At 38.2% G+C, this 1075035-nt stretch overlaps 4 protein-coding genes, 7 long non-coding RNA genes, 1 other non-coding gene and 1 pseudogene across 30 annotated transcripts; 5 read left to right on the forward strand and 8 right to left on the reverse strand.

Annotated features, from left to right (window-relative positions):
• Positions 1 to 942: 942 nt before the first annotated feature.
• LOC100682955 lies at positions 943 to 2395 on the reverse strand (annotated as a pseudogene).
• A 5868-nt stretch (positions 2396 to 8263) lies between these two features.
• Positions 8264 to 53383, forward strand: GTF2A1L (general transcription factor IIA subunit 1 like). Its single transcript, NM_001204843.1, is given in 9 exon segments — positions 8264 to 8299; positions 10510 to 10611; positions 11134 to 11257; positions 19154 to 19209; positions 21451 to 21535; positions 22790 to 23376; positions 44214 to 44471; positions 45373 to 45462; positions 53127 to 53383. Coding segments are annotated over 9 exon segments (1431 nt in total). The 5' UTR covers positions 8264 to 8278; the 3' UTR covers positions 53235 to 53383.
• A 7202-nt stretch (positions 53384 to 60585) lies between these two features.
• On the reverse strand, positions 60586 to 122930 carry LHCGR (luteinizing hormone/choriogonadotropin receptor). Its single transcript, XM_038551583.1, has 13 exons — positions 122925 to 122930; positions 122236 to 122243; positions 118109 to 118249; positions 97853 to 97924; positions 95410 to 95484; positions 92372 to 92446; positions 90270 to 90344; positions 90104 to 90181; positions 80228 to 80296; positions 75204 to 75278; positions 70874 to 71059; positions 67534 to 67614; positions 60586 to 63000 (listed from the first exon to the last, which is right to left on the reverse strand). Exons 1-13 carry the CDS (start codon positions 122928 to 122930, stop codon positions 61848 to 61850), a joined length of 2094 nt encoding a protein of 697 aa, XP_038407511.1. The 3' UTR covers positions 60586 to 61847.
• Positions 122931 to 134208: 11278 nt separating this feature from the next.
• Positions 134209 to 134964, forward strand: LOC119876703 (proteasome subunit alpha type-1-like). Its single transcript, XM_038549541.1, has one exon. It carries the CDS (start codon positions 134228 to 134230, stop codon positions 134753 to 134755), a length of 528 nt encoding a protein of 175 aa, XP_038405469.1. The 5' UTR covers positions 134209 to 134227; the 3' UTR covers positions 134756 to 134964.
• An 81600-nt stretch (positions 134965 to 216564) lies between these two features.
• On the forward strand, positions 216565 to 318468 carry LOC111097748. Of its 4 annotated transcripts, none has more exons than XR_005365971.1 (4): positions 216605 to 216681; positions 223113 to 223310; positions 228391 to 228440; positions 318150 to 318468. It is a non-coding gene; the product is annotated as an uncharacterized LOC111097748 (long non-coding RNA). The 4 variants fall into 4 exon arrangements; XR_005365968.1 differs by lacking the exon at positions 318150 to 318468 and adding an exon at positions 238705 to 238748; XR_005365969.1 differs by lacking the exon at positions 223113 to 223310 and having other exon boundaries at positions 216565 to 216681.
• On the reverse strand, positions 229759 to 266598 carry LOC111097746. Of its 2 annotated transcripts, none has more exons than XR_005365964.1 (3): positions 266076 to 266598; positions 262831 to 262997; positions 229759 to 233392 (listed from the first exon to the last, which is right to left on the reverse strand). It is a non-coding gene; the product is annotated as an uncharacterized LOC111097746 (long non-coding RNA). The 2 variants fall into 2 exon arrangements; XR_005365963.1 differs by having other exon boundaries at positions 266527 to 266577.
• Positions 278745 to 451693, reverse strand: FSHR (follicle stimulating hormone receptor). 7 transcript variants are annotated; one of them, XM_038551244.1, is made up of 11 exons: positions 451362 to 451693; positions 393775 to 393810; positions 375235 to 375306; positions 333888 to 333962; positions 331524 to 331595; positions 308300 to 308371; positions 307037 to 307114; positions 301969 to 302037; positions 301783 to 301857; positions 289747 to 289932; positions 278745 to 285370 (listed from the first exon to the last, which is right to left on the reverse strand). In XM_038551244.1, exons 1-11 carry the CDS (start codon positions 451511 to 451513, stop codon positions 284146 to 284148), a joined length of 2112 nt encoding a protein of 703 aa, XP_038407172.1. In that variant the 5' UTR covers positions 451514 to 451693; the 3' UTR covers positions 278745 to 284145. The 7 variants fall into 7 exon arrangements, with proteins under 7 accessions (XP_038407172.1, XP_038407171.1, XP_038407178.1 ...); XM_038551243.1 differs by having other exon boundaries at positions 331524 to 331598; positions 451362 to 451692; XM_038551250.1 differs by lacking the exon at positions 393775 to 393810 and adding an exon at positions 404492 to 404689 and having other exon boundaries at positions 375219 to 375306; positions 451362 to 451464.
• Positions 448263 to 681090, forward strand: LOC111097745. 6 transcript variants are annotated; one of them, XR_005365961.1, is made up of 7 exons: positions 459881 to 460010; positions 475050 to 475129; positions 498297 to 498407; positions 514773 to 514861; positions 534779 to 534875; positions 676001 to 676096; positions 679672 to 681090. It is a non-coding gene; the product is annotated as an uncharacterized LOC111097745 (long non-coding RNA). The 6 variants fall into 6 exon arrangements; XR_005365957.1 differs by lacking the exon at positions 514773 to 514861 and having other exon boundaries at positions 679672 to 681083; XR_005365962.1 differs by lacking the exon at positions 475050 to 475129 and having other exon boundaries at positions 459923 to 460010; positions 679672 to 681089.
• Positions 511090 to 522629, reverse strand: LOC119873672. Its single transcript, XR_005365972.1, has 4 exons — positions 522298 to 522629; positions 514630 to 514699; positions 512271 to 512458; positions 511090 to 511252 (listed from the first exon to the last, which is right to left on the reverse strand). It is a non-coding gene; the product is annotated as an uncharacterized LOC119873672 (long non-coding RNA).
• Positions 536646 to 544377, reverse strand: LOC102156507. 2 transcript variants are annotated; one of them, XR_005365956.1, is made up of 3 exons: positions 544259 to 544377; positions 543874 to 544031; positions 536646 to 537181 (listed from the first exon to the last, which is right to left on the reverse strand). It is a non-coding gene; the product is annotated as an uncharacterized LOC102156507 (long non-coding RNA). The 2 variants fall into 2 exon arrangements; XR_005365955.1 differs by having other exon boundaries at positions 543275 to 544031.
• LOC111097747 lies at positions 674570 to 817965 on the reverse strand. 3 transcript variants are annotated; one of them, XR_005365965.1, is made up of 4 exons: positions 817762 to 817965; positions 686024 to 686103; positions 675950 to 676050; positions 674570 to 674781 (listed from the first exon to the last, which is right to left on the reverse strand). It is a non-coding gene; the product is annotated as an uncharacterized LOC111097747 (long non-coding RNA). The 3 variants fall into 3 exon arrangements; XR_005365967.1 differs by lacking the exon at positions 817762 to 817965 and adding an exon at positions 749835 to 749958; XR_005365966.1 differs by lacking the exon at positions 817762 to 817965 and adding an exon at positions 703690 to 703746.
• Positions 774913 to 775019, forward strand: LOC119873819. The gene has a single exon (XR_005366320.1). It is a non-coding gene; the product is annotated as a U6 spliceosomal RNA (small nuclear RNA).
• Positions 817966 to 941970: 124005 nt separating the features above from the next.
• LOC119873776 lies at positions 941971 to 975361 on the reverse strand. Its single transcript, XR_005365228.1, has 3 exons — positions 975058 to 975361; positions 954954 to 955024; positions 941971 to 944490 (listed from the first exon to the last, which is right to left on the reverse strand). It is a non-coding gene; the product is annotated as an uncharacterized LOC119873776 (long non-coding RNA).
• Between the last annotated feature and the right edge of the window lie 99674 nt (positions 975362 to 1075035).

The raw sequence follows: 1075035 nt of genomic DNA on the forward strand, positions 1-1075035 counted from the left end.
GGGCTATTGTTCTATTTTCAAGTTCACTGATTCTTTCCTTTGTCCTCTCCATTCTGTTGCTGAGCCTTGTATTAGTTTCCTAGGGCTGCCATAACAGACTACTATGAACTGAGAAACTTAAAATAACAGAAATGTATTGTCTTGATTTGAAGTTTGGCCAGAAGTTTGAAATTAGGATGTTGACACAGCCATACTCCCTCTGAAACCCGCAAGGGAGAATTTCTTCCTTGCTTTTTCTAGCTTCTGGTGTTTGTTGGCAATTTTTGGTGCTCCAATCTCTGCTTCTGTTGTCACACAGCCACCTTCTTTCTGTGTGTCTTTGTCCTTCCCTTAAAAGGATATCTTCTAAAAGGATCTTAACTAATTCCATCTTCAATGACTCTATTTCCAAATAAGGTCACATTCTGAGGTACTTGGGTTTGGACTTCAACATACCTTTTTGAAAGATACAATTCAACCCATTATAAGCCCATCTGTAGAATTTTTAAATTTTAGTTATTCTATTTTTTTATATGTTAATTGTCACTTTATTGTAGAGGAAAAACTATCCTGTAATATTTGTTAAATAACAATACTTCCTGATAAAAAATCATTCTTCAGGGTTTTCAAGCCTTACCATCTCATCAGACATAGTGAGCTATCCCTCACCCTTGTAATAAGCTTCATTAATATTGGCATAAACCACAGGAAAACCCAAAGATTTCCTAAACGGCTTCCCAATTTCTACATAGATGTCCTTAATAATTCCAAAGGTAAACAATAAGCAGATTGGTGGAGAAATTAGAAGGATAGTTTAGAGGGGAAAAAATATTAACACAACTGGTGAATCGAGAACAAAGGTCATAGATAAGTGTTCATTATACCATTCTTTCAACTTAATTTTTTCATTGCAGATAGACTGAAGAGTTGCTTAGCATGATCATGCCATTTTCCACACTTGCCTAAAAAGTAGAGCCAACTATTTCCTTTTAAACCAGAAACAGAAAAATTAGTTCTCCCCCAGATGATACCCACTTTCAATTCTGTCTAAAAGGCTAACAGAGTTTTCTGGAAAGTTTAAATTAAGAGGCTACAGTACATTGGTATGGTTTTATAGTTCTTGGGAGGTGTTTGAGTCAAATTTTCATCAAAGGTCTCTGATGGTCACTGCTCTGTCCACAACAGTCATGTGGCTGCAGCTACAGAAGAGAGGTGGGTCCTTGCTGTGTGGATGAAATGCTTTCTGGCGACAGGAAGAAATCTCTTCAGTCCATGGTCAGTTAATTTAAAGAATCCAGTTTCCTGGAACTTGTGGGGGGCGGGGCGGGGGGGGCAAACAATGGCTATTGATTCCAGCCACATCATCTGGTAGGAGCACTGAGTGTGTAGGTCAACACTGGAAAGGAAGGCAGTCTGTGTGGGATGAGTATGGATCCAGTCCAGTGTGATGAGACCCTGCTGATCCTGTAGAGGAAGCTCTTCTTCATTCTCAGTGTGGCAATAATCAGACCTGGCACTTTGCTTGGGGATGAGAACATGGGTAATGGTCAATTCATTCCTCATCAGTTTTCCACGGAGAATTCCACATGTCTCTACTCCTCGGGCTGTGTTGGCACTGGCTAGCTGGAGAAACTGTGGACAGAGCCTCTCAGGTACCACCACATGGCGCAGTCCATCGATGGCAGGAGTACTTTCTGAGTTGCTCAATGCTCCAGGTTTCAAGGACCTGGCTACCACAGGTGGCTTGGCAGGCCTTACAGCGGTATTACAGTCTGCAGGCTGTGCAGATGCGACAGGTGCTGGGGGGAATATGTCCGGGGAGGGCTTCCAAGTCCGGCACCAGAGGCCCACCTAGGCCAGGGTCCACCTTCCCAAACTGCTGCACGATTTTCGGCCGCTCCTTTTCCAGTTCCTGGTTCTGGATCATCTCCTCAAAGGCATGGAACTGCTCCTGTTCCAGCTGCTGCTGCTTCTGCTGCCACCCTCTGCCGTTCCCTCTCCAGCTGCTGCTGGATGGCCACATTCCGGGCAAGTTCGTCCGCTTCCCTCTTCTTTTCTTCATTATGTTCTTTGGTATATCGTTTTAATAGCTCTTCCTTCAGCTCTGCTGCTTTGGGAAATGCAATTTCCCTTAACTTCCTTACTGTGTCTTTCTTCTCAAGAATGATAGCCGATTTGCAATCTCGATGCTTTGGGAGCTTCTCAATAAAGAGCGTGATATACTTGTTATAGAGGATGAAGGCATGTTCAATGTGGCCTTCCTCACAGTAAATGGATGCCATTCGGGTAATCTCAACTCCAGAGTGGAAGTACCATCGGGGTGGAATGTCTTCATTTATCTCCACTGTGCTACCCATCTGGGACGGGCTCTCACCCGGTCTTCGGGCGGAAGGCTCACATCTCCATGGTCAGACATCAGGACCATGAAGTTCTGTCCCCATGGACGACACTCCGAGCTTCTGGAAACGTCACTAGTTATTCTATTATTTGGTCATAAAATTTCCGTTTGGTTCTTCTTTATGTCATCTAATTCTTTGTGGAGACTTATTCTAGGTTTTCACTTGTGAATTTGAATTTCATTTCATTAAAGTGCTATTAAATTGCTTGCTTAATTGTTCATCAAAGCGGTGTTAGGAAGACTGCTTTAAAATCCTTGTCAGAGAATTCCAACACCGTACTCATCTCTATGTTAGTGTCTACTGTCTTTTTTTTTTTTTTTAAGTTTTTGTTTGTTTGTTTGAAAGCGAGAATGAGAAAGAGAGAGAGAGAGAGAGAGAGAGAGAGAGAGAGACTGCGCACATGTGTACAAGTCCGGGGAGGGGGAGAGGGAGAGGGAGAGGGAGAGGCAGACTCCCCACTGACGAGGGAACCCTACCATGGGGCTCAATCTCAGGACCCTGGAATCATGACCTGAGCCTAAGGCAGACACTTAACTCGGGGGTCCCCTCTCACTCAAGTTGAGACTTTTCTGGTTCTTGGTATGACAGATGATTTTCAATTGCTTGCAGGACATTTTGGTTATTATGAGACTGGATCTTACTTAAACCTGTTTTGCCAGGTCTCCTGTGACACTGAGTCAGTGGGGGAGGTTGAGAGTGGCATGTTGCTATTGCTGAGTGGAGGGGGAAGGCATATTCTTCACTCAGCCTCTGTTGACAACCCAGGGAGGGAGGAGCTCTCATTACTCTTGGGTGGGGAGAAGTTCAGGCTCCCCACTAGGCTTCCACTGATGTCACCCAGGCTGAGACAGGGAGTGGTGCCTTGTTGCTCCCTCTCACACTGCCTCTGCTGGTACTGCAAGGGCAGGTCTCACTATTGCCAGCAGGAATCAAAGTTTTGGCCTTCTCTGACACAACCCTGCTGAGTGGAAGGGATGTCTCCATAAAGCTGAGTGGAGTGCAAGTCCAAGTGTCCCATGTGGTCTCCAGTGACATCGTGGGCATGGCTGTACTTCATGACATGTAGGCAAGACTGGAAGCCTAAACTCCCAAATATGCCTTTTCTGACAGGTGGGGGTTGGAGCCTATCTTTTCAATGTGTTTGGCTGCAGTAGAGTAGTTGTTGTTTAAGAATTTTCTGTCTTGGTACCCCTTTCCTGGTCCTTTGGCTAGAAAGAGAAGGCTTTCATTCATTTTTGTCTGTGACAGGTGGTGTTTCTGGGTTGCAAACTTCACCAGCACCCAGTTTGGGATACATGAGGCAAAAAGAAAACCAGGGAGTTCACTTTCACTGCTGTGCCATTCTTTGGGTCCCTAACTGAGCAATTCTCTCCACCCTTCAGGGTCTTCTTATGTTTGCTTTATATATAATATTTAGATTTTTTTTGGCTATATTTAGATGAAAGAATAGGAAGAAGTGTGTCTACTCCATGTTTTCCCTGCCTCTCCTGATATTTGAAGCACCTAAGAAAACAATCTAGAATATTCAAGATGCTGCCATTTACCTCTTATAAAATGAGACAAATTAGGTAAGAAGAAAAGTATAGTTATTCTGGAAACAAAGCTAGTTTGTTCTCTCCAAATCATTGCTTTAAGTTTAGTTTTATTGGTCTTTACTTCTATCTTCTCTAAGTAGAGATTTAGGTTGGAAAATTAACTGGAGCCAATGGACATTATCCTTGCTAATATTTCATGTTCATGTATGATTATACACATTGTGATTTAAAGAATTAAAATGGAATCATTTGTTAGCTAGGAAATTACTGAATCCTTATCAGACCCTGATGAGAATGTTGAGAAAGTAGCCATGGGGAAAATTGTCTTTGAAGTCATCCTCCACACTTTCAGTGAGTTAATTACAATCACTAATTTTCATACATACACAGTGTATACATCTCTTTAATATTAAAACATTTTGAAAGAGGCAGTAATGTGATCATTAAGAGTGTTCCACTGTGTGATACAATCACCAGTTGGCCATAGCATTGTGGCACAGTCATTTTTTTTTATAAATTTTTTTTTTTTTAAATTTATGATAGTCACACACAGAGAGAGAGAGAGAGGCAGAGACACAGGCAGAGGGAGAAGCAGGCTCCATGCACCGGTAGCCCGACGTGGGATTCGATCCCGGGTCTCCAGGATCACGCCTTGGGCCAAAGGCAGGCGCCAAACCGCTGCGCCACCCAGGGATCCTGTGGCACAGTCATTTTAACTGAAATCCTGTTGGGGTGGGGAGGGGGAATTCATCATGGTGAAGCAATATCTGATGTTCAAATAATGTAAATTGATTTTGGATTACAAAATAGAAAATGTTACAAAAGTACAGAATGTAAATAAATCAGAACTATCAACATTGTAACCATTTCAAAGTTACAAGGTGAGGCAGAGATTATCTGGATTTTCATTTCCTGGAAGATGTGAAGGGTGAAACAGGCAGAGAAATGCAATACTGCTGAGCTTAGTGCACTGGTTGCAAAATGTTCAGAAACTAATTATGAATATTTGCTGCCTTAAGCCATCTGTTCATAGACTAACTTGTATTTTTCCTTACTGATTAAATATATTATTTAGAGTCTATACAGTTATTGAAATGTCCTGTATTTGACTGTAAAATTTAATATGTAAAAGATAATGGTCTGTCTCTAAAACACCTTTTTTAAAAAAAAAAAAAAATTCTCATTCAGAGAAAGGACTTCATAGATCTGGGCTTTTCTCACAATAAGCAAAGTGAAATTGTTTTGTTAGCCTTGTAATAGTATCACTGAGACCTCCAGGCAAAAATAATGAGAATATACAGAATACAAAGAAATTAATCCAATTATTAGATTTGTTAAATGTTGCAAAACTGGTGTTAGTTATAAATGACATATATATTATAGTCTGTAAACAAAGCAGAGGAAAATGAAAATCTGATGCTCTGAATTGTGATGGGCAGCTAGGGAAGAGCTTTGTGTTTTGCCTCAGGTGTAATTTCAAAGAACTGAGTGTTCAAAGAAGGACTAAAGCTCAGCATATCTTTTTTATTTTCTATTTACTAACATAAAAAATAGTCACTGAAAATTGCCTCACTGAAGCTTTGGGATCTTAAAATTTCAATTTGGGCATCAAAAGTGTTTTGTGTATGCAACACACTTCCTGATGGGTTTGAAAATTGACAAAAGAATCACGACCATCACATAACTATAAGAGTTTGCTTGTTTGATGATAACCTGGGGTCAATGCCATCAAATATCAGTCTATAAAGATTCTTTTACATACTTTCCAAATGCTCTTGTGATTGATGAGGGTTTTCAAAAAACTTTAAATGCTGAGATTACAATGAGGGAAAACTAAACCTTCACTAGTCACAATCCAATCAGACAATGGGCCTTGTGTTAGTTATCTCATGCTGTGTAACAAATTATCCCCAAATTTAACTGCTTAAAATGGCATGTATTTATTATCTTACACAATTTCTCAGGGTTGAAAATCATGAGATGCCTAGAAGATGATTGTAGTTCAAAGTCTCTTAAAGGGATGCAGCTGAACTGTCAGTCAGGGCTGCATAATCTGACCACTCAAATGGGGAAAGATCAATTTCCAAGTTTACTCATGTGATTTGTCTACAGGCTTCTGATCTTTGCTAGCTATGGGCCAGTCTCAGTTCCTTGTCACACAGGCCCCTCCACAGGCTACCTGTGTGTCCTCACAACATGACATCTATTTTCTTCCAAAGAGAGTGATCTGAAGGAATCTCAGGGATGGAAGCCACAGTCATTTTTAACCTCATCTCAGAAATGACACAACATCACTTCTTTTTTATTTTATTGGCCACCCAGACAAACCATGGCACAACGTGGGAGGAGACAACACGAAATTGTGAATGCCGGGAGGTAAGGTTCATGGTTTATTGATTGTTTATTATTGGGAAATTTTTTATTATTGGGAAAAAATTACATTGGAGTCTACTAGTGACCATCCAGATGGACCACAGGGGCAAATGGAAAATTGCTGACATTTCTTCTCCAAAGTTACATAACCTTTCTGTGATCTGAGTCTACTAAGTATACTAAGTATTAATAATTCAACTCTTAGTCATAGTTTTTTATGGGGACTAAAGGGCAAATTTAATTTCAAAAATGTATGATCTACAGTATAGCCTTGAGAAGGGTAAAATATAGGAGGAAGTAATATAAAACAATATGCTGTTCGGTGACTACCTACCAATCATATGCATGTAAAAATAAGGTCTTAAAACTTGACTATGAAAAGTTGGAAAACAAGAGACCTTTCAGCTTTCTTATTTCTCAGCTTGAGTATTTAATTGGATTTATAATATCAGTAGGAATCAATGACTGCTTTTAGCTTTTCTATTTTGGGTGACAGATAAGTCACTTTGAATATTTCTGGTAGTCAATTGCCAGGTAGAGATACAATCATTAAAAATTACTATATAAAATTCTTGACTTTTTGTAAAGGAGATTTCAGATAGTTTTTAATTTCAGAAAGTCTTCTAAAAAGCTTCATATAAATCAGGTGCTTGAAACTCACAAATTCTAAGTTACCTGACCCAGGCAAAGCAAATACAGAGTGGTAGGGCATAAATAGCTGTACTGAATTTATACATACAAATAAATAAACAGCCAATTTAAAATCTAATATGCTTTTTAAATCATTAAATAACCTAGCCATCTGGTTAAGTCAGGACCTACCTGCAGAATAGAAAGGCTATAGATAAGATAGAGTTGTGGCAATAGATAACTTTTTCTTAAGACTCCACATTATCTATGCTTAGATTTACCTTCAGCCCTAGTCAAGGTGTGCTCCTAGATGCTCACGCTTTCCGGGGGGAGGAAGGGAATTATTGTAGGTCGAGAGATGGTGATTTTCTCCCTGGAGGGGAAAAGGAGCCTGGGCAGTATTGGGGTGCTGACTTTACTTAACAGCCGTTCTCCACCTAAGCTGCCTAATAGAATCAGAGTCTCTGGAGTGAGACTCAGGTGCCAAATGTTGATTACACTCTCCAGGTGACTTCACGGTGCAGCCAAAGCTGAGAATCTTTGTCTTGGGACGGTGACCCTCAGAATCATCTGGAAGGGCATGTTAAAATTCCAGAACCCTGGGCCCCATCGTAGGAGGGTAGGGTAGGTCTGGGGTGGGGCCCAATAGTTTGCATTCCTAACGGGTTCCCAGATGATGCGGATGTTGCCGTCCTACACTTTGAGAATCAATCTTAGAAGAGTTGGGCTCTTGAATCTGTACCGGAGTCCGGCTGTGCGTGGGGCGCAGGCCGAGGGGTGAACATCGGTGCAAGGAGAGGGCGGAGGCCCCTGGTCTCCCCACTTCCCTGGCCCGACCCCCTTCCGAGCCGCAGGTGAACAGGGGGCCACCACTGCATCGCGTCTCCCCTGTTAGTCTTTATTTTACAGACTGAGAAACAAAGGATTTTTCAGGGGTCAGTGGACCGGCCCAAAACCGTTTAGATCGCACTTGACTGCAGTGTAGCCAGCTTTTTTTTTAAACAACAACAACAACAAACTATTTATTTATTTCCGAGAGCCACAGGCGGAGGGAGAAGCAGGCTCCCCGCAGGGTACTGGATTCCAGCGCCCCGGGATCCCCGCCTGAGCTCAGCGGACGCCCAGCCCCGAACCACAGGTGCCCCCGGCGGGCTTCTGCGCTCCCGCAGACCTACCCGCCCACTAGCCCCTCCCTCCTCCCCGGCCCCGCCCCCAGCGTCCTGCGTAAGCACGCAGGCAACGTGCACGGCCGTCTTCAAAGCGGACGGCGAGGGCGGCGAGGGCGGCGAGGGCGGCGAGGGCGCCTCGGGGCGGCCCCGCGTGCTGCGCAGGCGCGAGGGGGCAGGCGGCAGAGCGGCCATCATGGCCTTCGTCAACCCTGTGGTAAGGAGGGCCAAGCTGGACTCTAGGCCTGGGCTCTGTGTAGAGGGAGAGCGGGCCCGGGGGCACGGCAGCCCCGCGCTGTACGCGCTGTACCCCTCGGGGCCCCTCACGGACGTTCAGGGAGCCCTCTCCCCGAGCGGCCCCGCTGTCGCCATCCGCCGTGGAGGAAGCGGAAGGGGACCAGTAGCTCCGCCGGAAGTGGGGCCTGGGCGCCCTGGGGGCACGGAGCCGCCGCGGCCCCCGGCCTCCCCGCGCAGGCGCCTGCGGGGTTAGAGCTGGGCCCACGCCCACTCCCCGCCTTCCTGTGCGTTCAGGAAATCCCCGAGTTCACTTGTAGCCTAATTTGTAATCCCTAATGTTGGTATATGGCCATTGTTGAGTTGGGTTGAAATAACCAGTAATCTGGTATTTCGTGTTACCCCACGCATATTTTTCCCCCCTGTTTCCCCATCCTGACGCCTTAGGTGAGCGATGGGAATGAAAGGCAAACCTCGTACTTACCTCCTTACCCCTAAGGGGCCCCGCTACCTCCCGCTGAGGACTGACGGGCCGAGTGGCACCTGGGAAATGCCCTATCAATGTTCAGAAGCCGAATTCAAGAGAAACAACCAGGATCCGCATTTGTTTTCAGCTCACCTGAGCGAACTTCACATTTGGTGAAAGGCAGCGAGGTTGGACCGGAGCTGTCAGGTTACGGGCTCCGTGTGCACGTAGACAGCAGCATAAAAGGGTCCAGTTTTCAGAGACGTGTTACTATTTCCGTGTGTATCCGTCGTTTTTTTTTTTTTTTTTTTTTTTTTTTTTTTTAACGTTAATGTGTTTTAAGATCTGTAAAATACTCGGGCTTGACCATAAGCTTACCGTGTGTTCACCACCGTTTTATGTGATGGTGAGCTCTGAGCAGGGTGTGTGTGTGTTTTCTTTTAAATAGAGAAGAGATTAAGATGGATCTCCTGGACTGCACGTAGTTTTGGTTAACAGTAAAGGCAGAGAACATAAAGCCTTTGACTTTAGTTCCAGAAGAGAAAGTATGTTCAGTACCTGTTTTGCTTTTTTTTGAAAAGGTGTGTTGTGATGGGTTATTTTTTTGACAGCTGTTCTTATACTCTTGAGGGTGGAGCTTTTTCCCCCTTTTTAAAGATTTTATTTATTTATTCATGATGGACAGACAGAGAGAGGCAGAGGGAGAAGCAGGCTCCATGCACGGGGCGGAGCCCGACGTGGGGCTCGATCCCGGGTCTCCAGGATCACGGCCTGGGCTGAAGGTGGTGCTAAACCGCTGAGCCACCCGGGGACTTCCCTTGGGTGTGGATCTTAAGGAAGTTTTTAGCCTTAGTAGTAATTTCCTCTCGTTGTAAATGGGATCAAACTGGGAGGAACACTGAAGTATCAATTCCGTATGCCTTGATTAGGGTAAACAGTTCTCAAACTAATCGAGGGCACTTAATGGAAATGCCTGTGAATAACCTGTGACTGATTGGCCTATTCATAAGCTTAGAGGGATTAGTTTTAAACCTGACTACTCTTGTTGTGAGCAGGAGTATTCAGAGTATTTACTGGTCCTAGTGGCCTGGCTAGTTTCTACTAGGAATCCGTTTTGGTGCAAGATGCGCTTTTGTTTGACAGTGGTTCAGGATTTTTTTTTTTTTTTTTGGACTACGTGTATTTTGACAGTGGGATAGGCTTTGGTTACTCTATTGTAAGTACTTTCCCAGTCTTAATTGGCTTGCAATTTATTTGCATATGTGGAAGTAGTATAGTCAACTCTAAAAAAAAAAAAAAAAAAAAAAACAAAAAAACCCAAAAACAAAACACCTAAAAAACTCCTTTGGCCTCTTTGAGGAAAAAAATAAATCGAAGACAAAGTTCATTTCCACCTGCCTTAAATGAATTTCCAATTTTAAAAGGAGGGAGAAGGTTAAATTCTGGCAGAAAAATCAAGTTACATAATTGTAACCTAACATCTTGATGAATTATCTCACATTTATTTGATTGTAGTAAGTCAGCCTTATAGATAGCCTGAGACTGTAGGTCAGAAGCTAACATACAATTTATGGACAGTTAAGACTATACTGGGAGTAGAATGCACTTAGTAAAAATCCTCATGGTGATTTTTCTTTAAACCATATGAAAGTGTACACTGCATGTCTTTTAAGGCTGAATGCACTGAACTTGAGAGTTTAAAATGTTAACAATTGCTTTTTTTGTAGCCTAAACTCTACAGATCTGTAATTGAAGATGTAATTGAAGGAGTGCGGGATCTATTTGCTGAAGAAGGTATAGAAGAACAAGTTTTAAAAGACTTGAAGCAGGTTTGTAGCCATGACAAGTTGCCCTTTTTGTTTTTTCTTCTTTAAAAACTGATAAATTCAGGGATCCCTGGGTGGCGCAGCGGTTTGGCGCCTGCCTTTGGCCCAGGGCGCGATCCTGGAGACCCGGGATCGAATCCCACGTCGGGCTCCCGGTGCACGGAGCCTGCTTCTCCCTCTGCCTGTGTCTCTGAGCCTCTCTCTCTCTCTCTCTGTGACTATCATGAATAAATAAATAAAATCTTTAAAAAAAAAAAAATAAAAAATAAAAACTGATAAATTCAAAAGTCCAGGGCCAGATGGCTTCCCTGGGGAATTTATTCAAACGTTTAAAGAAGAAACAAAAACAAACAAACAAAAAAAAACCTGATAAATTATAGTTTTAGCTTCTTAATTATAGTTTAGTGCTTACCCATTAGTTGTGCCATCAGCAGACATTTTTAAAAAGTTAAAAAAAGACATAAGTATCCTATTCTTTTTTTTTTTTTTTTTTTTTTTTTACAGTGAGTATTTTTTTCTCCACAGCTCTGGGAAACAAAGGTTTTGCAGTCTAAAGCAACAGAAGACTTCTTCAGAAATAGCGTCCATTCACCTGTGTTCACCCTTCAGTTGCCAAACAGCTTGCACCAAACATTGCAGTCATCAACAGGTTGGATACAGCTAGTAAATTAGTACTATTTGGATCTTCAGAACAAATTCTCATTTGGTGGTGGTTTTTGTATTAGGGTAATGTTCTTAAGGTGAGAGGGCTTGGACCTTAAAACCATTACTATTAAATGAACACCAAGTAAACCATCATCCTGTAATTATTGGCAACAAAATAAATTAATTCAAGCTAGCTTTTTAAAATACTGAAGTCCTTAGAGGTGACTAAGTGTTATTTTAGAGGAACAAGTTACATAGCTTGTGGGCTCTTGGGAGTACCCGCTGATTATTTCAGAGAATTTGGGTTGAGTCCAGGGAAAAAGCTAAGAAAAGATAAATGATACTGTGATATCTTTCTAGCCATTATTTCTTCTTTTCTGATTCTTTTTATCTTTTTTTTTTTAATTTTTACTTATTTATGATAGTCACAGAGAGAGAGAGAGAGAGCCAGCGACATAGGTAGAGGGAGAAGCAGGCTCCATGCACCAGGAGCCCGATGTGGGATTCAATCCTGTGTCTCCAGGATCGCGCCCTGGGCCAAAGGCAGGCGCCAAACCGCTGTGCCACCCAGGGATCCCTTCTTTTCTGATTCTTAAAAATTTTTATGCTCTTCTTATGTGTGTGTGTGTGTGTATACACACACACACACACACACACACACGTAGGTTTTATTTGGTTTAGCTGAATTAGATTAATGTCTGCCAGAAGTGAGGGTAGATTTTGGATTAGATTGTCAGTAATAACTAGGTTGTTCGTTGTACACTTGGGAAAATTCACCTTGGTGCATGTCCTTTTCCTTTGAAGAGAAAATAGTAAGAAGACTAGCTTCTTATTTATTACAAAATAAGAGAATTTAAGTGTGGCAGCAGTTAAACTTATAAAATAAGTTAACAACGAATATTGAATTATCAGACATAACTTTCATCTAATGCAATGCTTATAAAGTGTAACTTTGCTTTATTAGAATTAGCCATAGAAATTTTAATTACTAAGTTGACACGTTGAAACATTTTACATTAGTTTCTAGGATTTTGGCTTTGCATTCATTTTTAACTGTTAAGTATTTTATTAGGTCGTCTTGTTTATTTCTCATTTTGAATAACATTCTTTTTTTCTTTATTGAAGAACTTTTAAAGATTTTTTTTTTTTTTAAACCTAGGAATGATTTGGAGGGTAGCCAACATAGATGAATAAAAGACTAGACTGTCTTTTATCAAAAGCTTCTTCTCAGGTTCTTTGTCATTCAAAATTGCAATACTTGATTTTGCCGCAAGATGGTAATATTACCAGTGATTTAAATCACAAAATAGTCTTGCAACTAATGTCTAGCTGGCTTTCACTCTACACCGTTTTCTTTCTTTTCTTTTCTTTTCTTTCTTTTCTTTTTTTTTTTCCACACCGTATTCTTATTCTCTTTCTTGGAAGTTAGAATAATAGAAATAATTACATTTAAACAAGACAATTTTTATTCTCTTCTACATCGTTTATAATGAAAAGGTTTAGGAGGAAGTATATGTATCCTTTAAAAATGCAATACAGGTCTTGTTTTTATCCCTTTTCATTTCTAGATTCCCTACAATAAGATTCTTGAAGTAAATAGCCTCATAAAATTGAAGTACTTCTTAATTATAGCTTCTCATTGTAGGCTTTTAAAAGCCTGATTAAAATAACCTAAACTAACTTACTTCTACAACCTTTTTATCTCTTGATAACAAGTTCAAATTAAATCTACAATGGAGTAAGTCATTTGCCTTTGTTCCATCTTTAAAGCTTTTCGCCCTATCATATATTCTTTGACTGTATTATCCATTTGCTTAACAATTTCCTGTATCTTCAGTTGTCAACTTTTTTTCGGTCTCAGGACCCCTTTACACTCTTAAAAATTGAGGACCTAGAAGAGCTTTCTTTTATGTGCTTTGCAAGTATCTGTTTACAATGTTAGAAATTCAAGCTGAGAAATTTAAAAAATGTTGGTTTATAAATTTAAAAAATTGATTATATGTTAACATAGTAACAAATTTGTTAAAAATAACTTTTCTAGAACAAAAAAATACTTGAGTGGCATTTACTTTACTTTTCTGCAAATCTCTTAATGTCTGGCTTAATACAAGGCAGCTGGATTCTCATCTTTTTAAATTCAATCTGCTGTAACATGGTTTTGGCAAAAGTATATAAAGAAAATCTAGCCTCCCACAGATGTTTAATTGGAAAAGAGTATTTTAATAGCAATTTCAGATAACTTGATACTACACTAAAACTCAACAAGTGGTAGTTTCTGAGACCTTAGCTACAAGGTGGAATCTGAAACTATATCAGTGGACTTTGTGTAATGTTAAAGTTCACTATTGTGTCTTGCATTTTGACTACTTAATCTGTGTGTAAGTTTGTAACATGTTACTGGAAAAATATTGTTTCACTGAGTTACACATTTGACATATTATTCATTATACAAGATTAAAAAATCCTATTAATACCACCACACATTTCATAGAATGGTATTGGAAAGCTATCAAGCTCATGTGGTGGACATAAAATTTAGAAACTAAGATTTTTAGCTGAAAGCTTGAATTTTATCATTGCCAAACAAATACTGTCAGTTTGTTTTCCTCAAAGTGATGGGGACACTTGGTTCATTTTCAAAAAAATGACTGCAGGCAGGGTGCCTGGGTGGCTCAGTGGATGAAGCATCTGCCTTTGGCTCAGGTCACAATCTCAGGTTCCTAGGGTTGAGCCCTCAGTTGTGGGGAGTGTGCTGCTGCTGCTTTTCCCTTTTCCTCTGCCCCCCTGCTCAGTGGGGAGTCTGCAGCTGCTTCTCCCTTTCCCTCTGCCCTCCTCCCCACACTTGTGAGTACTCTCTCACAAATAAAATCTTAAGACAGAATGACTGCCAAATATCCATGTCTGAATAACCATAGTTTGTGTCACTTACTCTTTCAAGTAAAAATAGTGTTGCTTAGAAAAGGCTAGATCAGCTCTCAACTTAAAAAAGAACATCAGTGCTTTCCGTGTACTTCCTGGTAAATCTGTATGCTACAGAAATGCTTTGTGTTCTGCCCATTTCATCCCACAGAATATTAAAGTATTCTTGAAGGTTGAAATTTCATAAAAATAATTCTTTATGGTTACATCCAGGAACAACTTTAGTGAGACAGTTTTATTGTTGCTGTTGTTTTTTCTTTTTTATTGTAAGTGGCAGTGGAGAAACAAATACAGTGGCTACTAGTCAGGTTTGGTACTACTGCCTTAATTCATGCTAAAATGGCTTCACTTTTTAAAAAAAATTTTTCTTTTATGTGAGTTCCACACCTAACATGGAGCCCAATGTAAGGCTTGAACTCATTACCCAGAGATCAGAACCTGAGCTGAGATCAAGAGACAGGTGCTTGGGATGCCTGGGTAGCTCGGTTGGTTGAGCCTCTGACTGCCCCTCCCCCCTGCTTATGCATGCATGTACTCTAAAATTAAATAAATAAATAAAATCTTAAAAAAAAAAAAAGTTGGACACTTAACTGACTGAGCCATCCAGGTTAGCAATGCTTTGTGCTATGGGCGCAAATGTCAAAAAAAGAACCAAAAAATTTAGTGAAAAATGAAAAAAAAAATTATTGTCTTGGTATTATAAAAATAGTTTGACCTTGTAGATACTACAAGGTCTCGTGGACCCTTCTGGGTTTGCACAGTACAATTTGAGAACTGCTGTTCCATTCTTAGGGTGATTATGTACATTTTATAATCCACTTTAAAAAAAATAATTGTTTTTGAACTTCAGATTCACAACAAATTTAAGAGAAAGGACAGATTTTTCCTATACCTCTTGCCTCCATTTATGCATAGTCTCTTCAGTTACCAACATCCCCCATCAGAGGGGTACGTTTGTTGTGATTAATGAACCTACATTGACACATCATAAACACCCAAAGTCCATAGTGTTTACATTATCACTCTTGGTGTTATTTTAAGTGTTTATGCAAATTTATAATGTTATGTATCTATCATTATAGTTTCATATAGAGTATTTTCATTGTCTTAGGAGTGTTCTGTGTTCCTCCTATTCATCCTTTCCTTCCACACCAACTCAGGGCAACCATTGATACTTTTATTGTCTCCATAGTTTTGCCTTTTCAAGAATGTCATGTAGTTGGAATCATGTAGTATATAGCCTTTTAAAAGTGGTTTATTTCACCTAGTAACATGATGTTAGAATTCCTTCCTATCTTTTCGTGGGGTGATAGCTCATTTCTTAGTTCATAATATTCCATTGTCTGGATGTGCCCCAGTTTATTTAATTGTTCACCCACAGAAACACATCTTGGATGATGCCAAGTTTTGGCAATTAGGAATAAAGCGACTCTGTTGAAGTATATGTATGGATATACGTTTTCAACTCCTTTGGGTAAATACTAAGGAGAGTGACTGCTGCATTGTGTGCTTAGTTTTGTAAGGAACCACCAAATTGTCTTTCAAAGTGATTATACCATTTTACATTCCCATCAGCAATGAGCAAGAGTTCCTGTTGTTCCACATTCTTGCCAACATTTCGTGTTCTCAGTGTTCTGGATTTTGTCTATTCTAATAGGGATGTAATGGTATCCCATTGTTTTAATTTGCATTTCCTTGATGACTTATGATATGAAGCAGCATCTATACTTATTTGCCATCTATCTTCTTTGATGAAGTGTCTTTTTAGGTCTTTGGGCTGTTATGATTGAGTTTTAAGAGTTCTTTATGTATTTTGGATAACAGCCCATTATCAGATATGTCTTTTGCAAACATTTTTTTTTCCAACCTGTGGCTTTTCATATTATCCTATGTCTTTTTCAGAAGTTTTAAATTTTAATAAAGCCCAGCTTATCAGTTATTTCTTTTATGGATTGTGCCTTTGGTGTCATATTTAAAAAGCCATTGTATACTCATGGTCATCTAGATTTTCTATCTTCTAGGAATTCTGTAGTTTTGCATTTTACATTTAGGTCTGATCTATTTTCAGTCCTTTTTTTGGTGAAGGATGTAAAGTCTATGTCTAGTTTCACTTTTTTTTTTTTTTTTTTTTTTGGCATTGCATAGCCAGTTGTTAAAGCGCTATTTGCTGAAGAGATTATCTTTGTGCCATTGTATTGTGTTGGCTTCTTTGTTAAAGATCAGTTGACTATATTATGTGGGTCAGTTTCTTGGCTTTCTCTTCTGTTCCATTGATACATTTGTCTGTTCTTTCACCAGCTAACACTATATTGGTTACTGGAGCTTTCTAGTAAGTCTTGGAGTGGGGTAGTGGCAGTCCTCCAACTTTGTTTTCCTCCTTGAATATCATATTGGCTGTTCTGGGTCTTTTGCCTGTAATCTACTTTTGAGAGAGAAATGGGATTCCATTAATAATAACCTTGGGATAATAGGTGTAAACTAGGACTATCCTGAGGTAAACTGGAACATGGAGTTACTTTGTCTATGATTGTCCTATTCTAGCAGTTAAAATCAGTTTGTGCTATTTGGTTTTCATGTCATACGTTTTTTTTTGTTTTTTTTTTTTTTGACAAAACTATTATCAATCATTGTGGGAGGAAGAAAGGAAAGAATAGGAATTTTGAGAGGTTTGTGATAGCTTTCATCTTTGTGTGTTCAAACTCCTTCAGGTACAAACTATATGTCCAATTGCTCTTGAATTACTTGGTGAAAATTTCAGCAATGCTGTTCTTTTTTTTTTTTTTTTTTTTAAAGATTTAATTTATTTATTCATGAGAGGCACACAGAGAGAGAGAGAGAGAGAGAGAGAGAGAGGCAGAGACACAGGCAGAGGGAGAAGCAGGCTCCATGCAGGGAGCCCGACGTGGAACTCGATCCCGGGACTCCAGGATCAGGCCCTGGGCTGAAGGCGGCGCTAAACCACTGAGCCACCCGGGCTGCCCAGTGCTGTTGGTTCTTGATGTGACTTGAGGTAGAATATTCAGTTTGGTTGTTAGAGATATGCATATGCTCGTGAGTAGTCACAAAGAAGAATATTGACCAGTCTTTGCACCTCTTGAGTCATGTGACTTAGGTATTAAGATTTGGAATGGTTTAAAGCAGGACCAAGAATTGTGAAGTTATTAATTATCTTGATGTATCAAATACTTCTTGGGGGTATAGGAAAAAAATAGATTTGTAAATGTTATTATGTAATATTACCATTTTCTTAATTTATATTTATTAAATTACATTTGTGAGAGTGATTTCTTTCTATATTGTAAAGCCTATTTGTAAAATTTAATATTTCTTGAATATATACATGAGGACAAAAATTCTAACACTTTCAGTTTAAAGACACACATTGAGTTAAAACTTAATTGGTTATTGAAACCATCTTAATATTTTAAAAAGCATGTTTCAGGCACATATAATGGCATATGTAATTTGTGAAAGTATGTAAATGGTGCAGTTAGTATCAATTAACTAGGAGCTACATGAAACTTCACTATAAAACTCTTCAGTGCTTTTATTGTGATGACTATAAAGAAACTCTTAAACTTTCTTATAGCTCTGTTTGATTTATATAAGATTAGAGAATTATCCTTTAGGATTTATTGCAAGGTATTTAAAAGAGGGGGATTGTTGCTATTTTTCCTCAAGAAATTCATTTAATTGCTTCAGACAGTGTGTTAACAGATTTTTGTTTCCTCTCAGGCTATGGCTTCAGCTCTACCAGCTTAAGCCTCGCTCACTTCAGCTAATTAAGACTAATACCATTGTGTTCCTGCCACACCAATTCTTTCTAATTTAGCCTTTCTAAAAGAATGCCTGTTAATAAGCAAAGCCATAGATGAACAGAGGATAAAAATAATTTTCTGCTTCATTAATCATCAATCTAGCTTTGCTTCTGTTGTTTTAATGTGGGAAGAATGGTTAGTTAAAAAAATATATATTTGTTCTTCTGAGTGACTTGTTGTTTATGATGGAGCCATTCTATTGTCAGTAGCAGATCTTTGGGACAATTTACTTTAATGTGGTATGTGAAAAAAGACCATAATAACCATTACATTTAATACATATGTGCTGCATAAACATGCTAAGACATTCTCATTTTTATAGAAGAAAAGGCAAAATGATACTGTAACAGTCAAATTCAGCTATTTAAAATGACCCATGAGGTAAAGTTTAAGTTACGTTGATCAACTGAGGTCTTTCTACTAGAGTTACTATTTGTTCCTTATTCTCACTTTACAATCATTATTAGGTCAACATTTTATCTGTAGCATAGGTAGTATAGAAAATTGGTAGATAATAAAAATTATGTGAGATTGCAACTTTAATGGAAGTTGGGGTGATCTTAAGATGTTGTTCTCTTATATATTTCTTAGTAGTCATAGTTGTTTCATACAAAGACTTGTGGAGAGATGTTCTTCCTCATTTATTCCTAAAATTATGTAGCTGTGGAGGCTTAGTTGGCTAAAGTATTATGAATAATTTTTCATGCAATGAATAAATTGGAAATTCTTTCAGACCTCTAAAATTTAGAACGGTTTATCTTGGGTTACATATTTTTGCTCAATAATAGAGTCTTTTGGAAATGTGCTACTTGAGTAAATACTGCTTTTTTTCTTCTATGAAAAGTTGCAGTGAAGATTTAGTGCAACATTGACTTAATAATAAAAACCTCTCTGGTGTACTTACTTACAATGAAATACTTTATTTTGGTACTTAAAATAGGTTAGTTGTAAAGTCTCTAAAGTTTTTGGGAAAAAATAAAATTAAATTCACTTAGCTTGCTTGCAATTAGGAAGTTTACAATTCACCATGGTCAGACATGTAATGAAAAATGCTTTTTTTAAAAAATAAGCTATTCTTAGCAGTTTTGTTAAACTGGTAAATTGTAATGAATGTATAATGTTTATTTTCTGTATTATTTTCTATTTCTATGTTTTCTGTACAGCATCATTAGTTATTCCTGCTGGTAGACCTCTTCCCAGTTTTACTACAGCAGAACTGGTATGTAGCCTATTTAGGATGTATTTTAAAATAGATGCCTCCCTTTCAGTGATTGGTAGCAGAAGGCCAAGCTTAGATGTAATTCATAATCCCCCAGTTGAGTGAGAAAAGATGTAGAAAGGGCTGGGGAGACAGGAATAACGTCTATAACATACGTGTTGCAAAAATTGAGGAGTTTTGGAATTGACCTTTTCTTTACCAGCTTCCTGCTTCCAGAACAGTTGTTAGCATCTGCCAGTAGTTACACAAGGCTAGGAAGTTTCTGAAGTTAAATACTATGGAGTTTTAACACATGGTATGTTGTATATCAGATAGATCCTAAATGGATGATGTTGATATTTTCTGATTTTTTCCCCCCACCTTGAGACACATAATAGTTCTTCTTTTTATTTAAGTTTGCTCATTTTTAAAATCTTTGTAGAGATTTAGAGTATATGTTTCTCCCAGAAGATTTGGGGCAGAAAATAAAATTATAACTTGTATATAGAAAATTGAGTAGTTTTTAGGCAGGTTAAAATAGCACTTTTTCTCTTTTACTTTTCTTTCTTTTTTTTTTTTTTTTTTTTTAAAGATTTATTTATTTATTCATTCAGAGAGAGGCAGAGACACAGGCAGAGGGAGAAGTAGGCTCCATGCAGGAAGCCTGACGTGGGACTCGATCCTGGATCTCCAGGATGACACCCCGGGCTGCAGGCGGCGCTAAACCACTGCACCACTGGGGCTGCCCCTCTTTTACTTTTCTTTAATGGCATATGGTCCACTGTTTTTCATCTTCTTTAAGACCACTTTCTGGGGCAAAAGGTTTGGTAGGCTATTAATTCCCGTTTCATTAAAAACAAAACCACACCCTTTACCAGGATTTTTGGAAAGAATCTGATAGGAGATTTTGCTGCTTTTGATAGGAGACCACTGAAAAATATCTCTGCCTTTGAAATTCGTGGAACTGCTTTTTCTCCTGATTAAGGAAATAATATACTTCTAATTAGTAAAGACAAATTTATAAAGTAAAAAGTGAAGGAGCCCTGTAGTATTGTACCCCAAAGATAACTGTTATAACTGTTCGATGTGTATCTATCTAGCATTCTTTCATGAAAGTTACATTAATTTTTTGGGTAAAAGTAGGCTCATTCTCTGTACTGGTTCTATAATACTTTTTTAACTTAGTAATATAGATAAATCCTTTTCACTGCCAGTTAAATATTGATTAACCTTAGTGGCTGTATCACAGTTTCATTAACTGATCTTTTATTAATGGACATTTAAATTATTTTTAATTTTTCTTCTGATATAACACTCCTTTGATTATACTTGTAGATATATTTTTCTGTATTTGTATGATACTCAGGTAATGAGGATAAATTTCTAGAAGTTGAATTTCTGGGTCTAAGATTATGCATGTTTTCTTTTCTCTCTCTGTTTTTTTTTAAAGATTTCATTTATTTATTCATGAGAGACATAGAGAGGCAGAGACACAGGCAGAGGGAGACACAGGCTCCATGCAGGGAGCCCGATGCAGGACTCGATCCCAGGTCTCTAGGATCACGCCCTGGGCCGAAGACGGTGCTAAACTGCTGAGCCACTGAGGCTGCCCAATGCATGTTTTCAATTATGTTATATACTGCAAAATTGCCCTCCAAAAGTATGGTAACATACATACTTATATGTATGTGGTTGTGGTTTGAGAAAACTGATTTTTATCGTGTTCTTACCAACACTAGGTATTGCTAATCAATTTTATGAATTTTTGCAGGTCTGGTAGGCAGAAGCTTTTTTGTCTTTTGATTTAGCATTTTAAAAAAATGGAAAACTCTGAGGTTTAATTATTCTGAAATAAAAATTGCACACTATTGTATTATCTAATTCAAAGTACCATTAGTGATCAGCCTCCAGACTAGCGGACCTCTATAAGCAGCTTTTCTTGTATCTGACATTTTTGAGAATCGTGGACTCAGACAAAGCTATGTAGTGGGCAAGTTATATGAGTCAGTGCTCATACCCTTTACTAAGACTTTACTGGTTTCATTGCTAACAGCTGTAGAACAGAATTCTTTTTATCTTTAATGAGATGATGATCTAAATTAAATATGGAAAAGCTGTGTTACTCAAAGAACTTAGCTCCAGTGTTAAATATTGTCCAACCATTTTCCTGTGGTCTGAATCAGATTTTTTTTTTTCTCATGAGAGGAGGAAAAAATAAGGAAAGCCCTTTTCTAACTTTCTGATTAAATTTCTCATATCTAGGGTACCTCAAGCTCTAGTGCAAGCTTCACTCTTTCTGGATATCCTATTCATGTGCCAGCAGGTGTGACACTGCAGACTGCATCTGGTAAGAGTATAGGCCCCAAATAATTTTTTTTTTTTTTAACATTGGTACTGACTGCTGGGTGTTAATTCTCATGATTTTTAATAAACTTTTATATCAGAAGTTATTGAAGTTACAGGAACTTTTAATAGAACTTATTTTACAAACAATAATGTATGGTGGTTATTATTGTTGTGGAGGCAACCTACCATAGAAGATAACATACTAGGTCTGTCCTGTAACTTACTCCCATTTCTCTTTCCCAAATTGTATAAGTTGCTCTATGTATGTTAATTCAAATCAGTGATCTAAATTTTGACAAACACAAAATAACATATCTGTGTCCCTGCTAGTTCTGAACAAGAAAAACTAAAGACTATGTTGATCAACCTTTTTCTCCTTTCTTAATAGAGATTGCATAATAGAAAGAATATCCAAAAAGTTTGGAGATGAACCAATTCTGCTTTTCAGAGTACTATTTGAAAGAGATCATAACTATTTTTTAGGTTTTTGCAAAGTATAAAGCACCTAACTCAGTGCTTTAAAAAATAATTTTTTTCCTCCTTTATTTTAGTGTTATTTTAAAGGAGAAAAGGGGGAGATTTGATAACTTTTGAAATTACTAAACTCTTTTTGGATAGCATTATCTTATAGTAGTTACATGGTATCTTAGATTTTCTTTCTAAAGATTTTATTTATTTATTCATGAGAGACACAGAGAGGCAGAGACATTGGTAGAGGGAGAGACAGGCTCCCCACTGGGAGCCCGATATAAGACTCTGTCCCAGGACCCTAGGATCATTCCTTGAGCCAAAGGTAGACACTCAGCCCCTGAGCCACCCAGGCATCCCAGTATCTTAGATCTTAAATATCTGAAATACATTTTCCATTATTATGTTTGTTAAAATCCCAATTTGGGTTGGTAACATAGTAATTTATCAAACAATGGGATAGGTCCATGGAGTAAATATTGGTGGCCTGTATATATCTCAAAATTGCCATATAAGCAATAGTGAGAAATGGCTAGAGTTCAAGTGAGACTGCTTTGATTGTTAAAAATAGAGTAATACATATTTATTATAGAGAACACAGAAAATATGAAGAATAAAATAAGAACTCATAGAGATATCATTATTAACATATGGATGTATTTGTGGACAGCCTGTTGTGCCTGAAGGTTGGTTTCGTTTCTTTTCTTTTCTTTTCTTTCTTTTCTTCTTTCTTTTAAAGGAAATTAGGTTTCTATCTTACTTACGGTTTTATTTTCTCTTTATTGAGGTCACCTTTATAAAGTCAATGTACCAATTATGGTGACACAGACTTCTGGAAGAGCAAGTATTCTACATCCAATTCAGCAAGTATTTCAGCAGCTGGGGCAGCCTCCAATAATCCAGACCAGTGTTCCACAATTGAACCCATGTTCTCTCCACGCCACAACTGAAAAATCACAGAGAATAGAAACTGTGCTCCAGCAACCCACAATTCTTCATTCTGGGACAGTGGATAGGAAACATTTAGAAAATGCCACCAGTGATATACTTGCACCTCCTGCAAATGAGCGTGAAATCATGTCTGAAGCCTTGTTGAGTCAGCCGGAAAGCTCGCAGTATATCAGTCTTCCAGGTGTTGTGTTTCCTCCACAGGTCTCTCAGACAGATTCCCAAGTGGAGCCCGTGCTCAGTGTTTCAGGCAGCATGACTCAAAATCTGAATGGTAGGCCCTTCTCCACCAGCCAACAGGGGGCCCAGCACCGGCACATGTCTGATACTCAGCTTCATGTTCTTAAAAATAGGATGTTTGGATGTGATTCTATAAAGCAACAAAGAAATACAGAGGAGCCCAGCAACCTACCTGTCTCAGAGAAGGTAGCTCTCTGTTCAAGTTGATGGTATTAGGGGACAGACAGTGACTGGTGATTTGACATCCTGAGGTTTTTGTTTTTTTTTTTTTTTTTTTCTTTTTTTTTAAGCTGTAAGATACTCAGAAGTATAAATATTTTGTTTTTTCCTTTAGAAGATTATTTATTATTATTTTTAATATAACTATAAGTTCTCATAAATGCCCAGCATTTCTAACTTTTAATTTCAGTTAATGAGTTAGAATAGTCTTCAGAGAAAATGGGTTTGTTTTAAAGAATTCCATTTTACCTCTCCCTTACATTGTGAGAATATTTGTTTATATCTAAGTTTAAAAGACTCAGAAATCAATCCTAGTAATTAAGTGAAAATATCAAATTTTCCTAAGCTCCCATAAGAAATTTTCCCTTTTCTTGCCTAGTACTTAATTTCTCCCTGCTTGCTGAAATATGAGTTACTGTCTTTTGGAATTCAAACCACTAAAACATATCTTCCAATTAACTTTGCATATTGAAAATAGGTTCAAATTATTAATTGCCAAGAAATTCATAGTGTAGGCAGACAGTTTCATGGCGAATTTCGGTTGGTAAAATAAAATCTTGTGTTCTTTTTCCTAATGTAAAATACATCGCACAGCTAACTCCATGTATACAGTTTAGTCACATATGACAACTAACAAAAGGTCTGTGTGTCTAGCTAATGGTTAAATGAAGGGTAATGAGTGAAGGAAATGTCAGAAGCTGTTGGACCTGTTTGAGAAAATTTCTGATGTTTGATGAAGCCTTTTCAAAATCTTTTAGCAAGTCTTTTTTAGCAAGTTGAGTTTTGATATGGAGTATAGAGATTAAGAATTTTTTTGAAAAAAAAAGAATTTTTTTGAGTATTTTTCACTCTATTTTCCACATAATATAAAAAATTTAAGAAATGTAGACTAGACTCATAATTGTGAAACATTTGTTTTTAAGGTAAAAAAAAATAACTGAATTTAAAATAAGCATGTGTTTTCATCACTTAAAACTTTTGGAGGTAATTTTTCTCCTGAACTCTGTATGAACTTTGTAGATACTTGGTATCAAGGACTTACTCTGCTGTTACTTATTAGATATTACCTTGTACTTTGTTCTGAAATGGGAAAATAGATTAGTTAAGGAAGATTAATCAAGAATTGTTTAGGGGATAGTGGTCGAGAGCTTAGTTTGGAAGCCACAATAGATTCAAATTCCAGATTCACCATTTACAAACAAGCTATGTAATGTTACTTTCTGAAATCCAGTTATAGTCTGTAAACTGGGCCTGAAACCAGCCTCAATTATCAGAGATGATTTGTATAGAGTTTTTAATAGCTTCTGGGATCAAAATAAGCTTTAGATTAATGCTATTATGCTTTGTAAGCATGTGATAAATCAGGTGACTTTTCATATAATTCTTCTGTTGGTTTTAAAATAGAGCTGTATTTAAAACACCCAAATCCAAGTAGAGTATCTACTTTATAAGGTGTTTTTTTTTTTTTTTTTTTTTTATCAATATACAGAAGAGACCTTTAAAATAGTAGTAATCTGGTAAAGTTTATGCTGATAAAATTTTGAAAAGAATTATAAATAGGTTTTCCATTTTAAAAGATCGCTTCTCAGAAATTCTTATTGCTTAAAGCAAGTTACAATTAAGTATACATGTTTACTTGTCCTATGTAGACTACCAGAGATTTATGTAGCTTTTCTATGCTTCTATGTAGGTTTCTATGTAGGTTTAACATTTTTACTGTTGCATACAATATATTCCTGACAATTTTTGATGTGCTCCTATTTTAAAGTACGTGTTACTGTGTTAGGTTATTCTTAAGTGTGGGAATTTTGTTTTATAATCTTAGAAGGCTACAGAGAACTAGAAACTCAGGTCTTCATTGGAACTTCAAAAAGTAGGAGTAGAAGGAGAGAAATGGTTCAGTAAAGTGTCTTCTTTAACTACTTTTTATCTCTTTTCTGCCTTCACCATCATCATCATAAGCCCTGCCTCTAAATATTGTCATTTCTACTGCCTCATCTTTTAATTCTTTACCTATCTTACTACATCTTCTTACCTTCTTTCTGAGCTCCTCTTTGTTTCCTTCCTGTTTCCAAAGGTTGTGTCCTCAGACCGTTTGTCTTCTTACTTGAAGTTTTCCTTTGGGCAATCTCATGGATTATTATGGTTTTACCTACCACCTATTTGTTGATGACTATGTTTCTTTTTTTCTTTTTAAGATTTTATTTATTCATGAGAGACACAGAGAGAGAGGCAGAGACGTAGGCAGAGGGAGAAGCAGGCTCTATGTAGGGAGCCTGAAGTGGGGCTTGATCCCGGGTCTCCAGGATCCCGCCCTGGGCCAAAGGCGGCACTAAACTGCTGAGCCACCCCGGCTGTCCGATGACTATGTTTCTAACTGTATTACTCCCTTGAGCTTCATTCTCATATCTGTTTGCCTTCTAGACAATGCTACCTGAACATCACAGTAATTTACTGGTCCTCCAGAGACACTGCATGGTGCCACTGCCCAGCTGGTCTCTCATGCTAAGGACTTAAAATTAATTTTTGGTTCTTTTTTCCCCCTTATTCTCCTTATATCTTTTGCTTTTAAAAAATTATATTTTACATTGCTGTAGAATGTATACAACATACAGTTACCATTTTAACCATTTTTAGGTGTACAGTTTATTGACATTGAGTACATTCATCGTTGTGTAACCATCACTACATCCATCTCTAGAACTTTTTCATTGTCCCAAACCAAATCTCTGTACCTATTATATAATAACTTGCAATGGCAAGTTACCCCCTCCATTCAGCCCCTGGTAACTTGTGCTTTCTCTATGAATTTGATACCTCCTAACTGGAATCATAAAATATTTATCCTTCTGTGACTGGCTTATTTCACTTAGCAAAAGATTTTCAAGGTTCATGCATGTCATAGCATGTGTCAGAATTTCATTTCTTTTGAAGACTGAATCATATCATTTGATAACTTTATTTATAACTTCAGTACTAAATATTTTGAGAATTTGTTCCCTTTTCTTCATCTCTCCTGCTATTGTCCTTATTGTCTCTCATTTGAGGTAATAAAATAGTTTCCTAACTGATCTACTATCCTATCAGTCTGATTTTTTTTTTCCACTCCACACTGGCCAGTCCATCCATTTTAGAGGTGAAAGGCTTAGGCTTTAGGGGTCAGAGTTATTGATCCCTTCTGTATCCCTTAAAAACTACGTGACTTGGGCAAGTTAATTTTTTCCTCACTTGTAATAAAGGTAATGGTATCTGCGATGGAGTCAGCGTGGGAGGATTGCAGGAGATGATCAGAGAGAAGTGCTCAGCAGCACACTGCCAGGCACATGGTAGTGTTCAGAGTGTGTTAGCTGTTATCTCATGGTTTCTCATGGCGACCGGAGACTTAACCCAGAATGCAGCCTGCTCAACATGTCACTGACAGTTATTTACCTGCAGGGTAAAGTTCAAGCTCTTTAATGTGGACCATGTTCTTTCTCTGCCAGATTTTCTTATTTATTTTTCCTTCATTTCATGCCTACTACTTTGGTGGGAACACCAAACTGCGAGTGATTCTCTGTTAACCTTGGTGTATCCACCTCTCTATTGTTTTTGTTATTCCCTCTGCTTGGTGCCTGAATCTTCTTGCCCATCTTTCTCTCTGGCTAATGGCTTCTTTTTTTAAAAAAAATATTTTATTTATTCATGAGAGACACAGAGACACAGGCAGAGGGAGAAGCAGACTCCATGCAGGGAGCCTGATGTGCGACTCGATCCCAGGACCCCAGGACCACGCCCTGAGTTGAAGGCAGCCGCTCAATTGCTGAGCCACCCAGGTGTCCCTGGCTAATGGCTTCTTATCCACTAAATACTTCCTCCAGAAATTTTACTTCAATGCCTCTCTACCAGCCTACCCCCCCTTCTTCATTTTTGGACTGGCTGTGGCTGTCTGTCTTCTGTGTTACTGCACCTTAAATATGTGTGTATCATAATGTAGTTAAAAGATAAAGTGTCCTGTTTGCATTGAGGGGTACATTTTATTAATCTTTGTATACATAGCACCTAAGAATATATACACATTCATGTATACTTGAATATACTGTGCCCAACGTGGGTCTTGAACTCAAGACTCAGAGATCAAGAGTCCCATATTCTATACCAGCTGAGCCAGCCAGGCACCCCTAGAATGTAAGCTTTTAAAGAACAAGGTTTATGATTAGTTATTTGGCTTAGTCGTTCTCAACTCTGGCTAGGTATTAGAATCATTGGGGCATTATGGGCACCTGGGTGGCTCAGTTGGTTGGGTGTGTGCCTTTGGCTCAGTTTGTGATCCCATGGTCCCACATTGTGCTCCCTGCTCAGTGGGGAGTCTCCTTCTTCCTCTCCCTCTGCCTCTCCCCCCACATGCACATGCTCGCTCTCTCTCTCTCACAAATAAATAAAATCTTAAAAATCATTAGGGTATTAAAAAATAATGTTTAGATCTACCTCAAGGGATTTGGATCTAATTAGTCTGGAGTAGGTTCCACTCATTAGTGTTTAAGAACCTTCTATGGCTTGTAATAATGGTAGTTAAGATTAAGAACCACTGACAGCTCAAAGTCAGTGTATAAATGAAAAATGGATGGAGTGAGGGGGTAAGAGAATTTATAACTTCAGGAGCTTTAATTTTTCTTTCAAATCCATTCTGATATTTTACCAAAAGATAAAAAGTCATATGAATAGTTTTTTGAATATAGAATTCAGTTAACTGAGCAAATATGTAAATTTTAAAGATTTTATTTATTTATGAGAGAGACAGAGAAAGGCAGAGACATAGGCAGAGGGAGAAGCAGGCTCCCTGTGGGGAAGCCCGATGGTGGGACTTGATCCCAGGACCCTGGGATCATGCCCTGAGCCGAAGGCAGACATTGAACCACTGAGCCACCTAGGCATCCCTGAGCAATTTTTAAAAAAGATTTTATTTATTGATTCATGAGAGACGCACAGAGAGAGAGAGAGAGGCAGAGACATAGGCAGAGAGAGAAGCAGGCTCCATGCAGGGAGCCCAATGTGGGACTTGATCTTGGAACTCTAGGATCATGCCCTGGGCCGAAGGCAGTTGCTTAACGGCTGAGCCACCCAGGCATCCCCTGAACAAATATTTTTTGAGTCACTATGTGTTACTCCTAAATTAATATCTCCAAATCAAAGATTTTTAAACCAGATAGGTGATATTTTTCTTTATAGGAAAAAAGCCAATTTTAACAAAATGCTTTTTTTGTATTTGTCAAAATAAGGTATATTTCATGCCACATTGGAATGCATTGACATAGGATGCTAGTGTATGTGGGCAGATAATTATTATTATTGCCACTCATTACGTTATGGTAAATATCTGGAGTGAATTTCTGTTAAGAATTAAAGATGTACTTTGCCATTATGATTATAGGCAATTCATTTTCACATAGTTAAATTTGAAAATGTGAAAAGAAAGTGTATCAGAGCTTAAGTTTCTTTTATTTTACATTTATCCCCACATATAGATGTGGAATTGTCAGTCCTTACTAGCCATTGGAAAAAATACTGTTCGTTCTTTTTTTTTTTTTTTTTTAAGAGTTTGTTTATTTTTAAAATATTTTATTTGAGAGTGAGTGAGCAAGAGAAGAGAGCATGGGTGGGGTCAGGGGCAGAGAGAGAAGCCGACTCCCAGCTGAGCAGGGGCACTAATGTGGGGGCTCCATCCTGGGACTTGTGGCCTGAGCTGAAGGCAGATGCTTAACTGACTGAGGCACCCTGAAAAATACTGTTCTTTGATTAGAAGAAAGCTTAAATTGACAGGATTGGAATCTGGATGTGGCAAACAAAGCTTTATCTTTGCATCCTACGCATTTACTTATTGTACTACCCAGCCACAGAAGCAATATACAATTGAAGTGACCTTGTAAGAAGTTACTGTGGCTGAGTTCAAAAAGGGTGTTGCCTGTGTTCTCCTCTAGGATTTTGATGGAATCTTGTCTCACATTTAGATCTTTCATCCATTTTGAGTTTATCTTTGTGTATGGTGAAAGAGAGTGGTCTAGTTTCATTCTTCTGCATGTGGATGTCCAACTTTCCCAGCACCATTTATTTAAGAGACTGTCTTTCTTCCAACGGATAGTCTTTCCTCCTTTATCGAATGTTAGTTGACCATAAAGTTCAGGGTACTTCTGGGTTCTCTATTCTGTTCCATTGATCTATGTGTCTGTTTCTGTGCCAGGACCACACTGTCTTGATGACCACAGCTTTGTAGTACAACCTGAAATCTGGCATTGTGATGCCCCCAGCTATGGTGTTCTTTTTTAAAATTCCCCTGGCTATTTGGAGTTTTTTCTGATTCCACACAAATCTTAAAATAATTTGTTCTCTCTGAAGAAAGTCCATGGTATTTTGATAGGGATTGCATGAAACTTGTAAATTGCCCTGGGTAACATTGACATTTTCACAATATTAATTCTGCCAATCCATGAGCATGGAATATTTTTCCATCTCTTTGTGTCTTCCTCAATTTCTTTCAGAAGTGTTCTATAGTTTTTAGGGTATAGATCCTTTACCTCTTTGGTTAGGTTTATTCCTAGGTATCTTATGCTTTTGGGTGCAATTGTAAATGGTATTGACTCCTTTAATTTCTCTTTCTTCAGTCTCATTGTTAGTGTATAGAAATGCCACTGATTTCTGGGCCTTGATTTTGTATCCTGCCATGCTACCAAATTGCTGTATGAGTTCTAGCAATCTTGGGGTGGAAGGCTTTTGGGTTTTCTATGTAGAGTATCATGTCATTGGCGAAGAGGGAGAGTTTGACTTCTTCTTTGCCAATTTGAGTGCCTTTAATGTCTTTTTGTTGTCTGATTGCTGAGGCTAGGACTTCCAGTACTATGTTGAATAGCAGTGGTGAGAGTGGACATCCCTGTCTTGTTCCTGATCTTAGGGGAAAGGCTCCCAGTGCTTCCCCATTGAGAATTATATTTGCTGTGGGCTTTTCATAGATACATCCATGAAGGCAAAAGAAACAAAAGCAAAAATGAACTATTGGGACTTCATCAAGATAAGAAGCTTTTGCACAGCAAAGGATACAGTCAACAAAACTAAAAGACAACCTACAGAATGGGAGAAGATATTTGCAAATGATGTTATCAGATAAAGGGCTAGTTTCCAAGATCTATAAAGAACTTATTAAACTCAACACCAAAGAAACAAACAATCCAATCATGAAATGGGCAAAAGACATGAAGAGAAATCTCACAGAGGAAGACCTAGGCATGGCCAACATGCACATGAGAAAATGCTCCGCATCACTTGCCATCAGGGAAATACAAATCAAAACCACAATGAGATACCACCTCATATCAGTGAGAATGGGGAAAATTAACAAGGCAGGAAACAACAAATGTTGGAGAGGATGTGGAGAAAAGTGAACCCTCTTACACTGTTGGTGGGAATGTGAACTGGTGCAGCCACTCTGGAAAACTGTGGAGGTTCCTCAAAGAGTTAAAAATAGACCTGCCCTACGACCCAGCAATTGCACTGTTGGGGATTTACCCCAAAGATACAGATGCAGTGAAACGCCGGGACACCTGCACCCCGATATTGATAGCAGCAATGTCCACAAGCGCCAAACTGTGGAAGGAGCCTTGGTGTCCATCGAAAGATGAATGGATAAAGAAGATGTGGTTTATGTATACAATGGAATATTACTCAGCCATTAGAAATGACAAATACCCACCATTTGCTTCAACGTGGATGGAACTGGAGGGTATTATGCTGAGTGAAGTAAGTCAATCGGAGGACAAACATTGTATGTTCTCATTCATTTGGGGAATATAAATAATAGTGAAAGGGAATATAAGGGAAGGGAGAAGAAATGTGTGGGAAATATCAGAAAGGGAGACAGAACATAAAGACTCCTAACTCTGGGAAACGAACTAGGGGTGGTGGAAGGGGGAAGAGGGCGGGGGGTGGGGGTGAATGGGTGATGGGCACTGAGGGGGGCACTTGACGGGATGAGCACTGGGTGTTATTCTGTATGTTGGCAAATTGAACACCAATAAAAAATAAATTTATTATAAAAAACAATTGAAGTGACCTTGGCAAAGCTGAGAATCTTGGAAATTATTAAGCTGCCTTGTTTTTTTTTAATTTTTAAATATTTATTTAATCATGAGAGAGAGAGAGAGAGAGAGAGGCAGAGACACAGGCATAGGGAGAAGCAGGCTCCAGGTAGGGAGCCCGACGCAGGACTTGATCCCAGGACTCCAGGATCACACCTTGGGCTGAAGGTGGCGCTAAACTGCTGAGCCACCCGGGCCGCCCAAAGCTGCCTTCTTTTTGAGCAGAGAAAGAAAATTGAAGCAGTGCCTCTGTCAGATGATATCTGTACAAGAGTTGTTGACATTTTTTCACGTTCAGCTGGAATTCATAGAAGAATCAGCAGCAACTTTAACATTCAATAGGATAAAAATATGAATGCTTCTCAGCGTGGCCAGCATTTGATTTTAATCATCATTTGTACATTGGCACTGTCAAAAAAGTTGCTATGTTGTGAAACTTTTTATTAATATTTTTTGTAGCAAAATTTGGTACTGTCTATACTGAGGGTGCTTCTGAGATGGTTGGCAACAAATGGTTTTGCTACTTCAGTAAAGAGAGCATTGCTATCTGTTTCAGCACATGGCATACATTAATGCTAAGACATAGCCAATAATTCTAAAAGAAGTTTCATTGGCTGCCATGAAACTCAGAGCAGAAGTATTGAATTATTGCCTTTTTCAAGACATTTGTCAAAAAATGTGGGCAAAATGTTAAGTTCTTCATGTAGAATTTTTCTGGCTTTTCAAAGGACAGTGCTTGAAGTTCTTAATTGATCCTTGGGGAGACTGATTATTTTTGAGAGAGAATGAAAACTCCTGTTTTACAATTTGACAGGGAGAAGTCCATTGATGATGTATGTGTTGAATGTTTGGCCATAAGAAAGACTTAAGTTTTTCTATTAATGATCCTGCAGTATCAGTTTTGGATGTTGCTGTAAAATTGCTAACTGCTATTTTGGTCAAATTCCTGCTTTCGGAGGTTGGAGTCCGATAAGCAAATGAACTTTCCAGCACTTGGTGGAAGTGCTTCTGAAGAAGTTGAGAATGACAAAAATCTGCAGTTACTGATACTTAATTTGTATTTGTAATCCTACTCCTCTTGAAAAGTAAATAAGACCTTCCTGATTTAAGTAAAAAGTGATGCTACATGAATTTAATCAGAAGAATCCTGGAATCTTCAGTATTCCTTAATAAGCTTAAACTTTTCTTGCAGAGTACTATGGGAGCTCTGATTAATTTTGCAACAAAAGGTCTTGTGGTTTGAGGTTTTCAGTACTTGTCACTATTAAAACCAAGAGCCAATTCCAACATGTGGTTTAGGCCTAAGACCAACCTAATCAATAATTTACTTAGATTTATTGAGGTAGAATTTACATACTCTTATAGGTACACAGTTTATAGGTTTATAATAGGAACTTTGACAAACACTTGGAGTTACATAACCAGTACCAACCCAAGATACAGAACGTTTCTGTCACCCCGAAGAAGTTCCACATCCCCCTTTGTAGTTAATATCCTCTCACTGCCTCTGGTCCCTCTCAGCCACTCACTGATCTGTTTTCTTTTGTCATAGGCTTGCCTTTTCCAGAATATCAAACAACTGGAATCCTACATGTAACTTCAGCATAATGCATTTGTGATTCACCCATATTGTTGCATATAAGTATTCTATTGTATCATAGTTTGTTTATTCACCATTTGGACATGGGGATTCTTTACAGTTTTTGGCATTTGTGAATAAAGCTTCTAAAAATATTCATGTGCAGTTTTTTTGTTGTTTTTGGTGTGGATGCATATTTTCTTTTCTTTTGAGTAAATACCCAGATTTGGGATTTGTAGGCCATATGATACATGTAACCTTGTAAGAAATCAACACATTTGTTTCCAAAGTGATCATATTTCCACCAGCAACGTATGGTAGAATTTTCGCATTTCTCCTAGCAATAAATAAGATTTGTAGCTGCTTCACATCCTTGCTACTTTAATACTGTTTTCTGGAGAAGAGATGTTTGTGGTTTTGATGAAATCTACTTATTTTTTCCTTTTGATTTCTGTTTATATATCTTGACTAACCAAAGGTTGTAAAGATCTTATACGTCTAAAAAAATTTTTTTATAGGTTTTCCCATTTGGGACTGTGATCAATGTTGGGTTAATTTTTGTATATAGTACAAGGTTTGGTTCTTTGTTCTTTGCGTGTGAATGTTCATTTTGTTTAGCATAACTTGTGGAAAAGACTAGCCTATCTCCATTGAGTTGTCTGAAGTTCATTGAGTTTCTAAAGCACTTCATCATCATGAAAATCAGTTACTATATGTATGTTGGTTTACTTCTGGACTTTCACTGATGAATTCATGTCTATCTTTTCAGATATACCACACTGTCCTAATTATGGTAGCTTTATAGTGTTTCTGGATATCAGAGAGTTTATGTCTCTCAACTTTGTTCTTTCTCAAAGTTGTTTTGGTTATTCTTTTACTTTTCCATATAAAAGTGAGAATGAGTTTATCAATTAAAAAAAACTGCTAGGACTTTGATTTGAGTTGTGTTGTGTCTGTAGATAAGGGGAGAATTGACTTTATCACAATAATGAGTTTTCCAATTCATAGATATGACACATTTTCTATTTAAGTCTTTGACTTTTCTCATTGTCTTGTAGTTCTCAACATACACAGATTACACGTATTATGTTTTATCTAAGTATTTTTTTATTTTGAGTGCAATTAAAAATAGTACTAAAAGACATAAAGAACAACTTTATATTATATGCTTTATTTGAATTACTTGTAAAAATATTTTCAAAGGTAGCTATTGAGAAAAAAACTGAAAATTTCCATAGTTCTTTATGTATATTAATTTCTTTATGCCACAATAATTTCAAAAGAGGTTGTGCCAGTTTTCCTGCTACCAGCAGTCTGTATCACTGTATTTTATTACATGCTTGACAGTTCAGTATCACCATTGATTTGTTCTGTTTTTTTCCTATTGTGAAAATTTACCTTTTTAACCATTTTTAACTGCACAGTTCAGTGGCAGTAAGTGCATTCACATTGCTGTGCAACTATCACCATCATCCATCTTCAGAACATTTTTGCTTTCCCATATTGAAATAACTCCCTGTCTATGCCTCACCCCAACCTAGCAGCCACCATTCTATTTTCTATCTCTATGAATTGGACTATTTCAGATAACTCATAAAAATAGAATTAGATGATATTTGTCCTTTTATATTCCTTGTCACCTGGAATAACGTCTTCAGTGTTTATCCATGTTGAGGCATGTGTTAGAACTTCCTTTTTAAGGTTAAGTAATACCCTGCATGTATGTGTGTGTGTGTGTGTGTGTGTGTGTATATATATATAGTATATAAATCTGTCCATGGGCACTTGGGTTGCTTATACCCTTTGGCAATTTTGACTAATGTTACTGTAAATTTGGGAGTACAAATATTTCAACTCTCTGCTTTCAGTTATTTGGGATACATAGCCAAATGTGGAATTGCTGGATCATATGGCAATTCTATTTAAAATTTTTTAAGGAATTACCATACTATTTTCCATAGCAGCTGTACTATTTTACATTCCCACCAATGCACAGGGGTTCTAATTTCTCTACATCCTCACTAGCGCTTATTTTCTGTGCTTTTTCCTTTGATAATTGCCATCCTAATAGGTGTGAGCTGCTATCTTATTGTGATTTTGATTTGTATTTCCCTAATTATTAATGATACTGAACATCTGTTAATGTGCTTATTGGCTATTTTGTATATCTTCTTTGGATATATGCTTATTCAAGTCCTTTGTACATTTTTAGATCAAGTTTTTTTGTTGTTGTAGGGTTTATTATGTATTTTGGATATTAACTCCTAATATGTACTGCTTGCGAACATTTTCTTCCAGGTTATGAGTTACCTTTTCACTCTGTTGGCAATGTCCTTTGACATACAAAACTTTAAAAATTTTGATAAAGGTTATTTTATCTATTCTCCACCTTTTTTGCCTCTGTTTTTGGTATCATATTTAAGGAATCATTCCCAAATCCAGTGTCATGAAGATTTTACCCTATGATTTTTTTCTAAGAGTTTTATAATTTTGGTTCTTAGGTTTAAATTTTTAGAGTTGATTTTTGTATATGGTGTAAGTTAAGGATCCAACTTCATTCTTTGCATGTGGATACCCAGTGTTCCCAGTACCATTTGTTGAAAAGACTGCCCTTTCCTCATTTGTCATCTTGTCAAAAACCATTTATGTGAAGATTTGTTTCTGGGATCTCTGTGCTATTCCATTGGTTTGTTGTCTGTCTGTATGTCAACACCACATTGTTTTGACTTAGTAGTTTTGTAGTAAGTTTTAAAATCAGGGTGTGTTATAGCTCCAACTTACATCTTTTTCAAGATTGTTTTGGTTATTCAGGGTCCCTTGAAATTCCATATGAATTTTAAGATGGATATTCTATTTCTACAAAGATATTATATGGATTTTTAAAAAAGATTTTATTTATTTATTCATGAGAGACACAGAGAGAGAGAGAGAGAAAAAAGAGAGAGAGAGAGAGAGAGAGGCAGAGGGAGAAGCAGGCTCCATGCAGGGAGCCTGACATGGAACTCAATCCCGGGTCTCCAGGATCACGCCCCGGGCTGAAGGCAGCACTAAACCGCTGAGCCACCCGGGCTCCCCTATATGGATTTTGATAGGGATTGCAATGAATGTCTAGATGGCTTTGGGTGGTATTAGCAATATTAAGTCTTTTAAATTCACAAACAGTGTCATCCCATTTATTTCTGGCTTCTTTAATTTCTTTCAGGAAAGTTTTATAGTTTTTAGTGAGCAAGTCTTTGGGACTCTGTGGTTAGGCTTACTCCTAAGTATTTTATTCTACTTAATGGTATTTTAAATGGAGTTGTTTTCTGCATTTCTTTTTCAGGTTGTTAATTGTTAGTGGATAGAAATGCAACTGATATTTGTGTGCTAATTTTTGTCTTATGTAATTTTGCTGAATTTGTTCAGTAATTCTAATTTTTTTTAAAAGATTTTATTTATTCATGAGAGACATACAGAGGGGGTGGGGTGGGCAGAGACACAGGCAGAGGGAGAAGCAGGCTCCATGCAGGGAGCCTGATGCGGGACTCGATCCTGGGTCTCCAGGATCAGGCCCTGGGCTGAAGGCGGCACTAAACCGCTGAGCTACCCGGGCTGCCCTAATTCTAATATTTTTATGTGTGAGAAATCTTCCAGGTTTTGTACATGTATGAGAGTACTATCTGCAAATAGGTAATATGACTTTTTCCTTTTCAGTTTGGATGCTAGCTATTTATTTATTTAGCCTAAATGCCCTAGTTAGGACTTGGAGTACATTATTGAATAGAAGTGACAAGAGTGGGCATCCTTACCATGTTCCTGATCTTAGAGGAAAAGCTTTGAGGTTTTCACCATTGAGTATGCTGTTAGCTGAGGGCTTCTCATAGATAGCCTTTATTATATTGAGGCAATTTCCTTTTATTCCTAGTGTTGTTTTAAAATCATGAAATGGTGTTGAATTTTGTCAAATGCTTTTTCTGCATCAGTTGAGGTGATTGTGTGTATCCACCTTCATTATGTTAATATGTTGTATTACACTGGTTTTTCATATGTTGAATCATCTTTGCATCCCAGGAATAAATCCCACTTGGTCATGATGTGTGATCTTTTTAATGTGCTTTTGAATTCTGTTTGTGTTAGTATTTTGTTTAGGATTTTTGAGTATTGGTGTTAATTCTTTCAGTGTTCAGTAGAATTCTCCAGTGGGGCCATCTGGTTCAGGACATTTCTCTGTTGAGAGATTTTTGATGACTGATTATATCTTCTTGTAGATCTATTCAGATTTTCTATTCATGATTCATTCTTGGTAAATTGTGTATTTTTAGAAATTTGTTTCATCTAGATTATCCAGTTTGTTGATATATATTTCATAGGATTCTCATAATTATTTTTATTTATGTAGAATCAGTAGTAAAATTTCATTTTGACTTAGTTGAGTCGTTTTTTCTTCATCAATGTAGCCAAAAGCTTATCAATTTTGTTGTTGTTTTTGGAGAACCAACTCTTAGTTTTGTTGATATTTCTCTATTTTTTTCCTATTCTTTACTTTGTTTATCTCTGCTCTAATTTTTATTTCTTTCCTTATACTAGCTTTGGGCTTTATTCTTTTTCTAGTTCCTTACTGTGTAAATTTAGGCTGTCCATATAAGATCTTTTATTCCTTTTTTTTTCTTTTATTCCTTTTTAATGTGAACATTTATAGCTATAAATCTCATTCTTAGATTTTGCTGCATAAGTGTTGGTATGTTGTATTTTCATTTTTATTAGTCTTAAGATATCTTTTCATAAAAGATTTTTTTGGTTTTTGTTTTTTCTTTTTCAAGTCAATTTAAATTCCAGTTAACATAATGTAATGTAATGTAATACTAGTTTTAGGTGTAGAATTTAAATAATTCATTGCTTACATACAACATCCAGTGTTCATCACAGCAAGTGCTCCCCATCAGCCATTTAATCCATACCCCACCCACCTCCCCTCCAGCAATCCTCAGTGTTTTCCCTATGATTAAGATCTGTTTTCTGGTTTGCCTCTCTTTTTTCCTCCCCCCTTGTTTATCTGTTTTGTTTCTTAAATTCCACATATGAGTGAAATCATATGGCATTTGTCTTTCTCTGACTTATTTTGTATAATACTAATTCCATTCACACCATTGTGCATGTGGCAAGATTTCGTTCTTTTTCTTTTTCTTTCTTTTTTTTTTTTTTTTTATTTCGTTCTTTTTGACCAGAGATCTTCTGGATGGTAGGGTAGTCCTATTTTTAACTTTTTAAGGAATCTCCATACTGTTTTCCAGTGGCTGCACCAGTTTGCATTCTCACCAGCAGTGTTAGACGGTTCCCCTTTCTCTGCATCCTCAACAACACCTGTTGTTTCCTGTATTGTTAATTTTTTAGCCATTTTGACAGGTGTAAGGTAACATCTCATTGTAGTTTTGATTTGCATTTTCTTGATGATGAGTAGTGTTGAGTATCTTTTCATGCATCTGTTAGCCATCTGTATGTCTTCTCTGTTAAAATGTCTATTCATTTTTGCCCATTGTTATTTTAAAATTTTAAATTTTTTTTATTTTTAAAAGATTTATTTATTCATGAGAAACAGAGAGAGAGAGAGAGAGAGAGAGAGAGAGAGAGAGACACAGAGGGAGAAGCAGGCTCCATGCAGGGAGCCCAAAGTGGAATTCGATCCCGGGTCTCCAGGATCATGCCCTGGGCCAAAGGCAGCGCTAAACCACTAAGCCACCCAGGCTCCCCATTTTTGCCCATTTTTAAGCTGGATTGTTTTTTGGGTGTTGAGTTTTATAAGTCCTTTAAAGATTTTTGGATACTGACTTGTTATCAGATATGTCACTTGCAAATATCTTCTTGTATTCCATAGATTGCCTCTTAATTTTGTTGATTGTTTCCTTTACTGGGCATCTAGAAGCTTTTTATTTTGATGAAGTCCCAGTAATTTATTTTTATTTTTGTTTTTGTTTCCCTTGCCTCAGGAGACGTATCAAATAAGAAGTTGCTATGGATGATGTCAGAGAGGTTACTGCCTGTATTCTCCTCTACAATTCTAATGATTTCCTGTTTCACATTTAGGTCTTTCATCTATTTTGAATTTATTTCTGTGTATGGTGTAAGGAAGTGGTCCAGTTTCACTCTTTTGCACATTACTGTGCAGTTTTCCCAATACCATTTGTTGAGGAGACTGTCTTTTTTCCATTGGATATTCTTTCCTGCTTTGTTGAAAATTAGTTGACCACTACATTAATGAAAGGAAGGATAAGAACCATATGATCCTTTTAATATATGTGGGAAAAGCTTTTGACAAAGTACATCCATTCATGATAAAAACCCTCAGCAAAGTAGGGATAGAGGTAACATGCTTCTATATAATAAAAGGCATATATGAAAGATCCACAGCTAATATCATCCTCATTGGGTAAAAATCTATGGTAAGGAATAAGATAGGGAAGTCTCCTCTTACTGCTGTTATTTAACATAGTACTGGAAGGTTTTTTTTGACCTCAGCAATGAAAAAGAATCCAAATCAGCAAGGAAGAAGTCAAACATTTACTGTTTGTGGATGATTTGATACTCTGTAGAAAACCCAGAAGACTCTGCCAAGTTGAGAAGACTCAATTGCTAGAACTGACACATACATGAATTTAGCAAAGTTGCAGGATACAAAATCAACATACAGAAATCTGTTACATTTCTATACACCAATAATTATTGAAGCAACAGAAAGAGAAATCAAGGAATCGATTCCATTTACAATTGCACCAAAACCCATAAGATACCTAGGAATAGACCTAAAACAAAGAGGTAAAAGATCTGTACTCTGAAGACTATAAAACAGTTATGAAAGAAATTGAAGGTGACACAAAGAAATGGAAAAACATTTCATGCTCATGGATTGGAAGAACAAATACTGGGGGCTCAGGCGGTTAAGCATCTGCCTTTGGCTGGGGTTGTGATCCTGGAGTCCTGGGATCCAGCCACATGTTGGGCTCCCTTCTTGTTGGGGAGCCTGCTAGTGCATGCATGCTCTCTCTCTGTCAAAAAATAAATAAATCTTAAAAAAGAACAAATATTGTTAAAATCTCTATACTACCCACAACAATCTACATACTTAATGCAATCCCTGTCAAAATGCCACCAGCAGGGGATCCCTGGGTGGCTCAGTGGTTTAACGCCTGCCTTTGGCCCGGAGCGCGATTCTGGAGTTCCGGGACGAGTCCCACGTCGGGCTCCCGGCATGGAGCCTGCTTCTCCCTCCTCCTGTGTCTCTGCTCTCTCTCTCTCTCTCTCTCTCTCTCTCTCTCTGTCTATCATGAATGAATAAATAAATAAATATTTTTTTTCAAAAAAGGAATCAAAATACCACCAGCATTTTTCGGAGCTAGAACAAACAATTCTAAAATTTGCTTGGAACCTCGAGACACTGAAAATAGCCAAAGAAGAAAAGTGAAGCTGGCGGCATCACAATTCTGGACTTTTTCAAATTTTATTACAGAGCTGTAGTGGTCAAGACAGTATGGTACTGGGACAAACACAGGCACCTAGATCAATGGAACAGAATAGAAAACCTAGAAATTAACCTACAACTAGATGATCAAGGTTGATTTTTGGATTTCTTTTTTATTTCTCTTTGACCCATTGATTTTTTGAGTAGTTGTTTAATTTCTATGTCTCATGTGTTTTCCTTCCATTATGATCAGAAAAGATACTTTGTGTGATTTCAGTCTTTTTAAATATTGTTTTGTGGCCTAACATACGGTCTTTCCTAGAGAATGTTCTGTGCACACTTGAGAATAATGTGTATCCTGCTATTGTTGGGTGGTATGTTTTGCATATGTCTGTTATGTCCAACTGGTCTATAATGTTCAAGTTCTTTATTTCTTTATTGATATTCTGTCTTGTTCTATTCATTAGTGAAAGTGGGGTATTGAAATTTCATACTATTATCATAGGGCTATCTATTTCTTCCTTAAATTCTGTTAGTGTTTGTTACATATTTTTAGGACCTGTAATGTTTGGTGCTGATATGTTAATAATTGTTAAATCTTCTTGGTGCATTAGTCCTTTTTTTTATTGTATGATATTTTTTTCTTTGTTTTTTCTAATAGTGTTTGACTTAAAGTTTATTTTGTCCAATAGTAGCATAGCTATCCCAATTCTTTCGGTTACTGTTTTTTTTTTTTTTTTTTTTTCGGTTACTGTTTATGAAATATCTTTTTCCATCCTCTACTTTCAACTGTGTGTGTCCTTAGATTTAAAGTACGTCTCTTGTAGACAACATTTAGTTAGATCCTGTTTTTGATCCATTCTGCATATTTGTGTTTTTTGATTGGGGAGTTTAATCCATTTACATTAAAAGTAATTACTAATATGGCAGGACTTTTGACATTTTGTTGTTTTCTGTGTGTCTTTTAGCTTTTTTGCCCTAAATTTCCTCCCTTACTGCCTTCTTTTGTGTTCAGTTGATTTTCTTATAGTGACACATTTCGGTTTCCTTTTCATATCCTTTTGTGTGTATTCTAAAGATGATTTATTTTTGGTTACTGTGGGAATTACTTATGCCACCTCAAAGTTGCTACATTCTTGAAGTGATACCAACTCAACTTCAATCTCATAAAAAATTTTGCTCCTCTTCAGCTCTGCCCTCCCTTTGTTTATGATAATCCCAAATTACATCTTTATTTTTTTTTCCAAATTACATCTTTATATATTGTTTTCCTTAATATAGATTTATAATTAATTAATTAATTAATTTATTTATTTTTGCTTTTTGTCTTTTAAATCTTGTTCAGGAATAAGAAGTAGAATACAAAATTAGATGCTGTTTTTTATATTTGTCTATGTATCTTTTACCAGAAAACTTTATATTTTTCTATGGCTTCAAGTTATTGTCTAGTTTCTTTTTTTTTTTTTTTTATTGTCTAGTTTCATTTCAATTTAAAGGACTCCCTTTAGGGAGTCTTGTAGGGGCAGGCCCAGTGGTAATAAACTCCTCAGCCTTTATCTTAGAGTCCCTTAATTTTTCACTCATTTTTACAGGACAGTTTTGCCAGATATAGAATTTCCAGTTGACAATATTTTCTTTCAGTATATTAAATATATATCATCTCACTGCCTTCTGGCCCTCAAAGTTTGTGTTGAGAAATCTGCTTGTTATACCTTAATTGAGGATTTCTTTATGTGAGGAGTTTCTTTTCTGTTGCTGTTTTACTTAGTGTTGTTTTTAAATTTCAGTTTCTAATCATTTGTTGCTACTACACAGATATACAGTTTTTTAAACTGACATATCAGTCTGAGTGTTCGTGTCCCCCTCCCGCCAATTCATATGTTGAAATTCCAACCCCCAATGATGATGGTAGTTAGGAGGTTGGGTCTTTCAGAGATGATTAGGTCAGAGTGGAGCCTTTATGAAAGGGACGACTTGCCTTATAAGAGACTCTATGGAACTCTCAAGCCTCTCTGCCATGGGAAGACACAGTGAGAAGGAACTGCCTGTGAACCAGAAGGTGGGCTCTCACTAGATACTGAGTCTGCTGGTGCCTTCATCTTGGACTTCCCAGCTTCTAGAGCAGAGAGAAATGAATTTCTATAACCTACCTAGTCTATGATATTTTGTGATAGCAGCTCAAATGGCTGAAGACAGTTTCCTTATCCTTTTAATGTTTTCAGAATCTGTGGCAACACCCTTTCTTTAAATCCCGGATAGTGTTTCTCCCCTCCTCTTGTCAGTCTGGCCAGAGGCTTATCAATTTTATTGATCTTTTTAAAGAATGAACTTTTGGTCTAACTGACTTCCTCAACTTTTTCCTGTTCTCGATTTCATTTATATCTTTTTAATTTATTTTTATTATTTCCTCTTTTGCCAGGAGCTTCATTCAGTCTTCTTCTTCTTTTTTTTAAAGTTTCTTATGGTAGAATTTTAGGCCATTGATTTGAAACTTGATTCTTTTTTGAATATAATCGTGTAATGCTGTAAATTTCCTTCTAGGCACTGCTTTAGCTAGATTTCACAAGTTGTGAAATGTTATATTTTTGTTTGCATTCAATTAAAATTATGTTCTGTTTTCCCTCATGACTTCTTTGATCCATGGGTGTTTAGAAATGTGTTAATTTTTAAATATTAGAGGATTTTCTAGACCTTTCTGTTACTGATTGCTGATTTAATTCCTTTGTGCTTGGACAACATACTCTGTGTGTGTTAAATTTATCAGGATTTGTTTTAGAGCCCAGAATATGGTCCATCTTGGTGAATATTCTGTGTGCTCTTTAAAAGAGTATGGCTTTTGCTATTTTGGGGTGGAGTATTCTATAAATGTCAATTAGGTTAAATTGATTGTGTTTTTCAGGTCTTTTACATCCTTACTCAATCTCGGTCTACTTTATCTGTTGTTCACTGGAAGAGGAATGTTAAATTCTCCAAAAATAATTATAGATTATTAAATTAAATAAAAGATTAAATTAAAGATTTGTCTGTTTCTCTTTTCATTTCTATCAGTTTTAATTCCTTTTTTTGGTTCTTGTGTACTTGGCTTATTTCAGCTAGTACAACCCTTTATGTTTTTTTTTAAATTTTATTTATTTATTCATGAAAGACACACAGAGAGAAAGGCAGAGACATAGGCAGAGGGAGAAGCAGGCCTGACGTTGGACTTGATCCTGAGACGGCAAATCACACCCTGAGCCAGGGGCAGGTGCTCAACCGCTGAGCCACCCAGGCATCCCCCTTTATGTTTTTTATTTATCCATTGAGCATGATATCACTGGTACTTTCTACTTCATTGAATTATTGTTTAAAATGAAATGAAATGGTTAAAACCTAACAAATACTGTATAAATTTAAAGTATATATATAAAAGCTAGCAGTTACTACCTGAAACTAGTGAACTCATTTGTTGTCTATGTATAAGTGTAAGTGGGTTTACTTTATTTATGATTTAAAACTTATTCCCATGTTTCATAGAAATGCTGAGAGTGTTCTAAAATGAAAAATTAGGGAACATATATAGGAAAGGAAAGAAATGTAGAAAAATATATTTTAAGATCGCTTGTGAAATGTTTAGTTTTATATTTTGTGTGATTCAGTGCTTTACACACCTTTTTGACTTGAAAAACTTTATTGCCTTTCTTTCTCTTTCTAGGATTCTAATTCTCAGATGGATTTAAGCATTCAGGTAACTGATGATATTAATGAAATAATTCAAATAGATGGAACCGGTGATGCATCTTCCAATGATGAAATAGGAAGTACAAGAGATGTAGATGAGAACGAATTTCTAGGGATTATTGATGCAGGAGACCTAAAGGTACTTGAAGAAGAAGCTGACAGTATATCAAATGAAGATTCAACTGCCAACAGTAGTGATAATGAAGATCCTCAAATAGACATTGTAGAAGAGGTGAGGATCACTTTTGAGTTGAAACTTTTTTTAAAATTAAATTTATAGCATTTGTACTTTAATATACTTTGTATTACTTTGTAATATGCTTTGTATTAATAATACTCTATTCATGAAGAATAACAATATTAACTCCGTCTTTAGTCTTTTAAAATGAGACTTATTTATACCCTAATATTGAAACTTAAAGATTTATTTATTTATTTTTGAGAGAGAGAGAGAGATAGTAACAGAGATAGTGAGAAAGAGCATGAGGTAGGAGGAGAGGGAGAAGCAGCTGGGCAAGGACCCTCCCCATCCCTATTCAGGGCTCAATCCCAGGACCCTAGGATCATGACCTGAGCTGAAGGCAGACCCTTAACTGACTGAGCCACCCAAGTGCCCCTAAACTTTTAATCTTAAACTGTAATTCAAACTATATTAAGTATTTGGGAATCAGCTACTGTATTTATTGGTCTTAACTAGAGATAATGGGAGGTTTAGAGGATGGGAGTGAAGGTACAGAAGGCAGCCAGGTTAGATGTATACAGTATCTGCTCTGATTCTAATGAATGCACTAAATCTTTGTGGAATGTGGTGAGTAGTACTATCATTAATGGTGGCCTTATAGATGTACCAGTACCACACTAAGTCTTACCTGTTTTATGTTATTTAACATTCCTACCACCCTGTGGGTCCCATTTCTGTCCTCATTTAACAGATGAGAAAACCCGGAGATGCAATTTTAGTAAATCAACGGTCAGTTACTAAATTTCCAAGCTGGAATTCAATCTCAGGATATTTGACTTTTTAAGTACAATACTATTCTCTTTCTAAATTCCTTTATTTCTATATGTATCTCTGTCTTTAAAAAATTCAGAGCATCATGAAATTCCTTAATGTGACTATCTTTCATCTTTAGGACCCTTTAAATTCTGGAGATGATGTTAGTGAGCAGGATGTGCCAGACCTGTTTGACACAGATAATGTAATCGTCTGCCAGTATGACAAGGTACTGTATTTACCTTTAAACTTTGAGTTTATTAATTGCATTTATGGTAGAAAGGTGTGCAGAATGATGGAAAATATGATGATAAGTTACAGTTCACAGTTAATCTTGGAAAAGCTAATTAATTGTATATATTTTGTGTCTAACACTGTGCTGTGTGGTCTCAGTGATATAAAAAAATGTTAGTTTTTAAGGAGGTGACAATCTTATTGAAACAAGATGTTTCTGTATGTAATAAAAGAATGGCATACAATAAGATGGTAGGTAAATCAGAAGCTAAAATATGTGACAGATAAATCGAATGCTAAAATACATGGCGTATAAATCAAATGCTAAGATGAGTGGCATGTAAATCAAATGCTTAGATATGTGGCACAGATAGTAAGTCCAAAAAGTAGCTAGGAAGTACAAGAAATCATTTGTAGTTGGAGTTCTCCACAAATCCTTCATGGGTGATGTGGAACTTTGAAATAGGTCTTAAATGATTTGTAAAGCTATAGATAAGTGTGGAGAGTAGACGTTCTTAGTAGAACAGCTTAATAAAAGGCAGGAAATGAATGCATGTAGAATGTACAAGGGTAAGTGAAGAGACAGCCCTGTCTTAAATAAAATGTTCTTCTTTTGGATTTATTAGGAAATGAGGCAGGGTTGGGGACAGATTGGCAGCAGATTGGAAAATTCAGAATCCTGGTAGGAGAAATTCAAACATGATTTGATGGATGTTAGCATTCTGAGAATATTATTGATAACATCATAATTGGGTTTAAAACTGTATTTTAAATTGGCTGTATTTGCTAATTAGGCAGAGGCAAATGGTAAGAACAGGAATAGTGCAGACATGAAGTAACCAGAACCCAGAATAAGGATGGCAATGTGGAACATGAAAGAGTCAGAGATGATGGTGGAAGAATCAACGAGATGTAGTGATTAGTTGGACATTAGAGAATGATCAACAAAGAGAGTTAAGGGGCACCTGGGTGACTCAGTCGGTTAAGCATCCAACTCTTGATCTCAGTTAAGGTCTTGATCTCAGGGGTCATGAGTTCAAGCTTTGCATTCGGCTGCATATGTAGCATGGAGCCCATTTAAACAGAGGAACAAACACTGTCAAAAGTGCATCCTTTTTTAAACCTAGAAATTAAGTTAGAAGCAATTTAACTTTAGCAACTAAAATAGAATACTGCTTTCTTTTCTTTTTTAAATACTGTATCTGTGATTATGTAGTAGAATGGTCAGCTTTTGTCTTTAATTCATGCATATTTACATCTTTGTTTTTAGCAGCCTTGAGATAGAATTCACATACTATAAAACTCATGTTTAAAGCATAGAATTCAGTGGTTTTGTATATTCATAGATATGTGCAGCCTATTAACATACCCTGTTTTAGAGAATTTAGTCACCTCAAAAAGAAACTCAATTCTCTTTAGTTCTCACTCCTATATCTCTGTTTCCTCCCATCCCTACCCCAGACCTAAGAAATCATCAACTACTTTCTGTTTCTTTAGATTTTCCTTTTCTGGAGTTTCAAATGAAAAGAATTATATAATATGTGTTTTTTTTTTTTTTTTTTTTTTTTTTGTGACTGGCTATTTTAACTTCACACAGTGTTTTAAGATCCATCCATGTCATAGCACGAATAGTTATTCATTCTTTTTTATTGCTGAATACTAGTCCATTGAATAGATATACCACATTTGTTTGTCCATTCAACTGTTGGTGGACTTTTGGGTTGTTTCCATTTTTTAGGTATTACAAAGAATGCTGCTTTAAACATTCATGTACAAGTTTCTGTGTGAACATATATTTTCATTTCTCTTGGTATATGCCAGGGAAAATAATTCCTGGGTTATATGGTAATAGTTTGAAGAACTACCAGACTGTTTACCAAAGTGGATCTATCCTTTTCCATTCCTACCAGCAATGTATGAGGGTTTATATTGCTCCATATTCTCCCTAACATTTGTTATCTGATTTGTTGATTCTAGCCATCCTACTTGGTATGAAGTGGTATCCCACTGTGATTTTGATTTGCATTTCCCCAATGACTAATGCATATTTACATCTTTGCCTTTTTTTCAGTAACAATTCCAATATATTCAGGAGAAACAGAGGATGGTGTTTTGAATTGCTATAAATATAAATCCTTTTCTCTAAAAATAAGATCGTTTTCTCTTCTATAACATTTTATATAGATAGAAAATGGCAATTTAGATGCTGGTAAACATAAGCATAAGAAGGAATAGGTAATAGAAAAGAGACCATTCTTAGTTTGAAACTTATTTTAGTTTCTTATAAACAGTGTATTGCCTTCTATGAAGAAAACAATCTAAGGCACTAAGTTATGTGTGCATTCAATAGAGTCACAGAGAATTTTCTAGACCATTACGGGTATAGTATACATTTTGTACTGCATTGTGAGAAATAGCTTGTCATTAATTACATAGTACTTTGTATTTTTCTTTTTTTTTTTTTTTAAAGATTTATTTATTTATTTATGATAGACATAGAGAGAGAGAGAGAAAGAGGCAGAGGCACAGGAGGAGGGAGAAACAGGCTCCATGCACGGGGAGCCTGACGTGGGACTCGATCCCGGGACTCCAGGATCGGCGCCCTGGGCCAAAGGCAGGCGCTAAACCGCTGCGCCACCCAGGGATCCCTACTTTGTATTTTTCAAAGTATTTTCTCATGCATTGTCTTTGCTTCTTACAGGACAGGTAGAAGAAATGATATTGGATGTATAGGGTTAACAAATCTAGTTGTCTGAGAGTCCTCTCTAATTGATGGATATTTTAAAAATAGTCCTAAGCATTTTATTTTATTTTATTTATTTATATATTTTTAAATATTTTATTTATTTATTCATGAGGGACACAGAGAGAGAGAGGCAGAGACACAGGCAGAGGGAGAAGCAAGCTCCATGCAGGGAGCCTGATGTGGGACTGGATCCCGGGTCCCCAGGATCACACCCTGGGCTGAAGGCAGTGCTAAACCGCTGAGTCTCCAGGGCTGCCCAGTCCTAAGCATTTTAAACCAAGACATTGGGGAGTCATTGAATCATTGTTAAAAGGAGTTAATGAAGTTAGAATATAGCTGGCAAAGAAAATGTATCTATAAGGTCAAAGTGGAATGAAAGGGACTACTGCTAACAGTGGATTTTTATGAAAGAATAACTTTGATCTGGGCATTGGTTGGCTTATTTCAAGTAGTACTTAATATAACCAAACTCAAGTAAATTGAAAGAGTTTTCAGCCTTTTCTGAAGTCTTTTAGGTCTTTTAAGAGCTTTATTAGTACATTTTGAAGGCCAGTAGCATTAGTTTGCCTGGGAGTATGTTATAAATACAGACCTTTGAGTCTTACCCCAGAGTATGGGATTAGAATGGACATTTTAATAAGACCGTGGAATGATTTGCCTGCTTATTAAACTTTGAGAAGTACTGTTTTTGTTTTTTGGTGTTTTTTTTAATGTATATTTTATCTGGCTTTGATGACCATGTGGAATTTACCTTTAAAATTTGTAAGTTAACAGTTGGGGAAAACCTTGAAAATATTAAGATGTGCCATGAAAAAGAGTTAAATGAAGGTCATTGGTCACCATTCAGAGTGAGAATTAAAGGATATAATCATGTTATTTCAGAGGCTTAGAGAATGTCTAAGATTAATGTAAAGGTTAGAGTAATAATGATATTATAGGGAAGATTAATGATGAAATGCAACCTTTTTTCTATAAGTGGGAGTGTTCTATGCCATAATTGGACACTATGGTGGAATGTAAATGTTGCATCTTCATGTAACAGTTTAGCGAACCTTAGCTTATTTATAGCTGGCTCTGTTAGATCCTGGTACGGTAATTGCTAAGTGTGTAACAGTATCTTTCTCTTTATATATATATGCTTTGCTTTCTAAATAGACAATGCATACATGCCTGGCAAAAAATCAAACACTATAAAAGCATAGCAAGGAAAGTCTGATTCTTACTCCTTCACATTTTGTGTTACCTTCCAGTAGCTTCCTGTTTCTTCCTTAAGTGTAAAAAATGTAGCCAAGTATATTAATTTCTTAATATAGTTACAGGGTCTTTTTATTCAAGTAGAAGCCTAAAAGATAGCATAGACAATACTGTATCCTGCACCTTATCTTTTAAGACATTAACAATATATCTTAGAGATCTTTGTCCTAATATTTTTATAGTTGTATGATTTTCCATTGTAGAATTATTAAAGTTTATTTCACTGATCCCCAACTGATGAATATTTGATCCCCAACTGAGAAATATTTGAGTTTTCAGTCATTTGCTATTGAATGACCACATCTATGACGTTTCATACATGTGTAGTTATATCGATTTAAAAAACCCCCAGCAGGACTTCTGGCTGGCTCAGTCATTGAAGCATCCAACTCTTGATCTCAGGGTATTGTAAATTCAAGCTTCACATTGGATGTAGAGATTACTCAAAATCTTAAAAAAAAAAAAAAAATCCCTAGAAATGAGATTTCTGGGCCAAAGGGCAAATGTATTTGGTCAGATATTGCTACATTGCTCTCCTAAACTCTATTTTAGGATATACTCCCATTACAATATTTAAGAGTGCTGCTTTTCTTACAGCCTTGCCAATGGAGTATAATAAAATATTTGGATGTTTGCCATTATAAAAAGTAGAAAATTTGTCTTGGTGAAATTTTTAACTTTTCATGTGTTTAAGGACTATTTCTATTTTTGCATGAACTGCTTGTTCATAACACTTGTCTATTTTTTTAAAAAGATTGGGTTACTGGTGTAGTTACTGATTTCACATAGCTCTATATTGTTTGGGGGGAGATTAGCCCTTATACGCAGAAATACTTTTCCTTAGTTATTTGCCTTCAGTGCTTTTTCTTTCTTTCATGCAGATGTTGTATTTGTCTACCTTAATTTTTTTGGCTTCTAATTTTGAGTCTTGAATAGAAAGCTCTTTCTTACCTCAGATTTTGAAGGGATTCACTCATATTTTCTTCTAGTATTTCTTTGGTTTCTTTCATTTTTTTTTTTCCAGGTGGCTATCCAATTTTCCCAACATCACTTATTGAAAAGTCTATTTTATCCACACTGATACAAGAATGATTCCTTTATCACTCATTAAATTTCCCTCTATACTTGGGTCTACTTCTTGACTTTCTCATTTGTCCCATTGGTTTGTCCAATGGCCTATGCTACATTGATTTAATTATTAAGGTTTTTAATATCTGGTAGAGTTAGTACTTTTTCATGAGGCCAAGTGAGGAAAATATTTCAAAAGGGAGAGAGTGTTGAAGGGTGCCAGTAGATGGAGTATTTTAAAAATTTATTGCTAGCTATTTTATCTCTTTCAATGCTATAGTAAAAGGGCTCTTTCACTGTATCTTCTAACCAGAGCTTATATACCTGAAGGGTATGAATTTGTGCATATTAATTTGGTATCAATACTGAATTCTTACTTAGTAATTTTTTAAAAAGATTTATTAGAGAGCATGCAAGAGTGAGTGTGGGAAGGGGCAGAGGGAATCTCAAGCAGACTCCATGCTGAGCTTGGAGCCCGAGGTGGGGTTGGATCCCACAACCCATGATATCACAACCTGAGCCCAAACCAGTTGGATGTTCAACTGACTGAACCACTCAGGCACCCCCCATTATTTAGTAATTTTAAAATTGATTATCTTAGAGTTTTCAGACATGCAATCATTGCATCTGCACATCTTTTTTTATCCTTTCCTTTAAACCTCTACTACTTTCTTCTTGTTTACTTGCATTGGCTAGAGCTGATTGTACTTTCCTCTTACTTAATTGTATTGGCTAGGATCTCTAGAATAAAAACTTGGATAATCCTTGACTATGTCTTGATTTTAGTGGGAATACTTTTAGGGTTCTCCACTAACCACTAAGATAGTTTTTAGGCTGAGGTAGGGCTTGTGTGTGTGATGCGATTTTTGATTCTCATTGAGTTAAAAAAATCTAAAATTCATTAATTTATTTAATGCTTTGGTGACATCACTAGAGATTATTATATGATTTATCTCCATAGGTCTAGTGATACAGTTTTTTATATTAATAAGTTCCTAATATTGAACCATTGTTGCATTTCTAGAATAAAAGTACTGTTTATGCACTATTTCTAGAATTAAGTTACTAGATTGAGTTGCTGCTGCTACTGTTGTTCTCTGCCTAGTTCTGGTTAGATTTTATCACCTGTGCTGAGTTCAGGATTCTGTGTCACTGTTGTGTTCTCAGGAACTTTTTAAGATATGTCCAAGTATAAATTTGGGAGTCAAACTCAGAGAAGAAATTTTGCATTTTTAGGACATCTTTCCCCCCAAACAAATAGGGGCTTTTCATTTGTATTTTCTTATGCTTCATACCATGCATCTGAATATTGGTCCCAGGCTTTTCTTCTTTGATTTGACTATTGACAATAAATATTTGGGCTTAATTTTTATACTTGATTTCAGTTCATACATTACGAAGGTTTTTTATTTATTTATTTATTTATTTATTTATTTATTTATTTATTTATTTATTTATTTTTAAAAGATTTGTTTATTTATTCATTAGAGACACACAGAGAGAGGCAGAGACACAGGCAGAGGGAGAAGCAGGCTCCACGCAGGGAGTCCAATGCGGGACTCGATCCCGGGACTTCAGGATCACACCCTGGGCTGAAGGCGGCGCTAAACCGCTGAGCCACCGGGGCTGCCCTACGAAGGTTTTTAAATAGTCATTTGTGGTTTACCCAGAGGTAATGATGATTTTATGATTTCTTACCTCTTGAAGTAGTAGGATTTTCTGGTTTTTATATTGTCTGTATTTAGACTGATTTATTAAAGTGAAAGACCTGCCAGTAGAATCTAATAGAGCATAACCTGTATCTTCTGACCTTGCTCAGTGCTTTACTGTAACTTTCTCCTTCAAAATGAAATTCCACTTTTTTTCATTGAGGATAGTATTGACTACATCCTCTCTCTTTATTCCTTTATAGACGTTCTGAACTCTTTGCTGTTCTTGAACAATCCAGATATCCCCCTCCTTTGGGGCCTTTGTACTTTTGTTCCCTTTGTCTGGGATGCTCTATCTGGTTAATATCTTCCTGGCTTTATCCTTTACCTTCTTTAAGTCTTTGCTCAAACGCTAAGTCAGGCCCACCCCGACTTTCTTACTTAAAATTATAACCCACTTATGTATTTGTGATTTTCTTTTTCCTGCTCTAGTTTTCATAGCACTTAGCACCTTTTAATACTCTTCATAATTTAGGTATTTATTAGATTTCTGTTCCCTTGTACTTATTAAAATGTAAAATGTAAACTATTCAAGGTCAGGAATTTTTCCAGTTTTTAAAAAGTGATATATAAAATATATTTTATATAAAAGTAATAAATAAAATAAATAAAAAGTAATATATAAAATATATAATATATAAAAATTTTTCCAGTTTTTAAAAGTAATATATAAAAATTATATATATATTAAACTGATATATCTACAGTGCCTAAAACAATACCTGACACACACAGGAACTCGAATATTTGTTGGGTGGATGAGATCTTATTTTTAAAGAACTCCCATTTAGGATCAGAAAAATCCCATGTGATGTGCAAAGAATTGTAACTGATCCTTTAACTTACAGAATTAATTAATTTAGACTATTTTTCTCCCTCCAGATTCATCGAAGCAAGAACAAATGGAAATTCTATTTGAAAGACGGTGTTATGTGTTTTGGAGGGAGAGACTATGTATTTGCAAAAGCCATTGGTGATGCAGAGTGGTAAAACTTAAGAGCTCAATACACCATAAACATCAATGGGACTATATTACATACTGTGAAATTTATTTTTATTTTAAATATAGTCCAATATAGAGCTCCTCAAATTTTTAGTTCATTGTATGGAATTTAATAAAATTATAATTCTGATGCAGATACAAATATACAATTTTATATTTCTTTCATTTGTTGTTTTAATGGGGTTATTTATTTATTAATTTAATTTAAATTCAATTTGCCAACATATAATACCCAGTGTTCATCACATCATGTGCTCTCCCTAATAATCCCTGTCACCCGGTTACTCCATCCCCTGGGGTTTCTTTTTTTTAAAGCCCTCATTGTGTATACCATTATGGAGCATAAATGAATCAGATGTGATGGAGCATGAAAAAATGTCACATTTCTTTAATCTTGAAGTAAAATTTAAATCAGACTCGAATTCCCCTTCATGGTAAAGTAGGTATAAGTTATTAGGTTGGGGCTGGTGTCCTCCCCATCTCTCCTCAAACCATGTTACTAACAGATCCTAGTGAGTTTTATAATTAGAAGGTTATTCAAGAAGACTTCTCTAGTCTTCAGCCTATACTCATCACTAGTGGTATGCTGATTGTGGAGGCCTAAGTGGTCTGTTGGAAGCAGATGTTTCTGTTGAAACTATACTATACTTGAACATGGAAATCTGTGTTGAACCCAGGATCCCTGGAGCTAAGGATGACCCTCTCTAGGCCTCTTATGTGGCTGGGCCATTCTTCTTCATATTCTACGTTCTCCCTGAGAATTGTGAGGAAGTGTTTAGGTTCCCATTCTATTTCTTGAAACTTCAGCCTTCTGTCTTCTTAGTCATGGTGGGTTTTTCCTTTATCTGTGGTTTTTTTTTTTCTGTTTTTCTTAACAGTGGAAGATCCCTTTGCAGACTCCTCCCTGAAAGACACCATCTCTTTCTTTCCTTCCCCTCACAGAGAATTCCCTCATTAAGTTTAGGTTTTCTAAAGCAAAGGTCAAGAAGAGATGTTCTTTTCAGGAACCTTCTGTTTTAGCCAGGCAATCTCATTTTGACACAGGAAGACCTAGATAACTGTCTTAAAACAGGGAGAAAAAACAAAGTACAAAATACAAATAGCCCTCATTTTCCTGCAGCAATAAAAACAAAGCAAATTAATACTGCAGAAGGCTGTTCTGTATTATTCTTTTCCTTAGTAGATTCAAATTCATCAAGGGAACATTTTCCCCATCAGTCTGCTTCTCTTAACAGGTAGAGTGTACATGGTCTTTAAGATCCTACTTTCAGCCCTGAATGGTGTTTTCTGGGATGGTAACTCTCATACAAAAACCAGTGCTGAGATGAGTGGATTATGGTCTCTGAAAGCTCCCTAAAGATTGGATACCTCAGTTTGGCTGGTCACAGGGTGAATTCCTCATTTCTTTTCTTTTCTTTTTTATTTAATAGAGTTTTTTTGTTTGTTTTTTTTTTGTTGTTTTTTTTTTTGGTTTTTTTTTGTTGTTGTTTTTTTTTTGTTTTGTTTTTGTTTTTGTTTTTGTTTTGTTAAAGTAGGTTCCATGCCTGATGTGGGGCTTGAAACTGATGATCCTGAGATCAGGAGTCACATGCTCTACTGACTCATCTAGCCAGGTGCCCTGAATTACTTCTTTTTCAGAGGCAACCCCATTTGGGGAATTTATTTTTTTCCATTACTGTCCTGTCCTACCCAAGAGACTCAGCACCTGGTAGATCTTTTCAAAATCTGGATTAATGTCTTCTGGGCATTGAACAGCATTTCTGGGATACGGTCTTTGGCCTAAAGTTGTCAGTTGCAAGAGGATACAGTTAGTACTAGTGAATGTGCTATTCTCCTAACCAGATTCTCCAGCTATTCCCTCTTCATCCTCAGAGTAATTATTTTTTCTCTATGACCACTGCTGTCCCAGATCCTTGTCTGGTTTTTGAGAACTTCTGCGAGCTATGGGTTCTCTTCATGAATGTTGTCCTTCACGAAATGTCCATCTTTCCTATATGGAAGGCAAAAAGAGGGCACTTACTTGTGTTTATTCCTGAAATGTATCCCATCAAGGACTAAAGAGTATACTTTCTAGTGTTATTCTTGCTTTCTTCCTCCCAGCGTCGTCCAATCATTCTGTATTTATCCCAAGCAAATCTTATTGCAAATTAAGTGCTGAATTTATTGGCAAGGTGCATTCACTTGGGAATTGGGGTTTAATGTATTGATTCAAGTGTTTGAGAGAGACAATAACAGTTGTTTCTAAAATTCCTTTCCTCTTTTCCACTGTGGATTTTAAAATCTCACTTTGCTTCAATGATTTATTTTTTATTTTTATTTTTATTTTTTGCTTCAGTGATTTTTTTTAAATGGCATATCACAAATACTATTATGTTGGTTCTCTTTGTTTTTTATCATTAGAGGAAAAAGTCACACTTGTCCCATTTGTTTCTCTGCATAGCCTCATGACTGATCCTTTTAAATTGATTTTTTTGCAATTTTAAACTAAACTTACCTCAATATAAAACAAAGCCAACAATAATCTTGGCATGCTAATATAAATGATAGTATTGGTGGTGGCTGCAGAGAGAATTAAGAAATTCTCCAAATTATTTTGGACTGGGTGCTCTTTTACTATTAGAATAATGCTAGAAAAAAAAACCTATTTCATGAAAAGTTGTCAAAACCAGTGGTTTTTGGGTGCCTGGGTGGCTCAGTCGGTTAAGCATCTGCCTTCGGTCATGATTCCACTAGAATTGTACCCCACATTCCCCCACATCCCTCACATTGCATCAGGCTTCCTGCTCAGCGAAGAGTCTGCCTCTCCCTCTGCCCCTACCCCCTGCTCATACTCTCTCTCTCTCTAATAAATAAATATTTTTAAAAATTTTGAAAAAAATAGTGCTTTTCAAAAGTTTTTGGCTACGATCTACACTAAGAAATTAACAACTGGTATATGTTTGCATGTACACACACATAATGCAAGTTAAATAGAAGATTCAGAAAATCATGCTTACATTTAGCACATGATGGCCTCCTATATTTTCTATTTGATTCTATTCGGTTGCCTTAAAATTGATGGTCTTGACCCACTAAATTGATATCACTACCTACTGATGGGTCATGACTCGGTAAAGTATTTTATTTATTTATTTATTTATTTATTTATTTATTTATTTATTTATTTATTTATTTTAAAAAATTTTATTTATTTATTTACGATAGTCACAGAGAGAGAGAGAGAGAGAGAGAGAGAGGCAGAGACACAGGCAGAGGGAGAAGCAGGCTCCATGCACCGGGAGCCCGACGTCTCCCGTGGATCCGGGTCTCCAGGATCACGCCCTGGGCCAAAGGCAGGCGCCAAACCGCTACGCCACCCAGGGATCCCCGGTAAAGTATTTTAAATTCATGCTAAAGAAAGCAAGACAAATCTTAGTGCATTTTAAAAGAAAAAAATTGTAATCCCTATAACATGGTGTTTGAGACTTGGCTTTGATATAGTATTACTTTTACTTTCAGAAACCCTTCATCATGTCCAAGCTGAGAATTTCTTGTATATTAGAACAAAATTCCATAGGTAGGTTGAGTTCTTGTAAATATGGTACCTTGGCAAATGTCATCTTGCACCCTTTTGTAGGTAGAGAAAGTATCTGTATTATAAAGGTTACAATTTGCTGTGCTAAATGAAATTTGTGAAAGTATCATGTATCCTAATTCCTATTTCAAATTTTTTTTTTCACACTGGCATCCTACAGTGCTTTCTTATATACTTTCCACCTCTCTCTACAGTCTAAGATGATCTTGCAGAATTTGTACATTTAGTCTCTTAGGAACTGACTGAACTTGCCTGAAATACCTTCTTTACTTATTTTATTTCATGTGCTATAATATGTGTAAATAATCATCTGTACAGCTCAGACTCCACAGGGCAATGAGGTTCCAATTCTGGTTGAGGCACTCAGTTTCAGTAATTTTAGTTGTGTAGGAAAATGAATATTTTTAGAATGAATAGCAACAGTTAATAGGGGTGGTAAGCAAGGGAATTTAGTGGGGATTTTCTTTTGACTCCTGTTATTAGGTTAATATTATGTTGTTTTCATGTAAATATACTCTAATATGCCATGTGGGAACTTGGTGATTTATAACTAGAAAGCTAAATTATAAATAGGAAGGCTATGGTAATAACTCTTAGGAAGAAATTCAATATTAATAAAGAATATTGCACATTTCAAAGAAGAGATTATTTCTAATTAGGAACACATTTATTGAAATCTTTGTGACATAAAGATTCTTAATTTACATGTGGACTTAATACATTTTTGAGGAAATTAAAACCAGGCCCTTTATAGCACATGTTAGGAATGGAGGACAAAGTAACTTTTAAAAATATTTTGTATGTTTAGAGGAGTTATTCTGGACTAATTAACCCTTCTTTGTCATTTTGCAAACTGCCAGTGATAATACCAAACATGATAAAAACCCATAAAAAACTTACACAAACCTACAAGGTAGAATTAAAATATCCTGAGCATTTGATGTTTTTATCATTTATGTATAAAGGATTACACAGATTAAGAATACACATGAGACCATCTCACAAGGGGAAATAACTTCTTCATAAGGATTTGTCTTATATTTTAGATATAAAAGTGAATCAACTGAAAAAATTATTAATCATCTACCATATATAAGACTCTAGGATAGATAGAGTAGGAGGAACAAGCAAAAGAGATGAGTTTATCACTAAAAAATTTATAAAATAGATGAAATAAGAGGTATATGGGTAAGGATAATAACACTCAGCATGTAGAATAAAAGATGAATGATAGGGATGACAGGTCCAAAAGAAATCCAAAGAGAAATTGTTGTAGTCACATATTTATTATTTATGCCTTACTTTATTTCAGGTAAAGGAAGTATCTTAAATTGGATTAGGGAGGAGGTGGATTAGGAGAGCTTGGTAACAAAGATAAACCTGTGGCTGGGGTCATAAGGGGGGGTGCAGAAGGAGGATAGGTAAGAAGAATGTATTCTGATGGTAACAATGATGGACATATTGTGGGACATGCTAGGGAAAAGCAAGTGGAACAGTTTATTTCATGCAGAAGAACAGCAGGAGACCAAGTGAACAAATTTGAGAATGGAATATTAGTCTTTGAATATTAGTCTAGGAGCTAAAACTTTATAGGTACTGATGAGCTACTCAGGATTTTGGCAAATATGTAATAGAACGAAATAGGATTTTAGGAAGATTAATCAGAGGTGGGTATGAGAATGTGGACATGGCAAAGATTGGATATGATAAAAATGAGGAAGATACGATAGCACTTCTGAGGTAAATGGGAATGGCCCATTTACTTGTGGGGCAGCAAGAATGCAAAATACAGACTTGATGTAGAAGATATTCAATGACATTCAACAACTGGTAGGTCTTAGTGAATGATAGGATATGAGCATGAGGGAGAGAGTAAACTAACTCTATGTTGAAACTTAAATTATCATATAGAGAATAAAAATCAGTATTTGTGGAAAAGGCAACAAAAGTTATTTTCAGAGGATATATACAAGTACTTAGGCTCAAACAATATTTAAGAAGACATAATTTAAACAGTTTCTCCACAAGGATGTATTTTATTTTATATTTATTTGACTTTCTGCTTTTTTGCTTACTTAGTTGTTTTGCTTCTCCCTCTGCCTATGTTTCTGCCTCTCTCTGTCTCTCATGAAATAAATAAATGAAATCTTAAAAAAAATATGAAAAACATAGAAGAGACACTTTGTAAAGCTTATGATCTTCTATAGGCTATTTTGAATCACTTTACATAGTGGCATAAAGGTTGAACGCAGATGAAATACATAGTCTAGTTATGACTATACATTTATTTAATAAAATGTGAAAGGAGAGCTTAAAAACTGGAAATAGCCCAGATATCCATCATCAGTAGAATGGGAAACAATGTTAGAGTCTTAAAACTCAGCAATGAAATGGAATGAACTACTAATTCAAGTGACAGCTTGGATGTATAGCAAAAACATTGAGTTGAATCACAGCAGGCTTACAGAACAGTGTATACTGTATGATTCCATTTATACGAAGTTCTAGAATAGGCAAAACTAATCTATGGGGAAAAAATCAGAACCATTGTTACCTTTGTGGAATGGGAGTGAGGGATTAACTAGGAAGGATGATGAGGGAACTTCCTGAGGGTGCTAGTGTTCTGTTTTCACAGAGGTTTGGGGTTATAGGGACTTAGGCATTTCTCAAACCTCATTAAATGGTATGCTTAGCATTTTTCCATTTTACCATAAAATGCCTAAAACGTAAAATACTGAGCCTTGGTTAGTGATAAGCACACTGAAGTGTCTAGGGCTGATGAATACTGATGTCTGCAACTTGCCTTATTTTTTTATTTCTAATTTTTTGCTTTCAAATTTTTAATTTTAACAGACTTTGACAGAGTATTTTACAGTAAGATTGAGTGGAATGTAGAGAGATTTCCCATATACCCACTCCCCCACCACACAACACACAGCCTTCCTCATTATCAATATCCCGTACGAGGGTGGCACATACGCTATGATGGATGAACCTATATTGACTCATCAGAATCCATAGTTTATGTAAGAGCTCTTTGTGTATATTCTATGGATAGGATAAATATATAATGGCCTGTATCTACCATTATAGTATCACATAGATTATTTTTAAATTTTTTAAAATTTTTAATTGAAGTATAGTTGACCCTATAACATTATATTAGTTTCAAGTGTAAAACAGTGATTTGACAGTTATATATATTGCAAAATGCTTACCACAATGAATGTAGTTACCATCTGTCACCATACAGAGTTATTATTACAATGTTATTGACTATATTCTCTATGCTACACTTTTCATCCCTGTGACGTATTTATTTTATAACTGGAAATTTATACCTTTTAATCCTCTTTACCTATATTGCCTATCTTCCCACCTTTCTCCCCTCTGTCAACAACCAATTTGTTCTTTGTACTTATGAAGACATTTCTTTTTTAAGTTATTTCACTAACACCCTCTAGGTCCATCCATTCATGAGTGGCAAGATACCACTCTTTTTTTTTTTTTTTTTTATGGCTGAGTAGTATTGCATTGTGTGTGTATGTGTATCTGTGTATGTATGTCTATATTTTCCAAACCTCCTTCATTTTAATCTGTCTGTGAACCCTTGGGATGCTTCCATATCTTGGTTCTTGTTAAATAATGCTGCAATAAACATAGGGTTCATATATCTTTTCAAATTAGTATTTCTTTTGTTTTTGATAAATGCCCAGAAGTGGAATTACTGGGTTGTATATTTCTATTTTGATTTTTTTTTGAGGAACCTCCATACTGTTTTCCCCAGTGGCTGCACTAATTTACATTGTCACCAACTGTGCATAAGTGTTCCCTTTTCTCCACATCCTTACCACCACCACTTGTTATTTCTTGTCTTTTTGAGTCTAGCCATTTTCACAGGTGTAAAGTGGTATCCCATTGTGGTTTTCATTAGCATTTTTCTGATGATTAGTAATGTTGAACATCTTTTCATGTGTCTGTTGGTTCTGTAGGTCGTCTTTGAAAAAATGTCTATTCAGGTCTTCTCCCCATTTTAAAATCAGATTATTTGATTTTTTTTTTGGTGTTGAGTTATATGAGTTCTTTATATTTGGATATTAACACCTTATCAGATATGTCATTTGCATATACTCCTATTCACCAGGTTGGTTGCATTTTTGTTTTGTTGATAGTTTCCTTAGCTGTGCAAAAGCTTTTTATTTTGATATAGTCCCAATATTTATTTTTGCTTTTGCATTCTTTGCCTGAGGAGACTATCTAGGAAAATGTTGCTAAGGCTGATGTCAAATTACAGCCTATATTTTCTTCTTGTAGTTTTATGAGAGAAACTACATTTTAATTTTAATTTTAATTTAGCTGCCTATGGCTAGTGGCTACCACAGTGTATAGTGCATCCCTGGAGAGTGTTTTTCCAAACTATCTGAGGAAAAGGACAAGTTATTTTAAATTTAAAATCTGTTATATACTAATATTTTAATAAAATGCAATATAAAAACACTACAAAGATGAAATGTGAAAAAAAAAAGCAAACCCAAAGATAGGTAAAATACCATCTCATTTAAAAATTTTTAGATTCAACATAAATTACTGTCAAAATTGCTAGAAATTTTTTTTTTTAAGATTATTTATTTCTTCATGAGAGACACAGAGAGAGAGGCAGAGACATAGGCAGAAGGAGAAGCAGGCTCCATGCAGGGAGCCTGACATGGGACTCGATCCTGGGTCTCCAGGATTAGGCCCTGGGCTTAAGGCAGTGCCAAACCGCTGAGCCACCTGGACTCCCCATTAGAAATGTTTTTAACACTCTCAGCTTCTGTGTTTTATGTCATCCTGTACCAATGGCAATTTTTAGACTGGCAATGGTCATGGATGACACTTTAAGTTAGGTAGATGGCTCTTTTTTGCCTAGTGTGTGCCTAAGAATAAATAATTTCCTAAAACCAACTCCTTATGTTAAAATTACTAGTACAGATCATTTTTTTACATTTTTAAGCACAATTCAGTAATGTGGTTACTGATAAAATAGTTAACACTCTGTACAGCAAGTCTTGTCTGGGACAGTCGTATATTGACACTGCAATGGAGACAACTTCAGGGCGGACTGAGAAGGCTTATTTGATCCAGTGAAGCCATTTTTGCAGTTGGAGGTATACGCCACAAAATCCTTCCTTCTATAAAGTTCAGCCCGACGTTTACAGCAGCCAAATTTGCTCAGCAACAGAAAGAAATCCCTTTGGAATGCCTTTGTGAAAATTGCATACAGAAATGGATTGGCACAAGAATTGACAGGATAAAAAAGAACCAGTAAAACTTTAGAGTTGGTTACTGTGATGAGGGGCATTTTGAAGGCAGCTGAGATGGCAAAAAAAGAGATTGGTGCCATGCAGGTGAAATCAGTGAAGATAAGGACCGCCATTTTCTTAGCAATCTTTGTATCTTTGTTGGTAGCCATCAGCTCTGGATTTTGAACTGCAAAATAAATTTTAATGTAGCAAGCACAAATGATGATGAAGGCCACCACATTGAGTATCAGGATGGTTAATATGTATACTTGTGAGAGAGTGGTTTCTACATCCATGGGGAGGCAAATGCTGACTTTCATGTAATTGCTGACACCCACAAGGGGCAACATGGCGATAAGAGTGGAAAAGAGCCATCCCCCAAGCATAATTGGAATGGCATGTCTTAAACGCAGCTTTTGGTCCAGCTGAAGAGCATAGGTGATGGTGTGCCATCTTTCTAGTGTGATGACTGTGAGGGTGTAGACAGAAAGCTCACTTGAAAATACAGTGAAAAAGCCAGCTGCACTACACCCACTCCCTGTCTGCCAGTCTATGGCATGGTTATAATACTGGCCTTTGGTTTGGGAATCAACTGAGGCAATGAGCAGCAGATAGAGCCCCATGCAAAAGTCTGCAAAAGAGAGATTGCACATGAGAAAACGGGGCACTGTCAGTTTATAACGACTAGTCAGGAGAACAAAGAGAACAGTCACATTTCCCACGATGGCTAGGATATTAATCAGCCAAATCAGTACCCTAAGGAAGTTATAGCCCATAATATCTTCACAGGGATTAAAAGCATCTGGTTCAGGAGCACATCGGAGTATCTTGGGTGAGCAGAAACCATAGTCATAATCCCAGTCACTCAGTTCACTCTCAGCAAAGACGGCAGAATAACTGTAAGAAGAATGTTTTGTCTCAATGTAAACTCAAGGGATTTTCTATGATTCTATGTATCAAAAAATTGAAGAGTCATCCTTAGTATTTTTTCTTTTTAAATCCCAGGAAACAAAGCTACAACAGCCTTAGTCTTAGGTTTATTTGTTACATTATCTGAGAACTCTGAATTGATAAGGAATTCCTTAGGGGAATGAAGAGCAATTTATATTTATCTCATATTGATGCAAAGACTTAATGAAGCTGTTTACAGGGGATGATTTTCCTTTGAAAAAAAAATTTAGAGACACAGTATGTGCTTGCTATGTCTAAAAGAATCCTTTCTTGGCATTTTCTTAGGTATTTATCTCATTTAGTTGCCCGCCAAACTGCTCTCAAGCTGCGTGTCTGTAGCAGAACACAAATGGGTAGGGAAGGCTCACACTGCTGAGGGGTGTTAGCTACGGGTAGACTGGCTTGCACATTGGTCCCTGGCTAATCAAATAGTGCAGGTGAGAAGTGGAAAGCAAGGATGGACTACTAGAAACCTAGCAGGAGATGATAGACATGAACAATAGGGAGAAATGTTCCCCTTGGAGAAATAGGGACAATAGATACTCTTTAAGGGGTATGAATCAAATTCAGAGAGTGAATTGGAGAGGGACTCCATCTCTACTGATGGAACAGCCCCACCTCTCCACCCGCTTCCTCCCATGCCTACTGCAACTAACGGAGTTCAGGTTTTCATCCTTTCTTACAGGATAGTTACATTAGTTCCACCCCACCCCCCCAGCATCCATCCCCAATTTTAGCCCTGTCCTAGTCCACTTGTACCTTCCTCCTGGAATAGTCTTTCTTAAGTACAAATGTGTTCAAATTTTTACTAGGTTCTCACTGACTATGGGATAAAATCCAGACTCCTTGTGATGACCTCCAAGTCCTAAATGATCCGGGTTCTGCCTCCCCCTCCAGTCTCACTTCCAGGAAGCAGTAGTGCTGCACAATTCAGAACATGGGCTCTGGAGCAAGACTGACTGGGTCCCGGTCTTTACAGGCTATGTAAACCTGGGTGGGAGAGTTACCGTCTCTGCCTCAAGCTCTTCATTTGCCAAATAGGTATACAAGTCATACTTCCCACATTAGGGTTGTGCTAAGGATTAACTGCATTAACACCTATAGAATGTTTAGAATCATGCATGACACATATTAAGTGCTCACTGAATGTTAGGAATTCTTATAATTATCTTTTGCAGATACCTCAAGCAGCCTTCCCTTCAGTTAGATGAAATGACTTGTGGCTCTCAGAATCTACTCTTTCATCCCTCTTTGTATGTGCTGTTTCTTCTTCCCTTCCTTTTTCCTCATCTCTGGCAAATTCCTCATCCTTAAAGGTAAGCTTCTTTATGAAGCCTTTCTTGATTCTACACCTCCAAGGAGTTTATCACCTCATCTCTCTGCCATGGCTGCATTTAAGGACTGTTGTAATTATCAAACTATACTGCCATTGTGTGATGATGTGTGTCTTCTTTAATAGTCTGTGAAGCTATTCTTTAATAGCTTTGAAGGCAGGGGACTAGGTCTTATTTATTTCTGAACTCCCAGTGCCTCACACAGTTTTGGCACAGACTATCCATTCAATAAATGCTTGTGGAATGAGTAAACCAGGGTGATCCTGGCTCTGAGAGGAATTGAAAGGATACAGGGACAACGAATGTGTACAGTATGATGCATGTAGTCTCAACAAATTTTCTCTTTGCTCATAGTCTGCTAATATAATCTTGGGAGCTAGAGAAATGGGCATAATTTTTCTGTCAGGGCTATTACAAATATGTATTTTACCTTAGGGTTTTTCACACATTAAAAAGAGTATTTTTCTCTACTCTAAAAATTTAGCTTCTCATGTTCTGAACAAGGAAGTGTGAACCTAATTCAGGGAGTGGATGAAATATTCGAGCAATACAATTACTGAAGGGAAATAACACAGATTTAAAAAAGAATTAAAAAATCTATGATCTGCAACTCCAAAATGGTGCTAGAAATTCTTAGAAACCATTTTGGAACTAGTCAAGGATTGCTGCTATGCGTAGGATATTGCACAGGAACCTCACCTGCTTTATTACTAAATATAGGTGTATTTGTCCTCATCTCATGCCTTTTAAGAGAATTACCTATTTTTTTTAATCTTTAAAGGGATGTGGTGGTTATAAAGAATGATGAAAGAAAATAGGTTATTTATTTGCATTAGAAAGGTTCCTAAAGACCATCTAAAGACCATCTCACTGAACCTCGCATTTTATTGGTGAGGAATCCAAGGTTAAAGGAGGTGAGTGATTAGCCTAAGATCCCTAAGGTGTAGTAGCAGCAGCGGTAGGTAGGTGTTCATATCCATAGAGTAAGGGCCTTTCCTCTACATCACTGTCTCTCAGTCAGTGCTTTTCAGTGTGGTCCTTGCACTATTTCCATCAGAATCACCAGAGTGTTTGTTAAAATGCAGATTCCTGGCTTTACCTCAAACCCAGAGTCAAATTCTCTAGGGACAGAGCCCAGGAATCTGTTTTTTAAGCAAGTTCCCTGGATGATTCCTACAAATAATAGCCTTTACTAAACCAGGTGAAACCTTTCCAACTATTGCTACCTTAATTTCCCTTGCTCCTTTCCCCTTATCAAAACGACTGTAGCAGCTATTAATTAAATTGCATCAGAAGCACTAATTCAAAGCTTCTAAAAATTCTGCCATGATTTCTGAAGACATTTATATCAATAGGAGGTCAAACATGTTCCCTCTCTCGTTCCTCTGGTCCTTTGCTCTTTCTTTCTCTGCCCTACTGAGCATGTGTCTAGGAGTTTTTCTCCTTGGTGATTTGTCTTCAGACCAAATACCTACCTCCTGCCACTTACCTTTGTGTCCTGGGACAGCTCCTAAGGGCAGCAGCATGCTTATTGACAAAACCCAGCAGGGAGCAGTCTTTAGTACAGAATGGTATGAATGGACCCCATAGGCCTACAACACTGAGTCAGAGGAAGGAGAGGCCACTCCCATCACAGTGAACAAAGACAGGAGGAAAGATGGAGACTGTAGGAGAACAATGGGGCCAGCCCTAACAGCAAGGACACTGAGATCCTGGGGAGAGTAGGTAAAACTTAGTGCCTGGCTCTAGAATTTCTGAACTCCAGGGACTTAGGAATAGCTAGGTAATGGGAAGGAGGGTGGGGGAGTATATTCTTTCTACCTAGATTATTACTAATTTCTCATAGTTTTGGGGATGCTGGAGCTTGGGGGATTTGTTTTAAAGCAGTGTTAGTGTAGCAAACTCAAGATTGTAGCCTTATTTGGGAAGGCTTGGGGTGGGACTGACAAGGATTATTGAGAGTGGGCTAAAGTCTCCTGTCCAGGAGTGTTTCCTATTGATGAGGAAAAAAGCCATAGGTTACAAAAGAGTTACAAGGAATATGAGTGACAGACAAAATATCAAGACAAGAACAGAAATGATAAGGAAAAGGAACACTGGAATATACTTGGTGTCGGACCTAAATGAAAGAGAAAAGAAGGATTACAGAGTATGCTATTTCTAACGTACCCCAGATGCTGTCACATTCTTTAAAGACTCCCTTCATTCTCATGGTCTGAAAGCCAAATGATATTCCTGCTGCCCCTCAAAGATGAGGAAAAATGTCTCCAAAAAAAGGTAAGTATTGCCCAGGGATTCCCAGTGTTACAGGAACATCACTGCCAAGAATTCATATCCAAAGCCGAGGGTCTTTCCATCATACCACCCTGCTACCTCTATATAACTTGCAGATTGATGGGGGAAAAAGCAAGAGAAAAGAAAAGAAGATGAAGAGAGAATGGAGAATGACAAGGTGTCTTAGAAGGGCATCTGGTTTTGTAGCCTGAAAGACACATGGGGGGAATAATAAAACTTATAAATCATAGTAAATGTGGCACAGGGACACTGGGATTATCTTTTGAAGCATACTCTTTTACATTTGAAGATATGTGAAATGCCAAGGCAGCCAGGAAAAATGTTTAAAAAAAATCAGTCAGTAGAATAGAAACAGAGCTCCCATCCAGTGTATGTTAGCGATAGCATTGAGGTTGAATAATTTTAAGCTCCAGAGCATAGTGGTCAAGGTGGCCTGAGTCTTTTTAAGGCAAGTGGCTACTTCTAGAAGCTATGTTTGCAATCAGTTACTTTATGGAATGCTGACCACTGACTAGTGAAAATTTCTACAAATTAAACTATCATTTAAGCAAGCCTTTAATGACCTCAGAATACCTACAAATAAAATTTTAATTTCTGAGAAGAATTTAATTGTAGAATGAACATGAAGATACATTTTTAGAAGAGTTTTTTTTTTAACAGTTAAAAGAGATGTCTGATCAACTGGATGCCGCTTACAAAGAAAAAAATCCCATTTTTAATCTATTAAAAAGTGCTTTGCAAACATCCCTCCAATGAAGACTTTTATCAGAAGAAAATCATTGGCACTGATAATAAGGTGCACAGAGAACGAGACATGGCTTCCTGAGTTTCTTTGCATGCAAATACTTACAGCATTTCATTATCTGGTCTCCTTGCTGTGCTTTCACATTGTTTGGAAAAGTTTTCAAAAATGGAAAATGAAAAATTCTGCCTGAAAGAAAAAAGGTTTTTAAAAAAAAAACAGTTGAGCTTTTGGTCTTTAAACATGATCATGTCTATTTATGCTTTGTTCATCCAAATTCTTTACCTATTATACCAGTGATGTTCTGTACTATTGTCCTACCTGAAACATTTCCTGGGGAGAGAGTAAAGGCTTCAGAACTGTTATTAGAGTGCTTCCAGCTTAGATAAAATGCTCCGGAATGCTAAATGTTTTGTGTGGGCTCAAGAGATGAATAAACCTAAATCGGTCATGTTGAATCATGGGTTTTTCAATGCTTATTAAAAACTACTTTTATGGTATATCAGGGTTTGCTCCTTACCATTCTCTTTACCACATTGCTCTTGATGAAGAAATAACCATTCAGAATTCATGGCTTTGAATCGTAACTGGGAAATCTGTTTTATAAGGATTTGAAGATACTATACTTGATATTATGGTGTGAATTTTCTGCCTTTTTTTCAGAAATCTACGTGGGTGCTCCCTACTCCTCCATCGTCCCAAGAAGTTTAACCTAATGGAAAGGGGGGGGGGGAGTATCAAGATATTAAAAGAGACCTGTACTTCTATTCCTAAGATGAAACCAAAAGGAGGTTCCAAGGAAAACTGGATGAAGATACAGAGGGAAAGAGAGAAAGTGATGAGAAGCTCAACCTTTCTCCAGGAGGAAACAGAAATGAGGCAATTGAAACTAGAGATTTCTATATATTATTCTTCTCCAATATTAACCAGACAATTCCTTGTACAGATAACTTTGTATACAAGGCAGGAAAGTGGATAATATAGCAGAACTATTTGACCTACTGGACCTGCTTTCAAAAATTAATCAGCTTGTTATTTTGGGTCAGGCTTATAAATCCTCAAATTTGGATCAAAGTATGCGTGTGTGTGTGTGTGTGTGTGTGTGTGTGTGTGTGATGCTGGCTCTGTATCTGACACTTAAAGTGAACCAATCTTATGTGTGAACCAATCTATAGTTAACAGGAAATGTGGTTGTTCTTAGCCTTCAGTTGATAGCACTGGGTTCCATCTACTCTTTTTTGAAATTTTAATCATAGATACCAGGGAGGTCTTTGGGGCCATCTGCCTAGGCAGCTGTGTGTGTTATCCAGGCCCAGCAGCTGCAGGGCAGAGGGTGGCTCAGAGTTTGCATAAACATTCCACTGGCTCAGCTTCAGGCTCTCTGGCCTCACTAGCATCCAAAGTTTCAAGCTTTAAGGATACAGAGGGAGTCCATTAAAGCTTGTAATCCCAATCAAGACAACTTCTATGTGACTATATTCCCATCTCACTTTGATACTGGCCTACAATTGCATACTCCTGTCCTCCCCTTTTTTTACCCAGAGGTAGTCTCTTTCATCTATTGGAATAAATATCCCCTGAACTAATGTTTTCACATGCCAGTAATTTCAGAAGGGATGTGACCTCTTTGCCACAAAAGTTCAGGTGTCCAGAATCAGCTTTACCATAAACCAGTGTCTGTATTGTTCTTCAAATTGGTCTCTCACCAGCTTTGCTACCTCCAAGCCATCCTTCAGAGCTGCTGGAGTGTTATTTTACAAAAGCAAATCTGGGCAGTTTCGCTTTGAGTTCTTCAGTGGTTCCCATCCTCTGAACAACCTGGCCCAGGCACTCAGAGCCCATCACAGCCCTTTTCTCTCTGTTTTCTCTGTGTACCCATAAGTCACCTTGCTCCAGTTTTTCCAAAGGACTTCCATCCTCGGTCTCTTGCCTTTGTGCCTTCACATGAACTACTTTGTCTTCTTGGCATGGCTTTACCCACACCTGCCTAGCCAACTCCTACTCCTTTCTCCAAAGCTCAGCAGAAGTCACTTCTGCAGGAAGCCTTCCAGAAGTCCTGTTGCTGTTTAGAAACTCTTCCTCTATGCTCCCAGAGTATTCTGTTCTGTTCTTAGCACTACTATTACATCTGCTGAATTGTACTTAAACATTGGTTTCTTGTGTGTTGCCCCCACACAGCTGTTTGTGACTCTGGGAGGGTGGGATGAGCTCTTAGTTATCTTTGTATCTTCAGATTTTTGCACAGTTTGGAACTAAGTGCTCAATTAGTATTCTTTGAAGCTCAGTTAATGGTGCATGGCTCTCCGAGTGCTTTGTCTTCTTGGTTACCTCAAAACTTCAGATAGGGCTTCATGCACCTCTGCAAGGCACAAAGTAGATGCACAATAATACATGTTGGTTGATTTATTATAAATAGATTGATTCCAAACAAAGACAGCAGCATCTTAGTGTCACTCTTCTAGCACGTCATCTAATTAATTGAGAATATCTTCTTAGCCTGAATAATAGCCCTGTAGGGCAAATGTTTTCCCAACTATGAATTGTAACCCATTAGTGGGTCGTGGAAACGATAGAGTGCATTGGGACTAGTATTAAAAACACAAACACATGAAATAAAATAGAGTAAAATAGACAAGAAAAATACGTGTTTATCACACACGTAAAAAAGTACTGTGTGTGTGTTTTTTTTTTAACCTATGTGACATGTATACTGGCTTGTGATGTAAAAAAAGGTATTAGTATGTATCTCAGTCGAAAAAAAAGTCTAGAAAACAATCTTTAAGGAAAGAATGAAATCCTGCACACTCTGTCATGCCGTTCTGGATTGTAGAGTATCAGTGAAATCAGTAAGATGTCCCCACTGGACACAAATCAGCCAGGAGCTCATGCCCTTTTTGTTCTGACACTAAGCTAATCCTTAGGGAGCTAGGATTCTGTTCTAAAATGAAAGATGGTCTTCTTGCTGGGAGAGAAATAGCTTAAAAAAAGAAAAAGGCTTCTTTTGTGAGAAGAGTTTTGTGTCCTTTTTTTTTTTTTTTTACTAAAGATTCAGATTTTACTAAGATTAGGTAAAATTTACTCTCTTGCGCCTATTTCCCTCCTTCTTTAAAAATGATTCTCTCTGATAAAGATTAGAGCTAATCTTTAAAAGGCCAGTTCTGTACTCCATTTTGCAATAGCAATTATGGCCTGATTTAAGGTTATAATTCAGTTAGCCCAGAATAGGCTACAAAGGTCTTGCGGCTGTAGGGTGAATCAACTGTTCAGAATCAGTTTTCACAAGGAAACAGGATGGCTCATTTTCTTCTGGTCTCTCTGAGAGTAACCTCATGGCTATGGAGCTGATCTAGAGCAGGGAGTGAAGGGGCAGGAAGCTGCCCAAAGTTGACTGTTTTGAAATCTGTTTTTACCACAGCTTGGTAGGCTCTACCTTTTGTTTTTTACTTACTCTCTTTTTGGCAAGTTTCTAAAAGCACAGCAGTGGCTGGGGTAAGTCAGTGTGGCATCCAGGAGGCTGGTAAATTTTTCCCTCGATGGCAGTTTTTTTAGAGCGTAGGATGATGTGGCAATGAGTGTCTGAATGGACCCCAATCCATAGCTAGGCAGGGTTTGCAATTTGGTGGAAGAAATATCCCTGAAAAAGGGAGAAAGCCTTTTTGCTTATTTTATACATTTGATTCACAGAATGAAACCTCCTCTCAATAATAGCATTGTTCTAGGTTCTGAGGAATCTTTTCTCTATCTTGCCTTTCCCCTAAGGTTCTCCATTCAGTTACTCTCATTAAGATCTAAATTCAAAAAAAATTATGCTGTGCTTTTTTCCCTCATATGCACCCCATTATTCCTTTCAAGGTTGAGTGTAACTCCTTTTTTTTATTGTAACTCCTTATATCTGCCATATATTTATTAACATTTCTCTCCCCTTCCCCCCATTCTTTTTTCCCCTCCTTCCCTCCCTCTCCCTCTTTCCACTTAGCAGACATGAAATAACTTTTGCTTTATGAGACAGCAGGCACATGCAGTGACATCAGCTTTTGTGCTGTCTCCCAGGGGGAGATATTCAGGGCTTCAGATGCCTCCATCTTTGACTGATCAAGCCCTGCAGGGTAGGTTTTCACTAAGCACAGGCCAGTTATACTATTAAGAGCTGCTATATGGCCTTAGCTGTCATCTACCTGGGAAGCAGACTTTACATTCTCTAAAAGGCAAGCTGGATTCATCAGTCGAAAGCAAGCAAGTACTTGGCCATGCAAACAGAACTGTGTGGACAGCATAGGTTTTGTAAACAAGGTCCCAAACTCGTTGGTTTTTCTAGACAATGTCCAAGAAAAGTCTAAACAGGTTAAATGTGAGGAGGAAGATAAGTTAGTGGAAATTTTAAAATCCTGCCCACCTCCTCAGTGGTCACTGCTAATGTCCCATGAAACTTTTCCAGAAGCACAGTCACCTTCAGCAAGTTGTCCCAATGCTTAGTGGCCAGCACATGGAAAGGGATCAGTAGGTGACTGATAGACTTGACAACATGGAGTGAGGGCTAGTATAGGTCACTGGTGAATAGTCAAGACAGGAGAATTTATCTCAGGGACTTCAGACTTCTGCTGCTTTTGTGTCCCTGTTGACTGAGGAAACCAGTGTTCTTATCCTGCTTTATAGTGTTATCTTGGATATGTTAGGGATAGAGCACATAGCTCTTTGCAGGCAGGTGTTTTGTGTGTGTGTGTATGTGTGTGTGTGTTGCTCAGGGGATATATTTTAAATTAGGATCCTAGAAAAGGCAAGGTCTCATTATAAAGGAGTAAATCTCTGATAATATATTTTCAGTCTCATGGAAGACCATGAGTGGAGAAAATATTTTTGGGTTGTGGGTGGAAGGAATGCCTCTAGCCACCACATACACCCTAAGGGTATAATGAGAACAGCTGCTTGTGAAATTAGACTAGGTCTGCTCCGATTGTTCTGGACAACACAGTGTAAGTGTCTCTATTCTAAGTAAGTGGACCAAGCAGCTCTTCAGGCAGGATGTCTTGTGACCACATTAACTTCATCATATACTTTGATCCAGAGGCAACTCTCTTTGGCTGTCCAGTGGCTGGGTCGTTAGCCAGCTTGCTGTAAGAGCTCTGCCTACAGGGTGTGCTAGACTGCAGAGTTGCAACCAACCTGCATGATTGTGAGTCTGCTGTACTTTGAATATGAGACATATAGACAAGGACCTATGGGATAGGGGGGCAGAAGCTGAGACACAGCAGAGAAAGCAATGGGCCTGAGTCATGAGGTAGTGGGAGCAAAGGTCATGAGGTTGAGTGGAGAGTAGAGAGAGAGTCAGAACTGAGAGGGACAGAAGTTAAGAAGTTGAGAAGATTAGGAGTTGTAGTGGTAGGAATTAGGAAGTAAACAGAGTCAAGGGTTGATGATTGCAGGAATTAAGAAGTGGAGTCAGAATAGATACTGGCAGGAGCTGGGGAGTAGAAGTCAGAAGTTGACAGTGTGGGGGCTAGGAAATGGACATACTAGGGGTTGACAGTAATGGGGGCTACGAACTGGACACAGTGGGGGTTGACAGTAATAGGGGCTACGAACTGGACACAGTGGGGGTTGATAGAAGTAGGGGCTGGGAACTAGATACAGTCAGAAGTTGACAGTGGCAGGGCTGGCAGTGGAGTAGAGTTGACAGCAGATGGAGTCAAGAAATAGATAGTCAGGAGTCGATATTGGCAAGAACTAAGATGTTGAGTTGGGATTTATAATGGTGGGAGATAGAAAGTAGACAGAATTATGAGCTGATACTGGTAGGAGCTGGAATGTAAAGAATTACTGGATTGGTTCATTCCTTCCCCTGACCCAAACCCTGAACCCTCATCTCATCTCATCTCATCTCATCTCATCTCATCTCATCTCATCTCATCTCATCTCATCTCATCTCACGGGTAAAATCCTTATAATGGCCACAAGGTCCTCTGACCTAGCTGTCTGCCACTTCTCTGTCCTTGTGTTCTAGAACTCTCCTCTTTGCTCACTCTGCTACACTGGCCCCTTTTCTGTTCTTCTAATACACAAGGCAAGTTCCTGCCTCTCGGCCTTTGCTCTGCCCTTCCCTCTACTAGAATGCCCCTCCTGCTGATATCCACATCACTTGCTCCCTCACTTATTTCAGATGTTTGCTTAAATGACACTTCTCAGGATCATCTCCCTTGACCATCCTCTTTAAAAGTAACTTCCTCTCCCTAGAATTCCTTCTCACCGCCCTCCCAACTGAATTTTTCTGCCTCACAACCAACACCATCTGCATACTATATATTTTATTTCCTTATTTGATCCTTGTCTGTCTTTCCCCATTGTATGAAGGGAGGGAATAAGAAATATTTATCTTATTCTCTACGGTTTCTCTGATGCCTAATCTAGTGCCTCCATACAGTATGGACTTATAAAATAGGTACTGGATAAACAAATGGATGAATGAATAAACAAACAAATGAGTTAGATTACACTGCTCACTATCCTTTTAGCGCTTTCCTTACTTGAAAATCACATGCTTGTCTGCTTTGCCTATTTATTGCTGTCTCCCCTAGGTGACTATAATCTCTTTAGAGGCAGGAACCAGAGCTGTTTGGCTCACCAGTCTCTCCAGCATGCTGCCTGATAAATGGGACATGTTCAATCACGGCTTGTTGAATCAATGAGTAACAGAATACTAGAGTAGGGAGTAATGGACTTGGCATCTCTGTGGAGGAAAGAGGTCACCCCATATTAGAGCTGCAGAGTGTCTGGAGCTCTGTTGCATTTCTCCTCAAAGTTGACTACAACTGCAGTTGTTTCCTGTGCGATATTCAGGCTTTCTAAGGCCTTGTCAGGAGACTAGTGATTCAATTTCCTGTTCCTTTATAATTTCCCCCATGTCCCCACACTAAACTCCCAATAGCTGAGAAACCTCAGTTCTGCTAGTTGTACCCTCAGGGAGCCTGACATAGAAGCTCAGCTCTGTCCAGACAAGGGCCAGGGGCAAGTCAGATCTCTGGCCTTCGGATGTCTGTGAGTGGATGCCAGGTGGGCAACCACCCCTCCTCTGCCAGCATGTGACATGGCCCTCCATCCTTGGTATTATAGACTGAATTGTGCTCCTCCAAATTCATATGTGGAAGTCCTAACCCCCTAGTACCTCAGAATGTGACCTTATTTGGACACAAGGTCTTCACAGAGGCAATCATGTTAAAATGAGGTCACTTGGATGGACCCTGATCCAGTATGATTGGGGTTTTTATAAAAAGAGCGAGTGGCACCTGGGTGGCTCAGTTGGTTAAGCATCTGCCTTCAGCTCAGGTCTTGATCCCAGGGTTTTGGGATTGAGCCCCATGTCGGGCTCCCTGCTTAGTGGGGAGTCTGCTTCTCCTCTCCCTCTGCCCTTCCCCCTGCTTATTGTGCGAGTGTGCTTTCTCTCTGTCAAATAAAGAAATAAAATCTTTAAAAAAAAAAAAAAGAGGGAAATTCAGAGATAGGCAGTTACACACAGAGATTGCCATGTAAAGGCTAGAGTTATCCTCTCACAACCAGAAGGCACAAGCAGTAGCAAGGAGAGAGGCCTGGAACAGATCCCGTCTTCACAGCCCTCCTAGAATGGAAACATTTTCCGTCATGTAAGCTCTCCAAGTTTGTGCTATTGGTTAATGGCAGTCCTTTCACAGTCCTTTCACATGATTCTCCATGGACAAGCCTGCGGACAGTGTGGCTGGACACCCTAAGAAGGCCTGGGTGGGAAAGGAAGGTAGCACCTCTGTACTCACAAGATGCTGGGTCCTGTGGCCCCCCAGAAGGCTCCATTGTGCATCTTCTCTAGGTGTGCATTTTCCTTGAGCTCCCTGTGGGGAAGGACAGGGTTCTTAGTGGAGTTTGCCCTTTATGTACTGCCAGTCACCGCTGCACATACACATGTGTGGAGCAGCCTGCCTGCTTGGTGCTCAGCGTTAGAGGGAAAGGGAACTAGAGCGAAAGCAGAGAAGGGCATGCCAGTGCTGGGCAAATGGTACAACTGCTGGAGTGTGTGTTTGGCACCCCGCCCCCCACAAGGTCCCCCCTCACTTGGTAGGATGCTTTGTCCAACAGCTTAAAGTGCTCACCCCGTCCTGTCCTGGAGTGAAGAAAACTTGCCGCCACACATCTGGGCAAGGATGAAAATGCTGTTCCAGTGTTCAAGGCTGAAGGGTGGAGGTGCAGCCTCCTCTGTATCTGGCACTCAGCTGCTTTGACCTTGGAGGTCTGAGTTGGCTAATATACTGAAGTTTGCAAAGACCTTACTTGAAAAAGTAGAGTCTGTTCAAAGTTATCCCTTTCATTATGTTAATTGTACTCTTTTCTTTCAGGTGTGCATTCTCAGTGGGTAGGAAAGGGGAGGAAGAACAGCCAATGTAGAAAATTGCCACACATCCTGCAGGCCCCACACGGGGTTCTGTGCTGAGTGTATGATTGGTGCCAGGTATGTGTGTTGTGGAAACAAAAGGGTTGAGGGCCACTGCTGTTAAGGCTATGGCACAACCAAATACTGCTACACAGTAGCTACCTGGGCCTTCTGTTCCCTTGAGTTCCAAACAGAGTGAACTGTTCAGGAATAGCTCAGCCTGGCTCTACTCCTGTCTGGGCCCTGAGGCTGGTGTCTCCCTCTCTGGGTGGATGAGGGAGCTGAGAGTGAGGTAGGTCCCTAGGCTCAGCTTTTAAGTACTTTCTTCTTTTAAGTACTTTCTACAAGAGAAGAACGGTGACTCAAAGAACATTCTGGAACATGCATCCATTGTTGGTGTGATGATTTCAAGCACGGGAGCATGATTCTTCTGCATCACTGTTACAGTGTTACACGGCAAAACAAATAGACCAATACCCACTCCCCTCCCCTCCCCTGCAGGATCCTTAGGCATCTTAGCTCGTTTGATAGCTGTACATCCTTTTCATTGTCTTTCTGCATGTCTCCACGTCACGCCTGCCATTTAAAAACTGCAAAAGCCCCTGGATCTTGCTCCCTGGGTGGCTGTTTTCCACAAGCTTCTACTAAATGTTTTCCTTGGAAATCCTCAGCCCTTCCATCAGAATGCACCCGTCAGTCTCACACATTTCCATGCCCTGGGTGTATTTCCACTTTCAAAGAGATGAGGTTGTCAGAGTCAATTGCTGTTTAAAATCTAAATCAAAAGAAAATTTCCTTTCCAAACCTCCATGGCTCTTCTTCCTGATTTGGTTTGTTTTAATTATGTCCTGCTATGGTCATAAATCATTGAAATGGGGCTCTGTGAGCAAATAATCCTCATGTCAGCCAGGTCAAATTAATTGTTCAAATTTCATGACAGCATTTCACGTGTTTTATTAAAACTCTGATCTTTCTGTGTACTGATAACTCTGCATTATGTAACTCAGTTAAAAATAAATTTGTCTACCACATTTTTCTGGGGTCCTTCTCATGTTCCCAAGTGACACAGCCATCCAGGTATGAGAAGCACAGGCAGGATAACCTCTTGAAGCACAGTAGGAGATCCCTCAAACTCCACCCAAAAATTTTTAAGTGGGGTGCTCTGGGAATGGTAGGGATTGCCCCTCAGAACCCTGGAGGTGTCTGAAGGCAACAACCTTCTGTTCTGCTTCTCTCCATCCTATCTTGCCTTGGTAAATAGGAAGTTTGAGAACTTTCTAGGGCTTTGGTGTCATCATTCTGAACAACTTTGGACAGGCCCATTTATGAGGAAGGTGCCAGAAATGGGTTGAATGGATAGTTTGAAAATTTTGCTTGATGGTTTTGAAACCTACTTCCACTTCTCTGCCTTCAGTCTTGCAGTGGGCCTCCTTGTTCTTAGAAAGACTCTTTTCCATTTTGCCTCTGAGTTCTGCATGATTTGTTCTGCTCCATCTCCAGGTTTGTCTCATACTTATTTCCCCTTGTTGACTCTCCAGCCACACTGGCCTCCTCTCAGTTCCAAGAGCTTACAACTTCTTTTCTTTGCCACTTCAGGACCTTTGCCTGTCTTGCTTCCTCTTTCTGTGATGTACTTCCCCTCCTTACTGCCACAGTGGGCTCTTTGTCATCTTCTAGGCTCAGCCTAAATTTCATGTCCATATGGGAGGCTATCCCTGGGCCCCTAACCTAATCCCTTGTACTGTTGCAAATCTCAGCAATGGGTTATTTCCTTCACAGTGTATATCTCTATCTGCAATAACTTCACTTCTTTGTCCTTTTGTCTGTGTCTTCTGTTAGAACAGAAGCTTCATGAGGGCAAGGATTCTTTCCACTCTGCTATTGCAGACCCAGGTCCTAACATGGTGCCTAATATACTGGTGATACTTAATAAATGTCTACTGAATGAATAAGTGAATGAAATTGATTTGTGTTCTTGGCAAACTGATTTGTGTTCTTGGTTTCCTCTTTCTTGCAACAGTGAGATGTGGAAGATACAGAATCTTGACTAGTTGGACTTTAGGAAGTTCATACCCATTTTGGCATCACCAAGGCAACTGGAACACTGCTGACCAAGGCTCTCCCTCCTGAAGTCCTGTTGTCCCTGACCTCCCAAAGATGCACCCTGCTGGTGTCCCTCCCTCTCCATTTGCTTTTGCTCTGGCTTTTCTTCCTCCTTTCTTGTTGTCCCCCCATTTTATATTCAGTTTTCTTATTTCCTTTATCATCCAGGTGACCTGAGACAAAAGGTCTTCAGTTGTCCCCTCTATTCCGATAGCTGTTGTCTGTCCCTCCCTGGTCCTGCACCTCACACCCCAACCCCTGTCCTCCCTGCTAACAGATGAACCTTCATTACCCCTCTCACTTCACGTCCCAGAACTTTCAACAGCTTCTCATTTTCTACAGAAGAGAGTCCAAATTCTTTACTGTGGCATCTGAAGCCCTTCCTGCTTTGTCCCTAGAACTTTCTAAAAGGTATTGTTTGCTGTTCTGTTGTCACATGCTTCCTCCTCTGGGCCATTCTCTTTGTTGTCTTCTGCTTGGAATGCATTTTCCTTCTCTCTTTGCCTGTCCAGCTCAAAGTCTACATCTCTCGTGAGGCTTTCTGGAATTTTCTTCTTTTCTGCCTTTGAATCTTGGAGGACTTTACTTCTCTCAGGGGAAGCAGCATATTTTGCCTTCTGTTTTAGTTACTACTTAGTGTATGGTTTATATACTATTTGGCAATGCTTCTTCCTCGGCCGTAAGCTCTTGTGGGGCAAATGCCAGGGCTTATTCATCTTCATTTCTACCCCAAATATAGCATTTTCCTTCAAACACAGCTGATGCTTGGCAAACACTTGTTGAGTGAATGAGGCATCTGAAAGTACTGTGCCAGGAGAGGATAGGATTTAAATTTGGCACAAACAGATTCAATTGGCTACAGCGAACTCTTCGTTGAATTCAAGTCAGCAAGAAAATGAAGGAAAATTTACTCCATGATAGGAAGCTACCATTTCTCGAGCACTTGGTATGTGTCAGACTCAGGCTAAGATCACAAAAATACAATCTTATTTATCATTCATTTGTTCATTTGTAGTTCATTAACTGTGCAAAGTAATAAATAATAAATGAGCACATATTCTGTGCTAGGCACTGTGTTAAGTACTGAGGATAGAAAACAGACCTTTCATTTTGGTGGGGTATCCTCAAAACAAGCCTATTAGTGGCTCTATTTTACATATGAGAACTCTGTGTCTGGGATAGATTAAGTAACTTGCTTAAGGTCAAGATGATGAATGTTGGCATTGGAATTTGAAGCCCAGTCAGTGACTCAGATCTGTTCTTAGCCACCAAGCTCTGTAGCATGGCATCAATATAATAGAGTCTTTGGTTAATATGTATAATTAAAATAAATATTATATCGTATAGACTTATGCTACTCAGCTTGAGATTGGCATCATCAGCATCTCCTGGGAGCTTGTCATAATTACAAATTCTCAAGCCCTACCCTAGACCCACTGAAGCAAAGTCTCTGGGGGTGGGGCCTGGGAATCTGTGTTTTAACAGTCTCCACATTATTCCATGTGTGTTAAAGTCTGAGAAGCACTGGTATAGACTGTGGTTTATACAACCTATTATAAAAGCCTTTTCATTTTTTCCCCTTAATTTTGGCTTCAGTTGAACTTTTCACATGCTCTTAGTTTTTATTATACCTGACTGCTGGGTGAATGTCACCTCACTCTTGTTATGGTTCAAATGGCCCCAGCCCAGCAGGTTTTGTGAATGAGCCACTCTTTTTGAAAAGGAGCCACAGAAGGAAACAGAGGTGTGGAACAATGAAGGAAGCAGTTGATAGGGATGTACTCCTTGAGTTAAAGGCTGTTAATGCTGGGGCCTAGGGTGGGATATGATGAAAGTACAAGGCCCCCTCACCCTGTGAAAAATGTGCTCCACCACCCCCCTGCAGTAGGGGCATGGGGCTGCAAGTGGGCCTGTTGTGGCTGATTAGCCTGGTAACTAGGGTCACCTGATTTCTCTGTAAGTGAGGCTGGGGGAAGAATTTCTTCCCTGAAATCAGGCTGCTTCTAAGGCACCATCAACCTGAGTGAGGGGGCTGGAGAGGGAGGCTGAGAGATGAGACTAAAGTAGGGTGTTGAATATTTTAGCAAACTGTCAACTTTAATGTCTCCAGGCTGCATCTATCTTTGAAATCAGGGTGCTCTGGGGTTTCTAGCCAGCCAGTTGCCTAGTAACATGAGTGAAACACTGAGGACTAGCCACTTGAAAGTTTATTTTTGTCCTGAGTTAGTTGCTGAAGATTGAATGTGATCTGGTAGCTTGGAGTAATATTTCATTTTTATTCATGAGCTGGGGAAATAAGCACATACTTACAGGGAAATCAGCGTCGTCCCGTTGAAGGCATGACTTTGTATTTCTTCAAACCCATTTCTATATAGTTTGCTGAAGTGAGAGGAGAGAGAATTTAGCAGTGAAAGAAGCACATTTTGAAACCACACACTCTTCCTTCTGTGACACTCATTACTAAGATAATTACCGGCATTCACAATATCTAGCTCTGTTTCTCCAACATTTTGGATTCTAAGGAGCTGGTGAGATGTAACTGGTGGGTTTTTTTTGTTTTGTTTTGTTTTTAATTTTTTTTCTTCCTGCTCTAGTTTGGCTTAACCTCCATCAGCAGCAGCATCACCAATTTGTTTGTTTATTAAGTATTATTAGGTGCCAGATACTTGATCAGTCATTCTACATACATTTTATGACTTAATCCTCACTGTCATTTCCATGATACCAATGAGAAATCTAAGTTTCAATGTTGTTGTGTAGTTGGCTCAAAGTTAAAGAAAGTAGGGGTAGAAGTAGAATTAGTGGCCAGAGCTATCTGCCTAGCATTCAAGTCTTGCCTCTGTTTCTACAGGCCTGTGCGGGTGTGTGGGCTTTCCAGCCGACTGAATGCAGGGAGCAGAGGGAGACTCCAGTACTGAGTTAGCTTTTCTTTTTCTTGCATGGGTATGTGTTTTTGCTGATGTCATATTTGGCTCCATAACCAAGAAGATTTCAATTCCTGTTAAAGGTTCTTTAACCAGTTGTGGATAGTGAAATCAATTTAGTTGGGTGCAGTCAGCATTTAGCAAAATGAAATAGAACAGAATAGGACAAAATGGAAAATATTGGAGTGTGTTGCATGTAATTAGGGTAGTACTATTTTTGGAATTTTGTTCCACCATTTTTCTATGTTATATATATATATAAATATACATACATGTATATAGATCTGTACATGTCTGCCTAGAATAAGATGAAAGAGGTTTCTCAAGACAGATGTTGGGTAATGTTGGATCCAGGAACAAGCTTAGAGAGGATCAAGTGGGTACACCTTCATTTGCAAAGAACGGAGGAGGCTCAGAAAGGAAAGTGACTTGTCTAAAGCCCACCACAGGCAGAAATGGGACTGGAATGCACTTTGTCTGGGGCTAGCTAACTTCCAGCCTATCAGTTTCATTGGGTGTTTTCACTTTTATTCTTGAGATACCCACTTGGCCCCTCTTCCTCCTCCTGCAGGGCTGTGCTTGATGTCATGTTTTTGTTTTGTTTTGTTTTTTTAAGATTTATTTATTTATTCATGAAAGACACAGGCTGAGAGAGAGAGGCAGACACACAGGAAGAGGGTGAAGCAGGCCCCTCACAGGGAGCCCAATGCGGGACTCAATCCCAGATCCTGGAATCATGACCTAAGCCGAAGGCAGATGCCCAAGCACTGAGCCACCCAGGCGTCCCTGTCATGTTCTTTTTGTGGCCTTCTCTGGCTGCCCACTTAAACTACACCCTCCCTTCCCCCTGCATTCCCACATTCCTATCCCCCCACCCCCTCATGGATTTGCTTTTCCTCTGTGACTTTATCAGCATCTGACTTGTGATTATACCATACTCTTTATCATCTGTCTTCCCCAGCAGAATGTAAGCTTCATGAGAGCAAGGATTTCACACTGTTCTGTTTCTTGCAGGATCTCCTGCATCTAAAATAGTGCCGGGTACTTGGGACAATTACAATAAATATATGTTAAATGCATTGGATGAACAGATGGGTATATGCAAGATGAATTTCTTACTGTAAATCATAGCCAACCAAGTAAGTTTGAAAGTCACATTCTTAGAAATATTTGTGCGAGTTCTTCATGAACAATGATGTAATGCTCCAGTGAGAGAGGGCTATGCTGTGGAATAGCATAAAATTAAGCTCCAGTATCTGGCAAGACCCTAGCTTCCCTTCTAGGGTTGCTGGTAGTTGCATGGTCATGTCAGGGATGGCCTAGTGGGTTTGACTTAAGAAACAGTTTGGGGATGCCTGGGTGACTCAGCGGTTGAGTGTCTGCTTTTGGCTTAGGTAGTGATCCCCGGGTCCTGGGATCGGATCCCACATCAGGCTCCCTGCGAGGGGACTGCTTCTCCCTCTGCCTATGTCTCTGTATCTTTTTCTGTGTCTCTCATGAATAAATAAATAAAATCTTTAAAAAAAAAAGAAACAGTTTAGACACAGTCCCCAGCTGTCTGTGTTCCACGTGGCTGTTGTCTGCAAGGTTTCTCTGGCCTTTGTTAAATAAAACAAGTATAGAATTTCATCTTGTGGTGTATATGGATGTGTGTAGTGTGTATGTGTGTGGGGAGGGTCTCTTTCTACTAATACATAGTAGACCTGAGATAAACCAGCATATAAATAAATCTAAGTAGGACTCTTGAAGCATGACATTTGCACTGGAATTCAGAAAATACGGAGATTACAAAATAATTCATAAAGCCTCCTTATTAATTTGAGTTCAGAGCAAACTCATTTTGTAAAACCCCCGGGTCTCTTGTCATGCTTGCTACATAGCAGGAGCTCAGTCAACAGGCTGCATGGGGCAGTAGCTTTGCCCTTCCACCTGAGGAACAGGCTTCTCTGGCTTCTTTTCTTGCTCTTCTGTGCTTTCTTCTGGAATTTTGAATTTACAACCTCATTTATGAGCTCTTAACTGTGTTCTGTAATGGATTATTGGTGCCATTTTTCAGTTGTTTTCTAGAATTTGAGGGGATAGGTACTTGGTTTATCTCCATTGTTTTGTGTAATTACATACAACCTTGCCTCCTTAGCAGCTCAAAAAAAAGAATTCTTTTTAAAAATTTATACTCAGAATGTTATTCTTTGGCAGTCCCTTATCATTTGGGGGTTTGAATTCCTTTATAGCAACTTCTTGCAGATGAAGGAATCATGTTAGACTTTTCTCTGAACTTCTTTGAAATAGAATTTCTTAGCATCTCTGCCAGTGTTTGTCAAAACATTCCCATTCATCTACTGACTCAGAATCAACTGGAGCTGCTTGCCAAAAATGCAGACTCAGACCTATTGACCAGGTGCACTGCAGAGATCTGGAATCAAAATCTTGTAATGATATTCAGGAATATGTACTTTTATAACAAGTTCTCCCAGTGAGCCTTGAGCATGTCACTTTGGGGCTCCTTGCTCTGGGGTACAGCATAGGATGATGATAAAACTCTCAGCATTTTCATATGCTAGAGAACTGAGTCCAGAGTCTGGTCCCCTTATTGCTCTCTCTACCTTCTAAGTGATGGAGCTACATGTAGAGTGAATTAAGAAAAAGTAGCTCCTACTTTATTTTGAGCAAAGCAAAGCTGCCAGCAGTTGTCTGGATGCCCCTTCCCCATATTGTTATGTGCTGTCCTGATCCTAGTTTTGATACATATTAGGATTTTGTAATTACTTTTTTCATGGGGTTTACAATGACATTGCTCTAAGTGCAGCTTTCTGGTTAAATTTGTTCAACTCAACTGCCTGGGCTTGAACCCCAGCTGACTACTCATTAGCTGAGTTCCTTTAAGCCGTTATTTAACCTCTTTAACCTCTTTGTGTCTTAATTTCCTAATCTGAAAATAGGGATGATAATCACAGTATTGACTTCAAAAGGCTGTTGGGTGGATTAAAAGGCTAAACATGTGTTAAGCACTTAGAAATAAGTCCTGGAACACAGTAAAGGCTTAATGTGTTGTTGTTGTTGTTGTTGTTATTATCATTATATTGTGGTTGTTCCATCTCTCTGACCAGAATAGAGGGTAAGGGTCTTCCTTGCCATGCTCTGGAGAGGACTTCCATGAAATGCAGTAGTTAGTCTAATTGAACTGTCATCCAGTGGGGCAGGGGCCTTCCTTTTCTCCATGGAGCAGGTCAGTTTAGTGGCCCAGACTGCCTCACAGGGACTCACTCTCCAGAGGCCCTCAAACATCTTTGGTCTATGTTGGTATCATTGACATTTTTGTATTAGGAAATTTTTCATGTCGTGTTTTTGTTTTTTGTTTTTTAATAGCCTGGGTCCTTATTGTCCCGACTTTCCAAAGAATGAGGCTATTTCCTTTTCAGCTGCTGCTCCTCTGCTTTGTTCTTACCAGTTGTGCACAAGAGAAGGTGTTGCTTTGTTTTGATTACAACAGTGGCTTCCTTACTTTGGAGAAGTTATAAATATGAGTGGGAGGCCTCCTGCTGTCAGGCCTGCAGAATGCTTTAAAATGCCCCTTAAAACATCTGGAGAGTCACTTCAGATAACTTTTTTCCCCAAACATCATGGTGTCAGAATTAAATGAGAACGGCTCCCTTTGCCTTGAGGATGCTGTCACAAGCACAGAAGTGATTTCCCCCCCCTCTCCTGTATTACAATAGCTGCACCTTACTTTAAAGCATTGTCTATGTTCTCTATTCAAATGTCAGCAATTGTGATTCAAAAAGAGAGAATGTCACCTTTTTATTCAAAATAGGGTTCAGGCTTTAGAACTTAATCACAGATGATACTCTAATTCTGAATGCTGCCCTGAAACAAACTCCAAATATTCCTGGGGCTCTAAAAGCATTTCTGGGGTTATATTAACAGTATTAGATGGTCTACTGTAGTTTGCTTTTGGATCATGTGACCACCTAGCTTTTGGATGATTTTAAAGCAGAAAGCTTAATTTGTGTTTGCAGATCTGCAGGGTCTCAAAAAGTGGCCTCAGGGTTTCTATTTTAGAAAATATGCCCATGGTGATATATCTATAAGCAAATTTTTATCAAATGACTATATAGATACCTACTAAAGAACAAGGATCCTAAATTCATCACTTTCTCCTCCCTGTGGTGTTTTGCTGGACTTCTTTTATACCTGAATAATTCCTCTGTGTAGAGTGTATGAAGACGCTTCTTTAGTGGATACCCTGGCAGTGGTTGTATGGATAACTTGTCACCAGTCACTGTCACCAAGCTGATCACTGTACACTGCCATGACCCTAGTTCTGAATGATCATCAGAATGCCCCCATTTCTGTGGGGCTCACAGTCTCAATGGCAAGGGAACCCTCTCTCTGATGTGGGCATACCTCCTGCCTTTCAGCAGTGCTGAGTTGTTTTGTTTCCCTTCATTTCCCTCAACCAGGTTCATAGCATCTTATAGGACTTTAACATATGTAATAACAAAAAGATAACAAGCATCCAAAAGAATGATGACAGCAATGGATTATAATATATTGAATAAAATTTTTGAAAAATCTACTTCCACAGTGATATTTTAAAAAGAGATTGAGAGGAGAGGATTCTTCTTCTTTTTTTACAGAAGTGTACTGATAACAAATGTAGAAGAATGATCAAATTTAAAATTTCCATTTTGTAACTCACTGCATAATAACCGAATAATCACTTGATGCTGAAACCATTAGATGAAGCAATGTTGGCCAATGGGCTATTTGCACCCACTCAAAGTTCCCACTATGGTTTATTATTAATGACAAAGGGAAAAATGTGCCCTTACAATGAAGATGTCTGGCAGTCACATTTAACCAAATGGCCAAGGAATGTGGGATGATGTACCTTCTGGTTTGATGCACTGGGAGAGATACAGCATGTCTTTTGCAATGTTTTTGGAGAAATGTTGACCTGAATCTAATCCTGACAATACAGTCAGATGAATCCAGACAACTGGCCTGGGCTCCTTCAAGGAATTCGTGTCATTCAGAACAAAGGAAAGTGAGGGAGCACATCTTAGTGGGTGGATAGGAGGTGAGGTTGAGGGACCAAGGGACATAATAGTGAAAATGCAATCTATAAAATTTTGATTGGATTCTGAGTTTTAAAAAAATCTATAAAAGACATTTTCATTGGAATGTGGACTGTAGGTTGGACAATGTCATTAAATTCATGGTTTTGTTTGTTTATTGTTTGTTCAGGTGTAATGGTGTAGTTATGTAGAATATCCCTGTTTAGGGGAGATACATGCTGAAGTATTTAAGGTATGAATTGTCATAATATCTATAAACTTCTTTTGGATGGTTTGGTCCAAAGGAAATGCACTGTATGTAATTACATACATAGAGATGGAGTGGGTGTAGCAGGCTCCTAATAGTTGATAAATCTAGGTAAGATGTATAGGGGTGATGTTGGAAAGACAAATGGAAATTGACTCCACTTGTCCACTGAAAATTTTAAAATAAAAAATATTTAAAAAGAGACAATGAGACATGATGTTTTCAGGATTGTCTAAAACATCTGGCTTTCTGAATATTATTAGCTTTTAATTATGGCGGTGTTATGTAGTTGACACGATGTAATTGAATTTGCATGAGGAGGTATTAATAATCCCTTTGGATACACAGAGACAAGGCCATGCCTGGGTGGTGTAACTTGACTAAGATTCATTAAACACAGAGCCAGGACTAGAACCCAGGCTTTCTGTTTCAACCTTCAGCAATCTCTTTAGTGTGGCTTATCAGAGGTGCAGCCTGGAATCCTGCCATCCTTTTTGCCAGGCATTCTTTCTTTGAGAATTAGTTGCCATGACCTTTCCTTCTCTTTGTAGAGTTCAGGCATGAATCAAAGTTGCCTCTTTTTTGAGACTTGTATGACCAGTCATCTAGAATATTTTAAAGGTGGTGCAGCCAAATCCTGCTCGCTCAGGGGGTACATTTCAAGGTGGCCTCTTGAGGAGATTTAATGAAAAGCCAAAGTGGCTATAAAGGGACATAAGAGTATAATGCATAGTTTTAGCATTAGCCCCACTGAGCTTCTCCAGCATCAAGTGAAGTGTTTTGTTTTCATTAAATGAGCTCACAGTTGGTAAAAATTGGGGGGGGGGGGAGGGCAGGAAAGTTTCCACAAAAAGCAAAATCTCAAATACTAATAATGAAGAGAGAAGGCCTACTTTCATTATTTTCTAATTAGGGAGTTGAACTTTATAGCCGAGAAAATAGGGCTTTCCTCTTTAAGTGTAATACCCTTTTTCCAGCAGGGTGCTCCACAGGATCCTTCACTGACAGAAGGGCCCATTCAGTTGAGAACAAGTGCCAAGCAAATGACTAATCACTCTGCTTCCAGATGAAGGGCTGAGAGTGAGAAGGGGGGATGGAAGCACAATGCCCCCTGGGCCTGCTAGGAGAGATAGATCTGCAATCCTCATTAACTTCAGAGGTGGGGCAATTTTGCCCTGTTGGTAGGCACTGTTCTTTTTAAAATCATAACTAATATAAGTTAATGACTCCACAATAAAAATACTGTGCAGCTCTCATGTGCCCATGCTGAAATGTAACATGTGAAAGGAACCTTTGGTTGTTCCTTGAGTTCGATGGGGTGGTCCAGTCTTTGGATCTCACAGAACCCTGTGGATCATCCCAACATTTGTATTCTTGTGATTGTTCTCGGCATCTTCTGTCCTTTCCTTCATTCCATTTCCACTTCATTTCTATGGCTGTACAGTTACCTGGGAGGAGTACCATTTGGGTCCTGGTTATTTTTAGATTTAGGTCAAAATCAAAGGAAGTCTAGGATATTTGTGATCTTTCAATAAAGGCTACTCTATTGGGTGGTTTCTTCTTATTACTTTTGTCAGAGTTACTTCTAAGGTTTTAATTCTTTATCCTAGCATTCAAGACTCAGCAATCCAGTTTCCCTTCCACCCCTGCCATTTATCTAAACCTATTTCCTGTTTCTTAAGCTGGGTATGTACTACCCAATAAGTAAGACATATCCTCTTGTCCTTGTTCTCATAGCCATGCCTTTGCTCATGATGTTCCTTCGCTTAGACTATTCGCTCGCCCTTTTTTGGTATGTGGTACCACATAATGGTTAAGACTGATTCTGGAGCCACATGGGTTCTAAATCATGACCCTGGGAAAATTAGCCTTGTAGTGCCTTGGTTTCCTCATTTAAAAATGAGGCTGTTAGTTCCTACCTCATAGGGTTGCTGTGAGATGTAAATGAATTTTTAAAAAAGTACTTAAAAACAGTGCAGCGTTTACTTAAGTGCTGTATAAATATTAGCTGCTATTATCACATTTATCCATACAAATGTTGCTGATACTACAAGGTCTAACTGAAGTCTCAGCTCCACTGTGCAGCCTCTTCTGACTTCTCAAGCCCAAGAGGACTTCTTCGAGACTTCTAATTTCTGCATAACAAACTCTCACAGCGAATATCTACTGGTTTGTATTATCCTTTCATTATTTCATGTTTGGCCCCGTAATTTCTCCATTTTCCCTGTAAGTGAGATTCTGAGTTCCTCGGGGACATGGATTGTATGTCTTTTGTGTTCTCAGTAGAGACATAGGAAGACCCCCCCCCCCTCCATCCCAAGGTATGCAGTCACACCCCATGCAATCTTTGTTCTGACAGGAGATGTGATAAATGAGTAGTTCTGGATACATGCAGCAGTGAGTTAGGAATACTTTATAAAGAGCTGGAAGGGCTATAGTGTGTGAGGGAAGTAGAAGAGCAGAAAGACTGTAGAGAAGATTTTCTAGGCTATCCTGTCTCCTTCCTGGTATTTAAGAGCTGCAAGTAGGGGCACCTGGGCGACTCAGTGGTTGAGCGGCTGCCTTTGGCTCAGGTTGCGATCCTGGGTCCTAGGATTGAGTCCTGCAACGGTCTCCCCACAGGGAGCCTGCTTCTCCCTCTGCCCATGTCTCTGCCTCTCTTTCTGTGTCTCTCATGAATAAATAAGTAAAATCTTAAAAAAAAAAAAAAGAGCTGCAGGTAAAAAATTTATCTTGAAATAAATTTTGTTTTTTGGTTTTTTTTGGTTGCTGCTCTATATTCTTTTGATTGCAATACTCTTGTAACATGTAATTATATTGTGGAGTTATACCTACACAAAGTAAAAAGTACTATACAATTGCAATTTATATTGATACCAATATTTAGAATCCATAATATAAAAGTGAATCCTCTGAGATGGTCTCTTCTCTTGCTTCACAACAACCTCCTCATTTTGGGGTCATCCAGTGCATGCTCTCTCTTTAAGGGCAAGCTCATTTATTGACTCATTACAACCCTGTCAAGGGCTGTAACCAAAGCAGAAAGACAAAGAGGGATATGGATGTGGGGAAAAGAATTGAGTATGGGTACTGGACTTTGGATACAAGTGAGACATGGTGCCCAGAATGCTCTGTCTGAATGGTGGGGCAAAGGCAGGTACCCCATGTGCAGATGGCTGGGACCCCAAAGAGAAAGAAGTCAGGCAGATGAACAGTGAAGAGAATAGGTTGGGTTATCTGCAAACTTTATGTGCATGTGAATCACTCGGTACTTGCAGATTCCAAGTCAGTAGTTCTGAGTCACAAGAGTCTGCATGTCTAACCAGCTCTTAGAAGATGCAGTAGATGCTGGTCCATGGACCATACTTTGAATAGCACACCTTAGGAAAGAACATAAAAGGGGTAGGAGCTATGAGCCTCATAACCTGATGAGTGATTGTCAAATAAAAAGACACTATTTTCAAGTTTTAAGTGATAGAAGGAATGAAAGCAAAGTAAAAAATCAGAGAGAGAGAGAGAGAGAGAGAGAGAGTAAACTAGTAAATGCAGGGTCTATCGATCAACTATCCTACCTACTTGGAGAATATTTTTCCAAACTTCTCATTTAAAACTTGAAATTTCTGTGCTCTTTCCCTCCAGGCTCTGTCTTCCCAGCTTCAAAGCATTCCATTGATGCAGTGAACAATTTCATCAGTTGGAAATTTGGTCACTGTCAATCCTCAGGGCCTGTCTGATTAATTTTAAACTGAGTGGTTTGGTTGGTTGTGTGAACACATGGCCCAGCTGCAATCCACACAACTGCTCTCATCCTTAGCATTTTAGGTCATAAAGAACGTTACTGGTGAATGAGGAACGTGGCCAAAGATGAGAAAGAGCTCACCTCAAGCTAGAAGCGAGAATAGCAGGAGCCTGTATGTGAATCTGGGAGTTTACTCACAGTGTTATGGATTCATTATTCATCCCTTGAAAAGCATTTCCTGGTATGGTGGTTATGTGTAAGTTATCACAAATTTCCCTGGAGGAATAAAATGGGAAATATTTACTTTCCAAATTTTAGCTGCAAATAGGAAACTGTTACGCATAGCAATCAGCCTGGTACTTACAGAATGAAATTAAATTCAGAGGAGAAGATCTTCGTAACATCTGGAAGCTTTCGGATGCCTGTGTTACAGATGCTCCTGTGATTTGGGGCAGGGTGGGGATGTGGGCAGAGAGTGAGTAAAAATGATTGTTATTAAGGCATAAAGATAAAAGCAGCAGAAAGGCACTTTGCAAAGACTATTTTCACATTAAAAATATTGAGTTTGGCTTTCTTGGTAGTACTTTTGACTGTTGAAGATTGTCAGAATTTTAAAGCCCCTAACACAATGGAAAAAGTTGCTCTAAAGACTCCCGTTTAAAGATCTGGGAGCCGGGACTGAACTTTCAGGTCTTTTTCATTTATATTTATGTTTCCAGCCTGTCTTTTTCCTATTGCATCAATTGCATTTTTTCTGTTGTATTCTATCTTATTCTTTTATGGCAATTTGCTCTTGATAGTTCTAGAAAACATCCCTCTACTTTGAAATAGTCTCTAACTCAAACACTTTAGGAATATTAATCTCTTATGAGAAATCCATATCCCTTATTAAAAAAAATAGTTCTCTCTTTCGCTACCTTGTGGTTCAGGAAGTTCTTCTTTATAACTTACTGAAATCACTGAACATTCTTTTGGTCATTGGAGCTAGTCAAGGCTCTTCTTCCTCTCACCTTTTATTTAAACTTCAAAGAAGAGAGAAGCAGTGATAGGTTAAATTGAAGGATATCTTATTACACAAGAATGGGACTCCTTTAGAGGAGTCCAGGCATCTGGATTTTCCCTAACCAAGTTTTAAATTCACCTATGAGGGACTGCAGAAACTGATATGAACTTCCTTGCACTCTGGTGACAATGGAAGGAAGCCAGGTTCTCCTTTGGCTCTTTCTGATGCTCCTTCTTTCCTGTAACCACACTGAATCCTTGCCCTCTCTGTGACTGATGATGGCATTGTAACTTAGCAATGTGTACTGGAGTTGGAGGAATATCACTTTTTTGGGGGGTGAAAATGCTTTTTAATAAAGACCATGATTCTTAGATAACAAGGAATATAGAGGTCAAATTTGGTTCTGGGATTTTCTTGTATTTTTCTTTTTTTTTTCCTTCTGTTTTTCTAAAGTGATTGATTTTGCAGATGCCTATGTGTCCTGCACAACCTCAGAGGCCTGGAAAAGTGGAACACCTGGTCTGGGAACCGTCCAGTTTTAGAGCTGGCAAAAGAATTACGCTTGTGCCAGCAGCAGCTCCTCTAGGAGGCCCCAGGGCAAAGCTATACAGGTGACAAGAGAGATGTCCAGACCCAGAGAGATGTCCTCCCCTCTTTTCCAATTTTTTTTTTTTTTTTTTTAGGTGGTAGGTAGAGGCTGTGGGTTTCCACCCCTTGGAGATTTTATGAAATTTAACTTGTCAGGAAGAAGAGAGGACATCTGTGTTAGAAGGATTTAAATTTTTCTGTGTGAATATGTGACTGCTTGACATGTGAGAAGATCCATAGTGATCAGTTTAGAGGCTGTATCAGGTTTCAGGAATTTTGGTTTTGCTGGCAAGGCAATGAATCTGCTGGGTTAGAGTGGTACTCAATGTATAATTCTAACTAGACTTAATAAGATTTAATGGGAAATAGAAAATAATGATTTAGTTTATAACAGTGCCTACCTCAAGGCAGTACTTAAAAGTTCTCACTTCAGAAATGAACAAATGAGATGAAGGAATCAGTAATTCTTAACCAGAGATGGATGTCAAATCAGAATTGCCTGTCCTCCTTTCATTTGTGGTCTGTCTGCATCACCACCTCACCGAAGAGATTCCGATTTACCCTTTTTAAAGTGTCATGGCCTCTCCTCCCCATTCCCACGATCAGTTTTGAAAATCATTGCAAAGGAGATAATATTCTTCTCTTGTGTTTTTTGGAGAGTGAAAATGTTGGGAGCCACTTACATGGATTCTGAAAGCACCCAGCCTGGTGGCTGACAAGAAATGCTGATTAAATTTTAATCAGAAGGCTGAAGACAGACGTGCAAATAATGCTAAGTATATAGTTAAAAAATTCTTCCCAATCTTTTAATTATTTTGATTTTCATCAGATACCCAATGTCCCTCCTCAGTTACTCAAAAAGGAGAAATCCTTACAGGTATTTTAACCGGGGGAGATTTCTAAATGCTCCAGGCTCGATGTACACCAGGTTTTTGGTGTTCTGGATGAGTCTGTAAAGAGAGAAGGAGCAGTTTAAGAAATGTATATTGTTTGGAATGCACCAGACCATGGTCACCAGAGGATGCTGGCTGAAAATGGCATCAACAAAAATCAAGTGACTTTGATGTGCTTGAGAGGATCTCCTGAGAGCCTGGAGATGAAAACTGCAAGGTGAGAGCCAGCTGGCTCTTGCCAGGAAGCTCTGTTCTCAACCTCTTGTTGAGGCAGGTGTAAACATAGCTGGGAGTCTGTTCCACCCCAACTTAGTGAGGTAGCACCAACTTCCAGAATTCCTGGCCAAGAAGATCCTGCCCCACCATGGAGCCTACACACTGGGGGTGATGGGAGATTCCAGTCTCAAGTCAGATGAGCAAATTGGCTACTCTCCTTTATAGGCAAACTGGTCTTCTTCATACTGGGCTGGCAGCCCACTGATCAATTATCCATATGGGCACTCATTCTTTGGATTAGTACAGGGGCTTGGATTTGGGGGAGATTTATGCCCATTGTATAGGTAATTCGTTATGTGATGATGCCCAGCCTCCTAACTTCCATGGGCTAGTGTGCCCTTCTATAAAATTATAGTAATAATATGCACTCTTCCTACCTCATAGGTTGGTATGTAGTGAGTAATAGAATAGGTAGAGATAATGTCAGAGGCAGGGCTTTGTAAAGTATTAAAGTACAGCTATAACTAACTTTACAGTGGTGTGATTGGCCTTATCCTTATTTTTCCAGTGACTCTGACACTTTGAGAAATGGCCACAGTTGTGTGTCTACTTTGGATTCAATAAAAGGCCAGTAAATGCCTTTGACTTTCTTACCCCCTGCCACAACCACCTGAAGAAATGATAATTACTCTTGTTCTACAGAGAAAATATAGTGTATTGGCTAGTTAGAGGGGCTCTGGAGTCAGTTTGGTTTTACATCCTGGTTTTACTAATTGTGTGACCTTGGATACATCACTTAAAGCTCAGTTTCCTCATAGGGTAGTTTTTGAGAAGTCAATCTGTGTTTCTGGTTCACAGTAAAGCTTAAACCAAAGTTAACAATTATAATAGTTGATGAAATCAGGATGTTGAATGATTTATCTCTAGTCACACAGTTGAGAAGTAGCACAACTTGGAAGTAAACTCCATTTTTCTGACCCTGAGTCTGGTGTTCCTTCCCCCTTACTATGGTTACCTAATGTTTGTGCCTATTTCCATCTTTTATGTCCTTTTGATTCTTTAGAGGTGAGTGATTTGTTGTAATTATTTTTATAACAACTTAGTCAAGCAATCATGGACCATATAAGGCATTATATAGGTAGGATGGAAGGAAATTTTATCTCTTAAAGAGCTTTTGGGGTCTCACCTGAAACTACTCATCCATACATTCCCTCACTCAGCAAACATGTAGTAAGCACCTACACTTGTAAGTATTGGGGATACAGCTATTAACAAAGAAAGCCTCATGGGGCTAACATCCTAGTCTCAGGGCCTTCCTTTGGAAAAGTCCATAAACTTTCCCTTAGAGCATTTTGTTTTTCTTTCTGTTGCACCATGAGCAATTTATTTATCTTAAGCTGTTCTGGTGGTTCCCAGTATAAGCTGTGTTTCATTATCACTTGGGCAGATTTCTAGGTCTGGGACAGCACTGTCATCTGTAATAGTGATGACCTCCTCTCCCTACTCCTCTCCCTTCCACTTTCCTTCCCACCCTCCCACCCCCAAAATTCTACTTCACAGCCAAGTCCAGACTATAAATCTGCATTTGAATACCCATTATTTTGGATTTTCCCATAATCAGCTGGTGAAGTAGTCTTATCTTCCTGACTATACTGTCATCTCCTGGGGAGGATTTATATTTTATCTCCTCTGTATTCTAGCAGCACTGGACCCTTGGTTGGACATGTGGCAGGTACCTCTCACATACTTATCAATCAGTTATTCTCTTTAGATAATTGCTAATTGGACCATTCATACGGAGGCCTTGTGGTGTGGTGGGGAATGCCCAAGCGTTGAAGAAAGACAGGCCAGGGTGGAATCACAGCCCTGCCATTCTCTACAGTGCCACACAGGTCAAGTTACTGACTTTTCTAAGCCTCCATTCCTTCCCCAGAACAAAAGGAGTAATTAACACACTTTTCAGGGAAGCTGTGAGGATAAACACAACCTGGAGTGGGAGTGGGGGGAATGCCAAGCACTAGTGCATGGAAAATGTTTGTTGCTAACTTCCTTCCCCTTCCCTTAACTTTCAAAAGGTGAAATTTTTAGAAGCTCAGGGTTGAGCCAAATGAGGCAGCAGTAAGAAGCCTGGTTTGAGAGTCACATGACTCAGTTTCTAGCCCCAATTCCAGCACTGACTTGCTGTGTGACATCAGACAAGTCAGTTAACCTCTTTGGGTCATGGGTTCATCATCTGAAAACTAAATTGAGCCAGTGTTCACCCATCTTTTTTTTTTGTAAATTTGAGGAAAATGATAATTTGGGAAAAACTGTTTTTAAGAATCAATTCTAAAACATCACAATAACAATAACAAACAGCATACACATGTCCAACACAGGGCTTTACATGGTAGGCTTCCAAGAATCATTTACTAAATAAATGAAGATGCCCAAACAGTCCCCAATAAACTAATTCATGATCTTTAAGCTCTTTTTCAAATTTTCTCACTATCCCAGATACCTCATACCCTCCCTTCCATAAGGTAAGAGCTACTTGGCAGGACTCCACAATGTCAATTTTAATTTCCAACTTTGTGTTGTGATGTTTCAGAGTTTATACAGCTCCCAGGGAGAAGCAGTTGTCACCATGGCAACCTTCAGGGCACTGCAGTGAGAGAAATTAGTGCCTGCCCAGACCTAGTAATTGCTATAGTCTTTTCCTCTTGGATTCCTAGCAGTGGATGCTTGAATACAAATACTGAGTGGGCTCCAGCCAGCGAGGGTAATAGTGTACAGCAATAAACTATCTGTTAGCTGATGCTTACATTTCAGACAAATTGAGGAGGTTGTCAAAGGCATTAGCTTCTATCTTTTCCAGTGAATCACTCTGAGAGATTTCACTAGGGGAGAGAGAGAGAGAGAGAGAGAAAAAAAAAAGAAACGTGAAAGAAATGACCATGCATGCATCACAATCAGCTGTGTGTGTGACTCAACAACTGGAGGCTCTAGGGTGTCTTTTTAAAAAAGAACAGGGATGCCTTATGTTGTCCTCACATCATAAAGTGCTACCATCTCCCTTTAGGAGCATTGATGGGCATCTATAACCCAGGTGAAGTTGAAATGCAGGTTTCAGTAACCCCTCTTTGTGTGACAGGTTTTTTTCTTGTTTATCTATGACTTGGAGTCACAGATTGTTACAAGTGGACAGGTCTTTTGAGAAAATCTAGTCAGATTCTCTTGTATTGCAGCTTTGGAAATTGAGATTCTTCAGAAGAGAGGCAAAAGTGTTTATGGGAAGGTTCACGACCAGGATCCAGATGTCTGAATTCTCAACTCCATCATTCCAGTGAGGTTTTAAATTGGGTTGCATTTGTCGTTTCATAACTCTTTCCTTTTCCCAAAATCCGGCTCTGAGGCAATTGCAAGATGGTCAACTTCTGCACCTAGTGCCCTTTCTGGGTTATAACTGTTGATTTCTTTTCTTTTCTTTTTTTTTTAATAAAGATTTTATTTATTTATCCATGAGAGACACAAGGAGAGAGAGGCAGAGACACAGGCAGAGGGAGAAGCAGGCTCCATGCAGGGAGCCTGACATGGGACTCCATCCCGGGTCTCCAGGATCACGCCCTGGGCTGAAGGCGGTGGTACTAAATCACTGAGCCACCTGGGCTGCCCCTAATTGTCTATATCTTTAACTATTTTTCTCTTTTAGCAAATTGAGGGCAAGCAGTATGTCCTGTTCACTTCTGAATCTTTGGTGACTTCATATTGCCTGGTACATAGAGTATGAATGAATGAATGGAGTTTTTAAAAAAGATTTTACATGTTTATTTATTTTATAGAAAGAAAGAGAGTGAACAGGGAGAGGTGCAGAGGGAGAGGCAGAGAATCCCAAGCAGACTACGCTGAGCAAAGAGCCTGACATGGGGCTCCATCTCATGCCCCTGAGATCCCAACCTTGGCTGAAACCAAGAGCTGATGCCCAACCAACTGAGGTCACCGAGGCCACCCCTGCATGGATTTTTTTTTTTTAAGACACAAACGTAAAGGAACCAGCTTTGCCATATATCATCCCAGGCATGCAAATAATGTCAATGTTACCCTAAAATCCCAACATAAGCTAACACTTGCTGCCAGCTAAGAAAAAAGTCTCATATCCACAAATTGTACATTTGAATGTTTCTAAGGTTAACATTTACTGAAGCTTTCAGACTTGAGAGCTTTAGCCCATAGAAAGACTGAGCCTAAGGCAGGTAATGTCTTTTATGAACAATACAGTAATGGATTATTCCTGAACTGATTCATTTTATTTGTATCTAATTGTTTGTTTCTTTAGCTGTGGCTGTTTTTCTCATGAGGAGGTCTAATGCATTAAAAGTTATCAAAACTCAACATTTAAATTTGAAAGCAGAAGAATAGGGTTAGGTTCAAGAAACTGACATTTCTGTAATTCTTGGGGAATTATTTTTAATATCCTCATTGCTTGCTGATACCCTATCTAGCAGTCAGAGATTCCCCAAGGAGCTAGGATTGATGATGCAGCATCTTTAGAGATGGAAATTGGCTTGGAAAGCCCAGTGGATTGTTAAGATCAGAGACGCTCTCTAGGAACTAAATGACCTTTGAGGTCCTTTCATATGGACTAACCTTAAGAAGGATGCTAGAATACTGGACTCCTGAGAAAGTTCTTTCATGTCTGGTGTCTTATGCCCTAGAGGCTGAGACCCAGGGAGAATGGATTAAAGTTACATCTGACACAAATGTGAAATCACCCTGTATTATCAGGTTGCTTTACACTTTTGATAAAGGCCTTTAACCAATACAACTATAAAAACTCTGTTTTTGTCATACACTTATTATATTTTAGATATAAAGATTATCTTCTGATACACAATAAACCTCCAACACATTTTCTTTTATGTAGGTGTTATCTAAAAATGTGACACAAGGGAATAGTGCTCTAGCAGAAGCAGAAGTTTTATGATTGGAATCTATTTTCTTTTCTACTTGAGAAGTTTATTGTCACTTATCAAAATGCATTCAGTTCATTGAAGCAAGGTTAATTATCTGGAATTTAATGACTCTTGAAAATCATACTTTTCTTCAAAAGTCTCTAGATATTATTTGTATTATGAAGATAAAAATACTGAGGTTTCTTTAACAAACTTTCTCTCCTAGAAAAATTATCCCTTTTCAATTATGTTTTCTCTTACAAAAATTTTATTATTCCAATTATGAATGTCTTTTGATATGCAGTATCTTACTTACATTTTTACGACCTCATTAAGTCCTCTGAAAGCTTGAGATGGGACTAGTTTGATAGGGAGATAGGTGAGTGATCTAGAAAAGAAGAAAGGAAAGCCACGAGTTTAATATTTAAGACTGGGCATCTTTTAAGTTCATGAATAAAATGTGTGTGTGTGTGTGTGAATGTGTGTGCATGTGTGTGTGTGTGCGCGCGCATGCATGTGTGACTACAGAGTTCCAACGATTGGATTCAGATGGAGAATTCTAAGTTATATCAATAAAGTGATGTGCCATGACTCACTCTTGGTCTATGTCAAAGAGTATGTTATTTTGTAAGTAAGATCCCGAACTTTGGGATCAGATACACCTAGGTCCAAATCCCCACTCTCTCACTGGCCAGGTGATCCTGAGGATGTTATTTAAGCCCTCTATTTCTGTTTCCAGATCTGTAAAATTGGAATAATAATTTCTGCTTTACAGGTTGTTATGCTAGCTAATCAGGGTAAGTAATGTAAAGAACAGAGCTTGGTACCAAGTAAATAGTTGATAAATAGTTCTAGGTGGCCCCATAGGCCTGGTTGGGAAGATGGAAAAGAAACTGTCTTGGGTAAAGTGGAGAAGTGATTGGTGAAAATACAGTTGGAAACCAGGCTGGTGGGAGAAGGGAAGATTCACTAAGGACATGTTCTTATTTTGATCTATACCATCTTCCCCAGACAGCCAATTTCAGTATGAGCCCAACCAGATCACGTGGCTGCTATGGCTCAATCACATGGGCATCTCATGCCATTTTGGGGGAACATCTACAGAACATTTCCTTCAGGCACTCACCTATATTTAGAGGAACAATCTAAATGTTCTTGAATTGAGATAAAAGTTAGGCATTATGTAAAATTTGAGAAAAGAGCAGTTACTCAGCAATAGCAAAAGCAGAACGGGATGATGTACACGTGCTAAAGGAAACTGGGGTTAAGTTAACTCAGAAGAAAGCATCTGCAAAGCAGGGATGAATGTTCAACCAACATTTATGAAGCATCTACAATGGTTCAGGGTTTTGGACCAAGCACTGGCAGAGAGGAGGAGCATGGACGAGGACACTTCAGGAAGAAAGTGAGTATCAGGAATATGAAAGTAGAGGTGGAAGATGCTGCCTTGCTTTTCGTGTGTCTATAAGCAGACTGTCTTAATTGCCTGGAAAGCACACCTTCTGCATCGGGGTCTATTTGAATCAGAGAGATGTCTTATGGTCTCGGAAGGGACTTGCTACTGGTGTAAGGTGCTATGTGAATTGAGCACACAACCTTATTTTATCCACTCAACAATGGTGTGAGGTGGGTGTTTCCCTTTGATAGCAGAAGAACTAGATCACAGAGAGATTCCGTACGTAGCCTAAACAAAGCAACATGACCAAGCACACTGAGCCCAAATACTCTTTTTACTGTTCTATATTGGACCAAAGTATTTGATTCCTAACCTAGTCTCTTTCTCCCCCACCCCAGATTTTATTGAGGAATAACTAACAATTATAATTGTATGTATTTAAAGTGTACAGTGTGGGGATTTGATATACACACACATTATGGCATCATTACCAAGATTAAGAAAATTAACACATCTGTCATCTCCCTAGTTAATTGCTTTTTTTGGGCCGGGGGTGTGTGTGAGTACATTTAAAATCTGCTTTCATTAGATCATAAGAACATAGTCTTATAACTCAAAATTTGTGCCCTTTGATCTATAGTTCCTCATTTTCTCCTCCCCTCAGCCCCTGGCAACCATGATTCTCTCCTCTGTTTCTAGGAAATTGGGTGTGTTTCATTTATTTATTTATTTATTTAGATTTTAGATTCCACATATAACTGATACTATACAGTATTTGTCTTTCTCTGTCTGGCTCATTTCACTTGGCATGATGCCCTCCAGGTTCATCTATGCTGTCACAGATGGCAGGATTTCCTTCTTTTTTATGGCTGAAAAATATTCGTCTGCGTGTATGTGCATGCATGTGTATGTGGGTGTATTTACTACATTTTAAAAATCCATTAATCAGTTGAAGGACCCTTTAGTTGTTTCTATATTTTGGCCGTTATGAATGCTACTAGAATGAACAGGAGATGCAGATATCTCTTAGAGTGATTTCATTTCCTTCAGGTCTGTTTTTCTATCTATCTATTTATCTATCTATCTATCTATCTATCTATCTATCTATCTATCTATCCATCTATCTCCAGGTAACCTAGTCTTTCTCAGTGAGCAAGGTGGAGGCAGAGGCTTTGTAACCTTGTTTCTCTTGAAAGGAGAAATGCTATACTCTGGCAATTTCTCCTGCAAAGCAGCTTACCAACCGTTCCTCTCTAGGGGCTAATGCAAAGAAATTTCATTTCAGGAAAATGCTTTTACTCAACAGTCTCTTAGAGATGGTACAACCTAGGGGAAGTTATCCAAACTTGGTCCTCTGATCTTATTTCTGCAGATAGTCCCACCAAGCACATTGTTCAATACCTGAACTTATTTAACAGGGCATCCAAGAAGAACAGGGACAGTGGGGGGAGAAATATTCTTACGGTGGCATGTTTGCTTCCTATATTTCTTCTGGAATCATGTCCGCTTGGCTTACTGATTAAAAACACAGTTTTATTGCTCTCTGCACTGCCAAGTCAATAAATTTCCAGAAGAGAAAGCTGTATTCTACTGTACCCCATGCAACATCAATAAAACTGACAGCCAAATTCTGATTCCAGAATCTTTATTGCTGGGGATAATGCAGTGCAGAACATATTTTGGAGAGTGTTTACATAAAAGCTTAAAATGAACTCTTCAGAGCTGTTTATTCATGCAAATGGACCCCAGAAGCTGGAGCCTCTCAGCAAGCAGCCTCCTCCTCCAAAAGGGAGCATAGTGTTGCTCCCAGGAGAGCAGTTTGGTTCAGGTTGGACCAGGGAGGTTGCCTGAGCTTTTTGATTGATGTAGGGATGAGGGATGAGGAGCAAAGGTTGGACAGAAGTGAGAGAGGCTGTAGATCATGCACTGGCTGTCCCCAATGACTACAGAACAGCCCTAGTGCAAGATGAAATTTTGCAGTTGATGTTGATGCTGCAGATCAGAAAAGGCAGCAGTAATGAGAATAAAAATAAAGTTCCTACCATAAAGGAACTTAGCAAACAGCAGGTAGCTTTGTGGATGTGGCTGGGGCAAGAAGAGCCTGTGAGCTGGAGAATGGGGAGACAGGTGGGTGAGGCAGGGGTACCGAGTTTTTGACACTAGATGTATTCTCATGAAGTGGGTGCAGAATGTAGTTTTCTGAATCCAAACCTATTTTACCCGCTGACTTACTTTTTTATTTTAGAGATGTCATGTCTTCATTCCTGATTCATCTTTAATGGGCAGCAGTTTCTAAGCATTCATGTGTCTGTCTCCTGTATTTAAACAATTGTTCATTTAGCCCATGATTTGCCAATAACCATTAGAATATACTCCCTTTGAAGCTTTGAAGGTGCTCCCTGCTCTGGTGTATGCTTTTTTTTTTTTTTGAGGTTTTATTTATTTATTTGGCAAAGAGAGAGAGACCCCAAGCAGGGGGAGCAGCAGGCAGTGAGAAAGGGAGACGCAGACTCCCCAACGAGTAGGGAGTCCAATGCAGGGCTCTATCCGAGGACCCTGGGATCATGACCTGAGCCAAAGGCAGATGCTTAACTGAGTGACCTGGGTGACCTGCTGATGGGTGCTTGTATGAGGCCAAAACTTGTAGCAACATGAACGACTGTCTCCATAATAACCCTGTAATTCTACTCCTGTGTACATCCCAGAGAAATTCTGACATTGATACCTAAGGGAACCTTTATAAGGATTTTCTTCACAGCATTGTGGCATCAGGGGGTTGGATACAAACCAAGTGTCCATTACTGAGTGAGAGAATCATAGTGTGGACAGTATATATCTAACTAATAGGTAAGCAGCTAGAAGCAAGAGTCTAAAGGCACACAGAGCAGCCTATGTGGATCTTAGAATCATGGTGCTCAGAGCAACAAGTAAGAAATTAATAATATAAAATTCTACTTGCAGAATTAAAATTACATGTGCACAAAACATTAGATTTTTTAAAAAGATTTATTTATTCATTAGAGACACAGAGAGAGAGTGTCAGAGACACAGGCAGAGGGAGAAGCAGGCTCCTCGCAGGGAGCCCGATGCGGGACTCCATCCCAGATTCTGGGATCATGACCTGAGCCGAAGGCAGGCACCCAACCACTGAGCCACCCAGGTGTCCCAAAACATTAGATATTTTAAAAGAAAACACCTGAGCACCTATTAGGATGGTTGCCTATGGCAAATTGAAAAGAAGTGAGAGAAGGGGATAAAATAAATAACTAAAAGCAGAGTGACTTTGAATGGACCAGCGATGATGTTGCTTGGATGAAGAAATGTGATCAACTTAGCCCTCTATATCTGAGAGATGAAAAAGAATAAAAGTTTTGTTTTGATGTATAGAGTGCTCCCCTGCTTTCCTTTTCCCTTCCTTCTTTTCTTCTTCTCTTGAAGTTAGGCCTCTGTGTATTCCAAGAATTTTGTGAACTTCAGAAACTTGTGGAAAAGCCTAGGCAATATCATTTGCTATAGAGCAGCAGCCAAAGAGAGCTGAGGACAGAAGACCAAGGGCAAGGACGGTTCAGCGACTCCGCTGTCCAGGGTCAAAAGAGGAAATGAAAGCTATGCATAAAGCAAAGACCAATAAAAGAGGGGCAGAGCCTATTTTGTCTCAGACAAAAAGCATGACAGACCCAAACTATGCAGCTCAGAGAGTGATAAAGAGCCAGGCTACTGGGCAAACTTGAGGTTGAACTCGCAGCGTGGAGAGTTCTCTCTGCCTCCTAAATAGTGAGATGAGTAAGGAAGTCCATGGTAGGGGACACTTCAGCTACTTATTTTTATTATGTTTCATAGCTCTTTCCCTTCCCTTCCCTTCCCTTCCCTTCCCTTCCCTTCCCTTCCCTTCCCTTCCCTTCCCTTCCCTTCCCTTCCCTTCCCTTCCCTCCCCTCCCCTCCCCTCCCCTCCCCTCTCCTCCCCTCCCCTCCCCTTCCCTTCCCTTCCCACTCTTTCTTTACCATTTGACACTTTGGTTTTTAAATGAATGCATGGTACAACACAGGTGACACCTGGATTATGGCCAAATCTCATTGTGCTCAAGTGTCTGTGTCACAGATATTGAAACAAATACTTAGACAGAATGACAGTCTGCCTTAGTTTCATCAAGTATGAAAACTCCATTTATTTGTGAATCCCGTCCCCAAGTCCCCAGCCTTTCTAGGTAGGTGTTAAAGTTGATGTAGCACCATCCTTTGCCCCTTTAGGATTGGAACTAAGCACTCACTCTAGTTCTGGGATCCTGTGATTGGTCATGACTCTGGTGGAGTCCTGTGTCTTTCTGCATTGTCTACATTAAACCTAACAATATTTGGAAGGCAGAAGTACACCTGCAGTGTCTTGAATTATACTTGCTTCCCCCGACGCCATGTTGGTGGTTGTTTCTGCCTTGATTCCTTATCCTGTAGCCTGCCTGGTCTCCTCAGAGTCCATCTAGGAGTGGAGCTTTTTCCCTGGCTCCCATCTCCCTCTGGCCCTGCTCAGCCCATGTGCTTCAGAAAGCGGTCCTGCCCTGGAAACCCTTATGCAATCCAAGCTCTTAAAGACCAAGGAGAGGTGGGGAACCTATAGCTGTAACTGACTTTTTTACTGGCTTCTCAGTCACTAGATCCTGATTCCTGTGTCTCTGCTTCTTAAAAAACACAACTGATCTGAAATAGTGCCTACTTGCTCTCTGGTTAGGTTCAACCTAGTATCTCTCACTGGTGGGTTCTGGCTTTCAAACTGGGCCAGTGGCACAGATGGAGACTCTTCGCTGGAGCTACCCAGTACAACTGGGTTAGTTCCCATAGAGGATGCTGTGATGGGCTACCAAGCTCACCCTTCAGGACTGAGGCACTCGTTCCTCCAAAGGCCAGGAGACAGGTCTGCTGAAGCTCCTAAATAGTTGTTCTCCTGGAATTACCCTCAGCCTAAGATTGTCACCTTACCCAAGATCACATCTTCTGTCCTGGGCAGCATGCATCCAATGACAGGGTGAAGGCCTGGCCCCTTTGCCTCAAGGTGGGACTAGTAAGAAGGGCTATCCCACCTTTAGAGCTCCTTCCCATCCACTCTTTCATCTGGACCCCAGATTTACTCCCCTTCCCAGCCAACTCCAACTGCCAAGACACCAGTGCACTGTGTGTTAGAACTCATTACCAGGAGATAATTTGCAGATAAGCAAATAGCATTTACATACACTCAATCACCTTAAAGAGGATGATGCCATATTATCGGGTCCTCCATAATTGTTCCTACTGTCTCCTGAATACTCAAGAGTGGGCTTGAACCCCTCATATTTTTTTTTCAGAGTTTAATAATACAGATGACTTTAGAAGGGGTCAGTTTCTCCAGCTCACTTGTTAATGAACCTTCAAATAATGTTAGCTGGAGAATTTCAGAGTCAAGAGGGCTGTATCCCCCCTGTGAAATCCAGGATTTAGAAATCCCTGCTTATAAAAACCTAACAATTGAGATACATTTGCATTATCAAAGGTTCTTTGTTCTACAAAAGGATACCATGGAAGTTTCCTTTATTTATTTTTTTTTAATTTTTATTTATTTTTTAGGAAGGTTCCTTTAAATAGCAAACTCCCTAGGTGAATGGAAAATACAGTTCCACTTGACACGCTGTCTTCTTTTAAAGACAGGTATTGCATGAAGTCAGTTACAACTGTAGGTTCCCCACCTCTCCTTGGTCTTTAAGAGCTTGGATTGCATAAGGGTTTCCAGGGCAGGACCACTTTCTGAAGCACATGGGCTGAGCAGGGCCAGAGGAAGATGAGAGCCAGGTAAAAAGTTTTGTACCAATCTAGAGTCCCCAAAGACTGGGTGAAATCCTAGGTATCTTGTCGAGCCTTTACCTGTCCTTCTGCCCAGCACAGCAGAAATGAAATATTTTTATTCACTTCCCTCTAATTATTTAGAAAAGCCATCTATATTATCGATTTAAGAAAGCTGCAAACATCCATCCATCTTTCACAGACAATTAGTTTATTGCTAGACCTATACGCTCTGAATTTTAAAATGCTACAAAATCAGAGGGAGGAAAAAAGACAGAAATCAGAGAGACTCAAAGCCTTTTTGCCTAATGACCTCATTGAAATGGGAGGGGGAAGCATTACTTTATTTAAAAGAACGTTAATATTTTTGTATTTATTGCATAAGACCTTGATCTAAATTCAACAGAGACTGAAGAATTTCTGTGTTCTTTTCAAAGCTGCTCAGTAATTATAATAAACTTGCTTTCATCTTGGAATGAAATAAAAATGGCTTCCCCCTTTCCAGATGGTTTTAAATCAGTGTGTTTTCAAATGTGTTGGTCTACTTAGTAACTTCATTACTGGGTATGTCTTCATTTATTGGCCTCTTGTCTTTGTAGCATTTACCTACAGGGAGCTGAGATGTCAATGTTACCTGAAATATGAAGTCAATGTATATGGACATGCAATTTGTTAAGTTTTACATCAGAAAATTTGGAATGCAGGATGCCTGGGTGGCTCAGCAGTTGAATGTCTGCCTTTGGCTCAGGGCATGATCTTGGGTCTGGGGATAGATTCCCGCATCAGGCTCCCTGAGAGGAGCCTGCTTCTCCCACTACCTATGTCTCTTCCTCTCTGTCTCTCATGAATAAATAAATAACATCTTTTTTTTTTTTTTAAAAAAAGAAAACTTGGAAACCTCCTTAAAAATACATCCAGATTGTTTTGATTGACTACTCTTTTTTTTTTAATTGATACTCTTTTAAATACTTACTGTATTTGACTCAAGGGATCAGAGAAAAGGGCTACTTGCAAGTGATTTGGTCCAACCCCTTACTTTATAGACAAGGAATCTTCAGCTAGGAAAGTGAAATGATTTCCCCGAAACCATGTGGCAATTCAGGGGCAGATCTAGACTAGAACACAGTTCACTTCGTTCCTGGTCCAGTGCTGTGTCCTTCACTAATCAAAGCACATCAGTGCTGTTCCTTTGGGGGTTTTGTTGATACACTCTGCTACACAGTCCTCTGGTTCTCTGGTGAAAACCTAGGCTCTGACAGCTTCAGGAGGGCTTGTGCTCAGTCTTAAACTTCAAAGATGCTGCTCAAATTCCTCTTCCTCCATAAGCCTACCAGAGTGGGTTGTCTTTCTTTCCCCTATCCTCCTCAGCAAGAATAACTACTCATTTTTTCCCCCTGTACTATTATTTGAGAATTTACCAGGTACCCTGTATGAATGTTTCCTCTGTTCCACCATTGAACACCCATTCCCTGGTGACTCGACCTTCACAATGGTCTCTTGCTTCCACCCCTTTTATTATTTTCCCACTGCCAAATTTTTTGGGCGTTCTTTTCTCCACCCTTGACTGGTCTTTGAATTGGTTTCCCCTCATCCCACCCTGGGTTTCCCCTAACAGATCTAGATTAATCTTCCAGATAACTTCCACCTTGTTACTATTATGCTCAATTATCTTCTGTGCCTCCCCTTAGCCTGCCTACTACTGACACATGTCTCAGCCCCGCATTCAGGCCCTCCAAATAAAAGCTCAAACTTTATTTGCTGGTCCTGTCACCCACTATTCCTCTTATATAACCCATACACTACATTTGTGCTGTCCAATCAGGCAGCCGCCAGCCACACATGGCCACTGAGCACTTGAGACACGCCAGTCTGAATCAAGATCCACTGTAAAGTGTATCAAACACACCGGATGTCGATGTCGAGACTCAGCACGAAAAAGGAATATAAAGTATCTTGTGAAAAAGTTTTATACTGGTTACATGTTGAAATGATAATATTTTGTACACTTGGATTAAATGAAATATTTCACTGAAATTGATTTCTCTTTTTTTTGTTTTATTTTGGTTTTTTTTTTTGGTTTCACTTTTTAAAAGCTTTTTAAATATGGCTATTAGAAAGTGAAGATTACACACGTGACTGATACTACATTTTTGCTGGACTGTGCCACCCTGGACAAATCAGGCTATTGTATTTCCTGAACTCACTTCACCCTTTTCTGCCTTCATTCCCACTGTCTCCACTAGCTGGCACATTCACCCTTCTCTGCTGGTTAGCTTCTACTCTTGGTTAGAGGTCTCTCTTAGGTGTTATGTACTCTCAAGACTATGCCTTCATCACCAACTGCACATGCTTTCGCTCTGGAAGCAGCATCATGGGGCAGTGGAGAGTCAGAATGCCTGTGTTCAAATCCCAGCTTCACTGCACATTAATAAAATAATGATTATATGAACTACCACAGAGATTTCTGAGATTAAATAGGAAAGGTTTATATAATACTAATACAGCATCTAACACAAGATAAGAGCACAGTAAATACTCATAATTCATAGCTGTTTACTGTGGAGGATTCACAGATACCCCAGCTACTTCAAGAGACAACTTTAACTTCCTTGTCAAGGGTAGGGGATTAATGGGGGGTGGGGGGCTGGTGAGTTCAGTACCTTGGAATGGACTTTTCTGTTTGTTGTGGGTCATGCTTTAATCTATAAAATATCTGTGACTTGTTCCTGACTCTTAACTCTCTGCTGATTATGCGACAACTGAGGGGGAGGGTAAATACTCCTACTCGGTAGGTACCTTTCTTTTGGGCTCAGTTACCTCTTACAGGTGTCACCTGATAGCCCTTTTTAAAAAATGATAAAGAACAACCTTCCATTAAATGTTGCAACCCTAGAGAGCCACTCTTCAGAGCTCTCATTTACTCACTGGTTTTAAAAAGTTCAGTCAGTTGGAGCCCTCCCATTGGGAAGCGCTATTTGGGTGATTCTCCTCCAAGACAAACTCTATAGAGCACCTAAGAAGCTGTGAGGAGCTTATGAATTAAACTGTGAACCAAAATTTTCAAGAAGATTCCCTGGATAATGGATTTTCCAAGTCATTTGTGCAACAACTAAATTAAAAAATATAAAGCCTCAGAGGAAAATGGTAAACACATTTAAGCCCTTACTCAAAACCCATTTAAAGTTTTCTAAAGACACAAAGCAAAAGAACCCAATCTTTACCCCCTAAACTGAATAGCAATAATATAACATGACAAGAATAACTCTGGTAAATAAAACTACATGTTGAATTCTCCCCAGGGAATGTCTGTATCATCTGTAATCATTTTTCAAAAGTGTTTTTTAGAAGCAGAGAATATTATGTTGTCAGGACAGTGACACTGCAGATATGCTTCAGGAAACTCTTTCATTACAAGCTCCTGTTCCAGGCACTTAAAAACTTTTTTTTTTTTCTTAAGTAAGTCTGTAAAAGCTGGTTGCAACTGATATACCACGTACTTTTAATTAATCCGAGGCTGGATGAAGTGCCTAAAATTACTAGCATGTGTGCCTTCACTTTTCACTAACTCCCTGGCTCTGGTGGACACCAATTTGTGTGGCTGTATGCTTCTTCAGAAGCATCTCATTGCTGGTTGTGTCTGGGTGGAGTATCTCGTTGACTGTGCTCCTCTGCTCTTGCCTAGGGGGTGCGGGCTGAGGCAGTCAGATTCTCTCTTGGAGGAATTTCCAACTTCTAATAGACAGGATCTATGGAGCTGACTCAATTGCAAGGGAGGAATCTAGAGAAATGGTGAGTGACCTCTTGCTGCTAAAATGCCAAATTCTCTCTGGATCTTGCCCACATCCATCTACCTACCTCCTTATTCTTCTATCAAGTTAACCTCTTATGATTAAATTTGCCCGAGTTGATTTCTGGTGCCCACAAATAAGAAAAGCCTTAATCAGAGCCCCCCTGGTCTTTCCTGGGGGAAGTAATCCTTTGCTCCACGGAGGATCCATAATACAAGGTATTTGCTGGTGGTCAGTGAGAGAGCAGAAGGCTCTCAGTAGTAATTCCCCAGTGGCCTTTCTAAGCTGGTGTCAGAGCAGGACTGAACTTTTGGGATAACCACACTGGCTGCCCCAGAGAGACGGAGGCTCAAAGAACTACAGCTCACGTGACGCCTCCACTGAGGTTTCTTCATTATTCAGACCAGAAGGGATGGCCCCTTTTCCTGAACTCCTAAGAGCCTTGGTTTATAACCTTCCGCTGACTTTTATCACCTTCTACATTTCTCTCCAGTCATCTGAGAACTAGACCTTTCTGTCCTATAGCTGAAGACTAGACGCTCTTGGAGCACAGGGGGAGTGGCTACGGGTTCTGTACATTGTCCTGTACGTTTCAGTATGTAGTTCCCAAATGGTCAACAGGACTGCCCTGAAGGTCTTCTATGTGTCAGCCTGAGGTTTGGGATGGGGAATGGAGGATTGAAAGGACCCAGAAGAGGCTCTGATGCTCTAGCTGGATACAGGGACTAATCCAGTGGAACAACAGTAGGCAGTCCAGAATCAGGTGTTAGGTGGCATGTTTGAAAGGCAGCTCAGCCTGGGCTGAAAAGACTAGCATATCAGACTCCGGGCAATAATGAGTGCTGCTATTTTGGGATTCTAACTTATTCACCTTCCAGGTTTGAGAAGACCTAGTGGGTCATTTTCTCTAATTAACACCTCACAGGAACAAAACTATTCCATCAGGCTTGCCCCTGGGATGATAGGTATTTTCTGCTCAACCACATACACCAGCTGTGGGTTTGTACTCTTCTCTGTATCATCAGATTGTTACCATCATGCTTTGTAGTTACGTGGAGCCTTTATTTCCCAGTACTTTTGGCTCTGCTGGCTCGTTTATCTTCACCACAGTCAGCCCCGCTCAGGGGCAGGAACCATCACGCCCCTTTTATAGACAGCACAGAGGTTTTCTCACTAGCCCGAACCCACAGTGCAAATTAGGGCAAGGAGACCTTGTGCTAGAACTCAGGTCTGCCCTGTTTTTGTCCTGTTGATCAATTCAGATAATTGGAGGGCTGTGTTGGACACTACCTTGTCATACCCGAGCAGCCCTACCCCTGCAGGCTCAGAAATGCTGCTGCTGCTGCTCCTGAGGTAGAATTAGGAACCCAGGAGTCACCTCATTTCGTCAGAGTCAAGGACAAATGTCACAGCTGCAGGGGAAAAAAAATCCGAAACCCCTTCATTCTGAAAGTTATTTTGCTTAGAAATTGGACTTTTCTGAATTTGGCTCAGGTGGCATTAAAGAGCTGTGGTTCAGGACCACACAGAGGGCAGCTGTGAATGGTTTGCTGGTTGTGGGGTGGGGGGGGGAGGGTGTCATCTCCCTGTGAGGCAGAAGCTAGGAGGAAATGAGGACCATGAAGAGAAGCTGCTAGAAGCTGCCCACCAAGTCAGGGAGCCCACCTGCTGGGTGGGTGGGATTATTTTAATTTTCCTCTTAAAAAATAGCTGGTGAGAAATTTGCTAAAATCTGCATTAAATATGATTTTTTGCATGCCAAGGGATGGTGCCAGAACAGAATTCATATGTTTCTATGGAGCCAGCCCCCTTGGGCCTGGAAGTGAGCAGCAGGGTCTCCCTCCACCACCATGACTCACCTGACTTTAAAATTCCATGTGTAAGATTATAGTTACACGCAGCCAAGACACCGTCTGGTGCAGCCACTCTGACAGATTACATTTTGGAAGAAAAGCTTTTGCGTCTCATTTCAAGACATGAAGAGAAGCCAAACTGAGAGGCTTGGGAGGAAGATAGAGGGGGCGAAGGAGCAGAACTGGAGCCCTGAATTAATCTGACTTACTGCTTTGGAAATAAAAAAGAATAAGGCAGGAAAACAAACCCAAGGAATTGTTGCTCTGTGAGGTGGGGGGAGCTGGGTCCAATGCCAAAGGAATTGGTGTGTGAACCTTTTTGGTTCTACACTTCCACTGAGATTTTGGGAACTCTGTTGCTTGCTTAAGAGTCCTGCTAGGGGCCATCATTCACTGCCCCCAAAAGGATGATCTTTAAATTAATAAAATCTGGTCCTTGCAAAGCTTCCCCCCGGAGTCTGTTTATAGGTACAGCCAGGTTAAGAATTGCCTTTAAGGGGATCCCTGGGTGGCGCAGCGGTTTGGCGCCTGCCTTTGGCCCAGGGCGCGATCCTGGAGACCCGGGATCGAGTCCCACATCGGGCTCCCGGTGCATGGAGCCTGCTTCTCCCTCTGCCTTTGTTTCTGGCTCTCTCTATCTCTCAGTCTTTCATGAATAAATAAATACAATCTTTAAAAAAAAAAAAAAGAATTGCCTTTAAGGTGCCGCTGAGAGACTTGAGTCAGAATTGAGGTTCAAGATCAACCTCTACCTTCGGCCTTTGCTTTTGTTGGGTGTGTGGGGGCAGTGGTGCTGGGAGGTAGGAAATGAGCTTTATGAATTCTGGGTTTTTGTTTTTTGTTTTGTCAGTCCCATCTGTAGGAAAGCTGAGGGCAGGGCCAACCTGTTGTACTTGCAAGAACTTGGTAGGTTTCTCCATATCCTATAACAGTTACATAACATAACTGGGAACCCGCTGGTCTCAATCCAGGCTCCTCAGTGGTTGTTTTGGTTTGTTTTAATGGATCCTGGGCTGAGGATTGGTTTTTCTCTAATAAGTGAATTAAAATAAATAACAAAAAATAAATCAATTTGGATGGGATATACTATAGGTAAGCTTCCAGTCTTGCTTCTTTGAAGCTGATACTATACCCGTTCAAAGACAGACTGGGTGTCTGCAAGATCTGACATAACAAAGAACTCTCTCCACTACCCATAGCTCCTGGCTTCCCCATCCTGTAGGACAGAGTTTTATTTTTTTATTTCTTTATTTTTTTTTATTGGAGTTCAATTTGCCAACATATAGCATAACACCCAGTGCTCATCCGATTTTTTAAAAAAGATTTTTATTTATTCATCAATGAGAGACAGAGAGAGACACACACAGAGAGAGAGAGAGAGAGAGGCAGAGACACAGGCAGAGGGAGAAGCAGGCTCCATGCAGGTAGCCTGATGCAGGACTTGATCCCAGGACTCGATCCTGGAACTCCAGGATCACGCCCTGGGCCAAAGGCAGGTGCTAAACGGCTGAGCCACCCAGGGATCCCCAGGACAGAGATTTTTAAAATGGCATTTAGATGCAGTACATGTTAACTAATACACATTTTTTTTTTTTTGGCGTTAGTTCATTGTTCCTATTCAGCTATCTATTCCATTTGATAATCATAGTAATTCAATAAATCCTTTAATCACAATACTCATGAAATTCTGGGATTCCTACGTTGAATAGGATCTCTCTTCAAGTGGTTGTGGTTCTTACTTTAGCACAATGATTCAAAACCAAAGGTGGGTGTGGATTTTGCCCCCCATGGAGCATTTGGCAAATGTCTAGAGACATATTTGGTTGTCATAATTTGGGAAGGGAGTGCTACTGGCATCTAGTGGGTGGAGGCTGGAGATGCTGCTAAATATCCTGTAGTGTACAAAATAGCCCTCTATGACAGATGATCATTTGGCCTCAAATGTCGATTGCACGGAGGTTGGGAAACCCTGTTCTAGCAGAAGAGGCTTATTTTGAATAAATGGTTACATTATGGCAGGGTATGTGCAAAAATACAGGTAAGTACAGGGTATCAAAGGATGCATGTCTGGGAGGGAGGAGGCACTGGGGAAAGCTTCATGGGGAAGTGACTCCAAATCATGATTTTTACTTAATGCTTTTGTAATCAGTTGTCCAAGAAGGACTCTGAGAATTTATTAGTAAAGCACTATGTATTGGGATTTTTTTTTCTTTGTGCACAAATCCTCTGGGTAATGTAAGCAGATATTTCTAATGATTTTATATTTTCCTTTAAAAAATTCCCCAAAGAGCCTAGGAGAGGCCTAAAAAGTTCAAACCTATCCAACTTTATTCTCTGCTTCCCAGCAAAGAATCTAAATCTACTTGAACCTGTGGTTCTCCCACCAGGACTCTTCTTCCTTTCTGTCCTTCAAGGTTCAGCCTTATACCCCTTCACCTGTGAAGCCTTCCCTTGGAGTTTCCAGTCCATAGTACTTGCTCTGTTCTCTGAATTCCTAGACCCTTGTTGCCTCTCTCCCTGCCCACAGTGGTCTCTTGCATGTGTTTCTATCTAGACTGTGGGCCCCCTAAGGACTGGGACCATGCCCTCCACCCGTACATCCCTCTATAGCATTGAACACCGTTCTGGACTATGATTTCCACTGAAGGTACAATGAAAAGAAGAAAGACAGTCAGGAAAGATGTCAGGAGAATAACATCTTCCTGTAACATTGGATTGATAGATACAGCACGTTTTATCCTTCCAAAGTCTCTGGATTGTGTCTTATAATAAAGTTTAAAGTTTAAACTGTTCAGTAGGCACGACATGCAAAAAATAAATTGCCATTATTATTATTAGCATTTTCTTACTAACAGATTTTTCAGAAGCTGTTTCCATATCAAGAAGATCAACCTTTCTGTTGTCATAGAGACAAAGATCTTTATATATCCATGGGCAAGGTGAGAATATTTTTTTCTCTCTTCTTCCAGTTGTCTGGAACTAATAAGAAAAGGAGAAGGAAATGTTTTAAATCAGTTTTCTTCTTTTACTTCCCCCTTCCCCAATGAAAATGAATGAACATGCAGGAGGCTACTTTTTATATCACATTTTAGATTTTAAATACCTAAGTTTTTAATAAAACATGGAAGAGGTAGAAAGATATGAATGATTGAATAGTGCCATTTTCAAAAATTGCAAACAGTGGGCTTGTCAATAACAAACAATTATAATCCATGTTCCTTTTTTCCCCCTTTTTAAATCAAATAGTGGACTTGAGATGGAAGTCTTACAGGACAGACTTCCAAGGCCTGGAAGATTAAAATACAAACTAGCATCTACTGAGAGGCTGATGGTGAATTCTCAAATGTTGTGCAATACTTGCCTCCTCTGACCCCCCAAAAATGAGAGTGCTCCACCTCTTTCTGCAGAGTCAGATCCTGTGCATGATGTTTAAGACCACATCTCTCTTCTTCTGGACTGCCTTATTTCCTAATTTCAGCTTTCTTTTTTACAAACTCCTGATAATTTGTTATTCATAACATTTTTTCCCTATCTTGTAATTACTGTTTACCATTTCATTCATTCATCGTCAAGAAAAGAGGATTTCAGTAGGAAGCTGTTCACTTTTCCTGTATTTCATCTCAATGTGAAGTTATACCTTTATCCATCCCCCAGGACTCAGAAGTACCTCTCTTTCTAAGCCTAACTCTCCCCCTATGATCTGAGACTGCCACTTTTCTCCCATCAGCACAGAGATCTTTCTCCATCAAATATCTTCTCCGCCATCCCTCCTATCTTCAGGCTGTCCTCCAGGGATTCCTTCCCTTATTCCTCTTTTTTTTTTTTTTTTTTTTAAGGTTTTATTTATTTATTTGAGAGAATGAGTGAGAGCATGAGCAGGGTGGGGAGGGGCAGAGGGAGAGGGAGAAGCAGACTCACTGCTGAGCAGGGAGTGGGATGTGATGCGGGACTCATCCCAGGACCCCAGGATCATGACCTGAGCCAAAGGTAGACACTTAACCCACTGCGCCATCCAGGCACCCCCCCGCCCCTCCCATCTTGTTCCTCTTTGAAGGCAAAACCGAACAAAACCTTTTCTCAATCCTATATATTTTCAATATGCATCAGAGTTTGGGCCTTTATTTTGATCACAGCTGCCTTTTGCAATAAATAGGTATTTTGTATATGTGTGTGTGTGGAGGGGTGCACGAGGAAGAAAAGTATATGGCATAGGAAGTTGAAAACATACTCTTACTTTCCACAAGACTGTATTCTTTATGGAAAGTATAAGATCTTGGTTCTCAAACTTTAGCATGCATTAGAACCACTTGGGGAGCTTGTTAAAACACCAGCTTTGCACCGCATCCTCAGAGTTTCTGATTCAGTAGATTGGGGGTGGGGCTCGAGTGTGCATTGCTAACTTTTCCCAGGTGATGCTAATGCTGCTGGTCTAGAACCACACTGAGTAAATTTCCTTAAAGTAACTACCCTCCTATCCCTTCTTATATATTTCCCTTGGCATATGGATGGATGTTGAGGTCACCTTATCGTGCCCATAGGGTTCCCACCTAAAGGAGGAGGTCACATCTCAATTATCGGATCCCCAGAAAGCCTGGCCTTGTGTGGGGTAGCATGCTTGCTAACCTAGGGTGTCTGAATGTCTAGAAGATGTGCTTAGTGTGGATACCAAGATAGTGTATGTGAAGGGAGGAAGTTGAGGATTCTCCAGAAACTGACAGGGACGACAAAGGGTGAGCCTGGACAGCTTGCTCCTCTTTGGGAGTGGGATGAGCCAGCTTCAGCATACTAGTGGTGCTCATACTGTGCTTGCCTCTCGCCTCTACCCACAAACCTAGTCAGCCTGTACAATCTTTTTTGAGGGGTTCTAGGCTCCTCTAAACTGTGTTATGGGGCAGTGGGAGAACTGTTTTGTTTTGATCTTTTCACTTCAGCTTTCTCCAGGGAAGAGGTACTCTTCTGAGGCCAACATGGTGTGGTGTGGCAATAGGAATTGTTGAGAGAGCTAGGTGAAAAGCTGAAACTGAAAGGAGCCGGGAATGTGTGTGTGTATTTAGGAAAGGGTAATTTTCTCACAAAGATAAGCAAATATAAAAACACATTTAATGGTCTTTGCTACTCAATAACAAAAGGAGACCTTGGTCAAGTTATTCCATCTCTTTGGGTCTCAGTTTCCGGAAGCCTGTATAAAAGTGCTGGGTGTGAGAAAGGCTGTTAGTGGCACAATCATTCCTAAGAGCAAGAATAGGAGGTTTGTCACAGAAGGACAAGGGCTAGGACTCGAAAGGCAAGTTCCATGAATTTGTTGATTGATTGAAACCAATTCCATCAGCATGGTCCTCAGCTTCAGGGAATTGAGCTGACAAGATAATTAATGGAAACTAATTAATATAAACCCCTCAACCTTTAAACTGTATCTCTCAACTGCAAACACTCCCTGAAGGCCAGTAACTTTATTTATTTTTGGTTTATTTATTTATTTATGAGAGCACTCTGACAGGAGAGGGGATAGGGGCAGAGAGAGAGGGAGAGAGAGACTCTTTAGCAGGCAATACACCCAGTCCTAGAGCCTAGTGCTGGGCTGGATCTCCTGACCCTGAATCATGACTTGGGTGGAAATCAAGAGTGAGATGCTTAACCCACTGAGCCACTCAGGTGCCCAATGAAGGCTACTAACTTTTTCAGAGGAGAGGCTTAGCCCCTCAGGAGGGAGGAGGAGTTCCCTCTAGGAAGTGGGCTCCTGGCAGGCTCCTGGGACCCAAGGAAATGGTGGGGAGTTGCCTCTTTCCTCCCCAAGAATGGAATTCTATTGCTGCCAATGGTTAGAATATAACCCAGAGTTCCACCAGGCTAGTGCCTTTTGGATATTTTTATAGCACTCTTCTTTCCTTTTTTCTTTTAATAACTTTATTGAGCTATAATTCATATACCATATTCACCCATTTAAAGTGTACAGTGTGGGCAGCCCGGGTGGCTCAGCAGTTTAGCACTGCCTTCAGCCCAGGGCGTGATCTTGGGGCCCCGGGATCAAGTCCCACGTCAGGCTCCCTACATGGAGCCTACTTCTCCCTCTGTGTCTCTGCCTCCCTTTCTCTCTCTCTGTGTGTCTCTCGTGAGTAAATAAAATCTTTTTTAAAAAGTGTACAGTGCAATGGTTTCTAGTATGTCTATGGAGTTGTGCAGTCATCACCACAATCTAATTTTAAGTAATTTTTGTTACCCCTAGAAGCCACAGCCATAACAGTCCCTGGGCCTTTACCCCTACCTGGCAGCTACTAATCTCCTTTCAATCTGGACATAAAAATAGAATCATATAACGTGTGGTACCTTTTTCTTTTTTTCTTTTCTTTTCTTTTGTTAAAGATTTTATTTATTCACTTGAGGGAGAGAGAGAAAGAGATCCGAAACAAGCAGAAGGTAAGGGCAGAGCGAGAGGGAGAAACAACACCGCCCCAACAGGGGAGCAGGATGGGGGCTCCATCCCAGGACCCTGAGATCATGACCTGGCAGATGCTCGACTGAGCCACCCAGGGCCCCCATCGTGTGGTACCTTTTTCTAAATCGAAGAAAGGACACCAGGTGACACTCTGATCTGCTAGCACTACAGGCCCCTCTTCTTCTCTTTACCCCATCACTTCAGTAAACAGCTTCTTCCACCTGCTTGCTGATGTATGCAATTCTTCTAATCACTTTTGTAAACGGGAGGCCTGGGTGGTGTGTGGGAGGCGTGACACAAGGCACACCTTGATCAGACAACCAGATTGAAATGCGAGTGCATCCGGGAAGGGGTAGAGAGAGCAGCGGCGCGAATGCACGCGTTGGGCGAGGCTGCCGGGCAGCAATCCCGGCTGATGACTAGGTCACCCCCTTCTTACCACAGGGCCCGCCACCCCACGCCCGGAGGAGCGCAGGGGGCCAGAGGACACAGTAACCTGCACCAGCCTGGCCGGCGCCAGGGCCAAAGACGGCTTCGGGCTGGTCTAGCGGGGACGGCTGCTGATTGGGAGGCATCACACCGGGCCCCTTCCAGAGCGGCAGGGAGCAGGCCTCCCCTGTGGCTTCTTGCGGGAGCCCCAGCCGGGGGTGGGCTGGGAGGGCGAAATCGCGGGCCTGGGGCGGCCGGGGGCTGCAGGGTGCGCCAGCAGGGGAGGCCCCGAGGCCAGGCCAGCAGGTGAGGCAGAGACCTCCGCAAGCCTCGCCTTCTCGGCACTTTAAGAGGTGGCGGAGTTTGCTCGGGCGCAGCCTTTCTCTGCAAGCTTCCCGGCCAAGGGGGCCGAGGAGCGGGAGCCGACGGCGCGGGCAGGAGGTCGGGCGGGTCCGGGCGGGGCGCCGCGTACTCACAGTCGGGCGAGGCCGGCCCGCGGCCCGGGGCAGCGCAGGGCGCCGGCGGGCGGGCAGCGGCAGGGCTCCGGGCAGGGCGGCCCTGGGCGCGCCCGCGGCGGCAGCAGCAGCAGCAGCAGCAGCACCGGCAGCACCGGCAGCAGCACCGGCAGCAGCGCCGGCCCCCGCGGCCCCATGGCTGGCGAGCTGAGCGCGGGCTCTGGCGGCTGCGCGGGGGCCCCGGCCGGCCCCGCGCGCCCGCTCCCCGCCCCTTGGTCCCCCCCACCCCGCCCTGGCGGCGGCGACCCCTTCGTCACCCCCCTCTGGCCTCCCCCTGGCCGGCCTGCCCTCGGCACAAGGTCAGGAGAACGTGGGCACTGAGAGCGCCTCGGACGCGGGCAGGGGGCTCTGACCTCTCACCAGGCTCTGCTGTCACCGAGCGTGAAGCGGAGGGAGATGTGTCACCTCCAGGGATCCTCTGTCCCGCCCAGATGCGCTTCCTCTCCCGGGTTCCCAGCCCCAAACCCTTTCTCCTTCTCCCCCACCAACTCCCTCTGCACAAGTAATCTCTGTCCTCGCAACTTCCCAAGCAGTTTCTCTCTCTCTCTCTCTCTCTCTCTCTCTCTCTGTTCTTTTTTAAATATTTTATTTATTTAGGGCAGCCCGGGTGGCTCAGCGGTTTGTCACCTGCCTTTGGCCCAAGGTGTGATCCTGGAGACCCGAGATCGAGTCCCACGTTGGGCTCCCTGTATGGAGCCTGCTTCTCCCTCTGCCTGTGTCTCTGCCTCTCTTTCTCTTTCTGTGTCTCTCATGAATAAATTAAAAAAACCTTTTTTTTCTTTTAACCAGGCATACCCCTCTCTGTGTTTTTCTTGCTCATCACCACTTTTTTCCTTATAGTATAGCTATTTGAATCTGTTCTATATCTCCACCATAGACTGTGACCATCCTGGAGAACAAAATCCAGTTCAGATATATTTTTCTATTCCTGGCTTCTCCATGTTGAGTCTCTAGTAAAGATTTGTTGAGTGAATGAAAGTGCTATGATAACCTACAGCAACTGCCCCAGGGAGAGGCCCCTTACAGGCTAGGCCCTGTGACAGGTGCCCTCCCTCCGGTTATGTCTAAGCTTCACAACAAACTGGCCGGATGTTTGCAACTAGAAAAATGATGTCCAGAGAGGTTTTGTGACTTCCCCAAAGTCACATAGTTCTTAAGAAGTGGAAACCTATTTGAGCTCACTTCTTTTTTTTTTTTTTTTTTAATGATAGGCACGCAGTGAGAGAGAGAGAGAGAGGCAGAGACACAGGCAGAGGGAGAAGCAGGCTCCATGCACCGGGAGCCCAACGTGGGATTCGATCCCGGGTCTCCAGGATCGCGCCCTGGGCCAAAAGCAGGCGCCAAACCGCTGCACCACCCAGGGATCCCTGAGCTCACTTCTATCACCCACTTTATCTTACCCATGTAAAAAAAAATTCTATATGATCTGCATACGCAGGATGTAGAAGGAGACAATTTTATGGTTACCTATGGGAATGCATAATTTCCCCTATTCAGTTTCATCATCAAAACATTTTTCCTTCCTCCTCTTACAATGACTCTGTTTGGACTCTGGAAATCCTGGAATCTTGCAGGAAGAGGTGGACTTTGAGAGTCTGGAAGGTGTCTAAGACTCTACAGACAAGAAGTGAAGGAACAGATTTCTTTCTTATTTGAAACCAACTCTCAGAGTCAGACTGGCTCAGTCACAAGTATGTAGTCCATTGTGAGTTTTTTGGCCAAGGAGATGTTTAAAAATTATTATTATTTTTTTAAAAAATGGGCTTTCCCCTCATTGTGCTAGCTGGCATGAAAAACAAAGCTTACTAGATTTTCTTACCCTTTCATACCGCTGCATATGCTATTCATTTACCTGGAACGATCTTCTCTTCCTTTCCCATATCCCATTAGTTAAACTCCTGGTTGTCCTTGAAGACTCAGCTCAATGTCATTTTCACTGTAACACCTTCTCTGACACAACCTAGCTGCGTCTGTGCCCATGACACCTGATTCTATAGTCTGTAATGTAACACATTGTAATTTTGGCTTTAGTTTTCCTTCTCCTGCTTATTGATCTTAATATTGCTTGAACATGTCACAGCTTCTAGCTCCTCATAGGTGCTCAGTCTATATCTATTGAATAACAGAATGAATAAGTGAAACCCAAGTGCAGACCTATAGCATATGTTTAGCAAATCATCTGAGAAGAGCTTAATAGCTTTGCTTGATTTATTCTCAACCACAGTGGATCAATCTGGACAGGTATCAGGTAATTAATTACTCATGACTACTTTGGGGTCAGATAGTCTCTCCTATTTTAAAATGGCAGATTTTGGTAGAGAAGTTGGAGTAGCACTGGGGTTTTCACATCTTTTCACCATGTTGCTTGAGTTGTAGGAGAGAAGGAATGAATAACTCAAGATGGCTGAGTGGTATTTATTTCAAATCTTAAATTTCATGTGGCCTTTTCGTTTTACTTCATAGCATATTTGTTATGGAAAAAGAATGGTTGCTTCTACCTGCACCTGAAGAACCATTTGATTCCCTGCTTGGGTATCCTTGGGGGTTGCTTATGCTTCAGTAGGAAAAGGACTAGGCCACCTGGGCATCTGGATTTTTTTTTTTTTTTTTTCTGTTCTGTCAACAGTGTGACTTGGTCTTTGGTTTCTTCATCTAAGAGGAGGGTTGGTGTTCACAATCCCTAAGACTTTGTTGACGACTCTTACTATATTAGTGGTGGAAGGAGTCAGATTGTGGACATTGACTTCTTACTGCTTGTCTTGGATTAAAAATAAAATCCTGTTTATGAAGAGAGTGAGTTCATTTTGAAGAAAACTCAAAACTGTAATGAGTTTTCTTTTTTTTTTTTTTTGTAATGAGTTTTCATAACATTTTTCTGTGATTAATTTCAGTTGGATTTTAATTATCATGTCAGTTCTTGCAATGTACCTATTTTAACAAAATTACATTGAATTGTTTGTTATAACCACAAACATTTGTTACAATGGAAGTTACCTATCCTACTCATTAATATGTGACCTATTTAGAGGAGATATTTTTAAATCTGAAAGAATTCTGTGTACTATAACTATGCTTATAGTTACTTTTGTTACAGAACTTCAAAAGAGCATGACCCATGGGGATTGCTATTATATTTTACTGACAAACTAAAGTTCATGGAATTCACAAGAAGTTTATCCTGCATTAGAGATATAGAAATATCTGACACCACAACTCAGAAATCCTAATAAAACTCTCCAAAATTCTAGAGCAGGGCTTCTTGTATTTTAGGATGCAAAGTATAATTTGGGAAATTTTAAAGACAAAGACTCCTCAAAGACACCCTCCCCAGAAAGATTCTGATTCAGTTCGTATGGAGTGGGGCCCAGGAGTCTGAGTTTTTTAAGAGGGGGGAGGGACAGAGGGAGAGGGAGATAGAACCTGAAGCAGCCTCCAACACGCATCGTGGAGCCCAGTGTGGGGCTCAATCTCACAACCCTGAGATCATGACCTGAGCTGAAATCCAGAGTTGGTCGTTTAACTGACTGAGCCACACAGGCACCCCTGGCAGTCTGCATTTTATTTTATTTTTTAAAGATTTATTTATTTATTTGAGAGAGAGAGAGAGAGAGAGAGAGTGTGTGTGTGTGGGGGGGTTTGCAGTGGTGGAGGGGCGGCAGAGGGAAAGAGAGAAGCAGACTCTGCATAGACTCCCTGCTGAGTGGTGAGCTGGATGATGGACTTGATCCCATGACCCATGAGATCATGACTGGAGCTGAAGTCAAGAGTCAGACTCTTAACCAACTGAGCCATTCAGGTGCCCCTAGGAGTCTGTATTTTAATAAGCTCCCATGTAGTTCTGATTCATGGGTTACCCAGAGCATAACTGGTGAAACACTAAATGGGAAATTTTAGAATTCAATATGCCTTGGGAAGACAAAGCTTGAGAATCCGTATTAAGGACTCTGAATAAAGCCTAAGAATTTTGATGCATTGTTAAAGAAACCTGGCATATGTAAGCACATGCATACAAATAGTAGTGTGTATATGTGTAAAATTGCACAATTGATTGTAATCTTGAGGCATTTTTTAAAAAGTAGCAGTTTATTTTAATTTTTAAATTTAATTTGTTGGGAGGGGGAGTGAACAATTTCACATGATCATGTATCCTATTTTTCTTTTCTTTTCTTTCTTTCTTTCTTTTTTTTAGAAGGGAATCTTATTTTTCTTTATGCCTGACTAGATCAGAACTCCATAGCCTTTGATGTCATGCTAAGACCTTAGAGTTGAATGAAATTAGCAAAATAATAAAAAAAACCTCAAGTAGAATAGGCAAAACTTTCTGATTCTTGAACATATGTCTTGTTAGTACCATAACAGATATTTGTTCCCCTTAAAAGCAATAGTTTTACCTTTCCTTCAGAAGAAAAGGTGAATGTAGGGCAGAGGAAAAAAAATGTGTAAGAAAAGAAAAATACAGTTACACCTATGAGCTTCTCACCTTGCCACCTGGAACAAAACAAAAACAAAACAAAAAAGGTTATCCCTAAAAGTTACAGTGAGAAGTTTTGTGCATCCCCTCTAGTAGCTTGCTTGGAAATTTTATCCTCCATTTCACTGTGTAGATGGTGTGAGATCAGAGATATGATCAGCTGTGTCCACCTCCAGTGCTGCTCTGGGGCTTCTGTGGCCTTAGGAGGAACCAACGAGAAACTGCGCGCTGATGAGTGCCTGGGCCCTGGCCCCAGGGTAGGTCTGGGAGTGGAGAGTGAGAACTTTCTGAGACCTGAGAGACTTTCTCTAAGGCTGACACACAGAGAGAGCTAGAGAAGGGGCTTGGCCTTTCTGGTCATTATGTTGCTGAAGGATGTGAATGCATTGGGGGTTGTTGTCCTTATCTCATGAAAAAAGCCTGTCTGCCCTGATAGTGACTAAAGCTACAAAGAGAAAAACAGAACTGAGAGACGGATGGGGGGCAAACAGTCAGGCCAGCACCTCCCTTGGACTTCCCCAGTGATGAGCCAATACGTTGCCTCTTTTGCTTAATTAAGGTCATTGGAGTTGAATCTCTCTCACTTGACACCAAAATTTCTGATCTCTACTATCTCTACTGTCTGTGATCTTTCTTTTACCTTCTACTTTTTCCACCTACTCTCGGATAAGAAAGATATAGGGCTTTTCTATTCTTACCTCCATCATCACAAACACAGTGAGTTTTTCTCCTTTGCATCGAGAGTATTTATCATTGTGCTTCTAGGAATAAACTGGTGGAGGGGTGAATGAGCAAATGAATGAATGATGAATGAGTGAACAAAGAGGTAGTGGCATAGAGCCACATTATTCTTCTTTTTAGAGAAGCTGCACTTTGCTAAATAATTCACCAAGCATTTTCTTTCCATTTTAGAGAAGGCCTCCTAGTAAACTTGTGACCTTGGTGTAGAAATCAAATTTCAAGCTAAAATATTAGGTAGAGCCAACAGGAGGGAAGAGAGAAAACCCTCTGAAATGATGAAATAAATCAACAAAGAAACAGGATTTGATTTAAAAAAAATGGATGTAGAATTTATTGAAGTGTATACCACAGGATACTGGTTGCCTGCCATGCTAATTGGCAGCATTTAGGGAAAAGGTGTCAAAGCTGAAGAAATTTGGGAAAAATCGGGTTAAAAAATTAAGCACAGTTTTGTACCAGACAGTTTCTTGGGACTTTTAACATGTATTCTGAATCTTTAAGAGGGCTACAGAGTATATGTGGAGGACAGATGTTTCTTCAGGACATACTCTGAGAATACTGATTTGGGAATACACCTTGAGAAAGCGGATTTATTCACAAATTTTCAGGTGTCTGACTTTTATGGCAAAGAACTCTTCACTGAACTGGAAGCCAGAGCTAACCTTTGCATGGATATAATGTGCGGATTAGGTGGTGAGAGGAGAGGCACCCGACCGTCTTTTCCCTCCATTCTTTCATGCGGTGCTCAAGGTCTGTAAATCCCAAAGTTATTAATATACTTCTGTAGGTTGCATATTGCTTTATTTTATTTTATTTTATTTTATTTTATTTTAAAGATTTTATTTATTTATTCATGAGAGACACAGAGAGATCGAGGCAGAGACACAGGCAGAGGGAGAAGCAGGCTCCCTGTGGGGAGCCTGATGTGGGACTCAATCCCTGGACCCTGGGATCATGACTTGAGTGGAAGGCAGATGCTCAACTGCTGAGTCACCCAGGCCGCCCCTGCTCTCTCCATTTAAAAAATGAAAATACAGCACAGGGAGGGAGCACATTGATTTGACGGTAACTTCATCAGAATTATTCACTTTCAGAGTAATTTCTGAAGGCCCACGGTGGTGTGAAGACCCAGAATGTGTAGAGTTTGGGAGGTAGATGCTCTGGCTGATGGGGAGGGAGTTTCCGCAGGAAGCTTCTTCCCATCAGAGCTATTCCAGGATCAGTCCCTAGGCTTTGCCCCCAGATGCATGCAGAACACAGAGATTGGGGCCTGGCGTGTGAAGAAAACCTCCTGGCTTCTTTGAGTGGAGGTGTCAGCCCTCTTCTCGTTCCTTCCTGCATACATCCTGCCCCAGGGGGCTGGCGTCGGGCTCTTGGGTTTGCTGAGACTTGGTAGGGCTCCATTAGAGATGCACGGCTGCCAGCCTGCAGCTGCTAATATCTGGCTGATAATATCTGTCACGTTGAATTAGGCTTTCTGGCCATCAAGTGGCATGCAGACAAACAGAGAGGTCAGTCATTACCCTAGGGCCTGCCAGGCCTGTTTCCAAAAAGGGAATCTCCTTCAAAGACTAGTTTGGAAGTAGTTCTCAGTACTGAATCATGCATGTGGGGCTGACAGCCTGGACGAATGGATTTCAGCAAAAGGGGATCAGCAGGCACGAGGAGTGCCCGCGAAAGGCAGGGAGCTCTGGAAGACGACATGTGGAGTTTGAGGGACATCTGGCTGGAGGGATCCAGGAGACAGCTTAACTGCCCTGGTGCTGAGCAAGGGAAACGGTGATGGTGAAAATGTCTACATCAGTAGTTGTAAACTTTCTCTTTCTTTCTTTCTTTCTTTCTTTCTTTCTTTCTTTCTTTCTTTCTTTCTTTCTTTCTTTCTTCTTTTTTTTTTTTTTTTAGATTTTATTCATTTATTCATGACAGACACAGAGAGAGAGAGGTAGAGACACAGGCAGAGGGAGAAGCAGGCTCCATGCAGGGAGCCCAATGCGGGACTGGATCCCGGGACCCCAGGATCACGCCCAAGCCAAAGGCAGGCACTCAACAGCTGAGCCACCCAGGGATCCCTCTCATTCTTTCTTTATTTCAGGGGGAGAGGGAGAGAGACTCTTAAGCAGACTCCACGCTGAGCTCAGAGCCTGATGTGGGACTTGAACTCAGAACTCTGAGATCACAACCTGAGCAGAAGCCAACATTTGGACACTTAGCTGACTGTGCCATCCAGGTGCTCCAGGGGTTGTCAAACTCTTAGATTGACTTTTGAGAATTTGCTTAAGAAGCTGATTTTGGAGGTACACTGGGAGATTCTGCTCTTGTATATTTGGTGTCACCATAGGAAATTTTCAAAGTGCCTCAAATGATTTTTTATTTTTTTGAGAAAAGACCCCAATCTACCTTCTGAGAAACACTGCTCCAGATGAAATCCAGGGAGAGAATGTTGGAAGAGAAGTAGGACAACTTGGCATATCTACCACAGGGAGGAGGAGGTGGGATCAGAGGAGCCATCAGATAGGTTCTAGGACACCAGGCAGAAGGCAAAATGGAAGGAATAGACAATCCATGCCAGCAACAAGACGAATGATAGGCCAACACAAAGGAAAAGTTTATTTTTCCTTGAAGTTAAAGATATGAAAGTTAAAATCCTACATAGGACTTGACTTCTACTAAATGAGCCAAGAGAAAAGTCACTTAAAGGAAACACCAAATGGTAGAGAAATAATTGTAAAACAAATATGCTCACGCATTTAAAGTGATTTAAGCCTTTTGGGAAGCAATACAGTTTTTCCCATCTAGATCCGGGCATATGTGCATACATACCCCTCAATCCAGTGATTCTAGAACTCAGGATTTTCCAAAGGTAATTGAACGGGATAAAAATGCTGTGAGAATGAAGGAGTATTTCTATGAGACAGCCTGAACGTTCAGTGAAATTACAGTGACATAAAGAAATTCTGATTCACATAATCAATGGAATCCGCTGTAATTTTTAACAACTTGACTAATTTAGAGACATAGTAAAGTTAGATAGGTCAAATAAAAAAGTGAGAATATAAAATAATATTTACATTGTAAGCCCAATAACATAAACATACTCCTGTGAGGAGAGAAAAACGGACTCATTTTCTGTCCCAGTCTCACGTCTCTAAATGAGCGTCGTGCTCCATGTGCCCGGTGGTATCTAAAGCAAGCCTCGGATACCAGTTGGTGTTCTGAGCAGTGATATGGTTCTCAGGTGGCCCAGGTAGCTCTGTAAACCCCCTAAACCTCTCCTCGCTGGTTTGGTTTCCAGATCTTCCAACCCTTGCCTCTTTATGGAGCTTTGGATGCCACCTGTGACCCTCTGCATCTAATATCAGCCTCTGGTCTGTCTCACTCCTGGCTTTCACCTTCTCCTCAGACTCTGCTGTGACTGGCTTTCCCAGTTTCAGACAATCTCAGGTAGTAACATCTACTTCAACAGTCATAAAATGTCTTTTTTTTGCATCAGAAACTGCTAAAACTATCCAAATGTAAAGCTGTATCTAATATTGAAAAATACAATACTTTTCATATTCCTCCCTCATCTAAAATTCTGGCATTTGCTTCATTTCTAAATAATATACTTCTATAGCAATCTCTTTTAATTCTCTATTGCTGTATAATAAATTAAACCACAAACCAAGCAGCCTAAAGCAGCACATATTTGTTATTGCACAGTTTCTGTGGGTCAGGAGTTTGGGTATAGCTTAGCTGGTGGAGGGTGGACAAGGTCAGGGGGAGGATCTGGTGGCCTGATCTCTCTGGATATAGACTTCCCATGAATAAAGCTGTTTTTAGCTCCACAGGGTACCTCCCACCTCCACCCCTCAACATCTGCAGTAAGTTGCGTCTCCAAGTGCTGAGATTTCCTAGATCTGCTAGTGGAATTGGCTTAATGCTTATCAGCATTCCTTTCTGCTTGGCTTTTGGGTCACACTGCTTGCATCAGCTACTGCTGTGGATTTTAGGTGGGTGTCAGAGCCCAGTAGCCCGGCCCTTGGTCAATTACACTCCTATAGATGGAGGTCTGAGCAGTCTCATGGCTGCTGCAAACAATTTCTTCTCTCATTCCCTTTATCTTTTGGATGATTCCTTTTTTAGGGGGCAGGGTGGAGAGTGTATTTTAAAAAAAAAAATCCTTCCTTTATTTTAGTGGCATCTAGGGAAGGAAAGGAAATAGATGGATGTAGTTCTGTGTTCATTTTTTTCAATCATTTAAGATGATTCTCTCCACAACTTACAAAATGTGTTTATACTTTTAAGGAAAGTTTAAAGAAGACGAAAAAGGTGATCTGAAGGGCTATATGCAGAAAGCCGGAAGATGATAGAGTTTGAAAAAGCTGTGGGACTTGCTAACTAGGGAGTCAGTGAATTTATTGTTGATTCCACAGTTTTGGGGGTGACAGCCAGCATGGAAGAGACTGAAGACAAGTAGGTGAAGACAAGTCTGTCAAGAAGTCAGGTGGCAAAAAGAAGAAGAGGAAGAGAGCATTACTCTAGGGGTGAGCTGGGTAAAGGGAAGGGAAACCTTAACAGGTTCTTAGTAAACATAAAAAAGAGCTAGAATGGAAGGAGAGACAGAGGACGCAAATAAGAAAGGACATTATGACCATGGTCTACGAAGAGGCAGTGTAGGGGATGGGATCAAGAATGCACATGGAGGGCTAGTTCCAATAGCAAGAGGGATACCTCTCTCTCAGAGATATGAGCAATGGAAGGAGGGAGGTGCGTACATAAAGAGAGGTTTCAGTGGTCCATCAGTTAGGATTGCTTTTAGCTGCAAGAAGCAGAAACTTCACTACTGTGGCTTAAATAAGTAGGAGTTTAGGTGATAGGCAGCCCAGAACCAGCATGACGGCAATAAGACACTGCCAAGGACTCAAGATCTTTCCATCTTGCTCTATGAATGAATGAATGCATGCATGCATGCATGAATGAATGAATGGGCAAAATATTGGGAGGTAACTATGATATTCTCATTAGGACTTTTCTCTCTCAATGAGAAACAATGTGAATGACCAAACCGTGGTACTTTGTTTAAATAATCTGGTATGTTAAACTGAATATCATGTGGCTTTTTAAAAATATGTAAATGAGGTGGGAATGCAACCAAAACCAAAACCAAAACCAAAACCTAGATTCTGTAGTGTTAACTAAAATAAAACCTTAAAATGAGTACATTCAATGCAGTTCTGAAAAGTTGTATCTTACAATATTAAAGCAAGGAGAGACCATTGTATCTTGACACTAGTTTAGGTTTATGGTGAAAAGGGCTGGGGTTTTCCTTTCTTGATGATTCTTCTTATATTTCACCATAAAGACATTGATATATAATTTAAAAATTAAAAAGCCCATTTAGAACATTCCTTGAGCAGCTCTACAAGAAAGGCACTCCAAAAACGAAGGCATGATCATCAAAATATGATCACATCGTAAACACACACAAGGATGGTCATTAAATTCTGATAACGAGGTTCCAGTTGGAATGTTGGTGTGATGAAGTCTCCGTGAATCTGCTTGCTGTGGTCAGCCAGCACTGAGGACTAACCTAGATTTTGGGAGGCTGCTCGAGGGGTGGAATATGTGGCATCATCTCTGTGGTTCATGAACGCCTCTTCCCCAAATCTCTCTCTACCTCCTGCACAGGTCTGCAGTTCTTCGGGCGGAGCAATGCTTTCTTCCGTTCAAGGAGAGGCACTGTGACCTTCACACTGCGTGTGAATGATGGTGTTTTTCCAAAGGAAAGGTTTTAATATCTGTGAAGGGAAAGAAGTGGGGGAGGACACAGGGACATCTAGCCCCTTCCTGAATGTGCTATTAGGCATGAATCCAAAATCTCACATCAAATGGCCTTCGGTCCCTCACTCCTGAATTATCTCCTCTCGTCTTATTGTGCAAAGATTCACAGGGCTGGAGGGGCTGGGCACCGCCCTCTGATTTATCCTCCTGCCTCTGTCAGGAGCTTCAAGTCATCCCAGTGAAGCTAGTTCCTCCTATTTTTAAGCAGCAGAAGAGGATGTTCTTCAACATCCTTCAGTCATACATTCTTTGTCTGATAAGACTCACCCCAGAAATGCTTCCCTAAGCTAAACTTTCTAAACTACCTCCCTCACCTGCATTTTTTTAAAGATTTTATTTATTTATTCATGAGACACACACACACACACACACACACACACACACACACACACAGAGAGAGAGAGAGAGAGAGAGAGAGAGAGAGAGAGAGGCAGAGGGAAAAGCAGGCTCCATGCAGGAAGCCTGACGTGGGACTCGATCCCAGGTCTCCAAGATCACACCTTGGGCTGAAGGTGGTGCTAAACCGCTGAGCTACCCGGGCTGCCCTCTCACCTGCATTTTACAGCCTGTTACTTGTTGGATTGCCATTAGAGATTGAGAATCCTTAATCATAGTCCTTCAGAATTTTTATCTGGCAGCTCTAACTAGGTGAGGGGTTAGTTACCTAATTGTCCTGTACTGACACTATGCTCAGTGACCTAGGAGCTCAGAGGCTGCTGGACAGTCTTTCTAGGTCTAGAATGTGAGGAGAGCAATATTCACCTCCCTCCTCCTTGCACACACCTTGTAATGACCCATGAGATAATATGCATAAAAGTACTCAGGGAAATATAAACAAGCTCGAGTTTAATATTTACATCCTTCTCACTTTTCCCTTGAGTCTTTGCTATTGTCGGAGCCTTCTCTGTCGTCCAGCACTGACTCGGGCATTTCATGGCATTCCCAGCAGGAGCCTCACAGGCTCCAGCTGCACCTGCTCCTGCCTGCTAGCTTGCAGCTCTGTGCAGTTCACCGTACTGATGGCTCAGTCCGAAAGGATTCCCTGGGGATGGTCTCTTTCCTTACCTCCTTTGCAACTTGCTGAATTCTTGGAGACATGTGTTCTCAACTGGGGGTGTTTCTCCCTTTTCCTCCCTTCCCAGCAGAGGACATTTGGCAATGTCTGGAGTCATTTCTGGTTATCATAGTAGTAGGTAGAAGCCAGGGACGCTGCCAAACAGCAGGCGATGTATGACAGTCCCCTAACCAAGAATTACCTGGCCCAAAATGTCAGTAGTGCAGAGGTTGAGAAATTTTGTTATAGATTAAAGCTCACATATTCTTTTTTTTTTTTTTAAAGAGGCTTAGCACGGTCTAATTGATATATAAATAATTTGATGTGTTTGACATCACCACATGTGAAACTATCACTACGATCAAGAGAATGAACATATCCATTACCACCAAAAGTTTCCCCCATTGTTTTGTAATTTAGACCTCTGCTTTCCCATCCATCCCACCCTCTCATCCCCAGCCAATCACTGATTTGCTTTCTATCACTATAGATTGGTTTTCATATTCTAGAATTTTATATAAATGGAATCAATCATATGGCATATACTCTTTTTTTTTTTTTTTTTTGGTCTGGCTTCTTTCACTCAGCATAATTATTCTGAGATTTATCCATGTCATTGCTGAATGACTTATTCTTTTTTTTTTAATTTAAATTCAATTAGCCAACATTAGTACATCATTAGTTTCAGATATAGTGTCCAGTAATTTATCAGTTGTGTATAACACCCAGTGCTCATCACATCATGTGCCCTCCTTAATGCCTACCACCCAATTACATATCCCCCCACCTCCCTCCCCTCCAGCAACTGTCAGTTTGTTTCCTAGAGTTAAGAGTCTCTCATGGTTTGTCTCCCTCTCTGATGACTTCCCATTCAGTTTTCTTTCTTTTCCCCTCTGATCCTCTGCACTGTTTCTTATATTCCACGTATCAGTGAAACCATATGATAATTGTGAATGATTTATTCTTTTTGTTGTTGTTGTTAAATAATTTATTTATTTATTCACGAGAGAGACACACACACAGAGGCAGAGACACAGGCAGAGGGAGAAGCAAGCTCCATGCAGGGAGCCTGATGTAGGACTTGATCCCAGGACTCCAGGATCATGCCCTGGGCAGAAGGCAGGCACTAAACCACTGAGCCACCCAGGCATCCCATGAAGGACTTATTCTTGAAAAGGAAAAAAAGTTTATGGTTGAGAATAAAGAGATACGACCTCTAGGTCCTGGGCCACTACTTGATGATTTACTTCCCAGATAGGATACCTCACTCAGCTTTTCTTTTTTTTTTTTTTTTTTTTAATTTTTATTTATTTATGATAGTCACAGAGAAAGAGAGAGAGGGGCACAGAGACATAGGCAGAGGGAGAAGCAGGCTCCATGCACCGGGAGCCTGATGTGGGATTCGATCCCGGGTCTCCAGGATCGCGCCCTGGGCCAAAGGCAGGCGCCAAACCGCTGCGCCACCCAGGGATCCCCTCACTCAGCTTTTCTATAGCTTTTGTTTCTGTTTTGCTTTCATGGTCACTTCTTATCATGGTCCTCAGTACCTGGTCAATGAGCTACCTTAGTGGTCTCCTAATAGGAGACTTCTAGTTTCTAGTCTCTGTTTTTTTAATTAAAATCTCATTCTTTCCTTTCTCTCAGGAACATCTGAGAGAGCTGATGTGTCAGATATTAGCCTGAGAAATACTGCCCTGACATAGCATTTTTGTTTTCAAAATTCTACATTTCAGTTTTTATGCACGCACAGTGCATATACAGAGAAATAAATCTTGAGACATCATTTCTAAGTGCCAATACTTACCTGGTTTTGTCCACTTTGGTGTTCAGAATCTTCCCTGGAATGATATCTAGTCATGGTATCAATGTTTAGTAATAACAGGATGGATTCTTTAACTAGGGATTTTGTGAAGACCATAAAGAAATTAGTTGACAATAGTTGAACTCACATGTAATTGAGAATTATATGTCTTTTCCTATATAGGCAGCCTAGACATTATTACACAGCGATGACGTATGTTTTTGGAGTGGTATTCTTGAATAACTCTTAAGTTACTCCTTTCAAGATAACTGACAAAATATTTATTCTTAAGAAAATAGTGCTCTTTTTAGTCTGGTCTATAGTTTTCTTTTCCAGCTGTTTCCAAATAGCCGGATTCAATAGGGTGTGGCCGATAATATTTTCTCTTACCACCTAGTCTGCTCTGGGGTGATTATTTTCTTATATTAATATTTGTACTATTTTTCTCCAGCCTGCTCTTGGTTTTTGCATCTGCAATTGTCCCAAGTTCATTTTAAGTATCAGATGTCATTACTAGGGTGAGGATGTTTTTCTCTCCACATACACATATGCCCTGCCCCTGGTGCCTTGTTACCTGGAAAGGCTCTCTTCTGTCTATGATGGTCACTGTTCATCTTGTCAATTTAGTATTCCCTTCATTTGGTAGCAGCACTCTGCTTTCCTTTTAGGGGAACTCTCTGTCCCCTCTTTAACCTATTGATCTGAGTGCTCCTTGACCTTCAAGTGTCTTATCCAAGAGGTGGCAAGCCCATGACTAGGGTTGGGCCCATCAGAGTCTCGCCTGAGGGTTTCATCTCCAGTGGCGGCTGGAGCTGAGCCATTTTCTTTCATCTGAGAGATACTGACTGAAATTCTTGGAACTCTTCTTTTCTTGTCCTTCTTGAGGACTGCGTGTTCAGATCTTTCTTCAGTTCTAGGACGTTACCCAATGTTTTGTTGTCCCAACAAATTATTATTATTTTGTCTATATATTTTTTTTAGTCAGTTTTAATGCTTACAACCAAAGAACCCAATGGTATACAAAGTCTCTCTTTGCTTTTCTTTCCATATATGGTCTTTTCTGTTCTATGCTCCATTGACCCAAAGTAGAACGGAGTGCTTCCTCCTTTTATTTTTTTTAAAGATTTTATTTATTTATTCATGAGAGACACAAAGAGAGTCAGAGACAGAGGCAGAGGGAGAAGCAGGCTCCCTGCGGGGAACTGAGTCCTGGACTTGGACTCGATCCCAGGACTCCGGGATCACACCCTGAGCTGAAGGCAGACGCTTAAGCACTGAGCTACCCAGGTGCCCCAAGTGCTTCTTCCTTTTAGCAAGCAGATTAGCTTCCTAACTGTGGAATGAGTAGGAGACTGCCCTGATTGGCCTTGGTGGCCGTGGAAGAGCCTGAGGAATGCCTGGAAGAGCAACAAGGGGAGGGGGAGGTGGAGAGTGATTTCCCTGGGATTCCAATAAGACACCAGAACTGAAGGGAGGCAGGGAGAAAGCCCAGTGAGGACTTAGGCTCAGTAATGTGAGAGCCCCTTGCCTAAAGCAGCGGCAAGATTTCAGGGGAGGGCGAATGATGAATCTAGGGAGCCTGACCTTAGGCCCCCATTCTATCAATGGCAAAAATTCCTTTTCTGTATGCTGGTCATGGAAGCAGAGACACACCAGACTTCACAGGTTCACTGTGGGTTGGGACTATGAGGATATCAGCAGTGACCACGATGGACAGGAGGGTGGAGACCCTCACTCTGTTTTTCTGAGCCTCATGGAAGTCTGCTGGATTCTGGAAAGACCCTGAGGAAGAAGGAGATCCCAGTAATGCCTGAGATTGAAGTTCTTGCAAGGAATTGGGATTCTAAGAGGATGAGATGTCAAAATGGAAATTGATTTAATAAAAATAGAGATGTAGATTTTTTGGTATGTCTTAGTTCGTAGACTTGAGATTCATCATGGCTGTAAGCCCTTAAAAAATTCCTTCATCCATTTATTTTATTTTTTTTTTAAATTTTTTTTATTTATTTATGATAGTCACAGAGAGAGAAAGAGAGAGAGGCAGAGACATAGGCAGAGGGAGAAGCAGGCTCCATGCACCGGGAGCCTGATGTGGGATTCGATCCCGGGTCTCCAGGATCGCGCCCTGGGCCAAAGGCAGGCGCCAAACCGCTGCGCCACCCAGGGATCCCTAAATTCCTTCATCCATAGATGAATGAGTGTATTGAGTGCAAATTCTATCCCAAACATTAGCAAGACTGTGGGTAATGCAGACTCTGGCTGAGTCAGCCACGCTCCTGAAGCCGCCACCTCTGCTGGAGGCCGCAGCGGGACCTGCGCCCGAACCGTGTTTCGCATCCAGTAAGACAATGACATCACTGTTTGGAGCCCTCAGGTCAGGACTCATCAAATTGAATATGCAATGGAAGCTGTCAAACAAGGTTCAGCCACAGTTGGTCTGAAATCAAAAACCCATGCAGTGTTGGTTGCATTGAAGAGAGCACAGTCAGAGCTTGCAGCTCATCAGAAGAAAATTCTTCAGGTTGATAACCATATTGGTATCTCAATTGCGGGACTTACTGCTGATGCTAGACTGTTATGTAATTATGCACCAGGAGTGTTTGGATTCCAGATTTGTATTTGACAGACCTCTTCCTGTGTCTCGTCTTGTATCTCTAATTGGAAGCAAGACCCAGATACCAACACAACGGTATAGCCGGAGACCATATGGTGTTGGACTGCTTATTGCTGGTTATGATGATATGGGCCCTCACATTTTCCAAACCTGTCCATCTGCCAACTATTTTGACTGTAGAGCCATGTCCATTGGAGCCCGTTCTCAATCAGCTCGTACTTACCTGGAGAGACATATGTCTGGGTTTATGGAGTGCAATTTGAACGAACTGGTTAAACCTGGTCTACGTGCCTTACGAGAGACACTTCCTGCAGAACAGGACCTAACTACAAAGAATGTTTCCATTGGAATTGTTGGTAAAGACTTGGAGTTTACGATTTATGATGATGATGTATCTCCGTTCCTGGAAGGTGTTGAAGAAAGACCACAGAGAAAGGCACAGCCTGCTCAACCTGCTGATGAACCTGCAGAAAAGGCTGATGAACCAATGGAGCATTAAGTCACAAACCAGTCTATATGTGTATTATCAAATATGTAAGAATGCAGGAGCCCTTACTGATGACACTAATCTATACTTTGAACCAAAAGATGCAGCGTGGTCTTCTGGTATGTTTTAGGAATCGGTCCAGATGTGTTTTTCCCAAGTAACTTGTCTGAACCATATAATGGTGTGCATTTTTCTTTGAGAGGGTCTATATAATTATTTTCTAGAAAGTATTGTTATCTGTACTAATGTTTTTATATGAAGAACATAGTGTCTTTGTGGTTTTAAAGACAACTGTGAAATAAAATTGTTTCACCTGCCTGTGGGGGGAGAAAAAAAACTCTGGCTGAGTCTTCCAACAACATACAGCCTAATGAGAAAGAGAAGACTCAAATATCTTGGAGAAAGTCAGATACCCTTAAGAGAGATAATCTTCAGCATCTGACAACATTTTAAGAGCTGCTACATTGTGCTTAATTGGCAAATGAGTGGTCTGGTCAATAAGCAGTATGAATTCCGTGGCTATAACATTAAAGGAAAGTGGGAGAAAAAAAATAATTAAATGCTTTTTGTTCCAGTAAGGGTGAGTTTGCAGGGTTGCCTGTTCTGAGAAAAGGAATAGTTTGTTGCTGCATCTCAAGACTTCCCAGGGAGGGAGGCCATGCTTTGCCAGCCTGTGGTCTCACAGGTCTCCCTTCCAGAGAAGGGGGTCAGGCCGACTGGAGCAGTTTGTAGAAATCAAGCAGGCTGATAATGCGCTTAAAGATGTTTTCTGCTTGTCCTTTTCCCCTGTCTTCTCAAATATACAGCACTTGTCCAGGGCAGTGTCAGAGGAGCTTATGTTCCTTTTAAGCAATGAGACCCAGCAGGCAGGGGATTGCTTGGGGATTAGGGGAACTCAGAGTGGCTTTGTGTGTCAGGGACGTGGGCCTATTCTTACATGCTAGTATATAGCACAAGGTTGTTGGAAAGCCTTGCTTAAAAAAAAATCTCAAGTTATGGCCAACTTGGAGCTCTGGGCTCTGATGTAGACAAGGTGAAGAGATCAGATGAAGTTCCTTAGAGAGCCAGGCTGCGGGGTTGGGTGGATGACAAAGGGATTTGAGAGTCATGTTAGTGCAGAGTTTCTTCCAGGATATTCTCGGAGTAACTCCTCCATTTTGGAGTTTGGCTTTACTGTCTGTAAAATGACCACAAGGATATATAGATAGAACTTGAATCAAAACCAACCAAACAAACAAAAAAACCAATCAAAATATCCTACATTAACATATTAAGGAGCAGTCAGTTATTCAATTTATAACAAACATTGTCCCCTTTTTTAAATAGATTTTATTCATTTATTCATGAGAGACACAGAGAAAGAGAGAGAGACAGACAGACAGACACAAGCAGAGGGAGAAGTAGGCTCCATGCAGGGAGCCGACTTGGGACTCAATCCCGGGTTTCCAGGATCACGCCCTGGGCTGAAGGTGGCGCGAAACCACTGAGCTACCCGGGCTGCCCACATTGTCCCCTTTTTAAGAATTTATAGTAGAATCCATTTACAGGGCATTTGCTTTTCATTAAAAAAGTGGAACTTGATTTGCAAAATGTCTTTAAGGGAAATCTTGAGGTGAAAAATCCAAATGAACTGGGGTTCCTCCTCCAGTGGGTTCTGGGAATAGGTCTGGATTCTGGTCCACGCTTTGCCTACAAATAGCTGGGTTCCTTTGAGAGGAGTCTTAGAATTGTAGAGCCTTTGTGTTGGGACAGACTTAGAGGTCATCTAGTACAACCTTCTTCTGACAAAGATATTTCACTGATTAATATTTAGTCTCCTTATTTCCTGGGCCTTTGTGGGTCCATCTGGATGATAAGATAAGTTGACCCTCAATTTGAATCAGAGACCAGGGTAGGAAGGGAAGGGTTGAGAAAGTAGAGGCCAGGATTCTCAAAAGACTAAATGGAATGACATCACAATCTAGCAAAGACCAGGCTGTCTAAGTAAGAATGCTTAGGGAGTGAAAGTCTGTGCATTCATTTGTTCTTCACAGGGATACCTTCCCTGGTCAAATGTGAGGAAAAATTCTGAGACCTTGAGACACTTGAAGTTTACCCTGGAACTTCCTGCAGTTCTACCTCAACATTTTTAAATGCTAAATATTATTCCAAGGTTGAGTAGCCTCAGCTGGCTGTTTCTCCCTTGCTTTAGGTCCCCCTGCCTTCATCTCTTTACAACATGTAAACCTCAAGGGCATGTGGTTGGGTCTGGCTGAAATCAGCTGAATGTTTATCCAGGGTTTATCCAAGGAAGAACCCTTGGGTCATTGTCATGGCAATTTTGATAATCCTGACAGGGTGCAGATGTGGCTGTCCAGGGCAATCCGAGAGTGCCTGCCACTCTTCAGCCTCAGACACTGCTTGGGGCAAATGTGGCTTACTAACCCTTTCTCTGCCGTCTTTGTGCAAAAAAACAGTTCTCAAAATTTTAGTTATAAAAACCTTGGACCAAAAAAGAAAAAAAAAATCAAATACCTCATCTGGAGTGAGGGAAAAACAACAACAACAACAACTCTGTAAAGGCTGGATATATCACTGGGAGAACTGGACAAATAGGCCATTTCTGCTTAGCTACATTGCTTCTTTATTGTGTATTCACATGTCTATTCACCCTCTCCAACCAACCACCTTCTTTCCCACTTGACTCAAATCTGCAGAAGGGACTCCACAAGGCCGGGTATCTTTTATAGTTCAACTCCTGATGTCTCCAATGCCTAGCATTGTGTCTAGTCACTTAATAGAAATTCAGTAATGTTTGCTGGAGGAATGAAGAGCTGGATGTAAGATGGCAGAGAGATGTGCTAGGAGACTCCTGATGGGCAGAGAACGGATGAAGGTAGGAGTAAGTGGTGCAAAGAGGCAGGGGATCCTGGTGCAGATGCTGAAACAAAGTATAGAAGGGAGTGAAGCTGGTGGGGCAGGGTGAGGATGCCATACCTTCAGTGGCAAGGCCATAGCCACGGCTTTTAAGCATAGAATCGGGGATCCCTGAGTGGCTCAGCAGTTTGGCACCTGCCTTTGGTCCGGGGCGTGATCCTGGAGTCCCGGGATTGGGACCCTTGTTGGGATCCCGGCATGGAGCCTGCTTCTCCCTCTGCCTGTCTCTGCCTCTCTCTCTCTCTCTCTCTCTCTCTCTCTCTCTCTGTCTATCATGAATAAATAAATAAAATCTTTAAAAAAATGTTAAAAAAGCATGGAATCAATACCATGAAGATCAATGCCAAGAAAAGTGAAACTTGATATCAAAATACGTGGAGACCTAGATAGAGTTGGAAAGAGCTTGGGGCCAGAGAGACCCAGCAAGGAGGGTGAACTTGTCTCTTTGAAAAAGTACAGAGTGAAGAAGACAGTGCTAGGGGACCCTGAGACCTGTTATAGCTCTATTCAGCTGGCCAGGAGCATAGCCAGGAGATAGATTCAAATGCCCAAAGAGTTGGGTACCAACTGGTACATGAATGTTCATAGCAGCATTATTCATACTAGCTGAAAAGTGGAAATAACTCAAATTTCTATGAACTGTTGAATGGATATGCAGAATGTGGTATATCCATATAATGGAATATCATGTAGCAATATAAAGTAACAAAGCATCAAACCATGCTGAGGCACAGATGAGCCTCAGAAATACTATGCAAAGTGAGAGAAATCAGGCACAGAAGGCCCTATGTTGAATTATTCTATTTATATGAAGTGGTTAGAGTAGGCAAATCATAAGGACACAAAGTAGGTTAGTAATTGCTAGGGGCTGAGGGATGAGGAATGGGGAGTGATTGCTAAATGCATATAGGGTTGTTTTTTTTTTTTTTTTTTTTTTTGCAGGGAGTGATGAAAACATTCTAAAATTAGATTGTGGTGATGGTAATATAACTCCATGAATATACGAAACCCCATCAAATTATATACTTTAAAAGGGCAAATTGTATGGTATGTGAATCCTGTCCTAATAAAGCTGTCATTACAAAATAAAAGAGTCCACCACCTTGCATAAGGGCTTAAGAGTCTCTTGGGCTTTGGAGAAGAGGTTGCAGGGGTTCCAGAGAATAAGAATGGCCAATAGATCCTTAAAACAAGTTGTTCATGTTAGTAAATAATGTTTATGTTCAAACCACTTCACAAGTCTGCAAATGATCGTCTTTTTCTTTCTATTTATTACAAATGTGGGCTGGTACAAATGCAGCTTGGATGGGGCCCACTCGTGCTGAGTGCTCCACGAGTCCCCCCAACTCCTGCTAGCTGCATGCCAGTGAAGGAACCCCAGGAATACCTGGGCTCTTGCTCCATGTGTCTCAGGGAGCTTTAGGAAGTGTCTCTTTCAGGTTTCACCTGCTTTTATCATTAACCTCTTTCTCCCAGGACTTAATCTCTGCCGAGGGACAGTTTGAATGATAGACACTGTCTTCAAAATGACCCCTCCCTTAGGCTCTGATCCATGATCTTTAAATCAGGTTGCGAGCTTTGATACCATTAAAATAAGAGGCTTCTCTGGAAGCTGCCAATACTGTGTTGGTAAATCAGCTCTCCAGAAAAGAGATTAAGTAGCAAATGGCAGAGCCAGGACTAGAGTCTCTGCCTTCTGACTCCAAAACAGGTGCTTTTAATCACTGGTCTACCCAACTCACTCCTAAAATACATTAGTTCACAAGATCTCTAACTGTACGGTCTTCAGAGAGGAAATGGCCCAAACCAAGAGGCATTGGACTAAGTTAAGAAGATGGATATTCTAAAACCTCTACTACAACTGATTTCAAACAAACAATGATATATGTGATGTCATTGAACGTAGAGCGGGGAAGGTTAGGAATAAAAACGGCTCTTGAGGGGTGGAATGAGCCTGCTCCGGCACACCATCGCACTTGGGTCTTTAGGCCAAGTACATCCTGGTGGCTCTTTCACCAACTCTGCAGTCCCATTTAGATGGGTTTATCCTAGAGTATTCAGAACACATGAAACATTTCCACTTTTTTCCCCATATCCATTTATTTAACACTTGTGTAGGCACACAGGACTGAGATTAGTTATTAATGAAGAAGTGATACACATAGGTTTTGATGTGAACAAATTCCACAGCAAACTACTGATAGAGATGAGATTAGATCCTAGATTCCTCATGGACCCAAGTTGGTTTGTTATCCTGCTAATTGTGGAAAGCATATGATTATGTAGTGTAGATCATATAAATTTATATAGGGCTTAAATGTAAACTAGTGGAATTCTTTTCGCATATTCTACCTAGATCCTAGTCTCCAATCTGGTAGAGAAACCTAAACTTTAGCATGTCATTAATCATTTTTCTTAGGTGTCCATCCTCACCTTTGCATTTTTTTTAATCAAAAACTTTTAAACAACCATCATCACAATCTAATTTTAAAGCATTATCAACAACCATCAGAAGAAACTCCATACATGTCGACAGTCACTCTTTTTTATTTTTTTAAAGATTTTATTTATTTATTCATGAAAGACACAGAGACAGAGAGGCAGAGACATAGGCAGAGAGAAGCAGGCTCCACACAGGAGCCTGATGGGACTCGATCCTGGGACTCCAGGACCACACCCTGGGCTAAAGGCAGGCGCTAAACCCCTGAGCCACCCAGGGATCCCTGACAGTCACTCTTTATTCTTGCTTCCTTCCACCACTGTCCTAACCTGTATCCAGCCACTAATTTACCTTCTGTTTCTGTGGATTTGTGTATCTGGACATCGCATGTGAATGGAATCATACAATATGTGGTTTTATTGTGTTTGGATTCTCTCATTTAGTATAATGTTTTCAAGGTTTCTCTGTGTCATAGCATGTCTCAGCACTTTATTCTTTTTTAAAAAAGATTTGTTATTATTATTATTATTTTATTTTAGAGAGAGAGAGAGAGAGCATGTGTGGGAGGGGCAGAGGGAGAGGGACTCCTAAGCAGATTCTGTGCTGAGTGTGGAGCCCAGGGCAGGGCTCCTTCTCATGATTCTGAGATCACGATGAGCCAAAACCAAGAGTTGAATGCTTACCTGATTATGCCACTTGGGTGTCCCCACTTTGTTCTTTTTCTATTGCTAAATCATATTACGTTATATGGATATGCCACATTTTGTTTATCATTTGATGGGCATTTGGGTTGTTTCCATTTTTTTGACTATTATGAATAACTAGTATAAATTATGAACAATTGTGTATATGTTTTTTTTTAAATGATTCTCTTTCTTTTTATTTTATTTTATTTTTTATTTTATTTTATTTTATTTTATTTATGATAAGCACACAGTGAGAGAGAGAGAGAGGCAGAGACACAGGCAGAGGGAGAAGCAGGCTCCATGCACTGGGAGCCTGATGTGGGATTCGATCCCGGGTCTCCAGGATCGCGCCCTGGGCCAAAGGCAGGCGCCAAACCGCTGCGCCACCCAGGGATCCCTGTGTATATGTTTTTGTGTGGACATTAGTTTTTATTTCTTTTGGATATATACCTAGGAGTGGACTTGCTAGGTTATGTGGTAATTCTATGCTTGACCTTTTGAGGAATTCCCAAACTATTTTCCAGCATGAGTGTATTATTTCATAGTCCCACCAATAGTATATGAGTTTTGATTTCTCCACATCTTCACTACCACTTGTTATTTTCCCCTCTTTTTGATTATAGCCATCCTAATATTTGTGAGGTGTCATCTCATTGTGGTTTTGATTTGCACTTCATTAATGATTGAGATGTTAAATGTCTTTTTATATGCTTATTGACTATTTGTCTTCTTTGGAGAAGTATCTATTCAAATTCTTTGCTCATATTAAAATTGAGTTGTCTTTTTACTGATGAGTTGTAAGGCTTCTAGATACAAGTATCTGGTCAGATATATTTCTTGCAAATATTATCTCTCATTCTCTGGGTTGTCTTTTCACTTTCTTGGTGGTATCAGATGATTTGATGAACACAGTTTTTAATTTTGATGAAGTCCAATCTACCTATATTTTCTTCTGTTACTTGTATTTTTGATGTGATGTCTAAGAAGTCACATAACTTAAGGTTATGATTGATTCCTATATTCTGTCCTGGGAGTTTTGAAATTTTAACTCTCACATTTAGGTTTGTGATCCATTTTGAGTTAATTTTTGTGGGTAGTGTGAAGTAGTGGCCCAACTTGGATATCCAGTTATCTTCGCACTATTTCTTGTAAAACTGCTTTCTTCAATGAATTGTCTTGACATGCTTATCTAAATCATCTGACCAGGAGTGCCTGGCTGGCTAGCTTGGTAGAGCATGTGATTCTTGATCTTGGGGTTGTGAGTTCAAGTCCCATATTAGGTATAGAGATTACTTCAAAATAAAATCTTAAAAAAAAAAATCACTTGACCATAAAGGTGTTAGTTTATTTCTAGATTCTCACTTCTATTCCATTGTCTGCACATCTACACCTCTGCCAGCACCACTATCTTGATTACTTTGTAATAAGTTTTATCATGAAAAACGTAAAGGATTTTATCAAATACTTCTTCTAATCTATTGAGATGATCATGTAGCTTTTATACTTTATTCTATTAATATGGATGTTAAACTAACTTTGTAAATCCCTTTTGTTTTTAACTAAGACCATGAAAATTTTGGAAAAGCCTGGCTGCTGTTTTCTGTTGCTTTTTAAAGTTTTGCTTTTGAATTAGGATCAGCCTAAAGGTGACTGTATTTAAATATTTTGTGAAGCTTAGCCATGGGATTCACTTCCAGGATAAACTGGGATCTGACAGCCATGTATCCTTTGAAGGTGTTATGAACTGAATATTTGTATCCCCTCTTCCCATTCATGTTGAAATCCTAGCCCCCAATGCAATAGTATTAGGAAGTAAGGCCTCTGGGAGGTGACTAGATCATGAAGGTGGAGCCCTCATGAATGAATAAGGAGTTAGTGCCCTTATAAAAGAGACCCCAGAGACCTCTCTCACCATTTTTTATCATGTGTGAACACAAGGAGAAGATGACCATCTATGAACCTCACCTGAAACTGAATCTGCAGTGCCTTGATCTTAAAATTCCCAGCTTCTAGAACTATGAGAAATAAAGCTTTGTTGTGTAAGCCACCCAGTCTATGGTATTTTCGTGAGAGTAGTACAAAGTGACTAATACAGGGGACAATAAGATGGATGATTGTCTTGTCCAGGGGATCAGGAGTGGAGCTGGTGGGGCTAGATCAGGTACAGTCAAAGGTATTAGGACTGGGAAATCATAAATGGCCTGATGCTCATGAGTGGGGTTCATAGGCGGGCAGACAGAGCTGTGTCTTGGGTAGGAGCCAGAGTGAAAGAAGGAGAAGAGGCAGGCTGAAGTGGCGAGTATTTGACGAGGTAAGGATAGGTAGAAACAATGCTTTTTAGAGCTTATATACCATTTATCTTGGACTGATCACCCTGGCTAGGCTTTCAACATATTGTGATTGCAATCTCTCATCCAGAGAGATACTGAACTTCTCTCAATACCCTGTTCTTAGCCACTAGGGCTTTTCAACTCATGAATATTCCCTGATGCTATCTTTTGGGACTGGGTTGGTTTGTGGCAGTGGTGAAGAACTGGGTGGGTGGAGGCTACCTCTTCTAAGGCTCAGATTGTTGATGGTCAGAGCCCTGTGGGTTCCAGAAGCTGGTCCTTCCCACTTGGTGCCCAACTGACTATGGATGGATTTAGGATGGCATTCACTTTCTTGACTTAATTTAGTCTAAGGTACCTCTTAGCCTGGGACATTTTCTTTCTGAAGGGCTTACAGATATGTGAGTGTTTTAGGAGTGAGTGGGGGCAGTCCAGTGATTAAGAGCATCATCTTTGCTGTCAGAGAGACAAGAGCTTTGCCATTTGCTACTTACTTAACCTCTCTAAGTCTCAATTTCCTTATCTGCCAAATGGAAAGATTTTGAGTACCTACTTCTTAGATTTTATCTGAGATGTACATGGAGTTTGTAAACAGTGCCAGCTCACAAGTGTTCAACAGTAGCTGTTGCTATAATTAATGATGATTATGATGGTGCAAATGCTCCAGCCCTTTACTCTCCCTGATGATTGTCTGACGTAGCATCCAGTGCATTTTGGAGAGCATGGTACGTGGCTTTTGACCCTGGAGATAAAATTGGAAGACCAAGAAAGAATAGAAAAATTTATTGGGAAGTTTGTGTGGACGTGCATGGAAAAATGAGCTCTTGCATTTGCATTTGATTTAGTTTCTCCAGCGGAAAAAAAAATGCTAATGAATATGATTAAATGGCTGTGCTTAATCCTGCAATTTAAGAAGGAAAAGAAGTCATTAGCGAGTTGATTCTTATTATTAATACTCAAGGTAATCAGCCTCACTTGTAGAGACTGATTAAAAGTAAATGTCCAAATGAAAACACTGGGTTTAAATTAATGAAAGTTGGAGCCCCAAATATTTAAGATGGTAATCTGTGGTTCCACAATAAGATCAAAGCGATTAAATTATTGGCCATATTTGAACAGGAACATGTGTATATTTTGTCTTTGTTTCTCTAAATAAGAACAGGGAGTGAAAATTTCTAGTCTGAGGCTTTAATAAAAACTTTTCACTTTTCTTGCTTAGGTATTTGTTGTTTCGTTCAACTTTTGTTCCTTCTCTGATAGTCACATGGCTTTAAAAAATTCTGACAAGTCTTGATAGAAATGCCTCAGTGAAGACTCATTTGAATAGGTTCACCATCAGTCATTATTTATTGGCCTGCACTTTTACATGAGCTAAAACATTCAGTACTAACTTACACATTAGCAAGAAGATAGTGATAGTGGATCCCAGCAGAACAGTAAGGCTTTTGACAGAAGAAGATTGCCTAATTTTGGGCCATGCTGCCCTTCTGTCATCAGCTAAGATACCAAACTGTTTAGTGCTCATATACCTTGGTTTACCAGAAATATATGTTTTAGAGAAAATGAAATATTTGCAAGTTAAATTCTATTTTAAGCGATGTAAGGTAGCTTTCCCCTTAAATTATCTGGCAGATCTTTTGGAAAGAGCTACCAAGTGCCCTCTCTTTCTCGTACCTTCAATTGTTCCCCCTCTGCTGTCCTTTTTTTTTTTTTTTTTTTGCTTTGGAAGGTACTCAGGTGACTCCAGGATCCCTTCCTTGGCCCCTGGCCACGACCAATCTAATCTGTTTTTATGAATTCAGTTTTTCTTAGATTCCATATTTAAGTGAGATCATGCAGTATTTGTCTTCTCCATATGACTTAACCTCACTTAGCATAATGCTTTCAAGGTCCATCCATGCTGTTGCAAATGGTAGGATTTCCTCATTTTTTATCGCTAATATTCCATTGCATATATATAAATCACAATTTTTTTATCCTTTTGTTCATTGATGGACACTTAGGTTGTTTCCATGTCTTGGTTATTATAAATAATGCTGTTATGAACATGGGAGTGTAGGTATCTTTTTGACTTAGTGTTTTTGTTTCTCTTATCTTTAAAAATAGCCATTTTAACAGGTGTGATGTGGTAACTCATTGTAATTTAAATTTGCATTTCCTAATGATTAATGATGTTGAGCATCTTGTCATGTACCTGCTGGCCATTTGATTGTTTTTGGAAAAATGTCTATTCAGTTCCTTGTCCATCTTCAAGTCAGATTATTATCATTTGCTATGAGTCATAGGAATTCCTTATATATTATGAATATTGACCCCTTCTCAGATATATGATTTACAATTGTTTTCTCCCATTCGGTAGTTTGTCTTTTCACTTTGTTGCTTGTTTCTTTTGCTGTACAGAAGCTTTCAGTGTATGTAACCCCACTTATTATTTTTTGCTTTTGTTGCTTGTGCTTTTGGGGTCATATCTGAAAAAATCATTGCTGAGAACCATATCGAGGAGCTTTTTCTTATTTTTTTGGTTTCGGGTTGTATATTTAACTCTTTAATTTACTTGGAGTTATTTTTGTGAGTGGTACAAGATAAGGCCCCAGCCCATCATCCTTTTCAGTGTTTCCTTGTGACTCTTTATTCAGCTTTTCTACTAACTTTGTAGACAAATCATGTAAACTCTCTGTCTCATTCCAAATGTAAAATAGGTATTATATCAATGATCTTCTGGGTAATTGTGAGGATTAAACATATTAATCCTACATAAATATATGTGTAACAAGCCTAGCATAGCACTAAACATACAGTACACACTCCATAATTGTTGTTTATTTTCTTCCCATTTTTTCCTCTTTAAAATTTTGCTTTCACAATAAGGCATTAAAGACTTAACAAGAATGTTTAAGGAGTTATTATTCTTTGTGGTATTTGCATTTTATTCTAGGTAATTAGCTCAATCGATCATATTTTCATTCCATATCAATGAATATATTTTATGGGCCCCTGTATTCCAGAAACTGTGTTAACTTTAGCCGTTAAAAATTAAGCAACAAAATATTAGGTGTCCAATGTTCCTGCAATTTTACTTAGTGGGTTTGAACCTGAACACACAGAGCTGGTAAGATACTTGAATTATCCTAGTAGTATTAGCAGGGTCTCTTCCCTGTCTAAAAATTTCAGTATTGGTGGAATGCTTAAAAATGGTCACCAGAATTGAGAAATTTATTATCTCTGAAGGCAAGGACAGAAAGAAACAGACTCAGGAAAGACAGCACACCAAACATTGAAGGCTTCCCCAATATTGCTGTTTTGTCTTAATAGGCCTATGTTTTTGTCGCAAACCTATCTGATAGAAGTGCGTTTGGCATCATTCTCTAAGGATCCTGAACTTCATGATAAATGATTCAGAATATCTTCTGATGAGAAGCACTTGGAGGGGTCACAGATTTCCTTGGGGCAGCTTAGCCATAACAGAGATAGGACCATATGCAGAACTAGGAGAATTCAGGAGATAACATTTTGAAGGCTGAGTTTGCAGGAAGGGTATGGATGATTGCTGCAGGGACATAATCCTGGATTTCTTAGCATTTTTTAACCCAAAGAGCTAAAGAGCCTCTCACTTGCTTATGAAGAGAAGAATTGGCATAAGTTCTACCCACTTTACAGATGAGAAAGTGAGAAGCACAGATTCAAGGCCTTTTTTTTTTAAAAGATTTTATTTATTTATTCATGAGAGACAGGGGGAGAGAGAGAGAGAGAGACAGAGAGAGACAGAGACAGAGACACAGGCTGAGGGAGAAGCAGGCTCCATGCAGGGAGCCGGACGTGGGACTCGATCCCAGGTCTCCAGGATCACACCCTGGGCTGAAGGTGACGCTAAACAGCTGAGCCACCCGGGCTGCCCTCAAGGCCTTTCTTATGTGGCTCCAGCTTACCTGTTCCTCTTTATCTTCAATATCTAATATCAGCTTCAACAGCAATCACCCCACCCTTTTTAATCATTCCCCAATTAGACTAGGTTTTCTTCCCACCTCTGGTGTAGAAGAGGGAGATAGACTAATCCCAATTTATAGATGAGAAAACCGCAGCTCAGGAAGCTCGAGTGACTTGTTCAAGCTCACCTGCTTAGTCATGGCAAGGCTGGGACAAATTGAGGCTTCCAGACTGCCAATCCATTTCCTGACCTCCCTATCCTTCGAAACTTAGGGAAATGGAGGTCTTGGGAAGCCCCTCAGTGCATGCTGAACCTCCACATCCAGGTCAGCAGACGGTGCAGGTGGAAGAAGAGAGGAAGCACTGCCTATCCATCAGTCTCCATTTACTCCTTACCGGACGATCCTCCTTCTAGCAACTTAACCACTTTCCAGAGTCAGCATTTAGTGATGGTTGTAAAAAACACAAACAATTTAGCACACGACACTCTGAACTGTAAACTCCGGTAAATAGGATCGGGGGAAGATTTAAGTGGAAGGGACAACTGCTATAAAGACTTAGCAGGAATTCATTAGGCTCCACAGATAGAGCAGATAAAAGATCCATAACCACAGGCAGGAAGTGAAAGGAAAATCCTAAATCATCATGATGCAATGAGGTCCTGCCACAACTCATTCATCAGGTCATCCTCAGGGGCCCTGGCTCGAGTAGTCAAAGGGACCAAGAAAAGGAAGGCTCTGGTGCCCACCCTTTCCCATGAGAGCAGGGGCTTGCCGGCATGTGTGGTTGTGTCAGAGATTTGGTGGCATCTGCCCTCTTTTATTCATCGTTTCTTCTCTGATTATTTCTTTCTGTTTCCATGTACTATTATTTGCTTCCTTGCTCTTCCACCCTTTGTTCCTTCTCTTTCTCCTCTTTGCTTTCCCCTTTCCTTCCCTTTACAAAACCCTGATCTCTTTCTTTCTCCACCCACCTCTGCCTTTACCAGCCCTATGCAACCTCCTCTCCTTCCCTTCGTGTTTTCCGCTCTGCTCAGACTCTGCAAGGACTTGCCTTCCTCCTTTGTCTCCCACCACCCTGTTTCCTGTGGGATTTACTGATTTCCCCCCGGCTGTGTGCAGATTAGGGGTAGAGGCCCATGCATACAGGATTGTCTTTTCTTTTCTTTTTTTTTTTTTTTTTTAACATTTCCTTCAGCACTTTTGTTTGACAGGAGCGGAGGGGTAGAGGATAACATGACCAGTTATTTTGGTCCTAAATTGTTTGCTTTTTATCATTAAATCAGATGTCCTTGGACTTCTATATTAAAACCAAACATAAGTAGGCTGAGAAATATCTTATTGTTTCTTTGGAAATTTAAAGGGATACAAGTGAAAAGAATAGTAACTGTTACAACTTGTGAGGTGCCTGTTTCTCGCCTCATGCTGTTTAGCATAGATTTTTCTAAAGAGAGTGCCAGTATGGTTTTCCATTCTCCTATTCTCTGACCTTCCCTCAGAAGGGATGTAACAGATTCTCAAGAATTGAGCAATATTTTATTGCAATTTTTATAGTTTTTGAAATAATTACTTGTAAGTGGAAATGAAAAACTGAAGAACTTTGGAGCAATGCTGCGTCACTTTCAATAAATCAAAAAGGAAGGAGAGTGGGCGTTGTTAAGTGACAGGGGAAACTGCTTAGAGGACAAAATGTGTGTGTGTGTGTGTGTAGTGTGTAGTGTGTGGCATGTGTGTGTACATGTGTATTGTTTCCGTAGGATTTTGAAGATCCATTCCAGTCTCATGAATTTTCTAAAATTGCTGGCGAGATTGTGGTATGATGAATATCTACTCCCTTTTCAGAGTAAGGCTCTGGATGCACCCTTCACACATTCAGCCACAGTAAAAAAGCAATTTTCCATACACCAGGGGGCTGCAATTTGAGCACTGTAATGATTAGTGATTTCATCCAGTTGTGGTTGACCCCCTGCTCATTTTTATATATTAAATGTTAAAAAGGAAAGGGCGAAAACTTGAGAGTGCTGGTTGATTGAAATTCCAAGAGGAACTTCCGTGGAGACAAAACATATTGAGAAAAGCCAGGGTGCTGGGAAATTCCGGGTGAAAAAGAGAGAGAAATAGAGAAAGAAAAAGAAAATAATCACAACAGAAAGGTCCCCTGAAGTCTTTCTGATTGTGAAAGATGTTTGTATAGTTCTTAGGCTGTTCGTTGTGTCAGTTCCTATTTGATGGGTTTTCATGACCTCCCCGGTGCCATATCCCTCCTCTCTTTTCCCTCATTCTCTCCTCCTGCTTCTCCTTCTCCCTTCCTCTCCACTCTCTCTCTTCTTTTCCTCCAGAAGGGAGCTGTAAAATGCTTTCCAAAGAGGCAGGCTCTATTAGGGTGGCTGGTTGCCATGGAAACTCGGATTTCCAAGTCCTGCCAGAGTGATCCGGGGTCAGACCCCACTTGGGTCAGAGCCACTGCTGCCCCTGAGATTTCTGGGGAAGGGGAGGCCAGGAGATAAAAGGTCATTTGAGGTGTAGGTCAGTGTCCATAAGAAAGGCTAGAAAAAATGGCATCTAAATAGTTACTTCACGCTACACAGTTTCATACTATCCACAATTACATTTGCTGTTAGTAATATCGATGAGTGCGGCTGTGAATGTGAGAGGTTGAAAAATAAGAATAATTGCAGTATTTTTCTACTGTTTTCTTAACTATTCTTTATTTACGAAATGGTATGGGTTCATGTCTCTGAGGAAGGGTCACAGTTTGAAGAAATTTTTTTGCCAACTATCTCATATCAAACCTGGCACAAAGAGTTGCTATTTTTGTAGAATAAAAAAGTTTTGTAATGCCTAAGTTGCCTTTGTTTTCCCAAATCGACAGCATCACATTTTACAAAGTACATCAACATTTATTGATATTATTTTATTTGGGCCTAGTATTTCAACCTAGATCACAGAGGCCTCACCTCTGTCCTAGACCACATTTCCAGAAAGCTCAGTTTTCCTCTCTTGAATATGCGGATGGGGGCTTTCTCTCCATTGCACCATACTATGTTGAGGGTCACACTGTCTTGGAGGTTATGTACCACTGTGGATGGGGTCAGAGGTAGTGGGCTGATTAGATGAGGAGGGAGCAAAATTCACTGGCCTTTATGTAGCTTGGGGAAAATCATTTCTCTTTTAATTTTTCTCAGAGATAATCCTCCCTCCTTTTCTTACTCTAACTCCTTGACCCCCAAACCAGTTATTCTGCTGTTCATTCACAATAGACCCCGGAAGCCCAGAGCCCAAATCCTTCAAAACTTGTCTTTTGTTCCTGATGGCAAGAGAGTTTGCTCTTCCAACCATTCCTAGATGATGAGGGAAGTATTTATGTTCCACCCTTTAGAAAAACAACAACAAAAAAATGCAGCCACATTTGCAGTGAAAATATATCCCAATATTGTGACCATAAAGTCTATATGAAAATACTCTTTCCTCTAACTTGTTCACTAAACAGACTGATTGGTAAATGCATATATGGTAGGCAATTGGTGAATGCTCTGGTCAGTTGACACATTTTATTCAGTAGGAATTTTTGAGGCATGTATGATTTTGTAAGGCCCTCGGGGATGGAAGGGAGTCCTCCATTCCAGTTTGTGACATCAGCAAGAACTTACCCAAACTGTCTTTGATACAATCACTGCAGGCAAGCATCGATTGCCCAGCTCATATATCTCCTTCTTTAGCGGACACACCTCTCTACCAGTTGTCCTTCCTTCAGCTTTATCAAACCCCAAATCTACACTGTTTTCATTTATCTCATTTTTTCATTCTTTTCTATTTTTTTAAAAAAGGACAGGAAAAAAGAAAGAAAGAAAGCAATCAAGCATCATGTCTACCTTTAATCTATCATTCCCTCTTTCTTTCCCTTCCTGGCCAATCTTTTTTTTTCAATGGTATTTATTTATTTATTTATTGTGGTGAAATATGCATAACATAAAGTTTACCATTTTAGCCATTTTCAAGCATGTTGTTAGTGGCATTCAATATACTTCCATGGTCGTGCAACAATTACCACCCTCTGTCTCTGGAACTTTTTCATCTTCCCAAATGGAAACTCCGCACTCATTAAACAGTAACTCTCTGTCTTCACCCCTACCCCACCTCCTGGTAACCACTATTCTACTTTTAGGTACCTCATAAGCAGAGTCATATACTATTTGTCCTTTTATATCTGGCTATTTCATTTAGCATAATGTCTTCAAGTTTCATCCATGTGTTATAGCATATGTCAGAATTTCATTCTTTTTAAAGGCTGAATAATATTCCATTGTATGTATATTTCATATTTTTTATTTATCCATTCATCTGCTGGTGGACAGTTGAGTTGTTTCCACCTTTGGCTATTATGAATAATGCTGCTGTGACCGTTGGTGTATCTGTTTGCATTCCTGCTCTTGATTCTTCTTGTGTATATCTAAAAGTGGAATTGCTGGTATCGCCAAACTTTTTACTTTTGTTTTGCTTTTTTAAAGTAATCACATAGACACAGTTTTCAAAGTCAAACAGTATTATATAACTTATAACAAGAACAGCAGTTGCCTGTTCTGCCTTTCTTCCTCTGAAGAAAACCACTTTAAACTCATCAGCCATTTGTTCTAAATTATACACCGATTGGCTGATTTTTCCACATTAGACATTATATTGATTTTCCACTATAGAAGATAAAGACTTAATTCTTACATACCATTGTAGAAGAATGTGTGCACAACAAATTCTCTTGTCCTTCTCTACGCACCCCCTTAGCATTGTACTTTGTATCTCCTTCTATTAAGAGGTAAAATCTCTTTGCCCACCCTTTGAATCTGGGCTGGCCATATGACTTATTTGACCAACAGTCATGTTGGCAGTGATGTTACGGTATTTATAGACCTAGACCTAGACCTCGAGATGCCTTGTGCCTTTGCTTTCAGCCTTTCAGAGCACTGCCCTGGGGTTCTTAGCAAATAAACCTGATCTAACCTACTGGAGTGTGACAGATCACATGAAACACAGAGGAGGTGTCCCAGCTGAGGTCCCTAGGCCCATCAGCAGCAGATAGCCAGCACCCAGTCCCAAGTGTGAGTGTGAGGCTATCCTGGATATTCTTTGCTAGTTGAGTCCACAGATAACAGCAGTTAAATGAGTGAAGAACTGCTCATTTGAGCCAGGTCCAAATTGTTAATCTACAGACTCATAAGCAAATAAAATTGCAGTTGTTTTTACTTGCTAAGTGTTGGGGTGGCTTACTGCACAGGGGTAGATATCTGATATAATCATCCATGACTCATACATATTTCATCTCTCTGTATGTTTCCAATATAATTTTACCATAATTTGATACCATCCATATTCATTATTTTCATATTTGATAACTATGTTAACATTGTTCAGTTTTTGAGCCAAGAACTATGTTATGAATGTTGTTCCTTTCTTGTTCAACTTTTGGTTTTCCTGTAGTTCTTTTTATCTTTTAAAAAAATTTTTACTTAGCTTTCTTCCATCCTTTGCTAAGTCTTCTTATATCCTCCAATAGCTCTGTAAAAGTGACTCTTAATCCAATTTTCCACACCATAAAACTGTCAGAAGATCTAGAAGTTTTATTTTTTTCTGGAAACCTCCCTCTCAGAGCCTTTTATGCCTCTGCTTTAATCTGGATTTGTTGCCCTTTAAAATGGCCACTCAGCTCTTGTCATGGGACTTACCCTCTTGTCATAGTAGGGCTTCTATTTACTTCTCTTGCCCTGGGTCCCCAGTTCTTTGGCTCCATATCTTCTTTCTTGTTTTATAGTAACTTTTCTATTTTTCTGGAACTTATCCTCTAGAAGTTTTTTGAGAAGTGCATAAGAGGTATATTTTTCGAGCCCTTGAATATAAAGAAACATCTCTATCTTTACTCCTTTTTTTTTTTTTTTTTGAAGCAGCTTCTTTTTATTTATTTATTTATGTCACACACACAGAGAGAGGCAGAGACACAGGCAGAGGGAGAAGCAGGCTCCATGCACCGGGAGCCCGACGTGGGATTCGATCCCGGGTCTCCAGGATCGCGCCCTGGGCCAAAGGCAGGCGCCAAACCACTGCGCCACCCAGGATCCCCTATCTTTACTCTTGATTCATAGTTTGGTTGGGTATAGAATTAGAAATTGGGCATGATTTTCTTCGAGTATTTTGAGTTATGTTTTCAAACTAGCTTACAGATTGCTCTTGAGAAATCTGATGCCACTCTTATTCTCAGTTCTTCATATGTTGTTTGCTCTTCTTCCTGGGATCTTTTCTTTATCACCTGGATTCTAAAGTTTCACAATTATGTCCTTGATGTGAATCCTTTTCTTCAATATATTGGACCTTTGCACCTTTTAATGTGGAAACTAATTTTTTTCTATAGTGCATATTATATATTCTTGTATTATATTTTTTGAAAATTTCCCCCCTCCCCCAGTATTTTCTCTGTTACTCTTCACAATTCCTAGTTTGGGATGTTAGACTTCTTAGATCTCTTAGTTTTCATTGATTTGTCTTTTTCATTTGTGTTTTATGAAATACGCTATGGACTGAATGTTCATATCTTTCCCAAATCATAGGTTGAAATCCTAATACCCAAAGTGATGGAATTTGGAAGGGGGTATCTTTGGGAGGTAATTTGGGTTAGATTAGGTCAGGGAAAAAAAAAAAAAGATTAGGTCAGGGAGCAGGCCCTCACGATGGAATTAATGCCCCCATAAAAAGAGGAAGATAGATGAGAACTCTCTCTGTCCACATATGCATACCAAGGAAAGGCCATGTGAGGACATAATTAGAATATGTCTGTCTGTAAACCAATAAGCAGGCTTTCATCAGACACAGAATCTGCTGGCACCTTGATCTTAGAAATCCAGAACTGTGAGAAATAAGTATTTATTGTTTAAATCACACAGTTTATGATAGTAGCCCAAACAGACTAGGACAAGATATTCTTAACTTTCCTTTTTAGCTCCTTTCTTTTCTTCTTCTTCTTCTTCTTCTTCTTCTTCTTCTTCTTCTTCTTCTTTTTTTTTTTGCTGTTCACTAACTTTATTTATCAATGTCATGCACCTTATGAAGATTCTCAGAATAATCATAAGTCATTTTCTAAGCATATAATAGACGAACAGTGTTACTTAAAATTTTCATTCAGAAAGGAGATTTATCAGTCAGATAAATGGATATAATCCTCCAATATGAGTCACCAGCAAAGAAGATTCATTTCACAAATTCGTTTTGCCAGTCACTTGACATGTTTTGCATTATGACATAATTTAACCATTATAAATGATAATATTTTCCCACTTTTTTGAGATAAAAGGAAAAAATTTAATAGAGGAAACACAGTGTACATTCCCAGACCTCAGATTTACTCAGAGGCACAAGGGTTTTGTTGAAAGGCTATATAATTTATGTCCCTTTTTGGAAATGTCAATACAGTCTAGCCTAGATCACTAGGAGCACAGCAGGAGCACACCTTGAATAAGTTGCAGTAAAGGTGAACACATACCTTGGGGAAACCACTGGATGGCCTTGTAAGAGAGCATTAGAAAGAATATATTATAGGATATGCACTTAAGCTGGGTGATTTGAGGGATGGTCGAAGGAAGTGGAGTTTGCTCCACTTCCTTCCAGATGGATGGTATCAGGAAGTGATGGAAATTGTATGATAGAGTATCTCAATAAATTGCATTTATAGGGATGACTGATTGGAGAGATAATAAATCTGTCACTCTTTTAGCTAAGAGAGAGGAATGTGCAGTATTCTAGCTCCTTTCTTGATTTGAAGTGTAGACCACATGTTCGGCTACCTCTTGACATCTGCATGTGGTTGTGTTTTATATCTACTCTCAAATTCAACCAGTTCAGGACTGACTTCATTTTCAGTAAAACTGCTTGTTGTCTGTTTTCTGTCTTGGGGAAAGGTATTACCAACTCCCAAGGAAACCAGCTGTCTGTGACACTCTTCTTCATTATCTAGCAATCAAAGTCCTATTTATTCTACTTCCTTAATGACTCTTAAATCTACTCACTGTTTTTTATCCCTATGACTTCTTCCCTATCTCTGATCATTGCCATATCTTTCCTGCATTGCCCTCTCTACCTGTAGTTCTGATTTTGGGTGAACACATTCTAATTGATTTTCCATTCTGGAGCCAACCCTTGAGATTAAACTCAGGTGTTGCTCCTGCTACCTTTCATTCCCCAGGCTTCTTCTCTACATTTTTCTTATCTCTATTATACAAATTTTTCACCCTGAATATTATAGTTGCCTATTTCCTTGCTTGGCTTCCACTCTAGACCTTGAATTATATAAAGGCAGGACAATGGTTATTACATAACAGGTTCACCATAAATGTATTGCGAAAATCTCTGCAATACTCTCCTGTGGTAGAATATTTTATTTTTTGATAAGTCTGTCAAAAATTTTTCCTTTGGGGGTGCATGGGTGCCTCAGTTGGTTAAGCATCTGACTCTTGATTCCAGCTCAGGTTGTGATCTCAGGGTTGTGAGACTGAGATCCATATCAAGCTTCATACTGGGCTTGAAGGCTGCTTAAGATTCTCTCTTTCCATCTCCCTCTGCCCCCCCCTACCCCCCGCCAAAAGGCAAATAAATAAATAATTTTTTTCCCTTCATACTGAGCTGAAATTGACCATCCTAGAATTTATACTCATTAATTGTAATTATATTCTGCAGCTATAAGCCGGGGTTTTTCTAGATTATAATTTCCAATTTCAAATATGTACTGCCTTTATACAACATCATAAGGTCTCAGAAATTTTCAACTTCCAGTATTCAAACCACATGCTCTAGAATGCCTCTCACACTTGGAAGTGGCACAAAGACTCTTCATCGTGTAATGTGTTCTTATTTTTGGTTTAGAAAGTTTAGGAACTGCACAGTATGAAACCAGTCTAATGCCTCGATTTGATGCAGCCCTTCAGTTACTTGAAGTCAACAATTATGTCTCACTTTTCCCTAGGCTGATATCTTTCAGGTTGGCTCTCACAGATGGTTCTTGTACTCACTTCTGGATTTCTGTACCCCCATTTAAAGTGTGTGGTGACACTAGGTAATGCTACCTGTGTGAAATGGATCAGACAATCCCCTACCTGCTGTAGACCCTGACTGGCTATTACCACAGCCTAAGTTTGCTTTTGCTTTCTTTGGGTTTGGGGGTAGCCACATTACATTTGTGACTCCTAATTTCTACTGTTATTTATCAAGCCATATCCTCTACATCTTACACTTGAAAGTTGGGTTTATTTCTGTTGAAATGTATATGGTTATGTTGGGGCTGTGGTGCGATCTTATGATCATATCATACAATCTTATATTTTACTTTGAATTCCAGTTCTGCCACCCCATGTATTCTCTGGCCATCCCTGACTTGTGACATCAAAATAATGTTAGTTTGAGTTGTTGACCTGTACTCAATGTGACAGCAGCTTTGAAGGACATTTGTTGCATTAAAATTCTCCTTGTAAGTTGTTTTTCCTGTAATTCAATTTGCCTTGTGAATACTTGGTTTTGTGTTTGAATTTCACCCAGACTTGTATTTCACAGCAGGAACTTGCGGCAGAGAAGTATATTCTGAGCTAACACGTAATTAAGGAATATAATTTCTCTAAGAAATAATTTTCCTCTATAATAGACTGTCAAGATATAGTCCTATTCAAATACCTATTCAAATATTTGCTCATTGTTTTTCTACCACATAAACATTTGCAGGTGCGTTTTAGTAATAAGACAACTAGTTAAAAATCCTTTTTCTCTATCTCTAATCTGAATATTAAAAAAATCTATGGACTTCAATGTCCTTGGAGACAGGGACAATCCTTTATACTTTTCTATCAGCCTATAACTCCAAAAACCTTCCCAGATAACCAGATTTTCTCTTTCCTGTGTCTACACTCCCCTTGTACTAGCTCATCTTTCTAGAATACCTACCCCTCCCCCACACCCCATGTACTAAGAGTCCTATCATTTCTCAAAGCTTAATTTGTTTTTTAAGATTTTACTTATTTATTCATGAGAGACACAGAGAGAGAGACAGAGACATAGGCAGGGGGAGGAGAAGCAGCCTCCATGCAGTAACCTGATGCAGGACTTGATCCTGGAACTCCGGGACCATGTCCTGAGTGGAAGGCAGACGCTCAACTGCTGAGCCACCCAGGCATCCCTCTCAAAGCTTAATTTAAATTTCACATCCTTTGAGAAGTCTTTCTCAAGAAACAGTTGAACATCAATTTTTCTGCACCTTGAATACCTAAGGTACTACTCATTATGTTATCTATTCTTTTTGATATGGGATTTATATATATTGGTATTATTTGTTGAGCTGAATTAGAAACTCCCTGAGGGCAGAGACCAGGTCTTCTTTCCTAGGTGATTCCCAACTATTCTTTTCAGAGTGCTAGGAGCATCATATAAATTTTTTTAAATTGAGATTTTGGAGCACTCAAAGGAAAATGTGCCTAGGAAAGCAGGGCTAGGGGATCACTACTTTTCTTTAACAACAAATAAGAAAGAAAATGCTCTTGAAATCACTGAAGTGGTACTCCTCGGTGCTGCTGCTCCATTGTTTTTAATAGTCTACTTTTAATAGTCTAATTTTTAATAGTCTAATTTTGTCATGACAAAAATTTTCACATCCTTCTGTAGGATGATCAGACAGGGAAAGGACTGGGGAGGAGAGGCTGTGATGGGTGGTCCAGGCACAGGGCAAAACTAGACACCTGCAGTTTCCAAGACCAGGCTGTGCACATTTGGAATCTCTCCTGATCTTCAGCACAAGGAGCACATAATTTGATTTTTCATATTTCACTTTTTTTTTTGCCAGAAAAAAAGAGAAAATCCTTGAATATTTTAGGAGACATTTATCAGTTTTAGTTAAGACCATCCATTTGGTTTCAAGGCAACAACGCATGTTTTTTTCACTGCCCTCATCCTTCGTAGCTAATCTGAGAGGTTAGTGCTGAAGAATTAGGCTTGACTTTCTTTTTAAAAAGCCCAATATGCAGTCAGTCAATGCAGGTCATTTTCCCTTCCCAGAACTCTACATAGGCAATAGAGCCATCTACCTTTTCAATGGTTGTTGGACATTTATCAGAATCCTAAACTGTGTTATGCAATTGAGCTTTCCATCTGCTATCAGTGACTTGTACCTTTTTAACACATTCCAGACCTGTTTTCAGGGGGCATTATTACATAGCAAAGAATTAAATTTACCCAAAGAGAGATCTGATCTTTGTTCCTGCTCCTGGGAGATGACCTCTAAATCCTTGGAATTTCCAGAATGATAGGAGAGTCTGCTATTCATGTTGGGCCCCTAATAATTCCTGCTGACAAGATGATTCAGGGAAGAGACCTTTGGCTACACCAGAAAGAGCAAACATGGTATTAAGGTTTGGGATTTGAGGCAGGTAACTTCAGTTTGACCTCCAGGGAGGAGAGTGGAGCTAGAAATGAGTTCAACCAAGAGGATAATGATCTAATCAATCATGCCTATATAATGAAACCTCAATAAAAAACTCTGGACACTGAAGCTTCAGTGAACTTCCCTAGTTGGGAATACTCTATGTGAATTGCCACACATTAGTACCAGCCCTGAGGATGACAGACTTCCTCCCAGATCTCATTCTCTGCTTTTCTTCCTTTAGTGGGTTCTAACTTATATTCTTCTGCTGTAATAAAACTGCAACCATAATATGTACAGCATTTTTATGAGTTCTGTGAGTCATTCTAGCAAATTATCAAACCTGAGAGTGGTTGTGGCAATCCCTTGAATTTGTAGTCAACTGGTGTGAAGCGAAGGTGGCCTTGGGGACCTCCAAACTGGTGCCTGGAGTCTGAAGTGAGGACAGTCTTGTGAGGACTATATCCTCAGACTGTGTGGTTTGTTTCACTCATTATAGTAGTCTATCAAGAAACAGAAAATAAAATAAAAGGGTAACAGGAAGAAGAATAGAAAACAAAGATATTTATGTCAGTGAACCCAGGTGATGGCCACCAAAGAATGAAAAGTTTACATGGGCTCAAGATACTTTGGAAGCCCAAATATGCTATTGTGTCCTGGGCATTTTATTTGCAGATAATTTGGGGATAAAAGGAAAGGAGCTATCCAGGAATATCAGATATGATGCCTTTTGATGATGAGGGCCATGGAAGAAGCAGAAAATGAGAGTGCAAGCAATTGGTGAGGGGAAAAAAAAAACCACCCTGAGCCAGTCCTCATTTTTCCTCCTCATTCTGTTGTTGCTACACAGATGACTTCACCTGTTATGAGTGAGGTGAGAAGAATGGGACATTATTCCTTTATTATTTTTAAGAGTGCTTATTATAACAGCACTTTCTAGCCAGTAAGTCCATGTCCAGGTGGGTACTCTAAAAATCTATGAACAAAATGATCTTTATCTATCTTCAAAGTTCTCTTTTCTCCTCTTGTGACTTCTCTCATGAATGGTGAGTGCTCCCCTGGAAGCAAATAACACCTTCCAATTAATAGCAAGCACACAAACTCCAGATCTTTTGAAGTTGGCCTCAGGTGGAAGAAAATCTACTAAGGGAGGGAGAAAGGAAGGAGCCAGGAGGGTTGGCCTGTTCTTAGATTCATCTTCCTTTAGAGATTTCTTGAACAAGACCAACATGGCTGGCCTCAAGGGTGCTGCTTCCTCTCAGCACTCTGACTCAAACAAATTACAAGTGTCCCTTCCCTGGCTTCTCAGTAGTGGAGCCAAGACAAGACAACATATTCAGGCAGATCTTATCATGAGCAGAACTGGAGTACAGCTAACTCTGTGTGCACAATAGTAACACAGTACTTCTTTAATCTGATATCTTTTTCAAGTGTTGTGTTTGGGAAGGAGAAAGACTTGTGATAGTAGAGTGTAGCCTTTCTTTGATCCCTGAGGAATTTAGCCACTAACTCAGGTTTTTCAATGATTCAAAGGATCAAAAGTTTGATAATTAATTGGTTTCACCATCCTTGGAAGATCTGACCCTCAACGATCTCTCCCCATCCTTCTAGCCCAAGCCATTTATCAATCATTCTCTATCCTTGAAAGGAACTTCAGAAAATACAATCTCCTCTTTGCTGCATTTCCAGTGGTGTTTTAGCTCCTTCTAGAGGGGCACTCCAGGCAATGGCCCAACTGACTTGATCTCTACCATACACTGAGGGTCAGTAACTACCATAGTGAGAGTCGTGTGAAACTAGGTAATACATCTCTTGGAACTGAGGCTGTTCCTATCTCATTCCTCCATGTTGAGGGACCCTTGAGAAAAGATCCAGTCCAGCATCTTTCATTCTCAGCTCCTGGTGTCCCTTTTAGTATATGTGCTGCTGAAGCGAGCACCCTGGTGTCCCTTGATAGGGAGGAAACCATCTTTATACACACTACCCAGTGATGCCCTTCCAGGCATCCAGACCTTATGTCTAACCCTTTCAGCTTTTTTTTTTCTTTTTTGAGGACTAGCCTGTACCCCTAGTACTGGACACCATTAATGACCCTTCATGAGACCATGAAGTTCCAGGGGTGGCCTTCATCCTTGCTGCTCTTTATAGAATAACCATAAGAGAACATATTATTATAACCCCAGTAGTCATATCACATTAACAGTAAAAGGAAGCTTTTTTCTATTCATCTTTCTCCCTTGGCTGCCTTGAGTTTTACATTCAAGATGCCTGCACTGCTGCTGTTAAAAATCTCTTTCTTCCTCTTCTCCACTCAGATGTGAACCCAAACACTTTTTTCAATAAGCTGCCTATTATAAAAGAACTGATAAGCTAAATTGTCAGAAGGTGCTCCTGGCTGAAAACAGCTCAATGGGTAATTCAACTTTGGAGTAACAGTGCTTTCAACTCAAATGAGCCAAGCTCTAAAGGTGGACTTCTGTCATTGTTGCAGAGCACTGAGAAGATATTTTGGGTCAAGAAAGACCTCCTTGTTCTACTTTAATCACATACAGAAGTAGCAGCTTATTTCAGTTATGCCTTCCTGATGCCTGTCTCATGGCTGGTTGCTTGGGCTGTTCTGTAACAGAGTGAGAGGAGAGTTAGAAGAAGAAGGTTCCTACTTTGAAGCCTCATGTTCCCCCATTATTGAGCTTCTTATAGTTTGTGACAGGGGGAACAGTAGGTGGTGAGTGTGCTGTGGTTCGCCAGGAGATATTCAGAGCCCTAGGGTAAGCATGACAGTTCTTCTGGGGCATAAATTTGTTCTTGAATATTTGGGGGAAAATAATTGTAGTGGAATTACTTATTGAAACATTAATTCGCATTTTGTTTTTGAGGCAGTTGAAACATCAGAAGGAATGAGAACTATCTGTATATTTTTCTGAATTTGCAGAAGGACATTGTATTATTCCCGTGTTACAGTAGCAGCTTGAAGATAATTTATTTTCTAAGGTTTTAAGAAACCCCCTAACCTCTGGAATTATGCTAACAGTATATGTGTGTATACGTGGGGATGGAGGGCTATGGAGAAGAGAGTGGAAATGGTAAGAGATGGGAGATTTTCAGAAGCCTGGAAAGGGATGGAGGTCTGAGAGGGGCCTGGTTGGGAGCTGATAGGACTGCAGAAGTGCAACTGGGGTGTTAGGTGCTGGGTACTGGCTCCAGCCTCAGCAGATATCCCAGTGGCCAAGCCGAGGCTTAGCAGAAAAGCAGAAAAGAGCTTCCTTACCCTCTAACTCTAAGGGCCATGGACAGTTGAGCAATGAGCTCATTGGCGGTGACCACTACATGCCATGAACAAGAGGCCCTTCCCCAAATATTCTGTCCTGCATACCCTGTGCTTTTGCCAAGACCTTGAGGAGTAGAAGTGGGTATAGAGTTATAGGACTGAAAAAGATAATTTCCTGATCATCTGGCAGGGGAAGGAGGAGGTCTATATTAGATTTAATGTCTTTTATAGAGAAAAATTCTGATATTTGTTGAAAAATTGGTATATTAGGTATCTATTGCTGTGTAACAAATTACTCGAAGCTTTAGCATCTTAGAACAACAAACCCGATGCTTGGCTGGGTGCTTCTGGCTCAGAGTCTTTCTCAAGGCTTCAGTCAAGGTGTCAGCTGGGGTTAGAGTTATCTCAGGGCTTGACAGGGACAGGGTCTACTTGTAAGTGCATTCACATGGCTGTCAGCAGGCCTCGGGTCTTCTCTGGATTTTGGCTGGAGATGTCATTTCCTTTCCTGTGGAGCCTTCCAGAGGGCTGCTACTCCTAATGTGACAACTGATTGCGTCAGAGCAAAGGGAAAGAAAGAAAATGAGTAAGTGAGAGAGAGAAAGAAGGAAAAATAAAAGGTAAGACAAGTTGGGGGGAGAGAAAGAAAGTAAGCCTCAGAGAGAAATAGTCTTCTCTCAATCTAATTTCAGAAGTGATATTCCATGGCTTTGTTAAGTTCTGTTAATTAGAGGTGAATTCCTACACAAGGGGAAGGAATTATGCAGAGACATGGATACGAAGTGGGATCACTGGGAGCGATTTTTGAGGCTGTCTACCACACCTTATTTTGAGACTGCAATTTTATTCTGTCTACACTTAACCAAATATAATTATGCTATGGCACAAAGGTGCAGTTCTGAGATTGTTCATTCATGGTCCTTTAGTGCAAAATATTCGAGAAGCTTTGTATTCATATGGCTCCTAAGTTTAAGGAATTATCCTAAATTGGGCTTCAGCTTGCTGGTCCCTGGGTACCATCTGAGGGACCATGAAAACACTAGGTAGGTGAAAAGGAAAAGAAAATGTGTTTTGCTGAACACTGTGGAAGAGATAGAGGAAGAATAAGGCATGGGTATGACATGATTAAGTTGGAGCAGCACTAGGAGACAGAACAGAAAACAGACTGCAAAGGATGCCTCGGTGGTTCAGTGGGTGAGCATCTTCCTTCGGCCCAGGGTGTAATCCCAGGGTCCTGGGGTCGAGTCCCACATTGGGCTCCCTGCAGGGAGCCTGCTTCTCCCTCTGCTTTGTCTCTCTCTCTTTCTCTCTCTCTCTCTCATGAATAAATAAATAAATAAGAATCTTAAAAAACAAACCAAAACAAAACAGATTGCATTTAAGACAATGTTGACAACACATTTTCTTTATACCCAATACTGTTGGTAGACATAGGGTGGGACAAGGCAAAATGTTAATGTGCTTAACTTAGTGTTGGGAAGATATTGAAGAAGAGGAGAAAACTGAGCTGCTTCTGAAACTGTGCGGGTATAGGTGGGCTTTTTCTGTCATTGTCTTGCTCCTCATCTTCAATGCGTCTCTTTGGGGGTGTCTCCTGCCTGCCTAGCTCTGTCATGGGTGGAGAGCACAGCCCTCCTTCAGGGAGCTTCCTATGGGACCTGGGATGCCTGGAAATACCCATTCTGAACAAGGAAGCCCCCCCCTTTTTTTTCCTGAAAGGGATAGTCTTTGGGGGTAAAGGGCTAATTGGCTAGGATAAAACCAAATAGGTTCCCCTAAAAAAAAAAAAAAAAGATGTTTAATCAAGGATTTCAGAAAATAACTAACCAGCTGTTTGGAACTAATTAAATGTAATTGTTTATCTGTTATAAAGAGTTAATGCACCACAAGGAACACAATCATTCCTTGAATTCTAATGAAGCAGAGATTTGTTCGAAGCTCTAGAATGAAGATAGATCCAGGGTTCTGTGAAGTGATAAGTAAAAGTTTTCTGAACTCTGAATTTGTGTAATTTGTAAGGGAAGGGATACTAATTTCATTCATTTTATTCCCAGGAATGGCTTGTCAGAGCTTACAAGTCACAATTTGGGGATTTAATGAGTTGACATTTTCAGGCTAACTTTTAAAGTAGTCTTGGCTCTTACCAGGGCCAGTGTGGGCTCATCGTTCCTTCTTGATCCAGAGCCAGGAGTATGAGGTTTGAGTCCTGACTGTCTAACCTTCCTAGGGTCTGGTACTGGGCTTTAAAATAGATGCCCACAGGCTGGCTCAGGAAAGCAGTGGTTGGGTGATGGTGAGTTTAGCAGAGCCTGGTTGGCCTCATTAAATTTAGAAGTTGTGATCTTGTGTCTTTGCCCAAACAAACCTTGAAGTTACTTTGTTCTTTCCTCCTCTGACAGTAAAAAGCTGATTAAATTAGGGAATTATAAAAAATAAAATGCAAATATACATTAACATCTATTTATCTACCACTTACTTACTTACTCATTTACTTAGGGTAATTATCTTTATTTTAACCCGAACTTTCAGGTAAACACCAGTCTGTTGGTATAGGGCCAAGACTCCTCTTTGAGAATATTGCTGATCAAAATTCTGTGTTGTCTTTCTTATACAAACCATTCCCTGCAATGCATCATCTCTAATATCTAATTTTAGTATTTTTTAAGAAGTGGAGTGAAAGTTGTATTCACTTGCAAAGTAGAATCTTAAAATTTCACATTTTCTCTCTAGTCTTTTGTAATTGTCTCACATCTAACTCAGTAAGTTTTTATTAGCATGCTATGACTGAGATTTTTCAAAGCATTCCATTTTATTTTTTTTATAGAAACTGCTCTTCCTTTTCACACTCATATTTTATCAGCATATACAATATTTTGTTGAATTAGATATTTATGTTAATATATAAATTACATTTAATGTTACATGTTAAATACATTAACACAATAAATGGCAAACCACTTTTGGGAACAGACAATTTACTCTTGGAAAATATAGAACTCAATTGGTGGGAGGAAAAGAGGGTATTACTTATTGCTTATTAGATTTGAGCTCAGAGTGCTGTATGTTTTAGAGAATAGAGGATGTCAGTTAATCTAGAACAGGGGTTAGCATTCTTGGTCTGTAGAGGGCCACAGAGTAAATGTTTTCGGCTTTGCAGACCATTTAGTTTCTTTCGCCAACAACTCAACTCTGCCATTGTAGCACAAAAGCAGCCATAGACAATGTGTAAATGGATAGGTGTGGTAATGTTTCAATAAAACTTTATTTACAAAAACAGGCAGTGGGTGGGATTTAGCCTGAGGGTGGTTGTTTGCCAACCCCCGATCTAGAATACTGCTATATTCACGTAGATTAAGAGAGTTTTTACTTATCATGATTCAATTCACCAAATATTTATTGAGTGCCAACCTTGTCCCCAGCCTTTTAGATCTGTGATAGACAAGGTAACAATGTGGCTTATTTTTCCAAGTTGTAATATGATCCATGCCTTTGTACTCACTCTTCTGTGGCCTAGATTATTTTCCATGCCTCTTTTATAACCTGGCAAATAAATTTCTGCCTGTCTTTCAAACTACATCTCAAAAACCACCTCCTTAGGGAAGCCTTCCCTTGTCTGCCAGCTGACAGAAACAGCCCTGCTTTGGGTTGCTGAGGGATTCCCTAGTGCATTCTCACATTATAGTGTTTATTATGTTGTATAGTAAAAAAAATGGTTTCCATCCCTCTCTCTTTCTAAACTGTGACCTTTTGAAGGCATGGACTGAGACTCAATCATGTCCATGGTCCTTTGTACATAGCAGGTGTTCATCAAATGTTTGTTGAATGAATGACAAAGTCAATCTGGCAAAGCATGAGAGACCATTTGAGTAGGCTTTGCTATTACTTATGTGTATGTATTTTGACCTTATAACTTTTTCTTTCTTTGTATTTCTTCACCACAAAGATGGAGGGAGTTATGGCAGCTGTTATTGACAAATTTTCCTATCATTCATTTTCTCACAGAAATGTAAATTTATTATTTATATACATTAAAAAATTGGATATATATGTATGTTTTAAGGTCAAATTGTACTACAAGATTTATAAGGCAGACTCTGTTGATTGACTAGTCACAGCCTTTCTCAACAACTTTCTCCTTTGTTCACTTCCCACCTCTGAGAATAAAAATCCATACCTTGCCTTTACTAGGTCTCTCTCATCTGCAGGGGCCATGTGACCCAGTTCTAGCCAATGACATGTAAGGAGGACTTTGCTGCAGATCTTTTGGGAAAGATTTTCCCTTTCTAATTGTAGTGGAGATAACCAGGTGTTCATCATTTTGTTCTTCCCTTTTTAGAACTTCCAAATTTTTTTTTTTTTGCCATGCATGTGGCTGTCAGGAATAAATATTATATTCTTCAGCCTCTCTTGTAGCTACTTGTGGCTTTGTGACTAAATTTTGACCAACAGGCTAAAGCAGAAGTGCTCTTGAAAGGCAGCTTTCAAGAAATTTCCCTAAAAGAGAAGTCTTCTGTGATGACCTTGTATTCATATTTCCTTCTTGCTGGCTGTAAGTTGATATGATATGTTGATATGATGACTGGAACTGGAGTAATATCTGGAACCATAAGGTGACATTGGAAATGGAGGCTATGTCTAGTAGAGCAAAAGAGAGAAGGAGCTTGTTCTCTAAGGGGATAATGAGCAGAAACTCCAAAGCAGCCCTGGACCATCCACCTCCAGACTCTTACATGAAACAATGTTCTGCCTTTGTCTAGCCCCTCTTTTTTTGAGTCTCTGTTTCTCATTACCAAGTTAATCCTAACGGATACAGTAATGAGAGAAGAGAGTTACAAGAAGGACAAGTCTCTCAGTCATTGGCTATTCTGTTCTCTATGTCTTGTCTGTGAAAACTAGATGTTTGGAGCTGTAGCAGTCATCTTGTGACCCCGAGTGAACAAAGATAAATGACACACTGAGGAAGGTGGAGGTAGAGGTTGGAAAGAAATGAGCACTCGGTGATATCCCTGAGCTTCCAAATCAATCCGGGGACCACCTATTTGTGCACATTACTTTTAGGTAAACCACAAATGTCCTTTTGTGATAAGCCACTGTTTAGTTCAGTTTTAGTGTCTTTATTAACTTAGCTTAAACTAAAGCAGTAGACCCATGTCTCATGCCTGCTCACCTTTATTCTGCCTCTTAAAGAAAACCACTTTGAACTTGTGATTCTTTTCCTCTGCCATTGAATTAAATATCTAACATTAAAAAAATGAGGATTTTGCTTTCCTAAATCACTCTTTTTACCTACCTCTCTACTGTCTCATCTTCTGTTTCTCAATATAGCTAATCCCACTAGTTTTGCTCATCATGACTTTGTCAGTATCACTCACAGCTGAGTCATGTAGTGTTCTAAAATTTCATTTCCTCTGTTTGCAACATTTTTCTTGGCATAGTTAATTGACTTGCTTTTTCATTTGCTTCATTTCCTATGTATCTATCAATAACTCATTTCCATATATTTCACTAGAGCTGTAAAACTCTTTTTTTTTCCATTTAAACACACAAAGTCACTAGATATTCCTTTTTCTTCTGGGAGCCATTTCCCCTGGAGCCTTCCATCTAACCACCCCATCTGGACTGGTTGCTGTCTCTCTTTGCTGGCCAGCTTGCAATCTCATAGACTATCCTGGGGTTCTTTTGGCCCTGGCTCCTAGATCCCATGTCTCTTTATTTCCTGGTTTTCTCAGTTGTTTGGCAGCAATGCATCTTCCTGAATTTTTCTAAGAAAGAACACATTTTAAAAAAAACTACATGTCTGGAAATGTCTTTATTTGACCTCCCCACTTGATTCATAGTTTGGCTGGTATAGAGTTCTTGGCTATAGATTATTTTCCCTCAGAATTATAAAGACATTGCTTTATTGTCTTCTAGCTTCTGCTCCTTTTGAGGAATCAGATACAATTCTTCTTACCTATTTGTTTGGTTTTTGTTTTCCTATTTGGAAGCTTTTAGAATCATCCTTAATCCCCGGTGTTCTGAAATTTCATGAGGATGGTTTATATTTCTCTTTTTTGTTTATTAGTTGGGATATTTACTAGATTCTTTCAATTTGGAGACTCAGGTATTATGTCTTTCTTTGATTATTATTTTTTTCTTCTGAACTTCCTGTGGTTGATTTCTGGAATTTACATATATCTGATGTTGGATCTTCTGGATTGGTTCACTCTTTTCTCTTTTCTCTCCTATTTTCCATCTCTTTGTCATTTTGTTCTAATAACAAATATTTCCTCAACTTTGTCTTCTACTCTATTGAATTTTTAAAATTGTGTCTTTACTTTCCATGGCATTTCATTCTTTATTCATGGATACCTTATTTGGATTTTTTTTAGCTTTAATTTTTTTATTAAGCTGATGATCACTTAAGTACAAGGTAAAGAATAATCCTATATAAAAACAATATATTACACATAATCTTAACACACATCCATACAAATGTGGAGGAAATGAAAGATAAATATAAATATCTCTACCTTTGATTCCACCTTTCCGCAGTTGTTCTTGTTTTTTTTCTGGGCACTATAAGAACACTTGTATCAGTGTTTTAGAGATAGTGTTTTTGAATGTTTGAAATTTTCTTCTGCTCCCTGCATTGTTTCTTTTCTTTAAGTTCCTTTTCTTTTGTTTGTTTTGATCTCACTTTTATGTTGGAGGTTTCTCTACAATGGCTTCCCATTTTATTTAAGAGAAAAGTGCAGAAGAGATAATTGGAAGGTGTGTATGAGGAAAGGAGAGTTGTACCAAGTGATGGGTAAGCACCTGGGAACTTAGCTATTTCACCGGAGGAACCCCAAGTGTTGCCATCTGTAGTTCTTTGTTCTCGGGCAGGTCAGTTTCTGCAAAGTAATCCTCTATGTTTTCTGGCTGGAGGTATATACTTGGCTGTCAGAGTTCTAGGAACTGGGGGTAGTGTGGTGTCTTAACCATTTAGGATGCCAATTTCCACTTAATCCCCCTTTTGTGGATAGGGTTTTTTTTTTTTGTTTTTTTTCATTTAACAGATTTACTGAGGTGTAGTGGACATAGCCTCTTGCATTTAGTGCAGTCACATCCTCTGCTGTGCAAGCCTCTCTTCTGCCTTGGAAGAGTTTTCAGGGGTCCCTGGTTACTCCAGCTGTTTTTCTGGGGTCTGCAGTACCAACCAACTTGCCTTTTAGTTTAGGTTTCACCTTTTCTGGTCTGCTAAATCACTTACCACTGCCTCTCCTCTCCAGCATCCAGATTTAGGTATTGCCATAATCTAAATGGGATTGAAAAATGAAGAAAAATGCACATGTATAATCTGTCATGTTTAACCAGAAGCCCTATCAGTTGTACTTTACCAGCATTAATATCAATTTTTATAACTCAGATGTGGGACCCTTGAATTGTTTGGGGGCTAAGGGTCAGGAATAAAGGGTATCTATGTATGTGTGCCTGTTTATGTCTGTTTGCGTACGTGCAAGGCTATGTGTGAGATTGTGTGTGTGTGTGTGTGTTTGTGTGTTGGTTAAAATGAGAATAAGTATGTTAGATAAGGAGCTAAATGGGCCTGGAGTGGTGAGTGTGAGAAAGTAGGAAGATGGGGAGAAGAGCAGGAAAGAGGCAGACCTACAAGTTTTGGAGTAATATTCTACCTCAATGGAATATTTCCTTCCTATTCTTAACAGGGCCCTTCAGATCACCCTTTAAACCAGAAACTCTGAGAACAGGGTTGAACACAGGCCAAATGTGAAATTCACTCAATTACTTTGGACTTCCTTAGAGCTCTCTGGTTGCCCAAATTTCTACTTTGTTTTTACCTCCCATGTGGCGCTCTCTGCTTCTGCTCCCTCCTTGCACAGAATCTAAAGATATAAAATATCTTTATATAAAGATATAAAATGTCTTCTTCTTTACATGCATCTGGTATCTCATTTAATTTCTAGACCACTTTAGAAGGTAGGTCTGGTTTTTCCTATGTGATAGATGAAGAAACTAATACTTTGAGAGATGTAGTCTCTTTCTCCAAGTTTAACAGATAGCAAGAAGAACCATGGCTTGAATTTAGGTGCTTGGTTTGAAAGTCATGCTTTAACCAATACACTACACTGCCTCGGTGTATTTGATTGCATGAATATTCATTCTTAATTCTGAATGAAAGTTTTGTATACAATGAGGATGCTTCAAAATTAATTTGAGGGGTGTTGGAGTGGCTCAGTCAGTTAAGTGTCCAGCTCTTGGTTTTGGCTCAGGTCATGATCTCATGGGTGGTATGATCAAGCCCAGTGTCCAGGCTATGGGCTTAGGGGGGAGTCTGCTTGAAGATTTTCTCCCTCTGTTCCTCCCCCCACTCATACATGTACGTGCACTCTCTCTCTCTTAAAAAAAAAAAAAAACCAAACCTAAAATTAATTTGAAAAGCACTATGGCATTTGATTGCATAGATCCTTGCTGAGGCAGGAGTATAGCTCTTAAGAAAAAAGGCATAGTCTGCTTTCAAAGAACTTACCCTTTAAAATAACGCTACTTTTCAATGTCAAAATCCTGGCATCAGGGAAGGCAAGACTTTGACTCCTGGGATAGTGTAGAATCTTGGTTTAAATAATAGCTGGCTTAGCATGAGCCAAACATTTTTTGGCTTCACAGGTGTAAGGATCAAGATGGGTAGTGGAGAAAAAGGGTTTACTACAACCTTCTGACATAAATAATGCAGGTATCACTATCTGTATGTTAAGCACAGGAAAATGAGAACTGTGATGCTAAGAGGCTTGATCCAAGGTCACATAGCTCAATATTCAGTCTTCTGAAGGTCAGCACAAAGGTTTCTCCTTTCTCACTGACATTCTTTTCAGTCCTGTGTGTTTTTCCAAGATGTCACAGCACTCTTACTAGGTAGGTAGGGTAGTTAATATTTCCACTTTATAGGTGGAGAAACTATAATCTGAAGGGCTACATTCAAGGATGCCTTTTAATAAGTGATATTTTGGGATGGGTATGAATGAAGTCCCTAATTTCTGAGCAGTTTGGGCTTTATTAGATGGAAGGAGGGGTGGGTATGAAGATATAAGGAAGAACACCCAACATTAATTGAGCTTCTCCTTTCTGGCCAGAAAGCCAGAGACTGTTCTAGGGATTATATATGATATTGTCTGATCCTCTAGCCAGTATTATAAGGTTGGCTTTTTTTTTTTTTAACAGAATTGTTTTACATAATCCCCCCCCCCCTTTTTAAAGATTTTATTTATTCATGAGAGACACACACACAGAGAGAGAGAGAGAGAGAGGGGCAGAGACACAGGCAGAGGGAGAAGCAGGCTCCATGCAGGGAGCCTGACATGGGACTCGATCCCCAGGGTCTCCAGGATCACACCCTGGGCCAAAGGGTGCCCATAAGGTTGGTATTTTTATCTTCATTGTCCAGATAAAGCTCAGAGAAGCAATGAAACTTTCCTGTTGTCACACAGATCATTCAGCTATGATTAGGTGGAGCTATTTCCTTCAGCACCTGACAAAGTTGATATTCGACCCCAGGACTGTACAATTTTAGAGTCCACATGAGTATATGTTGTTAACCTTTTTCTCAGTGTCTGCAACTAATCATTAAAATTTTTGTAGCTTTTTAGGGCTGAAACCAAAGATAAGCTTCTCTGCAAGCACTTCACAGAGATTCCTCTAATTTATAAAGCATGCTCATGTCTTTTTCTTCCTGTTTCGGGAGAAGGATAAATTACGTGTTTGAGGACATGTTTTTTCAGTGGTTACTTTAATAAAAGCTTTTTCCCCCCTTGCTTCTGAGTCCATAGACAATATTTTTAATTGCCCTGCTTTCTCCCCTGAGTTATAAAAGCCATGCTATGAAAGTTCTAAATGTTAAAAATTTTATTATTTGCTAAAATCTCTGCCTCAGAGTGTATTCTGTTGGTTTGGATTTACACAAAAGTATTATAAATAAAAGATTTAAATAGAAAATGTGCTTGATATGGAAATTCAATAGTTAAGAGGCTCACAAAACTTGCCAGATGTTTGTTTGAGAAGCTAGCAGTTCAGGTGGGTAAGTATTTATTGCTTCCTATAGGGTAATATGAGCTGCTGGGGAGCCATGAAGTAAAAGAAAGAGACCCTTGTCTGTACTGGGGAAAGAGCATAGTGGCACTGACTTCATAATTAGGGAAAAAACTAAATGTGAGGGTACACCAACCTGCAGCTCTCTTGTTTCAAAATATCTTTTTATTCTAAGGATAATGACTTTTTTCTCTTGCTTATGATGCTATCCTTTTTTTCCCAGGAGTTCAAACTTTGTGTTTAGAGGGTGACCTCAAGGGATGTTTACTGGACATGAACTTTGGAGTATGTGAATTCCAAGCCCATTTGTGGAAGCACATATTGGCTGTTATCATAGATGAGGTGAACAAGTTGTTGCCCATATCCAAGCTCAGCCTGAGCCATGCAGCTGCCTCAGGACTAGTAACTCTTTGTGACGTCCAAGTGGAAATTAGTTTTGCTCCCTTCTCATACTTTACAAAGCCATCTGATGCATTCCTCACTTTAGCATATTACAAACACTTTCCAATGGCTCATTTTCTCTTTGGGCTCATTTTTTTCCCCTTCTCTCTCTCCTCCCTCTGTCCCTCTTGCACCCTTCTTTCCTTCCTTCCTTCCTTCCTTCCTTCCTTCCTTCCTTCCTTCCTTCCTTCCTTCCTTCCTTCCTCCCTCCCTCCCTCCCTCCCTCCCTCCCTTTCTTCTTTTCTCTCTTTCTCTAAAAAAAGTATTTTCAAAGTGCCTGTGTGGCACAGCTGGTTAAGTGTCTGACTCCTGGTTTCAGCTCAGGTCATGATCTCAGCACTCAGCTTAGAGTCTGCTTGAGATTCTCTCCCTCTCCCTCTGCCCCTCCTGCACCCTCTCTTGTTCTCAAATAGATAAAGAAATCTTAAAAAAATATATTATCATTGTTCTAAGTTTTTTAACTGGGTTGAAACAATAGCTTGTTCTGGATTTTTCTAAGTGGTTTCGTGTCTTATTTTTTTGGAACACACGAAGCATATTTTAACATATGGGCACTAATTGATGCTGTGCCAGAAATTGGTTTTATGCTGTGAGAAATAGTAAAGAAGTGAAACAATCATCTGTTTTAGAGTGATGAAATGGATATACTTCAACAATCAGAGGGAAAACAAGGAATAAGTACAATGGACACCCATGCCTGCTATTAGCTCAGAAGTGTTTGTTGGTTGACTAATTGAGTGAAGACAATGTTCCAGAGGTCTGAAATAAAAGTTTCAGGGAGGAGGCAGGATATGATAAGTAGCCAAATTTGATGATACGTCTCCAAATAGTCACATGCCTAAATGCATTTAGATAGATAAGAGGGACGTCGTGCCTACCAAGGGGGGACACTGTACAAAATGAAGAGGTGAGCAGTGGCTTGATTTATAAGGGGACAAGTGAGATCTACCTGAATTAGTGAAAGAGTGTCATCTTGAGGAGAGATGAGGAATGATTCTATAAGATCCATACATTCTTCTTTTCTCCCTATAAATCACCCTGCCCCTTATTAGTCATTATTATCTCCTGTCTGTGGTTGCCCCTGGGCTGTGGGAAACTTTTTACTGGGCTTCATCTATCCTGTATGTGGCAGGGTCAGAGACACACTTGTTTAGAAAAGTAATAATATATAAATAGAGGAAGTGTCTTTGGGTCCTATAGAGTGTGTGTGTGTGTGTACTAATGAAGAGAGGATGTTTCGAGTCCTTAAATCCCTGCACCAAACATTGGATAGCTTGTGTCAGCATTTCCTTGGTGTGAATTTCCTCCTTGCAGAGTCTTGCATTGTATTTCAAAATTATGCAAAGAGGTTTTTAGCAGCATAACAGGAATGCTTAGTTATCCCTTTATTGGGGAGTAAATTAGATGGTTATAAAGTTAAATAAAACCTAGAAAGTTCCTACTGCGTTTTCTTAAAATCCTTTGTCAAAACAAATAGCCTTGAAATGAACATAAAAATTTAAATGGCATTGAGTCTAATGAAACAACATGAGCCTAATGAAGTTGGAGTGCTGTGAGAGTACTGGGAAAGCAGGGCTGCTTTTATCTTTTTTGGAATGTTTATGTCCTTGCCTGTCTCCTAATCACACAGTAGTAACGTCATCTGGAGAAAATGCTTTAGGAAAGATTGCAAATAAAAAACAGAAATGATACAGCCTCAGGTTAACAATGTGCAGAGTCCCCCCAAGAAGTCAGACCAAATCAGTTGTCTAGGTTAGAGGGCACTGGGCTGGAAGACACTTCCAATCTTCCTTTTGGGTATGTAAATATGTGGTGCCATTGATAAAGGGTCTCTGCTGTTACTGGGAACACCTCAAACTCCACCTGTTGGAAATCAAAGTCTTTAACATTCTCTTGGAAATCAGCTTTTTTTTTCTTTCTTTTTTTTTTTAACCACAGTTCCTTATTTCAATGAATGAGTCTTTATTCTTCCAGGTATCCAGGCTTGGGGCTTTGAGTCATCCTTGGTTCTTTCCTCTCTCCTCTCATATCCCAAAATTACTAAAGTTTATCAGTTCTTCTCTCAGTGCCTCCAGAATCCTTCTCATCCGTTCCATGGCTATAGTCACCAGTTCAACTCATTTTCTTGATCTTCATCTCTCATCCCTCTGGCTTGAGCCTCACCAACTTCCACCTCATCCTGCCCCAGGTGGTCAATTAATCATCCTAAACCCAGTGTCACTGTGTCATTCACCTGAGCACTACCCATAGCATAATCCTGATAGTCAAGGCCCTTTATCCCCAGTTCTTTTTTTTTTTTTTAAGATTTTATTTATTTATTCATGAGAGACACAGAGGAGAAAGAGGAAGAGACACAGGCAGAGGGATAAGCAGGCTCCATGCAGGGAGCCCGATGTGGGACTTGATCCTGGGACTCCAGGACCATGCCTGGGCTGAAGACAGGCGCTAAACTGCTGAGCCACCCAGGGATCCCCTTTACCCCCTGTTCTAACCTGCTTTCCCAGCTCCACCTCTTGACATTGCCTTGGATGGATATGGGACCAGTACTACCACTTGACTGGCCTTCCTCATATTCTACTTGAATATGGCTTGGTTGTTCCCTCACGATGCCTTTGTTTACCTGTTCCCCTATATAGGATGATGCTTTTCTTCTTCACTACATAAACAATTTCTTTCTTTCTTTCTTTTTTTTTTTTTTAAAGATTTTATTTATCAATGAGAGACACAGAGAGACAGAGAGAGAGAAACAGAGGAAGAAGCAGGCTCCATGCAGGGAACCCGATGTGGGACTTGATCCTGGGACTCCAGAATCACGACCTGGGCCAAAGGCAGGCGCTAAACCGCTGAGCCACCCAGGGATCCCTACATAAACAATTTCTTACAAGGTAATGGTTTGTAACTTTTTCAGTCTCTTTGAGAATCTGATGAAGGCCATCCTTCATCCTAGAAAGTGTATAGCCAAAGAGTTCATTGGCCCCTGAAGCTCCATTCATATACTACTTAAGAGAACATTAATCTTAGATTAAGAATCATTGCTTAAGGTCAAGTTGAAATTCCCAATTCTCTATAAGGCCTTACTAACCACTCTGGGTAATGATGAGATTCCCTCTATCCCTTCTTTTCTCACCTGAATGGCATTGAAATTGGTGTCTCTTCCATTGATTTGGTACTTACTAAAGACCATTGTATATTGTTTGTTTTCTTTCTATGCACATGCTCTAATTACCCACATAAACTAAAACTCCTTGAAGGTAAGGTCCTGCCACATACTTCTCAGAATTGTACTTAATTCAGTATATGTTGCTTTGATTGGTCAAAGAATACATTCAGTTACATACAGGAGTCAAACAGGCAGTTTTTTCTTCCACTCTGGTTGCTATGGAACATGTTCTGGAGAAACTTCTGAGGTCCAGTGGATCAGTTAGAATCCGATGACTCTGGATGGTCCTCTTGATCTGTAGTAAGTTTCTGAGTAGTTACCAGAATGGCCCCTGCCTCTGAAATTGCTGATCTAGAAGAAATGAAGAGAAGTGGCCATGTTTCATTTTAAGCTCATTCTGGGATGGATTAGTACAAGATCTTGACAAATTGTAAAGATGATGAGTGCATCTGGGTGTGCTCTGGTCTACTTTCCAGGCTCCTTCTTCCTTGACATTATGTACCTCAGATATCCCTCTCCTAATCTGAATCTGTACTCAGGAAACTTTACTGTGAATTATTTAGATCTTAGTCTGAATGGCAGTCTCTTTATTCCAGGATTATTTAAAATCTTATTTCTAATTATAGCATGAAAAACTTAGTTTTTTAGTAAAGATAGTCCATGCATCAGATAATATGAAAGGAATTTAGGGGGACAGTGGCTTAAACCTGAAGTAACACTTTGTAATTGAACATCTATACCCTCTTTTTCAACCCCCTAATACACACACACACACACACACACACACACAGACACACATGCATGCATGGCTGGAACTGGCTTCTGTTTAATAGATATATACAGTCTTAGTAGCACTAATCATTAATTGAGAAAACCTTTGTTTTCCAAGCTCCCCAAATAATCTGAGTCACAAGGGCTTTACCAACACTCTTATTAAGTTCTGCAGTAGAGAAGTAATATGGAATGGCTGGGCAGAGGTGACAAGATGCTTGGATGAGCAACATACTATAGGTTCAAGATTAAGAGTTGGTATAGGACTAACAGCTATAAGAGTGTTTGAGTTACAAAGCCCAATAGCAGCAGAGACTATATATTTATTACAGGCAGTGAAGAGCAGTGCCCCCTCAAACTAGTCTAGGTGACAGAGCCCCTGGACAAACTGGTGCTCTTTACTTACATCATCCTCTTTATGGAGCACTATAAAGTGTTGATATATTTCACCCCAGCAAGCAAACCAGGAGCATGTTGCTGGCAGAAACCATGCCTATATTATATGTATGCAATAAAATCTTACTATCAAAAGAGCCCTTCTACCAATACAAAATGAAGCACAGACCTCAGTGGGGAGGAGAGGGAAGAGGATTTCTCTGTCTTGCTGACACACAGAGAGAATGTCTTCAGATTGCATGCATGCCTGCAACCCTCCCAGAGTGGTGACCCTGAGTAGAAAGCCTGATGATAAAGTCAGCAGCAGCCATGACCAATTGAGTTAGCCCTTTCTTGAGTTTTGTAAAACTCTGTAAGCCTCTTGGTTCTGATTCAATAAAAGAAAGAAGGGGGCAGAGGATCTTCTAGAGAACCGCAGTTAGATTTTCTACTCAGCAGGAGGCTGAACAAGATTTAATTTGATATAGGACCATTAAAAAGTAATGTTTCTTGTACCGAATTTGCCACAGAGCAATTCATATCGTTGTAGGATTTTGTTTCTTACTTCACAGTTGGGACTAGTCATTCTCCACAATGCCTTTATGAAGTCTTGAGTTTAAGAATTCCTTCCATCATTGCATTGGAATCTGGCTTAGATGCACACCCTATTGTTAAGCGTCTGGTGATCATGTAAACTGACCTCTGCTTGGGTATGCTAAATAGCACATGGGAACATGGGAATAGGCCCCAGAGGCTAGAAAATGTTGAAGAGACACATATGTCAGTTTTTTTTCAGTGAACTGAGGAAAGGCCATCATAAATCAAGGTCAGATGAGGAATATCTGGATTTAACTTCCGACAATACGGTCAAGACCTATAAAGAGAGCAATGCTTCTCAAACTTTAATGTGCATGTGAGTCACCCTGAAAACTTGTTATAAATTCTGATTCAGTAGGTCTAGGATGGTGCCTGAGAACCTGCATTTCCCAAGTGATGAGGTGCTGTGGGTTCATAGCCCACACTTTGGGTAGAATTTGTCTTAATTTCAGTTCTATCTCTTCCTCAAAGTTCCTCTTTAGAAATTATTTAACCTTTAAAAGTTATTTAACCTCCTAGATCGTAGCTTCCTTAACTGTAAAAGAAGAGAATTGGCTTTAACATTTTTGAGATGGACATTTTTAATGTTTTTCTGCCCAGCATGCATTGCCCCTTCCCAACAGCAGTTTGATTTCCCCCTGGAGAATTTTCGTCCCTTCTTTGTATGCAGTTGTGATAGGTAGGTATGACTTAAGACTTTCTGTCCCGTTATGACAGCCAATGGAGACACTCCAGGCTCAGTTCTCTGATGTTCCTCTAATAGTCTAGGTACTGCAAGAGTCAGGATAGGACTTAAGGTTGATCTACTGGTTTCTCTATCTTCTAGGACTTTGAGTCCTGAATAGAGTGAACCTCAGGCAGAAGAACCATTGAACTTCATCATTCTAGCTGTGGGACCAGCACTCAACTGGCAGCAAAACCTTCTGGAGCCTCCTTAAACCTGTCTGTTCTAAGCTTTATTCTCTTGTCTTCCCTTCAATCTTGTAAGCAGCACTATAGCCTTCCAGAATATTCTCTTTTTACTTAAGTTATACCAGATCCATGTCAGTAGCTTGAAACCAGAAACCAATCTAGTTCTCCAAGCTCCTTCTGACGAGAACTTTGCAGGATTCAAGTCCTTAACTGCTTGTTGATGTGTCTGATCACTGATCACTATAAGTAAAGGGAAAGATACAAGAATATTTTTCTTAGGGAAGGTCAATTCCATTGAAGTCTTGGGCAGGGGGTTGGGTGTAGATTCCTGGTGCTGGTGAGGGGCTTAGACTATTTTTCAGCAAACTGGTAAATGTGATAATGTAATCAGGTTATTTTCCTTGAGAGTCCAGTGGAGACTGAGATGTGGCCTGTGCTTCAGAAGTAAGCCAGCCGCAAGGCTCCTAATGAGGCCTCTTGGACCTATTTATAGTTGGAAATGCCAGGAAGTTTTATACTTTGCTTTCTTTGACCCTATCCATCAGTGCATGGAGTTTTCTGAGGAGCTCTCAAGTTTCCTGTCCAAAGTTGAGAATAGAAGCTAAAAGCAGGCAGAGAAGATTCTGGTGAGTAAAAACATTGCTAACAGTTACAGAGCTTATAGCTCACTCACCTTGAATTGCAGTTTGAAGAATGGGGAATGAAGACACCAGACACCTTGCCCTCATTACCAAGATTGTAATAAGGACAGGAAATGCCATATACATATGTCCCTCCTTCCTAATGTGTGCCAGGGTGGCCAGCAGCTCATTAGCTAATTTAAGCCACTCTCTTCCTGGTCTAGGGCTTCAGCCACTGTAACCATTTTCTGTTGTCTGTCAGAGCCTGCTAGGAATGAACTTGCAGTCTGGCAGTTCATTCTTCACCTTTCTTATCCTCATCCTACATGAGATAATACTCTTCTATTCTCACCCAGTTCTGAGAGGTCATAGATGAAGTTCACATGCCAGCTTTATTGATAAAAACTCGTTGAAGGTATACAGCTTAGACTAGTGGCCAGTAGGCCTTCCAGAGCTTCATTTCTGGTCCCAGCCTGGCTTTAGGTCCCTGCTAACAATGGGCAGCACCTGCTGTGCTTAAGCTTCCTCTTAGAGAAGGTCAGAATGTGTGTATAGTCTACAGAGATAAGGGGGAACACAGTCGATGTGATTCTGGGCTGAATTATGTTAGGGTTTTCTGTTCTACAGTGTTCAGTGACAAATAAATAATTCCTTTCCCCCCTTTCAATCATCTTTTCAATATTAAATTGACCTGTTTACTTCCTAGACAGACTCTTCCTGTTTCCATTAGCCTCAGTCTGTCTTCCTTGCTGTTCCTCCTTGTTTAGGGCCCAAAGGGCACAAAACCAAGTATCCACCCTGACTGAAACATTACTAGAATTCTTGACTACAATGAAACATGGCCCATCTGAAAACTGAGGTCTTATCAGCCTTTTATTTTGTGCAATAGGGCTTTCTGCATATGCTGAGAAAGGACCTTGTTTCTACCCAGCTGGTGCTTCCTTGGCAGGGGAGAAGCAAGGAAGAAGCACCCTCTTTTCAGATACAGTCCTTCTAAGGCTCTTTAGTTTTAATAAGAGAATGAAAAAGACATAGGAAGAGAATGCTCCCCATGGTAGATTGTTAGAGGATATAGAGGATATAGCATAAGCTATAGTTCCAGGTTCCTGCCAGAGACAATAGCTTGAACTCTGTTATTCAGTTCTTATTGAAAGCTCAATTGCAAGAAATAAAAGTCTTAGAGGATTATTAGCAATTCCTCTAGCAGGCCAAAATTTATCCCCAAATCAAGCCAGACCATCAAAGAACCGTGTACTTGGACAACATTTTTTTGGATCTCTTGTAAATTGCTTTCACTGAACCGGACTTTGGGGTGAGTCAATGATGGTATAAGAAGAAGCTGTATGAAAGCTGGCTGTTGTCCTTCTTGAAGGAGCATTGGTGAAGCCGTGGTCAACTATATTATATCATGCCCCTTATTGAGGACCCAGAGGAGAATTTTTTTCAAATCTAAATACTAGGTAAACCTACCTTTCTTTTAAACAAATTGAATTTGAAGAATTTTTTGTTTGGTGTGATTTTTGTAATCAATAATGACCTCCTTTTGGATTTGGCTATTATGACACTTAGAAGTGAACTTGGGATATTTAACCTTTGTATATGACATTGTGACATCTCCTTTTTGGGTATATTTAATTTGCTTATAGTTTCAAGTACTATTCTACCCTTGTTTTCTTCTTTGTTCTGAACTTTATATCTACTTTCTTTCTTTACCAAATTATATTTTGTAAGGTATTTCAAACTCTTAGTAAGGATGAGTTAGAGTATCAGTAAATTAGCTAATTAAAAAAAGTAAGTATGGAGTTATAGAGTGTTCTCACCACTTGTCCACACAGTAATTTCTTGCCTTATTATCTGGGATCCATTCCTGCCCATGACTCTCATGCCTCTGGCTTGGTCTGCTTTCAAGCTTATTTGCCTCACTCAAAGATCAGAACTTCTTCTGATGCTTTTACTACATCCCAGCAGAGTTATCAGTTATTTGGTGGGATGATCCTCTTCTGTTTGTGAACTGTGAGGAATAGTTAGTATGAAGGTAGGGATGGGGAGGCATGTAATGGAGGAAGATCAAGCTAGCCATCAGCATTGCATCAGAGATAATGGGGTGATGGGAAGTCACATGTATATGCAGAGTATCTTTCAATTTAATATGGTTTCAAAACATTTGTGTAATAAATGTTTTACTATGCCTTAGAGAGGCATTGATTATCAAGGTGGGAGAAAGTCATCATTAAGAAAAGTAGGATATATCAAGATTATGTGTTAAGTTACAAATACCATTTTGAACTTATGACCTCACAAAGAAATATCTTTTCTAGCTCTGTCATGTCCAAAAGTGGCCCAGCAGCAGGAGCAGCTCTTTTGGCCACTACTGATTCTCATATACACTACTGGCTTCCCAAGTATTGGCCCCTAGCAGGAGCCAAAGCTTCCTGGAGGGAAAGTGATTACATTTCTCTATATAGGAAAACTTGAGAATATTCTATGGTTGCTGGAAAAAAATGCTTTCGGATATGTCAGATGGCACTGAAATGACAAAGGAACCAGGTTATAGAATCACATTGTAACAATTTGAACATCAGGAAATCAGGGGGACCTTAATGTGTGTGTTTGTTTCTTCTATTAAGGGTATATATATTCTTACAGCATCTTAGAAATGTTTTTAAAAATGCATTCTCAAACAGTCCAGGGAAATACAGTAGAAACTACAAAAAACAGGAATAATTGGTCAGTATCCGCTCTCTCACATGTAAATAACATAGAAAGAGGGTCCAAGATTTAATTGGCACAATGAGAACCTACAGTAACTAAATTGAGAGAGAGGTTAACAGTATGGGGGCAAGATTTTCAATTGTCCTGATGTCCCAAGGAGGAGAGGTAATTGCATAGACTCAATCTGTCATCTCCTAGGAAACAGAACCCTTGGATGGCCTTACTAATCATAATAATATAGTAATTAGGAATATAAGCTTTTCTAATAATGCTAACTAGCCAGGTCTCCATAGTGTAATGATAGGACAAAGGTTCATGCTGACCAAGTGAAATTCAAAGAGCACAATACATTATTTCAAGGGGAGATACTAAAACCTGTCTGAAAAGTGATCTTAGAGTCTTAGTGACAGTAAAAAGGAAGTCGAATTCCTAAAATAGCTTAACCAGATTCCATGTCAGACAGGAAACAGAGAACACAACAAAACACAACTCTCCCCAACACAAAAAAAACCCCAAAAGACCAATTATGCAGAACTTGCAAACTCAGCTGACTAGTATGAGGTTTTTTTTTTTTTTTTTTGAGAGGGAAGGAGAGTGAATTTTGTATCATTTACTCACTGCAAGGCTAGGAAGATATAGAATTTAATGTATTAGCACTAAAAGTAGTTTAAATTTAATAACAAGTTCTATAACACCTGTGCTATTTTGTCAGGGTTTTGCCTATTTCTCATATGTTTAAAACATTTATGAGAATATGACATTTTAGATTTGTGATTGTAATTCAATGTTTAGGAGAGTTTGAGCAAAAAAAAATGTATATTCAATGTTTGAATGCTTAGGAAAATCTAATTCGTTAAATTATAGGCATTTATGTACTATGTACGTATGTATGTAGGCTCCACACCCAACACGGGGCTTGAATTCACAACCCTGAGATCAAGACCTGAGATCAAGAGTTGGATGCTCTGCCGACAGAGCCACCTAGGCACCCCGGGCATTTATTTATTATTTGTGTAACCAATTTGTAAATTTGGAGGACTATTAATTCCTTAATATTTAAAGGAGTGTTATTTTATAGATTTATAAATGATAGTATATATCGTATATGAAACAATAGTTGAAGTGGGTTCATCTCCACTGAACCAAAAGCTTGAAAAGAAATCCCTTTTATGAAGGTATATGACATAGTTACTGCTCTCAGGTTTCTGTCAAATTTATTAGGGGTTGTAAGAATGGTCTGCAAGTTATTATGTTGAATTTAGCTGTGGTGACAAAAGGTGGAATTTGAGGCTCAAGACAGTTGAGATTGACACTAATAGGAGGCAAATTTGTGCTGGCTGCTCTTTTAGGCAACTGGACCTGTGGTTATAGAAACCTGTGTTTGTAGAGATACCTCCAAATGCAACTCCAAGAATTGATTGAGAGGATTACGTGAAGACACTGACATTAGAGAGACTTTGAGATTTGACCAAATCCCCAGCTTGTTGGGCAGAAATGAGACTTGAGTTTAGGCTTTCCTGTCTGAGAGTTCAGGGGTCTGTTCTTTCAGCCAGCTCTGTGTGAATCTGTGCCAGGGGACACGGGCCCATATATGACATATGCATAGTAGGTGGACAGTAAACAATATTAGCAATGATAAAAATAGAAATAATATAGCAGCAATATTATATCTACTCATGAGGGGCACCTGGGTGGTTCAGTGGTTGAGCGTCTGTCTTCGGCTCAGGTTGTGATCCCAGGACCCGGGATCGAGTCCTGCATCAGGCTCCCCACAGGGAGCCTGTTTCTCCCTCTGCCTATGCCTCTGCCTCTCTCTGTGTCTCTCATGGATAAATAAACAAAATCTTTAAAAAAATATATATATATCTACTCATGAGAAGCTTATAGTTATATTGGGCAGATGAATGAAACAGGCCTAATCAAGAAGAAAAAGGTCACTGTGAAAACAAAGTTCTAACGTATATAGGGAAGAAGGTAGCATTAAAGAAAGAGAGCATGTCTGCTCTTTCAAATTGCTCAAAAAAAGACAATCTAACCAAAAAGGGGACAAAGAATAGAAGCAGACAAGTCACAAAATAAGAGAGCCAAATGGACAATAAACATATGAAAAGATATTCAGCCCCACTAGTAATCATGGGAATAAAAATAAAACAAACCATCATGTCCATTTATCAAATTGATAAATATTTAAACGATTGTGTTATTCATTGTGGGCAATGATGGAGGAAAATAAGTCTTGTAATTTGGGTTGGAATAGGCCATGGTAAAGACTTTTGAGGGAGTTGATTTCTTAATATCATTCACAATTTATTATTTTTTAAAAGATTTATTTATTTATTTATTTATTTATTTATTTATTTATTTATTTATGATAGACATAGAGAGAGAGAGAGAGGCAGAGACACAGGAGGAGGGAGAAGCAGGCTCCGTGCCGGGAGCCCGATGCGGGACTTGATGCCGGGACTCCAGGATTGTGCCCTGGGCCAAAGGCAGGCGGCTAAACCGCTGAGCCACCCAGGGATCCCCAATATCATTCACAATTTAAATTGTGTTCATGGTTGACACAGACTTTTAATTCTAGAAGTTCTAAAGAAATTCTTATTCATGACTACAAAGATGTAGATACCAGGGTGTTTAGAGTCATATTATTTTATAGTACTGTAAAATTGACATTACCTGAAGATCGAGATTAAATGAAACATGGTGCATCCACACTATGGGATACCGTGTGGCAATTAAAAATTAAAATTTAAAAATATCTCCAAGGATAAGATATCCAAATGGGCAGATCACTGAGGCATTTTGTTAAGTTGCAAAACTCATGAAAAATATGTGTAATGATCCCACCAGTGCAAAAAACAAATGTGCATATGTTTACATATGATTGTAAATGTGCAGATAAATAACTTGAAAGAAATCCTTGTCATCTCTCTTTACCTGTGGAAAGAAGAATGTGTTTGGAAGTAGGGAAGTAGATAAGGGACAATGTTTCATTTCACACTATGTATCTATATCTGTATTTATAACTGTATCTGTCTATGTCTATGCTTACTGATGTCTATGTTGATATGATATCAGTGTTTGTATTGTTTCAATCTTTGAGTTCATATAGTACTCATCTAATACAAATTATCTTTTTTTTTTTTTTTAATAAACCATTTTTAAGGCCTTGAGATTCTAGCCCGCTCTTGGTTCCACTCTAAGAAAATAATCACTCATGGTAGAATGAAAGGAATGACACTTGAATGAAAGAAACAAATGGCCACTTCTTGGTCCTGGTTCCCTTTCCTCTTTGCCTATCTTTCCAATAGAACATGTGGAGGCAAATTGCATTTTGCTGCACTTATATGTGTTCATTGAACGATTTTCTGACTTCTAGGGTGAAAATACGCTTGAGATTATAACTCTAAAGTAGATGATGCCAATTTGAAATGTTTTTTCCAGTGTCTAGTTTTCCCTGCTTGGCTGACGTTCTTAGCGCTGCCCAGTGTGCTTGCTTGCTCTCTCCGGGTGGAATAGCAGTTTTTCTTAGGCTGTGCTTTGTACTTACTTAGAGGAACCACAAAAGGGACCTGGCCTCATGCTGGGGACAGAACAGCAGACCATTAACTCAAAGCCCGTACTCTGTTTATCAAATGCAATGGTTCTGTCAAAGGAATCTGCTGGGGATGTTGGCCTTATTTCCCAGGAAAAAAGATGAATCATTTGCTTTGAGCCTTTGCAGCAATCTATCTTGGCTCATGGTAATCAGAAGTTGGCGCTGGCATGGCACCTGTATCTCTTGGGATGGGAGTTGCAGCTCCTACACAGGAAGGTTGTCCAGTGGAAGATCCAGAAAGGCGCCAACCACCAGGTGCTTAGGACTGTCCCCTAGCTTTCCCATTGATTATTCATTTATTCAGCAAACATTGGCTTTCTTACTCTGTTCTGCCCATACAATTCATCACCAAGCACACATCAAAGCCTACCATTTCTGTAATTTTCTCACACTGCCCTCTCTCTGGCCTGTTTTGACTTGTTGTCCTGGCTTTCTTTCATTTTTTCCTGGCTCTCTGCTCCCTTGGGCCTGTACCTTTGTTCCTGATAGTGATTGTTCCAGGACCTACTTGCTTTGAGAGACTGCCTAGACATAATTAGCCTGCCCTGACCCACAGCTTTCCCTGGATTGTGATGTGCCTTTGGTTTTCTGGCTTTGTCTTGGCTCATAGAAATGAAATGGGCTTGGCTAACCTTTCAGGATTTTCTAGGCAGTGGAAAACACCAGATAACTTCATGGCCTGGCACACCGTGCAGAGGACTGGGTTGTAGGTGGGAGAGCTAGGGCTATAAAGAGTCACTCATTCATTCATGAGAAAGAAAATTTAAAAATATATGAAATATATGGGCTATCAGAAGCACTTTAAAGAAAAGAAGAATAAAGGGTATTAGGGTAAGAGTAGGGGTTACAATTTAATAGGGAGTTCAGAGAAGGCCTCACTCACCAGTGAGTCAACCCTGTGAATTGCTTGGGAGGGAGATACTCTTAGACAAAGGACAGAGCAAGAACAAAGGCTCTGAGGTAAGAGCCTGTCTGGAATGTTGGAGAGAAGCAAGAAGGGCAGGGAGGGAATTGAAAGGGGAAGAGCGCAGAGGCCCTTAGCTGATTCTAAGCTCAGTGCTGTAACACATATCCAGAGGTATGAAGCACTGTGTGGTCCTTTGTGAGGGCTTTGGCTGTCACTGCCTGTCAGCTACTAGTGGGGAAGTTTCATGAATAGAGGTGGACACTCACTCAGTGCACTACATGTAGACCGTCTCATTTGGAGGTGATGGCAAGGCTGACTGGAAACAGCCAACTCGCCTGAGGGCATTGGGGAAGAGCTGAGTCTGCAAGTTTGAGGGGTTTTCCATGCAGAGGGAGTAGCAGGGGCAATGACGAGAATGTGCGACATTGTGACATCTTCAGGGAAAGGAGAACAATTTGCTTTGGCTGGAGATGGCAGTGCAAGAGTAGACAGGCAGGAGGGAGCTGCGAGGAGACTGGTGAGGCAGGGAATACCAGCCTGGAAAGGCCTTATGTAATGCAATAATGTGGTTTGATTTACTTTGACAATCATGGAAAGCCACAGCAGATTTTCAAAGAGGGACATGGGACATGTGTTGTGAAAATGAAAATAATTTTCACTCTAATGCCTCAGTTCCCATGTCATCTAACAAGGAGAAGGCTCAGGATCTAAAGAAAGTGAAGAGAAATGGGCTTTATTTACCTCATCAGGCTCCTATGAGGAATAAATGAGATAATGTGTATGAAAGAGCATTGCAGTCTGCAGAGTGTCCATTATTGCCATTGACCCAAGAATGGGATGGATGGAGTTGCAAAGGGAGTGGGCAGCATGCTCAAGTAGAAGGATGCATGGGTCTGCAGTTGGATATCAGTTGGAATCTTGGCTCCACCACATACTGGCCATGTAATCTTGGACCAGTTGCTAGACCACTTAGAGCATCAGTTTTCCCAATAGAAAAATGGGTTGATTTTTTACTTCCCAGGATTGATGTGTAGACTGGAAAAACAAGGTATATGAAATGCGTAGCACTGTGAATGGTCCAGAGGGGAAGCTCAATAACTGACAGCTGTTATTTTATGAGAGTGATCATGGTGGACACGTGATCAGATGGATACTTATGACAGCCCTTGTGCCTAATGCTGTTAAGGCAGCACTGCCGATGCTGGGAGGATGTGCCATTTGAATCTGAGCTGCTTCTTTAGTAGGGAGGATGGATTTGTGTTAATCCTTTACCTTTCCTGGATCAGTTCCTGCCCATGGCATGCTATCCATCTGTGGTTGGGGTCATGATCTGGACACAAGAAGGAAGTACGGCTAATGGGCCCCCAGGATCACCAGGCTCATGGCCAACACGATATATAATCTAGGCTCTGTCCAGCTAAGCTAACTGACTGCAGCCTGGCTTAAGGCCATTGATTCAGACAGGCCAAAAGGAAATGGAAGCTCGAACATGGATTCATATAACTAGCTCATAATTTTCTGCTACTGAGGAGGAAAAGGCTTATTTTGTCTGATTTTAGCAGAACAATTGTCCACGTTGATTGAATTCCTCAAATAACTTCTCATCTCTCCACTCTGTTTTGTTCAGAGCACACAGCTTCACATTTAAAAGAGAGAAAAGAAAAAAAAAAATACTGTCCAGCTGCAATTTCTCATTTGGCAGGCGCCCAGCCATTTTCTCAAGATTTGACAGAATGTGATCTCTCATTTAACTTACTTCCTAATATTGCCCCTGAGCAAGACTGAATTGAATGAGACCCTGGCGCAATCATTATCTTGGCTGAAGATTCACACCTACAGTTCTTCCTATAGATTGTTCAGTGCAACCACAGTAGACTCTGAGAAAAACAATCAGAAAACAATACACTTGCTAAGCTGATGCCAGGCTCACTGCTGTTTCCAACTGGGCTGCCTCACTCCTGCCTTTTAATGATTTTTAACAATTCTCCACAGTCATTAGTCATTCATTCATTCAATAAATAATTAAGCACCTAGCATGGTGCAAATGCAAATAGTATAATCTATGATCTCTTCCCTCAGGGAACTTACAATTTAGTGGAGAAGATAAGATGTACATAAATAACTAGCCTCTAATATAGGAGCACATAAGAGGATGACAAATAATAAGGGTAGGATTGAGAGTAGGGGAAGATAATATGTGCCAGGAAGGATTTCATGGAGTGAGTGGAAAGGTTTCGGCTGAGTCAAAAGAGTGGGATTTGCAGAGATGGAGATGAGGAGGGTAGGTGAGTACTCCAAGTTTGAATGGTGGGAGAAATAAGAATGGTGTGTTCTTTAATTACTTTTTGAATTGAATTGAAATAAACATCATTTGGAGTAATGCAATAGCAATCCAACAGCTTGAAATGTTTGAAGAGGCCAGATAGGAAGGCCAGATAGGAAGCTGGTGCAATAATCCGGGTGAGGGAGGAGAGGATAAGGTGGTAGGGAGGAAGGTAGTGAGAAAGGGTGGGGATTCTAGATATATTTTAGACTTTCTGACCTCAGTCTCCATATGTGTTCCTTCCTAGATGATCCCTGTCCTTCAGTTTTGAAAAAAGATGTTACTAAAGGAAGTAGCTCTCAGTGTGTGATCAGAATATCTTTCCTCACCTTGGCCATGACACAGTACCTTTTGAAATATGGCTCTGCTCCATTTGTAGCTGTCATATGCAGGGTCATAGGCCTATAGAACAAGAGAAATGGGGCCTAGGGATCCTCTATCCCAACCCCTCAGTTTACAAATGAGAAAACCAAGGCTCAGGGAGAGGTGAACTGACTTGTCCTAAGGAGGACAAGTCCTAAAGTCCTAAGGAGTAGTCAGTAGCGGGACTAATGTAGGGTGTCCCGACTCTGAGTCCATGGGTCTTCCAAATCACCACTCCTTTCTCCAGATAAAAGCCAAGGTGTACTTTTCCCTTGTGACAGAAACTGGCCTCCTTTCCTTTTGCTTAAGCTAGGCTATGTTTCCCAGTTTCTCTTGCAGTTAGGTGTGACCATGGACTGAGTTCTGGCCAGGGGAGTGTGGGTAGAATTATGTATGCTTACTTTCAGGGCTGGCTCTTTCAAATCCTCCCTACACAAGCCTCAACTTCTTCCCTTATGTGCTAACAACTTTTTGATACCCAGAGCAACTTTGAAAGCAATGTGTTGAAGATGGCAGAGTCTCCATTATCTTGGGATCTTTGATGACTTCATGGAGCAGCTATTCCTCCCACTCTGGTTATACATGTATTGTGGTAAGCCACTGAGATTTAGGGATTTATTTGTTAAGGTAGCTAATATTGTCTTAACTAATCATATCTTGTCACCTTAAGTCTAGAGAGAGGGACTTCAGTAAGACTACTTGAAGAGCTTCATATATGCTCCCTGTAATTCATGGATACCATGGACATGGGTTTGATTCTTGTCCTAGAAATCTAGAGGACAAGACTTTCTGGCAGCAGAACAAGGATGGATGGGTTGAGATTGATCTGCCTCCCAAAATTTGTCACAGTAAAAGCAATGTGGACCAAATGTTGGTCATACAGTAGAGAAAAACTGCCTGGAGTTATTTCAACTGGTTGAAGTACACTACATACATCAATGATGGAGAGAATGTCTGGGTGGTGGGGACAACCAAAAAGCCTGAGATAGAGGGAGAAGAAGCAGCAGGAGAACTGATGACACTGTCCCTATCATTGGTGTTACGAGTTAGAGGATCCCAGCTGGGCAACCTCCAAAGAACCCTGAAATCACTCATATAGAATCAAATTTAAACATTAGTTCAGTAAAAGCAAAACATCAATAAGACTGTAGTAGTTGGGAAGCCCGGGTGGCTCAGCGGTTTAGCACTGCCTTCAGCCCAGGGTGTGATCCTGGAGACCTGTGATCAAGTCCCACATCGGGCTCCCTGCTTCTCCCTCTGCCTATGTCTCTGCCTCTCTCTCTCTCTCTCTGTGTCTCTCATGAATGAATAAATAAAATCTTAAAAAAAAAAAAAGACTGTAGTAGTCAAATAAGAATATTCCAAATCCATTCCCATTCTCTCTCTTTGATGTTCCTACCACAGAGAGGGAAAGGGAGATGAAGCCAACCATATGCCCTTTCACTAAGGCAGGAGCCTTAGATTAGGTTTTTAGCAGGTGAAGAAATTGGAAGGAGTCTTAACTATGAATGAAGATAGACATGGATTAATATGTTGGAGTATAAATTCCACTTTATCAACTGGAGTTGTATTTTATCACTTAAAATGACCAAATTACATCTTATTTTCTGAGAGTAATGAAAAAAATCAGAGATCCCATTGGAGTTTTTATTGTGGAAGGGGCAAAACTTCCTATGATAAACTTCTCAGGAACAGTGGGAAACAAAGAATAAAGATGATTCATTCATCAGGTTGGTGCTTATTCAAGGTGACATGAATGGTTCCGAGCACCATGATATGCTCTTGGATGGAAACAAAGCCTGGGTGCTAAGGAGGTCCATGGGAGGGCCAGCAGACTCAGACCTGCTGGAAATGACACCAGAAGTGGAACCTAAGGGAGAAAAAAGACTATGAGATGGAGAAGTAGTATTTCAGGTAGATAGAACAGTGATCAAGCTGGGGGGGGGGGGGAGCAGAGAAAACATTGAAAACTGAAAAAATGACTGGAACACAAGAAATATGATGGCATAGAAACCAGATGGTAGTAAATGTGTTGAGAAATTTGGATCAACCTGAAGGACTCTGGGAACTCTTGGAAGTTTGTTTGTTTGTTTTTTTTTTTTTTAAACATAGGAGTGACATGATCTGATTTGTGTTTTAGAAAAATCACTCTATGCTTTGTGATCCAGCTATAGGATCTTACCCTGACTTTCTAAGACTTAGTGTATGGACATTCCCCCTCAGTCTCTGAACTTTAGCTACATAGTTCTACTTTTGGTTTGGCAAATGTACCAAGCTCTCTCCAACCTCAAGGCTTTTGCACATGCCCTTCCCTCTGTCTGGCACACCTTTCTCCAACTCATGGCCTTTACTCACTTTGGGGGTCTATTTTAAATGCCATTTCCTTAGAAAGGCTGTTTCTATCTGTTATATCTATATTAATTTTCTGTTGTTGCCATAACCAATCACCACAAATTAGAGGTTTAAATAATGCAGGTTTATTATATTACAGTTCTCAAGATCAGAAGTCTAAAATCAAGGGTTTGGGCAGGGCTGAGTTTCTTCTGGAGAATGCATTTATTTTCCTTCTCTGACTTCTATAGGCCACCTGAATTTCCTTGGTTCATAACCTCTTCTTCCATTTTTAAAACTAGAAATGGTGGATTGTGGATCAGGTCCTTCTCACACTGACATTCTTTGGTTATCCTAATTTCCCCTTCTACCTTTAAAAACTGTTGTACTTATGGTAGGATAATCTCCACATTTTAAGGTCAAACGATTAGCAATATTAGTTCCATCTGTAATCTTAATTCCTTTTAGACCTATAACTTAACATGCTCATAGGTTCCAGAAATTAAGACATAGACATTTTGGCAGAACCGTAATTCTGCCTACCACACTATTTAAAGTAGGTGCTCCTGATTTTCTCTTGCTTAGCTCTTGTTTGCTTTCATGCCACTAATCACAAATTTGAATTTATTTATTTTTTTGCTGCTTTTCTTTTTCCTTCTCTCATTACAATGTATTCTGTATTAGGGCAGGAACAATATGTCTTGTTTGCCTCTGTGTGCCCAACAAATAGTAGTTGCTCAAGAAACATTGATTGAAAGAATTGACATGAAGAATTGACAATGAAGAGTTCTTGTAGGAATGGATGATGAAATTTAAGTTTGAAGAGGATTAAAGTCAAATTTTTAAAGAGGTGATAGACTCCGCCATCAGAGAAGTAGCTAAGGAAAGCAGATGGAAAGATGGGAGGCTATGGACTGAGAGTAAGACACTAGAATGTATGATTCCACATGTGACAAACACTAAGGGCAATTTTAATATCTAGGGAAGTTATTCTTAACTATCTTTGGTGGCATAGAGGGGTGGTGGTTTATGGGGTCCCCTGAAAATAAAAAGTATAGGCTTTCTCTTAAGGAAAATATATAACTAACATATGCACAGTGTTTTGCATCCATTTCAGGAGGCCTGCAATTATCTAAATCTTTTGGATGATCAGGAGCCTATTAGACATAGTAGAGCATGGCAATATCCATCATAGCAGCTATGGAATGCCCTACTAACCGTGGGCCACCTAGCTGGGTCATTACATGAGAACAATATGCTCCTGTCTTGCTTAAGCCATTGATATTTGAGGTTTTGTTACTCTTATCTGCCTAATTTTCATCCTTCATTATTGTTCACCCAGTGAGCGAGGAAAATCTCACGATTTTATTTAGTAACTTGCTTTTGAGTTTTGGTCTCCATTTCTGAGAATCTGGCATCTGCCGTTTACAGGTCTTGGTAACCAAATGTAAGTTTCTTTCATCAGGGGACAGGAATGGGTCCACTGAATTGGGAGTTGAGACTGCCACCAGACCATGTTAGGCCCCTCACACCATTTGGAAACAGGAAAAGGGAGTGATAGGGTTGGCTAGAGTGATTCACTTTGATTATCAAGGAGAAGTCAGATGGCTACTGCATAAAATAGGTCTAATGTAAGGAAGCCTTATTGTGCCATTTTAAGTGGTCAAGGTTAATGTGTGATTGCTGTAGGAAAGACCACTGAAGGCTCAGATCCCTTAGAAGATCTATTCCTTTTGCCATAACAGAACCTCAGCTGGTATTGTCAGAGGTTCTGGTCAAAGGATAGAGGAACAGGAAGCAGATAGGGGAGGCGATGGTGAGCCATAAACACCAGCTGTAGTTTTAAGGCCAGTTGGGGAGATGTCTCTTTGCATCTTCTTGCCTACTGTTTAATCTATTAACAAGCTTTCTTTTACTTTCTCTCTTCCTCTTAGGTTATTTGGGATTGTCTGTCACTTAATATATAAGGATGGACAACAGAGATATGGTCATGATGGAATATCCTAGAGTCCTGGACCTATGTGTGCATGTGTGTCTATTTGTGTCCTGGGCAGCTACCAAGCAGTGGACCAAGGTAGCAGTTTGTTTTTAGCTGCATATTATGCTTTCTTGACCTCCTTGTTATCCCTTCTTATGGTGACAGTTGCTGTATCCTTGACTCTGTTCCAGGCTGGGCCTTAAATGGTGTCTCATACCCTGGCTCCAGGAATAAATTAGGCCAATTGAATTTTGTCTCCTAGAACTTCTCAGTTTGAGCCAAAGTACAGGAGGATGGAAGGCTGTCAGAGTGAATCACTTCATGCATGGTAATGCCCTTGAGTGAAGGTCTGAAAATTCTGTGGTTGGGATTTCCAGCACTTCTTTGGTTTGTCTTTCCTAGTTCACTTCTTTCTGCAATTTTGTAAATGATCCCAGGCTCCTTTCAATTTTTTATTCACATTAGCCAAGTAATTTTGCTTGCAACCAAAGAACATTAACACAGGATCCATAAATTCCAAAGTGATCATGGGCTTCACACTTATCCTGTGAAGTTACACTCACTTTATGAAAAAGAGAAAACATGTGAGTATCTAAGACAGTTCAGAAAACTGGGGGAGACTGCCCTGGAACCAGATCATTTGACTCTTTGTTTAGTACTCCTTGAATCTGATGATATTATGCTCAATCTGTTTCCTCTAATAAACACACAAACGATTTTTCTTTTTCTTCAAAGCAAAGTGAATATAAACACAGTGGTACAGGTTTTGAAACAAGGGAAAATGTGAAGCAATTTTTGCCACATTGGGCTTGAAAGCAAATGAACAAGAAATTTTTCAAAAAGAGAAAGAAAGAAAACAAAACTTTGAAGTGTTGATTAAAGATAGAACAAATCGTCCCCAAAGTTTACAACGTAAAACAAGACAAATCTTGAAAATTAAGTTGACAAGCATTACAGCAGTGTAATTTTTTCTTAATTAAACTGACAAATATCCCCAGTTCCACATAAATCAGGGAAAAACAACAAACCCACAGTACTCAAAGGAAGGACATTGTGGAAAGGAGAATGAAAGGGGAAAAAAAAAAACGTAATGAAATAATCCATGCTTGACTGACTTGCTTTCCTTTGGGGTAGTTGATTGGTTGGAGATAGGGAGGGGAAGCAAGGAGGGAGAAATAGAACAGGTTCTACAAGTTAATTTCTAGGGTTGTCCCTAGTGGAAGTTACATCATGCAGGCATAATGGCTATCCTTCTACCTTTTTTTAAAATATATTTTATTTATTCATGAGAGACACACAGAGAGGCAGAGACACAGGCAGAGGGAGAAGGAGGCTCCATGCAGGGAGCCCGATGCAGGACTTGATCTTAGGACTCCAGGATCACGCCCTGAGCCGAAGGCAGACGCCCAACCAGTGAGCCACCCAGGCATCCCCTTCTTCCACCATTTGAATACAAGAAGCATAAAATTAAATATTAGAAGAAATATTGACTCTTCATTCTTGAGAGTTCCTCCTGATGGGCTCTCTTCATGGCCCTGGGCCATGATATACTATACTAGATAGATGTGCTCCTTTACTTTTGTAAGAGTGAATTTTTACAAATTGGACCAATTTTTTTTTTCATTTTGTTTTCTTATGTATAAGAAATGGCTTAATTTCTAGTAAATGGATACAAAATACACAAACTTCTGTACTCATAGAGGCCATTGGCAAACAATAATGGCACTTTTTCCAATGAACTAGTTATAGCATCCCAATCCCATAGCTTCTAGGTTGCCTTACCAGACAAGAAGAGTGGGCCCTGCAGTAAAATCTGTTTGTCATCTCTGGACTAGTTAAGAGATAGGTTTTGGAGGTAGGTGAATGAGGATTTATAGCATCCTTGCCTGCTGTGTATCCTTGGGCAAATAATTGCTCTGAGCCTCATTAGTAAAAAGCGGGCATATGTTGTCTTATGGTTTGGAAACACATATGTGTAGCTGGATCATATTTTGAGCTCTTTTCCTACCTAGATCTCTCCCTCTACCTTCTTACCACTAACTAATTGAAGCAAAGTACAATGTCTAAGAGGAGCTGGGTGCTGGGAAGGGAAGGAGTAGGAAGGACTCTCCAGGTTTTGAAACAAGCCCATCAGAGAATACAGATGTTCCAGAGAAGGTAGAAGAGAGAGGAGGAATTGTGGAAGAAACAAAATGGTTAAAAAAAAAAAAGCAAGAGGGAGGGAGGCTTTCCTCTGACTAAAAGGAGATTTTCCAAATTTCTTGAGAGGTTCTGTATGTCTCTGGGCAGGAGAGACCCAGGTTCCACTTCCTGGCAAGGCTCTCAAGAATAATGGCTTTAGGTGGGTAAGGCTCTAGTTGGGGTCCTCATTTTGGCAGAGGGCCTAGGCCTACCCAGTGTGCCTCTGAAGATGGAGTGAGCCACTGATGATTCTCTAACGCTACATCAACTGGAACAGTGGACGTTCTTGAGGGATCCCGTGTGTACAGGTGACCCAGGCCAGAGGGCCCTAGTACCTTCGCACCTACCACCATGGCTTCCTGGGTTGGCAAAACCCAAAAGAAGACGGAGTGAAGTTTCCTGCTATCCTGATGGGATAATAGCTCAAAATAAAATTTAATAAATTAAATTAGTTTCTAATTAGAAAATAAAAAACCATAATATTTCCTGCACCCTTGAGCCTGAACTGAGATTCATACCACACCTCTATAAAGCACCTAGCAGTGAACACCTTAAGCCACAGTTATTGTTATTAGGAAAGATGTTTAAAGAAATCCTTTTTGAAAAGTGAAGAATTCCTTTACCGTGTGCATAATCATCCTAGTAAAACTACATTTTTCTTTTCATGTGGATTGTTTTCCACTTCTCCACACCCCCACCCAGACCATTCAGTTCCTTCTCTGCTGTATTCTATACCCCAGGAGGCTGATCTTTATGGGCTGCATTGATCCAGCCCCTTTTCCTGTTTGGCTTGGTTTGGGTCTGACCAGAGGGAGGCACTAGCTGGGAGTGTGGGAGAGGGAGAAGTTGGGCTTTCTTACCAGCTCCCCACTGTGCTAGGTACCAAAGGCCTGGGCATGGTTGTGTCCCTGGTGACCACAGCCCCTCTGGTGGCTATGCTTCACCAGGCTACAATTATACCACTCTATTTTCCCCTTCAGGCCTCAGGGTAGAAATGGCTTCCTCCTTTTATTTGTTCCTGGAAGCCTGACATCCCAGTGGTACTCTCACCCATCGCATTCATCTGAGGGCAGACCTTTCATTAAATTCTCTTCATTTTAAACATCTGGGTAGAATTGTTTTCTCCTAGGACCTTGACTATTAACAGAAGCAAGATTATTTTGGGAGTTGTTTTCCTAATAGTAGGAATGGTTATAGTGATCTGGTCACTTTATCCAACTTGGATTCTATTGGGACCCACCCCGCCTATCAGTCAGCATGAAGGCTAATTGGGTCAGCCAGTGGCTGGCACTGTGGGGCAGTGTTCAATTAAGGATTGGATGTTGGTATCACTCTGACCTTGGTTCAAGTTTTATTTGTACCTATGCTTTACTTGCATTTGGATAATTTAAATGATCTCTCCAGGTATTCATTTCTTTATCTGTAATGTATGCTTGACATGAATATTCACTGATACATATTATTGGAGTGTGTGAATGTGGTCAGAGGTGTTGCTCTTTGCCATGAGCAATTAATTTCTGTAAGATCAAGCCATTGTTTTAGCTGCCTTAGCATTCTGCTTTAAGCTAAAAAGGTTGCAGGCTTTCCCATCCTGGGAACCCCTACTGTAGGGTGAAACTGGCAGTTCAAAGCCCTTGTCTCATCTACCCAGGATAGAAACTTCCAGAAACAGAGAATGGGTTGGATTCTAGGTGGTTACTTCCTGGGTGTGATTTCTGAGGCAAAATAGGAAGCCCTCCAGATATGATGGCCTCATTAATCTTGATATTTTAAAAACCCTTTTATAAATTGCATTGTGAGATCTCAGGCCTAAAATGACCAATGGTTGCAGAAATAACCCAGCTGCTAATTTCCACTATTATGCGAATGACCTACAACCTGGCTTTTCCTGAGATGGGGGTGGGGTAGGGACTATGATGGGTGCCTTGGGGAGAGGGTTAAGTACTAGGGGCTTAGAGGGATGGGGAATCATATAGGTGATGGGGAGCTTCTCTAGAAGTAAAATCTTTGAGGAAAGCTAACTTTAGGCTCACTTAGGATAATAATGTAGCTTTCTGGCAAAGTCTTTACTGTGCAGGAATAAGAATCTAGGCTGTGATTATTAATCTTAGCTGCTCATTGGAATCATCTTGGGAGTTATAAAAAAAAATGCTTATGCCTGGGCTTGCCTCTAAAGATCTGGTTTAATTCATTTGGAGTAGGGAATCCAGTCTGGGGAACTGGCTTTTTCAGGGCTTCCCAAATGACTCCAATTGAAATCAATGATTCCAACCAGAATGAAGAACCACTGGTTGGGATATACAACGTCTTTCTAAGTTTGAGAGAGAAGGTCTTAGGTATAGGCATTTAAGGGCTCAGCAATGGGGAGAGATCAACATTAAATACCTGCAAAGTGTAACATATTTTACATTTTACATCCTTTGTCCTTTAATCCCCTTCACAATCTCATTGCATTGCCATTCCCACAGTGAAGATAAGGAAATAGGCTCAGAGGTCAACATCCACAAGGTCACATTCCTGGTTAATAGCAGAAGTGGGATTAGAACCCATATCTTTCTGACCCCATGGCTATATATTTCCTCCCCTGATCTCTAAAATTCCTTTAGAGTTAATTCATTTTTGTAGGCAAGTTAGGTGTCTCAGAGTTTATAATTTCCTTTTTTTAAAAAAAAAGTTAAAAATTTTTTTTGGTAAATCGGAAGGCCAGAAAAAAAAAATTATATATTCAAGATTCTCCTGTGACAGGCTTATCATTTTAAAATAATTCAACTTCATTTAAAATAAGCCACCATTTTCTTTTCAGCTGGGATTTGATCAAAGGCCTTCCCTTCGATCATATGGCACATACACACTAAATGCTTGAAAATGAAGCCCTGAAAAACATGTGAGACTCCCTCCTCCATTCTGATGTAGTGGGGAGTCCCTAAAGGACTCAGGAAGGTTTTGATTTGAGAAATATTCCCTCCTCACATGCCTGTGTGTGTGTGTGTGTGTGTGCATGCTCATATGCACATACTCCTGTGTATGAACTGAGTCCATTGTGAAGGGGAATGGTGAGGGTGGTGGTGGTGCTTCAGATAATGAGTAGTCATGGGGCAGAAATGGGGCAGCCCCCCAGAACCCATGCATCCCATCGTAGTATCATGAACAACTTGGTTCACTGAAATATTCCATAAATGGACATCTGGCTAATAGTATTTTTTAGGAAACAGAGAGTTGAAGATTGGTACACATGGGTTAGAATTTCTTGCTCTGATAGAACTACACGACCATAAACCCACTTTTTGTTGTCTGAGCCTCAGCTGTCTTACATGTACATCAGTGATTTAAAAACAAAGAACAACGGCAAAACCTGGTCTCACAGAATTGCAGACAAATATAGCTAGCATAATACCTGGCATATAGTAGGAACTCAATATATGCTAAGCAATCTTAAAAATCTTAATTATCAGAAATCTTAAAGCCTTATTTTTGTTGCCTGAGAATGTGTCAAGGGGTTGGGGCCAATAATTCTGAGTGACAATGCTCTGTGGACTGTTTGGGGAAATACTGTCAGGGGAGGAGGAGGAAGAGAATTCAGGGCAAACCTTTTGAATGGTAGCTCACTAGCCACAGGCATATCGTATCCTTTGCCTTCCTGTGCCTCCATTTCTTGCAGTAAAATGGATTAGAGTGAGCTCCCTAGGCAATGCACAGGGCATCCGTGAGGGTGTGATGAGATGTTGCTTATACAGAACGTGGTAAACTGTAAAGTATCATAGAAATGTGAATAGTGGTGCATGTAAGTTGTGCACAGAGATGGGAAAGTGCTCTAGGAAGGGTTGAGATGGCCAGGAACTGATGCAGCATCAAGAGCTCTCCTTCCCAAATTCCTTTAGGCCCCTGGCTGCACTACTTCCTGGCTGGCCAGTGCCGGCTACTTCCTTGCTGGCTTTAAGTGCCACATCCACCCGCCCAATGGACTTTACTCTCCTAGAGGGCAGTGACCACCGTATATTATTAAATCACATTTCCCCTGATTTGAGCCCTGAGATATCTGTTTGCACTTCAAGTTTCTTTTCTGTCTTCTTCCCAGGAGGAAGTAAGTCTTGTTTTAGGGACCTGTTGACTCTAGCCAAGGCCGGATGCTCGGCGAGTACTAAGGGAACATCCCATGCCTTTGCTGGGTCTTGCCTGTAACCCATCAAGCTCTCCTTGGGGCTCTGGGATGTGCAAAGCTAGTCGGGAAGGATGGGGAGGAGAAAGCTCTTTTGTGATCTGCTGATCATTAGTTGCCCCATGATCCTCCCCGGCTTGGTAAAGTTTTCCAAGTATAGAGGCTGGCTGAGCTGGTGGTCTCGGTATTGGTACTCCCACCTCTAGGTTACATCTTGATTTGAACTTTTTATTTTTTATTTTTTTATTTATTCATGTGAGACAGAGAGAGGCAGAGACACAGGCAGAGGGAGAAGCTCCCTGCATGGAGCCTGACATGGGACTCTATCCCACGTCTCCAGGATCAGGTCCTGGGCTGAAGGTGGCACTAAACCGCTGAGCCACCCGGGCTGCCCTGGTTTTTGGTTTTGTATGTGGAATGACATCTCCATCTCCCCACCGCCCTCCCTACCCTCTGCTGCCCTATCCAGCTTCCTCCTTGGATTCATCAGCCCCCAACACAGTCTCTGCTGCTCAATAGCGAATGAGAGAATGAATGAATGAATGAATGAATGAATGAATGAATGCATGCCTGGCCCTCCTTTGCTGGGGGCTTTCAGAGGACTGGGCTTCTGAGAATCACCGCCCTGTAGTATGGGGCTCTTCACCACAAGCATATAGATCCTCAGCAGGAGCTCAGCCCCCTGCCCCCTGCAGGAACTTCCTCTGTTGTAATTCCTTGTTACCTGTTCCTGTCTGCTCCCCTAACAGCCTCTGTCACTGCTGCCACGGTGGCTCCCTGTGACCAGCCTGTCAAGCCCTGCCAGGTCGACATCCTCAGTCTCACTGAGAGATGTTAAACTGACCGTCCAGTGGACCTTTGCTAGGGCAGGGAGAGTGCTTTCATTTAAAATGACAATTTGGGACCAAAATCGGAAGTGGAAGCAAGCCTGGCCATCAAGCTGGGATTTTGAGCAAGATGGGTGGGAAATCTTGGCTCTAGGCAAAACTCTGTCCCTGGCCTTAAGTAGCTTGTGTGACCTTGGGCAAATAAATATCTGATACTCTTTGGGCCTCAGTTTCCTATCTGCAAATTTGGAGGAATGAAATACATGATTTCTATTTATTTATTTATTTATTTATTTATTTATTTATTTATTTATTTATTTATTTATGATAGTCACACACACACAGAGAGAGAGAGAGAGAGAGAGAGAGAGGAGGCAGAGACATAGGCAGAGGGAGAAGCAGGCTCCATGCACCGGGAGCCCGACGTTGGATTCGATCCTGGGTCTCCAGGATCGCGCCCTTGGGCCAAAGGCAGGCGCTAAACCACTGCGCCACCCAGGGATCCCTGAAATACATGATTTCTAAGGTCTCTCCTGGTATTTTTCTCTTCGCTGTTTTGCTGCTATACCTCTCAGGCAGATGTTGTCTTGCTGGCTGCTACCCACCAGCTGCTGCATCTGGGGCCCAGGAGGCTGTGGTGGGAAAAACACCTGCAGCGTCCTGGAGGGAAGCCATTCTCAGCCTGAGTACAATCTCCATCCTCTGATGGAGGCCGAGGAATCTGTATTTGCGTTGCGATTCTTATCTCTCAGCATTGGGCCTTCTCCAATGGCTAAACTGTCTCCAAAGTGGCTGGGGCTTCCCTTGCCTGTGCCGGACCTCAGGACCTCACTTTCTTTGTTCCTTCATGCCTTTCCTACAATGCAGGTGGGCCACTGGAGACCAAAATCCAGGCCTGACACATATATATATATATATATATTTTCCCCCCCTCTCCAGATACTCTGGCAAAAGACCAAGCGACAACCCCAGCAGACTTTTGAATTGAGATAGCATTTGGCACCAGATCTTTGATAAATGATGGCATTGACATTCTATCTCTCTTAGAGTAATTTACTTCCCACAGTAATTTTGACTCAGTTTGTTCTACACAGAGAGTTATTTTCATCATCCTTTCAGTTGTTATTGATGAGGGCTCTTGGAAAAAGATTAGAAGATTAGTTTAAAAATATCCCCAGCAAATTTAAAACAATAACAGGGATGGGAATACAGACTCAAACAAATTAAGGGCTGTCATAGATGTATTAGAAGACTGTTGTTTGATGAATTAGGGACATAATGGTAGCACCAATGGCAAGGCTGGTCTGTCTACACTCTCTTTCACTCCACCTGTCCCAGAGGTTGACCCTCTCTCTTTCCCTGCTTCTGTCCATCGGTGGTACTCATCTCTCCGTTTGTGCCTCTGCTCACGTGCTTCCCTTTTTTCTGCCGTGCTTGGCTCCCTCAGAGCTGTCTGGTCTGAAGAGTCCTTTTCATTCTCACCTTTCCCTAGAAGCTTTCTTTAGAACTGAGGTCTCTCCCTTCAACTGACAGGCTGGCATTACCTGGAGCAGTGCCAATTATTTTAGGAAGACTTGCTATCAGTTTCCCAAGATACTGATAGTTATTTTGAGAAAGGAAGGGGCGTGGGTTATGAACAATATTTTTTTTCTTTTTTTTATGAACAATATTTTTTGTAAATGTTAGTAAAGGGTAAAAATGTCTTGTTTTGTTTTTTGAAGAATTTGTCAGAGCCTTTAATATACTATTGAGCTTTGTGAATCTCTCAATAGGAAGACATAGCGTACAGCTTCTTCCAAAGAGCCTGTCCTAATTACCTCTAGTAATAGGGGTGTTTAATATAGGGATACATAGGAGGAGAATAAGGAAAATATGAATCTAATAATTAGGGCAGTTACCTTGCTGGGCCTTATGGAGACTGAGATGTGTTCAAGAACCGGAAGGTTCCAGTGAGGCTCTAAGTTGCTCACATCCAGAATTCATGGATTCTGGTGTCAGCTTATAAATGGGACCCACATACCTGCTGGAGCATATGTCTGTGCTACTACAATGGCCAGTTTTCTATATATTTCCAAGTCAAATTCAGATGTTTCATCTATGTGAATCAGCTAATAACTGCTCTCCCTGGTTGGGCAGAGTCTTGTGTCAGCCTGTGCTAACGGCCACTACAAAGAATGTGAATGTGCTGCTCTTTGGTCTCCAATTCAATCGGTGGTCGCTTTTGTGCAAAGTCAGCCTCAGCACCACCTCTCTAGAGCAGAGGCTGGGGTCAGGCAGCTTTAGCTGGAGGGGAAGCTAGGAGAGGTGGTCTCATAGGTGATGTATCCAGGACAGCTCGCCTCTTGAGCACCATATATACACCTTTGTTTTCCTCTCTATTCTATTCCAAAGATACTACACCTAATGTGGGCTAACTATCAAGCTTGTAACTGCAAATTACTCTCACAGGCACATGGGAAATAACACAAGTTGTGTTAAATAGCACGTGGAGGGTCTCTGTTGTTATGGAGCCTTGTGATCAAGTCCACAGAATCTTGGTGGCTTGCTGAAGACAAAGGATCTCAACATGGGGAGAGTGTACATTGTGGCCTCAGTGTAGACAGACATGCATCTCTTGTCTCCTACATAGTGAGTGCATTGATTGCTTAGCATATGGATTAGCAGCTATCCAGGTGGTTCCTGCAAATGTGTGGCAAAGTGGTAGAGTCAAACGCACCTTTTCCAGCCAAAGCACAAAATGACTAGTTTTGAAGGGAGGAAAGGTAAATTGTATTGTAGATCCTCTGGTAGAGTAGTGCTTCACTTTGAACATGCTGTTAGGAGTTCAGATAGGTCGAACACATCTTTGCTTCTTTGCTTCCACATGGTCTTGCCTGACTCTCTAGAAAAACATACTGCCAGAGACAACCCAGCCACACACCATTGGTTCCCTTTTTATTTTTTTGGTTCCCTTTTTAAAAACAAAATCTACCAGCCCAGCGTTCAAACTTTGTAATAGCAAATTTCCTGTCAGTCCTGATTTTAGAAAAGTTGGAGAATGTGGTCATACATGTAGGTTTGAATTTATGGAAGAACTTCAGGCTTTATTATGGGCAGAACCATCGTATGTGTCAGAAACTGCCCATTCCTGGCTTCTTAGCATGATGGGATGTTCTGTGGAGGTGGTGGGTGGATTGGTATCAAGTGCCAACAAACACAGGGTGGAACCAGGAAAACTGACCAAGGCAGCAAAAGTCAGCCCTGTAGGCCAGGAGGTCCAAGGCATTCAGACCATCGCCTAAGCAGCCCAGCCGCTATCAGTGTCCAAACAGTCTGATTTACAGGCCCTGGGGTGGCATCAGTACCACTGGAAGCAGTGATACTGGTTCATTTTCTGGGTTAAGTATGTGTCTGGTAGAAGCCGTATAACACAGTTGAAGGTGAGCACATTTGAGAATCAGACCGGCCTGGGATTGAATTTTGATTTTGCCATTTACTACATGTTTGATGTTAGGCTTATTTTGCTTAAATCTCTGTGAGACTCAATATTCTTATCTGTGAATCAATATAATAACACCTACTTCCCGGAGTTTTTTGTGTATATTACAAGAGATGATATATGAAAAGGTTTAGAAAAATACCTGACACCTTATTAGCTCTCAATGTACTTCTGGCTCTGTTTTTTAAATCAGAGTATAAGGGGTTTCGCCTCTTAACAAAACCAGTGGACTTAGCCTGGCATACACATCTCCCCCAACCTGCTGCCTCATTCCTTGTTCTCTTTTATTAAAGCAGAAAAAAAATTTCTTGGGAAACTTGAATCCTGCCTGTTGTGTTTCACCTTTCCTTTTGGGTTCTTATAATTCAGTGATTGCTGGCACCACCCTGCTAGCCTCAGGACTATATCTTCCTCTCCTCCATCCTCTGCCTTTAAATTACCTATCTCAGGAATGGATATACTCATAATTCAACTTTGAAGTTTGACTTATACATGACCTAAGAGGACATTCTACAGGAAGGCATCTTTCCCAAGAGAATAAAAATCCTGTCTCTCGATTTTCTTAGTACAGCAAAGCAGTTGGCATTTTTAAGCACTACTAAATATTTGGGGACAGCAAGTAGGAATGGTTTACGTACTTCAGATTTATGATCCTGCCCTAAGTAGTTTGTACTCAAGGCTTTTGGGCCTGTCTTGCAATGATCCTTCCTGATAATCTTAACGTATGCTTGAGGGGTATGTGGCATAACCTTTCAGGGGTGAGCTCTTCATGCCCAGATCCTTGTTTCTCTTCACTTGGAGATGACAACCCATATCTTCCTTTAAGATCGGTCACAGCCACCTTACCACTTTGCTCTTTTCCTGAGGGTTCAGGTTTTCCAGTTTAAGAGCCAGTTCATCATGTCCTCAACTAATTAAAGCCAGGAGTGACTTCGCCTATAAGGGTGAGTTCCCACTCCTCTCCCATAGGGAAGGGTCTTTCTTTGTAAGATCTGGCCAGATCATGGTCATGGTGCCGACAGCAACTGATGTCTCTTCCATGATCTCCCATCAGCTTACTAAGGGAAGGTTGAGTTGAAGGAGAACCTGGACTGGTGGCTCTCATCCCAATGGAACAGGCTGGAATGTTTGCAGCCTGATGCTCATGGAGATATGTAGGGGCTAAAAATTGACATCCCCACGTTAGAGGCCCAGGGCAGAGGACTCAGACTGGGCCTGGGCCCTACTTGTTGATGGGGACAGGGCTTCTCTGTGGATCAGCAAGTCTGGCTCTCAGGGTCACAGGCCTTGGCAGGGCTGACCTTGAATCTTGACCCTGACCTTTTATGTGTTTTCCCAGCTCTTCCTTAGACCCATAAGAACCCCCTGAGTGCCTATTAAATTTTCAGTTTTCTTGGACTCAACCCCAGTAATTCTGATTCAGTAGGTCTGGGCTGGGACCCAATTATCTGCAATTTGAACAGGCACCTTGGCTAATTCTGAAACAGGGGTCTATGGACCCTACTTGACAAGTATCACCTTTGATTACTACATAAAATCCAGAACTGGGTACTATTTACCTTTATCTGGAATGGTATTAAAGCAATCTCTTCTGAAGAAAGTCCTAAGGTTGAATTTGTTGTCTTTCTGACTAAATCATGGGCATTAGCCAGGAGACAAAACTGTTGTTAAATGGTAATTTTAATTCACCAGATGCATACATGTAGGTGTATAGTTCACAGCTCTGTGCTTATCTGTGCTGCGCTACACAGCACAGAGTTCGTGTATCTTCATTCTAAGGAGCAGGCCGGCCATTCAGGAACGAAAACCCAGTCCTGTCACGTGGTAGTGGCTGCAGCTGCTCTGACTTGTGGACAACTGGAAAGGCTACTGTTCCTTTGTGACAGGACTATCCTGCAATGTGATGTTCCCTGTCCCCCAACCCTAAAAACCTTTGTGATATGATGCTTTTACCTAATGAGGATGTGAGTAGCAAATGTTTCCAAGGTATTGAGATAATGTCTCCACAGGGCCTCAAAGTTTAACCATTTCTTTTCTGTGTGTGGAGCAGAAGAAAAGTTTAAAGGAGGCTCAGCTGGCTCTCTCCCAAGTATGTGGTAGGCAGCATCTGGTTGCCCTCCTTGCTGACACTTGCTGAGGATGGTTCTAGAAGGTCTGGGCTGTTCTGCTAGAAGGGTCTGTTGCTGTGGCAGCCGGAGATGGTGGTGCTGCTGGCTGGTCGTGCTGATCCTAGGTTAGCCTCAGGCTTTAATTCAGGATTATTGTTTTCAGGATCTCTCTGTCATTAGGTTTAGGGAGAATCTGTTACGTGATTGGAGAAGGCCAACGCCACATATTTATTCAATGGGTCCTGATATCTGGGATCTCATTCCTGTCTGTCACTAGCCAGCTGAGGGACCCTGGATGAGACACTGAATCTCTCAGTCCTTGATTTTCTCATCTGTGAACTTACCTTACCTTGAAAGCCTTTGAGAAGGTCAGATCAAACCAGGCAGGGGACTTCTGTGGGAAATATATACTTGATCCAAATACTATTATTTTAGGTCTGGCTTTTAATTTAAAGCTGTGGTTGAAAAGTGTATCACATTCTTTATATTGATGCCCAGCTTCCAGAAACTAAGTTAAAAATCAATACTATTTTTTATAAAGTTTTAAAAATAAATTTGGAATCTCCTCTGTTTTTCTTGACAATGATTTATTTCTAATTTTTCAAAATTATGTGATGACCAGGATCTTTCATCTGAGGAACTCAATGTATGCATGACCCCTTTATATATACTGCTGATAATCGTATCTAAAGCACATTACAGAATCACAACTCTTGTGAGAACGGTGGTTCCAATGGTGACAGCAGAATTTAGGGACTTGCTGTGGAGCTGCCAAAGTTGTCATTGGTCATCTGAGGTGTCCAGTACTGGGGGATATTTATGGGAGAAACCATAAAGCTATGAATCAGCTAGGTGACAGGAGATTCTGCACACACCCCCTGGACAGCTAAGAAAGTGAGCAATTCAGCATATACTAAACATAAATCAGTGACCTGGATGTCAGGACATCTGTCCCAACACTGGGAAATGCCTGTCTCAAGAATAGGTGATTTAATTTATTTGCTGCTCTCTGCATTTTTGAATTGTGTTAATGTTAGGACCATCTACAGCAGAATAACTAAAATGCTGCTAGATTAGGATTGATGGAAACAAAGGTTCTAATGCAGAATTTGCCACCAGCATAGCAAGAGAGTTGTCTTATTTTTCTGTTCTAAAAACAAGGCTCACTTACATTGGTAACAAGCAATCTCAAGAACTGTTAGCATACTGAATATGAAACGGCCTAAGAAAGTTAAAATTTGAGGTAAATATAAGGTATTATTTTGATATTTCTAAGAGTTATAGGCATCTTTGAGTTCATTCATTTTTTTTTTTTTAAAGATTTATTTATTGGGATGCCTGGGTGGCTTAGTGTTTGAGCATCTGCCTTTGGCTCAGGGCGTGATCCCAGGATCTGGGGATTGAGACCCACATCAGACTCCCTGCGAGGAGCCTGCTTCTCCCTCTGCCTATGTTTCTGCCTCTCTCTCTCTCTCTGTGTCTCTCATTAATAAATAAATAAAATCTTAAAAAAATATAAAGATTTATTTATTTGTTTTAGAGAGTGAGAGCGAGTGGAGGGGAGGGGCAGAGGGAGAGAGAGTGTCCCAAGCCTACTCTCTGCTAAGTATGGAGCCCAATGCAGGGCTCAGTCTCATGACCCGGAGATGGCGACCTGAGCTGAAACCTGGAGTCAGTTGCTTAACTGACTAAGCCACCCAGGTGCCCCGAGTTCATTCTTTTTTTCTTTTTTTTAAAGTTGTTTTTTGAGATATGACATGCATCTCATAAGCAGCACACATTTTGTGCATGAACTCATTAGGTTTTAAAATTTTAAATTCTTGGAAAAGTCTTCTGTGCCTCATGTGCTTGACCAAGAAGATGTTGTTGTAGTGGGTTATGTGTTAAGACTGAATTCAAGCAGGAACTAAAACTGATATGAAATATTACTAGAGGGATCCCTGGGTGGCGCAGCGGTTTGGCGCCTGCCTTTGGCCCAGGGCGCGATCCTGGAGACCCGGGATCGAATCCCACATCGGGCTCCCTGTGCATGGAGCCTGCTTCTCCCTCTGCCTGTGTCTCTGCGCCTGTCTCTCTCTCTGTGACTATCATAAATAAATAAAAATTAAAAAAAAAAAAAAAAGAAATATTACTAGAACAGAGACCAGCTCCATGCATACATCTCTCCAATCAGGAGTGTGTAGGTATATTTCAATGCATTTACATGTGTGAGCATACAGATATTAGAAGACCAAAATATAGGAGTTATGTATTAGTGGATTGTGTGTGTGTGTGTGTGTGTGTGTGTGTGTGTGTGTGTGTGAGTAATAAGGCTCCTTTAGCTGCAAGCAGCAGAACCCCAATGAAAGAGTAAAAGGATAGGGCTACACTAGGAATGGAAATCACCCCGTGGTCTAAGGATCAGGTTTCTTCCCTCCACAGGACATCTTTGCCTCCCTGTACATGACTGCTTTGTCTCACCCTTGTCACTAGGTCCTCTATTTGTTACTCATAGCTTTTTCTACCTCATAGCCATGTAGTCTGCACTTGGCCTCGGCATGTCTTGGCCCAATCTCTGCATCTTTGTAGCTTTAATTTCTACTGATGTTGGAGCAGACTTTTCCATGTTTCCTAGTTCAAATTTCAGAGACAGAAAATGTTTTGTGTGGCTGCTGGCCAGCCTCCTATTTGGTTGTCTTTGGTTCAGGAGTTCACCTCTGGTCCCTTACGCAATGGCCAGGGAGTGGGTGGGAAAGGCACATGTGGGATGAAACATGGCACTGTGTCTTTCCCTTCAGCAGAGAAGGGAAAGTCGTATGCAATGCCTAGGACTTGGCAGCTTTATTATCATGGTGGAATGGGAGACTGTGGAGAAGTATCTTAGTGGTTCCCGTGGATATTAGGACTCTGCCAGAAGAAGGAAAGGGTAGAGAAAAGGGAAAGCACTCCTGCGAAGGGGATTAAATTTCTCCCAATCATTCTGTAGACACAGGACTTGTTCAATGATGAAAAATCACAAACCAGGATAACAGCTAAACAGGAGCACATATGGGGGGCATGGCTCGTAGATTTGTCGGAAGGTGCTGGCTACAGCAGACAGGAGCCCATGATGTGAGAGGTGGGTTAGCCTCCAAGGATGTCGCTTCTGAAAGACAGCCCTGACTCGTGGAACAGTGTGCTCCTGCCTGTTTCAGGCATGAGGGAGGGGAGTGGCCTTTCCAGGTTGATGCATCCCAGGAATTCCCACTTGTCTTTGCGGCATAATCTTCCACGTTGGCAATATTTGTGATGCCGCATTTTCTACTCATCGTTTTAGTGGACTTTTGTGGCATGAAGGCTTGCCCAGTATTTTAGCTGTACCCAGGGGAAAAGGAGAAGAGAGCAAGCTGGGGAGAGGGTATTTCTCCTAACACCAGTCCTGGAGACTGACTGCTTGGAAGAATTCACAAAGTTGATGTGGTGGAGGGATGTGCTTTGTTGTTACATTTCCAAGGAAGCAATCCAGACTTGACACTGAGGAAAGGCATAAGACCAGAGAAAGTTAACTGGAGGCTGTAGTGAGTGAGAGATACCTTGATCATCTGCTTTGCCTCAGGCAGAGAAGTGCCTCAGAAGCCTTTGGTCCCTGAAATCCCACTTGTGTGTCAGGAAGAGGGAGCCCCTCCTGTCATGCTATGGTGCTTTGGCCAACAGGGGGCTGAACTGAGTAGTCCTCACTCCAGCTCACAAACCCTCCAGCTCCTTGCTTCCAGCTCTGGGACCCACGTGCCCTCTTGTTCCATCTCAGCTTTCCTCAAAACTGCCCCCACTCTTGCTCAGAAGAAATAGCCAGATTAACACCTTGGTTTCCAAATGTGTCTCTGCTAGAAGCAGCTGTGGATACCACATGGCTGTCTCCCTGGAGGGGTGTGTCAAGAGGATTACTCACTTCAATGTCCTCCAGTTGCCAGAGCCCTGGAAGATTCTATTCCCAGTAGCATCACGGTTATCAGGAGACAGGGAGGAAGGAAATGGTCAGCCTTTACTACCTGCATATGCAAGTGCTTTTAAATATAAAAAGCCATGTGGGGGTGCTGTGGTTACAAGAGATGAATGTTCCTTTACTGAGGCTGTGCGCTGAAAGTCCACAGTGGGACTGGGTGCAAACAGGCCATCAGACAAGCATGTCAATGACGGCTCTTGTAAGCCAGTAGGTGTGGAGAGCAGAGTCAGTCTGGCATTTTGAAGCCACTGGCCATGCCTGTGTTTTTATATGCAAACCTCAGGGAGCTCAGTGGGAAAGCCTTCTTATGCTAGCTCTTCAGCGGGACCTTCGCTGAGGGAGAGTAAAGATGGGCTGCTTGGCAAGCATTTTCCTTTCCTGGTTTTGAGGCTTCATTAAATAGGAGCTGAGGAGGCTGGCTTAGTGAGGAGATCCTGTGATTTTAAATTGTGGGCTGAGGAGAATTTGGATAGAGGGCAAAGAGAATCTGAAATTTAGACTCTGAAGGAGTCAAAGGCTCTTCCAGCCTGAGAATTGCAATGAGCAATGACTAGCAATATTCTTCAATTTTCAGAAAAATTCTGTGCAATCTGTGCCAATATCTTATTTACACCTCTTCTTTTTTCTGCTTCATATGTAAATGTTCAAACCCTCTTTCACAGACCACCCATGCCCACACAACTTTTGCCTAATAGCTGCACTGGTTCAGTGACCAAATTCAACATAAAAGGGTCTTTGCAGAGAGGTCACTTAGCTAACGTGTGTAATCATCTTATTTGTTCACAATCCCTTTTGAAGGAGCTGAATGGTTGGCTCATCCAGGTCACTGCAGAGTCATCTAATTAATGTTTCTAAGATCTTGCTATCCTTATGCCCTCCTTGCTCCAGAACCTACCATGGCCCACTCATGACTATGCATAAACTCCATATTCCTTCACCAGTTTCTTAGTGTCCCCTAAGACTTCCCTATGCCATGCTTCTCCAATCCCTTTCCCCACTTCTCCCTCAAATGGCACAGTCACACCCTCCCCACAGCTGTTCTTTACATGGGGTCATTCATCTGCCTGTATCAGCCTACCTCGTAAAGTCTCATCCAGTCTGCAAAGTCTGCCTCAAATCTTAACTTTTTGGTGAACTTCTTCCCCATCATCTTTTTCCAATACAATTTCTCCTTACCTTGAGTTTTTACAGAGTCAGGTGCTTGAGGAGAGAGTTATTTTTTCTAAATTCCAAAAGTTTTGACTATTAAGGAAAATAGATGAGCAATGTAGAGTTTTGGTTTTTATTTTTTATTTTTGTTTTTATCATAAACCATAGAATAGGAGACAATGCATGATGACAACTGAATAGGTTTTGGAGATAAGAATCTTTTCTGGGGTATTGGTGAGGTGTTTGGAGAGAGGAACAGGAGAGGAGAGCACAGGAATTTAGAACTGGTATTGAACCCTGCTCAAATCCTGGGTTTGGAGGGTGGACATAGAGGCTCTTGATAGGATTGGGGTGTGAAGCCAGAGGGGCCACATACCTCCCTTCCTGAGGGACTTTGGGAGGAAGATACCCAGCAGGGTGCCCTGCTCCAACATGTTGGCTTCTGAAGCATAGAAATGGCCACACAATAATTTTGGCCAGAAAAGGGGCCTCGTCAAACATCCTCCCTCCCTTTCCACACAAGTCTCATTTGATTCCTGTGAGGCATGGATAAGACATAAAGGTTCTTAGGCAATGAGTCATTTAGAGCCTGATGGGTTTCACAGGGATTCACCTTGAGATGGGTCAGGGATCCCAAAGCAGATGCTGTCAGGTAGAGATTTCAAGTTTGAGAATAAATCAAGGGAGGAGTGGCCAGGTCTGAGAAGGTCAGCAGAGCCAGGGAAAGCCAAAGTGTTGGCCAAGATGGGAGGAGGACTCTTTCCTGGAGCCATCCTGGGCATGGCTTGTCCTGAGGGGATATATGGTAGGTTGTTCCTGTGAAAAGTGAATGTGGACCACTCAGTTATCAGTTGTGACAGTAGCCATGAAGGAAGTGAATCAAGTATAGTGAGGGAGGGTTGCAGGTGTGATGGGCTCCATTGGCAGCATTTAAGTTGGAAGCAGAAGCAAAAGGAGACGTAATTCAGGAGGAAGGGTCCTAGGCAGAGGGCACAGTGTTGGAAGGCTCTGGGAATAGAGAGAGCAGGTTGGGTTTAGGGAACTGGGGGAGATCAGAGCACTCAGCTATGGTGGCATGAGACAAGGTCAGGAAGGTGACCTGAGGTGGATCATGCAGGCCTTGTGACCCTAAAACGGAGTTTGGACTTTAACTCTCAGTGCAATGTGAAACCATCGAAGAGGTTTGAACAAAAGAGTGATACCATCCGATTTTTAAAAATATTATTGTGAAAGATTATTTTAAAAGATTATTGTGGCCATTCTGTGGAGCCCAGATCAGAGGTGGGGCTGGGGGGCAGGTTCTGGAATGGCAGCCTGGGGACAAGATCTTCCTACCCATAGAGGAAACCCCAATATATTCAATCTCTTTCTCTTCTGGCTCCTTAGCCCCAAGCATCCTTTTTGACCTAGGGTTTGATGTGGGACTGAGGTGTATCAACTTCCTTTTAGCAGTTCAGTTGAATACACTACATACTTCTTGAACATCTACATGTACTCATCCTTGAGCAAGGCACTGTAAGGGATTCAAGAGACAAAAACCCTATCTCTGTCCCCAAGGAGCTTTAAAATGACCTAAAGAGAAATGGCATTTGTTTATTAATCAAATAAAAAGTCATTTTCTAGCATCTGGACACTGGACTTAAGGGACGACTTAGATATGGTCTCTGCCCTGGAAGTGGTCATGTTCTTGGAAGATATACATTTAAAGAAAAGATTGTATAGTGTTACATAATAGTGGTACATGCTGAGTGTTAAGGAAGGAAGGTGTGTGTCAGGAAGCCTTAGAGGAAGTGAAATTTATGTTGAATCTTAACCAAGGGTTGGAATTGGCTAGAGGCTAAGAATTTCATTTCTATTCAAAGGAGGCTGCTCAATATGAGTCAACAGTGTGAGGTAGCTGCTAAGAAAGGGAGTACCATTTCGGTTGCATTAATGAAAGCACAGTTTTCCTGCTTTCCTGACTACAGAATTGTTATGTATAGATGAGGGTAACCCTCTTGAAGAGGGATGTCCATGTAGAATTGGATGGATACGTCAGTCTGGGACTTCTGAGAAGCAGATCACCAATTGGGATTAAACGTGTAATGATTTTTATTAAGGGAAATGCTTTGGGAGAATAATAGAGAGAGCCAGGGAAGGCTGAGAAAGCCATTGGAATGCAATATGTCTTACCCAATTGCAGGAGAGAGGGAAGAGAGGTTGGGTGGAAGTATTCTAGATTGTCATGCAGGCTGAGGAAAGATTGGGAAGGCCTTTGGGGAGTCCTCTAGCCAAAGTTAGCTATGAGCATCCTGTGTTTTCTGGGATTTAATTTCCATAATGCATTCAGTCATTGGCTGGCAGCCTAGGGGGAGTGTGGCCTTAGTGCAAACATGGTGGTGAATTTCTGGGGCTACAGCTGGGGCCCTTGACTGATAAAACTCCCTGTAGCTGGGGGTCTAGGAGGCTCACATGGCTGCCTGTAGAGAATGGCGGTAAGAAAACTCAGCCAAACGTGGGAAAGATGAGTGCAGTATATTTAGCCTGAAGAAGTCTCAGAGGTAACATTTATCATTCATGATTTTTTAAAAAGATATTTATTTGACATTTATTTATTCAAACGGCTATATGCTGGGGATGCCAACAGAAAAGAAACAGACCTTGCCTTCAAGGAGCTCATAGTCTAGTGGGGGCTGTAGATTGCACTGCGATGACTGGACAAACACAGAGCATTGGGAGCACACAGGGGATGATGTTGGGGGTGCAGGGTCATTGGATTCCTGGAAGGCCATGAGCTGGATTTGAAAGACAAACTGCAAGTTTTTAAGTGGAGGTAGCAAAAGATTCCACTAATATTCAAAGAGGTGTGGTATATGGGAAGACGTTTCATTTCCATGTGAATAATGTAATTGGATTATTTTGGCCCTCAGGTGTGGAAACTATGGGAAACAGATTTGGGATCAATATAAGCAAGAACTTTCTGATGCATGGAGCTTTGCAAAAGTGAGATTGAGTTGCCCTGGTGCATTTCCAGTGTGGCTCAGATGCCGCTGGGAAAGATGTTAGCAGGGATGGAGCCAGGTCAGGGGAGGGGGTGTGTGATTCTCAAGGTGACTGTTAAAGTCCTTCCCATTCTTGGGATTCTGTGATTCAAAGGAGCCTGTTCTGGAAGGCAGCCACTGGGGTGACCTTCTGTACCCTCCCAGTCACAGGTTGCACGCTCTCCTGCCATTTCTTCCTGGTCAGGGATGGAGACAGGAGGCCTGTTTCTTGGAAGGACCAATTTGAGCGTCTAACCTATGACACACGACAAAGGTCAGGAGTCCCAGGCAGTGATTTTCTCTGATCAGTGGAGAAATTTCTATCAGCACTCTTGAGTGTCCTCTCCTAAGAAGGAAGCAGGCCGTAAATATATACACACAATGCAATGTAATTGCATCAATGGCCTCCCAAAGCCTCTTTCCATCCTGGAGAAGCCCTCCCTGGAGGCTTGATAAGTATCTGAGAGGAAATAGACTGCTAATTAGCAAAGTTAGGTTACGTATATTCCTGACAATGTCCATTTTTTTTAAAGATTTTATTTATTTATTCAATGTACAATGATAGTCACACAGAGAGAGACAGAGAGACAGAGACACAGGCAGAGGGAGAAGCAGGCTCCATGCAGGGAGCCTGATGCAGGATTCGATCCCAGGACCCCAAGATCACGACTTGAGCCAAAGGCAGACGTCCAACCACTGAGCCACACAGGTGTCCCCAACCTCTCCTTTTTAAGTGAGGGAAGTGAAGCCCTAACATTGTATCCTTTTTTGAAATACTAAGTCTATCATCTCTGTATCTTTGTTTCCTTTCTGTACATGGAACACTCCCAAGGACAGACTCCTCAAATGTGGCAGAGGCTGCTGGTCTCCTAGCAGTATTCCTACTCTCTTTCTTATGAACAGAACCTTGGTTTGCCCTCCCGTGGCGTGTGCTCAGCCAAGGAACCTCATTGCCCTACCTTGCTTGCAACGAGTACTATCCATGTCACAAGGTTCTAGCTCATGAGAAGTAAGCTGAAGGTTTCTGGGAAAGCTCTCCTTCCTTAATAGAAGCACCCACCACTTCTTGCTTCTTCTTTTGCTTCCCTCCTGTTGCTTGGAATGCAGAATTTGTGAATGGAGATCATACAGCCATTGGGAGAGAATGAGAACGAGATTCTTACCCGAAGAATGGCAGAGAAGAAAGCTAGAAGTGCCTGGCTCCAGATAATCTACGTGGAGCTCTCCTCTACCTTCTCTGAGTTTATGTTATTTGAGGGAAATAAAAATTCCTGCCTAGGTAAGGCACTGCTCTTTGGAATTTGGGTTGTCAAATCCAATGCCAGATGGATAATGCTGAGTCAAAGCGAGAAAGCAAGATAGATCTTGGACTGCGGGAATCCCTGGGTAGCTCAGTGGTTTAGTGCCTGCCTTTGGCCCATGGCGTGATCCTGGAGTCCCGGGATCGAGTCCCGCGTCAGGCTCCTGGCATGGGGCCTGCTTCTCCCTCTGCCTGTGTCTCTGCCCCCCTCTCTCTCTATGTCTATCATGAACAAATAAATAAAAAATCTTAAAAAAAAAAAAAGATCTTGGAGCGCATATGTTCTGATTAGTATCTTCAATTGTCCTGGTCTCAGAGACCCCCAAATTCCGGACCTGAGGCATCTGTGGCTTCCTGCATGAAGACCTGGTAAAGGGAAAGGGCACTGAACTTTGGAGAGACCTAGGTTTCATGTCTATTTCTGCCATTTACTAGTTGTGTAATTTCTGACAAGTTGGATAACCTGTCTGGGGCTCAGTTTCCCTTATTGTAAAGACAGAGAGTCTGAATAGATCTCAAGGTTTCTTCCATTGCTCTAAGTCACTCTTTGTCTTCCCCTGTGACTGAGTCTACATAGAGAGTTCATCTGTGTAGAGGCACACTTCAGAGCAGTAGTTACAGGTTGGGAGGTTGTGGGTGGGACAAGTGTGAGAAATAGCTTTGCTTTTAGAGGCTATTTCTTGCTAAATATAATCCAGTTTGCTAAGGATTTCTTCATGCAAAATTCTTTGTATTTTTTGTGGGCTGATTACTGGCTTCGTTAATATAATTAAGCACAATTACAGAATTAGTACAGATCTATGTAATCAGGTACTAACAATATGTGATTAAGTAACTACATCTTATAATTAGAGACTTAAGCATGCAGTGCTACTTTAGAGTCCTTATTCTACTTTGTACAAAAGTTGTGCCAAATCTACACACAGATCATTTAAGACGTTCACTTTACCGCACAGTTGAATGGGTGCTTTTTATTCCTGTAAATTACTGACAATACATTTTCTCAAACCCTTTTAGATGGTAATAACTTTGCATTTTATTTTCAAATCAAATATATTTTTTTAAAAAAGTAATTTATGACTCAAAAATCAATTAGGAAAAAAAAATCAATTAGGAGGTTTGAGAAATGAAAGGAAAGAAATGCCAGGTTCATTTCAGATCACACAAAATCGAAGTTGTCTTAGAAAGAGTGATTTGAATTCTGGAAGGGGAAATCCAAAAGAGGACCGCTTGAATAACATTAATGTCATGCCATCAGTCTTTGGAATTAGAGTTTGACTAATTTTCCAGGTATCTTGTATGCATTTCATTTGCATCCAAATATTTGATACATTGCATTTTTATCCTTTGACAAAATCAAAATGGGAGTTCCAAGATGATGGAAATGCTCCAAATTTATGAGATCCTTAGTTTTTTCAAATGGGTTTGCAAGAATGGCCTTCCAGAGAAACTCAAAGGGAATCTTTTGCCCCCTTTCCATTCTAAAGAACATCATGTCCTATGACACGGGTGCAGCTGCCATCTTCTTGGTGGAGTAGAACACCAGTTGATATTTACTGAAGCCTTATGGCTTCTAATACTTCCATACAACTTGAGGGCAGCCCCTAACAGGTACATGAAATGTCCTAGGCTGGTAATTAGCATATTAATGTTGGTGCCGGTTCTACCATTGACCAGCGTTGTGATTTTTCTGTTTCCTCACCTGAGATATGTACTTAAAAAGTGGTTCTTTTTGTATATTTAGTAGGGTCAAATGGACAAAGAGTATGGAAAAGGGCAAAGAAAAATAGAAAACATATCTTTGTGTTAAGTTTTATTCTCTATTATTATTTGGGGGTTTGGAAGTTTTGTTTGTTTTTGTTTGTTTGTTTGTTTTTGCTTTCATTTTCTTTATTCAGGTCACTACTCCTCTTACTCATGAGGGTATACCTTTTTAAAGCTGGCCTTTGATGAAACACCCTCATTTTGCGGATAAATCTGAGCCCCAGAGAGGTCAATTGGTTTGCTTAAGGTACAGAATTAGCAAGTAACAGGGCTATTTTTTTTTAAAAGATTTTTATTTATTCATGAAAGACACAGAGAGAGAGGCAGAGACACAGGCAGAGGGAGAAGCAGGCGCCCTGTAGGGAGCCTGATCGGGACTCAGTCCCAGGACCCTAGGATCATGACCTGAGTCAAAGGCAGATGCTCAATCACTGAGCTACCCAGGCACCCAGTGATGAGAATTTTTAAAAGAAAAAGTTAGAAGTGTTAGCATGACATGACACAGTATGAATGAGAATTAAGGTTGATGAGGCTTCAGAGGTGCAGTCCATTTATAAATGGAGTCCAAACTTAAGTAATTGCATGTGAAGACACTGAAAAGTCTCATTAATTGATAATAAAGTGTATTCAATTTTTTGAATTTCTAAGGCAGTTTAGTATGTAATGCAAACTGCAATGAACATAGACAAGAGTAAAACCAAAGTATTGAAAGAAGAGAAGCCTCAATAGAAACTATAAGTTTGGGGTTTTGTTTTGTTTTTTGGGTTTTTTTTTTTTTTTCATTCCTTAGCAAGGAGAGATAAAGTAATAAAGAAATCACACTATATCATGCTTGTAGTTTGGCCTATAAGTTATACTTAAGTTAACTCCTCTGGAAATTATATATCCATTCCACCGAGTGGATTTAGTCATCCAAAATGAATCCTTTTATCATCCTTATCAAATCCTAAGGGAAAAGCACTCTTTCTACCAATTATAAGAAAAAGTTCCTGAAGCAGACTGACAAATCCAACCATTTCAGTTAAAAGTTGGCAAATGGTAACCACTAAAAGCCAAAGACATTTAAAAAAAAAGTATATTCCAACATGTGTTGCAAGCACATGGGATCTAGTGAATGTACAGACCATAGTTCTGGCTCTACCACCCAGCCTGCTCTAACCAAAGCCACTGAACCACCTCCTTTCATAGGGTAACATCTCTCATGTCTCTGTCTCTCATGAATAAATGAATAAAATCTAAAAAAAAAAAAAATTCCTGTCACTTTCCTGGTATTGGAAAAACCTGTTCTGTTTTGCATCTCTACATAGGGCTGAATTGCGCAGGCTTGTGCTGTGGCAATGAGAGGTTTCCTAACCCTGAATTTTGTTGATCAGATGAGAACAATAGCCAGAAAATGTAGCCATTGCCTGTAGAAGAGCGTCAAATTTAAGCCCACTATATATTGTTAAGTCAGAAATTGTGAAAGGTCTGAGATTTTATTCTGCATGCAAGCTAACAAGTTATCCTGCCATGGTGTGTTGTGTGTGTGTGTGTGCGTGCATCTGTGTATGTATCTATACTAACAGGAAACAGAAGGCTTATGGGTCATAGACAAACACAGCTCATTAGATAGAGCAAAGGCTGCACCGGTTCCTCAGGTCCCAGTCTCCCCATGGCGATACGGTGAGGGCTAGGTGGTAACTGCACATGTGGTAGAGGGCATTACAGCAGAGGAACCCCGCATAAGGAGGTTCTGATCTTATAGAGGCCCTTGGCAACCTACCTATCCCTCACTTCCAAAAAAGGAGAGACCTTACTTTTTTTCTGGAGGGTAAGTCAATCTTCTCTAGGCTGAAAAGCAGACATCTTAATTTTTACTGCCCTGAAATGTATCTGGGGAGGGATCTCTAAGCTTTACTATATAGGCCAGGAAACAAATCCTTTCTCTAACCTGAAGGGATACACTATTTCTAGTTTCTAAGGTTGTTTGCTATTCTAACAATCTCTTGAAGAGATAGTTTGAGATCTGCATAAACTCTAGACTGATGGAGAATTATCTTCCAACATATGTATAGGCAGCATCTTTCTCATAAACAAATAAATAATCAAAAAACCCCTCAAAACGTGGATATCTGAGGCCCCTCATGAACTATAGTATAAAATCTAACTCCTTAGCTTGGCATTCAAGGCTCTTCACTATCTGCCCCCTTTCTACAATTCTCCGTCTCTAATCCTCTGCTTGGACATAACTGGTCTTCTCATTGCTGGCTTTTACTTTCTATACAGTCTCTTCTTTATGGCCTTCGTTCATGTCTTCTTCTCTTGGGGTGGCCCCCTCATTTCCTTTCTAACTTTGTGAATTCCTTAGCATACTTCCAGAGCAAGTTCATCAAGGCTACATTATCATTCAGGCACCCATCCCTACAGTAATAGGGTAACTACATCTTCTTATCTGATCTAGTATGAAACATGACATCCATTCTATGCAGAATAAAGAGTGTCACCTGATTCACTGGCAAGGAGACTGCCACCCCCTGAGGACCAGGGCTCACCTATTTTAAGGTCAGATTGCAGTCGGGAATAGAATGGGCCACCCTGGTCTGTGGCTTGTTTAGCCTAGTGCCTCAGTTCCTTAAAGGCTGATTTAAGCAGGTTACTGAGAAAGCTAAGGTTGTAGATTTTATTCTGATCTTCTAAATTCTTCATGAACACCTGTCTGCAGTCTCTTTGACTATGTCCCACTTCCAGTGCCAGTCATCCTTCTCAAGAAGGGCTTGCCCAAGTTTCACACTGCATGAGACACACCTGATAAACCCGATTCAGTAGATTTGGGGAAGGCCCCCAGAATTTGTACTTCTAACAAGCTCCTGAGTTAAACTGAGACTGCTGGCTATTGGTTGACAGTTTAAGTAGCAAGGGTCTGATAATTTTTAGACATGAGGGTAAGTGTTTATGTGTACATGGGAATCTCTGCTGTTTACCTAGAAAAGAAGCCAGAAAAGGAACTGATATTTTCTCAGCATATTACATCATTGGCAGAATTTTTTTCTTTTCCATTTTACAGCTGGGAAAACTGAGATTAGAGAGGACTAAATCCTTCTGATAATAAGCAGAAGACTGGAATTCACAATCAAATCCCCTTATTCAGTATCCTGAGTCTGTCCACCACTCTAAGGTCAAGGTGTTTTTGGTGTGTTGACTAAGAAGTGGAAATAACCCCTTAGGCAAGCCCCAGACTCTGAATAACCACAAGGTGCTGTCAGCCAAGGTGCACGCTGGTGCAGGCAGCCAGGGGCATGTGGTCAGCATGGCTCTAGTTGATGAGAGCCTCCTTGGAACGCAAGACACTTGTAGACGGAAGCATGTTGGCAAGTTCACAAAGTTCTTGGCCTGCACTGTCATTTTCTCTGAATTATTCAAACTGTGTAATTCTCTGTTTAAGAACCTAATAGCTTTAAAAGCCTTTTTCTAATATTTATTCATTGCTGTCTTGATTGGGGTGTTTAGCTTTCAGCCAAATGGCGTACACAGGTGGATGGCGCATCACCAGGAAATAGCCTCATGGGACCAGGGTGTCCATAATGGTCTATAAAGAGAGAAAACAGTTGTCCCATTAGTCAAGGACTTAATCTGTGGCTGCGACCACTATCCTGGGGGCCCAGTTCTGGGTCTGCCCTTGGTTCTTTGACCTGGTGAAGACCTTTCACCTTGGTTGGGTTCTTCTACTGTTACAATATGACTTCAGTCAATTGAAGACATGTTTGATCAGACACTGTTTTGTTCGCAGCATTCAGTTAGGGTCTTTAGAGAGTATGAAGGTAATCAGGTAGGGCCTCTCATTTCAAGAAGATTGCAGTCTAGTAAATAGCTGTGTTCCTGACCACAAGATCAGTGAGGTTCAAAAGTCGTCTGTTCCACATCTTTTCACTTGTCTCTTCTGTGAGCACCTTACTGTGCACCAAGAACTAGCAAAGGCACTGAAGGAAGTTCAAGTCACTTAGAAGTACCCTTCCTAAGCTCATGAGCCTCAAGGTCTATGGAGAAACCTGTGGACTTGGGAGGACAAAATTAGCAATCACCTGCTAAACAATGATATGTCTGCTTCAAGTGAAATAGAAGCCAAAGGAAGAAGAAAACCTTGTGATGAGGGAGGGAAGAGAAGCCTTCTTGAGAGAGTGTGAGACTTCCATCTAGCAAGGAGAGGGGATTTGCCCTGAACAGCCCAGGTCAACAGTAATATGGTCCAAGCCACAAATGTCATTTTAAATTTTCTAGGAGCCACACTTAAAAAGTTATTTATTATTATTTTTTAGAGATTTTGTTTATTTATTCACGAGAGACACAGAGAGAGAGAGGCAGAGACACAGGCAGAGGGAGAAGCAGGCTCCCTGTGGGGAGCCCGATGTGGGACTCGATCCCAGGACCCCGGGATCACGCCCTGAGCCAAAGGCAGATGCTCAACCGCTGAGCCACTCAGGCATCCCCACATTTAAAAAGTTAAAAGAAACAGGTGAAATTAATTTTAATCTGTTTTATTTAACCTAATCCAAAGTATTATTCTTTCAATAGGTAATCAATGCAAAAATTGTCAATGAGATATTTTACTTCTTTTTTTTTCTGAACTAAATCTTTGGTGTACTGATAGGTGTAGTTTACACATCCATCCTGGTTTGGACTAGCCACAGGTCAGGTGCTCAGGAGCCACATGTAATGGTCAGTATAAGAGGGTGGGTGGATGAGCAATTCTGTGTAGTTGTGTTATTCCAAGATATATGATCTGGAGGATGGAACTGTGGGTGGGTGGGCTAGGTGGGTAGAAGGAGGCCCCGGTGCAGCCGCTGTAGGAGGGAAAAGCCCTGGGCCCGAGCAAGCAGACATGCTGTGGGAAAATGAAGACGAAAAACACATGTAAGTTCCAGGAACTTAAAAAACCTGGTGCAGGGAGGTACCCAGTTTTTCTGACACAACAAACAAATTCTAAATGGCTCTGGAAAAGAGGCCCTGAATAGGAACTGCATTTCCAGAGAAATGAGAGTCCTTAAAGCTGTCTGAATAGAAAATAAGGTTATCATTATGCCTTATCATTAGAAGAGAGAAGAATATTAAAAGGACTCAGTTCAGCTTGAATAAAAAAGATAAATTTCAAGTAAACTGGCATACAGTTTATCCATGACTGGATTTGCTGTAATAAAGTCAGCGAGGGAATAAGCTGGGTGATTTACAGGGAGCCTGCTTCTGTAAAATTTACAAACTGCTGTGATAAAATGTCACCTTTTATGATGCATTCCACCCGGGCTGCATATATAAAGGGCATTGCAATGGAAAGAGTTGCAAAAACAAAGCTGTAGTCTGGCTCCCCAGCTGCCTTTGTCTGCTTTTCCAGCAGAATTGGGGATTTATGGAAAGATGACCTAGTCACTCGCCTTTTACGGTTGTAGGATTGCAAACTGCCAGTGAAATGGCATCATTTCCTTTAGTTTTTATTTTGCCACCTCAGGGACTGCTTTCAATAATTTGGGCCAGGGAAGCTTGGGATGGGATGGGGTGGGGGAGGGTAGGACGAGGGAGGAAAAGACCCCAATTCCAGGGGTTCCCAGTGCAGTTGGGAAAGCAAGCATGCCCATGAGCGACTTAACACAAATGTAGCAGCTGTGAATTTTTAATACAATCCATGCCATAAGTCTTTACTTTTCCAGATCAAATTTTTATCTGTCATGAGTCTGCATCTGCCTGTTTGGTGGGAAATTAAATCTCAGCCATTAATGGGTGTACTTTATACATGAGTGAATCCTGGTACCCCAAACCGGGGTTGGAGCCAAGTCCTTGGGCCACGGAGTTTCCATCTTCACATTTGTCTTTTGCCTACACAGTGGCCATCTAGAGAGTGATCCTGTCCCTTTGCCTCCCAGTCCTCACACTCTGGGTGAAGTCATGGAGATACTCTTCCTATACCACTGCCTGCCATCCAGCAGCCCCCAGTCTCCTATCCCCACCCACGCAAGGTGTTGCCTGTCACTGAGGCCACTGGCACCTCTCCTCAGCCTCTGTCTCAGAGGAAACTTGTCTCCTCAAGCCAGTGGTTTCTCCCTCTCCCCTGTCAGCCCTCATATCCACCAGTCCCATGCAGTAACCTCAGCTCAGTCTTCCTCAGTGGGTCTGAAATATAAATTCTGTGTGTGTACACATGCATGTGTGTGTAAAGACCAACTTGGATCTCAGAAAAAAAGGCAATGTTGGCTCCTTTATCCTGAGGTGGATATAGGGAAAGCCATGTCTATACCATTTATTTTCTTTCTTAGTAATTCACCCAGTTATACTAGGTAGACAATGATGAATGCTATAATGGGACTAGAAGCACAGTGCCTGGGAATTATCAAGGGTGAGAGAGATTACTTCCAGCATGGAGGAACCAAGAAAGGCTCCAAGGAAGAGGTGAGATGCAATCAGAGCTGTGAAGGACGCGAGAAGTTTGCTCTGGAGGCAAAGTCAATTCACAGGTGAAAGCTTGAGCCAGGCCTGCAGTGGGGGTTGGGAGTTGGGAATGGAGAAAGGGGGGCATGGGGCCATGGTGAGAACATTTGATTTGTGTGGGCGAGGTGAGAGGCTAGGGAGGAGGAAGTGAGGCTAGGGCTAGGGTTTGGATATGTGGAAGAGGGGGTTGGTGGTGGTTGTATTGGGTGCTAAGTGGTATGAAAAATAACATGGCTATATCAAGTACTTAAGCTCATTCTTGGCAGTTCTCAAGTAAGGGAAATAATTTAGCTTATAAAACTGGATATGTGGGTGGCACTGAAAACAAGAATGCTTTCCTCAGACACTGCCACAAAAAGTGCTTGTCTACCAGATATCAGTAAAAATCCAGGCTGTTGTAGCCAAACAGGATTTGGATAAGTTTATCCAAGGTGTGCTCCTTTATATTAATCAATACACAATTCCCCATTGCACTAAGGGCCTGGGGCAGCATGCATCACTGAGATCCCTCCTAAGACCCCAATCCCTGCCCACTCCCCTTTACCACTTCCTCTGTTGAGCAGACACTAAGGCACCTCCTCCCCACATCAGATCTGGGTAATCCTGGGAACAAGGGAACCAGTCTCTCAGTGGGCAGAGACAACAGAGGCTCCTGGGGTTGCATGGGTCAAGAAGGCAGGCTTGCTGCAAGGAAAACACCAAGATGTGGTAGTGGAAAACCATAATTACTGTCAGTACCAAGTTGTGAACAAACAAAATAGCAAGTAAGTGGGCAGCCCGAGTGGCTCAGCGGTTTGGCGCCGCCTTTAGCCCAGGGTGTGATCCTGGAGACCCAGGATCGTGTCCCATGTTGGGCTCCCTGCATGGAGCCTGCTTCTCCCTCTGCCTGTGTCTCTGCCTCTCTCTTTCCCTCTCTGTGTCTCTCATGAATAAATAAAAAAAATAAATAAAATATTAAAAAAATAGCAAGTAAGCAGTCCACTTAGAGACAAGGTTTAGCCAGCAGGGGCATACTAAATTCCCTTAGTTATGTGCTGCTTGGTATACAGTGCTGAGTGGGCGTGGGGATTTATAGTGACTGTAGGCCTGACTTTCCAATAAGGGAATAGCATTGGCTGGTTTGAACTTCAACTTCCCCTGAGATATGAACCCTCTTAGCTGGAGGAGGGAAATACCAGTTTCCCTGTTATTATGCTATTCCTTGGTCAGAAGGGGCCTGGGGATGGTCCCCTCCGTGTGGTCACAAGTGGTCACATCTAGACAGGCTTTCACATCCCAACTGTTGGGCTCAGTGCTTCTACGCCTTGGTTTCCTTCATTCCCAAATCGTCAGGCTTTGGGAACTGTCCATTAAGGATCTGTCACTTGCAAAGATGTATCTCCCAAATTAAGAGTTTAACTAGATTTCATTCGGGGAATTGAACAAGAATCGGCAATGATTTAGCTTATAAAACTGTTAGTTTAATGGCAGTGTAAGACGATAGGCCTGGAAGAGGCTTTTTACTATCATAAGATGAGAGTTAGTATGGGTTGTTCTGACAGATTTACTGTTGTTTTAACTTAATAAGCTATTTCTGTTTTAGCATTGTTACTGTTTCCGTGGTTATAGGACACTCTGTATTGTTTTATTATATTACCCTCCCCCTCTTTCATGGTGGCATTTTTCTCTTTGCTGAGCTTGTAAATATACACATTTCTTCTGATCCTCCCAATCCTTCCAGGCACACGTAGAAACAGGGCAGTTTCTCAAGATATGGGGTGGGATTTGCCCCTGCGCATCCCTTTCTTTCTTTCAGCTCATAAGGACAGGCTTCTCTTGAAGTCAGGATTCTCCCAACAAATTGTTTTCATGACTTCCCTAAAGCCATTCAAATAAACATTGTATTTATCAGGTTTTATGTTTGTAAAGCATTTTTAGCTTTAAAATCTATTGTCTTGAGTGATCTTTGTGGCCACTCTGTGTGGTGTGCTGCACGGAGGATGAGGATGTATTACTATCTTCATTTCACACACCGGGAAGAGGAGTTCTAAGAGGATAAATAAGTTGCTAAGGATTGTCTACCAAGTCAGGGGCAGAGCTTGGACCAGAATTCAGATTTCCTAGTCAGAGGTCAAGGTAGTTCCCAGGAGAGAAGGCTGGGTTGAGGCAGAAGGCAGTAAGGACGGATCATCAAAGGAGTAGCCAGTTGGCTGTGGAATACTCCATCACTGGTTCCATTACCAACTCAACAGATGATACAGAACCTTAGCCTCCTCTTTTTCTCTCTTTGTCTTCCCCGAGACAGAAATTGCAGCTGGGAAGCAAAAAATTAAATCTATCACCTTCTCTGGCACTGGGCAGTCTCGTCAATATTTAATAGGCAACAAGTTAGTAAAAAAATCATCTAGACTTGAAGGAAACTCTCAAATCAAGTAGAGAAAAGGATGGAAGAGAAGTAATAAGGCACATTGTCAGGTACATTGTCTTAGTTAATGCCTTTAACCATCTGGCAAGGTAAGTGGATCCTAACTTATAAAAAGGAAACCTGGGGTTCAGAGAGAATCAGAGACATCTTTGGGATCCAGCAACCAAACATGTGGCTAGGGTTTCCATCATTCTTGCCAGCCTGTGGTCTTGTCCACCTTTATTTCTGTTTTTTTGTTTTTTTTTTTCCTCCTCAGGTACTCAGGAGCCTCTATCTCTAGTGAGAGTCCCCATCCTCTCCCAGGACCCTTTAAAAATCTACCAGTATCTGATTGGAGTAAAGATATCTTAAATATATAAAGGGTCAAGAAACCCAAACCTTTTGCTAATATTTACCTTTAAGAAAGATTAAGTAAATTATTCTCTTAGATTGATTTCTTTTTGGAAGATAATCCAGAATAGAAAAGACTGGTTCCAGAGCCTCAGGCAGTCAGTCAGGCTGGGGCTCCCATCCTCATATGTCAGCATCCATCAGCTGCTGGTTCCTCGGATATAATGCAAAGATCTTTTCTAGTTCTAACTTTCTATGTTCCTATGACTGAAATCATCCGAGTTTGCCTTGATCTGGGCCTGGTGCCTGTGCTCCATTCAGGAAGGGCATGAGCACACCTGTGCTGCCCGTCTATTTCTTGAAGTTGGCTTCTCCTCCCTCCTGTGGATGGTCTCAGTCACAGCCATTGGAGAATCTCCTGCTCCAAAGTCCCTAACCCAGCTTAAAATCCAGAGTGTAGCGAACAGGGCTTTAGCCTATCACAGTTCATATTTTCTGTTATGTCTCTTTCTGACTTTCCCTTCCTCTGTAATGCTCTCTTGTAAGATTTGTGGGATTTGAGTTTCACAATGGTAGAGAGAGAATGCTTTTTGTAGAGACTGGAAATTCTCTCTGAAAAGATCAGTTTACCTCTCTAGTTTACTGTGTCTTCATACAGTGTCAACTCTCTTTCCCTTCTTCCTTCTTTTCTTTTTCTTCAATTCCTTTTCTTTTCCTTTCCTCCATCCTTTTCCATTCATGCATATGTTTTTTTTATTGAGAACTTTTCTTTGTGGCTCCTATCAGAGGGAATGGTAAGTAGGATGGATCATGGAGGTCATCCTAGGGTCTGTGCCCGGTGTGGTTCAGAAGTGCCAGAACTGCTAACTTGGGGGTTGAGCTTCCTGATTTCTGTTATTTCAGGAGAGCATTTTTACTATTATTATTAGTCTTCTTTTTTTCTGTCCTTTCAGCATCAGCATTCCTGGCTCCAGGAGACTATCTGATTTATCACCAATATTTTAATTTTATCCAATTCTGCTATTTCTTTGAGCCCCAAGTCAGCATCCCAAGTCTCAGCATCATAATTTTGAGAAGAGAAGAGATAGAGCAGGGGCCTAGGCTCCAAAATGGCTGGTTACAACTCACAGTAATTATTCTGTAAGCACTGAATTGAATTTACACTAAAAACCAGCCTCCAAGGCCAAGGACAAGACAGATTTTGGGCAATGATTATGGATCCCAGACAATAAGGAGCTGCCAACATTTTTGAGGAAGGAATGGATATAGTCAATGTATTACTTTATGAAGTATTTACTGAGATTTTGAGATACTTCAGGTCAGTGACTGTGCTTGATTCATCCTTGAATCCTTAATGCAGAGCTCAGCACTGAGCTTATAGATGCACGAATACTTTGAGTAGCATTAATGAATAAATGAATGAAAAAATATGTGCACAGCACTGATTGTAGAGAGGAGAAATCAGAGGCTGAGAGCATTTTCAAAAGGCTTTTGTAATACTGTGATAAAATGACAGGGTGATTGATCACATATGGAGGGAAGGAAATAATAAAAACTGATTTTAAGTTTATTATTAAAACTTTGGAGAATGGAGACACTAAGTCTTTAGAGACATGGGAGTTCGATAAAGGAGTTGGACTGAGGTGGGGAGAGGAGGTGCAGCATTTACACAGGCATGAAACTGAAGTGGTACAGGGCTTGCAAATGAACACATGGTATAGGCAGCTGGAGAAACAATGGAGATCGGGACAGAGGTTAGAGCTGGGGGTGGGGATGTTGGAGTTGTCTTCTAGCAGGTGGTGTTCTCTGTGGGAGGAAATTAGATATCCGATGGAGGGAGTGCAGAGAGGGTAAAAGAATATCTGAAAAATGTGACTTGATGAGAAACTATTGAGTCCTTATATGGGACTGATGGGTTAGTCTAAATATGCTCCGGTGACATAAAAAGCTACATTAGTTTTGGTACCACTTCCAATGCTATCCACCAATTCCTAATGCCCACTATTTCAAAGTAGACCTGTCTGAAAGCAAAGGATGAATCTTTATACATGGTATAGAGATCCCCTCACTCTTCTACCCACTCATCCATCCACTGACCCATCCATATCCATCTACCTCTCCATCCATCCATCCATCCATCCATCCATCCATCCATCCTGTCATCTGCCTGCCCACTCACTCACCCACCCGTAACCTCTGCAATATTTATTGAATAGCTTTTGTAGGATGGGCTAAAGAACAGAGACTTTTTAGCACTGCTGATAAATCTTAACACCCAGTTGATATTAAAGAAAATTTTATTTGGAGCAAAACTGGCAAGCATCATTAAACCCTGAAACTGATGTTTGGACCTTTTCTCCTTACTTTTGCAGCCCCTGGGGAAATAATGCTGAGGAGTCTTCAGGGATCAGATGTCAGCTCTGTAAGTGTTTTATAAGCCATAGCAGTGAGCTTTAGGCATTCCCACCTTTTTTCTGTCCCTTAGCAATTCCATCCTTATGTTTTGTCCCCTGAGTCTACAACATGATCATTTCCTTGACCATGGAAAATACAGTGATTGATATCTTTAATATGGATGGTTGATCTATGAGCAGAGAGAGTCTAGTTTAGGGGATATAGGGAATGAGCTATTTTGTGGATAGTTTTCATTTCACAGGATAATAGGGAGAATGTGCAGGGGTGAAGTCACCTAAAGGAACAGAAGGATAAAATTCTGCTTGGCCTTTTACTTAGGTCTGGGATGGCAGGAGGTCTTTCTCTATCCCTTTCTTCATCTTTCTTCTTCCCTCCTCTATCCTCCCACCTTTTCTTTTCTCCTCTCTGTGGAGTTAAATCACTGGCCTATGGTACCTCAGCCTTCTTAAGAGTTCAAGGTATACTTTGACTCCACTTTGATGAGGATGAGGGCTGGGCCAGCTCAGTCTCCAACTCACTCGTGCCCCAGGTCCCTGTCCTGCTACACCAGAAATGGAAGGTCAGGATGCTTTGTGTCTATAGCAGGGTGGAAAATTCACTTCTTCTCTGCTTAGAAGTCATTTTAGGGAGCTGAGAGCAATTTGTAAGGGCCACACTTGCATTGAGTCTGCCCACATGAATCCCAGTAGCACCAACACCTCCCCATGTCTACCTTCTTTTCCTTCTGGTCCAGATTATATTAAAGTATGACACCCCGCAACCTACGGTGCCCTTGTGTTGATTTTCTTCTATAACCACTCCTTCTTGAGCCTTTCTGCTCCCAACTTGGAGTAGCTCCTGCCCAAGCCTCATCTTCCCAGTTGATATCTTGGTCTGCAGTACAACTCCCCAAGACAAAACAAAACTTAGAAAAAAGTCAATAACCCCAGAATTCCATTCTCTGATGATCCTTTTATAGCTGGTGGGGAAGTAGGGAGCCCTTTCTTTATAGAAGGAACTTAGAGTGAGATGCTTTACCTCCAAGGGTTTACAGGCACTGTGGTTGGCTCATGGGGAGATATTTTGGTAGAGACTCTTCTCAGAGCCCCTCTAGGTACCCTGGCAAGGCTGGTCATTGCACAAGTCATTATGGTTAATAGCATGGACTTTGGAATTGAATAGCCTTGATTTGAATCTGGTTTCACCACTTTCCATCTGTGTGATTATTTATTTATTTATTTATTTATTTATTTATTTATAAAATATTTTATTTATATTCATGAGAGAGACACAGAGAAAGAGAGAGGCAGAGACAGAGAAGCAGGCTCCATGCAGGGAGCCCAGTGTGGGACTTGATCCTGGGGCTCCAGGATCATGCCCTGGGCGGAAGGCAGGCACTAAACCACTGAGCCACCCAGGCATCCCCATTTGTGTGATTTTAGATACCATCTTTTATTTCTCTAAGCCTCTATTTCTGCATTACCTAAATGCTGATGGTACCTGTCTCATAGGGCTGATGGAAGAGTTAAATGAGATAGTAACAATAGCTCTTCACCTATGGATGTTTAGTGTGTGCCAGGAACCAGTCTAAGTGATCTCTATGAGAATTATATAATTTAATCCTTGCAATAACTGTATTATCCCCATTTGATAGCTGAGGAAGTTAAAGCTCAGAGGGGTTAAGTAACTTTCCCAAGGTCACAGAGTTAGCAAGCGGCAGAGTTGAGCATGGCTTTGAAAATATACTTTTATGGCTATGCTCTTGAAAGGTTCATCATACTGTCTCCTAGAGTATGAGGCTTCAGCCCTTGACATGAGGTTAGCAGTCAGTAGCTGTCAACCATTATCATACAGACATCTCCTGAAGTCCTATATTTTTCAGTGCTTTTACTTCTTTATTCACTCATTCAGTTTCTGGGAATATAAGTTCCACATGGGCAGGGATAGAATTTTTGCCTATTTCATTTACTATTGCATTGCCTGTGCCTGGAACAGTGCTTGATATAGAAGAGGCACTCAGCATATTTGTAAACAAATGCATCTGCTCACTCATCCATCTATCTGTCAACAAAGGGATATTGAACACCTACTATGTCCCAGTTTCTGTGCCAGGTGCTGGGATAGGGTATAGTCTCTGACCTTGAGGAATTCATAATCTGGCAAGGGGAACAGATTTGTGAACTGCTAACTCAGTTTCAATATGGTGTATCTAAAAGTGTTACCTGGGGTGAATGGAGAGGAGAGCTTTCTTTTCTTCTGGGATGCTGCCTAATTTTCACTTCATGTTGCCACCTCATCTCTCTCTAGTGAGCAAAGTCCTCTCTATTAGAATAAGCTTGCATCCTGCAGAAAGGAGGAGGAGAATGGATAAGGCTGGAAGTATTTTGCTGTGCAGACTGTGCACTGCACAACTCTAGGGGGGTGCCATTAATGTAGAGTCTGATGGGAATTGTGTCATCATAGTTGTGCTATGTGGCGGCTCTCTAACAACTGTCTTTAAGGTCACCTCTGAGTTTTTTAGCACCAGGAAGACTGGAGGTGATTTACATAAAGTCTATAAGGGCCCCTCCCAATGCATTTTCTGGGTCCCAGTGACTTGGGTGGAGAGGTAGAGCACAGTCCAGTAAACAGTGTGAATAGTAATCTATTGCTAAAGGGAGTGAATTTCATTGGGATCCTGTTGCTGTTTAAGCCTAATGGGGCACAGGCCACGCCAACATCATTGACATTACCAGGGATGTGACTATGACCTCCTAGTTTCTCCTTATGCAACCTTAGACCCCTTTTATTTGCCACATGTCCTCCACTCAGTACCATATTGTGGCCTAATAATATGGGCTGCAAGTCCAAGGCTTGGCAACCTCATGGATTTGAAATGAGCAGGGGTTTTTTTTGTTTGCTTGTTTGTTTGTTGTTTTGTTTGTTTTTGTTTGTTTGTTTGTTTTTGAACATGCTTTCCTAGGCCTCTTCTACTGAGGTTTGGAAGGAAGCTTCTGAAACTCATTTGCTAGGGAACCCTAGGATTTTAGCAGAAGATTTTTGAAAACACAACGCCTGGCCCCAATGGGAGGACAATGCCCCAATTATGGGCTTTAAGACTTGCTGATTAGGCTGCACCCCTTATAATAGAGCTTATAGACTTGCCCTGCTTCTGGGCATGGGGCTCCATATAAGGTTTGTGGTGGTAAGATGGAGCCTCATGTTGAGTGCCATTTCCCAGCAATGGCTGTATCCTAGGGAAGGTGGGGTGGCGGTTATTTGTGTCATGGGCCCGGCAGTTTGAGTTCCCCAACCTGACCCATGGTACCAAAGTGCTCTTGTCAATTCAGAGAGCCTTTCCTGGAGAAAGAGAGGAGTGGGTATTCCTGTTTTGTACCTGGAAGCCATAGTCACCCATGTTCTTGTCTATATGCTAGTATAAGGATGCTTTGTTGTAATAAAGAACGCTGACTTTGCAGGCAGGCAAGCTTGGTTAAAATCTTCACTGCTTGCTAAACTTGTGATTTTAGGCATGTTAATTAACATGGGCAACCTTCATTTTTCCCAAATGTAAAATATATGTAATTATGCCTGTGTTGAAAGCTTTTGTAATAATACAGAAAATGCCCACCTTGCCTTAAATAAGATAATGTCTGTTATGGTGCTGGAAATGAGAGGCATAGGGCAGAGGTGGGATCTAGAAGCTTCTCTCCACTGAAGGGGAGAGAGAGGGGCTCTCTGCAGTGGCTGGGAACTAGGGAGTAAAGAGAGAAGCTGGCTTTCACTGCCAGGCTGAGAAAGTACCTCAGGACCCCCTCCCGCCCCCCAACTTCTATCTGAGAATAGTAATGGGTTTGGCCTCCCCTACTCAGGACCTCCTGGAAAGCTGAGGCTCATGCTTCTTTTCTCAGTGCCAGGGCATCAGGGGATGAGCTGCTGCTACTTTCCTCTGCATTTCCCCAGCACCCTCCCTCCCCATCCCCGCACCTCCTTAGGAAGGAGGAGACCTTAGCGTTGGAGCCCTAAGCAGTTTGTGGGACAGACTCCCATCCAGGCACAGGAATGTGCCAGCAGGGCCGGGCTTATCCAGAGCCTGGTGGAGGCCTCCTGCTGGGGTTGCTGCAGCTGCCGCCTGGGCTGTTTGATAAGGGAAGATGGCAGAGATAGAGGGAAACCTTCCTGTTAGTGCCTGTAAATAGCTGGCTGCAGATAACATGCCTGTCCGTTCCTAGCCCGGAGTGTGACAAGACTGGCTTTGTGTGACTCAAATTAATTCTGTGTGGGTCTGGTTGGTAGGGGTGGGGGACAGTGCCAACAGGAGGAGAGGGGCTTGGGCGGGACTCAAACTGACATAAAGGGTGTCTTGGGGGCTTTCCTCTTGCCTCTCTCCATGACCTAGTACTTTAGGATTTCCCCACAACGCCTTGCCTTGAGGGTTAGCCTGGGTGAAGTGGGACTGGGATTACCGCTGATTTTGGCGGGGGGGGGGGGGGGTGGTGGGTAATTCTCTCCTCGAATCCCAAGGCTTGTAAAGATGAAACAGCTTCTGCTCAGAGGCCACTGCCCACTGTTGGGTCTGCACACCCCAAGCACATGGCAGCAGGACTACACAATATCCTCAGTGCCTCTGGGAAATATCCCAGCTCACCTCAAGGCATATCTTTTGGGGTCCTTAATCCTTCAGCTTTTTTTGCTTCTCCTGGTATGTGAGAGCCTGCTGGTGAAGCTTGTGTAGTCCCTCCTACAAATTGCAGTAAATGATACGAAACACCCAGTGTGTGCAGTGCTGTTCTTGACGCATCTTCTGGTGATGGTTCACTTTTCACAGCAGACGTTCAGGGTAGTTATTTTTATCTCGTTTTTCCAGATGAGAAAGCAGGCCCAGAGAAAGTAGGGATGCGCCTAGGGCTATCTATGCAGCTTGGCAAGAGGTCCTGGACTGTTTGGTTTCAAAGCTCCTTTCACCCTGCTCTAATCTCCAGCTGAACAACGAAATGTTACCTGTAAGGGATGGGATAGGATGGAAGAATCAGAATTTCTGGGGAGTGTATTTCTGTTAAAAAGCATATTCAATATTAAAATTATTTTGGCTGGTTTCAGTCGTGATACTTGTGATAATAAATAGTCATGCATAAAATGTGTGTTTATCAAAAAGGAGTACACATTAACATTTTTTGAAATATAAAACTTAACAGTAAGAGGTGAGTGATGAACATAAAATGTCTGACCTTTCTTAGAATATTTTTTAATGTTAACATGTGGCAATGACAAAGCAATAATGCAATTTCTATAATGGGACAGGCTGATGAAGGAGAGAGATTTTAGGAGCCAGGGGATTCCTGGGAAGTGTCTCCACAGAGCCCAACAAGGACTTTGAAAGCATAATGGGGAAATTAGAGTCTTCAGTGCCCCCGTTGACCTTCCAGGTGGGAACTGTCTCCATGAATGCTCTTCACTAAACTGCTGTCAGGTGGTGTGTTTGTGGTGGGGACTCTAGGGGATGGGGGCGTGGAGGATAATGGACAAAAGACCTTGTTCGGAATGGAGAAAGAACCCATTGGGCCATTTTGTTCTATCTGTCCAGGAGGACCTGATTGTGGGTATATTATTTTGATGTAGAACCAGTATGAGGAAAAAGCAGGGCTTGTGTGGGAAAGAGAACACTACATTTGGTTGGAGGTGGGGGAGTGGAGATCTCTCTCTGCCCCTGAAGGAATACTCTGGCAGGCTCGGTGGCTTTTACACTCATTCTTAGGAAATGCAGTCCAATGGACTCTATCAGTTATGCAACTCAATTCAGGAATTAGAATAATCAGTCAAAAATAAATCTTAAAATTCCAAACTTGACTAACATGAAATATTTCCCTGCCCTTAAGCCCCATGATTGGACCTGCCTCACCCTGGAAGTCTTCAAGTGGGAATGAGGACCTTGCCTTATGCTTCTCCTCTCTCCCTCAACTTCTGATTGCTATTTTGATCCCCTGGGAACTGGTTAGAGAAGAGGGGAAGTAATAGCTGCTTTTCATTGGCTGAGGTTTTTTTCTGGTCTGGAAAGTGGCTAAAGAAGTCTTTGTTGAGGATACTCTTTGTAGGTTCTTTGAGTTTTCCCTGCTGGGCCCCATTTCCTTATCCTGTTAGGCCAGGTGTTCCTTTGGAGTTCCTTCCTTCGCTCCCAGACATTGAGTACACCTCCGTGTCTTTCAGCTGAGGTCTCCCCATCCTTATAAGCATACGTCTCAGTGTCCATGATGAACTCATGTCCATTTTCTTTGTTGGGTAGGACACATGTGGTTCATGGGGAGAGCTGTATTCTTTGGAAGTACAGGCTCATCCCAAGGCAGCAGCCTCTCTCGGCTCTCACCAAGCAGTTGCTCTTTTCTCAACTTCAAAATTTCCTGGGCAGGCATCAGACCGCAGTCTGCAGTCCTCATAATCTTCCTAGAGGTGAATCAGGAGTCTGTCTTTAGCATCCTTTAGTTGGAGAAATAACACTTTAGAGATTCCTCAGTGGTTGCTTAGAGCTTTTTTTCTAGTGAGTTGTTAGAGACAGCACATCCCTATCTCTGAACAGAGAGTGGGGTGGGGAATTGCAGCCCACAACCCCTCTCTAAAGAAATTTCTCAATCAGCTTCTCTTTAAAATTCTTCTCTAACCCAATTTTGTATCCTTGATTTTGTTGAGGGTTCCATGCATCATGGACCAGGTTCTTCCTCATTCCCTTTGTAAATTCTTAAACTATGCATGTCTTCTTGGGAGGTCTGCCATCCACCTCCTTTGATATTCTGATCTCTGTGATGTCTATGGCACCTTCATCAAAACTGCAGCAGAAAGTGCTATTTTAATAGCCTACGCATGAGCCATCTGAATCTGGCTGTTGTTCTTCAAGTAGGCTGCTTTTGCTGAGTGGAGGCCCAGGAGACTTTACAGCAGTTCATATGAGGGTACCTATCACACAAAGCAGTAAGGGGTTGGAGGAGGCACAGTTAAGAAGGGCAAAAATGAGAAGGGCAGGATGGGGTGGAAAATAAGATGGAAAAAAAAAAAAAAAAAAGAAAAGAAGATGGAGGAAAGGGCACCTGCTGTCCCATGTGGTGATAGAATCCTTTGGCCAAGGCTTTGATGTTCCCTAGGAATTGGATATAAACCTTGGATCGACCTTAGCCCAAATCTACAACCCATAGGCACTTGGTAAGGGCAGAGTACTCCCCCAAGAGCAGAATGGGGTTTCCTGGGATGCTGCCCCTTATAGTCACACTTTGGAACCTCCAAGGCACATCCTCCTTCATGGCCCTGACTCAGTTTTTTTCTCAGCCCCTAGTTCGATATATCACTGTGTCCTGTTGAAGTTGAATATAAAGATGAGCTGACAGGGGTGCCTGACTGGCTGGCTCAGTGGACCATGCAACTCTTGATCTTGGGGTTGTGAATTCAAGCCTCATGTTGGGTGTAGAGATTAAAGAACAGTCTTAAAAACAGATGGGCTGAGCCTATGCAGCTCTTGGGGGGCAGGGCCCAAGGACAAGTGCAGGTTGCTGGACTCCTGGGGAAAGCAAATTCCAGGGATGTTCTCATTGCCAAAAACCTTCCCCTGCATTGCAGATACTGTCTAGCAGAGTGCTCCACTCTCTGAGTGAGGGCCTCAATACAGAACTCTGAAGAGGTTTATAAACTCCTTCAGAACCTCTGTGCTTTGGTGTATTGGTTCCTGGTAGTGGAAAGTAGCACCGTACAGGAGTTAGTAACCCTATCCATGGAATGAAGTAACCTAGGCTTGAATCTATACATTTAAATTGCAAGTTGTAAAACTTTGAACAAGTTGTCTCCCCCTACCGCCTGCCACCCAGGGCCTTAGTTATTACATCTAAAATGTGGGAGTAATACCAACATGATTGATATAATTCATGTAAACCATGGGGCAAATAACTACCTTTCTCTGGCCATTACTCTCGTAAAATTACTTTGTGGAAATCTCCAGAAGAATAGTACTTGGTACTCAGAAACACTCAACTCTTGCTTCTGATCTTTCTGTGTTACTGGCCTTGTGTTTTTCTTCCTCTTTTCTTCTTTACATCTCTTTTCACTTCAGCTATAGAACTATTGCCAGGTGAATGATTTGAAATGAGAACCATTAAATTATTTGAACTTTTCAGAAGTGCACGTGCCCTGTGTTTATTCACTAAAATCAACAAAGACAAACTGGCAACACACACACACACACACACACACATACACACATAAATATACACATGTCATTCCATAGGCAACCAGGTAGTGGGAGAATCTGGCTTAGGGACAGATTCAACAACAGAATTGAAAATCAACCATGGAATTAATAATACTCATGGTTCTATGGTTTTAGCACAATGAAATGCTGTCCTCTTCCATCAGAGTGCAGTGTCTTTTTTGGATTTCCCTAAAAGCAGCCTGGATTAGTGAGCAAGGGGCACTGAGAAGGAACCCCACTAAACTGGGCCATTCCTATTTAGGAACTATGTTTGATTCCCAATTTTTCTGCCCCCATGTCTCTAGTCCCATCTACCATCTTGTTAATATTTATAGTTGCAGTTTGCTGCTCCAGTAGAAAAAGCCAGAAGTGCTCATGGATTGCCTCGTAAAAGAAACTCAATTTAGGAAGTCTTATTCACTAAGGATTTATTAGCTCTTCACACTCTGGAAGTCTGGAGTTTTATTTTGATTCAGAGTTAGTTGTGCACCCAAACCAGATGAATAATTCCGCGCTGGAGACAGGACACTCTTTGGAGGCAAGAGCTTTTCAGCCGCCAGCAATTTCCCCTTTGGCTATGGTCCCCAGGTGAGGGATATATGTGTGTGGCAAAAGTTGGGGGAATTCTCTTTGCCCAGAGTGTAACCATCTAGGTGTGTCCCTCTGCACAGACTGATTCAGAAAGTCCTAAGTTTTCATTACTTAAGAATAGATGGTGGGAATTGGAGTGGTACAGACATTTCTACAAATGTATTATTGAAGATTAATAGTAAAATTTGCAGGTGGTATAATCTCTATATGTGGTTGGAGGGGGGAACGACGAAGAAAGGTCCCACTTGAAGAATTACATAGCAGTTGGAGGTAACCTTGCCAAGGTAATGTCAAAGAGCTAGATGAGTAACTGTGAGCTGCATGGCATAAAGAGTGAGAGCTAGGTGTTCAAAGGAAGACCAGTCAGCATGTACTAGACTGGTCAGGGAAGGCTCCATGGCCAGGCAAGATTTTAACTGGGCCTACTGGGTTTTATTTGAAGAAGGAAGGGAAACAACCCTTCAAATGAGGAATTTTGGGAGGGAAAAACCCCCACAACAAATCTCTGCTTTGGATTTCAGCCAGGACTTGTCTGCCATTGAAAGGGAGACTGTTAAAGGTTTCAGAGCTGTACTTCAGTGTCAGCTGCAGATATTCACAACATGTATTTGGGAACATGAGGGAAAAGGGGAATTAGTAGAAAACCGCCTCCTATTTTGTCTCCACTCCCACACCCTAACAGCTTAAGAACTGAGTAATTCAGACTCAGGGGAAAAAGTTATGTAGTATTTAAAGTCCTAGCCAGAGCAATTAGGCAAGAAAAATAAACCAAGACCTCTAAATTGGAAAGGAAGAAGTAAAAGCTGAGTATTTGCAGATGAGGTGATGTAGTATATAGAAACCTCTAAGAAGTCCATCAAAAAGGTATTAGAACTAATCGCCCCAACACAGTAAAGTTGCAGGATACAAAATGAGGACACAAAAATCTGTGGTTGACAATCTGAGAAGTTCCTGAGAAGATGACGATAGAATCAAGAATTGGAGGTCACTCAGTGTAGAAACGGTCTTAGAACTCAATTATGATACCATAGAATAATCAGTGTCAAGATTAGGCTACGATCAAGAAGATCAATATCAAGATTTGGGATATCAAGAAATGTTTAAAAACTATACATTTTTTTTTTCTGTTTAGTAAGTCAGGGAAGACCTTTAGATTTTGCTTAAAATTGGTCAGCAATGTATTGGTATGTAAAGGGGTAAGTGCTGGGTAACCATGTGGGTAAGAGGAGCAAGCTTCTCCTGGGGGCTTAGCGTGTTATGTGTGCTCAGACATCGTATATGTGGATCATCGCAGCTCTGATGAGATACCTATTTTATCTTGGGGTTACTGAGGCTCAGAGAGATGAGGTAACTTGCCTGTAGTCACATGTTAATGAGTAGCTGAGGACCAACTTGAATCTATTCCTTAGGCCATTATAAATCACTATCATTTATGTGGAAACCTTTTCTTTTTTTTTAAAAAAAATTTTTTTTTTAAATTTTTATTTATTTATGATAGTCACAGAGAGAGAGAGAGAGGCGCAGAGACACAGGCAGAGGGAGAAGCAGGCTCCATGCACCGGGAGCCCGACGTGGGATTCGATCCCGGGTCTCCAGGATCGCGCCCTGGGCCAAAGGCAGGCGCCAAACCGCTGCGCCACCCAGGGATCCCGTGGAAACCTTTTCAATATTGTTTGACAGAAGTTTTATTCTACTTTCTGTGGGTCCTCTGCTGGGCTGCCTGAAGTAAAACTATCTGAGGACAGGTGCCGGCTTGGTCTAATGTTTAAAAAAGATCAGCGCTTTGTGCCATCCAATATTTTTAATAAAGCTTTTCTAGTATAAGGATGAGATAATTCATATACACTGTCTTATACATAAGAATTCAATAAATGCGATCTATCATGATAATAATGATGATGGTAATGAAGATGATTAAACAGCTTCTGCCCAAAAGGATTTCCTCTGACAGATTATTGATTTCTGCAAAAGAATCAGCCTAATAGGATAGAGATTTGTCATCTTCACATCATTAATTATGAAGCATTTATCAAACGTAGATGAGGAAATAGGCTCTAGAGTCCAGAGCTTAACCTTGTTCTGCCTCCTAGTGGTGCTTCAAGGTTCTTATCTTATGTAATAGAGGGCAACGAATGTGATTTTATTTGTGTGTGTGTGTGTGTGTGTGTATTTAGTCAATGAGAAACCTAAGCAGTTTCTCTCCCCTCAGAGAGCTGAGATAACTTGCTGATTCATCTTGTAGAGATTTTTCCTGAGGAATATAGCCAGCCTCTTCTGTGGTATGGCAGGTGTTCTCAGCCAGGAATAATCCAGCTCTTCTTTTGCATATCTGGTCCATCTTCCCTTGAACTTCGAGCCCTTCTGTTCCTTTTGTGAAGATAAAAAACTATGCGTGATGGACCTGAGGGTGGAAGAGGGCACATCTTTTGGCCTTGACTTCCATACAAGACCACCAAATGGAGAATTAATTACCAAATAAACTGTACCAAAAAAAAAAAAAAAACCTGGAGAACGTCAACAGAAGGAAAGGATTTATACCTGGGATGGGGTGGTTCGGTAGGCTTCTTGGGGGGTAGTGCTGAGCTGGTGGGACTTGAACTGGTCTTTAAAGCCTGACTGTTAGCTATGAATCTCAGCTCTACTTCTTAATAGGTATGTGACCTTGGTAGATTTTTAGTCTCTCTTTGCCCCAGTTTGCACATCTGTAAAAGCAAAATGATAATAGTACCTACCTCATCAGAATGCTGTGAGGATTTAATGATTTGGTACCTCTCAAGTGCTGAGAACCTAGGATGAGTCTAGCACCTAAGAAGAGTTGAATGATCATAGCTATTTTTACTGAAGACTTGGGATGATTATAGAGTCAGAAGCCAGATCTCAGAGGCAGGAAAGAGAATTCAGGTCAAATATATGGTCCTTCCCAGCCAAGGCAGGATGTCTGACTCATCCCATTTCACTAGTGACACAGCCAGGGGCAAAATGTTTATCCTCTGACTTCCCTGAAATCTTAAGTGGCTTCTTGGTGGCTGCAATCTGGAAAAACCCTTTTCTGAAGAGCTTAATTTGCTCTTTGGGAATATTTGAGCCTGGGGAAATGTTGGTCCTGAGGGGGCACATCCCAGTTTCTTTTAGTAAACATGCCTTGTTGGAAATTCAGAAGACTTGCGGGCTGTTTCACTAAAAGCCTTGTTCAAGGCCAGCTATTGACTTACATGTACATTTCCAAGGAGAAGATCCAAGAATGCTTACATGTACATTCCAAGCCTGAGGTTGTCCCTGTTCCAAGGCAATATCTGGGGTTCTTTCAACACTCAGTAGTCCTCAATTGATCATCTTGCATGGGTCATATTTCTGCCTTTACAGAACTTAAAATTTATCAGTGTAGGGCACCATGGGAACAAGTGGAAGGGGATAACTAATCTAGTCCAGGATAGTGAAAGAAGGGACATGTAAGCCCCAAAGAAGGAGGAGGAATTAGTCTAGAGGTTTAGGATTGGTGTTAAGGGTGGGAGTGGGAGATACTGACCTACTGAGACAGGCTAAGGTTAATATTGTGTATGGGTGATCATGTGTGTGTCTGTCTGTGGATGGAAATGATGGAAGAGGGGCAGTCTGGGATAGTGAAAAGGGACTTTCTCTGAATTAAGGAGAGAATCCAGTTTTTGCAATATCTTACTGGCTGAATTTTGGGCAAAGCACTTCACCTCCGTGAAACTTAATTTCTTCTTAATATAAATTTGGCCTATTTCCCAAGACTATTTTATATAGTAAGAGATATGAAAGGGCTTAAAACATACAGTATTAAGTACTTTTCAGGAATTGTCATTGTAATCATGATTTCATTTTGGAAGGCTGACAGTACTTTTATATATCTATAGTACTGGGGGTATGTGGAAGTCTGTGGTGAGTCACCATCGGGGACAAGGTCTTTAATACTTCCAAGGCCCTTATTAGAAGCAGCGTCTCGGCTTATGATGGTGGAACGTGTTAGCCTATCAGAGTAAATGGTCACCTCTGCTATTGATTCCCCCTATTCCATGGCTACCGCCACTTATATATGCCCAAAAGGTGGTGACTAACAGCATATGCAGAAAAGATGTAAACTGTTTCCCCAAATACCAGTCACAGCACATCAATTCTTGCTATTATATTTTTGCTAGTGGCCTACAGCGATAACTTGGTCAGATGGCTCAGACAGTGGTGGGAATGGCTCAGACAGTAGAACAATATGGTATAACGGAGGGACTTCTCACTAGGCAGAGAGGTGATGGGGAGGACTTGAGAGACCAGTTGCAGGGGTCGGATGTGAAGGTGACAATTTGGTGGTCTGAAAGGGCAAGTAGCCTTCCATCTTGATCCTAGTTCAAGGGTCACTGGGTGACTTTGGTAGGTCACCTGGCTTCTTGAAGACTTTGTTTCTTTTTCCATTAGCTGGGAGATGATAATAGTACCAATTTCATAGAATTCTGAGAATTACTAAAAGGTAAAATTAGGACATAGGAATATAAGATGAATGTGTCAAAGATTTTATGCAACTCATAGCAAGCAGTAAGATGATAGAACTGGTTTAAAGGAGAATTCAAAGAACCACACATATAGGCAATAGAGAGTGCCCGAAAGAATTTAAACATAGGTGCAAACTGAGTTTATCCACAAGGTAATAGTCAGTTGCATCCCACTGGGCACGCTTCATTTGCATTTCAATTGACAAGCTTACTTGCTTTGCTATCAGTTTTCTATACCTTACAGAGTTGTAGAATAGCTCAAAAAAAATTATAACCTAGATAATGCCTAGTTTTCTCTTGGAAAAAAAAATCTGATCTTTTTGGTCCATTTCAAAGTCTTTCTCAAGATTTTCTTGCACTTAATTGAATAGAGACCATGCATATAGAGTGCGTGGCAAAGAGTAAGTGCTCAATAAATGCTAGCTATTATAAAAGTCACTGAAATTAATAGTAATAATAAAAATCCTTTGCATTGCTGGCAGAGTTATCTCCCTGAAGTAAAGCTCTGGTCATGATACTTCCTTCAAAACTTTCAGTGATTTGTCATGTCTGAAATAAATCCTACACTTCTTAGCTGGACACCTAAGGTTCTCTGAGCTGTCCTCCCCCCAAATTACCAGTCCATTTACTACACATGACTCCCTGCAAGGTCTGTCATGGTGCCTGGAAATCACCATTATTGATCAAACTTCTTGTTTACTGAAGACCCATAGGTCTCAAAGTATACTCTTTCAAAATGCAGATGCCACCAAGGGAAGATTTTTGCTGACCGGTGATCTGACAACAACATACTTGTCCAGATTGGCAAGTGTATTATTAGTCTGCTCAGGCTGCAAAAACAAAATACCTCACGCTGGGTAACTTAACAATTAGTTTCTCAGAGTTCTGGAGATCAGAAGTCCATGATCAAAGAACTGGCCAATTTGATTTCTCTGTCTCTCTCAAGATTTATCTATCTATTTATTTGGGTGAGTGAGTGGGTGAACAGTGGAGGAGCGGGGTGAGGGGGATGGGAAAATGCAGGGGGAGGATGGGAACAAGCAGACTCCATGCTGAGTATGAACATGCAGGACTCCATCACAAGACAATGACCTGAGCTGAAACTAAGAATCACAGGCTTAACCAGCTGAGTCACCCAGGTGCCCTCCAGATAAAAATATTCTTGACTGAAGTTTTCTTTTTAAAACAAAAGTAAAAATTTCAAGTATAACAAAGATGTTGAAAAATGCATACATCGAAAGCTTGTACCTTAACTAAGTTCTAATAAAGTGAAACCCTATGCAACTAGTAGCCCAGGGCTGTATCTCCTAACCCCTAATCATTTCCTCACTCCTTGTTCCTCGAAGCAACCACTGTTCTGACTTACAGTACCATAAATTGGTTTTGCTTGTTTATATGCTTCCTATAAATGAAATCCTATCGTATGTGTACTTTTGCGTCTGGCTTCTCTTTGAGATTCAAACAGGAGATTCAGATATTATTGCATGTAGCAGTAATTCACTAATTTTGATTGCTTCATGATCCTTCATTGTGTGAATACATCAAAATGCATCCATCCTTTGTTGATGTACAGTTGGGTAATTTGAATAATGCTGATATGGACATGGTTATACGTTCATTTTCGGGTGTGTGTGTGTGTGTGCATTTCATTTTTTTTTTTTCTATTGGATGCATTATTTTAAAATAGTTTTTCAAAGTGGTCATATGAATTCCCTAAGAACTCATGAAATTAAGTAACTTCTCATATTTATTAGCCATTTTTATTTTTTCTGTTAAGTAACTGTTTGAATACTTTTTAAAATATTGGGTTAAAAAATATTGGGTTGTTTCTTATTGATATGTAGAGGTCTTTTTTTTTTCTTCTCAGAATGTGAATGAACTCTTTGCTAGTCTATTGCCCTCTCTTTTCTAATTTGTTTTATCTTTTTATCTTTATTCACTTTATTTCGTCATTATTCATTCTCCTAGTTCACTTGGTTTTATTAAAGTGGAAGCTGATTTCATTTATTTTTAATATTTCTTTGTCCTTTTCATAAACTAAAAGTATTTAAGACAATGATTATTCTTCTGACTACTGTGTTAACTTTTCTTGTTGGTTCTGATATGCAGTGTGATGTTTTTAAAAAAATCATTTTCTATATGGTCTGAAGTTTAAGTTTGTATTTTCACCTTGAAGCAAGAATTGTTTAAGAAAGATTTTAAAAAACTTCTCTTTTAGTGCATTGGAATCAGAAGATATTGTTTATACTACTTCTACCTTTGGAAATTTATTCACCTCTTTGTAACTTAATGATCAACTTTATGGGTCTTAAGTACTTGACAAAAAGACATTATTTATATTGAGTGAGTAGAAATTCTATGAGTGTTTATATAAAATATCATACAATCCATCAGATTTACTTTATTAGATAAGTTTTCATAACCTTAATTTTCCTTCCTATGTTTGTTATGGACTGAGATGAGAGTCTGGGACTGATGTGCTCTTTCTCCCTCTACTTCTTTTTAAAACTCTCAGAGATTTTGTTTTATGAGGATTACTCTAGAGCTCATATATGTTCACATTATCTTCTTTGAGATTGCACCTTTGGCATAAGAAAAATACTATCTTGCCTCTTTGGATCTTTTTGGCCTGAGTCCAATTTTGTGTAATATTCAGATTATGATTTTTTTGGGGGGGGGTGGTATGAATTTGCCTAATTTGTCATTTTAACCTTTCTGAGAATATATATTCAGCATAGACTACAACTACATGTTGTGATTTGATCTGAATGTTGCTTTCTTACTGTTGGCCTCTGTACTGAGTATAAGTTGTTCTTTGTCACTTAATTTTTTTAAGCTTAAGTGATATCCTTTATCTTCAGCATCATTGTGTCTGCGCAACTTATCTTTCCTCTGTTGATGTTTGTGATCACACATGGTCACAACATATAACATCATGTTCTGTTATCTTATACTCCTTTTTGTTTTCGTCTTACAATCCATTGAAGCAGTGGAGACTATGCCCCACTAGTTGTGTTATGATTTTTACAGTAATTTCTTGTTTGGATGAAGTTAAGCTTCTACTAAATTGCTTAAGAAAAGCTTACACAGGGGAGCCTGGGTGGCTCAGTTGGTTAAGCATCAGACTCTTGTTTTTGGTCAGGTCATGATCTCGGGGTCATGAGATTGAGTGCCACATCTGGCTGCTTGTTCAGTGTGGAGTCTGCTTGAGATTCTCTCTCCCTCTGCCACTCCCTCTCATTCACGTATGTGTCCTTCTGTGCTCTTCCCTACCTCCCCGCCCCTCAATTGAACACTGCTGTGAAGAAGTTTGAGGCCAGGTTGTTTTTAGTTTTGAATTTGTGACTGTCTTTTTATGTAACTACCCCAAAGTTTGCTTTGAAGTCCAGAATTTTTATTAGGATGTATCTTAGTATTGACTGTTAAGAGGCCCTTCTCTTTAGGATACAGTGTATACTTTCGATAGATAGACTCAAATTTTTTAAGTATATCTTATTGTAGAAATAGACCACCCAAATGAGAACAAACAAAGACTATTTACTTGGAGCTTGCTCTACAAGAAAGTTGACAACTTGAGTTTCACAGAGACTCAAAGTTGGACAGAGGAATGGGAAAGCTTTATGGTGCGGGGAGAGAAAGGGAAGCCCTCACATGTGCCCTGATTGGAAGAGGGTTTAGGCAGGAGGAAACTTAGGTGAACTAACAAGAAGCAGGCATCTTATGTGATGGGCTTGGGGAGCATATTTGGCTTTCTTTGATGGTTTCTAAATGAGGCAAAAATTGAAGCTGGAAGTTATTAAGTTCTGGTTATTTTGGGCTAATTGCTAAGAGGGTTGTTACTTGTTTTCTGGGCCGCAGAGAGTGAATCAGTTGTATTTTAATGGATAGCCTGGATATTATCCATTTGTTAATGCACTCAATTTTTATTTTTCATTCTTTTAAACTTCCACTTTCTCTTTCATTTCTCATCTTTATATCTCATAGTGAGTTCACTGGCATCTTTTTTTCCCCCTTTTCATTTTTGCCTTTATTTCTATAATAGCTTTATTTATTTAAAGATTTTATTTATTCATGAGAGTCACAGAGAGAGGCAGAGACATAGGCAGAGGAAGAAGCAGACTCTCTGTGGGGTGCCTGATGCAGGACTTGATCCCAGGACTCCAGGATCATGACCTGAGCCAAAGGCAGATGCTCAATCACTGAGGCACCCAGGTGCCCCTGATGGCTTTATTTTTATTTCTTGTACTTCATTCCTGAATGCTACCAGGCCATATTTAATCTTTTCCTTGTTTCATTTATTCCCCGAGCTCTTGTGTTGGTGCTTTGTGCTCCTGTTTAATAGGAGGAATTGCTTTATTAGGTGTTTTAGATTTCCATCAGTTTTTCTTCATGGCAACACAGTTCTATATTCATTGCCACTTGCTTTTATTGATAATTTCTTATTTTTTTTAACTCTTACATTATCTTAGTGTAGGTCCTATGCTTTTAAAAATACTCCACTTGAAAAGTGGCAAGTTATTCTGGAGCAACTAAATATGTAAGAGAGGAGCTAAAGCTATTTGGTTGACTTTTATTTATTTTATGATCTAGGATTTTGTGTGTGAGCTAATTTAGACTTTACCCAATAAAGACAGTCTGATCTATGACTTTTTATTCTTTATTTACTATTATTTTTAGTGTAGAACTATTTTCTTGTGATGCCATAGACCTAGACTGAAAACATGATGTGATTCTTTACCAAAGCATCCTGTTTCTGGGGTCTCAAAGTTTAAATATCCCTATCCTTCCTATTACTAACACTTACTACACTAGTACTAGTTAGTTACTACAACATTTACATTGTAGTCTGTGTCCCTCACTGTACATTCCTCGCTTGAAGAATTTGTCTCACACCTCCTGGAAGTTGTAGCTGAGTCTTCCTCTTCAGAATCTTTTCTGTTCCTTCCTACATGGCCCCTTCTCAGTCAAAACTATCGTTTGAAGCTCTAGGATATTTTGGGGGAGGGGTGGGAGTGAGAGTGGGGACCTGAGGTTTAAACTGTCTCCTGGTTTTTCTGAAAATGGCCTTTATTTTTTGATTTGTTCTTGCCAGTTCTGGATAGTTTTGTATCATTTCCAGGAAAAGAAGAGAGAAATATTGATTCTTTATCATCATGTTTAGATAATCATTTCAAGATTGCCCCTTAGGAGACACAGGAAAGCTGGCATCTGGAAGTGACTGGGGCTCTCCCTAGGCATGGCTGACTGAAAAGAAGGGAGCCTATCACTCCTGTGGCCAGATCAGTCCCCCTTTAGTCTGACCTGTGCTTCCTACTTGAGCTGGCATTTTTACATCAGAAGTCTTCATTTAAAAAAAAGTCATCTTAACTATAAAGCCTTTAGAGAAAGAAGTCATTATTACTATTATTATTATTATTATTTTACTGTCAATTGGTAGAAGATAGATTGTGAATCAGTGTTAGAGTTAATATTTGGGGGAGAAATTGGGAAGTGAAGTTTAGACTTTGGTCATGCTTAATGGGTAGCATGTGCTAGAGAACATATTTAAAACTTCTTTTTCCCTTAAATCAACTTTTAAAAAATCCATTCCCAATCTGGGCTTATAAGAAAGATTGTATAAGAGATTGTAATCACTGGGATGTGAATTTGTGTGTGTGAGATTTATTATTTTTTAAAAGAGGCCCCGAGAAGCCACTTGGGCCAGAAAAATGTATCCCTTAGGGACTTTGATTTGATTTGATTTTTTTTTATTTTTTAAAGATTTTATTTATTTATTCATGAGAGACACAGAGAGAGAGAGGCAGAGACACAGGCAGAGGGAGAAGCAGGCTCCATGCAGGGAGCCTGACGTGGGACTCAATCCCGGGTCTCCAGGATCACACCCTGGGCTGAAGGTGGCGCTAAACCACTGAGCCACCCGGGCTTCCCAGTCTTCAAGATTTCTGGGAGCGAGGTAGTGCACTAAGGATGAGTTCTAACCAGTTTTGAGGTGCCTATGAGCTATTCTTATTTGACTCACAGTAGTCTTTTAAATACAAAATTTATTAAAAAAATACAAAATTTATGAGAATTTTCTGGCTCTACACACCCCCTCCTCCCCAGTGACAGACCTGTTGATGATTGATAGTAGCTTTGGAGGTCAATACCATCTATTAAGTTAAAGCCTAAGATATGACAATGAGGTTGAGGGATCTTTCTGTCAGTCTTGAACTTTTGAATACAACCTCTTTGCTAAGGTGATTGATCAGAGCTGGGGTCTTTGAGTAAGCCTCAGAGTGGGGGAAAGTGATCAATGTACCCAAAAAGGTAACATACTCAACCTTGATCTTCTCTTTTATGGGCTCAGTTTTTTTCTTTTAATCTCTGTTGACATGTCTGAGCATTTTTCCTTCAATATTTAGAATTGGGAGGAAGGGAGTAAATAGACTACTTGGATCTTGAAACTTTGTGCAGTTTAGCTTTTATTCAGAGCTATGCACTGCAAGGTGTGCTTAGGAATAAAATGGTATTCTGATTTTCATTCTGCATTCATTCCTTGTGAATACCTCCCTAGAACTTTGTTGGGAGAAGATGGGGATAATTAACAGAGCAAGAGTTAAGTCATTGTCTTGTCCCTGACCATTGTAACATCACCATAGCATCTGGCACTCCCATTTTAACCTCTTAAAGTAACCTCACTGGGATGTTATAAAGACCAGGGTCATAGAAGACTGCAGGAATGGGGGGAGGGGGGAATGCCCACTAGCTGGGAAAGAAAATGGTATATGGTATAGTAGAACATGGGGCAATGGACTAGAAGAGCCTATGTGTGAGGATGTGACTAGGGAGGGGCTTGGTGGTCACAGAATATTTTTGAAATTAATGAAAGCTCTCGTGAAAACATTAAATGTGCTAGTTTAACAATATTGTTTCCAGTCCTTTAGTGCCTCCCATTGCTTACTGGGAGGATAAAATGTAATCTCTTTAGCCTTGTCTCCTGTCTTGTCATATCTCCACCCTCTTGTAGGCACAATGATATTTAATTCCTTAAGCTAATCAAATCCTATATGTATTCCAGGCCTTGGTATCACATGAGCTATGCTGTTTTAGAATGTTTGACTCACTTGGCAAATACCTGTTTACCAGATAGTCCCCCTCCCCTTAAATTGTCACTATAGGGAAATGTACTTTTAAACCCACAAAACTCAGGTGTACAACTAATGTTAAGTTTCTTCGTTTCTATACCTCATCGATCTTAACGTCTTGTTTTGCCTAATGGCAGGAAAAGCTACAGTCTTGTTATGTTAGTCCATTAATCTAGTCACTTCTACGATTTTCTCTAATTGAAGAATTAGTCATTTCAGATACTTCCCCACTTTGGGGGCCACATTTAATTAGTAGGGGTGCTTGCAAGTTGTCACAGCATTTGGGAAAGCATCAAGTCCCTGGTATTTAACCATGAGATCCCTGTTTCTGAGATAGCTTTTTGGCTTATCTCTGGTCATGGAATCTATACCTCTGGCTTCTGTCAAGATGTACCATTTTGCTTGGCTGAGGGGCAAGTTCAAGAGAACTCACCATGTTTTCATACCAACCACTGCAGGGCAGTCTATTACCTGCCCTCTGCTTATATGAAGCTTTTTCTGGTCATGTGACATCCACAGGCATGCAGACTTTTTCTTTCACAGCTAAACCCTGGGAGTCAAATATGTAAATTGGTTCTTTAATAATTCTCATTTTGAAGAATTGTCATGGAATAATCTGATATTCTGCCTCCTTTAAGGTTTTGATATTGATACTTAAGTCTGGGGTTTTAGAACTCAAATCCTTTTTTCTGAAGTTCAAACACTTGTCAATGAAAGTTTTGTTTTTTAACCTGGTTTGCTCTGACAGACTTAAAAGTCTATTTTGAAATTTAAAAACTGGGACGCCTGGGTGGCTCAGTGGTTGGGTGCCTGCCTTTGGCTCAGGTCGTGATCCCTGGATCTGGGATCGAGTTCTGCATTGGGCTCCCTGCTTGGAGCCTGCTTCTCCCTCTGCCTGTGTCTCTGCCTCTCTGTCTCTCTAATGAATAAATAAATAAATAAATCTTTAAAAAAATTCAAAAACTGAGAATGGACTACTTTATCTTAGTGTTCTTGCTATAAAAATTCTGTTGCTTTTTAAAGTATTGAATTCTCTGTCCAGGGGAGAGTCACAAATGAGATAGTAGACTATGAAGGGAAGTATTTTTTTGAGGGAATGAATCTACCATGGAAGCCTTCCTCAATGTCAGGACCAGATCAAGCCCCCACTGTTACAGGTTGAAATTACAGGCTGAGGTGATGTGTATCTCTAATCACAGCAAGGTCCATGTGTGCCACCAAACTGAGTTTCATAAGAAATCTGGGACTGTCTGTCTTGTTCACCACTAAAACCTGAGCTCACAGTGTAAGACTTGGCAGAGAGTAAGTGTTGCACAAATTTTCATTAAACTGTTGAATAATCTGGAGTGAAGGAGGAGATAACTCTAACAGCAGGAGGGTTCTGGTATCAAGGGGTGGGGGTAGATAATGAATGGACAAATGTGGGAAATGGCTGCAAGTAGTTCTTCAAATAGTTGATTGGAGCAGTGACACTTGAATATTGTTGTGGAACCCATTGGATCTTTGTGCTTTGACTCAATTTTAAGTAGACATTGAGTTGGGAACCCATTCTGGGATAGTAGTAATACAAACATAATGAACAATGGGGAAAAACACCACCTCTGCATGTGGGTAGCACTATTTGCATCCACCTGGATGCTCTTTACATAATTCTTGCTTATCGCCTCTCCATATTCCCTAGACATGAACTGAATGTAGTTCTGACTCACTACAGAGGGGGGCTCTGTTACCATGGTGAGGACAGGGCATTGTAAAGTTCTGTGCCTATCTGTGCTGCACTGGGTTAGAGGTTCCCTACAGAACCAGCAGGCTTGCTTGAAGAAAACAAATAAGTTAAAAATAACAAGCGGGTAATTCACTTTCTCATTTTATCAGGTTGTCAGGAAATTTGTGTGTGTTGTATGTGTTTTTATAATTTGAAAAGCATTTCTGAATCTTTCTTGTCAGAATTGATTATTTTGGGACTTTAAAAGCAATACACTTAGAACAAAACCAAAAAATCCTGACTTGAAAGCAGATGGTGAGACTTCTTACTTGTTTGATTCTCAGGGAATCCTGGCACATTTTTGGCACTCCAGAAAGAGGGATAATGTCATTAGGGTCACTGTCTCAATTTATCTTCTCCAGAGAAGGACACAAGGAAACTGTAAGCAAGGCTTATCTAAGTCTCTGCATGACCCAAGCACCAGAAGTTGGTAGAAGGCAATTAGCTTTGCAAATTGACATCAAGGGGGGGAAAAAAAAACTTTTGTAAGATAGATTCAGAGGCCAGAAGGGGACCTTTAAGGCCAGTCACCTAGCTTTCTTCTTTTACAGATGAGGAAACAGACCTAGAGTGAGTTGACTTGTTCAAGGTGACACAATTAGCTACTGATAGAGCTGTGATATGATTACTTAAACCTCTGCTCAAACTTGTATTAGCCTACAAACCATATAAGGATCATATTAAAAATGTAGATGCTGATTCAGGAGATCAGAGACTTGCCTGAGAATCTGCATTCTCAGATTGCACTTTTGTGCACTTTGGTGATACGTTGACAGTCTTGTTTCCTGGGCAATACTGACTTCTTAGGTAGCAGGGACCTAATCCTAACCCATTCCGGACTACCTCTTTCAGACAATATGCTGGGTTAAGGCAAGGAAGAAGGTTCGAGATCAGTCATACACAAGCTTTCACTGGATCATGCTGAGACTGCTCACTAAATAGGGGATGTACTATAAGATCAGGTTTATGGGCTCTGACTGTTTAGATCTTGCCTTCACCAGATCCTGTCACTGTTTTCTTCTCCCGTGGAGCGGGGTCCTGGAAAGATGGGATACCTGTTACTTATGTAAAGAAAAATTATGAAAGACTCACAATGGATTGCATGAATCTCTGGAGTCTCCTCTCATTGTATTTGAGCTGCTTTTTTTTTTTTTTTAATCTAAATTGTGGAACTCTTAAGTGTACTACAAATGATTCTTGTCTGCAAAAAATGCAAATGAAAAAAGTGTAAATAATATGTATCCCATGGAATGTGACTATTGCCAGGTGGATATTGACCATATCTATCTGTAAATTCATTTCAGCCTTCCTGATGGTCTATGTGCTTCTTTGAGTTCTCCTTTGAATTGATTGTAACATCGTATTGTGTCACTAATAAGTATTTGACACATGCTTATTTTATCTGTGAACAAGAAGTATAGTTTTTATCCTTTCAAAATTATTCTTAAAAAAATCACTTAATTTAAATATCTTCTCCAAAAGTGGGGAGATTGAATCTGCTCTTTAATGTGGCAACTTGGGATTTTTATTTTCAACGGTTGTATAACATTTAGTGTCTTACCATCTTATGGAGACTCAAGGATTCTAAGTTACTGAGGAGACAACTAAAAGAGAAGTAAATTTATCTAGGGACACACAACGAGGGTGTGGAAGAGCAAGGACTTTTCCATTTCCTTATACTACCTTTTGTTTGTGTGTTCACATGCCCTAGGTCTTCAGTATTGGCCTGATCTATGAAAAGGGGTCAAGGAAAATGAGAAAGGTTTGTGCCTTGTCATGGATCTGTTTGTATCTTCTATTGTCTACCTCAGGCCTGTCACCTGCAAAGATGTAGTGTCAACTAAATGTGTCTCTGAAGCTTAATGTCTCCATACCACTGCCGATGAGCATGGCCGTGGTGACAGTGATAGCGATGATAAAATTTCTTGGAATGAGTACATGCTTTGGAGCCAGATTGACCTGAGTGTCAATTCTTTTCTGTTATTTACGGGTTGTCCTACCCTTGACAGAATTGCTTATCCTTCCTGGAAATTTTTTTTAATCTGTAAAATGTAGCACAATTTCGTAGAATTATTGCAAGAAATTTGAGATAAGATGAAAAGCACAGTGTAGTTTTTAGCCGTTATTTATCAAATGTTCTTTTCCCTTCACTTTTGTCATAAAATATATTCATTTATATTCAACTCTTTACTCAGAAGAGCGTCAACTGCTCAATGACCTTTATTGGACACTTATTATGAATCCAGCCTTGTGGTGAGGACCATGGGACATACAGAAATGTAAACATTCCCATTCCTGCTTTCAATGAATGCACAGCCTAATTAAGGAGAGGGTAGCACCAGACCTCAGACAAATAGACCTCAGTGCGGTAAGGTTTGGAAAAGCAAGGCATCTATGAGGGCTAGGATGGGTGATCGTGGGCACATCATAAACAATGGTGAGGTGGTGGGAAGGGACATGGTAGTGGTGGGAAGGGACATGGTGATGGAAGGGAATTGATAAAACTAGAGAGAGAGGATGGTGCTGGGGGATAGTGGAGCACAGATGGGGGAAGCAGATCTGTGCTGGCCTGGAGAGGACCTTGGGTATTGAGCTAAGCTTGAAGGCTTAATAAACAAGTGACAGCCAGCCCCTGGAGGGTTTGAGCAGAGCAAAGAATGTGCTGTGCAAGTCTAGACTTTGCCTTCTGTAGCTTCTTCCATGGGCTCCCTTTGTTGCTCTTAATCTCCCCACACCACTTCTATAAGACAGATGTCACATGCTACTCTGACACTGATTCAGAGGCTGCCTTTGAGGAATTAGGAGGAGGAGGCTGCTGTGAGAAGAAATGACAATTTAAATGCCCCATGGAGGCAGTTCCCCTAGATTTCAGGCACATTACATTTGCTTCTGAGTGTCTACTCTTCTGATTACTTTGAACAGGAAGATGTTATCTGTAATTCTTCATCATAAATCTATTTAATTTTCTTTTTTTCCTCTGTAGGGACTCAATTTAATGAAAAGGTATAATTTTGACTGCTAAAAAATTGAGCTTCACTGCTCTAGTCAATATTTTTCATTACCATTGTCATTTTTAGACAAGCCTCTTGATAATGAATTGCATATGAGCCCTTTATAAGGATTTTGACAAACTTCCATTGGAAATCAAGGTAATTTTGATGGGTCAGGGACCAGAAGCCATGGGCTTTGGGTAAAAGCCAATGAGGGCAAAGTTTCCTAATATGGACACCTCATGGCTGAGGGCTAGTGTTGGTGTAGGATACGGTATAGTGGGCAGATCATCAGTGCTGTGTACATGCATTCCTCGGCAAATAAAGTGGCAGGCATTGAGCCTGGAGCAACGGTAGATAGGAAACCTATACCCGAACCAGTTGTGAGGGGGAGATGGCAGGTCTTTTACAGAGATGAGATACAGAATGTAATTGATGTGTGATATTGATGTAAACAAAGCCAGGGTGGCTGTTAGCCCCTAGAGTGACCAACATGATAATGAAAAATAAAAATAACATACCTATGAGTATCTTGCATACACTAAATTTTTATTCTTAAAACCATGCTGAAAGGTCAATGTCAATAATCTGATTTATAAGGATAATGACAGATGTGGGATTAAAATCCTAATCTTTCTGAGGCCAAAGGACGAGCTCTCCACAGCATGGCACTGCTCTCAAGGAAGACCCTTCTAAGTGGAAGAGCTCTTAGCTTGAGGTGAAACTATTCTTACCTTGGGATTCAGAGGAGTCCCAAGGAATGGTTTGTATTCTCCAATAATCTGTTTGTATGGGGAGCCAGGGAACTTCTGGAAAAGAATTTCTTGGGAGGAGGATGGGGAGGAATTGAGGGGAGGAAAAGGGAATGAATTAAGTCTTGTAAACCAGGGTTGGAGTCCTTCAGCTGAAATGGAGTGCTAGTTTTGACTATAGTTAGCATGGACGCTCAGCCCATCCTCTCGTCCAGTCCTGAAGATGTCAGAAAGATAGGGCTAAAAGAAAAGACTGGCCGAACTTCTGCCACCAAGGCCACCATATATCATTAGAGGCAAAAGGCTTTCACTTTGGGACTTAGTTAGCAAAGTATATATAAAATTCAGGGAGTAGGATTTTTTCCCTGCTTTTTTTAGGAAGCTAAGTTGGGACCACAGAGTATTTGGAGTGCCGGTACATTCTACCAAGATGAGCAACCATTCTTCTCACATCTGAGCTGTCCATCTTGGCAGCGGAAAAAAGCCTTTGGTAGGTACCAGCAGGGACAGCAGGACCCTTGTCAAGGTAGAAATGCTAGATATTGGCAGAAAAATTTGAGAACAACTTTGAATTGGGGGGAAAAAAAATCTCTTCAGTGGATTTTTAGGTGTTGTATAGTGCCCCCTTCTGGATTGTTTGACTTTCTGAGGTGTGCATCTTTCATTGTCTTTGAACTTGTGTGGTTTGAGCACTCTCCATGACCCATATGTGTCTGCCCTGATTCTCCATTGTGATGGTTGTAACATATTACTGGTTCCCTTATTAACAAAAATAAAAGTTTTCATACAGATATGTCTTCTATGGGGATGTGACTTATGTTTTTAACCTTAAAAAGTTACCCTTTAATAGCTTCAAATGTTTAGCAAACAAATATCACAGGTGATGGGTCAAACTTATTCACATATGAGGGTCCTGGACTGCTAAAGGTGGGGGAAGGAGAGGTTGGACTTCGCTTCTTTGAATTTCTTCTCTGCCTTTTTGGATAATGTTCTCTCCTTGCTGGGTAGATTTGAAAGGCTTTTGTGATACTTATTTTTATTTATTTTTGGGATGGTTGGGTGGAGGATAAAGTGATGCTGGGAAGCAAGAGCCTTGGTGTGGAGCTGAGGGAAGAGTGTGTGTTTTTGAAAGGTTTTGGATTAGAGAGGCACTCTATGAACTGTAGGTATGAGGACAGTGGATGGGAAAGAAAAGGCCCTTCAGGAGATCTATCCCCATCCACAGTATTTAATAAACACAAGTAAAGTTACTTTGAAAACACATTATGGATTACTAGACCATGTCTCTTTAGCTGTGACCCCCTCTCTGAGTATTCCTCTGCATCAGTCATGGTGATATTGGCTATGGTAACACTTGGGATGACATGTCCGTGGTGTGCTTTAGTATAAATAGATTTTTTTAAACTAGGAAAATGAACCTGTTTACCATTCAAAGAGTGATAGTTTGGGGGTCTTGATTAAAACCTAGAAAATGATCCTATTTTCCTTTTAGCATTCCATTCATAATTATCCATTTTCCTCACATTTTAATAGCGCTCCTAGATGATGATGCCATGCAGCAGCAAATTCTGAATATTTGCTATTGCTTTAGGTCATCTAATTACTAATTTTACTGGCCACATCTTACTTGTTATGGATAAGATCTCCAATTTCAATATTGTTCTTTTCTTGGACTAACCAAGAATAAGTGACTAGGACCATTATTTTTTTTCTTGGCAAATCTTCTAAGCTACAGAAAACATAACCTTGGTCTCAAAAGTTTCCAAGAGCGTTAGGAATGAGTGACTCAAAAAAGGAGTCCCTTCTCCATCTGAGCACCTCCCTTCCTGACTGCATACTGGGGACCAATTTTTATACTTTTGACAAATAACTATGGATCAAATTTGAGAAGAGATCCTGCTGGTCATCAGAAGCATCTCAAGGTTGGACCATCTCCACCTATCACATATGGCATTCCTACTGTAGTAAACATCCTTTGGCTATAAGTAATTATGTGAATCTGGGTAATAATCTCCCTAGGTTTCATTTTATTAGTACGTAAAATGAATGGATGATTTCCAAACTATTTTGGAGCTTTTAATGGATTTGCGGCATAAACAATAGTGATGAAGCTCTCCTCATAACTCCCCAGTATACCAGAGCCCACTGCAAATCTGGCCATTGTCTTCAAACTTCTGTTTACTAGAATCAGATTAATTAACTTGATAGACCAGTTCTTCCTACCTGAATACTTTGACTAATTATGGTTTCTCTGTACAAATGTCACCTGGGTCCTTAATGGAAATATGGGTGAACATGAAGGCCAAGACCAGTAGGCCAATGGAATGACCCCAATTATTGGGACCAGCCATTGGTGCCGGGTAGCACTGGTCATTGTCCCAGAAGTGATTCTGGAGGTAGTTTTGAAGTTCCACAGAACCCAAGTAAAAGAACAAGTAGGCATGGGTGCCTGGGATGGGAGAGAAGAGGCCATAGAGGGTTCAGGAAGAACACAAGCAAAGGGGATAGGCAAGATTCCTCCACTCCCTGTCTTGCTTAGGGACAGGATTGGCTGGAATCAATGATCCAGGACAATCCTGGCTTCCTCAGATGTCCTATTGCAGTCTCTTCAGGTCAGCTATACCCACCTGAAACCTGGGGGCAAGTCCAGATCTCAGTCACCTTGAATAGAATCACAACTTCTTTTTCTAAGCCCTCTGATGGTCACTGAACAATGGCACCCAGACATTGAGATGTGTAAATGTTGTTGGAAAACCAACACTTTCTGGTGATAAAAGAATTGTCTTTCATTTATTGTTCCATCATCTCCAACTCCCAAAAGGGCTTAGGCTTCCAAGAGCACTACATAATTGCCTGCCCCAGTAATAAAGAGGTTATATTCTCTTCCGTTGTGATAGCAACAGAACATTTTTGGAACTTCAGCTTCCCTCTGGCTTCGCCACTGCACTGTGTGTTGGGGGAGGAAGTCTGGATCTGACTTTCTTTGCCCATTTCCTAAAATTCCCCTGTACATTTGCTCCAAAAAAACATAGATGAAGGGTCAAAATCCTGTGCTAACTTGTTGACAGTAAAGTTTCTTTCTGGTTTTGCCTGGAAGCACTTGTAAACCACTTTCCGGGAGAATTAGGGTTTAGTTGCTCCAATTGTCTCAGGCTTTTAGAAACACTTGCCTCTCCCTTAAGTCTTACTTTCCCTGTTTGTTTCCTATGTTGGTAGCACCTGCCCTTAATTCAGCTTGCCATTCATCTTTCTGCTGGTCTAACCTTCCAGAACACATTTGTACCATCTCTAGGCCCTTGGGATTCTGCATAAATTTCTTTTGCAATAGAAAATGGGTGGGTAGGAGGTGGGAGGTGGTGGCCACTGTCCTTCTCTCTTCAGGTTTCTTTTTCTTTCAGGTCCCAACAGAGGAAACAGATACCAAATAACTTAGCATCCAAAATGGGGATGCTTGAGTTGTCAACTGATAATTATTGATAATTACATTTGGAAAGCAAGAACAAACCAGAGCCAGCCCAGGTGAACAGAGATGTATAGTCCCACGCCAGTGGACTAGGCACCTGTACTTGGGCCCTTGGGCTTTTTATTTTTTATTAAAAACTTTATTATTCATGAGAGACACACAGAGAGCGAAGCAGAGACATAGGCAGAGGGAGAAGGAGGCTCCCTGCGGGGAGCCCAACATGGGACTCGGTCCCAGGTCCCTGGGATCACAACTTGAGCCAAAGGCAGATGCTGAACCACTGAGCCCCTTTGAGCTTTTTATATGCCATTCTGGCTATATAGAATGTTCTCCCCCTACCGTCCCTGGTTAGCTCCTGTTCACTCATACTTTAAGTTTTAATCTCCAGTAATGACCTTTCTTTTCCCTGACTCCCAGTGCTGAGTTAAATGCCCTGCTTCCGAAACTTCCCCTTTGCTATCTAGGCCATCAATGCCATATTGTAATGTTCTGTTTACAGTGAGCTCTCTCCCTCATGAGTATGTACCCAGGACACAGGGATTGCACCCTATTAACCTTGTTTCTTCAGCATAGCACATAGCTTGGTGGTTGCAGCTAAGTAAATATTCATTGAATATTCAATGAATGCTATGCTGATTTTTTTTTTTTCTCTCCTCTCACCCCTTTCTGGTTCCTTTGGTCTTTCATGTCTCCTATAGTATTTGCCTGTATTTAGTTTTGGCTTCTTTCTTTGGTATTCCCTTCCTTGCCTTTTGTACTTTGGTCAAGCTCATCCTACTCTTTTCTCTTCCCTTTCCTCAGTTCTCACTGTGTCCTGTGTAAGATGGCTCATTTTTTTCTCCTACTTTTTCCTCTCTTAAAACGTGCCAACAGTGAGTAAATGGCTCCTTCTCTGAAAATGCACATCCATGGGGCACCTGGGTGGCTCAGTTGGTTGAATGTCTGACTCTTGATCTCAGCTCAGGTCTTGATCTCAGGGTTGAGCATTCAGGCCCTGCACTGAGTTCCACACTGGGTGTGGAGCCTACCGAAAAAAAGCCAAAACAACAAAAAAACAAAACCCATCCCAAGAATAAGGGTCCCTATGCTCTGTGACTGTGAAATAAAAGGAATGAGAGTCCAGACCTTGTCAACTTGGAAGATCTCTGCTCCTATTTTGAGTTGGGGATAACTTACTGGTATTAGGCATGTCTGTTGATGCATCTTTACCTCTGCTACTGTTCCACTGCAGCCTGGTGTTTTTAATGCCAGTAAGTTTGAAGCAGGATTGCTGCCAGGAATATTTCTGTTTGTAACACTAAATTTCTTTTGAATCTTCAGGCATTCTAGATTTGAGACGTAGGTAACATCGTTCCTGGCCTTCTTGGCCATCAATAGTCCCAGACCAAGGGAAAAGGAACTTGGGTGACACAGTTCTTCCTTTAAAAAAAGATGAGGCTGGGTTGGAAGGAGGCTATTTTGTAGTAATTCAATTATTTTTGCCCTGTGCTTCTTTTTAGTTTCCACTTTCTAACTTAGTCATTCTCCCTGTGATTTGGGCAATTTTGCTCTTAGCACTTAAATGCTTCCTGCCTTAATTCAGAGTCACAAATCCTATATCTCTGTTAACCTCTGACCTACCTGAGCTTCTTTGCTACCTTATATACTTTAGTTCCAAAAACTAAGAGCTCATCCCTGGTGTACTGGGGCTGGCAGGCCCTGGTCCATGTGAACTAATCTCGTGCATCTCTTTCTCAATTCTGCATTTGGTACGTGAAATCTACTCTAAGGGCTGTATTGATACCATGAAAATCCACACCTCGGCAAACTTAGAAGTCAAGGAGTATGTGCATGTGTACGCACATATGCACTTGCCTTGTTATTAAACATTTGCTAGCATTCCACTGACTAAGGCATCAAAATTCTGGCTCTGTGTTGTCCAAAATGGTAGTCACTGGCCATCTGTGGCTATTTTCTATTTAAATTAATTAAAATAAATAAGCTACTTAAAAATAAATGGAGAATTCATTTCTTCCTAGCCACATTTTAACACTCAATAATAACATAGTGTTAGTGATTACTGTATTGGTCAGTGTAGGTATAGAACATTCTTGGATAGCCTTGATTAGCTATTCTGTACCTGTCAGACATATGGGGTCATGGTTCAGCCTGAGGGAATAGGGTTAGAATCAAGTATTAATAGTCCCCACAGTAAATACCAACCCAAGGTACCTTACACTATAATTTGTAGGTTAGGGGTCAGGAAACTTTCTATAAAGGCCATATGGTACATAGTTCACTTTGTAGGCCATAGGGTCCCTATTGTAACTACTCATCTTGGCTGTTGCAGCACAAAATGCATAGAACAGACATGCTCATTTTTTTGGATGTACTACCAAAATTTTGTTTATAAAATAGGCAATAGGACTGCTTTGGCCTACGGGCCATAGTTTGCCAATCTTTGATCTATCTAACCATCTAGTTTCATTTATGGAACTTTAAACATAAATTTGGAAAATCAAATATGGGTATATCTTAGAGTTTGGAAACTCATTCTACTTTTAAAACTTTGCAAAATTTCAAACAGGTGGAACTGAATAGTATAGTGAATCCCCATGTACCCATCCCTCAGTTTCAACAGTTGTCAATACAAAGCACATTCTATCTTGAGTCCCCTTATAGACTCTTCTTTAATGAATGATAACATGCTGTGTTAAAATGGGGACCTATTTATTTATTTATTTAGAAAGGTTTTATTTATTTATTCATGAGAGACAGAGAGAGAGAGAGAGAGAGAGAGAGAGGCAGGCAGAGGCATAGGCAGAGGGAGAAGCAGGCTCCATGCAGGGAGCCCGACAGTGGGACTCAATCCCGGGTCTCCAGGATCAGGCCCTGGGCTGGAGGTGGTGCTAAACCGCTGAGCCACCAGGCTGCTTTTTTTTTTTTTTTTTAAAGGTTTTAATTGGGGACCTATTTAAAAATCATTTACTAAAATCTTTTAATTTATAAAACCCAAACTTTGGATATTTCCAAAAATAATCTTACATTATCAGATTAGATACCTGTTTCCCAGGAGTCCCTGATGATCAGTTGTTCCTTTTGAAAGCCTCTCTGCCTCTGCATTGGGTGACCCGCCCCACCTTGGGAATGTGAGGTAGACAGAATCACAGCATGGATTTGCTTGGAATTAAAAACAAAACAGGCTGCATGGATGCTTCTGCTTCTGGGTATTCTCACAGCCCATGGGCTGTTCTTGAACAAGCCCCCCAATCCTTGTCACCAGGTAGTGACACAGGCAGGTTACAAGGCTCCTGAGAACTCAGCGACCGTTAAAATGCAGAACAGCCCCTCCACCCCTCCCTTTGCCTCCTCCCCCCTTCCCTCTCTACCCCCTCTTGTGCTAGGAGAGTTTCTCAAGGAAGGACTTTCTTTTGGTAAAGAGAATCCTAGCATCAAGATTAGAGTGGGAAAAGACCTTCATGAGCATGTTATTAAAATGCTAAAAACTAGTCAGCAATGATATAGAAAAGGAGTTAGAGAAGTGAAGCTGTTTACTCAAGTCACACAGCAGGGTGACATGACAGCAGGGTCTAGACAGTCTCCTGAATCCTAGTTGTGCACTGGCAAGGAAGAGATGCCAGGGAGGGGAGGTCTGTTCCAAGCTGACCCTGTTTCTTTCCCCTTGTGCACTGGCAAGGAAGAGATGCCAGGGAGGGGAGGTCTGTTCCAAGCTGACCCTTTCTTTCCCCTCAGGATAGGTCCCTGAGTTCTATTCACTTGGGACCTATCTTGCTTTTAACCAGCAACTGGTTGCCAGCTAAGGCATTTAGCTGAAGACTACAGATGGTATTAACAGCTCTGGGGGGGGGGGGGGGGGGGGCGGAAACAGCTTTCGGGAGAAGTGGTTACAATAGCAGAGGTATGGCCATAAAAACAACATGCTGATGCTAAGAAATGAGTGTGGCCTTTCAGTTTGTCCTTCCTTTTTGCTCTATCTTCCCACCTGCTGGCTCAAACCAAGCTTTCTGAATGGAAAACCTCCATCCCTCTTCCCACCACATATACTGAGATGCTGCCACAGTGACAGGTGCTGCCATACAGTTCTGTGCTACTGTGGCATAGGCTTCCTGCCCTCAACCTCTGTAACAGCTGTAGCTTTTAGCTGAAATAACGCTTAAGCTTGAACCCAAGTGCGTCCCTCTTTATCTGGACTTGCATTTGAGCAGAAAATGAGTCCGTGACCGAACTGGCAAACTTGGTGAGGGAGTGATTCCTAGCATCCTATACAGTAAAAATATTCAGCAGATTATGACCTGTCACTGCTCAGAACCCTTCAAAGCCTTCCCATTTTCATTGGAATAGAAGACAGGCTCCTTTACCCGTCCTCAAGGCCCTGCGTGCTGGGCCCTGCCCACTTCTTCATTCTTCCCTCACACACGTTTTTCTTTGAAATGGTGGCTTTTAGTTCCCAGGAGGAATTTTACACCTACTATTCCTCTGTCTAGAATACTATTCCTTTTGCTTTTTAACTGACTAGTGTCTTCTATTTCAGCTCCATGTCACTTCCTCAGGAAAGCTTTTTCTATAGCAGATTCTAAATTAAGCCATTTTTGTTCAGCTATGTAATAGGAGTTCTCTTTTGTGTTTTTGCTGATGTAATAATTTTCTCGACCTAGACTGTCCGCTCCATGATGAGAAGGATCCAATAAATATTAGCTCAGTATGTTTTTTTAAATTGTTTCATATCTATCCATCTCTACATAATTCCCCCCATCCCAGTCAGATTATAAACTCTTGGGGGCCCAAGATTTCTATTTCTCCTGTTTCCACCATAGGGCCTGGTACAGGGCAAGTCTACAATTGGTCACCTGGAACCTGTTTTTAAAGTACAGAGAAGGGACCTTGGGAATCACAGCTCAGGGAGAGGCTGTTTGTCTAATTTTATAGTTTTCCTACACAGAGTATAGTAGTCAAAAAAAAATTGATTTTTTAGAGCATTTTTTTTTTTTTTAAGAGCAGCTACAACACAGCAAAACTTAGAAGTACCGTCTTCCATATGCTCATTTATCTGGCACTTGCACAGCCTCCCATCAACATCCTCCACCAGAGCAGTTCACTGGTTACGATCGATGAACCTAAACGGACACGTCATTATCACCGGAAGCCCATAGTTCCCGTTAGGGTTCATTCTTGGTGTTCTACATTGTGTGAATCTGGACAAATGTATAATCATTATTGTATCATACAGAGTAGTTTCAGTGCCCTAAAAATCCTGCATTCCACCTGTTCATTATCACTTCCCCCCAAAAACCCTTGTGACCACTGATCTTTTAAACTCTATCTGTAGTTTTGCCTTTTCCAGAATGTTACATAGTTGGAATCAAAGAGAATGTAGCCTTCTCATATTGGCTTCTTTCACTTAGTTATCTGTGTAACGTTTTTAATATACATATATATATTTTTAAGAATTTGTTTATTTATTCATTAGAGAGAGAGAGAGAGAGAGAGGTGCATAGGGAAAAGCAGGCTCCATGCAGGAAGCCCGACGTAGGACTTGATCCCAGGACTCCAGGATCACGCCCTGAGCCAAAGGCAGATGCTCAACCGCTGAGCCACCCAGATGTCCCTATTAAGGGATATATTTATATTCCTATATATATATTTAATATATATATTTTAAAGCTGTAGTATCTCACTCAGCATTTTCTCTATGTATGTTTCATGGAAAGTCCCTGAGTCTCTAGGTGAAAAAGTGATCCATGGTCAATTAGGTCAGAAAGCCTGAGTACCCTTTCCTGTTTTGGGAGAGGCAAGTCCACATTGGCATTATTAGCACTGTTTAACCCACTGTATGCCTCAAAGACTTTTGCAGTAAGAGCTATCTATTCCTTGCCATAGGATGCCATAGGGCTCCATGAAGCCCTTTTGAAACCTAGTCCCTTGTTTTACTCCCTCTTCTGTTTGATTCCTCCTCAGGGATGGTGGCTCACTATATTATCTTTACCTCTTCCAGGGGAAATAGTACCAGAAAGCTCTTCATAAAGGAATATCTTAGCAGTACCACATGTTCTATGCCAAATTTAACTGTCCACCTGTTGCTGTGGTAACAACACAAACAGCCAAACACTAGATCACACAAACCAGCAGGCAGAACTAGTTTCTTTTAATAAATTCATGGTTGCCTTGGAAAAACTGGGCACACTGATGCTATGTTAATTTAACATCTTGAAGGAATTGTGAAATGATTAAATGCAGAGTCAGTGGCTAAATGGTTACCAGTGATTTATACTTTTGGGGTAGATTGATGTGTGTGTCTGTCCATATCACATGATTGTTGGTCATTTGAATATATGTCAAATTAAGTGGAAACTGGCTAGTATCTACCAATGATGTGTAAGTATGATGCTGTATTGATGATATTTCTGTTCAGGTTTGATAACTGGCTTATTCCCACTTCTCATCTAAAGTTGGGACTCCTATATTATGTATTGGCAGTTGCCCCAGGGGATGACATCTGTTGTGTTACACCCCTGAGCACATCTTTTTCCTTCTGTCTGTAATATCCTTCTCCAACTTGACTGAAAAATACTCATCTCTCCAGAGCCAACCTATCTCTTTGTGGTGAAGCTTTGCTTGACTCCTAACCATCTTCTTCCTACAGAACTTGATCTGAGTTTGTTTTAACTCTCATCATTACACAAATCCTAGTCCTGTGAGGTTGTCCTTTGAGGATAATTACAGTGTCATGTCTTCCTATCCCAGAAATCAGCTCCATGTCTGGCACATAGTAGGCATTCTGTAGACATTTGAATGAATGAATGAATCAAGTATGTAAGGCCTTAAGAATCAGCAGTTAATACTGAGAACATGAACAAACACAAATCTTGGTCATTATTTCTTAGGCTTAATAAGCATCAATTTGATGGACTACTACCTTCTACTAAGGACAATAAACATAATTTAGACTTTTAGGTTTCTACCTACGTGAACAAAATAGGCCCCCACTACTAATTTGCCTCCTAATAACAAAAGCTAGTTATTTCACAGTTTTTGCTATGGCAAGGTACATGTATGACTGTTGCCTAATTAACTCCATCTACCCTCAGTAGTTCAGAAGTTGTTTATTGATTTACAAAAAGAATTTTAAAGTAAAGCAAGAGTTTTAGGTGTAGGATAACAATGTAAACATTTGCCTTTTCCTTTTCTGCCATCAAAAAATATGTAAAATTTCAAAATATGTAAAATTTCAAGTATTTCTGTTTATTAGAGATTACTTATAATGGGTGGCACAGAATAAAAAAACTAAAGATTTGAGATGACCGTGATTTAGTTTCACTAAGTTAAGGAGACAAGAGTGAAAATGTTGAAGTTTTTCTTTATGCCTTTCTTCTTCATTCCTATTTTTTAATTTTTCCTCTTTTCATACAATAATGTATAAGCCTCATCAGGGCAAGGCTGCTGTCTCATTTGGTCCCTGCTATATTCTCAGTGCCTAGCAAATGACTGGTATATAACAGCTTCTCAACACATTTACATAGAAGGAATAATAGTTGCAAGGTGTCTTCAGAGTAGAAGAGAAGATAGGCCTGAATCAGACTAGTGGCCTTGGTGAGAGGGAGAAAGGGAAAGGGATGATGAGCCATTAACACAGGTACAGAATTGACTGCCCCAGAAAGTAATGAGATGAGAACATATTAGGAGAGGAAGGAGTTAAAGTAGCGACAAAGTATGGAGCCTGATGAAATTAAATGGTGAACAAAGAGAAATGGAGTTTGGAGGGGAAGTTGCTGATCTGTTTTACGCATGTTGAATTTGAAATTCCAGTGGGAGATAATCAGTAGGCAGTTAAAAATGTGAAACTAGAGCTTAGAATAAAAACCAGGGATGGAGATAGAGATGTGATAGTCAAAGCTACAAATGTGATAGACTGTCAAGATAAAGTGAAAAGAATGTAAAGAGTAGGAGCCTCAAACTAAATCTCTTGGGGGACGCAGCCTTTAGGAGGCATGAGGTGAATAACAACTAGAGGTGTGCTCAGGTGGGCATACAACTAAGAGAGTGTATACAGTTCAAGGAATTGAAGGTAAGCAAGTGTTTTAGGAAGAACACTTGCTTAATGGTGCTAAAGGCTGCAGAGAAGGACTGGAAAAAGGTGATAGAATTTGGCATTTAAACTTAATATGAAGATAGCAGATTTTAAGGAACTGTGAGTGGGCATAACATATCTCATATTTTTAAGCCTATAGTAGATATTCAATAAATACTTGTTTCGAAGTAGAATCAGAATTCACCTCCTTTTCAGAAGTAGCTGTTTTTTTGTTTTGTTTTGTTTTTGTTTTTTTGCTTGACGGGCACTTGGTCAATTCTCAGGAAGCTGCTAAGATTGTAGAGCTCCTTTAGTGAAGTAGAGTCTAGCACTCCGGTCTTCTCAAGTTACGGTTATCTACAGTTGTTCACCATGTGAGTCATATGTAGCGTTCTTTTGATGTCTCTTTATATCTCAAGATCTAGGCTGCTAAACTAGTCCGTTGGCAGGCTAGATCACTGCCTAATATAAGTCTGGTATTGCCTTAATAAATGCCTTTATTGGCATTTACTGGAAAATTCCTTATTTCCTTTGTAAATTATTTCTTGAAGTTTGGAAATAACTGCAAGGGTGGAAGGTGGGTGTGGAAATAAGGCAAAAGGGGTGCAGAGAAAAATCAAAGATGGGCTGTGTAGCCTGCAGTTAGAGGATCTTACCACTAGATGGTGACTTTGTATTGGCCTGATAAACTGCCCATTCACAAGGGGAGGCAGAAAGTCAACTAGAGATAGTTGAAAACCCACCACAATGAAATTGAGAAGCTTTTGTGACGTGAAATGACGTGGCCAATGAGCTTTGAAGTAATAAAAGTTGAGGAATTCCAGTGTCCTCCCAGTTCTGCACAGATGGCGATGAATCGATAATACTTAAGCATCTGGTTGACAACGGGCAATGTGGGGGAATGGGGAGAAGTTTTGGGAAGTACACAGCCTGCATTCTAGTTCACCTGTTAGACCCTTGATGGTGGTATTTGACAAGTCACTTCTAGGAGACTCTGTTGCTTCACCTATAAAACGGGAGATGCTAATACCTAAGTTGTCAGAGGTGGATTCAGTTTTCTCCAAGATCTTTCCCTGTTTTATCAGTGAAGAGAAACAGAGGTTGAGGTTTAGTGTCCCTTGGAAAAGAGAAGAAAGAAGGGGCTAACGAATCTTGGTCACTATATATTTTTTTCAATTCCTAACTTAATTTTTGGTCAGGTAGGTGGAGTCTTAGCAGATTTTTTTTCTCATTGTGAAAACCCTGGGTATGATTTTTTTTTTTGCCACGGGACAGAAAAGAGGACAGAGGTAAAGGCTGAGAGGGGACATGTTCTACAATGGCTTTGTGGTATATGCGTGTGACTGCAGGTGGGTCTACTTAGGTCTAGAGCCATAGAGAGGAGGAGAAATAGGAGATGTTCAAAATTTCTGCCTATTATTATTGATTGCTCAGGACAGCCTTAGTTCTTTTGAATCATCACAACAACCTATGGTGGTGGACTTGTGTCCCTGTTTTACATTTGAGGGATTTGTGAGTCTTGTGATGTTTGATATGTTAAAGAGGTATTTTCAATCTCCTCATTATTAAAATGATAGGATTTTTATTTTACCCTTACTCAGAGGGCTTTGTAGGAGAACTACTTTGGCTGTTTATCCAGAAATGATTAGGCTTTTAAGCTGATACTATTTCATTAGGAGAAAATCAAGTCTCTAGTAGGGCAAATTTCCAGAAGGCTCAAGTCGAGGCTGCTTTTCCATTTTCCATAGGATACCTGCAAATGCTAAGTTGCCTTTGGCAGAGAAAAGGAGCTTTATTCTGTCCTCTGTTACCCGGAATTTCTATAATGTCTTCTTCAGTGCAGAGTAATTAGTGTTCACCAAAAAGTCATTGAAGAAACTGGACTGTAGCCTTTCTGATACGAGAACCTATGAAAGACTCTTAATTCCAGCCATTGTCTACATCTTTTTATTGGAACAGAATACATAAAATTAGAGTAGACTAGGGTTTGATGTAAGGGAGAGAAAGTAACTGATAGAGAGCTTAGGAAGATTGAAAAGGTAACTTAAAAGGTGGATCAGATGAAGGAGGGGACTATGTCCTGAGGCATATGCCTCTGCCACTGAGTCCTTTCAGGAGTTACTGCTTTTGTGCAATTCTTGATCTCTAGTGCCCCTGGTGAACTCTGATTAAATTAAATGGGTTCTGAAATTCTCTTTTTTGGTTGGAAGATGTCAAGAAAGCTGTGTAGCCTGAGCTACGAGCTGGCAGGTAATCTGGCTCTGCACGCAGTTATTGATACCTTTGTCTTAGAGTGTATTTAAAATAATTGCTCCTGACAAAGTTCTTATTATATGGCCTTAATATACCTGGAGTCCCATATGGCTCAGTCTTTGTATGATGTTGGCTTTCTTTTCTGAACCCAACTATGGAGATGTCATAGGAAAAAAGATTGGTGGATCTGAACTATTTTCATGAACTGACAGAAAAACTAAGGAATACCCCCCCTCCCCCGCCACACACACACCAGGGAAGATGAATGTGTTTGGCTGCCAACGTAGGGGAAATGACAAACTGAAGAGGAAGCGCAGCGACATGACATTCAAAAGATTGGCCAGCAGTGAGATTTCTAGTGTGTCCTTTTTCTTCCCCATGTTACTCTGGTGATCCATTGCCTGGCTTTGAGGGCAGGGAAGCAACAGTACCAGACATGGCAGGATGGTGTGAAGGCAGCTCCAGAGCCAAAGTGAGAAGCCAGTAGCTACAACATCTATATGCTCCCTGAACATTTCCACATCTTGCTTTCTTCTGTCCAGTGGGCTAAGTACTTATACCAAAAGATATCTGTGCTTAGGAGAACATGCCTGGAGATAAAGTAATGAGATGTTCCCTAGAGGTCAAGGGAATGCCTGGTGGTGGTGAGGATCAGGGAATGGTTGAATTTAGAGGGCAACTTTTGGGACTCTCTACCTTGAAGACCACCGTCCTGTCCTTTCATTTATTTGGAGAATAAGCAAAGCCTAAGTTTTTTTTTAAGATTTTATTAATTTATTCATGAGAGACATAGAGAGAGAGGCAGAGACACAGGCAGAAGGAGAAACAGGCTCCATGCAGGGAGACTGACGTGGGATTCGATCCCGGGTCTCCAGGATCATGCTCTGGGCCAAAGGCAGGCACTAAACCGCTGAGCCACCGGGGCTGCCCAAGCCTAAGTTTTTATAGCTAGATATTCTTTGCAAAAGCAGTTGGTAGTCTTCAGGAAATAAAGGATGAGCTTAAAAGGAAAAATAGTCAGACATATGTGAAAAAGTTCTATGAGAGAAGTTTAATGAAATGAGCTAAACCAGAGGAAATAGAATGAATAATAATAATAAATATAGTAGGATATTGAAAAAATAAAGCAAGGAGAAGCAAATATGAATAGGAACCAATTGGAAATATTGAGTACGTAAATATAATTGCTGAAATAAAGCACTCAGTGGATCGACTGCGTATGATAAATGGATACAGCCAAAGGACCTAGAAACACAGAAGGACTAGAATAAGGAATTTCACCAGAAAGCACAGGAAATGGATGGACAGATGGCAGGTTGAGAGATCTGGAGGATTGATGTAAAAATTCCCCTCAACGGAATCACAGAAGTAGGGAAAAGACGCTTGAATGGGAGGCACATAGAGTGTTGAACAGGAGAGATGACCTCAGACAGAGATTTCACAGTGGCAGTAAAGGATATGAAAAAGAGAAAATTCTAAAAGCCTTCAAAGATAAAAAAGCCTACCACCCGAAAGGTATGAGAAAATCAAATGATAGTCACACTTTATAGGATCATACCTATATATTGTATAGAATCCTATGTGTGTAATCAACAGCTATGCTAGTTAGGGGAAGTAGTAAATTAATATCTTCAAAGTGTCAAAGAAAAGACAGGTAAAACTATATAAAGAGCAAAATTATTTAAATGTGAGATTGACATACAGATACTTGGGGGCATATATGTCTGTCTCCTTGTAATTGCTACCAAGATTTCACTGTGAAAGAACTTCTCAAAGATGTATTCTGGCTAGAAGTGAAATGACTCTGGGAGGAAGTAATTAAACCCAGGAAGAAAGGTAAGTAAGTAATGGGGACAAATACAGCATACACATCATTTTGGGTAAAAAAAATAAAAATAAAAATAAATGACTATGAAATTAGGCCACAATGGATTCACCATTAAATCCCAAAGAATCATGGGAGGCCTGGGTGGCTCAGTGGTTGGGCGTCTGCCTTTGGCTCACATCCGGGGATGGAGTCCCACATCAGGCTCCCTGCATGGAGCCTGCTTCTCCCTCTGCCTGTGTCTCTGCCTCTCTTTCTCTCTCTGTCTCTCATGAATGAATAAATAATATCTTTAAAAAAATCTCAAAGAATCAACCTCATGCAGACCAGTTCTCCAGCCACAAAGAAGATGACTTTTCCTTGGAACAAATTCCTAGAAGTAGAAATTCTGAGTTTTAGAATCTGTGCATCTTCAGTTAATAGAGCCAAATGAGTTCTAAAGTTCCACGAATCCCTACCAGTTATTCAGGTTTGGGAGTTTCATTGGAATTGCATTCAGTTTACATACATTGATTGGAAAGGGGATTGAATGATATCTTTATAAAGTGAAAGGTCTCATCGGAGAACATTTTATCTTGCGTTAGGTCTACTCTAAATAAGTTCTATAATCTTTGTGAAAGCCTTGCTCTTAAGTAGTTTGTAGGTTTGGTTGCTATTGTGAGGGTTTCTTCCCCTCTATTGTATTTTCTCATGGTTGCCAAAGGAACATAATCAGAATTCTTTGGTAGACTGTCAAAAAACTGAGATAATTTAATTTACATGAACTAAAATGCAAATCTTGTATGCTGTTTGGTTGGGTTTGATAATTGCTTATGTTTGTGTAACCACCACACAAAACAAACTATCTGCATCACCGTAGAAAGTTCCCCTTTGCAAACAACACTCTACCCTGAGACCAGCGCTTTGGGACTTCTGCCACCACACAGTAGTTTTGCCTGTTCTTGAACGTTATATAAATAAAATTGTATTTACTCTTTTGTGTCTGGCTTCATTCACCTCACGTAATGTTTTTGAGGTTTTTCAATGTGTGATAGTAGTAGTTTATTTATATTTATGGCTGAGTCATATTCTGTTGTTGAAATGTATACCTTTTGATGGAAATAGGGGTTTGGAAACATTTTTTTGTTTTTTATAAATAGGACTGCTATGTTCATTTCTTTTTCTGATGTATTTTACATTTCTTTTGTGTAAATACCTAGAAATGAAATTTCTGGGACATACGGTAGATGTGTTTGTACTTCCTTTCTTTGTTGGACTGTTTATCTTTTTCTTTTCTAGGAGATCTTTATGTATTTTGGATATGAATCCTCTGTCAGTTGTATGTATTGAGAATATTTTCCCCCAGCCTTTGATTTGCCTTTTAATTTTCTTAAGTATTTGAGCAGAAATATTTCATTTCAATCAAATCCAACCTACCAATTTTTTTTTTAATGATTTGTGCTTTAGGGTCCTGACTACAAAGTCTTAGCTGATTCTAGCATCATAAAGATAATTTTCTATGTTTTATGTAAATAGCTTAATGTCTTAGCTTTTATAAGTTTAAAGTTATATTTCCATTTTTTTGTTGCATTTCAATGATTCTTAACTAATTTTTTTTTCTCCATCTGAAGTTTCTCTTTTATACAAGACACAATGACTTAATACTCTGTGCAGTTTGACTGTCTTGCTATTGATTTTTAAGCAATTAAGAAACAGTTGTTTTTAAAAGAGTTAATAGTTGATTACATTGACTTCTGTTTCTGTGACTACCATCCTTTTTAGTACCCTCCCATTGCCATATGACCTTCTCTTCACAGGTCTGGGATTGTCAACTCTCACAGTCATGGTATTCTGGAAAGTCGACTTTGCCCTCACACTTGAACAATGTTGGCAGAAAATAGAGTTTGCATTTTGACGTTACAGCTGAGTTTTACCAAGTACTGATTTCTGTTAATAATCACACCTTCCTGATTAATTTTCTGTGCCTGACATTCACACCAGGGCCCATACTGGAGCTTGGTTCTGAGTTGTAGCCCTGGCACTAGAGAAATTTGAGTCACGTGACATGGATTGGATTGTTCTGCAACACATCTTTGTTTGTTTCTTTTCCTTAAGGGTGTCTGAATTTGGCTAACTCACTGTCTGCAAAGCTCTAATGTTGCCCACCTAGCTACCTGGGTAAGCTTTTCACATGGACCCGCCCCCTGTCCTCAGCACAGTGACTGTTCTTCCTCTACTGTATAAACCCTTGTGTGCCCATTCTCTAAGAGAAAAACAATAAGGAGTAACAGGAGATCAGCTAATTAAATCATGCTGAGTTAGACCCCTTTCCCAAGTATCTCTGTATATCAATTAAACTAATATTTGTGGTGTTTGAGTAGTTCTTGACATTTTCCCCCCCACACATTCCAACACCTATATCCTTTCCAGAATTAGGACCCTGCCCCTATTTCACAATTGCAGAAATTGAGAATCCTAGACATTAAGTGGTTTTCTGAAGGTCACAGAAAGTAGTGAAAAGTTCAACCCTCGAAATAGGTCTTTGGGCATGTTGTTCCTTGCTCTTTCCATCGTAATACATTTGACGGTAAAGATTTTAGGTATTGCAGGATACTAGTAGGGATGTGATTCTGGATTATATCCAGAAAACTTATTTTTCTTAAAACTAGAAGTTTGTACCTTTTTTGACCAGCTTCACTCTTTTCTTCCAACTCTCACTCCCTGCCTCTGTCAGCCAGCCAATCTATTCTGTTTCTATGGGTTTGGCTCTTCTAGGTCTCTTATATAAGTGAGATCAGACAGTATTTGTCTTTCTGTCTGATTTCACTCAGCATAATACCTTTAAGGTTCATCCATGTTGTCACAAATGACAGGATTGCCTCTTTCTTTCTTTCTTTCTTTCTTTCTTTCTTTCTTTCTTTCTTTCTTTCTTTCCTTTTTTTTTTTTTTGTGGCTGAATAATCTCTGTGGGTATGTATCAAATTTCCTTATCCGTTCATCGGTACACACTGAAGTTGTTTCCAAGTCTTGACTATTATAAATGCTGCAATGAATAACAGGGTGCATATTTCTCTTTTATTTTCTTTGGATATATATCTAGAAGTGGGATTGCTGGATCATATGGCATTCTATTTTTAATTGCTGGATAGAATTCTGTTTTCCATAGTGGCTGTACAATTTAGAGTCCCATCAACAGTGCACAGGGGTTCCCTTTCTTCACATCTTCTCCAGCACTTCTTTCCTTCCTTCCTTCCTCTCTTCCCCTCCATTTCCTCCCCCCTTCCCTTTCCCCCTTCCCTTCCTCCCCTGATTTCCCCCCTTCCCTTCCCCTACTCCCCCTTCCCTTTGCCTCCCCATTCTCTTCACCCTCCCCCCTTACCTTTCCTTCCTCCCTTCCCTCTTCCCTTTCCTTCCTTCCTGCCCCCCCTCCTCTGAGAACAGGCATTCTGATAGGTGTGAAGTAAAATTTCATTGTGGTTTTGATTTACATTTCCCTGATGATAAGTGATGTTGAACACCTTTTCATGTACCTATTAGCCATTTGAATGTCTTCTTTTGGAAAAATGTTCATTTAGCTCTTTTGCCCATTTTTAACTGGATTACTTGTTTTGATGGAGTTGTATGAGTTCTTTATATCGTTTGGATATTAACCGCTTGTTGGATATGTGGTTTGCAAATATTTTCTCTCATTCAGTAGGTTGCCCTTTTATTTTGTTGATCATTATTTTTTTCTGTGGAGAAGGCTTTAGCTCTATAGTTCTTCGTGTTTGTTTTTGCTTTTATTTCTTATGCTTTTGGTGGCATAGCCAAAAATTGCCAAGACCAATATCAAAGATGTCTTTCTCTGTTCTATGAGTTTTATGGTTTTAAGTCTCATATTCAAGTCTGTTTGTTTTAATTTTTGTGAGTGGTATAAAATAGGGGTCTAGTTTCTGTCTTTCATACACAAATATCTAATTTTTCCTGTACCATTTATTTAAGAGACTACTAAACAGAGTTATTCATGATTTCCTGGTAAATATTAGTTGACCATATGTGCATTAGTTTTTTTTTTCTGAGCTCTTTATTCTCCCCCTTTGATTTATGTGTAAGTTTTGTTTTGCCAGTGCCACTGTTTTGATTACTATAGCTTTGTACTACATTTTGAAATCAGAAAGTTTGATGCCTCCAGCTTTGTTCTTTTTCAGGGTTGCTTTGGCTATTCAGGTTTTTTGGTGATTACATACAAATGTTAGGATTATTTTTTTCTATTTCTATTAAAAAATGCCATTGGAATCTTGATAAAGACTGCACTGAATCTATAGATGGCTTTGGGTAGTAAGGACATTTTAAAAACATAAAATTTCTAATCCATGACCGTGGAATATCATTCCACTTGCGTCTTTTTAAATTTTTCATCAGTGTTTTAAAGTTGTCAGTAGATCTTTTACCATCTTGGTTAAATTTGTTCCTGAGTATTTAGTTGTTTTGGACACTATTGTAAATGGGATTGTTTTCTTTCTTTCTTTCTGGGAAAATTTGTTAGTATATAGAAATACAACTGACTTTTGGATGTTGATTTTTCTATTCTGCAGCTTCACTGAATTCATTGATTAAATCTTTTTTGGTGAAGTCTTTAGGATTTTCTGTAAAATCATGTCATATGCAAATAGCCAACTTCTTTTCCAGTTCTGAATCCTTTATTTTTCTTATCTGATTTCTGTGACTAAGGCATCCACTAGTATGCTTAACAGAAGTGGTAAGAGTGGGTGCACTTATCTTTTTCTTGATCTTACAGGAAAAGCTTTCAACTTTTACCTATGGGTATGAGGTTACCTGTGGGGTTCTCCTGCATAGTCTTCATTATGTTGAGGTACATTTCTTCTATATCCAATTTGTTAATGTGTTTTTATCATGAATAAACGTTCAATTTTGACAAATATATATATATATATATATATATATATATATATATATATATATATATTGCATCTGTTGAGATGAATATGAGCTTTAATTTTCAATCTATTAATAGGGTGTATCACATTGTTGATCATGTTGAACCATTCTTGCATCCTGGTGATGAATCTCACTTGATCATGTTGTATAATCCTTTCAATATACAATTGAATGGAGTTTTCTAGAATTTTGCTGATAATTTTTACATCTGTATTTATCAGGAATATTGTATCCTTCACCCTCCGCCTATGTCTCTGCCTCTCTCTCTCTCTCTCTCAATCTGTGTCTCTCATGAATAAATAAAATCTTAAAAAAATAGTTTAATACCTTTGTTTAACTTCTAACCTAATTGTTAAGTGAATTATGAATCACCATTCTATTAGACAACCTGACTCTCTGTATTTGCCATTACCAGTGAGTTTTACACATACAGTCATAGATTTTTACAATGTTAATAAGCATCTTCTTATTACCAGTTGAAGAATGCCCTTTAGCATTTCTTGTAAGGCATGTCTAGTGGTGACAAACTCCTGCATGGATGTAATTGTATGTTCCCTTGTCAGTTTCCTGAACCAGTATCTATAAGAAAAAGATGACTCACCTACATATTTTTGTAATCCTGCTGCTTATCACAATGCCTGCTCCCTAGCAGGTGCTAAGTCAATTTATGTTGAATAAAAGAGCCATGTTTGAACTGCCTTTTTCATAGATGGAGTAGGCACATCAGACAGGCAAATGGTGGGACAGCCTTTAAGGCAGAGAGCATAGCACATGCAAGGCATGACAGACCTGAAAGACAAGGCATATTCCAGAAGGAAAGGTTTGAGAAAGGCTGTAAAATAGGGAGTCAGGGCACAGTTTTCTGAAGGGGAAGACTTCAGAGGGATGGGGGCAGTCTTGGAAATTTTAAGGATTATGGCTGTACGCTGACAAAGTACATGAAAGTGTAAAGCACTGGGAATGAGTAAGTCAAAGCATTGTGAAGCTGCAGTCCAGCTGTGGGGGATCCATGAGGATGCAGAAGTCCCCGGGAAGGTGCAGGATTGAGGAAAGAAATGGAGACAGGTGCCAAGGGTTTATGATAAACATGGTGGAGGTCAGTTGAAGGGCAGATAACAGGGTCAGTGTGAATGTGTCCCAAGAAAAGATGATAATACTTGCCTGCCACCTGTGTAGGACCAGGATGATTTTTAGGTCTTTTCAATCCAACAGTTGCTCCCCACTGTGATAGCCCCCAAGTAAGGCCAAATCTAGTTAGGACGTAACAAGTAGGTAGTAGTGACTAAGAAGAGAGTCAACCATCGTTCTTCAGTGTCCTTCTCGTCACAGCACATCAACACCCTGCAAACAGCAATCTTCAGGCTTTGTTATATGCACACTGGGGGTGAAGTTTACCATGGGAAGGACAAGGCAGATCCTGATTATTTGGGCAGGAGGTTTTATAGCCCCAAGTATCAGCACGTTTAGTGCAGGCTTGGCTGGTCATGTCCCCTGGGCCTATGGACTCTGAGACTCCTTATCAGGGCTCTGCGACATGGCTACCGGAGGGTCAGAATAGGACCTCCCACTGTGGTATCAGGGCAGGGATGTAGCTGCCCAGATCTAGATCTATGGGCACTTCTACCCTAATGTTGCTTCATTTGTGAAATGACTGATTCTAGCAGGGAAAGGGGCCCAGGCCATGCAATGGTTTTACTCTTCAAAAAAGTTGACTCTTCTATGGATAAACAAAAATACACATAAATTAAAGGTTATTTCTTTCTTGAGGAAATACCATTGAGTTTTGAAATGTGTTAACCACCTTGGCTCATGCTCAAATATGGCCCATGAGTTAGGGCTGTTTTGGGTTACAGTATACTTCACGGACTTTATCTTCCCTGGTTTTTGCTGAGCTTAGCTGCATTCCTGTCAGGGTGACCATGTGCTTAGGACCAAGAGGAAAAATGATGTTACGGGGAATTAGTAAAATTCCTACTCACCTGAGTGCTGGGCTTTGCTTTGTGATTCCATTTTTCCCATTTATTTGATTAAATTTATACCATCAAGGCTTCACCATGACCAATGATCACCAGCTTATGAAAATGCACTAGCTGCTCAGCTGCTGGTCCAGTCATACTGTTAGAGGTTTCTGGTAAAGGCTGCTGCCCTTTATTCATGCTAAGACTGGTGTTTGCAATATCTTTCCTTTTATGTAACTCTGGGAAGGGGATGTCTGGGACTTGAATTCTAGTTTCACTCTGCCTCTGTTACCTGGGTGACCCCACATAGACCACTTAACCTCTGAATGGCAATTTCTTTCTTTACAACAAGAGAACCCTTCCTACTTTACAGGAATATTTTGAGGATCCAATGAGCCAATGCAAGTCAAAGTCTTCTAGAACATGTGAAGCCCACTGAACTTTAAGAGATTATTATCACTGTGGTGTGAACCATTTATCATATCCTTCTCAAAGTGACAGCTCTACCGGAGAGCAGCTTTGCTATTGGGAGGGTGGAGAGATGATGGTAGAACAGGTGAAGGGGGGCTGGGGGAGCCAGGAGGATGAGGTGGAGCACATTGTTAGAGGAAATGAAAAGTGCCTGGAATTCAAGATTTTCTAGTATTCAGTACTAGGATAGGCAATTTATTTACATCAGCTCAGTTAATACTACAATCTTTCAGATATTTTTTCCTCTCACTCTGGCTTGACCTTTTCAGAAGTAAAGAAGACAGAATAATCTGGCTCCCTCTACTTCTTGTCTTTGTCCCTTACTACATTCTCCCACCCTCTTTTCTCTGTTGCAGGCACACTGACCTTCTATTTCTGGAACACAGCATGCTCACCCTAACCTTTTGCACTTGCTGCTCCCTCTGGAACACCCTTCCCTTGATACCTGCATATCTCATTTTCTACTTCTTTCCTGTCTTTACTCAAAAGTCACTTTTTCAGGGAGGCCTTTAAATTACCTTCTGACATTTTATACCCTACCCTGCTTCCTTGATTTGTGTTTTGTCATTAGCACTCGTCACTGTCTAGGATTCAATATGTATTATTTAGCTTGTATGTCCTCTTACCTCTGCTAGAATGTAAACTTAACAAGGGCAGAATTTTTTATTATTTACCACTGTGTTTTCAGTGATTGGCATGGTACTTGACTTACAGTAGGCACTTAATAAGTCTTTACTTAATGGATGGATGGATGGAAATAGAACTTGTGGGCATCTTCAAAGTTAGTTTTTTTTTTTTAATTTCCAGAAGTAGCCACAAGTGAAATAATTTATCCTTATACCAAATATTTACATAACTGCAAATGCTAACCATTATAGCTTTTGATTACTCTCTCCCACAAGTAATTTCACTCTTGAATTTTGACCTAACCTGTTTATAGAAATACATAGAAGACTAAAGCTGCCTTATGACCTCCAGATATCCTAGGAATACCTGGGCTTACCACACCAGCCAATGCTCCATCAGCTTAAGGTGGATAGAAGTTTTCCTGGGCCATTTCCTGAGGAAACAATACCTTCCCTTTTGGTATTTGGGAGCTTGGGCTGGAAGCATCCCATACTCTACTTGGAACAAATGGAGAGGAGAATTTTGTTGGGACTTCTGAAGGGATGTGTCTTATAAAAGTACTCCCATCACTTTATAGACAGAGGCAGTATATATATATTTTTAAGATTTCTTTATTAGAGAGCATGAGCACATGTGAGAGCAGGGTGGGTGGTGGTGGGGAGGAGTGGAGGGAGAGGGAGAGAAGCAGATTCCTTTTTTTTTTTTAGCACAGAGCCCAACTCAAGGTGCCATCCCATATGAATCTGAGATCATGACCTGAGCTGAAATCAAGAGTCAGATGCTCAACTGACTAAGCCATCTAGGTGCCTAAGGCAGTGTACTCTTTTTTTTTTTTTTTTTTAAGGCAGTGTACTCTTAAAGGTATTTTTCAAGTTTTCTTCTCCCCCTTTCTCCCCCTCCCTGGAAATCAGGAACATTTAGTCATTTGGGAGATAGATTTTTTTGTTTGTTTGTTTGTGACAGGAACCCTGTGGTATGGCTTCTGTGAATGAAACTGAATGAAACAACTTAAAACCTTGTCTACCCAAACTTTATCTTCAAGTAACTCATTAATATCTGGGAAGTTTAAATGACCCTGGCTAATGACATGTGAGGGGAAAATTGCCTGAAATTTCACTAAAGGCAGAGCCAACATGCTCTTTGTAGCTTATGTAGGATCACTAAAAATAAAATTGCTTTACATTCTTCTTCTTTTGTGTTTGTTTATAAGGAGTGTTTCAAGATTCAAGGGATTCTCTGTTAAGAAAAGGAAGCAAGAGTGTACAAATAGAGTGCTCTTACAATTTTGGGATTTAGTACATTTTTTGAGACTTATGTATGCAAGGAGATCCCAGGGCTGCAGATAATACTATTGGAGAGAATAGAATGTTAGGAAGACTTTGGGTCATGAAAAGGAGTGAGTTTTCCTTACGTTTTCTGATGTCTGAAATGAGGAGCCTTGAAGACCTTCAGAAATATTTTCTTATTGCTCATCCTTTAAACTAGGTCCTGGGGCTCTAGATCATGGTATGCAGAATCCTGGGAAGTCCAGAACATGACATAATGACCAATGGGCCTTTTTACTGGGATCTAAGTCTGAGCACATTGTTTTCAGTTGAACTCTTTGCAGCAAGTTGAGAGGGTTTAAAGACTGAGATGGGAAAGTTCTACCCTAAAAAGATACGACCTGAGCCTGGCCCCCTTCCACATTGCCCTTTTATTTAATTTGTCTTGGCTTTCTCTCTTCTCATGTCATCCCTCTTCCTGTCCTTGTACTTCTTTTTTTCTTCTCTTTGTCCCTTTCATTTAACATATCTTGCCTTGAATGAATATTTCTTAGATAATGTTTGATTCCAGTGGCTTCCTTCAGATCTAAGCAACTTCTAGAGTTTGTTCCAGAGAAGACAGACTAACATGGGTACGAGGAGCTTGACTATGGACTATGGGTAGAGGGAGAGAGGAGTGAGGGATGAGAACATAATATAGGAGATGTGAAGGTGTCCTGTGCTTCCTGACCTTAGCTCCCTGGCTTCATCTCATAGGCAAGGGTTTGGGTTAAATCAGGTGGTGGGATGAGATTGCCTACCCATCATTCTTTCCACTGAAGCTTCCCCTTCCACTTTAGCTGGCAGGGCTGTACTTGCACTACAGAGGCTAAAGGTGGCAGATTTCATTTTGCTATCTCTTTTGCTTCCAGGATGGTAATCTGGAATAACAGGTAGGAAGAGATGTTTGCTAAAGGTCTTTTGGAAGAAATTTTCATCTCTTTGAAAAGAGAGACAAAGAGAGGGAAAGACCTATCTTCATTTCTAGATTTGGTCTAAATGCATATGGCATCTGGAGTTGCTACAGTTTGCATTTGGTCTGCATATGGCATCTGGTGTTACTACAGTTGCTACAGTTTTGCTACCAAGGGAGAATCATGATTGAACACTGCAAGGATGGCAGAGAAAAACATGGAAAGATCCTGGATCCTTGAGACCACCGAGCTGCCCATCCAAGTCTGGAGCATCTTATGTAATTGGCTTTATTGTTTAAGCTATTTTTAGTTGGAATTTCTGCTACCTAAGCTAAAACCATTTAGATGGGAACTAGCAAGCACAACCTCGTGGTTGGGCTTTTATTTTATGCTAACTTTTAGTTTCTTTAATTTCACATATTAAACAGACAAAGCATTCTATTTACGTGGCTTTCTCCAATGCCCTTTACTATCCAGAAGCTGAGAGTTCATTCCTTGATTGTCTTTATAAACTTTTCTAATAAAATACTTAGTGAATCCAAAGCCTATGGCCATCACACTAGAGTAAAAAAATTGGTTTCAGTAATCTTTTTCTGATTTTCTAATGAATGGTATATCATGCTGGATGACTAAAGGCAGAGTGTCCATTCTGATAAGATCTACAGCGTATTGGTGATGCAAGTACAGAAGAGCCTTTCTTCTTGTTTGATTACTCCTTCCATGCATCCCTTCCAGAAAAAAAGGTCTGAAAGGTTCTCCATGTTTAACACACACTGAGCTCTGTAGTAAAATACAATTTTGTGTGCCATGCCCTCCCTCCCCCACCAGTACTGTTTCTGTATATAGCAAGTTAAAAATTGTATTAATCTGTGTGCCTCGTTCATCACTTCATTCTCCTTACTAAAAGCTTCTGGATGTACTCATTCAGCCTCTATACTGATCCCTCTGAGGAGGAGTGTACATTGTCTGACTGCACCTTAGGCAGTGAAAGAGAATCTGGAGTGAAGATGGAGGGGAAGGTAATATGAGGGGTGAGCCAGGATGGGACTGAAGGAATTTGTGGTAGGTAAAAGTTTGAGAGAGCCATGGGAACAGGTTCAGGTTGAGGTCAGAGCGTGGGAGAGAAACTTAGACAGGGCTGCCAGTCACCCAGTTTACACAAGGATGGCCAAATGAGTTATTGGCAGTCAGTGTTCATTCTGAGAGATCAGTACCTGAGCTCTGACAGTTAATAATATTTTGAATATCACCTCTGGAATTATGGGAATTGAAAAATCGTTGGGAGATACAGGTCCTCTGTGGTGTTAGAGGTTTGAAATAAAAGTTTTATAAAAACAACCTGGGATAACATTTTAATTTCTTTTGGGGTGTGTGTGTGTGTGTGTGTGTGTGTATGTGTGTGTTTAAAATCTGAATTAGTACTCTGGGACTGAAGCATTACTCCAGGAAGCACAATCTAGAGGTGTTACCTATATAATCATTTTTTTTTAAATGGGAAAAGAGTGATTGAGACACTGGACTCCACTGGACTCCAACTGTTTTTATTCAAATACAGGAAATATAGGGTTTTTCCCCTTAAGACTTAAGAGTTTAAAGCACTAAATTTAGCACCCTATAAATATGTTTGCTTTTTTGAGAAAAATCTTATTTCTTACCAGGAAGTGTTGTAGTGATAGAGTGATGGAACAAAAGTCTTATGAGCTTCTCTTGTTGTGTATTTTTCTCTAAACATATTCTTGCCTTTCAGAACCACTGTTAAACCAGTGTGTCATCCACAGCTATGTTGTGAAATAATTAATATTGTATCTAAGTTTAAATTTAGCTTCTACTTGCTTATGAATCCAAATTCAGAAACCTATTCCCTTTGGACAAAAACAAGGAAGAAATATAACTGCAGATGGAGCTGGGACAGCCTAATAGTGTGGCAAACTGGTATGCGGACCAGGGAGGAAAATGCTTTCTTTTCATGTAGTACTAGACTAGTGTCCTCTGGCAGAAGTATAACATGAGCCACAAACATGACCCCCGTATGTAATTTCAAATGTTCTAGTAGCCCTATTTAAAAAATGCAAAAAGAAATAGATGAAGTTAGTTTTAAATACATTTATCTCTATGTATCTGAAATACTATTATTCTAATTGGTAGTCAGTATTAAAAATTACTAAGATACATCAGTTATTTTATTTTTTGGTACTATTTGAAATCAAGTTGCCTTTTGTACTTCTAGCATGTCTGAATACGAGCTAGCCATATTTTCAGTGCTCAGTAGCCATGTGTAGTCAGGGGGTACTGTACTGAATACCATAGGTCTAGACTACTTCTAAAAAGATAATCATTCTATTTTTCACCTGATGCTCACAACAGATCAAAATGGTACATAGGCAGAGATGATTACTTTTTCTTCTAGCCCTATAAGGACCTCCTTGTTAATGTATCTGGGACCAACTTATGAAATGTTTGCCATAGGGCAATAAGAGAAAGGATTGGCTTTAACATGGAAAGGGGATACTCAGGAGACTCAAAGCTTTGTGAAGTGGTCATGGCACAGTACTTGAAGATTTTTATGATTAGTATTTATGATCTAGGCTATCCAGATGGTGTCTTTCATGAAAATAGGTATGGAAAGTATAGTTATTTATCAGGAACAATATGGTATAATGGAATGATTTCTAGATCAAGGGTCAGGAGAACTGGACACTAGTCCAGGTACTGGTCTGAAGGGAGAAAAGCCTGTTAGTATCCATTTTCTTACCTAATTCTTACAATAAGCCTAATGGGTGGGAATTACAACCAACTCCAGTTAACAGAGAAAGAAATGGAGCCTGGAGAGGTGGTGTCTTGACTTATCATAGATTTAGGATAAAATCTCAGTTCTGATTTTAAAGCTGCTATGTTCTTAATATTATAGCCTATATGTATGGCATATAGTAGCTTTATCTTTTGTGAATTAGGGTTCACCTAAAGAAACAGAGCAGGCAGGCATGCATGCATGTGTGTGTGTGATAAATATCTGTTACAGGGAATTGGCTAATTCAATTTTGGAGATTAGTTACGCAAATCCCTGTAAGGATGTCATATCTACATTTGATGCTGGAGTCCACAGAAGAGGCAGTGATAAAGGGAAGATGACAAGCATGCTGGAAGCCACAGCATGAGCTGGAACACCATGAGATCAAACCGAGCTCCATTGCCATCTTGTTGCCTCTCCCCCTTGTTCATAAAAGAATTCTGCAGAAACTAGGGTTCTTCATCATGGAATGAAACACATATACTTGGCCCAGGAGTCAGAGAACCTGAAGGGGAGGATCCAGGGGAAGGTGGAGCCTTGCAGGTCCTGTAGCTGTTTCATAGCAGTGAGCTAAGTCAACTGATCAGCAACAAAGTGTAAGAGTGACAAAATGGCTAGAGCTTCCCGTGATCACTTTTCCAAGGAATCTTCCCTGTGGCCCACCTTGATGGGAAACACATAAGGGAATTCTGGGTAATGTAGTTCAGTCTATTCAAGTTGACACATAACAAAGCCACCACATAGGTATTGGGTAAATATTTGTTAAATGAATGAATGAATATTGTGCTGCTTCCCTTGGAAGTTCTTTGGAAACCAGAACATCTAATGCCTCTTATAAGCCAAGCCATTTGGAATCAGTCACTTAATCCTTTGAGTCTGTTTGTCTATAAAACTCCCAAGAACAATCCCTGTTTTCCATATTTAATAGGACTTATATAGAGATCAGTTGAGATGATCTGAACAAAAGCACTGTGAACATTATAAAGCATAAAACACAAGTAATGTAGTATTATTTTAATTATGAATGTTGTTACTACTTGAGCTTCCTAATTGATCACATAGAGTAATAGTTCCTGAGCAATTTGCCTTTTAGGTGTACCAGGGAGGTTAAATTGGATGAAGAATATAGAAGTACTCTGTCAGCTATGCCATAGCATATACTTCAAAGGTGAGACTTCAATTATCATTCAACACTGAGCTACATTTGCACATAATGTTTTAGTTCTGGGCTAAATGGCGTAGAGGGACAAGCGTATAATTGGTAATCCTGGGAGCTGGAGGGCAGTGGCCATTTCTCAAATGGGAGTTGTGGGCAGTGGATAAAGTTTCTGTCCTATAAGTCTGAGCTTGGATTTCATAGCAGCCAAACTTGCTCAGCAAGATGAAGAAATCCCTGCGGAAGTTCTTAGTGAAGATGGCATAGAGGAAGGGGTTGGCACAGGAATTGATGGGATAGAACAGGACCAGGAGGATCTTTGACTTGGACACAGTGATGAGGGGCACCTTGAGGGAGGCAGAGATGGCAAAGAAGGAGATGGGCGCCATGCAGAGGAAGTCTGTGAAGATGAGCATGGCCATGCGCTTGGCAATCTTGGTATCACTAGAGGAGGACACGATGTTGGGGTTTCTCACTGTGAGGTAGATGTGAGCATAGCAGCCACAGATGACCACAAAGGCCAGGACATTGAGCACAAGGAGGGACATAACATACAGCTGTGACACGGGGCTGTCAATATCCATGGGCAGGCAGATGCTCACCTTCATGTAGCTGCTGATGCCAAAGATGGGAAAGAGTGCAACTGCAAAAGCAAAGATCCAGCCAAGCAGCATGACCCCAGCAGCGTGGCGGAGCTGCACTTTGCACTCTAGCTGCATGGCATGGGTGATGGTGTGCCATCTTTCCAGTGTTATGGCTGTCAGAGTATAGACTGAGAGCTCACTGGCAAAGACTGTGAAAAAGCCAGCAGCATCACAGCCTGCTCCAGTTTGCCAGTCAATGGCATAGTTGTGGTACTGGCTTTTGGTGTAGATATCAACTGATGCTATGAGCAGCAGGTAGATTCCAATGCAGAGATCGGCAAAGGCCAGGTTGCACATAAGGAACCGGGGGACTGTGAGTTTGTATTGGCTGGTAATCAGGATCACCAACACAATGATATTCCCTGTGATGGCCAGGATGCTAATAAACCATATCAAGACTCTGAGAATATCATGCCCCATGATATCTTCACATGGATTGAATGCATCTGGCTTAGGGGAGCAAGTCACATCAACCACTTCATTGCATAAGTCATAGTCAAATTCACTGTACATCATGTCAAATCCTTTGGCGTAACTGGATTCCTCGTCTTCTGCCAAAGAGATTCTCTGACCCCTAGCCTGAGTCATATCCTCAATTTCTCGTCTTAAAATAGATTTGTTGCAAATCGGATGAAGCTCAGAGCTAGAAAAATACAAAAAAGGAACAGAATCAGCATCCTGGGTCCGGAATGGCAAATACATCACTGTTTCTGCCCAGGGTAGAAATGATGGGGTTTCTTCCTGAATTTTTTTTTTCTCTTCTCAGTCTGTCTGCCCTTGAGGCTAAGCTCAAGGGTTAATGGTGCTTACTGTAAATGAACAGAATGACATGTGTATATATTCCTAGAGTTGGATGGCCCACTGGGGAAACCATCTGGCCACAACCTGAATGTGGGAGGAAGGCGCCTGGGACTAGCTAAGCTTTGCTGTTAAGTGCAAATAATTTACAGACCTTATATCTACTCCACCCTTTGCCTTTCCCTTTTCTATTCAGCTATCTGTTAATATGCCTGAGTAGGATATAATGCTATTCCTCTACTCTCTACTCCACTTGCTGGAAGATCTGGACTGTTTTCTAACTGAAATGAGAACTTACTTGCTGCTTTTATCTACATGAAGCAGAGAAGCAGAGAAGCAGAGTCTATGGTCAGTTCCCAGCCAGGGCCTCTCTTTAGCTCTCTGGTACTCAGACAGGTGGGAGATCTGCTGATTAGCCCAAAAGGTTCCTCAGGATCCCCTTCTCTATTAGCTTACTTGCCAGGAGCCACACTAGGCCTCAGGTATATGTTGGCCTACAGGGTAAATCTGGATTTTGCATATTAAATAATTACTTAGTGAGTGCTGAGAGAGCAAACATAGGAATGCAAGGGAGAGTCTAATTCATTCTCAGATTATAACTCATTCCCTGGGGGAGCTTGGTCTTCTTGGGGTCACTTTCCTATCTTGGTTTTTCCTTTAAACTCAAATGTACAAGAGGCCTAGTCAACAGAATAGAGGTATTTTTGGAAGGGATTTGAACAAAAGCCAAATGATAAATATTCTACCTATATGGATGGTTAGTGCTTGTAAAGACCGGGGGTAATAGTTCTGTTTTGAAGCAAAGGCTAGAGGAAAAGAGATGTTTTACACTGAGTCTCTTCTGGATGGAAAAAATTTCACATAAACACATAAACTTTCTCCCACTCTCCCTTCCTGAGAACCAAACCCACAGCAATGTTAAGTGACTTTTTATTTCTCTCAAACCCTAACATGATCTCATATAAGTAGGGAAATGAGTGTTAAATCCTTTAAAGAATTCCCCCTCCATAAGGAGAGAGTAGTTGGGGGAGTAGAGGAGGTAAAGTTTGCATTTGATACTGAAGGAGGGGTCCTGGTTAAGTGTTATGACATATACGGACTAAACTTTTCCCCATCAACCTCTATGAGAAAAGGCTATTAGGGAGTATGCTTTCCTTTCTTTATTCCCTTCTGGGAAGTGAATTGAATTGCCAGGAAGTCATTGTCTCTTGGCCAAAGGGTCTCTCTTTCTCTTTTTTAATCCTGGTGATGCCAAAGACAGGAAAGGATTTAATCCTGGATAATGTGTCATCTTTCATTTTAGGGACTGGTTGGGCTTCTCATATCACTCACAGGTTGCATTAAAGGAGCAAAACAATAGTGTATATGTAATTGAAAAAGCCAGAAAAATCTTTTGGTTTTTGTCCGAGATCTTACCAGAAAAGAGATGGGCCCAGGGAGGACAGGACAATCACTGTGGTCCTTCATCTAACTTGTGACTCCTGAACCCTGTCATTGGATTAGTAGCAGCCCAATTGAAAGAATAGAAAGTAAGTAATCTGGTGCCTACAGATGACAATTCCGTTCAGTAAACTAGATCTGACTTAATCATCTAGAGACCGCTTCACTTCCTGGGGCTTAGTTGGCTTCTGTGAAGATTCTTAATGTTGATAATGCTGCTAACATATTTTTTTTTTTTTTTGCTGCTAACATATTTTAAATATTGATGCTTCCCTTTCCTGAAACAGAAATGACCCAACCACATGAATATAGAAGAGGTAAACAATGTGTGTCTCTTAGAAAAGGATAGAAACAAAAATAGAAGTGAGGGACAGTAGTCTTGCTTCTGCAATACTTTAGCAAATAATAAGCATCATAAAGAGTTGGGAATTCTTGAACCCAGATAAACCAATGAACAGATTCTTAGGATGTGTGTAGTAGAATGGCCCAGAGGCTGGGCTTTGAAAATGAAGCAGAAGGTTTGGATCTAAGTTTGGTTGGTGTTGGTCAAGTTATTACTGTCTCTGAGCCTCTCTTTTTGCTTCTGTGAGAAGGGAATAAAAATACTATTGCCTTTGTGAGAATTATATGAGATAAAGTTGGGAAATATCATGGAGCCAGGCAGTGAGAATTCAGTGAATATGAGTAATACCAAGAAGATGACAGTGGTTACTTACTGAGTTTATGTTGGGGTCCAGACCCTGAGTGGGTACTTAGATGTATATGCCACAGTGCACCAATTTAAAATCTAGTTGTGAAGGAAAGGCCTAAATAAAACTAGCATCACAAAATGAGCAAAATAACATTACAAGTTGAGGGTAGAACTCTCACAAAGAGCTATATGGTTCAAGGACAAATAAGGTGTGTTAATAAGGTCATTTGGTGAAAGTCCAGGAGGGCTGTTGACCAAAACCTCACAGTCACAAGGACCTAACATTTACATCTTGGGCATTGTTGCCAAATGAGGATTGGAAGAACAATTGCATCATACAACTTTAAACCTGAATCTCATTACTAAACCACATCTACTAGGGTATATAATGAAATGACATCGTTAAAAAAATCTTGTAGTTATCTCACGAATATCATAACTATTTTGTGTTTGTGAGTTTGTTAAATATAAAAACTCAATGCTCACTGCAATTTTTGTTACTCTGTTTTGGCATCTCTTCCTAGGAAAGGGGTAGACCTCTCCTTTGCTGTACCAGACAGGCCCTGATGGTAAATTACAATAGGGACCTAGCAAGGATGAGAGCCAGGTGGTTTGGGGGCAATCAAGGAAGGCTTTAAGTCATGGGACAATGTTAGACACACCTGGAAATTTCTGGTTAGGAGGAACTCTGATGCTGCCTCTATGTTACCAGGGGGGTGGCAAGACCAGAGGAATCTGAGCAATGCAGGTAGGTAACATATTCCTGTAGTGTGTTAGCACTGGGCCAGGCAGCATATAACATGCAGTTCTTACAATGATCTTGACAACCTCGGAGATTGGTCCTGAAGGGCATTGAGTTCCAGGGTTTTCTTTGGTAAATTGGTATCTTTCTTGCCCTGGCTGGAATAACTTGTCTGGAATATAAAAGAGGCAAACCTTGCTCCCCAGCCTAAGCCCTTCCACCTTGTAATCATCAGGAAGAAATTCCTGGGCCCTTGAGCTAATGTGTGAGAAGTGTCCGATTCTGGATTCTCACTGATACATGGTATTTCTGAAAAGTAGCCCCTTGTCTGCAAATCTTTGGAATGGGTGTGAGTGTGGGCTTCTAGTTACTTTGAAAACATTTTAGGTATATACTGTTCTTTGTTTTGTTTTTATCTTGCTTTTGAGCAGGGGCTAAGTCTACATGGGCGGGTGAATGTGTGTGAAGGTCGTTCAATAGAGGAGACTGTAACATACAGTGAAATGACACAGGGAAGCTCTATTAGTGCTGTGGTGCTATACAAGAGTGTGGCAAGGCATCATCTGAGTGTGAGTGCGTGGTATGGACTGTGTTAGTGAGCTCAGGGGAGGGTGCAGGCTTTGAGAACTCCTCCTACCCGGTGCATTCTACATGCCTTGGATCCTTTAAATGTCTGAAACATTTATATGCAATCTCCAAAAGAGTCCCTCTCCACTTTCTCTCCAGATCCTCTCTGATTACATCATCTTTTTTTTACCAGTTGCCTCCTGGGTTTTGTCTCTGTCTGGATTACCCTCTTTTCTGGGCTTCTTCAAATTTGACCAGCCTTGAAAGCCAAAGTGAACAGATGTCCCAATCTGAGTCCTCCCTGTGAGGTGCTAAGATCCAAAGATGGATTAAGGAGTCTTGGAGGGGTTGGGATGTATTGTGTATGTGCGCATCAGTGTCTGGTAGGGCATTTATGCTTCTCTCCTCCAAAGTTGACTTGTATGGTCCCTGGAACATGTATAGGTGGCAGAGTGTGGGACTTGAAAAATAAATCCATAAGAAAAAAGGGAAAAATACTCATTAAGTATCAGCTATGAGTCAGGCACTATACTTGGTGTTTTTCATGTTGCCTCATTTAATATTTGAAAGATTATCTACCATTGTGGGTAGCCCTCTGCTGTGAGCCCATTTCAGGAAAATTGGAAACCCTTCACAATACTGAAGTTTCGATTTAGAATATGCCTACAGGCTTTTATCAGGGAGGTCTCTGTAAGTGGATTCACTTCATGCCACAGATAAATAGAAGTTGCGCACCAAAATGCCAAAGTGGGGCTCAAGGGATGGACATAGGAAGACTCACATTTGCCGTCTCCAGTTTGCAAAGGCGCAGCAATGGCTAGGGTAGGTGAGGCTGGCCTCCATGAGGGCGACAAACTTCTCCAGACTGGGAAGCTTTTTCAAGTTGTATGTTGACCTGGCCCGGAACTTCTTGAGATTTTCTAAGCCATAGCTAGGCAGGGAATGGATCCTGGTTCTTGAAATGTCTCTAGAAGTATAAAATGTAAATATAACTTGATTATTATGGACCTAAAATTTTCTGCTTGATTAGCAGGCAAAATGGCAGACACAGTAGTGATATTCTTACATGGGTGAGGAGGGAGATACCAGTTGATCCAACATACCTCAGCCAGATCAATATGTAGCTACGAGGACATTTGGTTTCCTGGAGGCCTGGCCTTTGTGTTTGCATAGGAGGATGTAGATAACAGGCCTCTCAAGATACCTGGATATACTCTCATCCTGCCTGACCTGGGGCTTAACTTTAGCCATCTCTCCTTCTATAGTCTGTCTTGAAATAGGTATCCACTAATTTACATAGGCTCAAGAGATTAAAGCCATTTCCTCCCCACCATAAAGTCAGCTATAAAAATATTTGTGATGAGCTGGTGTAGAACCTGTGGCCAAATTTTAGAAAAGTAAGAAGGAAAAGCACCATAAGGGGAAGAAGAATCTGGTAGGCAGTAGAGGCACCCTCGGTACAAAGTCAAAGTGGTGATAGAGAGTGGTGGTAATGACAGCCAGACTAGCCCATGTATGTACCCTGCTCCCCTACCTATTAGATTTGTGACCTTGGTAAAGTACTGTCATTTCTCCGTGTCTATTTCCTCAGCCATAAAATAGGAATGGTAATAATCGTAGCTACCCCAGAGGGCTGTTGGGACAACTAAATGATTTAAAAGTACACAAGAAACTTCCTGGCCAATGGACAGCACTTAATGACTGGCAGCAATTCTCAGTAAACTTCTCTGTCTCTCGTACATAGTTATTCTTGCTTTGTAGGAGTCTCTGACTGAGCAAAGCAGAGGGGATCTACATGAAGGGCCCCCCCAAAATGGACAATTTAATCAGGTCCATATCCGTGGAGGGCTCTGAAGTCCTATTCTTTCTGGCAACTGCACCAGTGACATTGGGTACTTTCTGGCAGCATGATTGGCAGCTGTAACTCCCAAAACAACCAAGACTAGCCAGTGGGAGGAAGGAGCTTTAAATGGTACCAGCTTAGACCTGTTGGGGCCAGCAGGTTAGTGAAGGAGTGCTTCTGATGGGGTGGTGGTAGCAAGTGATGACCAGGTTGGGCTCATCTCAGGACACTTGGATATACATGGCAAAGGAGAATCTTTTAATGTCTGCATTTCCTATAAGTCAAAGCATTGGGTACTTAGAGCAATGAAACTTGGGTGTATGAAAATATTTTTGCTGTGCCATATGTTCTCACAGTCTGGTGAAAATTACATTCTCCAAACCTTGTTGTCATTGCATCATTCATTTGCTTTCTCAAAAATCCTTAATACTTCCTGTTGTCCAATGAAACCCACCCCTATCGCTTCTCGGCCTTTTGGCTAAGATCAAGTGAAACTCACCCCTAACTGCTTCTCTATTTGTCACCTCCATTTCCCAATTAAACATAAGATAATGACACCAGTACCTGCTACTGACAGCTATTTTCTCATAATCCAATCTGATTTCTTCCCAACCCCTAGAGAAATACTCACCAAGGTCCTATCTTCATTCTAAGCTTCTCGATTTCTCAGTTATGTTTACATGTAAAACATTCATTCTTCCTTGAGACTTTTTCATGGCATCACATTCTATTTAATTTTTTCTGACATCTTCTTTGACCTGTATTTTGTTATCCTTTCTCCTCTATCTTTCCTTTAAATATTGGAGTTTCTCCAACCTTAAGTCACTTCTGACTGTATATAACTTTCTCAGGTGATCTTACCCACGTCCTTGGTTTCAGATACCAGAGATAGGCTGATGGTTTCTGAATATATATCCCAGCTCAGATCCTACTTCTGCACCCCAGGCCCAGATAATCAGTTGTCCATCAGACCCCACTATTTTGATGACTGTCAGGTATTAAAACTGAATTTACTACCTTCTATGTAGGTATGTTCCTCCTTTTGTTTTGCCCATGTCAGCAAATGACTCCTCCATTTCCCCCTGTTGTTCAAGATGGAAATTGGAAGAAGTCCTTCATTCCTCCCTCTGCCTCAGTTGGACATTGGGTTTTTTGTCTTCTTAGGCCTGACTTTACATCTGTTTCAAATCAAATTACACTTCCACCGCTTTAGTTTAAGTCACCTAGACAAAGTCAGTATTCTCATAACTATTCTTGTGACCATGGCATTCCTCAGGGTTCTCCAGGGAAATAGAACCAATAGGATATAAAGAGATAGATTTATTATGAGAATTGCCTCATGGGATTATGGAGACTGAGAAATTCTGTGACATGCCATCTGTAAGCTGGAGAATTCAGAAAGCTGTGGTATAATTGAGTCCAAGTCCAAAGGCCTATGAACAGGGAGGCCACTGGTCTAAGTCCCAGTGTGGAAAGCCTCAAGAACCAGGAACTCCAATATCTGATGGCCAGAGAAGATAGATTTTCCAGCTTCAGATGAAAGCAAGTAAATGTGTATTTTCTCTGCCTTTTTGTTTTTGGGCCCTCAACTGATTGAATGATGCCCACCCACATTGGGGAATGAGATCTTCCTTTACTTAGTCTACTGATTCAAATGCTAATCTCTTCTGGGAACAGTCTCATAGGTAGACCCAGAAATGTTTGGGTACCTTGCTGTCTGGGCATCCCACAGCCCAGTCAAGTTGACAAATAAAAATAACCATCACAGCCATCTCTCTCTCTCCTTCTCTCTCCAATGTAATTTTTACACTGCAGATTGGCATTTTTACAAAATTATAACCCAATCAAATTGTGGCTTCCTGCTTAAAACTCTTCAATGATTGCACTGGATGTGCTGTGTGGATCATTTGTCCGGTTTCTCTAACATCCAATCTGTGCCCTTCTCTATGCTCTGCACTGCAGGAGGGGTGGCCTCCACAGTTTCCATTTCCTAGATACCACCTTGTCAGTCAGCTTTCAGTTGGGTTCAGCAAATGAAACTGGTGGGAGACTGGAGGGTAAGAGGAGGAGTAAAAGTTAAGGTATTTCTCATCTGTCCTCCACAGTTTATCTAATGACTCCAACTGTCACTAGATCTGCTGAGGATCCAGCTTCTACTCAATTGGTCCTCAAGTCCTAGATTTAGGACTCGGTTGGTTACCTACCAATGCTAATCCCTGGACTGCTTATCCTCTGCTTGATATTTGCACAAATTTACATTTGAGAGGTAGTGGAGGTGATGGTTACCTTTATGTAATACCTATATATATTTCACTTAATCCTTTCCTTGTTAGTTCCAACAAATTTGGTAAACTTGGCATCTGTCATTCAAATACTTCTGTGTGCTTACTGATTTTTCTTTTTAAGCATTTTATTTATTTATTCATGAGAGACACAGAGAGAGAGGCAGAGACACAGGCAGAGGGAGAAGCAAGCTCCATGCAGGGATCCCGACTCTGGACTCGATCCTGGGTCTCCAGGATCACACCCTGGGCTGAAGGCGGCGCTAAACTGCTGAGCCACCCGGGCTGCCCTGCTTACTTATTTTTTGCTTGCTTATTCTATCACTACTGAGAGAAGTGCATTAAAATCTCCAACTATGTTTTTGGACTTGTATACTACTACTTTTAGTTTTGTCAGTTTTGTTATACATATTCATATATATGAAAAATTCTAGGTACATACAAATTGAGCAGTTTAAAATTTTCCTGGTGACTTGTATTATATCTAGTAATATTTGTCTCCTAACGCTTTGGATGCTGCTTCTTCACAGGTTTCCTCCCTGACCACCAACTGTTGGAGTATCTGTGAGCTCAGGGCCTAGACTTCTTTCCTCTGTTTTCACTTAATCTGTAGGTTTGTTCATCTAGTCTTACAGCTTAAACACCATTTTCTGTTGATGGATCACTTATATTTATCCCTAGACTATCCTTCTCTCCCAAACTGCAGGCTCTTAAATTCAGCTGCCTCCTTAAAATCTCTATTTAGATGTCTAATGGGAAGGCCAAACTTTGGATATTAAAAATCAGACACCTGATTGTCCCCCTAAACCTGCTCCACTTGGCACTTTTCCAGTTGTTAATGTAGAAAACTTGAAAGGCATGTCTGGCCCCTCTCATACTTCGTATGCAAACCCTCAGCAGAATATCTTGTCTTTATTTTCCACATATGTCTGGAACTTAAGTTCTCACAACATTCATTGCTATCACCATGGGGTAAAAGGTCTGGTGTTCCAAGGTGTCTTTTCTAGTTATTTCCTAAGCATTACAATTTTCAGAGCTGGGGTTCCTGGAAATAAGAGTCTGATCCAAGAGCCTTTGTCCCTGTGCTAAGTCTTCATTCTCCACTGCTCAATGATCCAGCTGTCGTGGCCTGTTCTCCACTTACACTTCCCATTGTTCCAGAGCTTCTCAACATTCTTTTCTGCCCTAGAAAATCTCTTCTAATTTCTGTCTTCACACAATTGCTACACTGACCGTTTCTGCTACTGACACTCACTCTGGTCTCTGTGTGCCAATTTCTTGTTTCAACTGGCTTTTCTCCCCCCAACCCCCTCACATGTGAAAGGAAGCAGACTACTCATTTTGTCTAAAACAGTTCAAGGCTCCATCTGAGGAATGAGATGAAGGCATAAAAAAAGTCCTTCAGGAACAATTTAAGCCAGGGCAATCATTACCTGCCATGAACATTTTTCATATTTTTAAAAGCAAGCAATATAAAACAGAGGACTATTTTTTCTAGTTACATTCCCCCCTTGAGTTCAGAATATAAAAAATTCACATTAAATTAAGATTTCTAAAAATAAACAAATTTTTATATCCCATGCTGTGCTCTCTTCTTATCTCAGAGACTGTGGTAGATTAAAGATGACTGCGAATTCTTTACACTCTTCCCATCCAGGGTCTACTTGCCTTCCCTTGAATTCAGGCTGCACTGTGATGTCTTTGGACTATAATAGAGTATGATGAAAGTGTTGCTTTACCAGCTCTGGACCTTGACTTTAAGAGCTCTGACAGCTTCTATATTGGTCTCACAGAGCCCTAAGCTGCCATGAAAGAACTCTGAATGCCCTGAGACAGCCATGCTGGGAAAAGTCTGAGCTGTGTGTAGGGGTCCCAGGGGATGAGACGATCTATGTGTGCGTGTGCATGTGTGTGTGTGTGTGTGTGTGTGTGTGTGTGTGTGTAGGAAGGGAGGGAGAGAGACAGAAATGAGCACAAATACACAGGGCATGTGAGTGAAGGGGACCACTTGGACATAGATCTCCAGTCACCTGAGCTGACATCATATGGATCAGTGACAAGCCACCCACATTTCTGAAACAAGATTATGAACAAAATGGAATGGTTGTTTTGAGCCACTAAGTTTTAGGACAGTTTTTATGCCATAATAGAGATCCCAGACTCCCACTGAAGTCTCTGTGATTCTATCCATCATTTTTTCCTTGACTGCCATTAAGTGTGCAATTGCATAATATATTCTGTATATTTTATGCCTTTCTCACCACTTACTTTGTTTTACATACTAGCTCTTGGTATTTGCATTTTATTTTCTCTTTGATGGAAGAGGGCTCCTTGCATTCTCAGCAGTGCCTTTCAGGTAGTAAGCACCCAGAAAATTGTTGCTTTGTTTGGAGAGACTCTGGGGGGTGATACTAAACAAGGATGAGAAAGGAAAAGCTAGGTCACTCTGGCCAACTGTGATGTCCCCTGACTTCTGGCTGTTTCATAGAATCTCCCACCTTGTGCTATCTCTTCCATTGTTTTGTATTGCTTGACTCTTCATGTATGTTTATTTTGTCTGCTCAGATTTCAGATGCTCTGAGAGCTGGGATTATTTAAGATACTTTTGGTATTACACATTGTATCTAGCACAGAGCTGGGCTCAGGAAATCTATTTTGTAGATAGTGGCCTGTGGAGCAGAGATGCCTCATTACTAGAATCCTAGTAGGAATGAGAGGCTAGAGCAAGTCTTACTGGAGAGCCATGCTAAAGGGAGAAGCATGCAAAGCAGACTGAGAGAGGAACTCTGGTTTTCAAGGTTGTTCAGCAAAACAGTGCTTCTGCAGCAGGCTATTACATGTGACTGAGAGTATCAAAGGCACCAAGGGAGGGAGCAACCTTGTGCTAAGTTTACAAGGAGATGGACACGTATGATAGAAGCAGCGGAGTAATATGTTGGGTGGATTGACCTGAATGCCTGGGGGTTAGATTGGGAAGGCTGCCTGGGAAGCTTTGGTGCCTTTCCTCCTGCTATTGTTGCGGAGCTAGCTTGTAGTGCAGATTCCTCCTTCTACAGCTACAAAATACATGAGCTGTTGTCATTAGCTAGAACTAGGTGGCTTCGCAGCTGTGAGGCTAAGGCATCTTGTCAGAGTCCTGGGATCCAGATCTTCTGTTGGTGGATGTTGAAAGGAGGGAGTGGTTGGTGGGAGAGAAATGTAGAGTCACTCACAGTTCAGTAAAGCCAGTCTTCAGCAAAGTGGTTCCTGGGTGACAGGTAAGCAAAAGTCTTTATTAGAAGGGTTTACTTAGAGCTTGCTGGATACTTGCTGGAGTGAGTAAACCTGGGACCTGTCAACACTTCCAAGTTTGGGACTGTCAGAAAAATGTTTCTTTGGTACCTCAATGGATTAAGAAAAAGCCAGAGAAATTTCTATCAGCAGGGACAAAGATAAGTGGATAGTGTTGAGTGTGGTTTGAGCCTTTACAAATATTCCCACTTTTGCTGTCTGTTCCCCTAAAATTCTCTGTCTCTACCTTTTTTCACTGGCTATGATCTTTCTGCATGGACTGGAAACCTAATGTTTGATTTCAATTTCTTCATAAAAGCACTTTTTCTACTTAGGATGCAAATACATGGGAAGGAGGGATTGAAGTGTGGAGGTAACAAAGTAAGTCTTGAGAACCTTGAGCCTGGCACATAGTAGGTGCCTATAAATCCTTGTTAAGTGCATTGGAAGGAGAAAGGATTGAAAGTAGGAAGGGAATGAAGTGACTATTGCAGGAAGTCAGGCATAAGCACTCTTTTCCCCACATACTGTCACTTCATCTGTTAAAGTCACTGTATCACATGACAAAGATTTATTGGGCATCTACTCTGTTATTATAGCCGCCCCAGGAAAATTTCTGCAGAGCATGTTGTTCTGGGCAGTAACATTTGTCCCTTGACCAGAATGATACTTGAGGGCAGGCACTGTTTACTTTTAAATCTCTCCATCCCTTACACCTAGCATAGTACCAGATACATAGTAGGTGCTCAATCGACATCTACTAAATGTAGGACATGTACGACCCAATATGCTCAGTGGATAGCTGAGAAGGTTTATTATTGATGTGGTTCTGGGGCTGGTGGGCTGGACAAGTGGGGAGGGCTAGTTGTGAGCTGGTGTTTTTAATCCTTCTCTTTCAGGCTGGTCTAATAACTTTCTTTTTTTAAAGATGTCACTTTGGTTAACATTTCAGCACATGCTATATTTGGCAGTAACTGGTTTTGAGAATTTAAGTCCTGAAAATACTAACAGGAGACATACCGGGATGATGGCTGGCACTAAAGAGATTTGGTAATCCTAAATTGTTTCAACATTGTTAGGGTTCCTGGTTTTGAGACACAAAGCAAAAAGGAGACAGCTGTCAGTAATAAGGCACAGAGTCAGGAGAGGCAGGAGTTAAATTGCACTCTGTGCCCCATTTAATAAAGTATGTTATAGCCAGTGCCACAAATTTGATTTGAACAATTTCTATTTTTCCAGCAAAGATGTTATTACAGGTCAATCATTTCCATAAGTGAGAGCACATTTCTGGTGTATAGTACACTGACAGATGGCTAGAAGACCTCTCTTTCATGATCCCAGGCGGAATAAAAAGGCAATTTACTATCTATAGGACTGTGGGTACACTGGTAATGGAAGAGAATCATTCTTATACAAATAACTCCGTGTTTGAATCTGAACTATCAAATGAATCTGAGCTATAGCCAAATCAATTTGATAAACCATCAGAATATGATTGTACTGGCTCCAGCCTGCAAAGGCAATGCATTAAATTTTCCCCACAGGAAACAGTTACCCAAGGAAACAGCAATTGCTTGATTGCTTAAAACACACACACACACACACACACACACACACACACACACGCCACAAAACTTGAGTGAATTCAGAATATAAGGTGAAAACTTAAGATGGCCACTGATGTTCAAGGCCGACTCCTGAGGGGGAAATGGATATGCTAGGCTTCTCCTCTGAAACTTAGTGGAGTGTGTGTATGTGTGTGTGCACGCGTGCACATGCCCCTGGCTTTGTCCACATCTATTTCTCTTTGTAGTGGAACATCTCACTCTTGTACCCTCAGGTGTTCAGTGATTCCCTGTTTTTCACTCAACTAAAAATTTTTGCCTTAAGTAAAGGAGTTATTGGTTTGGGTTCCCTTCCTTTAACTCTCTTGGAATCCTTTGCATGCATCTCCTGGGGACAAAGGACTGAATCTGTTGGGAAAGCAGGTTCACCATAGTCAGCTTGTGAGGAGATATCCTGGAGACAGGGTGAAGCTTCCCGATTCCCAGCACTGGCTTCTGGAGCAGTAACATCAGCTTTACCTGGCAAGTTATTAGAGATGCAGGTTCTCAGGCTCACTCTTGACCTGGTGAATCAAACTCTGGGGGTGGGGATCTGCATTCCAGGGTTTTATAAGCATGCCTAGTGATTATGATGCATGATCAAATTTAGAACCACTCACAGCTGAGCTGCTTATGGCTGAGCTCTACTCTGGAATTGTCTTCACCTGATGTATCCAAGATTTGCCTCCTCCCCAGGGAGGAGCTTGCAGCTCATGATTATTGATGAAGAAGACTGGCCTCTTGCCTTTACTTAATTTGGTAAAACTTTGAAGGGCCATCGTAATTTCACAGCTCCCATGGAATTAGCTGAGGCTTCTGTTACTTTTTTTTTTCTTTTGAGGCTTCTGTTTCAAATCCATTGCAGTTTGACTTCCCTCTTAGTCTGATGGTATTCACAGCAAGTACTTCCCACATACTCCACTAGCACTCCCCAGTAAGCCTCCTGCATGCAAACATCCATATCACAGTCTTATTTGGGGGAATGGAACCCTGACTCAAGGCACCATCAAAGCCCTTGCCTGAGCAGCTAGCTACTGTGCACTAAGTGGTTTGCCCAATTTGTACTCCTCCTACTCATTAACCTGTAGCATCTGGGGTGGGCTAGTTCTCTGCACACACCAAAACCAGCAGCTCTCAGGTCAGTATTTGGCTGGGGTTGGCACCTCAAGTTGTAGAAGTAAGAAATGGAATAGACCATAGAATCCACGTTCAGCAAGCAGAGACTTGTAAAGACATCTGCATACTAACCTGAAAGCCCCAGAAAGGGAGGTTTGTTGTTAAGGTGATCCATCCTCTTGCCCCTAAAGGGAGGGGAAGAAGGCTAGCACATATTTTAAAAGTTATAGGCTAAGCTTTTGGCTAAGATCATGCACATACATGTATCCTCATGCATTGGGCTGAAAAGACGTGGGCAAGTATTATCACTCTCTACCCTTTTAAGTCATGGCAAGTGCTTCATGATTCCTTTAGTTTTTCTGTAAATGTTATTCACTTCATTCTGGCCAGATATGTTGCTGTGGTAAAAGGTTTGAAAAATGCACCTGTTACTTGAGGACTGCTTGAGGAGCTGCTTGTGAAGGTGACATCCGTCTTCCTGCTGGCATTTGTGGCAGGACTGGCTGGGGGATTCATGTCCAAGTTCTCCATTAGACACTCAGATGAGACACATGGTGCAGTGCCGCAGCCTGGGGCCTGCTTTTGCACCTGTAGGAGATCTTCTTCTGTGCTCTGTGTACTTATTTACTGGTGTTCTGGGAGTCTGGTGCTCACAATTATTTTCCCTTTCTGTTTGAGTTCACAGCCAATTGTATAAGTTCTTGACATTTGATTAGACATATTTATGTGCTTTAGACAACATGATGTGGTGGGAATACATGGAACATAAGGCAGAAGACCTAGTTTCTGGTCCGGACTTTGCCACTTACAGTTCCAGTCTGATGTTCAGCAGGTCATTTTAAATTTCTAGCTCTGGTTTCCTGGATAAGGAGCTAGACTCATCAGATGCAGTCTAATTCAAATGTTCCTTGTATCAGGGTGATTAAGGTGCTATGATTTAATAGTACATCTGGCACAGGTAATATATGAAAACACATCCCATCATAGGAACATTCAAAATCCTTAGGACTTTCAGGTAAAGGAAATTGATAAACTGCTATTGTGGTGGTCAAAGACATACATCAACAGCACTGTCTCTGTTTTTTCCCCCAATACTTGAAGATGAGGAAACATTAAGCATTATACATTCTATTATGCCTGAGAACTACTTGGCACTTCATAACACACATCATGACTTACTATTTTAAGGTTTATATTTAATTATTGTCTGACCCTCTTAGGAGAATATAAGCTTCCTGTGAGGAGACCAAGGCTTAGAGAGGCAAAGGAATGGTTTAAAACCAAGATAGTCTGCTCTGGCCTCTCTACTTTGATCACGCTGACATTTCCTTCTCTTGCATGTATTGGCCATCTCAAGGAAGGTATGCTAAAATAACCACTGAACTTTTCAAAGAGGCAAAATCCTACATATGGGTCAAATACATACTCTATCTTCAATAATAACCATTTGTGGAGTTTCTCATCTACTGGACACGGTCTTGTTCTAGAGATACATTAGGTTTCAGCCTGAAGGAGAATACAAACTTTTGGGTGAAAAGGAGAAAGTGATGTTGACAGATGGGAGAGGAGAGAAGTAACCACATTTGGGAGCCTATGTTGACTACCAAATAGGACGTGCAGGCTAGTGGCTCTCAAATGCCTAAACTGACGTTGGGCAGGCCATAGAAAGATCATTTAGTAAAACTTCAGATTTTTTTTCATATGTTTATTTCATTGCTCACTATTTCTTTTTGCATCTGACGTCTTACTTTTTGGTTCCTTCCTTCCTGCAGTACATTCATCAGTAGATGGGGAGTACATCTTGTTGAGAGCCCAGGAAAACACATTTTAAAAGAGTCGGAGATTGGGGTCCCTGCCACCAATCTAAAACCTCATGTGATGTTTGAAGTTTGCGTTACATGCATGTGTTACCTATTCAGAGAAGAAAAAAAATTAATTTAGAAAGGCTGCAGAGTTCAAGGGAAGAAGAATTCACTGTTGGCTGTTGCCACACAGGGAAGAGGTGGCAGCAGGAATGACCCTAGTGGAAGGGCAGGGGCCCATGAAAAGAGAGTCTCTATCTCTTAGAGGGAGAGATAGAGATGAGGAAGCAGCACCAGGAGAAGAGGTGGTGCTGTGGGGCACCGCATGGAGCCCAAAAGATCTGGATTGAGGCAAAAGGGATCCAAAAATAGTTGTGTGTGTATATCTTTCAGAGGAAGAAACTCCTGGACATTGAAGATGAGGAAGGAGAACTATGCTTTCCCTTCCAGGGAAGAAATGTATAGTGGCTAAGAGCTTGTGCTCTGAGTCAGACTAATCTAGTGTTAAGTGTAGGCTTCAAAATTCGCATGACTTTGGGTGAGTTAGTTAACCCCTCCCATGAAAGTCAGTTTTTCCTTCTCTAAAATGGGAACAATAGCTCCTACCACAGAGGTTTTATAAGGATTACATTTGAAAGTGCATCTTAAGCTTTTAAAACACTGTCTGGGGCTTGATAAGTGCTCATCAAACATTAGTTGCTGTTATTATTGCTGTTATATTATTGTAAGTCAGAGTGTAGATGAGCCCAAAATTGTCCCTCTAAGTCTTTGTAGATGACACAAATAAAAATTGACCTTAATTGTCAGCCCTATATGGGAAGCTTCTCTGAATTGGAGAAAGTTGACTTCTAGCTTGTACATGTTAATCTCCAGCACATGGAAACAGGGGAAGCTACTTACAGAATGACTGGTCCAGAGGCTCCGTGGAAAACATCATTAGGCAATTCTTCCAAATTATTGTTATCACTTAGATTCCTGGGGATGGAGTTGAAGAGAGAAGAAGGGAAACACAAAGCCACATAGATGTTACTGTTGTAAGAGCCATTTCCCTCTAAATGGCCTGGAAGAAGAGACAGGGCTACTTACAGCTCATCTAGTTGGGTTCCGTTGAATGCGCAGTTGTGTATTTCTTGAATGCCATTCTTATTCAGCCATCTGAAATAAAAGGCCCATTAAAAAACCAATAATGTCAGATGCAAACAATACAGGGGTTTCATAATTGGAAGCACTGGGGCAAGGTCAGACATTGCAGGTTATTGGCATAAATAAAATGCCACCCGTAAGGCTCAGGGACAGGAGTGGGAGGGAGACTGATTTATCACTGTATAACCTCATGTGATGTTTGAAGTTTGCGTTACATGCATGTGTTACCTATTCAGAGAAGAAAAAAAAATTAATTTAGAAAAGACCTGCTTAGACCTAGCACCTGGCTCCTGTAAGGTCTTCGCACACATCATTAGTGTGCAGAGATGGTGCCATGGGGGGTGGGGGTGGGTTAAGACAAAGATCTTTCCCATCCTGAAAGACTGAAATCATACAATTATTGGACAAGTGTTTATAAGACAAAGGACATTCTGTATCCCCTTTCTGTAAGGCCTTAAGCCTCTCACCCATGCTTACCCATAGCAGCAGGCCTGACTGTCATCAAAAAGTGATCTAATTAAGCTGTCAGACAACCTGAACATCTCCTGTGACCCGCAGGGACCTGGTTATTGGAGGTTTGTGGAGGTGGCTCTGGGTTAAGCCAGAAAGGAAGAGAAATCAATTACAAAGACTCTGGGCTGTGGCAGGGCGCAGTAGTGTGAGTGGGAACAGGAGGGGGCTCTGTGGCTGATGGGGGCTGGATGTGGAACAGTCAGCCTGATTGTGCAAAAGACAGTGAACAGGTTTGCCTGGGTAGGGGAGCCCAAGGACACCTTGGGCCGACAGCTCTGCACTGCTGTGCTCCTGGGTGGATCTGAAAACAAAAATGAAATCCAAGGTCGGGAGAGCTTAGCCTGAAGAGCCTTTGACCACCTGCTCTTGATTTGCTGTCAGGTTCTTTTCCCTGTCAGGCTCAGTGGGTTTACAAATAACAGTGTTTGAAAAGCTGACCCAGAGAGTCTCCTGCACATTCAGGACTCTATTTCCCAGCTTGCAATGGGTAGCTAGAAACACAATCACAGGATGCCAACCGTATGTTTTTTTTCTTCTTCCTGAGAACCTGTTTACATAAAGCAATCCAGACAGGGACAAGGTAAATCTTTTTAAAACATTAGCAACCAGGTGGTGGGTTCTGATGGCCAGGAAGTGGCCACGCACCCCTGCATCGCACCTGCTTTGCAACTACCTGCTTGGAACCCCGCTGTCTAGCCTGCGGACAGCTTTGTCAGCCTTTGCCTGGTAGTAAGTTGCTGCAACAGCTGCTCCTAACCTGTGGGATGTAGATCCCTGGGATTTTCAATCAAACACAGGGATCAGCAAGCTTTTCCTGTAAAGGGCCAGGTAGGACATCTTAGGTTTTGTGGGCCAAGAGGCAAAATGGAGAAAACTACATGGGTATTTTATATAGGTACTTATAAAACAATGTTGACAAATGTTGTGACCAAACTTAAAAAACAATAATAGAGTACAATTTTTCTCTTTTTTTTGGTAATAGAGGCTTACTGAAAAGAATGGATTTTTTTTCTTTTTTTGGGGGGTAGGATGCCATGTTGCTTAATTTAGGTTCATCGTTAGTGTTCCCTGTCATCAAAATGTTCATTTGTAAAAAACAGTATTAGTTCATAGGCTTGATTTAGCTGACCCTTCATCTAACACAATGGGTATGTAAATCCATGTGGGCTCCACCCATGTTTCTGTAGAGGAGGTAGTTTTCTCTGTGCATATATTGCCTACAAATAGAGGTTACTATGATTAAATATTATACAGGTGAATTTAAAAGAATTACTGTTTTTGGAGTAGTCTTTGTCTCTATGGATTTTTCTCAATCAATAGATGCCATCATATGGTGAGGGCATAGAAGTTTTTGAAGTCAACAATGGATCATTACACAAAAAAATGATGTCCAGAACTCTGGCCCTGGGGTTGATATTAAACTGTGGCACTCAAACCACTGACAAAGAGAAGCTGACATTTATTAAGTATACTCTTAGCCTCTTAAGAGACGTAGCGCTGGTTTTAAAACCTGATGATGACGATGACAATCATGATGATGACAACCACCATGATGATAAGGGCAACCTGGGCAAAGCGTCAGCTAAAGGATCATGGTTTTCTTTAATCTTTAAGTGTTTGTGGCCTCAGAGGAGGCTCAGGAGGCTTTGAAGCAGTATCTGCCCTCAGCCTAAAAAGTGAGGGTACTGGGGGAACCACCCTCTTAAAGCTCACTGGGGCAGGCAAGAAAGATGGAAGCCAATTGAGGAAAGGAGGAAATGCTCATGGAGTGAGCCTCTCCTATGGTTGGGATGTAGTGGGAACTGATACACATGGAAATTAATTTTTTTTTTCTGAATTGAGGAAACTCTTTTGGCCATAGCTAGATGTTTTCCCCATTTAGACTCTGTAGTTGAAGGGCAGGGGTAGGAAAGGGCTCAGAGACCTCAACATGGTGTACTTTTTTATTGCTCATTTTCTTTTGAGTTACTATTCAAGTATCTGATAATCCATTGTTATTGGGCTATTTAAAAAATTGTATGTGTGCATGTATATACATGTAAATGTCTGTATATATATGCTAAGTGTATTTTTAAAACGGGGATTCATGATTTTGAAAAATGTCAGTGCATGGAAAACTTCATCAGTCCTCCGTGCCATCTAGCCATGCTTCTTTTTCTGAGCGTTCTTGGATGTCCCTAGTGGGAGAAAGTGCCCCTGTATCCAGATGTTGCACTCAAACTAAGACCAACTGAAGTCTTAAACTGTGTTAAGTATGGATTTTCCATTTCTATTTTCTATGGATTAAAGGCTGTCTGAGGTCAAGAAAAATAGATTTTGTTCTCACAAAAGTGAATTTATCCTTTAGAGATGTGTCTGAGAAGTCCTGCTCTTAGGAAAGCTCTCGTCTCTGGGAGAGTATGTTCTGAATTCTGGAGAGCCACATTCTGAGCAGGAGTCAGGGAAGGGAAGCCATAATCTACATATTTCTTTTGTCGATCTGGCTTTGTGAGACTCTGTCTTAAGTTCTTATTTCCTCAGGTTCTTTGCCTACACTTGGGGAGAGGTAAGACCTTTTTAGGTCAGGATCCTTGCCTTTTGTCTTATGTTCTGGACAAAAAGAATGTCAAAATAGAAAACTGAGAATATTAGCCCACTCCCACTTGATGATATATTTTTATAAAATATTTTGTTGGGGAATCCCTGGGTGGCTCAGCAGTTTAGTGTCTGCCTTTGGCCCAGGGTGTGATCCTGGAGACCTGGGATCAATTCCCACATCAGGCTCCCTGCATGGGGCCTGCTTATCCCTCTGCCTGTGTCTCTGCCTCTCTCTCTCTCTTTCTCTGTCTTTCATGAATAAATAAATAAAATCTTAAAAAAATATTTTGTTAATACATTTGCCACATGATAACATTGAGTAACTTTGAATCACTATTTTAAAAGCTGTTTAGAGCAAGATTTAAAGAAGCACAGATATCCAGGTATAACCGATGACATTTATCACTAGTCTCTTCCGTCACGTAGCCTGGCAATCCGTTCACGATATTTGTGCTCTAACCCCGCCAGGCTGATGTTACTCAGGTACTCCCTATTTCCCCCAGACTCCTTCTATCACTCCTCCTCCTTTCTTTTAATGTTCGGGGCCTTGATTGTTTCCCTTGCTTGCCCTTTTCCTGACTACATCCTACTGACCTATGAAAGCCCCATCTTAGACCTCCATTCTTGGCTACCTTTCCCTCCTTTAACTCTTCCTTCAACACTCACATCACAGGCCAGTCAGAGTAAATTATTTCTCCTTCACTCTTAGGATAATTGCTTTTATTGTGCGCACTTTTCATTCTGTTTATATTTTAACTCATTTCTTTTGCTTTCCCTTTCTCTCACATTTCCCATGCCCCATTGACTCTTTCCAATACACATGCACATAAATTCTGAATATTATGTGTATTAAGTGGAAGGGTTAGGTATTACTCAGTTAAAATTTTTGTGCTAATACTGTGTACTCTGAATACATGCCTTTGATGTTTAAATTTTTTCCTTCATACTTGCAATTCCTCTGCTGGTCTCTTTGAAACCTTTCCTATTGTTCTTTCTAATTAATTTACATCAAATACTGTGCTTAGCTTTAATCTTCAACATGTCCTCATCTCTACTGTTTCTCCCCCCGACTTCTTTTTCGTACTGCTGGGTAGTCTCTAAATGGTGTGACTGCTTTGGAAAGGGAAATTCTTCTTTGGCTGGAACTTACCTTTTGTACATAATGACATGTTATAAACACACACATTGGTACATATTTAAAGAGTGCAGGAGTTTGTTAAGTGGAAGAATAAAATGCTATCCTTACAGATGCACTGGCAGTTACCAGTTTCCCAAATGCTATCCTGTTTATCTAACTTCCATGGACCCCACAGACACCTGGGTACCCCCAAGCCCTCTATTTCCTGGCCATCTTGGGATATGTGTCAACTGCCACGCAGGCCACCAGCACACAGGATTACAAAATAGTCCATTAATAGCACAGAGTGCATTTAAAAACATTCCCAAAACTCAAGCTTATTAAAAAACGTGATTGTTCCAAGAGAAGGAGAAGTCATCTCACACCCAGCAAGGGGCTGAGTAGGAGCTGTTAGGCATGGATATGAGGGGAATATCTTCTGAATTCAGCCTCCTTCTTGGTCTTTTTCTTTGGGCAACAAAAGCCTTGCCAGGCAATAACTAGCTTTATTGATGCGTGAGTTATTCTGTCCTTCAGAACAGATGTTGCATCACAGGAGACCATCATTCAAAGAGCAATTTTAAATACTTGAATCGCACCACAGAATCATAAATTATTAACATGACTCCATGTTGTGATTCTGAAATGTAAAGATGGGAAATGAGAGAAAAAATACTGAAGCGGAGAGAAATTTAAATGGTGAAATGCCAAAGTTACCCAAACACAAAAGGAGCATCCTGTTATGAGAAAGATGATTAAATGAGAAACCAAATGTTACTCCACTGGAGTTTTTTCTTTACTTACAAAATCATACTTTCAAAACTCAGCCCCATGAAAGAATTTCTTTCAACCGTGTGGATGTTTATATTATCTTGAATGTCTCTAGAAGAAAGTACAGACATATTAGGTATTTATGCCAGCTCCACACATGTGACCTTCCCACATTTAGTTTCCTTGGCACGGTGTGGTCTTTAGCTGAGGCAGCGTTTGAACAGTTATTGTTCTGAAAGATGATGAATTCAAAGTTAGGAAAACAAATGACATATAATTTATCTTCAGTATATCAGTTCCTAAAAATGAAATTGCAGACAATTTCTTACATTCTCTTGTCTCTGAACATTTTATCTAATTTCACCATGTTAAGGTTCTGATAGAGAACCTTATTAATCCTTGCCTGCTCAATATGACAAAGCTGCTAAAGTTGACCTTTCACCTCCACACTGGACTTCATTCACCATATTTGGGGCTTCAGCTTCCTCCCATCTCAATCCCCTTCTCACTGCCGATTTACTCCTGTTCCCCAAGAGTCACAAAAAGTTGTATCATGGATTTTTCTCGTCCGGAATGGAGGGATGGAGAAAGTCTCATTTATTTGGTTGTTCCCTCATCCTCCCATCAAGCTTCCCTGCTGGGTCAGACTTAACAAGTACACTGTAGGTAGAAGTAGTAAACTGACTGGAACAACTTGAGAAATGTTGAGAGCTTCTTTTTCTCTCTGTCGCTCTCTCCCTTTTCTTCCCCCATTTCCTTAGCTCATTATACCCCATTCCCTACTATTTCCTCTTGGGTCTGTTCAGATTCTTAGAATTTCACTATTGGAAGTAAACTTGGCACTACCCATTGCCTTTTCCCCTCCTCTTTGAAAATACAGATGTCTCGAAAAAAAGGCAAATAGATTATCTTGCTAATCTTGCTAACAGTGTGAATTTGTCAGCTGGTTTCTTTATGTCTAGGGTAGTATGAGCATTCAGGAGAGAAGAGGTGAGGGGTAAGACTGGATTGAAAGGAGGTAATTGTAGGGGGAAGTTATGTAAAGCACTTAGTGAAGAAAGGAGAGACCTTGATTTGCTTCAAGCTGGCTCTGTTGATGATGGTCTTATTGAGGAGACTGCTGACTGTCTCCAAAATGAGCTTAGCTAGCCTTCAGGTAAAACATGCTTCCTGTTTGCCCTCCTACCTCTGCTCACTCAAAGAGACATATTTGGAGGATCTAGACTAAACAATGGATATTATAGGCCATTGAGCAAGAGATGTACTGAGTAAGTCAACACTCAAGGAAAAACTTACAGTAGAACCTTTTGAAGAGATTGAATCTTGTGAACAGCTGGCAAGTGCTTAATACCTGTGTTGGATATTAACCTAGAGAGGGAGACAAAATGAGAATGAGGGAAAGATGAACCTGGTGATCTTAACAATTGCTATGGTATAAGCTTTCCAAATTCAAAGTAACAATTTTGAGCTATTAGAAAAACCTTCCAGAAAATCCCATAATACACCTGACTCACGCTTACATTTTCTATTTTAAGCTTGTAACCAAGGTCTAGCAAGGTACTGATGCCTTAGAGAAAAGAAACTTAAACTTTAGGTACAATGCACTCTCTATATGTCTATATCTATATGTAAATGTTAAGATATGTTAACATGACCGAAAAGCAACTTGCAATTAGATAATAAAATGTTCCTAAATCATCCCTTGTTTCCCACCTTCTCATACTCTTTGGAGAATTGCCCCTTCCCCAATGCAACTGATTCTGTTGAGATCAGAGCATGAAGTTCCATGCTTTTGAACCCCAGTTTATACATATAAGCTAATCCAGGTCAATCAGATTATCTCTGGGTTAGAACTGAATCCACTGATGCGATCACCCTTAAGAGATACTTTATAAATTTCTATAGCTGAAATCTATATTGGATCCTTCCCAAAGCCTGCTTCTTTTGCCCTGGGTTCCCCAGGAAGCAGAACCTGAGATGAAGCCTGGCTTGTATTTTTGATAATAAGTTTAGAGAGTTTGTGACATCAGTAATGAAACAGGGTAGAAAGATAATCAGTACAGATAAGTTGTTGAATTGGCCACTGCTACTGGTTACTGGTCCTTAATGCCAAAGACTTGATTTAGGAGACCTTTTTTTTTTAAAAAAAATATTTTTTTTTTGTTTGTTTATTCATGAGAGAGAGGCAGAGACACAGGCAGAGGGAGAAGCAGGCCCCATGCAGGGAGCCTGATGTGGGACTCGATCCCGGGACTCTGGGATCACGCCCCAAGCTGAAAGCAGGTGCCAAACCACTGAGTGACCTAGGGATCCCAATTTAAGAGACTTTCAAAATGGATTTCAGAACTGTTGTCCTGAATGGGGAGAAGGGGAAGCATTTCTTTATGGACGTCTATTTCCTACTGGTCAAATGTGCTCCCATGGCGTTAATTCCCTACTTGTGGCTTGCATGCCCAGTGGGTGAGGAGACCCAGGATAGGAAATGAGAGGTCTACAAGGCCAGGCTAGGTGCTATCCAGTTGTACCTCCATTAAGCTGCTTGAAATTTGGGTGGAACTGGCTGCTACAGCAGTGGTGAGGGTTTTCAAGGCACATGAGAGTTGTTGACACTCTGATCCTCAGCATTTCCTTTTGTCTTGTGAGCTACTCAGAATACTTCTAATATCTCCTCATCACCATTTTTTTTTAAGGTTGCCTTTTTAAAAAAATATTTATTTATCCACGAGAGACACAGAGAAAGAGAGGCAGAGACAGAAGAAGAAGCAGGCTCCATGCAGGGAGCCGGACATGGGACTCAATCCTGGGTCCCCAGGATCAGGCCCTGGGCCGAAGGTGGCGCTAAACCACTGAGCCACCCGGGCCACCCCTGCTGAGCCACCCAGGCTGCCCTCATCACCATTCTTTTTTTCTATGTGGCTTACCTAAGCCAGAGTTGGTCTTGGCCACTTGCAATCTAAAGAATCTTCACTGGTACAGTCATCATTGTGCAAAATCATGTATCGTTTTGGGTTTATGATTCTAGAGTAGACTGTGGTATCTTTGCCTCCATATTCAGAGTCCATGAATCCTGCTCATGGCTTCTCTAATGACTCTCAGATGTTTTGTTCCCCTTTGGTTCTCAATGATCCACATAGATTCCATCTTGGTCAATTCTTTTGATTACCCAACAACCCTTGATATGGTCTTCTTCTGTTTTGATCAGTTCCTGTTCTTTTAATTTTACCTTTTCCAAAATATTATATCAATGGAATTATATATTATGCAACTTCCTGAACCTGGCTTCTTTCACAAAGTATAATGTGTTTGAGATTCTTCCATTATATTGTGTATATCAGTAGTTTAATTGCTTTTCTCTTTTATTGCTGAGTAGTATTCCAATGCATTATCCATTCACCAGTTGAAGGACATGTAGGTTTCCAGTTTCCAGTTTTTGTGATAGTTTTAAAAAGCTGCTTTAAACATCTGTGGTGGTTGGTGGTGTGTGTGCACACATGCATGAACATGTGCATGTAAGAGAGGGGGAGAGAGAGGTTTTTCTTTTTCTTGGATAAATACCTATGAGTAGGATTTCTAGGTTGTATGGTAAGTATATGTTTAACTTTACTAGAAACTGCCAAACTGTTTTCCAAAGTGGCTGCACCATTATGCATTGCCATCAGCAATGTATGAGAGTTCTAGTTGTTCCACATCCTTTGGTTATGTTAAAAATACTCTTTGAATATAAAAGCAATACATGTTTATTGTGGGAATTATGGAAAACATGGAAACATTTACAGAAGAAAGTAAAAGTCCCCTCTAGTTTGTCTACCCAGATATAGTGTCTGCTAATACTGGGTGTTTGATGTTTCTACCAAAACAAAGTTACTTTCCATAATCTTTGGGATTCTACTCCAGCTACACAGAAACCTTGCCATAGATAAGTATATACTAGCTTGACACAACCCTATTCCACATTTGTTATTTAATCATACCCATTCTTCTGCTATTTTTAGATCTCATGTGTCTATGTACTATTGCCCTAATGAGATAACAAAGCAAGGACCATATTTAATATTCCCTGACAATCTATACTATGTGCAGATTTAGAATGTAGTATGTGCTCATAAAATAATGAGTTAATTGGTTGATGTTTCTAAAACATTTCTTGAATCTGTCACCAAGAATGTATAAAAATCCTTATTCAGTTAATTTACTTGTCCGATATCACTGCTATCTGGAGTAATTAATCTTAAACAGAGGCAGGGAAGTCTGGAGGCCAGGAATCAGTAGAACCTATGTGCCAACTCTGTCATGAACTAGACACAACACATTTTATCTCTCCAGACTGGAAAGGATGTGGAGTGCATGAATATCAGGGTAGGTATTCTCTCAGACACCTTTGTGCCCTGCTTCACATCTTCTTGGTCCATCTTTTACTTTAGCCGTTACCATAGCAACTAGCTACCTACAGACTTAACTTGGCAGATACTGGTTGCAGCTATACTGATTGTCTCATTTTTCTGCCCTGGGCTTCTCTGCCACCTCTGAGTGCAACACTTAAAGGAATCTGTTCTACCATTCAGAGGCATGTATGAATCAGGAAGTGCAAGGGAGTTAATAACACCCCATAGGGCAACTTTTGACCACTGGTGAACTCCCCTCTTCCATTCTTTGGGTGAAGAATTCTGAATATATTCTAAATGATACTTAAGAGAGACTCTAGCATGACTGAACCCCAATTTCCTGGTGATGATGAACCAATAATAAATTCCTGAATTGGCTTTCCCACTTTGTTTTCTTGTCCTTAGTCATCCAATCTCTTTCCTTGGGTTTGGGCATAAAAACAAAGTACTCATATATAAGTCCTTCCTCAGGCATGTTTTAGAGCACCTAGGCTTAGACAAATACCAGCTTGCACTGAATCTCACATTTACATAGATTCCCTGATGGTTGCTATTACCCTTTGCTCCAAATCTGTCTCCAGTTGCCGCCCAGCTTGCCCTGTTTCTCTTCCTTCCTTTACTGTAAAGTATCTAGAAAGAGTTCTCTGCATCTATTGTCTTTAATTTTCTTGTATCCCATTTCTCTTCAACCACCTCCAAGTTTTTTCATGCCACATCTCTCCACCAAAACGACTTTGTCGTGTGCCAAATGCATCAATCCATAACTGATAAATCTAATGAGCGATTTAAATTCTCATTCTTTAAACATCTTTTAGGAGAATTCAATACTCTTTGCCAATCTCCCTTTCTGTTAGTTTCTAGCATTTCTCACTCTCCCTTGTTCTTCCTCTTACTCCTTTTTATTTTACTTTTTGACTCCTCCTCTTTGATCTTTACTCTGAGCCGTTTGTCTTTTTTCTTTATAATCTTGTTAGAAAATCTTATTTCCCATGGATTTAAGTTCTATCAGTATGGTGACAATTCATAGGTTCATACTTGACTTCTGACAGCTATAGTTTATCTCCAATTAAAGTTTACTTTATATATTCTTCTAAATGTCTCATTTGACATAACAAACTATGTTCCCTCACCCCTTCTGCCAAACTACTCCTCAATTCTTCCTCATAAATAGCCCTACTATCTGTCAATTGTTTATTACAAATGTGACAGTTAAACTTGATTTTCTTCACCATCATTCCCAAATATCAATGCATCTCAAACTCCTCTTTAATTTCATTTCCAAAAGATTTCTTGATTTCATACAGTTTCTTCCATCATTACCAATACCATTCTAGGACAAACCACCACTCTCTTTCCTTTAGATCTCTGTAATAGGCTCCTGCTTCCATACGCATAGTCTTGTCCTTTTCTTTTTCTTTCCTTTAAAGATTTTATTTATTCATGAGAGGCAGAGGCATAGGCAGAGGGAGAAGCAGGCTCCCAGCAGGGGCCCCAATATGGGACTCAATCCCAGGAACCCGGGATCATGACCTGAGTCAAAGACAGACATTCAACCACTGAGTCACCCAGGTGCCCTAGTCCTTTTCTAACCCATCCTTCATACAGCATCCAGAGCATTCTTTTTTTTTTTTTTAAATGAATGTAAATAAGATTGCTTTAGTCTTCTGCTTTTCTTTAGTTCATTTCCATTATAGAATTTATATTTCTTAGTACCTACTCTTGGACCTTACTTATTTCATTCCATCCTCCCAATACACTTTAGCACCAGTGGCTTTCATTCAGTTCCTCAGATATTCTAAATTCTTCCCTGTTTCCAGGAAGACCCTGTTCCCAGGCTCTATATGGAAGGCTCACCACCCACTCCTTACTTGGTCCCCCTCAACTGATACTTCAGGGGTCAGTTGCAAATATCATTTTTTTAGTGAAGAGCTCCCTGACTGCCAATTGAAATTAAGGCCCCTGATTTCTTCCCAGTATATTCATGTTGTCTTTAGCATTTTTTCTTTATAGCAACCATCAAAATTCTAAAATATACATTTTGTGTTTATTATCAGTTTCTTCAACTAGATTATAAATGGCATGAATGCAAAAATCATATTTTTCCTGAAGACTCAATGTTGGCACAGTGGTTGGCACATATAATATGCTTGATGTTTATCAGGCCACGTAATATGCTACGTGCTGTCAAGAGATAAGCACATAAAAGAAATCATTCACTACCCGTGTTCATGACACCTAATGGATTTGACATTATATGGACAGCAACCTGGCTCACTCTCTTAATGAATGAGTATGACTTTTACAATATTGAATGAGGGAAGAATTTGATTGTCAGTGAGAATGGTACATTATTTAATATCAATAGCATGAGCTTCTGAAGCCACAATACTTAAGGGATATCTATAAATGTCTATAGTTGCACATTGAAATCCTTGGTTTTTATAGAAAATACACAGCAAAATGGCTAAAATGATTCCAGTAGTGCTAGGTTTAAGACACTTAAGAAGATCTAGTGACCATCTAGTGAGATGGATTGTTGGTGATAACTCCATAGCTAAGACTCTCCATAACCCCAGAATAACTCAGGAAATGGAGTTCAGATGAACACTTAGTTTTCAATTCATTTTTCCCCTTTGATCAATAAATTCATGTCTGATGGAGGCTGGAAGTGGGTAATTACCTAGGAGCTCTGTGTCTCAATGGGTTTGCTTTGGTCAAATGACTGCTGCAAAATTATTTTGATTCACTCAACTGTGGTTTATCTTGGAAAACAGGTAGGGCCTGAGGGTAAAATGTCAGCAAATTTAAGTTCTGCAAAAGGATCTTCTAAAGAGAAGCTTACAGTTATCCCCTCTCAACAGCAAGTTTCACATTCTGAGCAGGTGTTAACACCTTTTATGCCAAACTGTTGCTAATCTTTAGGTTACAGTAATGAAAATGGGCACTGTTTCTGTCAGGTTAAACTTAGTGAGGTCCCTTCTATTGCTGGGAACAATTCCCACTATGTGCTGTCATGTAACAAAATAATACACTTGCTTTTTAGTAGACATGCTGCCAAACAAGCACTGTAGTTGCCTTTTATGAACAAGTGACCTCACAGCTCTCAGATTCATTGTTGTAAACATCATTAATGCTTCTATTAATCTTTAAGAGTGCTGGTAAGTTGTTTACTCTAACACTGTATATTTTCTTACTTGCATTCTTTTGGACCATATGCCTTCCTTCCATACAACCTCTGTCCCATCAAAGAGAGGACACCGAAGACCATCCCCTGGCTTCAGAGAGCTTGCAGGTGAATTGAGTTCAGGCTAGTACAGATGAAATACTCAGACTGGTCTAGTGCTAAACTGTATGTTATTTATTGTGCATCTTAAAAGTTCAGAGGAGGAGAGAACAATGTGGATTGAACAGTCAGGGAAGACTTCTTGTTGGAAGGAAAGAAAACTAGATTTCTGAGTGAGTATAGACCTTTATTGGCCTGAACAAGAGAAGTGAATGCAAGTAGCTTGACCACAGGAGGAGTATGGGGGGACAGAGGAAGATGAAACTGAAGGTGAAGGAGGAGGCAGTGTCTCAAGGACCTTTCCAACTACGTAGGGGAATGTGGACTTGATGGGTAAGTGACTGGAAGTCAATTTAAGGTGCTGAAAGGGGAAGTAAGACTTGAGGACTCTCTGAGCAGAGGTGGCCAATGTTTTCACTATCCCATAAAAATGGAGCTTAATAGTAGTGGTCAGAACAAACCCTACGCATAACTCACTGAACTGAGAAAAGTCAGGAAGGAAAAACCCTCTCCATCACACATGCTAACCAAGAATGCAGTTCTTTATTCCACCTCAAATCCACTATGGCAGGGAATGATAGCAATTCTAAGGCTGTGCGAATCAGCTCTTTTAATTTGTGAACTGAGGCTGAAACAGAGTTCATGTCAGGGACTGGAGGGCCCATTGAGATGGTTTAGGCAAATTGAATTTAGGAAGGGTATACTGTCAATTTTGTGTTCAGGTTGAGGGTCTTTAATTTTTGCCAAAGCACATTTTCTAGAAGTTAAGGCTGAGTGTTTGAACTTGAACTCTTTTTTCTACCTTCTAATTGGTTTTCCAAGATAGAGAATTTGTTTGCACCTAATTTGAGTCTTACACCCCCTTTTATATTTTTTTAAAGCTTTTTAAAATTTTTATTTATTTATTTATGATAGTCACAGAGAGAGAGAGAGAGAGGCAGAGACATAGGCAGAGGGAGAAGCAGGCTCCATGCACCAGGGGCTGATGTGGGATTCGATCTTGGGTCTCCAGGATCACACCCTGGGCCAAAGGCTGGCGCTAAACCACTGCGCCACCCAGGGATCCCCCCTTTTATATTTTTAATTGCATTCTTTAATCTCCTAGATGAAATGAACTTCTTTCTCCTGACCACTCTGAGGGAAGATAGTTATCCAATGATGGACAAGGAGAGTAGTCTGTGCTTAATATGTGAAAAGACTTCGTACCTTGAGCTCACTGATGCTGACATTTCTACTAAATGCAGACCCTTACCAATTGGGAATTTGTATCTTTACATACGTCAGCACTATATGAGATGCTAGCTAATGTGTACTCTGAATCACTAAATAAAGATTGGTTAAGATGTAGAATCCCACCATCTTGGAGTTAGATGGCAGTGTGTAAGAAGTTGTGGTACAATGAAAAGGGATTTGTACTTAAGATTACATATCCTGGGCTTGCATGCCTTTCCTCTTACCAGCTGGATGATACTGAATAACTCACTTGATTTTTTAGAGCCTCAGTTTCTCTGTACAATGACTTTGTGTAAGGAATTACATGAGACAGAGAAAGCCTAGTTTCCCGCCTCTCTCATCTCATACCTTTGAAACCGGGTCCATTTAACTCATATTCAGCGTAAGCTCACCTCAATGGAAAATAGACTCCTTAGCAATAAGGGGGGAATTTAATGAGCCCAACTGCATGATTTTAAAGAGCTCAGCCCTGTTAATGTGGCTGTATATTCTGTTTTGACCTTAATAATCAGGCTCTGGTCCTATTCTTAGGGCATAGAGCAAAGGTTTTGAAACTAGCATCTCCAATGCTAGAGGATCTGGATTCCAGTCTTGCCTATAACACTTTTTAAGATGTGTGGCCTTAAGAGCATTAGTTGGAGTCTCTAGGACTCTGATCCTTCCTCTTGTACCCAGGGAAATGATAAGATATACCTACAGGAAAGTTTAGCACTGTGTTCAGGGACCATTCTTGGTCTTGCTCCAGCCTTGTATTCCAGTTGAATGGAGACCCTGCATGATTTCCAAGTTCCCCTAGGACCTGGACCATGTCTTGCTTTTTTCTAGTTCTCTTGGGTACTGAAATGCCATTTGCACATCCAGCCAGATCAGTGTTGTCCCTGTGGGACAATGTTGTCCCTATGGGATGTCCATGACACCAGAGCAGGCTCATCTGTTATCTGCTGCCCAAGGCTCCTTGTGCTCTTTTGCAACACCAGAAAGCCACAGCTAATTTCCCAGATTCTTCTTGCCCCCTTTCTCTAAATTCCTTTGGCTACTTATGGTAAATGTGCCTGAGTCAATCTTCTTGCCTTTCTGGTTCAGTTTAGTTTCTGGGTCCTGATTATATTATTATCTAGAGGTTTGTTGGTCATCTCAAGGAAAATTACCGAGAAGAGTTGACAAAATTGAAGGCTTAGACATTTTTAACCAAAATACAAGTGATCCAAATTGGTTGCTATTTTCTGTGATAACAAATGACTTCAGAAATAATGATACAGAGCAGATAATTTTTTAAATTAGAGACATTTGATTTGTCTCTCTAAGGGAAAGGTGATGTATTAATAATGAGGAGGAAAACAATGCATTTGAAAGAAATCTATGATATGTAGAGACCATTTAGAAGAAAAGAATAGAAATAGTTAATTTATTATTGAAAATAATGCCTGTCATCATTCATGAAAACTCTCATATTACACATTTAAAAAAATGGAAATACAACTTTCTAACCTGTTTGAGTTTTTTCATTGGATTTTGAGCACACTCACTGAAAGTATAAAACTGCAATATCTTCCAGGTAGTTCGTAGGAACATCTGATTGACAGTAGGAAAGAAAATTTACTAGCTGAATTTCATAAACACATTAGTGTAAAAGTGTAGGGTTGAACCACTGAGTATGATGACTCAGGGAGTGTAGCTATAGACTTGTCTTCCATGCGATCTACTTTTTTTCATGATATTTGTTATCAGATTTAACAGCCACTGACGCTGTTTTTCCAGTGTTAAACTAAAGATTAAAAAATAACGAAGCACATCCTATGACATTGCTTTCTCTCAAATATTTTTATTATAATTAGAGCAGATAGGCTTTTTGTGCCATATAAAATGTTATGCAATGAGACAAGATGTAAATATAAAAGCATGTCATTTATTCATCTTTGTTTCATGATCTAAAGTATTTTTTGTGTATATTTAGTAATGTACACATTAAGGCAATAAGGATGTGTCCTTGCTTTTTATTTTCTCCCCGATGGGGTGAAGAATCAAGACCATATTGTCCAATGTATAGGATATTTTGCTTGGGAAGAGAAGCCTGTAATTCTGAAGGGCTGTCAGGTGGAAATGGTAATAGATTTGTGTTGTGTTGCTCTACATAGGTATAGGATTAATAATCATAATGGTCAACATTTATTGAACATTTCCTATGCACCAGGCACCACACTAAGCACTTAACATCGATTGTTTTATTTATTCCTCTTTTCTACCTTAGGAGACAGGTATCATTACCATCCTCATATCAGAACGGAGGAGGCTCAGCTGATAGAGCTCCAGTAAGTTTCACAAAGCCGCACATAAGGAAGGCAGAGCGAAAGGTTGAATTCACATCTTTCTGACTCTAAAAGTTTGTGCTGTTAACATTATCAGGCTTAGCATAATGACTGATAGTCATTCATTATGAAAGTTACCCACAGAGGAATGAATGGACTGTATCACTAAACACTTGGTTCTTTACCTCTGTAGAGGTGTCCAACTAAATGCCCGGAAGGGTTTCTTCATGAGTGGTGTGACTGTAATTTATAATAAATATTTCATGCTTGTCCCCCCTCCTTGTGCAGAACTTCTGGGTTGGTGAACATGTGGAGATTTGGGGAGAGTGGTGGGCATATAAGCTTTGAATCTTTTCCTTACCCTTGCCCTATGCATCTCCTGAGTTCTATTTCTTTCTAATAAGCTGGTAATCTAGTAAGAAAAATGTTTCTCTGAGTTTGATAAGCCACTCTAGCAAGTTAGCTGAACCCAACGAGGGATCATTGTGTCTAGTGAAGTTTGGCTCACTTTCTGCTTCCATCTTTAGAGCTCTGAGGGTGCCCTCTTTAGATTATCACCTTGCGAGGTAGGGTAAGAGACTGAATAACTCTTCTGCAATTGTTTAGAATATGTTAGCCCCAGAATAAGATTCTTGCTCTCAGCTCAACAATTGACCTTTACACATAACCATATCTGGATAGAAAGAAATCATGTGGTCTAGTGGCAAACTGAATCAAGGGAACTAAACTGAAGATAAATATTAGACAAAACAGGCCTGCATGTAAAAAATTAAAGTTTATGACAGGCTAATGTGCAGCTAGCTCTCACTGTTGATGTTATTTGTAGTTTTAATTTAGAGCTTTGTATCCGTGGTAAGGGCATATTTCAGTGTAAGAGGATATCCAAGCTGGTTTTGCCTGAGATACCAAGGGATGAGAGATGCTACATTCTGGTTGCTTGGTTCTTAGCTTCTCATGAAAATTGAACAGGAAAATGCTGTAGAGATCTTATGAGAAGGGTTTCTGGGGATGATTGTGAATATACCCTTCCCAGCCCTCTCTATGAGGAACTGTGGACGTTGCCTGCTGCTTCACGTAGGTTGAGAAAATGACTTGAAGACCATGTTGCAGGTTTCTTAGCAGTCTCCTCCTACTTGGAGGACATAGTGACCAGTTTCTGACTTGGGCCAAGTGAGAGGCTGGCTAAAGTAGCAATAGACCAGAGGACTGCTATTTGGGAAGTAACAGAAGTCCTAAGGGCGGGTTATGCAGTCACAGTTCTGACCCAGACTTCTCTCAGAGGACGGACTGGAAAAGATCTTTGCCTTATACTTATGTAGCATATATGATTGACAAAGCTAATGCATGTTATCTCGTTTGACTTGACAGTGAGTTTCTGAGATGAGCATAATTATGATTCTTGTCTTAGAGATAAGGGAGGCAGCGCTCACAGTATAAAAAAGAAACAAGGGCAGCCCTGGTGGCTCAGCAGTTTAGCGCCGCCTTCAGCCCATGGCCTGGTCCTGGAAACCCGAGATCGAGTCCCACATCAGGCTCCCTGCATGGAGCCTGCTTCTCCCTCTGCCCGTGTCTCTGTCTCTCGGTCTGTCTCTCTCTCTCTCTCTCTGTGTCTCATGAATAAATAAACAAAATCTTTAAAAAAAAATTACAAGAAAAAGTCATCACTTAAAAAACAAACAAACAAACAAACAAACAAAAACAATCCTCCTCCGAGAAACCCCCAAAAGACCAAAAACACTCGTATTTCTAGATTCAAACCAGAAAGAATCGTGGTTAAAACTTAGCAACTACCTTAATAAGTGTTAGGCAACGTTGTAAAGGCCTTCCTGTATTGAAGTCCTTTAGTCCTGCCCACACTCTAGAAAAAAAAGGTAGTCTTATTAGCTACATTCTATAGATAACTGAAACTTTCAAAAGTTGTTTCCTCGACTTGTCTGCTAGAAAGCAGAAGAAATGGCAGGTGAACATGGCACTCTGGCTCCTTTGCCTTTACTGTGATGTTCTTTCCACTATAGCACATTGGCTACATGAGGACTTTTAAAATCTAAAGATCTCTCTAGGTTAGATTCACTGCCAACAAAGCATTGCCAAATGAAAAGCTTTTGGGACCTTCTTAGATGCCAATGTAAGAATAATTTTATTCAAACTACCGATTTGTGGCAAGCAGTTACTATTAAAATGCATAGGGGAGTCGCAAAAGAGTTAATATTTTAAACAGTTTGCACCCTTCCTTGCAACTCATTTCTAACATTAATTATTTAGGAAGCTATTTCTTAGGTACACTTCAACTTAGCCTGAGTAGATGATCACAAGTTCCAAATGGCAAACATTAATAAGGTGTCAGTGTTGTGCTCAGAACACTGAGTATGTTCTGTTGGCTTCATCCATGCTCTACACCTTCCCCGCCGTGGTGTGCCAGAAAGTGGGATGAACTGGGCTGGAGTCAGACATTCCTGGCTTCTGTTCTATCAAGTACCTAATCTCTGAGTTTTGAAATCCTCATTTGTAAATTGGGAAAAATCCATGCATACTATTTTTGAGAGGTGGGAAGATGAGATGAATAGGTGTTCAATAAGTATCACTATCCCTATTTCTTGTGTCCCCCTATCATTTTGTAATCCCATTTTGTGAGTTTTGGCAATTCAGTCATCATCTGTGAACCTCAAATTTACGACCCGTAAAATGGAACTATCAAAATATCTCACAGGGCTTTTGTAAGACTGTATTATTTAATACCAAGTGCAAGCGCTTTTTAAGTTAGGATTCCTGTTACCCACCCCCATACCGTCCATAAGGGCCTCTTCAAGTAAGCAAGTCTTGCTCTTGTTGCTGCTTTAAGCTTTAAAAGCAATCCTATACCCTGTTTCATCTTCTCCCTTTCTTTTCCTTCTTCTCAACAGCTTTTAGACAGAGAGAGGAACATTGTTTTGCTCTTCCTTGTGTTTAAGGCTCAGAAGGGTCTGGTTGCTTGCTTACAGGTTCTCACTGGCAGGACCCAGGCTGGAACATGGGTCTGTGGCTCTTCTTGGTGTCTTGGCAAGTGAATCTGTGTTCACTTGGCTCCTGTGGTTTGTTCCTTGTCCAGAGCGACCTTGATGGGTGATCTTTATTAGGAGGCTCACCTGATTTCTTCCCTGCAGTCCACCAAATATCCTGCTCTCTTCCTTGCACCGCTATCTTTAAAACCCAGACTGGTAAAGGAGGAGCTCCCCACTACTTGAATGCAACATTTTTTGCAGGGTGTTTGCAATGGGTAAACGCATGATTAAACCACAGTAGAACATTTTTGTAATGTCTACTGGAGATGAAAATATTCTTCCTTAGAGCATTTGTCACTTCAGGGTTCACACTCTGGAATGTCCTAATACATTCCTCTGAAAACAGCAGCTGCTTCCCTTCCATTATCCATACAGACAGTTTAAAACTCAGACCTGCATTTTCATTAAGGGCCTACTATGTGCAAACCCTGTGTGCCCTGTGGGTGCCCAGAGATTAATTAAACACAGCCCTTACTCTGGATTTTCTGACACCAGAATCAGATGGTGACCTCTCACATCACTTCATTGCTCCCAGCCCTGAGCCACTTGATCTGCTTGCTGGCTGGTGAGTCCTCTGGGCTGCATTGCTTCTGTACTCATGCCTGGGGAGGACATCTTACCAGAGGGACATGTCAAGAGTTTGGGAGCAGGGCCATTCTGCTAGAACATGCCTGTGTTTGCATGTTTTTGTTCTTAGCTGACAACCTATGAACACACATTGTGAAAGAGAAAGATGAGGTAAATGAGAGCAGTAAGGAAAAAATGGGTCCCTCAACAAGGATTAGAGGGAGATAAAAACCAGGTGCATGAGACCTGCACAGCAAGCATCCTCTAAAAGAAAAAAATGCAGAGTTGAGTGCATTTTTTGTGCCCTGATCTGGGGATTTAGCTATGAGGACAACCTGGTCCCCACCTTGAGAGTAGCACAGAATCTCATAACTAGACTTCTCTTGTGTCGTCCTCCCTCCTGTTCTTGTCCTGCCTGCCCTGCCCAGTGTCCTCTGCATTTCCCGGCTTCCAGGGGCTGCTCCCAATCCTTAGGGAGATTCCTGTGTTAGCTCTAATCTCTTAATGTGTGGCTTCCCTTAGGGATAATTGCAAATCTAGAAGAGTCTGCAAAAGATAAAAACACTCTTTAAACCTCCCAACATTGAGACTGCAGTGGTGGAAGATAAGGCAGCAGTTCATTCTTTATGGAGGTGGGGCCTTGCCTGATGCCCTTCAGGTTTGCCATTGGAGTTGTCTCTCCTGCATGTGCCTGAGGGAGCCCTTGCCAGGGATCTGGCCCTCCCAAGCCAGCTCCAGAGACTGCCAGGTGCTGTCTGCTGACCCCCACTTCTGGTGTCTCCTGGCCTTTGCTGAGGCTGGCTGCGCTCATGCGTGAGGGACTGAAGTGGTTTCATCCTATGGGATGCATCCTATGGCCATCCTTTAGTTCCAAGAGTTGAGTTTCTGCTGTTACTAACTTAAGAGTAAATCTATAGCTGGTTTAAGTTCTTAACGTACCAAAAGGATCTCAGCATTTAAAAGGTCTACATGAATTCTGTGTGGAAGAGGAGCCTGATCTGGGAAATACAGTGTTTGGCAGGATGCTGTATTTTCCTTTCTGGTAGAGAGAATTTCTCCTTCCATACAAGGTTCTTCATGCTGAATCTGAATATGCTGAACTACGGATCGGCAGTGACACTGAAAGCCCCAGATTTGTGAATATATAGTTTAGACACTAAGCACTTGAGAGAAGAGACTTAGAGGATGTAGAGTCCATTTTCCTCTTTTCTTTTTAACCTCTTGAAGCATATTATTTTCATTTTGTGGATGAAGAAACTGATCCTAAAAGGATCAGTCCTCATTATCAGGGGGAAATGGGAACCATTGAGGAAGAATAGGGACGGAGCTTCACGCAGCTCATCTGGGACTTGTTTCTCTGTGAACCCTCTCTAGACTTGTCTTTACATCTGACTTCTGGTGATGACATTCAGGCTTTATTTAAAAATTAATGAGGTAAGGACATGCTTATCTCACAAGAAGGTATAGACTATGAAAATATAATTCAGAGACTCTGCAAGTGGATTGAGTATGGTTACCTAAGTGCTTTGGAGTGGATCCCATGGGACTTATCTCTCCCTCTAGAAACCTCCAAACCTGGAGTCTATCATTATCAATTCTTGGGTTTCACACTGCCTTCTCTAGGCCTCTCTTACAAAAATGGAAATTCCTCTAGAAAGAAAAACATCACGACCCAAACATGTTGATGTACACTGATGGATCAAGTAATAGTCTTGCTGATGGAAAAGACAAGCTGCTTGTAGGAGAAAACACAGTCAACAGGTTAGAGGAATGAGGAGAAGAGGTGAGCAGTATAAAAACCTCACCTTCTTGATGATCAGGCCTTCGGTTAAGAGAAGGTTCTTGCCCTCCTTGAGCTGCCATGCTCGGGCAGCAACCTCACCCTAAACATCATTTCAGAAGAAAAATCTGACCCTATTTTCCTAGCATTGACAATGGCAGCAAAGTTGCCTCAGCTAGACACCTAACTGATAAAAGCAACTGTATAATTTCCATTGTGCCCATTTTTGTAGTCACGACGACATCCTTAGATCCTTACAACACTGACAGCCAGGGAGATAGCTAATAATTCCTTTCCAATAATCACCAGCCCCTGTGTAAAAGGACTTCTGGCCCCATATGCAGGATGGTTCTATGTGGGATGTACTTAGGCGAGGCATGGGGGAAGGAAGACTTTGGGGGTTATTAGGGTTGAGGGGCAAAAATCACTGTCCTCACTTGGGTCCATGTCTGACCTAGAAGTAAATCACATAGCAATGATTCTTTTTAGAACTGTGTCCCCTGTTGAACACGTCTCCCCAGTCCTCCAGGTGCCACCATTACTGTACCCTGGAATTATAGCAGCTGCCCCTTAGTAGGTCTCCCTTGAGTGTATAGTCTGTACCTACTGGCCAATCTACAGACCAAATAATTGTCATCTTGTTGCTCTGCTGCTCAAAATCTTAGAGCTTACTCTTTAGTAGTAGGCCTGAACTCCCCTCTTTTAATTTCTTTTTTCGAATCTTACCAAACCCAGTCTATCCTAATGCAGTTCTACTCCTCAGTGTGTAGCTTCTTTTGAGTTGGGACTTAGTTTCTCCCCCTCCTCTGCCTACTTCATGGTCTTTTCACCTTATATGCATTTGCTCATCTCTTCCCACCCCTCCCTGCCACAGGAAGTCCCTCTTTTCTGTCTTTCCAAATTTTATTTATCCCTTAAGTTGCAGCTAAGTGCTCTGATTACTGCAGCCCAAAGTATTGGGTCAGTCCTCTCATTTATGACCAGTACCACACAGCTCTACAGATGTGTTGCTCCCAGCGATTAACGGATGCTAGCTAACCTTTCTCCACCAAAGACTGAGCAGCTTGAGAGCTGTCCATAGATGTCTCCTATATTTCTCACAAGGCCATGCCCTCCATTCTTTTTCAACCACCCCCTTTATAAACTATTACTCTCTACTTGGCCTGCATTATCTTTCTTTATACCACTAACAACACCTAACATTATCCAGCATTGTTTCTTCAACTAGAATATAAGTTTCATAAGGGCAGAGGCTTCATCTATCTTGCCATCCTTTGTATACCCAGTAACTGCTACAAAGCCTAGAATATAGTAGGACTTCAGTAAATGATTGTTGAATGATTGAATGAATGAGTTTTTATTTATTGGCCAATTCATATCCAAAGTGATGGAGGAGAAAAGGGGAACCAATCCTTTCCACTATGTATGTGGCTGCCATACTTCTAAAACTGAACCCTCAGATGGTCCTTTTCCCATCAGAAAAGAGAGCCAAACTTGGCTGTACACCCCTAATATTCCAATTCATAGAGGTATAGAGGTATTGCACATTCCTGTCAGGAGAGCCCTGTAATCAGGGTCTATAGGCAAGGCCAGCTTACTGCTACAAAATGCATGGACTTTTACTACTCGGCCTACTTCATGGATTGCTCTGAGGTTCAAATGCAAGAAAGTATAACAAAAGGTGTTAAATTGTAAATCAACATAAAAATGGGAAGCATTAGTTGACCAGCTGGTGGTGTGAAGAACTGGAATTAATTTTTATGGAGACAGCAAGGGATATTGCGGACAACGAGTATTGAAAATAAACATTAAAAGGCAGAGTTAGGAGCTCTCCAGTAGAACCCTGAAAGATAATGCAGTTTTGCTTGTTTGGAAGACCTTTCTAGATACATCAGAAGTTCAGTAAGAAGGATGCTTTTTTCCTTTGAGAAGCAAGAATTATGTATTCCCACATTTGAATACTGGTCAGTGGATCCTTTCTGAAAGAAAAAGTTAAAAAAGCTTTCAAAAACGTTAGGAATATTGATGGGGGCGGAATATCCCACCATCATCACTATTGTCATCAGCATCTCAAATGAATCCTTGCCAATGATCTCAAAAGGTAAATATTACTTTATTTTCTTTCTTTCTTTGTTTTTTTTTAAATTTAAGCCTAGGGGAGAACTGTGGAACAAAGATAGATGAAGTCACTTACGTGGACTCTCTTAGCTAGTAAATAACAGGGTCAAGAATTTAATAAGAATTGCTAACACTTATTAAGAATTTCCTAAACATCAGTCTTTGTTCTTAATGACTTCTTTAATATAATACAAAGATGCAGGTTAATGTTATTCCTGGCTTATAGAAAGGAAGACTGAGATTGAGAAATAAAACCATTCCTTAAGGTCACACAACTAGGAAGGGCAGGAGCCAAGACCTAAGCCTAGACAGGTGGCTCTGGAGCCCATGTACTTCTATACTACTCTGTGCTGCTGCCTGAGTCCCTAGTATCTGTTCTTTGAGATGTCCAACATATGGTTCAACTTTTATAATCAGAGAAGCTATTTTCATTACTCCTACTAAATAAAATGAGGGAGGAATACAGAACAGAAAGTGGGGGATTTAAGGGAGGGATGGGGAAGAAACAGCCTGAGTTGCTTAGGTGAGTTCTAATGAAGACTCTCCTGGAATTATTCCTGGCTGGAGAAAGCAGATGGTGTGGCTGCTGTTAACAGGGATCCTAAGGAGGGTCTAACAAGCCTGCCTGTGAGTAGAAGATGGTTGTCAGTTGGGGAGGGGCCCTACCCAGCTGTGTGAAGGGTTTGCTAAAATGGAATTAGGGCTTATTGAGAAGTAAAGAGCAACATCCAGCTGCCTGAGAATTACATTGACAGGATGCAAAGGCAAGAGAATATTGTGTAAACCTTATTTACAGATCAATAGATAATCTTTCATACACAAAAGGTCAGCTCCAGGAAGGCAGAGCAGCAAAGAAAGAAATATAGCCTGCAAATACAATATTGACTTAAAAAATGCACCCAGATGAATCCTTTGATGTATATTCTTCTAGTCAAAGTACATTTCTTTATTCATGAGTTTTTTTCTAACCACTTTAGGTTCCTCAGTGAGGTATGAAGGCAGTGATGAAGAATGTTGATTTCTAGTTGTCTTGAATTCTGTGCCATCAAATGATGAGCATGAAATGGAATCAATGCTGAAAATTTCAGAACAACATTTCTGTGTGTGTGTGTGTGTGTGTGTGTGTGTCAATTAGGATGCTCAAGTCAAATGGAAACTTACCCCTAACCCCTTGTAATTTCCTGCTTTGGTGGCTGTGATAATAAACATTTATCCTGGCTTCAGGAAAATAAACAACTATTCAATCCTCCTGGTTCCCTCTGGATTCCTTCATCCATTTTGTGTTTCTCCTTTGCCTTGAAGCAAGTAGTTCATCATCCCAAAGAGTATCTGAAATCGTTGCCATCCACCTCTACCTGGCTGCTGGATTGTAAGGCCATTTATGACTGCTGCTCAGACACAAATAAGCATGGAAGGAAAAGGAAGCTTTACTGGGCTTTGTTTCCATTATAGACTCTTTCAGATTAGAGGTCCAACTAATTTAGATCCCTTATCAGTATGGAAACTTTTTCAAAGGGCCACAGTCTGAGCCCTGAATAGAAGTATTGCTGGTAGAAGTGCCTCTGGAGTGCAGAGTTGATATGGTTCCCAGGGTCACCATATGCCACATCTGAAGGAAGAAAAGCCCACTCTTGAAAAGCCCACTCTTGGCAATAAGTCAAAAGACTTAAGATGGACAACTCTTCCTCTTAACTTCCTGGGGGAGATCAGCAAGGCAGTGGATGTGAAAGAATTTTACACACTGTAGAATTATATAAATATTTTTTTCAGAGTAATAAAGGAGGATACTTTGACAATGACACAGTTCCTCCAAACTGCATACAAATTCTTTTCTCAAATGCGCTGAGAACAGTAACCTCCTCTTATGAAAGGATGTGGCTGGAATGGGTCACCTACAGCTTTGTCTAGACTGGTAGGGGAGCCAGGCGGGACTGGGGACTGACTATTCAACCCTTCAGAGTGAGCAAAGGACACAAAGCAGAGGCTGGATTGATGACTGATGGCATAGATTTTAGCTTCTTCCAGCGTCAAAGTCATAGCCTGGCCCCTCTATTTGGTCAAAGTTTCCATTCCTCCCCCCTAGGGCTATGCCTTCTATGCCCACATCTTCCCAGTTCCTCCCCAGATCTAATCCCCTAGAGGGAAGGCTGAGGGTCCTCATTAATAAGAGTGAATGGTGTTGACCACAAAGTGTGGCCCAATGATGGGTCTAATTATGGATCTCTTGATTTAAAACTTGGCAATGATTCCTCATACCTTATTCACCTACTCCCAGCCCAGCGTTCTGACTACTATTCATGCTGTTATTATCAAGGGCAATGGAATATGTATTGAAGGGATGGTTTTCTTCTTGGCTCTATTCTCTGTAGGAGTACTTTTCACTTCACGTATGAGTGGCCGTCAACCTGCATGCCCTAACGTGATTTTATTCTGTTATTGAAGATTCTGTGGCTCCCATATTCCACTCAGACTATTTTTAAGTGTAAAGGGAGAGAAAGAAGGGAAGATGACAGTTGGGAAAGAAAGCAAAAAGGATTGAAAGAAGCCAACTGGGTAGTAGGCACTAATAATTTTCTTTGTATAATTATTATTTCTTCTTCTTCTTCTTTCTTTTCTTTCTTTCTTTCTTTCTTTCTTTCTTTCTTTCTTTCTTTCTTTCTTAGCACAGGAGCAGGAAGGGGGAGGGGCAGAGGGGGTGAGAAAATCTTAGGCAAGTTCTATGTCCAGTATGGAGCCCAATGCAGGGCTTGATCTCACAACCCTGAGATCACAACTTGAGCCAAAATCAAGAGTCAGACACTTAACTGACTGAGCCACCCAGGCATTCTTGTTTGTATAGTTATTTATAGTTTGTATACTGAAAAACAATTTTCAAAATGTTTTTTACAGACATAATCTTACCCTATTTACAGATAAGGAAACGGAGGCTTAGAAAACTTTGCTATCTACCTAATAAATATCAGTATCCCACCTGGAAATCAGTACCTTCTGCCATCATATATAATTTTTTTTTCTGTACTGCTCCATGAAATGTAAGGGCATTTCCCAAACTTGTCTTCTTAAACTCATGACAAACAGTGTAAGTAAAAGCTGAAGGTCTTAGTGACCACCATAACTCTTATTCAGCCCTTACTGGACTTTTCCTGAGAGTCGACTGGTAAACTCTGGTTGGCCAGAAATAATTATCCTATAAAATGCTCAGTACATTTATTAACGTTTTTGAACACTTCATACTTCGTGTAATATCTTCATATATCTCACTCGAGGGTCCTATACAAGTGTATCTCAGAGATCCAGCAATTGATCTAAGAGTAAATAGTGGGTTGAAGATGAAGTTATAGGCTTTTTAAAAAAATTCTAAGACCGATGCCTTTTTTGTTATGCCATATTTCTTCCACTGTTATGTGTCTAATCCAGGTTTGCCTCTGCAGACAGTATAGCAAAGTCCATTTGGGGAGCCAAGCCTCCCAAGTCTGAAACTAGAAGAGGTCATAACCCTGACTTCTGAGCATGACTGCCTACACTTGTGGGGCATAGTGCAAAATGAAATGCAGGGCTCTTTGTTAAAAACATGTTTAAGCATTTCAAGACAGTAACAGCAGGGAATTAAATGCAGTGGGGGGCCCTCTGGGTATGGGGTGCTTTTGAGCCTCAAGCCCTATGTGACTGCAAGGGCAGTGAAACTAGCCCTGCCTCTGACAGTAACTCAGGAATTGACAACCTTGATTATTTTTCAGACCCTTTCCAGGGCTCCTGTCAGGGAGAGGAAGTTCCATGTCATAGACTCTGTTCTGTTATATCTTTTATTCCCTTAGTCACTCAGAACTGAGTGACTGTATTGTATACAATGGACAAGTGTTGCTCATTGTACCTACTAACTCCAGTTCTTATGGATAAAAATTGAGGATTAGTCAAAGTATCACTAGCAGCTACTAATAATATGAGCATTCACCATGTGACAGGCATAGTGTAAAACTTTTTACATACTTTAAAGTGGTTATAAAGATGTCCTCTATTCTCTATCCTTCCTTGCATTGACATACCTTATTTTGTGACTTTGCAGCTTTTTCCATAAAAAAAAAAAAAAAAGTAAAGTCTATTTCTTTACCTCTTGAATCAAGGCTGGCCCCATGAGTTCCTTTGGCTAATAAAATGCTCCAGAAGAGGGATCCCTGGGTGGCGCAGCGGTTTGGCGCCTGCCTTTGGCCCAGGGCGCGATCCTGGAGACCCAGGATCGAATCCCACGTCAGGCTCCCGGTGCATGGAGCCTGCTTCTCCCTCTGCCTATGTCTCTGCCTCTCTCTCTCTCTCTCTCTCTCTGTGACTATCATAAATAAATAAAAATTAAAAAAAAATGCTCCAGAAGAGACAGTGTACTAGTTCAGGGTGTAGATCTCAAGAGGCTTAAAAGCTTTAGCTCTCTGTTGGGACCCCAAGACTGCCATTAGAACAAGTCTTTGTTAGCCTACTGAAATGAGCATCACTTTGTGGAGACCTGTCACCTCAACTGAGACCATCTGCAGCAGCCAGCCACCAGTTGATCTGCCACCAAACTGTAGTTACTTAAGTGAGCTTAGCTGAGGCCTGGCGAAGAGTCCAGGCCGCAGATCCATTCCACAGATCAACTCAGGTGAGAGGCAATAAATAGCTGTTGCTTTAAACCTTTTTTTTTTTTTTTGGCAGGGGTGGGGTTGATACATTATTATATTATAGGTAACAGATATATATCTATCATTACTATTATTTCCATTCTTGTGACAGGGAAATAAACTTTGAGAGATTAAGTTCTAGCCTATGAAAAGTAGCTAGTGAAGGGGCTTAGTGTGACTTCTAGCCCAACTTCTTTTTTTTTTTTAAGATTTATTTATTTATTCATCACACACACACACACACACACACACACACACACACACACACACAGTGGGGGGGAGGGAGAAGCAGGCTCCATGCAGGGAGCCCGATGTGGGACTTGATCCCGGGTCTCCAGGATCACGCTCTGGGCTAAAGGCGGTGCTAAACCGCTGAGCCACCGGGCTGCCCTACTTCTAGCCCAACTTCTTATGTGGCATTTTATGGGGTCCTATCCTAGTACTCTGGGCTCTGTCAGGCACTCAGCTATTTTGAAAGCCATTTGAATGGAAGAAGCAGGGTTTTTGCTGATGGGGCAGGCTCAAAGGATGGAGCTCAAACACTAGGAATCTCTCTTCTGATACAATACCATGTCTATTATTAACTAAAACTCACAAAATAAATCACTGTAATGTATCAAAGAAAAAATGCATATGTGCAGAACCAAAGAGATGATGTCTTTGAGGTCGAGGTCACAGCTAAATGCTAGCACAAATTCTGGCTGCATCTTATTAACACTAAATTATGACTGAGTTCTGCAAGAGGTCCATGTGACAATTCCATTAATGCAAATGGCATGGCTTATGATGTCTGTTTTTGTAAATGAAAATAAAAATGCAATTATATTAGTGGAACTCACTTATTAAACTAAAATAAAATCCGCCGGGGATTCCCGGGTGGCTTAGCGGTTTAGCACCTGCCTTTGGCCCAGGGCATGATCCTGGAGTCCTAGAATCAAGTCCCACATTGGGCTCCCTGCATGGAGCCTGCTTTTCCCTCTGCCTCTCTCTATCTCTCATGAATAAATAAATAAAATCTTTTAAAAAAAATCCACCAGCAAGTGTTATCCCACATCTTTTATAAAAAACTGTTGTTCCCCGGAGTAGCAAGTGGACATTTTACTAAAACAGGAATACACAATTTGTTTATAGAGGGGGCACCAGAATATCTATAAAAGTTCTTACAAATATCGTAGGTTGGGAAGGCTCTGGAAGGCATCAGGGTCGATGTATAGCAGGTTGTTGGCCTTTTCAATTCTACTGCAAAACAGAAGAACATGCACATGAACTAACATTAAGAAATGCTGTAGTATTTTTCACATTATACAAAGAGTATATCAGTCATTCACCTACTTATCCATCTATCCATCCATCATTTTAACAAAAAGTTGAGACTGCATGCAGTGCTTTTACTACACCAAACTGTACACACTAAGTATTAACCCATTTTTCTCCCATAACTAATGTCCTCTTGCGACCTGTTAATCATAGCCAAACAAAGCACTGGTTGACTGGGTCCTTTTCACTCAGTACACTGCATCTTGAAACCAGTAAGTGTCTGAGGAGGCTAAGAGGGCAGGGATGAGACTTAGGGAAAAAAAAAAAAAGTAAAGAGGCAAAGGAAAACAAAGGTCACATGAAAAGCAGTGGACATCTCTGATTTTAACCAGCACAGTAGCTGGGAATGTGCTGGTGATTTCCTTCCAGCTATAGACAGGTTGCTCTCACAGTTCCTGAAATGTGGTGACTTCTGCCCTTGTTGGCTTTTTCTGTGTCCTGATCAATAGTCTGGAGGTGAGCATGTTCACATTTGGATTCCAACAGAGAGAGGCTGCCCTTTCCTCATCTTGCTGGATCAATGTATATTTGCAGAGATGCTCTGTGTTAATTACTTCCTCCCTGTTTCATTAGCTTTTATGTTGCAGTAACCTGTAGCTACCCAGATCCAAGTGCCAGGTAATTAATTATTTTAAGTACAGTCAGTGCTACATGGGGGTGAGCACCTCTCTATGCGGGGAAGAGATGAAAGAGCCATTCCATTAGCTCCACTGCACAGTGAACCACAGAGAAGGATGCTTGCTTGATTCTGTCCAGAGGGCTGGCTGTCCTTTGGTTCATTTCTTTGACATTCCCTGTGGGTTCTGAGACCCTGGTCAAAACTCTTTTCCCAACTAAGATAAGGAGAGACCAAACAGAAGAAAGGAAGGAAGGAACAGGAAGGCAATGGGGGAGAGCCGGGGAAAGCATCGTTTACAGAGGCTTAATGGTATTGAGCAATAATGCAGGTAGGAGGCAGAATGGGAGAAGGAAGGAAAAGGAAAGGGTAGTCTGCTAGTATGGACAGACCAAGTGCCATTTCTAAACAAATATATGAATTATGTGAATGTGTATATGTATATATATGCTTGGCAAATGCTAAGATATTTTTAAAAAAATAATGTTAGGATTTATTTTCAAGTCCTTATCCTGCTGTGGGTTTGGCTGGGTAACTTTAGATTAGTCTTGCAGCTTCTCTGTGTCTTTCATCCTCATCTGTAACATTAAGAAAGTGGTTTGGTGGCTTTCCTAACTATGTTCTGTGGGAATTTTGTGAGATATTAATATATGCCCCAGAAGAAGAAACCTTTTCAATAATAGTGGTTGAGAAATCCTCAATAAAATATCCTCCTTGGAGATTCTAAGTATGCATTTGCATGTTATAGATTCTGAGTTTTCCTATAGTAAGTGAATCTAATTTTATTTGCCCAGTGTTTCCTAATCTTATTTGACCCTAGAGTTGTTTACCTTTTTTAAAAATAAAACAATAATTTCCTGAGTGTTTAATGATAAACAGAATATACTTTGGAAAAATTGGGACCAGATAGTCCCCAGTCTCTTCTGCCTTGACATTTTATGATTCTGTGAATTAATTTATTGTAATTATAGGCTGGTGTGAAACAGAAATGTACCTGTATGAATACTGACAGGTGTGTTAAATGTGAATGCCAAGAAGAGAAGGCAAATTGGGTTGTAATAAGGAACCAAGGATCGTTATGACATACTGACTCTATGCTAGTTGATGTGTTAGGTCTAATTTATATATACCTCCTTTATTCATCACAGTGATCCTATTATTATTATTCTCATTTTACAGATAAGAAAACTAAGTCTTGGAATGATTTTGTATGTTGGCCAAGATTTTACGGTGATATATGGTATAGGCAATATTCAAGTGAGGATTGCCTATCTTTAACTATATCATGTGGGGTTTGTTTTGGACTTTAACTCTGGAATAATTTTAAATGAGAGGATGAGATGGAGGTATCTTCAGTTGCAGAACAAGGTCCTTGGGTCTACCATTGAAAAAAATCTGGGGCGGAGGGAGCAGGAAAAGACTAGGTTATGGGCTGGTACCAGGATGGCCAGGCAGAGAGACACAACCATGCCTTTTGGGCAAATTTTGACAATTTCTAGAGATTAGAGACTAGAGCAGAGAGCCTTCCAGGGATGTACACAAAATTTAAGGCTATTGCCAACAATCATGAGCAAACCCCACAGGATCTTGCTTACATTTCATGTAATTTGGACAGGTTGGAGAACACGTTTGCCTCTATCACTTCCAAGACTTCATTCTGTGAGATCTCTCTGCAAACAAACAAACAAACAAACAACAAACTGTAATTTAAGTCAGTTCAGCTATACTCCACAGATGGATTTAGGGCTCATCATAGAGCCCCCTGCCTACAATGATTCCTGAGACACACACAACTCTATTCCTTCCCTCAAGGGAGTCAGCTATAATAATGAGACAAAGCTAACATATGAGATGCTAATACTTATAGAACAAGAGAATAAGCCTAAGGTGATGGCTCAGTTAGTTTATAGGTTATTCAGTCTACAGATGTAGCAACTGAGGCCCAGAAAGGGAAAGAGAATTGATTAAAGATATTTACAGAATATACAGGATGAAGATAAACTTTAAGTTCCTTAGATCCTGCAGAGGTCAGCAAACTTTCTGCAGGGCTAGATGGTAATATCTTTTGGCTTTGTGGGTCATTTGATTTCTGTCACAACTGCTCAATTGATAATGCAATGCAAAAATACCTGTAGATAACAACTAAGTGTATGAGTATGATTGTCCAATAAAACTTTATCTATAAAAATAGGTGGCAGGGTGGATTTGTGCCATGGGCTCTAGCTCAATGATGTTGCTCTACATCATGGAGTCAATTTCTTCTCTCTGCTAATCTAGCTATGGGAGATGAGAACCTCAATTCAGTTTTTTTTAAAAGGAGCATGACTTTAAATACCTTCTCCCTCCGTACCATTACCTAAGTAGGGGTTGTTACTGCAGGGCCCTTGGTCTTAATGTCTTGACCTAAAATACCCAGAAAAGATCTTTCAGGTCTCAGTTTTGTTTTTTTTTTCTTGCTGGAGTAATTTGAGGACAGTGGAGAGTGAAGTCCACTATGCCAAAGCCCAGAGCTTGAGAAGATAGAGGGTGGCTTAATCACTTAATGTTTATAAAGTGGCTCACAGATGAAACGTGCTATTATTAGGCCTCCAGAGGAAGGCTCATGCAGTTTTAATGTGGCAGCTGAGAGTGTCTCAGGAAATCTCATAGGCAGCATGCATTCTAATTGGCTGAGGCAGAAGCACAGTCGGCTGGCCTGGGATTTAGCTGAAGAGCTCTAGAAAGTCTCTTGATCAGGGACAAGCCTGGAGGGCAGAGCATGGAGGAAGTTTTAAAGGGGAGATGTGATTATGAGCAGCAGCCATCTCAGTGAGGGGGAGCTGGTGACATCTGGAGCTTGTCAACTCAGTGGTAGTGGGTCACTTCTCACAGGCCCCTAGGAGTGAGAGAAAAGAGTCTTCTTATTCTATGATAGCATTTTTTCATGATTTACCTCGTAAACTCATATATTCACAATTTTTATAGTTGAACCATAGGTAAGGGTGGGGTGTGTGTGTATGTGAGATAGAACACGTTGGCCATTTATTTTTCTCCTCTGTCCTATAAGTGGAAAGAATACTGGGAGCTACAGAAATGGGGAAGAGAAAGGGGTGTTAGACCTAGAAAAAGAAGATGTTAATTTGAACACTTAAAGGAATTGAATGAAAAGGTTGTATAGGGGAAGGGTAAGTCACGGAAGAAGAACTACATGATAGACAGGGCTTAAATCCAAATGGGGCCATATCTTCCAAAAATGATTTCTAGGTTCACTTGCTGCAACCAGTAGGTTTGGTTCAGTACTTATCTCAGCCTAATATTACCTAAAAGGTAGGTATTTCTCCTTTCCTGAATTCATGTGCTAGAGTTTCCTATCTGGATTCCCTCCTCCCCTCCCTCCCTTCTTTCATTTTATCAAGCAGAACTACAAATTATTAGAATGAACAAACCAAAGAACACTTCTAAATTATTTCAGAAGGTAGTTCATATTTTATAGTATCAACTTATAGGACAGGGTATGGGGTTGTGTAGGGGGAGGAGGGGCCTTTGGCTGGATAAGGTTTGAGGGAAAGTGAACAGTAGTGGAAAAGCACATCACCGAGAAGTTCAGAGATCTTGTTTCAGTCCGACCTAGTGCCATCTCTAGTTATTTCTATTATCATTTATTACATATCTATATTTACCAACTACTCCATATACACTGTCTCTAATCCTTTTGACATGCCTGCATTTTGATCTCCATGTTAAAAAAGAGCCACCTCTGACTGATTGCAGGGCTGGAACACTTTCTTTTACACATCCTGCCTCCCAGGCCACCTTGAGCCCAGTGTTTCCACTCCTGTGTATTTACTCAAGATAAATAAAAATGTATGCCTTCCCAAAGTCTTGTAGACAAATGTTCATTGCAGCTTTATTTGTAATAATCCAAAGCTGAGGACAACCCAATGGATAAACTATAGAATATCCATATGATGAAATACTCATCAATAAAATGGAATAAACTGTGGATACAACATGGTTGAATTTTTAAAAAATTATGTCAAGTAAAAGAATGCATACTGTATAATTCCACCTATATGAGGTACTAAAACAGGAAAAACTAATTTATGGTGACAGAAATCAGAGTAATTGTCACCTGGGGCCTGGGATGGATGTTGCTGACAGAGAGAGGTAAGGGGAAACTTTCTGGGGTGATGAAAATGTTCTGTATCAAGACTGGGGAAATAGTAACATGAGTATACATGCTTGTCTAACTTGTTAAACTTAAAATGAGTGCATTCAGGGGCACCTGGGGGGCTCAGTCAGTTAAATATCTGACTTCTGCTCAGGTCATGAACTTGGGGTCCTGGGATTGAGCTCCTTGTCAAGTTCTGTGTTCAGTGGGAGAATCTGCTTGTCCTCCTCCCTCTGTCCCTCCCCCTACAGTGCTCTTTCTCAAATAAAATATTTTTTAAAATGGGTACATTTATTGTGTATAGAACAAAAGTTATTTGAAAGGTGACTTTTATGCAAGGGAAGGAGAAGAAACTCCTTTTTGTTTGTGTTTTGAGAACTCTGAATTAAGAGAATTAAAAGAAGAATCTCGATCATATTGTTTGGCTAGAGGGTGGTGTTCAAATCCTAGTTCTATCCTGGTGATTTTGAATAAGCATCCTTCCCCTCTTGTCCATTGCTGCCCCTCATCTGCAAAGTGAATAGTTGGACTGAGGCATAGTTTCTCAACCCTGACTGTATGTTAGAATCTTCTGGTGGACCTTAAAAAAATCTCCAAAGCCTGGGTCCACACCAATGAGTTGGATTTTAGTCTGGAGTGGGACTCTGGTATTATTATTTTTTCTCCCTTTAATTCTCCAAGCAATGGTGATTCTCATATGCGGGAAAGATTGAGAACTGCTGGGTTAGATGATCATTAAGGTCCCTTTTAGATCAATGGATTTTATCTTAAAGTTTGCTTCAGGAACAAGAAGGGCCAATTTTCCCTTGGTTATTGAGACAATAAATTAGACAAATAAGGTTCTTGGAACACAAGATAATGAGAGATAATGAGGCAAAATAGTAGCAAGATAAACCAGAGATATAACCTGGAATCAGGAGTAAAACAGAGGGGGCACTAGTTAGGTTTAGTTTTTCATAAATAAAAAAATTTAAACAAAAAGTCACAACATTTCAGATGTTAAATGTGTAGCAAGAGCTACTATGGAAAGTATATAAGAATGTTTGTTTAATACTGATAATTGATAGTATTTTTTATTATGCATAGCTTCTCTTAATTTTTAGTGTACTATTTTTAATTAGTGCAGTCAGTCCTATCTCCAGTGAGGTTTAACAAAGGTTACCTGAGTTGACTAAGATAATACACAATTGTGAGGATCATTAAATTGGTCTTTGAAGGGAGGATGTGGAATTTTTACATCCAAAAACCTTATATAATTAAGAAACCATTCTTTGTCTCAATAGCTTCAGTTAAGAATTTTCTTTGCAATTGTGACAAATCATTGCAATTGGCACAATTCCAGCGGTTGATGGCATTTTTGTAGGCAACAGGTAAAGGGTTTGTGAGGAGAGGAGAGCTCTAGGGATGTGATAGATTAGCTGTCTCAAAGTGTGGTCTTGTGGCCAAAAGTATTTTTGTAATAATTCTAAAATATTTTTTCACTCTCCTCTATGAGGATACAGTGGAGTACAAGGATTATTCGATTATTATTATGTAATATGGCAACAGCTATAATGCGGAAGCAGATATGAGATTCCATCTGTCTTCTAGTAAGCCAGATATTGAACATTTTTGCAAAAAGGTAAGTAAGTCCATGGTACTGTACACACTATTTTTTTTGGAAAAGATGGTTATTTTGCACAATTATTTGTGTTAACATGTAGGGATTTATTCTTTTAAAAATGGACTGACAAAATGTTTCCCACTTTTTAACTTTTAGTATGATAAATGTTGGTTGCTATAACCCACATAAACAAAATCTCTTTGGTGTCTTTAATAACTGTTAAGAGTGTAAAGAGATATTAAAAACAGAAAGTTTGGGAACTGTTCACTGTAGACATTGAATGCAGCCTTTCTTAGGTGAAGAGATCTTGACTCTCTGGAAAGCTTATTTCTAGAGATGAGGCCTTACTACTTTTCTAGGATAGTGCTTCTCAATAGTTCATGCACAGATGAAATCACCTGGGAATCTTGTTCAAATGCTTCTCCATGGGAAGATCTTGAGTGAGGCTGGAGGTTCTGCATTTCTAATATCTCAGGTGATGGGGATGGTACTGGTTTTGAGTACAAGGCTCTTTAGAAGTGTGGTAGTAACACCCCACCAGACTTTTCTCTACATCACACACATGGTTACATGTGAGAAGCATGATGGAGGAATTCGATTAAGCCAAGGAGAGTGAGGCACTTGATTTTAAAAACCCTGTATCCCCAGTGGAAAGTCTCCCCTTTCTCTCTTGTTGAAGTTTTCCTAACTTTTAATTCTCACAAGACTTCTTTGATTTGCTTAGTTAAAAGAATTACATTGTTTTGTCTTTGCTCTTTTTTTTTTTTTTTTTTTGGCAGGGCTGTGTGGTCATTGTCTAATTCCCCAACTTGACTTTGAATTTCTGATGGTATCTTATTCATCAATCTTCGTATCTTTAGCATCTAGTGGTAAGTTGGCATATAATAGGTACTTAATAAATATTTAGTGTATAAATGGAGGAAAAGTAGTCTTCAGCTCCAGGAATGGCATCTGCAAAGGGGACGACGCTTGTCTTCAGTCTTTTTCCATCCCTTTTCTGTAGGCAGCATGCCCAAATTTCAGCCGAGGCTAGCTTGTCTGTGAGTTAGGCATTTGTTCCAGGGAGTTTCACATGTAATACACAGCATAGAAGGGGCATATATATGTATTTGGTCTGCCCTTCTAGTAGCTTCTGAATGCCTCAAACTCTACTTCTCTGGGTCAAAGCATTTCCCAGCTCCCTGTGGCTCCCAGATGAAGTCTTTGAATTGACAAAACACCCATGGAGGAGGAAACAGCAGAGATGACTGGTATGATTCTATGATTGGGAGTTAGAGAAGTTGACTTTTAAGGTCTCTTCTGGGCATGCAATTCCATGTTTACTTGAAGAAAGGGGAGATGTGCTTGCACGAGATTCTAGGGGTTTTCAGGGCATTGTTTCTGGAGTGAGTTTCCAAGACACAATTTCTACTCTAGATTTGCATTCTTCTGGTCAGTAGAGTGGTATTTATATACAGGTTCACTTGATGGAAGGGGGTGGGGTGTTCAGTAGGAACTTTAGGGAATGAATGTGCATGTAGAATTCAGTCAAGTCTAGCTTAAAACTTCAGACTATCACAGAGAGGTATTAATTTGTCAACCGTTTTGCCTGATATTTACTTGTCGAATGCTGGGACTGTTTGATTCACAGTAGAATTGCTATGGGTTTACAGGATAAGGAATAACTAAAAAACTGTAACCAGGGGCACCTGAGTGGCTCAGTGGTTGAGTGTCTGCCTTTGGCTCAGGTAGTGATCCTGGGATCCATGGAGTCCTGCACTGGGCTCCCCGCAGGGAGCCTGCTTCTCCTTCTGCCTTTGTCTCTGCCTCTCTCTCTCTTTCATGAATTAATGAATGAATGAATAAATAAACAAATAGAATCTTTAGAAAAACCCATCATCAGAAGTCTCAGTGACATCTATGAATAGGGATGTAATAAGAAATTAAATACCCACAGAGACTTCTTTGTTGTTTTCTTTTCCTCCCCCCAACATAGGAGATATTCTCCAACTGGGTCTGCCTTTTCTTTTCCCTCCTCCCCTGACTTTCCACAGAGCATTTTCCTCTAATACATCCAAAATACCCCTTCCTAACTGGGCACATTAGGGGATTCAATTGCATTAAAGTATTTTTAATATTCGTTAAATCAAATTTCTTTTGTTTTTAATAACCTCAGACTAAATTTAGTTGACTGTCTTCCTTCTCTGAGTCCCTGTGGCCTGGGATCCCCACACATACTCTGCTGTAGCCCTCGCCTACTGTATTGAATTTGCATTCTGGTTTGTCTCCTTCACTAGACAAAGAGGACAGCGACATTGTCTTTTATCTTAGTATTCCTGCTACCAGCCAAATGTTTGCTGAATGAATGAATTATCTTTGAAAGATTATAAAAGATTTTCTACCTTGGCTCTTGCACAAGAAAGCTGTGTTCTTGAAAACTTGCAGTAAACAGAGTATTTACAAATCAAATTGTGTATTAGCACAGGAAGGAAGCTTCTTGTTTAGCAGAACATTGGAGTGAATATTTAAAAGAGTTCAGAATGAATTCAACAAATGTTCAACAGATTTTGATTAAGCAACTTTTGTGTTTCAGGCACTAGGCTGAGTGCTGGGATCTAAAAGATGAAAATTTGTCCTAGGTTTTGGCAATCATCTCTAAGTAAGTCTAGCATTCTAGGCTTTCTTTTAACTGGGTACTATCTTTATTTAATGGGCTAAGTCTGAGTAACTAGAAAAAATAAAAAAGATGGTTGGTATGTTGCATTTGAATATAGCTGCAGGTATATGAATAATATACTTTTACATATAGTACATATACTATAATTACATATGTATTACTCATTAAATGTTTAATATGATTATACATAATCTACACAATACATATATACATATGGATATGTATAAATATATAATATATATGTGCATACATGTATATATGTGTGTGTATATACACACATAGATGTCTGTACACACATACATACATATTATGTGGTTTTCTATATTTCTATCCTATATTTACTCCCCAAATTCTTCTGGAAATGTGAATTATAATTTTAAAAATTATAGGACAGGGAAGGTGAAAATTCCAGTGAAAATGCATTGCAGAAAATTTCATAATGATCTCCAAATACATACTTAATCCTCTCATTTAGAATTTCCTTCAGGTCAGATCCAGAGGCTAAAATAGAGACCTGAGTCTGAATCCTGCCTCCATTTCTTACTAGTTGTGTAACTGTGGGCAAGTTACAGAGTCTCACTGAGCTTCAGTTTCCTTGTATGTAAAGTGGAGTAATGACTGCCTTAGAGGGTTGTCGAAGGGACAAAAATAAGATTGTATGTGTGAAAGCACAATGTTCGTCACATGGTAAATTCCAGGTGTCACCATACCTGCCAGACAGCCTGTCTTCTTGTGGAGTTTAGGACTGAATTCCTCTGCAACTGGGAGATATTGAGCTAGCCAACCAGTGTGCTGGGGAAAATGATGCTAGCTAGCAAAGGTCCTAGGAACAGTTCTCTCAACCCCATCTACAGATTAGATTCTTAAACCAGGTGATATATAGCATTACCCTAATCTCGATTCTGAGTTTATTCCACAGAGACCTACCATCTGGTCTGTTTTTGGCCTTCAAAAAAGAGTGGGCAGTGCATGAAGGTGCCCCAATAAGGATGTCTCTGTCACTGAAGGCATAACCTAAAAAGGATATTGTTCCCTTTGGGACAGGGTCAATATAGAATGCAACTTATTGTCAGTGTGTGGTAAGGACATTGCCAAAGGGCTCCTCTCCCTTCCTCAGTGACAGCAGGTAGATGCCTTCCTTTCCAGATATGTCACATCTGCTTCCTTCCCCTGGGCTAAGTGAGTCTTTCTAAAGATGCTCTAACTATGTCCTCCAGATGAGACAGATTAAAGAACTCTCCATGACTCGATCTGAGACAATTAAATACAGCTCACTCTCAAATACATCAACGGCAAATGATTGTGTCCATTATTAGTTTTGTTTTGATTTAGAATGTTGAGTAATTATATTTTGAAGTAATGTATTTCCCTCACTTCCCACAGCAGATGAGGAAAAGGACTAAAATCACAATCATAATAGCTTACTTTGTTTATTATGTACAAAATAGTTTATTAAGTAGCTAAATAGTTTGTTATGTACTTGTTTGCCAATTTTTCTGTGCTTCAAATCTATTAAATTGCTTAATGATCATAACAACCCTATGAGGTAAGTATCACTCCTAGTCCCTTTACAGAAGAGGAAAAAGAGGCATATAGAGGTTAAACAATTTCTCCAATTACTACAGAGCCAGTAAGTAAAGTTAACCTTGGATATGATCATGGGGCCTCAAAAGGGTGGCAGAAATCAGATAGGCCATATTTACAGTGAGTTGGAAAATTATTTCCACTTAAGAAAATCCTGTTGGAGTAGAAATCCTTTTGGGAGTGATTTGCCTATAAAACAACTGAATACTCCTCCATCCCTCCATGCTGCGTTGTACTAGAGTTCTGGTAAGGCAATATATCAATGTGCAAATTCACCTTTCATAGATAGTCTCAAAGCAATGACTCATATGATAAGTGCTTTTTTAGTATATTCTCTATGCAAGTGTAGAGTATATAAAAAGCAAGAACTGTCTCCCAAGAATAAGCAATTTAATTGGAGGGAAGCAACATGCATGAGACATTGCGAGTGCAAAGTCAACAGAATAGAAGTGGAGGAAAGTGTGAGAAGGATGCCCAACAGAGAGCAATGCAGAACAGAGTGGAGAGGAGGGAATCAATACATTTTATTCCTTTTCCTCATATACCATATTTTCTCTCTCATGCCCTCTGAATGTCAGCGTTTTTGAGACTCTGTCCTTGTATTTCTCAAGCTTTCCCTGTTAGATCCTCTCCATTGATGTTTCACATGGTATTGGGACATATTTCTCTCTTAGACCAGAGTCCATGTATACAACTACCAAATCCATATTCTACTATATGTTCTGTGAACACTGCATGGACAACTAGTCTAGAGCAGGCTTCTCCTTTTCTTCCCCCAACTCTCTTCCCTTTCCCAATTAGTAACTCTAGCCAGTAGCTTTGTCATCCCTACTGGTTCACTAGACCAAACCCATGCTTTAAATGTTGGGGTCACCTCTAACTCCTCTTCAATATTTAATAGATCCTACATCCTCTCAATTTCTTTTTTTCTGTGTTTCTTGCAAATGTTTTCACTCTCCACCATCATTATTGTAATTATGGCCCTTTGCAATTTCAGCTAGACCACTAGTTATTAACAGTCATGTGATGACTCAGGAGTGGTTTGATGTGGGTCATGAGTCCTCTTTTTGCAAACAATTAAGTGGCCCACTGATTTACTTAAAATTTTGGGGTAAATCCAAGGTTATGTATATAATATACAAGAAAATAAAAATGGATTGGCTAATGGAGACAAAGGTGGAGTAAAAAGTGATGCCTTAGGAGTTCATCTCTGCCTGAATACAGGAGGGTAGCTAGTACTTAGGCATGGGAGCCATGAGGATACTTCTTTGTGAAAGCAAATGGAATTAAGAGAGTGATTAAAAAAAAGAGAGAGAAGGGGGGAGAAAGAGAGAGGAAAGGGGAAGAGATTTTCTGGAGGGAGAATGATATTAGAGCTAGAAGTTAAAAAAAAAGATAGATAACTTCTTTTTTATTCTGTATACCTATTGGGAATTGTTTAAACAGGAATTTATTGAGTTCTAAGTGATGGAAGACAAGGGGTTGGGAAGGTATAAGGGAGTGGAGACTGTGTGTAGAGAAGAAAGGAAAGGGGTGTTGATTGGGTCGCTTGGCTTCAGTGTAGTTTGCCAGATTCAGCAGAGGCAAAAGAAAGGGGGGAGGTAGGAAGGTAGGTCGTGCTTCTGACAGATAAGCCATGATAAATTATCTGTAGAATTGGGGCACATGGAAGTTTGAGCTGTGTAACTCAAGGCTGCAACCATAATAATGATAGTGATGGTAATTAACCTTTATTACATACTGTTGTGTAGCAGGCATAGTGTGAAATGCTCTACATGGGTAATCTCACTAATGACCCTTGTTTTATTAAGGCTTTGCTGAATTGTATTTGTCGTAGTTTACATACACATGTGAATGGCAGTGTGGACCTGGAAGACAGACCTGGATTAAAATTCTACCTTTATCATTGCCAGTTGTGTGAGCTTAGACAAGTCAACTAACTCCTATGAGACTTAGTCCAGTGGGCATCATTATAACTACATTTTGGGTTTTAATGAAAACTATGGGTATAGTACATGGCATGAAAGAGCTTTTTAGCTATCTATCAAAATCTATTTTTTTCTCTCTTATTTTTGAGTGTATAGCTAGATTACATTTTCTGGCTAATTTTGCTGCTAGTCATTGTCTTGTGTGGAGAAGTTTCCTCCCATGGAATGTGAGCAGAAGTGTTTTATACAACTGTAGGCCTGGCCCATAGCTCCTCATGTGTGTTCCTCCGTGTTCTGTCTCTTGCCATCCAACTTATCTGGAGATGCCCAGGCCAACTTTGGAAGCCATGATTAAAAATGGTGAAGCTACTGTTGCCCCAGCATCCTTTTTAAAAAAGATTTTATTTATTTATTCATGAGAGGCAGAGACATAGGCAGAGGGAGAAGCAGGCTTCTTGCAGGGAGCCTGGTGTGGGACTCGATCCCAGGACCCTGGGATGATTCCTTGAGCCAAAAGCAGGCACTCAACCGCCGAGGCACCCAGGCGTCCCTGCCCTGGCATCCTAAATAAAGGGCTGAGGAACACTACTCTGGATTAGTAGGTAACAAAGAAAGAAACTTATTCTTAAAGCCCCTGACATTTTGGAATTTGTTTTCCTCTATCCATTCTAATACCAAAGACTCTAGCACCCTACATGGTATCTAGTATTTGCCCAACAAGTGCTCCTCATATCAGGGCATGTATTGGTTTTCCATCTACCATCTGGTGAAAAACTGGGTATATACGCTAAGTGTTTAAATTTTTGTTGGCTGTTTAATTAGAAGTCATGTAGGAGTATTGCTTGGCCATACTGGAGAAGACAAACACCTCAAAAATTCCCCTCAATATTAAGTCTCTATTTGATCTCATTTACCAGAGACCTTTATTAAGCCCAGTGATACAGAATTTACTACCTGTGATGGAGTTTGGATGGCCTGTTACTGTGAGCGCACCAGATGGCTGCTCCTTTTTGAATTATAATCCCTTGGTTTTTTTTTTTCTTTTTCAATTATGTCATGAAAGAAGAAATACCAGCATGACAGAAAGAACAACTTTTTAACAATGGGGACTACTAAATCCATTAGCACACAGACCCTGGGAGGGGTGTTCAGATTAAGAAATTTGAACCTCTAGCTCTCTAAACTCCAACAATGTGGAGCTGCATGAAGCGAGGTCTCTTGAATGGGAAAGAGGAAGTCCTTCATCGCTTTGTCAAATCATTGGAACTCTGAGACCCATCTCCTGTAGTAAGATGTTGATAAGGCCCTCTGTACCTAAGTATATTTCATACTCAATTCTTTGTAGTTGGTCGGGCTATTGAAGATCATATGAATAATGTATGTCATGCAGGAGGAAAAAAACACAGTGTTATGCAAAGGTTATGCTGCTTACCATTATTTTTTATTACTTCACTGGAGTCATGAGACCTAGGTTCTAGTCTTGACTCTGCTGCTAATTAACCACTCTGCTTGAGTCAAATCAGTTACCTTCTCTGGGCCTTTGTTCCTCATCTATAAAACAACACTGTTGATCCAGATGATCTCGTGGGTCCCTTCTACCCTAGAATTCAGTGATTTTAATTATTTCTGTGATTCTGTTATTAAAAGGCAGCCAGCCACATCGTCAGCAGTCCTGCATGACAGCTGGCTTCTGTTTCTAACAAGCTGGGGTGAAGGGCTCCATGGAGCTTCCTTCTTAAGGCACCTTAAGCTCTGTGGGGTAGCCAGCAAGGGCCATTCTCTCTGATCTTGGGACAAGGGGAGAAGGTACCTCTAGTCTGAGCTGTTATTCTCCTGAAGATGGTCCTTGTTTTATTGTCAGCTTAAAGACAGCTCTGTTCATCCCCTGTAAGCCAGTGTTGAATTTCTCCTTTTCATGTATCCTGAATCTTTTACCAAAAGAAACACTAATATGTTGGTGTGTGTGTGTGTGTGTGCACGCATGTGTGAGACAATTATTACAGGCTCTCCTGTACACTTCTGCCACTGTACAGCACCCCAAAAGCTTCCTTGATAATTATCTCTGGGATCTATTATACCCTTTTTTTTTGCTATCCTTCCCATACCTATAACATAATTTGCCCTTCCCCAAATGGCTCTCATCTTCTTTCCAGTCTCTGTTTTCACTCTGTAATTCATAATTACTCTCCCTTTTATGCCTCACCATTTTCCACCTCATTAACTCTTATTCTTGGCATAAAAGTGCCTCCTTTATGGGATACAGTGAAGGAACAAGAAGGAATTCACATTTGGCCACTTCTGAATTTGAGTTGGATTGATTCTTATTTTCGCCTTTGGAATGCACGAATGTAGCACCCTTAAAAGCATCCTGCATGGAAAACTGATACCATCCTGCCCTTTGCTACATTTTCAGAATTTCTTTGAATTCTGAAATTTAGGGTCCCATTTTTACTGACTACATATTTCATTGATTTTATTCAATTTCTGAGCAGATTTCTCCATCTTACATCAAATGGCAGTTGAAAGCACTACTCTAGGGCTACCTTTGCCACATGTTGGTACTGAAAGTATCCCTATTTTTACAGCAAAGGGCTGTATAGTCAGGAAAAAGGAAGTAAGTCTTGAAAAAGAGATTCCTATTTTATAAGACTTTGGAGACTTTGCCACTGCCTGGAGAAAAATGCCATCATTTTAGAAAGTTGAGGAGGAGAATGGACTGTCTTTTGATCTGAGTCTGATTTAGCCTGTTAAGGGCACCCAAGATTTTGAGAATCATCAACCTAGTTCAGTATATATTCAGGCCTTTTCTATGCCTTGGAAACCTTTGTTTAAACAAAAACTTAGCAGCAAAACAAATAATGATGGGATTATTCCTGTTGAGGTCTAGGATGTTGGCTGTGGGGCAGAAGAAAAGAATGCATATTTCCCCTCTCTCTTTAGCAACTTCTGGGGGAATTTTTGTACTCCCATGCATGTCTGTAATTTGTGAAATGCACATTTGTCCTTTACTAATATAACGTCTGGTAACAAGATCTTGTTAGGAAGACGTCTTTTAGAGAATGTTTTTTGTTTTGTAGTATGCCTAAAAGGAGAATTTTACAGTATCAGCAAAGGACGGAAGGCAGGCCCTTGAGTGGTTATCTTTTAGATTTTCATGTCCTACACATGCATCCTTTCTTTTTTTCCCGGAGTAACAAAGGAACAAGAAGCTCTATTTACACAGGTAATTAATAACTGAGCTGGTCTAGGTGAAGATGTTCTTTATGATAAGAGTGCATTTTCGTTCATCTACTTAAGCATTTTTTTTTGCTGAGGCTGTAGACACTGAGTCAAGGCTAACTAGGAAAAGAGATATGTATGTTAGGAACTAGGCAACAGAGCTAGTATTGTAGACCCATACAAGTACTCATAGATTCATCTAGGCTGTGTGAAGCTGGCAAAGTTATTTAAATTCTCTGAGCCTCTGGGGCACCTGGGTGGCTCAGGGGTTGAGTGTCTGCCTTTGGCTCAGGTCATGATCCTGGGGTCCTAGGATTAAGTCCCACATCAGGCTCCCTGTGGAGAGTCTACTCCTCCCTCTGTTCGTCTCTGCCTCTCTCTGCATGTCTTTTGTGAATAAATAAAATCTTAAAAAAAATCTGAGCCTCAGTTTCTTCATACCTGAAGTGAGGACAATAGTATTTACCGACAAAACTTTGTGAGGACTGACTACTAAATAATTACATGTTAAGTATCTAAAGCTTAGTAAGTATTAAAGAGATGTTTATTATTATTTTGTTCTAGAGTTTAGTGACTATAAATCCCTGGAGGTCAAGGACTTTGTTAAATTCATAGCTTGTAACCTCTGCACCCGGCAGGCGCTCCACAAATGTGTGCTGATTGGACAGATGACATCCACAGGATTTGAAATCCTTTGCCTTACATTGATTAAAGTAAACTTTACCCTCACACCTAACTAGCAGAGCAGGAAGGAAACTCACCAATTTTAAAGGCAACCTTTATAGTTTTCTCCAAGGAAGCCTTCTCTAATCCTTGGAATTAAGACATTTGCTTTCCTCTGAGCTTCTCCAGCACATTCCTTGTGTCTTTATCAGAGTATTTTATATTGTTGAACTTGTAGTTACACTGGCTGTGCGTCTGTCTGTAGGCTCCCAAGGGCTGGATCTATGGCCACTGTCACATTCTCAATAGTACTGAACCTATCCCATCATACACAGAGGGATTTCAATTCTTTTGAGCTGGAGGGAACAGACGTTAACAGTGCTTTAGTATTTTTGGCACCAAATCTCAGATTCCTCTGTAGACCTCTTCTTCAGACACACTGAAGAGAATACAATTTCTGCCTTTGAGGAGCTTCTAATCTAATATGAAATTGTAACATTGTCTTCAGTGCAACTGATTCCAGAGCTTCCTGTTGAACAAGTGATTGTTGATTGTCTAAACTGGTGTGAAAGAAGGAAAAGCTGTCATCTCATGAGGAAGGAAGAATAAGTACTGAAAGGTTTGGTGATTTGCCTAAGGCCATATACCAAGTTAGAGAAGTGGAAGCTAGGACTGCCAACTCCCATCTCACAATGCAGCATCTTTGTGTTAATGATCTCAAACCTAATTTTTAGCTATGAATAGTCCCCTCCTTCCTGCCTGTCCGTGATACTTTTTTTCCCTTTTCCCCTAAAAATGTAAGTATTCGGAGGAAAAGAAATACATTCTGACCAAATGTGCTTTTGGTAAAAATTCTAGGACCAATTTATTACATCAAGTCCTGTTTTATATTTCAGAATTCATTTGAATATATTAGTTGCACAATTTGTATATTTTCCTCTGTCACCAACCACAAGCAATTTCCCCCTTTTTAGGATCATTGTATCTTTAAATGTAAGACATAAGACACAAGAATTACCATAGCAACTTGCTTTCCAATTAGACTGCAATTGCTGACAATCAATAGGATCAGACAAGGTCAGTGACGGAATATGCTCTGCAGTATTTAAAGGGAGCGGGGAGGTGCAGGGACAATGAGGAAATGAGAAAATTATTGGAAAATCTTTCCCTAGAGTTGAGAGTGAGTCCTTTATTGCCTGCTGCTTCTGGAACCTAAGGAGATATCGTATAGTAGCAAGAGTTTATAATCTGCCAACAAGAGCAAGGGAACAGAGGCAGAGAGATGCTCACTTTTTTCTTTCTTCTAGTTCCCAAAACTTAACAGGACTGAAAATCACCAACTTGAAAGGGAGGATAAATAATAGGAGAAAGTCGGGTGTTAATGAAGAGGCAAATGCAGGGGAGCTCTTTCAGCTCAGGGAAGGGAGGGTATTTGAGAGTGAATGGGACAGCCCACAGCCAAGTTTGCCTAGTGGCTCATGAGAGCAGAGCTTGGGTCCGGGCATCATACGAAGGTAGTTGGCCTTAAGCCCTGAATCATCTGAGCCTGTTTCAGTGACTTCCTGCCCGCTACCCTTCCCTGTAATAGTCTCTGCTTTAAAGACAAGTCATTCACCTCAAAGTGTCTGTTTCTGAAAACTGATGACAATCTTGATTGAGGAGGAGGGCATCGCACTGACTGGGGATGATGGAACGCATAGCTGAAGTATTCTGGGACACAATGGAACACACAGCTCAGGTAATTTCAGGCAAAACAGAGCACATAGCTGAAGTACTTTTGGAGCCTTTGGGAATTTCTGGAGCTCCTTAAATCACATTTGTGACCTACCGTGATTTCATAGAAGGCTCCAGGACCTTACCCAGTCAAGGAAAAGATGAAATGAGGTCATTGTTCTGGTGGCCAAATTGTAGATGCAGCTCAAACATAAGGTAGCATTGTGGAAAGCAAACATAAAGTCACACTCTCTGGAAGCATTTGTGTCGAGGAGATAAGACCCAGGGTCCAGAGCACTCAAATATTTAATGTCCAGGAAAGCTTGGACTAAGTTTCTGCCTGATGCTCCCTTTCCCTCTCCCTTTCCACTTCCCAGTCATTCTTTGCTTGAGAACTGAGTACGTGGAAGCCAATTCTAAGATGGGAGAGGATGAGAATGGGCTCCTGAGAGCTGGTGAGTTGAGGCCCTGTGTTACCAGAGTATTAGAGCATCACCTGATGCTAGCAAGATCCTGAGTATTTAAGGAGAGCTAACATGCTAAACCTGTGGTTAGCATTCCCAAGTATATCTCCTCCAAAGTCTCTGTGGCCCTTGAAACATCTTTATTAAAAAAAAAAAAAAAGATTTATTCATTTATTTGGGGGGGGTGGGAGTGGGGGGAAGAAGGTGAGAGAGAGAATCTCAGGCAGGTTCTCCACAGAGCCAGGAGCCTGACGTGGGGCTCAATCTCATGACCCTGAGATCATGACCCTAGCTAAAACCAAGAGTTGGATGCTTCACTGATTGAGCCACCCAGGTCTCCCTTGAGACATCTTCAGAACAAAACCATGTCTGTAGGATCAACAGCCTTGGTTTTAGGTTCCCGCTTTGTTACAGTGATATGACATGGGACAGACTCTTTACAAATCTTATGTATGAAGTAAGTAAACAATTCTTGCATCTACTTCATATTATCAAAATCAAAATTAAGTGATATTGGTGAAAGGATGTGTTAAACAGTAAAGCATTGAACATATAACCATGTTTTTGAAGTGATTAGAAGGACTATCACTGCTGTTATTACTATTATTTTTCTTTGAGGATAACCCCACTCCGTGCCTCATTCTGTACTCCTTTTCCTCCTTTCCATTAGGCTTTTTCTCCTTACCATTAGAGATAAAACTCATAACCAATCTAACAAATTGACCGGAAGCTATCACTATACATCTAGTATTTCTATCCTCCAGAGAAATAGTGAAATTTAACATATAACATGATGCTGGGAGGTAGAATTTAGGCAGGAGTGATGAATGTGAGAAGCTGTATTAACTTAAAATTCTATTTTGTGGGGATGACCCCCCTCCAGTGCCCTTCACCTAAAGCTGCAGATGGGGTACTACTTTTACTTATACAGGTAGCTATTCAGTGTGACACTTGACATGTTTTTAGTGTCTTCAAGTATCCATACTGGTCTTTATAGGCTTTATATTTTATACAAAGCATTGCTCTTTTAGAATATGGGGTGGCTATATTAAAGATAAACTGTATTCTGATATGTTGCTGGAAAGACAAATCACAGGATTGTAGGAGGGGGGAGAGGGCAGAAAAAAGTAACAATATCCTAAGGAGGTTCTTATACGCAACTTGGTTCTGTTGGCATGGCTTTCTCAAAGGCTTAATTTGACTTCACACTGCCTTTCATTTTCAAAGGGTTGTTACCAGTGACAGAAGCGACCAAGGAGAAGGAGAACTTTATATACATTAACATCATGCCCGTCCAAGATGCTGAGCCATGGGGTGTAACTCCTTACCAATACCACCAGGAAATCATTTTGGATCACAGAGAACTTCGTAGTGATGCCTATGTTGACTTTAACCACTCCTTTACCCTACTTACCCCAAATGGGATTTCAGGCTGTGCATCTACCCTGAATTCTAGTCCTCTATCAAAATGTGTTAATAATATTAGAAAATTAGAGAACTACAGAATTTGTCAGTGAAAGGACGAAAGCATCTTAGAAATCATTTATTTCAACTTCTTTTGGAATCTAAGACCACAAGAGAGTGACTGTTCTGTAGCTGCTCTAGATTACATGGGTGCTGGTGGTTTGTATTTCTGAGCATCAGCTTTGCTATATATATGTATGTGTATATATATATATATGTATATATATATTTAAAAGATTTTTATTTATTCATGAGAGACACGGGGGAGGGTGGGGGTGGGCAGAGACACAGGCAGAGGGAGAAGCAGGCTCCTTGCAGGGAGCCTGACGTGGGACTCGATCCCGGGTCTCCAGGATCGTGCCCTGGGCCGAAGGCAGCGCTAAACCGCTGAGCCAACTGGGCTGCTCAGCTTTGCATTTTAATAAAGGACTGCAATTTTTAAACCATGAGTAAGATGAGCATTTCAAGCACCCTGGTAGGCAAGTAGGAGAGATCTTAGAGCAAATAGGGCTTTAGATATTTCTTAGTTCACAAAATGTGGAACTTGATGCATCCTGTTTCAGGTGAACATCACCAGCAAGTTCAGGCATGTAGCTTTAATTTTAAAAGTTGAGCAACACTTATTTTCCTCCCATTCTCAATCTCATCCTACCACCTACAGTCAGTGCAGACAGGTAGATAGAGATTATATATGCTAGATTGGAAAGGTAAACATGTTACCATGTATTTAAGAATCTCTGCTGTGGACATTAAAAACCTACTTACCCATTTATATTAAATAGACTTTCAACAAGGTTAATTACTATTCATATTTCCTACCAGAACTATATCTCAAAATTGTCATGAGAGAAACAGTGGCTGATGTTTTGCTGCTCAAGAAAATTATTTCCTTCTTCTTCAGGGGTGTGAAACTTATTATCACCAAAGAAGAATTTACTGTTCTTGCTCTCTATTTTTTCATCTCTACTCATCCTTTCTTTTCATTATTTGTATATTTAGTCTCTACCCTATACTTAAACATGTTGAAACTTTGAATGTCCCCCAAAGATATACTCAAAAATGCTTGTAGACTCTCTTGCTAAGCATTCTTGCTACCTGCCATCAGTTCAACATTATTTTACTTTGATATCTAAGCTTCTCAAAAGCTGGTTAAACACTTAAACTCTATATTCTCTTATGGTCTGGGAGTCTAAAATACGATTCTTGCTAATGTTTGTCCCCCCAAAACAAAGGCCTCATAAATGCAACCCGCTTAGGAGCTAGTGGAAGGGAAAGCTGGAATGGGCTTTGTACTGCTAGAGAATGGGGAAGGATGAAGAAGGATGGAACCAACATGAAAGCCAAACTTAGAAGGGGAGCAACCAGATAGTCCTCTGCCCAATCTTTGAATCACCTTCTCTCAAATAGTACCTTTCTGTAAACTAGTAAAGCCAGTTTAATGCTAGTTTCTAAACAGGGAAAAGGATCAGGAGTCAGAACTATGTTTAAGTTTTCTGTAAAATAGCTGTTGCCCCTTTGGCCACTAACTTAAATGGGGGCTGAGTAGTCTCATGATTCATGTGAAGATGTTAATACCTATTTATTACTTTTCTAGGATGCTGTGAGGATCAACTTAGTAACATGTGTTGAATAGATAAGTGAACAGTAGGTAGAAAAGTGCTTTGAAAAGTTACCAAATTTTTTAAAGGCAAAGTATAAAACTAAAGCAGTCATAATACTACCTGGCTTTGGACTTGCTATGGTGGTATGAATCATCTAGTTTGTGATTGGACTTAATTACTACTATTAGATCCATTATCCCAACCCCACCTTCTCATCCCATAATTTTAAGATACCTGTTTCTGTTTTAAATTCTCAGCTATCCTCACATGTAAACGACAGGATTTAGCTTGTTCAGTTTTTGGTGTTGAATGCATTCTTTCATGTTTAGATATTGTTTATGTGGGATAAGCCCCAGTTTGTCAAGGCAGAAGGTAATCTAAGCTAAATCTTCCATTAAGATGTTGTTACCTCCCTCTAACCTCTTCCTGTTTTCAAAGGAGAGCCAGGAGAGGGTAATAGATTATTACAAAGAATGGAAGAGTAATGTTGGGAGTTCCAGCTATTAAGGAGATCAGAGAGGAGGGCTTCCTTACCTTCAAATACATAGGGATGTTGGATAAACACTTACAAAATAGCTAATTAAGAAACAATGATTGTGACTCCACCTCCCAACCTGGTCAAAATGGTCAATGTACAGAGGAACCAAAGAACCAAGGAAAAATTCTAATTAGCTTAATAACTGGGTCTTGAAGCTTCAAAACCCACTTGGGAAGATGAGCCCAAATTGCACATTTGTTTTTGAGAGGCACTAGAGCTTAATTACCTGCATAAAGTCAAGAGTTAGGAAAAGTGCACATAGAGAAATGGGGACTCTAAGATTGCACTTCGTGACTGAGGAAATCATCAAAGAAGTGGCCTAGGCTCTAGGTAGAAATGGTCACCTGCAAGTATTTAATGCCAGGCCAATGATATATGATTATGTGAATGAGAATTCATATCATCCACTGGGTTCAGTGAACTCAAGCCAAGAAATTAATAGAAAGATCATAACAAAACTGGAGAAAATGAAAATGCTTGATGGCAACAAATGAGAAACTATGTGTTTGGGTGTTTCTATATCTAGAGCATAGGGCTCCAACTGAACACACCTCATCCCTTCTAAGATGGGCTGAGGGTAAATGCTATAAATCATACAAAGAACATACTAGAGAGAATATTTATACCTCAATGACTAAGGATTAAAATAAGACTAAGTGATTTAATAAGCATACTTGAAATGTCTAAAGATAAATGTCTGGAAGTCTTAAGATATAACAGGAGAGTGTGGAAAAGGACAATGTTTTAAAAAAAACTACTGTGCAATGCCTGGGTGGCTCAGTGGTTGAGTGTCTGCCTTCTGTTCAGGGAGTGATCCTGGGATCAAGTCCTGCATGGGGCTCCCCACAGGGAGCCTACTTCTCCCTCTGCCTATGTCTCTGCCTCTGTGTGTGTCTGTCTCATGAATAAATAAAATCTAAAAAAAAATTAAATAAAAAGAACTACTGAAAAATACTGATACAAGAGCATGCAATCAAGATCATTAAAAACTCAATAAATGGATCAAGTAATGGACTAGATTATTGAAAAACAAAGGGAATGAATTGGAAAATAGATGAGGTAATCACTCATAATGTAGCTCCCAGACAAAAAGATGGAAACAGCAATGCTAAGTGAAGAGACATGCAGAATTGTATAAGAAGTTCCAACATAAATCTAATGGTAGATTCAGAAGAATGATGAAGAGGGTAAAGATAACAATGAAAGCTTTTCCAGAGTTGATAAAAGACCACCTTATTTTGAGGAAACCACTAAGCCACAAGCATAAAAAATTTAAAAAAATCCTTACTCAACAGTAAAACTATAGACAAAGAATATCTTAGAAATTATCAGAGAGGAAAGACAGACTAGCAGAAAGTAGGCTGACACAAACTTCACAGAAGCAATAATACATAGTAGAAGATAATAGAGTTCTTTGCTGAGTAGAAATTCTGGTCAACCCAGGTTTATAAATTCACCTAGACTATAAAGAATTCAGGAGGGGGCAGAGAAAACTTTTTCAGACACATAGAGAATGAAGAAAGCTTATAAGTCTTAAATGTGAAGAACAATTGAACAATTTTCATCAATAAGAAAATGAAACCCAGAAGAACCAGAATTTAAGAACAAAATCCTTGGCAAAATGTTAGTAATGCTAAAAAAAAATTAAAAAATTAAATTAAAAATGAGAAGTATTTTTTTTAAAGTGCTAGACAAAAATGACATGGAAAATTGCAAGGAGGAGACCAGAATTAAAGCATTTGGAGGTTCTTGTGGTCAGGTGGAGCAAAACAATGTTATTAATTTGGGAGTTTGATAAATGTCTTAAAAATGGTAAAAATGGTAAAGTAATAATAAAATAACCTGAATAGAACATCCAAATTCCAGAACAGTAGAGAGGAAAAAGAGAGACTAAAGAAATTGTATGGTGACTTTTCAAGCACTAATAGGAAAGGTTTTATTATATGTGCATATATGTGTGTATGTGCTGGATGCTGAATATTTTTCATAGCTTACAAATCTATTTTCATTTAATCCTGTGTGTGTGTGTGTGTGTGTGTGTGTATGGTGTATATGTTGTAAATGAAAGCAAAGTTTCAACACTTAGATAGACCTAGAATGACAAATTTTCTAGGTTATTCCTTTTGTAGCAAGTACAGTTGTATATACTGCTACAGTTATCAGATTATCTCTGAGAAACCAGGCTGCAGGTACAGGCACTTCTAGGGGACCTTTTACATGTTATTTTCTGGGCAGTTTTTGAAGGAGCCCAAGATCTGCCATTTTGTGTGTTGCCAGGCCCTGACATCTTTTATATCAACTTTCCTCTAATGATAGTTAACATCCATTAATAAAGACAGCATATCACAGATCCCCTTTCAAAAAGGACTCTGTCTAGAACGCTTTCCATACTCAGCCTTCATGGAGGCAAGTTCAAAAAGGAAAATGATTCTCTACTCTCTCATCTTCCTTCCAAAATCATTAACAAAATTGTATTTTCCTTGTTTAAGAGCCTGTTCAGTGTTTTCTTGTTGTTTTTTGTTTTTCCTTCTGTATTCTGTAAAGTTTTATGTTCAAACTAGAAGTGAAATATTCTTTGCAAGTTCCTACTTTTCACCCAAACTGATCGTTTTTACATATTGCAGTCATGGATGAGTTCTAGTCTTTCTGAATTCTGGTCTTGCCCTTATCTTTAATACTTTAACAGCCATGTATATCCTCTGAAACATTTTTCAGCATACAGCTATGTAAAAAAAAGTAGGTTACAAAAGAACATGTATAGTATAATCTCATTTTAATTTTTTAATCTCATTTTAATGAAAAAAAGTGTGTCAGCAGAGGAAAAAATTGTAGAAGGCCGTCCACCAAAATGTTAACATTGGGTATATCATTGTTGAATTACATAAACTTATTGTTCTTTTTAACTTTCTCCACTGTTTAATGTTTTTTTTTCCAACAGCAAGCCTGCATTGCTTTTATAGTCAGAAAAGGTTTCTATCCTAATTATTAAAAACAGAAAACTAAACCATTTTCATCACAGACTGCATTCCTGGTTGCACCACTTGGGTGATTCTATAGGTTGCCAAAAGAAGGGAGACAGTATGTAAGTACACAGAGCCTTTGAAACAATATAGGCTGTGGTTTGAGACGCTACTTGAAAAGCAGTTGTTGCCAACTCTGTTTTTCCTATTCAGTTGCAGTTAGGTTTATTTTAGGAATAAGCCCACTACTGTGGTGGTCACTGAGATGTCATAGTATGGTAAAACCAACATGAAAGTTGAGTATCTTATAGAATGCTACACCTTCAGACCAGTGCAGTAAGTCTTAGAATTCTGAAGCACTCCTTATCCCCCTTATCTTGTTATAATTTTTCTCCCCTGCTATCCCTCAGAATTTATCTTACTCTATTAAAAAAACCTTGATTTTTAAAAACTTTTTTATTTAAATTCCAGTTAAGGTACAGTGTGTTATTAGTTTCAGTCTGTAACATAGTGATTCAATAATTCTATTCATCATCTGGTGCTCATCTCAGCAAGTGCACTCCTTTATCTCCATCACCGAGTTACATGATTTTTAAGAAGTTTATTGCTCATTGTCTATCTCCTGTTCCAAGAATCTAAACTCCTCAAAGGCAAGCTCCTACTTCTCTTTGGTCAATGTTGTCTTTCCAGTGTCCGGTGCACTGCGAGTGCTCATTAAATACGTGCTGAAGGTAGGAGTACACACTAAATGGTTACATAAATAGGGAGAGAGCAGTGGTAACACTGAAGGCTGGGCAACAGTAGAAATGGGAAGGTAAGAAAGGGGGATAACATGGATATGGGGACCTGAGGAGCCTAGTCTGGCTGTCACAGAGGATCTTTGGAGGTGAGTAGTATCAAAGCTGGTGGTTGGGCTGGAGAGAAACGCTAAAAGGGATTTGAAAGTAAAAAGGAGCAATTCAAAATAAGGAGTGAGCACACTCAGGGGATGTGCTGAGAACAGTGAAGATTTCCTAACATGGCATTAAGTTAGGGCTCTGCCACTGAAATGGAGGGAATAGTCTCTTTCCTTGATTTACTATAAAGGAAAAGTGGATACTGGTATAAAATTCAGAATAAGAATGGGTGATGGTTTCTTTCATTGTCTGTCTGTGATAATATTACCTGAGTCAAACACTCAGGGTTTAAAGGCTTTGCATTTGAAATCATTTTCAATTCAAACCACTGGCTATGCAAGACGGCTATACTCGTGCAGAAACAGAACATTTAAGGAGATACAGACCTTTTTATTTAGGCTTCTCTGAAACTCTAATTAAATGAAATGGATCTGTGCCTCATGCTTAGCTCTGATTTTTTCATACAATGCATTTGAAAGTCATACCGTGGATATGTATTTGAGCATTTTGGTGATGCTAATTTGTGATGAGTGCGGATAGAAATGAAATTCACTCAGTATAAAATGTTTACATGCTACAGTGAGCACGCCTTTGCTGTTTCTGAAGAGACAGCCTGCCTTTTTGCTTAGTCCACCTTCTGAGGGTGACATGTCAGGGAGTTCCTCCTGCCATGGAGAAATCTTGTTACACTGGAAAATGGAAATTGTAATTAGGATGGGCAGAAGAGATCTGTCTTCTTTCTAGAAATGTGCATGTCTTTTAAAAGATTTCCGAGCTTCATGAAAAAATATTTTAGTCCTCATATTATCTTGGATTAACGGCCCTAGAGGATTTTTTTTTATTTTTAAAATTTTTCAATTACTCAAAGGAACACCCAAGATGGTAGAAACGATTGTAATAAAATAATCTAGAATTGAAAGGGAATCTAGTCTGAGGAGTCCTAGACTGGGGAATGCATTTTTCCTTGAGATTAACCTTTGACATCCTTGCTTGAAGGGAAGGGATAGACTTCCTCAACCTAAAAGGAGGGTCTAATCATGAGACATTTAAGAAGTGAAGAGGAAGAAAACATGCTGGAGAAATAATGCAATGATAGTGGCTTAAAGTACATTAATCACTTTCCCACCATGTCATAGCAATTGATTTTGGAAATATTTCCAAGATGTTGGCAAGGCAAGCATATTTTATATTGTAGACTCTAGAGCTGGTACTTTTGAAACGTTTCCTTCCCAAGCTTTGCCCAGTGGCCTGATTCTAGGACATTTAACTTTTGAATTAAAGATGATCATCTCCTGAGAGTGAGAATCAGGCCAGATTAGATATCAATAGGGACACGAGGAGATTTTGAGTACCAAAGAAGGAATGATAGAACAAGCAAAGTGTTCAAGTAGTTTAGATAATCCTAAAATAGGGTTATCAGAACAGTGTGGTAAGTCTCAAAAAGGGCAGGGGCAATTTGACAAAGAGGGAGTTAAAATTTATCAATGCTTTTTATAAAGACCTGAAAAATTCATTGCCATCAACATGGCCACAAAACCCACCAATGTGTTTGTTACTATATCTTTTGAAGCCTTTCAAAAGACCTAGTTTTGCTTTTAATAATATAGTAGTCAACATTGGAATGACAATTTTCTTTTTTTAATGGCTGTAAATGTGGCATATTAAGCTGGAAAGAACCAAATGGATCTGTAAGTTTGGTTATCCCTGGACTCTGAGAAGCTGAAACAGATTAGGATGAAAAACACAGAGATAATGAGGAAGGGGCATATTTAGTTTAGAGAAATCCTGCCATTTGCATTAAGTATAAGATTACCAAGAAGCAGAGACTGGCTATTGTGTTGTGTCACCCATGGGCTCATTGACCAGCTATAGCCTATTTATTATCCTTGACATGGACAACATTTTATGAAGAAAAGGCAGAATAGATCAGATCTTAGAGCATTTAAAAAGCCATACCAAACTTTCTCATCTCCCTATAATAGAGAAAACTAGACTCAAGAAAGTAAGCATTTGCTTGATTTTTCTCAGAGGAATCGGGAAAACACTATTGTTCTTTGGGTAGGAGCAGAATAGAATATTCTCCTTTCTGACTTCATTCTTGCACAAGTTCAGGAGAGCACTAAAGAACTTTTACTTTGTTCTCTGGAGGGAGAATTACTTGGAGCTAGGACATGTGGTTGTACCAGATTATCCCACTTGTGGTTTGTCATTTCTATCTGCGCTTCTGACTGGGTTGTGGTAGTAGTAGTATATATTTATTATTTACACCATGAATGTAATCTACAAAATTGGAGAAATTGGACAGTGAAGGCCCTGAAGTGATTTTATATGTGCCCTAATCTGACACTGTAATTGGGGTGAGAAAAGACGATATGTATAAATCTCCCATTTCCTTTGATTCTACATAAACCCAGCCTAAGGGACATGTACTCTGTGGAGAGCTGACCTCTTTAACAGTGGCTCCTTTAAAAAAAAAAAAAACCAGTGGCTCCTCCAAATCAGTGACACTAAGCAGTTTTAAATGTAATTTGTGTCTGTCTATTGTACACAGACCATTACACTATCAGGACATTGATGGACAAGCACCTAGCATCTTATGTATAGGATCATGGATGGGACATAAAAGAAGTTAATATCCTAGTGAATTCAGGTGAAGTGCATGGAGCTTCTTTTCTTCTCCATTTGGAACTTTCAGAGCTCAGTGGGAGCCCATTGTACATAATGTGATCAAAGGGCAAAGACTGTGGAAGCCTGCAGAAGCCTGCAGACCTCTTTAGAGAGACGTCAGATCCCCAGTATGACTTTGAATCTAATTCATTCATATCTGCCACTCAGAACATTTCCCCCTCTCCCCTTTGATTATGGAAATCCTACTGTCGCCATAAAAGGTTCCCTGGTTTTTCTGTTCTACACTGGTCTAACTCCCATCAATTTGAACTGCTTTCAGCACCCAAGGTCTGGACAGCAACATTTAGAGGCTACTTCTGGTTTATGTCCTGTTTTATGAATTCCTCTTATGTCTATAATTACATTACAAACTCCTTAAAAGTACTTTTTAAAAAAGATCTTACCTATTTATTTGAGAATGCAAGAGAGCATGAGCAACTGGGAGGGTAGAGGAAGAGGGAGAAAGCAGACTCTCAGCTGAGCAGGGAGTGCCATGAGGGGCTTGATCCCAGGACCCTGACAACATGAACTGAGCTGAAGGCATACGCTTAACCTTTTAGCCATCCAGGTGCCCACATCACAAAGTTCTTGAGGGTTAGAACGAAATCTGATTTTTCTTTCAGGTCCTAATATGGAAGACTGACTGAAAGAAGAATGGATAGATAGTTTGATAAAAGGAGCTTAGGAACTTCTAATAGGAATGAAGCTGAGAGTTTGTGATGTGTTGTTCTTTCTGATTATACAAAGTCATAAGCAGGTGGGGGGAGATTCTCATTTCCAGTTGGTGAGGAGCACCTATTCTGTTTATTACTGTTCCCTCCAGGAAGTCTCTCACCCTCCCACCTTCCCTCATTTCTTTTATACACCACACTTAAAATTAGAGGCATAACCTTGTTCAAGAATGTGCAAAACAGGAACATGGTAATGAACTCTTGTTGCTGCTATAAACTTGATGAATGGCTTGTAGAGGAAGGGCATTAAATGGCAATCTCAGTCCAGTGATTAGCTCTGCAGAATTCCTCCGTTGGAACTAACACAGACCAGCATAGCTTTCATTCTACTCTAGGTTTCCTATGAGCCCCACTGGTTGTGCCACGAATATTTCTGGGTCTTGGCTGGAGAGGGAAAGGAGGAAAGAAGACTTCTTTGTTTCCTTCCAATGTTCTCACTGCTTTCTTCCATCTCACTTCCCTGAACCTTACTCAGAACTCTAGCTGTGTTTCTTCTGTATGAAGCCTTAGGCGTTATCTTGACCTGCACTTTCTCTCTGATCTTTGCCCATTTAATATCGCCAGGACATAAGTATTCATATTTAGCCCCCTACTTTTTTGCCTGAGATGCAAGTTTTCCCATGTGAATCATATAATGGGTTTGCTCATGAAATAGTTGTGTGAGAGTTGTGTTTTTCAGTGTCTAGCTGTGTTTATAGAGCACCAACAAAGGGACTTTCAGAAACTGAGACAATACTTCAATGAGTGACTAGTTATACTAAAAAATGAGTATTATTTTAGCTGTTAAATTTGATCTGACAGTGACAGAGTAAGATAACTTTGTCCCATTATCTATTATTTGATTATAGCAATGGAGCATGTGTTTTTTGTATCTTGTTCCATACTTTTCTCTAATTGTGCCATTTGTGCTTTATTGATAACTACTCTAGAACAGGTACTGCGCAGGATCCATTTCTCTCAGATCCTCCATCATACAGTGCCTTACACAGGACTAGTATTTTTTAGATCTTTTTATTCCATATGGAACATGGATCAGCAGTGTTGGCCTTCTCCAGGAGCTGGTTAGCACTATAGAATCTCAGGTTCTACCCAGACCGCCTTAGTCAGACTCTCCATATTTGATCTTCAAGTAATTCGTGCACATTAAGATCTCAGATGCTATGGTGTAGGAGATACTTAGCAGGGACTCATAAAATGCTCATTGCATTTAATTAAAAGAAACATCCTCTCTTGCAGAGATGAAATCCTATATCTTAGCTAAGAAGTTCTTGTTGAGTCTACGTGTTACTAGGATGTTGATTCCAAGGAGAGCAGAGAAAAGTAGGCAAAAATAGGAAGAAAACGAGTCTATAAATGGAGCTGACTTATTTTTTTTCCTTTAAAAATAATGTTTAAATGATATAACTTTGGACAATTTTTAATAACATACCTGATTGGAACATTGATTCTTTGGCTTGAAAAGACAAGTTTTGCACTTGGATTTTCACTATTTGGATCAGATATCTGTCCACTTCTAGGGCATTTTTCTTTATTGCCAAGCGCTCAGTACTGAGTGGGAAGTAGGAGAACACTGAGCAGAAACACCTGCATATGAAGGTATGTACTTGACAGAAATACAACGGTTACTTTTTTCTTCTGAGCTGGACTCGTTTAATATCCTGGACTGAAGGGACCATAAGACTCTTAAGATGTAATTTCTCTTTAATAAAGGAGAGGCAGCATTACAACCAGGAAAACATTATATGGAAAAAGTGCACAGAATGTGGCATGGGAAGATCTCACCTGCATGACCTGCTAGCTGTTGAACTTAGACCAATTGCCAGACTTCTCTGAACTTCATTTTTTCCCCTGTGGGATGCACACAAATACTTGCCTCCATTGCCACTGAAGAGTGGCATGGGAGATTAAGTGAGATATATGTATATGAGGCATTTTGAAATTATAAAATAGGTAACAAATGTAAAAATATTCAAACTACTACTGCCACAATTAGAATAAATGAGAGCTCTGTGAATTTGTGTAGGTCTACTCTTTTCCATTAGAGAGAAAGAGTATCATTCTCCTGTATCATATGTGATCTGGAGTACCCTTCTTGTACTCATAGATACTATAGAATAATAAATTACTGGGTAAGCATTGGAGTCAGAATGCTTGGGTTCAAATCCCAGCTCTATCACTTATATGTGATGTTGGGCAAATTACATACCCTTCTTGGCTTCAATCTCCTCACTGTAAAACTGGGATGATAATTAAATAAGTGAATGCATGTAAAATGGCCTATCTCAGTTTATGACAAAATAATAATTGAACAAGTGACAGTGATTGTTGCTGTTGATCACTGTGGGAACTCCTTGAAAGCAGGTACTGTGTATCTTTGTCTTGATTGCTCAGAACATCTAATAGTGACTGGCCCATAAGCTTCATCAAATCACTCTCTAATCTAATTAACATGTGTATTGTGGCTCAAGAAGAATTTGAGGAATTATTGACTGATGGATGGATTATACTTCTCTAGGTTTGCTTGGTCTGAGTTTCCCTCAAATAGAATAAACACAACAGCACATATACTAGTCAGAAGGTGTCGCCGGCTTGAGGAAGCTCATTAACTCTACAAGCCTCATCCTCACAAGTGTTCAGGGAGTGATGGAATTCACAATCATTTACTCTGTGAACCCTGATAAATCACTTGATAGATTAGCTAGTGTCATCCATCAGCCTGCACTTGTCTTGAGTACTTGACTAAAGTCTATAAATCTCTTCCCTTTAAAAAGGCCCAACTGCTGATCTCTGATTTGGCTTCATTTCCTTGAAGTTAGTATGGAACTTATTCTCTACTCAGGATTTTTTTCTTATGGAACTTGGTGCTACAGTAAGCCACCATCCTGTTGCCCCCAAAAGCAAATGTCTGCTTTATCAAATGAGGAGTCCTATCTTCAGGGTCTTGCTTGGTTGGACTGAGAAGTTACACGTATGTATGAGAAGTAGGGAAGACAATATAGAGAAAGGTATAATAAAAGGGCACACTTGAAACAGATACATAAAGACTGGCACCTCAATTTTTAACATTCACTAAAGGAAAAAAAAAACACAGCTTGAGTTCTCCTTCTGGTCAGTGAGTGAGTGAGGGAGCCCATCCTCAGCAGATGGAGTCTTGAAAACATTAATGTCAGTCTAATTACAGGAAACTTATCCTTCCTTCAAATTTCAGTTCATGTACACATGGGCCTTGCAGTCTAAACAAGTAAGCCAATCTGGATATGATTTTTTCGTGAATTAAAGCAAATCTCCCAAAGCACATGTGCCACATTGACTAAAATTGCACCATTAGCAGTTTAATCCTCCGAAATAGGTATTAGCTACTTCATGTCTTTTTAAATAGGCAAATTGTCTTGGAAGATCCAATTTATTAACTCCTTGAATTTTAGTGGTAGTACTTTCTTTGGATACCCTTATTTTTACTGGGAAAGAATAATAAAAAGGATTAAAATACTGAGACCCTATTTGGGGAAATGTTCTGAAAGACTGGGAAAGAATCCAAGGGGTAGAGATGGCAAATTCACAAACTTCACCTGCTGTTATCCTTCTATTGTGCCCAGCCCTGTGCTTGGTGCTTTGAAAGAATAGGAGAAGAGAGAAAGGCAAAATCAGTAGTCATTGTGTAGTTGAGCTGAGTACCATGGATGGGAAGCAGAGCAAATGGTCTCTCTTTATTATTCATACCTTGCATTTGTATGCACTTTTAACTTTTCAAAGCACGCTCACATCCAAGTGCAAATTGCATGTTTATAAAACACTTGGCATCAACAACTGCTATCTCCATGCCCAGACTCTCAGGCCCACTGGCGTGGTTAACTTCTACTTTATTCATTTAGGCCCCTTTGTCATTTATCCCTCTTATGCTTTTCCTCTCGGCCTGTTTAACTTCTGGAATGGTCTGAACTATAAAAACACATCTCTGATCATTTGATTTCCATGTAGGCTGGCCAGGGTGGAGCCAAGCACCACAGGAGAGGTTTATGAAGTGTAAGATTCAGGTAGTTTATTTGTCGGGGGATGGGCAGACAAGTGGGTCCATATTCTATTTGAGTCTTTTACTGTTTAAAGCATCTTATTAAGTCATAAACGGTCCAGATGGATGTGGTTGTGATGGGCATGGGCTAAATGAGGAAATAAAAATAAGTAGTTTGTGCATTGATTGGAGCTTGCATTTAGATTGCATCTTTTTATTTTAATACCATTCTATTAAAAAAAAAAAAAAACCTAGCAGGAATCTCCAGGGCAGAGCCAGGAGGCTATTTTTAACTTGAGTATTATGCTGTCTTAATTGTATCTTCTCTAGTAGACACAAACATTGAGTTACTGGCAGAGAGGGAAAAAAAAAAGCCCCGTTCATTTTCTGGTATATCTGTGAGCACTGACAAACATAACACATTTTAAAGTCCCTCCCACAACTTGCCTTGTCAAGAAAGGTCAGAAGGGCAAATATGGCTAAAGCAGAAGTCTTGAAAGATAGAGAAGATGATATTGCTTGGCTCTTGATTAGAAAATAGAAGAAAATTGCATTTGACAGCAAGCCGGAAAAGCCTTGTTTTAGTAACCTCTGTCAAGTCTTGCTACCTGGAATGGGAATCTTAGCTGCTGAATGAGAGATGCCAAGTGGAGGTCACCAGGACCATGAATGCCTTGAAGTGTCCAGTGGGTGGAGGATCTTAGAGATGGAATATATAAATGACAGCATATCCATGCTTTCCCAAGCAAGCGAGTGTCTATAATACACATCTTTATTACTATATGGTAATTCACAATCCTGCAGACTAAATGTCTGTATCTTTTTCTCTATCTCCAACCCAAATTTATATGTTGAAGCCCTAATCCCCAGTGTGGTGGTATTTGGAAGTGGGAATTTGGGGAAGTAATTGCATGAAGTCGTGGGAGTAGAGATCTTAGGATGGTGTTAGTGCCCATAGAATGGGATGAAGAGACCAGCGCTCTCTTGTGGCCATGTGGGGATAAAGTGAGAAGGCAGTTATCTATAAGCCAAAAACTGGATTCTCACCCAAACTGCCCATATTGATACTCTGATCTTGGACTTCTATCCTCCATAACTGTGAGATACAAATCTTATTTAAGCCATCTAGTTGTATTTTATTATATCAGCTCAAGCAGACTAAGACAAAATTTTTTTTCCAGTATTCCCTCCTATATTTTCATCTATATTTTTCCAGTATTCTCTTCCAGCATAGAAACTACACTATCTTCATGAATAAAGTATAAGGGACTGAGATGTGGAGAGTTAAAAATGAATACTGTGTTGGGGGAATCCATAAAATCAGTACATCTCAGTAACTCTGTTTCCCCTATTCCACTTCCTCTCCCCCCAACCTATAAAGAAATCAAAGCAAAACCAAAATAGGCAAAAACCTAAGCATATAAATATGAAGATAATAAATTATTCTCTTTCTGAGCTGGACAGCCATTAGATATTGCAGAGTTTATTTTAAGGACTCACCTAGAAACAGTTGAAATAAGGGGACTTAATAGGATTACTAAAACCACATCAACCCAAAATGTGACAAAACCCCAGCTTCTTGTATTCTTGGTTGAAGCAATAAATACAACAAAAATACTTATTTTTAGAATATTTATGGAGAACAGGAAATGAGACAAGGACTTTAACCTTCTAGACACTAACTCATGTGTGACCTGGGTCAATTATGACAACTTAATTGGCCTAATCTTACAGTTCCCAACTGCTGACTAAGTTAATTTGCAATTTAACAGGGAGCTCAGTTTGTAAACCCTTGGACCTAAGCCAGTCTCATCAAGAGCTTTACCCAGAAATGGGTTGGCACACTGGAAATTGAAGGCAAAAAAAAAAAAAAAAAAAAAAAATGCTGCAAGAAGAGGCTTATTCCCTTCTATGATTGTCCCATTAGAAAATGACTCTGTGTTCTGGTATATGGAAGTTCCAAGCACTTAGGTATAGAAATTCTCTCTTCTACTTATAAATGGCATCAAAGAAGGCTTTCACAGCCATAATATTTCCCTTGGTCACTCTTATATTTTAGTAGAATGATTCTGGAAAATGGTAGATACCAACAAAAAAGAAGCCTTGGGTAGCAGAAAGGACCAGACTACCTTGGGTTCAAATGCTAACTTTACCATGAAAGGACCCTCTGATGCTGTTTAGTTGCTTAACCTTGCTGAATGTTAGTATTCCTGCTTATAAAGTGCAGATGAATGGAGATGTAATATCTAAAACTAGACCCAAATAGGTACTAAATAATTGTTTCTTTAAAAGCAACTTTAGGGACACCTGGGTGGCTCAGTGGTTGAGCATCTGCCTTTGGCTCAGGGTGTGATCCTGGAGTTCCCGGATCAGGTCCCACATTGGGCTCCTTGCAGGGAGCCTGCTTTTCCCTCTGCCTGTGTCTCTGTGTCTCTCATGAATAAATAAATTAAAATCTTTAAAAAAATAAAAAGCAACTTTATTGTAGTGTAGTTTGACAAATAATAATATGCACTCGTTAACTGTTCCAGTTTTTAGAAGTGGATATATTTTGTAACAACCAACACAATCAAGATATAGAACATCTTTAACAGCCTAGAAAGTTCCGTGTTCCCCTACCCAAACAATCTCTACTATCACTGTTGGCCCCATGCAGCTACTGATCTGATTTCTGGCACCACAGTAGATTTTCTTTTTTGGGGATTTCATATAAATAGAATCATATGGTGTATATTCTTTTGCATCTGGCTTTCTGTTTTACTTGGTATATTGCTTTTGAGATTTATCCGTGTTGTTGTATTAGCAGTTGTATTTTGGAGTAGTAGTTTGCCATGTGGGGAGAACACAATTTGTTTACCTCCTGACCTGGTGATGAGTCTGGGGTTCTCCGTTTTGAGCTATATGAATAAATCTGTTAGGAACATTCTTCAACAAGTCTTTGGGGTAGACATATGTTTTCATTTCTCTTGGGGAAATATATTATAAGAAACTGTCAAACTCTTTTCTAAAAAGATTGTACCATTTTGCATTCTCACCAGATGTGTATGAGAATCTCAGTTGCTCCATAGCCGATCAATACCTACTATTATCTACAAATAGAGACGAAAATCCTTAACAAAATATTGACAAAAGTCTGTGTGTGAATGATACTTAAAAAAAATGCAAATTAAATCATTGAATTGGTTGTTGACAATAACCCATTTAATTCCCATGATCAACTATGACACTCAAACTTGTCCCCATACCTCTAAGGTACTCTACGGTCTCACCTCCAGCTGCTGCTTTGACCTCATCTCCTTCCACCCACCTTTTGTTTGTTCTTCAGCCACAATGTGTAGACACACTACATAGGTTTATATTCCTTCTACAAACTGGATTAAGACTTAAATATCATCCACCTCAGGACCTTCTTTTTTTAAAGATTTTATTTATTTATTTATTTATTTATTTATTTATTTATTTATTTATTCATGAGAGACACGGAGAGAAGGCAGAGACATAGAGGGAGAAGCAGACTCCCTGCAAGGGAGCACTATGTGGGACTCAATCCCAGAACTCTGGGATCACGCCCTGAGCCAAGGCAGACCCTCAACCGCTGAGCCACCAGGCGTCTCCACCTCAGGAGTGAATATACCTTAGAATCATCAAGGGAGCATTAAAAAAATGATCAGTTCTTGGCCCCACCCTAGACAAATGAAAAATCCCTGGAAATGATAGGCCTGTAGATTATTTTAAGATCCCATCAGGGGATTCTAAAATGCAATCTGAGATGAGAACCACTGAACCTCATTTATTCTTTTCATGCCCAGGGTTCATACCCTTGTTCCCATTCAGGGGTCTAACTCTTCCAACACTGGCCTCCAGTTGTTAACCTGTTAGCCTAGTGCATCATCAGCCTACACCCCCTTTGCTTTACTCCAGTAGGTGGGACTCAAGTCTCCTTTGCCTATTAACTCAGAAACACAGACATCTAGGGTAGGAACCAACATACTTTATCTAACAAGGAGGTGCCCAGGGAGGCAAAGCAGATTGGAGCCCAGATTTCTAGCAGTATAGTTTTGGGTGCCTGATTTTGTTTCCTATTATGTGTGTTTAAGCGAGCCCAAAGAAATGAGAAATTGAAGGATCCTCAACTTTGTTTTTTTGTTTTTTGTTTTTTTAGCATATTTGCACCAGTTCTCATTTAATAAATTTCTTCTTCTAGAAGTCCCTCTGTTAAGTTAACTTTTCTTTCCCCAGTGATCTGGGGGTGGAGGCTGAAGTGTTAGACTAGTGTTCTCATTTTTATATGTAAATAAATCACTTGATTATATTTTTTGTCCTTATGTTATCATGAATATTTCAAATGAATTTTATATGGTTCATATTTATGGCTTGGGAGCTATTTCACATTTTGGCTCATTGCCGTCTCATCTGCATATACCATATCTCAGCTGATGTTGATTGGTCTCATTTACATATTCATCATGCTCCTATTTTCAAAGATATTTTGTTATAAACTGGCTTTTCTTCCCCCTCCAGTGTTATAATAGCACGTAGATGTGTTTTTAAATTGCACTCATTTCCATACATAATTTTTCTGGTTACCATAAATCACCACCTTGTCACCTACTCCCCCCACCCCATTCAGTGTAATCTTCACACTTTATACCAAGCTGACATATGGCTCTGAAGTAATTAAAGACAATGTAAACAGTTTACAGTGCACTTTTGCAAAGCCACTTCACATTGCAGAGAGTTTAATGGTTGCTTTTCCCCCAGACATTCCCAAAGCAGTGAAGAGTAGGGAGGTTTGAGATAGCGATGCTGACTAAAGCTATGGTGTGAGCAGCGATCATTTCATTTCTAAGAAAGACTTCTTTCTCTTTGGACTCCTTATAGAAGCAGAGGTGCTGGGTTGATGAAAGAGAAATCACAGGCATGGGTTGGGCAAAGTAACAGGATTCTTTAAATCATTCTGAAAGGACGAAGAAGGAAGAATCAAACAAATCCTCAATCAGCCAGGCCACAGAGACTTGTCTCTTGGGGTTGAGAACAGGACTAACTTTCTTTTTCAACATTAGTTGTTTGCCCACCCACTAGCATCTGGTCTCTACTCTTTTTCCAGCAGTGGCCTCAGGGTTTGTTAGTGGTTCTCCCTCTCCCACTCCCAAGTCCATGTGGTTGGGGTGGGTATTTTCAACTCTAAGAATGGAACCCATTAGCCAGGCCACAACCACTTTGAGCAATGGCCTTCCCTTAGTTGTAGTGGTTGGTCCAGGAATGGTTGTGTGATCTGAACGAGTCATTCTAAATCTTAAGACTTTTATGAGCTTGAGCAAAAAAAAAAAAAAAAAAAAAAGATCGAGTCTTTCAAGGAACTCAGGAGATGCACAAGCAGAACTGCTGCAGGTGTCTTGCCACCAGGCTAGGTTGAAAGGCTGAAGCTAACATAGTTTAAGGGAGACCTGAGTGAGATGGAGAGGCTAAGTCCTAAGGGCATGGGACCTGAGTAGAGCTGTTTCTAAAGCCATTCCTCTTCTCTGACCATCATATTAAATGAGCCATTAAATTTTCTGCTTTTCCTTAAGCTATCTGAGGTTTATTTTTCTTTGGTCTCTCAAAATAGAAAGTGTCCTAACAAATACGATGTTTGTATTACTTACTTTGAACATATTATTTTGTGCATTTTTGTCCTGTATTACATTTTAAACTATAACTATGTAAGTGCCTAGATCATAGTAGATTCTCAGCCAGTGTTCTTATGCTTATCAACTCCTACATTATCACTATCATTTATATTATTTAGTATTTTTGTTTCTGAATGTCTTGTCTTCCCAATTAATCATATTTGTTGATGCGTTTTTATTCATACATCTACCAGTTACTTATTGTGCAAGGCACCAAGGATCCAATACTGAGTAAAAGCAAACATGTCCTTGGACAGTACAATAGGGGAGTTTGAAATTAAGTGATCACATAAATAAGTGTAATATTGCTAAAATGAAAGCGCAGAGACTAGTGATAGCAAAGTGTATGTAGTAGGGGGTCTTGCAGTAGTTGGAGAGGTCAGGAAGGGGTTTTCTAGGCTAATGACAGTGGCATGGGAATCTGAAGGATGGGTAGGAGTCAACTAAATTAAAAGCCAGAGTGGAAAAGATTTTCTAGTCAGGAGGAACAGCATGAACCAACTAAGGCTCACAGTAGGCAGATAACACAGTACATTTTGTGAACTGATAAAAGGCTAATCCAGCAAAGGACGGACTATGAGAGGATCTCATTTCTTTTTCTTTCTTTCTTTCTTTCTTTCTTTCTTTCTTTCTTTCTTTCTTTCTTTCTTTCTTTCTTTCTTTCTCTTTCTTTCTTTCTTTCTCTTTCTTTCTTTCTTTCTTTCTTTCTTTCTTTCTTTCTTCTTTCTTTCCTTTTTTTTTTTGGTGTGTGTTAAGAGCAGTGGTAAAGCATGGCATGTGTGTGTATGTAGCAGAACATATGTGGAAGGTAACATGATTAGATAGGAATTTAGAAAATGTCACACTGGTTGCCATGTAGAGAATGCATAGGAGTGAGTGCAGAGCTTGCTGGTAGATAGGGCAGCACAAGTAGATAACCATTGCAATTATCTAGGGAAATACTACTGTATCTGGAGAAGGAGGTAAGTGGACAGATTAGAGGTATAGTAAGGAGATAAAAGCAGTTGGACTTGGTGTTGTACTTTAATAAAAAGTTATATTCTGACCTCACCTTTAAAGAACAGTCAAGGGATCTGGAAAAATTGTAAATTCTAAATATAATCTGATAAATGTCCTATTGATAGTATGGACACAAGATCATGGTTTGGAAGCACTGGGAAAGTCTTGCAAAGGCTTTACAGAGGCATAAACATTTAATCTGGACCCTGGAGGACTAGCAGGATTTCTTTTCCAATTTCAAGTGAAGTTTTAGGCAGAGGGCCAGCATCTACATGAGATGAGTGTGAAAGTATATTTAATAATGAATTAATTAATTCACCTGTAACTATTGTTTGATCCTGCTATGTACCAAGCATTGTCCAAAGAACCAGTCATCACACTTTAAATAAGTATGATGCCTGGTAATGATAATGCTTGAGAAATGGCAAATTTTCTGTCTGATGAGACTGTGGGGAATGCAGTACACATAGTGGAAATATAAAAGGCTTTGTGTTTTGTGCCAGGCACTTAAGACTAAATCCTATGGCAGTGAGACTCCCTTCAGTTTCTTCTGCAAGAGAGTTTGGGCAGTGTGGGTCTGGCAGCAGGGAGCTAGGGAGACTGGAGCTGGGGTAGATGTGACAGCCTCATGTAACAGGCTATCTAGGTGTTGATGAGACTTCAGACCTAAGAGCATGTGATCGCAGCAGGAGCGAGAGAAGGGCTGGATTCCAGGGATGTTTTTAAGAAAGAGTCAATAGGACTGGAAAAGGATTTGGGTATAACAGATAGAAAGTGAAGGGATATTTTGAACTTTCCTGTTTGGGAATCTAGGCAGGTGGTAATGTTGGGCAATATGGAAAGATGAGAAATTTAAGCTTAAAGACAATGAGCTAGTCTGGATATATTAAACTTGAGGCACTAGTAGTTTGATTAGGTAGAGATGTTTAGGAGTTTATTTCAAAACAAGAATTATGGCCTCAAAAGAGAGATGGGAGTGCAGTGAAGGTCCAGGAGCCCTCATAGTAAGACATCTTTTGATAAATAATATAAAAAGGAAAAATATAAAAAGAGAAAAATATAAAAAGGAAAATGGCCAAAATGGAGCCCTGGAATATCTGAATATTTGAGAGGCAGCTGATGAACAAGAAAGTTGGAAAGAACTGTCTATGGAGTAGTCTGGGAGTCTAGCAGAGTGGACAGAAGGGTGTGGTGTCACTGAAGTTAAAAGGGGAATAACTATTAGGAAGAATGGCAGGAATAGTCAATGACATCAAGAGCTGCATATAAGTATGAAGAACATAAAGTAGAAGTCACGAGATCTGGCAGTTCCATCATTGTGTTGGGATCTTTCATAGAATAACTACATGGTGTTAGAGAATTTATGGTCCAATAGCAAGAGGGCTGGCTGAGGAGTGAGGGAAAGGAAAGGACAAGGGGGCAGTTCACAAGAGTAGGAGTGGCAAGAAAGAGGAGAGGTAAAACTGCCACACATGCAGAATGAATGAAAGGGATTTTATGATTCATGGAGAGGGAGATATTGAAGAGGAAGCCAATACTTACTAAGTTCAGGAAACTGACTAAAAACCAGATGAAGAACAGAAATACAGGGGATGAGAACTCATCACTGACCAAGAACAGAAGGTGAGACAATGGATGAAGGGAAGCATAGAGACTGAAGGGTACAGTCTATTTAGAGTTCAGTTCGGTGCCTGGCCTTCTATTACAGAATGTTTTTGAAGCCTTAGGACATAAAAAGTGTTGGGGGAAAAAAAGAGATCGCTTTAATTTTATTTCAGGCACCTCACTGTGTCAGTATGGGCTGATTAATAAAGATGTGAGCTAGAAATGGACAAGCTGTGTTTGAGGAAGTTAAGGTGTTTTTGAACCAGCTGCCCTGTCTCTGGGATTATTGTTGTATCAGCTCAGTTTAACGATTTATGTCACTACTGGAAGGTCCCGTCTGATGCTGAACACCCAATAAGGAGTCAATTACACCTGCTGGATTGAATTTGCTTAAGGTTGGTTATTTGTAGTATCTGGTCTTTCTGTCTTTAGAACAATATCTATGCACTTATAGGGCTGCATGGGACAAGGCATATCTGATAAGTGACATTTTGTTCATGTCACTTCCAGACAGGGCAATGGCTAACCCATCCAGGAATACATCTTGAGCAGAAAGCTCTCCAACCCTATTGGATCTTTGTTTCCTTTGGTGAGCCCTGCTCCAAAGAGTGCCCCATCTCCCAATTCCTGTGAGCACCAACTGTCCTCAAAAAGGTAAACCTGGAAGATGACAGGTTTTAAACTGGGCTCTTATCTAACTGAGGATCCTTACACTTAGGAATTAGAGATCACAGAAGTCATCTCCTTCTTTTAAAACTCCTTCCTTAACCCACAGATGGGAAACCAAGGCCCCGAGAAATACACTGATTTATTCAAGGTCACACAGTAAGTTTATATTAAAGTTAGCTCTCTGAAGTAGGATTCTGAACATCGTCTTCCAAGCAGGTGATGTAATTGCTGGAACAGATTGCCACTCTTTCTGCTTTATGTTTCCTTCATTAATGGATTTCTTTCTTGCTTCCTCAGACTTCAACAAGTATTTTTAAATGAGGGTGAACGAACTGAGAGAAAAAATTGAGTGGCTTTAAGAAAGAGAAATGCATGTGACCTGGGGGGTTGCTTTCTTCTTACAATGAAAAAAAAAATTGTTCCCTTCTGTGTAATCCATCTATCTGTTGCTATATTTATTGGTGTTTAAGTTCTGGCTGCCACTGTGGTGAAGAAAAGATTTTCCTGGCCCTTGAGGCCTGGGAGATGGGATCAAGAGCCTTCAAAGGAAGAGTGGGTTACTTTAAACATGGCAGATTTTATTCTGCTTTTTCCTACTGTGCCTCATTTTGCGAAAAGCCTACTTGGGGAGACCCCTACATTAAACTAGTTCAGTAAGGAGTGAATGTTTGCATTAGCAAAGAAGTCTTCTCTTCAAAGGAAATCTCCTTCAGTGCTCTGAACTTTCCTAATGCTTTTAAATGTTGATAAATCAGTTACCACTTGTCAGCATGGCTTGGAAGAGAGGAGTCTAGAGAATCTCAAACACAAATGTTAGGCCCTGCTGTCAATTAAAAATTAATCAGAAATAATAATATCCCTGAAAAAGAATGAGTATCAGCAGAGAAAATTGGCTTTGGTTTATAAAAGTTACACTCACAGGTACTTCAGAGCAACACTTTAGAGAAGAAAAAGTGAGGATTGCTTAGATTGATCTTATGTTCATTTCAACAGCTGCACTCTGAAAGATTGCCCGTTATTAGGAAAGAAAAATGGGATGGGTGCAGAAGGTTTTCTGGCTTCTGAGCACAGAACACCACACTGGATGTGATGTGAGGCTGCTGCCCACAGCCCGGTTGAGGCACTCACACACACTCACATTGTCAGGTACATACATTTTCTCCAGGTCCCCAAATCCAGAAAATGCTCCTTTTGGGATGACTCGAAGCTTGGTGAGGACAAACCTCCTGAAAAAAGAGTGAACATAAAATATCACAGCCTGTTCTTTCACTGATTGGGAGCCTAATGTATAATATCAGTCAACAGCCAATATACACTAAGTGTAGTCATTTTAGTAGTTGTTGCAATTGCTTTTACATGATCTCTCTTCATCCTCGCCACAAAGCAGTGACCCTCATTTTGCATAAGAAGAAACAGGTTTAGTGAGGTTAACAGATTTGCCCAGGGTCACTTGGCTGATCAATGGCAGAGCTGGAATATGAACCCTCTCATCAGTGCTCCATGTTGCCCCCTGTAGCCTTCTGCGAGGTCCATCTCTTTCTATACACCAACCCCCCAAACCTCTTCTCTTATTATCATTCTTAGTTGACCTTGCTTCCTATTTCAAAGAGAAAATGAACCCAGTACAAGAGAATGGTGTTCATGCCCTCCCGTGACTTGCAGCCATTAAATCATCTGCACCTGTGCTTGTACACCCTTGCCTTCCCTCCCATTACCATGCATGACTGGGACTTTGGACCTGGCTAAGAACAGCCCCTCCAATCCATATCAGACCTCTTCTCTCTTCTAGTAGGAGTCACCACTATAGCAATTTTCCCCCTTCTTGTGTACATTTTATTCGGCTATTTTTGCTTTTCTACTGTATCCTGCCCATCACTGTACAAACATGCCATAATTTATTTCATCAAAAACAAAACAAAACAACCCTCTACCCTTAACCTCAGCCACCTTCAGTTTTTGCGGTTTACTTCTACTTGAGATATTTGTCTAATCCTGCCCCCGAGTTTCTTCCAATGGTTCCTCATCTCAGGAAAACCCCACAGTATATACAGTGATGTGTGGGACCCTCTGGGATCTTCCTACTCACCCTTTCCATGGACCCTTTACCCTCCATTTTGATAGTTTTCCCCTTATCCTGTTCTCATTGCAGTACTCTCTCGCTTGTTCTTGGACTTGCCAGGTTCCTTCCTGCCTGTGTTTCTACCATTTGCAATTCTCTCTGCCTTGAGCGCTCTTCTCTCAGATATCTTCATGGAAGCCTCATGGCTTCCTCCTTAGCCTGCTGTTTGCTCAAATATCACTTGCTTAGTGATACTTTTTCTTACCATCCTATTTAAAATGACAGTCTCCCCGTCTTAGGCCCTGGCCCCCTTTCCTGCTCAGATTTTGTCTTCACAGCACTCTGACATGTTGTATATTATTTTTTTTATGTATTTGTGTATTTATCTCTAGCCTATAACTAGAATACAAACTCTGTGAGGGCAGGAATTTTTGCTACTGTATACCAAATGCCCTAGTACATTGCCTGGTATATGACACGTACTGAAAATTTTTTTCTTAAATGGCTATTAATCAGTCTAAGAGTTCTAATCTTGAGGGTAGAATTATAAGTGATCCTTCTGGAATCTCTACAATAGTGAAACACTGAGGATTTGGGCAGTTGTGCAAACCTTCATTGCTTCAATTTCCTGTTACTGATGTTAGTGAAACTCCTGTTACAGATAAAGTTATTCAGGCAAACAGTTGTTTATTTTAACTGTTTGCCTTTGGCTGTCATGTGCACCAGCTCTATGGGGAGGAAGCATGGGAGAAAATCTTAAGCTCTGGAGGAGCTTATATATGTGGAAAGGTAAGGTCAGAAACTTTGGAATCACCAGAAATGGTTGTGGGATACAGTTGATGTAATAACTATAAATATTATGCAAGTATCAAAGTGAGAAAGACTCCAAAGTACATATATATATTAAAAAAAATTGGAAGAATTGGATGATTTTGAGCCTGGGTCTTAAAACCATCAGGTCATACTAAAGACATAGTCTATAGGAAACCATTTAGATAAAAAGGGATCTCAATTAGGATGGGGGCAATGTGTCTGGAAGAGTGTCAACTTCTAGAACTCCTATCTGAAAAGAATCAAGGTCAAGGTACTTATTTAATCTTAGTTAACACAGATAAGTTCCTTTTGTTCCTATTTATTACAAGACAGAGAATAATGAAAACAAACTAGAAAAAAGCAAATAATAAGTCAACTACATAGTGCTTTTTAATTCAGCCCTAGTAACAGACACATTTTCTAAAATTTCAACACCTATCCCTGTACTAAATGTTTCAAACTTATTAACATAATTAAATCTTATTTTGAAGATTAAAAGTCTTGACTTCCGTTTCTTGAAATGTTATAAACTAGATAACCTGAAGATATTTCCACTAAAAATTACCCAGAAGTCTTCTATAAGTCATAACAAGTGTTTTAATTGGACAGTTGAACTTACAAGGAAGTATGAGAAAATCCCGAGGGGCTCAAAGTTAAACAACTGAATACCAGTTGGAACCCTGAGGGTAAGCTGAAGGCAAAGTATTTAGGGAGGAGGTCAATTTCTGACTGGGTAGCCAAGTGCTTTGTGTTTTGATGCTAAGGTGTTGGGTGAGATGAGATAGAGAAGATGAAATGCAAAGATTTATTTCTGTGTGCTATCTCATGCAGTCTAGCAAAAAAAAAAAAAAAGATGCAGAAAATGGAAGATAGCCAATTCTTAATGAAATAATGTCTGGAATTTTCTGTAATTTATGAAAGACATAAATCCTCAGATTTAGAAATCTCAATTCCTAGGAAGGGAAACAAAAATAAATCTACTGCTAGATACCTGTGAATTGAAACTGTGGAACCAAAGGAGAAACTTTAAAGATATTTTATCTGCAAGGAAAAATAATTAGAAAACTTCGTAAAAATATCTTCAAAATTATTAGAGAATATAACTGCCAGTTTAGAATTTTAAGCATACAAATGTGAGGATAAAATAAAGACCCTTTTAGACAAATTTGATTAGTCACTAATGAAATTTTAGCAAAGGAATTCCTTTAGAGAAACAAGAAAATTTAACCTAGTAGGAAGGCATATACACAAAAAAACAAAGAATAGTGAACAGAGAAATTAGTGTGCCTTATTGAATATAAGTAGATTTTCAAAATGTTTGGGAAACTTACCTATTCAATAGAGAACACTGGAAAACATACTGACCGAGAACTAGGTCACAAAGCAAATTGGGATAGAACAAATAACTTTGTTTGACATGGTGCATTTAAATTAGAAATTTAAATTAAATTAAAAACCAGTTATAAGGGAAAATAATTAACAGCTGCCTTCCCCACCACATGTGTACAAACATCTAGAAAGTCAAAACTGAATCAAACCAAAACAACCCCCCCCCCCCAACTCTTTTAAGTCAACGCAGGTCAAAGAAGAAATTACATAATAATTAGTAATTGTTTGGAATTGAACTGTAATGAAAATACAACATGAAACTTATGGGATGCAGCTAAACCACTACATGCAGAGAAATTAATAGCTTTAAATTTTTATACCCAAAAAGGAAACAAATAAGATGGAAAAGGCACAAGCTACCTTTCCAACACAGGAAACTAGTGAAGGAACAACAGAACAGTGAAACAGAAAACTAGTAAGTCAATATTTATTCAACTTTTGGCTGGAACTTAAGGTACAAACTTAATATGAAAATTGGGGAAATAAGGGACTGTTGATAGAGATGTTTTGAGAAGATGAACACTCAGCTGGACATTACAACTTGATGTATAGATGGAGTTTGTTTATTCTATTCTAGTTTCACTTATTATAAGGTTAAGTTTCTTCATAAGTTTGTTGCTAACGTGGGTAAGGAGCTTTCTTAGAATACTGAAAGGTGGGCAGCCGTGGTGACTCAGTGGTTTAGCACCGCCTGCAGCCTGGGGTGTGATCCTAGAGTCTCGGGATCAGGTCCCACGTCGGGCTCCCTGCGTGGAGCCTGCTTCTCCCTCTGTCTGTGTCTCTGCCTCTCTCTCTGTGTGTGTCTCTCATGAATAAATAAAATCTTAAAAAAAAAAAAACTTAAAAAAAAGAATACTGAAAGGTTTATTAGAATAGTTTCAAGAATTTTGACTTACAATTTTAAAAATGACTGTTAATGGAAAAGTGCATTTATCTGACTATTGGAGGAAACCATTTATCACTTAAAATTGCAAGCTCTACTTATGTGTTTATTTTGACCAACAACTTTCTCATAATTGATTCATTATGATTTTACTGATATAGCTCTAATTAACTAATAAAATTGTGTTCAGATTTTTTTAAAATCAGGAATATTAGTAAAGGCATTATTTTTGATGAATTTTCATTTTAGAAATTTAAAGAAACAAGAATCTAACAGACTAACTTCATTCTATTTTTAAAAAGAATTTTATTTATTTATTCATGAGAGACAGAGAGGCAGAGACATAGGCAGAGGGAGAAGCAGGCTCTATGCAGGGAGCCTGAAGTGGGACTTGATCCCATGATCCTGGGATCACCACCTAAGCCAAAGGCAGATGCTCAACCACTGAGCCACCCAGGTGCCCCTAACAGATTAACTTTAAAACATATTTCAAAATTTAACTGTGCCTTGAGAGAAAAAAAAAAACCAAAGAGAATACAGAAAAAAATAATAAATATAAGAGTAGGAATTAATGATTATAATAAAGAAGATCAATAAAATAAGTTAATTTTTAAGAAAGATCAATAGAATAAATATCTGTTCACTTTCATCAAGAAAAAAACAAAAAAAAGTCATGAAAAATGGTGCTTAAGACATTAGTTGATACAATGTTGCATTTGTTTCAGGTGTACAAGATAGGGATTCAACAACTCTATATGTTTTGCTGCACAAACCATAAATGTAGCTCCCACCTGTCACCATAAAACACTATTACAATACAACTGACTATAGTCTTTATGCTGTACCTTTCATCCCAAAGACTTACATATTTCATAACTGGAAACCTGTATCTCCTACTCTCCTTCACTCATTTTTCCTTTCCCCTTTCCCCTCCCTTCTGACGACCATTTTGATCTGTTTTTACTTTTTTTTGTTCATTTGTTTTTTATATTCTACATATAAGTGAAATTATATGGCATTTATTTTTCTCTGACTTAATTTCATTTAGTATAATATTCTCTAAGTCCATCCATGTTATCACAAATAGCAAAAGTCCTATCATTTTTTTAATGTTTGAGTAATACTCCATAGTGTCTGTGCATGTGTGTAATAAATGTGTGTGTGTGTGTGGGGAAATTCGTGCACACACACATATTTATACACATATGCATCCATTTTTCCCACATATTTTCTACAGTAGCTGTATCAGTTTATATTTTCAGCAACAGTGTGCAAGGGTTCCTTTTTCTCCATATCCTCAAAAGTACTGTTACTGCTTGTGTTTTTGATTCTAGCCATTTTGACAGGTGTGAGGTGATACTTCATTGTGGTTTTGGTTTGCATTTCTCCGATGCTTTAGTGATGTTGAGCATCTTTTCATGTCTTTGGATAAAAGTCTATTTGTGTCTTATGTCCATTTTTTAATTTGATTATTTGATTTTTGGTGTTGTATAGGTTTTTAAATATATTTTGGATATTAACTCCTCTTTGCATATATCATTTGCAAATATCTTCTCCCATTCAGTAGGTTGCCTTTTAATTTTGTTGATGATTTCCTTCAATAAGCAGGCTTTAAATTAGAGAGCCCTAGGAACAATTTTAAAACATTAAATTTGAAGAATCTGACAGTATGGATAATTTTCCTAGAGATATATAGTTACCAAAGTTGATTAATGAAGATTGAGAAAAACTGAATAAATCTAAAACTGTTAATAAATTGGGTTGGTAGTTTAAAGTCTATCCACACAAAAATAAAGTCAGAATCATATGATTTTAGAAGTAAATTATGTCTTTTTAGAATAATAGAAAATCTCAATATTATACAAACTATTCCAGAAACTAGCAAAGAAGGAATTCTCTCCAACCCATTTTCTGTGGCTAGTATAATATCAGAAATAACACCAGACAGGGACAATAAAAGAGCAGAAAGATTAGGCCAATTTCACTTACTAATGTAAAGGGAAAAAATCTGAGATAATATAGTGACAATATGTACTCAATAGAAGCTAAATAATATATTGCTGCCAGTTTATGTCCTGGAATTCAAAGGTTGCTAAATATTATAAAACTCTATTAAGATTTCCACATTGGGAAATGAAAAGAGGCATAGAAAATATATTTTATAAAAGTTTACTCATGATAAAACCTTTTGACAAATAAGGCAAGGGAGGAATATTCCTAATCTGTAAGGGGTAAAAATCTATCAAACACTACAATAATACCACACTCAATGGTGAAATGTTAGATATATTCTATTTAAAATTAGGAATGAGGCAAGGATGCTTGCCAATACTTCTTCCATTCATTATTGTGCTAGATGTACTAGCCTAGACAATAAGGGAAGAAAAAAAAGATATCAGTATTATTGATGAAAAGCTGTCATTATCTATAGGTAACATTATTGTCTATATACACAAAAAAAGAACTCTTCTTCAATCTGAGACATCAGCAGTAGAACTAATAAAAAATCTAATAAGGTAGCTGGCAGTATAATTAGTGCACAAAAATAATTTGCATTCTTATTTCAAAGTATATAAATTATTATGACCATAGCATTTATATAATAGAAAGAATTTTAAAAAGACTTAGGGTCATATGGAGAATAATGGAAATACTTAGCTGAAACACATTTTAAAAAAACAAACCATGAAAAAAAAAAAAAAACAACCAAACCCTGATCAAACAGAAATGCCACATTTATAAATGGGAAGTCTCAATATTGTGAAGTATTGGTTTTAATCCACGTTAATATATGAACTAAATAAATATGACACATCTGAGACGCAATAATTTTTTTGTTTTGGTATGTACGTATGGAAATTGACTAGCTGACTATTACTTATAAGGAAGAGCAAATTTCAAAGAACAGCTAGAACAATTTTGAAGATGTAAAACAAGGTTAGGGGAGTGGGCATGCCAGGCAATGTAATTTTTAGAAAGCTAAAGTGATTAATTAAAATGCTGTGATATTGACAGGGATTAAGAAATAGGCCAGTGGAAGAGAATAAAGAGCACATTTATAAATCATAAACAAAAGGAAATGGCAAATGACAACATAGCACTAAAAATTAGTGAAGGAAAATGTGGATTAATCAACAAGGGGTGCTGGAACTGTTGATTATCCTTGTAGAAAAAGATAACACTTTTGCTTATTATCATATTAAAATCTCAATTCCAGGCTTACTAAAGATCTAAATGGGAAAAGTCAAAAGTTTAGAACTTTTAAATGAAATATAACATTCTATTCAGAATGCTCTTTACTTATTTATTATGAGTATCTTTTTTTTTTTTTTTTTTTTTTTAGTAGGCTCCATATCTAGTATGGAGCCCAGTGTGGGACTCTAACTCACAATCCTGAGATCAAGACCTGAGTCCTGATCAAAAGTCAGATGCTTAACTGACTGAGCCACCCAGGTGCCCCCTGTTCAGAATACTTTTAAAAAGGACACAAAACAATCAAAAAAGTACCTAAAAAATAAGAAGGACACAAAAACTGCGCACCAAAATTGAAAAGTTGAGATATTTGGTTATATTAATGAAATTTAACCTTTCTGCTAAAGATAGAGAAGATAAGCTATAGACTAGGGAAAGATATCTGTAACACATAAAACTAACACAGCGTTTGTATCAGAATATGAAGAACTTTCAAAATAATGCAAATACAACACAGTAGAAACATTGTCAAAAGATATGAATGGCAATTTGTATAAGAGGAAATGCAAACAACAATAAACATATGAAAAGATGCTCAACTTCATTAGTAATCGGGAAAATGCAAATTTAAACAATAATGAGATACCATTACACATCATCATGTTGGCAAGCATTAAAAGGAAAACTTCACAGTAACGCTGCTGGTGAGGCAGTAGAAAAACAGGGCATTTTCTACACTCATGATGGAAGGGTAATTTGCTACAAGTACTTTGAGTAGCCACAGGGCAATATGTGTTAGACAGGAATGCCTTTGAAGTGAGCTATTCCATGTCTCTCTGCCATATGTGTACCTGGAGATAGGTAAAAGATTAATTACCGCAACGTAATTTATGACAGTGAAAAACTGGAAACGAATGTCCATAAACAAAAGAATGAATAAATATTAATAAAGTATTGTATATTGACACAGTGCCAAATTCCAAAGCAGTAAAAAAAAAAAAAAATGAACTGACTAGTGCATGAAACTATCTGGATAAATCCCCAAAGAGAAAAAAGGTGTGTATATACACACACACACACACGCACACACATATATATACAATATGTACAGTATGTGATTTTTTAATAAAGGTTAGCATGTAAATTAATACAATATATTGTTGCATATGAATCCTATCTTTGTTTTCTATATTTTTCATGTTTTGACAACTTGGGGTTTTGCTGCACTCTGGAGCTAATTCCCTAGAGATGGCAAACAGCTGGCCTACGAGTGTGCCTTTCATATGCAAATCAACCAGTCCAGAGTCTTTAGGGCCAACTACCTCCTTTTAGGAGCCCTTCCCCTCTCTCCTCCAGCACCAATTACCCCAGGGCAGTCTTACACCCCAGAGTCCTTGAAAATTATTTAAACCAGAAGATCCTAAACCTGCTTACCCTGTTTCATCCATGGAAGCCACAATAGAAACTCCTGATATGTTTTCCCTTCTGCCTCCTGGTGCTTCCCCACAGAAGTGTGGGCTCTGTGAGTGTAACAGTATCTTTTCAATATTACTCCTCTCCTGATCTGTTGGCCTCACCATTTCTGAATAATAATAAAACATGTATTTTAAAACATGCTTAGAGATACACATATCTTTATCAAAAGGAAAATTCTGAGAACAATCAACACCAAAATAGGCACAGTATTACCTCTGTAACGAGGAAAAGGGAGTGGGGTGCAGCCATATCTAAAATATTTTATATTTTTAAAAAAAGATCTGAATGATTAAGACCAAATGTTTTGATTCAGCAAAGCTGAGTATCTTATTGAGTGTTGATTATATTATTCTCTACACTTCATACTTGAAATATTTCACGATTTTTCAAGATTGAAATTCTCACCAGGCCATATCCAAAGCATCATTTATTTGTTTTTAAACGGAGGGAGCAATTCGAAAGTATCATCATATTGTTCTTGTCAGATGGCACCTTTCCTCTGTAAGGGGGCATAAAGTGTCTGAATGATTTCTGTAAAAAATGCACAATTCATCAAAACGGCTCTGAAAAGAAAATTTTCTTCACTATATTGCAGGTTATTTAATGTCACTTCCATGATAAATGGAGTAGGTGGGATTTACTTTTTTTCTTCCTTGAAATTGGGAAGCTTTAGGATTCCCTTGAACTCTGTCTCTGTTAGAAGCAATTCATATCTCGGGCAGTCCATTCACCCTTGGCCAAATTTAATTTCCCTTTTTGGCTTAAAGGAGAATGGTTTAAAAGATCCTATAAAAAGCTTTCTGGCAGCCTGGAAAACAGCCAATATTCTTTTTGAGAAAGCTGCCTTTTTATGATGGCCCAAGTGTAAATGACACGGGGCTCTGTGTTCTTTGAATTTCACACAAGTTTAAAAATTAAAGTGAGAACAGCTTGGCAAAGGATATACAAAAAGAAATTGATCATCTTCCTGACCTCAAAATGCCAAGAGTTTTTGAGCTTCACACTCTTTAGATCAAACTCTTACCCTAATTAACTTTCTGGGAATGTGTTTGAGAAAACTATCCAAAGAGGTAGATTGAACTAAATGAGCAAATCATCTGGAAAAAATAGATTTTAAGTAACTTGATTTGGCTGTTTACCATGATCCAGCAGACAACTATACCACTGTCCAAATTATGTGTGCCTCTAATTGGTTGCATTTCTCATTTTGTTACACATGGGTCTTGAGGACAGGGGGGCAGGGAATAGCAAGACGGAAGAGTTGAGAAGGTAGGAAGGGGTGGTTTTCATTTCATTTGACTTCAAATTACTTTGTTTTTCTAGAACTTCTTCACATTTTGGCATCAGTCTTACTAACTGCCTAGATGTGAGGTGTTCTGTAAATACAGAGAAGTGGGTTCAGCTGGCATTAGCCCTTCACCCACCTTCAGGCTTTATAAGCGAATGCCAAGGATTCACTGAGGGTTGCAAAGTCTCCCATGAGGTTTTCTTGGGATAGAAGTGTCACTGTTCTTTGTGTCCTTCTCCCATGGTGTAGAGGGTGTGCTTGTCCATCTTAAGCCAAATGTAGGAAGTAATAGAACCAATTAAGGGTGTTGACATGCATTTCCTGCAATTTGGGGAGTTAGACTGGAACATGATTCAGGTCTGACCTCTAAAAGTAGGTATCCAGCTGCTTTTGGAGAGAGATGTAGTTTTATAGACAACAGTATGAGTTTCCCATGAGCCAGACCTAGGGCCAGCCGAAGAGAGCTGGACTGCTCACCCTGAGGAAGATGGGCTTGCCTGAATAGTGAACTGATCCCAAAAGAGAGCCCCAGGTGTAGGCTGCTGGAAGCCAGTGGGAGGAGGAATTGTTCTTCAGAAGATGGAGACCTCCAGCATGAGGGAGGTCTCATCCATGTGAGTTCCAGTGAGAATAAGAATTGGCATTTGAATATCTGCCTCACCCAGAGGGTCCCAAAGCCAGATGGCCACTGTGGTATCAGAGTAGGATCCAGTTCCTTTCCCTCCAGCTTCCCTCCCTCCTAGGCCCAACCCAGGTGAAACTAGGAAAAGTGGCACCTGGACAGGAAGGAGAATAAAGAGGAAAAAGGAAACTCTTCCTTCCTCAGTCGGGGAAGCAGTCCATAGGATTGGACTTTCATTTCATTTATGAGGAACATCTATGATTGCCCACCCCAAATTTCATCTGTGGTGAGGAAAAATGAGTCAGAGAGTGGTTTTGCGTTGGCAGGGGTAGTGAAGAAGAAAGTTACTTTCCAGCTGGACCCTACTGAATCCATCTTGATAGACGGATTTTCCCCAAGTCATCCTGTGTATAATTTATTTGTGAGAGAAAAAGTACTAGGAACTTAAATAGGGCAAGGCATGGAGAGGCATGAACAATATTCTTATTCCTCCTTTCTGTCCTTTGTTAGCTCTTATTACATAGGCTGATGATGGGCAATTTAGGACAGCGTGGATAATTTGGTTCTCCCTTTTGGCACAGTTTGTGATAGCCAAGAAACATTTTCTGCTCAGGGCCCAGCCACAATAATTGTCTACGTAACACCAGAATGGCTGGCTACAGGAGGGGAGATGCAGTTGTCTTCAGTTTCCATAGACCATCTATTCAGTTAAACCTCCAGATAATCTTTCTGATGTAGACCCTGCCACATACCATTGTGTCAAATCATGATGTACAATGTTTTCTTTAGGAGAAAAAGTTTGTTTACAAGATAGAAGCTCATGAGGCAGGCACCACTCCAAATCCAGCTCCAGTGACACCTCCCTGTCCCCTGAGTCTGTTTGATTTCCCCTCAGCAACCTCCCCAGAGTGGTGATTCTTCACTTTTATCATCTTCCACTGAACAGGGCTTTCTAATAGCTATTTTGAATCTGCTCTCCTTTTTTTTTTTTTTTTTTTTCCCCATTTATGTCCCCTTATCTCAACATCTGTGCTGGGCTGATAAAAAGGATGTAGGTGCTACTACTAACTGTATATCACTGCTGACTTTATCTCCTCTGCACAACCTCTACACCAAGGTTGTGAAGACCTTTTTTTTTTCTGGCTCCCTCCTCCCTTGTTTGCATTGAGTGGTTATGGAATTACTTTCTATACCACATTTTATCACCTGTTCACTTTCATTTTATCACCTGTTCACTTGAATCCTCTTACCTGAATCTGATACCTGATTTATAGCCTATTTATATGAAAGCTCAGGATGAGGAAGCAACATGATGAAGAAAAAAGATCATTAGGGTAAAAAATGAGAAATCTGGGCTGTATTCTCGCTCTGTTATAGATATGTAAATGACTGAGAAAAGTCAAATCCCTTCTGTAAAGTGAGGGGGTTGGACCAGGTGATCTCTAAGGCCCTATAAGATAAATTTTACAGGGTGGTTATATAGTAGAATCTTCAAGTGGTCTCCCGTTTCAGTCATATTCTGTCTTAAAGCAAAAGAGATAATTTTACGTTAAGCACTCAATGTGGAATAAAGCCCATCCTAAGGGGTTACTGAATAATTGCTAGCCCTCCTTTTTCTCTAGTCAAGGTCAAAATCACTTGAGCTTACCCTTTCCTTCCCACCCCTCTGCCACCACCCAGGCCAGACCATCCTCCCTTCTACGAACCCTCATGTCTGCAACCTTGGCTGTGACCTAGAACAGGTTGTCCTCCTCTTTTCTCTACTGTCCAATCTGTTTCATCTACCATGATCAAAATACTCCTCCTAAACACTACTTGCCATGATACTCTGCTACTGAAAAGCAAGACAAAAGGAAAAAAAACAAAAATTAAAAACACACAAAGTGCTTGACAATACCTCTAGGAATCCTAACTAGTCATCCATCTGAGGCACTCCACTACCTATCTCCGTTTCCTTTCCAGTGAAATATTCTATTTCCAGCGGTGAGCTCAGATCTAGCCATGCCCTCATCATAAATAAACTGCTCTGTTGTATTTTTACTAAAATCTAAGTCTATATCCTACCTCCCTAAGTATACGGAGTGGTTCTATAGAATAGGAACTATGCCATTTGTCTCTATTCCAAAGAGCCTAGTTGGTACTTTGCATATTTCAGGTATTAATACATATCGTGGATTGAGGAATGATGTTTACACTGCCAATAGCTTTAAGGTTAAGGCATATGAGCATCTCATACTCTGAATAACATAATATTTGTCCTTTGGAGTTATTCCAGCTATATCAATCAGATTTGTTCAAAATAATATCTAGAGCATACATGAGTGATGAGAAGGAATCTAGCTTTCTAGGAATTTATTTAATAGACTTTTGGTGAAGAATATATAAAGGATTTTTCAGGATATTGTAGAACAGTTGGTATAAAGTAAAAACTGCAAATTATTGGCCCATGAACGGAATCTAGCTCAAGACATGTTTTGTTTACCCCACACAATATTTTAAGGAAATTTGACTTGGTTGCCAGCATTTTAAATTATGAAAGTTCATCTAAAATTACAGATTTATGGCTTCTCTTGAAGATTAAGACGATCTAGTAATACTGGCCTACTTTCCCACATAATTACAACTGGCTACAGTTAAGTGATGGCTGATGCCTTAGACATGACATAAGCTACTGGTTGGTTAAACGCCTTCCTGGTCTAGTCTTGTGTCTTGTGCCTCAAGACTTTGAGTTTGGGATTTCTGGTACCTGAAAAAGTAGTCTGAATGGGCTTGAAATCTTTAGAAATGGGTGGTTCTCAACCTTGGAGGCATATTAGAATCACCTACGGGCAGCCTGGGTGGCTCAGTGGTTTAGCACCGCCTTCCGCCCAGGGCATGATCCTGGAGACCTAGGATCGAGTCCCACGTCGGGTCCCTGCATGGAGCCTGCTTCTCCCTTTGCCTGTGTCTCTGCCTCTCTCTCTGTGTCTCTCATGAATAAATAGATAAAATCTTAAAAAAAAAAATCACCTAGGGGAGTTTTAACATACTGTAAATTCCTAAACTTTACCCTGTGGTGACAGGGGGAGGCACAGTCAGGCATTCTTATTTTAAAAGCTCCCCCCCCCCCCCAGGTTATTTCATGCATGGTGAAGATTGAGAACACTTGCTTTAGAGGGAGGCTACAAACCAGCAGCAGCAGCAAGTTGCTCTGATGAATAGTTAGGGAGTTGGCAACTACCTGTGGGCATGATGGGAAAGGTTTTTAGAAAGCTGCTTTTATTCCCAATCCCCCTCCTCTCATCATAAGGTTGAGGCATACTTTAAACAGTTCCTTATAATCTAGGAGTTCTTTATAATCTAAATGGACACATCATCATGATCCATTGGAAAGCAACACAAATAGGATGTGTGCACATTCTTTTGGAGACTTCCTTCTTTAGTCAATGGAACTTAAGTTTTTGGTACTGGGACTGGATCAGGTGGACTCTACCTCAGAAAATGTGTAATGCAGTGAATAAGAGTAATGTTTATCATATGAGACCACTGAACAGGATTGAGACAAGCCCGAGAGGGGAATCCAATGTAAGGGACTAAAGGCAGATCTTGAAATTCAGAAAATATCTATTTGTTCTTTTGACAAATATTTATTGTGTTCAGGCTTATTGTGTTCTGACACTGTTTCAAGCCCTGACGACATTATGGTAAAAAAGACAAAGTGTTTGGCTGAATGAGTTTATGTTCCAGATAGGAAAATAAGGAATGGGAAATGATTGTGAAAAAGGTACAGTTGCTTGAAATGAAAAGAAGGTCAATTATGTATAAATTTACAGGATAAAGGAGAAACATTAATTTGTTTGTTTATTTAAAGATTTTTAAAAATTTATTCCTGAGAGAGACAGAGGCAGAGATACAGAGGGAAAAGCAGGTTCCCTGTGGGGAGCCCACTGGGGGACTCGATCTCAGGACCCCAGGATCACAACCTGAGCTGAAGACGCTCAATCACTGAGCCACCAGGCATCCCAGGAGAAACAATTACTTTAAAATTTCCATGCATACCTATGCATAGATAGATAGGAGGGGAGATAGGGAAGAAAGAGGGAGAGATAGACACAGACCTATGTATGGTTACTTATTTACAAATTATTTATTGATCATCTACATGACACACATTAGGTTTATGAAAAAAACGGTGGTAAGAAAGATGCATTTCATGCTCTATCAATTTTAATTCTATCGACAGAGATATATATATGTAATGTAATAATTACAGTACGGTTTGTGTAGTGATGATAGTGGTCATACTTAGTGTTTGCTGTGTGAGATCCTATGCTAAAGATTTCATTTGCATTATCTAGTATCCTCAGAACCACCTTAAAAAGCAATTATACTTGCATGTACTCACAGGTGAGGGCCTGAGTTAAGAGTGGTTTAGTAACTTGATCAAGCATACAGCTAGTAGGTGGCAAACCAGATTGTTGAATTCAAGTCTGGTCCCCAAAGACCATGCTTACTCGCTCTCTATTGACATACAAAGTTATATTTCAGGTGTATAGCATACCAATTCAATAATTCTATTACTCAGTGGTCACCCCGACAAGCGTAGCCCCCACCCGTCACCAGACAATGTTATTACGATATTATTGACTGTATACTGTATTTCATCTCTGTGACTTATTTGTTTTATGACTGGAAGTTTGTCATACCTTACCTTAACCTATTTTGCCCATCCTCCCAACCCCCCTCTCCTCTGGCAACTATCAGTTCTCTATATTTAGGATTCTGTGTTTGTTTCATTGTTATTATTCCTAGAATCTACACATAAGTAAAATCATATAGTATTTATCTTTCTCTGACTTCTCTCACTTAGCATAATGGCCTCTAGGTCCATTCACATTGTCCCCTGGCAAGATCTCATTCCTTTTTTATGGCTAAGTAATAGTCCTTTGTATATTTATATGACATCTTCTTTTTTTTTTATGACATCTTCTTTATTCATTCATCTATTGATGGACACTTGGGCTGCTTCCAAAATTTGGCAATAACGCTGCAGTGAATGTAAGGGTGCATATATATTTTCAAATTAGTGCCTTTTCTTTGAGTAAATACCTAGTAGTGGAATTACTGGATTGTACATATTTCTGTTCTTTTGAGGAACCTCCATACTGTTTTCCTCACTGGCTGCACAAATTTATATTCCCATTAACAGTACATGAGAGCTCCTTTTCTCTACATTCTTGCCAACACTCGTTCTTTCTTGTCATTTTAATTCTAGCCATTCTCAGAAGTGTAAAATGATATCTCATTGTGGTTTTGCTTTGCATTTCTCTGATGTTTAGTGACACTGAGCATCTTTTCATGTGTCTGCTGGCCATCTGTATGTCTTCTTTGGAAAAACTATTCAGGTTTACTTGTCCATCTTTAAATAGGATTATTTGAGAGGGTGTTGAGTTCTAGGAGTTCTTTATACATTTTTTATGTTAACCCCTTACTGGATATGTCATTTGTAAATATCTTTTCCCATTTCTGGTAGGTTCCTTTTTCATTTTGTTGATGGTTTCCTTTGCTGTGTGAAGCTTTTTATTTTGGTATAGTCACAGTAGTTTATTCTGCTTTTGTTTCCTCTGAGGAGACATATTCATAAATAGATTGCTAAGGCTAATATCTGAAAGATTACTGCTTATGTTTTCCTTTAAGAGTTTTATGGCTTCAGGTCTCACGTTTAAGTCTTTAATTCATTTTGAGTCTATTTTTGTGTATGATATAAGGAAATGGTCCAATTTCTTTCTTTCTTTCTTTTTTTTTTTGCATGCAATTGTCCAGATTTCCTAGCACCATTTATTGAAAAACCATCTTTTCCCCAATGTGTATTCTTGGCTCCTTTGTCAAAGATGACTTGACCACATACACATGAGTTTATTTTTGGGCTTTCTATCCTGTTCTGTTGATCTATGTGTCTTCTGTGCCAGTACCACAGTACCATACTGTTGTGATTACTACAGCTTTGTAGTCTATCTTGAAATATAAGATTGTTCTTCCTTGTTACAATTGCTGTAGTTCCATTACAGTTCCATTAAAATTTGGGGTTTATCTTTTGCAGTTCCATTAAAATTTGGGGATTATTTCTAGTTTGGTGAAAAATGCTGTTGATATTTTGATAGAGATTGTATTTAATCAATAGACTGCTTTGGGAAGTGTGGACATATTAACAATATTCTTTCAATTTATGAGAATGGTATATTTTTCCATTTGCGTTACCTCCAACTTTTCTCATCAATGTCTTACAATTTTTAGAGCACGCGGCTTTCACCACCTCAGTTAAACTCATTCTTATATATTTGATTCTTTTTGTTGCAATTGTAAATGGGATTGTTTTTAACTTCTCTTTCTGTTACTTTGTTATTAGTGTACAAAAGTACAACAGATTTCTATATATTAACTGTGTATCCTGCCACTTTACTGAATTCACTTATTCTAATAGTCTTTTGGTGGTGCCTTTAATGTTTTCTATATATAATATCATGTCATCAGCAAATAGTGACAGTTTTACTTCTTCCTTACCAATTTGGATATTTTTTATTTCTTTTTCTTGTCTGATTGCTGCAGCTAGTACTTCCAGTACTATGTTGAATAAAAGTGGTGAGAATGGTTATCCTTGTCTTATTCCTATCTTCGAAGAAAAGCTTTTAGTTTTTCACCATTGAGTATAATGTCAGGTGTGGGTTTTTTGTATATGGCCTTTATTATATTGAAGGATATTTCCTCTAAACTGGCTTTGTTGAGAATTTTTATCATGAATGGATGTTACATGTTGTCAAATATTTTTCTGCATGCAATACATCTCAATAGATCAGATAGTTTTATGCTGCTTCTTGTTAATATGATATGTTACATCAATTTGCAAGTATTGAACCACCTTTTCATCCTCAGGGCAAATCCCACTTGATTATGATGAATGATTCAGTTGATCATTGAAAGATTGTTGAATGACTATTGAATTCAGTCTGTAAATATTTCATTGAGAATTTTTGCATTTATGTTCATCGAAGACACTGGCCTATAGCTTTCTTTCTTTCTTTTCTTTCTTTCTTTCTTTCTTTCTTTCTTTCTTTCTTTCTTTCTTTCTTTCTTTCTTTCTTTCTTTCTTTCCTTCCTTCCTTCCTTCCTTCCTTCCTTCCTTCCTTCCTTCCTTCCTTCCTTCTTTTTTTGTAGTATCTTTTCTGGTTTTGGTATCAGGGTTTTGTGGGCAGGGCTGGTGAGGTTTTAATGAGGGTATGAGTTTTAAAGTGGGATAAATGAGAGCAAAACAGGTCTGGGGCTTAGATATTGATCTAAAAAGCAGTAAAAGTGGTAAGTAAATCCAAAGTGGGGAAACTGTGCTAGGAGTCAATAGAGAACGCAAACCTCAAAAAAGTGAAAAGAGATTTTACCACAAAATTCTCTGATGCCTGGTCTTACTAAATTAATTCTACATTGGGTTTTTGTTACTTTAGATTCTGGATTTTTGCTCTGGATACAATTCACAGCTGCCTTTACTCTGTCAGAGTGAATAAACAGAATTCCACTTTAATGACTCACTAGGGTCTCAGTATCTGATAACATGGCAAATAGATTTTTGCCTCTGAAGCTGTTCTTTTGGTCCCTTTGGTTAATGTCAGCCTGACTTAACTGTGATTTTTATTGACAACATTTAGCTCAAAATGCAATAATGAAAGGTGACTGTCACATAAAGGTCAGTTTGGGGCTACTTCTGCTCAGATATAGAAGGATTAACTTGGGATAAACTTCCTTCTGAAATCTGTATGCTCTGACTGTGACAATCACTGAGAATGAAATCACAGGAACACTGCAAGAGAAGCTGATCACTGCTCCATGAACCAAAGATAAATTTAAGTCTTTTGTAATGCACTTTAAACCAATTTCCATTTTCTATTTAGAAGTTTCACACATTTAATCAGAAAGCATATGTGTTGAATAATTATCTTTTACTCACTGTGTGCAGAGCAAATGTCGAATGTTCACATGAACTCTGTTAGAGACAAATAGAAACTATTTAAAATAGATTCAGAGAAAAGCAAATAAGACACTGCTCAGAAGATAACCTGTCTCCAATCACTCCTAAGATAATACATATTATTTATTATAGAATTTTGAAGAATGATTTATTTAGTCTTTAAGGTGATAAGCTGATAATAACTAAACCTAATCCTGAAGAGCAACATGAATTTTGACAGAGGGAGAGGTTTTGTGAAAAATTTAATTTCCTCTGTGGGGGCGAGAAGAAAGCATAATTTAGCATTGTTTCTTTTAAATGTGGATCAGAGATTTTACTAGAAATCAAGAAAATCTCTTCTTTGTGTCAGAAGAATATAAAGTAATACTAAGTACAGTTTATGCTCCTCTAAATACCAACTGCTAGCCTGGAGCTGATCCTGGATAAAGAGTTCACATGCTGTAAAAGAAGCAAAATGTAATTTGTCTATAATACTTAATTGGTAGAAATAAATAGTAATGGTCAACAGAAACACAAGGACTTTTTCCTTCTTTAATAAATACTGAAATCTATAAATGATAATTTCTAGAATGACTGTAGCAAAGCAAGAGCTTTGCAACAATGTTATAATAGTATTGATACTTTGTATTTAACAAAAAAGACTCTGTTGCCCATTTCTGGAACACGGGTATATTTCATGTTACTCTAAGATTGAAATTTGTGTCTCCACAATTTGACATTTTCGATTTTGAAAACACCTATTGATCTAAGAAATAAATGTTCCTGTTAAACGGGATCTTTGCACTAATTGAAGACCAAAACTTGCTGGTGGGATGCATACCCACACAGCCTCCACCAGACTTTTCTGGTTCTGAACTGTGCAAAAGACATGATTCCTTGGCTAAGAAAAGCAAGGAGAAGGGACAGTGAACTAACATTTATTGAGGACTCAATAGGTACAGCCATTCATTGCTCAAGGCAGTTAGCCACATGATATTCTTACTTTTAATTCTCCCTGCAGTGTAACAAAATAAGTTTGTTTTTTAAAAAATTAATACATAGTACAAATGAGTGTGTGTGTGTGTGTGTGTGTGTGTAATTCTATGTATAGCTCTATGTAAACCACCCCTAATGGTTCCACCTAGGGGTAACCACTCCTAATGGTTCCTGTGTTTAATGAAACACTGTCATCTTTGGAGGGTTATCTCAGAAGACTATGGCAACTTTGGAGTTGTGTTGTATGGCAGGCTCTTAATACAGGGAGAGCATGAGCAGGATTTTAAGTTCCCTGTTCTAAGTTTGGTATTTGGTCAACCTCTGAATTTTCCAAGCAGAGCACATAAACCAATGGTGGCTAATTTTTTACAGGAAGAATCCAGATTCCTTTGAGGATCTAATGAAAGGTTTTTGGATCATTTGTTTTTATTAAGTTTTGAGAATTCTTAAATGTTTTGGATACAAGTCCTTTATCAGGCATATGATTTGCAAATTTATTGGGATTACCACTATAATTAGGATACAGAACTGTTTCATCACCAAAAATTCCCTCTGCTGCTCCTTTGAAGTCATGTATGATTTCCTGCACCCTGACTTCCAAGCCCAGGCAACTACTGATCTGTGTTCTGCTGTTACGTTTTTGCCTTTCTAAAATGTCATATAAATGGCATCCTACAGTATAGGACCTTTTGAGAGTGGCTTTTTTTTTTTGGTCAAAATAGTTCATTTGATATTCCTTTATTTGTTGTGCAGGTCAGCTATTCCTTTTTTATTGCTGAGTAGTATTTCATTATAGGATTATATTGGCAGTTTACTCATTCACCTATTGAAGGGCATTTGAATTATTTCCATTTTTGGATAATGAATAGAGCTACTATAAACACTAATGTGTGGAGTTTTGTATAAATATGCATTTTCATTTTTCTGCGATAAATACCTAGGAATTAAATTGCTGGATTACATGGCAAATGTAAATTTAACCGTATGAGAAACCCCCAAACCGTTTTCCAGAGCAGCGTTAGCATTTTGTCTTCTCACTCGCGGAATATGAGAGTTCCAAGTACTCTGCAACCTTGTAAGCACTTGGTAGTATTAGTTTTATTTTGTTTTTAGCTGTTCCAGGAAGTATAAAGTTTTATCATACTGAGGTTTAATTATTTCCTTAATGGCTACTGTTGTTGAACATCTCTTCATGTGCTTATTTGTCATTGGTATACCTTCTTTGGTGAAATGTTCAAATTTTTATCCAACTTTTTTTGTTGTTTTCTTTCTGTGGAGCTCTGAGATATTAAAAAGATATTGTGAATTCCTGCTGTTTCTAAGATAGATAGTTTGCAAATATTTTCTCTCAAATCTTTCATTCTCTGGACAGTGTCTTACACAGAGTAAAAGTTCTTAATTTTGATGAAGTCCAATTGATTTTTTTTTAAGGGTAGTGCTTAATGTCATGTCTGAAACCTTTGCTGAGTGTTCTACTATGAATGGGTATTAGATTATTTTCAAATGCTTGTTTATGTATTAATTAAAATAATCTTGTTTTTCTTCTTTAGTCTTTTAATTAGAGCCTGTGGATTGCATTGTTTGATCTTCAAATACTAAAGCAGTCTTGCAGTCTTGGGATAAACCCCACTTGGTCATTGTGTATAATTGTTACTATATATTGCTGGATTTGATTTGCTAGTATGTTGTCAAAGATTTTTCAGAAGTGTTTGAGGGATTTTGGTCTATAGTTTTCTTATATTGTACTTTATTTACTTTTCATATCAGAGTAATGCTAGCTTCATAAAATGAGTTGGAAATGTCAAATTAGATCCAGTTGGCTGATGATATTGTTCCTTCTTCTATATCCTTATTGATGTTCTATCTACTTGTTCTTTTGAATACTTATATAGTTAGATTTGTCCATTTCTAATTTCAGTTGTGTCAGCTTTTGCTTCATGTATTTTTGAAGCAATACTGTTAGGTGTATATACATTTAAAATTAAGTCTTGACCCTTTGTCATTATGTAATGTCTCCTTTTATTTCTGGTAGTTTTCTTTGCTACCAAGTCTGGTATTAATATAGCCACTCCAGATTTCTTTTGATTAGTGTTTGCATAATATATTTTTTGTCATCCTTTTATTCTTGACCTTCCTATAACATTAGAGATGGTCCCTGACTTAGGATGGTTCAACTTAATTATTTTTCAATTTTATAATTGTGCAAAAACAATATGCATTCAATAGAAATTATACTTTGAAGTTTGAATTTTGATCTTTTTCCAGGGTAGCAAAATGTAGTACATGAATGAAAATAATTATAAAGACATGTGATGAATGCAGTGATAGAAAGAAGTATAGAATATTAAGGAAAAAGCAAAGATTGGACACTTGATCCAGTCTTGCAGTGATAGGGTCAGGAGAGATAGAAATGGTTTTCTGGAGGAAGTGATGCTCAAGTGGAGTCCTAAAGGGTGAGTACAATGTAACCAGTTGAAAGGGAGCAAAGGAAAGAGAGAGATTTTAAGCAAAGGGAAACATTTCAGGGAGGTGGGAAGTAGTACACCGTCTTCAGCAAAAACAGGTGCCAGACTTTGGAAGACCTATGTGCCGGTTTATGTAGATTATATTTTTGCATTTGAATGCTGGAGGAGGGCCCAAAATAGAATACAGTAGAAGAAAAGGGATTAAGAAGAGGGAATAATGTGTGAGTGTGTGTGTGTACACACATAGGTATCTCCTCCTTCTCGTCGTCGTCCTCCTCCTCCTCGTCCTCCTCCTACACACACACACCAGCAGGACTTGATGTACCATTTAAATACATGGAGTGTGAGATGGAGAAGAATCATGGATATCCTATATTGTTTAGAAGGTACCTCTGTGAGAGCTGTCTATTGTGGGTTGAATTGTGTCCCCCCAACAAGATAGAAGTTTTAATATTTTGAAAATAGGATTTTTTTTCAGATGTAATCAAGTTAAGATGAGAGGCCTCCATCAAATATGACTGATGTCCTTATAAGAAAGGAAAGTAGAGACAAAGGGGAGAGAATGACATGTGAAGACATAGAGACACTCAGAAGACAGCTGCCTGAAGACAGAAGCAAAGATTGGAGTGATGTATCTATATGCCAAGGATTGCCAAAAAGTGCTTGTCATCACTAGAAGCTAGGAAAGAGCTTCCTGAGAGCCCTTGGAGGAATATATACCGTAGATACCCAAATTTCAGACTTGTAACCTCCAGACCTGTGAGAGAATAATTTTTTTTCTGTTTTACTCTGCCAGTTTGTAGTACATTTTATGGCAGCCTGATTGAAGCTAAGGCAGTGTCTAGTGGGCAGTTAGCTGTCCAAATCCAAAGCTAGGGGAGCGAAAGATGTTGTAGAGATGTGTATTTATAAGCACTAATAATAAAAATGGTAATAGCTACTTCTCTGTGAAAGGCTTTGTTCTAAGTCTTTTACATAAATAAACTCATGTAATCTTCACAACAAACCCATTAGGGATTTGTTACCTATCCCAAATTTTTAAATTAGAAAGCCAAAATACAGAAGGTTCGAGTGACTTGACTAAAGTCACATAGCTAGAAAGTGATAGCTCCAGAACTCAATTGTAGGGACTCCCAGCTCTAGCATCCATGCTCTGGATACTTTGCCTTTCTGTGTGTTGAAGTTAATTGAAATGAAAGAGAAAGTGCAATTATACTCTGTGGCAGACATTGAGTACTAGCTAATCAAAATCCAGAAAATCACAACTTTTTTCTTCCTTGATTTCTTCCATTTCAGAGGCTACAACAAACTAAAACACTCTACTGCTTAGCTATTCTTGCAGCTTAAGGTAGCCATGTAAGACGTTTCTTGTGATAGTGCTTAAGGATTCCCCTTCTGAAAATAAAAATTAACATCCCAAGTGTAGAAAGTAGTGTTTCTCTCATCACCCTGCTCCAGTTTCCCTTCCTGGAAGATAGCAAAAAGTGGCAAGCACATCAGTGAGATGTGGTAAGATAAGAACTCTCAAGTACACTTTGGATTTGATTATTGGGAGGTCATTCATGACCTTCCAAGGAACGATTTCTGTGAACTGTTAGAGAGAAACATTCAGATTGTACTGAATTGAAAAAAGATATGGCAATGATTTTTTTTTTGTTGTTGTTGTTGTTTTTGTTTTGTTTTGTAAGATGTGGCAATGTTAAGGAAGCAAAGACAACAAGCCTAAAATCTTTCAAAAATTTTGGATGAATTGGGAAGAGATGTTGGAGGATAGCTAGAGGAAGAAGGAAAGTCAAAGGAGAGCTCCCCTTCCCTCTTTGTGAGAGACACAAACGTGTTTAGTCAGGGAAGGATCATGTTGGGGTATGTGTGGTATAGTGAGATTCCTTCAAAGTGGGAGTGGATGGGGGTGAAAGATGTTAGAAGAAGGGCTGATCTTGAACATGACTGAAGGACCGTAGTGAAGCAAGACTAGAAAAAATAAAATAGAGAAAGGAGATATTGTAGTTAACTCTCAGGTAAGAGAACGAGTTATTGAGGGGAAAGATAAGGCAGATACACTTAATTTTCTATATACTAAATTATACAGGGGGCAAGGCCACTGACTTCAATGGTTGAGTGGAATTTAAAAAAGGCATGTGAGGAGAGTGAGTAATAAGGATTGGCTTCTGGATTAAGAGAATGGATAAAACAGCTAACCAAGGACAGCTAAGCATGATGTGTAGTTAGAGAGGGGCACATGTAGTCCAGGACTGTATTTTTGTTGTTGTTTTGTTGGCCATTTGCCCATGTGTGTGCATTTCTACTCTTAGTGCATAGTCTCTTGGACACAGAGGTGAAGAGTTTGAGTTGTGGCAGTTAGCTAGAGCCATCCTCTTTCATGGACTCTCTTTCTTTTGGTTCTTTCCTGGGGAGATGTGGGGATAGGATGGGGTGCAAAGAACCAAGAATTCTGATAAGAGAATAAAGTAAAAGTCCAACCAGATCTGGATAGAAAAGGGAGGAAGGCTAAGAGGTAGGTGATATCGTGGAGGAAAGTTAAAGGGTCATGTGGTTGGAGTTCATCCAGGAAGTCAGAATCAAGAAATGTGGTGAGAGCTGGTAAGATAAGACGCTGTTTGTCATATAACAGAGAAGTGGGATTAAATGCCAACTGTGATGGGCCAATTCTGGATAATAAATGAAATGAAGATGTGCCCTGGAAATGACTGTAGAAGTAAAATGAGGGCCTTCAGAGTTATCAAGCAAATAGGAGGTTAATTGTTGAATGAGTCAGCTTCATGGACATGGAAATCTAAGATGATGTATCAAGTAGTATAGCTCAAAATCTTATATCAAGTTTATCTGATGTAACAGAATATTATAGATTTGTCATGTTAATTCCAGCATATAAATATTTCCACAAAAATCCTCATGATTATTAGGCTCTCTGCCTTCTAAATCATTGGTCAGACAGAGAAAGGACAGAAAGGCATGTAGGGATCATATTGTAAAGCTTTTGTTCTAGGTCATTGTTGATCTACTTTGGTTTTCCTCATTGCTTCCCTAAGGAGCCTTTTCAGACAGCATTTTTCCTCCTAATCTTCCTCTCTTGCTCTTCTCATTCTCATGAAATTTTAATACCATAGATATACTATATATCTGTTCATGTACTATATGTGTATCCGTTCTTTATACATAAAAGGAGTAAAAATTGCCTCCCTTCACCCTGCCAAGAACACATTTTTGCCTCCTCAGGAGTATTATCATCCCATTGAGAAGAAATGTTCAAGGTAAAAGAGGAAATAAGGGCCACTGAGGAATTATATGGAAGGATTGATACTGAAATGTTGGCATGGCTCCTCTGTCAGGTCCTTTTCTCTATAGAAATTACAAGATCATACATCGACTCAAGCTCACATAAAATGTAGGACTTGTAATTCTAACAACAGGATTAAATGACAGGATTTAGAGACAAAGATAACACCTGCTTTAGGTAAGACCATATAGGTCCACTTCTGCCCACCATTTGCAAAGTTGCAAAATCAGAAACTGCTTTGTAGAGCCCCTTGTGACAAGAATGGATGTCAGCACTGATCTTGGGGCAGGGGCCAAGTAGTACCTAACAATCTCAGGACAGAGGGCACATTCTGAGATGGCATCCCCACAGTACTGTTGGCCTGCTCCTAACGGCTGGCTTGTCAGTTGAGAGAGGCTCTGCTCCTGTCTTGTTAAATGATAGGTGAAATGGGGATAGCAGGAGTTTCTAACTCAGTGTATCTATTAGTGGAATAATAATCTACATAATGGCCAGGATTTCCCTCTCATGGTGTTCAAGAAAGCCCACACTCACCACTACGGAGGATGCAATTTGGAATTAAGACAGGTCCGTTCCAAGTTAGATGAGCAGGGAACACCAAGAGCTGTCTTTTTCTTTTAGAGTGAACAGAGTACCCACTGGTTTCCCCCCAAGTCCAAATGCCATGGGTTATTTTAAGTAGGGCAAGCTATGCTTTTCTTATCCCTTAAAGATATATTGAAAGAACTTAGCATTATTATGGCAATTGCAGTTTGCAAAAGCTGGGGGGGGGGGGGCATGAGAGTATCGGTGATCACACCAGAGAGGAGAATAATATTAAAATAAAATGCAGACCAGATTTGAAGATCTCTCCAATAGATAAAACTGGGTAAACCACATAAGTGAAACTTAATCTAGCGTATTTTGTGAATGTAAGCGAAAGTTAAAGTAGGTTATTTCTTATAAGTGCTTTTGGTAATCATAAAGGACACTTAAATTATCTTCTTAAAATGATATAAGGTGATCACTTTTAACCAATGCCCTGCCAGTATGGAAATCTCCATTGCAATAACCAATGGTTGTAAAGGCTTAATTATGTCTTCATTTTCATGTTGTAGGCCACCCTGTGATGTCATACCTCTAAGAGTCATACCAGTTTCAGGTATGAAGTATCCCTGTTTGTGAGCACTTTGCTCAATAAAATAGTGATGTTGAGTAAAGCTCTCTGAATTTTCTTTTGACAACAGAAAAGAATAAATCCTCACATGAAGAAAGCAAACCCTCAAATGGAGGAACATTAGAGTAGATGTAATGCCCGATGACCCCTCAAAGAAAAGAGGGGTCCCCTCAGTCCCTGAGGCTGGCAATTTGGATTTCTCCCATGTCCCAGCAGGCCAATAAAATTAACAGGCACACTTGGACTTTCTGGTCAGCCATTGATATTTCGTTCCAGTGCAGACAGAGAATTGCACTCAGTAGATATGGGTGGTGCTAGGGAGAGGCTGCCTGGGTCAGAATTCTTTGTGAAGGATGAAAGGGACAGAAGCTTGGAGGTTCCTTTGTTGGTCAGAGTTCAAAACAAGTCACCATAGAAAGTTGCCCTGAGAGCCATTCTGCTTCCATTCTCTTTTACATCCATCAAGGCTTTTCTTTTACATAGAAAAAGGGGAAACGTTTAAGAAAGAGAAATGTTTCTGTTCAGTCTTTGCCTTCTAGTTAAGCTTTAACCTTGACAGAAGCAAGTCAATTTGCAAAGTTAGTAAGGGGAAAAAGGTTTGCAGAAAGATACTGTGTTCCAAAGGGCACATGGCGTGGTCTGGGATTGGTGAATTCCTTGCATATGAGGAAGACTGGAACAACTTCAGTTTGGTCTTTTTGCTCCTGTCTCCCTCTGACTGTCGTCCTCAAAGAAGTAAAGTATAAAGAGAGGGAGCAGTCACCAGGCAGTCCAGCTGGTCCAGCTCTGCTTGACTCCCAGGTACCTGAAGCTTCTCAGGTCATGGTGCAGGAGATGAAGAGAAGAAAGAATACATCTGTAGTAGAGACCAGCTCTCCAAAAACTACTTGGGGCATGTGGAGGGTGAGAAGGGTTTGGCAGTGGAGATTGCAGAGTTAAAATTTAGTAAATTCAGATAACAGATAGAAATACCCGCTTTGAGTAGGAAAATTCACAGATACAAAGATATTTGGGCGGGGGGGGGTGGGGAGACCATCAATCCTAGATGAGGTTAGGGCAGGAGATTGGGGTTTGGGACCAGTCACAATTTGTGCTTCTCAAAGAATTAAAGAGTAACACAAAGCATAAAGATTGAGTGTATTTTTACCAGTGCAACCTGGTTTATCTGAATACCAAGAATAGCCTTGAAAAGAAAACAAAAACACCCCAACAGAACAAATCAAAATGTCCAAACCAAATCAAACCAAACCAAACAGAAAACAAGAACAGCCAATACTGAAAGAGCAGGTGCAGTTTTCTCCTCTTCACCTTTTTGTGCTGGGGAAGTGCTATTAGTATTTATATGTCTTCTTCATGATTTGTTGGCAAACCCCTCCTTAGCTTCCTCTACCACTTGCTGCACCCCAGCACTGACTTATTCCTGAGACTGGCTGCCCTATTTCCTAATTTCGGTGGAAGGGTTGTGGTCCCAAGAAACCTCATTTTAACTTACTTCATGCATTAGAAGACCAGACACTTTCCCTTTTGTGCTTAAAAAACAAAAGGTGGCCATTAAACGTTAAAAGTCAGGAGGCTGAGAAAAAAAAAATCAATGGAAAAGATTTAAATAAGAAAAACAATGGAAGTTTCTGCTTTCTTAGAGACCGGTGGCTCTGCAAGCTGACTCTCCTCATTGCCTGTTGGTTCCCAGCCCCCACGTGTCCCATCTTAGTCTCAACACTGATACATGCAGTCTTGCAGGACAAAGCACTACTGTCCTTGCGAGCTGTGCTCCCCTAGCAGCCAGCTGGGAGCTGCCAGACTCAAGGCCACCAGGCAGACAAACAAAACCCTGGAGGAGGTGTGTCTGGATGGACTGACCTTGATTCACCATGTGGGGCTGGCTATCTTCCTAGTGAAGGTGGGAGTTGGAGAACACTAACTCAGAAAAGTTACATGGCAAGCTGAGGATACTCCTCCCTACCAGCATTTAGCAGGCTAGACCTTAGTGCTAAAGAGAACTGTGAAGCTTTTAGCAAACCACATAACCCCTCCAGATCTCATTTTTCTCCTCTGTAAAATGGGCATATGATCATTTGCTCTGCCTTCTGACCAGGTCATTAGGAAGACTAAATGAAGCATTATTTAGTCACTACTAAATACCACGCAGGTGTTTATAGAGATGCCTTCCTAGTGTGATTTCAGGAGTTTGTAAAGATAAGGCTCTCCACCTGTCCACTTCTCCTTTCTGAGCCCTAGAGCCTAAAATAGCTTGAAAGGGAAACAAGTCTTCATGTTTAACAAAGAAATGCTATCTGAAGTGCACATACTCCAGGGAGAAGATGTGCAAGGACACATTTACACAGGAATGAATGACTGCATCACAGATGTCTGGAGAGGCAGATTTGATACGGGGAGGGAAAGAGAGTGCTCCTGAAGTTGGCTCAAGGATAAGGATGTGGGTGCATAGGGAAGGATAGAGATGAGGGAAGACAAGATTCTGAGGATAAATGTCACCAATTTTACAATTTGGCTTGAGGCTGATCCTGCCACTCAGGGCTTTTTTTCAGACATACAGATTGAAATTATCAAGAAAGAAGAAAGAAATGGTTTATCCCATCCTGCTCTTTAGGAGCTTTTGTGCTGTGTAAAGAGACATTGTATTAAACTCTACCAAACCTCAGGCCCATTGGCATTGAGCAACATTCTTGACACCAAATCTTTTCACTGGCTGTTACTCACATTTTGCTCATTAGGACTCACCCAGACCAATAACCTCAATATAGTTAATTCTCTGAGACATTTCTTGCTTCATCATCTTACCTCTCCTTGAATCTGGAGCTTCCCAACTCATGTGCCACCTCACACTGGTGGGTACGAGGCTGATATGTGCGTGTAGAATGGTGACTCTTTTGACTCTCTGGGCAGTGTGTGGGGTCCAGGGCAGGTTCTCAGCTAAAGCACTCTTGCCATCGACCACAATGAGCCATTCCTGTGTTATTCTGTGTGTGCCATAACATTCTGTTATGCCATGATGTGGAAAAAAAAAAAAAAGGAAAGCATCACTCTAATCCAATTTTCTAACTGTAGAAAGAAAAATGAGCCAAAGAAAAATTTCTAAATGCAAATCCTACTCTGTCATTGCCATTCAATGACTCCTTATTACCCATAAAATAAAGTTCAGACTCCTCAGAATGACAGTTGTGAATGCGTCCTTTTCGATCTGGCTCTCCTTCATCCCCCAGGCCCCAGTTCTGATCACCTCAAGCTGCTTGCTGTTTCCTGAATGTGTCATGCTACTCTTATCTCTGTTTTTTTTTTTTTTCTCTCAAATATTGTTCCCTCTGCTCCTTTCCTAGTTCTCAAGAGATTTCTTGACTTTAAAAATCCTCTCCAGTATCACTTCGTCAGAGTGTATATCTCTGATCTCTGACCTTCTTAGGCTCCTCTAGGCCTTTTTTCTTCTGGAGTACACATACTGCCATATACATACCCATAGCACAGCCCTTGTCTTACTCCTGTGATCATTTGCTAACCTGGCTGCTTACCCCATTATAATTAACCCCTGGAGGGCAGGCTCTGTATTCATTCATCTTGTATTTTAAAAATAATAGGTGTTTAGTGAGTATTTATTGGAGAATAATCAATCCATCTGGGATGATACAAGAGAAACTATTGAGTTTTCAAATGAAAACTGATCAACAGTGGTTAATCACAAAATTCTTAATAATAATTACTATCTTTTTTTGTTGGGAATCTACTGTGTGGCAAGGACTGTACGGGAGTCTATATGCCTGCTTTCTTGTCCACTTGATAACCCTGCAAAGGAAGAACAACTAACCCCAATTTTATAGGGGAGGAAAATGAGGTTGGGAAGCGGCTAGGTGACGTGTTCAAGTTCACACAATTATTTAGCAGCAGAGTTGAGTTTCAAGCAAGGTACTTTTGACTCCAAAGATGGAGCTCTTTCTTCTCCCTGCCCTAGCAATGCATATTGAGATATATTTTTGAGTACACATTCCTTACCTGGATACATCAATATGTATCAGAATGTGAATGTATTTGCTTTCCAAGTCTCATATGCCTTTTGTCTTTCTCAATCCTTGCTTTGCTCCATTCTGACCACTGAACCCCATCTTAGGACTTTGGTATTTTCCGATCTGGTTGTAAAGCAGGGAGATGGCTGGGGGTGGGGGGATCATTAAATGTTGATAATGTCCTGTTCATAATTCTCCTGCCAAGAACCCATTACATAAAAGCTGAGCATGGAGGTTTTCAGAAATGGGAGCAAAACAAAGTGAGGTGTATCATAGAGGGGCAATAAAGAGACCTGTGCAATTAGTGGCATGTGTGGCATTTGAGAACACTGAGACTGAGTAGGAATAGAATGGCAAGTTGTGGCCTGAAGAAGATAACTGTGTTGGGGAGAATGATGATGAGGGGCATATATGGAGAGTTAAGAGAGTCAAAATGTTAGATACCTAACTGGAGATGGGGCATTGAAAAGTCATGCATGCATTCATTGTGTAAACATTTATAAGCCAGCATGTTCCAGGAAGGGAACAATGGGATAGTTATAAAAGTTGGCAAGGGAAGGGAAAATGAGACAAATCTAGGTTTAGATACATAGACCAGACAGTGAGAGCTGGTCAAATAAAGGGAAAACCACCTGCCATGGAAAGTTTCCTGCACCTGTCACAGTCCTGTACAGCTCAATATCAGTTTTTCCAAGAAGCCCCCCTGATTCCTCAGAAATGCATTGCTATCTCCTTCATTTCTCTCATGTCGGGGAGATGAGAGGCAACTGTGCCACATTAAGAAAATGAAAATGAAAATTCAAATTAGGAAAAGGATAAGGTATTCTTCAGTAAAAAAAATAAATAAAATTTTTCCAGTTCTAGGAGATATGTTTAGGTGGGACCAGAGTTAAGGAGTAAAAAAAAGGATGAAAAGAAAAGGATGTTAGGATGACCACATGGGCCAAACAGGTGACAGATCACCTCAGATTACCTGACAGGTGGGTCATGACAGGTGTAAGAACAGACTAAGAAGAGTGCATTTGGGAGCAGGGTTTGCATGTCGATGGTTTGCAGAGTAAGTCAAGAATTCTCATGTTTATGTGTGCTTCACCTTTACAACTGATTTAATCCTTTTAGTAACCTGTGAAGTAGGAACAATTTCCATCCTTATTTCATAGGTCAAAAAACTGAGGAACAGAACAAATAACTTTTGGGAAGTGGCAGCCCCAATATCTGAAAACAGGTGCTCTGGCCCTAATGCCAACTCGTAACCACTTAATATGCCTTCATATGCTTCTGCTCATTAAATTCCCTACTGTAGCTGTGATGCTTAAATTGTAAGTTATTTATTTTTAGGTGAGTTTATGACATTCATCAGGATCCTATGAGAATAAATTAGCTGGCACAGTTGAAGGAAAATAGAATGGATGGAAGTTCAGCATCCAGTTAGTTGTTAGTTGACTGCATATTTGCCACCCTCTAGATTTTCAGCCTCTTTAGGATCAGGGGTCTTCTTTTTTGTCTTATAGCAGATGATATAGATCTTTGCATAAAGCAGGTGATCATAAATGCCTATCAGCCAGCTCAGTTTTAGCAGTTCTGTACCATTTCTTTTTTTTTTTTTTTTAAGATTTTATTTATTTATTCATGACAGACACAGAGAGAGAGAGAGAGAGGCAGAGACACAGGCGGAGGGAGAAGCAGGCTCCACGCAGGGAGCCCGACGTGGGACTCGATCCTGGGTCTCCAGGATCACGCCCCAGGCTGAAGGTGGCACCAAACTGCTGGGCCACCCGGGCTGCCCAGTTCTGTACCGTTTCCAATCAGACTAGGGTTCCTCAGAGACAAAAGCTCCTCTGCTACCCTCCCATGTGTGGGGTGGTTGCCAGGAGACAGCTGCCCGGCCAGGAGCAACATTTACAGCCCCCAGCATGCTGGTGGGGCTGTTCAGAGTACTGGCAATGGACTTAAGTCGAAGAGTCACCCAGCCAGGGATGATGCAGGAAGGAGAAATAGGTTTTTGTCATGTTAAGGAACTGCCATGTGGCTAGGTTGCCTTTAACAGCAGTCTAGCCTGCCCTTGTGAATACACAGTGATTTCTTTAAATTAAAAAAAAAAAAAAAAATTGGAGTCCTGAGTCTTGTTTCACATATAGCCTTTGGCCATGGAACTTAACCAGAGGCAGAACCAACCCCTGGGGACCTGTCTTGTCCTGATTAGTTAGTTGTCTCCATCTTGTTCTCATGTCTTTAGGACACGTGGGAGCCCATGTTCTGAATGTGTGAGAGAAAGGCAGCCCCGGAACGCCTCTCTGACAAAGGGCCTTTGTATAACCAGCCATTATTTTATTCCTTCCCAGTGCCTGTTCTGCCTCTTGTTCTTTTTTGGCTGGCCCTGTGAGGAAAACAGGTGAGGGGAATTTTTGTTTTAATCCACTGTCCATTCTTCTCCCCAGGTGTTTTTGCCTTTAAAATGCCTTTGGTCTTTGAATTCAGACTGATCATAGTTTTTGCTGAAAGAATAATCATCTACTTGCAGCTCAGCTGGTCACTTTATTTCTCTGGCCAGCCAGGGAAAGTATTATTATTAGACAATTTCTCTTCTCTCTGAGGGGAAAGAGCAATGATCTGTTCCTCTGTTCAGGCCTCAAAAGAAGGTGAAAAATACACTTTTTCTGGTGGCTTTTGTGTCTGAACATCCCACACAGTGGAGGAGGAGGCAGGTTTATTGATTGAGATCATATCTGATGAGGCCTCTCCTGGTACAGCTCTGCAGCTGGTGCTTTCCATGGCTCCTCAGCAAGTGTGCATTATGAGCTTTCGCAGAAGGCTCCAGGAACCATAACGGGAGCATTGGCAGGGAAAATCTCCATATTCTCTATCCACTCCTGCTGAGCTCGGATTCTGCAATGTGTCTTGTTTAGTTTAGTTTTGGCTTTTTTTCCCCTTACTAATTATTACTTACACCTGAACAGTACATTGTCTTTACAGAATGGTTATATGTGGATCATCCCAACGGATTGTCATAACAGCTCTGTAAAACAAGTGGGGGCAGGCACAATTACCCCCAGTTTATGGAAGAGGAAAGTGAGGGAATATCGTTTACTTGGGTAATCTAGCTGTCAAGTGATAGGGTAGCAACGAGAATCTTGTAAACATTCTTTTCACTTCCTTGTGTCACTTGTAGAAAAATGAGATCAATGCCTTGGTTATGTGTGTGCACGCTTCCTTTAATTGAAGACCTCAGGTTCATTAAAGAGAAAATTCCCATTCTAATCATTACATTTTCATCCATAAAACCGCAAGCAGGTACTCCCCAAAGTGCTTCAGGATAAAGTAAGTGCATTTTAAGAAGAAGGTGAAATTGCATAAGGGAAATGTAACTTTTTTCTTGTAAAATATGTACAAAAATATTTATGGATATAAGATAATTATGTCTGGGGTTGTTTTTAAAATAAGATGGTGGAGGAGGTTGCGGAGGAAGGTGGTAGACCTAGATAAAACAGGATTGGCCATTTATTGATAATTGTTGATGCTGAGTCTTAGGGACATTGGGGTTCTTATGTTAGTTTGTGCACATTTTTGAACAGTCAAACATTTTCATGACAAAATGCTAAATATATAAAGATGCACTGTTGGTGGAGGAGCCCTTGCCTTTGGAATCCTCAAGCAGAAATAGAAGATCACTTGGTGAATATGTTAGGCAGAACACTGCATAAGAGATCCCCAACAATCATTAGAACCAAATACTGACTGGCATTGGATTTTTATTTCAGTGAGAGAAACTTCCTAATACTCAACTACATAAAGGGGATGGTAAATCCTTCTTGCCTCTATAAGCTTGTATTACTGTTGTTTTTACTTTTTACTTAATTTTTCAAGTTGCGCCAAGGTATTTTGATGAGACAGTAGTGCTGTGTGTTTGAAAGTTTCATTAATGCAAAATGGGCCATTAGGGATCTAGCCCTGGAAATTTTTATTCCTGAGACAAAATCCAAATGCCCAGTTGGGAGAAAAGCAGTCAGAGGAGAAGAGAAAAGCCTCCAGGAGTGTTAGAGGGAAAGAAAACAGGCTAGTTGGTAGATCCTGTTTGAGCAGCAGGAAGGAGGGGCTGCAGGACAGCACTGTGGGAGCTGTGACCTGAGAGGCGAGGTGAGAGGATACAGTTCAGAAAGGGTGCCCTTCACCGCCAGCCTTAACTACCGGTGACCTTGAGGGGATGCCAACACCTCCAGACGTGTGATGCTGGCAGCTCCCAGAGCCAGTTCTGCCTGACAAGGCTAAGCCTTTTTAACACATTGTTTATTCCGCCGGCAAAATATGGGTTGGAGATCTCTGTGCAGATGGCCTTACGTGGCTCTGCGCAAGTCTGGTAGGCATCAGGGGGTGAGAGGCTGAGCCCTAAGAAAAGTACATTCTGAGCCCCTGTGAGTTCTTGTCTCCTCAGTGCCAAACTGGAAAGAATGATTATTTATGAAAATAGTTCATCCAGCAATATCCCTACCTTATGTTCCAGGGAGCTGTGGATTTGCACAGACAGGGAGAGAACTGATGTTAGCTCAGCAGGTCAGGAGACCAGATTTAAATCGAAAACCATTCAAGTCTTTTTGTTTGTTTTCCTTTTGCCTATATATATTGTGTGTGTATATATATAAATATGTATTTTTTTCTTCTCCCCTTTAACTCCAGGATGACTAAATACGACCTGTGAGAACACAAGTTTATTTCTCCTCCTCGTCCCCCACCTAGTTTTTTTAGATTTTATTTATTTATTCATGAGACACACACAGAGAGAGAGAGAGAGAGACAGAGATACAGGCAGAGCAGGCTCCACCCCACGTGGGACTCGATGCCGGGTCTCCAGGATCAGGCCCTGGGCTGAAGGCGGCGCTAAACCGCTGAGCCACCCGGGCTTCCCCGCCACGTAGTTCTAATTGAATGGAATAGTTCTGTTAGAGATGTGGTGGCTGGTTTTCCTATTTTGACAATGATATTCTGTAGGAGGTGGTTTCTGAAATAAAACTGTGCAGAAAAGGATTCCAGGACACACTGAGGGAAGCCTAGAAGCTCAGGTACACAGGGCTGGACACGTTGGTAGCAAACTGCATTTCCATTGATGACATGTAAAGTGCCTTAAATGTTTCACACTCATCATCTCCCATCATTCTCAAGTCATCTGGGAGCTGTCTCAAGTAAGTCTTTACCCCCATTTAGAAGAAGGGGGTAAGTCTTTACCCCCATTTAGATTAAGGCTTAGAGAGATGGGGAAAAAAAAAAGGCTTAGAGAGATGGCAGACTTAGGTAAGTGCTCATTTTTTACCAGATTCCAGGTCCCATCAGCAAAGCACGCCGTTATTCCAATCGGCAGGATGGTTATACTCTCATGCCTCTCTCACTGCAGGCTTGCTTTCCAGCAAAGCCATCTTTTTACTTCCCTCCTTGGTTACCAGAAGGTGACACAGAGACCACTGTGCCCATAATAACTCTGGAACCCTAGCATCACCACACTGCCAGTACAGCCACCTGCACTTAGGGAAGCTTTGCTGAGTCTCACATCACAGGGCTGAGTGCTATCTAAATGCTAAACGTGATGACTGGGGATAATCAATTCTGTATCCTGGGGAGCCCCTGTGGACTCAAACATCCATTCTAGACCAAGACAGTATTCTCTTAATGCATCGCTTTGACATAACATGTCAGAAGCACCGTGTTATATTTTCCTTTGTTTATGAATCACAGTTGTCTTTGGGGAAGTGCTTCAGAGGAAAAAAAAATCAACGAGAAGGTTTGCACGTTAGCTTGGAGTCCCAAGTTCAAACTTTGGCTCCAGTACTTAACAGCTGTGTGATCTCAGGTAAGTGAGTTACTGTTTCGGAGTCTCAGTTGCCACAAGTATAAAAAACAAACAAACAAACAAACAAAAAAGAATAAAGTAAGAAGCCTCAGAGGGTTACTGTGGTACTAAAAAGGAACTATGCATGTGAAAATATCTTGGAAAGTGAATTAAGGTAATAGTAACAATCACAATACTTTATACTATTGAAGAAGTAAGAATTTGGGATGGTTTCTCTCTCACTTGGCCTTAGGGAGCCTGGGGCATCCTCAATCCTAATAAAAGCAGAGATTTTGGCAGAGGAGGAGCATTAAAAACTTACTAGGCTCAACTGAATACTGTTACAATGATCAAACAAGTCTTTGTCTTAAAAACAATGTGATGGAATGAGGATCTTTTGCAAGTTAAAAAGATGTACAGAAAAAGTATTATTACCTGATGCTAAAACACAAAGGACTAGAATTTGGTTGAAAAGTTGATTTGACCTCTTTTCTGCCTTTAGAGAATGACCCAATGTTAGCCTGATTCTTAGCGGACAGCACGTGCTAGGAAAGCAGTTAGTTTCCTCACACCCCAAACTGATGAAGGGAAAAAACACCTAAACACCTGACTTATATGAAGAAGGGTAGATAAAAAGACTTGGCCACAGCATGACCTTTCACAGGGTCTAACCAGCACATGTGGAGGGTTAAGAGCAGAGAGAGATCATTGCAGCTTTATGCACCTCCCTGATACCTCTAGATATGCTTTCAACACCAACTTTGAACCTAGCACTCTGTACATGTGCCATATGACAGTCACCTGTGATAGTTATTATGATCTCACACAAGGTCAAAGAGGTGCGGTAATCATTCACTCCACATATACTTACTGAGCACTTTCTATGTGCCAGACACTATTCTAGGTTAGTGGAAAGAGGGAAGAGCAGGGCTGGCAATGGTCCCGATTTGTGTGGAGTATGCAATCTGGTGGAGTGGTGATGGTAGCTTGGGTTCAATACTAGGGTGAAAACGAACATAGTGCTGTTACTAAGACAATGAGTGAAATGGCAAGGTGAAGCTTCTCCTAAAGATGGTTTACTTCAGACAATCATTATTAATGGCTAGGATTTGAAGCTAGGGAGCCACATGCCACTAGAGGCAAAATCCCCTTAAATTGTGCTGTATTATATCACTAAAAGGGTAAAGAAACCATGCTCTTAGGATCTGCTGCTCATGTTGTCCCATTAGTAAGAATCTGCTTTTAACTCTTAAGTTTTTTTTTCACTCACTGAGCTGATTAATAGAAGCCCTGGCTTATGCCCAGTTTGAGGGCTAAAATAATTGAATATGGTATAGTTGCGGCCCTCAGGAACCCTTTGTCTGGGGATGAAGAGAAAACTAATTTGGTGTGATAAGTGCAATGAGACGGGTACGGGAGTGGCTCTAGGACCCTAGAAGAAAGGTCAGTTCATGGAACTGTGGGGCCTTCAAGACTCTCCTGGGCAGCCCGGGTGGCTCAGTTTAGTGCTGCCTTCAGCCAAGGGCCGGATCCTGGAGACCCAGGATCGAGTCCCACGTCGGGCTCCCTGCATGGAGCCTGCTTCTCCCTCTGCCTGTGTCTCTGCCCCTCTCTCTCCCTGTGTCTCTCATGAATAAATAAATAAGATCTTAAAAAAAAAAAAAAAGACTCTTCTGAGAGGCAGGACGCCTGGGTGGCTCAGTGGTTGAGTATCTGCCTTTGGCTTTGGTCATGATCCTGGGGTCCTGGAATCCTGTACCACATCAGGCTCCCTGTAGGGAGCCTGCTGCTCCCTCTGCCTATGTCTCTGCTTCTCTCTCTCTCTGTCTCATAAAGAAAAGAAAGAAAGAAAGAAAGAAAGAAAGAAAGAAAGAAAGAAAGAAAGAAAGAAAGAAAGAAAGAAAGAAAGAAAGACTCTTCTGAGAGGCAGTAAATCTGTGTCAAATCCTATAGGTTGCATTTGTGTTACAATAAAAATGGTAATCAAGGCAGAGGAGGGAGGGACAAGACTTGTTGGCAGAGGAATCATCTTATACCAATACCTGCAAATAAGAGGAAACGTGGCATTTGCCAGGAGTGGTAGCAGACTCCTCATGGGCAGAGAAGAGTGAGGAGTTGGCAGGAATAGAGGCTGTGTATGAGCACTGTCCAGTCAGGAGGCCCTTGTTAAGCCGTACTGGAGGCTTTAGGGAGCCCTGGGAAGTTTCAAGTGTGGGAGTAAGATGATCAAAATTGAGTTTCGAAGCTCCCTTCACTGCTTTGTGGAGAGAGAGACAGAAAGATGAGACTGAAGCAGGACAAGATGATGGGTTTGAAGGCTCTGACAAGTGTGTTGCCCAGAAGCAACATGATGAGATCAAGGCCATGCCTTTAGAGTGAGACAGGTCCAGGGTCTCGGTCTCGGCTATGCTACTTACATGCTGTGTATCCTCTGAACTTGAGTTTGTCTGCAAAATGAGGGTAAAATAGTGCTTCTATTGAGGTTGTTAGGAGGATTAAATGAAATAATGTAAATGCGTGTAAAGTTCTTGGCTCAGTACGTGACACACACTTAAGTACTTGATAAGTGATAGCTGAAAAAGTAAGCCAGAATTTTTTCATGACCTCCAGTTACATGAGCAATAGGTTTTTATGCATCCATGTTCTGCTACCATATGTGTTAGAGTAATGCTCTTAGTGCAAGATTGTGGTCTCGTTGAGTGATAATGATTGTGGTCTCGTTGCTTTGCTTCAATTAGAAGCCAAAACAGACAAGAGAACAGTCTCCCTGCCCTGTACTACTTCTGCCCAAGATTGATAAGGGTGGAAGCATTTTCAGTCTGGCTAGTTCCAAGAAGAAGAAAAACACATGAGAAAGTAAAGCTGGAGAGTGGGAAGGTTTGTTTCCCGTTTTCCCAGGCCACCACGTAAAGCATGGCCTGGGCACTTCGTGAGCACCTAGTACTAGCTAGGATTGCTGTCATCAGCTTGGTCAGAGTTTGGAGGCTGCCAGCCCAGAATCGGGCCAAGAAAATTGGTTGATGGGAGAAATTGACTTTAATTGTACGTGAAAGTAATTTTACTACTTACAGAGTGCAAGTATAGGAGTATGTAGCTTCTGTGTTTAATACCCTTCCAGGCTTCTGGGATGATTTTGGCAGATCAAAGCAACTTCCTCTCTCCCTCTCCCTCCCCCCCCCCACACTCACACACACACACACACACACACACACACACACCCCTTTGCATGTCTGATATGCCAATGAGGGAACTTCGCTGAATGGGACATGCCACCTAACACCTTCAATCTGGTAGGACTTGCTCTGGCTCTGAGTATCTGTATAATAGTCTACTAGTGACAAAGTGGAAGCAAAGAAAAATTTGTTTATATGTGAGTGGTCATTTTACCTTCTCTGGAATCCAATCTGATTCATATAAATGAGAGTTGCTTCTGTTTACCTATGCTGAAGGCTGATCAGAGATCTAAAGAGTAGTATTTTATTCTCCATAACTGGGATGTCCTTATTGGAAGAATAGGCTAGTGCAGCTGAGGAAGAGAAAAGGTTCAGTGATACTAAACCTGATACATGTGTAACAATGAATTAGATTGAGTATGGAACCAAGGAAAAGTACTTTAACTTCTTCACTCCCAGCTGTCTTTCTGTGTTTCAAATTTCTTATAGGCACCCATCTCTACCTTCACTGTTTATTTTGCTTAGCTATTCTTTTTTTTTTTTAAGAAGGTTTTATTTATTTATTCATGAGAGACACACACACAGAGGCAGAGACACAGGCAGACGGAGAAGCAGGAGCCTGATGGGGGACTCGATCCCAGAATCCCGGAATCATGACCTGAGCCAAAGGCAGATGGTCAACCACTGAGCCACCTAGGTTCCCTTTGCTTGGCTATTCTTGAGAGTAAATTATTTCATCCCAACTTTCACCTGGTCTCATCCTCACATTTTTATTCACTGCTTTGGACTCTATTTTGCCTCACAGCAATGCTCACCCATTATAGCAAAGAGCTAGAAAACCCAGTGCAAGGGATAGTTAGAGCATTATTTTAGGGAATGATAAAGTGGAACTTAGCAAATAACTTCTGAACACTGGACTAGGAACTAGGGTGATATACGGGTGTGGAGATCTAGATGACTTTAACACTTACAGATTTAGAACTGTTGAGGCCTAGCTGTTGAGTAGGTGTGCAAAATGCCAGCTGTAATGATTGGGGAGTGAGAGACTGGGGCAAGAAGTCCAAGACTTTAGAATTTGCTTTTTACCACAGTATGATTTATTTCTATTATGTTGAAGTTTGAAGAAATTTAAGCTACATATATTAGAAGATGTTCCATAAGCAAATACTACATTGTTTGGCCAGACCAAAAAAAAAAAAAAAAAAAAAAAACAAAAAAAAAAACACAAACAAACCAAAAAACCAAAAAACCAAAAAAACAAAACAAAAAACCACCTTTAAAAATTTTTGTTTTTGCTTATTTTTGTTTTTATTTTTTGGTCCTCTCAATCACCTTCTCTTCTCTACAAAGTTCCATGTTGGAAACTTGAAATATTTCCTTAATTTCCCTTTCAAATCCACTAACTCAAATTATGCATACCTGCACAGTTTAGTTCCTTTTTGTTGCAATGGCAAATGTTTTGATCTGTTTTGTTTGTAAAAAAAATCTGTTAGCATTGAATTATCTTATGGGATTCTTGTGCTAATATTAATCAAACATTTATAATAGACTGTCACTGAAATTCTGGGTGCCATACATTATCGTTGGGCACTCTTTTTGGAGCTGTTAGGATTATAAGAGGTGATTTTCAACCTAAAACAAGTGGACAGAAGTATACGAATGGAGCGAAGAGCCCACACTCGAGGTTTGTGTCTCATTTCTTACTTAGAGCTGTGTGAACCGTCGTGTTGCACACTCTGTGACCCTTGGTTTCCCCATCTGCAGACTGAGACTAACGAGAGTCTCTCCATCATAGGGTCGCTGTGAGGATTAAATGAGAGAGTGATGATGGCACAGTACAGTGGCAGGCACATGGAGAGGCCCAGAAATGGCAGCTCTTTGGAGAAGAAGGAAATAGAATTCCTTATACTAGGTACAGAATTTCATTTTCTAAATCGGGATGGTAGTGGAATTCATTATGAATCAAAATTTGGGGGAAATGTATTGTGGGTCCCTGAGGATGAATACTGATGAATTCTGGTTTCTGTGTTTGGACACAATGGCCTTTTGTGGTTAACTGACTCTTTAACATAACTCAGGGGAGAATCCGGCACTTTGAATTCTATAGATGCAGGGATGTAATACTATGTCTTGAAAGAGCTAGAATTTGTTGGTTTAAGTAACAATAGCATTCTAGCAGTCTGTGGAATCAAGAGGTACTGTGCTATTATTGAAACAGGATGGACTTGGAGCCACACACACATTCTGGGGTCAAACCCTGGCTCAGTAACACACCCGGTTACACCATGGGCAAATTATACAGCATCCCTGAGCCTTATTCACTTCTATACCAAGAGACTGTATTTCCAGCTCTCTTACAGGAGTTATTTTAAAAGCACTTAGGACAGTTGCTGACCTATATAGCAGGTGCTGGACAAATCTTGGATTTTTTCTACTCTGCTTCTACATTTTAAATTCCAAACCAATGGCATATCGGTACAAATTAACCGGGTATTAGAATATGAAAGCAAAATGCATTGCAATGTATCAGGAGGACAGTGGTGAATTGGGGTTTTTCTTCTTGGCTTACTACATAAGCAAGAATGGGAAGTCCTTGTGAGGCTTCCAGACAGGAGTGATAATGAACCGAATCATTCTACTTTTCACGGTCATCCTTTGAAGGAAGAATTGCTGAAGTGTTTGACAAGTTATTCTGGTGAAGTTCTTGTGTGTCGGGGTCTAGGGACTATATGTCCGTAAGTCAGACATGGTGCTCAGCAGTTTACATAACCTACCTTTGGTCTTCACAACAACCTTGGGTTTGGATTCTATTTTCATCATTTATAAAGTGAGCAAATCGTTTAACCTCTCTGACCTCCAGTTTTTTATTAGTTCAGAATGATAACTTCTATCTTACTGCTGTGGTTCAAATGTTTGTGTCCCTTCCAAATTTTCTTGTTGAAATTCTAACACCCATGGTGATGATATTTGGTGGTGAGACCTTTGGGAAGTGATTAGACCATGAGAGGGGTGCTCTCATGGATGGGATTTGTGCCCTTAAAGAGGAGATCCCAGAAAGTTCTTTTGCCACTTCCACCATGGGAGGTTACAGTGAGATTGTGCTGTCATCTTATCTGTGGACCAGCAAGCAGGCTCTCCTCAGACTCTGAATCTGCTGGCACATTGATCTTGGACTTCTCAGCCTTCAGAACTGAGAGATGAATGTTGTTAATAATTCACCCAGTCTCTGGTTTTGGTATTGTTCTAGCAACCCAAATGTCCAAACTAAGACACTTGGACATTGTGAGAACCAGATGGGATAATGCCTGTCACAGTGCTCTGTAAATGTTAACTAGTGTTAAGAAGTAGAAGAATTCTCAGGAACAGAAATCTGGATTGTTCTGAGGTCTCTAAAAGTCCTTAGTGCTGAACATCGCTGTCATTGAGAGCAGCACAGGAAGGGGGCTGTTATTTTGGGGGTACATATTATTCCAGATACTCTGTGAGGGCTTTTGTGTACCTGGCTGAGGTTCTGGGTATCAATGATAATCCCCTAGGTAACTTTGTCTTTCCCTCTAAGTTATTCTGAATGTCTCAGTGCTATGAAAAGAGCAGCTCAGGGACAGAGGTGCATGGATAGCAACCCAAACTCCTCCAACGTGGAAGTTCATCATACGAAGACAGAGGACCACCACATCAAAATTTTCAAGTCTTGCATCTTTAGTAACAAAGATCTTTTTTTCTTAAGAAAAAGATCCATAAAGTGGCATCTCTTCTCTGTCTTATCCTTTCATGATCTGTGTCTTCTGGATGAAAATGAATACCCTTTCTCTTGAACATGATTCCTTTCCAGTTATTCATTTATTTGAGAAAATTTTCATCCAAAGCCCTTCAATCAGATCTCTTTCTGATTTCCCCTCTCCAGTGCCTGCTTAGGCAACATTCATGCCTCTGTAAATGCTCCTAACTAAGGAATCAGAGCCCATGCTGTAGCTTATTTTCTTTTATCCACTTCCTGGTGCTTTAAAAATCCTGGCATTGATGGTATGAGAGGTGAACTCTTTCTTTCTCAGCTTTGGGATAAAATATGCTTTGCCTAAAGCATGCTCTGAGCATTTTCCTTTGTACCTTCAAGATGGAAAGAAAGAGTTGAGAATAGACTGACAGACCCATGTGGGCATGTTCTTGGCTTACACAGGAATGAGCAGGTGCCTTACTGATTATGCTGACAGGACTGTCACCCTCCAACTGCAGGGATGGGGGGTGGCCCTGGCTTCCTCTAGGAATGGATCCACAGGGTTACTATAAGCTTTTGAAACAGTGAGCCAGCTTCCATGGTTATGACGGTTGGAGTCGTCTTTGACTTGTCTCTTGCTTTCAACCCCGTTACTCAGAAGTCTGATTGCTTCTTCCTTGGAAAATTCTGTTGGATTCACCCTTTCTTCTCCATTTCTAGTTTTGTTCTGGTCAAGAGTCTTATTCACCTCGTGACTGAAGAGCCTCTGCTCTGTTTCCTTCTCACCAGTTTGTCTCTTTTCTAATTTGTTTGGACACTTAATTCAAAGAAACACTGAAAACAGGACTTCCTGCTCCTGTGCTAGGACCCGCAATGGCTTCCCATTGCCTGTTATGTTGAATCTACAATCCTTTATGTCTCCTTTAAAGTCCCTCCTGGTGAAGAGGACTCATTTCTGCTAAAGACTAAGATCCAAAATTTGAGGCTCCGTTCTTAGCTTTGCCAAATTCTGGTCCTAGATCTTTGGGAAGGTCCCGTCACCTCTCTGGATCTCAACTTCTACATTTATAAAGTGAAGGATGTAGTAGATATGTTAGAGTCTATCTGCCTCTCCCATTATCAACCTATTCTCTAAGAACTGTACTTCTTTTTCCTCATTTCCATCAATCTCTCCCTCCCTCTCTTTTTCTCTGCCTTCTTCCTTTTTTCACATTTTGATTTGTGGTTAGAAAAAAGCCCAGAGCATGACAAATTTTAGTGACTTATCTACTTGGGTAATGTAGTAATATATAGAGAGACTCTATCTTCCGTATCATGTCTGTAAAACTGAAAGGAGTCATGCCCTCTAAGCAGTCATGCCCTATTGCTGTTTGGGGGAGAGGGTGGAAAAGGAGAGGGGATCTGTAGAGGCACTGGTACTTTGCCAAGGGGAAGGACAAAGCAAAGAGGAAGGATACAGAGCTTTGATGATAAAAGGAACAGACCTAGTAGTTAACTTCAGGGAAGAGAGAGTCTTCCCTGCATCATCACTAGAAAGGAGGGTACATGGTTTATATTAGTAGCTAGAAGGAACTTATTTAGCTATTTGGAGGCATTTTTAAAAGCTAATCTTGAAGTATAATGTAATCATCCAGAGCTCTTCAGTTTTGTTTTTTAAGCATAAGATTTTAGTGTTAACATTCTAAGGGCAAGGGACAGACAGAAGTTTAGCCTGGACAGCATCAGAAAATAAGAACATAATACCCAAATCAAATCTTTAGACTCTGGAATTATTTTTCAGTGGATAAAGATCTGTTTGGCTAGGTCTGTCTCATAGTCTTCACCTCCCCCGCCCCCCCCCCCCCCCACAAGGCTGTTTCTCCTGCATTCTTCCGCATCTGGAGAAGCAACTTCATTTTTCTAGTTGTGCAGGTTCATGACCCTGTAACCATCTTTGACACTGTTTTTCCTTACACCTCATATTCAGTTTGTCAGTGATCTTACTGTCTCTGCCTCAAAATAAGCCCAGAATCTGACCCTTTCTCATTATCTCTACCATTCCCACCTTCAGAGGAGCCATCATTCCCTCTCATATGGATTATTGTAATAGCCTCCTAACTAGTCTTCCTGCTTCTGTCTTGACATCCTTCAGTCTCCTTTATTTTTTTTTTTTTTAGAACAGGTTAAATTTTTTTAAATTTAAATTCAATTTGCCAACATATAGTATAACACCCAATGTGTCACATCATGTGTCCTCCTTAATGCCCATCACCCAGTTAGTTGCCCGCTCCTCCCCGACCTCCTCTCTGGCAACCCTTCATTTGTTTTCCAGCGTCAGGAGTCTCTCGTGATTTGTCTTCGTCTCCAATTTTTTCCCCTCTCTTTCCCCTCCTTCCCTTACGGTCCCTTTCACTATTTCTTCTATTCCACATATGAGTGAAACCCTGATAATTGTCTTTCTCTGACTATTCAGTCTCTTCTCACAAAAGTAATTCTGTGAGAGCTGGAATTGGATCGCATATCTCCCATGGCTTGCCATCCCACCCTGAATAAGAGCCAGTGTCCTTAAAAGGGTCAACATGTCCTTCATTGCAAACTTTGCTGTGACTCTCTGACCTTATTTTACGCTATTATCTTTTCCAGTCACTCTGACTTTTTTTGCCATCCCTTGTACATGCAGGTGTGTCCCTGCCTCAGGGTCCTTGCCCCCACTGGCTCTACTCCTTCAGTCCTCTTCCCTAAGATGTTCATGTATTTCAATCCTTCACCCTCTTTAGGTCTTGACTCAATTGGTTCCTTCCTGAAGGGCTTTCTGGCCAGTGTATTTACCACTTCTGACCTTTCCTACTTCCTTTCCCTGTTTTATTTTTCTTAGAACGCACCACCATCTAGCATAATTTACATCTAACTTATTTTTCGTGTTCATTATCAGTCATCTACTATGAAATATAAGCTCCCTAAGAGCTTTTTATCTCTTTTTTCAGTCTTGTTATCTGCTGTATCTCTAGCATACAGAGCATCGTCTGACACACAGTAGGCAATTGGTAGGTTCCGTTGAATGAACGGGTGAACTGGTGGTCACCAAGCTTTGCTTCCTTCTTTCTTTAGAAAATGATATTCAGTTACTTGAGGAATTTAAAGTCATCTACTGCCTCTAATTTGCCAGACTGTTGGGTTTGAATATTAGGCTTAAAAAAAGAAAGCCAGGAACAATCACACACAGACGTTTGAAGTGGCCCTCAATCTGTCTTTCCACTAGCTATAGTGGTGTGGATGAACTGTTGCTAACAGACTAGGAAACGGCAGATGACTGGTAACTTGTTAACCTCTTTGCCTCTCCTTCTGGGGCAAGGTCTAGAGAGCAAATGGTCTATAAGAGGACCCTGGTCCTTCAGCTTATTCCTGCCACCACTTAATCATGACAAGCCAAAAGAAAGTGGCTATAAAAAAAGAGGTAGGATTTTCACTATGTGTGTGAGATTTCTAGAATCACAGATGACAAAGCTGTAAAGGGTTTCTAGAAGCAGCAGTCTGAGGAGGACAGTGAACAGACATGAAGCTGATTTAAATATTACATGATCGAACAACCTCAATAACAATTCATTCCAGGGCTCCATCCTGTTTTCTTTCTGTTTAGTGGAGATGAACATGACTTTGGCAATCACTGCGTTTAGTTCTGTTACTTTATAGAGAAGTAAACTGAGGCTCAGAAATGTTAGATGATTTTCCTAGGTTATACAATTTCTCCTAGGTTCTATAATAAAGTGCCCTTGGGACTAGAACCAGAACCCAGGCCTCCTGCCTCCAGCCCCTAGGATCATTTTACTACTCTTTGATTTTTCTTGTCCTATGAAATACGGCACAGGAAGTGGAACTTGAGGGTTATAGGGAAGGCCTGCAAGCCTGCCCCACAGGGTGGTATCCATCCTTTATCTCTGCTTTCTGTATTCACCAGAGAGAGAGAAAGTCTACCTCTGTCAAGCTGGGGGAGAAACGGTGAGCAATATAGGATGATCTGGGTAAACTTTAAGGAAAGAAAGGTGGGGAAAGGTGGAAAGTAATGATCTTGGGTGAAAAAGATCATGGAAATATCAGAGTATTTAAAAGAACATAGATAGGACATTGCAAGAAATATGCACCTTGGGGAAAAAAGAAAATAAGAAATGGAATGGAACAAGTATACACATTTAAGTTACCTGTATTAATTAAAAACTGATTTTCAATAATGTTCTCTCTTATTTCTGAAACACTTTGCTTCTCCCTCAACAAAGACCACTACACACACACACACACACACACACACACACACACACACTTCATCTTCCCTTATCTAAATTATTCAAGGTGCAGGTCTGCTGCCGTCTACACCTTCCTTCTCTGATCCATCATGTCATCCACAAATGCTGCCTGTAGTATCTTCTTTCTTTGAATTCCCACAGGACTTTTATCTCTTGTGGCACCTGTGATTTGTACATGGCTTACTCAGATGCTGACTTGTTAACTTCCTAAACTCAGATCTGTGTCTGGTTAGTCTTTTTGTGCTTCACAGTAACTACTTCATTGCATGCTTAAAAGATATTTGTTTATGTTTTTAAAAAGTATTAATTTATTCATGAGAGGCAGAGACATAGGCAGAGGCAGAAGCAGGCTCCCTGTGGGGAGCTGGATGCGGGACTTGATCCCGACCCCGAGATCACGCCTTGAACCAAAGGCAGATGCTCAACCGCTGAGCCACCCAAAAGTATCCCAAAAGATACTTGTTAAATGAATGAATGGAAACATTTTATTAAAGTAATAATAATAAAATTAAAAGTATTTAAAGAGGATATTAAACACACATATGAATAAATGAAACGATGGCTAACATCTTGAAAAACATTGCACTAAAAGCTATACTATGCACAGAAGAAAGGAACCCAAAATCACAAGTAAAGATGAAAGAATGGCAGGAACCTAAATCCTACAGTATGTTCTACCAAGAAGACTTTCCATCTGCATTCAGGACAAGAGCTATGATCAACCTGCTGCTACTGTAACACAGATAACAGGAGAACACAGAAGTAACAGACTCCTATTTGACTGCTACCTTCTTTATAAGGGAGAATAGTCCTGGAAAGTGTTGAATAGTCTTTTGTTGTATCGGAAGTGAAGTTTAGTATATGAGAGGAGGGAAAGGGAAGAGCGAGTTGCTTCAGTTGAGTTTCTACTTCCAGACAGAAAAGAGTAGCGTCTCAAGGCTCTCGAAAGACTTGGGTAAATGAAGAGGAAACTCTTTGATCTTTGAAGAATTATGAACAAGGTGATATCAGAAGACTGGAGAGTAACAAGTAATGATCCATTTTTTTTCCAGGAAGATGGAAAAAGGGTATAGAAACTACAGACCAGAAAACATCAATTCCAGTAATAATTTCTTCTAGTATTGGCAATTTAGAGTTGGGTGAGGTGCTTATAAATAAGCAGATAAACAAAACTAAAAATTATTAGAAAATAGAATCATTAGAAAATGAATCCAAATTCATGAAGAATGTGACATGACAGTCCTAATTTCATGTCCTTATGTAGGTAAAGCACCTGAATCTTCTAGAAAATTCATCTATTTCCTTCTTACTTTGACTCATGTGTTTCAAACTCAGCTCAAATTCATGTCCCAAACTTTACCTTTATCTTTACCCTACCCATCTTCTGCCAGTCTGCTCCTCACATAACCCAGTAAATGACACTACCGTCCACTTAGTTGCAAATCCTACACTTGGGTGTTATTGTGCAACTGGCCTCTGCCTTACACCTCATATCAAATCCATCATTCACATTTGAGGATTCTGAGTCCTCATTTGCCTCTCTGCATCTATAGCCATCCCCGATGGCTTGATTCCTGTCTGACTCCCAGTGAGCAGAGACTGCTAAGTAGCCTACAAAACCATATGTAATGAATTCTGTTTGTTCAGAATCTAACAAGCTCAGATGGTCAGAACTAGAGTAGTGAATAATTAGAACCGCTTGGGTTGTTCTGATTTCAATAGGATGATTAGAATACCTCTATGTGCAGGGCTCAGTGGAGATGTTTGGTTACTCTTCACTGATGGGAACACAAAATTCAGAGGTGAGCAGGACTTTGGTAGGCAGGGCAGGGAAATAATGCCATGTCAGGATTCGTGATCCATCTGGAGGTGAGGGCATAGCATGGTGTCCAGCATTGACTAGGGTCCCTGAATCCTAAGGTATTCATCAAACATTTTCAACATTATGGGGCTATGCTTTGGAATGTAAGGGATAGATAAATATAAATACAAAATTGTGTACTATTTTTAAGAAGGCTTTGCTTTATGGCATTCCCGGAAATTAGAACCTTGAAATATCTACAAGGCTCTGTACAATATGTCTGGCAGATCTACCAACGTCTAACTTCAGGTAACCCAAGAGTTGTGTAATTTGGATGTTTTCAAGTGTTTTAAAAAAAGGAGGTTGGAACAGGTTTATAACTTTAAGTTCTCATTAGAGGAAATCTAATGAGATTAGATCTTATCTTTCTCCATTTTTCTTAAAAAGGTACTCTCCTTTCTTAAAATTCTTATTTAAACTATATTATAAACTCCCTTCCTCTACTCCCCATGATGGCTTAAAATGATTAGGAGTCTTGGGGTCTTAAAAAAAAAAGGAGTCTTGGGGTCTTGCTTCTTGGGTCCAATCCTGGGTATGCTACTTGGGCAAATTACCTAATTGCTTTATGCCTAGTTGCTTTATCTGCAAGTGAGCATATAGCAGGCCCAGCCTTCTTGGTTACTCTGAGGAATAAATGAGATGATATAATGAAATACTTGGAACACATAGTAGGTACTCCGTACGTGTAAACCCAATTATTTATTTATGTTGTTATTATGTCTAGAGCCTCAGCTCTCTCCCACTTTGCTATTGTCTTTGCAAAGTCATTTAACTTCAATCTTCTCAAAAGCCAGGAGGACTCTGGATCATTCCGAGTTCTGGCTTTGATTTGCTGGTGATTAGGACACCTTGACTTTCCTTCTGTTTTCATGATAGCTACTTGGCCAGTCAGTCCCGAGAAGCTCAATTCAGTTCATTCCAACCTGATCAAATCCAATTCAGTTCAACTCATCAATTGAGTTTAGTGCAATTCATTCGTTTCATTTATTCAACAACATCTCCAGAGGTCTAAGTCATGCATAATGCTTGACAGACCTAAATCAGACAGAAATAAGGCATGGGAATCCTTGTTTTTGAGGGTTTTGCAAATGTGAATGCTTTGTAGCTTCACATCTTTCTTAGTGGAGAGAAAATAAGAAAGAGACTATCCCTTTAGGGGCTTAAAGGTCTTTAAACAATCTTGAGGTAAATAACATGTAGCCAATTCCAATTGCTGGGAAATGCAGTTCTGATATCTAAGTGGTTCTAATTATTCCCTACTCAAGGGGTGGAGGCTGGTTCCTAAAGGTTGACAAATCTTCCCTGGAGGCTGCAGCAGACAAGTTACTCAACTTTGCTGAAAATAGGAGGGTGGCTGTTGCTGGGCTCAAATAGCAAAATAAACAAAGACTGGGCTTTTCTATTTACTCAGAAGAAATTGATTTTCCCTGGAGTGTCACTTACCCCATAATGATTATTGGAAGGGAGACAACTTAGAGTAAAATAAAGACAAAATTAGATGGGTTACGGATCAGTAGCTAATTTTGACTGCTCGTCTTGAAAGCAGAGTTAGAAAAATACAGTAAATGAGGAGGCAGGATATATGAAACATCTTTAAATTTATATTTTTCTCTAATCACTCATTCATTCATTTCATCTCTTTTTTTTTTTTTTAAGTTGAGGATCAACAGACAAAATGGTAAATTCAGGTTAATTCTAGAAAAAGTTGTCTAGATCTAACTGGAGCCTATTTGCTTACTGTGTAAAAGAACAAATTAACCTAATGTTTAAATAAGTTTCTCTGAAGGAATTATTTATTTTAGGAACATGTGGCTTTAGATGCAAAAATCTTTCAGGCATAATATTATCTCAGCTGTTCACCACTCCAGGCACTTGAAACAAATAAATGAATAAAAAACTAATTCTGTTTGAAAAAGGCTTCAAGTGACTTAAGTAATTTGTATTTCTCAACTACAAACTAAAGCAGGGTCTAATCTGTTCTACATTCAGTTATGGACATTTTTGAAGCCTTTTATTGCAACCCAATAATTTTCTATGAACTACACCTTAGTCCTTTTTACCCAAACTTCCACAGATTGTTAAAAGAGAACTTCATTTTCTTCCTGTTGGATAATATTTCTTGAATTTGAAGATCTAGAATGGAAATGCTCCAATTCCCACCCCTCCACATACACACTCACCTGAGTATACTCCTGGCACATTTCTAGATACAAAATTGATTTAGAAGCAAATACGATTTCCTTCAGGAGAAGAAACTCTTTCTTTGATATGCTGCTGCGTGCCTAGCTCTCCAGGTGTTCTTTCTACCCACCATGCATTCTCCTTTAATGCACCATATACTTAAAGCTTTTTAAAAAATCCAGCATAGTTCTCACTTTTTTCAAGGAAGTGCCCTATGTGTAATCCCAAATATAGGGATTTCTCCCTTCAAAGAGCTTATATAGTACTCAAATTTTGTTCTGCTTATTCTATCCTTATGTTATCACATGATAAACACCTTCTTCTGTTTTTTTTTTTTTTTTTTTTGTGAATATGTATGTGTGTGTGTCTATTCTCTTTAGCTATGTTAAGAGTTCATGTGTCAGGGCTGTATCTTTGGCTTTTCTATCCCAGCAAATGGCTGTGTTCACAGAAAGTGTTCAATAAAGGTGTGTTGCTGGAGTAGCAGGATGTGAATGATGTACTGCGTGGTTTACGGTCTCAGGGATTTTTCTGTGAAGATGCTGAACTCAGGATTTTGATATTCTTTTGGCTTGTTTTCCATCTGGGACCATTGCACACTCTTTCTTGCTGAAATTACTTAAGTCAAATGGTCAGGACTGTAAATACACAGGGAGAAGGTCATTTTGTCTCTATTCTGCTCAGGAGAAAATAAATCGGTTCTTTTCCTGTGATCTAACAAACTGAAGCAGACCTGGAAAGCATCCTTTCAGTTGTAATTCTATTTCTACCTGTTTTGTACACCATATCACAGTTTTTATTTTTTTATTTTTTTTATTTTTATTTTTATTTTATTTTATTTTTTTTCATATCACAGTTTTTAAGAAATAGTGAGGCCTGGTAGGAAGATCAGTTGTTAGTGGCCTTACTTTGCAGGTAATAGAGCCATTACCATTCACCAAACCAATATTTAGGACATGCGTACTGAATTATTTAAAACTAATAATGAACATGAAAAACATTAAAGTAAAAAATGGGATGAAAAACTTCATTGTAATAACATTTATTTCCCCCGGCTTGCCCAACTGTTCCCTTTGTTCAAGGTCACACAAAGAACCTCAGAGATGATAATCCTGAATACCCGACTGCTTTCTTTGTTCCATCAACAGCCCACTCCCCCTCTGTTTTGCTTGGTTAAGAACATAGTGGTGAAATTTGACTTTGAGCATGACAGAGTGGGGAGCTATGCTGATCTACTCTGTAGTGAAACTGGTGCAAATTATTAAAACAAAGAAAAACAACAATAACAACTATTCAAAAACTTTGGAAATACTCTTAATAGCAAAGGGCAAAGAAGGAAATATCTATTTAAGAAAATCTATGAAAAAGGCAAGAGTCTGGAGCATTTAAACCAAAACAACTGCTTCTCTCTCCTCTTCTCTCTGTCCCATCTCAGAAAGGTAGAGACTTTACTCCAGACTCTTAAAGCCAAAAACATGGGATTTCTTCTCTTTTCAGCTGTAGGGCCCTCTTCCCCAGAGGAGCAGGACTTCAGTATATCTTATTCTGCCTCCAGATGTCTGCTGCTGAGTTTTTGTCCAGGCAAATGCAGTTAAGATGTGGGGCTTTTTTCTTCTTGCCAAACCACACTTGTGAATCAGAGGGCTCTGTCTTGGGTGTAGCCTGATGAGAATCCTGGGGCCCCAAAAGCTCTCGCCTGGGCTCATGAGATGGTGGTTCTATGGTAGAAGAATCAAGCTGAGAGGATCTTAGGCTGCTACCTTATCTTCCACCAAGTGCTTAACTCCTAGAATAAGGATCTCAAAGAGAAGTTGCCATCGAATCCACTCCTGGTTCCAGAGCCATGGCTGAGATTTTGCCTAGGGAGGTAGGGGGAAAGCAGACTGCAAAACAGATATCTGGTATTTTCTTCCCAAAGGAATGGACTATATTTGCAGCAGAGCATGAGGTTTAAGCCTAAGAGCATTTTTAAAAACAGTAGAGGTGTGGTGAAAGGCAATTGGGAGATTCATGGATCTAATAAGTATCTAATGTAGACTGGCTAGTTTGCAGGAAAGAACTAGGAAAATAAGACAGCTGGAAGAAGCCCTCTTGAGGTCAGAACAAATATCAAACACTGACCTCAGAAGTGATTTCTCTGAGGGAGCCACAATTTGATTAGTCTGTAAAGAAACCTAGGTCTCCAGGGGATTGTTGAAAATGATAACACTGTCTGCCTGCAAGTAGTATAGGTTAACATCTTGATGTGGTCAGGGAAAAGTGAACGAGAACCCTACCAGTACCACTTTCCCCCCAGGGTGACTGTGGGTATATGCAAAGCTATGCCTCCCTGAGAACACTAGGGTCTTTGATTAAAATAACCCAGTCAGTCACTAAATAAATAAACAAATAGCAAGTCATGGTGGGAGAATCAGTACCCAGAATACTATAAATATGTTTACTAAAATATTAGCTTCCCACAAATCATGAGGCATGCAAAGAAACGGGAAAGTATGATCCTTATACTGGAATATAAGGCAAGTAACAGAAATTGATTCTGAGAGTAACAAGATGCCAAATTTAACAGAAAAAGATTTCAAAGTCATTTATAAAAGACTATTGTAAATATGTTCAGAAAAGTAAAAGAAAGCATGATTAAAGCAATAAAGTACAATGACAATATTGCATTAAATTGAGAACATTAATAAAGAGAAATTATTTAAAAATACATGAATTAGAGTTCAACAGTACAATTGAAATTTTTTTAAAAATTAGAGGACCTCCACAGTAGATTTAAATCTGCAGACAAATTAGAAAAATTAGATCAATAGAGAGTATTCAAGCCAAAGAACAGAAAGAAAGAAGAATGAAGAAAAATGAAGAGAACCTTAGAGAAATATGAGCCAAAAGAAGGGGCACCAATATGTGTGTAATGAGAGTACCAGAAAAAGAGAGAAAGGAGAAGAAAAAACATTTAAAGAAATAATAGGTGAGAATTTCCCAAATTTATTGAAAAACAATATCCTATACAGTTAGTAAGCTCAGTAAACTCCAGTAAGATATACACAAGGAGACCTGTAAACACTTTACAGTAAAAATGTTTAAAGTCAAAGAAAATGAGAAAAATCTTGAAAACAAAAGAAAAATGACATTACTTGCAACAGAACCTCAATAAAACTAGAAGCTTACCCCTCATCAGAAACAATGGAGGGCCTGGGTTGGTAGTATAACACATTTAAAGTGCTCAGAGGAAGAAAACCTCTCAACCAAGAGTACTACATCTATAAAAGCTATCTTGCAAAAATGAAAGCAAAATAAAGATTTTCCAAGATAAATAAAAACAGAAAATTTGTTGCTAGCAGACCTGCCTTACAAAATACTAAAGCAATTTATTCAGGCTGAAGCAAGTGGCCCCAGATGGTAATTCAAACCCACACAAACAAACAAAGCACTAGTAAAGGCAATTATGTAATTATAAAAGATTGTACAAATGCATATTTTTTTTCTTTTAACTGATAGGAGATAGAGCTATATAGGTGTAACATTTTCTCTCTTTCTTGCTTTCACACTGGAATTTAGCATAAACCCAAAGCTGATTCTGATAAGGGATATATGGTAAACTTTAGAGTAATTGCTTTAAAAATATCTCAAAAACAGTGAAGAATGGGACACCTGGGTGGCTAAGGGCTTGAGCTTCTGCCTTCAGCTCAGGGTGTGATCCCAGAGTCCCAGGATTGTGTCCTGCATCGGGTTCCCCGCAGAGAGCTTGCTTCTCCCTCTACCTATGTATCTGCCTCTTTGTGTCTCTCATGAATAAATAAATAAAGTTTAAAAAACAGTGAAATAAATTATTAAAGAAATTAATATGCTATCTTAGAAAAGGTCCACTTAATGTGAAAGAAAATTGTGAAGGATGAATAGAGGAACAAAAAAGACATATAGAAAACAAAAACTCAAATAACAGATGTAAATCCAACTATATCAATAATATTAATGTGAATAAAGTAAACAACCTAATTATAAGACAGAAATTGTCAAATTGGATTTAAAAAACATGATCTCACTATATCTTCTAAAGGACAAACATTATATTCAAAGACAAAAATAGATTGAAAATAAAAGGATTGGAAAAGATATATCTCGTAAAGAGCAGCCTCAGGAAAGCTGGAGTGGCTACACTAATACCAGGTAAGTGACTTTAAAACAGACAAAAAATTTTCGTACGCATAAAGAGGGATATTTTACAAGGATAATAGTGTTAATCATCAGGAAGATATACAATTATAAACATATATACACTTAATAAGATGGCATCCAAATACATGAAGTGAAACTGACAGAAATTAAGGGATAAATAGAAGATTCAATGAAAATAGCTGAAGACTTCAACACCCTACTTTCAATCATGGATAGAACAAGTAGATAGATCAACAACTGTATGGGACACTTGAACACCCTATTAAAAATTAGATCTAAAAGACATGTCCAGAACACTCAACCACAATAGGCACAGATTCTTCTCCAGTGCACATAGGACATTCTTCAGAGTAGGTAAGATGCTAGGCCATAAAAAAAAAAAAATCCTCAATACATTTGATCAGTTAGAAATAAAGTATGTTGTCCAACCACAGTGGAAAGAAAGGTGAAATCAGTAGCAGGAAAAAAAATTGAGAACTCACAAATATGCCGAAATTGAAAACTGTATTACTATTCCCAAGTAAAAAGGGAAACAGAAAATACTTTGAGAGGAATGAATGAAACTTGTGAGATGCATCCTAGGGCAATGCTTATGGGGAAATTTATAGCTGTAAATGCGTATATTAAAAAAGACATTCAATCAATAACCTTCCGTCTTAAGGCACTGGAAAAAGAAGAGCAATCTAAACCTAAATTGAGAAGCAAGAAAATAATAAAAAGTACAGCAGAAATTTATGAAAGGGAGAATAGGAAAAAAAATGAAACCTAAAGTTGATTCTTTGAAGATTAAAAAAAAGGGCAATATTCAGTTAGAATAATGAAGAAGAAAGAGATTCATATTCAGTTAGAATAACCAAGAAGAAAAGAGAGGAGATTCATATTACTAGACTCAGAAATGAAGGAAGGGATGTTACTAAAGGGGCATTGATTTTATGGAAACAATAAGGAATGCTATGGATAAGTGTATGAACATCAACAAATTAGGTAACTGAATAATTGGGAAATTTGTTAGAAAGATGGAACTCCTGAAACTGACTTAATAGGAAATAGAAAATCCAAACAGATCTATATCAAGTAAGGAGTTTTGAGTTAGTAATTAAAAAAAAAAAAAGAACCCCAAAGAATATTCCATACCCAGATGGCTTCACTATTGAGTTCTACCAAATACTTAAGGATTAATACCAATTATTGACAAAATCTACTAAAAAAAATTTGAAGAGAACATTTCCCAACTCATTCTATGAGTCATGTATTACCTTCATATCAATACTAGACAGATATCACAAGAAGAGATCTACAGATCAATATGTCAAAGGAATGTGGATATAAAAATCCTCAACAACATACTATCAAATCAAATCCATGTAAAAAGAATTATATATGATAATTAAGTAGGGTTTTCCCAAAAATACACATTTGGTTTAACATCCCAATTTTATAATGTCATACCTCATATTGATAGGATAAGAAAGATTATACATTTCAACTGATACATAAAAAAGTTTTTGATGAAATCCAACATCCATTTTTGATAAAAAAAATTTTTCACAACCAACTAGGAATAGAAGGGAACCTCCTCAACACGATAGAGGGCATCTATGAAAAATCTACAGCTAACATTATTATGCTTAATGGTAAAAAACTAGATGGTTTTCCCTAAGATCAGAAACAAGACAAGGATGTGTACTCTTGTTACCTCTACTTAAAATTGTACTGAAGATTCTAGGTGGGGCAAGTAGGCAATAAAAAGGAATAGAGACAGAGTAGAAAGGAAGAAATGAAAAATATTTCCATTCACAGATGACATATTCTTGTATATGGAAAATCCTATAGAATCAACTAAAAACCTCTTAGAACTAACACATATTAAGTAAGGTTACAGGTTACAAGATTAATATATAAAATTCAGTTGTATTTTTTTAAATTCAGTTGTATTTTTATATACTTGTAATGAACAAACTGAAAAAATTAAAACAATTTCATTCATTAAAGTATCAAAAAGAAAAAACAGTAAATTTAATAAAAGTGTAAAATGTATAGCTTTAAAACTATAAAACGTCATTGAAAGAAATCATAGAAGATCAAATAAATGGAAAATCATCAAGCTTATGAATCTGAAGACTTCACATCATTAAGATGGCAATATTCTCAAACTAAGCTACAGATATAGTGTAATCCCTTATCAGAATCTCAGCTGATTGCTTTGTAGAAATTTACATGCTGATTTTAAAATTCATATGGAAATGCATACCAAGCAATTGGGCAAAATAACATTGGAAGACTCATACTTCCTGATATGAAAACTTATTAGAAAGCAAAACTGAGCATGACTAAACATGATAGTGTGGTACTTACACGAGGATAAACATACCGATCAATGGAACAGAACTGAGTATAAATAAATACATACCTCTATGGTCAACTAATTTTCAACAAAGGTGCTAAGACCATTCAATAAGGAAAGAGTAGTCTTTTCAACAAATGGTGCTGGGACAACTGGATGTCTACTTGCAAAAAAATGAAATTGGACACTTACCTAATAGCATATACAAAAATTAATTCCAAATGGATCAAAGGTGTGCATGTAAGAGCTAATACTGTAAAACTCTCAGAAGAAAACATAGGAATAAATCCTTATGATCCTGAGTTTGGCAAGCGATTTTTGGATATGGATATGATGCCAAAAGAGCACAGATAATAAATTTTTAAAAATATATATTGGATTTTATAAAAATAAAAAAAAACCTTTGTACTTCGAAGGACACTGTTAAGAAAGTGAAAAGACAATTCACAAAATGGGCCAAATGTGCAAATTATATATCTGATTGGGGACTTGTTTCTGGAATGTACAAGGAGCTCTCACAACTCAATAAGGAAAAGACAACCCAATAAAAAAATGGGCAAAGAATCTGTATAGATATTCAGTAGCAAAGAGATACAAAAGGCATATAGAAATATGTGCAACATCTCTCCTTATAAGAGAAATACAAATCAAAACCACAATGGGCTATCACTTCCTACTTACTAGGATGACTAGAATAAGAGATGTCAGATAACAGTAAGAGTTGATGAGGATGTGGAGAAATAGGCACTTCATACACTATTCAAGAGGAATGTAGAATGAGTCAGCCTCCTTGGAAAACAGGTGGTTCCCCAATATATTAAACATCAAGTTACCATACGACTCAACTATTCCACTTCTAGCTATATACCAAGAGAAATGAAAACACATGTCCACACAAAAACTTATACACAAATATTTAAAGTAGCATTATTTATTAATAACCAAGAGGTAAATAATCCAAATGTTCATCAACAGACAAATGATTAGACAAAATGCAGTATATCTATACAAAGGAAGATTTTTTAGCCATAAGAAGAATAGAGTATTGATACCTGTTAGAACTTGAATGAACCATGAAAATATTATGCTAAGTGAAAGAAGCTAGTCACAAAGACCTCGTATAATTCCATCCATATGAAAGTCCATAATACAGAAATTTAGAGTCAGAAAATAGGTGGTTGCTCAGGTCTGGGTGGAAGAGGCTAGGTAGGAGAGTAATAGATGAAGGATAAAGGATTGTCTGTGAGGTGAAAAAAATGTTTTGGAATTGACTATGATGATGGTTGCACATATCGGTGAGTATACTAAAAACTGCTGAAATGTATGCTTTGAAAGACTTGTGTGCTTGTGTTTTATCTAAATAAAGGTGTTTTTCAAAAGCAGGTGAAGGTAGAAGGAAAATAGCAATAGAATTCTAATGTTATATTAGGGGATGTAGAGGTGGTAGTGGAAGGTTGTCTGTCCTTTATGGGAGTAGAGAGGTATGTTTCATCAGGAAACCAGACATAGAAACTTGTATATTGTAGATTTAAAGTTTTTGGCTTTGGAAATAGAGGCTAGATAATACCTTTAATTACCCACATGGACTTAGGCAAGTCATTTCATCTTGCTTGGCCTCATTTTTCATTCCTAAAACAAGGAGAGAGAGAGAGGAAGTATATCCTCTCTAAAGTTCAGCTAGCATAAAAATTCTCTGATTTGAAAAGCAAAGTAGATTTGCACAGGTGAAGACTTGACAGATATAGAATTTTATTTTATTTCTTTAAAGATATTATTATTTGAGAGAGAGTGTATGAGAAAGAGCACAAGCAGAGGGGATGGGCAGAGGGAGAGGGGGAAGCCGACTCCTGCTGAGCGGGGAGCCTGACTAGCAACTCCATCCCAGGGCTCTGGGATCACGACCTGAGATGAAAGCAGATGGCTAACGGACTGAGCCACCCAAGTGCCCTGACAGACATAGAATTTTAAAAAGAGAGTAAATAGTTTTTTGGTCTCTACCACATATATTGGGTTGTATTTACTACCTTTCTCAACTCTCTAGCTCCTCTGGGTATATATGGAGGCCTATTTGCCTAAGTGTAATCTTGGTTAGCTACATCTTATTAAATCAGTTTCCTAAAATGTATTCTATGGAACACTTAAGGGTCATGTAAAATTGGAATGCTTCTGAGAGCCTTTAATATGTTATGTACAATGTGAATCTTTAGGATGAGGAGATAGCATGCAGTTTTCACACACCTATTTGATCATGGAAGACTTTTTAAAATTTGCTTTTCCTTGAGTATCTTTAAAAAAGTAGGGTTATGTGTAATATACATTGAAAAATGCTAGAGCAGAGGGCTAGCCTTCGAAAACTCAAGATACTTCTCTTCCAAGGGGATTTTATATTTCAACTCCAGAATCTTAGAAAATAAGAAAATCATGAAGGCTCTCAGGATTAATTGATTAATTGTAGCATGCAACAAGTAGTGAGGGAGATATTTTGGGTAAACTGAGCCAGCTTGGTGCTTCTCAAATCATATTACATAAGATGTGGACTAGTTAGAGCAACTTGCCCTAGACTTCAAAACACATCCCAGATGAGACAACAGAAGTATAATCCTCAAATCTAGAAGAAATCTTAGAAAAGAGGCTGTGAGGTCATATGAGATCACTTGGGAATTTTTTTTTTTTTTTTGAACTCTGTGGAGCTTTTGTAACATCATCAGCAAGGTTCATCATTATTATATGAGGACAATTTAGGGAGTATCTACAGAGCTCTCGAAGCTTTTGTTGGGCACTCCATTTTCACATAGCATTCACTTTTGTTAAGCCTCTACAGCTACAGGAGATCATCTACTTAACCTGCTGACAGTTAATTATTTCTGAGGGACTGTCTTCATAGAAAATGTGTAAAGGGCAACAGAGAGTGGAGTTAGCCCTGCCAATCACCTCTCCCACAGGCACACACAAATCGCTCAAACGGCTCTTGACCATTATTAGACAACTTCTAGTTATTTTGCAATTTGTCGCTGGAAATGGCCATTGACATTTACTTTTCAATCCTCCTTCTATTTATTTATGACCTTGCTCATTCATCTTCTGTCGGGTATGTCCTCTCTCTTGAGTAGTCATTGAGTACCCAACCCTGGATGGCTATAGGAGAGGGGTGGAATGCTGGCCCTCGGAGGGCTTATCGTATTTGAGAGACAAGATAATATGTAAGTTTTACATTACGGATAACTCCAGAATTGTGCATTTTTAAACTCAGATAAAGAGTTTAGATTATTTTGCCTTAGAAGTTCAGAGCACAGGGGGTCCACTTTGTCTTTCTTCAAGGTTAGTACAAAGACTGGGCATCTTTAAATTAGATTTATAATATTAGGAATATTAATTTTAGTTATGACACTGAGAAGCTAAATAACTTTGGGTTAGTTCTTCAATTACATTTTCTTTATTTCCAAAATGGGAACAATAATAGCTACCGTACAACACTGTTGGGTGACATATTATGAGAAGTAAACAGCATGGTGATATATGTAAGGCTTGCTAGATGTTTGTTGCATTGTGTGTTTCCTCCTAGTTTTTATTTGCTCTAAGGAATTTCCATTTATTCATTCATGTATATCTTTTAAAAAAGATTTATTTATTTATTTTGGAGAGAGACCGAGCGACCTTGCAGGGAGAGGGTCAGAGGGAGAAGGAGAGATAGAATCTTAAGCAGATTTCCTGCTGAACGTGGAGTCTGACATGGGGCTTGATCCCAGGATCCTGAGATTATAACCCAAGCTGAAATCAAGATTCAGTCACTTAATCCACTGAGCCACCCACGTGTCCCTATTCATTCATGTATGTATTGAACTTTTTTTTTTTTTTTTTTAAGAAAAGGATACTATGCTAGAGAATTGCTATTATAGCAGAGTGGTCAAGGAAGACTTCTCTAAGGAGGTAGCATTTTGGTAGACCCTGGAAAGATGAATATAATGAAGGGGGGGAAGAAAAATTAAGGGGTGGCGGAAGACATTGTAGACAACAAAATACAAGTGAAAAAAGACTTAAGGTGAGAAAGAGCTTGGTATATAGGAAGAGCAGAGAGGGGCCGTGGGTAGCTAAGATTAGTGGTGATGTGCATGTTGTACATGATATGCACTATGCCTGTGGAAAGACAGGTGGAGGTCAATCATCAAGTACCTTGTAGGCATGGCGAAGTATGGAAGCTCCAACAAGGAAGGGATTTTGTCTGTTTCACTCAATATTGGATCTCTAGCACCTAGAACAGTGCCTGTCATGGAAGGTAATCTGAAACACAGGTTGAATACATTTTATTCTAAGTGCAATTCTAAGTAATTATGTGTCATACTCTTTAAAACTTTATCTAGTTGCTATGTGAGGACTGGATTGTAACTTTGAATGGAATGGAACCAGGGGATGGAAGAAGTAGGGACTCCTGCAGTAGTTCAGGCGAGAGTCCGTGGTAGTTTGAAGTAGAGTGGTAGTAGGGAAGATAAGAAGTGGAGACATATGTGCTATGTTTTAGGGGTCAGATCTCCAGAACTTAGTATCAGATTGGATTTGGGCATGGTGGGGGAATTGGTGATACGTGCATTTCTATAGACGATGGAGTTTGGGAGAGGGGATTATGAGAGATTTAGCAGAGGGCGATTAATTGTACTATTTTGTACATGTTTGGTTTTGAGATGCCAGTAAGTGATGCAAATGGTGATGTCAAGATTTTAGCTGGGTATCATTTGTCTGGTACTTCATGAAGAGGTCAGGCACAGCATATACATTTTGATTTTACATGAGGTGATATTTAAAGCCACGGACTGGACGAGATCCGTGCAGAGAGTACAGATGCACCAGAGAAGATGTCCAGATGAGGCCTGGGAGCTCCAACACTTAAAGATGGGGTAGCAGTAAAGAACTGAGCACACACCTAGGTCTGGCATGAGATATGGGAGGAATGTTAGTGTGGTGTCACAGATGCTAGAATTTACAAGAGAAAACTGTTTCAAGCAAGAGAAGGGTCAACTGTATGGAGTATTCCTGAGAGGCATATAACATGTGGATGGGAGAGAGACCATTGCATCTGGCACCTGATTTTTGTGGCATTCCTCTTATATTCAAATTTTTATATTTTATTTGAAAAAATGGTATAACCACAGTATAAAACACACTGAAAATAAAGAGAAGTTCATTGGTACCTGTGACAAGAAAATTTTCAGTGGTTCCTATGGGAAGAGAGACAGATTGAGTGGGTTGAAAAAGGAGTGAGGATTCCTGGGGAGAGATGGCATAGTAAACAAATAACTAAATAACTATTTGTTTCTTCTTCAAGTCCCACTGAGAAGATGGTAAGCTTTTTCTTTTTAAAGGCATAAAGCCACAAAGCCTCCTAGATGCTGGTTAGAAAGGTAGACTTTCAGGGCCAGTCCATCCTCACTGCCCCAGAATCTGAATTTTCCCAATATATTCTTCTGATTTGCTTATACATTAAAGTTTGAGAAGTACTGACTCGGCAGATTCTAGACAATGAACTCCTAAACCGATGTGATTTACCCTGTACAATCCCTAAAACACTCAGGAATTGGAGGCATTCGTGTCCCTAGAAGTGGGAGTGGGGAGGAAATAGGGTCAGGTGTCTAAAATAAGGAAGATTGGTAGAAAGATGAGTCAGCCTTCCTGCTTGGAGCAGTCAGGTAAGTGCTTCTGTTCACCTGAGCAAAACGACAAAGGTTAATTCTTTAGAGAAAGTAGAATTGATAGCTTCTGGACAGGAGGACCCCAGAGAATACTTATGACAGCTAAATGCTGAGATCCTAGTCCTTTTCCTTAGCTACCGGAATGCTGCTATAGGGCTTCACCTTTTGGGTAAGAGCTCGGGAAAGTCTTATCCAGGGAATTTGACCAACCCAAGAGGGAGATTTTTTTTTTTTTTAGATATACATTTTTTAAATTTTTTATTTATTTATGATAGTCAGAGAGAGAGAGAGAGAGAGAGGCAGAGACACAGGCAGAGGGAGAAGCAGGCTCCATGCACCGGGAGCCCGACGTGGGATTCGATCCCGGGTCCCCAGGATCGCACCCTGGGCCAAAGGCAGGCGCTAAACCGCTGCACCACCGAGGGATCCCAAGAGGGACATTTAGATACTGACTCAGCCATTTGTTTCCCTTCCTTCCTTCCTTCCTTCCTTCCTTCCTTCCTTCCTTCCTTCCTTCCTTCCTTCCTTCCTTCCTTCCTCCTTTGCTGTTTTTGCTCTTCCCCTGGAATCTTACTGGAGACCTCTGCTTCCAGGGCTACTTTGTAATTTTCCTATCTGGCTATCATAACTGTTTGTTCTTTTTTCCGTTGTCTCTATTATTTGTTTGGAGGAATCAGATGCCATTCCAAAACTGTATGTTCTTATTGAAGGAGGTCAACAGATTTTCACAATCAGGGTCCTGATAAGCAATTTTGCTACTGTATGTAGAATTTTAGGTGACCTCTTTGCTGTCACCATATTCTCATACTTGCTTTCGTTGCCTTTTCAGTTTGTTTTCTAAATTTAAAAAAGGTGTTTCTTGTTGCATTTTCCACTGTCTCTCCCCCACTCCCAATATATTTACTTACAGAAATTCTGCACAACTTGGTCACAAGACAAACACCAATTAAATGAAGGTTTCTTCCATTCCTGCCTTGACCACAAATTAGCTTTGGTGTGTATGTGGCAGTGGCAAGGGTGTGGACTGACTCTTAATACTTGCTCAGGCATTATCTGATGATGTCATGATCATTCTTTTTCATTCAGTTTGTTTTCTGTTTCTAAAGCTAACATAGGTTTGCAAAATGGTTTTAAATTTACACAAAAAGAAAATTGCTTACAAGTTCAAGAGCACTGAAGGATTCCTTCTCAGTGTTCCCCTTTTGCCAAAGTTGAAATTTTTAGGTTGTGTCATTTTTCAGAAGAGACATCTGGGCTTTGTTGAGACTAAGTCTATGTGATTATTACCAGATTTCAGACACTCAGCTTCTCTGGGGGAAGGCTGGAATACACAGTCTGCTGATTCATATACTCCTTTAACCTACTCTCTCCTGGTGACCACATAATAGTATTCATGAGCACAGTCGCTTTGGGGAAAATTATAAAGTTGGCAAAGAAAACAGTGCAGATTAAGTTTTCCCTTTTGGTGCCATTTTCCACCTTCTGTATTATTCTCTTCTATCTCAATTCAAAGGACATGATCCCTTGTATTTGCACAATTTGAAAACTTCCAGTCACATTTAAAATGGACATCTGTCAGTTAAACCTTACCATAAATTTGCTGGTGTTCTTTTGTCATTCTCTTTTATTTGAGGTCCATGTTCTCCTTGTAAAACAAAGCAAGGATTTTCTGACCTTTTAGAGATTAGACTGTTGTGGAAGTGGCCCTGCATAACTCCTGAAATCAACCCTAGGTGGTCAAAAGGGCAAATCTAGATGGGACAGACAGATGCCTATCTTTTCACCAACTTGCCTCTGGCATCAAACAGGCAAGCACCGTCTCATTGGCTTTTACTGGGCATTGATATCTTCCAGTTCGCACAATCTATGATTTCAGGTTGCAAGTTAAACAATTAATTGTCGAATGATCGAGTTTGCCAATGATTATTCTGGGCTCCCAGAGGGGATTTTGATTTTGGTGAAAGGGAGGAAAAATAGTATTGTCATTATTTCTTTGATGTTATTTGCTTTGAACAATTCCACGAGAATAGGCACCATGCCTCTTCTGTTGATTTCTTTTTCCTGAGAGCCCAGTATAGTGCCTTGCACAAATATAATCAAATATTTGCCAGAGAAAGAAAGCTTCATGAAAAATAAGCATCTTTGCTTTGGTCTCAAAATCTGAATAATAGTGAAATAATATACTTGATGTTGGAGAAGATAGTAGTATTTGGGTAAAGGATTAAAAGACGAATCTGGGAATACAAAGTAATGGATGAAGCAAAGAGTTAAGGAGATGAAAAATAAAAGAGGATAGGAGAGTTAATCTGAGGCCAAAATATGGAAGATCTTAATGTCAAACTTAGGACTTTTGTCCTGGATCTGGGTATTAGAGCCCACAGGGGAATGAAATGAGAGCACGAGCTCAGAGCAAAGAGCTGAGAGGGCAGAAGGCTGCAAGTATGGTAACCTATTCAGAAGCTGGTACTGGGAGATGGTGAGAACACATGCATAAAGGCAAGCCTGTCTTCCAGGGATGTGATCCATCATCTGAACCAAAATTCAGCAGACTTTATCAGAAGAGGCGGAGTATTTAAAAACTGAGGCCACTCCTGAAAAGTCTAATGCTCCAGGCTGTGGCTCTTCCATATGATGAGGCTTTCTTTTTTATTCCCTTCTTGTTTTGGGAGGACCATGGATGACATGTTCCATACCTTCTGTCAGCCCTTATTTATTGAGTTATAGTCATTGTTGGAGATGGGATTTCCCACAAATCTTTGTTTAAAACTCATTGCCAAACTGAAAACAAGAGAGAGAATTATCTGTGTGAAGTTTCCTGTGGTTCATTTCAAAACAAAACTGTCTACTGAGCCTAAAGGAACCCTGTTCAACCTGTGCCCCCCAAAACCCCACAACTGAAATCACAGGACTTTAGAAATTACACACCTGCTGGACTCTGAGACCTAGAAACAGCTTGCTGGCTTTGGGAAGTTTGGTGCCTATAGATGTTTGTCAAATCAAAGCCTTTTAGAATTGAATGAAACTTTAGCATCATTTTTCTTCAAGCTTCTACCAATCTCCCGATGACTTTTCTTTTTGATACCTTCTATTAATCGATCTCTTCATGTCACTTAAACTTAGATGAGCATTTTGGGCTCCTATTTTTTAGAGGTTTTCATCAAGCTTGGCATTAGGAAGATAGAAAAATTGGCTCATACTGTTTATTTTCCACTATTTCTGACATAGGATTCTGTGATAGTTCAGTGTTAGCTCTTGCTGAAAAGGTCTGGGGAGAAGGGATAAAAGAATGGACTCAAGCTTCTCCGAAGACTAAAAATATCATTGAGTTCAAGGCTATGGCAAGGGTTGGTTACTTTATTCTTTTTCTTTTTGGGGGGTAAGGGGGCTTCACTTGAAATTTTTCAGATCAGTTGGCATATTCCATATGAAAGAACAAGGTAATGGCTTGTTCAGGTCAGAGACACAAAACATGGTCTGAGATACTTCAGGGGGAGGTCAGATTAAGAACAAACATCCAGATCTCATTATAATCCGATTCTAAGCAATTAAAAATAATTACTCTCTTTCCTAGCTGACCTTGTGGGATATATAAGCTAGAATCTAGTCTAAATAAAGCTAAATTGGAGAGTTGAAATCTAACAGCTTAAAAATATATAGTTCAATCAACCACAGTGACTAGATAACCCAATTAGTGGCTTTGGGGAAAGAAAATCAAAAGTTAAATGAATTTCCCATTTAATGTCAACATGTCTTACTTCTGAAGCTTAGGCTTCTTTGGTAGAGGACTTGGGTGAGGAAGGCCACCATTCACTTTTAGGGTAAACAAGGGACTTTATCATCACCAAGCTAGTGGAATTTTGCTGTCTCAAACCTCTACTCTTCAATTGCTGATAATGACTCTGTAAATTACAGCTCTCAGCCAATTCTCAGGGTAGAGTTCATCTTGTATTTGAAAGGATTCTTTCCTTGTGATATAATTTCTACTTTTTCCCTTTAAAGGTACCACACTGTATAGCTCTCCCTTTAGTCATTTTTTGGATTCCTCCATGGGGAATATAAATCTCCCTTACCCCCAGCCCAATTAAATTCCAAATGTTGGACATACACATACCATTTCTCACTAAAACAAGTACAAGATTTTGTTTCAAGAGAAGGGATTATCTATGCATTAGCATGAAAACTGTGCTGTTTGTTTCTTTAAAAGAAATATCTAAACAAGACAGTAGGAACCTCCGGATATGGGCACCAGGGGCAATCTGCACAGTGGGATGTTTGGTTTTGATATCCAGATAGAACTACAGTAATCAAAGTACATCTGGGGAACACAGGAAACCTCACATTCAGGGTTTAGAATCTGACCTTAATTGGCAAAAATTATATTTCTTTGAACATTGATGCCTGGCTTAAAGTGATTTTGTTTAGGCAATGTCATTTATCTTTTCAATATTCTTGTTAGATACAGAGAGGCAAGTATTATTACTTATGTCAGGAGAATTGAGTGATGTACTTAGAATACAGAATGTTCAACTTTTAACTTAGGAGACTTTGTTTCTGATCTTTGTATCTTTCTGAATAAATTAATGGATTCTAGAATGACATACAGGCATTTTCTTAAAACAAACACATAAAAAAGACAAGGAAAATAAGAAAACTATCAAATCCTATAGTAGTTCACCACAGGGAGAGCAATAATCATCTTTTATAAGAATCTTTTCCTTAGTACTGAGGAGCGGAGCAAATAAACAGATGTAATTCCCCCTGATTTATTGTATCATTTGTTCTACATGTAATTGAGGGCCAAGAACATACATTGCATTGAACCGGGAACAATAAAGAATAAAAAAGAAATTTTCATTGCAGTGGAGGAAATAGGACACACATGAAAAAATAAGGACAAAGGAAGATGAAGTGTGAGATGAACTGTACTAGCATTTAGATTAAATACAGATGAAGTAGTCAGAGAAGACTTCATCAAGGAGGCAACCTTGGAGCAAGATGATGATAATAAGTAGGTTGGATTTCAAGAAGCAAGAAGGAAGAAACTGAGCATAGTATAGACAGAAGGCATAACATGAAGACACAGGGAAGCAGAAATGCACAAACAGAGCTTAAGAGTGAGTCTGAGCTTTGCAGAGTTGAGAGCTCCTGTTGGCGAGCAGCGAGAAGCAGTTAGAAAAATGAGCCATCGGGTGATTTGAGTGGGGGAAATCATAACATGGTGGCAATGGTATTTTATAGAGAAAAATTCAACCACAGTGTGCAGGCTGGTTTGGAGAGGAGAGAGAAATTTGTTGAAAGGGATAGAGTAGGACGTAATTATACAATCCTGGCTTTAGTTGTTCAGGGTCCAAACAGATGATTGCAGTAAAGAAAGAATACGTAATGGGGTGCCTGGGTGGCTCAGTTGGTTGAGCATCTGAATCTTGGTTTTGGCTCAGGTCATGATCTTAGGGTCTTGAGATCAAGCCCTGCTGTCCTGCTTTGGGCTCTGTGCTTAGCAGGGAATCTGCTTGAGATTCTCTCCCTCCCTCTGCCCCTCCCCTGTTGCATGCTCTCTGTCTCTCAAAAGAAATAAAATACTTTAAAAAAAAAGAGAATTACTGGTAGTAATATGAAGAGAGTTTGTAAAACTGATTGGATGTGGTTAGTCAAGAAAGTGAGCCATCAATACTCAACAAATCAGAGTCAGTAGTGGTTTTACTAGTTTTATCTTTCCTTTCTTTACTTCAGTATAAGTAATAACTAGTTTCGAGTTTCCATGTGGCTATAATCTTTAAAACTTTATTCTTCATGAGAACATACTACATACTTAAACAGCAGCTTCCCAGGCACAAAGCACTGAAAACCCCAGCCAAAGGTTTGTCTCCAGCTGATACTGAACACTGGAATGGGAGTCAGGAGTTTCAGGCTGCAGTTCAGACTCGACAAGGGATTCATTCTGGTGGCTGGGGTTGAATAGACCAGACTGTGGATTAGCCTTTCTGAAAACGTATTCTACAGAATATTAATCCCAGAATATGCTTTCAGAGAAAAAAAATTACACAATTAAACTTGTTTACAAACATCAGAAGCCCTATTTCCCTTTTGAAGATCACAGAACTTTATTGGCACAACAAAAGTCATCTCTTTTGGCATACAGTGCTGATAACATCCCTCCGAACTAAGGAAAAACTAGAGTAGCTCCTAGCTAAACAATAATCTAGGATTCTGGAAATAAGGTGAGTGATCTAAACCAAAGCAGCAAAACAAGAAATATAAGCCAGAGGGATAAAATAAAACAAAAAGTATATATAATTAGGTAATTAAAAGTAAGGCTGGTCATTTGAGATCACAAGGAGATACAGGAACTTGACATTGAAGAGAGGTGTGAATACAGGCAGCCTATGGTAAAATCTCAGTACAGATCTCTCTGTGTCAATGGAGACCACCAGTAGATGCTTTTCTCCTCTTCATATTATGGTCATCTGACCCTGCTGAAGAAAAAGATAGCTGCACCTGTACTGTCACTTAGAGCTAAAATTTCAGATTTTGAATGGGTGTTCACATTCTCCTTAGAAATTGTAACTCCAGGAAGAATAAAGCAAGATCAAAGTGTCCTTTCTAGATCCACTGACTGCCTCCAATTGAAATGGAGTTTCTAGGGTAAGTCAGAAATCAAAATTCCTTTGACTGTGGTCAGAATGAAACTTCCCTGAGTTCTTGGCAAATACTGAAAGCCTAAAAGAACACATTTTCTTACTCAGAAAATAAGTGCACAGAGAGTAAGTGCTCCAGCCACTGGAGGGAGGCAGAAATTATTCTTATGTAAGTGGGACATTATAAACTATTTCAGAGTTACAAAAATCTCTATATTACTTGTTGAAAGCATTCTCATACCTATTGATTCACTTGGTCATCATGAATGCCCTCTGTGGTATTTTTTTTCCTAGTGTTTTACAGATGACAACAGCAACAACAGCCATTACCACTACCTGAGAGGCATTGCCCTGGGTGGTAGGTATTCATTGTCCCATATAGTCCTCATGGCAACTCTTTGAGAAAGGCTTATATTACAATTTCCATTAAACACCCAAAAGCCCCTGTGGTACAGCAAAAAACAATGTCATAGCCTGGGTTTGAAACTCAGTCTCTTGGATTCTGAAGACTATACCATCTCTGACTTGTCAAAAACAGTAAAAGGCCTGCTTGTGAACATTACCTTGGAATTCCCTCCATTCCTGACCCAGCTCACCTAGTTTAGTACTTTCTCTATGGTGCCATGTTTCAGGCTGCCTCAACCCTCAACCCTACTTAAGTCAATAAGATTTAGCTGGTTTTAGCTATAGTCTAAATGAGAAATGGGTAATCTATAGCCTGTGGGTCAAGGTGGGCCTGCCCTCTGTTTTTCTATGGCTCATGAGCTAAGACTACTTTTCACCTTTTACATTAAAAAAAAAAAAATCAAGACTATTTTGTGATATGCAACCGTTATACAAAATTCAAATTTCAGGGGCAAAAATTAAGTTTTGTTTGCACACAGCCATGCTTATTCACTTACGTTTTGTCTGTGGCAGTTTTCCTACAACTGTGACTGTTGAGTAGTTGCAGTAGAAACTTATGGCCCATAAAGCTTAAAGTATTTATTAGTGGATCTTAACTGAAAATGCTGACCTCTGGGCAAATTCTAAGGGACATTTTTGTTTGTTTGAAGAGCAACAAATGGAGGGAGTCAGAGGCTTTCATTATATACAGCATAGAGAAGAAGTAGGAACACAGGCTCAAGTTTGGATCCCAGCTCTGCCATCCAGGAGCCACAGGGCTGACAGTATCCAGGTTATTGAATATTTGGGCTCTTTGATTTGCCTCATTTGAAAAATAGAACATTGACACCAAACTTGCAGTTCTGTTGTGAACTTTTAATAAGGTATTATGTGTAAAGCTTCAGGCAAATGGTATTGACCCTTCAAGTAAATGGAATCTACTTGCCTGTTGGTGGTACCTTCCTGTTGCTTTGGTGTTAATATGTTCACGTGGCTGGGGAATTAGAAATCTCTAGCGATAGCTGGTGTATATATATAAAATGAAAGTGCTGCAAGGTAGATGGATTGATAGGATAAATTATACATGGTAAGATGTAGCAATTGTTTTCCCCTGGGTGAATCTGACAAACGATGATGCTGTGCTGTGTTGATGGATTAAGCAGTTATACTCAATGAAGCCCTGCTATTCCACCCACCTCCACCTGATATGATCATCATTAAAGCCAATACCCAAATGCAGAAGGCTGCAAGGTGAGTTAGAAATACTTAGCCATTTCATCTCTCCTCTGCCAGTGTTGCAGATAAACCCAATCCAATCCCTTTAAAAAACAAAAATAAATAAAAGTAATTGTGCTTTCATTTTAACTCAACATCTGAATTCTAGTTCACTTGGCATTTTATCTGCTCTTCCATGATGAACAAACCTCAAAAATATCCTCAAATAATTTTTTTTTTACATCTAACAACGAAAGCAATGTTTATCTTCTTTTCCTCTATATGCCCAGAAGATTGCAAAGCTAAACTCTAGAGTGGCCCAATTCACACTCTGTTAGTGAGTATGTAGAGAAAAGAATTTTCTCGAGACTAAATATCTGAGGACATCTGGGTGGCTCAGTGGTTGAGCATCTGCCTTCGGCCCAGGGCATGATCCTGGAGACCTGGGATTGAGTCCCAAATTGGGCTTCCTGCATGGAGCCTGCTTCTTTCTCTGCCTGTCTCTCTGATGAATAAATAAACAAAATCTTTAAAAAAAAAAAAGACTAAATATCTGGGAGAACTTTAGTCCTCAAAACTCCCAAGCAACTGTATTCATTCCCAGGAGGGTTGGTGAGCGGGGAGGGAATGCCAGTGACAGGCAAATTCTTTCTTCTTCTTCTTCTTCTTCTTCTTCTTCTTCTTCTTCTTCTTCTTCTTCTTCTTCTTCTTCTTTTTTAAGAATATAGAATTTTATCTTATTTTAGTTAAAAAAAATAATTGTACCACCAAATGAAGAAGTAGCTTTCTTTGGGGGAAGGTGAGAAGGGAGAAGGGGGGTGGGGTGGGGAAAGAGCAATAAGCCAAAGAAAAAGAACTTTTTATATTCATCTGTATAAACATATCCGCTAAGGCAAACGCAATCCCGGGCCAAGGCTGCTGCACTGGGGTCAGTACCTCCTAATTTCCGCAGGTTCTAAGGCCAAAAAATTAAAACCTCTGCAAACCCAACAGTTTTGTGGACTCTGGGGGCATTTTACTAAAATAAAGAGTTAATCAAGTTTAAAAAGCAGTGACATTGTCATGACACACATGGGAAGTTGCATAACCGCGGCCTCGACGGCCGTTCACTTGTCTGGACGGGGTGACGGGCACAGTTCCACGACACGGCAACGGGCACGGCCGCGCGCACACGTGGGTGAGCACACTGGGGGCTGCGTGGGACCGGGCTGGTGGCGCAGCCCGTCTGGGGAGGGGCACAGGGAGGGCTGGGGTCCCCATGCTTGCTCACGTCCCATCGCTGCTGACGAGGCGGCACCTGTCACTCGGGGAAGGATGGCGCGAAGGGGCCGAGCGAGGCCCCCGGTCCCCACCGCCCGGTCCGCGCAAACCACTTAAAGCACCTCTTGGACGCGTCCCGGGGATCGGAGCCGGCGCTGGTTCCTTCCCGGCGCAGGGGCCAGTCCCTCGTCCCCACCCTGCTCTCCCCGGACCCCCGGGCGACCACGGAGCGGCCTCCCCTCCCACGATCCCTGGCGTGGCCGGCAGAGTGGGGCCCGTGAGGTAGACTGGCGCAGCTGCCCCCCACCCTGCCTGCTGGGGTCCCCCCGTGAGCGTCCTGGGTCCCTTTGCCAAGAGGGAAGCGTGCTGCCCCCGCCGCACCCCGCACCCCGCAAGCGGGAGGAGGCGGGGCTGGAGAGAACAGGTGGGGTGGGGAGCCCCAGTGCCTCTGATGGGCCCCTTAGGTCCCGCTCTGCTGCAGAGCTGGAGCCCCCCCAGTTCTCGCTGTCCGCCCTCCCCCAGTCTTGGAAGCGGCTGGGGGGCCCCAGGACAGGGGCGGGGGCGGGGAGGAAGGGAGTGTATGGAGGGCGGGTACCCTGACCCCCGGGCCCCGCCGGCCCCCCACCCCCGCGCCCAGCCAGCAGGGGCGGGCAGACTGGAGGCCAAGCCTGATCCTGGGCTCTGTCCAAGGGACCTACTGAAAACCCAGCAAGTCTGTGAGCGCAGCCAGCTGAGGGGGGCCCCGGGCGGCCCGGCCCCTGCTCCCCCCGCCGTTCCGTTCCCGAGGCCGGGCGCCAGCGCGGGCTCCTTGCCGGCCCTCCCCCGCCATCCCTGCGTGTCTCCTCCTTCTTTTTAAAAAGATTTTATCCATTTATTTGAGAGAGAGAGTGAGAGAGCTTAAGCAGGGGAGTGGCAGAGGGAGAAGGAGAGGCAGGATCCCCACCAAGCAGGGAGCCCAATGCGGGGCTTGACCCAGGACCCCGTAACCATGACCGAGCCAAAGGCAGAAGCTTAACTGACCAAGTCACCCAGGTGTCCCTCCTCTTCTTAGTTTTATGCACCTTTGTCCTCTGTGTATATACACTTAAGCTAAGGGTTCACCCAGAGCTACCCTCTGTCAAGCGTGACAAGCACACTTTCTCCTGTAATCTCCTTCTAGGTTGCAAAGTGCTGTTGAGCAGAGACATGTTTTAGTCATTGATATTAGGATGAATTATTTTTAAAAAATCATACTCCCCTCCCACACTATACACACCTACTCCCCGAGGTTTGGGGTTTGAGAATGGATTTTCTTCTTTTCCTTCCCCCCTACTTCCCTCCTTTTCTTTCTTTCTTCATGTTTTCTCAGAGACTAGAAAAAAAATCTCATCTCATAAAGACATGTCAGAAAATAGATGACCTAGTGCAGAAGGGGGTTTGGGATGGATGAATATCATTCTAAAATTAAATCTTGTTAGGGGTTGTCTGCTCCAGCAGTTAGTTGGCACTGCTTGGCTCATCGGAAAACATCAGAAGAAGTAGAGAGGTGGAAATGGTTATGTTTGTGAGGGAGCTCTATCTTTTAGTATGAACAACAACCCAACCAAAAAAGCTGTATTAAAGCCCTTTAGAAGTGAGGAACCTGAGGTTCAGAGGGGTTAAGCAATTATTCAAAGTTGCTTAGGAGCAAGTGACTTCTTACAAGATTTCAGGTGCATTGACCTTCTCCTGTTTTTGTAGTGACTTAATAGACCAGACTGTGCATAGGCACATTCTTCCCCGTAATCAGGAATAGTTGTCTCATTGGAAACAGTGTAGACAAAATGCAGAGCTGACTGGTTATTTTCCCTGCCACTGCAGCCACCTCTGGATAGACAGGACTTGAGATGTCCAGGGGAAAAGGATCAAGCACAACTAACCAGTGTGTAACCATGTTTGAGTGTAGCTCTGGTAATTGTGAACTAAAAAGATGACCATACTCTGTAGTCAAATAAGAGTCGTCCTTGGCTTTATGAGACCAAGAGTGAAACAGACCTCCAGAATAGTGGCTTCTATATAAAATCCTTGTAATAAATACAGTGACTATATCTGCAACTTCTGAGCCTAACAACTTGCTAGTTCTTAGGGGGAAGTAGTAATTGGACAATCAGAATTAGGGTTTGGGGGAAAGAACGTAGACTATGAGTCAAAAGGCTTGATTTCTAGTTGTGGCTGTTCCTTGACTCTGTAAGAGTTTGGGCAAATCTCTTGACTCTCCAGACCCCGATTCCTCATTTGCAAAATGAAGAAATAGAGTGAAATGGTGTCTAAAATCTTGTCCAACGCTCAGTCTATAAACTTCCTATTAAAATAACCAGTGAAATTCTAACATTGTGAATTGTATTTTCCAGCTATATGAAAGAGTATGCTATATATTTTCCTGCTCACTCTGTCTCCCCCTTTCTTTCTTCCATTTTCCACACTTCGTCCTCTCTCCTCCAGCCCCATTTCCCCAGGAAACAGAACCTCAGTTCGGGTATTATTTCCTGATGCCTCCAAAGCAACAGTGATTCGTGCCTTCTTGAAATTCATTGTCCTTAGGAGACGTGCTGTATATGCCTCTTAAATCACAACTGTCTTTCTGCCTCCAGTTCCAGGTCTTCAAAGTTTCCAGTTTTTCTTAGTTTTACTTTTCTGGTTTCACCAAAGACCGTATGGAAGCCAAGAGCAAATGTGTTGAAAAGACTCAAATACCTTCTTTTTCTCTTTGCTTTCCCCACTGCCCTTTCCTGGCGGCTGCTGAGACAAACTCTCACTAAGATCTTGGGAGAGCTGCAAGCAGGGTGTTAGGCTGGGGAGTTTGTTTTACTTAACTATTTCTGCCCTAACCAAAGGCTTATCAGTCTAAATGTGAAAATAGTAATAGCACACAACTCACAAATGCCAGCCCCACCATTGTTCCCGCTGCCTCTGATACTCACAGTTCAACGGCATTCCTGGGGAGGTCAGAGGGAATTTCTGTCACCTTGCTCTCTTGGCAGAGGAAAACCCTGTGAGAGCAGTGACAGATCCGATGATGACATCCTGAGCCTAAGCTCAGGAATGCCAGCGAGAAGACCAGGAGCAAGGCCATACTTATTCATCCATCCACCTGCTTTCTTCCTGCATCTGCAGAGAAAAATCTCCCCAGATTTCAGAAGCTCCACACAGCGCCCTTATGAGAAGAGATCTACCGGGGTCACATGACCCACCAGGGGATATGTGTGTGTGTGTGTGTGTGTGTGTGTGGCCACTTTCAGACAAATAGCAAAATTCTTGTGTGCCAGTAGTGACTTCCGGGGCAAGATAAGCTACGCCCTTATCCTTCTCTATTGGATTTCTTCCACCCTGACCCAAGGAAGCCAGCAAATAGAACTTTGATGTGTGTCTGGAACTATTTACATTAATTATACTGTAGACGTGTCCCTGCTGATCACTATTCTCTTTTCAAGAAAGCGACATGATTGACTTTCTCCAGAAAAGACATGACTCACATATGATGCGAAATACCAGTAAGAATGTCACTTAGTGAGGGGTGGGGACCCATTTCCAGTCTTGGCATCCACATCTTTCTCCCTCCCATAAAACTGAAACGTCTGGGTCGTAGTCACAAGTCCTCTTTCTTGCCCTAACTAATAACTAAAAATGGTGTTGCTTAGAAGACAGGTGGGTGGGCTAGTGAGCCCTGGGCAGATATCCCCAGGTAGCAGGCACCTCTGAAGGGGCATCCACAGAGACAATTGACTTCTCTGAGTGATTTGAGGAACGGGCTGTCTTTTCAGTTGAATTTAGGGGACATTAGCAGTGCACCCTCTGTTGTGGATCCTTTCAGTCTTCTCTCATTTTCAGGCTCAGAAGATTGCCTCTGCCTTTGGGACATTGGCACAAATGAATTTATCTAACCTGTGCTTTTAAGTACATTTTAAATGGCCCCTGTAGGTGAGAGTCCCGGCACTTTGACATTCTCAGTTGGCTGGACGGTACAGGATCTGGAAATGTTTGGTGACGTTTTCAGTAAAGTGGCCTTCTACTTCCAACTCCAGAATCTATGATGATGATTATTTATTTATTTATATTTTTTAAAGATTTTATTCATGAGAGACAAAGGCAGAGACATAGGCAGAGGGAGAAGCAGGCTCCATGCAGGGAGCCTGATGTGGGACTCGATCCCGGGTCTCCAGAAACATGCCCTGAGCCAAAGGCAGGTACTCAACCGCTGAGCCACCCAGGTGTTCCCTCTATGATGACTTAAAGGCAGAATATTCTCTAAGATCCTGTGTACAATTTATTATTAGTTTCAACACTATCTTTAAGTAATTAGTTGCATAAGATTGAGTTAGGTGAAAATACTAAACATGTATATATTTTTCCTTCTCCTCCCTCCCTCTCCCCTACCTCATTGAAGAATAATGACTTACAATGAAAGGATTAAATTATCTTTAAGGGAAAAAACAGGAGCAAGTGACTTTTAGGGTAAAATTGTCCCCTAGCTTTTTCTGGGAGCAACTGCTTCATTTTAATTCCAGTACTGGAAGATCAGGGTAGTATTTATGTGGACTTTCTATGGATCTATTTTGCCTAACACGAATAGTTAAATTATTATACTCAACAATATCGATCCACAGAATAATAGTCTTTCAGGTATGGAAGGGCTTAAATGCAATCACCCAACTAATGCTTAAGTTTACTCTAAAATATTCACAGTAATTTAAAGGGATTTACCTACCTATGCTTGACTAACTCCAGTGACAAAAAAAACCCAAAAACTCATTACCATTTGAAACTCCCACCCATACCCCTGCCTGACAAATCTCCACTTAGATTTGTAGAACTCCAATTGTAATTAAATTAGACCTTCTATAACGACCACAAATCTTTTTAAAATTGCGATTTTGATTTTAAAACTATGTTATATTCACAACTCCTAGAAATATAACTATAAATAAATATAACTTATTAAGCAAAATAATAGAATAGAACCATGCCACTGCATCTATTTACTTGCTCCTTTCAATTTTCTCTGATGTTTCTATGCCTGGAAGTGACCACTAATGTGAATTTTGTATTTAATATTTTTAAAAATTTTATCACCAAAGTATGCATCCGTAAACAATGTATTATGTGATTTTGCTTGTTTTCTAATTTTATACAAATCATATCAGCCTTTAAGTAGTGTTTTGTCACTTGCCGTTTTAAACTAATTTGACATTTTTTCTTTTCATATTTTTAAGTTTAAATTCAATTAATTAACATATAACTTATTATTAGTTTCAGAGGTAGAGGTCAGTGACTCATCAGTCTTATATAATACCCAGTGTTCATTACATCACATGCCCTCCTTAATGTCCATCACCCAGTTACCCCATCTTCTCCTTCCCCTCTGGCAACCCTCAGTTTGTTTCCTATGGTTAAGAGTCTCTTATGGTTTGTCTCCCTTTCTGATTTTGTCTCGTTTTATTTTTCCCTCCCTTCACCTGTGATCCTCTGTTTTGTTCTAACTACTTTTTTAAGAACCACTCATTTAGGGTAGCCCCCGTGGCTCAGCGGTTGAACGCCGCCTTCAGTCCAGAGAGTGATCCTGGAGACCCAGGATGGAGTCCCAGGTCAGGCTCCCTGCATGGAGCCTGTTCCTCCCTCTGCCTGTGTCTCTGCACACTCCTGCCCACTCTCTGTGTCTCTCATGAATAAATAAATAAATAAAATCTTAAAAAATAATACAACTATTAAAAAAGAACCACCCATTTACTGTGTTATATGTAGCTGTAGTTAAGTATTTTTCATTACCTATAATATTCCACTGTACAAATTTGCTACAATTTATGTCTTCATTTTTATATGATCTCTCTCTATCCCATGGTCAGAAAAATATTGTTTTGTTTTTTCTAAAAATTTTATAGTTTTGCCCTGCACATTTAAGTCTTAAATGTGTTTGATAGTGATAATCGTGTGTAGTATATGAATCAGGAACTGAGTTTAAGTGTTATCCAATGACACAGGGTTTTTATTCACATGAGTAAACAATTATCCCAGAAGCATTTATTGAATAGGCCCCTTTCCCCTCTTATCTGTAAAAACTATTTTTCTTATATCTCAGTAACTATTTTGCGTTTAAGCTCTTTTATAGTCCATTGGCCTTTTTATCTACCACCTGTGCTATACTTAATTACTTGAAATGTAAGTTTTGATATGTTTTGATATATATTGTAAGAAAATACCTTTCTCTTATTTCTTATAGTAGTATCTTGCCTATTTTGGACCTTGCTTATTCCATATGAGTTTTAGAATCAGCTTATTGAATTTCTTGAAAAAACTCTGATAGAGTTTTCTTTGGAATTATGTTGACTGTATAGATTAATTTTGAGAAAAATTGTCACCTTGAAGATATTAAGTCTTCCTATCCCTAATTGTGGTTTATTACCATTTTTCTGGGGCCTTCATTGGTGTCTTTCAATAAAGTTTTATACTTTCTCTATAAAGGTCTTAATATCTTAGTTATTTCTAGGTAACATTTACATGTCTTTTGCTATTGTAAATAATACCAATATTTAAAATAACACTTAATGTTGGTTATCACATTGTGAAAATGCAATTGACTTTGGAATATTTATTTTATACCTAATTACTTTGCTACATTTCTATATGGAATATCAGTCACATCTAAACAATCATATATATAATAGGTGTATTATATATGTAATATGTATATATGAGTCTATTTCTTCTTTAATTTCTTCCTTCCTCCCTCCATGTTCTTCTTTCTCTCTCTCTTTCCCTCTGCTTTTAGTATTTTCTTTGAAATATTTTTAAGACAATTTTATATCTGTCCCTTTTTATTGAAGTGCAATTGACACACAGTGTTACATTAGTTTCAGGTGTATGACATGATTCAACAACTCTGTATGTCATACTACGCTTACCATAGTTGTAGCTGCTATCCTTGACAACACTTGTTAGCTTTTGTCTTTTTGATACCAGCCATTCTGATAGGTATAAGGTGATATCTCATGGTGGTTTTGATTTGAATGATTATTAGTAATGCTGAGCATATTTTCATGTATTTATTGTGTATGTATGTCTTCTTTGGGAAAAGATCTAGTCAATTCCTCACCCATTTTTTTAATTGGATTGTTTCTTTGGTGTTGGGTTTTATGTTTTTAAAAAATATATTTTGGATATTATCCTCTTAATTGAATATATCACTTACAAATGCATTCTCCCATTCAGTACAGTTGCCTTTTCATTTTTTATGGCTTTCTTTGCTGCACAAAAGTTTTTTATTTTGACATAGTCCCAATATTGTATTTTTGCCTTTGTTTCCCTTATCTGAGAAGAGTTACCTAGAAAAATGTTGCTAAGGCTGATGTCAAACAGATAGATTACTGCCTATGGTTTCATCCAGGAGTTTTATGGTTTGGGGTCTCATATTTAGGTCTTTAATATGTTTTGAGTTTATTTTTGTGTACGGTGTTAGAAAGTAGTCCAGCTTCATTCTTTTACATGTAGATGTCCAATTTTCCCAATACCATTTATTGAATAGGCTTTTCCTCCATAACATATCCTCTTTTATCATAGATGAATTGACCATAGAAGTGTGAGTTTATTTCTGGGATCTCTATTCTGTTCCATTGTTTTATGTGTTTATTGCGAGCCAGGATCATACTGTTTTGATTATTATAGCTTTGTAGTATAGCTTGAAACCTGGAATTGTGATACGTCCAGCTATGTTCTTTTTTCTCAAGATTGTTTTGACTATTTGGGGTCTTTTGCCGTGTTTCCTATACTTTTAAGACTATTCCTTCTAGTTCTGTGAAAAATGTTACTGATAATTTGATAGGGACTGCACTGAATCCATAGATTGCTTTGGGTAGTGTGGATATTTTAGCAACATTAATTCTTCTAATCCATGATCATAGTATATATTTCATTTGTGTCATCTTCAGTTTCTTTCATTAGTGTTTTATACTTTCCAGTGTACTGATCTTTCACCTCTTTATTCTTTTTGGTGCAACTGTGAATAGAATTGTTTTCTTACCTTCTTTTTCTGTTACTTCATTAGTAGTGTATAGAAACACAACATATTTCTGTATATGAATTTTGTCCTCCAAATTTATCGAATTCATTTATTAGTTTTAATAGTTTTTGAGCTTTTAGGATTTTTCTATATATATTATCATGTCATCTTCAGATAGTGACCAGTTTTACCTTACCAATTTGGATGCTTTCTCCCCCTCCTCTCTCTCTCTCTTTCTTTCTCTCTCTTTTCTCTTTCTTTGGTCTGATTTCTGTGACTAAGATTTCTGGTTCTATCTTGAATTAAAGTGGTGAGAATGGACATCCTTGTCTTTTTCCTGATAAAAGAAAAGCTCTCAGCTTTTCACCATTGAGAATGATGGTAAGTATGGGTTTTTCATATGTGACTTTTATGATGCTGAGTTATGTTCCCTCTAAACCCACTTTGTTGAGAATTTTTATCATGAATGGGTGTTAAAATTTGTCAAATACTTTCTCTGGGCCTATTGAGATGATTATATTATTTTATCCTTCATTTTGTTAATGTGGTGCATCCCATTGATGTGTGAATATTGAACCATCCTTGAATCCCTGTAATAAATCTCATTTGATCATAGTAAATGATCCTTTTAATGTATTGTTGAATGTGGTTTGCTAACATTTTGTTGAGGATTTTGCATCTGTGTTCATCATAGATATTGGACTGTAGTTTTCTCTTCTGGTAGTGTCTTTGTCTGATTTTGGTATTAATGTTATCAATATTTTAGTATTCTCTTTAAAATTATTTTATTTTATTTTTTAAAGATTTTATTTATTTATTTATTCATGAGAGACACAGAGAGAGAGAGAGAGAGAGAGAGAGACAGAGACAGAGACATAAGCAGAGAGAGAATCAGGCTCCCTGAGGGGAGCCCAATGTGGGACTTGATCCTGGGAATCTGGGATCATGCCCTGAGCCAAAGGCAGATGCTCAACCACTGAGCCACCCAGGTGTCCCTCTTTAAAAGTATTTTAAAAAAATATCATACCTATTAAAAATCTTTAAAAAAATATCTTGTACTGTGTATTTCTGTCCATTTTTTTTATATTGACCAACACAGCCAGAATTTTCTCTATTTTATTAATCCTTTCAAAAGACTTACTTTTGCGGGGATCCCTGGGTGGCTCAGTGGTTTAGTGCCTGCTTTTGCTGATGTCCTTATTTTCTTTCTACAATTTTTGTTCTTATTTCCCTCCATTTCTGGTTTGCTCTGTTTTTTTTTTTTTTTTTTTTTTTTTTTTTTTTTTTACCTCCTATTTGATGTCAGTTCATTAGTTTTCCAGTCTTCTTCTAATATATACACTTGGGCTGTAAATTTCTCTGTAATCCTTGTCTTAGCTCTATTCTACAAATACTATTAGGTAAATTTTTCCTTATAGCTTAGTTCTAAATATTTTTCAATTTTCAATTTGATTTCTACTTTGGCACATGAGTAAATGAGATGCATTCTTTTAAAATTTATGAACTACTAGAAAGATTTAATTTTATCTCTTTGTTATTGACCTCTAATGTAGTTGTATAATAGAGAATGTGGTCTATGTTGGTTTTTTCCCTCAAATGTGTTGGTACTTGTTTTATGACTTAGAATAGGTGATTTTTGTAAATATTCAGTGTGAACGTGAGAAGAAGCAATATTCTCTATTTACTTATTGACAAGTTCTGTATTTGTCCCATAAGTCCAAAATATTCTATATATTTACTAACATTTTAAGTTTTAATTTATCTAGTTGAGGAATTTCAGTTGATATTTCATGGGATGGCAAAACTTGTCCCTGTATCCTATCAATTTTTCTTCATGCATTTTTTTTTTAAGATTTTATTTATTCACGAGAGACACAGAGAGAAAGAGAGGCAGAGACACAGGCAGAGGAAGAAGCAGCAGGGTCCAGGCAGGAAACCCCATGCGGGACTCCATCCAGGGACCCCAGGATCACGCCCTGAGCCAAATGCAGACCCTCAATCACTGAGCCACCCAGGCTCCCTCTTCATGTATTTAAATGCTGTTTGGGGCTTGTAAGTTAAGAGTGGTATACCCATTTTTCTTTCTTTCTTTCTTTTTCTTTCTTTCTTTCTTTCTTTCTTTCTTTCTTTCTTTCTTTCTTTCTTTCTTCTTTCTTTCTCTTTCTTTTTTTTTTTTAAGATTCTATTTCTTTATTGATGAGAGACAGAGAGAGAGAGAGAAAGGCAGAGACATAGGCAAAGAGAGAAGCAGGCTTCATGCAGGGAGCCCAATGTGGGACTCGATCCCGGGACCCTAGGATCACACCCTGGGCCAAAGGCAGGCGCTCAACTGCTGAGCCACCCGGGCATCCTGAGTGGTATACCTGTTGAGTTGAAACTTCTATCACTTTATAGCATCTTACTATATTCATAATATTTTCTGTTAAGGCCAGTTTTATCTGATATTAATATAAATATACCAGTTTCTCACTTGACAAATATTTTTTAGTATATTTTTTCTACCTTTGTGCTTTCAACCTTTATGTCATTATGTTTTAGGCATATCTGTTATAACTACTTATCAACTGGATTTTGTGTTTTAATCCATTCTTAAAATCTCAAGAGATAACCTTAATAATTTAATATTTATTTTAGTGATCAACCTATATGGATTTTTTCCTACCATGTAACTTTTTCTTTTGTTCTAATTTTATATCTTCCATTTTCTCTCGTCTTTTGTTGAAATTTGTGTGTTTGCTTTCTTTATTACTGTTGTTTTATTTCATTGTCTTATTATATTCTGTTCCATATATATTTGGATATTACATATTCTCCTTACAAGTTTTAATACTTCCAAATTTTTACCTTATGCCTATAGTTTTACTTAAAAAGTTTAATTTTATCAATATCCCTAATGCCCTCCTGAAAAATGCAGGGATTTTAAATGTTTAAGCCTACTCATGGGCTAGATAAAATGTAATTATTTTTGCCCAATATTTTAGTTCTATCATTATTATCTATCCTTATTATCTAATGAATTTAGTACTTGCTTAGATTCTCTGCCACTTTGGACCATGTCATTGGAGCTCCAAGGGAGTCTGTTTTATTCTCACTTGCCTTTGTGGATACTGTGTTAGAAAGCGTTGAGAAGCATTGCTTATGACCAAATATAATCTCTTTTGAAATATAAGCCTTAAAATAGTTGAAGACGGCTATTTTCAGTGATAAGCTGGCAAATGTTTCACAATCAACTTTCTAGAAATAAAAAATCCTTATTTGTTGTATTTGTTAATTCTGTGGTATAAATTCTCTTACTATAGATTATATCAAGCTACCAGAGTGATAGCAGTCAGTAAATACCTGTAAAATACCTGAACATCTATTCACCTGCTCTTTTTTTTTTTTTTTAAAGATTTAGTTATTTATTCATGAGCGGCAGAGAGAGAGAGAGAGAGAGAGACAAGCAGAAGGAAGCAGGCTCCCTGCAGGGAGCCCGACGTGGGACTCAATCCCGGGTCTTTCAGGATTATACCCTGGGCTGAAGGTAGCGCTAAACCACTGAGCCCCCCGGGCTGCCCTATTCACCTGCTTTTATGAGCTGGTAAGAGATGGTCCTAGCACATCCTTGGCTATTTTGTACCTCTTGAATCGTCTTCTTGTCAGGATAATCCCCAGTTCTTACAGCCTTCCTTATTCGGCATAGCTTTGCATGTGCTGCAGTTTATCCAGATCTTCACTTTAGAAAAATCTCCAGCATGGGCTGCTTTACCTCAGTGGCTGAAGCCTAAAGTGCTGTTCTGGGTTGTTTAGCACCATCATGAGTTCTTTGAGCTCTATGAATATCTGGGCAGAAAGGAAATGTTTTAGGGTGTGAATATATATGGCATGGTCTCAGAAGCAACTCTCTGGTTTGTACTCTTCTAAAGTGAAGAGAGATGGCTACTTATATCTTAATCAGAGGAGTGAGCATAACAGTTGTGGCAGCAATGTTTGGCAGTGGTATTGGAGACAGAAGGGAAAGTCCTCCTCTAATACAAAATGGAGTTAGATGTGGAAAATGAGACTTTAACAGCTTACCAGGAGATTAGTGGTGATAAACCTGAATTAAATGACTTATTACTGGGTGTTCAGTCCTGAAAATGGTGTGGAATACAGATCTTTTCCTACTACAGTAAATCTCCTACTTGACCTTTGTCATCCTTTTAATCACGTCACTAGCTTCCCTCATTTTTTCTTTCATGTATTCTGTTTCATGAAGAGCTGTCTTTTGAGGTCATTTGCAGGTTCTTCCCTTTATCAGAGGACTTTGTATTTGACACTGCCTTTGGGTTGTTCAGATTTCCCTGTAGATTTTCTAGAGATTAAGAATTATGTAAAAATCAGGTGATGATAATTATGATTATAACTTGTCTCAGGGATGGACTCAGAAATTCTTTTAGGAATTTCTTAGGAACTCAAGGTCCCTTTTAGCTTCCTGATTTAATAAGTTAAAGTTTCTCAAGTCTCAAAGATGAGTTAGTAGCCTGCCTTTGCACCATTAGACTGGAGGACTAAGTACAGTTTCTTCAAGCAGATTTACACTATGGTCTCCCACAATGATGTACAATTCTTTGCTGAGGAAGGTTTTGTCACAGGTTAGAAATTTGAAATGACAGATAAATTGGAAGAGCTAATTGCCAAGCCAATTTTCTTTTCGAAGCATTCATGTGAAGATAGAGTCTCTGGGGTCAGTGGGAGAATATGTTAGAAAGATGTCCTAATGATGGAGAAAGTAGCCACATAAATAATGAAGTCCTATAAGCAAAATTATAAAGTGAGGTGAGGTAGAAATATTTGTACTAGAGACTCTTCTGCTAAAAGAGAACTAGATATAAACATAAGATGATATTGTTTCCTCTTTTATGTATGCAGTTAGATTTTGATGCTTAATTACCAACCCCAAATCATCATGTCTTAAAACAACCATTTATTCTATTCATGGTTCTGGGAATGAACCCTTTGGTCTGGGTCCTGTTGAGTAGTTCTGGGTTTGCCCCAGTTCATTCATATGTCTGTAGTTAGCTATAGGGACAAGTGGGGCCGCAATGGCCCAAGATGGCTTCAGGTGGGGTCTCTTAGCTCTGGTGCACATAATCACTCGTTCCCCAGAAGGATAGCTTGCTGGTATTCACGTGGTGACAGTTCAAGAAGTTCAGAACTGGCACACCATAACCTCTATTGCAATCTGTTGGTCATGCCAATTCACAGGGCCAGATCAGCTTCAAGGGCTGGAGAAACAGACTTGTCCTCTTAATGACAGGAACACAAAGTGGTGTGCACACAGGAGTGGAAATAATTGCAGCCACTTTTGCCAACATTTACTGCAGGCACCTAAACATTTAGAGAGGACATTATTGCCTATGCTAGGTAATTTTTTTTCCTTATTGTTTTCCAAAGTACAGATTAGGTCAACTAATAGGGATACTGGCAATGATAACATTGCAGATTCAATTTTCAGCTTTTAGTAGTTTGTTCAAGTTTTAAGCATGCTGTTATCCCAAGAGAGAAAATAGTGTTGGCTGGCCTTTTTAAAACTATGATGTTATAAAATGACCAAAGATATTCCCTCTTCAGAAATCATATTTGGTAGTTGTTTGTTTTTTAAAAAACAAATTACTTTTCTCCTTTTATACATCATTGTGCTGTGATTTCAGTTGTTGATGTGACTCCAGTGTAGTCTTGCTATAATATTACAGGCCTTAGTGAAGTATGCCATGAGATTCATGGCAGGAATACAAATTCTATGTGATAGGAAAAGAACATGAATGTATAGCTGGTGAATTTTCACTAAAACATGGTAATCTTTGAATACTAAATCTTGCTTAGCAACATCCTTGAGTCCACTTTGTCAATATTACAATGTTAATTATAGTTTCTGTTATACTTATTTTTTATACATTAGGCTTTGTGTTTTTGATATTTTACTGTTCTGTAATATAATTTGTAGTGAGAATTGTATGGGATTATTTAAGCAAAGTACAGCATTACATATGGGCCTAGGATACCAGTTCTGCAACCAGTCATACATGACCTGCTGGGCCATGGCACCCATTTTGCATATGGAGACAGGACATTTAGGCCACAATATTAATGAACTCTCTTGGATTGAGCAGTGCACAACTTGCACAACTGCACCTGGTAGCCCTGTACTGGGGACTCTGAGTGAGTGCCAGTGAGGAGTGTTTGACCTGGTGAGGATAAGCTTCTTGGAAACTGGCAGAAACTGAGAAGAGACACTTGACAGAGCACTCAGAGAAAGGGGAGGTGATGCAAAAGAGCATCCTTTAGGATTCCATGCAACCAACTGTCTGTATTTCCTATAATTAAGGCCAGCAAAGAAAGGAGCAGTAGACTGCGGTTGGGAGGCCTGGGCTCTGGTCACAGCTTTGTCACTACTGTGGGATCTCGGGAGATTTTCAGTCATTTGGAAGTCAATTTCTTCTCTAAAATGTGAATGTGAACATGCAACTTATGGAGCTCTTGTGAGGACAGAAGGAGATACACATGTGCAAGCACTGGACATGAGTGGGGGGGAATGTGTGATGTTCTCTTCATAGCTATTGTGGTGAAAGGGGAGAAAAGTAAACTGCGTATCACTAGAAGAGCAAATCTTTTTAATGACAAATTTCCAGTTTGTTTATGTGGTGAAGTGGCTTGTGGACAGCTTTGGTCACAAGATTGTTTAAACATGCATGCCTCCTCCTTAAACCCTGCCTGAGCCAGTCACCACAATTATGCCATTGGCAACAGGAGGCTTCACTGACCCTGGTTTCCCCTTTTAGACTCGTTCTCGCAGTCAGGACTTGGGGAGTTCAAGGCTGAGTGTGGGCAGAGAGATGATGTACCCTCACTGACTTATCCTTGACTGCTTCGGATAACAAATGAAGTGTACAAATTTATATCAACAAAAATGTTACTATGATAGATGGAGAGGCATTTTTGTAACTTGATGGGCAAGTTGGTGCTGCTTTTGAGTGAACACAGTAGATTTTAAAATCCTATATTACTTAGTTTCTCATAGAGACAAATAAAAAAGCTTCATCTCTTTTAAAAACAAAATGGAGAAAATCCGGGCAGCCCAGGTGGCTCAGCGGTTCAGCACCTGCCTTCAGCCCAGGGTGTGATCCTGGAGGCCTGGGATCGACTCCCATGTCGGGCTCCCTGCACGGGGCCTGCTTCTCTCTCTGCCTCTCTCTCTCTCTGTGTCTCCCATGAATAAATAAATAAAATCTTTTTTTTTTTTTAAATGGAGAAAATCCAAATCCCATTTTAGTTACTGCAAATGATCTTTGTGTCATTGTTTTGACGGCTAACATTTCTAGGTTTTACAGTAAAGGCAGACATTGAAAGGGAGCATGCTTAGGAAAAAGGGCATGTGAATCTAGAGCCCAGGCTTCCTGTGTTCATACCAGACAGAGGCTCAGGACACAGGGTGATGGTGGCGGTATGGAGTCCCTGGTTGGATCACAGGAAGTTTCGTGAGAAAGTTAAGGTAAATGAATGTTCTCAGGAATGCTGGTAGTAAAACCAGTAAGAATATAAATATACACCTGTTATCTACCAACATAAGCCCTAGGAGTTGGTGTATACCAAAGACACTGCCCCTTCACTTGAGGAGGTAAAACATTTAATTACAGTAATGTGAATATAACATTCTTCAAAAAATTTTTAAAATTTGAATATAGTTGACATACATTACATTAGGTTTAGGTGTACAACATAGTAATTTGACACATTTATCTGTAATGCTATCCTCACCACAAGCGTAGCCATCTGTCACCTCACAATGTTAATGTGATACCCCTGACTATATTCCCTATGGTGTACATCTCTTCCCCATGATTTATGGATTCCATAACCGGAAGCCTATATCTCCTATTCTCCTTCACTCATTTTTCCCATCCGCATAGCCCCCTTCCTCTGGAAACCACCAGTTCTCTGATTTATAGTTTTAATTCTGCTTTTGTTTTTATTAATTTGTTTTTTAGATTCCACGTATGAATGAGGTTATATGGTATTTGCTTTATTCAGTCTGACTTTAGTGTAATATCCTCTAGGTCCATCCAAATTGTTGCACATTGCACAATCTCATCCTTTTTTAAAGGACCTAATATTCCATTGTGTGATATACTACATCTTCTTTATCCAGTCGTCTCTCAGTGGGCACTTAAGTTGCTTACACAAGTTGGTTATTGTAAATAGTGCTAAAATAAACATAAGCCAACATATATATTTTCAAATTAATGCTTTCATTTCTTTGGGTAAATACCCAATAATGGAAATATTGGATCATATGATATTTCTATGAAAAAATTTTTTAAAGATTTTATTTATTTATGCATGAGAGACACAGAGAGAGAGAGAGAGAGAGGCAGAGACACGGGCCGAGGGAGAAGCAGGCTCCCTGCAGGGAGCCCGACACGGGACTCGATCCCAGGGTCCCCAGGATCAGGCCCTGGGCTGAAGGCAGAGGTTAAACTGCTGAGCCACCAGGGTTGCCCTATTTTAAAATTTTTTGAGGAACATTTTTCCTTGGTGTTTTCCACATTGGTTGCTTCAATTTACATTTCCACTAACAGTGTATGAGGTTTCTTTCTCTCTACAACCTCATCAACATTTGTGGTTTTTATCTCTTGTTTTTGATTTTAGCCATTCTGAATATCACATTGTGATTTTGATTTGCATTTCCCTAATGATTAGTGGGGGTGAGTATCTTTTCATGTGTTGGCCAATTGCATGTGCTTGGAAAAATGTCTGTTGAGGTACTCTGCCCATTTTTAAAACAGGTGGTTTATTTCTTTGATGTTAAACTGTATACATTTTTTGGATTTTAACCCCCTAGTGGATATATCATTTGCAAATGTCTCCTCACATTCAACAGGTTGCCTTTTTGTTTTGTTGATGGTTTCCTTTGCTATTGCAAAACCTTTTTATTTTGATGTAGACCCAATAGTTTATTTTTGCTTTTGTTTTCCTTGCCTGAGAAGGCATATCTAGAAAATGTTGCTGTGGCTCATGTTAGAGAAGTTACTGCCTTTGCTGTCTTCTAGGATTTTAATGGCTTCAGGTTTCACATTTAGGTCTTTGATCCATTTTGAGTTTATTTTTGTGTATGGTGTTAGAAAGTGGTCCAGTTTCATTTTTTTTACCTGTGGCTGTCCAATTTTCCCATTACAAAGTATCAAAGAGACTCTCTTTTTCCCACTGTGTATTTTTGCTTCCTTTGTCATAGATAATTGATCATATAAGTGTGTGTTTATTTATGGGATCTCTGTTCTATTGTTCTGTGTGCCAGTGCCATCCTGTTTTAATTCCTACGGCTTTGGATTATGTCTTAAAATCTGGAATGTTGACACCTTCAGCTTTCTTTTTCTCAGGATCACTTTGGCTATTCAGTGTCTTTTTGGTTTCATACAAATTTTAGCATTATTCTAGTATTGGAAAATGCTATTGATAAGTTGATAGGGATTACATTGAATACATGGATTATTTCGGTAGTATGGACATTTCAGCAATATTAATTGTTCTTCACTTCACAGGAATGTAATCAAGAATTAAAAGATAGCGTTAATACTCAGTTTCAAATTATGTATGTTTTAGTGCTTGAGGAAACAACGATTTTAAGATGAGTCTGCATAGCTGCAGATTAGGCAATTTTCTGAGTTACCTGGTTCTTGCACCCACTTATACATCTCAGTCAAACCCTAATTAAACAAAATATTTTAAATATCTGTAATTAGGTATATGCAGTTTATACACACCCCTGAAACATAACAGCATTTTAGGGTAGGGCTACTGTTTAGGAAAGCATGAGTGCCAGTTGCCAGCAATACAGCATTGAAAGCTGGATACCCAAGGCCTATTTTCTATTTTCATTCTTTGGAATGAAGAAAAATAATACTGACATTCCATTATTTATGAACATGGTTAAAGAAAAGAGAAGCAGTGAAATTTCACTGCCTTCAAAAAATAATTTATTTTGACTCCACGTAGGGCCGCATGCCTTAGCCTCACAGCGATATCCCCTTCCCTGCAGATACCTCGGGCAACCCCAGTGGTGTGATATTTTGATGCTTTCTAGGGCAATGGAAAGAGCCAGCAGGCAGGACCTGGTCATCAGTGTTTACTGGGCTTGGGAGGCAACTGATTACTTGATCAGGAATGTCTTGAGGGTCTGCTTTGTGCCTTGCACCATGGAATGCTGAGTGCTATGGGGAAAACTGAGGTATAAAGTGGAGACTGTCCTCAAGGGATTTGCTGACTCATAGGATTGATAAGAGTAGGGCATATAAAAATAGACACCCATTTATAAGACATAGAGTGTCATCTACTAAATTGTTCAGAATTCAGATATAGGCTATAAGAAGTTTCTGCTTATTTTGTGCTAACTTTTCACTAGATCCCAGGCTAAATATTTATATAATTTCTGATCCTTATACCAACCCAGTAAGGCAGCTCTGATTATTGTCATTTTATGGATGGAAAAACTAAGACTTAGAGAAGCTAAGTGAATCTGCCCGAGGTCATACAGCTGATAATGGTTAAGTCCAGACCTGAAGTGCAAGTGCAGTAGCTCCAAAGCCAGTGATCCTCTGCTTAGGAGCAGCACTGCTCTGGAAAGGGGGTAGATAGCCCAGGATGGAACCAGAAGCGTCAGGCTGAGGCTGGTTGACTGGCCAGCTGACAGTGTGATCTCTGCTGGACTGTGCTCAACTGTCCTTCCAGGCAAGAGGGGCTCCTCCCTCTGTTGCTTTGGTGACCCTGGAAGGCCATGGTCCCTCACTTGTTTCTGCCATATGGTCTTGCTTAATCATGTCAACTTCCTTGTGGCCAAATTATCTGCACTAATGCTACATTTTTATTTCTGTGGCTCTGATACAGCTGGAAATAGCTTCGTTTTAATGCCAGTTTTTACAGTGAGTTTTTTTTTTAAGACATTTAATTCATCATGTAAACTAGGACAAATTTGAGAGTAAAAGGAAACTCTGTTATATTTATGCCAGGACTATCCTGGGCATTCATAGTTTATGATCACCCTACCAATATGGGATTGAGGTGTATAATTAACATGGAAATAAGATCTGCATTACTCAGACATGAACATCTTCAAAACAGGGAACAGCCATACAGAGGTGAATTTCCTCTACCATAGCAATGGTTATCTCCAGGCTGAATGTGAACTATGTCTGTCAATCTTCACTTACTCCTACTAAGCCAACGCAGCTCTGATTTACCATGTCAGAGTGACATTGTTATGTGGAAACCTCTTGCTTACTGCTGAAGTTAGTGAATTTGGGCTGTTCTAACTTACAACAATTAAAGAACTTATTCTTGAAGGCCTTTGAATATTTTTGCTTAAAATTTATAAACTGGACTGTAACCAGAGATGATGGAGTTTCTCTTAACAGGTAATGTAACTGAAGACATTACATAAATCTGGAAAATAACATATATTGCTGGTCTGGGGCTCTAAAGAAGAGGGCTGAGGAATGGGGAGGGAGAAAGGAAGTAAGAAAAGGAGGAAGAGAGGGAGGAGAGTCCAGGTGGCTTTAAGCCAACAAAATCCAGGAATATCTTCCAGTGTGACCATGGATTTGTAACCTAGACCCCTCCTCCTTTCAATCCCTGACCTTCTTGTCATTTGTTCTCTTTGGACTGACAAATGAGTGTTGATTTGTGACAGTATCATTGATCAAATGACATGTTGTCTTGTGTTATGCCTGGTAATAAAGAAACATAAAAATGTTTCTTGGATTAACTTGACAGTATCAGTTTAGAAAGTAGCTTCCCATCCAAAATCTTTCTGGGATTGACAGAAAATTTCCTTTGTCTAAAACCTGAGTGTTTTTTATTACTAATGCCAAAAATAATACTTGTTCTGAGACCAGGCTCCTCAATATCTAACTATCCTTAGTGCAGGGGAGGAGGGTTTCTAGAGATATCCCTGATAAAGTCAACATTTCTTTAGAGCCTCTTATTTTATGTTTTAAATCCATGTAAATTTTATATTGGTTTACAATATCCATGTTTTCGTGGCTTTACTATCAAATTTTCTAAAATATTTTTAATAAGGGCCACAGGCAAAGACCACATGCCATTTTTATTTGGCTCTATTGCATGACCTCTGGCATCACACCACATCCTCCATTTTGAGAGCGAGAGAATAGAAAACTACCAACAGCAGCTGACAGCAGGGAGGAATTCATTATTTTTGGAGTCATATGTCTCGAATTTTGATTGTAAAAGTCAAATAAAAACCTGGACTTTATTTCAAAACTTTTTTTCCCCTCCAAACACTTCAGAAGACCAGAAATAGAGTATGAGATAAAGAAGTTACTCTGACAGTGTTACTGCACACAGAATGGATGTGCCAAGAGGCAACAAATAGAGAATTATCCTACTGCAATCATACTGACCCAGTATAATCTGAAGTAGCTCTTTTCTTCCACATGGCTCCATCTCCCCTATATGTTCATTGGCTTTTATCAGAAGGGTGGTTTAAAATTTGGGATTTCAGGATACAGTAAGGCTAAAGTAAAAGTGTGGTATTTTACGTGACTTGAAATTTGCCTTTCTCTTTTTCTTGATGGAGATGTGTTTTTCCTTCTTTGAAGTAGAGAGAAATGGGTATGAATTTTGGTATACTTGAAGCAGACTTAAAAAACCAATATACTTTCAAACAGTTTTGACTTCATGATAAAAACAGTTACCCTCAAGATGAACCTGTCAAATTAATAAACATAATATAGGACTTTCCTATACCTTACTGTCAGCATCCTAAAATCAATAACAACAAATAGAAAACAACAACAAAACATGAATGACATCCCTAAAACCAAAATAAAACACAGTAAAGCTGAAAATGTTGATCACGTTAAACGAAAAAAAATTGATTTTAGAAAAACATTTCTCTATTTATTTTGCATTTTAAATATATGTGTTGATGTAGATATTCAAATTTATTTTTCACAGTGGAATCCTTCTGCACTTATTTAGTCAACTGGAATTTAGTCTTGTCACAGGAAAGATTTTGGTCCTAAGAATGCATCATACCATTCCCACTGTCTGCTCTGAGGATGATTGAAAACTCCAATGTCATATCAGCTATATGAATGCACTTTATTCACTACCCACTGTACTGAGTCTCTCCTATGTTTTAGGCCCTGGGCTTGCTGCTCAATAATTGAAAATGAATGAGACACACTCCGTTTCTTCTAATACCATAGTTTGGAGTAGAAAAAGTTAAGGGGTGCTGGACTGTGTTAGGTTAACTTGGCCAAATCTGAGAACTACAGTTAATTTCCCCAGGTAACTTTGCCTGGCTGCTCTTTCAAACAAACAAATAAACCCCAAAACAAAATACAAAAAGCTTGCATGCAATTTGGTTAACAGAAATGCAGCAGACTCTTTTGCTTTTAGAAGATTTTGTTGTCAACTGTGGCAATGGACAGATATAGAGGTATCTGGTAGGTTCCAGTTTGTTCTCTCCATTCCTCCACAGCCACCTCGTCTTCAAACAGTGGCTGTTGGCCCACTACCAGGTGCTTGGCTGGGGACCCATCAAGTCTGCAGCTTTGCAGAAGCAACTTCTTCCTCAGAGGGGGACAGTTTCCAGAGGCTTCTCCACGAGTTCTCCCTTTGTGGTCCCACTTTGGTGACTTGGATTTTTCTTTAGGCTCCTATTGATCCTCTCATACTTTGACTGTTTGACTAGTGACTATCGTTGTAACTGTTCACGTTCCCCTTCCAGATCATCTCTTTCCAAGCTCCTTGCCTATTTGTGTAGCCTAATTCATATAATAAACCCTTTTTTCCCCATGGTACTGGAGTGGATCTGCTTTCCTATGTGAATCCTGTTTAAACCACTGCAAGAGGATGTTGTAATGAGGGCAAGTAGTAGGCACAAAGGAAGATGAGAAAGGAATGGTGTCTCACCCAAATTGGGTGGTACCTCAGGCATAGTCCAGAAGGCTACCTGAGTGGGCTGGCCTGGGAAAGTAGGGTGAGGTATTCCATAGAGATGGCATACAACATTTTGGGGCTGCAAGTAATTCTGTATAATTAGATCATAAGTTACATGTTGTAAGGTATAGTGGGAGGAAAGGTTGGAGGGAGGAGACAGGAGCCAGATCATAAAATCCTTTTATGCCTGGCCAAGGGGTCTGTCCTATGGATAATATGGAACTCTGGAGTACTTTTAAGCAAGGAAAGGATCAATGAGATTTATTTTGTAAAAATTCTCTGGCAGTTATGTAAAAGCTGTTGGGAAAGAATCAAGACTAGAAGTGAGAGGACCCAGAAGGAGGCTTTTGCATCAGTTCAAGTTAAAATACAAACAAAACAATCTGGGCTCATTAGTGCAGGGGAAGAGCAATTTGAGAGAAAGAGGGAGCATCACTCTATAATGGGCTGAAGGAAGAGGTTTGTGAAAAGCTGAGAAGGAAGAGTCAGAGAAGTTAAGGGGGAATTAGAAATGAGTGAGTGCAAAGGGGAGAGGAGGACATGAAGAGAGCAAAGTGGTCAAGAGTGTAATGAAATCTGAAGAATAGAAAATAACCCATTTTTTAAAATCACATAGATATCATTGGTAACCATAGGCGAAGGAGTCCTAGTTATGCTTGTTTTATTACTAGCCTCATGGACGCTGAGAAAATTCTATTGCATGTGTAGTGAACTTCTGTAAAGGGAACAAAGTGTTCTTAGCCCCAGTGATCACCCAATTTCCCTCATGCACAGAGTTTACATCCAAACATAGGAGAAAATGCACTGATTAAGGTCTCAGGCTCCACCTCCCCTGTTACCCCTCAAGAAAAGTCAATTCGGACTCTTAAAAGTGGTAAGCCATTTAAAACCTGTCAGTAACTTGTCAATAACTTGAATAATGATGAGAGAGAGGTGGGAAGAGAAATGGCTTTTCCTAAATCTGATGCTTGCTTTATTTTTGCCTCTTCGATCAAAAATCATGTTTTCCAGTTTCTCTGAGTGAGCCATCATCTTTCTTCATGAGACATAATGGGGGGTGATTCTTCCTCAATGTCTGCTGTAGAAATTCTGGCTGCTGCCATTGGCCCAGGTGACCCAAAGAAGAAGTTCAAGCCACTTGGCCATGTTGATGGGAAAGATCACAGAGGCTGAAACCCAGAATATAATCATCCTCTTCCTTACTAGTAGATGAAAGTATTATATAATACTGTCTTTGCTCCTTTTTGACATTCAGCTCACAGAGATTCATGTTTTCATTTGCATTTTCCTAATGTCTTAACAAATGTTAACTTGTTTGCTTTTGTTAGATTTCTTCATTTACTTAATAAAGAGTGGGATAAACCACAGTTGGCATGAAGTTACCCATGTCTCATAGAGGCTGTGACAAAGGCATGGTTTCTGCTATGTCATTGCCCATTGCTCTAGGTTAGCCAGTGGCTGCTACACAGGTGGAACAATGGAGGCACCAAATTCCTTCCTCTTACACAGATAGAATACACACCTGGAAATTAATATTTATATTTTTACCTCCTACTGGTAAAAGACAGCCCTCTTAATCTGCCTACCATCCCTTCACCCTCCCAATAGACATGTACAAATGACTACCTACTAGATTTTAAGAGCTTTGAAGACAGAGACTATGCTTTGTTTACCTGGATCTCCAATTCCAGCATTGCGTCTGGCATATATAAATAATAAATGTAGCTGGAAAGTCCCATTTATTTTGCTCCTGAAATGAGTGCAAACTAGTCATGTTTCTTGTTCTAAATTTTAGGAGTCGATATTTCTCCCAAGTTTCTCTACCAGGTGGGACCCCAATGAATGCTTACATGTTCTGCAAAGTCACTTGTTACTTTGTCCACCACGTCAGCCCGAAACCATTGTGCTCCCAAATGCCACATTATCATGTTACCTTATAATGTTACCTCATAGTTCATTTCTGCAGATTTCTAGAGCTCTTCATTAAGGATGGGCACTGTCTCTTCCATTAGGTATTCAAAAGCACAGCTAAGACCAGGCTCATCTAAAGATTGTTGGTGGAACAGTGGAAGGACAGCTCCAAATTTAGTATGCACCGTTACAACCATTGGCTACTTCTGGGACCCCTGGCACACATCCCTGAGCCTGTAGAGGGTTTTATTTCCCTCTCTAATACAAATAAATACACATTCGTTTCAGGGAACTTTAGGAAAGGCAGTTTAAATAGTCAGCAATATATTTCCCCAAGTCTGAGATACTCAACTTTAAATCAAGCCATTTAAGGAGCATTAATTATCAATTCTACTTTAGAACAATTATCTGAATATTTCAGGTCCCAGTCTGGCTTACGATAAATGCAACCAAGTTACCCAACCAAAAATATGCAAACTTGGGCCTACGTGATCTGCATTCACATTTGTGGGAAGATCAGTTTTCTCTGAGAACAATTCTTGGCGTTAGTATTTACATTTTCTTTGTGTAATGGAAAGGTCTGCCCTCCTGGTTTCTCCCAAACCAAGGAAGCTGGCTTCAAAAGATATTAACAATTTCTAAATAGAAGTTTTCCCATTAAAATAAAATGAAAATATTTAAAGTTTGTCTTTATTGGTACCAAATTATATAAGTATTTGTTAGTAAATGGAATTTAGGGTCCTTTGATTAAAAAAAATACCTTTTATGTTTGCATTTTAAACCAATGGCAAATAGAGCAAATGGCAATAGAGAAGTTAATCTAAAATTCTGCATCATCAGCAGTAATGTTGTTGTTACTATTTGTAAGATGTTCCAGCATTATATTTTAATAGAAATGCAAAGTGCCTCTTGATTCTTCCTTTGTTCTTGTGCATTCTCTTTTTTCTATAGTTATAGTAATGTGGGAATCTCCTGCTGCTACAAAGTGGGTTTGTGTGTTGCTTGGATAAGGTAGTGTGTTTTAATGAGAACAGCATGAACCAGTAGCCCAGGAATCATGGGTTTGCATTCTGGATCTATAATTTCTTTCAGTGAGGTCCGGCAAGTCAATTCATTATGCTACAATTTCTTTATCTATTCAGAGGGTGATGAGGCTTGTCTCACTACAAGGTCAGATCTAACAAGCTAATGTAGGGCTCAGGTCTGTTGTTTTCCTTACTGATAGATCTTTCATGGGGAGACCTGGGCACTGGGAACAAGAGCATGAATGTTGATGTGACTTAAACAGAAATTGGGGATGTGTTGAGGGTCCGAAGTGCTGAGGATGGAGTTTCTGGGTGTATTCGAGAGATGACTTTAGTACTTAGGATTTTCAGTAGTGGAGAATCCTTCAAGGAGCTCAACCACTCTCTATGCACTGGATGTTGGGAAATTAGGAGCCATCATCCATGTTTTTCAAGCTAGAACCCATGGACAGATGTCTCATAAGAGAATTTTTTAAAGTTTGTGTTGCATCTCAGTGATATTCTGATAAATTAACAGACATTCTGAATCATTTTAAGATCATAACATTCCAAGAACCACCACATAATTTCTATGTGGACGTTTGCATTTGTTTTTATAATTTTTTTTTTTTTTTTTACCAGAGGAAGGTCAAATGACATCAGAGAGTGATGCACTAATAAGGATTTCACAGGAAGAAATGTGATAGGGAGAGCTGAACCATCAGAGGGCCCAAGGGCTATATGCATATCACACTTAAAACCATAAGCTCTGGGGCGGGTAATCTCAGACTGCACAGATACCCACTACAGAATCCATCTTTGAATAAGCCAAACTGTCACTGCTCATTCACTGTGAGCATAGCTAGACACATGAAACGAGACCTGCTTCTGGCAATCAGGGTTTATTTAATGAAAATTTCAATAATGTTACAATCATAACCACCTTTTCAAGCAAATAAGACAGCATTACAGAGTTATCAAATGACACTTAATTAAAATTGACACTTTGTTGGCAGCATTTTGGAAACATGTGAAGTCTATTTATTGTGAACCAGCGAGCAAGGCCTTGAAATAATTAATAACATACTCATGCTAACAGGCATTATCTGAATTACTGAAGCCAGAATACACGTGATAAAAAATTATTAAATGCAAAACCTGACCTGAGTTTCCTCTTTCTCCTATTAAAACCCACATTGATGGTCTAGTTTCAGCGGAACAACACCCTTCATCACATTAGTTATTAAATGTTTTTAATATATATGGTTGGTTTTGATTTCATGATTTTAGAAGGGAGTTATATCTAGTTTTATATTCACATTTTAATAAAATTGTGATAAAAGCAAACAAGTCAGTACCAGAGGTACACAGGATATTTTTTTGTCTTAAAGGAGTCTGCGCCTCATTCAAATTTGAGAGACATTGTTATAGGGGTTAAGTGCATAGAGTTTGAAATCAGACCAGGGTTCAAATATGAGCTTTGGCACTTTAAACATATGTGTGTAATTTATCTGAGTTGTACTTCATTTTCCTGACTTGTTAATAGGGTTATAATATAATATTAATAATAATAACAACAACAATAATACCTTCATCATGGGGTTAGTGTGAGCAATAAAAAAATGGTTTTTAAGATTATGATCTCTGGGACATAGTATGTTAGCCATTATCACCATTATGATCATCATTATAATCATCAAAATCATTCATTTTTAAACTTTAAGGGACCCAAGAGATGGCTAAACCAGTCAAGAAGATGAGATGCTGGAGGAAAAGCTGCTGGGAGCCATTACTATTAAGGCTAGTAAGTCTCTTAAGGATTGCTGGGCTGGAGCAGCCTCAGTAACTCCCCTAGGGAGTAGCTTTCACCAAAGTAGCAGCCAGATCTCCAGAAGCAGGTGAAGTTGTCAGTCTGGTAAGAGTTCATTTCCTGGAGGTATCACCCCTCTGTAACAATCTTAGAGCATGAATCACCTTTGAGAAAGAAAGCCATGGTTCAGTCTCTGTTGTCTCTTTGACTATTGCTTCCAGAACTCCCTTGATGTGCTCAGCATGGCTGCCTGCCCTGTGTTCTCATAGTTACCCCTTGCACCTGACCCTTCATATAGTTTTGCTGGTGTGGGTTCTCTGATTTTGCTCAGATTATGTCTGTTGTGGCCATTGAAGGGACATTCAGCCTCATGTATTATTAGGTTGTCTGGGACTCCTATGGCTGTCATTCCTTGTGGGTTCCCCCAGATCCAAATAAGAGAAACCAGAGACTTTCTATGGAAATGAGATGGCAGGTGGGAGCATTTCATAGTATAAATTCTATTCTATTGTTCTCCTTCTTTAGTGTTTGGAGGTTTGTGGAAATATATCTGAGTTAAAGAACTAACAGAAGTCCTGATTTTGGGTCATCCAATGGGGTTCCCTCAACTCTAGGTTCCCCCCTGCAGTTGTTGGATCACAGGTTTATCTGGTTTGGTTCAGGCATCTGAGAGCTACTGACTTCAGGGATGGGCAGCGGACACCAGTGGGTAAATCTGACTTGGAGAGAAAGGAGGCAGAAGCCTGTAAGGATAATGGAAGAGAAGAAAGAAGGCAGGCTGTTTCAGCTTTGGGACCTCACAGAACGTCTGCTGCATGATGAATTTTTTAAAAAACCATTTGCAAAGCTGGCTGAACTTCCATAGAAAGCCAATCTAATTCCTTATCGTGATCTGCAGCAAGCTTTGCTGATCTGGATACCTGGTTTGAGTTGCATTAGTATGTAGTATACATATCCCTCTCTTCCCAAATCTACAAACCCCTCTGGACAGCTTTCCCCACTTCTTTTTTCCTAGTGCATCTCAAAGCCTTTCTGTGATCCCAGAGAGCATGAATTATTCACTATATATAGCATCAGGCTTCAAAGTGTACTTTTTAAAAAAGTAAAACTGCCTAAGCCACCCAATGCGTTGCCTCTACCTTCATGCTCATTAGCTGGACAGCATATTTAGAATCATTACTCACCTTCCTTCCTGGCTAGCTCGCTGCTCATGTGGGTTTTCTTCCCAACTCACCTGACCTCAATAAGGTAACAGGACCTCATTCTGTCCTATCTCAGGTATGACCTGTCCAAGGCTATAGCTTACGCATATAGTCCTGTTCCATGTTAATAAATCTCATCCTTTACATTTTAAAGTAAAGGAAAGATCACAGCTGGAAAGATGTCCTAACTTTCTCACACAGTGTCTGCTCAGCTGCAAATTCAACTGACAGAGGTATTGACCACCAATCCTCGTGCCTTCAGCGTTTATTAAGATTTAGGAAGCACCCATAGCTGAGGTCTGCATTCCAGCACTACCCTTAACTAAGTGAATGACTTTCCACTACTAGTGTAACTTCCTGAGCCTCAGGTTCCTCATCTGAAACAGGATACCTACCCAGCAGTATGGTGGAAGTTAGAGACTTCATGCATACCTAGCATTTAAGCATAAAGTTCTTAATAAGTGGTGTAAATAATTTATTTAATCAATGGCAGTTGTTTACTTATGATCTATGGTCTAGGTAAATGACCTCTTAACCCCTGCTCCAGCAGTTGCAGCTATGCCATACATCAGTTGTTAGGAACTCGGGCTCTGATATTTGTCAGATTTGAGTTCAAATCCTACCTTGGACACTTGGCCCTGTGACTTTGGGCAATTAATTTTACCTGTGAATCACTTCACCTCTCTAAGCTTATTTCCATATATGTGAAATGGGGACCACAGAAGTGCCAGCTCAGTTTTTTTGGGGGGGATGATTGAATGAGATATTGGATATAAAGCATTTAGTCCAGGGCTTGACATAATACGTTTTAAAATTACAACTTAAAATTGCATTTTATATTATACATTTTTATATTGCAACTCATATGCATTGTCTGGCCATTTTTTATTTTCACCACTACTTAGAAAAAAGGTTGAAATAAATGTTGAGGGAAGAGAGAAATGGCCACAGGCAAAGTGATCTGGTGTTTTCCAGAACAATTTATTTTTTTCCTCGTTTTATTATGAAGAGTTTAATATATACAAAATAAAAATGTAACATCTATGAAGTATGAATCAGAATACTAAAAAAATCACCAGGGAAAATACCATGAGGAATAAAAAGTTACCTAAACCCTTGAAACTTCTATGAATTTTCCTGATTCTGATTCCTTGCCTTCCCTCAGAGGTAATCTCTGTCTTCATTTTTATTGTCTTTCCTTCCTACTGTTATGAAAGTAGGAATATGTATGTATGCATTCTTATGTATGCATTCTTTTTTTTTATTATGTATGCATTCTTAATGTATTGTTTAGTTTTGCTTCATTTTGGGCTTTATGAAAATGATAGCATATTCTCTCAATTACTATCAAATTTGCTTTTCTCATTAAGCATTTTTTAAAAAAAGATTTACTTATTTATTTTAAAAAGAGCTAGGGAGCCAGGGAAGGGGCAGAGGGAGAGAAAGAGAATCTCAAGCAGATTCCCGGATGAGCACGGAGCCTCAGGAAGGGCTGATCCCATGACCCTGAGATCATGACCTGAGCTAAAATCAAGAGTGGAATACTTAACTCAGTGAGCCATTCCAGAGTCCCTCATTCAGCATTTGTTTTTAAAATTCATTCTTGTTGTGTGGAGCTGCTAGGTTGTTTATTATTATTATTATTATTATTATTTCGTAGTTTTCCATTAAATTAAAGTGCAGAGGGATGCCACTCAACACATTGGTTGAGTGTCTGCCTTGACTCAGGCCTTGATCCTAGGATCCGGTATCGACTCCCACATCGGGCTCCTTGCAGGGAGCCTGCTTCTCTCTGTCTCTGCCTCTGTGTGTGTGTCTCTCATGAATAAATAAATAAATAAAATCTTAAAAAAATTTAAAGTGCAGAACAGTGTACAACTAAGTTAATCTTTCACTTATCAGTGGATATTTGAGTTGTTTCCAGATTTTTTTCTGTTAGGAACAGAGTTGCCATGAAAGTAAACCTTGCCATATGTATTTGCTATGATTCCCTAATTATACGGTCTAGTACGGTAGCCACTAGTCACTTCTGGCTACTGAGAACTTGAAATGTGGCCTGTCTGAATTGATATGTATATAAGTATAAAATATAAGTAGTAAAAGTACAAGTATAAAAATGGATTAAAATGTAAGTATAAAATACACGCCAGATTTTAAAGATTTAATACAAATAATGTAAAATATCAAGTTAACATTTTTTATATTGATTTCAGGTTGAACCAAGATTTTGGATATGTTGTTTTAAATAAAATATATTGAATATCTTATTAAGAATAATTTCACCTTGGGACACCTGGGAGGCTCAGTTGGTTAATTAAGCCTCTGCCTTTGGCTCCTCTCATGATCTCCCAGTCCTGGGATTGAGCTCCTCATCAGGCTCCCTGCTCAGACAGGAGCCTGCTTCTCTCTGTCCTTTTGCTCCCTTTTGCCCACCTCGCCCTCACTTGTGCTCTAGGGCTGTCTTGCACTCTGCACTGTCTCTCTCAGATAAATTAAAAAAAAATCTTAAAAAAAAAAGAATAGGTTCACCTTGTTAAAAAAAACTATAACATGGCTATAGGAAAAATTTACATATGTAGCTAGCATTTAATTTCTATTGGACAGCATTACTTTAGGGTATAATTAGGATATTCTTCGAAGTGGGACTTCTGAGTCATAGGGTTGTGTTCATCAACTTTACAAGATATCATTTGTACTTTGAATTGGTTGTACTGAAGTCATTGTGCTGTTATTAAACAACAAGACTGATAGCTAATTTTAATAGGTAATAGCTGGTTATCCATCATAGTAACACCTAGAAAGGTGCAAGAGAAGTGTGAAAAAAATCTGAATTTCCATTATTGCTGTATAATCTTCATTGCTCCACATTTTTGTCATAATTGGTATGGTCAGATTTTTGAATTTTTGTTATATTAGTGATTGTGAATCATATTTCCTTAATTTTGCAGTTCTCTGATTACTATTTAGGATGAATATTTTCTGACCTATTTATTAGTCATTGGCTTTTCTTCTGAGAAATGCTTGTTAATATCTTGTGAAGATTTTTATTTGTGGTTGTATGCCTTTTCCTTATTGATTTTTTGAAGCTATTTTTAAAAACTTTTGTTCTGATTTTTTTCACAGGTTATGGCTTCTATTTTCATTTTCTTCCTGGAATCTTTTGATGAATAAAAGTTCTTAATGCAGTTATTAAAGTTAGTTAGGTCTAGTAAAATATTTTCTTTTTATGGTCAGCCCTTGCTTCACTACCTTGAAGTCATAGAAATAAATTTTGATGTTTTCCCTCTTACATGTAAGTCTTCAATCCATTATGAATTGATTTGTGTGTTTTGTGACCTTAGAGATAGAATTTCAATTTTTCTGTATGGCTAACCATTTTTTTCTAGCATCATTTATTAAACAGTTCTTCATTTCCCTACTTGTAATGCTACATCCATCAATATGGCAAATTAGATCTATCTATGTAAGACTGTTTTCTGAGTTCTCTTTTCTGTTCTATTATATTTGCCTATCTTCACACTAATTCTCATTATTTTATTTATTATAGCTTTATGATAAATCTTTTTCTCTGATATTTCAGGACTTCCCTTCTTTGAGTATTGGCTCTTCTTGGCTTTTGGTCTAACATAGACATTTTAGAATTAGCGTGTTGAATTTCTTTTAAAAATTTCTTGGGATTTTGATGAAACTGCAAACTATAGGTCTCCTTAGGTATAATTTGCATGTGTTCGTGATATTTAGTGTTCCAATCCAAAATAATTGTGTATCACTAACCTCATTATTTATTTAATTACTCATTTATTTAATTATTCAATGCATTTGTTAGTTGTATTCTTAGGTAAAATACATATGCTTACATTACTGTGAATATTCAGAATGTCTTTTAAGAACTACATTTTCAACTGCTTTTGGTATAGAAAAATTCAGTTAATTTTATACCACTCTTTAATTATATTTCAAAACCCTTATAAAAGCTAACATTTTGACTATAGATTCTTTTCTGATTTTCATTGTAGGTAATTATACAATTCTTGAATAATGAGATTTTGTGTCTTCCAGCCAGTCCTTCCATATCTTACTTTTTATTCTTACTAAAATCATTAACACCTTCAATATAATGCTTAGTAGAATATGTTTAGGGATGCCTGGGTGGCTCGGTGGTTGAGTGTCTACCCTTGGCTCCGGGCATGATCCCCGTTCCGGGATCAAGTCCGACATGGAGTTCTCTGTGGGGAGCCTGCTTCTCCCTCTGCCTATATCTCTGCCTCTCTCTCTGTGTTTCTCATGAATAAATAAATAAAATCTTTTTTTTATAAATTTATTTTTTATTGGTGTTCAATTTGCCAACATATAAAATAACACCCAGTGCTCATCCCGTTAAGTGCCTACCTCAGTGCCTGTCACCCAGTCACCCCCCCACCTCTCCACCCACCTCCCCTTCCACCACCCCTAGTTCATTTCCCAGAATTAGGAGTCTTTCATGTTCTGTCTCCCTTTCTGATATTTCCCACTCATTTTTTCTCCTTTCCCCTTTATTCCTTTTCACTATTTTTTATATTCCCCAAATGAATGAGACCATATAATGTTAATAAAATCTTTAAATAGAAATAATATGTTTAACAGTGAGCATCCCTACCTTCTTTCTGATTTTTAAAAGATAGTTCCACTGTTTAAATATCCAGTGGATATTTTGTAGGTCTTTGGTGGACACCCTTAATGAGGCTAAAGGACACTAAGGTTTTTTGCCATTTTCCTGGAAACTTTAATTAGCAACGGATGTTGAATTTTTATTAAATGGTTTTCTGCATTTTTAATATAATTGTTTGATTTTCCTCTCTTAATGTTAATATAGTAAATACTGTAATAGATTTTCTAAAGTCATATTAGTTTTGCATCCCTGTGTTAAATGCAATTTGATTGTTACAAGATTTCATTTTTAAACACCCTTGAAAATTATTTGCTATTACTCTGTTTAAGATTTTTTGCATCTATGTCCAGTCCTTATTTTGCCTAATGTGTAAACTGCATTTGATGCATTTGGCCATTCTGATTTTCTTTTCTTTTCTTTTTTTTTTTTTTTTTTCCATTCTGATTTTCTTCTGCATGTGTGATCACTCTTCTGTCAGCAATGCTGGTTCCTCCTTAGCTTTCTGACTCTCATTGTGGGTTGACCCCCCCCACCTCCCAAACTCAATCCTTGGACTCTTCCCTTTTCTATCTACTCATTCCCTTGGTGATCTCATCTAGTCTTACAGCTTTAAAAACCATTTATATCCTGATGGCTGTCAAATGTACACCTTTTGCCTGTACCTCTCCTCTGAACTCCGGACTCATATACCCAGGTGCTTATATGATCTCTCTTCTAAATGTCTAACTGACATCCAGAGGTTGATACATCTGAAACTGAGCTTCTATGCCTCCCACAGCTCTCCACTTTTGATTTCATCCTTCCAGTTGTTCAGACTGAAAAACTTTGGAGGCTTGCTTGACTCTAATACCCTGCATCCAACTTGTTACACATGCCCTTGGTTCTACCTCAAAATAAAAACCAGAATATGGCCATTTATTTCTTACCATTTTGGCTACTACCACTGAATTCCAAACCACTGTGATCTCACTGAGTTATTGCAGTGGCCTCCTGACTTGTCCTCTTGTATCTGTTTGCCTGTTCCATCTATTCATAATATAACAGAGTAATATTATTAAAATGCAAATCAGATAAAATCCTCTTGCAATATTATCCTTTCTCATTCACAGTAAAAGGCAAAATTTCTTAGATTTGGCTCATCTCCTACTACTCCCACCATTCTCTCCCTCAAGGGTATTCTGCTGGGACTACAGACAAATGGTCTACCTTATTGGAACAATATAGGCATAAATTGACCTCAGACTTTCTTAATTTTCTGTTTCATCTACCTAGAATGCTTTCCCTCCAAGAACCACACTACTCCCTCCATCACTTCCTTCTGGTCTTTACTCAAGTGTTCTTTCTCAGGGAGGTTTGCTCTGGCCTATCTGTCTGAAATGGATACTCTATCTGCTCTAATTTCCTTGCTTTATTTCCAGTTTTATTGTTTTCCTCCTTATTATTTATCATTATCTAATATACTATTGACTTTATTTACTTAGGTAATGTCTTCTTCTAGGAGAATATAAGCTCTATAACATCTCTGTTAACATAAGTATTCCATGTAAGCTTGAAAATAAAGTGTTAGTGCAACATTTTTCATATTATTTACTATTGAAGCTTGTTCATAGTGGTATTTAAATCTTTTTTTATGGGTACTGATTTTTGGCCTGCTTGATCAGTAAATCACTCAGAGACTATTTAATACCTGACACAGATTGATAGATTTGTCAGTTTTTCCTCACAGTCCTTTCAGTTTTAGTTTTACATGTTTTGGTTTATTTTAGAGCAATAAAAATCTAGAATTATTACATTCTCCAGGAAACTTAAACTTTTTTTTCCATTATGGTATGATCTTCTTTAATTCCAGTTTCAGACATAGAGAAATAGAGAGATATATGATTATAAATATATTTGTGCTAAGGCCTATTTTGACTGGTATGATTTAGATGTACCAGATATCTCTGGCTAATATTTGCCTAGTGTATTTATTTCTTCTTTTTATCCTCAGTATTTCTCTGTCTTTATGTGTGAGTCTTGTTTCATCTAAAAGGCATATATTGCTTGATTTTTTTGTAATCAAGTCTGACAGTTGATGCCATTTACCCACAGATCTCAGTCCATTCTCATTTATTATAATATCTGAAGTTATTTTGATTTATTTTTACTATCTCATTTTCAACATTCTATTTGTTCCACTCTCTTTGCTAAAGAGAGTGGAACTCCTTTCTTGGTTCCTTTTGAATTGATTGAGCCCTGCCCCCCAACTACTCCATTAGCCGCCATTATCCATCCCTCCTCATACGCCTATTTGATCTACTTCTATTTTTCATTTTTGAAATTTTAACATTTCAAAGAGTGTTACTTCTTTGTAACAATCCATATTTAATATACGTAAACCTAAATGTAATTGAGCTTTACTCTCCTTCAAAAATATAAAAGCCTTAGAATAATTTTCCATGTATTATAAGATAAATTTGTAGAAATAATACATGGACTATATGATAGATATGAAGGGGTAAGAAAGCTCCTCAGCTTGTATACTCACTCACTCTTTCCTGTATTTTTCTCTATAGAATTTATAATCATCTGATTTTATTCATTTATTTATGGCCTGCTTTTTCTATACTAACATGCAAATTTCACAGGTATAAGCATTTTTTACTCTTTGTGTTCCCTGGATCAAATAGCAACTGCTTCAATAGGTGCTCACCAAATATTGTTAAATGGATGAATGCTTGAATGGCAAACACACACTCCAAACTTACATCACATTGCTGCTTTGCTTTTTAATACTCTTATTTGTTTTTACACTCACTAATTATCTTACTATTTTAAAAGTAATGTTTATTATTATTTTGCTTATTTTGTACAATAACTGTTTACTTAAATCCACATGCTCAGTATTTTACTTTAGCCACTATTCATCCTTAGGATAATTTCTCTTTGATTTTGCATAGCAATTTTTGTTAAGTGTAGGTCTGTAGGTGGCATACTCATTTTTTGTTTTGTTTTGTTTTATGTCAATATATTTTTATTTTATTTCTGTCTTAAAAGATACTTTTTAATAGGATACATATGTAGATTGACAGTTCTCACACAGTTTAAAAGTATTTGAAGATACTCTTCCTCAACTTTCTGACTGTTCCCATCAAAAAGTTAGATGTCAATCTAAATGTTGTTCCTTGTACCTAGCCTGACTTTTCTCTGTGGTTGCACTTGACACCCTCTCTTTATCTTTGCTGTAATTTGATTGCATTGTAACTAAAAATGGATTTTTTTACTCTTTTTGGGGTTTAATGACTTCCCAAATCTGAGAGTTCATGTCTATCATAGATTCTGGGAGACTCAGACATTATTTCTTTGAATATTATCCATTCCTCATGTTCTTTCTTACTTCCTTCTGCCACAGCACTTAGATAAGTGTTCGTCTACTGCACATGTTCTTAACCTCTCTTTTCTATTTTCAATCTCTGTTTCATTCTGTTCAGTTTCATTATATCTGCCTTCCAGTCAGCTTCTTTACAAAGATGTCTATTCTAGTGTTTAGCCCTACAGTTGCATTTTTATTTCAGTGATCATCATATCTTTCAATTCTAAGAGATGTATCTGAATCTTTATCAAAATATTTAGTTGATTTTTGATAATCTCCTGATATTTATTATTTTTGTGTCTGCTTTTATTTTTTAAATGTAAAGTCTGTGCCTCCGATTTTCTTTATTTGTACTTATACTGGCTTTCATTATTTGTAAAAATGTAAGGATCCCATGCTGAAGTGTTTTCCTCCTGAGAGATGTGCCTTTGAGTCTTAAGGCATCTAGGCATGCTACTACAGAACCAGGTTTACTTTAAAGTTTCCAGGTTGTGGTTTCTTTAGCTGAAAAAAAAAAGTACAAATTCAAACTCAAACTCATGTGGATCTCAGGATTCACAGCAAAGGACATGGCACATCCTTGTTTTTTAGCCTCTACTGGGTGGGTTTTCTTCTGATTCACTACATATACCCCTTCCTGAGCGCTTGCTTTGTGTGGAGTGATCTAAGGTCCAGTGCCCTGTTCTGCACATGCACAAACTTCATTTACCTTCCCCTCATCTGCAGATGCTCCAACCCAAACGGATCTCTAGATGTGTCATGGGTATGCTACAGCTACAGTGCTGACTAATCTTCCCAGACTCACATTCCCATTTTTTTCTGAGCTTCATTTACTTTATTCTAGGTTTATTCATTAAATTATAAAGGCCCTTAAATGATATTTTGTCTAACATTTTGACATTTTTGTAACCAGCATATTGTAGGATTTCCAATCTGTTATATTGGTGGAAATCAAATTGTGGAACGGTCTTTCTTGATAGGCTTTCCTGGAGACATATTGTCATCTACCAGGACAGGAGGAGAGTAAGATAATTAGTCCTGTCTATATGCTCTGTGACCATGAGATCATGGAGACCAGACCAGATTGTTTGGTGTCTTCCCTCAGTCCTGTGACTTGGAATCTTTTGTACCTTCAATCGCTCTTCTACGTAATGCACTCCTCTGTGGCTCCACATGAGATATTATGTGGTATCTAGAGTTAAGCAATGATCTTGATAATTCCTATTGATTAAAAAGCTTACTATATGAGGTGCCTGGGTGACCCAGTTGGTTAAGCAATGACTTTTGATTTTGGCTCAAGTCATGATCTCAGGGTCCTGGGGTTTAGCCTCGCATCGGGCTCTGCACTCAGCACAGATTCTGCTTGTCTCTTTCCTTTTCTTCCTCCTCCCACTCTCTCTCTCTCTCAAATAAATAAATCTTCAAAAAAACAAAGAAGGCTTATTACATTTTAAAGCAGCCAGTACTCTAGGATCCCTGAAGAGGTGGTTATTTCTTCTTTCCAGTTCCAGAGCTATGTTTTTTTTGTTTTTGTTTTTGTTTTTGTTTTCCCATTCATCTGAAGAGATTATAGCCCACCAGAGAGTATACTATGAGCATCAAATTGTGTGAAATTCATATTTTATTGCTTCACAAATGGCTATCCTAAAGTTTATCTTTATTGTCTTCTTCCTCTATCTTAACATTAGAAAAAGTTTTCAGTTAAATGTGGGGTTTTAGTAATGTTTTAGGTAAGCACTGCCCCTGGCAACTACTGGACATCATATCCTTTCTCTAGAGCCCAGCCTGGTGAGGTTTTAGAATGAGGCCAAACTGATCAGAAGGCCATGGTGGCTGAGCTGACCATTCAATACAAGAACATAGCCAGTAGAGAAGTGCCAGAGAAGCCATAGTCCTTTATCTGTGATGTCTGAGACTTGTGTTTAAAAGCAGGTATTCAAGATAAAGTCAGAATCTTTAGAAAAACACATGTAAAATAAAGCAAACTAAGAACTCTTAGCTTAGTCCAGGTATTAATTCTGTATTGGAAAAATCAATTGTGCTTTATTTACTGAGCTCCTCAAAAGATCAGTTCGTTTCTCTGATCGAGGATAGTAAAAAAAAGTTTACAACTGTGAAGATCATAGAGGAAGATGGAAGATGGAAGATAAGGCAGATAATCATGTAATGAGACATTGAACTTAGATAAACATAGAAAAACCATAAAATTCCTTTTGCTTGAGCAATTTCAATTTCTATCACTGTATTTTACATTTTATTTGGTTCTTTTCAAATCTGTATTATTCTCTTTACATGTTTTTGAATATTTTTATTTCAATGATTTGAAAATACTCACTTTGGGTATGTATTTGATATTCCAATTGAAGTTTTGAGGAGGATCTGATTTTGCTGACTCATTTATGATAGACTGTCAACTCATTTATTCCGTAATTGGGATTTGGGCTCATTTTGGATGGTGTTTATCTGTAGAAATCCTGTGTGACTTGAATTGAGGATGTATCCCTATGGGGTAGTTTTTAATTTGTCTGTGTCTGTCACTTGAGAAGCGTTATTGGTCAAGACAAATTTTATGCTAATTCCCTGGCCTTCCCTGCTGAGTTCTTTAGGATGCCCCTGCTGAAGTGAGACAGGAACTTGTCTGTGTGGAAGGAGAGAGAAGAAGCTGGACCGAGTGCTGTGGGAGTCACAAACAAAATGGGAAACCAGCAGGAGACAACACATCTCTGATGATGTGCTGGCACTTTGACATTGCCTGCAGGAGATGCCCAATCAAAATGCCTGCTATAGCAGCATTGCTGACTGTATTTCTGGTTGCACAGATCCTAGGCATTGTTCACAAAGCCTCAATTTGACCCAGCTGTCAGACAACCACCCAGTTCCTTTCAGTTGGCTTTGGCAAGAAATCCTGGCATATTCAAATTATATAGTAAAAGTCTCTCCCTGTCTTCTTCCATTCCCTTGGCTAACAATGTGTGTCCACTTATTTGTTCCTGAAAGGTAGATGGAGGGGTGCATTTGCTTTTTCTAGTAGCCCATCCTAAAAGGGCAGGTCGAGGGGTTAAAAATGTTTGCATAGTTAAGGTGTGCTTATGTTTTTGGAACACATCTTCTTCTTTTACTCTTCCACTCTCTGCTTTTCAGCCTGACTCTCAGATCTGTCTTAGTGGGTTATATTTGCAGTGGTCAGAGTTGCAGCTGTCCAAGGCAAACAGACGAGGCTGTGTTTGAACAAGCTGCATGGTCACACCCTGTTGCAGAAATGGCTGCGTCCATTGATGTTGCTTCCTCAGAAGTTATTGCTGCTGCCCAATCCTCAATGACAATTGAGCTCATGTGAGAATTTTTTCCCAGATGTGGTGTGGGACAAGGAAATAGCTGAGGTTGTGTAGGTATCCACCAGCCAGCTTTATAACTTAGGGATTCTTTCCACCTGCAGAGCTGCTTTTAAGCTCAAGGGAGGTAAATACCCATAACTTATCTAAGTGTTGATTGTCAGATGTTCATTGAGTCACAAAAATATCTCAACATTCAGATGAATATTTTGGTGGTGGGTATCATGGTATGTGGGGATAGGAGAACAGAAGAGAAAGCATTCTCTTTCACTGGCTTCCATGCTTTGCTTTCATGTGTGCTGTGCTTCTACTTCCTCAATCATCCAGTGCCACAGTATTTTAGCAGGAAGAGATCTCATAGGCTATCATGTTTAATTTTTTATCTTTTGTATAAGAAGTTTTAATTCTGGTACACAGAAGAATACATAAGATAGAGGCAAGACTAATTATAGATACTAAGTAAGCAAGTAGCTTGTGAGTCATAGAGGAAACTCATGGATTATTTGTCAGTACCCTGTCAGACACAGTAGACCTAGCTAGAATAAATGAAACATCTGTGTGTTGAACATACGTCAAAAGGATGGAACAAACAAGAGGGTAATTTATTGATAGAAGATAATGGAAGGCTAGGTAAATGTTAAATATCCCAAATCACAGGTCACATGACCTCTGGATTGATAGCTATATCATGTCTGAACTGGTTACATACATCTGTGCCAGCTTGTGTGTCCTTTTTCCAAGGCATACAGTTTTCCTGGTTAGAATGTTATTGGCTGTTTACTGTTACAGTCAGGAGTAGTTGCCCCTGTGTCTTTACAACAGAAGCAGCTCTGTCTGTATATCTTCCTTGTTCACCCTCCACTCTAGTTCCCATAAACTTAGTGTTGACCAGAAAGCGGGGTGGTGGAGAAAGGGGAGAAGGGAAAGGGGAAAGCAAAAGGAAGATGAGGAAAGATAGGGCATTTGATCATTGTGTAACTCAGGATTGAGGAAGTGTGGAGCTTCCACCTGTTTGTACCCTGTCCTAGGTGTATTAAATTACTCTCATCTCTTTCTCATTGTTTATCATTGTATGATTCAGTTTGGTCTCTGAGTCTTTATGTTCTATGTTTTCTGGAATAGACTGCTGGTAGTGTACTTGGAGGATACCGAGTTAGAAGCTACTAAAGCCAGTGTTCCCATTTAACATATAAAACTTCAGGCCAGTAGAGGTCAAGGGAGGTGCTTTGATCTCCTAGAGAGTTAGTAATTGTTTGGGAGACTGATAGAATGAACACAAGTGCCTTTGTATCTCTTTACGTGGGTTCTCTGCTTCCCAAGATCTTTGGGCACATGCCCTGAATTTGCGTTATTACTGAAAGAAAATTCCGTTGTTCAAGTTCCCCTTTAAGCCAAAGCATTTAGAGAGAGCTGCAATAGGTGCGAGCAGTCTCTGAGCATAAGCATAGACTGGGTCCCGAGGACTTTGGCTGAGCACAGGGCAGACAGAAGGACATGTGTGCCAGCCACTCTCTGCCCACAAAGCAAGCACCACCTGAAGGTGCCTGCAGAACAGATCAGGTGAAGAAAACCCATTCCTTTCAGCACCACTGAGGAATGGAATGGAGATACTCTCTTCAGTGGGGAACTCTTCAATGGGTATGGAAAAGCACAGGTTAAATTTAGGGAGGAAGGAAGGCACTCTACCCCTAGATCACCTCAGCCTTGATTCTTCTATGTGTCCACACTTCTTCATGCCCTCTTAGCTGGCATCACTGATGCCTTCTGCCTCCAGTGTCAGAATGTTGCAGTAGCTGATGAGCCCCATTCATCATCTTGCCTCCACACTTATGATCACCTGCCTGCCTACTCACTGCCCTCTATCCCTAGGCCACTTGCTGATGCCATAAATGAGATGATCAAGACAGATTCTCTATCTTCAGAGTTATGCCTGAGGTTGGGAAGGAGGTGAACAAGTGACTTCATAAACTCTAAAGAGTACTAGAGAAGAGGGCTGCACTTTGTGACTTCCAAACCTACTTTATAGGGTTTACTTATATAATAAGGAGCTGTCAGTATCTCCCATGAAACTCCAAATTGCCAACAAGTTGGCTCATTGGGAATCACTGAACTTCTACCTTAGCTTCCCTGTTTATTGCTCTACTTTTTGCTGGATATTGAGCCTTTGTCTGAACATCATGCTGGTTACCCTGGACTCTGCAGTGCAGCTTACAGTTCTCTGAATTTTTCTTTTTTCTCAGCTAAGGTCCTATGTTGACAGACCAATCATTTGTACCTCTTTGACTTGGAGTTTTGCCTCCTGCTCCTGGTGCTGTATTAACCCCCTGCTGGCAACATGACCTTTGACATTATTTACCTAGAGGGGTCACTCTGCTAGCTGGGCTGCCTCTGTACCAGATCAACGTCTGAGATGCCAGCATAATCCCTCCCTTCCTCCCCAATTTTGACACTTCACCTTCAAAGTACTTCTCTAATGTATCTCATTGTGTACACACAGAGAACATATTTCTTTAGTAGGTTCTCTGTTTTTCCTAAAGATAAACTTTGCGCATTCACCAGGGTGGTCTACTCACTATTGTGCCTCTTTTGCCCCTGCTTCCTAATTCCCCATGTATAGGTACACACCACATGTGTTTAGTGGCCTTTAAAGCTGTGGTGTCTTATTTCTCCAGTTCCACTGTAGACTTAACCAAATGCATTGACCACACATTATGCCCAACATAGTCTCCTGCTGACTTTCTGAAATACAGCCTCAGAGGTTAGAGAAGTAGGTCATGGCCACTTTTTAACTAGGATTAACTCTATTGCTTGCCTTACACACAGTGGGGACCATGTGGTCCATGAAGATTATTCAGAAGTGTCAATCTCTAGTTCTTATCCCCCAATTCAAAGATGCAGATTATGTATCTGCTGTTAGTTTGCCCTATTTTGTTCATCCAAGTAGAATACGGGCAGGAAGTTGGTCTTAGTAAGAAAAGGCCATTGCTCCTCACAGCTTCTCTTCTTTATTTGCTAGCCCCTAAAAGATAATTTTAAAGTACACTTTCATTACTTTTTCTTCTCTATTTCATCAGTAAGGAATTTGGGGTGAGAGCTGCAGGATCAGATAAGGAGGACACTGGGAGTTCCATAAGGTTAAACACCTCAGGTGTTAAGGTTGTGGACATGAGCTATATAAGTCTGTTCCTGCCTGCTCTGTCCAGGTTAGCATAGACTCCTGGGTCTTTCGGGGGGGGGGGGGGGGGTTGGCTGTACTGATGCTATCTTTTCTGAGGAAACCGTTCCTACCACTATAGTCTGTGATCCCAGTAGAACTTCCCATCCTAGCACCTAGCCTTGCTGGCCATTAGAACGAACATGTGACCAAGATCAGCAATCTCTGTATATTGCCTTATAGTATCCATAATGCCTGGTTGAACTGGAGAGCGGAACCCTGCCTCTAAGTTCCTGGACTAGAAAAAGTATGAGCTGAGGTCCAACTCTCCTGCCTTAGGGGGAACCATTGCCTATAGCAGGGAAGAGTGAAATCAGAGACAATCAGAATTGAGAGATTGATGTACAAGGAGATGATTATTCCAATGTTAACTTCTTATTTTAGTTCTCCATGTCCCAGAGCTGCTCTTATTCCTTTAGCTGTACTCTTGTTTCTGTGAGCCTATTCAGTTAAACAGGGCAATAAGCTCCTTTTAGTGTAAGCTAGTTTGTGTTCAGTTTCTGTTATTTATGTACAGATTCCTAAAAAACCAGAAATTAGTCATTAGAGGTGAAGCATTACAAATATCCAGCCCCAGAATTCTGAACTGGTTGATTTTAGGAAGAGTATCTTTTTAGGATGGTTATTACCTAGGCTGGGAAATTGGAATTACTGTTATGTAATCTCACAGCAGATGGTTGAATGATTTTCTGCCACCTTTTAGGGTCATAGACCAATTGTACATATCAGGACAGGATCTGTAAGGACTTGGAAGATGAATATAGGGATAGAAGGAGGAATAACCACTCTTATGGTTATCAAGGGCTCTCATAAAGTGAAAAGTCTTAGGACCAGCTGACATGACTCAAAACATAAAAGGAACAGTGTTCAATAATGTTCCAATGAGCCTTCCTACCTGCCATCAGAATCTTTCTTGGTCCTCTTCAAGCTCCACCTCCTGCACAGCCTTTCCCAACTACTCTAGCCCAGTGATTCATTTCTTCATGTAATCATTCAAATATTTATTTAGCATTTACTGCGTGCCAGAAATTGGGCAAGGTGCCAGATGGTTCTACTGACCCTACTGTTGCTAGGACATGATTTGCTAATAACGTACTTTATTTATTAAAGTTGTCATTTAAAAACAACTAAAAAAATAAAACTATAAGTCATAACCTAAACCTATGGCAGCTCATCAAGGTCACGTGATTTTCCCGTGAGAGGAACCACAAAGAGCAAGATACACATTCATCAACATTAATTGAGTGCATGCTATGCAAATTTGATATGATTTCTGCCTTTGAGCAGTTCATAGATTCCTGGGAGGATTGTTAAGTCAACACAGTGGGATCATGGTGGATTATCAGGAAAACCAGCAGCTGGGTTCCCTTTATAGGGATTATATTTTCATTCTTTCTTGAAACCAGATCAGGCCAGAGGAAACTGTGATATATTCTGAACATTTGGACAAGTACCAAAGCTACAAAATCACCTTGTGAATGGGATGAAACCTTTTTACTGTTGAGTGAAATTCCTCTGTGGAGGTTGGTGTATTCACATTACATCCCTTACTTCTCTGTGCTCTTAGAATACAATTACTGAGAGTCAACTATAATCATTAGATGAATTTATAAGTTTATGATTTCTTTCATTCATTCATAAACTCATGGTATGTAGCAAGCTGTGTACCAGGTGAAATCAGAGGCAGGGTAGAGCTGAGAGTGAGTAAACTTAAATTGTAGATACTGTTTGGCACTGAGTGATTGTATGATCTTTGGTGAGTCATGAAAATACTCTACATCTCAACTTCTGTATTTGTAGAATGGGGATTACAAGATGATCCAGGAACATAAATGAAATAAATACCTATGAGTCCATAGTTATATAAATAAAAGATCAGATAAGTAAATGAGGAAAAAGGAGTAAAGAGAAGTATTCTGAAAATACATGTAGAAGAAATTAGGGAAATAAGATCACCATTAGGTAATTGCTGCAGTTAAGATCCACGGGTGAATGTTAAAAACAGTGAGCAAAACTTTAAGGAGAAACAATATTTGCATAGCCTCAAAGTATCTCTTTCAGATACTTATTAAATGCTGTGGTGGTTCTAACACCTATACATATTATTTTTCCATTCCTCCTTCCAGGAGGATAATTCCCCTTTGCTTGAATGTTGGCTGGACTCAGACTCACTTTACCAAAGAATATGGAAAGGGAAAAATACCACTTTGCATTGGAGAAACCTGGCATATCTGACCTTAACCCCTAGATCAAGGTTAACATCAGCAGTAACAAGTTATATTGATATCATTTACCTCATATGATGCAGTGAAAAGGGCACCTTATTTCTGTGGTATCCCCCATCCCCAAACCCATAACCCCAATCTAAGCATGAGAAAATAGACCAAATTGGGAGGGGGAGAAGGGGGTACTCTATAAATACCTGGCCAGTATTCTTCAAATGTATCACAGTCATGAAGAATAAAGAAAAACTGAGAAACAACCATAGACTGGAAAAGTTTAAGGAGAGTAAATGCTTTATGGGATGTTGGGGGTGGATATTGGAACAAAAAAAAGTATTCTGTAATAGAAAGTTTTGTGAAATCTGAATAGAGTTTATAGTTGAGAGTATTGCACAAAAATAATTTCTTAGTTTTGACAAGTGTACCTTGGTAAAATGTTAACATTGGGAGAAAGGGTAAAGGATCTCTATGAATTGTTGGAGCTATTTTTGCAACTTTTCTGTAAAATATATAATTATGTCAAAATAAAAAAATTAAAAACTGTACCTCACAAAATTGTTTAAAGAACTGCAATAATTGAAAATAACCTAAAAATATGGAGTACTGTACTTGTGTAAAATACAAATTTTCTTTTTATATCTGGGGGAACAGAAATAATAGAGATGGTTGCTGGCTAGCGCAGGAGATGAAGGAGAATATTTTAAGTGACTTTTTAAAAGATTCTAAATCAGTGTCTAACTCCTACTTGTTGGAACATCAGCTTCATGAAGCAAGAGCATTTTGTTTTGTTCAGGGCTGGTTTCCAAGCTCTAGAACAGTGCTTAGCACAGAGAGGGCTTGATAAGCATTGTTGAACGAATGAATAAATGAATGAATGAATGAATGCTGTTTTACATATTGGTCATGAAGTGAAGTAGAGTTGGAATGTGTTGACAGTAGTGAGAAGAGATTATAAACCCTAAATAGTGACTACGATGTGGGAGACTAATCCGAATCCCAGCCTGTTTAGTAGGGATCAGGGGTAAAACTGAAGTCAGAGCAACAGAGGGTTCTCAAGAGGTGAGGGAGAAGGTGAGGGAGATATCTCACCAGTTAAAAGCACCCAGGAGAGAAAGAGCAGCTAAAGTGCAGAACTTGAGGTGAATGAGGAGGGTCTGGAGCAGCTCTCAGAGCCTTTAACCTTTTCCAAAAGTTTAGGACTGTTCCTTACCATGGTCTTACTTCCTTTGAATAGTTGCCTGAATGTAAATAAAGTCCCCTTGTTCCTGCTAGGGAGGGATGTGCCCAAGTACATGACACCCTTAATCCCAGAACAGTTAGAATTATGGATTTCTGCCCTCAAATTTTAGTTCCATTTTTTTTTAAAAAATATTTTATTTATTCATGAGAGACACAGAGAGAGGCAGAGACACAGACAGAAGGAGAAGGAGGCTCCATGCAGGGAGCCCGACGTGGGATTCGATCCCGGGACTCCAGGATCATGCCCTGGGCGGAAGGCAGGCGCTAAACCGCTGAGCCACCCAGGGATCCCCAAGTTCCAGTTTTTGAATGAAGCATTTTATAAACTCACTTGGGGAGAGGCAGAGAGTATATTTCACGTGCCTTGGTGTAGTTGTCTGAATTAGACAGACCGATGTGACTTTCAGAGTTGGGATGTGTAGTTGTGTGGTTTACATAGCTGAGCAAAGCAAAGTATAGATCGAGGCAGGCAATTCTTTAATTACAGGGAACTTTTAACTGTGTTTTCTAGCAGCCACTGCTTCCCAGGGCGGGGGAGCACATTCCACAGGGCAACTACTTGTTGGGCCACCGGTTGCAGTGTTACTTGGTGAAGGAGACCCTGTCCCCACAGAGCCCATAACAAGGCCCTAAGGAGTGTTGGTGCAATTACCTGAGGCACCACAGAGCATAGAGAGCCTGCATGTCTTTCCTGACTCATGTAACACAGGAAAATTAGTTCTTTCTTTGCCTTTTTCAGATTGATTTGATTTCTCCTAAATTTCCCAGGCTGAGCTCTGTAACATGGGCTAAGGCTAGCTTCTAGGCCAATGACCACTACCGTCTAGTTGTAGTTTCCTATAGAAAGTTAGTTTTTCCCAGAGTTGGTAGCTCAGCTGTTTTATATCATAATGGGGTGGAAAAATGGCAGGCAGGCTGTCAAACCTGATGCAAATGCTATTTTATAAAAAGTGGTTTAAATTGGCTGAAGCTGTTTTTAGACTGATCAGTTAAAAAAATATGTAGGGCATCTTTCTGACTTGCAGAAACATAGCTCCCAAGAATTAGATTTTTCATTATATACTTTGGAAGAGGTTTGTAGGCGGGCATAGGATCCTCATGAAAACTGGATGAGGATTTGTTAATGTGGGAATATGTAAATTCGATTCAGCCTGCCCTCAATTAATAAGAAGGGACTTGTGAGCCAAGTGGGGAGAAAGGGAAAGCGATACTAGATACTAGAATGAATATACTTGCATCCTCTGAAGAGAGAAGCTTTGTTCTTGGTTTCCCCAGGGCTATTCTGAGTTGCAGGAATTTTGCCCTAAGACACCACAGGTAGGTTCCTTTAGCTCCTTGGTATTATAGTTACTCTCATTTTCAGCAGGAACAAAAGAGGGAAGTGGTATTTTGACCCTTGATAAAGGGATTTCAGGAGTAGCGGCTTGCAACTGGGGGAAGTTAACTTTATGAGTTCAGTGAAGACAGTTCCCTTGAGATGAGCCAAACCAGAAACTCAGAATTTCACTAAGAAACTTTGGAGTTTGTGCTTTATATTGATAGTCTGGGCTGCCCAAATGCCTTTCTTCTGTTCAAATCCTTGCTCTCAGCCATTTTTTTTTTTTTTTTTTCTGGCTTAGGGCCAGTCTAGTATCTAACGTTTTTTAGTAGGCTCCGTGCCCAGCAGGGAGCCCAAATCAGGGTATGAACTCATAACCCTGAGATCAAGACCTGGGCTGAAGAGTCAGATGCTTTAACCGACTAAGCCACCAAGTGCCTCTCGGGGCCAGTCTAGACATAGTAAGTGTGCTGACCCTGCCCACCCAGGAGACGTCACGGCACAAAATGTGGTTGCTGCCTCTCCTCTCTCATTGTGCATTTAGGCTCTTTGAAGCCCATCTCTGGTATTAATCTAGATGAGACATCATATTCAACACACTCGATCACATTTGTTTTTTATATATATATATTTTTTAATATTTTTTTTCTTTATTTATTTATGATAGTCACACACACAGAGAGAGAGAGAGAGGCAGAGACACAGGCAGAGGGAGAAGCAGGCTCCATGCACCGGGAGCCCGACGTGGGATTCAATCCCGGGTCTCCAGGATCACGCCCTGAGCCAGAGGCAGGCACCAAACCACTGCGCCACCCAGGGATCCCACTCGATCACATTTGATAAAACATAAAGTAGATATTGGGAATGTATGTGAAAATGAGGAATATGTAAAGAGCTACCTTTGCATCTCCTCCTCCTGCTGACTATCAAGAATTCTAGTTAAGTTTAGGAGTGCCTACGTGGCTGAGTCAGTTAAGCATCCAACTCTTGATTATCGTTCAGGTCATGATCTCAGGGTCATGAGATCAAGCTGCACATCTGACTCAGTGCTCAGCAGGGAATCTGCTTAAGATTCTTTCTTCTTTTCCCTCTGGTCCTCTTCCCCCCTCCCTGTGCTCTTTCTTTCTCTATAATAAATAGATAATTTTAAAAAATTCTAGTCAAGCATATTCAGTATTTCTCTTTCTTCCCCAGATTTACTCTAAGACTTAGAGGATAAGGAATTGGGAGTGGAGTGAGGAGGAACAGAAGGTGATAATTAGATTTTGAGGGGTACCTTCAGGTGGTGTTGAGAAGAGATCTGATAGCAGGTACAATGCATGCAATTCATGCCATGGAGAAGGAGAGAGATTTTAGGAAGCATTGAAGTTCACTCAAGTTATTTTCGTGGTAGTAAGTGTTAGGGAAAAATAAGAATTGTACCTGAATTATTATTTTTTTTTAAATTTTGGTTGCGTGGTCCATGTTCTTTGACTACAATTCCATTTTGGTATCAAACCATATGAATCCACAGTGTTATAAGCACTATATTTGGTTCAACCACTTGGCCAATCCATGTGTATTGTTGAGTGTCTATTCTCTACCTTCTATGAGACAAGTAGGATTTGTTGTTTGAGCCCTGGAGGAATCTACTTGGGAAGATAAAAGATAGGAAATTTTATAGAGATGTTAGTCCTTTGCTATGTTGGTTGTTTACTATGGTGGAAAACCCATATTACAACAGGAGAGAGGCTAAATCGCACAAAAACTTTAATAGTAACTGTTTCTTGCCATAGGTAATTTCATTTTTGTTTGGCTTTGCAATGTATCTGAACTCTGGCCATCTCCTTCCTGGCCTTTCTTCTTATAATATTCCAGCACTCTTGTTTGCCCCATTTAGGTTATTTTCCTCCCTTGATCTTGTACATCTTCCTTAATTCTGATTCCTTGCCTTTGCTCAGGGTTTCACCATCACTTAGAGACATCCTGTTATCATTCCTTTGTCTATTTGCATCCTACCCATGATTCACGAGAAGATACAGGGTCTGAAGGTGTATGAAACTTTTTCAGGGTCCCAAATTCACCAGGATCTACCTGTATTCATTGTATTCCCTTTTCAAGTGTTAGTTTACTTTATGCAGCTTAGTAATTAGACTTGGAGAGATGGAAGAACTCTTATAGAGTATATCTGACCAGCTCCATTTGATTTTTCAGATGATGCAACTGAAGTTACAGCGATATGATGTTACTGACATTGGGAATATATGTTAACGTTTATAAGCTAAAAATTAGTACAAAAATAGCAAGTATTATTCTTGTAGTGGCAAAGTTATATCTGGGAGTCAAATCCTCTGACTCCTTCCTGCTTTATCCATTATTTCAAGCAGCCTCTACTAAATTGCTATCTGCCCAGTGTGAGTTGGGAAATCAAAATTTAGATGGAACCATCATGTGGCACCCACAATGTTCCAGGCACATTTGTTATAAATACTCTGTGAGATAATATATCACGCTCATTTTTACAAATGAGGACACTAGGCCTCAGAGAGGTTAAAACATTTGCCTAAGAACGTACAGAAAACAATAGAAGCAATATGCAAATGTAGATCTGCCCAACTCAAAAGCCTGTGTGTTTTCTCTTTTCTCCATTTTTAGGTAAGCTCCATGCCCTGTGCAGAGCCCAACACAGAGCTCAAACTCAAAACCGCGAAATCAAGACCCGAGTGGAGATCAAGAGTCAGACACTCAACCGAGCAAGCCATGCAGGTGCCCTATGTTTTCTCCTTCCTTCTTACTCTTTCAGGCAGAGATGGGTTCTTTTCTCTTTTGATTCCTCAACACTTATTCTGTCTTTGGCCACAGTGTATGATCAGTCATGATGTTCTGCTTCGTTGATGGCTAAGTCCCCCATGGGAAGTCTCTCTGAACTTTGTCTTTTTCAATGGGTAATTTCCAAGGATGATCCATCCCACAAACTATTTTCTAATGATCCACAATCATTGAAATAAATCATCGGTTAAAAAGAGCTTCATATGCAATGGCTTTCTAAAGAAAGATGTGAGAATTTGGCTGAGAATTTTGAAGTCTTCAGCTGAAAGTTAACTCTTGAAATATATAAGACAATTCAGCTTATTTTTTAATGGGTGAATTCTGCATGATGATTGCCAAGAACAAAAATGAAATCTGAGGCTGTCACAACCCAAACTGATGTGAAGAGTTGCTTCTTGCCATATCACCAGATAGTAGATGCTGACAGGAACTCTCCTGGACAACACATAGATAGCAGTGTTCTGGGTACAGTGGGCTTTGGTCAACTAAAGAAGGTTCTCATATTTCCAATGTCCATTCTCTTTCTGTCTCTCAGAGTATTCTCTTATTGAGCCTATACATTTTTTCTTTGGGCTTACTCAGCTGGCTTCATGAGATGCCACCTTATGCTGAGGCAGCCCTAAAAATGTATTAATGCTACACTTCTAGGGTAAATCTGTTCTTTAAGAGAACTAGTAGATACATAATGCTTTCAGGCCTAAAGAATGAATATAATTTAGGATTCCTAGTGGTATGGAAGGCTGGTGGAAAAGTTGTTGTTGGCTGAGTATCCATACATATGAAGTAGGGGAAAGGAGGGAGTGTATTTTTTTAATTCCTTTTAGGTCTACGGTAGTAGCAATTGAATGCCATGTATTGAAAATGTACCCTAATTTGTAAGAGGTAGAAGGGCTGTGAGCTGAAGAGATAAGGAGAAAATTTCTAAGTTAAGGAGGTTCATGTTAAGACCAAAGTCATTTTGCATTACGGCCCTCTCTCCTATATAAAGTCCCACTACAGACATTACTCTTTGTGGCTGTGGGTACTTTTGTGCCTTTGCCATTTGTTTACTTCTGTATCACTCCTGTTGATTCAGCAGCAGCCCCGTATTGTATTCACCTTGAATACATTCAAGCATTCCTGTATTTTCTTTCATTCTTATTCTGGCAACTACTTTGAGTGATTTAATCTCAAATGGTAATCTACACAAAGATGACCCTCAGGCATACACTGTACATAAGAGGGTAGCCTTCATCCAATTTTACCTGTCACTACCTATCCTTTTCATCTAATGATGTGAGAGTCTATTTGCCAAACAATTGCAGTTTGGACTGTGGTTCTGAAGAATGTCATTGGCAGATAGGTTTATATGGCCTCTGGGGATAGCATCTCCTGCTGGCTCTCCTAATGCTCCCATGTGTATTCTTTTCACTGCCAAAGTGTTCTCCCATTCATCTGAACCATCAACTTTCCCAATAATCTGTCTTTTAAAATAGCAGCCATTGTCTTTCTGTGTCCCCTGAGGATAGAAATGCTAAAAAAAAAAAAAAAAAAAGAAAAAAAAAATAGGCTTTCTGTTTCTATAGTGTGCAGCTACTGAGAGAAGAGTTCTTGACCAGACCACATCTATTTCTAAAATGGTGTTACAGAACCCTGACTAATTACAGCAAGGGCAGGAGGGGCAGTCTGATGGCCAATTCCAATGCATTTTCGTCCTGTAGGTTGGAGGGTTTGTTCAGTTGATGTCTGTCACAAACCACTTATTCATGTCTCCTGGTGTTCTCTGCAATGTCTTGGCTGCTGAGGGACTCTGGAGTAATTTAAGACCTATTCTTGCCCTTAAAGAGTTTACAATCAAGCCATCCATTCAAGATTATGTATGATATACCTCTAATGTACAACACATTGTGTCAGGGCATTAAGTAGTGTCGTTGGGTGATCACAATACAGTAAGATTAGTTTTATACAAAACATTACACAATGTCATATGCAAAAAATGACACGAGTATACTATAAATGTTTAGAGGCAAGGATTATGTAACTGTTCCACAAGTATACCAGAGTTGCTCTTATTTTTTCTTTCCCATCCTCAATTTTGCTCCCCTTTTCATCTCCAAGTAATGTCATTTTAGCCAGTAAAACTAAAATATCAATCTTTTATTTACCTCTTTTGCCTCCACTCTCCCAGCCAGATTTGTCAATTCTATATGAAACATCTCACAAAATATGCCTTTCCTTCTCTTCACTGCCCCTACCCTCTTCCTCAAGTGCATCTCTTTTCATTAGTAATTTGGGTTCTCGCAATAATTTCTACGTGATTGATCTGGATGTAGCTGCTTCTTCATCTAATTCATACTCTACACTGCTATCAGAGTTACAATTCTGATTTTATTTGACTTTTATTTCTTTAATTGTTCATAGGAAAAATGTTCAACTATAGAAGCATTCTTTTTTCTATAGAAAGTAAGTAAATATTTTAGGCTTTGTGGGCACTATAGTCATTGTCACAACTACTCACCTTTGCCATTATAGTGCAAAAGCAGCCACAGATGATACACAAACAAACAATTGGGCATTGCTGGATACCAAGAAAAGCTTATTTATGGACACTGATAGTTTAATTTCATAGAATTTACATATAATAGTATCCTTCATAAGAAAGATAAATGAAACAATATCCTTCTTTTGATTTTTTTTTAACAAGCTAAAAATGTAAAAGCTATTCTTAGTTTATGAGCTGTACAAAACAAATGGTTGGCAGGATTTGGTCCACAAGCCAAACCATGGCCTACAGTCTGATCCTTCTTTGTCTCCCTGATGCCTCATTACCTCCACCCCTTTATCTTCTCTCCAGCCCTTTGCTTCTGCTGCAACTGACTATTCACCTGTTTATGTACATGTTACATTCTTTCATACTTCTCTTTCTGTGAGTTTTTTTTAAACATTTGACTGTCCTTGAGTAAGAGTATTCAATACTGGATCTTAGGGAATTTTTTCATATCCTTGAAACCAGCCCATGGAGCATTTGTACTTCATTTTCCAGAAAGTTATGCCCCTGTGAACATTCAATATTATCTCCCAAATTATCAAGAACAGTGAAGGGCTGATATTTTATGCTGTTTGTGTGGTAACTTGCTTTTTAAGGGGGGAACCTTATAATGTGATATAGTATATCATAATAAGATCTTAATTCACAAATTTCAACACCTTATGTTAATATTCATTTTGTACTTAAACCTTTTCTTTTAGAAATGAATTAGGTGGTCTCTTATAGTGTATTTTACTACCTTTCAATACAGGCTAAAAAGTAGTCTAATGACAGAAAACCAATGCCAAGTTATACTCTATGGTGTACATTAGTGTCTTTAGCTCTTTGTAAAGCTAATGAACGACCAAATCACCTTTGCAAAGTGGTTGATACTGTGAAATACATGGGTTTCTGGGTTATTATCCAGCCATTGAAACCCATTTTAAATGTAGAAACATGTAGATTCTGTCCAGCCTCATGATGTCTTAAAGATGATAGTACTTAATATTTATATCATAAAGGTACCCTTTTTAAGTACAATGTGTTACAATACAATGTTTTTATGTTGTCAAATCTCGAGAAAATATGCTGGATCGGAGGAGGGGCAAGCTGGCAGAGGAGTAGGGTCTCCAAATCACCTGTCCCCACCAAATTACCTAGATAACCTTCAAATAATCCTGAAAACCTATGAATTCGGCCTGAGATTTAAAGAGAGAACAGTTGGAATGCTACAGTGAGAAGAGTTCGTGCTTCTATCAAGGTAGGAAGACGGGGAAAAAGAAATAAAGAAACAAAAGGCATCCGAGGGGGAGGGGCCCCGCGAGGAGCAGGGCTGAGGCCGGGGCGAGTGTCCCCAGGACAGGAGAGCCCCGTCCCGGAGGAGCAGGAGCTGCACCGACCTTCCCGGGCGGAAAGGGGCTCGCAGGCAGGTGGAGCAGGACCCAGGAGGGCGGGGATGCCCTCGGGCTCCCGGGGACAGTAACAGACACCTGCGCCCCGGGAGAGTGCGCCGAGCTCCCTAAGGGCTGCAGCGCGCACGGCGGGACCCGGAGCAGCTCGGAGGGGCTCGGGCGAGGAAGAGGCTCCGCGGAGGGGGCTGCGGGGCGGGAGCAGCTCAGGGGGGCTCGGTCAGAGGAAGAGGCTCTGTGCGGAGGGGGCTGCGCGGTACCAGGAGCAGCTCGGGGGGCTCGGGCGGCGGCTCCGCGGAGGGGGCTGCGGGGCGGGAGCGAATCCAACAGCGCAGGCCCCGGAGCACAGGGCGCCGGGACACAGCCCAGGATCCCGCCTCCCCCGGGACAGGCAGAGGCCGGGAGGGCCCAGGACAGCAAGGACGCTCCTGCCCCAGCTGAGCAGATCAGCGGCCCCGCCCCGGAGCCTCCAGGCCCTGCAGACGGAGAGCTGCGGAGTTACTGCGGGCTCCAGAGCTGGCCCCGCCACTGGGGCTGTTCCTCCTGGGGCCTCACGGGGTAAACAACCCCCACTGAGCCCTGCACCAGGCAGGGGGCAGAGCAGCTCCCCCAAGTGCTAACACCTGAAAATCAGGACAACAGGCCCCTCCCCCAGAAGACCAGCTAGAGGGACAAGTGCCAGGGGAAGCCAAGGGACTTAAAGTACACAGAATCAGAGGATACTCCCCCGTGGTTTTTTTTTTTTTCTTTTTGATTTGTTTCCTTCCCCCACCTTTTTTTTCCTTTCTTTCTTTTTTTTTCTCTTTTTCTTCTCTTTTTTTCTTCCTTTTTCTCTTTCTCTTTTCTGTCCTTCTTTCTCTCCTCTCTTTTTCTCCTTTTCCCAATACAACTTGCTTTTGGCCACTCTGCACTGAGCAAAATGACTAGAAGGAAAACCTCACCTCGAAAGAAAGAATCAGAAACAGTCCTCTCTCCCACAGAGTTACAAAATCTGGATTACAATTCAATGTCAGAAAGCCTATTCAGAAGCACTATTATACAGGTACTGGTGGCTCTAGAAAAAAGCATAAAGGACTCAAGAGACTTAATGACTGCAGAATTTAGAGCTAATCAGGCAGAAATTAAAAATCAATTGAATGAGATGCAATCCAAACTAGAAGTCCTAACGACGAGGGTTACCGAGATGGAAGAACAAGTGAGTGACATAGAAGACAAGTTGATAGCAAAGAGGGAAGCTGAGGAAAAAAGAGACAAACAAAACACCATGAAGATAGACTAAGGGAAATAAACGACAGACTGAGGAAGAAAAACTTACGTTTAATTGGTGTTCCCGAGGGCGCCGAAAGGGCCAGAGGGCCAGAATACGTATTTGAACAAATACTAGCTGAAAACTTTCCTAATCTGGGAAGGGAAACAGGCATTCAGATCCAGGAAATAGAGAGATCCCCCCACTAAAATCAATAAAAACCGTTCAACACGACATTTAATAGTGAAGCTTGCAAATTCCAAAGATAAAGAGAAGATCCTTAAAGCAGCAAGAGACAAGAAATCCCTGACTTTTATGGGGAGGAGTATTAGGGTAACAGCGGACCTCTCCACAGAGACATGGCAGGCCAGAAAGGGCTGGCAGGATATATTCAGGGTCCTAAATGAGAAGAACATGCAACCAAGAATACTTTATCCAGCAAGGCTCTCATTCAAAATGGAAAGAGAGATAAAGAGATTCCAAGACAGGCAGCAACTGAAAGAATATGTGACCTCCAAACCAGCTCTGCAAGAAATTTTAAGGGGGACTCTTAAAATTCCCCTTTAAGAAGAAGTTCAGTGGAACAATCCACAAAAACAAGGACTGAATAGATATCATGGTGACACTAAACTCATATCTATCAATGGTAACTCTGACGTGAACGGGCTTAATGACCCCATCAAAAGGCACAGGGTTTCAGATCGGATAAAAAAGCAGGACCCATCTATTTGCTGTCTACAAGAGACTCATTTTAGACAGAAGGACACCTACAGCCTGAAAATAAAAGGTTGGAGAACCATTTACCATTCGAATGGTCCTCAAAAGAAAGCAGGGGTAGCCATCCTTATATCAGATAAACTAAAATTTACCCCGAAGACTGTAGTGAGAGAATAAGAGGGACACTATATCATACTTAAAGGATCTATCCAACAAGAGGACTTAACAATCCTCAATATATATGACCCGAATGTGGGAGCTGCCAAATATATCAATCAATTAATAACCAAAGTGAAGAAATACTTAGATAATAATACCCTTACACTTGGTGACTCCAATCTAGCTCTTTCTACCCTCGATAGGTCTTCTAAGCACAACATCTCCAAAGAAACGAGAGCTTTAAATGATACACTGGACCAGGTGGATTTCACAGTTATCTACAGAACTTTACATCCAAACTCAACTGAATACACATTCTTCTCAAGTGCACATGGAACTTTCTCCAGAATAGACCACATACTGGGTCACAAATCGGGTCTGAACCGATACCAAAAGATTGGGATCGTCCCCTGCATATTCTCAGACCATAATGCTTTGAAATTAGAACTAAATCACAACAAGAAGTTTGGAAGGACCTCAAACACGTGGAGGTTAAGGACCATCCTGCTAAAAGATGAAAGGAAATTAAGGAAGAATTAAAAAGATTCATGGAAACTAATGAGAATGAAGATACAACCGTTCAAAATCTTTGGGATGCAGCAAAAGCAGTCCTAGGGGGGAAATACATCGCAATACAAGCATCCATTCAAAAACTGGAAAGAACTCAAATACAAAAGCTAACCTTACACATAAAGGAGCTAGAGAAAAAACAGCAACTAGATCCTTCACCCAGCAGAAGAAGAGAGTTAATAAAGATTCGAGCAGAACTCAACGAAATTGAGACCAGAAGAACTGTGGAACAGATCAACAGAACCAGGAGTTGGTTCTTTGAAAGAATTAATAAGATAGATAAACCATTAGCCAACCCTATTAAAAAGAAGAGAGAGGAGACTCAAATTAATAAAATCATGAATGAGAAAGGAGAGATCACTACCAACACCAAGGAAATACAAACGATTTTAAAAACATATTATCAACAGCTATACGCCAATAAATTAGGCAATCTAGAAGAAATGGACACATTCCTGGAAAGCCACAAACTACCAAAACTGGAACAGGAAGAAATAGAAAACCTGAACAGGCCAATAACCAGGGAGGAAATTGAAGCAGTCATCAAAAACCTCCCAAGACACAAGAGTCCAGGGCCAGATGGCTTCCCAGGGGAATTCTATCAAACGTTTAAAGAAGAAACCATACCTATTCTACTAAAGCTGTTTGGAAAGATAGAAAGAGCTGGAATACTTCCAAATTCGTTCTATGAGGCCAGCATCACCTTAATTCCAAAACCAGACAAAGATCCCACCAAAAAGGAGAATTACAGACCAATATCCCTGATGAACGTGGATGCAAAAATTCTCAACAAGATACTAGCCAATAGGATCCAACAATACATTAAGAAAATTATTCACTATGACCAAGTAGGATTTATCCCCGGGACACAAGGCTGGTTCAATACTCGTAAAACAATCAGTGTGATTCATCATATCAGCAAGAGAAAAACCAAGAACCATATGATCCTCTCATTAGATGCAGAGAAAGCATTTGACAAAATACAGCATCCATTTCTGATCAAAACTCTTCAGAGTGTAGGGATAGAGGGAACATTCCTCGACATCTTAAAAGCCATCTATGAAAAGCCCACAGCAAATATCATTCTCAATGGGGAAGCACTGGGAGCCTTTCCCCTAAGATCAGGAACAAGACAGGGATGTCCACTCTCACCACTGCTATTCAACATAGTACTGGAAGTCCTAGCCTCAGCAATCAGACAACAAAGACATTAAAGGCATTCAAATTGGCAAAGAAGAAGTCAAACTCTCCCTCTTTGCCGATGACATGATACTCTACATAGAAAACCCAAAAGTCTCCACCCCAAGATTGCTAGAACTCACACAACAATTTGGTAGCATGGCAGGATTCAAAATCAATGCCCAGAAATCAGTGGCATTTCTATACACTAACAATGAGACTGAAGAAAGAGAAATTAAGGAGTCAATCCCATTTACAATTGCACCCAAAAGCATAAGATACCTAGGTATAAACCTAGCCAAAGAGGTAAAGGACCTATACCCTAAAAACTATAGAACACTTCTGAAAGAAATTAAGGAAGACACAAAGAGATGGAAAAATATTCCATGTTCATGGATTGGCAGAATATTGTGAAAATGTCAATGTTACCCAGGGCAATTTACACGTTTAATGCAATCCCTATCAAAATACCATGGACTTTCTTCAGAGAGTTAGAACAAATTATTTTAAGATTTGTGTGGAATCAGAAAAGACCCCGAATAGCCAGGGGAATTTTAAAAAAGAACACCATAGCTGGGGGCATCACAATGCCAGATTTCAGGTTGTACTACAAAGCTGTGGTCATCAAGACAGTGTGGTCCTGGCACAAAAACAGACACATAGATCAATGGAACAGAATAGAGAACCCAGAAGTGGACCCTCAACTTTATGGTCAACTAATATTTGATAAAGGAGGAAAGACTATCCATTGGAAGAAAGACAGTCTCTTCAATAAATGGTGCTGGGAAAATTGGACATCCACATGCAGAAGAATGAAACTAGACCACTCTCTTTCACCATACACAAGATAAACTCAAAATGGATGAAAGATCTAAATGTGAGACAAGATTCCATCAAAATCCTAGAGGAGAACACAGGCAACACCCTTTTTGAACTCAGCCACAGTAACTTCTTGCAAGATACATCTACGAAGGCAAAAGAAACAAAAGCAAAAATGAACTATTGGGACTTCATCAAGATAAGAAGCTTTTGCACAGCAAAGGATACAGTCAACAAAACTAAAAGACAACCTACAGAATGGGAGAAGATATTTGCAAATGACGTATCAGATAAAGGGCTAGTTTCCAAGATCTATAAAGAACTTATTAAACTCAACACCAAAGAAACAAACAATCCAATCATGAAATGGGCAAAAGACATGAACAGAAATCCCACAGAGGAAGACACAGACATGGCCAACACGCACACGAGAAAATGCTCTGCATCATTTGCCATCAGGGAAATACAAATCCAAACCACAATGAGATACCACCTCACACCAGTGAGAATGGGGCAAATTAGCAAGGCAGGAAACAACAAATGTTGGAGAGGATGCAGAGAAAAGGGAACCCTCTTACACTGTTGGTGGGAATGTGAACTGGTGCAGCCACTCTGGAAAACTGTGTGGAGGTTCCTCAAAGAGTTAACAATAGACCTGCCCTACGACCCAGCAATTGCACTGTTGGGGATTTACCCCAAAGATACAGATGCAGTGAAACACCGGGACACCTGCACCCTGATGTTTCTAGCAGCAATGTCCACAATAGCCAAACTGTTGGAAGGAACCTCGGTGTCCATCGAAAGATGAATGGATAAGAAGATGTGGTTTATGTATACAATGAATATTACTCAGCCATTAGAAACGACAAATACCCACCATTTGCTTCAACGTGGATGGAACTGGAGGGTATTGTGCTGAGTGAAGTAAGTCAATTGGAGAAGGACAAACATTATATGTTCTCATTCATTTGGGGAATATAAATAAAAGTGAAAGGGAATATAAGGGAAGGGAGAAGAAATGTGTGGGAAATATCAGAAAGGGAGACAGAACATAAAGACTCCTAACTCTGGGAAATGAACTAGGGGTGGTGGAAGGGGAGGAGGGCGGGGGGTGGGGGTGAATGGGTGATGGGCACTGAGGGGGGCCCTTGACGGGATGAGCACTGGGTGTTATTCTGTATGTTGGTAAATTGAACACCAATAAAAAATAAATTTATTTAAAAAAAAAAGGAAGATGGCACCCCCCAAAAAAATACTGGATCTAGTGGATCATATTACCCATTCTGAATCAGATGAAACTTTAAAATGTCTTAATATAGCATTAGTTATCCATGCTACCATAAGAATTTACCACCAAATTAGTACTTATTTGGTGAGAAGTCAGGGTGTTACTGGATCCTCTGCTGAGATCCACCAAGTCCAAACTCAAGGTATGAGCAAGGCTATATCCCTAACTGGTGGATCAGGGGAGGAAACTGTTTCCAAGTTCATTCAGATTTTTGGCTGAATTCAGTTCCTTGCACTTGTAGAACAGAGATTTCTTTTTCCTTGCTGGTTGTGAGTCAAGGACCGGTATTTGCTTCCAGAAGCCCATGCTTTCCGAATGGCCCCACACATGGCAGGTTGAGCCTTTTTCCTACTTCTCACTACTTCTCTCTTTGCCTCCAGGCAGAGACTGCTCTCTCCTTGTGAGGGCTCATGTGATTAGATTTGGCCACCTAGATAATTGAGAAAAACCTCCCTATTTTACTGTTAATAACCTTGATTACATTTGCAAAGTTCCTCTTTCTGTGTAGTACAACACAGAGTCCAGGGATCAAGGCATGGACACCTTTGGAGTGCCATTCTGCTTACAAATATTACTATTTTATTTCTTGGTGGTTGGAAAATTTATTAGGTTAACAGAAGTAATTAAACAATAACATGAAAATAACTGTTTTATTTATTGTGGAATAAAGATCTCCACATTACTGCCTTTATCACCTCCATAAACTCTCTATTTCAGACTTCTGTCTCTGATGTAGAAGAGGTAATGAGCAGGCATGACAATAGGTACCAAGGGTTAGTTTATAGAAGCTTCTGGTTGGTCAATGTTCATCTCAAAGGCTAGAAGCAACCCTAGAAATAGAGCTTTTTTCCCAAGTTTTTTCCTTTTCTGCTATCACAAGGATGGAATGAGCAAATGAAAAATTGACTTCTAGCTAACTTAGATATAATAGTAACTAACATGTCATTTGTATTTACGAGGCTGTTTAACTCTTCACATACACGGTCCTATTTGACATTCACAACAATTTCGTGACATAGATGTTCTGTCCGATATTATACAGCTAAAGAGACATTAAAGAAGTTCAGTGATAAGCCCAAGGCTTCTAAGTGGCAAAGCTAAGATTTTTAAAAAATCAGATGCAAAGGCTGTGAAAGACAGGAAAAAAAAGTGCTTATTGAGGTTTATGCATGAAAATATTGTGAGAGTTTATAAGGCTTCTTACCAAAAACAGCAATCTTCTGCCCCTATCACTCCCATTTTCACCTCCCAAAGAATTGCTTCCAGTTGTTTTATTTGCCTCCCTTCATAACTTTATATAACATGTGTATACTACTATTTCTTGATTTTTCAGTTTTAGTACTTGCCTTTGGAAGATGAGGATTTAAGTCTCTCATTGCCTTGCCTCCTTCTTAAAACAAATCCCATTTTTTTCCATCTTGTCATTTTGGACATCTTTTGGGGCATTTTTTTCTCACTGTTTCTTCTCTTCTATCCTCTCAATTGAATTTTTATTTGCACACTATCAGTTTTAATTTCCAGGTTTTGCTTGTTTCATCCGAATGTTACTTTTGCATATTGTCAATTCTATGAAGATATTAATGATATATTTACATATGTATATTTTTTTTGTTTTTTCCCCCAAGTTTTCTCTGTTTTGACTTCTGCTTTTCAAGTTGTTTTTTATTAGCTTTCTGCCTATTTTTGGCCCTCTGCTCATATTTAAGATAATGGAAGCTCTGTTGGCAGGACTGGTTACTTGTGGACTTCCTTGGATGGTGTCATAATGGGGAATCATCAGTTTTGTAGCTTAGACATTTTCTCTAGGGCTGGCCAGATTTCTAAGACTAATAGCATTCTGAGGACTTGGTAAGGAAAGAGAACTTCAAGTGGTGGTAGTGGTAGGTATTTCAAGATTATAAATGTAGACTTTCGCATTTTCTCACTTTTCTTCGTATCACATTCCTATTTTTACCACTGCTTTCTGTCCTCTAGAGTAGAGACCCTCTGTTTTCTTCTCCAGGGAATAAGTCTCTAATCTTCTGATGGAGTATACATGTTCACTGAATCTGAGAGATGACCTTGGGATTTAAGTCCTGTGTAAGCAGACTTTGATCTGTTTGTCTCGTTTGGAGCCACATCTTTACATCCACCCTCAGAGGTGACAGGATGCCCTTGCTAAGATTTTTGTAGGGTTCTGCAGTATAAATCAAATTGCTGCTCACTTGCGTTCTCTACTTAATTTAGGATTCAGCATTTGGGGTTTACCCTTGAGCATCTGCCTTCCAACTTCTATAATGTTGTAGCTATTGCCTTCCCTCCTTGTAATTATGAGATTATACTTTAAAAAAATTGTTTTTCTATCATCTCAGTACATTGTAAAAGGGAACAGAGGTAAACACTTGTGCGTACCCTGCCATCCACCATCTCTCACTGGAGTCTGTGCCAATTGCGTTATTGATTTGGGTGTGTTGTCCTTTCAGGGCCTATTCAGTTGACATTGGCAGTTTGAATTGTTCATTCAGATGAGCAAATAAGAATCAAGGGTAAGAGCAATACACAAGGGCCTGACTTACTCCAGGGTCTCATGGAGTACACTGGTGTTGGGTATAGATTTTTCAGATGCAAATATCAACACCTGCTCTTCTTTCCCCAACAGTAGCCTTTAGAAGCAGTTCTAATGCTGCCACTTAGCTTAGCTCAGCGAAGGCTCCTACAAGAAGTGTGTAAATTGTGGTTGAGTGCCCTCTAGACTCTTCAAGGGAAAGGACCAGAGACATGTCTTTCTAATTGTGTCCCCTCAAGAAAGAAGAAATCCAATTACCTGCACAAATCCAAGCATTAAAGGAACATACCTAGGTTTTTATCTTCTCTGCAGTAGCGGTGCCATTGACAAGTTACCAGGGATTTCTAAAGGCAGATGGGAAACAAATGTTACAGTAATAGGTGGCAGACTGTGCTTTAATTTGAAAACTCTTAGTTCTCTTGAATTGTGCTTTTCCTTGAACTGACCAGTTATTTGATAACTACTCATGAAGCACTAGCTTTAGGCCAGAGTATGAGGCTCATGATGTTGGAACTCAAAAGACATGTGGGGTAGTAACTACCAAAGTGCTTGGCATTTCTTCGAACTATTGACCTCGATAAATATTTGTTAAAGTGAAAATGTAGGCATTGCTTTCAAATAGTCTGTTCACTAAACAGCAAGGCAAAGGCATTTTGTGAGAGCACACAGAAGAAGCTTCAGGTAGGTCAGAAACCTAGAGTACTAATCAGGTGAAAATTAATTGTTAACCTGACTTGCCTCCTATGCATGCCTGAAAAATTTGACCAATTTAAGGGGAAAGTAAATAATCGCCTCGGAAAATGTTGTGAAAAATATTCAAGGCATTGAATGCTGTTTGGTATGGCTGGACATATCAGGACTGCATATTCGGCATCCTAAATAATTCTGTAAATAAACAAGAAAAAAGTCTGGATCTTAAGGCCCTCATGTGTAAGTTGGATATTTTCTCTTTTGTTTCTCTGTGCAATAAGGATATAAACTTGGGCAATAAGGATATAAACTTTGGCTTGCAAGTATTGTATATAAGGTAATTCTGAATAAACTGTTTTGACTAGAGTAGCTAAATTGTTCAGTCAAAAACCCACTTCTATAACAGGTTTGGGTGACACATTAAATCGGGAATGCCTTAGTTTCATATATGATGAAATGGATGTATTCACCCAGTTATCTTGTCATCATGTGAATACAGTAGTAATCTGGGGATCAATTTACAAAATTAATGTAAAACACTCAAGGAATTTTGTACCATGTATCCTTTCCTGATAAGTTTAGTCTTGAAAAATAAATGCTGTCATTCAAAGGGAAATATTTAAACTGTTTCAATATGTGTGGCAGGTACAGTTGACTTAGCCACAAACTCACCTTTCTACTGGTGGTACATTTCCCAGACCCTCTTTTCCATTGATCTCAAGGGAGGTTCTGTCAATAGGAGACCTTCATGGAGTATTAGAAGGCAAGAGGGCAGTAGAAGCCACAGAAGTAGCAGTAGGGTCACGGTTCTTGTTTAGTACCTTCATTGGCATCAGCAACAAGTGTAGTCCCTTGGGTTCCTACAAAGGCATTAGCAGCTTCTTGATCTGTGTAGTCAGTGTTACCCTCCCTTTTTTGCTTCCTGAGAACTTCTAGTACTTTTCTAACTAATATCTTGCATTAAATCTCTTTCTCCATGGCTATGTAGACAGGTTTCTGTTTACCTCCTTGGGCACTGACTAATAAAGAACAGAATTCCTTAAAACTAAAATTGGAATTTTCCTGTGCCTTTTGATAAAGTGTTCCATGATTTCTAGATGTTGGCCTTATGCTCTGGTTTCTCTACCTCTTAGTTTTCTGGGGAAATTGGTTTAGTCTTATTTGGAGGTAATTTCTATAACTATATAGATATTATTTCCATATAATCAAATAGTCTTCAACCTTATATGAATATACCACACTTTATATATCTACCTTTCTATTATTAGTATATAATATTATATATTTAAATGGTATGTGGGTATGTGTTATATATATTATATATTTAAAATGTATAAATATATATTATATTTATAATATATATAAATATATATTATATATTTAATATAAATATATATAAAAATATATATTATATATTTAAATGTTCTTGATTTAGTTATCTATTGTAGCATGTTCACCCAAAACCTAGTGGCTTAGGAAAACATTTTATCTCTGTTTCTGTGGATCAGGAATCTGGTGTGGCTTAGCTGAGTCGTTTGTCTCAAGGTCTCTATCAAGACTGCAGTCAAAGTGTTGGCTGGTGCATGGTCTCATTTGAGAGCTTAGCAAGCAGAGGACCTGCTTTCAACATATGGTTTTCGATAGGATTCAGTTCCTCATGGGCTGTTGGACTAAAGGTCTAAATTCCTCACTAGTTGTTATTCAGAAGCTGAGTACTCCTTCCTCATCACATGTATTTGTCAATAGGGGAGCTCACAGCATGGTATGGTGCCTGGCCTTATCTTAGAAAACAGGAGGGAAGAAGAGAAGAGGAAAGGGGAGAGGAGATAGAGAAAGAGAGAGAGAGAGGAAGGGGGATTGAAAGAGAGAGAGGGTCATAGTCTTTATAATCTCATTCAGCAGTAAAATCCCATCACTTTTTCCATATTCTGTTTGGTAGAAGCAGGTCACTACATCCAGCCCACACACAAAGAGAGAGGAACTACACAAGCACATGAATACAAGAAGCTGAGGATCATTTGGATCCATTTCAGAAGATGCCAGGCACATCACTATTCTAAAGAAACAGTATATTCCTTGATTTTTGCTTCAGTGCTTAGGAAAATATTGATGATAGTTGGGCTTGTATATAGTATAGAGACAGCAGAATTATTTAGTTTCAGTGACTATGCATATAAACTTACAAGCAGTAGTAACAGGCAGCCAAACAAATTAACCCACCTGCCTTTTCATTCTGGAATATGTATTTATTTCTTGAGATTGTAATTAACACATTGGTTACTAATTATATATTATATGAAATCACCACATAAATGAATCATCTTAGCTGTTACTAGCTTATCTGAGAGGTTTTTTTTTCTTTAGTTATAAAGAGAATTTTAGGATCTTCAAGTCAGCCTCCACTCTGGAATCATGCCCTAATGGCCACAGAAATGGAAAACACTCCACCTGCAGACTTTGAGATAAAATAATCCCCATTTCCAGGGGGTGTGGAAATGTCTGCTTTTGATGGGATCTTTCAAAATTGCATCATGCTTGCACTTCAGTTTCTCCCCTAAATCTTGATAAATAGCGAAGTGCTCTCTTTGGATAGGGGCAAGTTTCCGCTGTTAAAGACATCTGTACAGCGACCCTGTGCTATCTCTTACAAGTCCTGCCAATGCTTTTATCATTTCAAATCTAAAAAAGGCTTAAAGAGGCTTCGTTAAAACCCTCTCTATGAAAAGTCAAAATCCTTCAATAAGTCAGAATGAGATGCAGCTATATAAAGACACGGAAGTTACATTATTTTCCAGGTAGGGAATGTATTGGCTATGCTGTACCACACTACATTTGAAGAAGAAAGTTTTATATAAATCTGAAATATCAAGCATATCAGCACACAGATTTTAAATACACGCATTAAAACATTTGGTGCAAGACTTTGCCCTGCATGAAAGCAGAGATAGATTACCCAGGTGGTGAGATTTGAAGAGCAATAGGAAAACCAATATACCCTAGACAGACTCTAAATCCACTTTGACTCTGATACCTGGTATTCTGTTATTTAAGAGCCACTGCTATGGATCAACTCATTGTTCCCTTTCCAAATGCAAATGCCTCTGTAAAGAAAAACATGTAATTAATTTTCAGAACTCAGTACCTTTGGATAAACTAATTAATTTCTTTTCATAGGACTGTGCTTGATGGATGGCAGAAGGTAGGGGGAAGGAATCTCAGTACCTTCCTCAGGCAAGTGGATGGAGAGTGAGCATCACAAGGCAGTTAAGTCATTGGGAGCAGATGGCACACTGGAGGGGGATAAGAAAACCCTATGAATCAAATATTTATTTGTGTGTCAGATACTGTGTGAAGTATGACATATACCTTGTATAATCTGATCCCCACACCTCCCTTGCATGGTTAGAAGTGGCAGAGCTGGGATTCAGCCTCAGCTCTGACTCTAAATACAGTACCCTTTTAATCATACTTTCTCAGAATAACTCCAAAATTTAAAGTGGGAAGCCCCAAAGATAGAATTGGCAACTTATTTTCTTAAGTGTATGTATGGTGAAAGAGAGAGCCATCCTACAGTGGGAATGAGATGCCTGTTACTGTGTTGAAAGAGATCACATTTGGATCCATTTCTCGTTCCCATGGAAGATGTTTGTTTGGTTATCTTAGAATTTTTGTCTTGCATGCTTCAGGCCATTTGGCATAGATGGCTGAAGGGAGCTGTGAGGGACTGCATTTGCTTATATGATTCCTTCTCTTCCTGCAAATGTCAGACCAAACTACATTCTCAGAGGCAGAAGCAAACAATAATTGATGTTCATATTAGTAACCCTAAAACATCAAGAAAATGTCAAATTGTGTTCAGTGTCTCTCTCTCTATATATAAGGAGACAAAAATATGCATCCTATTTTTCATAGACATTTTTAATGTGTTTATTTTTTCTAAGTTTTGGTGTCTAAATCCATTAGTGTCAATTCATTCCTTGACATGTTGCTTAATTTTTAAAAATGACTAAGTGGTGTTTGGAGTGATTCTCATCCTCAAGGATTTCTACTCTTATTTATTCAACATATTTATTAAGGACCTACTGGATGTTGGGTAGAAGTCTAGAGGCTACATATAAAGCACTGAGCAAAATCATACAGATTAATAAGACTTGAAAAAAAAAGATAAGATAATTTACATACTTCTAGTACTATAGGATTCCAGGGAGAAGGGAAAACATGGAAAAGAAGCTTTTGGGAACTCTGCACTTGGCCAAATAAAGGCAGATTTTAATTTCCAGAAGGGTTTAAACTTTAATTTTAAAAAATTAAAATTGTTGTCTGGATTACATGTCTTTCTCCCTAAGGATACCAGCCTGATATCTACAATCCATCCATCCATCCATCCATCCATCCATCCATCCATCCATCCAACAAATGCTTAAGGTCCTGCTATATGCAGGACAATGGCTTGGGTCTTGTTAATACAATGATGAACAAAAGAGCAGACCCTGACCCTCATGGGAAAATGTACATGTTGCAATGTTGGTTTACATGTTGCTAAAGAGGAAAATAAAGCATTATATGATAGCATACATATTGAAAGACCTCTCTTGGAGATGACATTCATGCTTGAAACCAGACATATGAGAAAGAGAAAGGCAACTGAAGATGTGAAAGAGGAACATTGCTAGCTCAGCATTCAGCCTTCACAGGGGCCAAAGGTGAGGATGAGATGGCATGTTTAATAATGGAAACAAGGCTGGCATGACAGAAGCATTGTGAGGGAGGATGGCAAGCATGTGGGGTGGGAGACGTGGGCAGGATTTAGCTCGTCCAGTGCCTTGTAAGCCACAGCGAAGAGCTTGAGTTTTATTCTAAACCCAAAGGAAGCACGAATTGATTTTAAGCAGGGGGTGATTCAACTTATGTTTATAAATGTCATTTTGGCTGCTTTGTGGAGAATGGCTTGGAGAAGAGGGTGAGAAACTATGAGGAGGCTTTAGGGATAGACCATTCACAGGCTTTGCGCTTGGCCAAAGTAGCAGATCATGTACCTGGAGTCAGTAGCACTAACTTGCTTTTTTTTGCCTGAAACACTTACTCCTCTTTTGGTTTAGAGACACTGCATCAACTCATCAACTGATAACCTTTATCTAAGGACCACTCTGACTCAGTTGACTGTTGAAGCCGGTATCCAGTTTAACTCAAAGTGGGGTCTTTTTTTTCCTAACTGTTGAGTGGTCTCTTCTTTTCCTTCTTTTTGTTATTGTTGCTACTGCTATTGTTGCTATCCTTTCCTAGCCTTCCTTGATTCCTCTAGGCAATCTTTGTTATTTCATGCCACAACTACTCTCCCATTTTCCAGCTCAAGGAAGCTTTTCATATACTTAATCTTGTTAAGTCAAAATTTACATTGTCCACAGTATGTACTATGTAGAGAGTAGAAGAAATGGTTCTCCTATGATAAAGGAGATTATATCATGCTCACCATTTAACAATATATATAACATTAATATAACATAATATAACATTAATATAACATAAGGAGACTGCTAAGTGTGAGAATTATGATTGCCAAGGGCATGTGAGTTCAACTGATGTTGAGGAGGTAATATGCCAGGTCAGAGAAGGAGGCAGTTGTTCCAGGTTGGAGGAAAGTTTGCCTTGAATTGGCTTACCATGCTCAGGGGCCCATTTCACAGCCTATAGGCAGAGTGAGTCCTGCCCTTCCTTCAGAGTAGAGAGAGGAATAGATGTCAAGGATACAGACTCCCTAGGCTGTATAGATCTATTTGACTGTCATGACAAAACGCCATAAACGAGTGGCTTAAAAAAGACATTTTCTTACAGTTGTGGAATTTCCAAAAAAGTCCAAGATCAGGATGTCACCATGGTCAGTTTCTAATGAGACCTCTCTACCTAGCTTTGCAGATGACCATCTTTTCATTGCGTCCACACATAGAAGAAAGAGAGAGAGCAAGAGAGCAAGCTCTCTGGTATTTCTTCTTATTCCAGTTCTAACTCCATCATGAGGGCCACCCCCGCATGACCTCATCTAAAGTTAATTACCTCCTATCGGCCCCACCTCCAAATATCATCACATTGGGTGTTAGATTTGCAATATATAAATTTTAGGGGATGCAAGTTTATAACAGATTGTATCAAGTCTTCCTGGAATATGTTATCACAACCTTTTATGCTTCCCTTTCATAGGATGTATAAAATATGCATACATATCATGTGATTATATATTATATGATATAAAGTGTGTGTGTGTATATATATATATATATATATATATAAATTTTGTGTATGTCTCTTCTATGAGACCAGGCTCCATAAACACAGGGACTCAGTCCTTTGCTCATTATTTTATCTCTGTTTAAATGATAGGTAGCTGGGCAGCCCAGGTGGCTCAGCGGTTTAGCGCCACCTTCAGCCCAGGGTGTGATCCTGGAGACCTGGGATCGAGTCCCAGGATGGGTTTCCTGCGTGGAGCCTGCTTCTCCCTCTGCCTGTGTCTCTGCCTCTCTCTCTCTCTCTCTCTGTGTCTCTCATGAATAAATAAATAAAAATATTTTAAAAAAATAAATGATAGGTAGCCAACACATATCGACTTAATGAATATGTTTAACTTTGAAATATGGTATAAATTTATATTTAAGCATTTTGTGATTTACACGTTGAGATTCTGCAATATTTAACTTTTTACAATGGAATGTATTGTAATGCGTGTAATACATGCTAAGAGAATACATGTAATGCATGCTAAGAAACTTCGAAAACATTGACCTATAGAGTTACCTGAGTGCCTCTCTATAAAGTCCTCTATCTATCATTTGCATTATGGGCAAACTGACAGAAATTTATAGTGTTACATAAAACCTTCTGTGGCTTATATTTGATAGCTTTTATTACAAAAATAATTTTCAATGCTTTGGGCCCAGAAATCCTAGCTAGGAACCTGGGACTCCTTATAATCTGGTCACAATCTACCCTCTGGTTTTGTCACCTATTCTCCTTCAGTCTCTTGGCTCCACAGACTGTTTACCAGTTTGTTTCAAAAACCTGCCCTGTATCTTGGCCTCTGTTACCTTCCTAGCCTCATTGATTGCATTCTGTGCTGAGCTTTTCCCAAGGCTATATATATATATATATATATATATATATATATATATTCCTATTTAATTCTTTAAAGGATCCTAAGAGGTAGGTATTATTTTACAAATTATAGCTGAAGAAATTGGGGGTCAGAGAAGTAAAATAACTTGCCTAAAATGACCCAATAAGTGGCAAACTCAAGTCCCTATCCCAAAGCCCATAATTCCCAACGTGATACCTTCACTTCTGAAAGGCTCTCCCAAATTTACCTAAATTTTCAAGCTTAACTTGGGTTGTACTTCCTCTTTATCTCTTCAGTTGATTGAATCATTCCTTTTAACATCAAAAATAGCTACTGTTTGTTGAGTGCCTACTATATGGTAACTTCTGTTAAGTTCTCACATACAAATTATTTTATTTAATCTCTCATTGACCTTATGAAATTAGTATAACATTATTGTAGATGAGAAGCTGGAATCTGATAGAGTATCTTGTTCGAGGTCACAGATCTATAATATTTCAAAGAAGGGATTCAAACCCCTATATGTATGGCTCTAGAGCCAAAGTTTTAACCTGCTTGTCATAATCTCCAGCTTTAGAAGTATCACCTTCTAGTTATGGGATAATGTATTAAAGTGAATAATTTGAATGAAGTTATGCTGATTAAAAATAATGACAAAGCGCAACCAACATAAACAACGCTGACCCACATAAAGGAGTATAAACTCTGCAGCTGTATTAGTCTCCTATGCCTGCTGCAACTAATTACCACAAATTTAGTGGCTTAACACAACACAATTTTATAATCCTACAACTCTGGAGGTCAGAAGTCCTAAAATCATGGTTTCAGCAGAGCTGCGTTGCTTCTCGAGTCTCCGGGAGGGAATCTGTTTTCTTGTCTTTTCCAGTTTTTGCATGCTGTCTGCATTCATTGGCTTATAGGCCCTTCTTCCATCTTCAAAATCAGGATTGTAGCATCTTCCAGTCTTTATCTCTGACTCTTAAAACTCTCTCTTATAAGGACTCTTGTGATTTTATTGGGCCTCTCTGGTTAATTCAAGATAATTTCCACGTGTCAAGATCTTCCATTTAATCAAAAGTCCCTTTTGACAGATCAGATAATTAGGTCATGGACATTTTTGGGGGGCATTATTCAGTTTACCACAGTGGTGGTGGTATGCAGGACCTTTGGCTCTCAGGAGCTGGCGAGAGGGGGATAAGGACTGATTTTTTTGGACCCATACTATTGGTATTTTTATTTTAAGGAAAGGCAGAGAGTAATGTTTAATCCAAAGGAAAAATGTCTGATGGTGAGATTTCAGGCACCTGCAGCATTTAAAAAAATTTAATAGGTAAATAATTTCCCATTGTACTAACACAAAACATCAGCCTAGAAAATTACACAGAAATTTCTCAGCAATTTCTTACTAAGGATAAGTGTGGTAATCAAATATCCTCTTTGTGAATCTCTTCAATCCCATTGAAGTGTTATGAGTGGAGACATGGTCAGATAGCAGGGCAGGATAGGCCTAGAGTTCCTTCAGCTGAAATGAGCACACCTCTTTTCTAGGTGGTATAGAGATGGCATCCAGGTACCTGACTTGATTATCTGGGTTTTCACTGCAAATGGGTTAAAGGACTGAAACTAAGTTTGTATTTGGTTGAATATCATTCCATTGCTCCATTCCATATGATTCATTGAAATGGAGAAATGTTTCTTTTATTTTTTTAAGATTTATTTACTTATTAAAGTGAGACAGAGAGCATGGGTGGGGTACAGTGGGGTGGAGGGATGGGGCAGAGGGGGAAGCTCCCTACTCAGCAGGGAGCCCAGGGCAATGCAATGCTGCATCCCAGGACCCTGAGATCATGACCTGAGTTGAAGGCAGAAATTTAACTGACTGAGCCACCCAGGTGCCCCTGGGGGAACATTTCTGAAGACAATGCAGGGAAAAGGGATGTCCTCTAGGAAAGAAGAGAAAAGGCTGCAGAAAGACCAATAGTTCTGAGTAGGGGAGTCAATGGAGCATGGGATTTTTTTCACCTTTAAAGAGGCACCACTTCCATGATCTTCTCTTTGTCCCTTTTTCCTCTTTAATGTCATAATCTGTGGTGGTGGCCCATGGTACAGGTGCTTGGGACAGGAAAGGTGAGAGATGGAGAAGGATTGGCAATGTGTATTGATCACATGACTTAGAAGTCAAATGGTTAAAGTGGAAACACAGTTGCTACAAATCAGATTGTTATCCTGGATGTACTATGGCATCTGTATTTTCACATGAACAATACGTGGCATCTGTATTTTCACATGAACAATACCGTTGAGAGCTGGGCTCTAAACTTCGTTTTGCTCTTCCGCTCCCAGTTCTGCAGTACAGGCAAGATTCCACAGCACAGACGGACTGCAGAACATTGAATTTTTTTTTTTTTAAATCTTACTGATGTATGGTTGACATATAAAAAGTGGTTTGATTACCTTATTTTATCCCAAGTGGGGAATTACTGAGAAATTTCTGTGGGAATTTTTTTTTATGTTGGCGTTTGTGTTATTATAATAGGAAATTACTTACCTATTGAGTTGTACACATTTAATGAGTATAATTTCATGAGTTTTGGGATAAGTATACACTCACGAAACCATCATCCCTACCAAAGCTGCAAATATATTTATCACCTCCCAAAGTTTCCTTCTTTTCCTAGTAGTAGTAGTAGTAGTAGTAGTAGAACACGTAACATAATATCTTCTTAGCAAATAATAATAATACCTTCTTAGCAAATTTTAAGTATATAATACAGTATTGTTAGCTCTGGGCATTATACTGTGTAGTAGATATCCAAAACTTATTTATCTCATATAACTAAATGCTGGATTTCTTAAGGCTGCTAGATCTAGCACTCAGAGCAAAGATATAGATGTAACTCTAGCATCTTGCAAATAGAAATGCAAATTTCTGTTAAAGTAAAGAAAGTGAATAGTGGGCATTTGCAGAGTAACCTGAAGGAAGTAAATATCTTTAGTGAGAGAATTTTTAAATAGTTAATCCAACTATAAGGTATTTTGTGAGTTATCTGGTTAATTGCAGTTTATATCTTGTGTGTATATATATATCTTTATATTCACATTTAGTGAACTGGTTAAAACACCAATTCTTGAGGAATGTTGGCTTAACAAGATGTATTTAAGTTTCAACATGTTACGTGTTAACACTTTACGCTCTGGGGAAAAAAATTGAAGCTACTCTTTCAGCATTAGATCTGCCTCAGCCTGCATAACCTCTCCTTTGCATATTTACCTTATCCAAGCTGACATCCACACTGATGTGTTAGTGCCAACGTAACCCCCCATTTCAAGAGAATTTGCTTTTAAAAAGAGTCTGAAGTAAATGATACTTTCTACTGTAACTAATACAGAATTGCAGGCAAAAATAGAGAACATATTTGGAAAAAAGGGATTTCCTCCTACAAATAACCACCACATTTTTTTAAACCACATTTTATAGTCTGGTATCCCAATTCCCCTTACCATGAAAAGGAATTTAAATGCCGCTCATTTCTCTCTCAGTGTAATGTCTACGTATTTTTTTCTAAAGTCCCAATGTCTGGAACACATACAAACCTATTAACAGTTGACTTGGGGATGGACTTCCAAAGGTTGGTTGGCCATCATTTCCCAGTGTTAGGGCCAGGGCTGAATCAGCAGCATAACACCCTACAAGCCCTGGAACATCTGGAACAACAGCAGAGGTGTAAAGGCAATAATTTTTCATGGCCAGATCTGAGACTAATTCAAACACAAACAAATTCAATCTGATGATAAATTCGCTTGGCTCTTGCTCTTGTGTTGGAAGCATCAAGTCCCTGCCAGCACAACCAGTATGGCTGAAAGGAGAAAGTTGAAACAGCATTTAGATGGTACTAATACGGCTGCAATATAATCCTTTCCCTGGTTTCAAGTCTCTGCCTGCCAGGGCTCTTGGCCACCATCCCAGGACTTAATTGCATTTTGCAAGTAGCCGTAGTGCACTTGCCACTATATCTCCCTAACTAATTTCAGTCACAATCCTCATATTCAATTCAGTAAAAAGGAACTGCAATACCTCTGACAGAAAAATGGAAGTGTTACAAAGATTGGCTCAATTAAGGGAATAGCTGGTTTGGAGGTTAAAATAGGTGGACAAATCATAGCCTTGAAGTCTAGAATTCTATTTTTTTATGAAAGCAACATAGAGGAAATGGTTAAGATTTGAGACATTAATAATGTCTCAAATGATAAGATTTGAGACATTGCTACTATTTATTGTTGATATATATTTTCAAGTGAACTGGATTTTAATTGGAATTTGGCCTTAAAGTAATTGAGGGGCAATGAGGCTTAGTGGAATAAGCACTGGTTTCATTCTGGAGACTACTGGCTGTAGGCCAGATGAATGGTTTGGATCTCACCTGTGCTAGTTACTAAATGCATGCACTTGAAGAAGCCACTTGAAATTGCTGTATCTCCATTTTCTCATCAACATATCAAGGATAAGAAAATATTTCCCTTTCTTTCTTTCTTTCTTTCTTTCTTTCTTTCTTTCTTTCTTTCTTTCTTTCTTTCTTTCTTTCTTTCTTTCTTTTTTTGATTTAAAGCCTTATATTAAAATGTAACTAGTGACTCTTTCCAGTAAGTAGTTCTAGTAAAATAAATGGATATTTAGCAACCACAGCCATCTGTAAAGTTGTGAGGAAGGCTGGAGGAAGGTGACAAAAAGCATGAGTTTTGTGAATGTCAACATTATAAACAAAAAGAATACATTGGACATTTGACCTCCTTGAGCTAATTCTAATTAGAATAGGCAACCCCATATTTCCCTTAGGCTACAGTGCAGTGGGAAGGGAGTTGCTCATATACCAACTGACATCTATTGAGCTCTTACAGTGTGCTTGATGCTAAGCTAGCCATTGTGGGAATTATACAACGTTCTAGTCTCGGTCCTTAAGGAGACCACAACCCAGATGAAGAAGCGAGACCCAAATATCATGGGAATTGGACAAGAAAATATATACATACAAGGTGTTGAATACTTATTTTATTTTTTTATTTTATTTTATTTTATTTTATTTTATTTTATTTTATTTTATTTTATTTTATTTTTTATTGGTGTTCAATTTACCAACATACAGAATAAACCCAGTGCCTGTCACCCAATCACTCCCACCCCCCGCCCTCCTCCCCTTCTATCACCCCTAGTTCGTTTCCCAGAGTTAGGAGTCTTTACGTTATGTCTCCCTTTCTGATATTTCCCACACATTTCTTCTCCCTTCCCTTATATTCCCTTTCACTTTTATTTATATTCCCCAAATGAATGAGAACATATAATGTTTGTCCTTCTCCAACTGACTTCCTTCACTCAGCACAATACCCTCCAGTTCCATCCACGTTGAAGCAAATGGTGGGTATTTGTCATTTCTAATAGCTGAGTAATATTCCATTGTATACATAGACCACATCTTCTTTATCCATTCATCTTTCGTTGGACACCGAGGCTCCTTCCACAGTTTGGCTATCATGGCCATTGCTGCTATAAACATCGGGGTGCAGGTGTCCCGGTGTTTCATTGCATCTGTATCTTTGGGGTAAATCCCCAACAGTGCAATTGCTGGGTCGTAGGGCAGGTCTATTTTTAACTGTTTGAGGAACCTCCACACAGTTTTCCAGAGTGGCTGCACCAGTTCACATTCCCACCAACAGTGTAAGAGGGTTCCTTTTCTCCGCATCCTATTCAACATTTGTTGTTTCCTGCCTTGTTAATTTTCCCCATTCTCACTGGTGTGAGGTGGTATCTCATTGTGGTGTTTTTTTTTTTGTTGTTGTTGTTTTTTTTTAAGATTTTATTTACTTATTCATGAGAGACACACACAGAGAGAGAGAGGCAGAGACACAGTCAGAGGGAGAAGCAGGCTCCATGCAGGGAGCCTGACGAGGGACTCGATCCCGGGTCTCCAGGATCACGCCCTGGGCTGATGGCAGGGCTAAACCGCTGACCCACCCAGGCTGCCCCTCATTGTGGTTTTGATTTGTATTTCCCTGATGGCAAGTGATGCAGAGCATTTTCTCATGTGCGTGTTGGCCATGTCTATGTCTTCCTCTGTGAGATTTCTGTTCATGTCTTTTGCCCATTTCATGATTGGATTGTTTGTTTCTTTGGTGTTGAGTTTAATAAGTCCTTTATAGATCTTGGAAACTAGCCCTTTATCTGTTACGTCATTTGCAAATATCTTCTCCCATTCTGTAGGTTGTCTTTTAGTTTTGTTGACTGTATCCTTTGCTGTGCAAAAGCTTCTTATCTTGATGAAGTCCCAATAGTTCATTTTTGCTTTTGTTTCTTTTGCCTTCATGGAAATATCTTGTAAGAAGTTACTGTGGCCGAGTTCAAAAAGGGTGTTGCCTGTGTTCTCCTCTAGGATTTTGATGGAATCTTGTCTCACATTTAGATCTTTCATCCATTTTGAGTTTATCTTTGTGGCTGGTGCAAGAGAGTGGTCTAGTTTCATTCTTCTGCATGTGGATGTCCAATTTTCCCAGCACCATTTATTGAAGAGACTGTCTTTCTTCCAATGGATAGTCTTTCCTCCTTTATCGAATATTAGTTGACCATAAAGTTCAGGATCCACTTCTGGGTTCTCTATTCTGTTCCATTGATCTATGTGTCTGTTTTTGTGCCAGGACCACATTGTCTTGATGACCACAGCTTTGTAGTACAACCTGAAATCTGGCATTGTGATGTCCCCAGCTATGGTGTTCTTTTTTAAAATTCCCCTGGCTATTCGGGGTCTTTTCTGATTCCACACAAATCTTAAAATAATTTGTTCTAACTCTCTGAAGAAAGTCCATGGTATTTTGATAGGGATTGCATTAAACGTGTATATTGCCCTGGGTAACATTGACATTTTCACAATATTAATTCTGCCAATCCATGAGCATGGAATATTTTTCCATCTCTTTGTGTCTTCCTTAATTTCTTTCAGAAGTGTTCTATAGTTTTTAGGGTATAGATCCTTTACATCTTTGGTTAGGTTTATTCCTAGGTATCTTATGCTTTTGGGTCCAATTGTAAATGGGATTGACTCCTTAATTTCTCTTTCTTCAGTCTCATTGTTAGTGTATAGAAATGCCACTGATTTCTGGGCATTGATTTTGTATCCTGCCACGCTACCGAATTGCTGTATGAGTTCTAGCAATCTTGGGGTGGAGACTTTTGGGTTTTCTATGTAGAGTATCATGTCATCGGCGAAGAGGGAGAGTTTGACTTCTTCTTTGCCAATTTGAATGCCTTTAATGTCTTTTTGTTGTCTGATTGCTGAGGCTAGGACTTCCAGTACTATGTTGAATAGCAGTGGTGAGAGTGGACATCCCTGTCTTGTTCCTGATCTTAGGGGAAAGGCTTCCAGTGCTTCCCCATTGAGAATGATATTTGCTGTGGGCTTTTCATAGATGGCTTTTAAGATGTTGAGGAATGTTCCCTCTATCCCTACACTCTGAAGAGTTTTGATCAGAAATGGATGCTGTATTTGTCAAATGCTTGCTCTGCATCTAATGAGAGGATCATATGGTTCTTGGTTTTTCTCTTGCTGATATGATGAATCACATTGATTGTTTTTGCGAGTGTTGAACCAGCCTTGTGTCCCGGGGATAAATCCTACTTGGTCATGGTGAATAATTTTCTTAATGTACTGTTGGATCCTATTGGCCAGTATCTTGTTGAGAATTTTTGCATCCATGTTCATCAGGGATATTGGTCTGTAATTCTCCTTTTTGGTGGGGTCTTTGTCTGGTTTTGGAATTAAGGTGATGCTGGCCTCATAGAACGAATTTGGAAGTACTCCATCTCTTTCTATCTTTCCAAACAGCTTTAGGAGAATAGGTATGGTTTCTTCTTTAAACGTTTGATAGAATTCCCCTGGGAAGCCATCTGGCCCTGGACTTTTGTGTCTTGGGAGGTTTTTGATGACTACTTCAATTTCCTCCCTGGTTATTGGCCTGTTCGGTTTTCTATTTCTTCCTGTTCCAGTTTTGGTAGTTTGTGGCTTTCCAGGAATGTGTCCATTTCTTCTAGATTGCCTAATTTATTGGCGTATAGCTGTTCATAATATGTTTTTAAAATCGTTTGTATTTCCTTGGTGTTGGTAGTGATCTCTCCTTTCTCATTCATGATTTTATTAATTTGAGACTTCTCTCTCTTCTTTTTAATAAGGCTGGCTAATGGTTTATCTATCTTATTAATTCTTTCAAAGAACCAACTCTTGGTTCTGTTGATCTGTTCCACAGTTCTTCTGGTCTCGATTTCGTTGAGTTCTGCTCGAATCTTTATTAACTCCCTTCTTCTCTTGGGTGTAGGATCTATTTGCTGTTTTTTCTCTAGCTCCTTTATGTGTAAGGTTAGCTTTTGTATTTGAGTTCTTTCCAGTTTTTGAATGGATGCTTGTATTGCGATGTATTTCCCCCTTAGGACTGCTTTTGCTGCATCCCAAAGATTTTGAACGGTTGTATCTTCATTCTCATTAGTTTCCATGAATCTTTTTAATTCTTCCTTAATTTCCTGGTTGACCCTTTTATCTTTTAGCAGGATGTTCCTTAACCTCCACGTGTTTGAGGTCCTTCCAAATTTCTTGTTGTGATTTAGTTCTAATTTCAAGTCATCATCGTATGAGAATATGCAGGGGACGATCCCAATCTTTTGGTATCGGTTCAGACCCAATTTGTGACCCAGTATGTGGTCTATTCTGGAGAAAGTTCCATGTGCACTTGAGAAGAATGTGTATTCAGTTGAGTTTGGATGTAAAGTTCTGTAGATATCTGTGAAATCCATCTGGTCCAGTGTATCATTTAAACTCTCGTTTCTTTGGAGATGTTGTGCTTAGAAGACCTATCGAGGGTAGAAAGAGCTAGATTGAAGTCACCAAGTATAAGTGTATTATTATCTAAGTATTTCTTCACTTTATTAATTGATTGATATATTTGCCACTCCCACATTTGGGGCATATATATTGAGGATTGTTAAGTCCTCTTGTTGAATAGATCCTTTAAGTATGATATAGTGTCCCTCTTCATCTCTCACTACAGTCTTCGGGGTAAATTTTAGTTTATCTGATATAAGGATGGCTACCCCTGCTTTCTTTTGAGGACCATTCGAATGGTAAATGTTTCTCCAACCTTTTATTTTCAGGCTGTAGGTGTCCTTCTGTCTAAAATGAGTCTCTTATAGACAGCAAATAGATGGGTCCTGCTTTTTTTATCCGATCTGAAACCCTGTGCCTTTTGATGGGGTCATTAAGCCCGTTCACGTCAGAGTTACCATTGATAGATATGAGTTTAGTGTCACCATGATATCTATTCAGTCCTTGTTTTTGTGGATTGTTCCACTGAACTTCTTTTTTTTTTTTTATTATTTTTTTTTATTTTTTTATTGGTGTTCAATTTACTAACATACAGAATAACACCCAGTGCCCGTCACCCATTCACTCCCACCCCCCGCCCTCCTCCCCTTCTACCACCCCTAGTTCGTTTCCCAGAGTTAGCAGTCTTTACGTTCTGTCTCCCTTTCTGATATTTCCCACACATTTCTTCTCCCTTCCCTTATTTTCCCTTTCACTATTATTTATATTCCCCAAATGAATGAGAACATATAATGTTTGTCCTTCTCCGACTGACTTACTTCACTCAGCATAATACCCTCCAGTTCCATCCACGTTGAAGCAAATGGTGGGTATTTGTCATTTCTAATAGCTGAGTAATATTCCATTGTATACATAAACCACATCTTCTTTATCCATTCATCTTTCGTTGGACACCGAGGCTCCTTCCACAGTTTGGCTATCGTGGCCATTGCTGCTAGAAACATCGGGGTGCAGGTGTCCCGGCGTTTCATTGCATTTGTATCTTTGGGGTAAATCCCCAACAGTGCAATAGCTGGGTCGTAGGGCAGGTATATTTTTAACTGTTTGAGGAACCTCCACACAGTTTTCCAGAGTGGCTGCACCAGTTCACATTCCCACCAACAGTGTAAGAGGGTTCCCTTTTCTCCGCATCCTCTCCAACATTTGTTGTTTCCTGCCTTGTTAATTTCCCCCATTCTCACTGGTGTGAGGTGGTATCTCATTGTAGTTTTGATTTGTATTTCCCTGATGGCAAGTGATGCAGAGCATTTTCTCATATGCATGTTGGCCATGTCTATGTCTTCCTCTGTGAGATTTCTGTTCATGTCTTTTGCCCATTTCATGATTGGATTGTTTGTTTCTTTGGTGTTGAGTTTAAGAAGTTCTTTATAGATCTTTTTTGAACTCGGCCATAGTAACTTCTTGCAAGATACATCCACGAAGGCAAAAGAAACAAAAGCAAAAATGAACTATTGGGACTTCATCAAGATAAGAAGCTTTTGCACAGCAAAGGATACAGTCAACAAAACTCAAAGACAACCTACAGAATGGGAGAAGATATTTGCAAATGACATATCAGATAAAGGGCTAGTTTCCAAGATCTATAAAGAACTTCCACTGAACTTCTTAAAGGGGAATTTTAAGAGTCCCCCTTAAAATTTCTTGCAGAGCTGGTTTGGAAGTCACATATTCTTTCAGTTGCTGCCTGTCTTGGAAGCTCTTTATCTCTCCTTCCATTTTGAATGAGAGCCTTGCTGGATAAAGTATTCTTGGTTGCATGTTCTTCTCATTTAGGACCCTGAATATATCCTGCCAGCCCTTTCTGGCCTGCCAGGTCTCTGTGGAGAGGTCCGCTGTTACCCTAATACTCCTCCCCATAAAAGTCAGGGATTTCTTGTCTCTTGCTGCTTTAAGGATCTTCTCTTTATCTTTGGAATTTGCAAGCTTCACTATTAAATGTCGAGGTGTTGAACGGGTTTTATTGATTTTAGGGGGGGATCTCTCTATTTCCTGGATCTGAATGCCTGTTTCCCTTCCCAGATTAGGAAAGTTTTCAGCTAGTATTTGTTCAAATACATATTCTGGCCCTCTGTCCCTTTCGGCGCCCTCGGGAACACCAATAAAATGTAAGTTTTTCTTCCTCAGGCTGTCGTTTATTTCCCTTAATCTATCTTCATGGTCTTTTGTTTGTCTCTTTTTTCCTCAGCTTCCCTCTTTGCTATCAACTTGTCTTCTATGTCACTCACTCGTTCTTCCATCTCGGTAACCCTCGTCGTTAGGACTTCTAGTTTGGATTGCATCTCATTCAATTGATTTTTAATTTCTGCCTGATTAGCTCTAAATTCTGCAGTCATGAAGTCTCTTGAGTCCTTTATGCTTTTTTCTAGAGCCACCAGTAGCTGTATAATAGTGCTTCTATACTGGCTTTCTGACATTGAATTGTAATCCAGATTTTGTAACTCTGTGGGAGAGAGGACTGTTTCTGATTCTTTCTTTTGAGGTGAGGTTTTCCTTCTAGTCATTTTGCTCAGTGCAGAGTGGCCAAAAGCAAGTTGTATTGGGAAAAGGAGAAAAAGAGAGGAGAGAAAGAAGGAAAGAAAGAGAAAGAGGAAAAAAAAGGAAGAAAAAACGAAAAAAAGAAGATAAAGAAAAAGAAAAAACGAAAAAAATGGGGGTGGGGGAAGGAAACAAATCAAAAAGCAAAACAAAACAAAACAAAACAATAAGAACCACGGGGGAGTATCTTCTGATTCTGTGTACTTTAAGTCCCTTGGCTTCCCCTGGGACTTGTCCGTCTAGCTGGTCTTCTGGGGAAGGGGCCTGTTGTGCTGATTTTCAGGTGTTAGCAGTTGGGGGAGCTGCTCTGCCCCCTGCCTGGTGCAGGGCTCAGTGGGGGTTGTTTACCCCGTGAGGCCCCTGGAGCAACAGCATCAGGGGCAGCGGCCAGCTCTGGAGCCCTGGATTCAGCCCCGCAGTACCTCCGCAGCTCTCTGTCCGCAGGGCCTGGAGGCTCCGGGGCGGGGCCGCTGATCTGCTCAGCTGGGGCAGGAGCGTCCTTGCGGTCCTGGGCCCTCCCGGCCTCTGCCTGTCCCGGGGGAGGCCGGATCCTGGGCCGTGTCCCGGCGCCCTGTGCTCCGGGGCCTGCGCTGTTGGATTCGCGCTCCCGCCCCGCAGCCCCCTCCGCGGAGCCGCCCCCGAGCACCCCCCCCCCCAAGCTGCTCCCGGTCCCGCCGTGCGCGCTGCAGCCCTTAGGGAGCTCGGCGCACTCTCCCGGGGCGCAGGTGTCTGTTACTGTCCCCGGGAGCCCGAGGGCATCCCCGCCCTCCTGGGTCCTGCTCCACTCCCTGCGAGCCCCTTTCCCCCGGGAAGGTCGGTGCAGCTCCTGCGTCTCCGGGACGGGGCTCTCCTGTCCTGGGGACACTCGCCCCGGCCTCAGCCCGGCTCCTCGCGGGGTCCCTCCCCCTTGGAGGCCTTTGTTTCTTTATTTCTTTTTTCCCGTCTTCCTACCTTGATAGAAGCGCGAACTCTTCTCACTGTAGCATTCCAGCTGGTCTCTCTTTAAATCTCAGGCCGAATTCATAGATTTTCAGGATAATTTGAAGGTTTTCTAGGTAATTTGGTGGAGACAGGTGATTTGGAGACCCTACTCTTCCCCCAGCTTGCCTCTCCCTCTTTGAATACATATTTTAAAGGCAATATGAAGTCCTAAGAGGAAGAAAAGAAAAAGAAAATAACAGTTTGAAGAGGTTTCTGGATTTGAATAGGGCCTATGAGGTAGGTTAGAAATAGGGAAAAAGTTAGATGTTTCAGGAGAGGGGAACATAACCAATTAAAGTAAAGAGGAGGGAATAAGAATGATGAAAAGACAGGTGGCTATGTTAAGTAAAATGTGATTCATAAACCTTGTCACAGCTCTGGTGTAAGCAGATATGTTACTCACCAAAAAGGCATCATGCTTTTAAAACCCACACCAAACAGTAACTCATATAACTCGGAAATGTCTGATTCTTTCTAAAAGACAGCAGGGGCTGTAGATAAACAAAGCTAAACTGAAAATGATGAGAACAAATGTAGAAGAACACACGAAAATAAAAGGACCAAATTTAATAAGGGCTGGAATCTGGTGTCAAAGTCAAAATAGAGAATCCAGAGTTTGAAATCAAGGAGATGAGGCCAAACAAGAGCAGAATCTCTAGAGAGAGAGGGTTAAGAGGGCCCTGACCTTAGTCTCCAAGGCCAGCTAGTCATGAACATTTGTTTCTATGAGCCAGTAGAAGACTTTCGAGTCTGACTTAAAGGAGCCTGGGATGGGGGAATGGATGGGAGGCCATTAGATCGATAATAACTCTCAGTAATTCTGTATTGCAATCTTGTTCCCCTAAGATCCTAGTCAAAGGAAGAAAATCTTATGCCCAAAAAACCACAGAACCTGAAATAGGTCATAAGTAAGCCTACTTGTTTTATTTGAGATAAATTGCCAATACTAATAAATTTGGAGGACTCTGGGAAAAATGACTCCGTAGGCGGGAAGAAAAAAAAAATCATTAAAATCAATTTGATGTTTGAAATGTCAGATTCTGACTTCCAATAGTTACATAGAGAATGTTCATTGTAAAGGATGAAATAGTAAAGTATTTGAGATAATGGGAAAAACTTAGGTAAAATTGACTTTTTAAAGCAAATCCCCTAGAACAAGTATCTACAGGGTGGTCTCTTACAGATTTAGGAATTCTCTTTGCAACTTTCTCCAAAGAGACCAACATTCCCACATGGGATATCATTGCAAAGGTAATGGTTGTAGTGTCTGTGGTATTCTTATAACAACCTCAGCCTGAAGACCAGTTTTGACAGAAGCAAAAAGGGGAAAACAAGCAGGAAACTAGTTGTTACAAAGGCCATCACCTTAAAGAACTTTATTAACAAGTTTAGAGAAGTCAGGTCAGAGTCTATGAATTAGACTGTTGCATAAAAAAATGATATGGATTAATTAATCTCATTAACCCTTTAGTTTTGGTACTTCTGGTTCTGTCTTAGTTTGCTAGAAAAAAAAAAAAGAAATTATGAGCAGACAACAGAGCAAATTGAATTAGTATGTGAAAAAAATCTAGATGCTTACCGCATGCCTTAGACCAAAATAAATTCCAGATGGACTGAAATTTTAAATATAAATAACAGAAGCTTGAGAGGACTTGAAGAAATAGTGAATAATTACACTTGGTAAAGGAGAACTGCCTAGGCATAGCCCCAGCACAAAGCTCAAAAGGGAAAATATTGATAGATCTGATAACAAAAAATGTTAGATTTTGTAAGGCAATTAAACCCACAGATCCAACTAAATGACAAATCACAATTTGGAAAAGAATTTACAATACATTTTACAGATAAAGGTTTAACTTTCTTAATACAGAAAGAAAGTTTGCAGGTAAGAGATGCCAACTCCAAAAGAGAAATGAAATAACCATCTAAAAGCATGTTCATCATCACTAGTGATGAGATAAATTCTAATCTGATGAACAATAAAAAAAGATATTTCAGCTTTGAGATTATAAAAGAGAAATACCCAGAGTTGATAAGGGTATGGGAAAGAGACAATCTTATACACTAAAATAACAATGGTTAAATTTTATTTAATACATTCTATATGTGTCAGACCCCATTTTACATTTCTATGTTTATTTTCACATTTAATCTTCAGAATAACTCTATGAAATAAGTTTCATTATGTTACCTATTTTTCAGATGTGGAAACTGAGACTTACAGGGGTTCAGTAAGTTGCCCAGCACCTTCAAACAGGGGTCATTAAGATTTAAACCCAGCATCTACCAAAGAGGCCATAGTGTTATTCATCATTATGAGCCTGTCTCTATTTAAGGAGAATATAAATTAATAATACCTCTCTGGCAGATAGTTTGACAAAAAACACTTTAATTGCAAAATGTTTTTGTGCTTTTACCTAAGCATTCCTCTTTTAGGACTACAATCAATGATGTGAGAAGGGTGCAAAATTATATGCTTGATGGTATTTGTTACAGTACGGCTTGCAGTAAGATGACAACTCAAATATCAAAGACACAGGAAGTAACAAAGTAAATTTAAGGGACATCTATACAGAAATATTAAGCATATATTAAAAATGAACATGCATAAATCTATTTAGGGTCAGGGAAATATGCTTTATTTGAGTTCAAAAGGCCTAATAAAACAGGTTATGTTCACTTTGCCGTCAAGTTCTATTACATGCCCTTTTATGGTAATGATACTCTTCTTATTACCCTTAAAGAGATCCCTCTATGTGCTGAGTACTTATGACCAAAATAGAAAAATATTTCCATTTTCATGATACTTGCATTCTAGTGGGGGAGAGAGACTATTAACAAGAATGAAAAGAAAAACATAGAGTATATTAGAGTGGAAAGAGAAAAAAAAAATAAAGCATATGCAATGTTGGTAGGAGGGTGACAATTGAAATTTAAGTGGGATGACCAGAAAAGACCTCACAGAGAAGAGGACTTTTTAGCAAACAGTGCATATCCCATGAGGAAATTGAAATACAGAGTCATGAAGTAATGCCCTTGAGACCGGATACCTAGTTACCAGAAGATGCAGAACAGAAGCACCCTGATTTCATTATGCTCTAAACAAAAACTTCAGAGTTGTATTTACCATTATTAATAGTAATTATGGGTAGTGAGACATGTTAATTTTACAAAAAAGCACTGTGTTTCCTGATGTTTGAGATGCATTAGTGTCTTTCAGTGATGATTTGTGTGACCATAATGTTGGTAAAGAAATAAAAGAGCAGCCTGTTAGAAATCTTAGACAATTTTTGAATGGATGTGAAGGCTCACTAGACCGGACTCATTTCTCTGGCTTCTGCTGTAGTGATTGTGTTCAGTTCAACACTGGTTCTCATAATGGTAACCTTTAGTTCCCAGACATGGCATCTCTAAAGTGAGTTCTCCTCCAGACCACCTATACAATGGTATCACCATTATTCAAGCCCCTGGATCTTTCCTTTTCTCTCTCTCTCTCTGTACTTCTCAGGTCCTACATTCAATTAATGGCCAAAGCTAATAGGTTTTACCTTCATAATTTCCTTGCGGATGTCCTCTTCTTTGGTGTCATGGCTATGGCTCCAGATTTAAGCTTTAATTCTCTCTCTCTCTCTCTCTCTCTCCAGGAGACCACCTTCAGGATTGTAGCTGGATTTAATCAAACCCAGTCAGCTCATTCCTCTGATCAACCCCTTTCAGTGGACACTCCAATTCCTATTTAAGGTAAGTGCAAATTATTTATCCTGTCATTCCTGGCTAGAAGTGACTGACTTTTCTCATTTTTTACTTTCATTTGTGCATGTTTTATAGTCCAGCCATGACACAGATAGTAATGCTCACCAAAGAACCTAACTTTCTCTACACTTCTCAGCTCTTGCAATTAAGTAGGACATATGGCTAGTTCTGGTTAATTGGCTGTTAGCAGAAAAGACATGTGTCTCTTCTGTGCCAGAGCAGAGGAACAGGTGTGAATTCTCCATGCTTCTTTATTCTCCTGAATCAATAAGGAAAGCTGTACATTTCAGATCATGCAGCTGCAAAATGGTGGATTCTGAATCCTCACTGATCTCTGATAGATGTGTGTTGTGAGCAAGAATAAATCTTTCATTTTTTGGTGTGTTCTTGAGCTACTGGGATTCTGCAGTTTTGTTAGCCTAGCCTCTCTAAACTGATGAGTAACAAAGGGGAACTCACCAACTTGCATATTGCTTTGTGTTTTCCCACATCTTTACAGTTGCCTTTGTATATCTCTCTATTGAGAATTTCTTTTTTTTGAATGACCCATTCCTCCAGCCCTCATTATATCGCTCTACTTATTTAAGTTTTACTCCTTCTTCTAGAACTATCTTAAATGCCAATCCTGCCTTAGTGCTTCTCTTTATGCCCAATCAGATGTAATTTCTCCTCCAATCATAAAGGAGCTTAATGGTTACTGTTTTGACTGTTCTCCACAAATTGTGTCTTCTATTATAGTTAATGGCATACTTATTTTTCCTCTCAACTAGAAAGGAGGCCCTGTGAAAGTCTAAATCATATATATGTCTCAACTGTGCACCCCCTTGTATCTAATAGTTGTCTGAAAAATATTTGTGAAACTGAGTTGAAGACTCAGAAGTATGCAGTATCATTTTCAAAATTTCTGCCATGATGGTTAAAATAAAATAGGATTTCAGTCTTTGGGGAATTGACTTTTACATAATTATTTTTTACATAAGTTCTGCTATTTTCCTCTTTCTTTTCTATTTCCGTTATTAAATGGTGAACTTTTTTTTCATTGTTGTCCTCTTAAGACCTAGGGCATTGCTTGGCAAAAAATTAAGTGCTGGATAATGTCAGTGAATAAATAAAGTCCCTAAAATATTACTGTATTAAAAATTGAGTTAGCAAAGATTTAGTTGCATACAAGACCTCTAGACCTGGAAAGAGCCCTCAACACATAAGTTGACAGAATTTTAAAGCTAACCATTGGCTTCAGAATAAGGAAAATGAAAACTAAATTTTGAAGAAGGTGTTCCATTTTTGTAAAGGATTCTCACGTATGTTACTTTATCATTTGGTTGATCTAATCACTCTGTGAAACAGGCAAGAGTTATCCCTACTTTGAAAATGAAGAAACTAAACCTGAGGAAATTTAAACGACTTGCACAAGGTCAAACAGCTGGTTTAAAACGGGTTCTTGGGCCTCTTAATTCTTTGTTCATTGGTCATTATTCTAGTTCTTGCCTTTCCTTATCGAAGTTAAGGACCAGATACATCTTTAGTATCATCACTATGCTTCTGTAATGTGTTATCTTGGCAGCAGCAACTATTGTAAGTAGCTGAAGAAGGCACACACACATGCACACACACATACAATTATACAAGCCTCCTCCAGTCTAGGCTAAAATAGAATTAATCCTGTGTTCATTGCTGGTGAATGCTGAATCCTTCCATATCGGTGTTTGTGTTTAAGAATAAGTCAGTATACACACTCTGTAATTGAATGTCAAGAAATATGAAAATATATTGTTTTATTGCTACTGTTCATTGATTTATCGGAGTGATTTATTGTCGATGGACATGCAGTACAACAAATCACTTTGCTGACACCATCAGCTGCCTTAACTAGGTTGTCAGTTCACGACATTAAAGGTAATGGATGGTGATTATTTTACAGTAATGGGTTTAATCAGCGCTTTGAATGACTTAGCAGTCATGTCAGAATAGAGCCAACTCATCATTCATCAAGGCAGCATTTTGTTTACCAACATAATCTATAATTCATTTGATTGTTGACAATCATCAGCAAATAGCTCTCAGGCAAAGTTTTATCAGAGATGGAAATCTGCACAGCTGCAGCATGCTAAACCACCCCATGGGGCTGCCTGAGCAGACGCAGGTGGGGAGGGATGCACTTGTTATCAGCCCCTTGAAAGGTGGCTTCCACCAACTGGGCTTATAGTCTTCTTGCCATTCCATGGTTTGGATTCTTTCAGGTTACGTATTGCCAGCACCCCCAATTTCATAGGGTCTTCAGTCACCTAGGAAGACTGTAGTTAGGAAAATGAGAAGAACATGATTTTGGTGCTTAAATCAGCTCAACATAGCTAAACACATGGTTCTGGTTATGCTACTTATAGCTAGTAGCATGGAGCCTGAGCTGCATCCACTACTGAGGTTCAGACATGTCTTGGCAAGTTTGGAGACCTAGTGGGGTAGATGTAGCAAGTGTCTGTTTTCATAAGAGATTATAGAGCTTTGTATAGGAGACCTTAACATAAAGCTATGACCTTCTTTGGCCCTTTGAGTATCCCATATTCCTTACCAGAAAGAAATATTTACATACCTGCAACATTTTTACATATAATTTTAGTCAGCTTGCAAACCATCTAGCTGTAGGCAGTAAAGCAGAGTAGTTAGGACCTCTGATTCTTAATTGTCTGTATTCATTAGTGTGTTTTTTATCTGTTCATTTTTGTACACTAGTTGAGCAAGAGACACAAGTGTGGAAAACAGGAGCCATAAGCAAGAACTTGAAAGAAAGAGTTATTCTGCAATCTGGGGGCAGACTGCAATACAAGTTGCATGACTTTGGTCTTCTGTGTGACAAGACATACTACACAGCACATATTTTTGATACCTTATAGGTTCCAGGCATTGGTGGGGGTACAGTGCCCAGTGGGAGGCAGTGGTGCCAAATAGAAGATAGCAATACTGATAGGAGTGGCAGCATGCATGCCCAGCAGAAGCAGCAGTGGGAACTAAAAGATGCCATAGGACTTGCAAGTGCCATGGACCCAGTGTTACCTGGAACATGAGTTAGTAATTCAGAGAGCTGATGAAGAGAGGAAGAAGAGGAACAGAGTAGTCATGCAGTGACTGTTAAGACAATTGATTTTGAGCATACACGAGATACCTCCTAAGGACTGCCAGTGACTATTTTATTTGAGGGCAAGCATAGTTCACAAGAGCTGGAGACCCTGAACTAGCAGGGAGGGACAAGAGCTAGGGAAGCACTGGTCCACAATAATTCGCAGCATGTTTTAGGCAGAGTCATTACTCCTCTTCTGATATTGTTTATCTCCTCCATAAACTGAAACATATGTAGGGTATGTAGACTCCAGTGGGCAACGAATGGGTAGAGATATCTCAGACCATCTCATTGCCTTTTTCAAAATCCATATACTTGGGACTTTCAATGAATCATAACAGAATCTGGGGTTGAGGTTTGGTAGATGCCAGATAGGGGGAGGTGGGAGAGTTGAGGGTGTCTGTATGTGTGTTAGGGATGATAGAATGCAAATTTAATCTTCCCATGTTATTCTGATTGATATTTCCAACTTCGATAAACATTTGGTTGGATCATTTCTGATTCTCTTTTAGCTTCCATGAGTCTATAAAATTTTGGTGCACTAAGTTCTTAAATCATCTTCATTTCCTTTCAATGATCTATTCTTATTTCTTAGGCTGGTCCAAGCATCCTTAGTCATGGAGGGAGTAAGCTCCTCTCAGTCAGATACCTTAGGGGAGACGTTAGACATGGATGCCACTCTCAAGTAGTTTAAGAAATTAATACAAATATAATGATGACATTCGTTGAGTGCTTGTAATGTGATAAACAGTGTTCAAAGTGCCTTTCATGTGTTAACTCATATAATATTGTAACATGCAAAGTAGAATTGATCATAGATTAAAACAAACCTAAGCCCATAAAAGTAAAATAACTTGCCCAAGTTTGCTCAGGTAAGAAGTGGTAGAACCAGGCTTTGAATGCAAGCAGCCTTTTTTTTTTTTTATTCAAGTCCCACAGAAAGAGGATCACAGTAAAGAAGGAGAAACCACTGAGGATCACCACAATGATGATGAGATCACCACTATGTTTCTTTGGCAGTGTTGGGGCACAAACATGGATATTGAACCCTGAAGGGGTATCAGAGATGAAAAAAAGGCAAATAAGAAAGAATGAGAAAAGAAAAGGCTTCTCAATCCTACTTTGGATGCTGGTGGAAGAAAGTGATGATGCACCTTTTATCAAAACAAAATTGCTTGTTTAAAGCATGCACTTTATTAGATAAACTTTTTTTCCACCCATTTTATCATCTGCAAAAAGCTAGGAAATACTCAGATTTAAACAACTAGTGTAAAAAAAGAGGAGATTATATGAAGGAAACATTTACTGCTTTTGAAACAACTCCATTTCTTTTCATCTCCATAATGTACCCAGAGCTGCCTGCCTCCACTCTGGCTTCAGGAAATATTACTATGTGAGTCCTCTCTCTGCCAAAGCTATCCTCTCTCATCTCCAGATTATAGGAGGGACACTCAGGAAGAGGATAGAAGGGAGGGATAAGGGGTCTTCAAAATGAGTTTGTTCAATTTATGATGAGTAAAAGCTGCCATTGCAGGGATAGATGTTTCTTCATTTTCTAAAATCCCTTCTTGCCAAATACCCTTCACAAACTTCCAGAATGAGGGCACACCTGCTCAAACTTATAAGGAACTTCCCTTACCAAAAAATGGTGTCACCACTCAGAAAACATGATGAGCACTCATAAGCAGGAGATCTATATATACTTGTCTCTTCTGCTACAAGGGAAAAATGGAAACTGGGATTGCTTCTTACCTCTGAAAATCTAAAGGCTCAACTAATTGAAATTTTAAGGCTCTTAGATAATCAAAGCTTATGTTCAAGTGCTACACACAAAGCTCAGAGCTTCTGAGAGGTTTCAAATACTCGAGTAACCACAGTGCTCATGGAGGGCCTGCACATACACAAGGTAAGCCACTGAATGACAATACAAAGCAGGTGATCAAACAAGCTGCAAAAAAGATATCAGCATGGGCTGAGCTAATTAGGTAAGGCTTTGGAACAAAGGGGGACTTTGAGGAAATGATTGACCCACAAAAAGGGTGAGGACAATCAGAAGACAGAAAGCACACCAACTTTAGAGGTGAGAGTGTTACTGAAGAACAAGGTGACCCTCATAAGTATAACTTGATTTGGCAACAAGTATGTGTGTATATTTAAATCACTGCCTGAAAGCGTGCTAATATTACTGTAATTTTTTATGAATAACACATGACTCATATAATTTTCAAACCTTCAAAACTAAATGGATGGGTGATGTTTAGCAAAATTGTGAAAAAAATTGCCATGAGAATGTTGCAAATTTCCTTTAAAGGAATGAGGGAGAGAAGGGCCCTATTGTCTCTAAGTGGTATTTTTGCTATGAAATGTGCATTACTCAGATATTTCAATGGTTGAACCAATTCTATGTTGTTAAATGGGAAATATCCACAGAAAATTTTCTTTGAACTGATTTTGAATCTTTAATAGAAATAATGCATCTACATGTGCTAATTGTAAAAATATTTTTAATTACACATTAAAAAAAGAAAAAAATGCTTATAAACTTATCATCCAGCCTCCCAAAGGTAAATTAATATTTTGATGTATTTCCTTCAGACTGTGTGTATGAAAATATGTGTGTGAATGTGTGTTTTAAAATGTGGTCATAATGGGATGTAATTTGTGCTGGATTGTATATGGCTGCTGATGAGTCATCCTTCCAAATATGCATATCACTCCCACATTGACTTTGGGATTAGCCCTGTGACTTTTATCAGCCAGTGGAACATCAAGAAACATGCAAGGCAAAGACTTGATATAGCCACCTGGTCTAGCCTTTGTGAGGGTGTAGGATCATTTATATGAAAGGCTGGTCAACCAGATGTCGCATATAAACCAGGTTATAGGTGAGCCTGTAGCTGAGAAGTTTATAACAGAAGGCCTCCCTTAGCCAACCAAATGATTATGAAATATATCATATTATTATTTTAAGTCACTAAGTGTTGGAGTCTAATCAATACAGGACTTTAAACCTGATTTTCCATTTAATATATTGTGAATGATTTCTTATATTCTTAAAACTCAAGAACACTCTTTTTAAATTATTTCATCATATTCTATCACAACATATACTACATTCCATTCAACTAATGCCTAATAGTTTGAGGTGCTTACAATTAATTTTTAATGCTCAGTTGATGACTCCCTAATGCCTCTTCTACTATCTGTAGTTCAGGGAATGTAAACTTATTTTGAAACAAGTTTATATATCACTATATTTTCAAGTGCTTGAGAATGGTAGCTATGAATTAGATTATTTTCTCCCCTAAGCCTTTGCATTGTGCATGGCAAATAGTTGGTGCTCAAAATATTGAATGAAAAAAATGAATAAATATATTTTAGAAAATTTTAAAAATAGCAGTTAACATCTTATACATTTTAATACAGTGTCATATCCATGCAAAAGGTAATGGGGATATGTTGGTGTTAGTGATCTCTCTTCCTCTCCCTTGGGATTTCATGCTGCCCAGGAGGACTGAGAAATGAGTCTACTTTGAATTCAGTGTTTTCACATAAAAATTGTTACTTATTATTATTATTAGGATTATTACTTCCACATCCCATTCTCTTAATGTCCTGCTTAGAATGACAATTAGCTCATGAATTAATTTGTACCAAATTGATACCTTATTGGGTTTATCATCCTCAAAGGTAAATATATTCATGAAGAAATAGTTTGTATTTTCTAAAATCATATGACTTCACCCATATTCTAATCTTTATGGCAAGAAAATACTTTGAGGTAATCTGCTGTTTCAGGGTTTTTATTTCTTTGGTTTCCTCTGTAAATAAGGGTAATTCAGAGATGGCCACATTGTATTTTTCAAGAAATTACCATCCTTGATTAAAGCTAATCCAGTTTTCAATTTAGGTTTGAAATGAAATGTTTTAGAAAGGTAAAAGAATCAAGATAACAAGTTCTTTTTTTTATTAACCTATAGGGCAACTTCTTTTGTATTTTGTTTTCTTTGGATAAGGCAAGTAGATTGTAATCTTCATTTTTAATTAGGTTTTAAAATATATTTAATCCCCAGGTTAAAGCATATTATTCATGATTAATGGAGAAAACCAACAACCTTAAGGATGCCAGCTTCAGATTGAAACTACTGTTCTAAGTTATTTGGGTAACAACACTGTGTAGGAGGCCCCAAAGCTTCAAAAGACATTCTTGTAGTTTCAAACTTCTACCCATAAAACTCTTTTCTTCACTGCTTCACTTTACTTGCCTATCACAACATCCTCCCTCTTTGGGAAGCAGGGAAAACAGAACCAACAGTAATTAAGCACAGGCTGTGACCCCATGAAACAGACTCAGTTGTTGACATTTTACAGCCAACAGAACAGAGACTCAGATGATTGCAGAGAAACCAGTTGTAGAGCTGGCACTCAGATACCAGTGATACAGTCTCTAGATCCAAAGCATGTTATTTCTGAAACGGCAGAGTCAGAAGGCCAAGATTCTGGTCATGGTTCTTGCAATGCTTGTGGGGTCTTGGGTAAATACATGAGCCTCAATGCCCTTATTAGCAAAAAAATTCTGCCTTTCTTACCTATTCATAGGGGTAACATTACTTTTCCTATCTCTCTCATGGGGTGATATGATAATGGTTGGGACTATGTTTTAAAACCTGAAAATATTTTGTAGAAATATATTGATTGAAGCTCGAGATTCTGAATGAATGTAAATAATCTAATGATTGGCCCACACATGTACATAAGCATCTTGGCCGTCCTCATGAGTAAGAAAAGGACCCTTAAAATGTCTCTTTGAATTGGGTTTCCTGGTTTTCTGTTTCATGATGACTCATTGATTTTCTCTTCTTCCTGCCTCAAAGTAGTTGTTGTAAGTTTTTTCTTATATAACAGGGCTGAGATCTACTCCCCAAGAAGTTTTTGAAGGGAGAGAAAGTGACAGTGATACAGAAGTGGTGCTTTAAGAACACATATTTTGAATCTGGTGAGTGAACTAAGATGAATTGGCTGATTTCTAAACTTAGAGTGAACCATTTCTTTGAGCCAGTGATTGCAATTACTGACTTCTGCGTGCGTGTTTAGTGAGTCAACACCCCTTCTTCTGTCCTCAGAGAACTTAAGTACCTTAGCTTTTCTTCCACAACTTTTCTTTCTCTGCAACAGGGCCCCTCCTTTTTTTCTTATTTTCTAAATATATTTTTGTGTGTGTGTGCCAAGAGTTGGAACTAAATGATGAGGAACATATTGGCCATCGACTTACACTATTCTTGGTCAATTCATTAATAGTGGTCCTTTAAACTTCACACCTGCAAAATGGGTATATGGCGTTTACTCAGGTCCCTTCATTCTGAATATGGAGAAGGTGTTTGGAGAACTTTGAGGCTCCTCTGAATTATACTGATTGCCTCCAGTGCCTTTTTGTGATGGCAAATACTAGTTTAGTGTTCCAGCACTTTCTTTCCTCTGGAGACAAAATGCACTTTGTAAAATAATGTAATGAGTCTATTAGGTTGAGCTGTGTGAGACTGCTTTATTTGTAGGGAAAAATAGTCAAATGCCAGCAATTCCATATAGTTGGGTGATACTTTCTTATTGTATTTTCTTTCCATTTTGTTATGCTTTCCGTATTATTGTGCTGTTTTTCACTCATAGATAGGAGTGTTTACTGCCTGGATGGCATTAATGATTATAAAAATGATACAAACATTTATTGAGCATTCTTTATGTGGTAGGTTCTCTGCTGAGAGATTAACATGCTAATCTCATTTAATCCATACAAAATTCTTGTATGCCGGGTATTATCAGTAGCCTCACTTTGCAGAGGGAGAAATCTAAAGTTTAAGAGGTTGATTAACAAACCTTGGATTATACAATTATGAAGAGCAGAACGAAAACATAAACCATGATGTATCCAACAGCAAAGGCAGGTTCTTCTTTGAACTCTGTGTTCTTCTATGAACTCCCATAAGCTTATGTAAGAAAAAGAGGAAGCATCAAGCTGGACACTGAAGTGACTTCTGCAGGAGGAATGATATGAAGTGTGTGTAAGACTGGTGAAACAGCCAGGCACCCTTGCCATCTGTATACAGGAATAAAGCTCCACATTGCTATAGCCGTATATTATCAGCTAATCTGCTTCATTTATTCCAAATTGACTGCCCATTAAATTCCAGGTGACCCTCTGTTCTTCCATTTAGAAACCCGAAGTATTTCTAAGTGAAATAAAATGGAGATCTACACAAACCTTCATGCTCTTTGTCTTAAAGTTCAAAACACTAGCATTAAAACTTAAATATTCCCCTGGCCTTCACTGACCTAATATTTCTTCTCTTACATTGGTTTTGTTCACCTTGGAGATGGAATTTGAAAGTAGATTAAATAATTTCAGAACCTTTGTTACTATGGTGACCTAGGATGGAGTGTGTTAGATTCTTTCCTTCATATCTTGACACTGAGAAGTCTGCCTATTTGTCACTGTCTTTTACAGAAGCTCATGATGTGATAGAAGGGATAATGTATGGGAAGAAGTGTTATTAGAGACACATTGAAAGAAATGCAGCTTTGTCACTGGCCTCTGTCTGCTTTTAAGAGGTTCAGATGTGGATAATTCTGTGGCTTATGTTCAAAGCCTAATGAAGTCTTAGATGGTTTGAAGCCTGATAACCACACTGTGCTATTTATTTATGAATGTGGCCCAAAGGATATTCTTAAGTTTCATCTCTCTTCTAAGCATGCTCATTCCTAGGTAATGTCATTTAGTCTCAGGTTTTAAATACCATCTCTATAATGATGATTTCTAAATTTATATCCCCATCAAGAATTCTTCCCTAAACTCCAGACTTGAAACTCAAATGCCTTCTTGACCAGCATAGCCTGATAACATGCAGGACACCCAGTTAAATTTGAATTTCAGATACACAATAAACCTTTTAGCATAAGTAAATACAATATCTGAGACATATTGTATTAAAAGGTTTTTTTTTTTTTTAATTCAGATTTAACTGGGTGTCTGTGTTTTACTTACTGGATACTGTGTTTCTAAATCTGGTAACCCTACTCTTCAATCCAACACCTGTATTTAGATAGCTAAAAAAAAAAAATGCCCCAGGCTTATCATGTCCCAAGCAAAACTCCCAAATTTCCTCACCTAAACATGCTCCCCTCAGTCTTTTTCAGTTCAGTGAAAAACTACTTCTGATGATTATGATTTAGGCCAAAACCTTCAACTCTTCTCTTTTCTGCATATGTGTATTGAATCCAGTTATAAATGATTTTGCTTCTATATAATTATTATCTGTCCCAAATCTGACTACCATTACCATATCCATTGTTACTATCTTGGACCAAGTCACAACCATCATCTGCTGGACTATTGAAATAGTTACCTTGCTTTTACTCTTATAGTTCCCTTTCCACACTGAAGTCAGATGGATTCTTTAAAAATAAAAGTAATAGCACGTCAGAAATCTTTAATTTTGTACAAAAGCCAAAGTGCTCAAAGTTGTCCAAAAAAGCCCTGGTGTGCCCAGCTGCCTTCTCATTGCTATAATCTCTCCTTCCTCATCCCCAAACACTCCTCCTTTACTTGCTCTATACACATGACTTCCTCATTGTTCGACAAATACCCCAAGCAAACTTGAGCCTTTGCACTGCTCTCTCCTTTGCTGGAAAGTTTCCTTGCCTCATATACATGACTTCCTCCCTTATTACATCCTTCAGGCTTTCAAATGTCTTGAAGATTTCTCCCTTCCTCTATCCTCTTGCACTCACTATTCTATTTACATTGTTTTCTTTTTGTCCATGGAACTATTTACCACCTGACATGTGTTTACTTATTTGTTTTTTGTCACTTGATCCACATAGAATATAAGCTCAGTGAGGGCAGGAACCTGTACTGTTGTAGCTCCAGAACTTAGGACAATACCTGGCTCTGTGAAAATCTGATGAATAGGGGCACCTGGGTGGCTCAGTGGTTGAGTGTCTGCCTTTGGCTCAGGTCATGATACCAGGGTCCTGGAATCAAGTCCCACATCAGGCTCCCTATGGGGAGCCTGCTTCTCCCTCTGTCTATGTCTCTACCTCTCTCTGTTTGTTTCTCATGAATAAGTATAATATTAAAAAAAATCTGATGAAAAAAATGAAGGAAATCAGCAATTGTCTTTGCAGTAGTCAAGTGTAGGAAAAACTCATAGAAGAAAAAAAAGGATATGTGTATGTGTCTATGAATTGGAATGTGCACATTTGTATATAGGAAGATGCATGTGGACATGAAGGAGTAATCATCTTTGTGTATATGTGGGGACCTCACATAATCTCAGTATGCTTGAGTAATAAGGATACCAGAAGACATGCTTTTTCTTCCCCATTCTCTTCTCTATTACTAGTTATTTATTTGTGTCTTTGTCTACTGCTTTCTGAATCTATAATCAGAATTAAATAAAGAATGAATGAATGAATGAATGAATGAATTTGTGCTTACATTATTTAGAGAGACTAGGGAAGTTTTTCCTTAATATTTTGGGTAATGGTTCCTTGAGTCATGTATTAGTAGTGATAACTATTTATCCTGGCTATTCCTCTTTTCTCCTGGCATCTGCATGCTTTCTTTTAATCACATTCCCATTACCCTCTAATTATGTAAAATTATGTTATATTAAGTCTAATTTCTGCTGGTAGCCACAGGGTGGCATTCATGTTCTTTGCTATCACTTTAATGACTGATAGATTACAAGGTCACTTTGAGTAGATAAATAGCCTATAGATCCTTTCCAATGAGATTCACATTCTGATTTTTCATATTAACACTTGTAAATTGCAGAACTTATTATGCTATCCCACCTGCACCTCATTTGGCTTCCAGCACCTCTAGTCCCTTCCTGCAGGAATCCAGGATGACTCTATCAGGTGGCCTTGTTTTAATATTTGACTCAAAGAGAATCTAATGAAAGCCAGCAGCTGACACTGCCTTGGTATTCATTTCAACTCAGCCATCATGGGAAGATTTGCCAGCAGCCGTTAGCACAGGGCTCTGACTGCATGCTTGCTGGTAAACACTAAACTGAATAGCAAGTAGGATCATTTACCCCAACTGGTTTGTGCCAATCTAGGTAGATTCTCCAGACTGGTCCTTGAGGCAGTAAAACCATCTACTTAATATTTAAACATGACTTTGATTATTAAAAGAAAACACACACAAAGAAATGTTTACATGGGGAAATTTAGCTCTAATGTAGCATCTGGTTTGTGTTTTTGAGATGCAGAGCTTATGTCTGTCTTCTCTTCTGCTCTAACAGCAGAGCTGGGCATGCATTAATTCATTCTTTTAGATAACTCAATTTTATTCCTTAACTTATGGTGAGTTCATATATCATTATATATTTTATCACAGTTTACCATATTTTTACTATGTCTTTCAAGTATTATTTTTCCCATTTTATAGATGAGGTAAGTGGGAATTAGCAAAGTTAACAGTTAGTTGAAGGCAAAACTAAAATAAATTACAGAGGTGAAATAGAGGATTTGACTCATTTTTTTCTCTTTTTATATCCCCATAGTTTTGGGGGTGACAGAAATACCCCTTACCTCCAGGTGCCCCAGATCCTGAAAGGCTTCCCATTCTCTCACTATCTCATGTACGATTAGTATAATAGGGGCTTTGCTGGCCTTCTTGACTTCAACCTCTTCTCCATCTTTTCTATACTATACTTTCCCCTTCTGCAATCAGCTTACTAAAGCTCTGCTATCATTTTTTTCCTTAGAAAAGTGGGATCTCATTAAAAACTCAACTTATTTTTATCCCATTGACTCCTTTTTTAAAATTTTTATTTATTTATTTATTTATGATAGTCACAGAGAGAGAGAGAGAGAGGCAGAGACACAGGCAGAGGGAGAAGCAGGCTCCATGCACCGGGAGCCTGACGTGGGACTCGATCCAGGGTCTCCAAGATCGTGCCCTGGGCCAAAGGCAGGCGCTAAACCGCTACGCCACCCAGGGATCTATCCCATTGACTCCTTAAAATTAATTCCCTGAGCGTTTTTCTCCCTCTGGCTTGTGAATTTTCCAGTGAGTCATAGATAACAGAAAGCCCTGTGGTTTCCGTAAGTCACAAATACAAACTCAATAAAGAAAGCTGGATGCCCATTCCAATATATTAAGCAAGATTTTAACCTTCATTGGATGGAAAAGCTCTTCCTATCTTCAGGGAGCAGAATGCAATCAGATTCATCCTTCTGGCTTACTCACCTGTTCTCCTACTTGCTAGATGCTCTTATCGACTTTTCCAGGGTTATAGCATGTATAAGAAGAGGGGTAGTGGGACAGAGAGTTCTTATTTAGCTAATATTCTTAGAAGACAGTTTTGCCTTCCTAATGCTTGAAAGATACATAGAGTGAATCTTCTATGGCTTTTCTGGGTACTTTAGAGACTCCTGGCTCCTTTCATTTGGGAATTACCTCTTCTTTTACTTGCTGTTTCTTAAGCCTCTCAACTTTGGGTTTTCTGGCTGTCCACTTCACATAGACCCTTTATTGATATTACATTAGCCCTGAAAGCAACCCTTTTGATGCAAGGTCATTTTAAACATGATCCTAAGCTCATATTTTTACCATAGATCCCATATCTGGTCCTCAGCATTCATGCATCTTTGATCATCACTGAGAGTAGTTACTCCCCAGATAAAGCATTTTATTCTGCTACTATAAGATGCTTTAGCTGGCCTCTCATCTTTGGATTCTTCTAGATGAAGTCAGCATTGTTCTTCCATTTTTTCCAACTCCAGAGAATGTTTCTCAAACTCTCAGACTAGTGTCATGAATCCTTTCTCTGGACTTGAGAAAATCCACGCTTCTGTTTCATTCCTGTCAACACATTTTTGTCTTCCTTGTAGGCCAGTTGTCCAACTGGCTCTCTGAAAACTACTTTGAAAAATCTGCCTCTTTTTGTCTTACTTTTTAATTTAATATCTATTGTTGGATGTTTCTATTTTAAATTCCATTAAATGTATTTGAAAAATATTTTCTAGAATCCAACTTTTGGAACTAGTAGACTATGTAGTTGAGACTATACCATTGAGGACAAAACATAAATCAATTTTTGTATTTTAATCTCCTGGAAGGCCTTGGAGAACTAATAAATCAGTGAGGAATTATTACAATAGCATCATAGAGATGCTAGCATTTGGAGTCTACTTTTGCCCAAGAGGTATATGCTGATCACAAGAGACATCTCAGAAGAGGAGCCGCCCTTTTGATACCTTAGAAGGCCTAACAGAATAGATCTGAAGCAGAGGTGTTTCCCTGAAAATTCCTTAAGAACTGTACCCTTGGTGAAAGGACCAACTTGCAAACTAGCTATTGGGATCACTGCAGAACTTTGAGTCCTCTCAGTGACTTGGGAATTCTCAGGTCCTATAATTTTATTAACATAATTCCTGATTGTATACAGCTCATAGGCACCTGGGTGAAACCAAGTGAAGTCCCCTGTCAAGGAAATTAACATCATTCTAAATCCCAGTTAATCCCATAAATATTTTTTTAAATACAATATCTGGCACAAGAGCAAAGAACCAGATGTATGCAGATAAAAAAAAAGAGGGAAATAGTAGAAATATCAAAAATAGAAAACAGGCTCCCAAAGACTCTAGATACTGTAAATTAAAACTTAGAATTTTACTTATTTTCTTCAAAGAGACAGACAAGATACAAAATGTTGGCAGAAAACATGACATTCTAAAAAGTGATACAATAAATTGAAAGGAACCAATGTAAGTTTTCAGACTACAGATGCATAAACAGAATTACAAACTCACTGATTTTGTTAAATAGCATGTTAAACATAGATGAGAAAATTATACATCTATAAAAAAGCATAGAGAAACAAAAAAATGGGAGATGTAAAGGAGGAGGCAAAAGAAAGATGACAAAGCAAAATCTAATCTATTCTTATGATAGAAAGAATAGAATGGGGCCGTCACATTTGAAGTCTTAATGACTAAGAACTTTTTAAAACTGATGAATCATAGATTCAAGAAAGCCAATAAAAGTATAGCAAAATAAGCTAAAACTAATCGATACCTAGACAAAATCACAGAGAACAAAACAGTCAGTTTAAAAATAAGTAGAAGATAGGAAAAGAGTATATTGAAATTAAAAGCTGATCTCTCAAAGGCTTTTAAAAGTTAAAAAGGGGCAAGAGTGTCTGAAGGGAGCAGTTGGTTGAGCATCTGAATCTTGATCTCACCTCAGATCTCAATCTCAGGGTTGTGAGTTCAGGTTCCACGTTGGGCTCTGCATTAGACTCCGCGTTTGGCATAGAGCCTACTTAAAAAAAAATAGAAAAAGGCAATGAAACAGTACATTCAGTGTGATGAAAGAAAATAATTGGCAACCTTAAATTTTAGCCCAGTGAAGTGTCCTTCAAAAATGAAGGTGATCTTGACAACTAAATGCAACATTTGATCTTGGATTGTTTCTGCATTAGAAAAAATAATGCTCTGAAGAATATTATTGACACCATCAGAAATATTTGATGTGTAAAGTACATAGTTCACAAAATATGATCTGTGGATCAGCTGCATTAGCCTCATCTGTGAGCTTATTAAAAATGCATAATAAAAAATGCATAATCATAGGCACCATCCCAGACCTAATGGATTAGATTCACATTTTAACAAGATAGCCACATGATTTGTATGCACACTAAAGTTTGAGAAGCACTGTGTTAGTTAATTGTATCTTATTTGTTACATTTCCTGAATTTGATAATTTTATAAAAAATATATTTCTGAAAATGTCATTGTTCTCCTTTTTTTTTTAAAGTTTTTTTTTAATTTTTATTTATTTATGATAGTCACAGAGAGAGAGAGAGAGAGAGAGAGAGAGAGAAGAGGCAGAGACATAGGCAGAGGGAGAAGCAGGCACCATGCACTGGGAGCCTGATGTGGGATTCGATCCTGGGTCTCCAGGATCGCACCCTGGGCCAAAGGCAGGCGCCAAACCGCTGCGCCACCCAGGGATCCCTGTCATTGTTCTCCTAAGATACATGCTGAAGTACTTAGGGTTAAGTATTTAGGGTCACGATGTTTGTAATTAATTTGAAGTGCTTCATTAAAATGGCCCATGATAAGTAAACATACACAGTAACAATAATATATAAATGTATATTATTACTGTGAGGGAGAATGCAAAGTAAGATATTTATAATTAGTGAATCTAGGTGAAGAGACAAGTGTTTATTGTGCTATTCTTGCAATTTAAAATAATCAGTTTGGAGAACAATTCTCTTAGGTTTGAAAATACACGTAAACTATATCATAATAATCCCACTGCTAGATGTGTCTTCAGGAAAAAATATGTGTGCATGTCTACTAATAGCCATGTACAAGAATGTTCAGAGTATTATTGTTTGCAATGATCCAAAATTGGAAACACTTAAATTTCTATTAACAACAGAGTGGATAATTTATGACATAAACACACAGTAGAATACTATACAGCAATGGAAGTAAATTAATTACAACTATAGACAATAATATTCATGATTCTCACAAATATAATATTGAATGAAAGAAGCCAGAATTAAAAAGAAGGCATACTGTATAATTCTGCCCTAGTTGACAGGTGCCTAATTAAGTGGCATCAGTGTAAGTAAAAGTAATTTATTACCGTACATGTATTTGTAGGAGGGAAGGTGATGGTTAGGGTTTGAAAGGAGCTTATTCAACATTTGTGTGCTGGTAAGAGCCTAGACCTTGACCTGAGAGTGGGTCCATGGATATTTGCCTTACAATTCACTGAGGTGAACATTTACATTTTATGTACTTGCTGTATTTGTGTTTTATTTCAAGACCAAAATTATTTTTTTAAAAATGAGAAAGAAATAATCACTCTGATTGCTCTCTGGCAAATGGACTTGAATAATTCAGAATGGAAACAGGGAGATAGGAGGAATTTACCAGAGTCTGAGTGACAGAAAGTGGTGGTGTGAATGATGGCCAGGGAAATAGAGCTAAGTGGATGCATTCCAGTTATAATTTGGAGGTAGAGTTGATGAGACTCATAATGGAATGTATATGTTAAGACTAAATCTTACTCTCTCCAAAAAGAAGGTGTGAAGAATGGCATCTTGGTTTTTAGACTGAGTTTTTAGACGAGGCAGTTTTTAGACTAAAAACCTGGTTTTTAGACTAGACAACTGATGGGGGCACTATGATGGAAAAGGACATGGAAGGAACAGTTTTGAAGGAAGAAACTATTAATTTATTTTTGGAGTTTATACAGAGATAAGGCAGTGGAGACCAGGGCCAAATCTCAGGGCGCTCTGGAGATTGTGGTGTCATGGAAGGAAAGAGAAAAGAGTGTTTCAAGAAGGAGAAATTAGTCAAACAAGGTGATGACAGAGAAATGACTTTTGAATTAAGCAAGGTGAAGATTATTAGTAATTGTTGCAAGAACAGTTTTGATGGAGAGGGTGGTAGGGCTGTAAGTGTGTTTGAAATGAGTAAAGAGACGGTGAAAATGAGGAAGTTAAGAGGGCAAGAACTGAAAACTCTTAAGACATTTTGTGTGAAAATAAACGAGATAAAATAGTGTAGTAGCTAGGCAGAGACAAGTGGTCAGAAACTTTTTTTTTTTTTTTATGAGTAAGAAACAAGGGCCCATTTCTAGGTTGATAAGAATAATTCAATGAAAGGAAAATGATAATGCAGAAGAAAGATGGAATATTTGCAAGGATGAGGTCCTTGAGCAGAAAGAGTTTATGGGTTTTATTGAGCATCCATTATGTGGCAGGCATTGCTCAAGGAACTATAGGTGTTCAGCATAAAAATTCATGTTTTGCCTTCAAGGGCAGCACAGAGCCAGAGGAGAGAGATTAGTAAACTGACAATTGCAGCACAGTATGCTGCTAATATATAGGAATGCATGGAATACTTCACTACAGAACTCCTAAGTGACTCTTGGAAACTGTAGACTTTCTCAAGGAAATTATACTTAAGCTGAATCTTAATGGGTTTATTTAAATCTAAACAAATGCGAGAGGGATAATATAGTAAAAGCTTTTTGTAAATTCACCATTGCTAAATTCCTTAGCTTTACCGCTTGTCACAGTATCCCTGCTTCCAAACATGCATGGGTGAAGATGCACTCACATTGGAATACCTGGCGTTTGTCTAACATGTCACGCTGCTCTATGATGTACAAGGTGTTGACGCTCTGTGAAGTGTCCTCTCCTTTATGGTGAATTTCTGCCCGCCTTTAAAGACTCAGCTTAAAAGCCACTTATATTTTTTACTACCCTTTTAACTGTACAGGCAAAAGAAGTCGCTCTGGTGTCTATGGCCCTGTGGCATGAGGTGATAGTGATTTTTTAAAGGAGGGAGTTACCTTGAATGGTTGCAGGTATGGGCTCTGGTGCCAGGCAGCCTGAGTCAAATTGTAGCTTTGCCATTTCCCAGCTGTGTCACCTTGGGCCAGTTCCTTAATCTATATACGTCCCAGTTTTCTCCTTTCTAGAATGGGAGTAATAAAACTAATCTGCTAGAGTGCAAGTGAGAGAGAGCTTACAAAAAAGGGGGAAGGTGCAGGGGATGTAGCAGCAAGGGACATCCAAGATGAAATTTTCAGTTTGTGGTCTGCCCTGCAGTTCTTCCCTGCTTCCCCTTGACCAGCTTTGTCCACTTTCCCCAGAGAAGAGATGAATATATACATGTTGGAGGGGAAAATGGTCCTGGCTTCTATCTTTGCAAACATAACTGCATTGACTATGAATTGTATGTGATTCTAGAAATGAAACTGGTTTTATTTTTGACAAGATCTTTTTTGTTCTCTGCGTCTCTTTATTTTTTTTTAAGCGTACTGTCCACTTTGCCAATTTGTTCCCATAGAAACCGCTGAAAATTTGCAGCTTGTTTAAGTGGATCTGAGAAGAGGCACAGGTTGTTGTGGGTATGAAATGAGTTTATACTAAAAAGCACTTAGAGCAGCGTCCGGCACGTGAAATATGCTCGATAAATTTTAGCTATTCTTGCTATAATTATATATGTTTTTTCCCCTATGATGATAAGAATAGCTCTTATTTATATTTATTTTTTATATACTGCTACTCTTCTATCACCCAGCCACTTGCCCTTGCATGACATGGAGGAGCTCAGTAAAGGCATATTATAAGGGATGAATGAATGAATTTCCCTCCCCTCTCCTCAGCTGGTTTTACAGCAAGGCTTTTTTCTTGGTATCTCCTTTGGGCTTAGCATACATTTGGACATAAAGCACTCATGGCATAGTGCTGTTTGAATGATTTTTTAAAAGTATTGGCCTCTAAAGATTTCTAAAATTACAGGAATATTAGGAGAGAAGGTACATTAAATCCTTTATGCATTAGTGTGGTTGCTAACAGAATCAAAGGTTGCCAGAATAAAACTTCAAGCTCAAAGAGTGAAATTTCATTCCTTGTTAGGGCATTCCTTTTCAACATCCCTGAACAACGGTCAGTCATTTAAGCTTTACTTAAAAGTAGGTAATCAAGAAACTTCTCTTTGGGGAGAATGTGAACACTGAATGCCAGAGTGGGTGAGACAGAGTTGGTGGTGGTGGTGGAAGGACACAGAAGATGGAAAGAGGGGACACTCAGGAAAAAGGTCCCAATCTTGTGGGTTTGCCTGCAGATCTTGCCTTACTTCCTCTTGGCCAGCCTTGCCCAACTTGCTTGAAGAAAGTGTCATGTGTGTACTGGAGGGAAAATTGGTCCTGATCTCTGTCTTTTGAAATCATAAGTGAATCGACAAGTGACATGTGTGTGATTTTATAAAGGAAGCTGGTTTTATTTTTTGACAAGGTCCTTTGTGTTCTCGCTCTCTTTCTCTCTCTCTCTCTCTCTTTTTCTTTTCAAATGCACTGTCCATTTTGCCAATTTGTTTCCACGGACACCATTGGCAATTTATAGGTTATTTAAGTGGCTCTGAGAGGAGGCAGTAGTAATAAATAAAGCCCTGACATGGGCTATAAATAGCAAGAGTACTCTGGACTGCCATCTTCCACCTGTCTACTTACTACTTAGCAAATCAAGTTTACAATCATTATTTATTTATTTATTTATTTATTTATTTATTTATTTATTTATTTACTTACTTATTACAATCATAATTTAAAGAACAGTAGACTTTCCCCCCCCGGATGTGAATGATAGGAGAGAGGTGGAAGCTTACCAATCCCTTATCTTTTTTGTACATTGTAATGGAAGTTGTGGCCAGTCTAAAGAGAAGTAGGCATTTTCAAAAGAACCTATAGGTCATTAGTTGGCATCTGGCCCACTCCCAGCTCTTAGTACTTATTCGTCTCAGGAGAAGTAGGACAACAGTGGCTCCTAAACTGGTTGCAAACAGCAAGGAAGAAAGAGCTGGGGGTTTGTCCTTTTTACTGGAAATAAAAGAGGTAGATGGAGCAGGGAAGAGGTGGTTGCTGAGAGCTTCAATAAATGGATGCCAAGAGTTGGAGGCAATCTCTGCATTGCAGGGGGTCGTCGTTGCCATAGCATCCAAAACAGAGGGGGCAGAGAAGGAAAGCTGGGCCCCAAAGGGGTCACTGGCCCAAAAGTAGAGGATTTCTTCCATTCAGATAAGTGTACCTCTTACTCCATTTCCACTCCCTACCTTCCGTAACCATGATGCTTAGATGCCATTCCCTGTTGCTCAAGCTTAATTTAGGTGGAAGAATGTAAAGAAGCCTGATATTCTTAAGAAATAAAAGAGGAAAAGAAATAATGGTGCATAAACTATAAGAATAGAGATATAGAGAGGGGCATAGAGATAGAGGGATAAATTCAAGACTATGTTGAAGGAGAGAAATAGATCGATAAATTCTAGTGGTAAATATTTTAAGATTGACTAACAAAAAAATCAGGAATTATTCATCTACCACTTTTCCAGCATTCTGTTAGGCACAGTGGGGGGAAAAAAAAAAAAGGAAAGTCAAAATTTCTTCCTTGGAAAATTGACAATAGATGAAGGAAAATTTGAATGTCAAAACAAAGTTTGTTTCTCTAATCCCATAGGTCTTTTCTATTGAAGAAGAAAGAATTAAAGCTGGAATAATGGTAGATGGAAAGTCTTAACTTTGGACAAGGCCAAACAGCCCTGGAATTACAGGCTCTCTTGTTGCTGTAGATTAGTTCTGAACCAGTATCAATCAAGGATGTCAACTGTTCTGTGATCAAATACTTCGGAAAATAAGAGTTGTGGTACTCTTCTATGGTAATGAGGTCAGCATGTGAACTTTAGCAGTCATACCAGTTTCCCAGTTTTGGGCCAAATATTTGCTGTAATGCTTAGTTGGGATCTTACTTATCAATAGCAAGAAGCGGTAGAAACGAGGAGCTAAGAAGAGGCTGATTGCCATGCAGGACTACTTAAAGTTGTTCTCATGAACTAGATGTTCTAGTTAGCTCAGCGTGGAAGAGGGGTGGAATCTAGAAAATTCTTGTCTGGTTCCTCTCCATATACACATACATGAGAATCTCTAGGAAGTATAGAGATGGCACTCTTACAGTTTAGAGTGCCAAAATAGATACGATTTAGTGGTGTGTTTTAAAAGATACTCGTCCCATTGATCAGTTCCAATATCTTGAAATTGCACTGTGATTATATGCGGTGAGGGGCTCTGAGTAAGTGACGTAACAGAAAAATTGAAAAGATACTTGGGGCCATGGTGTACATTAATGATGATGATAATTAGAAATAAAGATCTAATGGGGAGTCTAAACCTCACTAAGGAGCAAGAGAAACTTCAAAAAAAAGGGCTAGTAAAGGTGAATCACCTTTTTAAGAAACCTAAGGAACAGGCCAAGTGGACCAAGTGGGTAAAATACCCTTTGAAAGATGTACTCCTGTACAAGATGCTGAGAAACTTGTCTATTGACAGTTTCACCAGCTAGACAGAAGACATGCAAACAGATGAATAGCCGGATAAATATTGCATATAGTAATTATGCACCAGCTATAAATATGGTGAGTTGATGTTTTCTGCCCTCGGGGAAGTGCAGTTAAGATTGGGATAGTGATTTTGATGAGAAGGGAATCAGAACTCAGGGAATCTGAGTTCAGAATTTTAAATAGCCCTGGAGACTGGGTCATCATAATAAAGCATTCTACATCACCAAGGAGAATTTTATTTTCCTGTGTTACTCCCCTGAGGTTTGCATGAGAAGAGGAAGTTAAGATTCTTTCCTGCCTCTTTGTTTCTAGCAGCAAGATTCTTTGGGCTATGATGTCCATTTGTGTTACAGTGTTTAGCCACAGGCAATCTGGTCTGGTTGCTTTTTTCTTTGCTTGGATGCTCCATTGAAGTAATAATAAGATTAGCTCCAAAAAACCAAACATCTTGACCCCTGTCTTTTCTAAAACTTATTCTCTAAACGTTAGGGAAGTGTAAATTCTGAAGCTAAATCCTGTGGTATAGGGAGGAAAAAAAACCCCTAAGTGCACCTCAGAAAGTTATATCTCTGCTAGTGATTTATGTTTTCTGCTTTGTAAACTGTGATAGAAATATGGTCTTAGATATAAGGATAAAGTGTAATATCCTAGTGTTCAAAATATATATCCCCAGTGCAAAATTTCCCCACTCTGAGTTACTGTGATCTTGGTTAACTGTTTCCTTTCTTTTGCTCTTGAAAAATCTGTTTCCTGTTACTGTGTGACATTCATAGGTCAGTAATGATCATAAGAAGTAGCTGCCCTCCCTTGATTGTCATAAAGGAGATGAACAAAGGAAGTGATCCTTATTGGCATGTGATTTTATCTATTGTGGGTTAGTCCCGAGTTTCTGGAGGAGGAGAACCAGGACCTCTGGACTCATGCTCACATCATAGATTCTTGTGTATTCCTCTACTGGACTTCTTTAACATGAGAGTGCTTAGAACCTATCTGTACTGAAAGATAGTTCTTTGATTCCTTACCACTTGCTGGCTTGAGTTTAGATTTCTTACCATGGTATCCAAAGTCCTTCATAATATGGCCCTGACCATGCTAAGTCTCACTGTACCTTTCTGTCCAGTGATCACTCTTGCCTAGAATCACCTCCAGCCCACCACACCTTCATTTTGTCTTGCTTTTGAATATTATGCCTTTGCTTGGAATGCCATTATGTTGCTCTCTTTATCATACACCCTTTCCAAGTCTTCCTGACCTACTCATTTTCAAAGATCTGGCTTAAAAGTTACCTCTGTGAAGCCTTCCTAAATGACTCGTCTGATGCAGATATGATACAATATATGAACTTGTTTCTTTTCTAATTGGCTTGCTCAAAGTTAAGGATGGTTTCTCATTATCCCCTATATTCCTCACTGTCCAGCAGAATTCTTAATACATACTAAGCACCCAGTAGGGAAAAAAATGTAGAAGTAATGGATAGATGCAAATATTTATTTTTTTAAAAAGAACAACTACATTAAAAATTACATATGTATTTTTGAACATGTAATTCATATTTACATATTTATTTTGTCACTGAAAAATAAAAATTTAAATTCAAAAGAAAATCACAAAGTCTAATCTTTATTTTTAGCCCATAGTAGAACTTAAGATTTACATGAAATAGATAATTATTTTGATACTCTATTTCTGCACTACAAGCTACTCTAAAACCTAGAGACCTAAAATGAAAATCAATTATGTCATTCAAAATTTTGTGGGTCAAGAACTCAGGAAGGATTTGACTGGATAGTTGTTGGTTCCTACAGTTGGAGAATCTCCTCCAAGATAGTTGCTTTCTACCTGGGTACTTTGGTGCTCTTTGGCTTCTCTCTCTGTCCATGTGACCTCTCATCCTCCAGGGCTTCTTCAACTGGCTTGTACTTGTCACCTGATGCTCTCTGAGAAGATGAACTTCTTACCTGATGGCTGCCTCCCAGAGGCAGGAAGGGATGCTCCCAGGCCAGGCAAGGACTATTCCTAGAATTGGCACTGGTCATCTCCTTGATACCTCAGTGTCAAAGCAGAAAGAATCCAGCCAGATTTGATGGGGTGGAGAAATGGACACCACCTTGTAATGGGATGTGGTAAGATTGCATAGAAGAAAAGCATGTGAAGTGGAGCATGTTTTTGCAGCCATTTTTTGGAAATATAACCTATGACATAATTAATACACATTTGATAAATCAGTGTCCGTGGGATCTGGTCATAAAAATAAAATAACCCTCTAGAAATGCTCAGGTACTCTTACTGTGATAACGTTTAATTCATTGTAAGCTTCTTTTTGTAGTCTCTGTGCCATAGAGATGGAATCTCTAAGGAAGCAAAGAGAAACCCAACCTATTATCCTCATCTAGATCTTTTGATCACATTTATCTTATCTCATGTACTTACTATATAATCACAAGTGAGAGGAAGTTCCACTTCATATTGTATTTACTCTTGTAGAACACGTTTCCCCAAAAAGTGGCTTTAGATAAATTCATGAGTAATAGATCTTTACTGGGTTAAAGAAAACTAGGAGTCTTGGAGATATATCCCTTGCCTTTGAGGCTGACGGCATATAGAGTGAGGTTTTTCAAGCCATAAACTGTGACCTATTAGCAGATCATGAAATTGGTTCAGTGGGCTGGGGTTTGTAGTTAAAAATAAAAGGAAATTGAATGGAAGGCAAAATATCAGTTACACATAACACATAAATATGTATAGGTGTGTTTTTTACACGTGTATGTGAGTACATATTACAGTTCAAACTCTATTCCTAACTGTAAACCACAGTCAAAAATGTTTTTAAAGCCTCTAAATAGAGTATCTGTGTCCTCTTGTGAACCTTCTCTTGGTTCCACTTTGAAAGGCAAAACACAGGGCTAGAGGGACCACTGGCTTGATCCAGCATGGCATTTCTGATATTCTTATGAAAAATATTTTGTTTGGGGCCCAGAATGACAAATAGCTCAGGGTCCAATAGAAACATCATTTTCTAGGAGAAGAAATTGCTTTACAGACAGTGTACAGCAAAATAAAATATCTCACCTCTACAGCTTATGCCCTCTGTCGCCGATAAAGAGTTTTTATATAAGACTTTTTTTTCTTTCTCTCTTTTCAAACTTACATTTGGTTGAATAGATTTCCCAAGAGCTTAATTCCTCACCTATCCAATGTTTCTGACCCTTGACAGGCTACAAGAAGTGGAACAGGTTAGATCCTGAAGTACTGAGAAATGCCTAGGTGTGCAGTGGTTGGACTGGTAACCTTTTCCTGCACCATCCTCAGCACAAGTGTGGGGGCTTGGACACAGAGGTATTTTTTTCAGACTCATATATTCACAAGTCACTCAGTCTTCTTCCCTCCGACAAAATATTTCACTATTCCTATCTTGTCCACACCCATAAAAGCACAATGGTTTTATTTTAGTGCCTATTGTTTTTTTTTTTTTTTTTTTAGTGCCTATTGTTGACTCTAAATCAAGACCCTTTAAGATTATAATTTGTTATGAATAGTAAATATAGTTTACAAAGTGCTTTTCAAATACACTTTCATTTACTATTCAGAACAAATTTAAGTGCTGGTTATCATAAATATTTTCATTTCAAAGTTGGAGAAGTTAAGGCTCAAGGAGGTTAAGTTGCTTGCTAAGGGTCATACGCATATATTAAACAGCAGGTTCATATCACTGGGTGATATGCTATATGTTGGCAAATTGAACTCCAATAAAAACAAACAAAAAACAACAACAACAAAAAACAGCAGGCTCATAACTTGACTTTTGACTCCAAATCCTATATCATGGTGCCCTTGGCCAGGGAAAAATGGGCCTGAACTAGCTCTCTGGACTTGCACAATTTTCTCGATTTTATTTTAAGTTTCTTTCCTAAGGATGCCTTGAGGGCATCTATCCATTTATTGGTCCAGCTCTAAAAATCAGGAAATAGTTCAAATTCTGCCCTACTTCTAAAAGTCAATGTCACTGTAAAAAAAAAAAAAAAAAAAAAGTGACATAAGGGAAAGTATCCAATTATGGTCAATGAGAGATAGTTAACATAGGCACCGTGTCTGTGTTGAGCTTGTCAGATTTCTGTATCTCTGCCTTGATTTGGGCAAGTGGCTGCTGAGCCTCCAAAGTATTTGTTTGTGATTAAAATAGGGAGACATCATATGACCCCACTGTGTTGTTCTTAGAAAGGTATGCTCTTTAGGAGTGTGTAATATGTAAAGGAGAGGTAGCAATAATTTTGGTTGGACATTTTTTGTGTTAATTTCCCAAATACCTTAGGAACTTGTCAGTTTAGTATAATCATTGTAAGTTAACCAGCAAGGTTTTTCTACTGATTCTGTGCTATGGGGTGAATTATATTTCATTAGCTAAATAAGTTAGGATAATTATAACATAACAAGCTATATTATTTTACACTTTGTTATAGTACTAACATCTCTTTCTTAATGCAATACTGATGAAACTCTCATTTCCATGTGACCCAGAGAAATGTCTTCTCTGTTCTCACCTTTTATATAATTCTTTTAGATATATTTTTAAATATTATATTAGTAGGTAAAGGTCTGAACATCCTAATATTAGGGCTAATACCCTAATTACAGACATAATTCACATATCACAGGCCTGAATAATAGAAGTCTATAAAATAATGATACAATTACATTGATATCCAAATTATTGTAGATACCCAAATTATTATCTACAATAGTTCAGGAAGTCTCTTCTTTTTGTCACATTGTTCTTACTCAGAGTCTGCTTATACTTTCTCCACAAATCAGCTTGATGTTCTCTTCCTCTCCCAGCCAGCCTCTGGCTCCTGACTGCCACTCTGAGCCTTTCACTGCTTGCCTTTTTAAGTCCAACTTCCTTTAGGTTCACCTGTTTCTTCTGCACTACCATCTCCAGGGAAGTAGATATTGCCAATTATCTCAGCTCTGGCCTACAGAGGGGACATGGCTTTCTCTTGAGTTACTTCTTAGGACATATGGCCAGGTCCTCCAACTATACAAAAAGAAGTCATTCCTAAAGACCATCTACCCAAATCAGATTTTTCAGAGTTCCTTGGTGGATAGGTTCCCTGTCTGGCTCCCTGATGTTCACCATATGACAGGAACAAGCTTATATAGTCCTCATTTTATACCAGTTACTGAAAATCTTCAGAGTTCTCTCTACTTGAGAATCCAGACTCAGCAGAAATCCTCTGATTCAGAAAAAGAGCTGTCACTGACCCTAAGATACATGGGTAACACTTACTTTACCTCTATTGCAGTCTAATGGGGTTTTTGCAAAGCATTCTCTCCTAGAACAAGAGATTCCAGAGATTCCTTGTTCCAGAGACAAACTTCAGAAACACAAATAATTGACACCTTTTGACATAGAGGTTTTTCCTGCTCTGAACATAATGATTAAGGCTTGGATACCCCATTATGTAGGAGAATTCTACATCTTGTCATTTGCAGTTGCCCAAAAGTTCAAAACTTCACAACTATTGATGTATCAACGATAGGCAGTTATTTATGTTTGTGATTTATATGTTGAGTGTTTAGAATTTGGGAGTACCAATTTCCCTAAAATTTGGGAAATGGAGAAAGAGTATGTTTGTCCATAAACCCATGACTACCGATCTTCAACTATTTATATTTTAGAAACTTTTTCACAAGTTTCCATTTGATTTTTCATTTTTTTACTTCCTACCCCATGCACACAGGCTCCCTATCCCACACCCTCAATAAGGTGTGGAACATGTTGGTTTCTTAGAGCCAAAGTTAAACTATTCCTATTCTACTGCCTCTTCTTCCCCAAAATCTGGAGCCTGAAGATGAAATGGGGAAGTGGTTTTCCAGTGCTTCTGTCTGCGGCATGTTCTTCCCCAAGCCTGAAAGTCCATCAACATCCCAGTGGTTTTGCTTAGCTGTTTATGTTGATCCGATTATCCAAATAACAATGGAATTGACAATTCATTTCTGTCAACTTGTTCCTTGCTTAGGGCATACCAATTGGAAGGGACTTACATTGTCTTCTCTAACATTTATTGTGAAGAACAGTTGTTTCTGTAGCTTCCAAGATCATCTCTTACCAGCTGAGATGGAACCCTGAACCAAACTCCCATATGCACTTAAACCAGTTGGAGTCTGTGTACCCACAGCTCATAATTCCCACTACCGATCATTCATAGAAGCATTGCCTATTTGGCTAAGAGGTAGCAGGTCCTGGGAAAAGAGGATGAATAGGGATGCACAAGTGAGGAAAAAATTGTGATTCTAAAAGTATAAATAAAATCTCTAATTATAAATGACTGAACACATAAGAGCCAGAATTTATTTTTGGATTACATTTTCAACATATTTGTTTAATTCATGTGTTTCTCTCTCTCTCTCTCTCATATGCACACACACAGCTAAATATAAATAATAAAAAGTCCTGTAATTATATAAGACCACTAAACCAACCTCTCTAGTTTACAGAGCAAATTTAGTGTTATGGTGTTCTTCCTTACTTAGCTGGCATCCATGCTGATTTGCATTAGATGTGTAGCCTTTTGTGAGACCAACTAATATGAATGAGGGGTTTATTTGGTACATGAGAATTTATAAGTGCTTAGTCAGTTTCTCTGTTATTCCTTCTTTTTCTCCTCTTTTCTTCCTTCTTTTAAAGAAGTCATTGAATGCCTACTATACATACAGCACTATCTAAGTTCTGTGAAGGATTAAAAAAAATAATAAATGATGACATCATTGCTCTCCAGGATATTTTAATATGGGTAAATAAACAAAAGCACAGGGCACATTAACTGCTGTATAATAATAATGATAATAATATGATTTTTGTCATATGTTAGTGTATGTGCCACTAAATGGCAAAAGGACAATACAGACTAGATATTGAGAGAAGGGAAAGAGTGTGAGTTGAGGGAATGTTTCACAGAAGTGGTAGGACTGTAACAGAGCTTTTATGAAAATGTAGGTTTGAGATAAATGGAAATAAGGTAAAGGAATGCATTCCAAGTATAAAGCTGAGTATTTGTAAAGCCTCTTCCCATTGAGGAAAATCTGTTGGTGACTTCTTTAGAGCAGAGACCATGCCTTTTACTACTAAAGGTCCAGCAAAGGCTCTGGAGCCTTGGAGCATTTGGCACATGCTGAATGAATGCTGTGTGCAAGGGTGAATTTCCAAACAAAGCCACAAGGATGTCTACACTCAGCTCTATACCTGAGGCTATATTTTGATAAGGACGATTTATGGAACTAAGTGTCTTATTTGTTTTGCTTTGCTTTGCTTTTTGAGTCTATGATAGTCACTGTGGAGGGATACTATGGGCCATTCTCTAGAAAGAGAATTGTTTTAGGAAGAGATGGGTAATGAATGCAGGAATGCTGATTACTCATAACTTATTAATTAGAGTCCCCAAATAAGAAGTCACCTTATGGTCAAAGATTTCTAGTTATCCTTTCAAATAAAGTAAATCTTGGCAGTCTAAATGCTCTTAGGCTTTTCAATGAGTATCATCTTTACTTTTCCCTTTTCTCATGAACTTAGAATTAATATTTCTTTTATTACAATCAAGGGACCATAAATCAGGACAAGGTGATTTCTTCAATTCTAGCTCAATACCACAGCTGATGAGTTTATGAGGGGAAATGGTCTAAAAGCCACATCTGTCCAAGTTTCCACCTTTGGAGTAAAAGAATAAATAAATAAATAAAAAACTTAACTTTTCAAAATATTCTTATAATATTATGGTAGCTGCATATGAATAAAACAATTATATTCTCCACCCCTGAGACATTTTATTCCTTGTGGTGAACTTGGTTCAGTTTAGATGAAGAATTGTCCTTCATCCTTCCTGCTGATAAATAGTAATATGGAATCGATTGGTTCAGCTGTCAATAGTTTTACCTTTTTCTCCAACACAATAGGTACTCATATGCCCTAAAGTTTGAGATCATGTTGCTAATTTGCCAGATTTATTGAGTTATTTGCTTTATTACGCTCTTCAGCTGTAAAAGTAGAAAAAATCCAATTTCTGATGCAGCTTTAATCTAAGTGAATACTCTTGGGAACTAAAGCCATAAATTCAAAACGCACAAAGGTGCTGTATTGGGAGTTAGGGGAGGTGAATGGAGATTTGTTCATGTCACTTAGACTTAGCATCATCCACGTTTCTCAGTGGTAAAAACATAATAGATACTCATTGAAATGCATCAATGTCAGAGAATTTTAGGACTAATTCCATTCAGTCTCTAGGTTCTACAACAATTATTAGGTAAGCTTGATCATATGGTGGTGAATTATGAAACTTCAGTGCTCAGAGTGCCTGGGGAGTGTACCTACCTTTGATGTGACTATGGCCGCTGATGTCTTTCTAGCCTATAGTCTCAAGCAACTCTCCTCAATGATGGTGGCTATGGAAGTGACTGTGAATTTCAAAGAGGAGTCATCCTGCCCAGAGTCTCACAATGTCTTGTTTGCTTTTGTATTAAAATGTCTAGAACTGTGCCTGGAACAAAGGAGGCCCATAGCATGTGTTTGTTGAACTGAGTAGTTCTCTTAATGACTGGTATGGGCTACTGCTGTGACTTTTCTTCTATGAATTTATTAAATAGGCATAGACCAAATGAATAACCAGAGAAAAGAAAAGTACCATTTAACTTCCCTTCCTGTCTATCTTGGCCAGAAGAAGTAGAAAGAAGAGGAGATTTTCTCTTTGTTTTCTCTACCAGACCTTTATTTGAGTCCTGATGAATTTCAAATCTTTAAAAACTCCATTGCCTTTCTAAAGTGATTTTAATTTTTTTTTAATTTTTAAATTCATTTTAGCCATATTTGTAGCCATGATTGTTAATTCATTCACTGAAATCCTGTCCCAGGACATCTTTAAAAATCCTAAGTTGACACCAATGAAGTTGAATATATAATGTTCATTTCCAAAACACTCAGATGTAACTGAGAGTGGGAAAATAAGCCAGACTGAGATATCTTCCACAATGCATCATGCTCTCTCACCCCTGTGCCTTTGCACAAACTCTGCTTGACACTCTAGGTATGCTGGTTACTGCATATGCATTCCACAATACCAAGGATCATGACACCTGGGAAACTTTTACTGCATTCTACTCTGGGATAGGGTCCTTCCCTTGGACTCTCACAAATCTCTGTATGTTCACCAACCCTAGTACTTGTTTCACTTTCGTAGGCTACTGACTTCAGTTAACCATACACACACACTCACATTCACACACACGCACACATGCTCACACACACAATTATGAATTCCTTAAAGACATGGCACTCTGGAGTTTAATTCATCTATGTTGTCTCTTTGCCTAGCACAATACCTGGCAGATAGTAGGGATGCAATTCCTGTTTTTGAATAAATGAGTGAAGCTATTGCAAAGAAATTATCCAGTACAATTAGACAAAAACATGGGAGAAGATGAAGGCTGGAAAGATTGTTTCAGGTATTCCCAGATTGATCTAATTTGTAAATTCACCTAAAATCCTGGGTCAAAGATATTAGGCCTGGGTTTTCCAGTCACTGGGAGGATGAGCATGGTATCTCCTTCTCCTTTCCACAAACTCATCCCCTGAAAAGAATAGAATGACTCTCATCACGTTCCTGAGCATAGAGACAAACATCTGAGCATCCTCTCCACAGATTTTTCTGTATACAAGTTACTAAAATCAGACTCACAATAAAGGGGGAAGGCAATATTCTTAGTTGTTCATTTCCCTCTTCCAGTTTGGGTCTAGGGCTGTACTAGATCTATCCAGATTAGGTGATTGTCATTCATGGGAAAAGAAGGTGCAGCGAACCTCACAGACCTCAAATCTTTTACAATCCTGAAGGAAAAGATAATACTGTTTCCACAAGCTATATTAACACTTAAGCCTTCTTGTCCAGATCTGTGCTGGGTACTATTCTCTTATTTGTGTGGGGTTGTCTGGATGAACGGTACCAAAGGATATGTGATCCAGTTCCTTCTCTCCTGGGGTCTAGAGGTTACAATATGGTCCAAAATAGAGAAAAGTACATCTCTGTTATACATATTTATTTAAAAATATAGATAAAATCAAATGTCATAAATGTATATTCAGCAAGTTACTGGGACTGGTCCAAAGGAGAAAGGTCAGTCATGACTGATGTTATTAGCCACTGAGAAGTGAAATTGTTATACTCTTCAGGTCTCAAGGACACCCACAGCTCTCCAGGTCCTTTTTCATTCCTACTATTAGGCTCTCTCATCCTTGCCTCTTGTCTTGCCTTCAGATTCATCAAATGATCTGAAATGTGGCTCTTAGCTATCTTACCGCATTATTTGCTATTTTGGGGATGATTGCAAGTTCTGTGTGGGGTAACTGTTCCCAAGCCTTGGATTCTTGGTTTCTTAATCTAGTTAATCCTAGTGACATTCCTCCTCAGATCTATCTAGATCCTGATGTCACTAGAATTGTTCCTACTCTAAAATCCTAAATCCAAGCTCAGAAGAGAAGAAAGGAGAAGCAGAGCTTTGAAATGTCCCATCTCAGACATCAAAAAGAGGAGAAAAAGTTGGTAAAAGACAGTGAGAAAGGAAGAAAACCAGAAAGTTGTGGTCACAGGAAAATAAAACGTGATTTTCAGAGATAAGGTGGGGTTAATTGGGTCAAATGCTACTGAGAGGTCGATAACAATAATGAGAGACAAATGGTTGTTGAGTTTGATGGTATTAATATTATCAGTAGAGCACCTGGATGGCTCAGTGGTTGAGTGTCTGCCTTTGGCTTAGGTTGTGATCCCGGGGTCTTAGATCGAGTCCCGCATCAGGCTCCATGATGCCTCTGCCTATGTCTCTGCCTCTCTCTCTGTGTCTGTCATGAATAAATAAATAAAATCTTTTAAAAAAAGAAATAAAAATAATATTATCAGTAACATTTGTGAATGCAAGTTAGAGCCTGGGAATGGTATCCTAAACAGCACAAGGCTCTGAGTAAATTACTCCCAGGAAGGTACTGTTGACTGGCAGCAGAGAGGAGAGCAGAAAATGAACTGGCTTGTGTACCACTGGAGGTGGGATTTTTGACAAGTCAACTAGAGAGTAGATTCAGAGAGATTTATGAATTCTTCATACCCTAAAAATACTGGGACAGGGTGAGTAGGAAATTGAGTAGCCTAAGGAAAGCAGGAGAACCACAACTAGTATCATTTAGGTAGAGGTGCCAAACAGATGGATAGAACCAAATATGAGTCAAGCAGGGGCTAGAAGTGGAACTAAGTATTTCCTGAACATATGCTGGGCATTGCTCATGAAATAAAGAGGGGATGAAAGGTGGATCAGAGAAGGGATTTCAAGAGAGAAAAGAATGTATATACTAAAGATTTGGGGCAGCTGAAGAACTCAGTGGGTCAAAACTAGCTGCAGAAAGGTTTTTGTCACAAGGCAGAACAGATGCAATGCATATAATCTCTTTAGCTGACCACAGTCTTACCTGTGTTCAGACTTTCATGTAGACAGAGGAGAGGGATTATTAAAGCTTTCTCTGTTATAAATTACAGTCCCTCAAGTAAAATGTTGATTTGGATCAACTAGTGAATTCTTGGAGCCTCAATGTACTCATTGTAAATCGAGGGGTAATTTACCCAGTGAGTCACAGGAAACCATTTACTTTGCCATCTTTCCACTGACCTAAGGGATGATAATTCTCAAACTGACCAAACCCAGAACAAAGTTTGTTTCCGATTATATATATATATATATATATATATATATATATATATATATCATAGCAATGGAGCTATGTGCCCAGCAGAAGGAAACTTGAAATAGCAATATCCAGAAAAGATGTACTGCTGAGACTCCATCTTTAGCCTCATGCATTATGCCTTTGTTTTAAAAGATGCAGAAATCTAAGCAAGGAACTGGAAGAATTTGCTCTGGGCTGGTGACAAATCCTGTGGGCTGGTACATGGCAAGAGGAGTTATCTCATTGTCAGTGCTCTCCTAGCTATTTTTCTAATGTGTCAAGACAACTCAGTAATTGTTTTTTAACCTATGTGATCATTATTCAAACACAAATTGAGTACTTACTATGTAGCTGGGTATAGAAAAATAAATTTGGATGACATGGTCTCTGCCTTTGAGGAACTCACAGGCTAACGGAGGATATAGATACATATCCATTAAAATACTTAGGGGTGTTATTAGTACACAAGTAATGCATATAGTGGATCTCTCTCCAACCTCCATTCCACTTACCTTGTATTAGGCAGTGAGGAGGATGACCCTGGTCTTGGAAGTGAGATTTGTCAACCTTGCCCACTTGTATGTCCTCATTGGACTTTTAAAAAATTTAATATTTAGAATATGCCATTTGTAACTCTGAAGGGACCTGTAGACTTACATAGGTAGCAAACTTTTTTTTTTTTAAAGATTTTTATTTATTTATTCATGAAAGATGAGAGAGTTAGAGAGAGAGAGAGAGAGACAGGCAGAGGGAGAAGCAGGCTCCATACAGGGAGCCCGAGATGGGACTCGATCCCCGGTCTCCAGGATCAGGCCCTGGGCTGAAGGCGGTGCTAAACTGTTGACCCACCCAGACTGCCCAGTAGCAAACATTTTAAGCACCTCCCTTAAGCCATAGGTAATCCATAAGGCAGGTTATTAGAACCATTTTATAAATGATTAAATTGAGCCCCTGAGAGGTCAAATAAAGTGTCAGATTCAGTGTGTTTGACAATCACCTGGGAGGTTTGTTAAGCACAGACTCTTAAGTTTCTTTAAGGAAGCTAAGCTTAACATTAACAACAAAAAGATGCATGGAATGAGTTTAGCAAACAGAGATATGTTACTGCCTTTTCAAATAGGGTTACTGTACATCCTGGAAAGGCTTTTTTTGTGTCTCTTAATCTGACACATGGTAATTAGTTCTCCCTTTTCCTCCAGTGATGGTCCCAGGCTCAATAAATGTGTGCTGAATAGTGTTCGCTCTCCTAATTTCCCATTTTGGTACAGTCACAGGACATCTTTTCTATATAGGTAACTTTTGGTTGGGTAAGTTTTACATACCCACTGACTCCCATATTCATTGCATTTGTCACCCAAAATTGTCACTGACCCGTGGAAGACAGAATAGCACGATGGAATAACGTCCACAGCATAGGCTTAATCATTTGGCTGGGTGAAAATGTTCAGCTGAGATAGTCCTCACTGTTAATTTCAGAATGGCATCTCAATTCTAAGATGAAATCAAAATGCATTTCTTTCCATCCTCAGCCATTATCCTTAGGTCACTACTTTCAGGAGCCCTTGTCAGCCCCTTACCCATGTAGCTTTATTCCAAAGAACCTCTAAAGCTGGGCCAGAAAAATAGGCTTTCTGAGGGCATTATAAACCTGTGTGAACTTGTGCTGAGGGCCTCTGCAGAGAGCGTCAAGAGATTATGAGGTGTTTCTTATCAATTCTTTATCCAGTTATTAATATTCCTGCCAGGACTCAGCAATGCCCTCTTGCTTTTCTCCCTTGGGTGAGCACTTTTATCTCCTCCTTCTTTCCACTCTGTTTTTTCCTTCTGCTGTATACCTTGATCTATTTATTTCCTCCATTCCCATTCAATGTGTGTTTTCCTTTGGGCAATTTTCCTGAATTATTTAATAGTCATTCTATTTTGTTCTCCTGTCTACTCCTTCCCCTTGCTTTCTTCTCTTTATTGGTTTGTCTAGGTTCTCTTCTGCTCTAGTGTACAACTGGCCCAGCAATTCTTTTCTTTCTAACCATAAATCATGGCATGGGAATTGTATGAGGACACTAGGCAGGAGAGATGCAGCCCCAGGTAGGTGGACAGGGGAGGAGCTTGTATCAGTTACTGGCTTTCAGGAGGTAACAGGTTTGATCATTTTTCAGAGAACACAGCAGGCAGCTTGTAATTGGTAATAAAGACACATCTTTCTATCATGTTTGCTAGACTGTACCGAACTTGGGTTCACTCTGTCAACAGTCTTCATACTTTTCCACTGAGCTTTTCTTCTGGCAGCTCTGGGTATAAGTAAAGGAAAAATAATCTTAATATTAATAAAAACTTTATTCTAGTTTTCCAATGTTTTTGCGGTTGTTAGTAGCTGGAAAAATAGCTTTCAAAAGGAGAAAACCCTTTTACATATAGGTCCGCACAAATATGCATATCTGCAAACACATTTGGGAAACTTGTTACATTAGGTAAATTAGTTCTTTGGTGACCTTTCTATAAATAGTTTGGCCCCGGAGTCTCTCCATGGAAGGTACCTATTGTCTCCTGTGGTCCTCTCTCCAATCTGGAAAAATAGTATCATAGGATAAAATTGCTAGTTATACGTCAGAGAAAGATTACAACTAGTAGGGATACAAGGCAGGAGGTCTGAACTTACAGAAATAACTTCTGTAAACTATTTTCTGGCATGCTAGTGTGGGAGACACTTTCTCGGGATAATGACAGGCCATATTGATATTTCCCAAATTTTTGCTGCTATTTTTCCCTAATTGTGCAGTAAACTGAGGAGTTGTCAGCCACATGCCTTGTGATCTCCTCTGTCAGTTGTTATTTAGACTGTTCTTTGGAGTAACTTTGACATAGGGATGCCACCCAGTTAGATACTTGTTAGGTCCTCTTTACTCAAGTATAAAACTAGTCATTCATTTACTCATTTCTTCAACCAGTATTTTTTAGCTCCTATATGCAAAGCAATGATAAGTCACATTGAGTAAAAAAGAAATAAAATCTTGTCTTGTGACCTTGTATCCATGGCCATCCAAGTCTCTGTGTTTCATTTAGTAGGAGCAGTAATATATTTTAGTATTCCCTAAATTGTGATCCCTTTGGAACACTGGAGCCATGTGTCATTAATGGGTATTTGGGGAAAAGAAGGTTCCAGGTAAAATAAATAAGTTAACACTGGAAAAAGTAAAGTTAAAACATGTTTTTGTATTGCAAGGACTTCTCAAAGTCTTTGATATGCTAATAGATACTGGAGGTAGTAGAACCAATTGAGTAGAGTTTTTCCAGATTCTATCTTGGGGAAGACACCCTAATTCGATGTGGAAAGTGGTTAATTGTTATGAGAGATACAGTTAAAGTGGCTTGAATAAGAAGAATAAAGGATTTTTTTAAACTGGGAAAATCAAGGAATCCATAGAGAAGACCATTTATATTGAACCCTAAAGGGTAGGTAGGTTTTTGAATTGGGATTTGTGAGGACAAGTTATTTAAGAGAAGGATACATTAAAAAAGACAAACAAATTGAAAATGTAGCACATATATGTGAAAGATTAGTTGAGGTGGACAGAAAAATAGTTTGCTGAACTATTAGTATGGCAGATCAGTTGTGGTGGATTAGGGATGGAAAGATAGATTGAAATTTTTGAAGATTTACTCAAATGGAAAATAGAGGAGGCTTTTATTTATTTTTCCAATGGGAATGATAGTCACTTCTTTCTAGTCTAAAGAACTTTTCTCAGAACAACTACCAGTACTACCAGCAAGTACCTCACATCACACTGATCCCCTGTTTTTCCATGAGCAAATGAGGATGATCAGATTGACTCGGGTTATTGTAGTTATTAAATGGATATTCAGTGTAATATGTTGAGTATAGCATCTGACATATGGTAGTTACCTAATATTAGTAATTTAGTTACTAGTTTCTTTGAAGATAAAAAATAAGCAAAGACTACAGGTGTTCTAAAAAATGTAGAAGACTGGTCAGTTCTTCCTGCTTTGACCAGCTTCTGTTAATCCTTTCATTTTTAGATTTCCTGCAACCCAGATTTCCATCTGTACTTCTACATTTTAAATACAGAAATTTGTTCATTTCAGGCCTCATTTTCTTTGTTTTTGGGGTTTTACTTTCAGTATTATCTGCTCTATCCTCAGTGGGTCAGTGGTGTTAGGGTCTAACACACACACACAATTATTATGAATTTTACTGATATAAGGATGCATAGTACAGAATTTTAAAAATGTAGCAACTAAACAACACTCTTTATTGTAATTCCATAATTCCATATTGTAATTCCATATGTGCCAATTGATTGTCACAGAATATTTTATTTTTAAAAAAATTTTCTTAATCTGTAGAGAATCTATTGTTGCAATTGATGAACAAAGGTAGTTTCAACACAAAAACTAGTTGAAATTTTCTTTACATTAAAGAGAAAGGTGAAAGTAAAACAGTAAAGATATGTGTCAGAAATTTATTCATCCATCAAGGACACAAGGATATTTGTAGTCAGATTGTAGTTTTTGAATACTAGAAGAATATGTATTTCCTCAACTTTTTGTTAATTAATAACGTGACAACTAGACAATGATGCACCTAAACTTAATGAGCATTATTATTCTTTTTCCATCATTTAAAAAAGTCTAGGGTAGCCTGGGTGGCTTAGTTGGCTAAGCATCTTGATTCGATTTCAGCTCAGGTCATGATCTCAAGGTTGTGAGATTGAGCACTGCGATGGGCTCTGCTTCAGATTCTCTCTCTCCTTCTGCCCTTCTCCCCTGCTCTCTCTCAAATAAACAAAAACTTTACCAACAAGGTAAGCCTATTCTTAGAGAGGAATGGTGGTAGTGTATTTACAAAAGGTATTGTGTCTGCTTTCTCAAACTTGAGTCTGTAATTTTTGGATTAGGTACCCAGCACAGAGGGCTAGCTGTGCACCCATGTATCCAGTCAGCACTGTGCAGTACCTTCTGCAAGATTGAGAGGAAAATTAAGTAATAGTCAACCATTTGAAAATTGCTCTTTCTATACCCTATTCTTTGTTTGGGCAGATGGATTTACTGTGTTGTAGCCCAAACATGCCAAACTTTGCTTTCCCTCCGTATTTTCTTGCACTGAAAAGGAAGAATGTTCTGAGTTTCCCAGCATAGACCTGCCTCCACTAGTGCCTTTTTAATTTGATTCTAGAATACCCCTCAGCCTCTCTGCTTTGATCTCATCACAGCATGTTCCAGTAACATTTCTCAGCTCATGTTTTTGGTACTTGGCATCGCCATCTCTAAAAGGAATGCTACATTTTATACAGAGTCACATGATTAAGCGCTAGATTAAACACTGCAACTCTGGTCATCATTTTGGGGGTACTTTGACAGGTGTTAAGTTTCTGAAACAAATTTCGTGCATAGAGGTTTAATTAATTCACTGGCATTTGGATTTTGCTTAATAATTAACTTGTATTTCCAGTTTGTCATCAGAATAGATCTTTAGAAAATGTCTGTGATCACCCACCATGATCCATTCTTAGGAACTTTCTTAACATCCTTTTTTGTAAATGAGAAACATCTAAGTTTCAGGGCATCATTTCTCCAATTTGATACTTTTTTTTAAAGGTGTGAGTATCACTCTTTGTAACTTGTGAGTAACTGAGGCCAAAATGTAGGCATTTTTCAAAACCATGCTAAAGGCATAGGAAATAAAATTGGTGTATACCAGCCACATCTTGCTGAGGTTAGAGTTAATTCTAATTACTAAAAGTGGAGCTGTGAACAGCTATTGCCAATTGCACAGGTGTGGCTGTCCACAGCACATTTAAATTCTGTAAAGATTAGTCCCCAGGTTCAAATATCTCTGTTTCCTCCCAGACTCCTCTTTGAAATGATGCAGGTGGGTATTGGGACCAATGTTCCTGAGTTGGCTGTCCTACTAGGATTTGTTTAAAGGTATATTCCCCTACCCGGACTATTGCCATTACTTCCTCCGGAATCCATTGAGCTGATCTGTGTCTTTACTTCTTTGAACATACTTGTGGTTTTCAACTTAAGCCATTTTTGTTTTGTTTTGTTTTTTCCTTTTTGTCCAATATTATAAAAGCTTTTGCTTCAGTGTCATTCCAAACCAAGACACAGACACTGCTTATGTCATTGACAGCTTGCTGGTGCCCCTTATATCTTTCGGGTTTTTTCTTTCCCCTCCCCCTACCTCATGCAAAGGCAAATGTTATCCCTCATCCTAAAGGTTAATGTGGATTCAGAAATCCCATAATCTCAAAGACAGTGCAGTAATTTTCATGAGCACTGGTATCTGCATTGTTTACAGGGACAGATTTGCTTACTACCACATGCAGGCTGAGAAAATCGGGACAAGGGCATGCTTAATCATTTCCCAGAGAAATAGAAATGCTATCTTTTCAAATGTGCCTCTGAGAAGGACTTGGTGAAAGTTAAAAAATATGGAATGTAATTACCAAATGAAACGTTAGCTACATATTCACTATATCCTTTCCACTAAAATGTTACATTCATGGGGATCTTGACATCTTTTCAATGTCCCTTCTTTTCCTTGTCTTCTTCCCTCCCTCTCTCCCTCCCTTCCTTTCTGTCTTCCTTCTTTCTATTCTTCTTCTCCCTCCCTCATTCCCTCCCTCCTTCCCTTCTTCTTGAGTGAATTTCATGTTGGCAGTTTGGTAAGCTCCTGCTAGAATGGAACCATTTGTTAGAAATGAATGTGCCTAAAGTTGCCCCTGGGGCCCATAGCTACAGAGGGTGAATATAATAAGTGACGACATTTGAATTTTAGAGTCAAATATTCACTCATCTCCCTGAATGATTTTTTTTTTTCTGACCTATGATGCATGATCCTTCTTAGGGAGAAAGCACTGACCACTCTGAAAGTGTAAAATATGAAATACTCATCTTAAATCCATCTGTTGCTCTCAGTCTCCATAACCAAACTGCCATGATTTCTCCCTGCATTAACGCAGTAACTTCCTAACTAGTCTCCCTGATTCTATTGCTACTAGTTCTATAATTCATTCTGCAGGTTCTAGATTGAGAATTCATGAACACAAAACAGATCTTATCATGACATGTATGTGTGCATATATATATATACATAGATATAGATATGTATATGTGTGTATGTATATATGTGTGTGTATGTAGATAGATATAGATATATAGAATAAAATCCACATACTTTAGCTTGGTTTATAAAGCTCTATATGGTGTTTCCGATTTACCTCTCTCATCTCTTTTCCTCTCTTTGTCCCCCCAGCCACCATACTCCAGCCTCACTGGTTTTCTTTCTGTGTTTCTAACAAACTCATTGGGCTCCCATATTAGGACCTCTGCCCAGAGCCTTCCTCGTGTCCAGGAACCCTTATTGTCTCTGCTGTTTATGGGGCTGAGTCATTCTTGACATTCAGATCTCAGCTTATATGTCACCTCATTACAGGAGCTTTTCTTGACTATCATAAATGTACTAGCCATCCAGTTCATCTTTCTCACAGTACCCAAACTTTAATTCTTTGCATAGCAGTGAGCAGTATTCTTACTTTTGTTACTTGTTTTCATTCCTTTGTTGCCTGTGATCTGTTTTCCCCGACTGGAATGTAACTCGTGACACATGAGAACTTTCTATCTTGCTCAATATTTTATTCTCAGTGCTTAAAATGGTACATGGCACATAGGGAAGGTTTCAATAAACGCTTGGAAAATAAATAAATACATGCAAGAATGCAAATATGCTACATGCAGAGAGAAATGTGTCCCTGATGTGTCATATGCCCTCACTTACCTAGCTTAGATTCCATTACCATGATCCTCTCTACCTGCATACTCTTTAGTTCCTTTCTTTACTTCCTCTCCTTTCACTCATTATTCCCCTGGTAATACTCCAGTTCTGGGCATATACAACTGTCCACCTACTCTTAACCAGCTGAACATGGGTGGAGAGAAACACATAATCATGCTAACCAGCTCTCCATTGAACCCACCATCTTAAACTTTAAATGAGACCTTGGTGCAGCTCTGTAATTATGTTATCATATTTAACCTATTGTAAGATGATAGTTTTCCACATTTTAACATCTCTGAAATCAAGATGCAGTTTACAATCAGTGTCAGTCTCTGTCATCAAGATGGCAGTTGGGATTTTAGAACATGGTTGCTGCATTCCTGAGGCCAACTCAACTGAAAAGTGATTCTTCCAGTTTTCAGTCAAGAAATGCTTTAAGGGTCATTTGAAGAAAATTTACAAATCCTGCTTACATTAATGTTTTCTGATAGAAAATCACCAGCATCAAACGCAGAAAGGGTATCTGTGTTCAGACTCTGCAATCTTCTCGCATTCTCTAATTGTTTTCACAGAAATCTTAACAAAATATTTTGAGTAAGTAATATATTTACATGGATCAAAAATAAAACAATGTAAAAAGTCTGCATTGGGAAGTCTTGCTTCTATATCTGTCCTATCCTTCTGGTTTCTTCTCCCTTTCTGATAGGTAACCTATTTTATTTAATTCTTAGATATTTTTCCAATGATTCTTTCTACAATTATGAGACAAAATTAACATATATTCTTATTTTATTCATTTATTACCCAAAGTGTCAAAAAATGCATCTCTTTTCACATTGCTTTTTTGTTCACCTAACAATAGATATTACAGATCAGTACATATTAGTTCATAGAGTTTTCTCAAATAGATCTGCAGCTACATATATTCCATTGTACAAAATATATCATGGTTTGTTTAACTGGCCCTTATTGGTAGCTGCCTGGTTTATTTTCAGTCATTTGTTGTTACAAACAATAATGCAGGGAATAACTTCACACAAGTATTATTTCATATAGTTATAAACATGTAAGATAAATGCCCCTCAGAAAAGTCGCTGGGTAAGGGAAAATGTATGTTTTGTGTTGAATAATGTCACCTAGAAAAATATGTTCAAGTCCTAACCTTTCAAACCTGTAAATGTGACCTTATCTAGAAATAGGATCTTTCCAAGATGTAACAACGTTAAAATGAGGTCATACTCCAGTTAAATTGAGTTTAAGTTAAAATGAGGGCCCAAATTAATCTAATGATTGTTGTCTTTATGAGAGGAAATTTTAGGCAGAAACATATTGGAAAGAAAGCTATATGAGCATGGAGGCAGAGATTGGTGAGTGATGGCATCTAAAAATCAAGGAATGCTGAAGATGACAATTACTGGAAGCTAATGAGAGGCAAGGAAGCATTTTTCCCCAGAGCCTACGCTATGGCCTTGCCAACATCTTGATTTCAGGCTTCTAGTCTCTAGAACTATGCCCCCTCCCCACAAAAAATTGTGTTGTGTTTAGCTACTCAGTTTGTGGTTCTTTGTGATGGAACCCCTAGGAAACTAATACAATGTAATTGTAATTCTGGTAAATATTCCTTGGTTATCCTCCATCAACATTTACTGTGTGCTTTCATCAACAAAGTATGGTAATGATTGCTATCCTTTAGGTCACCAATAGAGAATATTCTAAAGTTTCTGGGTTCCTGCCCTTCTGATAGATGACAACTGGTATTTCAGTGTAGTTTTAATTTCTATTTTCCTTTTCATGAGTAACTTTTTATACATTTAAGAGCTATCAATATCTCTTTTTGTGTGAAACTCTATTTCTGTATTTTGTTATTTTTTCTGTTACTGTCATTTTTGCTCCAATTTGTAATTATATTAGGGAATTAGTGCTTTGTGATGTGTATTGCAAATATTTTTTCCAATTTATCTTTTGCATACCAATTTGCTAAATTTTTGTTTAATTTATTAATCTTTTATGTGGCTTCTGGAATGTGAGTCATGATTAGCAAAATTTTCCCCAGTCCCAGTTTATAAAGGAATTTACCCATGTTTTCTTTCAGGACTTTTTTTTCTTCATCAAAGCATTTCATTGGAAAATTTGAAAAGATAAAGTTGCATCCAACTTTATCTTTTTCCAGATGGTACATAGTTTATTTCAACACCATTTATTCTTGAAATGTTACCTTTATTATATACTGAATTCTCATATATATTGGATCTATTTCTGGAAATTCTGTTCTGTTACATTGGACTGTCTTTCTATTCATGTGCCTATAAAGCCTGTCTCAATTTTTGAAGCTTTATAATATATTTTCATATGTAGGCAGGTCGGTCAATTTCCTACCCACTTTCTCTAATAAACCTGTTCCAATTAAGTTTCCATCTCTACTATTTTACCCAAGTTGCTTTTATCAAGATTTCTAGTGAACTCTTTGTTGCTAAGACAATTGGTCAGTTCTCAGTCTTCATCTAACTACATCAGTCAGGAACATTTAACATAGCTGAATATTCTCTCCTACTTAAAATACTCTGTTCAGAGATAGCCTTCTCTCTTTATCCATACATCACTGGTTGCTCTTTAATCTTCTTGTACATTCTTTCTCATTGCTCTAGACTGCACATGTCCCATGGATTTCTCTTCTGACACCTTCTCCAACCTGTCCATACTTATTTTCTAGATGATCTCATTTCAAGACAGGACTTTAAATACAATCTCCTAATAACTTTCACATTTTGTGTCTCTGGCCAGGTTGTCTCCTATAATTGCAAGCTTTATACCTAACTGTTTACTCAACATTTCTACTTGTACACAAAAATTACTCTCCCCAAAACTGAATTTATTCTTTCCCTCTACTAAACATACTCTTCTTTCAATTGAAAAAACCAAAAATATTGAAGTAATCCTTAACTCTTTCCTTTTCCATACATATCACATCCATTCCATCAGCAAATCCTGTTTTGAGTTCTAATTTCAAAATATTTCTGGAGTCTTACCATTCCTCAGTATCACCACCACCAAGTTCTGGTCTAGGCCACCATCATCTCTTGCCAGGATTATTGCGATATCCTGCCCAGCTTCTCTGCCTTTCCTATAGTCTGTTCTTCCCATAGCTGTCAGATAGATACTTTATAAGACATGTCAACTCATGTCACTTTTTCTGCTTAAAATACCCCATGGGCTTATCTTAGCTCAGCAAAAGCCAAAGTCTTTATCATGACCCAAAGGTCCTAAATAATGTGATCTTCATGATGATTTCATCTCTTTTCCTACTCTTGTGCCTACTCTTTTCCAGCTGCAGTGCCTCTGTGCTGTTCCTTAAACCTCTGTGCTGTTCCTTAAAAATGAAAGCCAACACATTCCCGCTGCAGAGCCTTGCTACTTGCTTTTCTCTAACATTTTATTTCATTAAATCCTTACAACCATACAGTATGAGGATAGTCATTCTCATTTTGCCCATGAGAAGGTAGAGTATGGGGACTATAAAGTTCTTTCCAAGTCTCTACAGCTATTATTTAGCATAAGTAGAACTCTAACTCAGATCTCTTTGGTAGTTAATTCTATATTATAGAAACTTTCTGTTTTCTAGTTCCACCTCTCTTGCTGTATCATTTGGTACATCACTCTGGGTACCATATCTTGGCTTTAGTTTATTCACCTAAGAAATGAGAACTTTGGTCCATGTGATCTCAAATTCCCTACCCAGTTAGATGCTCTAGTAACTCCATGACATTGGAAGTGTCCCCATGTGTGCTCAAAGTGAGAATATTAGTGATTTTGGTGAAATGAAGAGTAGATAGCAAAACATGGACAGGTGTCAATGAAGAGGGAACCTTACTATTGTAGAACTGGGGAGGCACTAAAGACTGACTTTGCTATTTAGAGATTTTTTTTTCTAGATCTGTCCATCTTGACAATAGGCTATTTCAGTTCTATGTCTACATGTAAATAAACCACCTTATGTTTACATGGCATTCTTGTCACTATTTCCATCATCAAAGCAGAAAGTTACGGTAGAAAGAGAGGTGAAAACTAGCTTTTATCCAAACTTCTGAGCTCACAGGACCTTCTGTTTCCAATCTTTAAATTTAGAGAGCTTCTAGATACTCCTCATCCTAATTCTGGTTATGGTTAGGATTAAAATTCATCCCAAAAGGTGATGATACACCTGTATACCACTGTCCCTGAGTAAAATCAATCAGAGGGCTAGGGGAGGATACATTGGTTCCCGATGCTCAAACTATTAGTGCCATCATCAGCACACCTGCCTCCTACTTACCTGGGGCATGGTCTCCTCAGCTTCTCCAGGGTTAATGCAGTAGCCATAACATCAATCAATGTAGGATCAGTGCCACTCCTGTCACTTTGTTATGATGTTGTCTGCTTTGCCTGTAGCTGATCTTCCTTGTTCGTAAGGCATGACTACCATGGGTTTGGAGGGAGGCTTTCCCCAGCTTCCTCTAGTCTTCTACCTTTCATCTTCCCCAGTGCTGTTAATGCTATCACTCTTTATTTTACCAATTTGCTACAGATTGCTCTTGCCCTCTAGGAACCTGTATAAATTCACTAGGGACTGAGAAGAAATTTTGACAGGGATTACTATCAGTGTTCCATGCTTCTGAGGTAGATATGAAACCACCTAACTTTGGGAGTGCACAAGAATTGCTGTATTTCTTTATTTCCTTTCAGTCAGATTAAATCCATCTCAGAGCCTCATCTCACCTAGACAGAGGGCAAGAAATTAAAACTCAATTTTCATTTGGAATCCATTCTCACCCAAAAATAAGCAAAGTTTCTCCACTAGAGAGTTTATATGATCAAAAGAGTACGTAGGCTCAGTCTTCTGAGATTCTCACAGCTGCTGCACGCATCTGGTTCTGGAATGGCAGTCCCATAGACTGTTAAGTGGGATAGCTAGATTCCTGTCTCACAGAGCCAAAGAATGAATCTCATGGACAAAGGAAAATGAGTAAAGTGATAGAAGTTTCTTAAGCAAGGATACAGAAAAAGCTCTCAGGAGCGAGAGGAGTCTCCACAGGGCTGCCACTGAGAGCTTTTAGTGGCAGTTTTTTATTGAGAACTGACTGAGAAGCGTGTGGCCTTCAGATTCTTGTGTTGTCTTAGTTTGAGCAAGGACTATTGATAACACCCTTAATGACTTAATTCTTTGAGGTTTGGTTATTTTCTGTCATTACATTATCACCACCAAAGAAAAATAACCCTGAACATCCAGGGCCAGGTGGTCCTGTCTATTCCCTTATCTCTGGTTTCCTTACATCTCGGCATTTTTGGAATTTCTTTGAGCCTGATCACATAGCCCCCTGTTTATCTCTCCCTACCTATTCTTATCTATCCCTTCCTCACTGTGACATGAGTGAAAACATTGGAGAGAAGCAATCACTTAATAAAATATATATATATATATATACACATATGTATATATACACACACATACACACACAATAATAAACCAAAAATAAAGCAGCAAGGAAATAATCGCAGATGCTTTATCCTATACCACTATGATTTGTGTGATTTGTGACATCCACACCCCTCTAAGCCTGGTCCAAAGCCCATTAATGCTTTCTGTGGCCTGCACAGTGGTAAATGACACTGTCACATAGGACCAGAGTGTAATCTGTGCTTGACTTATCATAACCAGTTAATTCTCATATGACCCTAGTAGGCAGGGGCTATTGTTTTCCTTACTTCATGGAGAATCAGACAGAAGTAACTGGTACAGGTTTATACAGTGAGCAAGTGACAAAGCCAGGATTTGAGCTCAGGTGCTACAGCTCCAGAGTTCCTGCTTTGAACACATGACACTCTTTGTTAATCTCACATAGCCCAAGAAGTTGGTGATCGTATGCCTCCTACTTTCCAGTTAGGGAATAGAGGCACGGTAGATTCTTTCACTTTCTCAAGATGACTCAGCTGTGAGAGTGACAAGGGAGTCCAGACGCAAATTCAGACCTTCCTAATCCCATTCTCATTTTTTGTTTCTCTTTAATCTATGTCTTCTTGATGTTTTTTAAGCAGATTCCGCTGAGAAGGTAATGAATTGCTCTGGTTATGTTTCCCAGTTTACCCTTGGGTGCAGGGTCTGTAAGGATATTTGATCAGTGGAAGGGCCCAAAGGGATGCAGGGATAAGGTCATCCGTGTCCATGTATCCTATTCCATGACCCTATTTCTTAACATGTATAGTCAGAAACAGACTAGTGTGATGTAGACAAATACCTAAAGAGACAGAGAGATATCTGTTGTCAAGCGCACTGGAAAAGAATATTCTGTCTCAAGCTCAGGCTAAAAATAAACTGTTTACAGTACACTCACCCTCCCTCACACTGCAGTATCTCAAGAACGGAGGCAGAATTTAATCATTTCATCCTCTGAAGTGAAGGTCTCTATGGTTTAATATGCACACATCACAGATTTCAAATTTTGCTGCTAAAATTCAGTCTTCAACTAAAACCTAGCTGTCTCTTTGTCTTGAAATGTGTTCTAAAATGTATAATAAAAGTCTATTGAAGCCAATAAAGCATTTCTGGAAAATGCTGGTTTAACCCACACAGCCAATTCCCTTTTTCATAAATTCAATTTGTATTATTTGGTTGAAGAGACTGTTCCTTGAGCCCTGACATAAGCGGGTGTTGAGGCTGACACTCAGTCTATAATTTGCATGGAAAAATCTGTGGGAAAAATCACATAATTGATCTCATTTGTTAGGTGCATCAGACCTTGACTGGCTCCAAGTCTCTGCACGTCCTTCTCTCATCCCTGGATCTAAGTAACTCCTATCTGACTTGGGTGAGCTATGTGGGGTGAGGCTTTGGGTCTCTCAGATGTGCTGCAGTGCTCCTGAATAGACTCATGCTGTTTGTTTCTGAGATCTAGTCTTGGTACCTTGGTCTGAGTGCTGAATTCCCCATCTTTTATGTTGAAGTCTCTGCTTTCTCCCAGCTTATTCTCGATTCTTCAGAGTATAGAGAGCATTGGCTGCTTATACTAATTCTCCTCATCCACAAATCCAGGGCTTCTCAACCTCGGCACTATTAATATTTTGGATCTAATAACTCTTTGCTGTAGGGGGCTATCCTGGGCATTGTAGGATGCTTAGCAGCATCCCTGGCCTCTTCCTACTGGATTCCAGTAGCACCCCTCCCAGTCATGACTATAAAAAATGTCCCTCGATGTCAGCTCTTCCTTAGAAGAGGTGGAGAAAATTCCTGCGCATTGAGAACTAGTGTGCTTTACTTTGCTTGTGCCCAAGTATGGTTACCAGTAACCACCAAAAAGTCTTTAGTGATGTCAGCACCCAGTGAAAATATAACATGAGCTTCAAATGTGACTCACACATGTAAATTCTCGACTAGATATATTAGCAAAGTAAAAAGGAACAGGTAAAATGAGTTTTGATAATTTATTTTATCCAATATATCTAAATTATTACATTTATACTAAAATCTTTGATATCTGGTGTACATTTTACTAACAACATATCTCAGTTTGAACTAGCTATATTTCTAGTGCTCAATAACCACATGTGACCTGCGGTTATTGTATGGGCAGCAGTGATCTAGATTTCTAAAATGTTTACTGCTCTTCAATTCACTCTGAGACTCAGAATAGCTATAAGCATAGGGCTGAGATGTCAGATGTAACTGGTTGGACTATTTCTGTATCTCTTTCTAACATTATGACCTTGTGATAATTACTGAATCTCTTTTAATTTCATTTTTAATATTTGTATTAAGAAAATAATAGGAATTGCTTTTCAAAGACTTGTTAAGAGGGTTACATGAAATAATGTATGTGGAGAGCCCAGGTGGCTCAGCGGTTTAGCACCGCCTTCAGCTCAGTACATGACCCTGGAGACCTGGAATCAAGACCCACATCAGACTCCCTGAATGGAGCCTGCTTCTCCTTCTGCTTGTGTCTCTGCCTCTCTCTCCCTGTTGCTCTGTGTCTCTCATGAAAAAATAAATAAAATTAAAAAAGAAATAATGTATGTACATAGTGCCTAGCACAGAGCTGGTGCTTACTGAGATAATTCCATTTTCTATACCTCCAGTATCATCAAAGAATCTGAATGTTAAGTCCCCTAGTGTTAGCCTCTTACTTAAAACAACATCCATGCTACATTCTTTGGATATCATGTTCTGGGCCCAGTTGGATATTCATTGGGCATGTAAAACACTAAATCATCCCATGGAATCAAAATTTACCCTCTTGGTCCTGTCCAGCTGCTATTAATTAAAGCTAGTTGAGTTATACCTAAAGAAAATGACAAATAAAAAAATGATTCAAACTTCTCAGTTTATTTTTATTTCTAGTGATATTTATTCTACCTTTACTACAAGTCAAATAATACAGAAGAGAAAGCTTTCTTGGATGCATCTTTCCCATGAAGCAGCATCACCTTATATAGCATAATCCTTTAAGCCACAGTGCCATACTGCTAGCAGATTTCATCTGCAGAGACACAACATTAACATTTTGGCCAATGTTAAGAAGAGAACAAATGACTAGATCAGATTGGCAAGACAGGTGGCTACTTAATCCATCCTAATGGATGAGATACATAAAAGATAGCAACTCATTATTATGGGAAAGACAGCCCATATTAGAAGAATATCTGTTGCATTTCCATAAATACTTGTTTAGTTTGGAACTCATATCTAGAGGTGTTGGGGGTAAACTGTTGATGATGGGAAGCTGACAGTCTTTCTGTACAGTGTTTATTTTGTCACAGTTTTCCTACCTTTGTGTGTGGGGAGTTCCTCCTCCTTCTCAATCCCCTTTCACCTGTGTGCAAATATGAACTGTCCAATGCAAGGTGCTAATTAATATTTCCCATTTGGCTCTGGATTGTCTTAACAAAGTCTTAAAGGAGGTTGTATATTCTCCTGGTCACCATGAATTTATTGTGAGAAGACTATCAGCTTTAGCTGAGAGACATATTCTAAGCACCTACTCTGTGTCAGGCATTGGGGAAGCCAGGTGATTAAAGGAGTTTCTACAATAGAGGACTTCACAGCCCAGGAGAAAACAGCATGTGAATAAATGATCACAATAAGATATGTAACTCAAGCTATATGGGACTTAGGGATCACAAAGGAACAATCTTTAATTCATTCACACATTCATTGAGCACCAACTATGGATTAGAGAATCACAGTGTGGTGAGGAAAAGTGTCACTAAAAATAAATTTAAAAATCAAAGACAAGAAAAACCTAGATTTTGACTTTTTCTTACAGAGTTGTTCCTTTTCCCAGGAAACAAATCATAAAAGAGATACTTTTATCTTTGTGTTCTATCATATAAGTATTTTTTTGGAGGCTATCTTTTCTAACCTTTAATTTGATGCTGAATTTCTGGGCATACTCAATTAAACTGGTCAAATCTAAAGAAAGATTCGACAACTTAAGTGAGCCTTTGTGGCTATTAGATTCATTTCTCTGGCCAAATTAATGAAGAGAAGTCTCTAGTTAATAGAGTTGTATATGTATGAATAAGATAATTTGATAATCAGTTTTACATTAAAGACTATAATGCAATGAGCTTACCTCTTCATCTGTTTTAAAATTATCTTATTTTCTTTTTGCTAGTTTAAAATGTTCCTTAGTGTCTTACTAGGTCTTAGAATCTTCACATGTATCAATAATAATAATAATAATAATAATAATAATATAACAGAAATGTGGGATTGAGTTGAATTGTGTATATATTTTTAAAAAGAATAGCGTCTTAGATAAACTATTTTCATAGCAAGCTTTACTTCAAATTTGTTTTTAATTAAGTCTCACAGTAGTCCCATAAGGTTGAAATACCATTATATAATAATAATAATATAATAACTCAACAGAACATAAAAGATGAAGTGGTTATGCAGAATAACTTGACCTGCAACGTGAGGTCTATATCCCATATTCTAAGTCTCAATCTTTGAGCCCAGTGCAAGAATATCTGTTGGGTTTACTTAAAATGTATCTAACTTTTAATGAATTTTTCTCAACAAGTTTCCAGCCTTTTAAATATTCTAGCAATAGCATTTTAATTTATCTATTAGCTGAGAAATTTCAGTTCGATATAATCAGTCATTATTGTCTACTAGGTGGAGGATGTCCAGTTACAAAACAGGCGGTTACAAAACAGGAAGCAAAAAAAGTTCTTCAAGGAACTTAAAATGTAAATATTGATGTATTAAGATCACTTTACCATGGGGTAGAATAATTATAAGTTATTATAAAAACCTTTTAGTCTAGCCATGAAAGTGTTATTGGTCAGAATTCACTTCATAGTCATTCCATCCTTGGTCCTAGAGTCAGCGTGATATATTGGCAGGAGGATAGACAAATAGATCAATGGAACAGATACAGAGTCCAAAGATACTTCCACATATCTACAGTCATTTGATTTACAGCATAGTTGTTACTATAATTCAGGAAGAAAAGGATAGTATTTTTTCAACATTATTTTATTATATTTTATCATCAAAGTATAATTGACATACAATGTTATATTAATTTCAAGTGTACAACATAGTGATTTGACAATTTTATACATTGCTCAATGCTCACCATGACCATTTTTCACCAATACAGTGTTATGCAATGTTATTGATTATATTCCCTATTCTGTACTTTTCATCTCTGTGACTTGTTTATTTTATAACTGGAAGTTTATACTCTTAATCACCTTTACCTTTTTCATCCATCTGTTCACCCTTTTGCCCGCTAGTAACCAGCAGTTTGTTCTCTATATTTGAGTCTGTTTTTTTGTTTTGTTTTGTTTTTTAGATTCTACATATAAATGAAATGATGTGGTAATTGTTTTTCTCTGTCTGATTTATAGACATAATATTCTGCAGGTCCATCCATGTTATTGTGAAGGGCAAGATCTTATTCTTCTTTAGGGCTGAGTAATATTTCATCATATATATTTATATTTCTGTTTATGTATATGCCACATCTTCTTTATCCATTCATCTATCAATGGAAACTCGAGTTTCTTCCATTTCTTGGCTATTATAAATAATGAAGCAAATAAACATAAGGATACATATATCTTTTTGAAATAGTGTTTCTGTATTCTTTGAGCATATACTGAGTCATAGAATTAATGGATCATATTCCTATTTTTTAAGTTTTAAAGGAACTTCCATTTGGTTTTCTACAATGGCTACATCAATTTACATTCCCACCAACAGTGCATGACGGTTCCCTTTTCTCCATATCCTTAGCAACACTTGTTATTTCTTATCTTTTTGATACTAGCCATTCTGGTAAGTGTGAGATAATACCTTATTGTGGTCTTGAGTTACATTTACCTGGTAAGTAGTGATGTTAAGCATCTTCATGTGTTGTTTTTTTTTTTTTTTCCATCTGTACATCTTTGGAAAAATATCTTTTCAGGTCCTTTGCTCAGTTTTAATAGGATTATTTGTTTGTTTTGGTGTTAATTTGTGTAAGTTCATTATATAGTTTGGGTATTAACCCCTTATTGGATATACCAATTGCAAATATCTTCTCCCCTTCAGTAGGTTATGTTTTCATTTTGTTGATAGTTTCCTCTGCTGTACAAAAGCTTTTTATTTTAGTGAGTCCCAAGAGTTAATTTTTGTTTTTGTTTCTCTTGTTTTAGGTTACATGCCCCTACATATGTTGTGAAGGCCAATCTCAAAGAGATTACTGCCTATGTTTTTTAAATGAGTTTTATGGTTTCACGTGTCACATTACATCTTTAAGCCATTTTGAGTTTGTTTTTGTGAATGATGTAAGAAAGTGGCCCAGTTTCATTCTTTACATGTGCCTGTCCAGTTTCCCCAGCACCATTTGTTGAAAAGACTGTCTTTTCCCCATTGTATGTTCTTGCCTCCTTTCTCCTAGATCATTTGACCATACAAGTTTGAGTTAGTTTCCAGGCATTCTATCTAGTTCTTTGATGTATGTGTCTACTTTATACTTACTTTTTTGATACCTTACCAGTACCTTACTGTTTTGATCACTATAGCTTTGTAGTGTATCTTGAAAATTGGGATTTTGTACCTCCAGCTTTGTTCTTTTTCAAGATTGCTTGAAGATTTTGGAAGATTTTGTGTTTCTATACAAATTTTAGGATTATTTGTTCTAGTTCTGTGAAAAATGCTATTGGTATTTTGATAGGGATTGCACTGAATTTGTTGATAGCTTTGGGAAGTATGGACATTTCAACAATACTCTTCCAATCTTCCAATCCATGAGCATAGTATATCTCTACATTTGTTTTTTCATCTTCAATTTTTCCAAGGTCTTATACTTTCAGTATAGATCTTTTACCTCCCTGGTTGAATTTATTCTTAGCTATTTTATTCTTTTTGGTGCTGTTGTAAATGGAATTTTTTCCTAATTTCTCTTTCTGCTACTTCATTATTAGTGTTTAGAAATGTAACCAATTTTTGTGTATTAATTTTGTGTCTTGTGACTTTACTAAATTCATGTATCACTTCTAATAGTTTTTTGGTAGGGTCTGTGGGACTTTCTGTATATAGTACCATGTCATCTACCACAGTTAAAGTTTTACTTTTTCCCTACCAATTTCAATGCCTTTTATTTCTTGTGTGCTTGCTGCAGGTAGGATTTCCAGTACTTTTATAAAAGCAATGAGAGTGGACATTTTTATCTTGTTCCTGATCTTTTTACCATTGAGGATGATGTTAGGTATGGGTTTGTTATATAAGGCCTTTATTATATTGAGGTATATGCTCTCTAAACTAAGTTTGTCAAGAGTTTTTATCATGAATAGATGTTGCATTTTTTCAAATCCTTTTTCTGCATCTCTTAAGGTGATCATCTGGTTTTTATGTTTCCTTTTTTAAATGTGATGTATCTTGTTGAATGATTTGCAAATAGTAAATCATCCTGTCATCGCTGGAATAAATCCCACTTAATTATGGTGAATGATCCTTTTACTGTATTGTTGAATTTGGTTTGCTGATATTTGGTTGAGAATTTTGCATCCATGTTCATTAAGGATATGGGTCTGTAGTTTTCTTTTTTTGTAGTGTCTTTGTCTGGTTTTAGTAGCAAGTTAATGAAAGTCTTATAGGATGAATTTGGAATTTTTACCTTCTTATTCTATTTTTTGCAGTACTTTGAGAAAAATAGGTATCTAACCTTCTTCAATTATTTTTTTAGGAATCACCTGTGAAGCCATTTGGTCCTGAACTTTTGTTTTTTGGGTGGTCTTGATTACTGATTTAATTTTGGTACTAGTAATAAGTCTGTTCAAAATTTCTATTTCTTCCTGGTTCTATCTTGGGAGATGGTATGTTTCTAGAAATTTATCTACTTCTTTTAAATTGTCCAGTTTTTTGACATATAACTTTTCATAATATTCTCTTATAATCCTTTGTCTTTCTATGATATCAGTTGCTATTTCTCCTCTTTTCAATTCTGATTTTATTTATCTGAATCCTCTTTTTTTCTTGATGAATCAAGCTGTATAAAGGTTTATCAATTTAGTTTATCTTCTCAAAGAACCTGCTCTTGGTTTCATTGATCTTTTCTATTTTTTTTATTTTTTAGTCTTTATTCACTTATTTCTATTCTGATCTTTATTATTTCCTCTCTTCTACTAATTTTGAGATGTGTTAGTTCTTTTTTTCCAGTATTTTTTTAAAGTATAAGGTTAGACTGAGTTATTTGTTTCTTGAAGTAGGCCTTTATTCCTAGAAACCTTTCTCTTAGAACAGCTTTTGATGCATCCCAAAGATTTTGAACCATTGTGTTTCTATTTTCATTTGTCTCCATGTATTTTTTAAATTTCTTCCTTGATTTTTGTTTACCCATTAGTTGCATAATAGCATGTTCCTTAGCTTCCATGTGTTAGTTTTTTCCAGTTTTTTTTTTTCTTATAGTTGATTTCTAGTTTCATACCATTGTGGTGGGAAAATATGCTTGGTAGGATTTCAATATTTTTAAATTTGTTGAAACTTAGTTTGTGGCCTAACAAGTGACCTATCCGGGGAATGTTCCATGTACATTTGAAAAATATGTTCTGATTTTTGGATGTAATGTTCTCTGCATGTCTGTTAAGTCCATCTGGTCTAATGTGTCATTCAAAACTACTATTTACTTGATTTTCTGTCTGAATGATCTATTAATTATTGTAAGTGGGACATTAAAGTTTCCTACTATTATTATTGTACTGTTATTTTTTCCCTTTATGTCTGTTAATATTTGCTTTACATAATTAGGTGCTCCTCTAATGAATGCATAGATATTTACAATTGTTTCATCCTTTTGTTGGATTGATCCTTTTATCATTACATAATCGTCTTTTTTTCATGCTACAGTCTTCATTGTTTTAAAATATTTTATTTGTTTATTCATGAGAGACACACAGAGAGAGAGGCAGAGACATAGGCAGAAGGAGAAGCAGGCTCACTGCAGGGAGCCAGATGTGGGACTTGATCTCTGGATCCCGGGATCACACCCTGAGCCAAAGGCAGATGCTCAACCACTCAGCCACGCAGGTGCCCCTTACAGTCTTTATTTTAGTCAACTTTGAAATAAATAAATAAATAAAGTCAACTTTGTCTGATACAAGTATTTCTATCCCAGCCTTTTTTTATTTCCATTTGTACAGTCTCTTTACTTTCAGTCTATTTGTCTTTAGGTCTCTTGCAGGCAGCATATAGGTGGGTCTTGTTTTTTAAATCCATTCTATCACTGTATGTCTTTTGATTGAAGAACTTAGTCTATTTTAGATTTAAAGTAGTTATTGATAGGTATGTACTTAGTGGCATTTTGTTAATTGTTTTCTGGTCACTTTTGTAATTTTTTAAAAAGACTTTATTCATGAGAGACACACAGAGAGAAGCAGAGACACAGGCAGAGGGAGAAGCAGGCTCCCTGTGGGGAGCCTGATGTGGAACTTGATCCCAGGAACCCTGGGATCATGGCCTGAGCCAAAGACAGATGCTCAACCATTGCTAGGAGCCTGATGTAGGACTTTATCCCAGACACTCAACCACTGAACTACCCAGGTGCCCTCCCTTTATTTATTTATATATTTTTAAAAAGATTTTTTAAATTTATTCATTCATGAAACACAGAGAGAGAGAAAGAGAGAGAGAGAGAGGGAGAGAGAGAGAGGCAGAGACACAGGCAGAGGGAGAAGCAGGCTCCATGCAAAGAGCCTGATGTAGGACTCGATTCTGGGTCTCCAGGGTCACGCTCTGGGCTGAAGGCAGGCGCCAAACTGCTGATCCACCCAGGGATCCCCTCCCTTTATTTTTTAAAAGATTTTTGGTTACTTTTGTAATTATTTGTTCCTTTCCTTTCTTCTTTTGTGGTTTGGTCACTTTATATAATATTATTCTTGGATTGTCTTCTCTTTATTTTTTGCATATCTTTGTATGTTTCTGATTTGTGGTTACCATGGGGTTCATATACAACATCCTATGTGTATAGCAGTCTATACTGGTTGCTTAAGTGTGAACATATTCTAAAAGCAATAAAATTTTTGTAACCTCTTCCAAGTTTTATGTATATGATGTTTATTTTCATATTTTTGTTTTATGTATCTGTAGACTAATTTTTGTAGATATAATTGATTTTACTACTTTTGTGTTTTAGCCTCCATATTGGCTTAATAACTGATTATCTACTATGTTTACTGTATGTTTGCTTTTAACAGTAAAATTTTTTTCTTTCATAATATCACGCTTCTAGTTATAGCCTTTTCTTCCAGTTAAAGAATTCCCTTTAACATTTCTTGTAAGTCTCCCTTAATGGTGATGAAGTCCTTTAACTTTTGTTTTTCTGGGAAAGTTTTTATTTCTTCTTTGATTCTAAGTGATAATCTTGGTAGGATAGAGTACTCTTTCTTATAGGTTTTTTTCCTTTTAGACTTTTGAATATATCATGCTACTCTCTTCAGGCCTTCAAAGTTTCTGCTGAAAAATTAGCTGATAGCCTTATGGCATTTTCCTTGTATATAACTTTTTTTCTTGCCGCTCTTAAGATTCCTTATCATTAACTTTGCCATTTTAATTATTATGTGTTATGACATGGGCGTCCTTGGAGTCATATTTTTGGGGACTCTCTGCCATTCCTGAACCTGGATGTCTGTTCTCTTCACCAGATTAGGGTAGGTTCCAGCTATTATTTCTTCAAATAAGTTTCCTGCCCCCTTCTCTTTCTCTCTACTTTTCTGGAACCCTTATTATGTAAGTGTTATTGTACTTGATGATATCGCTAAGGTCTCTTTAACCTATCCTCATTTTTTATTATTCTTTTTTGCTGTTTAGTTTGGTTGCTTTCCATTATTCTGTCTTACAGATCATTCATCTTCCCTCCTGTATACTGTAATTTCCTACTGATTCCCTCTAGTTTATTTTTCATTTCAGTTATTTATTCTTCAGCTCTGATTGTATTTTCTGTCTCTTTGTTGAAGAACAAAGAACCTATTCTCACTGGGTTCATCCACTCTTCTCTCAAGTCCAGTGAGTATCTTTTTGATCCTTACTTTAAACTATTTATCAGGATATTGCTTATCTATTTTGTTTAGTTCTTTTTCTGTGATTTTTTTCTTGTTCTTTCATTTGGGACATGTTCCATTGTCTTCTCATGTGTATTTATCTATATTTACTTATTGTATTAGGTAGGTTAGCTATGTCTCTTGGCCTTAAAAGTGGTGGCCTTGTGTAGAAGAGCTCCTGTGGTGCCTTATAGCGCAATCCCCTCTGGTCACCAGAACCAGGCACTCTAAGGTTGTTTCCTGTGTAGGCTGTATGTCCCCCACTGTTGTGGCCATAAAGACTATGGGCATGCTGATGGGTAGGGCTGGTTCTCATCCCAGCTGGCTGCAAATATCTACTTTGTCTGCTGCAGGCACATTGGGCAGGATTTGCCCCTGGTGATGTTGAGAGGTATAGCTACAGCCACCAATGGGTTTGCTGGTGGGTAAGGTTTGTCCTCAGTCTTGCTGTTTGCAATTAGCTACTATGACAGCTGTAAGCACACTGAAAGCGGGGCTTTCTCCCTGCACAGCCAGATAAGGGGCCCAGCTGTAGGAACTGCAAGTGCGCTAGTGTATAAAATTATCTCCCCTCCCCACCAGGGCAGAAGTCACTTTAGAAGGGTGCTAGTCCTGGTCAGGGCTACTTATTAGATATGGTGGGGCAGGAGCCAATTTGGAGGGGTGCCTGCTAAGGCATTTTGATTAAGTGGGGCAAATAGGTTCACAGGGGAACATTAGGGCAGTGCTTATGGTGCTAGCAAGATAGACAAAGAGTGTTAGAATTGGCTCCCCCCAAGCATCTGGCTATCAAGGATTGGAGAGAAAAAAAAAAGTGTCTACCAATATTTTTGTTCTTGGAGAAATCTGCAGATCCTTGCATCTCTGGCATACGTTCTAAAATTAGTTAAGAAATCACCTTCATGGATACTCTGACCACTTTTCATACTGCTGCTTATGTGCTGTGTCTTAGGTCATATTATTCAGTGTGTTGATTCTTTAAGAGAGGGGACTCGGTTTCCTAAAGCTTTCTGGCTTTCCTAGGGTTATCCCCTAACCAATTTTTAAAGCTTCCTCAAGTTAAGCTTTGCTGATTTTCAAAGCCAGACATTATAGAAAACCATTTTCCTACTGCAGGTCTTCAGGGCTGGGGGTGCCCAGTATGGGGTCTGGTTCCCTCCCTCCTCCATGCTTGCGATGTCTTTCCCATTGGGATTAGTTACTACTAACAGGATGGTCCCTACTGTGTCTCCACCCTTCCTACTCATTATGATGTAGCCTCTTCTCTACAACTAGTGGAAGATCTGTCCTGCCAGTCTTCAGATTGTTTTCAGTGTTGGCTACAATACATGTATTTGTTACCTTGGTTTGTCCATGGGAGGAGGTTAGCTTAGGATCCTCCTACTCTACCCTCTTCCCTGTCAAGTCACTGGGATGGTATTTTCAATAAACGGTGCCAAATTACATGGATATTCATATGAGAAAGTAATGTAATCTGACCCCTACCTTATACCATACACAGAGTAATTTGAGATGAACTATAGATCTAAATGTGAAAGGCAAAGCAATATATCATCTAGGAGATTACAAAAGAGAATATCTTATAGGGAACAATTTAAAAAATATAACTCAAAAACATTAGCCATAAAGAGATTGCTAAAATAGTCTTTATTAAAATTAAGAACTTTGTCCACCAACAGTGATCATTAACTAAAGGAAAAGTAGTCACAAGTGGGAAAAACATTGCATTTGATATATATAGAATACTAGGGGCACCTGGGTGGCTCAGTCATTAGACCATCTGACTCTTGGTTTTATTTCAGGTCATGATCTCGGGGTTATGGGATCAAGCCCTGAGATGGGCTCTGTGCTTGGTGGGGAGTCTGCTTGAGATCCATTCTCTCTCTCTCTCCCTGACTGCCTCTTCCCCAACTCATGCTCACTCTCTCTCTCTCAAATAAATAAATACATCTTTGGGCAGCACTGGTGGCTCAGCAGTTTAGCGCCGTCTTCAATCTAGGGCGTGATCCTGGACACCTGGGATCAAGTCCCACATCAGGCTCCTTGCATGGAGCCTGCTTCTCCCTCTGCCTGTGTCGCTGCCTCTCTCTCTCTCTCTCTCTCTCTTTCTCTGTGTCTCATGAATAAATAAAATCTTTAAAAAAATACATCTTTAAAAAATATATAAAATACCTACAAATAATTTTAAAAAGATAATTAAAAGTAAAATGGGCAAAAACTTTAAAGATGATATGCAAATAGCTAATAAGCATAAAAAAGGTGTTCAACATCATTAGCCATCAAGAAAATGCAAATTTAACCGCAGTAAAATACCTCTTATAACCCCACTTGAAGCCCCAAATCAAGAGGGCTGATAATATCAAGTGTTGATCAGGGTGTAGAGCCACTGAGCCTCTTATTACTGCTAGCCAGAGTGTAAATTAGTATAAGTGCTTTGAAAATACTTCAGTATTATCTACTAAAGCCAAACATAGGTATACATATGAACCAGTAGACATACAAAAGACAGTTCATGATAGTTTTGTTTACAATTTGAGGCTATTGTGAATAATCTAAATGTCTATCCATAGAATGGGTAAATAAATTGTGATATATGCACATTGCAGAATAATATACAGCAATGCAAATAAACTATTTCTATAATTGTATAAGGATGGTTTAATCTGATAAAGAATTGAGAAAAAGAAGCTTAACATAAAAATAACACATGTTGGATTCCATTTATCTGAAGTTTTAAAATAGGTAAAACTGGGCAGCATGGGTGGCTCAGCGGTTTAGTGCCGCCTTCAGCCCAGGGCATGATCCAGGAGGCCCGGGATCCAGTCCCACGTTGGGCTCCCTGCATAGAGCCTGCTTTGTCCTCTGCCTGTGTCTCTGCCTCTCTCTGTCTTTCTCTCTGTCTCTCATGAATGAATAAATAAAATCTTTAAAAATAAATAAATAAAAGAGGTAAAACTAATCAATGGTGATAGAGATCAAGCCGTGATTATTATGGATAAGTGTACGGACCAAGAAGGTTACCAAAAGTTCCAGGAAATGAGTGTTGGAAGCATTCTACATATTTTCTTAGTGGTGATTGTATGAATGCATACACATAAACATTCATCAAGTTGTATACTTAACATTTATAGAATTTATTGCAAGTTTTATATTACATGGTGAGGAGAATAATAGCCTCACTGTCCCCCAAGATGTCCACAACCCAATGACTGGAACCTGCAAATATATTACCTTACTTGGCAGAGACAACTCAGATTAAACATATTGAGATGGGGAAATTATGATGGATGGACTATCTGAGATGTTTGGATCTAATCCCAAGAGTCCTTACAAGTAGAAGAGGATAGAAGAAGGGTGGATTAGAGAGAGGAGACATAAGAAGGACTCAACCCATTATTGCTGGCTTTCAAAATAGAGGAAAGAAGCCAGGAGCAAAGGAATCTGAGCAGCTTAGAATCTGGAGAAGGCAAGGGAACAGATTCTGCCCTAGGACTCCAAGAAAGGAACATAATCTGGATGACACTTTAATTTAGTGCAGATTTCTAACCGACAGAACTATTAAATGGTACATTTATGTTGTTTGCTGTCACTAAATTTGTGGTAATTTGTTACAGCAGCAATGCATAATTGATATACCTCAAAAAAAAAAAAAAAAGGAGATGAAAAGCAAAGCTCTCTGTTTCTCCTTTTTGAAAGGTCTTAAAAATGACACCCACTTGCTTCCCCTAAACCTGGTGACTCTATCCCTGGAGGACCCGCAGAGCTCCATTTTACTACCATTAATCTTATTTTGTCTTATTTCCCTACCAGAGTGCAAGTTCTGTGAGGGCATTTTTATAACATACCTAACGCCAGGTACTGTATGTATGTACATTTTAAATAGTAAATGCTCCATCTATGTTTGAGAAATTAAATGAAATTGAACTGTTTATCTGTATGAGAGCCAGTGACCAGGACAGACATGGTGCTGCTAATGGGTTCTTTTAGTCTATTTAGCTAGCTTTCCGTTGGAAAGATACATTAACATTAGTGGTTCTGAATAATGAAGCTGAGGTTGTTTAAAACAGCAGGCTGGCATCAGAGGAAGCATTTCCATATCTTTCTAGATTAAATAAAACATTTACCATTTCATGTTTTCTTTCCTGGCAGTTTTGCCTTGTCCTTCACATTAGTGATTTGTTCCACATGGCCACTCATTTAGGATGATAGCAGGCCAAGAGGCGTGACAATGGGAGTCAGGCCATACTTGATCACCAATATTCCATTTATTTGTTTGAGCGGTGGGCCCGGTAAAACTGTCAGTGTCTTAAAACAAAGGAACTGTGCTCGAGTCTACATATTAGGAATTCAATGACTGCAGTTGCAGTAATCAAATTATATAGTAAGTGGAGCTACATGGCTATAAAGGGAGGCCACCATCAAAATGAACTGTTTTTCTTGTGTCCAGTTGAACAACAAATATTTTTTAGCACCTATTATATGTGCAGCCCTATAATCAGTACTGTGCGTTAATATAAGAGAGAGAAGATAGATTCCTTATACTTCAAAAATGTATAATACAATTGGGGAAATAAAACATTTAAGAAAAGTAACACAGGAATGGGACCAATACATGCAAGAAAAATCTACAAGGAGAGAGCATTTCATGCAGCAAGGCTTTGCAGAATTGGCAGGTGTCAAGATAGGAATCACACTTAGGAATTAGAGGTGTAAAGCTGAAGAATGCATGGTAGGTGATATGTGCATGGAAATTGAGGGAACAACCCCCTGCTCCATTTGTTTGGGGCAGGATTTCTAAACTTCAGTGCTGTTGACATTTTATACTGTGTAGTTCTTTGTTGTGAGGGCTGTCATCTGTCATGGGTATTGTAGGATGTTTAGCAGCGTCCCTAATCTCTACCAAGTAGATGCCAGTAAGTCTCTTCCTTTTGGAGGTAAGACAACCAAATATGCCCTGGGGGGGTGAAATTGCCCCCATTTGAAAACCACTGTGCTGGAATAAAAGGTCACAGAGGGAACTCAGGGGAATTACATGCCATGACAAGGAGTTTGGATTTTATTCTACCTATAATAGGGAGCCACTGAAAACATTTGTGCTAAATAATGTCAGGCTGAAAATTGTAGTTTGAAGGCAATTTATCTGATTGAGATCCCCAAGAAAAACTGGAGGAAGGCATTATGGGAAAAAGGAAGAACAACCCAAATCCTATCCCAGTAATCCAAGCATGAAATGATGAGAATTGGTGGCAGCCGGACTAGGTGCAAATATTCATAATGCCCGGCAACTTCAGAGTACTTTGAAATTTAGATCAGCATTTCAACATCACGTTACATGTTTTATTTGAATACCAAGTTCTCAGAGATAATTCTTTCAGGAAAATGAAGCAGAACTCCCTGCACCCACTCATGGGCTTCCCTCGAGAGAGAGGAACAGCCACAGGCAATCTGTAATTTAACGCAATCTGTAGCTTGGGAAGCTTGGCTGGAACACTCTACTGCCTGATGGTTAGGAAAAGCAGTGTAGCAGCCCAGGACCAAGCATGTGGTGCGAATCCTCTGGGACCATACAGCAGGCCTGTAGAGAGAGGACTAGCAGAAAGTTCTAAGCCTCCAGAAGCCTCTGAGGCATTACTTTCTCATGCTCCATTCTCTTTATAAATTTCAAATTACACACAAATATGGTAAAAAAAAAAATATTAACAAGTATTTTTCTTCCTTTTTTTTCCTAGTGAAATAGTGAGAGGAAAAGGGGAAGTAAATGTATGATAGGCTCTCCATTCTGGTGGCTCTTTTTAAGCTCACTGAACTAGGGGGGGATATTGGGAAAGCTGTCAGAATGGCTGAGCTGCATGGAGGGCACTTCCGTTGGGGCTTAAAAGCAGCACTGTTGGGACACCTGGGTGGCTCAGTGGTTAAGCGTCTGCCTTCAGTTTTGGGGGGGGGGGCGCTGTGATCCCTGGTCCTGGGATTGAGTCCCTATTGAGCTCTCCGTGGGGAGCCTGCTTTTCTCTCTGCCTGTTTCTCTCCCTCTCTCTGTGTCTCTGATGAAAAAATAAAATCTTAAAAAAAAAAAAGGCACTGTTAAATTCATTTAGAGGAGCGTTTAAAAAATATGTAAAAATGATGTTTATATGAAACAAAAAAGAAACAGAAGCAGAAGCTTGAGGGGAGAGATTAATAAAAATTGATAAAATTTGCCTAATATAAAACTAGCAATTATTGCAAAATCAGGAAATACTCTAATTAACAAATATTTCCATTCTCAAGGAAATGAATTCCTTGGTAATATTTAATGAGCAATTTTATGGAAGAAAACTTCTAAGTATAATCAAGTTTAAAAAGTAAATTTGAATGAATGGACACAAAAGGATATACCTAGGTGGAAAGATTAAACAAGCGTTACAGTTGTCATTTCTTCCCAATTCACTTTACATAATTTTGAGTATTTAGGGGGAATTCAACGTGATTTTAAAGTTAATTTGGGATTCTCGTACAAGTGAGATTACCCTCTCTTTGAAACGTTTTGAAAAGGTGAGAAATTGAATAGGAGTAACGTAGACCTCCCAAATGTTAAAACATGAAGGAAACAAAACAAAACAAAAACCATGCTAATTAAAAGATATGGCAGCAAAAACAGATTTCTAGTGTAAGATAGCTTAGAGAATGTATAAACCACCTACAAGGTAATATTTCAAATAAAATATTTTTAAAGTAGTAAAGAGCAACACTGAAACTCAATAGACAGGTATTCATATTTAGGATACACTTGTAGAATTCAAGAGATTTCCTTAAATAGATTAACTTTCCCTGAGGACAATGCAACATATTTTGTTCCGTTTTTCTCCACATGCTCACTAGTAAAATGATAGGGAAATAACAGCTTTCAATCAATATTTGTCTGAAATTAAATTCACCATGACCCATCAGTAAAATGATTTGTCAAAAAAAGAAGCTTCTGAGTGTCGTGATAACATACCACAGGTTGAGGAAACGTTCTACCCCGCAGAAATATGGTGTATTGCCTTGGAACATGAGCTTGGGATTCAGACAACTGAGATTCAAATCCTACCTTCACTGCCTTCTAGGTATATGACCTTATGTGTTTTATTTATTCTTTGTTCTCTAATTCCTTCAATTATAAAATAGGGCTAAAATACGACCTTTGAGGGGAATTGCACAGAATTAAAGTAAAATTAAATATGTGTGTATATATGTAAATGTATATATCTGCATATATACATACACATTTATACATATGTGTATATGTACAGACATATTCATATGTATGTGTACACATATATATATAATACATTGAACATATAATATGGAAATGTCTTATAAATGGAAACTATTATTCAAATGGTGAATACAAATTAAAGTGAATATTTTAATATTTTTAATATTAATATTTTGAATGTTACTATTTTCAAAGTGCTGGCTATTTAAATGGACCTGCTAGGAAATCCTTTGTCACTATGAAGAATCACCTTCTGAGTTGTTTAGTGGCTGTGGATTTTAATATATTGATTTGCTGAAAGCAGAACATTCCCGTCAATCACAAATTACTTAGGAGTCAGCAATGTGTAGAAAAAGCATGGTCTGGGGTCAGATCTCAGCTGTGACACTGATATTCTCTATGACTTTGCTTCCTTGAGCCTCACGCCCTTGTCTATAACAAAGAGATGATGACTACCTCCCTTGTTAAGAGAATTAATCGGGTATGTCATCTACTGTAGTCTGGCCACAGAGAAGTTTAATGTCACATTTACCTGCCTCAAGAAAAGAGACTTTGGGCTGTATTACCACGTGGACATCCTTCCTAATCCTAGAAAACAAAATCTGAGAACCTCTGGTAGAAAAGTTCTCATTCTCCCTATAAATGCAAACGTATTTCCATTTCAAGTACAATCAGTCCCACATGCATGCCTCTTAATCACCTTTACTTTCTCCATCATATATATCAAGTAAATGGGCCTGATTCAAGTGGGCTGCAAAGCTTGCTGGGGAAGGAACAGCCAAAAGATTAAAGAATAAAGTCCTGCATTATGATTTTTGAGGAAGAGGCATATCCGTTTTACAGCAATCACTTCCTTGGCCCATGAAACTCTTTTTTTTTTTTTTTTTTATTGACTATAGAATGTAGACATACTGTCAAGGGATTTAAATCAATTTTACACAATCACTTTCTTGAGCTATCATTACTCCAACAAGATTCATATCTGCAGCTGATTTGGAGAGAATTGTGACTAAAATATCAGAGCTGCAGCTCTTATTGAAAAATTCCTCTCTGTAGATTGTTATTTTTCTGGCACTTAAAAGCCTAATACCGGAAAGAAATGAAATCCCATTTTGCATCAGCCTCTTTAAATGTGGTTTTTAAGTATCATAATTCCTAAGACTGGGTCCACACATATCACATTACATTTGGAGTACCAAACAGAACTTTGGGATTAATGGTCTGGTATTAAAAGCAGAAACAAAAATGCAATTGCTTGGGGAGGCACTTAAGTACAGTAATACCTGGCAGAAGAAAAGGGTTGATACACAGCTGAAAAGCTAGCTTTGCATTAGTTATCAGTGCAGCAATGTTGGAAAATAACCGATCAGTCTTCCATTTACTGGCATTCTGAAACAGTGGATATAATTGATGTGTTAAACCCTTGATAAATTGGGTTCATTTACTGCAGCATTGAAAATAAGTTAAAAAGACCAATCCAGGTGTCTCTTCTTCTTTACCTTCTGACCCCTGGGATTTCAGGTTATTAATTGAAGAAGCACTTAACTCATATCAGATCCTCAGTATGCCTGCCCAAAACTAGGCACTGGGGACACAAAGAGGACACAAAGATTTCTGACATCGCATACTATAAGGAAAAGGGAGATGTGATCAGTTAATGGCAAATAAAGATGCCTTAAAATACAAGTAATAGAAAGTTGGCATTGGTTCCAGACAAATCGGAGAGTAAGGAAAGACTTACTTCCTTAACTAGAATCTTAGAATTTTCAGAAAAAAAATCAGAGATTAACGGGTTTCAGAATAAGTTTACCAAATAAAACAAAAATAAAAAAGAAGATAGAATTGAGAAACTATCCCAGAGAACATCAAGACAAGATAGATCAGAAACCACTACCAGTATAAAGGCTCTAAGATCTCTGAGAACCTTTCCTCAGAAAAATGACCATAGTTGGTGAATTTTTAATGTAATATATAAATAGTAATATTTATATATTATATGCACATATATAGAGATAGGTATCTATATATCTGTGTATTTCTTTATGTATCCATTCATCCATCCATTCTGAGAAACCATTTAACATTTCTGGAAATTGTTCTAACTACAGACAGAAAATGAAGAAACATTCATTCAAGAAATCTAAATCTCAGTAGGGACAGCCAGAGTATGGCACTGGAATCAAAACCCACTCCTTTTCTAACCACACCCCAGCCTCCCTCGCTTAGCATGATGGAAGCTCTACTCGGGTTAGATGTGGCCTAGAAGACAGTGCTCCCTCTCTCATCAGCTCCTAGTCAACAGTATAGTATCTCCATGGGAAATGTAGGCTCTGAGCATGTTCCATCACCCCTAGCTCTGAATTGCAGAAACTAAATTCTTGGCACATGTAGTGAAAGGTCAGGGGCTCCTTTACTCCACTCAGTTTCTATGTGTATGCCAAGTGTGGCAGACCAAGTGTGGCAGACCAAAAATGCAGGGACCCCATTTAACCTTGCCCAGGCTTGCTTGTAGGGCAGAGGCCCCATACTGGGAGAGAGAAACTGAAAAGATCAGAGTCTAGTGCCCCTACCTCTAGTAAAGTAGGAATGCCACTCAGGAAAAGCAAGCCACTATTCGTACCCTCAATTCCAGAGCTGTGGCTCAAAAATAATTCTAGAGATGGATAATGTAAAATGAACTCCAAATAAGATAAAAACAGAGATTCGTACCTAGACATATGATCGTAAACATTCTGAAAGTCAAGGACATGAGAAAAATTTAAAAGCAACAAGAGGAAAATGATTCCTTACAAACAAGGAAACCTCAATAAGCTTAAGAGCCAACTTCTCATCAGAAGCAATAGGGGCCAGAATGTAATGGATGACATATTTAAGTACTGAAAGAGAAGAACTGAGAGCTAATAGTCTTATATCCAGCAAGAATCTTTTACAAATAAAAGCAAAATAGAGTTGTGGTCCAGTATGATGGCATAGGAAGACCCTGAACTCACCTTCCCCCCATGGACATACCAAATCTATAACTGGAATAAATCCTGCTGAAAACACCCTGAAAATTAGCTAAGTGGCTCCCCTCCTCTACAACAAGAGACCAAGGGACCACATCCAAATGGGTAGGAGAGGAGGATGGATATGGTCTGATCAAAAACCCCAACCCCTATGCAACACACAGTATAGAGGGATCTCACAAATCTGGAACTTCTCCCAAAGGAGTGAAGGGTTATATATAACTTCGAAAATGTGGTAAACATGGAGACATACTTTTAATATTTTCTTTCAAAAAAGGACTTAAATCAGCTTAGGGAATACAGTTGGCTGAGACTTCAGTGGTCTGCTCCTTCAAGGCTCACTTGCAGAGAATCTTCTGCCTTTTTCTGGGAGGTCATGCCTTCCTAGAGCATCTCTTATCTGGTGACAAGATGGTATATGAAGTCTTGGCTATAATTCAGTATGGCCCAATATGGGGCAAGTCTGATTAGTGATACTCATGCCCGAACTCCCTGCTAAGATGGCTGAGGCTTTATCTGGTCTACTTAGCAGCTCAACTTCTTTCTCTCCTCTGGGCTATTTCCTCCCTTTGCCTTTCATAAGTACCAATTCTCCAGTAAACACCTTGAACACCTATCCCTACTTCCTACAGGTGAACCCAATCTGTGACACAAGGAAAAAAGATATCTCTGAGGTACACCTGGGTGGCTCAGTCAGTTAAGCGTCCAGCTGAAGTCAGGATCTCAGGTGGTGGGATCAAGCTCTGCATTGGGCTCTGCAGCGTGGAGTCTGTTCAAGATTCTTTCCCCTTCCTCTCCCTCTGCCTCTGCTCCTCACCCTGCTTGTTCTCTCTTTCTCTTTCAAATTAAATAAATAAATAAATAAATAATAAATAAATAAATAAATTTTAAAGGTATCACTCATACAGAAAACATACTGGAATTGAAAAGACAGTTCAGAAAGGTTGTTGATCAGAGGTTCTATTTTTTTAAAAATCAATTTTTTATCTATGCTAGACTAGCAATTTACAGATCAAGTTTCTCACCAATAACAAGTAAAAAGTCTGGATAAAATATGGAGGACATATGTTTGAAAGAATTACCAAAAAGATGGCACTTGAGAGACCAGGAAAAGACAACTTTTCCTTTGATGCATTTGCAACTTTTTTATTAGCACAGAAATGAGGCTAAGAAGCAAAGCATAAAAAGTAGCCACTAAGAGTCAGAAAATCTCAGCAGAAATTTGAGCAGTCCCACTTTTAGTAGTGAGTAAGAGAGGGAAAAAAACCATCTTTAAAGAAAGAAGGTATAAAAATCTATTACAAAGGCATAGTTGGAGAAACTGTGTGCTACTAACTCAAGAACCAATCAATAGGCAATAGAATAAAATAGAAAGCCTAGAATCAGAGCCATCTATGAATAGGAGGCATAACACTTTAGCAGGGCAAAGAATGGATTTTTGAAGAAGTGATATTGGAAAAATAAGTTCACCGTATTGTAAATCATAAAAACAAAATTTTACTATCTCTCACTCCTGAACTCCAAATGGATTAGAGGCCCACATTTACAACTGTAAAGCCAATATAAGAAAAGCATAGAAAAATAATTGGCATTTTTGGGATGATGAAAGGATTCTTAAGCAACACCCTGAAAGAAAATTTCTTGAAGGGAAAAAATTGATTAATTTACCCACATCCAAATTGTACAGTCCTTGTCACTGAATGACTCCATAGATGAAGTTACCAGCTTTGTAACAAGTTTTGAGGGTAATATTTGCATTATTTATAGAGACAAGAGATTGATATCTATAATATAAAAGAATACTTACAAATAAATAAGAAAGAGAAATCTGAGGAAAACAAAAAAGGCAACTCACAGAAGGAGATCAAATGGCTAATATAGTGATGATGAAAATATTGATAATAATAAAATTAGAAATAGCTAATATGCTCCCAATAATTATTACATATGTTAATTTTTAAAGGTCATGACATCCTCTGACATAGATTTTTTTAATGTTTTCTTTTCTTTTTTTTTTTAAGATTTTATTTATTTATTCATGAGACACGGAGAGAGAGAGGCAGAGAAACAGGCAGAGGGAGAAGCAGGCTCCATGCAGGGAGCCCGATGTGGGACTTGATCCCAGGACCCCAGGATCATGCCCTGGGCCAAAGGCAGGTGCTAAACCGCTGAGCCACCCAGGGATCCCTGACATAGATATTTAAATATGTAAACTGATATCCATCTCAGAAATATAAATCAAACCAATTAGATACTATTTTATAAGGATATAAGGATCGTATTAGGAAATATAAGAAACTTTAAAAACATCAAGTGTTGTTAGTGATATGAGGCAATATGGATGGTCATGTACTGCTCTGGGGGTTTCTATTGATATGTCTATTCTGGAAAAAAATAGTTCAGTATTTCAAAAAGGTAAGTATGTGAATAATCCTAACAGTCCCTCTACTTATATCTCAAATCCACAGTGCGACATGAATAATAACACCCATTTTAGAATGACTTAAGGTAAAATGTAGGATAATAGAAAGTTAGCAGCCCTTACTATAAAACAGGATAAGAAATATGTAATATCACATGTGGTGGAAAACCATATAGTTAAAGAAATACACACATACACACAATCATGAAAGGCAGCTGGAAATAGATGAAAATTATAGCACAATACCCTTCAGGGAAACCAAAACACACACACGTAACACCAATTTTAAGTTCGTGAATATATCTTTAGAAATCTTTAAAGATGGTTTGTTTTGGGATTTTGTTTTTTTAAAGATTTTATTTATTTATTTATTTGAGAGAGAGCAAGTGAAAGAGAAAGCACAAGCAGAGAAGGAGCAGAAGGAGAGGGAGAAGCAGAGAGCCTGACATGGAGCTCAATCCAGGCCCCTGCCATCATGACCTGAGCTGAAGGCAGACACTTAGCTGACTGAGCCACTCAGGTGCCCTTGGAAAGATGGTTTTGACAGATATATATTTAAAACACTAGAATGAGTACCTGAACAGGGAGGGGAATGAGAAAAATGATAGGAAATGAGAGGTTGCTGTATTTGAAAGTGAGGGTGGAGAAAGGAGGGAAGCTGGGAGAGAATATTTTTATTTTGCAAGCATAATCAATTCAGTCTTATAAACCTGAGGTCTTAAGTAGAAAGATGAAAGGAGGGAAGAATTCTGCAAGGAAGGAAGGAAGGGAAGAAATCCCATCATAAGCTGTTTAAAACCATTAGGAAATTTCTTATCTCACATACCTAGAAGACAACCCAGTAGTTTTTTTCTGCTTTTCACCAAGAGTTTCTTGGGGGTCATCTGCTGCTTATATTCATCTGTGCATTATATTAATCCTCAGGCTGGTAGCAAGATGGTTGCAGTAGCCTGAGTCTACTTATACCCAATGATGTCCAGAATGAGAGAGAAAGAGAAAGGATAGTGTTTGTAGCCTCTCTTAGAAGAAAGAACTTTTCAGAAAAATCAGGATAGATCTTAACTGCAGTCTCCCAGGCCAAAATTTGGTCAAATGTTCTTTCCTGAAGCAATCACTGGTGAGGCGATGGGATTATTTTTGGAAAATCAGTCTTGCCAATGGAGCTAAAAGCTGGATTGTCTTAGCCTAAGACAGTGGTTATCAACTAGGGGTAGCGTTGCCCCCAGAGAGACAACTGTCAATGTCTGGAGACATTTTTTTTTAAGTATCACAATGGGGGCAGTTGTTACTGGCATCTAGTGAGTAGAGGTCAGAGATGCTACTAAACAGGTTACAATGTACTGGATAGCCTTCTGCAACCAAGTCACCCAGTTCAAAATATCAGTATTCCTGCTCTGTGGCAAGTGGGCTCTGTGTGAGAGGGTTGGATTGCTAAAGCATATAGATAGAACCTCTACATATTATAAAGGAAAAAGGAAACACATAAATTATTATTTCTAAAAAGAACGTTATGTCATGACAAATAGGGGCAAAAAATATAGTAGAGCAAGCAAGGTATTATTCCACCTGGTGGAGGATATGAGTTGAGAAGGCCTTTTGGGGGAGGATTGAGGGCACAGTGTCTAGAATTCTATAAACCTTGGTTTGAATCCCAACCTTCAATTTACTAGTTTTATAAATTTGGTGAATTATCTTTCTGTAAGTTTGCTAAACATAGAGTCAGTATATAAAAATTAATTGTGGGATCCCTGGGTGGCGCAGCGGTTTGGCGCCTGCCTTTGGCCCAGGGCGTGATCCTGGAGACCCGGGATCGAATCCCACATCGGGCTCCCGGTGCATGGAGCCTGCTTCTCCCTCTGCCTGTGTCTCTGCCTCTCTCTCTCTCTCTGTGACTATCATAAATAAATAAAAATGTAAAAAAAAATTAAAAAAAATTAATTGCATTTCTCCACATAACAAATATAAAATTCAATAAAAACGCAGTTTACAACAGCATTTAGAAAACACATATCATTAAATCTAGAAAAATATGTGTATGTATACCTTTGCAATATGTATATGTCTCTTGAACCATGAAGCAGTATTCATTCATTGTGGGAATTGTTAGAATTTTGTTGTGTTAGAGCCAAGGTTGGACATGGAGTCAAGGTGTCAGAAGAGGCTGAAAGGGGGTGATCAGAGGCCGTATCAGTCATCTCCCCTCACTCTTATCATACATTGCTACTTGCCTTCTTCTGTTTTTTGATCATTGGCCTTCTTTTCCTTTTAAAACTTAATTCTAAGTCACTGCTAATAGCTTTGGATTTTCAAAACTGACAGAGGATACATCTGGTTTAATTTGAGGTTGAAATGGTGGTTGTAAGGCAAACCACAGACACCTTTAATAAAAACAGCTTCATCCTGCAAATTAGGTGATGGAAAGAGTTGCTGCAGGTCATATCAGAAGCCCTCATCAAGAGATCCCTTGGGAAAGCTAGGTCTTGAGATGATCTATGGCTTTCAAACTCATTGCCCCTTGCCCACATGGAGATTCTCCAAGGGATGCAGAAATGTTCTTTGGAGCACAGCTGGAAAGAAGAATGAGAAACAATCTCATGAGGCTGAATTAAGCTCAGTAACCTATTCAGATTTGAAAGGACTGAGGATGCAGATTTTGAAATAAATACAAGGTCACCTAAAATAATACGCCTTTTAAAGTATTTAGTAGGGGAGAAATAAATTACTAGATAATGATTAATGTGTCTCATTTTTCTTTAAAATTCTACCTTGTGAGAGTAAACAAAATGGGGTAAAGGCAGTAGAATGGACATTATCCTGCATTTTTTTCCCAGATAGTAGAGCATTCAAATTTCAGAGCTAAAGGCAAAGACATTCATCCCACCAGCTCCGTGGGGAAGGAAAAGAAAAAAAAAAAGCAATATGCTCTATATTTCATTTCTATTCTAACCATCAAGTCTCCAACAGTTTCCCCTTAAAATGTAAAAATGAAAATAAATTGCATTCAAGTGCACAGTGAAAGATAAGAAGGATATGGTTTGTTTTTGTTGTTATTTCTTCATAGTTCAAGTATGTCTGTGGCTCTTTTTTCAGAATGACAAGTGCACATGGTCTAAGATGCAGTCAGCCTATGTCCCCCAGGGGGCTCAGCTGTCAGCAAGTTGCTGAGCTTCATTTGGAGGGTGAAATGAGGTCAAGAAGGGGCAGGGGCACGTTAATGTTCTTGTACAGATTGTGTAGGGGATAAAACATACAACCTGGCTGGGATCGAAGTGTACAGTGTCACTGTCATGATGAAATGACACGTCATCCTTTGGAGCTCTCCTAGAAACAGTCTCCAGGATGCTTATAAGTCCTCTCTGTTTTCACCATCTTTTGAGCACCAGTCTCAACCTAACAAGAAACAGGTAAGGGTTAAGAATTGTATCTCCTTTAAAAATGTAAAAAAAAAAAAAAAAAAAAAAAGTCTTCTCTTTTCATGCAATCCTCCCAGCATCTGATTGGCTTTCTTACACCATACATTCTGGAGAGAGTATACCCCACACTTTCTATCCAACTGGGATCCTGGGCTGCTACCACTTGCAGAGATTAATACCCAAAGGATATGCCTCCTGTGTTCCCCTAAAGTCAGGGACATGTGTAATCACAGGGTAGATGCTTCCAAAGCATAAATCATTACTATGCCATTGCTACAACATCTTTGCCATTGTTTGCAAAGTCTATGTACCATCTGAACCATTTTCCTAAAATAAAATTTTTCTTTCCTTGCCTCTTTCCCTTCTCTCTTTCTCTCCCTTCCTTTCTTCCATTTTTTTCTTTTCTTTTTATAAATGGAATTTTAAAGACATTTTATGTCATCACATTGCTTGACAATAAAAATAAATTTAAAAAGTGAAAACAAAATATGTTATTAAATTTCAGCCAAATTTAGCTGCCAACCAAGGATTTTAAACCTGAGACATGACCAACTTCTCCTCCTCCTCCCCTTCCTTCATTGTTGTTGTCCTTATCTTCTTCATCGTTTTCTCCTCCTCCTCCTTCTTTCTCTTCTTCTCCTTCTCCTTCTCCTCTTCCTCATTCTTTTCTACTTCTCAAAAAAAAATAAATTAGTAGTGTTCATAATATTTTAGCCCAAAGATTCTTGGTCTTGAGATAACCAGAAGAAACATTGAACACAGTGTCTCAATGTTGGCCAATGCCCTTTTCATGTAACACTCAAAAGTTCATATCTGTTGGCACTGGAACAGAAAAACACTAGGTTACTTTTTTTTTCTTTTTGACATAATCATGGTTGCAGGGCTAGCTCATTGCAAGCCTGTTTATTCAACAATTTCTTATTGAGTTTATATTTCATGCTGAGTATTGTTCTAATTGCTGGTGAAAAAGTGGTAATCAATATAGAAAAGTCCCTTCTCTCATGGAATCGCATTCTATGGGTTTAGATAAAAAACACACAAATAAGCTATAAGTATACTGTAGGTTAGAAGGAGATCCATGTAACAGAAACTAAGAAAGCAAGGATGGGGAGAGAGTGCTGGGGAGGAACATAGTTGCAATTGGTAAAGAACTTGTCAGACAGCAAGAGCAACATGAGCAAAGTACATGCCTGCTCCACTGGATGAACAGGGAGTGGGGTAGACTCTGGCAGCAGCTGAGTAGGTGAGGGGAAGTTTGGTATAGATGGGGAAGGTGGATAACTGAAGAGTTGGGCAGACTTACAGGTCTACACTCTGCAGACTCTACAGAGTACAGTAACAGCTGACTACAGCCTGCCTGGATGGCTCCCTAGCTGCTTGCAGCTCTCTTCTCCCTTACTGGTGGCATCCCCTTTTCCATTTCCTCTCAGGTGGCCTGCAGTTTAAACTTTTGATTTCCTATGGGGTCCTGTTCTCAGGAACAGATCTGAAAAACCTACAATGTGGTAAAGGGCTGTTATCTCTGAAAAGTTGGTTGAGGGGCATTGCTCTAAAAAACTTTCTCTCTTGTTTGGGTTTATCCCTGAATTAGTTAGGTCACTGCCCTGCTTTTGCATCATCCAGAGTCACAAAGAATAAAACCCTTTTGCAATTTTTATTTTACATATGCACACTTGGGTGTATAGATCAGTTACCTAAGCAGAAGGCCAGGGGGAAAGCTAAAGAAAAATTTGCAGAAAAGGCACATTAAAATATCTCCGAATTTAGGAAGAAATAAAAACTAGGTGAAACTATGTATGATGAGTCAGAGCAGAGCAATCAACTTTGTGATTTCTAGGTCAAGAGGAATCAGATCCTTGCAGATACTAATTTTTTATGGATTTGGGGAATGAAGGAGCTAGCTTCATTGTTACGGTGGTTTGAGGGAAGTTGAAAGTCTCCCCTGGATATCAAATGCGTTCCATATTTTATTATAGGGTAGAGACTTTGTATAGAAGGAGTTAATGCTTAAATGTAGGTTATCTGGGAGTAGTGGCTTAAAACTTCATAATCGGTAATTGATGCCCTAGCTAGGACTAATTTATCAGATGGGCTTATCTTCCATTGGGAGATTTGACTATCATGTATTAGTTCAGGTATAGGTGGAAGGGAAGAATTTGGGAAAGGTCCAGAAAAAGGGACTCTATATACAGGACTTCGTACTGGGAAGCCATGGCCAAAACAAGTATGTGTGTCTATGTGTCTGTGTATGTGAAAGAGACAGAGAGGGAGAGAGAGACAGACACAGAGAAAGAGAATATATAAGCCCCACAACACTATAGGGTTTTGTTTATCTCCTCAGCACCTAAAATGGCACCTGGAAAATAAAGGTACTCAAAGTATATTTTTAAAATTAATTTACTGACTAAGTAGGTGGTGAAAAGATAAGAGTAAGGAAAAGGAAAGATGTAAATACCTCTAGGATGGGAGTATTTTGATAAACATAAAAATAATTGCCTCAAGTGGCTTTCCTGAGGGCAGAACTGATGAAATGAAGAAAGCATGGCAGATGGGTAGCTTAAAGAGTGGGGTAAGGAAATCATAACCAGAACAAGTCTTTTCACTTTTATAAGTGCCCAGATATAAAAAGAAAAAAACAGTTTATCTGTAAGTATCCTACAGACATGACCTTGATACCAGAGTCTGAGAACCAAGCCCAGAGTATCCTCTGCCTCTCAAACAGCTTTAGAGTAAATAAGGTGCTGGGATCTCATTTAAAAAGAGAGCATTCCTGTCACCCAAGGTACAAATGGATTTCAGAATGTGTAAAATCTGAGGGGATGCTTGCAGAGGGGGTGGTGGTAAAGAGGTATCTCATAGGTAATATTTTTAATAGGCTAGTAAGCTGAGGAAACAGCACTGACCTGGTATTTTACTATTGTAAATGAGGCTGACCCCCTCTATCAGGCAAATCTAAATTTGTAGGATGCTTGTATACTTGGGAATACATTAGAATCACTTGGGAACCTTTAAAAAATATAGGTCCCTAGGTCCATGGTGATTTAGGCCTACTGAATTTACAAGTAGCTTTTTGGTTTTTATTTTAAATAAATTTCACTAGATAATTCTGAAGCTGACATTTGGCAATAGGAAGCTACTTGGATAGGAGTCAGAGCTACCTTTGACAATTTTATTACACTTATAAATCTCATCTTCCTCCTTTGAAAAACAGAAGTACTAATAGTAACTTCTCTTATTGTATGTAATGTCACGGTGTCCAATACACACTGTACAGTCACTGTACATCTTTGCGTCATCATACACCAGGCCTATAACCTTGACTACATGTTCCTCTTAGTTTTTAATATTTTTGATGTAAGTCATCACTTACCTCAAAGGATAAGATTTAGTAGCCAAAAGCATGGGCTTTGGAGTAAGGTATTCAGAATTTTGCACTATCAAGTACTGGGCAATTTGCTTAAGATCTCTGAAGCTAGTTTGTATATGTGCTTTTTTGTTTTGTTTTCGTCTAAAAAAGGAGAACAATATCCATAACTTTATCGCAGGGTTAGAAGAAAGATTAAGATAGTATTGTGCCTTTAAAGCACTTAGCACAATGCCTGGCAAAGAATGAGAATGCACACTTGACTTTCAGATTTGTTGCATTGGCATTCCAAACCAGAATTGACTGTGGGAAATAAAATTCTATTTTAATTATGAAAGGAATATGCAACAAGAGGAATCAGCAGGGAAGGTATGATTTGAGACCATTTTCAGGGTAGGGAAAACAAACTAAGTTTCTGCAAACTTAGTTGCAGGAAGCTGGAAAGAAATTTTGGTTATGCATTAGAAAATAAGTACCAGGGGGGATCCCTGGGTGGCTCAGCAGTTTAGAGCCTGCCTTTGGCCCAGGGCGCGATCCTGGAGCCCCAGGATCCAGTCCTGCATTGGGCTCCTGGCATGGGGCCTGCTTCTCCCTCCTCCTGTGTCTCTGCCTCTCTTTCTCTCTCTCTCTCTGTCTATCATCAATCAATCAATCAATCTTAAAAAAGACAGAAAAGAAGTACCAGTCAAATCTGTCTCAAGAAGACATCCTCAGGGCCCACTCAAAACATTGGATTTTAAACCTTCACAGAACCCAAAAGCCAAGTTCAAGCATGGTTAAATAACTTGCCTGAGGTTACAGAGTGACAGACTTAAGATGAGCTGAATTTTAGTATGTTGCTTAGATGTCAAACATAACCAAATGAGTGAAAAATAATTATAGCAAAAGCAGTTACTGAAAATATCCACATTTATGTTTCATATCCCCAATTTTTAAGCTTCCTGATCTGCCACCATGAAGCAAGCTAGTCTCTTTGTTTAGTTTATAGTTTGAAAGTGATTGAAATATGGGTGAGTTTCTTCATTTGTCTATGAGGGTTAAAAATGGTGTCTTCCGAGGCTGGCATTTAAAGGGCTCAGTATAGTGTCTGAAGCATAGCAATTGCTAAAATTTGTTAGCTATTATTATTATTGCTGTTAATTGCTTCCTTTTGAAATGTATCAGTGTCATCCTCCTCAAATGCATGTATTTAGGCCTATATTGTTGCCATTAGTACAAAGCTTAGACCCTCTAGAAGGACTTTCAGGGCTCATCATCTGGACAGGGAAGTATTTTGGTGATCAGATACTTCTTGGAATCCCTGAAATGAACTACAATGAGTCTCCAAGAACAGAGGAACTAATGTTTAGAATATACTTACTATGTTCTTGATGTTTTCCCAAGCAATTTATGAATATTTTCTTATATATTGCCACAATAGTCCCTTTTGGTTATCAATATCCCTATGTTACAGTTGTAGAAACCAAGTTTCAGAGAAGTTAAATAACTTGGCACCAATCATAGTAGTAGAACATGAACTCAAGCTCTGTCTTTCTCTTTCCTCTGCTTCTTTTCTGTCTTCTCTCTTAAGCAATTGAAAGTTTTCAAATTAAACACTTGAATTCTTTTAACTGCAGCAATCACGTGTTGGCTGCTTACCCTATGTCAGGGATGGTTTACTCTATAGAGAGAATAATGATAAAAACTTAAAAACGGGGTAGGGGTAAGGTGTTGACATATGTAACTTTGGAAATGAGTGGAGTGTGTAAAACTAAAGGCAAAGAAACTACATAAGCACCGTACTTTAGCTGGTAAAACTGTATGCCATGGGACTATGGGTTAACAATTCCAATACTTCTATCCAAGTATACTGGAATTGAACGATTAGGTGTATAGATGAAAGGCAGTGGGAGCCAGGTTTTGTACTGATGCAGATAAGCAAGAAGGGGACACTGTAATGATCCATGGTTAATGGAGAGTTGAAGACATCAATGCAAGCTCATGTTCAGCTTACTAGAGATACAGATGGTTATAAGAGAAGTATTTATAAATATATATAAGTTAGTGTATATGCATGTATTTCTTTCTCTGCCAGTGGAGAAAGCTGAGAAATAAGGACATTCCAATAACAGTGAGCACAACTAGCTCCCAGATGTTGGTTTCTAATGCCATTATCCAGTAAAAGAAACCAGGGCTCCTTGGAGAAATGGCTGCTTCTAGAACTGGGGCATAAAGATATGAAATAATCCCATGTCTTATAGTGCCAAAAAATAGAGAAGTACTCAAAGAAAAAACCCACAATGGTAGGATATGTCAAAGAGACACAGCCAATTTGAAAGAGCTCCCAAAGGCCCAAGATACAAACATTTGAGCAACAGTAAAGTAGTATTGGGATGTGATCCAAAGCATAAAGTAAATATCTACGAGTCCATACAAATATCAATAAATAAGTAAATAAATGAGAAAGAAGTGATCTGTCTCCTGAGTAGGATTCCAAATCATTATGTAGATGCTCCACCCTCAAAGAGATGGTTAACTCTTTAGTCCTTAAGTGGGCTATACACTGTGATTGCTTTCCAAAGAGCACAACATGGAAACAAGAAAAAAGAACAACTTTACAGTTCAGAAATTTGACAGGGACTCCTCAGTCAACGTAATCAAAGTCAACATCAACTATAATAAATCATGGTGATAGTATGTACCCTTGACTTGTAGAATGAAAATGGCTCCACCTTTGTGGTTTTTCTCCCCACCAAAACCCATTGACTGAATGAAATCATGTTAGAAACATCAGACAAATCTCAATAAAAGGATGTTTTACAAAATACCTAACTGGTACTCCACACAACTCATTAAAAATAAGGAAAGTGTGGGGAATTGTCACACTGAAAGAGTCTAAAGTGACATGATAAATAAATGTAATATGATATCCTGGAAGCCATACTGGAATGGAAAAAAATAGTGTTAATAAAAAGAAAGGAAATAAGAATAAACTTTAGTTAATAATGTATCAGTGTTGGTTCATTAATTGTGACATGTGACATTTTAATGTAGCATGTTAATAATAGTGGGAACTGGGTGCAGTTTATGGGAGCTCTCTGTCCTATCTTGGCAATTTTCTGTAAATGTAAGACTGTTGTGAAAGGTAAAGTTTTTTTGTAAGAAAACAATTTAAGCATGGAAAACCTCTTAAGCATAGAGGTTATAGACCAGTGGGAAAGACAAACTGAATTGGTGAGTGGTAATAGAAGTAGTTAGACCAGTTAGTAGGCCGTTAAATAATACTGCAAGAGATAATAGAAGTTTGAACGAGAGTGATAGTATTATACAGGTTGAAGAGGACAGTTTTAGATTTATTTGGGAGGTGAGTGAGCAGAATTGTTGAATGTTTGGAAATAGCATTGGTTCAGACTTGCACAGATTAATAAATGGTGGTGGTACTGAGAAGACAGGAAAGACGTATTCTTAGGGGATTACCATAGTTTGGGGCATCTTTGGTTTGTGGTGTCATGATAAAAGAAGACAATGGTACCTCTGGGCCCCGGCCCTGAGGCCCCCACCCCTAGCCCTTGCCCACAGGCCTCGGGCCTCCAAGGACTGCGTGTGGAGAGCTGCGTGGGGCTGACTGCCTGGGAGGATGCAAAGACTGCAGCTAGTACTTTCCCCGATCTTCCCAGACCGGAGAAACACACAGGCTTCCAGACAGCCCCACCCCGCCAAGCCCCCAGCGCTGAGGTCAGTCAGCACATATCTGGAAATCAGAGTTAAGGACTGGTTTGGAGATACCAACATTTAAAACATCTGCTTACGAGTGATAACTGAATCCATGGGAGGAGATCACATAGAGAACAAATATAGAGAAGAAAGAGCCTAGAACAAATTCTAAAATGCATTGTCAGAGTTAGGTGTGCTTGCAAAAGGTCGAGCAAGAGCAGCTAAAAAGATCAAGAAACAATAATGTCACAGAAGCCAAAGTAAAAGATTGTTTCAAGGAGGGAGTAGCCAGCGGGAATATCTCTGAAAAATAAAGTGAAATGAGAACTGGACATATCTGGGGCTTGAGCAGTGTGGAAGCAAATAGTGGACATGATTGCTGCTGTGCCTGGACGCCTGGTCCCTTTTGTCAGTTATGCACCCATCCCTTGCCAGAGGGCTCTTTTTTTTTTTTTTTTTTTTTTGACACCCAGTACCTGTCCTCTATTTGAAGGCCTTGTGCCAATCCGAAGCCACTTGCCACTTTGCCTGTACTAGCAGAGAACTTTCTTTCTTTACATGAACCTCCACTTCAGAGTCTGGTTCTGTGATACCATCTTAAGATAAATTCCTATTAAAATGTTTTGACCCTCATTTGAAATGGCGGGAGGTGAGAAATGGAATCCTCCCCACTCAAGACACTAGGGGCAGTGCTGTAGAACTAATTGTCCAATATCACAGTTTGCAAATCCCTGCAGTACAACAAGCCCTTTCTCCAGGAGGCCATCAAGACCTCATGAGTACTCTTTAATAAGGATAGCCATGGTACTCAGTGCTCCCTCTTTATGGGAGATGTACGTGTATAGAGGGGAGTATGGTACAGAATATGTGTTTATATTTATATGGTGTGCCTGGATTATGGAGTGAATCATAGCAGATACCAAATTCAAAGGTTGACAGAAGCAGATAAGACAAGAAAAAAAAAACATGGAGAACTGTATAGAAGCAAATGTGACTCCAGCTGCATCTGTGTGTCATAGGGAGAGAGATGTAGGTTTAGAGTAGCCATGTGGCTCTTACGTAAGCACACCTACTTGCCCACACACCATGCGATTTGTTAGAATACCATACGCACGTGATATGTTAGGATGCCACTTTTAAAGGGGGAGACTTTTTTAAAAGTCAGAATATCATTTCAGAGAGAAATGAGTCACTTTGTAAACATTTGGAAAGATCAACTGTCCATTTATCTAGCAGAATCACACATTGTGATCTAATCTCTCAAAATATTGTGGTTTATCAAGATAAAGATCCAATCATTAGTTAGATTTATGATATTCATTAGATCATAAGAGAGGGTTTACTTCTTAGAACAGAATAAATCATAGATAGCATTCAGGCAAAGGCTATGCAAGTGTATTAGTTTAAAACAATAATGACACCCTATGGTAGCAAAGAAATCAATGAAAGTATTTTTTTAGGATTAACTCTTACATGTTATGCTTAATTAGCTCCTATACACATAATGTCTTTATGCTACGGATATAGTAAATGTGCTTTAAGTGCATAAAATATTTAAAGGGCTCCAGGGTGAGGAAAACACATAATGTAGCAAAGGCAAAGGGTGTGAGGTCATCCATTAACCTACTTACATGAACAGACACTTGGAAGCATCCACGGAGATGTTCAACTGTGTACATATGTGATATCAGGGGACACAGGCTTATTAGATGCCGTGTTTTCCTCCAGCTGATACTTTGTGCCTCTGATAGAGCTTAAATGTATACAGACATGACAGTCATTGCTCTCTGTCTTCCGTATGTGTTTTTAGCTAAAAAGAATTTCACCCACAGCCCCGTTCAAGAATTTCAATTGGAAAACTTAAGAAGATTTTTAGTTAGGAGGAAGCATCGTGGGGAAGATACAAAGTGAGGGAAATCATGGTTTCTATGAGAGCGATCCGTAAGCATCCAAAACTGTTTTTGGTTCAAAATCCTAATTTCTTAATTAAAGTCTCATAATTTAAAGATAGATGTCTTGGGTCTCTGCTCTTTGCAAATAAAGACCCAATAATATAGGGAAGCATTTGGATCCAGAAGGAAGAAGTATGTACTTGGAGTTAGAATATATGGGTTTGGACCCTGGTTTGTTCTTAATAAATAAGAGAATTTGAACAAGTAACTTAGTCTCTGTAGGACTTAGTTTTCTGCATACTACTACTTGTAGGGATGCTGTGAAAATGAAATGAGGTAATGTGTGGCAGCACTTGGTAAATAGTCGATGAACGGTAACCTCCTCGCTACACCACTATTCTGGTTTTCAAAGATAGATCTATGCAAAAGAAAATACCCTTGGGAAGGGGTTACACTGGGTATTTAGTAAGGAAGTAGGGAGAGGCCAGTTCCAGCCACCACATTCCAGAGAGGCTGAGGAAGGTTAATGGTCATGATGGCTCATGAGTCTGGTTGCCTTGTGGGTAAGTTTAATTGATACACTAATTTCCATGGACTTGAGGTATGTTTATTTAAACTCTTTTCTGAACTGCTGAGTTCACTAAAGTCCCAATACTATTATAAAAAGGAATAGAGGGTTTGAGTTTCTCAGAAGAAAAAAACAATGTCAATCTAAGCCTGTTTATAGCAGTGAGGCCTATACAAACCCACAACTGGATAGAATCTCAAGTCACTTATATAAGTACATTCTTGTTTTTAGACCTGGTTCTTTCATGAAATCCAAGTTGTTGTTTGCCTGATTTTCTCACATAGCTGTGAAAAAGGTCAAAAACAATTTTTTATTCTGCTAGAGGAACTAGTATAACATTTTCTTTCTGATTGGTCAAAACCTACCTAAGAGTTTTCCTTCACATCATACCTCTGGAAAATCGATGAGAACTTCTGATTTGGAGGTTGAGGCTGGAGCTGAAAGCCAGAAGGCAGAAAAGCAGCCTACTTCTAAATCTGGAATTTTAAATCAAAGAGCCAGGTTAGTAAAGCACAAATTAGTGGTCATCCTTATGCACACTACATTTCAAACAAGCTGGCTCCATCTAAGCTGGTGAGTGTGTTGGCTATGGACTTAATGCAGGCTTCTTAAACTGGAATTTTATATTCTTTTCTCCCTTCTCAGTCTCATCTAAGGCAGTTTGAATTCTAGGTATACCTTTTTAGGTTACTACTGCTTCCGTCCCCAAATTGAGATTATAATGATTGCTGGGAGAGATAGAAGTGATGTTCTTCTAGAAAAAAAAAAAAAAAAGGAAGAAGTCTTGAGGACTCATTATAACCCAGTAGTGCAGTGGTGTTGAATATGAATTTTAGCCCTCAGGCAAACTTTTGTAAAGGTTCATCTCCTTGGCATAAAATTTTTCTCCATTACACAAGTCTTTCCTGTACTCTGTGCATATCTTGTATCTCCAAATGATACAATTTTAAGATTAAAAGAATCATCTAATTCATGTCTATCCTTGCTCGAGTGAGACAACTAAGGCACAAAGAAAATAGTATGATATCACCCAGACATTTGGAGGCAGAACAGAACTGTATTCTAAGGTTCTTAACTCTCTCCTGGATCCGTTGTCTTTCACAAACCATGCTGTCTCTCTCCGAGGCTGTCACTTTCCATTCTACAAGTGGCTCTGCTTATATTCCATCCCACCCCTCTCTTGGTGCATGCCCAAAGCCCCTTCTGCCTTAGCTCACTCAAACTCATCATGCATGCAGGGGACATGTATATAGATATCATCCCAGGCTCTCCTTTCTCAACCAAATATGAGGTTCTTAACCTGGATTACTTACTTAGTGTCAGAGGTTATAAACCTTCTCAAATTGTATGCAGAAATTTATGCCTTAGTACCTTCTGTGTAAAGAGTGCACAGCTTTAATCAAAGAGATTAAGAACCATGGCTTTAAACTATAAATTGTAAGCCAAACTCTTGGGTCTCCTGAATCTGATGAATGGCACTCTTCCTAGGACATTCTGTTAGGATACTGTGCATCATTTAGATACGACAAAACTTTCACAGGGATATAGATAATGCATGGGTCCTCAGTTGCCATTGAAATGTCTGGTCCTAAACATTTCCTACAACTATGTCCTACTTCTTGTATCCCATGATAGTTGGCATCTTGTTTCCTGATGACAATAGATGGCAGGCAGAGAGAGCAGAAGAGGGGACACCAGATGCTCAGATACACACAAACTTTAAATCAAATAAGCCCTATCTTCCATGAAGTCTTTCCTGACAACCCTTAGAAAACAGACAATCTAATCTCTTTCCTTGAATCATAGAAAATCTGATGTTTTCTACTTCTTCACTGCATAAAGCATAGTTAATTTTTATTCTGGGGCAAGATAGTCCTCTGTGCAATCAATTATTTAATCATGCAAAATTGTAGAACTAAGAGATGCAAGGAAAATCTACAGTTCTCTTAAGTGGCAGATGAGATAGATGACTGAGGCCCAAGTCACTTTCTACCTCACCTTCCTTTGGTAATAACCACAAGACCAAATAAGATTACTTATCAGCTCAGATTTGAGTTTAATACAAATTCTCACATTGCTCACTTGAGTCAAATCATAAGGCTAAATTCAGGAAATGGGCAATTTACTTGGATTAGAGGAAAGTCACATATAAAACACACACACACACACACAAAACCAAACCAAACCAAACCAAACCAAACCCATGATCTCTACATTAGAAAGTCCATAATCTAGTAATGGTATTTATTCCTGATATTTATTAAACACTTACTGTGTGTGGTAAGGATGTCACCAGTATTTCAGCTTTTTATTTCACTCAATTTTCTTAATTTTATGAAATATTTTTAAAGTAAAACTTGTTAGCCAAATTGACCTTGGGCATCTGTTAAAGTTTTATTAAGTTTGGTAACATGAGAACTAATAAAGATAAATTTTGAGACTGCTGACACAGAGTAAAGGGTGGAGGATAGAATTTATATGCTCTACATCAATGCTGCTCAATGTGCAGTCTAGGGATAAATGTCAGTCTGCAAGCTGTTACCAGTCTGAGACAAGGTAAGTAAAAAAAAATTGAGAGAAAGAGTTTAGAAATTTTTATAGATATTTGATACTGCAGCAAAATTTAATGATTCATTGGTGGCCTCATTGCATTGAACTGGGTGTAGATCATTTTGTGTTTTAGACTTACTTGGTGAATTGTTTGTAGTGATGCACAGGTAAACTGGCTTTTAAGACAAAACAAGCTAACAGCAATAATAAAAAACCTTTTGTTTATAGTGTTTGGTAATTTCTGGTGTAAATACTCCCACCATGGCCAATTTCAAGCTACCAATGTAATGTCAAATATAGAAAATTTAACAGTCAGCTCTCTTGAGCCAACACAAGATCTCCAGCACATCAGTGTTGGGGGGGGGGGGTGTGATCTGCATACTAGTCACTCTATGTACAATGGGACCATATATTAATCCACAACAGATTAGGGGAAAAGACTAGTCCTTCAGAAATGACAAGGTATACATTACTGCTTAATCACACATTATTATAACTCCTTCCTGTTTTTACTAGTTGATCTAGGTTAACCATGGGACATGGTCATGCAGAACCATCTTCTCCAAGATGCCAGTGGTAAAGATGAGAACTTACCATATTTATCAAGACCCTTCTTTCTCCCTCCCCATTTTCCCAACAGTTAATTTCATTTATGTTAACTTTCACTGTTTACCTTCTTGTCATTCAGCAGGTAAATTTTCACTGCTGAGCCAAAAAGTAGACTAATTGGTAGTCAATGGCCTTTTTTTACTCTAGAGATTCATGACCTTTGATTCTGCTTTTTAAAAACTTATATATTTGTTAATTTCCTATCCTCCATTTTCTCTATATTGTCCTTCCGGAACACCTTAGCTTTCTTACCATTTTTTTCTTCTACTTTTTTTTTAAAGGATATTTTATAGAGATATGTGACAACAAAACCTATAGATATTTAATATATACAACTTCATGTGCTTGGAGATAAGTAATCCACAACCTCCAAAAGTTTCTTCCCACTACATTGTTTTTCTTTTGATTTCTTCTTATAGTAAGACTACTTAACATAAGATCTACCATCTTAGCAAAATTTTAAATATATAATGCAGTATTATTAATCACAGGCTCTATGTTATAGAATAGATCTCCAGAACTTACTTTGAATAACAGAAGTGTTGTACTCTTTGATCAATATCTTCCCTTTCCCTCTCTTCCTAGCCCACTGCAACCACCATTCTTTTGCTTTTAATGAATTTAACTACTTTAGATTTTACACATTAGGGGGATCCTGCAGGACTTGTCCTTCTGTGACTGGCTTATGTCTCCATAATGTCTTCCAGATCCAGCCATATTGTCACAAATGGCAGGATTTTCTTTCTTTTTTTTATACAGTTGAATGATATTCCATTGTATGTATATACTGCATTTTCTTTATCCATTTATCTGTCAATGGATACTTAGGTTGTTTCATATCTTGGTCATTGTGAATAATGCCACAGTGAGCATGGGAGTGCAGTTATCTCTTTGAGATTCAGGTGACTTTGGGGAGTTTGTTTTCCAGGTTAAGCTACTCAGATGTACCTAAGAATCCATGTAGAACCTGAGTTAGGCAGTCCATGTTGTGATTGGCTAGGCATATTGAGACCTTTCTGAATCTTTACCCTGGAGAGTCAAGGAGAGGATCAACTTTTCACTTTCTTCTTGCTCTACTCTAGTTTCTTCTTTGCCTCTGATCAAGACAACCAAATAAAAAGTGAGCAAAAGCACAACTTGATAAGGATGGCAAATAAGTACAAAACTTTGATCATTAAAGAAGTGCAAATGAAAACCATAGTGAGTATTACTGCGTACCTGCTAGAATGGATAAGATGGAAAAACCCACAGTAGCATCAACTGAGAATATCAAGTGCTGGCCAGGTTGTGGAACACTGGATCTCTAATATGTGACTAGTGGGAATGCAGAATGGTACACTTTGGAAAATGGCTTGGTGGTTTCTTATAAAATAAAATCTACACTTACCATATGACACAGTAGCAATCCTGTTCCTAGGTATTTACCTGAGAGAATTGATGTTTTATACAAAAATCTGAACATAAATGTCTATAGTAGCTTTAGCCATAATTGCCCAAACCTGAAAACATCCCAAGTGTCCATCAACTTGTGAATGGATGAAAAAAATGTGGTATATCCCTGCAGTGGGATACTGCTCAGCAGTAAAAAAATAAAAAGTGAAAGAAGCTTGAGGCAAAGACGATATGATACCACAGGATTTCATTTATATGACCTTCTAGAAAAGGCAAAACTACAGAGACAGAACAGTGAACACATCCGTGGTTGTCAGTGGCTGGGAGTTGGGAAAGGAACTGATGTCAAAAGGACATGGAGGAGTTTGGAGGGGTGAAGGAAAATATACTGTATTTTGATTGTCGTGGTGGATGCATGATTAAATAAATTTGAAAGTGGATATTTCAGCTCCAGTCAAGAAGCCTTGAGATGACTGAAGCCCCAGGAATTGCTTGACTGCAACCTTATAAGAGACTTTTGAGGTAGAACCACCCAGCTAGGGTACCCCCAGAGTTTTGACCAACTAACAGTATAAGATAACAATTGTTTGTTGTTTTAAGCTGCTAAGTTTTGGGGTAATTTGTTGTGCAACTATAGGTAACATATAAATATAAATATAAATATAAATATAAATATAAATACATACACATATGAATATAATCTATTATTTATTCTATCTTTATTAGGACATAATCTGCATGGCTTTAGATCCACTGAAGATAAACCCACTGTCTTATTTTAAACAGAATACTTACAAGCTAAATCTGAAACATTATCCTTTGTATTATTTCTGTTTACTTTCTTCTTGTGATTGCCTTTTATCTGCCTTACCTAAAAGACCTGTGAAATGATTCCCTCCATAACCAAGAGAAGGACTTTCTTTAAAAAAAATTATAACATTTATCATAAAAGCTTATAATTTTAAACTGCTTATAATTTTAAAAATGGCAATTCATTTGTTCAGTCACCACTTTTGAGTACCACCTCTGTGCAAGACGTGAAGCCAGGAACAGAGGCTATACTGGTGCAAGAGATAAATATAGCCTTCACCTTCATGAATTTGCAGTCCAGAAAGGAAAAGAGACATTAAATGAATAATCCAACAATTGAATACAATTGTGATGAAACACCATGAAGGAGACAGGTAGGATTCAACATTTTCAGTTTCAAAATATCTTATAATCTCCAATGACATCTCTGTATGCAGGAAAATTTTAATTGGTTCCTGACTATAAAACATATTTATATTTATAATTGTAGACATTTAAAAGAAGAAAGTGCTCATTGTAGAAAAACAAATGAAAAACCCAAAAAAGTTTGGAAAAAAAAAAGAGAAAATTATTTGAGATGACCTTGTGCCATTTTGAATCTCTTTATCCATGGAGGCAATCTTCCCTTCTCTTTAGTGGGAGGAACTGAATCTGTAACTGACCCTGCATATGAGATTCCTCACAAGCACCAGCTGCTACATTGTGACCTACATCCTGCCCACACCTTGGATCAGATGAATTAGATATGTTGATCCTTCTGTTTGCAGCCACATGGGTCTACTAACAGCAGCCAACAGCCATTTCGAGGGGCCCTGAATGGCCTTGAAGTTGTTTATGGGGTTGGTGTGAGTTGGTGCAGGATGATGAGAAATCAAAGGGGCGGTTGCCCTGGGACTGAACTGCTGTTGTCTAGGCAACTTTATTAAGAACCTTCTGTTCCTCAGAAAATGAAGCCTAAATTAACTCTTGAGTTCTTAGAAGTAAGGCTTTCCAATTATGAACCGGTCTTTGGCATTTAGGAACTTCCTAGTCTCTTTAACGGAGTTATTTTCACCTTGTTTGAGGCCCTAAAATATTCTTTATTTAATGGCACTGGTTGTAGAAGTCTCTTTATTCCTGAATTACAATTACAAATAAATTATTTCACCCTGCAGATACAAATCAGTATATTTCTAGAATGAGCTTTAACCCCCAAGTTCAATGATCAAAAACTGATTTAGCCTTCAATTAGAAGACCCTCCAAACACAAACAAAAACTCATAGGGTGTGATTTTTTTTAAAGCGTGTTTCTTTACCTAGGTATAATATGAAAAAATTATGTGCATTCCCTTAGTTTCAGCAGTGGAAGCCTCACAGCCATAACATACAGCATACAATAAATTACATGCTGCATTGGGGATCAAAGTACTTTCTTTCAATATCTCCAACATGAGGAATTTCTTCTTCATTGTTGGAACAGTTACTTGTTCAGGTAAGCAGGAGATAATAACAGTTAATCCTTACATAGGTACTTAGTGTTAAGACATTTATTATTTATTTTAGGCAGTTTGAAGATATTAACTCATTTAATCTTCACAACAGCCCTCTGAGACACATGTGTTAGTGTCTTTATTTTATAGACAAGGAAATTGAGGCCCAGAGAGGTTAAATAACTTGCTCAAGGTCATAAATAGTAGGATTCAGAGCCAGCATTTAAACTCAGGCAGTTGCACTCAAGTCTCTGCTCTTAATCACTCTTATAGCACTTCCCAAAGTGGTCGGCTTGTGCTTAGGAGTCACAGTGTAGGAAATATTGCCATTTTTGAAACTGGAATTATACTTAGTACAACAAAATGCTCACACTTAAAAGGTGAATACAGGAACTAAGACCAAATTATAAAATTTCAGGCTATGGATTCACACCTCGCAGATAGTTATTTTAGCATCAGCATGATTACATTTCTCTCTCATTTTCTTTTTCTCTGTTTGAAAAAGCAGAAGCTTTGAATTTCAGTGTGAATTTTGGTTTCATTGTACCTATTGTTTCTCCTTTTATACTAGTTTCTAAGCCTTATGCTTTCCTCATCTATAGAATTGGTCCATTATTCCCATTGCAAAATTCAAAAGAGCTAGAGTATATAAACACTTCGTAAAATATAAAGAAGGAAGAATTTTCAGGGATTGATTTTTATTTATATGTTGATAAGGTGACCACTTATCTGGTGTAATTTGAAATCTTCCAACATCTTGGTTTCTCTATCTCTTATCCTATTCCTTTTACAAGTGCTAGAAATGCCACCATTAATGAGTGAATCCTTTAAGTTTTGAAATTTTATTGGAAAAAACTAACTGTTTAAATGTAAATACCAATGGGAGGCATTACTCTTAAACTTTTCCTGATAATTCACTGGAGATCATCCAACAGATTTTGGCTATCTGCCCCTGCGGGAAGCATATAGGCACCAGACCAAGAAAAGGGTGATAGGACATAAACACTTTGAAAATAGTATATTGTTGCTAAATATCAGCCTTGAACCATTTGAAAGATGGATTTCATTTTATTAATGAGTTAACATCATTTTATTAATGATATTACCAATTATGATAATCTTTATAATTCTGTTATAGCAAATTTGAGTGCAATACTCTCATTATTAGAATCCTATCTCATTCATTTATTTATGTTTTATATACTGAGCATCCAGTCTGTATTATACATTGTTTAAGATGGATCACATACGTGGTAGGACAATGCCTGGTGAAAAATAGGAAATTCAGACAATAAACAGGTGATCACTGCTCAGTGTGTTGAGGGCTGAGAGAGGTGGCAAGCACACAGCATGCTCTGGCATTACAGTTGAGAAAACCTCCCAATGCCTTTGAAGGGCAGGGCTGGTTTCCCAGAGGAAGGAATATCTAACCAAAGAATCAAAGGAGAAAATTAGCTGGGCAACAACTGGATGGGAAGACAGGGAGGAGATAGGTGTTTCAGATCAAGGGAATAGTATATTTGGTGATTCTTTTTTTTTTTTTTTTTAAGATTTTATTTATCTATTCATGAGAGACAGAGAGAGAGAGAGGCAGAGACACAGGCAGACGTGGGACTTGATCCCAGGTCTCCAGGATCACACCCTGGGCTGCAGGCGGCGCTAAGCCGCTGAGCTACCAGGGCTGCCCTATATTTGATGATTCTGAGTGGAAACAGAGCAATAAAGATTCAGAGAAGTGAAAGGTATTCCAAAAAGCTTGATCATAGAATGTGAAGGTGAGAACTGGAATCAAAAAGGTAAATAAAGGTCAACAAAGACCTTGTAACTCACATTACAAAGTAGAGATTTTATCAGTATTTACATCAGGGCATTGAAGTGGGATGCCAGATCAGATTTTGCATTTTTGGGATTCTAGACCCTCTCTGATCTCATCTTCTACAACTTTCCCCCTCACCCTCTGTGCTTCAGCCAGATACAGCCCCACATTATTTCCTACATCCACTGGCATTCTACTTAAAATCAGTCTTGCCCCAAGGTTCCCATCCCTTCATTTCTTTTAGGCCTTTGTTGAAAGATAAGCTTCTCAATCAGATCTTCTTTATTCACCCTGTATTTTTAAGATCAATCCTCCTTCCTAATATTCTTTACCTTTTGCCTCCAGCTTCTCTCCCTTTCACAATATTTATCAATATCCAATATACTATGTAATCTATCTGTATTATCTACTTACCTGTCCCTCACTAAGTTGTAACACCTGCTAAATGAAAAAAATGAAAGATTTTTAAAGTGGTCACTCTAGCCTCAATGTGGAGATAGGATTAGTGACCAGGCTACAATCAGAAAGGACAAGGAGAAGTTGTTATAGAAGTTCAGACAAGGGCATGATGGTGATCTATGATTGGTTCTAGAACTTTTTAAAAAATACGATGAATAGGGCTTGGTAATTGGGAATGATAGTAGTAGGAGTGGTGGTAAAGTATTGATAAAAGGAAGGAATAGTTAATAATGATGCCTACGTCAGATAGATTGAGTTATTTGTAGAGAAAATATTTATTTCCGTCCCCACTGATGTTGGATTTGGCCATGTAATTCACCTTGGCTATAGACTATTGGCAGAGCAACATGAATAAGAACCTTACACATCCTTGGGTTGTTTTGGCTGGCTATTGCACTCTAATAATGTGGGATCTGAAGGAAATGCTCAGGATAGCTATTTGCCTTTTCAGCCTGGGCCCCAGAATCTATACATGTGGTATAGACCTGGACCCACCTTGTAACTTGAGACAAGCTAGTTGATCCACAGCAGGAAGCAGAGTTGTCCAGCCAAGCTCACACAAGATCAACCAATGATAGTTAACTTTTAGGACTATAGACATGAGAATAAATATTTGTAATTGTAGTCTGCTGAGTTTTGAGGTAGTTTGTTAAACTGTATTATTATGGCAATGACTGACAGTAATTGGCTGTTTTGGGCAACTTGGAAGACTGTTATATCTTCTGTAAACTTAAGGAATTTAGAAAAAGGAGCAGATTTGGGGGGGGGCAATATGTTAGTTTAGACTTAGATATGTCAGGTTTGATGTACCTATGTGATATCCAAATGCTCTGGCCCAGTAGGTAGGAAGGTCATTATATTTGTGCCCATAAGTGAGAGCTGATCAAGAGCTATGATTTGGGAATCATTACCACCTAGAAAAGAATGGAAGCAATGAAAGAGTGCAGAATGGGATCCTAGAACAGAGACCTGAGGGGCATTTCATTTTATAAAGGGTATTGAAAAATCCTCAAAGAGCTAAAGTTCATAAGCAGGTTAAAGGCAGCAGGGCATAGGTGAGAGCAGCATGTTATCAGTTCGGGATTAGGGGCTAGTTCAGCAGGTGTGTCCCATACCCAGCATGCAGCCCCAACTAAGGGCCTCTCTGAGTTTGCTTACATTCTGTTATCCACGTCTCTCAAAAGAAACAATAACCCCAGAGAACTCAGAAGACCATTTTATATCATCTCTTCCCAGGCCATATGCAATGGCCATTTCTGAACTCTTCATTATGGAAACACATAACAAGTTACAAGTTCCCTCTGATTATCGAGAAGGGCAAGGAAGGGCAGAAGTGTTCTTCTCTGCTCAATGATCCATGCAGCTCAAGCAATATCCATCGTAGGCAAATTCAAGGCAGAGATAAGTTGAGATGTACAGCCCAGCAGCTCTCATAAATGAATTTAGTTCAAGTTGAATTAAGGTGATCTGTGAAAATGTGTTCCAAAACGATTCTCTTCAATATTGGAGACACCAAATCATTCTGAAAAATGGTTTAGCACTTTTGGTAAATGTTTCTATTATAGCCTTATAATTCTATAGAAGTTAGACTAGGGGCCTCTAATGAGCTTATTGAAACAGTGAGCACTAAATGCTATTTAATATTTGCTGTCACTTTTCTGAAAGCAAAAAGACCTCTTCATTCTGTTTTAGCTGATTGCTCTCAGCTAAATTGTGAATGGGTAAAAAGACCATGTTTACCAGGCATGGAAAAAACAATCTGTTGAAGCTGGAAATTACAAATGATTGTTCTTGGTGAGGAGGCGTGATGGCATTTGAGAGAGACAGGGGCTTTTTCTGCTGGAGAATTCTACGGGCAGCATTTTCAGATTTTATGGGAAGAATCAGTCAGGCTTCTGACTTCTCTTATTGCTTACTGATCAGCCTCACTCAAACTCAACTCAGAACTTGCTGAATCTCAGTTCACAAAGTGCTGCAGGAAATGAGGGACATCAAGGAAGTCAGGGAAGGTTTCCCAGAAGGGTCACATCTGGAAATCTGAAGGAGTATAATTTAACTGGCCCTGGAAGAGAAGGGATTAGGTCTCTGCATTCAGTACCATGGGGAGCCATTAAGTATCTCAAGCATTAGGGGAACATGGTAAGTGTAGTTTTGGGAGTGATCACTTGGTTAACTGATTGAAAGGAAGCAAGCATTTGTAATAGGAGGCTATTGTAGTGGAGCTGTCCAGGTAAGAGACACTGGTAGGTTGGATTAGTTGGCTATGGACGACATGAGAAGATATATTTGAAAGACAATTAGAAGGTTGCCTAGCTAGAGCTTGGAAATGAATACAGAATGATGAAAACAGAAGTGGTAAGATTCAACTTGGAGGTTGACCTTATCTTGGAAGAGAACCAGTTTCTCCTATTTAGTTATTTGGAACCCAAGGTAAAGGGAGCTGGTACCAGAAAATAATTAATTTGGTTTTTGCCATTTTAAGGATGAAGACATCAAAGTGGAGATGCAGGTAAGCAGGTAGACACATTGATCTAGACTGCAGAGCAAAGTCTGCCTGGGGATAAAGATTGGTGTGTAAATTCCATCAGTAGCAATTAAAGCTGAAGGCGTGAATAAATTCTGGTAGGGAGAGAATACTGAGGGAGTAAAGTTTAGGGTCTCAGAAAGCACTTGCTACAGAATTTAATGCCTGGAGGATGGAGGGTGAGATGTTTGGGAAGACAAGATAGGGGATATGGAGGAGGAGAAGCAGAACAGTGAGATATCTCAGAAACAAAAGAACGTAGGGTTGTAAGAAGGGATAAGTGGTCAGCAGCATCAAGTAGAATAAGAATTTAGAAATATTCACTGAATTCAGTGACATGGAGGCAATTAGTAAGCAATGAAAAGAAGAAACCATAGTAGAATGGCGTATGGATATTGGATACATATAAGTCCTCTTAAAGTTTGACTTCAAAGAGGGTATTAGATGAACGAGGAGGGAAATGGCAAGTCAAGAGAGGTTTTTGTTTATTTGTTCTTTATGTGAGAGATAATTGATACATGTTTAAAAGTAAATAGGATGATAAGGATGGTAATAGTATACTGGGAGAGATAAATTATCTTGAAAGTAGTATCATTAAAGAGTATATAGCAAGGTACACCAAGGAGTGTGCACAAAAGATGGAGTGGCAGTGTAGGTCCTTGGAGGATGAGGGGATCAAAAAAATGAATAATAGCCAGGATATTAGATAGGGAATCCATGGGGATGATGAAGTGCCTAGATTTACAGTAGAACTTGGAATGGAGAAATGGGTTATGAGCCAAGTACCAAAGACTATAGATAATAAGTAGGTAAAATCAAGAATGTGATAGATAACAGCAATGAGGAAAGGAGAGGGTGATAATTGCTATAAGGCCTAAAATCAAAGCAGCAGATATTTTCTTGAGAAGGTGAGAAGTAGTGGTGGAGAGTAAGGAGGACATCAACCCCACCTATGTCTGTAAAGTCACAATTTGAGAGAGCTGTATTAGAAGTAGGGTCTTTAAGGGTGGAGAGTGTTCAGTTAAAACCAGGCATCTTGGTGAGTGCTTGGGGTGAGCTTGGGAATTGAGGGGATTTCTGGATTTCTATTGGATTTGGGGTAGCAGATCCACTGTAGACAATGGTAGGCTAAGTATTATCAAAAATAATAATTTTCTTATAAAATTTCTTCATTAAGTACTTAGAATTTAAATATTGAAAACAAGACAGTACATTTTTAAAAAGCAAATATCTCAAAACTTGTCTAACTTTAATTCTGATGTTTTCAAATTGGGGTTTTAAACTAATAAAGGATATTCCTTTTTATTTATTTATTTTTATAATTTATTTTTTTTAAACATTTTTATTTTTTATTTAAATTCAACTTATCAACATATAGTATAACACCCAGTGCTCAACTCATCCTGTGCACTCCTTAATGCCCATCACCCAGTTACTCTATCCCCCCACTCACTTCCTGTTTTGCAATACTTTGTTCCCCAGAGTTAGGAGTCTCTCCTGGTTTGCCTTCCTCTCTCATTTTTCCCCACTCAGTTTCCTCCCCCTTCCCTTATGGTCCCTTTCACTATTTCTTATATTCCACATATGAGTGAGACCATACAATAATTGTCTTTCTCCAACTGACTTACTTCATTCCAGTTCCATCCACATCAATGTCAATGGCAGTCATCCTTTCTGATATTTCTTTTTAGACTATAATTTGAAGGCAAGTAGTTTCTGGCTGGGATATTAGAGATTTAACTAGTTTTTTAAATATTAAAAATAATCATGATTACATTTCCCCTGAACATTATATATTGACTATCCCATTGTGCAGCCAGGGGACTGCACCAAAGAGCCACTCTAACAAAGAGCAAATATTTTATTTGAATGGGGTTTTCAGTGCACACAATGCCAATGTGCACGATAGTGCTATAAAAATGTACCACTTGCAAGACTATGCTTCACCTTGAGTGCAGTGAGTCTTCTACATGGATAAAATTTAGTAAGTGTCCAATAGCTCCCAACAGCCACACACTGTAGTCAGAGCTTCAAGAGCTTTTACCAACTCAATCAAGCAGGAGGATTTCAAGTCAAGTGCTAGCACCCAGACAAGCACACTTTTTATATTACTTCTGTATCTGTGTGTATTCATTTTTATTCCTTGGAATGTGCTCAGCTCTATTTTGGGGGCTTAGAGAATCTTATCTTCTCATCAGAAAGTTGATAAAGAATTAAGAGATACTGAGCTTGGACAATTTTGATTAGGGGCATTTTAATAACATAGAAAAAGAGAACAGAGTTTATAAAACGAGTTAATAGTTAAACCAGGAATGGGACCAGGGATTTCTGATTCTCAATTTGCCAGTTAGCTTTGGGCCTTAACACACCATATTCATTTTCATTTCCATTTTAAATGCCCAAAGAGCTTTTTTCATAGACACCTATGTTGCCAACTATCTTTTTAGAACCTGGCTCCAATTTTTTTTTCCCTTTCTCCAATACATAACTAGCATGCATACTATAAATTGCCAAAAAGATATGGGCAACCATCCTTATAAGATTAGCTAAAAAAAAAAAAAAAAAAAAAGGCAGTCATCACAGCCAGTGTTAAAAATTCCTATTCCTAATTGGCTATGATAGGGAATAGAGATATGGTTCTTGAGACCTCAAAGTCACACAGACATTGGAAAAGTGAAGAGAATGGTAATTTTCCAATGTCCCTAATTAGAGCCATCTGTGCTTCCATAGTGCTGTTCCCCTAATGCATTCTAATGCAAAATAGCCTCTTCTCTTGTTTATTTTGGAACACAGCTGTTCTCTTAATTGAGCCTAACAGATAATGGAAGCATTGTTGCTCCTCTCATCCCCTTCTCTAAACTAGCTGGGATTTGAGGAAGATGGGAAGGAAAAATCTTTGCTATTGGGAATCTTTGTGTCCACTCTGATACTCCAAATGTACTTATTTATTCATATTGTTTAAAAATGGGAGGTGAAATTATCTATGTATGTATACACATGTATGTATGCTATTTCTCTTGGAATTTGAACTTCAGACATTTGCTTTTCCTTGTGTAGTCTCTTGGTTAGATATTGTCAGACTAGATAAAAGAGGAAGGCTCAAACATATAAAAGTAAAGTGCCTTAAATACAAAGACACAGATGGTTAGAAAGAAATAGTTTGAGGAATGATATGCCATGTTAATAGCATAAAAAAGAAAAGGAGTGTTTCACATAAAGATGGTCATTTGATAATGACAAGGGGGTCTATTCAATGGAAAGATGGAAAGACAATTCTAAGCTTGTATATTAACTAAATAATATAAGTAAATATAAATGTAACTAAATATAGATTATTTAAAAATAATTAAAAATAGAGCTTCAAAATTTATAAAGCAAAAATTGACAGAACTAAAGAAAGAAATCCATAATCAAAGTTGGAGATTTTAGTATTTTGTTCTCAGACATTGTTAGACAAAGTTGACAAAAGCATATACAAGGACGTAAAGAATCTGAGTAACACAGTCCACCAGTGGCTGTAATTTATATTTATAGAATACTAAGCCCAACAATTATTAAAAAAAATTTTTAAGTCAGTCTCAATACAATTGAAAATACTTAAATCTTATAAAATCTATTCTTTAACCCTAATGTAACTAAATTAATAATTAATGGCAGTAAGAGACTTGTAAAATTCTCAAATAATTAGAAATGAACACATGTTTATTCATAATTCACTTCTAATAATTCATAGGTCAAACAAGAAAACACTTGGGAACTTAGAAAACATTTCAAACTGAATAAATAATGTAAATATAACCTATCACTATTTGGAGGATGCAGCTTATGCAGTTCTTAGAGCTATATTTATAGTTAGCATATTTTAAGAAAATAAAGTTAAAATTAAGAATCTAGGTTTTTATATCAGGAAGCTTTAAAAGAAAAGGAAAATCAAACCAATGTAATCAAAATAAATTTTATCAAGTAGAAAAGTAAACAGTCAAAATTAACAAAGATAAAATTTTGTGCTTTGAAAAAATTAATGACACTAATAAAGCTCAAGCAAACCAGAGCAGGAAGAAAAGAGTAAAAATACAAATTACTTAGATGAAGGAAATAATGTCATTCAGATTTTAGGATCATAAGCCCTAATGCATAATAAAACAGCTAATAAAAATATTATGAATAACTTTATGTCAATAAATTCAGTAACATAAGATGGAATGGAAAAATTACTTGAAAACATTTCTTGCCAAATGTATAAAGATGAAATAGAAGATCTGAATATTATATTTAGGAATAAAATTAAATCCATAATTAAAAATTTTCTCATAAATATAACTCCTAGACCACATGATTTTGTTAGTAAATTTTACCAGTCACGTAAAAAAGAGATCATAGAAATCTTACATAAATTCTTTCAGATAAAGGAAAAGGAGGAATACTTGCCCATATTTTTTATTATACAAAAAAACTGGCAAAACATTACAACATAGGGAATTAATCTCTCTCATAAACATAAAATACATTTTTGAAAATTAAAAAATGAATCCAACAATATATAAACAGATATGTCATGAAATCAAGTGGGGTTTTCTAGTAACATAAGAATTGCAATATTTGTAAGCCATTCAAGGTTGTGAACTACATGAATAGAATAGAGAAGAAGTTATAGATTTAGTTTATAAATCTATAGATTTTAGTTATAGATTTATCTTAGTAGAAGCAGAAAAAATCATTTGAGAAAACTCACTCATGATAAAAATTCCCAGCAAATTAAGAATAAAAGATAACTTAAAGGGCACCTAAGGATAGAGTGAATGCTTTCTCCTAGGAATGGGAAAAAGACAATGATGGCCATTCTTGTCATTTTTTTCAGTAAAAACAGTATTGTTTTTGAATTTTCCATCAATTATAATAGGCAAACATGCTCTCCTCTCCTAATTTTTATAACTTTAGGAGAGGGGAGCATGATTTTTTTCATATAGAAAATATTAAAGAGTCTACCAAAATTATTAAAATTACTAAGTAGATTTGATAATGTCAGAAGATGAATCTATCGATCAATGTATATAAATGATCCAACAATTGGAAAATTAAGTTAGAAATAAAATTCTACTTATAATAGCATCCAAAATATCAGATAGTTAACAAATACTTTTAAAGATATATGTAAAAACCTCTACACTGAAAACTATAAAATTTGCTTAATTTTTACAGTCTGAAAAGTAGAGAAATATGCCATAATTGTGGAATAGAAAAGCCAATGTTGTGAATGCACCTATCTATTTAATGCAGTTTTAGTCAGTATTCAAGAAGGCTTTTTAAAAAATGGAAACTGAATTTTTTTTTAAGATTTTATTTATTTATTCATGAGAGACCCACAGAGAGAGAGAGAGGCAGAGACACAGGCAGAGGGAGAAGCAGGCTCCTCGCAAGGAGCCTGATGTGGGACTCGATTCCTGGACCCAGGATCACACCCTGAGCCGAAGGTAGACGCTCAACCCTTGAGCCACCCAGGTGTCCTGGTAACTGATTTTTTAAAAAATGAGTTAATTTGCATAAATTAGGAAATAAATAGAAGTCTTCTTTAAGAAAGACAAACACACTTATGTAAGAGTCTAGTGAAAAATAACAATTGACAAGAGGTCTTGTTTTCTGGGAGATAATATAGTGATGGAGTCTCTGTCAAACTGGAAAGAGCTTGTCTCAGGAGGGCAGTACCTACTGAGCTAGTGGTAATTGTTGTGTTGCTATGTGAAAATGGTGATGGCCAACATTGCTAGAGCTTCTGAATTTTCAAAAGAAGCTAGAAATTAGGATATTTATGTGAAAGCTTCGGTTAATTTTTGAAATAATTCAATCCATTTTCTAACCATGAAAATTGAAAAAATAACATAAAAAAATAATATGTCCAAGGGTCATATTCCATCCTTTCATGCTCTGATATAGACTTTAAGACATGGTAGTTCTTTTTTCTTTTTTTTAGGTTTTATTTATTTATTCATGAGAGACAGAGAGGGGCGGGGGAAGGGAGGGGGCAGAGACACAGGCAGGCTCCAAGAAGGCTTTTTAAAAAATGGGAACTGAATTTTTTTTAAAGATTTTATTTATTTATTCACGAGAGACCCACAGAGAGAGAGAGGCAGAGACACAGGCAGAGGGAGAAGCAGGCTCCTCGCAGGGAGCCCGATGTGGGACTCGATCCCGGGACTCCAAGATCATGCCCTGGGCCAAAGGCAGGCGCTAAACCACTGAGCCACCCAGGAATCCCCAAGATATGGTAGTTCTATAAAGAAAATAGCCAATGGGGGATAGAACTGGGTATGATTTTGAGCACCTAAGCTCATCATTGTGGAAATCTGTACTTTCTGTTTTAGGCATTAATTTCAGGAACTGCTTGTATTCTTGATAAGGAAACTTCTGAGTCTTTTTTTTTTTTTTCTTTTGAGTCTTTATAAAGTTAAGTAGCATATACAGCATGGAGGAGCTGGCATTCAGGCTCTTGATTGCATGATTTCAGAGCTCAAACTCTCAACCACAAAATTGTTTCTCCCCAGTGGAGATCAGAGGTGGAGAGAGAGAAGTCCAAGCTGAAGAAGCCATACCAGTAAGGAACATGTTTCCTCTTCTAACTTGTGTCCTCTCCTTCCACTTGTCACCCAGAGGAACGGCAGAGCTTTTCTTTGCCATATCCAGACCTAGACAATCAGCACATTCACGTTAACTCTTAACATAGAGAACATCATCTGGGAATGTAACTATTTAAAACCTATCACTTTCTCTGCTAACACAGTTCAAAATCTCAGCTGAGCTCAGCAAATACAGTAGTTTAGGGTTGGAACTAATAATCTACTTGAGCATCTGTGAGTCAAGTGAACTACATTATCCATTCTCACATGTGGTTGAAATTAGAATGAGAAGGCAAGCCCAGGAAGCATGGTAAAGTGCAGAGACACAGAAAACAAAAACAAAAACAAAACACAGGGGCACATGGAGGAATCCTGGATTGCTTCCCAACCTGCCTGACTACCAGAGCTGCTAAGGCAAAATCTCACCCAAGCCATCATCAGGAGGAGCTTCCACTACTATTACTTTCTCAGAATCTTGGCCAGCTCAGCAGGATCCTTCTGTGGTTCAGGGGATGAAAGCCCAAGGATACAGAGTGTAGTGTTCCAGCTAAGAATAGGCCCTTGCCCTCAGAGAACCAATGGGATAAGTCATACTTCCAGAGCACTGTAAGCAGGTAAACTGAGTTGAGTTGGTACATATGGATGCTAAGCCATCTCCCAAGTCGTGTGGGCTCTTGTGTTCCCAAGATGGATTTTGGCGCCTTCCCTTCCTTTCTCTCCTGTCACTTGCCCTGGTCACCTACTTCTTCATTCCCCGACAAATAGTACATGGGGAATACCAGAAACAAAGGCAAAGCCAAAATAGTCATGAGAAGTTTGAAAAATGTCAGTAAAGGGAAGGATGTTGAGTTTGTTAATTAAAGGTAGACTTTTTTTTTGGTAGACTTATTTTTAAGTATTGTTTTAAATAACAATAATTCAGTGGACATGCCCCCAGAATATTCACAGCTGGTGAGACATATACTACTCTAACATAATCATTGCCACACAGAGATATTTACCCAGCACTTTCAGATCATGGAGGAAGGGCACGACTGATTCTGCATGAAGCCAGTTGAGAGTGGGAGTAAGAAAAGGCTCATTCATGTTGGGTGGTTAGGGCCACATTGCATGCACCCAGCATAAGAGCACCATTCTCCAGCCCTATGCCCCATGCATTTGTTCAGTGCAACCCTCTCTATAAATCTCCTGCCCAAACCCAAACTGGAACAGTTTCAATGGTAGGACTTTTCAATTACCCTCAGTTGTTAGCACTCTTTAACCTCCACTCTTGAGAAATGCGTTCACTTGGTCCATACTCACCCTTGATAATTGGCGTGTGCCTTCCTAGGAAAGTTGCCAAACATCTGATGCATGACTTGCAGATATCCCATCTTGATGGAAAGTCTGACCCTTTGCTTGCTCTGTGCTTCATCTGAGTTCTCCCCTCTTTTTGCCCTCTTTGCTTCATTCGTGCTTTCCCCTATAATCTGTCTTGTATATTCTTGCTCTGCTTCTCCCTGAAGACCCCCTAGCCCCCAAACTACTTTTCTTATTTGCAACCCAAATACTGAACTTACCTCCTTCTATTTCCCTCCTGGATTTGCCTTAAGGTTTGACCTGACTTTTCTGAAATGATTGACATTTTGCTAATCCATTTTGATTTTGCTAATCAACATGATAGGTGTTTATGGGTGTTTATTCCTCGAGCTGTTGCTCTGGGACTTCTCATGCTTTATAGAATAAGAGCTGGGCTTCACAGTCAGGACTGGGTTTGTATCTTATTTAATAAATGTATGTCCTTGGGTGAGTTACTTGAACTCTTAGAGTCTTTGTTCCCTTACATGTGAGATTGTTATGATAATATCTACACTGCTTAAGTCATGGAGCTGGTGTGAGTAGTTAATGAAACAATGCCCATGAGACATTTAGCACAATGACTAAAACATAGTAAATTTTCCATAAATGTAACGTATTGTACGAGTTGCCATCCAGTCACTTATAATAGATGTTCAATAAACACTGTGCAAAGTCAACAGGGGAAACAGCTAGAGGAATCAAAATAGAACTCACACCAAAATATCCTTGGGAGCTGAAGTTATATTTCTAAATCAAACTCATTATGTATTTTATGCTTTACCTCACATTTTCTGGGAGAGGGAGGCTATACGGTGTATTGAGCAGGGGACGAAGAGGAACCAATTCACATACCTCTGATTTCTGCCCTGTTAAAGAATGGAAAGCTCAAGCCTCAGTCATGCTGGCTGGCAGTGCAAGGATGAAATCCTGAATTTGTGAGATCTGTCACCTTTGGATGCACAAATACAACACGCAACTACATAATGCAGTGTGGAAATTAAGTACGATACGTTATATCAGTTCTAGGCACATTAGTGGAGATTGAAAACGGTTTCACATTTAGACATTTTCAATGGATGATAAATAGGGTTAATGGATTGTAACTGAAATATTCCTGCCCTCTTAAATCTTTCAGGGAGCTTTTAAAACTGGTAAATACGTATTCTTATGATGGTTTGCAAAAATCTGCTCTAATTCAGTTTTGAGCTGCTTAGGACTGTGCAAAAATGCAAAAACATGCTTGCAGAAACATCCGAGCCCTGCCACTTAAAAACACAACACAACACAAATCAGCATAAATGACATTTTAAATCATTCAGCTTCCCAGTCTCTTTTGAAGTCCTGCACATTAGAGTTGGTCTGATGTTAATCTTCTTTTAAGAATAAAATCCAAGGAGAGTATTTTATTTTGTATGTTTATCTTGGAAAGCTTTGGAATGCTCAGGACTGCTCTTTGAATTGATTTGTGTATGTGTCCACATATATGGGAAGCAGAAAAGGGAATCTGGGGTCATAGGTCTTGTCATCTAGTTGCTGCAGTATCTTCCACATTACCATACCTGACCTTGAGGGAGCCAGGCTGATGACAGTCAGGGGAGGAAACTGACTGGACAGCCAGGACTGTGACCCTGTGTGGAGTTAGCCAGTACTGCTGCCCTCCTGTAACTCCAGTAGCTTGACAGAGGCACTCCCTGAATAGCTTTGTGATCGGTTGTCTTCACCGAAATGCTCAGTAGGTAACTGCTGTGCTGTCCTCTAGTGATAATGGGACAGTAGAAGTGGAAGGAGCCCCATGGCTGTGGCATCTCAGGGTCACAGATCAAACCCCAGGCACAAAGGAAAAATCTGAAGCAGCAGCAGCAGCTTTCTCTGGGAGCTGGCGAGCCCAGGGCACCGTGGCTAGTAGGAAAGGACAGGGCAACACAGGTGATGCCAGACATGAAGGACAATTCAAGCAGGAACTTGAATCAAGTTTCTAAAGCATATATCACACTTGAGGGAAAAATAGGAGAGAACTATTCTTTTTTAACCCACATTCTGGGCATAAGAGTCATTCCACTGTGGAATCGACATACCTGTGCTCTAAGGAAGATTAGAGATTTGGGTAGAAAATCTGCCTTCAAGGCATTTACTAGCTAGAAGTTTGTTCTTTTGAAAAGAAGCATAGAGGACTCTAAACTTTAGAGTCCTACGTAAGTGTTATCTCCAGTAGCACTATCATTAATTTTCTCAGGAAATAATGTGACAAAATGGAGATTGCTTCTCCTTATAAGCCTGTCACATCCAGAGACTTCAAACTCTATTGACTATTAACTTCCCGGTGGATGGACCGGGGAAGCAAGTTCACCTCACTCACATTTACATCTTACTTTGACACAAGAAGCCTCCATAGCATACATGTAACAAGTTAAAGAAAATAAATACGTATTAAATGATTTAGTAACAGTAATGGTAAATCAGGTGTCAGTGTGTTTTTAGACTTTACCTTCAAGGGATTTAGAAGAATGGATGGCTGGTGGAGGAAAGGAGCTAGGACCAGGACCATGTGTTATATAAATTAGCAGCCCTCACTTTTCTTTTTGAGGAGAACTTGAACATTCTGACCAACCCGATCAACTGACAAAATGTCATTAGTGCTTTAATTGACTGAGTAAGGACAGTAATACAAAACAAAACAGAAAACTACTATGTACTCTTATTCTCATTTCGTAAAGGGAAGACCATTTTAACACCTAGCCATCCCAAGTTTGAAAGAGACAATCAAAGTTTTCTTAAGAGCATTAAGAAAACCATACCTAAAATCCTTTTCATATCTTAAAAAAAGTCAAAATATTGTCGTCATGACCAGTGGGATCTGCACACGTGCATTTGGGGACTACTTATGTGGATGATTCTGGGGACTTCCGTCTTCAAGACCTTTCCGAAAGCCACTTTCTCCAGGCCTCCTCCTCTTCTCTAAGCAGCTATGCCATCTTAAGAAGAAATAGGGACAGATGAGACTATCATATTCATATTCCCAGAAGCTAGCAAGCCTTATTATGACAGTTCCTGGAATAATTGATTTCTCATTGCATTGGGCATTTGACAGCCACACATTTTCCCTTATATGTTTTTCATCAAGACATAGAAAGCAAACCACTCAAGATAATGGAATAAAGTACCACATTAGGATCTGTAAGCATATGTGCATTTATTCATAACAATGCTGAAAAGAATTTAAGGCATTTAAATCAATTGCACATGTATTCACCATATAATTTAATTAGCACTTATGGAAGGCACCATAAGAACTTCTATTACGCTGTTTCCATTACAAATAATTACAAAAAAAAATACTTGTAGCATTAGAGATGGTGTTCTCTTTGTGATTACAGGAGGGCAATTTATTTAAAAGCTTCACTGACGTCATGTATGCAATAGCTATTTGTCACTTCAGCAAAAAGCAATAGATAGATCTTTGCTGAAGGAAATTGTGTTTGTCATCGTAGCACTTCACATTATTTAAATATACATAATGAAGCCCATAGAGTTAGGTAATCCTTATCTACTTAAATTGTCTGATTTTAAAATCAAATAGAAATTTCAGAAAAAAGAAGGGAAAATAGTAACCTCAGTGTTAGTATTAACAGTAATAGCTATTACTATTTATTGAATGCCTACTGGTTGCAGGGTAGAGAACTAGATTGAACACTAACAATGCCTCCAATTCTCACAAATAACTCTAATTCTCACAAATGATCTCCATTTTGCTTAAGATAAAGCTGAAACCCAGCCAGTTCCTTATGTAAATTTTACAGAATCAAGTTAGAATCATCAAGAAATCAGCCTGTATCAGAACACTCGTTATTATTTCCAGTACAGGACATTGTTTTTACTAAGGTATAATGCTTTAGTGTAAACAATGGGTGAAAATCCTCTGTGACCTGCCTTCTCATTTTCCTTTCAGAAGAGCCTCCAGAGTCTAAACTACATGCTGATATGTGCAGACAAACCTCTAAGCAGTAAAGTGAAATCAGACCAACTCAGTTGTTTACAACTTTCATTGCAAATCAAAGTTTTGACTATCTTAGTGGAAGAAAACAAAAATATATTCCTCCTTAAATATTTTTCACAAGAACAAAAGACCTTTTTTTCTACTTCCACAGTCAGAGACCAAGGTACAACCAAAAGATCTCCTGCATACTTAAAATACAACACCACGGGGGAACCTCATTTTTGTAGAGTAAGGCTGAACTTAAGATAGGGAGTACAGACATTGGTTGCTTCATCTCTTCCCTTTCAAATATTTTTGATGACTTCCCAAAAACACAGCACAGTTCACATCTCAATCCATTTCTTCAGGGACAGTATCAGTTCATTGGGTAGACATGGCTGGTAAGTTTGATAAACTGGTACTTCAAGTCCTTTAAAAGTAGACAGCCTTAAAACACTCAATTGAAATTGCTTGTTAGTAGAAAATTACATCTAAAAGGCCATTATTAAGAGTGATAGCTACCTCCACAGCTTGCTTCTTTCTGTGACTCTGAAACCGTTCTTAGTGTTGTTGGAAAGTGGCACATTCTGTTATATTGAATTGTAAATATATTTTCAGCAAGACTAGCATTTTACCTGGAACTCTATAATTGTAAAAAAACACTTATCAGAATGGATCAGTGTTTTTTTCCAACTGGTGTAAACTAAATAAAGCCATCTTGGAACTTTTTATAGTTCCTCTCTAGGAAACTACTATGTATATTAGCCTTGCAAAGGTTCTGAGAAGTTCTGCAATAAAGAAACCTGTTTAAATTTCTTTAACTAAGCAGTTATAATTGGAGAGTGCAACCCTACTTTCTGGCACTTCTATTAGCATACTGCAGAACAATTAGAGGAGACTCAGAGATATGCTGTCCAGATACTTCTTCAAGGAGGGCCTTCTTGTCCCAGCTGTCAGCGACTTTAGAGTTTGCCTCATTCTCAGAGAGCCTTACCCAAGGGTTTATACTTCCCAGTGGTTAAGAGGGAGATGAGCCAACATCCAATGGCTTACTAAATGAGAGTATAAAGGCCTAACTATTTTGATCAAATGTAAGATAGTTTTGACTAGCTCTAGGGCTCTCCATAGAGTGGGATGAGGTTTTGTTGAGCCTGAATAGCAGTGTTACTTTTCCTCTACTTAACCCTGCTTTCTCTCCCTTTCTTCTGCATGGTTAATTTCAATAAGTAACTAGAACACCAAGCTCTAGCTCATAACTATTTCTAGGGAAATTCATTTGCGAATTTGTTAATAGGAGTGGTCCAAGAAAACAGCTCATGAGGTGAGATCGTAGAGCTAGATAGCTTACTACCCAACAGGCAATGGAGACCCCATTACTGGTTGTATGGGAAGCACAGAGGGCTTTATTTGTGGCAGTTGAATTGATTACATTTTCATCATCAGTGAATTGAATGCCTCATGTAAAAGAAGGCATTAACTGGTGTGATTTTCCAGGTATTTGAGAAATCCAGAAGTAGTAGTATCTTTATGGATGATGAAATAGGATGGCTATTGCTAGTACCACTGGTATTCCTGAAAAGAATAACAATAAGTTTTGATTGGTTACCATGCAATTGAAAACCAATTTTAAAACTCAGAGTGATTTTCTGGTAGCTTATAAAGATGCCCTCATCTCCTGACATGGGAGAGAAGAGAAAGTTGAAGACAAGACCTAGGACTTAACAGTCACAGTGGCTGAGCTCCAAAGGAGGTTAAATGGTCAACCAATGCAACTCTGTTACTCCAAGATTAGGACACAGGTTGGGAAATATATGAGTCATTGATATCACTCTACTATACTTATTGAGCCAGATGAACAACAAGTGGCTAGCAACACTGGAGGCTTTGGTAAAACACATGAGCTTCAAAAGATAGAAGATAAACCCTATGAAGATTCAGAGGCCTGTTATGTCAGTAACATTTTTAGTTGTTTGATGTTCAGGGGTGTTTTGGGGACATCTAATACAATTAGAAGACAAGTTATAGATCATTTAGTGTCTGAAACTTTCCCACCATGAGCCAGTTCGGTCAGCTTTAGTAAGCCACAACATGGGGCAGGCCTAGTATTCCATTATAAGAAGCAGGTGGCATTTGGTATGTCTGGAATGATGCACTTTTTTCACGAGTGGGGCACAGCGAACTGGTAAACTAATCTCCCATGTCATCCCTAGTGGTGCTCCAGAGCTCCTTCCTCCACTCACACCTATGGTCATATGAGCAATTCCTTAAGATCTGGATCAAAAAGCCTAAGTTTGGTTGTTAGATGGGTCAGCTTAGTATATAAATGCAAGTCAAAAAAAAAAAAAAGAAAGATGGCAGCTCCACAGCAGCCTTAGTTAGGAATAGCTGTAAAACAGTGCTAAGGGAAAATCATCTCAAAGTGTGGAGAAATGAACTCATTTCTTTCTGATTCAAGTGAGCAAGGACTAGTCATTATAAACGTTTGGGATATTTAACTGAAGTTCTCATTTCCATAGTTTTTTTTAAATTTGAAATTTTTTTAAATTTTAAATTTGAAATGGAAGAACTTGTGGGGCACCAAGTTCTCAAGTTGTATGGATAAAGAAGTGGCTTGAGGTTACATACAAACTCTTGGGCAGTGATAAAGAGCCTGGCTAGCTGGCCAGGAGCTTGAAAGAAGAAAACCTGGAATTTGGGAATGAGGTCTGACCTAGAGACATGTGAAGAACATTTGGAAATAAGCATGAAGTAGAATATTTGTGTCACACATTTAGTACCTACAAGAGGGTCACAGCAGGGACAAGACACTAAACACCTAAGTAGACTGCATGACTTAAACACGGTTATCCCTCAACTTTAGTCATTGGCTACCCCAGGGTTGGCACAATAAGCATTTGGGTGGAGTGGTCATAGTTGGAGAGATTGAAGTTAGACCTAACAGGGCCTAACAGGATGGTCTTCGGTTTACAAAGGCTGACGTGGCTGTACTGCTTCTGATCATCCACCTGCCAGAGACAGAGATGAACACTGGGCTCCTGATGTGACAATATTCCTCAGGGAGACCCAACAACCATGTGAGGCTAAGTTGACCATATTTGAAACATCTCTATCCTGTAAGGACCACATGTTCTAACAGTAATAGATACATATTCCAGTTATCAGTTTGCCTTTCTGACTGTGGCTCAGGCCAGCACTACTTTTCCAGTGGCTTACAGAATGTTTCATCTATCCACATGGGGTCCCATATAATACTGTCAGACCACAGGAGTCCTCTTTCAGCAAAGTGAATGTTGGAATGGGCCCAAGAGCATGAGATTCACTGGGAAGAATCACATGCTATACCATTAGGAAGTTTCCGTCCTAATACAGAATTGGAATGACCTCTGAAGCTCAGCAGACATGGTAACCGAGAATGAGGGGGATTTCGAGGGGCTAGTAGAAGGAGGAAAAAGGAGTATCACCTGAAGCCTTGAGAATATATACAGTGACAGGGACTGTAGCTGGCTTCACTAACTTCTCCAAAGTTTAACCCAGAATGAGAGGCCCACTAGAATACTAAAGGTGCTACTTCCAGAACAAATAGGAGTGGATCTGAGCAGCACAAAGGAGCAGACTGAAAAATAGGGATGTGCTGCCCTTCTGCCCTTTCAAGAAAGGACTTCTTTCCTCAAGGAGCTGTTAACTCCTTGAGGGTTTGCCTCAGTCACAAAATGCTACTTCTCCCAAAGGCTTATCTTTCCCATCGTGGATCAAATGGAATGAGTGATAGAAACATAAATGTTTGGCTGATTCAGATACATGCAGGACAACTTTGATGGGCTGTGTTAACATATAGATCTCCAGTGATAAAATGAGGCTTTGCTGGATGTGACTCAACACTTCACCTTCTTCTGCTGCTCATTCTGTTGCTTCCACTTCCTTTCACAGATATTGATCACTAATATAGACCCTGAACTCCAAAGCTTCAGCTTCAGGAAGCCTTAGCAATGACAAAAAAACACTCCATAAATTACTAATTTGGAAAAAAGTTATACTAGAAGATTATAAGAATGAACTACAACATTCTTGTCACTAGTTCTCTAAAAATAACAAGCATCTTAAAAATTTTTACCACCATCTTTCTATCTTAAACTTTTCCACCAAATTATCTCTTCATTAGTATATAATCATTAATTAAGTGTATATAGGTTAAAAGAAGCAGAGAGAAAGAAAGGAAGGAAGAAAGTAGTAAACACCTTCATGCTAGGCATTACTATGCTTAGAAACTATAAAGGAACTCGTGGCAGTACAGGATTCCGTGTTGGCTATACGTGGCTTACAGTCTTATTGAAAAGCAAGAAACATGAACAAAATCAGAATAAAAAATTAAAAAGCATTTTACTTTATAGTACAATAGTCATAAGACTGTGTGTGATTAATGTTTCAATGAAGGGATACAGTAATATCCCTTCTGTTCTAGAATCTGGAATCACAAAAGAGTGGACACAGTCAAAACACTAACAAAAGACTAAAAATAAGTTCAGAGGGAAGTTTTTAGACTCTTCAGAGAAAGGAAGAGATTTGAATTGAATTGCTTCCTTCCTTCCACATATACTTGTTTTTTCAATACACCTGTATAAAATAAAAATGCTCAAAATAATTATTTGAAAAACAATCTCCATACTCGTGCTATGTTCCACAGGTAGAAATTGCTATGGACTGAATTGTTACCCCCTCCCCAAATGGATCTGTTGAAGCCCTAACCCTCAGTGTGACTGTATTTAGAGAGAGAGCTTTTAGAAGGTAATTAAGGTTAAATGAAGCCATAAGCATGGGCGTCCTAAACTGGTAGGCTTGATAGCCTTAAGAGAAGAAGGAGAGAGCAAGCTCTCTCTTTCCACGTGCGTGCACCAAGGGAAAGCCATGTGAATATAGTCGTGAATGTGCTAAGAGCTCTCTTTCTTGGCCTACAAGCCAAGAAGAGCACTCTCACCAGAAATTGAATCTGCCCACACCATGATCTTGGACTTGCCAGCCTCCAGAATAGTGAGAAAATAAATTTCTGTTGTTTAAGCCACCCATCCCAGACTATGGTACTTTGTCATGTTTAGCCTAAGCTGATTCAGACAGAAATTATCCTAAAAGGAGAGGTGGCCTCTTCCCTGTCAGATTTTATATCTTGCCAGAAAAAGAAAACACTGGCAAGACCCATGTCAAGAAGGGAAATGTTCCAAATGCATGTGTTGTGTATGAGTAGGAGAAGGAGGAAGATAAAATACACACATATATCCCACTTTATTTTAGTTTGATATACCAACTTTACTTGATTATAAGATATTTATAATTTTGTAATCCAGTAAGTACAAAATAAGCATGTTGGGTGAGAGACATAAGGGAAGGAAAATATTCTTGGAGCAGGAGCAAAGACCCTACGTGGCAGTTTGGAGGGTGGGTGTGGTATAGGGTGAAAATTGGTGATACAATTTTTGATTTAAATAAGACAGAGCAAGTAAAATGAACAGAAGCCACTGCACCTAAATGCAGAGCCTCATTTACATAGAAACAGGAACAATTTCATGTTTAAGAAATGTCAGTTTTCTATAAATACGGAGGTTCAGTCATTACCACCAGAATTATTCATTATACTATGATTCAAAACAAGATGAATATACTGGGCCAACATTAGGACTCCAATCCCCAAAGCGGCCTTTCATGTATTTTTCAAAACTGACTGTGTCCATCCAAAAATAGAAGTGTGCTGAGTATGTGATAAGGTCAGGGGGAAAAAAAAAAAAGAAAGGAAGGAAGAAAGAAAGAAATGAACTCATTTCTTTCCGATTCAAGTGAGCAAGGACTAGTCATTATAAACGTTTGGGATATTTAACTGAAGTTCTCATTTCCATAGATTTTTTTTAAATTTGAAATTTGGTAATGGAAGAATATTAGGATTTAAGTTGTCTGTCTGATTTGCTCTGCATCACTGCCACCTGCCTCTTCACCCTCTTCTCTCTTCTCTTTTATTTACCTATATCTTAGCCATTCTTCAAGTCTGCCTGAAACTCTCACTTCATCCAGAAAGTCTTTTCTTATGATTTCCTTTTAGGATTTGCTGGGGGAGTGTGGTGTGTGTGTGTGTGTGTGTGTGTGTGTGTGTGAGAGAGAGAGAGAGAGAGAGAGAGAGAGAGAGAGATATCAAATGCCCATGTATATACTCTTCCTTATCTTGCTCAAAGTCTAATGGCCCTTTTAAACCTGAAGTTGTATCCCTGACTTCGGTTTCAAAATACCTTGTTCTATTTTTGCTTTCATAGTTTCTTTATCATCATTGCCTCGTTCTCTCAATCTGGAACTCCTATTAGACACACTATATAAATCTTGAATACATGCTCCTAGTTTCTGAATTTTTCTTTACCATGTTTCATATCCTGTGTTCGATTCCACATTTGCTTCTAGATTACGCATTTTGTCTTCAACAGTGATCATTCTAATAAGTTGGTTCAGTTATAAAGATGCATTTATATTTATTCTCCAAACACTTTTATTTTTATCAAAGAATGCTGAGTTGATTTTATGTAATAATTACCTACTGTAATCTCAATGAGGCTTCATAGAATTATTTCTAGGTCTTCCATTTCAGTTATGTCTATTTCTTCCAGGACCATTCTTTCTGTGTGTTCACTTTGTTCTAATTTTTCACAGGGTTTTACTCAAACGAGTGACGGTCTTTGGTGGTCTGTTCATGAGCATGCCTTAACTGGCTTAATGGAGTCAGGTGCCATGGGATTTCTCTGAAGTTCTTCCATTCTTTTCTTTCACAGCCTTCTATTCTGAATGGAAGGGCCAAGTTAGGTTTTGGGTATATAGTCATCTTGTTTCAACTACTTAGAATACTAGTAGTTGCAAGTTACTTTTTAGGTTCATGGTCATGGAGTTTCCTCAGTTTTGATCTTCCCATTGCCAAGTAAAAAGAGATTTATTCTGGTAGCAGAGAACTTTACTATGTTTCTGTCCTCAGTAGAGCTATCTTCCGCTACCTCTTTTTTTCTTCTCTCATGTCTGTCTTTTCTTTCTCAAAAGAATTTGGAATAAGCGCTCAGATCAAGTCTGAGCCCTCCCCAGGTGGTCAGCATAATTTCTTCACTTTTTGGATTTCAGCCCAGGGTAAAAAACTTCTGCAGCCTCACCGCTCAACGTGTGTGTATGTATTTGCATAGAGACCAACTAGCACAATTACTTTACAGTTCTTTCATAAAAAACTCTCATGGGTTGCCTCAAGAACGCATTTTGTTTTATTTTGTTTTTGTTGCATGTGTTTACTTTTAGTTTGATATTTCTCTCTGTTCTCTCTGTGTTTATCTACAGGTTGACTTTCACCTGCTCACATTTTATGGTGTGGTTTACCCAGTTCTGTGAGGCCCAATCCACCTGCTTTTTTGTGTTTCAGGACACTTTTATAATCAATAGCTTAGATTTTTTTCATCTGTTATGAACCCATTTTTGTTGTTTTTTTTAAGTTGAACTGAATTTACTGAATATAGTTCTAATTGTTCAGCATATATAAAACCTCAGATTCAAATTTGAACAAGGTGCCTATCAATATTTAAAGGCATACGGTTATTTTGAATATCAAGCTTTCATAATGAACCAATTGTTAAATTGAATTAAATGCCAATAACTTTCTTTTTTATGTATACAAAGCCTATTTGGGGGAAATAAGTTCTTGACAAAGGTATAAGGTTCCATATCAGAAGTTAACTCAAATTCATACTTTTAAAATCAGGTGTAACTATGAAGACAACTTTTTTTTTTTTTTTAAGATTTTATTTATTCGTTCATGACAGAGAGAATGAGAGCGAGACAGAGACACAGGCAGAGGGAGAGGGAGAAGCAGGCTCCATGCAGGGAGCTGGATGTGGGACTCGATCCTGGGACTCCAGGATCACTCCCTAGGTGGAAGGCAGGCATTAAACTGCTGAGCCACCCAGGCATCCCAAAGACAACTTTTTTTTTGACCCACTCTTCATCTTGATCTAATCTTAAAATGTACATTCTGGCAATTTCTTTTATCTACTTTATTGACTAGAAAAATGTAAATGAAAAAAATGATACCTCTTTCTATCGACTAAAATGTTAATATCTGGGTGTATTTGAAAATAGCAACAAGAAGGCATTTTTTAATCTTTTTAATGCAGAATTAGATCTTGGCCATAGCTTAGAGCTACAAAGAGCCTCAGGTTGTTCATTACTAGTTTAAGATGTTTCCACTCCCAGGGGCATTTGCATTTTAATAGAGAACTCTTGTCACACAAAAGCCTTCAAGACCAAAAGAAATTAATCTCTAAAAGTGAAATTTGAGATATTAAGAGAGCTCTGGGGGCAAAGAGAGAGGAATTTTTAAATGGCAGTCTTTTCTCCCACCTTCAAGTTACATCATACCTATCATAAGACAAGCTTTAGTAGGGAAAAGCAGGAATTCATATAACCCCATATTTCCCATAGGAAGTAAAATTCATTTTAAACAGTACAATATCCTAAAGGACTGCCAAAAGTGCATCAAATCATTTATGTATTTTCAAAAATATACACCATGGATCTTTTGATATAGCAGACTATTGTAGAAAATGTTACTTTGAACTAATGACTTAGTCCAAATAATCTCCTTCCTCATAATCCCTACCAAACAAAGAGTTGATTGAGATGATATCTGTGAAGTATAAATATAATTAAATGATATCGATGCATGGATATGGATATAGTGCCTGGTACAGCATCAGATATTTTTGGAGTAAGTAATGTTGATGATGGTGATCTCTAAGATGAGCAAACTGCCAAAATTGCAGAGGCATCTAAAGGAGACTGAGGCCATAGTTCAAAAATTTGTAAGTAAATTTGATGTCCCAGAGACAAAATGGATCAGATAAATTATAGGTAGGTAATTATAGACTCTAGGCTATCCAATAGTTTTCTCTTTTGCCCCACCATGTATAAGAATAAGGGATTTTGGTTTTCTTTTTCTCCTTATTGTCTTATACAGCCTACTTCTGAACCTCCAGTTATGTGTAAAAGTAAGTAAATAGAAATGGTGAATAACACTCTCAAATTCTAGAAATAAATAATTGAGACTACAGAAAATGAGCTCCATTTATTTTTCTATTTTCCTTAAAGAAATAAGAGAAAAATTGATCAAGAAAAAGATGGAAATGAGTCCTCTATCCTGCCAGGAGAAATCTAAAATGAATTTTGACCCCCATACAACTAGAACAATTATTTAGTGACAATATGGATATGCTGTTTTGCAAACCAGATTACATTTTCCTTTCGTTGTAGCAACATAGTCGTCTTCACTTAAAAATGGAGTTGAGCACTGGAAAAAGAGATTTTTAGTTCTCATTGTATAATGAATATCAACTGGAGCATTTTAATATCTGATCCATTATATTGAAGAAAATGGCATAAGAAAAATCAGGTAGCTTCAAGTAATTATAGAAACAAAACTTCTGGTCACTTTAGCCAAATGCTCTCTGAATTCCCTGAATCCTAATACCATTTTTATATTTATTCTGGTGATAGCAATACCTGATTGCACTCCATTTAGTAGCCATTTTCCTAAAAAGTATCCTTTCTGCAAATGAATGTAATATTTTTGACTATCAGAACAACAACCCTAAAACTAAGGTTTTAGGATTATTGTTCCTGTTAACTTAGAAGAATGTTATCTATCTTGCTTTTTTTTTTTTCCTTTTAATTGTAAAAAACATTATCCAGACTCTTCTGGAAATAACAGATGTCACAGACAAGAAGAAACTCTTTAAGTCATGTGTCACCGAAAGAGCAGGTGTGCCCTCAAGGAAAAAAACAATCTTGTTTTCATGCAATTATCTTTTTTAATGAAAATAAATGAAGGAGAAAAACTCACAAGACCGTATCAACATCAATACCTTCTCTTTTTTCCCCTCCCAAGCAGTTTTCCCTGAAACTAAAGCGGCTCTTTAACCTCATCAATTCTTGAATCATCTACTAAGTAAGCACTCATCAGGATAAGTACTGAAATCTGAAAAGAATCTTCCTGATTGGATTTCAAAAGCAGCCATTCAAGCTCACAAGAGTAACTTTTTTTAATTAAGAACTGAGCAGTAGGTAGATTACAAGAACACGGTAGGATAGATAAAGGCAGGCATTAGAAATGCAAAGAGAATCTTAGATAATAAATGTGAGAAGGCATTCAAAATACAGTGGCCCCAAATGTGTTTTGTGCTACAAATTCAAGTGATCAGATGAGGAGAAAATTAGAACATTATAACCCAGAATAAAAAATTAAGATACTTGGATCAGAGAAGGGGCTGAAGTATTTCATAATTACACTCTTGTTCCTTTTATATAAGAAAGAACAATGGGAAGATTGCAGTGGTTTGGAGAAATGTGTAAAAACAGCAGCTTTGGAAACCAGATGGCTCATACTATGAGAAATTTAAGTGTCAAAACCTCAATGAATCTAACCTGTCCGTGAGTGGAGTGAGTAAGTGCCAAGAATTATACTCTTCATTTTTTTTTTCTGTATATTTTAAATACTCTCACCTCTGCTCATTTATTCTCCCATCAGGAATACTCACACCCCTCTCTGCAACACTTATTTCTATTCTACACTTTCTATCTCTGCTCTGAATACTACTCGTTTTCTTAGGCAATAGTATCAAAAGCAAAGAGAGGGACAATGATCAGGAATTCATTTCTCAGCCACTGAATGCTTCAGGTGGGTGTTTTGAGTAAGCAAACAAATGCTAATATCCTGACCTGAAGATTAGCATAAATGTTCTTTCTAAATGTAAGCATGCAAGTTTTAAATTAAGTATCCCTCAATTCAGAAAAAAGGGGGGTCTGATTGGAGTCATTAAGAAACACCAGTGAGAAAAGATGGGCTTGAGCTTTGTTTTAAAGAATGAGAGAGATACATATAAGAAGAACAGGGATGGAAGAGTAGAAAGAGTAAGTAGAAATCAGTAGAAAGAATAAGACCCAAGGCATAGTAACTGGGGTGTGAGGTATTCTCAGGCAGAAGACAAATCTTTACTTCAGAAACTTGGTTCAGATCAAGGCCCTCCTCTGCTTAAGACTTCCAGTCATTTCTTATCATAACAAGATGAAAATGTAAATTACCTCACAGCTTTCAAAGCCTCATGTGATTTAGTTGCTATCTACTATTCAGATACCACTTCCTATTGCCTTCTTCCTTTATTTAGATTCAGGCACTGATATTCTTTTATGTTCTGGGCCACACCAAGTTCTTGCCATTTTAAGCCTCGATATTAATTAGTTTTTTCTTCCAACTGGAGTGCTCTTTCTTCTCCTCTTTGCATGGTTGGCTCCTTGATATCATTCAAGCCTCAGCCCTTTAGATGTTACCTCCTTTAGAAGCCTTCTAGATTTTCTCCATCCCTTTAATTTTACTTTCTTCTTAACAGTTATTATTCCTGAAATGTACTAATGTGTTAACTTGTTTAGTGTTTCCTTCTCAACTCCAAGCTCAGGTAGGACGTGAGCCATATTAGGTCTCTTCTGTCTTTTCCCGTGCTGCAGCTCTAACACCTGGCACACATTCTAACATGATGCTTCCCCGAGGAGCTGGTCTGTGAACTGGTTGTTACCAGTTTGCCAAAATGTGAATCAACATAGTGCTTATGTCATCAAGAAAGATTTTCTAACAACAACAACAACATCAATTAATCTATATGCCTAGTGATATTGTTGATTTATATTCTGGTACAACCCTCCTTCCTCCTTATGGATCACTAATAATTCGTGGACTGTGACGGTCTGTACATCATACTTTGAGTAGCACTGGTAGAGCTTGGAAGGTTCTGTTCCAGCAGAAGCTAGAAGATGACAAAGTGTGTGGGTCATTTACTAAAATATTTGATAGTTTTGGCAAATCGGTCACAATGGTCTTGAAAGTATCATAATCAGTGATAATTTGTTAGTATGAAAGACTCGGGAAATAGAGAAATGTCATCAGAAAAGTTGATGTGGCTCCACTAACAAGTATTAAAGGCAGGAGAAACCAGAGCCTGGGAGGAAAGGACAATTCATTGGAGCAGTTGGCCAAGCTTAATACCAGAAGTCATTAGGGGTGGGATTCTCATTTAGTACACACAAACTTACTAGAAGGTAGAGAAGACATGAGAATCTTCTAATGACATCTAGGGAGAGTATTCTTTGGTTTTCCTAAGAAAGATTACATATGAAATAGAAAATGGACACTGCACTCAAAGAAGTTAGGGTGCTTGGGAAAGACCTTTTCTACATTTCATTAATCAGAGGTGATGAAGATTTACAAAAAGGAAAATCAGAAGTTGAAGATTGCAATAAGTCTTTAAAATACAATTGCTATAATTACATTTATGGAGCGCTCCTTATATATCAGATACTCTGACAATCCATTACATCAACGACTCTTCTCAATGATCCTTTGGGGGTAGATACTGCTGTTACCCATTTTAACTGAGGCTTAAAGACATGGCAAGTGGCAAAATCAGTATTTGAACACAGGAACTCTTAAATGAGAGCTGATGCTCTTAACATCTGTGCATACACCTTCCTCATATAAGAAGCTCAACTGAGAAGATTCTCTCTCTCTTTCTTTCTTTCTCTCTCTCTCTCACTCTCTCTCTCTCTCTCTCTCTCTCTCACACACACACACACACACACACACACACATGCATGCGTGAAAGGGTCCAGGAAAATCCTAAATAATCAGATATCATTGGCCAAATCATGGATGAGGCATAAGATTGAATACATAGTGATAAATGATACAAAATGATTTTCTACTACATGACTGTCAAATCCTAAATGTCTATTATTAGGGATTCCTTTCTATGGATCTTGAAAGATTTCTAGATTACCAAGGTGTCAAAATAAATAAGGAGGAATACAAACGTCTGAAACTTGAATCTTACTATTATCAGAATCTCTGAGGTTGGGAATCTGTATTTTTTTTAAAGTCCCTCAGGTGATCACCAATGAACAGATAAGTTCAGAAATCATTGCCGCAAGCTAATCTCATATTAAGAAGTAGTTGGAAACCTGCTGAATGCCAGACTGATTCTTAGTGTCAGAATAGTGAGAGAAAAGGGAAAATTAAAACATTAGGAACAATATTTTCTAATGTGTAGATCTGTCAAGTAGGATTCTTTTTACCATAGCTTTCCTCTTCTAAGGCTCAGAGGGTTCCAGCTCGGTCCCCTGGAGGAGTAAGTGTCTTGAGGTTAAAAAGCTTGAATGAATACAATATTAGCCTTTAGACAGACAACTGGAAGCCAACTGGAAGCATCATCACATGTTGAACAGCACAATATCACATTAAAGTGAATAGATGTGACCTCATCAGTAAGTTCTTCATATCAAAATCTCATGCATTAGTGATTTTTTTCTAATGATGCATCGATATCTTGCTTGATATTTTGGCATGTCACTGTGACTCCTGTACTTATAAAACAGAAAAATGGAACTACATAGCAGAGACCCTTGGAATATGGTTCAATACTAGGAAAATCTCAGAAAGCAAATAGATCTCAAGTCATGGATCAGTTCTTCATGTTTTCTATTTGCACATTTGTTGCTTTATATACAGCTTGATTTTATATCATCCTGTGTTCATGGGTCATATATATCTATTGAAGTGTACTTATGACATAAGAATTGTAATACCTTATATGATATTATCAATATCCATTATCTTTATTGTTTTCAAGTTAATTTAAAAGAATTTAGGAGGAGCATCAAGACTATTTTAGGAAGTCAACATAATAATTATGATTTATTTCTTTATTTTTAGAACTGGATGCAATGCAGGACATCTTGGGTCATTTATACCAATAGATAATGGTGATGCTGATAGTAACACTTCACATTTGATGAAAATAAGTCTTAAATGGAAGAATTAAAATAGCAGTCCAGAATAGTAGTTTCTACCGAGTTTAAGAGTATTTACACAAAAATTCCTCTGTTCCTAACTCATGATTATAAAAAGTATAAATGAGTAGAGGGTGGTGCCAGATGTTTGCGTAGGGTTGGTGTATATTCATTGGAGGACTTTGAGGGCTGTTTATAAGTCTAAATATTATCTGTTTAATGTTTTGTAATAATAAGGGTCTATTAATAAGAAAAGTCTATTTGTCTTGGAAGATGTCAAAATCTTATTATGTGTACTATGCATGCAAGGGAGCAAGAAGAAGATTTAACTGTGAACAGTTGGTAAGAAAGGATAGCTTTAAGATACATACATATGGGAAAGGTGAATGAGGATATTTCCACGTAATAAATGTGCACACTATTATGTTGCATGATACCAAATGTACAAAATATGAGATTCATTTTAATTAGTGTGGGTTAAATTCAGATATCAATATCAGTGCCAATAAAAGTTTGGATGTTTATCTAGAATTCATGTGCACAATCTGTGCTTCCTAATCAGAAAAATGGTGAGAAAAACTCTAATCAGTTTCTTTTGGAACTGCTGATGTATTTGCTTCATCACAGATGAGAAAGTAGAGGTAGATTCATCCACCAAATGAGAGGAAAGATTGACAAAAAATAACGGATAAACGTTTGTAAACTTGGCAAGTTTGTTTGGGGCTTGGTGGAAGTGAAAGACAGTTTAGGGTTGTTTCTCATTTTATCCAAATAAATCCCCTTAGTCTGGGTTGTACATTTTGGGGGATATAATCCACAAAATGCTGCAAATCAACTTAACTTTCTTTCACCCAGATGAATTTAGTGTGGCTGGAAGGCTCTGTTCAGGAAATGAAGGTTTCCAAATTGTGGCAGGCTTTATCAGAGGGTAAATCTTCCCTGAGAGAGAGGATCAGAGATGTGAGGATAGGTCCTGGCCATCAGCAATAGTAAACTCTGTGTCACAATGCTAGCAGTGGAAGGAGAATTGAAATCTAAAAATGAACTTTGCTTTTTGAAGGATGCATTCTCTTTGTCTTTTACCCAGGTCCAGTCTGTTCTCATTGGTTTAACATAATGCCTTGGCTTGGCTTCCTACAGTAAGCATGAAATCTAGAAAGGAAACCTGAAACTTTGAGCTAGTTCACTAAGTGTTTAATTATTAATGAGGCTCTTTGGTTCTTAGCACTTTTTTCTCTTTATAGATTTATTTATTTATTCTAGTGGGAGAGGAGAAGATGGAGAGAATCTCAAGCAGACTCTCCACTGAGTGGGGATCCTGATATGGATCCCATGATCCATGAGATCACGACTTGAACCAGAAGTAAAAGTCGGACACTCAACTGACTGAGCCACCCAGCTGCCCCAGTTCTTCATGCTTTATATAGGATTTCAAGGAAGATTTTGGAGAGGATGAGTCTCTGTTCCTTATTTCTGAACTCACTGACTAAGCAAGCATTCCTCCCCAAACCTGTTTGGGAGCAAGTAGAGAAGTAGAGTCAAAGGTGAAAACTAGCATGAAAGTGATTTATTCTAGTAAAACCTGGGCAATGTATCCTAGTCACACTGTCAGCTGTCAAAATGCCCCGGGCATTTGGTTTGGTTAAGAGCAAGGAGGGGGGAATGTATCACTGGCTATGAAACTGGCTTGAATGAGAGTGAGAGACAACAAGTGAAGATGGCACTTTTCAGTTAGAAGAGAGAGAAAAATCTCATAAAAGCTAAGGAGGAGACTATTGTAGGAGCTCCACTATATGAGTTTGCTAGGGTTGCCCTCACAAAATACCACAGACCCGGTAGCTTAAACAATGGAAATGTATTTTCTCACAGTTCTGAATCCTGGAAGTTCAAGATCCAGATGTCAGCATGTTTGGTTTCTTCTGAGGCCTCTTTCTATGGCTTTTCTCTTGCTTCCTGTTCACAAGGTCATCCCTTTGTACGTGCATACTCCTGGTGTTCCTTGTGTGTTCAAATTTCCTCATTGTTAAGACATCAGATTGATTAGGTCCATTCTAATAGCCTCATTTTAACTTAATCACCTTTTTAAAGGGCCTATCTCTGAATTTAATCACGTTCTGAGGTACTAAAATTTGAATTTCAGGAGAATACAGTTCAGCCCATAACACCCACTTTACCATATATTCCAAAGTACTATTATCAAACCTAGAGCCTAGCTTGGTCTTGGCTATCTACATAGATTATCAAAGCTCCATGGTGGTTTAACATAAAACACACACACACACACACACACACACACACACACATTTTTTTGTATTTCTCTCTTTAGCATTTACTAGTACTGCCTCTAAAATTTTTGGGATATTATTCCATGAGTTTGCCATTGCCTCCCATTATACCGCCTCTACTTCCAATTATATGAAGCAATTAATGATATCCATCTCTGGGGTATAGCTTTCCAGTGAAATTATCAAGTCCCTTTGCTATTTGGTTTAGAGCAGCAATCACAAACCGAATGCCTTAGGGGAATGAGTAGGCAACATAAATGATGAAGCTGGCCTAGTACAGGGTAATAGGAGTGTCAGAAATTTTGGTGAACTAGAAATCAGAAAGCACATGACTCTTTTAAAGGGAACATTGCTGGAGAGCTCTAGCTGATTGAAGCCATGTGAAAATCCCTACAGTACCAGATTTTCTGATTTTCCTAGAAAGGCTGAGAATACAGTTATTAATTGAATGCTTAGAATTTTTAAATTTTGTGAACTGTTTCAAATAAAATACTGTATACTTCCTCATTCTATACTGTCTCTTCAAGATTGTATCTTGCATCCATTAGAGATGATATTTCAGAGCCAATGATAAAAATAGAAATTCTCATGGAGGGTAGGGAAGATTAGAATAGGGTATTCATTCATGGAGAAGATGGAGACATTTTTATTTTCCAAAATCCATCTTAGGTGATGTACTATGTGTGCCTCATTGACAAATGCTGCTTAGAGTAAAAGGAAACCTACAAAGCATTCTCAAGCAATAAAAAAAATATTGCTAAGCCATAAATCACAAGAGGAAGGAAAGGTAAGGGAAGAAGAGGGCAGGAGAAAGTAAGCAGAGACAAGTGAGCTAGTGAGATGGGAAGATTGTGTCTCAGACATGAGGAAATGGTCTAAACGATTAGAAGCAACCAGAAAGGCCTTGTGGAAGTAGGGGTAAGCTGGGTTTAATAAATAAATTAAAAAGCAATTTTTAATTTTAGGATATGGTAAAGGTAGAAACAATATATGCTGTTATATTTGAGAAACAGTAGGGATTCTTAATAGATTGGAAGCCATTCTTTTGTAAAGTTAAATGAAATCAATTGGCATCTCTAGTTTGGTAATATTTCTGGTTGAATTATCCAACCTTACGGTCTTTAACTAAAAGGAACAGGCAAGAGAAGAAAGGAAATAAACACTAAAAAGCCTTTGTCTACAAAAGAGGTCCACAGTCTTCTTCTAAGGGCCATACCATCTCTGTGCAAGCACTCGGTCACTGCATGAAAGCAGCCACATACAAAGGATAAACAAATGAGCTTGGCTGTGTCTTAAGAAAACTTGGTATATAAAAAGAGGTGGTGGCCCACACTTGGTGTGGAGGCTGAGTCCTGATCTACAGAGAAAAGCCACAGTAGTGTATGCTATGGGTAGGAGAGGAAGGAGGAAACATCCAGAGAATAACCCTAAATAGTGCCAAACACAATACCGGACATCCTCCAAATGGATTAATATGTTCTGTTAAAACTCTATGGAAGTGCAAGGAAGAAAGGAAGGAAGCTGTGTGGGAAGGAGATGATGGATTGGTGATTTTTTTTTTTTTTTAATGTAGATAGGACTATGTCATACTATTTTAGGAAAATAAGTTCTAAATGAAATGTGAGACCAAGCCTCTTTAAGAAGGCTAACCAAAGAATAAAAGCCAGAGCATGAGGTCAAATCATTGAGAGAAGTATCAAACATCAGGGTGAAAAGGATCTAGTGGTGTAACAATAAGTGATGATAGAAACGCACTGGGATCCCTGGGTGGCGCAGTGGTTTAGGGCCTGCCTTTGGCCCAGGGTGCGATCCTGGAGACCCGGGATCGAATCCCACGTCGGGCTCCCGGTGCATGGAGCCTGCTTCTCCCTCTGCCTATGTCTCTGCCTCTTTTTCTCTCTGTGACTATCATAAATAAATAAAAATTAAAAAAAAAAAAGCAACGCAGTGCAATAAAAGGGTTGGTAAAGGGGATTTGGGCTCTTAATTCTACTGAGACTACTCCTTTGAGCCAGGAGCCCCTCAGACTCATTAAATAAGGCCTGTTTTTCTTTTTCAGGAGCCACTCCAAATTTCTTGGCTTTATCTCTAATCCATTCCCCCAACCCCGAGAAGCAGATGAGAAAATGAGAACTGCTGGGGGAGAATGGGCCTCTATTGATGTTTCAGTGCCCCTCCTCAGCACCAGGCCCAGTGGACATCTTTCCTAATTTCTGAAAGCTCTGTCTATTCCCATGAGATGTGGACAATCCCATAGGCACAGCATGGTGTCTATAAAATATTATGCCTTACAAATGTCATTAAGGCAATGTTCCCAGCTGATAAAGTGAATGCAGCCAGCAGGAGACCCAGAGAGTTGAGTTTATCAAGGGGATTATAGTACTCTTTTTATCTAGTTTAACAGTTTGGGGATCACCAAATCCCACATCATCATCATCCCCTTTCTGCCAATGTTTTCCCCATCTTGTTCAAGACCTGCCACTGAATCATTTCACAGTATGCTTTAATGACAGTGGATATGGGATTCACTGTGGTTTCATAATAAAGCTGCAGCTGTCAGGCTTGTCTAAAGAATTACAAGGTCTCTTTTCCAAGCACAGTGAAATGAATATCACATCAAAAATAACACCTAGGATTTAAAAATAAAGGTTACTTAGATACGGTTTACAAGAACCAAATTCTCTTTTAGTTTTTCTTCCATAGAAATTCCTGAGCCCTGAGATGCCCTTTGAGTGAAGTGGAATGTGAGGAGAGGATGGCTTAGAATAGAACTAATTGTACCTGTGGCCTCCATCATCACCAAACCCAGCTGACATCTTCCTCATGTCCATGTGGAGTCAGTACCTGGCTCAGTGCCTCAGAATCGGAGATGCTCTCTAAGTAGGAGGCAGGTTGGACAGATGAGTAATTGCAAATGTACTTTGAGATTCTCAGGTCTTGGGATGGAGCTAGCTGGTTAATGTTCTCTTCTCTTATTTTGTCTTTAACTTTGCAAATTACCATGAGGTTTGGGATGCATTCCAAAGAGGGATTTTTTTTTTTTTTTATTGAGCAATATGAAAACTAGGCAACCTACTTTCTTATTTTCAGTCAAATGTGAACCATTGCTGAGGAAGTATTTTGAATTGGTAGACAGCTGGATATTATTTCTGTATACCAGCCTATGAACTAGAACCTTGAGTTATATTTCCTTCTGGCTTGTTAATGCCTATGCTGTGGTCGGTACTAATCACAACTTTAATTACTTTATAATTACACAAGAACCACCATGTAGTTAGGTGTTTTCTCACACTGAGAAGCACATAGGCTCTTGATCATACCTTCTCTGTGTTCCTCCTTTGTCACCGCTCTGATTTTTCTCCAGGTAATTAAAATCTGTAAAATTCAGGACACACTCCAATAGTTAAATAATTTATTGTATAGTTAATAGACAAGCTGTACTCTTCACTTACTGAAAGTACAATTAAAAACACATAAAACTTTAATTCATATAATGTTTAATTGGTAGGTTTGATGCCAATTATGGTACCAATGTAGTCTTATCCCAATTTTAACTCCTATATTATTTTTCATTAAAAATGTTGAATTAAAAGAAATTGTCATTAAGCATCAGGAAGAGCTGTTACTGAACCTAGCAGGTGGTATCTGTTAGCAAAGCTAAGTTCACTTAGGGAAATGGTTCCAATGGAATTATTTCTTAACAAACACTATTAGGCAACACACACACACACACACGCACACACACACACCCATGCAATATTCAATATTAAAAGCTTATGCATATATCCAAGACAGAACCCTGGGAGGTAACAAAATATGAAAAAGAATCCTATAGTGAAATAAACATGAGTTAATGCAAGACAATACAATTTATACTCTTAAACTAAGATAAAAATATTACTCAGCTTAATTGTAAATTAAAATTAAAAATTGTAAATGTTTGCTGTCCCATTCATGGTCTTACTTCCTTCCAAAGAGGTCTTTCACAAATAAGAAAAAGTTAGAAAAAAAAATCAAAGCCATTGGTAAGTAATGTCTGAATCATAAAAGGTCTCTCTGCCCCTCCTGTTTCAATATATTTCTGTAGGGGGCTGTAGTTACCATGTATAGTCTTAATCAAAGGAACTTTAAAAATTGTAATTTCCCCTCCTTTTTGTTTTACTCCTTCTATCCAATTTCTTTCTATACATCTTTAATTAAAGGCCCTGAATGGGAAAAATACTTTTTTTTTTTTTTTCCTGGAGAAAGAGAGTGAAGACTGTGCACAGTTGATATAGGATGGGGTAGCAAACATTCCGTCCCAAGGGAAATAATCAAACTTATCTTGTCATCCTGTGAGCATATATGGTTTTCCCTCGGGACAGTGTTTTCTAATAATTTGTTGCTAATGGATCCAAGAGGAACCTTACTGCACATGACTCAGTTCAAGTTGCCTTTTAGGGCTTCCTATCTCACCTCTGTTTCATGAGAGTTCCATGTTGCAAGAAACCCTAAATATTTTACATTTCTTCCAAGGTGGAGATCGCTTCCCAACAGCCCTGCAATATCATCGTTTGACTTCTGTGTGAAAATTTCCAGGGAAAGCATGTTTGCTGTTCAGCAGGCATCATATTTCACTTATAGATGTCTTCACTTTTAAAGAAGAGCTCCTCTGCAATTTCTAGCCCTAATCCTGTGTTAAGGGTCTGGTTATGGAGATAAGGCAAGGGTTTTATTATCCTGGGGCAGGATTTCTCAATCTTTGCAGTAATGATGCTTTGGGTGGGATAATTCTTTGTGAGAATATGCTTTGCGCTTTAGGATCCTTGGCTTTTCCCCACTAGATACCAGTAATACCTCTCCCTCCACCTGCTCACTTCCCTCACTAGTTGCAACAATGAAATATGTTCTCTTGGGGGAGGGGACTTATCTCTGGTTGAGGTCAACTGTCTGGAGAAGGAGAATGTAGCTAATGTAGAGCAAACCCATGCTTCTAATCTTTTATTTCTGTACTCATTTAGCATAATCATTTAAAGGAGATTACTTTAGATGTATGAGGAGGACCGGGATTGGATCTTCTAAGTGGGTGAGTGTGGCACCACCTGATATGACTCAGTATGCCTGATTCTACATTCTCATGACACGAAGTGCTCTCCGGACTAGTAAATTGAATAGATCTATAAGATTCTCTCTTCACTAAAATTCTGTGAACTTGGGACACCTGGGTGGCTCAGTGGTTTACAGCCTGCCTTCGGCTCAGGGTGTGATCCTGGAGTCCTGGGATCAAGTCCCATATCGGGCTCCCTGCAAGGAGCCTGCTTCTCTCTCTGCTTGTGTGTCTCATGAATAAATAAATAAATAAATCTTTTAAAAAATTCTGTGGACTTAAGTATGACATAATGAAAAAGTTTAAAGATGAAACATCCCATCACCTCTGCCACGGCTTGATGTGGCCCTCTACTTCTCAGATAGACACCTTGGATTCTGGTTTTTCATTGAATATTTTGCTCATTTCACAACCTGCTGTCCTATACCCCATCACTAACTTTGAAAATGCTTGTGCATTTTTATTAGAATTTATATTAGTGTTTTTTGTGCTTTGATTAACAAATTCCCCTAGTTTTGAGTAGTCTTCCTTAATCACCTTGTTCTCCAGGAGCCTTATTATTTTTAGTGATGAGTTTTGTGGAATAGAAGGTTTCTTGGAATTGCAGATACTGTGTTACACCTTTATGACTGGTAGTTTAAAGAAGTCAAATAGTATAAAAAGGACTATAAAAATAGCCCGGATTTCTGTCTCAAAACCTTTAAAACCTTTTCTTCATCCCTGGTGTTCCAAGATTTCAGGATGTGCCTTTCTGTGAGTCCTTTTTTCATTCATTGCACGGGGCACTCAGTGGGTACTTTTAATCTGGAGTTGTATGCCTTTCACTTTAGAAAATTTTCTAGTATAATTTCTTTGATAATTCTTTGCTCACCATGTTTTCTAGAACTTCTATTAATATAATGAAAGCAGAAGAAGATTTAAATGAAACTTCCGTGGTTATGTAATACAAACTATAAAAATAGAAGTGAAAGGAGGCTGATGCCAGGTGTTAGCCTAAGAGTCGGCATATATTTGTTGAAAGTTCATTGCAAGTAAGTCTTGCTGTTATTTGTTTAAATTTTTCAAAAGCTAAAAGTCAGAATAGCCAAAAAAAAAAAAAAAACCTTAGATCATTTCAAAAAGTTGTTATTTGCAGTGTTTGAGCAAGAAGAAAGTAAAAGTACTAAGAGTTACTAGGAAATGATGGAATTACACTGCCTAATGAAAATGAATAAGATGGGTGCATTCAGGTAGTATGCTTCTTACCAGCCATTGTAGCTACCCTCTAGTTGCTGGGGGTGTGGGCTAATAAGTCACAGCATCCCTTTTCTAGAAATCTGTCCTGGCCCGTTAGGAGATGCCTCTTCTGATGGTAATGCACCTACCTCTCCAGGCTCAGACAACAACTGACTGATATGGGGGTAAAAAGGCTGGACCCTTGCTTCAAAGTGGGATTGATTCAGTGGCACAATGTGTATTTTAGGTTTAGTCTGGGACCAGATGGAAGGAAGTCTCCAATTGAGACCAGGGTCTTGAGGAGATTTTGTGTCCTGTCCTACCCTGCTTTTCTGCTCTCTCCTAAAAACTCCGCCTTAATCTATCACTTGAACGGGATTTTCCATCTTGGACTCTGGTATGGGGGTGCCCAACCCAAGACAGCAATTATGCCTTTAAATTCAAAAAGCTCTTTTTTTCCTCTCTAATTTTTATAGTTTATGGTTTTTGATACGTGATTGTGTTATTTTCAAAGGCTTGTTCTGGTTTCTGCATCCTCTGTATTTTCTTTTTCATCTGTTTGCATGGGTCTCTCCTTTATAATAAAGACTTTTCTCAAATATCTGGTAATTTTTGTCTAGCTATTATTCTTTTAGGAAGGGACACCAAAAATCAGTTTGCAAGGTCTGTGTGCATGTGGACTTGCCTCTGCTGGATGTCATTTGTAAGAAAGTTTAATGGCCACTGGCTTGTCATTAGATATGCCCAAATATTTTATCATTTGCATGGTTCATTTTCTCTGGAGAATGGTTTCCTTCTCTCTGTCCTATGTAATGTATGCTTGGTTGCATGGTAGGTATTCTAGAAAGTGGGAAAGGGCCTATAGAGTCATTTTTTTTAGTGAATAGCTTTTAGTTCATCCCTCTGTTAAAACCCAGTGGCTTATTATTGCCCATGTTTTTTGTTTGTTTGTTTTTAATTCAGTATGCTACCTCATAGAAAATACTCAAAGTGAAACCAAGGCTAAAAAATTGTGGGCATGCGTGGGTGACAATAACAAGAGTTTTTAAAGCCTCAGTACCTTATTGAGGGGCACTTGGATGGCTTAGTGGATTAAGTGTCCAACTCTTGGTTTTCAGCTCAGGTCGTGATCTCGTGTGTGATGAGATCAAGCCCCCCCCAACTCTGTCAGGCTCCATACTCAGGGGTAGTCTGCTTGAAGATTCTCCTCCTCTGTCCCTCTCCCACTTATGCACACTATCTCATTCTAAGATAAATAAATCTTTAAAAAAATCTGCAATACCTTATTGAATGGATTAACATTAATTTGCCCCCCAAATTTTTACACTGCTTTCATTTATATTATTTTTATTATTGAAGTATAGTTATATTTGTTTCAGATGTATACTATAGTGATTCAAAACTTTTATACCTTACTCAATGCTCACCACCATAAGTATAATCACCATTTGTCACCATACAATGTTATTACAATATTGACTATATTCCCTTTGCAATACTTTTCATCCGCATGACTTACTTATTTTAAAACTGGAAGTTTGTACCTCTGAATCCCTTTCATTCATTTCACCCATCTCGTCAATCCCCTCCCCTCTGGCAATCACCAGTTTGTTCTCTGTATTTAAGGCCATTTCTGGGATTTTTTTTTTGGTTTTAGATTCCACATATACGTGAAATTTTATGATGTTTGTCTTTCTCTCTGATTCATTTCACTTTGTAATATTCTCTATATCCAACAATGTTGCTGAAAATGTCAAGATCTCAGTTTTTAAATACATTCGGTAGGCTGCCTTTTTGTTTTGTTGGTTTCTTTTGCTGTGCAAACCTTTTTATTTTGATGTAGTCCCAAGAGTTATTTTTGCTCTGGTTTCCCTTGCCTGAGGAGACATATCCATACATGGGTTTCTAAGGTCAATGTCCAAGAGATGATCACCCATGTTATTTATGGTTTCAGATTTCATATTTAGGTCTTTATTCATTTTCAGTTTATTTTTGTGTGTGATTTCATTCTTCTGCATGTAGTTGTCTAATTTTCCCAATACCACACATTAAAGAAAGTTTTTCCTCCATTGTATATTCTTACCTCCTTTGTCATAGATTAATTGACCATAAAAGTGTGGGTTTATTTCTCGGCTTTCTATCCTGTTCCATTGATCTGTGTGTCTATTTTTGTGCCAGAACCATACTGTTTTGATTACTGTAGCTTTGTAATATGTCTTGAAATCTGGGGTGGTAATACCTCCAGCTTTTTTTTCCCCCTATATTAAGATGATTTTGATTACTCAGGGTCTTTCTTTTGTGGTTCCACACACATTTTAGGATTGTGTGTTCTAGCTCTGTGAAAAATGCTATTGGTATTTTCATAAGGATTGCATTAAATGATAATATAAAAGATAGCTTTGGGTAATAGCAACATTTGAATAATATTTATTCTTCCAATCCGTAAGCCTGAGATATCTTTCAATTTCTTTGTGTTGTCTTCAATTTTTTTCATTAGTGTTTTATAGTTTTCAGACTACAGTTCTTTCACTACTTTGGTTAGGTTTAATCCTAGGTTTCTTATTATTTTCGGTGCAATTGCACATGGGATTATTTTCTTGATTTCTACATATGCTGCTTCATGCTACAGTCTTTTTTAAAAGTCTGTTTTGTCTGATTAGTATTAGTAGCCTGGATTTGTTGCTGCTGTTCTTGTTCCACTTGCATGGAATATCTTTTGCCATCCCTTCATTTTTAGTCTGTGTCTTTAGGTCTTAAGTGACTCTCTGCAGGGAGCATATAGGTGGATCTTGTTTTATTTTCTTATCCATTGAGTCATAATATGCCTTTGATTGGAGCATTTAGACCATTTATTATTTTCTGATTGTTTTTGTAGTTTTTTTCTTTTTCTCTTTCTAGGTCCCCAGTTTGATGGCTTTCTTCAGTGCTATGCTTGGATTCCTTTTTCTTTACCATGGTGTTCATTATCTTATGTGTATAGCAAGCTATATGTAGTTGATAGTCACTTGAGTCTCAACACATCATAAAAGCACTAAAATTTTACTCCCCCCTCCATGTTTTATGTAGATGATACCATATTTTTCATCTTTTGTGCATCCCTTGACGATTTTTGTAGATACAATTTATTTTACTACTTTCTTCAGTGCTATGCTTGGATTCCTTTTTCTTCATTATCTTATGTGTATAGCAAGCTATATGTAGTTGATAGTCACTTGAGTCTCAACACATCATAAAAGCACCAAAATTTTACTCCCCCCTCCATGTTTTATGTAGATGATAGCATATTTTTCATCTTTTGTGCATCCCTTGACGATTTTTGTAGATACAATTTATTTTACTACTTCTATGTTTTAATCTCCACACTGGATTTGTAAGTGATTAGTCTACTACCTTTAATATACACTTGCTTTTACCAGTGCAATTTTTCTTTTTATTACTTTCTTCCTGTTATGGCCTTTTTAATTTTTTTCCAATGAAAGAAGTCCTTTTAACATTTCTTTTAAACCTGGTTTAGTGGTAACAAACTCCTTTAACTTTTGTTTGAGAACCTCTTTAACTTTCCTCCAATTCTAAATATTAACTTGGTTCAGTAGAGTATTCTTCGATTATATCATGCCATGCCTTCTGGCTTGCAAATTTTCTACTAAAAAAATCAGCTGATAGCTTTATGGGGTTTCCTTTGTATGTAGCTCTCTTCTTTTCTCTTGTTGCTCTTAAGACTATCTATCATTAATTTTTGCCAATTTAAATATTATGGTGCTCATCTTGTTTGGGGTTCTCTGTACGTCCTGGACTTGCATGTATATTTCCTTACTCAGATTAGAGAAATTTTCTGCTATCATTTCTTCAAATAAGTATTCCAACCTTCCTGCTAGGATCCCTATAATGCAGATGTTATGAGGCTTGATGATGTCACAGAAGTCCCTTAACTTATTATCATTTTTTAAATTATTCTTTTTGTTTTTATATTACTTTATCATCTTGCAGGTTGGTCTTATGCATCCTCTAATCTGCTGATTTCCTGTTGTGTGTATTTCAGTTATTAAATTCAACTCTGAATTTTTAAATATTTTCTCTTTATTGAAGTTCTCATTGAATCATCCATTCTTTTTTCAAGACCAGTGAGTATTTTTATGGCCATTACTCTGAACTTTTTATCAGGCATACTGCAGATCTCCATTTTGTTTAGCTTTTTTGAGATTTTTGTCTTGTTCTTTTATTTTGGACATATTCCTCTGTCTCTTTATTTTATCTAACTCTGTTTCTTTCTGTGTATTAGATCATCTGTGTCTCCTGATCTTGAAAGTAATGGCCTTGTGTCGAAGAGATCCTATGGTGCCCTGTATTATAATCCTTCTTGGTCACTAGAACATGGTGCTCCAGGGGCATCCTTTGTGAAGGCTATGTGCACCCTCCTATTGTGACTGAGCTAGCTGAATGAACTGCTTGATCTGCCACAGGTGCACTAGGCAGTGTTTGCTTCTGGTACTATTGAGAAACCTGGCTGTAGCCACCATGGGTTTAGTAGGTGGTTAGAGCCAACACTTAGTCTAGCTGTCTGCAATTAGCTTTTGTGACAAGTGTCATAAAATTAGTCAAGAAATCTCCAAGTATATCATAGGTGCTTTTCAAACTACTGCTTCCATGCTGTGTCTCAGGTTGAGTTGTTTAGCTTGTTGGCTCTTTAAGGGTAGGAACTTGGTTTCTTGTCTTCTTCTCTCTTGTGGATTAAAAAAAAAAAAAATATATATATATATATATATATATATATATATATATATATATATATTTGGCAGGCAGGGAGAGCATCAGGCAGAGAGAGAGGGATCTGGACTCAATCCCAGGACCCCAGGATCATGACCTGAGCCAAAGGCAGATGTTCAGCCAACTGAGCCACCCAGGCACCCCAAGCCCTGCTGATTTTGAAAGCTCCCAGAGTTAAACCCACAGTGTTTCAAATCCAGACACTATGAGGACTTGTTTTCCCAATGCAGGTCCCCAAGGCCAGGGTTGCCTGATGTGGGTTCTGATCCCTTTGCTCCTCCATGTTTATGATGTCCCTCTTGTTTATGGCTGGCTGTGCTAATAAGGGTTAGGTCTCCAACTGTGTCACTGCCCCTCCTTTTTCTCATGTGGCTCTCTCTCTGCAACTAGCTACAAAAGATCTGTCCTGCCAATCTTCATAGCATTTTCAGAGCAATAGATATGGCTGTTGGTTTGGTGTGTCTGTGGCACAAGATGAACTCAGGATCCTCCTACTCTACCATCTCCTCATCCTTGCTCAATTTAAACCTAATATCTTTGCCTCCAGAGGCTCTCTGGTTTCATTTTTCTATAAAATAAACCCAACAATCTCCTGACAAGAGGAGAGTGGGGAGGAGGTAAGTAAATGTCTAATTCTTAGTATAGGAACTTTCAGATAAGCCCTGTGTGTTTTCAGGCTTACCACCCTAGTCATCCATCCTGCATAGACTTCTTTTTTATTATTATCCTCATCATTACACATTTTGTTTAGACTAGATCTTCCTACAATATGCACTGCTTACTGTATGCTAGTGCAGGCCTAAGTTACCTAAATTCAAAATCTAGCCCTGCCATATAGTAGCTTACTATATAGGGCTTACTCTGCAAATAATCCTGTGAGGTAAAACTATTATTCTCACTTTACAAACCAGGAAACTGAGCACAAAGTCATTTGCCCAATTACATAGCTACTATATGGCAGGGCTAGATTTTGAATTTAAGTAAGTTGGCCCCCAAGGGTTTTGTTCTGAGCCACTATATGACTGTTGGCTCAGGGTTATGAACATCTGAGTTTTACTGAAGACAGAATTTGTTTCCAATTTTGTCGTTTTGGGGTAAATTCCAAAAGGAAATAGAAAGGTTTTTTGAGTTCCTTCTATGGTTATAGTTTTAGAGTAGCCATAGTTATTTTCCTTAAAGCTGTACCAACTGGTTACAGGGACAATAGTATTGGAACACTATAACTTGGAGAAAATAACATGCAGTTTCTGGGCATTTTGCTATTCTCTCTCAGTCCAAGCAAGCCATCTGATACTTTTTAATAACTTTATTCAATTATGGTTATACTTAGAGTTATATAAGTAAACTATAAATAAAGTGTAGGATATGACAACATTTGACAAATAAGAGTGAGATCATCATTGAAATCTAGATAATGAGTATACCCATCATACTGAAAGTTCTCTGCTCTCTTTTGCAGTCTCTCCTTTGTATCCTGCCCTACCATCCCCATCCCCTGGGGCCCATCGCTTACTGTTACTACTGATTAGTGTGCACTTTTGAGATTTTATAAAATAGAATCATGAAGTATGTCCTTTTGTTTTCTTTTTCTCAAAATAACTACTATAAGAGACTCATCCATATTTTTTTCACATATCAATTGTTTATCCCTCTTTATCCTAAGCAGTGTTCCATTGTATGTTTATACCACATTTGTTTATCCATGCACCTGTCCGTGAATATTTGGTTAGTTTCCAGTTTTTACTTAATAAAGCTGTTAGAAACATTTGTATATAAGTATTTTTATGAACATATTTTTATTTCACTTGGATAAGCTTTTGGGAGCAAACGAGATAAAACATAGGATAGATACACATTTACCATTATAGGAAACTAAGTTGTTTTTCCAAAGTAATCATGTCATTTTACATTACCATCAGTAGCATATGAGCATTCCATTTTCACTACAGTCTCATCAATATTTGGAATGATCAGTATTTTAATTTTAGACATTCTAATAGGTGTATTTCATTGTTTTAAATGGCCTGAGCACTTTTTTATGTGCTTATTATTTATTTATTTATTTATTTATTTATTTATTTATTTATTTATTTATTTTTGTGAGGCATTGGTTCCCCATTATCGAGATTTGGGAATTGTTATTTCTAAATTCTGGATACAAATATTTTATCACATATATGGTTTGCAAATGTTTTCTTTCTCACTTTACTCTTGATTACTGGAAATTTGTAATAAGTCAGGGGGTATAAGATCACAAAACTTTCTTTGCATTTCCATATAAATTTTGAGGAAATCACACAAAGGGCTTTTTTCTATCTAGTCCTAGGTCTCCTCTTGGGCCCTACTTGATAGTATTTTTTTTTTCCTTCCATTTCTGTAGATCTCAAGGACTTGGCCCTCTTTCCTCTCTAAAAATTGTTAATATCCCTCTACCTCTTTGAGTCTTTATCTTTGCAAGCCTGTCTGCAGAGTAAGAAGCTATATATTTCTGCTTTCTTCTTTCCTAATGTCCTGAAGATAAGCACACAGACCCTTTTTATTTTAGGAAGGTTAGTGCTAATCACTATGGGGAAACAGATGGTAATAACAAAAATAGCATTACCAGGAAAGTTACAAAGGTTCTAGAAATTTTACAAAACTCTTACAGTTGTATTCTCTGATCCATGGTTCTTGAATCCCTGTAGAGGGATAGCAATCAGATTTTTGTTTTCTGTTTTTATCATTTGTAGGTGGAACCCCTTATCCACTTTTAGCAATCTTTCTAATCAGAGAATACAATAAAACTGAAGACTCAATAAAGGCACTGTATTCTCTCAAGTGGGAAGTTTGTATCTCTGTAGATATTCAAACTTGGTGATAGCTGTAGTCTGTCCAAGAATGATTGATTAGGAGATCTCAACACAATTATTCTGGGGTTGTACAAATGAATCCATACTGGGAAATAGTTGGAAATAAAGGAAACTCAGGAAATCCTTGAAAATAGTGGAACTCTGATTCTGAATTTTGTTTAAGTGAGTTTCCAGAGGCTAGGAAAACAAAGCTCAACACTTGGAGTTCTCAGAAATTTGTGGATAGTTTTAGGGTTTTGCTGTCTCTGGGAACAGGTGAGGAGTGGGAGCCAATCCAGGATTGAAACAAAATATCCTATATAGTAGACAATGATGGATAGAATTAGAAAGGAAGTGTTGACCAGAATCAGATTAGAAAAGCCAGTCTTAATGGTAGACTGTGAAGGCAGAAGTCATTTGCTGTCACTAATTGTAAAGAACAGTGTCAAAAAGTCATGCCAGCAGCATTGCACAGTGTCCTTGAAGGTTTCTGAGTTTCAGCTACATGTGGTTCTGACTTTTCTTTCACCTGGTCTATCCTAAAGATGATTTCCTTTGCCAGTTGTCTACTTATTTACATGAACTCAGCTCACTTGAACCTGTTGTTTAAGTTCATAGATTGTCAGAGGTGGCATAAACACTATGTGATCCTCAACTTCAACCCCCTCATTTAACACATAATGAAAAAGATAAACATTTATTTAAAAAAGTGAGATGTGTGACAATGTATTGATCCATGAGGTATCAGGAAAGAGCACCCAAACAGGTTGACAGGCCTTGAGGAAATTCCTACTTAAGTCCTTTCTGGATTATGGATCTATCTTCTATGAAGACCTATCTGCCTTGTGTGGTTGCATAGTTTCAATTCAACTGAGATGATGTTTGTGAAAGCTCTTTGCAAATTGGGAAGACAGCAGAAAAATAAAGTTTGAGGCTCAATGATACCAGAATTTGGAAAATTTGTGAAAGATTATAGGTAGGCACATATAAGGAAAAAGAAATGACCAGCAAGCTACAGAAAATCAGACACAACTGAATATCAACAATGATCATCATTTGCTGCATACATACTACATTCTCATTTCATTTAATTCTCACAGTGACCTCTACATGATTCCCTCTATTTTAAGAATGGAGTGACCAAGACTCTGAGAAGTTAGGTGAACTCCCCAAAGCCAAGCAGGCAGAAAAAGCTGAGGCAGGATTGTAAGCCCGTGTGCCGAGCTAACTACATTGCCCTGCCTCCCTAATAAAAATAAAAGTTCTTTGAATATGTTTGGGCATACTGTATTGTAACATGATAGCCAGCCTACCACAGTAGGTCTGGTTTTATTTCTTACCAAGAGGTTTTCGGAGAGGTGAGTAGGTGCTTACCAAGGTGCTGCCCTAGGAGAAAGTGAGGGTTCAAAGAACAAAGTAGGCTTTTCAGTGGAGATCTCAGTCAAGGAAGATTTCCTCTGACCTACTGTTCGGAAAAATAAGCTATGAAATTGCCTCATTAAAGGGGGACCATAGAGCCTTCTATTTTACTGATAATGCATTTATGAGCACTGCAGAGGCATTGGCCCCATTGTCAGTCCAGAAAGCTAATTAAGCTTAGAAGTGGCCTTAATGGATTGGAGAAACTAAAATCTCTTCCTTTTCCCAAGGTCCTAACGCCTATGCAGGAACATCTCATTAACATCAGGGTTCTGATTATGTAAGACCCAGGATTTGCTGTCCAAGGGAGGGGAGGAACTATTTTGAGATTCCAGGGAGAATGAAGAGGAAAGGAAAATTCCTGCAGGTGGGCTGAAGTTTGCAAATGGCAGAAACTGGAATTAACAGATTTTGACAAAAACTGATCTAGAGCCCATTACCAGATTTACTGAAAGGAGATCAAAATGAATCTTTTGGAGGCCTGAAGAATCTAGCTTAGGGCTTGCATCTTGGATTGATTGTGATTATTGAATGACTGACTTAGTGTGGTGATTCTAAACAAAGGGCTATTTTGCCCCTTAGGAGGTGTTTGACAGTGTCTAGAGGCTTTATTATTATTATTATTATCACATTTTTTTTATTGCCAGTAGGGTGCTGCTGGCATTAGTGGGTAGAGACTAAGGATGCTACTAAACACCCTACAATATACAGGACAGCCATCCCCAACACACACATACACAAAGAATTATCCAGCCCAATTGTGAACAGTGCTAAGATTGAGAAACCCTGCACCCTAGGACAAACAGAAACTCTTAAGACAGTACCTGGCACAAAGTTAGCTCTCAGTAAGTGTCAGCTGTCGCTTTTATTACTACAGAGCCAGCACAGCACAAAACTGCTCTGGCAAGGAAACTACTCCTGCTGCCATGAAACAGCTGATTTTGCATGGTCCCAGCTGTTGAGCCAGGAACTCAGTCTGGCTGTAACTACTTCTGCTTCCAGAGACAGATTCCTACAAGGTTTCTGATTCTTGACATCATTAACTCCTGGGTCTACGTGGGTTGATGTAAATGACTGATGAAATATGGATCATGGATCATGTCCTAGCTGCAAGAGAAGATGGAGAAGAGAGTATCTGAGATTTTCCTCTTCTGTAATGGCATGTGGGACCTAGCTTCCTAAGACAAAGAGTCTCAAACAGAGGAAGGAATTTAGATAAAAAGAATAACAAATACCCATTACACTGCATTATCAAAGTCAATGATTTTGAGAAGAGTTTGAGATTCATTATCATGAAAACAGTTATCTTCCTATGTTGTTCTAAAACAGTAGAAAGTTTAAACAAGAGTACAACTAGAAGAGACATACTTCTGTTGTAATTTCATTCCACTGTAATAATTAATACACTTTTGATTTCTGCATTATCCCTTGTTGATCTCCTTTGGCTGGGTTCCCTTCTTCTGGGAACGACATGGTTTTAATGTGTAGGACTTGCTCTCATTTACTCGATTACCTGATGATAATTTTTCTGAAATTAGAATCCTGAACTTAAAATGGTTTTATTTTCACCTTGACGAAAGAAAAGGCATGACAAAAGAAAAGGCTGAACAGAGTAGGTGTTCAAGTGTTACTAAAGACATAAATTAATTTCCCCTGCTGAAGCAAAATATAGAACATAATGATAATTTGCCTCAGGTCACACAAAGAGTCAGTGGTTGTGCCTGATATGGTGACTACACATGGATTTTCTCAGCAAAGTCCCTGTTTATACCCACTTTTCCATTCAGTTCTACTTAGATTTTCTAGAACAAAAGTATCCAAATTTGGGTGGTAAATTATAAGATCACTCTTGTCTAACCCTGATCTTTTCTCTAAGTTTGAAACTTAGTAAATGGTTGTTTTTTAAACTATAGGAAAGATATTTTCCAAATAAAAAAGAAATCAGTCTTCAGGCTGACTTGTTCCCTGTGAATGAGAAAGTGTGGAAAGCTAACTCATATTGTGAGAGTTCTCTCAACTTAATCCAGTGAGTTCTTGCCCTGCGATTCAGAAACTCAGTATTTCATGCCATGAAATACTAGAACAATTAAATAATCTAAAATTAAAGCACACATTTCTCCCCATACTTGTCCATTTTCCCTGCAGATGTTTAAATAAATGATCTTATTTATTATCTATCAGGTTAAGGGAATGGAACTGGCTCTCAGTCATAACATTCTTAAAGCTAAATGAGATGGTCAGTCAGTATTTGGACATAAAAGAAATATGAAATTACCTGATAGATCTTGCAAGATACACTGAACTTGTCAATGTTTTTTGTTTCTAGAGGAAAATCTTCTTTTGCACTTTGAGTTTGTGCTGAGGCTCAAGACTTACCTACATGGGTCAGTAGAAGATAAACATTTATGCATTTATACATGCAGTGAGTATTTATTGGGTATTTGCTATGTAATAAGTACAATTCCAGTTGCTAGCAGACACTGCGATGGATAAAACAGTATCAGTTTTCAAGTATTTTTTGATATATGTATAGGGCTGAAAAGCTGGTTTTATTTTCTCATAGAGAAGTAAATGAAAGGAAATAAAGTTTGAGAGATATGCAATTTTGAAAGGGCTTAAGCTTATGTTCTTAAGTTTTTAGATCATCTCATGTTGATCTTCAGAGGTACCTACATTAGGCAAAATCATCTTTCCTGGGAGGGCTCTCTTTATTTTTCATAAAGCTCCATGTTATTCACAAATACTGTGGTTTAGAAATTATTGTAAATTGCACTTTTGTTCAGAGGGGGGAAATCCCTTTTGGTTTGTTTCAAGGAGTAGAACATCACGTAATTCTAGAAATAAAAACTCACTCTTCAGATAACATTTTGGTATAATTATGGCCTTCACCAAAAGCTATATCCATTAAGCCAAATTATTAGTAACACTCTCCCATGTGGTAAATCCTAAGTGCCATTTGGTCACTTACTCTGGTGTATATAGCTTTTAATGGTACTAAATATTTGATAGCAACAAATCTCCTTTTTCATGTGAATGCTAGGCCTGATTCTCTTGTTTTTGACTCAAAAGAGAGGGAGACAAGTGTGACTGCTCTCCTAGGAAGAACAGTCTTAAGGCTTCTACTAATTAAACCATTGGCACATTATTGAGGTTCATAAGACACTGAATTATACCTTAGGAAATAAAACATGCTTGAAACAGAAATGGAACAATTTCAAAAGCCATAAGTGTGTCAAGGCAAAAAAAAAAAAAAAAAAAAAAATTACCATGAGAAAAGGAAGCCAGAACAAAGATCTTAGAGAAAACGAGACTGTTGGTAAGCACTGACACACAGAGGAAAGCTCGACAGACAGGAGAGGTCAGGAAGCGGGCAGAAAAAGAACCTGGACAGGATGATTTTTTTATGGCAGGATTTAACTTTAGGCTGCAAATAATCCCTGTTAGGAATAAATAAAGATATTTATTAAGCAAGGAAAGTAAGAATAATACATTCTTATTAAAGAAGATATAAATACCTTTTAGATAGAACAAGAAAAATTACTTCTCATTAGACCATTCCCTCCCAGCCACTAAGGATGTTTTTGTAGAGTTGATTCCAGATTTAATCTGGGCATTTTAAAAGCATGGTTTCAATCAAGTCTGTATCATGTGGATTTTTTAAATTTAACATTACAATAATAAGCATTTTCTACATTAATTATGCATTTATTTTATTTCATCAAGAACATCAACCATAGTTTCCTTCAATAATTCATACATAATTATACCTTTGAATAAGCTCACATTATTATAAATCATTCTGCTATTAACATCTTTGTACTTAACACTACTCCTCCATCATATTGTCACTTAGAGGGGGAGCAGACGAAACATGGACTGTGGATACAATTAGATAAGATTTCAAGTCCTGCCACTTAGCTTTTGATCCTACGCAGTGTGTCTGACTCCTCTTGAGCCTTGGTTTCTTAAGAATGAGAATTAGTAAGTATGAATTGCTTAGAACAGTTGTTGGCACATAGGGGGTGCTCAGCAAATCATGGTTACTGTCAATATTGTTATTACTATTAAGCTTGATATTAATGGGGACTCGAGTAAAACTATCTCTTGTAAGGTAGGGGAATCATGTAAGGAAAACATGAGAAATTAGTTCAGATAAGTTTGTAACCTGACTTAGGAAATTGGAGGGTCTGCTCAAACCCTGACCCCAAGCCTCTAGAGGTCCTCCTGCCTCCTTTTCCAGGAGCTGTTTAGAGCAAGAGTGTTTAATTAATGAAAGCCCTATTCTGAAGAAATCAATAAGTCTTTTTTTTTTCTCCAGGTTAAATAACTTTTTCGTTCTAGACCATATGTTTCTCAGACTAATCTTTTGAATTTTCCCTATAGTTTTGCACTTATATAGAAATAATTTCTACTTAAGGCTGTGATATTACTCCTCCCCCCACTCAGTCCCTACCCCAAATAAATAACTCCTAGTCTGGGATTGAAAATAAAAATTTGAAAAGAAAAAGAAAAACACATTAAGAAAGAAAAATTTGAAATTGCCTAATCTCAGAAAAACAAAAACTGTATAATTGAATCCTAATTCCCAATTTAATCCTAGCACAATGCCCTAAAAGGCCAAGACCTGAAAGGAGACTGCATAAAATACTTTGATAGGTATTTTATTACTGAAATCTTAATATATGTATTTTTGCATTCCTATAAGTCCTTCAAAGATTTATTCTCTCAATTATCAATCAAAAGAACTCATAAAGGCAGAGCCAGTGGACCAGGCAGGATTAGAGCTGCCTGGGAAGACAGATGCAGTTGCCACAGCATCTGAGCTTTAAACCACCTTACTCACTGCTCATTCCTAGGCCAAGTGACAGCTGACAGACAGAGTGGCTCATGATGAACCATTCAGATTTTTTTTAAAAGCCACAGTCTCTGCTTCTTAGGAATCAAGCCAGTTAGCCTCAATCATAATTAAGTCTAAGTCTTGTTTGTGAGAAGTCAGAAACCTATTTCCATTAAAGAAAAAATAATAATAAACCTAACAAATGGAGTGCTTAAAGAGTTATTGAGATACTTTTCAGAGAAAAAAGTCAAAACCTAAAAAGAAAGGACATGACCTTGCTAAAATTTTGGCAATTTTACTGAAATCTATAAACATTGTTATACCTGCTTGGAGTTGGATATTAATTTGCTTCCTTCCTAGGAATAAATGGCAGTAGTGAAGGGTATTCAAGTTTTGTAATATTTTCAATGAAGATGTTGAAAGGCCTTGTAGATTTGCTTTTCCATGGGCATATCACAAACGTCATTGACTTAATTAAAATATTTACAATATTATTTTAATATGTAGAATACATAATATATATAACACATTAAAACATAATGATGTATACATGATATTAAAGCTATTAGCATAGGAAATTATAAAAACCAATCCTTTTTCTAATACTGAAATATAACATAGTTTCTTCTTAAACTCATGTACCATTGGGGGTGAGTTCTAAAATTTTAGATTTGTTTTCCTAACTTCCAGTTTATCCTACCATCTATCATTAATTTTATATAACATATATACAGTAAAGTGACTTCCTTCATAAAATTCAGTTTTAATAAAGAAAGTGAGAAAAAAGGGACCAGAACAGGACACAGGCTATATAAGATGAGTGAGGGAGGGGGCAGGTGTTTGGGGGTTCAAAGTTGATGTTTAAAAGGAGCCACTGTGGGATACCTGGGTGGCTCAGTGGTTGAGCATCTGCTTTTGGCTCAGGGAGTGATCCTAGGTCTGCGGATGGAGTCCTGCAGCCTGCTTCTCCCTCTGTGTCTCTCATGAATAAATAAATAAAATCTTTAAAAAATAAAAAAATGAAATGAGCCATTGCTAAAAGACTGTAAATGCTGTGTTTTTCAAACCATAGATATACTGTATATCTGTTTTGTGCTATATATTCATCTATGCTTTAAACATAAAAAAATGGTAATCTTTTTAACACCTTCCTCCCTTAGGGATGCTGTTGCGTGATGTATTGCTTCCATTGAGAATCCATGTTCTGTGTGAAGATACTGTGGCTTAAGAGGAATTGTGTTATATCATAAGGAACTGGCAAGAGTGCCAATTGATACAATCTTTGAATGGAAAACATCAGAGCCAAAGTCCTTTGTTTTGGATTTTACAGAGCTGGAAATTCCAGTGTAACTCAATCCCACCCTTCACACTGCTGAGAGTAATCTCCTGTCTACAGAGAAGGGATTTTCATTACTCATGAGACTCACTCATTTATTTATTGATACTTACTCATCAGTTTCCATGTTGGAGGTTAAGGTAGTGCCTATCACCTGGCTGTGGAAATGTTAACACTTTTTGTAAAATGAGAAGAAATATGTTGGGTACTGGTATTGTTAATATAGATTTTCAAATTAGGCTTTTGGTGGTGTCTTTTCATATGATCCAGGTCAATATGGCCGAGATCTTCTCAGTAGTCTTAGATTCCAACCGAAAGAGTTAGAGGTATGCTTCAGGTTTGGTGTGTGTTACGGACTAAATTGTGCTCCCCAATCCTAACCCCCAAAAGTACCTCAGAAGGGAACATTATTTGGCTATAGAGTCTTTACGGTTAAAATGAGAGCATTAGGATGAGCCCTAATCCAATATGACTGGTGTCATTATTACAAAGGGAAATTTGGACACTCTTCAGTTTGCTTGGGCTACCATAATAAAATATCAGAAACTGAGTAAACAACTGAAATTTATCTTCTTACAATTCTGTAGTCTAAAAATTGAAGACCTAGGTGCTATATCAAGCTTGTTGTCTGATGATACTTCTACTAGCTTGTAGATGGCCATCTTCTCATTGCCCTCACACAGCTTTTCTTCTTTATACATGCAGAGAAAGAGATCTTTTCTTGTAAGGACACCATCCTATCAGATTAAGGCTCTATCCTTATGACCTCATTTAACCTTAATTACCTCCTTATAGGGCCTATCTCCAAATAAAATTACCCTGTGGGTTAGAGTTTAAACATAAGAATTGGTAGGGAGCAAAATTCAGTCCATTAGAGACACACATAAAAGAAGATGATATAAAGAGACAGAGAAGGAACACTGGAAGGAACCTACCCTCTTGACACCTCAATTTCAGATTTCTAGCCTCCAGGACTCTGAGGCAATAAATTTCTGTTGTTTAAGGCAGACCTAACAGACTAATCCTGCATGCCCTTCATGATCTCATAAAATAGAAGTGATCTATGTTAGCCTCATGGTCATTACACTGAGACACTTAAGGCCTGCCCACTTAAAGGAGCAAACGAAAAATAAATTAAGCATAAGTCTTCCAAAACAAATTTTGGAATCTTTTAGCAGAATGGTATCTGGTACATCATTCTCCTTTAGGCAAACATATTCAGGTTTTGCTGTTACCGTGAATAGCTATCCACCACTTGGGCATTATGGAGCAACTGCTCTGAGAGGAAAAGGAAACTGTGGAAGCCTAAGTGAGCATCAACAAAGCCAAGGTGGGTATTTCTAGGGTTGTAGGAAGACCCTGAACTCATGCCCACTATGGACACACCAAATATACACTTGTCTAGAGAGAAATTCTTCTTGAAGAAGAACTGACATATGACTGAACAGACTTTGCACAACAAAAATAGACCACATATAGAATGGCAAGAGAGACATGGTAACAGAGGGAACCCAACCTCTGATAATGAGAACTGTAGCATGCAGGGATGATACAGGGGCACAGGAAAAAAAAAGCTATGGTTTAAAGAGCAACTAGAACTCCACCAAATGGCAGGTGAGAATTGGGAACTCCAGATTGGAGGGGTTAGTAAATGTCCTAATTTACATTTCACCACCACCTTGATAGTGTAGAAGAGGTAGGCCTACTGCTTCAGTGAGCCCTGGATTCCTAGCCCTCACTACTGTAACTCCTAGCCCACACTACTGTAATGCACAGTGGGATGCCCTTGGTCAGCACTCATGGCTCCAGCCACCTCATCAAGGTGACACAGGTACAAAGCACTCTGAAACATTTCAGACCCATCTCACTTTCATTCTAGATGACTTGCCAGGACATTCCAGTACAGAATAACCTGGTACGCCCCCACTCCCCCAGTGTGTGCCTTCTTCAGTTCCCATCAGCCAGAGTAACCAGGCACATATAAGACTATTCCTCCAAGTTTTGGAGAAGTAGCTGCTCTGTCTAATTCGTAGAGACACACAAAAATCAAAATGAAGAGACAGAGGAATATGCTCAAAATGAAAGAAGATAAAACCTCAGGAAAAAAACAGAAATGAAAAGGCCTTAATTAGAAGAAAATTATGAAAGAAAAAAATCTCCTGAGTAAAGAAAATGTACAGTAAAGGTAGGAATCACCTATAAATCTAGTATGAAGGTTAAAAGACAAAAGCAGTAAAATCAATTGTATCTATGTAATAATTTTAAATAATAAAAATATGTAAAACATGACAACATATACATAGAACATGAAGAGGGGGAGTAAAAATGAAGTGCTTTTAGAATGTATTTCAACTTAAGTGACCATGCACTTAATATAGACCACTAAATACTTAGGATGTTATATGTGAACCTCATGGTAATGGAGGACCAATAATAGATACTCAAAAAAGAGAGAAAGTCATTTAAGATAGCATTAAAATAACACTAAAGAGGGCAGCCCCAGTGGCTCAGTGGTTTAGCACCGACTTCAGCCCAGGGCATGATCCTGGAGACCTGGGATCAAGTCCCACGTCAGGCTCCTTTCATGGAGACTGCTTCTCCCTCTGCCTGTGTCTCTGCCTCTCTCTCTCTCTGTGTGTCTCTCATGAATAAATAAATAAAATCTTAAAAAAAAATAATACTAAAGAAAGTCAATCATAATGAAAAAGAGCAGGATAATAAGGAACAGAGAAGAACTACAAAACAACCAGAAACTAATGAACGAAATGGCAATAAATACATACCTATCAATAACTACTTTAGATATATATGGACTAAACACTCCAATCAAAAGACAAAAGGTGACAAATTGGATAAAAAAACAAAAACAAAAACAAAACCCAAGACCATCTATAGGCTCCCTACAAGAGACTCACTTTAGACCTAAAGACACATATAGCCAGGGTATCAATGCTACATCAGAAATAATAGACTTTAAAACAAAGACTGTAGCAAGAGACAAAGAAAGAACTTACGTAATGAAGGAGGGATCAATCCAGCAAGAGGATGTAGTAATTTTAAATAGCTACACACTCAACATTGGAGCCTCTTGATACATAAAGCAAATATTAACAAACATAAAGGGAGAATTGATAGTAATACAATAATAGTAGAGTACTTTCACACCTCACTTACATCAATGGATAGATTAGCCAGACACAAAATCAATGAGGAAACGGTGTCTTTGAATGACACATTAGACCAAATAGTCTTAACAGATCATTATAGAACATTCCATCCTAAAACAGAATATGCATTCTTTTCAAGAGTACATGGAACACTCTCTAAGATAGATCATATTAGGCCACAAAATAAATCTTAATAAATTTAAGATGGTTGAAACATCAGGCATCTTTCCTGACCACAGTAGTATGAAACTAAAAATCAATTGCAATAAAAAAAAAAAAACTGATAAAAACACATAAAGGCTAAACAACCCATGGGTCAAAGAGGAAATTTAAAAATACATGGAGACAAAATGGAAACACAGTGCTTCAAAATCTTTGGGATGCAGCAATAACACTTCTAAGAGGGAAGTTTATAGCAATAAATTCCTACCTCAAAAAAGCAAAAGTATCAAACCATCTAAAATTACACCTGAAGTAACTAGAAAAAGAAGAATAAACAAAGCCTAAAGTTAATAAGAGGATGGAAATAGTAAATTTCAGAGTGGAAATAAATAAAATAGAGACAAGATAAAAAACAAAACAAAACAAAAAGAAAAAAAAAAAACAAGAGCTGGTTCTTTAAAAAAAAACAAACAAAAACAAAAACAAAATTGGGATGCCTGGGTGGCTCAGCAGTTTGGCGCCTGCCTTTGGCCCAGGGCATGATCCTGGAGACCCGGGATTGAATCCCATATCAGGCTCCCTGCATGGAGCCTGCTTCTCCCTCTGCCTGTGTCTCTGCCTCTCTCTGTGTGTCTCTGATGAACAAATAAAATCTTAAAAAAAATTGATAAACCTTTAGCCAGACTAATTCAGGAAAAAAAAAAAAGGACCCATATAACAATAAAAAATGAAAGCAGAGAGTAACAATGGACACTGTAGAAATACAAAAGATTATAAGGGACTACATGAAAAACTATATGCCAACAAATTAGACAACTTAGAAGAAATTGATAAATTCCTAGAAACACAATCTTCCAAAACTGAATCAAGAAGAAATAAATAATCCAAATAAACTGATTACTAGTGACAAAATTGAATCAGTAATCAAAAATTTCCGCCAAAGTGCAGGACAAGATGCCTTTACCTGTGACTGCTACAAAACAGAGAAGAGTTAATAGCTATTCTTCATAAATTATTCCCCTTAAGCTATTCTCCTTAATAGCTATTCCTTTATTCTAGAAAATAGAAGAGGAAGGAAAGCTTCCAAGTATTCTCACATTCTATGAGACCAGTATTATCCTGATACAAAACCAAAGCCACTACAAAAAAAGCTACAGGCAACTATCCTCAATGAGCATAGATATAAAAGCTCTCAACAAAATATTAGCAAAGGACAATCAACAATGTAGGATCGTTTACTATAATAAAGTGGGATTTATTCTGAGGACAAAAGGATGGTATTTACCAAAATAAAATAATTAATTTAAATAAACCTATGCACCCCTATGTTTTATGCAGTACAATGTACAAGTGCTGTGTTATAGAAGCAACCTAAATGTCCTCTGATTGATGGAGAAAGAAGATGTGGTGTACATATACAACAGAATATTAATCAGCCATGATAAAGAATGAAGATCTTGCCATTTGTGACAACAAGAAAGGATCTAGAGGATATTATGCTAGATTAATTAAGTCAGAGAAAGACAAGTATCACATGATTTCACTTCCATGTGGAACCTAAATAAACAAACCCCCCCAAAATCAGAAACAGACCCATAAAAACCCTGAATAAACTGGTGGGTGCTGGGGGCAGAGGGAGATACAGGCTTTCAGCCATGGGATGAACGCATCGTTGGGATGAAAGGTACAGCATAGGAAGTATAGCCAATTGGTATTGTAATAGTGTTGTATGGTGACAGATGGAAGCTACACCTGTGGTGAGCATAATGTAATGTATACAGTTGTTGAATCTCTTTGTTGTACACCTGAAAATAATTTAACAGTGTGTCAATTATACTTTAAGAAAAAAAAAGGTGGAGAAGAAAGGATGGCACAAATAATGAGGCTGCATGAGCAGAGTGGGAATTGAAGATAAGGTTAACTTAAGGATGCTAGAGAAGATGAAAAAAAAAAAAACCCTTTGGATGGAGAAATGAATGAGTTCTGACAAATAGTGAATTACCTAAAAGAGTAGAAGTGAGAGGAAAATATTTCATTTGTAGAAATGAAATATTGGCACCTGCATAGGGATCTGGTGATGAAGAATGGGTAAATCAGAGATCAGCAAGTGAAATACCTGTTGAACATTCCCAGTAATGATAAATGACCTCTTTGAAGAGCCAAAATTCTTAGCTGCCCCTGAGGCTACATTACTGGGATTCCTGATTGCCCTTTAGCAAAGTGTCTGCTTTTGCACACATTTTGTTTAAGAGGCAACCTCTTTAATACTAAGTCATGGAACCAGAATTCGCTGATGTGAGAGTGTAGGATTAACAGAAACTGACATAATGTCACATGGGTTCAAAGATTTAAAGAAGAAAGAAAAAGACTTTTAGTCATCTTAATACAACTCATTTTTGGTAGTGATCTTTAGAGTTCTTTTAGAGGTCACCTAATTCCATTTTTCTATGTCTGATAGAAAATATGTCACTTTTTTTTTTTTTTAACATTTGCCAAAGATCCAGACGTCTACATCTGATTGTGTTGTCAGACAGCAGGTTTTTAGCCTTCTATTTCAACATGTTATATTTTCAACATTCAAAATAGCTTTTTTTTTTATGGTGGTTGCTGCATTAAGACATAATGGAATTTGTTTGCTTTTGTTAAAGTAAGAGGGAAAAAAATGGAGTGAAATGAACCGTGTTTTAATTTTTTTTTTTAAATTCTACTTTTTCCTATGAAGATTGTTACTGATGATATGGCAAAAAACATATTGCTGTATTAACAAGGTCAGTCAGTCACAAAATCCTATTAACATGGAAAATGACAGAACCAAGCTGTGTGGTAACAAATAAGGCAAATTCTCACCTTGTATTCTTAAAATTCCTTGATCAAATTCACATAAATATCAGGGAAGGTGAGAGCAAATTCAGGAAATGTGCATGACTCTGTTAAAAAAAAAAGTAATTCATATATCTTCAGTATTGACTATTTTCTAATATTACTTTTTGCTTTTTTCAAAAATAATGCTAGCAAATTAAATCAAGAAATATTTTCTAATTTATGTTTATATAAAAGATTTATCTACAGAAGAATAAAGGAACCTGCTGAGTAGAAAATTTCAAAATAAACATATACATTCATAATATCCCTGACATGTTTACTTTTTTTGAAACAAAAAGCACCAAATAGTCATTTGCATTTTGAACGATAGCAAACACATTTCAGATTTAGCTGTCAATTTAATGAAGCCTCAAATATTGATTTTAGCAAAACAGTAAAGTAGGAAATAAAAATAAAAAGGATCATTATAATGTTACCCAGAGGGAATAACTATGGTCACTTCAGTCAATGATAAACTGATTTTAGTGGTATGGACCAGACAAATAAAAATAAAGATTGCTTTGACTTGGCTTAAGCTGAAAAAGAAATCTTTCAGGTTTATGGCTTCATAAATTGTTCTGAATGTTTAACATCCCATGAAAAAGAAGCAAACAATGAAGATACTTCATTCAAGAATACAAAACCAATATACTCAGGCAAAGACTTGTAATTCAGATTTAGCATCTTATCTGTGTTTGCATTGCTAACGGGCCTCCTTTGACTATGCTGTGCTTCCATGCACACATTACCAACAATTTTACTTTGGATTTTAAACACCTGGCAGTCTGTCTGACTTTAGTATACTAGATTACACATTTTGAGAATAAACTAGTGTTGCATGTAGTGGTAACTTAACTGCTTAGATCCATCAGATATTTCCATTTCTCATTGGACCAGTTAGATGGTTATTAATTATGAGGCTGACATAAAACATAATCATGAAAAATTAAGTTTCACCTCTATCTCCCAATCAGTAATAAGCATGCTATGGAAGTTTCTCTTGAAACCTCAGAATGCTTCAACCCTCTCTTTAAACTGAACTGGACATTTCTCAATGAATGCAGCATCATAATAGCCCCTTTGTAGGTTAAACCTCTATCAACTGTATTCTCTTCCCATATTTAAATAGAATTTATGGAGTGAGAAAGAGATGATGTTAGAGCTTTGGTTGTTTTCTCTATTTCCCTATGTCACAGCTTCAGTTGATTTACCCCCTCTAGTTTTTCATATGAAATGTATAGTACATCTTAATAGAACTCTTGTTATTGCTCTTATCTGGAATATTCTTACCATGATAGTAAACTTATCTGAAGTCTAACCTTCCCTAGAGATCCATGTGAACATGTATGTAAGTGACCCATGATATATTTCCCACTACCATGGGAAATAATGACTTGCTCTATTTCCTTAGGCTACCTATATATGCCCTTATTGAAGACACCCGTGTTTTATTTCTAGCCTACCATATAAGAATCTCAGCATCAAGTATTTCAACCTAATGTTCTTTTCTACAAAGCAGCATACTCTGTGTACTTTTAATAAAATATTTGTTATTCTTAAATTTTGCTTTAGTTATTGAAAACCCAAACTAAATATCTCTCTTGTATTTTATAAATATATATGGATTCCCTTGCCTCTAAAATTCCAATATTTTCCCCTGGATTTGTCTGACTTTTTTTTCCCCTGATGTGACTTTTTAACCTATTAAAGACATATGGTATCTCTTTTTAAATCAAAAGATAGATGACTAAAAAAGTAGAAGATTAATATATGCTTGTCAATGGATCATTTAAAAACCTGTTGGCTACTGTGCCAAGTTGTTACAGAAGTTGGTTCTTGTTTCTAATAAATTCAATCTATTAGAAGAAGCTAGATATATATAAAAAGTTCAGATTAAGAAACAATATTATATGTGAAAAAGCAAATGATTGTAATAATGGATTCAGTCTGAGAAGAATGGTTTCACTGGGACATGTAGAATGGGCTATGAAGGAGTGTGGAATTTGCCTAGGTGAATTTGGGGGAGATAATTTATGAGATGGAATTAGCATAAATCAAGGAACAAAGAAAAGATTCTATTTTTTTACAGTTTAATGATTTAGAATCATCCCCAAAGAACTGAGAATAAATAGGATTGGTTGAAATAGATATTATTTAAATAAAAATATATTTAAATAAACCATGAATTACTAGATAGAAAAAACTCTATAATTGATGAATAAATTTAAGAACTGGTTCTTTGAGAAGAACAATATTATAGATAAACCTCTTAGATAATTGAAAAAAAAAGATATCTGAAAAAATGCTAGAATGAGGAAATGGATATAAAAGAGCTTATTTCAATGAAAATAAGATACCATCTGTTCAACCAGAAAATAAATAAAATGAAAAAGTTGCAATAATTAAATGGAGATAAATCAGCACATGATAAACATATAGACTAATGAAACTGGGGAAATAGGCATTTGGAAATCTATATACCATATAAATTTAATACATGATAGAGATGGCAATTCAAATTAATTAGAATTAATTAATTAATTAGAAATAGAACAATTATCCAGTAACTAGTCAAGAAACTGGCTGATCAATGAGAAAAATATAGTCATATTTTTTTCTCACACCATATACCATGTAGAAAAATGAGTACAATTAAAAAAATTAAAACTTAAATTGGATTCAGAGGGAACATACCTGAACATAACAAAGGACATATATGAAGAACCCACATGTATCATTATTCTCAGTGGTAAAAACCTGAAAGTTTTTCCCCAGGGTTAGAAAAAAGATAGGAATGTCCACTGTCACCACTTCTATTCAATATAGTACTAGAAGTCCTAGCCATAGAAATAACACAAGAAATAAAAAGCATCCAAACAGCTAAAAAAAAAAAAAGAAAAAAAAGAAAACTGTCATTATTCACAGATGACATATAGAGAGAATCCTAAAGACTCTACCGGAAATTATTAGAATAAAAGGATTCAATGATGCAGAATACATAACAAATATACAGAATCTGTTGCATTTCTATACACTAATCACAAAGTAAGAGAAATTCAGAAAAAACCCTATTTACAATTGCACCTAACCACAAAGAATAAAATATCTAAGAAAAATTTTAACAAAGAAGTTGAAATACCTGCATGCTGAAAACTATAATTCCTGGATTAAAGAAATTTCCAATGTCACAAATGGCAACATATATTCTGCTCATGAATCGGGAGAATAGATACTGTTAAAATGTCCATATTGCTCATAGCAAGCAACCTACAGATTCAATGCATCCATATTAAAATACCAACATTTTTCACAAAACTAGAAAAAATAATCCTAAAATTTATATGAAATTAAAAAAAGACCTGAGTAGCCAAAGCAATCTTTAAAAAGAACAAAGCTGGAAGTATCACAATCTCAGATTTCAATATTTATTACAAAGCTACAGTAATCAAAACAAGATGGTACTGGCAGAAAAGTAGACACATAGATGAAAGGAACAGGACAGTAATAACTCATGGTCAGTTAATCTATGACAAAGGAGGCAGGAGTACACAGTGGGAAACATAAGTGGTGATGCGAAAACTGGACAGCCACATGCAGAAGATAAAACTGGACCACCTTATGAACCTTATAGAAAAATAAACTCAAAATGGATTACAGACCTAAACGCCTGAAGCCATTAAAAATCCATGAAGAGAGCACAGGCTATAATATCTTTGACATTGGCCATAGCAACATTTTTCTAGATATGTCTCCTGAGGCAAGGGAAATACAAGCAAAAATAAAAAGTTAAAAGCTTTACATAGAACTAAAAAGCTTCTGTACAATGAAGGAAGAAATCAACAAAAATAAAAGACAACCTACTGAAAAGGAGAAGATATTTGCGACAGACATATCCAATAATGGATTGGTATCCAAAATATATAAAGAAGTGATACAACTCAACACCAAAACAAGTAATCTAATTTAAAAAATGGGCCACAGACAGGAACAGACATTTCTCAAAGACGACATCTAGTTGGCCAACAGACACATGAAAAGATGCTCAACAGCACTGATCATCAAGGAAGTACAAACCAAAAATACAATGAGATATCACCTCACAGCTGTCAGAATGGCTAAAATGAAAAACAGCAAGTGTTGGCGAGGATATGGAGAAAAAAGACATGATTTCACTCATTTATGGAATTTAAGAAACAAAACAAGTGAACTGAAAGAAAAAGAGAGAGAGAGACCAACCAAGAAACAGACTCTTAACTATAAAGAAGTGATGGTTACCAGAGGGGAGGTGGTTGGGGGGCATGGGTGAACCAGGTGATGGGGATCGAGAGTACACTTATTATGATGAGCACTGGGTAGTGTATAGTCTTGATGAATCACTATATTGAATACTGAAACTCATATAACACTGCATGTTAACAATATTTGAATTAAACTAAAAAACATTTTTTTAAAGATTCCATTTATTTATTTGATGGAGAGAGAGAGATCGATCTTGAGCAGGGGGAGAGGGAGAAGCAAGCTCCCTACTGAGCAGGGAGCCCAACGTGGGGTTTGATCCCAGGATACTTGAGCCAAAGGCAGATGCTTAACTGGCTGAGCTACACAGGTACCCCTAAATAAAAAAGTTATTAAAAAAATCTAAACTATGTGGCATTGACATGTAATACACACATATATACATACACATTTGCTTTTAGAAATGTTTTTGGATGTATGGGGGTACATTTTACATAGATAGAGAAAGAAATACACATGTACAAAAATATTCCTTAAAGTTGTTATTTATAGCCAAAAGAAAACAATTTTAATATAAGTATAAGAGGAAAGTTTGAAAGGATACTGGATGGGTCACCAATTCTCTAGGAATCTTGGGCAATAAAGGTCCAGAATCAATAGTAAGAAGGACAAGTCATAGCCAAATCATGCTACAGGAGCCTTCTTTCCTGCTACTCCTGCCTTTGGAAATGCTCTCACTGCCAGTCCTGGAAGACTTGGAATGCAGTTTAAAAGATGGATAATATTTACTACATATTCCCTTTAAGTCATTGTATAGATATATATGAACAAATATATTTACACTAGTAAATATGAATATATCTTTATCCTACATAGTGAGTTGGTTAGTACAAGTTATGTAGTTCATGTCATGGATGGATTCAATTTTTCTCAAATAATCCACTGATTTTTATGATAAGATCTTGAGCTAACTTAACTCCAATTACAAGTAAAACTTTTAATGAAGTACATATACACAACTAAGGTATAAATTATAAGTGTATACAGCTTGATAAGTCTTCATAAACACATAGATTTGGACATCCTAAAAGTCCCAGTTTATACCCTTCCCTTTTTTTTTTAAAGATTTTATTTATTTATTCATGAAAGACGCAGAGAGAGAGAGAGAGAGAGAGAGAGAGAGGCAGAGACACAGGCAGAGGGAGAAGCAGACTCCATGGAGGTAGCCCGACGCGGGACTCGATCCTGGGACTCCAGGATCATGCCCTGGGCCGAAGGCAGGCGCCAAACCACTGAGCCACCCAGGGATTCCCAGTTATGCTCTTCCTAATCACATTTAGGACTTTGCACAGATAACCAGTATCTTGACATCTCTTGCCACAGTTTTTTGTTTTTGAACTTTACAGAAATGGAACTATGCCAAATATTTAATTTTGTTGTAGCTTTTTACAGTCAGAATTATATTCATGAGACTTATCTATGCTACATTAAACAGTGCTTATTTTCCCTCATCACTGTGTAGCATTCCATTATAGGAATACATCACAATTTATTTATCCATTCTGTAAAGTTCATTTTCAACGTTTCCAAACTTTGGCTCTATCATTATTGCTGCTATAAACATTCTTTTTGTTCGCACATGCACGCTTATCTTTTAAGTAAACATTTAGGAGTGAAAGCCCTAGGTCATAGGGTATGCATGTTTTAAGTTTTAACAGATACTAACAAATGGTTTTGAAAAACGTCTGCTTGGGCACTGGGGTGGCTCAGTGCATTAAACAACTGACTCTTGATTTTGACTCAGGTCATGATCTCAGGGTTGTGAGATCAAGCCCTGTGTCAGGCTCTGTGCTGGGTGTGGAGCCTGCTTAAGATTCTCCCTCTCCCTCTCTTTCCCCACCAAAAAAAAAGTTATTTTGCAAATTTACTCTTCCTTCAACTGTGTGGGAGGATTCTGGTTTTCCAAATCCTCCCCAGGGCTTGATATTAGCAGTTGTTTTTTGTTTTGGTTGTGAGTTTTCCATGAATGGGTTTGGGGTTTTTTGTTGTTGTTGTTTTAATATTTACCATTCGAGTGGTAGTTTCTAGCTTATGTAGTTTCTAGCTTATGTAGTAACTCACTATGGAATTAACCTGGTTTTCCCAGGAAAATTAATGAGTTAAAGCATCTTTCCATATGTTTATTGCACATTTTCTTTACTTTTTTTTTTTTTTTTTTTTTTTTGGTGAAATTGGCTGTTAAAGTCTTTTGGCCATTTTATTATTTGGTTGTCTGTTATTATTGCTTTCTAGTGCTTTCTATATTTTGAATGAGTAATTTTTCTATTATTTGTATCAGGAATATTTTCTCCTCACCTTTCTCTCTCTTTGCTGTGTTTTTTTGATTAATAAAGTTTTCAGTTTTGTTGAGGTCTAGTTTATCAATCTTTTCCTTTGTGGCTGATGCTTTTGTATGTATGTCCTACTTGAAACATGGAGATTCACTTGACCAAGCATCAACTATTGATAAAACCATAATCTCACCCATGTACTATAGTACATGGATTTTTTTTCACAAGTGACTGGATTTTCTATGGGTGTCTTTTTAAATTTCTCTATTCCGTTCACTGGTCAAGTTTGTATATGCTTGCTGGTATAGGAAACTACTGGCCTCTGTGATGATAATGGATACGAGAGACTCTACTTCAAGGCAAAGATCAAATCCAGCACACTCCCACAGAATATGGTCCAAAGAAAACACCAAAGCTGTGGTTGTAAAGTCCCTCTCTCACCTTTCCTTCTAATCAATTGCTAAGGATCTCAAATTTGTACTACTCTCTTCACTCTCACTGATACAGTTCAGGCGAAGGTGCGTTCTTGCCTAGGTTATTTCAATCCTTAACACTTGTTCTCCTTGCCTTCCCCACTGTTAACAGGATAATTATTCCTCTCTCTCACATCCTTTCCTACCAGGTGTGGCCCAGCTTCTCAAGATGAGAAGCAGCACCACTGCCCAAATCACCATTTTACCTCTTTCCTCTCTTGCATTTACCTTTTAGTAGAGTCAATAGCAGTTGCCCAAACCTTAAGGTTTAGTGACACAAACCTGTGCCTTTACCCTTGTGTTTCTTTTGTGAAGAATTTTCCACTCGCCTCCTGACAAGCTCTTATTCCTAAAGCCCCAGCTCAAATTATAAATTCTATATGAAGCTATTTCTCATTCCATCTGACAGAAATTAATCATTTGCTTCTATTTACTGGGTACAAACTGATATTATTTCTCTGGTATCATATCCATCTTCATATCCCAAATACCTGAGAAAGATTAGGTGCTTAATAAATATTGGTTGAATTGAATCAAGTTGATGAATTTCGATCTTCTTCTAACATTACTCACCTCTGTCCACATATACACACAAAACCAAATGGATTGGAGTTAAAAATTAAACGTTATAGTTTAGACATAGTACAGGATAAAACTGAATATTAAACCGGTATTTAGAATGCCTACTTTTAGAATACTTTGAAGTGCTTATGAAAGTTTTTTGGTAAAAAAAAAAAAAAAAAAAAAAGAAAGTTTTTTGGTAAAGTTTTTTCCTTCAAGATTTGTATAAGTAATCTATACACCCAACTTGGAGCTCGAACTCACAACTCCAAGATCAAGAGTCACATGCTCTACCGACTGAACCAGCCAATGTCCCTTTAGTGAAGCTTTGTAAAGGGAGCACATTGAACCTCCACATAACTAAAACCCAGACACAATTATAAGGATGTTGTAACATTTGCCTCATCTCTCTTTTTTACATTTTTTTCCTTTGCTGAATAATCTTAAAGTAAATCAGTGATGGTGGGTCATTTCACTTTTATATATATCAGTATGTATTTTTAAAAATATATACACATTCTTACAAAACAATATTGTTATTATATCTGACAATTCTTTTTCAGTGTCACTTGGTGTCCAGTCTATAAGCAAGTATCTGTGATTATTATCTCAAAAATGCTATTATAGTTGGTTTGTTTGAATCAAGGTTAAAACAAGTTCTCTTCATTGTATTTGTTCTTTATGTCTCTTGAATCTCTTTTATTCTCTTTGTAGACCACCTTTTATTTTTCCCCTCATGTTACTGAATTTTTGTAAAAAGTAGGTTAGTGGTCTTAAAGAATATTTCACATTCTGGACTTGTTTACTTACTTCTCAGTGTCATTTAACTAATTTCTATTTATCTCCTATAAAGTTAGCTGTGGATCTTAATTAGATTTAGGCTTAAGGTTTTTATTTTGTTTCTTTGTTTTGCAAAAGCACTTTATAAGTAATGTTGTGTGTCATGTTGCATCACATTCCAGGACCACAATGACTGCTTGTTCTGTCATTAGTGATGCTAAGACCAATCAGTGGATACAGGTCCTGGCAATTTAATCCTCACTATGACATATCTCATAACCTTGAATCTACCATTTTCATTAATTTATTATCATTAACTGAATCCATTATTTATTTCATCAGGGCTTGCAAAACAAAGATTTCCTATTTTGTCATTCCTTCTATATCTTCCAGCTGGAATTCTACAGCAAAGGAGAACTTTCCCCCATCAATTAAAGATACCTGATTATCTTGAAATATGCTGAACATAGGAAAAGCAGGACAATTAATGTTCTTCTTTTTAACGGTCCATGTTCAGAGTTGCCTTAGTTACTTCCAATGATGTCCAATGAGAACTTTTTTCCCGTTCTGTTTTGTATCATTTTGAATTCTAGATTTTTGTATTTTCGATGTGTTTTAATTAGTTGCATTCTTTAGATTACTGGTACTCAAATTGCTCTTCCTTTGACCAAAGACTTTGAGTATGTCTCCTATTTTTTGTTTGTTTGCATTAGCCCATTTTTCTTGAAAACTTCCTTGTTTTCTGGCTTAAGATGTATCAGACTCTAGACTGGGAATCAGCTATTCCCCCAAGGAGCTCTGGGTACGGTTATTCATTGCTAATGGGTTGTCATTGATTCCAGGCTTTTTCAGTGGACAAAGCTTGAAAATATACAGTTTTCAAAACAAGACAAAATAATTGAGACTCTGTATAGATATTTCCAATTCGCATGTAACATTATAGTATTTTTACTTGATTTCTTTGATTTTTACCCTTATATCTATTTTTTCTTGCTTAAGCTTTTGACTCCTAATAGCACTAATATGATTTCTAACTTGCATTTTTCTAGACTCTACATAAAATAGATTTTAAATTCCAATTATATTGCATAATGAAATTTAGTATATAAATACTAATGTAAAAATGAAATAAGAATATAGAGCATATATAGAATACAGTAGACTGTATTCTTTTTTTTAAAAGATTTTATTTATTTATTCATGAGAGAGAGAGAGAGAGAGAGGCAGAGACACAGGCTCCATGCAGGGGGCCCGATGTGGGACTGCATCCTGGGTCTCCAGGATCACGCCCTGGGCTGAAGGCAGTGCCAAACCGCTCGCTGAGCCACCCGGGCTGCCTGGTAGACTGTATTCTAATGTCAACTGAAATCTCATCTCTGTGTGTTTATATTATAACTTTACTGAACTCCAAATTCTCAGTCAAGTAGAAAGAAAGAATAGAGGCACTCTTGACAGAAAATGACTCAGGAACTTACTTCCTATACAATCTATATTAAGGAAATTCTTGAAAATTTCCCCCAGTAAAATAAAATCAATTAAAATAAGATAAAATAAACCAAAAAATATTTAGGGAGGAGGAAATAGTACATTAACTTTATGAGCACAGAGTGGAGACTTCACCAAATGACAGACAGCTGGAAACCTAGCAACTAGTACAGAGGGGGAAAGGATCACCAAGGCCTTAGACAGGGAGACAGCTGAAACAAAAATATCAATTCCATGAACAGTTCCAATAGAATGCTTGAGATACTGAAATAATTTACAGATATAACAAAGGCACTATACAGAAGAAATTGAAAAAAGTACCTAGGAAAACTAAAAGCTCTGTGAGAAAGAATATATGATTATAGAACTTACAGTGGTTCTGCAGTGAGCTTCCCTAGCTCCTACTGATTTGATGTTGCTTAATGATTTTTAAGTTTTAGCATCTACACATGGATTAAGCACAGGAGATTTAATTACAGTTATGAAGAAGACTAAATATTAGCAACATTGCCTATAGAAAAGTACATATAGCAGAATTTAGAAGGGGAAGACTGGCAAAAGAAAAGCAGGTGCATCAATATCCTTATTCTACAAAGAAAGAAATCAATATATACTACCTATGAAATAAAGATTTTATTGTATTATTTAAATACACAAAGGACAGAATCATACAAAACTGAAACTAAAACTATTAAAATGTGTGCCCTTTGGGGAAGCAAGATAAGACTGAGGAGTATAGGACTGGGGCAGATAAGGGTTATTTTTTTTTTTTAAGGGTAAACCATTCTGTAATAATGGATTTATTTAATAATGTGCTAGAATACATTGATAAAATGATATTTACAGTAGTTGTAGTAGATGGCAGAAAATTTTCACTTCAAGTAATGTATCTCACCATATGAAGCTGGGGATTATCTCCAGGATGCCAATTTAAGTTTAAATTATCAAAAGTAGTGAAACAATTATGGTCAGTATAGAAGCTGGAAAATATAAATATCACCTGTCAGTAATTAGTGTGATTAATATAAATAATATAAATGAAATAGGATCTGTATTAAGAAAAATGTCCATACTTGATAGAACTGTGAGTCCAAAGAAGAAAATGGCTTACTCATTATGAGAAACAAATTTCATAAAAAGCAATACTTAGACATATCTATAGATCTAAAAAAAGATGTGAAATTTAAAAAAAGACAGAGATTACAACAAACATCCAGTCAGGCTTCCTTTTTAGTTTGACTCACAGAGACAAAGAAATTGGACTTCCTAGGACTTCCCTTTCCTGACATTTGGTGAATATGAATATTCATGAACACTTACATAGGGTTGAAAAAAAATAGTAGTGATTCAAGAATTTGAAATGGAAACCAGTTCTTGTTCTCCTCTGAAGAAAACAACAACAAAAAAATCTTAGATATTCAAGTGTTCAAAAAAGTACCCACCAATGAAATCCATATTTTGAAACAAACCCTTAAAGAGAAGATAGATAGTGTGGGGTAGACATTAAAACCAAGGGTTTGAAACCATTATCTCCTGGTTCAAATGTTGATTCATTTCAGTTCCTGGTTGCAAGAGACTGGTCTTGAATTTCTAGAAATTCGAGTTATCTGACAGAAGAAAATTCAATTCCTCTCTGCAAAATAATCATGTAATACTAAGCCACAATTTATCTCTACTTTATATGAAGCATTAAACAAAGAGAAATAGCCAGAATGAACATCGAAACACATATACACTCAAAATTTCAGAAGAAACTGTAAGAGACATAGGTCATAAAGAAAAAGTCATACATATGTAACTAGAATCCCAGAAAGACAGCACAGAAAGAATGGAAAGACCAATATTTGAATAAATAACAGCTGTATATTTTGCTTAACTCCCAAAAGACATCAAGTCATGGAGTCAAGTATCGTTACAAATACCAAACAAGATAAATACAAGGAAGAGCTGAGCATAGTAAAACTGCCAAAAACCAAAGTAGAAGCAAAATCATGAGACCAGAAAAATGACAAGATATGTAAAGAGAAGAGATAATAACCCTATCAGGTGATGTCTCAAAAGGTACAGTGGAAGGCAGATTGTATCCTCAGGGTAGCAGATAGAAAATAGCTGCCAACAGAGAGAAGTCTGTGCCCAGCAAATACACTCTATAAAAATGATGGTGAAAAGACCTATTTTCAGACACTGAAACTTTGAGAATGAACCACTAGCACATCTGTAACAAAGAAAAAGACTTCAAGCAAAAGAAAAATGGTCCCTGGTGGAAACTTGGAGGTGCAAGAATGAATACAAAGCAATAAGGGTAAATTTAGGTTACTATAAAGGAACATTAAATATATAAAATAACAATAATTCTGTTTGGGAAATTTAAAATGTAGAGAAAATTAAAATTCCACAAGCCATTACTGTTATTGAAATAAAGCTGGTCCTTAGTTCCTGAGGGAGTTAACCAATTTTTTCTTTACACTTACTTATGCCTTATGTACAGCTCATCAGTACCTCCCCTTCCTGGTGAGGCCTGCACTCTAATTTTATCCTCCCAGGACCTCTAATTCTGTTGAAACTCTTTTCTTCTCAGCCTCTCAGCCATATCTTCTAGATTAGTAAGTTCCCAGAGAGTAAATGGTCTCAAATGCCATATACCTTGACTCCCTTGGTAGCTATCCAGTTCTTCATTTTATTTTCCAAAATTTGGTCCAGTTTTTCTAGGTGTTTTCTATAGGCAGTTTGGTCCAAATCACATAGTCTGCCATTCCCAGAAATGCTATGTACATTTAAAAACTTGATAATTATCCTCTTTATTATTAAAATTTCTCTTTTCCAGATCACTAGAGTGTAAAGTAAATACAGAAAACAATCATTAAGAGATATAAAATTAGAGAAATAAGGCAACACAAGAATACAACATAATGCAAGGCAGTTGAGGCAGCAAAATAAAAAGGCTATCTGATACAACAACCAATATAAACTGAAAAACTTACAAGACTAAAGTTGAGCAGATGAAAAAAATAAATCCATCTAAGTATTATTTATGAGAAATACACATGAAGTGTAATTCAGGAAGCTTACAAGAAAAAATAAAGAAATACAGAGGGGATCCCTGGGTGGCGCAGCGGTTTAGCGCCTGCCTTTGGCTCAGGGCGCGATCCTGGAGACCCGGGATCGAATCCCACGTCAGGCTCCCGGTGCATGGAGCCTGCTTCTCCCTCTGCCTCTCTCTCTCTCTCTCTCTCTCTCTCTCTCTCACTGTGTGCCTATCATAAATCAATTAAAAAAATTAAAAAAAAAAGAAATACAGAGCATATATACACATGCAATTAAAAGGGGAATTCATTTTATTACTTTTTATTAAAGTAAAATATATGATTAAAAAAGTAGTAAGTCAATTAAAAATCTACATGAATGATTTCTCTATAATAAATATATGACTGTCAAATCACATAACTGTGTTGAAATATTAAGGAAAACTATATAACTGGCAAGAAAAATTGTAACATAATTTCCTATTTTTAGCAAAAAAGAAAAAATAGACTAACACAAAAAAGAATGTGAATCAGTGGTTGTAAAACCTCAGAGTGTATCAGCATCGCTTAGGGGGCTCTGAATGTGTAGATGCTGGTTGCACCTCCACAGATTATTACAACTGGCGGAGGTAGGTCTCAGATATTGTTGGTTTTTAAAAATCTCCCAGGAGATTGCAATGCGCAACCAGGACTGAGAGCTGATAATGTAGAGGTAGAGAATCTGAGTGTTATTTTAATAACATTGATATCACCACTATAAAATTCTGTATCCTGTAGAGGATATGTCTTTTTTTCCAAAAAGATTTTATTTATTTACTTGTAAGAGACACAGAGAGGGGCAGAGACATAGGCAGGCTCCTTGCAGGGAGCCTGATGCAGGGCTTGATCCCAGGACCCTGGGATCATGACCTGAGCCAAAGGCAGATGCTCAACTACTGAGCCAACCGGGTGCCTTGAGGATATCTCTTTAAAAGAATACCCACAAATTATTTATACAATTGCTCATAAAGTCACAAAGAGTCTTCAGTAAAATCCATAATGTAAAAATGATGTAGTGTGTGTTCTGTAGTAACAGGTTAAAATGACATTGGGAATAAAATTTAAAATATGCTTTAACAACTCATGACTCAAAAATTGAAACTATAATTTAAAATAATATTTAGAAAATAGAGAAACTATAATTATATAATTTTGAGTACTTATAATTCATTATGAACATATATAAAATATATAGCTAATATTTTCTTCAGAGAAAAATTATTACTGTGTTATTTAATTATTAAATGAGATAGAGAATGGAGAGGAAAGAATAAAAGCATCTAGCTTCATTCACTCTATTTAGTGGAGAGACATAGCCAGAGAGGAGAAAAAGGCAAATGATCTAGTTAATCTCGCCAACTAGACTTCTGAGTAAACAGACTAACAATATTTGCTAGGAGGAAGAAGCTTATCTATAGAATTCCCCTTGGGAAAATAGACCAGCTAAAGGGTTACCTAGAGTAAATAAAGACAGCATCTAGGAAATATGATGCATGTCTCACTGGAAAATTGCTTATAAGCTAAAACAATTCTCTGGGTATTAAATGGATATTTTGTCTAATTTAAATGCTCCTCCTGCTAGGTGAAATAACTTGTGAACTCTGTTTGGAGACATCATCTATTTTTTGGACTGGAAAGTGTATGTTTGATATAAGAAGAAAGCATCTGAGAAATTGCTCAGTCCAAGCAAATCCAAGTCCAAGTCCTTTGGAGTCCTATATCCTCGAAATTGCTAGTAAAGCTTAATACTGAGTAAGATCTTTGATCTGAACATATCATCAGATGTGACTATTCAATTATTTGTATTAGCTCAGAAAATAAATGAAGAGGAAATAAATGAAGTAGCATTGTCTCCAAAATATTAGAAATAATGTAATAAATTTATGGAAAGTAAGAAAATGGTGAAAATTTCTAAAATTTGTGAATAAGGAAACAAAAATTAGCTGCATGGATAAATCCAAGAGCTAATCTCTGAAGAAATAATCAAATTAATAAATGATCCATTTACTGACTCAGAAGGATAACTATGGAGCTCTTTTTCTCTATAGCTCCCTTATCTCCGGCATTTAGATTTCAGATGCATCAGTTTACCCAAGCTGTGATCTCTCTGTCTCTCTCCTCAACTCAGCTAGTCTGTTATGATCTGCTTGGCTTCTCTGTCTCTGCACTGGAATCTGGAAAGGTCCTCCATGCAGTAAGCTGGGCTGTCTCAGGACTGGCTTCCTTTGTTTCCTTTTTCCCCCAGCACTTAGTCCTGCTGTCCAACGTCTTAAAACAGATGTTTCATTTGCTTTTCCAGTTTTATCGTTGTTCATGATAGGAAGACCTGTCTGTTACCATTTACTTACTCATGACACGAAAAAGTATATTTAAAGCAAGAAAAACAGAGCAGCCCCGGTGGTGCAGCGATTTAGCGCTGCCTGCAGCCCAGGGCGTGATCTTGGAGACCCTGGATCAAGTCCTACGTCGGGCTCTCTGCATGGAGCCTGCTTCTCCCTCTGCCTGTGTCTCTGCCTCTCTCTCTCTCTCTCCCTCTCTCTCTCTGTGTGTGTCTCTATGAATAAGTAAATAAAATATTTAAAAAAAATAAATAAATAAAGCAAGAGATATATAAAGAAGGGAGCAGGAGAAAAACACTATTTGGAAAAAGAAGTAAAAAGAAAGGCAAGAAAACCCCTCAAATCCAGTAATGAGTAAAAAGATAAAAGCTCATATTCTAATGCAAGTAATGAAATAATAAATGCCCTCAAAAACAGAAACAGGACTGATTTAAAAATTCAAGTCAAGGGATATATGTACTAGGCTTATAGCAGTGTCATTTACAATAGCCAAACTATGGAAGTAGCCCAAGTGACCATTGATAGATGAATGGACAAAGATGTGAGATACATATCTACACACACACACACATACATATACACACAATGGGATATTATTTAGCCATTAAAAAAAGAATGAAATATTGCCATTTGTAAAAACATGGACAGAGCTAGAGAGTATAATCCCAAACAAAATAAATCAGTCAGAGAAAGACAAATACTATATGATTTCACTCATGTGAAATTTAAAAACAAAACAGGGGAGCCTGCATGGCTTAGTCGGTTAAATGTCTGGCTCTTGGTTTTGGTTCAGATCTTGATCTCATGGGTGGTGGGATTGAGCCCCACCTCTTACTCTGTGCTCATGGGGAGTCTGCTTGAAAATTCTCTCTCTCTGCCACTCCTCCCACTCTCTCTCCTCACTCTAAAGTAAATGCATTTTAAAAAATAAATAAAATAAATTCAAAAATTAAAAAAAAGGGAAAAAAGAGAGACAAACCAAGAAATAGACTCTTAACTATATAAAACTAACTGGAAGGTTATCAGAGAGAGGTGGGTGGAGGAATGAGAGGGACCAGTGGATGGGTATTAGACTACTTATCATAATCAAAAAATAAATAAAATAAAAATACAACTCAAAATACACTGCAAAAATAAATAAAAGTAGATAATCTCCCACCCAGTCTCATAAAGAAAGAGAAAAGAAACTGTGGAAAAAAAAGAAAAAGAGGCAGAGCAGATATAACAACTTACTTATAATAACATACAAAAAAACTTTATTTTTAAAGATTTTATTTATTTGAGAGAGAGAGAGAGAATGAGAAGGAGAGGAGAGAATCTGAAGTAGACTCCACACTGATCACAGAGCCTGATGTGAGGCTTGATCTCACACCCACCACATCATAACCTGAGCCAAAAACGAAGAATCAGATGCTTAACCAACTGAGCCACCTAGGTACCCCTGAAAAATCTTTTAATTATATATTTTTACAAGTCTGTACTTATTTAAAATGTGGATAAAATTTATTTCTACAAAAATACAAATTGCCAAAATTAAGACAAGAAATGGAAGAAATACAAAAATAACAACCTTGGAAGATATTGGAAACATTCTGTATGTTAAAAATAAACAAACCAGAAAAGCCCATGTTCTTATCCCTTTCACTTCCTTAACATGATGATCTCTGACAATTTTGTAGACAAGTTAATTTAAATCTACAAAAGAACTTCAAATTTTAATCAGTTTAATAGTTCAAATCAATAGGAAAAAAATGAAAACTCCAGAATTTTTTTTTGAAAAGCTAGTATTTATCTGATGCCAAATATTCAATCATGGTTGATCAATAAGGCAAAAAGACCAAGCTATCTAAAATTCATCAAACAGAATAAATGTAAAGGTTTATTTGGGAAATTTTAAAAACAACATAAACAACAGGGCACAGACTAAAATTCTTAAAGTATAATTGTATAATAAAAAATACTATATATAAATGAAGTCAATACACAAACTCATTGATGAATCAAACTTGTGGATCTTGAAAGAGACCTAAATGTATTTGTAGAAAATAAAGGTAAAAGTGATATTTTTTTTAACAGAAAAGAATGACTTATTCTTTTTTTAAATATTTTTAAAAATATTTTTAAATATATTTTTAAATATTTTATTTTTAAATAAATATTATTTATTCATGAGAGAGAGAGAGAGAGGCAGAGACACAGGAAGAGAGAGAAGCTGGCTCCATGCAGGGAGCCTGACATGGACTCTATCCCAGAACTCCAGGATCATGCTCTGGGCTGAAGGCAGGTACTAAACTGCTGAGCCACCCAGGGATCAAGAATGAGTTATTCAAAATTATTTTGAGAATAACTGAGTAACACAAAATATATATAAAAATCTCATCTTACCTCATACTTTACAACAAATTCCTGGTGGCTTAAAGATTATATTAAAAAATGGAGTTTTGGAAGCCCTAGGAGGAATAGAGGAGAATATTTATGTAATTTTGCAGGCATCTGGTAATCCTTACATATTGGAGACATACCTTGGCACTCTTGTTTGTAAAACTCAGTTTAGGAATGGCTGTCTAGGAAACTGACAATTATTTACAGAAACTGAGTTCCGAAAGGACTTCCTTTTGTGAATTGATAAAGCACAGGACATCTTTATGACTTAGACTTTCCTCAAAACTCATCCTAAAGATCAAGTTTTCAACCAGAGGGGTACTAATTATTCAAGGAAGTAGCAAAAACTACTAAATAGTTCTGTGTCGGGTCTCTCTCTGCAAGGGTCTTTAGCCTCACATGCTAACAATTGATACATCCTTACTGTGGTACTGCCAAAGTCAACGCTGGAGTGGGGGGAATGGGGAATACCCAGTGCCTTAGGAAGTTGCCTTTGGTGAAGTCAGTTTTGATATATATGCAATTTTTCAATGATCAAAAAGAGAAATGGCAGATGTTGCATAACTGCTTGCAGCTTTTAGTGTTTATGGAGGCATTTTAATAGTCTCATCAGTTTAAGTGGTGAAATAAAATACATTCATTATTAATAAATTTACAAAAGCATTAATATGTATAAGGAATACATAAATAGATATAGGCAAAGTATAAAATAACCAAACTGGGCTCAAAAAGGGTACATTCCCATATATTACCAATATATTTTTTAAATACTAAAATGCCTTTTAATATTTAAATAGTTTTCATGCTATATAAAATTGCCTTTTCATACACTATATCATATTGTTAAATAATCTCCTATTTGATATTAATCAGTGATAGCTCTTTTTCCTCATGGTCTCAATATTTATACCTCAGTTAGTGAAACATACACTCTGCCCTCAGTGGTTCTTTAAAAGGGGCACGTGGCCAATTTGTTTTAAACAAATATTACACTAAATAAAACCACATGTGGTTAAGAAATAAATGAGCTTTAGTCTTCTCAAATACTATGTTTTTTAATTAGTGAAGAGAGATACATATTGTTATTTTTCATGCCTTAATTATCAGTCTCTTCTTCTTTGGATTAGGAAATGAAAAACTCATGAGAGAGATAATTTTGAAACACATAGCAAACTCACTTATTTTGTCTTTGAATAGAGACAGGGTCAAAATTCATCCTGTACTCTAGCAGCTTTGTTTGTCAACATCTTTCTGTGTGTTCCTCACTATTCAGGTCTATTTCCTGTCACTAATAAAGTTGTTGTGCATAAAACAGACTTAAGACTTTTTGTTTTGTTCTCTCTGAAAATAAATGGTGATTTTCTTTTTTCTCCTCAAGAAACATGCCACAATATAGAAGTTTTACAGAAAATGGAGAAAAATCATTAGTTGTTTCCCACCTTCCCTTCTTTGTAATGGGTACAATGGAAAGAGAAATTTGAAAACAAGCAAAAATAAAGTCAGAGTAAGATCAAGTTCAACTGACTAGAGTGTCTTCCTCTTGTTCTCTTTTAAAGTATTTTCCCTTCCAAGCTTATCAAGGAATACATCACCAAAATGATCTATCTACTATTAATGTCAGACTCAATGTGGGTTGTTTTTTTTTGTTTTGTTTTTTGTTTTTTTTTTTTTGCAGTGAGAGATGCAAGGAAAATTGAAAGACAGAATTAAGAGGAAGCTAGGAGCGAAATTAGTATTTTCCCTTTAGGATCATTCATAAAATATTTGCTTCTTTGCAGAGATATGAGAAAATAAACAGTTTTATTTCACAGAATAGGAATTCAATATCAACTTTTGTTTAATACCTTAGAAACAACAGGGAGGGCAAAACCATCCATCACATACAACCCATAATAAAAGCTTTTAAAGTAATAGGAAGGGCTTCCACTCAGCTAGTCATCTAAATGGGAGCTAAAAAATAAAGAGAAATTCGAAATGACCACTAAATAAATAAGGCTAACTCTTGGACATCAACTTTTTTAAACAACTAAATGCCATTTAAGCCACATCTCTGGAAAAATGCTTCAGAATTAAAATCTGGGAATTCAACAAATCAAGAAAACAGAAAACCCAAACTATGTGGGGAAAAGTACATTTGTAATACTACTACAATGATAATAACCAAAAGTTCCACAAAGAAACCTTAAGTAAGTCCCTTCAAGACATTTCAGGCATTGTTTATCATGCTATGCACATTATACTATCAAAACACTGTTCTTGAGAGTATAGACTCTCAGCTTCTATTGAGAGGTGTTTGGTGATACTTAGAAGAATAATTTCTGTCTTTATATTTTGAGGTGGCCATCCCAAATCTAAGTATTTATACCAAGATATACTGGGAAATCTATGAAACAACTCATGTTAAAGTATTTTATTATGCCATTACTTGTAAGAGTAGAAGATCAGAAACAACCCAAATACGCGTGAAATGGACAATGAACAAATGAATGTACATTAACACAGTGAAACACTATGCAACAGGAATGAAATATACAGAAATGAAAAAGACCTCTATATACAGAATGATCTTCATTATATACTGTTAGTTGAAAAGAGCAAAACATAGAATAGTGCACAAAATATCCTACCTCTGGGAAAGAAAGAAATTATATGTAAATACATATAAGCACAGTTTTACAAAAACTAGAAGCATAAACTAAAAATTAGAATGAATGTTAACCTATAGAGAATAGGAAGAAACATGTATAAAAGGACAAGGGAAAAAAGGAAGATTTAAAAAAAATAAAACTTGTTATATAGTTTTGCATTTAAAAGTGTTTTATAACACCTAAAATCTATTAAAAATTAGGAAACAATATCTAAAAACTAAAAACCAAACCAAAGATGTATTATTATAAATCATATGGAGGTAAGGATCTTTTTAAAGTAGGCTCTATATTAATGTGGGGCTTGAGCTCACAACCCTGAGCTTGAGAGTCACATGTTATACTGACTGAGACAGCTAAGCATCTCAAGGGAAGAATTTAAAAAAAAAAACCCAAAAACCTTTAGAATACATTATTTTGACTGTACATATTTAGTGGAAAATATTCTAAGTACAGTTAGAACCAAAAAGAATTCTTAGACTTCAGTCATTAGTCTAAGGGAGTGGTAATATTGATATTATAATTTAGAAACTATATATTTATAGATTAATGCAAAATATTTTGTTGGTTGAGAAACGCAATTCAGCTTAGAAGAAAAGTGATACAATTATAAAATATCAATGTTGAATAAAAGAACTGCAATCTGGGGGCACCTGGTGGCTCAGTTGGGCATATGATTCTTGATTTTGGCTCAGATCATGGTATAAGGATGCTGGGATCGAGCCTGAGTTGGGCTCCCACTCAGTGGGAGTCTGCTTGGATTCTCTTTCTCCCTCTCCTTCTGCCCCACCCCCCAACTCTCTTTCTAAAATAAATAAAGAGATAGATATTTTTTTAAAAAGTACCGCGATATTAAATTTGAATTGGATGCCTTGAGGAAACCACAAAAGCACCACCCCCTAAAAAATGTCTTTTAAAAAAGTATATACTGTTATGTGATGAATTAAAGAACCAAGTTCTTTAATTAAGAGAACCAGGTTCTCTTCCTATAATTTTTCAGTTATGCTATTATTTCATTAAAAATTTTTTAGTTTCTTCTGACTAAACTCTTCTTCCCGGGGATATTTGGATTTATCCTTGCGTAGCTTTCTATCTTGCTCTTCTTAATAAATACAAAATTGTACAGAAGACCATTTTTATGACCAGTGTTTTCGTAAGTGTATTAAAAATTGCATTGCTAATTAAAATGCATTTATATTTAATGCATTACTGGATAGATTTTTTTAAGTAAAATCTTCATTAGAATCTATTTGTAACTGTACATTTTGTAAATTTTGGTCTAAATATATATGATGTTTTGAAAAAAAAAATTTGAATTGGAAATGTAAGTATGAACTCTTGTTATTTTTCCTTTCCCAAACATACTTATGACAACTATAGCAATAGCAATGAGCATATCTAGTGGCCAGATTGTGGTCCTTAATCACGACTAGAAGCCGGAGATCCTTGGAGTAATTCATGGAATGATTCCATATCTGGGGTGAAAAATACCTAAGGTGAGATTGAAATATCTAGTTGCAATACAAAACAAGAACTGTCAAAGAATAATGGATTCTGTCAAAGGGACACAGGAACAAATATAGAGGAAATCTCTTGGCCAAGTTTGAAACAATTTGCCCATGAAAAAGAATAATGAGTACACGCTATTGTAACAGATTGAATATATGAAAATTCATGTGTTTATAATATTATATGAGGGGGCAGGGAAGACAAAATAGCAAACAAAACCACCACGGACACATTGGAAGCAACTAGAGGATCAGCCCCTTAATCAGAAAATAGATAGACAAAAGGAAAGTTTTAAATATTTATGCTCTCTTTTCACAATAAACTGTATTTCTTACTAACTAAAAAGCCCAAGTCAATGAATGAGGGACTCTGTGTGGGGAAAATAGGAAGAAACTATAGAAATAGAAAAGAGGGTAGGGATAATATGAAAAGAATAATAATAAAAAAAACAGAGCGGCGTCTGGTGGCAGCTGCCTTAGTCTTAGGTCATAATCTCAGAGTCCTGTGATCAAGCCCCACATCAGGTTCTCTGGTCAGCAGAGAGTCTGCTTCTCTCTTTGCCCCTCCCTCTACCACTCATCCTCTTAAAAAAAAAAAATCTAGAAAACACCAGTTTTCAACCTCCTGAGAAATAATTGATTCAGGCCATCATTTTCAATGGATGAAAAATATCTGATGAAAAATTGATAGTGAATCTCATAATGATGGGCGCAGTCTACCACCCCCTGAATCCACTGATCAAGCTTAGCATTACTGAAAGTGAACAATAGATATTGCTTCCCTCTTTATAGAAGACAACATGAGGTACATAACATCATTCTTTACCTCCCCCCCCAAAGAAAGGAAACTTGAATGTAATCAAGATTATATCATTAACTTCTATTTATAGGAAATTTAAAGAACAGAGAAACAAATTAAACCATACTGAAAGGAACTTAATGGACAAATCTAAATAGCAGGCATTCAAATAGGGGAACTGACTCAGCTTCTGTGAAAAATAAATAACATGGAGGGAAAAAGAGGGAGGCCCAGCTTTTGATTAAAAAGTCATAAAAGACATGACACTGTAAAATGTGAAGACTGTTTTCATTCTGATTGGAACACATCAACAATAGAATACACTGTTTTTTAAAAAATATTATAGAAATATGAGCATGAATGATGTATGGATATTAAGAAATTAAGAATTTTTTATGTTTCACAATGGCTTTGTGATTATGTAAGAAAATGTCCTCATAGATGCATGATGAAGAATGTATGGGAGAACTGTCATGAAGTCTGGACTTTAAAATACTCTAGTAAAAAACAATGACAAAAAAAGGACAAATGAAGCAAATAGGGGAAACTCTTAATTATTTAAGCTGAGTGATGGTTATAAAGGGGTTAGTTGTACCATTCTATTTTTTGCATATGTTTTTAAAATTCCACAGTAATATAAATTGCAAAAAAATAAAAAATTAATGCAACTAACTCATTTTTAAATGTTGCCATTGGTTGGGTGTGGTTAGATAAATAAATGAAAGATCTGGAAAACAATGATGCTCATATTTTGAATTCAGTTATTGCACAATTCTTAGTTCCAGGTGAAGTGAAAGCAAAAATGTAGATCTTATTTAGTGGGTATATAAATGGGAGCCTGTGCTCTGAATTTTTAATAAGACATAGACTTTCAGAACTTCAAGCAAATTGGCTCGCCTAATATATTAAATACTAATATGGAAAATCAAATGTACAAAAAAATGGGCTACCAAAAGAACCACATGATAGAAAAAAAAAGTTTTTTCAAAAAAAATCTTCATTTTTGAAAAACTGTTTTTCTGGGTAATTAATGTATTTTACTAATATAGAATAGATGAATGTCAACCCAGTATTACCTTCAAGAGAAGAATCATGAATTTAAAGCCACAACAACTTTAAAAAACCAAACCACTGGGTGTCTACACTGTCTCCAGGACTGTTATTAGCCAAGGAAATACTGTGGTGTCTGTACCTGAGAAGCCAGTAATTCAATAGGAAACAAAGATCTGAGCATTTAAGATGTACAAGTTGAGTCTGGAGTAATGTGGAATAGAAAGCCAACTTAAAGATATTTAATGAGTGTATTCCTAGGAGGAAAAAATGTTTGAATAAAGAAATGCTTGTAGTGAAGATCCACATGGAAATTTATGAAGTCCCATGATTAGGTCAGTGTTGCCGGAGCTACAAAGCAAGGCACCGAGTGTCAGATGGATCTTGCTTTGAAAGAAAAGGCAGCTCCAGTGATTAGAAAAGTATTATGAATTTCTGAAAGAATATGAAATCATGTTATTGCAGATGATACCAAACTACCTAAAATTCATTGACCAAAAAAGAACAAAGAAGCAAAACATACATATAAGCTAAGTACATGGTGATACATTGCTGAAGAAAAATGAAACCATGTTAAAATCAAATGGCTTTTCACAGTTCTTTCTATTCAATTGAAAACATAACGTATGTGTATTGCTTCGTGTATTGAAAATACATATTTTATGAAATAAAATATGGAAGTTAGATACCTGGAAAAGTGTGCCACTGCCTAAGCAACCACATGATGGCCAGGGCAGGGGAAGGTGTCTTGTACTTGTACTTCCTGACCACCCATCTAATTAGTAATTAAGCTCCCTACCTTGAAACCCGTGTGTTTATAGATAAGCTTATAAAAATGAATGATGAGGTACTATCCTTGGGGCACGTGGATGTCTCAGTGATTGAGCATCTGTCTTTGGTTCAGGTTGTGACCCCAGGGTCCTGGGATCATTTCCGCATTGGGCTCCCCCACAGGGAGTCCGCGTCTCCCTCTTGCCTGTGTCTCTGCCCCTCTCTCTGTCTTTCTTATGAATAAACAAAATCATTTTTTTTAAAAAAGAATAGGTACTATAATTTCTTCAGTTATTGTTTTTGAAATTTTTTCATTGTGCATAACCTTCAGGCACATATAAGAAACCATATTTTAATAAAATTATAAGGTGTATTATTTTACAAAGTAAAAATCCTATCATACTATAAATGCCTAACCTTTTTTCACACATTTTACATAAGTTTATCTTTGCATAAAATGGATTTCCTTAAGTTGGTCCCACCTCCACTAATAATTAATTGGACATTTGCTCAATTTTGCAACTGCAAGCCAACTTAAGACTGTACATTTCTATACTCACATAAAAGGCTTAGGACATAACAGTTGTCACGGCACTGAAAATAGTTATTAAATCTCAGAAGGCAATGTTCCAGAAGTTAGTTTTCTAAGCAATTAGAGCTGACATCCAAAAATACTAACTAATATGACAACACTATCAATTTCTTCAAGATACCAGTGTGAGATTTTTAACAAGGAAGCATATATAGGAAAAATACAGAAAATCAAGAAGCAAGAAATTAAGTATTTTTTACATTATAAAAAATATTTTAAATGAGGTTTTCACAAGATTTTTTATATTTTAATTTTGTATCCATTTCAGATTATTGATGGTAATATTTTTAAAATGACAAATTTACCTTGAGTATAAATTTCTCAAATTCTAGGCCTATTCATGGAAGGCATTCAAGCAATGAAATTTCCTGGCCTACGTCTCAATCAGCTAACTATAAAACCAGACTGATAGCTAATGTTTTCTACTTAACTCAAATATTCTTAACATTCAATCCACAAAGAGAGTGGAGTAGTTGAGCATGCATTCCTTTGAATTAAAGAATTTAGCAGGTCCATTTAGCAGCCTTACTATAGAAAGAAGCATAACTCTAAATTTTAAAAAACTTATAGGGTTGGCATCAGCAACTGAGAACATCAGTAGAAAGTAAAAGATGAGGTTGATGGCTTATAGGAATTCAGTTGAGGGAGAAGATGGAGAAGCAAATTAATGTAATAAAGACAATGAGGAAATTCTGCAGTTATTATTTTATGTTTGCTATGAGTACGTATGCTTGCTTTTAACATTTTACACAGAATTGTCAGTTAAGGTTTTAGTGCTTTAATATGAAGAGCCTGTGGTCTAAGATAAACCATATATTGATGATAAAATGGTGGGTTAATTTCCAAATGAACCTCATGTTAAGTATGAGATAATACGTTGTGCTGCATGCAAAGGCAGTTACAGGTTTAATATATTTGGTGTTCATACATCAATCTTGCTAAATTGATCATTGCAAATTATCTCACAAATGTACCCGCGATTCAATGGCAAAGCCTCAAGTGGAAAACTGGCAGGTTTCATTCAATAAAAGTAACATAGAAATTTATTTTATTTTTACTCAAAAAAGGATTCTTAAAGAATATTTAAGGATGTCCAGATATGATAATCAATATTCACTATATTAAGCTTCCAGTGACTTCATACAGCATCTAATGGACTCAGTGAAGACTAGTTATTAAAGAAAGTTTTAAAAACATGCTAGATCCTAGTCTTGCTATGGTTTCTTCAGTCCAACAATTTAGTTCTCTTCAATGTAAGTTTCTGCAACATCACTGCATCCTGACAGAGAGGAACCATTTTTATACTCATATGAAAATAAGAAAATGAGTTCTATTTCTAGTTTTTATCTATAGGCTTCCCTTAGTAACAAATCTTTTAGAGTGTAAGGGTATTCAGGGTACCTTGAAATGATATATGTACAGTTTTTTAATTTCTGGGGAATTTAACCTATAAGCTTTCTCAGAAAAGAGGAAAGCAGCCTTCCCTGAAAATGGGAAAGTTCCTCTCCTACCCCTCCACCCCAGGTTTCAATGCTTTTTCCTTTTGCCTACTTCTCAAAATCTCAAAGGCTTCATTATTCTTCATCGGCATTACTGAAGGAAGTCACTTTTGTTGCACATATTCTTCTTATGAATATATAAATTTCTAGAAGTTGTTCAATTAACTAGATGAGGGGAATCCTTTTGACCTACCCTTTAAATATCTTACAATGTTGTTAATTAATACCTCAGTAAATCTAGACTCCTAGGGAAGATTGTGGAATAGGAGGACCCTTGGCTCAAATTTTCCCACTGATACAACTAGATAACACCCACATCAATGTAAATAACTTAGAGAGTGACCCAAAGACTGACAGAACAGACTCTGGACTGAAGGCAGATGTGGTTCAGCCACAATAATAGGGCACATGCAACACACATGGGATACAACCTCAAAGAACTAGGTTCTGGTGAACATGGGACATTGCATTGCAGGGCCCTATAGGACCTCTTCTTCACAAAACTACTATTCTCAAGAGCAGGAGACATAAGCTGACTTTCCTAACACATAGCAACAGATAAAAAGAGTCAGACAAAATGAGGAGACAGAGGAATATATCCCAAATGAAAGAACAGGACAAAAACATAGCAAGAGGCCTAGGCAAAAACAGAAATAAGTAATATACCCAATAGAGAATTAAAAGTATTGATCATAAAGATATGCACTGGACCTGAGAAAAGAGTGGAGGGCATCAGTGAGACCCTTAACAAAGAGACAGAAAATATAAAAAAGAATCAATCAAGATGAAGAACACAATAACTTAAATTAAAAATACACTAAACATAAATAAATAAATATAAAGAGCAGACTAGAGGAAGCAGAAGAACCTATCAGCAATCTGGAAGACAAAGTAATGGAAAGCAATCAAACTAAACAAGAGAAAAATGTAGTAATAAATGAAAATGGACTTAGGAAATTCAGCAACAGTTTCAGGCAAAACAACATTTACATTAATACAGATACCAGAAGAAAAAGAGAGAGAAAAGGGAACAGAAAATTTATTTGTATTAATAATAGCTGCAAATTTCCTAGAAACAAATTCAGATCCAGGAGGCATAGAAAGCCTCCAACAAATTCAACCCAAGGTCCACACTGAGACACATAGTAATTAAAATGGCAAAAAGTAGTGATGAAAAATTAAAAATCAGCAGAAAACAAGAAAACAATTGCATATAGGGGAAACCCCACAAGGCTATCAGATGATTTTTAGCAGAAACTGCAGGCCAGGAGAGAGTGACATGACATATTCAAAGTGCTGAAAGAAAAAAAAAATCCTGCAGCCAGGAATAGTCTATCCAGCAAGGCTATCATTCAGAACAGAAGGAGAAATAAGAGTTTCTCAGACAAACAAAAGTTAAAGGAATTCATGACCACTAAACCAGCCCTATAGGAAATGTTAAAGAGGACTCTTTGAATAGAAAGGAAAGACCATAAGATGGAGAAAAAAAAGTAGGAAGCACAAAAACAGTAATATTAAGTATATCTATAAAAATTAGTCAAAAGTTTTACAAAATAAAAGGATACTAATTATGACACCATATACCTAAAATGGGAGGGGGGTGGAGGAGGAAGCAAGGAAGAGATTCAAACTTAAGTGGCCATCAACTTAATATAGAATGTTATATGAGCAGGACGTTGAGCAGGACGTTGTATACAAACCTAATGGTAACCACAAATCAAAAACCAGTCACAGATACGCAAAAAATAAAGAGGAAAAAATCCAAGTATATCACTAAAGAAAGTCAGCAAATCACAGTAGAGGAGAGAACAGGAACAGAGAAGGAAGAAAGGAACAGAGAAGCCTACAAAAGCAACCATAAACAAATAACAAAATGGCAATGGGCACTTTGAATATAAATGGACTAAATGCTCCAATTAAAAGATACAATGTGATCGGGCAGCCTGGGTGGCTCAGCAGCCTGGGTGGCTCAGCCTTCAGCCCAGGGCGTGATCCTGGAGTCCCAGGATCGAGTCCCGTGTCAGACTCCCTGCATGGAGCCTGCTTCTCCCTCTGCCCGTGTCTCTGTCTCTCTGTGTGTCTCTCATGAATAAATAAATAAAATAAAATTTTAAAAAAAGATACAGTGTGACAGAATGAATAAAAAACCAAGACCTACTTATATGTTGCCTACAAGAGACTGGCAACACATGTAGATTGAAAGTAAAGGGATGGAAAAGCATTTTTCATGCAAATGCAAGTGTAAAGAAAGCTGAGGTGGCAATACTTGTACTAGACAAAATAGACATTAAAATAAAGATTATAACAAGAGACAAAGAAGGATGCTATAAAATGAAAGTAACAATCCAGCAAGAAGATCTAACAATTGCAAATATGTACTCAACATGGGAGCACCCAAATACATAAAGCGGCTATTAAAAAACATAAAGGAAGTAATCAATAGTAATAACAAAAAGTAGTAGGGGACACTTAAAGCCTCAATAATGTATCATCCAAACAAAAAATCAGCAAGAAACAGTGGTCTTGAATGACATATTGGACTAGATGGATCTAACAGATATATTCAGAACATTCCATCCTAAAACAGCAGAATACACATTGTTTTCAAGTGCATATAGAGCATTTTCCAGAATAAATCACATATTAGACCACAAGTCTTAATAAAGTCAAAAATATTGAGGTCATACTGTGTATTATTTCCAAAACACTATGAAACTAGAGATCAATCACAAGAAAATTCTCGAAAGAACAGAATACATGGAGGTTAAATAACATGGTATTAAACAATGAATGGCTCAACCAATAAATCAAAGAGGAAATTAAAATGGAAACAAATGAAAGTTAAAACATAACAATCCAAAATCCTTGGGATGCAGCAAAAGCAGTTCTAAGAGGGAAGTTTGTAGCAATGCAGGCCTAGCCTAAGGAGAAGAAAAATGCAAATAAACAACCTAACCTTTCACCTAAAGGAGCTAGAAAAAGAACAAACAAACCCCCAACCAGTGGAAAGAACAAAATAGCAAAGATTAGAACAGAAACAAAATAGAAACTTGAAGAAAGAAAAGAAGTGATCAATGAAACCAGGAGCTGGTTCTTTAAAAAAAAAACAAAAAAATTGATAAACCTTTAGCCATCAGGTTTAGGCTACGAACTCATACATGCACAAAAGACTCAAACAAAATCAATAATAAAAGAGGAGAAATAACAACTGACAGAAATACAGGGGTTGTAAGAGAATATTATGAAAAATTATATGCCAACAAATCAGACAACCTCGAAGAAATGGAAATTTTCTTTTTTTTTTTTAAATTTTTTAATTTATTTATGATAGTCACACAGAGAGAGAGAGAGAGGCAGAGACACAGGCAGAGGGAGAAGCAGGCTCCATGCACCGAGAGCCCGACGTGGGATTCGATCCCGGGTCTCCAGGATCGCGCCCTGGGCCAAAGGCAGGCGCTAAACCGCTGCGCCACCCAGGGATCCCATAATGGAAAATTTCTAAAAACATTCCCAAAACCAAATCAAGAAGAAATAGAAATTTTTAACAGACTGATTACCAGCAAGGAAATTAAATCAATAAACAAAAAACTCCAAACAGAAGATTTGACAGGTAAACTCTAACGAACATTCAAAGAAAATTAATACCTATTCTCAAACTATTTCAAAAAGTAAGAGGAAGGGATGCTTCCAAATTCATTCTATGAGGCCAGCATTACCCTGATACTAAAACCAGACAAAGTAAGTACACTCCAAGTAAAAGAGAACTACAGGTCAATATCTCTGATGAACACAGATGCAAAAATCCTTAACAAAATATTAGCAAACTGAATATAGTAATGCATTAAAAAAAAAGCATTCATCATGATCAAATGGAATTTATTGCTGGAATACAAGGGCAGTTCAATATTTGCATTTCAATAAATGTGATACATCACATCAAAGAGAGAAAGGATAAAAACCATACAGTCATTTCATTAGATGCAGAAAAAACATTTAACACAGTATAACATCCATTCATGGTAAAAACCCTCAACTAAGTAGGTTTAGAGGGAGCATACCTCAACATAATGAAGACCGTAGATGAATAACCTATAGAAAATATCATAGTCAATGGAGAAGAACTGAGTTTTCTCCCTAAGGTCAGGGCAAGACAAGGATGTCAACTCTTACTACTTTTATTCAACATAGTACTGAAAATCCTAGCCACAGCAATCAGACAGGAAAAAGGAAAAAAAAAGTCATTCAAATTGGTGAGGAAGAAGTAAAAATTTCACTATTCACAGATGATATGAGACTACGTATAGAAAACCCTCAAGGGCAGCCCCAGTGGCTCAGTGGTTTAGCACTGCCTTTGGCCCAGGGCCTGATCCTGGAGACCCAGGATCGAGTCTCACATCCGGCTCCCTGCATGGAGCCTGCTTCTCCCTCTGCCTGTGTCTCTGCCTCTCTCTCTCTCTCTCTCTCTCTGTGTCTCTCATAAATAAATAAAATCTTAAAAAAAAAAAACCTCGAGACTCTGAGAAAATGCTAGAACTGATAAATGAATTCAGTCAGGTCACAAGATACAAAACCAATATACAGAAATCATTGCATTTCTATATAGTAATAATGAAGTAGCAGAAAGAGAAATTAAAAAACAATCCCATTTATAATTGCTCCCAAAGTAATAAAATAGCTAAGAATAAATTTAACAAAAGAGGTGAAAGATCTATATTCTGAAAACTAAGAAATATTGAAATAAATTGAAGATAATGCAAGTAAATGGAAAAATATATCATGATCACGGATTGGAAGAACAAATTTTGTTAAAATGTCCATAATATACAAAACAGTCTGTGGATTTAATTCATTGCCTATTAAAATACCAAAAGCATTTTTAAAAGATTTTATTTATTGATTAATTGATAAATTTTATTTATTTATCCATGAGAGACACAGAGAGAGAGAGGCAGAGACATAGGCAGAGGGAGAAGCAGGCTTCCAATGGGGATTCTGATGTGGGACTCAATCCCGGGACCCTGGGATCATGCCCTGAGCCAAAGGCAGATGCTCTGAGCTACCCAGGAGTCCCTATTTATTTGACAGAGAGAAAGAGAGCAAGAGAGAGAGAGAAAGAGGAAGTGAGCAAAAGCAGGGGGAGCAGCAGGCAGAGGGAGAGGGAGAAGCAGGGTCCCCACTGAGCAGGAAGCCAGGAGAAGGGCTCTATCCCAGGACCCTGGGATCATGACCTGAGCCAAAGGCAGACATTAAACTGACTGAGCCAACCAGGTGGCAGCCCAGCAACAGTACTTTTCACAGAACTAGAATAATCCTAAAATTTGTATAGAACCACAAAAGCCCCCAAACAGCCAAAGTAATCATGAAAAAGAAGAACAAAACAGAAGGTACCACAGTCCCAGATTTTAAGATATGCTACAAACTTTTAGATATCAAAACAGTACAGTACTGACATAAAAATAGACACATAGATTAATGGAACAGGATAGAGAACCCAGAAATAACCACAATTATATGGTCAATTAGTCTCTTCAATAAATGATGTCAAGAAAAACTGGGCAACTACATGCAAAAAATGAAACTGGATCACTTTCTTACAACATATACAAAAATAAACTCAAAATGGATTAAGGACTTAAATATGAGACCTGAAACTATAAAAATTCTAGAACAGAGCACAGGCAGTAATTTTTTTGATGTGGGGTATAGCAACATTATTCTAGATATGTCTCCTAAAGAAAGGGAAACAAAAGCAAAAATATACTTTTGAGACTATATCAAAATAAAAAGCTTTTACATTGCAAAGGAAGCAAACAACAAAACTGAAAGCTAGTTTACTGAATAGGGAGAAGATATTAGCAAATGACATATCCAATGAAAGGTTAGTACCAAAAATATATAAAGAATTTATACAACTCACCACCAAAAAATGAAATAATCCAATTAAAAACTGGGCAGAAGACCCGAACAGACATTTCTCCAAAGACCTCCAGATGGCCAACAGATATATGGAAAAATGCTTGACATCACTCATCATCAGGGAAATGCAAATTAAAACTACAATGAAATATGGCCTTACAAGTCAGAATGGCTAAAATGAAAAACACAAGAAACAAGCGTTGGTGAGGATGTGGAGAAAAAGGAACCTTCATGAATTGTTGGTGGGAATGCAAACTGGCACAGCCACTATGGAAAACGGTGTGGATCTTCCTCAAAAAAATTAAAAATAGAATTACCACATTATCCAGTATTCCAATACTGGGTATTTACCCAAAGAATACAAGAACACTAATTTGAAAAGATATATGTACCCTATGTTTATTGAAGCATTATTCACAATTAGCCACTAATTATGGAAGCAACCTGAGTGACCATTGATAGATGAATGGATAAAGAAGAAGTGGTAAAGATGTATAATGGAGTATTACTCAGCCCTAAAAAAGAATGAAGTCTTGCCATTTGCAACAACTTGGAGAAATCCAGAGAGAATAATGCTAAGTGAGGTAAGTCCGAGAAAGACAAATACCATATGATTTCACTCATTTGTGTAATTTAAGAAAAAGACATGAACAAGGGGGAAAAAAAAAGAGACAAATCAAAAACCAGACTCTTAACCATAGGGAACAAATGGATGGTTACCACAAGGGAGGTGTGGGGGATGGGTGAACATGGGGAAGGGGATTAAAGGTTCACCCTATCATGATGAGCACTAAAATGTGTAAGCGCTGAATCAGTATATTGTACACTTGAGACTAATGTAACACTGTATGTTAATTATACTGGAACATTAAAAAAAACCCAAACATCTCAATAAACCTTAAAGAGTTAAAAATATTTGATTTTCAAAAAACATACAGTTTTTTTCCTACAAAAACATCAAATATACATATATGAGAGATTTGTCTATATATTCTATTACTGTAGCAAATATTAGCTTTCAATTCACTGCCTTTTTACTTTCCCTTAAACAAAATGTAGACATATTTTAGATATCGGAAGGAGTAGGATTTGAACCCTACTATGAGTTCTTTCAACTACGTTGGGCTTGAAGAGCAGACCCAGCAAAGGCACACATATTCATACGTAAACTGAGGGTAGGGGTGTGTGTGTGTGTGTGTGTGTGTGTGTGTGTGTTTAAGTCAGTTGAACTTTCTATTTCCCTAATGTGTAAATCTCAAAAAATAAAAGAAGTAGTAAATATGAGTTTCCCTTGGTATGCTTGGTAATACTAAAAATAACTAGTAACACTGTAATGAAAGACATCTTTATTGATCAACATGTTGACATACTCTGGCTAGGTGTTAGCCATTGTTCATTTTCCCATGTGGCTTCCATTGGGAACTGGTACTTCTGGAAATCAGTAAAAGTCTTCTCTGGCTGAGATCATGTTCCTCTGACATTTCAAATGGTCATTTAAACTGGCTGCATGATGCGCTGGCCAGATGACTCTGGGTATGCAACCTCTTTCAGCCTATTACAAGCTAATTTCAGCTAATGGGCTTTCCTATCAATCTGCTCTTCTAAACTACCCCCTCCCCCTTCCTCCCACACAGCTCCCACTCATCAAATCCAGATATTTAAAAGCATTATGATCCTACTTCAAGCTACTTACATTTTAATTTTGTATAAAACTTCTACGGACAACCTAACAGCCCAGCTTGGCTCCAGACAGTATCACAATAATGTACAACATAGCTAAAAAGGAATTCCATTTTTTTCTAATTGGTCTTCATAGAAACATGAGGAAAGGCTTTCAACCCACTAAATTATTCAGCAGTAGTATGCATTCTCTAAATTTATTACTCTTGGCTGATCTATAGTTTTAAACATAAAATAAATGTTAGAATCTGAATTTAAAAAGCAATAAATAAAACTGCCTTTATCAACAGGAGCTGTAAAGAAAATTCCATTTTCATAATTCACTGACTATCATCAAATTTATTTTGATAAAAAGTTTAACAAATAAAGTGAGAGAAACATATCTAACTAAAACAGCATTCAGTACACTAATTTCAGGACCATGTGAGGGCAAGTAATCACATATTTTTGGTTAATTGCTTCACACGTATTCCCGTTTTTAACACTTCGGCAGTCAATTAAACAATACTACTAAATGTGTTATGAGAGTTATGTCAAAGATCACATATTACTCCACTTGGCTTTTGCACTACTAAAGTGTTTTTTTTTTAAACGATAAGCAAATGTAATAAAAGTAAAATCCGATGCAAAAGAAGTAAATTTTTAATTTGACCAATGCCTTCAACCCTTTTTTGAAATTATTATTTCAACAACTAGAGATTACTTTCTTTTTTTTTCTTAAAGATTATTTAATTAATTAATCTATTGATCTATTTGAGAGAGAGAGAGAGAGAGAGCACAAGCAGGGGGAGCAGCAAAAGGAGAAGGAGAAGCAAACACCCGCTGAGCAGGGGACCTGATGTGGGGCTTGATCCCAGGACCCTGAGATCATAACCTGAGCTGAAGGCAGACGCTCAACTGAGTGAGCCACCCAGTTGCCCCGAGAGATTACTTTCTCTCATACAGTCCAACAGTTTCTCAATCTTCATGCACTTTAAAGAGCTACATCCTCTAATAATTGTCTTTTTCCCTCTTGAGGCTTTTAGTAGGCTCACTTCCTAATAATGATGATTATTCAACAATACTAACAACGAAAACTATAAAGAATATTTTTTGAGCATTCGCTATGTATCATTGTGCTAAGAGCATTACACAAATGACCTTTTGTAAAATCTTTTTTTAAAAAAATATTTTATTTATTTCTTTGAGAGAAAGGGAGAGAGCGCATATGGGCTGGGGGAGGGGCAGGGGGAGAGAGAAGCAGACTTGCTGCTGAGAGAGCAACCCCTCCCCCTATATGGGGGTCAATCCTGGGATCATGACATGAGTAGAAGGCACTTAACCAACTGAGCCACTCAGGTGCCCCACTTTTGTAAAATCTTTATATCTCTATAGAATTATTATAATTAACCCATTTCTACAAACAAACTGAGACTGAAAGCAATTAAGCAACCTGACAGATGTCCTAGGGCTAGGAGTTCATACACCTAGCATTTTAAAACAAGTCAGGTGTTATTATTCCTGCTCAGAACCTTTTATCGGTTTCTCATCACACCTAGAAAATACAGGCCCTTGGCCCAACCTACAAACTTTTTGATTTCAATAAAACAAGCTTTATGTGTTATGATCTCAAATTCTGTTTTTGACTGTACCTCCTCCAATCTCACACTCACTCTCTTTTAAGCAACAATGGCTTCCTTGATTCCTCCAACCCACACAAGCACTCTCTGACCTCTCAGCCTCTGTGCTGCTGTGAGTCAATTTGCCCTCATGAATTTGCTTGGCTCACTTCTTCACCTCATTCAAGTCTCTACTCAAATGACATATTCCCTCAATATTCCAACTAAAATGCCACTTCACCTTTACTGTTTAGCTTTATTTATTTATTTATTTATTTGGAGTTACTATCTGTCATTATGCTACATGTTTGTATGTACATTTTTTTTTTTTCTAAAGCAGTGGAAGCTTCCAGAAAGCAGGGATTTGTCTGTTCTGTTCACTGCTGTATCCCCGATGCTTGGTGTAGTCCATGGCACATGGTGGGTTGTCAACTAACACCACAAAAGGAAGGAAAGAAGTAAGCAAGCAAGAAGAGAGAAGTTACAGATTGCAAGCAGGACACAACTTTTAAAGCCTGACAACCTGGACACAACTCAAAGCAGTGAATCAAATTCCTAACAACACTCACTCACACACACACACACACACACACCCCAAGAAGCCAAAATCAGCAACAAAAAGCATGACTGTAGTTAGTCTTAAGTAAAAAATAATGATTCAAGAAAAAACCTTTCTCAAAGCACATGATTGGATATTATGTATACATTCATAATGCTGCATCTGGGTTAAAGTAAAAAATATGAAGCTTATGGTTACTTAATTTCATAACCCTAAGCAATTGTTGTTTAGGAATTGTTAATTTTATTGTCTTTTGAAATTGATTGTAATTCTACTCTAAGGTTGCATATATATATATGATAGGAGATGTTTACTTGGAAGCTACGATGATATTTAATCACTATCCAGATGTTTTCAAAGAAATGCCCCAGATGGTAGACACTGTGTCTGAAAGATCCAGTTCGGGAAATTTTCAGAATTTTTATTAGGCTAAAATTTCTATCCAATGCATAAAGCCATGTAAGAATGAATAGTATTCTGTTTTTGTTTTTCCACCTAATTCTGTTTCTTTTCTAGTGGCACCACCCTAAATCAACCTAAATATTTCAGGGTGAGGCTGTGCAGGTCACAGGGTCAAGCCCGCTGACAATGAACAATGGAAGTATCAGCCATCCCAGGGAGAGGTAGTGAATAATTTGAACAATAATACAGTGTAGCATAAAGGGAAAGTCATTATTTCTTTTTTAAAGGAATACCATACTCAAAGGATATATAAAATTCTCAGGCATATTGCTCCTGAGGCCCAGCTCTTTTAAAGCAATAAACAAATTCTCACTCTTCTTGATGATTTATATAGATTTCTGATTTATCTTTCTACGTTAACCCTTTAACACCTAGCACTGTGTTTTCTACATAGCACACATTCAAAACACGTCTATACCAGAGGGACTTTGCATATCAGCTTGTGGTAAGATACTGTGTTTGAAAAGTACATTCTTTGTGAATTCATTTTTTCCATTCCTCCTTCCTTCCATCCTTTCTTCCTTCTTAATTCCAAAATGAAAATAACTTTTAGAAATCAATAAAACTCAATTTATAAAAGAAAACAAATGACCACTGAGTTCATCTAAAATAAATACAAAAGGCCAATAAACATAAGAATGTGCTCAACTACTATTTTAAACAAAATCAAAATGATTTGGGATAGTGTCTGCCTTTAAAATTGTCAAAAATATAAAAATTTTATAAGGCTAGTGTTAGGCAGGATATAGGTAAGTGTGCACTGTTTTGTTTTAAAGATTTTATTTATTCATTCATTCACGAGAGACAGAGAGCGATACAGAGACATAGGCAGAGAGAGAAGCAGGCTCCCTATAGGGAGCCTGATGCAGGACTTGACCCCAGCACCCCGGGATCACAACCTAAGCCAAAGGCAGATGCTCAACCACTGAGCCACCCAGGCGTCCCTACGTGTCCGTTGTTGAAGGCATTGTAAATTGGTGTAACCGTTTTAGAAGCCATTCTGGCAATATCTATAAAACATTTTAATACCTATCCATTTAGCTCAGGGCTCCATAGCTAGTAAGATGACTGTGCAAAATGGTTGACAAATGATCTCAAAAGAAATAAACAGGGAGATTTACTTTAGCACAGTTTGTGGAACTAGGACTACCTAAATGTCCATAATGGGTAAAAATTAGAAACAACCTAAATGACCATCACTAAGGATATACTGTGCGTTTGAGAAAAATACACACTACAACCCTACGTGCATTATGTGAACATTTCTAAGATACTTTGAAGTGAAAACACAGTCCATACACTCAGATACACATATGTAATGGAATATATAGAGAACTATTTTCTAGACTTCTATATATGAGAAGTAGTGATACCAGTGGTTATCTTTGGAGGTAGGTGATGGTAGAGCATTTTTAAATTTTTTTGTATATTTCTGCTGTTAAAATTTGTATTTATGATTATTTTTTAAGATTTTGTTTATTTATTTAAGAGATGGAAACAGAGAGAGAACTTGAGCTCGAGTAGGGGGCGGAGGAAAAGGGAGAAGCAGGCTTCTGGCTGAGCAGGGAGCCCGGCAGGGAGTGATCCCAGGACACCGGGATCATGACCTGAGCAGAAGGCAGATGCTTAACCAACTGAGCCACCCAGGAGCCCACCTGTTATTCACATTTAAAGTACTAGTTTGAAAAAAAAAAAAAAAAAGAAAAAAAAAAAAGTACTAGTTTGATTTAAAAATAAATCATCAGACAGAGGGGAGGTAGGTGGGGTGATGGGTTAAATAGGTGATAGGAATTAAGGAGGGCACTTGCGATGAGCAGTGGGTGCTGTATGTAAGTTTTGAATCATAAAACTCCAAGCCTGAAACTAATATTACTCTGTATAATAACTAATTGGAATTTAAATAAAAACTTGAAAAAAAAATCATCAGATTATTTGTGTGTAGCATTTAAGGGCCAGTATTATATCATTTTTTACTTTAGTCTTGAAAAAGTTAGTGTTCTAAATATAGAAATAGGTTATTACTTTGTCCGTTTGAAAAATATATTCTTACTTGTGAAAATAACCCAGGCAATAGAGGAAAAATCTATGAAAAAGAAAATAACACTAGCATAGTTTCCCACTACTAGGACTACAGTCTTTTGAAAATATAGAACATATAGAACAGTATCGATTATAGGTCAATCATGTAAGGTAAGTAGTGACCAGGAACAGACAACCAGTGTATCCCTGAATGTATAATACATGTACCTACATGATCCAAAATATGCATATATATATGGAATATATATATTCATATATATTCCATATATATATATTCCATAAATATATTTATGGAATATGGGGAGATGGGAGAAAATATGCTCAATATTATCAGATGGTTTTGCTTAAAACACCTAAATCTGAGGTACAGATTTGATGTGCTTTTACTAATGTTTTATTAGAAAATCATGAAAAAGATTATACTAATGGATGGTACTCAGGTATGACAATCAATGTGGGCAACCACCGCTTGCACTAACTGAAAATATGCTAGGAAGGTCTGTCTCCCCAGGAACACTGAACCCAGTAATTCTACATAGTTACCTGGAGCACCATCAGTTTAGTTTCATTCCCTGTGATTAAAAATAATAGCATTTTGCTAAAGCTTAAATAGCAACATATAAAGCTTCTATCTCTCATTGGGACCATAAAGTAGACTTGTTTATAAATTCTTTTCCAAAGAAGCATTGAAGATAGATGGAAAGAAACGGTAAGCTAAATAGAGGTTAATATGGGCATGAAAGAATTTTGGTACACTTTTGGTTGATGGTATTTCTACTTCTAGCCATTATTACAGAAAGCATTTGATTTCTTTCTGACAAATGAACTCACTTTATTGTAATTATGACTAATCCTTATTGGCATATACCTTTTCATTTTCTCACTTTTATTAATGTTCCTTTGTCTGCAGTAAGTAGGAGAACAATGCAAATTTTATTTTAAGCCCTACACTGTACAGACAGTGAATTCATTGAGCCTATTGCTTTGCTAAATAAAAACAATAGTTAAGAGAAATATACTGCATTAGGATTGGTGAGAGTACAGCCAGGCCCACCCAGTGGGTAAATGTGACCGCCGCATTTCTCTGAAATCCAGAGAATTCTGATGAATAAAGGTAATTATGAATAATACTGCACACCTTGCCTGGTTTGCAGCATATGGCAGTGGTTCTGCATTGCCAAGAAAATAATGTTTCTGTCTGCATATATTCTGAAGCTTTATCTACATGTGACACAGAAACATAAGAGCTAGCTGCATCATGCTGACAGGATCCACGGCAAAGGTTGTTATTCTAAACAAGATCATCAGGAGTTGCATGGAATTAAAATGTATTCTAATACCAGAACTGCAAAAGCAGCTCAAATACATACAGAATTTCTAAAGACCATGCTTTTGTGTACTCATAAATATGAAATGCTGATGACCAGCCTGAAACATTTGGTTGACTTTCTTCTAAAAAATGATTGGAGATTTTTTTCAAAAGTGTATGTTTTTCTAATTTATTATTATTAACCATGAATAATTTTTATTCTAAGCACAGGTTTCTCCCTGCAGTTAGGGACTACTCACTTTGGGGACATAAAATAACTTTCATTTTACTTATATAAAACAATGAAGCGAAATATACATTCACTTCCTCCCTTTGTATTCTTTTGCTCAGACTCTCAATATAACTCCTCTCTCTGTGCACCTAATGGCCTCAGAATGCTCTATCCTCTACTAGCCTCAGTTAGCAATATATCATGCTGCGAGTGCCTCATAAACCCCAACTTTTCCAATCACTTGTGCCTTATCGAACTATTACATTTTTCTGTCTCGATTCCTCAAGACTCATTAGAGACAAAGGGCTCATTTTATCCAGTAATGACAAAATTGTGAGTGAAAGATTTAACCTATCATTTCCTCTCTGTTAGGCTGTTATTGTTGTAGTAATGCTGCATAACAAACTACTCCCTGAACCCATTGGCTTGCAACGGTGAGCATTCATCTTCCTTACAGATCTGAGGATCAGCTGAGGTTCTGCTTCAGGGTAGACTGGGCTTGACTCTAGGTCCCCGGAGGGTTCAGACCTGCTTCACCTAACTTGCTCGGGACTCAGGCTAAAGGGAGAGTAGCTTTCAGGGACATGCCTATCTCGTGACAATGACAGGAACACAAGAGAGGAAGTCAAACTGTGCAAATACATTTAAGGCCTCTGCTCATATTTTGTCCACAAGTATTTCTTTAGCAAAAGCAAGTTGTATGACCAGAGTGGATGGGTTCGTGAAATATGTTCCACCTACCCACTAGAGTGCATTTCTAGATCACAGCTAAAAAAATAGTGAAGAGCTGACAATCTGCATAGCTTTTAAGGAAATATATTTTTTCTTTAGTGGGAATTTACCTGAGATAATACTGTACCTTAAGTGAAAGTAGAACTTGTATTGGTGCAAAATGATACCACTGTAATTTAAGAGGCAGTTGAAGAAATGTAATATCCTACGAATTACATCCAAGAGATGTTCCTCTATTCTATCAATTAAATAATAGAATTAAAACCTAATACTTAGTCCTAGGCACTGTTTTGAGGGCTCTACCTATGTTAACTCATTTAGTTATTAAAATAACTCCATATGTCAATAACTATTTTGATTCCATTTGACAGCTTAAGGAACTGAAGCATAGAGAGATTTACTAGTTTGCCGAAAGTCACATATTAGTAAGGTATGTGCTCTAGTTCTGGACTCTACACTTCTGAGAGGCTGAATATGTAAATGGATGATGAGACCATATATAAAAACAGAACTCTGACCCACAGCTTATAGGAAGCTGTCCGCAAAACTAACCTGTTATCTACAACAACCAGACTATAAAGCCAGCTCTCTATAAGTGAGATTTGTAGGAAGTTACATGAGTATCTCTAGGAGCAATCCAAGAAGTAATAACCCCTCTAACAATCAGCCCCAAATGGTTATGATTTGACAACTTTCCAAATTTTTGTTCCAACCTCAAATTGAGAACCATCCAGAGAAAGCCAAGTGTGTACGCTCACCACTCACATAAGATGCCCTGCTTCTAGGTGGTGCCATTACAGCTTCTCCACTGCAACAGACTCCCAACAGGACACACATGAAGCCTTCCTGTTTTGTCATTGTAAAGTTTGCCCATTCTCTGCCTGAGTCTCTGCCAAAACATAAGCGGTGGAGTGTGACTCCCTTGCTACAGCAAACTCTGAATTAACAGCTTTGGGTTTTCTCATTTGTTTAGTCTTTATTTCCACATAACCAAAACAATATCCATTATATCTAATGTAATTAAATTTATGCATTTCCAACATAGATACTAAGACTGTAGTTAAAACTGCTGAAAGACCAATAATAAACTCTTTTCAGTACTTAATTTTGGTAATATGGCCCCATTAATACTTGGTATTTAAAGAAGTTTATGGATAGATCCACAGAAAATCTAGGTTAATGATAATCCTAGCAGGAATAACAACATACAAGTCAACGATAAGAAAAATAGTAATAATAAAAAAATACCTATTTTATTAAGTACTTACAAACACCACACACATTATAAAATATTACTTCAGATTAATTTGGGATTAATTTGTGGCATGCTCAAATTAATCATATGAGCTGATTACTGAGATATTTCCATTTCACAGGGAAACTGAGATTTAAAGAAGTTAAGACACTTGCTAATACCCACACTGGTTAGATATTATACAAACACAATTTAATTTTGGCAGTTTAACTCCAAAATTTAACTTCATTTATGTTTAGCTCAATAGCTGGCGCAGAGTGGGAAATCAACTCAATAGGGAATAAAAAGAATGGATTAATTAATTAATAATCAATATTCAGTAAAACATTCACTAACCCTAAAAACTTATTCACCAAGCTTCTTGGAGCTTGCTTGTCTTCCTCAGCAGCTCTTTTTCTGCATGCAAATATATTCAAATGCGTGAAATAACTTCATTTCCCATTTAGATAAGAATATCTTAAAAGCATACTATCATGTTTGCTTTTTCTCAAGACTTTAATTTAACTGTGTGAACACTGTCAATGCTAGGGAGAAGCATACCCAGGATTCTGAATTACCCACCTATCTGTGTGCCTAGTGACTTGACCAACAACTGTTGGTAGCAGTAGCTCTGGCCTGTAACCTCACCAAATCCAAAGGTCTACAGTTTCCCTCTAAGTAACCATCAGATGTTGGCTGAATACTACATAAGTGAAAAATTATAGTTAGGAGGTGACTTCCTGACAGTTGAGTCTCATGAGAATACTCTTAGCAAAGACATGTTGGAAATAACCTGTTTTACAATCTTTTAGCAGGACAGTTAAGGGGACTGTAACCTTGATGTGCCTGTGTCAGAAGGCAATCCATTTCCCTCAAAACACTTGAGATCCATTGTAAAACAACAAAGAAATTACAATACAATGAAATACAATGCAGTGAGTTACAACTCACAATAAATTTCACTGATAAATACCAAAGCACTGATGTGAAGAATGTATTCAAGTAAAAAAAGTTTAAAGATAATATATATATATATATATATATATATATATATATATATATCTGTGAGAAGATAATATTCGCAATAATGAAAAATGGCTATAGGCTTAAGTAAAGGCAAGGAAGAAGGGAAGATTCCAGTTATGGGGAATAGTGTGACCAAAGACACAGTTGTAGGAAACAGACATGTAGAGGTGTATTATTAGTAGATCCATCCAGTAGAAAAAAAAAAAAGTGCTTATGCAAGGGAATAGTGGCCCTCATTTCAGGTGGTTCCTTCAATGTACTTGAAGAATGTCTGACCTTTAGTGGAACATCAAAGAGTAACGGGAAATAACACAAGTGCTTATTTTGCAACCAGAACTTCCAAATGGCAATTCTGCAATTTACATTTTTAGAGGATGAGTTATCACGACTAAATGCCATTCTTCTTCATATGTGATGATGTCTGTTCATGTGACAACACGACATTTTATAAATAACACATTGTAGCATCCCGCACTCTTCCAAAGGAAATATGCCTGCTGTCCACCCCACTTCTTCCTTAATATCTTACTGTCTTACCCCTCAATAAATTATGTACTATTCCAAGGAATTATGCTCATAACTTTTTGTCTTTTCCCCAAAAAGGCCATGAATAAATAAAATCTGCCTAGTAGACCACTGAACACCCAGTCTTCTTTCCTGAAGACTCATGGGTAAGCTCACAGCCCATATTATCATAGAACTGGGATGATTTTTTTTTTTTTTTTACCTTTCTGCCATTTGTTAACACACTGAGATTATCCCTCTATTAGCCTCTTTCTCCCCCTTTTTTTCTATATGGGTTATATTTCTCACATCAAGAATCCCCTATCATTTTTCCAGTTTTATTATCTGGATTTATTTTCAGTCGCTGGCACTTATGCATCCCAGGTATGTGAATATCTGTGAAATATTTCCATAGACGTGACAGTGGGCTCCTCAAGTATTTCCCTCAGGAAACAAATACTAGAGAACCAAAGCTTGAAGTGGCCTCCGTCCTTTCATACAGATTGTATGGTAGAATGGCTTGAGAGATTAATTTGGGGGCCAGTTTATCATGGCCTATAGTTTCACTCAACAATCGTGGATCATGAATAACTGCCTATTTTCACAAGACCTTGTGCTAGGTACTGTGGAGAGCACAAGGAGGGCAAACATACCATTCTTGCCATCAAAACCTTACAGTCTCACATATAAAATCAGATCCTAACAGTATCAAAGGAGAGGAGGATTGCTTCTTAGCGGCCAAGGGTCAATCATGCTTTCTGAAAAAAAAAATGCAATATTTTATATCCTGGCAGTTAGGCAGAGAGCACATTACAATAAACCTACACATCTAGGCACTTAGAGCTATAGAGAATTGGTCGGTATCATCTGTCACCATCAATCCTTTTTTTCTCCTTCCTAAGAACAGTCCTGTTTAAGTTCCCTGTACCTGATTCCAAGGAGCTCAAGCAAATAAAAATCAGCAATATAAAATAGCCTGCTTGATTACGTTAATTTCAAGGTTTCATTTCTGCTCATCTTGCCTACAGCCATGTTATTCATTGTGATAACTGCATAAAAATAACCTAAAAAATAGTTGAGTAGGTAATAGTGCCAAAAGTTCCTTTCCACTACAACATTCTTGTTCTCTCATTTCATCATAAATCTTAAATTTGCCTTCAGACTCTAACAGCATTTTAGTGAGCATGAAATGTGATTATAATTGTGAAAGTAACTGGAAAAGAAAACATCAGCTTGCTAGATATGTTATTCTAAAATAGAAATACTTAGGGATGGGGGGGATCTCCAACATGGAACTGCAAAGATCCTGAGGAAATGAAATTCATCATCTAGCTGCTGACACTTCTCTCTTCTTTTCTTTTGTTATTTCTGTGTTGCATTAAACTGTATGTCTTTATTATGAAGCAACCTGTATTTTTTTCCCTTTCAAGTTCTTTAATACATGGAAGATAATTAATCTCATAATGGCTCTAGTATTAGATATCCAAAATGCCCTTTTACTTATTAGTTATTTTAATTTGTTCAACAGGTATTGGGATACTGACAATAAACAGTCCAAATTATAACTTAAATAGGCTATATCTGCTTGGAAGAGAGAACTGTCTCTATCTGCAACAAAGCACTGGAATTTTTAAAATGTATGTATATTGCTGTGTGGTAGAGTACCTGTGGTTCACCCGTCATGATCATTTTAAACAAAAACTTACTGCCGTCATTTCATACATTATAAAAAAATCACCCAATATGCAAAATGTATTTTTCTTTTTTTCTAGCATTACTGAGACATAATTGACATATAACACTGTGTAAGTTTAAGGTTTACAATGTGTTGATTTGATACACAAAATGATTACCACCATAGCATTAGCTAACACCTGCATCATGTGACATAATTACCATTTCTTTTTTGCAGTGAGAACATTTAAAATCTACTTTCTTAGTCACTTCCAAGTATGTAATACGGTATCATTAACTATAATCAATGTGCTGTACATTAGGTCACTGACTTATTCATCTTATAACTGAAAGTGTGTACTCTTCGACGAATGTGTCTTTTTCCTCCCCATCTGCCGCTTCCTGGTAACTACTATTCTAAGTCTCTGTTTCTCTGAGTTTGACTTTTTTTAGATTCCACATATAAGTAATATTATGCATATTTGTCTTTCTCTATCTGACTTATTTCACTTAGCATAATAACCTCATGATCCATCCATGGTGTCCACAGCAGGATGTCCTTTCTTGTGGCTGAATAATATCCTGTTTATATATGGGAACTCAGATATCTCTTCAAGAATCTGTTTTTACTTCTTTTGAATATATGCCAAGAAGTGGGACTGATGGATCATATAGTCATTCTAATTTTAATATTTTGAGGAATCTCCATACCATTTTCCATAGTGGCTCTACTAACTTACATTCCCACCAACAGTGCTACATAAATATGCATGAAACCTCATGAAAGCTTTAGTTATTAATTTTAGCATCCATTGATGGTTCCAGCCTGAATCATCAGTTTTTACTATTTTTACTATTACGGTGGCCAAGTGGTAACTTTCTTTTCCATTTATCAATGGTCATTTTCTATATATAAAGGGTTTTTCTTCATTTATCTATTTATAAAATTCTACCAGTATGGATTCATGGACTCTTTAATTCAGTGAATTATATTCTGTGTGATCATGCAAATGTACCATTCAGGTATTTAACAAGATATTTAAAAATATATTTAATAAGATATTTAACAAGATATTTAACAAGATTCTGAGGATGTGTATGCCTGGCAGCCTTCTGCTGCTGCGCCGTTAGATCTCCTGCACATTCATGCCAAAGCCATGCTCTCCTAGGGCTGCTCCTGGTCAAGACTAGGAATGGCGGAGGTGCTATAGTTGGGCCATTTATGCCTAATACTAGATTCCTATAAATATGCAATCTTTTCTTGGGCTGGACATCAGTCTGGACAAGACTTTCTAAAAGGTGCACTATAGTCTGAGACCTTCCCTTCTTCCTCCCATCTCCCCTTCACAGGAATCAGTTTTCCATTGCATACAGGGCTCTCCCTGCCTATTTCTGTCTCTCTCTATCCTTTATCCTTCATAGACACTTCCTCCAATAAACCATTGCACTTCTAATTCTGTCTTACTGTTTCTTGGAGGACATATTCTGTTACTATCATTATTTTGTTCTGATGTTCGAATTATCCCAGATCTGGCCAGTAGGAGATGTTTCAAGCTGGCTTCCATAATGGCAGTGCCATACTAAATATACTGCATATCTTCTTCAGATTTTGTTTTTCTATGCATTCATTTATGTGTGTTTGTATGTGGGGGGGGGGATTCTATGAAATATAGATTTGTTTAATCACTACCACTATAGGGATATAGAACTGTTTGATCAGCCCAGAGAAATTCCCTTGGGCTATGCCTTTGCAGTTACAGTCTCCCTCCAACAACTGTGATCCCTAGAAACCAAGGATATTTTCTCTATCACTATAATGTTGCAATTTTGAGAATGTTACAAAAATTAAATCACATAGTATATAACCTTTTGAGATTTGATTTTGTTTCATTCATATAATGTCTATGAGATCCATCTAAGTAGCTACATAAAAAAAATAAGTAGCTACATATATCAACAATTCTTTCCTCTTAATCGTTGAGTAGTATTCCATTTAATGGATATGCCATATTTTGTTTATCCATTCACCCACTGGAGGGCATTCCTGTTATTTCTGGTTTATGAATACTCACTTGCAAGTTTTTGGTATGTGATTTAAAAAAAATTTTTTTAGATAAATTCAATTTGCCAATATATAGTATAACACCCAGTACTCATTCCATCAAGTGGCATATGATCTTAAGTTTTCATTTTTATTGAGTAAATATCAAGGAATCATATAGTAATATGATAAGCATATGTCTAACTTTATAAGAAAATATAAATCTATTTTCCCCATCTTTAATTTTTTTTTAAATCCTTTCCTCATAAATCTAGAGGAGCACTTCACATATTCTATATTCCAGTCATTTGATAATTAGATTTTGTAAATATCTTCTTCTAATAGATATATATATATTTTTTACTTGTTAAATGGTGTATTTTGATGGGCTAAGATAATTAATATACTTATGCTCACCACATTTTATTGATGTTTTGTGCTTTTTGTTTCTTAGTTCAGAAATTCTTATTAATCCTTAAATCACAAAGATACCTCCTTAAATTATATTCTAAGATTCACATTTAGATTATACAATCACTTTAAAAAATTAAAAAGTCTGTTTGTCTGTCTATCTATCTATCTATCTATCTGAGAGAGAACAAGTGAGCAGGGGCAGGAGCAGAGGGAGAGGGACAAGCAGGCTCCACACCAAGGACAGAGAGCCGAACATAGGGCTCAATCCCATGACCCTGAGATCATGACCTGAGCTGAAATCAAGAGTTGGATGCTCAACGGAATAAACCAACAGGTGCCTGTATGCAAACATTTTAAACTGGTTCTGGGTATTATATAAAATCGCAAATTTTATTTTACCTCTCTGTATTATATTATTCTCTAACAATTTCCAAAATCTTTTCTCCATTGAACTATATAGATCAAGTTTCCACATATGGAAACTTGGGAAGTATGCTTTTGGGCCTTCTACTCTGTTTTTTTTATTAATCTACTCTTCTATCAGTATTCCCTCTATTCATTAAAATAGGTTAATAATAATATTTATTATAAAACAAGTCCTCTTACTCTATTCTTTTTTTTTAATATTTTATTTATTTATGACAGATACAGAGAGAGAGAGAGAGAGAGAGAGAGAGGCAGAGACACAGGCAGAGGGAGAAGCAGGCTCCATGCACCGGGAGCCCGATGTGGGACTTCGATCCCGGGTCTCCAGGATCACGCCCTGGGCCAAAGGCAGGCGCCAAACCGCTGCGCCATCCAGGGATCCCTCTCTTACTCTATTCTTTTTTAAGAAAATCTTGTTATTCTTGACTTTTTTCCATATTACTTTTAGAGTCAGCTTGTCCAATTTCATTAAAATCCCTGTCAGAATTTCTTTGGATTTTTATTGAACATATAGATTACTTTAACGAGAAATACTACTTCTGTGATATTGAAACTATTAATGAACATGATATTTCTTTTTTATGTAGGTCATCTTTAATGTCTTTTAATAAAGTTTTACAATTTTCTTCATAAAATTCATGAGCATTTTATTTATACTTATTCTTATAATTCTTTTATATGTGATGCTAACAATGATAGATATGCTTCTAATGTTTACATTATTATGATATTCCCATAGAATTTGTAAATATCCTCTACTAGGAAATGAAAATTTCTCTTAGTGGCTTTCTAATTTTGTTTTTTCTTTTTTACTGATGAATTGGTGTTAAATTCTATTGGATGCTTTTTTCTTTTTTTAAGAACTATTGCAATGATCATGTGGATTTTCTCTTTTAATCTGTTTTTATGATAAATTACATTAATAGATACTTAAATCTAAACTTAACTATTCATTTCCAGGACTAAGCCCATAGTTTTAAAATGTATTCCTTATATAATAGCTAATATTTTGTTTAGTAGTTTTGCTTCAGTAGTCATGAATGATATCGGCCTGAATTTTCCTTTTCACTAAGTTCTTTTCTGTTTTGGTTTCAATGTTTTATTAGCCTCCGATGAAATCAAGTTCTCTCTCATTCAATCCTCAGTCTCATCTATCTATACTTTACAGAGGTTTATTCTTAAGTATTTGCACCATCTTTCCTTATCTTAGAATAGTCACTTTAGAAAGGTACAATCGTAAATTCTCTCACTGCCCCTTGGAGCTGTAAATTCTCAAGAACCCCAAAATGTCTTTTTTCATGAACCTAAGACCTGTCTCTTTGAAATAAAATAAATAATAAGCTTATGTTGACATTTCTTTAGTCATCAATTTTCAACATTTATAGATAACTTGTATAAACTGCCTAGTACTATATACTCATGTCCCCTTTCTGGTCTTCTCAAAAGAGTTGTATTAATTTTGGAGAGGTAAAATTTATGAAACTATTGTTAATATGGCCAAATATCAAGTAATCTCTAAATTCTACTACTTTTCTTTTTTTTTCTTTTGAATCATAACTTCTAGAGGCCTCCAATCCCCATGTTCCATCTTGTTTAGTTGCTTTCTAGGTCTAGTTTACAACTGGTACCCTGAATCTTCTCTTTACCTTCATCCTGAGAATTCGTCTCCCCAGTCCTCTGTACTGGGGACCCTGATTCTTGGGACCTGTACATTTCTCTTCCTGGACTTGCAATATCCCTGCCAAAGGTATAACCACAGCAACTTTAATTGGGAAATTTTTGTTTTATCTTCCATAATTTCTTTAGGGAAAGGTTTCTTGAAATAAAGAAACTAATCCTAATATTCCCTACTGACCTAAGAAATAAGCTTAAGGGGAATTTCACTTGCACATCTTACCAAGGGGGGGCTGACATGTATTAGTTCATTAGCCATCCATTGTTATTCATGTCCCGGAGGTGGGTATGTCAGATTGGGTTTCAAATGGTCATTTCCTCCTTTAACTCATCCCAATTTTCACATTAATCACAATTAGCACCATGAGATTGTAAAATTATAACAATATAGGTGTGGAGGACTTCATTAGCTCAGTCAGTTAAGCAACTGACTCAATTTTGGCTCAGGTCTTGATTTCAGGGTCATGGAATTGAGACCCACATCGGAAGTCTACACTCAGTGCAGAATCTGCTTGAGACTCTCTCTCTCCCACCTCCCTACCTCTCCAGGCCCACTCTCTCTTTCTCTCTCTAAAATAAATAAAATATTTAAAAATATAAAATAATAAATAATAAAGATAGGGGTGACTGGGTGGCTCAGTTGGTTAAGCATCTGCCTTCAGCTCAGGTTGTAATCCTAGGGTCTGAGACGGGCTCCCAACTCAGTGGGAAGTCTTCTCCTCCTCCCCTGCTTGTGCTCTCTCTCACGAATAGATAAATAAAATCTCTAAAAATAAAGTCGAAGGGAGTCACTATTTAGAGAACAACTACTATGAGCCAGATACTACTAGACACTTTACACCTATTATAAATGAAATAACTGTCAAACAATCCTAATAAGTAGGTATTATTCTGATTCTCTGTGTTTTCTAACTAGAAACTATAGGCACACACAAAAAAAAGGCCTTATAGACAGTAAGTTGTGGTCCAAATATTAAAATATGTTTCTTTTACTTGAAAGCCCATGTTTTATCTTTTTTATAGCCTTGTATCAAGGTCAGCATGGAACGAAAGACTTCAATTTCTCAGGTAACCTCTTGAGGTCTAATTTTTACAATCTGCTCATGACTTCTTATGGGAGAGCTCTGTACTCTATGAATAAAATGAACCTTCATTTCCTTGCCTGAACAAATGCAGAAGTTATAATTCAGTTTGTAAAGGTGGTCAGAGAACTAAAGAAAAATCTCTAATACACATACACACATACACACACACACACACACACCACATTATCCTACAAAGCAATTCATTATAATGAATTTGAATGGGATCTTCTCTCTATTCTAAGGGACAACAATAAAGACATAAAGACACATAGTAGATTCTAGCTGTGACCAATTAAATCAATCTTATTATCATTTTCTGATTAAGAATAAGTGTGCTAATAAGACCTAGATTCTCTTCTTGTGTTAATATCATGAAAAATCTTAATAATCAATCTTCAAGTTACTACAAAAATTCTAGGGAATTTGAAGAGCCAGAAAAGAAAATCCTAAAAGTATCAGTGCTGCCTATAAACATCGTTAGATTAATATATACTAATGCTGATTTTCTCAAGGCCTTCATTAATAAATATATTAAAATGTACATATACATATTACTTAGTAAAAACAAAGCCTCAAAGATCTTATTACTGAACTTATTCCTCAGTCCCTAGAAAGAGACTTAACTAAAATAAGCATTCTCTTTTTGTTCAAATCTCTCTTCTAATGCCCTGTACTTCTTTGGCAATGAAATTGGTGGTATTTTTGGAAGCTTGAAAAGGTCCAATAAAAGACAATTTACTGGGCCCCCTTCTCCCACTAAATAATAATTTTCTGAGAGATGAGTGAATTAAGAATGAAAAACTAAGTTGATTATCCACATTTGGCTTTATTTTTTTGGTAGAGGAATAAGAAATACATAAATGGCCTTTTGATCTGCCTCACCTTTATCTAGGTGATAAATTCAAACTGTCAATATGATGATGTGTCACTTAAAAAAATGCACAATAAATTCACTTTAAGTATGAAGGAGAGGAAAACATAAACACACACACTCAGATGCACAGACACAAACATAACCAGGATTTAAGTTAGTTGAAACTTGTAAAGTCAAAATTAAAGAAGAATATAATTTAACAGTATTTTTCATCTGATGGAAGTTATAGTTTGAACCATAGATGTTTATTCAATTAATTAATTTATTTGACAAAGAGAGAGTTTACACAAGCAGGGGCAGCAGTGGCAGGCAGAGGGAGAAGGAGAAGCAGGGTTCCTGCTGAGCAGGGAGCCCAATGTGGAGCTCGATCTTGGGACCACGGGATCATGACCTGAGCCGAAGGCAGATACTTAACTAGCGGAGCCACCCAGGCACCCCTACTCAATTTATAAGAATAATTTTATAGTCTCCTAAAAGTTCATAATTTTTAAACATTATGTTAATGTCCCTGTATTTAATAATCTAATCTCAATTTTTCAAAGAAAATGTTCTTTTACTCAAAAGTGAAATTAAGTTCAGAAGTAAATAGAAATATATACACCTCACATTCAATTTATCTTTATGAAATGGTAGTAATTTCTAAGATATTACTATGACTTTGGCCACTAAGAAATGTTACATTTATGTCCTGCTTTAAATCTGCAGACTCTCCCATCTGTCAAAATTTTATAGCTACTAAAAGATAAAGGCTCTGTTGCTATGGTAATTATTCCATTACCTAGGTGATAGTGTTCGAATGATGTCATTGTTAGTGATCTAACTCATAAAACATTTTTCAGTTTTAGTATCGTTAGACTGGGGGAGAAAATTACTAGTGATACAAAATCAAGAGGCCAGAAGAATACTGCTTTTCTTAATAAACAGGGAACTCACAAATGAGAATAGAAAGTGAACGTTCAAATGAATTTCTCCAATTATCTCTGCTTTTAGTTGGGTCAATACCCTCATCAGCATTTTACAAAGCTGAATGAAAAATAAGAAAGATTTTGTGTGTAAAGAAACGTAAAAAGAAAGCAACGTGTTGTTCTAGGGGAAGAATGGTGGAAATGGCATCCCACTGAAAAAAATGTTTCTTTTAACTGTCTTCAATTGAACCTCAGGCTTGATCATTCCCAAGGGGAAAATGCTGCATGCTCTCATTTTGGTGCCATGATCTACTCCTTAACCAGAGAGCTGTGTACAAAGAAATACAGAGAAGGACATAGAGGAAGAAAGGGAAATAGGAAATTGGATGAAGAAGACAGCAGAAAAGATCAGAAATTGGGTTGCAGCTCACTTTTCAGATTACGATAAAGGAGCAATTAGAAAAAAAAAAAAAAAGGCAGCAGCAAGAAGAGTGGATAATAGTTTGGAAACTTCCAACTTTAGCTGGGCTTCTCACAAGAGCTGACTTCCCTGTGTTGATGTCATTTCCATCTCATTTAAAGGACTTTCAAATGTTGGCAAAGACATATAGCATGCCACTCTCCAGAGCTGCCAAACAGGTGATAGAAAAACTGTCCTTTGAGCTCAGAGGAGTCTATAGCCATCCACGCTCTAATGACTCCAGGTGAATTATTATCCATCAAAGAAAAATCAAACCAACATCTCCTGTATAAAGGTAGTAAGCAGTTCTTCAAAGATCCTTTCTCTCTTATCCTCTTCTCATGTCCTCTCCTGCATATGAGCCTACCCTATTCTCTCACACAGTAAGAGTTGAATTACAAAGCTTGCAGAGAATGAAGAAATCCTTGGCAGTCAACTTTACAGGGAAGGCAAAGGTTCAGAGAGATTCCTTGCCTGATGCAATGATAGAAACTAGGAGTTAGAAGAAAAATGTATACCATTTAGTGGTCTCATGCCAATGAGACCAAATGCCAAAGTCCTGAATGCTTACAGATTTCCTCTAGCCTCTTACTTTGACAACTCAAAGGAGAAGAATTCACTACAGCTGGAGACAGTCCACTCCATTTTGGCCAGGTTGACATAATTCTTTGAGGGCAAAGAAAAAAATAAATAAACCTGCGAAAACTTCATGTGTTAGTTTCCCAAAATACTGGAATTTTTAGCAGGATGATAAAAAGAGCAAAATTGTTTCCAAAGCTCCTATGGTAGAATTTGACAGCATGGTAGTTGGGCTGGCATTTGTAGGATGGGTTTGCGGAAAAGTGAACTCAACTGGAGAACCCACAAATCACACCACTGTGGGCCACTGCTCTCCTTATTTATATATAAGGCTTGGTTTTTTTTGTTTTTTGTTTTTTGTTTTTTGTTTTTTTGCCCTTTTGGGATGTGCTTACACACTGTGTACATATGCATTTTCTGGCAACAGTATGAATCAAGCAGAATAAACTAATGGTGAGCAGCAAGCTCAACCAGGGAAGCGGCAGTTGCTGAGGTATCACCTCACTTTGTGAAAATTGGTAATGAACCCATTTATTGTGGCATTTTAGGCAACTCTCAGAGCAAACATAAAGGCCATTCTATGATTAATAATTTGTCTTTATTCAGTTAACATTTTCATGTGTCTTGTTCTTACTATGTATTACACAACTTGACATTGCACCTAGGAGAGAGTTTTTAAAAGAAAATGTGGTATGTGAATAATATTACCCTGTTGGTTTTAGATTCTAACAGGTTTCTTTCTTTTCCCCCAAGAGATGGTGGGGGGAGGGGAGGAATACCAAAGGCTGGAATGTAAAAGTCTAAAACCCAAAATAACTTGTCAGATTAAACCACCAACATCATAAATCAAGCTCATTAACAGCAACTGATAAAGCTTATCTGCCTCATATCACCAGGGAGGCACTTGCTAGCAGGGCCTTTGCAGATAGAATTTTCAGTAGATATCATCATTAGAACTCAGTGAAATAGCCATCCACAGGAACAGCTTGCAGCACTAGCTTCCATATCATAATTACAGAAATGATTACAGTAGCAAATATTAAAAACAGTGCAGTTATGCATAATTTCTACAACATGCAATCTAATTTACCAGCAGTAAAAACAGTAATAAAAGCATTGCCCAGTGATGGGACAAAGCAATTTTCAGTCAAGATGCCTAAAAATAACATAAGTTTTCTTACAGCTGGATTCATTGTTAACATGGTTTGCATAGCATCCTGCTTGAGGGAGCTTAATCAAGACCAGGGCAATAACCATGTTAGCTAATGCATGATACTAATGGACTTTTCACACAAAATAATAGGACTCTGGCTTTCTATAGCTTTGGTAAAGGACATCCATGGATGATAATAAAATCTCAGAAGGAAGGGACTACTTCCTTTAGCTGAAGAACAAAACTATCCATTTATGTCAACATGATCTTGTGTTTTTTTTTTTTGTTTGTTTGTTTTTTTTTTTTTTTTTTATCTTGTTTCTTATTCCTCTGAACCCCCTTTTCCTTCCCTGGTACTCCATGCTCCTTTAAGCTCTCACCTGTCTCCACTTCTTATCTCACTTATTTGTATCCATACCAATGCCCCCTATTAATGTAAGCTCTTGGACAGAAGAGACTATAACTGATTCATGTTCTTAATCTCTTCCTCCCCAGGGTATCTATCCTTGTGCTAAGCACAAAGTAAATGATATACAACTTTGTCAAATTAAATTGATGGACCGGAGATGTCAAGTTATACAATATAAATCAAACATTACTCAGAAACGTGACAATAAAGAAAACAATCTGCAATATCTGAGCCTTGCAGGATTGAGGTTGTTCATTTAAAGCAGTAACTTTCAACCCTGGTTGTTCATTATATCATCTGCAAGGCTTTAAGAAAAACCTAGTTGCTAGGTACTACTCCAGATCATTTTTAAATAAAAATTTCTAACAGTGGTATTTGGGCATAGAGATTTTTAAATCTTCCCAAGAAGGAGTCAAGAGTTGAATCTCACTGATTTAAACAGTATGAGTAGGGCAGCCTGGGTGGCTCAGAGGTTTAGCACCGCCTTCAGCCCAAGGCGTGATCCTGGAGACCCGGGATTGAGTCCCATGTCAGGCTCCCTGCATGGAGCCTGCTTCTCCCTTTGCCTGTGTCTCTGCCTCTCTCTCTCTCTCTCTCTCTCTCTCTCTCTCTCTCCTCTCTGTTTGTATTTTCATGAATAAATAAATAAAATCTTAAAAAAAAAAAAGGTATGAGTAAAAACACACTGAGTGTAAGCATGGAAAATATCTTACTTAGAGATAAAGAACTAATGTCTTCTACCGTGTGTGTTTTGGTATATACTTCATACTTGGGCTACATTTGGTTCCTCTATAAAACAAAGGGTATTAATTATACATAGAATAGGCCCTGAAATATTTTTCATAACAAAATTACATAACCACATAACAATGCCAATGCCAATACCACCAGGCCAATGAGTCAGTTATAAGTCAACTTCCAAAATAGAGAACAGAAGTTCATATTCTTTACAAACTCTCTAAGTAATAACTTCTCTTTGGACAAGAATGATAGGACAGGATGACCTTTGTGGTTTGTTCCTAGAATACAAGATAGGCAATGGGAAAACAGTGTTTTCAAAACGTGTGGTATTCCAAATCTTGATTGTTAAATAATCTCCAATACAAGAAACCAGAGCTCAGTCAGCTGAGCGTCTGATTCCTGGTTTCAGCTCAGGTCATGATCTCAGGATCATGAGGTTGGGCCCTGTGTCAGGCTCCATGCTCAGCTCAGGGTCGGCTTGGGATTCTTTATCTCTCTCCCTTTGCTTCTCCCCCCTTCTCAATCTCACTCTCTTTAAAATAAGTAAATGAAGTAAATCTTTAAAAAAAAGAATAATCACTTCACAGTGGAGAATCATGGCAGACCCTACCTTGACAAAAGTGATCATGGTTAACATCATCAGTGATAGCTCATGTTGCTATTACATATCCTCTGATACGATACCACAAGAAGGGCACTTTGCTTCTGTTGTCTTTCTTTTCCCAAACCCATAACCTCAAACTGGTCATGAGGGAAACATCAGACAAACCCAAACTGAAGGACATTCTAGAAAATACCTGACCAATACTTCTCAAAATGGTCAAGGTCATAGAGAATGACTGAGCAACTATCCCAGAGTAGAGGACACATAATAATTAAATACAGTAGAATCTTGAATTGTATCCGAGAATAGAAAACAGACATTTGTGGAGAAAGTGAAATATGAAACAAGCCTGTAGTTGAGTAAATAGCAATATGCCAATGTTCATTTCACACTTTTCACAAATATATCATGGTTAATATAAAATATGAACATTAGGGAAAGTGGGTGATAGATACATGTAAACTTTATACTATCTTTGTAACTTTTATGTAAACCTAGAAACATTCTAAAGTTTATTAAAAATTGTACACAAAGAAAGCATGTATAGGCATGAGTGGAAATATAATTATGGAAATTATCTTTTGATTAAAGGTATTTGAAATATTTTGAGATATTTATTTATTTAATTTTTTAACAGATTTTATTTATTTATTCATGAGAGACACAGAGAATGAGAAAGGCAGAGACACAGGCAGAGGGAGAAGCAGGCTCCATGCAGGGAGCCCAAAGTGGGACTCAATCCCGGATCTCCAGGATCACACCCTGGACTGAAGGTGGCGCTAAACCACTGAGCCACCAGGGCTGCCCTATTTTGAGATATTTAAAACTTCACTACTGTTTCCTTGTTCGCTTGGTCAATAATAAAATATCTATTATACAAAATATATTAATATATTCATGTTTGATATTTATGTATTCAACTGCAGTAACTTGCATTTCTCATTAAATCAGTCTGGTCAAAAAATCCTCAGATTGAATGAGCAAAGTATACATTGTACTTGATGTGGTATCAGAATGCCTTTCTGCACGACTTCTCAGGAACGCTTTCACAGGAGGCACATTTACTCATTTAAAAAATAAACCATGTCAGATACATCTATCTAATCAAGGGCCCAGAGGAGTGTCAATTTCTAGGGAACTCACTGTATGGCTGCAAAGTGCTGTAAACACTTCATGACGGTTCACCCAGTGCATTTCTCTTGACGCCTAAATTTTACCTGAGGGCAGAACAGCACCCATGCTTACTAGTGAATGTTTAGTACCCCTTTGCTGTTTTATTTTACAAAGTTAAAGTTTCTCCAAGCAAAAAGGCGATCTCTTAAGCTAAAGATGCAATGTTGAAATACATTCAAAGTAGAAATTCCAGTTGCTGATTTTTGCTGGGTTTACTTCCTAAATGTTTTGCGGAAGTGGCTTTTCCACTCCTCTTATTCATATTCAATTTTTGTCTTTTAATGGGTTTCTTTCTCCCTGTAACATTCTGCTTTTTCCTCATTTCCAGTACATCTGTTTCACTCTATCCAGAGTGATCCATTCTACATTGCAAATATGACTTTGCCACTTCCCCCCAGTAAAACCCTCTCACAGCTACCTATTATAAATCCAAACGTCTCACCATGGCATGCCAATTGTCCCAAATGTGGCCCCTACTAACACTCTAGAGACTGTGCAAAGGAAAAAGCAGCCATGCCGATTATAAGAAGTTATGTTCTAATACTACTGAAGTGGTTATTTTTCTCTATATGCCCTATGGCTATACGGTTTAGTGTCTTCCCTCTTGCAGTTCTTTTTCTTTTTTCCCTTCTTCAGCAGATAAATCTCTCATTACACTTGAAGTCATTGGAGGTATCACCTCTCCTCCCTGAGGTTTTCCTTAACAATATTTTTCCAACCATCTTCTTTCCCCTGCAAACAAGCATTGCCTCATTGTTGTGTTTCTATGTCACTCTTAAATATACACTCAACTTACCCACGTTGCTCTGCAGCATGCAGGTGTCTTGCTTTCTGCTAGTTGATAAGCAACCATTTTACTCATCCATCTCTGTGTCCTTAGGGAAGAGCACAGGTTCTGATACTAAAAATGCTATTGAGCAGCTATAAACAAAAATTCCTGTTCATTTAAATTAAGATAAATATTTTATCTCTCAAGGGACTAATTACTGAGAGTCACAGTGTATCTGCAGGGCTAGCTTTCTTCATCACCTCCCTTCACACACACCCTCTCTATAATCAACAACAGTCCAAATTGTATCACCTTCCAAGTTTTCACACTTAGTGTCAATCTCACGTTTGTATTTCTACCTGAATGTCAGAGAGGTATCTTTAAAGAAATTCATTTTTTACAATTCTTTTTCTGCTTCTCTCACCATGCTTGCTTAAATGAGATCTTCATTAGCCTATCTTCTAGACTCTATCCTGTGAGCTAAGCATACAAAATCGAGTAAGACCAATTCCTGACCTCAGGGAGCTTATAGTCTGATAACAAATTGTATGGAGGGAGCAAAAGCAGCAGATGCTGCTAGGAAGCAGGAGCAGAGCCCTTAAATCATGAAAGATTTCCCCAGGAAGATGGTGTTTGGTCCCGGATTTGAAAGATCAGTGGAAGTTATTAGTTGAGGAAGGAGGTGAATGGCATCACAGGTAGAAAGAAGGATAGCTGGAAGGGATACCAAGTAAAAAGGGTGGTAGCCAGAATGTTTGCGGATATTAAAGCAGCTGATATATATAAGATGTGAGAGGATGCACATGAGAAGGTGCAAGATTAGGATAGAGGTAAACTTTGAAGGCCCTGTAACTATGTGTAGGTATTTGATTTTAGGCTTATAGCAATGAGGGGGTACTGAAGAATCATAATCACATATTTATGTATTAGAAAGGTCTCTGCAGATCCTTAGTAGGGGGATGGAGAGGCAAGAGATAGGCAAAGAGAAGACTAATTATATAGCAGCTACAGTGTTCCAAGCAAGAAGATATGAAGAGCATGAATAACAGAAGCGGCAATAGGTGTACAAAGTAGAGAAAACAAACAAAGGTAGAACCTGGAGCACGTGGTCACTAGGGGGTGAGCAAATGGGAGGTTTCCAAGATGATTCTCAGGTTTCAGACGTGGACAGTGGGACCAGTTGGTGTTGGTATTTCCAAAGATAGGGAACAAAGGAGGAGGAGCAGGTCTGAGGAAGATAACATCAAGTTTTAAATATGTTTGGATTAAGAGTATAGTTCTCTTGATGAGGACTGAGATATCTGTAGAATTATTCAATCACTATAGTGTACACCTGAAAGTAATTTAACACCGTATGTTAACTATACTGGAAGTTTTAAAAACATGTTTGAATTAAGACCCATCTGGGCATTCAAGCAGAAAAAGCAGTTGGATACTTTCTAGGTTAGCAAAGTGGTCCAATTAAAAATAACTCATTGACAAGTCATGCATTAGGTAAGACCACCTCCGCCTCAACAGTGGGAAAAAAATGGTGGGGGAGCTAAGGATGTAGACCTAACGAACACCAAGATTTAAGGAAAGAGAAGAGAAAGGGAATGATGTGAAGGCACAAACAGAAGGTCAAAGAAAACCAGGACAGGAGGTTCTACAGGAGTAGAACCATATTCTAAAATGTAAATATAAATAATAATTTTGAACATGGAAGACTGTGATCAACAATGTCAGGAACCACAGAGAAGTTTAATAACTTAAGTCTGAAACCATTCTCAACTGACATGATATTTTCATCTGTTCCCTTGGTTTATGTAAAGAAAAAGAAAAACTCATAGGCATTATTCAAATTTTGAGATCAGCATTAACTTGATATGTATAATGGTTTTTATGACTAGAAATTAATGTCCTTACTTTTCTCAATTTAATGATAATTTGGAAGACCTAGCCATCACAAATACTTAGTATTCCCAGGGTTGATATGTAAGAAAACACCTACTTCCAAATCCCAGTTCCTATTTATTATGTATAAAAAAAGGTCTCTGCAGAGGCTGAGAGGAGGGCTTACTACTGTTGAAATCATTCTAACCCTAGGTATGTCCCCTTCTTTTTTTATAACCACACTTCCGTCAGAAAAATCTGCATTCTAGACCCAAAGATGTTACTAATAGTAGTGTACACTAGGGAAATTACTTGCGCTCTTTGGACATTTTTATTCATGGGTAAATTTATGGGACTGGGGTCTTCTGTTACAGATAGACTGAGATAAATCACTGTCTGGAAGAGCTAATGCTTGCTTCCTTATTCATCTTCTATGATGACTTTTCACCAGGTACACATATCCTGTCGTAGAGTTGCCTTTGTATTTTTGGTGGAAATGGTGTTTGCCAACAGGGTTTATAAGGTCTACCTCCTAAATGTTTGTTTCATCTTTGCTTCACTCTTCCTCCTATTTTATGAGAGGACAGAGTTCCTTCTTCCTATATACTTCCAAAATATATTTCACAAACCTCTATTATAGCATTTAGCACATTTTAGCCTAATTACAAGATGATATAGTCCTTGGGCACAGAGTTTAATTACATTTAAGTGAGTATCCCAAGCATATAGACTGTGTCTGACCCCAACTATTGTTTAGTAAATGCATAGGAATTATTTGAGCAAAGGAGCGAGATACATCATGGTGCCTTCAGCTGGAAGAGAAGTGGGTAGCTCAGTTCTCTTGAACTCTGAAAGAAACTGAGCCTATAGATGTGTCATTGTGTACAGAATGGCAAGGGCTCATGTGGCTCAGGACTCTATGAACGGTTTCCAGAGAGGCTTCATTACCAAGTTCTATCTAGCTAAGTAAATCATGAGGCAGGATTACCAACAATGAGATCCTAGAGGACAGCCGGTCTATCCACGCTGAAGCAATACACATTGAAGCATAACTCTTTTGGGTAGGATGATAGGTGGGGGATGGATGATAACCGAATACCTAAACAACTGCTGCTAATAGGCTCAAAGTTAGCAGGAGGGACACTTTATTAAGTGCCTGCCACTGCACAATTACAAACCAACAGGGCAGAACCACTGTGCATACAGAGAACAATGAGAGCAAGATGGCTTACCAAGGGAAAGTCTGAAAGGCATTAAGAAAAACCCCAAAATGAGGTTTACCAGGCTAACCAAAGCCAGACTGGATATGCACACAGTATTTTGAGATCACTCTTTTCTTGGTCAATGCTACGGGACTCTAGCTGATGGATGGACACTTCCTTGTATTATAGTACTGTGCATTGTTGTGTCTGTATCAAGCTTCTAATAAATGTTTATGGATGATGATATATTGTTCTGTTTTATAACCCCCCATATAAATGGATAATAAACTTTATCTCCAGTGTTGTTTTCAAATAAACAATGGCATATTGAATAGATATGCCATGTGAGATGTAAACTGTAAAATAGATTTTAAAAATATATCACTGACTTCTAATTCTTGATTATTTCATCAATTAGAATTTTATTTGCCAATAAAGTGAAATCAACTGGCTTCACTTCTCATAAATATTTTCATATATGTCAGGTATATTTTGGCTTTAATTGGAAATCTGGTTACAAGGATCTAGTTCTTTAGATATTCATAATTAAATGTGGTAGGCTTAGCTCCCTCTATAAGATGCATCTGGTAAATCAAAATATCAGTCAATCTTCCTTTGAGAGAGAATTTGTAATGATGATAGTGGAAGTTTGTATAAAAAAATTTTTAAATATGAATTATCATTATAAAAATAAAATCAGGGATCCCTGGGTGGCGCAGCGGTTTAGTGCCTGCCTTTGGCCCAGGGCGCGATCCTGGAGGCCCAGGATCAAATCCCATGTTGGGCTCTCGGTGCATGGAGCCTGCTTCTCCTTCTGCCTGTGTCTCTGCCTCTCTCTCTCTCTGTGACTATCATAAATAAATAAATAAATAATATTCCTATTAAAAATAAAATCAAACAGAAATAAATACAGTCAAATCATTTAATACATTTTGAAAATCTATCATATGAAAAAGACCATATAAGTGCAGGGAAAATGTAAAAATATCAAGAGAATACATGACCTCAATATTTACTAGGGAAGAAAAAGCTGGGGACAGAAGTAACTGTGATACAAGGTAGAATGTGATAAATGTAATAAGAGCTATGACGGTTGGCTAAATTAATAAAGTGTAGTCCAAATTATAGTGACTATTTGAAGCAATATAATTAGGAATTAAGTAACCATTCCTAGTTAAGCATTTTTTTTTCCAAAGCAATGCCTAAGATTCTGTGGGCTGAGACTTGAAAATATGAGACTTAATCTCATCCTTCAGAGACAAATTTATCTTACTAGTCCCATTTTAACAAATAGAATCTACAGAAAGTAGTCTTGATGCTCTAAAACTCCAGAAAATGGTGGACAGGTGCTCTGCTTAGAAGCTAAACAAATTTTATTGAATATTACTTAAGCCAGGAATTAATTTCCAGAATATTAACTCTGAAGCCTTGTCTCATATAAAGTAGTTTAAGGGGGAAAATGAATAAAATGCCATTTAACACAGGAAGCAACATATGTGTAAAACTTGGTATGCTGAATGGCTATGAATTGAAGATATTAATAAATACAAAAAGGGACTTAACCTAATTTACGAGACCAGCACATTGTACTAGTTAGTATATGGCAGTAAAATGAGATTCCGTTCAGGGATCATTGCTTATCATTATCTATCCTTTCTCTGCATGTCAAACCACACTTTGTGAAGGGAAGTACCACCCAGTGCTCGCACACCTGCTCTTGATTCTAAGGATCCAGGGAAGTTCAGCACTAAAAATCAAATAGGGAACATTTTCTTTTTGCTATTTTCAAAAAAAAAAAAAAATATGGTGACAATTCTACTTCTTCCTAAGAGCTACTCAGCTGCAGGTAAAGACCATTTCAGATCAGGAGAATAATAGTTACCACTTCTGATCTTTTGACAGCCCAGCCTGCAGCTAAAATGACCAGCAGAACTCACTTTTTGGCTGCAAGGTAGGAGGTTCTCATACCAGTCCATACTCAAGCTGTGCTACAAGACAACCCAAGATCTTGAAGAAACCTGGAAAATATATTCAATAAGGCACATGTTTTTCTGTGTGATATGAAACACTCAGAAGCTTTAAAATACTATGAAATTAAGAGAGTTTTTCCCTGTCCTCCCGTATCAGGATCATTTTGAAGTCTTGCTATAAATACTGGTTTCTAGGTTCCATCTGGTTTCTACCAAATCAGGCATTCTAAAGGTGGAGACCAGGAAACTGAAATTAATCTGCTTCATATGTAAAAATTTGTGACTCACACATTTAAGTTGGGGGATGTCCCATGGAAAGATCACAGAAAATAACTGGAAAATTCAAATAGTGTTGGCGACTAAGAATGTCCAAAGTCACGTGTCAATAGCAAGCAATTAATACTTCGTGAGTATCTACTACATGCACAACATTGTTCATATAGAAATGACCTCCTAATTACAATGCAGATAACTGAAATCCAAAAGGGGTCCCCAGGAGACTCATGCTTATGAAACAGAAACACCATCAGACTGAAGGAACATAGTAGATGGTTTCCACACACAAATATGATTAATAACTACATCAGACCCTTGGAGCCTATGAGGATGAAAAGAAAATCTAGCAGTAATCCAGGATTTCACACAAGCTGCCTACTGACACAGCCAGAGCTCACCTATCTCTGTCACCTCAATAACTTATTTTTTATATCTATTCTGGAGTCATCCACTTCTACAAGTGGCATCTGACTATGGTCTGCTGGGATTTTGTGGCTGATTCATGAAGAGTATACGGGGAATTGTATTATAAACTTACAGGGTTTATAAACTACTTTTGAAAAATAGGAATTTCAAACTGTTTTAAACTATCCAGGAATAAATTTCTCTCATGATACTCTGAGAACCAGGAAATGGAAAGAAGTGAACATCTCATCACATTTCAGCAAAGCTCCCTTAGGTAAATGCTTTCTGGACAATGCAACTGTGATAAGACTCTGTACACATAAACTTGTCCTTGAATTTAGGATCTAAAAATGATATAGTCTGGTAGGACTAATTATAAAAATCAGAGAGAAGACATTCTCCTTAAAGTTTCAAATAGAAACTGTAAATAAATATTTTTGTTCTTCAATAAGGAATAAAGAGGAAAAGAAAAACAGCAACAATATAGAAAATGTAAAATATTTTAAATGAAAAAAAAAAAAAAAACCAAGACCAATTGTATAGGATAAGCATGCAGGAGAGCATGATCTACAAGAAACAAAAGACAATTTTAAACTGCATATACTTTGTGTTCTCAATGAAATATAGGGAAAGAAATCAGTCTAGTAAATAAGACACAAAATTTTGCATTAAGAAAATAATGTAGGAAAGCCAAAAGCACAAAAGAGGAATTAAAACTGTGTATTAAGTGTATTAAGAAGAAACCCCTTTATTAGAGAAACTTAAATCAGCAAATAAAATCTTTTTTTTTTTTAATTTATTTATGATAGTCACACAGAGAGAGAGAGAGAGGCAGAGACACAGGCAGAGGGAGAAGCAGGCTCCATGCACCAGGAGCCCGACGTGGGATTTGATCCTGGGTCTCCAGGATCGCGCCCTGGGCCAAAGGCAGGGGCCAAACCACTGCACCACCCAGGGATCCCAGCAAAGAAAATCTTTTGATAGTGAAGAAAGAAAATTTGAGAAATATACTTGTTGTGGGTGCTCTGAAAGATCAATTATACCAAGGACAAATAAGGAAAAAGATAAGTGCAAAGTACAATGAGAGGTCTTTACTTTGCAGAGTTATCTTGGCATGTTATGGACTAGGGGTCAGAAAAATAAGGACAAATCCAGTTTGACACCTATTTTGATAAATATTTATTAAAACACAACCTCAGTCATTCATTTACCTATTGTCTATGGCTTCCTGTATAATACGATGGCAGAGCTGAGTAGTTGTGACACAGACCAGAAGAACCACAAAGCCTAAAATGTTTGCTGATCCCTCCCCTCTACCACTGGATACATACAAATGTTGGTAAAGTAGGAGATCCTTGAGTTTTCCTGACTTTCATATGTCTCTCTTTGTCATCACATGTATTATAAAGGCATCTAAAAAAAAATAAAAAATAAAAAAAAATAAAGGCATCTAAGGTGTTTATTACTAGCTCTTTCAGGTCTAATCAGCATATCACCAATATAGTGGTAAGAGTAATGTCTTTCTGGGTGGTAACAAAAATCCTTTTGAAATGGACTATCACACAGAGTGGGAGAGTTGGCACAGTTCCGAGGTAAAACAATGAAGATAAACCACTGTTTTTGCCAGTTAAAAGCAGACTGTTTCAGGTAGGTTTTTTCTAACTGGTATAGAGGAAAAGTGCATTTGCCAGATGAAAAAAAGCAGCTTTGATTGGTGACACTTTTAAATTGAATTTATGATAACCTATTGTGATTCTTCTATATTGGACAAATAGTCATATTCTCGATGAAGATGTTTGAAGAATCACTGCCATCTGCACCATTTTTTATTAAAATTCGTCCTGGGATATAAATAGTTCTGATGTAAAAAGAGGTTATTGTGATAGGTTACTTTCAGGGGATGATGTTAGCAAGATGATGAAAAAGAAAGCCCCAGACCTTCCTTCTTCCCACAGAAACACAGACTTAACAATACATGGACTAATTCCCTTTGTGAGAAATCCAGAAAACAGATTAAGAAGCTCCAGTGCCCCAAGTGAACATGAAACCAGAGACATCAAAGCATGGTGACCTGCAAGAAAATCTCCAGTACCTGGCTCCTCCCTGGAGATGGAAAGAGAAGACTAAAACATGTACCCAATATTTTGACCTGTGTGGGGGCAACGAGGGGTCTGCCTAAGGAGCTGGCTTCTGTGTTGCCTGAATCCAAGCACTGGTAGGAAAGGGTGCCAAGTTGGGGCAATGGAATGAGATAGCACTCATTCACTAACTATAGTCTCCCCCCAGCCCCTTGCTCAGCATGGAATGGAAAGAAGAAAACATTTGCTTCTCCCTGAGGAAGGAAGGAGTTGGAGCATGGGTCCAACATTCTGTCTTTTCAAGGGGTTTGCCTCGGGACTGGTTTCTGTCATGAGTGTCTCAGAGTACTACGAAGACCTTATACCTTAGATGCCTGGAGGCCACTGAGGACAAAAGAAAGCTGGGCAGGTTGGCGCTGCTCAAGTGTTCCTAAATCAACAAACTTGAAACCACTAACAAGGAACAGTCTAAAAAGGTAATTGACAAAGCAATCTCATTTACAATAGCATCAAAATAATAAAATATTTAGGAGTAAACTTAATGAAGGAGACGAGAGATTCGTACACTGAAAACTACACAATGTTGCTGAAAGAAATTAAAGAAGACACAAATAAATTGATATACACCCTGTGTCCATGGATTGGAAGACACAGTATTGTTAAAAATGTCCATACTACTCAAACTGATCTACGGGTTCAGTAGAAGGTCTATCAAATCCCACTGGCAATTTTTGCAGAAATAGAAAACAATGATCCTAAAATTCAAATAGAAACACAAATGACCTTGAATAGCCAAAACAATCTTGGAAAAAAATAAAAAACAAAGTTTGAAGCCTTCTACTCTTGACTGAAAAACATATATAAAATTATAGTAATCAAAACAGTTATGGTACTGGTCTAAAATGACACATAAACCAATGGGAAAAAATAGAGATCCCAGAAACAAACTCACTCATATATATAGCCAAATGCTCTTTGACAAGACAGCACAATGGGGAAAGAAGAGTTTCTTCAATAAACGGAGCTGGAAAAATTGAGTATGCACACAGAAGAAAAAAATTAGGGCCTATTCTTACAACATAAAAATCAACCAAAAATCAACCCAACGTAGATGAAAGAGTTAGCATAAGACTGAAACTATAAAACTCCTACAAGATAACATAGAAGAAAAGCTTCGTAACACTGGTTTGGCAAGATTTCCAAGATAGGACACCAAAAGCAGTAAAGGTAGAAGTAAAAAGAGGACAAGTGGGACTATATCAAACTAAAAAGATTTTTCATAGCAAAGGAAATAATCAATAGAGTGAATGGCAACCTATGGAATGGGAGAAAATGCCTGATAATGGGTTAGTATTTGAAATATATAAGGAACTCCCAACTCAATAGCAAAATAACAAATTTCTTGATTTAAAAATGGCAAAGGACTTGAATAGACATTTCCCTAAAGAACACAAACAAAAGCCCATCAGGTATGTGAAAAAGATGATGAGTATCACTAATCATCGGGGAAGTGCAAATCAAAGCTACAAAGAGGTACTATCTCGATGAGATATTACCAAAAACCAAAACAAAACAAAACCACAAAACCCCAGAAAATAACAAACGTTAGCAAGGATGTGGAGAAATCAGTACTCTTAAGTACTGTTGGTGGGAATTTAAAATAGTTGTAGCTACTATGGAAAATAGTCTGGAAGTTCCTCAAAAGAATTCAGAACAAACTACCACATGATCCAGCAATTGCATTTGTTGGCATTTATCCAAACGAACTAAAATCAAGATCTTGAAGAGACATTTGCACTCGCATATTAACTGCACCATTATTCACAGTAGCAAAGAGATAGAAACAACCAAAAAGTCCATCAAAGAATAAACAGATAAAGAAAAAAATGCTTACATAAAGTGAATTACTATTCTGTCTCATAAAAGAAAAGAAATCCTTTCATAAGCCACAACATAGAGAAACCACGAGGACATTATGCTAAGTGAAGTCAGTCACAGGAGGACAGACAATGCATAATTAATGCTGTACTGTGCACTTAAAATTTTGTTGAGAATAGTATTCATGTTATGTTTTTTTAACATCATTTTTTTAAGTGGATCCCACTGTTCCCAGTTCTAAATATTGTCAATGGTTACCTATGGGGAGCTATATGGTGTGCTATGAGAAGGAAATCAAGCACTACAATAAAAAGTATTTTTAATTTCTATATAATGATATTTTCTTAAATTCTTAAAAAGACAAGCATCTTTTCACATATTATTTTGTAATAGGTAAATAAAGGAACACGGTCTCAGTTTCTTATAAAAGAAAGAACATGATGTATTTCTTCCAGAGAATTTTACTTGTCCTTTGTAGTACAGTAGTCTTTACTCCTCAAGTGAGGGAGACAATGTGGGGATTCTCTGCATTGAGGAGTATGTTTTGAGTGTATGCAGGAATTGAGGAAATAATTGTTAGGTGCTTTTGCAGACTCAGAGAGTCCACTGTGTAATGAGTTTAGGCCAAAATTTTGCTTATCTCACTTCTAAAAGTGTCCTCTCTGTGGGTAGACCACAGAAACATCTCAGTTTTCTTTTTTTTTTTTTAATAAATTTATTTTTTATTGGTGTTCAATTTGCCAACATACAGAATAACACCCAGTGCTCATCCCGTCAAGTGCCCCCCTAAGTGCCCGCCACCCAGTCACCCCCATCCCCCGCCCTCCTCCCCTTCCACCACCCCTAGTTCGTTTCGCAGAGTTGGGAGTCTCTCATGTTCTGTCTCCCTTTCTCATATTTCCTACCCATTTCTTCTCCCTTCCCCTATATTCCCTTTCACTATTATTTATATTCCCCAAATGAATGCATCTCAGTTTTCTAAGTTTTATCTCAGTTCAGAATTGATATCCATCCTGGAAAAGCCTATTTCTTTCTTCTTTGGATACAGGCAGTGTGATGAATAATTGCAGATTCCTTAGCGGAAGGATAGAAAGAAAATTACGAGTTATACCTATGACAACAAGATCAAGCCTTCTCTTTGTGTACAACATTCCAGGCCTAGGAATTGGCTCAGGTCTTAGAATTGGATGAGAGGCTATGATTCTGTCTGGTAGAGTAAAACTGTTCTCTTTCCACCTGATATTGATTTTTTGTTTATACAAATCATGCAGGATCATGACAGTTAATTTTCTAAGGTTAAACCAATTATCATTCCTGGAATACTCTCAATTTGGTCATACATTATTAGACTTATCATATCTTGCTATATCTGTAGAGCTATTTTCATCTATGTTCACAAGTGAAATTGGTATGTCATTTTTATTCACAAAATGTTCTTGTCTGGTTTGGTACAAGGTAATGCCAGCCTCATTATGTGAGTTGAGTAGTTTCCTCTTTTTCTCTAGGAGAGATTGCATAGATTTTTTTTTTTCTCAAATATTTTGACAGAACTCTGTGGAATTCACCTCTGGCTTAACCTATCTGTGCACAAACATTTTTGGCTAATTCAATATTTTCAATGGCCATCGGTCTATGAGTTTTTCCATTTTTTGAATTAGTATAAGTGTTATTCATTTTTGTAAGAATTTGGCCCACTGTATTTGAGTCTGAAATTTACCAGAATGACATTTTTCATAACATGTTCTGATTACCTCTTCATACGTGCAACACCTGTTAGGTCTAAACATTAACTCCTGATATTTGGTCATGTCTTTCTTCTCTGTTTTAGTTAATCAATTTTATCAGAGGTTTGTCCTTATTAGAAGTCATTTATAAGAAACAATGTTGACTTCTGTATGTAACATATGTCTCTTGTTGTTGTTTTCCTTTCTTTTTCCCCTTCTCCTTTCTCTGTATTTGGTTTGGATGTCTGGATAGTTATTGAGAAAGATATAAATATCTCTATTTTTAATTACCCTTATTGCTAACATTTACAAATGTGTATAATACAGATGGTACCCAGAAGAGCAATGCTATAGGGAAAAAATACTATGAAGCAATATAAAGCATGTGGCTCTCTTTTTGGATTGCTAAACGTCAGCAAGGGAAGGCAGGCTGCAGAGTAGCAGACCTTTGTCATACAGACAGAGGTTTCTGTTGCTTGAGATACCTTGAAAAGCAGACTTGCACAATTATAGACCTGCAAGTCATAGAGCTTATAACTATAGAATTGATTTGAAAACCTCAGAATATAGGTCTGTTAGCTTCTTTTTGTTTTTTTTTTTTTTTGTGTGTGTGTGTGTGTGGTTTTTTTTTTTTTTAAAGTTCTACCACTAATAATGTTGCTCTGAAGAGGCAGTTTATAGCAGATAAGATTGTAGCCTTAAGTTTCCCCAAGCAGTTCCTACAGAGTTTTCAGCCAGACAATGAAAGCAAGCTCCGAGAAAACTCAGATTAAGATGTAGAGCTCTTAGTCCATTCAAGGTTAAGTTTGAAAAAAAAAAAGAGCCAGTAAATTCAAGACCAGTGTGTTTAAGTATAAAAAATATCTTTGGATGAGATTTTTACTTAGGATTATTTGCAGACAGATTTGACTAGAAGCCTACTAAATTCTTAAAGAAATGGTATTTCTAAAGAAGCCACCTACAAAAGATTGTCATTTTCCTAACCTTAAAACAAAACTCTACCTCAAACCCATGATCATGATGTGAACTAAATTATCAAGCTTCTAAAAAATATATATTTTCCAATGTCTTCATAGTGAAAGATAAGGACAAGGAAAATCTCACAAAGGACAAAACCAAGCTATAATCACAATATCCAGAAGGCATTATAATGAGCTGCCTCTTGGGTTAACCAAGGAACTTAATTCAGTGACAAAACAGATTTTTCACCACTCTTGCCCGGTGGGATTTGGGGGTTGTGATAGTTCAGTGACTGCTCTGAATTTCCCATGCTTTCTTCCAAAAAGGAATTTTAATTCTGTTTATGCTATTCTTATTTCATCATTTTATATTAGTGTAGGAGAGAGAAAAGGACATTTCCTTTATGTTTAACTATCCTAAGCATGATGAGCCACATCAGGAAGAACGGTCTCCCTTGGGATATTCACTCCCTCTACAAGGGAGACAATTCCCAAGTTACATCCAGTTCAAAGTGCACAGCTAGGTAAGTAATGGTCTGTTCTCTCCATCAGGTCTTGATGTGGCTCCTCATGTTGTGGCTTGTTGAGCAGGGAAAAGAGATTTGAACCTCTTGGAAGAGACTATGGTGAACTATGGCAAGAGTGAAAGTTGCCCCTCCCATACCCCTTCTACCTTACTTCTATAGAACTTGAACGAGACATACGCTGCACAGACAGCTAGAAAGACAATTTCTAGTCTCCCTTGCATTGATTGTGTCTGTGCCCTGGCCAACAGATAGAAGTCCAGTAATCATAACCTCTTTTAAAAGAAGCACCATGACTGCCCCTTTCCCTTTTCCATGATCTTTTCCCTCTGGTTGGTTGAATGTAAATGGCTTAGCTGGAGCTGAAGAGAAGTTATCTGACATTGCCAGATATGTAAGGAGGACCCGAAATAAAGGGTCTTGATACAATGAAACCATTTATTATAAGCCCTAGGCCATTTATTTCTATATTATTATGTAAGAGATATACAAGCTTTTATTTGGGTCTTCATTATAAGAAATAAATCTACCCTGTAACTAGTATACTACTAATGGAAGAAATTATGATGTCTGTGTAATTGTGGCTAAAACGTTTTCCATTCTTTCTTGCACATGTTCAGAATCGTTTTATTTAAACTTAAAACAGCATTTGAAGCTATTGAGTATGAGCACTGCTCTCTTGTGATGTGAAACAGACACAATGTCAAAAAAATGAAAACAAAAAAACTCCACACGGGGGGCCCCTGGGCGGCTCAGTCAGTTAAGCATCTGCTTTTGACTCAGGTCATGATCTCAGGGGCCTGGGCTGAGCCCTGATTTAGGTTCCCTGCTCGGTGGGGAGCCTGCTTCTCCCTCTCCTCCTAACTTGTGCTCTTTTTTGCTATCTCTGTCATTATCTCTGTCTCTGTCTCTCAAATAAATAAAATCTTAAAAAACAAACAAACAAGCAAACTCCACACAAAACAAACCCAGAAAACCAAGGTTATTTCTTAGAGAAACTGATCTGCCCACTGCCTTTCTAAAGTTCTTCGCCTGGCATTAACAGTTCCCCAGACTATCTAAGGCTATGTTTCTGTGGTTATTGTAGTTTTTGGTTTTGCCTTATCTCCCTGAATTTAGTAAAATCTCTGTGCTCTTCATGGTGCTAAATATGATAAATCGCATCATACTCAAGCTATATGGAAATGAAACCACTTGCCCTTCCCTCATCTACCACTAACCTTAATTGCTTTCCTCAGTCTATGACTATTTGGAAATGATGTTGCTCTGGTGTTGAGACTGCAGAGGATACAGAAATCCAAACTGCAGGATGGTTAACAAAAAGGAATTTTACCGAGAAAGTATCTTCACATAATGAACTTTAGATAGCTATAGAAAGATAATCTGGGTATTTAGCTGAGAGATGAATACTTCGATTACTATACTAGACCAGCAGAAGAGAATTCATTTTTTTTCTCTTTGGATTTTGTATTACATGTAGAATTTCAAAACCCTTGACCTCCAAAGATCTTCCAAATGCATCTTAATACCTGATGGTTTTATGTGGCTTATTTTCTACTTCCAAGAACATTTGTTCTCTTTTGGGAGATGAAAAAACTGAATTACAAGCATGTAGAAGGTCATATTTTGAGCCACTAGTAGAACTTGAACTGAATTTTTGAACGCTTTCTCAAATCAGTTTAATTTGGTTTTTCCTGCATTGTACATGCCAGAAAATTTTCAGTACTGTATATGAAGAACTATTTTACATAGCTCTCTGATTTTCATATTTTTCTTATCTTGTTTTTAGTTGGCTGTGTTCTCCTCCCCCTCCCACCCCATCTAACCTTTTGGCAACCCATTTCTTTTCCTTAGGTTGTCTGTGTACATTGCACAGCTTATCACACTTGAGGTGCGTGCACACGATGAGTTCAAATCACTGAAGCTCACTGAGCATGTCAATGTAAAGGGCTGCAAAAGAAGGAAGACATAGAGATTATTTCTAATGCTGGTGAGCCCAGATGTGTTCTCTACACCTATGTTCTTTATAGATGTTACCTCATAATTTTAAGGGGGCTACTTGTGGGTGATAAGTGTGTGATAAATGTGATCAATTAAAATAAGGTATTTAGTTATTTTTTTTAAAGATTATTTATTTATTTATTCATGAAAGATAGAGAGAGGCAGAGACACAGGCAGAGGGAGAAGCAGGCTCCATGCAGGGAGCCCGATGCAGGACTCTATCCCGGGTCTCCAGGATCACACACCGGGCTGAAGGCCGCGCCAAACCGCTGAGCCACCCGTGCTGCCCAATAAGGTATCTAGTTCTAATTCAAATCAGGTGAAAACTCACTTCATAGCCAATCATCTTGGTGTACACCAGAAGATATTAAAACATCAATTCTCTTTTTCTGAGCACGTATTAATGTACCCTCCATTTCCTTGGTATCATACTTTTCCAGCATTTGGCTACTCTTAACAAAAAGTACAATAAAATGCTCCTTTATTCTTTTCCCCAAATTAAACCTTCCTTCTCCATACTTTCAAAGAAAAAAAGAGTTCAATTTTTTTCCAGCTCTTTTCCATCAATGCTTGAGGAAAGATGTATGTTCTCACAAGCACCCGTTAAACCAGAAAGAGAAGAGTTTGCCAGTGGCTCAGTATATCAATCAATCAATGCTGTATACCTTTATGGTAAGTTAAAATATTTATAACTATTATCATTAATATTTTTACAGAAATGTCCAAACAAATCAATATGATGAGGGCTGAGACCAAATTTTTGCTTTATTCATTCTCTATCCTTTTCTCTACCACAACTATTCACCCACTATTTACAAGACCTAGTTCTATGCTCCTTTGATCTATTTGTAAATAATAATTAATTATACAATATTTTGCCACTGACTAGCTAAATGAAACTTATCACTTACCCTTTCCTGAATCTAGCCTGCTTCTGTTTAAATTGCTATTTCACTGTCTTTTAAATGACTTGAGGCTGGAAAACTTTTCAATGTTCTATATTCATTTGTAATAATATATCTGTACATATGACATTAATACATGTGATACATATATGTAATAATATATATATAATACATGTAACACATAGGTATTGCTTCTATCTCCACATCTCCCACTCCTTACTCTGGCAGTATGCCGATTTTATGAAATTCTTTTTCATCCTTATTTGTTGATTTTTTTTTTTCTTTTTTATACTGACACCTTATCAATTCTGCAGAGCCCTAGTTAAATATATGTGAAGATCCTGTAGGGTAGAAATACACAAGATTTCAACCCTTTTTTTCCTCCTCTTACAAAGATAACTAAGAGGTCCTGTAATTCCCGGCCTTCCCTTCCCCATTAGAACTTGCATACCCTTAGTTCTAGTCCCTGTTGGGATTTCCTTTCTTTTCTTTTTTCCTGTTGGGACTTCCAAATTGTTCTTCTCACCTCTAATTTCTCCCCCACTCCAGTTCATCTTCCAAAGTGTTAAAAATGACTTCTGGGGTGCCTGCGTGGCTCAGTTAAGCATCTGACTCTTGGTTTCCGTTCAGGTCATGATGTCAGGGTCATAGGATTGAGCTCCCTCCCTCTCCCGCATCCCACAAATCCCCCTGCTCCTGTGAGTTCCACACTTAGGGAGTTTGCTTGAGGTTCTCTCTCTCTCTCCTTCTAGACCTCCCTCCATGCTTTCTCTCTCTAAACCAAAATAAATAAATACAATTTTTTTTAGATTGTATTTATTTATTCATGAGACACACAGAGAGGGAGTGGGCAGAGAGACACAGGCAGAAGGAGAAGCAGGCTCCATGCAGGGAGCCCAACGTGGGACTAACCCAGGTCTCCAGCATCAAGCCCTGGACTGAAGGTGGCGCCAAACCGCTGAGCCACCAGGCTGCCCTTAAAGTGATTTCTAATGAAGAATGGAATAATGAGAGACAGAAAACTGCCAGATCTTATGAGATACTAGGGGGTCACCTACAGGCTTGACAAATAGTCAATCAGAAATGGTCACCGTAATGATTTTTTTCTGCCCCAAATTTTTAAGTGACAACAAACAATATGTGTATAACTACAGACTCTTTAGAATGCTAAGACTGTCCCATAAAATTTCAGAAACACTTAAAAGAATAACCATTTTCTATGAAGGAAATTAGTTTGATAGTCATGGTCTTATTGCTAGCTGCTTCCAGCAAGACTCTTCTTTAAACTACTACCTACACTTAAAAAACAAAAAACAAAAAACAAAACAAAAGCCTAAAACTAAAAGATAAATAAAAATAAAATATTATTAAAAATTTAAAAGAAAAACAATTTTTTAAAATTTTTAAAAAGTGATTTCTAAATACAGATTTGATCATGTTACTACTACTCAAATCCAGCCTTACCACATTATTCAAAGCCCTTCATGATTTGACTATAGCCTACCTTATCAGCCTCATCCTGGCCACTCTCATCTGTTAGGTTTGCATTGTGCACCTTCTCCACTTCAACAAAATCTGTTTGGGAGCCTATTGAACTAATGAGAAACCAATAGGACCACTATTTTGATTCTAAAACTAATAAATTGACTCTCTCTTACCAATTCCCATTTAATAAATAAAATAAAAATGAGGGATATGCTGAATTTTAGGATATCTTCAGTACTATAAACTTGACTATGACAGGATTTTCTACATTATTTATTTATTTATTTGTTTATTTTTAAAGATTTATTTATTTATTTACTTATGATAGACAGATTGAGAAAGAGAGAGACCGGCAGAGACACAGGCAGAGGGAGAAGCAGGCTCCATGCCAGGAGCCCGACGTGGGACTCGATCCCGGGACTCCAGGATCGCGCCCTGGGCCAAAGGCAGGCGCCAAACCGCTGAGCCACCCAGGGATCCTCTAGATCAATTATTTAAAATGCCATAAATATACATAAAAAAATTGTTTCCATCTTGAAAATTTTGCTCCATAATGTTTTGTTTTCTAATTCCATTTTAAAATTCAAAGAAAATAACCTGTTAGATGCTACTATTCAAAGAACCACACACATGCAACAAACACCTTATCAATGCTTTGTTTCCCCAATTACTTCCAATGTTATTCAACTGTGACTACATTAGATTAGATAATTAACTTGCAAATACTTCATTTGGCATAATGCTTTAAGTATATTATTATTCAGAGCTATTTTTCCTTTTCTCTTTCTCTAGAGCTTGGCTTTATTTGTATTAATAAAATATTAGTATTAATAATAGGTTTTGGGGGGTGCCTCAGATGCACAGTCAGTTTAGCCTCCAACTCTTGGTTTCACCTCAGGTCTTGATCTCAGGGTTATGAGGTCCCAGCCCTGGGGCTCTGTGCTCAGTGTGGAGTCTGCTAGAGACTTTTTTCTCCTGCTCCCTCTGCTCCTACCCTGTCTCAAATAAAGAAATCTTAAAAAAAAAAAAAAAAAAAAAAAGAAAGAAAGAAAACTAGGTATCTGGATACATTTTGAATTAAAAAGTCACCTCTAATATTGCATTATTTACCTATGTTTCTCCAGTGCCCATCCCAGTATCACACAGAAAAAGGTGCCCAAATGACATTTCTGGAAGGCAAGTGAATCCATTGTAATGTGGAGTCATATACCAACACATTAACTTTCAATCAAATGATTGTTTACTGTATTTAAGGCAATAAGAAGGGTAGAAAGAACGATGTTGCCAACCAGGTACTAAATCCATGGTGTCTAGAGAAAAATAAGCTTACATATGTGGAAAGAATAGACAGCAAGTGCCCATGTAAATGATAAAATTACTTACATATGAATATAATAATAATAATAATGGTAATAAAAATAATGACTAATATCTATTGAGCATTTATAATATGCAAGGATCTGTGCTAAACTCTTTCAGGTATTATATCATTAAATCTTCACAGAAATTCTGTAAGGCATGAACTACTACTATACATTTTACAGAATGAGAAGGATCTAAGAAGTTTTATATATACTTAGTTTTACCCAACTAGTAAGGAGTAGAACTAAAACAGGGTTTTGAGTTTATAACTTCATCATTCTCTAAAATGGACAGTTTATCCTCTCTGGGGCTTCACTAAGATGGTAGAATTTAATGATGAAATAGAATCCAATATATTCACCAAAAAATAAAATTTAAAAGAAATATCTATGTTAGAACACATTGAAGACAAAATTCTATAATTGAGCTCATAGGAAGAAGGAGATTTCCCAGGAATTAGGGCTCACCTTTGGATTGAATTGGCACTCAGCCAAGCATATTTCCACAATATTTTGAAGCCTTGATGTAAATAGCTATATATAGCATAAACATTGATAAATGTAGTGTGGCATATGCTGGAGATTTCAAGTTTTAAAATTCCATCCTAGATAATTTAACAGGATTAAAAAAAACACCGTTCTTTAATATTGCAGAAGTTACCATGGTATATTGCAAATCACAATTTCAAAACAGCATCAGCATATATGATCATATTACTAATGGAGTCCACAGCAAATAAGGAAACAGGTGCATACATAAAAATCCACTTTGATAATTGAAATTTACTTTAAATAAGCAGTAAACAATGTATCTTAAGTTGTCATTACTGAGGTATTCAAATGAAAGGAGATCCATGAATGATTATGCAAATTTCAAAAACACATTCAAAATACAGTTTTAAAGCAGTGTGCAAAACATGAAAAGGTTCTATTTCTTATTTTCTTTGCTGAGTTAATCTACTTGTATTTCAGAAATCTAATATTTAAAGAGGAAGAAACTGGCAATTTCATTGTCTCTGGCACAGACATAACTATGGGAAATTCCTATAAATATTTTTAGTTAATTAGGGTTGGCCAGGAAGTTGGAGAATTCATGATACAACCAGAACAATTCGTAGGGAAAAAGACAAAGAAAATGGATTTCCAAACCATGAAACAGCTTATAAATTAAAGGGATAAAACAAAGAAAGATGAGATTCATTCATTCATTCATTCATTCATTGTTCATTCAATAGGTTTTTATCAAGAATTTACTGTGCAAGATACAGCAGCAGACAATGGCCTCTGCCCTTGTGGCACTTTCTACTGAGAGGTACAGAAATGATAAGACTAATAGTCCAATTCATTTTTAACTACACTTATGATAAATGCTCAAAGGGACATTAGAGTGAACTGTAAGTATAACAAGAGAGCTTGAATCAGGAGGGACAGAGGAGGGGGTTGCAGGGGCAGGTACACCAAAGATAAATTCCTTAATGAAACAGCATTTTCATGTGATTGTTCAGCATTTATGGGAATTTCTCCATCAAAATTTTTCATAGCATAGTAAGGTAGTTGTCACATAGTTGAGCGTGATTGACATTAGGGTGATGTTCAAGAAAGATGCTTTATTTGGAAGCAAGACTACATGATGGTTAAGTTTACTCTAGAATCACACAGCCATGATTTAACTCCCTGAATAATTACTCATTATATCTTAGCTATTATTATTAGCAGGAAAAATATTGAAAATATATGTCAAAGAGGATTTTGAATGCCCTTCATTAGAGTGGAGCTGTTATTCTATGTGTTACAAAAAGTCACTAACGTTTTCTGAAATATTACTGAAGCACACAAGGTAAATTGCTAGTGAAAACTTATGGCTTACAAAGTATTTCCAAACTCATTATTTAATCTGATCTTCATTAATTTTGAAATGATGATATTTTGACTGACATTTTATAAAGAAACTAAAACCTAGAACACTTAAAATGACTTGCCCAAATAGCTATGATGTAGATTCAGGACTTCAAATCAAGAACGGTATAATTTTTGTCATAACACAGCCAGCAGATGATTTTAAAAGACATTGTAAAGAGGTTGTTACATAGATAAGCTAAGAGACACCACTATTTTGGTTATTCTGAATTTGAAGTAGAGAATTTTTATTTTTTAAATTTTAGAATGTTGATGAGAGGAACAAGGTATCTGGTGGAGTTTCTTAAAACTGGAAACTTTAATGTTGGCTCCATCTTTGTCACGTTATGACAAGTCACAGAGAAATTATTTAATCTCTGCTATTGAAGGGTCCCTCATTTGAGAAAAGGAAAATATTATCCCATTTCTTGGGATTTCCAATTAATCATGAGAAACTCTCTTTCCCCCCAAAGCCACCCCAAACCAAATAGAAAACTCTAGAAACACACACATATATTATCATTTTAAAAACAAAACTCTCCATTCCCACCTTGAACTTAAAGTCTTAGAGGAAAAGTAAAGTCAGAGTCACCGCAGAGAAAGAGAAATTATCAATTAAAAAAATTTTTTTTTAAAGATTTTATTTTTTTAAAGGAGGCTGATAGTTTTTATTTTTAAGATTTTATTTATTTATTCATGAAAGAGAGAGAGAGAGAGAGAGGCAGAGACACAGACAGAGGAAGAAGCAGGCTCCATGCGGGGAGCCCGATGTGGGACTCAAACCCAGGACTCCAGGATCATGCCCTGGGTCAAAGGCAGGCACTAAACCGCTGAGCCACCCAGGGATCCCCAAGTTTTAATTTGTTTATTCATGAGAGACACAGAGCAAGAGAAGCAGATACACAAGCAGAGGGGAAGCAGGCTCCATGCAGGGAGCCTGACATGGGACTTGATCCCGGGTCTCCAGGATCAGGCCCTGGGCTGAAGGCGGTGCTAAACCTCTGAGCCACCGGGGCTGCCCCAATTTTTTTAATTATTAAAATAAAATCAAATATACAGAAAACTAGACAGCTTTTCAATGACATTTTTGCACCTGCTAACCTATTAATAGTGGCAATTCTGGTTGTTTTCCATTACCAACACTGCTCACCTGAAATCTTTGGGTGGTCTCTCTACTCCAATTTTAACTATGAAAATGCAGACTTGCCATGTCTTGCTGTATATGTCATACATAGGTACTGAGGGATATTTTCCCAAGTAGTCTTCTCTATCCAGATGTTAATGATTATTGTCTTTATGGCTTTGATTTCTGCATTCTATCCTATTTCTAGACATATAATTTTCTTTTTTAGAGAAGGAAAAGTCAAAGTCAAAGGTCCTGATGTATTCTTCTCAGCTTCCTTTATTGTTCTCAAGACCCTTTGAGGTAGTTTTCTTGTTTTTGTTTTAAGGTTTATTTTACTTTAGAGGGAGGAGGAGGAAAAGAGGAAGAAAATTTTCAAGCAGACACCCCGCTGAGCAAGGAGCCCAATGCCAGACTCAATCACAATACCCATGAGATCATGACCTGAGCTGAAACCAAGAGTCAGAGGCTTCACCAACTGAGCCACCCAGGTGCCCGCCTCCCCCTAGCTTGAGGTAATTTGGGAAAGTGGGAAAGTGAAGGGGTTGGAATTACCTACTCATTTCCTTTTTTCTGACCTTATAGTTTCTTCCTCTTCTTTTTTTTTTTAAGATTTTATTTACATAATTATGCATGAGAGATACAGGGGTTGGGGAGGGGCAGAGACACGGGCAGAGGGAGAAGCAGGCTCCAAGCAGGGAGTCTGACATGGAACTGGATCCTGGGTCTCTAGGATCATGCCCTGGGCTGAAGGCGGCGTTAAACCACTGAGCCATTGGGGCTGCCCAGTTTCTTCCTCTTCTAATTATTAATTTTGTAATTAGAACTGAATTTTATACCTAATTATGTCTGATAGAAAATTTAGAGATTTTTGAAAATGTCCTTAGATATAATGCCATGTATACTAGAAATTTCCATAGTGTAGCTCACACTTTTTTGGAGAGTTTAATATGATAATATATTGCAAACCTTCATAAATGTACTGCTTGAGGAAAAAAATGGGACTCTGACCTACAGAACTTTTGTAAAAGCTAATATCTGAAATAATTTAACTGCTTTAAAGAATAATTTGCACTAAGAATTCCCCCCCTTTGCCTAGATTACGTAATCTGATATTTTCCTACACATGATCATAAGAAACCAAAGTGGAAAATATTTACATGACAAGAGAATATGCAAAGTGTTGAGGTGACAGATTGAAATATGTTAGAGCTTGGTTTTGTTGGAGTGTTAGAGACAGCACTGGGTTTTATATACTTCAGACACAGTTTGGGCTACAGGATAATATCTATATTCTAGAAAAGTCATCAGCATATAAAATAATAATTTACTATTCTACAAAAATAATAATTTACTATTCTACAAAAATAATAATTTACAAGTTTTGATTTATAACAATTAACATTCTTTGCCACAGCAGTAGTAACAATGCTTAGAAACTTAAATAACTAAAACAAGAATTAGCATTTGGAGCCGCATAGTCCAATATCCTTATTTTACACAGGAGAATACTGAGTCCAGAAAGGAGGTGAAAATGTGAAAATGTTAACTAAGGTCATACTGCTATGAGCGCCTCCACCTAGGACCCTGACATACTGATACTGGTACAGTATCCCTATGTTAAGATTCATTTTTAATTCTGTGTACTCCATGTTTTGGTCACCTCAAAAGGGAAAGACCCTGTCTGAGATTGAGTTGTCAAGTATAGGTAAGAACAAAGCAAGAATCTAGCCTACTTCCCAACACATGAGTCAATCTCAAGAAAATTGATATATGCCGACAAACAATACTATTAAGGAAGAGGTGTTTTGTGGGCCAAAGGAATGACCTTCACACAGGTAGAAATAGAAGCAGTGTTGAACGCCCTGTGTGATGGAGGAGCAAATGAATTATATATAAAGATAGTTTAAATTGATTATGGCAGCAAGAGACTAGTCAAGGACATTCACAGACAACTTTACTAAAACATTTCTCCATCCTTCCTCAAGAACACATTCTAAATCCTTCACTTCGAAGAAATAGTTATATGGATAGAGAACTCCTGAACCATCACCCTTCGTCTAAGAGCAATTCTGTTGCTACTAAAACCCACCCAAATTTAAAAACTTAAGAACCAGCCCCTGCTAAGTAGGCTTCATGTGACATTACTGTGAAATACAGGAAGCACAGAGCATGAATGCAGATCTAGATTACAGTTTGCAAATCTGAATAATAAATGATTCTTCACATTCATCACTTAAGCAAAGAGGGGAGAAAACACCAACAAACTGAGGAAGGCTTCCAATAGAATGTAGGAGAGAAATATTCTGGTTATAAATGCCAGATTTATCTCAGGGGCTGAAGGGCACTGGGCAGTCACTGTGAGTAAAGACTGAGATGCTATTTTAGAATTTCTTCTTCTTGAGAGAATACTAGTTGTGACATGGAGGGCTGTCTTCACCACCAAACAAATGAAAAAACATAGAATGTGTTCAGTTACATTGATGTGAAAAACCTTAGAATCCATTGCAAAGATGACTTGGAATGAGCGCCCTCAATGCTTTTATTTTCTTCCACCTAGATAGCCTTCTCCTCATTCTAAAGCAAATGAAAAGCAACCACCATAAGGCTAAGGAAATAATGTGGTATAATCATTTTTTTTTTTTTAATTTTAATTTTATTTATTTATGATAGTCACATAGAGAGAGAGAGAGAGAGAGAGAGGCAGAGACATAGGCAGAGGGAGAAGCAGGCTCCATGCACCGGGAGCCTGACGTGGGATTCGATCCGGGGTTTCCAGGATCGCGCCCTGGGCCAAAGGCAGGCGCCAAACCACTGCGCCACCCAGGGATCCCTAATCAAAAGTTGCTCTGCTGCCTCCCTGTCCTCCCATAAATATTCTCATTGAAGTGAAATTTCTTACAGGAGTTTTTCATCCCCCTCATCTGATGGTCATCCATGACCTCCAAAGCGTGTCTTGTGTTTATATCAGCACAAGTAAAGTCACTTGGTAAATAATGGAAGGAGAAGAAACAGGTGAAGAGTAAGGACCACCTGTGATGACAGATGAGCAAAGAAATCACCAAGGCAACTGAGGGAAGACACATTTGGAAGTCCTAAAAGAAGCCAAGAATGCAAGGACTCTACTTTTCCCCAAGGAAGTACACAGACAGTTTCAATCTACCACCAAATGTTCAGTGGAGTTTTTACTGTTTGGGAAATGGCAGTAACTCCACTCTGGTAAAATCACCTTTCTGATCATAGTGTCTCTGTGAGCAAATAAGACCAGAGCATTTAAACATGAATTTAAGAAGCTAGCAATCCAGAAATCATCATGTAGATACAGGGAGATGAGTTTTATGAGATTGAGATGAACATATTAGCTGATTTGCTGAAAACACTAAGGTATTTTCCATAAGGGAAAAGCAGGTTATACTTTAAGGACTATTATATGTACCCAATGGCAATGTGTGGGAGGATAACATTATTTAGGTTAGGCTATTCATTCTATGAAAATTTATTCAAAAGTTTTACTCTAGAGGCACCTGGCCACTCAATGCTTGAGCCCCTGCCTTCAGCTCAGGTCATGATCCCGTGTCCTGGGATCAAGTCCCACATCAGGCTCCCTCTGGGGAGCCTGCATCTCCCTCTGCCTGTGTCTCTGCCTCTGTGTGTGTGTGTGTGTGTGTGTGTGTGTGTGTGTCTCTTTCTCATGAATAAATAAATAAAATCTTAAAAAAAAAGTCTGACTCTAACCTTAGGAAATGGTTTTGCATGACTGGAATATGCTTATGAGACTCAGCAGTGACTGTTTTAGTGGCTAAGAGGGCCCAAATGTGAAGAGGAAGAAAAACAATAACTGCCCTATAAGTACCCAGAAGGTACTCATAATGTTTATGCCCTATTAATTGTTGTTTTATAATCATTCATTAATAATAACGGCCTCTGTCACACAATGAAATGAATCTCTTCCTTCAATTAGACATGTTCAAATAATCAGAATATTTCTAAGAATTTTGACAGATTCTGTTTATTATTATTATTATTATTATTATTATTATTATTATTATTTTATTTGCAGGACCACCAGATTAATGTTGGGTAGAACCAGAGGATTCAGGCAGACTTGGTTCTGTAGAGAATTTACAAGTAAAATTTTCTTTTTTTCTTTTCTTTTTTTTTTTTTTACAAGTAAAATTTTCAATGTTACGTTTGCAAATGACCAAGTGTCTCTTACGGGAGAGAGAATCCAGATGACAACATTTGTCTTAAGGCCAATGGGCCAGGTCAAATTGAAAGAAAGAGCACAGAGTTCATTCTCTTGTGACAGGGATTTAGAGAGAGTGGGCTGATAAAAAATAGTGAGTAGAGACCAAAGAAAGCTGCTTTACTATGAGCTCTATGAAATAGCTCTTTAGGTTTCAGAAAGAAAGGTCAATGAATTACATCTTTTTCCCTCTCTCCAGGATTCAAAGCCAATTGAAAGATAAACACAAGAGGCAGACAGATTTAAAAAAAAAAAAAAAAAAACAATTTAAAAAAATAAGCCTTTATTATGAACTAGATGTGTAATGAAAGACCAGATATCTGGGTGTAGCCAAAGGGCTTTACTAAGGCTTTATCCATGAATCAAGGCAGACTGACCCAATCAGCTCCTGGATCCATGGGACCACAGCATATGCCATTTCAGGGTCAGTCCACTTCTCACATTTCAGAAACCAGAATTCAGCCTCAGAAATAATTCAGGGGCTAAGCCACACAATCCCACTTCCCTTTGCAAACTCACTCATCAGATCATTTAATTCTCTTCCCCAAAGGAGAGAGAATGTGTTGGGACCAGGGAGAGTGGAGCTGGGACTCTCCAGCTATGCTTTCCTTCCCAAGGAAAAGTGAAAAGTTGGGAATATGTGGTTTTCCCAGTAGTATAGAGAATATGAGGAGTCAGCAGCCAACAGGCTAGAAATGAGGGCGATGATGGAGACAATGCTCTTAGCAGACTTTCTCCTTGCTGGATTTGATATAAATAACTGTGGTGCAGACCTTAGCCAACTGTGGCTGTATTTGTTTTTATCCCCAGACATGGAATAGAAGAAGAGTATTCACCTAAGGCCCACAGCATCCTGGAGTATATGCTTGATATTAATAAAATTTAAAGTTATGTTCCAAGTATTTTTAATCTTGTATGTAGATAATTATATGCAATCGGACAAAAATTATCAATTTTACGGCATACAGATTACTAGGTTAATTAGAGTATCAATTATCTGGAATGTATCCCCATCCTATTTCAACCATTCTGAATCATTGAGAGGTATTGACTAAATGAGTATTTCTTTGTAAAGATCCATTGTGTTTTAGGCATGTCTTGATAACAGACATAGAAAATTAATTATATGCATTCCCTGACCTGAAAAGTCCTTATCACAAAGAATTTACAGACATGTAGCTAATTAGGTACAACACAACAAAAACACATTGATAGAGGCAGTGCGGAAGGAAACAGACAATGTGTGCAGATATACCTAGACCTCAGTGAAGGCTGGAATTTGAAAAAGGCTCCTGAAAAATAAGGGAGATGTCACCAGGTGTAGGAATTAGAGAGGAAGTTCTAGGTAGCCATAGGAACAATTCTGACAAGAGGATCCTCTGTAGAATTACAGATAATAGCATTATCGAAAAGCAGAATTCAATATAGGGTTGATAAAAGTTAAAGGTCAAGATGTCGGTTGAGGCAAGCTCTTAAAAGTTATGTTGTGCCATGCTGTGTTGCTGTGATGTGGTTCATTACTTTGGTTTGATTTTGTTCCCTTTAGCAACAGATGCTGCCATCTTTTGCTAAAGAATAAATAGGCATGAGGCATCATCTTAGAATCACTGATGTTTGCCAGGCTTCAAAGGGTAAACAAATGGGAAAATAGTCCCAATCTTTCTGGGAGAAAAGATTGGTCTTGCTCTGAGAAGGGTCTATCACTGGGCTTGGTGGTGGTTCTTCTGTGCTTTGGTTAGGCTAATTTGTATGTCAAGAGTTGATGTGCATGATAAATATATTATAGATCTCTAGTACTTTCTCGAGGGCCTCTAATTGGCCCTATTGTTGGAAAGTAATTGTTCCCCCTATTACTGTTACAAAAGAGCTTGACTCCATCACTGGATGATAGGTACCTCAGGGGAAATTGAACCTGCCTCCACTACTGAATTTTGGACCCAAATTGTAAGGTCAGCCTTACCTACTGGGGGATGTCTTGCTTTCATAAAGTCCAAGTATTTTGCAAAAGAAACTTGTTTCCCTCCCTTTTCTACCAGAAAAACAACACTCTTGAGCTATTTGGTGCAGGAGCACTTGTCTACAGTAACTGATGATCTCTGCCATGTCATCAACATGAGGCCAAGGAGATCAAAGCAGTTTAAATCAAATGTTTCCAGCTAGGCTGGCTGGCAAATATCCATGAAGCAAATTATTGGAGGGTATGTATCCCTCCCCATAATATTTGTTACCCAAGGTGATCATACTGTTTTAGTATAGGTAGCCGCTATGCAAAATGGGATTCAGTCCATTTCTTTGCATGGGACACAAATTGTCAAGCTAGTGAAGGGCAGCAGAATATGCTATCCCTGAATATGGTTCTTTGGCATATTGATTATTTTCCATTATAGTCACTTTAAAAACAGCTAATACAGGAAGAGGCTTTCTTTAAACTCCTCCTATCTGCCTAAAGACAGATCTTCCTTTTTTTAAAAATTATTTATTTATTTATTATAGTCACACAAAGAGAGAGAGAGGCAGAGACATAGGCAGAGGGAGAAGCAGGCTCCATGCACCGGGAGCCCGACATGGGATTCGATCCCAGGTCTCCAGGATTGCACCCTGGGCCAAAGGCAGGCGCCAAACCGCTGCGCCACCCAGGGATCCCCTAAAGACAGATCTTCCAAAATGAATTTAGCTGTCCTAAATCTCTTCCCAGAGGGATGTCACCAACCAGGGAGGACTGACTATACACCTAGACAAACTTTGTCACAAACTGTCATACCTCCTATATATTCTTCCAAGAGCCTATTCATTTCTTCCTAAGAATCATTGACAACCCTCTAAGAATCCTACATCCCTGACCCTTCATCTATTAAAATGGTATTTAAGCCTGAATTCTTAGCCATCTCAGGGAATTATTTAGTTTCCCATGGGTATCTCCCACATACATACCTGAGGTATGCATGTGAATAACCTTCTCTTTTTCTCTTGTTCATGTGTCTTTTATCATAGGAGTGTCATATAAGAACTCAGAAGGATAGAAAGAAAATGGTTTTTCCTCCTTTACATTAGTATCAAGTCTTTGTCATTCATTCACCACATTCTATGTAATAGAATGGACTGATCCTGTAGTGCTTTCCTCCATCACTTTACATATGTATGACCCCACCCCCACCCCCCCAGGCCTTAACAGGAGGGAAAAGGCTATCCTTGGAAGACCTTAAACTGGACTTTGGGTATCTTGCTATTACCTGTCTGGGGAGAGCACCCAAGGATTTTGCACTTTTAGAACTGAGACAGGTTTCTGAACTTCTTTGATCTGTAGGACTTCACCCTGGTTTTCTGAAAGTGCTAGAGAAAGAAACAGTCTGTGATTATAATCAAGGGAGACAGACCTGATCAAAGACGCTTTGTAGCATTGCACACTGGCAATGGTATGGCAAATGACTGGCAAGGATGCTAGAGCTGCATGATCAGCAAGGAAGCCACAGTGAATATCCACGCCCGGATGGAGATGCTCAAGGGCAACACTGGTGGAAAGAAAAGACTTCCTCACAGAGGAGGATGCATATATAACCATATACCCCTAATGTAGCTTTCATTTTCAGGGTATGATTTCTCAGGAAATGTTCATTGCAATAGAAGTACCACAGGTTGGCTCATATTCAATGTATCATTTATGTGCAGGAAATGGACTAGGCCATGTTCAACCATTAATGACTTGGTTTGAGGCCTTGATGTCTGGGCCTTGATGTCAGCTACTATCCTCCTCCTGACTTTATTACTTCGATGTAAAAATGAATCCTCCACCTGTGTGAAGTTGTCCTCCTACCATCCTTGTCCTGTGTGAACAGTCTGTGTTTTCACCTTAAAAGAAATATCAGGTGCTGGTTCTGTGTAGAGTAAGTTGCTGCCAAGATAAAGAAACTGCCTAGAAGCTGCAATAATTGAAGGGGCAGACAAAAACGGTGTTAACTGTCCAAATGGTGTTCTTATGAAATGCCCAGGAGTAACCAGTAGTTAGGAAAACTTTGGGCTGAAGGCAAAAACCAAAAGTGTCGTCTTGAATTTCATGCACTAATTACATATATATTTCCCTGGTCCTTCAGTAGCCAATATATTTGGTGGCAAAATGTTTCCTGGGAGGTAAAGGATATACTTGTAAAACAAACTCACGTAATTATTTATTTAAAAGCATAATCCTCGTGCTCGCTTTGGCAGCACATATACTAAAATTGGAATAGTACAGAGGGGATTAGCATGGCCCTTGTGCACATATGACATGAAAATTCATGAAGTGTGCCATATTTAAAAAATAAATAGATAAAAGTATTATCCTTTATTTTAAAGATGAGGCATTTTGCACTATTCACTGAAGTGAGGATAAAATGAACAAATAGCTAAGGAATTATAGTTTTAAATTACCCTGTAACCACATCATGGCATCGTCACTGTATCTGTAGCTATACATTTTCGGAAGGAGCACCACTGTAATCCACTACTGTCATAGATACAAACCAAACAGAAAACAAACAAATAAGCCTAACAAAACCTATACGATGTATCTCATTTTCAAAGAGATGAATAAAGGCCCAGTAACCCCACAAAAACTCCCAAATCAAGTTTCAAGTAGATATTAGGCTGACATTTCCTTAGCAGAGACTTCAATTAGAAATCTTCTGTAGGCGAAAGGTGGGAAGAGATGAGCAGATGAAATTTAACTTACTGGAAGCACATGCTGTGAGCCCCACATTCTCACCTCCACAAACTAGCAAATCAAAGGTATTGAGAATTCAAGCATTTTTCTTCCAGCAGTGGGAGGCCCAAGTGCCTCAACCCAGCTGTCTTTTCATGTTAGAAAGAAAGCTGAGATCATTGTCACTCATATAATATCCCATTTGTTCTGCTGCTTTCACTAAATTTTCTGAATTTTATGTGGGGTCTCTCTCCCACTAAGAAGATGAACCTGTGCTGCAATTTCTCTGTTTAAACTGTGGGATAATTCCTTCTTTCAGAAAAAGAAAGTGTAGAAACATTCATTTTTACAAAGAAGTCGGGCATAAAGGGACTGTCTTTTCATTAGCGAAATAAACTGCAGATCATTCAATTGTCACATTTCAGAGATTTGCTCGGCAAACCTTCAGTTTCTCTTGTTTTTTAAAAAATGATTTATCAGCAGTGATTACTAGGTCATAGAATTGCAAGGGACTTTCTCCAGAATGGCCAACCATTCACAGCAATAAATTCCAATGACATATTCCTTATGAGGGCAGGCATTCCTTCTTCATGGGAAATGTGTCTTCTATGTAATAGATTTTGCAGTTCCTTAACTCCCTATCTGGGGGGAGAAGGCAGTGGAGGAAATGGAGGAAAAAAAAATGGAAATCACCTCACTTGGAATTATGGGAAATTATTTTGAAGAGTATTTTTAAAATAAATAACAGTATGGAATAGTTGAATCACTATACTGCACACCTGAAACTAATGTAACATTGTATGTTAACTGGAATTAAAGTAAAAACTTAAAATAAAAATAAATAAAATCAATAATAAACACAAGTTGTCCTCCTAGGAATTCCAGGACTGTGTTGGGTGCGGCTGGAAAGAGGCACAAAGGTAAACTTAAGAAGCTATTTTTCTACCATAACTTTGTTTGAGGAAAGGGATTTAGAGAAAATTAGAGAGCATTACACAGTAAGCTAGGAGGAAAAAAATAAAAAAAGAGGAAAACACAGGCCATGAAAGCTTCCACCTTTACCCTCATCTTCCATTCTTGGTATTTGTAATTCATTCCTTTATAGGATCTCATTACACAATGTGTATTCATTAAAAGTCCTACATTCAGAAAAAAAGGGACTCTAAAAGTGATTCTAAAAGTAAAATAGCCTGTGATTGAATACAAAGGCCTATTATGATTGGGTCTTATGCAGGACCAGGACAACTAGAAGAAGTCTGTGTGTCTCTCTCTCCTTTGTTCTTGCAGAGATCCAGACTACCCCATGAATCCCAAGTTTCCATATTCAGTGCCAGAAGTGAATGAGCTCTTCTTGCTCAATCCCAATTCTCAATTTCTGGGAGAGAGAATTAGATCGTCTCAGCGTGGGTAATCAGCTATAGCCAGGGGATTCAGAATCACAGTTTAAATTTAATCATGGTTGGTGGAGAACCAAACTGTGGCTCTCAGTTCAGTTAATGGAAAAAAGCAGATAGCTCCTGAATTGAAAATGTACCCCAATGAGTGTTTACGGTTCTCATTTGTATAATATACTAGAAGAAAGTTTCAAAAATGCCATTTTTTATCAGGAGTCATATATATTTAATATTTCTCTCTGACATTTCCGGGAGAAACAAGGATGTCACTCTACAACTCAATAAACTATTTCCATTTTTTAGTGTGTGCATGTTTAAGACCAAATAATTTCTTTACTTACTTTTATAATAGAAAAATGGAAAGGAAGCAAGCCCCAAATCATCTTCTCATCCTTGACTCTACCACTTTGTCTACGAAATTCTTTTGCCATATGTTCTCCTCAATGTTTCGGCAGATTTCTATCATGGGGGAGCCATATGTTGACTTTGTAATAGCATATTTTTTATTTTTGAGAACTGAGCCCACCATATTGTGGACACAGGCTATGGGAACCTCAATACCTTTCATTTGAATGCCAGGATGGCATTAAATATGTCTGTAATGGTATAGCTAGAAGTATGACTGCTTGATTTGAATAAATGAATGGAGATCTCTGACAGGTGATCATGACAGTAGAGATCAGAGATCTCTGAAAGTAGAGATCATGTTTAGAATCCCATAAAGACATTTTAGAACCCAACCCAAAGTAGAGGTCTTCCTTTGTTTTGGGTTCTTTATTGTACTTTGACCTCTGGTTAAATGTTCTTGCTATTGTCCTCATGGTTTACAACTTAAAGACGTCTTGGAATTGACTTCCAAAATGACAATTTCCCAGTATTCTTGGAAAAAAAGGACAGCTAAAAAGTTAAATTTGAAAAAATTAAAGATGTCATTTTTGAGATTATGATGGGTTTCCCCTAAAATTATTTACATAGGTAAAGCTTTATTTAAAATAAAGCTAGTGAGATGCCTGGGTGGCTGCAGTTGAGGGCGTGATCCTGGGTCTGGGGATTGAATCCCACATCAGGCTCCCTGCAGGGAGCCTACTTCTCCCTCTACCTAGGTCTCTGCTTCTTTGTCTCTCATGAATAAATAAATAAAATCTTTACATAAATAAAATAAAGCTAGTAATTATTATCCTTGTGTTAAGGTGTCTCATGTACATGTTCCATGTATTCTCATACATTTAACTTTAGTAGTAGAAGTTTCTTTTTAAAGAAATAAATTATTCTATTTTGGTTGGGTGCCTAAAATGAGATCATTCTTTTCTACCCTAAAGGGTGTATATCATGAACTAGTGTGGAACATTGAACATTCTATATTTTTTAAAGCAAAAGAAGGTAATTCACAGAGATTTTTTTAAAAGGTCTTTTTTAAGGTTTTTAGAGAACTTGTTAAAAAACACCCACAACCATATTTCAAGTCACATTCCCTCTCCTGTCTCTTCTCCCCACAAAATGCTCACAGACTGCCAATTTAAGGGAAAAACATAGTCAAGCCAGCTAAAAAGCATCCAAATGAAGAGAAGGTTAATCGTGGAAGGCTATGGAGGTGGTTGGGACAATCTGCTGATGTCTTGGCAATGACTGCATCTAGCTTCTTCCCAGCCCCCTGAGAATGAAGGTTGGCATTCCTTAGCCCCCAGACTCTGGGTTGTAACAACATTCATCCCCAGTCTTGCATCTTTATCATCATCAACCTTCTGACCTAAGAGTGTTGGGAGAAAAGCCTGAGAAGGAGATCTTGAGAACTCACAGGTAGGAAAATAAACAGTGATGTGAATAATAATGTGAACAGCTTAGAAATGCTAAGCAATAAGCTAGGTCTCCTGTCTCTTCATCTAACCCAAATAAAATCAGGAAAAGACATGATCACCAAAGGCATTTTTCAGCCTCATTTCTGGCTCATGGCATGACAGCCCAGTGAGTTGTTATGACAAACATATATGAGAATATAAATTTCAAACATGTATAGCTGTTGCCTTTTAGTCCTCCTTTCCTCCTTTATGATAATAGAAACTAGGCTTTCATTTTGAGTTATGACCATCTCTTACTAAATTTTAATCTCATTTGCTACTTGAATTATTGAAATGCATGAGCTGCCAGGGTCCTTATCTGTGAAATGGGAATGATAATAACTACCTACTTCATGGTATTATCCTAAGGACTAAACGAGACACTGGAGAGAGAATAGTACAGGCTGTGGCCTATCATAAGAGGACAGAGAATATTAGCTATATTCATGCATATAACTTTTGTTAGAAATATTAATTATATACCCATAATATAAATTTGTAAATTCAATTATATTCTGTTAATCAGAACACTTGGGTTCTAGTAGTGGCTCTTTTCCTAAGAAGATGAGAATCCTGAAGTTAGATACTTAGCATCTCTGGTTTCAGCTTATAAAATGAGAAATTTGTATTAGATGATTATTAAGGTCACTTTGGACTCTAATATTACTCTGTGTTTGACTTCTCCATAGCAACTGTTTTCTGCAATGAGACTGGCTAGCTAGAGAGCTGCTCTCTACAACATAGTCTCTTTTTAGAAATGTACAGATCAGAATTCAGCTTTTCTTCTAGGAATCAGTTTGATGGTCAGCACTTGACTCACTTTCTTGGGAATTCTTGGTCCCAGACCCAGGAGAAAATTTTCATTTCCTTACCAATGAAAATTTTTAGAAAGATATCTGTACAATAAAAATAAGTCCTAGATGAACAGTGGGATCTGATGGAAGTATTTATGTATCAGATACTAGGGCTTAGGGTGCAGCATAATGGTGGCTGAAAGAGAGTGAAGGCTGAATTAGAGTAGATCTTGGTGGTAATCCAACAATAGCATCCTTCTGTGCTGGCCAGGCACCAAATCCAAGTTAATATGTGGCAATAGAAGGAGTGAAAATCCCTAAAGGATACTCATTAGGGAATTGCATTGGGAATGGGTTAGAGGAAAGTGTTGGCTGGAAACTACATGGGCAGTGGCTTTTGTTCAAGAGGTTTACACACAGGGAGCTGATAAGCAGACATGAATGTGTTTCAGGGTCAAAGTACCTTGATCCAAAAGCCCAGTCCTGGAAATGGGGGCAACATGAGCAGGAAGAATAACAAGTTATAGTGGCAAATTCCTAAACTCCACTTATCATCACTGTGGGAACTCAATGTCTGAGTACGGAAAGAGAGAACAATGTGGAGTCACCCTTATTTCAAAAGGCCAATAAAAGTGCTCTGGAAAGGCATATAGTAGATAGTTGTCTAGAGCCATTTAAACATGGGGTTTGGGGAAAATAAGTGGACAGGAAGATAGTATGCAATCTTGCTTCGGATTGGTCAAAGGATGAATACCCTAAAGCATTGAAAACACAAATCAATATCTTACCTGTGCTACAAACTTGTTTTACTCTGAGGCCAGTAGAAAGAAGACCAAGTAATATTTCTAACAGGCTCTTTCTATTCTGAATCACGATTTCACACAGCAGTAGACTTAAAACAGTCACGATGGCCCCATCAGCATTACTTGCATATGGAAGCATCAGTAGGATATTTGGTGTCCAAGTTAAAAGCAGCTAAATTTAAGGGAAGGCAAAAACCCCAGGTGGGGTTGGTAGTCATGAGTGAAAAACAAAGCAGAGGTGGAATGAACTCTAGACAGGAATGTGGTAGGATGAAAGAGAAAAAGGAAAGGCAGAGGGATGAAGCGGGAAATATGCTACCCCTCCATTTCCAAAATAGACTTGTTAATGTACTAATATGCCTCTCTCTACTTCTCCACTTAAAACCTTCAAAGATAAATCTGTTCCTCAGTACAGGTAGTTTCTTACATAGAGCTCATAGTAAGTTCTTTATCCATATATATTAACAGGCAACCAATGAACACTTTTGATAAAAATAAAACCAACAAAACAAATGGGACAAAGTGCTAGGATGAACAAGTGGAACAGCTAATCATAAGGGCAAAAACATTTTAATTCATGGAGGAGAAAAAGAATGTTCATTTTAAAAATTCTAATTAGTATCCACAAAGAAACTTTAAGTTGTATTCAACTAAGCAAGAATGAGCTGCCATCTTATATCTTATCAAATAACAAGAAAAGGTTCTTACAAATGAAAAATATACTTGCTTACAGACAAAATAAACAAGCTAAATAACTGTTTTAGTAATGACAAAATATTCCAAGGTAAATTTAAAAAACATAAAGCCTAAGAAAAAATAAATAGAAAGTATGGGAGAATCAATACTGAAAAAAGAGTATCTATTTAGTAGGAGGCCCAGCAATGAAAAGCTATGGAAATGATTGGGAAGAAATTATCAAAAAACAAAAGAGATTAGGAAAGGCACAGAAAGTTTTCAGATTGAAAGGATCTATGGAGCGCTGACCAAAATGAAATAATATCTAATATTTATTATCTTTTTCAAATGTGTTGTTTTAATCTTTGCAACAATTGTATGATGTATTTGATCATTTAGTCTTCACTTAACACTAAGGGTTAAACATTTTTATTTTATGACTGAGTAAAGTATGATTCAATCTTTAACTTAGACAAGTTCCCACAATTAGTGGCACATCCAATTTTAGAGTATAGTCTTGCCCGAGAGACTTTGCTTTCAGTCACAAATTGAACATGAAGAGAAAAAAAAGACCCACACCTTGATAGAGTGTTATGACGATCAGAGATAAAGATATTTAAAGGCTTTAATAGGCTTGTCATGAGTGTATATGTTGCCAATAAAAGGATAAGAATCTGAGTTAAATCCATTTTCTTATCAACATACTTGATGCTAATAAGAAATTATGAGTAAAAGTGATTCTGAACCCAAAAATTACTTTGTGCCCAACCCAACTATCAATAATTTTAAGACAAAAGGGTGTTTTCAAACCGCTAAAATCTAAAGTTTATTTAGTGTATCCATTTCTTAAAAACAACAATAAAACTACTACAGCAAAGTAAAAGAAAAATTGAGCAAAGGTAGGGGATTTAACAAACAATAGAAGTAATTTAGAATTTCAATAGCCCACTGGATTATAGTTGGTCAAAAAAACAAAAATCACTGATTTAAATAGAATAAGGAGTACCTTCAAGAATAAGGTGGATTCTAATTATTGGAAAGTGGAAAATGTTAGTATCTTCTATCAAAAGTAGAGAAAAAAGGCAATCAAAACTTGGCAAAAGTGGCAATGCAGTGAGATCAGGGTCCTTGCGTGAACCAACTATCATGTTTAACTTTCTTGAGAAGTTTGGAGAACTAAAGAGAATCCACTGAATATTGATGCTTGGAAAATTCTCCATGTGGCACAGATTTAGTGACCTAACATCATATTTCTTTTCCTACATATCCAATCATACCACTTGGTTATACAATTAGTAATCATGTCACGTATTCTAATAACTGGTATTTAAGGTTTAGAATAAAACTAAAACAGAAGACTTTGGTATATTTACGGGGGAAATATAAATGTTATGAAACTTGGCAATATAAAATAATGACATAGCTAACAGATTCAGGAGATAAGGAAGGAAAGGTATAGAAATGTGGATCTGTTCATTTTTCTCATTTTACAATGTGGGAATCCAACTGATAAAGAGTAAAGGGGGGTCTGGAAATAAAGGGTTAAGAATATTACTGAACATTATAAACATAGCATGAGAAGAATTAAAGGATAACTTGGAAAAAAATAGTGATACGATAAATATACTCAATTCTTCACATTTTAGAGATGAGAATCAACAAAAGTAATAAACCAAGAAGCATTAATAAAAATTAAAAGCAAATGTAGTTAAAAGTGTAGAAAGAGAAAGGAATAGGAGTCAAAATAGGAAATCTGACTTTTCTTTTGATCCATTTCTGTGAGTTTATGTTTTACTGCTTTTCTATGAATACATATATTACAATTCCAATTAAGCATTTTAAAAGGCATGTTACAATGGGGCCCAAGAATCAGTGATTTTACAGAGTGTAACTTGCTCATTCTACTCATTCCTCTTGGGATAGAAATTGCCCATCAGTCCTTTTGGTATTTAACTCTTAAGATTTGCTCTTGCCATTGAATTTCACGCATTTTAACTCACCATTTAATACTCATACCTTGGAGAAAAACAATGATTGTACATTTAAAGAGGAAAAAAAAAATGTTGGGCGGTGATGAATCAATAACATTTTACATCAAGTCCAGACTACTCCCTCTACCTTTTCCACTGTTTCTCTCTCAATCTGGAATGAATTTGCTCCATTGGCTTTCAGTCAAAACTACTCTAGAAAATTGAGAAGGTCCTGACTCATGACCATTATTTAGGTTTTGATCAGTCAACATAGAACTTAATAATGTACCACAAATAATTTTTTAAATATATGCAAAGAGTTTATTATTGTTCATATGGATTTTTTCTATTTTGCTTTCAAAAATAATCCAATGTCTATTTGCATGAGATCTATATGATTAAAGATAAATATTCAATTTTGTATTTGAAATTTTTCTAAAGGTAAAGATTTATTTTTGGCAGTTTTGAAAAGAACTGAAAAATATGCCACACTCTATGCAGTAAAAACAATGGATGAATGTTTGTTCAATAGAGGCTTATTTCTAATTTTTTTAACAAATGGTTTAGTAGTTATCTTTCATCACTTACTTGCCACTCATCTTTATATGATGATATGCCATTAGTTCTAAAAAACAAAATTTTAGATAGTTACAAGTTTTAATTCTTTGTTCTTCAATAAAGTAAATTATTTTTCAGGGACAAAAAGCTATAATGTTTAATTGTGAAATTAAGAAACAAAAGATCACATGCTATTTGTCTTTGACTTATTTCGCTTAGCACAATGCACTCCCGCTGCATCTACATTGTTGCAAATGGCAAAATTCCATTCTTTTTGATGTCTGATTAACATTCCATTGTAGGGATCCCTGGGTGGCTCAGCCGTTTGGTGCTGTGGTTCAGCCCGGGGTGTGATCCTGGAGACTCAGGATCGAATCCCACGAATCCCACGTTGGGCTCTGGTGCATGGAGCCTGCTTCTCCCTCTGCCTATGTCTCTGCTTCTCTCTCTCTCTCTGTGTGACTATCATAAATAAAAAATAAATAAATAAAAAACTTTAAAAAAAAAACATTCCATCGTATACAGGGGAGGGGGGAAAATTAGCAAACGATAAGAGACTCTTGACTATAGAAAACAAACTGAGTGTTGATGGAGGAAAGTGGGTGGAGGGCGAGCTAAATGGGTGATGAATATTAAACAGGACACTCCTGAGCAGGACACTCCTGATGAGCCCTGGGTGTTATATATAAGTGGTGAATCACTAAATTCTACACCTGAAACCATTTTACCAAATATGTTAACTAACTAGAATTTAAATAAAAACTTGAAATCAAAAAGAAAAAGAGAAAAGATCTTTTTTTTTTTTTTTCAATGATTGCTGTAGAATGATGCAGAGAAAAATATCTCAATACAGAAAAAAGGTAAGTGGTATGTAATACTAATCTTAACAAAAATGTTTCTGGTTCTTTAGCTTATCAAATGAATGACTATTTCACTCTACAATAGAGAGAGGCTTGAGAGACACTGAGAAAGAATCTTAATTTTATGGGGGTAGTGAGCATGACAGAAGCAAAGAAGCCCATTGCAAGAGTTTCCAACAGATTTCCATCCCCTGGTGGAAATTTTCTGCCAAATCCACTGGGAAGTTGTGGCCCTTCTCTAAAGTTTGTAAAGTATGGAAATAAATATCCCAAGGCCCAAGTTCTATAGCATTTGCATCCCACCAAGTCCCTCCAAATGTCATACTGCTTGTCTGATGTTTCTGGCATACGACCCATTCTGACAATTTCTCATCTTCTATTTCTTCCTCAACAAATGGGATAAATGGAAAAGCAATAGAAGTAGAGAAGAAGAAATAGAATCAGTCAACTGGTTGTTCATCGCAGTTCAGCATAGAGCTGTTAATGTCACAGAAAAAATATATTTTAGGGACACTTCAGTGGCTCAGGGCATGATCCCAGGATCTAGTCCTACATCAGGCTCCCTGTGAGAAGCCTACTTCTCCCTCTGCCTGTGTCTTTGCCTCTCATGATTAAATAAATAAAATCTTTAAAAAATATATATATTTTTAAAATATATATTAAAAATGCTGCCAGCAGATTTTCAGATTCATGGTAAAGCGTAAAGATTCTAGAGATGGGGATTTCTCATAGCCTCCCAATTAATAGGACTGGAAAAATATTGAGGTTTTTTTTTTTTTTTTAAGGCACTGGTACAGGAGGAATTTTAATTTTTAAAATTTATTTTTAAATTTGAGATAATTTTAATACATTTGCATGTAGTGAGTTAATGTAATAGAAAATCTAGTGTCACTTGGGTCAATAGCTCAGGCACTCTTGTTTCAAAATGACATTATTAGAACATTAGGGCCTGAGTCCTTTGAAAATGTTGAATGTTATGATAAATGCAGTGATGAATCCAGTATTTGCTCATCATTAGTCAAGTGGAAATATGTTAAAAATGCTTTTATCCTTAATTTATAATCAGGTATATCTTTATTTTCAATAAATACTGGATGGTGGCCTAATGGAAAGATCTGGGAATCTCCAAAAACTGCTCTAATCATCCTACTCTACAATTCAAAAATAGCTCATCAAGTAGCCTCTGGATTATAGAAAATAAATACAAATGTTCCTGGGAGATGTGGCACATACAGTCTGTGAATATCGCTGTTGGCTGAGGCAGCCGCGTTGGAAGAGATCAAACTGGCAACTGTGGGAAAGAGCAGCTGCTCTGGGTATGAAGTTAGGAATGGAGAAAAGAGAATCATTGGTAGAGGGAGGGATAGGCCTCAGAGGGCACTGAGAATTTGGAGTTAAATATCCAAAAATAGGGCTAGGGTAAAAGGAGCTGCAAAGGAAAGCAAGTAAATGGATGTCTGACAAATTCCCCTGCATTTTATATTCATTAAGTATAATAAATACACTTAAGTATACTAAACATATGTAGGAACATACATTCAGAAGCAGTGATTCTTAATTCTTATAGTACAAGTCTATGCCTCAAAACATGCCTTCTTTGTTTAAATGAATGCATACCAGTTTCTGAGATCCCTATGGCCTTTATTAATGTCTTTTTTTTCTGAAGTTGAAAATTATAATATTAATGTATTATTCATATTCTCAGTCTTTTGACCTATTGACAAAACCTGCGCTTTGTTTCTACCCTCAAATGCTACGGTAGCACCAAGCCCCAAATCAAAGCTATCCATCATAGTCCAGAGTGGATCCTAATCAATGCCAATAAATTTTAAAAGGCAGCAGCTATGGTACAAGATTATTAATTTTTAAACAGAAAAATAATACAGTACAAAACTGCAGCCCCTAGGGCCACCGTTAACCATATTCACATTATGGTGCTTTGTTTAAGAAGAAATCATTACATTCCCTTAAACATGAGTTTGTTTTCATTAGAAATAAATAATACTAACTGTATTTTCCATCAGTCAACAAATATGTATTGAATACCAGCTGTGCATAAGATGAAGAACTAAGCATATAGTGGATACCAGAAGGTATAAAAGAACACAAACAACCTTTTTGCAAAGAGAAAACCTGAAGACAAAAAAAAAAAAAAAAAGAGTTAACTGCATCAAAGAAATGATACCATTACTGAATGACATGTACAATGAACACTACAGTAACTGCAAGAGGGAAAGATTGATAATGAGTAAGGATAGGACCAATTGATCCACAATCTGAACTTGGTCTTGGAAGATGGTCAGATTTGGATCAGCCAAGGTGCCAAAGGATGGCATTACAAATAAAGGTACTGGTGTGACCAAAAACATACAGGCAGGCATATACAAGGAATGACAGTTAGTAATAAGATCAGTCTGATTGGAGTGCAAAGATCATGACTAGGAGAAAATGGAGATAACAGTATCAACATAATTGTAGAAGGGATGGTGAAATATCTCCCACTATAGACTATCTAGCAGGAGATCTTGCCTGGATTGTGTTCAGTCTCACGAGAAATCGTGGTTGTGAATATTTTAATCTTTGCATTTTACCTGGCTTTTACCATCTGTCTATCCTTTTTAGTCAGGTGATATAACAGCCGTCTCCACTATACACATTTTTAAAAATCAAGTAAATAAATTAATAGTTCTGGATAAACCCTCAACCATATGGTCCAAGTACCTTGTTTTAGGAGTATGCGTATTTGATTAAATGTTTAAGAATGACATCTGGACAAAGTAGCAGAAACTCACGAAGAGTGGCAGGGGACACCGGCAGTGGGGAGGGCTGAGTCCAGCTGTTTTGAGCATTAAATAGGAGGTTATTAAGTGTGATCAGCCAAGAGCTTACTTCTTTTAAATTTTCTGATTATTCCAGAATTCTAGGCTATTTTGCAAAGTGCCCAGAGTCCAGCCTATTTTACTTTTATAAAATCCAGGTAATATTCAGAATTTAATCCTAAAAACATCTTCTCTCTTCATCTTAATTAGAGTTCAACCTTAACTCAGTAACCACAAACTCAAACACCTAGTTTTTGTTACTATACTTTGAGAATAAAAGGTAAATAATATAAAAATGAACATATGCTATCTATTTGTTTTATCAAAACAACTTGCTATATCTTGGTCTAAACACATACTAAACTCATTTTCCTGTTCGTTTTTTATCTAGAGCATCAGTGATTGAAATTGATATTCAGAATGGTAACTCCAAAAACTTTTATACAATTAATCATCAAGGAACTATTCAAATCTTCATTATATTTATGATGGAACAAAGGAAGTTTCCAAGAATCAGAATGGCTTCAACAATAAATATGTATTTCAGAAAACTGACCTTTCATGGTTTCACCCCTTTCCCCTGTGTAAATAACCACTTTTTTTTTTTTTTTTTTTTTTACACATCCTGGACCTGGTTTCATTCCCAATTCCACACTTTTACCTGCCTACCATCTCCAAGCTTCCCTTTCATTATAGTGAATGAAGCAAACCAATTGTCAGCTCTCATACAGTTCTTGTGGTAGTTGAGAAACATATTATACAGCTAAACAAATAGGCATATGTTATAACATCATATGGTTATTCATGCTATGGGTAGTACTAATTCAGATATGAGTGTCAGAGGAGGCCTCTAGATAAAGTATCAAAATATACTGAGGGAGAAAGGCATGGAAGTATCTAGGAGAAAATTTTTCCAAGGAAACAACATACCCATAGGGCCTGAGATGGGATATACTTTCAAAGTCTTACTGTTTTCCTTAAACCACTCTGTCCTTGTGCTTTTATCTAATCCTAACTCCAACACAATCTTTATGAAGATTTCTCCAATTGTTGTCATCCATGTTGAGTGATTCCTTTTCTGAATTTCTGCACATGTATTGGCCTTGAGCACACATACTTTAATACAATGAACATTTTTCACATATACCCATTTTCCCTACTCACAGTGTGACTTCTTTAATAAATACATTTGTTTTACTCTACTAATGTGTTTAAATTTTTTTTACTTATTTTATTTTGTTTTATTTTATTTTGAGAGAGACAGAGAGTGAGTGAGCAGAAGGGAGAAGGAGAGAGAATCTGAAGCAGATTTTGCACTGAGCACAGAGCCCAATATGGGGCTTGATCCCATAATCTTGAGATCATGAGTTGAGCCAAAACCAAGAGTCAGACATTTAGCCGACTGAGTCGGCTACTTCTACTACAGGCACCCTTCTACTAATTTAGGCAAAGAAAAGAAGATCCAGAGAGCATTATTATTATTGATAACATCTAGCATACTGTTGGGCACTTTATAATATTACTATAACAATATAGAGGAATTCCTTGTTAACCTTTTTTTTTAAAGATGTTATTTATTTTGGAGAGTGAAAAAAATCACACTTGAGCAGGGGAAGAGGAACAGGGGGAGTGAGAGAGGAAGAGGGAGAGGGTGAGAGTCTCAAGAAGATTCCCTTCTTAGCACAGAGCCAGACATGGGGCTCCACCCACCACCCTGAGATCATGACTTGAACTGCTATCAGGAGTCAGTTGCTTAACCAACTGAGCCACTCAGGTGAGCCTCCTCCCATTAACCTTGGACATTTCAGGTCTCCACATCTCCTCCCCTGGCCTTAGAATATGGTTCTACTTGCCTTTCCTGCTCCCAGAAGCTGCTCCAAGAACAGAGCCTTGAAATGATGATGTGATGTTTAAGACACCTATACGGTATACATGACTGAGCCCATTAAGGCCTCTTTGTAAACTTTTAAGGTCTGGTGGACAGGTGCAGGGATCCATTAATTTTGCTGCTGCTCAAGATAATGTTTATAAGTTCCCTTTGCTATTAAAAAATCGCCACCTACAAACATTAGTGACCTGCCTCTTTTTTTTGAACTCTCCCTGCCCTAAGAGTACAGAGGCCAGTTTCATATGATAACTGTTAAAAACCAACAATATACAATACCTACTTATTTATAATCATGTGTTGAATATATGCAAACATATTTAAATAAATTTGATTATTTATTTTAATGTTTTACAAACAGAGTGATATCTAACATTTATTCAGCATTTGACGGCTTTCAAAGAACATTGACATATGTTATGTAAGTGCTCAAAGCAGCCAGTGAATTATTAAGCAGGGTATTGTTTTGTCATCATCAGATGAGTTAAGTGACTTGTCAGAGATCATGCACCTGGTAAGTGACAGTACATATGATCCGTAAGTCATTGCTCTTTCCACTATAAACCAGAAATTATCTAATGATCTATGTTTCTTCTGATTCCTTTATCATTCTGCTTCTTCTTTTGAGAGAGAAAGAGAAGGGGAGGGAAGGAGGAACAGTTAAAACTTGAGGTTTATCTTTGATGTTTACAGATAGTGTCTGTAGTGGATCAAGTATACAATTCTTACAGATGGAACTGAGTATGGAAAGCCCGGTTGGGGGCACATGTAGGTTCTTAATAAATATTTGCTGGTAAATGAAAGCATTGTCATATTTTTCTAACTTGAATGTTTAAGACACTCTCTCATTTTAATAACTCAGGTTTCATGGTTTTTTTTTTTTTTTTTTTTGCTTTTGACAGACCAAAAACTAAAGGTTTCACAAAAAAACTATGAGAATTAAGAAGTGAATTCAGTAAGATTACAGTATGTAAAATTAATGTAAAGAAATCTGTCACATTTCTATACACTAATAATGAAGTAGCAGAAGGATAATTTAAGAAAACAATCCCATTTACAAGTGCATTAGAAAGAATACAACACCAATCTATGAATTTAACCAAGGAGGTGAAAGACCTGTAGTTTGAAAATTATAAGACATTAATGAAAAAATGAAAATGACACAAATGGAAAGATGTTTAACATGCTCATGGATTAGAAGAATTAATACTGTTATAAGATCCATGCTCCCAAAGCAATCTACAGTTTCAGTGCAATCCTTAAGAAAATACCAATAGCAATTTTTCTTTTACCAAACTAAAATAAATAAACCTAAAATTTGTGTAGAAACAGACCCAGAGTAGCCAAAGCAATCTTGAGAAAGATCAAAGCTGGAGGTATTATAATCCCAAATTTCAAAATATACCATAAAGCTATAGTAACCAAAACAGTATGGTACAGGCACAAAAATAAACACATAGATCAATAGAATAGGATAGAGAGCCCAGAAATAATCCCATAATTATATGGGCAGTGAATCCATGACAAAGGAGGCAAGAACATAGAGTGGGGGAAAAGACAGTTCCCCTCAATACACAGTGGTGGGAAAACTGGACATGTACATGCTAAAGAATAAAACTAGATCACTTTCTGATATCATACATGGAAATAAAATGAACTAAAGACCTGAATGTGAGATCTGAAACCATAGAAAGATTTAAAATCTTAAAACAAACAAACAGTAATCTCTGGGGACATGAGCCAAACATATTTTTGGATATGTCTCCTAAGGCAAGGAAAATAAAATCAAAAATAAACTTTGGGGACTATACCAAAATAAAGAGCTTTTGTGTAATGAAGGAAACCATCAACAAAACAAAAAGATAATCTATTTAATGGAAGGAATGATTTGCAAATGATATACCGAATAAGAGGTTAATATCCAAATTATATAGAGAACTTATACAATCTAATACCAAAGGAATAATCTAATTAAACAATGGGCAGGGAACTCAAACAGACATTTTCCCAAAGAAGGCATACAGGTAGCCAAAATATATGAAAAGGTAACCAACATCACTGATGATCGAGGAAATGCAGATCAAAACCACAATGAGATACTACATCACACTAGTCAGAATGGCTAGTATCATAAAGACACGAAATAACAGTATTGCCCAGGATAAGGAGAAAAGGGAACCCTCAGGTACTTTTGGTAGGAATGTACCCTGGTACATCCACTGTAGAAAACAGTATGGAGTTTACTCAAAAATTAAAAAAAAAAGAAGTGTGGATCCTATGATCCAGCAATCACACTACTATTTACCCAAAGAAAATGAAAACACTAATTCAAAAATATATATGCACCCCTCTATTTACTGTAGCATTATTTAAATACAATAGCCAATATATGGAAGCAAACCAAGTATCCATTGATAGATGAATGGATAAGAAAATATGCACTCGCGCTCACGCGCTCTCTCTCTCTCTCCATATATTTTACATATACATATGTGTGTGTACACACACACACACACACACACACAATGGAATATTACTGAGCCATAAGAAATTAGATCTTGTCATTTGTGACAACATGGATGGACATAGAGGGTATTATGCTAAATGAAATAAGTCAGCCTAACAAAGACAAATACAAATGCCATTTGATTTCACTTATATCTGAAATCTGAAGGTACAAAGCAAATGAACAAAGAAATAAAAACAGAACAAACTGGTAGTTGCTGGGGGTGGATTGAGAAATAAGTGAAGGAGATTAAGAGGTACAACCTTCTACCTACAAAATAAATAAATCACAGAGATAAAAAGTACAGCACAGGGAATATAGACATTAATATTGTAATAACATTGTATGGTAACAGATGGTGACTATATTGTCACTACAGAGTTGTTGCATCACTCTGCTGTATACCTGAAACTACTATGCCATTGTATGTCAACTATACATACCTCAGTAATAGAAATAAAAATATATTCTAAAAATAACCACATATAAGTTTTTTTAAAACACCCTCATATCCACTGAGCTTTTATGAGAAAGCTTAGAAAATATGCTTTTGATTACTGCCTGACTGCATCATGTCAAACACTGTGGTTACATTCTAGAAATTAGCAATGTCAGTGTGGAATTGCAAGATGCAGCAAGATGCAGCCAGTGTCAAATTAACATAGCTAAGCATGATGGATGATAATAAAGGGGAGACTTTGGGGGAAGCCGTTTATGGGTTGTTCTCAGAACTGACTGCCTAAATAGAAAAGAATACTCTCACATTGTCATTTATTATGTACCAAATGCACAGTCACAAATATTTGATAATTACATGAATATATTAACACACTTAAAGTTGTAAAAACCTCTCCCCTCCTTGGGGATGCTGGACTCTGATATAACATCTAAGCAGCTTTCCAGTGAAACCATTTAAGACTGATGGTAAATAAGTTGAGGAACAAGAGCAGTCTTTATTAATTTTCCCCTGTCCAATGTATATAATTTCATCATTAGAACCCAGCATAATGTTGATATAACATTAACATTTTTTTTAATAGCTAGCTGGGAAGTTGATTATAAAGAACCTCTTATCTGCTACTTACTTGACCTATTTTCTGCAATACTGTCAGTCCTGCACGGCCACATCCATTATTTTGTGTGGCTTTTTACCCTTTCTCTCTGTAGCACAAAAACAGGTAATTACTTTTTTACTTCACTTTTTCAAATGTCTACAAATTCTAAAAACAATAATGACTTTCAGGTTAGGCACCAGTGGCAGTTAATAACCCCTTTTAAAAGGTCTGAGGTTGTATTTCAGGGCCTCTGCCAATCAGGCAGGTCACTAAATTCCTGAAAATAGTATTTCCATTGGTCATTATGGCTTCTATGGAGAATGTGAGCTATTGGTACACTTTCCATCAAATACTTAAGAGTCACTTTGGAGCTTGTATCTTGGTCAATAACTTGAGATAGATCCACATTTGGTATCATGACATTCAAAAATTTTCAAAGTCACTAAAGCTCTCATCTGAGTCTTTAATGAAATACACATCTACCGACTGATCCATCGATCTATTTATCTATCAATTTATTCATATATCTATTGCCTTTGATTTCTTCTTCAGCTGAAACCAAATTGGACTGCAGTTTGTGTAAAAGAATTATTGGAGATAGAGAATATGGTTTTAAAGTCTTTGTCTTATTCTGCTCAGGCTATCATAACAAAATACCATAGAATGGTAGTTTAAACAACAGAATTTTATTTCTTCATAGTTCTGAAAGCTGGAAGTCTTGAGACCAGGGTATGGGTGTGGTCAGGTTCTGGTGAGAATTCTTTCCCTTTCTGGAGAGCTCTTTGTTGTTTCTGCTTATTAGAATAGCAATTTATTGGATCAGTGCCCCACCCTTATCTCATTTAGCCTTAATTGGTTCCTTGTAGGGCCTGTCTCCAAACTTAATCACATTTGGGATTAGGATTTCAATATATGAATGGGGTAGTATATATGGGGACACAAATCAGTCCAAACAATCCTATATAGTTTTTATACTTTAAAGTGTTAGTTCACAGGTATGAGAAAAATTACCCACAAACAGCATCCTGAAGAAAATTACATTTTTCTTCTCACAACTGAGATGAGGATAAGACAGCTCACTTTTATGTTTATGACATAAATTTTATAAATTTTAAATGCACAAATGGATTTCAAGGAGACTCTGAAGATGCACATTACATATGAAGTTACATAAAATGTACACAGGAAGGGATAAACACATCATTTTAATTTAATGCGCACAACTATCTACCTACCTATCTATATCCAGAGCACAGGTATGCAGATACCATATGTCAAAATGTGCCCTGAAGCTCTTCAATTATACCATGGTGCAGATTTTGTATAGATTTATCACAACTTAAAATTATTTTTATAAATTCAAAGTTAAAAAAAAATTTTAAATTATAGAATTAACACTTAAGTTGAAAAAAAACGATACAATTTTTCAAGCTGTGTTCTCTACCGTGCCTTAAAAATGACACTTAAATTGATTAGCTTTATTTTCTAATTCACAAATAACAGTTAAGAAACATATCTATAACTGACAGTTATGGGTGCCTTTTACTCTTTCCTGACATTTATTAGAGGTCACCTAAAAAAGTGTCAGTTTCATAGGATCAAAAGAATTACATAGATCTAGTTATGAATTCTGGATCTACCAGTTAATTGGCTTGTGATCTCAGGTTTCTCTAAGCTTCAATTTCTTTACATATGAAATAGTAGTTAATTAAAAAAAAAAGTCATGGAGCTACTGGGTGGGTCAATATTTTTTAAGACATTTATTTTAGAGAGAGAGCACACACACACACTCTTGGGGGAGGGACAGAGGAAAAGAATATTCAAGTAGACCCTCCCACCCCTGACAGCAGAGCCAGATCTGAAGCTCAATCCGCACCCCTATGAGATCACAACCTGAGTCCAAACCCAGAGTTAGACAAGCAGCAAACCCACTGAACCACCCAGGTGCCCCTGGGGTGAGTCAATCTTGGTAAAATCTGTTTACAGTTCCTAACATTGTGCCTTGAAATAGCAAGTACTAGACATATATGTTAGTTCCCTTCTTTCCCCTCTCTGTTACTATAGCACTTATTTTATTTAATAAGAAGCCCTGAGGAAGTTCAAAGCTTTTTGATCATCAAAAGTGCTCACATACACAAGCTAAGACCACCTGAGTCTGTGGCCATAAAAATAGATCCAGTTATTCAGAAGGTGTGAGTGCCCTTTATATTCTTCCAATCACAGTTTTTCTATCCTAGATAGGATGAGATCACTATCAACCTCAGCCCTTCCCAAATAGCCATCATGTCTAAATATGAGCTTCTGTTGCTCTAGGTAACTGGTGTTATAGCAGTAAAAAAAGTTAAATCAAAAGGGTAAAGGAAAGTCAAGAAGATTCTCAAAGTTCAAATCTTCTCATCCTGCTGTAGATTAAGCTCATTAGGTATTCTCTAAATCAACAGTTAATAGTCCTTGTGATACACACACACACACACACACACACAGGTGGGTCCTTAAAAGGTTTTAGCCATGGCAATATTTAGTCTGAGAGAGGAAATGATGTTGTAGTTGTTTCAGGCAAATGAAACTATTCCCATATCATGCCTTATCCGATCTATCAAGATTTGGGAAGAGAAGGAAACTTAGCTGCAGTTTGCATTACGGAGAGAGAGGAATGAGGTTGAGCATTTGAAAATAAGTATTTTGAATCTTTACTGAGTGTCTGTTATACAATAAACACTGTGCTAGGCACTGGAAATGAAATGGTGAATAAAATGGCCGTGGACTTCAGCCCTCACACAACTTACGGTCTATAACAATGACGTATTTTTAAGTGTTTCCTGATGCTAATACAAAGCTCACTTGACTATTAAAAATGTTTCCTGCTGTTTCCCCAAATGTCAGACTCATGTCTTCTCATATCCTTCCATATGGCTCCCAGCCTAGCTCACTTCAAATCTGTTATCCACCTTCTCACACTTTTTTTCTTTCTCTCTTCCTTCCTTTCTTTTTCTTTTTTCCCCTACTGTTGGAGGAAAGTATTTCTAAATCATTTTTATTTGGGCTCAAACCAAAGTGAATCACCACTTTCTTTGGAAGTGAAGTTCCTTAAAGTCTTGCTTCCACTGGCCAATTTGCAATCTCTTTTGAGAAAAAGGATCAAAAGGAATCAAAATCTTGATACCACAAACCATCCACTGGCCAGTTTGGAATTTTCTTTTGAGAAAAAGGATCGATCAGCAGATGTTTTGGGAGAGTTTATGTTTTAGTCTCCTTATGACAAAAGTTAAGACCTGTACTTAGGCACTCTTCCCCAAATCTGAATGATAAACTGTCATTTCAGAGATCCTCAAGTTAAACTAAATTTAGTGTCAGGGTCCAGCTGGAGAAGCAAATTAATAAATTTAAGGAAACTGCCTTGAAAGAAGGCAAACTACAAAAATGTTCTACTCTTCCTTGCTCCATGCTCAAATACCCTGATCCTTATCAATACCTTCTCTTGGCACTATCCAGCCAGCGATTTCCTCTTAATTTGTACAGTTTCTTTGAAACGCCAATCTCAAGAGCATAAATTTCCTTCTCCTGACACCCTGTAGCCTCTGAAGTGCACTCTTCTTAGGGAGAGAAGTCAGCCTGAGAGAGTGGCCAAGCTAAATGAGCTCTTGGATAGGACTTAGGGAGAATGAGTGGGTGAACAATAATAATGGATTTATTAAACAATACTGAGTACGTGTTGAGCAGCAGTCACTATATGCGTTATGTGCATAAATACACTGAATCACTACAACACTATGAGGCAGCTACCAGTAATACCACATTTTACAGAGCATAGAGATGTTAAACTTAGCCAAGATCACACAGCTAGGATGTAGCCTGGTGAATCTGAGTTCAGAGAGTATCTGCAGAAACTGCCCTTCATCTCTACACTACAGAAAAATGCTTTAATATAAGACTCAGACTAACTTAGTACTAATAGGTTTAAAATTCTTTTTATTCTTTATTACTTGCAAGAGAGAAATTAGCCTTTGGTAACATTTTTCAGCTGTTAAGTTTGTTATTAGGGCCCCTCAGCCAAAGACATTTCACACACAAAGATTTAATAACATTTGAAAAACATAGCTGATAAAGGATATGAATGCAGAATATAAAAAAATATCAAAACCAATAATAAGAAAACAAACAACCCAATTAAAAAATGGGCAAACTATTTGAACAGATTGTTCACCAGAGAAGATGCACAGATGGCCAATAAGCACAGAAAAAGATTCTCAACATCATATGCCATAGGGAAATATAAAATACAGCCACAACGCTATATCACTACATGTCTGAATGGTTAAAAGTAAATAGACTTATCATATCAAGTGTTGGTGAGAGGATGGAAAAAAATGAAACCCTCATAAATACTGGTATTTAGTAAAATGTTACAACCATTTTGGAAAAGAGCTTGGCACTTTCTTAAAAAGTAAAGTGTACACTTAATAGATGAAGAGCTGTTCCACTCCTTGCTATTTATCCAAAAGACAGCATATATCCACATAAAGACTTGAATACAATGTTCATATCTGATTATCTGGAATAGCCAAACCTGGAAACAAACAAAATGGCCAACAACATGTGCGTGGCCAAACTAACTGTGGTGTATCTATACAACAGAATACTGCTAAGCAATATAAAGGCATGAAATACTGATGGATAACACAGATGAATCTCTCAAAATAATTATATTGAGCAAAAGAAGCCAGGCACAAAAGATCACCTAATTTATTATTCTAATTATCTAATACTTTATAATGCAAAGTGATCTACATTAACATAAAGCAGAATTGGTTACCTGGAAAAGAGGTGATAAGGAGGCCTATAGGACAGAGGAATTACAGAGGCATAAGAAACTTTGGGGAACAAAGGATCTGTTCACTATCTTGATTGTAGCTCTGGTTTTTCAAAACTTATTAAATTTCACACTTTAAAATGTGAAGCTTATTGCATGCAAGGTATACCACAATAAAGGTGTCCAAGAAAATGGCAATAGCACCCCTGTTAACAAATACAGAAATACCTCTAAAATTTTCACTGATGGTGGTTTGTGGCGTTAACATTTCTGGGCATATTTTTATGTATATTACTGTGGGACTCTGGAATACTCAAAATATTCTACTCTTGAGGTATAATTCTAAAAAACTTCAATAGGTCTAAAAAAGTGTTTTTGTTTGCAGGGAAGTCTTCTTTTTTGTTCTTCACATCTACCAAGTGGTTTGTCTGCTTTTTCCTGACACAGATTTGAAAAAGCCTGACTGCAAGTGTGGGAGGTGATCTTCCTGAGAAGTGGTCTCATGTATGGAATCACTTGATCAAACCGTTTCCCAGGAGATGGACACCTGGATCATTTCAGGATACTATTTAAAATTCTCAATCATTTCAGAATACCAGAGAAATCTGTTTTTCAAGGTTATAACAAAAGGAGACTTCTATTTATATCTGTAAAATCTCTTACTTGGTTCAACTTGATTTTCAACTTCTGTTTGCAAATGCACATTTCAATTCTTCTTAGTGTCTATGATTAATTCTTAGGGGTTCTGTTATTGACCACAAGGGAAAAAAAAGGTACATATATTGAGACTTGATGAGTGCCCTGTTACCATGTTTTTTCTACCAGGGACTATTCAAGACTCAGTAAATACATTCATTACTTAAGGATGTCACCACTTTTAGATTTTCGACTGTCGCATTTCAATATTTGTCTGGGGGATTTATATAGATCAAGAGTGAACTTAAGCTTTCACAACCATTTTTTCTCCACATTAGAATACTATAAATGGAAGAATTTCTAAGATGGATTTCATACATTTTTGAAGATGCATCAGAGCTTTATAGTATTCTATGGAAAAAGAACTTTGCAAAATAAAATCAAGCAAATTATGAGCATGTATTACAGATATGTTTGTATCAAAGTCTATCTTCTCAATTCTACTCTTGGGAGGTATTTGAATTCCTCAAAAATAGAGGTAATTTTAAGCAATTTTATTGTGCATTTCTTACAGTAGAATACATTTACTTTGATATGCTATTATAAATGAACACATTCATATGCATATATATACACACACATATATATATCCATACACTTATATACAATTAATGGCTATTAAGTGTGGTCTGTTTATATTTTTTACCAAGCTCAGAACTTATTATAATTCAGCATGCCTATTTTTATAAGTGCATTAGTAATCAAACAAAATTTTATTTTTCACATTTCATAGGTATGATTCAATTTCACATTGTATTATATTTCACATCATGGACTCAGCCCTAGGCAGCATTTAATTGATACTTGTAATAAACTCAGAGGTTTTTATGAGCTAACAAATCCTAATCCTTCAAGATACAAGTGTAAACAGGACCAACATTCGTGAGTCACCTAATTGTTTTTCCTCAGCTGAAAATAATATTTATTTGATCTACAGCCATATGTGTATCTGTATTTATTTACACACACACTCAAATCCACTCACATACTCCTATACACACACTAGAATGCAGACATTCCATTAACTAGAATATTCATTTTTAAACAGCAAAGGATTCAAATATAATTGTATTATTTAATCAAGAAAATACATTTTCTTAATTTAAGAAATTAATTGTTGATTTTTTTTCTGGCAAAAAGTATAATTCATTCTATTTTGTGGACCTAGATGCCACAAGTTTTTTTTTTTTTAATTATATTGCACTTGGGAAAATGTTTATTAGTATTCAAAATACTGTGAAGTTTTAAAACTTCATTTTAGATAATTTACATGATATTAGAAACATCATGTGCATAAGAGCTACTACCCTTATACTGCTTTTTATGGATAAGCCATTAAATAATACTGATTTTACTCCTATGCATTATATCCGAGCAAATGGTTTATCCCTATAGCCTGCTGTTCAATTTCCAAAATAGCATAAAAGAAACCAGCTACTTTTAGGATTGCACAACATCTGAGGCAAATTAGTAGGCAATCTAAGCGAGAGAGAAAAAAGGCAGTCAGGTTTGCCCCCAACCTCTTGGTGCCATGACTCCTCTAAAAGTCAATAATGTTCCCCACCCTCAGAGTTTTGGTTCTTATAGGCTTCCATTGCTAACTGCTCTTACTGTCACTGTCACTGCTACTGCCTTCTGCAACATGGAATTTTCCTAATGACTGGAGTGTGAGTTAACAGAAAGGGGAGCAAGAAAGTCAAGGGACTTGACTCCACTGTCTCTGAGTGTTAGGATTTCCTTTAAGGTTCCTGCTCCCAAGCCTCTCCTGGATCTCTTACTATCTGCACTACGATGATCACTTCAACATTTCAGGCTGCACTGATTTCAGACCGGGGCAATCCACAAGGTAAAAAAGGTAAACTTGCTGCCGGATCAAGCATGCATCAAATTCTGGTATCCATCTCTGATTCACCTCCTGCTCCTTACTTTTCAGAGTTCTCAGATAGCTGAGCCATGGATTCTGTTCAAGTTTTATAGTTTTGAGTTCTTTAGGAGAAAAAATGTCAACTCCATCTTGTCTGGAATTGGAACTCCATAGTGCATATAAAATGTAGTATGACTTAGAAAACATGTAATACATGTGATGTGCAGGAATTACTTTAAAAATGGTCTTTTCTGGAATTCTGGAAAAAAAATGTGCCATATTCAGACATTGTAGAAACAATGGCTATTCCTGATGATCATCAGCTAATAGTTTTCAAAGTTTTGCCTGACCAGAACTTCTTCAGCAAAGTATATAACGCCAGATAAAATTTTAAATAAAAAGATAAACATACTTGTAAACATTTATGTTCTGATCTATGACCCAATTTGATATAAAATTTTAAATAAAAAACAAACATTCTTGTAAACATTTATTTATGTTCTGATCTATGACCCAATTTGATATTACTGGAGTGTATAGAAATCTAAAGTGAGATACAGGCCTTCAAAACACTTTTTAAACCTATCAGGGAAACAGTATAAACTTGCAAAAATGTGTGTTTTAGAAAAAAAAAAGAGTAAATCAATAGTTTTGGATAACAATGGGAAGAAAAGGCGGCGGCAGTGCATATCTAAACTGACAAACTTACAGACAAGATGTTCTCAAGGCCAGAAAAAGGGTAAAGTACATGCTTTTAGGAAAAGTGAGATTTTTGCTAAGTCTAGAAAAACTGTCAGAATATAAGAAGTGGGGAAGCAACTCCAGGTGAATATTGTGGAATGAACAAAGTATGTCATAGGGAAATATAAAAACAGCTATGCTAATTTGGCTGAAGTTAAAGGTTTGTACAAGAAAGTAGATGAATATGGCAGGAAAGAGAAAAATAAATCAACTATGGATGTAAGGCTTAAAAGTGTAATTTCCAGTTTACATTTATTTCTCGGTTTTATTTACCTTTTAATACTATGTAATTGGTTCAATGAATATAACTTTTCAACTGCTCAGCATTACATGTACTCCCTCCTTGGTGAGGCAAGGAGGACTATTGTTCAAGGCATCACAGGGGCAAGGGGCAATGCATGGCAAGGCCAGCACAGGGACTGTACAGGCTATTGTCTGCTTCTGTTGACAGAGGTAAGACTCCAGAAGGTCAGTTTGGCAGTGTCCAGAACAGCCCTGTCAAAAATAGGCCTCAGGCTCTAAGCTAGTTCCTGAATAAAAGTAGACCAATTCTAAAGTCTGAGAAAGGAATCTCAAGCAATCCCATAGTTTGGAAGCTGCTCTGACAAGTTATTGAAATAAATTATGCCCTTTGATATATCACACCAGCTACACTTAGAAGCAGAGACATTTTAGTTACGAAGGAACAGAGTTTGTTGCTAAAGCTTATTTAGGTCCTCAGAGAGGCACCCAAGATCTGTGGTATCTATGACGTGCACAAGGCCCTATCATTGCGTATGTCTCCTTTGGAGAGAGATGTGATCGACATAGATTCCATGGGAATTCCACCCTCATGCCCTGAATTCCCATGATCAGGGTTCTTATTCTTCAATCCTGATGCTAAAATTTATCCAATTTGACTGATTGGTTCCTTTCTTCTTCCCTCCCTCTCTCCCTTTCTTTTCATTTTCTAGTAAATACTCTGTAATATTTTCTTACAGGAAAGACTGCATAGTCTTACAATGATTCTTTACCTGACCCACTGAAATGTGAGACCATGATGGTATGGAACAATCTTTATCTATCTCTATAACACAATACACACAACTGTTTGATAGTCTCCTTGATAATCATGACAAGAAATTTAAAAAAAAAAAAAGCAAACTCTGTGCCTTTTTCCTGTAATGATAACTAGAGAAGAGAATAAATGTAAAGAAATCACATGACTGAAATACTAAACAGCACATTGTGATAAATAACAAAGCAAGATCTTTAAACATCTGTTGTACATGATCACCCTTCCTGCAAAAGCAAAGAGCCAGATATATTGTTTACATGTTTCTTCCTTCCCTATTGATTATGTGACATTGGAAGGACAAAGAGCAAATTCAGCCCCATCTGAATTTACCAACCTCTCCTTGGTGTGATCATTTCAGTGCATTTTATGGAACTATGTCAATTTGTGACATTAAATTCCAAAGCAAATCACATAGGGTTTTGAATAATACCTTACTGTGTCTGATAACTTTTAAACATGTGCTTTCCATTTTAACACAACTGTGTTTAGAACACTGGCTTTAAAACATGGCTTTCGGGATGCCTGGGTGGCTCAGTGGTTGCGCATCTGCCTCTGGCTCAGGTTGTGATCCCGGAGTCCCAGGATCAAGTCCCACATGGAGTTCTCCTGAGGGAGCCTACTTCTCCCTCTACCTGTGTCTCTGCCTCTGTGTGTGTGTGTGTGTGTCTCTCAAGAATAAATAAATAAAATATTTTAAAAAATTAAAAAAATATATGGCTTTCCTCTGTCCTCATGATGAGAACCTCCAAAGTAATCACATTCCTTACACAGCCCATTCTTTGGTTTTACTGTATCACCTTCATTCAGGTACCAACTGATTCCTAACGAGCTATTAGTTCCATGTGGATATGCAGTCAATTAGAATCAGCACTCTTTAAAAAGCAGTTACGACTGCTATTTTGGACCTAGGTGTACTGGATTCCTCATTGGCTAGCCTCTTCAAATCTTAGCATGATACCCACACGTTCCACGTATCTTTGTTTCTAATATCCCCCCAGCAACTAGTATTCTACTTTCTTGATTTTTTTTGTTTTGTTTTTGTTTTATTTTAATTTCCCTCTGGGAAATCCAATCTGGTGTTATAATCAGTGACAAAGAAAGTGCTAATTAGCAGATGAACACAATTAGTAGTTACCTCCAATGTTTTCAGGTAACTTCTGTTTCTGACATATACTTACAGTATATGTCAGCATTTTTCATTTTACACGATGCACATTCAACAAAACAGTGAAACGGAGGGAAAAACTATAAGCCAAAATAATCCAGTGTTAGCATTAGAGAGGTGGACAATTCAGGCCTTTTCTCCACCTGGGACAATGCACACTTGTCTTCCCTCCCTGATCAGTGATGTATGTTCTCTCTCAGTCTCCGGAGGATGTAAAACCTCTGCTCTTCCGTAGAGCCACTTCCTGCCATTCCTGCTCCATCACCAGGCTGACTCCGAAGTCCAAATCCTCCTCACCAGACATCCTAGCAGTATTCATGAACTGCTCTTGCCTCTATTGCAGGGTTCCCTCTTATGTAATTATGTCTGTTACACAACTTTTTCTTCATATATACTATAAACTCCAACTAGACTGGAAATAGTTAAAGGAAAAGAACTGCTGTTTACTTTTTTTTTTTTTTTTTTTTTTGCATATACTACTGTGGCTAAAATAATGCCTTGTATTTTGTAGGCTCTCAAAACACACTTGCTGACTTGGGATCTGAGTGTCTCAAGCATCTAACACAGCGATGGAGAGATGGACTGATGGAAGGATAGATGGATGGATGGATGGATGGATGGATGGATAGATGGAATGATGGAAGGGTCATACACCTTAGAGATTAAGGGAACCTAACAATGGCCTGATCCAGAGCTCTCATCTTTCAAATAAGAGAAACCCAGAAAGTAGACATGATCTCCATCAAGGGCAATACTAATTAGTACTGTTATTTTTATTTTGCACTTGCTGAGTCATCTGGATGCAATGGTTCTCAAATCATTGTGTGTTTTAACTTTTCAAACAAATTTTACCTCTTCTTTCTAGTATATTTCACTGAGGTTATCAGGAGTCTATGCATACAGCAAGTGCTCAATATTTGTAAGAACTGTGTTGAAAACATGTGTTTTGTTTTTTAATTTTTTTTTTATTTATTTATGATAGAGAGAGAGAGAGAGAGAGAGAGGCAGAGACACAGGCAGAGGGAGAAGCAGGCTCCATGCACCGGGAGCCCGATGTGGGATTCGATCCTGGGTCTCCAGGATCACGCCCTAGGCCAAAGGCAGGCGCCAAACCGCTGCGCCACCTAGGGATCCCGAAAACATGTGTTTTATCTCCCTCCCTCCCCCTACTACTCAGTTACTGGGGAAAAAAATGACAACTGCCCTTCTTTGTGCTCTGTACCTCTCCCTGTTCCTCACCTGGTTATGGTGAGGACTGATAACCAGAAAGATAATCAGATGTCTTTGCAGAAATTTTTTTACATTGCAAGTGAGGGGAGAGATCACCTCCCTAGTGGCAGAGGTGGGAAGATGTGGGCTCAAGAAGAGTAGTGCAGCCTGGGTTCTAGCCTAGGGGACAAAGTCAGGGAAGGAAAATGAAATCTCTATTCTGAGAGAGACAAAATAAGGACCGGAAAGGTGGCAAAACATTTCATGAATGCCAAGCACTCTATCATCGTTCTACATAACAGCTTTTTTAAAAATCATAAAAAATTAGAAGAGCAAGGCCATTTTATGATCTAGCCTATTATGTACCTTTCTGACCATTAGGGAAAAAAAATGTCTGTTCCTCTAGGCTGAGGAAGTCTTCTGCCTTAGTGCCTATCTTGGTACATGTAGGGCTAGATTTCAGTCTACCTTCACCCCTCACCACATAACCTCGTGCGGTACGCAGCGTGCACAAGTGTATGGTGGCTATGAATTGAGTCAGAAATAGGATTTCTAACTCAAATATGAATTCATAGCCATAGTTCTATGGATGAGAGATTCGAAGATCCCATTTGCAATATATTTTTTTTTAACACAGGGGATTTTTTTTTTAATGCCTAATTCCCACAGTTAGTAGGTAATAGAGCTAGGATTCACACTTAGGTAACTGCAAAGGCCTATGTATTTCTCATGGAACTATTTGTGTCTCTTATTATTGTGCTTGATCTCTCCCTTCTTCTCACTCTCTTTCTGTAGGTATAAGTATACATTGATTCTCTCCTCCACCCCTGTTCCACCAGTGAATGCCAGAGGCACAATCAGGTCTCTTCTACTGAAACAGAGAGTACTGTAGTCCTAGTATTTGTACAAGGCCACTTACTTGGGTGTGCATTGCTCGCAGGTTCTCTGAAATAAGCAGAAAGAAATCAATAAAAGTGTAATATGTTACCACTTACCCTAAAAAGTTGATATCGCTTCTTCTATCCTTAGTCTTTTTACAATTTCCATTTGTAAATGAGGTAAAGAGAGCGCCAGGGAGGGTCGCAAAAAAATGTCCTTTCCAAAATAATCAGAAAGCATGCCACCAAAGAGCTTTAAATAGCAGTTTGTACAGAGTTGGAAATTTCCAGTTCTGCCAAAATGAGTCTAAATTCAACAGCAACACAAGGAGCTCAATCTGCTGGGTGGGTAACAAATTACCTGGATAAATTAGATTTGCATGGGAGAGGTATTCATTCTTTCAAGTTGGTAGGACAAATTTCATGCATTGGAACAATTATTTACCAAATGCTAGGGGCCTAAGAGAGATAACACAGCTTCTAAAGCAGCTGCATCTAATTGAAGGCATAGCTTGCAAAAAATCATTGATCAGGACTCTTTTGGTACATCATTATGTGCTATATTCACATTGTGAAGGGAGAATCGAATGAGACTGGCTCCTGCCCTCTGGCAGTTTGTAATCAAAGAATAAAGCAGTGTCTGCTTTTTAGAAAAATGAAAGCACTAGAAACATTTTCAGGAGAGAATCAAGTCCAGAGTAAAATGTAAATATCCAGTGACCAAACTGTGGAAAGAAGCAGGGACTTGATTTCAGAAATAAAACAAAAACATGTGCTTTTAAACTGGGAGGGACAGAAGTAGGTAGAACAGGGAAATTTGATGAATATGGGCCACATCTGATCCAGAGAGGAGGGCAGGAAAGACAATGTAGGAAGATGTTGCAAGAGTAGAAATGTGAGGAGAAGGGAACCTCAGACTAGAAGCTCCAAATAAAAAAACTTGATCTCAAGGTGTTTTCATTCCCTGGGGAAGCCATATATATGCATATACATACATATGTATGGAGACACACATATGCATATATATTTATGTGTGTATATACATATTCATTCATACACACACAATTGTATATGGAACTGAAATGTGTCATATCAGAATTTCTTAAAACTTAAAGCAAATATAAGTTTCTGAGGATTTTATTTTTTTATTTATTTTTTTAGTTTCTGAGGATTTTAAGATATTGAGATTCTGATCCAATAGGTTAGGAATGGTACTAAGAGTCTGCATTTCTTCTAATCATCCCCTTTGATACTGAGGCTGACAGTCTGTGAACCACAGGTTGACTAGCAATAGAGGAAACTGAGGAAACAGGAAGGTGCTGTGGGAGTATAGAGCAAACAATGTTACTGGGGAAGAATTCTTGGAAGATGGGATCCTTGAACTGTGCTCTGGAAAATGAGAACCAGAAAGACTTGGGTTTGCAATAAGGTTCAGTAAACTGGTGAACGAAAACTGGATTTCATTCATTCAACAAATACTCACTGAGGTCAAGGCATCCCATAGCAGAATTGTTATTTGAAGCTCTCATATCAATTTGATCATGAATAAAGACAAATCAGCTGTGGCAGCAATAGCCCATGGAAGGCCATGACCCTATATCACAGTACCAAATTTTAAAATGCTAGTACTGTTTCACCTTTGAAATTTTAAACTGCATTTTGTTTTTCAAAATAGGTTTTTAGAAATTTTAATCCTAAACTTCTGTACACACTTCTTCCCTGAATGGGCAAGCCAAAGCAGTTGGGTGTTCATTCTGCCGGGCTTATATTTTGCTTGCCTATTATGGAAGGCAAATTAAGGACAAAGACCTCATTTCCATCGACTCAGTACCAAATGACCTGTTTCAAGATGAGAGTAAACAGTAGTCATGTGGACAGCCTTTAACTGTGCAGCAGGTGTTGACACCTGTAGCTACTTAATTCCAACCAAGATAATCACCTCTCTCTCAAGGCAGCTGGCCCATGTAAAGCACTGTCCACTGCTACTAAAATTATTTGGAGATGTTAAGTCATGACTTTCTCTCAGATGATTTAGCAAGAGAAGGGGAGGTTGGGATGCCAGGGAACTATAATGCATGTAGTTTAGGCCACACCCACTAGTACTCTTGCAGCCAAGCATGGAACCGTAGCACCCTGGACAGCTGAGTCCTGAGCCAGACAACATCAGCTTGCAAAGGGCACCACCTGCCAAGGGCTACATCTAGAACTGGCTGAAGAAGTGCTGTGTCGGAGGAAAAAATGCTAAGGTATTCTCAGACAGGAAGTCACTGCATCATTAGAATTCTCTACTAAATTTAGCTATAATCAATTTGCCCCTGCAATTGATTAATGTATTATTGAGGATTTAAGGTGTGTGCATGTCTGTGCACAGGCACATGATGCAATTGGAAACTCCCCCTCCTCACACCCCAACACACATACACTAAGTTCTTCCAGGTTGTAATCACTACAAATAGGTTCCCATTACACTGGAGATTAGCAGATGCTCATTACTATTTATCAAATTAGGCATAAGGAGAGCAAAGTGCTAGGGCATTAGTTCTCCCTAATGATACCACTGTGTCCTCACGCTTCAGCAACACTACCCTCTTTCATATTTCTGAAAAACTCTATATTTCAGTCTCTGCTCCAAGGCCTTAAACAAAACCTCGAGATACAAGGCATGTGTTTTTAAGGGCCATTTGAAGCCATCTTTTAATTGAGATAACATAGAGTGATATGCAATCATAAACTTTGAATGTTGGAATACATTGCTGGAGGTCAAACAGTTCTGCTATCCTTCAGGTAAGAAGGTTTCTGAATAATTTTGGAAAGATGAGTCCTCATTCTATTTTTAAAATTCCTCAGGGAAAGAAATTCAGGCTTTTCACTCAACAATCCAATTCTAATATATATATTTTTAAATGTCAGTGTCCATTTATTTAGTCTATTTCAACCATTGTTAATGGAACAGATACTCCCTAGGCCCAGGCTTATATGTGAAGTTTAGGACTTTAAAATTTGGAGATTACAACCCTGTCAAAAATGTGTTATATTCTTAAATGTATTATTTTCTATTATGTATAATTTTATTAATAGAAAATAGTTACTGGCAGTTCATATACAAATCACTAAAGCTTCCCATATATCCTATCCTGAGCATTTTCTCAGTTTGTTCTATCAAAGCATTCATCCCAGAAAATGTCAAAACATCATTAAAAAGCCCTTTTACTATAACACCCTTCTAGGAATTTTTTTTTTTAATCTGCTTTTTTCTAGTGTGTCATGGACAGAAAGGGACTTTTAGAGATGGCCTAGATGGATTGGGAAGGTGGCCAAAGGATATTTGTTGTCCTCTTTGACAAACAAGTCTGTCAGATATAGGTGGGCCAAATTCTCCTTCTTTCAAGGAGGATCAGCATTGTATAATATCACTGCAAGATGCAAGCTCTTTTTAAATAACAAGTCATGAATAAGAAATTGGGGCGGTGTTGCAGCTCTGAGCCTTATCACCAATTTTTAAAAATAGGCTGAAAGCTTAATTTCGTCAGCTATTTTCCCAAAAGACATAAAAATAGAAAAATAGCAGACATAGCAAAATAACCTATGTCTACTGTTAGGATCATGTGAGAACAAATGACTGCCACAGCAAAAGCCACAGACCACTCCCCCCAGCTATAGTCTGAGAATCCATAACTCTAAGGTCCACATCATGGTCCTCCAGAGCTTTAAGAGTCTTGGAGTTGCTTCTCATTTGCCAGAGAACTAATTGTCCATTAATTTGTCACTACACAGATTAGGACACACCCAGTGTTGACTGCTAATCAATATACTACTGGGTAGCTAAGATCCCAGAGATCAAAATAGTGAAAACCATTTGGCCTGATCATTCATTTTACAGGTGGAGAACTAAGCTACAGAGATATTCATGAACATGTCTGGGTCACTTACCTTGAACTCAGGCTTCCAATATCCTAGATCAAGGCTGGATTGAGGATATCAAGAAAATCCACTATTAAATGGAAATTGATTTCCAAAAGATATAAATAGGCTCAAGAGGAAGAAGAAGATCAGATTGCAAGTCAACATTAATGTTTAAATATTGAGAAAGATGTAGAAAATAACAGAAAGAAAATTGGCTATGGGGGCAGCCCGGGTGGCTCAGGGGTTTAATGCCGCGTTCAGCCCAGGGCCTGATCCTGGGGACCTGGGATTGAGTCCCACATCAGGCTCCCTGCATGGAGCCTGCTTCTCCCTCTGCCTGTGTCTCTGCCTCTTTCTCTCTCTCTTCTCTGCTGTGTTGCTCATAAATAAATAAAATCTTTAAAAAAAAAAAAAAGAAAGAAAATTGGCTATGGAGTGAAAACAATGGATTTAAGTCTCAACTGTGCAATAGGCAAGTACATTGGGCAAGTTGTTTTTCTCACCCTGAAAGTAACAAGATTAACATAGATGCTTTGGAAGATCTCTTCAGGTTTTAAATAATAATTCTTAATCTATTGTTCTTTCCTGTGTTTACCTGTAATAATGTACAGTATCATTCATGGCTCCTTTCTAGATTCTTTGGTGGCTTCTTTTTTTCTTCTTGGCCTCTGAAATATTGGGCTTTATGTAAGTTCATTCTTAGCTTCTTTTTTTCTTCTCACTTTATGTTTCTGTTTAGAATCTCATCAACTCTCAAACCCTTAGTCATAATCCATATGCATCTGACTGATTAATTCCATTACTGATTTGGTAAAATTGTTGTCAGTTCCGTCTCAAAAATATTTCTCAAGTATTTTCTTTATCCCCATTTCTGCAGCCTTTGTTCAAAACTCTCAGTATCCTTGGAAGATTTCGATGTTTTCCCCAATCTTCTGTCTTCAGTCTTTCCCTCTTCTAATCCATCCTCCCCATGGCCTTCAAGGTCATCATTTTATTAAATGACCTGAGAATTTATTTCCTGACTTCAGATTCAAAACTCAAATTATTCTCTCCATTGAGCCTTCATTAACAGGAAAATATCTAATAACTTTTCCAGCTTAATCTCCTACATTTCCTTCATACTTTGTGTCCATACCAACCACACAAAGGATTTGCCCTTACCTAAACATACTATTTCCTGTATCACTACAAATAATTAAAGGATTTAATTTACAGAAGACTATGAACTCCAAAAGTGCATGGGTTATATCTCAGTCATTTTACATGTTCAAAGTCTGCCATGGCATTTTGCACTTAGTGGGAACTCAGTAGATGCTTTTCGAATGAATTAATTCAAGAACTGAATTGGTGAAGAAAGATGAAATGAACATGGAGTAATCCAGAAATATTTTTAAAGCAGTGAATACTAAGAATGCAAAATGCAAATTAACTTTTTCTCCACTTAATACTGTTCTCATGCAGGCTGTGGTATCAAATAGAACTGTAGATATAGCTAGATCTCCAGTGCACCTATCCCTGAAACTCTCCTGTCCTAAAATAAAGGAGAAAAAAAAAAAAAACAAAAAAGCCTCCACAGGAAGACATCAATACATTTGTGCTAAATTCCTAATGCTAAATTCCATCATTTACAGCTCTGTGTATTAGTTGTCCCAGATTATAAATCCTATCCTGGCTCTTAATAATTCATATACCAAGGGATTCATTTACTGCTGCTACTGCTGCATTACAGCATGTTAATCCAAGGCCAATTTAACATTTCTTATATTTATTTTTGCATGTGTTCCATTTCTTAAGGGATTTTAAACATTTTAAATCTTTAGAAAGCTATATATTTTCATACAGTTTTCTATGACTTCATATGTTTATGTTGCTTGGGTTGTTACCTAACATTCCGTTATTCCCTTATACAAGTCAGTGGACACGTGTGCTGCATATCTGAGGTAGCAAATCTTATGCCATCTGGTTTGGATACCAGGATATCTTAGTAGTGAGCTATACTTGCCAGATAATTTTGTAAAATGGGAGCTTCTATGGCTCTGACTAGCTTTATATTCCACAAATTTGATGTTAATTCCTAAATTCTGGTCATGTGTTTCAGGGCAATCATCTAAAAGTGAAAGGTTTCAATTGGGGAATTTTGCATTTGTGTTTTCATTCTCTATTTCATAGTTATTGGTATTATTTCTCCTACTAGAAAGTAATATTTTATCTCCTGGATTTTTTTTTTCTTTTTTCATCTCTTTTGCACTCTGCCAATACCTACCTAGAGTTACAAACAGAATTAGAAGTTAATCATGGAAGTTTCTCAAGATATCTTTATGGACATCGAATTATCTACTCTGGAAAACAGCTCAGTAGGCAGATTCATCACTGATGGAATAGTCATAAGAGCTGACCACTAATGGAATAATAGGCTATAAAATATTTCTAACTTTCCACAATTCTTTTATGGGACTCTCTCTCATATTCTCACTGTGAAATCCCTAAAGGAAGGGCCCATATTCCATTCAATCATTCATCAAACATGCATAAATATGTCCCATCTACTAGTTACTATGGTAGGCTTTGAACATGACATACTGAATACAACAATGACATCTTAATTTATCTCTTTATTTTAGATTAGAGCTTTGAAAACTATTCTTAAAACCACCAGGAGACTTTCCAATAGCTTAAGATAATGATGGCCCATAGGGTACGTTTCAGAAAAGTTCATACTTCAGTCTTCTCTTCTCCAAAGCTTCCCTCACTGCATTGTAGGGAAAAAATCATTTTTTCTGCCCCACTAACTTCTAATAACAAAGATTTGGAGACCAAAAACTTGTAAGCCAAGCAAATAGGCAATTATCAGATATTTGATGCACAACTGCTATGTATGGTTCATTCATTTACTAGTCAAAGGTTGGTTGAGAATGTCCTATGTGTCAAGCACCAATCCAGGCACTGTACCACAGTCAGCTGGGGATAAACAAGCATAAAGTAAAGACATCCTGTGCTCAAAATATGTTAGCCTAGTTTGAGTCCGTCTTCCCACTCTGCCAACTGGAGACACACTGAATGCTATCTAATCATTACCACACCCAAGTCCTCCAAAGGAAACTACATGTACTCTTCAGCCAGCCCCAGTTTGTCAATTTTAATAATGTTTGATTTAAAGAGAAGGAAAAAATACACAAAAAGCAAAATCCTCTTATCTATACTCTCAAGCCTTTGATGAAATGTCAGATTATTAACGATGCCTCATTTAATGAGTATTAGCCTAATTACCTGGAATGGAGGGGCTGCATTTGGATAGTCCAGGACCTGGAAGAAGTTTTCCATCATAAAGAACTGCCATCCCTTACTGGGGATTATTGATTCTGCTTCTGCATCATCACAAGCATGCTGTGCTGACCAAGCATGTCCCATTTAGGATATTTTCCATCCGCACATTGGGCTTGATCCCGCTTTAGGTTTTTTTTTTCTTTCTTTCTTTCTTTCTTTCTTTCTTTCTTTCTTTCTTTCTTTCTTTCTTTCTTTCTTTCTTTCTCTTTCTTTTCTTTTTTTTCCTTTCTTTCTTCTTCTTCTTCTTCTTCTTCTTCTTCTTCTTCTTCTTCTTCTTCTTCTTCTTCTTCTTCTTCTTCTTCTTTTCTTCTTCTTCTTCTTCTTCTTCTTCTTCTTCTTACTTTTTTAATTCCTCAGGCCCTGAGGAACAGTGAGAGTAAGCTTGTGGGTTTAATAGCAAATGTAAAAGCTCAGTAAAATGGAATGTAGTATCCAGGTTCCTCAGCTTCCCTAGAGCAAGATAATATTGCTTTTACAGATTATGTAACACTGCTTTCTTTGTGCCATTCTTCTGTTGAAGGAACAACAATGACTTTCCATCATTTATTAGCTCATGTTCAAATATATCCATTCTACATCTGTGGCCTTTGTATAACCTCAACCCGCTCTACCCATTTTGCGACTTTTTTTTTTTTTAAATTTTTATTTATTTATGATAGTCACACACACAGAGAGAGAGAGGCAGAGACATAGGTAGAGGGGGAAGCAGGCTCCATGCACCGGGAGCCTGACGTGGGATTCGATCCCGGGTCTCCAGGATCGCGCCCTGGGCCAAAGGCAGGCGCCACACCGCTGCGCCACCCAGGGATCCCCGCTCTACCCATTTTGATTATCTTTTGCTACACTGGGGAACACACCCTCTACTTTGGAAATCTCACTTTTTTTTTTTTTTTTTTAAGTATAGCTAAAATTTGTTTCTGTATTCCTTCTTCTCTTAACTCCATGTAGCTTGAATTCCTATAGCATGATATATAGGTTTCATACCTTTTAGTACTAAATTACTTATTGTCTTTGAACTATGTAGAGAGAATCCACCAGAGAATGGTGAATTGGATTTTTTCTTACCTTTACCTAAGTGGTCTAATAATGTTCTTATACTTTAATCCAGTAATTCAACCCTGAAGTATTTATACAAAAGAAATCAGAAGAAGAAGGTTAATGTTTGTGGATGTTCATAGCAGCTAGAGGTGGGTGCTGGGGCTAAATTTCCAACATTAAGGGAATAGGCAATTAAATTATTGTGTATCAAATCCAAGGATTATTAGGTTGACATTAAAATTATAAAGTTTAACATGGAAACTTCTAAAATTTAATATTAAAGAAGCAGAATAAGAAGTTTGATTATTGTTTATGAACCTACATCTTATATGTCTATATAGAGAGAAGAAATGGAAAGGAGCAAAAAAATAAAATAAAATTGGAAAGTGAATATAAGTTCTTTGAGGGCAAGGATTTTTATCTATTTTATTTAGGGCATAGTCCCAAACCCTAGAACAATGTTTGGCAAATAAGAGATCTTTGATAAGTATTTGTTGAATGAATGAATACGTATTATGAGTGGTAAGACTATAGGTGATTTATCTTCTTCTATTATTTCCTTTTCTATTATAATGATCTCTGTGGGGGGGGGAGGGTGAATGTGTGGGGAAGACATAAGGATAGATGCTTTTTAAACAAAAACATAACATTGATTATTACATGGACACTCTTGGGGTAACCCCATGGAGTGAGGGAAAGAGAAGACAAGTTCCAGTGACTCATATTACCTTACTTAGTTCTCACAGTAATCCACTGAGGTGGGTGTTATTGTCATCCTTTTACATGTGATGAGACTTAGATACAGAGAAGCAAATTACTTCAAAGATCTTGTAAGGATAAAGTAAATTTTTAAATGGTGGGCAAGGGGCAGAGGTCAGAGGAGGTACACTGCCTGACCTCTCTAGGCTTACTCAATGCATAAAATAAAATCATTTAAATTAGGGGGAAAAAAACCCACTTTTGTAAAAGCAGCTCAGTCCCTTGAGTAGTATTTAGGTTAATATACCATTCCTCCTCTAATACTTGAGATTATGACTACCATAATTGATAGCAAATGCAGTGTCAAGGCACTGAATTGTGTTGTCTCAATTTAGGAAACTGCAATCTTCCGTGTATTTGAATGCTGATGGATTGTGCTAAGTGATTGGATTTAAAGTGAGCAGAGAAAGGTAATCAGCATTACAATTTCATGCGAGGATGGCCTTTTTATCCTTCTATGTGTGGAAGTAAATGACAGTAATGGGATCTCTTTATTATTTAGTTCATCTAAGTGTTCTCCTCTATCAGCTTCAGATCAAAGAAAGACAAAGGTTTAATCTGTGTAGAGGATGCTCAGTGGAATGCTTTACCAGCTTGAACTGCCACTGTTTCCATACAAAAGCCAAGGGTTACTTGGGTGTGAGAGAGAGACTGAGAATGAGGGGCTGCGGGGTGGGTGGAGAGAGGTAAGGAGGGCCTGGCAGATGGTTAATAAGCAACATTTTTTAGTCTCTTAGGAATTGCTTAGACTTATTTGTGTCCAAAGATTAACTGTAGAAATACCCATGGTGGTAACCTTCTCAGGTCATTCTGTCTGAGGAACTCTAGAGGTTTAGATCCTTTTGCAAAATTAGACACTCAGTTTGAAAAATAACAGGCACTGCTATGGGCTGCTTATTTGTGCTTCTCCCAAACTGAGGATATGTTGAAACTTAATTCCCAGTGTAATGGTAGTCGGAGGTGAAGATTTTGTGAGGTAATTGGGTCATGAGGGTGGAATCCTCATGAATGTTATTACTGCCCTCATAAAAGAGACCTCAGAGTGATCCCTTCCTCTTGGGCCATCTGAGGACCCATCTAGAAGACATCAGTCTACAAACCAGGAAAATTTGTGTCTGTTTGGTACCTATAGCATCTTTAGTGACTAGAACATTGCTTGGTACATAGCTTAGGCACTTGATATACTTTGGTTGAATGACTTGAAAAAAGCAATTTTATATTTTAGTGTGGGAATTCCAAAGAGCCAGGAAAGGAAAATTCATCAAGTTCTCGTAATTTCATGGTTTCTTCAGGATAGCTGAGTTTCCTGAATAGCTGAGGATGAATTCATGAAATTCCTATTAACTTTAACTATCTTTGAATAGAAATCTAAATAAACAGAGAATATGCAGCTGTTTTTCACTATAAGTTGGATCAAGTGAAACAGTGTTTAACCAATGTAGCTTGGTATTATAAAATTAGCTATTCAGATTTTCCTGAGGGGTGTTCATGTGAATTTTGTTCCCTTGCAAAGGGTTGTTCGTGGTCTTGATACCACAATACTATTAGTTGTCTCTAATTCCTTTGTCTCTTCTTTTCTGTCATGCCATGAGCTTACTCTGAACTACTATGTGATCCATGTCTGTAACAGCTCATCCCGCCACACACCTGCCCCTCCTCCATCATTTGCTGTCTTCATACAGTTGGACCAATTTTAGGGGATTTGTGTGAAATAATACAGATATTACATAAGGGCTCAAGTGCCATTCATGAAATTAAGCTCCAGGTAATACTGGGTTTTTGTCTACTTCTAGATTCTTAACCATATGCTAGAAAGGAGAGATTGAAAGATTTGAATTATGAAGAGGTGAGGAGTTACTATAATTTGGGTCATGTGGTACTTTGGCCCCTCAAATCCCACCTCCTCATGTGAATGGCTGCCTTCTCTATCTGTGCATCGGCCAACTCTATGCAAGCAGAGCTAGACACATCATGCCGCATGAAAATATGTGCAAAAGTGGAAGGACACCAATTAAGATCCTGTTTGGAAAAATTCTGCTCTTAAAATGTGCCAACAAAAGCTCCATAGCCCCTTAGGACAAAGTTCCATCTGAAGATACATTTCTGTTGAAACAGCAAATGGTGAAATATTTAAAAAAGAAAGAAAGGAGGGAGAAAGCAGTGTACTCTAATGGTTTTAAGAATAATGCAAAGGTCTATGATACATCTTGAATAATTCACCTGACCTAGATTTAAATAGTATAGGTAATTCATGCAGCAATAGACATTTGGTTATTTAACAAATGTTCTTATAGGGGCAAGTAATACATTTCAGTTCTGTGCTGTGTTCAGAGCCTCAGTTCTACTCTACTTTGGGGGGATATTAGACATGTAATAGTATGGAAAGCAGAGTTGTTTGTTTGTTTGTACTGTCTCCAATATAAACTGTCAAGAGTCACAGCCCTGACCATTATGCTGGGTCTCATAATGGGTCTCAGCTTCCTCATCAGTAAAATAATCCCTCAAATCTCAGGGTCAAAATTCGTTTAACACACTGCTCCTGAATAGAAGGAATGAAGAGGAGTTCTGGTTCCGCCCAGTAGAGGGCAGTGTGACCTAGACAAGATCTCAGCTTGAGTGCAGGACAGATGGAGCAATGGAAGCCGAGTTCAGAATAGAGAATGGGTAGTTACCTATCTCTCAGTCTTGAGTCACCAGACCACAAATGCTTCTCCACAAAATAGCAATTTCAAGCAAGTGTAGAAATGCACTCCTCCTCAATCATTTGCCACTATTCCCAAAATGGACACATTACTCATTTCTACTGGAATATGAACAGGAATTTAAACTCCTGCAATCTGTGTTGTTTTCTGAAATTTAAAGTTTGTTCTATGAATACATTCATTTATATAAAATACAGCAGCTTGTCTATACATATTGAGCATTTAAAAATTACAGTTGAAAGTGGCAGATTTTTCTCCTGCAAAAATATTTAAGAAGTATTTATAAAGTTTGATTATGTTTAATACCATGCTAAGAGAGGAAAATTTAATTGTACTTTTTAATACACAAATAACAAAAGTCATTGGCTTGTGGCATATAGATAATTTCAAAGTTCTAAGTGTCTAATCCATAGTCGCAATACTGGATGAAAATCTGAATCTTGACCAATTTACAAAGTTTAGAGAATGTCTTACATTACAGTGGTCCCCATGTGGGACACAAAAGCTGGCTAAGCATGCATTCTCTAATAGCCAGATCTGTCTGGTGGGGTAAGATTGATGTACATAAAGTAAACTAGTAGCAGGATTAGACAGTTTAAGATAAAATAACACAATTAGGTAGTTTAAGATGATATCTGCTCAATACAAATCATAACTCAATAAGAGGTATAAACAGTATGGGTTGAAAACAGACTAAACAGAGGAATCAAAACATCAGTAAGAAAAATGGAGATGTCTTCATCAAGGGTGTACCATTTAACAACAACAACAAAGAAAAAATTAGGCAATGCATGTAAAAATATGTTGAAAGGTCAAAGGCACGACTCACACGTAAGATACTATTATTACCATTATTACAACTTTGGGGTTCATGGTTACCCTGAAACCCTATCCTTTGGTGACCTTAGAAAGGCACTTTGGTACAACCTGCCAACTTCTGCTGTTTCTTTGATCTTCATTACTGACAGAGGGCTTACTTTTTTTTTTTTTTTCTTTCAATATAAATACCTAACTAAGCCTAAAAGGAAGGAGTTAATTCAAGAATGATGTAATCCTACCTGAGCCACAGCATTGTGCCTGGTGCAAGTTGCAGCCTAGAGAGCAACCATCTGTCTTTCTGTGCAATGCCCCACCCATGCTATTCCTGGCTATGAGACTGTTCCCTCTTAGGGGGAGTTAACAGTTTTTCAAATCAGGAGAAAGCCTGGCTACTTGAGAGAAAATAAAATCATGCTCTCCCCTCCCCACTATCTTTTGCCCGTAGCAACTCTAAGTGCAATAAAATGTGAGAGTGGGAGCGAATTGCTATGGCAACAAAGTGTACTCTAATAATGAAGATGGTATCTAACAAGCAGGAACAGCTAGAACTTTAAGGGAAAGGGAAAGGAAGTGCACTGTGAGGAAGGAGGAAGGAAAAAAAAAACCATATGGACTCTCAAGTTTTCCATTCTTTAGCCTACATATACTGGCTCATTTAGAAAAGTTGAATTTCTGCTCTGGCCAATTTCTTCCTAGGGAAATTTAGTATCTAGTAACTTCCTAAAAGCAGGCAGAAGAGATGAGCCCACCTAATCCAGAAACATGGAACATGTACAACTGTTCAGGTGATTCACATAGGTCTGTGTATCTAGCCCTCTCTTCGCAGCCCAGCTTTCCAGAGCTTGGTCCCACTTTGTGGACACTACTTCTCTTCACCACCGCCAGCTGGATAGGGGCAGGGAAACAATACATACTCATCATGCCTCGTGTGAATACGAGTAAGAGAAACCTCATTTAAAAGAGAGGTGGGGGGAGGACTGAAGAGGGTACTCTCACAGGCCTACAGCTCATGGCAGCCTGCATAAGCAGCAGGGGTGGGGGGTGGGGACAGAAGATCCCTCCCCACCTCAGCAACGAAGCACTAACCACCACTTGCAGCCAATAAGAAATGGCCACAACCTCCAAATCTTGTTCTTCTGTAGTAGTGAACTTCTATTCAAAACAACCTTCCACAGTTTACCCCTAAAGCCCAATGAAAGCTTCCCTTCCCTTTGTCTTGTTGAACTTGCCTACAGTTCTTCCATAGTTTGTTTGTCCTAAATTGCTATTCTGGAATAAACTCAGTTTTGCTAATAAAATTACTGGCTGTTTTACTTTTAAGGTTAACACTAAAATGAACATACAAGTCAAGGACTTCTAAGGAAAATAAAGAGGGACCAGAAAGAATCTGACACTGGTTTAGAGTACACTGAATTTATTCCACCTATTCTCTTTTTTCCTTTTTTTTAAGGTTGTATTTATTTATTTAAGAGAGAGCGAGAGAGAAAGAGAGAGAGTACAAGCAGGGGCAGCAGCAGAGGGAAAAGGAGAAGCAGACTCCCCACTGAGCAGAAAGCCCAATGTGGGGCTCGAATCCAGGACCCTGGGATCATGACCCGAGTAGCAGAAGCTTAACCAACTGAGCCACCCAGGCATCTCCCACCTATTCTTTCAAAAATTTTTAAATTAAGGAATTCAGAATTTGCTAGGCTAAGCTGCAAAGTAAATTAACTCCAACATTTTAGTGGTATAAGTACCAAAGTTTCATTTCTCATTCACAGTAGAGAGGAAAGCTCAATCACACCCATAGAGGAAAGCTCAGCTCCATGTATTCCTCTTTCTGGGAGTTCTGATGGATTTTCTAGGTTGTGGGGGCATGGTGAAGAAGAGTATCTGAGGGTCTTGTTTCATAATGAAATGCTCTGATCTAAAAGTGACACATGCCACTCATGTCACCTCTGCCTATAATCCATTGGCTAGAACAACCCTATCCAATTTCAAGAAGGGAGCAATGATTGACAATCTCCCCATGGGTCTGGAAAAAGAAAAGTAGATTACAAACGTCATTAGAGGCTACCATAATTTAAGTGCACCAGGGTTTTTTTATATAGGATGTATACAACAAAGCTTTTATCTAATATACATGTTTATATTCTTTTGGAATGTGGTAAGCCATTGTCTTATATAAAAACTGTCTTATTTCCTACAAGAATGTGTGTGTATGAGGACCCAGAAGCATAAGGAGAAGGGCAACTTAATCATTTGGACTCCTGCTCAAAACTGAGGGGCTGATTGACTGACTAGTGGCAAGAGTCCAGTGGCAAAGTTGTGCAAGGGTGTTAGTTTAAGCTTTGTCATCAATCTGAAGGTGAGAAGATGGATTGAAGGTTAAGGTTTCTCAAAATCAGGAAGCTCATGATGGTTGTTCGTGACTTGATCTCTCAGATATTAGTTCAAGGTGCTCCCCATCTTAAAACAAAAATGAAAAAACTAAAACAAAGCCTGCTTTCCTCCTTTCTCTTTAAATTCTTCAAACTCAGCTCAAGCCCCCTTTCTAGTCACTCCATTCGTTGAACCCCCATTGCACTTATAATCAGCATGTGTTTCTTTAAAAATTTAATGGTTCTCTAACATTCCACTTTTTCTCCCCACCCAACATAAGCCGTGTGTTGATTGTAACCTTACCTTTTGCAATCTCTTTTAGCACTTAGCACAGTGCTGTTACAAAGTTGGCAGACAGTACATATTTATTGATTATGCCAATAATTGGAAAAGGAAGAGGAATTTTTATCGAGAACAACGGACCAGGCTAATGCAAATATACTTTGGATAACTATGTTGTCACTGGAAGCTTTATTTTAAAAGACAGCTCTCTAATGTGGAGTTGACTGCCAGTTCAGTTCCTTTAAGCCCGTTCCAATGAGGTGGGAAAGGCGTCAAGAGAGAGAAAGTGAGTAGTGATGAGAACAATATGGTGTAGGGAAATAAGAATTGAATTAGAACCTGGAGCTCGGACTCTATTATTGGCTCTGCTACGTAATAGCTTTGTAAAGATGGCCTCAAAAATCTTCATCTGTGTAAAAGGAATTACCTTGCCCACTGCTCAGAATGCTGTGAGAATTGAACAAAATCATGTAAGTAAAAGGAGTCTAAAACTTTTAAAATACTTTACAAATATAATTTTAAAGTAGGGTCATTAAGAAAGACCCAACTAGTATCTAATGTCTTTTGTGCTCTCAGAGCGATTTTAGGAAGCGTAGGGGATATGTGATAAACCCCTGACAACACATGTTCTGAACCCTTTGAAAGCCTTGTATCTAATCAGCACAAGGTCCTGTTGCTAATTGCAGGGGGTTTCTCCCTGGGCATCGAGTTCAGTTTGTAAAGCGTTATATTTATAACTTTCTGAAGCCTCAGTCCCTCTCAGAATCCCAGGAAATAAGAGTGTGATCTGATTGTGACTATAGACTGCAGGTTGATACTGCCAGGCTGGTGGTGATTTCTAACAAAAGCAAAACAGCAGGTATCACTGAGAGGAGAGCACTAAAGCTTTCCCTATCTCGAAGAGGACCCGCTTCCCCTCCCTTCTCCTTTTCCTCCCTTCCTCTCTTCTGAAAAGGAAAAGACCTTGGCTGGAGCCAGAACAAATCTGCTCACCTGTAAAGGCAGGAACTGGCAATGCTGGGGAGACAGGTTACCGAGGGCTCTGGCAGTGGAGAGAGGATTACTCATGGCAGGGGAAGTTCAGATGGGGTTCAGGACAGGTGGATAGGAAATGATGAGAATTCCTTATGAATGGTAGGGATTCTGTACAGGAGCCATGTTAATAGGTGAGCCCAGCAGCACATGCCAAGAGGAGCATGGGAAACAAGGCCAACCCAACACTAATGTGGTAACAGGAGGCCTGGGTTTGAGTTTCCATCCCAGCTTTATTAGCTCTACCCTTAGCTTCTCCGAACATTAGTTTTCTCATCTGAAAAATGGCAAAACAGCAAAACTAAAAGCTACTTTAGACCTTTGGTATAAGAATTAAATGCAAATGCTTATGAAAGAACCTTTCTTTTAATAAGAGTAATCAGTAGATCATGTGTAATTATGAGAAGACTTCATGGAAGTTTCCTGTACCTCCTCAAGAGATCTAGGAAATGAGGATTTTGAATGATCGTGATCCAGGACAGAAACAAACTTGGGTGGAAGCTGAAGAAATTATATCTCAGTTCATCATGGACCTAATGCTCAACAATGAGGAAGGTAGATTTAGTCCTGTGACTGCATCATGGAAATTCTGAGACCATGCTTGGGAGGATATTCAGCAAATGATCATGTTGGCCCCGCAAAGCTAGCCACATCCTAATCCCTAGAGCCTGTGAACATGTTGTTTTATATTGCCAAGGGGGATTTAAGGTTGCAGATAGGATTAGGCTTAAAATAGGATGATTATCCTAGATAGATATCAAGTAGACCTGATGTAATCAAAAGAGTCCTTAAAAATGGGGAAGAGAGGAAGAAACATAATGACAAAAGCAGACCAGGAGTGACGCAATGGGAAAACTCAATCAGAAATTGCTGGCTTTGAAGATGAAGAAGGGGGAACAGGAGCTATGGAATGTAGGCAGCTCCTACACACTAGAAAGGCAAGAAAACGATTTTCCCTCAGTTCCTTTAGAATGAATGCAGCTCAGCCACACTTTGATTTTAGCCCAGTAAGACCCACCCATGTCAGACCTGCAACCCGTAGAACTGCCAGGTGATAAATCCGCATTGTTCTAAACCAGGAAGTGGGTGGTAAAATGTATACCAGCAATAGAAAACAAATACTCAAGATATTTGACACTAAGTAAGGTCTTTTGAATGCTAATATCAAGAGTTTGCACATCAGAAAGGTGAGTGTCTAAATGAAACAAAGAATTCAGAGAGTTAATATAAACTGTAAAGCAGACATAAAATTGCCACTTTTAACATCTGTATTACAGTCTTAAAAAAAAAAAAACACGATTAAATTTGAGAGAATCACAGATTCTCACTCTCTTCACTGAGGCCCAGGTAGTCTTTTTAGAACATCAATCTGACCTTGACAAGCCCTTGCTTAAAATATCCCTTGTGGACTCTGCATTGCCAAAACAATACATTTAAATTTTTATTTCTATGATTTTTTTCTTATTTCTCCAGCTTCATCTCTTTTAACTGTTTCACATGTAGACTACACTCTCACCATATCAAATACATTCCTGTTATTGAAAATGCTGGGCTTTCTATGTCTCTGCATATATTGCGTTTCCACTTAAAATGTTCTTTGTCTTCTTTCATTTGCAAACTTTGACTTTTCTTTGAGTTTAAATAATACTCCTTGAGGAGCACATTTCTGCAGTTCTTTTCTCTAAGAAGACAGACATCTGTTAATCTTTTGGCTGATTAAATCCAAACATCCTAACCTTTCCATTAGCACCTTCCTCACCTTTTGGGAAATTCACCATTGTGTATCATATTTTGGGAGGAGGGATCCCAATGACTGCTTCTCAATGTTCCCTCCCACTCTTAAAACCTGAAGGCCCAACTGTCCTTGCCCCCAAACTCTATAGCCCAAGGACAAGTATGTGATCTAAGATTGATCAAGCTCCCAGTACCCTGGTTTCCAGCACACTGAATTTTGATTGAGTGAAGCAAAGTTGTTCACAGATCAGATCAACTGTAAGGGGTACAATGGCCAATAGACTAGATATTCTTCTGCAGCATGGTCTTTGCATGCTTGATTCCTGCCCAGTTTTCAAGCTTTGTTCTCCAGCCCTCTACCTTGTCTTACCATCTTTCCAATATGTTTCTCCCTACAGCAAGCCAGAGTCCATTTTGGTTCCTTCAAAGTCCTTGCTGATAAATGCTCCTTCCTCTGGGCTCCCATACTGTTTGTGTACATATTATACTTGTTACTTTTACTATTATACTTTATTTGGTTGTTCATCATTATGATGGGTTGGAAAAAGCTCTGATCATCTCGTGGCCAAACTGGATACAGAAAAGTTTTGCTTTCTCTGATCGATCCAGTTAGATTTTTTCATAGAGAATGACTCTTGGAATTTTTTAATATGACTTTAAAGGGGCATCTTGCAAAATCACATTCACTCAAGCAGATGTAGTGTGATTAAGCCTAGAAAGGAAGCATGGTATGATCTTTGGGGTCAATCAAGGATGGGTGAGATAATAGAACAGGGAGACAGGGAATCATGAGGCAATAGATTGAAGCATAGGATATTGAGCTTAGATTTTATGTTCATGTATAGCTGCAAAGAAAGACCTGTGAAGTTTTCTGTGGTATATACTAGGATCATATTTAAAAATTAAGAGCCCCTAAACACTGAGAAGACTCTGAGACAAAGTCTGATATTTACAAAAATATGAAGTTGTTGGGGCACCTGGGTGGTTCAGTCAGTGAAGCATCTGCCTTCAGCTGAGGTCATGATCCCAGGGTCCTGGGATCGAGCTCTCCATCAGGCTTCCAGCTCAGTGGGGCATCTGCTTCTCCCTATCCTTCCCCATGCTTGTGCTCTCTTTCTCATAAATAAATAAATAAATAAATAAATAAATAAATAAATAAATAAATAATTTAAAAATAAAAAAAATAAAAAACTGAGGAAAATATGAAATAAAATAAGAAAATCAAACAAAAGTTTGAATTTTCCTGAGACAATTTCTTTTGAAATCTGAAATATCAGTATTTTGAAAAAAATATTTTTTTTGTTACCTCTGAACTGTTCATTCTTTCATCACTATCTCAGTTGATCTATTCCTGGTCTAGTAACTACATATGCTGCACATTTAATGAATAATAAAACCCATGGACTTGACCTACTGATGAAATAAAGAAGTTTGTTTATATAACATGTCAAGTTCTAGTTACTGTTGCTATTTTTGTTGAGGAGGGTATGGGGTTGGAGACTAAGGGATGGAGCTCATCTAACCTCATTTTCTCATCCTATGGCCTAACGGCTGTCTCTAATTCAGCCATAGCTCTAGAAAGATAGATGGATAAGGTAAGTCTCTCATGAAGCTGTTTAATAAAGAAATGTTTGTGTTCTCATGGTATAGGTAGCAATATTCTTTTCAAATGGTATCTATGGAAAGAATTTTTCTGTACACTCAGAATGAAAGCATTCGAACTGTGAATGCAGAAAGCACATTTCACCTCAGGTGTTAAGACATTTGAATCAGGACATGTCCTACAGAGTAGTTGTGTGATATCAAATGCTTTTGGAGAACTGTCTTGAAGAGTCTCATTTACTGCGCAGTTCTTCAGATGGGGTATCTTATTTTTAGCTCATTTCCTTACAACTTTTCATGAAGAAAATGCCACTATTTTATAGAAGCAGAATTTAAAAGGTGGAAACTATTTATCTATTACATGGCCACCAAGCCTCCTAAAGCCTCCCGATGTTAACTTATGTACTCTGCCAAGACAGGAAGACATGGATAACATTAAAATTGGCCATAAAAAAAAGTACCCACATTAAAAGTTTCCTTTCTACCTCTGAATCATTGCTAATACCTATTAATGGTGGAGAAGCATTACTAAGGTCACAAGCTATCTGTGTGTGTGTGTGTGTGTGTGTGTGTGTGTGCGTACATGTGTATGTTTATGTGATCAGTGGTATGACACCTATAAGAGGCATTCTGTGCACAGATTCTAGTTGAACAGTTACAGAAGGACTTTATAAATCTTTCCCTAAATGCAACTTAGCTATCAAACACGAAGTACAAACAGGGGTATTACTCTTGCTCGTGCCAACTATACACCTAGTTCTGTGCTTTGTAGTCTTTTCAGGTTCCCAGTGGACATCATTTGTCTCAAATTATGTAGCTTAAATGTACTAGATGTTCCATTTGCCTGCCTCCACAATCACCTCCCAAATTTTTTAGATTTACTGGATTTTCCTGCAGCTACATGAAAATAACTGTTTCCTTACGCAATGATTGAGCTTTTAGTCCTCACCTAGCCAGGAACTAATTCCTTAATAAGCTATGCCTGCAGTAGTTTCTAAAGCAAGAATGCCAGGAACATTTGTTATCGAATGGAACCCTTACCAATCATTAGTTGCTGTTAAGCCACAATTACATCAGTTTTCTACATGTTATAAAATCATTTTGGCATAACTGATGCTCAGGGAAATTTTGTACAATCTCTTACTTTTTTATTTTTTCAAGGTGTAAACTGATCCTGGGCATGCTGGTGACCTTTGTTTTGCCTATTATTTCGTATACATATGTTTAAAGAGGACATCAGTATTATGGCTTACAAATGATTCCAGCTTTAATTTGTAGCCACTCTGTTTGCACTATATATATATATATATATATATATATATATATATATATATATAGAGAGAGAGAGAGAGAGAGAGAGAGAGAGAGATATCTGGGTAGATATAAATATCTAAATAGTTTATTGATTGTGTATGTACAGAATATAAAAATGAAGGCTAATTAATTGAAATGGTTTACATAAAGGCAATATCCATTTACCAAATGCTTGATGTTTTTGGAACCTCAGACTGGCTGCAGATTTGCATCCACTCTTTAAACCTATAGAAATTATTTGGCTGGCATATCAGTTGTTACTAAATGTTAAGTTATGAAGATCTGAGAAGAGCTTAATACTCTTTATTTCTGATTCTGCCACAAGAAAAAGTGAAAGATTTTGTGCTATTGAGAAAGGAAAGATAAGGCGTTGAAATAACATTTTCCCACAATTTCTTCCTATAAAATGTTTAGGTTCTGAAGACTCTCCTATGTGTTAGTTGGTGCAGTATCAATAGGGCAGCTAAATATCTGGGTTATCTCAGAGCAGCCCCAGTTAAGGTCAGTGCCCCTATGTGAACTGAATAACTTTTCACTTCCAGAAGCATCATGATTTGAATGACACATGATATTAACCTTCTATATGTTAATGAAATTATTTCAACAGTTTATATAATTGGTGTTTTCAGTTATGTAATAGGGAAAATATTCACTCTAAGCTCAGTCAGCAGGAATTTTTTATCATCTATCCTAGGCCCACAGGAAATGCTGTGGGTACACATGACATGATTCTGTCACATGAGGAATTTGCAACCTTTGTGTTCTTAGTCCAACATAACAAATTTAACAGTATTCTGTGAAAGAAACAAATACACTAATGGTACTCAGCAAATATAAAATACTAACAGTGAAATGCCACAACTTTCCTACTTAATAACCTTGAACAATTTGCTTAGTATTGCTAAGCCTATTTCTCCATCTATAAAGTGGAGGCAAATATAGGATCCTATTTAGACAACAACAGTGAAGAGTCAATGAAATAAAGTCTGTAAATTGCTGAGCACAATTCTGGTCATATGATCAAGCTCAGAAGATGATGACCAAAAATAAACCAATGGATGAATTAAGTAATCACCACCAAACAAATTAATATGTGTGTAGAAAGGAACGAGGGTGGGAGCAAGAGAAGGGGGCAAGCATCCATTAAACATCTATGTGCTAAACAGTTTTATATTCTCTCTTCTCCCTGTATTACCCTCCCCCATCCCTCACTCTCTCTTCCCCTACCTCACATCCACTGATCCCTCTTTCTCTTTCTCCCTCTCTCTGCCATTTACCTGCTCTGTGACCGGGGGGTAGATTAGTCAGTCTATTTGTGCCTATTTTCTCAGGTCTACAATGGGGAGAAATGATAGTAAAATAGCTATGAGGATTTAGTACATGTAAAACATTGGTGCATAGTAAATAGTCATTAAACTTTTGTTTTTGCTCTTTCATTTAGCTATTATTGCCTGAAAGGCATAGCATGTTAATGGGTACAAATGTAGACAGTGCTCTGAGAAAAAAATGTAGACCATATTGTATCTTTCCATTACTGAGGGTTTTAAAAAAGGAATGATTTGTCCAAGTGTCCAAGTTAGATTCCTTCTTGGGATTCGGTCCTGTATTCTTTCAGTGAGCATGATTCTTCACCATATGACTATTTAGTGATTATTCACCACATGATTATTTGCCACAATAACAACAAAAGCAAATAAACAAAAAAAGCCTCCATGATGTGATTTAGCCAGATTTACCTATTAAACTTAAGACAGCTTAAGAGGTTCCTTCAAGGCCAAATCCAAATGCTTATAATTCAGAATGTTTCTTCAAAAATATTCACGAAAATATTCATGTAAGCAGTGCTCCAGTAACTGAGTGTTCTTTATAATAAGCACCTATTCCTCCTAACATGCCTTAAAAGGAAAATTGATGCTATTATTCTAGTTCAAAAGATAATGAGACAGAGGGAGGTGAATTGTCTGGACTAAGGTCATACATTAAATCAATAGCAGAGACAGACACAGAATGAAAAGTAAAAGTAAACAATTTTTTCCCCCAACAATAGCAGTACTTCAGTTCAAAGACTATTACCTTTCATTGCCTTGACTTTAAGTTTTGGTACACTGAATTGCTTTTGAAAGCAGCATGCTTTATACTATTCTCCCTACTTGAATGAGTTTTTCAAAATCACAAATTTCTACTCGTTAAATTTCAAATAACTGTCAGCATATTTATTAAGGGTACACTTTGAGTCTGGTCAGTGTGCTGTGGCCTAAAATAATAAGGGGGCTGAATCTGGACCCTGTCCACATTGCCTGAGCAGCCAGTCTCACTCCACTAAACTCCACTGAGGGCTTCTGATGCTAAGACCTGACTTCTCCAATTAGCCAGGTGGTTTATGGCACTGTCTTCTAGGTCTTGTCACAGCACTGTTATTTGGGAAAACAGTTTGTTACGCTGAATGATTATTTTCACTAATAATAAAATGGCATTACATCATACAGTTGTAGCTGAGCATCTCAAGTCAATATAGAGACTGGGGAATGTGAAATAAAGTACACTCTTAGCAATTCACTTCCAATTATCTCAGAAGGAAGTCAAAATTAAAGAGCAGAGACTATATCTAGAAGACTTTTATGGGTTTTACTTTGTTTTGTTTTTGTCTCTTAGCTGTTTCACTAGCCTGATTAACACTGAAATATAGGATACCTCTTCTTTTCTCGGATGGCAACAAAATGGTTTAGAGAGCAGGAGAGCTGGGAAGCCACCTTTCTTTCCACAGCCAAGAGTCATCCAAAGGGCACTAATGCAAAGCAGACTGTGTCCATGGGGTCTTTTAACAAAATGCATCTTTTAAAGTGCACATGAAGAACCTACTTGAGTTTGAACTGTGACTTTGGAGGTTTGAATGGACAAGCCACATGTGGAACTCTTATACTGGAGAAAATCATCCCCTCTTTTAGGAAACTGTAAAGGACTCCCAAGAACTGTGCCCAGCACCAATGTAGCCCCACGGCCTATGGGGCCTATAGGAATGTGGTCCTATGTTGTATTTCCTATTGTTTCCTCTCACACTCTCCATGTTTTATGTCAGCTAAATTATTTGTAGTTCTCTGCATAAACCCAGAGCAGTCCTGCTTTTTGCAATTCTTTTCCCTCAAACCTGTTTTACTCTTTTCCTTACATGTATTCCTCATCTCAGTCTGTGAAAACTCCATTTACCAACTGCTAATTGCTCAAACTAAAAATTTCTAACCACTGTTGAATCCTTTTCCGTATCTACCTGTTGGATTCATCAACAAATCCAGATTCCAAAAACTTCTCACTTCCTCTATTACTACAAAGCTGGTGCAACTAGCTTTCTTGCCTAGATTATAATAACAACCTTCTAACCTTGCTTTCCTGCTATTTTCAATAAGGTACAACATGATTCTGTTAAATATAAACATCCTGTCACTCCTCTGCTCAAAACTTTACTTTTCATATCAGTCAGATCAAGGCCAATATTCCAACAGTGACCTATAAAACCTTCTCAGATCTGGGTCTACCTTAGCTTTGGCCTCATTTCCTACTACTTTTCTTTTGCTCATCCTGTTCTAGTTAGAATGGCTTCCTTGCTTTTCCTTGTTCAAACCAATCACATTCACTGCTCAGATCCTTTATACTTATTCTGCATGAAATTCTCTTCTTCTACCTATGCAAATGCAAATGTTTCCCCTTATCTTCTTCAGTTACCTGCTTAACTGCCATAGTCTCTGTGAAATCTTTGTGGGGTTTTTCCCCCTGCCCACTGCCCATTCTTATCTAATATATTGTATCTTTTATTTATATTGTTTTCCTACCTGTCTCCTACCATTAGAAAGAAGTCTTTACTAGCAAAGGACTTTTATCCATTTTGTTTATTGTTGTGTCCCTCAGCCCTAGAAGAGAGCCAGGCCATATCGCAGATTCTCATCAGATATTTTTAGAACGGATGAATAAATAAAGTGGCCTGTATATTGCTGAAAGACTTCATAAGCATTTCAAAAAATAATTGAGTTATTTCTGCCTTGAAGAGCCAGTTTCTACAGGGTCTGGAAGCATACAACTCCTAAGTTCCAAATAGGAAGGATGATGAAATCTTCTTTTCAAAGAAATGTCACTATTACTATTAGGTCCTGGTTACAATTCCCCAAACTCCCTGTGGGCACAGTTAATCTGAGGCCCTTTTGAGAAAAATGTCAATTACTTCTTGGGTTCTGCTTTCTCCAGCACCATGACACCCACCCTCCCCCCGATTAGTTCACACCTCCTTTTCCAGAGTGTCAACTTCAGAGCCAGCACTCATTCTCTTCAAATAAATTACTAAAGGCAACATGATAACCTGGCAGGATTGTCTTAACTTCACTTGTCTTTCCCCCTTTGAAGTTAAATCCCCTCCGCTCTTATCAGATTATCTGAGTAGGTTGTATCTGATGCATTATTGGTTCTGTTGTTCTATTTTAGTGTGAACATTTTAGTGTATTCTAATGAGAGGTGAAATGAATTTGCTAATGACATGAATAATTATAAGTGTAAACATGAGCTGGGTATGAGACTACTGGGAGAAAGCCTCAGTAACGAGACAAACCCTGTGGAAGCCAACAAAGAGAAAAAGCGATAACTGTAATCAAAGTCTTTCTCCCCTTCTGGCAATTTATACTGCAGATAGGCTCGTGATGCTGAGTGCATGAACTAATAGGAAGGAGGGGGAGGATTTAGGCCAAGTTTTCACTTTTCAAAGTTGGTAGCCTATTGATGAAGGGTGGATATGAGCAATGCTGGACTCCGAATTGCCCAGTGAGGAGGAGAAAGGCTTGATTTAATTATAATCGCCTTATATGTATTATGGTCTTATTATGAAGACTGTGCTAGACATTTCCAAGGAAACAGAGATGAGTCAGCATCATCCCTATTTCAAACAATTTTACACTTAATAAAGAAGAATATAAATGACTATATTGCAAAGATATAGTCACAATTGGCACAAAAATATAGGCATAAATAGGCTCAATGATACAGGCACAAGATTGCTAGGAAGTGCAAATGATGAAGAGGACATAGCTGATTCACCTGTTTGCTAAGCAGAGGAAGATGGGAAGTAAGTGTGGTAGTATGTAAATTCTGGAAAAAGCCTGTGCCTATGAAGAGAATCTGGGATGAGTTTTGAAATACACGTGTGATTTGAATGGTCAAGTTCAGGAAAAATATGACAGGATATGGATGTAAAGTTAGAAAAGTTCAGAATATAGTAAGTCATCTACTGGAATGAAGTATAGGGACATGATGGTAAGTAGGCCTGAAAGAAGAGTGTAGACAAATAAAATCCTTGAATATCAGGCCGTAAGTTTATACTTTGTGGGAAACAGGGAGCCACTGAAGACTTTAGAATGTGAGGGAGACATAAGAGCTCACAAAATATAAGATCCTTTTAGGAGTTTCCAGGAGAAAGGTGAAAGGGTTACTGTATTTTTTTTTTTTTTTTTTTTTTGTCTCTTGGCCATTGGCTTTCAAGGTTTTTGTAGAGATCATCTGACCCACAAGTAATTTAGAGATTGCTGTTGAGAGTTTAATCAATGTAAATTCTGAATTAGAGAAAATCCTCACAGCTATTCTATTATTTTTCCCCATTGCAGAGGTGAGAAAACTGAGGCACAGATATTAATTAATGCTTCCAAGAACACAGTTAATAAATGGTGGGGGGAGTGGGAGTGGTGAGATAGGGAGGAGAGGAGAGGGAGAGAGAGAGAGAGAGAATCAAACATGCATTGTTTAATCATTATAGAAGCACACCATTAGACAGTTGCTTAATATATTGTAACCTTGAGTAAATTTAAAGCACTAGAATTTTAATGGGGATTAATAAGTTGAATTAATAGAATTTTTAACTATATGACTGAACACTTTGGTAGTTTTAAATATTTCTCAATCGCCTTATTATATTGATTGAACAGCTCTAATCAAGATTACACAGAAATATTTCATGGATTCTGAGCTTTCAAGGCTCTGGATCTCATTGAAGAACAAACAGAGATATATGAAGTATAAACAAAGAGAATGCTTACTTAATTGTAGACAAATAATTATCCTTAATATTTAGTGAACATTAAGTAGATTTGGTTTTGGAAGGTGAGTAGAAGAGTAATTCTGCAACCTTTTTTTTTTTAAGGAAATAGTCTCATTAATGCAGCTAAGGTGTTCTTGTTTGCTCCATTTAACAGCTATTCAGCTGTATTCTCACATGGTGTGTGTGAAGAAGTCAGTTATAAAAAAATGTTGTAAGCACCTTTATTAAGAAAAGGATAGCACAATACCATTTCCTCCACCTCATCACCTCACTTACCTGCATGGGGATAATCACAACTACCTAGGTGCTCAAAGAATTAAAAATGGAACATCATTCAGAGAACAGTTATTCAGAGAAAAGCAAAATGACATCCCCACCCCCCCCAACCTCAGTCTCGGAAAAGGAGAAATCATGATTTTTCTAACATATTTTTATATATCTCTTCCTGATCATCCACTTAGCCTAAGAATAAATCCCTCTACTCTATCCCTCTATCCCTCTACTCATTGTCTAGGCTCCCCTCCAGGAGCTTGAAGAGAACTATGTTCCCAATAATAAGGATTTTCCTCCTGTATTGGGGTAGACTATTGTAAGGATGCATCTATTATCATTCACCTAAGCATACTCATATGTGTACATTTCATTTCCATAATTAAACTCTAAAGATCCTCATAAACAGAAACCAAATACGTGTGTATGTGTGTGCATGTGATTGTCAAAATGTTATTTGTTGAGGGATACCTGAGGGCTCAGTTGGTTAAGTGTCTGACTAAATTTCAGCTCATGTCATGATTTCAAAATCATGAGATCAAGCCCCATGCTGGGCTCTACACTGGATGTAAAATTTGCTTAATATTCTCTCTCCCTCTTCCCCTTCCCCTGCTCATGTGTCACATACACACTCTCTCTCTCCCTCTCTCTCTCTCAAAAAAAAAAAAATTATTTGTTGAATGAGAAATCAGAAAAACATTTACAGAAAAATCTTTGTATTCATAAGTAAGGAAATCTTTCATTTCTGAGAGACCTGAAACTACTGGGAATCTGTACTATTCAGTGACCAGATATCCCATTCATTATGCCTTTGTCAACCAAATAAAAAAGACATCATATAATCCCTTTTATTTCCTTTCCTTGAGGCTGAGGCTTCATTAGAAGTTAGTGTTGGGTCAAGAACTTTTGAAATAAAAATTCTATCTTTCCCACCAATTATTCTTCTAGAAATACAATCTAGATAGACTATCTTGGGTTAGGCTCCCAGATAAACTATTTTAGGTCAGGCTTCAGAAGCAGCCTCTGAAATAAGAATCACACGTAAGTGACTTTTTATGGAAGTGCTCCAGGAGAAAGTAGGAAAAGAATAGAGGAAAAAGAACAGGGAAGAGAAAGAATCCAAGCAAGAGCGCAAAAAGAGGTCAAGTCCTGCTATGGTCCTCTCACCCAGAGGACACAGGGAGATTTTGTAGTATGAATTATATCTCAAAGTTTGTCCTAACCAGAAACGAGGAGCTAGACTGTCAGAGCCCCATACTTGTTGTAGGCTCCATGTGGGCAAAGAAGCTTTAGGAGCCCAAGGACCATTCATAGAAGAGTCACAGGTGGGCAGCCCTGGTGGCTCAGTTTAGCGCCGCCTTCATTCCAGGGTGTGATCCTGGAGACCCGGGATTGAGTCCCACGTCAGGCTCCCTGCATGGATCCTGCTTCTCCCTCTGCCTGTGTCTCTGCTTCTCTCTCTTTCTCTTTGTCTCTCATGAATAAATAAATAAAAATCTTAAAAAAAAAAAAGAGTCACAGGTAGGAGCTGCGTAAGCAAAGTTCACTAAAGCTAGGAGAGAGGCACATAGAATATGGCAAAGAGATCAGAGGTTAATGTGAGAGTGCCCAATATATAGAGTGTTCACTATATAGATCAAGGCATTAATGGGACTGTACATATTTTCTTCTGAGTTTGATTATTACAATGACCTGAGAATCCAAATAAAGGTTTAATGGCTTTATTCACAAAATGGTACAATACAGAGAAATGTAAAAGTTTTCATCAGTTTACTCTACAAGTATCCTTTTGAATTTAAGTTATTTTAGGCTCTAGATATACATCAGACAGAAAAGAAGACACCATCTACCCACATGGGGTTAATGTTCTAGAGGGGGAAATAACACGAGAAACCAATGAATAATTGTTTTTAATAATAATAATGTAGTATTCAGAGGACAGTAAGTCACAATAGAACAAAATAGAACCATGCACAATTAGGTAAAGTTCCAAGGATGAGAGAGGTACATAAGGAATATATATTTATTTTTTTAAAGATTTTATTTATTTATTCATGAGAGACACAGAGACGTAAGCAGAGGGAGAAGCAGGCTCCCTGTGGGAACCCAATGTGGGACTTCATCCCAAGACCCCAGGATCATGCGCTGGGCTAAAGTCAGATGCTCAACCATTGAGCCACCCAGGCATCCCATTTTAAATTTAAAATGTAATTGAAAAGGATTAACTGAGCGAAGATTTAGAAGAGATGGTTAAGTATTGCTACATGCTTATCTGAGGAAAGATTTTACTAGTCAGAGAAAATAGTGCACAGGACATATGCAAAGGGAATATTCCTGCTGTGTTGGAAGAATAGTGAAAAGGCTAGCCTGTCAGATTAAGAGATAGGGGTCCTGTAAGTGATCAGGTCAGGGAGTTAATAAAGAGACACATCATTTAGAGCTTTGTAGGTCATAAAAAGAACTTTGGCTTGAGGAAGATGAGAAGCCATTGGAAAATTCTGAACAGACGTGTGACCTGATCTGAATTACATTTTGAAAGGATACTCTGGCTGTGCACTGAGAATAGATTATAAAGGGGCAAGGATAAAAGCAGGAGGATAATTAGACACTATTGCAATAATTCAGGCAAGTTCTAATAGTGAAGTGGACCAGGACTATAGCACTGGAGATGGGTGAGAATTACTGGGGCATGTTACAAATGCAGACAAGAGAATTCCAGGGTGTGTTGGATAAAAGGTGTGACAACCAAAGGAATACCAAGGAGGATTTATACTTCTGGCCTGAAAAATCAGAAGGATATAGTGGCAAGTATGATGGCTTTAGTTTCTTCCTGAAGAAAAAGAACAAAAAAGTATACCCAAAGGTAGCAGAAGGAAGGAAATTATCAAAATTAGAATAGAAATAAATGAAACAGAAAACAGAAAAGAGAAAAGAGAAAAGAGAGACAGTGGATGGAACTAAACCTTCATACTTTAGGAAGAACATTTCATTGGTAAACCCATACTGACCAGGAAAAAAAGAAAAAAAAATACAAATTACCAATGTCAAGACTGAGAGAGGGAAATCACTATAGATTCTAATAAAATAGCATATCAAATATTATTAAACACTAAAAATAAAAAGAATATAAATTATATAAAATTAATATAAATATTAAATATAGAAAATATAAGTTATTAAAATAGCAAGGAAATTTTATGAACAGTTTTTCAGCAATTAATTCAACAATTTAGATTACATGAACAAATTTCTTAGAAGACACACACTCCCAAAGCTCACCCAAGAAAAATAGATAAACCAAATAGCCCTAGATCTGAAAAAGAATTTATGGCTTAAACTTTTCCTCAAGATAATTACAAGATGATAGGGCTCCATGGACAGCTTCTAAGAAATATTTAAGGAAAAAATAATACGTACACTACACAAACTCTTCCAGAAAACTGAAGAGCAGGGAATACTTTCCATTTCATTCTCTGAGACAGGCTGCCTTAATACCAAAACCAAACCAAACAAAGGTCAATATTCCTCATGAGCATAGAAGTAAAACTCAAAAACATAGTAAATCAATCTAACTGTATACACACACAATGATATATACCATATGAGGTGGAAAAGCAGGCAACTACCCTACCGGGCACTTAGACTTTGTGTTCACTAAACTCTTCCTTCTCGATGATGGCGAGTGTGATGAGCTCATACTGCAAATCCAGTTCTGTGAAGGACCCAGAGATGAAAAGAGACTGAGCACCAAAGCATTAATCTACTCTGCTCCTATAAAACACAGCAAAAGTCCCTACTATGTATTGAATTGTGTCCCACCAAAATCCATATGTTGAATCCCTCACCTGCAATACCTATTTGGAGATAGGTTGTTAAATTTAAATGAGGTCACAAGGGTGGGGCCCTGATCCAGTAGGATTAGTATACCCTGAAAGGAAAGACCATGTGAGGACCTCGAGAAAGCAGCCTTCTGCAAGCCAGAGAGAGGGTTTTCACCGAAAACATAATCTTGATAGACCATGATCTTGGCTGTCCTAACCTCCAGTACTGCCAGAAAATAAACTTTTGTTCCAGTCCATGGGACTTTGTTTTGGCAGCTTGCGCCAACTAATGCAAGCATAAAACTAAGACTGGGGAACCACCATACCTGCTCCTGCTAAGAGACCCTTTCCTGTGGGAGTAGATTGGATCCACATGGTGATAGAACACACAGTAGTCTGATTAGAACCCAGGTCTTCCTAAGCAATAGAGCCCCCTAAACATTCAACACAAAGGTCCTCTATGAACATAATCACACCAACTTGCATCTGGGTTCATTCTTGTTCTCTATTTCCCTGTAAGAATTATGGTTCTGAGTTTTCATGAAAGTGGATTTTCAGACAACACGCAACTTTATATGAAAAGAGTAATTAAAGAAGATGGCCTTAAAAATAAATTCCTAAATCTAATCAAACCTATTATCAATCTAGTTGGTGTCTACAGCCCACATTCAAGATACTAAAATTGCTAATTGGTCTAACTTTACATTCACAATCACTAATTTCAAATTGAACAATCCTAGAGTGCTCACTTCTGAAAGCATTATTTCCTATCTTTGTCAAATCCTCAACACGTCTTCCTCTTGCTTCTTAAATCATTGCAAAAACAGAAGTCATCAAATCACCATCAAATTCCTTGTACTGATGATCATTCTTTCTGACTTCATTTCAATTATAACAGTCTTCCTGTCCTTCATTAAAGGCCAACTTTTTTATCTTTGTATTGGATTTCACCCCCACTTGCCTCCATTCACAAGAATTCTTATTCGATTATAATCCTTAGTTTGTTAAATGAATGTATTTATAATGGTTTATTGCTTTTAGTATACAGAAGTAATTTTGTAATTTTCATATTAAAAGAAAATTTCTTTTTTTTTAATTTTTATTTATTTATGATAGTCACAGAGAGAAAGAGAGAGAGGCAGAGACACAGGCAGAGGGAGAAGCAGGCTCCATGCACCAGGAGCCCGATGTGGGATTCGATCCCGGGTCTCCAGGATTGCACCCTGGACCAAAGGCAGGCGCCAAACCGCTGCGCCACCCAGGGATCCCCTTAAAAGAAAATTTCTTAATCCATGTCCAATGTTGTTGTTCTCCTTCCCAACAAAATGCCTTAGATATTTCTACTTACATGTCTTTCTCCTCTTAACCCTCTTCCAGGAGTGTGTATTTCCCCACTAGTTCTCTGACTATTCTTACCAAGGCCACCAGCAATCTTCATCTTGCCAGATCTATGTTCTTACCCAATTCTCACAGCACCAAAGGAAGTCTAAAACTCTCCTTATGTTCCATGACACCACAATCTCCAGCTTCTTTTCCTTACAGAAGTGTCACCTGCTAGTTCTCCTTTGTGCATCAATTTTCAATAATGGAATGATTGAGGGCATAGCTGTAGACCCACTCCGCTTCCCTCATTCTGCTTCTCTGTGCTTTAGGTCTTGTGAAACATTTTTAAGGACAGACACAGAAATGGAATGAACATGAGCAACTTTTCATGTAGGTCTTAGCTAGATCTAATTGTTTTATTCATAACATTTCATAACAGATTTCATTACACATAGCATTTCATTTATTATTCTAAGATACTTGTGCAGCATGAAATATGCATGGTTGCGCAGTGTAATTATAAAATTACACAAGAGGTCCTGAAAATCTTAGCTCTATATACAGACACTAGGAATATACATGTAAGTAGAAGCAAATAAGTACTACTTTAAAAAAAAAAAAGGCAAAAATCCTACTCTTTAAAAATCGTAAAATTGGGGATCCCTGGTGGCTCAATGGTTTAGTGCCTGCTTTCGGCCCAGGGTGTGATCCTGGAGTCCCGGGATCGAGTCCCGCTTCAGGCTCCCTGCATGGAGCCTGCTTCTCCCTCTGCCTGTGTCTCTGCCTCTCTCTCTCTCTCTCTCTCTGTGTCTATCATGAATAAATAAATAAAATCTTAAAAAAATATTTAAAAAATCGTAAAATGGCTTCCTCCATATTGGATGAACAATCTACATCCTGACATAGTAAAGATGTATTAGCATCATATAATGAAAAACAAAGTCTTTAACCTGAAAATCTGACAAAATGCTGATAAAAATATGAACCCTGAACATTTTTTCCTCTCTTCTGATTTCAAGCACACACCATTAAACTTCTAGGCTATCACTGAGGGCTGAGTTTTCTTCTTTCCTATCTTTGAGTTCAGTTCTGCTCTAAGAAAAGTGTGTGTGTGTAAAACAAATAAATTGGAGGAAGGGTGAGAGCTAGATTTGGCCATACTGCCAATTAGTTAAACAAGATAGAAAGTGGTCACTGAGTCATAAACATTCTCTCTTGGTTTATTTTACCCTTTTCTCCTGATGTTCCATAGTTCTTCCTGACTCTGATCCTCTTGCCTTCGTTTGTCAGTTTGCAACCTTCATCTCCCTCAGGCAGGCCCAAGAGTACACTCTCACCCTCTCTTCCACCCTCATACACACTCTTCTGCTTAAGACAAGCCAATGGATGGGCAATAAGAACCACATGGGTGAGCTGGTAAGAGTGGAAAAAGCAGTAAAAGGCCATCAAGTGAGATGGGTCAACGCCTCTTTTGGAGACCAGAGAGCTGTTCCCCACAGAACAGGGATCACAAAAATCAATCCCCTGAACCATCTGTTACTCATAAGGATGCTAAAGTTGCTTTATTTTGGGGTGCTCCTGGCAGCACATTTTCTCTCTTGCTCATTCTAGGCTTTCCAAAATGTTTGCAGCCATAAATTCTCATGCTCATAGTTTCCCATTTACTACTCCGTCCTGCTAATAAAACACATCTTTGCTGGTTTGACTTTAATGGTTCCTATCTCTGCTTTCACTCATTAGAACAAAAGACTTTTATAGCCAAGTCTAATATTTCAGAACTCTGGCTTTGTTAAGCATCTTCTTCTCAAGTGCCTTTGTCTGATTAGAAGCAACTCATCAAGCTTGTAATCCCAAGAGGCCAAAAAGTGGCTTTCATAAAGTCTAAAAGATATAAGGTATAGGAGACTCTGAAATATCCCTTTAGACCAATAGTCCTGGCATGTGTGGCTCTCCACATGTTCAGCAAATTCTGAAAACCAGAGCAGAGATCATTCCACACTTAGATGCCCACAGGAGTGATGGCATGTATCAGAGCAAATGCATTTGCATACATAGAATGAGAATGTGAATGTGGGCATGCTACAGGGTGCGGGCTCAGCCCATGGGGGCAATACCTACTCATTGCCAACCCACTGTTGTTAAGTGGGAATGAAGGCCCAGGTTGTCTTATGTTCAAAATTTTAAAACGAAGCAGAAATACAAGTTTTTCTGTGAAAGTTCCTGAAAAAAGATTTGCCTTTGCATTCCATTTGCCATAATCCAGTTGAATAGAAAAATTTTTGTAATTCCTCTTATTAACATAATGACTACTTCTTCAGTGATTAAGCAAAACTAATTTAATTAGAAGCACAAAATATGTAAATACAACACATAGGGAGCACAGTTATGACCTAGGACTAGCTAATAATTATTTTAAGAAAAAATGGAATTAATTGCTGACCTGGAAATAGCTTCCTCTATACAAGAGGAGTCATGACACAATTTCCTAGATGGAGAGGATGAAAATTTCAGCTGTCTTCTTGTCCAAACTCTTATCCAACCGCTGGAGAGCAGATGTTACCCTACCTTTTTTGTGAAGAAGTTTGTAGACCACATGGCCTCTATTGCAACTACTCAACTCTGCCATAAACAGATTTGAAAAAAAAAATGGCCATTGACAATATGTAAGTGGATGGGCATGGCTGTGCTCCAAGAAAATCTTTATTTACAATAATAGGCTATGGCCCACTTTTGGCCCAAAGGCTATATAGTTTGCCAACCTCTACATTAAAGGAATACTACAGTGTCTTGATTGTAGTTCCATTTAAGCAGTTAAAAAAAGGTGTGTGTGTGGGGGGGAGTTAGTTCTTGGAGCAAGGCAGCTGAGTTGCATGAAGCCAATGGTGAGTACAAACTTGATTTAGTATCAATCTAACTTTGGGTCCAAAGAAAAAGCACAAAGGAAAAGAGCATATATATATCAGGAGCTAAATACATACAGAAAAGAATTAACTAATGAGGAATAGCTAAGGTAGGAAGAAGTTCCCAGGTTTGTTTTGGGTAATAGTAGTAGGAATGGGACATATAATCTTCTTTATAAAGCCCTAGAAGAAGATACTGTTTCCATTCCTTATTATTATTATTAACAGGATAAAGGAAGGATGTGAGACCAGGTAGTAAGCCTACAGATACTCAAAGAAATGGATAAAGAGGGGATCCCTGGGTGGCGCAGCGGTTTGGCACCTGCCTTTGGCCCAGGGCGCGATCCTGGAGACCCGGGATCGAATCCCACATCAGGCTCCCGGTGCATGGAGCCTGCTTCTCCCTCTGCCTATGTCTCTGCCTCTCTCTCTCTCTCTGTGACTATCATAAATAAAAATTAAAAAAAAAAATTTAAATTCTAAAAAAAAAAAAAAAAAAAAAAAGAAATGGATAAAAAAATTCACCAGCTGCCAACCTCTCCTCTTCATTAATCCCCTTTAGAGATGCCTATATTGCAACTCATCATTACACAACACAGTATGAAAATCTGATCCAGCTCACCAGGCTATGCAAGGTTGATTCCACCTCTAGACTCATGTACCAGTTCTCTTTGCTGAATACACCTGTTCTCAGATGAAGCAAGATGGCTATACTTCTAATGTACCACACTGAGGTGTGTGCTCAACTGATCCAAGGAACCAACCAGTTAAAGTAGAGCTAGTTTTATATTGCTAGTGTTTCTAAGAAGATTTTTTATATTTATTTCACTCAAGATACTTTCAAGCATTTAGGAGAAATGCTTTTAGCTAAATGTGAATGATATAGGAAATGTGGGGTTTTTTATTCCAGAAAATATTCAAGGGACTGCATCTTCTGGTTCGAGGAGCTTTTTTTCTATTTTATTTCTATATCTTTGTTAGATATTCTATTTAAAAATTGAATCTTGATTAACAGCATTGAACATGGGCTTTAGTAGGTGAATTATCAATTTTAGTTCTGGCAAGAGCTCTTACAATAAGAAATTGGAGGTCAGACAAGATGAAGTAGTTTGGACCCCTAAATGAATGAAGAGGAGTAAGGGTACTTAGAAACAAGCTTTGACACATGACCAGATGGCATTGTTTGAACAAAGCAGTTGCAGAAGGCATATGTGCTGTCTGTTAAAGGACCAGGTATACAAGGTGCAGTTGTCATTTGATGACTGGATGGTCTGGCCCAGGTGAGTTATAATTGAATGTGTATTATTAAAAGCCATTAATGGACTTTTACTTGGTAGTTAACCCGCCTGCACAAATGCTGTTTATCAACCTTTGCATTTCTTAGTGATCATCTCCTGGCATTTAAACCATTTATAAAAGGCATTCTCTACTCTGATCACAGTTTAATGGGGGGGGGGGGGGAAGACAAGAGGAATAACTTGAAACAAAAATGTAACAATATTTCACCAGCTCTCAGGTCTCTGATTAGACTGTTACTCTGCACATAATCTCCTCTAAACTAAATTGATTCTTTTTCAATATAAAAATAGTACTGAGCCCTTGAATTTTGAACTAAGGAAGTTCTGTGAGCTCTTTGAATTGCGAGCCAGAAAATAACAAATCTTATTTAATTAACAAAAGAATGAGATAGGGATGAAAAACATGGTGTTAAGACACAGTAAGAATTGATTGGAACTGCGTTTTTAGCTGTAAATTTGGCGAATAGACTTCGCTTGTGAGACAGGCAACATTAATTACCCTGTTCCCATAGCAGATTCTGTGTTTTTTAACAAAAATTAAACTGCAAAGATGTAGGAAAGCATCTGTGGGTGCATTCCTTTGCACCAATAAAATAATTTTATTGAACTCCATTCATGTGCATACTTAGAATTTAAATCCAGAAGATCTTATAGGCCTATATTCATTAAATATTATGTACCATTTTATATGGGTATACTCATAAAAGGGGAATATGGAAATACAATTAAAAGAAATAAATTCAGCATGGCTTTGGCACTCTATAAAATCCCCTTGTCACTATGTGTCTTTGACTCACTTTTTGTACCCAGGTGCAACCAGTATCTTAGGGAAGGGAGAATTCAAAAGCAGTTTGTTTTCATCGTCAAAATTCACTATATTTTAAGTCATGCTAATGCTCTAGTTCCCATACAACTGCAAGGACCAAACTGACCGGATAAGCATTGGATAGCCTTTTGTCATTCTTTGGTCCCAGTCATATTAGAAAACATACATGAGGTCATCTCTGTATTTCCTATTCTACATACAATTGGTTTCAACTCCTCTTATATGGTTTTAAGCAGCTCAGTTGGTAGGTAATTAGAGGAGCAAGAATTAGGGAGTTAGGGAATTCTAATTTGTATATGAGCTTCTCTTGCCACTAAATGTTTTAGCAGTCCCATGATACGAATGGAAACTAGAATAGGTGAGAAAACTAACGAGGTTAGCACAAGGAATTTGAGATCACACTTCCTGTCAAAGGATCAGGATAGGGATACTAGTGCTATAGGAGCAGGGAACTTAACCTGGACTCTACAGATGTGTCTGGGTTCACCAAGGACAAGCTGGATCTTGGAGCACATTAGGACCTTCTCATTACATAGTGTGTTACAGAGAATGGCCAAACATGTAACATGTGCTAATGTATCATCCCTCCTTACATAAGAATTAGGGGCAGCCTATTTCTCCCCTTTTCTGTCATTAACTCAAGGCAAACAGGAAACAAAACACTAAGGCACAGCTCTGGTTGGGAGGTCAACACTTTCTGAAAGGAAAAAAAAACTTTCACTAAACAAAGTCCAGTAAAATATAGTGTAGCTTTCGGTAGTTTATCTTGTAGGCATTTGATTAATAAAACACGCACTAACAGTAGTAATGGAACATCGTGACAGGGCAATTACTTTCTACCTCACAGGAAAATGCCATGGACTGGCCAATCAAGTTCACCTCGTACCTAGAAGGGGAGGACCTCTTATAGTTAGTGTTTCTTCTGGAAATGATTCTATCAGGGCTATCTGAAGCATTAAATCAGCAGCACTAGAATTATCAGAAACAAAAGCAAAATACCTTTTTACATAAGCTTCAAGAACATTTTGGAAGGGCTTATTAATTAGCCATTAGTGTATTGAGTAATCTCATGAATCTACTCTCCCTGAAATCATCAATAGGAATTTCCATCATTAATGAATGGTCTCCTTCGTTGTCCCTAGCCTCACTATGCTCATGTGAGCACTGCAAAGAGAATTTTGAAATGCAGTTTCTATTTCTGGTTCTGACAATAACTATATGCCCTGAAGCTATTGTGAGGATAAAATAAAAAAATGAATCTTAAGATTGGGCTTTTGCAGAATCCTCTTCCCTATGTAAAGTCACGTGATTCTTACCTATTTTCTAAATCCCATTCCAACTTCTGGGGAAATCTCTTTGGGTGGGGGCGAGTTGGGAGGCGGGGGCAGTCCTAGCTCAGGATCCTAAGTATCAGTATCAAGTCAAACTTGCTAATAATTTTGGTCTTATTTCTCAATTTTAAGAACTGGAATTCAGCCTTGTTCCTCTGACCAAATGGTAATCTTTCTTGTGAACTGAAAGTAGTTACTGAATCCATATCCTATTCCTACCAAGATACTGTCCCACCCTGATCACATTCCCATTACTCTATGTCCCTCGCACCTGCAGCCAAGCTCTCCTGTTCCACTCATCTATTCTTCTATATCTAAACCAAGGTCCCTGTTTATCAGGCCATTTGCTTTCAGCTGTCTTTATCACCAACTACCTGCTACCAACTTTCCTACATTCTGTATTTGATCAAATCTTCACAGTCTGACCAGATCGCTTTCCTTCCCACCTGATGCTCAATTTGTTCAAAAGCATTTTGCACATTCTCAAATGTTTACAGAATAGGTGTTCAATTTTTGGCCACTGCCCCATTTTTAGGTGATATTCTTCCTCAGTGCACACATCCACACACTATATTGACGCTTCCTTTCCATGATTGATCATTGCTTCTCTGTTGCCTTGTTGCCTTTTGTTCTTCCTTCTGTGCAATAAATATAGACCTCTGGTCAAGGTTTCCTCTTTGGTCATCTGCTGTTTTCTTTCAACAAACTCTCCCCCTCAGGGACCTCAGCTACTCCCATGGTTACAACTATCATCACTAAGCAACTGACACTTAGATCAACATTTTCTAGGAGCTCTAGTCCGTTCTATCAGATCCTTATTTTAGTAACTCCCAAACTAAACTAATCATCCATTCTCACAAAACAGTACTCCTCCAGTCACTCCCATTTTTATTGATTGTACTACCATTTTTTCAGGTACTAAGACTCAAAATTTAACGCGCTTTTAACCTTTTAAACTTGCCAACCACTTCAAGTTATCAGTAAAACCTATTAATTTCCTATTACATCTATTATTTTCTTCTCTTTATTCACTCAGAGAAGACTCTAATACAGGTCTATATTGACTCATGATTCTGTATTTACCTTAATCTTCTATTATCCTACCTCCAAAAATCCTACATACCACCATAAGTTTAATCTTGCTAAAATTCTCTGGCTAAAGCTTTAATAGTTTAGCTGCTCATTAATCATAACAGTATTTACCAAGGAATGAAACATACATTAGTTATAAGTGGAGAAAATAATTTTAGTAGTTGTGTAGGAATAAAATTTTTAATTATGACTTCAAATATGATATGTCTAATGTTGCTGAAGATGAATGCAAAATTTTTTTAAATATTTCAATTTGAAGGAAAAATAAGTAAAATATAGTCTTGTAGAAAAGATGACCAAAAATTGGGATATTCTTGACCTATTGATTGAAATCTATAGGACTTGGTATTCTCCGGTGTTTTTAACTTTTGAATCTTTTTCTGAATACGTAACCACACACATTTTCTCTTCTCAACAATTAAATTGTTTAGCATCACTTGGACATAACATATGCCATTCCATCATGTCTGTGAGGTTGCCACAGGGCAGTACTTCAGTGAGCAGAAGGAAAAGCAGTTCAAAGTACTCTAAAGGTAGAAACAGCAACAGGAGCCAAGGTCGAAAGTGGAGGGATCTGAATAGAGCATCAAGATGGTGAGACAAGTCAGGGATACACATCAGTCTACTTAATATATAAACAGAAGCAAGAACACTCCCTAACAATGTTTTGGAAGTCAGAATGATGATGGCTAATTGCAAAATAATTTTGAGGGCAGATGCTTGTGCTGGTACTATTAAATGAATGCAACTGAGGGAAAAGAGGGAAAAATATAAAATTGATTTTATTCTTTTAAGAATGGGATATATATGCACCTTCTATGAAGAAATGATTTTGAGACCATTACTGTGTACCCAAGGAGGTTTATCACACAGCTATGGTTAAAAAAGCTCTCTTGACTAAAATGTACCACCTATGTTATTTTGCATCTCTGGAGCCATGAGGAGATAGGAAGGTGTGTATGTGTCTGTGTGTATTTAAAGAATGTAGGTATATATAATCAATAGAGTTTACTAGCAATATACTTGCGTTCATATGGTGTTATATTGTTTTAGCTTCTTAATGTTAAGAGGTTTGATCTTATTATCTAACATTCTTCTGCAGAAATCTTAGAAAACTCACTTTATTCTAAGAAGTTTCAAAATGTTAGCCTTCTATTTGACCTGCCATGAGACATCACTTGATTAGACTCAAAAATGGAAATATAATACTTCAAGTTTCTCTCATAAACTTACTTTCAAAAAAAGAGAATCAGAGAGTAAATCTTAGAAGTTTCTCTCACCAGAAAAATTAATGATTTTGTGTAGTGAGGGATGTTAATTAGACTTATTGTGGTGATCATTTCACAGCATATACAAATATCAAATCATTATGTGTTGTGTCTAACATGTCAATTATATTTCATCAAAAAAAATTAATGCAGGTTACAATCTCTACCTTTAAAGAGAGAGAATAAAGATTTCTTTTGAAATAAAGCTGCATTTTTACCAACATTAATGTCCATAAAGTTTTAGACAATTTCAAAGAAAAATACCCAGTATATTTGCAGCTGCTACACCAATTATAGTGAAAGTTTCTTGCTTTTCCATGTTAACCCAATCTTTGATTCAATCTGTCAATTAAAAAACAAGCACATATAAATTCACCTGCTATAGCTTAACCAACTATTCTAGATGCCACAGTGAAAATAAAAGTAAAAAAATTGTTTCTCTGCTATCCTGAATTATCTTATAATTGTACCTACATGCTAAGCAAATATGAAAATTAAATTAAGTTCAGTGATTTACTAATGTTTCAGTAAAACATGGTATCTACATGCTAAAATGGCAAATGAATATACATAGTAAGTATCACATATTAGAGATTCAGAAAAATATCAATATAGACTGTATATACAAGTCTATTTTAGTACCCTCTTAATGAGCAAGTTTTAACCATTTATGAAATATATTTCTTAAATATATATTTTAAATGATCTGTGAAAACTACATAAAAGTCTTCAGTCTTCATAGATTCCATTTTTCCTATTAATATAAAAAATTACTAGTTTAGAATTTTTTTTAAGATCATCCCTGCTGATTTTAACTTAGTGATACTTCTGTCATCCACTTTGCCCATTACATTTCGGCTCCCATTTCAAATCAAATATTTATTAACATGTATGTAGACTAACTTCCTACCTGTTCTTTCTGTTTGTAATATCTTCCCTCTCCAAGCCATCTTAGAGTTAGATTCACATTTTTTACAGTATACTTCTGACCATGTCCTTCTACTAATCAAACAACAACCAAATCATTAGAGCTATGATGTTCCAAAAATAAGTAAATCAAGGAAATTCCAAACACAAAGTGCAATCATCTCTCTCTCTCTCAAAAACAAATAGAAAAACTCATTGACTTTTTTCTGTTTATGGAATAAAATGCAAATTCCAAGTTCATCTAATTATATCCTACTTTCTCAAACTTACTTTACAATACTGCCCTCTATTCCTTTTATAATGCCCCAGATTTTCACTTAAGTCATTTCATCTGCCTGAAAACCTTACTTGCTCTTGACTTCCATACAATCATTTCAAAATGTCCAAGTCTTTATCTTGTTCCTTAAGATGGATTTTAAATCCTTTTCTTACATAAATCCCTCACAGACTTAATTCTGCTTACATCACACTCTTCTGAAATCTGGCTCTAGACTTTGGAAAGTGATATAATTCAATGGAGAAGCAACAATTTTAGGTATCCAAGAAGGACAGAGGTTATCTCTCCCCCCCCCCCCACCATTTTGGAATCTATAACAGACTTCCCACACACATAGGCATCGTCTGTGTATACCTTATGATGTGATATGTTGTGCCTCAAACTTTTCTCCTGTGAATTTTATATAACACAGCATGATTGCTTATCACTATTCTTCATTTTTGTAATATTGTCTCTGAACTTTGACAGTCCTCTCAAGGAAATTCAGCATTTTCAATCTTCCCACATTGATAGCCTACAGAAATAAGTGTCAATACCATCCATTCTTAACAACCACACACATAGGATAGGCGTTGAAAGGAACATGTGAATATTTTATCCTATAAAATATGGATTATATGCTCGCCTCACAAACCATTATGATAAATAAGCATAAATCACTGTATGTTGACAACATATCCAAATAAATCATGATTATCTAAAGTAATTAAGGAGAGGACAATTGTAATCATAGCTTTTGAAAGAAACGAATTATGAAGTGATCCATCATTTCATAAAATTTGGAGGGGATCTCAAAAATTGAGGGCTTAACTTCCATCACTGTTGCAAGAAGCTTTAGGTATCCTCAGCCCACAAGTCCAGATTCCCTTTCTAACAGAACAGTAAAAGTGATCTGAACCAAAATCTATCAAACTTTCAGTTCTGCTTAGAAGTACATGAAATTTTCCCTCTCACGTAAAGATAGTTTTAAGAGTCTGTTTTCTTATCTTTTAAAAATCTCCTTATTCAGTTTGTGCTTCTATGCCCAAAAATATGTCCTCACAAAACCTCTTATTGAAAGAACAAGTTTGATGACACTGAAACTTGAGACACTAGGGAAATCTCTTTATGACCATTCCTTGTTTATTTTTATGAAGCTTCCATCCTGTAGCCCATTGATAAATCCCCTCCCCTAATTCCTGTCTTTTCAAGCCAGTCATCCTCTACAACTCACATAGCTAAAAGTAGTCTTGGTCCAACTCTGTGAGACACGTCATCATGGAGAGCACTTATTAGCATTGTTGCTTTGAGTAGTCACTTAAACTCAGTTTCTTCATTTCTAAAATACACAATAAGGTAAATGGTGTGAGATAAAGATAATTAAGTTTGTTTAGGACTTAGTCATAGGTCTGGTATGTGCATATGGGCTGGGTAAAAATTAATCATACTTTCCCCTTTGTCTGGCAGCTAAAGAAAATGCTTGGCCAGCCAGTCTCCTCATTCTTCACATCTTCCAGAATTCACAGGAGGGACTATTCTCAGGCTTTTGTAAGGAGAGTCAAGTACAGAGGAGGACTACAGGAAGCACACTAGTGCAGGAAGAGCTAGAAGGATTGGCACAGGTTTGAGGGCCTAGATGTAGGAGTAGCCATCATTGAGTAGCAGGGAACATAAAGTTTAAGAAATTTGATTGTGAAGTATCCTCTTCAAGGTGTTTGAAAAAATACGAAAGATAATTATTTCAAAATTGTTTGTAACAGAGAGGCCAGACTAAAAGAGTTCTCAATAGCCAAAGCTAGAATAATCTCAGCAATGGAATAATGATAACACTAGATTATTACCCACAGAATAAAATAAATATCCATGAGTCCATAGTGTAATAAGTAAATAATTGAGCAGATAAATGGTGTATCTTGTCTTTAGTATCACTGCCGTCTTATAGGAGGATTCTAATTAATAAATGCAGAAGGAATGAGGAAAACAGCAAACTACCATTATAACTATAAAGCAGTTTTAATAAAATAATCCACAAATGGAGCTAAATTTAGTGGGAAAAGTTTAAAGAGAAATGGAGTATTTGCAGCTATTCAATAATTTTGAAGGAAAAAGTTACTAACTTTATCATGGAGAAATTCAGCAGATACTATCTTAACCAAAGTGTCAGTATTAACACCACCAGTAATAAGACAAATCAACATCATGTACCTCTTGATATGATGCACTGAGAAGAGAGGGATATCACTTATGTGATATTCTTGCTAAAAATGCAAATCCTCAAACTGATCATTAGAAAATATCAGAAAAACCCAAATCAAAAGATGTTCTACAAAATAATTGCCTAATACTCTTCAAAAGTTTTAAGGTCATAAAGGATAAGGAAAGACCATGGGATAATCATAGACTGGAACAAACTAAGAAGACATCATAAGGAATTGTACTATATTATCCTGGACTGGCTCCAGGAACAGAAAAAAAGACATTAGTGGGGAAACAAGTGAGAATGAAATAAATAGTTTAGAATGAATGAATGATAGTTTAGTTAGTAGTGTTGAACCAATGTTAACTTATTTTTTTATAATAATATCATCCTATGTAAAATATTAAAATTAGAGGAAGCTAGGTGAAGCATATATAAAAACAAGCTATACTATTTTTTGTAAATTTTCTGTAAGTCCAATTATTTCAAAGTAAAAACTTAAAAATATTATTTTGGCTGAATAAACTATATTTTTTTGTTCATGACATTATTCCAGTATAGAAATATATGAGTGTCACTAATTACCCTGTTAATTTTCAGAGGCACAAGCATATTTACCATAAAGCTAATGCAACTTAAGCTTTAGGTCAATCTTCTCACTTGTTTGGGCTCCTAAGCCAAATTTTATAGTTTAAAAAAATGTGTATTCTTATTCTAAAAGAAGCCCCCCTCCCACATTTTATAAGCTTCAAATTCCTCAAAACAGTGATCTGTCTCTGCCCAACAGTAAATAAAATTCTAAGATTGGTTCCAGTCTATTAGGGAAGAAGAAGCTGGGATCTGGGCTAAAATAACCAACCCGGGTAAAGGATCAGTTGTCATGTGCAATGAAAACCATTCCATTTTCAATGTCTAAATAGGCATGGTAAACTACAGCTTATTTCATTGGAGCCAATACTCATGAGGTCCTATTTTACAAAGGAATCAAGGCAATTATCAGCTTCATGGTAATACTGAACTTGAGAGAGATGGCGATGCTTGAGTATTTCTCCAGTATTTGGAGGAAAAAGCCCAGTCAGAGCAGGAAAAAGGGGGTGGGAAAGGATGTTGGCAAGAGCTTGGTGAGATTCCAGTTAGGGGTCTATGGTACAGCTCCAGTCCTGCTGAGGATAGGAAGTGTTAAGCACCAAAGGGACATGCCAGTATAGAGACAGCAAAGTTGTGTTTGGTGACGGTGTGAATGTTCTGTGCCTTATCTTAGGTTCTCAGAACGCAGATTAGAGTAATGGAGCAAATTCTAGACTGTCCTTTGAGAAAGGAGCTTCTATCTAATGTTTTTCTTGTTCTGTCCAGCACAGGCACAGGAAATAGGAGACTAAGTCTTCAGGTAGATACACCATAATTACGACTATATAAGTCCCGAATGACAGGGGCACTTCTGGCCAATTCTTTTGATTTCATTATTGATTAACAAAACACTCCCTCTCAGGTGCCTTGGGTGGCTCAGCTGATTAAGCATCTGCCTTTGGCTCAGGTTGAGATCCCAGGGTCCTGGGATGGAGTCCTACATCAGGCTCCTCACAGGGAGCCTGCTTCTCCCTCTGCCTTTATCTCTGCTTCTCTTTCTCTCTCATGAATAAATAAATAAAAATCTTTAAAAAAGGAATAATAACACAAACATAAATATAAGCCATTTATGGAGAATGTTGTTTAGGCCGTTCTTTCAGGGACTTGTTCTTATTAATAACCTTATTTATTTAAAATGGCCCTATTTTTCTTTTCTAAGACTTGCCAACATTTGAGGCCCTGGAATCAGGAAAGTGAGGAGAGTAGTTTGTGAAGAAATTGCGGGAGCAAATAGGTAGAATTTTGAAATCTCAAGAGGAAACAACAAAGCCATAACTAGGAGAAGAAATAACTTATATTACCAACTTTGGGGTATTTTTCTCTGTATTTTGTGATTTATGTTACCACTCTAGATGTAAACTTCTTAAAGAGGAATACCTAGATACTTAGGCATGCATTAAACTATTTAACACATAAATATTGCTGATTGATCTATAAACTTGGCAACTGTTTACCCTGAGGTAGAAGAATTTTTGATAAAATAATAAAACTGATAAAAGAGTTGAAATTCCACTTCTTAAACTACTTATTCACAAGAGTTATTTCTTGCATATCAAATATATCTGCCAGAAAATTGAGTTCCTCTCTTATGAATTCCCTAATTTAAAATAAAGGTTAGGACCATAAAGTTATCTCAGGTGGCTTTGGAGAAGTGTGTGGCTGGAATCATCTAGCACATAAAGAGTTCACTTTAAGCTCCTGAATGTATTTTTCCCCCCTCTCTCCTCTTTCTCTTTCCCTTCAGACTGAGATTTTTGCATGTCAAATTCCAGCCCAGAGAGACCTTTTTCTGTGGTGAAGTTATAGGTCCTGACAGGAGTTGGTTACTATAAAACTGCTGACAGATTCTTACCTCTAACAGAGTTAATGGGTACCATTAAGGGGACCAATTCCGTTAAAACAAAACAAAAACTAATACCATGTGCAATCTTCTTCACCAAGCTCTAGCAGCAGTCACATGTGTAAAATGGTTTTCTTTACTACCCAGAGGCCATAATCAAGAAAGCCAACAGATAGGTCAAGGGCTTACCACTGAAGTCTGAGGTTCTACTGAATAATTCAGTATTTGGGGCTCATCACCTAGAGGTAATGCATCTTCTCCAGTAGAAACACCCAGCAGAAAGTCCTGGGAACTCATCCCATGGGTTTTCTTCAATGCTTTAGGCATATAAAATACACAGTGGGCATAACAGTGTTTAGACAGACTGCCCAGCCCACCAGGACTTTGCCTGTAGGTGATAAATATTCTCTTGGTCTTGTTACCTTTTTTCTCTCCAAATGAATTTATACTTAAGGACAGGAACCATACATTCTTTGTAACCACTTCCCCCATGTGGAGTTAAAATAGCACCAACATGTGATGCTAAAATTTTACAAATGATCATATGAAAAACAATTGTTCTGTTATTGATGTAAACATAATACAGGAAATGATTTTGCTGTATTATGCTATGCTATTTACTGTAACTTGATTCAACCTAATATACAGGTCAAATATTGTTACAGCGAAGTGGAATTACCTCATATGACACTAAATCAACTTTATAATCCTCTGTTAATAGCCTATTTACCTTGAATGGTATTTAATTCTGTGAAATTCCTGAACAACCAAAAAATTTGAATAATCTCTTAAGTGTGTGCAGGAATCAATGGCATTGGAGAAACAAAGCACAATAAGGCTCTATTTCTTTCTCATTTTTAGAAGCTGTATACTTGAAGCAAATAGGTAATTATAGTATACATTTTCTTTAAAACATGTTTTTAACCTGGATATCTAAAGTTGATTTCACAAGACCTTCTTGAGCATGAGCATCTTGTCTGGGTATCATATGGATATTCAGTAAATTCTCTTCAAGTGGTTTTGAGTTTCCTTTCATATCCAACAAAAGAGTACCATGTTCAGTAGAGATAAAAGGATTAGTTAATTTGGATTAGTCCAGTTGTCCTCTGATCTGGGGCCTGCATTTGATGATAAATGAAAATTCACTACAACCGTTAATTGTGCGAGACCAATCTTAAGGACAGACAAGGTGATAAGCTTCCTATGTATTGTTAGGAATGCTTTGCTGACTAAAAACATCAATCTCTTCTTTCTCACAGTTTTTGCAAGTCAGTGCTGTTATTTTTTTTCAATCAGTTAACTAGTAAAGATCAAAATTCTTCTGAATCCACAAGGAAGTATTATTATTTCTAAGAGGGATAATTAAGCAAACCCTTATCAGATAGCGTTTCAGTGGGAAAGCCAACTGAAATCCTTTCTGGAGCAAGCCAAGGGATAAATAATACATATGAACAATGTGTGTCTATGTGTGATTAGTTAAAGAGAGAGGCACCTGAATATTACATACAGAAGAGAGATATCTTGACTGTTGACCCTATGAGTCCTTCACACGTCTGGGGACACCCTATGCTCTAAGCAGGAATTCCCACTGGTTTCTCTGTACATGGGCAGACTGGAATACCTTTAGCCTTTCAGGTGTGGCCCACAACACTGCCTCGTGTGAGCAGTCTAAGAAAAATGGACTCCCAAATTGTAGAACATGATGGAGACATAGAAAGAACACACAGTTTAAAGGCAGGAAGAAAACCACCACCTGCATGTACTTCATGACTCTGTCTCAGTCTGACTGTTTGTCCTTGAGTCAATCATTTGACATCTCCAAACCTCAGTTCCCTCTGCCGTCAATGAGAATAGCAAATTTATCCTGGATCATCACTGCCAGGATGAAATGAGATCACATTACAAAAATACCTGAGCATCTACTAGGAATTCAGATAGACCCAGTCACAGATATGATTAAGTATCTCCAATCACATAGGTTCCGTTTATCCTCTTTCAGGCTACGCATAGCTTTTTCATTTTTCTTTGACTCGATTTTACTTCATAAATCTTTCTACCACGACCCCAACAGATGTGCTATTTAATCAAACTAAACCTGTCTAATTCCACCTTATGTTATAAATCATACCTAACCTGTCTAAAATCCTTTAATACATAATGGCTTCCCATAAGCTTTTCAAATGAGTAAATCCAAGACACTAATTGAAAATGAACTTGTACAGCAGAGCAGATCTCTGCTGCTTCTCAGAAGGGAGGTTGCTGGTCTCCTTGAAAGTGAAAGCTCTTCATTTACAATGCAAAAAAGAAAAAAAAAGCTATTGAGAACAGAGTGAGGTGTGCAGGGCCATGTTTCTCAAAGTTTGGTCTATAGATGATGCATTGATGTCTTGGGGCAGAGTTCAGATGCCTGTGAAATGAACCAGGTCACTATATTAATTAGGCCTGCTCCTGCACGTATTGATGGATCACGACAAAGTAAGGAGGACTGCAAGAGCCCATCTTCTCTTCCAGTGTTCTCAGGGCAAAAGGTACTTTTAAATAATGGCAGAGTAGCTACACAAATTGACACACAGAAGAGGTCCTCTCTATTGGGATAAAAATGGCTTATATATTCCTTCCCTTTCCTGAAAGGTAAAAGCATAGTCTGAAAGAAGTTGAATAACAATGATATGATTTGTTTCATGAATAGCCTGTGAGAATTAGAAATGCCATTAAGTATTCTTCAGGCAGGCAACATAGCATGAGTCAGCATACATATGTAGCCGAAAAGACAATGATATGAACAATTCTCTCAGGGTGTTTTCTACTACATTATCTCTATCATTAAAACCATTTAATGTGGGATCCCTGGGTGGCGCAGCGGTTTGGCGCCTGCCTTTGGCCCAGGGCGCGATCCTGAAGACCCGGGATCGAATCCCACGTCGGGCTCCCGGTGCATGGAGCCTGCTTCTCCCCCTGCCTGTGTCTCTGCCTCTCTCTCTCTCTCTCTCTCTCACTGTGTGCCTATCATAAATAAAATAAAATAAAAAAATAAATAAATAAAGCTTATAAAACCATTTAATGTAAAACCCGAAGAATGCATTCCTTATTCTCAAAAGGCAAAACCAAGCTGAAAATTCCAGAAGAAAGCCTGGGTAAGTGTAATCTGATCAATGTTTTTGTTAAGGCCATAAAAGAAAATTCTCCATCATCATTCTTAACCATACTTACTAATGTAAATACCAAATGTACCACCTTAAGTATTGACAGAGAATGAAAAAGAATGTGACTTTAAACTTGGGATTCTAATGAGATTTTGTTAAAAGTTCACACTTCTTAGATGGGGTACAAACCTCGTCAGTAAATGAATTAGTTTTTGGCTATTTTCTAATCTCATTATACCTTTTGTCAGTAGAATGATTTATCAGAATTACAATGCCTAATGCTGTATATCTCGTGAAATATGGTCATCTAGCCCAAGACAGTATCATCATTTGACTCTCTCAATGTATGATATTTTCATTAGCGGCAGGATATTCATCCTGCCCCTCTAGTCAGCAGAGCTATAAATAGGGAGGCCAGCCAACCAAATCACACAATATTGAAAAGGTCAAAGAAGTACAGTATATTACTATAATTTACAGAATACTGCTCATGAAGTATTAGAACTCTTGACACATTATTTAGGTGCAGAAAAAATAATGAAAACATAAAACAGTGTGCAATGGTTGCATTACCATTGCTGTGATTGTAGAGATAGTACTGAAAGAAGCTTTCCTGTGTAGTTAAACAGGAACTGGACAAGCATGAAAGTCTATTCAGACAGTCAATAACAAAATTAAAGTGGTGTTTCCTTTCATTCAAACCTTAAAGAAAAGGAAAGGGAGGAAAAATAAAGGAAAGAAGCACACTGGTCAGGACACAGTTACAGTCTATTTGCCTGGTCCCCGAAACCAAAACTTATGATCTAATTGGCAGAGCTGAAAGATCCCTCTAAAAACACTTGTGAATCAGGCATATATAGATAAATTTTGGCAGGGTCACATCAATGATAGGGGATGAACACATAGAGACAAACTACATAGATCTAAGTCTCACCTTATGTTTTTGCTCTTAATTCTTGCTTGAATTGTCCAATTACCTTTATGATTGACTTAAAGAGCAAAAAAGATAATTGCTCGTGTGCATGTAAGCAAATGGTTATTTATGGGAAAAGCCCATATAACTTGGTAAATGAATGATAAAACCCAAATCTTATTCTTTGGTAAGAAGAGCTTAAAGAGGGCCATATTTAAAACCTTTCACTACCAGTTTTCCCCAGAATTCTTACCCAAATTCTAGAAATTCTATTGCACTTCTTGAAGGACATTGATTGCCAGACATTCTGTAAGATGTGGCAGAAAGTGGAAGAAAGCATAGTTCCAAATTCCAAATCTACCACTTTCTCTCTCTCTTCACCACCCTTGTCTTAGGATAGGTCATTCTTTTCCACTACTCAAAGTTGTTTTTTTTTTTTCCCTTAAATAGACAATTATCCCTCTAATGCATTCTTTATATTCTTACCAAAGAGAATTTTTCTAAAATCAAAATGTGAGTTGCCTGGGTGGCTCAGTCGGTTAAGTGTTGGACTCTTGACTGCAGCTCATGTCATGATCTCAGGGTCCTGGGATTGAGCCCAACATTGAACCCAGAGTGGGCTCTGTGCTCTGTGGGGACTCTGCTTGAAGATTTCTCTCCCTTTCCCTCTGTGGCTCCCCCTACTCTCATGCCCATTCTCTCTCTCCCAAATAAATAAGTAAATCTTAAAACAATAAAATACAATAAAAATCTGTTATTGTTTCCTTGGAGATTTAAACTTTTCCTTGTTTTCCCATCTTTTCCAGCATGCAAGCTTTCCACCTGCCATCCATGACCCTTCAGGAGTTGAGTCCTGCCGGGTCTTCTGGCTGTCCCTTCCTCAGAAATACATTGGCATCGGAAATCCCTGCGACCACCCATAGAGATCCTGCAGAGAACCCCCACACGAAGACTGACCACCTCAGCTACCACCTTTCCTTTTAAAAGAACAGAGAAGGGTAGAACAACTACTGTCCTTTTTCCATTTAATGTCACTGGGCCTTTATCTAAAGTAGAATTAAAAGTCCACAAAATAGTTCAAAAATCACTACATTTGTCTCAAGGTAGAATGAATACTTTACAAATGCTCTCCTTAGATTTGCTATTATATGCTGATCTCCCCAAAATACTAACTAAACAGGAGACAGCAAAAAGGGTGGGAGGAGCTTAAGAGGAAAGAGAAACAAAAGAAGGGAAGGAGGGAAGGAAAAAAATAAATGATCTCAGGTGAACTAATCTAATAGAGTTTTTTGCCATGGGTTCAGGCTACTGGCTTGATTCTGATATGAGTCTATAAATTGTGCCTCTAAATATTTTTAATCAAAGGCCAAAGCATGCCTTCCATCTTCTAAATGAGTCACCTGGGAATTTTCCTGCAGAAAAATTGTTTTCGGCTACCGATAAACGAACAAACAAAATCTGTCTTCTGCTACCAAACATGAATGAGGAATACCAGTTCTGCTGAGAGGGCCATGTGCACAATTGAAATCACACCTTCTAGGCAGAACACATAAGGCAGACTAGGAAAACCTAAATATTGCTGTGTTTTGCAATTTGTGGGCAAAGCGTGGCACTGGAAATCATTTAATTTGTTCTTATTTCTTCATGTTCTAAAATTACCAGGTCGCTATGATGAAAAGACCAAAATAGCTACAGTGTGGAGAAGGAAGGCCATCTAAAGTTAGACAAATACCATGACCACCCCATTTAAAATGCCAGCCCAAGCTGCTCACACTTTATGTATACTTATTCTTTATTTTCTAGGCATCACATACATGTACCTGGAATTATATAATCATTTATTATTGAAAATCATTTTGTCTGGTGGAAGAGACTGATTTAGACATATATTAAAGATGTGTTAGTATATGTTCCTTTTTTTTTTTAAGATTTATTTATTTATTCATGAGAGAGAGAGAGAGGCAGAGACATAGGCAGAGGGAGAAGGAGGCTCCACGCAGGGAGCCCGACGTGGGACTCGATCCCAGGACCCTGGGATCACGCCCTGAGCCAAAGGCAGACACTCAACTGCTGAGTCACCCAGGTGTCCCAGTATATGTTCCTCTAATATTACTAAGCATTTATGATTATGGAAGATGAATACAGTATATTTTAAAAGATAACAATAAAGGAACCAGTGACATCTTCCTTTGAATATTAATAAAAATGAAACATTTTTTTTTCCAAACTGGCTATCTTTTTCTCCCCTCGCCCCCCCCCCCCAAAAAAAAAACGTCAGCACTAACACCATATTGTTAATAACTTATTCCTAGGTCTTGACCAAAATCTTTCATGGGATAAGTACTTAAGTAATATTTGTTAAATAAAAGCAAGATCCTAAAACTAATGTTTGCTGCCCCCATAATATTTCACATGTTAGTTCCTCTTTCTTGAAAGTCTTTCCTTATCTTTATTCATAGATATAATTGTAATCTATCAATCAAACCCTAACTCAAATGTTGCTTCTTCTGTGGTCCTGTTCACTATTTGTCATTCCCTCCTCTCTCCTCTCTTTGTACATATGTAGGATGTACTATGCTCATAAAGTTAAATTATATTTTATGTTTTCTTGTTTCTAAAGCTATTCAGATCTCAAAACTGGGCTCACCCTCCCAATCATAACATTCCTGTGGTCTAAGGTGACCACTCTTCCTTGGTTACCTAAAACAGTATCTATTTATGCCTGTATTTCCCACTGACCTCTTTATAGCACCCTCTTTTATTACAAAACATGCCTCTGTTTGGAGGATAAATTATGTCATCATTCAACTTTTGTTACTATTGCCAACTGATTAAATTCTAAGCCAATTTACAGAGACCCTTCAGTTCTATTTGATCAAAACTCGATTTATCTGACCTCTGCCTCATTCACTGGGGTCTCAAAGGGTCCTACCTGTACCTTGGTGATTGCCTTTCTAGGCATTGGACTCCTATTTTCTTTAGTTTTTTACTTACCTCGCGCATATTTCCTGGTTGGAACTCTTTTCTATACTTCTGGTTCCACAGAGCTTTTTTACTATTCTGGTACCTTGTCAGAATCCAGACAGCTAGGTCAGTCTTGATCTCATCTTGAAGAGGACAGAAGGGTTCAGATAACACATCCCTATCTCTTACCAGATAAAATGGAATTATTTCTTTCTCTCCCAAATACTGTGTATACTTTCTAGCACATAGTAGAGTCTCAATATTTATTGAATTAAACTACAGAGGAAAAAAAAATAAACTACAGAGGAACTGGGTCAGGGGTTGAATTGTGTCCTTTCAAAATTCACATGTTAAAGTCATAATCCCCAGTATATTACGACATAACATTTTGGAGGTGAGATCTTTATAGGGGTAAGCAAAAACCCAGATTATTAGAGTGAGTCCTAACCCGACGTGACTGTTGTTCTTATTAAAAAGGGGAAATATAGACCCACAGAGACACATCCAGGGAAGATGGCCGTCTACAAGCTAAGGAGACTGGCCTAGAACAGACCTTCCTTCAGACCCTTCAGAGAGAACCAACCCTGATGCAACTTGACCTTAGACTTCTAACCTTCAGAACTGTGAAATAATATATTTCTTTTGTTTGATCCATGCAATCTATGGCACTTAGTTACAGGAGCCCTAACAAACTAAAACAAACTTCATTGCATTTTCTCACTATAAAATAAGATAGTAAGACTGACTACATCATGGGGTCTGTGTGAGGATTAAAAGAGAGAGTTTATGTAAAATGCTAAGAACAATGATGAATACATCTGATAAATGCTATTTTTACTATCATTATCTTCTGAGGTTTGCTTCAATGGGTAATGCATTCTTTGCTAGTTGTTCTTATGAGCTTTTATTTATTAACCTTCTAGCTAAGGTAAAAAGCCAGCTATTATCTTGTTTATTAGAATATTTTCTTTTCCCTCTTACAGCTAAAAATATTTTAGTCATATATTTACTTGCTAAACTCTATTTTATTATACCTAAACTTAATTCTGTAGCCCTATTTAAATGTGGAACACATGCCAGGAGACTTCAGGTAAGAGGTATATTTAATAATTCAAGTACATCAGTTACTAAATGAATGCTCTTAGTTGTTTTATACCCTAGTTATGAAAAGTCTGTCAAAATGAGTGCCTTTGAAGAGTGGACCCCATTCATTACTCAAAATCATGTTGTCTGATGAAGAAGAGCTGGTTCAGATGTACATTAGAGATGTGGGACCATGAACTCTCATACTACTAAGAGTTTATGATAGTGTAACTAAAATGTGTTTTAAAGGGTGTGATGAAGTGATAGTATCTTGCCTCAGGTATAATAAGGATGACCCATTTTGCTAAAATTGAAACACAGAAGTTTAGCTTAGAATATAAAATCATGTGAATGTTTTAAAAGGAATTATATCACCTTTCTGGAAATCTAAAATCCAGAAGAAAAAACATCTTCATAGCATCAAAGTTATATCTTTAGAAAAAAAAAAAAAAAACCTTAAAGTGGCATTTAGTAGATCTAAAAGGTAGTATAGTGACCTAAAACTTTTGACATTTATATGTAAGAGATATCTTTAGCATGACAATAGTCTTTGGAAAGTTTTGCTTTTAAACTAATATATTCTATTCATATTTTGTGATCACAGGCTTATTTTTACCAAGACAAGTTTTACTAAGAATTGTGGCCACTGAACTTTGGAAAGAATGTTCTGGACATGAGATGCAATTGTGTGTTGGAGACACACTACCTAGGGTCAAAGGCATGAATTCTTACCGCAACTATTACTTGCTTGTTTCAGTAAAGTAGCAGAAGCACTTTGTCTCAGTTTCTCTGTTTGTATATAGGTAGAATAGTATCTGCTCTGGGTTTTATCAGGATCGTTATAAGTAGCACATGAAATAATGTGTGTAAAATGCACAAAATATTTTATTTTGATGCTGGTAAATACAATTTATCAGAGCAAAATCAAGTCCTGCTCTGTGCCAACCCAATTTCTCTGATTGCTATTTTGTTACAAGAATGGAAAAAAAAAAAAAAGAAAATCAGGGATAGGTATTTTATTATATGAGCTTATAATCAGAAACTATTATTTTATAAAGCCTAACTGGCAATTGTTGGGGGTAGCTTAGTGGAGGGACCTTTTCTTTTCTTGGATGATGAACTGTTTTGCCACTACAGGAGCCATTATGTGTATTGAGCAGTTTGTTTATATGGTATTTTATGCTGAACTGGAAAACTAGGGTTTGTATTGATCTCTACAAATAAAACGTATTAAAATCCCATTAATGGGACCATTCTCACTGATAGACTGATGTTTTAGATATTGTGAACTTCCCTTCTGTGTTTAAACATTAATGGTTTGGAACAAATAACAATACTGCAAGAGTCTATGCTTATTCTTAAGATGGCTGGGATGAGGGATAGAAAAAAAATGTTTAATTTGTACAATAGAGGGGCACCTTAGTGGCTCAGTCAAATTAAGCGTCTGCCTTCAGCTTAGGTCATCATCTCAGGTTCCTCAGGAACAAGCGCCATGTAGGGCTCACTGCTCAGTGGGGAGTCCTCCTTCCCTCTCTCTTCCTTTCCTCTGCTCATTCTCTCTCTCAAATAAATGAATAAAAAAACTTCAAAAAATATGTACAATAGATTAGAAATGAAACTTGGCCTTCATTATGTCTCACAGTCCTCATTTGTCCAAGAAAGGTAGCAGTAAATTCTCTCACTGGAGTGTCACACAAATTAACTTAATGATGACTATAACCTGCTGTGAAAATTCAAAGACCTCTTTGTGTTTCTAATGGTACATCTTTGGAACCCAAATCGGGTAAGTCCATTTTTTAAAAAAGATTTTATTTATTTGAGAAAGAGAGAGAGAGCATGAGTAGGGGTAGGGGCAAAGGGAGAAGCAGACTCTCTACCCAGCAGGAAGCCTGACCCAGGGCCAATTCCTGGACAAAGGGATCATGACCTGAGTCTTAGGCAGACACTCAACTGACTGAGCCACGCAGGCACCCCGTAAGTCCATCTTAAAGGCTTAACAACATTAGAGTCCATTTATAATCTATACTACGATATTCCATTACTATAGTTGGAGTTCTCATAGCTACTTTAAGAAGTCTGGGAAAACTTCTGTGAATGTTTACATTTACATATTTTTAAGGACTTTCAGGGTCAGTGAATTTTTTCAAACAAAATGAATGATCGTTCATTGGTGTGACAGTAAGGGAGACAGGTAAACTTCACTTCAATATTTGGGGTTTAATCCTCCCAATTCTTCAATTTAGTATGAGGATCAGAGTATTAATTAAGATATGATTAAGTTAGGGATGCCTGGGTGACTCGGTGGTTGACCATCTGCCTTCGGCTCAGGGGGTGATCCTGGGATCCAGGATCGAGTCCCACATCAGGCTTCCTGCATGGAGCCTGCTTCTCCCTCTGCCTATGTCTCTGCCTGTGTGTGTGTCTCTCTCTCATGAATAAATAAATAAAATCTTAAAAAAAATATGTATATATACATATATATGATGAGGTTATACATTTACCTCAGTAGGTTATGCATTTATCTCATCTTTAGGCAAGAAAAAGCCTGGCTTTCTACTACTGTTATTATTATACCTGTTCTAAAATTACTTAATATTAGATTTACCAGGCAAATGCCACCAAGAAAACATGTTGGCCATGTGAAGCTGAGTTCAATAAATTTGCTCTACAAAAGAATATTGTCTTCACAGGGCCTCAGTAGCATCTAAAAGGGAAGAGATATTAAGGCTACTTGAAGTATCAGGCTGATTTTAGGTTGAAATCAGTAAGAATACTATTGGGAAGGGATTGGTCAAGATATGTTAACTATGCAAGTTTCTCAACAGTTAACTTCTCTTTAAAACCTGCAAACTTTGAAACATAAAACACTAATGTGGAGAGTTAGTATTGCTCTGATCTTCCTGTAATAGAATGGCTTTGACAATCAGTTTTAAAAGTAACTTAAGCTTACCTCTCTTTTTTATATCCCCTCTGCCATGGCCATCTGTTTTGTTGCTTAAATTCCACATGAGTGAAAATGGTACTTGTCTTTCTCAGGACTGACTTGTTTCTCTTAGCCTAATACACTCCAGCTCCATACATATAGGTGCAAATGCTTAGATACTTTGTGTTGCACATTATGGCTTAGTACAATTTATCTTTTTTGCAAATCATAATACATTTTTGCAAGATGTAGTTTTGATTGCATTTCTTAATTCTAATCCTACTTCTGGTTATGCTTTAGCCTAAGATGGAGGATGGTACATTTTTTTAAGAGGACAAGATCATTCCAGATCTTCACTGAATCTCCATATTTCATGATAGTATGTCAAATATTAATAGTCTTGATTTCTATACTTGCTGGACTTTCTTGTTCTTACTGTTGAATGATCACATTTTTGAAATATATTGTTTAATGGTAGTCACAAAGCAGAATTTAAGATTCTAGACATTGAGGAGCTAATACATTTGGTAAACCAAACATTTGGTGACTGAAACACAGATATATGCTAAGATCTTCCTTAAGGAGCACCTGGGTGGCTCAGTGGTTGAGTGTCTGCCTTTGGACAGGTCATGATCCCAGGGTTTTGGGATTGAGTCCCTCATCAGGCTCCACGCAGGGAGCCTGCTTCTCCCTTTGCCTATGTTTCTGCCTCTCTCTGTATGTCTGTCATGCTGTCATGAATAAATAAATAAAAATCCTTTAAAAAAAAAGATCTTTCTTGAATAACCAGTGGCTTTGTCATTTTAATTTGGATAACTATTATTCAACTTTACCAGTATCTGAGGTATTGGTAGACTATTTGGTGACTGTCAAGAATAAAGATGTGGGGAATACCACGACTGAATGATAGGAGTATCTTTTAAAAGTATAGGTTAAAAAACAAAACCATAGAAAGGATCGTGAGACAATCGTTGATCTTGTTTTTAAGGGGTTAGAGGAGGGGCCTCCTTCTGATGGTCCATCTGGCATGACCATGGCTTGTGGTCTGGCAGCTAATTGGATTGGAGCAACTTCTTTTGGAGATTCCCTATAGATTGTCTCCAAGAAATATAGTTTTGGGGGGGTTGGTTTCATTATTGTACAATAGACAATGTTAATTTAGCTGACAAATATCTGCCCAAGGAACAATCTTTTGGAACATTTCTCGTGTGATAACTGTTAAGAATACTTTTAAGTTCCTCTCCAAGAAAATTCAAGTTTAGTCTTTCTTTGATACTGTTTTCAAAAATATCCATTCTCTTGGCCTCGGATAATATAGAAACTGATTACATAGTGCTCAGGAAAGGTGGTCTATACCTATTAATAATAAAATGGTAAAAAAAAAATGAGTGGCTCTTGATTCCTTATATTAAGCAGCATTATTAGAATGGGAAAATGTTGAATTTTCTTTTTTTTTTTTTTTTAAAGAAGATTTTATTTATTTGTTCATGAGAAACACAGAGAGAGAGAGAGAGAGAGAGAGAGGCAGGCAGAGAGAGAAGCAGGTTCCCTGCAGGGATCCTGACGTGGGACTCGATCCAGGGTCTCCAGGATCACACCCTGGGCTGATGGCAGCGCTAAACCGCTGAGCCATCCGGGCTGCCCTGAATTTTCTATTAAAGTACAATACACAATAATTTACAAACATGTCATCAGTGATTAACCTGGGAAAAAGAATATATTATGAATAGGATTTGATTTTTCCTATATGCTGAACTATGGATGCCATCAATTGACAAGATTATTTAAATATGAAGACAAAATATGTTACTGTAGCTAAGAGTTAAAATATTTTCTCAACTTCTTATTCATCATTTTTCTTTCCTTTATCCCAAAAATGTCTATTGTATTTTGTTATGGCAGCCCAAGCAGACTAAAACACTTCTTAAGGTGGGAACTTAGATCATGGACTTATTTCTTTCTTCTTTTATCCTATAGGCATTTAAATCTTTAAATTTCCCCCCGTTCACTTGTTTAGAAGCATCCTCCCAAATTTGGATCTATCAGTTACCTTATTAGTGAGTTTTAAATATTTTAAATTTCCCTTGAGGCTTATTTGTGTTTTTTTTAGAAGTCTCTTAATTTTTAAATATTTGGCTATTTTATAGTTATTATAATTGATATCTACTGAATTATATTATGATCAGAGAACATACTGTTAAGATTTCAATTTGAAACACATTGAGACTTGTGACCAAGTATATGATCTGTCTTGGAAAATAGTCCATGGACACTTAAAAAAATGTTATACTCCTATTCTTTTTGAAGTTGTCTACAAATGTCAACTTTGTCACATTAGTTGACAATGTTATTTGCCTCTTCCATCGTATTCTTGGTCAAATTGTTTAATCATTACTGATAGAATGGCTTTAAAAGCCATGGTCCTTTTCTCTTTAGCTTTGTCTGTTTTCACTTCATGTATTTTAAAGCTCACTTCTTTAGTTGTATGCATATTTAAGATTACTATGTCATCCTAATTTTCCCTTTTATCAGGAAATGTCCCATTTTACCTTTAGAAATACTCTGTCTTAAGATATACTTCATCTAATTTTACATGTTAATATCGACATATATCAATATGGCCATGGTATGCAAAATCTTTTGGTGGTGGTCTCACATACCTTTTTTCCATTCTTTCCTTGGAATCATTCTCCATCTTTATATGTAACATGTCTTATAGAGGACACGTAATCCAGTCATAATTGGAATATTTATTGCATTTTCATTTAATTCAGTTGTTTATTCGGTTTTATAACTATCTTTTGTTAGTGGTTTCTAATTTGTCCTTTCAAGATTTTGTTGTTGTCTGTTGGCTGTGGTTCCTTAGTCATTGTTTCTTAACAAGTTCTGCAAGAGAGAATACTAGGAGCTGAAGTTGAATATGGAATATTAAAGAGAAATTATGAAGCAAGCATTATGTATGTCCTCTTAATGAGGCAAAATTTTCTTGTGTAGATACTGAAGAGTAGATATAATTATTTTGACTTTTAAGATTTGCTTTTAATAAGAGCACGCCATATGAAGGGTATTTGAATGAAACTTGGCCTAAAAGGAGGAAGGTTTATGAGGAATCCAGAAAAATAGTCTGTTTAAACATGCAAAGAGCTTGAGATTAAGGAATTCAAAGTAAAGATGAGAAAGAGAGGACATACTTGAGAATTCAGAGGGAAAATTGTGGGAATCTGGTGATTGATAGGCATGCAGATTTTGATTATGAGTGTTTCTAAGACACTCCTGAATTTCTGTGATGAGAAGCATAGTTGTTGATGATAGCATTCATTCAATAAGGCACGCTGGAAGACAGGTAGACTTGAAGATGCCTTGAGTTTGTTTTAGGACTTGTGTTTTCAGATATCTGTGGGATGCCTTGCTGTCTATTAAGATGCAAGAGGGACAAGTCTAGATATTCAGCAGAAGTTTTGGCCTAGACAAACACATTTGGCAACCAATTATACTCAGTACTTGAATAGGGAGAATAATGAAATTTCCTCAGCATATATAAGCAGGGATTCATACGTGTGTACGTAATTGCATATGTGGACATGTATGGGCATACATACAACTACATATGAGGATATTTTGGTGTTGTGAACAACAAAATCTAAGGTCTCTTTCAATACCAAACAAAATAAAATGAAGTGCATGTTAAAAATTGATTCTGTATAAATCAAAATTGATAAAAGGAGACTCCTTCCCAATTCAACCATTAGCTTTTATCTATGAAATTATTCCATTTAATGTTCTGTTTTGGATTGCAACTATTGCAACAGGGTTGGGGCTTTTTGAATCCCATCCTGATTACATCTCTATGAAGATTTTCAGTCTATTTGCAACTTTTAATGGAGCAGATCCTAATTACATCCACTTTCAGCAGGCTGTAAAAAATTTTTTTTCATACTGAAACTTGGTCATTTAAAATAATTCATAAGGGGATCCCTGGGTGGCTCAGCCTTTTAGTGCCTGCCTTTGGCTCAGGGTGGGACCCTGGAGTCCCGGGATTGAGTCCCACATCGGGATCCCTGCATGGAGCCTGCTTCTCCCTCTGCCTGTGTCTCTGCCTGCCTCTCTCTCTCTCTCTCTCTCTCGTGAATAAATAAATAAAAACTTAAAAAATGAATAAATAAATAAAAACTTAAAAAATAAAATATAAAATGATTCATAAATTAGGACTTTTAAAACATTCATCTTGGTTTTTTATTATAGCAATATTTGAGATGTATTTTTAGATTTTTAGAATTGCCTAAATGAAACTGTGCCAACTTTTGTTGGTAACATAGGTTAGAAGGGCAATAAGGAATTAGCAATTCTAACACGGAATAATTAAGGAATGAAGATTCAGATAAAAACTGTTACCTAGGATACATGTGCTGCACACAATGACCTTTTCTTGTCTAGCGATTTCATATGTTCTCACAGATATGAGACGAGCCAGTTTATACTACAGGGCACCAATATCTGAACATTGATATACTGCCTTCTCATTGCATACCCAGCGCTCAGGCACTTAAACATCATGGCCACACCGATTTCAAGATAATGCACATATTCTGAAAGTGAGATATTGGTTATGTTTATGACTCTAGAAAAAAATATTATCATTCAAAAATAGCACTGCCTTTGTTAAGCCTACAATGTTATTAAAATATTTCCCATTATCATCTTCCTACAGGGCAGAAATAAATAGACAAGGAAAATAAGTTCTCTTAGGAATTCTCTTTTCTCATTTCCATGGAAAATTCATACTCGTCATATGAAATATATTTGTTTTCTGCTCAGGCTCCAATGTTTCTTACCCCAATTCACTGATATCCATTCTGCTAACTTCATGCTTTACTGCATATCCTTGGGCTATGATAATTTACATACACTTTGCCTATACCGGATGCTGCAGGTCAAATTGTACTTGTTGACAAAATGACATAATGATGTACCACTACCATACCAATTCTCTGCTTACAGTCTGTGCCTGGACTTTCACCCACAAAAATATCTGTCTATGTGGACAAGGTGAGACACTCTTTAGAATCAGTCATGAGGACAGGCAATGTAGTCACTATGCAGAATAGAGTATATGCTTTTAAAGGGCAAAGTAGTGCCCCTTCATCCTGCCCCCCCTTATAATCATTCATGAATACCTGATACACTGCTCTATGGTTAACAGTTGCTTAAAACATGACAGTGAAGAACTGCTTCAAAGAAAGACAAAACACCAATTGATATTTTCAGGAATAAAACATGTTGAATTCATATTCTTCCCCCATTTTTCTCTTAAACTGATTTTCTATTTGTTCCATAAATGCCTAAAGTGTTTGTTCCTTATGTGTATGTAACTATCTTATTCTAAGTATTAATATTTTTAAATGTGCATAATTTAAACATCCCATTTAATATTTTATATGATTCTCACAACCACCCTTTTTCTACTATAACATGACTTGCTTAGAACCAAAATGTAGGTCTTTTTTATTTTTATAACAGTGCCCGGGAGATTATCTGGCATTTTAGGTTGATATTCTAACTGTTGAATGAAAAAATAAACGAATGAGTAAATAAATGAATCAATCAATTTCACTAGAGCATCACAAAGTATTTCATCACAACGGGCTTGCTCTTGAATGCCACTCTGATTACTAATGAGAAGTATGGCAAAGGAATGTTGCTGATGAGAGAAAGCAAATAAGTGAAACAGACTAAGTCTGTTACTTTGGAGCTTGAAACATACGCACATTCCTGGAGGTGTAGAAAGACTGCATAAAGTCACAGTGAGGATCACAGTGGAGGAACACTCATAGGCCCAAAGGAAAAGTTGAAGATTATTAGATTCAAGGCATTTTATCTCCAAGAAATTGCAGTTAGGTTAAGCAGGAATTATAGTCATAAAGGAAAAAGAGGCAGCAAAGGGAGAAGAGAAAAAGGACATACTTTTGGGGTTTTATTTCTATTTTTGTGTAACAAACTCTAACTTATTTTATTCTGTAGGTCAGAGATCTGGTCATGACATAGCTGGGTTTTCTTCTCAGGGTCTATGAGGATTGAAATCAAGGTGGGAACCAGACCAGCTCATGTAGTCATTCAGAATGCAGAATTCAATTCCTGGCATTTATAGGACTGAGATCCAAGTTTCTTGTTGACTATTGGCTGGGGTTTACTCTTGTCTTCTAAAGACGGTGCAAAGTTTCCTGCCATATGGTCCTCTCCTACACTCTCTTCAAGGACAGTTGGACATTATCTGGTGGTGCTTCCTGTTCCTCTGACCAGTTTATCTGACAGTCATGCACACCCGGCTAATCTTCCTTTTGATTAGGACTTAATTACATCTACAAAATTCCCTTTGCAGTATCACCTAACCATAGCATGGAGTGGTGCTAGCCCATCACAGCCACAGGCCTACCTTCTCCACTGAAGAGAAGATTGTGTACGGCAAATACAGCAGCTGGTAGGGATTCTGAGGGCCGTCGTAGAATTTTAGGTATCACAGAGAGTGAATAATTAGTATCTGAGAAAGGGAGAAATGAAAGGCACAGGAAAGGAAAGAGGAGGAGGAATATTCAAAAGACTTCCCAATATGAGGAGCACCTGGGTGGCACAGTTGGTTAAACACATCTGACTCTTGATTTGGCCCAGGTCCTGATCTCAGGGTGTGAGACTGAGCCCCATGTGGGGCTCCATGCTCAGCGTGGAGTCTGCTTGAGATTCTCTCACCCTCTCCCTCTGTCTCTCCTGCCCCCTTCAAATAAATAATTTTTTTACAAAAGACTTCTCAATATCAGAGTAAGAGCTGTTGATTCCCAAATGTTGTATGAGAGAAATGTCAGGCTTAGGGTTGGGGAGAGGTGAAGAGAAGCAGTCTCTGAAGGAAAGACAGAAGAAAAAGAAACTCAGTAATTATCCAGAGGATGATGATGCCTTGTCAAGAGAAGAATGAAAGGAAAGGAGTCAGAGAGTGTTTGCCTAGTGATCACATTAGGAGAGCTATGATTATAAAATTACTGGGAATAACTCTGTAAGACATGTTGGCAGTAATTCAACTCCCAAAGATTAAATGGAAGTTATAGAGGTGGGGTAATGGAGTATGTTTTGAAAGAAATATAGTTTAAAATAAAAAAAAATCTCAGAATTGCTGGTTTGATTATGCAGAATTATAGTGATAAAAACTATATGAATGCTATTCAGAAATGGAATGACAGCTAGAAAAGACAAAAGTGAATGACTAAAAAGGCACCAGAAATGTCCTAAGTTTGAACTACATAAGGAAGTGGTAAAAATGAAAAATACAAGTAAAAGCATTTAGACTAAGTCCAAGGTGTCATACGATGGCAAGGCATTATTCATGACGTGGGCAGGTGCGCTCTCCTGGACACATATGAGACATCTGTCAGGACTCTTTTCCCTAAATAGAGAGGAAATAGCTGATACATAGGGCTGCCAGAGATAAGCAACAGGGTATTTTTTATTTAACTGCTTTAAATTTTTTTTTAAGTTTTTATTTATTTATGATAGTCACAGAGAGAGAGAGAGAGAGGCAGAGACACAGGCAGAGGGAGAAGCAGGCTCCATGCACCGGGAGCCCGATGTGGGATTCGATCCCAGGTCTCCAGGATCACACCCTGGGCCAAAGGCAGGCGCCAAACCGCTGCGCCACCCAGGGATCCCATATTTAACTGCTTTAAATATGGGAGAGAAAAACAACACACACAGGTGCAAAAACAATATTTCAAGCCAAGTATATGACATGGAAGAACATATTTAGCCCAATTAGTCATATCTGTAAAGACAAAAAGAAAAAAAAATATGTAGAAGATAAGAGGGGAAAACACATATTTCAGAGGACATATTTTGACTTTAGGGGTTACTGCCCATATTACTTCAATTATGGCCCATGGCGCTCAAGCTGACCCAGGCAACAATGACGTTCAGGCTAAGGAAGAAGCGGAATCCTTCCAGAGTTGTGTACATCATGGGAAGATATGCGCTTCATTCCCCAGTAGAGTTCCTGTTCTAGGAAGCTAATATGAAAGGAAAGAAAACATACAGAAGTTTGAGGAATAAGGATCTAGAGAGGAAAAGAGAAGATGGAGGCACTGGAAGGAAAAGGGCTAAAGGAATAAGAGCAATATGCATCCGGATAGGGTCAACAGGTGTAAATGGCAGGGATGCAGAAGAGAAGTGTTTAATAGAAATGAAGGACTAGGGAAAATAAACACACATATTTCCCAGAGAGAACATTCCAGTTGATCCCAGGCTCTTTGTCTTTTGCCTTGCTGTTCCCTGGCCAGCCTCCACTTCTGCCTCTTGAATTGCTACCCACAGTATCCTCTTAGCGTCCTTTGCCCTGAAACCTCTCTTCCAAATCTGCCTTTCTTGGGCAATGCTAAAACTAAACTGGAAGGATTCTATTTTACCAGAACTATTTTTAAGTTGGCTATTATTTCTTGCTGTGGAAGAGGGACCTAGTGAACTAATTCCCTTAATGGTTCTACCTGCTAAAGCTTAATGAGATTTCCCCTCAGGAAAAGGTACATTTTGTTACAAGGGAAGTATTACCTAAAAGTGGGCTTTTTGGGCAACAAATGGCTGATTTAGGAACAGAGTCTTCCCATGTCTATTAAAATTAAACTACATACATACACGCTCAGTCAGCCTGCAAATACAGCTACTCCTGGATGAAAGTCATGAAGTGGTACAAGAAGAAAGTCTGGATCTTATGATTGTGCATCCGTTATTTGTACCCTACACATTATCAGTTGTGATCCTAGAACAAAGTCCAAGCAAAGAAAGTACAGCTAATGATACAAATAGAGTTTGCATCTTCATTTAGGGGGCACGCTACAACCAGCATTTACTGAAGAATCTTCTATGTGTCAAACGGCACACTTGACGTTAGGGATACAATATCGAGTCATTTGTTCTATGATAGAGCTCAACAATTTAGCAATATAGTGAGGAAGACAGTCCTATACACACCTTCCACATTTTATCGATTCTAAAACATACCTTTTATTTACACGCTATCATTTCTGAAATTGAGATGCATCATAAGATTGGTGGCATCAACCCTCCCAAGATACAAAAGTCTAGGGCCAGATGGCTTCCCAGGGGAATTCTATCAAACGTTTAAAGAAGAAACCATACCTATTCTCCTAAAGCTGTTTGGAAAGATAGAAAGAGATGGAGTACTTCCAAATTCGTTCTGTGAGGCCAGCATCACCTTAATTCCAAAACCAGACAAAGACCCTACCAAAAAGGAGAATTACAGACCAATATCCCTGATGAACATGGATGCAAAAATTATCAACAAGGGACTAGCCAATAGGATCCAACAGTACATTAAGAAAATTATTCACCATGACCAAGTAGGATTTATCCCTGGGACACAAGGCTGGTTCAACACCCGTAAAACAATCAATGTGATTCATCATATCAGCAAGAGAAAAACCAAGAACCATATGATCCTCTCATTAGATGCAGAGAAAGCATTTGACAAAAAACAGCATCCATTCCCGATCAAAACTCTTCAGAGTGTAGGGATAAGGGAACATTCCTCAACATCTTAAAAGCCATCTATGAAAAGCCCACAGCAAATATCATTCTCAATGGGGAAGCACTGGGAGCCTTTACCCTAAGATCAGGAACAAGACAGGGATGTCCACTCTCACCACTGCTATTCAACATAGTACTGGAAGTCCTAGCCTCAGCAATCAGACAACAAAAAGACATTAAAGGCATTCAAATTGGCAAAGAAGAAGTCAGACTCTCCCTCTTCACCTATGACATGATACTCTACATAGAAAACCCAAAAGTCTCCACCCCAAGATTGCTAGAACTCATACAGCAATTTGGTAGCGTGGCAGGATACAAAATCAATGCCCAGAAGTCAGTGGCATTTCTATACACTAACAATGAGACTGAAGAAAGAGAAATTAAGGAGTCAATCCCATTTACAATTGCACCCAAAAGCATAAGATACCTAGGAATAAACCTAACCAAAGAGGTAAAGGATCTATACCCTAAAAACTATAGAACACTTCTGAAAGAAATTGAGGAAGACACAAAGAGATGGAAAAATATCCCATGCTCATGGAATTAATATTGTGAAAATGTCAATGTTACCCAGGGCAATATACACGTTTAATGCACTCCCTATCAAAATACCATGGACTTTCTTCAGAGAGTTAGAACAAATTATTTTAAGATTTATGTGGAATCACAAATAGACCCCGAATAGCCACTGGAATTTTAAAAAAGAAAACCAGAGCTGGGGGCATCACAATGCCAGATTTCAGGTTGTACTACAAAGCTGTGGTCATCAAGACAGTGTGGTACTGGCACAAAAACATACACATAGATCAATGGAACAGAATAGAGAACCCAGAAGTGGACCCTCAACTTTATGGTCAACTAATATTCGATAAAAGAGGAAAGACTATCCACTGGAAGAAAGACAGTCTCTTCAAGAAATGGTGCTGGGAAAATTGGACATCCACATGCAGAAGAATGAAACTAGACCACTCTCTTGCACCAGACACAAAGATAAACTCAAAATGGATGAAAGATCTAAATGTGAGACAAGATTCCATCAAAATCCTAGAGGAGAACACAGGCAACACCCTTTTTGAACTCGGCCACAGTAACTTCTTGCAAGATACATCCATGAAGGCAAAAGAAACAAAAGCAAAAATGAACTATTGGGACTTCATCAAGATAAGAAGCTTTTGCACAGCAAAGGATACAGTCAGCAAAACTAAAAGACAACCTACAGAATGGGAGAAGATATTTGCAAATGACCTCTCAGATAAAGGGCTAGTTTCCAAGATCTATAAAGAACTTATTAAACTCAACACCAAAGAAACAAACAATCCAATCGTGAGTGAAGTAAGTCAATCTGAGAAGAACAAACATTATATGTTCTCATTCATTTGGGGAATATAAATAATAGTGAAAGGGAATATAAGGGAAGGGAGAAGAAGTGTGTGGGAAATATCAGAAAGGGAGACAGAACATAAAGACTCCTAACTCTGGGAAACGAACTAGGGGTGGTGGAAGGGGAGGAGGGCGAGGGGTGGGGGTGAATGGGTGACGGGCACTGAGGGGGGCACTTGATGGGATGAGCACTGGGTGTTATTCTGTATGTTGGCAAATTGAACACCAATAAAAAATAAATTTATTATAAAAAAACAAACAAACAATCCAATCATGAAATGGGCAAAAGACACGAAGAGAAATCTCACAGAGGAAGACCTAGACATGGCCAACACACATGAGAAAATGCTCTGCATCACTTGCCATCAGGGAAATACAAGTCAAAACCACAATGAGATACCACCTCACACCAGTGAGAATGGGGAAAATTAACAAGGCAGGAAACCACAAATGTTGGAGAGGATGCGGAGAAAAGGGAACCCTCTTACACTGTTGGTGGGAATGTGAACTGGTGCAGCCACTCTGGAAAACTGTGTGGAGGTTCCTCAAAGAGTTAAAAATAGACCTGCCCTACAACCCAGCAATTGCCCTGTTGGGGATTTACCCCAAAGATACAGATGCAGTGAAACGCCGGGATACCTGCACCCCGATATTGATAGCAGCAATGTCCACAATAGCCAAACTGTGGAAGGAGCCTCGGTGTCCATCGAAAGATGAATGGATAAAGAAGATGTGGTCTATGTATACAATGGAATATTCCTCAGCCATTAGAAACGACAAATACCCACCATTTGCTTCAACGTGGATGGAACTGGAGGGTATTGTGCTGAGTGAAGTGAGTCAATCGGAGAAGGACAAACATTATATGTTCTCATTCATTTGAGGAATATAAATAATAGTGAAAGGGAATAGAAGGGAAGGGAGAAGAAATGGGTAGGAAATATCAGAAAGGGAGACAGAACATAAAGACTCCTGCCTCTGGGAAATGAACTAGAGGTGGTGGAGGGGAGTAGGGGGGGGGGGTTGGGGGTGAATGGGTGACGGGCACTGAGGGGGACACTTGACGGGATGAGCACTGGGTGTTATTCTGTATGTTGGCAAATTGAACACCTTTAAAAAATAAATTTATTATTAAAAAAAATAAAATAAAAATATTTTGGAAAAAAAAAGATTGGTGGCATCATAGTTTCACTTGAACCATTTCTATTTCTTAGTGGTGTGTAAGCTAACGGGTTACGTTCCAATCAAGGAGAACTTGGATTTAAGAAATGCAACTCTAATTACAAAGATAGAAATGCTACATGATCTTACTAAAAAACAAAGGAGGAAATGGGCGAAACCCACGTCAAACTTCATAGAGAAGCAGATTCAGTGGGAGTATTGATGAAAGTTCAAAAGATTTTGCCAGGGAGGAGGGATAAGGAGACCTTCGGGGCACAGGGAAAAGCAAGAACATATTACATTTTTATCTTAACACAATGGCATAACACAGTGTGCTGGTTTATAGAAGTCCTTGGAAGCATGGTATGAAATGAAACTGGAAAGGTAAGTTGTTATCAGAGACAAAAAATCTTTAAATGACTATAAGTGTAGGTTTCTCAGCACCAGTAGGATATCGTTTGTCTCATTAATTTAGGTTTGTTATGCTTTCTTCACGTTTCAGTGATAGTGAGCTCAGATTAATTTTGACTACCTGGCAGTTTTAACTAGCTTAAAGGAAGCTTGTAGAAGCATTAGGGGTACCCAAGGTTAAGTTGTCTTGTAAAACAGGTATTGATTTGATTCTTAGCTGGGTGACTTCTAACCCTCAAATAATAAGAAACACACAAAGGTGGAAAAGAGTTTTTTTTTTTTTTTTTTTTTTTTTTTACAAAATGATTCAATGAACATGGGGTTTAAAAGCTTCCCTTCTTTCCCGTTTGAGAGTTATTCATCTATTAATGAGTTTTATTAGTGTAGGGTTTTAACTCTTTCTTTGGGGACTTAAGTGTATATGTCTCCACCCGGTTTCCCACCTGTAAGAGGAGATGACAAGTATTGCTAATATTAATATTTCTGCAAGACAGCAACAAGTTTGATCATGATTACTTTGTTAGCTTTTCTTTTTTCATGTGGTTAATTGAGGAATTGTTGAACACAAAAATCAATATCTCAGGACTCACTTGGCTCTTAAAATCACTTCTCTGGCATCACTGTATAGCCAAGATTTTTTTTTTTTTTTTTTTGTCCAAGAATCGTAAGAAATGCTTAGTTTGTGTTAGGCCCACATGTGTCAGAGAGCAGGTCATCCATACAGCGTAGTGAATCTAGATCTGATTCTCAGACCCAGGCCAGGCTGCAGAGAGCAGGGACATGCTACTAGCTATGGATTAGTGAGGGCAACTAGTGGACAGAAAGAGAGGTACTACTAGCCATGCTCAAAGGCTCTGAGATATGTTAACATGTACTCCCTCTACACCTCACCTGTCTTCTTAGAAGTTGGTCATTAAGGTATTCATGCTACTTATTTAGGCTATTATTACTTTTCAGTTCCAAACCCACACTTTTAACACGACTTCCAGGTGCCAGGCTGGGACTCAGCAAACACATTTTTGCTTTGACACTTGGCTCCCTGTTAGGCTCAGCCAATAGGGGGCGCGAGAAAGTCAGCAAGGCTGGAAGAATGAGAGAAGAGGAGGTCCTTCCAGTTTACTCCTTTCCCACTTGTTCTTGTCATTTGTTCCAGCAACAAGGGATCTCAGCAACAATGCTTCTTCCATGAGAGCAGGTGAATGCCAAGAGGTATTAGTTTCACAGAGACTTTCCTTTAAAAATTTGTTTTATATTATTCCAAACTCTTCCCTTTGTTCCTTAGTGGTGATAGCTATTTCATGATGACTTAGAGGGTTTTTTTGTTTCCTAGTTAATAATTTTATGCCTCATTAGAAAATTTAACATAAAAACTATCTTAAATTCTTCCAAAATTATTGCTATTGTTACCATTACCTGACTGGACCCTGACTGATACCACCTCAGTGATCTGCATCTAATGCTTAGATCTGACTGCTCCAGCTTCTTTGTTTTTTATCAGGTCAAGAACTTTTTATTTTATTAGAAACATGGCTGAGTGGGTTGTGGGGACAAGTCCATGTATGTCCTCTTCAAAATACTTGCAAAGAATCTAAAGACAATGTAGACATTAGCCCTAGGGTTTTCTCACATTTATTCTGATTTCCTTGTACCAGAGAGTATGCATTGTTTGGCATTCTTATATTACTTTTTGAGATTTTTTTTTTTGTGGTATAGTTCAGAATAAGTCTGTACTAATGACCTAATAGCTAATTACACTGAAGTTTATACTTCAATTTTAGCTCATAGAATTAGATATACTTGTCAACAGTTAATAGACAAAACATTAGATATCAAAATTATAGCTCAACTTAAAAAACTAACAAATACTGGTAGACATAAATATATAGCTTTTCAACAAAAATATTACACCAGAAGAATTGCTCTTCTTTTGAAATCAGAAGTAAATACAGTAGAGGAGACATTTGTGTTATAAAATTTCTTCATTCATTTGAATATTACTGCCTCCCATTTATTTTAAGGGTTTGTTACATTCTAGGTATTGTCCTAAGTCCTAGAAATGTTTTAAAGAATGAATAAGTTAATGTGTCAGGTAGGTGAGTGAGGCGGGTAAAAAGGAATTAATTGCCCTGAATGTGATATCCTGAGATATTATATCTCAGGATAAATAATATCTCAGGATATTATTTATCTTGTTCATCTTCTAATATTCGGGATATCAGTCATCTGTGCTAAAATCTCAATCAGCTCTGGAGCTTTACAAAATCTCTCTTCTCAATTTCCTCATAAACATACTTGCTGCCACTTGCTATTTTTAAGAGTTGAGAGTAATTTCTATCTAGCTTTTCACATTTCAGGTGCGGAGTATTTTCTACACCCTGAAATTTAATGCTGCTGTGAGAGAGCAAGTACCAATTACTTTAAAACAAAGACTAAAACAGAACAACCTTCAACAGATGCATTAGATTTCAAGATAACACAAATGTGCAGTTCAGGTATTTGCTTATAAAAATGAAACCATTAACCTAGAAGCACAATTAAAATAAGTAGGTTCCTGACTCACTTAGAATTACCAATTAGAACAAAATTCATATAAATAATACATTTCTATTAAATAAGCTGAAATGTAATTAATTCAAATCTATTGGAGTAGAAATGCCTAATGTATAAACTGAAGAAACTAGATGTTTGTCTTCTTTTAGGTCCTTCCAGTTCTAACTTCTTTTGTTTTTTGCTTTGGAATAACCTCAGTGCTGTCAGTCACTGACTCAAACTTCAACTACAAAACATAGCAGAAACTAACTCCTAAGGAGGGCAAATATCATAAGAAGCAGAATGGCTTGTTTCCTCTGGCTAATAAGCATGGTGAGCATGTTCACTAGTATTCCATTTTACCCAAAATATAGTTCCCCACTTAATTTTGGAGGGTTTTCTTCTCTGACTGACTAGCCCGATCAAGGATATTAATTTCTCTATTACTTCTTCTCATTGTTACTTTCTCTAGCCTTTTAATAATTTTTTAAATGACTATCCATTATTTAATTTCCGTGAAGCACTTTTGCATCTATCTTCCCTGACTGCCTTCAATCTCAAGACTCACTTTTGTAAAATGGCCCACTTGCAAATAACAAATTTATCTAAGTTATTTTAATCTATACAAGCATTCATTTTGAAAATTACATTTTAATAGTTTATAAAATACAAATAAAGCTACCCCACATTAAGTACCTCTTACCCTATATACTTTGCACAACAATCTCCCTCTTTGCCTCAACTTGATTTTCCCACCCAACTAAGGACATGAAGGGAGAGGGCCAGGGAGAGGGGTAGGAGAGAGAGAGGAGGTCCCTGTCAGAAAAAAACAATTGAAGAAGTAATTTCAAAGCCTCATGCCCTCAAAAATACATGTAGCTTCTAGAGGATTATGCAAAGTGTGACTGACAATGAAGTAGAATATAAACACATTTATACAAGACTCCCCTGTACCATGCCGGGGATCTCCCTGTTAGATCTGGCTAGAGGTGCTGACATGGATGGATACCATACTTTGCAGGGCCCCCATATTATAAATACATGACCACAAAAATACATTAAAGACACATAGGGGCATCTGTCACTTGGAATTGAGCCTAGCAGAATTCAAGCCTAGCAGAGCCCAATCCCAAACATTAATTCTTATAATTAACACTATTCAGGGGGGAAAAAGGCAACTGCATCCAAACACCATAAAAGTTTATGGGTTGTGCCACTGCCTATATCAGAATATAAAAGTGCTTAGGTTAAAAAAATCAAATTAATTAAACTATTAAACACATCTTCTGAGATCATACAAATGTAATATATTCTTAGCAAAATATTTTTCGGCAGTGCCAAGTGTTTATTTTCTTGCTTCTTTTTTGGATATTCCAATTGATAGCTTTGAATATTCAGTGTGATATTCCTAACAACTACAAGAGGGGCTGAGAATCATTTTTGTAATATTAAATAAATCATATTATTAAATTTATATATATGGGGGTTAGAAATAACAAGCCTAAGACTAATACTGACATTTTCCATTGTTTTCACATGGACTTTGAACACAAGAATTGTAAATCTTGTTATTTGTACTTAAAGTTAGTAAGTTTACTATTTCAAAAGTTAAATAAGATTTCATCCTTATTGATACAACTTATATTAATCAACTATAATGTGTATAATGCATTTTAATAGAAAATTTGTGTATCATAGAAGAAAAAACTTTAAAACATGAAACACAATTTTACTTTTTCAATCTTTCACTTTATATTATTGTTGTAAGCATATTTAAACTTTATACACATTGAACATATGGTATTTTTAACCTTATATCACTAGTATTCCCAGAACACAAACTATATGAAAGTCCTGATTATAACAAAATTAGTCATTTTGTTAAAATTAAGCCAAGATAAATACATCTAAGTAAAGGTGTGCTAATTTATGAGTTACTTATTTTAAATTCTTTACTCATCCAAACGTTGCCAACTCAAAACAAAACACCTAACATGTCCAAAAGTAATTAAGTTCATCCACTTTTTAAAATATTTTAATGACAAATTTCTGGCATTAAAATAAGCCTAACTTTATTAATTTTTAAAACTCTTGTCATTACGGAGTTTTTTCTTTGCAGTATAAAACATGTTTTCTTTAGCAGATGGCTCTTAAACTTTTAATATTTGGACTTAGGTTTTGCTGGCATCTGTTGATACTGCTACCTGGGCTCTGGGACTATTTGGATGGGTTCACCTGCCATGACATTGTCTGATGGAGACGGTGCCCCATTCCAGTTCAGGGCCTGGGGACACAATGTAGGACAATCTCTTAGAGCCAGATATGGATACTCTGGATATCAAAAATACAGAATTTTAGGATTGGAGGGGACTTCAGTGATCATCTAACGTAAATCCTTCACTTCATTGGAAGATCATGGAAATGGAAGAAAGTATTTGACTTTCTTGAATCTGAAACTGGTTCTTGGGAAAGAAGCAAACCTTTCCCTTCAATGCATCAACTTATGTAGCAAGCGTTTCCTGAAGAAGTGTTTAGGTTTTTTCATAGGTGGTTTGGTTCTCCGAATACTGTTCATTTAAGCACAGACACATAGCAAACTAGTCATGAAAGAGAAAGAAAAGGAAGAGAGGAGAATAGCCAGTAAAATAATATCTTCATTTTTTTGGAAATGTGACATGGTCTTGGTGCTGCAGAGAAAGAATAAAAGCAAAAAACTTCCTGAGACCCTCAGGGACAGTAAGTCCATGTTCAGAGATGGACCATTAATTTAGCAGTAGCTCAGATGCTTTGCCTTCATGTCTATCAGAATGTTACAGATTTTTTAATACAACACAGAATAAAAGGTACAACGTCGGAAGCAAATTGAGATCGTGCAGTCCAAAGCAAATGATGGTACTTATGCATCAACCAATCTAAAAGTGTCCTTCAGAAAATTAGAAATAGGTGGGGGGAGGAGCAAGATGGTGGAAGAGTAGGGTCTCCAAATCACCTGTCTCCACCAAACTACCTAGAAAACCTTCAAATTATCCTGAAAATCTATGAATTCGGCCTGAGATTTAAAGAGAGACCAGCTGGAATGCAACAGTGAGAAGAGTTCGCGCTTCTATCAAGGTAGGAAGACGGGGGAAAAAGAAATAAAGGAACAAAGGCCTCCAAGGGGGAGGGGCCCCGCGAGGAGCCGGGCTGAGGCCGGGGCGAGTGTCCCCAGGACAGGAGAGCCCCGTCCCGGAGGAGCAGGAGCTGCACGACCTTCCCGGGCGGAAAGGGGCTCGCAGGGAGTTGGAGCAGGACCCAGAAGGAAGGGGATGCCCTCGGGCTCCCCGGGTCAGTAACAGCAACTGCGCACCCAGGAGAGTGCGCCGAGCTCCCTAAGGGCTGCAGCGCGCACGGCGGGACCCGGCGGGACCCGGAGCAGCTGAAGGGGCTCGGGCGGCGGCTCCGCGGAGGGGGCTGCGCGGCCCCGGGAGCAGCTCGGAGGGGCTCGGGCAGAGGAAGAGGCTCCGTGCGGAGGGGCCTGCGCGGTTCCAGGAGCAGCTCGGAGGGGCTCGGGCGGCGGCTCCGCGGAGGGGGCTGCGCGGCCCGGGAGCGCGAATCCAACAGCGCAGGCTCCGGAGCACAGGGCGCCAGGACACAGCCCAGGACCCCGCCTCCCCCGGGACAGGCAGAGGCCGGGAGGGCCCAGGACAGCGAGGACGCTCCTGCCCCAGCTGAGCACATCAGCGGCCCCGCCCCGGAGCCTCCAGGCCCTGCAGACGGAGTTCCTGCCGGAGCTGAATCCAGGTTCCCAGAGCTGCCCCGCCACTGGGGCTGTTCCTCCTGCGGCCTCACGGGGTCAACAACCCCCACCGAGCCCTGCACCAGGCAGGGGCACAGCAGCTCCCCCAACTGCTAACACCTGAAAATCAGCACAGCAGGCCCCTCCCCCAGAAGACCAGCTAGACGGACAACTTCCAGGAGAAGCCAAGGGACTTAAAGTACACAGAATCAGAAGATACTCCCCGGTGGTTCTTTTTTTGTTTGTTTGTTTTTGTTTTTGTTTTGTTTTGCTTTTTGATTTGTTTCCTTCCCCCACCCCCCCCCTTTTTTTCTCCTTTCTTTTTCTTTCTCTTTTTCTTCTTTTTTTTTTTTTTTTTTTCGTTTTTTTTTTTTCTTTTTCTTCCCTTTTTTTTTCTCTTTCTCTTTTCTTTCCTTCTTTCTCTCCTCTCTTTTTCTCTTTTTCCCAATACGACTTGCTTTTGGCCACTCTGCACTGAGCAAAATGACTAGAAGGAAAACCTCACCTCAAAAGAAAGAATCAGAAACAGTCCTCTCTCCCACAGAGTTACAAAATCTGGATTACAATTCAATGTCAGAAAGCCAATTCAGAAGCACTATTATACAGCTACTGGTGGCTCTAGAAAAAAGTATAAAGGACTCAAGAGACTTCATGACTGCAGAATTTAGAGCTAATCAGGCAGAAATTAAAAATCAATTGAATGAGATGCAATCCAAACTAGAAGTCCTAACGACGAGGGTTAACGAGGTGGAAGAACGAGTGAGTGACCTAGAAGACAAGTTGATAGCAAAGAGGGAAACTGAGGAAAAAAGAGACAAACAATTAAAAGACCATGAAGATAGATTAAGGGAAATAAACGACAGCCTGAGGAAGAAAAACCTACGTTTAATTGGGGTTCCCGAGGGCGCCGAAAGGGACAGAGGGCCAGAATATGTATTTGAACAAATTCTAGCTGAAAACTTTCCTAATCTGGGAAGGGAAACAGGCATTCAGATCCAGGAAATAGAGAGATCCCCCCCTAAAATCAATAAAAACCGTTCAACACCTCGACATTTAATTGTGAAGCTTGCAAATTCCAAAGATAAGGAGAAGATCCTTAAAGCAGCAAGAGACAAGAAATCCCTGACTTTTATGGGGAGGAGTATTAGGGTAACAGCAGACCTCTCCACAGAGACCTGGCAGGCCAGAAAGGGCTGGCAGGATATATTCAGGGTCCTAAATGAGAAGAACATGCAACCAAGAATACATTATCCAGCAAGGCTCTCATTCAAAATGGAAGGAGAGATAAAGAGCTTCCAAGACAGGCAGCAACTAAAAGAATATGTGACCTCCAAACCAGCTCTGCAAGAAATTTTAAGGGGGCCTCTTAAAATTCCCCTTTAAGAAGAAGTTCAGTGGAACAGTCCACAAAAACAAAGACTGAATAGATATCATGATGACACTAAACTCATATCTCTCAATAGTAACTCTGAATGTGAACGGGCTTAATGACCCCATCAAAAGGCGCAGGGTTTCAGACTGGATAAAAAAGCAGGACCCATCTATTTGCTGTCTACAAGAGACTCATTTTAGACAGAAGGACACCTACAGCCTGAAAATAAAAGGTTGGAGAACCATTTACCATTCGAATGGTCCTCAAAAGAAAGCAGGGGTAGCCATCCTTATATCAGATAAACTAAAATTTACCCCAAAGACTGTAGTGAGAGATGAAGAGGGACACTATATCATACTTAAAGGATCTATTCAACAAGAGGACTTAACAATCCTCAATATATATGCTCCGAATGTGGGAGCTGCCAAATATATAAATCAATTATTAACCAAAGTGAAGAAATACTTAGATAATAATACACTTATACTTGGTGACTTCAATCTAGCTCTTTCTATACTCGATAGGTCTTCTAAGCAAAACATCTCCAAAGAAACGAGAGCTTTAAATGATACACTGGACCAGATGGATTTCACAGATATCTACAGAACTTTACATCCAAACTCAACTGAATACACATTCTTCTCAAGCGCACATGGAACTTTCTCCAGAATAGACCACATATTGGGTCACAAATCGGGTCTGAACCGATACCAAAAGACTGGGATTGTCCCCTGCATATTCTCGGACCATAATGCCCTGAAATTAGAACTAAATCACAACAAGAAGTTTGGAAGGACCTCAAACACATGGAGGTTAAGGACCATCCTGCTAAAAGATAAAAGGGTCAACCAGGAAATTAAGGAAGAATTAAAAAGATTCATGGAAACTAATGAGAATGAAGATACAACCGTTCAAAATCTTTGGGATGCAGCAAAAGCAGTCCTAAGGGGGAAATACATCGCAATACAAGCATCCATTCAAAAACTGGAAAGAACTCAAATACAAAAGCTAACCTTACACATAAAGGAGCTAGAGAAAAAACAGCAAATAGATCCTACACCCAAGAGAAGAAGGGAGTTAATAAAGATTCGAGCAGAACTCAACGAAATCGAGACCAGAAGAACTGTGGAACAGATCAACAGAACCAGGAGTTGGTTCTTTGAAAGAATTAATAAGATAGATAAACCATTAGCCAGCCTTATTAAAAAGAAGAGAGAGAAGACTCAAATTAATAAAATCATGAATGAGAAAGGAGAGATCACTACCAACACCAAGGAAATACAAACGATTTTAAAAACATATTATGAACAGCTATACGCCAATAAATTAGGCAATCTAGAAGAAATGGATGCATTCCTGGAAAGCCACAAACTACCAAAACTGGAACAGGAAGAAATAGAAAACCTGAACAGGCCAATAACCAGGGAGGAAATTGAAGCAGTCATCAAAAACCTCCCAAGACACAAGAGTCCAGGGCCAGATGGCTTCCCAGGAGAATTTTATCAAACGTTTAAAGAAGAAATCATACCTATTCTCCTAAAGCTGTTTGGAAAGATAGAAAGAGATGGAGTACTTCCAAATTCGTTCTATGAGGCCAGCATCACCTTAATTCCAAAACCAGACAAAGACCCCGCCAAAAAGGAGAATTACAGACCAATATCCCTGATGAACATGGATGCAAAAATTCTCAACAAGATACTGGCCAATAGGATCCAACAGTACATTAAGAAAATTATTCACCATGACCAAGTAGGATTTATCCCTGGGACACAAGGCTGGTTCAACACCCGTAAAACAATCAATGTGATTCATCATATCAGCAAGAGAAAAACCAAGAACCATATGATCCTCTCATTGGATGCAGAGAAAGCATTTGACAAAATACAGCATCCATTCCTGATTAAAACTCTTCAGAGTGTAGGGATAGAGGGAACATTCCTCGACATCTTAAAAGCCATCTATGAAAAGCCCACAGCAAATATCATTCTCAATGGGGAAGCACTGGGAGCCTTTCCCCTAAGATCAGGAACAAGACAGGGATGTCCACTCTCACCACTGCTATTCAACATAGTACTGGAAGTCCTAGCCTCAGCAATCAGACAACAAAAAGACATTAAAGGCATTCAAATTGGCAAAGAAGAAGTCAAACTCTCTCTCTTCGCCGATGACATGATACTCTACATAGAAAACCCAAAAGTCTCCACCCCAAGATTGCTAGAACTCATACAGCAATTCGGTAGCGTGGCAGGATACAAAATCAATGCCCAGAAGTCAGTGGCATTTCTATACACTAACAATGAGACTGAAGAAAGAGAAATTAAGGAGTCAATCCCATTTACAATTGCACCCAAAAGCATAAGATACCTAGGAATAAACCTCACCAAAGATGTAAAGGATCTATACCCTCAAAACTATAGAACACTTCTGAAAGAAATTGAGGAAGACACAAAGAGATGGAAAAATATTCCATGCTCATGGATTGGCAGAATTAATATTGTGAAAATGTCAATGTTACCCAGGGCAATATACACGTTTAATGCAATCCCTATCAAAATACCATGGACTTTCTTCAGAGAGTTAGAACAAATTATTTTAAGATTTGTGTGGAATCAGAAAAGACCCCGAATAGCCAGGGGAATTTTAAAAAAGAAAACCATATCTGGGGGCATCACAATGCCAGATTTCAGGTTGTACTACAAAGCTGTGGTCATCAAGACAGTGTGGTACTGGCACAAAAACAGACACATAGATCAGTGGAACAGAATAGAGAATCCAGAAGTGGACCCTGAACTTTATGGGCAACTAATATTCGATAAAGGAGGAAAGACTATCCATTGGAAGAAAGACAGTCTCTTCAATAAATGGTGCTGGGAAAATTGGACATCCACATGCAGAAGAATGAAACTAGACCACTCTCTTTCACCATACACAAAGATAAACTCAAAATGGATGAAAGATCTAAATGTGAGACAAGATTCCATCAAAATCCTAGAGAAGAACACAGGCAACACCCTTTTTGAACTCGGCCATAGTAACTTCTTGCAAGATACATCCACAAAGGCAAAAGAAACAAAAGCAAAAATGAACTATTGGGACTTCATCAAGATAAGAAGCTTTTGCACAGCAAAGGATACAGTCAACAAAACTCAAAGACAACCTACAGAATGGGAGAAGATATTTGCAAATGACATATCAGATAAAGGGCTAGTTTCCAAGATCTATAAAGAACTTATTAAACTCAACACCAAAGAAACAAACAATCCAATCATGAAATGGGCAAAAGACATGAACAGAAATCTCACAGAGGAAGACATAGACATGGCCAACATGCATATGAGAAAATGCTCTGCATCACTTGCCATCAGGGAAATACAAATCAAAACTACAATGAGATACCACCTCACACCAGTGAGAATGGGGAAAATTAACAAGGCAGGAAACAACAAATGTTGGAGAGGATGCGGAGAAAAGGGAACCCTCCTACACTGTTGGTGGGAATGTGAACTGGTGCAGCCACTCTGGAAAACTGTGTGGAGGTTCCTCAAACAGTTAAAAATAGACCTGCCCTACGACCCAGCAATTGCACTGTTGGGGATTTACCCCAAAGATACAAATGCAATGAAACGCCGGGACACCTGCACCCCGATGTTTATAGCAGCAATGGCCACGATAGCCAAACTGTGGAAGGAGCCTCGGTGTCCAACGAAAGATGAATGGATAAAGAAGATGTGGTTTATGTATACAATGGAATATTACTCAGCTATTAGAAATGACAAATACCCACCATTTGCTTCAACGTGGATGGAACTGGAGGGTATTATGCTGAGTGAAGTAAGTCAGTCGGAGAAGGACAAACATTATATGTTCTCATTCATTTGGGGAATATAAATAATAGTGAAAGGGAAAATAAGGGAAGGGAGAAGAAATGTGTGGGAAATATCAGAAAGGGAGACAGAATGTAAAGACTGCTAACTCTGGGAAACGAACTGGGGGTGGTGGAAGGGGAGGAGGGCGGGGGGTGGGAGTGAATGGGTGACGGGCACTGGGTGTTATTCTGTATGTTAGTAAATTGAACACCAATAAAAAAAAAAAAAAAAAAAAAGAAAATTAGAAATAACATACTCTCATATTTTTAAAAATATTTACTTGTACATTAGTCATTTATGAAATTGTGGTGCAATATTATGCCTTCCATCTCCTGCACTTCTGTCAAATTGACATGAATTCCGCTCCTTAAATGATCAAAAACTAAAAGTAAATAAATGGAAAGAAAAGCAGCCAAGACTTGAATCTCAGCCTTGAAAGCCGCTAGTCCCAGCCTCCTACCTGCTATGGTAAATAGTGTCTCAAGAAACATCTGTCATAAAAACTCTACCTTTCCTTCTTAGCAAGGCTACAATTCTTTCATATTGAACAAAATCTAGCCCAAAATGCAAATACAGTAAGATCATGTTAAGTGTCTGCTTAAAAAATAATTGTGGTCTCATTTCTTGTAAGGCAAGGTCTTGATCCTTTAGAGTATCTATCTTAAAAAGCTGTCCAAACCTAACTTTGTAGCCCGTGTTCCAACATTAGACCCACAGAGTCATTCTTACCAATAAACGAAGTTTTATCCCCTCATACTCTTGCCCATCTTGTTTCATTACACACACACACACACACACACACACACACACACACACTGCCGAAACCAACCATAGTACATCAGGCAAAATCCTGAAAGCTTCAGATCGCAATTGTGTAATTTTTGTTTATTTGTTTTTCCTGTAGTTTTCCCTGACTCTTCAGGCTACAGAATTCCTTCTTCATCTGTAATTTCCTGGTTCTTTATACAATTCTCCTTGCAGCATTTATGTTGAACTTTAAGTGTTTATGAATCTCCCTTCCCTGCTAGACTGTGAGTTCCTGAGGCATAGAGGACAGTACTTTATTCATTTTTATGTGCCCAGCAACTAGTAGGGCATCTGACACATATAGACCCAATAAATGTTCATGAAATTGAATCGACTCTTCCAGGGGGCCTATTGGCTTAAAATTACACCAAGGTAGACATTACTAATATAAATCTTTCCTGAAGGCAGAAGGTTTTTGTTTTGTTTTTAGGGGAGAGTGCAGAGAATGCTTGAGGGCACTGAAGGGGAGAAAAATGTACAAGACATTTTATGACACTTCCTTTCAATAGATGTTTCCAGTTTTAGGGCCTAATTATACAATGCAGAAGAAAACGTCTTTCTTTGTTTATTTCAATGTTGATGTAGCACTTGGCCAGCAGAGGGAGAAAATACAATATGAAATACGAGCATTGGTGCTCAGCTCTCTCCATTACAAATAATGTGATTTCATATTTTTAAAAACAATTATGTCAGAATACATATGACTTTGATCCAAGAATATGCCGTTATTGAAATAATCTCTACCAACTCCCCAAATTTAAAATCTCACCCTTTTTTTTTTTTCCTTTAGGTTGGAAGAACTCAGCAGTGCATTTTAGTTGAGAGCCAGTAAGCTCTCATCTGAAATTAATGGAAAATTATGCCTTTCAGAGAGAGCTGCAATTTCCAGATGCTCATTCCTCCTCTCATTGCACACTGATGAAATCAACTGGAATATTTAGGCCCTATATATTCTGTTCCATGGGTTCAAGGGCAGGTAGCCAAAATGTGGTGATGCAAGATGGAACTACTTTTCCCCAACACATGCTTATAAGATGGACTGTCATGGGGTGGTTATGTGTAGGGTGTGATTGTCTGTGGTATGTCAGAAATGCAACGTTTCACCAATCAACACCACGTGTGTCTAAGGAAAGCGGAATATGGAAAATGCATATTAACAAAAAAGGTAAAATGAGGATGATTACGCACATCAAAATCTGATTTTTTTTCTGTACATTATAATTCACCACTCTCATTAGCACAAGTCAAATAGAATTAGGTCTTTAAAATAACAAGACACATGAAGTTTTCACAACTATTGCAAACACCTACCGTTCAGATAATAGTTTGTAATGAAAACAAATCTGAGTATTCACAACAGCACCAGTTACAGATGGTTTGCGATAAATGTGATGCACCATCCTCCTTTCTGACATTGTAGAGAGCACTATATTCTCCAAACTCTGTTATTATAGATATTATATATGCTCTATATATTATTTGTACACATTATATAGACATATACGTACATACTTATTTTGGCTTTGCTGCTTCTCCTCCTACCTTTCTTATTCTTAAATCAGCTATTTCAGTGATCATATCAGCACTATTTATCCAATTACTCAAACCCCAAATTTGGACTTTATCCATAATACCTTTAAGGATATAACACCTATATGAATCCATAATACCTAATACTTTCCTTTAGAAGTCCTACTGACTCTACCATCTCCACATTTCAAACTATTATAGTCCTCACAAATACCAGTCACTGACCTAGCTTTAACATCCATCCTTTTCCTCCATTAGTTCACTACCTCATCATACATACAGTTGCATACTACTCCTCCACACTGCATTTAGAGGCTTTTTCATTTTTAAAATTTTCGACATTAAAGATTCAGATGTAATTGTAAGAAGTAATTCAAAGAGATCCTATGTACCATGTACTCAATTTCTCCCAATGGTAACATCTCCAAATGGTAACTTCCACAGTACAATGTCACAACCACATTGTGGTTGGCATTGATATTGGCATTGATACAGTACCTGGATGTCCCTCATTTTGTGGTCTTAGGACCATATCTAATTCCCTTTTCCTTCCCATATCCCTAATCTGTTCTCCATTTCTCTAATTTTGTTTTCCCAGGAAGATCATATAAATTGAATTATACATTCTATAATCTTTTGGGATTATTTTTTTACTCAACGTAATTCTCTGAGGATTCATCCACATTGTTGGGTATAAAAATACTATGTTCCTTTTTATTGTCAAGTAGCATTCCATTATATGGAGGTGCCACAATTGGTTTAACCATTCACTATTGAAGGCCACCTTGGTTGTTTCCAGGTATTGGCTATTGTGAGTAAACGTGCCATAAAAATTTATGTACAGGTTCTTATGTAAACCTAACTTTTTATGTCCCTGGCATAAATGCCCAAGGACTGTAATTACCATGTCATATAGTAGATTGTATAGTTTCCAAAAATATTATTTTCCAGAAAGCTAGGCCATTTTACAATCTCACCATCAATGTAGAGTGGTATTTTCTTTGCATTCTTCCCAACACATAGTGTTATTTTTTATTTTAGTGATTTTGATAGTGATATCTCATTGTGGTTTTAATTTTTACTTCCCTAATGGCTAATGTTGAACATCTATTCAAGCACTTTGTCGTTCGCAACTCCTTTTCAGTGAATTATCTTATTTGCTCTGCCCTTTGATCTTTTACTGTCGAATTTTAAGATTTCATTACATACTCTAGATACTAGTCCTTTGTTGGATATGCTGTTTGTAACTATATTTTCCTTTTCTGTAGCTTGTCTTTTCACTCTTCCAATGGAGTCTTTCATAGGACAAAACTTTTAAATTCTGATGAAATCTTAATTTACCTTTTTTTATTTTATGGAATGTATTTATGGTTTGAACTCTAAGAAATTTCTGCATAATCCTTGAACAGAGATTTCCACTTGAGTTTTCCTGTTACTGGTTATCTGTTTTATAAAAGGTAGATTTTGATAAATTTTTATGACCCACGATCCATTTTGATTACTTTTTATATACTGTGTGAGACTGAGGTCAGGGTTTGTTTTATTAAATGGTAATAGTAGTAGTTGTATTGACGTCTAATAGCTCCAGCACCATTTCATGAAGAGGTTAGCTTTCCTCCGTTGAATTCCACATGCATTTTTATCAAAAACCAGTTGTGTTTATTTGTATGGATGTAATTCTAGGTTATCTAAACAGCTGCATTGATCTATGCATCTAATTCTTAGTCAATACTACACAATTACTACAGCTATGTAGTAAGTTTGGTGTTTTCTTAAAAATAATGGCCACTGATAGAAGGAAAATACAGAGTGAGTTGAAGGAATGTGTAGCAAATATGAGTTTATGAAAGCATAATAGACCCAATATATGACTTGAGGACACAGAGATTGAAGGATGTGAATACTAAGTCCAGATGGAGGACTGGCAAACTTGAGGATCCAACCATCAGGATAGATGGGGTTTTGGGTATGGACTTCATGTGGGCAGAGTCCATGCAGCTGTCATCACTTAGAATCCAGGCTTTTTCATCTAGCTTACTCATTTTAAGTAAATATAGCCTCTCTACCAGGGTGCTTTGCAACAAAGGGTGCCTCGAGTACAGGACCTTGGTCTCCAACAGAAGTCCAGACAATTACCTTTAACTGGCTTTTATTCCTGACTAGCCTGATTCTCCAAAAATATTTTTAGCTTCTAGTGTATACCTCCAGCCACTGCCTACCTAGTCCCCATCCATCTTCTTCCCTACTTCCTCACCTCACCACCCGCTGGACCAGAATCTCACTAAATATTCGCTATTGTTATCATCCACTACCTTCCTCAATACACACATACCCCTTTGATCCATGTACACAAATTTTATGTAAGAGACCCTTCTGCTCTTAACTGCAGATTAACCAATCCACTCACTTCCTGCCTGATTTCTTCCTCAGAAGAAGGGGACAAATCCAATGGCATTCAAAGATAAAAATTTTAATCTAGATTCAAGGATTTACATGATGTCCCAAGTTAAATAATGTTAGATGTCTAGTTACCAAGAAGGCTAGAAGAAATACTGCAGCCTTTAAGTGACAGCAGAAATTTAAGCTGGTTGAGCAAGGACTAGTAATAACCCCCAAAGGTTTAATCCCATGTACCTAAGATTAAGACAAAAATGAGAAGATTAATATTTTAATTATACACACCTCATTCTTATACTTTTTGCCATATCCATTACCACTAACTCCATTATTTGCTTGCCTTAAAATAGCTCATTTAAATTTATTCCTTAATTAAATTTTATAACACTCCTATCAATGAAATTCCATTGGTTTCTCATAGGTTCCTAACCAAACCATTCAAATTATAAATATTCATTGCTGTAGGACTTAAAATTATCTTCCAGAACAGCAGATGTTGCCAGATTGAAATTAGTATGTATATCACATAGTGATCTGCCTCTACTTTATGACCAGCTAACTGATTGACAGACTAAATACTGGGAATTTTATCTATACCCTATATCATTTGTACTACTGTGTTGCCTTGCCATGCAAAAATACTTTCTGCAACTTGAAATAACTCATTATGTAGTCTCAAGTGTAGAGAAAATATATCACTACAATTTCTGGGTTCAGTCTATAGTTCTTCGATAGATCCCCCACAGAATGGTGATGGTAACCATGGAAGACAGTATTAACATCTTTTTATGGGCTGTGCTAAACACTGAGTTTGCCACATGTTGATTTCACTTAATCTGGAATATTATTGGGATTTATATTTCTGTAATACACTGTTTATCTTATTCCTGTATTTTAATATGAATAGCAAGGTGGAAAGTGGCAGAAAAGGAGAGCAGCAAAGAATCAGGACAATATTATATGGAAATAGTGAAATTTAATACAAGTGTAATTTTACTGTGGCTAAAACAATATAAGACTGGTTGTGATAGTGAATAGGGTACTGAATAGACTGTTTTAAGGAATAAAGGAAGGCTGGGGGTACAGGTGCAGAGAGAGAAGAGTAGTGATACAAATAGAATCCAGAGATATGGACATGTCTCAGATCTTGCAAGGTGCTATAGGATATGTTAGAAATTTTGGTCACTACTCTCAGGACAAGAGAATTAGATCAGCTTTTAACCAGAAAATTAATTATAGAACTTTGGGATGCCTGGGTGGCTCAGCAGTTGAGCATCTGCTTTTGGCTCAGGGTGTCCCGCATCAGGCTCCTGCATCAAGCTCCTGCATGGAGCCTGCTTCTCCCTCTGCCTGTGTCTCTGCCTCTCTGTCTCTTATAAATTAATGAGTAAAAATTTTAAAAAAATAATTATAGAACTTCTTTGAGATAATTCAGTCATTTTCAAATCAGGCTCCAATGACCAATTCTACCTGTTAATATTTATCACCCATTAAAAAAATAAACCTTCAAAATACTGATATCCGCCTATGTCAGTAATTGTGGCTATATTGCATATGTTTAATTTTGAACTCTTGAATGCACATTTAAATAAAAGTCAAGAAAAGGTTTTATTTATTTTTTAAAGGAACAGTTGAAATGTTCCACAACATATATGAATTTTTGTTTTAAGATTTTTTATTTACTTGAGAGAGAGAGAAGGGAGAGGAGAGAGAAGCAGAGTGAGGGATAGAATCTAAAGCAGAGTCCGCGCTGAGCATCGAACCCAATGGTGGGCTCCATCCCACAATCCTGAGGACCATGACCTGAGCAGAAACCAATAAACATTATGAGTGACTTGTACTGGGGACCAGCTTGTGCTCATGGACACATTTTGAGAAAACAACAGACTATATTTGAAGACTCAGGTGGTCAGAAAATTCCTGTTTAGCTCTAGTATTCTTGAACTTTATTCCTAACTTGTGGGCAAGGGAGAGTAAACTGTTCATTTAGCTGTATGGTGTTTCATGATAGGGCAATTAGGTTTAAACTAATTTTAAATATAGGCTTAAACTTTTGACCGAAGGTATCTTGATATGAAGCTAAGGTTTGGCAAGAAAGCATTTCTTTTCCCATTAAACTCTGCCTGGTTACGGTATTTCCCCCTCCCAGAACTTGATACATCTGTGAATCCTTTGATCCCATGTCAATTCATTCCAGTATATCATGCAACTTTGAGAAGTTAGCTAACTATAATGTTTTAGGTACATTGGCGTGTGGTACTCATCAGCAATTTTTCAGAAGCCTGATGTAGATTCAGTTTCAAAATCTTACAAGTACTGCTCTTTCTTCAGCTAAAGCCAGGTAGATTTTTGATAAATGAGCAGCAGACATTTGGGAGGGGAATAATCAGGTAACAGAAGCACACCAAACACTGCTGCCCCAAATCCTCAGAAAGAAAAGCTAAAATTCAGCTCCATATAAGTCCAAGTCTCCAAGGGAATGTCCTTAAAAATTTTTGCTTTGTCTATTTTTCTGTTCCCAGTGACAGTAATACTTTTTATAACTTGCTATTTCATCCCAGATCATATTTGAGCGGAACTAGAATCAGCATAAAGAGATAACACAGGTGAAAAGGCAGCACATCTTTCTTCTTTCCTTTTGTATATATAGCATGGAGTGACTTTTTAGCCCTTTCTCGAATCTGGGGAAAATGTAGCTCCCAGACATTTGAAAGGTTAGGAATTTAATGGACAAGAGATAAATATACTCTGTAGCTCTTATGACTGAATATTCCCTGGTGAGTGATCTCATAAGTCTATAGGTTGATGACAGATGCTTCGAAGTAGGAAATCAAGCCTGCCTACAGTAGCTGTTCACACTTTTCATGAGGGTAGGGCTACCTCCCAGATTTTCTTGGATCAACGTGTACCCCTCATCACCACAGTATATGAATAACCTGAGTCCTGAAAAGTAACAGTAAGATTCAAAGGAAGTAGAATCATGTTTATGCAGAGAAAAATGCACCTCAAACCACACTATTAATACTTTAAGCATGAAAAGATCCTGGTAGATATGATAGTGTAATAATATGCACCTTCCATCATCAGAACTTCATATTCATGCATTCATAGGTCTCCTCTCAACATACACCTAAGTCTATCATCTCACTTGATTCTTAAAAATTTTTAAGGCCCCTACATTTTGAAAAGCCTGAATCATAAAAGAAGAGTCTGATGAGAAGTTAAAATTCCCCAAGAATCAGTGCCCCTTATTTAACTTCACAGGGGACTGAAAGCCTGTAATTGATTTTCAAATCTGCTTGAGGACATGGCCCTGAGTGTCTCAGGATAATGCCTCACTGGAAATCTGTGGCTACTATTATAGCTCAAGAGCTAAACCTTTAAAGCCCATAATAAAACACCTCATCTATGGAGCAGATAAACGAAACTCGAGACATAACAGAACACCATTACATTCTAGCATTTGGTGGAGCAACTGGTCCACCACGCACTCTCCTGGTGCTGCTGGTGCCTTTAGAGAATCGTTCAAATGGTTGGATATGTTTGGGATAGCTCTCGTGAGATACTGTCTCTGAAGCTGTGCTTCTGCCTTTGGCTAGGCTCCTAGGTTCTTTTCCACATTGCAACTACTGGGACTCATAGGTCCAACACTGCTTCTTCATCTACTTGTCTGATATTTGGGGTAAGATGACTAGAGCAGCTAGATCTAGCCAGGCATTTTTTTTTTCTTAGCCTTGTGGCCTCTCCATATGGCTAGCCTAGGCTTCTTCACAGAATGGCTATCCCAGAGTAGCCTGGGATAGGGCAGCTGGTTTCCCCCAGAATGACTGGGCCAAGTCTGAGAAGCAGCTGCCAGGCTTTTTAACAAAGCCTTGGAAGTTAAAAAACAAAAACAAAGCCCCTCAGAAGTGCAAAAACATTACTTCTACTCCCTCATACTGGTCAAGTCATCCAGGTCACAGAGGAGGGGAATTAGGGACTCCATATTTTATAAACAGCAGTTTTGCAAAGAATTTGCAACATTTTACATATACTCTGAAACAAAGACATTCACAGTGAGAAGATACATACTTAATTCTCTTCTTCTTATAAATTTAACACAGCTCTGCAACTTATTGTTTTAAGGCCATAGGAAAACTAAGGAGTGTCACTGAACCTTACTTTCCTCACTTCTAAAATAGGGAAGAGTAATAGAGCCAACTCCACGGCATATAATATTTAGCATGTTTAAGACTCTTCCAATGACATAGCACACAATGAATATTAGCATATTGCTATTATAATTTCTTTTCATCAAGTGTGAACTCATGATGGTAAAGTTTTGACTTACTGATGAATGATAGGACAATCACCTTAGATATATTGATGAAAACCAGACCATATACAATACCTAAGAGGTGTCACTTTTGGGAAGCCAATGTACTATAAAGTATTTTTTCCCTCTCTTTATTTTTCCAGTCAGTGCACAATATACTTCTTGTTACTGAGAGACACCAGTAGGGAGGCTCAATGTAATTAAAAGATTGATCTTCTGGAAACAATGCTTAATAACAGGCATGAAAAAGTGAGAGTAATTCTGCATTTTCAAACACTGTCCTCAAGTTAATTTAACCTGAGCTGTTTGTGAACCACCTAGAAAGTCTGGGATCAATATGTCCAGGCTGAAATCAATGTACCAGAGAGAAGAGGAGACAAACTCCAATTGGCTAGTTCATTCAAATCAGTGGAGCCCTGTAGAAGAAGCACTTAGTGGAACATCCATTTTGTATGCTCCAGATGCTACCAGTTCAGATGTGCAAGGCCAATGTTTGTATTTTGCTTGTTCTCTAAATGAAAAAAAAACTCAATTTCTGCATATATGCGTGCTTGCAAATATACATGAAAAAATTTACATATTACAAAATCAAAAAATGAGGGGCACCTGGGTGGCTCAGCTGGTTAAGCTTCTGCCTTTAGCTCAGGTCATAGTCCCAGGGTCCTGGGATCAAACCCAGGTTCTCTGCTTAGCAGGGAGTCTGCTTCTCTCTCCAGCTCCCCCTGCTTGTGCAGTCAAATAAATAAAATCTTTAAAAAAATAAAAAGTAAAAAAATGTAAGCGGTTCTAATCAAATCCTTCCTTCTTACACTTCAAAATCTATCCTCTAAACAAATAAACAACCCAAACAGACTATGAATAATAAAGTCTACCGGATTTGTTTTCACACTTTTCTCACCTAAGCATCTTTGGAACATCATCATATTTTCATTACTACTCTTTACATCTCTTTATTCTCTTTATGCACGCTTCTTGGCCAGCTTTTCTATACATTCGATTTTCCTCCAACATGGTTTCTCTTTTGTTCCATCAGTTTCTAGTAGTTGATAACTTTTCTTCAAACTATTGCAGTTCGACATTCATTGAGAACCAGGCACCAGAAAGCCCTGCATGAAAAGTTACTCAATTTTCTATAGTCCCTTTATCTCAATATTATAGCCACTTAGATATTTGTTTCATCTTCTCTTCTCTTAATGAAAATATGCCCTAAAGACACATTAAGACTTCCCTTTTTAGACTGTTACCTTTAACACGAACATCAATATGTCAAAAGAAAAACATAAAGGCCAAAAAATTCCTGAGTGGTCATATAATTCAGTTTGTAAGAAATGTGAAAATGTTCGCTTTTGTAAGTCATTCAAGCCCATAATAACCAATACTGAAATCAAGCAAAAAATACTTAACCCCCAGGTTTCAGTGATTTTTGCTAGGTCATCCAAATTGTGTGAAAATAGTGTTGCATGTAATATTTCAGTTTCAAAAACACAGCATAATTTTTGTTTCTTGAACATTTCTTTTTTTTTTTATTTGATTGTGGGGGTGGATGTGGATCTATTTCATGCTCATTTTGCATTCAGATACATTTTAACAAAGTAGAAACATTTATTTTTCATGTGGGACATAGCACACACATTAGAACATATCTGTCTAGCAAATAAATTATTTACACGAAAATTTATATATGTCATCCTAACTTCCAACCGGCAGCTAAGAAGTGTATGAGAAATCTAAGAGCCAAGCTTAGAGGTTGGCACCAGAGAGCAACCTCAGACAATGATCTTATAGAAGTTCACCAGCTGGGAACAGAGACACGAAGAATGTCATGAGAAAAAAAATTAAGTTTCAGTTTTCTGATTTATGTATTAGAAAATGTAAGAAAGTTTTTCTACAATTACATTTTTCATTAAGAATAAAATGTAGACGAGAAAATCATCTAGGAACAGAACTCTCTTTAGAGGAATGAAATATGTTGAGGGATTAGAGAATCTCATACCAATAATTTAGCCACTAAGAATATTAAAATTTCTATTTATTAAATAGTGACTTCTCTGAACCTAGCAGACCATATGAGAAACATGAGGTACATACTTCCCAAAATGAATATTGGCAAACAAACAAAGAAAGTGTAAGATGGGCTACAGGGTTCTAAGGGAATATTTCTACAAAACATTCCACCTTATTTCCATCCTGAAATACTAAGGGACAGCACTTATTTTGACTCTGGAGAATTCAACATTTTTTTTTATTTGGGTCTCTGGATTCTTTATCCATGTTGCCCATTTGAAAGACTAAAGTTCATTTTGTTCAAGACAAGACAGGTGAATCACTATCTGTGATCTTCTGATAAGTATAGGGAGAAAAGTTACCTAAGAGTTTCCCATCACTTTTTGGGAAGAGAGTGCATTGTCTCACTGGCATTAGTACAGCACTTTGTACTTTTAAAGAGATTACAAATACATTATGCCATTTGATCCTCACGAAAACCCTCTGAGATAGGCTGGACACTTTAAAGACAAAGAAATCGGCTCAAAGAGATTTTCTAACAAAGCTTGTTAGTTAGTGGCAAAATTAGATCTCCTGATGCTTGGCCTGTGCTCTTTCTGCCACACTGAAGGCTTAGCTGAACGAGTTGAAAGAAAAATTTTTCTAAGGCCTGCAATACATCATTTTTAGAAGTTTATTGCTTTCTTATTATTTAAGATTTAAAAAAAAACTGCTCACTTTAGATACATTGGAAAATCTTGAAAATATAAATTAGATGAAACTCAGCAATAATGTCAATGCCTGAGGAAAACTGGTGTCAGGTATATGTTCATAGATGTTTATTAGTTGACGTCATGTGAAGATTATAGTTCAATTTCATATTGATAGTATCAATTTCTATTTATATTGGCAACATGTTTTCACACTGAATATTTTTCAGAAATTTAAAAAATACGTAATATTTTAACAACTGGACACACGATCGTAATTTTTTCCAATGATTGTCAGACAACCATACTCTCTCTTACCTTTCACATCATCAATAATAAGTAATAAAGAACCTTAGGATTACTTTTACTTTTAAAAATTAGAATTAAAAAGAAACAAAAAAAATAAATAAAAATTAGAATTACTGGTCATAAAATGTTTTTAAAAATCATTGCTACAAACTCTTTTATGTTTTCCTAAACCCTGTATCAATTTACTTCTCTATCAGTGTAGGTGAATACCCAGTGTTACGTGTATATTTTAATTTAATGTGCCAATTTTTGACATTTCACTGTGACAAAATCTTATAAGTTAAAAGGTTGACTTTGCTTCCAGCTCTTCTTCCTCATAATTAGGAACTTTCATTCTTCCTGGTTAAGTCACTAGGAAAAAATAACTGCCTAAACATTATTTTCCTTATTTTAGAGTAGTATAAAAACAATATCACATTTTATATAGTCTTCTAAAACTCATTTCTTGACTTATAGTTTCACCCATGTAGATGTATGTGTCTGTCATTCAGTGACTTTTCATTGTATAATTAGTATTCCATTGTATAAATATACAATTTATTTATTGATTCTTCAGCACAGGAACATTTGACGTATTATTAGTTCTCCTTCATTACTTCTAATGATATAAACAGTCTTTTTTTATTCAATGATAATTTATTTTTCTGAATTTAGTTTGCTATGTGCTGTTCCCTGCAAAGATAGGGCAACCACACAACATCCCTGAGGCCCCAGTTGCAGACCTGAGTATTATCCATAGGCAACAGAATCCATCAGAAGTCTACGAGAAATCTCCCAACTGGGCCAGTATTTCATTTTTAAATAGTCATCCAGCTCTTCCTTACAGACTCAGAAAGATATTCCTTCTTTCCCACCTGGGAAAAGTTAATAGCAATGCTTTGAAGAATACTTTGAAGCTACTCTGTCCCCATTGTCTGAGAGAACTTGAACTTTAAGTGGCCACAGGGTACAATTTCCAGGAGCATGGCTTCCGTGTCATTTTCTGGGAGTATGGCCACTGTTCGCTCAGCTGTTCCTCAGAGGGTCTCCTTGGGCTGCCATTCTACCTGTGGGAGATCCAAACATGATGGTCTGCAAGCCTCTCTCATGGCCAACACAACAAGGTTCCTGTCTGGCTTCTGGTGCAGGGAGGTTTGGTCATTCTTTTTATCAGCTTCTCAATAATGCAAGCTCCAGGTTTGAACTGTAGAAATCTCTGCTCCCATAACATCTTCCAAATCGTGCACTAGTAATACACTAGTTCATCATCTTCTTCATACAAGTTAGCTTTCTTCTCTGCCCATCACTGGGCTTCATCCAAAGCACAAAGCTCTTGGCCTGAATACATAATTCTATTTCCAACTGCTATAGTAGAGCCGCCATCTCTGAGGGCAGTGGTGGTCACTGCAGGTACAATGTGCCCAACAGGCACCCTGAAGACACACTGCACCAGACTGCAGCTGTAAGGGCCAGGATTTGAGAACCCAGGCTACTGGCCAAGAGCCTTTTGATGCACTGCCAATCCTTTGCCATCCCTTAACAGAGTCTCCCTTATGGGCACTGCTGTTCTTCTGTCTTGCCTTGCTATGAACATTCTTGTACATGTTTCCTGATGCACATTTCCATAAATTTCCCCAGAGTAAGTAAATGGAATTATTTACAGCATGTCACTCTTGAGACGAGGCATTAAACCAGTTTAAAATAATTACGTTTGGGATGCCTGGGTGACTCAGTGGTTGAGTGTCTGTCTTTGACTCACGTCGTGACCCTGGGGTCCTGGGATCGAGTCCTGCATCAGGGTCCCTGCAGGGTGCCTGCTTTTCCCTCTGCCTGTATCTCTCAAGAATAAACACAAAAAAAACCTTTAAAAAATAAAACAATTATGTTCATAGAACTAGGTACACACAACTTTCTTCATTGCTGTATTTAAGACAAGAGGACAAGAAACTTTGTTTTTTCTTTTGTTTTTGAATCATCAAAAAAAATCAGTATCTAGGTTAAAACTAGTTCTTATTTTCTTTGGATTTTGTTCCTAAAGTTTATTTCATGTCATCAGAGCCTAGTTGTAATTTGTGTTCTGGACTATGACATTAAAACATAAACTGGGATGCCATCTTAGCATAGCAGTAGAATAACCTAGGGAAAATCACTTTGCATGACCTGTCCATGGGTTTTTGAAGCAGAAAGAGTGGTGCACTTTCGTCATGCATTATAAATATTTATTCAACATTCCCTTGGTGTTGGAATTTAGACTCAGGCAACAGTAGGATGAGCAAAAATGGAAAGGTGAAGTCTGGATATCCCAGCAGGTCCACAAGATGATGTAAGTGCCAGGTGTCAGAACACAGAATCAAGGAAAGAGTAAACTGTTTCAGAGAGGGTACTCAGAGATTAGTGATCATTTGAGTGTTTGAGGACAAGGAGTCCCCAAATCACCCAAGCAAATGGAGTCACCATTCATCAACAGACTAACCCAGCTAAGATCTAGAGCACCTTGCTATTCAGGCAAGGTAGACAAATCAAGGGGAACTCACTTGGAAGGCAACTGAAAGCGCACCACAGAATCATGGGTGCATATTCTAAAAACTTAAAAACAGGCCTCATGAATATGATGAGATAGAGAAAATTGTATTCATAAAAGTGCCTCTTAGGGAGAATACTATATTTACTTGAAAGGCCAGCAGCAACAACTATTCTTAGGACAAAAAGCTCAACACTAAAGGCATTAATAATGGCCAAGATTTTACAGAAAGGAATAAATACAATTCTATCAGAGACAAGAGAGAGAGAGAGGGAGAGAGAGAGAGAAAGAGAGAAAGTTGATAGGAGAAAGTAGATGAGGAAGGAGAACAGATTACAGAATTCAAAAACACTTTCTACCACTGCTTCTAGAAGTCTTCAGCAAAAAATATTTCAATGAAGTACACATGTAGATAGATTTTTTAAATCAAGTCTAGTAAAGGCTGAATTTCAAATTTGGGTGGAGGCAGAGTAGAACCAAAACAGGATGAGAAGATGTGAAAGCTGGAGATGAATGCAACCCAGGGAAAATAAATAAGGATCTTTAAACTACCATGAGAATAGCTTTGGTCTACTGTCAACTGTGGAAATGGTATGCAAATTAGTTCATTCAGATCTACAGGAAGACGGAAGCTCTTAGCCAAGTCCTGCTTTGCACAGGGAACCTGCAAGTACACGAATCCTACCCGAAAACTGAAGTGCTGAGATTAATACAGGATCCTTGGCAAGACTGATGTTGGATTCTTCTGACGAACAATCTAAACCATAAGTTTCTTGTGTACTCCACACTTGGATTCCAAATTTTCTCCAGGGCCAAGAGCTGATTTGAGCTCATAGGAGTAAGGTAGACTGGGTAATTATGTTACAGTGAAAATACTTCAGGCAACAGATCACATTCATAGCACACGTCTCACGATGGACATGTGGAATCAGTATAAATGCCAAAAACTGCTTAAAAAGACATCCAGTACTAAAGACTGAAGTCTACATATATAGAATATGGACTGTTTTTGAAGGTTAGCCTCATGAGGTTTTGAAATAGTTTTCCTATTTTTGTTAAGTTTGGATTAAGATAAACCTATTACTTATGAACCAGGTGAAGGAAGGCATTAAAGATATGTCATGTGGAATGCACAATGAAAAAAATTGAAAACAAAAACACAACAACCCTTCCAAAGACAAAAAGAGAGAATAATGAGAGGTATTGGGGAGGGACCAGGTGGCAAAAGAGCCAAAGAGATTGCAACATCCAGCCAGAGGATTGGTTTTCTCATGGATTTAGTTTTGTCACCCTTCTATACCTGACATGCTTTTTATTAAATGCTACAAGTAACCCTTAATATAGCTAGGTTAAAAAATAGGGGGGAAATGAAAGGTAAGACCCCACTCAACATCCTATTCTACTGATCGAAAGATTTTTTTAAATCACCATAGATCCTTCCCTTCTCTTGTAAGAAAAACAAATTTAAGGTCATCTTTGTCCTTGTGTATTTGTCTACCGACCACTAGTTCTGTTTCCCTTCTCCTCCCTCCTCTTATATCTTGACCACCTGGTTGTCCTCCCTTCCCTCTACCCTAGTCTGATGCTGGGGTATGTGAATTTCCTGTTCAGACTTTAAATGAGTACTCTAGAATGTTCTAGCCTTGGATGTATGTTTTCCCACACTATTCTTTCTATTGAGAACAGCAGAGTATCAAGGTCAAGAACACATCATTTGGAACCACTCTGCATGGGTTCAAATATTGAGTCTAACACATACATAGGAGTGTAACCTCTGACAATTACTGATTACCTCTGGGACTTTATAAAAGGGTGACAATAATAGTATCTTCCTCTCAAGGAACATAAATGCTATACTTTAAAAGTATAACAAATGCTTAGAACAATGCCTTGCACACAGCACTGTGAAATCTTTGGCTTTATTACCATGATGCTTAGAGAAAAAAAAAAACACATGCACATATCCACTTCTCTATCTTCATTTGTTTATTTATTTATTTTAGAGAAAGAGAGAAGGTGCACAACCAAGAGAGGGAGAAATAGAGAACACCTCAAGCAGACTTCACGCTGACTGTGGAGCCTGACGTAGGGCTCAACCTCATGGCTATTGAGAACACTTCCTGAGCCATAACCAGGAGTCAGACGCTTAACTGACTGAAACAAATTTAAGGCCATCTTCCTTGTCCTTGTGTATTATTTGTAACCTGGGTACCCCACACCCACTCCTCTATTTTCAGATTCATGCCATTTTGAGAATAACCTTTGATTCTTTTTCTCCAATTATTCAGCTATAACCTCACTTCTAAGCTGCTAAATTCCTGTCGCATATTGTCACCAGATAGTTCTGCTAGTACCTGCACTTAACATGCTCCAAACTAAAGTCTTTTTTTTTCCCTCAGACTCTGTCTTGTTTTTTAAATAATATCACAATTGTTCCATTCACCCAATCTCAAAATCTACTCAACTTAAACTGCTTATTCTTCAATTTCCCTATCTCATCTGTATGAGTTCTAGTTATCCTACTCAGATATACCCCTCATATGTGTCTACCTGATTTTTTTTTCCCATTTCTTTTTCACTACCTGAGTTCACACACTCCTAACTGCTTATTTGAATTACTGCCATAGCCTGTGAACTGGTCTCCCTTCCTCTAGTCTCTTTGTTCCTAGAACATACCTTCCACATGAGCAGCAAATCATCATGTTAAAACCCAATCTGCCCTAATTACTCCCTTGCCCAAATTTCATTAAATTTACAACTATTTAATAGTACTTTAAAGCTCATCAGGTAGATTTTCAAGATGCTTTATGATCTGCCCACTAGGTATGTCTTCACATTTGTCTTCCATGACAATCAAAGCTTTCTCTTTTTCAGTCACGTTCACAGCTCACAGCTTCCCAATCACACCTAGTTTTCTCATCAAGGTGTATGTTTGATGACTAGGATGTATTTCCTCATTATTAAATTTTAGTTCATCAAAATTTGTTTAGTTTACATTTTGCTCAACATTTAAAACCTAAGCCAAATTCCTTTTATGGCATGAACCTTTTCTGTTTCCCCTGTTTCATTAAATTCAATATTTCAACCCCTGCTTCATTAGATTAAGCCTTTCTTCCCTCTCCAACACTAGAACTTATTTAGAATTGATAAAAATTGCCATACTATATACCTGAGAATACCTACTATATTCTTTAGACTGGGCCAGGTAACTTATAATATTATCTACATTATTTATAATATCCCTATAACATAGGTAAGTATGATTATCTCAATTTTCATACATTGAATTTGAAGATGAGGGGTTAAACAAGTTACCCAAACACATTCCTAATAACACAGAAACAAAGAGCCATATCAAATATATGCATCTCTCAAATCAGTGCTCATTTCATTATCATTTATTTCAGTGTTCTATGAAGGAGCATCTACTAGAAGCACCTTGAGGTGCTTACTAAAATGTAAATTCCTAGTCTGTTAAGGAAGGGATAAGAAATTGGCATCTTTAATAATTTCCCCAGGTGATTCTCATGCACTGACAATTTTCAAAACGGTGCCATAGTGCATAGAACCTCTCTTTTATTACCTTGATTATTGTATATATTAAATTCAGTGGTGAACTAGTTTCTTGAGGGCAAGAATCATGCCTTATTTCTCTCTGCCAAAGTTCATAGCATAGTGCCTTATACATAATATATACTCAATAAATTTTAGTTGAATTATTGCCAGTTTCTGTGTTTCACCATAGCAGAAATTATTACGAACCTGTTAACAGTCAGTAATGTATTTTTTTTATTTGGCAAGCTCTGAATGTTGAGGCCTTGATTTAGAATATACACATATAAACACAGTCACATATATATTAATTATAGAACATTTGGAAGAATGCAGAAAAACAGAAGAAGATGATCACCCAAAACAGGGTCTTATTTCATATTTACATATTTAAGTATTTCTTCTGTGTACATGTCACATATATAAGGAAATTGTATATATAGATATGTGCATATATATTTTTCTTTCGAAAAGTGAAAATAATTTTTATCAATTTTTATTTGATGCAAGATCCGATGCCACTATTTAAGTGCAACTATCTGTATAGTGACCTTTTCTTTGTATACCTTTGAAACTTTAACACAAGAATGAAATTTATTTTTTCCCATTTTTCTTCACATATCGAAGAGAAATTCTGTCTACCAAAGGTGGAAAAGGCACATTATACTAAGAGTCACAAATAGGGAGTGTTAAAGCAAAAGATAGCAGATTCAGTAACTCATTATCTCTTCCCTAAGAAGTCCATGGTAAGAACAGTAAAAGAAGACAAACTTCCCTAAAAAAGCAATAGAAAAAAAAAATGGTAGCAAAATCTTCTTAGAAATGGTACAGCAAAAAGACAGCAATTGACTTAGTAAATGCAAATAGCTAAGACCCGGGGAAGCAATAAGGAAAATTAAGAGGCAGCACAAATTGTGCTAAAGGTCCCCAAGTGTTCAGAGAAAATTCACTTCAAGTACTTCAAGTAGAAACAAAGGTGGGCCTGAAAACAAGTGGATTGGTCTAAGATTGATCCCCAAATCTCTCCTAAGATTCACATAGCACAGTAATAACATGACCCAAAACTGAGCATAAGACCAGAGGAATATGCTCTCAAAAAAGTATTAATTGGATGCATGCCTCAACATCATACACAAAAATAAACGCAAAATAAACAATCTCCCCCCAAAAATAAGACCTAAAGCCATAAAACTTTTTTAAAGATTTTATTTATTTGAGAGAGAGAGAGAGAGAGAGAGAGAGGCAGAGACACAGGCAGAGGGAGAAGCAGGCTCCATGCAGGGAGCCCGACGTGGGACTTGATCCTGGGTCTCCAGGATCACACCCTGGGCTGAAGGCAACACTAAACCACTGAGCCACCCGGGGGCTGCCCTAAAGCTATAAAACTCTTAAGAGAAGCCATAGGGCTAAATATTCATGACCCTGGATTTGGCAACAGGTTCTTGGGTTGATCCCAAAAGCATAAGCAAAAAAATAAATACATAAATTGAATTTGTTGAAATTAAACACTTTTGTGCAAAGGACTTTACGAAGGGAAAAGATAACCTACAAAATTGGGTGAAAATATCTGCAAATCATGTATCTGATTAGGTATTAGTAGCCGGTATATATAATGCACTCTTTAAATTCAGCAAAAGAGGCATCTGGGTGTTAGTTGGTTAAGCATCTGCTGTAGGGGGATCCCTGGGTGGCGCAGCGGTTTGGCGCCTGCCTTTGGCCCAGGGCGCGATCCTGGAGACCCGGGATCGAATCCCACGTCGGGCTCCCGGTGCATGGAGCCTGCTTCTCCCTCTGCCTGTGTCTCTGTGCCTCTCTCTCTCTCTGTGACTATCATAAATAAATAAAAATTTAAAAAAAAAAAAAAAAAAAAGCATCTGCTGTAGGCTGCGGTTGCAATCTCAGGGTCCTGGGATCCAGCCCAGGGGCATAGGGCTCCCTGATCCACAGGGAGTCTCCTCCCTCTCTCTCTGCCCCTTCTCCCCTGCTTTTTTTCCCTCTCTCTCAATGTGGATGAAATATTTTTAAAAAATAATTTCAGCAACAAAATACAAACCACCTAATTAAAAAAATGGACAAAAGACTTCAATATTTCTCCAAAGAAGGCATACAATTGGTCAATGAGCAAATAAAAATGCTGAATATATCATTACAGAAATGTAAATTAAAAGTGCAAGAGATACAGGTACAACTTCGCACCTACTAGGAAAGTTGGGGAAGAACAGGAGTGGGGAAGGGAGGAATGAGGAGGGGAGGAGGAGAAGAAAAATAAATTGAGTGTTGGCAAGGATGTTGAAAATTAGAAACCTCATACATTGTTAGTGGGAATGTAAAATACTTAAGCCACCTTGGAAAAAGTTTGCTCACAAGGTTAAACAGGGTTGCCATATGACCGCTATTCCACTCCTCAACATATATTCCTAAATATATTTTTAGGTATATACCTAAACTATTTGAATACAAATATATGTACCTAAATTTTCAATGAAGCGCTATTCACAAGTAAAAGGTGAAACCAACCGAAATACCTTTCAGTTGATACATAGGTCAGCAATACATATATATGTAAATATATATATATATATATATATAAGATTCAGCCACAGAAAAGGATGAAATGCTGCTTGTGATACAAAACATTATGCAAAGTGAAATAAGCCAGACATAAAAGGTCACTTACTGCATGATTCTATTTCTAGAAAATATCTGTAATAATTAAATCCATAGAGACAGAAAGCAGACTGGTGGTTGTCACAGGCTGGAGAGAAAGGGAAATGCGTAGTAACTGCTTCATGGGTTTGGAATTTCCTTTTTGCACTGATGCAAATGTTTTGCAACTACATAGAGGTGGCAATCATACAACATTGTAGACACACTAAATGCCAATGAACTGTCAACTCTAAAATGGTTAATTTTATGTTATGTGAATTTAACTTTAATAATTTTTAGGAGTTACTTTTAAATAATAAAGGATTCTTAGACAGAAGGACATCATGCACAATTGTGGTTTGCTGTACACTATGAAAATAGGCAAGTTAAAGTAAATTTACATATTAAATGAAATCCTCATCTCTCTTTCCAAATTCGGTTCCTCCAGAATCCTGAAAACAGTATTTTTAAAACTTCAAGAAGGAACATAAAAGATATTTTTGTGTGTGAGAAATTTAACTAGCCCTAAAGAAAAGGCATGAAGACACACAAAGCATATTAAGCTGAATTGTGCAGCCAGATCATCCTCCAGTAAAGTCCTCGGTTGATGACATTCACAGGCAGGTAACTTGTAATAAACTCTATGGGGCCTTACACTTAAATGAGTCAATAGTAGTGGACAACCTTTCACAGGAAAAGCAGCAATCAAAACACAGAAACAAACAAAAAAAAAAAAAAAAAAAAAAAGGAATTTACACCAGAGAGGGAAGACAAGACATCTCATAAAAGAGAAGATATCAAAAGAATTAAATGAGAATAGGGTGGTTAAAAAAAAAAAAAAAAAAAAAAAAGCAAGAACAAACAACAGTGATACTGACACAGTTTTGTATACAAAACCCATTGAAAGAATAGATAAAATTCTCAATAGAAACTTGGGACATTAAATTTGAATAAAATTCTAAGCAAACAGGTAAAATTAAAGAGAAGTAGAAAATATAAATCATCTGGGAAGAATTCAAAATTGAAGTGAGAAAAAGGAGGGAAATAATCAAATGCCTAATTAACAATATTTATATTTGAGAATTGAATTCTTCTCCTTTGATTTGCTTCTATGCCCTTTCCACTCAGGATTTTTCTCCCACTTTTTCTGTAGCTCCTATTAAAGTCACCCATCATCTAGGTCCAATATACAAAGTCCAATTTTCAATCTTCATCTCCCTGGAACTCTTTGCGTCATCATTGGATAGAGTGGCTTACTCCTTCCCTCCTAAAATTCTTTTGTCATGGGAAATCCAGGAAACCACTCTCTAGGTTCTCCCAACACCTGCCTTAGGAGCTCCATTTTAGTCTGTTTCACCAATGCTGTACTCTTTGGGCCACACCTGGACTGCTCCATGAACCTCCGCTTGACTGACACTTCCTTCATTGTTTCATTCAATCCCAAGGCTCTAAATAGCATTTCCAGGCTGATGATTTTTCAAAATGTACAGCCTTAATCCAGAATTCTTCCACGAATTATATCTTTCCAGATCTAATTAGCTATTCAACTTCCCCAGTTAGATATCTACGAAAAATGTCCAACTTGCAAGTTTTAAAACCAGATTTATTATGTTCAACCCTCAAACTTGTTCCTTCTCCAGGCTTCCCTATTTTAGTAAAGGGCAGTAGCATTCTTCCTGTTACTCCAGCCAAAGTTCTTGGCTGTTATTATCCATTTTCTCTCACATTTAAGATCCAATTCATTGGCACTTCACATTAGATCTCCCTTTAGAAAATGTTCAGAATCTAACCATTTATCTTTTCCCCCTGTACCCACTGTGGTTCAAGCTACAATATTTCTCATCTGAATTATCATAGTTGCCCCTTGTCTTGCCTCATTCCTAGCAATCTTCTTGCCCTTTATTATATCTTCTACAAAGAAATCTAGGCATCATTTAAAATGTAAGCTAGAATATGCAATTCCTACATAAAAATAAAAAACTCCAGTTGACTAATAATACATATATGCTGATTAAATTGCATTTAAATTTTTAAAAATCTCCAGTTGATTCCCATCTCACTGAGAATAAAAGCCAATGGCTTTACAAGGATTTACAAGACACCACATAATCTCTCAATTTCTACTGTTACCTTGTCAAATCTACTATAACACACCAGCTTTCCTGAAGTCCCTCCAATATGTCCAGTATATTCAGCCCTTGGTATCTTTTACTCTTGCTTTCTCACTTCTTTCAGATACTTTCTTGAATGATATTTCATCAGGATGACCTTCACTGACTATGCTATCTTTTTAAAAAAATTTGTTTTATTTAAAGGTTTTATACAAATAATAAAAATTTGAGTAATACTTTAGTTTGCCAAGGAGGATCCCAGAATCCCACCACTCATTAAAAAATTATTAAATGATCAGCTTTTGGGGCAACTGCCCTTGGAAATAAAGATATATGTATTTAGGATAACTAGAATGCTATTTCTTATGAAAATTTTTATTTTAATAATGGAACAGTGAAATGAAACCTTTTTTTAACCATGGGATAAATGATTACCATGATAGCTAATATTTTTCAAAATACCATAAAAGGTTTAAGAGAAATTTTGAAAATCATTACAAAGATGAAGTTTTTAGACAAAATACTGACGAGTAAAAGTATTTGCAGATGAAGTGCCTGGAAAGGGATTAATATCCAAAATATATTTAAAAAACCTTATACAACTTAACACCAACCCCCCCCCCCAATCCAATTACAATATAGGCAAAGGGCACAAACACACATTTTTGCAAAGACACACAGCCAGCATATGAAAAGATACTCAATTATCTGAAAAGATGCTAATCACTAGGGAAATACAAATCAAAACCACAATGAGATACCATCTGACATGCACCAAAAACAAAACCAAAAAACAAGTAGTAGCAAGTGTTGGCAAGGATGTGGATAAAAGGGAACACTTAGGCACTGTTAGTGGGAATGTGCAGTGATACAGTCACTGTGGAAAACAGTATGGAGGTTCCTCAAAAAATTTAAAATCGGAATACCAAATGATCTAGTAATTCTACTACTGGGTATTTATACAAATAAAACAAAAACACCTATTTGAAAGATATATGCAGCCCTATGTTTATTGAAGCATTATTTACAATAACCAGGATATGAAAGCAACCCATCTCCATCAATCCATAGATGAATAAGATGTGAGATAGATATATATATACACACACACACACACACACGGAATATTAGCCATAAAAATGCAATTTTCCCATTTGCAAAAATATGGATGGCTCACAGAGTATGATGCTAAGTGAAATAAGACACTATATGATTTCACTCTTATGTAGAATTTAAAAAAACAAAGTAAACGAAGAAAAAAAGAGACAAAAACAAACTTAAATACAGAGAAATCGTGATAACCAAGAGATAAATGAGAAGATGGGCCAAATGGGTGAAGGAGGTTATCATAATGGGGCAGTAATGTACACAATAATTGAATTATATTGTACACCTGAAACTAACTTATGGTATATTGTATTTCCATAAAAAATGGTTTTTTGATGTTTCAGATTTAGAGGTCTCAATATAGTTCTTGCTCTAATGATATAATCATATCACTTTTATTTTAGTACTTTTATTTTGTCCTATCTCCCAAGTTTTATGAATTATATTATTTTTATAATATCAGTGTGTTTAACGTTTACAGCCCATTCTATAACCATAGTTCTCATGGCTCTTTAGTTTTGACTCAATGTTTAAATAGATTCAACGCTGATTATCAGTTACCCAGCTTACCATTCTGGATTTTTAAATTTATATCCATGTTTTAATGGGTTGGATTTCCTTTTTTGTTTCAAGAAGGAAGCCTGGGTGGTATATTCCCTGGGCTCTTTTATGTTTGAGGATGTTTCTCTGCTGATGTTTTATTTGAGCTAGATCTTCGCTGAGTATAAGGTTTTGGATCACTTTTCATTTACTAATACATGCTTCTCTGTTATATTCTCCCATTGAAAGATGTGGTGGATTCATCTGATGTCAGCTTAGTCCCTCTTTGCCTTTTTCTTCTAATGCTTCCATCCACCCAGATGACTGATAACATAGGTATACATTAATGGCAATTATTTTGTATGACTTTTTTTTTTAAAGATTTTATTTATTTGTTCATGAGAGACACAAACAGAGAGAGAGAGGCAGAGGCAGAGGGAGAAGCAGGCTCCATGCAGGGAGACTGAGGCGAGACTCGATCCCGAGACTCCAGGATCACACCCTGGGCGGAACGCAGCACTAAACCACTGAGCTACCCGGGGTTCCCTTGTATCACTTTTCATGTATTAGACTACATCCTTTCAATATTAAATGCTCAACTTCCTTTATTTTAGGGCAATTTTATATCATATTTTTCAAGTATAGTTCTGTTCTATCCATTGGATTTCTATTCCAGAGACACAGCTATTCTCATGTTAGATTTTTTTAAAGATTTATTTATACATGAGAGAGTGGGGGGGAGGGGTGGGCAGAGACACTGGCAGAGGGAGAAGCAGGCTTCATGTAGGGAGCCTGATGTGGGACTCAATCCCCGGACTCCAGGGTCATGCCCTGAGCCAAAGGCACCGCTCAACTGCTGAGCCACCCAGGTGTCCCCTCTTGTTAGATTTTTACTGGCTATCTTTCATATCTGTTATATTCTCTATATTTTTAATTTATTGGTTATTTTAACATTCTTTAGGATTACCTGAAATCTTTCATATAGGCTATTCATGCTCTTTCAGATCTATCAATTCTGTTATTTGTTTTCAGTTTACTAGTTTGCCTTGTCAATTGGCTTTCTTATTTCTGCAATTTCCTCTGTAATTTCATTCTTAAGTTAGTATCTCATTTTGGCAGATTAGTATTTTTACTCAGTGGTTCAACATCACGGAGCACTTGTGAAGCAATACCTTGCATGTTTTGGGTTTATGTTATTTCAAATTGTGTTCTTTTCCTGAATGAATTGTATTAACTCTTTTCATCCTTTCTTCCTATGCAGAAACTACCACCCACCACTTCCCAATGTTGATTCTCTTCTTCCCTCCTAAATACTTTAAGTCTAATTTTAGGCACATGGATGCTTGAATTAATTTTTTCCAGCCTCCACTGGAATTAGGTATGGTTATGAGGTTATGTTCTGGCCACCTGAACATAATTAAAAATGTCTTTAATTTATGTAAAGTTAACCTGTAAGAGGTGGAATATGCCTTCTTTCCTTTCTTCCCTTTTCCTGCCTAAAATGTAAATACAAGGATGAAAATTGATAGCTCATTTTGAAGCTGTAACCACATGTTGAAGCTTCAATATCTGATTATACTGTTCACAGCTCTAAAAAAATCTGAGCATCTACATACAGACTTCCAACATGACATTAAAAATCTTGTTTCACTTAGCATAATACTCTCTAGCTCCATCCATGTCATTGTATTAACACTAAGTGAAGTCAGAGAAAGGCAAGTACCATATGATTTCACTTATGTGAAATTTAAGAAACAAATGATCATAGAAGAAAAGAGGCAAACCAGGAAACAGACTCTGAACTACAGAGAACAGACCAATGGTGTGTGTGTGGGGGGGGGGGGTGGGGGGAATGGATGAAGGGGATTAAGGAGCTCTCTTGTCATGATGGGCACTGGTTTGGATGTTTGGAAGCCCTGAATCACTATGCTGTAGCTCTAAAACTAATATTACACAGTATTGTTAACTGTATTTCAGATAAAAACTTTAAAAATCGTTAAGCCGCTGTTACTTTGGCATTTCTTTTGATTGCAGCTGAAACTAATCCTAACTGATCAGCTTTTTCCATTCCTTCCTTTCTCTCTCTCTCCTTATTTCTCTTTCATTTCTGGTCACATCTCTGTATAATTTCATGCCACTTTTCTTCATTTTGCTCATGCTTCACAGCTCTGTTGAGGCCTATGTTGGCTGTCATGTACTGTGGGAGAGGTTTCTGTTATTCCCTTTAGAGACCTCTGGTTTCCCTTCTGAGCTATAGTCTGTGAGCAAGGCTCAGTGTTCTTTCTGTCCATTCTTCTGTAGCCTGATGACTGGATCACGTGTGTGGAAGTGGGGACATCTGAGGCAGTGTGCCACCTCGGAGGGACAGGAAAACAGGCTGCAGTATTCAAATGTGACTCTAGCATATGCTAGCAGTGTGACACTGTGTAAATTATTCAATTTTGCTATGCCTTAGTTTCCCCATCTGTAAAGATGCATAAAACACCTATAACATCTGTTATGCAAACCAAGTAAGATAGTGAAATAAAAAGGCTTATAAGTTCAATTGGGACATTTAGAGTGTTGTATTAGAGTTTAATTTCATTATCATAGGTGAACTCTAATGCTTTTTCTTCGCTTTTGTTACATGTATACTGAATACACCCTCCCCAGCTAAGGTACATCATTTTACCAAAATAGGTATCCTTGATCTTGAGGTTTTGTATCCATCTCCATTAGCTCTATGCCCTCCACAGAGCCTAGTGTGCAGAGTCTTTTATTGAATTCTATATGCGTATTATTTATCTCATAGGTATTAAAATCTTTCTAGTTTGCTTTGGTTCAGATTCCAGGTGGGGAATGATCTTGAAGAGTAGAAGCTCATCTCTACCTAGCGGCCTTCAGTTTCAACCATAGCAGGACTCTTGTAATTATGCCATAAATCATGAGTAAATATTATTTAAGGTTCATGACTTCTCTCTGCTTTAATAACATTCTACAAACTTTACATCACAGAGCTATAATTCTGACTTGTTATTCCATCTTCTATCATAGGTCTCAGAGAATGTCTACAAACTCCCCTTGCGTCTCCACGTTATTATTTTCATTTGGACACTATGCTCTTGGAAGTCACAGATGTTAAGATCACTGGGATAGCAGGAAAAACTGAGTCCAGATAACCCTATTCCAGCCCAGTACTCCATTCACTACTCAATCTTTCCGAAGTCCTCTGTGAGGCATTCTGTATTTGACAACTGTGGGGTCTAAAACAGTGAAATAAATAAAGGTACAAAATAATGACACAAAAATCCCCATCAGAAATTGAAATATTTAACCATTTGTCCTGCTCTACATCTCCCTTATTTAATTGAATTGGCTGATATTTCTTTTCAACAAGCAAGCTCTATTCCTTCCGTTAGAAAAATAACTACAGAATGACTCATGATCCAAGAGCAATTGGCACAGATTTGAAGGCACATTTGCAGTGAAGTATTTTTAAATTGTAGATGAATTCTCTTTGCACTCTGTTTTTTTGTTTTCCTGACCCAGAAAGCATAAACTCTGCTTTGTTATATATTAAGCTGTCAGCTTTGACCCCATTTTAGATTTGGTAGTGGATTGTTTATTGTCTACCCCTCCCATTCATTTTTGAAGTAAAAAAAAATCATTTTGTATAAATTCAATATTTAAAAAATTAATCAAATAACAATTACTTTAAAAATCAAATACATAAAACTCTAAGTTATTTTTTTGCCTACAGAGATAAATATTGGGAAGATTTGGATAAGGTGGCCTCAAATGTATTATTTCTGTCTTTCAGTAATTCTATTCCAATACACACACACACATACAGAGGTGACAGGTGAAATTGGTAGCAGAAACAGAGAGCTTTCCACGACTCCACAGACTAGACTATACCAAGTGAGGAGAAACACTGAAAAGTAGCAGAAATGGACATTTCTGGACTTGCAGAATTCTGACAAGATGATCTCGTGTCATGTCATTCCTGGAAGACAAACAATGAGTCTATGATATATACTGATAATATGCCCAGATTTGGTTACTTCAAGAATCCTTCCTTCAGGATTTTCTTCTTTTGAAAAAATAAGGAATTCTATAGCCTTCAAGGAAAAGCAGCAATAGGAATAGCCATTTAGTTTTTTTCCCAAACATTATCATTAAAATAAACACTAAGAAAAAAAATGAGACAAAGCAAAATGCCATTACAGAGAAGAACAGAATGAGTGTGGTTATCACACTTGGGAATTTTAGTTTTGCCAAACTGAAAATATATTAGCTTCTGTGGATTAGCTGCAGTGGACATAAAGTAGAATACATTCCAGATTTTCTTCTTCAAATTCCTAACAAGCCTTGGTAACAGATGTTTTTATTCTTGAAAATTATGAACGTGATCAAGATTGATTAAATAGGCTAATTACATAGTACATATATTGTTCTGTTTACCTCCCAAATATTTATTACAGTAGGTTAATAAAAAGGCTCTTCTTGTTGTCAAATTTGCTAAGATCTGGTTTTACAGCTCATCAAAATTCTACAATATTCAGAGCCATATGACACTCAGAATGAAAATAAAGATAAAAACAAGAACCAAGTAATAATTATTGAGGACTTAAATATGTTCAACTTGTATGTTCTATTTAAGTAAATAGAAATTATTGATATAATACCGCATCCACTTAGTCTTATTTTTTTTTGGGGGGGGGGGAGATGGGGGGTGGTTGGCCACATAGGAAATTTTACAAACCATGGAAACAGAATTCTCAAGTTTGCACTTAAAATAATTAATCTGCAACTCATATCCATATTAAAATCAGTCTGATATTATCTACCCACTTCCTCTGAGCCAGCTTTCTCCTTGATCTTTTTTCAGTCTTGCTTCCTCCCTAAATACAATACTCAAACCACAGTTTGTAAAGTCTGTAAAGATCTTTCATAATTTTTCTGAAACCTATCTCTGCAATGTCCTGTGTATTTTTTCCAATGGTGTCCGTTCTATTGTTCATAAATGTTGCTACTTCAAAAAGTCATTTCCCCCAGGGGTGCCTGGGTGGCTCAGTTAAATGTATGCCTTTAGATCTGGTCCTAGGGGTCCTGGGAATGAGCCCCACATCAGGCTCCCTGCTCAGCAGGAGCCTGTGTCTCCCTCTCCTTTTGCTCCCCGCCCCATCCCCACTTGTGCTCTCTCTCTCTCTCTCTCTCTCAAGTAATAAAATTTTTTTAAAAATTGATTTCCTCAATCAGGCACATGGATATACTCTTTTTCCATCACATGCTCTCAACTATTACATTTTAAAATTGGAGATATTTCTAGATACAAGAAAGATGAGGCTTAAACAGTAATATAATTAACCCAAATGATAAAGTCTAAAAATGGGGCAGTGTTCAAGATTAGTTGATTGAGAAATTCACTAATATTATCAGGTGTTCAGGCTCGAGTAATTACTTCCATCTGCTAATCACAGTCATGATTTCAATGCATGAGTATTTTCCCTAATGGTCTTAGAGTAGCTACAAGGACAAGGAAGATAGACATGTTTTTTTTTCTTATATTGATAAGGATAGAGAGACATGCTCCCCAAAAGCTAAATTTTAATGGTTAACATGACTCTTCACTGAACTTCTGCCCACATCTTCTATATCTCATCAGCCAGAAATGGACCACACAACCATTTCTGAATCATTCCTAGTGAGGCAATGGAATTTCACTTTTTATGTACTTTTCTTTATATATAATTGAATTCACAGTTAATTTTATATTTCATTCTATCATTTTTTCTCAAGGTCCACTTTTAATATTTACATTCTACCCATTTGCTGAAAATTATCTAAAGTATAATTTTCTGTGAGTAATCCTATAAGGAACAAAAGGGCTTATTTATAGAGATAGTTCTTTGTTCTAGAAGTAAATGGATGAAAAAAATTAATAAACAACCAAAAAAATTAACTCCAGGATATACATTTACAAAAGTTCAGGAATGTGCTTATAAAAGTTCATGATACTTTATTGTGGAATGAGTAATGGATAGAATAAAATCAACTTTAATGAAGATCAGAGATTTGATAATCAGCAAATTTAATAATAATGGAACTAAGGGTACTCCCTTGATACTTGAAAGAATTAATTAAAGACAAATAAAGGACATTTTCCCTTAGAGTTTTGACAGAAGATCAAATGAGTAAGAATTCACCAAGTGCTCAAGCACCATGGTAATGTGCTAGGAATTGTGATGATCACCAGGCGTAGAGGACAAGCCCTTACCATAAGGAAATTCGTACATGGAAGGTTTAGAAAATGACGTAGAACATTAAAAAGCAGTAACAAACAATAGCTGAAGACAGTTGTAATACATGACTTACGATTAAATACATTATAATTTGCCAACTGGAATATCCTGGTAATATCTATTAGAGGTCACAGGGAGATAATCATTAAATGAACATATGAAACTTATTAGTTACCAAGTTACTTGCAGATTAAAATGTACATTTCTTTGTTGGTAATACTATCAACTACTTAAAAAATAATGCAAATTTTCTACAAACTCAGAAAGTATAAGAGGACAGAATACTACACGATGAAGCCAGCATATCCTTGATACAAAAACTGGACAAAGATTATAGGACAATTACAGACCAAACTTTTCTTTGGAATGCAGACACAAATCTCTTAAAACATCCACAAATCAAACCAAATACTACTATATATATTTTAGAAGATAACATGTAAGGACCTAGTAGAGTCTATTTCAGGTATGCAAGGCTGTTTTAATATTTGAAATTCCATCAATGTAATTTACCACAGTAACAGAATAAAGAAAAATCACGATACAGAAAAAGCATTTGAAAAAATTTAGGCCTCTGCTTGATTAAAAAAAAAAAAAATTCTCAGCAAGATTGAAATGAAACCTCCTCAGACTGAAAAGCAGGGTATCTATGAAAGCCCCACAAACAACACCTTCATTAGTGGTAAAATATTGAATGTTTTTCTCCTTGTATCAGGAAAAAGGCAAAGATGTGTTTCTACAACTCCCAGCCAACATTATACTGAATGTTTCCGCAACAGTGTAAAAGCAAGGAGAAAAACCAAAAGGTTTATGGGTAATTAAGAAGCAAATTGTCTTTATTTAGAAGCAACATACAGTTTATGTAAAAATCCTAATGTATCTATTTTAAAACTAGAATGGAGGAATTTAGCATGATCACAGGATATAAGGTCAAACACAAAAATAGATTGTAGTTCTAATACTGGCAGCAACCAATTGGAAAATAAAATAATACCATTTACATTTATACCAAAACCTAAAACACTTAGAAATAAATTGCCCATATGAAATTCAAGATCCCTACACTGAAACAAAATGTCACTTAGAGAGCATTTTTAAAGACCTGAATACCTAGAGAAGTATACAATAGTCATTAATTTCAGAGTTACTGTTACCATTTGAGATTTATTTATAACTCAGGTCTTTTATTTATATAAACTTATACTTAAAATTGATTTATAAATTCAATGCAGTCTAATAAAAATCCCAGGTGTCTGCTTATAGAAATTGATAGGCTAAATCTGAAATGTGTGAGGAAATCAGCCTAAAAGTTAGACAAAGTTGGAAGACTTACAAACCTAGTTTCAACATGTACTGTAAGGCTACATTAATCAAGACTCTGTGGTAATGGCATGGCAGTAGATGTACAGAACAATGGGACAAAATAGGAAATACAAAAATAAATTAACACATATGTGGTCCACTGATTGTCAATAAAGATATTAATGCATCTCAGTGGAGAAAAGTCAGTTCAACAAATAGTGATAAGAATTTGGAGGAAGAAAATGAGCTTCAACCTCAAACTTAAACCATGGCAATAATTTGAGATGATTCATAAACCTACATATAAAGCTAAAAATATAAAGCTTCTAGAAGAAGTTTCTTATTAGAATAACTTCTCATTCTGAATTATGGAAAATGTACTGGTCACAAAACAATTAATCAAAAAAGAAAAATAATAAGGAAAGGGCGAGTCTTATCAAAATAAGAATCTCACCAAAAGTTGTCATTAATAAAATAAACTCAAATCACAGGCTTCAAAAAATATTTTTAAAGTATGTATTTTGTAAAAGACTTCTATTCGGAATGTATAATGAACACCTATGAGTCAATAACACAAGAGAAAACAATTTAAAAATGGCCATGAGACTTGAATTTTTCAAAAAAGATGGACCAGTAAGCATTTGAAAAATGCTCAACTTCATCAGTCACAAGGGAAATGCAAATTGAGACTTTAATAAGATACTGTCTCATAGCCACCAAAATGGCTCAAATTTAAAAGATTGATTATGTTGGGATGATATGAAGCACCTGGCACTCTAATACGTTGCTGGTGAAAGTATACAATGAAACACCCAGTTTAGAGAAACTATTTGACAGTCTTTTATGAAGTTAAACATACACCTTTATTAAGCCTATTTATTAAAACTTCCATCTGTAAGTATTTTCCCAAGGTAAATAAACACATGTTCATAAAAAGACTGTACAACAATATTCTTCAGACCTCTAGGCATACAAAAAAAAGGTAAAAAGCTCAATGTTCATCAGCCAAAGGATGAACACACCATAGCATATTCAAATAATGAAAAACTATACACAATAAAAAACAATTACTAACCTATGTAATCATATGGATGAATCTCAAAAACATTATGTTGAACATTAGCCTCGGTGTCCATTGAAAGATGAATGGATAAAGAAGATGTGGTTTATGTATACAATGGAATATTACTCAGCCATTAGAAGTGACAAATACCCGCCATTTGCTTCGACATGGATGGAACTGGAGGGTATTATGCTGAGTGAAGTAAGTCAATCGGAGGACAAACATTATATGGTCTCATTCATTTGGGGAATGTAAATAATAGTGAAAGGGAATAGAGGGGAAGGGAGAAGAAATGGGTAGGAAATATCAGAAAGGGAGACAGAACATGAGAGACTCCTAACTCTGGGAAATGAACTAGGGGTGGTGGAAGGGGAGGAGGGCGGGGGGTGGGGGTGACTGGGTGGCGAGCACTTAGGGGGGCACTTGACAGGATGAGCACTGGGTGTTATTCTGTATGTTGGTAAATTGAACACCAATAAAAAATAAATTTATTAAAAAAATAAAAAAAAGAATCTAGACTCAAATAGTAGGAGGTGTATATTGCATTTAGATGAAGTTCTAGGATGGATAAAACTAGTCTGTAGTAATAGAAACCAGAGATAGCTGCTTCCAAGCAGAATTGAGGGGAAGGAGGAGGAAAACATGATAGAAATATTCTGTATCATTCTGTAGCTATTGGTTACCTCCGTGTATACAAACCCATTTAACTCTACACTTAAGATATGCATAGGATATGTGAATTTTACCTCAAAGATACATGCTTTTGACAGAAAATCTAACGTTTCAGAGGAAAGTCATGCAACTATCATGATCTCTTATATAACATGGCTCCATAGCAATAGTAAAGCAGTATTAGTTCAGAGTAATTGAGCCAGGTTAGACAAAAAGTTCTAAAGTGGAGGTAAACATATACGGCTACAAATATAGGTAACACTAGCTTATGATTACCGAGGTATACACTTTGTCTTTTCTGGATGTCAGTTTTCTCATCTGTAAAATTAATGCACTTGGGTATCAGGGGTTTCTTGTCTTTTTCTCCAAAACTAATTTTATCTATAAACACAATATATACGAATATTAAATGCAGAACTTGTTCAGTTGAAGTGCTGTGGGGGTTCATTACACAAGCCATTTAGGACTCCTGTCTCCACCACACTGGCTCCTAATGCACCTCTGCCTAAATGTAGGATTCTGAGGAAGACGGTTCAAAGCCTTGGATACAGAAAATTAGCCTCCAAGTAATTAAATCTACAACTTACTTTTTTTTAACCTGCAAGTTATTTTTGTCTTACATACTAATCTATTATTTCTATATTTAATATAGCTAGGTTATTTTTTATCATTTCATGACAGCAAAATGAATCGTGCCAGGAGATAAAAAGAAAATGAATGGCCTCTGGTAAACTTGTTGGATTGGGGTTTTCAGGTGGGAGGTGGCACAGAGCATAAGGAGTACACAACTATTTTTTTTTTTTAATGCTTTGGCCATATTCTTAATCTTCAATTGGACTTTCTTTAAAAACAATGTGAGAAGGATGTGTACCTTTCAGAAGGCTCTAAGGATCCTAACCACCCTCTTGAATGGTGAGTTTTATTAAGAAGTAAACAAAGCTGTGACACAGAATAAACTATATAAACAAAAAACAGCTAAATCCTATCTGGAGGATTAAAATTACCTGGAGTTAGAACATCAAATAAAACATGAAATATAGACGCGGCATTATGGAAATAGGTTTCCTGTCAAACAGGCAATTAAAAACAAAAGTATAGTGAATCACAGACACATTCATTTTCTATTCATTTTCTAAAGTAGGGATGAATAACAAGTGGATGCTTTGCCTTTCTTTTCTCTTTCTTACAAAAGAAAACAGGGATAGAATGTATTTCACATACAGTGGAGTGCATATTTTCAGACGTTGACACATCTTTATTGCTCAATCTGTTACTGAAAAAAATTAAACCTGCTCTTGCCGTTTGTGGACAGTCAGTTCAGCAGCACATGTCAACAGCCTCTACCTGGGTGAATTTACCATTTAGAACTATGAGTATCAAAGTAATCCTTGCAGTAAACAACCTGTACTCCACAGTAAATATCGCATTATCCCCGAGAAGAATGATGGAGTCAACTCAATAAATAAAAATACTGGCAGTAATTCTGAACTTTTACAATTAAAAACTAATTCTTGGTTGAAAATAAACAGTGTGGTAATTTCATTTATGGGCAGCAAACAAGCCCTACAAAGTTATGTGTTTAAGAATCTGTTGTCTTTTGGATAATAGACATTAATTTTTTTCAACTACAGGTCTTGACCATTTTGCAAGGACAATTACAGCAGAAGCCCAGAAAGATTGGTGTGAAGAAATCTAATTGGCTAAAATGTGCACTATTATTTGCCCAAAGGCTCTAAGATCTTAGTGACACAATTAGTAAAGAAAAGTAAGTTTTCTATTATGGAGACATTTACTACAAATTAACCTTCAATTTCTGTTAGTAAGTGGAAAATCAAGACACCAGCAATGTGGTTGGCTAGAAAATACTCTAATCCTGGCTAATATTTTGTAATGCATCAGTATTTACTAAGAGCTATTAGACAAACTGTACGATATCCTCTTATTTAATTTTAACAATCACATGGACACATTATTCATCTTGAATATTTAGGTTATTATGAATTTAATTCATGAACAATTCATAAGAAAAGTAGCTTTGAGGCAAAGTAAAGGCTCTTTCTAGTATCAAATCAAATCAAAGGCTACAGTAAGTTATCAAAGGTTGCCGGAACATTTATATATATATTCACATGGTAATTCCACTACTGGAAATTTAACCCAATAAATAATCACATATGTGGCTTACAGTTTACAAAACAACTTGCAGAACCCCGAGAAGGTTAGAGAGATGAAATAAAGAAATCAAGGCAAAGTTAAAAAACAATAAAAAGTGAAACAAAGTCACCATCAATTTCCTATGCGAAGAAATATTGTATATAATTGGTAGTGTTGGGTCACAAATTCAACTCTAACCACAGATCAAAGCAAAGAGAGAAATCAAATACAAGATTCAGTGTCTTTAATATAAAAGACCAAAGGGAAAAAATACAGCCCGTTTTTTTCCCCACTGGAATAAAGGTCTGAGAAAAATTGCTCCTATGGAGCCTCAAAGTGATTCTTCTTAATGAACTTGAAATGTTCTTCAGCAGCATGCTGACAGCAAACACTGCAGTCATATTCTAAGGTGTAGCTCAGTGAAACAATTCTAGCAGGGAACCAAATAATGGTCAAAGTATCGAGGTCTCTGATGGCCTTGTGGAACCAGGAGCAAATTTAGAACACATTGAAGGTTTGAATGGACTATAAAGGGGTTAAGTTAGTGGTTTTAAAAACCACGTTCTCAGAAATCTTTGTCTCTATCTTAGATGCCAGAGAAAGGATAAAGGAGGCAGGTATGGTGGAGTTTTGGAATTCTATTTCTGCTTTACACAGAGAAGCTCCTGGCTCACCAATTTCATTATTGGGCTTTGTCATTATTTGAAGAGAGGATCCACTGAGAAAGAAAAAATACAAAGTGGGTTCATTATTATATTAATTATAGCAGTGGAAAAACTTGCAACATAAAAGTCACAAAAATATAGTAATGGCTAATCACTAACATAAATTTAGCTCTGAAGGAAGTATTATGTCAAGTGTTCAAAGTTGGGCCACAGATTCAACTGTGGTTTATACAGACACTAAAGAGAGTATTTTTAAGATTTGATGTTGGGACACCTGGGTGGCGTAGCCAGTTAAGCGACCAACTCTTGATTTCAGCTCAGATCATGATCTCGGGGTCCTGAGAGGTGAGTCTCACATTGGGGTCATACTGGGCATGGAGTCTGCTTAAGATTCTCTCTCCCTCTGTCCCTCTTTATTACTAAAATTAGTAATTATTCAGCAGTAGGAAAAGTATTAAGATTCTAAGTTCTTATTTTAATAATTTAGAGTTTGACAAGAGCAAAAAAAAAAACATTTTATACTCAGTACAGTGTGTTGGGAAGTTTATATAGATGAAATCATTTAATCCTTATAACTCTGGTGAAATAGATACGATTTATAGAAGTGGGGAGTCTGAATCACAGAATGTGAACTAACTTGTTCAAATTACGTGGCTAGTTAATTGTGGTTCCAGGATTCAAACTCAAGCTATCTCCAGTGTCAGTATTCTTGACCAAAACACTAACTGGTCTCTTAATAGCAAACTGCTCACTTTCTCTCAGCCCTATCACCCTCTCTAATACTATGTCATGCGACAATAACACTATCACCTTTCATCTGTATGCTGGTCTACAGTTTCCAAAGTGTTGTACACATTGTCTGTTCTTTAAGACGCTTCTATAAACAAGGACATTACCTTTCTGTCTTTGATTCTAATATGTTATGGCACCACATCTGCTCCATATGTAGAGCCACTTTCATAGACTTGATTTCTTGGTTCCTCATTTCACCACACACATTCTAGTCCATAGGAGTTTTTGTTTTTTACCTGATTTCATAAAGAATCCTGGGGAGTTAGTTGTTAAATTTCATAAGCTATGGATTGTTACAGAGCAAAAGGAATAAACTCATCTATTATAATAATATCTTAGTTTGTTGGAGCATTTAGAGCTTATCAAGCTAATGAGTGGCAGACACTAGATTATAACTTCTAGTTTTCTAAGACATGACATGTAAAAGTGGTGAGTGGCAATATTAACCAGAGGTACTCTAACATTCAATCCAATGGATAATAAAGGTATCAAAGCTTTGACTATGATCTTAAATGACATTTTCTTACTGGGAAAAATTACATACATATAGCTCCCAGCATGAGGCCAGAAATCTAGGTTTCTGAGCAAGTCTGTGATGTGCTTCGGGACAATGGAATTCACATCTGAGAGGAATAGAAGTACCAAAAAACTTCATGTCCCATCAATGTTTGGTTTTCCTATATATATATATATAGAAAACAGATTACTTTAGATCTACTTCTTTTTTTAAATTTCAGCATTGTTAGTTTATTTTAGTGAAGACCCCAGGGAATTCAACAGCAAGAACACGAGAGATTTTAGTGACAGATTAAAAAGTTAATGCTCTCTACCAAAAAAGTTAAGCCCAAACAATATAATTATCTGCTTTAATCATAGCTAAAAATTGCTTTCTTGTTAAAGTAAAATCCCTAAGACAAATTTCAAACACAGGAAATATAAAGAATATAAAGAATAATTTATGTGTCTTTGCTTTTTTCTTAGTATTCAAATCAGGAATTAATTTTGCAGTTGTTGGTTTTTTATTATTTTGAAATTAGAACTTTAAATGATTATTATACTATATCACAATAATTGTTTGAGTTAAATGTACCCTTCACCTCTTTTGGGAATAAAATTAGTAAAATCATGTTGACTCCTAGGATGAAAGAGTATTAGAAAAACAATCAGCAAGTCATTTGTTTTTGCCCTTGCTTTCCTTTTAACTGAGCAAATGGGTAATTTAGAAAATATATACTTGAAGAAAAGCTATAAAAATGACTATGATCTTACTACCAAAACTAAAATGCAAAAAAATTCCTAATAATTGCAATTATAATACAATGTTTGTAAAGCACTCACCAGTTGCTATTATTATTCTGAAGACTTTTCAAAATATATAGACCTATTTAATTCTCCTAGCAAAGCTTTGAGGCAAAGACTCAAATTTTATGGCCCCATTTCACAGAAAAGAAACTGAGTAACAGGAAGTGTAATGTGATTTGTTTTCAATAACACACTTATTAATTGCCAGCCAGGCTTCCAAGTTCAGACATTTCGGTTTTAGATTAGTGTTTATTACCCACTATTCTCTATTACTGGACTCTGTTGTTTATACTACATATATTCTGAACATTAAGGAAGCAAGTGGTTCAGCAGATATAGATTCATGTGATAAATACTGTAGAAACTGTACAAGGGACTAATTTCAGACAGACTTATAACCCAAAAATATTTTTTTGTATTTTAACATTTTAGTATCTTAACACTGCCTACCTAGTTAACCAGAAAAAAAAATGAAAAATGAATTTCATTGTAAAAGTGAAAAGTATGCCCTGAAAGTGAGTTCAAGAGAAAAATGTAATGATACCATTATGGTTAGATTAGATACTGAATATTCTTCCATCACTTCAATGTCCCCTCACTTGAAAGTATTTTCAAGTAATTGTAAGGTCAATATTGGTTGAAATTCAAATTGAACAAAATATGATTTTTATGAAATTTATTATGCGCACTGTCATGTATCTGTTAACAAAATCAATGGAGATCTAGCTACAAAATTAACAAGTTCGTTTTTAAAGCTAACACGTGGAAATTTTATCAGAATGAGAGATAGCTATATTTTACTTCACATCTTCCCTATTACCATTTTAGGTAGAGCTACCAATTGAAAAAAAAAACAATTTTAATTGCACATATACCACTTCATGGTAAGGACTTACTTAATTGATGTTAAGTAGGAGACACAACACTTGAATAAGTTCCAAAACTAAAAAGTACAATCTGAATGTATCTTGATTCCTACATTAAAGACAGTGTTTCAGGGCAGCCTGGGTGGCTCAGTGGTTTAGCGCGGCCTTCAGTCCAGGGCGTGATCCTGGAGTCCCGGGATCGAGTCCCACGTCGGGCTCCCTGCATGGAGCCTGCTTCTCCCTCTGCCTGTGTCTCTGCCTCTCTCTCTCTCTGTGTCTCTCATGAATAAATAAATAAAATCTTAAAAAAAATAAAAACAGTGTTTGACTATTTAATAAAAACCAATATCTAGTTTTATGAGCAACACATGTACAGAGTTATTTCATTGAGCCGTAATTAAAGATAACTATTCCTAAGAGTTTCACACAACGTATTTAGTCCACATCCCTCAATTTGCAGTTACAGATGATCACCCTATCCACCACATTTACATAAAAGGTTAAGTGTTCACATTTTTAGGATATAGAAAACTCTGGGTTCACAGTCCCATTTCTATAGTATTTAACATCTTGGATATTATCTAACTGTGGCAGAAGCAGTTTTGCTATACCCAACCCTGCTTCTTCCTGGGTCCATGGAATAGGTCACAGGCTCCCTTGTACTCCCTGTATTTCGCTGATGGAAATCCATTCACAAACAAGTGAACATGATAAGCTCTATTTCAAGCCTTGACCCATAAAACAAATCTCCCATACACAATGTTCTATGCTTTCTATCCATTACGGCTGTTTGGAATGGAGAAGACATTTTGCCAGTGACACTGTGGAAGTGGATTCCACCAGCCCACAAAAGCAATTATTAAATATTCCAGAATGTTCTGTGCCAGTTGTTACACTATTGGCAGCTTGAGATTTACCATGGTGAGAGTATTTATACCAGCGGCATCAGCAACTACTGCACATTAGAGTTGAGGTTTTTTTCCCCTCCTTATTTGGAGAGATGGCATACCAGCATACTAATGCCCCTTAAATGGTTCCGTCATCCACATGGGAAAGATAGCAAAGCCAAAATCTAGAAAGAACTTATTCTGATTCACTATTCAGAAATAAAAGTCACCTGATGAGCAACATTTCTATTAGACTGCTAGGTCAGCGGAAATAGGGTGTTCAAGTTTGCTCAGGATGGTTTTTGTGCCCATTTTTCCATTGAATTAATTGGGTTTCCTTTCACTTCGCAAAAGTGTCTTAATTTGAATGAAACCAACTATTTGGCAAGTTCAAACAGAACTTATCTTGAATTAAGCTACTGAAAATTTGAGTGTCAAATTATCTGTTACTACCTGTTAGTAATATTTTAACTAGTACACTAGGTTCACTTTCCTTAATTTTACAACGAAGAAACTTGTATTTGATCTTCATAATAATTTTATGAAGGAAAGCAGTGATCTGATGTGCTCACTTCCACATATGTGTAAAAGCAGAGAAAGTAAACTTGTCACCATGATCATAGCAGAGGATTATAAATTCTCTTGACTTGGAATCCAGGACTAGTGACAATAGCCATCTCTAAATTTGCAACAATCTTTTGAATATAGCATGTGACTTAGGTACTATGGTAACTTTTCCTTCAGGAAAATATTTCAGTTTGTATTTTCTCAGCACGCATCAATTGGAAAGAGGATAAGATGGCCCAGAGGTACCCTGGATGACGATGTAAAATTTCTTTAACCCAGTTGTTATGGGTCTTGGGGGCATTTTGTTTAAATCAAAACTATAGTTCTTGCTTCAAAATATTAACAAATTAAAGCCATTTGGCTTCCCATCAAATCCAACATCCTTAAGGGGGTTGTTTTGGTTTTTGGGTTTTGTTTGTTTGTTTTGCCTCTAGCAAGAATGGTAGAGAGAGGCTAGGACTAAAATAAACAGTGCTTTCTCCAAAATCAATTGGAATTATATGTAGATTGACTTTGGGCACGCAAACTCATGCCTGCATGTAAACAAAAAATCCACACCCGTTCCCATTTATAAAAAGCTTCAAATTTGAGACGCTGAGTGAACACTGGTTCAACAACACAATTCCTATTGACCAATCTTTGTTCTGGATTATTTCCACTTGCTGGTTATGTCCAGACTCCTATGCCTTCATGTCATTCCCTATAGTCACACTCAGTCAAAATCCTCAACAATTTGTTTCCATTCTACATTTTAAAATAACATTTAAATTTAATGTGTGCTATTCATATAATATATTATTTAGTTCCCAGAGAAATCATGTAAAGTTAATGTGGTTACTATCATCAATGAATAAATTGAGGCTCAGAGAAGATATCTGCAATCGGTTTAGGATGCTGGTTATTATATTCATCAAAAAATTTTGGCAGTTTATAACCTATCTTCAATTTAGAAGAGAATAGAAATACCTTAACTTCAAAACATTTCTGAAAACGGAGAAACAGAACTTCCATTTTTTTAATGAGACCACCAAAATTTACATATTGGACATAGATAACAAAAATAAATTTGAATGATCAATTTCAGTGTGAAAATTCTAAATGCAATATTATAGTGCGAATCTAACAAAGTCTGATATATATGGGTAAATGCAAGTAAGGACCATCTCAGGAACATAAGAAGTGTTTAAGAGTATTTAATGACAATTCACTGGTTAAGCACATTAATGAAAGAGTAATTTGTGATTATGTCTGCAGAAAGGCATTTAGTAAGATAAATATTGTTTTGCCTAGTTCAAGATAGGTTTCACGTTTTTATCTTTCTACAGTATCTATCATTCAAACTAAGACAGCTCCACAAGAGGCTACTATTTATTAGGTGGGGATATGGGCACAAAGAATATCCTCAGCAAATCTGGGCATCCCTGTTCTCACTGACCTCGCAGTCTAATATAGATTTAAAAAAAACTCACTACATTTATGACAAAAACATTATTATGCACTATATAAACTAGCAAAACCCTCACATACAGAAAGTAATTTTTAGCACATTAGAATTATAGGGGACTTACCTAGCATTATGAAGGATGTTTACCCAAAATCCTCTAGCATATAAACTATTATTTTATATTCAGAACATTTTAAAGCCATGCCACAGGAATCAAAGAATATATGAGAAATCAAAATTCTCAAACAGTGACAGTACAACCACTTTGGAAAGCGGTTTATCTGTGTCTAACGCCAAAATATGCTTACAGTAGGATTCAGCAATTTCAGCTCTAGATGTTAGAGAATCCTTCATATGGCTCCAACTATACAAATAATATATGCATGATTTTGAATAAAGAAATGGGAAATAAACACTTAAGTGATGGACATGTATATTCTTAAAATGTATTACTATCCAATGAATGAATTTGATTATATTCAACAGGTATAAAGCTCCAATACATACATTTAAGTGAAAAGATTAAGTTCTATTTCTCAAAAAACATGCTACTGAATATGAAAAAATATGTATGTAAACTTTAATATATGGCACAATAACATAGACACAAGAATATGTAGTCAAAACATAAAACTGGACCAGAAAAACAGAAAAAACTTCAAAATAGTAATTACAGGACACCTGGCTGGCTCAGCAGTTGAGTGTCTGCCTTTGGCTCAGGGCATGATCCTGGGGTCCTGGTCCTGCATCAGGCTCCCTCCACAGGGAGTCTCTTCTCCCTCTGCCTATGTCTCTGCCTCTCTGTGTCTCATGAATAAATAAAGTCTTTAAAAAAAAAAAATAGTAACTAACTGGTGAGGGAGGTTGTAAAGGACCTAACTTTATATTTCACGTTTATGTCATCTAAAAGAATCTGAAGTAAATATGACCAAATATCATTATTAACTAATTCCTAATAGAGAATTTTTTACATGAAATAAATTTTTGCTATAAGTGACCCTACCAATCAGCTAAGTCTCTTGTTTTTCAGGTATGGAGAAGAAACTCAAGGCCGTATACAGACTAAGATCAGAAAGATAAAGTATAGCAGAACTAGAAAAAGAAATCTAGGTTTTCAGTCTCCAATTTAGTGTTCTTTCCATAAAATTACACTGATTTTAATCAGACAGACTTTATATGGAATTTTATTTTGATTCAACAGAAACATTTTTACCTCTATTCAGATATTTTCCTCCTGATTAAGTTCCCTGTGTATCTTTTTGTTTGTTTCAGTCTGCCCTAGAATAACTTGTTTACATGTCTGTCTTTTCCACTGTCAAAGTTCCTGGATGTCAGAGACATATCTTGGTTATTTTTTAAAATCTCCACTCATCTTAGTATTTTATGTACAAAAGGCATTCCATGTGTGTGTGCCTGAAGAATTGAATACATTGATTTATTTATTTTTCAGCAACTTGAGCAAATATTTTAGGTATCTTTTATATGTCATATTCTGTGTTATGCATGGAGCTAATTGTCATACAAAAAATGGATGAAGGTTGTAACATTAAATTCAACATAAGCTCTAAAAAGATAGATGCTTTTCAACTGGCATTCATCTTGAAGTTTCTGTGACCATCTCTAACCCACTTTGATAAGAATAATTTCAAACACAAAACATTGGTAGATAGCACTGGGCTTTTATTGTCAGAGTGATGAGCTAAATCTAAAGAGAAGCTAAGTATTGCCATGATTGCCCCTCAAATAATCAATTTGTTTTTGCTGATTTTACAGCATGAAAGAGCACAGAGCAGCAGAGAAAAACTAATCAATACGAAAATGTAATCCTTCATGCCTTTTTTTCCTATCAGCTTTAAAAAATATATTTATAAAATATATAGAAATAAGATACAGCACTGAAACACTTAATTTTTTTAAATGTTCAGTGTAAGTTTGTTTCAGAGTAAGAGAATAAGTATGCACTATTTTCTCTAACTCTCTAAATACAATTATGAAAACTGGACAGAGTGCATGTGGCAGCTATTTAAGGAATGTGAAATAATAGTTGGTAAAGTGGATGGCAAATGAGAATTTAATGTATACCCTCAAATAATTGGTTTAGCTTTTTTTTTTTTTTTTTCCTTTAGTAGTCACAATCTCTATACTCCAGGAGGTATCTAGTTCTGGCTCAAAAAAAGAGGTAAATGGTATCCTAATAATCAAAGAACATAGGTCAAAGACCTCCAATTTCTTTTCTTTTCCTTCATTCTCTTACACCCCAACCCCAAAGCAATCCCCTAGCAATGGTGGCACCAGCAGTGGCAGAAATAGGAGCCTGCAGGAAGCTGAAATTCTAACAAGCATCACCTCCCTTTATAATAAGAAAAACTGTGGTCTCAAGAACATGGGACAAAGCTTCATTACTTTTTTCTCTATATATCCTTCTAATTTATAGTCCCAGAGGCAGCCACAATCATGATAAATGTGTGGTAGACTAGAGAAATAAAATTCCAGGTTTCTGGGTAAAGCACAGAAAAGAGGCTCAAAGAACCAAAAGTACTGAGGAGATAAGAAGAGGTCATGAAAGTGATCCTATAGTTCTTTATGAATTTTGAGCCTTACCTCTAAGCTCTACATGGATGGATCTGATCTTGAAATCATCGTACTGGCTTTGAAAACTGAACAATGGAATAGATCATCATCAAGGTCACATATTAGACAATGAGTGGTCCACCTATGGAACAAATACACCCAACTTTGTAAAAACTTTAAAAGTGGAATTGACCTTGAAATATAATCCACAGACGACTTGTGGCCTAACTAGATCCAGTGCCTGCTAAATAAATATTAAATTAAATTATCATTTCCTGTAGCATTTAAACAAGACCCACAGTCTCATAACCAATTATTCAAAATGTTCAAGAGACGATCTAAAATTACTTGGCAAACAAAGAAGCAATGGATAATGTGAAAAAGACACAGATGTGGGAATTATCTGAAAAAGACTTTAAAGTAACTATGATCAGTATGCTTCAATATTTCAGAATGAATGCTCTTGAAACAAACAAAATCTCTGCAAAAAAGGAGATATTAACAAGAAGCACATAGAAATTTAAAAGCTGAAAAAAATTACTAACTTTTCCATGGTCAAGCTCAGTATTAAAATATAGATGATAAAGGAAAGCATCAGTGATCCTGAAGATAGGTCAATACAAATGATTCATTCAGAACTAAGAAGAGATTGAAAGGATGAGCCTGTGAAACACTTACAAAAAGCCTAATATTCATGTCATTGTAGTGTAAAAGAGAAAAGAAAAACTGCAGTGCAAAAAGAAAATTTTTAAGAAATAAGTGAAATTTCACAATCTAGTCAAAGACACAAACAGCAATTTCAGTTGGGTAAGCCTAACCTGGAACACCTCAAATTACTCCATGCCCAAACAGAAACAACTGCTAATAATTATAGACAATGAAAAGGTCTTGAGGACAAATGAAAGAAAAATGACATGTTACCTAAAGGGAAACAATGATTCAAATGGTTTTGAGTTTCTCATAAGAAACTATGGAGCCAAACATAAATGGAATATTTTTGAAGACAAGATCAAGAATTGCATACCCAACAAAAATGTTTCAAAAGATGAAAGTCAAATAAAGATATTCTGAGATGAAAGAAATCTAAACTCAGTACACTCAATCTAACAGAATGCCTAAGGTAGTTTTCCAAACAGAAGTAAAATGGTAAGAGAAAGAAATTGGAAAAATCAGGAATGAAAGAGGAACACAGAAGCAATTAGTACTTGATAAATATCATAGAATATTATTGCGTTAAGTTTTATGTATTGGATGGTTAAAAGCAACTAGCATAATTTTTAAATGTAATTTGTAATATATAAATGGTACCTGTAAGAGAAAGATGGTAAAAGTACTTAGTGGCAATTTTTTTTATGTTTCACATGCAATGACAAAATATTTATCAAACAGGATAAGACATTTTACTAATTTTTAACTGCCAGAAAAACCACCAAAATATATGAGGAGAAATAACATATACACATTAAAATATAAAATGTATCCCAACAACTAAAAGGAGGTAGAGAGAGGGGAAATAAGGAATTAAAAACAGATTAACATAAAATTTGAAGACAAATCTAAACCTGTTAACAGTTATATTAAATGTAAATTTAAAATATCATTTAAATATAGAGATTGTTATATAGATAACTGATTTTTAAATGCCCACAATATATACTGCATGCAAAAAATTCAGTTAACTACAATGATATACGTAGGTTCAAAGTTAAAAAAACAATTCAAAGCAAGTCAAAAGAAAGCTCTGGTGACCATATGAAAGGTAGATATAATAGACTTCAGAGCACAGAAAGTTACCAGGGATAAAAATGGATAGTATATAAAGATAAAAGAGTCAAATTTCAAAAAAGACAAAACTATTTTAAACGTGCATGCAAATAACAGTTACAAAATGTTTGTAGCAAAAACCAAGAGCACTAAGGAGGAATGATGATAAATCCTCAAAAATAATTGCTACATTATTGAATACTTCATTCCAATAATCAATAAACCATGATTGTTGAATATTTAAATACTTTTCTCAGTAATCAATAGAAATAAGGGAAAAAAAGTAAATATAAAGAAATGAACAATACTATAAATAAATGGGATGTAATTCTGAATAAAGGCTGGATACACATTCAAGTGAGTATAGAAAATCCACCAAGATAGATAATCCTTTTGGTCAAAAAACAATCTTAGTAAATATATAGTAATTTAAATCACACAAAACATGTTCTTTGACCATAATGGGATTAGACTGGAAATGAAAGTACAAAGATAGAAGGGAAATATCCAAAAAATAGATAATTAAACACACCTGTAAATAATCCATGGCTCAAAGTAGCTGCTTCAAGGTATGTGATAACATTTTTAACTTAACAAAACTAAAAATGCAATTTATCAAATTTGTAGGATTTAGCTAAAGCAATACTAAGAGAGCAATGTATATTAAATACTTATATTTTAAAAATTTCAAATAATCTAAGATTCCTTTTTTAAAAGAACAGCAAAATATACATAAAATATTAGAACATAAAAAGCAAAAATACATAAGAATCAGTGAACCCATTAAAAGCTGGTTGTAAGAAAAGAGCAATAAAATTGATAAATCTGTAATGATACTGACAAAGAGAAGACACAAATTACTAGCATCAGAAGTGAAGGGTAGAAAAAAAAAAGAAGTGAAGGGTAGGATATCACTACAGATCCTACAGATATCAAATGATTATTAGGAAATACTACCAACTCTATGCAATAAATTTAACAACTCAAGCCCAATTTATCAATAGCCACAAATTTTAAAACTCACACAATATGAAATACATAATACAAGTAGTCCTATAATTTTTAAAGAAACAAAATGCATAGTGAAAATTAAAAAAAAAAAATCTCCAGGCTCAGAAGATCTTACTGGTCAATTCTAAGAATTTGAAGAATCCAATTTACACAATCTTTTATAAAACAGAAAAAGGAACCCATATGATACCTTCAGTAATATGACTCTATAACTAGACAATAACAGTACAAAAAAAAAATCCCACAACATTATCTCACAATGTAAAATACTTTTCATCTACCTTTTCAAACATAACCCTGCAAAAAATATCAGCAGATCTTACAGAAGTAAGGAACCATAACCAGTTGGGGTTTATCCTGGAAATGTGAAGCTGGTTCAATACTAGAAAATCAATTCATGTAATCTACCATATTAACAGTCCAAAGGAGATAAGCCACATAATTATGTCAATTGATTCATAAATATCCATTCATGATTAAGTCTCTTAGCAAATTAGGAATACAGAGGAACTTCCTAAATCTTATCTACAAAAACAGAGCCATATTCATATTTAACAGTGAGAGACTAAATGTCTTCCTCTTAACATCAGGATCAAGGCACGGAGGTTCATACAAATTTATTCAACATTGTCTATAAGTTCTTTTTTTTTCCTAAAGATTTTATTTATTTTTTCATAACAGACAGAGAGAGAGAGAGAGAGAGAGAGAGAGACGCAGAGACACAGGAGGAGGGAGAAGCAGGCTCCATGCCGGGAGCCCGAGGTGGGACTTGATCCTGGGACTCCAGGATTTCGGCCTGGGCCAAAGGCAGGTGCTAAACTGCTGAGCCACCCAGGGATCCCCTCAAAATTGTCTATAAGTCCTTATAGTGCAATTGTGTAAGAAAAGGAAAGACAGGTAAATGGAAAAGGAAGAAATAAAGCTGTCCCTATTGAACTGAGTGGGAAAAATTCGAGAGGGAGACATACCATGAAAGAGGACTCCTAACTCTGTGAAACAAAGGGTTGCAGAAAGGGAGGAGGTGGAGGGATGGGGTAACTGGGTGACAGGCACTAAGAAGGGCACTTGATGGGACGAGCACTGGGTGTTATACTATCCTGTTGGCAAATTTAATTTTTTTTAAAGCTGTTCCTATTTACAGATGCCATGATTTTCAACATAGAAATCTCAAGAATTTTATAAAACTAATCCAGAATAAGCTTAGAATAGTTGCACTGTGCAAATAAAAAAATGTGTACTATATACTGGCAATGAATACTTAGTAAACTAAAACTACAAAAACAATATCATTTACAATAACTCTAAAAATTAAATTGTAGTTTTACTCATTTAGATTTTGTATACATTTGATTAGATTCATACCTTAAGTATTTCATTTTGGGGATAATATGAATTGTACTGTTTAATTTCAAATTCCATTTGTTCATTTCTGACATGTAGGAAAACAGTTTACTTTTGTGTATTCACTTTGTATTATGCAACATCCTTTTATTAATTCCAGGGGATTTTTGTTACTTTTACAGATTTTCTATATAGATGATTATGTAGCCTGCGAACAAGGATAGTTTAATTTTTCCTTTCCTATATGAATACTTTCTATTTCCTTTTTTGTCTTTTTGCAGTACCTAGAATTTCCAAAATGATGTTAAAAAGGGAGAAGGGATGTCCTTTAATTCTTGATCACAGTGAGAATGTTTATAGTTCCTACTAAGTATCATGTAATCTGTAGGATTTTTTTGTAGATATGCTTTGTCAAGTTGGGGAAGCTCTTCTGTAGTCCTAGTTTATGGAGATTTTTATCATGAATTGGTGGATTTTTTAATATATATTTATATATGGTCATGACCACTGAATTCTCCAGCCTGTTGTGATAAAGTACATTATTATTATTTTTAAATGTTTAACCAGTATTCTCTGGAATAAACCTCACTTGGTCATGGTGTACAATTCATTTTATATGTTACTTTGGTACGGATTTTTTCATCTATCTTCATTAGAGCTATTAGTCTAGTTTTCTTTACTTAAAATGTCTTTGTGATTTCTTCCTTGTAATTTTATTAGTAATGCATAAATGGTTAATAAACAGACATTATCAATTTGGCCTATTTTAGCTACCCTGTAGAGAAAGTATTTTCTGTTTTCATATGTTCATAAGGAGGTTAAAATGTTATCTTGGGACCCAAGTTCACACTTAAAAAAAAAAAAAACACACTTATTAACTTTTAAAGCACCCACCTGAGTTTGCTAGGCTTAAAGCTATAGAAGGCTGAGAAGAAACATGAAATAGAAGTTCTGTGGAACTGCCTATCAGTAGTTTATTGATAGACAGTTCTCTCATATCAGTGTATCAAAAAATGTATTTCGATGTGCACAGAAAGGAAAATGCTCTTATTTCCTAAGCCTCTTACCCTTTAGTGGCCACTTTAATAAATTTATAGTCTATGTGAAATATTATAACATGTGAGTTAGATTTTGGAATTAGGGTACATATTGGCCTCATAGAATGAGTTAGGAAATATTCCATCTGCTTCTATCTTCTGAAAGAGATTTTAGCAAATTGAAATAGTACTTCCCTTAAATGTTTAGTAAAATTCAACTATAAAGCCTGTGGGTCTGGTACTTTTTATTTTGGAAAACTTTTTATTAAACTTCTTTCATCAATATAGGATTATGCTGATAGTCTATTTTTTCTTGAGTTTTGGGAAATGACATCTTTCAAGAAATGGTCAGTTTCATCTAGATTATCAAACTTGTGAGCATACAGTTGTTTATAGTATTCCAGTATTATCTATTTCATGTCTATTGGATCTATGGTTATATCTCTTATTTCTCATATTATTGATTTCTATTCTCTTGCTTTTTCTTATTTATCCCATCTAAAGATAAATTTTATCTTTTCTAATAATGAGTTTTGGTTTTGTTTCTCTCCATTGATTTCTTATTTTCAAATTCATGAATTTCTACTCTCATCTGTATTATTTTTCTTCTTCTTCTTTGGAGCTTATTTGCTCTTCCTTTTCTAGTTTTCTGTGGTGGAAACCTTGATCAATGATTACAGATCTATTCTCTTTTGTAATATATGCTTTCAATAAATTTCACATTAAGCACCGCTTTCACTGCATCCCATATGTTTGGGTACGTTGTATTTTTCATTAGTTAAAAATACTTTTAAATTTCTGAGATTTCTTGTTTAACCCATGTGATATTTAGAAATGTGTCTAATGGTGAATCGATATTTTATGTAAGGTACAAAAGCAATTCAACAGAGAAATGGTGATTTTAACAAATGATGTTGGAAAAAATGGACATCCATGTGCCAAAAATACAAATAAAATTTGACTTAAATTTCATACCTTGTAAAGATTAACTCTGAATGTGTTAGATCTACATGTAAAACATTAAACTTTCAGAAAAAAAAATCTTTATGGCCTTAGTCAAAGAATTCTTAGAAATTATACCAAAAACACAAATCCATAATGGCAGAGAGAGGGATAATAAATTAGGCCTCATCAAAATGTAAAACTATTCATCTATAATAGTTTCTATATACAGAATACAAGTCCAGCTACAGACTAGAAGGTTATATTTAAATTTTACATTTTGGACACAGGACTTTTATCTATATGTAAATAAAACTCATTTAAATATGCAAAATATGTGAACATGTATTTTATCAGTGAGGGTATACTTATTGCAAATAAGCACACAAATTATGTTCAACATAATTATTGGAAAAATAAGAACAACACTACCCACTTAACGGAACATGAAAAACTAAACTCTTGACAATACCAAGGGCTAGCAAGGATGCAGAGCAAATGTAGAACTCCAATACATTGTTAGTACAAATGCAAAATGGTCCATCTACTCTGGAGAACAATTTGACAGTCTCTTACAAAGCTAAATGTACACTTACTATATGATTATGGTAAGTGATTAATGTCTATCCTAGATATTTAACCTAGAATGGCAGTATATGTTTACACTAATACCTGTATGTAAATATTTGTAAGCAACTATTTCTTAATTCCCCAAGCTAGAAACCACCCAAATGTCCTTCAATGGGTGAATGAATAAACGGACCATGGTACATCCACACTGTAGAATATTAGTCAACAACTTAAAAATAACGCACTATGGATACATGCAAAGATTTGGCTAAATCTCAAAGGCAATACACTGAGTGAAAGTACATAGTCTCAAATGGTTGTGTACTTCATAATTTATAGGACATTCTCAAAAGATGAAATTGTAGTGATATAGAACAGCTCACTGTCAGATGTTAAGGGAGGGGTGTGGCTCCAAATGGAATAACATGAGGGTGTTTCTTGGCTGATTGAACTGATTTATCTCTTGATTGGGGTGTAATGACATAATTCTACATATGTGTTAAAATTCATAGATCTGTACCCCCAAAAGTCCATTTCACTGTTTTCTTTTTTTTTTTTTTTTAAATCCAGTTATCTAATCCCCATAGAAAGTATACATCTTGCACAAATTGTTGGGTGCACTTGCTGCATAGTCTTTTTCTTTCAGCTAATTGTGAAAGGGTATCTTCCCAAGTACCTCACATAAGAATTTTACATTACTAGTATTTCACAATGTACATTTTTTCATTAAAATCCTACTCCTGTCCTCATGGAACATTCTTAACTTCCAAAAAAAAAAGAAGGAAAATGTATTATCTACCAATAGAGTATATCTATTGGCCCATCAATCTATTGATCGATCTTGTTTTCAGTCTTAAGTGAATTATGTATGGGAAATCTTGTGATTCTAATAATAGGTGAAAGGAAGAAAATAAGCAATAATGTGATGGTGAGGATCAAAACTATGTTACAAATCTGCCTCAGACCAGCACATTTTAACTAAAACAAACAATTAGCATAGGTTCATTTCAAAACAGGTAAGAGTCTACTTTCAAAAACTGGCTGCCAAAATTATAGTAAATTAGCATTTGGAAGAAGGTGCAACTATTTTACACAGAAATTTCACATGCATTTTCAGCATTCTGGATTTTAAAGCAAAATACAGTGCTAAATTATAGGACTCATGAACACCACCCTTTGTTTACATTTTGAAGCTTTGTGCACCCATTAGAATAATGATGCAGAGAAAACAGGTTAAAATACACAAAAATGGGAAAAGGAATATAATATCCTGCTTTTAGTTTTTTTTCTCCTCATTGAGGATTTTAACAATGAAGGACAAGATGTCATACTTCCAAAGGTTCATTTGCTTGAAATTCTTCTATAAATATGGTAAAATTTATTCTTAGCTTGAGTATAAAAACTTTAGTATCTCTTATGATCTAGGTAAAAAGAAAAAAAAAATCAGATTCTCCTGGATCACTCGTTTGTTTTTTTCTCCAATTCATTAAAACGAATCTTATAGAACTGTAGGTACAGTAGCCAAATGTTAGGACTTCAAGTCCTTCTTCCTTCTCATTGCCCAAATTCACCCTTCTCACTGGCTCCTGAAACGTAATTGATAAGAACTTTCTTCTTCTAACCCAAATCTTTGACTGGATTTGCTAGGAGTATGTGCAATGTAAATAACATTGTATGCCATCCTCAGGAATTTATATCTTAGTGACAAAGAAAGGTCTGAGTTCGTGCCAATGAGAAAATGTATTTACAATTCATTATCTCATAGGACTTAACTTGCATCAGCCTAATCAATGACCTTTCTTTTGTAAAAAAGTCACATGCAAATCTAAATATCTATAAACACTTTTGCCAAGTGCAGAAAATGAGCAAAGAGAGTTAGCTCTATGTTTTACTAGTATATCAATTTCTAAAAGTCTGATATATCTATCTCTGACACAGCATGATAACTAGTGGGTATATTAGTTACTCTTATAAAGGGAAAACTAAGTAAAAGCTGACTGTTTGAATGGTATTGGTCACTTTTGAGTTATGAAGAGAAGGCTTATAAGGGTGGTGGTAACAGGCATTGCTGACTTCGCATTTTTGCCAAGAGTTCCCTTTCTCTCCATCTCTATTACCAAGGCTGCAGTTACCCCAGTTTTACTGTAATATTATGAGCCACCGTTCTATTTACATCCTATCTCTGTTCCAGCCCACTATCAGGAACTATTTAGCTTTCTCTGACTGATCTCATTACTCTAAAGTTGCTTAAGGAGACAAAACCCCAGACACCGAAATACATTGTGATCTTCTGACAGGGTTTTCTCATAAAGCACTTACACATTCAGTATCATATACAGCAGGGGACTAATATCCATCTTTCCTCACTCATAGCTGGCATCAAAGAACTAAGGGCAGGGAATGACTAAGTCAGTCCTTAAATCCACAGACAAAGGGCAGTGGGGTTATTGGGTATGAAGGGTCCAAAATAAAACCATTTGATTCAGAACTCTCTTTGTTTGATACAGGGTAGTATTATAGAGAGGATTCTACATAATTGGATTTCAATATTCATTTCCATAAAGGCACTGAGTAAGCTAATTTCTTTTTCAACCTCATCTGTATTCTTTAGTTCCATACTTCTGCATATATATGTAAATGCACATATAATGTTAATCTTCTCCTCTTTACCATTATTGCTACTAAAAATGAAGCCAGTGATAAAGGCAACTGTGTTTGCATGTATTTTCTCTAATCCCTTTGCGTTAAAAGCAAAGCAGAAACATCAAATCCCTAGCACTTAAGTTTTGTGGGTCTTCAAACTATAACACTATCTCCTCCTTACTACCTTTCCCTACCCCACAAATGTGTTACCTAACATTGTGGGCCATATCACTGTGCCATTTCTGGACTTTGGAATGTGGAAATCTTGGCATTTATTGATCTTATGACAAAGACTATCAATGAAGTGTAATCTCAAGGTTTATCATTTAGAGTCCACCTGAAAGTACATCCTCCTTTCAGTACACGGTGTCCTAATCAATCAGGCAAGACTCCGTAAACCCCACTTCTAATGCTAACAGTAGGCTGTGATTTTCCAAAGTGCTACTATTTTTTTTTTCTTTTTGATCTTTAAAATTAGAGAGGAGAGAGGTTGGTAAACTCTTTATTTGCAAACGTCAGGTAAGAACAATGGCACAAGATTTCATTTACAATTTTATATTTTTAATTGGAAGGAATAAATCAATACTTTTGAGCATCTTTTATACCACATATTGTGTTTGCCTTAAAAGTATGGTCTCTTGATTAAATATATCCAGCTTAGAATGTTGACTTACCAATGTAATATAGGCTTATCTATATCAATGATTTCCTATGAGCATCAAATCATCTGAAGTCCTTAATAAAAGAATGGCTATAGGAAATAACAGTACTCATTTATAGCAGACATTAGTAAGTCAAAATGCATATTGTAATAACTAAAAACTACTAAGAATGGCAGAACAATGTATGGCTTATTAGCCAACAAGAGGCACAACACTTGAAAATCCTTAAAAATTAAAGTGCCTAGAACTGGTAGCATAAATACAAATCAAATAGTCATGGATTGATTTAAATCCTTAAGTCAGTAATTTTATTAAGTGTAAAATAGTAATAGTCGAATATACAAACCTCAAACTAGATTTGAAAACTTGTTTCAAAAACCCTCTTTGTTTGGATTACTTTAGAAGCAGACATTGTGCCAAGGAATCAAGTGTAAGTAGCCTATTAACAAGGATAGGAGAAGATGTGATATAGGGAAGGCAAGGCAGTATATCAAGAGGACGCTGTCAAGTCAGCTGCCAGAGGGCCATGATTGGTGCTTAAAACAGTGAGGAAATCCTAGAAAGTACTGCAAAGTGCACAACCCTGCCAAAGTTCAAGCAAACTGAGGTACTCATCCTTCCATACCTGTCAGTCATAAGTTAAGGGGTGCCTCTGGGGAATGTTAATTCCCAGGTATTTCTGGACACTTTTGCCTATGGGCAAAGTGGGTGCTGCAGCCTGAGGGCAGTCCTCAAAATTGATTTAAGTGTTGGATGTTGATAAGCTGGTATGCACAGGAATGGATATGTAAGTGGTCCAAGGGAATGGAGGGAACATAGACAATATCTGCTCCAAGAGACAGGTCTTAACTCTAAGGATACAAAATGACTGAAAGCAAAAAGGTTGAAAACCATCTGTCAATAATAGAAATAAAGCTGGTGTAGCTACATTGTCATATTAATATATCAATAGAACTTAAGGCAAAACTACCAGAGGAAAAAAGACTACTTCATAATGATACAAGTTTCAGTCGACTGAAGGTATAATGATTCTAAGTTTGTAGGCCTCCAGTCTCATAGCTTCACAATATATTAAGTAAATTAGAACAGAAAAAAAATACACAAACCGTAGACAGATTTTAACAAACATCTTTTAGTAACTGATAGAACTATTACAGAATATTTGAACAATCCAATTAATAAATTTAATGTAACTGACACATGTAACCTGACATCAAATAGGTACATAGTTTACAGTCATTTCAAATGGAATTTTTTTTTTTTTTTTACATGGCTAGGCCTTAAAGAAAGTTTCAGCAAATTTTAAAGGATTTAAATCTCAGTATATTCTCTGAACATCACAGAATTGACCTCAAAACTAATAACACAACCTTCAACGTTTGAAATATGATATTCTTTTAAAAATTGTTAGGTCAAAAAAGAAATCACAATGAAAATTAGAACATTTTGACTAACTGGTCAAAACATAATAGGACATAGGAAACCTATGAGTTACAGTTAAACTCCTTTATGAGTAGAGCTTATAGCTTTAAAAGAATACATTAAAAATGAATAAGTGCTAAAAATCAATGATCAAAGACATTATATAAATATAGAAAAGGAATAGCTAATGAAACCTAAAGGAAATAAAGGCTAGAAATAGAATACAGGGGGGAAGCAATCAAGATGACCAGCAAAGGCATTTCCAAAGGCTCACTTGAAGTTGGTGGTCATGAACATGAAGTAAAATTAGTTGGAGTTGATGTTTATTTTTCATTAAATTAAAATTCAAACGTAGGTAGTGAGTGGATGAGGAATTGCCTTTGCCTAGTATTTTTCCTTTTCCAAAAGCAAAGAACTGAAAAAGAGGGACAAGAAGGGAGATGGTATATAAAAGGAAGCTATAATTCAGAGATGACACAGGTAAGGAAGCATAAAAAGAAATGGGGAGAAGGTGAAAAAGAACATAATATTCATGGATTGAAGACAGCAGTATGTAAGTGGAGGGGCTTGAAACTGAGTCATGAATGGGAACGGAGAAGTTTTTACCAATATCATTCTTTGTGTCAAGACTTTGGGAAAGTAGTCACAAGGAAAGGGTTTGATGGAGGTGGAAGTCTTGGTTGGAAGAATAGTACACTTAGAATTGTGAAGAGTTCAGATTTCATAAGGAAATCATCCCTTCCATATTCACTGTAACTTCAGCCATGAATTGTACAAGTTAAAAATCCCAAACAACAGATATGCTTTACATTTACTCCCCTGAAAAATTACTTCAACTTCTTTAGATACCCTAAAAGGTTTCATACAACATATCCACGGCTTGTTTCAAATGTGTATTAGTGGTGCCCCCTTCAAATGGTCTTTTCTGATATTTTCTATTGATTACAGGGTTCCTTTTCCTCCTCTTTTCAGCCTCTCAATGTCTCCTTTTCCATATCCAGAAGTCCAAGACCATGTTTACCTTCATTTAATACTAAAAAAAAAAAAAAAAAAAAAAAAAAAAAAAAAAAAAGATTATGACTTAAATATAATCTGTTATGTATTGCCACCACAATACGCTAAATTGAAAAATGGTAAATTGGAAAAAAAAAACTTATTGTTTTTCTTTGTGTACTGCCAAAGGATATTCATGGATTTATTCACTCATCCATACACTATTTACTGAGCTCTTTTTATAATGCTGGGTCCTTTTCTAGATAATAAGGAATAACAGTGAATAAAATAGGCCATGCCCATATAATGATTTTAATTAGAACAGACATGATAAAAATAAAAGTCAGAGGAGTGGAAAGTAAATGCAGAATAAATGGATAGATGGAAGAGTCAGTGGTATTCTTTTAGATAAAGAGTCAGAAATGTCCTCACTGAAGGGGCAATTCCGTAATTGGGACCAAAATAAAATGAGGTAGCAAGTTACATAGATGAGGGAGAGCTCAGAGTCAGAGAAGCGTTTTCCCCAAAATGCAAAGGTAGGAGACAGGAATATGGCTTATTGTGTGAGGTATGGAAAGGAAGTTAGTATGGCTGGTACAATGAGCTCAGGGATGAATGGTGGGAATAAGAGAATAAATTGGAGTCTGGATAAATGAATCCTTTACATGGCCCCCAAGTTCAGGATTTGTATTTTATTCTGAGAGAGCTTGGAAGGTTTTGGACAATTTGGAGCTGAGGAGTTACTTGACTAGAATTGCCTTTTTAAAGAACTGTTCTGGCTTATTTGACGAGATTAGTTTGTGGGGGATAAAAGTTAAAAGAGATCGACCAGCTAGAATGTTATCACAAGAGTTCAGCTGAGATAGTATCTCAATATCAATGGCGGTATGAAGAGTAATTAGATCCTAGTTATATTTCAAAGAAGAAACAGGCTCATTTTGCCACTGAACTGCATTGGAACTGTGAGAGAGAAAGAAATTTTAAGAAAAGGAAAGGAGTTATAGATGATTCTTACACTTTGATCTTGACCTACTGAGTAAACGGAACTTTTTATTCAAATGGAGACAATTCTGAGAAAAGCAGAATCATAAACAAGATTTCAGTCTTTTGGGGGATGAATTTCAGACTTCACTTATAAATCCAAGTATAGAGACTGAAGAAGTCTGAATTTCATGGGCAAGATCAGGGCTAAAGATGGTTTTAAAAACTGGACTTGATCAACACAATGAAAAGAGAAAGGGTAAAAATTTGAAAATTGGTCCATGGGTATCTGTGATACTGTGAAGTTATCATGATAAGGGCACAAGTGGAGAAAAAAATATTATTGTCCTGAAGGCTAAATGAAGTATTCTGGAAGGAGTGATCAACCATGCCCTTTGCTATAATGAGATCAAGTAAGAATTAAGAATAAATCAATAGGGATTTCCAGGAAGATGGCAGAGTGGGAGGATCCCAGGCTCCCTTCATCCAATCATTACACCTAGTTAATCCCACATCAGAGTACATAATAAAGAAAACAACCCCAAGACTGACAGGATAGACTTTCCACAGCTAAATGTAGAGAAGAGATCACAATAAAGAGGGGATGGAGGGAGGAGACACAGTCAGGAACCAAAGCAACACACAGGATTGTCTATGGGAGGGAGGGATACTGCAGGCATGGAGAGAGAACAGAAGTAGACCCCACATCAGTCACCAGGGACCTGGCAGTGGCAAGACAAATTTCCTAAACATCTCCCTTTGAAACCAAGAGGGGCCTAAATTTGTGAGTTCTTAAAATCAGTGAGGCTTAACACTTAGAACTTTAAGAATCCTTGGCCTCGATCTGGGAGAGGCAGGAGGGAGAGGAAACTGAGTCCTCACTCTTAAAGAGAAAACACACAAAAAAGCCCCACTAAGTACAGCTTAGAAAGAGTAGAGCATTCCCCCGACCCCTCCCCATTACTTAGTTGATTAATCAGCTGCCTTTGGCTCAGGTCATGATCTTGGAGTCCTGGAATTGAGCCCCAGGTCAGACTATCTACTCAGCAGGGAGTCTTTCAAATAGTGAAAGGGAATCAGTGAGGGTGACAAAACATGAGAGACACCTAACTCTGGGAAATGAACAAGGGGTAGTGGAAGGGGAGGTGGGTGGGGGGTTGGGGTGACTGGGTGGTGGGCACTGAGGGGGGGCACTTGGCGGGATGAGCGCTGGGTGTTATGCTAAATGTTGGCAAATTGAACTCCAATAAAATAATAATAATAATAATAAATAGTGAAAGGGATTAAAGGGAAAAGGAGAGAAAATGAGTGGGAAATATCAGAGAGGGTGTCAGAAAATGAGAGACTCCTAACTCTGGGAAACAAACAAGAGGTAGTGGAGGGGGAGGTGGGTGGGGAGATGGGGTGACTGGGTGATGGGCAGTGAGGGAGGCACTTGATGGGTTGAGCACTGGGTGTTATGCTGTATGTTGGCAAATCAAATTCCAATAAAAAATATACAAAAAGTTAAAAAAAAATAAAATGGTCCCAACAAGCCTGACAATGTACAAGACACCCCAACAGAGGCCAAAACACTCTTAAGTGATTCCTGCCCCAGGGAGAAGGGAAGAGAACCCCATGTACCAGTCCCAGGGCAACCCAGCAGTGAATCCTATCCATCAGATAGGACTGTAACCCCACCCACCAACTAAGCTTCCCCCAAGACAAAACAAGCAAAATGCCCAGCAGTTTGGCATTACTGCATCTCTGGCAAATGCCTGGTCTGACTTAACTCAGGTTGAAGGCAGCCCCAGACTGGCCCACTAACAAAGGGACCATACCCTGCCCACAACAGACAAAGAAAACATTGCAGATGCCTGGACTGAAAGCAAATGCAGTTGACTCATAAAAGTTGAGTGTACTCAGTATACATAGGAGATATCCCTAAAGTGCCAGCCTCTGAACAAGGGACCTTATGTTGACGGGCACTATAGGAATTCTTCATAAGGCCATTACTTTCAAGAGCAGGAGACCTAGGTGACTTTCCTAACAGGTAAGAACAGACACAAAGAGACAAAATGAGAAGACAGAAGACTATGTCTCAAATTAAACAACAGGACAAAAATCACAACAAAAGAGCTAAACAAAATGGAGATAAAGAATAAAAAAATTAAAGAAGTGTCATAAGGATACTCACTGGACTTAAGAGTGGCAGGTCTCAGTAAGAATCTCAACAAAAAGAACGAAAAAGAACCAGAGATGAAGAAATTAAAAATATACTAGATAAATTGACTAGAGGAAACTGAATAGCAGATCAGTGAGCTGGAAGACAGAGAAAGCAAAGCAATCAAACTGAACAGGTGAGAGATAAACAAGTATTGCATAATGAGAATAGACTTCTTAAACTCAGCAACACCATCAAGCATAGTAACATTCACATTAAAGAGATCTCAAAAGAAAAGTGAGAAAAGGAGGCACAAAATATATTTGGAGAAGTAATAGCTGAAAACATCCCAAATCTAGAAAGGAAACAAATCTATCCAGGATGCACAGAGAGCCCTCAAAAAAAAAAAAAATCACCCCAAGACACAAATTAAAATTACAAAAAGTAATAATAAAGACAAAAAATTTTTTAAAGCAGCAAGAGAAAACAGTTACATACAAGGGAAACACCAAAAGGCTATCAGCAGCTGTTTCGGCAGAAACTTTCCAGTACAGAAGACAATGGCATAATATATTCAAAGTGTTGAAAGGTAAAACCCTGCAGCCAAGAATAATCTATTCAGCAAAGGTATCATTCAGAACAGAAAGAAAATTAAAAATTAAAGAGTTTCCCTAACACAACTTAAAGGAAATCATGATTATTAAACCAGCCCTACAGGACTCTGAGTCAAAAGGAAATACAAGATGGAGTAAGAAAAGTAGGAAGCACAAGAGCATTTCATCCTAAAACAGAATAGACATTCTTTTCAAGTACACATGAAAAATTCTCTAGAATAAATCATTTATTAGGCCATAAGACAAGTCTCAACAAATTAAAAAAGGTCAAAGTCCTACCACGCATCTTTTCCAACCACATGTTGTGAAACTAGAAATCAACTACAGGAGAAAATCTGGAAGAAGTATAAATATATTTAGGTTAAATTACGTGCTACCCAACAATGAGTGGGTCAACTAAGAAATGACAGAAGAAATTGAAAAACACAGGAAACAAATGAAAATGAAAACACAATGGTCCAAAATCTTTGGGATGCAGCAAACGCTATTCTAAGATGGAAGTTTATAGCAATACAAACCTATCTCAAGAAGAAAAATCTCAACTTAAAATTACACCTAAAGGAGATAGAAAAAGAACAAACAACCCCAAACCAGAAGAAATAATGAACATTAAGAGCAGAAATAAATGAAATAAAAACTAAAACAGGGGCACATGGGTGGTTCAGTTGGTTAAGTATCTGCCTCTTGATTTTGGCTCAACTCATGATCTCAGGGTTCTGGGATTGAGCCCCATGTCAGGCTCCATGCTCAGCAGAGTCTGCTTCAGGATTCTTTCTTCCTCTGCCCCCTCCCCCAACTCTCTCAAAAAATAAATAAATCTTAAAAAAACTAAAACAGTTAAAATAAAAATCAAACGGATCAAGGGAACCAGGAGCTGGTTCTTTAAATAGATCAACAAAATTGATAAACCTTTAGCCAAACACATCAAAGGAAAAGTAGGGGAGCAGGGACTCAAAGTCAGAAATCAGAGGAAAAACAACTGATGCCACAGAAATAGGAAAGATTCTAAGAGATTATGGAAAATTTTATGTCAACAGATTGGACAACCTACAATTGGATAAATTCCTAGAAACATATACCAAAGTTACACCAAAAATGAATCAGGAAAAAATAGAAAATTTGAACAGACCAACGACCAGCAATGAAATTTTATCAGTAATCAACTCCCAACCAAAAAAAAGCTGAATACCAGAGAGCTTCGTAGGAAAATTCCATGAAGCATTTAAAGAAGAGTTTAATACCTATTCTCAAACTATTCCAAAAAAAAAAAAAAAATACAGGAGAAAGGAAAGTTTCTAAATTCATTCCATGAAACCAGCATTACTCTGACAGCAAAACCAGATAATGACACTATAAAAGAACTACAAGCCAACATCTCTGAAGAACTTATCTATGGATATTTAAAATCCTCAAGAAAGTAACAATAAGCCAAATCCAACAATACATTTAAAAATCTCACTTACCACAATCAAGTGGGATACAAGGTGGCTCAATATTCACAAATCAGTGTGATGTATTACATTAGTGAGAGAAAGAATAAGAGGATTGGTATGAGTAGGAGAAAGGATATAGGACTATTTCAATACACACAGAAAATCGTGTGACAGAGTACAACATCAATTCATGATAAGAACTTTCAATGAGTTAGGTTGATAGGGAACATACCTCAACACAATAAGGCCATCTAAGAAAAACCCACAGCTAACGTTATCTTTAATGGGGGAAAACCTGAGAACTTTTCCTCTAAGGTCAGGATAAAGACAAGGATGTCCACTCTCACTACTTTTATTTGACATACTACTCGAAGTTCTAGCCACAGCAGTCAAACAAAAAAATAAGTACATAAAAGGAATCCACATCAGTAAGGAGAAATTAAGACTTCACCATTTGCAGATGACATGACACTCTACATACAGAAAACCCTAAGGGTACACTGATGTGAGCACTGAAAAATATAGAGTTGTGGAATCACTATTTTGTACACCTGAAACTAGTAACACTGTATGTTAACTCTACTGAAATTAAAGAATAAATTAAAAATAAATAATGAAAGAGTAACTCAATAGAATTGGCAATGTCAAGTTCATTGGTGATAATATCGGGAAAATATTTAGTAAGTGCTTGGAAATACTTGATTAGACTTAACTTCAATAGAAATAAAATAGAGATGGGTACAAATCTTTCAAGGACATTTTCTCCAAAGTGGAGGGAAAAAAAAATGGGATGGCAGCTGTATAAAGACATGGAACCAAAATAATGTTTTTTCAATTAGAGACATTGAGACATATTTGTATACTGAGGAGAATGATCACATATGGCAGGAAAAAAAAATCCTTTCTTCAGGGAGAAGAGGAATAATTGTAAGAGGAATGTTCTTGAATGGGTCAGAGAAAAGGTCATTCACTTCACAAAATGGAGAGCTGGACCTTCACTATAGGAGCAGGGAAAGGAAGCCATTCTAACTGGAGCAAGGCAAGCCTTCTGGGCTCAGATGGAGGTAGAGAGATTTCATGCTAGACCTGTGTGGGCATCCCCTCATTAATGGTCTTTCACTAATGAAATAGGAAAGCAAGGACATCAGCTCAGAATGGAGACAGACTGAAGAGCCTGGAAGGAAAGACGGTAAGAAATAGTTGTCTCAAAGAGGGTGAACAGACCTGGGAAACAGATTTTCAAAGAACCCTGAGGACCCACTTAAGGTTGTCATCATGGATTTAAAATGAATTCACCAAAATGGGTATTTGTTTTTCTCCAGCCATATTATAGGTAGTAAATATGTGAGAAGTTCAGTCATCAGCATTGAGGCCTTTTTGAGTTGGCAGGACTGAAGGGAGAAAAGGGAAGCAAAGCTGAGAGTGAGGACTGAGTGGTCTACTGAAACACACGGTCAAGAAAAAACATGAGGAAATCAGTCACTGGAGGAGTTATTGTGTTAGTGCCAATGCATCGGTGGTCCCATTGGACCAACAGAATGAAGGGACGAGTTGCAGAAGTGGTGGTCTGACTGTATCATGTTTGGAAATTGAGATTATAAAAAGGTAGTTATTATTAATGACGATCTTTGGTCTGATCATAGAAATGGGCAGCTGATACGGGGTAGAAAACAAGATAATTGGAGGCAACAAAACCCAGGAGGGGGGTGGGAGGGATCATTATGTGGATACTGGAATGATTGATTTAAAAAGGGTGGTGCTGGAGGACGGTTAAGCAGGTACTGAAATCTTGAATGAAGGGCACAGGAGCACTTCCCCAAAGGATAGATGCCTGCAGCAAGGAAGGACAGTATAGGGGTTGACTATATGCGTCTCAGGGGAACTGGCACATGAGAGAAGGGGGAGGAAAAGTGACCGGATAGGAGCAGTGAAGAGCAAAGAGGATATCCACTCAGCCTCTAGGACCACTGGCACATGGGGTGAGAGAAAATAGAACCACTCTTTGAGAAAACTCCAAGACAAGCAGTGCCTTCAAAGGAGAGCTAAATTTTACGAACATCAATTGAACCTGAACACAAAAGATGGATGATATCGATGACAGAGCCTGGCTATCAACAATTTTCAGTGTCAAACTTGGATGCGTGGTCATGTCAGAGCAGGGACTGGACAAAGCAATATGGAGTTCTAAGTCCAGCTAATGCAGGATGAACTTGCATCTTATGCTGTTAAGTTCAGCATGGTAAAAAGGACTGAAGGGCATGATGGCCTTAGGCTGGATTTTTTCTTAGAGGGAGGAAGACAACCAATTTAGTTATATACTAACTCACTGGGTCGGTGGTTTTAGGCACTTTGACCAAGACTGGGTAGAGTTGTCTAGGACAGAGCGGTTGTCTTGCCAGGAGTAAACCTGCATAGGGAGGGATGATTTCAAAGAGTTTTCTCCTTTAATATCTCTTTGACATAACTATTTTCCTGTGACCAATATGACCTCAGCTCATTAAATTTTAAAATTAATATACATCCTAACAATAAGTGTTCTAAATGAAATGACCATAGAGAACATTGAATGCTTTCCAAATTCCAAATTGAAGAAAAACATAATACCTCAGTTTCTAATTCCAGTTTGGCCAAAGTAGTAATAGAGGAAACATGGTGAAGGAATCTATCTTTCCTTGGTTTTCTAAGATAGTGACAATTTCTAAGGAAACTCCTTTAATTTGGCCTCAAAATTAAAGTGAAAATCACTTGACATCTCTAAAGCATCTTAGACGTTTTTAACTCATGTTCTACCTTTGCCTTTTTTCTTTATTTTTACTACTTCTTCTTTGATGAGGACAATGATTGATATTTTTTGACTTTGAAACTTTATCTTAAAGCCTACTCTAGTGCTTTTCTGGCTGCTGTTTCAAAGGCTGGAGATTTAAATTAAGGATCCTAATCAATTAAAAACATCTGATACCAGGGGAAAAATTTTATTATATACACACATTATATATATATATATATTTAAAATTTTATTATATACACACATATATATAATATATATTATAATATATATATATATTTAAAAGTCATCAAGAACTAAAGAATTAAGAACCAGGAAATGGATTATTAAAAGACTTTGAACAACTACACCTTTAAGTTCATTTTGGAGGTCCACTCCCACTTAAAGCACTTCCAGTCATTTTGATCTTGATGTTCTCCAGAAATAGGATGCTTACCCACAGAGCAGCATAGCTATAAGCTTTCACTGAGGACGAACCACTAAGTACACAGATTTTCATTAGGTTATTTCCATGGTAAAAAGTAATCCTTCTCAAAGTTTAGGAAATTTTTTTTTCCCCTGTTATTCCTTTTGGTTTTGGAGGAAAATATATTGGTCTTTTCAATGGGTTTGGTCTCTTGCTATCCCTTAAAAAGAGTGGGTCCGATAGGTTTCCCCCTCACTACTTCCATGATTGTAGAAATAGTTTATGTGCTTTGCATAAAATTTAAAACATAGAAAAATTAAGTACACATATTAGAATTAATTTACTTCACATTTATTGATGTTCCTGGGATCAAGAACAGAATCCCACATTTTTGATGAACTGCATATATAAGGTCTTCTCCTGCTTTCTAGATCTTAACCTGGTATTTATTAATATGCTGCATAAATCATCTTATTTGTCTCAATTCATTACCAGCTATTACTTCAGGCCCCTGGTTAATTTTTATATTATCTAGAGCCCTTCACTAGCCTTTTTATTCATTTGTTTACATTATTTTCTTTTTTCCAACTCTCAACCCTGTTTCTATCACAACAGTTTATCTTTCAGTTTATCTCTAAATTCCATGTACTCATTTGCATGTGTACAAGAAATACAGCATTGATTTATGTTTAGTTTACTTCTTGTATTTACTTACGGTATATCTATCTCATCCTGTTTCTTACTCTCTTGCACGTAACAGTATCTTTTGGGGACCTTTCCATTTTGGTACAAATAGATCTAGTAAATATTTTTCCTACATCAGTAAGAAAAAATCCATCTTAGGTATCTATCTCATTTTACTTCCCCCCTTCCCTGGAATGACTTCCAGGTTGGCTTCAACTTTGGTGATAAATGTAGGTTTCCTTATACACCTCTGTGAGGTTTTTCCTGAAGCACTAATACCCAAGAGTGGAATTGCAGGATTCCAGGGACTATACATAGTTTCACTAAGTACTGCCAAATAAGTACTCTCCAAAGCAACTATACCAATTATATTCATATCAGCTCTGACAGCATGTTAATATTAGTAATTATTTATAACGGCATTGCAATCACATATTACTTTCATTATTTAAATGGAAAGACATTCATTTTGATAGCAAAGCTTTGGAAGTTTTTTATATGAATTTGGGCCTGAATATAAAAAGAATTCTTGGCTTTTATTTTCCTCATTCACCATCTGTAGACCAGACTTCCCTTTTTTGCTAGACTCCATCCTTAATAGTTAAGTTCCAACTCCTGTTAATTTCTGCCTTTTAAGTTTATGAAATGCACTTTCTTTGTGGTTAATTATTAAGGTAGAGTTACTATTTTGATTATGGTCATTAGCATAAATATATATATATATATGCTATGCTAAATTCCCCACTGGGTAAGATTGAGGGAAATACAGTCATGTGTATGAGTTTCTTGGTGGCTTTAATCATGACAGAAGCCTTTGCTTTACAGGAACTAAGTATCTATCTTTGCAATTTATGACTATGAGCCAATCCTACGAAGGATCCCAATTTTTCCTTCTTCAGAAATTAACATTAACATTGCTAAAAATCTAAGATTTCTAGTTTGTTAAGATACCATTTATCCCCAAATGCTTGTATTCTCTGGGCAATTGTTTTACCTTTTTAGAAGCATGTGTATCAAAATTGCCATTCTGAGAAAATGTACTTCCATTTGAGGTTAAAAATAGTCATTTTGCATGACAGTATCAAACACTATCCCTTTAATTTTAATTAATAATTTGGGGTTAAGATTCTATAATCCCTAATTTAAATACTAAAGTGAGAGCTGAAAAAAATGAGCCAAACTTAAAAGTGAATAAAAAGCCAATTTGGAGACTCAAATACTGTTCAACTAATTCCTTCGAGGGGTAGCTTTTTACTCCAAAATTACCACCACATATTAGGTAATAAAAGTCTTTAAGAATGATTACAAACTCAGTCATTTCAATTCATTTATGATACAGTTCTTGACATTAGCACAATTTGTTACAAGATTTGAGATAAAAGCATTACTAAGTTTTAATTAATATCAAAAATATTAGAAATTTTAGGCATCTAAAAACCCTCATGCTATCATTTTACCTGGGCTCAGAGTGAGGGGATGGTCAGGATGCTTTAGAAGAGAAGAAAGTAACAGGAGAATCTACAATGCCCTACAGAGAACAGGTAATAAAAAAATGTTAGTTCAATCAGAAGGCCTCTATAGCTCATTTAAATATATGGGCGTCAGCGGGGAGGAATTGTTTATTATAATGGAACAAGGTTATGGCCAGCATTTACAGTGTTAATGTAAGGATGAGAGGGGAGTTTTGGGTCTTGTTTATTCTTTTAAGGCTGCACTCTTCAGTATACAAAAATCCATCCCTCGGGAGAAGGATACAAGGTATTTGTGGCTTTCTGGAGTCTAGACAAAAAATTTTTCCAAGAGAAGAAAGTGGTTGTATCTTGCGATAATTTAAAACCTCTAATTTGTAACTCTTGGTGTCAGAGATGCAAAGGCAAGAAATTAGTATAACATCTTTCAAACACATGGCAAAAACAAATACAAATGCACACAGGGGGCCATTCCCACACTACAAGCCAACTAAGATGTATTCAGGGAGGAGCCTGGAGGAAAACAAATTGCAACAGAGCATTACAAAGAATAAACAGAAGCAGCTGACCAAAAAACCTAAAAAAAGGAAAATTAATACACTAACAAATTTGAGTTAGAGAGCAACTACTTTTAAAAGGTTATAAAATAAGTGGTTTTTAAGTGATTTGCCCTGAAAGAGGGGTTGAAATGAGGCAAATTTGAAAATTAAAGGTAACCTGTAAAAACACATGAGAGAGCAACTGAAGTTTAAAATGCATTGGAGGAAATCAGTAACAGATTAACGCAACAGATGAAGAGCTAGTTTGTAAACCAGAGCTAGATTTGAAAAAAGACAAACAGAATAGAGCAAAAAAGAGGAAGACATTTTAAAATGTTTAAGAGAAATATTAATAAATGGATGTTGAGATGGAAGAAACAGAATGAGAAAATAGTCTGAGATTTTCCAGAGAAAAAGAAAAACAGAAGGAGGCAAAAACAATATGTGAATGATTAATAATAATCCCAACAAAATGCCTACTACTCCAAGTGCTCAGAAAAAGCTAATTCCCTATCTCTCTTCCCCATATTTTCTTGCTTTAGTCATTGAAAACAAACTAAATTAAAATTAAAGATTTTTATACCTGTGTCCATTGACTGGTTTCATAGCTTATGCCCATGATTTTATATGTTATTTGGTCATTTTTATAAGGATGCTACCAAACCGCTTTATTACTTCCATTTATTCAAAGAGGAGATTAAAATTCAGAAGATAAATATTGCTATGAAATCACATGACTGGGATTCAAATGTAATACACTTAACCCCAAAGAATTTTTACTTCTCACTTGCAATTTTTTATTAATTACCATATTAAATGACAAGTTTACTTCATCAAGTAATGCTCATGGAGTAAGGATTTTTATATAATATAATGCAAAACTCTAGTGGAAGTAGAAATATGGAATAAAAAAGCATGGGCATGTATAGGACATGTTGAGTTTTAAAATCCTTTAAGGTTACTGTACAATTGTTAATTGGAAAAATTAATTTTCTGGCTATTTTATAAGAAACAATTCATCCTGAACCAATTTTTTTCCTTTTCTTTATTTCAGAGTTCTAATGCTCTATAAACAGAGTTTCTAATGGATTTGCTGGCAGCCCCTTAAGCCACTCAGTGAATGCTATAATAGACAATTGGTATTTTGGCTTGCTTTAATCACTTATGAAAATTTCTGCTGTGTTTGCCCAGTGTTGCAATATCTGCTTCCCAACTCAAAACAAAAAGCTTACGGGCAAACTTCTATATGCTGAGCCCTCTAGCTCTGCTGTGTGTCCTTTCCATTCATTCATCTATGCCCTCACCACTACACAACCATGTGTAAAGCATTCTATTTATTCCTGAGGATTTAGAATGGATACAAAACAACAACAACAACAACAACAAAAAACAGGTTTTGACTTCATGGAGCTTACCATTGGAGGAGGGGAGGGGGGACACAAATAATGAAATAAGAAAACTGTAAATTTTGATTAAGTGCTAGGAAAAAATAAAGTGCTGAGTTTATTTAGGGTTGACCTATTTTTTGTTAAAATATTTAAGAGGTCTTCTTAAATACAAATCCTAAATACATGAAGCCCATATCTCCTAATTCTTTCCATATCAGCAGATATTACTGTGCTAGCCCTGATGATGTCTTAACTCATTATAAAAGATGGAAAAAGCTTCATCACATGGCTATCAAATACTTCTAAGCAGCATTAAATATCGCTATATCAGAATCAAGCAATTTGGCAGTAGTCAACACATCTAGGTTTAATTTTCTCTCTCTTCCCTTGCTCTGTTTATCATCCTTACCATTCCCTTATTGTACTTCCTCCCAAATTATTTTTGTTCTACTCCTCCACTAACTCTCTTACTCTGTTATCTTTTGGGACCCACCTCATTGCTGAGTATAGATGACAAATGCTCCTTCCTGTCTCCAGGTCTTGGTCATACTTTCCCTCCCACCTCCAAGGCTCCTCTCCATTCAGCCAGTCCTCTTTTTCAGAGGTATATTTAACCCAGCAAAACATGGAAAAGCAGAACTCACAATTCATCCATCCATCCATGCATTCCTTTATTCGATCTACCTTTTAAGACCAAGCAATGTGCTAAATTCTAAGAAAATGACTACAAAGAAAGTGAAAGCAGTATACTATGAAAATAATCTGTAAGAGTTAATGAGAAACATTCAAAAAAGTACTCAGTGAATTCAAAACAAGAACAAATTCTACAGGTCTCAAGTGACTTCTAGAAAAAAGTTAGTATTTACAAACACTTGTAAAAACATTACACATATTCCTAAGAAATATGATGTACTTAATAAAATCATTGTAAAGCATATACACAGGTAGTAATAAAAATATGGCACTTCCTATGTACTCAAACATACTTACATTTTACCTCAAAGCAGTAAAATTTTATCAATTTAATACCTGTCCATTGTTCATAAAATATATTTTGTTAAAACTAGTATTGCTTTAAAAAATGAAATCTGTTAACATGATAGAAAACATATCACATTTGTGTTAAATGTTTTCTGATTATTTCTTTCAACAGTGTGCACATGTGTATACCCGGTTGCAATGTAAAATTATTTTGTGTGTGTGGGGGGCATTATCAGTTGAGTTTAAAGCGACCATATTAAAGGCTACTTATGAAGTCAACCTAATTGAGGTTAGATGAACTTTACACAGCAGTAACTGATGAGTCTGCCAATTAACCCTTGTGCATATTAGCTTTTTGATTTATATAAATGATTCTAGACCCTATTCTATGCCCAGTTTAAGAACTATTAACACACAGTTTCTTAACTCGGATTAAGAGAATATTATCTGCTGACTTCAAGTTTCACTTTAAGAATGGTTGGTTGTTGCTGGTGCATTGTAGGAAGATTGTACAAAAGGTCCTCGACTAGAAACTTTGTGTTTGCTAGTTAATTAGCTAGAAGTAAATTTTAGTTTTTCCATAAAGGCAGGACATCCCTCTTTCTGCCATATATGTAGTGCCAATATTATCTTTATAATCTAGGTCATTTACTTTAGATCTCAATTCAAAGTTTATGTACGAATATCTAAGCCAGTAAAGTTTCATTGTACATACATGGAGACAATGTTCAATACCCAACACAAAAATCATGTGGCTGCGTGATACAGAATTCCCATAATATAGAAGACACAGCAGGCAAGTGATAAATGTTGATTTTTGACCGATAAGTCAGACAGCAAAGACACCTATACATTCCATTTCATTTTCATATTTACATCATTCCCACCAGCGAGATTGTCTCTGGTATCATTATGCATCCAAAACACCAATGCCATCTGTGGACTAGCAGAATAGGTTTCAAATTTTTAACTGGTTTAATACCCAAAGTTATATAAAACTGCACTTCAGTACTCTGACAAAATACTGCCCTAAAACTAAAAACAAATAATATGTAATCAAGATGTTCAACAAGTTTCACAAATAACCTCCCTGACTAGGATCCTTTTAAGCCAGATGATTAACTTTCTCTAACACCCAGAGAAAATGTTGAGTACGAGTGGCAAAATGTCCTCTATGCTTTTCCGTGGTCAAGAAACCATTTCCTCTGCTACTCTATTATATGAAATTAAAAGAAATGGATATAAAAACCCTAATTGGAGAGGAATATGACTGACCCACTTTATGTAGAAGCTGCTTACCATGCAGCTTTAGAGCAGACTGGAATAGACATAATATTGAATAGTTAATCATGAGGAATATTTTATGTTAAGGATAAAGGCAGAACTTCTTTATTTCCTGGGGGGGGTGAGGGGACATGCAAAAATGCCATTTTCTGACATAGAACATTTTATTTAGGCAAAAATTTATGTTTCTTATTTGCTGCAGAGTAATCCTTTTTAGTTTATGAGCTATTCTTAAAAGACTTTTTAATAGTGCAATTTCACAGATGTTAATTGAACTTACAGTGATCGTTATGCAATGTATTCAAATATCTAATCATTGCGTTGTACATCTGAAATTAACATGTTAGGTCCATTACACCTCAATAAATTTTTTAAATTGTAATTTTGAGTCTCTTAAAATGACAGGGATTTGATAAAAGGATAAAAAGGGTTAAGAACATTAAAGTTTTGAGAGATGGCAGGGATGAGCAATAAGACCGGTTTCATCATACAACTGTATTTCACGAACGTGAACTTCTGTATTGGGTCCATATGGCATGCTTGTGGAGCAGGTGAAGTTGAGAATCAGAAAGGAATATCCCAATGAAAGTAGCTGCTTTTAAATCTTGCCTGGTTCATGTTGTTCTCTGCTTCCTATTCTATCATCTGCAATCAGAATTTTAAAAGGTATGAAAAATTAAGGGTAGGGAAGGCCAAGGTCAAAGACTATTAGGCACAACACTGCAATCTGCATCTGTCTTATATAGGGGACGTTTCCTGGGTTACTCTTCTGGTTAAGAAGAAAGGGCCTACAGGCTACTTTGGTCATAACAATATCTGGCCTTAAATGACCTCCTTTCTAGATTTTAAGGAGTGACAAGTTACTTTCCTTAGCATGATTTTTACACGTGTGCTGGGGTAAGAAATGAAGCCCAGCCTCCCTAACTGAAGAAAAGCACCATTTGGAATATAAACATAATGCTAAGAAAGATCAAAGGCTGTCAGTGGTCTTGCTCTGGCTGTGTGCCACACTCTCAGTGGCATTCAGAGGTAGTTGTAGGCAGACAGAATGTGCTCTCTCAGAATCTGGATTTGTGGCCAGTTATCGCCATTCCAGCAAAGACTCTGCCATTCTATCTTTCTTGAAATACTGCTGACAGCTTTGATAAAGTCTTTTCACTTGAGACTAAGCTTTATGCCCAAGAGGGAAACAATTACTAGTAGGATATGGTCACGTGGGTGCTAATAATTATATGCAAACTACCTAGAAGAATAGCCTATATTCTTTAAAAGGCTGGTCTCTGAGATCAGTTATTTTGAAATCAAAGTTCTTTCATTATTTTTAGATTCCACATGAAAGACAAAGGGGCAGAAGTGTATTTGGGGAATATATAGTATTCTAAAACTTCCCTCCAAATCGTTTCATTGTTATTTTAATGTATGTACAAAGCCTTTGCAAGCTTCCCAATAACTTTCATCCTGTAGCCTCCATGATGAAGAAAAGCCACGGAGAATCTATTTAATACCTTGTGAGATGATGAAATTGTTCCCACCTCACAGTTAAGAAGATGAGGATCAGAGAGTGGAGGTAACTCGCTTAAGGACCCAGGGGTAGTAAGTGACTGTGCTAAGGGTGGGTTCCTAGAGCATGGATCCTGACACAGAATGCTCTGCTTACCAATCATTACACCTTTAACAAATCACTTTTTTCTAAATATCAGGTTTCTTTCTCAGAAAATGAAGATATGAGAATTAATGTGGCTCCAGCCACAAACTTGGCAAAGAGTTTCTATTCCTATATTCATTTTTAAAACAGCTAACAAAATATTGATTTTAACAGACAATATTGACAGCACTGAAGAATAGCAGAATATGTCAACCCTAAATATGCAACTTTGGCACAAGGATTATTTTGAACTAAAGGCAATTAACAAAACATCAGGTACAAGAAGCATTCTCTGGGATGCCTGGATGGCTCAGTCAGTTAAGTGGCTGCCTTCAGCCCAGGTCAAGATCCTGGGGGTTCTGAGATTGAGCCCCACCTCCATGCTCAGTGGGGAGTCTGCTTCTCTCCCCACTCCCCATGCTCTTCCTCTAATAAATTAAATCTTAAAAAAAGGGGGCTCTCTGATCATCCCCTTTTCCTCCCTGAAGACAGGAGGAGCTAAAACCTTCATATAAATGTCCTTTCTAAAAGGGGAAGAAAGTAACACTTACAATCAAGAACAGGAAGTTGAAGCTGAGAAAATTCTATACAAATAACCTTGTTAAAATAAGTCTTTTTCTTTATCCTGGCCATTTATTTTTGGTTATTTTTCCACTATTGCCCCTCTGTTCAACCTCTAGTAGTATTTGGATTCTGCTGTTTCATTGAGTCTTCATTTCTTTTAAGGATTCCTATGCATGTACAACTTAGACTAAATAAGCGTGCATTTCCCCTGTTAACTTATTTGTCAATTTAATACTCCGTCCCAGCCAAAACTCTTAAGAGGGTAGGGGTAAAATTTTGCCTTTGCTACAACATCTATCTATTTCGTAGCATACCATGCTGTTGCACATGGTTTGGGAAACACTGCATGCTTCCCTGAGAGCTGTGGTTTTCTGTACAGGTGTCATCTTGTCAACATGTGAACCCTTCAAAGACAGGTAGGAGATGTTACTTTGCTCTCTATCATTTGGCCTTCAAAAAAGTGCACATGGAATAGTTTAATGCTTTTTGGTTAAATGGATGAAACTAAAAGGTAGAGTAACAGACAACAGGCTTTATAAATCCTAGAGAAACTTCACATTCCCTATTATAGTTCTGCAAATAGCCATCATTTATCTCCTCCATTGTGGTGTGTGCTTATTCAGTACTTCAAGCAGTGACCTTTTCCATGATGCAAAATAGGAAGATTAAAGACTTGAAAATATTATGTAACTCATTACTTTTAAGTTATTTTAGTGTGTCTGTAATAATTTACATCTTGATTATGTGCTTTTTTACATTTCTAAATACTCAAATATACATATTCTTCAATTTACCCTTAAAATAATCCCAGAAAGTAGGGCAAGTATTTTTTTTTTTTTTAACTCTAACTCATAAATGAAAAGGTTGGTACTTCTGCCAAGATTTACAGTTAGTGGTAAATCTGAAATTGTAATAAAGTCTTTTGAATTCTGGGATGTAGGTTTTTACAGTAATCTATACTTTTGTATGGCCTCCAGCTTGAATGGAAGAAGATTTTAACAGGTGTGCTGTGTGTCTGTGTAAATGGAAGGACTGTAGAAACATAGAAGGGCAAGAGATTCACTGATAAATCAGAAGGTTAGAGGAGCAATAGTCCTCTCTCCTAACAGCAGGGAAATTTCTGGCTCATCTTCCCCCACAGAAAGGAAGTCACAAGAACTTTAAGAGATGCCACTGCCAGCTTTATGGAGCATGTAAAGAAAAAGACCTTTGTTCTACCTAAACTCAGCACAACAGTTTAGGCCAGCTTCTCTGCTCAACCCGAATTTCACCATCCTTGGCTTTCTCATCATAGGAACTTCAGGAAAAGCTAGCACATCAACCACATGGTGAAGGCCTACTTCTTTTCTTAGGCCCACCCCAGCTGTTCTAGGATAAATTAAGCCCATAGATGTCTTGGTCTCTTCAGGGGCAAGTCAGACAGCGATATTATTTAAGAACAGATCAGCAGGGAACGTAATAATGGAACTGTCCCAGGGTTTTCTTTTTCTAATTATCACCAATTCTTTTTTTTTTTTTTTTTTTTTTTTTTTTTTTTTTTTTTTTTACTTAGCCTAAAGAAAGTGATGAGAGGAGAAGGCAGTAAAGTACATTAAAGGTTGAGGTAGCTGAAAGAAGATTCTGTTGGAGAAAAATCACCTTGCTCCTGCCATTTACCTGTAGGAAATAATAGAGAGAGAGGGGGAGAGAGAGAGAGAGAGAGAGAGAGAGAGAGAGAGATGAATCAACTATTGATTTATAAAAAAAAAACAATTACTATGCCTTTAAGGAGTTTTCAGTCCTTTAGTAGACAAGATAACTGAAAATGACAGAAAAAGAAACTAAAGTTTCTAGGGTACATTATTTCAGTACCCAAAAGGAAAAATATTTTAATTACGTTATTTCAAGAACTGTAACAGAGAAGTGAGAAGGTAGTTAAGAAAAGACATTTTTTTAACTTTCAAACACATATGGAGTCATGATGCCTTATTTGATAGAGGTGTATTCCTTACATTCAATAGAGATTTTTTTTTTTTAAAAAAAAACTCTTGGTCATTAACAGAAGAATGCTATTTAGAAAATAAGTTTCCTCAGAATCAATAAATTCATTTGTATCACATTTTAAGAGTAACTTTAAAAGTGTAAACAATTTACTTAGAAATGCAATAATGGTTCATATAATCATTTTTAGAGTTACTTCTGCATTGAACACTGTGTGCGTAACAAGGAGTCACATATAAGACAAGATTGGAGGAGAGGAGACCAAGTAATTGTTAATGCCTAGGATTTCTAAAGCTGTATTATGGAACATCTTGCTATTGCTTTTAGAAGAGAAGAAATCAAGCACTCTACAGTCTTGGTGAATACTCAGAGCCCATTGAACTTTGAACTTATGGAACATACACTTCCTAACTAGTATAGCCTCCCCACATTCTCCCTATCCTATCCCTTCTTTCTTTTTTTTTTTTTTTTTAAGATTTATTTATTTATTCATGATAGACATAGAGAAAGAGGCAGAGACACAGGAGGAGGGAGAAGCAGGCTCCATGCACCGGGAGCCCGACGTGGGATTCGATCCCGGGTCTCCAGGATCGCGCCCTGGGCCAAAGGCAGGCGCCAAACCGCTGCGCCACCCAGGGATCCCCTATCCCTTCTTTCAAGATCAAGCTCAGACTCTACCAATCTTGTAGAGGTGTTTCTAGTTAGTAAATCTCAACAGCTGTTTGCTCTCTATCACCCAACTCTGTCTTGACACCATCTGTTGAGATCATTTATTTGGTAGTTAATCGTATAATCATACTGTCCTTTCTGTTTGCCTGAAATGTTTTAAATCTTTAAATTTATGTTGATTTTTTCTTCTTCCCAAGGGACCATAAGTCCTTTGAATTTAGAGCTGATTTCTGATTATGATTTCTGATTACCTGTGTTTGGTCTCAATTTTATTCCTATGAAGATTAGAATTTTGTTCAATTAACAGATTGATTTTTTTTAAGACTATGAGAAACAGTGTATCAGCAATGTAGTAAGTTAATAAGAGCTCAGAAAGAGGAATCAATATGTACAAAAGTTTTGTGTGAAATCTTCAGGGAAAACTTAGGATGAGAACTAGATCTAGAAGGATGGAAAAGTTGAGGGGAGGGAAGAAATGCACATTAGATGAGGCACCTCAAATAACCTAACCTCCGTGTAATCCAAATGTAGGATGTACCTGAGACACTGTTGCCTAAGGAAATCACCTGTCTGCCTCCCAAGGTGACCCCATGAATAATCATTAGATCATTCAATATGACATTGAAGAGGAGATTTGGGGATCCAATACTTTGCAAGTGAAATCATGAATACTATCATGAGCTCTGACCTTAAGGTAAATTGGGCTATAAAACTGAACTAAGACTCACCAGTGTGCTATACTGCTTCTAATCCCTAGTCTAGGGGGAGGAGAGAAGATGGTGGAAGAGTAGGGTCCTCAAGTCACCTGTCTCCACCGAATTACCTAGATAACCTTTATCTTGAAAAATCTACTAACTCGGCCTGAGATTTAAAGAGAGAACAGCTGGAATGCTACAGTGAGAAGAGTTCGCGCTTCTATCAAGGTAGAAAGACGAGGAAAAAGAAATAAAGAAACAAAAGGCCTCCAAGGGGGAGGGACCCCGCGAGGAGCCGGGCTGAGGCCGGGGTGAGTGTCCCCAGGACAGGAGAGCCCCGTCCCGGAGACGCAGGAGCTGCACCGACCTTCCCGGGCGGAAAGGGGCTCGCGGGGAGTTAGAACAGGACCCAGGAGGGAGGGGGTGCCCTTGGGCTCCCCGGGACAGTAACAGGCACCTGCTCCCCGGGAGAGTGCGCCGAGCTCCCTAAGGGCTGCAGCGCGCACGGCGGGACCCGGAGCAGCTCGGAGGGACTCGGGGGCGGCTCCGCGGAGGGGGCTGCGGGGCAGGAGCGCGAATCCACCAGCGCAGGCCCCGGAGCACAGGGCGCCCGGACACAGCCCAGGATCCGGCCTCCCCCGGGACAGGCAGAGGCCAGGAGGGCCCAGGACCGCAAGGACGCTCCTGCCCCAGCTGAGCAGATCAGCGGCCCCGCCCGGAGCCTCCAGGCCCTGCAGACGGAGAGCTCAGGAGTTCCTGCGGGGGCTGACTCCAGGGCTCCAGAGCTGGCCCCGCCACTGGGGCTGTTCCTCCTGGGGCCTCACGGGGTAAACAACCCCCACTGAGCCCTGCACCAGGCAGGGGCACAGCAGCTCCCCCAACTGCTAACACCTGAAAATCAGCACAACAGGCCCCTCCCCCCGAAGACCAGCTAGACGGACAAGTCCCAGGGGAAGCCAAGGGACTTAAAGTACACAGAATCAGAGGATACTCCTTTTTTTTTTTTTTTAAATTTTTTAATTTACTTATGATAGTCACACAGGGAGAGAGAGAGAGAGAGGCAGAGACAGAGGGAGAAGCAGACTCCATGCACCGGGAGGCTGATGTGGGATTTGATCCCAGGTCTCCAGGATCGCGTCCTGGGCCAAAGGCAGGCGCCAAACCGCTGCGCCACCCAGGGATCCCCTCCCCCATGTTTTTGTTTGTTTTTTTGTTTTGTTTTGCTTTTTGATTTCTGTTTGCTTCCAACCCCCATTTCCTTTTTTTTCTTTCTTTTTATTTTTTTTCTTCCTTTTTTTCTTTTTCTCTTTGCTTTCCTTCTTTCTCTCTTCTTTCTCCTTTTCCCAATACAACTTATTTTTGGCCACTCTGCACTGAGCAAAATGACTAGAAGGAAAACCTCCCCTCAAAAGAAAGAAACAGTCCTCACTCCCACAGAGTTACAAAATTTGGATTACAATTCAATGTCAGAAAGCCAATTCAGAAGCACTATTATACAGCTACTGGTGGCTCTAGAAAAAAGCATAAAGGACTCAAGAGACTTCATGACTGCAGAATTTAGATCTAATCAGGCAGAAATTAAAAATTGGGATCCCTGGGTGGCGCAGGGGTTTGGCGCCTGCCTTTGGCCCAGGGTGTGATCCTGGAGACCACGGATCGAATCCCACGTCAGGCTCCTGGTGCATGGAGCCTGCTTCTCCCTCTATGTCTCAGCCTCTCTCTCTCTCTATCATAAATAAAAATTAAAAAAATTAAAAATCAATTGAATGAGATGCAATCCAAACTAGAAGTCCTAACAATGAGTGTTAACGAGGTGGAAGAATGAGTGAGTGACATAGAAGACAAGTTGATGGCAAAGAGGGAAACTGAGGAAAAAAGAGACAAACAATTAGAAGACCATGAGAATAGATTAAGGGAAATAAATGACAGCCTGAGGAAGAAAAACCTACATTTAATTGGGGTTCCCAAGGGCACCAAAAGGGACAGAAGTCCAGAATATGTATTTGAACAAATCATAGCTGAAAACTTTCCTAATCTGGGAAGGGAAACAGGCATTCAGATCCAGGAAATAGAGAGATCCCCCCCCCCCCTAAAAATCAATAAAAAACGTTCAACACCTCGACATTTAATAGTGAAGCTTGCAAATTCCAAAGATAAAGAGAAGATCCTTAAAGCAGCAAGACACAAGAAATCCCTGACTTTTTATGGGGAGGAGTATTAGGGTGACAGCAGACCTGTCCACAGAGACCTGGCAGGCCAGAAAGGGCTGGCAGGATATATTCAGGGTCCTAAATGAGAAGAACATGCAGCCAAGAATACTTTATCCAGCAAGGCTCTCATTCAGAATGGAAGGAGAGATAAAGAGCTTCCAAGACAGGCAGGAACTGAAAGAATATGTGACCTCCAAACTAGCTCTGCAAGAAATTTTAAGGGGGACTCTTAAAATTCCCCTTTAAGAAGAAGTTCAGTGGAACAATCCACAAAAACAAGGACTGAATAGATATCATGATGACACTAAACTCATATCTCTCAATAGTAACTCTGAATGTGAACGGGCTTAATGACCCCATCAAAAGGCGCAGGGTTTCAGACTGGACAAAAAAGCAGGTCCCATCTATTTGCTGTCTACAAGAGACTCATTTTAGACAGAAGGACACCTACAGCCTGAAAATAAAAGGTTGGAGAACCATTTACCATTCGAATGGTCCTCAAAAGAAAGCAGGGGTAGCCATCCTTATATCAGATAAACTAAAATTTACCCCAAAGACTGTAGTGAGAGATGAAGAGGGACACTATATCATACTTAAAGGATCTATTCAACAAGAGGACTTAACAATCCTCAATATATATGCCCCGAATGTGGGAGCTGCCAAATATATCAATTAATAACCAAAATGAAGAAATACTTAGATAATAATACACTTATACTTGGTGACTTCAATCTAGCTCTTTCTACCCTCGATAGGTCTTCTAAGCACAACATCTCCAAAGAAACGAGAGCTTTAAATGATACACTGGACCAGATGGATTTCACAGATATCTACAGAACTTTACATCCAAACTCAACTGAATACACATTCTTCTCAAGTGCACATGGAACTTTCTCTAGAATAGACCACATACTGGGTCACAAATCGGGTCTGAACCGACACCAAAAGATTGGGATCGTCCCCTGCATATTCTCAGACCATAATGCCTTGAAATTAGAACTAAATCACAACAAGAAGTTTGGAAGGACCTCAAACACGTGGAGGTTAAGGACCATCCTGCTAAAAGATGAAAGGGTCAACCAGGAAATTAAGGAAGAATTAAAAAGATTCATGGAAACTAATGAGAATGAAGATACAACCGTTCAAAATCTTTGGGATGCAGCAAAAGCAGTCCTAGGGGGGAAATACATCGCAATACAAGCATCCATTCAAAAACTGGAAAGAACTCAAATACAAAAGCTAACCTTACACATAAAGGAGCTAGAGAAAAAACAGCAAATAGATCCTACACCCAGGAGAAGAAGAGAGTTAATAAAGATTCGAGCAGAACTCAATGAAATCGAGACCAGAAGAACTGTGGAACAGATAAACAAAACCAGGAGTTGGTTCTTTGAAAGAATTAATAGGATAGATTAACCATTAGCCAGCCTTATTAAAAAGAAGAGAGAGAAGACTCAAATTAAATAAAATCATGAATGAGAAAGGAGAGATCACTACCAACACCAAGGAAATACAAATGATTTTAAAAACATTATGAACAGCTATATGCCAATAAATTGGGCAATCTAGAAGAAATGAACGCATTTCTGGAAAGCCACAAATTACCAAAACTGGATAAGGAAGAAATAGAAAACCAGAACAGGCCAATAACCAGGGAGGAAATCTGAAGCGGTCATCAAAAACCTCCCAAGACACAAAAATCCAGGGCCAGATGGCTTCCCAGGGGAATTCTATCAAACGTTTAAAGAAGAAACCATACCTATTCTCCTAAAGCTGTTTGGAAAGATAGAAAGAGATGGAGTACTTCCAAATTCGTTCTATGAGGCCAGCATCACCTTAATTCCAAAACCAGACAAAGACCCCACCAAAAAGGAGAATTATAGACCAATATCCCTGATGAACATGGATGCAAAAATTCTCAACAAGATACTAGCCAATAGGATCCAACAAGACATTAAGAAAATTATTCACCATGACCAAGTAGGATTTATTCCCAGGACACAAGGCTGGTTCAACACTCGCAAAAACAATCAATGTGATTCATCATATCAGCAAGAGAAAAACCAAGAACCATGTGATCCTTTCAATAGATGCAGAGAAAGCATTTGACAAAATACAGCATCCATTCCTGATCAAAACTCTTCAGAGTGTAGGGATAGAGGGAACATTCCTCAACATCTTAAAAGCCATCTATGAAAAGCCCACAGCAAATATAATTCTCAATGGGGATGCACTGGGAGCCTTTCCTCTAAGATCAGGAACAAGACAGGGATGTCCACTCTCACCACTGCTATTCAACATAGTACTGGAAGTCCTAGCCTCAGCAATCAGACAACAAAAAGACATTAAAGGCATTCAAATTGGCAAAGAAGAAGTCAAACTCTCCCTCTTCGCCGATGACATGATACTCTACATAGAAAACCCAAAAGTCTCCACCCCAAGATTGCTAGAACTCATACAGCAATTTGGTAGCGTGGCAGGATACAAAATCAATGCCCAGAAATCAGTGGCATTTCTATACACTAACAATGAGACTGAAGAAAGAGAAATTAAGGAGTCAATCCCATTTACAATTGCACCCAAAAGCATAAGATACCTAGGAATAAACCTAACCAAAGATGTAAAGGATCTATACCCTCAAAACTATAGAACACTTCTGAAAGAAATTGAGGAAGACACAAAGAGATGGAAAAATATTCCATGCTCATGGATTGGCAGAATTAATATTGTGAAAATGTCAATGTTACCCAGGGCAATATACACGTTTAATGCAATCCCTATCAAAATACCATGGTCTTTCTTCAGAGAGTTAGAACAAATTATCTTAAGATTTGTGTGGAATCAGATTAGACCCCGAATAGCCAGGGGAATTTTAAAAAACAAAACCATAGCTGGGGGCATCACAATGCCAGATTTCAGGTTGTACTACAAAGCTGTGGTCATCAAGACGGTGTGGTACTGGCACAAAAACAGACACATAGATCAATGGAACAGAATAGAGAACCCAGAAGTGGACCCTCAATTTTATGGTCAATATTCGATAAAAGAGGAAAGACTATCCATTGGAAGAAAGACAGTCTCTTCAAGAAATGATGCTGGGAAAATTGGACAGCCACATGCAGAAGAATGAAACTAGACCACTCTCTTGCACCATACACAAAGATAAACTCAAAATGGATGAAAGATCTAAATGTGAGACAAGATTCCATCAAAATCCTAGAGGGGAACACAGGTAACACCCTTTTTGAACTCGGCCACAGTAACTTTTTGCAAGATACATCCACGAAGGCAAAAGAAAAGCAAAAATGAACTATTGGGACTTCATCAAGATAACAAGCTTTTGCACAGCAAAGGATACAGTCAACAAAACTAAAAGACAACCTACAGAATGGGAGCAGATATTTGCAAATGACATATCAGATAAAGGGCTAGTTTCCAAGATCTATAAAGAACTTATTAAACTCAACACCAAAAAACAAACAATCCAATCATGAAATGGGCAAAAGACATGAAGAGAAATCTCACAGAGGAAGACCTAGACATGGCCAACACGCACAAGAGAAAATGTTCTGCATCACTTGCCATCAGGGAAATACAAATCAAAACCACAATGAGATACCACCTCACACCAGTGAGAATGGGGAAAATTAACAAGGCAGGAAACCACAAATGTTGGAGAGGATGTGGAGAAAGGGGAACCCTCTTGTACTGTTGGTGGGAATGTGAACTGGTGCAGCCACTCTGGAAAACTGTGTGGAGGTGCCTCAAAGAGTTAAAAATAGACCTGCCCTATGACCCAGCAATTGCACTGCTGGGGATTTACCCCAAAGATGCAGATGCAGTGAAACGCTGGGACACCTGCACCCCGATGTTTCTAGCAGCAATGTCCACAATAGCCCAACTGTGGAAGGAGCCTCGGTGTCCATCGAAAGATGAATGGATAAAGAAGATGTCTTTTATGTATACAATGGAATATTCCTCAGCTATTAGAAATGACAAATACCCACCATTTGCTTCAACATGGATGGTCCTGGAGGGTATTGTGCTGAGTGAAGTAAGTCAATCAGAAGGACAAACATTATATGGTCTCATTCACTTGGGGAATATAAATAATTGTGAAAGCGAATGGAAGGGAAGGGAGATGAAATGGGTAGGAAACATCAGAGAGGGTGACAGAACATGAAGACTCCTAACTCTGGGAAACGAACTAGGGGTGGTGGAAGGGAAGGAGGGTGGGGGGTGGGGGTGGATGGGTGACGGGCCCTGAGGGGGGCACTTGATGGGATGAGCACTGGGTGTTATTCTGTATGTTGGTAAATTGAACACCAATAAAAAATAAATTATTAAAGAAGAAATCCCTAGTCCAGAATCATCCTATGGAGAAGATTTGGTTCCTTATTTACAATCTTTATTTTTGAGTCCTATTTAATGATGTAATATGTTATAAAATTCATTTGGATCCTACCAAAAAATGCATGGCATCCTCAGCTATAATTTGACAATCTTGCTAGATTTATTTTTCTACAATTTTTGCTCTAGGATATACTTCCCTTCATCTGTCCAATGCAGGATTTTCACAATTACAAAGGCTACTATGGTCAAATAGTCCTGAAATTCTCCCAAACAACCTAAGCCCAAGGCCCATTAGGAATAAGTCCATGTGTCTACCCTCTCAAAAGTTTTTAACATTTATAGAACATTCTACCCTTGAGGACTCAACTCCAGTGTTACAAGAGTTCCCTGAACGCTGTTTTGCCTTAGTTAACAAATATCATCTGGAGGTATTAAAGAAACTTTTCAATACAAATACAGTCTACAGTTTCCAGTCTGGCATGCACATAGGTTAGAATGGCAATTTCTAAGCTCACAACAAATAAAAATCTAGAAAACCTTAGGAATTAACCCTTCATAGGTCTGTCAGAGAAGTGAGATCATAGTGCAAACCATTGACACAAAAATTTAAAAATTGTGATTCGTGATTCTCTGGTAGCTACAGAGAATAACAATTTACTGGAGCAGAAACCAAGGAACAGACACCTCCAGGAACCAGTGCTGGGATAGGAAAACCTAAACTGTAATTAAGGAATTTCCAGAAGCTTCCTGTGGACAAATTTCATCATTAAAAACCCTAGGGGCACCTAGTGATGGGTATGAAGGGCCCACACTTTTGTAAGTTACTTCCAGCAGCTCTATCAGGCCCTCACAGTGCATATTGGAGAAAAATGCCCTCCCACTTCCAGCAGAGAGAAAGATAACTTCTTTGAAATACACCAGAATGTGATACTCTTCATGAAGCTTGCCTCCAGGAGAAAATTGTTTACCAGAACCTAATCTTCTTCCATTTGTTCAGAACCTCAGCTAAGTCGGGTAAGGGAAATACTCAACTCCAGCCCCCTTTAGCCATTTGGTTCTACCTAAGGGGGAGAGAAGCAAGCACCGAAGAAGTTTAGAGCTCAGCAGCATAGGCTTACCAAAAACAAACAAACAAACAAACAAACAAACAAAAAAAAAAAACTGAGACCTAATCATAGAACTGTAAAACATTCTTCTTTTCCCGCATTTTACCACTACATGTCTTAAAGTCTATTTAGGTCAGTTACTTTTACCCAGTCCATCTTGCCTATCTTTCAACAACAAATAAAAGGCATACTAAAATGAAGAAAACTCAGTTTGAAGAGACTGGAAACGTATGACCATTAGAGTCCCGTAATGGCAAGTGAGGGAGTGCTGACAACACTGACTTCATCTTTGGCCCTCTGTCTTGTTCATGTCTACATAAGGACTTCCTTCTAGGCTATGTGTTCCAGGTACCTAGGACATTAATGCATGCTCTGACCAGAATTCAGGGAGGCAGGTTCTGATCTTCCCTAAAGGTATTTAGAAAACTCCTAGACCTAACATAATTTCTTCCCCTCCCTTTCGCTGGTGGACAGATGGCACCAAAAGATCTGTTAAAGGTTAAACCTTTTGACCTCACCACAATGACCTCTGCACATCCCCTCACTCTATAAAATCTCTCCAGACTTTGTGGAGAATACCCATGCAGCCCCTGAATCATCATAAGCCCAATCCCCACCACCCCCACTCCCAACCCCATCAGTCAGTTACTGTGACTAAAACTTTGTTAACTGTGTGGAGTCCCTTGCTTCATTTTATGGTCTCTAAGTGCCTTCTCAGTTCCAGGGATACTTTACTGTCCCTCCTCTGCCTTTGAACAGCAGGAATATTGGAATTACCCAATCAGAAATATTTTTAAATGATTAATATTATTAGTATTTCAATGAAACAAATAGATAACATACAAGAATAATGTAAGAGAGATGGAAATTCTAAGAAATAAAAAGAATAGCAATCAAAGTCATTAAACAGAAATAAAGAACACCTTTGAGGGACTCATTAGTAGACTGACCATGGCTAGGGTAAGAATCTCTGAGATTGAAAATACAAACTTCCCAAACTGGGAAAGCCAAGAGTAAAAGATCTAAAAATCTAAAAAAAAAAAAAAAAAAAAAAAAAAAGGTACAGAATTTCCACAACTATAAAAGGTGTGACATATGCACAATGGCAATTATCAGAAAAAGGAAAAGCAAAAATATTTGAAAGGCAATGCTGAAAGAGCATTTCCCCTCAAATTTTGTCAGACACAAAACCATTAATCCGGTAATCTCAGAGAACTTCAACAGGATACATTCCAAGTAATTACACCTAGCCATGTCATATTTAAACTTTATCAACTCAAATATGAAAGAAAATTGAGAAAAGCCAGATGTAAGAAGTCTTACATAAAGACTAACAAAGGAGTTAAATCAGCCTTCTCATAAGAAGGAAGTGGAGTAAGACATTAAAATGTAAAGAGGGGAGAGACACCACCATAAAATTGTGAATCTTATGAAATTGTCCTTTAAACTGAAGGAGAAATGGGCTTTCTCAGATAGACAGAAGTTAAAGGAATTTATTTCCAGAAGACCTGCCTTGCAAGTCATGTTCAAGAAAGTTCTTTGGAGAGTAGGAAAATCATATAGTTCAGAAAATTGGACTTATATGAAGAAAGGCAGAACACTAGAGTATGAGTGAGAGCAAATATAATTAGTTTTCTTAACTGAATCTAAGTGGGTTTGAAATTCTAATACATTTGATTATGTAATCGTGTATATGAAGTAGATGTATACACATGCTAGTTATATCTGCCTATGTATAAATGAAATGAAAGCAATGATATGCGAGGTGGAAGGGAAGAATTGTGGTTCTCCCCCGCCCCCGCCAGAAGGTGAAAAAAAATAGTGGGACAAAATAGTATTATTTCACAGTGGACTTATTAGGTTAACTCCAAAGTATAATGGCAAATTCTAGGACAACCACTAAAGTTAAAAAGAGGAAGTGTAACTGATATGCTAAGGAGAGAAAATAGGATCATAGAAAATGTTCAATTAAAAAAAATCACAGAAGGCAGAGAAAACAAGCTGAGAACTGGCACAACAGACTTTCCAGTTAATTATAGGGAGTAAGCCACATTGAAAAGGGTAGAAAGGGGGAGAGGTGGTCAGGGATCAAACTCCTAGGCAGACCAAACACAAACAGGAGGGACACATGCATGGAGAAGGAGAGGAGCATACCCCATACCAGGCACAGCTGGCATGGGCAACCTTCACTGGGAAGACAAGTCCCCACAACATTTGGCTTTGAAAAACAGCAAGGCTTAATTCCAGATACTTTAAGCAGGCTATGGGGCAGCCCCGGTGGCTCAGAGGTTTAGCGCCCCCTTCAGCCCAGCGTGTGATCCTGGAGTCCTGGGATTGAGACCCACCTTGGGCTCCCTGCGTGGAGCCTGCTTCTCCTTCTACCTGTGTCTCTGCCTCTCTCTGCCTCTCATGAATAAATAAAATCTTTAAAAAAAAAAAAAAAATCAGCAGGCTTAACTCTGGGAGAGCCAATGAGTGATAGGAAACGGAGTCCCTGACCTTCAGGAGCCAACATAACCACCAACCCCAGGTGATAGAACACAGAAGCAGCAGTTTGAAAAGCCCCGGATGTAAATGGGAAGGACATTTATTTACTAATCTCAAAACTTGCCTGCAAGGGCAGGTATCTTAAGGAAATGTTTCTAAGAAAAGAGTTGGCAAGAATACTCTCCACCTACCTCGCTAACAAGGAGTTCTCTGTCCCTCCAATCGCCTTTGGAACCATTATATCCAAGCTTGGGCCAGTATCCCTCCAAAGTAGCTCCAGCTGAGACACACTTTGCAAGTATATCTGACAGGGAACAGCACCAATCCAAAGTAACTCCTGCCCTGAGGAGAAGGGAAGATAAACACACACACACCACTGCAATTGCAGCCCAAGAAGATGGACTGAGGGCAGGCATGTGGTTTCACTGCAGGCCCTGCTCACCATTGAAAACCTTTCAATGGACAACCCAGGGAGAGTTCCCTGCAGCCCCAGCAGATGGGCTGAAGAGAGCCATCTGGTCTGACTGCTGACACCACCCAGTTACAAGCACACTGGGCCCCAGAATGGCTCCCTAACAGCACAGAAATCAAACTGTGCCTAGTGTGCTCACAAAGCAGGCCACTGCAACCAACTGGACTAAAAGTAAATGGGGCTCAGCCAACATAGCAGGGCATACATAACCTATACGGGAGACCCCCTGAAGTACCTGGTTCTAGTCAACAGAGGATATTGTGCTACAAGACACCACAGGAACTCTTATTCATAAGGTCACTACTTTTAAGAAGATATAGCTGGCTTTCCAGATAGAGTTGGGCAAAATGAGGAAACAGAGGATTATGTCCCAAATGAAAGGACAAAACTAAAGCAAAAGAGCTGAATGAAATGGAAATAAGCAATATGCCACATAAATTCAAAGTAACAGTTATAAAGATACTCACAGGATTTGAGAATAAAGTGTAAAATCTCAGTGAGATATTCAACAAAGAAACATTTTAAAAATTCAGATGTAGAACTCTAATTGAGAGAGGAAAGATAAAGAGGAGATAGACTAGATCATGAGCTCAAAGACAGTAATAGAAAGCAAACAAGCTGAAAAGCTTATTTAAAATAAATTAAAAATGGGAATAGGTTAAAGGAAGTCCATGATACTAAGCATAGTAACATTTATATTATAGGGATCCCAGAATGAGGAGACGAGTGTGAGAAGGGGGAAGACCATACATTTGAAGAAATTATCATTGAAACCTGCCCTAATCTGGGGAAGAAACTAGGTATATAGATAAAAATAGAAAGCTCCCAATTAAAAAAAAACACCCTACAGAGGTCCACCAAGACACAGGAAAATTAAGTGGCAAAAAGTATTGATAAAAAGAATTTAAAATCAATTAGAAAGAAGAAAATAACCTCAAGGTATTGCCTTTTGAGTAACTATCAACTGATTTTTCAGTAGAAACTTTGAATAGAGGGACACCTGGGTGGCTGAGAGGTTGGGCATCTGCCTTCGGCTCAGGGCATGATCCCAGAGTCCCAGGCTCCAGTCCCACATCAGGCTCCCTGCATGGAGCCAGCTTCTCCCTCTGCCTGTGTCTCTCCTATGTTCCTCATGAGTAAATAAATAAAATCTTAAAAAACAAACAAACAAACAAAAAAAAACTTTGAATAGATTATTAACCACCTTGTGGTCTGCAGTGTTGGAAGAATAAGACCTCCAACCAATTATATTCTACCCAGCAAGATCACCATTCAGAAAAGAGAGTGTTTCCCAGACAGATAAAAGTTAAAGGAGTCATCACCACTAAACCAGCCTCATAAAATTAAAAGGAAGTAAATCTTTCACTATTTACAGATGACATGACTACATATAGAAAACTCTAAAGGCACCAAAAAGCTAGAACTGATAAATGATTTCGATAAAGTTGCAGGATACAAATACACAGGTCTGTTGCATTTCTATACACTAACAAAAGAGAAATTAAGAAATGGTAGCATTTATGAATGTACCAAAAATAAATGAAAATATCTAGGAATAAACTTAACCAAGGAGGTGAAAGACCTGTGCTTTGAAAACAATAAAAACACTGATGAAATAAATGAAGACAACACCAACAAACAGAATCATAATCCATGCTAAGAGTTATGCCCATACTACCCAAAGCTATCAATAGATTTAATACAATCCCTACCAAAATACCAGAAGCACTTTTTCACAGAATTAAAATAATTCTAAAATTTGTGTGGAACCACAAGAGATCCAAATAGCTAAACCAATCTTGAAAAGAAAAAAAAAAAAAAAAAAAAGCCAGCCTTATCACAATCCTAGATTTCAAGATATACCACAAAGCTATAGTATTCATAACAGTATGATACTGGCACAAACAAATCAATAGAATAGAAGCCCCAGAAACACACAGATGCAGGCAATTAATCTTCAACAAGGGAGACAAAAATAGTGGGGCAAAGATGAAGAGACTGGATGACTACATGCAAAAGCATGAAAATGGATCACTTTCTTATACCACACACAAAAATAAACTCAAATGAATTAAAGACCTAAATGTGAGATCTGAAATCATAAAAATCTTAGGAAGAGAACATAGACAGTAATTTCTCTGACATTAGCTGCAGAAGCATTTTCCTAAACTTGTCTTCTCAGGCAAGGATAACAAAAACAAAACAAAACTACTGGGACTATCCTGGAATAAAAAGGTTTTCAACAGTGAAGTAAACCACTGACAACATAAAACCACCATCTGCTGAATAGGAAAAGACATTTGGGAATGATATTTCTGATAAGGATTTTTTTTAATGATTTTATTTATTTATTCATGAGAGACATACAGAGAGAGGTACAAGCAGCTCCTCACAGGGAGCCTGATGTGGGACTCCATCGCAGACTCCGGGATCATGCTATGAGCTGAAGGCAGATACTCAACCACTGCGCTACCCAGGCATCCCTCTCATAAGGAATTAATATCCAAGATACAAAAAACATACAATTCAACACCAAGAAAACACAAATAAGGACAAAGGACATGAATACACATTTTTCAATAAAAGACATATAGATGGCCAACAGACACCTGAAAAGATGCTCATTTTCACTAATCAGGGAAAGGCAAATTAACACCACAATGAGATATCACCTCACAAGTACCAGAATGACTAAAGTAAAAAGCAGAAAAAACAGGTTTTGGTGAGGACATGGAGAAAAAGGAACATTTGCACACTGTTGTTGGGAATGCAAATGGCACAACCACTATGGAAAACAGTATGGAGTTTCCTCAAAAATTAAGAAATATCATATAATCCAGTAATTCCACTATTGGATATTTATCCAAAGAAAACAAAAACAAATTCATAAAGAGATATGCACCCCTATTTTTATGGCATTATTTACAATACTCAATATATGGAAGAAACCTCAGTGTCCATCTATAGATGAATGGATGAAGATAAAATGTGGGACACCTGGATGGTTCAGTGGCTGAGTATCTGCCTTTGGCTCAGGGCATGACCCCGGGGGTCCAGGATTAGTCCCTCATCAGGCTCCCTGCAGGGAGCCTCCTTCTTCCTCTACCTATCTCTTTACCTCTCTCTGTCCCTCATGAACAAATAAATAAAATCTTAAAAAATAAAAGATGTGTGTGTACACACACACACACACACACACACACACACACAGAATACTACTCAGCCATAAAGGAATGAAATCTTGCCATTTGCAACAACACGGATAGACCTAGAGAGTATAAAGCTAAGTGAAGTCAATCAGACAAGAACAAATATTATTTCACCCATTTGTGGATTTCAAGAAACAAACAAAAAGATATAAAAAAGACCCAAATACAAAGAATACAGTGTTGATTAGGAGACACCAGGTGGGAGGTGGGATGAGATAAATAAATTAAGGGGGTTAACAGTATACTGATCTCAGTAAACACTGAGAAATGTATACAACTGTTCAATTATAATGTATACCTGCAACTAATACTATAAATTATACTTCAATAAATTTTTAATAAAAATAAAACCAAAAAAGGCAAAATAAGTGTGGAAGACAAAAAACAGGAACAGAGAATAAAGGAAACAAATAGACAATAGTAACAAATATGGTGGATACTAATTCAACTATATTGACAATTTAAACATGGTTTGTAGATATCAACTAAATTAGACTGTCAAAATGAATCAAAAAACAAGATCCAACTACATGCTGTAAGACACTTTGAATATAAGGACACACTTAGATTATAATTAGAGAATGGAGAAAAAATATACAATGTCAAAAATCAATTTCAAGAAAATACAAGTAGCTTTAATTTCAGATAGAGCAGCCTAAGAAAATGTCATCAAGAATAAATAAGGATATTACATAAAGGGATCAACTCTCTAAGAAAAAATAATCCTTAATATGTACACCTTATACAACATCAAAATATTTGAGACAAAAACCCATAGAACAAGGACAAAAGATGAATCCCCTATTATGGTTGGAGATCTTAATGTCTTTCTATCAAATATAAACAGATCCACAAGGCAGAAAAGCAGTATGAACATCGGTGAATCCAACAGTGCATTCAATCGTCACCTATAGACTACTTCATTAAATAGACATGCTTCTCAATCTCACATGTCTAACATTGACCAAGATAGACCATATTTTATAAACTATAACAAATTTAAAAAGAAATTTCATGACTGCTCTCAAATCACAATGGAGTTAGACTATAAACCTGTAACAGGAAGATACCTAGAAAATTCCAAATTATATGGAGATTAAACAATACATTTCTAAATAACACATGGATTAAAGAAGAAATTGAGAAATTTTACATTTTGTACAAAATAAAAATAAAACATAAAATTTATGCAAAGGCATATTAAGAAATTTATGCCCCTGAATCCATTTATTAGAAATGAAGATGTAAAAAAGAAAAAGATCTTTAAAAAAATCATCTAAGCTTTCACCTTAGAAAACTAGAAAAAGAGCAAATAAAATCCAGGGTAAGCAAAAGAAATAAAAATCAGCAGAAATCAATACATTCATAAGCAAATCAACAGAGAATTTCCATTAATACCAAAAGATGGTTCTTTGAAAATAATAAAATTGGTAAACCTCTAGCCAAGCTAATTAAGGAAAAAGAAAAGCTCTATTAAAAATCAAAGAGGGATTATCACTACCAATACCATGAACATTAAAAGGATAATAAAGGAATACTATGGACTCTGCCCACAAAATTTGGTAACCTAGATGGTATGTGACAATTCCTTAAAGACAAACATCTATTAAAACTCACACAAAAAGTGGAAAATCTGAATGGCCTTTATCTATTGAAGAAATAAAATCAATAACTAATAACCTTCCAAAATAGGAAATTCCATGTTCAGATGAGTTCACTTGTAATTCTAACCAACTTTTCAGGAAAAAAAATTTTTACAAATTTTCTTTCAGAAGATAGAAGCAGAAAGAATCCTTCCTAACTCATTCTACAAAGCCAGTGTTACCCTAATTCCAAAGCCAGTGAAGGACATTCCAAGAAAAGAAAAACACCATTATCACTCATGAATATAGATACAAAAATCTTCAAAAGACTATTACCAACTAGAACTTAACAATGTATAAAAACAGTTCTACATTACTACCTCATGGGAGTTATCCCAAATCTGCAAGGCTGGTGAAACATCAAAGAGGAAAAAAAAAAAAAAAAAAAAAATCAATGTCCTCCATCACATTAACAGACTAAAAAAAAAAAATCATGCATTATAAATAGATGAAGAGTTTGACAAAATGAAACACCTACTCATGATAAAAAAAAAAAAAAAGAAAAAAGCTCTCAACAAACTTCCTCAACTTGATAAAGAACATCTTCAAAAAAACCAAAAAAACAAAACAAAGAAACACCCTATGGCTAATATCATACTAAGTGGTGAGAAACCAGAGTTATTACTGTGATCAGGAACAAGGCAAGGATGTTTCCTTTCACTACTGCTTTTCAATACTGTACTCTAAGTGCTAGCTAATACAGTAAGATAAGAAAAAGAAATACAAGTTAAATATGTGGAGAAGGATTAAAATTGTGATTACAGATTAAATGATTGCCTATGTAAAAAATCTGAAAGAATCAAAAAAATTTAATAATTATAGTGAGGTTTCATTATGTAGAGCTAATATACAAAAGTCACTTTCCTGTAAACCAGCAACAAACAAAATTTGAAATTAAAATCCTTACCACTCACATTATTCCCTCCAAAATAAAATACGTAGGTATAAGTTTAATGAATTATGTATGTGACCTCTACCTCTGAAACCTATATTATGTTAATTAATTGAATTTAAATAAGATTAATAAGATTCATATAAAATCTATCAAAGAAGAAATTAATGGATATTCTATGTTCATGGATATTAAGACTCCATACTGTCAAGTATTTGTTGCTTCCAACTCGATTATAGATTCGGTGCAATCCCAATGAAAACCCCAGAAAATTATTCTGTGGATATGACAAATTGATTCTCAAGGTTTTTATGGAGAGGCATAAATAAACCACAGGATAGCCAATTGAATATTGAATAAGAAAAAGTAGAAGACTGATGCCCCCTGACTTCAGATACTATATACAATTATAGTAAACAGTAGGACACTGACCCCCCCCCTCAAAAAAAAATAGATGAATGATGTAGAATAAAGAGCTCAGAAATACACCTACATAAATACAGTCAACCAATCATTGACAAAGGAGCAAAAGTAACAGTGGAACGAAGATGGTGGTTTCATTAGATAGTATTGGAAAAAGTGTACATTTACATGCAAAACAATGAACCTCAACATAGATCCTGCAGATGTTATGAAAATCAACTCAACATGAATCAAGACCTAAGTGCAAAATGCAAGAGTATAAAATTCCTAGAAGATAGGGAGAAAACCTAGAGGACCTTGGGAATGGCAGTAACATTTTCAATACAACATCAAAGTCATAGTCCATAAGAGAAATACCTAATAAGCTGGACTCCAAATTAAAATTTTACTCTGTGAAAGACAATGTGAAGAGTACCAAAAGACAACCCACAAAGTAGAATAAAATATGTCAAAAGACAAATCTCAAAGAACTGTTAAAATTTTTTTTATAAAACTTTAAACTCAACAGTAAGAAAACAACCCAATTTAAAAATGGGTCAAAGACCTACACAACCACCTCAACAACATATAATATGCATCTGGCAAATAAACATATGAAAAAATGCTCCACATCATTTATCAGAAAAAATATAAATTAAAACAATAGGATACCAGTACACATCTATTAGGAAGGTCAAAGTCCAGAATGCTGACAACCCCAAATGTTGGTGAGGATGTGGACAAACAGGAACTCTCCCTCATTACTGGTGAGAATGCCAAATGGTATAACCACTTTAGAAGACAATAAGGCTGTTTTTTTTATGAAAGTAAACATACTCTTACAAGAAGATCCAGCAGTTATGCTCCTTGGTATTTACCCCAAAGAGTTGAAAACTTAGGTCTACACAAAAACCTATACACAGGTGTTTATAGTAGCTTTATTCGTAATTGCCAAAACTCGGAAGCCACCAAGATGTTCTTGAGTAGGTTAATGGGTAACTTAGCTCTGGCACATCATATAAAGGTGTTCTTTACACTAAAAAATGAGTTATCAAGCTGTGGGGAAAAAAAAAAAAAACATGGAGGAAACTTAAATGCTTATTACTGAGCAGGAAAAAAAAACACTGAAAAGATTACCTCTTTTATTATTTTATATTACATTCTAGAAAAGGTATAACCACGGAGACAATAAAAAATGAGTAGTTCCCAGGGTTTAGGGTGTAAAGATAGACGAATAGACAGAGCTCAGAATTTTTATGGCAGTAAAAAATACTATAGTGGTGGATATGTGTCCAATAAATTTGTGTCTAGGTCTGAAAGATGGCCAGATAAGATGCCCCTCATTTAAATCCTGTGCTTAACAACAGTAATTTGTCATTCATGCATGAAGAAACAGGCTTTTATGGGAGCTCTGGGCAGGTAGGAAACCGTGAAACCCTGGTGCAGTCCAAGACCAAGAAGAGCCATTTTGAGAAGGCAGATGCCGCGAAGCTCCCCTCCTAGAAGCCCTGGGTAACCCAGGTAACATATTTCTTGAATGACCCCACTTTTTCCTTCCTCTACCCTATATCCTGCTTTCATGTTTTAAATTCACCAATAAAGTTAACCCACAAAACCCTAGACCCCCGACTCTCAGACCCTAAGAAAGACAGAGCCTCAGATATGTACTTCCTCCCTGTCTATCCAAAGCCTTGCTGTGGCCCTTGAGCGTGCTGTGTAACCTCCTGAATCTGTAACTAATAAATCATGTCTTTACAAAGATGCCTGATGTTTGTTGCTAAGGGGAATCCTGCAATCCCAACAACCCCAAGGGCCAGTTTAGTCATAGCATTAGTTTCAGTCTGGGAAAGCTATATGGGAGCTCTCCACAGGTAACATGGCCCAAGGCAAGTGTGTGAAGCATTCCTGGCTAGTAACCTCACAATCAAAGGTCAACACTGACACAACAGGTGGTTACAAGGCGGGTAGAGGAAATGGGGAGATTGTTGGTCAAAGAGTACCAACTTCCATTTTAAGATGAAGTTTTAGGGATCTAAGATTCAGCATGGTAACTATAGCTACCAACTCTATTGTATACTTGAAAGTTGCTAAAGAGTTATCTTAAATGTTCTCCCCACACCCTCAAAAATTATGTGAGATTATGATGTGTCAACTAACCTTATTGTGACATTTTGCAATCTAGGGATATATCAAATTATCACATCATATAGCTTAAACTTATACAAATATATGCCCATTTTATCTTAACAAACCTAGAAGAATAAATTTGTCCAAACACTTAGAAATTACAACAGCAAGAGTGAACTGTGAACTAGGACTGTAAACTATGGACTTTGGGTGATAATGGTGGGTCAGTGTAGGTTAATTGTGACAAACCTATCACTTCAGCGTAAGGTGTTGACAATGGGGGAAGCTGTAGGTGTGTAGGGACGGGCAGTATATGGGAAATATCTACCTATACCTTTTTCAATCTTGTTGCATGAGAGACTCTTGCTTTGAAATCTTAGGATACTTAATACAACTTACATAACCGGAGTCCTGAGACCTAGATCAGATCTGAGTGAAAAGCCCAGGAATTTGCATTTTAATGTCTTTCAGTTAATTCCCACGGACACTATGTTCCCTTAGATGTCAGAATGGCTTGGTGTAAGAGTGTCTTATATTCTTTAGGTCTTTACTGAAAACTTCTCAAACCTATCTTCTCTGACCACCCTATGTGAAATTGTAGCCTCCCTAAGGCAACATCCTGCATTCCCTATCCTCCTTCTCTTCCTTTTTTAAAAAATCTCTGGAATTGGTCACTATTTTAAATATTGAATTGAATATTTAATATATTTAATTTATATATATTATATAATATATATAATATATTTAATATTTAATTACCCAGTTATTGGCCTATTTGCCTCTCCCAATCCACTTCGCAGCAACTAGAATGTAGTAAACTCAATGAGACAAGTTTTTAAATATATTTAATATTTAAATATATTTAATATATTTAATTTATATATATTATATAATTTAATAAATATATAATATATTTAATATTTAATTACCCAGTTATTGGCCTATTTGCCTCTCCCAATCCACTTCGCAGCAACTAGAATGTAGTAAACTCAATGAGACAAGTTTTTTTTTTTTTTTTTTTTTTTCCCCAAGTTTTGTCTTAGTAGGTTTTATTTACTGCTGAATGCCCAATACCTAGTAAGGCCTTTAAACATTATAGTATTCAATAAATATTCATTAAATGATGCACTCCACCAAGTATTTTAAATTCCTATGGTTCATATACTAACACTCTTTCATCCCTTTCTCCTTCAAAAAAGAATCTCATTCTACCTCTCACTCCCCCGCCCTCAAAAAAATGTATAATTTGGATCTGTATGTGAAAGTTTCTTTAAATATTTTTTGTGTTCTTCATACCATAATCTAACAGAAAGCTTCTGCACTCTCTATCATTATCATCTTTGTGTATTTCTTTGATGTCAAACTCTGAGGTCAAAGACTGGATGAGGATGAAAGCAAAGGAGAAAAAAAAAAAAAAAATCAAGAAGTGTCAGCCCTAATGATAGCAATAAATAATGTTTTGCTAAAAGCTGCCTAAGAATAGATGGCACAGTCTGTGTAGGTGTATGTAAATGATATGCAAATAAGAAACTAATTTTAATGCAAATACATGTGTGGTCCTCCTAACTATTTCATGCACCTGGATGGAGCCCCTAAGAAAACTCTAGTGGAAAGAAATGTGCTCTCAGCAATATTTTAATGACTGGGTATATTGGAGAGCAGAGGGTAGCACACCTGGTATGCATTTAAGGTCTGTTGGTTAGCTGCTAAAACAAGCTCTTATATATGGAATATTGCTTTGAAGCTTTGGTGAACTACCCATTTGAATCACATAAGCCTTAACTTAACACATTCTGTAAGTGAAAATGACATTGCTTTGCCCCAGGCTAGTGGGAAAGTGTTATCAGTTAACAAATTGTTTAAAGCAGGCACATGTAGAAATTTGGGGACCCGAGGTCCTACTAAATATAAAGTATCCCAACTCAGGGCTATGATCACATTTCATTAGAAACACAATCCAGACTGTCTAGGTACTTTGCATCCTACTAGTAGTTAAGAGCTAGCACCTTCTCTAGTTCTAGGAAATGGAGAAAAATAGAAAAAAAATTATGACGTCACGGTATTAAGTCGATACAGGAAACAAAGGTCCAAGGAAATGTTTCCATTCAAAGATTATAAATCAGGAGACAAAAGATCAAGCGCCTTTTTGTCTTATGACAGCACAGCATGATTTATCTAGTTCAAAGAATGACAGTTAATCACGAGAAATAATACCTTATATTTGTATAGCTCTTCATTATTATTAATGCTTTTCCAACTCGTTTGATTGTAATAGCAACAAGTAGATAGTGTTCTGTTACCAACACACGATTTTTAAGAAGTAAATCAGATTTTTTTTCTTTTGGTATTATGACTAACTGGGTGCACTAGGGACCTTCCTACAGCAAAGCACTATGCACTGTATAGCATACTTATTTTGTGGTATCACTGGTCCAACAGGAATAACTCTTAATGTCCCCTCTTAAAAAAAAAAAAAAAAAAAAAAGATTTGAGTCATTGTTCTACACTTTATAATTTGACATTACTTCTAAGAGCAACATTTCCTAATATGGGAATGTCAGACTCCTCAATTAAGACAATAAACTTATATTTATAGACTAACAAGCACATGAGAAAGTCAGTCTGAGTAAAAAAACAAACAAAAAAACAGCAGGGAGAAAAAAGTGTATCTGACCTCCAAGCACTGCATACTGGAAATATCAAATAGAGCGTCTAGACGGGTTAGGTATGAACCCCTTAAGACACAAGGCAACAAAATAATGAGCATGCAGCGGAACTTAAAAGAATGAACAAGTATACTGAAAATTTAAAAATGAAGCTTCTAAAAGAAATTGTTGAAAAAGAAAAAAATGGATAGTTTTTATAAGTAGATTAGACATTACTAAAGGTAGAATTAATGAGCTAGAATATATTAAGAAATTATCCAGAGTATAGCATGAAGAGGAAAATGATAAATATGAAAGACAATTTAAGAGATGTATAGGACAGGGACGTCTGGGCGGCTCAGCGGTTGAGCATCTGTCTTCAGCTCACGCTTTAAAAAAAATAAAAAGATGTATAGGACAGACTCATTTCATTTTCATAGACTCTTCAAGAAACCTTGTGTGTGCTCTTTGTCTTCCTCATGTGTTCATCTGCCAGGAGCACAGATGACAATCATACACCAGGTAGATCAACAGATAAAAGAATCATATGCCTCAATACCCTAGTATACCACATAAGCTTTGGGAGTGCAAAGCCAGACTTTTATATGAAAGAAAAATGCACTTCTAACCTGTTTCAACCACTTGGTATTTGGGGTTGGTTTCTCCAATCATACACCATCGAAATTCTAGGTCGCATAAACTCCGTAGAAATGTCCTCCGTAGAAATGTCTCCGTAGAAATGCCTGGAGCCCCAGCTGCCTGGTCTTAATTGTTCCATCCTTCACTCTTTATTTTCTCAATCTCTTCTGTTATTAATCCTGGGAATCTCTCCATTTAGGTCTTCTCTTCCATTTGAAATGTGGCTCAGTTTCCCAATGCTTCAGATTTCAATTCTTCGTCCAGCTATAGCTTTTTTCTCCTCAGCTTAGTGATTCCACAAATATTCTTTCAATTAGCATCTGACCCCACTCAGTCCTGTGTCTTCTGGGCCCCTAAGACATCAGCTCAGGCAGAAATGAACTTAATATGCAAATGCAAGACAAAAGGTTTGTGTTCTCCAGCTAGTCCCTTAATTTTCCCTGCAATAGAAGGCTTCGCAAAACCTTTATCCCCTGCATATTTCTAGTTTGGAAGGATGAAGAGGTGCATAAAGAAAATTTACTTCCATGGATAGAGAATATATTGACAACACACAAATGAGTTGTATCAAGGTGGCACATCTATCCAACACATCTTTCCTCTTACATTCTAGCCGAACACCTTTGACCAGTGGGGTGGTTTTTCTGTTGTCCTGCTGAATTGACCTTCTCCAGCCACATTCCCTGAGATGCTCCTAAATTCTCCCATATATATGTCTTTATTATTTTCAATAGCACCAATGGACAATAAAAAAGTTTGCCCTTACCTCAGTCTCAGAACAGAATGTCCATTATCATTAATGATGATCATAACCTGAGAAAGGAGTCAATTGACCTCTTAGCATATGCCCTCAAGCTACATAATCAGGCTTCCCTGGGGGTTTGGTATGCAATTGATAGGATAGGATTAATTCAGCATAAAACTGTTCTCTGGCCTATTTGAACTTTAAGTAGAATACAAAATGACCTACTTTGACGATATATTTAACTTTCTCACAGTTACTATTTTTCTTCCAACTCTTTATTGCCTTGCCCAAGTGTTTATGTGATTCTTAAACTACATCTACAGCTAAACAAGACACTTTTCTCCACCCCCTTCAAAACAAGTTGTTACAAAACAGCCCCCTAGCAGGAGGTTAAGCAGAAGATTAGTATTAGCGACAGATGAAAAATGAATCTGAAGTGGAGACCTGAGGAAGCAAGTCTTCAAAAATTCCTGTTGGCAAGGATTTCTGATCTGATAGTAATGCCAGATGCATAAAGGAAGAGGCTATTCAGGGAAAATAAAGTTTATAAAATGAAGATCAAGGCTTCAAAAACCATCAAGTTAAACTTTCATAAAAGCAGAGTCACTATCAGGTAATTAAAAAATGCCTTCAAATCAGTTCTAATTTAAACCACCTATGAAAAGGGTAATGAAAAAATTAACTCTACTTGCATTGTTATGGTTCAATTTTGGTGCGTCATCATCACATATTTAAATAGCTCTTCCACCTAGAATATCTTCTGATCCTATGAAAATCCACAACTGGTCATAGTTTACCAGGTCTTTGTTTTGTATTCAGAAAAAGGGTAAACTTTCTGAAGGAGAAGCTATTTCTATTTCTCTCATACCACTCACTGGTTCTAGAATAGTGCTGGACATCAGGCACTCAAGACATTTTAAATGGTTAAATCCTACTTAATACGTGGCATAGTGGCATTTTTTAAGTATGGGGGAGGGGAGTTCCTTGAACTATTTGATAAATCAACCTATTATAAACATGTCTTACAGGCCATTAAGATATTCAGACTTATTGGAGGGAAGTTAGTACAAATAATTGTTTAGCACCAGTGACAGAATTACTTAAAAATGTAACCTTCAAGTTTTTCATTTTTAAATAGAATTTTATTCACAATTTTTGATGTTACCATTCCTTTAAAACTTTTTATTAAAATGCCAAGAAAAAAATAAAATGCCAAGAAAAATTACAAAATTAGCTAATGACATTCAAAGGTACATAAAACCTTTAAAAAGCATAATTTAGAAAATGACAAAGTAAATTAACTAGCTATTTCTAGTGGCAAGGGTAGGAGTCCCAGTCCTTAAATAAAGACATCTGTTATGATTAAGCAAATGGGGTTTTATTTGCCTACTTCACCAAGAATATAAGAAATTAATTCTGAATTGCCATTTCATCATAGGAAGTGAATGCACAGTTTGTAGATCTTAAGGATTGAACAGCAATTCTTAGGATACAATTGAAGCGGTCAACACAAGTATTTATGCAACCATGTGAAATTCTGAGTAAACTGTTCTGCAAGTCAGAGGACGCTTGTGGTTCTTAACTGCATAACTGATAATGGGAACAAGTTTTTCCCCATTCTCAGTCATACTACCTTTTGGCCATCTTCTGGCCAGGCCAAAAGATTGGCAACACAGTCTCATTCCGGATTTACACAACTGTCATTATCTCTGATATCATGTTTAAAAACTTTAGCACCAAGTCAAGGTCTGATCATTCTGAGGACTTGTCAGATGGTCTAATATAGGTCAGTAGCTGCAAAGCAGCATTTACGACTGGAGATGTACACATAGTAGAAAAGAAATAAGATTTGGATTTTGCAGAAAGCTTCGAACCCATATGTGCAAACTGCTGAACTCAGGACAACAAAGTATGTCCAGAATCTACTAGGATCTACCTTGGAGAATCAAATGGCCAATTCCTTTGACTTAGAGGTGTGTTCTACCTACCATATTTATCCACATGCAGCAGAAATTATTGTTGGCAGACATCACCTTGACTGGTTAACACAAAGTCTGAAACAACTAGATTTTAGCAGTTAAGCCAAATCATTTAGACTTGTCTTCTGAGGTTTGCGAGCTGAGAAAGTTATCATTTAAAACTTAGATTCATGATCAATGTCTCATCATCCTTTCCAATGATATAATTAATCCCCATTGTTGAAACCATCACCTAGATGTGTGCATAAAAAGAATCAGTACTTCTTCTAACCCTCCAGAATAGTCTAAAACTTCCATTTTGCAAGTTCCTGAGCACATACCCCAATGAGACATTGTCCCAAAAGGGCCCAGGGGTCTTGAATTCCTGAAGCCTTTGATAAGTACACTGCAGACTCAAACTGGATTAGGGTGAGGGAAACAAGGTTTGTTTTCCACAACACAATAGTACTCTACTGGGGTGTAGGTGTCATTTACCCTAACGAGAGTATGCCAGTTAGCTCTTCAATGAGGAAGGCTAATTCCCTGCGTGTAGGTTAATAATTCTATTATACAGTTGAAAATTTTTAAAGAAAATAAGTGCCCTTAAAAAATAGCCCTGATCATTTTTCCCTAGCCTTGTTGTGTCTCCAACCCTGTGGATAGTATTATAGTAAAATCTGAAGACCCAATTGCTTTTTTTATTTGTCCTGGGTCTATTCCTCAGTCAAAACTGGTGGTGTTTCTGTAGCTATAATTCATTCAACAACTTTATGAGCCTCCTATGCATTTCACTGGGGTTCACGCCACTCAACCAAAGTCACAATCATAAATCTTTTCAAGATAGAAGCTGGTTTGGGGATTTTCGTTTTTTATTGAAAGAACCTGTGAGGCACATACTACAACTCTCCATAGGGCCTTTTACATGACTTAATAGTACTCCAGGGCATCGGCTTTCTTCTGACTGAGCTCTTAACAGAAGATTTTAGAATCACACCCTGAATTTTATCTCTAAATCATATTTTCCTAGGGGTACCTGGAATTTGATTTTTGCTCAGAATACATTTTGTATTTTTAGTACCACCTGCCATCTGAAAGAGGTTGAGAATTTCCAAAAACATCATGGCCTGTCTCCCTTTAACATTCTTTCGCTCAATTGTCTCCCTCCGCTCCAATATTACTATAAGCAGCAAAAGGAATCCAAGTAGTACATTCAACATTTCACTTACAAGTCTCGTAAACTAGATTACTCAGTTCACAAGGCACACCTTCTACCTCCCATGCTACTACATGGATTGGAGGTGTCAAGCTCCGCACTACAATGTAGCAAGGACTACTTCTCCCCTTTCCTGTAGTTTCCAAAAGCATATTTTCCTCTTTCTTCTGAGGCCTCACAGGCCATAACTTCAAACCATTTTCTGCTATAAGCATATTCAAAGCAATTTAAGCCTTCACTAATACTCTCCTCAAAGCTCACTACCGGCTTGCAAAACCGCTCCTACATTTTAGGTTTTTACGAGGCAGCACCCCCCTTCAGGTATGCAGCCTGTATTATTCATCTACGAATAAGTAACAAGTTATCATATACTGACCCCACAAACCAGCAGCTTAAAACAACAAACATTACCTAACAGTTTCATGGGCCAGAAATCCAGTTCTTGCTCAGCTAAGTATCTCTGATTCAGGTTCTCTCACAGGCTGTTGTGGAGAGTCCTGCTAACACCACAGCCATCATGGAACTCAAAGTGGAAAGAATACGTTGGTAAGCTCACCCTAGGCCTTGTTAGCAGGTTTTAAGTCCTCACTGGCTGTTAGCTTCAGATACCAAATCCTTGCCACCTGGGCCTCTCATAAGGCAGTTCAAAATATGACAGCTGGCTTTCCTCAGAATTGAGGCAGACCCCCCCCCCTTCCCTCTCTGTCTTTCTCGATAATTTATGTTATTGCAACCACATTTTGGAAGCAACAGGCTATCACTTTGCCACCTGTCACCATGCCCAGCCCACTTTCAGTGCAACAAGACTCCACAAATACCAGGAGGTAAAGATCACTGTGACCAGTTCAGGGCCTGCCTACCACTAAGACACATCTGTATAAAATAACAAAGATGTAATGGGTGAGTAAGTAAACTCGGTGTTCTATAAAGTTTTTGTGTTCAAGAAAATCAGAGCTTATACTGAACATGTGACTCACTCTCCATTGAATGCCAGGAACCTTGAGGCAAACTGGTACAAATAGCTTTGAAATGTAAATGCTTAAGCAGACCAAGGCGAGGGGACTCACCTGAACCTTGCTGAATCTCCAAAGTGTAGAGCATTGTCTCCTTAAATAAAGCCTGTTATGGTACAACCAAAGTGAGTTTTATTGACTTCTCTCAGCAAGGAAAAAAAAAACACAAAGACAATTCTGAAATGGGATCTCCCCCGAAGAAGTAAATGCTTGCTTTTTATTCCTTATACATTAGACTCAGAGGTCATTAGAAGGGTGATAAGAGGAAGGGATAACAGAAATGTGGGAAGTCTTTGGACTGATTGATGTGAGGCACAGTTTTGAGCAAGTAAGTGCTGTGTAAGTCATAAAACATCCTGGAATTACAATTGTGTAAGTATGGGGATGGTTGTTCCAGTTTTCAACAATTACCGCTTAATTTGAAACCCATTAATAACATGGAATATATCACATATTTATTCCAAATGTCTCCTACATACTCTGAGAGATAAAAAGGGAAGTGTTGACTGGAAAGCTCATTGTTGAATGTACCAATTCAAACACTTAAATGGCTGGTAGGTTTTTAAAAAAAAATCAGACTACGGAGTCAGAATCTTGTGTTTACAATCTTGTATCCATCACTTCCTGAATACATGGCATTGATCAAGTTGCTTTACCTCTCCATACCTCAGTTTTATATGTTCAAAATAGGATAAAAATAGCACATATGCTACATGGTGGTTTTGAGAATCAAATGAGTTAGTATGTGTAAATCATAGAGCTAGTGCCTGGTACATAGTTAATAACTAAATAAACAGTGTTTTTCAGGATTCTGATAATAATGATGATGTCCTACTGTTCATGTCAGAAAGTACTTTCTGCCTGTGTTTATGCCAACACACCCCCACAGGTGATCTAAATCAATCAAATTGCCAACATAATATATGCTAACAGAAAACAACATTTATGTACTTAATGTCCAGTGGGTGTTGTTCAGGGAATTTCACTTGAGCATTGGATATTTCTGGTATGGGGTAAATTCATCTTTGGGCTGCCTGGGTACTGGCCCAGACTGCCCCTGGACACAGTTTCCCAGACTTCAAGGTTGAAATCTATAGCACAGCATACCCAATAACTGTGTCTGCCTCTTTAAAGTTTCATCTTTCTGTTAGCTTTGGAGCTTAGGGGCTTTAGTGTATTTTAGAAAGTCTTTACTTAATAACAGATGACTTCTATTAATTTGTGGAGAAAATTAGATATTATGACAGCTAGCTCTGAAACCTTATAAGCTATACCTCCAGAAACCTGATAGAAAATCTCACTTCTTTGCCTGTCCTCTTCAATTTTTCTTTCTGTAATGCTGTTTCTAGTGCGATATCACAGTCAGTAAATTTTTCACTTCAGGTGTTGGCGAGAAGCCAGGTGGTTTTAAAGTCACTTGCTCAGGCAAAAGAAGAATGGTACATTTCGAGTGGAAGTATCCTGGAGGGCATTGTTGCAATTAGGTAGATGAATGACCATGGGTTTTAATTAGAACACTAGGTACACACTCCATATCATTATTCTAAAAAACTACACTTACAGAGCGAGGTAGTGTAATACTACTGAGTCAATATCCTGCAGATCTGTAAGCACAATTTCTAGGTAGGAGCCATTTTAATTCCATTTATTTATACCTTTGCCATTTTTAATAGAATCATTCTTGATTAACCCCATAGGAGAGTTCTATAATCAAATTAATTTTTAAAGTCAGTCAGAGGAGGGTAAAGAATGAGTGTTATGAAGATGGATACGAATGTCTTCTTTTTATGTCCTACACCCAATAATAATGTTATCATCCTGTACTTCTTAACATAGAACTTATGCTTAAAAAAAAAAACACTATAGCAGCTTTCTGCAGATTTGCTTTATGTTACATGCTTATAAAATCAAGATGAACATGTTATTTCTCCTCTATATTCAAAGATTACAAACCGAACCTTGAAATAATTAAGTTCATAAATATATACTTATAGGTAAAGTGCACTAAGAAATAACTCTAAAAATAAAATCTCTTCATAATAGAACTGCTTCTATGTCTTCACTTACTTGTTGAATCATTCATTTGACAAGTTTTTCTCAATAATCAATACCATAACTTTACTGAATGCTTAGAGGACACTCTGAAAGCTTATAGAAATATAAAGGTAGATCATAATAGATTATATATTAATATAAATTAATATAAAATAGATTATAGATTAATATAAAGGTAGATTACTCTTAATATTTGCTATGATCTAATTGTCTTTGTCCCCTCCAAAAATTCCTGTGTTGAAACCTACCCTCTAAGGTGATGGTATTAAAAGGCACAACCTTTGTAGTGATTAGATCCTGAGGTGGAGCCCTTATGATTGAGATTAGTGCCCTTATAAAAGAGACCCCAAAAAAGCTCCCTATACATTCCACAAGTGAGATTACAGTGAAAAGATGGCCATCTATGAAGACAGCTCTGGCACTGTGATCTTGGATTTTTCAGCCTTTAGAACTATGAGAAATAAATTTTTGTTTTTTATAATCTACCCAATTTATAGCATTTTGTCATAGCAGATTGAACAGATTAAGAAAATATGTAGCAAGTTATTTTTAGAGAAAGAAAATGTGGACGTGTAAAAAATAACAATGGAGCAACGCAAATTCTCTTCATCAAATTGGGCTTCTTGATAAGCAATGTAGCAAAATTCCTTTCTATGTTCTGTCCCTAGACATAAGTTTTGCTCAACACACTGCCACTCTCACTTCCTGAAATAGAACTATGCAGACACAACTGTTGGCTACCTGGGGAAGAATTTATAGAAATTCTTTTGAAAGGGTATTTTTTTAACCCTAATCTTGCAAGCCAGCATCTTCCCAAAGCCCACTAAAAAATTATTTGTGATCTTCTGCCTATATTGGCCCAATGCAACTTTACAACAATGGTAGATATCTAAAGTCCAGGTAAGTAGGTCTAGAAACATCAGGCTCTAGTCAATCCCTTATCCACCACCCATTTTTTTCTTTCCTTCCAAACTTTTGACTTCCTCTCTCCCAAACCTAAACTCTGATCTACTACTACAAGCCCTACTTCCATACCTCCACTGCACCCACACTATCCATTTCATCTTCCATAACCTCGACCACTTCCATCTCTTTGCTCTGACAGATATTCTGAAATTTGGTTATACTCTGAAGACATTATTTCCCTGCATCTGTCTGAAATGATAATATTTATTAACAATAATAGTGGTGATTTATTGAAAGCTTTGTCTAGAAACCTGGCTAAGCAATTAGCAAATATTATATCTTTTCATTTTAGTTAATCCTCACAATAATTTATTACTTCTAATTTATAGCTAAAGCAAATAAGACAGAAAGAAGTTAATTTGCACCAAAGCATAAAGCTATAAAGTGGTGAAACTAGGATTCAAATAAAAAATTTCTGCTTCTAAAACCATACTCTTTTTAAAAACAATGTTTTCATTTTGACATAATTCCAGATTTATGGAAAAGTTGCACAAATAATGTAATGAGTTCCCAGGTGTCCTTCACAAGAATACCCAAATGTTAACATTTTATTACATTTATTTGTCTTTTTTTTCCTCTCTCTCTCCTCTCCTGAAATATTTGAGAGTAAGTTTTAGATATGATGCTATTTGTATTTCATCACAGTAACATTTTGAGGATTCCAGGGCACTTTTTGTTTGTTGCATTTTTATGATTGCACTTCAGTTTGGGTTGGATTCATATAAACCTTACTCTCAGCTACCACATCTGTTATACTCTCATTCCTCATCACACATAGTACAGCTGTTTTCCCAAAGACTGATGCTTACGCATTAATAGAATAAGTATTTACCTTTTGCATTTCTTTTTCTTAAAGAGGTTTCCAAAATTGTCTTAGCTTCAGTTCCCACAAAGCTAGATCTGTCCCTGCCACAAATACTGCATCTTAGCATATTCAAATGGAATATAGTAACTCTCCTCGCCATCTAAACTAATAGCCAGTCGTGCCAACAACTGGTGGCACGAGTCAGAAATTGAGCATCATCCTCTGTGTCTTTGTGCACTCTCACATATAATTGTCAGTAAGTCTCATCCGTATGCTTCTCAACGTTTCCAGAACAAGTCTGCTTTTCGTTTCCCCATCATCACTGCACTCTCCAGTTACTCATGCCTACCTTTCTAGACTAGAGCAAATCTACCATGTTTCCAAATTTCCAATCTTGTTCCCTACATCATTCACATTCCCTCCACTGTTCTAATACTACAAGTTGAATCAAAGAACTCAATTGTTTAAAAGGAGTCAGCAGCTAGAAATCTACCTATGGGTATTAAATGTAAACTTTCTGGAGTCTCATCTAAAACCTCTGTGATCTAGTCCCTGATGCTCTCCATCCTTGTCTCCTATATCATAAAAAATGCTTACTGTCACTGTGTTCCACCCCCATGCATCTTGCTCATATCTTAATTATTCTAAGTGATCCATTATTCCAAAATAACCTGCAAGTGTACCAGATAATTTTATAACTCTGTCTTTGCACATGCTGTTTGTCTTCTTCGTTGGAAAAATATTCCTCACCATCCCTATCTGACAGATTTCTTTTTTTTTTTTTTTAAGATTTTATTTATTTACTCATGAGAGACGCACAGAGACAGGCAGAGACATAGGCAGACGGAGAAGCAGATTCCCTGTGGGAAGCCTGATATGGGACTTGATCCCAGGACCCTGGGATCACGACTTGAGCTGAAAAAAGATGCTCAACCTCTGAGCCACCCAGGAGCCCCTGATGGATTTCTCTTCATCCTTAAAGCCACTCTAATCTCTTTGTGGGATTGTTTGTTCTCAACTTTATTTTCCCACAATTTTCTATATTTTTATCTTGGATTTTAGATATTTTTATGCTGTTAGCACTTAAATATTTACCTTTGTAAACATTGCCTTTGTCATTCCCCAGTCTTCCTACCTTTGGTGGACTGCAGACTCTTTGAGAGCAAGGACTATATCTTGATGATTTACTATCCCTATTGCCTGGACAGTGGCAAATGTTTGCTGAATTAATGTAAATCCTACCCCAGGGGTCTTAGATCTTTCCTAAATTTAATGGAATCAGCTTTTGCTGAAAGGAAGGATTTGAAAGGTGTGTCAGTCCAGGTCCACAGGAAGAAACAAAATTGTAGTCTGATGGTTCAAGGGGAAAGAATTTATCAAAGAGATTATTTTCAGTCACGTGGACAGGGTTCAGGGGACCAATCAGGGGTGTTGTATCACTAGCAGCAGAGGGAGAAAGTAGTTTTACTAGAGCCCAGAAAGATCTGGAGATGTAGAGGAGATACTACAAGCAAAGCAATAGGTAAGGAGGGACCCAGCCACTGCCTGAAGCTCAGCATGAACGGGGGGAATACCATGCCTCACCTATTCTCCTGTGCTTCCAGCTCCTGCTGGAACCCCCGCCCCCCACCAGGTGAACCCATTAAAAAGCCAGTTGTCAAGGGAGTCCAGATGATGTTGTCTCTCTCAGCTTTCTGGGCTAAAAATAGATCTAATTTGGGTAATGAGGAATAATCACCAAGACAGCTAAGAAAAACTATGCAGAGACAGGGGTTAATCTTTGTTGTACTCTGTGTTTTCCAGATATTCATCTAAATACATTATATCTATCACCTTTCATCCTCTCTACAACCGTATATTTCAGATAAATTATTGTCTCTTTCCCCTTAAAAAAGGAGATTAAAACTTAGAGAAATTAAAATAAAATATCTCACCTCATCCATAGCTGTTAATATATTATCAGGCCTAACACTGGCTTCCTGTCAGAAGTCAAGTTACATTTTTTTTTCATACGGGCTACATTTGCTGCTTTCTCAAAAACCCTCCCTTCTAGACCAGAAATTTCTAAGGTGAGTCTCAAGTAGAGAAGAAAGTAGATAATCCATAACTACTCTGCTTGACAATTTCCTTACAATGAATTTTAACCCTACTCTTAAATCCATTGTGGTTTTTACTTTGCAAATAAATACACAAAGAATTGGATTGCTACGAAGATAAAGTATTCATGGCCCACTATTATGGCTACTTCGTTTTACTTTCAAACCACCATACCAGAACAAAGCAATCTCCTAATCTTGTCTATATTTTGAAAATAAATTTACTCATTTTGGTTAAGCATTCTTTTTAGCAGATAATTCTTCATCATTGGGGTTACAAGGCATTTTGTCTTCAGTTACTGAGGTCCACAAATTTAATTTTTCTTTAAGATTTTATTTATTTATTTATGAGAGACACAGAGAGAAATACAGAGACATAGGCAGAGAGAGAAGCAGGCTCCCTGGGAGGAGCCTGATGTGGGACTCGATCCCAGGACCTCAGGTTCATGACCTGAACCGAAGGCAGATGCTCAACCACTGAGCCACCCAGGTGCCCCTACCTGATTTTTTTTCCTTTATGATTTAAATTTAATTTTTAATAGAATATTCATTTCAGTAAAATCCTCCCCCAAGTATATGAAAACCCAGAGAGTTTGTTTATAAAAGAATTTCACATGTATATACCTAAGACTATTTACATCATTACTGGAGATTTTTACTTAATAATTTAAAAGGAAGGCAACTATGCTACATTTCAGAGAAGGGACACCAAGATAGCTGAAAGATAGTAAATTAAGACCCAGGAGAAAAGTTTGAAGGAACTGACATTATGCATCCTATAAAAGAAAAGAAACCTGGATAGAGTCTAAATAAAGGCCTCTGAGAGTGAAATACAGAGAGAGGATGATAAATGCAGCTCATCCTAGCCATCTGTGTATAAAGTCCAGTGTGAGACTCTCTAGAAAATACAGAAGTGCACAAGCATAGTCCTGCTCAGGATGGAATGACATTCTTGCAAATACCCACAAAGCAAGTTTCAGTGTTGTAAGTATTAAAATAGGTGCTTTATGCAACGGAGGACATTGATTCCACAATGATGTCAGTGCCCCATTATCTCTTGCCTGGATTATTATAATAACTTAATTTGTTTCACTTCAGCCTTGGCCTCTGCCATCTAGCCCATACAGCCAGAATGATCCTCTCAGAATCTAAGTCAGATCATGTCACTCTTTGGATCAAAACCCTACAATGGCCTCCAGAACACTTCCTTACCAAGGTCCTCAGTGGTTTGGCTCCTTGTCACTTCTCCTACATAAATCCTCCTTTCTCTCCTCACTCAGTGCAGTCCAGTCTCACTTGTCTCCATCTTTTCCTTCCTGTCTACCATGTACTCTCAACATTTGTAGTTCCTGTGCTCTCTTCCTCAAAGATTGGTCCACCAGGTAGTTGAATGCAAGATGGTTGTCTCAACTCAAGCAGAGAAAATGGGTTCACCTTCTCTCATCCTTCTGATCTATTCCAGTCCTCAAAGGATTACGTGATGCCCACCCACACTGATAAGTGTAACCTTCTTAACTCGGTCTACTGATTCAAATGTTATTCTCTTCCAGAGAGAGCCTCACAGACACATGCAGAAATAATGTTTTACCAGGTATCTAAAGGGGCATCCCTTAGGCCCCAGGAGGTTGCCTAAAACCAACCAGCACAGAGGCTTGCTCATTCACTCAGCTCTCCGCCCCCAGATATGAACTCCTCAAGGAAGTTTTTCCTGACCTTTTCATCTAGAAACACAACTTTTGTCACTTCCTATACGTTTTATACCCACTTTACTTTTCTTTCTAGCACTTGCACTAACTGTTTTTATATCTACATCTCTTTGCATATTAATTTATTGTCTGTCTCCCCTTACTCATACCCCTAAGTGTAAGATCCTGAGAACAGAATCTTTGTCTTAGTCATGGCTGCATCTCCAGCACCAAGAATAGTGCCTGGCAATAGACAGAGCTCAGAAAGTATTTGTGGAGAGAATAAATTCCTGATTTTGGTTGTAGGAGAATGGGCATCATTTGTAGTTTAGAATAGTTTACAGTGTTCAAAAGGGCAGAGATATTTGAACCTAGCCTTGAAATGATTTTGAACAGGGAGAAAAAAAAAAGGAGGAAATAAGCAAACTAAGTATTAGATAGTATTAGAGGCAGTAAAGTGTAATTCTTGATAATGAGCAATTAAGATTGAGGGGAACAGAAGAAGTTTATATAAGATCAGTGGCGATAAAGTTAGAACAGTAAGGTGTCATGGGATCACAAAGAACTTGAAATACCACATTGGAACAATTGTATATTTAGCATGGGAAGTGACTGAATAACATCTCTTAGGAAATTTAATTTTGCCTACAGCATGCATTTAAAAAAAAATGGAAGACATGGGGATGAGATAGAGAGTCATGGTTTAGACAAAAAAGAGTAAACTTCCAAAAAAAAAAAGAGAGGGAGAGAGAGTTGAGGTAAGAACAAAATGAGGAGGATTAAAGGATTTAGGGGTAAGGAAGGCATATTTTACTCAAGAGACTGAATTCAATAATCTGATAGTGGATATCCCAATGAAAATAAAGTGAATACCTTTCTGAAATGGTAGCCCAAGATTATATATGGAATGGATTTTCAAGAGAAAAAAAAAAAACATACAGAAGAAATAAGAGAAACAAGCTCAAGGACTGAAAATTCTGAAATGTTCACATTTCTAGGGCATATTGTAGGAAAGAAGACACTAAATGAGAATGCTAATAAACCACCAGAGAGGAAATGAATAGAGTATTCCTAGACTTAGAAGCTGAGAGGAGATTTTTTTAACATAAGATAATCAACAGAGTCAAGTGATGTTGAAGAGTTAGAGGTTGGCTTATAGGTTTTAACTGATAAACTTTAATGGAGTGGTTTGTGCAATGGGTGAGACAACAATGCAAAGAACACAGGCTTGAGTAGTAAGACCATGATAGGTGAAGATTATTACTACCAGTAGTGTGGAAAGAAGAAAGTGAGATGGGATCTTATATAAGGGAATTTCACAATAAGAGACAAGAAAGACTTTTTTTGTAATATGAAAACACAGTGTCAAGCACATAGTAGGTAGCCATTCAGTAAATATTTGTTGAAATAACTTGAATGTGTTTGTCATTTAATAGGGAGGTATAATTTGTCAAAAAATCTAGTACGGTTTTGGCAATAACATGTTTAAAATTCTGAAGCAAAAGCTAATGAGGGGATAGATAGCAACATTGTACTTGGAATAAATTCCAAAGCCTTGGGACACCTGTGTGGCTCAGTAGGTTAAGCGGCTACCTTCAACTCAGGTCATGATCCCAGGGTGCTGGAATCTAGCCCCACATCAGGCTCCCTGCGTAGCAGGGGGTCTGCTTCTCCCTCTGCCCCTACTCCTCCCCATGTGCCTCCCTCCTCAAATAAAATCTTAACAAAATCCAAAATCTTTAATGGCTTCCCAGCTCTTCCAGAAATTGTCTAATATTCACCTCTCCATCCCCTTCTCTATTCCACCCTAGCCTTGCTTGGGCCACACAAGGTTTCTTTTAGCTCTTCAAACATACAAGCTCACTCCCCCAAATTTACGTTTTCTCTAGCTTTTACCTCTATCTGCAATGTTCACTCCCAGGACTTCCCAATGGTCAACAATTTTTCTTAACTGAAGTCTCAGTGTAGATGTGGTATTCTTAAAGAGGATTTCTCTGACTTCCCAATGAGATGGAGCCTCTACTTAGGTCACTTTTTAATCACATTTCCCTGTTTCAATGAATAGGGCACATACCCCTCCCCCCCCGAAATCATCTTTCTCAGTATCTATTTTTTTATTTATTTTTTTAAAGATTTTATTTATTTATTCATGATAGACGTAGAGAGAGAGAGAGAGAGACAGAGACAGAGACACAGGCAGAGGGAGAAGCTGGCTCCATGCCAGGAGCCTGATGTGGGACTTGATCCCAGGGCTCCAGGATCACGCCCTGGGCCAAAGGCAGGCACCAAACCACTGAGCCACCCAAGGATCCCTCTCAGTATTTATTTATCATTTGTCTCCTCTGTTCTCCAAGAGAAGAGGTGCCTCATCTGGCTCATACTGATTATTCTCCTGACACCTAGAATAGTCTCTAGCAATACATACATACATACATACATACATACATACATACATACATACTTAATAAATCTTGAAATGGAAAGAAGGACAGTTAAGGAAACACACATTAGATGACCTTAGTCATCTTTATAAATTTTGTTGTAAAGCATTTTCTCAAATCACTCTATTTCTTCCTCTCCCTCCTGCTTCCACCCTGCTAAGCCCCCCTCCCCAGTTCTGACCCAAAGCACTTCAATCTCCCTGCCTTGGTTCTTGTCCTACCCCAAAATAGTTTCCCTACAGAAGCCAAAGTGATCTTCCTAAAGTGATATCTGATTATTTCCCTACTCCACCTACAGTATATCATAGGCTCTCCATTACTCTTAGAATAAAAGTCAAACTCCTTACCTAGCTTTTATGGTCATATTGTTATGGTTCTTGCTGACTTCTGTAGCTTCATTTTTCAGCACTGCCTCCATGCCCTATCTTATTACCCTCACTGCATTCTCTGGTCAGACTGAATTCTATTAGTATTCTATATTTCCTCATTTCTCAACTATTTCCTCTTCCTTGAAACTTGTTTTGCACTTGCTTCATTTGAATCAATTCTAGTTATCCTTTAGGTCTCAGCTTGAACCGTGATTTCTCCAGGCAATATTAGACAGCCTAGTCTTACCCCAGCTATGAGCTCCTCCTGTATATTCCCAAACACTCTCATAGCTATTAGAGTTCTTAGCTATAAGCAAAAGAACACTTTAGATTTTTTAAGCAGAAAAGAATTTTATTAAAGATTATTAAATAGCAGACAATATATCATCAGAGCAGAGAACTAGAGAATCAGGCTTGAGGGTGATGCCAACATGAAAAGAAATGCCTGAACTTCTCCTGAAGAGACTTGTTCTTGCTGGACACAGCAAAAACCATCGGCCCTGGATACCTAGAGCTGCTACTGTGCCTTCCTTTATAATGAGCAACTGAATGCTACTGTGTCTCTCCCACACTTGCCAGATTGAATTCAATTCAGTTTTTAGTTTGTTTGCTTGTTTATTTGTTTTCCAAATCAGTCTTCTGAAATGATAGGTTGGGGGACACTCATTGCAGGTATAATTCCCCAGACTGCTAGGAGGCCAGGAAAGCACTCTTCTAGGTTTTAATTTAAGAAAGCAAAACTTAAGAGCTAGGATAAAAGTCTACTACATACCTGTACTCTCTGTATCACTGCTCTAATCACAGTATATCTTAGTTGCTTGGCTTTTGTTTGTCTCACTCACTAAACCCATGAAGGCTGGGGCCACACCAATCTCATTCACTGCTATTACCTAACAGCTAACAGAGAGCCTGGCATATAGTAAATACAAAAACTATTATTGAATGAATGAATGAATGAATGAATGAATGAATGGGTTGTAAGTGGGGCTTGAAGATAGTTTGGAACAGCTGTTGGAATTATAATGCAGGACTTATATATAATTGGGAATCAATTAGGGAAGGCTAAGGGAATTGCTGAGTTGTATTTGGGTCCTGCCAAGTTTAGGGAGAATGTATTTGGTTTGGAACTGATCGTCACCGTTCAATGAGTTTCTCAAACAAAGCTAAGAAGCCAGAAAAGGAGAGCTTAGGGATCTAAACCAGTTTGTGGTTGGGATGAGGATTAGTGGGCAGGACATGAAAGGGAGTTTGGGCTCCAACCAAACAAAATATACATGAAATGACTGACCCTAGAATTTAGGTTGCTTAAGGAACAAACTAAACCAGAAAGGGGATGCACAGCCTGCAAGAATATGGAAAAATATAAAATGACTAAAGATGATGATAATGGCAAAGATAGAATTTTGTATAAGATAGGAAGAAAATATGTTCACTCTACCTTCCCCCAAATTATTACAGTTGAATCTGCTGCTTCTCCCACCCTCGGTTCTGTCCACTTATATGCACCGATCTTAACAAAAGTAGCTATAGATCACCATCCTCAGTGTCCCTTCTCCTCTCCCATCCAGAGGTGCTGATCATTAATTGTCCACTTAGGGGACACCTGTGGCTCAGTGGTTGAGTGCCTGCCTTCGGCTCGGGGTGTGATCCTGGAGTCCTGAGATCGAGTCCCATATCAGCCTCCCTGCGAGGGGCCTGCTTCTCTCTCTGCCTATGTCTCTGCCTTTCTGTGTGTCTCTCATGAATAAACAAATAAAATCTTTAAAAAATTGTCCACTCAGACCCCCTAGAGACAGCCTGGCCCCCTTGTGTTTTTCTCTTTGCCAATCAGAAGCCAAAGTCCATAGAATTAGATACATTTGTCTGTTTGCCTTCCATTCCTTTTCTTCTCTTTCTTTCCACATTTGTCTGTAAATACTTATCTTCCATTGCCAAACCCATCTGTTCAATCTTTAGAAATGGTTATCTGTTTTAAGTCCTGTCTTTTATTTCTAAACAGATTGCCTCTGAAATGCTCAAATGTGCTCAGAATTCTGCCCACATATTGTGAGAGCCTGCTATCTTGCCCTGTATGTGCTGTCTTCACGCTGAGGATCAGAACCTTGCCCCAATTAGCCTGTATGGATCTCATACATGACAACTGCTCATCATCCTGTCTCTTTATTTATTTTAAATATTTCTTTATTTTGAGAGAGAGAGGGAGAGAGAGAACGCAAGCATGAGTAGGAGGGGGAGGGGGAGAAGGAGAGAGAATCCCAAGCAGAGTCCGAGCTGAATGCAGAACCTGATGCAGGGCTCAATCTCACAATCCTGAGATCAAAATTGGAGCCCAAACCAAGAATTGGATGCTTAACTGACTGCACCACCCACGTGCCCCTATCCTATCTCTTTAATCTTGGCCATTGTCTGGGTGCCCTAGCATTGGGCTATGTTATGAACTGAATGTCCCAACACTCCTCAAAAAATCATATCTTGAAGCCCTAAGTCCCCCCAATGGATAAATATTTGAAGTTGAGGCCTTTGGGAAGTAATTAGGCTTAAATTCTAAGGCTAAGGCACCCATGATGAGATTAGTGTCCTTGTGAGAAGAAATTGGAACTCTCTTAGCTTGTTGAGGACATGGGAAAAGGCTTTTTGCAAGTCAGGAAGAGGGCTAACACCAGGACTTGATCATCCTGGCACCCTGGTCTTGGACTTCCTGCTGCCAGAACTACCAGAGATATATGTCTGTTGTTTAACCCACCCCTTCTATGGTATTTTGTTATGACAGCCTGAGGTGTCTGAAAGAAATGATGCTGATTTTGAAAGTACTGTGATTGAGCTGCCTTTGCTCCAGAACCCTGTGCCTAGTGCCTAGCTCACTTTGTTCTTCCTCGGTCAGGGCAGTCTCTACTACAAGGTCATCTCCACCATCATATAATCCTAAAAACAAATAATGTAGGGATTCATGCGCATTAGTTAGTCCATGACCAAATACCAAGAGAGTAGTATACTAAATGAAAGGATGGTCTGGGTCAAGGTACAGTCACAAATGTCTCTGAAATTTCAGTGACTTAAAGCTACTTCAGAAACTTTTTCCATCAGGGCCAGAGGGTAACTAGTTAGGTCTCATGTGCACATTTTCTGCCACAACTACTCAACTCTTCATGGTAGCATAAATGGCACCACAGTCAGTACATAAACAAATGAGTCTGCCAATGTTCCAGTGAAAGTCTACTTAGAAAAGTGAACAAATTGGGTCTTAGTTTGCTGAAGACTCAAGACAACAAGGATTTTATTTATAAGACTTTTATCTATCTATCTATCATCTATCTATCTATCTATCTATCTATCTATCTATATCTATCTAATCTATCTATATGAGAGAGAGAAAGAGAGAGACAGGACAAGTAAAGGGGAGGAGCATAGGGAGAGGGAAAATCTCAAGCAGACACCATACTAAGTGCAGAGTCCAAAGTGGGGCTCAATCCCACAACCCATGAGACCATGACCTGAGTTGGAACCAAGAGTCAGATGCTTAACCGGATGAGCTACCCAAGCACCCCAAACAACAAGAATTATATTATGTTCACATTGCATGTTCATTATGAGTTAGATGAATGATCTGCTCCACATCATCACATCATCACTATGGATACTCTAGGACCCATGACTAAAGAGCCACAGCCTGCATCTCTACTTTTAATTGTAGAAAAGAGAAAAATAAACTTACAGGATTCTCACTTGTTCTTAAAGCTTTTGTCTGGGAGTGGCACACATGGGTTTTCACATGGATTTCATTAGTTCATGCATACCACATGGTAATTCCGGAGTTCAACAGGTTAGGGAAGCATTAATCCCCTACAGAGGAGGGAAAGTAAGAATTAATGAACAGTATGGAATGCATAACGAGGATTCATGGTTCAAGAAGGGAATTTCAAACTTAAAATTGTCAATGAGGTAGTCTTTGATGATGAAGAAATTCAAAGTGATATGCTTTAAGACAGCTGAAGAAAAATGGCACAGCACTGAAGATAACTGGGGTTGAGAAATTATGAAATCTGTATATTTCAAAATTTATTAGTATGCGTATTGAAATAAAAACTGTCCTCTATATCTGTAAAATGATAATACAATATATTAACTTAGATAATGTGTCAGATCTGTGTAGATCTTCAATCCCCTTAATATATTGACCCAGTACTTGGAGACAGGAAAGAGGTCCCATTGGTTTTTTTGTTTTTGTTTTTGTTTTTTTTAAAGAGATTGTATTTTAATAAATAGTGTAAACACTTTAATCTGTTCTTAATATGCCCCAAAAATATCAGACATCCCAATTATTATTTATTTTTAATTATCTAACTATAGGTATATATTGACAATGTGAAAATATCTTGAAATAGTCACCTATTCAGTAAATCGATTAAATAATATCATAATCCATTTGAAAAATAAGAAATCAATGGTACAAATCTGCTGTCAAAGTGCTTTAGCATTTTATTGATGCATTCCTAAAAACTAATTTAACTTGTAAGTGCCCTTTCTGTTTGTCATAGCGGAATAAGACAGGAAAGATGCAACCAAGTAGTTAAGTGTAGATTATCACATTCGTTGTGACAATGTTTTTCTCCACAATGCACTCGAGAAATAAAGTTATCATAATCAAAAGTTTATGAACCAATAGCTTTTAATCTACTCCCCTAAGTTCACAAAAGCTCATCAAAATCAAGGTAAGGAGAGCTAAAATATAGAGAAATAACCTTGGACACACTCTACTTTTTTATTTTTAAGTGAAACATTTATAATTATTGTTTGCTTTTGTTTGTGTTGTCAATTATTATTAATAAGCTACTTGCAGCAGACCTTAGTGTGATGGAGGCATGCTACTGTCATCACACCTAGACTCAGAATGGCTGAGGTGGAATGTTCCCCGGGCATTCTAACTGGGACATAGGCATGGTTCTATGAACTATTGTACTCAACAGCTCATTCATGATCTAACTGGTAGAATTATACTCAATTAGCATTTTCTTCTTTGTTTGTTTAATCACTTAAGGGCAAGAGCAATCCTAGGAGAATTTGTCTTGGTGTCTGCCTCAAATCCATAATGTTGTGATAGCCTGTGAATCTAAGAGTGAAAAAAAGGGGTCGGAATGGGACAGCTTCCTTATGCACAGGAGCTTGGCTTTTACATTTTTTACTATGTTTTGTGGTTGTGTTTTTATGCGTTTGTGTGGGGTGAGGGGGTGGGACATGGCATGATTAAAAAAAAATCCAAGAAACCAAAAAAAAATTGCCACACAAAAATAAGACCTTAAATTTTCTGGGCATTATGCTTATTTTACATTGGAATAGAGAAACCAGAGGAGCTCAGGGAAAGTTTATCATTTTTGTTTACCATTAGATTGCATTTTCCATTTTGAATTTTTGAAATATATTACCTCAAATCTAATTGCAAATACTAATTTGTTCCATGATTTAAAATAAATGTTGTTACTGTACTTGTAGAATGCTTCTGCATGTACATTACTACCTTTGCATCTTATTGATTGCATTGCTGGTTTCTATGGGAACAGTAGTGGAGAAGTTAATTAAGATCTAGAGGTTAGAATTGAAGAAAAATAGAATTTTCAATACAGCTCATTTATCATGTACATTTAAATTCGTTCTCTTAATAAAATACCTATTGGGGTAGAATAGTGATGGCTGAATCACTTTAATAAAAACAAATGATACATGTTAAAAGTTTAACATCACTAATTTGTACTCAATTCATCCCATTAAGAAGCATTTTGGCTTTGGTAATCAAATTAACAAAAGTCATTAATAAAGGCTTCTGTGTCTCAATAGTGTTCTTCTAGGATTTTCAGTGCATTTTATGCATTCTTCTTATTATTTATTCAGAATAATCCTGGGTTGTTATTAAGTTATTGTCTTCTTCTTCTTCTTTTTTTTTTTTCCTAAAGCCATCCTTTTATACTTGCTTTATGGTACTTTGGCTTTGATTTTGCAAACTGCGTTTCTCAGCTGCCAGGAGCTTCCTAGATCCTGCCAATAGGGGGCAACAAGGAGATACTAACAGGCAGGAGGGTGAATTTTTGTTGTTGTTCCTGTCAGGGTCAACACAGTGATACTTCACTCAGGAGAGGTTGTTGATTCCAGCCTCCAACACCCAAAACCTGCAACCAACTTCCTATGTAAATTCCCACCTTTGAAATATCTAGTTATTTCTATTTTCTTAGTTGATATAAAGTCCGTGATTGTTTTCATATGTAAAAAAAAGTAGAATGGTAATTTAAACAAGAATAAATTCTATTTTTTCCATTATAAAAATTTTGAGAAATACAGAAATGTAGGAAGAAGAAAGATAGTCTATCCCATCACCCACATAAAATTCATACTAACATTTTGCTTCTTTACACTGTTTTTTTTTGCAGATAATTGTATACTTTTCTCATAAACATACCTATCATATTCTATCTTTGCTTTTGTCTCCCGTTTTATTTTACTCTAAATCAAAACTATGTTCCTGTTACCATAAAATCTTCATAAATATCATTTGTATAGCTATATTTTACTATTGCTCAATATTTAGACATTTGGGCTGCTTTCAAATGGTTTATAATAATAATTCTTTCATAAACACCTTTATGCTTTGAGATTTGGGTTTTTTTTTCCATATTCAGGTTTACTTCCTTAGGATTTAAACCTTTGTTTTCATATTCTTGTGCCAGCCTCTCAGTGCAGAACCACGACCCTTTTCAAAGTCTGCACACCCACAAGGATTCTGGAATCTCAGAGGCTGTCTTAAAATAGACTCACAAAGCACTCTTTTATGCTTAAGTGTGTTTGTATAGGTGTGTATTTTTCTTACTCATTGTCCCTCTAGCTATATTGCAGCTGAGAGTGTACGTAAAAAATATTTTAAACTGCATTAAGGGAATAATCATACCACCCTGTCTTGCTAAGAGAAAGTTCATATTTCATATGCATTGAGTATCTAATTTTGAATATGTTTTCCTCTAAATGATACTAATACTCCCATTACACAAAATATTACTCTCTTGTGAATAGGAGAACGAAATAGTAATCATGATATTATTTTTTAAGTGAGTCATTAATTACAAGGCTATTTGGGTTATAAACTAAAACGGTGATATTTAAATGATAAACATGAACTAATTAGACCTTCAATATAAACCAGAATAAATCACTGAACGTCTTAGTTTTTTCACATGTATAATGGTGTAATACTTGTAACAATACTTACCTTCAGAAGGTGTTATGAGTCAAATTATATACCTGTATATCCATATTCATATCTGTATCTATATAGACTAAATATTATGAAACAATAGAAAATATAAGGTAGTCAATACTAGTTTTTCTTTTTTTAAAATTTTTTATTTAAATTCAATATGCCAACATATAGTATAAGTGTTCATCCCATCAAGTGCTCTCCCTAGTGCCCCTAATCCTAGTTTTTCTAAACAAGATAAAAATCAATGATACTGTATTTAGGAATAGGGCATTAATTATGTTCAAAGAAGGTCTAGAGTAATAAGCTTTATGCATCTATAAACATCTCATACGCTATACTAGTCTCAACTTAAGAGCCAAAGTTTTCTTTTGTACCCATTTCTTTCCACATCTTCCCTCAATTTCTCAGCATGGCACCTTCAAAATGTAGCCTTCTGATTTTAGCAGATGTTAGCCACTTACGATGTGATAAATTGGGACACCTGGTGGCTCAGTGGTTGAGCATCTGCCTTCAGCTCAGGGTGTGATCCCGGGGTCCGGGATCGAGTCACATATTGGGACTGCTTCTCCTTCTGCCTGTGTCTCTGCCTCTCTGTGTGTGTCTCTCATGAATAAATAAGTACTAAAAATCTTTTTAAAAAACAATATGATAAATTAACCCTTTATCTATAGAGCTACTCTTACTTATATGTATGGTTTTCTGGAGACTACAACATATTCGTTTTTTCAACTATAAAAATGGAAATAGCAAAACAGAAGAAGACCTTGTTTTTTTAAAACAAGAGAATTTTCCTTTTGGAGGACCTTCCAAAGTTATATCTGCATGCTGATGCTTTTCACAATTCTATTCAACCATTTCATTAAAAAAAATTATTAAACACTTGTGAGATGCTGAGTGCTGTATTTAGAGCTATGTGTGATCTAATTTGCACCTCACAAAAACCATGTAAGGTATTTGTTAGTAACCTTGTTTTATAAAACAGAAAGCTGGGGATCAGAAAAGTTTATGTAGCATTTCCACATTTGCACAAAATGACAGACTCTGCATTTGAATGTCAGTTGGCCTAGCACATTACCTCGTATTCTTTCTTGGAAACAGTTCTTATTTTTTTAAATAGTCAATAAAGACAAAGGTTTTTTTTTAAATTATTTTATTAAAGATTTTATTTATTTATTCATGAGAGACACAGAGAGGGACAGGCAGAGACATAGGCAGAGGGAGAAGCAGGCTCCATGCAGGGAGCCCGTCATGGGACTCCATCCCGGGTCTCCAGGATCACGCCCTGGGCTAAAGGCAGGCACTTAACCGCTGAGCCACCCAAGCGTCCCTATTATTTTATTATTATTATTATTTTATGTATCTGTCGCTGCCTAGGTACTGGGTTTTAAAATAGTAGTCCTTATAGAGGATATTTTAGCAATTTGTCTAATACATAATTAAGTTGAACACTTTGATTACAAGCATCCACTAATATTGATTTGCAAACTGGACCCCATACACGGAGACAGGAAGAGCCAAAAGAAAGAAGCAGGCCACTTTAAACTGGTAAGGGGCAGTTTTAATAAACAAGGGAACACATTTACAAGACTTGTCTTGGCCAGCCACAGGATGAGTACAACTCCACATTTGCCCACCAGATCTTTAAAAGTTTGTATGAAGACCTCATGTAGCTGGATTCAGTCCAAGGAATATCAACAGCACATTGTTCTCTCAATACTATGTCCCTGAAAATGGCTCCAACTATGGGAATAGTGGGCAGAACATACAACCCAAGGAAAAGGGAGGGAGCAAGGGACTCTGTAATCAGGTCTGGCTGGTGGGTCAACCAAAGCACATCCTCTCCATGGCCTCCTCCACAATTAACTATGGGTTTTTTTTTTTGTTTTGTTTTGTTTTGTTTTGTTTTTATTGTAAATTTCTTAGTTCTTAAAACCCTAAAAAAAAAATCTTGCTTCCAGCCTTCCAAATACAGAATGAAGCCATTCTTACTCTCCTGATCTTTTTAGGCCTTATCGAGTCAATGGATACTTAAGGGTTATACCTGGAAAATTTTTTGAGATATTATATGTGTTAGAAATATATAAAACTCTATAGGGGTGCCTGGCTGGCTCAATAGAGCATGTGATTCTTGATCTTGGGGTTGTGAGTTCAAGCCCCATGCTGAGGATAGTTTATTAAAAAAAAACACACAATTATATATACCATAGACATATATTTTTATAAAGTGCTTTCTATGTATACACATTATTTTTTTTTTAAGTGCTTTCTATGTATACATATAACTCTAGGGGCACTGGGGTAGCTCAGTTGATTAAGCATCTGACTCTTGTTTTCGGCTCAGGTCATGATATCAATGTTGTGAGATAGAGCCCCGTGGTGGGGTCTGCCCTGGGCATGGAGCCTGCTTAAGATTATCTCTCACCCTCCCCCTTTGTCCTTCCTTCATCTCTTTCTCTCTCCTTCCCTCTCTTTCTCTCTCTCTCCTCTCTTAAAAAAAAAAAAAGCCCACTAAATGTCTGCCCCACTTATGTTGAATGAAAAATTATGATATAAAAACATATACATATTTATATAAGTATATTGAATTATATTTCTATATTTTTATCATTCAACGTAAGTGAGCAAACATTTAGAGTCAATCCCTTCCAATGATATCGTTTTGACTTCACCATTTTTTCCTAGGGTATGAAGTGAAAAGCAAGGCTAAATCTGTCAATTACCTTATGATAGTAAAAATGGGGCACTCAAGGTTAGGTGAAAACTTTTCTTTGTGTGTGTCTACATGTGTGTATGTTTCCTATAGGTCTTAATCACTGAAAGATAACCTCATTGAAGTTTTTTTTTTTTTTTTTTAAAGGTTTTCTTTCAGAAACTTCCAAATATTGGTCAATCTTCCTCAACAACTGTTACTAAATATAACATCTGTCTTTTCATCATGAAAGTGCCTTGAATATTTAGATAATAGTGAAGGTGGCTATTGACTTGAATCTATAAATTAAGAATAGCTAAAAATGTAAAGGCATGCAATACATTGAGCCAGAGTTTTGGGGCACATCTTCTCATTGATCTACACTGACTTCTTGCTAATACATGTCCCAGCAAGGCTCTTGGAAAGAACTCTTGAGAAGACAGGCTGTTAAGGAGACTTTCATACTCACCCTTTTAGAAAAGTCAGGATTGGAATGGATTTGACATTTTTTTCTAAATGATGAATTTTGTGCAGACAATTTTGGGGTTAATTTAGTCAATCACACAGATAGCATTTGTCTACAAATAATGTGACTATATTTGTCATTGAGCTATGACTAATTATGTGAACATAGTGCGGGAAGCCTGAAGATGTTTTAGGTGACTAATAGGGCACTGGGATAAGTTATTACAAATATTCTCACATACAGCTGACCTAATCTAACCAGCCATTAAATCTATATATGCAATACATTCATATATGAAACTATCAGATTGAATTAAATAATTACCATTCTTGGAACAGCCCATCAGCACAGATTAAAACTATAAAATGACTTAGAGAATGAACAGCAGTTCACTCCACTGATTCCAAAGTAAGAATTTAAAAAATTAAAATATTAGCTATATATAGCTATTAGCTATGTTTTCTTACATTTTCTTGCTCTATACCAACAAGGAAATCTGTACTACTCACTTGTGTAAAAATGAGTCATGTATTGAGCCAAATTCTAATATATGGGTTCATCATAATAAATACATGGACTGGAATTTCCATGTGACTCTGAATGTTCATTCTTTTAACCTGAGAATGACATGTTCAGTGCTATATTTGATTATGTTATGGATATATGTATGATTATCAAACTGCCTTTTTGGACCCTTAAAAATTGCTACTGAAAATAACCTCCTGTGATAGCACTCAATTGTCTTGAATCTTGAGATGTCTGCCTCCTAATGTAAAGCAATAAAATTCAGTCTCCCCAAAACTTCCATTTATTTCTTCTGTCAAGAATGAGGCATTGTGGTAGGTGTATAAAGAAATTGGAATCAGTAGGCTTGAAAGGCAAACAATGGAAATTTTGTATAGATGGTAAGGGAGGGTGGGGAACGTAGGAAAAAAAGATTGTTTTTTAGCTGATTTCCTCTTTGAATATGGGCACATATATGTTCATTTCAGGAGCATGTTCATTTTGTGGCTCAGGTCGCGATCCCAGGATCCTGGGATCGATTCCCACTTCAGGCTTCTCACAGGGAGCCTGCTTCTCTCTCTCTGTCTCTCTGATGAATAAATAAGTAAAATCTTTAAAAACAAATTTAAAAATTTTTTAAAGGGACATACATTGAGAGAGCACACCAACGTTTTGACTCTTCTCATGGTTAAAGCCTTTCTTTAGCTATTGTACAGTGACTTTTCTGTTGGAGACTTTTGTACCCTCAGTTAATTGGGGTTTTTTTCCCCCTGCAGTGAATATAAACTTTCAGAACTGAAGAGCAGAGATTCTCCCGGATGTGACTCCAATCTTGACCTTCTTATGTGCTGTAGGGATTTTCTTTCTGAGTGACTGAGGCCTGATATTGAGGTAACAATGGCTCTGCTGGCCCTGCCAGACCTCTGCAAGGGTATCAGCCTTTTACATTTATTCTAGTCTCACAGATGATTCCCTGTATTGGGTAGAGGACATCAGTGTTTCTTTAAATAGAATTCCTTATCTGTCTTGCTTCCCCACCCTCTCTTCACTGGTGTAAGTGACTGCCGAAATTGTCCCTGCTCTATTTTAAGTCAACTCCATTTGACCCTTTGCTTTACTGGAAGTATTTGCTCAGTCATGAGCAATATGTATTGCACTATTTGCTGTTTGCCTATTTAAAGCTTCCTGGTGATGTAGTCTCTTTACATAGACTCCAAACCCATAATAATTTCCCTGACCAATGTTTTGATTGTCTCAGGGCATTATCACCATAAATATTCTATCAAATACCAACGTATTATTTATGAATAAATGGATGGAATTCCAGTTTGAATTCCCTAGAAATTCTTAATGACTGAATAGCTCTCAACATGTTTGCAGGGACGGAGATACATTTCATACAAACTTTTTTGGGGGCAGAGGGAAATTTTTGTGTAAGTATAGTTGAATATGGTCCTAGAAGACAAGTATTTTTGAGTGTTTGAAATTATAAAGAATGAGTCTTCAGTGTTAGTAGTTCACTGTAACCTACTTAAAACCCAGTTAACCTGGACCATTCTGGGTTTCAGCAATACGTATTCATCAGACCAGGACAAATGCCTGCCTGTTAGAGTGACTCTCTGAGAAGTTTCAGGTCCTCTGAAATGCACCTTTTGTGGCCATTTCTCATGCATAGATTATTATGCTTTGAACCAAGTGACAAAACACCTTTGCCACAAGTAGTTGGACTAGGAATAGGTGATGGGTACATAAGTGGCTGTTTGTAGCCTGGCCAGCATACTAGGATGTGGCATGAAGGGACAGTTTTACTCAACAGGGTCACTCTCTGAGGAACAGAAACAAACTTATTAGATCTCTTTCCAAGGAGATTCAGGAGTGAGGAGATATACATGATCCTTAAACAATAGTTATGATAGTTATGAGGAGTTAGAAGGAGGAAGCAGAAAGAAGAGACAAGCAGGAATGGCTTGAATCACCAAAGGTAGAAAGTGATGCTGCAGTGATTGAGCTACCCTGTTGCAGCCATGGGGGTGTTGGGACAGGGTCTGAGAAATGTTTCCAATTCCTGAAAACAAAACAAAACAAAACAAAACAGACCTCATTTCTGCAAATTAATACACCCAATAAAGAGGTCTCTAAACAAAGAGAATTTTAACCCTAAGAGGAATTCTGTAGTAATCTCACAAAGTAATTCTTTTTCATCCTATGATATGATTTTACCAAGAATCCCATAGCATTAGGACTCATATTTATAAAATCCTTTAGTAGTGAGGCTATCTTATCACACATACACACACACGCACAAGCACAAACTGGGAAAGGGTCAACTATTTGGTACTAAGGGCTAAACGGAGATGAATATTCCCCCAGGATAGGACCAATTCCCCATTAAACAGCCAACAGATATGTTATATCAAGAAGGAAAAGACTGACTCTGCCCATAGGTGCTCTACACAGGATTTTAGTAGACCTCAATGTGATTAAGAACAGCTACACTGTGGATGTGGGGAAAATGAGATCTCAGAATGACAAGCTAGATCTCACAGTTTATCAAAGATGCCTGAGATGCACATTACAGAAACTCATCAGATATTCAGGTGTAGGCTCTTCCCTAAATGGGAAATCAGATAGTAAAGCCTCTAATACTTTTTATTTGTTTTTGGGGTAAAATGCCCATAACATAAAACTTACCATCTTAACCATTTTTAAGTTGGCAGTTCAGTAATGTTAATAGCATTCATATTATTGTACAACCATCCCCACCATCTATCTCTACAATTCTTTTCATCTTGTAAGACAGAAACTCTATACCCGTTAAACAATAGGCCCTTATTCCCACTTATCCCCAGCATCTTCAAACCACCATTCTACTTTCTGTCACTATGATTATAACATGTCACTTTAAAATAGTACTTCCCCTTCTCTCCCAAGAAGGGGTGGCTCTATATGGCCTCTCCTTGTCACTATTACGAGTTTTCTGATAAAACGGTGGCCAAATCTTTAATGCAACATGTGTTTGCTTGTCCTCTTTGCTGGGTCGTGTCCTTTCCCCCTTATTCTTGTCTTGGGGTTCTACCGCCTGATAAACTATTAGTATATGATCCCTGTTCCAGGTGCTATTTTCTAGGAAATCAGGGCTAAGGCAAGTTCTTAAATAGGAATGGCATCAAGATCACTATAATAAATACATTTGGAATAGGAAAAAAATAGCCCTCTAATCCAAGTGATTTAGGATGTGTGAAGATTTTAATGGAGTAGAGGTAGAGTAATATTGAGGAAGAAGCCAAAAAAAAAAAAAAGTTAAGTAATCATTTTCTCTTTCTGCCTTTCTCTGAGACATGACCTAGTGCTAAGGTTCAGAAAGTTATGTTTGGGTGCTAGTAAGATTTGCTCAGTTCTTGGTTAAATAGCTGAAAATGGACAGAGAATAAGAAGGGGAAGCTTGCAAAATATTCACTCTATGATCTTATCATTAAGGAAGAGATGTAAAGGGGAGTTTGAGGTTTTATATTTTCCAGTCTAGACTGTAGAAATTAAAAGAAATATTGAGAGCTGAAGCTTTGTGCATTTCTCAAGATTTTCCTGAATTTTCTCCCTAAATAAGCTACTCCCTGAGTCTTACCAAGCTCCGCAAATGTTAACTTATTCTTCCTGGTGCTTAAGACAAGACCTTGATATTCTGCTTGACACTTTTATGTGTCTCAGAGCCTATACTCAAGCTATTGATGAATACTATAAACTTTATCTTATTTTATGGATAATTAAAATGGAAGAGCAATTATATCACTTGGTTCAAAACTTTACAACAGGGGCACCTGGGTGGCTCAGTGGTTGAGCATCTGTCTTTGGCTCCGGTTGTGATCTGGGATCAAGTTCCGCATCGGGCTTCCTGCATGGAACCTGCTTCTCCCTCTGCCTATGTCTCTGCCTCTCTCTGTGTGTCTCTCATGAATAAATAAATAAAATCTTTAAAAAAAACTTTACAACAGTTTCTTTTTTTTTTTTTTTTTTTTTTTTTACAACAGTTTCATTGTGTCTCTTAGAGTAAAATTCAAAATTGCTTTATTAACTGATGTACTATCTACACACACACACACGTGTATAATACATACTATGTATGTTTATACACACATACACACACATAATTCCTGGCTCATGTTATGAACTTAAAAAATATTTTGTGAATGAATTGCTATATGTTGAGCCTTTGGTTTTTTTTTTTTTTTTTTTTTTTTTTTTTTTTTTTGAGCCTGTGTTTTAATCTCTAGAGATAAAAAAGAAAAGTTATAAAAAAAGTTTAAATGTGCATTCATGGATAGTTAGACTGATGTTTCTGCTGCTGAAAGACTTAAGAATTTTCCAATTTTAGAAACATTGAATAGCTGACAGTGAAATGACCTGAATGGAGAACAGTCTAAGATAAAAGACAACATGGTTTCACAAACAAAATCTAACTTTTAAGCTGGTGTTAAATCACAATCAGATTGGCCCATTGGTTGAATATTTTCAACATCCCCAATTAGTAAAATCTTCTTCGTGACCAAATTGTCTCTCTGCTTAATGCAGAAAATGATGAAATTTTGTGGGCAAAGTGAATATAAAAATCTTAAGACATTTATTAATAGCCTCATTAAGAGAAATTGTGAAAGAACACCTCCATCTCTAAGTGATACAGACAAATTTAGTGTCCTACAAGGAAGTGTGACCAAAGGAAAAAAAAAAGTGAAAGAAAGAAAGAAAGAAGGAAAGAAAATTAAAAACAGTAATGGGATACTGATAAAAGTAGACTACCTTGACATTTAAATAAAAACTAACAATTACCCAATATCTGTGAAGTGTGTTTTCCTTATATTTAAAAATCACCTCCGTTTTGATATGTAGGTTCTTGCATTTAAGCTTTTGGACAGAGTCAGTCTTTTCCTTCTTGATATAGCATATCTGTTGGCTGTTTAATGGGGAATTGGTCCTATTCTGGGGGGACATTCATCTCAGTTTAGCCCTTGGTACCAAATAGTTTACCCTTTCCCAGTTTGTGAGTGTGAGTGTGTGTGTGTGTGTGTGTGTGTGTGTGTGTATAATAAGATAGCCTCACTACTAAAGGATTTTATAAATATGAGTCCTGTTGCTATGGGATTTTTGGTAAAATCATATCGTACGATGAAAAAACATACTTTGTGAGATAACTACAGAATTCCTCTTAGGGTTAAAATGTTCTTTGTTTAGAGACCTCTTCATCGGGTGTATTAATTTGTAGAAATGCGGTTCTTTTTTTCAGGAATTGAAAACCTTTCTGCTTTGTTGAAGATGAGTTGACTATAGAGTTGAGGGTTCAATTCTGGATTCTCTATTCTGTTCCATTGATCTATGTGTCTGTTTTTATGCCAGTACCAGTACTTAATGATTACAGCTTTGTAATAGAGCTTGAAGTCTGGCATTGTAATGTTGGTTTACTTTTTCAACACTCCTCTGGCTTTTTGGGGACTTTTTTGGTTCTACACAAATTTTAAGATTATTTGTCCCAGTTCTGTGAAAAATGTTGATGGTATTTTGATAGGGATTGCATTGAATATATAGATTGTTTTGGGTAACATAGACATTTTAACAATATTTGCTCTTCCAATCCATGAGGATGGAGTGTTTTTCCACTTCTTTGTGTCTTTCATAAGTGTTCTGTAGTATATATACATATATATATATATATGTATATATATACACACACACACTATATATGTGTATGTGTGTGTGTATACATACATACATACATACATACATATATATTCAACTGGTATAGCCACTCTGTAGTTTTTCAAGTACAGATCCTTTACTTCTTTGGTTAGGCTTATTCCTAGGTATCTTATGGTTTTCGGTGCAATTGTAAATGGAACCGATTTATTAATTTCCTTTCTTCTGTCTCAGTGTATAGGAATGCAACTGATTTCTGTGTATTAATGTTATATCTTGCCACGTTGCTGAATTCCTATATGAATTCTAGCAATTTTAGTATAGAATATTTTGGGTTTTCCAGATAAAGTATCATGTTACCTGCAAAGAGCAAGAGTTTGAGTTCTTCTTTGCCAATTTGGATGCCTTTTATTTCCTTTTGTTGTCTGATTGCTGAAGCTACGACTTCCAGTCTTCCAGTACTGTTAAACAACATTAGTGAGAGTGAGCATCCCTGTGATATTCCTGACCTTAGAGTAAAAGATATAAGTTTTTCCCTATTGAGAATGATATTTGCTATGGGATTTTCATACATAGCTTTTATGATATTTAGGTGTGTTCCTCTATCCCTATACCATGGAGAGTTTTAATCAAGAAAGGATGCTGTATTTTGTCAAATGTTTTTCTGCATCAGTTGAGAGGACCATATGATCCTATGATCCTTCTCCTTTCTTTTATTAATGTGATATATCGTACTGATTGACTTGTGGATATTGAACCACCTTTGTAGCCCAGGTATATATCCCACCTGGTCAGGGTGAATAATCCTTTTAATGTACTGTTGGATCCTATTGGCAGTATCTTCAACAAATGGTGTTGGGAAAATTGGACAGCCACATGCAGAAGAATAAAACTGGACCATTTTCTTATACCATGCACAAAGATAAACTCAAAGTAGATGAAAGACCTAAATGTGAGAGAGGAATCCATCAGAATCCTAGAAGGGAGCATAGGTAGAACCTCTTCCACCTTGGCCACAGCAACTTCTTAACTAGACACATCACCAAAGGTAAGGGGAACAAAAGCAAAAATGAACTATAGGGACTTCATCAAGATAAAAAGCTTTTGAGCAGCAAAGAAAACAGTCAACAAAACTAAAAGGCAACTTACAAAATGGGAGAAGATATTTGCAAATAAAACATCAGATAAAGGGCTAAGTATCCAAGATCTATAAAGAACTTATCAAATTTAACACCCCCAAAACAAATAACCCAGTCAAAAAATAGGCAGAAGACATTTCTCCAAAGAAGACATACAAATGGCCATCAGACACATGAAAAAATGTTCAACATCACTTGGCATCAAGGAAATACAAATCAAAGCTACAATGAGGTACCCCTTTGCACAATCATAATGGCTAAAATTAACAAGTCAGGAAACAATAATTTGTTGATGAGGATGTGGAGGGGCACCCTCTTACACTGTTAGTGGGAATGCAAGCTGGTACAGCCACTCTGGAAAATAGTATGCAAGCTCTTCAAAAATAGAGCTACTCTATGATCCAGCAATTGCACCACTAGGTATTTACCCCAAAGATACAAATGTAGTGATCTGAAGGCACACCTATACCCCAATGCTTATAGTAGCAATGTCCACAATAGCCAAACTGTGGAAAGAGCCCAGATGTCCACCAGCAGATGAATGGATAAAGAAGATTATACGTATATATATAATATATATATCAATGGAATATTACTCAGCCATTAAAAAGGATGAAATCTTACCATTTACATTGATCTGGAGGGAACTAGAGGGTATTATGCTGCATGAAATAAGGCAATCAGAGAAAGACAATTATCATATGGTTTCACTCATACGTGGAATATAAGAAACAGTGCAGATGATCACAGGGAATGGGAGGGAAAACGGAATGGGAAGTCATCAGAGAGAGAGAGACAAACTGTGAGAGACTCTTAACTCTAGGAAGCAAACTGAGGGTTGCTGGAGGGGAGGTGGGTAGGGGGATGGAGTAATGGGTGATGGTCATTACAGAGGGCACATGATATAAGGAGCACTGGGTGTTATATGCAATTGATGAACAACTAAACTTTACATCTGAAACTAATGATATACTATATGTTGGCTAATTGAATTTTGAAAATTATGTAAAATGAAAAAGAGAGACAGCTGCTTGCCTGATTTTATAGATCTAATAACTCCAGTTTATGACGAGTAGTTCAAGTTTCATAGTTTTTAGTGTCTTGAGATCTGGTGTTCACTCTCCATTAGGGCTCATTAACATGCAGAGAGACATATTCCAGTGGGTAGTCTTCTTCTACAAAGATCTTACTTTAGTGTCCTAAAGGTCTGTATTACATCTTTCTTAGTTGTAGCAGATTCGAGATGCAACAAATTGCTACTTTATAGGGCATGCACCAGCCTACTCTAGACCACTGGACCCCTAAACACTTCCGTAAAATTTCCCAAATCATTGTAGGATGTGTCTCTTACCTTCTGGAACATATCTTACTAGGATTTCTAGGGTAGTTGCCATTTTCTTCTCCTCAAGCATAATAACCATGACTTCATCAATGTAGTAAATCTGATGATTTTCTATGGCATAGCAACATAATAAAACCATCTGCAGTCTGTTATGAAAGAGCAGGATATTCAACTAAATCCTGAGGAAAGACAGTAAAAGGGTATTGTTGATTTTACCACTTAAGAATAAATTCCTCATACCAAATGCCAGAAGTTTTAACTGAGCTATCCGAGTGAAGACACCACATCTTGTAGCAACTGTAATTAGATCTACCACCTGGATAAGTTTATAATAGTTTATCAATATCCACCACAACCAACCATGTTTTGGTAGAAATCAAACAGGTGAATTAAAGGCAGCTGTAATTAAAGCAACCTTGTCTTTTTCAAGTATTTGATATTGACACTGATCACTATAATTCTTCTCTACATATAGCATTTCTTCTAATTTTCTGTGTCAGCTGGAATAAAAGGACAGTTTCAGAAATTTCTATTTTCCCTTCCAACCAAATGGCACTTACCCTACAGGCCAGAGAGTCAATGTGGAGTATTTTCCAGCTGCTATGTTCACAATTAAATATTTGAGGCTCAGGAAAATTATCTTGTAATGGACCCAAACACCCATTGGACCAACTATAAAAACATTTGGTCAAAATTCCATTTATTATTTAGCTTCCATAAATTACTACTCTATTCAGAAGATCATAATGGCCTTTTTAGTTCCCTGGTGTCAGTATCATGTCAGCTCTCAAAAAAAAAAAAAAAAAAAAAAAAAAAACATAGTTACCCTAGAAATTGTCTGCAAGTCTGTTAGGAAAAGGATTGTAGGAATATTTACTATATATACTTACAGTTCTTAAGGATCCTCCTCAAGAACACTTGGCTTTCCCTTCAATCAATGAGTTATCTCATTAATCCGAGACCTGAAACCAGGGTGAGGAGCTATGATTTTCATCAGCTGACAGTTGATGTCAGCTGTTCTGCTAGCCAGATTTCTTTCATTTTATTAGTATACAAATTAAGCACACCCCAGTTAGCTGATAGCCATTGCTCTAGATCTCTAGGATCTGCGGCATCCTTTTTGCTAATCTAGTTTTGCTATCCATTTCAGCGGCTGCATTTACTTTGTCTCTGATAGTTGCATGCTGCCATGTGGCCCATGCCATTTCAAATGCTATTTGATATCAAGAATCCAAGTTCCATCCAAGTAGCAGAGAGAGCTACTAAAGTGCTCCCCAAAATGCATTCTTTACTGCCATAATGAAGACAGTATCTTTTGAACCCTTCCTGGAAACAGGCAGATGGTAGTCTCAGTTGCCTAATCTAAATCCATTCTAACATTGCCAAATCCCTGTGGCCTCTAACACCTCTTTCAATACTATACCAAGTATTCTGAAATCTCTACCTTATTTACCCTAGGTCATTATTATATCCAATCATCAAGGATCCCTCAAAGCAAACTATTATTTCTAGTTTCAGGTAGATAAACCAGAATGTTGAACCATTAGTGTGAATGTTCCAGGGTCACTGAGTTTTCCTCTAGTCAGCATTAGATTCCATCTCTCTGAGTAACACTTATAAAATACATTCCCATACATATTTCCTCAATTCATGATCATACACATATGTCAGATCCTGTAATTTCTTTGGTTGGTATGTCCTTTATTCTCAGAATAGTGCTTTTTCCTATCCTGGGAACAAGAAAGTATAATCAGAGTCATAAATAAAACAAGAATCATCTTTCCTCAGGTGAAAACATTGTGTGATATTCAGATAGAAGGAAACTATTCTCCTTTAGCACAGAAGCTGGATGTTTCTACCAGCCAGAATGTTTCGGTGGAATCTGATGGCTCATGATTCTCAGGTTTACAAACTGATTATCCCATCTCATATTTCACAGTTTTATTTTTTTCCCCAAATCAAAGGCTATTCAATCAACTTCATTTTGCAGCCCTGCCATCACTATGCCATCTAAAACTCATTTTTAGTTTAAAATGCTTTATCAAGGAATAAGAATCTTTTTTAGAGTTGTCTTTGCGACCTCTGCCTTCCAAAACATGCTTTAGTTTGGCTTCCAATGCTGTTAAAATCAGCCAACCTGCCAGAGTCCTGTAGTTATCATTGCTCCCATATTGATCAGGTATTTTAAACACTTGATCTCTCAATGTTCTTTCTTCCATCAGCACCTCAGACCGTTAATAGGTAAAATTGTTAATAATTATAGATATTCACTTTTCACCAGCAGTGGACCTTACCTTCAGTCAGGTGTGCAATCCAACTGTAAATTTCTATCCCAAAGGTCCATTTTCCAGATAAGTATCAAATGCATTGCCTGGGTCTCTAGAAAACAGGGCCTGAAACGAAGCTCTCATGTGAATGTTTTACTAGGGAAGCACAATCCCAGGAAATGGAGAATATGCCTGGTGAGTAGAGGATGAAAAGAATGGGGCAGGAAAGAAAGGAAAGCAAACACAAGCAAGTGTGTTGGCACAGTTTTACAAGGAAATGAAACTGGTTACTCAGTCCCTGAATTTATCTGTCAGCTGCCTTCCTAATACTGTCTTTGGTCAAATCTTAGTTATAGGCCATTACCTCTCCTGAACTCGTATATTTCCATGTTGTCTTATTCTGCTTCTCCAGATGGCTCCTGAGAAAGCCAGAGCATTTTGAAGCTTGATCAACTGGACCAGAGTACTGCTTTGGCTCTCACCGCGGAGAGTGCCTTGAGCCTTTGCTAAAACCTGGCCCTTGTCACTAGAAGACAAGTAGAGGTATTAGAAGCTGTGGTAAGATCAGAGGTGGCCAGGTTTTGTAAGGATGGGAATAGCCTGTGTAGTTAGTGGGCCACGCAGGTTTGAGAAGCAGAGGAAGTGGCCAAGGCCAGAAAAATTGAAAGGACCAAGTGAATCTGGGGAACTACATAAATAAAGTTTAGTGAAGAGTCAACATCTTGTAAATCTCTACTCAAGAAAGGTGGTCAGCATCTTTGTGACTTGAATATTGGGGTCTTCACAGAAGCATGATGACTTGGAATAACTTAAATAAGAACAAGAAGATCTACGAGTTAGCATTTCACGAAGAAGTCTAACTCAATGACCAGAAGTAGCAACATAACAAGCAATAATATTGAATAAATGAAAAGACGTTACAGAAATCTGCCCTCAGGGAAATTTGGGGCATTACTAACAATTATTTAACACATCCATCATGTATTTAAAAAGCAAAAAAAGTAAAAGATGAAATGATAGTTTTCTGGAGGCAAACTGGAAACATGAGGTGTTTATTGACAAATAAGGTTATTCTTTATTTTCTGAAAAGAGGCATTCTTTTCTTTTGAGGTTCTGGGCCTTCATAAGAAAGTAATTGCTTTTGTTGAATCATTTTCTGGGATTAACTACCGTCTTTCACCTCAAAAATATTTTTTTACTATAATTTTGCCATTGATAGCAATAACTTAATGCTCAGACTCTTCCTTGAAATAAATTTGACAAGGAATATCAGTTTTTTTATCCAAAAATAACAGTAACAACTGAGTTAATCTGTCAATCACCTTGTATGGAGTACATAAAAATAGTATATTAAATACAAGATTGATCAGTAGGCATTTAATTTTTTATAACTTAATATTTCCTTTAAAAAATTTTTTTATTGGAGTTCAATTTGCCAACATTTAGCATAACACCCAGTGCTCATCCGCCAAGTGCCCCCCCTCAGTGCCCATCACCCAGTCACCCCAACTCCCTGCCCACCTCCCTTTCCATTTGTTCATTTCCCAGAGTTAGGTGTCTCTCATGTTTTTTCACCCTCACTGATATTTTCACTCTTTTTCTCCCTTTCCCTTTATTCCCTTTCACTAATTTTTATATTCCCCAAATGAATGAGACCATATGTTTGTCCTTTTCCGATTGACTTATTTCACTCAGCATAATAACCCTCCAGGTCCATCCACGTTGAAGCAAATGGTGGGTATTTGTCGTTTCTAATGGCTGAGGAATATTCCATTGTATACATAAACCACATCTTCTTTATCCATTCATTTTTCGATGGACACCGAGGCTCCTTCCACAGTTTGGCTCTTGAGGACATTGGTGCTATAAACATCGGGGTGCAGGTGTCCCGGCGTTTCACTGCATCTGAATCTTTGGGGTAAATTCCCAGCAGTGCAATTGCTGGGTCGTAGGGCAGGTCTATTTTTAACTCTTTGAGGAACCTCCACACAGTTTTCCAGAGTGGTTGCACCAGTTCACATTCCCACCAACAGTGCAAGAGGGTTCCCCTTTCTCCACATCCTCTCCAACATTTGTTGTTTCCCGTCTTGTTAATTTTCCCCATTCTCACTGGTGTGAGGCGGTATCTCATTATGGTTTTGATTTGTATTTCCCCGATGGCCAGTGATGTGGAACATTTTCTCATGTGCATGTTGGCCATGTCTAGGTCTTCCTCTATGAAATTTCTGTTCATGTCTTTTGCCCATTTCATGATTGGATTGTTTGTTTCTTTGTTGTTGAGTTTAATAAGTTCTTTATAGATCTTGGATACTAGCCCTTTATCTGATAGGTCACTTGCAAATATCTGCTCCCATTCTGTAGGTTGTCTTTTAGTTTTGTTGACGGTTTCTTTTGCTGTGCAGAAACTTTTTATCTTGATGAAGTCCCAATAATTCATTTTTGCTTTTGTTTCTCTTGCCTTCATGGATTTATCTTGCAAGAAGTTGCTCTGGCCAAGTTCAAAAAGGGTGTTGCCTGTGTTCTCCTCTAGGATTTTGATGGATTCTTGTCTCACATTTAGATCTTTCATCCATTTTGAGTGTATCTTTGTGTATGGTGCAAGAGAATGGTCTAGTTTCATTCTTCTGCATGTGGATGTTCAGCAGGCATTTCAATGATTATTATATGCTCAGTGAAGTTGCACAAAGAATTCCCCGGTATGCTGTTGAGTATGGCAAGGGAGGTGAACAAGGGTAGATTTGGGAATAAAATAAAAGAAGGAGAAAAAGAGGCAGATTAGGTGTCAGCTTCAGGAAGTAAATAAAATTAAAGACATACATACATACATATCATACATATATATTATTGTTGTAGTCATGGAGTCAAACAAGAAGTCCACTTAGCTTTTTCCTTTTCTAAATATATGCCTAGTTTTATTAAAATAATGCATCCTTATGATGAAAAGTAAAAAACAGCACAAATGAGCTTAATGTGCAAAGGAATAGACCTCTGTTCACTACTCCCAGCTCCAATCCCACTCCTAGAGTCAACTATTTGATTTCTTCTGATGAATGTCCTTCCATCTCTAATATGCTTCTAGGATACATAATTGATTCATTAATTTTGACATATCTATTGAGTTGTTGCTATGATTGATGTTTTAGTGCATGTGAACTAAAACCACCTCCTGTACACCTACTTCCTAAGTTTGATAGTTATGAGTAATTTTAGTTTATATCTTAATTATTTATGTAATTCAAGACACAAACTTGTTTCATGTTCCACTTACGTTCAATAGTTTTTCTTGACTGCCATTTGATAAGATTGCTAGTTTTTCCACCTCATCTGTCCAGCCTACCTACATATCCTAACTTCTGTAATCTATACCTTTACATTTATATTGTCAAAATACCTTCCTAGGGCTCCTGGCAAGCATTTTTTATAGAATGTGGGACCCAAAAAAGGAAAAAATATGTTTACTCTTTTTTTTTTTTTTTTCTATTTTCTGTTTTATCTCTCAAGGCCTGGTAGCCTTCGAATCTAGAATGTATTAACATAACACAGTCTGGATGCATTTAACAGTGCTTGAAAAGCAAGCATAGGAATGGCTTCTAGCAATATGCTTTAGAAATGCCAACCAGTTTTTGGCTGCCAGAGACCCCTGAGGTATATATAACTCCTCTTTGTTTAACTACCACACATAGCTGATTAGCATATAAATACCTAGCCCTCCTCAATTACTTTGGGCTGCTAATTCTCCCCAACTAAAACCCTCTCTAGGAGGGCTTGAAGCGAGAGATCAAGTACTTGGCCTACTCTTGTTGCAGTGACTGGCATTGCTAGTGGGATTCTTCAGGTTGTGAAAAAGACCTGGCTTTTTGATACCATATGGCTATTTGCAAAAAGCCCACTCCATCCTTGCCTACAGCTTATGCAATACTCTGCCTGAAGTGGTAAGAAATTAAAATTCTTAATATCCCTCTTTGGAGTTCAACATTTTCTCTTCCCCACTGAAGTTTGCAAAGAAAGAAAGATGGCATTAAAGCTTGATTTTATTCTTACTGTATTCAGCAGGTGTGAGTATGATAAGATTGTGTACAAAATTCATATTCTAACCTCTGCCTCTACTATTAGAAAATTAATCTTTATTTAGATGTCTGGTAGTAGTATTTACATTCTATTCTGCAGCATCAATGAAATCATTTGAGGGTTATCTAAACATTGATTGTAAAAGTTGAAAGATCAAAAACAATATTTCCATTACCATGACTATGTAAATATTGTTTATTTGGAAACCAACTAAAGGTCTATGATTACCACTCTCTCCATGGGCTCAATATTATCACCTCATTGCCACTCAAACAAAAATATATATTTTTAAAGATTTTATTTATTTTTTCATGAGAGATAGAGAGAGAGAGAGAGAGAGGCAGAGACACAGGCAGAGGGAGAAGCAGGCTCCACGCAGGGAGCCCGCCCGACATGGGACCCGATCCCAGGTCTCCAGGATCACACCCCAGTCTGCAGGCAGCACTAAACTGCTGCACCACCAGGACTGCCCTCAAACAAAAATATTAAATGAGATCTCCTTCATTTTACTCCAACACTTGCTTAAAATCATGTCACGCTTGAATATGCTTTATATTGGGACAATTATTTCCTTGTACATTTTATTTAGAATTTCTTGAAATAACTCATGGCTCTTCTGTTTCTTTGGGTGAGAAGAAAGAGCCACCTATAATATCTTTCAGCCTACTGCCTAGTCTTCTTTTTGAAGATATATTTTTAGCAACCACTAATGTCCTTTTCTAGTATGTATAATTGATATTCCTGTTATTCAGATCCTGGATTACTCTTACCATTTCATATATGCCTTGTCTTCCTACTTTTTCATTTCTCATTATTTTGCTGAGTTTATCCTTAAGTAAAAGCCTCAAAAATGTTCACTAGAAGTAAAAAGTAATTATACAATTAGAAATCATTTTATTGTCCACCCTCTACATCCTATTGATGAGATGATTTACTAAGTATAAAACTATTGATGAAAATTAATTTTCCCTCAGAATGTGTAAAGGTCATGCATACTCTATCTTCTAGCATTGATTTTGGTGATGAAAAGTTTGATGCCAGTCTGATTTTTTTTTCCCCTTGGTTGGCAACCTACTATTTTGTTTGGTTTTTTTCTTTTTTGGAAGCTTCTAGGATCATTTCTTTTCCCCAGATCTTTATAAAATGCCCTCATTATCTCTTAGGAAATTCAGAGAGATTTTCTTTCTTATTTCAACCTTCTTGGTGTTCATTGAGTCCTTTCACTTAAATCACTTTTTAATTCTGGAGATTCTCTTGTTTTCTTTATTTGATAATTTCCTCTTTGCAGTTGCTATGATTTCTATTTGTGAAACTCTGATTTAAAAGACTCTGGATGTCCTGAATTGACTCTTTAGGTCTCTTACTTTTATTCTTTCATTTCCCTTGTGTATGTTCTGCAGGGATATTTCTAAAATTTTAGCCTCTGTGTCATTAGCTTTGAGTACTCTTTGTGGATTGAAATTTAGTAACCATAATTTTGAAGTCTTTGTTATTTTTAGTTTATAATTTTATATACTGTCTATTCTCTTCTAATGGAGGCTCTATGTTCACAAATAGCTCTGAGAATACTAGTTAATGGAAATTCTGTTTGGTTTTTTGTTTTTTATTTATTTATTTTTTTAGAGAGAGAGAGAGAGAGAAAGAGCAAGTGGTGGGGTGAGGGTGTGGGCAGAGGGAGAGAGAAAATCTCAAGCAAACTCCACACCCAGCATGGAGCCATACAGGCTGCTCCATATCATGACCCTGAAATCATGACCTGAGCTGAAATCAAGAGTTGGACACTCAATGGATTGAGCCACCCAGGCACTCCACAATTCTGTTTAAGTTTATTTTTGTTATCTGATATATTTGCTCCCTTTGAGTTTAGTTTTTTAGTTTCTTTAATCTCTCCTTTCATTTTGCAGGTTATTGTTAAGCATTTAATGTTCTTTGGTTATCTATTCAATTTTAGAATGACTATATAGAAAGGCTGACTTGGAGTTCTGTGTACTTTACTATGAGCAGACAGAGAGCCAGGTTTGTATGCCCTAGTTCACACCCAGTGCTGAAATGAAGATGCTTTACTATTGAAAACTAAAATTAAAATTCCACACATATATGGAGTAGAAGTCCCCAGATATTTCATCACATCCTTCAAAGAACTGCCTATTCCCCACCTCCTACACCTCCCAGAAGTAAATACAATCCTCACTGCTTCCCTTACTAAGGAGAGAGACAGTTCTAACATGTTAAGGTTGAAGGAAGAGATGGGGTAAATTCTCTCTATGCTAACCTTCAGTTGATGCCTCTTTTTTCTTTCCCACCTTTCACTCTAGGTTTCTGTCACACATGCTACCCTGAGCCAGGGCTCTCAGGGGTCCTGAGTAGAGGGGAGATTAAGTTTCTTATCAGCTCTCTACATGCATAATCTAGGCTGTTTCATCATTCCACAAGTTTTTATTCAATTTCCATTTTTGAAATATTTGCTAAAATCTCTCCTGTACTGAAATTCATTGTTCTGTCATCATTATTACTGCCTTCATTGTTTTGGGACAATACTTTCTTTATAGATTTGCTATTGTTTTGGTTCTCAAGAGGAAGAAAGATCAACATATATTCCATTAGCCATCTTAAACCTGAAGTCCAACTACTCTAATAAAACAACACAATCAAATTAGTTGTGAAAATTTTATTAGTGACTATCTAAATTGATCTATCAATGAGTCAATGTTTCATAAACACTGAAGAGACAAAACACAAATTATGAAAAAGGATAGGCAAAAAGACATATTTTTTCCTATTCATAAAGAAAATTTTAGTCAATATCTAGTCAACATAACCTCTCTGAATTTCCTAATGGAAAAAAATTGTCTTAACAGAAGGAATTGTTTCAGGTGGGGCTTCTTCTTGCCTGCTGTGGGCTCAATATCTAGCACTTTCCATCTAATCATAAATTGTATCAGTTTTTCATGCCCATTGTAGATAAGAATTAATTTTATTACCTTGATTTGTTATTAAAACTCTGAGATTCTTTGTTAATGTCAAAATATGACCCTTTACACTTTAGTGAATGTCACTAATTTAAAGGGAAATTGATATATAGTTTTACAGAACAGTAAAAAGATATTATGTTATCCTGTGGGTTGGCTTGCATGTACAATTTCAATCACACTGGTTTCTAAGAGGCCAATCATCTATAATTTACCTGAGATTGTAGTGTTGGAGCCTTTTGCAGACACCATTTCTCTTACTTTTGAGAGTGCTTGTCTAGTTGATAAAAAGAATAAAAAGGAAAAGAAAAGAAAAAGACATCACCTGTCTTATTTCTTAAATTCAAATGAGCTGATAATGCTGTTTGGTTTTTCTCCCATCTGGTGATGGGAGTCAGTCAAGAGTCTGAAAGGAAAATACATCTCAGAGAAAGTAGATTCCATTGTTTTAGAGCCCTGGACATCAGCTGTTGTTCCCAAGCAGCCAACCAATGCCATCATAAGCAAATCTCCTTAGGACTGCCAATTCAGTACTAGCTTGTGTTTGATGGCAATATAGTATGTTTAGAGACAACTGTGTCCTTGAAATTGGTCTGTAGTTTGGGTAGCCATAAGGCTGGTAGATACACTTCATTTTCTCCTTTTTCTTTTCTTTCTTGTTTTGTTTTTTCTCTCTCTTTTTAATGACAGGACAGTTATTACATAAACTTGTAATAAAACCAAGTGTGGCTTGTGCTTAATGCCATTCTTGAAGATGTGATGGAGGGTTTGATCAAGAACTCTTTATTCCCTTAATATCCTTCCTGACTTATCTGCCTTCCAGTCTCAGTCCATGTCCTCTTGGCTAAATGGTCTGTGGCTCTCATCCTACACCAGAGAAGAGAGGATGAGGAAAAAGACGAGAAAGACATGAAATTGATTATGAGATCTTTGAGGCCAAAGAGTTGAGTCTATTATTTGGGGTCCTCAAAAAAGAGAGAGAGAAATTCTACAGAATTTCAGATCTTTTTTTTCCCCCTTCCCCCTTTCTGCATTATACTAAACAGAAGACAATTTTAGTATTTAATAAATCATTACCCTCAAAACCTGTATGAAAATGAGATTAGAAAAAAGAAACGGTTTTAAAATTCAATTAAAAAAAAAAAAAAACAACAAGCTTCAGAGATAAGAAAATGTGGAGAATGAAAATTTAGGGGATTATCCTTAATTACCAGAAGTCTATACCACTTTACTTCTACTGTCATCATTTTGAAATGACTTTACCTCCCACTCAGATCAGAAGTGCTATGGAGCTATCTTTATAGGTATAAAGATATGCCTATATCTTTATAGGTATAAAGATAGCAAAATATAAAATTTTGCTTTTATATACTTTGCTTATAAAATTTATATTGTAATGTACTACTAATCAGTATATGTATAAAATGCATATATAGTGCATGCATATATAATGTTTTTCTCTATAACTAATGAGATATTAGAAAATGTTAATTGAAATTGTTAGGCATATATAAAGACTGTGATCATTGAAGGAAAGAAAAAACTATTAGTCATACTAAATAAGATCTACCATGACAAGGGACCCAGAAGAGTAAAGATAGGTGACAAGGCCCCTTAGAGAGTGAGAGAAATAAAACCCTTACATTTGATGTAGAATTTGTCAGTTGGGTCCTATCCTTTAGTACCTGAGATTATAATTTCTATTATAGCTATCAATGGAGCCATTTTATGGTTCATTTTCACTTCTGAATTCTGAAAGGAGTACCCTTGCCAACTCATCTACCTAGAAGCTCATTAAAATTTTTGATTTAAAGTTCACTGATGGGAGTGAGTGGGAAAGAACTCATTTTTCACCAATCATCAAACACAAGAAACCAAATAAATGCCATGGGAAAGATCATTTGCTCTTACCCTTCTCCTTCCTATGTCTTTTTCTATTACATATATATCCATAGAGTAGAGAAGAAACAACAAAACGCATATCCAGGAGTCACTGTTTTTCACCTCTGTCCTCAGTTGATCTCTAAAAAATTGTAGGGAAAATGTTTTAAGGTATATAAAAGTATCTAGGAAACCCTAATTAGGATTCTAAAATTCAAATCTATACTGGAGAGCAGAGACACACTTGTAGAATCTTCAAATCAAAATTAAAAAAAAAAAATCAAGGGACACCTGGGTGGCTCAGTGGTTGAGTTTCTACCTTTGGCTCAGGGCATGATCCTGGGGTCCAGGATCGAGTCCCATGTCAGGCTCCTTGTGGAGAGCCTTCTTCTCCCTCTGCCTGTGTCTCTGCCTCTTTCTGTGTGTCTCTCATGAATAAATAAAAATAAAATCTTAAAAATATAATTAAAAAATAAAATTCAAAATCTCATCTGACATATTTCCCACGAAAGGTCTGAAGTAAGAACTAGCACACATTTCATAGACACTTATGATTGCTTGCTGTTTTTAACAAGTAAAGGCACTACTCACATCTCAGTGTCATTTCAGTGGCAAGTAATTTCACAAATCCCTAGACAAACATAAGATATTTTCATTTCAGACTTATGAGGTCTGCTTTTGCATGTATTGACATTCTGTGGTTTAATATCTGATATTTTTCCATTATTCTTCCAGAGAGCAGAGTCCTAGGGAAAATAACTCTTCTTCTTGACCATTTTACTTCATGTCTATAGCTCTTCAACTCGTGCCTTTTCTTTAACCTTCTGGGGAATCCTTGTTTTTAGGTCAGTGACTCTCATCTCTTGCTTGTGGCTAAAAACATTAGAGTAGTTCAGTGTTTTTGTACCTGTGAACTGAATCATTTTTCATGCTTAACGCAAGTTTCTGCCTACATCTTAGTTCTATGAAGGCTCAGATGCACTGGAAAAATCTCTTCTAGACAGAGCATTTTCCAAGATTCTCATTAGAAAATTCTAATCCACTTTCTTTATAAGTTTTGGTCATGATGTTTATTTCTTTTCATGCATGGTAACAATAAAGTTTCTCCCATCTTTCTTTTGCTTGAAGTGAGACTAATCACCAGGTCAAAGATAAGCAGGAGAAAAAAGTAACAATTCAGCCAAAATATAAGTTAGAAACTGGAATGATGTAATAACAATGAACATGTTCTGGATGCCTAATAGCTGTTCTCTTCTCCTTCCTTACCAGTAGCACTCTAATTTTGGAATGTGGCCATGACCCCTTTAAAATTTTAAAAATCTCTTTCCTGATCTCTCATATAGCTAGGAACTCCCATGTGACCCACTTCTGGCTAATTAGATGCCAACAGAAGTCTTCTGGATCGAGTTTCCAGAAAAGGTTTTCCCAACAGAGAGACTTGCCCCACTCTTTGCCACTTTGCAATTCTCTTTGTTCCTGCCAGGAACACAGAGGCCTACCTAGAGATTCAGCAGCCATATTGTGATCATGAAGATAAAATCCTCAAACTAAGGATGCCAGAGCAGAAAATATAAGAAGCAGCTATGCCAGCCCTGGAATGCTTACCTCTGGGTTTGTTGTAGGAAGAAACTAGAGTCCTTATTCATTTCAGCTACTATAAGTAGAGTTGTCTGTTACTTACAACATTCTCCTTACTAGTGTGGGAAGTAGAATAAATACCAGCACTTCACCTGACATAACAGGTATCCTGCCTGGGTTTGCCACAGTTGCTGTTGCATAAGGCAACCAAGCTTTCCTTGAGGCCTACAACTCCCTGAGTTGAAGCAACATTCCTGACCTGTCAAAGTAATCTCTTTCCCTCCAACGTGCTCAGTCTAACTAGTGTAGTCTAGAGTTAAAACATATTCTCATCCTGACTTCTAGGGTTGACAACTCCTCTCTTAGCTCTTCATGCCTCTCTGCAGAGCCCTATTGTGTGGTAATCTGAGTAGCCTTCTGGATAAAGCAAAGGAGCTTCTGAAAGAATGTCAAAACTCACAAGAAGAGTTTTTTATTTAAAAAACAAATAACAGATGCTTTAAATATAATTTCTTCTTTTCAATTAATAGCAAATTACACTCGCCATTTCTCTAAGACCTGACATTATTCCTTAGCTTGGCAGCTTCTTTAAATAATAAAAGCTGTTTACTTATTTTTCTTTGAAAAGAAGTTTCCTCTCACCAAATCCCCTTCCAACTCAAGAAGTGCAAGGTCACTCACACGTTATCTCTCTAAGCACATTAATCTACTAAACTTCTTCCAAACTGTCCTTCCCACTGCTTGTGTTTACTGATACAACATAACCAAGAATTTCTATCAACCTGTTGGTCTGATGCAAAAGTAAATCACCCACTCTTTCAAATTCCTGTGAAATGTCAACAATATCCCCATGCTAGCTATAATAGTCCTTTCACTTTATTTCATTCCCATGTGATATTTTCATTAAAAGGAAATGAGCCTCAGTGATCTCTCCTCATTTAAAACCAGAAGTCACTTTGAGATGTCGAATGAGCCCCTGAATTCTCTTAAAACAATTGTTTCATTAAACATTGAAGTTGGGGGTAATTTATAGCTTGTTTGTGTATACATTTTTAAAACTAAAGCTTACCAATTATCAAATGGCATAATATCATATGAGGTAGAGCTTGTGAAGTCGACCTTGAATTCCTTAGCTTTTCTTCACAGTGAAGGTGAGCTATTAAAATTAAACTAAGACATTGTATGATTAAAGCCATTTTCAAGAACTCTAATATATTACAGAAGTAGCTATTTACAATTAACATGCTATTTACAAAACTTGTCTTATGCAGTCATTAAAAGAAGTGCTCTGGGGACCTGGTCAGGCAAGGATTTGTTTCATATCATCTACATCATCAAAATTAACACATGCTACTGTGCATCACTTTCAGATTGCTCTTTTTATGAATAGCCTACCTACCCTCTCCTTTCGCTCAACCCAGTTGATAAGATTCTACTTAGTTTTATTATTACTTATAGTCTGAGATCATCAAATGAAATATTAGGTGGAAGCATTTTGGTGGAGTTTTGCTTTATTCATTAACTTTCCCATTATCCCTTTGCATGTGACTATCAGTTCTTCCCTTTTATGGATCTTTTCATCCATCCTTGCTCATGCCCGATTCCTGTGACCTCTTGCTGTGGCACAGCTACTTTAATTCTCTGGGCTCCATCGTCTGCTTAGAACCGTGTTTCCAACACTCCTTTAACCTGCCATAAATTTGATCCACATCTCGGGTTCTAAAAATATATATTTCAGACTCCTTGGGTAAGAAAAGTTGGCCTTTCCCATTTGATTCCAGTCGACATTTTCATACAGATTTCCCACCTGGGATTTTGTGATTCTCCTTCTGTCTTTATTTACATATCCCTCTTTCTTCTCAGCTCTCAAAATTCTTGTTCTATCCAGGAGAGGATATCCAACTCACCTCCACATCTTTCTCCTGGACTCTCTTTCCCTGTGAAATGCTCTCTGTTCTCTTTTGTTCAGAATGAGAGCACTCACATTTGAACATCTGAAACACTCCTTCAGAAATTTAGGGATAGGAATAGAGGTTTTATGGGATGGGTTCAAGTCCTATCTTTGTTACTTGATGTAACCTTGGAAGGTGAATTTCCTCTTCTCTAAAATGGGAATAATAAGTAGTAATAGTGATGCATATAAAGTTCTTAGAACAGTATGTGACAAATGTAAACAATCAGTGTTAGCCATTGTTGTTTATAGTTATGATTTTTTACTTCTCTATTCTTGTCAGTCATATTTATCCATGGATGTCTTACCTCTCCAATTAGATGGTTCTAGCTAAAGTCAAGGCCTCTGCTAAATTTCTTTGAGTGCTCAGTAGCACCTGGAGGCACTTTGCTCACACACTAGTGTTTGATGGTGGACTGAAACTGTATGTACAGGGCCAAGAGTCATCAGCAAAAAAATGCCATATCAAAGCTGGCAAAAAAATGTTTTCATAAGTTTCTGATGAAGCATAATCTTTTGGTTCTCACCTCTGCAAAATGAAAAGCATATAGCCAAGGCAAGAAACTGTTATTTTTCAACCAAATGCTCCAAGCTATAGTTGAGTAGTTTAAAATAGCTGAAGAAATGGGGGAGTTTATTTAGAACTTACTTCATTTTATTATCTCTTCTTGTCTATCACAAAATATGTTTACCAAAAGCTGTTTAATATGCAGGTTTTATGTAATAAGACCCGTACTACATTGCTGGATATATAACATAGGCAAATAACAATACTGTAAACTAGGATATAAAAAATAATTGATAAATCAGAGCATTTAAAATTATAATTTCATTGTGCATGTAATAAATATCATTTTGGGTCTACAGGTCAAAATAAATAGTAATATCCAATGGCAGATAAATTAGGAAGAAATCAGAAACTCTTTGGACAAGAAAGTGTTGCTATGGAAACCTTAATGTTCACAAGCCTGCTTCTGAAGGCTCTACTGCCTTGCCAGACTTTTTACATTTAACTTTCTTTCAAGCTTTTTATTTAAGAAAAATTAAAAAAAAAAAATTTTACTGCCGGGACCTAAAATGTGACAATGACAATCTATCCTCTAGTCTTCTAGCATCCATGTAAATGACTTGTCTTATGTACTGCTTCCTAGCATGAAAAAATCTTAATTGAGATTGAATAGAAAAGAAAAAAAAAAAAAGTGTGTTCAGGCTTGATTTGAATTTTCTTCCACAGTGAGGCTGTGGGAAGGAGCTGGAGCAGGAACTTGCTTCACTGAAGCAATTTTTGTGCCAGGTCACAAGCTGACAAAGATGGCTTTTTAAGCAAAAGTTGAAAGCCATCTATGAATGTTTCTCTGGCAGAGAGCCATCTGAACCCCAAAGTCAGTATTGTCTAAGACAGGGAAAGCGGTGTAGTCGTGGAATTCACGAATAAATCTGAACTGTCAGAACTCAGCCTAGAAACTTTTGGCTTCTAACTTGGTAAATTTTATTTATTTTATTCCCCAGGCAACTTAAATGTAACACAGCCACCTACGTGTCTGGTAAGCTGAGACTTAATGAGGCTTAATCGACTTCCATACCGTGAGTCTTATCTGCATTCTTCAGTTTGTGCCTTTGCTCTTCTTACTCTCTGCCCACACACTCAGTGGCAATTTTCTGCTAGGAATGATTTTTCCTAACTTTAAGTCACCACGGTTGAGTTTCAAGATAGACATTTAGGCCATACTCAGAGGAGATAGCCACTCTTTGAACAAGGTTCCTTGATGACAACCTCTCAGATTATAGATGAGACTCAGACCTGTTTGTATCTGGTGCTGGCAAAGGTTTCCAGAATTATTCTGAAAGTCACCACCAAGCTCTTTGCTTACCCTCCCCAAAGGCTAGGAACTAGAACCCTAACAGAGTTAAATGGACACAAATAAATGACAGGGGCTTTCAAGTGAAACAATTTTTTTCTTTAGGATGAATGGTTTCCTACTTATAATGATTTGCATGTACTGTGTACTTTCTACTCGTTATGACCTTGATATTATCTATAGGAACATTACATGAGGGAGTATACAGCTCCCATGTCATTTTTGAAAAATGGATCCTAAATTTAAATGTAGCAAAGAACAACAGCTTGATGTCTCTCTATATCACCAAGAGGAAACAAAATGAAAATAACATAAAAGCCTACAGCATTTTATTGGATTCATAGCCATAACTGACTCTAAAGGCTTACTCCAAATCTTCTAATATATGTTTCTTAAAATCTCCCCTGAGAAAATTCTAACTTTTTTGTACAATGAACAGCTCATGTAGTTCCATAAAACAAGATAAGAGTTAAACAATAAATTATATTGACTAAACTATAGTGATTGATTACCATAGTGCCTAGTTTGGGGATTATCATTTACTTTAAAGAGCTATACTTGGGATCCTTGGGTGGTGCAGCGGTTTAGCGCCTGCCTTCGGCCCAGGGCGTGATCCTGGAGACCCGGGATCGAATCCCACGTCGGGCTCCCGGTGCATGGAACCTGCTTCTCCCTCTGCCTGTGTCTCTGCCTCTCTCTCTCTCTCTGTGTGTGACTATCATAAATAAATTTAAAAAAAAAAGAGCTATATTTGCATATTTTGCTGCATGTATTAATGACATTCATTCCTTAAAAAAAAAAATGGCATCATTTCTCTGGACAACAATGGTATGTTAATTTGTGTTTCTATAAAAATTAGATGCATTCTTTAGACCTGCAATGTTTTTCCTAAAAAATGAACTGGCTCAAAATGTGAAGTCACATATTGTTTAGAAGAGGCAGTTTACAAGACTATTCTAGTAGAATCATCTCAAGAAAATACTAAATTAACACAATCAGTCATCTGAGCAATTTAGTTCTTATAAGTTCCTAAGTCTTTGGTCGACATCTGCCATAGGTAAAGAGTGGTACATAATGTTGGAATGTTAGTTGGAATAAATGATGGAAACCATTTAAAGAGAGAGACACTGCTAGCCCACATTTTATATTGAATAAAAATTATCTCTTTATTACTAAATTTGTACTCTTAATGTTTTTGTTTTTGTTGTTGGCTGGTTTATTCTGTTTTCTTCTTTCTAGATCACCTCAAGATATGCTCATGGTTTCTGGTTCTGTTTTTCAGTTTATACTCTGTTCTTATTTATTTATTTATTTATTTATTTATTTATTTATTTATTATTTTTTTATTTTTTAAAGATTTTTAAAAATTTTTATTTATTTATGATAGTCACCCAGAGATAGAGAGAGAGGTAGAGATATAGGCAGAGGGAGAAGCAGGCTTAATGCACCCGGAGCCCAACGTGGGATTCGATCCCAGGTCTCCAGGATCGCGCCCTGGGCCAAAGGCAGGCGCTAAACCGCTGCGCCACCCAGGCTTCCCCTACTCTGTTCTTATTTAAAGGGTAGGTGTTAATTACTGTGTTACATCTGTCTGCCACTTAATTCCTATAAGAAATATTTCATCTGCATCTTTCACATGAATTTACCCACTGTCATTCCTTAAGATCATTTAACCACCTGGTTTCTTAAAGGAGTATTCTGAAAATACAGACAAAACAGGGACAAAATCACACTTAAGCAGCATTTCACTTACAAACTAGTAGTAGTAGTAGCTATTTATCTTCAAATATATAATAAGAAAAGCAACACTCCTAGTATTTGGGTCTAGTTTTGACCCAGTGTCAATTACATCACTCAATCCCCTGTAGCAAGCCCACTGTATCAGATCAGACATAACACAGCGTGTATGATATATCTAGATAGATAGATAGATAGATAGATAGATAGATAGATAGATAGATAGATGATAGATAAAATCAGCAATCAGCACAGCTTGGACCCTGGTTGAGGATGTAAATGTATGAATCTCATGTATTTCCCATCTCTGGATTGTATGCTTTCTAAACATTATTTTTATTTTCATCACTCTTCAGTTACCATGTTGTTTAATAAGAGTGTCATTTCCAAATCCTTGCATTCTGAAGAAAAAAATCTTAGACTGGATTGTCTACCATAAATAGACCATATTTACTATTATAAGACAGAGAGGCAATGTATGTGATAAAGCTTTATAGCAAGCAGTGATGATGAAAAAAGATTATCTGATTAATATATAGCTATTAATTTATAATGTTTTATTTTATCAACTTCTTTAAAAACATTAATTACAAACTCTTTTATGGAGTAATTCAGGGCCTGGGAATACAAAAATAAATAATTTTTAATTTTTAAAATTCTCTACTAATTCCTCTAAGAAGGGCCAGTCCCATTTAAAACATATATTTAATGAAATAGTGAATGTAAGATATTTTGAAAGTTGCAGTATTCTGAACAATACTGATTGTTCTAAGAAAGACTGTTTCTTAAAAATGTGTCTCCACCTTTTACATTACTTAGGATTGTAGTTTTGTGCTAAAAACCTAAAATAAGCATAAGGATTTAGTGTTTCTAAGTATATATTTTCTCTCTCTAAAAAAAAAAAGTGGAGCTTTCCAAATATGTGAATTCTAATAGGGTAGGCTTTAAGGAGAACATGTAAGCTTAAAGATAGATGGAATTTGGGCTAACATGGCAATATTTAACAGCAGTTTTTTAACCAGAAGGCACATATTTGAATTACATTTCAATCAGAAACTCTTATCTTGGACTTGGCTTTATTAGTCCTTCATAAGGGAAGTCTTGAAATTCTACTTGACAGGCAACCTAAGGGACTCCCATACCATGGGAAGGGTTCTAAGACATTATAAATAGACAAGGGTAGTTTGACCCTAGTGCCATTGTGTCATATGATCCTTTATGTCAACAAACTTGGGGAATAAGAAAAGGAATCAATTTGACACATACTCTTTCCTCTACACACTTTCACTTAACCTACATGATATCAACTTCTTTTCTCCTAGAAAATCCCAGGGTGTACTGAATTCATTGAATCACAAATAGTACGATCTAACGAAAGCATCCTTAAATAATATAGCCACGTACTAGTACCTAGGGAAATAAGCAAGGTCATGCAAAATTACTTTCCTTCCCTTTCTGAAGCTTCTGGTTTTGCTAGAGTATCTAATTTCTTGCTGTTTTAAATGCCATATTTGAGTCCATTTGTTTTCAATGTTCTGAATTTCCCATGGTCCCAATTGACTTGTCACTACTTAAACTTCCTTTTAATGGGCTGTTTAATATTTCTGCTGATTTGGAGCAAATATTATTTTGGTTTCTTTTATTCCAGAAGAGGGAAACTTTGATCCCATAAGTAATTCCCCAACTCACTTAATTTGATCTGGGAATCACTGTACTTTGTGGTGGTAGTTGGATTATGGGATCTGTGCTTTTTATTTGAGACTATAAATTTGTGTCTGAGCATCTTGCTGCTAAGCTATTTACTGTGTCCCTTCTTAAATGGATGTGATCAAGTGAGTCATTAGGCTTTTATCAATATCATTTTGTCACATAGATAAAGAAAAGTCCTGAAGGGGTGATCATCATCATGGCGGTAAAGATAATGTGATAATTTTGAGAAACAAGCAGGCAACGGCTCTTTCACCAAAAAGGAAGGCAGCTTATAAAGAAGAGGGATAGGAAGTAAAAGAGGACAGGTTCAGGGAGCAGAAAGCAAGTTTGGGAATGTTGTCATGAGGAGCTACTTGAAACATACTGAGAAAAACCCAAGTATCATTTATTATTTTATTTCTGTCACACTAACAGATATATGTAGTTAAAAATTTAAATGGAATTAGCTTTCAAGGAAACAAACAAACAAACAAAGCTCTGTGATTCTTTGTACCAACTTTATAAATTCTCCAGAGAGAAGCAATTTTAAAATTGTTTTGATGAATTTTCTGGTAGTTTTCTCTATGCATATAAATATCAATGGTCTTATTTCTTCATTTATCAACTATAGACACCATCTACTGACTGCTGGTAGAAGTTGATAATTCTCTTGACTAACCTCTTCTGTCCTTACTCCCATTATCTTTTTTTTGTTTTTAATATTTTATTTATTTGACGCAGAGAGAGAGAGAACACAAGCAGCCCTCCTGCTGAGCAGGAAGCCCAACGTGGGGCTCCATCCCAGGACCCTGGGATCACCATGCCAAAGGCAAATGCTTAACTGACTGAGCCACCCAGGTGCCCCTACTCCCATTATCTTTAAAGAAGTGATTACCTTTGGTTGACTGATAGAATGTGCAACATCTAAGCTATGCACATACTGTTCATCAAGTAATTCATCATGATTATGTGTGATTTCTTATAATATTCTTTTTGCTTTTTTTAAGGATTAAAATATATTAAATTTCCTTTGTAATCTCCAAAAATTAGGAAAAAATATCAAATCTCCCTCCTCCAGTGAATGGATAATCATACTGTGATAAATCCAAAAAAAGGAAGAATACTCAGTAATGAGAAGAAACCAAAGAGAAGAAAAGGAATAAATTACCTATATACTTAACAACATGCATAAATCACAATGCATTAAGTTCAAATATCCAGACTTGAAAGTTACGGCTGTATAATTCCATGTATATAATATTGAGGAAAAGCCCAGACTACAGAGACAAGTCAGTGGTTGCCAGGAACTGGGAGTGGCAGAGGGGTTAACTATCAGGACAAAAAGAGAACCTGGGGGGGGGATGATAGAACTATTTGAGATTTTCGGTGGTAGTTACACAACTGTATGCATTTTCAATACACTCAGGTCTATATACAAAGATTTAATTTTATTGTATATAAATTGTGCCTTAACACAAAATGAAAAAATGCTCTAAAAGTAACATATTCATTCATAGCATATTCATTTCATTCATTTAAAAGTAACATATTCATTTGTTGCATAATTTTCAGTGCATTTAACATTTTTTTCTTAACTCCCTAATGTATCTGTTAAACAATAAGAATTTTTTTTTTTTTTTTTTTTGCCACACACTGAATACATCAGATAATCTATCAACCACTTTCATTCCTGGATCCCTTCCTGCCCTCAGTCTACCTCTGTCCTGTGGACCCATCTTTCCTCAACTTGATACGTAATAATTATCTGGGAGATTTCTATTCACCAATATCATAAATTGGATACCTTGTTCCTGGGCTCCACTGTCTTCCTCTTCCTGTTGACTGCTTCCTTTTACCAGAGCACAGTCCCTTACCAAATAAGGAGGTAACTCTTTTTACCTTCGGTATAAAATACATTTAAATTTACATACAAATGTAAAGAAAGCTCAGGTGGGATCAATCAGATGGCTTTGGCTAAGACGACCCAAAACCACAGAAGTCACAGAAAAATTGTAGATCGCAATCACCCAAGATGCTCACAAAGCTAATTCCAATGCTTCTTCTGAAGCCTCATATTCATGGAGAATAATGAAGAGGCAGGTTGGGGGACAGACTCATCCTCACAACTGAACCAAATAATAAAATATCAACAAAGATCTGTGGGGAAATAAATCAGATCCTGAAAAAAGGATTTATCTTTGCTGAAACCTTTGTCCTCTGGTGGAAAACCTTATTCTATTTTATAAGAATGAACTATGTTTAATCTCTCAGGCCTTTTCGTTTCTCTTTAAGGTTTTATGATTGACTTCCTTGAAAGAGAGAGACAGAGAGAAAAAGTGAAGGTAGGAGAGAGAGTGAGGGGCAGAAGGAGATGGAGAAGCAGACTCCTCGCTGAGCAGGGAGCAGGACTCTGACTTCAGGATCTGGGGCTCCCCATCCTAGAACCCTGGGACAATGACCTGAGCAGAAAGCAGACCTTTAAGTGACTGAGCCCTGGCGCTCCTCAGGCCTTTGCCTTCTTTATCCTTTTCCTTGGCTTAGTGTACCTTGCTCTGTCCATTTCCACCTTCTGGAAAACCTCCTTTTCCATCAGGGTCCAGGTTCATTATTTCCTTCCTTCTCAGAGAAAATCAACTCCTTATTTCCCTATCCTCTCATGGTGCTTTTATTATTATTTTTTATTTTTAAAAAGATTTTATTTATTCACGAGATACACAGAGAGAGGGTGAGAGAGGCAGAGACGCAGGCAGAGGGAGAAGCAGGCTCCATGCAGGGAGCCCGATGTGGGATTCGATCCCGGGGCTCCAGGATCAGGCCCTGGGCCAAAGGCAGGTGCTAAACCGCTGAGCCACCCAGGGATCCCCCTGGTGCTTTGTTTATAACTATGTACTTTATATATAATTTAAAACACAACCCAGATGTAGATAAGTATCAATATCTCTGTTTCCAAAAAGAAAGAAAATGTTTAATTTTCTTGTGCAACAACAACAGCAACCCCACCACTAATGAAAAAATGCCACCTCTCACCCTTTCAAGATAAACAGAGTCCTTTTCCCTTCAAAACTAATTTCCCACAATGTGCATACACGTGATACACTTAGAAACACTCAAGGGCCTCACAGTTCCCCTTACCATCCCACCCCTGAGAGGGAGACAGGCTTCTAGGGCTCTGCCACCTGTGGGAGATTCCGCCGACTTCTACCCTGTGGGCCTCAGTTTCTGCGCCTGTATCAGAAAACCTTAGCGACATCATTTTAAAAGCACTTTCCTGAATGAAGAATTTAAGCTTCTCAGAAAATATATTGACCATTAACTGGAGAAATCAGCACTTAATTCACTTAATTATATGGAATCTAGAGCTATTTTAGTCCACCCTTGAGGATTTTACATTTTTCTTTCATCAATGTTCAATGGAACTTCCATCTATTTTGTAAAGAACCACATATAACCTCTCAAGGGAACATAAAACCATCTTTTCTAATTTAGTCCAGGCTTTCCATTCTGAAACTCTAGTGTCACACTATGTTTCTTTGCCTTCCTCCACTATTTCTGACCCTGGAAGCGACTGTGATTGCCTGTAGTACTTATGAATAAAATTCAGATCCATCTCTAAGGTTATAATGCCCTAAATAATCAGAGCCCGGACTTTACCTCCCAACTCCCTGGAGGTCACATGCCTTTTGTTCTCCACACTCCAGTCACACCGCTCTAGTTGTCCTATCTGTCCTCTGTGGAGGCACTTCTTCCTGCCTGCTCCCTTGGTGAGTCCCTTTTCATCCTCCTATCTTAGCTTAAAGGTAAAATCCTTAGAGAGACCTCCTCTGACCATTCTACCTAGAGTATCCATGTTATTTTCCATAACTTCACTTATTTGCTTATTTGCTTCATGGAACTTAAGACATGGGAGGCGAGATATATATATATATATATATATATATATATATATATATATATATATATATATATATATAAAAATATAATTTGAAAGGTGCCAAGGTGCCATTCTAAACAATTTACCAGATAACTTAAGATTGCCATCTTACAGTGAGACCCAGAGAAAGACACAGCTCACAAAATTGTTCAGGCTCTAGACTCAGAAGCTCTCCCAGTTGGTTCATAACAATCAAAGGATCTGTGGAGGGGTGCCTGGGCGGTTCAGTGGTTAAGAGTCCAACTCTTGATTTGGGCTCAGGTCATGATCTCATGGCTGGGAGATCGAGCCCTGTGTCAGGCTCTGCTCAGCATGGAGTCTGAATGAGATTCTCTCTCGTTCTCCCTCTGTTCCTCCCCCTGTTCTCTCTCTCTCTCTCAAAACAAATAAAACCTTAAATAAAAGTGCAGTGTTATCTGGAAGATCAAGATACTGTATGAAATGTATGGAAAATTGGGATGCCCGGGTGGCTCAGCGGAGTGTCTGCCTTTATTTAGCTCAGGGCTTGATCCTGGGATTCCAGGATCAGGTCCCGCATTGGGCTCCCAGCATGGAGCCTGCTTCTCCCTCTGCCTGTGTCTGTGTCTCTCAGGAATAAATAAATAAAATCTTAAAAAAAAAAAAAAGAAAGGTGTGAAAAATTCAGGAGACTCACCATACAGGCTTTTAGAGTTTTGGAGCCAAGTAAGGGACATTTCTACTTCTCATTAACAGTCCCTGTCATACCACTAAATCCTGGTAAAGGATGATCATCTGACTACTTTATACCATGAGTTTTCTAATCTGAGCTGCCAACTGTGCCCTACATGTTATTTGATATACCATTGTCTAGTCAGGCATGCCCCATAGCAGTGTACTATTTTGTGATGGTATGTGTGAGATCTGGAGCAAGCAGGTCCCAGTAAGACAAGATGTATACATGAGCTGATAGCTAACATTCCCAGTGCATCTGCTTCTCACATTCAACTGACATCCAAGAGATAGGACACTCAAGAACTAAAACATGAAGGAAAAACAGAAATGTCCCAGGTAATTGGGACAGCCTAGAGGTTAAAAATTAGGAACGGTACTTTGGGATTTGAGTCTGTGAAGAGTGGAGAACATAAGAGGCAGGTGGTGAGGGGTGAAAGGTTAGCAGGAATTGGAATATGAAGCAGCTGATAACACAGGGTAAAAAGTTTTGTCTGGTGGAATAATGGCAAGATAGTGAAAGCCTTTAATCTTGGAGTGTTATGAACACAAGTGCATTTTTAAAGATCATTCTTGTTGCAGTTTGGGGACTGGATTAGAGGGGGCAAGTAGGATTTGTGGTTTTAGTAATCCAGTGGGGAGATGAGAATGCTCTTGGTGTGCACACTTGTACTGGGATAGACAAAAGCAGATTGTTTCTAGAATTTATTTAGGAGAAAGAATCACCAGGACTTGATGACTGATTGGACAAAAAAAAATGAGGGAAAGAGAGAAGAGGTAGGATTGACTTCTGACTCGGGATGGTACATGCACTGACAGATCACAGAGGAGAGCAGAATTTTGCTTTTGAATATGAAGGACGGGGACAGGTTATAAGAAATGGTGTCTAATTTTGTATATTTTTGGATAAGGTAGCAGAAAGATGTTCAAGCCAAGATACTTAATAGGTAGCTGGATACACAGAGGTCTGACAAGTTTAGTTTGGCTGTACTTTATTTCAATCTCTGGAATACTTACGCTTATGAAAACCATGAAAATGAATGAGACTGTCCAGTACGAAAAAGAGTAATCTGGGCAGCCCCGGTGGTCCAGCGGTTTAGCACCTGCCTTGGCCCAGGGCGTGATCCCGGAGACCCGGGATCGAGTCCCACGTCAGGCTCCCTGCGTGGAGCCTGCTTCTCCCTCTGCCTGTGTCTCTGCCTCTCTCTCTCTCTCTCTCTCTCTCTCTCTCTCTCTCTCTCTCTCTCTGAGTCTCATGAATAAATAAATAAAATCTTAAAAAAAAAAAGAAAAAGAGTAATCTAAGGAGTAGTTAAGTCTTAAGAGGTTAAAAGGTAGGCTTGACTACTCAAAGTTTATAAGCTTATTGAATTATATGGACAATCTATTAGAAAAAAGAAGAAATGACAGTACTTTTACTAACCATTTCTACAATTTGCTGAAGTAAATAATGTATCCTTGATATAATATAAGACCAACATTGAGTTCTTTCTTTTGCAGCTTACCCAGAATAATGAGTAAAGAACTTTTGGGTTGTTGAATACAGTTTTTAAAAATGATTTTAAAAGGTGCACCAGAGAATTTCCAACTAGACTGAGCAGGTTACAGCCAATCAAGAGGGCAAAAACAAATCAGGGAAAGATTTGCAGTTAGCATGCATGGCTGCAGAGTCGGGCTGGCAGTATTTCCTCCTCAGCAACTGCTTTACCTCACTACTTTGGGAATTTTTACCTTACCCTCTGAAGGATTATCCTGCATGAAAATCAATCTGAAGATTTCACAGCAGCTGCAGACAACTCTTTCAGAGTGTAGCAATGCCGATACATGGGATTCTGATGGAGTCTCCCGCAATATCTATTTGAATACGCCCTGTCAAAACTGCAGAAGGAAATGTTGTGCGGCTGTGCTATGACCTCAAAATCAAAATTACATTTCATGTAATATAAACAAGAACAAAAAATAAAGTGTGGCAGATGTAAAGATGTGACTCTTGCTTTAGGTATATTTAGCTTGAACTTGGCATCAGTCTGTTATATTTAATGTGGCTTTCTGTTATTCCAGTGCTTAGATTCTAGATTTTTATTAAGGTTGAATGTCTAGATCTTAAAAAAATCAGATTTCAGAAGTACTATTTCAGAGTACAGATTCTACTACCCTTTTTTTTCAGAACCAAATGCTAGCTAGCTCCTTCTTTAATTAAATGGCCCCCTCAAGAAAAACAAGAGTATATCGTCTATCTCAACAGGGCCTGAAGTATGATAAATATAAAGAAATAATTGTTCATAAAGCATCTGATAAGTTCATTACAGATGCATGGTTTCCCCATTTCTCACTTATTCTATTTGCAAAATCCCAACCTGCTGTGTTGTTGTAGTAAATGGCAGCCTCGTGCTATAAGGAGGAAAGGAGGCAGCAACCGGCAGGTGAAATTGTAGTGGAAGGGCATTGACAGCAAAAAGGCCCAAAAAGGTGCTACTGTAAGAGTCTTTGAAGTGTTTTTTTTTTTTTTTTTTTAGCAAAGATACTTCAGAAAAAGACGAGTTCGATTTTGGAATAAGGGAATATAGATCGAGGCAGAACAAAACAAGTCATCTGAAGTTTCACATACCTGGATCGGAGTGAGTTCTGCTATGTGCTGATTGCCTTATTGTGAGCTAGTTAATTAACTGCTTTAACCTTGGTTTGGGGACACCTGGGTGGCTCGGTGGTTGAGCGTCTGCCTTCAGCTCAGGGGTCTCGGGATCGAGTCCCACATTGGGCTCCCTGCATGGAGCCTGCTTCTCCCTCTGCCTGTGTCTCTGCCTCTCTCTCTCTCTCTCTCTCTCTCTCTGTGTCTCTCATGAATAAATAAAACAATCTTTAAAAAAAATAAGCTAAATTAAATAAATATACCTTGGTTTGCTACTCTATATGGTGGGGATATTATGAACTATTTCACGATAGTTTTTGAAGAGTGTTTGATAAGAGTATAAACATAAGCACCTTTCCTTTCCTTCTGATGGTCGTTTTCTAAACAAAGCCAGGGAAGAGATTGGCGAGGGGGAGGGAGGAAAAATTTGACCCTAGGGACTCCTGCTGGAGAAACAGGATTCCATTTACCGAAACATAACGAGCACTTCTAGGAGTTAAATATGTAATATTTTTAGCGTATCTGTCAGACTCCGGCCTTTTCAAACCAAATCAAAGCATCCTTTTGGTATTCTTGGAAATAAAATTATTCTCGCATTTAGGCAGCTACCGTGAATCATGTCAGCACAGCAACGTGCACAGAGCCACAGCAAGCCTTTCCCTGAGAGGAGAACAGGGAGGAATGGCTCTTTATTTTTTATACTTAAAGGTGTGAAGTAGTCTTTGTAAGAGTCACTACTATTACTGGCTACACTACTGGAAGGCAAGCTACTTTCAGATGGCTTTACTTGGACAGATTCCCAGCAATGTTCCCCAACCTGTGCCACCAAGAAATCCATACCTAATAAGACCTTACCGTATAAAACAGAACAAAGACAGCTGAAAATCACTTTATATTCTGAGCTGCTTACCTCAGAGCACAGAGCTTTTAAAACAAGGCACATGCTTCCAACCACAGGACAGCAAGGGATTTTGTTTCAGGTCACTGCTTGCTTTCCCGTCCACCTTATTAAGAAGAAAAGGAGAAGCAGAATATGGAGGTTCCCTTTTGTTAACCACCAGGTGATTGGAACATCTTGCTGAGGGGAAAAAGGCTAGTGGCTCCACAACAATTATTCATTTGCCACAGCTGCTGTTAGTCCATGGCCTACTTGAGTTTCCTGAAATGGTTCTATTTCTGAATGCCTTCTTCTTTTAGAATGTGTATTATTATCAGCCTCTCTGACTCTTAACTCTGCACAGGGCATCTCTCTAAACATATATGCTCTTTGCATAAACTATGTGAAATGGTCTCTTTGTTTCATTAATGTGTGGCTGACACAAACTGTTAACATTAGTGTCAGGTGTACAACATGGTGATTCCACAGCTGTGTACAATGTGCTCTGCTCACCACAAGTGTAGCTAGTACCATCTGTCTCCACACACCATTACAGTCCCAGCGATTACATTCCCTAGGCCCGTACCTTTCATTCCCATGACTTATTTATTCCATAACTGGGAGCCCGTACCTCCCATACCTCCCATTCCCCTTCACCATTTTGCCCATCCCCCACACCAGCAACCACCACTTTTTTCTGTCCTTATGGTTTTATATCTATTTTGTTCTTTATTCATTTTGTTTTAAAGATTCCATGTATAAGTAAAATCATATGGTATCTGCCTTTCTCTGTCTGACTTATTTCACTTAGCATAATGCCCTCTGGGTACATGCATGTTGTCACAGGTGGTAAGACTTCATTCTGTTTTATGGCTGAGTAATATTCCGTTGTGGATATATACCATATTTTCTTTATCCATTCATCTACAGATGGACACTCGGGTCGCTTCCATAATTTGACTCTTGTAAATCATGCTGCAAGAAACATGGGGATCCATAGATCTTTTCAAAAATCACGTTTTGGTTTTCTTTGGGTAAAGATCCAGTAGTAGAACGATTGGATCATATGGTAGTTCCATTTTCAATTGTTTGAAGAAACTCCATACTCTTTTCCACGGTGGCTGCACCAATTCCCACCAACAGTGCACGAGGGTTCCTTTTTCTCCCCATCCTCGGCAACACGTTGTCTCTTGAGCTTTTAATTTAGCCATTCTGACTGGTGCAAAGTGATATCTCACTGTGGGTTTGATCTGCATTTCCCCGATGATTACTGAAGTTGAACAACTTTTATATTCTAGTTGTTCTTTTAGGTTTTTATTTTTATTTTTTTTAAATTCATTTATTTATTCATGAGACACAGAGAGAGAGCCAGAGACACAGGCAGAGGGAGAAGCAGGCTCCCCATGGGGAGCCAGATGCAGGACTTGATCCCAGGACCCGGGATCACGTCCTGAGCCACTGGGCAGATGCTCAACCATGAGCCACTCAGGCGTCCCCAGTTGCCCTTTTAAACTTCAGCTTGTTTTTTTCCCCTTTCTGCATCCCAAGGCATCTGGAGCTGATGTAGGCTAGGGTGCCAGGTCTCCCTGAGGCACCAGGCCAGCTATGGTGCCCAGAGCCCTGCCCCTCTCTGTGCTGTCAGCTGTGGAGAGGAACCCTGAACCGTGATGCTCATGAGCCTCTGCAGACCCAGCAAGAGTTCTAGCAGGCACCCCCACTGTTTGGCAGGGTTCTCGCACTGGTTCCCTTATAGTCTAGTTGCCCTTTTAAGCCACAGCTTTTTTCCTGTGCCCCAGGGCAGACAAATCTGCTCTTGGCTTCTCAGTACCATCCCTCCCCACTGCAGTGCTCAGAGTCGGGGGTGGGAGTTCCTGGTGTTCCCTTGTCTCCATCCCTCCCGCTGTTTTCTCTGTGGTCCATCTAGCCTATGTTGTGCAGAAGCTGTTCAGTCAGCCCTCAGTTCTTCAGGAGGTTTGGTATGTCTGTGGTGCCTTCCTGTGTCGCCGTTTGGACCCTCCCTCTCTCCTCTCTTAAAACCTTACTGTCTCATTAATGTCCCTCACCACGCTGTGTGCCTGTGGTGTGTTCCGGCCCTCTAATGTGTTCTACAGCCCAGTTCCCCTTCTCTCAAACACGGTGAAGGGACACCTGCATCAGAATCACCAGAGTACTTATTAAAATGCAAATTTATAGACTGTATCCTAGCTATTTTCATTATAACCCCATTTGCAAAAGATGAAACCACACATCCAATGCTTGGAGAGACTCCTCTTTATATTAGGTTAGAGTCCTTCTAAGCAAATGTAACAGCCTAAGTGGACCTCTGGAGGGCTGGAAGGAATTACCAATGGTGGTTAGGAATGCTCTCTGAGTAGCAGCTGGCATGATATGTGTATGTACATGTAGGCTCATGTATTATTTAGGCCAGTCTGATCACAAGAAACATCCTTAACACTAATCCAGAATGCTACTTTGACTTATGTTGAAAATCTCATGGGTACGAAAAGAATGATGTGCATGCCAAAGCCAATTTCCCATTGCCTTTTAGCACTGATTGTGTTAATATGGTAAAAGGGACCCAGCATTTCACAAGAAGCAAATAAATAAGATTCTAATTATAACTTTTCTTGATAGACTGATTATACAGAGATTTTGTTGGCCATTCATGTGTAACAGTCAAGAATGAGTATATCTTCATGGCCTGGCTTGCACTTAATTCCTATTAAAGACTGCCATTGGAGATTCTCTAGCAAATTAGAAGTTAAGCACTACAGCTTTTGCATCTATTTGCTCAACCAGCTGTTGGAGAAAACATCAGAAAGGGAAGTGAGTTGCTTGGTGAGGTAATGGCTGCAAGTTTAGGTTTCTCACAAATATTTCAGAACTATGCTGCCCAATATAGTAAACACTAGCTACCAGTGGCTATTTAAATATAAATTAATTAAAATTAAATGGGAAAATTCCAGTTCTTCAGTGGCCCTAGACAGATTTCAAATACTTGGGAGCCTTATGTGGATAGTGGCTACTATATAGGATAGTACAGATAAAGCATCTTGGTCTTCGCAAAAAGTTCATTTAGGATTTTCATTCATTAGTATCTTCAGGAAAAAAAACCCAAAGAACAACAGGGCAGGGATTTCTTTGTTAATGAGTTAACTGTAGCTGTACAAGAAAGAGTTCATGTTAAGCTAGCGCATTAAAAGTTAGCCATCCTTAGGTGGGAGTAGAGCAGGAAAGGGAGGTATTTAATTCTAAAAAACCTTGTTGCTACATCTGATACATATACAGAGCATCAAGAAAAATCTCATGCATTTCTCCAAAACCTTTTTTTGTTCAGACATCAGAGCATACATGTAAGGACAGAAATTGAATATGGTTTCTTCTCTTAGCACTTCTATCTTTGAGGTTCATTTTCTCCTTGAATCTTGTCCTTAAAACCCTAGGCCAGGGTAGCTCAGTTGGTTAAACATCTGCCTTCAGCTCAGGTCATTTTCTCAGGGTCCTGAGATTGAGCCCTGTGTTGGGCTCTGGCTCAGAGGGGAGCCTGCTTCTCCCTCTACCTCTGCCCCTCTCTCCCTCTTGTGCTCTCTCAATCATGCACATGCTCTCTCTCTCTCAAATAAATAAAATCTTAAAAAAAAAAAAAACCTTAACCCAGTGTTACATATATTCTTTTACTTTTATGGATCAATTTATTCATTTATTAGCAGGCATTTATTTAAAACCTACTAAGTGTCATCACCTCATGAAAAACCATCCTTTTGGTGAAGGCAATAGGGAAGTAAACAGCCAAGGTGGATACTTGATTATATTCTATGATAGATGACTCAAAGGATATTATGGGAGCATAGAAGCTGAGGAAGCCAGAGCAGTTTTCATGCAGAAATTATGTTTGGGCTGAGTTTCAGAAGAGAAAAGTATTCTAGACAGAGAGACCGCCGTACACAAATGCATGGAGACATGAAAGAACATGGCAGGGTTAGTTGTGTCAAGGCAAGAGTAGACAGCAATGAAATGGCAGTGATAAGCATCTGACAAAATATAAAGGGCTTATGAATCTAGCTAAGGAGTGTGTATTCAACGTTGTAAGAAGACAGAAAAGACTATAAAAGATTATATTACAAAATATATCATATATACAGCAGCACATCTCAATTTAAGATCGGAAATCTATTTCTTGGAAATTAATTGTTCTTGGCAGAAAGTGTATCAGGAGCCTATTTCCCATTATTTTATACATGAAAGTTTATGTCATTGCACATTAACCTCAAACCCTTACCCAAAATCTTTAAAAACACATATGTTTTTGTTTTTGGTTTTTAAGATTTTATTTATTCATGAGAGACGGAGAGAGAGAGAGAGATGCAGAGACACAGGCAGAGGGAGAAGCAGGCTCCATGCAGGGAGCCCGATGTGGGACTCGATCCCGGGTCTCCAGGATCACAGCCTGGGCTGAAAGAGGCACTAAACCGCTGAGCCACCTGGGCTGCCCCACATATATATTATTATATACTTATAATAAAAGCAACCTATATGTGTATATATACTTACAGGTTATAAAACTGAAAACTTTTCCTCTAGATCAGGAACAAGACCAGCATGTCCACTCTTGCCAATTTATTCATCATAGTCCTGGAAGTCCTAGCCAGAGAAATTAGCCAGTGAAAAGAAATAAAAGGCATCCAAATCAAAAAGGAAGAAATAAAACTGTTTCTGTTTGCAGATGACATGTCATTATGGATAGAACATCCCAAAGACTCTACCAGAAAACCATTAGAACAAATTTTAAAAATTCAGTAAAGTTGAAGGGAATAGAACCAACACACAAAAGCAGTTGTGTTTCTATGCAATAACAGCACACTATCTGAAAGAGAAATTAAGAAACCAAAACCTTTTATAATAGCATTAAAAAAATAAACTACTTAAGAATAAATTAAAGCAAGGAGATGAAAGACCTGAACATTGAAAACTGTAAGACATAAATGAGAGAAACTGAAGATGATGCAAATACATGGAAAGATATACCATGCTCAGGGATTGGAAGAATTGATATTGTTAAAATACTCATACCACCCAAGACAATACACAAAGAAACGCAATCCCTACCAAAATTACCATGGAATTTTTTTCACAGAACTACAACAAGCAGTCTTAAAATTTGTATAAAAGCACAAAAAAGATCCTGAATAACCAAAGCAATGTTGAGAAAAAATGAAGCTGGAGGCAACGCATTTCCTAATTTCAAACTATATAACAAAGCTGAAAGTCATTATATGTCAGAGTTTAACTGCTTGCTTATCCTCTGATTTTCATTTCTTGTAGATTATTTCCTCCTGTTTTTCCACTGAGGGCAGGTCATGTCTTCATGGAAGATTTTCTGATCTGATGTCTCATTTTGCTCACGTCCTCGATTGGGTTTCCTGTTGTCTGTTCAGCACTTTAATCTGACACTCTTTTCCATGCTCTCTTATATATCTGGAGTTACACTTTCTCACTGATTTGGTTTTGGAGAACTTTTTCTTATTCTCTTTCATTTTTATGCATTTAAAAGATGTTTGAGCACTTCAACCAAAATTTTATTTTGTTTTCGTTATTAACTGGATGGGTTTTTAGGGTTTCTAATATGACATGTTGCAGGAAACAAACAATTTGTAAGCAGGGATAAGATATAATGAGATCTTCATTTTAGAAAAATCACCAAGGAAAGATGGTATGAAGTATGGGAGAATGATGCTAAATAAGACCACGTCTTAGGAGACCTTTATAGAAATCAACCCAGAAATAATGTGACATCAGATAAAAGCAATACATCAAACAAAACAATGGAGTGTTGGGCACTAAAGATATACTGGGGTACAACAGGTCTTTTCAACATTGTGATTGTAAGAAAGTATGAGCTACCTTGAATGACTATAATTTTCCAGCTTTCTATCTTGTACGCTGTGGTTATTGATAATGACTTTGATTAAGAAAGACCATTTGGGGAAGGTCCAGGAAAACCTCCCTCTACCATATAAATAAATATCAAAAAAAAACCCCAAAATAAATAAATATCACTAGACGACTTAGTATTAGAACAAATACTCATGTATTCTAGTACTCTTTTATCACTACCTTTATCTACAGAGCCAGAGAGACAGAGATGCTAAAGATGAATGGTTCATTCATATTTCTACATACTAGCCCAGGAAAGATGGAATACTATTCCCGAAGAATGGAGGAAGGATGAAAGACAATGCTAAGAGAGAATTAGAAGACTGCACGCTGAAATATTGGCTTATAGAAATGCTTACCAAAAAAGTGTTCATAATTTGATGTCTCCTTTGATTTTTTGTCTACCTCCTGCTCCTTGTTACACACCCCATTCAGCCCGAGAATTAATGAATGGTGAAGAAATCTCCCAAGTCAGTAAGTGCTAACAATAGTATATTCAATATTTCCCTGATAATGATGAAGTAATCATTATCTGAAGGACCAGCCATCTCCTAGCTGAGTAAAAGCAAGAACAAATTAGAGAAGAAAAATTCTAGGTTGATTCCCAGTTTTATGCTGCTGTAATTTAGCTAAGTTTTTTTTTTCTCCACATGAAACCTTTATAATTAAGAAACAATTTCCAGTCCACTTTTTCTCTACTAAGATCTATTGGATAATTTAAAAATCAGTTTGCTATTACTTGAGGAAGTAAAAATTCCAGACACTTTGTGTGCTAATTAACATCTAAGAATTCTATAAAGTTTAATTAGGAAAAAAATGAACAATAAAGTTTTATTCACTCTGCTAAATTTTAGTGGCTAATGCACTGCTTTATTTTCCATAGTTTTATTTCAGTGCAATTCTGAAAAAGGCTTGACAATTTTAATCAGAGAAACATATTTTTACTTTGCATGTTGAGTGGTAGAAAGTAAAACAATAGCTTTAGATTTGTTTTTATTATCCCTTTTTAATGCTCAGGATTAATTTAAGCAATTGTCCTAATATTCAGTTTCAGTACTTCATTATATATATCCAGACTAATATTTTTATGTACTTTTCCCTGTGTTTACGAGCCATGTCCTGGACTAGAGTGGAAGATCTTTGTGAACAGAATCTTAAATCATAGAAAATATATAGATATATATTGTTGTCTGCCTCCAGTTCCTGGCACAGAGCTCTGGAAATCTGTGTAATTTCCTGGGTGATTAATGTCTTTTGTCCTAATGAGGTAGCTCTGACTGGGCTCCTTTAATGCATACAGGTTACCCACCTAAAAGACCATGCCATGATTAGAAGCTTGAAATTTTCAGTCTTGCTGCCCCATTCTCTTGCAAAGGGAAAAGGGATGAAAGTAGAGTTAATGATTGGTCATGCTTATACGATAAAGCCATAAAAAATCCCATCATAAAAAAATCCCAATAGTACGTGGTTTGAGAGCTTCCATGTCAATGAACACATTCACGTTCTGGGAGAGTTTGACACGGCCCTCCCTCTACAGGGACAAGGGCTTCTGTGCTCAGGACCCTCCCAGACCTCCCCTTTTGTATCTCTTTATTTGGCTATTCATCTGTATCCTATATCGTATCCTTTAATAAACTGGTAAACATAAGCAACTGTGTCTGAGTTCTGTGAGTCCCTCCAACAAATAATTGATTCCAAGGTGAAGGAGATCCTGGGGACCTCTGACTTGTAGCCAAGCTGGGCAGAAATTGTAGGTAACCCAGGGACCTGCCACCTGCAATGGGCATCTGAAGTTGGGGGACAATCTGAGGGACCCTTCACCTATGGGATCTGTTGCTATCTCCCATTCGATGACATTAAGAATAGTGTTACAAAGCAGGACACTCAGTTGGTGTCTCACAGGAGATTGCTCAGGGTGGGGAAAACTTATACCAAAAGTCACTAACACTGTCAGAAGTGAAACATAATCTGTATGAGTAACAAAGGAGACATATAGGAGGAAGATGACTGCACTTTTCCAACATAGAACCTAATTCATTTAATAAGTTCCCTCAGTAACTTTCAGGGTAGTGGGCATGTATAAGCAGGATGATTTGAAAATTAGGAATTAATAAGTGGAAATAAAGGACTAAAATTCCTTCCCCATTAGCCAGGGACTGGCAACACAGAAACTTTTTCTTCTTCTTCTTCTTCTTCTTCTTCTTCTTCTTCTTCTTCTTCTTCTTCTTCTTCTTCTTCTTCTTCTTCATCTTCTTCTTCCCTTTGCTTCTTCTTCCCTTCTTCTTCTTCTTCTTCTTCTTCTTCTTCTTCTTCTCTTTCTTTCTTTCTTCTCTTCTTCTCTTCTTCTTCTTCTTCCTTCTTCTTCTTCTTCTTTCTTTTCTTCTTCTTCTTCTTCTTCTTCTTCTTCTTCTTCTTCTTCTTCTTCTTCTTCTTCTTCTTCTTCTTCTTCTTCTTCTTCTTGTGAGGAGGGGCAGAGATGAGGGAGAGAACCTTAAACAGATTCCACATCCACCTCAGAGCCTGACATGGGACTGGATCTCACAACCCTGAGATCATACCTGAGCCAAAATCAACAATCAGATGCTTCACCAACTGAGCCACCCAAATGCCCCCAGAGACTTCTTGATGAAACAGCTTTAACATAAATTTGACCATCATTCTGTGTATTAAAATATATTCCCCTGTCCTGTCTTATGTAATTCTATCTTCTAAATCATTAAAAGCTCTGATAGTTAAAAAGACCAGTACCTTTCCCCCCATTTGATGGATAAAGAGGCTTAGACTTAAAGAAATGAAGTCATCTACTTGCCTAAAAATTAGCACAGAATTTGAGACAGGAACACAGAATTCCTGGTTCCTAAGTGGTATTTCTGATTGTTTCTGTTACAACATAGATTTCCGAATACGTTTAGGAACTGGCTGAAATATAGAAGAATGTTACATCTGCTGGATGATTGGAAATGGGTGTGATTTTTAAATATGAACATTTTATTTCCATTAATGTTAAAACCCAAAAAGGCTTTGAAATTCCTGAGCTATCCAAATCACTTTACACACTCTGCTGGCATCACAGAGACAAGGAGTATTTTACTAAATGGCAAGGGAAAAAGAGTCCAAAAGTAATTATCTTATTTTGATTATATCTTGATAAGACATCCAATAAAAGACAATGAGTTCCTTCCTCTCTCTCTCTCTCTCTCTCTACATATGTTATGTGCACCACTTACACCAGCCTTATAAAGATTTCTTTTTTAAAGATATTTATTTTCATTCTTTATATATATAGAATAAATATTAATTAATTAATCAATCAATTAAATAAATGAATATTAAAATTCCTACTTTTCGGAACACCTGGGTAGCTCAGTGGCATCTGCCTTTGGCTCAGGTTGTGATCCCGGGGTCCTGGGATTGAGTCCTGCACTGGGCTCCCCACAAGGCACCTGCTTCTCACTCTGCCTATGTCTCTGTCTCTGTGTCTGACATGAATTAAAAAAAAAAAAATCTTAAAATTCCCACTTTTCAGCTAATTGGCAGAACTGACTAAGGTCTCAGGACCCCTAGTCATTCGTTTAACTTCGTATTTAGTTTTACTTAATAATCCTTGCTGTAGTCCAGTTTAAGTCAACGAATGTCCCGGATGCATATTGTACAGAGATATTAATAAGCCATAGTTTCCACAAGCATTATGCCCAACAATGATCACAGTCATTAAGAAATCAGTTTCTTATAAAGTCTGGCTCAATGATTCTTAGTTTTGGGGGTGCCTGGGTGGCTCAGTCAGGTGAGCCTTGCACTCTTGGTTTCAGCTCAGGTCATGACCTTAGGGTCATGGGATCAAGCCCCACATAGGGCTCCCTGATCAGCCTGGCATCTGCTTAGGATTCTCTCCCTCCCCGTGTGCCCCTCCTTCTGTCTGCACGTGCTCTCTCTCCCTCTTTCTCTCTCTCTAAAAGAAATAAAATCCTTGAAACAATAATTCTTAGGTTTCTTTCTGGACTTCCTTTATTATTTCTTTGTTTTAGGTCAGTCTCAAGGTCTTTGAGAAAACACCTTCTGTGGAATCTTTTTTTTTTTTTTTAATTACAGAAGCACAGAGGCACATAACTGTGAGTCAGTCAGCTATGCATGTTTACAATAGTCATATTACAAATTAAATCTATATAATATCTTAAGTGAGAATGTTGAAGAATCTTATATCTTGAAAAGATGGGCAATATGAGACCTCCTTGAGAAAACCATAGCAGTAATAAAACAGGGTGTCCTGGTCAGAGAGAAATTGCACAGTAGAAGAGCTCACTCACCCTAGCAACTCCAAAACATGTTATGGAGGAAGGGAGGGGGCACAGCATTGCAAGTTTCATACACTGAGTGCGCAGTGATGGCAAGGTCATTGTGAGAGTGTTTGTGTGAGAGTTACTATGCGTGATGTCATAGATTGCTTAAACTTTTTAAAAATAGGATGATAAAAGGGGTACCTGGGTGGCTCTTTCAGTTGAGCCTCTGCCTGTGGCTCAGGTCATGATCGCTGGGTGCTGGGATGGAGTCCCACATCAGGCTCCCTGCTTAGTGGGGAGTCTGCTTCTCCCTCTCCCTGCTTGTGCTCTCTCACTTTCTCTGTTAAATAAATAAAAATAAATAAATAAATAAATAAATAAATAAATAAATAAAATCTTTTAAAAAATAAGATGATGAAACATGATTTTCATCTTTTTGCTTGAGCATTTCTACTCTTATTCATTAATTTTAATGAAGTAATTCGATAAAAAGGAAAAAGGTCTGTCTGAAATGATTGTAGTACAATCTGAATGGTGAGGAAAATAGGAAATCTCTAACTGCAGGACAAAAGCATTAAGAAATTCATCGTGTAGCAATACAAATAAAATGATGTCTAGGCAGCCACGACTCTCATGAAGTATACGAGAACATGAGCATCTTTACGATTCGTGATGCCACCATGAAAGAGATCAGGAGCCAGGACCCTACGTGCATCCAGTGTTTCAGTAAAGGTTTGAACCCTGTGGTCTACGTCGCCCAGAAATACTATTCCCTGAATCTTCCAGCCACATTTAGGGTGGAGCATTTTCAATTCCATGTTGATTCCCTCCTTCCTGCCAGGCACTAGGTGACAGCTGAGTGAACACTCTCATCTCTTCTTTCTTTGTTTTCATGTACACCGCCTGTAAAAAATAATAAACGCATCAAGCCAGCACTTGTACAGGTGTGTGGTACTCTCTCTGCTTGAAGTGGGAGCACCGCTTCTCCTCCCAGTAGCCTGCCTATCTGCACACAGCAAAATGTCATATGGCCAAGCATGGAGTAAGGGAAGTCCTGGATGCTAACATCACTCCCATACCCTGTAGAGCACAAGTGCACGAGCCCTGACTGCTGACATCAGCCTTCTTTTTCAGACTGTATCTGCTGTTGCTTGGTTAGCTCAGAACATTGCTGTGTCCACACTGCATGACTATCTCAGCAGCACGGCTGATAGCTTGGCTCCCCTGCCTACTCCACAGCCAGCCGCAGGCCAGGGCGAGCCTGATCATCTGAGTGTGAGGTCAGAGCGGTGATTACTTAAGAATCACTAAGCACATGAAGAGGCAAGTTGTCTGAGGCTTCCGTTTTCCCCTCCTCTTCAAAATCACTCGAGCTGATCACAACTAGCGCAGGATGACAGCGTTCTCTGTTGATTTAAGGTGTGACCCCCAGGAGCGCAGTATTGTCATCAGAGATTTCCCTCAATCACTAAGAGGAGAAATATCGAACCAAGGACAAATTCTCAGCACTCAACAAGTCAATCAGGAAACCCCATGGAGAAAAGGATTTTTCCCTTTGGCTGAAAGTAGATAATGCCCTGCATTTCTCTCTATACAAGGAAAGGAAAGAACAGATTAAAAGGAAAAGGTTTCTGAAGGGTAATACAATCTTCAACATGGAAAAGGGGAGTGGGAGGGGAGGAAATAGAACCCATAACCCATAGCTACCTCCCTGCAGGGCTTCACCAGGAAACACAGCTCAAAGCCTGCCAGCACTCTTCCTGGCACAGTTTGGCTTAGTGTCTTGACTGTATTGTAATCTTTGACCCATTCTTTTTTGTGAGTCAAAAGAATCTGGTAGGAACCAAGTGTCATTTGACAGGCCCATGGCTTTCTAGAATGAAAGTTCCATGACGACGAGAGGAAATGTACTTGTACTCACCTCCCTACACCCAGTGCCTAAAAAGAGGCTGAGGCTGGCACATAATAAATTCTTAATAAGCATTTGTTAAATGAATGAATGAATGTGTGCTGGATCCACTTGAGATTCTGTTTCAACTTGGTGGTTTTTTGTTTTTTGTTTTTTTTTCCTTAACAACGCATCAGTCAAGGCTTGAAGCAGGTAGTGAAAAGGAAATGGAAGTCCTACTCCATCCTTCAGCTACTTAGGGTATAGTGGGGTGAGGGACTGAAATAAAATGAGCAAAGAGAAATTGGTAAATGGAGAGAGGAAAGAAACCTAAGGAGATGAAAAGGCAAAAGGAATACTTTTTCTCCTGAGTCAGACTGTGGAAATAAAACCTTAAGGGATGAACCACTGGATGTGCTTCCTTTTCTTAAACATGATAGGAAAAAATAACTGGCCAGACTAATGGAGAGGGGGCTTGTGGGAGGAGAGATTGACTCATGAAAGCACTGTCTGGGGTCACCTTTATTTCATTCCTTAACTCACCATCACAAGTGGGTTCTGATACTCTCACCTGGACACAGGTAACCTAAGCTTCATTTCTTATGTTTCTACTTGTGGTTTTGGTTCATCAGATTCTAACGAAACATATTTCCACTTTACCAGGCTTCCACCAAAGCAGGTTCTAGCGAGGTTCATGAAAGAAGTTGGACATGTCTTCCCACTACTGACCCCAAATACAAGCTATAAATTTTCGGTCTTTGTAGTCCTTTTCTAAGAGAGAAGATTTCCTCTTATATCTGATTCTTGCCCCATTCTTGTGCCAGATTTAATTACTGCATCAACATTTTGTATCCCCGCCAAGGAACCCTACAGCCAGTGGCAACATTTTTAATAAACCAAAAGGAACAAATCAAATAAATAAATGGTTTGAGTGGCAGAGGGCAAAAAAGTTCCTCATGAAACTCAGAAAGGTTTTTTGGCTCCGCTCAAATGGGAAGCTGCACCATCAGCAGATTTCTGGAGGTTTTCAGGTTATGAGACAAGGCTTTTTTACATTGCACTAATTATGGCTGGAGTTAGAGAAACATAAAACAGAATAAAGAAAAGGCAAACTATAGTGATTGGAAAGTTGGCCAAAGCCATCTCTCTGTAAAGTCTCATTTCTCATGACAAAATGCCAGAAACAAAGCTCTTTGCGGTGAGTTTGTAAGAGTAGGCAATTTAGGAGGATCTGTCTCTATTTTTTTTCTTTTCACTATAGTCATTCCTTCTGCCCCAGCAGGAAAAAATGTGTTGTTGTTGTTGTTGTTGTTGTTGTTGTTTTTCACGGGCAAAGGTAGTTTGATGGCTTTTTATTTCTTCTAAATGCATTGGTATGTCCTTGAATCATTTCTAAAGTGTCCTCAATTTTTTACTGCCCCTCCCCCACATGCACATACTGTTGAGAGACTACAAATGCCTGTTCCAACATTTTTACTCTGTGAATTCGTTAACTATCCAGTGTGCATTAGCTCTTAGATGTATAAGCAACTTCAGCAGCATGGCTCCACTTATTGCTTCTCAAGTATTGCCTGGTTTTAAAAAAGTTTTACCATCTGTTCTGGCTTAAGCCAAAGCTGAATTAAGACGATAAGCTCTCGCTATTGCTTCTGTTCCTGTTGTGGTATTATTGTATTTCAGGAATGGGGAGGAGGTGAGAAGTCAAAACAAATCTATTATAAAGTCTCTAAGAGAATAGAGGATGAGAATTCACCTTTGGCAACAAGTGATATGATTTTTGAACTTGGCCATGTACTCCTTTCCTCTTTGATGGGCCCCATCAAAAATAAGTTAAAATAGACTCATGAGTATATCAGTAAATCAATCAGGCACATATTTCTCAAATTTCTTCTGAGTTTTGATATTTACCTAGGTTCTGGTTCTCTCTCTCTCTCTCTCTCTTTTTTTTTTTAGGTTCTGGTTCTTAAATAGAAGACAAGCGTAAAACTTAACCATTGCTGTCTGGAAACTCATGTTGTGGTTGGGATGGTAAGATGAATGTGTATGGAATACATGGGGGGAAAACTGGCCAGATTAGGAAGAAGGACAGCCAGTCACATTAACCATAACTGAGGCTATGGTTTTTAATTTTGATTTTAAAGGTAAAAATGCAGTGCTCTCAAGAGATTATTGCTCATAACTGACACTATTAAGTGGACAAGTTATACTTCTACTAATATTATTTTAAGCTACTTGCGGTGGTATATATAACATGCAGCTGTGTTTCTCTGATTTTTTTAATCAGAATAAACCAGAAGAATTCTATGTTTATAGCCTAAGGGAATGTGGACAGATTATTCCATGGAAACAGATTCTAACAGGTATCTTCATGTGATTTATCTGAACCCTTGGTGTCCATTAGAAATACCTGGCGAGCTTTAATAAATTAATAAATGTATATATTAACTAATTAATTAGTAAATTAACTGATTAGAAAATTAACATGTCTTGGCCCCATCCAGGTCCCCAGGGTAAGGCCTGAGCATTAGTAGTTGCTAAGGTTTGCCAGGTGATTTTAATGAACTGCTGGGGTTGAGGATCCTTGTGTTAAGTAATTAGATCCACATTTTAATATTTGAATTTTTCTTTTCTTTCTTGAATGTTTAATTAGTTTCTCCTCTTATAAGCTTGCTGAAACAAAATCAACAATTCCCAGCATCTGTCAATCATCAAGGAGAGATTTTTTTTTTTTAACTTTTAACAACCAACACAATAAGCTATTCCTCATCTTCCACTCTCTTTTCTTTGTTGTGATGATATTGTGTTCTCCCAGCATTCCTCATATCTTCCTGGCTGCTACTCCTTTGCAAGATGTTCACAATCTATAAACTCCTGAAGTCCACAGAACTTAAGAAAGAAGGTGAATTCTTGTGAGCATCGTAAATCGACCCTAACGTCTACCATCTCTCAGAGTTTCCAATTATGTGAACCATTTCCTTAGTAAAAGAGTTTAGGTTGTGTTTCCTGTCATCTGCAGACAAAATTATCCAGTCCTCATTTAAAATTTCAGCCTCATTTTGCGAACTGCTCTCCATAACCCTGGTACCCTTGACTTCTCTGTTCCAGCCTCGCTGATTTTCATTCTGTCCCTCATGTGTTCTAGGCTTCCCTTAACACAGAGATTCCAACCTTCTTCCCATCCTTCATCTGGTTAACTCCATCTTCACAAGTTCACTGAACCGGTCAGCTAACTGATTTTAGTTCTGGATAACTGATTTATCATGTGCTCGTATTTCTTTTGTAAAATAATTATAATGCATGATTCATGCACATGTTTCTTTGATTACTGTTTGTCTCTCCAGTGACATGTAAACATTTTGTGGGCTCAAAATTATACATTGAGTATCTACCTCATGGCATATGGACATCACATGTTTTCTAAATATTTGAATATTTGAACAAAAAATGTTCTTACCTTCCACAAATGGGGATACAGAATAATTTATAAATAATAACTATTTTGAGAATAATTACTATGTATATATAAATTGCTCAAAATGCAATCTAAGTGATGTGAACAGTGCACTGTGTAAATGCACAGGAAAAGAAAATGATTCTAACTTCTGCATTTGTCAAGTTTTATGGAAGGCACTGATATTTGAACTTACATATAATTGAGAAAATACATAAACTATAGACCAAGGCAGAATGAAGGAAATAATTAACAGACACATAGGCACTGTGTGAATGTAGGAGTAATTGATTCCAACTGGGTTGATGGGAAAAAGCTTTACTAAGTATTATGAAGTGGGCCTTCATCAAATAGAAGAGAATGAATTCTATTGGTACGGAACTTTGTGCTTTTCAGACTAAGGTACGAAATAAGCCAAATTACAGACACATGCAAATACATGAGAAATTGGCTTAGGCTGACAGGAGCAAGCACCAATGTAGAGCACAGACTTTGTTTTAAAGGCAAAATGGAGGCTTTTGACTTCTTAGAAAAGAAAACTGGTGTAATTAAGAGTGTGTTTTGTAAAGATTGGATCACAGAGATGATAAATGTGGATCAGAGAGAAAGTATGGTTGTTACAGAAGTCCAGTCAAAAAATATTCTGAACTAATTAACCAGGGATATTGCACACATAAAGAATTAGACTTATTCGAGAGTATAGACAAGGAAAAGAGAGATTTAAAACATTCCACAAGATGCCAGGCATTATTTAAAATATGTTTATATTATCTTCACTAATTGTGTGGAAGGTTGATAATGCTATTCACATATAATTTCAAATGAGAAATAATGAAATCATTTTGGGATATGTTATGTTCGAGATACCTAAGGAATAGGTAGTCTAGCTTTGGGGTACCAAATATTAAGAGGTATGGATGAAGAGTAAAAACAGAGGAATGATGAGGCACCAGGGTGGTTCAGTCGGTTAGGTATCATCTTGGATCATGATCTCAGGGTTGTGGGATCCATCCCTGTGTTTGGCTTCATGCTCAGCAGGGAGGTTTCTTCTCTCCCTCTCTCTGCCCCTCTCCCCTAGCTCATGCTCACTGTCTTTCTCTCTCAAATAAATCTTTAAAAACAAACCAAAAAAAGAGGAACTATTGGCTTGCTATAGAGCAATGGGTTTTGTACCATAAGAATGGGTAAGAAATACAAACATTCGAGAAAAGGCTTTAGGAAAGCAATTGACTACCATCTGGGTGCTTGTGTCCGTAACAGGACAAGTGTATATGAAGGGAGATCAATATAATGACACAATAGGACAGAAAGGCAGGCCAAGGTGTTACAAGTGAGGCGATTATTATTAATTGGAGTGAGAAATGGAAAGGAAGAATTAGGAATAGTTGTTAGAGAAATTGCAGAATTTTGCATTTGAAAAATGCAGTTCTCTTTGGGGAAAACAAATTACTGATATGTATAAATCATTCCTCAGTAACTGAGACTGAACTTAATGGAGGTCTTTGGGACTGGAGAGGATGAGGAAGTCTAAAGTCAAACTACTGAGAGGTTCAATAACAGAAATACTGAAATTCACACAGATGGTGGGAGAGCCCAAAGGGATGTTCTAGGCCAGGTGTTCAAGATGGAAGGCAGGCGTCACTTGGTAAATGATAGCATTGGAAAAAGGTGGTGTGAGTTCAAGATTATTGAGGAAAGTGCTGCTCTTTACCTAGGCCTGTAAGTTAAAGGGAGTAGAAGGTGAGGTTTGTATTTTTGGTAACAGACCAGGAAACACCATCAGCAAATAATAAAATCCTTGCTTGTCTTCCCCACTGATTTTTGAATTGTTATTCAACTATTGTAGAATAATATGTAAATGTTAGTAGGAATGCCAGTGCCAACCCAATTGTTTTAATTGAGTCATTCATTCAAAGAAATCTGTTGACTAACCACTCCATGCCAGACATTGCTCTTTTGCTACCGAATTTCAAAGCAGTAATTTTATCTGATAAACAGCAAGGTCAGCTGAAAGATTTACATCAGAGAGCTGGAAAGAAATCAAGTTTGGGGAAATACTGATGGCATCACTAATGGGTACATGTTTTCTGCTTGCAGAGTCTATATATTTCTTGGCTATGGAGATAGGATGTGGGAATTGGAGTCAGGGGACCCAGATTTTAGTTCTAACTCGGCTATTAAGAGAGGCAGTGTCATTTCAGATGAGTCACTTCTTAACTTTAAGCTCCAATTTCCTTATCTACAAATGGAGTTTAAAAGTTTTTTTCAGCTCTTCTAAACTATGATACTAAATTTAGTTTTCCTGGTTTCAGGAGAGATATGACCTAATATAGGAGATATTGATTTATTGCTAGAAGTCACTTTACATTTGGTTTCTTAACCTTTCTGGTTCTCATTGTTATCATGTAAAAAATGGAGATATGAATCTCAATTGTATCTACCTCACAGGAAGATTGTAAAGATAAAATAGAATAATAGATTGGAATGTGTTAGTTATAAGGAGTATCATTATCACCAACACTGCTCAAATGCAGAAATATATTTAGATTTCTTTTTTTGCTTCATCATTCTTTATCATTCTATAACTTCTGTTTTATTAGCTAAGACCCAGATGCATGTTATTGACTTATTACTATTTGGATTTCTGCTTTTTGTTAGGAACACTTATAAGAAAGAAAAATTGTGCTACTTGCCAGTTATGCCAAGAAATTTGTTACAAAAATTTGTAACATGATAAAGTTAGAAATATATTTTAAATTACCATGGATTTTTGTTAACCACAATGTCCTCCATGTCCTTATAACCACAAAATAAAAAATAGTCAAGAGCTGCCCAGTTATTTTGGCTAGTTAACTTTTTTGTGTGTGAATAATACTTCCTAAGGCCGTTCTATGATCTCTGAAACCATTGTTTATGTTATGCTTGGTAATACCTACATATCATCTTTCTTGTCTATATAGAAGGTGGTTGTGAAAATGTAGTGAAATGGCATTTGTGAACCATATGGCACCCCACGATGCTCATAACCATTAATAACCATTAAGCCAGGTAGGACATTTTTATTGCATGTGTAATTTTTCACAAAAAAATAATTTCATTCAAAGTTTTACCCACAAGTTTAAATTATGTCAATTTAAAATCAGAACCTATTAGGATCATAGTGTCCCTCTATGTAAAATTTTATCCAATAAAGATATTTTGAGCATTAGTGTTGAAATAAAAGAATATTTTGACGATGATGAAAGCGTAGAGAAGAAAAAGTGATATTGTGGAGAAGAGTAAATAAGAGTTTACCAGTATGGGAATAAAACAAGATGTCAAAATCCTAACTACTTACATTACCTATGAAAAGTTTCATTTTATCAAAAGTAGATCATTTATACAAGTCTTGAAAGGCAACAAAATTGATTGGTACTCTGGACTTCATGCTCACCACCAATGGATAATAAAGTCCTGATGTGGTGATGGAAAAAACAGGAAATTTTGTGATATTTATAATAGAGTAGGAAGGAAACCTGGGGGAAAGGACAGATATGTGCTGTTAGCTTTGGGAGAAAAGATTTCTTAAAATACAAAGAAAATGTATGTGTTATTCAGTAACCAGATTGTCTGGAGGTAAATAGGATAAAAGATAAACAGGAAACTTCAAAAACAGAATAGAAACTCTAAAAAATACATGGGGAACCCTGGGTGGCTCAGCGGTTTAGTGCCTGCCTTTGGCCCAGGGGGTGATCCTGGAGTCCCGGGATCAAGTCCCACGTCGGGCTCCCTGCATGGAGCCTGCTTCTCCTCTGTCTGTGTCTCTGCCTCTCTCTCTCTCTCTCTCTCTCTCTCTCTATCATGAATAAATAAATAAAATCTTTAAAAAATAAAAAATACAAATTTACAAATAATACCTAAAGGATAGTTTATATATAATACATTATGTATATATATGTATATGGAAATGGGAAGATATCAAAGATATCTATTTATCTTTTCCATTTAGATGGTATCTTTCTAATTTAGATAAATTAGATAAATTTAGATAATTTATATCTTTAATGGTATCTTTTCCATTTAGATACCTAAATGGAAAGATATCAAAGATAATTGTAATTAGGTTCAGAAGTCTCTGATAGCTCACAGTGTAAAACTACATTTGGGAGTCATGGTGGCCCTATTCCTGCCTTCTATAGGCAGAAATAACAGATGGAGGAATCAGGAAGAGGTAAGAAAATATAGCTTCTTTTAAAGTAATGGAGATGTCTTTGTAACATGACTCAAGATCAGTAAGAAGACAAGAACTCTTTAGCATAATTTAGTCCAAAATTAAGTGAACAGGCAAGGTATCCTGTGAAGGTTGTCGTCAGGAGAACAACATATGCAGTGCAATGCCTTTTTTGTTTTGTTTGGAAGATTTACTTATTCATTGTAGAGAAAGACAGAAAGCACAGGCACACAAGGGTGTGGGTGGGGGAGGGGCAGAGAAAGAGAATCACACTTAGACTCTCTGAAGAGCATAGAGCCAAACATGGGGCTCCATCTCATGATCCAAGAGATCATGAATTGAGCCAAAACCAAGAGTCGTCCACTCAACCAACTGAGCCACCCAGGTGCCCCTGTTTTTTCTTTCTTTCTTTCTTTTCTTTTCTTTCTTTCTTTCTTTTTTTTTTTTTTTTTTTTTTTACATAGGGACCCATAGAGAAACCTAGAAGGAAACGGAGAAAATAAAGTTGTATCCAGAATACAAGACCACTTGGTTGTCTGTAATCATTTTTTTTCATATTTAAGACTTGAAATGTTACCCTACAGAAGTCCATTATGGCCATGCCTTTAAATGCATACTAGATATTGTGAAGATTTCCATGTCACGAGAGGAGCACAATGAGGTTAAAAGACTGGTTGAAGGGGAAATGGGAAGACTATAAAGAAGTGAGAGGGCATCTCTGTGGAATACGCTTCAAGATCCAAGGGAAACGCACACAAGCACAGGGCATGTGTCTAGAGGTGAGATCCTATAGCATATATAATGCATATAGGCAAGTGAGCAATATCAAGGCACAACCTTTTCCATCTTACCTCCTGATATAAAAAATTCAGATTTATCATTGGGGACATGGAGCAAAATAATGTTTAAACCTTTTAGAAGTTCATTTTCTATGTTTTTTTCCATAGGCAGGGAAGGGATACATTCTATCCCATCCTCTCCTAGCCAGAGGCAGGCATCTGAGACAGCTTCAGAGTGAGCGAGGGACATAAAGTGGGTCATTTGTGAAGAACATATAAAGAAAGAGGTGAATCTGATTTCTGAGACTACCTTTTCCCCATTCACAGAGGGTAACTCCACATGCCCAATGATCCTTGATTATATTTGAGGAGAGACATATTTGGGTTTTGGGTCTAAGTTACTAGATGTGACATGACAGATGCTGAGATAAATTATTCCACTAGAACTGAGAAAAGGATAGAAGTTGTGAGACTATTGTGATTATGGTAGGAAATTATTGCAAGATGGTCAGAAAGTAGCCATGGTGGTCTTAACGAAAACCATCAGAATCAAGAGAAAATATATAGAACTACATCATTTTGGAGAATGAGCTGCTAAATTCAGAACTGATTTTACATGACAGAGAGCATTCAATTTTAGTAAAAGTATTAAGTCACAAATGCATAAGAAACTGTATCAATGTGCAGACATCCCATCTGTATACCTTAGCATTTACCACTCTGAGAACAAGAACTGAATGACTTCTGGCTGCAAACACTTGCAATTCCTTGCTTGAAGGCTTTCTCTGGACCACAGCTTATACTCAGTTTGCAACACCACATAAAGTACTTTGGGATTATTGCCTCTACCCTTTTACCCCCTAGAAGTCTTCAAAAAAAAAAAAAAAAAAAAAAGAGACTGATGAGAATTGACAGATAAACATCTCCATTTCCTTAGCCCTCAGGCAAAACAGTTCTGAAGCTTGTTCTACACTGTCTCCTAGAATTCTCAAGTAGCAGGAGCCCCTACTGTTCCTAACAGTAACCCACCAAATATTACAATCTTATTGGGCTTCTTTCTCATCCTTAAGTCACTTCCCCATTTCCTCTTCCCCATTCCTCTTCCAGCGTTCCATGGAATCACTTCTCTGAAAAATATTCTGATATGGAGTGAGCTTATTGGATAATGGAAGGAAAAGTCCATTATAGTGGCTTTCTGGAAATGAAAGGAAAACAACCAGAGTACTTATTGGAGATTATCTGATAGACTAAGCAGGCCAGAAATCACACTTATATGTAAGCCTCTTGCAATCAGATTCCAAGAAATAGGGTACCAGTGAGAAATGATGCTCCAGGTAAGTGAAGAGTAAATGATTTATAGATCCCTTCTTCAAAAGCTTATCTGTCCTTGACAAGGCCATATGCAGCCAAGAGAACTTTAATGTGATCACAAAATTTTACTGGTTATTTTGACATTTTTGGAAAATAAGAAGTGACAGTAGAATGGAGGAGGCAAGATTTGCCCTGAGTTTAGAAGTAACACTCAAAGAATGTTTCAAATTCTATAATGATAAGCTTAAATCAAAATTAGAATTGTTTTTAAAAATAGATGCACTGTGGCCATTTTTCTCAAAAAATGGTAGTAATTAATAAACATCATTACAAATTAAACTAATTTGCTTTCTCAGTAGATCCACTGACACATTAGGAGAAAATTATCTGTATCCTGATTGCAAGGCAACTTAGTTTCTCATGATCTTCTCCCAAACAAGATGAATTCATTGAGTGAATCTCCACTTAAAGATAATTGGCAAGTTGATGCACATTATTTTAGTCAGGTGATATGTATTATGACTATCAACCCAGGAAATATTAACATATAAACATTAACAGGATAATTGTTTGTTTGGGGGAGGTTTTCCTGTGCATTGTTAGGTCTTTATCAACATCCCTGGCTTGCACCCAGTAAATGCCAGTAGCATTTCCCATCCCAGCCATGAAAATGAAAACTGTGTCCAGAGATTACAAATGTCTCTTAAGGGGCAAAATCCATTCCTGGTCCCCAGGTAAGGAGCATTGTTTAGTGGGAGGTCTCTTGAGTCATCCCTAATATCTTTCCTAGAGAAGAAATTTTCACTAAATGTGTCTAAAATTGGCCAATGATTCTGTGTGAAAGGACATCGTGAGAGAAACCAATTGTGAGCCACGCCCAATTTCTCATGGATAGTTATAAAATTCTACATTTAAATTCAAATAATACATTTCATAGGTATAAGTTAAAGGAGACCTATCTTGGAAAAAAAATCTGATGATTTTAATTGATCATAAATTCAATATAATCCAAAAACATATTATCATTTTTTTTTAAATAATGCAACCTTGAATATCACTATTACAATAAAGTTCAAATCAGGGAAGCTGATACATCCATTGTAATTTGGCCTTATAAATACTGTGGTTACTTCTATATCACATTTTGAGAAGAACAGTGGTTTAAGAGAAGGGAATTAAGATTATGAGAATTTTAGCATCCAGATAATTTGAGTAATAATTAAGGGAAACCAAAATGTTAAGAATGAAGAAGAAAAAACCCAGGCAAGGGTAGAGAGAAGTAATAATATTGGAAAGGCTGTTATGTGGAAAATGCACAAAGGAAATTAGAACCAACAAACGGGAGCTATAGGAATCTAGAAATAAGAAATCACAAATACCCTGCAATGAAATAGACGACCTCACAAAAGAAGCAACCACTTCTTTAGTCATGGTTAGATAATACTTTGGGATGTATAAAAATGCCACCTATGTTAGCACTATTAAACTATCAAAATATTAATTTTGAACATATAATTTTATGTGAATCCTACTCTCTTTGTAGCTGCCCAGAACATCTCCATGTAATACTGTTAAGGAGGTAAACTTTACTTTTTTATCCTCTAGTAAAGTATAGAATTCTAACTATGTAAAGCATTTAAACACATTATATTTGAAAACTCACAAACTAAAAGTTGCTTTATCACACTTATGATTTTTTTTTAAAGATTTTATTTATTTTGAGAGGAAGGGAGAGTGCACACATGTGCATGAGTGAGGAGAGGGGCAGAGGGGGAGAGAATCTCAAGCAGTCTCCACACCCAGAGGGGAACCCGATGCAGGGCTTGCTCTCAGGACTCTGAGATCATGCCCTGAGCTGAAATCCAGAGTTGGGTGCTTCACCAACTGAGCCACCCATGTGCACCTCATTATTTTACTTATCTGAATAAGCTTGATATGGTGGAATGATTTTCAAACCAGACTTCAGGTTCCAAACATCTTGCTCTAAATTCTGTGCTTATGACAGATCATTACTAGTTTCTATAACTGTAAAAACTCATTGTTGTAAGCAGTAAATATCAGAAGTATTCAACAAAACTTATTTGTGCATTTATTTATGTATTTAAAAGACCCCATTTATTTATTGCTATTTTTACTGAAGGATCAATAATGTGGCTCCATATTCTGTTTCTTCAGGTAGTTTTTTTTGCACTCTTAAATGAGGTTGGTACATTAGAAACCATCACCATTTCTTTCACAGAACTGGAATTCAGGTAAGGAACATTGGATGCTACCACTTGAATACCCATGTTCCTTACCCAGAATTGCTGTCTTGTTTGGGAGAACAGCACTCAGTAATTGGTCTAGAATCACTCAGCCTCCTTGATAAAAGACAAACTATCAAGAAGTGGTCAAAGCATCTTCTTTGTATAAGCCTCACGAAGAACTATTTCCTCCTTTCCAATGAATTTAATTTTGAGGTCAGTCAGGTGTCTTTTTGTAGTCAATCTACTACCCTGGATTATCAATGACCTCCACAGGATGGACACTTTTGGTGGATAGAGCCTTCCTTGCTGTGCATTAGATATGTACAATGGATCTTCAAAATACTTAATTATGCCAATCTTTGGAGACATTTGTCTTCAAATGAATATCACATTGTCCAAAATAGTAGATATGAGATGAACAGAGTGATTTACATATACTGGTCTCAATAAATATTTGAAGGTTGAACTTGTAAAAATGAAGCAAAGTTAATTTATATAAAAGTCAGGTAGCTGAACAAGTTATAGAAAAGGATACTGTCCATGTACATTGTAAAAGTATATGATATTTCTTGATGCTTTTTTGATCCTCACTGAACCATTTTCTTCCACATTATTTTTATAACAAAGTTTTGTTTATATTCAATGTCTGTTTTGCTGGTTTGATTCTTAATAGTTTAGAGAATTTTGAAGTCCTTTGAAGATTGATGAGCCCAATTAGGCTCTCTTCCTGAGAAAATACTTTTCTGAATATATCTGTCAAGTTTTATTAATAAATATTGTTAGAGGTTCCTAATCCTTGAATTCTGTTTACTACTGGTAAATTTTGTACTATTTATTTCATCTTTAAAATTTCGTGCTTTTAAAACGGTGAGCTGTATTACATAGCCTTTAACTTAGACATTAAGAAGAGGTAGACTGTTTCCCTATTATATTTAAAAGTTATGAGTTAATAAGAAATAACACATGTCTAGAACAAGGTAGGTGTAATATAGATTAAACACTCATGTTGAAACCGTTTTCAGTGAAAAAGGAGAAAATGACCAAACTCCTGCTTTCCTATCAGATTATTTTCAAAGCCCAGAGTTTTAAATCAGTTACCAACTCTTGGACTGAAACTTACAGAAAGTGAGTGATGGGTCATCTCACTTCCACAGTTACTTTGCTTTTGCGGAAAAAAAAAAAAAAAAAAAAGTATGTAAGAGATGAAAAAGTATATTCCTTTACACACTTTTTTGCATTTTTAGTTTTCAAATAGCACAACCTGAGCAAACATTTTTGACATATTTTCTTGAATTATTGTTATGGGAAATTATAGTATACAAGTAGCCACCTTTTCTTTATACTTAGTTGTGCAAGGCACATTAGTTCTTATGATCCTTACTACCCTATGAGGTTGATTATTATTACCCTTAATTTACTAATGAGAAAAGTGAGAGAAATTTTATTTGTCATCTTGTAGCTAGTAAAAAATAGTACTGGAATTTAATCACAGGTTTACTTGAATTATACTG

The sequence above is a fragment of the Canis lupus genome, chromosome 10 (genome assembly GCF_011100685.1).
Source record: "Canis lupus familiaris isolate Mischka breed German Shepherd chromosome 10, alternate assembly UU_Cfam_GSD_1.0, whole genome shotgun sequence".
In the NCBI taxonomy this organism is placed as follows: Eukaryota; Metazoa; Chordata; class Mammalia; order Carnivora; family Canidae; genus Canis; species Canis lupus.

Bases quoted from the DNA above. Each gene is read 5' to 3' on its own strand.
- LHCGR (XM_038551583.1), bottom strand. The intron at 97,925-118,108 runs GTCAGAGCCCCC...CTTCTTTTCTAG, and splicing joins ACAGCAGAGCCTGGTGAGAG to ATCACTCACCTATCTCCCTA. The intron at 90,182-90,269 runs GTAAGTACCAGG...TTATTCCTCCAG, and splicing joins TCTGAATTTAATTTCATTCT to GGAAATTTGTGATAACTTAC.
- LOC119876703 (XM_038549541.1), top strand. From the start codon at position 134,228: ATGCACCAGGAGTGTTTGGATTCCAGATTTGTATTTGACAGACCTCTT.
- FSHR (XM_038551243.1), bottom strand. From the start codon at position 451,513: ATGGCCTTGCTCCTGGTCTTCTCGCTGGCATTCCTGAGCTTAGGCTCA. The intron at 375,307-393,774 runs GTGAGTAAAAGA...CTCTTTTTTCAG, and splicing joins CGACATTTGCTCTGCACACA to GAGGTTTGTCCTCACCAAGC. The intron at 289,933-301,782 runs GTAAGTAGCTTC...TTATACTTCTAG, and splicing joins GCCTCTGGACCAGTCATTCT to AGACATTTCAAGAACCAGGA.